Here is a 1142194-nt window from a genome sequence, read left to right as displayed (position 1 = left end):
TGTGAGCTTGCTAATTGAGCTATGCAGTGTCTGTCCCAAGAGCCCTTGACATTTACAAACACTGTGAGGTCTCGCGGAAGAGACTTGTTTTCTTCTGTGATCAAGGGCCCAGATATTTTAAGTTGGAAAATAATTTATTATGCAGGTGGTGCCTGAGTGACGTCAGCGGAGCTGAGTTGCCTTCACGTGGACAAGAACAAGGTCCATTTTCCCCTCTGACTCCATCAGCCCAAGCAGCCTCGATTTAGGCAGAAGAAAAATGTGAGAGCAATGATCTGTGTGACCTTTGTGGTGGCTTCCTCTGGGGAGACTCAAGATGCAGATACTTCCTCATTATATTTAGTCTTAGAAAATTCAACTCTTCTTTGATCTTAATGTCATTGGATTTGGACCCTTTCCAGCCTTGTCACATGACGGGGTAGGGGGTCCGTGAAAAGTCCATGATTCAAGAGCAGCTTCTCTGCTTTTACTTTAAGAAACCATAGAGTCAGATCTAGAATCCTAGAGCTGGAGCGATCTCAGTAATCGCTGCCCCACTCTTTCAATTCACGGAAGAAACAGAGACTCAAAGGGGATATATGTCTTGTCAGTGGCAAAAAACCACTTGGTTCTTGAGGCTATATTCATACTCAGCTGTTCTGCTTCATGGGTCAGGTCTCTTTCCACATTCACAAGCCATTACAAAGACATCTTGGGATATCTGGGGTTTTCAGCAATGTTTTAAACATTGTATTTTATGTGTGATCAAGGACGATAACAAGGACTATATTTTTAAATTATGCTACAATTTTGGATTTGAAAAGTTTCATACATGTTGTTCCCAAAGGGATATTTATCTAACTGGAGTAATCTGTATTTTTATGTGCCTTTAGGCTGGAGTGGGGAGAGATTAAAGGGAGATAAAGAAAAAAAAGGGTCAGGGAATCTTCTCTCTCTAAAGTTTCTGGGTCCTAAACTTGTGGGAATCTATCTAGCCTGCTTGAGGGAGGTCTGCCAAGGAGTCTGGGGGTCTCTTCCTTACCAGGTTCATCTAATTCAGATTTTCCAATATTGCTTTTGTTTTATGTTTTGTTTTTCTGACTGTGAGGCACATGGGATCTTTGCTCCTCTACCATGGCTCAAACTTGAACCCCCTGCATTGGGAGGTGAAGTCTTATCCACTGGAGACCACCAGGGAAGCCCCTAATTTGGATTTTAAATCTGTATTAGGCACCAGGCACACAAAGATGCATAATACATGGCTTTGCCCTGGAGACTTTAAAATTCAGCCTGGACTGTAGACGGATGACAAAGAACTCTATTACCAAATCCAATGTGACTGGTTTTAGAGCAGCAGCATCAAGTCAGCTGGGGACCGGGATGCCTGAGAACTGGATCTGAAGAGGAAGCGGAAGAGGAAATTCAAGGCAGTTGAATTTCAAGCGATGCCTTGAAAGACGGGCCATATCAAGGGGCGGGGAGAGGACTGAGAATAAAGGCAACACAGGCCAAAGACTCACAGGAGCAAACTCTGTGGGAGGAGATGACAGAGATCTTGTGAATGAAGTGAAAGGAGGAGGGGAGGAGGGAGCGGAGAGCGTGGCCTGAAAAGGCAGGGCTGAGGGGAGATGCCGCAGCCAGGGAAGGACAAGCCTTCTAGTCGTGGGCAAGAAGGTGAATTTGTTCTGGCCTCCGAGGGCCTCCCTCACCAACTGGCGGATCAGCGCTGTTACCCTCAGGAGCCCTCAGTTCTCAGGCTTCCTCCCTCCGCGGGCGGCGGAAGTAGCTCACTTAGACCACAGGGCGTTGCCATGTGAGGGAGTCTGAGGAAGGCGATGCTCCAGACACCAGCAGCCGCCCCCTTGGAGCCTCAGAGAGTGTGGACCACCTCTGGTGGACTCGTCTTGTTCCTGCATGTGATGCTGAGGTTGGGAGCCGGAGAGGCCCAGGAGAAGATGTCTCCAGAAACTACTCACACTACCTAAGCAAAATCTCAACAGAAAGATGCATGCAAATCAGAGAGAAGCATGTTCAAGTACAGAGGAAGAAAAATTGCCAAGGAAATGAAACATGTAGATTATCCAGTCAGGACATACTCAAAAGTGAAATACACTTAAACTACAGAAAGATAAGCATCTACTGAGCGCTTGCTATGTACCAGACACGGTGCTAAATGTTTAGGGGGCATTATCCCCCACACTGGGGGTAAGCCAAAATCTAACCAAAATGTTGCTAGGTGAGAGTAAAATCTGAACCAAGTCCTTGAGTTAGTTGACTGATACTGATGGTTAGTGTCACCGAGTTAAGACAACCAATGCATTCTGGCTTGCCAGAGACTTTTCCAGGTGAAGCACTGAAAACTGTACATTCATCCTCCAGTCCTGAGGAAGCAAGACAGTTGACCATGCTTTGGCAGGTGACAATGGCCCAGAGCTTCTCTCTCCTCTCTTTAGAGGTTCACCTCTACAAAGGACTGGACATCTATCTCACTGGGGCACCTTCTCTCCTAGATAGTGCTGGATGAACATTAGCCAATCCCAACTGTTATATCTTAGAGTTCTTCTTGATTCTTCCATGCTTCCTTCCTGTATCTAACGCCACAGGTTCATTGTGAGATGCTGAAGCAGAACTGTAGACTGCCATCCCTCCTGCAAGGCACCTTCCTGCTGTGTAGGGTGGAAAGCTACAAGTATCCCACATCTAGAGATCCTCACATGACTTAAGAGTCGACAAGGCTGGTGCCCTGATATGAGTCTTGAAGGAGCAAGTGGGCAGAGCAAGCTGTTGGCCTTGTGGAGGGAGTGTAGACCTTTGGGCCAGTGCAGTGGCTTTAATTCTGCTAAAATCAGAAGGGGCAGGGCAGGATGAAACTCAGAAGCTTCCTGATCATGGCAGAGGCATGATGCTTCTAGGAGCCTGCTGCCTACAGCTCCCAGTTCTTGAGAAGTTCAGGCTAGACTGTGTACCTTCAGCCCCCTTAGTGATTTTATGAGCTATTATAACTCTCCTTTAGCATAAATTAGCCAGAAGATCCTGCAATTTTCAAAGGAACACAGACTGATACCGACAGTAAGATGCCATCACCAACAGCTTAATATTTGTTTCCTGGATGCTGCTCTGGAAAGAATTCTGAGGTCTTGGCCAGTCTCAGTAAGCAAGGCTGGGCTGATGGACTGGGGATCCCTGTCATGTTACCAGAGGGGGAACAACTGCCATTTTGTCGCCTGTGGTTAAGACTATTGACAAAACCAGGTCTTTTTTTCTTTTGTTTTACAACCTTACGGTCATTTTAAAGGTATCTTCTGCTAAGGTGTTGATTTTGTGAGTTTAACTCTGGAGATTAGAATTTTTAGATTTCTTTAACCTTAATTTTAGAAGTATAAGCTACAATTGTCTTTGATATCAAGGGTTGAATATTTGTTGACATAAGTTCTTTTTTTTTTTGTGAAGTGGTCAGGTTCTGGATATATATATATATTTTTTTTAATTTTATTTTATTTTTAAACTTTACATAATTGTATTAGTTTTGCCAAATATCAAAATGAATCCACCACAGGTAATGAACATAAATGCTCTGTTGAAAATCTCTTGCTCATCAAAGATAAAGAAGATGAAAAACCATTTATATTCTAGAGGATATTATGTATTCACCATATAGATCTCTATATATTATACTATGTATATATTACATTGAGGAGAATCAGAATGGCTAAAGAGAAGGAATGAAGATCTTACTCAAATTTAAATCTCTATTTCTTATAACCATTTACAATTTTCTTTATAATTCAGTAGTTTAGAATAAAATTTTCCTTAATCCTGCATAGAGGTTGTATACAGGATTCAAATTGCTTCAGAGAGGAAATTGTTCCCTTGGCCATAATGTGAAAGTGTTTTGTTGCTCAGTCATGTTCAACTCTTTTTGCGACCGCATGGACTGTAGTCCACCAGGCTCCTCTGTCCATGGGATTCTCCAGACAAGAATACTGGAATGGGGCAGCTGTGAGTGCAGCCAGGGGTGGAGGCTTCAGCTGTGGGAAGTGGTGACACAGAACTGATGCCATGACCGCCGAGTTGAGCAGAGTGGTAACACCATCAACAGTGGGGTTCTGCCCTTGGTTTACTGCCGGGTGCTGCTGGCCCCCTTTCTAAAGTACAATGCAAAAGGGACATTGTGTATATGCAGTGCTTGTCTGGCTGTTTTTATTTTTTTAATTTTTTTGCATCTGTTTTTCTTTGCAGTTATTAAATCTGTACGCATGGAATTTAAACCTCTGATATGTATATCCACCAATGGGCATTATTACCGTTTCGTGTAGAGGGTTGGTGGTGTCATGCAACACTCAGAATGCTGTGGTTAGCCTTGTTTTTCCAGAGTTATGTTTTTTTCAGTCATTTCTTCAGGGGAAACTAAATGATTTAGTTGGAGCGAGAAAAAAAAAGAATACTGGAGTGGGTAGCTATTCCCTTCTCCAAGAGATCAAACCCAAGTCTCCCACACTGCAGGCAGATTCTTTGCCATCTGAGCCACCAGGGAAGCCCATATGACTGCTAAAGGAAACTGGATCTTCTCACTTCAACTATAAATGAAGTTATCAGCCTTGCATTATATTCTCTTCTACTATAGACATTGTTCTCCTGTTAGTGAGCACTCTGGCTGACTCTACTTGTGTCTGTTCAGTTCAGTTCAGTTGCTCAGTCATGTCCGACTCTTTGTGACCCCATGGACTGCAGCACATCAGGTTTCCCTGTCCATCACCAAATCCCAGAGCCTGCCCAAACTCATGTTCATCAAGTTGGTGATACCATCCAACCATCTCATCCTGTCATCCCCTTCTCCTCCTACCTTCAGTATTTACCAGCATCAAGGTCTTTCCCAATGAGTCAGTTCTTCACATCAGGTGGCCAAAGTATTAGAGTTTCAGCCTCAGCATCAGTCCTTCCAATGAATATTCAGTGTTGATTTCCTTTAGGATGGACTGGTTTGATCTCTTTGAAGTTCAAGGGACTCTCAAGAGTCTTCTCCATCACCACAGTTCAAAAGCATCAATTCTTTGGCACTCAGCTTTCTTTATGGTCCAACTCTCACATCCATACATGACTACTGGAAAAACCATAGCTTTGACTCGAAGGACCTTTATTGGCAAAGTAATGTCTCTGCTTTTTAATATGCTGTCTAGGTTGGTCATTGGAGAAGGAAATGGCAACCCACTCCAGTATTCTTGCCTAGAGAATCCTGTGAACAGAGGAGCCTGGTGGGCTGCCGTCTGTAGGGTAGCACAGAGTTGGACACGACTGAAGCAACTTACTATGCATGCATGCATTGGAGAAGGAAATGGCAACCCACTCCAGTATTCTTGTCTGGAGAATCCCAGGGATGGAGGAGCCTGGTGGGCTGCTGTCTATGGGATCACATGCATGCATTGGAAAAGGAAATGGTAACCCACTCCAGTATTCTTGTCTGGAGAATCCCAGGGATGGAGGAGCCTGAAGGGCTGTCATCTATGGAGTCACACAGAGTCGGACACGACTGAAGCAACTTAGCAGCAGCAGCAGCAGCAGCAGGTTGGTCATAGCTTTTCTTCCAAGAAGCAAGCATCTTTTAATTTCATGGCTGCAGTCACTATCTGCAGTGATTTTGGAGCCCAAGAAAAGAAAGTCTGTCACTGTTTCCATTCTTTCCCTATCTTGTGTCTGTGGAGAGCAGTAATAAAGCCACTTGGATGTAATCTAATCACAACACATAGCATGATTTCTCTGACAGTTCTTAAGAGTTTGGGGTTCCTCCTTGGTTCTCACTTGTATCCCCTCCACCTGAAAAGGCTTGTCTCTCGTGGGGGAACTGTCCTTCCCAGGGAGATTTGTACTCTGACTCAGAGGACCCAGAGATGAGGCTGGAATAAGGATGTTACAGGCTGTGCAGCTGCTAGCATCACATCACCTGGCCTTTGCCTGTTCTGACCCTGGACTCTGACCCAGGTGAAACACCTGTACAACCAACCTGGGGCACAGAACCAGAAAAAGAATTTTTGGAGTTGAAAAGGCCTGGAGACAAATTTCAGTCTTTTTCTCATTTCCGCAAGAGCAGGTGTCCTCCTTCAGAGTCTCAGTTAGTTGCAAGCAATAGAAATCCACTATAAACACAATATGAGTTTGTTTTGTTTTGGTTTGAAGTGAGGGGAGAAGATTTATAAAAAGATGATACAGCAAATGCTTCGAGCAGGTATCTGAAGAGAGAACCGCCACCAGGAACCTGGACAGCCGTCAGTCAGACACTGCCTGGCCTTCGCTTGCTCTCAGGAGTCATGAACTCTCCCTGGGCTTCTGAGTGCTCAACTACCCTCCTGGGCCCATGGGCAGCGAGTGAGCCAGGAGTCAAACCAGAGGAGTGAATCCCGACTGCACCCTTTCAAGCCGTGTGACCCTGGATAAGCTACTAAACCACTTGAGACTGGAGTGTCTTGACACTGGCTGAGAACAACGACAGCTCCGATCCCACAAGGTTGCGGTGAGGATCAGATGGGCTCAGCTGTGTGAAAACAGTGCCAGCGTCTCATATTTATTAGCTATTAATCTGGTACATCCTCTGTTTTCTTTCTGTGGATTGCTTTTCTCCACTTCACTGGGCCCATGTCCAAGCTCAGTCAGCCCACATGGGGAACTCACCTCTAAGTCCACTCCATCCCTGGCCAGGCCAACAGCCAGACGTCACAGAAGCCTGTCAGTCCCCAGACCAAAGTCTCAGGAGAAAGAATCTCCCTGGCTGGACTGTGATCATGGAAACAGTGGAACTCAGATGTGGAATTGTGTGTGTGTGTGTGCGCACGCGTGCACGCCCAGGGGTGGATGGATGGGGATTGGAGGGGTGTAGTTCTCAAAGAAAGAAAGGGTCTCTTAATGGGCCAGTTAATCCTCCCCAAGAGATGAGCCCAGAAAACCTGCATTTTGTAAGCTTCTGTGATGACTCTGATACACACTGCTAGAGCCCATGTCAGATACGTGGCATCCTTTTACCATATCTGTGTGTTATCCACACCACCCAAGGCTTCTGTGTGCTTTTGCTCTTAAATGGTCATAAGTGTAAAGAGCCAGAAGGGCCTGGGAGTTCTCCCTTCCTCCACGGTGTTCCATAAACAGGAAGTGTCAACTGCTGGTGAGGGAGTCTGAAAGCCCAGCCACCTTGCCTTGGAGTGGCGACACACCCTGAGGCGTAATTCACCCCCAGAGCTCCCCTGGGGGGTCAGGCTGAGAAGGGGACTTGGCCAGAGATGGTCCTTTTCTTGGGTTCTTCCTCTCTCTGTCTGTCATCCCCAGCTTCCTGGCTTCCCTGGGAACATCTCCTTAATAAATCACTTACACATGAATCCGGCTCTCAGGGCCTGTTTCTGGAGCTCAATTTAAAACAATCCCATGGATCAAAAAATGAATCTGAACTCACTTGTGAGCCATTAATGGATGTAACTGGTGTCCATGGGAAATGCATTCTTTCCAGCCTCTGAGGTTTGGTTTTGTTTCTCACTCCTGCATTCTTCAGTGGGTCCCACCCACTGAGAGAGGCTGCTGGGGAGCCCAGTCTCTCTGCCTTCATAAAATTATCTTCTTTCAAAGCAAACAAGGAGGACAGCCACACCACTCCTTAAAAAAAAAGAAAGAAAGAAAAGGAGGTTGGTCTGGTATGTGACCTGATCTTCTTTGCTGGCCCCCTTCCCTCGCCAGCTGGGAGAGCAGTTTTAACTTTCAGAAAAATAGACTCTTCCTGCCAAGTCCAGCTGCCTGTCTGGAAGCTAAACATGGGGAGGCCAGCAACTGGAGGCAGGATAAGAGGTGACATTTCTAGGACAAGCTGCCACCTTAGCTGATTCTCACAAAGTAATACTCCTGATGCCTGTTGTGGGGGTGGCTACTGCTGGTTAGGAGGACAGGCACTGTGAGTGGATTTCAATGAGAAGTGATCTTAGGCTAAGAGATCACACAGGGCTGGCTGTGTCCTTGAAGCCAACCAAGGTACTCCTTTGGGCCAGTCTCAATGCTGGGCAGATGAGACAGTCCCTGGTGTGGCAGAACTGGGCTGTCTCTTCTTACTAACCTCACTTCAAAATATTCTGGCCCCCTCAGCTTGGCACTGAAGACTAAAATCCCTATTGCACAAATTCACCTCTTTGGGTGAAAGCCTGTCTGTGATTGAAATGTAAACCTTTTGAGAGAGAGAACACATTTCCCTGTTGCGTTTACCAGGACTTTTGGGGTTGCAAGTGACAGAAATCTGACTTGAAATGACATAAACATAAAGTAGGGTTTAATTGACTCAGGAATCTATCCTGATTACAGAGCCAATTAAACCAAGCTTTGAAGGGCTTTCCTAGTGGCTCAGGGACAAAGAATCCACTTGCCAATGCAGGGGATGTGGGTTTGATCCCTGGGTCGAGAAGATCCCCTGGAGAAGGAAATGACAACCCACTCTGGTATTCTTGCCTGAGAAAACCCATGGACAGAGGAGCCTGGAAGGTCTCAAAAGAGCCAGACACGATTCAGGGACTAAACAACAACAATCAGGGTAGACTGTAAGCACAGATGAGCCAGATGCCAAAATAATGTCCTTAGAACTCTTTTTTTCTATTTGTCAGCTTTGCTTTCCTCTGTGTTGGCTTCATTCTCAGATGGCCTCAGTAGCTCCCTCCTACTCTCTTAGCAACCCCTGTCACCCCAGCCCAAATTTCAGGACTGCTCCTTATTGTCTTAAAGTGAGTCACGTAATCCCTGAAAACCAATTGCTGTAACTCTGATGGATAAGCCTTAGCCATGTGCCGATGGCTGGGGTAGGGAAGAGGGTTCAGCCCCACTCAGAGTAGGAAAGGGTGGTTCAGTAAACTTCAGTAAACTTGATCTTACCAAGAGAACAAGAAATGGGTAATACAAAGACAAAAGCAACACCATCTACCACACTTACGATCAGTTTTCATACTTCGAGCATAACAGCAAGCAGAGAGCAGCTCCCTCCAGGATGAGACATGGCAGGGGATGTAAAGACAAGTCTAGAGTAAAGGGCACCAAGTTGGAAAACCAGACAGGCATGGGGGGCACACACTAGGGCTCCTGGAGGACACATGGGACAAACAGGGGCTCTGAGATTTTAACGGTACCCTCATAGAGGCTGAGAAAATGTCAAGACCACACGGAAAGTAGCAGTGGAAATGCAGGTAGCTTGACAGGTACATGGGCAGGCGGCCAGCACTGTAGCTCACATTTCAGACCAATAGCCTTCCCCTGAGGAACATGCTCCCCTTTATTTGCTAAAGATGATATGACTGTGGATGAAGTGAACACATGATTGATTGTCTAAACACGGACCTTTTAGAAGGAAGAGGGCACTCTTAATAATTACACCAGGAAGACTGTAATAAATTAAGACTGGCTTGGGAGAACTAGGGCACAGGGTCACCCTAACTGGAGCTACTAACAGTAGAGCTTGGCTTTATTCTAATAGTGATGATGGATATGCATGGATTCATCCACAGCCCCTCAGCCCCCTCATCGTTCTATTATGGGTTGCAGGATTACCGTGGGGGATGTATCCACTGACCTTCATCTTTGTAGCCCTGTTCTCTACCCAACCAGACACAGTACAGTGAAAGGACAAAAGACACAGTTTAAATAATTAAAATTAAAATTAAACCAGCAATTAACTAAGCAAGGCAGTATGTCAGACTGGTTAATGGATTTCACTTTGAGGTTTAGATCTCAGTTATGTGGCTTAGGCAAGATTCTGCAGGGGCTCGATTCCTGATCTGTAAAATGGAGACGAGCACACACTGAGCTTTTCTTTGTTTTTTTTTTTTTTTTTTTTTTTGTGGTGGCACTAATCTTTATGTGGATTATTTAATTTGGTTATCATTACAAACTTACAAGGCAGGTACTATTGTTATCTCCATTTGGCAGACCAAGGCACTGAAGCTCAGGGAGCTTAAGAACTTACTCCAGGTCACACAATTAATAAATATGTATCTGGTGGTGGTTTTGGTGATTAAATGAGACAAAGCTTATTAAAAACTTAGCATATTGATTGAATGCCAAGAGAAAGCCCTGGATAAATGTTAGCCCTTCATGATGATAATTTAATATTTCAGTGTTATTGTTATCTTACATTTGTAATTTGGAAGGCACTAATCTGGATCATATTTCTAACCAGCCATATCCTAAGAGGACATTATTGTTGACGCGAACCATCTCTGAGAGACCCAAGAATCTGAAACATCCAGGCACTTCGTGCTGCAGCTGGGAAAAGAAAATATTCGCATGTATCCTTAAATCCAGACAGTTATTTAAAAAAATAAAGCAAGTGTCCTCGGTGGACAGAAGGCAGCAGATTGGGGTGGGGAGGGAGAGAGAAGAGTTGTTTAATCATCTGTCCCATACCTCCTAAAAGGAGGCTTGTGTGCTAGGAATACATAATCAGGCATCACGGGCCATTCTGCCCCCAAGAGCTGCTCACTGTCTCCAGAAAATCCATTAGCATTGCAAAGGACCTGTTTAACAGGCACCCAGGGAGAACCTTACGTATTTGTCTCCAATCCTTGCAAAGGTCCTGCGGCCAGGTGAGATCATCTGAGCCACCTCCCTTAACCCCTGAGGCATGCCCAGGCAGAGGGCACAGGAGAAACACTCAGCCACTGAGCGATGCCACCGGCCTGTCATCCATCTACCAGAGAAGCAACACCTGGGGGGTTAGGACCAGGGCTTCATACACGGGAACATTCCTGTTCAAGTTTCTGGATCAAACGGATGGTGTGACCTTAGGCAAGTTAGTTCTCTAGCTCTTTGAGCCTTGGTTTCCAAGTTGGTAAAATAGGGATAATAGAACCTTCCTCATATCTTGAAAGAAACAATGTATTTAAATTGCTATGTTGTACATCTGAACCTAATATAATATTGTAAGTTATTGATCAGAGATCAGATCAGTCGCTCAGTCATGTCCGACTCTTTGCAACCCCATGAATCGCAGCACGCCAGGCCTCCCTGTCCATCACCAACTCCCGGAGTTCACCCAGACTCATGTCCATTGAGTCAGTGATGCCATCCAGCCATCTCATCCTCTGTCGTCCCCTTCTCCTCCTGCCCCCAATCCCTCCCAGCATCAGAGTCTTTTCCAATGAGTCAACTGTTCACATGTTGTACTGCCAAAGTACTGGAGTTTCAGCTTTAGCATCAGCCCTTCCAAAGAAATCCCAGGGCTGATCTCCTTCAGAATGGACTGGTTGGATCTCCTTGCAGTCCAAGGGACTCTCAAGAGTCTTCTCCAACACCACAGTTCAAAAGCATCAATTCTTCGGCGCTCAGCTTTCTTCACAGTCCAACTCTCACATCCATACATGACCACAGGAAAAACCATAGCCTTGACTAGATGAACCTTTGTTGGCAAAGCAATGTCTCTGCTTTTGAATATGCTATCTAGGTTGGTCATAACTTTCCTTCCAAGGAGTAAGCGTCTTTTAATTTCATGGCTGCAGTCACCATCTGTAGTGATTTTGGAGCCCCGAAAAATAAAGTCTGACACTGTTTCCACTGTTTCCCCATCTATTTCCCATGAAGTGATGGGACTGGATGCCATGATCTTCATTTTCTGAATGCTGAACTAACAGTAAGTTATTGATAGTATACCTCAAAGAAAAAGCAATGTATATTGTATGCTTAGCAGAGTGCCTGACATCTAGTAGAGTTTCATAAATGTTAACTATTGTTAATATTAAGTATTCATAGAAAACATTACTGTGTTAGGAAGTGTGAACACAGAAATATAAAGACTGTGACCTCTACAGCTTATGGACACAAACAGGGAGACAAGACTAACCACATAGGGACTTCCTTGGTGGTCCAGTGGTTAAGAATTCACCTTACAATGCAGGGGATGTGGGTTTGATACTTTGTCAGGGAACTGAGATCCCATATGCTGCAGAGCAATGAAGACAGAGCACTGCAACTACTGAAGCCTGCGTGCCCCAGAGCCCCTGTGACAACTACAGAGCCCATGGGCAGCAACGAGAAATCCCACATGATTCAATAAGGCTCCTGCATGCTGCAGCTAAGACCTGAGAAAGCTAAATAAATTTAAAACAAAAAAAACAGACTAGCCACATAAAACGATTGGCCATCCAGTGGGTGCTCAATTGTGTGGTGTGATGGGGGTTCAGAGCAGAGAGAGGTGGGTGCAGAGAGGTGTAGGCTGGACATACCTAATAGGTAAGCGATGAGGATGGTTGGAGTCTTGGCACATGTAGAGAAAGAAAAAGCTCAACGGAAGCTAGAACGGGCCTGGAAGAGAGGCATCCTGAGTAAACAGGCAGGAGGCACCCCAGAAGGAAACAGGATCTGCTGTCCCCTCATCTGACCCACCCAAGCTGAGACCCAGAACCTAGTCTCGATGGTGAGGCTGATCCCTCACAGGAGTCACACGTTCTTCAGATCATGCACTTCTAAGAACCAGCATACTCTGGGATGCCAGCCGAGTATAGGTTTCTCTACAGCAACATTGCATACAACAAACTGCAAATGACATTGCAAATTTCTGATATGAATCGCTCCTTCATTTCCAATTGATGAAATTGATGAAAACTCTTAAGTGTGATGATAAGATTGAACTGTTTGGGCTTTCACTGTTTTCTGGCTTTCCAGTTCCTACCTCCTCTGTGTCTGAAGTTATTCTACTGGGGGCTAGATTCAGCTAATTTTTAAAACTATCTAGTCACTCGTCAAAGAAAATTCTTTGTTTTAGCATTGCATTGTAAGGTCAGAGTATTTTGCAATGATATTCCTAAAGAGTTTTTGCTTTCTCTAATCAACTTTGCAAACTATCAGCCTAGGCTGAATTTTATCTGAGAAGGATTTCTTCCCTTTTTTGCCCAATTTTGCAGCACTTCTTAATCAGAGCACTCTGTCTCCCATTCGTCTCTTTCTCTCCTAGTCAGTGATGGGAGATGAGAATGAGTTGTGGTATTTTGTCCTCTGGATGAGAAAAGTAAATTCCAGATGGGATTCAAGCTCCAAATGGTCCTCTTTTGGGGCAGGAACCCAAGTGCCATGTTTCCTCGGTGATGATATTGAATAATAAACTCTCTGGCTTCACAAATAGTTTATAAAAAGCATACAGTAATACCCTAATATTAATGATAATTATTATTGGACATGTGTCATTTTCAGAATTCACTGTAAGTTCCACAGAGTTGCAGCTGAGTTCCTGGGCACTTCAGCTGGGTAGGGTCAGGGTAGGTGGGACCCAGTGTTGCAATAAATGCTGTGGTCACCGTGTCCCAAATGTCTAGTCGAACTTTGTACTTAATAATATTTGTCTACCCAGAGCGTAGACAATCCCCTCCAGTATTCTTGCCTGGAGAATACCTTTGGACAGAGGAGCCTGGCAGGCTACAGTCCATAGTGTTGCAAAGAGTCAGACACGACTGAGCATGAATGTATGCACCCAGAGGGCAACAAAATGTTTGCTCCTGGCCCGTGAAGCCATTGATATTTTAATTTTTTTCTCAGGGAAATATTAGCCTGAGGATCTGGAACCATTGCTTCATTTCCTGGCTTTATAAGAATTTTGCTTGACCTATTTTTTCATGAAGGCAAATTAACCCTGGTCCTAGAATTTTTTCATGCAAAAGTGATAAATGAAAGTTTTTAACTGCTGCATAGTTTCCATTCGCCTCAGTCAATTATAGCTACTCAAATGACCAGCTCCGGAAATGCTAATTTGGTCCCCCTTTTTTTTTTAACCCCTGCACAGGGCTCTTAGCTCCCTGACCAGGGATCAAACCCCCTGCAGTGGAAGCACAGAGTCCTAACCACTGGACCTCCAGAGAATTCCCTGTAAATGATGTTTTAATGGATACAAGGGCTTCACAGGTCCAGCTTGTTTAGGTCCATGCCTCTGAAGGGAAAGGTTCCCTTCCTTCTTCTTTTAGCTGGATTATTGGGCAGATCCATCATTCTTTATCAGATTATCAGTAACACAGGAGGCCCTTTCAGCAGGACAGTGTTTCAGTTGTGTGATAGTTGTGATGACACAAAGCAGTACAATCCTCCCATCTTGGTGTTTAATTTTGTAAACAGAAGATTAAAACATCCTCCCAAATACTGAGGCTGAGGAGGACACTAAGAATCTAATACTTACAAGATGAGATTGCAAAGTTAAAAGAATCTACTGTTGGGTGTGCCCATTAAGGAGGAAATGGCTCAGACACAAAGTTCTTTCTTGTGCCGCTTGGCCCAAAGATGGGCAATTTGAAAAGCAGGGCTGGACAGGAATGGGCGGATGACGATATCAAAGGACAAGAAGAAACTCTGTATTAACCAATAAAGCAAAGTCTGAACTCTGCGGTTGGCAAGTTAGGACACTATGCCTTCCTTCTTATAACTTGAGACCACTTTTCCAAAACTAAACATTTGTCCCTTGATGAACAGGGCTTCCCTGGCGGCTCAGTGGTAAAGAATCCACCTGCAAGGCAGGAAACACAGGTTTGATCTCTGGGTTGGGAAGATCCCAGGGAGAAGGAATGGGCAACCCACTCCAGCAGTCTTGCCTGGGAAATCCCATGAACAGAGGAGCCAGGCGGGCTACAGTCCAAGGGGTGGCAAAACAGTCAGACAGACTTAGCAATTAAACAACAACCCTTAATAAACTGTGGGTTTGATTCAACTGTTATCCACACGTTTACCCAGAGCAGAATCTATCTCTAAGAGCAGCGGTCCCCAACCTTTTGGCACCAGGGACTGGTTTCATGGAAAATGATTCTTCCACAGACTAGGGCTGGGGCGGGGTGGGGGTGGGGTTGATGGTTCCGGGGATGATTTAAGCTCATTACACTTATCGTGCACATTATTTCTATTATTATTATATTGTGATATATAATGAAATAATTACATAACTCACCATAACGCAGAATAAGTGGGCGCCCGGAGCTTGTTTTCTTGAAACTAGAGGGTCCCACCTGGAGGCGATGGGGAGCAGTTATAAATACAAATGAAGCTTCCCTCCCTGGCCCACCGCTAACCTTCTGCTGTGCAGCCCCGTTCCTGACAGGACAGGGACCTGTATGGGTCCATGGCCCAGGGGTTGGGGACCATGGTCTAAGAGGACCAGCTAAGTCCCTGCCCTGGACACCGGGGGCCTTGAGGGCTGAGCCGCAGGGCCCCTCGGCTCAGCCAGCAGTCTGCAGGTCCCGCAGCGGTGAAAGCCGACTACACCTCGGATGCCCTTGAGGAATAACTGAGAGAAAATTTCAGACCAGAGGAAACGCACTACCTGGGAACAGGAGACCTGAGCCCCGGTCAGTTTCTGCGGGTGGAAAAGAGTCCCCTCACTGGTGGGTGAAGTATGCCTGGAGAAGCAGGCGGTTTAACCCGTCTCCTCCCTAAACAGAAGCCTGGAATTGTGTTGTTCCGCCCCTCTCCATGTCCAAGGAGCAGTGGCTGCGCGGGCGCAGGAGGGCCAAGAGGAGCTACCCCACAACCGAGGTCAGGGGCGGCGGCTGAGAGGAGCTACTCCATGTTCAAGGTCAGGAGGGGCGGCCATGAGGAGATACCCCTCGTCCAAGGTAAGGAGCAGCGGTTGTGCTTTGCTGGAGCAGCCGTGAAGAGATACCCCACGTCCAAGGTAAGAGAAACCCAAGTAAGATGGTAGGTGTTGCGAGAGGGCATCAGAGGGCAGACACACTGAAACCATAATCACAGAAAACTAGTCAGTCTAATCACACAGGACCACAGCCTTGTCTAACTCAAGGAAACTAAGCCATGCCATGTGGGGCCACCCAAGATGGGCAGGTCATGGTGGAGAGGTCTGACTGAATGTGGTCCACTGGAGAAGGGAATGGCAAACCACTTCAGTGTTCTTGCCTTGAGAACCCCATGAACAGTATGAAAAGGCAAAATGATAGGATACTGAAAGAGGAACTCCCCAGGTTGGTAGGTGCCCAATATGCTACTGGAGATCAGTGGAGAAATAACTCCAGAAAGAATGAAAGGATAGAGCCAAAGCAAAAACAATACCCAGTTGTGGATGTGACTGGTGATAGAAGCAAGGTCTGATGCTGTAAGGAGCAATGTTGCATAGGAACCTGGAATGTTAGGTCCATGAATCAAGGCAAATTGGAAGTGGTCAAACAGGAGGCGGCAAGCGTGAACGTCAACATTCTAGGAATCAGCGAACTAAAATGGACTGGAATGGGTGAATTTAACTCAGATGACGATTATATCTACTACTGTGGGCAGGAATCCCTTAGAAGAAATGGAGTAGCCATCATGGGCAACAAAAGAGTCTGAAATGCAGTACTTGGATGCAATCTCAAAAACAAGAGAATGATCTCTGTACGTTTCCAAGGCAAACCATTCAATATCACAGTAATCCAAGTCTATGCCCCAACCAGTAACGTGGAAGAAGCTGACGTTGAATGGTTCTATGAAGACCTACAAGACCTTTTAGAACTAACACCCAAAAAAGATGTCCTTTTCATTATAGGGGACTGGAATGCAAAAGTAGGAAGTCAGGAAACATCCGGAGTAACAGGCAAATTTGGCCTTGGAATACGGAATGAAGAAGGGCAAAGGCTAACAGAGTTTTGCCAAGAGAACGCACTGGTCATGGCAAACACCCTCTTCCAACAACACAAGAGAAGACTCTATACATGGACATCACCAGATGGTCAACACCAAAATCAGATTGATTATATTCTTTGCAGCCAAAGATGGAGAAGCTCTATACAGTCAGCAAAAACAAGACCAGGAGCTGACTGTGGCTCAGATCATGAACTCCTTATTGCCAAATTCAGACTTAAATTGAAGAAAGTAGGGAAAACCACAAGACCATTCAGGTATGACCCAAATCAAATTCCTTATGGTTATATGTGGAAGTGAGAAATAGATTTAAGGGACTAGATCTGATAGACAGAGTTCCTGATGAACTATGGACGGAGGTTCATGACATTGTACAGGAGACAGGGATCAAGACCATCCCCATGGAAAAGAAATGCAAAAAAGCAAAATGGCTGTCTGGGGAGGCCTTACAAATAGCTGTGAAAAGAACAGAAGCAAAAAGCAAAGGAGAAAAGGAAAGATATAAGCATCTGAATGCAGAGTTCCAAAGAATAGCAAGGAGAGATAAGAAAGCCTTCCTCAGCGATCAATGCAAAGAAAGAGGAAAACGACAGAATGGGAAAGACTAGAGATCTCTTCAAGAAAATTAAAGACACCAAGGGAACATTTCATGCAAAGATGGGCTTGATAAAGGACAGAAATGGTATGGATCTAACACAAGCAGAAGATATTAAGAAGAGGTGGCAAGAATACACAGAAGAACTATACAAAAAAGATCTTCACGACTAAGATAATCACAATGGTGCGATCACTGACCTAGAGCCAGACATCCTGGAATGTGAAGTCAAGTGGGCCTTAGAAAGCATCGCTACAAACAAATCTAGTGGAGGTGATGGAATTCCAGTTGAGCTATTTCAAATCCTGAAAGATGATGCTGTGAAAGTGCTGCATTCAATATGCCAGCAAATTTGGAAAACTCAGCAGTGGCCACAGGACTGGAAAAGGTCAGTTTTCATTCCAATCCCAAAGAAAGGTAATGCCAAAGAATGCTCAAACTACCACACAATTACACTCATCTCACATGCTATTAAGTTCAGTTCAGTTCAGTAGCTCAGTTGTGTCCAACTCTTTGCGACTCCATGAATCGCAGCACGCCAGGCCTCCCTGTCCATCACCAACTCCCGGAGTTCACTCAGATTCACGTCCATCGAGTCAGTGATGCCATCCAGCCATCTCATCCTCTGTCGTCCTCTTCTCCTTCTGCCCCCAATCCCTCCCAGCATCAGAGTCTTTTCCAATGAGTCAACCCTTCGCATGAGGTGGCCAAAGTACTGGAGTTTCAGCTTCAGCATCATTCCCTCCAAAGAAATCCCAGGGCTAATCTCCTTCAGAATGGACTGGTTGGATCTCCTTGCAGTCCAAGGGACTCTCAAGAGTCTTCTCCATCACCACAGTTCAAAAGCATCAATTCTTCGGCGCTCAGCTTTCTTCACAGTCCAACTCTCACATCCATACATGACCACTGGAAAAACCATAGCCTTGACTAGACAGACCTTTGTTGGCAAAGTAATGTCTCTGCTTTTGAATATGCTATCTAGGTTGGTCATAACTTTCCTTCCAAGGAGTGAGCGTCTTTTACTTTCATGGCTGTAGTAACCATCTGCAGTGATTTTGGAGCCCCCCAAATAAAGTCTGACACTGTTTCCACTGTTTCCCCATCTATTTGCCATGAAGTGATGGGACCACATGCCATGATCTTAGTTTTCTGAACATTGAGCTTTAAGCCAACTTTTTCACTCTCCTTTTTCACTTTCATCAAGAGGCTTTTTAGTTCTTCTTCACTTTCTGCCATAAGGGTGGTGTCATCTGCATGTCTGAGGTTATTGATATTTCTCCTGGCAATCTTGATTCCAGCTTGTTCTTCTTCCAGCGTTTCTCATGATGTACCCTGAATATAAGTTAAATAAGCAGGGTGACAATATACAGTTTTGACGTACTCCTTTCCCAATTTGGAACCAGTCTGTTGTTCCATGTTCAGTTCTAACTGTTCCTTCCTGACCTGCATACAGGTTTCTCAAGAGGCAGGTCAGGTGGTCTGGTATTCCTATCTGTTTCAGAATTTTCCACAGTTTATTGTGATCCACACAGTCAAAGGCTTTGGCATAGTCAATAAAGCAGAAATAGATGTTTTTCTGGAACTCTCTTGCTTTTTCCATGATCCAGCGGATGTTGGCAATTTGGTCTCTGGTGCCTCTGCCTTTTCTAAAACCAGCTTGAACATCAGGAATTTCACGGTTCACATATTGCTGAAGCCTGGCTTGGAGAATTTTGAGCATTACTTTACTAGCATGTGAGATGAGTGCAATTGTGCGGTAGTTTGAGCATTCTTTGGCATTGCCTTGCTTTGGGATTTGAATGAAAACTGACCTTTTCCAGTCCTGTGGCCACTGCTGAGCTTTCCAAATTTGGTGGCATACTGAATGCAGCACTTTCACAGCATCATCTTTCAGGATTTGAAAGAGCTCAACTGGAATTCCATCACCTCCACTAGCTTTGTTTGTAGTGATGCTTTCTAAGGCCCACTTGACTTCACATTCCAGGATGTCTGGCTCTAGGTCAGTGATCACACCATCGTGAAGTAATGCTCAAAATTCTCCAAGCCAGGCTTCAGCCTGTGTGACTGTGACTGTGTGGATCACAATAAACTGTGGAAAATTCTGAAACAGATAGGAATACCAGACCACCTGATCTGCCTCTTGAGAAACCTGTATGCAGGTCAGGAAGGAACAGTTAGAACTGGACATGGAACAACAGACTGGTTCCAAATTGGGAAAGGAATACGTCAAAGCTGTATATTGTCACCCTGCTTATTTAACTTATATTCAGGGTACATCATGAGAAACGCTGGAAGAAGAACAAGCTGGAATCAAGATTGCCAGGAGAAATATCAATAACCTCAGACATGCAGATGACACCACCCTTATGGCAGAAAGTGAAGAAGAACTAAAAAGCCTCTTGATGAAAGTGAAAAAGGAGAGTGAAAAAGTTGGCTTAAAGCTCAATGTTCAGAAACTAAGATCATGGCATGTGGTCCCATCACTTCATGGCAAACAGATGGGGAATCAGTGGAAACAGTGTCAGACTTTATTTGGGGGGGCTCCAAAATCACTGCAGATGGTTACTACAGCCATGAAAGTAAAAGACGCTTACTCCTTGGAGGGAAAGTTATGACCAACCTAGATAGCATATTCAAAAGCAGAGACATTACTTTGCCAACAAAGGTCCGTCTAATCAAGGTTTTCCCAGTGGTCATGTATGGATGTGAGAGTTGGACTGTGAAGAAAGCTGAGCGCCGAAGAATTGATGCTTTTGAACTGTGGTGTTGGAGAAGACTGTTGAGAGTCCCTTGGACTGCAAGGAGATCCAACCAGTCCATTCTGAAGGAGATCAGCCCTGGGATTTCTTTGGAGGGAATGATGCTAAAGCTGAAACTCCAATACTTGGGCCCCTTCATGCGAAGAGTTGACTCATTGGAAGGACTCTGATGCTGGGAGGGATTGGGGGCAGGAGGAGAAGGGGACGACAGAGGATGAGATGGCTGGATGGCATCACTGACTCGATGGACGTGAGTCTGAGTGAACTCCGGGAGTTGGTGATGGACAGGGAGGCCTGGTGTGCTGGGATTCACGGGGTCTCAAAGAGTCGGACACAACTGAGCGACTGAACTGAACTGAACTGAACCCCACCTCCCTCACCGCCCAGGGGCCTTCCTGTAAGGATTTGATGCCTCAGGTGTGTTCCCACGATACAGGGCGACGCCATGTTTCGCGCACAACTTTGCCTCCTGCTCCGCCGTTCCCTGACTTCAGTCAGCGCTGGGCTGAAGAGGCCGTACCTTCAGTCCGCCAGCCGGTGGCGTGGAGGCCGGGCGACAGGTGCCCGGTGCCCAGCGGAGGAGCCGGGGACGACGAGGGCGAGCTGCCGAGGGACGGCTGAACCCCCTCTCTTCCCACAAACACCAGAGGAAGAGGATTCTGGCAAGAGTGACAGCTTGAGGTACTCTGAAGCCGCCTCGGAGCCCGCGACGTGCAGGACTCAGGCAGCATCCAGAAACCGGCCGGAGAGAGCGGTCTCGCGCGCCGCGGGGCTTGGACGCGCTCCTCTTCCGCCACCTATCGGTGACTGCGGCTCATTGCAGTTTCCAAAGCTAACCTCGACTCCCCTGTGAAGAGGACCAATGCAGGATGAGGACCAAGCCAGGAAAACTTGAACCATTCAAGGCACATTTTTCTGCCTTCTGATTAACATCGATTTATTGAGTCCGCGGGGGAAAAAATATTCTTAAAATCTATATGGTTTATAGTGAAGTCTGTCAGTCGTGTCCGACTCTTTGTGACCCCGTGGACTGTAGCCCACCAGGCTCCTCCGTCCATGGGATTCTCCAGGCAAGAATATTGGAGTGGGTTACCATTTCCTTCTCCAGGGGATCTTCCCAACCTAGGGATCGAACCCAGGTTTCCCTCATTGCAGACAGACGCTTTAACCTCTGAGCCACCAGGGTAGCCCAATATGGTCTATGCTGCTGCTGCTGCTAAGTCGCTTCAGTCATGTCCAACTCTGTGCGACCCCAGAGACGGCAGCCCACCAGGCTCCCCCGTCCCTGGGATTCTCCAGGCAAGAACACTGGAATGGGTTGCCATTTCCTTCTCCAATGCATGAAAGTGAAAAGTGAAAGTGAAGTCGCTCAGTCGTGTCCGACTCCTAGCGACCCCATGGACTGCAGCCTACCAGGCTCCTCCGCCCATGGGATTTTCCAGGCAAGAGTATTGGAGTGGGGTGCCATTGCCTTCTCCAATATGGTCTATGATACTGGGTAAATTAACTCTGAGTTTCAGCTACCAAAATAATTATATATGGGGGTAAGAGATAGGCAGAGTTTTATCTTCTTTCTTACAATTAGGTTAATGCTTTAGAATGCTGCTGCTGCTGCCGCTGCTGGTGCTGCTGAGTCGCTTCAGTCGTGTCCAACTCTCTGCGACCCCACAGACGGCAGCCCACCAGGCTCCGCCATCCCTGGGATTCCCCAGGCAAGAATGCTGGAGAGGGTTGCCTTCTCCATGCTTTAGGGTTGTCATTTCCTTCTCCAATGCCTGAAAGTGAAGTTGCTCAGTCATGTCCGACTCTTAGCGACCCCGTGGACTGCAGCCTACCAGGCTCCTCCATCCATGGGATTTTCCAGGTAAGAATACTGGAGTGGGGTGCCTTCTCCATGCTTTAGAATACATATGTGTATTAAGTGTTATTTGTTGTTGCTCTTTTTCAGAAAAATGAAGGGATGTTAAAAAGAGAAATAGTATAATAAGACTTGCAAGCAAGAAAGTGTGTAATGTGTGCAGAATTAACGTTAGAGAGCTCCGTGGGGAACAAACTAGTGCAAACATAACATGAGAGATTGTCCATATGTTGTAGGGGTCTGTTCCTTAGCTGGAAGATTGATGAGGTGCTACCAAAAGCCAAACTGTTCATATCCTTCAAGTCAGTAATCCAACTTCAAGAATTCTATCCCAAGAAAAGAATCCAAAAATATGAAAAAAGTAAAATGGATGAGAGTCTTCATAAGATTAGATAATGTTCAGCAAGAGAAGAGTTAGTTCTTGTTCATTCAGAATATGGAGTATTGCAGACATTAAAATTATTTTAACACATAGCAAAATAAAAAATGTATACCCAAGAAAATAGAAATATTGAATAAAACCGGAAAAATATTTAAAATAGTAGAACTGAGTTAGAGGGTGGATTTAGAGTCTACAATACTATGTATACTAATGTTTGTTTTCTTAATTACATAATAAATACAGGAATGCTTTCTTGTTAATACATTTAAACTACACAAAAGTATATTAATCAAGAAATGAAGGATCCTGTTACCTGCCTTCTCCTAGCTTGTCTGCTCCCTGTTAATAGACTGATGTAAAGCTCTCTAAATCTTCGTTAGGGTCACACACACACACACACATTCATGTACACATTACACTATGTAGTGGTTTATTTTTAAGAAATTTTTTTTGGCCATGTGACTTGTGGGATCTTTGATCCCCAACCAGGGGTCAAACCCGTACCCCCTATAGTGAAGCATGGAGTTCTAACCCCTGGACAACCAGGGAATTCCCTGTAGTGCTATTTTAACATAAAACTCATAATATTGTATTCTTTGAAAGTTGATTCTTTTTAAAATCTGTATCATAAGTCTTTCTGAATCAATAATATATCTTTACCTCATTGTTTTTAATCACTCTTAGTATGATTTACTCTGATACATTTAATTATGTCACAATTGATACTTGTTTCTTCTCATTTTTAAAATGTTAAATAATTTTGCAAATGAGCCTTCTTGTAAACTTATCCTGGTACACCTTATTAATGAATTTAAGCTTCTTCTAATTCATTCATTGGCTGCTTGTATATCCTTAGAAAATTTCCTATTCATATTTCTTACAAGTTTTTCTATTTCATTGTTTACATTTTAATAATTTATTTGTTGGGGTTCTTTATGAATTTTAGATTTTTATTGGAATTTAACTGTATTTAGAGATTTGTACAACATAAAATATTTCCATCTGGAGAATAATATACTTTCCCATTTGTTCTAGTTTTCTTTTATATCCCTTGACAAAATATTACTGTTTTCTTTAGATCTTATTCACTTCTTGTTGGAATGTATATTACACAAGGAAGACATTTTCAATGGCTATAGAACTGAAATCATTTTTAGTTACTAGCTCTAGTTGAAATCACAGCAGTTTCTTAAAGCTATAATGATCTGTCAAATAACTCAAAGAAGTATAATTATTAGCCTACAATTTACTTGTAAACAAGGGACATCAATTAACAGGTTTTTTTCATGTCTTAACACACATCCTTTCTTTGGCAAGTTACTTATTACCTGGCAGTAAACAAGGAGGCCAGGTGGGTATCCAGCCTCGGGCATCAAGGAAAATAATTCTAGTTACTTAATGGTCCTTCAAAATCTTTATGTGTTTAAACTGTGACGTCTTCAGGACAGGATGTCTCTGCCACGTCTATATGTATCCTTTCTTCTGCACCTCCACCTGCAGCAGGCCAGGTCTCAGCATTCCCTCACTAGAATGTCTCAGATCCTTAACAGATGTTGAAATTAAGTTGTCGATAGTAAATTTTTTCAAAAGCAAGTTGGAGCATGATAAACTGATCTTAAAATTCTGAAGAGATGTACAAGAATAGGCTTGAATGTGTTTTTTTGGCTTATTGTTTACTTACTGAGAAGGGTGTTTTCAATTATCTTTGAGTTGAATTTATGTATTTCTTCTTTTAGTTATGTCATTCTTTTATACATTTGGAGGCTTTTATTATGTGCATATACAAATTTTTATAGCTTCCTGATTCACTAAAACTTGTAACATGATGAGGTATTCATCCTTGTCTGATGTTAAGAAACCTACGCCATCTTTTTTATGAGAATTTTCATAGTATGTATTTCCTCTGTTTTTTTCTTTCAAGCTTTTAGTATACTTATCTTTTAAGTATATGTCTTGTTAGCAGTGTTTTTTTTTTTTAATCCAGTCTGTCAATCTTTCTTTTAATGACAGCATTTAATTCATTTACATTTAATGCAATTATTGATATAATCTACTGTCTTGATTTTTGCTTTTGATTGCCCCATTTAAGCTATTTTTTCTTTAATTGATTTCTTTCACAGGTAATTTTTTAAATGATTTCATTTTTCCTTTATGACCTTTGTGGTTATGCATTCTTTTATAGTTCCTTAAGTGATTACACTAATTACCCCAGAGATAACAAAATATCTTCTTATCAGGTGCATGTCAGTTATCAATTTATTGGCTCTCAACTTCAAGTCCACTCTTTATTGCCAGCTATGCAAAAAAGAATTATTTCTCCTTTGCTAGGCTTCCCTCGTGGCTCAATGGTAAAGAATCCACCTGCCAATGCAGGATATGCAGGTTCTATCCCTGGGTCGGGAAGATACTCTAGAGAAGGAAATGGCAACCCACTCCAATAATCTTGTCTGGAAATCCCCATGGACAGAGGAACCTGGCAGGCTACAGTCCATTGGGTCACAAAAGTCTGGACGCAACTTGGCAAGGAAACAACAGCTAGTGTGAAGTTAAGCTTTGTCTGTAGAGGGCACTAGAGGAGCACTAGAGAAGGAAGTGGGTTTCAGTTCCTTCGTTTCTTCAGAGTTGGGCTCCTGAAATATGAGATGAGCAACAGCTCCCAGCTGCTAGCTTTTACCCTGGTACCCTCTAAAGTGGCTTTAGGATTGTGTAGTCTGCAAGTCACCTCCCTAAAGATGGCTTTCCCAGCATTCCCTTGAATGGCTCTGAGCTTGTTTCAAGGCATTCAGCTTGTTAGCCTTTCTTGGCAGGAACAGATGCCTATCCATTCAGTTCAGTTCAGTTCAGTCCCTCAGTCATGTCCGACTCTTTGCGACCCCATGAACCACAGCACGCCAGGCCTCCCTGTCCATCACCAACTCCCGGAGTCCACTCAAACCCATGTCCATTGAGTTGGTGATGCCATCCAACCATTTCATCTTCTGTCGTCCCTTTCTCCTCCTGCCCTCTCCATGTCATAAAGAAAACCAGCCCCTAATGCCAAGATTATCTCTGTGGGTTTCTGTTTTCTCCTGAGGTTGATAGCAGTGGAGATGGGGGAAAGTGGTTATACTCTGGGTGTATTTTGAAAGTAAAGGTGATGGGATCTGCTGATGCAGTGGATGTTAGGGCAAAGTATAAAGAATGATTTCATAGTTTGGAAGTCATGGAAATGAGATCTGAGATATGAGAGAGGGAAAGAGGGCAGGTAGGGTAGAAAAATGACAGAAGAGGGTGATGTGGACACAACTAGAAAAGAATCAAAGATGACTAAGAAGAAAAGTGAGGACATGCAGGGTCAATGGACTAAAGGTCTTATAATATCAAAGAATTGCTGGAGTCAGGGTATCAGAAGATGATAGCTAGGAAGACAGCATGAAAATAAAGATAGGCTTGGTGGAAAGAAAACATCCATATTTTAAAATAATCTTTTATTTGCTCATCATACACATTTTATCATATATTCATATACTGATATACATTACATTTATTTTCCAGTAATAATTGAATAATTTACTATATAGCGTACATCACAAAACATAGGTAGAATGTATGAAGTGAATCAGAGACATCAAATATCATATTATTATCTTTGTAAGAAGTAGATAATCATGAGATTTAAGGAGAATCTTAAATCTTAATCCTCAGAATTAAAGAGGTAGTAAACACAATTAGGAAATCAGTTTTGATGTTCAGATCAATGAGAGGTTTTTGTGTGCTGGAAACATCAATATTAAAATAGAAACGTAGTCAACAATCACATATTCCTAGAGATAGTGTGATAATCACAGGAAAATCATCAAAAACTATAGACGTTAACAGAAACAGATAAATTAGTTGTGGGTTTTAACCATTGCAACAGTGTTTTCAAGTGTTCAGAAGAGGACTTCTTAATTTTTTCAAGATATAGGTCTTGACTGTTGATTATTCTATTGACCTTGAAAGATTTTTGTCTATAGGACTCACTTTATCATTAGCTAGTGTTCATGTATTTTATTCAAAGATACCACTATTTGTTAGAATTTATAATATACATTAAGTAATAAATTTTGTCACTGAACCAAAATTATTTCAGTCCCAATGAAATTTTACATCTTGGGTAGCCTCTGCAACCTTGTTTTGGTAAATATATGATTTCAATGAAACTTTTTCAAAAACTGAAAACAGCTCATGAACGCTTCTTACTCAGTTATATTCATGGACTCTATCTGGGGAGTCAATCTATTAAGGAACAAAATGTCTATGTTTACATTCTTTTAAAGTTCCATTTTAACTTTTTATCTTTCTTATTTTCTTCTTATAGCCTTTCATTTATCTATTTCTCTCCTTTCTTCTCTTCTTCCAACCCAACATCTGCTCCCCCACCCTTTCTTTTCCTTGTCTTCTAGGAAACCTTTTCTCCTGTTCTACTTCTTCTATACTTGGATTTACATCTCCTGTTGTCTTTGTTTTCCCTAGAGAATTTGTTCCTATTGCATTCATGGGTTCTTTTACATAAAATTATGGACAGAATAATTAAAATATTAATAATCTGGTTATGTAGTGATCCAAAAACATAAGATATGTGAACATTTCACAAACACAATATTTGATTATCCATTGCTGATGTCAGTAAGGCATAGTCTCTTTGGTATAAGCTTCATGTTCAAGATACAGCATCAATGAATACTTGAATTTTTCATGTAGCTTAGTATCCCTGTGAATTAAAGATATTACTAATGAACAGCAGTATGAAACTCTTATTTTTTAAGTTTTTATTGCACTGAGGTGAATTTTTATTTTTAGTCTTTAGTTCAGGTTATATAGTCTATGATTCTTTAAGGTAAGCGAGACTCTAAAGCTGGGCAGTAAACTGAAATGACTCTCCTCCCAACTTTTTATAGATTCACCCTATGAATGGTTATAGGTCCCATAATTCTCCTGTTTCTTTCATAAGGCTGTTATGGTCAACGTTTATTGTACACTTACCGTGCGTCACTCACTCTTCTAGAAGGACCTGAGGAATATGACATAACCCCATGAGATAGGTGCTATTATTATGTTCACTTCATAGATGAAAATCTGAGACACAGATTCCCCAAAGGTCACAAAGTAGGTGACAGAATGAAGATTTTAATTCAAGTGGTCAGTTTCCAAGTCTCATGTGTTGACCACCATAGGCCTGCTTCCTTGATAAGGCAACTTGGAAATGCACGCATCAACCTCCCGACAGCTGAGATCTTCATCTCTGCTCCCTTTCATTATACAGATGTCCTTTCACCTATCTTTATTCAGATCTGCTCCATCAGCAAGACCTTGGACTTGGCAATCCCTCATTCAGCTGCCTCCTTACCTTGGACACCTCCCACTTTTTCACAACTACAGAACCTCCTCAGCATCCTCATTGAACCTCCTGACTCTTTGTTCTCCAGGGCCATTCATGCCTCATTCCTGCTTTCCCTTCCTTCTTTACCACATCAGGAGGACCTGCCATGGTTCTAATTCATCTTATATTTTACAACCTTTTAACTTTACTCACTCCTTCTGTCTGGATTATTCTATCATCTCTCCCTCCATTTCAGCATATTGAAAATATTCCCCAACCTTCAAATGCCAAAAACAAATGTGATGGGATGGAAATGTATGTGTCTCCCAGATCCACAAGCTGCTTTACCTGGGAGATCTCAGGTCCTCTCTACCCACAGTACATCAGGAAGGACTTCCAGTCAGGCGGTGTTAGGGGGAGTTTTATTTGAAAATGGTTCCAAAACCTGTGAAAGGGATAAAGCAGAAAAATATGTTTTGGAAACGTCCATGCCCATTGTTTTGCCAAGATCTGTCTGGTACCTGGTACTCTGCTCTCCCTGAGACAGCATTTGTTGTACTGTTTCAGATATTCGTGTAGTTTCACATTTCCAGTACGTTGAATGCAGTCCCTTAAAACGTGACAACTGTGTCTTATTTTTATTTGTCTGTGATAGGCCTTGCTTTAAGGAATTAGCATATGTAAAATATAGATTTGTATTCTATACACAAAAGCATTAGGACCCAGTATTGGTGAGGGTGCAGGTAAGCGGGCTGGTACACTATTTCTGGGAAGGTGAGCTGGCTTCCTCAGAACAATCTGGCAGATGCATCAAAAGTCTTCACGCTGCGTGTGTGTTGGATACTAGCAGCTCCACTTCTAGGAATTTATCCTAAGAAACCACTATGAAAGTATGCATGCCACATCAACAAGTTTATTTGCCAAAACGTCATTTCAAATAATGAAAAGTTAGAAACTTACAGGGTGCATCAAAGATTGTTCAGTAAACACGTAGGTACAAAAGTACATATAGTACTGTCCCATTTTTATTTTTTAAAAAAGTGCCTGTGACAAAAGATTATCTAGACGTGTGTGTATTAGTCATTCAGTCGTGTCTGACTGTTTGTGACCCCACGGACCATAGCCCGCCAGGCTCCTCTGTCCATGGAATTTTCCAGGCAAGAATACTGGAGCGGTTTGCCATTTCCTTTTCCAAAAGGAACTAGATACCAAAATACAAATTGCCTCTCTGGATGGTGGGGTCATTTGTTGTTTTAACTGTTTTTTGTTAAGGAGGGTTTTTATTTTTAAACATTAAAAAAAAAATTTCCTGCAGTAGATATGTATTGGTTTTATGACCAGAAAAATATTTAATAAACTCATAAATCCCATTTTGAGAACAACAAAGATAAATTGGGCTGTGACTGCTTTCCAAGATTTATTATGGAATTCTCTTACACTTACACTTCTCTTACATTTATGACCTGTGTTATCAAAACAATATAACAAAATAGTCTTCAGCATCAGTATCCTAGAAACTTCCAAGTGAAAGTGAAAGACTCTCATTCGTGTTCAACTCTTTGCAACCCCATGGACTGTATAGTCCATGGAATTCTCCAGGCCAGAATACTGGAGTGGGTAGCCTTTCCCTTCTCTAGGGGATCTTCCCAACCCAAGATGGCATTATTTTTTTAAAGAGAAGTAACCTTCAAATCTCCACCAAAGTTGCTACATTTCCTTTTTTTCCAGAACAAGAAGTATAAGTGCTGCTGAAAATGAGCAAAACTTGGAATGTTTTTTAGCAGGTAAAATGTTTGAGGTTGATCTATGTGTCCCAACACTAGGGACCCCAAAGATAAATTAATGAGTAACAATGCAAATTATATATGTACTAGGATGACATTAAAGAACAGCAGCAACAATAACCTCCCCTCCCCAACTATGTGGGACGTTTTATTGAGAACAAATGAAATTACTGAAGTGCTGATGCACTCAGAAATAGGCCTGGGATGATACACGTTGTAGTCTGATCAAGTGTTACCTGGGAGAGTGGGTGGAGGGAACAGCAGAAAACAGATACAGTTTTCGGGGAGGTGTGGGCAGGATAGGTTTATTTCTTTTTATTAAAAATCACTTCAAAACATTCAAAAAGAAATAAAAAAGAAAATTCAAGACATGCCTGTGCTTTTGAGCTCAAGGCAGAAACTAGATAGTAGGCTTTGCTTGTTTAAAATTAAATTCCTGAACTTTTCACAAGGTCAGTGGTAATGATAAGAAAGTATTCTCCCTCTTGCTGTTTATTTTTGTAAATATGAAGATAGCAAGTGGGCCTTCCTGACCCTTAGCTCAGCTAGTCCAACGACAGTCTCAAAGACATATACAGTTTTGCAGTGAGAAACTTGCACGGTTTTAAAGTGTAAGCAGGTAGAGATTCAGAGGGCCATTCCCTTAACCAACTAGCTCACCAAAGTCATGCTCAGAGCTGGGCACTGACAAAATTGTGACATGGAAAATGATTGTCTTCAATGATCAAGTCTGCACATAAACAGCCCCTCCTTGTTCCTGTCTCGGCCAGGCACACCCTTTCTCTCTTATAAAGCCCTTCCCTTTCCTGTACCAAGAACCACTTTTAAAAGAGACTGAAACATATTTGCATGAATGTAGAAACAGTGACTCTTTAAAATGTTATTTTCCTAACCAGATTAGCTTTTCAACAGATTAACAAAGAAATAAAGCGCTGATGGTGGAATCGCCCACATCCATCAAAATTTGGGGGCAGAGTCAGCCACTGACTCTGCTTATACACCCACAGCATCCTCTGCAGTGGCCTAGGGCACGGCAGGCATTTTCAGACTTACAGATGATGGTATATGTCAGGATCCCGCTGGAGCCGGGTTTGGAATCCTATATACAGGTCGTCCCAGAGCAGACCATTCTTCACCACGTGTCTGATGACGTCAACCCGGCTCCGAATCTGAAACAGATACGGAACAACTAGCAGGGGCGCCCCAGCCAGCACAGAGCATTGGTATCAACCCCTTGTGTCCCTGAAAGAGGCAGCTGTCTATAAGGCAGGGCTCTGAGAAGTCAAGGAGAAGAGCCTACTGAAGTTGACATCTCAGGCTGAGGTAGGTGGGGAGAGGACATCTGAGTGCAGCAGAAATTGAAGGAAGGAAAACAGGAAGTATATCCGGAGCTGGGGGAGCAGAGTAGGGCGGAGCAGAGTGACAGAGAGCACAGACAGAATCAGATTGCTGATTTGACCATGGCTCAAATCCATGGTCTAGCTGTGTGATCCTGGCCACCATTCTGTGCCTCAGTTTCCTCTTCTATAAAATGGAGATAATAGACCATCCCTCTCAAGGGACCGTGGTGAAGATTCACTGAGTCAATGTACATAAAATGTGTAAAACAAGGCCTGCCACTGAGCAAGAGTACCTTAATTCAGTGGCCAAGGCCCTTACCTTTCAAGAATCCCAACTCCTGACACAGGATCTGTTGACTAGTCAAAAGTGCCCAGGGTTAGGAGACAAGCAGAGATGGTTTTGAGTCTCAGCTCAGCACTTACTAATCATGTGACCTTAACCTTGCTAAGCCTTGGTCTCCTGTGTTACTGTTGTGAGAAAAAAAGAGATATTTATGAAATTAAAAAAAAAAAAAGCATGAAGTAGTGTGATGGGAAGTTACTAAGGTTGGACATGGTTTTAACACTTCATTAGCATACTTTTTCAGTATCCAGCATCACATTTTTTCTTCTGATAAATATGCTAATGCCAGTAGAGGCAACTTTATCATAAATGACAGAATGATCAGAAGACTGGTGTTTGGGTTTATTTCTCTTTCCCACACCATTTGACAAAACAGTGACATCCACTGTGAACTGAGAAGGCAAACACAGGTCAAAGGATCTCTTATTTTGCCAACAGAGACTCCGAAACATGACTGTGCAGCTTGTCAAGTTGAGGACTGCCCAGCTAAGGTGCAGTATCAAAATCGAATTCCTTGCAGTGGAGGAGAGAAGGTCTTTCATGATCTTTCAAACTAGAGACAAGCACGTGGAAGAATCAGGCAGGCTTTGAGAAATGTTTGAACTATAAAATGGAAAGGTCTTGGTGGTTTGATTAGATCTGGGGATGAGGAGAAAGGGAAAAGGTGAAAAGCTTGGCTTCTAGCTGGAGTCACTGGTGGGTTGGGGAGAGGGGGTGGAGGCACTAACATTGCCAATGATCAGACAGAAAACAAGAAAGAGCAGTTTTAAGAGAACAACGACGAGTTGAATTTTGAACAATGAGGTACAAGGATTTGGAAAACCAGGTGATATTATCCAGTAGGCAATTAACTCTAATGAATTCAAAGCTAGACAGTGTTGGTGGGAGCTGGGCAAAGTCTGGGCAGGACATACAGGTTTTTGGAGCCATTAGCAGAGAAGTGGTGGTAGCAAATGTGTTCACTCAGATACAGGCTTGAGAAGATGAGTGGGTTGAGCACAGAACCCTGATGGAAAACAGGAGATGTAAGTGGTGGCTGGAGAAAGAGACCCCCAAAGAATACAGAAGAAGAGAAGTTAGGAGGCCTAGTGTCACTGGTGCTGAGAAAGGACTTCTACTTCAAAATGATGGACAGATCCCATGCATAACCTGCCTTCCACCCACTTCTGGATGCAACTGAAGTTGGTGACAAAGCAACTGCACAGGTATGAGCCGCCACAATGAAGAAAAAGTGAAGTGAATCATTGGCAGGAGATTTCAACTAATGAATGTGAACGTGGAAAGCAGCTAGGTGAGTGGCATTAAAGAACAGGCCAGAGGCTGCAGAATCCAGGAGAGTATGAGAAAGGACATTCGGATTTGGAATGAGAAGAGGTAGGTACTGTGGATAACAGCAGGGGCACAGAGCACAAAATTAGGTACATGAAACAGTGAGCACCCACTTCCCTAGGCTTACACATGGTTCCAGGGCCAAATGCCTTCAGACAGTTCTCTGACGAAATGGAATCAACTTTACAGGAAGAATGAAGGCAGGGAGTGTATTTGTGATGCCTTATCACAAATACAAGGACCTCCACATTTTGATATTTAAGAGCCCCTCAGCCTAATAGCTGGCTCCTCACCTTCATAAACTTAAATGAGTGCTCCCTTATCCACATACAATCTGGGTTATAGTTCATAGCCTACTCCCTTTTAAAAAACCGAATTGGCCTTCCACATTTATAAATCTAGATATTTCACATGAAAATCCAGATATCCAAGTTTTCTGGAAAATGCAGAGGATCAGCTGGAGCTCAGTAGGGGCTCCTCCCTTCCCATGCTTTCCACTTGACCCAGTCCCCACTCAACTCCACCTAGTTAAAGATCTGCCTGGGGTCCATCTGTGAGCATTTAAGCATGTAACCCCCACCTTCAAGTAAAGCCTGCTGGATAATAGGTCTTACCCATATACAGAGAGCCCTGAGTCAGCTTGAAAAGGTCTTTTTTTTTTTTTTTTGGTAAATATAGACTAATCCCTTGATTCTTAAAAGTCACCACAGTGGAAGGAAGGTCAGCCTGCGATAAGCAGCAGTGCATGCAGCTAGAAGCCAAAGGAGCAATGCCTTCAGGCGTCCGTGGAAAGTGACTGCCACCCAGCATGATGTGTTCAGCAAGCTGTTGTGCAAGATCAGACAGGAAAATACTTAAAGGGTAGCTCCTGTGCAAACTTTCTTCAGCAGATACCTAAGCAGAAAATACCACAAAGGAGGAAAGCAAAGAAGTGAAGACATGGGTGGGGTCTAGAAGAGGCTGAGGGAGGTCACAGGGTGACAGATTGGCAGCAGACCTAGAGAGGAGCCCATCCAGCCGAGAGCGGGAGCTCCTGAGAGTGCTAGGAGCCGGGCATCTAGGAAAGATGGAGAGTTGGCATGATAGAAAATACATTCATGTGTTTGAAAGGCAGTGAATGCCTCCCCTCCAAAAAAGGCAATATGAGAAGGCTCCAAGTGGCAAGAGATGGAGCTCTTCCAAGGATAACCTCCTTAAACAAACCTCAACATACAGAAATATCACTAATATCCTGAGATATAAAAGCACTTGAGTCAAAATAGGGACCACCATGTATGCGGCAGGCATGACGATTTGCCCCATGGTGTGGCAAGTCTGCTCATTTGTATTACAGAGAGCTGTTGCTAGCTGTATTCAACAGAAGCAATGTGAAAAGCTGTAAAAACAAGCCTTTTTTTTTTCAATGACGTATTTTAAGTGAACTTGTGATTTTAAAAATTCCAAGGAAAAATCTTCCTGATGGTTAACAGATACCTTAATTTATAAGTTTCGTAAGTTCAGATTTAAGAAGCAATGCAGTGGCTAAATACACAGACTCTGCAGTTAGACCCCTTGCTGCTAAAGCCTTCAGCAGGATTTACAAGCTGTATGACCTTGGGCAGATTATTGAACCTCTTGGCATGGCATTTTTCTCATCTGTAGGGGAGTATAGTAATATCGATTCATATCATGGTTGTTATATTAAATGACTTAATATTTATGAAGCTGTGTTATGTATGAGTTTGGTAAAAAAAAAAAAAGGCAATAAAATATCAGGTTCATTTTGCTTAAAATCGGTGTTTCATGTAGTGTTTTCCTATGTGTGAAAACTCAGTTTTTTAAAACCCCCAAAGCAGGCAGTAGATTATCGGTTTTACCAAAGTTTCAGCATAGGATTCTCTTCAACAGCAAGTACTAAACATAAAAATACAAATCCAATTATTAAAATGTAGTTTAAGAACAGGCCTATTATACAAAGGTACATCTGCTGCTGCTGCTAAGTCACTTCAGTCATGTCCAACTCTGTGCAACCCCATAGACGGCAGCCCACCAGGCTCCCCCGTCCCTGGGATTCTCCAGGCAAGAACACTGGAGTGGGTTGCCATTTCCTTCTCCAATGAATGAAAGTAAAAAGTGAAAGTGAAGGTAACTCTATAATTAAGGCATTACACATTTATATGGCACACGTTTAATATGCTTAAGGGCAGACTATACACCCTCCTAATTTATTTAGTGATTCTTACATGTACATAGAATTTAAAATTACAATCCATGCTCATATATATTATGTCATTTGACTATCATAAAAACATTATAAAGTACGAAGAAGCCCCACAGAAGGGGGAGAAAATAAAAAAAAAAGACTTGAATGGGGATTCAAAGGCTCATAGTCAGTAATCCTAATCAGCAGGGGTAGGGAACCCATACCAGTCTTGACATTGTGTCCAAAGCCCCAGCTTTTAACATCATGCCTGACTTGGGCTAGGGATCTGCTAAAAGTTGGAACTCAAAATATGCGTTGGTTTATGTTGACAGTTTTCTGTAGAAAGCCACCAACAGGGTTTGTTTGCGGAAGGAGACATTGCTGGAGAAAAGGTAAAGGGGCAGACAAAGATCAATGCTTGCAGGTCTGCTAACAGCACAGGCGGGCCAGCTGTTTGGAAGGAAGCAGGTAGAAAAGCCAGTCTTTGCAAATGACTCAAAAAGAAGCAAGTATGGAGTTTAGTTAAAAATATTCTTTCAATACCGGCATATTAGTTGTGACAAATGTAGCATGTTAAAGTAGTATGTTAACATTCTCTGTGGTGTCCCTGCGACTTTACTGTAAATCTAAAGTTACTCCAAATTTTTTTTGGAGTAAATTAAAAAATTTATTTAGGAAGGAAGGAAAGAAGGAAGGAAGGAGCATTTCCACTGGTGTTGCTGCTTACTTCCTCAAATGGATGTTCCCGGCTTGGTCTTTCTTTTGGAAAGGATAAATCTAGAAAGTCAACCAAATAGTCATATCCTCCAGGAAAAGGGCTGAAGTCCTCATCTGTCTCAATCATCTGTGCAAATGACAACATGGTAAAGGGAAGAAGCATATCAATCTGGTTGTCAAGATCCTCAAAAAATTCTAGAATGTGCAAGCAAATGATAGCAATGAAGTGGAGTAAATATAAAAAGAGGCTTGCCTCTCTCTCTCCTGCTCTCCCTATCACTCTATGTGGCTCTCTAACTCTCTCTTCTCTTTCCTGAATTGAATTCTAATCCTACTCTTCTACACTAGCAAAACTGCTTCATGTCACTAACTTCATTCAAATTTACAGAGAAGGTTATCACTGTCTTAGATATATGTATAATTAGTATACTTAGTAATTAGTAAGTATAATTAGTAACGAGCTATCAAATACCACTGTAGTTTGCAGGCTAAAAGATAAATAAAACGTGGACTGTTTCTCACCATCACCTAGCATCCAAACATAAAGAGTGTCACTGAAAATTCCAAATATTTTCTCTTTTTCACGTTAATAACTCAACTGAAAATCTCATTTAGACCAAAGTTTGTCAGGTCTTCAGGTTTCAATTTTCTAAAAAAATATTTGGGAGCTAATAGAGGCATCAATATTTCATTTTGCTAAGTGAGGACTTAAAACAAATTTTTACATCTACTATCCTTTTATTTCATTAAAGGAAGAATGCTTTCATGCCTCAAAAATAGAAAGGACTAATCTTGGAAGCCTGGCATGCTGCAGTCTATGGGGTCGCAAAGAGTTGGACACAATTTGGCAACTGAACAACAATCTTGGAATAATGACAATTCATCCCAAGAAAAGAGAGTTGACATCTTTGTAACCATACTCACGTGCATACTCATACTTGTTTCATTACTGACCAGCAAAAAGTTTGCACAGCCTGGCACTGACCCCTGGGTAGGTTTTTAGGACTTACTGATTTTGAGAATGCTAAGTATTGTGTGCTACCAAGTATTAATGTTCAGGGGTTGAAAGGTAAACCTGAAAATAGTCCTCACCCCGAGGGTAACCAATCTTTGTTGCCAAGGGTATAATGTCGTCCATTTCCTGATGCGTTCCCTAAACTTTGCTCCCCATGCACAAATTCAGGCACTAAACATAAGTGGGATAAAATATACAGATAAGTGCTGCAGGGATTTCCAGCCCATTTCAGACCTCCTCTTTCTCTTTCACCCCCTGCTTTTTAGGACATATTTTGTTTTTGGATACATCCTCAGTTTTCTGGTGACCAGCTTACAGCATGAACCACTTGAGCCTATAAGCTCTGTGTGTACGTGTCACGGCTAATTTAAGTTCCAGGCTGACCCTGTGGTTGGTGCACCTCACTCCTTACCACCGCTGCAGATAAGAATTACCACTTCCTGCTGCTACAAGATGTCACCTCTCTGGTGACCACCTGCCAATTTCACAGTTGAAGTAGCTTTTTCCACCATACAACCAAAACACCGCAAAATATCGACAAAACAAAAGCAACTAACGCATGGTGATGGGAAGAAAAAGAATCCTCCCAAAGAGAAACTGAGCTGGACCTCAGAATGCTTCCTATGAAAACGTTTTCAAACAGGGATTGTTTAAGCACATTGTCCCATCGATTCTCTGTGAGGCAAATGGTAGGACTTAAAAAATGCTTATTGAGAAACAAATTGGAATACGAAGGGGTTTTCATATACTTCCATAATACAGGAAAGCAAAGACAAATGGCACTTCATAAGCATACCCTGACCACCAGGTTATAATCCTTAAATCCAGCCCAAGTGAAGTACTCTTTTATCCAGGATGAGTGACGAAATATTTCATCTCCTACAGCAGCATTCAAGATTTTCAAATATGGTCCAAAGTCCCAGGAATCCTTGTAAATTTTAGTCCCCTCCGGAGGCTCAATGATGCCTTTGCTTAAAGACAAAAAGATGAGAGAAGGAAAGAAGACAGCAATAAATAAGGAAGGAAGGCAAAAGTTAGCACTTCAATTTCAGCAGTCAATCAGAGGAGCAGCTTTTCGATCATTCAGGTGGTACACAGGGGTCCCACAGAAGTGCCTTGGGGGACACCTCCCCAGCCTTAACTAGAATAGCTCTTGTTAATTGTTTAGTGTGATGGCTCTCGAAGTCAATACATTTAAAGATAAAAGTCCTTGTCTTGAAAAAAAAAAGTTGGAAAGCCACTGATGTGGACCCTTTCAGCTCAAATCACTAAATTATGGGAATGTTAAATATAATATGGTCATGTTGATTTTGCAGAAGCCTGCTCACACCTGCCCTGCCCCCCCAGCTCCACTAGAATATAAGTTTGATGAGAGCAGCATCCGCGATTGGCACACAGAAAGTGTTAGTTGTGTCCACCTCTTTGCTACTCCATGGACTATAGCCTGCCAGGCTCCTCTGGCCATGGGATTTCCCAGGTAAGAATACTGGAGTGGATTGCCATTCCCTTCTCCAGGGGATCTTCCTGACCCAGGGATCGAACCCTGGTCTCCTGCTTTGCATGTAGATTCTTTATTGTCTGAGCCACCAAGGAAGCCCAGCCGTAGAAGAGGTCCCACAAACATTTGTTAAACATAGGAATGTCTTTAGCCTGTCCTAGGGATATACCCAGAATTTTGTGTCTCTAATATACGGTCATCTTTCTGTACTAATCAAAGCTGACAGGGCAACTGTACCTGGAAACCCAGTCAGCAATATGGATGACAGTTCTCTGACATTCCTAAAGCTGTCCATCCAGTGTGAGGATGGATCATTGCATGGGACATGGAAACTCGAATCCTGGCAATAGAATAGAATGTGATCGGGATGAGGGAATGGTGATAAGGAAATGGGCACCTGGATGGTAGAGATTAGGCAACTCTGTGGCATTTCTCAAAACAACACTTTTAGTCCATTGTTTGACCACAGCTAGAGATGCACTGGTTTTGGTAATAAATTACTTGTCAAATCCTAAAGTTTCTAACTTTTAAATGAATCTCAAATTTGCTTCCTCAACTCCTCGCCTCATCTCAGTTTATAGCCTCACTAATCTCTTGCTAGCTAGAGCCTCAGCCTCCCAGTTGGCCTTCCTGATTCCAGTTCTTCCCACTGTGGCCTCCTCCCCCAGGAAATGCTCCTTTGCAAAGTGAAATGGGTTTTTTAAAAAAACAATGCAGTAATGTTCCTTCCTCACTTTATAACTTTCTCAAGCTCTCCTTACTCACAGGCAAGTTCCTTGGGCTGTTTTGCAAATTCTTTCTAGCCCTGGCCAGACACGGAATTCCTGTCTCACCCTTTCCTTCCCTTTTCACTTACCGCCCCTACACTGGGGTGGATTTGACTTCATGAGGGAAGGACCTCTTCACAGCCGTTTGTCTGTACCTACTATGATGCCATGTTTACAGAAGGAGCTCAGTAAGTCCTTTCTGAATGAATGGCATACTATTCACTTACTCAAAGAAAATATATTTACTAACACAACATTGTAAATCTACTATATTTCAATAGAAACATTTTTTTAGAAAACAAACAAAAAAACAAACTATCTGTATTCACCAAACTCATGACATTATTTGCACCTCCCTTCTCCAGCACGTGCCAGAATCTCGATCTCTCTCGCTCTCTTAACTACTTTCTGAAACCTCCTCCTGATTTCTAAGGCACAAATGCCTTCCTGGACACATTTACTGTTCTCTCCTGCCCCCTCCTCCCCTCACAAGAAGGCAGAGTTAAGCACTTAGTCTCCCTATATCCCTTACTCTGTGTCTTACAATTGAGAATCCAACAATAATCAACCCTCTTGTTACCCAGGATGCTTTGGTGTAACTTGATGATACAAATGCAGATTCCTGGGCTCTGCCTCCTATCTACCCAATCAGAACCTTAGAGGGTGGAACCCAAGGAGCTGCAGTTATCCAAGTGACTGGAGTTATTCTGATGTGCTTTCAAGTTTGAGAATTATTACCATAGAATACATCTGGGGAACTGGAGAGAGAGGATGGAGAATTCTGCAAATGCCAAAAGCCAGACTCTTGAATGCCCTGCTAAAACCTGAAATAATTGAAAACTTCTCTCACCCCTGATCTAGAGAATACAAACTGCTTTTACCCTTGAGATTCTGGGGAGATTCTAAGGAATTTTAAGCAGGGAAGGGGACAGAGTTTTACATTTAAAAAAAGTATCTTTGGCAGCAAGGCAGAGTAGGGGCTTTCAAATTCCTTGCCTGTGATCCCAGTAAGAATTCTATTTTACATCAGGACTCCCACATACCATGGGCCCCTGTGAGACAAAGTTTCCTGAAATAATACTATCCCTTGTTATGTGTATTTGGGCAATGTACTCAGGTCTATTTGATTTTACTCTATTACATTTTTAAAAAATCCTGGTTGTGGTCAATGCCATTGATTTTTCAACCCACCAGTGGACTGTGACCAGCATAGGATCAGGATGTGCTGAAGAATGGATCAGAGGAGAGGTTCAGGGGCCACTGCAGGAATCTAGGTGAAAAATTGTGAGAGGCTAAAGTCACAACGGAAGAACAAGAGTGATGGATTTGTAAGAGCTTTATGCAGCGGAATTGACTAGATGTGGCAACCAGTTGGGTATGGGAGGTTACAAAAGGTCATAATCAGCTGCCGTCACCACTCGTGCCAACTTTGCAAAGGTAAGGCCCAAGAGAGGGGTGTGTTTTTGGTGTGTCCAGATTTCCAACACATTTAGTCCATTTCTACATAAAGGTGAGGAACTAACAGTTTCATTTGGCTCAAAACAAGTATTTGTAAGGGGCTTCCTAGTGGCACAGTGGTAAAGCATTCCCTGGGTTGGGAAGATCCCCTGGAGAAGGAACTAGCAACCCACTTCAGTATTCTTGCCTGGAAAATTCCATAGACAGAGGAATCTGACGGGCTACAGTCCACGGTGCTGCAAAGAGTTAGATGTGACGGAGCTACTGAGCACACATGCAAGTATTTGAAAAATCTAGGCCTGAGACATCAAGGTTCCTGAATGGCACTCCCAGTGCGCTGTTTCCTGTTCAAATGTACAGTCTATGGAATTGGCAGTTGGGTAGACTGGTTCCAAATAGGAAAAGGAACATGTCAAGGCTGCATATTGTCACCCTGCTTATTTAACTTACATGCAGAGTACATCATGAGAAACGCTGGGCTGGAAGAAGCACAAGCTGGAATCCAGATTGCCGGGAGAAATATCAATAACCTCAGATATGCAGATGACACCACCCTTATGGCAGAAAGTGAAGAAGAACTAAAGAGCCTCTTGATGAAAGTCAAAGTGGAGAGTGAAAATGTTGGCTTAAAGCTCAACATTCAGAAAACTAAGATCATGGCATCTGGTCCCATCACTTCATGGCAAATAGATGGGGAAACAGTGGAAACAGTGTCAGACTTTATTTTGGGGGGCTCCAAAATCACTGCAGATGGTGACTGCAGCCATGAAATTAAAAGACGCTTACTCCTTGGAAGGAAAGTTATGACCAACCTAGATAGCATATTGAAAAGCAGAGACATTACTTTGCCAACAAAGGTCTGTCTAGTCAAGGCTATGGTTTTTCCAGTGGTCATGTATGGATGTGAGAGTTGGACTGTGAAGAAAGCTGAGCGCCGAAGAATTGATGCTTTTGAACTGTGGTGTTGGAGAAGTCTCTTGAGAGTCCCTTGGACAGCAAGGAGATCCAACCAGTCCATTCTAAAGGAGATTAGCCCTGGGATTTCTTTGGAGGGAATGATGCTAAAGCTGAAACTCCAGTACTTTGGCCACCTCATGCGAAGGGTTGACTCATTGGAAAAGACTCTGATTCTGGGAGGGATTGGGGGCAGGAGGAGAAGGGGACGACAGAGGACGAGATGGCTGGATGGCATCACTGACTCGATGGACGTGAGTCTGAGTGAACTCCGGGAGTTGGTGATGGACAGGGAGGCCTGGCGTGCTGCGATTCATTGGGTCGCAAAGAGTCGGACACGACTGAGCGACTGAACTGAACTGAACTGAATTAATGCTCATATGAAAACTAACTCTCAGGCTCATTGTTTTTCACTTTGAGCTGTATCAATTATCTTTCAAAGAAAAAACTTCCTTACTCTTTATCTTCAAGGCAGGTTCTGAGATGAGGAAAACACTTGGGTTAACTATTATATAGGATGAGAAAATTATTTATAGTACTGAGAAAAAAATTCAATCTTTTATCCCTTAGATTTGAAAGATACTTATTTAATAGTTTTTTATTTGAATGGTAAGACTTCTATTTTAAAAAGTGATGTGTGGATATTAATTCATGACAAGTTCAGGATGCTACTCAAAAAAAAAAAACAACCTTAATATTCCTACGAATTGGGACCTACCAAGAGGCCATAAGTATGTCCTTTATTTTCTTGTAAAATTGAAAAAAAAAAATCCCTGAATCATTTTTATTCTCTATTAAGTATTTAAGCCAAACCTGTCTGTTGGATCCTTTAGCATCCTACCCAGATCAAGAGTGGCTCCAGGTCGCGGTGTCCATGTTAACACATCAGAATTTTTCTTGATAAGATTGTTGAGTTCATCTGGGTCATTTTTGATGTTTGTTTCCTTAATGTACCTGAGAAATAAGGACATTCCCATGTCAGAAAGTTTATTCTCAGTTGAAATTCTGATTAGAACAATGACAGAATTTTTATTTGTTTCTTCTTCTTTCATACTTCCCAATCCTCCTCTACTTAGCTCAAGAAAAATAAAGACTATATTTGGGCTAATGTTCCTAATTAGGAAAGAGCTGTTAGTCAAAGAAGGTTGCACTTATAGCTTGTTTTTAAGTAATAATCACATAGTGATTGGAATTGAAGTTAGATAGAGTGAGATTATTATAAAGAGGTGGGAATAGCACACTTATATTTAATTTTTCCCAGTTTTTTTTAAATTGAGGTATAGTTATTTACTGTGGTGTTGGATAAGACTCTTGAGAGTCCCTTGGACTGCAAGGAGGTCCAATCAGTCCATTCTGAAGGAGATCAGCCCTGGGATTTCTTTGGAAGGAATGATGCTAAAGCTGAAACTCCAGTACTTTGGCCACCTCATGCGAAGAGTTGACTCATTGGAAAAGACTCTGATGCTGGGAGGGATTGGGGGCAGGAGGAGAAGGGGACGACAGAGGATGAGATGGCTGGATGGCATCACTGACTCGATGGACTGAGTCTGAGTGAACTCCGGGAGTTGGTGATGGACAGGGAGGCCTGGCGTGCTGCGATTCACTGGGTCGCAAAGAGTTGGACACGACTGAGCGACTGATCTGATCTGATAGTTGTTTATAATAGTGTGTTAGTTTCAGGTGTATAGAATATTGGCTTGTTTTATTGTATTTAATATTAATTAAATATGGTGGTGGTGGCAATTTAGTCGCTAAGTTGTGTCTGACTCTTGCAACCTCATGGACTGTAGCCTGCCAGTCTCCTCTATCTGTGGGATTCTCCAGGCAAGAATACTGGAGTGGGTTGCCATTTCCTTCTCCAGGGGATCTTCCCATCCCAGGAACTGAACCCAGGTCTCCTGCACTGCAGGCAGATTCTTTACCAGCTAAGCTATAAGGAAAGCCCTTTAATTAAATATATGGATGATTAAATATTAACTGGTATGTAAATGCTAAGCAAATAACACGAACTAACTGTTTTTATCTTTACAACCCACTAATGAGATACCTGCCTTTATTACTCTCATTTTATACGGAAAGAGACTAAGGGTCAGAGGGGCCAGGTGACTTGGCCCAGGTCAGCAGAGTCCATCCAGAGCTCTATCGCCAGAGCGGGGCTTGACCTTCCCAGGAGGCCACAAGGAGGAGCCTCTCCCCAGCTTTAGGAGAAAGTCTGACAAATCTTTCCAACCCCTTCCACCATGTCAGTTTATATTAAAAAAGATAGGCATCTATGAACCACATAGCAGGCCCTCAGTAGACACTAAGTCTGCCAGCACGTTGATCTTAGACTTTCCAGGCTTCAGATGTGTGAGAAATAAATTTCTGTGTTTTATAAACCACCCTCCCCCCAAAAAAAAGTCTTTCCAATTAAAACCATTAAAATCCACTGGTTAGAAAAGAACACACACACATCCGCGGTCATAGCCCCTCCTGAGATCTAGTTTCTCATTGTGTTATTGATCAGAGCTGAGTATCTCCCAAGTTTAATTACAAACCACAGTCTTTCTGGAAAAGTTCTAAGTCATCAATTTCAACGTTATTTGGGAAGGTAATTGTGGTGGTGCTGGAGTCAAAAAAGAGAGATTCAGAGAAACAGGCTTTGTCACTGTACTTCATCAGACATGGGTGACCCAAGCATTTTTGTTAAAGGGAATTTTACTTTCTTGTGCTACAGCTTGGCGACCTAGACTGGATAGATATTTTCAGCCAGATATACAGACATATGTAAGCACTGCAATTTCATAGCTCCAAGGTGACTTACATTATTTATGATCTTGGGATCAGTTTTGCAGACATGAGTAAAGATGTCTGTCCACCCAAAGATGTCTAACTACTTCCTTCCTGCACATGTGAATGTCCTTCCACTGGCACAGCCCTCAGTTTGAAGCAGTGTCACCTCTTTGTGTCATCTTCTTCCTACCTCTCATCTCAAAATGATTCATTACCTGGTTTCCTTGCCTCCTGAGAAACATGACACTATCAGATTACTCTTCCTAAAACACAATGTGTGGTGTTCACAAAATTCTTTAACTTCTTTGTCTCCACCTCTAAAATAATAATAAAATTAATACATACTCAGATGCCACCCTCTGAGGGGTATTTTGAGTACCAAGGGTAACATTTGCCAACCACTAATACCAGAACAATGGCTTGTAATCACTTTAAATGCCAGCATCATGTTAAGTGGTCAAGTGTCCCCAGTGGTAAGAAACCATCATATCCAGTTCTTCAAGTTCTCACAATGCAACTTCCTTGATATTTCTAGAATCTGAATTCTCTTCTCAGTCTCCCATGTTTTTCATCAATCCTTCGAGATTGTTGTATGATTTTCAGACTGGTCTCCAGGATCGACATTCCTATCTCCCTTCCCGCCATACATACAGCCTAACCTCCCTGGTGCACATCTGATCATGTCTCTGCTCATCAGACCCCTTTCCCGGGTTCCTCATTCTTAAGGATCAATCCAAGTCATGTCTGAGTGGCACATAGTGGTGTTCACTGTCTGGTTCTCTCGGTTCCCTCCTCCCCGCTTCCTCAAACACCTGCCTCCGTCCCCTACCCTGAACTGCAGTCACTCATCTCAGCATCTTTCTATCTTTCTTGGTCAGGGTTTACTCATACTTCAAAACTTTGTTTCAATCATCCCATCCATAGTTTCCAACAGTCATTTTCGGACTCCCGCCTCTATCCCACTGCCTTCAGAACATGCATGTACCACAGCATTTATCATTCTACATTATCATTGTTTTTCTCTTCCAACTCTGAAGACAATCATTTCATCCCTGGTTCTCCAGCACCAAGAACATGCTGCTCAATAGATGAATGAATGAATGATCAATAGTATTGATCAAAAGAAATTATTATTTAGCCTTAGACCAGTCTATCTGAAAACATTTGGAAGATGTGAGACAGCTACAGAATATCAACAAGAAGTAATAAAGGGAACACATCAGCAATAGGACATATTAATTGATAAGACACATGTAGATATGTCACCAGACAACATAGAACTTCAAAATGAAAGCAGTCAGGTTTTAGTGATGAGACACATGAAGCCCAGAAAAGTTAAAAAAAAAAAAATTGTCCTAATAAGTGGTAGTAGGGAAGAGCCTAAATTCCATGTACACTATTTCTCCTATTGTACTCTGAAGCCTCAGTTGATGAGAAATTATGGTCAGTACTTACAGGATTTTGCCATAAAAATGAATCTCAAGGACTATTTCTTTACTACCCGACAAATTTACAGATAAATGTACTCTGAGTAGAAATGACACATGCATTCCCTGTCTGCTTATGGGAAGTCCCTGCCCTTTGTACACAAAATGCTCTAGTTACTGATCATAATGGGGATCTTATGGCACTGGAGTTTGCTCATAAAGACACTATCATCGTTAACACCTGAGTAACTGTGTAATGAAATAAATGCTCTATATAACTGACAGAATCTTGTAAAAAAATTAAAATATAACATTTGAACATAATAATAAAGCTATGCTTCAAGATTTACTAAATGAATAAACTTTATATTTTGTTTCTTTTGAAGGGTTGTGACTCATATAAAATGTGCATATATTAAGATATGCGTTGTCTTACAAATATGATCTAAATAAACATATAGCTTTAATTAACATGGCTGAGGTGTTAAGAATAACTGTTTAGGTTTTTTAATTTTTAAGATTACTTAGATCCAATTTTTGGACTGTTTGGGGTGATCAACTCTACGAATTTTAACATATGTGTAGATTTGTGCAACTACCACTGCAGTCAGGATACAGAGCAGTTCTCTCCGCTCTATACTCTGTTCTCTTAAAATTCCCTCGTGTTGGCCCGTCAAACTCTCCCCTCAGCCCAGCCCTTGGCAACCACCAATCTGCTCTCCATCCAGTAGTTTTGCCTTTTCTGGAATGTCATGTAAGTGGAATCACACCATTCGTAATCTTTTGAGGCTGACTTCTTTCTCTTAGCATGATGCCTTTGAGATTCGTCTATGTTGTTGTATATATCAACAGCTATCTATTTTGTATTGCATTTATAGTGTGGATATACTATGGCTTGTTTATCCGTTCACCTGTTGAAGGATATTTGAGTTGATCTGGTAATTATGAATAGAACTACTATTAATATTTGTGTGTAGTTTTTGTGTTCAATAAAAGTTTAGTTTCTCTAGGGTAATTACCCATGAATGGAACTTCTGGATTGTATGATAAATGTGTATTTAAAGAAACAGTCAAACTGATTTTCAGATAGCTGTATCATTTTGAATTCTCAACAGCAGTGTCTGAGAAGTCTTATTGTTCTGTATCTTTGTCATAATTGGATAGTGGTAATCTTTCATTAAATTTTATTAATTTTCATTCTTATTTATTAATTTTAATTTTATTAATTTTAATTATATTAAAATTTTATTAATAACTTTTATTACTTTTAATTCTTATTTCACTGCAGTTTTAATCTGTATTCTCTAATGGCTGATGATATAGGCATATCATTTCTTATGCCTATTTGCATCAATATATCTTCTTTGGTGAAGAATTTATTTAAATATTTTGCCCATTTATTTTTTAGTTCTTTGCTTCCTTACACTGAATTTTGAAAGTTAATTATATATTTTAAACACAAATTGTTAATCAGATATATGACTTGCAAACATTTTCTCACAGTCTGCAGCTTGTCATTTTACTCCCTTAGTAGTGTCTTTCACAGAGTAAACATTTTAGTTTTGATAAAGCCCAATGTATTAAAATTTTCACTGAACTTATTGTGCTTTGGTGTCATATCTAAGAAGCCTTTGCTTAACCCAAGCTCATGCAGATTTTCTCCTATATCTTCCTCTGAAAGTTTCATAGTTTTATATTTACATTTTTATTTATGATCCATTTAGACTTATTTTGGGGGATACAGTGTGGGGTTTACACTGAGGTTCATTTTTTGCACATGAATGTCCAATTGTTCAAATAACATTCATTGAAAAAACTATCCTTTCCCCGTTGAATGGTTTTTGTACCTTTGTCAAAAATCAAATGGCTATATGTAGGTGGGTCTATTTTCAGGTTCTATTTCACTTACCTATGTGTTTATCCCCTCATCAATATCATGCTATCTTGATTTCTGTAGTTTTATAGTGAGTCTTACAATTGGGTAGTGTGGTTCCTCCACAAGTGTCCCTCTAGAGTCATTTTCCTTTTATCTGTATAACTTTCTTTGGCATTTCTCTTAAAGGAGCTCTTCTTGTAATGAATTGTCTTAGTTTTCCTTTCATCTGGGAATGTTTTTATCTTACCTTCATTCTTGAAGGATATTTTCACTGGATATAGAATCTGTGTTGACCGTTCTTTTTTTCCTTGCTGCTGCTGCTGCTAAGTTGCTTCAGTCGTGTCCAACTCTGTGCGACCCCAGAGACGGCAGCCCACCAGGCTCCCCCGTCCCTGGGATTCTCCAGGCAAGAACACTGGAGTGGGTTGCCATTTCCTTCTCCAATGCACGAAAGTGAAAAGTGAAAGTGAAGTTGCTCAGTCGAGTCTGACTCCTAGAGACCCCATGGACTGCAGCCTACCAGGCTCCTCTGTCCACGGGATTTTCCAGGCAAGAGTACTGGAGTGGGGTGCCATTGCCTTCTCCAGTTAGTACTTCAAAAATACTATTTTACTACCTGCTAGTCTTCATAGTTGATGACTAGAAATCCAGTTACTTGAATTCTTCCATGAATACAATGCATTCTTTTTCTCTGCCCGTATTTCTGTTTTTCCACAGATACAGACTGTCTCTCTACCTCTCTAAGCCACCTGGTCCATTCTTAACCTTTCAGGCAGAGATCCCTTTTGTGGGTCCCCTGCAAAACAATTATTTCCTTCTCACATTTTCCATAATAGATTAAAACACTTCAAATGTCTGTTATTTTATCTAATTCCAAGGTCATCCCTAAGGATGCTTAACTTATCTGCCTTCAGACTATAAGGTTTGACATGAAACGCATAACATGAAGCCAAATAAGGAAATCCTCTGGGTCTTTTTTTTTTTTTTTTTTTTTAATTCAAGCTCAGAAATACTTCCTCACTGTCCTGACTTTAATATTCTCCGGTGTCATGTGGTAAATATTTCTATCAATTTTTACTTTTCCCTTGAGTGACCCATAGCTTAGAACATGAAAGTAATAGAATGACACCCTGTTTCACCTTCTCCAGCAGACTCTCTCAGATTGATCTTGGACATACTTTCTCTTTACATCTTTTAACAGATGCTCATCACCGTTCAAGACAGTATGGAGTGCAAAATATCACCACAGTCCAGTTCCTCAGTTCTTGGGTATTTCCATATAGTGTGATGTGTGAGAGCTGTAAATGGCAGCAAAATCTTTGTGTCTGCTCCTTTTCCCATTGTTTAAAGGACAGAACTGATGCTCAGCTAGGAGGCATAATAGTTGCTAAAATATTGAAATGGTTCCATGCCATTTGGCTCAGAGCTGCCTCTCTGACTGTCCTTCTTGCTGTTCCAGTCATCTGACCCTCCCCTGGGATCTCCTGGCCCTTTCTCCTGACACCAAGCAATCAGAACAGATACCAGGTAATGCTGGATCAGGTCTAGAGACTCTGCTCCTCCAAACTTCATGTGACCATTAAAATGAATACCTTCAAACATTCTCAAAGAAAACTCACTGGCCTCCAAAAAATACACTTGAAAAACAAGATCTAGAAGTTATGCTGCTGCAAGAGAAATCCTTTCAGACACTCAAAAATGAGACTATAACTTGATAATGATACAGTCTCTATTCTGAGATATAGTGTGGTGTAGAGAAAAGAGCTCCAGAGCTAAGCATACCAGGATTCATTTCTTAACTCCAGTGTTTCCAACAGAGTGATTTGGGCAAATCTCTTAGCCCCTGAGTTTCAACCAACTTGAATAGGCATAATGATACCTACCTTACAGTGTCATTGAGAAAACTAAATGACTTGATTAAATGCCCCAGTTCAATTTCTAGTGTATACTGAATACATATAACTTGCCTTTATCCTTTCCAGGATCCTTCTGGACAAAAATCTATCTGGATTAACTCTAGCTGCCAAGCATTGCTTTCATTCATGCTCTCCGTTCTCAGGCAGCTTGTTAAATAAACTCCAGATTTCTACCAATTATTCTCTCTCATTCTGTGTTGCATTTACAACTAAATCATTCATCCCAGAATACATTAACTCGTGTGTAAATACGTTATACAAAATGTCCAGCCATACTTGTCTGAGGGGTGGGATTCCACAAAATACCCAGCAAAGGGGCAATAAATTCGGGGTTGTAGGTCCTTCACCAGCCGAGCCTTGTAGTTCAGGAGTTTCTTCCTTTCTGTTTTAATGAACTGGGCTTTCCATTCCTCTGGAATGACAGGGTTTGGATTAGTCTCCTCTGTTCAGAAATCAGAGAAAAACAAAAGCTCTAGTAGAGAAATCTTTCAGGAGATAAAAATTGACAGCTGACACTCAGATGTAGACCAAAACTCTTTGTCATTAGTGGCTTTATTATGCAAATTTCATTTGGTTACTAGGAAAACGTTCCTGAATTAGCCAAGGACACTGAACCCTCTCCTTGTTTATGGCAATTCATGTGGACCTAGCTGAATACACAGGGTGGCACGTATAGTTGTACCTTGCACGTATGTATGTTTTAAGAGCGCTGTAATTCTCATATTGCTTAATGCTCTTCTAACATGGAAATGGCTTTGCTATCTGGGTGGATTATAAATGCAAAGCACGTTTGTTACACCCTGAGGGTGTGCAGTGGTCAAGGGTCTGGATGTTGGAGTCAGTTAAGACTTAGGGTCAAAATGCAGCTCCACTACTTAAATTCTTTACGTTTGTTTTCTCCTCTGTGAAGTGGAATTGTGATGCCTACCTCACAGCTTGTTCATTTGCTCATTCATTCATTTGCTCAATATTTATTGAGCACCTACTATGAGCCCACATGGTTCAAGGCATGGAGAATACAATGATGAACAAGAAAAAGCAGTTCCTTGCTCTCATGGAGCAGTCATTCTAGTGAAAGATGCAAATAATAAATAAGTAAATAAGTTTATTTCAAATAGTGATGATCTAGGAAGGAGGTAAAATAGGATCATGGGATAGAGAGTGGCTGGGGTGAGGAGGTGGGTATTAGACAGGGCAGTTAGTGGAGATGACATTGGAGTCATAGAATACAGACAAACATAGAAGAGGCATTGGCCACTGTGCGGAGGTCAGGGGTAATAGCACTTCAGGCAGTGGAAACAGCACATGCAAAGACCAGGGCATGGATGTGCCTGGTGTATCGAGTCTAAGGAACAAAAAGCAGGCCAATATGGGCTGACATTGGTCAAGCAATGGGGATACAGACAGTAAAGGAAGTTGAGAATTTAGGCAGGGCCCAGAGCATGTGGGATACTGTGTCAGGGAACTGCTCCTCCTCCTACTGCTACGAACATCTGTTGAACACAGACAAGGAGACAGAAAAAAAAAAAAAAATTATCCATAAGCTAGACCTGATCACTATTAACATTTAATTATTAATGTTCTGGTATATTCTGGACCTTCTTAAATATATGTGCACATGCAAACACACACATACACATACTCACATAAGAATGACATTCTGGGACTTCCCTGGTGGCTCAGTGGTAAAGAATCCTGCTAACGCAGGGGACACGGGTTTGATCCCTGGTCCAGGAAGATCCCACATGCTGTGGAGCAACTAAGTCTGTGCACCATAACTACTGAGCCAGCACTCTAGAGCCCAAGAGCTACAACTACTGAGCCAAAGCACCGCAACTACTGAGGTCCCCATGCCTAGAGCCCATGCTCTGCAATAAGACAGGCCACCACAATGAGAAGCCCATGCACCGCAACTAGAGAGTAGCCCCAACTTACCGCAACTAGAGAAAGCCCATGCACAGCAATGAAGACAGTACAGCCAAAAATCAAATAAATAAATCTTTTAAAAAAGGATGGAATTCTGCTTTAGTAGGTATATGTTGCCTCCCCAGTCACATTGTTAACCCACTAAGGACAGCACCTCCCCTCTATGTCTCACGTGGTGACACATTCTGGGAAGCAATGAATACAGACTTAAGAGAAGAAAGGAAGGAACTGTACAAGGCTTTCTTCATATTGCAAGTAGGGCATTTCTGCCACATCATTAAACAGAGATCGCTTACAAAACATATGCATTTATTAAGTGAACATATATTAAGCACTTTCAATGCTAGTATTGAGCAAAAGTGTGAACAAAATGTACCACTTACACACCCTCCCCCATCCCAAACCTAGCACTACACTTAGACCCAGAGCAGAAGTGCTTCTTCCTTGGATTGCACATTTTTTCTAGCTTTGAGATAAAACTGATGTGTAATTTTAAATAAGTTTAAAGTACACACCATGGGGATTTCATTGCATGCATGCATGCCTAATGATTACACAATAAGGTTAGCTTATTACCTCCATCACCTCGTTACCATTTTCCATGTGTTAGAACACATAAGATCTGCTCTTTTAGCAACTTTCAAGTACAGAGCACAATGGTGTTAACTGTAGTCACTATGCTGTACATCACACCCCCAGAACATATTCACCTTATAACTGGAAGTTTATACTCTTTGACCACTATTTACCTATTTTCCCTGCTCCCCAGACCCCCATAACCCCATACTTTAGAGGGGCTTCCTTTGCTCCATCCCTCCCAGTATGAGCATTCCACCAAACCAAGGGCATATGCCTACCTCAAGGTGCCCACACTCTATTCTGAACCTCATACCAAGAGCATTTAAGCCTGGATTACCAATGTCAGACTCTTCCTGTTCTGCTCTATGGTCTACATCAGGAATCCAACTGATCCAAATGATTCTTTTTCTTGACTTATCCTGAGATGCTCCCTAATCCCCTTAGTGTTTCTTTCATGCCCCATTAGCACGCTTTGAGCTGGGAACCTTAGTCTGCAATCTGTGATTTGCAAGTCTGGTTTCCCAGTAAGATTGTAAGCTTCTTGCTGGGAAGAACCATGTTTTAGTTATCTTTGTATTGATTTGCAAAGCATTTAGCAAAATGCCATGCCTGCTCCCTGGCATCACTTCGAAATAAAGTATTACCAGTAAACTTTCCACCACTGAAAGTCATCGGAAAGCCTGATGCTCCTCCAGCAAAATCACTCATCATTAAATCAACCTTCATAGGCAGCCTTCCTCCATTGGGTCTGGTGCAATCCACTGTATTGAGTATCTTATGACCTGTGGAAAAATTATGTGGCATAAATACTCAAGGTGAAATCTTGAACACCATAGTTTGAAATCCTAGGCCAACAAAATCAAACTCCTCCTGACTGATTTGGTTGGTTCTGGATGAGGATAATAACCTTGATTTCCTTCAAGATCATAGACAGACTACTTTCCTTAGCCAACTATCTTCAGATGTTGAGCTCAAATGATGCAGGGAGGAAAAATAACCAAATCAACACAAATCTCTCAACCTTTTGGGAATTCTATTTAATAACTGTTGGGGTAAAGCCATCTCTTCTCACATGAAAAGCAGAAGTGTATGATTACATTGCATTATAATATGTCAATATGAAAGTAAAACACTTAATAAAGGCAGTTTTGAAGATGTTCAGTTCAGTTCAGTTCAGTTGCTCAGTTGTGTCCGACTCTTTGCGACCCCATGAATCGCAGCACACCAGGCCTCCCTGTCCATCACTTATAGGGGTAATATAGAGTATCTCTTCCCTTATGAAAAAAATCCTTGCACCTGTCACCACACAGAGTATGTTACTGCTAATTTTTTCTCTGAGTGACAGATTTTCTGAGATTATCTCAGTGACAGTCCATTTTCCTAAGACAGGGATAGAACATACTATATCTTATGGAAAATGAAGATGGAAGAAGAAGATGAAGATAGGATGGAACTTTGGATAGCTATCATTATCCTTCCTACCAAGAGTATGTTTCATTTTTCATTGCTGATGAAAATAAGAAAATACCTTTGTATTCCACGATAATGCAAGTGTCCATTTCAGGATGAATGCCATCCATCAAGATCATGAATCGGAGATTTTTGTCTACCTGGAATTTAACAATAAAACCAACCACTGTTTATGTCAGTTTGGCTTTTTGTTCAATATTTGAGTAAATGATCATCTCTTCTGGAAAGAAATCCCTTTTATTCAGAATTAGATTTATTATCCAGTAAAGTCATGCCATTGATTTATGGAGAGAAAAGCCACCTTTTATTTTAGCCCAAATAGAGATTTATACAGTAATACATACTTACATAGTACTACATATGGAAAAAGTAAGTCATTGTTTCTTCAGTATTAAAGCAACTACCTCACTTAAAATTTACCCCCAGAAAATATAACTGAAAAGTGTGGAAAAAACACTGATATCTGACCTGCTGCCATATTCCAAATGGCACTACATTGATATTAGTCAACTGGACACCACTCTGATTCAGATTCCAAAATACAGGTCTTTCTGTTTTTCCAACATAAATGGGGATATCTGGTCTTCTCCCAGCAAGCTTCTTCAGTGTGGGGTAACTAGGATCAGAAAGATGGGAAGTTTGAAAGGTGAAAAAACTGGATCATCTAGTATAAGAGACAGCTTGCCCCTCACACCAGCATGTTGACCAAGAAGCAAGGAACGGAAAAACCAGACCCTCCCGAGTCCAAAAAACAGGGTTTTCCCTCAAGGTTGACTGTAACAATGAGGGGAATTTCCTAGCAGATTCCTCTTTATTGGGAAAACATATCATATACCACAGAATATACATCAAACCAGGAGTGCAAATTCCATTTTCCATACTGATGCTGCTTTGAAAAAGGGTAGTTCTAACAGAAGGTACAAAGTGGAAAACTCCTGCTTGAAGAGGTTTCTGGTAGGTGAAGGTCTCCAGAATCTTCATTTTTTCTCACCTCTCAACCAGCAGCTCCCAATAAAAGAAAGGTCTTGGTCAGAAAACGAGGAGAACCTGTGAATTGCCTGTCATTAGGGGTGCTTTTTCAACTGTCAACAGATTGATAGCCACATGGTGGCATGTAGAATGAATGATTTGTCCTTAAGGAGAGTCAGTTACCAGCTAGGCAAGACAGTAAAATTTAGTGTAGAAGAAAATAACATTCACCATTTGGAGTAATTCCAACTCAGTATACAATTAACCATCCGAGCACTTTTGAACATCTTCACAGATTGTCAACTCTCATTTCTGAGTATTCATTATATCAAAGGATTATATGCTACTGTGGGGTGTGGCAAAACATGAATAATAAACAAAAGGCTGTTTAGGTAACTCTTATATATCAATCATGGTCTTAGGCATTTTCACTAGTATTTTATTTATGGTATTTTATTTCTTCTCACCAAAAAAAAGAGAAAAGCTCTATGTTTTTGTTTTTAATAAATGAGAACACATATTCAGAAATATATGGTTAACAAATAGTAAATTGGTATTAAAATTCAGGTTTTATGATCCTAAACTTAGTGCTTCTTCTACTAGAAGGCAATTACAACTTAAATGAATATGCTGTCTGGCTTAAGAATCAGACTTGTGCATAGAGTATAATATCAGGTGAAATAAGACATTTAATAATAAGAAAAGCATAAACAAAATCAGCATATCAGCACTTATTAACTATACTTAATAACTACTCATTAACTAATATTCAAGTTCCAGACCTATATTAAATAAGTAGAATCTGGAGGGGAAAAAACCGGTATGTTTTCTTCTTTAAAAACAAAGGCTTCAAAAAATCAAGGATTCTTTGAATAAGTCTTCAATCTCTGGGTTAACCACTTAAATCTACTTTAAGGGACTTTGGGAGTTAGGATAGGTTATTCTAAAATCAATGTTTATTGCTTTGTGATTTTTAAATTGTTGATAATTCTCACTGGCATCTATAAGTATTATTCATTATGATACTCATGTGTGCTGCTGCTAAGTGATTTCAGTTGTATCCTTCTTTTTGTGACCCTATGGACTGTGCCTGCCAGGCTCTTCTGTCCATGGGATTCTCCAAGCAAGAATACTGGAGTTGGTTGCCATGCCCTCCTCCAGGGGGTTTTCCAGACCCAGAGATCGAAACTGCATCTCTTACATCACCTACATTGGGAGGCAGGTACTGTATCACTAGCACCATCTGGGAAGCCCAATATAATACTCATGTATTTACATAACAAATCACATTTGTTTGACTAAAGACTGTTTTCTACAGCCCAGTACACTGGGCTTTCCCCCTTGCTTCTCCCTTGGTAGCTCAGACCGTAAAAAGTGCAGGGGACCGGGGTTTGATCCCTGGGAAGATCCCCTGGAGTAGGAAATAGCAAACTACTCCAGGATTCTTGCCTGGAAAATTCCATGAACAGAGGAGCCTGCTGGGCTACAGTCCATGGGGTCACAGAGTCTGACACAACTGAGCAACTGACACACAGGACCATGGACATCTTTTAACAGGTACTATAAAGCAAGCACTTAGTTTATGTGATACTGTTTTCTCTATACCACCTGCATAAAATTAGCTCCACATGCTGTTATTACACAATGCGTGAACCCAGAACTTTCATAATTCTGCAGTTGTACATCTTTGGTTCCAGAAGCTTGCATGGATCAAAGGTATCACGCAGTCCATAGCAGATTTTTAATCTTAGCACAATATCCCTGTGGGTGATGTTCAGTTTTTGTGTATTGCAGGTAATTTGTTACTAAAGCAGCTAACTACTTAAGCTTTTAGTTTCCTTAAAGAGGAGAGAGAGAACATATTCATGCCTTAGAGATCTCATATGCTTTCAATATACTTTCAATAGAAAAATCAAGGGGCCGGTCAACCAGCAAACATACTTCCCCTCATCATGGACATTTCTATCAAAGAGTCTCCTTCATGTGAACTTTGTCACCAAAAGTCACAGCAAAGAAAAGTAAGGTGAAATTGCTTCATGTTAGAACAAGTGGGCAGGGCTATATGTTTATATCAGCACCCTAGAAGCTGTGACACAAACTTCTAAATAAGGATGAAGAAGGAGGACCCTGAAATGAAACCAGGGGTTGGAAATCTGACCCCATCTCTTTTGGTAACCGTTCATTTGCAAATGGCTGTGGTTTTATAAATTCAAGCTTCTCTTTTCCCTTCCTGTTGATGATTATAAATTCAAGCTCCTCTTTCTACTTCCTGTTAATGACCTGGGTTAAGGAAGTTTCAGTTCCTATCCTTAGCATCACACAGCTGTGGTTTCAGTAAAGGATGAAGTGGACTCAGAGTTCAAAAGGTGGGAGCTCACTGTTGAAAAGCTATGAATCAAGAGTTGGCAAACCACAGCAACCTGCTGCTATAGTCTATGAATGCCTTTTACCTTTTTAAATGGTTGAGAAGGAAATCAAAAGGACAATCCTATCTGGTGATCCATGAAAACTTTATGATATTCACATGTCATTGTCCATAAATCAGATTTATTAGAAGACAATCAGGCTGACTGAGGACCATTTATGGCTGCTCTTGTACTACCACAGCTGAACTAAGTCACTGTAACACCAACCATATGGCTTGTAAAACTGAGAAGAGTTACACCTGTGTACTGGTCCCTGCCATAAAGGTTGAACTGAAAAAGGGAGTCAACATTGATGATCCTTAAACCTAGACTTTTACCAAGTAGCCTGAGGGTGGGAAGTGAGAGCGTGGAGAGTTATTAACTCCTGTCTTACTCCCACAATGGCCCCTTTTGCATTTGTAATGGTATAAAGCATGAAAATATCTTCCCTCATAGTTCAGTCGGTAAAGAATCTGCCTGCAAGGCAGGAGACCTGGGTTGGATTCCTGGGTCGGGAAGATCCCCTGGAGAAAGAAATGGCAACCCATTCCAGATTCTTGCCTGGAGAATCCCACTAACAGAGGAGCTTGACAGGGTTGCAAGAGTCGGACACGACTTAGCGAGTAAACCACCAAAGCGTGAAAACACTTTAAACATTATGCTACACAAACATACGCATTTATCCAAGTTAGTTCTCTTCTCATCAGCCCCACTGAATCGGCCTCAAATTGATCAGGGATCACAAAAGAACCTGAAAACCAGTGATGCCGTTACTGCAGCATTTCCTTCAGAGTTCAGTGCTCAGACTTCATTACCTCAGGTGGTCTGAGTGCATGTGACTGATGTAAATTAGGTCCGCTTGGCACAGCCTCTCCAGCCAATCAGATGGAGGCTCATGTAGTAACCACCATCCTCGGGCAAAAGCAGGACCCGTTAACCAAGGGTCAAACACCATCCTCTTGTCCCCCAGCTTGAGGTCCATGCAGGCATGAGTAAGGTATGTTATCTGTCAGAAGACAGTGAGAATCAGATTATTGAGTCATCGTCAGTCAGCAACAATGAACTGGGCTGGTTAGTGGACAAGTCACATTGGAGAACTTTGCTCCTGAGCATGTTCAGTGAGGTGGGGACCTTTATATAGAAAACAACTCCTGGTACACGTCACTGCTTTGTTAGGAAAGAAATACTCGTAGTGGATTTCAGGTGTCAAACCGATTCATCCAGCTCTACTCTATCTAAATTAGCTCCTAAATGCTTATTTACAGTCTGCACTGCAGAATATCTTTTGCCATCAGTCCTTCAAAGCACAATTTACAAGGAAAGGCCATTAGAGATGTGATGGTAGATACTTAGGGATTTAAATGCCAGACTGGCTGGAAATAGTCACTGAATGAATGATGAATGATTCTTGGTGGGTTTGAGGCAGGAGACAGGTGGGCCCTGGCTGGGCAGCTGGAGTCTGTCCCCTGTGGACAGATACTCCAAGACAAAGATAATAGGAGGAAGGAGAAGAAACTGTACCCTGTCCAGATAAGAGGTAAAAAGACCACATGTTCTTCATTCTTAAGGTCAAGGAGACCTTCCAACTACATGCGCAGAGAGGCTACTCAGAGGTCAAATAGGGAGGGGACACCACCACGTGGTAAGTGATGTGAACCTTCCCGTAGGCCTCCTCACTAGATCCACCTTGGCCAAGAGATGCAGGTGCACATGTGGGAGGACCCTGAGATGAACCAAACACGACTCAGAACCCAGCAAAGCAAGACGACTGGCTGAAGGAAACCCCAAAGAAATGCCCCATACAAGTGATTTAAACTACCACAAAGGCATGACTCTTTCTCTCTGAGCCCTCTATCTATTCACATGTACACCTTTCCTCCTAATAAATACTTTATCTGTTTCACTATTTTCCATCCCTTTGTTGAAATTTATTTCTACAAAGCAGACAAACCAGGGCCACTGGCCCTCGTGGTCCAGTGGCTAGGATTCGGCATTCTCACTGCTGCAGCCTGACCTCAATCTCTGGTCGGGGAACTGAGATCCTTCTTCGAGCTGCTACAGGTGGAGGCCACACGACGTGGGGCTGGCATAGCCACACAGCCTGGAGAAACAGGCTTGTGAGACTTTTCTCTTCTAACTTACCTGCTGACTCGCTCAGGGAGTCAGGGTCCTCTGAAAATGGCTATAAACAATGACTTAGAAACTGGCACAGACTCGAGGATTCTAAATTAGTGCTTCACTCCCTTCCTCTGATCTGGCACACTCATCGGATAAAGGAAAACACCCAGCAGCAGAGGGGTGGGGTAGAAACTCCAGGGTGAGAGGCCAAAAGCGAGGGTAAGGAGAAGTCAACAAATCAAATTCAGATGATTATGCCTATTCTGGATAGGGTCCCTTTTGCTTCCTCAGAAAAGTAACAGCCCATTTCCACAAGCTTCCCAGATACATCAGAAAAAATCATTTTGGATTGTTTAATTCTCTCAAACTACCAAAGCATTTTCTCTGGAGGAAACTCTTTTAAATGTAGGAAGTGCACAAGGTTTGTAAAGATCTCAGGGCAACATGCAGAGATAAGACAACTGGTCGTTTAATCTGACAGTGATTTGGAATCAAGGGAAATTTCTGAATTTCTTCCATAGTTTTGCATGACTCTCCTTTGGGACCTCTGCTAAAAGTTTTTCTGCCTTTTTTTTTTTTTTTTCTGGATATATTACCTTGTGCTGCTGCTGCTGCTGCTAAGTCGCTCCAGTTGTGTCCGACTTTGTGCGACCCCATAGACAGCAGCCCACTAGGCTCCTCTGTCCCTGGGATTCTCCAGGCAAGAGTACTGGAGTGGGTTGCCATTTCCTTCTCCAATGCATGAAAGTGAAAAATGAAAGTGAAATTGCTCAGTCGTGCCCAACTCTTAGCAACCCCATGGACTGTAGCCTACCAGGCTCCTCGGTCCATGGGATTTTCCAGGCAAGAGTACTGGAGTGGGTTGCCATTGCCTTCTCTGATATTACCTTGTAATCCCTGCCAAATTCTGGGTGTTTCTAAAAAATTTGCTCAAGAGTTCAGGATAACTATACTATTAGTCCTAAGTAGCCACATCCAAGAATATTCAAGGTAATATAAAATATATATGTGTGTGTGTGTGTGTGTATCTTAGTTTTATTTTTAAGATAATTATAATTTAATGTTTCCTTACCTGAACTTCCCCAAAAGCCAAATCTTCAGGAGATCTGGGCTCTGAATCCCAGGGGTTAGGAGGATTCAGTTCTAGAAGCAAAAGTTCATTTTCTTTACTCTCTTCCACAACTAGAACCAAAGGGGAACAAATTTGAATTAATAACAACAACAAAATTATGTTTAAAAAGCATCACTGAAATAGAAATGTATGGCTCAGATACTCAGAGTACAAAAATCAAAGGAAATCAGAAAGAAAAAGCAATGCTAATTTAGGTCAAGCAATACCTACTGAGATGAGGGCTGAAGACTGACACCCATTTATTTCTTTTATTCATACTACACTTAAGGAGCTCATGGAATCTCAGGCATGTCTTAAGCTGAGTGCTGGGCACATGGTGGTTTATTATTTTTATATCTTTTAAATACTGTTTAAGAATTTAATAGAAGCACATTAATTAGCATTTTCCTAATAAGAGTTATCAACTTATTTAATAGCAAAACACAACTGGCTTTCTTAATAAAATCAGAAATACACAAAGGACATTTAATATCACCACTATTATTAAACTGTGCCCTTGAAAATGCAAGCAATACAATAAAGATACATTTTATTATTATTTTCAGGCTATATCATTGCTGGAAAACAGTGTCACGAAATAGAAAGAGTGCTGGATTTGGAAACATTAGGGTGGGGATTGTGACTGAGATGCTTATTATCAACATCCTGGGCTGCAGTTGCCTGATCATAAAATAGAGTTATGACACATACTTCATAGAGTTGTTGTAGACAGTAAACAATATAAGAGATCCAACAGTGTCTAGCACTATGCCTGGCACAAAGAAAGCATTTAATCAATAATAATATTATTATGGCAATTACTTTATCTTTCAAGAATGAAGAGTTAAAGAGAAAGCTCAGTATTGATAAGACTATATACTATTAATAACAAATATCAACTCAAAAGTACAAAGTATTATGGTAGATTCTCAGAAAACTGCATTGATAACCACTCGTAAAGATTTTCCTTCTTTAGAATTGTTCTCTCTTAAGAAAAGCAGGAAAAGAAATATGTGTGCTCAGTTGCTCAGTTGTGTCTAACTCTTTGTGACCCCATGAACTGTAGCCCACCACACTCCTGTGTCAATGGGATTTTCTAGGCAAGAATACTGGAGTGGATTGCTACTTCCTACTCCAGGGGACCTTCCCAACCCAGGAATTGAACCCATGTTTCCTGCATCTCCTGCATTGGGAGGTGGATTCTTTACCACTATTGCAACCTGGGAAACCCTAGTTATTAAGTAACAGTTATTAAACAGCTTTAATATTCTAAGAGAGGGTGGAAAAGGAAGGGCTATCTAACAATGGTGCTGTGCAACTGGTTATTTAAGTATTCTAGTTTATTATCTAGTTTATTAAAGACACAATGAGAAGCTTCCGAGTGGCTATAAATAGAATATCAAAGGGAGGACTTCTAAATTTAATAGCAATGGAAACAATTCCAGTGGAAAATCTGAATATATACAAATGTAAGATGAAAAAGTTCTACCACCAATGAAAACTGGCAAACATGTTTGGAAAATATATTAGCATCATACTTGAGAAACAAGCTTAATTTAAAACAACAGTGATGCTATTTTTTTGATTCAAATGAGAAAAGTCTGAAAAACTAAGAATGCCTCAAGCTGGTAAAGTATGAGGAGAAAGGAAAGCTTATTAACTAGTTAGTGGGAACAAAAACTGGGTCATTCTAAAAAATGGACTGTAATGCAATACATACTAAAGAATGGATGAATGAATAATGGACTCATTTATTCATTTAGGACCTCAAGTAAAGAGGACCAGGTTAACCATATTTTTTAGTTCATGACACATTATACTCAGTCCAGGCAAAGCTACTTACTTACTTATTTATTTACTTATTCCCTTTATCTGTTTCTCATTGTTATTTCTCTCTCCTCTCCTACAGGATTATCATTTAAATGCTCAGGCAAAGTATGCATTATATTTTATGTGTGCATTTTAATTCATATAAATGGTACTGGGTCTCCAGTCTGTTTCTTACTCTTTTTCACTCAATACTCTGTTTTTAAGATTCTTTCATGTTGCCACGTGTACATCTAGTCCACTTCCTCTAACTGTAAGTTAGTATTCTGTGGTTCACCACATTTTACTGATTTACCCTCCTTGACTCCATCACCACAAGATTTCTCCGGTGCATACACAGAAGTGAGACTGATGGATCACGGTGTATGGTCCATAAACCTCCTCTGACTAGTCACTGTTGGATTATTCTCTAGCATAGCTGCACCGGCCACATCTCTGCCACATGCATGAAGATTTTTATATCTTTATATCTCTGACAACATTTGGCAGTTCCTTGGTTTATTTTTACCAATAAAAAAACCCTACAGTAACATCTCATTGCTTTGGTTAGCAGTTTTCTGATAATTAACGAATTTAAGCATATTTTCATATGCTTATTGACCTTTGGGGATTCATTGGTAAAATGCTAGTTGATACCTGTTCTTCATTTTTGTATTGAGCTTCCTATCCTTTCTTGTCAATTTGCTTTACTTAAGAGAATGGCAACCCACTCCAGTATTCTTGCCTGGGAAATCCTCTGGACAGAGGAGCCTGGCGGGTTACAGTCCATGGGGTCACAAAGAATCGGACAGGACTGAGTGACTAACCCCTTTCACTTTCTTCTTATATGCTAGAACATATTCTCCTGTTGGTTGTAAATATTGAAAAATAATCACCCAAACTATTATATGTCTTTGTCTGTGTCCTCCATTTAGCAGAAATCTTTAGTACTGATGAATTCATATTTACCAGGGTTTTGTGTGTGTGTGTAGGCGGGGGGTTGCCTTTTGAGCTGTACTTTTGAAATGCTGTTTGTCAGGAAGTCACCAATCTCTAGGTCACAAAGATATTCTATACTTCTTCCATTACTTTTACGGTCTTACCTTTCTCATTTAGGTTATTAGTCCCTGTGGAGCCCATCTTTACGTTAAGGTGTACAAAATGTTAAATATGGGTAAATACATTAATTGGGTGTATGTGTGAACGGTGCTCAGTCATGTCCGACTCTTTGCAACCCCATGGACTGTAGCCCATTAGGCTCCTCTGTCCATGGAATTCTTCAGGCAATATGCTAGAGTGGGTTGCCATTTCCTTCTCCAGGGGATCTCCCTGATCCAGGAATCAAACCCAGGTCTCCCACATTGCAGGCAGACTCTTTACTGTCTGAGCCACCAGGGAAGCTCCCCCCAAAATAATTACTCATACCCTTTTGCCAGTAATGCAACTATCTTACAAAAATAACTCCAAAAACAGAGAAGTTCTTAAGCATAAAGATCACAGTTTTGGTTTTGAAGGCAAAAAAAAAAGAAAAAATCTGTGAACAGCATAAATGTCAACAGCAGAGAACTGGCTAAATAAAGTTTTAATGTAAGCATACTTAAAAGTATGTATATATAGAATCTGACATATTAACAAGACAAAAACAGGATACAAAAATAATATAGAGAGTAATTATAATTAGTTATAAAAATATGCCTAAAAAGATGACTGAAGATGGAGCTAGACTGAAAATCAACAAAGAAACAGAAGACTTGAACAACACTATAAACCAACCAGACCCAACAGATAACACTCCCCCCAAATACAGAATACACATTCTTCTCAGGTACATGTGAAATATCTCCACAAACCAGTACAAACCATATGTTAGGCCAAAAAACAAATGTCAATAAATTTAAAAGTTTCAAGTCATATAAAGTATGTTCCCTGACCACAATGAAATGAAATTAGATACCAATAAGAGAAGAAAGTTGGAAAATTCAGAAATATGTAGAAACAAACAATATACTCCTAAATACAAATAGTTTAAAGAAGAAAATCACAAGAGAAGTTAGAAAATACTTTGAGACAAATAAAAATGAAACTATAACATGCTGAAACTTATGGAATGCAGCTAAAACAGTATAGTGCATATAATGAAATTTATACCAGTACACATCTGTAATTAAAAAGATCTCAAGTAAAAAACCTAACCTTCCATCTCATGAAATTAGAAAAAGAGGCATAAACTAAACCCAAAACAAACAAAAGAAAGGAAATATTTAAAAGAGCTAAAATAAACAGAATTGATACTATAAGAAAAAATGAAAACAGGAATATGCTCTTTGAAAAGATTAACAAAATTTTCAAACCTTCAGCTAGACTAATAAAAGAGAGAAAGGGCTCAAATTACTAAAATCAAGAATGAAAAAGGGGATGTTACTATCAACTTTACAGAATAAAAAAGAATACAAGGAAATATTATGATTATTATACATCAACAAATTGATAACCCAGATGAAATGAGAAATTCTTAGGAAGAAACAAATTAACAAAACTGATGAGAAGAAATAGAATACCTGAGAAGACCCATAACAAATAACAGATTTAATTAGTAAACAAAAACCTTCACAAACATTAGTCTAAGCCTAGATAGCTTCACTGGTGAATCTGACCTAATGACTAAAGAAGAACCAACACCAATACTTCACAAGCTCTTCCAATAAATAGAAGAGGAGGGAACACTTCCCAACTTACTTTATGAGGGCAATTTTATTACCCTGATCCCAGGACCAGACAAAGACATCTCAAAATAGGAAAACTACAGACCAATGTTCCTGACAAATTTTGTTGTTGTTGTTTAGCTGCTCAGCCGTGTCTGACTCTTTGTGACCCCACGGACTGCAGCCCGCCGGGCTCCTCTTTCCTGCCTAGGAAAGAATACGGGAATAGGTTGCCATTTCCTACTCCAGGTGGTCTTCCTCACCCAGGGATCAAACACGTGTCTCCTGCATCGGCAGGCAGATTATTTACCATTGAGTCATCTGGGTGGGAGTCCTTACAAACATAGACATAAAAATCCTTAACCAAATATTAGCAAATACAGTTTAGCAATATAAAAAAGAATTGTAGCCATGGCTAAGTGGGGTTTATGCCAGCTTGGTTCAATACAGAAAAAAACCACAGAGGCATAAAATAGATTATTGATTGCCAGGGGCTGAAGGAAGAGGGGAATGGGAGTGACTGCTAATAGTTATAAGGTTTCTTTTGGGGATGATGAGAATGTTCTGGAATTAGAGAGTGGTGGTAATGGCTCAATATATGAAAATACTAAAAACCATTGAGCTGCATACTCTAAAAGGGTGAATTTTATAGTACATGAATTATATCTCTATTAAAAGAAGGAGGAGAAGGCTGGGGAGAGAGAGGAAGGGGAACTTGGTGACAACTGGAAGAAAAGATACCTAAACAGAGGTTGTCTTGAGGTGATGGGAGTTTAGGTGAGCATCTTCTTCCTTCTACTTTCCTGACTTCTACCTTTTTAATGATGATCATATCCCGTGAAAGAGAAGGACGGCTTGGTCTCATGTGAACTGAGATTATTCAGTTTTATGATTATTATAAATAACAATTTTTTGTGGTAGGGAATCACTACAGCATTGGTAGCACTGGATGAAAAGTGGACTCAGTTAAAATTTTCCACTCTCTCTGCATTTCCTCACTGGGGCAAAAGCTGAAAACTTCAGTGCATCTTGTTACCACCTGCCCTCCACTGGCCTGCTGTCACCTCTGGCCAGAAACCCTCTACATCAGTTTCCACCTTCGATCTACCTTCCATTTGATCAACTTTCTGCTGAGTGGGAAATCCCTTCCTCTTGCTCCAAAGGTCCAAGTCACAGGGGAGATATGTGGATTATTTAAGACGTACATAAAAAAAAAAAGTCTTTTTTTTTAATTGGAGTATAATTGCTTTACAATGTCATTCTAGTTTCTGCTGTACAATGAAGTAAATCAGCTAGAGGGATATATATATACACATATACATATCTGTTGCTATATATATACATCTCCCCTCCCTCTTGGACCTCCTTCCCACCCCACCTCCAATCCACCTTTCTAGGTCATCGCAGAGCACCAAGCTGAGCTCCCTGTGCTAAAGAGTAGCTTCCCACTAGCTGTCTATTCCAAAAGACTTAGAGGTGTTGTAAAAGCCCTTAAGCAGCTATAAATTTCTGGGTTATATACTCATTAAGTTGATAGTCTATTGTCCTCTAACTTACACAGTTTAATAGTTTCAACCTTTGCTTCTAACCTGTTTTCTGCCAAATGAATTTAAGAGTATTTGTATAGTGCCTGTTACTAGCTTCTGTTAACAAGCAGTCTGCAGGTTTCCTAAGCTAGCTCAACAGACATGGAATGGAGCTTACTGGCAAAAGAAGCTAGAGGTCCAGACATCCTTTCGAGGGATGGGGAAGGATGCACTTGCCATCAAAGGAATTAGCAACTTACCCCAGAATAACCTGCTGTCACATCTCTTTGGGGTTGATTGGGAAAGGACATGCACCTCAGTGACACCTCTGCTCTGGGAACTGGGAGAATGCCTTGGCAGGCCACACCCTTCTTTAAAAAATGATTAGGAGTTGGTCTCACCAAGACATCTGGACAACAGTGGCCCTAGTATCCTATCCCATGTACAATAATTTGAGCCTGAAAAAGATGTTGAGCTGGTGTAAACACAGTTTCCAGTCTGGAGGTCCAGGCAGGAAGCCCTCCATTTAGCTCCCTTCACAGATAACCAGTGTTAAGACTGCCCTCATCCACACTGCTTATGCATATACATTTCTCATAATTGTGTCTTACTATATGTAACATTTATAATCTGCTTTTTTGCTTTATCTATCAAAAATCTCTAATTATTTAATTCCTTCAATAGTATCACTTTTAAGACACAGTGGAATTATTTTTAATGTTTTGATTGTTTTAAATCTTTCTCTTTAGACAGTATTGCTATGAATGAACATTTTCATACCTATATCTTTTGACATATCAAGGATTATCAAGACCTTAGGAAACAGCCTTGGATGTGGAATTGCCAGGTCAAAGGGATGCATATTTTTCAGTGTGTTAGGAAACCCAGTGGAGAGTTTTAAGCAGGGGAATGACATGAATTAATTTTGATTTTTAAAATATCAGCCTTGTATACCTGAAGGGCTTCCCTGGTGGCTCAGACAGTAAAGAATCCACCTGCAGTGAAGAAGACCTGGGTTTGATCTCTGAGCTGGGAAGATCCCCTGGAGGAGGGCATGCAAACCACTCCAGTATTCTCGTATAAAGAATTCCATGGACAGAGAAGCCTGGCAGGCTACAGTCCATGGCATCACAAAGAGTTGGACACGTTTGAGCAACTAAGCACAACACAGCACAGCATACCTGAAACTAACACAACATTGTAAATCAACTCTACTCCAATATAAGATAAACATTAAATTAGAAATATATACCAATCTGGGTGCTATAAGCAGAATGAACTGCAGGAAGCAAGCACAGAAGCAGGGAGTCCAGTCATGCAGACAAAAGATGACTCTTTCTTATCCATCTTTGATTCTCTTAATACCCAGGACAACGGTTTACACCTGGCATGATCTCATCAAATGCTTACTGAACAAATGAATGAATGAACGAAGGGACCTTCTGAAGAAATTCTGTTTAGAATTTTCAGTGTTAGCTATTTTTAAAAGACTTAATGTCCACAGGTTAAAATCAGAATGTAACCAAAGCTTCAAGTGAAATTGGAAACAAGTTGACAAGAAGGTCCCCAATAACAGTGACAGCAGAAAACATTGATCAATATGGAAGGTATTTACCTAGTTCATCTTGGCAGAAGCTGCCTGGAGGGTTGATATACTTCATGGTGCTCACATCCAACTTCCAGTTGTGTTTTGTGCATCTAACAGACCTGGATGAAAAATTGTCCTTAGGTTTATGAAATGGTGTAAATAAAAATTAACCTTATTGGGCTTACATGCATTATAAACAACTACAGTTGGTTGAACACAAAATTCATGAGAGGAAAACTATTAATAGCTAAAGCTCAAATATCCAAGGAAATATAGACTGATCATCAGTAGGTAATTTTAAAAGTGAAGATAACGGCTTCCCTGGTGGCTCAGTGTTAAAGAATCCGTCTGCCAATGCAGGAGACACAAGTTCGATCCCAGATCTGGGAAGATTCCACATGCTGAGGAGCAGCTAAGCCTGTGTACCGCAACTGTTGAACCTGTGCTCTAGAGCCCAGGAGCCGCAAATACTGAGCCCATGTGCAGCAACTACTGAAGTCCAAACGCTCGAGAGCCTGTGTTCCACGACAAGAGAAGCCATCACAATGAGAAGCCTGCGCAACAAGAGAGTAGCCCTACTCCCCGCAACGAGAGAAAGCTGCTCAGCAACCGAGACCCAGCATTAAAAAATGATAACGAATCAATTATTTTAAAAATTGTTTAAAAAACAGTGAAGATAAATGGCACATCACAATATAATACATGTTAGAGATCAACAGAGCCATCAGAATAAAGTCACCTTTAGGGATAGCTCTCACAAAAAAGCTAAGTTGGTTTAAAGCCAACTGAGGCCAATATGAGGATAGAATGTAGTGATAAAGACAAATCTATGATTTATGATCACTCTACAAACCTTGGTCCCTATTATAGTGTACCGAACCTAAGTTCAACTCGAATTAGTTTAAGATTTCAGAGCATGGTTGCCAAAATACAGGATGCCCAGTTAAATATGAATTTCAGATAAATAACAATTTAAAAATATGTCTCACACAATATTTGACATACACTGGAAATTCCTCATTTATCTGCAATGTAATTGAGTGTTCTGCATTTTTATTTGCTAATTCTGGCAACCCTGTTTCAGAATGACAGCTAGATTGCAGCAAAGTAGGAGGCTTAGTGATTTCTTTTCCATTTCTTATCAAACTGTGAAGGGGTTATGGTGATAGAAAATGAGGTATAAACGTTCCATTTCCTCTCTACCTTGGTGGTGTTTTTGTAGCAGTTAAAGATTTAAAAAGAAAAAACCCACAAATGTCTCAAATCAGAAACATCAGATTTCTTAAACTAACAGTGTCTATTTTAACTTCTATATCGGTAAATTACACGAATTTTCCCAAGCTTCATTATATCAAGAATTTTTCATGCCCTTTTCTAGTAACAAGGCAAAAAAATGTATTCCACGCTTCAATTTAAGGAGGATTATTCTGTAACATCTACTCTTTCATCAGTGAGTAGCCAACAACCTTTCAAAATTTGAGGACATTCCAAATCCAACTATTCAGCATGCAGGTCAATAAATGGGAAGCATGGCAGGGTCTTAATTGTCATGGGCAGCAGGCAGACAGCAGGAAGGTGACAGCTCCAGGCACTAAGAGGTTGTGAAAAGCTATTAAATTTGAAAAATGAGAACCACAACTTATGAGAGTTGCTGATCTTGGTTATGTGTGAAGAAGAAAAATGGCTGAGGTAGGGAGGGTAGAGGAGGTAGCTCATTACTCTTAAGTGTCTCCTTGTAGAGAGATTCCTCAGGCAGATTGCTGCACAGAGCACCCGGGGAGAAGCAATCAAATTTGGAGCAATGGATGCGGGACTACAGGGTGTGAGTTACTCTGAGGATGGAGTTGACAGTGCCAGCTCCAGGTTAGCCTGACAACAGTAGGGTGAAACGAGGATCAACCACCCTAAAGGCTTTGCATGGAGGAGAGAAAGGCCAGTCTGGGGCAAAGTGATCACTCTGTTAGGATAATCAAGCCAGATTCAAGAACAAGCTGAATTCCTATAAATAATCTCATTCCTAAGCTATACCAGAAGCTCAAGACAGAGTAATAATCGTAAAGGTAATTGACGTGTATTGAGTGCCTATCATATGACAGATATTGTTTTAAGTGTTTTTTGTGTTGGAAATCACTTAATCCTCTGAGCAGCCAGACAGAACAGGTAACACTCATTTTCACTCTATAAAGGAGAAGACCAAGGTCCAGAAAGGCTAAAAAACTTGTCCATGTTCACGGGGCTGATAAGTGGTAAGGCCAGGTTTCTGAAGAGGGCAGATTGTGATGAAAGATCAAGCTGCTAATTACAAAGCTACACTCCCTCCAATGGCTGGCTACGTGAGCTCCATGGTGAAAGCCCATTGAGGACAGAGGAAAAGCAAAGTCCCCAACCGCAACAGTCAGAAGACCTCAAGGTCCCAGAGTGCCCACAGAAGCTCACTAGTGACAGAAAAAGCCATGGCTGAGGTTTCCCTGGGTTAAATCCACTGAGAAGATGGAAGGGACTCAAAGCAGGGCTGTCAGCAAATAACCATGAGGGTCTCCGAGAGTAGAGTTGCTGCTCAAAGTATATCCCATACAATACTTGGAACCTATCTATGCTGAAAATATATTCATTGTTTACCTGAAATGTAGATTTCTGTTTGCCTTCTGTTTGCCTAATCTAGCAATCCCATCAGAGGAGCCAAACAGGAGACAGGTGTCAACACTGTTTCTGTCCTGAAACTAAGAATGTAGTGAAGCAAATCTGTATGCAGGTGTAAGAATATTCTAGACTTGGGTAATGGTCATCTTTACAATTCTAGCAGGGAGCTCTTAGACAACTACCCAGCTCCTCTGAATCCACCTGCATGAAACCGCCCACAGATGACCTGAGAAATCAAATCAACAACAGTAGAAGACAAGTCTGATGTGAGAGTGGCTAAAAAGCACCCAGGTCAAGTAAGGCTGAAAAGAAGCTTGGAAAAGTGGGGTCAGCCACTCATTCATTGCCAGTGTTGAGCATCAAGCTGACAGAGCATCCCCTCTCCACTACCTTCCCTGTCTCTGCCAGAGTGTGCTGCTATCTCTTCGGCTGTCACTGAAAACAAGACAAAGCAAAACAAAAATCCACAGCAATCCTGCCCTGGTATTGTCCCAGAACTGGGGAGGGAGGTCATCTACATGTAGTCTTAATCAACGGATAGGGGAGGAGGGGTAGCAGCACCAGTTTTCCAAGAAATGATCAGAAGCGCCTCTGTTCAGAGCAGGTACAGTTGGGGCTCTGCCATGTGGGGTTTTTAATTACTGCAAGGTGGTCAGGGAAAGTCTATCTGCTCCCCAGCAGAGTTTGGACTAGGGCCTGCTCCACTCATACTTCTGGGAGAGCAGGAAAGGAAACTCCAAAGAGGCTTGAGTCTTGGAACATAAAAGCTATCACGCACACCCAACCCTTCACGCACATACACAGACCCACGTACCTTAGAAATGTCACTGTTTATCAAGCTAGGAATCCATTTGCAATTAGAGTTCTTGAGAGAGAATGGGAAATTAAGTCAAGGTCAGAATGTCTTGAGATCAGAGAAATACCCTAAATGTGCACAAGCAAGTTACAAATTTGCTAGAAGAAATAATTTGTTAGTTGTTTCACTTGATTTCCACACTTCTGGCCAAATCTAATTATAAGAAGGGTCAGTGGGGGAGGGGGATGATTTGGGAGAATGGCATTAAAACATGTATAATATCATATAAGAAATGAATCACCAGTCCAGGTTCGATGCAGGATACAGGAAGCTTGGGGATGGTGCACTGGGATGGACCCAGAGGGATGGTCTGGGGAGGGAGGTGGGAGGGGGCTTCAGGATGGGGAACACGTGTACCCCTGTGGCCATTTTGATGTATGGCAAAACCAATACAATATTGTAAAGTAAAAAAATAAAATAAAATAAATAAATAAAAAAGAAGGGTCACCAGAGAAAAAGCAGAATGACTCACGGTACCTTCCATCTAAATCCTCGATATCTTTTATGAACAGGCCTCCTTGGTGCTTGCACATATTCTTGCATGCTCGCAGGAGGCTCTTACTCTTATACAAGATGTAATCTTTGCCAGTGCTCTTATTTCGAACAAAATTGATTCCTTCCTTGAGATTGGCGACTTCAGCAGGGGAGAGACACAAGAGGAGCTCAGCTGTTTGTTCGATGCTGTGAAAAGGCAAACATTTTGAGAGGAAACAGAGACATTGTTAGGTTTTAAGAGAGAACAATTTGGCAATGGCAGTCAAAACCTCTTTTTTTTCTTAAGATACTATGTAAGGCCAGCCTTCCAAGTACCTGGGCTGAGCGGCAGCTGATGGTGAACTTTCTTCCCTCCTTTAAATGCCCATCCTACTTGTCGAGGGTTGACCCCACCTTCCCAGCAAAGTAATGCCTCCCTCACTTGCCTGCCCATAGTCTGTCGTTGCCTCTCCCTGGGTATTTCAGAAGAATGGCAGCTGTCACTTCAGCTTCTGTGGCTCATTCACTCCCCCCAAGGCAGAAGTCTGCGTGGAGAAAGAGGATGTACACTCAGCTCAGTATTTCCGTTGGTGATGTCTCCTCCTGAAATAAGTTTCTTTCAGAAGCCCTCTATGTTTAGCTTCAATAACTGCTCCTCACCTTCAAGCTTTCACATCAGGACCTCCTCTCTTTGCCCACCGAGAGTCACTCTTTAGGTTCAAAAGTAACTCAATCACTGCTCCTTGGTTCACCCTTCCAAGCCCCCCACCCACCCCCAGGTCAAATCTAACGTTTCTTTCTTTTTTTACTTTCTAGAAAACATGAAATTTATTCTTTCTTTTAGGGCATAGCCATCATCTTGTATAGATACAAAATTAAAGATGTGATGAGAACTCTTAGGACTTACTCAACAACTTTCATATATAATATACAGTAGTGTTAGTTATGGGGCTTCCCAGGTGGCGCTAGTGGTAAAGAACCCACCTGCCAATGCAGGAGACATAAGAGACACAGGTTCTATTCCTGGGTCGGGAAGATCCCCCGAGGAGGGCATGGCAACCTACCCCAGTATTCTTGCCTGGAGAATCCCCGTGGATGGAAGAGCCTGACGGGCTATAGTCCATAGGGTCACAAAGAGTCAGACATGACTGAAGTGACTTAGCATGCACACACACAGTATTAGTTATGTTTATCCGATTGTACATTACATTCCCAGAACTTATCTTACAGTTGGAAGTTTGTACCTTCTGCTAACTTTCGTTCAGTTCCCCTTCCCTCCACACCCTGCCTCTGATAACCACCAATCTGATCTCTTTTTCTATGAGTTTATCTTTAAAGTATAATTGACCTCCAACAGTTATGTTAGTTCCTGGTACACAATATACTGATTGATATTTCCATACGTTTTAAATGATCACTATGATAAGCCTAGCACTGTAAGTCTAGCACTTCTTAATGTGTATTTACTGTAGAACATTATATCCTGGTACCTGTGTACCATCCTACTTACTTGTACATAGATGCTTTTAAAATCACTCTCTCTACTTTTCTCTCCCCACCACTTAGCAGACTGCCTATCTTTAACAGCTAGCTGAAGACTGAACCAACTGCACCTAATCTGAGTCATTTATAAAAAGCTCCAGCAGAAAATGAAGCATTTAATCTTTCATATTTATTCAGGGAAACTACAAATGTTACATTTCTCAAACTCCAGTCTTTAAACAAACTCTCTTTATGATGCAACTCTGAATCATAGTGGAATATAATTTTTGTGAAGAGGGACTTCAAAATAACTTAGCATATCCATGGTATGAAATCTGGATGCATGTTTAATTCTATATTCCACCCCAAACCAAAAGTGGTCAAAATTCTTTTCATATCTTAAATTAAAATTGATTTGATTTTCATGTACATTTTTGGCACTTTCATTTCTGGAAGCAAAATCTGCAGATTTCTTAAAGAGGAAATTAAATAATATTATAAAAATACCATAACAAGAAATAACAGAGAAGTTACTTCTAATTTTCAGCTAATAAGGCAGAATTCTAACTGAGAATTACCCGTTTCTTCAAAATGGATTCTCATTGTCACTTCTGTCCCAAATTCCTGGTAATTCTGTTCATAGTAGACTTGAAATGTTTCCAAATATATGTTTTAAATGTATTTGATAGAAAGGAATCCATGATAAGCCCCATGAAGCTCTTTTATCTTTATTCTTCTGAGTGCAAATATCCGACACAAGTCAAAGCAAATCCTGAGGCAATTTCTGGAATAATCAATCCACACATGTAAAAAGAAACTCTTTCTAAATATTTTGTTTTACTTGATTGAATGAACCAATTAGCCAAAGTTCTCTGCTAGATTCTAAGGGTTTCATCAACTGTGTAAGACAAGTTGAACTAACTACACCTTTATTAATTCCTTGAGAATATCTACTGGAATCTAAAGCAAAATTTTAACATGTGCACTCCTACATACATGGTTTTATATTTCTTCCTTTTTTTTTTTTTAAAGACTCTACCTCCCTTTGGTTCCTTTTTAAAAAATATTTATTTATTTTGTATTTGGCTGCATCTGGTCTAAGTTGCAGCAGGCAGGATCTTCATTGCATCATGCAGGACCCTTTGCTGTGGTGCACTGACACTCTAGTTGCAGTGAGCAGGCTCAGTAGTTGCAGCGAGCAAGCTAAGTAGTTGTGGCACTCAGGCTTAGTTGCTCTGCAGCATGGGGGACCTTAGTTCCCTGAGCAGGGATCAAACCTGTGCTCCCTGCATTGCAAGGCAGATTCTTAACCACTGGACCACCAGGGAAGTTCCCTTTTATGTATTTTTTTTAATGGTTGCTGCTGCTGCTGCTGCTGCTAAGTCGCTTCAGTCGTGTCCGACTCTGTGCGACCCCATAGACGGCAGCCCACCAGGGTCGCACGTCCCTGGGATTCTCCAGGCAAGAATACTGGAGTGGGTTGCCATTTCCTTCTCCAATGCATGAAAGTGAAAAGTGAAAGTGAAGTCACTCAGTCGTGTCTGACTCTTAGCAACCCCATGCACTGCAGCCCACCAGGCTCCTCCATCCATGGGATTTTCCAGGCAAGAGTGCTGGAATGGGGTGCCATTGCCTTCTCCTTTAATGGTTAGTTTTCCCCAAAAGTTGATTTTTAAAGCTATTATTAATGAGTTGGATTCCATTAAAGTCAGGAAAGTAAAATTATAGTAAATTCTGCTTTGGGTATAAATAAAATATTTAAATTAAGAAGATGATGGGCATTGTAGTACACCTACTTTTCAACATTTCAATATTTTTTTCAAACACTTCAACGTGTGTGAAAAATAATCACTAAACACACATAAAAACATTTATATAGGGACACACATTTTTTTCCTTTTGCTTCAAACTTGGTGGTGTGGCATCCTGCTTTTAAAATTTTGATATTTTCTTTCTCATGAAATTTTAGCTTTGGTGTTGACTTCTTAAATATTATTTTAATGATATTCATCTTGATTATATTCATCTATAAAGCCAAGAATCTTCCAGAAGGTTAAGCTCTGAGAAAAAGAGCTAGAGGAAGAAAAGGCAACTCATTCAGAACTGTCAATCTATAAATGACTTTGTTACCATAATTTTTAAATTAGATTCATATTTTTTATAATTTTATTTATTTATTTTTGGCTGTGCTGAGTTTTCATTGCTGCGTGGGATTCTTCTGTAGTTGTGGCAAGCACAGGCTGCTCTCTTGTAGCGGAAGGGCTTCTCATTGTGGGGGCTTCTCTTTTCGGACCACGGACTCTAGAGAGAGAGCTTCAGTAGCTGCAGTATCAGGGCACAGTAGCTGCAGCTCCTAGGCTCCAGAGAACAGGCTCAATAGTTGAGAAAAACCAGCTTAGCTGCTCCATGGCATGTGGAATCTTCCTGGATGGGGGATCAAACCCATGTCTCCTGTACTGGCAGGCAGATTCTCCACTGCTGAGTCACCAGGAAAGCCCTGAGCTTTGTTTTCTGTGGGAAGATGTTCAATATTCTGTTCACAGGGATGTAAACTGCATGAATGCTGAGCTATAAAATGTCTGTCACATGGTAGTAAATACCTCATGAATGAAGGAATACACTCCCAAGAAGGCACTATGTCCTCCATTTGGACAAAGAGTGTGAGATGCTTCCAAAAGTCACAGATTAAAGAAAAGATCAAATTACTGCTCACATAAGTTTTAAAAAGTAACTTGGAGTAATTCCCTGGTGGTCCAGTAGTTAGAATTCAGCATTCTCACTGCCAGGGTCCCAGGTTTGATCCCTAGTCAGGGAACTAAGATCCCACATGCTGCATGGCATGATCTAAAAAAAAGGAAGTCTCATACTCAAAATGCTTTGGGAACCAAGGACCTAGCAGAAGAATGTCAGACTGCAAGCTTCATACAGAAATCTTTTACCATTGCATTTTCTGCTAGGTACTTCATAAATATTTGTTGAACCAATAACATGAAATAGTCAAGATTGCAAATGGCCTTCAAGCTGTTCCAGAAGTCAAAATGAGAAATTGAGAGACAGTAAATTCTCATGAGGCTGTATGAGTAGACAAAATCAGACCAAATAGGAAGAAATATTAGAGAAAAATTATTCCAGTTATTTTAGAATAATGGATTCTAATCTAAGCTGTTCAATAAAGAGTCATCAGCTTACACCGTTCCCTTAAGACCCCGCATTGCATGTTTCATTACAAAAGGCCATAGAAACAGTGGGTGTTAACCAGAAAGCACACTGAAAATAAGATAAAATTTACGATCTTGCCTTTATTCAAAACCACTCAGGGTCCACAACTAGATATGCTGTGCAGTTTGGGTTCCCCACTCCATAGGGAAGACATATCAGGGTTGGGAGAGGTCCTGAGAAATGAGATCATAGTTATGAACTAGATGGAAGGGAATCAGCAATTCTGACACTTCTATACACATACACTAGAATTGCACCATTAAATACATGGATAACAATGGTGAGAGCCAGCTTTCTCATGGTTGGAGTGGGACTTACAGATAAGCAAGGGGAGGAAGCTAGAATAACCCATGTGGTAATGGAATACTTAGAGATAAACATATAGCCTTGGATGTGAACATTAAAAAAGAAAAGCTAAAAAGCATCCATCTCAAAAAACATTAAAGAACAATAAAATAATGGAAAGAAAGTACGAGAATTATAAAACAGAAGCTCTACAGAGACAGGATCAACAAAGGCAAAAGATAATGGAACCACCAAGAAAGTGAAGGGACAACACACAAACCAGGAGAAGATGTTTGCAAATTATGTATGTAATAAGGATCAGATATCACGAGTTTATTTTTTAAAAACTCTTAAAAGTCAATAACAAAACAAAGGAATTAGGAATGGTAAAGGAGTCCATATACCCAACTGATGCAGAGTTCCAGAGAATAGCAAGGAGAGATAAGAAAGCCTTCTTAAGTGAACAATGCCAAGTAACAGAGGAAAACAATAGAATGGGACAGACTATCCAATTAAAATAAATTAATTAACTTTAAAAAAAGAATGGGACAGACTAGCGATCTCTTCAAGAAAACTGGAGATATCAAGGGAACATTTCATGCAAAGATAGACACAATAAAGGACAGACATGGTAAGGACCTAATAGAAGCAGAGGAGATTAAGGAAAGGTGGCAAGAATACACAGAACTATACAAAAAAAGGTCTTAATGACCCAGATAACCATGACAGTATGGTCACTCACCTAGAGCCAGACTTCCTGGAATGTGAAGTCAAGTGGGTCTTAGAAAGCATTACTACCAACAAAGCTAATGGAGGTGATAGAATTCCAGCTAACCTATTTAAAATCCTAAAAGATGATGCTGTTAAAGTGCTGCACTCAATATGTCAGCAAATTTGGAAAACTCAGCAGTGGTCACAGGACTGGAAACAATCAGTTTTCATTTCAATCCCAAAGAAAGGCAATGCCCAAGGATGTTCAAGTGAAAGTGAAAGTCACTCAGTCAGGAATATACAGTCCACGTAATTCTCCAGGCCAGAATACTAGAGTGGGTAGCCTTTGGGATCAAACCCAGGTCTCCTGCATTGGAGGCAGATTCTTTACCAGCTGAGCCACAAGGGAAGCCCAAGAATGTTCAAACTACTATACAGTTGTGCTCATTTCACATGCTACCAAGGTAATGCTTAAAATCCTTCAAGCTAGGCTTCACCAGTACGTGAACTAAGAACTTCCAGATGAACAAGCTAGGTTTTGAAGAGGCAGAGGAACCAGAGATCAGATTGCCAACATTCGTTGAAGCATAGAGAAAGCAAGGGAATTCCAGAAAAACATCTCCTTCCGCTTCATTGACTATGCTAAAGCCTTTGACTATGTGGATCACAACAAACTGGAAAATTCTCAAAGAGATGGGAATACCAGACCACCTTACTGTCTCCTGAAAAACCTGTATGCAGGTCAAGATGCAACAGTTAGAACTAGACATGGAACAGCTGACTGGTTCAAAATGGGGAAAGCAGTATGACAAGGCTGTATATTGTCAACATGATTTTTTAACTTATATGCAGAGTACATCATGCAAAATGCTGGGCTGGATGAATCACAAGTTGGAATCAAGTTTGCCAGGAGAAATATGAACTAACATCATATACGCAGATGATGGCAGAAAGCATAGGGACTCTAATGACAGAAAGCAAAGAGGAACTAAAGAGCCTCTTGATAAAGGTGAAAAAGGAGAGTGAAAAGGCTGGCTTAAAACTCAATATTAAAAAACTAAGACCATGGCATCCAGTCCCATCATTTCATGGCAAATAGATGGAGAAAAATTGGAAGCAGTGACAGATTTTATTTTCTTGGGTTTCAAAATCGCTGTGGATGGTGATTGTCGCCATGAAATTAAAAAACACTTGCTCCTTGGAAGGAAAACTATGACAAAGCTAGACAGCATATTAAAAAGCAGACATATCACTTTGCAAACAAAGGTCCATATAGTCAAAGCTATGATTTTTCCAGTAGTCATGTATGGATGTGAGAACTCAACCATAAAGAAGGCTGAGTCTCAAAGAATTGGTGTCCTGAAATTGTGGAGATGGAGAAGACGCTTGAGAGTCTCTTGGACTGCAAGGGGATCAAACCAGTCAATCCTAAAGGAAATCAACCCTAAATATTCATTGGAAAGACTGATTCTGAAGCTGAAGTTCCAATGCTTTGGCCACCTGATACAAAGAGACAACTCACTAGAAAAGATCCTGATGCTGGGAAAGACTGAAGGCAAAAGGAGAAGATGGTGGCAGAGGATGATATAGTTAAATAGCATCACTGACTCAATGGATCTGAATTTGAACAAACCCCAGGAGATAGTAGAAGGATGGGGAAGCCTGGCAAGCTGCAGTCCATAGTGTTGCAAAGAGTCAGACATGACTTAGCAACTCAGCAACAACAAAGGATTTGAACAGACATTTCTGCAAAGAAGATATATGAATGGTCAGTAGCATTCATGAACAGAAGCTCCACACCATTAGTCAAGTCGCGCTTAGTCACTCAGTCCTGTCTGACTTGGCGACACCATGGATTGTAGCCTACTAGGCTCCTCTATCCATGGGAATTCTCCAAGCAAGAATACTGCAGTGGGTTGCCATGCCCTACTCCAGGGGATCTTCCCAACTCAGAGATTCAACCCAGGTCTCCTGCATTGCAGGCAAATTCTTTACTTGCTGAGCCAATAGGGAAGGCCATTAGTCAAGAGGCACATGCAAATCAAAACTATGATGACTTAACATTTCACATCCATTAGGATGCCTATTATAAATATAGGCAGTAATAGGTCTTCCCTGGTAGCTCAGACGGTAAAGCGTCTGCCTGCAGTGTGGGAGACCCGGGTTAGATCCCTGGGTTGGGAAGATCCCCTGGAGAAGGAAATGGCAACCCACTCCAGTACTCTTGCCTGGAAAATTCTGTGGACTGAGGAGCCTGGTAGGCTATAATCCATGGGGTCGCAAAGAGTTGGACACAACTGAGCAACTTCACTTCACTTCACTTCAGGCAGTGATAAGTGTTGGTGAAGATACAGAAAAACAGGAGGCAACATCTTTTGCTGGGTGAAACTTCTGAAAACAGTTTTGCAGATTGTCAACATGTTAAACATGTAGTGTCTGTAGGATCCAACAGTTCAACTTCCATAGGTCTCTACCCCAAAGAATTGAAAACAAGTCCACATAAAAACTTGTACATGAAAGTTCAGTTCAGAAATAACTGAATAATGAATAATAAAGTTAAATAATAATAACTGAATAATAAAGTTCAGTTCAGAAAGTTCAGAAATAACCAAAATATGAAACAACTCAAATTCCATCAACTGATTAGTGAATAAATAAAATATGCATGTCTACACAATGGAATACAGTTGACCCTTGAACAATGTGAGGGTTAGAGGTGCTGACACTCTGAGCAGTTCAAAGTCTGCACATAACTACAGACCACCTTCCATACCCACAGGTCCACAGTCAAAGATTCACCCAACCATGGAGCATTAGTACTGTTTGTACTATTTTAAAAATCTGCCTATAAATAGACTAGAGCAGTTCAAACCTATGTTGTTCAAGGATCAACTGTACCACTAGGTAATAAAAAAGGAGTGAAGGAGTGATACTTGCTACACCAGAAATAAACCTTAAAAAATCTTGCTAAGTGAAAAAAGCCAGATACAAAAACCACATATCATATAATTCCATTTACATTAAATGTCCAGAATGTGCATATCTGTAGAGATATGATGTAGACTGATGGTTAGCAAGGATGGGTACATATGTGAATGGGAAATGGGAAGAGGCTGATAACTGGGCATTCTTTTGGGGGAGTGATGGAGAGTCAAAAATTAGATTGTGGAAAATAGCTGCACAACCCAACCAGTATACTGAAGATCACTGACAGTATAATTATATCAGGCCAATTTCATGGTACTGAAGTGAAGTGCTAGTTGCCCAGTAATGTCTGACTCTTTGCAACCCCATGGATTATAGCCCAGCAGGCTCCTCTGTCCATGGAATTCTCTAGTCAAGAATACTGAGGGTATTTCCCTCAGTGGAAATGGCTAGAGGGTAGCCATTTCCCTCTCCAGGGTATCTTCCAGAGCCAGGGATTGAACCTGGGTCTCCTGCATTGCAGGCAGATTCTTTACTGTCTGAGCCACCAGGGAAGGCCCATGTACCTAAATCATGTATCAATAAAGCTATTGATATAGCTTTAGACATGAGTGTGCACATGTCTACTGTGCATAGACAGTTTCATAAAATTTTATTCCATACATACATTTGCATTCAGTTCAGTTCAGTTGCTCAGTCATATCCGACTCTTTGCGACCCCAGGAATCACAGCACGCCAGGCCTCCCTGTCCATCACCAACTCCCGGAGTTCACTCAAACTCACGTCCATTGAGTCGGTGATGCCATCCAGCCATCTCATCTCTGTTGTCCCCTTTTCCTCCTGCCCCCAATCCTTCCCAGCATCAGAGTCTTTTCCAATGAGTCAACTCTTCACATGAGGTGGCCAAAGTACTAGAGTTTCAGCTTTAGCATCATTCCTTCCAAAGAAATCCCAGGGCTGATCTCCTTTATAATGGACTGGTTTGATCTCCTTGGAGTCCAAGGGACTCTCAAGAGTCTTCTCCAACACCACAGTTCAAAAGCATCAATTCTTCGGCGCTCAGCTGTCTTCACAGTCCAACTCTCACATCCATACATGACCACTGGAGAAACCATAGCCTTGACTAGATGGACCTTTGTTGGCAAAGTAATGTCTCTGCTTTTCAATATGCTATCTAGGTTGGTCATAACTTTTCTTCCAAGGAGTAAGCATCTTTTAATTTCATGGCTGCAGTCACCATCTGCAGTGATTTTGGAGCCCCAAAAAATAAAGTCTGACACTGTTTCCCCATCTATTCCAATGAAGTGATGGAACCAGACGCCATGATCTTCATTTTCTGAATGCTGAGCTTTAAGCCAACTTTTTCACTCTTCTCTTTCACTGCATAGCTACCACTAAAATCAAGACATCTGACTCTTCCATCAAGACCAAGGAACTTGCTGAATATAACTCCCAAGGACTGGCCTTTACAGTCATACCCCACTATCGCCTCTGCTCTGGCAATCTCTGATTTGTCCTCTACCCTTATAATGTGATCATTTCACAAATGATATATAAATGGAACCCTACAGCATTAAATTGACTTTTAAACTCTCCAACTCCCTCCCATAAAAAATTACAGCTCAGCCTTGAATGCTGTCCAGCTAGTTCTCTCTCACCTCCTGTTTACAGCTGGACATACTTTCTGCGGTGCTAGTTTCTACACACCTCACAGCTTATTAGTTTTCATCCGACATTTCTGACCATTCTTATATTTCCATTGTAGACTCATCTTTCCTTTGTGTACCTGGTCATGAAACATTGTAGCTCCTAAAAGCTCAGTCCTTTTCTGTTTTAAATTTATTGTTGGCTGTGCTGGGCCTTCACTGCAGCGAGCGGGGGCTGCTCTCTAGTTGCGGTGTGTGGGCTTCTCACTGCGGTGACTTCTCCTGTTGCAGAGCGCAAGCTCTAGGCTCAGGGGCTTCAGTAGTCATGGCACTCAGGCTTAGTAGCTCCAAGGCATGTGGAGTCTTCCTGGACCAGGAATCAAACCACTGGACTTTATCCACTGGACCACCAGTGAAATCCAAGGCTCAGTTCTGCACCTTCCTCATTTAACATTTTCCCCCTAAGGGATCATCCACACCCATGACTCCAGAACACAATGACTCTCATATGAGCAGACCTGATCCAGGAAGCCATATCTGTAGAACTAACTGCCTTTTACACATATACATTAGGATGTCCTAAAGACACCTGAAACTGAGTGTGTCCAAAATCCAATTCAACACATCTCATTCATCCCCAAACCTTCAAAGGTCCACCATGACACCCCCATTACCTTTGATGCCACCCTTTCTCTCACTATCCCATGTTCAATTCAAGTCTCTCACTTTCACCTCTTAAGTCTATCTCACAGCCATCCCATTCTAACCCTGATCCAGCTACCATCGTCTCCCTCTGGACTACTGTCAGGGCCCCTTAAAGGGTCACCCTACATTCACTCTCTGTTCTTTCCACTATGGTCAGAATGACATATTTAAAATGAAAATTTCAAAAGAGCCTCATCCTGCAAGTCCTTCTCCCACCTCTTGAAAATGCATCATATCCTCCCATTGCTCCTAGGAGAAAGAACAAAATTCCTAAAACGGCCTCAGAGGTGATGCACAGGGACCCCAATCACTTCCTCCAGCTCCGTTTGAATTACGTTTTTTCTTCTAATATCGTTTCTTCAAGGTACTGGCCGATACCTAGACTATACTTCCTGAGGCCTTCTTCACGGATTTAACTCTCCTTACCCTTTTGATCGCAGTTCAGTCATCTGCACTGGGAAGTCTTCCCCAAAGAAGGTCAAATCCTACTGTTATACACAAAGCACTATAATGTATCTTTCTTTCATGTGACTTATCAAACTTATAATTTCATGTTTAATTATGAGATTAACTAATATCTGTATGCCCCCAAGATAGGTGACAGTCACCGGAAGGAAGGAACCCAGCCTGTGTGAGTTTGCCTTGCACCCCTAGAGTCTACCACACATGAGGATTCCAATGAATATTATTTGTCAAAAGAATAAATGAATATTCCAATTACTGACTCACAGTGATTCCTAGAAAACCTTATTTTTTTTAATAACCTGGAACTTACACATGCCATTATGCCTAGAATATCTTTAGAATAGGTTCATATTTTCTTAGGAACTAGCATGTACCCAAATATAACATTGGCATTCTAAAAGTTAACTATTCTACAGACAGTATGCCCATTGTGACTAGGTGGCAATAAAGTTTATGTGGATTACAGTTGATATTTCCCTATAAAATCAAGTTGTAAAAGGCAATTAAGTTCTTCTCCAGCTCACGAAATCCTAACCATGCCCTGAATATTCAGCTTTCTATTCTTAGGAGCTATAAAACAGAGTGTCCTTTTGAGCCATGATATCAGGGTACATTTTATTCCAGAGCACCCTACAACTCCAAATCTTGAGTCCTCCATACTCTTTCACCTCTGAATCCTTAGTATTTCTTTTGGTGCTAAAGCTTTCTGAGGACCGGACAAAGCAGTCCAGTAAGATAGCTAGGTAAGATACTAGTAGAAGGAAAATTTCAAAGACAAGATCGATTGGCAGCCAGAGGGAAAAATAAGGGCAATCTACAGAAAAGGAGATGTCACCAGAGACGGGGTTGAGTGAAGTGGACAGGGCTTGGAGAGAGGGCACCCTGGCAGATAACCATCCAGGGCAAGCAGGGTGTGGGCAAGGCAAGCTCGATATCTAAATAACTGGGCAATCTGTGAATTAGATGTTCCTGGGATGGCACAGACTATATCCACAAAAATGGTCTTAACATCATGAACTCCACCCCACCCTCACCCCCAACCACGAGCTCTCAGTTCTTGTACCTTTTCATCAGACAAAGGCAAACTATCAAAATTACCAATCCTAAATTCAGTAGGAAAACAATTTTAAATTGTACCTTTGTTCCAGTCCAGGTAGAAAGGGGCCAAACAGCTCCTCAGAGAAAGAAGAAACAGTGAGATTGAAATCTTCTTCTGAATGATGTTTAGAATTTCTAGAGTGGCTGCAGTTTGGAAATCTCAATTTGCTTAGGAACAGACTTGATTTGATTTCTTCAGAGCCAGAAAACCTTTTCAAAAGCAATTATGAGAGCACAGCTGGCCAGTCAAACTTCTGGAAGTATGAGCACTCAGCAGATGTGAAATTCACCCGTCATGTTAATATATCTGCCATTATCTCTGTTACTGTTTTGGTCCCACCCATACAGCTCAGTTTCGGTAAACTCCTCATTCCTTGCCAACACCAAGATGTGAAATGTGGAGTACGTGTCAATAGAGGGTGAGGGCGGGCAGGTATGCTTTATAGACCTATTAGTGGGGTGAAGAAGGAAACACATTGAAGAATTAATATCCCTACCCAAACTTCCTTAACTCTTTTGAAAGTGAGTCAGCCCATCTCATATGCACAATGTTTTCTTTTGTTTTAATATTTATTCGGCTGCACCACACCCTCCTAGCAGCATGCAGGATCTTCACTTGTGGCATGTGAATTCTTAGTTGCAACATGTGCGATCTAGTTTCCTCACCAGGGATTGAACCTGGGCCCCCTGCATTGGGAGTGTGGAGTTTTAGCCACTGGACCACCAGGGAAGTCCCCATGATGTATTTTTAATGCAATAAGAATAACTGCTTCATTAGAAATGGAAAGGTTCTGTGTAGAATGTTTCCCATTAGGATGCAGACAGCAGAAGGTTGGTACAGAGTGCAGAGGGTGTAGAGTATAGAGTGAAGTTCCTATACTCCTCTGTATAGAGTGCTTACAATGATGTATAATGATATCATCCCTTCTCCTAGCAGCCAAGAGTGTCATGAGCAGGAGCCTGCTTTTGTAGATAACCCTGTGATTTCAGGGGCTTCCCTGGTGGCTCAGACAACAAAGAATCCACCTACAATGTGAGAGACCTGGGTTTGATCCCTGTTTGGGAAGATCCCCTGGAGAAGCGAATGGCTACCCACTTCAGTATTCTTGCCTGGAGAATTCCATGGACAGAGGAGCCTGGCAGGCTACAGTCCATGAGATCTCAGAGTTGGAGACTACTGAATGATTTTCATTTTCTCTTTTTGTGGTTTCAGAGGGCTTCCCAGGGGGCGCTAGTGGTAAAGAGCCCACCTGCCAATGCAGGAGACATAGAGATGTGGGTTTGATCCCTGGGTCAGGAAGATCCCCTGGAGAAGGGAATGGCAACCCACTCCAGTATTCTTGTTTGGAGAATCTCATGGACAGAGAAGCCTGGCAAGCTATAGTTCATAGGGTCGCAAAGTCAGACACAACTAAAGCCACTTAACATAACAACCCTTCCCTTAGAGCCCCAACCAGTGTCAATTCGGGGTCCAATCCTGGATCTCCTGAGAAATTTGTGGTTCTCTTCTTGGTTCATTGCCCTTTATTTGACAAATATCCTGTCCTTTGGCTGATCACTATTCCATCTCTAGTCAACAGGCTTTATGTGGTTCTTTGAGTGAGTGAGTGGTTCTTTAAACAAGTACAAAAAAGTGAAGGACACTCTGACATTTTGTCTGCCCATCAAGTTTTTTGTTGTTGTTTGAAAGTTTTAATTTTATATTGTAGTATAGCTGTTTACAAATGTTGTGATAATTTCAGGTGGAAAGCAAAGTGACTCAGCCATACAGATGCACGTATTCATTCTCCTCCATCTTCTCTCCCATCCGGGCTGCCACGTAACATTAAGCAGAGTTCCCTGTCCTATACAGTAGGACCCTGTTGGTTATCCATTTTAAACATGGCAGAGTATACATGTCAATCCCAACTCCCCATCTCTTCCTCCCATGCTTCCCTGCCCTCCCTCTTCGCCTGGCAGCCGTTAATTCATTCTCTAAGTCTGTGAGTCTGTTTCTGTTTTGTAAATAAGTTCATTTGTATCATTTAAGTTCTACATGTAAGGCATGTCATACAATATTTCTCCTTCTCTTTCTGACTTACTTCACTCAGCATGACAATCTCTAGGTTCATCCATGTCACTGTAGGCATGCATGCTAAGTCTCTTCAGTCACATCTGACTCTCTGTGACCCTATGGACTTCACCCTGCCAGGCTTCTCTCCGTGGGATTCTCCAGGCAAGCATACTGGAGTGGGTTGCCATGCTCTCCTCCAGGGGATCTTCCCAACCCAGAGATCAAACCTGCATTTCTTATGTCTCCTGCTTTGGCAGAGGGTTCTTTATCACTAGGGCCATCTAGGAAGCCCACATGTTGCTGCAAATGGCATTATTTAATCCTTCTTAATGACTAATATTCCATTGTGTGTATATATATATGTGAAAGTGAAAAGTGAAAGTGAAAGTGGCTCAGTCGTGTCCGACTCCATGGACTATACAGTCACGGAATTCTCTGGGACAGAATACTGGAGTGGGTAGCCTTTCCCTTCTCCAGGAGATCTTCCCAACCCAGGGAATCGAACCCAGGTCTCCCGCATTGCAGATGGATTCTTTACCAGTTGAGCCACTAGGGAAGCCCAGGAATACTAGAGTAGGTAGCCTATCCCACTGCATATATACCTCTTCTTTATCCATTCCTCTGTCAATGCTTCTCATCTTGTTTTAAAAACTCATATCATGTCCTTCTCCTTCACAAAAATCACCTATGCCACTTCTCACAGATTTATACTTTCTTCTGAATTCCTAAGGAATTCTGTACCTCACAATTTGCACTTTTGAAAAAAGTAATACAAGTTCTCTAAATATTTCCTCTGTGTTGGTCTTGTCTATTAGATTGTAAGCTAATGGAGCACAGAGAATGTGACTTAGGACTTGTATTCAAAACAGTGCTTACAATAATGTATAAGCAAACTCAGTAGCAAATTCCCTGTAAAGTAGCAAGAGGCTAGTTTTAACCACACCTCTTCTAGTTGGAGAAATGTCTCTTAATAGGATAAAAGAAGAAAGGGCTTCTATATAAGCCAATTCTTTTAGTTAACACCTCATCCTGAAAGTAGTATTTTCTTTCCCAAATCTAGAAGGTCTCTCAAATTCTTTCTTCTCTTGTTCTAGAAGACATCACATGATATTTTTTTGAACTGAGATATAACTTATAGTAAGATGCACTAATCTTGAATGTACATAGCTATATACCCATGTAACAACCTCCACATCAAGGTATAGAACATTTCTAGTACTCCAGCAAACTCTACTCAATTCTAGTACTCTAGTACTCCAGTCAATACCCATTCAAACAGTAACCACTCTTCTAACCTCTACCACCATAGGTTAGTTGTGCCTACTATTACCTTTTATACAAATGGAATCAATAGTCATATATCTGACCTTTTCTCCCACCATTATGACTATAAGTTTTATCCAGATTGTTATACACACAAGTGGAGCGTTCCTTTTCCTTGCTGTATAGTATTCCATTGTGTAAATACACTACATTTTATTTATCCTACTATTGTTAGATATTTGGATTGCTTCTTGTCTTGGCTATTTGGGTAAATATGCTATAAACATTCTTGTGCATACCTTTGGTGTACATAAGCACTCATCTCTGGAGTGTAATTTCTGGATCAAATGGTACATATACATTAAATTTTGGTAGACACTATCAACCAAAATTTCCCAATGAAGCTGTAGCAATTTACACTCCCCGTAGCAAATGCAAAAGAATTCCTGTTGCACTGTCACAACTTTTTGCATCAGACATTTTTGCAGTGTTTTTTAGTGTGTGATTAGACAATCGGACATTGCCGGTTGCACATTAAGCAAGTATGAACCCTTGTGATCGGTTTATAAGCCCTAACCTAACCATATGGACAACTCAAGTCAGCTGGCACCCAGAGGTATAATCTAAGGAATAGATACATCACATAGACAAAAGAGGACAGATGGTAATGAGTCTGTTATGTACTCCTGGCCAATAGTGATTCAGATATCTGAGAGAGGAGCAATAGCTAGTTCATGTTATAACAGCACCCTCTAGGGTTCATGTTTTATTGCTGGAGGTTGTATGGTTGTATATTAATTACATGCTTAATAAATTCTATATAAGCCTCACTTACGGAAAGGAAGTGGGAAACCACCAGAAAAAACTGAAACATGACATGCACAGTTGCTGAGGGAAACCACACCAACTGCCAAGAGGAAGTCAGACTCCTGCTTAGAAATAAGAGAAATCAAGAACGGTGGGGAAAAGTCAGCAATTTGCTCAACAAATTGAGCAATTAGAGCAAAGACACCTCTCCCCAAGATGGATTTTGTAGAAGAAACAAGAAAGGACTTAGACCTTTTTCATTAGTATGTTGAGGCACAAAATTGTCAGTTTAATAGCAGTGTCAGCTTAAAAAATATTCACAACCTCAAAGTTGAGAGTTAGACTTTCTTCAGTGAGAATTTTTAGGATTCCAAGTGCAGGAGGCAGCATCTCAAGTAAACCCTAAGAGAACTGCTCTGAGGAAGTGATGGGGGAATCAGATTATACAGAAGCTTTGAAACAAAGGTGTGGTAGTCTGAACATCGAAAGATATTGGTTTTTTTTAATTTATTTTTTAAATATAAATTTATTTATTTTAATTGGAGGTTAATTACTTTACAATATTGTATTGGTTTTGCCATACATCAACATGAATCCACCACAGGTATACACGTGTTTCCCATCCTGAACCCCACTCCCATCTCCCTCCCATACCATCCCTCTGGGTCATCCCAGTGCACCAGCCCCAAGCATCCTGTATCCTGTATCAAACCTGGACTGGCAACTCGTTTCATATATGATATTATACAGGTTTCAATGCCATTCTCCCAAATCATCCCACCCTCACCCTCTCCCACAGAGTCCAAAAAACTGTTCTATACGTCAGTGTCTCTTTTGCTGTCTCGCATACAGGGTTATCGTTATCATCTTTCTAAATTCCATATATACACGTTAGTATACTGTATTGGTGTTTTTCTTTCTGGCTTACTTCATTCACTTTCACTGCTGGGCATACACACCGAGGAAACCAAAATTGAAAGAGATACGTGTACCCCAATGTTCATCACAGCACTGTTTATAATAGCCAGGACATGGAAGCAACCTAGATGTCCATCAGCAGATGAATGGATAAGAAAGCTGTGGTACATATACACAATGGAGTATTACTCAGCCATTAAAAAAAATACATTTGAATCAGTTCTAATGAGGTGGATGAAAATTGGAGCCTATTATACAGAGTGAAAGATATTGTTAACTAAAGGAAAACCAAATATCTCAAGTTGAGGAATTTAGCACTTTTCTATGTATGGGAAGGTGCAAGAGTCTGGGCTTACTGAAATCATTCCTCTGATACGTACCTCACCCATCTGGAGCCAGTATCCTGTGTTTTCATATCCTGAGTTTCCTCAGGGCTCACTGTAGAGTATGGTTGCAGTCTGATGGCTGCTAGATGGCAGATATTCTTTCCTTCCTGAGTTTCCACAGGGCTCACCAGCTCACCATCAGTGGTGGCTGCTATGGCTAATGACTGTAACATCCTATGTTTACTGACATGGCAGGAAATATTCCATATATCATCAGGAACCTGAATTCAATCCACTGAATATTCTTAAGGAGAGAACAGATTTGTTGTATTGTATTGTATTGTATTATTCAGTCACTAAGTCATGACTGAGTGACTGAATGACTGAACAACAACAAAAATTCAGTCAGTAAGTCATATCTGACTCTCTGCAACCCCACGGATTGCAGCACAAAAGGCTCCTCTGTCCTCCACTATCTCCTGGAGTTTGCTCAAATTCTGAGCCATTGAGTTAGTTATGCTATCTAACCATCACATTCTCTGTCACGGACTGCAGCACAACAGGCTCCTCTGTCCTCCACTATCTCCTGGAGTTTGCTCAAATTCCAATCCATTGAGTCAGTTATGCTATCTAACCATCACATCCTCTGTCACCACCTTCCTCTTTTGCCTTCAACCTTTGCCAGCATCAATGTCTTTTCCAGTGAGCCAGCTCTTCCCATCAGGTGACCAAAGTACTGGAGCTTCAGTTTCAGCATCGGACCTTCCAGTGAATATTCAGGGTTGATCTCCTTTAGGATTGACTGGTTTGAGCTCCTTGCAGTCCAAAGAAGTCTCAAGAGTCTTCTCTAGCACCACAATTCAAAGGCATCACTTTTTCAGTGCTCAGCCTTCGTTTTGGTCCAACCCTCACATCCATACACCACTACTGGAAAAACCATAGCTTTGACTATATGGACCTTTGTCAGTAAAGTGGTGTCTCTGTTTTTAAATACACTGTCTAGGTTTGTCATAGCTTTCCTTCCAAGGAGCAAGCGTCTTTGAATTTCATAGCTGCAGTCACCATCCACCGTGATTTTGAAGCCTAAGAAAATAAAGTCTGTCACTGCTTCCACTTTTCCCCCATCTATTTGCCATGAGGTGATGGGACTGGATGCCATGATCTTAGTTTTTTAATATTGAGTTTTAAGTCCTCTTTTTCACTCTCCTCTTTCACCCTCATTAAGAGGCTCTTTAGTTCCTCTTCGCTTTCTGCCATTCAGTTCAGTTCAGTTCAGTTGCTCAGTCGTGTCCAACTCTTTGTGACCCCATGAACTGCAGCACGCCAGGCCTCACTGTCCATCACCAACTCCTGGAGTCTAAACTCACGTCCATTGAGTCGGTGATGCCATCCAATCATCTCATTCTCTGTCGTCCCCTTCTCCTCCCGCCTTCAATCTTTCCCAGCATCAGGGTCTCTTCCAATGAGTCAGTTCTTCGCATCAGGTGGCCAAAGTATTGGAGCTTCAGCTTCAGCATCAGTCCTCCCAATGAATATTCAGGACTGATTTCCTTTAGGACAGACTGGTTGGATCTCCTTGCAGTCCAAGGGACACTCAAGAGTCTTTTCCAACACCACAGTTCAAAAGCATCAATCTGCATATCTGATGTGATAGTTCTCCTGGCAATCTGGATCCCAGCTTGTGATTCATCCAGTCCTGCATTTCACATGATATACTCTGCATAGAAGTTAAATAATCAGAGTGATAATATACAGCTTTCTCACATTCCTTTCCCAATTTTAAGCCAATCAGCTGTTCCATGTCCTGTTCTAACTGTTGCTTCTTGACCCACATACAGGTTTCTCAAGAGACAGGTAAGGTGGTCTTGTACTCCCATCTTTTTAAGAATTTTCCAGTTTGTTGTGATCCACACAGTCAAAGGCTTTAGCATTGTCAATGAAGCAGAAGTAGAGGTTTTCTGGGAACTCCCTTGCTCTTTCTACAATCCAACAAATGTTGGAAATTTGATCTTTGGCTCCTCTGCCTTTTCTAAATCCAGCTTGTATATTTGGAAGTTCTCAGTTCACGTACTGTGGAAGCCTAGCTTGAAGGATTTTGAGCATTACCTTGGTAGCATGTGAAATGAGTACAATTGTATGGTAGTTTGAACATTCTTTGGCATTGCCTTTCTTTGGAATTGAAATGAAAACTGATCTTTTCCAGTCCTGTGGCCACTGCTGGGTTTTCCAAATTTGCTGACACAGTGAGTGCAACATTTTAACAGGATCATCTTTTAGGATTTTAAATAGCTCAGCTGGAATTCCATCACCTCCACTAGCTTTGTTGGTAGTAATGCTGTAATGCTTCCTAAGGGCCACTTGGCTTCACACTTCCAGGATGTCTGGTTCTAGATAAGTGACCACACCATAGTGGTTATCAAGTTCATTGAGACCTTTTTTGTATAGTTCTTCAGTATATTCTTGCCACTTCTTCTTAATTTCTGGTTCTGTTAACGTCCTTACTGGTTCTGTCCTTTACCGTGCCCATCCCTGCAAGAAATGTTCCCTTGATAGCTCCAGTTTTCGTGAAGAGATCTCGTCTTTCCCATTCTATTGTTTTCCCCTATTTCTTTGCACTGTTCACTTATGAAGGATTTCTTACCTCTCCTTGCTATTCTCTGGAACTCTGCATTCAGTTGGATATAGTCTTTCCCTTTCTTTCTTGCTTTTCACTTCTCTCCTTTCCTCAGCTATTTGTAAAGCCTCCTCAGACAACCACCTTGCCTTCTTGCATTTCCTTTCCTTTGGGATGCTTTTGGTCACTGCCTCCTGTATAATATTACAAACCTTTGTCCAGAGTTTTTCAGGCACTCTGTGTGGCAGATCTAATCCCTTGAATCTATTCTTCACGTCCACTGTATAATCATAAGGGGTTTGATTTAGGTTTGGCCCAGGTGGTAACAGGTTTGGCAGCACTTTTTTCACTTATGTATTGACAAAGAAACAAAGGAAACTGGATACAAAAGAAGGAAATTCTTTGGCTGTGTTATTTTGGAGAATGCTCAGATTCCTTAAAAGAAAAGTAATTCTATTTTTTTTTTCTCAATGAAAAAATAATACGCTTATTGGAGAAAATTCAGAAATTACAGATAAACAAAAAGAAAATTAAAGCCACCGATAATTTCACCACCCAGAGTTAAATAACATTGACATTCTGATATATATTCTTTCTCTTTCTATGTGTTGATATACATCTATATATGTATATAAGTATATGAATATATGTGTATATATATGTATTTATACATACAATAAGAAAGATCATATCACTTACACTATTTGTAACCTGATTTTTCTCTATCCTGAACATTGTGCTATATCATTAAATGATTTTCCCCAATTAAAAAAGGAAGAAGTTCTTAAACTAGCACAAACAGATGAAAGTGGGTGGTAATAAGAGAGACAGGAATGACCCCCCATTCAGGAGGACATGACCACCCGTTGGTCCTTGAGCTGGATGGGCAACAGGAAGTTCATCGCCCCTTCCCCTCCTTAAATACATGTTTGCCCACTGTTCCTGAAGTGGGAGCTGTTCAAGTCTGTAGCCTCAAGAGAGTAGGGTGTTGAGACCATCTGGACTGAATACATGACTGAACCCAGTCATATTGGTTCGATGAAAACCCCCTGTAACAGAACACTCTATTCCCCCAAAGAAGCCCTCCAGCGTTCTGTAGTGGAAGATTCGTAATCTCCCGGCACTCACTCACACAATACCCTTTGTCTCTATACATACTTTAAATTTCTGGTGGGCAGGTTTGGAGACCTACTCATCAGGTATGGAATTGGGAATTAGACATTTTATTTAATCTCCAAGGACAGGGTGACATTCAGGAAGATGAGTAAATGAAACAGGAGGTATGAAAAAGGGGGGCAATAAGAGAACAAAAAGTTCAAAAATAAATAAAACCATGAGTGTTCAGACAAAACAAAATAAGGAGTGGCTTTAAGTAGCAGCATAATATGTCAAAAACCAAATCTAAAATCTGTGACAGAGGAAATCAATTTAAGGAATCTAAAATAACAATAGAGAAAAGAGTGAAAGAGAAAGAGAAAGTGAGAGAAAAAAAATAGGAAAAAATATCAGGAAGAAAAACCAGTGATAACTAATTTCTGTATAACAGAAAGTCCAGAAGGAGAAAAGACAATAAATGAAGAAGAAATAATCAAGGAAAGAATGGAACTTCTCTGAACTGAAGAAAAAGTTGATTTCATATTTAAAGAATCTAACGATTTCAGGAATACTGAAAAAAAGGCATCCTATAGATAATCCGATGAAATTTACAAATGATAAAAAAAAATACTTAAATCCCACAAGCTTCCACACCATGCCCCTACCCTACCCTACTCCCTCCACCAAAAGTCACCCCCAAATTGAGAACCAGACAGGGAAAAGAAACCTGCTGACATCCGTCCTCTAATTTGTAAACTGATGCCAGGGAACCACCTGGAAGCATATTTACACAATTTTGAGGGAGAATTCTACAGCCTATCTGTAATCCAAGCAAGGTGATAAAACAAAGATTTTTCAGACTTACAAGGACTTAGAATATTCACTTTTCAACTATGCCTTCAAAAAATCAGTTCCACAGTACCCTAGTTCTCACAGCCTCAAACTCTTTGGTGAAAATCTCCTTTAACAGAACACTCCATTCCCTAAAGAGACCTCCAGCCTTCGCTAGTGGAAGATTCGTTATCTCCCGGAGCTCACCCACTGCTGCTGCTGCTGCTCACCCACACAACACCGTTTGTCTCTACACCTCTAGTCACTGTCCTAATAAAAAAAAACCTCCCTGGGATGTCCCTGGTGGTTCAGTAGCTAAGACTCCGTGCTCCCAGTGCAGGAAGCCCAGGTTCTATCCCTGGCCCGGGAACAAGATCACACGTGCCAAAACAGAGAGTTTGCATGCTGCAACTACAGACCCCGTGTGCCACAAATAAGACCCAGTGCAGCCAAATAAATAAATGAATGTTCAAAACAAAACAAAAAACCTCCCTGAGATGATAACATCTTTCACCAACTATCCTCTCTTTCTTTTTCCCCATCTGCGAAGTTTCTTGCTACCCTTCTTTCTCCTCTCAGTTCGCTAACTTTATTCCTCCCCTACGGCATCTGGCTTTTCCCACCAATCCACTAGGACAAAGGCCATCAGTAGCTTCCACACTGTGAAGGGTACTGAGCAGTTGTCAGTCCTTATTTCATTATTACCTTGACCTCATTATTACACCCAGTACTGCTGCCTACCTCCTTCTTGAAACTACTATTCTCTAGAAATCTGAGAATGAAATACATTCTCTCCTGGGTCTCCATTACGCTTTGCTTTTGTTTTGTTCTAGCTCTCTTTGGTTTGGTTTGTTTTTCTCCTTCTTTTCTACCTGACCTTAAACGCTCCTGTTTTCCAGGCTCCCTTACCTTACTGACCTCATTACAGAGACTGTCTGTCTCACTCATTTGTTTCCAGACAGCAAAACCTCAAGTAGAAGGAGGGATTTGCTGTGAGGATCCAGCAAATCTCAAAGAACCCTTCTTCTCATGTCAGGATAGGGGAAAACACATGTCCCACTTCTTGTGTTTCCATGGCACACAAGAGAAAGGAAAAAGACTAATCTGAACAACCAGACACTGGCATTTGCAAGATCAAGTTCATGAGTGGGCAAGACCACCGAGGAATGGGCCAGTGACGAGGGGAGGCCTGGGGTCCTTTTCTAGCCTACTGGCTGGACTCAGAATCCCCTCCGCAAGACCAGTAATATCTCCACAGACACACTGGGATGTGCGAGTCCTTTAGCAGAAACCCAGGATAAAGACTAAGGACCCTGCATAAGCCTCTGTCCTCAGACATGTTCTGCAATCTGGCTTTTATCAAAAAAGTCTATACTGGGATTTATAGAGTACTTGTACTGAGTAATAAAATCATTCTTTCTCCCCATTTGCAAGGAGGTCTTTATGTGTATGCTCCATTTACTAGAACCTAAAGGACTCTCTCCCCGAATAGTATCAGTGAAACTTGAATTCATTCTAAGACTGTGAGCATTCTAGATTATGAGGTCCAAAAGTCAAGCAGTATCTTCTTTTTATTTCCAATATATGGAAAGAAGAACCTAGGCCAGGGGCACCCTGTAAATTTTAATAATACTGGTTCAACAAACAGATCCTCAGCATATTCCCTTCTTAGAAGTATTAACTAGTTCTGCACCCAAATCCATATGTCTTTTTCATCCTGCTTCCATTTTCCCTTCCTACAGAACACTAAAGCGCCACTTTCATTTCCTTTTCTCATTCCTAGGAGAAAGTCACATAAATATCAAACATTTTGAAATTTCAGGAAAACAAATAAATAGGGGATAACATTTGCTCATCAATGTTCATGTCATCCCTGCCAATACAGAAGAATCATTCTAATGTAATTGCTTCACTTGAATTAGTTTAATGTCTCAATTTGTACAAGATGTAAAAGAAAATGGATGGAGGAACATTAGAGGTCAGCTATTTGTTGTTCCGTTCATAGTCTGAGCAAACAGTTATACCCCAGTGGTGAAAACAGGACTCCAGAGGAGCAAGCGTTGTTGCTTTTCCTAAAGGTTCCTGTGCAATCCTGCTGTTGGATTGTTCTTCTTTTCTGGACCAAGGAGAAAACCAAGATGGAGGGAGTTCATTTTTTTAGCTATTCCTGATTTGTGTGTTATAGGTTGCTCTTGATCTCCCCTTGATTAATTTCAGCTGAGGCCTTCCCATCAGCTGTAAACCCAAAGTATTAGCCTCACAACTGCCAGACAACTCTGCCATTCCACAGCTCTTGGTCATTTAAACAATTCTATTTCAGAAGCCTACTCTCAACTTGATCCCAATCCTTTAAAGGCGTTTAGTCTGTACCCTTAAAGGAAAACATCTGTGGTCTTCCTACCACAAAGGACTCACAGTTCAGCTAAACACGCACAGAGAAACTTTGGGTGGTGAATCTTAGACTGAGTGCTAGAGATAGAAAATCAAGGAAAGGGAATTCCCTGGCAGTCCAGTGGTTAAGACTCCTCGCTTTCACTGCTGAGGGCACAGTTCAATCCCTGGTCAGGAAACTAAGATCCCACTAAATGCAGCCAAAAAAAGAAACAAACAAACAAAGAAGGTACATTCCCTGATTTTCAGGAGTTCACAGCCTAGTGAAAGAGACAGACATCTAATCGGAAAATGTCAGCAAAATTTGACAAGTGACCAACTCCTCCACCTTGGCTCCAGAATTGCTCCTGCAATCCATAATCCCAGGAACCTTTGGCTTTGTCCTTTTCTCTCCTAACGCTTCCACTCTCCCCTCTACCTGCTACTCCATTTTAGCATTTATGTATATTTATGTATATACAGGGCTTCTCTGATGGCTCAAGTGGTAAGGAATCCACATGCAATGCAGGAGACTGGGGTTTGATCCCTGGGTCAGGAAGATCCCCTGGAGGAGGAAATGGCAACCCACCCCAGTGCTCTTGTCTGAAAAATCCCATGGACAGAGGAGCCTGGTGGGCTATGGTCCATAGGGCTGCAAAGAGTCAGACACAACTGAGCACAAGCACATACATACATGTGTATAAGCAAGCCTCTCCTAGTTTGAAAAGTATTCATTCTTAACTCACCAAGTATCTCCCAGCAATGATTCTCTTCACTTTCACAGCCAAAACAGTGGAAAATAGTACTCACTCACTGTTTCTGATCCTCCTTTCTCTTTACTTTCCATTGACCCCTCGAGCTACCCCATATGAATTTTACCCCCTTCACTCCGTCTTAAGGCAGCAATATCTTCCACATCATGAAATCCAAACAATGCTTTTCAGTCATCCCTTTACTGGATAGCTCAGCTCCAACTGACAATGTTCTCCTGTTTGAAACACGCTGCTCTCCTTTTAGTCTTCACAGAATCACTCTTGCCTTTTTGTCCCCCCTCCTCCCTTGATTTCTAAGAAACATCAAGGCCTGTCACCTCCAAATGAACAGAGGTCCAAGCCCATATCGTTCTCATCCAACTGCAGCAGGAACATCCTAACTAAGCTTTCTGTCACTTCTCTTGCCAACCTGCCTTCAACTTACTTGCTACATTACAACCAAAAGACCTTTGTAAATGTCAGATTTAATTCTGTCTCGTTTCTGTCTTAAACTCTGAATGATTTCCAACTTCCTTGAGGATAAAGTCCAAAATACTTAGTATGACTAATAACTTGCATCCTGGTCAGACTTGTGCCTGCCTCTCCAGTCTTTTCTCCTACCACTCTCTTCCCTCTCTCCACTCTGGCCAGTTTAACCTTACTGTTCTTCTAAAGTTCAGTGGACATTTTCCCTTTCAACTGTTCCTTCTGCTTGAATGTCCTCCTTCATCATCTTTGCCTAACTCCAATTCAGGTTTCACTTTAAATGTTACTTCATCTAGAAATTTCTGATACCCACAGATTCAGTTAAAACCCCATATTATATCCTACAGTGGGACTTCCCTGGTGTTCTAGGGATTAAGAATCCACCTGCCTGCAGAGGACATGGGTTTCATCCCTGGTTGGGGAGGATCCCACATGACTTAGGGCAACCAAGCCAGTGCACTACATCAACTGAGCCCACATGCTGCAACCACTGAAGCCTAGAGGCGTGCTCTGCAACAAGAGAAGCCACCGCAATGAGAAGCCCATGAATGGCAACTGGAGAGTAGCCCCTGCTCCCCACAATTGGAGAACGTCTGCACACAGCAAGGAAGACTCAGTGTAGCACTCCCCAAATTAAATAAATAAATATTTTAAAAAATATATCCTATAGCATGCAGAACTTTGCATTTCTCCTTAATATCCAGCATACCTATTATTATTTATTCAAAAATCTGTCTTCATCCCTTGACATTAAGCTAAGTAAAAGCAGGGGTCATGCTTGTCAGCCCATTGCTATATCCCTAACACCTAGAATGGTGCATATTTTTGAATGCTGTAAAAATAACAAAGAGGGACACTAAGCCTGTCCTCAGAGGGAAAAGACGGCCAGTTCAGTTGCTCAGTCGTGATTCTTTCCGACCCCACGGACTGCAGCACACCAGGTTTCCTTGTCCATCACCAACTCCCAGGGCTTGCTCATACTCATGTCCATTGAGTCAGTGATACGATCCAACCATTTCATCCTCTGTTGTCCCCTTCTCCTCCTGCCTTCAATCTTTCCCAGCATCAGGGTCTTTTTTAATGAGTCAGTTCTTCGCATCAGGTGGCCAAACTATTGGAGCTTCAGCTTCAACATCAGTCCTTTCAATGAATATTCAGGACTGCTTTCCTTTAGGATTGACAGGTTTGATCTCCTTGCAGTCCAAGGGAGTATCAAGAGTCTTCTCTAACACCACAGTTTAAACCATCAATTCTTCAGCACTCAGCTTTCTTTATGATCCAACTCTCACATCCATACATGACTACTGGAAAAACCATAGCTTTGACTAGACAGAGCTTTGTCAGCAAAGTAATGTCTCTGCTTTTTAATATGCTGTTTAGGTTTGTCCTCAGAGGGAAATGAGGGCCAGGATACTTCTAAATCTATATTACTATAATTTCTAGGGGAAATTCAGTCAAAACCAGAAGAAGGGTTTATAGAAAGAGCTGGATGCTTGTGAAGGGTGAGAATATTTGTGGAAAACAGCTAAGGAGAGCAAATGGTTTTAAGAAAACCATTGTTATTCTGACGTTTTATAATATAAAATACATCTCCAGTGTGGCAATACCCAATAACTCTGGCCAGTAGTATGGGTATATTTGTTATATTAGATAAACTCAGGGCACATATTTTGAGCTAAACAGATGTATGACAGGACAGACATAAACAAGAGTTTCCAGGATGAAAAACAAAAAAGAATTCCTGGGATGAGACATTTGGTGTTAGTTCATTCCACAAATCTACCAAGCCTGGACCTATTAATAGAATCAAGGCATTATATAAAAATTTGATCTAGAGAAAAAGAGATCTACAAAAGTTAAAAAACACAGATGCTCAGAGCTGAAAGAGACCTTACAGTATCCAGTTCAACCCTCCTGCTCTTCTCCCTCCCATATTGGATGGGGTTAAGTCACTTTCCTACAGTTTGGTGCACAGTTAGTGGCAAATATGGTAATGGAAATCCAGTTTCTATATCCATGAAACTGAGTTCTTTCTGATTCTTGACTCAAAAACCTCTAATATTATGGAATTTATAAGCCTTCTCCAAACTATGTCCTGAAAAAGGTTTTCTGGAAACCCTTGCCTTCCTCTAACCTGATCCTGGTTCACCAAGTAGCATCCCCTGCATAGAGAGACCTGTTAGGTCACCTCACCACCCATACTGCTGAAAGACTCAAGAGATGGTAAGAGGAGTGACTGAAGAACTCTGAGGAACTCCTCAACATCACGTCATAAAGGAGAACTCAAGGAGTGTTTGTTCTATGACATTGTTCTCATCTTTCTTTTCTGAGTTCTGGGACAATCAGTTTCCTTGCTGTCACAGAATATTTGGAGAACATCTCGTGTTTTAAAAACGTATTCTTTATGATCCAGCAACTCAGTTCATAGGTATACATCCAAAAAGCAGGGACTCATACAGATATTTGCATACTAATGTTCTTAGCAGCATTATTCACAACAGCCACAAGGTGGAAACTGCCCGAGTTCATCCACAGATGAGCTAAGTAGAAGGTGGTATATATACAATGCAATATTATTCAGTCATTAGAAAGAAATGAAACTCTGATACATGCTACCACATGGGTGCAACTTGAAAACATTATGCTAAGTGAAATAAGCCAGACACAAAAGGACACATATTGTACAATTTCAATTAGATGAAACACTGTAAAACAGAGGTACCAAAGACTGGAGGGTAGGAAGTTATTGTTTAATGGGTACATAGCTTCTGTTTGAGTTGATAAAAAAGATATTGCTTACTGAATACATAGCTTCTGTTTGGGTTGATGAAAATGTTCCCGAATAGTAGTGATTGTTACACAACCCTGAAAATGTACTTAAGGCCACTGAGTGTACACTCAAAAACAGATAAGATTGTGAATTTTATGTTTTACATGTATTTTGCCACAATAAAAAAATTATTCAATGAAGCTCTCAGTTCCAGTCAAGATGAAATCAAAACATGTTCAAGCAACCAAAGGAAGGTACACAAAGAGAAACCAAGGAGCAAAAATCAGAGGAAACAAACAAAACAAAAACTAGAATGCAATATAGAAGCCCTAACAAGTTAATAATTACTTTTGGGACTTCCTGGCAGTCCACAGGTTGGGACTCCGCGCTTATACTGCAGGGTGCACAGGTTCAAGGGGCAAGGTTCTATCCCTGCTTGGGGAACTAAGATCCCACAAGCCATGTGGGTGGCACAGCCAAACAAACAAGCAAAAAACAAACAAGAAACAAAAACAAACAGAAAACAATTACCTTAAATATAAGTAGTTCAAATACAGTAATTACAAGACAGAAATTGGCAAAGGGAATGAAAAGCCATGAATCGACAATATGCTGTCTGTAAGAAATTCATTTCAGATACAATACAGGAGAGGTTTCCCTGGTGGCTTGTGGTACGAGAATCTGCTTGCCAAAGCAGGAGATACAGGTTCAATCCCTCACCTGGAAAGATCTCCTGGAGAAGGAAATGGTAACCCACTCCAGTATTACTGCTTGGGAAATGCCACGGACGGAGGAGCCTAGCAGGCCATATTCCATGGGGTCGCAAGAGCCAGACACAACTTAGGGACTAAACAACTACAATACAGGAAGTAGAAAATAAAAGGACAAGAAAAGATACACTACCACCCGTTAAACAAAAAGAGCAAGACTTGATTATGTTAATGTTGATGTAACCAGTAATCATAAATTTTGAGCCACACCTCAAATATTCAACCTGTGGATTAAAAAGTTAAAACTTAAGGCTAAATGGATTCCTATTCCTATTTTCCAAACAAGCCAACATCAATAAAGCACATTACCTTATTCAGTTTCCCTCTTAATAAAGCACCAGGCGTGCCCTCTTCCGGCGATGCATCAAGATTGAAACATACCCGGAGGAGGACACACGTTCTCTTCCTCTGTTGTGACACCTGGCTTCTGTGCAGTTGAATGCTGCCATATTGAGCCCTACTACCTACACGCATGCTGTGCTGGTAGCTGCAGGCTCACCAAAATTGACTGGATCATCATCACTGTGTGTGCTGGGGAATGGAGCTGGACAGTACCTTAAAGGAGAGTGATGACACAGACCTGCCCTGCTGTCGATGGAGAGAAGAGCAAGTTGAAGGAAATCATCTTTTTTTTCAAGTTGCAGAACTGTAGCCCTAGAAGCAGAAGTTTGCATTTAGTTCTTTGAGTTCTTCTTCTCCTTCAAGTTCAAGACCAGAGTTTCTTGAACTGACCCCCTGATCTGATGCACAGGGCCAGGGGCATCTAGCACATGAAGATAAGAGCACTGTTTCTCAGGTCTGAGAACTTAGGCTCCTCCCCCTTGATGCTGTGAAGACTGTAGCTCTGGGTTTTATCTCTATTCCTTCTGAGGCCTGTTTCATTTCTAGTTTCCAAACCGCCTAGAACTGTATGTCTTATGTAAACATGGAGAAGCAGGATTTTCCGTTTGGAAAGGGTAGATGTTGTATACTGTAACTATAATTTCCAGGATCAGAAATTCAAGTCAAGTTATAAGGGGAAAAAAAAACAAACACCAAAAATCTGATGCATACATTCTTTCAGAACTAAATTGAATGAAGAATATGTGACACTGACCACTACTTAAAGAATACCATTTGCAAGAAATGTGGCTATCCTGTTCAAACAGTTGGGTCTTGCATCAGATTTGACCTCATTTGTAGCCACTTAGCTTCCTGGTGACCACCCTAAGTATTGAGAAAGCACCAAGAGGAACATACTAACTTTATGTAGAGTTAGATTTAGGTCAGTAAAGGTCATAATAAATATAAGCGAAATCATTTTTCTTAAGATATTTACTTCCAGGGCAGCTACAATAAATGAAAGATATATGATTTAAAAGCTACTATAACTAGACTCTAGGGAGATAAATGTGTGATCCCCTCATCGTTTCAGCAGGTCCAATCTTATATTACATTTTTGGGGGGTGTATGTGGCCGAGTCTTTGCTGCCCCATGGACTTAGCCCGCCAGGCTCCTCTGTCCATGGGACTTCCTAGGCAAGAGTCCTGGAGCGGATTGCTATGCTCTCCTCCAACAGATCTTCCCAACCCAGGGATCAAACCTGTGTCTTGTCTCTTACGTCTCCAGCATTGGCAGATAGGTTCTTCACCACTAGCATCACCTGGGAAGCCCATATTACATTTTTCTGTGTGTGGGGGAAATATCTGACCAAGTATCTTCCAGTTTGGAAACTGAAAGAACGCGTTCCCAGGAATTAGGGAAAGTGGTACGTTTGTATTTCCGAAGATGTCAGCACCTTCCCACGTGGCTGTTCTCACAAGGTGATTGACATTCCTCTCACGGAGATTTGTGTTCCCTCCACTGGCATATGGGTGGGAGCTTGGGACTGCTCCAAACAATGGAGCATATGACATATTGGTGCTTCGTGGCTTCTGAAGCTGGATCTAAAATCATACAGCTTCTACCTGGCCCACTCTTTGGAGCCTGTCCTTGGAAGCCAGTCACCATGTTAGGAAGAAGCCTGGGCCACATGAAGGAATGACATGCAGGCGTCTGGCCACTCCAGCTGAGGACTCAGGCTCCATCCACCCCGGACATGTGAGGGAGTAAGCTTTCCAAGGGCTCCATCCCTTCATCCCACCCCTGCTCAAGTCTTCCATCTGAGGCTCCAGAGAGCACGTTGCAGAAACAAGCTGCCCCTGCCGCTATGCATTAATTGAGAATGCCTGACCACAGAGCCTGACCTATAGGCTCTGTGAGCATAATAAATGACTGTTTTCATTACTGGGGGAAAAAGTACTCAAGTGATGCTTAAATTAAGTTTCTGTTAGTATAAAAGGAAAACCTTACAGATCTTGTCAGGCTAGGAGGCTACAGACACACAGCAGTAGCCCCACAGAGTCCAATTAGAGAAAATTTACACAGAAGAAATAAAGCACATGGAATCCCCCAACTCTCACTGCGGGGACTACCAGGGCCAGGTAGAAATGGTCTGCACCCACCACGGCAAACATGTAGCCAAGAAGGGCCAGCCTCTGAGAGAAGTCTGGATTCACAAAAGAAAGGACTTGACCTCACACCAAAGATATATCCACGTGACACATTTAGGTTGTTGCAAATATAGGTTAACCTATGGAGTACTTGGGTTCTTTCGACAATGGGAAATGAATGACAGGATTTCTAGGTCCAAGAAGCAGAAGAGGGAGAATGCATGCTGAGGGCCTGGGTCCACACCGAAGGTCAAAGTCTGCACGTGGAAGGCCCTGGAACAGTCTTGAAGTGCTTCTGTACACCCAGAATGCTGCACCAGCCAAAAGCCGTGCTGCCCCTTTGCAGATGGCTCTGGTCAGCTCAGCCTGGCAGAAGGAGATGGGTACCCAGGCCATCCAGATTTGTCTCCCAACAGATTTAAAGAGAAGAAAGGGAAAATCTCCCCTAACCTTCTCCTCTGCCCTCCTCCCATCAATTAAAACAAGATTGAGTTATTTCTCACTCTTCAGTTTGACAGAATTTTAAAGATGAATATTATTCACTGTTGATGAGCACCTTGGGAAAGGTGTATGCACATAATAGTCACAGGGGTATAAACTGGTAGCTTTGGGGGGAAATTTGACAGTATCTAGCAAATTTTAAATGTGAGTATCCTTTGATTCAGCAATTCTGCTTCAAGTATGATTTTTTTTTAAAGAAGTGCTTTAGCATTTGTACAAAAAAAAGTCTGTTGAAAACAAAGTATTAAAATAACCAGTAGAGGAATGAGCAAATAAATTAGGGCACATCCTTCTGTGAATACGGCAATTAGACATAAAGTACATTTATGGGTGGGGCTTCCCAGGTGGCCCTAGTGATAAAGAACTCACCCGCCAATGCAGGAGATGTAAGAGATGCAGGTTTGATCCCTGGGTCAGGAAGATCCCCTACAGGGGAGCATGGTAACCCACTCCACTATTCTTGCCTGGAGAATCTTAGGGACAGAGGAGCCTGATAGGCTACAGTTCTGCTGCTGCTGCTAAGTCGCTTCAGCTGTGTCCAACTCCGTGTGACGCCATAGACGGCAGCCCACCAGGCTCCCCCTTCCCTGGGATTCTCCAGGCAAGAACACTGGAGTGGGTTGCCATTTCCTTCTCCAATGCATGAAAAGGAAAAGTGAAAGTGAAGTCACTCAGTCATGTCCAACTCTTCGTGACCCCATGGACTGCAGCCTACCAGGATCCTCCATCCATGGGATTTTCCAGGCAAGAGTACTGGAGTGGGGTGCCATTGCCTTTTCCAAGGCTACAGTTCATAGGGTCGCAAAGAGTCAGACACAACTGAAGCAACAGAGCCCGCACACATGCCGACTTATGGGTACCAACATAAATAGGGCTGTACAACACATTGTTCATTTACTTCTTTTGACTTGGAGTGTGCAAAAAAAAGTCCTACTTATAATTCAGTTCAGTTCAGTTCAGTAGCTCAGTCGTGTCTGACTCTTTGCACCCCATGGACTACAATATGCCAGGCCTCCCTGTTCATCACAAACTCTTGGAGCTTACTCAAACTCATGTCCATTGAGTCAGTGATGCCATCCAACCATCTCATCCTCTGTCGTCCCCTTCTTCTCCCACCTTCAATCTTTCCCAGCATTAGGGTCTTTTCCAATGAGTCAGTTCTTCACATCAGGTGGCCAAAGTATTGGAGCTTCAGCTTCAGCATCAGTCCTTCCAATGAATATTCAGGACTGATTTCCTTTAGGATGGACTGGTTGGATCTCCTTGCAGTCCAAGGGACTCTCAAGAGTCTTTTCTAACACCACAGTTCAAAAGCATCAATTCTTCGGCACTCAGCTTTCTTTATATATATATATTCCAACTCTTATAATTACTTTGCTTTAAAATTAGTATCCACTTTATTAATGCTACAAAATTGCTACACTATTGCTGGGAGTGAAATATGCTTGCTCACCACCAGATTAAGCCTGGAACATATTGATTACAATTGAATTTCCAGAAACTCTTTCAATCTAGTACATTATAGTTACTCAAGAACTGTTTAATCAGTGAATGAAACAGTCAGGCCAGCAGCACCAAGGTTCCTACCAGATCCAGTTACTTCTTGGATTCTACCTAGAGAAAAAACTGTTCTTATAAAGCGGTCATGATAATACCGCTGCTGCTGCTGCTGCTAAGTCGCTTCAGTCATGTCTGACTGTGCGATCCCATAGATGGCAACCCAGCAGGCTCCCCCATCCCTGGGATTCTCCAGGCAAGAACATTGGAGTGGGTTGCCATTTCCCTCTCCAATGGATAAAAGTGAAAAGTGAAAATGAAGTCCCTCAGTCGTGTCCGACTCTTAGCGACCCCATGGACTGCAGCCCACCAGGCTCCTCCATCCAAGGGATTTTCCAGGCAAGAATGCTACCATGCTGATAAACAAAATGTGCAAAATTGAGTCCTAAGTTATAATTTGCTGTACAAATTCCAGGAGCTATTTTGTGGTTGGTCTTCACTGGATAAAAATTACTTCTCTGTCAAGTTCAGAGTCACTCTGGGAAGTTGCAGAGAGCCTTATTTCAATTGTTTATGTAAGAAGAGAGAAGGGGAATGAAGGAGTAGGAGGAAGGATCAAACAATAAAAACACTGGACAGTTGAGGATGAAGAGGAAGCTGATGACAAATGCAAAGTCTGAATGCTAGTTACGTAAAAAAAAAAAAGAAAAGAATAATGGTAATAGTCAGGAAAGGCTTTATATATGTATAAAGTATTAACCAAACACTGCATTTAATCCTCATAACCAGGAAACTCTTGAAGTTGAGAGAGGCTCCCAGAGATCTTCTATGCCAGTTCTCTCACCTGACTGGTTGATTTAGTTGCTAAGGCGTGTCCAACTCTTGTGATTCCATGGACTCTAGCCTGCCAGGCTCCTGTGTCCATGGGATTTCCCAGCAAGAATACTGAAGTGAGTTGTTATTTCCTTCTCCAGTCTCACCTGATTATTATTCCTTACTTATGCTTGAAGGGAAACAATTGCAGGCTTTTCAAAACTATTGGAGCAGAAAGAGCCTCCAAACTTGGTTACAAGCTTCTTAGAGATGCCATAACTAAGCATGACAAACTGGGTAGCTTAGGATAACAGAAATGTAAGCTTTCACAGGTCTAGAAGCCAGAAGTCTTAAATCAAGGTATCAATAGGTTGGTTCCTTCTGAAGGCTGTAAGAAGAATCTGTTCCTGCCTCTTAGCTTCAGTGCTGGCAATCCTTGGCAGCTCCTGGCTCATAGATTGTCACTTCAGTCTCTGCCTCCATCTTTAAATTACCTTCTTCTGTTTCTCCTCTTCTCGTCTGTGTGCTTTTCTGTTCTTATAAAGACATCTGCCATTGGATTCAGAGTCAGGTCTACCCAGATACCCAGATAACCCAGGATAATCTCACCTTAAAATTCGTCACTTAATTGTATCAACAAAAACCCTTTTCCCAAATAAAGTCACATTCAGAGGTTCTGACTAGACATATCTTTGGATGGTGGGGCAACCAACCAACCAACTCAACACAGCATGTTTGTGTGATTTTACTTTTGGAAGAAGGCTTCTAGAAGGGAAATATATTCTAAAGGGAAGTAAAAGATAAAGCTTTTTTAAAAATTCACTTTTCCTAGGCAGTTCCTAGTAAATGGTTTGTAGTGTTCTCTTCAAAATGTTCTAATGTTCTCTTTCAAAACTGGTCCAAGCTAAAAAGTTACTAAAACAGTTACCACATACTAAAAGCCTTTCACCCTCCCAACTTTTCTTTATGAAAATCAGTTAAAGAAAACAAAATTTCTCAATTGTAGTGTCCTGAGAAATATAATTACTTGAGAGGGAAGAATGCATAAACAAGCAGCCTAAGAGAGTTTGATGTGCTACCCACTAAATTTAGATTCTCTTTCCAGTGAGGTGGTGGGTTAAATACTGAAAGGACCCTCGTGCTGAAAACAACTAAAAACAGATAAAAACCTTAGAAGAGTCAATGAGCTGTCACAGAAGAAGTAAGCGCTTCTCAAACCAAGGACTGAGCAATATCGAGGGAGCACTATCTCCAGGCATTTACCAGACAAGAGGGGAAGGGGAAACGAAGATTCAGCTTTGAAGTCATAGCCTCAAAAAGGCTCCAGAGACACAGCCCAGAGCCTGCCCAACCTGAGGGATCTAATACATCTTCCCCCCAAAAGTTGGTATCCCAGTGGGTTAAACCATCAATTTAGAAAGGAGAGAGAAAAAAAAAAAAAAGAACTCAACTTTCATCAATATTTTCAGCCTAAATTCACACTACCTGGGAGAACTGGAGAAGAATTTAATTTTCAGTGATCCTAGACTAGAAGTTCTCATAAACTTGGAAGAAGCAGATGAAGACCCTCTAGAGAGGACTCCACTTCTAATGCAACTGAAGACGATTCCTTCAGGTAAAATTCCAAAGCATCGAACAGCCCATAGTACAAAAGAACTCAACTTTCAAAGCACGATAAGCCAACGCAACACCATAAAAAGGTCCATAGTAGTATTATTAATTCAATTCTATGAACTGAAACATGTCTCTCCCCATATGTCACCTACGCCTAAAAGAGGTTTCAGGCAAATTCTAACCAAGAGAACACTGACAGAGCCACACTGACAATAGAAAAAGAATAAGCAATAAACATTGCCAGAGATATAAACGGTTCAGTTCATCAGAAACCATCTGAGCCTCCAGGGAAGCCCCTTCTGAAATCTTAGTAAGTTAAATTTGCATGCACTCCTAACAGCCTCAAGAATACTGACAAATTCTAAGGAGTAAAAAGCAAGTTCAAAACCAAAATAGACGTGTAAATACTTCCTCAGTAACTGAGAGCATAAGCAGATAAATGTATTTTAGCAATTGTCGCGAGTGCGCAGGCGCAGCCGGCGGCGCGCTGAAGGCTCTGACGCGCCGGCAGCGAGCGAGCGAGCGAGACCTTCTCACCTGCGGCACCTGACGAAGAGTGTGCGGGAGGCGGGCGGGGGGCCTGAGCGGAGGCGCCCCCGGAGACGCAGGCACAGCAGGAGTCTGGCTGCACTCGGAAGGGCGGGAGGGAGAGGCACCAGAGTTGAGGGAAGAGAAAATAGGCTCCACCAGAGAGAGGTGCCTGGCTGGGAACCGCGTGGGGACAAGGGGTACCTCCTGGGCGCGGCCCAGGCCTCAGGACTGGTACTCGGGAACGGTTCCTGCTGTCCAGTTATCTCGGGAAAGGCTCCTCCCCGCCGCGTCACTGACTACTGACGGCTCGAGGACATCTGGGAACCCGCCCCGCACCCCCCCGCCAGGCGGAAGGTCCCCGGGGCCTCCCGCGCGCACGGGGCGCTCCCTGCCCCCACTCTCTCTCCACCTGGGGCTTCTTTTCCCTGAGGAGAAGCAGGAACTTAGCTCCGATCATGGCTGGTCTTCAGAAAGAATTTTTTTTTTTTTTTTCAATTTTCTTTCTTTCTTTCTTTCTTTTTTTTTAATTTTTTTTTAAATTTTATTCTAATGATGGTACCTGTGCAGCTTCCAGACTTGCTAGAGCCATGGTCAGAAAACTGGTAGCCTCCAAAGGTACATGTTCGGGTATGTCAGGGGGGAAAGTTAGTAAGGATGAGGAGGGTTTGAATAGTGCAATTTAGAAACCTGACCTAATGAATGTATATACCTACATATGGCCAGTGAGCACATGGAAAAGTGCCCAGCACCATTCGTTATCAGAGAAATGTGAATTAAAACCCCAAACGAGTAGGAGATGAAAGTATCAAGAATGATTCATGTAATTCCACTTCTGGTCAAGATGGAATAGTAGGGACCGGGTTTACCCTCTTGTTTGAAACAATCAAAAAATAGAAAATAATTAATATATATATATGTACACATATATACAGATGTATATCCTCTATAGCATACCTAACATGTGATATTTTAGATATTATATATAATATTGTATGCAATGTCTCTATTCATATATAATGCTATATCATGTATAACATATACAAAATTCTACATATTATTTATGATATATAATACATACTTTTATATATTGACTCTATATGGTATGTATAACATGTATCATTTATAACACACCACTCAACAACTAAAGAATACACATTATTTTCCTGCACATTTGTAACAGTTACCTAGATGATTATACAAAGGTTGAATCTCAGCTAATTTCAAAGGGATAATGTTACACAGAAAAATAATATTGCATATGTTATAATGCAACCTAGCTCAGAATCAAAACCAAAACATTTACTTTTGGAAATTAAGAAACAAATATGTGTGGGCTATATTGAAGTGAAAAGTGAAAGTGTTAGTTGCTCAGTCGTGTCCGAGTCTTTGCCACCCCATGTCTTGTAGCCTGCCAGGCTCCTCCGTCCACAGAATTCTCCAGGCAAAAATGCTAGAGTGGGTTGCCATTTCCTTCTCCAGAGGATTTTCCTGACCCAGGAATGGAACCCAGGTTTTCTGCATTGCGGACAGATTCTTTACCATCTGAGCCACAGGGAAGCCCCCGTAGTGCTACGCTGGTCAAAAGTAAATCACAATAGATGAGAAAATATTTAGAAGTAGGTTTGAATGAAAATGTACACAACAAACATGCAGGATTCATTGAAGCAACATTTAAAGGTAAATGTTGACAGTGGAAAAGAAGAAAGTCTGAAATATAATGAGCTAAATACGAATTCCAGAAAGTTAGAAAAAGAACTGCAAAATAAACAGGAAAAAAAAGAGAAAATAAAGAGCAAAATTTAATACAATAGAAAATTAACTTACAATTGAGATAACCTATTTAAAACAATCTATTCAGAAATTAATTCTTTGAAAAGATCAAAACAAAATTCAAAAATATCTAGTAATATTATTGATCAAGAAAAAAAAGAAGACATAAGTCACCATTACAGGTAAGAAAGAGGATATACTATAGATACTGCAGACATTAAAAAGATAGCATAATATACAAATCTTTGGGGCTCCCCTGATGACTCAATATTAAAGAATCTGCTGCCAATGCAGGGGACATGGGTTCAATCCCTGGTCCAGGAAGAGCCCACATGCCACGGAGCAACTAAGCCCATGTGCCATAACTATTGAGCCTGCACTCCAGAGGCCAGGAACCACAACTGTTGAGTCCACATACTTCAGTTACTGAAGCCTGCCGGCCCTAGAGCTTGTGCTCTGCAACAAGGGAAGCCACCTCAATGAGTAGACTGCGCACCACTACTAGAGAGTAGCTCCCACTTGCCACAAGGAAAGAAAAGCCTGCACAGCAACAAAGACCCAGCACAGCAAAAAATAAATAAAACTATTAAAATCTTTGTACCAATAAATATAAATGTATAGATTCAATGGATAAAGTCCTAGAATGATATTACATCTAGTATATTCCATCAAAAGTTAATTATGAACACTAAAATAGCAAGGATACAAAGACTTAGTTATTAAGGTATCAGTTCTCCCAACTGATCTGTTGGTGCAATAGATTCAATGCATTTCCAATGATGATCTCACTAAGGTTTTGTGTAGGAATTGACAAGTTTATTCTAAGATGTATATGGAAATACCAACAACCTAAATAGCCAAAGCAATCTTGAAAAAGAAGAATAAAGTTGGAGGACTTACACCATTTGACTTCAAAGCTTTTAATAAAGCTCCAGAGTCAAGACTGGTGCTAGTAAAGGATTGAAAGATTAGGTTGATGGAACACAATGGAAGCCATTTGTTATTTTTCAACAAATGGTACTGAAGGAGCTGAGTGCTCATGCATGCTCAATCACTTCAGTCATGTCCAACTCTTTGTGACCCCTGTGGACAAAAGCCCTCTATGCTCCTCTGTCTATGGGGTTCTTCAGGCAAGAATACTGGAGTGGGTTGCCATGCCCTCCTCCAGGGGATCTTCCTGACCTAGGGATTGAACTCATGTCTCTTAACGTCCCATGCAATGGGTTCTTTACCACTAGCACCAACTGGGAAGCCCAGAGTGCTCATATGAGGGAAAGAATTAACCTTTATCCATACCTCACATCATACACAAAAATTAATTTGAGATGAAACATAGTCCTTATAAACTATGAAAGCACAGAAAATAACTTTAGGACTTGGAAGTACACAAAGATTTTTTAGAAATGGCACAGAAAGCATACCATGTGAACAAGAAATTAACAAAGTAGACTTTATCAAAAAATTTTTAAACTTCTGCTTAGCGAGATATAGCAAACTCTAGCTGTGAGAGAATATTTGCAAAACACATATCTGATGAAAAACTCATGTCCATGATATACAACTCAAGAATTCCTACAACTCAAGAATAAAAAGATAAGGAACCCATTAAAAAAAAAAACAGGCAAAAGATTTGAATGGACATTTCATCAGAAAAGATAAATCAAGGGCCAATGAGCACATGAAACAGTGCCCGACATCACAAGTCTTCAGAGACAGGCAAATCAAAACCAAAAATGAGTAAGAAACAAAAGCATCAAGAATGTCTCATATATTTCCACTTCTGGAAGATGAAGTAATAGGACCCAGATTTACCCTCTTGTTTGAAATAATCAAAAGTAAAGGATAAAATATATGAAAGAACAATCAGATAACAAAGAATGGTGATCTCCAAGAAAGAGTAAACAGACAACGTAAGTCAAATGACTTCTCCAGCATATTGTTCAGAGAATTTCCTGGTCACAGAGAAGGAAAGGGATACCTTTTCAAAAGTCTCCCAGTGTTTGGGAAATAGCTGTGGGTCTGGAGAGTTTGGGGCAGCATCCCAAACCTTAGCACTTAGAAAGTTTCCAAAAATGTCTGTGGAATTGAACTGCTAACTCTCAGTAATACATTTCAACAGGTCAGAGTCAACTGTGTACCAAGCACTTGGAGCCATTAATGTCCCCTGACTCCCCTCCCCCCACCACCTCACCCCATAGACAAAGTGTTACTTAGGAAAAGTTTAAGTGGGAACCTCTCTGTAGTCTTCAAATGCTCACCACCATTTCCAACACTGCCTACCCCAGCCCCAACAATGCTTCCCAACCCCCATCCCCACCAGCTTCAATGTGCTCCTCCTAGCCTGCCATCCCCAAGCCCGGAGGTTTTTTCTTACCGCTGTGTGTGTCAGTCGCTCAGTCGTGTCTCACTCTGTGCGACCCCATGGGCTGTAGCCCACCAGGCTCCTCTGTCCAGTGGGATTTTCCAGGCAAGAATACTGGAGTGGGTTGCCATTCCCTTCTCCAGGGGATCTTCCCAACCAAAGGATCAAACCTGAGTCTCCCATATTGCAGGCAGATTCTTTACCGTCTGAATCATCAGGGGAGCCCAATATGTGATAAGCTATGAATAAAATGCTTTTACCCCTGGAGCTCTCTCCAACATCTTTCCTCTCTTGTATAATGTATTTTGTCTGGTAATTGAAATTTCCTGAAGACACATCTTAACCCAAGAAGAGCTGCAGTGGTAGAAATTTCTACTGTTCACGGATACAAGAGGGGAAGAGTTTGGAGCAAGCAAATCCTGACCATGCTCCTTAAATCTCACCTTCTTTTTCCTCTATGCCCACCCCTGAGAAGACTCTTAAATTGAATATTCAGAGCATCTCAGAGAGTATTTCACCAAGGTAAAATGCCCAGTGTGTTTGGGGAAGGAATGATAGGAAGCAGGTAAGAATATAGAGATTTCATTCAGCAAATATTAATTGGTTCCTACATACTGGGTACTGTTCTAGGTTTTGGGGATAAAGCAATGAACAAATGCTTTTGTTCCCTTTACATTAGTGGCCCTCAAAATTTCCCCACCATAGAAATAATTTACCCTGGAACTTTGAGTTTATGCTCTCAACAAGATCCCCAGATTATTTTGATTATCAGCTAGTTTGAGGAAACACTATTGAAGCAGCAAGTTGAGATGGTCCTTATTAATTAAAAGAAAGCAACCTGTACTATCGCCTGCTGTTGACTTTTAGAAAACAGTTTTGTTAACTATCTAGGTGCTACTCTTACTTCACATGTTATACATGCATCCAGGACCTGTCTGAGGCAAATGTGAAGTGGATGATGTTGGCCTTTAGTGTCCTCCCAATTTCCCCCCAAACACCCAGAAGTCTCCTGATATGCCCATGACTTGTGTAATCAAGTGCCACCTGCAAATTCCCAGTATTTATTAATCCCCTCATGACCTGACCCTCAATTATATTTGAGACTATAACATATATCGAGGACTTTTGATAAACCAATGTGTTCTTACTGATTTACAATTATTTTACCATGTAATCATAAGAACTACTGTATACAGTAGGTGTGATTATCTGTTTTGTAGATGAAGAACATGAGACTCAGGGATAGCATCTGTTTCCACTTTATTCACTGAAGGACCTTCATCTCTTTTTTTTATTTTTAAAATTTATTAATTTTTAATTGAAGGATAATTGCTTTACAGTACTGTGTTAGTTGCTGCCAAACAGCAACATAAATCAGCCATAGGTGTACCTATGTCCTGGACCTTCACCGCTTTAAGCCTCAGTTTCCACATCTGTGGGCTTCTCTGATAGCTCAGTTGGTAAAGAAGCCACCTGCAATATAGGAGACCCCAGTTCGATTCCTGAGTCAGGAAGATCCACTGGAGAAGAAAAGGCTACCCACTCCAGTATTCTTGGGCTTCCCTTGTAGCTCAGCTGGTAAAGAATCTGCCTGCAATATGGGAGACCTGGGTTTAATCCCTGAGTTGCGAAGATCCCCTGGAGAAGGGAAAGGCTACCTACTCCAGTATTCTGGCCTGGAGAATTCTGTACAGTCCACGGGATTGCAAAGAGTTGGACACGACTGAGCGACTTTCACTTTCCCACATCTGTAGCAGTGAAATACTCTACCATGCTTGCTTCACATAGGTTGTGGAGTTACTGAGCTTATGGATACAAAGCTCCTACTATTGCATTTGCCACAGAGCAGCCTTTTAATATATGATCATCAGTAGCAGTCCCATAGCTATCTACATACCCTGCTTTGTTTTTCTTCAAAATTTGTATCAGTATTTGACATTATATGTTTGTATATCATTATCTCTCTATCCCACTAGATCATAAACTCCTTAATAGAAGGAATTTTGCTTTGTTCACCTCTCTTCACAGGACTTATAATAACACATGGCTCCTAGGAAGCACCACAAATATTTATTGAAAGAATGGTTGTTATGGCCATAATTACCTCTGTCACACCTCACTGCACACACAGTAGCTGCCCTTTAAATGCTTGCTATGGGGTTTGCAGCAAACAGAAACAAAAGCATTTACCATCATACTATACTGCCTCTCACCACGGGTAAATTGAATGAATAAATGACCTCCTGACTGAGATAACATATTTGAAGACACAGATCACAAAAACAAAGGGAGGCTCTTATATAAATTTGTCACAAATTATATTGTGTCCTTTCTACCCTGGCTTCTATGAACAAAAGTTAAATGCCACAGACATGCAAGAAAGAGTAAGTAACATAAGCACATTCCGCCCCCTCCCCCACTTAATTTGTTATATGGTGTCCCCAATCCCTGTTAGATCTGGCCATTTGGATAAGTAAATTATAGAGCCTCCGAGTGGGTGGGGAGTCTCTGGCTCTAGTCCTTGGTTTGGTTTCCCTTGGCTCTACACTCATTTTCCAAAGTCAATTTATGCCTCATTAATATGATCTATTTGATTTTGTATATGGCTCAGAACTATATCATCACAAGGCTTCAAAAAATGCATCAGAATTTTACATGTCAAAACATATGATACTCTTTCATTTCAGTAACTATTATAAAAATGCTTTTGCTACTTTAAGGAACTAGGTATTTGTGATCATCTGAGCTAAGTTAATAGACACAAAAAGAATTTTTTTTTCTTAAATTTTATATAATATACAAGTACACACATATTTATTGTTAGAAGAAAAGACTATAAGAGTATTTAAGAAGAAATCAAATCTCCTCTGCTCCATCCTTGTCATTCTATCCCTAGAGGCAGCCACCAATGACCATTTGGTAGTTATCTTTCTAAACATTGTGAAAAACAGACTTGCGTTGATCTACTGTCTTCCTTTGTGAGATATGGCACTAAAAAGCCACTTAAAAATTATAACCATTCTTTTTAAAAATGTTCTACTATTGAGAATATCAAATACACACAACAGTAGACAAAATAATATGACCTCTCATGTACCCATTACCTAGCACAACAACCATCAACCCACAGCCAACCTATGGTCCCAGCCAAACTCCCGTTCATTTCTCTCTATCCAGGATTTTTAAAAATAAATCCCTTATATCCATGTATTTATATATTAATCTCTAAAAGCAATGACCCTTTTTAAACAAAACTGTATGCTGATATTACATCTGAAATATTCCTCAATAGTATTAAATAGTCAGTGTTCAAATTTCCAATTGTCTCGTAACTGTCATAAATGGAGTTTTTTTTAGCATTAAAAAATTTCGGGATCTAAACAAGCTTCCTGTATTATGATTGGCTGATATATATCTTTTTTTTTTGGCTGGTATATCTTTTTAAGTCTCTTTTCATTAGTAGACTCCCTTCAATTTCCTTTGCCCTAAAAATTTGTTTGTAGAAGAAACTATGTTTTTTGATCCTCAGAGTTTTATACTATCTGACTCTTGCAGATTGCATCCCCATGGAATAATTTAACATGTCCTTCTGCCTTCTTATGTATTTCCCTTAGTTGACTCTAGAGGCTTGATTAGGTTCAAGTTCAGTGTTTCTCTTGAGTGTTGCATAAGGCAAAGCTTTGTTTCTTCTATTAGGACTCTCATGATGTCAGACTTGTTTTTTTTTTATTATTTATTGAAGGAATTTAATATACTAATGTGCACTATGAATCATCCAGAAAGAAAGGATACTGTGTTCCACATTCCCCAAACTTATTTAAGATGAAAATAATTTTTGGCATCACAGCTAATAGAGACAGAATTTAACACAACAACTTTGAGAAATGTTGCCCTGTATTAACTGATGAAAGCTTTTTCCCTCCGGAGAAGTCAGACTCTGTCTTTTTGTAATGTCTCCAACCTTTGATGTTCAGTTTGGAGAAGGAAAAGGCAACCTACTCCAGTATTCTTGCCTGGGAAATCCCATGGACAGAGGAGCCTGGAAGGTTACAGTCCATGGGGTCACAAGAGTTGGACACAACTTAGCGACTAAACCACCACCACTGTGATTCATTATTTTATTAGAATGTGCAAGATGGAGACCTGCCATTCCTTTTTAAAAATAAGTTAACTATAATCCTTTTGTAAGATGTTTCCCTTTATTGACTAGTTACCTAACTGTATAGTCTGTAAATGAAAGAGAGGATAAATGCTTCTTTCCCCAATCCTCCAATTTCTTTTTAGTACCATTTGAATTCATTGAGTTAGCATATTTGATGAATTTAAATCCACAGCGTTAATCTTAATGCTCAAATCAGTTCATTTTGGCCAGTGGGGCTCTCTTCAGATTGACTTCTGTGAGTCATTTTGAGATGATCCCAATGGTATTTGACAGCTCCTTACTTCTTGTATGATAAGATATTCCACATTTATCTGGTAGATTTCCTGCTCCAGATTTCAAATCAGCTATTTCTCCTAAAAGCTTTGGCTTCTTTTGTTGGAAATAAGTGTCTGGAAACCACAATTCAGGTTCTAGAGCTATGACCACTTTTAAAAGATGTCAGTTTGCTCACATATTTTGGATGTTACAAAGAACTTTCTGCAAGCTGTATATAGTCCTAAAAACACTTGCTTGTTTAAGAATGAATTATCTGATATAAAGAAAACAGAAGTTTTTAATTAAATAAAAAAGGAAGAAAAATGAATTATCTGAATCTCCTGCTTCTTTTTTTAAGATATAGATCTTTTATTTTTAACTTTTTATTTTATATTGGAATATAGCTGATTTACAATGTTGTGATAGTTTCAGGTGCACAGCACAGTGAATCAGTTATATATATACATGTATCTATTCCTTTTCAAATTCTTTTCCTATTTAGGTTGTTACATAATATTGAACAGCCTTCCTTGTGCTATACAGTAGATCCTTGTTGGTTATCCACTTTGTTTATTTTTGAAATAATTTTATTTGTTTATTTAACTTTTACTATGCTGGGTCTTTTGCTCCTTGGGCTTTTCTATAGTTGCAGGCAGCGGGGCCTACTCTCTAGTTGTGGTGCAGGGGCTCCTCATTGCGATGGCTTTTCTTGCTGTGGAGCATGGGCTCTAGAGCACAGGCTCAATAGTTGAGGCACACAGGTTTAGTTGCTCCACGGCACGTGGGATTTTTCCGAATCAGGGATCAAACCCATGTCTACTGCATTTGCAGGCAGGTTCTTTACCAGTGGGTCACCAGGGAAGCCCTATCCGTTTTAAATATAGCAGTGTGTACATGTTCATCACAAACTCCCTAACTATCCCTTCCCCCATTGCTGCTTATAATTGCTCAATGTATCTGTGTCCTTTCTGAAGCTAAGAGTTTTAGAACCATAACTGGTCCCAGACCCAGTTTGTAGCATCCTAGTCACTCAGAATATATACTTTGGATGAGAAAAATCTGGCTTTAAGTGCTGAAAGAAACTACCAAAAATGAGTTTCAGAAATCTGAGGAGAAATAGGTGCATTATTAGATAACTCAGTAGTCTCTGAGGTCATGATTTTAATAGGTTTAACAGGTTTTAATAGGTTTAATTTTCTTGGATGTTTGAGTTCATATCAGTTCAGTCACTCAGTTGTGTCCGACTCTGCAACCCCATGGACTGCAGCACACAAGGCTTCCCTGTCCATCACCAACTCCCAGATCTTACTCAAATTCATGTCCATCAAGTCAGTGATGCCATCCATCTCATCCTCTGTCATCCCCTTCTCCTCCTGCCTTCAGTCTTTCCCAACATCAGGGTCTTTTCCAGTGAGTCAGTTCTTTGCATCAGGTGGCCAAAGTATTGGAGCTTCAGCTTCAGCATCAGTCCTTCCAATGAATATTCAAGACTGATTTCCTTTGAGATTGACTGGTTGGATCTCCCTGCAGTCCAAGGGACTCTCAAGAGTCTTCTCCAACACCACAGCTCAAAAGCATCAGCTCTCAGCTTTGTTTATAGTCCAACTTTCACATCCATACATGACTACTGGAAAAACCATAGCTTTGACTAGACAGAACTTTGTCAGTAATGTCTCTGCTTTTTTTAAAATTAATTTATTTTTTATTGAAGGATAATTGCTTTACAGAATTTTGCTGTTTTCTGTCAAACCTCAACATGAATCAGCCATAGGTATACATATATCCCCTCCCTTTTGAAACTCCTTCCCATCTCCCTCTACATCCCACCCCTCTAGGTTAATACTGTTTGTTTCCTGAGCCATACAGCAAATTCCATTGGCTATCTATTTTACATATGGTAATGTGAGTTTCTATGTTACTCTTTCCATACATCTCACCCTCTCCTTCCCTCTCCCCATGTCCATAAGTCTATTCTCTATATCTGTTTCTCCATTGTTGCCCTGTAAATAAATTCTTCATTACCATTTTTCTAAATTCCATATATATGCATTAGAATACGGTACTTAACTTTCTCTTTCAGACTCACTTCACTCTGTATAATAGGTTCTAGGTTCATCAACCTCAGGAGAACTGACTCAAATGCATTCCTTTCTATGACTGTTACTCAGCCAAAAAAATATCTCTGCTTTTTAATACACTGTCTAGGTTTGTCATAGTATGTTTGTTTAAAAAGCAACCACTTCACAGGCCTAGACTCTATTTTTAAAGGAGCACTTCTGCGAAAAGATACAAGTCTTAATTTCCTACTTCAGATCATCTTCACCTGAACATTTCAACCTAAAATAATTGTCTAATAGGGATAAACAAGGGTGAGGCAGGTCTGAGGGCTTGGCAGGGGTAGGACAGGGATGGAATGACTGGCTGGTTGAGAGATATGAAGCCTTTGGTTGGTGGGTGGGGAAACACATGCAACGGATGTGCCTGTTAAGTTGCAGATAGGCCCTGGGCAGTTTGGAGGGGTAGGATCTGAAGTACAGGCCACAGTAAAAAGCTCAGTTGAGAGGCTGAGTTGAGAGGTTCAGTTGAGAGGTGGATCTGGCTGTTGCTGGGACAGGGAAGGGATGTAAAAAAATTAGCCTTTCTTCCTCTGTTTCCCCTCCTTCCTCTTATAACTTTCTGCTGAATTTTGCTCCCTCAAGCCCCATCTTTCTCTGTTTCTTACGATAGCTTCTTTCTCCAAGAATATTTAAGCAACCATCATTTGGAATAAAAGGATGAGAATTTTTGCTTGCTAATGGGAAAACCCAACACTGGCTACCTCCACCAAATGAGCTATTGTGAAGAGATGGATAGCTCTGCAAATCAATAAGAAGCTAAGAGAACTTGCCTTGGAAACTGGCAGGACCCTAGGTAGCTCTGGGAGCCAAAAAGAACTAAAGGATCTGTTTCCTGGCAGGAATGCTCTTCCGGGATGTCTGGGATAAACCAGTTGTCAGAATCTCAAAAGAGAGTTTGCTTTGCCAAGGTCATGAGAGAAAGTGAGAGAGAGCCCACTGGAATTACTCTCCCATCAAGGCTACACATGATAGGGGAGAAGTGCTTGAAACTGGCTGTCCTGTTAGGAAGAGGGAATGAATGCTAGTCAGTCAAAAAAAAAAAAGATGACTTTTTAAACTCAAAGATATTGACTTATTATCATTTCTTTGAAAAATGAATATGAAAAGTGTTAATATTATATCTACACTATCATGCTGCACCTTTTTTTGTTAGTTTCTTTTTTTTTTAATTGGAGGATAATTGAGTTACAAGGTTGTGTTGATATCTGCCATGCAACAACTCGGATCAGTCATAACTATTACTTTTAACCTATGTGCTAAGAATTATGTCATTCATAGTCAATGTTTCTGTTTTTTACAGCAAAGCTGTAAGTTTGGCAAGATGTTCTGCCTGTAACTGATACTCAGAGAGGTTAAATGTGACATTACAGCTAGTAACTGGCAGAGATGAGATTTGGATCCAAATCTACTGACCAAACAAATCACTGTTCCATGCTGTTTGACACTCCCACTGACCCATGCCTCCACCTGACCTGCCTCTTGAGATATCTGTATGCAGGTCAGGAAGCAACAGTCAGAACTAGACATGGAACAACGGACTGATTCCAAATCGGGAAAGGAGTATGTCAAGTCTGTATATTGTCACCCTGCTTATTTAACTTCTATGAAGAGTACATCATGAGAAATTCTGGGCTGGATGAAGCACAAGCTGGAATCAAGATTGCCAGGAGAAATATCAATAATGTCAGATAGCAGGTGACACCACCCTTATAGCAGAAACTGAAGAAGAACTAAAAAGCCTCTTGATGAAAGTGAAAGAGGAGAGTGAAAAAGTTGGCTTAAAACTCAACATTCAGAAAACTAAGACCATGCATGGCATCTGGTCCCATCACTTCATGGGAAATAGATGGGGAAACAGTGGAAACAGTGACAGACTTTATTATTTTGGGCTCCAAAATCACTGCACGTGATGACTGCAGCCATGATTGCTCCTTGGAAGCAAAAACGCTTGCTCCTTAGAAGAAAAGCTATGACCAACCTAGACAGCATATTAAAAAGCAGAGACATTACTTTGCTAACAAAGGTCCATCTAGTCAAAGCTACAGTTTTTCCAGTAGTCATTATGGATGTGAAAGTTGGACTATAAAGAAAGCTGAGCACTGAAGAATTGATGCTGTTGAACTATGGTGTTGGAGAAGACTCTTGAGAGTCCCTTGGACAGCAAGGAGATCCAACCAGTCCATCCTAAAGAAAATCTGTCCTGAATATTCATTGGAAGGACTGAGGCTGAAGCTGAAACTCCAATACTTTGGCCACGTGATGCGAAGAACTGACTCATTTGAAAAGACCCTGATGTTGGGAAGGATAGAAGGCGGGAGGAGAAAATGATGAGATGGTTGGATGGCATCACCAACTCAATGGACATGAGCTTGAGTAAACTCCGGGAGTTGGTGATGGACAGGGAGGCCTGGCATGCTGCAGTCCGTGAGGTCTCAAAGAGTTGGACATGACTGAGTGACTGAACTGACTAACTGCAACATTAATTTGGACATGTTTGTTTCTCATTCATTGTTATTACTGCAGATTCTTAGTTATTCAAATTTTGTGGCCTCTTTCTTGAATTTTTAAAGGCAATGCTTTCTCTTTATTTAAAATAAATCTTTTAAAATTAAAAGCTAATGTCCTGGTTTGCTTTCATTTCCTCCCATGAGTCAGTGACCTTAAGAATAAAAGGTTCCATACCCCTGGACTAAGGCCAGGGAAATAAAATTCCATTATTAGTACCAGTCAACTCTGATAAAGTGCCCTTTCCTCACCCTCACATCCTTTCACAACTTTTTTCTGCTCCCACAGACATAATTAGTCATCAAGGCCTAATTGTTTTTTTAACTTCTTACAGAAAATTCACAATATACAAAAGTAGAAAGAATGATACCATCAACTCCCTTGACCCAACTTATATAATTTACTCATACACCCTCACACATGCACATTTGTAGGCAATTATTTAAAAAAATTTTTTTAATTGAAGGATAATTGCTTTACAGAATTTTGTGGTTTTCTGTCATACATCAACAAGAATAAACCTTAAGTACACCCTGTCCCCTCCCTTTTGAACCTCCTTCCCATCCCCCTCCCCATCCCAACGTTCATCCTGTCACAGAGTCCCTGTTTGAGTTCCCTGAGTCATACAGCAAATTCCCATTGGCTATCTATTTTATATATGGTATTGTAAATTTCCATGTCACTCTCTCCATACATCTTACCTTCTCCCTCCTTCCCTCCCCCATGTCCATAGGTTTGTCCTCTATGTCTGTTTCTCCATTCCTGCCCTGAAAATAAATTTATTGGTACCATCTTTCTAGATTCCATATATATGCATTAGTGTATGATATTTATCTTTCTCTTTCTGACTTACTTCACTCTGTATAATAGGGTCTAGGTTTGTCCACCTCATTAGAACTGACTCAGATATGTTCCTTTTTATGGCTGAATAGTATTCCATTGTATATATGTACCACAACTTTTTTATCCATTCATCTGTTGGTGGACATCTAGGTTGCTTCCATGTTCTAGATATTGTAAAGAGTGCTGCAATGAACATTGTGGTACATGTGTTTTTTCCATTTTGGTTTCCTCACTGTATATGCCTGAAGTGAAGTGAAGTGAAGTTGCTCAGTCATGTCTGACCCTTTGCGACCCCATGGACTGTAGCCTTTCAGGCTCCTCTGTCCATGGGATTTTCCTAGGAGTGGCATTACTGGGTCATATGGTGGTTTTATTCCTAGATTTTTAAGGAATCTCCATACTGTCTTCTATAGCAGTTGTACCAATTTGCAATCCCACCAACAGTGTAAAAAGGTTCCCTTTTCTCCACACCCTTTTCAGGATTTATTGTTGGTAGACTTTTTGATGAAGGCCATTCTGACTAGTATAAGGTAGTATCTCATTGCAGTTTTGATTTGCATTTCTCTAATAATGAGTGGTGTTGAGTATCTTTTCATGTGCTTGTCAGCCATCTATATGTCTTCTTTGGCAAAATGTCTGTTTAGGTCTTTTTCCCATTTTTTTGATTGGGTTGTTTGTTTTTCTTGTATTGAGCTGTAGTAGCTGCTTGTATATTTTGGAAATTAATTCTTTGTCAGTTGTTTCCTTTGCTATTATTTTCTCCCATCCTGAGGATTGTCTTTTCACTTGTTTGTAGTTTCCTTTGCTGTGCAAAAGCTTTTAAGTTTAATTAGGTCCCACTTGTTTATTTTTGTTTTTATTCCCATTACTCTAGGAGGTGGGTCATAGAAGATCTTGCTTTGATTTATGCCATCAAGTTTTCTGCCTATGTTTTCCTCTAAGTTTTATAGTTTCTGGTCTACATTTAGGTCTTTAATCCATTTTGAGTTCATCTTTGTGTGTGGTGTTATGAAGTGTTTTAATTTCATTCTTTTGCACATAGCTGTCCAGTTTTGCCAGCACCACTTATCAAAGAGACTATCTTAGCCCCATTGTATATTCTTGTATAGATAATTCTTTCTTCCCCAGCTGGATGATTCTGAAGCTAACTCCAGACATCATGATTTTATCTTTGAGGATCTCAGTATGTATCTCTGAAACATGAGGATTCTAATCAACATAATTATAACATCATGACCAAATCTAATGCATTTGTTTAAAATTCCTTAATATCAAGTATCCAGTCGGTAGTCAAATTCCCCCAGTTGTCTCATATATATTCTGGGTCAAATCAGGATCCAAACCAGGCCAAATTTTTAAGGAGACATCAATCACTGTACAACCTTTTACAATCTCAATTTTGTTTGAACACAGCTTTTTCATTTCAGTTTTCTTTTAGAAATCAGATTCTGATTGGTAGTCTAAGCTTGCCTGACATTGAAGTTGCCCTTGGAGACAAGTTGCATGAGTCAGGCTCTCTCAGCCTACATCTCCAGGTTAAGTAAGTATATCTCTCAATTTAGTTAAGAGAAAAAAGCCAGACTTTTCTTTATATTTTTCCCCTTTTTCATGCTTTTATCATTTCTCCTGATGGAGTAAAGAAAGCAGGAATTGTTCTCTAAAATGTAGCGTTTACTGGGACTTCGCTGGCAGTCCAATGGTAAAGACACCACACTGACAATGCAGGGTCACAGGTTTGATTCTTGATTGGAGAACTGGGATCCCACATCCTGTATGGTCCAGTGAAAAGACTTTTTAAAAATTTAAAAATAAAACGTAGAATTTACTTATGGGAACCCTGTCTATAATAACTTCACTTTACACCTAATCCAAATGTTCATCAGAAGGGGCTTGGTTAGGTTGGGATCAAACCTGGATCTCCTGCATTGCAGGCAGATTCTTTACTGTCTGAGCCACCTGGGAAGCCCATACATATTGTGAATATTTTCTATTCATAATGTATGAAATATGAACATTAGAAATATAATGCATATATTGTATATAAGATAATATATAAGTATAGTTCCTTCTTTCTGTAATCTTTCTTCAATATCAGGAATAATTTAGATTTTTCTCTACCATAGATACACTATTTTTTCAACTAGGAGAATACGTGAAGATACAACTCAGTAGTCTTCCTTTAATCACAGCAACAGTATTGCACTATGATTCTGTGCCAAATACTGAGGTAAGTTTTAGACACATTATCTCATTTAATCTCTGGAATAATTATTTGATATAAATATTGTTATCTACATTTTGCAAGTAAAGATAGTAAAACTTTAATTGGCAAAGTTACTTGCTCAAGTCAGAGTTGGGGTCCTTATCTCATGCTTTTCCATTCTAAGGTCTATAACCTCACCCTCTGGAGCACACTGATCTTACCTTAATAAGTGTAATAAATATAAAGACGATGGCAATTCTCCAAAATGCAAGGCCATCATCTTCTCATGCTTCTCTTATACTTTTCTTTTTATCTATTTATTTGGCTATGCTGATCTTTGTTGCTGCGCATGGGCTCTCTCTAGTTGCAGGAAGTGGGAATACCCTCTAGATGAGGTGTGTGGGCTTCTCGTTGTGGTGGCTTCTTTTGTTGCCGAGCATGGGCTTTAGGATGCTATAGCAGGTGGCTCAGTAGTTATGGCACACGGGCTTTGTTGCCCCGAGGCATGTGGGATCTTCCCAGACTAGGGATCAAACCTGGGTCCCCGGCATTGGCAGGCAGATTCTTAACCACTGGACCACACCATGAAATCCCACAGCATGAAGTCCCTCATGCTTCTTTTAAATAAGCATAATAGATCTTCCAATTGTGTCAGAAGATCTCAAGACCACGCCTAGATTTGATCATTTGTTAGGAGGACTACAGGACTCAGCATATATTTGAACTTCTGGCCATGATTTATTACAGTGAAAGAAGGCAAAGCAAAATCAGCAAAAGAAACGGGTACTTGAGGCGATGTCCAAGGGGACCAGGCACAAGCTTTCAGTCCTCTCTCAAGGCAGTCCCTTAGGATGCATCTACCCCCAACAGCAAGCTGTGATGACACAGATGAACTGTTCCCAAACAGGAAAGCTTATTAGAGAGTCAGCACCCAGGGTTTTTATTGGAGGCCACATAGGTACCCCCTGTTTGGTATGTAGCCAGATTCCAGACTCCCAGAAGAAAATCAAGTGTTTGATGTAAACCTGTTAGTACAAATGGTTTGGGCTCAGTGAGCCCATCTTACCAGTTAACCATGGGAACCCTTCCCAAATTTAAATTCCCAATTGCTAGCCAAGGGCCAGCCTCGTAAGTCAGCTTGTCAAAAGATGCTGTTCAGACTTGTTAATTCTATTTTGCACAGCCATGAAACAATTAGGAGTCAAATGCACAATAAGAATAAAGTTATATCAGCAACCTCCAGTCTACTTTTATGATGAAAATGGAGAAGCCAATCAATACCTCTTTTCAGGAAATCACATTTTCCCTCCAGAAACCTGAGGATACAGTGCAGAACCCTAGGGTCACAAGCCAGACAGCCCTTTGACATCCACTTTCTGTGGACAAAGGCATGGAAGTTCTTGTCCCTTTCTTCACTTTCCACATTTTTCTTCATCTTCCAAGAAACTTTAGAAAGAATTTTTCCTATGACTATAGCTGTACCCATTCAATTGCTCAACGTAAGGAAGGTCTTTGAAAAGCGGTTTGTTTTTGAGCTTCTCGGTCACTATTATAACCTCTTTGACAGCCACTTACAAATCAGGTGACATGTACAAAGAATGCAGGCTGGAAAAGAACTTAGCCAAGTACCTGTTCACTCAGAAGGTACTGTCCCTCCCAGGTTAGTTTGCCATACACTCTAGGGAAACTCTAACTTTACTTTTAGGGCAACTTTTGCCCTATTTTTTTTACATGAATTATTACACTTTATACATCCAGGCACCCAAGATATTATGTATGGTGTCAATTAAGGATATGCTATCTTATGTACGTCATGTGTTCAGAGTTCAGCACTTTGAGGATTGTCCAAACACTAGACCAATTTCTCCTGTCCAAACGGAGTTCTTTCCTTGTTTACAATTCAGTCTCCACCAAAAATGATGGAAATGGAGGGTTGGGAGACTGCTGTGCTTACAAAATCTGAGTTGAAAACTTTTAAATTCAGCTCAGTTCTGGTATCATTTATGCATGTCTTACTTAGATACATGGAAGGCTATATTTCCTTCTTCGCCCTCAAACCAATTTGTTATAGCCATAACAAGTCAGATATTTGCCTCTTTGGGTTTGGAAATCATTGAAGTTACACATCTGCTAGTATATCCCTTCCGAGTGCTATAACTCTGGATAACATAATATTTGCGTAAAAATAAACAATACGTTTGGGGGCTTTATGTGCTTTTATGGATTCCCCCAAAAGGAAATTTTAGCAAATATGTTAGACAATGTTCTTTCTCTCTGTTTTAAAGTGTGTATAATATATCTGTACTTGCATTGAATCAAAGATATTCAACTACACTCAATAGGTATGTAATTTCTACCTATGAGTAACTGGGAACTAGCATATCAAAAATCTTCCATAAAAACTTTGTCTACTGTTTTCTTGATTCATTCTGTGATCATGTAGTGCTTATGACATCTCTTTAACTAACTAATAGTTTATCTCCTCCTTTTTTATTTAACACATCAGACCTTTGTCTGTTCTCCATCAAAGTTCCCCTAAAGGGACTTCCCTGGTGGTCCAGTGGTTAAGACTTTGAAGGCGGTGTGGGTTTGATCCCTGGTCACACAATTAAGATTCCATATGCCTTGTGGCCAAAAAATCAAAACATAAAACTGAAGCAATATTGTAACAAATTCAATAAAGACTTTAAAAAATAGTCCACAACAACAACAATAAGCTCCCTATAAGCAATGACTATATTTTTATTAATCTCTATATTGAGCCAGATATGGGAAAGATAGCTGGTATTTATTAACCTTTTATTGACCGGGTGAATGGGTAAATAAATGAATAGCTTGTAAACGCCTGAAGAATATGAGCTACCTATTCCAGTATCTTCCACATAGTGTTTACTAGATAAATATTTGTGATCATGAAGGGGAATCTGAGTACTGTTGCAAAACCAAACAAGTGGATGTGCCTTGCTGCTTCTCCAGAACTGAAAATTCGCAAGTAATACTCATTTCTTAGAGATACATGCCAAAAGGTTTATGAATGAAAAGACTTTGGTGTTTATGACTTGCTTCAAAATAATCAGGGAAAATGGGGCACAACACACAACTAAAACAAGATTAACCAAGAATTGATATAAAGTTGAAGTTTAGCATATGTTTGAAGGTTTTCATAATAAAGTTTCATAGTGAACTTTGCCTGAACTTTGCCTGAGATACAGCTAACATGTTTATATATCCATGCCAGTTTGTTAATTTTTTTCTGGGAAAAAAAGATTCTATTTACTGGTTACCTAGATAGCAAATCTTTGTCAAGCTTTCTGGCAACTTTTTAACATCTTTATTTAGATAATTCCCCACCATTTGAATCCTTGACTTCCCAGCATATAAACCAGAACTCACTTTTCCAGCCTCCTTTGTGGCTGGGATACACACACACACACACACACAGGACTTAGAGTCTGTCAATCAGGAATTCCCAGAAAAATCACCAGTTCAGAAGAGTGACATGAATAAGGAGATTCCAGAAAGAATTGTTTCTGACGAGAGTGGTGTGGAGGCATTCAGCCTACAGAGGCAGAACTGACTAGGAGCCCAGCAGTTGCATCTTCTGTCCAGAACTGAGTCCAGTCTCTGAAGTGTTCAGCATTACAATCTGGGCATTGTTCCTGGTTCCTTAACCTCCATGTCTGACTCTCTGGCCCTCCTAGACACTAATATGTTTTAACAAATTTCTGTACTAACTAAAGTAAGTTTGCAACTAAATTCTCCAACTGAAATATCTACCTTATCTGGTATCTCATTGAAGCTGGAAGCAACCTATTGAGATTTGAAAAGAGGGTAGGGGAATATTACGAAAAACCTTGTTGGAATGTATCAGCCCTTAAATGTCACTTAGAAAAGGAAGAGGGGGAGCTATAAGGTTGGGGGAGGATAGTTTGATTTTCTCAGGACTTTTTCAACCAACATAGAGGAAACAAAAAAGAATGGCAGCTGTGGCCAAGCACAATTATTCTAGAATGCCTCTGCAAAGTATAAACAACCTACCTTTGGGTACCAATGGGCGTGGCTAGCTCAAATCCCTACCTCTCCCTAATGAGCAGTTTCTGTGTGAGCAGGCCCAGCCCACCTACATAAAAATCAAGAGTCAACACTCCCCTTTCCCATGTAGAAATACATCTACAGAACACTGTGGAAAGTCATACCAACCACCTACACTCATCAACCTTAAATGTAGATGAGCTTTCATTTTAAACATAAATGAGCCCCTGTGGGAGGCAGAATAATGGCCCCCAAACATATCTATGTTCTAATCCTCCTGGGGAACTATGAATAAATTCGCTTCTATGGCAAAGGGAGGGCCTTCCCTGGTGGCTCAGTGATAATCTGCTTGCCAATGCAGGGGACACTGGTTCAAAATCTGGATCAGGAAGATCCCCTGGATAAGGAAATGGCAACCCACTCCTATATTCTTGCCTGGGAAATCCCATGGACAGAGGAGCCTGGTGGGCTACAGTCCATGGGGTCACAAAAGAGTTGGACACGACTTGGTGACTGAACAACAACAAATGGCAAAAGGGAACTAAAGTTGCAGATGAAATTAAGGTTCATTGACCTCAAGATAGGGCAATTATTCTAGATTGTCCAGGTGGGTTCAGTGGAATCACAAGGATCCATAAATATTGGAAAAGGGAAGCAAAAGAGGAGTCCAGAGTGACGGGATGTGAGGTGAACTTTACAAGCTGTTGCTGGCTTTGCTGAAAGAGGAAAGGGCCATGAGCCAAGAAATGTGGGGCAATCTCTGAAGCTAGAAAAAGCAAAGGAACAGATTCTCTTCCAGAGCCTTAAGAAAGGGACCCAGTCTTACTAACAGCTGGATTTTATTCCAGGGAGCCTCATGTTGTACTTCTAACCTGTAAAACTGTGAGATAGTAAATCTGTGTTGTTTTAAGCTACTAAATTTGTGTTAACTTGTTATACCAACCAAAGAAATGTAATATAGCCCCCGAGGATGAAAACCACGAGTGTGGGAGACTGAGCATGATCAATAAACAAATGCCAACTTGAAGAATTCTGATCTGAGAGATAGACATGTAAGAAGTGCCCCTGGATGGATGGATGTTAGCTTGGATACTACTGCTGCTGCTGCTAAGTCGCATCAGTCGTGTCCGACTCTGTGATCCCACAGACGGCAGCCCACCAGGCTCCTCCATCCCTGGGATTCTCCAGGCAAGAGTACTGGAGTAGGGTGCCATTGCCATGCTAACAAACACAAAAGCCAGCTAAGAAAAGACCTGGCATGGACACTTAACAGGTTATGAGATCTTAGATTACCAGCCTCTCTAAATAAAGTGAGGGCAACAGAGGATGAGATGGCTGGATGGCATCACCATTTCAATGGACGTGAACTTGGGCAAACTCTAGGAGATGGTGAGGGACAGGGAAGCCTGGTATACTGCAGTCCACAGGGTTGTGAAACATTGGAAACAACTTGGTGACTGAACAACAACAACAGTATCTGCTCTAGGATTAAATGAAGTGGTATAAATGTCTATACAGAAAGAGTTAAACAAGTTATTTTTAAATTATTATTGCTAGCTGTGACTACACTAACGGGGGGGACCACCTAAGCCATAATAGACCTTCTGTCCATAATATCCAAGTGACATTATCACAGTGGATACTGGACATTCAATAAATATTATCGAGGCTATACGGTCCGATGTTTAAGAGCACTGGCAATAGGCTAAGACACCTGAATTCTGCCTCTGTGTGCCATTAGGTGATTACTCAACCTCCTTATCTGTAAAATGTGAATAATGGAGTTATAAGAATGAAGATGAGATAATGTCAATAAAGCTTTTGACACAAGGCCTAGGATCCACTGGGGACTCAGCTTAATGGTAGCACTCATTATTAATAATGAGCTCTTATTACTACATCTACCGCTTTCTTTTCATCTACCACTTTTGAACACTTAAAAAATTTTTACCCATATTATTTCGTTTGATTATCAAAGTCTCCCTTGGGAAGAAGCATAGCAAGTTTATATCCATTTTACACATACAAAAAATAATGCATAGAAAAGAAACCTACTTCTCTGGAGGGAATGAATACAAGGATTGGTTTCACCTGAAAAGATTCAAAGGGAACTGCAAAGCTAAAATAATCCAGGAATGAATTTCCTATTGTTCACACCAATAATTCTAGAAGACTAGGAGGAAATGAATAATAAACATAATAAAAAATCTTTTATAATATCATTCATACCTCTAGCATGCTACAGGAGGATTTTGGTAAATTTTTTTAAAGCCAGACTTAAGAAGTGGAACTAATCTGTTTAGGCCTCGAGAAGTCAAATGAGACAAAAATTGTCTGCCAAAAGTCTTGTATTTGGTGAGAGTTTAGACAACAAACCATGATGGAAACTATAAAAGGACTTGCAGCCATTACAAAACCAACCTTTGTATGTGGTCTTCATTATCCACAGGAAAAGCAAAGGAGGGAAATAAGATGGTTTGATTAGTGTTTTGCCCCCATAGCCAGGTCAGACTACTGATTTACACATCAGGACTGCTACAGACCTCCAGCAGAGGTTCCTCTGGCTTTGCCCTGCCCAGGCAGAGTTCACCATCTTTCAGGCCCTAAAGATGGCTTAAAACTCAACAGTCAAAAAATGAAGATCATGGCATCCGGTCCCATCACTTCATGGCAAATAGATGGAGGGAAAAATGGAAACAGTGACAGACTTTATTTTCTTGGGCTCCAAAATCAATGCAGACAATGACTGCAGCCATGATATTAAAAGAAGCTTGCTCCTTGGAAGAAAATTATGACAAACCTAAACAGCATATTAAAAAGCAGAGACATCACTTTGCCAACAAACGTCTGTATAGTCAAAGCTATGGTTTTTCCAATAATCGTGTGTGGATGTGAGAGTTGGATACTATAAAGAAGTCTGAGTGCCAAAGAATTGATGCTTTTGAACTGTAGTACTGGTGTAGACTCTTGAGAGTCCCTTGAACAGCAAGGAAATCAAACCAGTCCATCCTAAAGGAAATCCGTCCTGAATATTCATTGGAAGGACTGATTCTGAAACTGAAGTTCCAATACTTTGGCCACCTGATGCGAAGAATCGATTCATTGGAAAAGACCCTGATGCTGGGAAAGATTGAAGGCAGGAGGAGAAGGGGATGACAGAGGATAAGATGGTTGGATGGCATCATTGATTCAGTGGACATGAGTTTGAGCAAACTCTGGGACATAGTAAAGGACAGGGAGGCCTGGCATGCTGCAGTCCATGGGGTCGCAAAGAGTTGGACATGACTGAGCAACTATACAACAACAACTTGCAATAAGAAATTTGGAATGTGGTTCAGTGGCTCCTCCCATGACCTCATAGGAAAGTTTCAGTGAGTTTCTTGCTTTTCATCAACTAAAAATAATACAAATGAAACAACAAGAAAAGTTTTGCAAGAAAAGAATGAGCTGTGTTGGGAAGAGGTTACTTTTTCTAAGTTTTTTACCACTGAGATGGAAAATGGACACAGCCTATGTCAGCCAGCTCCTGGATGTGATACTGATGTTTTCCTTCTTTCTTCCCCGCTCTTTCCCTTTCTCCATTTCTTGTCTTCCTACCTTTCTTTTTTCTTTTTTTCCTTGTCTTCCTTCCTCCCTTTCTCTCAGTTCCCTGGCCAGGGATTGAACCCAGGCCATGGCAGTGAAAGCGCTGAGCCCTAATCACTGTACTGCCAGGGAATTCCCCTCCTTCCCTTTCTCAGTGAGGAAACTCAGCACACTCTCAACCATTATAACTCAGGTCAAGCCCAGTCATCTTACCTGGGAAGTTTTTTTAGCACCTGGTGACTTAGCACACACGCATACATACATCTCTATTAGGTGTCTCAGTGGTAAAGAATCTGCCTTCAGTGCAAAAGATGCTGGTTCAATCCCTGGATAGGAAATCCCCTGGAGCATGAACTGGCAACCCATTCCAGTATTCTTGCCTGGGAAATCCCATGAACAGAGGAACCTGGTGGGCTATGGTCCATGAGGTCACAAAGAGCTGGACACAACTGAGCACCCATGCACACATACATGAAAGCAGTAATTGGCAAGGTAATACTGTGCCGAATAGGAAATGGTAATGACCTAAAACATGAGTCAATTGGTCCAGCTGAGGAAATAAACAAGATGCTTTCTGGAGATCATGTAAGGTTCTTTCCATAGTATAATAATGGTGACTCAGACAGGAGTAGGAAAAATGTAAATCTTGATTTTGAAGATATCAAACATATGCAGTGTAATAAGGAATTTTTCTGAAGTGACTTTCTGGTGAAGATGTTATCTGTTGACATTAAAGGAAATCCTGACTTACGTCCAAGATTCTTTTTTTTTTTTTTATTGAAGGATAATTACTTTACAGAATTTTGTTGTTTTCTGTCACACCTCAGCATGAATCAGCCATAGGTACACACATATCCTCTCCCTCTTGAACTTCCCTCCTATCTCCCTCCCCATCCCACCCTTCTAGGTGGACACAGAGCCCCTGTCTGAGTTTCCTGAGCCACACATCAAATTCCCATTGGCTATCTATTTTACATATGGTAATATAAGTTTCTATGTTACTCTTTCCATACATCTCACCTTCTCCTCCCTTCTCCCCATGTCCATAAGTCTATTCTCTATGTCTGTTTCTCCATTGCTGCCCTGTAAATAAATTCTTCAGTACCATTTTTCTAGATTCTATGTGCATTTGAATATAATATTTATGTTTCTCTTTCTGACTTACTTCACTCTGTATAATAGATTCTAGGTTCATCCACCTCATCAGACCTGACTCAAATGCATTCCTTTTTATGGCTGAGTAATATTCCATTGTGTATATGTACCACAACTTCTTTATCCGTTCATCTGTCGATGGACATCTAGGTTGCTTCCATGTTCTAGCTATTGTAAAGAGTGCTGCAGTGAAAAATGGAATACACATGTCTTTTTCAATTTTGGTTTCCTTAGGGTATATGCCTAAGAATGGGATTGCTGGATCATATGGTAGTTTTATTCCTAGATTTTTAAGAAATCTCCATACTGTCTTCTATAGTGTTGTACCAATTTATATTCCCACCAATAGTGCAAGAGCATTACCTTTTCTCCACACCCTCTCCAGCATTTATTGTTTGTAGACTTTTTGATGGTGGCCATTCTGGCCGGTGTGAGGTGATATCTCACTGTGGTTTTGATTTGCCTTTGATTTGCTCACATAATGAGCAATGTTGAGCATCTTTTCATGTGTTTGTTAGCCATCTGTATGTCTTCTTTGGAGAAATGTCTGTTTAGGTCTTTTTCCCACTTTTTGATTGGGTTTATTTTTTTGGCATTGAATTGTATGAGCTGCTTGTATATTTTGGAAATTAATCCTTTGTCAGTTGTTTCATTTGCTATTACTGTCTCCCATTCTGAGGGTTGTCTTTTCGCCTTGCTTATAGTTTCCTTTGCTGTGCAAATGCTTTGAAGTTTAATCAGGTCCCACTTGTTTACTTTTGTTTTTATTTCCATTACTCTAGGAGGTGGGTCATAGAGGATCTTACTTTGATTAATGTCATCGAGTGTTCTGCCTATGTCTTCCTCTAAGAGTTTTATGGTTTCTGATCTTACATTTACGTCTTTAAGCCATTTTGAGTTTATCTTTGTGTATGGTGTTAGGAAGTGTTCTAATTTCATTCTTTTACGTGTAGCTGTCCAGTTTTCCCAGCACCATTTATTGAAGAGGCTGTCTTTGCCCTATTGTATATTCTTGTTTCCTTTGTCAAAAATAAGGTATTCATAGGTGCATGGGTTTATTTCTGGGCTTTCTATCTTGTTCCATTGATGCATATTTTTGTTTTTGTGCCAGTACCATACTGTCTTGATGACTGTAGCTTTGTAGTATAATCTGAAGTCAGGAAGGTTGATTCCTCCCTCTGCATTGTTCTTTCTCAAGGCTGCTTTGGCTATTCGGGGTCTTTTGTGTTTCCATATGAATTCTGAAATTTTTTGTTCTAGTTCTGTGAAAAGTGCCATTGGTAATTTAATAGGGATCACATTGAATCTGTAGATTGCATTTGGTAGTATAGTTATTTTCACAATATTGATTCTTCCTACCCAGGAACATGGAATATCTCTCCATCTGTTTATGTTATCTTTGATTTATTTCATCAGTGTCTTATAATTTTCTGTGTATAGTTCTTTTGTCTCCGTAGGTAAGTTTATTCCTGATACTTGATTCTTTTTGTTGCAATGGTGAATGGGATTGATTCCTTAATTTCTCTTTCTGATTTTTCATTGTTAGTATATAGAAATGCAAGTGATTTCTGTGTATTGATTTTGTATCCTGCAACTTTGCTAAATTTACTAATTAGCTCTAGTAATTTTCTGATACTATCTTTAGGATTTTCTATGTACAGTATCATATCATCTGCCTACAGTGAGAGCTTTACTTCTTTTCTGATCTGGATTCCTTTTATTTCTTTTTCTTCTCTGATTGCTGTATCCAGAACTATGTTGAATAATAGTGGTGAAAGTGGACACCTTTGTCTTGTTCCTGATCTTAGGGGGAATGCTTTCAGTTTTTCACCATTGAGAATAATGTTTGCTGTAGAGTTATCATATATGGCCTTTACTATGTTGAGGTAGTTTCCAATGCCCATTTTTTGAAGAGTTTTAATCATAAATGGGTGCTGAATTTTGTCAAAATCTTTTTCTGCATCTATTGAGATGATCATATGGTTTTTATCTTTCAATTTGTTAATATGGTGTATCATATTGTTTGATTTGGGTATATTGAAGAATCCTTGCATTCCTGAAATAAACCCAACTTGATCATTGTGTATGAGCTTTCTGATGGGTCTTTTTTTGTATCCATTCAGGCAGTCTGTGTCTTTTGGTTGGAGCATTTAATCCATTTACATTTAAAGTAATTATTGATATATGTGTTCCTATTGCCATTTCCTTAATTGTTTGGGACTGATTTTGTAGATCTTTTTTCTTCTCTTGTATTTCTTGACTATATAAGTCCATTTAACATTTGTTTTAAAGCTGGTTTGGTGGTACTGAATTCTCTTAACTTTTGCTTGTCTGAAAAGCTTTTTATTTCTCTATTCAATTTTGAATGAGGTCCTTGCCAGGTACAGTCATCTTGATTGTAGATTTTTCCCTTTGAATACTTTAATATATCCTGCCATTCTCTTCTGGCCCACAGAGTTTCTCCTGAAAGATCAGCTGTTAAGCGTATGGGGTTTCCCTTGTATGTTACTTGTTCCTTCTCCCTTGCTGCTTTTAATATTCTTCTTTGTGTTTAGTCTTTGTTAGTTTTATTAGTATGTGTCTTGATGCGTTTCTCCTTGGGTTTATCCTGTATGGGACTCTTTGTGTCTCTTAGACTTGATTGAATATTTCCTTTTCCATGTTGGGGAAATTTTCAACTATAATCTCTTCAAAGATTATATCATACACTTTCTTTTTCTCTTCTTCTTCTGGGACCCCTATAATCTGATTGTTGGTGCATTTGATATTGTCCCAGGGGTCTCTGAGACTATCCTCAGTTCTTTTCATTCTTTTTACTTTATTCTGCTCTTCAGAAGTTATTTCCACCATTTTATCTTCCACCTCAATGATTCATTCTTCTGCTTCAGATATTCTGCTGTTGATTCCTTCTAGAGATACCAAGGGAACATTTCATGCAAAGATGGGCTTAATAAAGGACAGAAATGGTATGGACCTGACAGAAGCAGAAGATATTAAGAAGAGGTGGCAAGAATACCCAGATGAACTGTACAAAATAGAGCTTCATGACCCAGATACTCAAGATAGTATGATCACTCACCTAGAGCCAGACATTCTGGAATGTGAAGTCAAGTGGGCCTTACAAAGTATCACTACAAACAAAGCTAATGGAGGTGATAGAATTCCAGTTGAGCTATTCCAAATCCTGAGAGATGATGCTGTGAAAGTGCTGTACTCAATATGCCAGCAAATTTGGAAAACTCAGCAGTGGCCACAGGACTGGAAAAGGTCAGTTTTCATCCCAATCCCAAAGAAAGGCAATGCCAAAGAATGCTCAAACTACTGCACAAGTGCACTCATCTCACACACTAGTAAAGTAATGCTCAAAATTCTCCAAGCCAGGCTTCAGCAATACATGAACCGTGAACTTCCAGATGTTCAAGCTGGTTTTAGAAAAGGCAGAGGAACCAGAGATCAAATTGCCAACATCTGCTGGATCATGGAAAAAACAAGAGAGTTCCAGAAAAACATCTATTCCTGCTTTATTGATTATGCCAAAGCCTTTGACTGTGTGGATCACAATCAACTGGAAAATTCTGAAAGAGATGGGAATACCAGACCACCTGACCTGCCTCTTGAGAAATCTGTATGCAGGTCAGGAAGCAACAGTTAGAACTGGACATGGAACAACAGACTGGTTCCAAATAGGAAAAGGAGTACGCCAAAGCTGTATATTTTCACCCTGCTTATTTAACCTATATGCAGAGTACATCATGAGAAACGCTGGGCTGGAAGAAGCACAAGCTGGAATCATATTGCTGGGAGAAATATCAATAACCTCAGATATGCAGATGACAGAACCCTTGTGGCAGAAAGTGAAGAGGAACTAAAAAGCCTCTTGATGAAAGTGAAAGAGGAGAGTGAAGAAGTGGCTTAAAACTCAACATTCAGAAAACTAAGATCATGGCATGTGGTCCCATCACTTCATGGCAAATAGAAGGGGAAACAGTGGAAACAGTGTCAGACTTTATTTTGGGGGGCTCCAAAATCACTGCAGATGGCTATTGTAGCCATGAAATAAAAAGACGCTTACTGCTTGGAAGGAAAGTTATGACCAACCTAGATAGCATATTAAAAAGCAGAGACATTACTTTGCCAACAAAGGTCCGTCTAGTCAAGGCTGTGGTTTTCCCAGTAGTCATGTATGGATGTGAAAGTTGGACTCTGAAGAAAGCTGAGCACCAAAGAATTGATGCTTTTGAACTGTGGTGTTGGAGAAGACTCTTGAGAGTCCCTTGGACTGCAAGGAGATCCAACAAGTCCATTCTAAAGGAGATCAGTCCTGGGTGTTCATTGGAAGGAATGATGCTAAAGCTGAAACTCCAATACTTTGGCCACCTCATGCAAATAATTGACTCATTGGAAGAGGAAATGACTCAGGAGGAGAAGGGGACGACAGAGGATGAGATGGCTGGATGGCATCACTGACTCGATGGACATGGTTTGAGTGAACTCCGGGAATTGGTGATGGACAGGGAGGCTGGCATGCTGCAATTCATGGGGTCACAGAGTCAGATATGACTGAGCAACTGAACTGAACTGAGAGTATTTTTAATTTCAGTAATTGTGTTGTTTGTCTCTACATGTTTACTCTTTAATTCTTCTAGGTCTTTGTTCATTGATTCTTGCATTTTCTCCATTTTGTCTTCAAGGGTTTTGATCATCTTTACTGTCATTATTCTGAATACTTTTTCAGGTAGTTTGCCTATTTCCTCTTCATTTATTTGCACTTCTAAGCTAAGACACTGAAAGATGAACTCCCCAGGTCAGTAGGTGCCCAATATGCTACTGGAGATCAGTGGAGAAATAACTCCAGAAAGAATGAAGGGATGGAGCCAAAGCAAAAACAATACCTAGTTGTGGATGTGACTGGTGATAGAAGCAAGGTCCGATGCTGTAAAGAGCATTATTGCATAGGAACCTGGAATGTTAGGTCCATGAACCAAGGCAAATTGGAAGTGGTCAAACAAGAGATGGCAAGAGTGAACGTCGACATTCTAGGAATCAGCGAACTGAAATGGACTGGAATGGGTGAATATAACTCAGATGACCGTTATATCTACTACTGCAGGCAGGAATCCCTCAGAAGAAATGGAGTAGCCATCATGGTCAACAAAAAAGTCTGAAATGCAGTACTTGGATGCAATCTCTAAAATGACAGAATGATCTCTGTTCACTTCCAAGGCAAACCGTTCAATATCATGGTAATCCAAGCCTATGCCCCAACCAGTAATGCTGAAGAAGCTGAAGTTGAACGGTTCTATGAAGACCTACAAGACCTTTTAAAACTAACACCCAAAAAAGATGTCCTTTTCATTATAGGGGACTGGAATGCAAAAGTAGGAAGTCAGGAAACACCTGGAGTAACAGGCAAATTTGGCCTTGGAGTATGAAATGAAGCAGGGCAAAGGCTAATAGAGTTTTGCCAAGAGAACGCACTGGTCATAGCAAACACCCTCTTCCAACAACACAAGAGAAGACTCTACACATGGACATCACCATATGGTCAACACCGAAATCAGATTGATTATATTCTTTGCAGCCAAAGATGGAGAAGCTCTATACAGTCAGCAAAAACAAGACCAGGAGCTGACTGTGGCTCAGATCATGAACTCATTGCCAAATTCACACTTAAATTGAAGAAAGTAGGGAAAACCATGAGACCATTCAGGTATGACCTAAATCAAATCCCTTATGATTATACAGTGGAAGTGAGAAATAGACTTAAGGGACTAGATCTGATAGACAGAGTTCCTGATGAACTATGGACGGAGGTTCATGACATTGTACAGGAGACAGGGATTAAGAGCATCCCCATGGAAAAGAAATGCAAAAAAGTAAAATGGCTGTCTGAGGAGGCCTTACAAATAGCTGTGAAAAAAAGGGAAGTGAAAAGCAAAGGAGAAAAGGAAAGATATAAGCATCTGAATGCAGAGTTCCAAAGAATAGCAAGGAGAGATAAGAAAGCCTTCCTCAGCGATCATGCAAAGAAATAGAGGAAAACAACAGAATGGGAAAGACTAGAGATCTCTTCAAGAAAATTAGAAATACCAAGGGAACATTTCATGCAAAGATGGGCTTGATAAAGGACAGAAATGGTATGGACCTAAAGAAGAAGCAGAAGATATAAGAAGAGGTGGTAAGAATACACAAAAGAACTGTAGAAAATAGATCTTCACAACCCAGATACTCACGATGGTGTGATCACTCACCTAGAGCAGACATCCTGGAATGTGAAGTCAAGTGGGCCTTAGAAAGCATTACTACAAACAAAGCTAGTGGAGGTGATGGAATTCCAGTTGAGCTATTCCAAATCCTGAAAGATGATGCTGTGAAAGTGCTGTACTCAATATGCCAGCAAATTTGGAAAACTCAGCAGTGGCCACAGGACTGGAAAAGGTCAGTTTTCATTCCAATCCCAAAGAAAGGCAATGCCAAAGAATGCTCAAACTACTGCACAATTGCACTCAGTAAAGTAATGCTCAAAATTCTCCAAGCCAGGCTTCAGCAATATGTGAACTGTGAACTTTCAGATGTTCAAGCTGGTTTTAGAAAAGGCAGAGGAACCAGAGATCAAATTGCCAACATCCGCTGGGTCATCAAAAAAGCAAGAGAGTTCCAGAAAAACATCTATTTCTGCTTTATTGACTATGCCAAAGCCTTTGACTGTGTGGATCATAATAAACTGTGGAAAATTCTGAAAGAGATGGGAATACCAGACCACCTGATCTGCCTCTTGAGAAATTTGTATGCAGGTCAGGAAGCAATAGTTAGAACTGGACACGGAACAACGGACTGGTTCCAAATAGGAAAAAGAGTACATCAAGGCTGTATATTGTCACCCTGCTTATTTAACTTATATGCAGAGTACATCATGAGAAATGCTGGACTGGAAGAAACATGAGCTGGAATCAAGATTGCCAGGAGAAATATCAATAACCTCATATATGCAGATGACACCACCCTTATGGCAGAAAGTGAAGAAGAACTAAAAAGCCTCTTGATGAAGGTTAAAGTGGAGAGTGAAAAAGTTGGCTTAAAACTCAACAATCAGAAAACAAAGATCATGGCATCCGGTCCCATCACTTCATGGGAAATAAATGGGGAAACAGTGGAAATAGTGTCAGACTTTATTTTTCTGGGCTCCAAAATCACTGCAGATGGTGACTGCAGCCATGAAATTAAAAGACGCTTACTCCTTGGAAGGAAAGTTATGACCAACCTAGATAGCATATTCAAAAGCAGAGACGTTACTTTGCCAACAAAGGTCCGTTTAGTCAAGGCTAAGGTTTTTCCTGTGGTCATGTATGGATGTGAGAGTTGGACTGTGAAGAAGGCTGAGCACCGAAGAATTGATGCTTTTGAACTGTGGTGTTGGAGAAGACTCTTGAGAATCCCTTGGACTGCAAGGAGATCCAACCAGTCCATGCTGAAGGAGATCAGCCCTGGGATTTCTTTGGAAGGAATGATGCTAAAGCTGAAACTCCAGTACTTTGGCCACCTCATGCGAAGAGTTGACTCATTGGAAAAGACTCTGATGCTGGGAGGGATTGGGGGCAAGAGGAGAAGAGGACGACAGAGGATGAGATGGCTGGATGGCATCACTGACTCGATGGACATGAGTCTGAGTGAACTCCGGGAGTTGGTGATGGACAGGGAGGCCTGGCGTGCTGCAATTCGTGGGGTCACAAAGAGTCGGACACGACTGAGCGACTGACCTGATCTGATCTGATCTGAGGTCTCTAAGTGCTTCCTTGAACAAAATAGCCATAGCACAATAGTTTTTATCTGCTCCTGAAAGGTTATATTAGGGTGCTTGTGTCCTTTTGAATTAAGCTTTGAATTTAGCACAGGAAGCTCAGCTCAGCTACTCTATGATGACCCAGAGGGGTGGGTGGGAGGTGGGGGGGATGAAGGTCCAAGGGGGAGGGGATACATGTACACCTAGAGCCGATTCACTTCATTGTACAGCAGAAACTGTTACCGAGTCCAGGCTGTCTCAGCTCACTTCAGGACAGGCCAACGAATCCGAGAGAGAAGGGGTTGAGATAAGGAACAGATTTTAATTGGGGAGCTGGCTGACGAGAAGATACCAGGCTAGTGCCTCAAAATAACCATCTTGTCAGGGCCTGGTTGCCAGGTTCTTTCATACATCAGAGATAAGGGCCAAGATTCTTTTTATAAGTGTACCTTAGTGTGCTCAGATCACCAGCAACAACAATCTTTGAGCCTCAAGTCGAGCTGCAGGATAGCTAGTTCAGCCAGCGCCAAAAAGGTGGGACCACAGCACTGATTCAGAAAATGAGGCAGAAAAAATTTCATGGCAGGCTTGCAGACTGGCTGTCTAACCAGTCCTTGCCTTTCTGTTGTTCCCAGCAAGACCTACAACAGCCTTTCAGACTTCCACAGCAGGAATCAGAATTTCCCTACAAATCTAAGTTTAAAGCTCTGCCTTCTATGTTGATGTTTGGCAGAAACCAACACAATTCTGTAATGCTATTACCCTTCAATTAAAAAATAAATTAATTAAAAGAAACAAATAGAATTAAAAAAAAAAAAAGAACTATGCCTTTTACACAGAACTTTATTCTCTGAAATCAGTCCATGCTACCCCAGCATTCTAAGTTTACCCCACTGGAATTTCCCGTAGGAAGTTTTGAAGCGTCACCCAACTTCTAACTAACAAGATTTGGTCCATTGCTTATGGGTTTCTATATACTGTTAGATCATAATAACATATCGTTATTAGATATGTTATTAGATCAGTCATTAGATCATTGGCTATAATCTTTAGATCACTGTCATGTCATGACATGTCGACCATATCATTGGATCAGTGACAGCCAGAAACTCAACTTCAGACTCAGCGACATTTAAAAAGTTTCGGACTGGAGGAGTTTTCAGTGAAACATATCTAGCTGAGTTAAATAGTGTAAGTAACACACAGACTGTCATGCTCAGACTATCACTAAGGATGCTGACACATCACACTTTAACCGTCACACGTTTTCAGCCTCTATTATCCGTCAGAGATCAGGCATTTTCCAGAATGGTATCCAGTGAATATTTCTAGCTCCAAACCCAATTTTCGTCTTGGCTTTGGAATGCTGCTTAAGTAAGATTGCAAAGTGATAAAACTGAATGTTTGATGCCAAAAAGTTCAAAGGGAGGCATTGTTACACCCTGCTTTTATTGTCATTCCAAACCAAACTGTAATTTTTAATCTTAAAAGACAATTCAAAAAATCTAGTATGTATGTTGTTGCTGTTGTGTTAATTGCTCAGTCGTGTTCAACTCTTTGTGACCCCATGGACTGTAGCCCACCAGGCTCCTCTGTCCATGGGATTCTCTAGGCAAGAACACTGGAGTGGGTAGCCATTCCCTTCTCCATGGGATCTTTCTGACCCAGAGATCGAACCTGGGTCTCCTGAATTGCAGGCAGATTATTCACCATCTGAGACACTGGGAGGCCTCAAATAGGAAAATCAGCATTAAAATAGAAATTATGCTGCTTCAAATAGTAATGTACTGCATTTCACCTTATTCTGAGCATCACATCGTATGACATTATTTTTTGAGGGTAAAAATGAGCATGTCAAATGCCTCTAAATAAGACAAAACTTTCTGTTTTATTTCAAAATTTTCTCAAATTTAAATTCATTGTATCAGACTAATGTACCTTCCCAGTCCTTCAGTACAAATATTTTGTCATTTCTGCGATAGTTCACCTTTACCCATGAATATTTGGGAATTCAGTTTTAAGTTTCCAAACATTTAGATTATATCATCTTTTTATTGTTTATTTTCTGATGCTATTATTGCAATATGACCAGATAATATGGTTTATATAACAAAATTCTCAAAATTAAGACTTCTTGGTTGTAAGTTCTCTTTTGCCTACTTCTAATTTGAGAGGCCTTTTTCTTTCTTTCTCTTGTTCTTTAAAATCCCGTTCTCTTTTCATTCCCATTTTAGTACATTTTCTGGCTAAATTCACTTAGGTCTTAAAGAAGCATATCTAGTTCTGAGTTCAAAGCTTTTCTGATTCTGAGGATCCTCTGAGTTCCTCTGAGGATGCATTTTTCTTTCGACTGCTCAAAGAACAAGAAGCTCTTCTTTTACTTTCTTCCTCAAGGAATCGTGTGTGTGCTATGCTCAGTCATGTCCAACTCTTTGCAGCCCGATGGACTGTAGGTTCCTCTGTCCATGGCATTTCCCAGGCAAGAATCCTGGAGTGGATTGCCATTTCCTTCTCCAGGGGATCTTCCCAACCCAGGGATTGAACCCTGTCTCCTGCACTGACAAGCAGTTTCTTTACCACCGCTCCACCTGGGAAGCCCCAAGGAAGTGTATGCTTTCTCAATATCTTCTCCTAAGTCTGTGCTGAAGAAAACCCAGCATGTGTGTAGCTCTGTACTCACAGGCCACTGGGTATCAGTCCTGAGCCATATGTAGGGGTGTGGTTGGGGCCCAGGGAACAGAGAGTGAGGGATAAATAACGTTTAAGAAAAGAACATAAGTCATAAGATCAATAATTTTTGACCAAAGTAGGTGAGAGAAACCATAGGAAGAGTCAGAAGAAAATACAGTTGTCATCATCACGAGTTTGAAAAAATTGCTCAAGGTGCTTGAATTAAGCTGGTACCAAAGAATCCTACCTTCCCCCTTTGTTATTACCAAGGTAAGCATGGTCCACGGAGAAGGCAATGGCACCCCACTCCAGTACTCTTGCCTGGGAAATCCAATGGACGGAGGAGCCTGGTAGGCTGCACTCCATGGGGTCACTAAGAGTCGGGCACGACTGAGCAACTTCACTTTCACTTTTCACTTTCATGCATTGGAGAAGGAAATGGCAACCCACTCCAGTGTTCTTGCCTGGAGGATCCCAGGGACGGGGGAACCAGATGGGCTGCCGTCTACGGGATCGCACAGAGTCGGACACGACTGAAGCAACTTAGCAACAGCAGCAGCAGCAAGCATGGTCCAAAGTGAGCTGAGAGCCCACCAAGGGTGACTCTCCATGCCAAGGGGGCTCCTGCACTGGCTCATCACTTGTTTGCCAGGATTTCAAAACAAAGCCCCAGAACTGAGCTCTTATCAGTCAGCCCCCCAGTCTGTCCTGCTCTATAAGCTCTTAACCGTGGATCAGCGCTGCACTCCCACTGCTGTGCTTCCAGAACTTACTGACAGCACTGCTGGAGAGAAGTACAGCCATGGGAATTAGCGTTTTCACAGATGTATAATTTTTAATCTCATCAGTCAGTTCAGTTCAGTTGCTCAGTCATGTCTGACTCTTCACATCCCATGGACTGCAGCACCCCAGGCTTCCTTCTCCATCGCCAACTCGCAGAGCTTGCTCAAACTCATGTCCATCAAGGCAGTGATGCCATCCAACCACCTCATCCTCTGTCGTCCCCTTCTCCTCCTGCCTTCAGTCTTTCCCAGCATCAGGGTCTTTTCCAAGGAGTCCGCTCTTCGTATCAGGTAGCCAAAGTATTGGAGCTTCAGTTTCAGCATCAGTCCTTCCAGTGAATATTCAGGGTTTATTTCCTTTAGGATTGACTGGTTTGATCTCCTTGAAGTCCAAGGGACTCTCAAGAGTCTTCTCCAACACCACAGTTCAAAAGCATCAATTCTTCAGCGCTTAGCTTTCTTTATGGTCCATCTCTCACATTCATACATGACTACTGGAAAAACCATATCTTTGACTAGAACCTTTGTTGGCAAAGTAATGTCTCTGCTTTTTAATATGCTGTCTAGATTTGTCATAGCTTTTCTTCCAAGGAGAAAGTGTCTTTTAGTTTCATGGCAGAATTCTCAGTTCAGCTTGTCAGTCCCTTTCCCTAAGAATCTCTCTTTCCCTCTCTCTCCTTTTCTCTCTTTCTGTCTCCCTCTCCATCTCCCTCAGGTCAGTATCCCAAACCTTCTTCAGCTCTCTGTCTCTCCTAGAATATCTCAGTCCCTCAGAAACTACTGAGTCCACAAATCTTCATTTCCTCTCTCTCCCATCCCACCCTGCATAAATACGCTGCAACCTGTACAGGCTCATCTTCATTCTCACCTATTCTCACCTCCTGCCCCAGGAATGATAAAAAAGAAGGCAGCTGCCCTCCCATCTCCTCCAAGTGTCTCTCAGCACTTCACTCCATGTCTCCATCTCCGCATCCCTATAAACCCTCAATCCCCAGATTATTAGTGTAATGGGATAGAGAATAGTTGGATTCTCTTAGGAAATGGCCTGAAAGTTCCTGTTGAGAATTTGTTAGCAAAATCAGTGGATAAGCCCATAGTGGTTGCAGCTGAGACTTACAGGGGATTGACTGTGGGAGCATTGCTCTGCTCTAGATGAGGAAAGTCATTCCTTGCTCTAAAGGAAAAGGAGCAAGTTGGGGAGGATACAGGAGGAGTCAACTGGATGGCAGAAGGCACAGATTTGCAGTTAAGCCCTCTCTGGGAGCACCTCCAATTTTCCTGTAAGTTTTTTAACTTATAACTTTTTGATTATATAGATTACTAGTAATGGGAAATGTGTTATCTCTTTTGAAACTAGGGAAAGGGCTAAGATTTCCAGTGAGGTGACATGGGATAGACCTGAGACTACATGTATGGATGCACAGGTGGACAGAAGCATGAAGGAGCAAGCTCTCAGGTCACTGAAATCAGGGCAGGAGGCCCTGGACCGTGGCTTTGGACCAGGTTTATCTAAATCTCTCAGAGGCTGGAAGGTCCCAGCTGATGTTAACTTGTTCAAGTTTCTCCCATTCAAAACAAAAGCCTCACTAGAACACTTTCTAACACCATACACAAAAATAAATTCAAAATGGATTAAAGATCTAAACGTAAGACCAGAAACTATAAAACTCCTAGAGGAGAACATAGGCAAAACACTCTCTGACATACATCACAGCAGGATCCTCTATGACCCACCTCCCAGAATATTGGAAATAAAAGCAAAAATAAACAAATGGGACCTAATTAACCTTAAAAGCTTCTGCACAACAAAGGAAACTATTAGCAAGGTGAAAAGACAGCCTTCAGAATGGGAGAAAATAATAGCAAATGAAGCAACTGACAAACAACTAATCTCAAAAATATACAAGCAACTCCTACAGCTCAACTCCAGAAAAATAAATGACCCAATCAAAAAATGGGCCAAAGAACTAAATAGACATTTCTCCATAGAAGACATACAGATGGCTAACAAACACATGAAAAGATGCTCAACATCACTCATTATCAGAGAAATGCAAATCAAAACCACTATGAGGTACCATTTCACACCAGTCAGAATGGCTGTGATCCAAAAGTCTACAAATAATAAATGCTGGAGAGGGTGTGGAGAAAAGGGAGCCCTCTTACACTGTTGGTGGGAATGCAAACTAGTACAGCCACTATGGAGAACAGTATAGAGATTCCTTAAAAAACTGGCAATAGAACTGCCTTATGATCCAGCAATCCCACTGCTGGGCATACACACTGAGGAAACCCGAAGGGAAAGAGACACGTGTACCCCAATGTTCATCACAGCACTGTTTATAATAGCCAGGACATGGAAGCAACCTAGATGTCCATCAGCAGATGAATGGATAAGAAAGCTGTGGTACATATACACAATGGAGTATTACTCAGCCATTAAAAAGAATACATTTGAATCAGTTCTAATGAGGTGGATGAAACTGGAGCCTATTATACAGAGTGAAGTAAGCCAGAAGGAAAAACACCAATACAGTATACTAACGCATATATATGGAATTTAGAAAGATGGTAACAATAACTCGGTGTACGAGACAGCAAAAGAGACACTGATGTATAGAACAGTCTTATGGACTCTGTGGGAGAGGGAGAGGGTGGGAAGATTTGGGAGAATGACATTGAAACATGTAGAATATCATTCAGGAGGCGAGCTGCCGGTCCAGGTTCGATGCACAATGCTGGATGCTTGGGGCTGGTGCACTGGGACGGCCCAGAGGGATGGTGTGGGGAGGGGGGAGAGGGGAGGGTTCAGAATGGGGAGCACATGTATACCTGTGGCGGATTCATTTTGATATTTGGCAAAACTAATACAATTATGTAAAGTTTAAAAATAAAATAAAATTAAAAAAACAAAACAAAACAAAACAAAAGCCTCTTCTCCCTGAGCCCTTTGTAGCTCCTTTCCTCGTTCTCCTTCTCTCCTTATCCAGTCTTTTGGAGATATGGTCTATGTTTGTGATGGCAGCTTCACCATCTTCTGTTAACTTCTCAATCCTGTGCTCTCTGGAAATGTTCTAACCAAGGTTGTAGATGACGTCCTCGTGGAGAACATTCTCAGTGCTTAGCTTACAGGACGTCTCTTCCACAGGAGGAACCACTGATAACTTTCTTGGTATCGTCTTTCATTTTCTGACCTTTCCTCTGGCCTTCTCCATGGGCTGCTCTTCTTTATAGCTTAAATGTTGGCCTTGGCATCTGAGGGGCTGCAGTTCAACCAGCACCCAGAAGGATTCTTATGTTGCTCATTAGTTGATGGGAAAGGAGTGCGTTGAATTGAATTTGACTACACTTGAGTCATAAAGTGGATTGTGTGAAAAAGAAAGGAAAAGTTTGTGGAACCCAATAAGCATTAGGAAAGGGGATCGAGAATATTATTTTCTAATATTTATTTTTATTATTTATTTATTTGGTTGCACCATCTTAATTGCAGCACATGGAATCTTCATGGTGGCGTGTTGAGTATTGAGTTTAGTTGCGGTACGTGGGATCTAGTTCCCTGACCAGGGATCGAACCCAGGCCCCCTGCATTGGGAGTGCAGATTCTTAGCCCCTGGACCACCAGGGAAATCCCCTGTTGAGGATATTCTTGAGAATACTATTCTAAAACTGCAAGGACACAAAGTAGGTATGGAACCCAAATTACAATACATAGAGAGAAGGTGATTTTGTGAGACAGCAAATGCAAGTGTTCAGAGACAGGAGAAATAATGTTATAAAAATGAAACTGTATTTGGATAATTTAATAGAAGGTAAAGTAGCTGCTTGACAAGAAAGAAAACTGGAAGCACTGTGCTATATAAATTCTATTTGGAATGTGTTATGCAGCCATTTATCATAACCCATCAGGATCATTGAAATACAAATGGTGTCCTTTTTATTAGCTCTGGTAGGCTTCAGCTTCAAAAAACATTCAGATTGTGTTTGCACTACATCCTAACAGGAAAATCAATCAGTTCACTTAGATGAACATTAGCAGTGAAACACAGTAGAGCTACCAGGTGTAAAATGTACCTGGTTTGTTAGACCAGATTTTCCTTCCCTGTAGATACATGACTCTTTTTTGGGGAAAGGTCTGTCCTTATTCAGCTTTCATTCATTTGACTACAGTAGCATTTCACTGCCTCTGGCAAAGGTCATGAGGAAGGAGGCTTGGCATACGCAAAGGCGGGATCAAGCCTCAGGAGTCTCCCTGGAAATTCTCGAGCAATCTACCCCCAAAACCAGAGTCTGCCTACTTTCTGCTTTGTGCTTTCACCTACACGTCTGACTTTACGGGGGGCTGTCCCCCACTACCTCTCTGAAAAAAGAGTTAGCTTACAGCTCCAGTTAATAATTCCTGGGTGTGACAGTGTTTAACCTACAAACTCCTTTGGAAATCCTCTAGCCTGCCTGAATAGGTTTTTCCGGCCACATGTGATTGTTCAGAGCCTCCCAACTGTGAGAGGCAGGAGATGTTCTAAACTGTGTAAACACAGATTCTTTTGAATAGTTAAAAGATTGATTAGAAATTGTATTGGTGAAGGGATTTTCACTTGTTGGGCCAATGTTTGCTGCTAAGTTTCCATATCCCTTACCTGCTGTGTCCGTGGCAGTGTATTGATTAATATAATTGGTGTAAGTAGTAGCTTTAATGTTTGTAACCTGGGACCCTTGAGTTAATTCTTTTTCTTGTTATAGCCCACCACACCTTTGCCCTGTAGGAATGCAACTTTATCTAATGCTTTTGGAGGGTGGCTCCTGACCAATCACCTTTAGAGAAAAATAAGTTTTCTGAAGAAAAGGTCTTAAAATGTTAACAGGCCTCCGGGCCAGAAGATGATGCAAATCACCTAACTTTTGCATATGCTAAGTTTGCAGGAAGAAAGCCTGGCTTGCTGCCTGACTCTACCCCTTCCCCCATTATCCTCTATGCATAACTTAAGGTATAAAAACTACTTTGGAAAACAAAGTGCGGGCCTTGTTTACCGAAACTTGGTCTCACCATGTCATTCTTTCTCTTACCTTCTGGCTGAATTATTCAGCCTCTTTTCTCCACTGAATTTCCTCACTGAGCTATCCTTATTTCAGCCTCTTTTCTTCACTGAATTTTACTGAGCTATCCTCATTCTATTACTCTTTATATCCTTAATTAACATTTAATTAAGCAATTGTCGCCTGATCTTCGCCTACGCCGTCTCTCCTTCGAATACCCTGGATCAGCCGGGGCTGGTCCCCGGCAATTTAGGGTAAAAAAAGTTCCATCTTGCAATATGTTCAAGAAAATGAATCCAAGAAACTGCCAGAAGAACTAAATGACAACGTTTTCATACCTGTTCTAAAGCCCCATGCTCTCCAGGATGGTAGCCATAGCCAGTGTGTCTGTTTAAATGTAAATTAATGAAACTTTAATAAAATAAAAAAAATTCAGTTCTCCAGTTGCACCAGCCACCCTTAAAGTGTTCAGTTGTCACATGTGACTGCTTTATTGAAGTGTACAGATATAGAGCATTTTATTATTGCAGAAAATTCTACTGGGCAGTATTGCCCTAGACACACAAACACACACCATAGTTATCAATCAAGAAAGCAGAGCCAAGAGACCCTGGACCCAGGAGAAGCACCACCACCCTGGTACTCTAGGTGGTAAAGCCAATGATACCAGGAGCAGCAGAGCACCAACGACTCTGGAGACACAAGCAGCGATGAGGAGGGCACACTTCTGACAGGTGGTGGACCGTGGGAAGTGTAGACTCTCGATTATAAGGAGGCTGCGCAGATAAGAGGAAGACAGAACTTGTGCTGTAGCACCACCTACTGGAAAATAAAAGAAAGGCCTCTAATGGCACCCCACTCCAGTACTCTTGCCTGGAAAAATCCCACGGATGGAGGAGCCTGGAAGGCTGCAGTCCATGGGATCGCTGAGAGTCAGACACGGCTGAGCGACTTCACTTTCACTTTTCACTTTCATCCATTGGAGAAGGAAACGGCAACCCACTCCAATGTTCTTGCCTTGAAAATCCCAGGGACGGGGGAGCCTGGTGGGCTGCCATCTATGGGGTTGCACAGAGTCGACACGACTGAAGCGACTTAGCAGCAGCAGCAATGTTAAAAAAAAAAAAAAAAAATCTTCACCACTACTGGTGAAGAACCTGCCTGCCAATGCAAGAAACATTTAGAAAGATGGTAATGATGACCCTATAGGCGAGACAGCAAAAGAGACACAGATGTAAAGAACAGACTTTTGGACTCTCTGGGAGGTGAGGGTGGGATGATTTGAGAGAATAGCATTGAAACATGTTTATTATCATATGTGAAATAGATCACCAGTCCAGGTTCGATGCATGAGACAGGGCACTCTGGGCTGGTGCACTGGGAGGACCCTGAGGGATGGGATGGGGAGGGAGGTGGGTAGGGAGTTCAGGATGGGGAACACATGTACAACTATGGCTGATTCATGTGAATGTATGGCAAAAAGAACTACAATATTGTAAAGTAATTAGCCTCCAATTAAAATAAATAAATTAATTAAAACAAAAACAAAAACAACAACAACAACAACAAAAATAAGTCAATTCACTGTGGTCTAGCAGGAAAAACACATCATTTTCTCTTCCTGTTAAGAAAGAAAGGGAAAAGTTCTCTAAAATGAGTGTCATTTCATACAGACAGGCACAAACAGTAGCCCGTCACATGTACATCACATCCCTTTGGCATCACTAGGCTTTATGTCTGTCAATTTTCAATTACAAGGAAAAAACGCAATAAATCTTTTTATACAAACCACAAAATGTGTAGAAGTGAGGGGAATAAAGCTGTTGAAATTTCAACAACAACAACATAAAATGTAAGAGATGCAGGTTTGAACCCTGGGTCAAGATGATCCCCCTGGAGGAGGAAATGGCAACGAACTCTAGTATTCTTGCCTGGAGAATCCCATGGACAGAGGAGCCTGGAGGGCTATGGTCCATAGGGTCACAAAGAGTGGGACACGACTGAAGCGTGCTTTTACTGCTGAGGCCTGGGTTGGAGAAGTAAGATTCCACAAATTGTGCAGTGTGGCAAAAAAACAAAACAAAACAAAACAAAGGTATTCACTACTTCAAATGTGCTGGCAGAGAAACAACTCATCAAGCATCATGAAGAACCACAGTAAGAGTATATAACAAAAAAGAAAATGATGATCTTCCAGAAACCAAACTTAAGGTCACAGAATGTTGTGATCTATCTGGGAATTCAAAATAGCTGTCATGAAGAAACTCAACAAACTACAAGAAAACTCAGGAAGGCAGTTCTGTGAGTGCAGGAATGAAATTAATGAACAGAAGAACTACTTTACCAAAGTGATTGAAACTAAAACAGAACCAACAGAAATTCTGGAGTTGAAGAACTCAACAAGATGAAAAATGCATTAGAAAGTTTTGGAAACAGAGCAGATGATATGGAAGAGAGAACTGGAAAGCTCAAAGATAGAAATCTAAAAATGATACAGGTAGAAGGGGAAAGAGAACTGAGATCTTAGAAAGTAAGGAAATTCTACGGGAATGATCCAACTCTTTTAGGGCAGTATTAGGATAATAGGTACTCAGAGATGAGCGGGAAAAGGGTGCAGAGAATTTATTTAAAGAAATAATCACTGAGGACCTCCCAAACCTAGAGAAGGAACAGGATATGTAAGTTCATGAAGCTAAAAGAACTAGTTACCTCAATGCAAAAAAGACCTTCTCCAAGACAAATTATATCAAAACTGTCAAAAGTCAATGACCAAGAATGAATTTTAAAGGCAGCTGGGGAAAAGGGTGATAACCCACAAAGGAACCCCAATTAGGCTGTATGCAGATTTCTTAGCAGAAACTCTATAAGCCAGGAGAGGATGAAGTGGCCTTCTCAAAATACAGAAAGATCCTGGAAACCAACAGAAATCCAGGAACCCAACCCAGGACAGAACAATTACCTTGACTGCATATAGTGGAGAATAAGTATTTATTGCTAGAATGTGCTGCATGGAATTTGTGATACATACAGTCATGCTTGAGTTAAGAGTTTAGGAAATTGTACCTAGTTCTCCTCCCATGATATATGTTTGGTTACTGTCAGTGAATGGCAGTAACATAAAATTTATGAAATCCTGAATTAAGGAGCGCCCACCCCCTTCCTGGCCAGTGAGAATCATGACCTGCTTAGCGGACAGTAGTTGGAATTCTAGTGCCCAGAATGCACACAGACTAGTCAAACAGCATAAACCCACTTAAGCACCTACTTAAATCAGAATCATCTGGGGAGGTTGTTAGACACACAAATATTTAGGACCCATTCCACAGCCACTGACTCTGGGGTTAAGGATCTGCTTGTCAGCAACTTCCCCAGATGGCTGAGAGACAAACAACCCATGGGCAGGGCTTATATTTCATAACAAGTAAACAAGAGCATCCCCTCTAAAAAAGATCCTAGATTCCTGACCGTTCTAAAAGGGATGAGCAGGAGCCTCTACCCTGGATCCTGCCCTTAAGGCTCCAAGAGCCCCAGAGCTGATCTCTAAAGATCTGGGTCTTAAGCTAGACCCTGGATTTTCCCAAATAGGTGGAAAAAAACATGCTTCCACCAGGACCTTGGGATGACCACATGGAGGCCCCAAGAGCTCCAGTCTTCAGATTTTAACTCTACCCCCACAAAGGAACTCCATGGCTAGAATGCTGGGGAGATGGCCCGGCCCTCCCCACCATCCTGCATGATGGGAATGCCCTCTGAGACCCTAAATACCCCTCCAGACATATTACTGAAAATGCTCAGGGACGGAAGGACCTACCTCAAATGCTGGGGAACAAGGCTTGCTATGGAGTTCTTTTTTGTTGTTGTTGTTGTTTTAACTTATTTATTTGACTGTACCAGGTCTTAGCTGTGGTGCTCAGGAGTTTAGTTGCTGCATGTGGGGTCTAGTTCCCTGACCAGGGAGCAAATCTGGGCCCCCTCCACTGGGGGGCTCTGAATCTTAGCCACTGGACCACCAGGGAATCCCTGGAGCTCATTCTTTAAGATGGATATGACAGGAGCATCTAATTGACTGCCTTTTCTATATCCTTGAGGGAGCCACTGGCCTGTACCCCTCAGACATCTGAAACCTCAAAAGTGTGTTGAATGTTTTTATAGTAAAGGAAATAGTTAAACCTCTTAGTTAAAAATAAACAGATAATAAACCAATGTCAGTTTCTTAGTTTTGACAGATACTCTATATGTAGGGTCAGACCACCCAAGATGGCTGTCCTTTTGCTCTCTGTACATCCCCTGCCCAACCAGCACCTGCTTCACCGACACTCCATTCACTTGACTGACCTTTCTACACACTTGCCCTTGTCCCAGCTAATGGCTATTCTAGCTTTAGATCAGAGCTCTTCACTATGCTTATCAAAGGGGTGGTGAGGGGCGTGCCCCTCTGCTGGTTTCTCTGGTAACTGATGAGCCAAGATGACGTCAGTTCCCCCCATAACTGGTAACCTCCCCCCATCACCCCACTCCAAGACTACTACCACGTCCTGTCCAGCCGTCTGCTACACACAAGGGGTATTGCTCCAGGACTTTGCTTTGGACGTGTAAGCTCCTCCATCCACTAAACCAGTGATGTCTCTGATTTTCACTCTGGGCTCTGTCTTTGGTCTTGAAGTTGGGCAAGTACAGGGCTTGTAGGCCTGGGGTGGGGGGGTGGGGGTGCGTGGCAGCCCAACACCATGGTAATGTAAGATGTCAACAGTGAGGGGAAATGGGTGAGAAGTATAGGAGAACTCTCTCCCTTTGCAGTTTTAAATTATTCTAAAATAAAAGTTTGTTTAAAATAGATGGAAACCACCTGCTAGAGCCTGCAGGGCTCCATTTGGGCCTGTCTTAGATCCCAGCCCTTCTGCAGGGTCTGGCCTCTCTGACAGAGGCTCAGCTGACATGAACTGAAGATTCTCTCATTCCATCATCCCTTAGGATGGTGTCTCAGCCCTGCTCTCCTAGTGGGCTGGGTGGGACTTCTTATAAAAACCTCTACTAAAACCTTGCTACCAGCCCATCCAAGCCACATCCAGCAGTTTCTTCCAACCCTGCACCCCCAGCCCGATCTCCTGAGAAACCACTGTATTATTTCCATCTAGCTGAGATCATAAGGTTGAAATGGTATGGAATTAATTTGCCTGTATCTACGATTTGGCTTGAAATGTATTTCCTCTATTGATATTCCTTGCATATGTACATCCTATAAAAATTACATAAGACACTGTGAGTGGGAATGGAAAAGAAAGAAAATTGGGAGGGGTCACCAGCTTTACTTGAAATACTTTTAAAGGGCACATTTTAACTTGTAGGGGTTGGCCAGGGATGAGAGTGGATTTTTAAAAATCATGTTCCAGCATGCTTATTTTAGGTGGTAACTCTTCAGAGGGACAATTTTTTAAAAATTTACAGTGAGCCTTGGGCCCTTTTGAAACTCCCAGTTAAAAGAATATGAAGGAAGTAGGGGGAAATGTTCTCTTTGTGAGGTACTCTGAATGGAATACATTGTGTGAGGCAAAAAGAAAACTTCATTTGGGTAAGATTCTAATTGTATTCTTCCATATCACCCCAGAGAAGTTGACAACCTGTATTTTACTCCTCAAAAAAAGAAAAGGCTTAACTCATTCCTGTGCGGAACTCAGGAGTGTCTAAAAGCACAGTGGAATGAAATGTTTCCTTTTTATTTTCTCTTTTGAAAACATTAACCCACTGTTTATTCCGAAAGTGTGATGTGGCCTGCAGGATCCCGGAACACTGACTGACCGTTTATTTATACTTAATATCAGATATATTAAGCATGCAAAGCTAGGAACTGTTCTCGCCTGGAGCTTTGCAAGGTGTGGCCCTTGCAATGTTCCATCTAGAAGCATGGTATGTATTAACATACCCTCAGAATGAGGCAGCTGAGGGTAATTTTTCTTTCCAACCCACCACCAGACATTTGGTCATGTCTGGAGGCAATTTTGACAGTCGAAGCTGCAGGTGGGGGTGGGGACGGGGAATGAAGCTGCTGGCATCTAGTGTGTAGAGGTCAGGGATGCTGCTAAACCGCCTACCACGCATGAAACAGCCCCAGTGGCAAAGTATCCCATCCATAGTGGCAGTAGTGCCAAGGTAGAGGTGGTGCAGTGGTAAAGAGCCCACCTGACAATGCCCAGAGACACAGGAGACGCGGGTTTGATCCCTGGGTCAGGAAGATACCCCTGGAGGAAATGGCAACCCCCTCCAGTATTCTTACTGGGAAATTCTATGGACAGAGAAGCCTGGAGGGCTATAGTCCATGGGGTCAAAAATAGTCAGACACAAATGAGCACTCACATGCACAGAGCAATGCAAAAGTTTCTTCAAGGTTGAACAAATATTATAATTACATTATAATGGTATTAGTCTAGAGCTCTGAGTCAGATACTAGTCAGGTGCTCCAGAGGAGCAAAGAAGGAAAGATCACGTCCACTTAGAGTAATCAGAGAAGGTTTCAAGCCTTCAAGTGGATTTTCTGTGGTTCAGTTCAGTCGCTCAGTCATGTCCGATTCTTTGCGACCCCATGAACTGCAGCACGCCAGGCCTCCCTGTCCATCACCAACTCCTGGAGTCCACCCAAACTCATGTCCATTGAGTCAGTGATGCCATCCAACCATCTCATCCTCTGTTGTCCCCTTCTCCTCCTGCCCTCAATCTTTCCCAGCATCAGAGTCTTTTCAAATGAGTTAGCTCTTCGCATCAGGTGGCCAAAGTACTGGAGTTTCAGCTGCAACATCAGTCCTTCCAATGAACACCCAGGACTGATCTTCTTTAGGATGGACTGGTTGGATCTTCTTGCAGTCCAAGGGACTCTCAGGAGTCTTCTCCAACACCACAATTCAAAAGCATCAATTCTTCTGCGCTCAGCTTTCTTTATAGTCCAACTCTCACATCCATACATGACCAATGGAAAAACCATAGCCTTGACTAGATGGACCTTTGTTGACAAAGTAACATCTCTGCTTTTTAATATGCTGTTTAGGTTGGTCATAACTTTCATTCCACGAAGTAAGTGTCTTTTAATTTCAAGGCTGCAGTCAACATCTGCAGTGATTTTGAAGCCCCAAAAAATAAAGTCTGACACTGTTTCCACTGTTTCCCCATCTATTTTCCATGAAGTAATGGGACCAGATGCCATGATCTTAGTTTTCTGAATGTTGAGTTTTAAGCCAACTTTTTCACTCTCCTCTTTCACTTTCATCAAGAGGCTTTTTAGTTCCTCTTCACTTTCTGCCATAAGGGTAGTGTCATCTGCATATCAGAGGTTATTGATATTTCTCCCAGCAATCTTGATTCCAGCTTGTGCTTCTTCCAGCCCAGCGTTTCTCATGATGTACTCTGCATAGAAGTTAAATAAGCAGGGTGACAATATACAGCCTTGACATACTCCTTTTCCTATTTGGAACCAGTCTTTTGTTCCATGTCCAGTTCTAACTGTTGCTTCCTGACCTGCATATAGGTTTCTCAAGAGGCAGGTCAGGTGGTCTGGTATTCCCATCTCTTTCAGAATTTTCCACAGTTTATTGTGATCCACACAGCCAAAGGCTTTGGCATAGTCAATAAAGCAGAAATAGATGTTTTTCTGGAACTCTCTTGCTTTTTGATGATCAAGCAGATGTTGGCAATTTGGTCTCTGGTTCCTCTGCCTTTTCTAAAACCAGCTTGAACATCTGGAAGTTCACAGTTCATGTATTGCTGAAGCCCGGCTTGGAGAATTTTAAGCATTACTTTACTAGTGTGTGAAATGAGTGCAATTGTGTGGTAGTTTGAGCATTCTTTGGCATTGCCTTTCTTTGGGATTGGAATGAAAACTGACCTTTTCCAGTCCTGTGGCCACTGCTGAGTTTTCCAAATTTGCTGGCATATTGAGTGCAGCACTTTCACAGCATCATCTTTTAGGGTTTGAAATAGCTCAACTGGAATTCCATCACCTCCACTAGCTTTGTTTGTAGTGATGCTTCCTAAGGCCCACTTGATGTGGTTCAGGGTACCTTATTTCTCCTAAGTTTTTGGGCCATCTAGAGTCCCTAAATCTTGTATTTCTGTATTTCAGGCAATAAGTACCTGGTGAAAAATCCCTGCTTGGCCAAATAATTTGATTCTCTGTGCTGGAAAGTGACAGGATTCATTCAGAAGCCCCAAGCTTCCTCCTGGCTTCGATTAAGTGACAATTCTTTCTCTGACTTTCTACTTGATGACTCCAAATCCCGTAAAACATGATTCTCTGTCTTCTGTAGTTAATGTGCTCCTGTATCTGTCTCTCCCAACATGGAAATACAGCATTTTGCTTATAATTTCAAGGGATCTGAGGTCCCCAGAAACCCATCTCTGAACCTCTCTAAGGGTGCATGGGACCCAGAATAAAATATTTTGCTCCAAAGTTTATGGAGCAATAAAATCTACTGTGTCTATGAGAGCCCTTGGAACCTAAGCCAGATGTTATTTCCAAAATAACAAACAAGCTCTTTCTCACATGCCACACTCATCTGTCTCTTGTTTTTCTATCATTGAATTATGTTTGATTTCGCTACTGCTGCTTCACTGAAATCACTTTAGCTCATCTCATGACTTGCCAAAATCCAACTCCCATAGGAGATGTTCTAACCCACAAGGATGGCTTTCTCTCAATCCTAGAGAATATTTTTGGTGGGTTCCCTTAAAGGGAACTGCTAGTGAGTGTGTCTGTGAAGTCCTAGAGGAGGGGATCTTTGCTTGAAGGAGCTTAAGAAAGACCACCAGCAAAGTCTGCTGTCAGTACACAAAATCTTGCTTCAGGGAGCACAAAAAATAGTCTGACTCTACCCAGAAGAGGCGTGCCAGGAACTGCATTGCTACTGTGAACAGTGCCTGAAGACCCAGTCAATGGGTCAGCTGCAGTGCACACATGCTCAGTTGTGTCCGACTCTTTGCGACCCCATGGACTCCATGGACATGAGTCTGCACAAACTCCAGGAGATAGTGAAGGACCAGGAGGCCTGGCAAAGCACTGGACAGGACTGAGTGACTGAACAATAACAAAGGTAGGCAGGCGTGGCTATTGGACCTTGAAATATGGCTAGTCCAGGGGACTCTTTACCCCCTCTCAGTGTCTATGCTGGGAGCTTTGTACTTTCTTCCTCTTTAATAAATCCTATTTGCTTGCTACCATGAGTGTCTGCATGTTTGTGGATTCTGTTCTTCCACTCTGTGGACAAGAACTCCGATTACCATCTCAACAGCAGCCCTGAAATATGCACTGAGCTGGAATGCCGCCTTCCAAAGGACCTGTGTGTTGTTCTGCTGCTGATGGATGGGGAAGGCTGGTGCCCTCCAGTCTGCCAGAAAACGCAGAGCCCCACGCATCCTCAGCTGGGTGGGGAGAGCCTGACAACGTGTTGGGCATCAGAAAATAATTTGTCAAAGAGAAAATGCTTCCCTGTCTCTGAAATATGGTTAGTCCAAACCAAGATGTGCTGTTAGTTTAAAATATCTCCAGATTGTGAATATATAGTATAAACATGAAATATAAATATTTCATTAATAACTTTATATTGATTACATGTTGAAATGATGATATGTGGCATATATTGGGTGAAATGAAATAGATTATTGTAGTTAATTTCACCTATTTCTTTTGACTTTTTAAATGTGGGCTTCTTTAAAACCTCCTTGAGATTGCATTTGAGAGGCTCTTTAGAGTTTACATCAGGATTTCTTTCTTTCTTTCTTTTTAACTTGGGGGCTTTATTTTATTTTTTCTTTTAAAGATGCTACATAGTCAAACAGAATTGGATTGGTCTTTTATGGCATAAAATTAATTCACAGTCAAGCTCTCCATCACTACTTGACGGCTCATCCAAAGTTCCTCTCGAACCCCCTCCCGCACCACCCCCCATGCTCCGGCCCCACCTAGCTGGCTCCCTCTCCCCGGCCCCTCTGCTGCCTGCCTCTCTCGCCCTGATTCCAAGTCAGGGCTGCCTGGGAAGGTCAGGACTGCACTGGGGCATGGGTGCTGAAGTGTGGGTGGTGGTGAGGAGCAGAGAAAGACAGACAGCACAGGGACATGCTACTCTTTCCCCTAGACAGTGACCTCAAGCTGATTGCCGCTACTAAGAGTCCTCTCCCCATGGTGCCTATTACCTATCTACGCAGACGATATTTCCTGGTAGTTGTTCTCCAACGTTCCCACGAGCACACCTCTGTGTGTGTGTGTGAGTGTGTGTGTGTGTGCGCTCACAGAGCCCAGAACCTTCGGCAGCAACGCCAGCTTCACTCCACAGTGTTAAGTAGCACGGGTGGGGTTTAGGCCACAGAATTAATTATAATCTTGTGACAGAAGACATGAGATGAAACACATTATGTAAGTTAAATATGCATTAAACATCTCTGAATTCAATCTCTGAATTCATCTCTGAATTCAATCTCACTACATGAACCAATAGTTATCTAGCTTGGTCCCTTGAAGAGAACAGCATTCAATGACTTTGACTTCCAGAACGTCGAGTCAATCAGCCACACACACTCCCCACTGCTGATGAGTGCAGCCGATGCTGCCACAGCACCATTCTTGGTGCCTTCAGGCCCTGTTCATCAGTCCCCAGGAACTGATGGCCGGGATGGGCATGGAGAGGCTGCCTGCAGTGAGTGAGTGAGTGGCGCGGGGAAGGACATCGACAGGGTGGGCTCCAGCTTCCCAGAGGCCAGCACCAACAGACAGGGAAGAGTGTTATGTTTGCAGAGAGGAAATCCAGCAACGTGGACCAAGGCTGCTGCTAAGTTGCTTCAGTCGTGTCCGACTCTGTGGGACCCCTTAGACAGCAGCCCACCAGGCTCCCCCGTCCCTGGGATTCTCCAGTAAAGAACACTGGAGTGGGTTGCCATTTCCTTCTCCAATGCATGAAAGTGAAAAGTGAAAGTGAAGTCGCTCAGTCCTGTCTGACTCTCAGCGACCCCATGGACTGCAGCCTACCAGGCTCCTCCTTCCATGGGATTTTCCAGGCAACTGACGCTTAAAATGACATTTACAAGATGCCATTACCATTTAATCATGGTTTCCCTTGTCATTAATAAGGTTCACTCTTTGCCCCAATCATTTACTATGCGTTTTAAACTTTCTAAAAGATTGTTATATTATGTTCTATTTGTGTGTGTGTGTGTGCATGTGTGCACGCGGGTGCACACAAGTGGGGAGGGGTAATTTAAAGGCAAGACCTGTGAGATGTCATCATACATTAATTCCTCTTTACACATGGTTATGATAAATTTAAATCCCACACTATGGCGGACCCATCAATCCAATCCCCGTCTCGCATGCTGCCTCTACAAGACGGTCTTCCCTATGATCACGCCAATGATGAAGAAGAGGACGCCGAGCGCCAGCAGCCCGGTGCTCAGGCCCTCCTCCTTCCCAGCCGTGGCTGACGCGGGAGCGGGGACTGTGGCTCTGCACTGTCTTCCTCATCCGAAGTCCGTCTTCCTCCTTGAACTGCTTGTCCTCCTCCCACAGCCTCTGGACTTCGCTCTGCAGCCTCTTACAGTCTTCCATCACCTTCTTAACTTCAGTGTCATCCAAGGAGGAACTCAGAGCTTTAGACACCTTTGGTGTTTCTGTCTTTGATGCAGTTGTGGGTATAATTTTATTTATTTCTACATCATATGGTTTATCATTTTCTGCTGGCAATTCAAACACACATCTAAGTTTTGAATCCATAAGGTCTTCCGGTTTTGCCTCCTTCCATACTGCTTCCATATCAGAAGTGTCAATTGGAGCAAACATAGACTGAACCATAAACTTGTGTTTACTTTTCTCATTGGGATCATAATCGAAAGGCTGTAACATCACAGATACGTTAATCGAGGCCCCTGCATCAATGATCCCGCTGTTGGGCCTCACGCAGTACCTACGTGGTGCCGTGGTCTTCACTTTAAAACACACATTTCGATCTGTCGGGTTGCCAAGCTTCAGGTTGGTGGTGACAGCATCGGTGAAGGGACCTCGGAATTTGAGCTCGTGCTGCGGCTCGAGGCTCAGGACCTGCCCCACCTTCGCCATGTTCCTCAGCGGCTGGGCAGCTCGGGCGGGGAGACTTGAGAGGGCACCTGGGGTGGGACGCGTGAATGCTGCGCCCCCTTTAAATTTGGAAAGGCGGGGCCTGCCGGGGCACGGGCAGGGGTCGCCTATGTGTCGCGCGCCGGGTTGGTCGGGGGGACAGCCTCCGTGGTACAGGCGCAGGGACGGAGGGCAAGGGTGAGGCCCAGGATTTCTTTTTTTTAATTAATTTTTATCTGCGTATAGTTGCTTTACGATGTTGTATTAGCTTCTACTGTACAGTTAAGTGAATCAATTATATGTATTCATACATCCCCTCTTTTTTAGATTTCCTTCCTATTTAGGTCACCACAGAGCACTGAGTTGAGTCCCTTTGCTATACTGAAATGTGGCTTTTAAGAAATTTCATATTATGCTTGTGTATCAGATTTAGGCCTGTATTATATTTCTATCAGACCATGCTGCTCTAGAACCTCATGTATTTCCTGAAGGCCAGTTTTAATCTCTGTGGAGATTCCTTTTCTGTCAGACTAAATGACCTGCTGAAGGACTGGTACATGACCCTGAAGGACCAGCTCAGATCCCTGGAACCCCTTAGACTGGGCTAGACTCTAAGGTCTGGAATATAATTTTAATTGTTTAGTACATGGTCTCTTAATGGGTGCTGTAGATTGAATATTTGTGTCCTCCTCAAAATTCTTACCATTGAAACTTAATACCTAACGTGATGGTGTTAGGAGTTGGGGCCTTTGGGAGGTGCTTAGATCATGAGGATGGAGCCCTCGTGACTGGGATTAATATGCTTATAAAAGAGACCCCCACAGACCTCTCTCAACCCCTCAACAATGTGCATGCATACGTGCTCAGTTGTGTCCTACTCTTTGTGACCTCATGGACCTTAGCACACCAGGCTCCTCAGTTCATGGGATTATCCTGGCAAGAATACTGGAGTCAGTGGGTTGCCATTTCCTCCTCCAGGGGATCTTCCTAGCCCAGGAATTGAACCCGAGTCTCCTGCATCTCCTGCATTGGCATGTGGATTCTTTACCACTGAGCCACCTGGGAAGCCCCCTCTACTATATAAAGACACAGCAAAAAGATAGTCATCTGTGAGGAAGTGGGCACTTACCAGACACCAAATCTGTCAGTGCCTTGATCCTGGACCTCCCAGTGTCTAAAACTGTAAGAAATATGAGAAATACATTTCTGATGTCTATAAGCCATGGTAAAGAATCCTTTTGCAATGCAGTAGACACGAGTTTGATCCCTGGGTCGGGAAGATCCCCTGGTGAAGGAAATGGCAATCCACTCCTGTATTCTCGTCTGGGAAATCCCATGGATAGAGGAGCCTGGTGGGCTACAAGAGTCCCAAAGAGTCAGACGCGACTTTGCAACTAAACCACACAAGCCACCTAGATTGTGGTATTTTTGTTATAGCAGCCCAAATGGACTAAGATAATGGGAATTACCAGCACTCATGCCATGACTATAAATTCCAGTGGGATCATTGCAGTAGCAATCGTCAGTTCAGTTCAATTCAGTCGCTCAGTCATGTCCGACTCTTTTCGACCCCACGGATTGCAGCATGCCAGGCTTCCCTGTCCATCACCAACTCCTGGAGCTTGCTCAAACTCATGTCCATCACATTGGTGATGCCATCCAACCATCTCATCCTCTGTCATCCCCTTCTTCTCCCACCTTCAATCTTTCCCAGCATCAGGGTCTTTTGCAATGAGTCGGTTCTTCACATCAGGTGGCCAAAGAATTGGAGTTTCAGCTTCAGCATCAGTCCTTCCAATGAATATTCAGGACTGATTTCCTTTAGGATGGACTGGTTGGATCTTCTTATAGTCCAATGGTTCAAATGCATCAATTTTTCAGCACTCAGCTTTCTTCATAGTCCAACTCTCACATCCATACATGACTACTGGAAAAACCAGAGCTTTGACTAGATGGACCTTTGTTGGCAAAGTAATGTCTCTGCTTTTTAATATGCTGTCTAGGTTGGTCATAACTTTTCTTCCAAGGAGCAAGCATCTTTTAATATTATGGCTACAATCACCATCTGCAGTGATTTTGGAACCCCAAAAAATAAAGTCTGTCACTGTTCCTATTGTTTCCCCATCTATTTGCCATGAAGTGATGGAACCAGATGCCATGATCTTAGTTTTCTGAATGTTGAGTTTTAAGCCAACTTTTTCACTCTTCTCTTTCACTTTCATCTAGAGGCTCTTTTGTTCTTTGCTTTCTGCCGTAAGGGTGGTGTCATCTGTATATCTGAGGTTATTGATATTTCTCCCAGAAATCTTGATTCCAGCTTGTGCTTCTTCCAGCCCAGCATTTCTCATGATGTACTCTGCATAGAAGTTAGATAAGCAGGGTGACAATATACAGCCTTGACATACTCCTTTTCCTATTTGGAACCAATCTGTTGTTCCATGTCCAGTTCTAACTGTTGCTTCTTGCCCTGCATACAAATTTCTCAAGAGGCAGGTCAGGTGGTCTGATATTCCCATCTCTTGAAGAATTTTTCACAGTTTGTGGTGATCCACACAGTCAAAGGCTTTGGCGTAGTCAATAAAGCAAAAGTAGATGTTTTTTCTGGAACTCTCTTGCTTTTTTGATGATCCAGAGGATGTTGGCAATTGATCTCTGGTTCCTCTGCCTTTTCTAAATAAAATCCACTTTTTTATTATCCATGGTGATCCCCAGCAATTCACTCTCAGTGGTGGAAATACACAGGCTGAGACTCTGGGATTGTCAGCAAAGAATGAGACTGGTTCCTTGGGAATGCCTGACTTTTCCCTACTGATTTTCATGCAAAGAAAACCCATCCATATAATGAGAAGAAGCCAAAATATTTTGTAGGAAGATACTCTGAGGCTATGTAAACATCAGTTTTCTTACCTGTTATTTCACCATTCATTGACATTTCTTGGCTCAGTTCATTATTACTTCTGTGGTTGCCAAATGGTGATTTTTCAATTCCAACATTCCATTTACTAGTTGGAATTCTACTGTAAGGAAAACTTTCTCTCCTTACTTATTTATAGTAGTGTGGACTCTTGGGTTACAACTTGTTACTATCATTTATTTTGAAGGTCAAATTGTCCCAGATTTCACTGGTAAAAGCCCCATTTAAATAGCTCTAGTGTCTCTTTCGATGTACCCCATCATTCTCTGAGCATTTCTTTACTTTTTGGCACAAGATGTCCCAGAGTCTTGTTGTACAGCTGCCCCAGCTGTGGAGTCAGCCACTTACCTGTGAAGCCCTGGTTCATTTTAGTGAAGAGTGGTATTTGAATACCAAGGTCTAGGCACTAGCGTGCTCAAAAATCTCAGGGTATTGCTGCAGCTTCTAGGACCTCTCAGTGACAAAGCTAAGGAATATATGTGTGCATCCATAGAATACACACTGACATCTTTATTTCTAGGTATAGCCAAATGTATTTTGAAAACCATACATTCACACTAACTATAAGTCCTATCCAATAGCACAGGTTCATTCTAGTTTTCTCCCTTTTTCATATTTATAACTCCCTTCTCCCACAGTGAGAAACTTGGCTCCCATTATACTATATTTTGAGTTGGCCAAAAAGTTCATTTGGGTTTTCTGTAAAATGTTATGGAAAAACTGAAACGAACTTTTTGGCCAACCCAATATTTACTTATTCCCCTAGTACCCCTGCTACACTACTAATCTCCCATTGGTGCTATGACCACAATTCCCCAGACTCATATGGAAAGTGAAAGTGGAAGTCGCTCAGTCATGTCCAACTCTTTGCCACTGTATAGTCCATGGAATTCTCCAGGCCAGAATACTGGAGTGGGTAGCCTTTCCCTTCTCCAGGAATCTTCCCAACCCAGGGATCAAACCCAGGTCTCCCGCATTGCAGGCAGATTCTTTACCAGCTGAGCCACAACCTCCTAAACCCATGAGGGCTCTACCGGCCTGTGTGAGGCCACTGCCACATCCCCATGTCGGTGCTCTCCTCACCCCTCATTGGCTCTGAGACCCTGCACTGGGCTGCTAGTGAGATCACCACACCCAGACACAGAGGCCTTGCTCCTACTAGCCTGCTGCCCATCCCCATGCTAAGGCCTGCCTCACTCTCCCATCCAGGTGACTTGAGACTAAATTATTCATGAAGGCAGGCAAGTAGGCGGGCCTGAATTAATTAAAATATCTGAAACAATTTGGAGCATAAGCTAGCCTGTTATATAGCTGTTTAGGACAGCCTACAACATTCTTTACAATCTCATCTGGTCTATTTAGAGTAGACTCAGGTGAAGATGTTGTAAGAGTGTGGCCTTAATGTACAAGTATATACTTTTAATTTGCAAGAGACAGCCCTCCTTGAGGGCTGCTTGAGGCCTGTCTCTTGAAGCAGAATATTTACTGTCATATTGATTTATGGCCTTGTGAAAAGGAACCTTCTCTGTTTATTAAAGTCAACATGATGTGTGATATCAGAGGTAAATTTCTTTTCAATGAAATCTCAAATGACCTGAGTTCAAATCAGAGTAAAGATTGATGAATCTTGCCAAGATGGCCCATGATATTGTAGAGGAGCAGCTAGGTAGAAAATATCCTTTCTCTGGCATGAATTACAAGATGAGGCAACACCACATCTAATAGAAAAACACTGTAAAAGAGTCTCAAAGCACTACTGACACATGGAAAGTGTTAGTCAAATGGAAAGATATGAGAACGAAGAATTAGAAATCTAAGTGGCAATGCATGAAACTATTTCAAGATAATGTATATAGTGGCAATGCATCCCCAGCGTATGTGTGGACTGAGCAAGAAATATAAATAACACGTGCATATGTATATCCTCCACAATGAATCAGTTCAGTTCAGTTGCTCAGTCGTGTACAACTCTTTGTACCCCATGAATCACAGCATGCCAGCCCTTCCTGTCCATCACCAACTCCCAGAGTTCACTCAAACTCATGCCATCAAGTCAGTGATGCCATCTAGCCATCTCATCCTCTGTCATCCCCTTCTCCTCCTGCCCCCAGTCCTTCCCAGCATCAGGGTCTTTTCCAATGAGTCAACTCTTCACATGAGGTGGCCAAAGTATTGGAGTTTCAGCTTTAGCATCAGTCCGTCCAATGAACACCCAGGACTGATCTTTAGGATTGACTGATTGGATCTCCTTGAAGTCCACTTCAGTTCAGTCGCTCAATTGTGTCCGACTCTTTGCGACCCCATGGACTGCAGCACGCCAGACCTCACTGTCCATCATCAACTCCTGGAGTTTACTTAAACTCATGTCCACTGAGTTGGTGATGCCATCCAACCATCTCATCCTCTGTTGTCCCCTTCTTCTCCCACCTTCAATCTTTCCTAGCATCAGGGTCTTTTCAAATGAGTCAGCTCTTCTCATCAGGTGGCCAAAGTATTGGAGTTTCAGCTTCAACATGAGTCTTTCCAATGAATACTCAGGACTGATTTCCTTTAGGATGGACTGGTTGGATCTCCTTGCAGTCCAAGGGACTCGCAAGAGTCTTCTCCAGCACCACAGTTCAAAAGCATCAATTCTTTGGCACTCAGCTTTCTTCACAGTCCAACTCTCACATCCATACATGAACACTGGAAAAACCATAGCCTTGACTATACAGACGTTTGTTGGCAAAGTAATATCTCTGCTTTTAATATGCTATGTAGGTTGGTCATAACTTTCCTTCCAAGGAGTAAGCGTCTTTTAATTTCATGGCTGCAATCACCATCTGCAGTGATTTTGGAGCCCAAAAAAATAAAGTCAGCCACTGTTTCCACTGTTTCCCCATCTATTTCCCATGAAGTGATGGGACCAGATGCCATGATCTTAGTTTTCTGAATGTTGAGCTTTAAGCCAACTTTTTCACTGTCCTCTTTCACTTTCATCAAGAGGCTTTTTAGTTCCTCTTCACTTTCTGCCATAAGGGTGGTGTCATCTGCATATCTGAGGTTATTGACATTTCTCCCAACAATCTTGATTCTAGCTTGTGCTTCTTCCAGCCCAGCGTTTCTCATGATGTACTCTGCATAGAAGTTAAATAAGCAGGGTGACAATATACAGCCTTGACGTACTCCTTTTCCTATTTTCAACCAGTCTTTTGTTCCATGTCCAGTTCTAACTGTTGCTTCCTGACCTGCATATAGGTTTCTCAAGAGGCAGGTCAGGTGGTCTGGTATTCCCATCTCTTTCAGAATTTTCCACAGTTTATTGTGATCCACACAGTCAAAGGCTTTGGCATAGTCAATAAAGCAGAAATAGAACTCTCTTGCTTTTCTGGAACTCTCTTGCTTTTTCCATGATCCAGCGGATGTTGGCAATTTGATCTCTGGTTCCTCTGCCTTTTCTAAAACCAGCTTGAACATCTGGAAGTTCACGGTTCACGTATTGCTGAAGCCTGGCTTGGAGAATTTTGAGCATTACTTTTCTAGCGTATGAGATGAGTGCAATTGTGCGGTAGTTTGAGCGTTCTTTGGCATTGCCTTTCTTTGGGATTGGAATGAAAACTGACCTTTTCCAGTCCTGTGGCCACTGCTGAGTTTTCCAAATTTGCTGGCATATTGAGTGCAGCACTTTCACAGCATCATCTTTTAGGATTTGAAATAGCTCCACTGGAATTCCATCATCTCCACTAGCTTTGTTCATAGTGATGCTTTCTAAGGCCCACTTGACTTCACATTCCAGGATGTCTGGTTCTAGGTGAGTGATCACACCATCATGATTATCTGGGTCATGAAGCTCTTTCTTGTACAGTTCTCCTGTGTATTCTTGCCACCTCTTCTTAATATCTTCTGCTTCTGTTAGGTCCATACCATTTCTGTCATTTATCGAGCTCATCTTTGCATGAAATGATCCCTTTGTATCTCTAATTTTCTTGAAGAGGTCTCTAGTCTTTCCCATTCTGTTGTTTTCTTCTATTTCTTTGCATTGATCGCTGAGGAAGGCTTTCTTATCTCTTCTTGCTATTCTTTGGAACTCTGCATTCAGATGCTTATATCTTTCCTTTTCTCCTTTGCTTTTCGCTTCTCTTCTTTTCATGGCTATTTGTAAGGACTTCTCAGACAGCCATTTTACTTTTTTGCATTTCTTTCCCATGGGGATGGTCTTGATCCCTGTCTCCTGTACAATGTCACGAACTTCCGTCCATAGTTCATCAGGCACTCTATCAGATCTAGTCCCTTGAATCTATTTCTCACTTCCACTGTATAATCATAAGGGATTTGATTTAGGTCATACCTGAATGGTCTCGTGGTTTTCCCTACTTTCTTCAATATAAGTCTGAATTTGGCAATAAGGAGTTCATGATCTGAGCCACAGTCAGCTCCTGGTCTTGTTTTTGCTGTTTGTATAGAGCGTCTCCATCTTTGGCTGCAAAGAATATAATCAACCTGATTTCAGTGTTGACCATCTGGTGATGTCCATGTGTAGAGTCTTCTCTTGTGTTGTTGGAAGAGGGTGTTTGCTATGACCAGTGCGTTCTCTTGGCAAAACTCTATTAGTCTTTGCCCTGCTTCATTCCGTATTCCAAGGCCAAATTTGCCTGTTATTCCAGGTGCTTCCTGACTTCCTACTTTTGCATTCCAGTCCCCTGTAATGAAAACGACATATTTTTGGGGTGTTAGTTCTAAAAGGTCTTATAGGTCTTCATAGAACCATTCAACTTCAGCTTCTTCAGTGTTACTGGTGGGGAATAGGCTTGGATTACCGTGATATTGAATGGTTTGCCTTGGACACGAACAGAGATCATTCTGTCATTTTTGAGATTGCATCCAAGTACTGCATTTCAGACTCTTTTGTTGACCATGATGGCTACTCCATTTTGTTGACCATGATGTGTTACTACCACAATGCATAGAAAGAATGTTTTGAACATTTCTTACTTAAACTAAGAGATATTACATTAAAAACAATAGTTTTGAATTTCTTGTTGAAGTATAGTTGATTTAGAATGTTGTGTTAGTTTCAGTTGTACAGCAAAGGGATTTAGTTATATATATATATATATATATATATATATATATATATATATAATTTTCAAATTCTTTTCCTTATAGGTTATTACACGGTGTTGAATATAGTTCCCTGTGCTTTATAGTAGTAGGTCCTTGTTGTTTATCTATGTTATACATAGTAGTTATGTACTGTTAATCCCAAACTCTTAATTTATTCCCCTCTCCCCCTTTGGTTACCATAAGTTTGTTTTCTATATCTGTGAGTTTATTTTGTAAATAAATTCATTTGTATCTTTTTTTCGATTCCACATATAAGTGATATCATATATTTGCCTTTCTCTGTCTGACTTCACTTAGTATTGTAATCTGTAAGTCCTTCCATGTTGCTGCAGATGGTATGATCTCATTCTCTTATGGCTGAGTAATATTCCATCGTGTACCCATGTCACATATTTATCCATTCACTTTTTGATGAACATTGAGGTTGTGTCCATATCTTGGTTATTATCAGTAGTGCTGCAATGATCACCGGGGTGCATGGATCTTTTCGAATTAGAGTTTTCATCTTTTCCCAATGAATGTCCAGGAGTAGGATTGTTGAATCATGTGATGATCATCTATTTTTAGTTTTTAAAGGAACCTCCATACTATTCTCCATAGTAGCTATACCAATTTACATTCCCACCAACAGTGTAGGAGGGTTCTTATGGGTTTTCCCCCTAGCTATCCAAGTGACATATATTCACTATAGAAAATATAATAAAGCACAAAGAAAATAGTAGCAATTACCTGTGTAACTACCACTCAGCTTTGTGGTTTAGTTGCTAAATCGTGTCTGACTCTTGTGACCCCATGGACTATAGTCTGCCAGACTCCTCTGTCCATGAGATTTTTCAGGCAAGAATACTGGAGTGGGTTGCCATTTCCTTATCCAGGGGATCTTCCAGACCCAGGAATCGAACCTGAGTCTTCCGCATTGCAGGTGAATTCCTGCCTTGCAGGTGGAGTCTTTACCAACTGAGCTACTAGGGAAGCCCTACTACTCAGCTTTATCTTTTTATTAATATTTTGGTATATTTCCTTTAGATCATATTGTTTGTTTTTAAAATGGGATGATACTATACACACTTGGAGTTTTTCACAATGATATATGTCACAAACATTTTCCCATAACATTGATACTTCATGACATAATTTTTTTTCTTTTTAATTTATTTTTTATTGAAGGATAATTGCTTTACAGAATTTTGTTGTTTTCTGTCAAACCTCAACATGAATCAGCCATAGGTATACGTATATCCCCTCCCTTTTGAACCTCCCTCCCATCTCACTCCCCATCCCACCCCTCTGGCTTATGTAATATTTTGTTGTACAGAAGCGCCATAATTTATTTGACTACTTTCTGTTTTTGGGTATTATAGTGGTTTTCAATTTTGGCTCTTAGATATTATGTTGTAATTAACATTTGTATCTAAGTATTTTCTCACATCTATGATTATATCTTGGGGCTAAACTTTTAGAAGTGGAAATTGAGTTGTTGGAGAAAAGTGTTATACAAAATTATGTTGCTATCATAATTTAAATTACATATAAATCAATAGGATATGAAGAAAAGAATAATATACTTTCATGAAATATGTGAGAGTTTCTTACAAATATAATTAACATATTTTTTTAGCATTTTGGTTGGACTGTGTACTTAATTATCCCTGGGGGAAATTAAAGAACAAATTGTCCCTCAACAGTCTCAGAAAAGCAGAATTTGCTAGTTCAATCCTAGTTCCAAAGTCTTCCCTTAGGCTTTTTGTGGTAATAAAGGAATTGCTGCCTCATATCACACCGGCAGAGCAAAGAGTAAAATATTTATTTTGAAATATCTTCTTTCTATCTGGCAGGGATTTGGAATTTTAAAATCTTCTCTCAAATATTTCAGAACTACAAAATACAATAACCTTTGAATTAAGAATTAATTAACTTTTCTTTCCCCTACTGTTTGTTCAATTTTTAAGGGAAAAAAAAAAATGCTGCACAGAATACAATTAACTCTTAGCCTTGAATCATTTTAATGTGTGCTGCTGCCTAAAAGTTGGGGACCAGATGACTTCTTGAGATCTTTTCCAGCTCAGTATATAAATCCAACTTTTATATTCAATGAGCTTTAACTTGGAGAACTTATCACCCCCTGCTCAGCCAACCCCTCTCCTCTTTACCACACATTTTCTTGGTGCTCTAATTTTCCTTTTATGCTCACAGAGGGTGTCTGCCAACTGCCATCATTGTAATTATAGCAATGTTTTTACATGAGCATTAATCTAACAATGAAGGCAACATGAGCAGAATACCAAGTTCAGTAATGCTTATACAGTCATGAGCATGGAACATTCTTAGAACATTAACAAAGATGTTGAAGTATTGATTTAAGATCTGATGTAATACGATTATACTTGAGAGTACAAGTACAGTGCTCAAAAGCATAATCCTTGAAGTGCAAAGGAAAGCCAGTGCTCTTTTTTATACAAGTCCTTCAATAGGAAAGATGAAAGAAAACCCATCACAATGTTATATATTATTTATCCTCTTTGGTCCACTAAACTATAGTTTTGCAACTTAACACAGTTTTTGTCTTTAGTATGAATATCTTGCTCTAACATACTCTGTAAATGATTTATGCTCATTCTTTTGGTTAAGCTTTTAGTTGCTGCTAGCTGAGGTGTGTGTGTCTGTGTGAGAATCTGTGTTGAGTATTGTGGTGGTCACCTGTTGGCTGACCCCCAATATCCATGCCCCACTGAACCTTTTGCACCAGTCCCCACGTCCACTGGAGATCCATCATTACCTTCAAATATCTTTCTTCAGGGCTGGAACAAATGACAGGTACTGGCCCAAAGAGGACATTCTCTTGTACTGACTACATTGATTAGATCAGAGATGGTCTTAGCCTTGGTCTTGGCCTATAGCCAATCTCAGAACTATTACTGGTATTTCTGAAACACATTTCTTTCTTTCTTTGTAGTGTAGAATGTAAAGTTATGATTTTATTGTTACTTTGCCAACATATAACATGCTAGCCTCAGAATCAATCCAACACACCAAGAAGGGAAAACTGAGAAAAATTAGAGAACTGTAACTCTGATTGGGCCACACCTTAAGGAATATGTTACCATTGTTGTGTGATCCAGTTTGAATTTCTATTACTTGCAACTAAAAATACCCTAACTGATGCAGAATCTCTAAGTGGTTATGGCCTTGGGGAGCATGGAGGAAGCCAAATGGTTCTGTCCTTCTTCTAGAACCCACTAGTTAAAGAAAAGATTAAGAGGAAGTATGGAGAGATAAGAAGTCAACCCACCATGATGGTTAGTTTATGTGACAACTTGATTGGGCTAAGGAATTTCCAGATGGCTGGTAAAGCATTATTACTGGACATGTCTGTGAGGGTATTTCTGGAAGAGGTTAGCATTTGAGTTGGTAGACTGAGTAAAGAAGATCATTCTCACCAGTGCAGATGGGCCTTATCCAATTTGTTGGGGGCCTGAGTAGAGCAAAGCGTGGAGGAAGGATGAATTTGCTGTCTTTGCTTGAGCTTGGACATCCCTTTTGTCCTGCCCTCAGACACTGGCAGTCCTGGCTCCTGGACCTTCAGACTTGGACCAGGACTTGTCCCATTAACCCCTATCCCCTAATTCTTGAACCCTTGGGATTCAGACTGATACTAGTACCATCAGCTCCCTTGGTTTTCAGATCTCTGAACTCAGACTGAATCACACCACTGGCTGGTTCTCCAGCTTGCAGATGGCTGACCAAGGATCTTCTTTGCCCCCATAATTATATAAGCCAATTCCTATGATAAGTCTCTCTCTCTCTCTTTCTCTTTCTCTCTCCACACACTCACACAAAGGCTAGGTCTGCTGTGGCTCATCCCCTGTCCTTAGACATGTTCCTACATGGCTTTTGATTAAAAGCCTGGCAGTCTTTATCTCCTTAGCCCTGAAACAGAGCAGTTCATTCTGCTCTGCTCTTTGGAAATTCTGAGCTCATCTGTTTAGTCTCCTTCTCTTGAAAGCTGCAAGTGTAGAAGATATATTGAGGGGGAGACCAGCTCTATAGTTAAGATGGGTTCCCTCCCTCCAGCAGGAGTTTGCCTCCTAGATATGTGGAACGTAGGTGACTTCATTCTGCTGGTCCAAACCCAGCCTCCCTGCTTCCTTCACACAACCCCAGACTCAACGGATGTCTCTTGGGGAAACCAGCCACATTGCTGCTCCTCAAATTTTCAACCTGTCATGCCAGCTGTGCACAAAACTTCACTGGTTTCTCTTTCCTCCAGCAGAGACCCACTGTACAGGCTAAACCCAATCATCTGGTCTGGTATCTAAAAAGGCATGCTTTTGTCATTTTTTCAGGTTTTCTGATGCTGCACGGAAACATTGTGCGGCCGTGACCTATTTCATTCTACTCGAAAGTGGAAGACGGCTCGTGGATAACATCTTAATGTATTTAGGGTGGGAGCTCAAGAAGTGGTCCTTGAGTTTCTGTCCTAGTAGCTACTTGACCTTGGCAAATTCACTTAACATCTCTTAGGGATGATAATGATTACTTCTTTGGATTCTCACATGGATCAAGAGAAATAATATTTATATAAAGCACTTTTCAGGAAAAAACGTGCTTTAAATAAAAGGCAGTCTTTTTAAAATTCATTTATGCATTCATTCAAAGACATTTATTGAATACTTAATACTTGCCAGACATTCTGCTAGGAGCAGGTGGGGGAAGTGAATGAGTTAGACTTGGTCTCACATAGAAACATGGTCTCACAAGAAGCTCACAATTCTAGTGGGGAAAGTGATGATGCAATAATTCAGTAACAGAACTGTATCACACAGTTATAGACATAAGTATAAGATAAAATGACCTGGAGAAAGGAATAATTTATTATACTCTGCTAAGGTAGAGACTTCCTAATGAAAGACTTGCCAGAGAATGTGAAGTTTTAACTGAATTCTTATGTTCACTAATAGTTTACAGACAGAAAAAGAATATATCTCACTTGGCTCTTGTGTTGTTGCCTCTTAAAGTCATTACTGAAAAGCAGTTAGAAGATTATATAATAATTGATTTAAACTAATTTTAAGCAATGATTTTTATTTATTTTTTAAATATAAATTTATTTATTTTAATTGGAGGTTAATTACTTTACAATATTGTATTGGTTTTGATTTTTAAAATGTCAAGTCTATCCGTCCATACAGAAATTGAGTACAGTGCAAATGCTAAGATTTTTTTAAAACAGTGGAAAGGACTGTGGAAATGAGACTTATCATTTTATGTTAGTTCCAGAACATACTGGTAATATTTATTGCAGTTGCATTGAGAGGCTTTGCGTATTAAAGAATATTTTGTTATCCAAAATCGCTTGAAATAAATGATTCCCAGAAAGACATCTATTCAAAAAAAATTTTTAAAGCTATATCATGAAACCGTCAGTGAAACATAATAGTCTACCTCACAGCAAATTTGAAAAATATGTGAAATTCCCTCGCTGAAATGTCTAATGCTATTTAAGAACTCTTTGCCCTTAAGCAATTCTTCATATTGCATAAGAATATACCTTGTATTCCTATGTAGAAAAATGACAGTCATTACCAGAATCAACAAACAGCAAATGCCATTAATTTCCCTGAGATTGTGTTTTACAAGAAAACGTTTAAATGTGTGTGGTTCTTATGTTGAAGTCTTCTAAACATTTTTAAGGTAAATAATAAATATTAATATTTTGTTCACCGAGGCATTAGGTAAGCAAAATATTATAATTACTAAAATCTAATATATCATAATTGTTAAAAATAAAAAACATCATATTTCTGATCTGATATAAAACATCCATGACATCAGGGTTGTATGTTCACATAGAATGCTGTGGTTGAAATTAATTTCACACAGTTTATAAAACTCAACTAATATCGGTTTCTCTGATTTTTGCCAGAATCAACAAGTCATAAATGTGTATCATTGTGAAAGAAAAGAGGTGAAAAATTCCTTTGCAGATGCTTAACTTGAAACATTTATGGATTTAGCTGACTTTTATACTCACTATTTTACTCTATGCATATTTCTAATATCTTTAGTTCTGTATCAGTAGTTTCTTTTTTTGATTAAATTCACGATGTATAACTTCTGATTTTTTAAAAAACGTTTATATGGAAGTACATTATCTGCATAGGAAGATCTTCATGGTATATTAAGGGGAATTATTGGGCTCTGAGCTTATTTTGTGAAATATGTTATGTGAGTGTGGAAAAGAAGTCTAGGGCAGATAGTAGGTGCATAGAATAATCACCTGGGAAACTTTCAAAAACATCCGATGACCAGACCCCACTTCAGTCTGATTAATTCAGAATCTCTGGGTGGGGATCCCAGAGCATCTACTTCAAAACTCCCCGGGTGATCCTAATATACAGCCAAGAAGTTGAGAGGTACTGATTTAGACACACACACACACACTTGAAGTGGAGCTACCCCATGTGGCTTTGGGAAATTGTTTATTCTTCTTTTGCTTATCTGTGTTGTCTGCAATAAATATGTACATTTTCTACAATAAACATGTAATTGGGTAAATGTAACTTTTGAAAAGCAATAAAAATTGGATGGAATGATGGATAAAGGAAGGATGAGAGGAAGTGGGTGGAGAAAGAGAAAAAGGACGGAAGGAAGAAGGGAGAGAGCGGGGAAAGCTTTTAAACTGAACTTAACCCTGCATCGACACAACAAGGACTTGGGGCAGCAGGGAGGAGAAAGACTTGGTGTCCTTCTGCTGTCGTCACAAGTGGCTAAAAACGCTTCAGGAGCATAAGAGTGAGTGGAAGAAGGAGCTGTCATCTGCTGAGTATCATGTGTCAGTGCTTTGTTTTTTATGCCATTTAATCTCAGTACCTACCCTGCAGGGTTGATACATCGTCCTTCTTTCACAGATGGGAACGTTGGCTCTCAGAGAGGTGACATATTGCACTGAGTCTAGTATTTGAATACTGGGCGAGCCCAAGCCACTTTCCTGCTCAAGCCCAGCTTCTGTGATGAGGAAGAGAAGATGGTTGAACACAAGGTAGTTTTTCTTTATGTGTCTGAGAGCAATGACTCTTGTTTCTTTACTTCTGCGGAGAATTGATAGCTGTTCAAAGCTTTTTAGGTGTCACTTCTGCCAAGTCCCACCTCCCATTGCTTACTCTTGGATGACCACAAATGCTTCACTGGGTGGAGCTTGACAAATGGCTTTGTTAGACCAATTGTCCTGACCTTCCACTGAAGAACAGTTGCTGCCACTTCATAATTATGCCCCAACAATACATTAAAAAACCCACCAGCTTTCTCTGTAAACGTGGCTGGGCCATGTGTCGCTGTGTGCACAATAATTTGGCTTCCAGCCAGCATGATTTGACAGCTGCCAGCAGTAGATGATAAACAACAAAAAGAAAAAGAGGATCTAAGTGGCGAAAGCTACAGAAGCCAGAGAGTCAGGCAAGAGAGATATAATTTAGATATGACAGCTCTAATAAGTAAATTAGTCATGTAAAATAGTATGCCTATCAAGTTTTTAAAATGAATGAACCCATGGAACTCAACTCTCATTTTCACATGCTTTCTAATGCCAGTGCTACACACATCTACATCTCACTATTATGTATTTTTGATTAAAAGAAAATGTTCATGTTTAAAATGAGAGCATTCTAATTTCCTCCTGTGTTCTTCATTGCCTCAAGTTTCCATTAGAGAAAATCAAATACAATTAAAATTCACCATATTTATTGGCTTACTTTATTCACTGGTTGGTAACCCCAAGTAACTTAAGAACATAGTAAAAGTAAAAGTGGAAGTCGCTCAGTCATGTCCGACTCTTTGTGACCCCATGGACTGTAGCCTGCCAGGCTCCTCTGTCCATGGAATTCTCCAGGCAAGAATACTAGAGTGAGTTGCCATTCACTTCTCCAGGGGATCTTCCCCGACCCAGGGATCAAACATAGGAGTAGCCCAAATAACATTAAACAATCCCAAATGCTCAAGATAGTGTCTGGTATTTTGGGTGTAAGCATCTTCATTGTAGACATCTTTGCTGCAAGGATTTTTGCTGCATAACACTGGCCATGAGGCAGTTTTGTCGCAAAAGTTAAAATAAAAAATAGAAGGGCATTAAAAAGGACATAATGAAACATGAAAAATGAATAACAAAATTTAAAAGACTTTACTCAAATATAAGACATTTGAATACATTTAATATGTGTGTTGATTCATGGCAATACCATACAAATAACTGATTTTATTTTGTGGGTTATTCCTAAGCATTTGTCTTCCAAGTCTTTTATCCAGAGTAATTATCATATATATATATATTCTATATATATATCAAATATATATATATTATATATATATAAAATATATATATATGGCTGGTTGAATTTTCTCTCATTCTGAACTGTCCATTTTCATTTTCACTAAAATTTCTTTCTTCTTTAAGAGAGGTGTAAGTTTCCAAACACTTGGATGCATATCTAACTGAGATTTGTATTGCATAGTGAAAGTAGCTACATTATTGTTTGTTCTTCGTATATTGTCCCATGTCCATTGAGAGGAGTTCCAAAGTTTTATGAGAAATGTGGTTTTGCACTTTTGAGGTTCTCAGCTTCTTTCTCCCCCAAAATAGTGTTTCAAAATGAACAAATTTTGGAGGGCAAACCATTAACATCTGCCTGTTCAGTAAAGCTGTCAGTTACATCACTAATTGAAGAGGTGCTAATGCATTTCAACTAGCTGAAACCAAACTGTCAAACCAAACTGTTAATCACTTATTTAATCTTTTATGGCAAAATTTCCCTCTGGCAAATTAGTTACATGGCTGAAATGTTTGCAGCAAAAATGCTTGGGGCAAAGATGTCTACAGCAAAAATGCTTATGGGGAAGGTAACTAGAGCCACTTGATACGGTGTCCTCAATCAATTGACCTTCCCTCTAAGCACACTTGACACATGTCTTCCAAGTGGTTTTTCTTGAACAGGATGGAATGAAAGTATGTGTCACTCAGTCATGTCTGACTCTTTGCAACCACATGGACTATAATCCACCAGGCTCCTCTCTGTTCATGGGATTTCCCAGGCAAGAATACTGGAGGGGGTAGCCATTCCCTTCTCCAGAGGATCTTCCTGACCCAGGGATCAAACCCAGGTCTCCTGAACTGCAGGCAGATTCTTTACCATCTAAGCCACAAGGGAAGCCCATGGAATGAACAAGAGAATATTATTAATAACTCTGGAGTCAAGTGTTCTGAGTTTGAATGCTTTTGTTGTTCAGTCGCTCAGTCTTGTCTGACTCTTTGTGATCACCATTGATTGCAACAGACCAGGCTTTCCTATCCTTCACTATCCCCCAGAATTTGCTCAAACTCATGTCCATTGAATGGTGATGCCATCCAACCATCTCATCCTCTCTCGTCCCCTTCTCCTCCTGCCTTCAATCTTTCCTAGCATCAAGGTCTTTTCCAATGAGTTGGCTCTTCCCATTGGGTGGCCAAACTACTGGAGCTTCAGCTTCAGTCAGTCCTTCCAATGAATATTCAGAGTTGATTTCCTTTAGGATTAACTGGTTTGATCTCCTTGCTGTCCAAGGGACTCTAGATAGTCTTATATAGCACCACAGTTCAAAAACATCAATTCTGCAGCACTCAGCCTTCTTTATGGTCCAGCTCTCATATCTGCAGATGACTACTGGAAAAACCATAGCTTTGACTATACTGAACTCTGTCATCAAAGTAATGTCTCTGCTTTTTAAAACGGTGCCTAGCTTTTCTTCTGAGGAGCAAGCGTCTTTTAATTTCATCGCTGCAATCACCATCTGCAGTGATTTTGAAGCCCAAGAAAATAAAGTCTGTCACTGTTTACATTGTTTCCCCATCTATCTGCTATGAAGTGATGGGACCGGATGCCATGATCTTTGTTTTTTGAATGCTGAGTTTTAAGTCGGCTTTTTCACTCTCCTCTTTCACCTCCATCAAGCGGCTCTTTAGTTCCTCTTTGTTTTCTGTCAATAGTGTGATGTCATTTGCATATCTGAGGTTATTGATATTTCTCCTGGCAGCTGATTGATTCCAGCCAGTGATTCATCCAGCCCAGCATTTGGCATGATATACTCTGCATGTAACTTAAATAAGCAGGTGACAATATACAGCCTTGATGTACTCCTTTCCCAATTTTGAACCAGTCCATTGTTCATGTCCAGTTCCAACTGTTGCTTCTTGACCTGTATACAGGTTTCTCAGGAGGCAGGTCAGGTGGTCTGGTATTCCCATCTCTTGAAGAATTTTCCACAGTTTGTTGTAATCCATACAATCAAAGGCTTTGGTGTAGTCAATGGAGCAGATGTTTTGCTGCAATTCCTTTGCTTTTTCTATTATCCGGCAGAAGTTGGCAATTTGATCTCTGGCTCCTCTGCCTTTTCTAAACTCAGCTTGTACATCTGGAAGTTCTTGGTTCATGTACTGTTGAAGCCTAGCTTGAAGGATTTTGAGCATTACCTTGCTAGCATGTGAAATGAGTGCAATTGTGCAGTAGTTTGAGCATTCTTTGGCGTTGTCCTGCTTTGGGATTAGAATGAAAACTGACCTTTTCCAGTCCTGTGGCCGCTGCTGAGTTTTCTAAATTTGCTGGCATATTGAATGCAGCACTTTAACAGCATCCTCTTTTAGGATTTTTAAATAGCTCAGCTGGAATTCCATCACCTCACCTAGCTTTGTTCATAGTAGTGCTTTTTAAGGCCCACTTGACTTCATACTCCAAGATGTCTGGCTCTAGGTGAGTGATCACACGGTTGTGGTTATCTGGGTCATTAAGACCTTGTGTGTATAGCTCTTCTGGAGGACATGGTTTAATATCCTCCAGAATGCTAGCATTACTATTTATTGACTATGTGAGCTTGATAAAGTTGTCTAGTTGCTCTGAGACTTAGTGTCTATATTTTCAAAGCTGGGATAAAATGTTCCCCATGTTCCTCTTAGGAAAGTTTCAAGAGTGAGTACATATCAAGTACCTGACCTAGTACTTAAAGATACAGGGTAGGCACTTAACAAATTTTAGCTCATACCCACATTTGATTATCATTAACATTGCCTCCAACCCACTCCAGCCTGTAGAATATTATTATCATCATGTTTATTCCCTCTGAATATTATACCATGTCTTCCAGGAACCTACATGCTCACTGGAAGTGGGGACAAGCCCAGTCTTTTATAAAGATCCCATAAGCATGAACTCCAATGATGGACAGTAACCAATGTGCTTGACTAACCAATCTTTCAACCAGGTGTGATTTGGGTGTGTGACTAGGACTGGTTTATCAGTATCAGTTGGCTATTGATACACTGTGTTCAGAAAACCTGGTGACAGCTATTACCTTTTTTAGTGCTAGCCAGGTATTTTCCAATATTCATTAAAAGCATAGAATTTTAAACTGTTGAAATCAATACACACTATGAAGCAACATTTGAAAATATATATTCTGCTAAGACAGAGCATTACTTAAGAAAGGCTGTTGATCTTTTATTTGTAAACACACAAGCCCAGGCTGTGCTTCAGGAAAGTGTCATACGGCCCATCTGTAGATAAGACCACATCAGTTTTAAAAATGCATTTTTTTCCAATAAAACTTTATTTACAAAAACAAACAACAAGCTGGATTTGGTTCATGAGCCATACTTGACTGATCTCTTCAACCTTCCACCAGTCTTAGATTATCTCTTTGTTTACAAAATATTTCTCCAAAAGGATTCGATATTATTGTTTTTTCTACTAACTAAATCTTAATTATGTTCAAGTTTACCCTCCCTTCGTTTGCACCCAGAGCACCATGATGAGAATTTGAGATCTTTCTAAAGCTCCAAACCACAGAAAATTTCTTCGCTTACTAGCATAGATGCTTGTCAGGTCCATTGTGCAGAATTCTGCGGCGTTAAAAAAATGTCTGATGCTTTCTTGGATGGGATCCAAGACAAACATGCCTTAGAGTCTGTTGCCCCCCGAGTCTCACAGCCTTCCAGATGCAACATGTTGTTTTGCAGTCTTGGAGATAATTCTTGAAATATCTGTCATCTGAAAATATTCCCTGATCTATCATATATAGCAGTGTGTGCCTTGAGGAGATCATTCCTCATTCATCTCAGCAGCCTTTGTGGATCAGAGTATATAGTACTGAGAATTCAGTAGGCGCTAAGTAACTGTGGGTTGATATCGAACTAATTAGAGCAAGTATGTTTCAGGGCAGGAAAAATTAATGGACTGAAGAAATACTTTACTTTTCACATTTTGATTTTTAGAAGTGATTCTCATTGCCTTACTGTAGCTGAGAGTCAGTCCTGAGCACTAGTTGATCTCTTTCATGGCTGGGATAATTCCTACCAGTTAGAAAGCCTGTTAACTATGTGTGGAGCTGTGGATAGAGTTGTACATATTTCAAGTCAAATTTCTCCTAAATATTTTTGCCTGTGAATATTTCTCCCCCAATTCCTTCTTAAGTTTCAAACACTTCAAACTATTAATACCAACAAAGTTTAAATCAAGCTGTAAAACCATGGACTATAAACCAGCATTTGGAAAAGACAGGCTTTTCCATTTAGACATCAAAATAATGGAATTATTGAATAACATTCCGAATGGGAGTCATCACCTGTTGTAAATTAGATCACTTTAAGAAGTTTGCCAAACATTCCATTTAGTGGACTGGTCAAGAGGTAAATTAGATATGTTGCTAATTACTATGTTATCCTATGGCTGGAAAAAAGAAAAGCCACGAGTGAGAGAACCGTTACTGCCTGTTGAATTAAAGGGAAAATCTAAAAAGCTGGGATATTCAATGCCAGTAGAGTTTCAGTAAAACTGGCATTCTCGGGCACCGCTGACAGCAATAAAAATGATACATTTCTGGAAAGCAATTTGGGAAGCCACAAAAAGAGTTCCTAGCTTCTGATCCAAACTTCTGGGATTTTATCCTGAGAAACTTATTCAAACATGAAGAAAAGTGATCTGCGTGAACATGTCCACTGCAGTGTGATTCGTACTGAAAGGAAATGAGAAATGACAATAACGCAATGTTGAAGGAAGTCACAGGGTATCTCCGCTGTGGAATGATAACTTTTAGAACAATTATGGAGCCCAAAGCAATATCCAAAAAATGCTTGGAGAATGTTGAATTAGAAAAAAAATTGTAGGGACTTCCCCGGCAATCCAGTGGCTAAGACTTAGCACCTTCACTGCATGGGCACAGGTTCGATCCTTTATTGGGGGAATTAAGATCTCACATGCGGCAAGGTGCAGCCAAAAGAGAAAAGAAAATTGTAAAATATGAAGTCTCATTGTGGTATAGCAACAGCTATGTAACAAGAGAATATGTGTAACAAGGGCACATATTCCAAAAGGAGTAGCCATAGATACACCTAAAGTAGTGACAGTTGCTTTGTTCGTAATATAGCACTATGAGAATGTAGACAATTATAAGTATTTTCTATTTCTTGAATATTGTCTATTGTGGTTGCAGTTAATAAATTAAAAATATGAGATCTTCAGAGAAGGAAATTATCGTTTCCTATTTCTTCTTCCAGTAAGGTGTCAGTAAGATCTTCCTTAAATTCAACCCATATTTCTCATGCTGTCACTTCAGTGTATATATATATATATATATATATATATACACACACACACATATATATATATTTATATATATATATTTGAATTAAGACTTCCATCCTCTGTATTTGTTATCTTAGTCAAGGGCACAGTAGGTCCATGGTTAAATTGTTTCAGTTATTTCTATTTCCTTGAGGTTACATATATATGTATTTGGAACAGCAAGTTTAAACTATAAATGTGTGTGTGTATACTCAGTCCCTCAGTCATGTCCAACTCTTTGTGACCCAATGGACCCTGCCAGGCTCCTCCGACCATGGAATTTTCCAGGCAAGAATACTGGAGAGGATTGCCATTTCCTTCTCCAGGGGATCTTCCTAACCCAGGGCTCAAATCCACATCTGTTGCTTGGCCGGTGGGTTCTTTACCACTACACCATCTGGGAAGTCCACATATATGTATGTTTAATCTAATGAAAGACTTTCATTTTAAAATCTTATTCAACCATCAGCTGGTTTTGCTGCAGTTGAATGGCTGTTCACTGTAATTCTAAAATTCCATGGTTGTTCTCTACTCTCTTTCAGGGCTTATTATTCTAAAGAGGAAAGTACGAAATAGTTCCCTTCAAGAGTAAACCAGGGGCATGATCTTTCTTGTACTGGAGTGCCCTTTTTAGTTCCAAGAAAAAGAAACTGATGTTACTTCAGCTTTCTTCAGGTGAATTTAAAAAATTCAAACTTTTATGGTTGTACACAGGAATGTCACCAAGCTTCCTCTTGCCTTTTGAGTTGTGAAAACTTGAGCTATATTTGAGCAAAACTTGAATATCTAAGACTTATCCTTTGGGGACCTGTCCCAATAGTGCCATTTGCTATGTTGTCCATGGTGGTCTCTTCTGCTCTGCAGAATAATGTATCTGACAATGCTCAAGATGTGTTCTTCAGTTGTCACATGTGCACTTACATTGTATAATTAAGAACCCAGGACCAGGTATTAGTTCTTTCACTTACTAAATAGACGTACTGCTGTTCAGTTCCTCAGTCATGTCCAAATCTTTGTGACCCCATGGACTATAGCCCGCCAGGCTTCTCTGTCTGCAGATTTTCCAAGGCAAGAATACTGGAGTGGGTTGCCATTTCCTTGTCCAGAGGATCTTTCTGACCCAGGGATCGAACCCATGTCTCTTGCTTGGGGGGCAGGTTCTTTACCACTGAGCTACCTGGAAAGCCAAATAGATGTATATACCTTTCATCAAACAAAACAAAAAGCTCTCATTTCCCCTCTCTTGTTAGTCAAAATGAATAGATTACCTAAGGAAAACAAAGATTACCTAAGGAGGGTGAATTTTTTTAAGTGTGATAATAGGTTTTGGTGCTTTTAAAAAAAGTTTATGATGAAGTGTTCTATGTAAACTGTATTATATAAATCCTATGTATATATTAGTATGTGTATCCAAGACATGAATAATAAGATGATGGTTATACAATCATCAGGGGCATATGCTGGTTCAGCCTCACTGTGAAACAGCCACAGGTCTTAAACATCTTTTTTTTTTTTTTCCTATTTCCTCCTATTTTTCGGTCTTAAACATCTTAACAATTGCTGGCTATGAGTCTGTGGGGTCATAGGAATTGTATGGTCGGTTGTTTCTTTGGTTTTTGTTTTTGACTCTGGTGAATCTTTGTTGCTGTATGCGGGCTTTGTCTACTTGCAGTGAACAAAGGCTACTCTTCATTGCGGTACATGGGCTTCTCATTGCGGTGGCTGCTCTTGTTGCAGAGTACGGGCTCTAGGGCTCGTGGGCTTCAGTAGTTGGAGTGCAGGGGCTCAGTAGCTGCAGCTCCTTAGCTCTAGTGTGGATTCAGTAGTTGTGGTGCACAGGCTCAATTGCTCCACAGCATGTGGGATCTTTCTGGTGCAGGGATCAAACCTGTGTCCCCTGCATTGGCAGGTAGACTCTCAACCACTGGGCCACCAGGGAGGCCCTGAAGGGTCTTTATCTCATTTCTTTCTTGAATGGTATTTATAAAGTTATAAGAACACTTAGCCTAGAGAATCTCAACTACCAGCCAGTGAATAGATATTAAGTATATTAACATCTTGATCCCCTTAGCTCTCAGGGCAGCCAGTAAGGGCCTGGGGTTGTGCTGGAGGCCCCAGAAAGACCCCTTTCTGTTGAGAGCTGGCTTATCTGTTCATGCCAGAGTGCTGGACAAACACAATCATTTTCTGTGTGTGCATATCAGGAAAAGGGTCAGGAAGCCTGTGATAAGCTCCATCTCATTGGAGGTCATTTGTGCATTTAAGTGATATACTTCTGTGACTTGGCTTGACTCTGTATTAGTTCCCTTTCTAGCCGTCCCGATTTTGTTGGTACAAATTGTTTATTCTTTTTCACACAAACAATTCTTTTTCTAAATGTATGGTGTCTAAGGACTGGAGCGTCCGTTAAGAAGCAGCAAGATTCCTGGAAATGTCTGAATCTGCCTGGAGGCATCATAAAACGACCTTAGATCTATGACCTAGAGCTAGACAAGACAAGAAGGAAAAGTAGAATCCACACCAATTTCATTTAGGAAACGTGGAAATTTTTCAGGAGAAAATTAAGCTAATCAAATAATAAAACAACCTCAATGGACTTGCCCAACTGAACCAGGCTTGACACTGTATAAAGCGTCCCTTGGTCTCAGTGGACTTGGGATGTGAGCGGATCCCAGATAGACAACAAAATACAGACACTAACTTACGTAACCTTCACAATGTCCAGCATGTAATCAAAGCTTCTCAGGCAAAGAAGCAAGAGAATGTGACCCAAAAAGCAGTAATCAAAAGAAAAGTGTGTGTGTGTGCACGTGTGTGTGTGTGTGTGACAAGTGCATCTAAGCAAAACAGAAACAACAAAAAAAGCAAGCAAATGATGAATCTCATATTTAGCATCAAGATATCCTTTGAGGGAAAGGCAGCAAGATGGGATAAGAAAGGAACATGAAGGTAGATATAGTTACTGGTTGTATTCTGGCCCTGGGTTGGATTATGTTCATCATTTTATTAAATAAACAATGCTGTGAATGGATCAATGATGATGGTATATATTCAACCAGAAGTTATGATTAACCTAATTCTATGCACTTGAAGCCCAGTGAGGGAAGTAAAACAGTAGGAAAAGAAAATGACACAGGATGTATGAAGGGTCTAGGGCAGGAAATGATATAACTTTCTAGAAAATAAAAAAGGCCAATCTGATTGATACATTGAAAATCAACAAGATATATCTCTCAAAGTACATTCTCATTGACCAGTCCTACAGAAGGATGTGTTTAAACAAGAATTCAGTTCAGTTAAACAAGAATGCTCATTTATGAAATCATGATGTGAAACACAACAGTCATAAGATCTAGAATGTTTAGCCCATTTGTAGCAGGGGTGGGAAGGGGGCAGAAAGAACACATTAGCAGCACTCACTGACTGTCAGTTCCCATCCTCTCTATAACTATAAAGTCTGTAGAAGGCAGTGGATATTAGTATTTGCTTTTCATATCAAGAAATCACATAGAACAAGAATGATATTGTGAAAGAACCCTTAAATGAGAGTCCTAGCTCTGCTGAGTGATACTAAGCAAATTGTTCTCACTCAGTTATTGTTATCTGTAATAACTGCAGTTGGAATATTGGCACTTTCCAAATGGAGTTCCACAAAAGACTAGCATTCCTTGAGACATTAACAGGAGCTTAATGTGAAAGACTTCTGTAGTCAAGTACACTTGGGAAGTGCTGGATTCTATATTCCCTCTTTTAGAAAGCTGTCAGGCACAGTAGCATATTAATTACTCTGAGAAGTTCTACAGTGAGGGAACCAATGAAACTTCATTTATTTGCATCGTTTCTGAAACTTATTTGCCTATGAAACATTCTTTTATCACCATCTTTCCAAACAGGACTTAAAAACTAGTCAGGACTGCTCAAGTTCTTTTCAGTGCTAAAACTAGATTCTTTCTGAAATCTATACAGTATAAATGGTAGAGCTGGATTTAAACATGAGTGAGACTTAAGTGATAAGCTCGGTTAAAGCCATGAAAGGAGAAGTGCATATACAAACACAGGAGTGGCACAGTTGATGGGGTGAACAGTTACGATAGTACCATGGCTTATGTGGAGGAGCCTCCATATTCCTTCTGAGTTTGGTTATTTGCAGAGTTAAAATACAGAACTTGAGAACTTTTATTGACCAAAATTCTCCTGGAATCTCCCAGGATTCGTTTCACAAATTTTGAGTGTCTACTATGTGTCAGGCATTGTTCTAGACGCCAGCATGATAGATGGCACTAGTGTGTGTCAGAATCACTTGTGCCCAGAGAAAACCATAATTCAAAAAGACACATAATCCCCAGTGTCCACTGCAGCACTATTAGAATAGCCAGGACATGGAAGCAACCTAAATGTCCCTTGACAGATGAATGGATAAAGATGTGGTACATGTTTACAAAGAAATATTATTCGACCATAAAGAGGAACAAAATCGGGTCATTTGCAGAGACATGGATAGACCTAGAGACTGTCATACAGAGTAAAGTAAGTCAGAAAGAGAAAAACAAATATCATATATTAACGCATATATGTGGACTCTAGAAAAATGGTATGCTGCTGCTAAGTCGCTTCAGTCGTGTCTGACTCTCTGCGACCCCATAGACAGCAGCCCACTAGGCTCCTCTGTCCGTGGCAAGAATACTGGAGTGGGTTGCCATTTCCTTCTCCAATGTATGAAAGTGAAAAGTGAAAGTGAAGTCGCTCAGTCGTGCCCAACTCTTAGCGACCCCATGGACTGCAGCTTACCAGGCTCCTCCATCCATGGGACCTTCTAGGCAAGAGTACTGGGGTAGGTTGCCATTGCCCTCTCTGAGAAAAATGGTATAGATGATCTTATTTGCAAAGCAGATATAGAGACACAGACCTAGAGAACAAATGTCTGGATACCAAGAGGAACTGGGGGAATGGAAGGAATTGGAAGATTGGGATTGGAATATATACACTGTTGATACACTGTTGATACTATATAAAATAAATAACTAAAGAGAGCCTACTCTATAGCACAGGAAAATACCCGATGCTCTGTGGTGACCAAAATGGGAAGGAAATTCAAGAAAGAGGGATATTTGTACATGTACAGCTGATTCACTTTGCTCTACAGTAGAAACTAACACAACATTGTAAAGCAACTATACTCCAATAAAAATTAATTAAAAAAAGAAAAAGAATCATTTGTGCCCATAGCGCAATTAGAGGAAGAGCAATTCAGCTAGTCACCAGCAGATGGCAGTAGTAGTCAGCTGTTTAAGCAGTATATCGGCTTTAGGAATAACCACCTTCTTAATAATAATTAACCACCTTCTTAACCCAGCCTGTAAATCAGAACTTCTCTGTGGTGTTGATGTGTGACCTTGGGACAGTCATTTAACCTCTCTGGGGTGAAGTTTCCTTGTATGAATAAGAGAGTGAGTAAAAAATGTTTTGAGGATTGGATGAGAAGATTTGAATTGCTCAACAAGAAGGAAGTGTGAGGGGAAAAAGACTGACTGAAACTGCCCACCCTGGCCAGGCATCACAGTAACCCTATGCGTGAGTTATTTTACAACAGGAGGCCCTGGTAAGGAACACGGAACTAACAAGCCACCACCAACAGGAAGAATTCAGGAGAGGACAAAAGGAAATGCCATGTGTCCTATCACCTCCTAGAATCCTTCTGTCAGGAAATCATCTTGGCTGAGCAATGCATGTGCCACCAGGAAGGACCCTGAGTCAGAATGATTAATCAGAGACAACCCAGAAACTATTAATAATCACATCATCATAAAATCCGAGACCGTAAGCCTCTTGCCAGAGCAGTCCTCCTGGGTTCCCTTACCCTCCTTGCTCTCCACCTGGGCGTCCGTTCCCAGTAAAGCCTCTTGCTTTGTCAGCACATGTGTCTCCTAGGATGAATTATTTCCGAATGTCAGACAAGAGCCCACTTTCAGGCCCTGAGAAGTGTCCCCCACTTCCTGCAACAGTTCAGTCGCTCAGTTGTGTCTGACTCTTTGTGACCCCATGGACTGCAGCACACCAGGCTTCCCTGCCCATCACCAACTCCTGGAGTTTACTCACACTCATGTCCATTGAGTCAGTGATGCCATCCAACCACCTCATCCTCTGTTGTCCCCTTCTCCTCATGCCTTCGATCTTTCCCAGCATCAGGGTCTTTTCAAATGAGTCAGTTCTTTGCATCAGGTGGCCAAAGTTTTGGAGTTTCAGCTTCAGCATCAGTCCTTCCAATGATATTCAGGACTGATTTCCTTTAGGATGGACTGGTTGGATCTCCTTACAGTCCAAGGGACTCTCAAGAGTCTTCTCCAACACCACAGTTCAAAAGCATCAATTCTTTGGCACTCAGCCTTCTTTATAGTCCAACTCTCACATCCATACATGACTATTGGAAAAACCATAGCCTTGACTAGATGGACCTTTGTTGGCAAAGTAATGTCTCTGCTTTTTAATACACTGTCTAGGTTGGTTGCTTTTCTTCCAAGGAGCAAGTGTCTTTTAATTTCATGGCTGTAGTCACCATCTGCAGTGATTTTGGAGCCCAAGAAAATAAAATCTCTCACTGTTTCCATCGCTTCCCCATCTATTTGCCATGATGGAACTGGATTCCATGATCTTATTTTTTCTGAATGTTGAGTTTTAACTTCCTTCAACAGAAGGACTCATAAAAGTATTTATTCAGTATGGTCTATACTGTTTTCGTACCACTTGACAAAATGATGATTTATAAAATCAGATGGTTTAAAGAGATATTTCTCCATAGAGCAATAATAATATTAACAACAGAAATTTTAACAATGGAGAAAAAGGAGATTAAAAATAACTAAAGATGTAATGGGGGGGGGGGGGCGGGCGGTGCAATACACACTTAAAGTAATCATTTGAAAGAAAGCCAGAACGTGGGCAGTTACTCTAAAAGTCATCTGTGAGAAAAGCTGCACTGGTTTTCGTTGCTGCGTGAGGGCTTTCTCTACTTGCCCTGCACAGGCTTCTTTTGTTGCAGAGAATAGGCTCTAGGGCGCTCAGACTTGAGTAGCTGCATCTCACAGGCTCAGTAGTTGTGGCACAGGGGCCCAGTTGGCCCGAGCCATGTGAAATCTTCCCCGGGCCAGGGATCAAACCGATGTCCCCTGCACTGGCAGGCAGATTCTTCTCTGCTCGACCACCAGGGAAGTCTGGGCAGATTTTTTAATTGCTGCTTTTCTCATAGAGAACTTTTAGAGTATCTTGGTTGTCTGATAACTCCCTAGTTGTAAGAACTCAAGGTTGTGTGAGGCTGCGTGTGTGCTCAGTCGTGCCCGACACTATGGCCCCACAACTGTAGCCCACCAGGTTCCTCTGGCTATGGGATTTTCCAGGCAAGAACACTGGAGCGGGTTGCCATTTCCTCCTCCAGAACTCAAAAGAACTGTGAATTACTTGTAGATTTCCTATTTATCTGAGGAGGCAGGAGGTTGTTGGCTTGCTAAGGGAGCTCCTACCTAGATAGCCAAGGGAACCCCAGGGCTATTAGAAAGTGAAAGGTTTGACTTAAGCTTATTGTTTCCCGGACAAAGGAGACAATTGTTTGAAGACCTCTGGACCTCTGGAATGACTCAGTTAAAAGGAGCTGGAATTCAGAATTTAAAAGCCTCAGAGTCAGCTATTGCACTTCTAGAAAAGATGTGGGTGAGAAAAACTGGGGAATGAAGTCGGGTTTGAAGAGTGTGTAGGAGGGGCTCCTTTTATATGCTTTTGAGAACTGCTTAAACAGCAAATGTTCCCCCAAACAGGAACAGCTATTTCTAGAGATAATCCAGATATACAAAGGGAGGTGTTTATTGAATGAATTCATCCATATGGAGATGATTTAAGATGCTACGGGCAGAGATGATTTCCTTACAATCTCAAGAGTTCAATTAAAGAGGCAAACTGTATTTCTCCTTGCAACCCAAAATGTCCCATACTTTTTCTCACAGCAAGATTATTTGGGGAGGGAAATCACAGCCTGAACTGATGAGCCACTGAGCAACAATAGTCTCATTTTTATGAAAATTCACATGATGAAGCTGAACAAGGGGAAAATAGAATATAAACAATGCTGATGAAATATGTCAAGGACTTAGCATCATTAAGGGGCGGTTATTAGTACTGGTATTATTCTTTTTTGAAAGCAGACTTTATTATTATCTTTTAATAATAGTGTTAGATTCACAGCAAAATTGTATGGAAGGCATGGAGATTTCCCACATATTCCCTGCCCCCACATATGCACAACCCTTCCCATTATCAATGTCCAGTGCCGGAATGGTAATTTGTTACAATTTATGAACCACCACAGACATATCATTGTCACCCAAGGTAACAGGGTTTACCTTAGAGTTCACTTTTGGTGTTGTGCATTCTAAGGATTTGGACAAAGACATGATTAAATGTATCTACCATTATAATGTCAAATGGCCTAAAAATCCTTTGAACTCTTATGCATCTCTTGTTGTTGTTGAGTTGCTAAGTCTAACTCTTTGCAACCCATGGACTGTAGACCACCAGGCTCCTCTGTCCATGGGCTTTTCTGAGCAAGGATACTGGAGTGGGTTGCCATTTCCTTCTCCAGGGCATCTTCCCAACCTCCCTCCTCTCAAACCCCTGGCCACCGTTGAGTTTTACTGTCTCCACAGGGTTGCCTTTTCCAGAATGTCATATGGTTGAAACTATAGAATATGTAGCCTTTTCTGATTGGCGTCTTTCATTTGGTAATACGCATTTAAGATTGCTCTGTGTTTTTTATGGCTTGTTAACTTATTTCTTTTTAGTGCTGAATTCCATCATCCAGATGTGGTAGTTTATTTATCCATTCACATACTGAAGGACATCTTGGTGGCTAGATTTTTTTTTTTTTGCTGTGCCACACAGCATTTGGAATATTTCCTGACCATTGAACCTGTGCCCAGAGTACAGAGTCTTAACCATTGGACCACCGGGGAAGTCCATTAGATTTTTTAATTAAAATAATTTGGAAGAAAAAGTCACAAACAATCTTTTCTTTTAACTTATTTCTTACTTCCAGTTCAAAGATCCCTTCTTGAAACACTTCTTAATATCAAGTTATCTCCGGAAGATATAAGAAAAATAAAGGCCAAGCCTGAGTACAGAGATATTTATTGAAAAGAAAGAGTATGAAAAATACTGAAATTCACTGATAAAAACAGTTTGGTATCCTTACTTGACTTTTGATGGACCAGTATGCCGGGAAAGATATCAATCAGATATGCAGATGACCCAAATGTCAGAAAGCAAAGAGGAACTAAAGAGCCTCTTGATGAAAGTGAAAGAGGAGGGTGAAGAAGCTGGCTTAAAACTCAGCATTAAAAAAATGAAGATCATGGCATCCTGTCCCATCACTGCATGGCAAATAGATTGGAAAAAATGGAAACAGTGACAGACTTAATTTTCTTGGGCTCCAAAACCACTGTGGGTGGTGATTGCAACTATGAAATTCAAAGACACTTGCTCCTTGAAAGAAAAGCCATAGCAAACCTAGACCGTATATTAAAAAGCAGGGGCATCACTTTGCTGACAGAAGTCGTATAGTTAAGGCTATGGTTTTTCCAGTAGTCATGTACCGGTGTGAGAGTTGAACCTTAAAGAAGGCTGACCACCAAAGAACTGATGCTTTTGAACTGTGGTGTTGGAGAAGACTCTTGAGAGTCCCTTGAACTGCAAGAAGATCAAACTAGTAAATCCTAAAGGAAATCAACCCTGAACTATTCTTTGAAAGGACTGATGCTGAAGGTCCAATAGTTTGGCCACCTGATGTGAAGAGCTGTCTCATTGGAAAAGACCCTGATGCTGAGAAAGATTGAGGGCAGGAGGAGAAGGAGGTGACAGAGGGTTGAGATGGTTGGATGGCATGATCGACTCAATAGACACGATTTGAGCAAAGTCCAGGAGATAGTGAAGGACAGGGAAGCCTGGCGTGCTGCAGTCCATGGGGTCCCAAAGAGTTGGACAGGACTGAGCAACGAAACAACAACAATATGCTAAAAATACACCCCCCCACACACACCCCTAAGTTCAGTAAAGCAAGGCAAGATAAAACAAAACAAAAACAAGTGGAGCCCATCAGTCTGCATCCACAACATAATTTGTTAAAATTTTCTCCTAATTATTTTTCTCCAAGTTTAATTCCAGCTTTATTGTGGTAGCAGAATTCTAAAATTACCCCAAATGACCCCTCCCCTTGTACATTCTCTGCCCTAGATTGTGGAAGGGACCTGAGATATGACGGGACATCACTGCCATTATTGGGGTATGTTATACAGCACAATTGGCTGATGGACACTGTGTTTGGTGGGCTTTGATCTAATCGGGTGAGCTCTTAAAGGAACAGGCATCTGGGGACAAAGGAGATTTGCAACATGAGAGGGATTCAATACCAGTGATTTTAGCTTGGCCAGCATTGAAATGGAGATGCAGTAGGGGGCACCTGCCAAGGAATGTGAACAGCTTCTAGGAGCTGAGAATGGGCCCTGGCTGATGCAACTTCTCTAGAAATGAAGACATGGGTCCTACAGCTGCCAGAAACTAATTTCTGCCAGCATCCTGACTGTGCTTGGAAGCAAACCTTTCCAAGAACCTCCAGAAATGAAAATTCCTAGTAGTATATTTTAAAATTTGGAGAGCTTTTTATCTTCTCTGATTTCCAGAATAGAATCTCCATGGACTCTTCAATTTTCATAGATGCAGTGATTTTAAAAAAATATCTCTGATGATGTAATTAATAGATATTTTAAGAGCTTCCCTGTTATCTCAGATGGTAAAGAAACCACCTGCAATACAAGAGACCCAGGTTCAATCTCTGGGTCGGGAAGATCTCCTGGAGAAGGGAATGGCTACCCACTCCAGTATTATTGCCTGGAGAATTCCATGGACAGAGGAATCTGGTGGGTTACCGTCCATGGAGTCACAAAGAGTTACACACAACTGAGCAACTAACACTTAAAATTTTTCACTAACAATGTATGAGAATTTAGTTACTCTGTATCTTCACCAACACTGTCAACCTTTTTTATTTTATCTATTCTAGTGGGTGCAGTGATATCTCAGTAGGTTTGAGTTAGCATTTCTGTGATGACTAATGTGTTTAGCTCTATTTCATATTCTCATTGGCCATCTGTGTATGTCTTTGGGAAAATGTCTGTTCAAATGTTTTGCCCGCTTTATTGAGTTGTGTAAGTATTGTTTGCAAATTTCATATATCATCTTTTGCCAGATATATACATGTGAAAAAATGCTCTTCCTTCTCATTTTTTAACAGTCATTCAAAGGGCAGTAGTTTTTAATTTTGATAAAGTTCTCTTTATCAATTTTTTTATGCTTGTGCTTTACATATAGTATAGAAGAATTTTTTGCCTGCTTGAAAGCCATGAAGATTTTTTTTTTGTCTTGTGCTCCAGGAGTTTGTATAGTTTTTAAGTTTTATATTTAATTTTTAATCCATTTAGAAATTAATTTTTGTTATGGCATGAAGTAAAGGTCAATCATCATTGTTTTCCACATGGATCGCCAGTCATTTCAGAGTTGTGTTGCATGTGTGAGTGTTCAGTTAAGTCTGACTCTTTGCGACCTCATGGATTACAACCTGCCAGGCTCCTCTGTCTGTGGAATTTTCCAGGCAAAAATACTGGAGTGGGTTGCCCTTTCCTACTCCAGGTTATTTCAGAACCATTCATCAAAGAAACTGCTCTTTTGCCATTGAATTACCTTCGCAATTTATTTTTTTAAAAAGTCAATAGATCAAGAATTTTGTGACTATTTCTGTACTTTCTACCCTGTTCCACTGATCTGCAAGTCTATTCCTATGCCAGTATCATACATCTTAATTATAATAGCTTTCAATTAAATCTTGAATTTAGGTAGTGTAAGTTCTATAACTTTGTTCTTCAAAATTGCTTTGGTCATCTCAGTTTCATCGAATTTCCATAGGAATTTTAGAATCATCTTGTTCTTTATACAGAAAATACTGGTATAATTATTGTTGAGGTTGCATTACCATCTCCATTTCAATTTCAGGAGAAGTAACACCTTAATCACATAGTATCTTCTAATCCATGGTTATTGATGTATTCTCTAATTATTTAGATCTTCTTTACTTTCAGGAATGTTTTGTAGTTTTCATTGCACATGTCTTGTACACATTTTATTAAATTTATATTTAAGCATCTAATGTTTTTATGCTATCATAAATGATAATTCTAAAATTTCAATTCCTAATTTTTCATTGCTGGCATAGGGTAATACAATTGATTATATATTGACCTTGTGTCCTGCAATCTTGCTAAATTCACTTATTTCTAGTAGCTTTTTTTGTAGTTTCCTTAGGATTTTCTATAAATACAACCATGTTGTCTGCAAAGCTTTTTATTCCTTTCTGATCACCATGACTTTCATTCATTTTGATTGCCTTATTGGAATAACTAAGACCTCTGGAAAAATATTAAATCAAATATGAGAGTAGATCATATTTGTCTTGTTCCTGATTTTAGGGGGAAAGCATTTAGTCTTTTACCATAAAATCATTAGGTATAGGTTTTTTTTTTTAATAGATGCCTATTATCAAATCCATACCATACAATTGTGCTCATTTCACAGGCTAGTAAGTTTATGCTCAAAATCCTTCAAGCTAGATTTCAGCAGCATGTGAAGCGAGAACTTCCAGATGTACAAGCTGGGTTTACAAAAGGCAGAGGAACCAGACATGAAATTGCTAATATTCACTAGATCATAGATAAAGCAAGGGAATTGCAGAAAAACATCTACTTCTGCTTAACTGACTGTGCTAAAGCCTTTGACTGTGTGGATCACAACAAACTGTGGAAGATCCTGAAAGAGATGGGAAAGCCAGACCACCTGACCCGCCTCCCGAGAAACCTGTATGCAGGTGTTCCACGTGTTTCAACTAAATTATCTAATTTATTGGCATTAAGTTGTTCTTGGGGCTTCCTTGGTGGTTCAGATGGTAAAGAATCCACCTGCAATGAGGAAGCCTCAAGCTTGATCCCTAGTTTGGGAAGATCTCCTGGAGAAGGAAATGGCCACCCGCCCCAGTATTCTTGTCTGGGAAATCTCACGGATAGAAGAGCCTGGTGGACTCTTTGCCTGGTGTGGCAAAGAGCTGTTCTTAGTATCTCCTTATTGTTCTTTTAATGTTTGTAGAGAGGCCTCATCTTTAATTCCTCATATTGCTAACTTGTATCTTTTTGTCTTGGTTAGTCCATCTGGAATTGTATCAGATTTATTGATTGGATTTTCAGTGCAGCTCCCTCCTCTTGGAGATGTACCTTACAAGAGACAGACAGCTTTGTCTCTCCAAACTCCGCATCTCTTTGATCCAATGGACTGAGTTTAGGGTCCCCCTCTTTGCACCCATCATCTAATTGTTTCCAGGCAGAAATCTGAGGGCAATCATAGTACTTATTTGCTTTCCCTTCTTTCAAGGATCACAGTTCAATGTCTGAAAAATAGCAGTTCCATATACTTTGTACTATTTTCTAGTTTTTGAAGGAAGGAAATATCTACTCTTTGTTATTCCATCAAGACCACAACCAGAAGTTCCATCATTCTGGATTCTTAAGTTTTCTTTTGCTGGCAGACTCTTTTATGTTCCTTGTTAAAGATTTTTGTTTTTTGCTTTTGGCAGCACTTCAAGGCATGTGGAACTTCCCCAAGAAGGGATTGAACCTGTGCCCCTGCTGTGGAAGCACAGAGTCTTAGCCAGTGGACCACCAGAGAAGCCCTGTTAAGGTTTGTTTGCATCTCTGGCTTTCATGATAGAGGCTTTCCTCAAATATCAGTGTTCCTTGGATTCTATATTAACAGTAAGGCTTAATAAAGCTGATCTGAAACTCTACATGAATGGGTGGTTCTTATCTATTGATGGGGCTCCATTTGGGGCAATGAGTGTGACCTGGTCTTTTCACTGGCAAATCCATATGGATCAGAATCCTACAGTTTTTTCTTTTAAGGATAGTCAGTGATCTAGGAGAGAAATCTGATGCCTGGGATTATAAACCCTGCTGTTAAAGACTTCTAAGAATCAAGCAGAGAAAGAATTTGTGGGGTTTTATATAAACAACAGAATGGGAAAGAATAGGGATCTCTTCAAGAAAATCAGAGATACCAAAGGAACATTTCATGCAAAGATGAGCTCGATAAAGGACAGAAATGGTATGGACCTAACAGAAGCACAAGATATTAAGAAGAGATGGCAAGAATACACAGAAGAACTGTACAAAAAAGATCTTCATGACCCAGATAATCACGATGGTGTGACCACTGACCTAGAGCCAGACATCCTGGAATGTGAAGTCAAGTGGGCCTTAGAAAGCATCACTACGAACAAACCTAGTGGAGGTGATGGAATTCCAGTTGAGCTATTCTAAATCCTGAAAGATGATGCTGTGAAAGTGCTGCACTCAATATGCCAGCAAATTTGGAAAACTCAGCAGTGGCCACTGGAAAAGGACCGGAAAAGGTCAGTTTTCACTCCAATCCCAAAGAAAGGCAATGCCAAAGAATGCTCTAACTACTGCACAATTGCACTCATCTCACACGCTAGTAAAGTAATGCTCAAAATTCTCCAATCCAGGCTTCAGCAATATGTGAACCGTGAACTTCCTGATGTTCAAGCTGGTTTTAGAAAAGGCAAAGGAACCAGAGATCAAATTGCCAACATCCTCTGGATCATAGAAAAAGCAAGAGAGTTCCAGAAAGACATCTAGTTCTGCTTTATTGACTGTGCCAAAGCCTTTGACTGTGTGGATCACAATCAACTGTGGAAAATTCTGAAAGAGATGGGAATACCAGACCACCTGATCTTCCTCTTGAGAAATTTGTATGCAGGTCAGGAAGCAACAGTTAGAACTGGACATGGAACAACAGACTGGTTCCAAATAGAAAAAGGAGTTCGTCAAGGGTGTATATTGTCACCCTGTTTATTTAACTTCTATGCAGAGTACATCATGAGAAACGCTGGACTGGAAGAAACACAAGCTGAAATCAAGATTGCCGGGAGAAATATCAATAACCTCAGATATGCAGATGACACCACCCTTATGGCAGAAAGTGAAGAGGAACTCAAAAGCCTCTTCATGAAAGTGAAAGTGGAGAGTGAAAAAGTTGGCTTAAAGCTCAACATTCAGAAAACAAAGATCATGGCATCCGGTCCCACCACTACATGGGAAATAGATGGGGAAACAGTGGAAACAGTGTCAGACTTTATTTTTCTGGGCTCCAAAATCACTGCAGATGGTGACTGCAGCCATGAAATTAAAAGATGCTTCCTCCTTGGAAGGAAAGTTATGACCAACCTAGATAGCATATTCAAAAGCAGAGACATTACTTTGCCAGCAAAGGTTCGTCTAGTCAAGGCTATGGTTTTTCCTGTGGTCATGTATGGATGTGAGAGTTGGACTGTGAAGAAGGCTGAGCGCCGAAGAATTGATGCTTTTGAACTGTGGTGTTGGAGAAGACTCTTGAGAGTCCCTTGGACTGCAAGGACATCCAATCAGTCCATTCTGAAGGAGATCAGCCCTGGGATTTCTTTGGAAGGAATGATGCTGAAGCTGAAACTCCAGTACTTTGGCCTGCTCATGCAAGGAGTTGACTCATTGGAAAAGACTCTGATGCTGGGAGGGATTGGGGGCAGGAGGAGAAGGGGACGACAGAGGATGAGATGGCTGGATGGCATCACTGACTCGATGGACGAGAGTCTGAGTGAACTCCGGGAGTTGGTGATGAACAGGGAGGCCTGGTGTGCTGCGATTCATGGGGTCGCAAAGAGTCGGACACGACTGAGCGTCTGATCTGATCTGATATAGGAGGTAGATTTTTCTCTAAATCCCTCTTTTCTCTTATGACTTCCCATGTTTATCTTCTGCTATTTAAACACAGGTCCTTTTGGTTCAATCTCTCCTAAATCTCCAATCTTAGGCAGTGAGTAGTTGACTGACTGTGTGAGAGGAGGAAAACCATAGGTGTCTAACTCTTCCTTTTCAAGTCTTTACCAAGCCTCCTGTTTTTCGTCATTCTCTCATTCTGCACTGTTTTTTTTTTTTTTTCTTTTTTCTTTCTGTTGTACTGGTTCTTCATTGCTGTACCTGGGCTTCCTCCAGTTGTGGCAAGCAGGGGCTACTCTTTGTTGCAGTACAGGGGCTTATTGCAGTGGCTTCTCTTGTGGAACGCAGCATCTAGGTGCATGGGCTTCAGCTCGAGGCCTCTAGAGCTCCGGCTCAGTAGTTGTGGTGCGTAGACTTAGTTGCTCTGTGGCTTGTGAAATCTTCCCAGACCAGGGATCGAACCTGTGTTCCCTGCATTGGCAGGCAGATTTCTATCCACTGTACCACCAGGGAAGTCTCATTTCTACACTTCTGCATTCGGAGGTCATTTGTATCTCTAGTTCCTGAAATTTTCTTGGGTTTTGCTGTAGAAATTAGCTTACTTTTTATTTGCTGTGTTCCCTCTGGCTTAGAATCTGTGTTCTCTGGTCTGTTAAGTCAGTTACCACTGACTTTCTCTGTTTCCAAAATGTAAAAATTTCTACTTTTCGACTGTTTTCCCCTATCTTCTTTGTTCTTGTGGCTTTATGCATTTTTAATATAAGTTAAACTATTTTTAGAGCAGTTTTGGATTTACAGAAAAATTGAATAGAAAGTACAAAGAATTTCCATAGAACCCCTCACTCTCCAGTTTCCCTTCTTATAACATCTTATTTTGGTATACTTGCTACAATTGATAAGCTATCATGGATACAATATTATTAATTAAAATCCATTGTTTACTTTAGGGACTCTATTTTTTTCCTTCTACTCTTACTGGAAAGAAGCAGTGTTATATAAATGAAAGTATAAAATCCTCAATGCTTAACAGAAAATCCCCTATACAGCCTTTTGGCTACTCCTCTGATTTTATTCTCCTTAGTTTAGTATCCCTAGTTCTGGAGTTATCTGTATTAGTTTTCCTCTCCTTTTCCATCTCCTAATCACTCGTCAACCCATTGCAATTTATCTTATTCTCCCATTATCCTACTAAAATTGATCTCTCCAAAAGCAAAGCAAACCAGTGTTTCCCTTATTGCTAAATTCAAGTACATGCTACCTTATCACATATGACTTTTTAGCAAAACATGACACTGTTAAACCATTTCTCCCTCTTGAAACACTATTTTTCATGTCATCCCAGGTTAATACCTTATCTTTCTGGTACTACTTCTCTACTGGTTGGTCGTTCACTGACTCTGTAGTAGCCATTTCCCAAGGTCTCTCCAATGATCCCTACTTCTCAGTATTTACATCTTCCTCATTGACCTGGGATGCTTCCTTGATCCATGTGAAAGTAGAATACAGCAAAAATGCTGGTATTTCATTTCCAAGATTAAAGTTATAAAAGGCACTGCATTTTCTGTCTCTCCCTCTGGCCCTCCTTCCCCATAATTCATTCTGGGAGTCAGTTATTCTCCATGAGGACACTCAAGCAGCCCTGTGTTTCCTGAGGAACTGAGACTTCAGCCAACAACCAGTAAGGAACTGACACCTGCCTGCATCTTGGGAAGCCCCAGTCAAGCCTTCAATTGACCACAGACCCACCTGACAGCCTGACACCAACCTCATGAAAGACAGAGCCAGAACTACCCACCATAGCTGCTTCCAGAGTCCTGACCCACAGTATCTTCAACACACTAAATGTTTGTTGTTTTAAGTTGCCAAGTTTGGGGGGATTTGTTACCCTGCAATAGATAACAGCTGCAGTCTCCTTTGCAGCTCTTCTTTACCAGATGCCTGTAATTCTTGAGTTCCTTTCCTTTTCACATTCCATACTTGCTTTCTTAGATGTCACTCATTTCCTGAGAAGAAAATTCTCTGTAATAATCATGTACCCCCCTGGTGGGTCAGATGGTAAAGAAACTGCCAGCTAATGCAGGAGACTGGGGTTCAATCCCTGGGTCAGGAAGATCCCCTGGAGGAGGAAATGGCAACCCACTCCAGTATTCTTGCCTGGAGAATCCCATGGACAGAGGAGCCTGGCGGGCTGCAGTCCATGAGGTTGCAAAGAATCAGACACAACTAAACACACATGGACACTGCCCACCCCTCCGTCCCCCCTCCCCCCCGTCATCTAATCAGAGAGGCTAGATTTTCCTACTGCTGCCGCTGCTAAGTCACTTCAGTCGTGTCCGACTCTGTGTGACCCCATAGACGGCAGCCCACCAGGCTCCCCCGTCCCTGGGATTCTCCAGGCAAGAACACTGGAGTGGGTTGCCATTTCCTTCTCCAATGCATGAAAGTGAAATGTGAAAGGGAAGTCGCTCAGCTGTGTCTGCCTCTTAGTGACCCCATGGACTGCAGCCTACCAGGCTCCTCAGTCCATGGGATTTTCCAGGCAAGAGTACTGGAGTGGGGTGCCATTGCCTTCTCCATATCACAACAGCCTCCTAACTTCTGTCTCTATGTCTAACACTCTTGCTTCCCTTCCAGTCTTTTCAGTTGTTCCCAGCTAGATAATCTTTTTAAACAAGAAGATCTGGTTGTGACACTGCCTTACTCAAAATCTCTCAAGAAAAAAAAAAAAAAAAATCTCTCAAGAATCCCCCCTTGCTCCTCAGATCAATTCAGGCTTCTTCAGTGGTTCATGAGGTCCTAGGTGGTACAGTCCTTTTCTCTGATCTTCTATTCCTACTCCATCTCTATTCATCAAAACCCTCTGAATTTATTTCAGTGTCTCCATGTTTTTATCTTATCTTCTGGCCTGTACACATGCTGTTCCTACAACTTGGAACATTTTCACTCCCTTCCTTTCCTCTGCCCACCCCCTGCACCCTCTCATTCCCATAATTCTGTTTTTTCTCACCTCAGCACTGACAGCAGGTGCCTGTCTCTCTCTCCCTCCCTCTCCTCCCACGCCTTACCCTGACAGTTTCTCGAGGTTCCAGGAAGCATCTGTTTAATTCACCATTATGCTGCTATTTAGTTGCTTTAGTCATGTCCGTCTCCATGTGACCCTATGGACTGTAGCCTGCCAGGCTCCTCTGTCCATGGAATTCTCCAGGCAAGAGTACTGGAGTGGGTTGCCATGCCCTCCTCCATGGGATCTTCCCAACCCAGGGATTAAACGCAGGCCTCAGGCATTGTAGCAGATTTTTCTTTCTTTCTTTCTTTTTTTTTTTACCATCAGAGCCACCAGGGAAGCCCAAGAATACTGGAGTGGGTAGCCTATCCCAGGAATCAAACTGGGGTGTCCTGCATTTCAGGCAGATTCTTCACCACCTGAGCTACCAGGGAAGCCCATTCACCATTATATCCTCTGGCAAATAGTAAGTGCTCCATTCACATTGGGGCTTCCTTGCTGGCTCAGCGGATAAAGAATCTGTCCACTGTGGTCACAAAGAGTTAGACTGAGCACGCTGAGCACATTTGTTGAGTGACATTATAAAGGCAACTCTCCTCCTAGTGCTCTCTCCCCACCACCTCTATGAATTTCTATAGCACTTATTGAACATGTCATTTGGCATCTACCTAGTGTATTTTGTATTTATGTTATTATTTTTTATTTTCAATTAGATTCAACTAGCTCACCACTTACTGCATGGCACTGGACTAGTTGCAGGGCAATCAAAGACCACCTTAATCTTCCTCCTGGAGGTGGAGCTCCTTGTGGGTGGGTGGGGCCCAACCTTGGCCATCTTCACACTTTACATGGAACACAGACCAAGGGGCTGGTGAAGTGTCAGTCGTAAACTGAACTTTGACCTGGAGATCTCAACTCTAGGTTCACCCTTTGGCTATTAATAGCTATGCAACTGAGAGCAAGTCACCCCACAAATCTGAATGTATGTCCTCATTGTCATAAAGATATAGTAATTACACTTTCTAACCCAAGGGGTCCCTGGGAGCTCAAATAAGAGCCAAGTTCTTATTTCCTCACTTGTCAGAGGTTGTCAACTGGTAGATATACCAGTGATTCCATAGTAGATTTTGTATTTGTGTTGGGGTGGGATGTGAGAAGCATGCTGTAATTGTCTGTAACAATTATAAAATGCATTCTGATTTCATTATCATTAAAATGAAAAAATTGCTTCTTTGAAACACAGCACTGTGGTGTCTGTTGAAGTGCTCTGTTCAAGTGTTCTGAGTTATGGAAAGCCATTGTGCTATGAACCCTGTTGATAGCATGCTCAGATATTTTTCTGCATTAATGACTGAGTTAACTGTCTTCCTTCTCTCTCGGTCATATCTGCAAGGATTGCTTTGATTATGATGATAATTAAAAATTTCAGCACACACATAAAAGTTAGAGCAGTGAATTCCCAGGTACCCTATTATCCAGCTACAACAAAAATCAATACAAGTCCCTACTCAGTCCCCCACCCCACTTCACAAACAGTCCCCTCTCCCATGGATTACTTTTTAAGCAAATGTATTATATCACTTGTAAATATGTTAAAGGAATATATAGTCCAATAGAAATTTATCTCTCATTGTCATCTACTCAAAAATAAACTAATTTTTCCTTGAGGTGTTTGCAAGTGTAGTATTTCATTGTGTAGTTTCCCTGAAAGTCTAATTAACCCAGTTGAGAAACATACCTCGTTAAGAAGACCCCAAAAAAATCATAGTTGCTAAGGTGGGAAGTTAGTCTGCAAGTGACTGCTTGGTTGGTGTAGTGATGTCTTTGGTTCCCACATAACTGAATCTCTTCCAGTTTTAGAACCAGTTCTCAAGGCAGTAAGGAAGATCAGAAATTGATTTGGGTAAATAGTGGAGTTTTTGTTGTTGTTGTTAGCTTGCTGATTTCTTATTTTTTTGTTTTGTCTCCATGAGTTTATTCTTTATATGATATTGTTTTAATGATAGTATGTTAGACTATCATAGACATGAATAGTGTATTTTCTCACCACAGTACACTGAAAAATATACTATAGATATGAATACTTTGGAACTAAAAGTATGTATAGTTTTCCAAAATAATTTTGTTCCTAAATTTATTGCAACTGTGTTTAACAATTTAAAAGTTCAGGTGCAGTAGAGATTCTCTGAAAAGTTGGTTTTTCAGAAAAGCTTTCTTTCTGACTAATACATTTCAGTTCATCAGTGCTGGTTATAACACTTAAACACAGCCGCATATACAGATAAAGTTGTAGGTAATTATGTTTATAATAGCAATTAGTTTCAGGTAGTTTAACCCCTCTCTTGATCAAGACCACAGTGGCAGGGGTAAATTTATAAGTATAGAAGGTGGAGGGCAGGAGTGTGAAGAAAGTCTGCAGCATTGAAGGGGTGGGCAGATTTCAGTCAATAAGTACACATTTCAGATTTCAAAATGCATTCTCTAAGTAGACTCCCTGGTTGTCCTTTGCTAGAGGCATTTACTACTTGGTGGATTTTATAAACAGTGCTCCATGGAGTTCTTTGCTTGCTATTCTGAAACATACTTGAGTTTTGCTCCGAAGAAGTAAATGATTTTCATTTCAACAGTCAGTCATTTTTGAGTACTGAGATAGCATTTCATTTGAATCCATGCCTTCAACGTAGGAGGTGTAGGAGTCAATCGGGATCTTATTCCAGTGAAAAAACCTGATTCTTTATTGAAACTTCAGCTTCCTTTAAAAGGTTCCAAGGAGCACTGAATTACAGGAATTCCATATAGCCTGTCCTTTATTCTCCCCACCACCCCAGGCCAAAGAGGGAAAAAGTTTTGTCTTTATTTTTACAGATACCACATGGTATGGAACCTTCAGGGCTATTTCTGAAACTTCTTGGTAAGTGCCAGAAAAATCCTTCTAAACACACACGGTTGAATGGAAGATGATTTTGAGATGTTAATTTCCATTTATTGCATAAAAAGATATTAATTGCATAAAGGACAGGTCTAGCTTAACTCGCCAACATTTTAGAAACAGTAGGGAGTCAGGTCCAAAGCTCTAAAACCAGTCAACAAATGTTTATTTCACACATGTCTGCTGAGAAGGTTCAAAAGTCTGAAACTCCCACCCTTAAATCTCCTACAGTCCAGTTGGGCAGACAAACTCAAACTCAGGGAACAATGCAGGAGTAAAGTAGTAAAGCTAGACAAATACACAAGTAATGAAACAAGGCACTGTGTGTTTGGGCTTAGAAAATAATGTCTCAGCCAATAACATATTCTAGTGGTTTTGAATAGAGGGGTCACAGTGGTCTGAAAAACCCTGGAAAAGCTTCACAAAGAAGGTACACATTGGGCTGGAATTGAAAACATAGATAAGGTCTCCTGCATTGCAGGCATATTCTTTACCGTCTGAGCCCCCAGGGAAACACTAGATAAGAATCAGATAACCTAAAAAGGAAGGGAAAAGCAAACAGCAATTATTAATAGTTTTGGAGAGTCAGGTTGTAAGAGTGAGGAGCTGGAGAGGTTAGAAGGGTAAGAAGGGGTCAGACGGGTGGATCTCTTAATTGGTAACGCGGCCAGAGACGCTTAAGATGATTTTTGGGGATCCAAGGTCGACAGCAGTGTTTAAAACTAGACTATCACTGCGTGGGATTCCCTTTCCTTTCCTCCCTCCCTCCTTCCGTCATTTAGAAACAGAACCCGATGACAGGCATACACTCCCAGGTGACCAGGCACTAAGGCAGCAATCCAGTCGCTGCAAGGCTTCTTGCCCTGAAGTTGTCTCTCCGGGGGTGGAGCCCAGGGAAAGTCGGCCAGATCGATCAGACCAATCAGCAGGCTCATTCTGGCTTTTGTGAATTACTCTCAGCTGCCCGAAAGTGCCCTGGCTTTTTAAAAGGAGGTTCCAGCGCGAGTGAAAGGCTGTTTTTTTTTTTTTTTTCCGCGTGCGCTCTCCCACTTCGAATGTCTGAGATGGGAAACGGCGGCGGCGGCGGCGCGCCCGCTGAGCACACAAAAAAGTGTTATCTCACCATATGGTTCGTGTTTACAGGTTTCGTCTAGCTCCTGCTCCCCAGAAATGGAAAATTAATAACGTCGAGGAAACGCCAGCCCGTCACAGGGAGGGTTGAAAAAGGAAAGGGCGCAGAGGGGTCCCAGAAAGACCGGGTTTCCGCGCAGACCAGCCTGCGGAACGTGCGCGGGATCTGCAGCCTCCCATCCCCTGGTGTCCTTGGCTCGCCGGGAGGTGGGGACAGGGAATCGGGCTGCCCAGGCCCACCCGGCCGTCCTCCCCAGCGGCCAGCAGATGGCTCCCAGGCTCCCTCGCCCCCTCTCCAGAAGCAGGGCTTCGGCGGTTCGGGAGGGAGGCCACGAGGAGCTCCCAGTGCACGCCGCCGCAGCCTCGCGCTGCCGGGCTCTGCGGCCAGCGCCGGGGAACGCGCCCCCGGGCTTGGGAGGCCGGCCTGGGACGCGTGCGGAGGCCGGGTCTCGCGAGGTGAGGAGGAAACGCTGGAGGAGGAGAAGGAGGAGGAGGCAAAGGAGGGAGGAGGAGCCGTGCCGGAGCTGCCCCCGCCCCGCTGGAGCCCGGCTGGAGCGTGAGGACACCCTGGCCCCCCGCCCCGCGCCGCACTCTCCGCCTCTCCGCACGCCTTCCGCTTTCACCTAGGGCCGTAGGTGCGGCGCCGGGAGCGGGCGGGAACTGCCAGTGGCCGGAGCCGCGAGCCGGAGCCAGCCCCGCAGCCGCCCGCGCAACCCGCTCCCAACCCTGCCGGGTCTCCGTTCCGCCGCCGGGAACTGCAAGGAGGCGTCATGTAGCAGCAGCCGCAAACCCACCTCGGATTTGCAACTCTTTTTTTTTTTTTTTTGGTGGGGCGGGGGACGCGGCCAAATTCTATCTCCGTCCCCACCTTTCACACCTTCTCCCGTTTGCGAGCTGCGTCTGCCTCTAGGAAATTGAGGGAGTCGGGGGAGGGTGGGGGCCGTAAATCAGAGTTGGACCTGCAACATTCCCCGCACCTAGAGGGCCATGGCCGAGGAGAGCTCCGAGGTGCCCGGGGAGTTGATAGGTAAGAGTCGCGCGGTGGTTGATTTTCTTTCTGCCTCTGCGGCCCCCTCGCCTCCACCTCCCATCCGACCCCTCTCCTCCCGCACGTCCCCGCGCCCCTGGGGTCTGAGGGGTGTAGGGCAGGGTCGCTGGGGGGCGCCGGGAAGTTTGCTCTCTTCTGACCGCTAGAAAAGCTGAGTCCCAAAAGGGCCGGCTTGCGGAGGAATCGGGAGCCCCGGGAGCGCTCGCCGCGGCTATGCTGGCGGCCCCCAGCGCCTCCTCCCGCGGTGACCTGGGGTCCAGGTTGGCGGAAGAAGGGGGCGGGCTGCCTGGGTATGCGGGGTACTGCAAGCGAGGAGAATCCTCTACAGCGGCGGGTCCCGTGTTCCCAACTCGGGAAGTCCCGGAAAGCCCAGGACACGAAAGGCTGGCGAGCGCACAGTAGGTCGCCTCCGGCACGTGCCAGGAGCTCCACATCCCACCCCCTGGTCCCCAGAAAACTCTCGGCCAGAGGTGCCCTTGTGACGTAGGGGTTGGGGGAGGGGGCACTGGCCGGGTGTAATGACTGAGCCTGGCAAGGCGTAGTTTCGCATCGCCAAGTGGGAGCGAAAGGGTTACAGGACTGACGCAAACTTGCGCCAGGAAACTGAGGGTTAATGATAAAAGCCTTACTTCAGTAATGATTAACCTGCCAATTCTCCCCATCCCGGATCTCTTAGGGAACCTGTATGTGATACCCTGTGCAAGGTGACCCATTGTTTGAGTCCCTTGAGGGTTTTGGGGTGAGGGTGTGTGTGTGAGTATTTTGTCCTGCGGTTTAACTTAATTATGTAGAGGGTTAACATGGAAGAGCTTAAAATGAGGTTTGGGGGAACGAGTGTTCTGAAAACCAAGGGTAAAGCTTGTGTGTGCCTGCGTGTGTGTTTGTGTGTGTGTAGCAGGTTGTATTGTAACAAGGTATGTGTTGTGTGCGTGTGTGTTTTGAGCCCCAGTGACCTGTTTCCTTACTGTATCATCCTTGGCACACTACACAGCCTAAACTCAGAAAGATGATAGTTAATGGGTGCTGACAAGAGTTTTAACCGCCCATGCATCTGCGTTTGAGGAATCTGCCCCTCTCTTTCACCTCTTAGAGGTATTACTTTGGAGGAGTTTGTGTGTGTTCTTCCATTAGCGACTGTTAACTCAAGCAGGTGAAACTTGATGTAAAGAAGCTGTTGCTAGGCTATATGGAACATGGAAGCTTCTGGTTTTGTTGAATTAAAAAAAAGCTGAAATCTTGACTATATTTAGGATATAAAGGCCTCTTCCCCTCCCCTTTCTCAATCCTGTAAAGTCCACTGGGAATGAGCAGTCCATCCAGTTCTGGGAGCAGGAGATCTTACCAAAACCCTACCCAGAAGAGGAAACACATGCCCAGAACCTCTGAAGATGCCTCCAGAGGTCCCGGGAAAGAGAATTTAGGGGAGGGTTTGCATCACTGGCCAGGGGATAAGGATAACTGAAGCAGGTGGCAGATACTTTTTTTAAAAATTGGGTATCTTTGAGCCTGGTCTTGAACAGTTTAGGTAATTAAACTTTGTTATTGCTGTTTAGTTGCTCACTCATGTCTGACTCTTTGCGGCCCCATGGACTGTAGCCTTCCAGGCTCCTCTGTCCATGGAATCCTCTAGGCAAGAATACTGCAGTCGGTTGCCATTTCCTTCTCCAGAGGATCTTCTCGACCCAGATATTGAGCTCCAGTCTCGTACATTACAGGTGGATTCTTTACCTCTGAGTCACCAGGGAAGCTGCAGTTAAACTTTAGGTTTAGGTAATTAGACACAAGATAAAGGGTGATGAAGGATAGGATAGTTTTCTATTGATGGTCCTCAAAATGAATTCTTTGTATATTTTAAAAGTTGAAATTCATCCCTATCTAGAGATGGAGTCTTTGTGTTTATCGAGCTCTGCCCATCTTACATGTCTCTCAAACAAGGGACACAGGTTTTTGTGATAGGCCCAGTATTCTTTTGGGCTTTTAAGTGGTCTAATTAACCTGGGTGAGGGGAAATTCCTGTGTCTGCTTTAGTCTCTTATTTCAATGCTCACAGGGGTTCTCTTCTCATCAATTCAAAATGGCAACCTTGTGAAAAACTCAATATATTTCCTTAAGCTAATTCCCCAAAACATTAAAAAAAAATGTGTATCTTTCTGATTATTAAAGTAATACCGGCTTTTTATTTAAAAGATTCAGAGAAGAATGAGAATATATGTCACTCATGTTACCACTCCAAGATAGCTATTTTTGACCTATGACTATATAACTTTTCCTGTCTTTTTCTTTGCGTATATTTTAAGTCAATTTCACATGCTCATTTCCCACAGTTCTTTTGTAGGGGAGAGACGAGTAGCCTGCAGCCTGTAGCCTGCAGCCTGTACCCGTTTTGAGGGTTGATAAGATAGGAGCTGCCTAGGGAACTCCCCAGGCAGTGAGGTCCTCCACTTGTTCCCTCCCCCTTCCTACATTCCACCTCATTGCTGTTCCCTGGACAAACTGTACTTTCTCATCTTCTCATGCTCTTCTCTCTGCTAACAATGTCCCGTCCTCCCCTCCTTCACTCTTCTTATCTGAGTGGCTCTTAAACTCATTGTGGTGGGTTTCTAATAACGATATTTTGACCATCCCTTAATAAATACATGAATACACTTGTTAAGTTGCATGCATATTTCATTGAGTGTGTGTAATCTAGAACATAACACTGAAATGCAGTGCAAGTAGAAGTAAAAATGTTGTTTTCTTCCTGCACCCCAGTGGGTTGTATTGGACACTGCTTTGGAAACCGGTGGTCTGTTTCCTACTTCTTCAAGATCCAGGTCGGGGGTCCCCTACTCTCTGAAACCTTTGTGTGTCATCTTGTCCACGATCTCATGGTAGTGGTTGCACATTCGTCAAGTGACATTGATCCCTGCCCTCCACTAGACTGTAAGCACCTGTGCAAGGCAGGGGTCATCTCTAGTCCAGCACTTAGCAGAGTAGTTGGCGCACTAGGTATGTTTGTTGAATGTATGAATAAATGAAAATCATTATAATAGACAGCTCAGATGATGGGGTTACAAAGAAATTTGCTGTGCTTTGCAGAATCTAACCAGGAGGAGAAAAGGGAAAGTGTGTGCTGAGAAGTTAAGCTGGAAAAACGTGAAAGGCCTTTCGTGGCATGCTGGAAGGTTTGGATTCATCCAAAAATGACTGTGAGTCATAGTCACACAGCACGAGGGACAAGATTAGATCTGTGGCTTTGGAAGGGCCACTTTGGTTCTGGGGGCTGATCGGTTAGAGGTGTCGGGCTAGTCTCGGTGAGAGATGCTGAGGCCCTGAATACAGAGTGAAGAGCACTGCTCAGGAACTGTTTCGGAGGTGGCCCTGGGAGAGTAGGTGACTGGCTCCCTGAGAGAACGGTGTGCGTGCTCAGTCGTGATATTCCCGACCTAGGAACTGAACCCATGTCGCTTGTGTCTCCTGCATTGGCAGGCGGATTCTTTACCACTGCACCTGGGAAGCCCCTGAGAGAACGGAATTGGAGATAAAGAAGATTTCTAGCTTCATGAAGGGCCGGAAGAGGAGCAGGAAAAATCAAATCAAACTGACTTTGATTTGGGACCTGTTCACTTTGGGGGTACTCATGGGAGGTCCTGCTGCCATTCAGCTTTTCAAGCAGGGGGCTGCAGATAACCAGGCAAAAGAGTCAATGAATTCTTGTGCTTACGGTCTACTCACAATATAGTGCTCTATGCTACTACCTGGCATTGCTCTTCTTTATCTCCCTGGTGTGTGAGTATCCTCTTTGCCCAGCAAGGTTATGTCATGCCTTGCTTGCATGGACTGGTATTGTATCATATGCTTTTATATTTGCCTCAGCATCTGAGCACACAGTCCAAGGCATAAAGTAAGCATTCATTAAATACTTGGTGATTGATTAGTACCAAGCTTGTTAAAATAAGCAAAAAAGAAAAAAAAACCAAAAATGCTCCTTCAAATGCTCTATCCTCGCCAATGCTTTTCTCTTATTAAAAGAATCTAATGAAGCTATTCCTTTCTTTCAGAAAGCATAAAGGATGTTCTTGGCAGAAAGATAAAGATTGCATTGAAGAAGAAAGTAAAGCTGGAAGTGAAGGGAGACAAAGTTGAAAACAGAGTGCTGGTAAGTATTAACTTTTTTAAAGTCTGGAAGTGAAAATGTTTTTCCCTCTATTGTTTTGATTGCCTAATTTTCATGCAGTGCTTGTTCTGTATTTTATATTTTCTTCAAACGTTCTGATGCCCATTTTCTCCTAGGTGAGCTGCAATATTTGCCCACTGAAAGTTAAATTTTAGGGACTGAAGTTTTAAAATGTATTGTCTTTCTTAAAGTTGTAAGTCACCCTCCTCTCGGTCGTCTCCTAGAGACCATTTTCAGGTTGTTTGTTGAAAGTTGGATGTTAAAGGGAGCTTGCTTTTTACTTTTGCTGTGGCTGAGTATCTGATCCTGTTTGTGAGGACTTTGAAGGAGTTTTAAAAAAATTCATCTCATGTCAGTTTAATTATTAAATTTTCTCAAATGTTATATCCATATCCATCCAATATCCGGATCCATTGGTTTGGGGAGCACAGTGCCAGCTTGATCTTTGCCCTGTCTTCAGTGCTTTCTTTGAGTCCTTGAGGGCTCTGGTAAACGGTAGTTGAGCAGATTTGCAACTGCTAAGGCCCATGGCACTTTCATTGCATGAAATGTAGCTAAGATTAACCCTTAGCCAATATGTGAGTACCACCAGTCTGGTGTCTTAGGTATTTAGTATGTCTGCTGGTGTTGATGGAACTTGAGGGGCTCCTTCCAACTTGGGAGAGGAGTTGCTTGGGGGCTTGAGGGATCAGCCTGTTGAACACAGGATTGTTAGGGAGTTGTCAGCGCCTGAGTCGTACCTTTAGGGAGGTGAAAAGTCTTCTGTGTAGTTTTAATGGTTTCTGTGTTGAAATTGTGGCAAACCTTAAGCTTAGGTAAATACACCTGGCTTGTGTTTTTGTTAGAGAGAATAGTCTGTTTACTCTTATTTATCTTTTTATCATTAGAAATTGTCAAACATATGCAAAAGTAGAGAATAGTATATTAAACTTTGTATCCTTTTCATCCAGCTTCAACAGTTTTCAGTATTTCAAGAATATTGTTTTATCTCTTGCCAATTTTCCCCCCTTCCCCCTTCTGGAGTATTTTAAAACCTCAAGCATGTGTCATTAAAAGAATATTTTTAATATTCTGTTTCTTCATTTGAAGTTGCCACAGAATTTGAAATATCTTTCTCATGGCAGCTGTCTTAAGAATCTCTTTAAAACATCTGACTGCCTTCTCCTATGGATGGAAGGATTATGCTATTTATTGATGGATGACTTCTCTCTGTGTACAAGTCAGGATGGCAGAGAAATTTAAGTGGAAAAACTTGATGGAGTGACTTTTGCCCTGCAACGAAACGTGTTTACCCAGACTGTATAATTATGGTTATCAATAGCAGAAGTGATTGGTATCATCATTCTGCTTCAGTTTTGATAAAGGGTAAATTTCCTTAAGGTGTGTTTTACTTAATATTGTGTAGCCGGAGGGTACAGGTATGTTTCGGCAGTGGTAGGGTGGAGAGAAGAAATTTTGTTCCTGCCACTTGTTTTACATGTTTACTGCACAAGATGGGTTCACCTTTTTACTATTCAAATATCAGGTCGTGTTTCCTGCAACAGTCTAACCTGGTATGTAGTGCTAGTTGGTATGGACACTATTCATCAGCATAAGAAACCCATGTCATGAGTAAAATTTGCAAAGACAAGTTTAAACATCAAATAAAATAATGTTAGCACCCTTAAAAATTAGTTATGATTGGTACTTACTGTTAAGATTTTTTTTTTGGGGGGGGGAGTTCATCTTTAGCTGGAGTTGATTAAGGTTGTAATCAAATTACAAATGTATTTGAATTTAAACATTTATCTCCCCAAATCTGGAATCTAAGCAGTTTCTAGTAGCTTAGGGTAAACTTGTTTTAGCTATTCCTTACTTGCAGGGGCAAGAATTGTTAATTGAAATATTCAAGGTTTGACAAGCTTCAGGTGTGAGCAAGATGGTCTACAAATTCACCTTAAGTTGTTGATTTTCTGAATTTAGAGAAATTCAATTACTTAAAACATTGGGGGAATCCCCTTATAATTTGTATTTCTGACTTTCTTTTGGCTGTCAGTCCCATAAAATAGGGCATATTTGAATTGGCTTGACTCAGCATTTCTTGATTTTTATTTCTCGTTTCTTTCCCTAGTGCCCTTCCTTCCTGTAAAGCTGAGAGTGACTTGGTTCCTTGTTTTTACATTTAGAGACTCTATGCTATTTCCAGCTTCCATTTTTCATAGAGAGTTTATTTTCATCTTCTCATGGTCATGATAACGAACATTTGTATAACATGTTCTGTTGAACACTTAATTATGCATTGCTTTATTTGCTCCTGCAGTAGCCCTCTGAGGTGGGCCCTCCTTACATGTGCATTTGCAGAAACTGAGATCTGGAAAAGCTAAAGAACTTGTTTCAGGTCATCCTGCTAATGAATGACAGAGTCGGGAGTTGAACCCAGGCCTGTCTTACCATTTCACCATTATACTAAAAAACTCAAACAAAACAATCCTTCAGCTTGTTGTTCGGTGGTTGCGAACTTTCACAAAGACTTGGACTTTAGAAGGATTAGAGCTCCCTGTATGGATTTGGTTGGTTGATACATTATTCATTGCTTGGTTCCACACTTGCTGAGCACGAGCCAGACACATGGTATGTCCAAGATGGACGTCGACTCTGACTTCATGGGATTCAGAGCCCAGGGTCTAGTTGGGGAGGTAGACATCTCGACAGGCAATGCTTTGAGATGTGCTGTGAGCAGGATGACTGAAAGCACACGGGAGGAACCCCTGACCCAGAGGGTCAGGGAAGACTTGCAGAAGGGAGGCAAATGTAAGCTACCACCCAATGGATGAACAAGAGTTACTAAGGGAACAGAGTAGAGACATGTTCTAGACAAAGAAAGCAGAATATGCTTGGAAGCCAGAGAGAGCTTGGCGTGTTAGAGACATATTAAGTACAGTGGGAGCAAGGGGTATGGGGTGGAAAATGGCCCAGCCTAAAGCGAATTCTTTTTCTTGCAGTCGGGATCAGGTGAAAATTGGGATTGTTTAAACAGGTCTCTTCCTACCACCTGTTCCTAATGACCACCACGTAAACTTTATCCTCTCCTCCCTCGGGAGGCCGTAGGGCCCAGCGGTTAAGGCCTTGGGCCTTGAATCCTGCCTGGTTCACACCATAGCCCAGCCACTTTATAACACTGTTCAGCCTCGCTTCCTTTCTCTGATGAAACAGGCCTTATAAAAGTATCTATTTGTAAACAGTTTCTTTTTTTTTCTATTTTTTAATTTAAATATTACTTTTTTCTTTAAAAACAAAGTTGTGTTAGGTGAGAAGTTGCTGTGTAGCACAGGGAGCCCAGTCTGTGCTCTGTAAATGGTTTCTTTGTGGATTAACTGGGATGGGTTTTAACACTGCCTAACCCACTCCAGTACTCTTGCCTGGAAAATCGCATGGACGGAGGAGCCTGGTGGGCTGCAGCCCCTGGGGTCGCTAAGAGTCGGACATGACTGAGCGACTTCCCTTCCACTTTTCACTTTCATGCATTGGAGAAGGAAATGGCAACCCACTCCAGTGTTCTTGCCTGGAGAATCCCAGGGACGGGGGAGCCTGGTGGGCTGCCGTCTATGGCGTCGCACAGAGTCGGACACGACTGAAGCGACTTAGCAGCAGCAGAACATGATCAACAAATGAGAAAGCAGAAGGAACCAAAGGATTCTGCATTCTGTTTTCCCAGTGGCACAGATGATTTCAATGCCCAGTTGTTTGTGTTACCTTGAAAGCAAGATGGAAGGCAACTGATGAAACCTGAAATTCTTAAGGTGTGTGCTGGTCCAATGAAATCAGAAATGGTAGGATATTCAGGGGAGGGTGTTTTATGGCCAAACAAGTTTGGCAATCAAACATTAAACAAAGATCAACCAGTGTCTTTACTGCACGACTTTGACTCAGAGACTTTGGTACACTCATGTGCATAGTGGATTTCTCAGAATGAGATGGAATATACTGTCGTTCTCAAACTTACATGGCCAGAAACCCTACTGACCATAGTTTGGGAAACTGGGATGGAACAGTTAAAGTGAACATGGAACAGGCTAGAACAGGCTCTCCGTCATTTGGAATGTCCTCCTAGGGGACATTCTTCGGCCTGGACTTTAATAAAGGGCTGGGCAGGTCTGCTGCAGGCCACACTGGCACTGTGCCATCTGTTTCTGTGATACTTTCCTGTCTTGTCTTTAGAGGGTGTTATTAGGAAGTGATTCTGTGTTAGATGGCCAGCCTTTTCCTCCCATCTGCTAATTGAATCTCCACCCAATTTTTCTAGTACCTGGACTTTTAAAAGTGGAATTTCATTCTTATACATTAAATGTTGCAGTTTTAGGTAACTGTAGACTTGCATGCATAGGAAGTAATGGGCTTCCTTGGTGGCTCAGAGGTTAAAGCATCTGCCTACAATGCGGGAGACCCAGGTTTGATCCCTGGGTCGGGAAGATCCCTTGGAGAAGGAAACGGCAACCCACTCCAGTACTCTTGCCTGGAGAATCCCATGGAGGGAGGAGCCTGGTAGGCTACAGTCCATGGGGTCACAAAGAGTCGGACACAACTGAGCGAATGGAGAGAGATCCTCTGTATCCATTATCCAGTCTCCTCTGTCTTGCAAAATTCTGGGACATGACCACGGGTTGTTGACAGTGATACTGGAAAATTTGGAACATTTCCATCACCTTAGAGATGCCTCGTGTTGCCTTTCAGGTCCACAACCTCAGACTCGCCACTGCTCTGCCTGCTGGTAGCCAGAATCTGTCTTCTATGTCCGTAATCTTGTCAGTTCAAAAGTGTCCCATAAGTATAATCACACAATATATGTGCCGTTTGGGGACTGGCTCTTTTTGCTTCTACTTAATTGCCTGGACATTGAGCCAAGTTGTGTGTGTCCATTGCACCTTTTCCGCTCTTGTTTCTGAGGAGTAGTCTGTGGTATGGACATACCACGGCTTGTTTACCCACTGTTCACTCCCTGACAGAGTTGTAGGCTATTTCCAGTTTGGGGCTGTTAGGAATAAAACTGATATAAACATTTGTTTGCAGAGTTTGGTGTGAAAGTAAGTCTCCGTTTCTCCCTTTGAAATGCCAGAGAGCATAATTGTGGGTTTGTATAGGAATTGCCTATCTCATTTTAGAAGAAGCTGTCGTTTTTCATTTTCCAGCATGGTTATATCATTGTGTAGTCCTATCGGCAACGGATGTATGATCTAGAGATTTGGTATTGTCTGGGGAAGCAAGGTGTCTCACACCCTTTTCCCACCCTCTTTCTGCTGTTGCTCGCCTAGGGGACAGCAATGTGCGCCTCTCTCTAGAACCATGCCTTTGAAGTGTGTGGAAGGCCCATTCCTGGTCTCTGCTTTGTTTTTCCTGTTTCACTTTGGGATTTGGGTTTGATCATCTTTGCCAATCCCTTATTTTACCACCTCCCTCTTACATGGGGACAGAAGCAGGACTTCCTTTCTTAGTAGACTGAGCAGGTTGAGGAAACGACATGAAACTAACCGTGTTATTCACCTGTTCCTTGAAAACACTTCATTGGCTGTTCACTTATTTAGTCTTGAAAAGTTAACCTGGAAGCTCTTTAATGTATTTTCTCTTGTTGGGCTATTTATTTATAACTTTGGAACCTCTTAGGCTTGATTGGAATAACTGTAAGTTGACTTTTAAAGTGAGGAAAAGTAAAAGGACATTATTTGGGATGTCGTTAAAATGTCTTGATGACTGTGCTGTCTTTCATTAAAATATGAGCTCCACTCACACCTGCTTATTTTTAAAAATGCATGAAAAAGAGAATAAAGCTCACCTAAGAGTTTTGTAAGCATCCAGCCCATCTAAGCATGAATTAATGAAAACTTCAGTCTCTGATACAGAAAGCATTGCTCTTCTACATGAGGCCATACTCACTTTGCATGACTAGTCTGTTTAATATTTCCCTAATTCCCCCATCTCCTAACACCTGATTCAGCAGCATGACCTAGGGTGTAGTCACTTCTCAAATACTCACACTGGAATTTTTGTTTTGTAGCCACGTTCAGGTGATACTAACCTTTCCAGACTTAAAAACAAAAAACAAAAAACAGTTGTACCATTTAAAAGCACATATTTTATCATGGGCCAGTAAAATAATGCTATTTTAGGAGTTTACGTTTTGCAAGTTTATTATTTAAAATCCAAATAAATCCAAATAAACTAACAAAATCCAAATAAATCCAAAATAAACTCATTCAGTGATTTCCATGAGGGTGTTTTTTCTTTTCTTTTTTTAATTTTTCATGAGGCTGTTTTGATGAACATATGTCAGAAATAGAGGGGAGATTAAATTATGTTTTGGCTGCTTAGTATAGAGTGTCCCTATTTACCTGTTAAGTAGTACAAATATCACAGTTTTTATAATAGCTAACTTTTGCAATCTCAGGATGCTTTCCAAATAGATAGAGATGGGGGTGCTTTATCCTGACAATTTGGAAAGTTTTAATCAGTCATATCTATTTGCAACCCCATGGACTGTAGCCTGCCAGGCTCCTTTGTCTGGAATTCTGCAGGCAGGAATACTGGAGTGGGTTGCCATGCCCTCCTGTAGGGTATCTTCCCGACCCATGGATCAAACTTGAGTCTCTTATGTCTGCTGCATTGGCAGATGGGTTCTTTACCTAAGTGCCACATTTATCCTGAGTGCTGCACAAAAATGGAATATCCTAACAGCAAACTTTACCTCATGGTTGATTGCTAATAAGTTAAATGTGGTATAGTATCAAGTCACGTGTTTGTGTTTTCCTCCTACCAGCTGTAAGAATGAAATTCATGTCAGATGTTTGTAGATTGCAGTGGCTCCTGAAGAAATACTGTTGGAAAATCATTGTTCTAGGCCCCCAAGTTTACTTCCCTCTGCAGGAAGCTCTTGTACCAGTTGTTGGGTAATTTGAACAGTTCTCTTTGTGAAACTCTTAGGAGTCTCAGCTTTTAAGGATCACTTACAATTCAGTGCACAGGTAGTTTTCAAAGCACCTGGGTGAAGTTACATGCCTTTAGAAAATGGAGCTTTAGAAGATGGCAATAGCATTGCAATGATCGTCAGGAGTGGGTATCAGAGAATGCACATGGTTGCCAAGGGTCCTGGTAAAACTTCTGGGAAACTCAAAATCAGAGAATGTGTATTTGAGTGCTTTGGAATTTATCCCTAGTCAGAGCTGGGGCTCCCATTGATCTCTGGTCAGGGGGTTGGAGGCAGGCTCTGGCTCTGGGCATGTGTTTCCAGGAGGTAGTTCTGGCCAACTTGAACTTGTTACCTGAGCTGCGTTTACTTTCTACTTTTCTCATCTGCGTCTGCCCCAGTTTCTTTTGTAGTTGAGTTAGATGAGTCAAATGACCGTGGGCAAGAAGCTGTTGAACATACATCAGCCTGGTGTAACTTTTCATTGTTTCTTAAAAAGATACTGTCTTGCAGCCTCTGGGATTTAGGCACCCTGGGAAAGGGCGTTTAGGTCCACCCTGCGGGAGGGGAGAGGGAAGGGAGGAGAGGCAGTATTGGAGTCTTGTGAAGGGGGGCACTGTGGACAAGGAGGAGCCCAGAAATCTAACCAGCATATGCAGTGAATTGGGAGAACTCCTTTTTTCTTGGTTGTGAAACAGAAAATAAAATGGGCTTTAGTGAAAGGTTACTGTAGCAACTTTGTTTCATTTCATCAGAAGCACTGTTAATATCTGTTGTTAAATTGAAAATGCAACTAAAATCTGAAGGATAGAACTTTTCTTTCTCCTCATCCTCCCCTTTGATAAAAAGCTTGCTGTGTTTTAACAGAATACAAGGATTTGGATTGGGATACATGGGGCCTATTGTTGTCTGAATCTTTGTTCCTGTGCCCCAGTACACACACACAGACTCTCTCTCTCACTCAAAATCACTTTCCTCAACTCTTTGAGAAAAGAGGGGTAAAATAAAAAGGAAAGAAGGATGGAGTGTGTGTGTGTCAGAGAATAAAACCGTGTTACTTTCACCCACTGTTCCTTTCCCTCACCTTGGTTTTGGGAGAGCATTTTTCTTTTCTGAAAACATTATCTTTCGATGCACATTGGGCAGCAGCTCTCTTAGACTCCTTAGACATGCTAAGTGCACAGCAAGTGCTGTTAGAGGTAGAAGCAGGGACATACAAATGCCTAGAACTGTACTGAATGATTAAAGGCAGGAGGAGAAGGGGACGACAGAGGATGAGATAGTTGGATGGCATCACCGACTCAGTGGACGTGAGTTTGAGTAAACTCTGGGAGTTGGTGATGGACAGGGAAGCCTGGTGTACTGCAGTCCATGGGGTCGCAAAGAGTCAGACATGACTGAGCAACTGAACTATACTGAGAGAATCTCCAGTCTGTGGCAAGGGTCTGAGATGACTGTGCCAAGTTCCCACTAAGGAGGCAGATGTGTGTCGATTCCTACTGATCCTGGGCTTTAGGGGCACAGGAGACAATCTGGTGTGGACAGACTGGCTTAAGCTGACCTTGGGGTGTTTGTTCAGATCTGGCCCCAGAGGATCTTGGGGCTAGAGGGCTCCTGGTAGCCATCTAACCAAGCACCCTGGCCTATGAGAAGTTGCCTCTGGAGCATCCCTGATAGCTGGGTATCCACCTTTTGCTTCATTATCTTGTGATGGGAAAAGCAAGAGACTCAGAAGGCCCTTTCTGAATTTGGGCTGGAATCTGCTTCTCAATAACTTCTCTGAATTCATTCTAGTGTGGTTGACTGGAACATCACAGGACAGTTTTGTTCCCTCCTACATGAGTGTGGGTCAGGACTTTGAAGACATACCATGTTTTTCCTTGGTCTTTTAGTCCTCAGGTGAAATATTCTCACTTCCTGCAAATCTTAATCCTTGGAGAATGTTGCTTTCAGATGTTTCACTGTTCAGATCGCCTTGGTCTAGCCTCATCCTACTTTATCAGTGAGCCTTTTAAACTTTTTAAAATTTGTGGATCACAGATGTTGGGCATACACTGTTAACCTGAATTAAACAACCTTTCTCAGAGCCTTCAGTGGCCTTTTGTGGATTGTGCCTCTTGAAGGGGGCCATGTGGTGTGTGGCATCAAGAATCTGTTCTTCAGACCCTGTAGGAAGCACTGATCTGGGTGCAGCTGGCCAAGGCAAGAATACCAGTGGCACGTTGCTTTGGCCAAATGAAAGTTTTCTCGTTGTTTTTAAAATGTTGAAAGTATCTATGCTATTTGCTTTACTAACAAGTTGTAAAATAGGAAAGGAAAATTGAAGCGTCACTAGTCCTATCAATTTACATGTAATCATTGGAAAAAAATCAGTATTTTCCATACTTTTATATGCTAACATACATAAACTATATGATCTATTTTAAAAATGGAATCATAAATCCTATTTTGTAATGCACTTTAAAATTTTACTTTTTGTGGTCAAAACTTTCCATGACAATAATACATATTTCTGTTTTAAATTTCTGCCTGGCACTCCATTAGCCCATAGTTAGCTAACACTAATTATGAGCTAGTTAGGTTGCTTCCAGTATTTTGCCTTATAAATGTGTATATCCTCACATTTATTTTTCTTGGATAAATTCCTGGCAGTGGAATTGCTGGCTGACAGACTTTTTAAAGGATGTGTTTATTTTTCACCTGATTGTTATTCAGGAAGTCTCAATAGAGAATAATTCCCCCACCTCATTAGTTTTATTGTCTTTAGAAAGGTTTGCTTAGCAGAGTGGCTGGTTCTCCTTTTTTTAGGTCCTTGTATTTCTTGGGCAAGGGCTTCTGAGGCAGACTTTTCCTTGCAGTTTAGGGCCCTTTTAGGTCTGCCTGATGCTTTCTCTCCTGCTGCAATATGTTTGCGGGCACGGAGTCCCTGGGCTCTGGTGTTTGATGGTGGTGGCACATGGGGTTCTGGAGTCCCAGGTCTTGGTGGACCCTGACTTGTCAGACTTGTCGGACCCTGCCGAGTCAGCCACAACTTTTTCTTGGCTGAACCCAGGCTCAGTGTGAAACTGTTGTACAATTTAGATCCTTGATCTTTGCCCTGGTTTCAAGACTTTCTTGAGTCCTCAAGTGCTCTGATTAATGGTAGTTGAGCAGGTTTGCAACTAATAAGGCTCACTTTCATTGAATGTAATACAGCCAAGAAGAACCCTAAGCCAATATTCAGGTAAGCCAATAAGTATGGTGTCTTAGAAGGTATTTTAGTATCATAAGGAAAGTGGACGTGGCTTTTTCTCTGGGACAGTTCTGAAGGCAGTTGACTTTTCCTCTGTAGCTAACAGTTCATTCAGTTCATTCACTTAGTTGTGTCTGACTCTCTGCATCCCCGGGGACTGCAGCACGCCAGGCCTCCGTGTCCATCGCCAACTCCCGGAGTTTACTCAGACTTATGTCCATTGAGTCGGTGATGCCACTCAGCCATCTCATCCTCTGTTGTCCTCTGTCATCCTCTGTCTCCTCCTGCCTTCAATCTTTCCCAGCATCAGGGTCTTTTCAAGAGTCAGATGTTCGCATCAGGTGGCCAGAGTATTGGGGTTTCAGCTTCAGCATCAGTCCTTCCAACGAATATCGAATATTCTGTAGCTAACATCCATCTCTTAAGTGGCAATGATCCTCCCCCCACCCAGCCCCGGCACCTGTAGAGTAGCTCTTGCTTCTCTTCTACTTCCTCACGCTCTCTGTATCTCCCCACCCCTGAGGGGGCATGTCCAGGTCACCAGGACCTGTGGGCTCTCCCTCACTGAGCAGCTCCTCCTGGAGCCCCATCTTCCCAGATGAGTCCCTCCAGTGTTCAGCATTCAGCCTGCGTTTCTTTCGTTTCAGTGCTGCCCTTGGGTGCCGCGTTGCCTATGGTTGTCTTTCCTTCCAAGACGGGCAGGTGGGAAGAGGGTCCTCAGGGACCTCCTTATTTGCTTCTCAGAAAACAAGCACATAGGACCCCTTCCATTTTCAGAGTTACATGCTTGGTCCCAGTGTGAAACAGACAAGGGAAAAACAAAACAAAATCAGAGTTCTGAAAGTTAATAAGAGTTAATAATAATGTTAGTAAAGTTTTGCAAAGTCTCTTTTAAGACCACTTCTCTGCAGTTTGATCCCTGACTTCTGGTCCTAAGGGGCCCAGCAACACTCCTGTGGAATCTGAGCTACAGTATGGCTAGTGACGTCCCGGCTGGTTGGTTAGGTGTTGCTGCTGCTGCTAAGTTGCTTCAGTCGTGTCTGACTCTGTGCGACCCCATAGATAGCAGCCCACCAGGCTCCCCCATCTCTGGGATTCTCCAGGCAAGAACACTGGAGTGGGTTGCCATTTCCTTCTCCAATGTGTGAAAGTGAAAAGTGAAAGTGAAGTCGCTCAATCGTGTCCGACTCTTAGCGACCCCATGGACTGCAGCCCACCAGGCTCCTCCATCAATGGTTAGGTGCTACCCGGGGGCATTTTCTGTTTGCTGAATTCATCTGTCTGAAATCAGTTCTTACTAGCAACCAAAAGATGATTGGACCATTCCCCATAGGCATGAGAATGGAATGAAGACCTGGAGAGAAGCATTTTTGGTTCTTGGACAAATCAATTTGGTACTCAGAAAATCTCAGCTCTTTTTCTTTTAAGTTGCCACTGGCCAGTTTCTGCTCTTTGCCTGTGTCCTTGGAGTAGCAAAAATGTTGCAGTCTGGGGAAACTTTTTGTTCAACTTAGTTCACTGAATCACAGGTACTGCTTGTGCTGATGGAAATCAAAACCAGCCTGCAGAGAAAGGCTGTAGTTCATTTGGCACTTGGCTTCTTTGTGTGGCTGTTTCCATTTAAATCTCCTGGGCATCCCGCTCCTTATCAGAACTTTTATCCCCTCAAAATTCATCTTTGCTGAATAAACTGTGAAGTTCTGGGAGCTGTTGCCTTTTCAACAGTTTGCCTCTCTAGAAAAAACTCTTGAAGTTCAAATAGCCCTTAATCCTCCATCATTTTATACTCCTCCAAGTGGTCTTTGTGAGGAACATGGTGTGTTATCTTGGTTCATTATTTAATATTTCTCTTTCTTCACAAGTACTGGATGCAAGAAGTTGGTCCAGTCCTTTCCTGTCCTGTGTTGCTAGTTAACAAAGCACTTGGAGCAAAGGGGAGGCTATTAGCACTTTGTCACTTGGAGTTTAAGGGTCCTCCCACTTGTGAGAGTTAAGTCTCTGCATCTGTCTTTATACTGACAGTGTGCGGGTTGTTGGTGGACTGAACAAGTGTTGTCAGCGACGCTGTGTTTTCAGGAAGCCTTCCTGCCGTGTCCCTTTTGGCTGGCTCTTGTTCTCCGGGAATAGCCGGTTTCTCTATCCACCAGAGAAGGGCTCCTTATCTTCATATTCTGGAGAGCTTGTGGAGTAGTTAGCCTGAAATTCAGGGATGGCTTTTTCTTTTTAAATATCTTCGTAGACATTTTATACTTCCCACTCTGTTAGCAACTTCCTCAGTGTTAGGGGATTAATCTGCCTGGGTTAGAATCCTAAAACTACTGTCTCTACTGTCTAATGATGGGTAAGTCATTTAACTGAAGTCTGTGCTTCACTTTCCCATCTATAGAATGGGTGTAATAATAGAACCTACCTTGAGACTTGTTTTGCAACTTAAATGAAACATTCCATATATAATATTTCAAATAGTGACTGGCATAGAGCAAGTCCTCAAGAAGGCTTAGCTCTGATTGCTGTTGAGAAGGCTGCTACAGTACACCATGCTAAATGTTCTGATCTGAGAACCTGGTTCTATATCCACAGTCATAGATGACTTGGGTATATTTTATATAAATTTCCCCAACAAAGTACTTCTACTTTGCCTCTTTTCCTGGCTTTGTGCAAGATACCTGTTTTGATGTTTCTTCTGCTCAGAGCCCTTTAAACCCATATTGGCTGTCTCCACAAATGGCTTTAGGATTTTTTTCACTCTGCTGCTCTTAAAGAGGGTACATGGATTTTGAAAGAAAAACTTTCAGAAAGGATTTAGGTGTGTGCATTGTTGAGATATATGTCTCTGAAGACAGGACTGTACATTTTCTGTGGATACCATTTTGGCCTCCTTTTCCCTGTGGATCTGAATGTGTCCAGAAGTATACTCAAATCTTTCTTTCACTTCCAAGTTAGATCTCAAAAAAGCCCAAAGGTCAGTTGTTGCCCCCGCCTCTCCCTAGCCCCGTTCATCCCTGTGGGGCTGCTGTGGGCCTTGCCACCTGTTCTTGGTGCCTCACTCAGATTCCTTCCTCTTGGGTTTTGGTTCTGATGGCTTTTGTTGGATGTGAGGGGCTTTATTGGGGTTCATGGGCTTCTGTAGTTCTGCTTTTCCACACTTGAGGACGCCTGGGCGTGCTTGAGACTCAGTCCTCCAGGCCATGCTGGATTCTCAACTTTCTGAATAACCTTTAGATCAGTGTTTCTCAGGCTCAGCACTGTTCCTGACATTTGGGACCCGATAATTCTTTGTTGTGGGGGCTCCCTTTGTGTTACAGGGTTTTTACCAGCATTCTTTGTTTACTCACTGGATGCCAGCAGCTCCCTTCCCTTCTCCCGGTTATGACAGTTTCAAGTGTCTCCAGATATTCTCAGGTATTCTCTGGGTGGCAGAAATGCCCTCAGCTGAGAACCAGTGGTTTAGATCAGCCGGTCTCCACGTGACAGAGGGCAAATGCATACATTATCATACTTAGCTTAGAAAGTTATATTGAGGTCTGAAAATTCACAGTTCTATAGTACAGCTCTAAAAATCCATACGCGAGTGGATTTAAAAATACTTTAAAAATAAGTATTTATTTAAAACACTTATTTTTAGGTATTTATTTTTGAAGTATTTAGATCCCTATATCTGTATACAACAGAAAGAACAGATGGCACCAAACAGAGCTTTGTCTTCTTTTAAGATACCTAATCTTAAAACCATTGGTTTGGCCACTGGTTCTCAGTATGTGGTCCTGAGAATGGCAGCTTTAGCACCACCTGGGAGCTTTTTAGAAATGCAGATTCATGGGTGTCCCATCTAGAGCCATTGAATCAGACTCTGGGAGCGGGCCCAGCAGTCTGCTGTAACAAGGGTTTCAGGTGATTCAGAGGCACACTGAAATCTGAGCAACACTGAGATGTTACTGAGATGTCTCAAGTAAGCTCCAACTAAGATACCTGTAGACTATGCCCTACTGAGAAATAAGTCATACTCCACCATATTAAGAACTTTGAAATCACATTAGGAGAATGTCTTTTACTAGGCAGGTCATGCTAGATCTCTGTTGGTCATATTGGTGCCCTCTGAGAGCTCGTCATGTCCACAGCTGCCTTTCCAGGGTTTCTTTTCCTCAGCATCCCTGAACCAGGGGTGGCTGTGACTGCCAAGGCAATCCTCTGTAGGTCGAACAACTGTCTATATCTCTCAGCTCCGCCCAAGAGGACTGATCTGTAATGGACAGAGATTCTTCCCCTTGGGAGTCTGAGGCGTGGAGAGAAGCAAAAACAGAAGGAGCAGAAGGCATGAGGCAGAGAAGAAAGCCCTGTAGAAGTAGAAGCCGTGGAGTGTGAAGAGGCTGTCAATACACCAGCTGTGGCAAGAATAGGAGCAGGAAGAGGCTGACAGAGCTCTGGACAGCTGCTTTCGGAGGGCGATTCCAAAAGCTGAGTAGAGGGAATCAAACTATTGATTGTATCTTGGAAGAGTATTTCTTAGTTTTCTATGAGATCCAACTGGGCAGCTACAGTTGGGGTTTCCAGTCTTTCTGGCCTCTCTATGTATCCTCATGGTAGATCATCATTTGCTGAGGCAGTTTCAATTTATGTCTCTTCTTTGCCACCTGGACGAGCCCAGCAAATCCATACTTGGATTAGAAGACCGGCTTCATGGCCTGCTGCTTCCCTGAAGCAGAGATTCAGCCTGGCTATGCCTCAGGAGCACCCAGGTGGCCCCCACCTGTTTTAAAACACTCTCTGTTTGGGATCCCAGTAGGCAGTTGAGGTTAACCTTACAGGAAAGAATGAGTGATGGAAGCTGTCTGGTTCAGCATGTTATCTTGACTTGCCCCAAAGAAACCTGCCTGGAGAATATTTCAGGAAACCTCAGGCCTGGTTTTTACTTCCTTAGGGTGGAGCAAAGATGCCAACTCTCTATAGTCATTCCAAGGATCTATTGCGTTGACTCCAGCAATGTTTCCTCTTAGCATTTCCTGTGAAGGTATCTCGGTACCATCTCTTTTGAGGGATATGCTAAGAGTTAGACCCTTAAAAAACACACACAATGGAAATACAGGCAGTAGAAGGCTGAAATGAACCTTGTGAATAGTTTTCTAAAAATCCAGTGGGCCTACAGAAATTTTTCCAGTTTGAATTATTGGCATCGCCCCTGTATAGTTTTAATGTCTCCCTCATCTCCACAGTCGTCTCTTCCTCCCTCTCTTTCCCATTAAAACCGGGGAAAGAATACAAGTACCTTCATGTAGCACATCAATTGGATTCTTTACACAAATCCCTCTGAAAGGGAGTGAGTGGAGAGACAGAATATTTTACATTGTTGTCTGAAGGTTGGCTGAGTTCCCTTAGGGTAATAGATTCTGGGAATGTAGGCCAGTGCTTGTTTTCAAGTCCGGCTTAAAACATTTGGGGCCTGACCAAGAACATAATCAGGATTCTCTTATTCTCAAATTAGTATCCTTGAGGAGATTGTCAACTGCTCCAGAGCCTAGGGCTCTTTCCATATTGTACTTGAGTATCAAGCTCCTCTACCTCTAGTAGTGATCTGTTCATGGTGGACAGAAGAGTCGCTTAGTAAAGGACCCAGGCCTGGAGCATAGCTCTCAAGCCCCACCTGGTTTTCTCAGGGACTCGGTTTGTGTTAAGGGCTTCCCTGGTGGCTCAGATGGTAAAGAATCTGCCTGCAATCCAAGAGACCTGGGTTCGATCCCTAGGTCAGGAAGATCCCCTGGAGAAGGGAATGTCAACCCACTCCAGTTGTCTTGCCTGGAGAATCCCATGGACAGAGGAGCCTGGTGGGCTGCAGTTGCAAAGAATTGGACATGACTGAGCGACTATCTCACCCACCCACACCCACACCCACACAGGACCCAGGCCTGGAGCACAAATTTCAAGTCCAGACTAGTTTTCTCAGGGACCTGGTAAGTTTCTTTAATCAGTAGCCTTATCTGATGTAGTGCATCTTTAATTTGGCTTTGTGTGGGATGCAGGGATTAATAACAGTGATCCAGCAATGTGGTGGGGTGGGGCAATGGTCAGCTGCAGACACTGGGACTGGACTCTGCTTCTATCAGAATGATTAGTGCAGTCAGGAAAGTCATGGAGTGCTCCCTGCCTCAGTCACTTGAGCTCTACTTGCCATTATGCCCAGTTCCTAACCTGGGAGGTTATGCGATGCTTCAAAAGAAAGGTGGTTCCAAAAGAAAGGTGGTCCTGTCTCCCTGCTCTGCTGCTGTCTTAGGAATGTGAACCTTTGTGCAAATGAGTCATTCTTTTGTTTCTGTTCCTGCACATCATGTCAGAGAGAGTGATTTATTTCCTGTTTGTGAAGGCTTGGTTTCATCAATTACATGGGAGAGAAATTGGATGTACTTTCAACTTTTTGCTGGTTACTGGCTCCTCCTTTGCCTGGAAGGATAGTCTTTCTTTCCACTGTGAGAGTTGTTGATGCCGGAAAGGATTTCTTTTCTTAGGCTTTCAGAGATGACACTTCATTGCTTTTGTGTAATGAAATTATAGTGTGCGATTTTGTTATTTTTAAACAAGTAAAACTGTCATCTGAAAGTTCACCTACAGTTGTTGGAAAAGCCAAGAAAGCATCTCATTTCCTACTGGTTCTACTAACAACCGTTCTTAGCCTATAAACCTTGTGTAGCTCCAAGCCTGTTTCCTAAATTGGAGAACAAATCCTGCTCCCAAGATACGAATAAGATATGAATAGTGAAGTGCTGCTGCCTAAGTACTTTGACCCTGTGTTCCCCAAACCTAAACAGATTTCTTTTCTCTCTATTCTCAGAACCATTAGCATTCTTACTTAATGTACACTGTGTATTTCATGAAGCACCAAATAACATGTCCTAGGGCACCAGTGTTCCAAGGAACTCAGCAAGGCTGACAACTTATTTCAGTGTTTTATCTTTTACACAAAGGACCTATATATTAGAATTTGCATATCCGTTTGGACGGTTGTCGTGTCTGCTTCTGATTCTTTACAAATTAGCCAGTTGGGGAAAAAAATTGTCAAGACACATTCATCCATCCTACTTTTTAGGAAGATTTTAAAATGTTTCATTTACCAAATTATTGGTTGCCATCTGTGGGTAAAGGAGCTATGTTTGGAAGGAAGAAGACAGTGCCTTGGGGATTGAGTTAAAGAAGAAACACATGTTTCAGGAATCTTCTCAGTTGGGTTTGATTTGAGGAAGAGAAGTCAGGTCAGATATTAACCGCTTATTATAAATGTTTAGGGTAATTTCAGAATACTCCACTTTAAAACAAATTTTGAGAAATGGGGCAGGGAAAGCTCCCTTACATTAATCTCACTGACTGTGTGCAGTTTTTATTATGAGGGTGTCCTTCTCTGTAGCGCAGAGGGGCCGTCGCAGAGAAGAGGGCATAGGTTTATTGTTTCTAGTCCAGAACTAGGGGCAATGGATAAAAACGACTAGGGCCTGAGGATAGTCTTGAAACTCAAAAAATCTCCCAAACAGTCAGAGCTGTTTGCTGACTTGTGTGGCCAGTGGAGGATTGAGTTTCTTGGAACTGGACTAGTTCAAGTGCTGATTGCTTGACCTCATAACTGGGATCTCCTAAAGGACATTCAAGTAGACAAATGTGTCCTTTGATCTAAGATTCCAGGATTCAGAGTTTTCACTCCTCACTTATCATTTATGTTAAGTAGAGCTTATTAAAGATTGTAATTTTACTGTGAAAAACTGAAAACTTCTATTAGTGAGGCCAGGACAAAGCAGTTGCCAGGAACCCTTGAGTTGCACCCTGCCAGGAGAGATTGGCATCATGTTTTCGGATTGAATACCCTGTATTACTTTGAGGTTAAAATCCCGTTGGGAAGTCTGGTTCTTTGGCCTGTGGCGCGTTTGAGGCTTTGAGTTCCATCAGAGGTGGGAGAAGCTTTGTTGAACATGTTTAGCAGGGTTAGATTCTGGCATTTCTGTATCTTCTGAGCAGAATTCTCCCCCTGCTGTTATTGTGGCAAGAAAACAGGGACACTAGGTATCTGTCTAGTTGGGGAAGGGTGTGGGGCACTAACAGAGCCAGTCTCGTGGTGTGGGGACTTGGGAGACCTGAGGGTTCATGCTCATGCTTTAGAACCATCCTTAAGGTCCCTGGTGGCTCAGTGGTAAGGAATCTGCCTGCCAGTGCAGGAGACATGGGTTTGATCCCTGGGCCGGGAAGCTCCCACGTGCTGAGGAGCAACTAAGCTTGTGTGCCACAACTACTGAGCCAGAGCTCTAGAGCCTGGGGACCTCAACTACTGAAGCTCTCGTGTCCTAGGGCCTGTGCTCTGCAACGGAGAAGCCACTGTGGTGAGAAGCCTGCACGCCCCAAGTAGAGAAAAGCCCGCGCTGCGACGGAGCCCGGCACAGCCAGTCAATAAAAAATAAGTAAATAAACATTTTTTTAAAAAGTAAACATCCTTAGCTCTGCTGTTTCAGTTAATATGTGGGGACAGAAAAGCCTTCTTCTGGGAATATTGTGAGAGTAAGTGGAAAGTAGAGCTTTTAGTATTTTAGGAGAAGAGGGCCCAGTTCATTTAGTTAATAATGCATGAAGAGTTTTCTCCTTTCAGAGCCCTCATTTCTTTGCTTTTCAAAAGGTAAAATGATTCACCAGTCACCCCCCGCACCATGCTCCTCCAACTCCCCACGGTGAGCTCTGGCACTTTGCTCTAAGCGTTATCATTGCACATCAGCCGACATTGACTTTGCTGAGTAGTTAAAACAAGTGGCAGGTTGACGAGGCAGTTAGTGGTTCCATCATATGACGTGCTCTCTCAGTGCTGGTGCCCTCAGTCTCAACTTTGGACTCTTAAGTTTTATCTAGTGAGTTGTATGCAGTGGGGGCTGTTAATAATTTTGTATTTTAAAGTGGTTTTTTTTTTTTTTTTTTGTGGGTAGTACCAGCTGCTGAACAGGGAGCACACAAAACAAAGCCACACAACATTTCTCTCATGAGAACTTGGAGACCATCGTCCTCCTCTGTGACTGTGTAGCCTCGTGTAGGTTACTGGCCCCTGGGATGGGAAAGGGATGCTTGTGTCTGTCTCTACCACTGGTGACATGTCTGTTGAGTCACTATATGCCTCAATCATTAAAAAATTAAAAAAAAAAAAAAAGGTTAAAAATACATCACATGAAACTTACCACTTTAACCATTTTCAGTGTAAAATTCAGTGGCATGAACCATATTCACAATCTAACCATCACCACTATCCCTTTTCTGAAATTTTTCATCATCCCAAACAGAAACTCTAGTGAACAATAATGCCTCATTTCTTTTTTCTCTCTGCACCTGGAAACCATCATTCTATTTCCTGTGTCTATGAATTTGCCCATTTAGGTACCTCCTATAAGTAGAATTGTACAGTATTTTTCCTTTAGTGTCTGACTTATTTCATGGAGCATAATGTTTTCAAGGGTCAAGCACATTGTAGCATGTACTGGAGCATCATTTTTTTCTATGGCTGAGTACTGGTGGGCTGCAGTCCATGGGGTCACTGAGTTAGACGTGACTGAGTAACTTCACTTTGACTTTTCACTTTCATGCATTGGAGAAGGAAATGGCAACCCACTCCAGTGTTCTTGGCTGGAGAATCCCAGGGACGGCGGAGCCTAGTAGGCTGCCGTCTATGGGGTCGCACAGAGTCGGACACGACTGACACGAGTTAGCAGCAGCAGTATTTCATTGTATGGATGTTCCACATTTTATTTATCCATTCATCTGTCACTGGTCACTTGGGTTGTTTCCACCTTTTGGCCGTTGTGAATAATGTTGTGAACATTAATGTACTAGCCCCTGCTTTTGGTTCTTTTGAGTATATATCTAGGAGTAAAATTGCTGCATAGTATGATAATTCTATGTTTGACTTTGAGGAACCAGCAAATTCTCTTCTATAGTGTCCTGGTGATTTTAAAAGTGGGCAATAGTACCTGTGTTTGTAAGAAGTATTCTCAAATATTAGTCATTTGAAACTTTAAATTAGAAAATTGAACAGAGTGTATTTGTTAACACGTCATGTATTTCTGTCATGGAGTGTCCTAATTGAATTTCATTTGTTTGGGTACCTGTGTTTTGCATTTCAGTAGATATCGCTTGACCTGAGCTGCATTTTTCTATTGATGGCCACTGTTTTGGCGCTTGATATTGCAATAATTGTTGCTATGTTGATTAGATGTGCAACATCCTCTAAAATATTTTGAAAAAGAGATAAGTTTGTAAGAAACACATGGGAGTTATTTTTGAGTTTTATTTTGCCAAAGTTAAGATTTGATATTAAAGTTCTCTTGGTTGCAGAATGGGAAGTATTCCTGGTATTAACATAAATGTGAAAGAAGGTGATAAAACAGAAATGGGAGTAATAGGTATTGGGGAACAGCTTCCATTGGGAGCTGAAATAGTGTGGGAAAGAATATTATTTAGGGTTAGTCTAGGTCGTATTAGTTCTTATTTTGTTTAGATCGCTTTTTCTTTGGCCACTCTGTAGGCATGTAAACTGGGAGTTAAAAGACTTTTTTAGAGATGGGGATGGGTGAAGGATTTTTTGTGTGTGTGTGTGGTTATTGGTTTTATTTTTAATAGGCAACCAGAATTTTCACCTCTTGGGTCAGAATGTTATCCACGTATTTATAGCAAGCTTGTGTTGTCATGGTAGGTGACTGGATGTTGTTTTTCAGACACTGATAAGACCTTCAGTGAAGTAGCTCTGCAGTTATGCTCAGGCTAAAAAAAAAAAGGCTGTGTAGATTAAAAACTCCATATTGAACATATATTTTTATCAAAAGTAGCAGTTAAAAAAATAGCAGTAGCACAAAACACTGCTTTCATGACTTTAGTTTCCTTGAGCCTTTATTTCTGGTCTCTTGGTGATTAACTGCCTTCTGTAGCTGAGCCAAACTATAATTTTATAGGAATTAAGCTTAACATCAGCAGTTTGAGGTCGTAGTCCACTGCAGAACATAACATAGCTTTGAGCAGCATGGTTTTCAATGATCCTTTCTCAGTGTGGCTGAGAAAGCTGTTATTAGGCTGATTTTAGGTGGGGTGCTAGGGGTGGGGGCAGACTGTTGTACTGTTGGCCAACCTTTTCTTTTTAGAACAGTAGAAGAGTAAAAAACCCTTCAGTTTGTAATCAAGGGTATTAGAATCTAGGTTATTTTGTTAGTGAAGATGGAAGATTATTTAATAAAAGCAAAACCCATTTTCTCTTTTGGGTTTTAACCTCAGGCTGACCTGAGGTAGAAGTGTCTGCCTGAGGAGAAAGCCCACCCAGGCCTCATCATGGAGTCAATTATTTAATTCACTAAATAGTCATGGAACCTCTGCCATGCATCCGGCTTTATGGCAAAAGCCAGGGATTAAATGTAAGGGAGATAGATGCTCCCCTGCCTCTTGCAGTATAGGCCACTTCCCAGGGTTCCCCCTAGACCTTTGTTATTTTTTAGCTGCTTTGTTAAAAATATAATCCATATACAATGAGATACACCCATTTGAAGTATGTGACTCAGTGTTGGTGGCTCAGCCATGTCTGACTCTTTGTGATCCCAAGACTGTAACTCGCCAGGTTCCTCTGTCCATGGAATTTTTCAGGCAAGAATACTGGAGTGGGTAGCCATTTCCTTCTCTAGGGAACCTTCCTGACCCAGGAATCGAACCCAGGTCTCCTGCATTGCAAACAGATTCTTTACTGTCTGAGCCACTAGGAAAGCACATGTAACTCAGTGGTTATTAGTGTATTCACAGAACTGAGCATCTATCACCACCATCAATCTAAAATTGACCTACAGTTTGAGACTCTAAAAGTCTGTTACCTGCAAAAGAAACCCAATTCCTTTTAGCTCTCACCCCAATCCTCTCATCGCCCTCAGCCCCTGGCAACCACTAATCGACTTTCTGTCTCCATAGGTTAGCCTCTTCAGGATATTTCACATAAAAGGATACACATGACATTTCATGTGTGGTTTACTTCCTTTAACAATGTTTTCAAGGTTCATCCCAGCTGTAGCTTGTCAGCACTTCATTTTTATGGCTGAATACTAGCCCATTGTCTGGATATACCACATTTTGATTAACCACTCATCCATTATGGACATTTGGGTTGTTTATGCTTTTTACGTATATGCTGCTATGAACATGTGTGTACAAGATTTTGCATGAACACAAGTGTTCAGTTCTCTTAGATCCCCTAAATCTCCTTCCCATTCCACATATCTGTTACATCACAGAGGGGTCAGATAATTGTGGGAGCCAGGGAAAGCTTCCCCTGAGGATACGATGTTCCAAGCTGAGACCTGAAAGTATGATTAAAAATGGTTTTCAAACTGTAGGTCGTGCCCCATGAGTAGATTGTGAAATCGGTTTAGTGAATCATGGCTAGAGCTTTTAAGAGCTAAACTAAATAGAGTAGAAGATATCAGAGAGCATCCCTTGTGGGAAGGGTAAATATTGTGTAAAAGTAATTTTTGTCAGCTACGTGTGAGTGTATAGTGAATTGTAATGTAAAATGTACTCTGCTGTCTAGGTCGTAGAGAAGTGTGGAAGAGTAGGGATTATTGAAAAGGGAATAAGGTTATTCATCTGGAAGTCTAAATATGATCTTACTTGAAGGTGGAAAGATACAGAGCTAGAAAAGAGGATAACCTAAAAATCTGAAGATCCTTTGAAAGCTTTAAGTTCTGTGATCTCTATGCTTTTTTAAAAAATTTATTTAAAAGAATTTTTTGGCTATGTCGCATGACATGTCAGATCTTAGTTCCCCAATCAGGGATCGAACCCAAGTCCCCTGCATTGGAAGCAAGGAGTCTTAACCACTTGGGAAGTCTCTGTGCTTTTAGCATTATTCATTTATTCAAAAATATTGAAACATCTACTGTATATTGAGACTGTACTAGTTTCTAGGGATATATCGTAAGTGAGGTTTGTATGGTCCCTCTTCTTTTGGATTTTCGAATCTGGCGGGGAGACATAGAAGTAAAGAAGCAATCACAAGGACTCCTGGTAAAGCATGGTGGATTGAGCACATGAATATCTTGAGTCCTTCCAAAACACTTCTAAAATGAGAAAGCAAAGGAATAAGAGAGAGAGGCCCTAAGAAGGTGGGAGACTAGGAGCAGAGACCAGAGCGGATAAGAGCCGTCAGCAGGTTTTAGGAAGGAGCGGGAGGGGTCCCTGACTTGATCAAGCAGAGGCATTGGACTTGAAGGTCTCAAAGAGGGCCACCAATGAGAAATGAGCCAGTTGGCCCCACAGAGCTCAGACCCAGGATTTGGAAGGTCTCAGTTTGGCAGCAGTGGCTAGAGGATGTGGAACTGAAAAGAAGGATGTTAGGTGAAGGTCCCCACCTCCACGCATCAGATTCAGGTGACAGCCCCTCCTCCTATCCTGAAGGAGATGCCAAGGTTATACAGTGAAGCTGTAGATCTTTAGCCGTCAGCCCCCCGCCACCTGAGATGAGACACCTCCCTCAGAAACCAAGGACACTTGGGCAGCGTTTCTCCAGTGGGGCTGTGGTGGGGTGCAAGGGGGCCAGAAGAGGCTAAACCCATACGGATTTGTCAGAATCTCAGAGGGGCAGGGGATGTGTAGTATGCAAAATCACTCTGAGGTGATTCTGAAGGCCTTGCCTTCCCACCCACCCTTGTTTCCCAGTCACTGGTTTTCTTCCAGGAGGCTTTAGGCGCCCATCAAACTCCCGGTGCATTGTATATCCCTTGGTCAGCATGACTGATTTGAACATCCATGGTATATACACCGTGTGCCTAACCACGTGCTGTGTCCTGTGGAAGCCAATAACAGCAACAACAGCAAAATGATCCCATGCCCATAGGACTTAAAATCTAGTTATTAATGATTAAATACGTTGTAAGTTACACACTTAAAAAATTGGAAGACGTTTTGTCAAGGTGAAGGGCGAAAACCTTTTTCTGACCCATCCTCTCTACACCTTGTCCCACGCCCTTTCATTTTGGATGAGCCCGAATAAATTTCAAGGCACCAAGGATGCCCTTTCCAGCAGCCTCACCAAGGACTGGGCCTCTGGTTTGTAATAAACCTGCTGAAATTTTATTCGACTGCTCAACTACTTTACTATGAGAGTATATATCCCAAAGACAAGAAACCATCAGTCGCTAAGATCCCAAAGATGATTTCCAAATTTTAGGCATTCTTTCTCTTATTCCACCAATTTTATTTTTCCTCCTGGGAAAATAGCCAGGATGATTGCAAAACATATGCTTTTAAAAAGACAAAATTTCATGAATATAAAAACATAAATTGAGGACCACACCCATAATACATGTGGAATTTTAATTCCAAACATTTTTTTTTTCCTCTAATGTGTGATAAGTCTTTTTATTTGAGGATACATTCTTGCTTGGAAAATTAATATTCTGATGTGGAAATTTTTCAGAGTTTACTTTCATGAGAGGGGGATGGTCATTCAGTCTTCTTATTGGGATATTCAAATAACTTATCTTTTCCCTAAGAAATTACTGAAGATAGTTGTTTGAAGTGTTGCCAGGTGGTAAGGGGATTTGCATTATTTAAGGAAACAGCTGGCAGAATTCTGTTATGTCCCACCTCTGTTCGTGCCTGTGCCTGAAATTTCCTTTGCATGACTCCGTTAAAAAAAAAAAAAAAAAAAAGTCAAAGGAGGGGAATGAGTGGGGAGGAGAAGAAATCCTTGTTTCCTGTTCTGAGTTGCCAAGAGCTTTCATTTAATTGCTCCTGTTGCCTTCAGTGAAGCACAGTCTGTGAGGATGGCAAAAAAACCCTCCTCTCAAATTGGACCTGTGAGAACCCTGCAAAAGACTGTGTGTGAGCTGGGTTTGCCTCCTGCATTTTCAGCTGGAAAATAATTTTTCTTTTTCTCCTAATGAATGGAGTTATTTCCCTAAGTGTGGGAATGGTTAATAGGAGAGGAAACACACTGTCCTTAAATTTACGAAAGGAGTGACCTGAATATTTGCCCAGAGGGAGAGAGAGGGGTCCTTCTCTCCTCCCACCCTTCTGTGCAGCCTGTAGCCCACCTGGGGGATGGCCTTCCTGCCGGGACAGGAATTGCCTGGCCCCCTGCCCCGCTTGCCCACAGGCCCAGTTCGGGTGGCCTAGCTTGTTTCCCTGGGACTTTTCTCTCCTTGGTCAAGTTGCTTCTTTGATCATTTTGTGTTTTTAGTATCAGTGTGCTCTTGAGTCTCCAAGGCTGCAGAGAGAGATAGTGGATAGAAGGAAGCTGGGGTGAGGGTGCTTGGCTGAGACCCATCTGGATGGATGATGTTTAGAATCGAAAAGGCAGGGTGAGCGGTGTAGCTTGGGGATGAGGGGCTGGGTTCCTGGACCAGGAAACGAGTTAGCAGTTGAGCAGAGAGTTGAGGACAAAGACTTGCTTGTGTGCACCAACAGTGCTCACATTTCTAAGGTTTTTAGGTCGTTACCCAGGGAAAACAGCTCTTTTTGTTTGTTTGTTTTTTAAGGTTATTTGGGAGAAACCAGAAGTAGTATATTTTAAAGATGTTTTGAACTTTCAAATAAATATGTTTTAGGGCTCACTTACCTGCAGGTTGGCCAAGTCCTTCTGATTTCTTGCCTCTCAATGATTTCTTTCACTCCTTGGAATGAGCATGAGAAACCAAAGGATGTAAAGCGCAGGATGAATTTTGCTAAAGCGAGTCCCAGGGAAACAAGAAGTGGAAAAGATAGTACATTGAGTCCAATGAGATTTTTAAATTGTGTGTTCAGTTATTCTGTGTTTTCTTCTTAGTTGATCTTTTTCTAATGATAGTGGTTCACACACTTGAACATTGGGAGAAATATTGTAGGTAAAAGAAATAAAGAATCCTTGAGGAGTCACACTACTATATAGAAGGAAACAAGGCCCTATTGTATAGCACAGGGAACTATATTCAATGTCTTATAATAACCTATAATGGAAAAGAATCTGAAAAAGAACATATCTATTACAATCAATTTGCTGTACACCTGAAGCTAACACAGCCTTATAAATCAACTATACTTCAATTTAAAGAAAAAGAATCATAGAGAAAGTCTGAATTGTTTGGCAGGTCTTTTTCTGCCCAATTTTAAAGCTAGCTTATTTTTCTTTAATGTGTATGTATGTGTGTGTGTGTGTGTATATATCATAATTATAGTCAAACTAATTTTTGCTATTCCTCTCTGTTAGTAGCTCTGTATATCCATGCTGATATATCTGTTTTCTTAATGGAATCTTCATTTTCCTTACAGATATTTATCAGCAGTTGAGCATATACTTGGCTTTATTGTAAGACCTGGCTATGACAGAGATGGCTATAGTGTGTACAAATGCCCCATCATAACTTAGTTTTCTGATGCTTAGATTTGACTACATATTTAAGATTTTGCTTATGAGCCGATTTGCTTTAGAGTCAGAGAAATAGCAACAAAGTCTTAGAGGGGACTGAAAAGAATCACTGAGTCATAGGATATTATAGAAGGGTTGGTGCTTCAGAGACTGTGTGTTCCGCTGCACACACATTTTGTTGAATAGAGAAAAAAGAAAAACGATAGAAGCTCCCATGTATTAAAGGCTTCCTATATGCCTGTATTATATAAAGTAAGCAGTTGAAACTGCTCCGTAAATACATGAGGTGGATTCTCTTATCTTCTCCATTGTTCAGATGAGGAAACTGAAGCCTGGGAGTAGCCGGCCAGCCTCCCTCCCTTGTTTGCAGAAGTCAGGGAGGAATGTGGACGAGGCCATATATCTCAGATTATAAGGACAGTGCTCATTTCCCCTGCCTGAAGGAACATTTTCCAGTCTACCCTATCTAATTCTAGGAATCCTGTGTTGTGGTGAGGTTTTCTCCCACACATCAATTCTAGCCTTGGCTTTGATCCTTCTCGTGCTCATTGCTCACTGTTGAGAATGATAGGTACTCTACAGTTACAAACGTTCCACTTGCAGAAACAGTAGCTGCTGCCCCTGCCACTGTCAACCTAAGGCCTCCCCACGTACTGGCTCTGGGCTGGAGGGTGCCACACTAGGGCCCTGGCTCTCCACAGCTTTCCTGATAAGTACCACTTCCTTCCTTCCTTTCTCTCCAACTTTTTTTTTGTGTGTGTGTGTGGGTGTGTTTCCTTCAAGGCATGTGATTTGGTGGCACTAGTGGTAAAGCACCTGCCTGCCAATGCAGGAGATATGAGATATGGATTTAATTCCTGGGTCACGAAGATCCCCTGGAGAAGGGCATGACAACCCACTCCAGTAGTCTTGCCTGGAGAATCCCATGGACAGAGGAGCCTGGCAGGCTACAGTCCATGGGGTTGCAAAGAGTCAGACATGACTGAAGCAGCTTAGTATGCATGCAGGAAATCTTATTCTCTGACAAAATGTATGCTTTGTGTCACACCTTTGTCATACATAGGAAGGTACCTCTCTCCAAAAAAATTTCTAGGATCTGATGCATCAGTTTTCTAAGCTTAGTTTTTCTTTCTCTGTGCTCACTCAGAATTAGATACAATAAACTTAAATAGAAGCAGAGTCTACCTAGTCCCTTGCTACTCAAACTGTGGTCCATGGACCAGTGTCTTTCGCATCACCTGGGAGCTTGTTGGAACTAGAGAATGCTGGCCCCTCTCAGACCTACAAAACTGGTGCCTGCAGTCTAAGTGATTATGTGCACATAATGTTTAAGAAATACTGTGAAATTTAAGACATACTGTTCTACATTTGTTCCTTTTTTGAAAAAGAAAAAAGGCTAAATGTTAAGCCTTGGTCATAGCTGAAAGTCTTCAGTCTCATTATTAGTAGTGAAGCCAGTGCTGATGAGGTTTGTGGGTGACATTAAATTGCAGAATGTTTCTTGATACAAGCTGAGAAATGCTTGTTACAACTCAAAAGGTAGAACTGAAAGGAGCCTCAATTAATTAGTGAAATGATTACCCTAAACCAGGTTAAAAATCCTACAGGGAACCCTGGCTGCCAGGCAGAGCATTGTGTGGAGTCAAGAGTGAGCCCTGACACACACAAATCAGGCTGTTTGTGTTTGTCAGGAAACACTGTCCTTGTGGTTCTCCAGCTTGGTGGACAGCTGGAGAACTGCTGTCTCCCCAGGGCCTGAGAGGGTCTCAGTTTTTATTTGTCTTAATGATTCTGGAAAAGATGGCTATGCCATCGTATGCCAAAGGGCCAATTATTAAATCCTCATCGTGGCACAACTATTGAATTGCTGCTTGAAGTCAGTGCACCTGGAGATGTGGTCCGGTTGTCCTAGGGTGGTTTTTCTAGAAGCAAGATTTATCAGTAGGCCCTTAGTTTTTAATCAGGAAGTTGAGCAGAGGGGAGAGGCTTGAGGACTGTTTCTGTAATTTGCAAAGTAAAAACTGTCACTGAGGACACTGATCATTTTATTTCTTTTTTAAGGTATATTTTGGGGATTGTTTTTTTCACAGTTGAGTTAGGAAGGTTTTTTTTTTTTAATTCTATTTGCTCCATTTTATTAGAGAATGAGAACCATAACTCATAATATTGTTTTCATATTCTTCATCCTGGAAGACTAAGTTTTGTTCACTCTGTACCAAAAGCTTCTCTTATAGAGCTTCTAAATCTTATCCGTCTTTTCCTCCTTGTCTTCTCATTCTTGTTTTAGTTAAAAAAATGTTTAAGATCTGCATTTTAAGTCATCTCATTCTTTCTGGAAGTAGTGAGGAAGTAAATATTAACTTATATAAAGAAAGAGAAAGGAAGGGAGAGAGAGGGCAAGAGAGAAAGAGAGGGAAAGAGAGAGAAGCCAGGAAGCATATTCGTTTTGTTTCTGTTATTAGCTCCCTCTTGCTCAAACATCTTTTATACGCAGGACTGGGTGTGGTATGTATCAGACCGGGCAGTCTTTAATTTGTTCTGTCTGAACCGAGGAGCTGAGGAGGTGTGGCGCAGGAGGAAAGGTCTGCCTGGGAGATTGCTATGGCAGCTGTGTGCACAGTGGGTTGGAAGGAGCGCAGCAGGGCACCAGTTTGACAGCTGTCTGGGTGGCCCAAGACTGGAGCATCCGCAGTAGAACTGGAAAGGAGGGGATGGGGAGAGGTGAAAGACCTTCTGGGGACAGAACCAGCTGATCTGGGCTCCTGAATAGATGCAGAGAGTAAGGAAAAGGGAAGACTGTGTGACCTTGATTATCAGGCCTTGATGTGACCTTGAGAAAAATCCTCTTCAGATTTGGTGTTCTTTTCTCTTCTTTGGGGAGCCTGATAAACTAAGCTCCAGGCTAGCACAATTTGCTTTTTTTTTTAAATAATCCTTTCTGAACTGTTTTTCACAAATCCTATTGCAAGAGGTGAGAAGCGTTTGTGGAAGGCACCTCACCTTTTCTTGTCCCCTTTCTTCCACCCCATGCCTCAAGTCCTCCAGCTCAAGGGGGCGGGTGGCCTGAATTGCCTAAGCAAGACATTCTTTGGGGTCCCCATTGTCTAAAACAACCCCTTGGCCTACAGTTCCCTGTTGAGGATAAAACCTGAGGCAGTGTTTAGGAGGCTGCCACCCAGGAGGAGTGATGTTACCTGGGAGAGGTGTTCCTGCTGCCCCAGTAGCATGTGGGATGTCAATTAAGTGGGCAGCGTCCTGAAGTGCCTGGATGTCAACCTGGTCTTAATGACCTAGATAGAAAACCCAGTGCTGCCTCCTGAAGGCTATTGCTCACCCAAGTTTATGAGGTGCCCAGTAGGGAAAGTAGGAGTACTTTTTCTTTTGACCTGAAGTGGGATCTAGATACATCCCATACTTAGTAAAGCCTTACTCAAGTGAACAGCAAAATTTGAAAATTGTGTTTATCTGAGGCTGGACTTGTTGACATCCATTATTAGCTCTTTATTCACAAATTAGGCCACTTAATGTAGACACAGGAAGGTAAGTCACATGGGAAGGAGTTGCTGTATTGAAAACAGCTAAGAACTTCTTTTTAAGGGTCCTGCGCTAGCGCTGCAGAAGCCTGAGGTTTCGTGTTAAGTAAACTAATTAGATTAATTGTGAATCATTCCAATTTATTCATCAGAGGAATCCTCTGCTTCGCAGCCTGTGCTGGGCATCGCTCAGCCCACTTCTTGTTCTGATTTCTGTGGATGTTTATGAGTAATGAAATGACTTTTTATACTTCACACTTGAAAACATTAGTGTAATAATTCAGGTAAGGTTTTATTTAGTGGCATGCTTACTTCAAAACTGTGCCACCTGACACTGAAAGTTCTGCTAATTTCAAAGAATTAGATTTCCTTAAAAGGCAGGGAGTATATAAATCTGATAGCAGCTAATTAAGGGAGAATGGTGACCCTTTCAGGAGAGGAGATGCATACAAAGCTTATCCTGTGTTTATCAGACTAACTTTCCTAGTCCTGCTGCAATATGCATGCCAACTTCATCTGTATTCATTTTTCTGGGACCCATAATTTATTATATTTCCTAAGGAGGGGCTTACCTCCTAAAAAGTAGGAATCTTAAGAAAAAATTTTTTTTAAACTTCAGTTCAGTTGCTCAGTTGTGTCCGACTCTTTGCGACCCCATGAATCGCAGCACGCCAGGCCTCCCTGTCCATCACCAACTCCTGGAGTTCACTCAAACCATGTCCATCGAGTCAGTGATGCCATCCAGCCATCTCATCCTCTGTCGTCCCCTTCTCCTCCTGCTCCCAATCCCTCCCAGCATCAGAGTCTTTTCCAATGAGTCAACTCTTCGCATGAGGTGGCCAAAGTACTGGAGTTTCAGCTTTAGCATCATTCCCTCCAAAGAAATCCCAGGGCTGATCTCCTTCAGAATGGACTGGTTGGATCTCCTTGCAGTCCAAGGGACTCTCAAGAGTCTTCTCCAACACCACAGTTCAAAATATAGTTAATTTACAATATTGTTAGTTTCATGGGTAAAGCAAATTGATTCAGTTACACACATGTATGTGTGTATATGTGTATATATATTCTTTTCCAGATTTTTTTCTATTATAGGTTATTACAAAGTACTGAATATAGTTCCCTTGCTAAACAGCGGGTTCTCATTGTTTGTTTTATATATATAGTAGTGTGTCTATGTTACTCCCAAACTTCTAATTTATCTAATAAACTAGATAAAATGTTTTGTGGAATAACATTGCTGCAGATTTGGGAAATATTCTTTACATGTACTCACCTCTTAAAAAGAAAACAATTATGACTCCCTGAGTGGGTTAGTTAATTCCTGCCTGCCTGGCGTATCTATCAACAAAGCCACCTGCACATGTTATATTCAGACACTAGTCAAAGAAGATTAATCATTGAGGTCTAATCAATGAAAATAGGCAATTTTGTCTGTTTTGCCAGTCCCAAAATGTACCCGGCATATAGTGGTATTTCTACTATGTTTGTGGCATTGCTACTAAAGAGAAAAAGCACTTTGATTTGGTGAAATGGGAGCATTCTCCCTCTTGCTGACTCTCTGTTTAGAGGCAGGTTTTAGAGGAGGGCTGGGCACCACTGGATGGTTTCTATGGGGTTTACAGGAAGCAATACCTCCTTTGTTGCATCTACATTGGCAAAGCCATTGCCCTAAACTTGCAGGGGAGGGTGACTACCTTAAAAAAATTAAAAAAAAAAAATTTTTTTTCCCACCACATGGTGTGTGGGGTCTTAGTTTCCCTACCAAGGATCAAACACGTGCCCCCTGCCTTGAAATTGCAGAGTCTTAGTCACTGGACTGCCAGACAAGTCCCAAGGGTGGGTGGGCTTTTTGCTTTGTTTTAGGATTGTGATTCCTCTGGTCTGTTTGCTCGTGTGACTGAATAATGACACGGTGGACACGTCAGAGGATCAGGAGGATAAAACTGTCACTGAAATGTCATGATTTATCTTTGTCCCAACTAAACAGAAAATGATATTAATAGCTAACAGACATCAAGTGCTGACCATCTGCTGGGAGCTGTTTCTAAGCTTTTTGTGTATCATAACCTGTTTTATCCCCCCAACAAATGGCATGCTTTGACTAGGTCTTGTGCAGAAATAAAAAGGAAGCAAAGCCTTGCAGTCAACAGTCTCTCCCTGTGGGCTGGTCAGACATTTAAGATAATATTTCTCCCCCCACCTGCACCCCCTCAAGGTTGTTATATTCTTGGCGAAGCTGTGGAGATGCAGCAGAAGTGCTCTCTCAGCTTCTCTGGAGTGCAGGTGGGAGGGGTATGATCGGCCTCCTTCTTAGACTGTCAGGAATGGGAGGAACCTTAACTAGACTTTCCTGTGCTATGTAGGTCTGTCTCCCCCACCCCCTGACAGGTATACTCCCCGTTCTACACACACTAGTTACCTGGCCTCTCCTTGTCTTTTACAGAAATGTACAGAATGGCAACGGTTAGAATTACCCACTGAGGGGAGGATTTACAGCACCTGGTTGCATATAATAGAGTCACTGGTCAACAGAAGTGGTCATTGACAGTGTTTCTCTCTTTATCTAGCACCCACCTACTGGGTTACAGGAGTTTAGGAGGCTCTGTGGCAAAGCAAGAAAAAAGACATTTGTACTCGATTTGTTACCAGACCTACAGAGGGTCAGGTGATCTAGGAGCTCTGGAGGTGAGATCAGAGCTCTGGTAGAGGCCGTACCGAATGTTTGAGAAGCTTGAGGAGGGTGTGATTCAGCTTCAGCGAAACCAAGAAGGTTCTGGGGAACATGACACTTGAATGAATGAATAAATTAATGGTAAACTCGTCACCCTGTTACTGTCAACCTCAGGAATGTTCCAGCCTGGGCACTTTATGTAAATAGGAGAGGTTAAAGTGATTTTCCAGATAAAAAAAAGCCTTCCAAAAATGAAGATAATGGAATCAACAGAACACAACATACATGTAATGTTACATTTAGATAATATTCAGGAAAAGAAATTTAAGTCTTTAATACTGTTTTAAGCCTTTCATTTCTTTCAGTTAGTTGTAAAGAAATCAGTGTTTTGATGCAAAGGAATAAATAGGATAATTGTTAAAGTGCTCTGGATTAAACACACACATACACACATACTGTTCAGGTGACATAAATGTGTGTGCAGGTTGGTGAATGCTGCATATAATTTTCAGCGTTCTCTCCTGCTATGGGATTTGCATATTGTTGTCTGTTGAAGTACTCACACTTGATTTCTGGGTCAGAATGTATCCCAGAGCAGCTAGGACACTTAGGAGGAGAAAGCAGGAAGCAGAGGAAAAGTGGTTTTCAGGTTTGGCCGGTAAAGTTGTTAGATGTGTCTTGGCCTGGGGAAGCTTGAGCAGCAGCGGGGCTTTCCCCGAGCTGGCTTCAGCATTCACTGGCAATGCCAACCTCAGGTTACTGCTGTGCCGATGACCATTTCTCCTCCAGGAAAATAACTGCAATTGACTCTTGAACGACACAGGCTTGAGCAGCATGGATCTACTTATGTATGTGTGCTCAGTCGCTCAGTCATATCTGACTTTGTGACCCCATGGACTGTAGCCTGCCTGGCTCCTCTGTCCATGGGGATTCTTCAGGCAAGAATACTGAAGTGGTTTGCCGTTTCCTACTCCAGGGAATCTTCCCGACCCAGGAACTGAATCCACATCTCTTGCATCCCCTGAGTCTCTTGCATTGGCAGGAGGATTCTTTACTACTGTGCCACCTGGGATCCATTTATATGGCTATAGCATGTACTCTTTCTGGTAGTAAATACCACAGTACCACACATCTGGGGCTGTTGAGCCCAAGGAGGTGGAGGAGCGGCACCTGTGTATAAGGAGGCCGACTCTATGTTAGATGTAGATTTTCCACTTCACGCAACATCCACGTTGTTCAAGGACCACTGTTTTTCAACACAGAGGTGTTGGCATTGGTTAGTAGCCCTGCTGCCTAGTCTCACGTGGGAAGGGAGTTCCCTGGTGAGGTGGGTTGACCCCTTGACCGTGGACACCCCCAAGGTGGAGCTGTTGTAACCCGCAGCACTCAGCACACTGTGCGGCCCATGGACCTCAGTGAACACTTGAGGAGTGAGTGTCCCCATCACTTCTAGTTGTGGAATCCTTTCCATGTAAGTTATCAGCTGAGAAAAGAGAGAAAGTTGTCTTATTCTCCCTAAAAGCTGCATAGGAAAATGCCGGAAGTACGGTGAAGCTGCACTCAGCCTTATTTAACTTCTGCCTCAGCCCACCTCGGCATTCCCTCTGAGTTGCTTGGCCACCAGAATCTGCTGTTTTTCACGATCTAGTAACCTTTATTAACACAGTCTCTCCATTATAATGATTTGAAAAACGCTACCTCTATACTGTAGTGGGAAATTCCTTGATCTAACTGGATTTGGACAGGCGTTACCTGAGTGGTAGTCTTAGGCTGACACCCTCTAAGGAGCAGACTTGCAGTGAAGTTCTGATAACTTACTGCTGTCGCATGAACCCAATTTTGACGTCTCTCTGCCATCCTTATCAATATTCAGGTAGTTCCTCTCTCTAAGAGCAAAGCTAGGATCTTGTCTTTTAACAGATCACCGTTCCACCCAGTTCAGTGCCCCATCTCTTTGGCTGGCTTGCTCCATTCAGCTCCACAGGCATCATGATGACTCATGGTCCATGCTCCCGAGGAAGGAGACTTTGGGGAGAGAGAGAGGCGTGATGGTGGGATTCATTTTTTCCCCACCAGGAGCACTTTTTCCCCCCTCTCCCTTTGGTGTTTTGCAAATATTCCAAGTAATTCCAACTTTGGAAGTTTTCTCTCACTGTAACCTGTGGCCAGGTAGCTCTTGAATTCTAACAGATAGAGAAATAACAATCTGTAGATGGATAGGTTTAGAAGGAATATCTACTTTGTGGATCTGGATCAACATTTGGAAAATGTTGGTAGAAAAAAATATATTCTCAGTGAGACAGAGAAGGAATGGATAAAGAATGTAAATTGAACAGTATTCCTGAAGCTTGGTTGGTTGTCTTAGTTGAAGGTGACCTTGAGGAATTTGTCAGTGGTCGCAAAGATTTTTGAAAATCATGGAAGTAGATCCTGGTTATTTTTTCCAGTTTTTGTGACAGCTCATTTTATGGATAGTCAGCAGAGTATACACCCTTGGCGATAGGGACTGTTGTATTCATCTTCACATTCCTGCTGCTGTGCAAAGGACAGGTTGCTCATTTGCTTGCTTGTTTCATTCCCCAACCCGGTCAGCTATTGTTTTCACATATAAAGGATCAAGTTACAAGAGGTTAAAAGATTGGCTCAGGACCTAGCGAACTTGGTTTTTCTAGCTCAGAATAGAATGATAGAAGGGTAGTGATCAGTTGTAGGAATTAATCATCATGGTGGAAGGAAAAAAGGCACAGAGAAAAGAGAAAAGCCATGAGTATCTGCCTGGCATCCCAAGTCAGCAGTTCGGGAGTGCCTGGTAAGATAATCCTCTAACTAGTCATGGATCGTGAAAGTTTACCTCATTTAACATCCCACCAAAGAGCTGGCCTGTAGGAATGCCTTCTGCTGTCCGCAGCTGCTGCAGAGGGTTGCAGACCCCAGACTGGGGAGTGTGGAGGAGAGTTGGACCGCCTGTGGAGGGACACCCTCCTGTTATCACTTACAGAGCTGGATACACCCTGACCAGCAGTGTAGCAGCCTTAATGCAAGGTGCTAATTATGCTGAAGAGTGTCACACCTCAGGATTCAATACATGTTGGGGGCCCCCTGTTGATAGAGGGACTGACAGCAAAGCTGTCTTAGTAAACCCACTGGTCAGAAGAAAACGAGAGGTAAGTTTCTGGTGTTGGGAAGTTGCTGCTCATTTTTGCAGGATACTTAAGCTTGGCATGGCTGTCTAAGAGTGTTAAGTGTCGTGGTTTCTCATACCATATAGGGCTGAATGTGTCTCGCTCTTCAGGTATTTAACAAACATGTGAGTGTTTACTGTAAGCCAAGGATTTTGCAGGTGTTGGGAATACGGCAGCAAGCAAAACAAGTCTCTGAGCCCTGTATTCTAGTGGGGAGATGGACAGTGAATGCTTAGGTAGATAAGCACGTGACAAAACATCCAGTAGTAATAAGAACAAGGAGGTTAGGGGACCGATGAGGTGAGAGTGTGCTGTTTCAGGGATGGTGATTGTTGGGAACTTGAGGACATTCAGTAGAGAACTCCGTGGTGGGAGTGGAGGCATTCCAGCTGGGGATGTGAAGGAGGCCCCGAGGTGGACCTGTGCTTGGCCTGATCAAGGAAACACCAGGGAAGCCCCGTCGTCTGTAGCATTTTTAAGTGTATAGTATAGCGCTGTTAGGTCTATGCCCACTGCTGTGCAACAGATCCTGAGATCTTTCTCATCCTGCAAAACTGAAGCTTTGTACCCACTTCATTTTCCCTGTCCCCTCTGTCCCTGGCAGTCACCATTCTACTTTCTAAGAGTTTGACTGTTTAAGATTCCTCACAAAAATGGACTCAGTAAGCCTGGAGCCTGGCTTATTTCCTTCAGCATAAGGTCCTTAAGGTTCATCCATGTTGTTGCATATGACAGGATTACCTTCAATTTTAAGGCTGAATCATATCCCGCGATATGAATATACCCCATTTTCTTTGTCCTTTCGTCCACTAATGGTTGTTTGGTTGCTTCTGCCTGTTGTGTATTGTTCCTGTCTTTTGAACCCTGCATGTGTCTGGCTCCGTGTTCGGTGCTGGGATGGGAAAGTAATATGGCCCAGATTGGACCCTCAGGGATGTCACAGTGCAGTCAAGGGGAAGGGAAAGTGTGAAAGTTGCTCAGTCGCGTCCGACTCTTTGCGACCCCGTGGACTATACAGTCCATGGAAGTCTCCAGGCCAGAATACTGGAGTGGGTAGCCTTTCCCTTCTCCAGGGGATCTCTCCAACCCAGGGATCGAACCCAGGTCTCTTGCATTGCAGTCAGATTCTTTAGCAGCTGAGCCACAAGGGAAGCCCAAGGAGAAGGGAGAAGTCAAGTAAATGAACTGTTTTCATGGAGTCCAGGAAGAGCAGTGGTGAGAAGCCTAGAGAGTGGCATGTGACCCACATTTGTGACACCACACTAAGTGCTGAGGAAGAGCTAGAATTAGTCAGATGAGGAGGAGATGGCCAGTAGAGGGTTTGCCGGGCAAGGAAACGATCTGAGGGGAACAAGTGTCGTTACAGAATCACGAGAGGAGGATCTGGGGAGTGGTGAGAGATGAAGCTGGAAACAGCAGCTGGGAAATCAGGTCAGAAAGGGCTCACGGGCCACACTGAGGAATGCAGAGTTTTCCCCAAAGGCCCCTGGGAGCTGTCAGAGGGCTTTAAGCTGAAATGTGATAAGTTTCTTTTTAGGGGGAGTATATCAGTGGCATTGTGATGCAGAATACTGCTATGAATGCCCATAATGTATTATTTGACTTCTTCCTCAACAAATCTTTGCTGCATGAGCAAACATGGAGTAGGCCTTCTATCAGGGATCAGAGACGAGCAGACACTATTTGAGGGGTGAGGGGTCCAGGTTCCTTTGAGTTTTGTGATCATTTGCCTGATTTATTACTGAGTATCTATGGAGACCAGTTCCCTGAACTGTGCCCTGAGATGAGGTTTCCATCATCCATGTGGTGGAGAATTAGTTGAAACTTGAATATTTCCCATTATGTGAGGCAGGAATATATATTCTTTGAAAGGGTGTTGACATATTGTCATATACTATGAGCTGTTTAATCTGTAAGTATTTGTAAAAGTGTCATCTGCTGTGAAGGCTGATATTTAGCGATCTTAAAAAAAAAAAAAAAGTACTGGAAAAGACAGTCTACTTCCAGATTTTAGGGTTCTGCCATGGGTCTGTTTTCATGGAAATGATTTGTGTTCAGCTGTATTCCGCCCTGCTCAACCCCCCACCTCACGGCTCTCATATGGTATTGTTTTGACTTGTTGGGAAGATAATTAACTTGTCTTAAAGAGACTGAATCAAATAATCTGGAAAGTAGTTTGATTATCTCAGAAATTTGAAGTCATCGCCTTCTCTTGTTGTAAGGTTTGTTACTTATTCATTTATCAATCTATCCAATAGAAATTTATTTGGTATGTATTATATGCATACCAAGTACTGTGCTGAGTATACAGCAGATATGACAGCTGTGGCTTGACTAGCTGTCTAGGCAGTGAGGCAGGCAAACATATATATATATATATGTGTGTGTGATATATATGCACATGCTAATTGTGGCAAAGCTAAAATCTGTCAAAAAGGTATAGTGATAGGGAATTTGGAGTGGAGTGAGGGGTTATGTAAGGTAGCTAGACAAGACATTTTTGAGGTGGTAACATTTAAGGTAATCCCTGTGTGAAAAGAGAAAAAATCAAGAGAAGAGTGAGGGGAGGGGCTTCTAGGCTGAGTCAGCAGAATGTGCAAAGGCCCTGGGGTGGCTCAGACAGTAAAGAATCTGCCTTCAGAGCAGGAAACCCAGGTTTGACTCCTGATTCTGGAAGATCTCTTGGAGAAGGACATGGCAATCCACTCCAGTATTCTTCCCTGGAGAATTCCATGGACAGAGGAGCCTGGTGGGCTACAGTCCATGGGGTCACGAAGAGTCAGACACGACTGAGTGACGAACACTTTCACTTTCAAACAAACACTGAAGCTAGAGAAGCCACATTGGACCACATATACTGTGGTAACTAAGGAGTTTGGATTTGATTTTCAACTAACACAATCTGATATGTTTTAAATAGTTGCCGAGCCTTCGTAAGTAGACAATAGATGAGAGGGAGGCAGGATGGTGGGCCAACCAGTAATTCAGGTGTTCCTGGGTAGGGAGAGGAGAGATAATGACTGGTGTGGGGTGATGGTTCTCAGAGGTGTTCTCAGGATCAGCAGCAGAATCACCTGGGAACTTAGTAATGCAGAGTCTCAGCCATATCGCACACCTGCTGGATCAGAAACTCTGGTGGGGGACCTAGCAGTCTGTGTTTTAACAAGCCCTCCAGATGGTCTGATGCACAGGAAAGTGAGAACTGTGGGTCTCAGGATGGCTGGGAGGAGGTGGCCAGAGGTAGACAGATTCAGGGATGTGTTTGGAGTATAGAAGCGAAAGGACTTGCATACGAGAGCTGAGGGGGAGAAAAGAAGAATCAGTGAGTGTGAGAAACTGGATAGATGGGGACCTTACTTACAGTGATAAGGGAGACTAGTAGGGGTGGGAAAGGGCGTAATTTCAGAACACTATGAGTTTGCCAGGCCTTTGAAATGTTCAAGTGAAGACGTTGAGCTTTGGTGGCAGTGTGAGTATACAGCCCAGGGAAAGGTTTTATTTCAAGAAAGACATTTGGAATTTGCCCGTGTACCAGGAAGTGTCTGAAGTCGTTGGAACAGGCATGATCCTGTGTAGGAAGAAAGGAAGAGAAAAGTGGTGAAAGCCCAAGCCAGGAGGTAACGTAACATTCAGAGGAGCATGGAGCCAGCAAAGGAACAGGAAGAACAGCCAGTGACAAGAGAGGAGAACCAGGAGAATGGGGATTATTTCAAGCAGCACAGAGCGGTCAACTGTGCTTAAAGCTTCTGAGAATTAACTATAGATGAAGCTGAGATTTGTAGCACAGAAATCATTAACCAGAGGTTCTATTTGAGTCTTCAGTGAAACTGTAATGAAAATTCAAGGATCAACTTGATTTGCATCCGGGGCTTTAAATGAGAAGAAACCAGAGACACACAGCTCCAATTTTCTATTTACTAGTTTTCTAAACAGTTGAGTTTTCATTGAGTTCTCTGGCTCCCCTCCGGCTGCTCCTTGCTGTGTACAAACCAACTCTGAATGAGCATTTTGTAGTTCTGAAAAGGAGTAGCATATGGGCTTCAACAGCCGGTCATATTTTCTTTTATTACTATATTTAAAGCAAACATCCAAGATTTTCGAAAAAAATTCCTGGCAACTAGTATAACAGGCGGCAATAAAAATTATCACTGGTTGTTGATGTGGGCTACTGTGTGCTTTATATTGTGTCTTTGCATCTAAATTCTTGGAAATGATGGTTCTTGAGTTAATCTGTCACTGAGCAAATTTATACTGATGAGTAAGAAGAGGAAATTGAGACTTATAAATTGTGTATCTCTTCCAGCTTCTGTTTGGTATGGTCAATATTTCAGAATTTTGTACTTTTGACATTTAGGGTCATAAACTATAAAATGTTAGAGATGAAGGGGGAGGGGATTAGCAGAGGTAACTTTTTATATACAGACTGGATAAATAAGGTCCTCTGTATAGCACAGAGAATTATATTCAATATCCTATGATAAACCATAATGGAAAAATATTTTTAAAATGTATATATACATATAACTGAATCACTTTGCTGAATAGCAGGACTTAATACAACATTGTAAATAAACTATACTTCAATATAAAAAAAAGAATTGGAAAAAAAAGCAACGTTGGGGCTGAGGTTGGGAGACTGTGGGCCTGGGGAGAGAAAAGAACATTTGGGCACCATTTATGTTGGAACCGTTGACTATTATTTCTTCTAATCCCCACTGTGAGGTAGGTGAGATTTCCCCATTTGTCGATGAGGAAATGAATGAATAAAGAAAATTTCTGTTTAAATCCAAGCTTAAAATGGATTTTCTATGCCAAGCTCATGAGGGCAGAGTAGGTGTGAGAACAGTGTGAGGCGACAGGGCTCACAGAGTGTTTGTCAAGATAAACCAGAGGTGTCCAAAACAGATAAAGGACTAAGGAGATGCTTTAAAGGAGACTGAGCCACGGCAAGGCATTTACATTGAGTTTCACTGGCAGGCACCGCACAGAACAGAAAGGATTCTTTAGATGCTCAGTGTCAGGCTTGGTCCTTAAAGATGGATCTGGGAGGTTTCTAGATAGTCCTATGAATCTTATGTTAAAGCAGCTACAGACTAGGAGCTTCTCTGAAAGTGAAAGTGAAGTGAAGTCGCTCAGTCGTGTCCGACTCTTTGCGACCCCGTAGACTGTAGCCCACCAGGCTCCTCTGTCCATGGGATTCTCCAGGCAAGAGTACTGGAGTGGGTTTCCATTTCCTTCTCCAGGGGATCTTCCCGACCCAGGGATTGAACCCAGGTCTCCCGCATTGCGGGCAGATGCTTTAACCTCTGAGCCACCAGGGAAGCCCCTTTCATAAAAATCTTCCTTTTTGTTTGATGGCATTTCTGTCATTCTTGTGCGCATGCTTATTTACCTTTTCTTCCCTCTAGAGCTGGAAGGACTTGTTCCTTTTCTGCGGAAGTTCCATGTCTCTGAGTTCAGCTGTCATAGCCTCCTCACCCTTTGTCTCTCAAGTTCTCTGTATGAACTTGGGGTCATTATCTCTTTCTCTCCCAGACTTCTTTTGTTTTCTCTGGGTCTTTGGAACAGTTCCTCAGGGATTCCATTTGCCTTCACCTCTCCCCTGGCTCCTGGTGGAAACCAGTTGGGATAATTGAGCTGAAATGTAGGGAAAACTGTCCCAGAATGGTGAGCTGCACACAACTCCTGTTGATTAACATGGATGTGTTAAACCAGCTGTTCTGGAGCCTGGGGCCTTGGGTTTTGGGCCCAACAACTGGTGCCAGTCTTAGGCAGGTCATCTGTATTTCCAGTAACAAAAGATCTTTCTGTCACGTTGGAGAAGACTGAAATTTATAAGAATCAGTGGGCCATTGAAAATGACAATGGGTAGCTTAGCCTGAAAGCAGATGTCACCAGCTAGTGGCCTGAAGCCTGTTCTGATGTGCTTTGAGTACCCAGGGTTTAAAAAAAATGAAATTGGTCACCAGTATTTACAGATTGGGAGGTTTTGGTCACACATGTCGATTCCATCTGCTCTTGAGAACTTAGACCTTGGAATCAGGCCCACGTCTGTGCCTGACATGGATCAGAAGAGCTGGGGACTGAGTGCTTCCAGCTGAGACCAGTCTCTCCAGTTTGCCTCAGTCCCCAAGGCGCCCTCAAGTCCAGTGTTGGCAGCCATTTGTCGTTGTCCTCAAGGTTGTTTTTCTACTCAGCCTTTTTTGCTCTTTTACAAGGCTTCCATGTACATCTGAGTTCCCTGACTCTTATCCTAAGTGATCAGGACGTGATGTGTTTGAAAGTCTGTTATCCTTGCAAAAGCTCAGGATGAGGGGTGCTCTTATCTAAGAGGCATTGATGGTGTTCAGATCAAGATACAAGTAAGAGAAAGCATGTGTTTAAATGGAGCACATAAGGGATCCTTTGGAGAAGTTGAACAAGAGATCTGATCAACTCTTTAGTCATATCTTAAGTACAATCCCTTCTTGTTTCAGACAGGACTTTTCAAAGATATTGATGATATCTTAGCTGTTCTTGTTGCCTGTGTGTGTTTTGAAAGATAGTGTTGAGAAAAACAATGAGAAGAGAAGGTATATTTTTACCCCAAAGTTGTTCAGACTATTCAGTGTGTGAGAAGGTATTTGGAAAGTTTCAATTTCAAGTCTGGGCATTAGTTCATTAACATTAATTAATTAATCTTTACAATGAAGCAGCCATTCTTTGACATGAGTTGTATTAATGGTGAATTTGTGAGGAGCTTGTGGTCCCTTCAGCATTGCGGATTTGTGGTTAAAATAACCCATTTGTGCGCACCAAGACATACAGTTTTAGGTCAGGAAATCAAAGGTCAGATGTAGAGAGGGAAGTCGGAGAAGAGACTTTAATTCAGTAGGTAGTTCAGCTGACACCAACGGAGTATCTGTGATGTGTTAGACCATGTGCTGCTGCCAGGGGTGGGAAGAAAAGCAAGAGAGAAGGAACATGCAGACTTGAACAGATAATCTCAGTCTCACGTGGTGAGAGGTGTGCCCCCAGGGCTGTGGATGACAGGCTGGCCCTTGGCTTCGCTCAGAACTAGAAGGGTGCTCCCCTGGGAAGCTGATGCCCGAGTTGAGCCTTGAAGGCTAAGAGTTAGCCCGGTAGCAACAAATGGGGAAAGAATTTAATGAACAATGTGTAGTTTGGGATTAGGTCATGGAGGGCTTTCCAGAAGCTTTTGAGGGGCCTTCAAAGAAGGGGACATGTCAGATTTACATTGGACCAAAGTGTGGTCATGTGAGTATAGTATGGCAGGACTGGAGGGAGACCTGAGTAGTTGTAAACAAGTCAGAAAATCCTTCGTGGTTTTAGAATACGGGTCAGGTTGGGACCTGGAATGGCCTAGGCATGGTCTACCTGCTACCTTAGGTGAGGCACTTCTCAGCAGTGCTGGCTCTTGGCCATTTTGAAGGACTGGCTTGGATGCTCCTTTATAGACTTAGCAAAATCGAGGCTGATTGATCAGCCTTTTCATTTTGCTGAGCTCTTAAGTTACAGTTTGTATTTCAAGGTTTTCTTTTCTTTTTTTTCCCCTTTGATTGGGGAGAGAGAAGAGAACTTGTTGTAATACAATTTTGCTAAAAGTTTTGTGGACGTGAATCGTGCTTATCAAGATAAAATTGTACAAGAAGTTTGTTTGATGGGAACATTGTTTCTGCGGGAAATCAGTCTTCAACAAGAAGAAGCCAGCTTCCTGGGAGGAGGCAGGCTGTGTATTCCTCTGCCCATGAGGACCCTGAGGAATGAAACCTTGCCGCTACTCAGGCTCTGAGACCATTTCATCCCAGGCCTCCTCCAGCCCCTTGCTGGCAGAACCATTCTTTTTCTGTTTATTTTCATTAAAAACTGCAGAATTCACATGTTCTCTGCTTGTGCAAGGACCTCATTAGTGGACGGGGGGTGGGGATAACCCTCCACAACATACTCCGGGGCAGGAATCCTTGGCCCTGGGGCACCGTCACTATCCCAGATGCCTCACAGGTGCAGCTGACCTGTCGGAGGCTCCAAAGATTTGGCGGGTACTGAGTCCCATTAAATTATGGCTCAGGCTGTCATTGCCAGCTCTCCAGAAAAACTCGAGCAGCCTCTGAACTACCAGCCCCACGGCCTCACTCTGGTCCTTTGTCTGCACAGTTGCCCCCATGGTTTTCTGAAATGCAGATCCAAGTGGATCGTTTCCCCCTTAAAATCCTTCAACCCCTTTCCAAGGGTACTCCATGGAGGCCAGAAGCCGACAGCGTTGATCGTCTGTCTGACCCCATGGTCTTCACTCATTGCGGTCTGTCTCTCTGCCCGGCAGGACCCACCAGCCTGGCCCCCAGGTAGTCAGAGTTGAGTCTTCTTTGTGGTTAGATTTCTAGAAAGCTGCCTGGCTGGACCCTTCCTCAAGAAGCGCTTCACTACTTTAATTTTTAATGTTTTTCTTTTACTTTTAGCAAAAGTTGATATGAGAAACTGAATGTGAAGCACGTGTCCATGTGTTTGGTTAGAGGAAGTTAGTCAATTTGGTAGGTCCATTTTCCTGTTCTGTGCTTCATTAAGGTCTCATGAATATTTCTGATGCATGGGTTCTAGGGTAAATTGCTTTTAGCATTTAGTGCCAGGAAAAACACTTTCTCATTTAAAAAACTTACCGGCTTCCTTTTAAAGTCAATTAATTAAAAATAATGCTGTTTGCCTTTCACCTTTGTTGCTAGGAGTTTCAGCACTAAAGTTTCAGTCATAATCATAAAAGCCTAGGTAGTTGTTGAACTGACAATCTACTGTTTTTGTCTGCATAGCCCAGCAGCCCTTTCTCAGTTTCTCCATTTGTTTTTCACGTATTTGTTTGCAAATATTTGTTGCATGGTTGTCGTATGCTTCTGTGCCTACTGCTCCCTGTGCCCCAGTCCCTTGACCACAGTGATTAGTCCAGAAAGTGGACATAAGACCCAAGCAAGAGTCCTAACTGGGGTCTTTGGAAATACTGCCCTGGAGAGGGGGAGAAAGAGAGACAGACTGTATGGTACCCCTTCAGCTGCCTGTCTTGATCCAGCTACATGGAGGAAGCCCTTCTGAATAGTGGAGGATCATGTTCCCACTCAGGAAAGCAGAGCTTTGTAGAAAAACCCCACTTCCTGCTAGGTTGTTATGTAGTCACTCAGTCGTGTCTGACTTTTTTGCAACTCTATGAACTGTAGTCTCTGCCAGTCTCCTCTGTCCATGGGGTTTCCCAGGCAAGAATACTGGAGTGGATTGCTATTTTCTTCTCCAGGGGATCTTCCCAACCCAGGGATCGAACCCACGTCTCCTGCGCCTCTGCATTGACAGGCATATTCTTTACCACTGCACCACCTGGGAAAGCTCTCCCTGCTGGTTGCTACAGTCTTCTCTTGGAATGCCTAAGTTCCAAAGTGTTAAGTGAATAGAACTTCATTTGGTCCAACAAGTTTAAAGAAAGAGGATTCTGGATGGCAGAAATTGCTAGGGCCTTTTATACTGGATGTGCTTTGTGTCTCTTCCAAAGGGGGAATAGTACACAGTAATTGCCAAACTTATTTGACTGTGGGTTTAAAATAAAGAACACCAACACCTGTAAGTATCCTATCTTTACAAACGAGGCAAATGGAGTCCCACATAGGTTAGGAGACTTCCTGAGGTTGTGCAAGTCAGGGCTGGTCTGGAAGGTAAACTCAGCTTTCCTGTCTTTCATATTCATTTCACCATCATGTGTGGGCTGATGCTGTTTTTATCCTATGAAGTATAAGGAGGCTTGTCTCTGTGAACCATATGACATGGTCTCAATGTGTGTTTGTGTGTTTTTTTAAATTGCAGCTTGCCTTGCAACTTGTGGTTCTGGTTCTTCTATTATTACTCAGGACTGCTTTGTGGGTGGGCATTAATCCTCGGAAATTTCGGAAAGCATGCCATTCTATTGATTTGATTTCATTATAAGGAATGTGTAATAACTCCAGGTTCATGGCTTTCGGTGATAAGGATGTGTTAAATTATGAAAATGATATGCAGTCTCAGGATGGACCATGTTCTGGACAGTGTCATTAGGCAATTTCCATTTTGATATAATGTCTGTTAAAAAGACGTATTTTCTGAGAGGACGGTTGTGCTCTTACTTTTGATCTTTGTGATTTTTTTCAGAAACTGTTGGACTTGTTGTAAACACTTGTTGAAAATAATAAAAGAGGGAAATAGGATGAAGCATTTTTACTGATTCTGATACGTCTCCAGCTGAGAAATGGTGGGCAGAGACTCAATGAGACGGAGACGAATGGCTCATTTCTAGCCTGGTTACAGAGAACCGAGCAGCGAGTGGCCACGTGGGCTGTTATAGTCGGAGCCCTGTGGGCTGACAGAGTCAGGGCTGAAGCTGTGCTCTGTGGATTCATGTGAAATGCTCTTTCCCTCACCTTGTGGTGACATCTGTATTTTTGTTCATGATTGCTAGGTTTCCACATCACCCGCAGGTAATTAGAATTTTCCCTGGTAGCTCAGCTGGTAAAGAATCTGCCTGCAATGCAGGAGACCCCTGTTTGATTCCTGGGTTGGGAAGATCCCCTGGAGAAGGGATAGGCTACTCACTCCAATATTCTTGGGCTTCCCTGATGGCTCAGATGGTACAGAGTCCTCCTGCAATATGGGAGACCTGGGTTCGATCCCTGGGTTGGGCAGATCCCTTGCAGGAGGGCATGGCAACCCACTCCAGTATTCCTGCCTGGAGAATCACCGTGGACAGAGGAGCCTGGTGGGCTACAGTTCATGGGGTCACAGAGTCGGACAGACTGAGCCACTAAGCACAGCACAGCACACATGAAAGATCTGCTCATCTTGTACATGAAGACTCTGCATGTCTAAATTATTCATTCCTGGAGGATTTCCATGTTGTCGTGTTGCTATGATCACTGGTCTCTTGACCATTCCTGCCACCTCTGTTAGCTCCTCATCACTTTTCTTCTGAATTGCTTCTCGCTTCCTGGTTCGCCCCGCCTTCCACACATCCTCTGTGTTCCCAAGAGAAAAAACCCTTCACTTAGCCCCCTCCCATCCATAGCTTTCAGGTACTGTTTTCTGGCCCTCACCTCCCTTTCTAGCCAAGTCTCCTGCCCCTGTTGTGTGCATCCTTCGTCCCAGCTTTAGGAACTACTTGCTCTATGGACGGGAAGAGGTTTCTTGCTTTCACGCCCCTAGGTTGAACCACTGTATGCTCGGAACGCCTCCCTCTCCGCATTTCCTCTCCGCATTTCCTCCACTTGATCCTTCAGGACTGAGCTCCTGTGTTTTCTAGGAAGCCTTTCCAGACATAGCTTCTCCTTCCCACTGGTCTGCGAGCAAATATAACATGGTGATAAGCAGTGTGGACTGTAGTCCCAGGTGGTCTGGGTTCAGACCCCTGCTCTACCAGCTCCATGTTGCGTGGCATTGGACAAGTCACTTAACCTCTCTGTGCCTCAGCTCTGTCATCTGTGAAGTGGAATTGATGATAATACAATATTTATCTCCTAAGACTGTTGTTAGGATAGATGAGTTACTGTATGTAAATCACTCATGAAAGAGCCTATACTTAAGTTCTAATGATTATTATTTATATTTTCCATCTAGTATTAGCTTTTATTAAGAGTTAAAAAAAAAAAAGCAGTCAACAGAGCATGTATTTAAGTGTTTGTCAAGTTATGTCCAGCTATGTTCCAGAAAAGGATTTATTTCTATTATTATACTATTTATTTCTATTACTATTTCTATTATTATAAAGGATTTATATTCTATTACTGTTTTAGGTGCACCCTTTGGGGAACAATGTATAGGTATAAACTTTAATATTTGTATCTTCCTCAGATTCAGGAGTCATTCAGAATTGCATTTTAAAATTCTGTTCTTTCACTAACAGATCTGAAATCTTGGCCCAGCTGCCCTCTAAAAGACAGGGTCTAGATAATAATAAATATCATGTTTAAATAAACTGTATGCCTGCTCTAATAAGTGAAGTGCTTCTTTGTAGAGGCAGTCATTGTGTTGGATTATGGTGTTATAAAATTTAAAGAGGCAAATGCTTATCATGATTTGTGCCTTTAAAAAAATGTAGAGATATTCAAATACGTCTCTCTACTTCCTTGTTATGCATTTCTATTTCTGAGTTAATGAATGACTTGCTATGAGTCAACCATATATCTGTACAGAATTCAAATATTGATGATTCAGTGTCCAGTATTTGCTCCAATATATTTGCACTCGATCTCATTTCTCCAGAGATATCTAAAGCCCAAATAACATTTATGAGCTAAGGGTCTTTATTTTTTACATTTCTATTTCTTCATTTGTCATATAGTAATTGGGCACATCCCTTCTGACCATGATCTCACCTCTATTTTAAGGAAGCTGGAAAGAAACTGAGATCTGGACCAGCTCTAAAAAACTGAATGACAAGTCAGTTGTCTAATCACACAATAGTATAAATAGCCAATATCCTCTAAAAGATTCCATGCTCACAATAGCATCATTGACATTTGAACTGCGTGGAGTTGTTCTCTGAAAGGTGCTGTAGAGAAAACACAAGTGTGAGGGGTGATCGTGGTGGAGATGGGTCAGAGGCTCTTCAAGTGAGCTGAATGAGGCCAGCCGCGAATGAGGACCATCCAGTGAATGATTCCTTTGTTCCATGATGAAATAAAATACTAGAAAATGTTCTTGTAACAAAGAGTGTTGTTTGCCAAGAGTGGACATGATGTAGTGAAGAGCTTTTGAAAGCTTTCATTTGGTGACTAATATTTTGACTCAGTAAAAAAAAAAAAAAAAAAAAAATATATATATAAACCATTTTTAATCACAAGGTCTTCATGTGTAAAGAAGGTAATTATAATTATAAATACTCAGTAATGTTCAATGTGGTAGGAGGGAACTCCACTGGCTGTGACTGCACTGCTGTGTTCTGTCCCCAGGACTTTTGTCCCCTGGGAGACTCGATCTTGAATATGTTACTTGTCGAATCACAGTCTTTTATTCTTTATGCATAGGATGATGATAGGGGCCAGTATAGTCCCTTGATCTTCCTAGTAGTTCTGCCTTTACATATTCGCTTTACTGAAAAAAGGTGGCCCTTTTTTCTGTTTCTTGACTGCTTTTCTTAGAGTCTATACTTTTGGGAATAGGTTTGCCTATTATAAATCATTGCACTTACTTTATAAGACCAGAGAATTTTATTCTGAGGAAATCTTTGTATTTAGCACTTTTCCAATAAATGGGCCATTGATTGGATTTTAATAACCATTTTAATGAATGAGTTGTTCTGTTGTGAAAGAATTTCACACTTAAATCTTATTTATTCTTGGGTTGTGCTATATTTGTCTTTTGCAAATTACTTAAAATGAAAGGAATTAGCACATACGTTTTCTACGAAAGTGGTAGTTGGTCAATCATGTCTGATTTCTTGTGACTCCATGGACTGTAGCCTGCCAGGCTCTTCTATCCATGGGATTCTCCACACAAGAATACTGGAGTGTGTTGCGATCTTCCCAACCCAAGGGATTGAACCCAGGTTTCCCACATTGCAAGCAGATTCTTCATTAAAGGGTGACTTCATTGTTTCAGAATTTGTGTCTCTACCAGCTTTCCTCCTCCCATAGAGGGTTCCTAATGGGTGCAGTAGTTTTAGTAGAATTTGTATATTTCAGGAATGAAAAACTACAGAATTCCTTTCTGTGATTTTTTTTCCTACCCAAGTTCCTGTTTGTTCCCCCACCAATATAAAAATAAAACCACCACAACAAACTGGGGGTGGGTGAAAATGAAGAGGTTGCTCCTGTGATAAACAGGGGAGTCCTGCCACCTCCACTTTGCACACACCCAGGATCTCTTAAGCTTGGCCTAGGAGGGGAAACGGTTTTCCCATCCTTAGCTGTTTGAACCCTTTTGGGAAATCATGTGAGTCTGACTGCTGGCTGCTCTCAATGCCTGGATGGCTTCTCACTAGCATATGAAGGTGGAGTTCGGTTTTCCCCACATCCACCTCCCTCTACTTCCATCTCCATCTCCCTCTGCTTCCCTTCACTGGGATTTATGAAATCTTTCCTGCCAGGAGGTTATACTCTTAATGTAATGTCGGGGCAGGAGACCCTCTCTCTTTTGTGCAACCTGCCTGCTGCTTTCCTGGGCTTACTTTGATTCCTATCATGGAGTCTCCCTAGCTTTCATTATTCCTCTTGGTGTGGTGGATATTCAGGTAGTAGAGATCTTTCAGATGTCCTTCCTTAAACAGACCGGCAAGTCCTAGCAGCGTGGCCATAGGCAGATTGGTGGACTTTGGGACCATGGTGTCCAGTGCTGGTAAAGCCACCAAACGGAAGTTTCTGTTCTCTGCAGAGTCTGGTCTGTCTCCGGCTGGCAAGTGGGTGGCCAGATGCAGGGATGTGGTGTAGATGGAGAGCAGTAATTCAGGGCATGGAAAGGCTTTGGTGCTTGAGTCCAGCCTGCTCTGTGCCACCTTGTACATGTTACTCAGCCTTGTTAAACCTCAATAACCGCTGCCATTGGGGTTTTTATAAGGATTAATGAGGTATGGCATAAATACTCTTAGCACAGTCATTCACTGGCACGTGATCAGTAAATGGTGAAAGTCATGGTGATGTTATTAAGAAAGAATTGGCCGTAGAAGCTCCTTTCCCACTTTCCAAGTTTCCAATGTCATGTCCATTTAGCCTGTGTGGTTGTCAGACTTAAGGAAACTCTCAACTTCATTTTTTGTTTAATTCCTTATTACTTTCCCTTCCATATAAATTAATTACTTATATTTTAAAATTTATTATCTAGTCTTGCCATAGTCAGAGACCATTTATAATAGTATTTAGAATAGTATTAAATTGGAAATTTGATTGAGTCTCTGAATCTCTCAACTAACCCAGGTGGGTAGACCTGCTTTGGGAGGGTCCTTTGGTTTTAAAGCTACTTAGTAAAGAAGCAGAGGGCTTTTCCTTTCTTCTAAAGTATGTTTCCATTAAAATCTTCAGTGTTCAATGTATAGCTTAATGTCTTTTGAAAGGATAGCTATTTTTGAACCTGTGTTTACGTTACAACCTTTTGAGTGTAGGATATTCATTATCTGACAGACCCTCCACTTGTAGGACTTTACAAACAATCAGGAACAATCTATTAGAATTTATTGCTTTTGGCTGGAGGCCAAGAATATGGGCTCGTTTGTTTATGGTATGATACTTAAAAAGGCCAAAGACCAGGGGTTTAATTCCCAGATAGGCCAATTAGTGTGGCTTTGTTCCACAACTTCAGATTGAACCTCAGACCCCAGACATCTGTCTTTAAAATGCCTGCTGTTGACCACAAGGCACCTTGGTCACATTGGTGAAAGATTGGATGGAGTCGCAGAAGACCATGAACCAACCACTCATTAGGAGGAGAGATCCAGACACCCCCTGTGTACAAGATGGTGAGTCAGTAGACTCAGCCTCAGAAATGAATGCTGGAGAACTCTGCCAGGAGAGCTATTGTTTTAAGAAATGTTTAATAAGAATTGCTAAGTGATCGATCAGAGTCCGGACATCAGGAAAGTTAGAAAACTGATATTTTAATTCTTACTGTGTATTTGTAAATGATTCTTTCATAGAAGATAAGGGGAAAGTATCAGAAGGAAGAAGTGTGGCAATATGGCAGTTTCCCAGTGAACTTAGATCTTAAAAGGAAGTACATAAAAGATAGAGGCCTGACTCTGACAGTCAAGGGGAACCACAGTGATAATAGCTCATGTTTGCATACGACTGCCAGGCACAGTTCTGGGTGCTCTTGTGTGACCACACTAGAACTTTATGAGGTAGGTGCTAGTATTAGTTGCCATTTTACAGATGAGCAGATTGAGGCACTGAGCTAAATACCTAAGTATATCTGTAGGTCACACAGCTAGTTAGGTAGCTGGGATATGAATCGAGGTGGTCTGATTCTAGGGGAACGTGAGACTTGCAGAAGATGTTCTGGATGATAGAAAAGTTGTCAAACAAATAGAATCAGCAGAAAATAAAAGCTGTATCTGAACAGAGCTGATGGAGGGTGTGTGTCAAAGTGAAAGTGTTAGTTGCTCAGTCATGTCCCTCTCTTTGAGACTCCATGGATGGTAGCCCTCCAGGCTCTTCTCTCCATAGGATTCTCCAGGCAAGAATACTGGAGTGGGTAGCCATTCCCTTCTGCAGGAGAATGTGTGTACTAATGCAGCAAAACCTTTCAACTCCTATTATCTTTTTTTTTTTTTTTTGTCTTTTATATACATATTAAAAAACCCAGAATGTTAACAGTATGTTCCAAAAGTAATAACATCTAGTTTTTCTAAAGGAATTTAAGCCTCCCAGCCTAACAGAATTCCTTTGCATTTGGGATAGAGGTTGTTCATCCATGCCTGTGATCTTAAGGGAATGTGGAGAACAGAAATAGTGCCGGACAGGTGTGTGTGTGTGTGTGTGTGTGGTGGGGGCGCAGGTGTGGAAAAGGGTGCCAAGCTTCACTTCAAAGGAGCTGGCATCTTGCAATATTTAGAGCTCACTGAGTTTTCAGACTTGCTCTGAGTGAGCTCGTAGTAGAAAAATTAGAGTCTGAGAAAGAATTTTAAATGGGAGAAAGTTGGATTGTCTGGAGTCCAAGTGGTTTTCCTCATTGGCTCGTGAGTAACCTGCACTTGGAAGAATTCAGGTGTAAGATGGATGAGACTTCGGCCCGGGGATTGTCTCAGACGTGGTGTAACATCAAGGGGTGATGAGACCGTTAAGGTTTCCTCTGACCTGTTCGTAAGAGCACAACTTTAAAACGAGGCCAGAGACTCATGTGTATCTTTGGTTTTCCCTTTGTGAAGAGGTCATTTAATCTCATTTCTACCTGAGGAAACCTGGGTTGAGAGAAGATGAGACCTGGGAAGTCTCAGGTCAGGTCAGCTTTTGGTGACGGGCAGGCTCGACACTGGGCTCTTAACCTGACTACAGCTGTCATGTATACTGTGCCATCCAGAGAGTCTCTGGGGGCAGGGCAGTTTTGGGGGTTGGGCTCACCTGGGTTCAAAGCCCACTCTGACACTTACAGTCATCCCTCAGTATCCACAGGGGATTGTTTCTGGACCCCTTACCTCCCTGCCAATACCGAAACCCAATGTGCTAACTTTCCTTATGTAAAATGGCATAGTATTTGTGTATAACCTATGCACATCCTCCCATTACTTTAAATCATCTCTAGATTACTTCTAATACCTAATACAATGTGAATGCTGTATAAATAGTTGCTGTAGTGCAAGAAACTCAAGTTTTGCTTTTTGGGACTTTCTGGATTTTTTTCCCCAAGTTTTTTCAATCTGTGTTTGGTTGAACCTGTGGATGTGGAATCTTCGGATCCAGATGACCAACGGCTCTGTAACCTTCATTACTTCTTTGACTGCTCGACCAAAGAAATGGAATTGTTGTGCAGATCAGGTGAAAAGAACGTACTTGGCATCTAGTAAGTACTAAGGATATGTCTTTGTTCTTTGTAGTTAGGCTTGAAATCTATTTATTATTACTGATAAGTTTTCTAAGATCTCTCGAGTCATGCCTGTGAAGGTTCATTTTTGCCTTAATTTTTCTTTGGATAATGTGAAATGTGATAAGGGCATTTTGTATAGTTTCTCCATAAGTAAAAACTTTATATCTTCTAGGGCCCTTTGGGTGAACAAAGCCTCGAGCAGTTTTTACCCGATCTACAAGTATGTCATTTATTCTTTTTAAAAAAGATGCCTTCTAACTTACCTCGTTCTCCAGCATGGCTCGCTGGTTACTGTGGCAACCATTCTCTAATAATCTTGTCAGGAAATATGATGTAACTATCTGTCTAATCTAATTTTGCAGACGTAAAACAAGCACACAGCTTCCTTCTAAGAATCCTTCTAAAGCGTTCAGGGCCCAAGCGCTGTTCCTCCTTGTTCTGATGTTTTATAAGCTTGTACGCACTTGTAGAAGAACGCGCATCTTTGGGTGTTTCCTTGATTTAGAATGTTTATAGCATCCAGTGGCCCTTGTGTCACTGTAAAGGCTTATGTGCTTTCATGCTCATTCTCCTATTCTTGAGGAAATTTTGGGTATTTTTTAAAAAATGCAAGATTGTGGTTTCTAGAGGATTTGTATTTATTTTGGGACCTAAAAGGATCTAAGGTAATTGCTGGGATCAAGTCAGTATTTTCATGTATTATCAAGAGGCTAATTTTACAAAACATTTTTCTCCTGGTCCATGTGTGAGGAGTAAGTCTGTACCTTCTCTGCATCACTTCCTCCTACCTTCCTCAGCGCCCCCTAACACACTCAACAGGGGTCAAGTAGGACCTCCAGCTGTCCGTTCCTCGTGAGACCCATTCACATGGCCGGCCGGCCTTCCATCACTTTGCCTTCCCCCATCAGGACCACTCTCATTACACTTCCTGCTCCTGTTTGTTTTCAGTCACCCTAGGAAGCCTGGACTCCCAAGGCATCCCCTCGTTCCTTTGTCTTGTCCTCATTTGACTCTTCTACTTCAGCTTTTAAAATCCTGCCTCTCCCTCTGGAGTCCCCTCCCTGTGCGCCCTGTGCCCTCGGGGTCATCAGCAGAGCTCCCCAACCTCCTGACTTGTCTGTGACCTTCCCCTCCTCTCTCTGGCTTTTCTGGAAACCTGGGTCTCCCCTGACAATACTGCTTCTCCCTCTCAGGTGGCTGCAGGTTCTTTAACCTTTCCTTGAACCATGCAAGGGAGGTCGGGAGTATCCTCTACACGGTTTCTGTACCATATTCCCTCCTTCCAAAGAGTCTCAGGTCGCTGTGTGGCCCACTGTCGCTCCTTGTCAGTCACCTGCTCCTCCCCCCAGTCACTCGCCTCACTCCCTGGAGATTTCTCTTGCGGGTTCTCTATCCCTTTCTCCAAAGTGACTCCTGCTATTCCATTTGTGTCGGTAATCCTCCCAACCCCCTTGTCGCTCCTCTCCTCCTATGAGTGTATCTCCCTCCTTCCTCAGTGGCTCCGTCGCATGGTCATGCCCTTGGTCCCATTGTCCTTGATAACTCCAGTGCCTCCATAGCTCTCTCTGGGCATCCTGCTCGGACCACCACTCCCATCCTTCTGGCTCATTCTGTGAGGTTCCTCCAACCTCGACAGCCCTTGAACCACCAGGAGCTTCAGTTCATTGGCATCTGCCACCTCTTCGTGGTTCCACCTGACTTCTCCCCTTTCCCAGACTGATCATCCAGTGTCATCACTGCTTGCGTCCTCGCCACTCTCGTTCCTCTCACACTGTCATTCTCGCTCGACTAAACCACAATTCCAGGAGAATGCATCTCTCTCTCTGCACCTATTCTGCACCCGTGCAGCCAAATGTGCCAGGACACAACTGCACCACCATATTGATCGTCTCACTCTCAGTTGTGATCACAAACACCCTTGATGTCACCTGACCGTCACGTCATGTTGCCACTGTCTGTTCATTCCCTTGCTGTCTCAGACAACTACTGCACACTTTATACTTGCTGTTCAAATGTCCATTGTTTCCGTACTCTTTGCCACTACCTTTTTCACACATACAAAAATGAAAATGATCGAAGAGAACTTCCACATGTTCCCCACACCACACCTCCCACCTGCCCATCCGTGTCTGCACCCGAGCCCACAGCTCCTGGGTGGTGGGGGGCGACATCCTATTTCCATCTCCAAATACCTTCTCAAGGGCATTGCTCCATAAAATTTCCCCTCTTCCTCCTGTGTCATCAGTTTTCTTCTCTCTACTGGGTTCCCACAGGCATACAAGTTATTATTTTTCCCATTAAATAAAAACATCCTCTTGACTCCGATTTCCCCTCCGGCTACTCACCAATTTCTTTCTTTCCTCTTTCAACATTTGGAGTGAGTCATCTGTATTCATCACATCTAATACCGATGCCCCCACCCCCACCCCCCATTCTGTCTGGAGCCCATACTGGGGTTTTTACCCCTTACTCAGACTCCACTGACTCTGCTCTGTCAGCTCATCAGTGACATTTCATTGCTGCAGCAGTGGTCCCAGGCTCCTCTTGTTTCACCTCCAGCAGCATTTGACGTGCTTGATTTTTCTTCCCCTTGAATACATTCTCCACTTGACTGCCTGGACACACCCCTCCTGGTTTTCCTTGTTCCTCTCTGGCTGCTCTTTCTCAGCCTCCCTTGCTGGTTGTTCATCTCCCCAAACTCTAAATGGAGTGCCTCTGGGCACTTGTATCTCTTCTCTATTTAGCTTATGCTTTCAAGCTTGTCTATACAATGAAAGTTGTTATGTTTTCATTGGTAGCCCATATCTCGCCTGTGGACCCTGGGGCCCCTTTATCTGACCACCCTGAGTAGTGGTCAGCACTACTCAGATGTGTCCAATAGGCGTTTCAAGCACAACCTGTGCCCGCAACCCCTTAAGGGTGCTGATGTGTCTGTTTCACAGTGTGATCATTTCTAGGGGAGCCCCTTCTGGGAAATTGGATCTGGGGGATTGCACAAGGATGTGTGGACAAAATTAGGGCTTCAAGAGGCAAAGGGAGGGAGAAAAGGCAGGTTGGGGGGAAATGTGGCTTGATAATTGCTTGTATCTTGTCAAAGTTAATATTGCTAAGAAGCGTTAATGTTTTTGGAGGGAGGGTCAGAGAAGGGTGCAGGATGTGGAGATGGGTTTTGAAAAAGGTAAATCAGTGATGAAACCTCAGGCTGATAATGCCTTTTCTGAATGGACCTTGAGGCTATATCCTGTCAGTTTATTTTTTGATGATAAATTCAGGAATACTGGAATAAGAATCAACTACTTGAAGTGTACAGCTGTTTTGCTAACAACTTCTAGTCTACCTGACTCGATGGACGTGGGTCTGAGTGAACTCTGGGAGTTGGTGATGGATAGGGAGGCCTGGCGTGCTGCGATTCATGGGGTCGCAAAGAGTCGGACACGACTGAGCGACTGATCTGATCTGATCTAGTCTACCGGGGCTGTGGTATGCTAAGTCGCGTCCAACTCTGTTGGAAGTCCAGGCGAGCCAGTCGACTGTAGCCCGCCAGGCTCCTCTGTCCATTGGATTCCGAGGCGAGAATACTGGAGTGGGTTGCCATTTCCTACTCCAGGGGGTCTTCCAGACCCAGGGATCTAGTCCATCGGGGCGCATTATAAATACATTCAAATGCCATTTCTCCATGGAGTTTGGTGGGTTAAATTTTTCTGGATAACTTGATTATCTGGGTCACTGAGAGTTAGCTAGTTTTCGGTCTTACTGGTTGCTGGTTGTTTAGTGATTTACCTGTTCAGCTCTGTTTTTAGCTGTTTAATGAACTTTGGAAAAAAGTTCTTTTGTTTTTGAAATGTTTTAATGAAAATGGTGTGGCTGTTACTTAATCATTTTGGGAAACATATTCAGCTAGATGTTCAGTTAGAGAAATGGGTTCATTTAAAACCTCCTTCATGAAAAAAATCAACTGCTTGAATTTAAAACAACAATAAAAACAGCCTTGCTGTCCAAAAAGGAAATCCTCGTTCTCTGCTATCTCCAGTCTGCTCCCCACCCCCACCAGCCTGCCCCACCAGACTTTCCATCTCAGTGAACAACATTCCATTTTTCCCTTAGGACAGAACTTTTGGAGTCATTCTTGAATTATCTTTCTCTCACACCCTCTCACAAATCCAATAGACTATACCTTCAAAATATATTCAGAATCCATTTCTAATCTCCTGACTGCTGGCATGCTGGGCTAGGCTGCCATAATTTTTCACGTGGATTAATGGAGTGTCCTAATCTGCCTCTCTGTTTCCTGCCTGATCCCCTTCAATCAGTTCTTAAACTTGCTCAGATTGTGTCATTCCTCTTTCTATCTCATTCAGAGGGAAAGCCAGTTATTCTTGTGACTTCTAAGCTACTATGTGATCCAGGCCGCTCTTACTCTCTGACTTCATCTCTTACTTTCCTCCATTTACTTTTTTCACTTCCTTCATCCTGGCTGTTTCTTGAATCAGTCTGGGCCTGCTTTCCACCTCAGAGCTTTTGCATTTGATGGAATTCCTTTCCTTTCTGGTCCTGTGTCCATGTGGCAAGGCTCCTGCACATCCCTCAGGTCTTTCCTCAAATGTCACTTATCCAAGAGGCCTGTCCTGCTTTCCTGGCCACCCCTCTTAGCTTTCAACACCCCTGAAACACTGTGTCTCCTTTCTCCACTTCATTGTTTCTTAGCGTTTAGCATCATCTAGCAGAATCTGTATTTACCTCATTCCTTGTCTTTTCTCCCTTCTGCTAGAACAGAAGCTGCACAGGACAGAGGTCTTTGTTCTGCTCACTGCTTATTCCCAAGACTAAGCCTGTAGGTTGCTTTGTGGTAGAACCTCATAATATGTGTTAAACAAGAAGGAATCTTTCTTGCCCTGGGCATTCTTGTGGCTTAAAGTTAAATTGTAAATCTGTTTGCCACAAAGCACTAATAAAATTAATGATTTTATTTGTCTTCTATTAAGTATATTTACTATATGTGTCACATTGATTTAAGACCATAATGATAGGAATGGCAGACAGAATGCAAATTAGAGAAGAGTTTCTACAGCTTTTCATGCTGGTTCATTTCAGTGCGTCCCATTCATGGAACAGCTGTATCTATACATTGAAAATGCATCAGCTTGTTTACATCTAGGTATCCTGCCTTATTACAGAAGCAAAAAAAGGCTCAGAGGGGCTGGTTGGAAATGTGATGACGTAAGGATGTTATAACCTAATATGTTGTTTCAAATGCTGGGTGATGGGAAAGTCTGTGCTTTATTTATGTTAATAACCTCATTTGCAAGAGACTCCAGTCACTACCTGTTGTACAGTTTGCATTATTCCATGCCAGAACTTTTACATTTATTACTTAAGTTCTGCCTCTCTCGTTTGAGTAATAATGTTTCCAGTCCTCCAGTTGTGAGTTAATTTGTATTCTAAGACCAAAAAGCTATTGAGTATTTGGCAACTTTCTCAGTTCAAGTCAAACTAATGATAATTACCTAAATTCAGCCATTTGTTATCTTAGTAAAAGTCATTGATTCTCTGCCCCACTGGTTACTGCACATATACTATAAAACAAAGGACAGAACCTGTTCTGGTACATTTTGGCTTCTCTTAGTCTGTCAGAGTGAAGATTCAAGGCAATTCTTGTTTCTGCTTACTTGCAAGCTTAAAACATTCCATTTTAGAAATTAATGTAATATAAAATTAATACTTTGGGTGGGGTAACATACGAGTTTTTAAAAAATTTATTTGGAAATTAGGTTTATGAAAGAGTAACCAAAGTAGTGTAGAGAGTTCCCATGTACCTTTACCCTGCTTTCCCTAAAGTTAACAGCTTACTTGGCTTAGAGAGTAAAGAATCTGCCTGAATGCAGGAGACTGGGGTTCGATCTGGGTTGGAAAGACCCCCTGGAGAAGGGAACGAAGGGAACGGCTCCTCACTCCAGTATTCTTGTCTGGAGAATTCCCTGGACAGAGGAGCCTGGCGGGCTACAGTCCATGTGGGCCACCAAGAGTCATGACTTAGCAGCTAACACTTTTGACTGTAAACTCATCAAAACCAAGAAATTAAATGATGGTGTAATACTATTAACTACTGACTCCATTTGGATTGTGACCAGTTTTTCCACTAATGCCCTTTAATTCCAGGATTGAATCCAGGATACTATGTTTCATGTAGTCATTTTTCTTCTCGTCTCCTGTAATCAATAGCATCTCTTTCAAAGCGTACGTGGATGGAAAAAGTAAGTCAAGTTAAAGCTGTAGGGAAGTTGTGAGAATTCCAGGTTTAAGGGACTAGGTAAAACTTTGGAGATATTCTGATCCAGGGGCTATAAAGAGGTGGTCCTGTGAGCTGAATTGGGCTCATAAAATACTGGAATATGATTTGACTTAGTTGCCAACATTTAATGATTAGGAAGGCTTTCCTTGTAGCTCAGTTGGTAAAAAATCCGCCTACAATGCAGGAGGGCCGGGTTTGGTTCCTGGGTTGGGAAGATCCACTGGAGAAGGGAATGGCTACCCACTCCAGTATTCTTGCCTGGAGAATTCTATGGATAGGTTTTCCAGAAAAATCTGTGTTTTCTTTTTGTTAGAGATCAGTGGCCCCTGCCACCCCAGGTCTATTCACTGACTAGGATGATGGCGTGGTCCTGAGAGGTGGCCGTCCCTTCTCTATGAGCAAGTAATTCCAGTCACTTCAGATTGTGCCCTTCCTGATACTGCTCTGGGCTAAACCTGCCCTTTACATGCCCCAGAAGACAAGTGTTGCACTTAATCCACCCTGTCTTGCCTTCTTAGACCAAAGAAGAGCCAGACTCCTTTTTGGTCTGAGAGCTTGCAAGGCATGGTTTTGGCTCCTCCAGAGGAGGACAAAGATGATGGCAGAAAGACGGTGCATTATAAATACCCAGTGAGGTCTAGTCCCACTCTTAGTCTACGTGGATCTTTACTTGTCTCCCACAAATACCACAGTTTGCAAACAAGTCCCCTGAGACGACATCTGATTTGCTCCCACTTCCTGTTTAGCTGTATGTGGTTACCTATTATGAGTCGCTACCAGGTAAAAGATGATGAACCTGAAAATCCAGCTTTGTGGCTTCTCTTGAGAAGCCAGGTGACCAGGCAACGCTGGGGTTGCATTTCTCACCTGGTCTGGACTCAGGGCTGTGCCCTCAGCCAGGAACAGGCTCTTCTGGCCCCCACATGTCCACTGAGGGACCCCATGGCATTTGTAGTGTTGGTCTTAGGTTATTTATTGGGTCAGAAGCCAGAGAAGCCCCAGTAGTTTCCTTTTGTGTTGCCTGACATTAGTTATTTTCTTGACAAGGATGACTTCAGTAACTCCTCCAAGTTGTTGAGCACAAGGGAATTTGGCACAGGGGCTTGTGATGGGTTCAGAGCCTAGCTGACACTCCAATTCTGATTCTGTCTCTTGTGCTCCGACCCCTCTTCCTGGACGTGCTCTCAGCTCCTAAGGTTTAATGATGCCTATCAGTGTAGAGTATTCTGTTCAGGAGCATTTTTGTTAAAGTAGCTGGAAGTACTATATTTAAAGAACTCAGTTGGGACTTCCCTGGTGGTCCAGTGATTAAGAATCCACCTTGCAATGCAAGGGAGACAGGTTTGATCCCTGGCTCAGGGAACTTAAACCCCACATGCCGCGGAGCAACTAAGCCCTGGCGCCACAACTGGTTCATGTGCCACAACCAGTCCGTGTGCTGCAACGAAAGATCCTGCATGCCACAAATAAGACATAACGAAGCCAAATAATTGAATAAATGGCAATTGCATAAAGTGATAATTGAAAAAGGAAAACTAAGTGGAAACTATGGTTGTGAAATTTCAAGCGGTATCTGGTTGGTATCCCTGTAATCTCACGAGGAGCATACGCATGCGTGTATGCTCAGTCACTTCTGTTGAGTCCGACTCTTTGTGACCTCATGGACTGTAGCCTACCAGGTTCTTCTGTCCATGCGATTCTCCAGGCAAGAATACTGGAGGGGGTTGCCATGCCCTCCCCCAGGGAATCTTCCTGACCTGCTGCTGCTGCTAAGTCGCTTCAGTCGTGTCTGACTCTGTGCGACCCCATAGACAGCAGCCCACCAGGCTCCGCTGTCCCTGGGATTCTCCAAGCAAGAATACTGGAGTGGGTTGCCATTTCCTTCTCCAAAGCATGAAAGTGAAAAGTGAAAGTGAAGTCGCTCAGTTGTGCCCGACTCTTAGAGACCCCATGGACTGCAGCCTATCAGGCTCCTCCGTCCATGGGATTTTCCATGCAAGAGTACTGGAGTGGGGTGCCATTGCCTTCTTCGCTTCCCGACCTGGGGATTGCTCAAATCTCCCTTCCTCTCCTGCATTGCAGGCAGATTCTTTGCCCATTGAGCCACCTGGGAAGCCCCCCTAGAAGCATAGACTTTATTTTTCATTTTTTGTTAATTTTCATTAGGAATTGCATAAAATTTTTATTTTATTGAAATATAGTTGGTTTACAGCATTGTGTTAGTTTCTGCTGTACAGTGATTCAGTGATATATATATATATATACATTCTTTTTCATATTCTTTTATATTATAGTTTGTCACAGGATGTTGAATATAGGTCCCTGTGCTGTACAGAGGGCCTTGTTTTTTATCCAGCCTATATATAATAGTTGGCATCTGCTGATCCTAAACTCCCAGTTCTTTCCCCTCCATCCCACCTCCCTCCTAGCACATACATATAGAAACAAGGAGAACATTCTCTTTTCTGATCATTATAGAAACATGGGGCCAATTATTAAAGGAGTTTTTTACCTGTGTGTAACTCTAAGGATGTATATATGTGTGGCTCAGTATGATAGCTGTGTTTATATGGGGTTCCGGATGGGCTGCAGTCCATGGGATCACAGAGTCAGGCATGGCTTAGCGACTAAACAACGGAGCACTTGAAATGTGCTAGTCTGAGTTGAATTGCGCTTTGAGTATAAGATACACACTGAATTTTGGATATACTCTGAAAGACAGAACATAAAATGTCTCAAATAACTTTTTATATTGTCTACATGTTTAAATGATACTGTTTTGGATAGGTTAAGTAAAATAAGTTGTTAATTTCATCTTTTTTTTTTTTTTTTTAACTTAAAAAAAGTAGCCGAAAGAAAATGTAAGCTTAAGGACACAACTCCCATTATGTTTGTGTTAGATGTAGTGACTCTAGATTTTGCTGTATTGGATGGCGAAGAAGGCTGAGCAGCCTAGTTTCTAGGTCTTGGTAAAGTCAAGTTCAAAGAATAAGTGTGGACAGAATGGAATAGTAAATTGTTTTCATAACTCTTGGCTTTAATAAAATGTGTACTTCACTGCTCACTTCAGTGTACTTGCTGCATTTAGTTGGATACCAAGTTGCGCTCTTGCTTGGTTAGTTGTACTGGTGTTGTGATATTGTTGGAAGTCAGAAAGATGCTTTTTGGAATTCCAAGCTCCTCTGCTATGTCCTTGAATCAATTATTTAACCTCCTGAGCCTCAAAGCCCTGCCCTGTAAAATAGGGACAATGGTGATCCACCCTAGTGTGTGGAAATTAGGGAAAGTAACACATGCAAAATAGTATTTTTCGCATGTATAATATTGAGGATATAATATTAGTATAGTAAATGATATTTATCTTTGTTTTAATTCATTATTCTTGTTTGTATGAAAAATGTCTCATTTTATCACTTCTGTGTGCTAGGAGTAAGTGTTAGTTGCTCAGTCATGTCTGACTCTTTGCGACCCCATGGACTATAGTGCACTAAGCTCCTCTGTCCATGGAATTCTCCAGGCAAGAATACTGGAGTGGGTTGCCATTGGCTTCTCTAGGGGATCTTCCTGACCCAGGGATCAAACTCAGGTCTCCCACATTGTAGACAGATTCTTTACTGTCTGAGCCAAGGCTGCCCACAAATCAGAAAAAGGCACCTTTGTTGATTCACCAGAAAACATTTCTACTTGGGTTTTCTTCTATTCACTCCTCTGTGACAAAGGTTTTTTATTGTAAGTTGATCAGTCTTTTCAGTTGTTGATGTTCAATATTTATGAAAATCCAGCAGTGGACTATATGACAGATACTGTTTTAGAAAGTATTGGACACCTTAAACTTTTACAGAAGCTGGAGACATGTGGGTACAATAGAAAGGAATGTATATATTATTACATAAAAGATCCCAGATAATTGGATAAGTGAGAATGGACAGAGTGATATAACCAAAACCATACCTTGGAGACACGCATAGCTGTTCTTCATCCGGTCCTCTCCCTTTGTGGTTGTCAGGTACACACAGGACTACTTTGTGGTTTTGTTTTTGTTTTAGGTAAGGCTAAGTTTTCCAATGCTTCAAATTCTAATTATATGCCTTATGGAGCTTATTTGACTTAGTGGAAAATGAATGTTAATAACCCTGGGAGCATCTGTAGGCATTAACTGCTAGAGAAACTCTGAATGGAAGAACAGAGTACCAGGAAGAATGAGTAGCTTTTCAATTCTTTTCTCCCTGGTTGGGTGGAGAAGAAAATGGCAACCCACTCCAGTACTCTTGCCTGGAGAGTCCCCTGGAGGGAGGAGCCTGGTGGGCTGCAGTCCATGGGGTCGCAAAGAGTCGTACACGACTGAGCGACTTTCACTTCACTTCTCCCTTGTTCATTAAGGAATCAGGACCCAGGAGCTAGAAGTTTGGGACTCAGAAGGCCAGTTGGTGGCCTGCTTGCAGATAAAAATGCATAGACTTTTTTTTTTTTTTAAAGCTTATCCAGTTTTCCTCAAAATCAATGAAAGTGCATTCCCAGGTGGCACTAGTGGTAAAGAAAGAAAGAAAGTGAAAGTAAAGTCGTGTCCAACTCTTTGCGACCCCATGGGGTGTAGCCTATCAGGCTCCTCCGTCCATGGGATTTTCCAGGCAATAGTACTGGAGTGGGTTGCCATTTCCTTCTCCAGGGGATCTTCCCGACCCAGGGATTGAACCTGCGTTTCCTGAATTGTAGACAGATGCTTTACTGTCTGAGCCACCAGGGAAGTCTGCCTGCTAATCCAGGAGACAGAGGCTCTATCCCTGGGTCAGGAAGATCCCCTGGAGGAGGGCACGGCAACCCTCTCCAGTATTCTTGCCTAGAGAATCCCCATAGATAGAGAAGCCTGGTGGGCTATAGTCCATAGGGTTGGAAAGAGTCTATTAAGCACGCATGCTTTTTCCCTGAAATCGGTGAAAGATACTGCATTAATCAATCATACTTTGGCTCACATCCACGTCTCTTGTGCTATAAAGGCTTGAATCTCTCACTTCTTTCCACAGATTGGCTTTGCTTGGCAGTAACTTTTAAAAAGATAAAGCAAAGTCCTTCTTGCCAGAGTAACTCTCTTATTAGCTGTGCAGTGGCTTGTTTCATGCAGATTACTCAGCTAGTACATTCAGAAATGCTTCATAACCAACAACTCGTTTATAACGTATAAGTGTTGTTATTAACTGGACTATGACTGCTGGCCAGGAAATTTACTTGAAATCACCCACAGATTCCAGCCACCCACCACCTCTTGGTAGGTATGGAGGGTGCTTTCCAAGTGGTCCTCTTGTTATCCCACCTGGATCTCAGGCAGTATCTCACGGCCACCAGGAGCCTGGCTTTATCCACCAACTCTAGGTTCTGGTTGCCCTGCTCAGGATATCAGAGTCACTCTGTGACAGGAATCCTCTGATTCCTGATAGGCAGCCTCTCTTTCCTCAATTCTTAGTATATTAATATATCATCTTATAGCTATACAGTAGCAATGGAAATGAGCAGTTGATTGCCAGAGTCTAGGGACAGGGCTGTCGGTAAGAGGATGTCACCTCTGGGACCCCTAAGCTGCTTGGCTTTCCACCGAGGACTTCAGAATCAGTGCACATGTCCTAGATGCTTCTGACGTCATGACCCCATGAATGAGCCCGGGAAGGGACTTTTGGTGGCTTGAGCACCCTCCCCCCGACCTTTTGTCTGCTCTCTCTGGGACAAGATGCCAGGCATCTGCCTTCAATACCTTTGTTTTCTGTCCAGTCTGCAAGTAAAGAAGTGCTTCAAAACCTTTCAGATTAATAGTTCCTGCTATCATCTTGGTTTTCCTCCTTGGCTTTCTGGGTAGTGCTGGATGCTGCTTCTGCTGAATCTTTTTTTTTTTTTTTTAATTTAAAAAATTATGATAAAAACCACATAAAAATTATTATTCTCTCTGGAGATGCACAGTTCAGTGGTATTAAGCATAGGCACATGGTTGTATAGCACGTCTCCAGAGCTTTTTCATCTTGTCCACTGAGTATCCTTCACTGTGAGGTAGGATGAGATGTGTCTTTGCTGGTTCATTTACTGTTTGCCCTGCTGCTTGTCCCCCATCTACAAAATAGAGAATACTGTTTGAACATCTCTTTATCATAGAAATTGTGTCAATTTCCCCCTACTCTTGCTTACTCTTGGCATATCAAGTGGAATATATTAATAATGTGCTTGAAGTAATCTAATATTTACCAGAATTTCTTTGTATTTCTAAGTGAGCATATGTTTGATGTTTTATTTCATGGGATAGCAATTAACACTTTTTATATCATTCAACAAATAAATGACTATGCAGTGATTAAAAAATGCTCCTATTAAGGCTTATATTAGATTGGCCAACGGTTCGTTTGGCATTTTCCACCATCTTTGTAAAACGAGAATAAACTTTTTGGCCAACCCAGGTTTTTGGGAGAGGCTCCTCTGGCCGGACTTCCTTCCCAGTGAGACTGCTGGGCCAGCCATTCAGTGAATTTGCTCAAGTTGTTGTACCGTCTTTACTTGCTAGCTGGGAATCTAGGTAGAGATGGGATTTGAAAAGCCAGAAGTGAAGTGAAGTGAAAGTTGCTCATTCGTGCCTGACTTTTTGCCCATGGACTGTCCATGGAATTCTCCAGGCCAGAATGCTGAAGTGGGTAGCCTTTCCTTCAAAAGCCAGAGATTTGGTTTAAAGATGGGGAATACGGAGGGCAGGAAGTGTTCTCAGTTGATAGGATATGCTGCTGCTAAGTCGCTTCAGTCGTGTCCAACTCTGTGTGACCCCATAGACGGCAGCCCACCAGGCTCTGCTGTCCCTGGGATTCTCCAGGCAAGAACACTGGAGTGGGTTGCCATTTCCTGCTCCATTGCCTGAAAGTGAAAAGTCAAAGTCGCTCAGTCGCGTCCGACTTGTAGTGACCCCATGGACTGCAGCCTACCAGGCTCCTCCATCCATGGTATTTTCTAGGTAAGAGTACTGGAGTGGCTTGCCATTGCCTTCTCCTGATAGGATATAAACCTCACCAAATACCTCGGCTAAAAAAAAAATATTCTCCGAGTTGAGCACAAGGTCCCAGCATGGAAAGATGTACAGGGTTATTTTTCCTGGCACTTTCCATCTCCAGCATCCCAGATGGTAGCTCCCCTAGTTCGTAACGTCCCCTGGCAGCCTTGCCCTTGTCTTGCTGGGCCTGAATCACAGATGTTGGGTGATATTGAGTTTTGAGTTAATTGGCCTTATTGCTACTATACTCTTGTGTGGTGTTTTGAATTCATGAATTAGTCATTAAGTTGTGTTTAGCAGAAGGACATCCTGGGAATCTGTGATCTGTCCAGCTGACCTTCTTTTAGAAGGATGCTGTATATGCAGACTATAGCAAATGATGGTGGGAAAAACAGAATTCTCTTAGGGGACCCTTTAACTGCCTTTTTTTCCAACTCTTGGCTTTGCAGGAGAATTTATGCCTTACTGGAGAGTTTTAGTGGGATTATCTATCAGGGTGGGATGGAGGCTGTGTTCTGAGGCTTAGAAGCTTTTGTATTATTTTTGTGTAATACAGCCACCTGAAGGGGTTGAGGGAAGTCAATTATTAGATAAATTTTCCCCAGGATGAGTCACCTCTGAAATAAATGAAATTGGATAATTGGGATTTCCTGCTTGGGGCGGTCGTTGTCAGGTTCTGTTTCTTTTTTTCACAGTTGAGGAAGCACTTGAAATTTCAAGGTCACAGATGTGTGTCACAAAACAAGAATCTGAAAGCACGTAGATATTTATGGTTTATTATTCTAATTACTTAATCTTTAATAATCTTTGAGAAGCTGTGATTTATGGTCTGTCCTGGGTAGGGGTAAGTTTCCCAGCTCAGGGTAAACACCCGGTAATTATGTGGTTAATGAAATAAGTTCTAACTACTTTCTAAAGCTGAAGTCCCTTTTTAACAAGTAGCAGGTAAGTGAAATGAAGGCACAAGAATTTCAACTTTTACTCCCTAGGGATGGACTGATGTGGTTTGGTGGGCTCATTGTCTTTTGGTACATTATGAATGCTTCAGATTTCTAGGTGTGATCATCTCAGAGTTTGAAATCACACACTGTATGATTTATGCCAGGGCAGGATGAATCTTTTTAGTTAAGTTTAGCTGGGTAAGTGTTGGAGAAGATTCTTGAGAGTCCCTTGGACTGCAAGGAGATCCAACCAGTCCATTCTAAAGGAGATCAGTCCTGGGTGTTCTTTGGAAGGAATGATGCTAAAGCTGAAACTCCAGTACTTTGGCCACCTCATGCAAAGAGTTGACTCATTGGAGAAGACTCTGATTCTGGGAGGGATTGGGGGCAGGAGGAGAAGGGGATGACAGAGGATGAGATGGCTGGATGGCATCACTGACTCGATGGACATGAATTTGAGTGAACTCCGGGAGTTGGTGATGGACAGGGAGGCCTGGCGTGCTGCAGTTCATGGGGTCGCAAAGAGTCGGACATGACTGAGCGACTGAACCGAAGCTTTTAATTTTTCATCTTGGACCAACTTGTCTTGTTCACTGGTTTTCTCATACAAGGGTACCAACAGTGCCTGACATCACTTACACCTTTTTATTAACAAAAATAAGTGTTGGTTTAAAAGAAAACTTTTCTAATTCAGTGCATGGGCCAACCATTTCTGAACTAAATCATAAACACGACTTTTGCTGTGTCTTGGCTATTGTCTTAAAAACATCAGCAGACAGTGTCATACTGGTTGTGAGTTTTCTTCCATGAAATAAAAGATGAATTTCACTTCTGGGTGAGGCATTATAGTTGCCTTGTACTTTCATTTCTGGTTAGATTAGACAGAAACAAAGAGGGAATATGAAGATAGGAGAGGTATTAGTTTAATGTGACATGTAGAAAAATATTTTTCTGTTTTTTGTGGGTACATGCCAGAAATAGAAATAAAAGTAAGGAAATTTATCAAATAGTATGTTACCTGTTGAACATTACATTATCTGTAAAGCATATCAAAGGCTGTATAAAGTTGGGGCATACAGAGCCAATTTATATGCCTCAGGGATAACTGGGTCATTCAGAGGCATCATTATAAGGAAGTGATGTACTCTGTGGTGGGTATGAGTAGTCTCTAGCTGCTTATATGAGAAGCCATAAATTGTTTAAGGCTGGTCCCCTAGCAAACAGTGACAATGTGTACCACGCGTTTCTGAGAAATAATGCCAGGAAATGTATGGCAAAACAATGAAGCTTAGTATATAAGCAGTTTAAGAAATATGACACAAGGAAGGTCCAATGATCTGAACAGCAATCATGTGTTAGTCACATGCAATTCATGTATGCTGGCATTGTGCTTAGAAATCTCTTAGGATGGCAGTTTTATGATATGGTCATTGTGACCAAGAATACTGATTGCTTTACCCAGTTCAGGAAGCTCACTGTGGATGTATAATCATGCAAAGTTTGGTTTGTTCTCTGCTGGGTGTGCATTTATCTTTGAGATCATGGCTTGTCGTTTTCTGCCACAGTGGGCATTGGGCATCATGGTCACAGGCTTCTTGGGCTCCACAGAGGGAAGGCTCCCTCCCACTGGGCAGAAGCCTGTGAATGCTGTCGAGGCCAAGACTGTCCCACACTGACCAGAAAGGGAAGCCGGAAGGACCTGGACTCACGATATTTTGCTGACATCGTTCAGACCTGCTGCTGGAAGCTTTAATGAGCTGGTGTTTCAGAACCACGTGGCAGGGCAGGCCGCTTTCTCGTACACAGACTTCTTGGATTGCTGGCTTCCCTTAGCTCACTGAAGCTCTTGTCCAGCCAGGAGGACCTTGTGGCAGGTTTGCCCCTGGGCCCAGGAAGACAGAAGCATCGGCCATTAGGCTGGCCCAGTGCTCAGAGATAAACATGAAGGTGCTCAACTGAGCGAGACCTTGGGGCGGACACACAGCCCCTTGGTTACCTCCAGCATTTTGGGCATGCGGGTTTGTGTTTGGAATTGGTGAGGAGGTGCTCTATTGATCCAGCAGGCTTACAGCTCCAGTGGCATACTAATTTTTTCCCCCCTGATGCCAGGATTTCCTTCCCTTGACTGTGAGTAGAGAAGGTAAAGGGGGAATCATTTTCTGTGAGTGCCCTGATGTGCACAGAGTGGGAACAGAAGCCCACCTGGAGGCTCTTGCTCATTTCTGAAGCCCTGAGCCTGGCTCTTCCCTTAGGGGTATTTGGGCCAATTGTTACCGCATTTCCCACTGCGTAAATGGAAGATTTGGGCAAGTCTGGTTGAATGGTTTAGTCTTCTACAAAAACAAAAGCACTTTTTTTTTTCTTAAAGTGAAAAAAGTTTAACTTGTTTTTGAACCCAGCTTTATTGACCTAAATGAGCTCAGGCAGCTCTAAGGCTACAAGGGAGCACTTTGGCTGCAGTGAGGCAGGGCCTGTCACTTTGGAGGTGCATCAGTGTACAATTGAGGGCCCCCAGATAAGCCATCGGTCAGCCTCCCCGAGGGGTGGGGGAGCAGAGTGTCACAGTGCATTCCTGGGTCATTGTCCTCCCATTTACATTATTTTGAAAACTGCACAGCATTTAAAATTCTGCTGAAAGAACATTTGATTAGGGATAGAGTACATAGGCTTTCCCTCCTTCCATAGTGCTAAAAGGAATTTAGGAAAATCACTGTTTCCTGTGTTTAAGAATAGGGGAGGGAAAGAAGGAGGGAAAGAGACCACTTTTCTCCCTTTGAAATCAGGAAAGCAATATCTTACAGAGAGATGTGAGAGTATAAAAGATACCTGAGCTCCTTGTAAGAAAACTTTCATTGACCATTAGAGGTTTCAGTTATTCAGCAGGCAGATTTAGAAGTTTTCTATTGACTTTCTTCTCTCTCATTTGGTTAGTCTGTGGGGGTCCTGAGTTCTGGAAAGAGCTCATTGGGATCTCTGCTAAATTACCAGGAGAGATTTTTTTTTTTTAACCAAAATACTTAATTTTTTTCCCATCTTATTTTCTGGGTCAAGAAGAAGAGACAGTGAGACAGTCAAGGCAAAAGTTGCTCAAATAATTGTAGCCAAGGGGAGAGGGGTGTTTGTGGGATGCTGCAAGGAGGAGAGGACTGCAGAGAAAAGCAGGGTGGAGGACCAGATGGACATCTGTCTGTTGACAACTTAGTTCATCTGAAGTGTTACGATTAGACCTGGCCTCTTCATATTGAGAAGTGGATGTGCCTGACAGCCGTATTCCTGCAACGGGAAGATTATTCACTGCAATGGGATGTCTAAAAAATTGCTCAGTTCTACACAGCAGCCTTGAAGACCAGGAATTCTTGGGAAGCCAGGGTCTCTTGGTTAAACTGAGGTTTTATCTGAAACCCATTTGGTTTTCAGACATGTTGGGAATGTTCTTAAAATGCCCAAGTGTGCCTTGGAGTGGAATGCTCAGTGAGTTCACTTTATTATCCTTTGGTGATTGAGACATTTTTCCAATATGTGAGGAGTTCATGATAAATTCTGCCTTTCCAAACCTTTACCTAGAAATGTGTATAGTTGAGCTAATTTCCAAGTACGTATTCCTCAAGAGCTCTGTGTATTTTTTAAGGAACCATAATGTTTGTTCCACATTCATTTTTCTGACAAATTTCATTCTTTTAAAAATTACTGTGATTAATTCCTTTAATTTTCCAGTTGGTTTATAATTCTCCAAGTTGAGTATGGGTTATTTCTATAAATGGACATGTGTAATTGTAAAGCAGTGTCTCTGGCCCTGAGGGACCTGTGAATTAAATGAAGCTCATTTTTGATGATTTCTGCCTCCTTTTCTCTTTCTCCTTCTGTCCCTCCCTAGGATTCAGGGTTTTCACCTTTGTCTTGCCCTCATCCAAGCCTAATCTCTGACATTTGAAATTCACTTCAGCTGAAGTCACCTTCACGAAATGACAAGTTTAACTCATTCTCTCACACAGAAATAATCACAGTTAAAGCCTTTTCTTTATTTTTGGTAGGAAAGGCCCAATATGTTGCTAATGGAATTTCAGGTGCTAGAGTTTTGAGTACAGATTTTTTTAGTCATGACCTTATTCCTTATAATGATACCATATTGTAAACTGCTGTTTTAGTTGCCACTCAGGAGGAGACAGATTTCTAAGAAACTTTCAGAAACTTCTAGAAAGCTCTAGAAAGGAGCACTTTTGTTTTCTCAACTGAGACTTAAAAACAGGAATTGCTACTTCTATGCCTAGAGTTGTCATCCTGGAAATTGTTCCTGCATTGAATCTAATTTAGCAAACGTTTATTGATAGCCAATTGTATGCAGTTATAACTACTACCCTAGCTGTAGAAAAACCACCCGTTTGTCTTCTAAAGTACATATTGAGTAAAGAAACTGGGTAGTGAGTAGCTGACTGATAATGAATGATTTTTATAATTCTGGATCTCGGAAATATCTCTCAGGATGCCAGCAGGTATAATAAAATGGTCTTGTGAACAAGTAGATTTCCCTCCCCCAACTAGAGCTCTCACAGGGGAAAATGTGTATATAGTATTTCCCAAATTTACTTCATTATGAAATTTTATAATTATTATCATCAGTAGTAGCAGTAGTATAGCATTAATAGTCCCTGGAGGGACAGTTTGGAAAATGCTAATCTAGTCCATGAAAATATATTTTTGTCTTTTTAGAGAGCTCTTTTATTTCACTCTTTTTTTTCTTTTTGGTTTGGCTGTGCCTCATGGCTTGTGGGATCTTAGTTCCCAACCGACCAGGAATTGAACCCAAGCCCCCTGCAGTGAAGCATGGAGTCTTAACCACTGGACTGCCAGGGAATTCAGAGAGCTCATTTATATTAGTGTGTATGTATTTATTATTCAGAAACAGAAAAACTGTTCTTTGAAAAGTGATAAATGGATTCCTGTCCGTAAGTTTTTTTTATGTAAAGGGTGCCTGTATTTCACTTGGGTACTGGTGAGGTTTTAGAGGGCTGGGGTCCAGAGATGATGGTGGTGATAACCTTCATGGGATGAACCCTCACACAGGGTGCTTACTTAAGGATGGTGTTGGGTATTTCTTTTGGAATCTAAAGCAAGAAGTAGGAACTTGCAGTTCCTGTTTATAGATGACAGATAACTTGCCCAATATGCCGCTTAGAGAGTTTTTATAACATGCTAGCCACTTTTTTTTTTTTAAGGTGATGAGATTTTTTTATTTTTATTTTTTTTTTTGATTTTTTTTTTTAAACCACTTATTTAAATTCCATGGATGGAGGAGCCTGGTGGACTACAGTCCATGGGGTCGCAAAGAGTCGGACACGACTGAGCGACTTCACTCACTCACTCACTCAGCCACTTTTTTTTTTTAAGGTGATGAGATTTTTTTTTTTAAAACCACTTATTTGAGATAATTGTAGGTTCATATGCAGTGGTAAGAAATGAGACCCTGTATTCCTTTCATCCATTTCCTCTAGTGATAACATGTTGCATAACAGTGTTATAGTTTCACAATGAAGAAATTAACATTGATACAATCAGCAATCTTATTTAGATTTCCAAGCGTTTACATACACCTGTGTGTGTGTGTTTCGTTCTGTGCAGTTTTATCATGTGTGACAATTCACGTGACCGTCACAGTCAAGATACTGAACTTCCTTCTAAGGATGCCTCAATGTCCCCTTTATGATCACAGCCAGCTTTCTCCCGGCCTCCCACCCTCAATCCCTGACATGGCTGCATGACTGGTGGACCACAGAGGGCACCCGTGTGTGCCTGACCCTTAGTCCTGGCTCCTCTCACTCCACCCTTGACTTTTCTCTAGGGATTCACATTCTGTTCTTTCACATACACAGTTCTCCTTTTCTTTCCTTAGTATCCAAAATTAGAGTTCTTAGGCTTTTTTCTTTAAAAAAAAAAAAAAAAAATTGTAATTTTTAAGAAAGAAAATTGAATCACACTATTATTTTGCAAGTGTGGAGACCGGTTATTTTTTCCCCCTCCAGCTCTGTTTTGAGCTTGCCTCCATTTTTGAAGATTTTTTTTGCTGACCTCCCACTAGCTTGACACCAGAGCACACACAAGGAGGATGGTGGTGACTTTAGGGGATAAAGGTAGAGATTCCTGCACGCCATTCCTTGAATTCATATAAAGGCATCTTTACTTCAGCATCTCTGAGTGCTGTACTAGCTTTGGTTGCTGTGGTGCTAAGCATACTCCCAGAGCCCTAGGGATTTAACTCGCTGCAGATTAGAAGCTGTCAGTACACCTAGGGATGCAGGGAAGCACAGCACATACATTTCTGTGAATCACAATCATGTCAGAGGCTATGTACATTTAAGAGAAAACTCCAAAACTGGAAACAGTGAAGTCTTTTGAAATCTCTATGTGGGATACAGTTAAAAAAACAAACAAACAAACCAAAACACAGAATTATGGAACAGTTAGCCAAATGTAGATTTTTGCTTATTGAACCCACCAAGCATACTCCTCATTCGGGTCTTTGAACTAGCTGTTCCCTCTGTGCCTGGAAAGCTTTTTTTTTCCAGAATTCCACCTGGCTTGGCTCCTTCCCTCCGCCTTCTTTAGGTCTCTGAGCAATGTTACCTCTTCCCTGTAGTGAATTACACCAACCCCACCCCATTCTCCTTACTTTTTCTCCATCCCACTTTGATCACCATCTAACATGTCCAATGTCTTATTTATGTGACTGTATTCTTTTCCCCCTGGTAGACCGTGAGCCTCCTGAAGGCAGGAATTTTTGCCTATTTTGTGCATTGCTGTATCCCTAGCATCTTATAGAATAGTGCCTGCACATATGAGATAATGGATATTCTTCAGATGCATGTTTTCAAGAGTAAAGGTTTGTTTAAGTTGTAGGACACAAAGGAATAATCGTATCTGTGTAGGTCAGCTCCTGATAAAGATGCTCATTTAAAAATGTTGAGTCAGTTTAGTACAAGTGTATACTTTGCTTGCCTACGTAGAACAAGTTTCTAGCAGTGACTTTTCTGTTGGAAAATGATTGACTTTGGGGGAGCTCTTGCAGATGTAAAGGAAATTAACCAGCCGATCTAGGTAATTGAACCTTGCAAACTACCCTGGAAGTGTTTATCCTTCTGCCGAACTGAAGCATGAGTTCAGTGTTTGCATAACCACCTGTGTAATTACTCACATTAGCATTCCAGCATGTATTCGGTGAGCTACACTCTTCAATTTTGCAATGAAAGTATTTGCACATGTTGGCTGCTACTGTGCAAAGTGGGTTTTTGTACATTCTGGAAGCCTGTGTCACTGTTTTGATCTGGGGGGTGTGGTCTAGTGGTGTAGAGCATTTGCTTTCTGGGTGAAAAGAGAATCCATGATGGAAGCAAACTTTTGGTTTCAGTTTTTCTTTGGGGGCTGTTTCTGTTAGTTCTAGGAATGGAAAAAAGTAAATATTGCTCTAAAACTGAACTGAAGTCGCTCAGTCGTGTCCAACTCTTCTCAACCTCATGGATTGTTGCCTGCCAGGCTCCTCCGTCCATGGGATTTTCCAGGCAAGAGTACTGTACTGAGTTGCCATTTCCTTCTCCAGGGAATCTTCCTGACCCAGGGATTGAACCCAGGTCTCCCACATTGTAGGCAGATGCTTTACCATCAGAACCACCAGGGAAGTAAATATTGCTCTAAGGATACTTTATATAAATATATTGTGGTTGAAAAAATACAATGTTGTTTGTATAGCAACATTGTAGGGTAGGGTTGGAAGCTTCTGGGCCAGATGAATGTCTGGTGGTTTGGGGAGCAGTTTGGAGGGAGACGCTGGCTGGGGAGCAAAAAGGGGATGTAATGTGGCTGGAAAAGGCCTCCTTGGGGAGACGTACCGTCTCCCGCCAGTTCCCATAGGACTGGGAGCTCTGTGGTGTGGCTGTATGGGTGCTTCCTGTTACCTCACCCTGTATGAGTTGAGAATGTTAGGAGGAAGCAGAAACACTAATTCGGAAAGTTACATGGACCCCAATGTTCACGGCAGCATTACTGACAATTGCCAAGATACGGAAGCAACCTAAATGCCCATCGATAGATGAATGGATAAAGAATATAGAGTATGTCTACACAATGCAGTATTACTCAGCCCTAAAAACGAATGAAATAATGCCATTTGCAGCAATATAGATGGACCTAGAGATGATCATACTAAGTGAAGTACGTCAGATAAAGACAAATACTGTATGCTTTCGCTTACATGCAAAATCTAAAAAAGAAATCAGTTAAAGCAGACTCATGGGTACAAACTAGTGGTTACCAGAGGGGAGAGGGCTGGCAGGAGGGGCACGATGGGGGAGGAGGTACAAACTACTCGGGATAAATAAGTTACATGTATGTAATGTCCATCTCAGAGAATATAATCAGTATTTAATAATTATATGTGGAGTATAATCTATAAAAACGTTGAATTAGTGTCTTGTGCACCTGAAACTAACATGATATTGTAAGACAACGATACTTCAGTTTAAAAAATGTCAGAAGAGAAAGGTTGGAGAGGGAAGAGTTAAGGGAGAACGTTAAGGCAGCAAGAAAGTAATTCATTTTTTTCAGACAGGTGCCCACGTGTGAACACTTGGCTCTCAAACAACTCACACTTTGCTTCATTATCCACAGACACCCCCAAACCACCTTTCACGTACTGGATTCTGACTTTTTTTTTCTGATTCTGACTTTTCTGTATCAGCCAAACATTAAAGAAAATTCTGAGTACAGCTGTGAGGGAAATTCAGGCAGTTCAATCATTCAGTGTGCTGGAAGCACAGAGTCCTGATGTTCATGCGAGCTGACTGGAACACCTTTCCTTTGTTAGTAAAGTTATTGCTAACTTTAAATAACTAATAGGGGTCAGATGCCACTTAATTAATTTCTGAGCCTAGTCAGCTAGCTGTCCTTTCCCCAAGGGAAATAAGCTCAGCTGAGTTACTTAAATCACACTTTTCCCATTTCTTGAAGTCATTTCCATTACCCTGCCCTAGAAAAAGTAGGCGGCTGCAGAGAGGAGGTTGAGACAGAATTATAAGACCATTTGCGTTAAATGAGCTCAGTGCACCACTCTTCGAGATCCTTGAGCAGACAGCTAACATCTCCTAATAAGCACCAGCTGCATACAGATCCAGGTTTTCCAATGAAACCAAAGTGGGCTGTTTGCAGAGATGAAACAGACAAGACTTGACAATCTCACAGAACACTCAACGCAAAATGACGTGGTAGAACCAGGAACATGAGAACAGTCTGATAATCTGTGAATCTTCCCACTGAAGTGTGTGAATTCTATAGTTTTAAGTCCTCTGCCCACTCTTCAGAAATGGTCAAAATATCTAGACGTGGAATTAAGGAGACTTTTGCAATGTCTACAACCTTATTTCACATGTGTATATCACTGTCTTTTGTCCCAGGCTCCCATTTCTTGACCCAAATTTTTAATCAGCCACAATGTTACATGGGATGGTACAGCTACTGGATTATAGTAAGGAATTATAATAAAGCATTCTTTTAGGAGGGTTTTAGTTTTTTGCCATCTTAACAAGAAAAATTTCATATGGTCCTATTTGCTAGTTATTTTGGCTGAATTTTAAAAATCCTTACAAGGATTATACATTCTTTCTATTTTTGCTACAGTGGAGGAATTCAAGTAGTGTAGTTTATCTGAATTTTTAGGAGCCCCTTCTTGGGCTCCAATGCCTAAGTCTGGTGTTCATACAGGGCCTTTGGGAAAGGCTAGATTTAAATATTGGGTGGGTATGTCTTGACCCTGTTCTGGGGAACTCTTCTTGAAAGTCTCAGATGGAGGAACTCACAACAACAAGTTTTACCCAAAAGCTGGGCCCCAGGCTTAGATGCCAATAGAGCAGGGCTTAGTGCCTTGGGTTTTAGTTTCAGTCTCATTCCATGGATCATTCTCGCCATTTACTTAACATTGAGTGTCATGCTGTATTTTGAATTTGCCCCACCCCCACCCCCAGCCCAAGTTATTTCAGAAATTACCACAGCTGCTTCTCGGTTATTCGAATGCTTAACACTCCTATTTCCACAGGAGTTGTTAACCCCACAGCTGTCCGGGGGCAGCTTCACCCCCACCATCACCCCATCCCATCTGCCACCTCTCACTGTTTCCTCACTTGCTACACTTCGAGGTGGCAAATTCCCAAATGAGCCACTGACTTCCCGCCTTTACAGGGGGCTGGGCCTTAGGTTCATAGTAACTTCTTTCACTGGAAGGACTTTCTTTGGCTGGGACCCCCACCCTGGGGCACTGCTGCCTCTCAAGGACGTGCTTTGTACGGTGGGTGTTGATTCTTCCACTCGGCTTGGAAACTTTTGCAAGGAAACCAAAAGGTGCCTTTAGCTTAAGCAGCTGTGGCTCCCCCTCCCACTCACCCCCTCGTTTTTCAAACTCAGAATCTTATTAGAACATGGGAAGGTCGCAAAGTTTCATCCGTCTCTGAAGGATGTGGCTCACCTTGGATGCCCGTCTTCCCAACACTGTTTCCAGTCTCGGTCTTTTTCCAGATGGGTAGCATCCACAGGGAGCTGTTTTATCCTGGCCACCTCTTCAAAGCTTAGCAGACTCTCCAGTGCTCCCTCAGCAAGCTGTTACAGTAAGCAGAAAAACAAGCCCATTAAATTAAGAATTGAATGCTCAGTGTCTCTTTCCTTGCCAACCTCGTTAGAAAACAGCGATAAAGTATGGATGCATATAATTACATGATGCATATAATTAAACACTTGAAATCCGTTCAAGAGGGGACCTTTATAATGCTTTTCTAACTGTGGAATTTTCATGTCAGAGTGGGGAGCTAGATGTCTCTGTTGTACTTAATCCCTCATCTCACTGCGGGTAGGAGGGAGGAGGTAAAGGAGAGGACAGTGTTCATTTTGACCACAGCTCCAAGGTCCCATCAGAGTCATTTTGTTACCCGTGGAGTACACTGGAACAGACCTACTCCCCCGTAATTGTGTTTATTTTTGACTGTGTGTAGTTTGATGATTAGCAGTCATCAAAGATAAAGATGTGCATGACTTGGCTATTCTAAAGAAGCATGGAAGATGATTGTTAACTGTGTGATGTGCTTGCTCACAGGAATGAAAAATAGGGATATTCGGTATTTTGTGCTATCCCCATGGAGTCATGTGGGCACTCAATTTTTGAGGGATGAAAGAGCACTAGGAGATTCATCTGTCTCACAGGTCTCCCACCCTGTGGGCTCTTCTCAGGTAGGAAGTGAAAAGACTAAAGGACTAGCTGAGGGTTGAACTAGACTTTTGGTCCACAAAGCAGGTTTCATTGAGTACCTTCTAGGTGAGAGTTGTTCGGTTCCTCAGTCCTGTCTGACACTTGGCGACCCCATGGATTGCCGCACACCAGGCCGTCTTTTGCTATCTCCTGGAGTTTACTCAAACTCATGTTCACTGAGTCGGTGATGCCATCCAACCATCTCATTCTCTGTCATCCCCTTCTCCTCCTGCCTTCCTTCAATCTTTCCCAGCATCAGGGTCTTTTCCAGTGAGTTGGCTCTTCGCATCAGGTGGTCCGAATATTGGAGCTTCAGCTTCAGCATCAGTCCTTCCAAGGAATATTCAGGGTTGATTTATTGGGGCAGGCATCACTAATTGACTAGTTTGATGTCCTTGCTGTCCAAGAGACTCTCAAGAGTCCTCTCCAGCACCGTAGTTCGAAGGCATCAATTCTTCAGTGTTCAGTCTTTTTTATTGTCCAGCACCATAGTTCGAAGGCATCAATTCTTCAGTGTTCAGTCTTTTTTATTGTCTAGCTGTACATGACTACTAGAAAAACCGTAACTTTGATTATATGGACCTTTGTCGGCAAAGTAACATTTTTGCTTTTTAATATGCTGTCTAGGTGTGTCATAACTTTTCTTCCAAGGAGCAAGTGTCTTCTAATTTCATGGTTGCAGTCACCATCCACAGTGATTTTGTAGCTCAGGATAAGAAAGTCTGTCACTGTTTCCCATTTATTTACCATCAAGTGATGGGACTGGATGTCATGATCTTAATTTTCTGAATGTTGAGTTTTAAGCCAGCCTTTTCACTCTCCTCTTTCATTTTTATCAAGAGATCTTTAATTCCTCTTCACTTTCTGCCATTAAGGTGGTATCATCTGCATATCTGAGGTTATTGATATTTCTCCCAGCAATCTTGATTCCAGCTTGTGCTTCATCCAGCCCGGCATTTTGCATGATGTACCCTGCATATAAGTTAAATGACCAGGGTGACAGTATACAGCCTTGATGTACTCTTTTCCTGATTTGGAACCAGTCTTTGTTCCATGTCCAGTTCTGACTGTTGCTTTTTGACCTGCATACAGATTTCTCAGGAGGCAGGTCAGGTGGTCTAATATTCCCATCTCTTTAAGAATTTTCCACAGTTTGTTGTGATCCATACAGTCAAAGGTTTTAGTGTAGTCAGTGGAGCAGAAACAGATGTTTTTCTGTGATTCCTTTGCTTTTTCTATGATACAGTGGATTTTGGCAATTTGATCTCTGGTTTCTCTGCCTTGGTTCACATACTGTTGAAGCCTTGCTTGAAGGATTAACTTGCTAGCATGTGAATTGAGCGCAATTGTGCAATAGTTCGAACATTCTTTAGCATTGCTCTTCTTTGGGATTGTAATGAAAACTGACCTTTTCCAGCCCTGTGGCCACTACTGAGTTCTCTAAATTTGCTGGCATATTGAGTGCAGCACTTTCATAGCATCATCTTTTAGGATTTGAAAAAGCTCAACTGGAATTCCACCACTTCCACTAGCTTTGTTCATAGTAATGCTTCCTAAGGCCCACTTGACGTCACATTCCAGGATGTCTGGCTCTAGGTGAGTGATCACACTATCGTGGTTATGTGGGTCATAAAGATCTTTTTTGTATAGTTCTTCTGTGTACTGTGTATTCCTGTCACCTCGTCTTAGTATCTTCTGCTTCTGTTAGGTCCATACCATTTCTGTCCTTTATTGTGCCTGTATTTACATGAAATATTCCCTTGGTATCTCTAATTTTCTTGAAGAGATCTCTAGTTTTTCCTATTCTATTCTTTTTCCTCTATTTCTTTACATTGATCACTGAGGAAGGCTTTCTTATCTCTCCTTGTTATTCTTTGGAACTCTGCATTCAGATGGGTATAGTTTTCCTTTTCTCCTGTATCTTTCACTTCTCTTCTTTACTCAGCTATTTGTAAGGCCGCCTCAGACAACCGTTTTGCCTTTTTGTATTTCTTTTTCTTGGAGATGGTGTTGATCACTACCTCCTGAACAATGTTATGAACCTCTGTCCATAGTTCTTTAGGCACTCTTTCTATCAAATCTAATCCCTTGAATCTGTTTGTCACTTCCACTGTATAATCCTAAGGGATTTGATTTAGGTCATACCTAAATGATCTAGTGGTTTTCCCTACTTTGTTCAATTTAAGTCTGAATTTTGCAATAAGGAGTTCATGATCTGAGCCACAGTTAGCTTCTGGTCTTATTTTTGCTGACTGCATAGGGCTTCTCCATCTTTGGCTACAAAGAATATACAATCAATCTGATTTCAGTATTGACTATCTGGTGATGTCCATGTGTAGAGTTGTCTCCTGTGTTGTTGGAAGAGGGTGTTTGATATGACTGGTACATTGTCTTGGCAAAACTCTGTTAGCCTTTGCTTGCTTCATTTTGTATTCCAGGGCCGAACTTGCCTGTTACTCCAGGTATCTTTTGCCTTCCTACTTTTGCATTGCAGTTTCCTATGATGAAAAGGACATTCTTTTTTTTTTTTTTTTGGTGTTAGTTCCAGAAGGCCTTGTAGGTCTTCATAGAGCCGTTCAGCTTCTTTGGCATTAGTGGTTGGGGCATAGACTTGGATTACTGTGATTTTGAATGGCTTGCCTTGGAAACGAACAGAGATCATTTTTTCGTTTTTGAGATTGCATCCACGTACTGCATTTTGGACTCTTGTTGACTGTGAAGGCTACTCGAATTCTTCTAAGGGGTTCTTGCCCCGAGTAGTAGGTATAATCGTCATCTGAATTACATTTGCCCTTTCCTGTCCTTGTAGTTCACTGATTCTTAAAATGTTGATGTTCACCCTTGCCATCTCCTGTTTGACCACTTTCAACTTACCTTGATTCATGGACTTCACATTCTAGGTTCCTACGCAATATTGTTCTTTACAGCATTGGATTTTACTTTTACCATCAGACACACCCACAACTGGGCATTGTTTTTGCTTTAACTCAGATTCTTCGTTCCTTCTGGAGCTGTTTCTCTACTCTTCTCCAGTAGTATATTGGAACCCTGCTGACCTGGGGGCTTCATATTTCATTGTCATGTCTTTTTGCCTTTTCATACTGTTCATGGGATTCTTAGGGCTTCCCCCATGGCTCAGGGGGTACAGAATCTGCTAGCAATGCAGGAAACACAGGAGACCCGGGTTCAATTCCTGGGTTGGGAAGATCCCCTGGAGAAGGATATGGTAACCCACTCCAGTATTCTTGCCTTGAGAATCCCACGGACGAAGGAGCCTGTCAGGCTATAGTCCAAAGCATTGCAAAGGGTCAGACATGACTGAGCGACTACACACACATGGGGTTCTCAAGGTGAAAATGCTGAAGTGGTTGGCCATTCCCTTCTTCAGGGAACCATGAGTTGACAGAACTCACCACCACGACCCATCCATCTTGGGTGGCCCTACGTGGCGTGGCTCATAGTTTCAGGGAGTTAGACAAGGCTGTGACCCATGTGATCAGTTTGGTTAGTTTTCTGTGACCGTGGTTTTCATTCTGTCTGCCCTCTGATAGATGAGGATAAGAGGCTTGTGCAAGCCTCCTGATAGGAGGGACTGATTGTGGAGAAAACTGGATCTTGTTTGGTCTTGGACCAAACTATGGTAGGGGTAATGGTTGTAATGGTGACCTCTTTCAAAAGAATTTATGCCAGCATGTCGTGCCTCACAGGACTGTTCTAGTCAGTGCTCCTGACTCCACGGCAGCCACTGTCGACCCATGCCTCCACCAGAGACTCCCAAACACTCACAAGTTAAGTCTGGCACAGTCTGTTGTGGGGTCACTGCTCCTTTCTCCTGGGTCCTGGTGTGCACAAGGTTTTGCTGTCCCCTCCAAGACTCTGTTTCCTCCAGTCCTGTGAAAGTTCTGTAATCAAATCCCGCTGACCTTCAAAGTCAGATTCCCTGGGGATACTCAGTCCCTTTGCCAGATCCCCAGGTTGGGAAGTATGTTGTCGGGCCTAAAACTTTGCAGCAGTGCAAGAACTTCTTTGGTATAATTATTCTCCGGTTTGTGAGTCACCCCTCTGCCCCCACCACCAGTGGCTCTATAGTGGGGCTAATGGGGACCTCCACTGGATGAGAGTTAGAGAATTATTTAAGGACCTTGGAATCAGACCCCTGTCAGAATCCTGGCTCAGCTTATGTGGCCTCCAGCAAATTTAACTCTCTTGTCTTAGCTGCCTCATTTGTAGAACTGGAAAATCATGATAATGCCTACTCATAGGATTGTTTTGAGAGTTGAATACAGTGATGCCTACAGAGCACTTAGCACAAGGCCTGACACACTTGAGTGCTGTTTATTGTTAGTGTCACTACTGACTGAGGTGTGGAAAAAACATGTCATGTGAGTCCAGTGGAGGCATGAGACATATGTATGGTTTTAGGAAAGGGAGAAGGGAGTGCTAACCTGCTGTGATGTTGGAGAGACTTTATGGAGGAGTTGGGGTTGGGGCCGCCATGTTGCACAACTCCGTGAGTACCCTTCGTACCATCATCTTTATGAATGGATCCCTCTCTGTGTGGTACAGCTTTGCTGGTTGGGATTATGAATGAGACCATGAAGGATGGGTGGCATTTGAATGGATAAAAGAGGGATGAGGGTGGACTTGGTAGAAATAAACAAGGTTCTTTCAGAGGAAGGTGAGGCCTGCAGCTGGTAAGAGAGCTATTGGCATTGAGGATGAGTAGGCAGGAGGTGAGATCTGACTTCGCTTCTTTGCAGTTACAGAAAGCTGGGTGGAGGGAACCTTCTGGTGTGACGGGTAGCGATCAGGGTGAAAACACCAGGACCCAGGAGAAAGGAGCAGTGACCCGACAACAGACTGTGCCAGATTTAACCTGTGTGTGTTTGGGAGTCTCTGGTGGAGGCGTGGGTTGACAGTGGCCGCCATGGATCCTGGTATGCACAAGGTTTTGTTGTCCCCTCCAAGAGTCTGTTTCCTCCAGTCTTGTGAAAGTTCTGTAATCAAATCCTGCTGACCTTCAAAGTCAGATTCCCTGGGGATACTCAGTCCCTTTGCCAGATCCCCAGGTTGGGAAGTCTGTTGTTGGGCCTAAAACTTTGCAGATAGCAAATATTTCAGGCTTGCAGGTCAATTCTCTGTGGCAGTCCTCAACTCTGCCTTTGTAGGATGAAAGCAGCTAATGAACAACAGATAAATAGATGGATATAGCTTTTTGCTATAAAACTCTATTTACAAAAATAGATAGTAGGCAAAATTTGACTCTCTGAAGCAGTCTGTGAACCCTGCTCTAAAGAAAAGGGATATTGTTGGATGGGGAAGGTAAGTGGAAAATTGAAAATAGGTAAATCACAACACTTCCAGATAATAGATTCCACCAAAACCTTGAAAAAAATTTTCTCCTAGTGTTTGGATTAAATCTCATGTATAATAATCTTTGTAAATAAACCTGAAACTTCTTTGTAGTTTTGTTTCTTTTTCCGTGAATCTGGGTTCTAAGGTTCAGAACAAGCCTCTCTTTATTAAGCAACCATTTATTGAGTGTTTTCTTTGTACCAGGCTCTGGTACATTGGAAATTCTGGTCATTGGAAATACTGGTCACTGGAAATTCACAAATACTTCAGGCACAAACCTTTCCTTCAGGGAGCCACAGTCTAGACAGGGCATCATTATTGCCAAATGTGGGCCCATGCCTTAAACCACATCAAATATGTGGCTCAAGGCACCAAGGAACCTGCATCCTTGTAGAGACTTTTAGGGGGGCACTTCTCTCTCTATTGTCTATCCATGTAGGACTTTCATATTTTTGTTTCTTTTTGTGTATTGTTAAGAGAAAGCCTGTTCAAAGAATTTACAAGTGGTGAAAATGTTTATTTTAGTACCTTCATTGCCAGAACTCTTGGTCTTGATGATTCAAGAGGTTATGTGTTTTCCTGCCCTTTGTAGTTTTAACTTAGTCACTTTAAATCATTTTTCAAATTTCTGTCAGTTCTCCCCCTCAAACTATAGACTGACCCAGCCAGATTGCAGGGAGTGATATGCTAATAGTACCGAAATACACAGGTTTAGATAATTGTGTCTAGTCACCTTTCCAGAGTGTTCTTTGGACCTGAGCCATTCTGGCCCTTGCAGACTGGGTGGAGTTGTTGGGCAGTTCCTGAAGGAGGAGGCTTTTAAGTCTCAATGGGTGTGGAATGTGAGTTCTCTGACCGCATTGGAGTGGGCCCGTTGAGCACTGTGGGCTGCTGCCCTGGGACAAGTGTCTGTGATTCTGATAGAGGAGGACCGAGGGAGCCAGGTCAAAGTTTACATGTGATGGAAGAGAGGAGCAAGAGAAGGTTGTTCCCTAAGGGCAGGGATGGTAGGAGGAGCTGAGGCATTTGAGGTTTGTTTCTTTGACCAGCAAAATGCAAGAGGGATGGAGAGAGGAGGAGGAATGGGACTTCAAGAGGAGAGAGATCTGGGCTCAGGTGACTTAGGGCAAGGCTTAGGAAGGAAGAAGGCTTTCATCTCTTTCTGCTTTACATAATTATGAAAGTATCCCCAAGAACTTCTTTAGTAGAGTTTGAGGCAAGAGGAAGCACTTGGGGTTGAGAGAACCCCTATTTTTAAGAATAGAAATAAAAAGATACATTTTTACAAATACAGTTGGCATAGCATGTTGTTGATGAAAACATGATGAAGGAGTGAACATAAAATATCTATAAATGGCAATCATTTATATGCTATGCTAAGTCACTTCAGTCGTGTCCGACTCTGTGCGACCCCATAGACGGCAGCCCACCAGGCTCCGTTGTCTCTGGGGTTCTCCAGGCAAGAATACTGGAGTGGGTTGCCATTTCCTTCTCCAGTGCATGAAAAGAGAAAAGTGAAACTGAATTTGCTTGGTCGTGTCCGACTCTTAGCGACCCCATGGACTGCAGCCTACCAGGCTCCTCCATCCATGGGATTTTCTAGGCAAGAGTACTGGAGTGGGGTGCCATTGCCTTCTCCAAATCATTTATATATTTCTCTATAAAAAATACAGTCGAAAGGCCTCCTCCCCTGCTTTTTTTTTTGATTAAATAGTGGCTTGCTTTGAAGTAGAAGTCCCTTTGGGGTCATGAAGGGTTAGCTGGTGGGAATACAATGGACTAAGATTGTGACATTTGAGGGTACCAAGGACTGTCTGTGTAAGGTGTTAAACATACACACACACACACACACACAGAAGAGAAGCAGCATGCCTATCTGAATTGCTTTAGAAATGAAAACCAAAAGTTTCCACAAACAATTTCCACAAATATATAACAATCCATAGAGAAGAATGTGGTCTGCTTGTGGTGACATGGAGTCACCCTGTAGCAGGTGGGATGAATTCTAGGTTTGAATCTATTGTCCTTAGTATTTTGGTGTTTTCCCTCAACAAGATAATCACTTACTTTTTTGTGTGTCCCAATTACCTTAGAATTAAAAGTCCTGAGATAATATAAAAATTATGACTTACATATCTAAAAACTTATTATAGAAAACTTCTTGAGCAAATTATTATGGGAAGTTTTAAATAGCTGCTGAGAAATCTGTATGCAGGTCAAGAAGCAACAGTTAGAACTGGACATGGAACAGACTGGTTCCAATATGTCAAGGCTGTATATTGTCACCGTGCTTATTTAACTTACATGCAGAGTACATCATGAGAAATGCTGGGCTGGATGAAGCACAAACTGGAATCACGATTGCCGAGAGAAATATCAACAACCTCAGATATGCAGATGACACCACCCTTATGACAGAAAGCAAGGAATAACTAAAGAGCCTCTTGATGAAAGTGAAAGAGGAGAGTGAAAAGGCTGGCTTAAAACTCAATATTTAAAAAATGAAGATCCTGGCATCTGATTCCATCACTTCATGGCAAATAGATGGGGAAACAATGGAAATAGTGACAGACTTTTTTCTTGAGCTCCAAAATCACTGCAGATGGTGACTGAAGCCATGAAATTAAAAGACGCTCCTTGGAAGAAAAGTTATGACTAACCTAGACAGCATATTAAAAAGCAGAGACATTACTTTGCCAATAAAGGTTTGTCTAGTCAAAGCTATGGTTTTTCCAGTAGTCATGTACGGATGTGAGAGTTGGACTATAAAGAAAGCTGAGTGCTGAAGAATTGATGCTTTTGAACTGTGGTGTTGGAGAAGACTCTTGAGAGTCCTTGGACTGCAAGGAGATCCAATCAGTCCATCCTAAAGAAGATCAGTCCTGAATATTCATTGGAAGGACTCATGTTGAAGCTGAAACTCCAATACTTTGGCCACCTGATGAAAAGAGCTGACTCATTTGAAAAAACCCTGATGCTGGGAAAGATTGAAGGTGGGAGAAGGGGACAACAGAGGATGAGATGGTTGGATGGCATCACTGACTCAGTGAACATGAGTTTAAGTAAACTCCAGGAGTTGATGATGGACAGTGAGGCCTGGCGTGCTGCAGTCCATGGGGTCGCAAAGAGTTGGGCACAACTGAGCAACTGAACTGAACTGGACTGCAAGGAGATCCAACCAGTCAATCCTAAAGGAAATCAACCCTAAAGGAAATCAACCCTGAATATTCATTGGAAGAACTGATGCTGAAGCTCCAATACTTTGGCCACCTGATGCGAAGAACTGACTTCTTGGAAAAGACCCTGATGCTGGGAAAGATTGAAGGTGAGAGAATGGGATGACAGAGGATGAGATGGTTGGATGGCATCACTGATGCAATTGACATGAGTTTGAGTAAGCTCTGGTAGTTGGTGATGGACAGGGAAGCCTGGCGTGCTGCAGTCCATGGGGTCACAAAGAGTTTGACACCACTGAGCAACTGAGCTGAACTGAAATATCTGCTAAAATAGAGCAGCATAATGAACCTCCCATCTATTTTCTCTTTTTAAGATACAGAATTTCAGAAGGTTTGGTTTTCAAGAAGTAACGGCCATTTTTCCCACTACTGTGTCTGGGGACAGAGCCTGAAATGAGCAGACATGGTGGGACCTTCCCCAATGCAGCTCAGATGTAGCAAAAACAAGCTTTCTTGTCTTCTATCTGTTTTTGCTAGTGTTGACACTCAGGTCTTCCTGTGGCACTTAGCACCTGTGCCAAAGGTGACTCCTCAATTAAGACACTAACCCCAAACTTCTGGCCTGGAGAAGGCAATGGCACCCCACTCCAGTACTCTTGCCTGGAGAATCCCATGGATGGAGGAGCCTGGTGGGCTGCCATCTATGGGGTCGTACAGAGTTGGACACGACTGAAGCGACTTAGCAGCAGCAACCCCAAACTTCTGGCCAGCGACCCAGTGCAAGCTAAAGTTAGACTAAATTCTTCAGTGCCAGCCCAGCGCACACCTGGTACTTGGGTTTCTACTAGCTTACTCTTCTACAGGAGGGTGGTTTTGCAGTGGTGTGTTCGTGGGTTGATGGTCAAGGCTGCACCAAGCCAGCCTCCATTCTCTGTGTACTGAGTGGAAGCCATGTACCTGCATGATACTGCAAAGACTGGCATATTTTTCCTTAGCACTGGATGGAAATCATTGCTGTTTTTAGATTTGCTTTCAGAATGTTACCTCTGGAGCAGGGAATCCACAGATGTGTAGTTAGGGTTGCCTTGAGAAATGAAGTGAAAGTCTTGAACATGATGAATATACATTCTGTAATCATTGCTAATTACGGGGAGTATTTTCTTGTGTAATCCATTTATGGTTATTTTCGCTTCCTCCTGGCAAGTCTGAAATTGTCATCCTCAAGAGCATGGCTGCCTGTGATTTTTATGAATAGGAGTAGTACTGTTTGGTTTTGCCCATCCATTCATCCACTCAAGCGTTCAGTACACATTTATTGATACCAGCTGTGTTTTGAATATTTTGGTAGATGCTGGGGACACAGTGATTACTAGGATCACCTTCCCTTAAAGAGTTCGTAGACGAGAGGCAGGCAGTTAGATGCCAAAATAGTGAGTAACAGTGAGGTAAGTGCAGTGATAGAGATATGTGCAGCCTTTTAGGAGAACACAGTCAGCTAAGGCATGAGGTGGACAGAAGGGAGGAGAGGACACCAGGGGCAATCTGACTCTTGTTAAGGCCAAGAGCTGTGAGATAATGGGCCAGGGATGTAACACGGCTGCTCTGTGGCAGGGTCGGGTCTGTCAGTTCGGCTTGCTGATGAGGTGTGGGGCAGTCTTTGAAGGGGATTCAAGCAGTGGAGCAGCAGAGATATCTTTGTATTTATGTGCAGTGTGGTTTTCAGGAGCCAAGGGCTGGAAACTCCAGGAATGCTAAGGTGCCTGAACTATTCATTTGTGTATTTCATTAAGTAAACCTAGGAGAGTGAAAAAGCTGGCTTAAAACTCAACACTCAAAAAATGGCATCTGGTTCCATCACTTCATGGCAAATAGATGGGGAAACAATGAAAACAGTGACAGACTTTCTTTTCTTGGGCTCCAAAATCACTGCAGATGGTGACTGCAGCCATGAAATTAAAAGACGCTTGCTCCTTGGAAGAAAAGCTGTGACCAACCTAGACAGTATATTAAAAATGGAGACTTTGCTGACAAAGGTCCATATAGTCAAAGCTATGGTTTTTCCTGTGGTCATGTATGGATGTGAGAGTTGGACCATAAAGAAAGCTGAGCACCGAAGAATTGATGCTTTTGAACTGTGGTGTTGGAGAAGACTCTTGAGAGTCCCTGGGACTGCAAGGAGATCCAACCAGCCAATCCTAAAGGAAATCAACCCTGAGTATTCATTGGAAGGACTGATGTTGAAGCTGAAACTCCAATACTTTGGCCACCCGATGCAAAGAACTGACTCATTTGAAAAGACCCTGATGCTTGGAAAGATTGAAGGCAGGAAGAGAAGGGGATGACAGAGGATAAGATGGTTGGATGGCATCACCAAACCAGTGGACATGAGTTTGAGCAAACTCTGGGAGATGGTGAAGGACAGGGAAGCCTGGCGTGCTGCAGTTCATGGGATTGCGAAGAGTCTGACAGGACTAAGCGACCTAAGAACAAGAAAAAAGCCTTTATTGAGTACTTACTGTGTGCCCTGCTCTCTTCTAGGCACTTGCAATATTCACTTACATAGAAGAACAAAAGAGAGAAATAGTAGTAAGATTTTGGGAAATTACATTTATTTTGGGATATTTTATCTTGGATTTGGGCCTCTTCTATGGTGGAAACTAGTGAAGATTTAATAAATCAGCTCTTGAGATTTCAAAAATTGGTTATTCCAGTCTGTAGATTATTCTAGGCTGGAGACTCATTTTTCTGCTCATTAGCACCTCTGCCAGAGGCTGGGTAGAAGGGCAGGAAGAATAACTTCAGTCTCACCTGGCACTTGTTAGCAGATTTGATAGAGAAAGTGAGATTTATATTTCATATAAAAATTGGATTGCAAGTTGTCTATACGCTTGTTCTAGTCTGTGGTTCTTACTCTCTATGAAGCCCGGCTAACTCTATGTCTGGATGTATCTGGTGGGTGTGTATCTCACACACTGGGTGTGAGATTAACCCTGGGAAATTTGGTGTGAGCAAAATAGCCTAGGAATTAATACACTTTATTGTTTTAGTGATCACAGTAATCATTTGCAATATGAAGTAAGTTACCCTGGTCTGATATAAGGATACAGAATTTATTTTGTTATTCCTCTGATCTTTATTTTTATTTTGCTAGTTTAGGAGTAGGAATTAAAAAACAAACAAATGACAGCTCCCTGAGGCCTTGGAAAGTAATAGTATATATATCTCCTAGGGTTTAGGTGAGATTTGTATGAATTAATAGAAGCAATGAGTAAGGTCTTGCACATGGTAAATATTGTATAAATATTGGCCATTATTATTGCTCTACTTGTGAAAAACCAATCATGAAATTAATAAGCAACAGGTGAGAACGATGACAATACTAGGTGATACAACATCTAGATAATACAACGCGACATACAGGGTTAGATAATGTATCAGCCTTACTCCACTAGCAAGGGCAGAATAGACATTTAAAAAGGCTTAGGTTCAAGGAAAGTTGAGAGTGTTCATACTTGTCATTTGAAAAATTCTTGTTATAAACTAAGGAAGAGGCAAATATACAGCATTTGAGCTGTGACTTTTCTTTAAGAGTCCCTGAAATAGTAACGGTGAAGAGTGCGCACAAAAGCATGAATGTCTGTGACTAAATAGATAGCTCAGTTTATTGAGCACTGTGCTCATGAGCCCGATTTCAAGACAAATGAAACATTAATGTAAATTGTTCTGAATTTTCTAAGAGGTCTATACGTCTTTAAGTAGAGGATGTACAAACTCTTAAATAGCAGTATATATTCTGCAATCCAGCAGCTTTCCAAGCTACGATTTTTATGACTATCTTTTGCATTTGAAGATGCAGAATTTGAAATTTCTACTTTTGTTCAATTCAGCAAGCTATTCTCGAGATGCAACTGGCGAAGATACTGAGCACAATGAGAGGGAGAGATGGAACCTAAAGTGACTTGTTTCTTGGTTGCAGTGACTTCTAAGCAAAGTGAACCAGCTATAGATCTTCCCTGATAGCTCAGTCAGTAAAGAATCTGTCTGCAATGCAGGAGACCCAGGATTGATACCTGGGTCAGGAAGATCCCCTGGAGAAGGGTGTGGCTACCCACTCTAGTATTCTTGCCTGGAGAATTCTGTAGACAGAGGAGCCTGGTGGGCTACAGTCCATGGGGTCGTAAAGAGTCGGACATGACTAAGTGACTAACACTATGCTTATATAGATAGCTCTGAATGGTGATGACTTTATAATTACGGTTAGAATACCTTCAGTACAAGAATGAGGCCTTGGGGAAGAGGAACATAAATGTGTAGTCATTGTACGAACTGGAGGATAATCACCAGTTGTGACTGTGGGCCCCTTTTCCAGCGGGCAATGATTTCTTGGCCTCTGCCTATGAGTTGGCTAGTGGATTCTGTCATTTTGGTTATCTTTTGGAAGAATGAAAAGGAAACGGGGGAAGCATGTTCATAAAAAAAAACAAAACAAAAACCCCCTGAGGGGGTTGGGCAAGTGGGAACAAATGTCCCCAGGCCTCCAGACCTTTTGAATCATGCTGGTGATTTTAGCATCACACCTGTCACGTGTCTACTGGTATTTGGAAACAGTCTTGATGTCCACGAGCTCATAAATGTCACATTTGGTAGTGGTCTCGAGAGCTCCAGAGTTAAGGCTAGAGAGTATTGAAAGGCCAGTGTTCCTTATGGTGATGGCTGCCCTAGTTGAAAGAGCTGAAGTTCTGTGATAGGAAGGAAGTTTCCTGTTTATATTAATACTGCAGGTTTCCAAGGTATTTAGAATGGCGTTGTGTTTTCTTCTTTAGATGTGAATTTCTCCACTTATTAATGGCCAGTTTTACCTCCCATGCAGGAACAGCTAGCTGAGGGGGAATTCAGCTTCCATTGTTATGGCTGGGGATTTCCTCTTGCCACGGTTGGGGAAACCCACACGCCCATGTTTGCAGTTTCAGCATTCACCAGGCATTTCCAAGTGCCTGGAATGGTACCGTGCACTTTGCTTCTCTCACCCTTGGATACCCTCCCTACTGAAAATGCGCTGATCTTAATTCAGAAGACAAGAGGAGGATTTGTATTCTTTATGCGGAGTCTGTGGTGGACTAAATGTGTTCCCCCTAATTCACTTCTTGAAGCCCTGATCCCCATGTGATGGTGTTTGTAGGTAGAGCCTTTGAGAAGTAAAGACGGTACAAGCCTCGTGATGAAATCAGAGTCCTTAGAAGAGGCCAAAAAGCTGGCTTTCTCTCTCTCTCTGCCATGGATGGATACAGCAAGAAGGCATCCATCAGCAAACCAGGAGAAGGGCTCTTATGAAAGGAAATTGGCCAAGGCCTTTAGCGTCGACCCTCAACCTCTGAAAATGTAAGGAATAAGCATTGTTGCTTAAGGTGCTCAGTCTAGGGTATTTGTCCTATCAGTCCAAGAAGACTAAGATGGAGTCTTTAGGCAACTCTAAAGGAATCTGTCCTTAGCCTTTCATTAAATGTTAAAAAAAAAAAATGGTACTGTTCATTCTATATGATACCATCCATTCTGTATGGTAACTATGGTGGCGCTACTGGTAAAGAACCTACCTGCCAGTGCAGGAGATGTAAGCGACTCGGGTTCTATCCCTGGGTCACCCTGGGTTGGGAAGATTTCCTGGAGGAGGAAATGGTACCCACTCCAGTATTCTTGCCTGGAAAATCCCATGGATAGAGGATCCTGGCGGGCTATAGTCCATGGGGTTGCAGAGTCAGCCATTCTATATATTTGTTTAGAACCTCAAGTTATCGTTATGTCAAGTTTAAAAAAATGTTGACAGTTTTAGTCAGACTGGAAGTAATTGATCACTTTAAAGTTGAAAGTGGGATCATTGCTGGAGTTGAACACCAGTGTTTTTCATTCTAGACACTCGGAAACATGAATGCTGGTACTTGAGTCAGCATGTGAAAAAAAAGGCAGTGAGTTCAGTGTCTGCCCAGTGATCAGAGCCAATTAAACAGGGAAAGGCAAGCTAATGCTGGTATGGGCAGCGGCAGCAGAGTTTTCATCTGCCTTGTTCTCTGGATGTAGGACTCCTGATAATTACCAGTGGTATGCATCATCAGCAGAATGCAGCTCAGGAATTAAGAATCAGCAAGCCGGCATCTGAGTTTTCTGCATGGGAGAATTTCCTCTGTGAGACTAGCCAGTGGTGATGTGTTTTATGCGAGGAAGCTATCCACTCAGCTGTTAAACTGATGATTGACTTGTGATTTGTAAGATTTTTCTGGTGGCCATTGCCTATAATAGTTGTTATGTCCCAGATATGCTGTGAACTTTTTCCTAAAAATAGCCCTTGTGATAGGTTCCCTACCCTTTCACATTTGCTGTTGGGGGTTCTCATTTTTCAGTGCTGTAATGATTGACATTTCTAATAAATGTTAGTAGATTTGTCCCTAAGTTTCTCTGAAAGCTCTGTAATATGCCTATTATTAATATTATCTGGCAATTTTTCAAAAGGGACTTTTTCTAGACTCTTCACATTTCTTAAACAACCTAGATGACTCCTTAAAGAGTCATCATTTTTGGCTTTTATGATTTGTATGTTTTCAAACATGTGAAAGAGCTTTTAGGATTGGTTGCACAATTTGATTTGAAATTAAAAAAAAAATCCAATGATGTATTTCATGAGAGATATTTAACTAATTTAATGGTAGCTTTTTGTACTCTGCAAGGAACCTTGTATTTCAGTGATACTCATTAGTTACTCACTATTTTTCACAAATATTTCATTAATAATTTGCTAATGTTTTCATACTGGGGATAGGTGGCTGGTAGTATTACTGGCTGGTGATATTTCCTGTAGGGCATTGCATTTTAAGGGTAATTTTTCTGGAGAATTTTGATAATTACACTACTATACTTGAATATGGAACCCAGCTCTGGACATTAGAGGATAAAGGGCCACAAAAAAAATAAAAAAAAAAAATAAAAAAATAAAGGATAAAGGGCCACTGTGCTGTTGATTCCAAGATAATATGATACTGTAATACTGTGTGTGCTCAGTCATGTCCAACTCTTTGCAACCCCATGCTCCTCTGTCCATGGGAGAATATTCATGCCTCTGTCCAGGCAAGAATATTGGAACAGGTTGCCATTTCCTTCTTCAGTGTATCTTCCTGACCCAGGGATCAAGCCCATGTCTCCTGTGTTGGCAGGTGGATTCTTTACTGCTGAGCCACCTGGGAAGCCCTATCCCAGGATATTGGAGGGATGTCCATCAGATAGGCAGTAGCTGGCAGGAGCCCTAATCATCTTCTGTAGTTGGGCCTCAGGATTTCATCTCTCTTCCTTCTCACACAGCTGCTTGTATGGTATTGAGCCCTTATTCAGAATGATGGGTTGAATGAAGTTGGTCTGGAATTTCACTTTCTCCTTCAGAGGTGTTCAGGAATCATTAGAGCTTGACTATTCAACACAGTAGCCACTAGCTACATGTGGCTATTTAAATTTAATAAATTAGGATAGAATTACAATTGTATTTAAATTAAAAATTCTTCTGTTGCACTAGCCGCATTGCAAAGGCTCTATAAGGAATCTGTGATGAGTGGGCTACCATAATGAACAGCACTCCAAGTTCTTTGGACACTGACACCTATGGAGATGCAATGGTGTGCCCCAGGTTCATAGCTAGTTAGTGCAGAATCAGGAGTTTCCACAGGTTTAGCAATTAAAAAAATGTATATATCACGTGATCCCTCAGTTTTGGGGCATCATCAGTTCAGTTTAGTTGCTCAATCGTGTCCGACACTTTGCGACCCCATGAATTGCAGCATGCCAGGCCTCCCTGTCCATCACCAACTCCCAGAGTTCACTCAGACTCACGTCCATCGAGTCGGTGATGCCACCCAGCCATCTCATCCTCTGTCATCCCCTTCTCTTCCTGCCCCCAATCCTGCCCAGCATCAGAGTCTTTTCCAGTGAGTCAACTCTTTGCATGAGGTGGCCAAAGTACTGGAGTTTCAGCTTTAGCATCATTCCTTCCAGAGAACACTCAGGACTGATCTCCTTTAGAATGGACTGGTTGATCTCCTTGCAGTCCAAGGACTCTCAAGAGTCTTCTCCAACACCACAGTTCAAAAGCATCAATTCTTTTGCGCTCAGCTTTCTTCACAGTCCAACTCTCACATCCATACATGACACTGGAAAAACCATAGCCTTGACTAGACAGACCTGTGTTGGCAAAGTAATGTCTCTGCTTTTGAATATGCTGTCTAGGTTGGGGCATCATAAGTTGAACTAAAACATTTGGCCCTGGGGACTATCACATCCTTCTTTGAAAGTCTGTAAGGGAGACTCAATAGCAGAGTTAGAAATTAGTTTTTACCTCATAATTCTAGCTTCATAAGTGTTTATGATTCATCTTAGGTTGGGGGTGTGTGTATGTGTATGTGCATGCCTGTGTGTGTGCATGCCCATCTGTGTACAGTGGTAGTTTGCCACATATGCCATATATTGCTAACTCTGGTCTGTATGATGCTCATCACTTAGGTAGACATGGGGGTCTAGAATCACAGGATATTGGACTTGGACAGCAACTTTGAAGGTATTTAGTTAAACCTTGCTTGTGAGTTTCTGAAGTAGGAGTGATCCTTGGAATAGCTTCCTCCTAGAATTATTCTAAACCTTACGATCAAAATGGTCAGTCAGTTCAGTCACTCAGTCATGTCGGACTCTTTGCAACCCCATGGACTATAGCATGCCAGCAGCCAAAGATGGAGAAGCTCTATACAATCAGCAAAAACAAGACTGGGAGCTGACTGTAGCTCAAATCATGAACTTCTTATTGCAAAGTTCAGACTTAAATTGAAGAAAGTAGGGGAAACCATTAGACCATTCAAATGTGACCTAAATCAAATCCCTTATGATTATACAGTGAAAGGGAGAAATAGATTCAAGGGATTAGATCTGATAGACAGAATGCCTGAAGAACTGTGGACAGATGTTTGTGACATTGGATAGGAGGCAGTGATCGAGACCATCCCCAAGAAAAAGAAATGCAAAAAGGCAGAATGGTTGTCTGAGGAGGCCTTACACATAGCTGAGAAAAGAAGACAAGTGAAAGGCAAAGGAGAAAAGGAAAAATATACCTTTGAATCAAAATGGTAGAACACAGTAAATGATCATGGCCATTATTGTTGTGCTGTCTTCGTTGGTACTGATTAATAACACTTTTTTGAAGGAGGGTCCGAGTGACCAATCTCCCATGTTAATTTCTCTTTTTTCACACGTTGCTTCCCCTTCTTTCACCATTTTATTATGAGGTTTTCTAAACACGCGGAAAAGTTGAGACTGTTAACGTGAAGACCCATATGCCACCACCTAGTCTCTGCCCTCTGTTTTACTCTGTCACACAGGCTGTCCATCCCACTGTCATGACCCAGTATTAATGAGCTTGTATTCATAGAGCATGAAGCTTGGTAGTTACTTTGTCTGTGAATTGGAGTCCTTCCCAACATAGTTTTGTCCCTGTCTTCCCCACTGGGTTGAGGAAATAAGGGGTTGAGTGGTAATGATGCTTAGGGTGTTGACATGGTACTCAGCACAAAGTACTACAATTAACTCATTTAGTCTTTATAATGATGCTAGTGGACACGTGCTGTCATTAATCTCCATTTTATAGAAGGAGACACTGAGGCATAGAAAGATGAAATGATATGTCCCAAGTCATATAGCTAGTAAGGAAAAAAATGAAAAATTGGGCAATCACTCTGGTTAGGCTAGGTTTAAAAAATTTTTTTTAATCTATAGAATTAATGGGAAAAAATTGAGATACCATTTTATGATCACGAAAAATAACCTCTTCACTTGTCTTAAGCTGCTAGTTTGTGGCAGCTGCTGTGCCAGGAGCTGGGGTCATGCAGGTGATGACATCAGGTCTCCTCCCTGCCCAGCCTAATGGACAAAAAGCCACCGTGAGTTGTTGGTGGATCAGTGTTTTAATATAAACAATTTTCCTGGAATAGTTAGAAATGAAGGATTTCAGTAACAGAAAGTTACATTATGTATCTAGTTTTACTTCACAGAAACCTTTGCACAAATAAACAGTTGCTTTTTGGGGGTGTTTGTGACAGGATAAACAATTCCAGCGAATGAACAGTACCTTTTTGGAAATGTCTTGCCATTTACAGACTTATTTTCTTCTGCCATAGCAGAGGAAAATAATTTGGGAAAAATGCATTCAAGGATTATTTACTTTAACCATAAAACATATTCAGAATAATGGTATGGTAAAAATGAGGGCTTTCCTGGTGGCTTAGTGGTAAAGAATCTGCCTGCCAGTGCAGGAGTCACAGATTTGATCCCTGTCCAGGAATATCCCCTGGAGAAGGAAATGGCAACCCAATCCAGTATTCTTGCCTGGAAAGTTCCATGGATAGAGGAGCCTGGTGGACTGCAATCCATGGGGATGCAAAGTGTTGGATACAATCTAGTGACTGAACAACAACGGGTACCAAATTACACTTCCCAAGGCATCTTATCACTTTAAAAACTATTGCTACTTCAATATTTTTTCCCTTTTATCTTTTTCAACGTTTTTTATTTCAATGTACCAGCACACCACAAGAAATGCAAGTTACAACCTCAACAGGGGCCTGGAGCCTTGCCCAGGTGGCTCACATCAGTGTGAGTGTGTGGACACGTCTCTGTGCCCTGCTGTCCCCAAGCCCATTGCCTTAAGAACATGGACTGTTGTGGCGGGGACGGATGGGTGACGAGCTCATTAGGAAGGGTGTACAGGGTGGGGAAACAAGGTGCCACCATGACACCAGAATCAACGTTGGTTGAATGGCAGAGTAAGGAATTCTTATACATCAAGAACAAAAGCATCCTCTCTGATAAATGTTTAGCATTATTGAAAATTTAGAAACTCCCTGCTCTAGGCTCATTGGCTTCTTTGGGTAAGGTAAGGCTTCTTTAAATTAAAAAAAAAAAAAAAAAAAAATTTCTAGGTTAAAATAAACATTTTCAGTTGACCCTCTTTGGGGCCACTCCTTGATTAATATCTCTGTGAATAAGATGATTAATCGAAGAATGCCTCTTATAGCAGAAAATGAGATAATATTAGGGACTTTGTAGTTTTGTTTTCATTTTTCCTATTAAAGCATTTAAAATGTATTTTTATTTATATATAAGTAATAATTTGAGAACCTCCTCAGTGATCACTCATATATTGTGATTTAGTTTTCTGAACCAGTGATCTACCTAAGGACTGCAAGTCATCCTTATTAGCATTCCTGTAAATGTGCTGTTATAAATGATAATTTTATATAGAGAATAGAGGAAATCAGATTGCATTTGTCCTCCTGTTGAGGTGAGTGCAGGGGGAAGATAGTTTCCAGCGGAGTAATGAAGCCTACGGTTCTTGCTGTGGTGTTGACTTTTCTCCTGCCTGGCTACCTTGACCGTGGCAGTCCTTGTGACTTCCATATGTCACAGATTCTAAATACAATTCTGTGCCTCGTCTTCCTCCCAGAGTCTTTCCCCCACTGTAGTTATTTCTTCATTGATGCGTAATACTCAAGCTCTTCTTTATTCAAGACTCATCCCCTTCAGGGCTTGCAGATTTATTTTGATGGCACTTCCTGGAGGGCTTGCTGCCATTTCTTTCCAGGGAAAATTAAAATTGTCCTGCCCCCACCCTTTTTAAAAACACTGTCTATTTCATAAGAGCCACAGAATTATAAAAAACTGAATAGGATTATTAACATTGTTTTGAAAAGTCCTCACTTGGTCACAGAACTACAGAACTGAAAAAAAGAGGTCTCCTGGGTCATTCACCTTCTTGCTTCCTGAAGCCCTGGGAGTAAAAGCATCCCAGGAAAATCAGTATATGTCACATCTTAGTCTTCTTCAGGTGGCTTCCGTAACTCCTAGTTTGAGTCTGTTTTTTGTTTCGATAGGAAGTTACAGGAAGCTCTTCCCTGACCTGAAACTCTGGAATGATATGGTCACAGGGTCCCTTCTCTCAGAAGTAGTCCCGGTTATTTTCTGCAGAGTTGAAGAAATGGGCGCAGCAAAGCTGAGTGGCTTACCTAGCATGGGATAGCTCGTTAATGACTGCTGGTTTGTTAATGGTTGCCGTTTCTGTGCCTTTGCTCCGTGGAGCCACTTACTTTAAGGTCTCCTGTCCTTGGCTGATTAACAATTTTCATGTAAATGCTAGCTGATGAAAGAGGCTGATGAGAGATACTTGAATCGATTGTCATTTAGCAAACACTTTTGGGAGGGTGAGTTACCAAGATAAAGATGATTACTGTTACTGGGATAAAGATTATTAAAGTCTATCCTCTAAGAGCAAACAGTCCATCAAAGTGTTTTCAGGCCTGTCCTTTGTGGCTCAGACGGTGAAGAATCTGTCTGTAATGCAGGGGACCTGAATTTGGTCTCTGGATCAGGAAGATCCCCCGGAGAAGGGAATAGCAGCCCACTCCAGCATTCTTGCCTGGAGAATTCCATGGAAAGAAGAGCCTGGTGTGCTACAGTCCATGGGGTTGCAAAGAGTCCGACACAACTGCACAACTTTCACTTTCCCATCTTAAAGTTCTTTCTAGCCCAGTGATTCTAGATTATTCCCCCCCTCCCCCAAATTTTGCTATTTTTACGTCTCCACAGAAATAAGTGCCTGGTGGTTAAACTACCATAGAAGGTGGGATACCAAGTTGTGGTGTATAGAGTCTAAGCAGGGGAATGCAGCCTGATTGATCCAGTTCATGTCAAGAGAGCATCATCAGATAGGTGGTTGGAGTAGAAATCTGGATGGTTTGGGGAAATGGCAGCAAATAGACCTGGAGGAGGGGGCAAGCACTCAACAGTAATGGGGCCATTCTGAGTATGGGCTAGGGTAGAGGGTAAGTCTAAAAGTCAGAGACTGAGTGGGGAGACTTGCAGTTAAAGGCACCAACCAAAGAAAGGGCCCTTTTCATGTGAATGTTCCTCCTCCAGAGGAACCACTTTTGGGCACTGGTTTTCCATCAAGTGCGCAGCTTGGTGTTGACTGGGTTTCTCAGACAAGTGCTGTTTATCTGGGTAAAGACTGGTTTGTCATGTGGCTGATCTCTAGTGTATTGGGGATGGGCTGTCATCTCTTTTCCACCTAATGTATTCTTAGACCTTCCATCTCCTATGGTTTTCCTGGAGCATCCATGAAGTTTGAAATCTTATTTTAGGCAGTTCAAATTACTCAGATATCCTTGCTTTAAGCATATGCACAAGTTTGAAGTAAATTCAGGTTTATTTTCTTTTATTCACATAGCTTTGTGGGGCACTATGGGGGGAGAGATGTGTCTATTCCTGGATTATCATTTAATATTAATGCCATCTTTCTGTGCAAATCTGAATGTTGTAAGAGTATTGGGAGGAAAAGGATTCATTTCCTAAGCAATCTGAAGAGGGGCCACATCTCTGAAGATTGGGTTACTGCAAAAGACGCATGGCTGGAGGAAGAACTGTTTACGAATTAATGACCAAGACAGTTACAATGTTTTTCTGATGTGGATGGAGCTTTGCATCACTCATAGTGAGACCCAGTGATATTCGTGACTAGGTTCTGTTCCTCCAAGAGCTTCAATGGGGGTAGTTCATTTGTTTGTGCTCAAAATTCACAGCCACACATGCCTCTTTAATGGCTCAGTGGTAAAGGGATGCACAAATATGCAGAAAATAGATATTGAACAATGACCTGTTGCATATAGCACAGGGAACTCTACTCAGTATTCTGTAATTACCTACATGGGAAAAGAATCGGAAAAAGAATGAACTCATATATACATGCATAACTGAATCACTTTGTACATTTGAAACTACCACTAACTAGCATTATAAATCACCTATATTCCAATAAGGGCTTCCCTCGTGGATCAGACGGTAAAGCGTCTGCCTGCAGTGTGGGAGACCCGGGTTCGATCCCTGGGTTGGGAATATCCCCTGGAGAAGGAAATGGCAACCCACTCCAGTACTCTTGCCTGGAAAATTCCTTGGACTAAGGAGCCTGGTAGGCTACAGTCCACGGGGTAGCAAAGAGTTGGACACGACTGAGCGACTTCACTTCACTTCATACTCCAATAAAGTTTAAAACAAATGAAAAAAAGAACACACAAGTGGAGAAATCGGCACATGTATTAAAACAATGTGTATTCCCCTCCTCTCACAGAGATCTCCCTATGTAGGAGTGTCAGTCCTGTCCTTCCCTTGAGTTAATCGTTTTCTTAATGTGAAATGCTTAGGATGATAGACCAGTGCATCTTTTAATTACTGACTAGCTTGTTATTGTGGAGAAGGCAGCGGCACCCCATTTTCCAGTACTCCTGCCTGGAAAATCCCATGGACGGAGGAGCCTGGTGGACTGCAGTCCATGGGGTCGCTAAGAGTCAGACACGACGGAACGACTTCACTTTCACTTTTCACTTTCATGCATTGGAGGAGGAAATGGCAACCCACTCCAGTGTTTTTGCCTGGAGAATCCCATGGACAGAGAAGCCTGGTGGGCTGCCGTCTATGGGGTCGCACAGAGTCGGACACGACTGAAGTGACTTAGCAGCAGCAGCAGCTTGTTATTGAGTGGAAATAGGCTGGCTTTTGAAAGCTTGATGTTAGTGAGGCTCATTTATGTGATGGTCACATGCAGAGGACACAGGCATGCTGTCTTCAGGTTAGGAGCGGGGAGACTTGGATCAGACAGCTGCCTTTGTTCTGCCAGACCCTGTGCTAAGTGAAGTGTGACGTGGACAAGCTCTTTGAGGTGCATAGAAATTGTTGCCCGACATGAGAAGACTGAGGAATAAATCAGGTGACCCGTGGGCCAGGCGCCATAACTTGGTTTAAGGTGGCGATGACAAGCACTGATAGTGAGAGGCTCACCCCACAGTGGGGACTGCTGGGAACACAGGTGTAGAAACTGATGGATGAGGGTTCAGTTCTAACTCCTTTCAGTGTTGTTGCTGCTGCTGCTAAGTCGCTTAGGTCGTGTCCGACTCTGTGCGACCCCAGAGACGGCAGCCTACCAGGCTCCCCTGTCCCTGGGATTCTCCAGGCAAGAACACTGGAGTGGGTTGCCATTTCCTTCTCCAATGCATGAAAGTGAAAAGACTGCAGCCCACCAGGCTCCTGTGTCTATGGGATTTTCCAGGCAAGAGTACTGGAGTGGAGTGCCATCGCCTTCTCCGTCAGTGTTGTTAGGGCAAGTTAAATTAAACCTAAGTTTCCGTATCCATAACACAAGGATTATGGTACCTGCTGTACAGGGTTAAATGCAGTATGTTAAGGGCCACAGACTTCACAGATATCACCCTTCCTTCCTTCTTCATCCCAGGTAGTTCTTAAGATGAAGAGCAGTTGTGACCTACAGTGTTGGGGGAAGTCATATCTTTAGATATGGATGTGCAAGATGCTATCTAAGTGGTCCAGAATGGAAGGCCAGTGTTTATGGCTAGAAATACCCTGGGTTCTCTGCTTGGACAGGTAAAATATGGATGACAGTGGTTGCCCAGCTCCTGGGGCTGCTGTTCCAAGTATATCTGCTCAGGAAAGATACTGGGCTTCCCATCTTTACCCTGTGTGCGAATGTGGGTGTAAACTGGCCCATGAACCAAAGAAGACCATCAACAGCCAAGGCCCCTTTGACCCAGGGATGCTGATAGGAGTCCTGAATAGAATGCCACCTTTTACTGAGGACTAGTGTGTGTTTTGGGGACTGGATGTGAGTTGACTTTCTGAAAACAGTTGCTAATTAGCAAGTTTTGTAAAAAAAAAAAAAAAGAGATTGGGAAACCAGATATCAAACCAGCCCTTGAACACTCAGAAAATAGACTGGCTTCTAATGAGTAGAAAACACAAGTTCTTTTAACTTATTAAATTTGAAAAGAACACTAATGAATGTAGAGGGATGGTTTGGATGGAGCCTGCTCTGTGTAGGTCCTTCATGTAATTGTTAGAGATTTCATAAACCAGATTATGCCTGAGGTGGGGGAAATTCTATATCCAATTCAGATGACTCATTGGTCTGTTACAGAAGTTAAAAAATGGTTTAGTGTGGCCTTTCAGAGACGTATTATTACTGTGATGCTTTTTTTTGTGTGTGTAAGCATTTTCAGTTTTATTGTTATAAGTTGCTGAAAACTATTTCCTTTGTATTTTTGAAAGTTTAATTTTGACACTGATATTTTTTACTAGAAGAGAAATTTCTTCCTAGTATCATTTCTCAAAGTGGAGAGTTATTTTAAAGCTAGGTATTAATATTATTATTACAGTAATACTTCATGGTTTATAGCCCTTCAGATATGCTATGCTTTCACAGGCACGTTATCCTTCCTGCTTGAACCTCACAACCCCTAGAAGTCAGTATTGTTTTGCCTTTTTTAAGCTGTGAGAAAAGATGACTTCTGAGTTAAGCCATATAGTTGAATCTAAGAAAAGTCTTCTCACTCGTGTTTAATAATCTGCTGGTTTTCTACATTGCCTTTTTTTTTTTTGTTAGAAGCACACTAAATCTAATCTTTTTTAAAATTTATTTTTAATGAGAGGAGAAATTGCTTTACAATATTGTGCTGGTTTCTGCCATACATCAACATGAATCAGCCATAGGTTTACATGTGTCCCCTCTCTCCCATCTCACACCCTCTAGGTTGTCAGCAGTGGGTTTGTTGGGTCACGTAGCAAATTCCCACTGGCTAGCTATTTTACATAGGGTAATGTCTATGTTTCAGTGTTATTCGGAGAGATATTATTTCTGGGTGAACCATGACTACTCTTATTATCATTAGACAGCTAATATTGAATTGTTGTAGTTGGCCAGGCTCTGTGCTTAAAAGCTCTTACATATATCCTTGCATCTAATCTTCACAATACTCATATATAGGAAGTGGATACTGTGTTGTAACCACTTACAGTGGAGGATGTGAGGTGTAGGGATATTAGATCATTTGCCCCAAACACGGCTTGGAAGCAGTGGAGCTAGCTCAGATGTGTCTGTCTTGAGAAGCACTGTGGCATCGTCTAGAATTAGGTCTGTAGGAATTGTCCGACATGTACAATTAATTCATGGGGTATATTTCTACAGCTTCCATTTCTGTCCTTCTGTCCTCTTTGTCTTTAGTTCTTTGCCTTAAAATCTATGTGTAAATCGTGCTAATTTAGCACCGTCTGTCATGACCCCACTGTGACTTGGTTCTTCCTGTGTCCCTTCTGATTGCTTTAGATTAACACACATCTGCCTGGAAGCTTTGTCTTTCTGCATGTCTTTGGAAGAATTAGAATCAGTCTTCCTGCCATGAAAGTGTCTCAGGCAATTAAAAAAATTTTTATTTTTTTTTTCATATAATGATGGAGTGTTGACTAATTCTCCTTTCTTGTAAAATGCTTTGCATAGATTTTGTCCCTGCACCCAGCTGTACTTAATGGTATTGACCAAAATCGTTTTCAGAATTAAGATGAAGAATTTTTTTGGATTCACATCTTGAAGCTCCTTTCAAAACTTATAATTTGGGGGAAAAAATCTCTTATGAAGGAAACATGTTTTTCTTTTGCTAAGCCAAGTGATGCTGCACAGCTGGGAACCTTCTGGGTAGGGAACCCTTAGCAGAACAGAAGTCGCCTTCCTTCACTTATAGCATTTAAAATCATCCACCATCTCCATTCACATCTTCATTGTCATCTGGCAACATATCTGAAGTCCCTGCCTATGTAGCATTTTGCATATCACTAAAGTGGGGGTGAGGGAATTTTTGAATGTCTCTGCTCACTGAAAGGAAACATTAGTTTGGATTAGACCAGACTGCATTTTAAAAGACCAGGGTAGCTCAGCTGTTCTGAGGAGGCCCCTCTAGATTCCAAGAGGCATAAATTCCAAGATTTATGATATAAGTTCTAATTTTATGCATTTTCTAGATATTGAATAGTATTTTTGGCTTCATTTAGAATGTACTTAGTATATTTATGCTTATTTCATAGGAACTAACACATACTTGAACAATCTTGAATTATTTTAATGTTCTGTGTTTGTTTTATCTTTGCTTTTATAATATTGTTATGTCTCAGTTCAGATTTAAGAATGCTGATCAAGGCTGTATGTGTGTGTGGGTGTGCTCAGTTGCTCAGTCATGTCTGACTCTTTTGCAACCCCATGGACTGTAGCCCGCCAGGCTCCTCTGTCCATGGGATTTTCCAGGCAAGAATACTGGAGTAGGTTGCCATTTCTTCCTTCAGGGGATCTTCCCAATTCAAGGGTCAAACCTGGGTCTCCTGCATTGCAGGCAGATTCTTTACCATCTGAGCCACTAGAGAAGTCCATAAAATATAAATAAATAAATAAATATATATATATATATATAATTGTTATATATATTTTATGGTCTTTGCAGGTATCTTAGTGGTAAACAATCTGCCTACCAATACAGGAGACACAGGTTCCATCCCTGGGTTGGGAAGATCCCTGGAGGAGGAAATGGCAACCAGTGTTCTTGCCTGGAAAATCCCATGGACAGAGGAGCCTTGCGGGCTACAGTCTGTGGGGTGGAAAAGAGTCAGACATGACTCAGCAACTGAGTATGCACACATACATTTGTGTTATATAATATATAACAATGATTATCCTCAAATCTGTAGTGTCTAGAAACACATTGGAGTTGAAAAGTAAGGATAATTGACTTCTTTTAACTGTTTATGGGAGACATAATGCCATAGTAGTTATATGTAACATAGAAACACAGGCTTGCTTGCTTGTAAAAGGAATACACTTTTGTTCTTTGGCAAGTATCAAAGTATCCTAGTATAATTTGGCAAGTATACTAGGATTTAGTATCCTCATTCTCAAAATGAAGGAACTGACAACTTCTGACGTCAGCTGTAAATGGATTGAATTGCCCTGTTAATCTCTTGGGTCATGCAATTTAGTGTATAACTGGGGTTAGCCCGAGTGTTTCCAAAGCAAGATTACTGGAAGCTCATTCTCCAGCTGTTGGGTTCGGAGATTATTCAAGAATGTTGCCCTGTCATTTGGATCTGGTTTGCTGAGGAATAAGCCAGCATCGTTATATGAGGCCATTTTGCTGATCGAGCCCCAGCCTAACAACTGCATCCTCTTCACCGTTCGGTTGGGGAGCCAGCGTCTTGCTTCAGGTGCCTTGCTGGACTTCTGGAAAGTCTGAGTCACAGGCTCCTAAGGACAGACACAGCAACCCTGTTTGTCTAGACAGCATTTTCTAGACCCAGATCTCAGCTCACTTGAATTTGGCAATCAAGGATTTACATGTAGTCTTTTTTTTTCTTTCTCATTTTCAAGTGATTTCTCTTTTTATGTCTTCCTAAGTTCTGCTCTTTTCCAACAAAACTATAGATTGACACTGTACAATGTTGTTGTTTAGTCACTTAGTTGTGTCTGACTCTGTGACCCGGTAGACTGTAGCCTGCCAGGCTCCTCTGTCCATGGGATTTTCCAGGCGAGAATACTGGGGTGGGTTGCCATTTCCTTCTCCAGAGGCTCTATCTGACCCAAAGATTGAACCTGTGTCTCCTGCATTGGCTGGAAGATTTTTAACCACTGAGCAACTAGGGAAGCCCTACAGTGTACAGTGGGCTGCCTTTAATCTTCCTCTGCCTTGATTTTCTCAACTGGAAAATGGTGATACTAACTTCAGCTCCTTCATCTGTTTTGGGAAGAAAAATGAGATAACTGATGCCATAAAGTTCTTTTTAATTTAGAGCAGGAGGGAAACTCAATTATAATAAGAATCTTGTATCTTTATTTTTATGGGGCATTTACAATGTTAGCATTGAATACAAATCAGGGAGGGAAATCTCATTTTGAATGTCGTTGATAGAATGATGGCCAAGAAGGTATTAGAGGTGCATGCAAAAGCTAAGAAAATGTGTTTAAAAATGATGAACACCAAGCCATCTAATATTTCTTTTCAAGAAGGAGAATTAGATGGTGACTGTAGGGTGTAATAAAAAAAAATAATGTATATTTTGGGATTTTCCAAATCTATTCTGTATATATCCTTTTAATTTGATTTCAAGAGTAAAAGTGTTATGTAATGTTCAGGAATGTTTCTCTATGTGGGGAGCTCTGTATGGTTCAGTATGGTAGCTACTAACAACAAGCGGCAACATTTTAACTAAAATTAATTAGAATTAAATTAAAATTTTAGCTACTCAGTCACACTAGTCACATTTGAAGTGCTTAGTAACCACACATGGCTAGTGGCTACAGTATTGAAGAGTCCAGATGTAGAGCATTTCCAGAAGATTCTGTGGGATAGGACTGCTCTAGAGAAACTGAAAAAAGGGAAGGTAAATTCCCTTCTTCCTCTTCCCCACAGCTGCATTTTATAATCTCTGGCCTTATATTATTATATTGTAAAAGCACAGTTGAAATTTTATGAAGGGACACAAAAATCCTGGAACCAGTTCTTTGCTCTCTATTTGCTTTTCTTCCATAATTATTTTCTTACGTAAGTAACAAATTACCTAGACCAATCCAGTAGTCCTCAAATCATGTGCCACATTCACTTGTTTTATAATTATTTCACAGGCATAAACCAAACTGTTGCCTCTAACAAAATAACTAATATATTCCAAATCCACTCTGTCCACAAATCCATCCGGGCTCTACCATCAAACATATATCCAGGATCGGGCCCTTTTTGTCCACTCCACTGATCACTCTGGCCCCAGCCATCATCACCTCTCTTGTAAATTATTGCTGATGCAGCCTGAATGGGTTCTTGCTTCCCCTCCTGCCCTTTCACCCACTTTCAAGCCTGTTCTCAACAGAGAGATCATTTTAAATATCAGGTCACCTTACTCTTGTACGCAAAATTCCTGGCAGCTTCTCCTTTTATTCCAAGTAAAAGCGAAAATGTGGACAGTGGACTTTAGGTCCTCATGGGTCTCACGGCCCCCTCTGACATCACCAGTGCGTACTCCCCTGAAGCTACAGTAAGCTCTTCTTTCTTCTCCAATTATCAAAAGTTTATTCTTGTCTTGGGCTTGCCTGGCGGCTCAGTGGTAAAGAATTTGCCTGTCAGTGCCAGGAGACGAGGGTCCAATCCCTGGGTTGGGAAGATCCCCTGGAGAAGGAAATGGCAACCCACTCCAGTATTCTTGCCCGGAGAATCCCATGGACAGAGGAGCCTGGTGGGCCCCAGTCCATGGGGTCACAAAAGAGTCTGGCATGACTTAGCAACTAAGCAAAATTCTTACCTCAGGAGTATGCCGTTGGCTTTTGCCATTTCCTCTGTCTGGCCCACTTGTTCAAGATGTCCACCTAACTCATTTCTTCACTTCTTTTAGTCCTTTTTCAACATGATTTCGTAATGAGGTCTCACCAAACTATTTAAAAATGTCACCAACACCACCCCTTCTCCAGTCCCCATACAACCCTCATTCTTCACTTCCCCTACTAGGCTTTTCTCCACAACACTTATCACCATCTGACATACCTCAGTGTGTGTGTGTGTGTGTGTGTGTGCGTGCGTGCGTGCGTGCGTGCTTTTCTTCACAACACTTATCACCATCTGACATACCTCAGTGTGTGTGTGTGTGTGTGCTTTTCTCCACAACACTTATCACCATCTGACATACCTCAGTGTGTGTGTGTGTGTGTGTGTGCTTTTCTCCACAACACTTATCACCATCTGACATACCTCAGTGTGTGTGTGTGTGTGTGTGTGTGTGCGCGCTTTTCTCCACAACACTTATCACCATCTGACATACCTCAGTGTGTGTGTGTGTGTGTGTGTGTGTGTGTGTGCTTTTCTTCACAACACTTATCACCATCTGACATACCTCAGTGTGTGTGTGTGTGTGTGTGTGCTTTTCTCCACAACACTTATCACCATCTGACATACCTCAGTGTGTGTGTGTGTGTGTGTGTGTGCGCGTGCGTGCGTGCGTGCTTTTCTTCACAACACTTATCACCATCTGACATACCTCAGTGTGTGTGTGTGTGTGTGTGCTTTTCTCCACAACACTTATCACCATCTGACATACCTCAGTGTGTGTGTGTGTGTGTGTGCGCGCTTTTCTCCACAACACTTATCACCATCTGACATACCTCAGTGTGTGTGTGTGTGTGTGTGTGTGTGTGTGTGCTTTTCTTCACAACACTTATCACCATCTGACATACCTCAGTGTGTGTGTGTGTGTGTGTGTGCTTTTCTCCACAACACTTATCACCATCTGACATACCTCAGTGTGTGTGTGTGTGTGTGTGTGTGTGGTCTGTCTCCTCCCAGTAGAATATACACTGTTTGAAGGCAATGCTTTATGTCTTTTTCATCTTTAGTGTCTGCAAGGTAGACCCTCAATGATAATCTAATGAATGAAAGAAAGACTTAAGTGAATGACAGTTATGATAAATCATGGGCTTTCCAGGTGGTGCTAGTGGTACAGAACCTGCTTGCCAATGCAGGAGACATAAGAGACCAGGGTTCGATCCCTTGGGTGGGAAGATCCCTAGAGGAGAGCATGATAACCCACTCCAGCATTCTTGCCTGGAGAATCCCATGGACAGAGGAGGCTGGCAGGCTGCACTCCATGGCGTCACACAGAGTTGGACACGACTGAAGCGACTTAGCATGCACATGATAAGTAATACCAAAAAGAACAGGATAGATGCATCGAAAAGAGTACTTTTTGGGAACCCAAGTGTGCTAGTTTAATGAGATTCATTTTAGCAAGAGACACAGAAACACAAAGACACACCATCCAGCATCATCTTTCCTCTACCCTGTTCCCCTCTGAGAGGGCTCTGGGATGAGGCTGCGCTCTCTGAGGGCTCTGCCAGGAGCCTATAGACTTCTCCTTCCCACTCTTGAGGGGCCACATAGGGGAGAGTTTGGACCAGGGCTGCAGGAGTTGTATGGGGACAACTTTAAAAAAAGAAGGACTTGGGGCTCCAGCTGGGCTGATCCTTCAGCAGAGTAACCAGTCCTTCAAGATGACCATGACACTCGAAGGCAGGAAAAAGGGTCCCTCTTGGTTGTGGAGCTGGACTCCACGGGTGTGTGTGCTGAGCGAAGGGGAACAGAGCAGGGAAGGGGCCAACCATAGTTTGCTGCCTTAGGAGGGAGGTGATGAGCTATAGAAACAGAAATCTAGAAACATGGAGGCAGAGAGTTCCCTTCCTGCACTGGGAAGCTGGTGATGCCAGACTGGGGCACCGGCCTGTTTTCTGGCATAGCTGGGGAGAAGGGAAAGCTTGGCAATGGTCGGGAGCAAAAACAAACAAAAAAATTAAAGGGATCACTTACAGTTTGCTGGTTCCCACTGAGGCTGGGAGGAGGAGACACAAACAAGCAGAGAGTCACTTGCTCACTTCTAGTTAAAGGGCGGAGCAGTAGCAGTGTTCAGGGGAGGCCAGCTTTTCACTTCCTCCCATCGTGCAAAGACTGGGTTTAGCTTCAAGAGCTCTGCCCCCAGCTTTCGCTTCATCTTGCAACTTTGAGCCGTTTGGCACAATGCTCGGGTGGGGTTCTTTGAACAGATGAGTGATATTCCTGTGTTCCCAGAGCAAAAACGTTTCTCCGTATAGCAAATTTCATTTATCTGAAGCTTCAAGAAGGAAAAACATGCTCTATTTTTTAAAATAGGTTTCCTCTTTTTGCCATGTCCTTTCATTATGCACTGGTTTTTTAAAGGATAAATTTTCTTCTGTTTAAATGGTCTATTAATTGTCACTAAAATAACATGTGATTTTTTTCCCCCTATATTTTGTGTGAAGTCTGCCTGTCAGTACCCCAACCCACCCTTTGTAAATTGTTTTGTTGATTTAACTGTTTGCTCTGTTGGCACAATCAAGGGCAAAATCAAGATCTAGAAAGCCTTAGGACACCTGAAATCATTTATTGGAATGGATTTTGCTTTCCCTGCCTCCATTGCTAGAAATGGTATTGCCAGCCTGTGGGAGTTGCAGAAGACTAGAGTCTTTCTGGAGTGAATTTATGAGTAAAGTTCTTTGAACACAGTAGGCAAAAGCAGGGATGTCAGCATTTGGCATTTCTAGAACTTTCCTCTGTTTAGGTTATCTTTTTCTTTTTCTATTTCTCTTTCTTTTGGCAGCTGAGTTGGGCATCAGCTAGTATTAATGTATCTGTTTGAACTGGGTTGAGGTGAGCTGCAAACAACAAATTTTCAGGTACTTCCCATATAGGATATGACTATTAAATAGGAAGGATGTGTCAATTATGTGGTAGGCATCAGGAATAATGAGGCAAAACTGAATTTTTACAATTGGATTCACAATTATAGCAACTTTTTTTTTAACCTTCTGAGATCTTGCATTTTCATAGCTAGAAAGGAGGTAAGGAAGAGGAGTAAACCTTGACAAAGACAGATATGGTCCCTGCTCCCAAGTACCTTACAGTCTGGTGGGGATGGTAGATATTAAATATATAACTCCACTAGTAATTAAAATTGTGATAGGTATTACTGAGGAAAGGAGCAAATACTGTGAGAATATATGATCGGGAGGCCTGCTGTAGTCTGGACTTTGTTAGGGAAGTTCTTTAGGTGGGGCTCTGAAGGATGAGTAGATGTGATCAGGGGAAGGTAAAGCAAAGAGGCAGAAGGAAGAACGGTTGGAGCAGACGGTGGGACCAGCAGAAGGCCAGTATGGCTATAACTGGAGGGGATGGGGTCGGGAAGGAGAGGGAGTGAAACGAGGCTGCAGGTAGAGGCAAGGACCAGCGTAGTCATGCGGAGCCACTAAAGAGCTTGAGTAGAGAAGTGATAGGATAAATGATTGGATGTTTAGAAGATCGCATCAAGATCCTTTATGGGCAGTTGATTTGATGAGGCAAGATGGCTCTGTGGGGAGGCTGCTCAAAGTGTTACAGGAGCAAGATGATGTTGGCCTGGGGTAGAGTCATTGTATTGGAACTGGAGAGAAGTGAGTGGATTTAAGAGATGTTTCAATTGCATTGAACTTGGTGAATGACTGAGATTCCATTGATGATGCCTGGATTTCTGGCTTGAGAAGCTGTATGGATTGCCATGGCTCATTACTGAGCTCAAACGCTTAGTGAGGAACAGATTCTGAAAGAAAGATCACATGCTGAGTTTAAGGGTTGAAGTAGAGTTAGAGCTGATAATTTAAGACAGGTTTGGGCTGCACAGGAACTTGGGAGTCCTCTGGGATTCACTGAAGTCATGGGAGAAAATGGAAGGTAGCAGGGAGTGGGGAATGGACATGACCAGGGAGGTGGGTGGAGAAATCAGTGGAAAAAAGAATTCAAGCACAAGGGGCTATATCAGCGTTAAGGTGGTATCTAGTTCGGCTGTGAAATCTAAGTCAGCTCTGCCCATTACTAAGGAGAAATCTCATTAGGAAATGCTGAAAACTATATGTGGGGCTTAGCAACAAAGAGGTGGTTGGGACCTCAGGGGAGCTGTGGGGACAGAAGCCAGTTTTGAACAATAGGTTGCATTCGAGGCAGAAGAATGAATCAGGTACAGATCCTTTTTTGAGAAGTTAGGAGCAGGGAGGGGGTTAGATGGAGCTACAAGAGGGGTGTAGAATCCAGGATACAGATCTAGATCTTGGGAATCCTGTATCTGGACGTTTAGATATGGAACAGAAGACATAGTTACATAAACCTCTGCAAATGTGGGTGGGGTATAATCCAGAGTCAAGGCAAGGGGATAGGCATTTACCTCCAGCAGTTCAGAAGAAGGGGACAGATGGAGCCTCAGGAGCAGGCAGGTGGGGAGGGTTAGAGTGGGATGGTCAGCGGTACCATTCTGATGAAGTCTGTGTACTCAGTGGCGCAGGAAGGAAGCAGAATCAGTTTGTAGGCTAGCTCTGTTCTCCAGCTGTGCCTGGAAGCCACCATGGCAAGCCTGGGATAGGCAGATGGGTGGGTTCATCCAGGGTTGAGGTTTTTCCTCTGTGGGAGTAATGAAAGGACAGGGAACACACAGACTGAAGGTATTAACAGTAGAGGAATGATTTCATTGGGGTTTTAATGGGATGAAGATGGCTGGGAGGATGTAGGATGGTCAGTGACCAGCAGTGTTGGGGTAGTGGGCACAGCTGAGTGGAGGAAGACGCATGTACTTTGCTAAGTGTGCGGCGTGTGTATGAATCACCTGGGGATCTTATTAAACTGCAGATCCTGATGCAGTAGGTCTGGATTCCCAGATTATGCATTTCTAACAAGCTCCTAAGTGCTGCTAGCCCCTCTGGTCCTTAGATCACACTGAAGGAGAAATGAGAAGGTGGTGGTCCAAGAATGGGATGCCTGAGCTGGGAATCATAGAGCGGACAGATAGCACAGCCCAGGGAATGACTAAGTGGACCACCAGAAGTTCAAAGAATGAGACGGGCCGGCTGGTCATCAAGTCTCTCAGGATGCGTGACAGTGATGCTAGCACTTACTGTTGGCAACACTGTTCTAGGCACCTCAGGTATAGTCTGTTGTTTAATCCTCACAACGGTCTGCCATGAGGTATTGATACCCATGATGATCCCTTATTTTACAGATAAGGAAAGTGAGACCCAGAGAAGCCTTTCCCCAAATCACCCTCACTTGTGAGTGGAGGAGTCAGGATTCACACTGTGGCCATAAAATTCTAGAACATCTTCAGAGTCCAGTGCCCTTATGTGAATGGATGCATTGCTTATCTCTGATGATGGAAGCTGGAGGGGGGATGGTATATAGACATTTTTAGCCAGATGTTAGCATCATCAGTGAATACAGTTAAGAGAGTGCTAGGGTTTTGGTAAACTATCCCTTTTAATCCTCATCTAGAGCCATACCCATTTTACAGGTAAGAAAAATAAGACTCAGGTTATGTAGTTAAGTGGGAGAGATGGCAAGTGAATTCAAATTGGTCCAAAGCCTCTTCTTCCTCTGTATCAGGTTTCACTCTTATCACCACCCAGACATGGAAGTTCTTTTCTAATTCTCAGATAGGCTATAGTTACCATGGGAATAATTTCTTCCTGCATTGAAAGCTGCATCCTGGAGATGATGTGTGGTAAACAGGTGACTGAGTGGGAGCCAGGGCATCTGGGCTTGGCTCTGTCTCTGACTAGCAGGTGTGCGCATGTGTCTATAGGTCTCAGTTTTTTTTAATCCCTATGGATCCCTTTCAGAGCTGTATTCAATAAGTATGATGTCAGTTAGAATGACTCCTTTCATACTAATGTTTACTATAGACTTAGCACTTGATAACTTGATAGGTAATCCCCGATTCTTACACAAGGTTAAATATTGTCTCTGAATTAGAAATAAGGATACTGCAGCCTGGAGACTTACAGGAACCTGCCAACTTCCTCTCTGCTCACAAAATGCTGAAGCTGGGGTTTCTCTGAGGTTTTTGAATCCAAAGCTCATGTTCTTGCTATCCAAGCTTGCTTCCTCAACCTCTTCTGTATCCTCTTGCTTATGGGTGTAGATGGTGCCATTAGCCAGCTTTATCAAACTTTCAATACCTGGACCCAGAGAAGAAATGCATTTTATGTTGATTTTGAGAAGCAACCCCCCTGCATGCACGTCAGCATGCGCGTGCACACACACACACATGCACACATACACATACACACACACATGTGTACCGTGTGCACACTGATACCTCTGAAACAGAAGTTTCATGAAGCAATGCTTATGGTTTGTATTAGCAATGCTCTTAATTTTCTTTTCACTTCCAGTTCAGTTTAATCTATTTTATTAATATGCTTGTTAAACTCTACCGAATTGATTTAACTACCTACCAATGGGCTGTAGCCCTCAGTTTGAAAATTATGTGCACATCCGGATTTCTCAATATAATTACTCCAGATCTTTACCCCCTGCCTCTCCCTGTTTCTTCTTATGGAATGTAATGAAAAATATCTCTCGACCTGATAATTTCTGTAACAGTGTTAAATCTAAATCAATGCTTGCCCTCACCCATCTGCCATCCATACATCTGTAGAGTGAAAAACTATTTCATATATTTGTCCTGAGAGCAGGAATGAAAATGTATGCTTTTTTTCTTGCTGAAAATACTAATTAACAAAAAGTGAAGAATGAGGAAGTGACATTTGTCCCTCCTGGACTTGAGAAGATGGGGATAGAAGAACCTCTCTTGTGGGCTGATAAATTGAAAGGGTGTAGGGTGGGGAGGGACCGCAGTATTAGAATTCTGGTAAATGATGAGTGAAACTTACTTCATGTTCATCTGTGCCATATAGCTGTCTAACTACTATTACCGTTGGACTTGTCCAAGGCTGTGTGTTTATTGGACTCCTTTATGTACCAGGTCTTGTTCTGAGTACCTCACCTGTTATCTCAGCAGTTGTATTGTCTCCATGTTTTTACAGGTGGGGAGACCAAGGCATGGAGAGGTTAAGTGACCTGCCCAAGGTCACACAGCTAGTAGGGATTGGTCTCGGGGGGATTCATATCCAGGGAGGCTGCCCCTGGAGCTCATGGTCTTTATCATTAAGCTGTAACTGTCACATCTTTCAGGTAATTCTTTGTTAGGCACCATGCCCAGAACAGGGTTCTCACTTCTGGGTTTTGAATCCTGAGAAGAATCACACAGGGAAGAAAAATGGTTGGTATCCATTCACTCCACAAGGGCTGCCAGAAGGGACTTACCACTTGAGGGAAGAAGTTCTTGCTTCTCAAATTGGTAGGGTTGATTTAGTTTCTTTCTCTCTTGAGCTCTGGTTTTTAATTTAAAAGAAAACCAACAACTTTCAAAAAAAAAATGAGAGCTACCCATTTCCTTTAAATAAATTTATTTGTGCTTAAAATTTCACTGTCAGAGAAAAAAACAAAAATGGGAACCCTGATAAATGCAGACAGTTGTTTGACTCTTCCTGGTCTGTTTTCTCATCTTTAAAATAAAGGAATTGCATACGCCCATCCCTAGATCCCTCTTAACTGTGATCTTTCGCTAGAATTGGGTGCTAGTGACTCATGACATTTTCAGGAAGAGACCAGCTGGCCCCATGTTAGGGAAACAGGAGAAGGTTTGTTAACGTGACCTTTGCATTCATGTTGTATGTTTTCTATATGTTTTACATGACTGTGATTCTACTGTTGGTGAATTCATTTAAACCATAAACATAACAATGGTGACTAGCAGGGGTTCCTTCCCAAGCGTGCCTCGTGCAGACCACGGAGACCTCAGTGCTGAGAGGTCTGGGCAGAAACTCTGTGCCAGGTGAGTACCTTAACGTGACCTTCCTGGACCTGGCACTAGGAGTTAGATTCATCTTCACTCTTAGCCTAAGAAGTGGTCCCATTCCAGGGATTATGATCACGCCATTATTCTGCCTTTAAAAGCATGTCATTATCAAAGAATCAGTACGACCCATTCCAGAGTTTTGTATCAGACAGTGCTTTGAAAAGAAGATCTGAAATGTCAATGACATCAAGAAGACTTGAAGTTGTTTGAAAGTAGCCGTGTGTTCATCCGTGGGAAAAAATTAGAGATGCTTGTTTTCTTTCACGCTTTGATGAAGCCTTACAACTTGCAATAAAGGGACTGTGGGAAGAATGAAGCAATTGTTTCTGACAAGCTGTATGTAAACATTGCATTTCTGCATAATGACATAAATAACCAGGTGAAAAGAAATGGATTTGCACAGGTGTTAGAGTACAAAGGTTTCCCCTGAAACTAGACATCTGAAGACAAAAACCCACCTCCAGTGGCTCTCTCCTGCTACCCGCCAATTGAGGGAGCATCTGTCCTTCCTGGAAGGAGAGACCCATGGAGGAGTTAATTCCTCTCAGCAAGTATTTACTGGTGACTTACATTCCTGGCAGTCCACGCAGAGCAAAGAGAAGCAGGGTCTGAGAACTGGGCAGACCCACAGTGGGTCTGAGCCATAACCCAGCGTGTAGGAAGGTAACTCAGACATCTGTTCCAACCCCCTTATTTTAAGCTTGGGTGACTTGAGATCCACACAGATAGTTAACTTGTTCAGACTCAGGTCATTTGTCTAGCTTGAGATCAGACCCAGCCTAAATCTAGGAACTCTGTTCTTAGTATAATTGACATGAGTAATATTATTATAATATTGTAATATAAATAATAAGAAACACCTGCTTTCCATACGCTGGCCCCTTCTGTATGCTGTCAGTACTTTACATACGTTTACTTAGTGACACGCAGTGACTCATTTAACCCTCATGGCTCCCTGAGGTATACATCATTGCTTCTATTTTACAGAAGAGGAAACTGAGGCAATGAGAAAGGGAAGTAGTTTGCCCCAAGTCACGCAGATAGTAAATGGTGACGTTTGGATCAAAACCCAGGCAACCTGATCCCAGAGTTTCCCCTCTAAACCACTAGGCAAGGGGTCAGCAAACCTATACTTTCTGTAAAGGACCAACCGGATAGTAAATATTTTCGGCTTTGTGAGCCATAAGCATCTCTGTTGCATCTGCTCAGCTCTGTCTTCGTAGTGTGAAAGCAGCTGGAGACCACCAGTTAAATGAATGGGTGTGGCCGTGTCCCAATAAAACTTTATTTATAAAAACAGGCGGGGCTGGATCTGTAGTTTTCAGATCCTACACTGGACTATGCCACCTCCTAGGGCACACTTATAAATGGCATTAGGAGAGATACAGATGTCTGAGGAGTGTGGTGATCTGGTTTTACAAGGCATTTGGGGCCAGAAATTGCACTAAAACAGTATGGTTTTTGTATTCCTTTTGGGTCTAGTGTCCTGCTTTGGCCAGAGAGAGTGATGGTCATCAAAGCCGTGTGCAGTGGGTTGTTAGGAGGCTGAGAGTCAGAAGAGGCTTTTTATTCTCCCTCAGCTTTCTGGTGACCTTGCACAAGTCCCTTAGCACCTGTCACTCAGAACTCTCCTCAATGGTGATAGCATTCCTTGCCACCTGTCCCTCTCCTTCTCTGAAGTGTATGTCTTGGATTAATGAAGTCTTGTCCGAGATGTACTTGGAGCTGTGAGTTTGGGAGAGAGGAAACGTAGTAAGTGACAGTCATCGTTTAGCTTGCTTGCACATGAGCATTTTGGGGATATGGGACCATCGATCTTACGTTTGGCAGGAAGAGCCCAGTTTTAAATGAAAGGCACTTTTGGTAATGTGCGGGAGAGAATGTGGACGGAGGGGCCATAAATTTATGTGTTGCCTATGCAGTGGTAGACTTTAGGTAATGGCATTCTTTAGAGGGTGAAACATACTTATTTCTGTTTTTAGCAAGTGTGCAATGAGAGGATTCCATGGCCTACCTCATTATGTATCATCTCCATAAGGAAATTTAGGCTTCTCTGCTAAACTGTGCGTCTTAACATGAGGGAGGATTTTTATAAATGTTTCCAAGTGAAATTTTGAAGTTAAAAGTTGAACCAAGAAGCCTCAAAGGGAACCAAGCTGCTGCTTGCATTTCAATGAAGGGGAGAGGAAATTCATTATAGAGGTTGAAAATGTGGTTTGCATGCTAAGACTCTGGTGGAAGAATGGGCCTCCCGGACCGGGTGGGAGGGAAATTCTAGTTTGCCCTTTGTGGTTAAGGTTTCTTGACTAAGTACACATAGACCTTCTAATGCTCCCCCTGCCTTTTTTTTTCATTTTTTTTTAAAGCTTTGTAAGAACATTTTTCTTCAAGTTTAAAGATACATATTGAACTGAAAATTTCAGCTTGTCTCAGAATCTTTGTTTTTTTTCCCCAATTGTTTGTTTTGTTCTCTTGACAAAAACTATTTAAAAATTCAATAGATGTTAATCTTTGGGAATCTACACTTAAGATGCTCTCACACCAATTAAATTGATATATTCAGTGGAGATGTTCTTGGTACTGGGCTAGGTCTCTATTAATACGGTTGTATCTTACTGTAAACAATAGCATCAATCCTGCAGAGCAACATTCTTCTGGTTCTACAGGTGAGCAGACTGAGAAGCTAACTCTGTGAGAGTGAATCAGCTAGAAAGTGGCAAAGCCATAACTGGATTCTGTCTTCCTAATTCCAAAACCCCAGCAAGTAGGGCGACCAAACGTCCTAGTTTCTGGGATGCAGGATTCTCAGAGCTAAAACTGGAAATGGAGATTGTGGTCACCCTGCCCAGAAGAGGCTTGCTATCCCAAGTGTCAAGGGAGTGCTCACTCATGACCGGGAAGCACGTCCTCATATACCACAGGGGGGTTTTCCTCTGTGATGTCTCCCCTTACCTGCTGGAAGCCACGTGTGTGCACCGTAAGACCTCTAGGGCCACAACTCCTAGGGCATCTTGGCCCCAAAGAGGAAACCTAGGAGCCTGAGTTCGTTGGGATTTCCAGCTTGCTGCTGCTGCTGCTGCTGCTAAGTCGCTTCAGTCGTCCGACTCTGTGTGACCCCATAGATGGTAGCCCACCAGGCTCCCCTGTCCCTGGGACTCTCCAGGCAAGAATACTGGAGTGGGTTGCCATTTCCTTCTCCATTTCCAGCTTGAATGTAGCCCTATTTATCAGTCCAGTTTGGGTTGATAGAGCAAAAGGCACAATTCTTAGAGTGGTAGCATCCATAGTTTTGCACATGTGCTTCAAAATATTGCTATGCTCTTGTGCTCACAAGTGAGCCTATTGTTTGAAAGGCTGGGTAAGCACTGGAGAATTTTACCCCTTCTATTCCATCTCCTTCCAGGCTTTCTAAGGACAATTCGTTTGCCTTTGGGGATCAGATCTGACCACCAGAAATGGGGGCCAGCTAGCACAAAGCTTCTCCTCTCAAAGCCTGAATGTTTCTTTTCAAGCAAATGATTTTGACCTGTGTCCAGCTGCCAAAGGGCACTGTGTACTTAGGCTGCCTTTAAAATATTTCTAAAGAAAGGTTGGCATGCAGGGCCACAGATTGTGAGCGCTGTTGTTGCCAGAGTGAAAGCAGAAGTGATCATTAGAACATTATGCATCTACATATGGTCAAGAGATTGCTCTTTACGCAAAAGGTGAATCTGTGTGAACACACGTTTTTTTTTGTTTTTTTTTTTTTCTGTTTTAAAAAATATACTGAGCCAGGGCCCTGTCAGTGGCCCCTGGAAACCCCCCTGGTGACTTTCCAGGAAAAGACAGATCAAAAGCAGGCAGGGAGGTCACTTGATGCTTCAGCTGACTTGTGGGAGATGTTATTCTCCAAAATGTGATGCTTGTAAATGGATGAAAAGGCCAGCCTGTGCCACCGTGCTGGGATCACTGCCGTGTGTCAGTTACATGGGTGCCTGTTTTGAGATTAGTTTTTAAGACTTAGTCATTAGATTCACACAGGGGACCTTGTAATCACTTAATTACCGGTGTGCTTGCTGTATAATGTCAAAAGATGCCTTGTCATTTTTATTTCATGTTTTGTTCAAGTTTCTCTGTGACTGTCCCAAATGAAATACCCTTCAAGAACAAAGTATTTCTTCTGTGATGGGAGCCTGTTTCTGGGAGAAATAAGATACAAGCTCTGGTTGATGAGCAGAGAGAAAGGGCCAGGAAATGAGGGCAGAGCAAAGGGGATGGGAACAAGAGGAGGGGGAAGAGAATGAGAAGCTGAGGTTGGGTGTGGTGGGCATAGCGGTGGCCACAGAAGAGAGGAGAAGTTGAAGGGAGGGCTGGGCAACAGTCCAGGAGATGCACAGATAAGCTGAGAGAGACACATGTAGAATCAGGTAGACAGATCCAAATAGAGACACACACAGATTAACCCACGATCAGAGAGAGGCCCTGGTCTACTGGTCTGGACAGACAGTTAAGAGTGGTCCTTGTTCGTATGTTATGCAATCATCCATCATCTTACTGATGACACTTTTACCTGTTTGCATCTTTCTGGCTTTAAAGATCTATAACTCATCTGTGTTTGTATATGTGCAGACTATTGAGGAAGCCGGCTCTTAGGTGAGATTTGAGAGCCTGTATAAGTAATTAGCATAATCTCTGGGGCCAGACCATCTGTTTGAATCCAAGCCTTGCCACCTACTTGCTTGGTGACTCGGGCAAGTAACATAATCTCTGTATCTCAGTTTCTTCTTAAAATGGAGTTAATAATAGTGTTTACTGCATTGGTTGCTGTGAGGGTTAAAGGAGATGATGTATGGAAACCCGTGGGACCATGGTACCCCACAAGTATCGGCTGGTATTACTACTGTACTTGTAAAATGATCCTGGATGTTGTGGCACCAATTTTCCTCTGATGGCCTGTTCACAGAGGTTAGTATGCTCTTCTGGCTACTGAAGAGGCTTCATGTTCCCATCTGGGGCTTTTGGCACTGACCCTTATTGCCATCTGAGGAGAGAGTGAAAAGGTAGTCATATGCTGTGAATAAAGAGTTTCAGCCTCTAGTCCAGCTCTGGTATGGACTACCTATGAGACAATTTCTTTGGATCTTCTCTCAGATTATGGTCTTTCACTAGGTGATTGATATTGAGTCCTTTCTGGTGTGTGAGTTTTATGATTTGGCTATTATTTTACTTCTATGCAAAAGTTTTGTGGACTTAAGATTCTTGAAAAGATCAGAGATTGATTATACAAGAACCACTGGAATGAAGAAGTGTGTGTGCTGCAGTATACTGTCGACCCTTGAGCAACATGAGTTGAGCTACACATTATATGCAGATATTTTTTAGTAATAAATACTGCAGTACTTACTAGACAGTCCGTGGTTGGTTGAATCCTCAGATGCAGCCAAACTATAGATGCGAAGGGCCCACTCCACTATAAGCTATATGCAGACTAACCCCTGAGTTGGTCAAGGGTTAACCATAGATAGATAAAAGGAAAGGATGAAAAGTCTGACTTCCTGTAGACATGCTGGTCATCATGACTGTTGACATTATTTCCATTTTTAAACCTTTTCTGCTAGAGGGGGAGCAGAGTTTGAAAAGGTGCTACATCAAGATGTGCTGTGGAATGGAATATTATTCAGTTATAAAAAGAATGAAATATTGCTATGTTATAGCCACACGGATGGACCTTCAGTTCAGTTCAGTTGTTCAGTCGTGTCTGACTCTTTGCGACCCTGTGGACTGTAGCACGCCAGGCCTCGCTGTTCATCACCAACTCCTGGAGTTTACTCAAACTCATGTCCATTGAGTCGGTGATGTCATCCAACCATCTCATCCTCTGTCGTCCCCTTCTCCTTCCGCCTTCAATCTTTCCCAGCGTCAAGGTCTTGTCAAATGAGTCAGTGCTTTGCTTCAGGTGGCCAAAGTATTAGAATTTCGGCTTCAGCATCAGTCCTTCCAATGAATATTCAGGACTGATTTTCTTTAGGATGGACTGGCTGGATCCCCTTGCTGTCCAAGGGACTCTCAACAGTCTTCTTCAACACCACAGTTCAAAAGCATCAATTCTTTGGTGCTCAGCTTTGTTTATAGTCCAACTCTCACATCCATACATGACTACTGGAAAAACCATATCTTTGACTAGACAGACCTTTGTTGGCAAAGTAATCTGTTTTTTAATATGCTGTCTAGGTTGGTCATACTTTTCTTCCAAGAAGCAAGTGTCTTTTAATTTCATGGCTGCAGTCACGATCTGCAGTGATTTTGGAGCCCCTCCAAAATAAAGTCTGTCACTGTTTCCTTTGTTTCCCCGTCTATTTGCCATGAAGTGATGGGAACTGATGCCATGATCTTCGTTTTCTGAATGTTGAGCTTTAAGCCACCTTTTTCACTCTCCTCTTTCACTTTCATCAAGAGGCTCTTTAGTTCTTCGCTTTCTGCCATAAGTGTGGTATTATCTGTATATCTGAGGCTATTGATATTTCTCTCGGCAATCTTGATTCCAGTTGGTGCTTCATCCAGTCCAGCATTTCTCATTATGTACTCTGCATATAAATTAAGTAAGCAGGGTAACAGTATACAGCCATCAGTACTCCTTTCCCAATTTGGAACCAGTCTGTTGTTCCACGTCCAGTTCTAACTGTTGCTTCTTGACCTGCATACAGATTTCTTAGGAGGCAGGTTAGGTGGTCTGGTATTCCCATCTCCTGAAGAATTTTCTACAATTTCTTGTGATCCACACAGTCAAAGGCTTTGGCATATTATGCTTAGTGAAATAAGACAGAAAAATGATACCACTTAGATATGGAATCTAAAAAATTATATAAATGACAGTATATGCAAAACAGAAACAAATTCACAGATGCAGAATGCAAATTTGTGGTTACCAATGGGGAGAGGGGAGAAGGGAGGGACAAACTAGGGGTATGGGATTAGCATATACAAACTACAGTATGTAAAATAAATAAGCAACAAGGATATGCTGTAGAGTACAGGGAGTTATACTCACTATTCTGTGATGGTCTATAATGGAGTAGAATCTGCAAAAATTCTGAGTCACTGTGCTGTGTACCTGAAACTAACACAATCTTGTAAATCAACTGAATTTCAATGAAAAAAGATGAAGCGTGGGGTAGGGTCTTAGTTCACAGAAGGTAAATTTTCATCCTTTAAAGCTGAGTCCTGATTTTGCAATTTAGCACAGGTAACCTGTTCGTCCTAAGCGAGTGACTACACTGACTATGCCTGTCTCTGGCGCCTTTTATCTCCCTTTCTATTACTGTCCCAGCTTCTTCCAACTGTCAGATGTTCACCACGGAACCCTGTGTGTCTCAGTCAACAAAACTGCCTCTTGCCCTTTCCCTAAGGCAGCCAAACTCTTCTTCCTGCTTCCCCCCTGGGTAGTGATGCCAGTGTGGATGACTGAAAAAATGTAGCTCTCCAGGTCATTCTTGGATTTGAAAAGAGAATTCCTTTAAACTTGGAACTTTGAGGAAGATAGTGTTTGAGCTGGGAGCTTTGAGAGTCTCCTCCCAGTCACAGGCCGCCCGCTGGGCTGTACCTTTCTACCTCAAATCTAAGTAAATTGCCAGGGTCTAGAGTACCCAAAGGCATGATTGGGTTGGAATGTGTAAAGGTAGCCTAGTGGTGAAGAACATAGGTGAGCTGACTGACAAAGTTAGGTAGGAATCCTATTTTTGCCCTTGGATACATCAGAGTCTCAGTTTGTTTGCCTGAAAAATGGGGGAAATAGTGACAAAGAATATAGTCATCGAGAGGATTAAATGTATTAACGTATCCAAGGATGTTTGCTCATTTATGGCACATAGGGAATGCTTGTATATAGTTGCAATGACTCAGGGCTATCTTCCTGAGCACGTGACCTGTACAGTTGCACAAGGCATCCTTCTCAGGGGGGCCCTGTGCTGGGGTTAGTGCTTTCTGTCACTGTCTTAAAATTCTTCATAATTTTGAACAAGGGCCCTGAAGTTACCTATCCAGTCCTGCTACTCCTGGGCTACCTTTGACCTCTGCTCACTCATCTGGTCCCACTTGTTACACACCTCTCCCCTTTCTATTGCTTGTTGTTTTCTCGGGCCTTAGTTAAAAGAAAGGATCTTTTCTTTGGGAAGAGAACTGTGGTTCACAGCCTCTGGAATATTCAGATACAGATATCTTTTGTTGCCTCCACTTTTAGAAGTCACTGATTAAAGGTCTTTTAGAGCACATCCCCTCTAAAGTCAAATGGCAAAAATTACCCCAGGTAGACAAGAACCCTGTGAAGACGTGTGATTGAAGACATTTGGGTGGAAAGTCTTGCAGTGTGCCCTGTCCCTCCCCCTCTGCCTTCCCCATGCTCATTATCAGACTCTCTCAGCCACTGTCGGGCTATGTCCCTTTGTCATCTTTCTCACAGAGGGTCCTGACTTGAGTTACTCCCCATAATGGTGACCTATGATTATTCAAAGCAGTTTTCTAGAAAATATACCATTTCTGTTTGGAGTTGGGAGACTAGAGAGAGGCACAGAGCAGCCCACAGGCATACCCATGTATTCACCTTCTGTGTGTGGATGAACAGGATAAGCCTTGGTTTGAATCTAGATAAATCCTATAACAACTTGGTCCTCAGGTTCCCTGACTTATGGTTTCTAAATGTGGTTGCTCAGTTGCATCTGACCTTTTGCAACCCCATGAACTGTAGCCCACCAGGCTCTACTGTCCATGAAATTCTTCAGGCAAGAATACTGGAGTGGATTGCCATTCCCTTTTCCAGAGTATTTTCCCAACCAAGGGATCAAACCCAGGTCTCCCACAGTGCAGGAAGATTCTTTACCATCTGAGCCAATAGGAAGCCAGTTTTGTCCAAATCTAGCATTCTTAGACTAGCACACGTGTGTTAGTCACTAAATATCAACTTCGGGACAGGGGAGTTCTTTGGAAAATCAAAGACAGGTCTCCCATCAGAACTTGAGAAGTGTTGGGATCCGCTTGCTTTCTTTCTTGCAAAGACACCCCCAGGCCTGCCTGGACCTCTGGGTTGCAGAGCAGCACATTTGGACACTAAAAGTGGTGGGTGGCCAGGGAGCTCTGCTCCAGGTGTGAACTAGGAGTTCAGACTATTCCCAGCCTTAGTATTCTCTAGGGCCCCTGCTGGGCAAGAGGGGCCTATAGGTATACGGGACCCCATTGGCTATCTGTATGTTCTTAGCTGAGAATTGGAATGGAAACTTCCATAAATGTGCTCTCTAGGACTGAGACAGGCATAGCAGAAAAGGAGTCAGGGTTGACTTCTTGGGACAATAGCCTGTTTTGCTGCCTGTGTGTCATGTAAATGTTATCAGCTAGTGGACAGAGAACAGAAAGCAAGTGGGCAACCTCGGGTGGCAGTTGTATTTTGGAAAGCATGAATGAGTACTTGGCTTTTTCATTAAGTTTGCTGTTGAGATAGTGGGGCTCCTCCTATGCATGACATCTATATTTTAGTATCTCTGAGCCCTGTCTTGCTTCCTCAACTGGAGTAATCTGTGGCTCTTTTGGGCTGCTGATTGATTGCTTGTCTTGAGATTTGGCAACTGATCTGTTCAATACAGCCCTTCATTCAGTGATTCTTAGGGTAAAGTTAATACTCCTACAAGGTCAATAATCTGTTCCAGCTCACTTAGTCTTTCATGAAGCCTCAGGAGCCCCGTATCTAATGGTCTGTGGGTCACACCAAAGCCCACCAGCCCACTTTCTGGTATTGATACTGATGCTGCCACTTCTGTCTTACAGGTGCTCACGTCATGCCGTGCCTTCCTTGTCACAGCACGAATCCCCACCAAGGTGAGTGTCGATGAGTTTCCTCCTTCCAACACACGTACACAGCCCAACACATCACGCACTGGCTTCTCAGTTGCATAGACTTACGATTTAGGCCAGTATGTCCAGAGTTCTCTTTGCACAACCTTATTTTCCTTCCTTCTCCCCAGAAAGCGTCTGTAGATCTCCTTTGTCCCCCTGTGTAGAGCATCCAAGAAAAGCAGCAAAGCATTTCATGCTCTGTATCCTCGGGGCTGGTGAATTTCAATGATTTTCCTCTCAACTGGGGCAGGGTTTATACTTTCTTCAAGTCTGGTTCTTATTTCCTTGGGTCTAATAATGGCGCAATTTTCTAAGGCTTTGACAGGTGGGGAATAACCATCCTAACTCATAAAGAGTATATGACCGGAAATGTAGCCATCCAGTCCTCCTCCATGGTGGAGGACTCTGATGTGGCCTCTAAAAAATAAGTAAAAATATAGTTTTCAAGGTGTTGCCTCTAGAAAATAACATGATACCACTGGTTCTTTAAAAAAGACTAACATCTTCCATAAGATGTCCTTCATTATAGGGTGCAAATTAACATTTGAACTGATAACTGGTGAATTAGGCACCACAATCGCTTCTTTTATTTCCTTTATGGTCACAGAAGGGTTTTGGCCTATTTTATAGGATATGAACTGAATGGTAACAAGAAATTGGGATTTTTTCTTCCCCTAAAAAGATAATGATAGCTACATTTATTGAATATTGTTTTAGTAAATAAGATGATCTCCCTAAAAATAAGTTATGAAAGCCATGTGGTAGGTCTCATTCTTCTTCTTACAGATGAGGAAACTGAGGCACAGGGAGGGATGGTGGCTTGCCTGAGGTCAGGCTTACACCAGTTAGTGACAGATACATGGTTCTCATCAAAGCATGGGAGCAGGGGCTTTACATCCCTAAAAGTACCTTGTTATCACCAGAATTTAGTTAGTTATCTATCAAGTATATTTTAAGTACATTATCTCACTCAATTCTCACAGTAGCCTTGTACTATTAGAAAAGTACTTGTAGCTATTAGAAAAGAGCTCAAAAACTACAGAGCTGGCTTATCTGAGTATTTGCAAGTAATGAGTTGGAAGAGATTTAGACTCACTAGCCTCCTCTTTTCCAGAGAAGGCAATGCCACCCCACTCCAGTACTCTTGCCTGGAAAATCCCATAGATGGAGGAGCCTGGAAGGCTGAAGTCCATGGGGTCGCTGAGGGTCGGACACGACTGAGCGACTTCACTTTCACTTTTCACTTTCATGCATGGAGAAGGAAATGGCAACCCACTCCAGTGTTCCTGCCTGGAGAATCCCAGGGACGGGGGAGCCTGGTGGGCTGCCGTCTATGGGGTCGCACAGAGTCGGACATGACTGAAGTGACTTAGTAGCAGTAGTAGCCTCCTCTTTTCACCTTTCTACTGAGCTGAACTTGCCTCACTTGCCAACAAACCCAGGAAGATGGGGAAGGTTGGAAGATGCTTTCAGCCTCATTGAACTATGATGTTTGGGTTGCATCATGTTTCTAGTCCTTTCTTCTTAAAATTCAATATTTAGCCACTGTCTTGTGAATACTTTCTTATGTGCTGGCCACGGTGCTGTCATGAAGTGGACCTTGTAGGACTGACTAATGATTTGCATGATTTTCGCTGAATTTTGAGAAGGTGCCAACCCAGAGTTTGCTAATCAAAGGCTGTGGCTACCTGATGTCTTTTTTCTTTCTAATCATGCAAATGTTAAATTTCACACAGTTTCTCTAAGGAATGAGACTTTATATTATCCCACCCCTTTTGATAATACAGAGTGAGACTTTATGTTTATCATGTGTTATAAATGAAATCAGTTATTCTGTAAATGATTTTGGACTAAATTACCTGTATGCTAAAGTACCTGAAGGCAGGCTATAAGGAAGTGAGTTAACCATTATTGTACTGGTGAAAAATTAATTAAGGAAGGAAAATAGTCAAGCAGTCTATTGACTGGAAGGCTCCTGAATGATATGTTTACCCTAATTAAAAATGTTATCACCTCTTGAAGAGTCACGTGTCTCCCTTCTGTTGCCCCCTCCTTGCTCTGCTCTTGAGCAAATGGCCACTTTCATTCCATGATATATATAACATTCACACCGGCCTGGCTAGGGCAGTTTGGACATTGGTTCTGATTTCTGATATTGTCAGCATCACAAAGAAAGAAAGGCAGACCTTCTCTCAGAATGACCCGCGGGCAGGCTGCCCTGGAGAGAAGGCTGGTTTTCATGTGTCACAGCATACCTTGGTTAAGAAGCAGAGCCAGTGTCAATGACATTCATTTTTCTGGGGAAATAATTATATTCAGAACAGTAGTGTACAACCGCCTCTGGTTTTCACACAGGCTTCTTCTCTTTTCTTCGGGGCTGATTAATTAAACATTTTCTTTTCTCTTTTTATAGTAAAATGTACCTCATACGCAGTCAAATGTACAAAATAGAAATGTGCAACTCTGTGATTAATCACCGAGCAGAGACCTCTGCAGCCACATGCAGATGAAGAAATAGAACTTTGCCATTCCCCCCAGAAGGCCCCAACTCTGCTTAGGGGGATGGGGAGTGGGTTATTGTTAGGGGAGGGTCCGCAGGAAAGCTGGGTTGGAAGATGACCCCATGTCAACCAGGCAGTGGAAGGGGTCTCCCACTGGTCAGAGGTTTACTAGTTGACAAGAGCACAGTGCATCTGGGGAGCTGGGTTGTGGGCCCAGGACTGAGGAGGAGGCTGTGGAGGAAGGGAAACTGGCCAGAAAGATGGGCAGTCATGACACAGGTCACTGCGTCCAGAATAGTGGGAGTTCCCGGAGGAGCGAGGGAGCTGTTGATAGCCTGGGCCCATTCCTTCCTCATACCTAACCGATTCCTAGTGTCTGTGGCTCTCTCAAAGATGCCCCAGGTCTCCTGCAGCACGCCTGTGTCTCCGCTTCCTCACTAGTCCCCCTGCCTGTTTCTGCTCAGTGGTGTTCTTTAAGCTATCTTCAGGGTGGCCTGGAGTCAGGGGAGGGTCAGTGACAGGGGTTGAGAGCACAGGTCTATTAAAAAGAGCCGTGGGTGAGATTAGAGAGAATGCCTTGGACCTGGTTATAACATCAGTCAGTGTGTCTCAGGGACTCCCTTCCTCACCATTCATTGATTGTTAAGATCAATAACCCTTGATTGTTATGATCAATAACAGACTCAGCCTGTCCTCCCTTCCTCATCCCCAAAACTGCAGAGTCTGCTTCCCATTTCAGTCTTGCCCTCATTCTCTGAATCCTTCTGTGCCTTTGCAGATTCTTTTTCTTCTGCCTGGATTTCCTTTTTCCGTTTTTCTTTGTTGGACACACTTGAAGTCATTCTTCAGGGCCTAGCTGGAATGTCTCAGTGCTTTCCTGGCTCCCTGGCACTTGGCTTATTCCAGGGACAGCCCTGAGGCGCAGGAGAAGCATCTTAACTGACCTCCAGCTGACCTCTCCCAGCCAGACTGACCACAGCTGCCCATGCCAGCCCCGGTGATGCTGACTGCTGCCAGCTGCATCTTTGTAGCTGCTAGGTTGTAAGAGAGTGCAGGTCCTCCCAGACACCTGTCCCCACCAGTTGAATGAGATGCCCACTAAGAGTCAGTGGTTTGTTTCCAAACCTATTCACAGCAGTTACAATTACAGTTTTAAATTAAAGAAATATGTATTTCACATTATCAATGAAATAGGCTGTAAAAAGAGAGAGCATCTATGAAGTATTGAATGCTGATCAAGTAATTCACTTAAAATATTACTGTCATGTTAAGGACCAGGCATCTGTTAAAAGCCAGGGGCATGGGGAATATAACAACATAGAGAACTTATACCCTCATACTGCTTTCCCAGTGTCTTCAAGTTCTCAGTCCATTTTAAAGAGCTTACATTCAAAGTTGGGTGCTCTGCAGTTATGAGCGTGGCCCACAAAGGAAATGCCTTTGAAGGCCAACCCAAGGGGCTTAACTCAAAGAAGAAACTTTGGCACTATGTCCAAGGCTGGCAAATAAAAATATGTTTATAAGATTTAATTTGAAATAAACGGGAAGGTAGAGATACACTTTATTTAGAAACGAATTCCTGCTTTAAATGAGTTTTCAAACCTCACCAAGTATTGATCTTGATAACAATAGGGAAGAAGACATCCACTCTAATTGAATGTTTAAGAGGTGCCTCCAAGACTGCATTTAACTCTGGGAGGACGAGATAAATGTGTCATTTCTCTTGCCCATCTTGGCACATAGTAGGCCTTCTGTAACTATCTGTTGGCTCAATGATGTGAATGATGAAGCAGTGAATTTATCTTTCTACTTCCAGCCCTCATCTTCATACTTCAAAGCATTTAACTGGAGATTCACGGGTCCTCTGTTCTAAAATTGATCCTACCAAATGTATAAAGGTACAGCATAGCACCAGCAGGCAGAGCTATGGGTTCGGCTCTAGATGGGTTCTTTCCCCATTACTTTTCTGGTTTTAAACCAAGAGAGTGAAATAAACTTATCCAGCTCAGTTCTGCCCATTGTCTTTAGTCCTCGGTTCTGTGACTGTTTGCTGTACTCAGATGAAACACTGAAAAACTGGGAGAAAGATTAGTGGCCGTTTTCCAGGAAAAACAGGCAGAGAGTGAGAGACTGGAGATATTTTGAAGAAAAAGAAATGCTGATTATAGGAGAAGCGAGGAAGGAGCATGTGCTATTAAAATAGAAAGGAAATAAATCATAATTTATGCATATACAGGGACAGAAGACTTTTATTTATTAATAACTGTGTTTCATTGGAGCACAGATTAAAATTCCTAAATACTGTGTTTTCCTAAATCCATTTAAAATAGGCACTTTAATGAAAGACAGTGGAAAGAATGATGACTCCAATAAGTGGTCAGAATGTAACCCAAAGGGGTAAGGGTTTAGAAAGAAGGGAAAACCAAAAGACACAGGATGAAAACCAGTGTCTTTATCCTGATCTGATTTGCTGAAGCAACGTCTGAAATAAGAGAAAAAAGTCTATTTAGATGGCTCCCTTCATACAGTCATTCCTCAGTAAATAAATAATGGAGTAGAAGTACAGAAACTTTCCATGGGGTTGGTCCTTGGATGGAATTTTAAAAAGTCAGACTTGGCATTTCCTTTTGGCCCTTTAGGAAAGTTACTAATGCTTTTTTTGAAATATGATAGGTCAAAGGTCATGTCATATTGAATGAATGGAGATATTAAATCAGCCTACCTTCAGAAGATGTCCAATATTTTGTTTGCACTTGGACTATTTCTAATTGTAGCATTTTTCCTTTGAATTATAGGTTTTAACACCCTTATTACAGGTCTGTCTTTCCTCCCCCTCCCTCAATTGCAGCTCGAGGTAACCTTCAGCTACTTGGAGATTCACGGTGTCATCTGCAGCAAGCCGGCTCAGGTGGGTATGAACAACCTGTTTGTCATTATTCCAAGGTCAGAACCTTTCTTGAGTTTCTGAAACCAGATAATACCTTCTGTTTGGTTCACTAATGAAAGTTTCTTGAGATAATGTGGAAAAACAAGATAAGGGAAAATGGAGTTTTGAATGAGGGACTGAACAGGGGCTGGGTGGGCCGGGGTCAGGAGTTCGTGATAAAGGAAGCAGTTTGTTCTCCTTAGTATGGAAAGACCTAATGAGCTCTTATGTTACCTGGCAATGTAGATGTGAGAGTACTGTTCCTTCGAAATGTACAAGTTTTAGCACTAAAATTTCATAGCTATTCTACAATACTATGTAAGATCTTTCTGGGAATAGAGTGATTAAGAGAATTTTTTGATATTAATAAAATATAGATTTTAAAGGACAACTTTATTGAACTGTAACATGCAGTCAACTAAAGTGTGCAGCTTGATAAGCTGTGACATGTGGAGCCATGAAACAATGACCACAATCAAGATCCTGAACATATTCATCACTCCCATGCATCACTCTCACGCATCTTAGTAAACATTTCCTCTTGCCCCTCCTCATCTGTAATCACCTATAGGCATCTGCTCTCAGCCACTAATTTCTGCAATTTTATCTGAGTAGAATCATAGTGTGTGTGCTTCCTTTTAGCCAGTGTATTTATTTGGAGAATGATTGATTTTGTTGCATATCTCAATAGTTCGTTCCTTTTTATTGCTGAGTAGTGTTCCATTGTATGACTGTATCACAGTTTATCATCCCTTGATGGACATTTGGGTTGTTTTAGCTTTTGGCTGACAAGCAAAGGTGCAGTGGGCATTTATTTACAAATCATTGATTGGACATTGGCTTTTAGTTTATGTGGGTAAATATCTAGGAGTGGAATGGCTGAATTGTATGGTAGGTGTCTGTTATCTGCAGGCTACTGTCCATGGGGTCACAAAGAGTCGAACACGACTGAGCGATTTCACTTCACTTCAAACTGTTTTCCAAAGTGGTTGTACCATTTTACATCACCACCAGCACTGTGTAAGAGTTCCAGTTCCTTCATATCCTCCATAATACTGGTATGATCAGTGCTTTAAATTTTAGCCATTTTAATAAATTTGTAGTTTTTAAAATTTGTATTTTCCTAGTGACTAAAGATATTGAACGTCTTATCTGTTAATTTGCTGTCATGTATCTTTGTTCAAGTGTTGGTTCAAATATTTTGCCATTTTAAAAATTAAGTTCTTGTTCTTTTACTGGTTCTTTGTATATTTTGGATACAAATCCTTTATCAGATATATGATTTGTACATATTTTCTCTTGGTCTGTGGCTGGTTTTTTCATTTTCTTTACAGTGCTTTCCAAAGAGCGGAATTTAAAAATTTTGATGAAGTTCAGTTTGTCTGTTTTCTTTCATGGATCATGCTGACATCATATTGAACAAATTCTTGATTAACTTAAGGTCACAGATGCTCCATATCTTCTCAGGTGTTTTATAGCTCTAAGTTATACATTTAGGTCTATGATCCATTTTGAAATATTAATAATTTCTGTATATAAAGCAATATGTGGATCAATTTTTTAATATATATATTTCTACTTGTTCCAGTAATGTCTGTTTGAAACTGTCATTTCCCCACTGAACTTTGACTTTTGTTGAAGATCAACTGTACACGTAAATGTTGCTCTCTTTTTCTGGTCTCCTTGGTCCCTTTCATCCTGTCCGTCTAGTCTATTTGTATGATCGTGCATTGTCCTTATGTTGATCTTGCATTGTCTTGATTACTGTGGCTGTTATAGCAAGAATCGAAATCAGATAGTGTTAGTCCTCCAATTTTGTTCTTTTTCAAAGTTGTTTTAGTGATTCTATGTTCTTTGCATTCCGTATGAATTTTAGACTCAGCTCAGTTTCTCTACAAAAAGGCCTGCTGAGATTTTGATTGGGATTATATTGTATCTATAAATCAGTTTGGAGAGAACTGATGTCTTAATAAAATGGAATCTCTGATCCAAGAAAATTATTTCCCAAAGGTGTTAGGTCTTTTAAAATTTATCTTGGTAGTATTTTGTTGTAGCTTTCAGTATACAAGTCTTATATATCTTTGTCAAATTTACTGATATAAAGTTGTTCATAGTATCCACTTGTTAGCATTTAATTATCTGTAGATTGTCTTTCGTGATGTTGATGATTTGGTTCTTCTCTCTTTTCTTTTCATATCAATCTGGTTAGAGGTTTATCAACTCTTTTGATCTTCTCAAGGAACTTGCTTTTTGGTTGTATTCACTTTTCTCTATTGACTTCATTGATTGTTTTATATTCCATTGATTCTTACTCTGATGTTTTTATTTCCTTCTATTTAATTAAAAAAAAAAAAACTCTAAAGAAAATGTGTATGTGTGTGTGTGTAGTTTGTTGATAACGTTCCTAAAAGAAATTGTCGAAATTGTCACTTTATGTTGATTGAGATTGCATACAAATCCTTGGAACATTTCCATAGTTCATCTTAAAGCAATGTTTTATCCTATCTGTTTATCATTCTCCAGGAACTGGAGTTTGGAAGGAAAATTATAGCTCCATATGTTTGCCCAAATGGGCAAACATATGCAGGAGTGATCACTCATGAATGATGACATAACCAGGGCCTTCCTGATGGTCTTAATTCAGGAATGTTTATGTTTATGATTTTGGGGTTGTGGTGGGAACAGAAGGGTGGTATTGAAATGTCAATGCCAAGGTTATATTCAGAATATGATTAGACTGTGCTATTTAATTATGAGAAAGGATGTTAATACAGCAAGACCAATTTTTGCATGTGGCTGCTGAAACTGATCTTACCACACTTACGGTGCTGTGCCTTCAATATGTCCAGCATTCAGAGGAATGAGGGTTAAGGCAATCTGCCTCAGTCCCATGGAGCTGTTCTGTCACTGTAAGTACCACAACAGCAGCTCTACAATGTCACTTAAGTCTGACTGTATGCATGGTGTGGACCTTGAAAATAAAATCACTATATGGTGAAACAGTGGGACTGTTTTCACAAAGGAGCCAGCAATCCAGACACTGGCAATATGAGTCATTTAGTGGGATTCAAAATTTGATGTTTTAAAATTGCCTGTGGTGCTTTTTAAAAATACCGATGCCTCAGCTATTGGGTGTAAGACAGGCTACAAGGATGTGTTGTACAGCACAGGGAATATAGCCTATATTTTCCAGTAACTATAAGTGGAGTGTAACCTTTAAAATTTGTATAAAAATGAAAAAGATGTACCTCCAGCAGCCCTACTCCCTCCTCTGCCACATAGACACACTCTCACACATATTCACTCACGACAGTTAGGATTCCATATGTCTGAGGTGGGCATTGGTTCTGTTGTGTCCCACAGGTTGACAATGAATAACCCGTGTTACCTCAGGACCGTTGATGTTGCTGGATTTTTTTTTTTTCTGATGTGAAATCATAAGAATGATGGCATCTGCCTGACTACCCTTGAACAGAACATTTTTTTTTTAGTGTTTTCTGGGATTTATTAACTTTTCTGTCACTGCAATTTTATCATTTAATTATAGTAAATTTTGATAAGATTCAAGGAGACATATGCATTTCATGATATATTAGTGAGAGTGAGTGAACTTCGTGCTGAGTTTGTGAAATGTGACTTTTACTATTCTTTTCTTCCTTCCTGTGAAAATGTAGGAGAGCGTCATCTTATTTTAGAAGTCCCCACTCCAGTACTCTTGCCTGGAGAATCCCAGGGACGGAGGAGCCTGATAGGCTGCAGTCCATGGGGTCGCTAAGAGTTGGACACAACTGAGCGACTTCACTTTCACTTTCATGCATTGGAGAAGGAAATGGCAACCCACTCCAGTGTTCTTGCCTGGAGAATCCCGGGAAGGGGGAGCCTGGTGGGCTGCCGTCTATGGGGTTGCACAGAGTCGGACACGACTGAAGCGACTTATCCTTATCCTTGCCATAACACTTTCTGGGGTTCAAGTTTTCTTGCTGTCATGGTCGATAAATAGAGATCAGTGGTTGTATAGTTTCATAGTTCTAGCATTTTTGGACCATTTTTTATACAACTGAAATAGCTGCTAAATTTTTTTCCTTTTTTTTCATTATAAGGTTGTTTGCTGTGTCATAGAATGATTTTGATAAACCACCTATGGCCATTTCCGTTGCAAGAAAAACGCTTCACAGATCTGTTGGCTGGGCTTTAGTAAGAACATTTTTCTTAAAGATTACTCAGGTGGTTCTAAGCAAGAGGTGGAGTGGGGTTAGAAACTTGAGTCTTAAATATTAATAGGATACTAGTGTTCATAGTGCTGACTATTATTTTAAATGTTCATTGGACTCAGGGAATATATTCTGCTAGGTGTCTAAGCAGTAATTGTTTCAAACATTCTGTTTTAGCCTCAACTGAAGTAGGAGGGCGAGGGATATTTGAGAGGGAGTTCTTTTTTCTGATGAAATGATTTACTGTGTTGGTCTCACCTCTATCACTTTGTTGTCATCTTTACAGTATGCAAAGGTGGTGACATATTATGCAAGGCTGGATGACTTTTATGTGAGGTTGAACTCAAAGGCCTCAATTCTTCCCACCTGTCACCTTTTTTCCTTCCCTGTCATTCTATTCAATCTTGTACAATTAAGGATGATTAGGTGTTAAGATTAAGTGGAATTTAGAATAAGCTAGTTACTAATTATCCACACCCAAACTGTGAACTGAATAGATGCACTAGATGTGATGAAAGAAGTAGTACATTATAGTGAAAAATATAATTACCTGTTGTGGGAAGGTTGGGGGTGGGGTGTGGAACATAGACAAGGAGGTTGCATCACAAAGTATCTGGCTTTTTAAAACATACGTATGCCCAGATAGGTGTGTATGAAACATCAGCAGCTTTAGCCTTACTCAAGACATATCACTGAAGTGTCATGTAAGTAACTACCTCCATGTACAAGAATGCTTGCTGCCTTTTTTGGGATAAATATCTCTTGGACCAACTGCTACAAGACCAATGAAGTCTTTGTCTAGAGAATTTCAAATGCAGTGCTGTAGTGAAAATTGGGATTAAAAAAGTGCTTTCTATTCAGGGAGCCAACTAACCGTTACAAAGTTGGTATGGATTAAATACTTGTTAACAGATTCCTCTAAGGGTACTTATGAAAAAGTAACATTTAAGGACTTAAATTACTTAAGTCTTTTTTATTTCATTTTGACAAATAAATTGGATTGCTTTTTCTTTTAATATAAGCACTTTGAAATACAGATTATTTTTTAAAATTCAGCTGATTTTTTTGTTTTTGTTCAGTTGCTAAGTTGTATCCAAATCTTTGCAACCCCGTGGACTGTAGCCCGCCAGGCTCCTCTGTCCATGGGGTTTTCCAGGTCAGAAATACTGGAGTGGATTGTCATTTCCTTTTCCAGGGGATCTTCCTGGACTGGAGATCATTCTTTACCACTCAGCCGCCAGGAAGCTAATTTTAGGACAACCTAAATTCCATGGGCAGAGGAGCCTGGTGGGCTACAGTCCATGGGGTTGTAGAGTTGGATAGGACCGAGCTGCACATACAGCCACACACACACAGTGAATCTAAAAGCTTCTTTTAAATCCAGTTGTTTAGTTGCATATTAAGGGTAGAGTTTCCCCATCATATTTTTGTACAAATTAAGTAGCAACAGGGAGTAGATATACAAGGATATTTTGATGCAGTGATCATCAAAGGGATTGCATTTTATATTAATATTTTTGAGATCCAAGATAATGGTATCTTTTTTCCTTTCAAAAGAAGTGACTTGAACAACTTTTTATTTGGAATGTGTTTCTAGTCAGTCTAATGTCTCTCTTGTGACCTACCCTTTCTATCAGGTTGTTTTATTCTTATTTGTAAGCCTAGCTATATGAACTCAGTTTAGCATTTTGGTATAAGTTTTGGACATCTCCAGCAGCTAATTATAGAAATGAGTCTTCACCTAGCATGAATTTTATTAACCTGTTCCCTCTGTATAATCCTTTCCAAATATCCTCTCTCAGAAAAGTTGAAGCTTTTATAACACTTGATTTTTCTTTTGTTATCAGGGAAAAGATTTTACCCTTTTACTTAAATATCTCATGATGTCTTGTTTTTAAAGCATGTTTTCGAAAAATGGAACTACCAGCTTGTCCTCTGGTATTCACTGAAGGAGGTATTCTTACACTAGATGGTAGGGATATAACAGACTTTGTAATTTGTAAGTCAAGGTAAAATCTTGGTAAAAGGAGAAGTCACCCACAAATGTGGATATTCACTCTCCATCATTGAGGGGATCTGTTTGAATCTGCAGTTTGGCCCTTAGAGACACTTGCTTCAGTTTCTGGATATTTCTGACAACAACTCTACCCAGACAGTTTGTTGAGTCTTAAAATTAAGAGCATTATTTTAAGAAATTGCTTCTTAAAATCTGGTATTCGATTAGTATATATCAGCATTAACACAGAAGTATCCTGTTATGCAAAGTTTCAATTTCTGTAGTTTCAGTTATCCATGGTTGACCATGGTTGGAAAAATGGAAAAATCTGGAAATAATTCATAAATCTTACATTTCATGCTGTTCTGAGTAGTCTTACATACATGCTGTTCAAGCATGTATGAAATCTTGCACTGCCCTGCCTCATCCCATCCAGGACTTGAATCATCTCTTCATTCAGTGTTTGTCACACATTAGTCACATGGTTGCCAGCTAGGTTATCAGACCAGCTGTCACAGTATTTCAGTGCTTGTGTTCAAGTAATCCTTATTTTATAATGGCCCTGAAGCATAAGCATCATAATATTGGCAATTTGGATGTGCCAAAGAGAAGCCAGAGTGCTCCCTTTAAATGAAAAGGTGAAAGTTCTTGACTTAATAAGGAAAGAAAAAAATTATATGCTGAGGATGCGTAGATCCGTGGTAAGGACGGATCTTTTATCTGTGAAATTGTGAGGCAAGAAAAAGAAATTTGTGCTATTTTGCTGTTGTATCTCAAATTGCCAAAGTTATAGCCACAGAGTGTGATGACTGCTTAATGAAGATGGAAAAGGCTTTAAAGAAAACCATTGACAAAAAAAAGAGAATCTAATGAATGAGAGAAAATATTTGCAAATGATGTGACTGATAAGAGGTAAATATTGAACATATATAAACAGCTCATACAGCTCAACATCAAAAAAACAATCTCACTAAAAATTGGGCAGAAGTGAATAGGCGTTTTTCCAAAGAGGAAATGCAGATGGGCAAAAGGCACATAAAAAGATGCAAAACATTGCTATCATCAGAGGGATGCAAATCAACACTACAACGAGATACCACCTCACACTTGTCAAAAGGATTGTCATCAGAAAGAATGCAAATAACAAATACTGGCGAGGAGGTGGAGAAAAGAGACCCCTCAGACATGATCAGTGGGAATGTGAATTGGTGCAATATGGTGGTTCCTCAAAAAACTAAAAGTAGAACTACCATAGGATCCAGGAATTTCACTTCTAGGTATATATCCTAAAAAACCGAAACAATAATTAGGAAAGATCCATGCACCCCAGTGCTCATAGCAGCATTATTTACAATTGCCAAGGAATAGAAGCAACCTAAGTTTCTACCAACAGGTTGAAAGGATAGCAGAGATGTGATGTGTACACACACGTGCACAAGCACGCATAGTACACTACTACTCAGTCATAAAAAAGAAGGGAACCTTGCCATCCGCAGCAACGTGGACGGACTTGGAGGGATCATACTAAGTAAAATAAGGACAAACACTGTGTGGTATCACTTAGGTGTAGAATCTCAAAATTACAGCAAACTAGTAAATATAACAAAAAAGCAGACTCAGAGCTGGAGGAGAAATTAATGGTTACTAGTGGGAAGGAGAGGGAAGGAGGAGGCATGGTATATGGGGAGAGGACTAAAAGGGACAAATATTAGGTAGATATATTGTGCAGCGCAAGAGAATATAGCCAATATTTTATTATAACTATAAACGGAGTATAAACATTAAAAGTTGTGAATCACTATCTTATATACCCATAACATATAATATTGTACTTCAACTATGCTTCAATTAAAAAAAAAATGGAAAAGGCATTAAATTTGTACTTCAACTATGCTTCAATTAAAAAAAAAGATGGAAAAGGCATTAAATTTGTACAATAAGATGTTTTGAGAGAGACCACATTCACATAACTTTTGTTATAGTCTGTGTGATTCATGGGGTCGCAAAGAGTTGGACACGACTGAGTGACTGAATTGAACTGAACTGATGGTTATAATTGTTTTATTATTATTGTCAATCTCTTAGTGCACCTGATTTATAAATTAAAGTCTATTATGGTTATGTATATATAGGAAAAAATATAGCATATATATAGGCTTCAGTCCTGCCTGCTTTCAGGCTTCCACTGGGGGCCTTGGAACGTTTCCCCAAGAATAAGGGGGGTGGCTACTGTATATAGTTTACACTATTTAAAGTGAATAAATTTAAGGGACTGGCCTCCTCCTTAAGCAGTGTCCCACCCGCTCGTTGCAGATGGTTGTGGAAACTGAGAAGTGCAGCATCTCCATGAAGATGGCGTCGCCCGAGGACGTGAGCGAGGTGCTGGCGCACATCGGCACCAACCTGCGCAAGATCTTCCCCGGCCTCTCCCCAGTGTGAGTTCTCCCGCGACCTGGCCCTCCCTCAGAGTGCAAACAGCCTTCCTCTTGCCCTTCATCGGGTTCCTCTCTCCTGCTTCCTTCGTCTTTTAAACGTTACACATCAAAACCCTGGCTCAATCCTGTTTCATGCCTGAGATTTTCTATGTGACTGTTCTTTAAAGAGCTGCAGTGAGGAAGGAGTTTGGTATTCCTTTAACTTCTCCTGCTAAGACTAAAATACAAACTTAAAAAAAATTTTTTTTTTTGTTTATTGGAATATAATTGCTTTACAATGTTGTGTCAGTTGCTGTACTACCAGGTGAGTCAGCCACATGTATACATATGTCTCTTCCTCTTGGGTCTCCCTCTAGGTCATCACGGAGCACACAGTCTGAGATTTACCCTAGTATGAATTTTACACACAGCTATTAGCAGAATGTCTGGGGCTGAACGCTCTATAGGAAGGCATCAAGTATCACATTAATGAAGAACTTTATTTTCTTCATTTTCCCTATTTTTTTTTCTGTTCAGTGAGAGGAAACTTACAAACAAAACTGAACGTCAAACATAGCCTCTTTTATTTTCCCCTCACTTTTCTGAAATACATGTTAAGGCTAGAAGTAAATTTCGCCTGGACATGTCCTCATATTATTTTCTCAAGCATTTTAAACCAGGATTATGTGCTTGGGTAACAGAGTTTGTACTTAGGGAGTTCATGGGTTGTTGGAAAAGGGGAGTTAGATTGACTGAAGGGAAAAGGCAGCTTTCCTACCCAACATCAACTCTGAGTGTCTTGTATCAACTCTGAGTATCTTGTGACTTTAATGTTCTGCTTGTACTTGTGAAGTTCCTTAATTGTATGCCACGCAGTTGGCCTGGAAAATGTATAATTCTATTGGTGTTGGTTGGTGTGACTAGAGAGATTTGAAGAAGGGGGTAAAATCTTTTCATCTATGTTCCCAGTAGTCAACGCTGTCAGGAAGGGAAATAGATCCATTACATGAATAATATAGAACAGCAAAAGAAAATAGGTCCCCGCAAAAGAAAATGACCCATTCATAGTAAGTTGGAGAATATGAAACTATACTTGGAATGCTCAAGCCTTGTGTGAGTTATTTGTCCATCAAATGTATCACCTGAGCTCATTGTGGGAACTTTGGGTCCTCAACCCCACCTACTTCCTTGCTCGGGTAGAGGCTGATCATTGAAGGAGAGTCTGAACAGGTATCAGGAGCTGGCCGAATCAGGACAAACACAGCCAGGGCCTCAGTTCACATAATCCGTTCTTGAATAATCTAAAGGTTGGCTATGTATAAATGAAATGATACCTGCCAGGAACTGAATTTCTAGTTTTACTTAAATCTAATTTTGAAAATAGCATCGATGATCAAAGTCAAATATATAGGGCTTCCATGGTAACTCAGTGGTAAAGAATCTGCCTGCCAATGCGGGAGATGTGGGTTTGATCCCCAATCTGGAAGGACCCCATATGCTGCAGAGCAACTAAGCCTGTGCACCGCAACAATTGAGCCTGTGCTCTAGAGCTTGGAAACTGTAACCACTGAGCCTGCATGTCATAACTCTCCGTGCCCTAGAGTCTATGCTCTCCAACCAGAGAGTCCACCTCAGCGGGAACTCTGTGCACCGCAACTTGAGAGTAGTTCCCACTTGCTACAGCTAGAGAGAGGCCAGCACATCAGCCAAGACCCAGCGCAGCCAAAATAAATACATAAATTAAAAGCCAAACATATAAAAATAGTATATAAATATCTATAACATACGACTAGTCCCCTTGAGTACAGTCAGAATGCAGGTAGGGAAAAAAATGAAGAAGTTTAATTAAAATTAAGGTTTTGCATCAGAATCTCTGCTGTATATATATATGTTTCCCTCTTCCCCTTTCCCTCCCTTACATCTCTCTTCTACTTCATTAAATAAGCAAAGTTTAATCTTCACATAAAATAAAATTTAAATAACATCGAGTCACTGTTAGCATTGTTTTGTCAACATTCCATCTTTGCTGTGTGATAGTCACTATCATTGGAGGCTTCATCTCGAAGGCAATGATACTGGGAGGAAACTAGGGGAAATATTTGTAGCAAGTGTTGTTTAATCCTTTTCACAGAGATGCTTGTAATGGCGTTTCCCTTCAGGAAGTTGTTTTGTGTTATGGCCTGCAGGACCCCTGGCTGTTCTCTAAAACCAAGTTAGGTTTTTTTTTTTTTTTTTTTTTAAACATTAAATTAAGTCATTAGGATGAGTTAGAACTAATTTAGAAGATGTTTGCTTGAAAACATAGATGAGTGAAAAACATAAGGAAAGTGAACCATCCTTAGATTTCAGAGAAAGGAAAAGCTCATTTAATTTGGGATGTCAAGAAAATAATGTTTGATTTGTGTCTGTTTTGATTTGTTTGGGCTTCTCTGGGGGCTCAGACAGTAAAGAATCTGCCTATAATGCAGGAGACTCGGGTTTCATCCCTGGATCCAGAAGATAACTCTGAAGAAGGGAATGGCTACCCACTCCAGAATTCTTGCCTGGAGAATTCCTTGGACAGAGGAATCCTGGCGGGCTACAGTCCATGGGGTCACAAAGAGTCAGATGCGATGAGCAACTAACACTTTCACACTTTTTCCTCTTTGTTTTGAGAGGTTGACTGTTGTTGTTGGTGGACCCCAGGGAGAGTTCTGTGAGAGAAATGGTAGAGGCTGGAGGCAGATGCGAGGGCAGGTGCAGCTGCAACTTTGCTTGCCTTAGAAGGACTGCAACTAGCCTCTTGGAGTTAGAATTGAGAGACTGCAGATACCACTGTGAGACAAAGATAAAGCTGCCTGCTGCTGCTGTTGCTGCTGCTGCATTGCTTCAGTTGTGTCCAACTCTGTGCGACCCCATAGACGGCAGCCCACCAGGCTCCCCCGTCCCTGGGATTCTCCAGGCAAGAACACTGGAGTGGGTTGCCATTTCCTTCTCCAATGCATGAAAGTGAAAAGTCAAAGTGAGGTCGCTCAGTCATGTCCAACTCTTAGTGACCCCATGGACTGCAGCCTACCAGGCTCCTCAGTCCATGGGATTTTCCAGGCAAGAGTACGCTGCCTGGAGAGGCCCAAATAAAAGCCTCTGGGATTGGCTGTAGGGAGCTAGTGAGGGCTTTTCAACTTTAGAATAAAATGACAGCTAATTTTAAGGGTGAGTCAGTCTTGTAACACTGCTTTATGAGCCTGGGGGAAGAGAGCCCCAAAATGGAACTGAAAGGTATCAGATTGTCTGAATATTTTGGGGGGGCAAGACTCTAGGCAGATTAATGTACTTCTCCATGCCTCAGTGTCCTCCTCTGTAAAATGGGAATAATGATACTCATGCAGTTTTGTGAGGATTAAATTAACTTCTGTTGACTGCTTAACAAATGCTCCACAAATCTTAGCTGAATAGCCTGCTATTGTCTTTACCAGGATGAAAGCCTCCATGTGGGGAAGGAAATAGGTGATGTTTGTAGGGAGATTCTTTGATGTTTATGAATTTTTAAATTATTTTATGTTTGTGTGTAAGTTGATTGCATTTCTTTAATTTGATTTTTTATTGTTAAATGTGGCCAATAACACCCTTTTTTAGGTAAGACAACAGTAACCTCCTAACATGATTTTCTTCTCAGGCTTTCAGCATGTTGGATTATTCTTTTTTTTTTTTTTAATTTAATTTAATTTTTTAAATTTTATTTTATTTTTAAACTTTACAATATTAGTTTTGCCAAATATCAAAATGAATCCACCACAGGTATACCCGCGTTCCCCATCCTGAACCCTCCTCCCTCCTCCCTCCCCTACCTTCCCTCTGGGTCGTCCCAGTGCACCAGCCCCAAGCATCCAGTACCGTGCATCGAACCTGGACTGGCAACTCGTTTCATACATGATATTATACATGTTTCAATGCTATTCTCCCAAATCTCCCCACCCTCTCCCTCTCCCACAGAGTTCATAAGACTGATCTATACATCGGATTATTCTTCCATATACGTGACAGTGTGAAAGTTGGCTGGGTATTAGTGTCAGTAAGTTAGGACAGTGCGTCTTTACTACCATGATAGAAATGATATTGCAAATCCCTCTTCAAGTCAAAAGCTGGTTAAGTTCAAAAAGGAAAAGGAAAGTGGAAGTCACTCAGCTGTCCGACCTTTTGTGACCTCATGACCATACAGTCCATGGAATTTTCTAGGCAAGAATACTGGAGTGGGTAGCCTTTCCCTTCTCCAGGGGATCTTCCCAACCTGGGGATCAAACCCAGGTCTCCCGTATTGCAGGAGGATTCTTTACCAGCTGAGCCACAAGGGAAGCCCAAGAATACTGGAGTGGGTAGCCTGTCCCTTCTGCAGTGGGTCTTTCCGACCCAGGAATCGAACCTGGGTCTCCTGCACTGCAGGCAGATTCTTTACCAACTGAGCTATCAGGGACGCCCTAAGTTTGAAAAGATGAGGTTATTATGAAGAGAAGAGTGGCAAAATGGGAGTTAATGGGTCAACAATGGAAAGGTGCTTTACAGACTCTGGCAGTTTCTATACTTTTCTAAAGAAATAGGTACCCCTTTGTGGTATCGTTTGTATCAATAAAACATGTCCTCTTCTGGAGACAGCTGCATGTTGTATAGGGTGAGCGCTGGAAATAAATTTTTGATAAACCAATTAATTGGATAAAAATAATTTTCAGATTTTTTTCCATGTCAACAATGTAAGTGTGAGCTTTGCATAGAGAGCAGGCATGCTTGTCACTGAGTTCACTGTTTTTGCCACATGAACTATTTTCTGACTCTTGTGTAAATTAAATGCACATAATCCCTGGTGGCTCACATGGTAAAGAATTCACCTGCAATACAGGAGACCTGGGTTCGATCCCTGGGTCGGGAAGATCTCCCGGTGAAAGGAATGGCTACCCACTCCAGTATTCTTGCCTGAGAATTCCATTGGACAGCGGAGCCTGGTGGGCTGTAGTCCATGGGGCAGCAAAGAGTCGAACACAACTGAGTGACTAAGAACACACAATGTAAATGTAGTTGGTTCAACTGTGTAGTGCCACCTATTAGTAAGTGGTAGGGTGTATTCCGTGGACAGAGGAGCCTGATGGGCTGCTGTCCGTGGGGTCACACAGAGTCGGATATGACTGAAGCGACATTGCATGCATGCATGCATTGGAGAAGGAAATGGCAACCCACTCCAGTATTCTTGCCTGGAGAATCCCAGGGACAGAGGAGCCTGGTGGGCTGCCATCTATGGGGTTGCACAGAGTCGGACACAACTGAAGCAACTTAGCAGCAGCAGCAGGATGTATTAATACATGTCCGTTTGCTAGGATTTTGGTTGACATGTTATGACATTTATTCTGATAGCAATTTCATGTCTGTCTTTCTGTCTTACATGCATGCCGTGTGTGTATGTGTGTGTGAGCATGTGTGAGCAGGTGCCTTGTGGTGCATACACAGAAGGCTCTTTGCTGTTACTTTGCTGCAGGCATAACTCATGTGGAATAGATTTTTCCTTTTCTCATTTTCTGTGTCTTGTGTTCGATATGAAAGAAACAGTTGCTGCCTTCTGGATGTTTAGTTCTTATGAGTTTATCTCTTGTGTAAATAAATACACTTGTTTCATGACACTCTTTTAGTCCCTGATACCTATTTTTTTTTTCACTTCTGAAAAATAGAAAAATGAGAACTGTTACAGAAGGAGAGCTACTTGGAAAAGCTCAGACAGATACTTTGGAAGGGTGGTTTTGAAGGCGAGGGAAAATGCCAGGTGTAGCCTCCTCAGGCAGGAAGCCTTTCATACGGATGTCTATACCAGCTGCTTCCCTCACCCTCCAGGTGATTTCTTCTGCCCCCAAGGGTGACTCTCTGGTGCTGTTTTGGGAATAAAATTAGACTCTGATTTCTGAACCAGATTAATTTATTTGCCACTATAATCCTAGGCTGCCATCTTCCTATTTCTAATCCTTCCAGCTTCCTGCCTTTTTTCAGTTTTTGACTAGCCGAATTTCATCCTGTGTGTCATTGAAACAACATGCTTTACAGTTCAGCCGAAATAAAGCAAGATTTTAGAAAAGAAATGTGATTTCAGATAAAGCCAGACATAAATCTAGTTTAGTGTGTCCATGGTTTACTTAATTCATCTGTGTAAATGCTTCTGCTTCCAACTGCTCCACTCTATCTTTGCGTAAAAGCTGGCTTTGCTTTCTTGTGGCCAGAAAATACCAGAATGATGGTACTGAAGAGGGTGAACCATTCAAATTGCCAGATTCTGTCATATCACTTTCATTAGGAACATCTTGTTAAACCCACAGTTGCCTCCAAATTGAGAACTTTCAGAATGGTGGGGGTTAATTACAGGTGTGTTCAGGTGAAATGGTGAAAAATTCTGCTGCATTAAGGGGATATCATAATTTACACAAGAATTTGAAGGAGTTAGTAGCATTTGACTTTAGTTGGTTATATCTGCACATGCTTCAATCATAAAGATTATAAAGAAGTAGGAGTATTTTTCAATGCTAGCAGAATGCTTGTACTTAAATGTTTGAGTAGGTATTTGAGGTTTTCTCTAGGAGTAGAACAGGCCAACGAGGCAACTTGTCAGACTCCAGCACATTTTATCTGGAATATTCATTCAATCAGAAAATGGAAGTGACTGGGAACATTTTTCTCTACAAGGTGACTGGAATTCATAAGGGTGAGAGTTATACACATAGCCATGCTTTTAACTCATTAAAGATTAAAATAATGTTCAACTAGCTTAAAAAAAAAGATTAAAATAATGTTTGATATGACTTAGTATGTTTATGTCACCACTTTGCATCCAGGGCCTGTCATGGTCCTGGGTGATTCCGAACTGCCAACAGCCTTCCTCACAGCCTGTGACCTCTTCCCTCCTCCCCACTTTACCCCTGATGGACACACCCTCGACCTGTCCTCTCCTGGCACGGCTTCTCCTGGGGGTGAAATCATCATTTCGTCATCTCTCTTGAACTACATACAGTCTCTAGTCTTTCACTTTCTCTTCCTTGGTACCCATACTTGGACTTTTGGGGGGCCTCCTGGCCGTGGATCCCTTGACTTTTGCCCTCTTTCCACTTCTTTCTACCTTCCCTTCCTTTCCTGTCCACCAAGCCCCACGGTGTCCATTACTTCAGCAGGGCCCTGTCAATATCCTCCACTCCTTCTGTCCCCACTGTGTTCCTGGCTCGCCTGCCTGGAAAGCCTGCCTTGTTGCAGCAAGCAGACTGCCTTACCTCCACCCACATTTGGGCAGCCGGGAGGTGCAGGAGAAGATCCCACAGCTGTTCAGCTTGCTGCCACCAGCAGTTCGGGACCTTCACTTTCCCTGGGCTCTTAACAGTCTCAGGAGGTTCTTTTTCATGTCTCAAGTTATTTACTCTCTTTCTTTCCAAAGTTTGCCCTGGCTTCTCCCTGACCCCTGCACATGTTTGTTTCCAGTGCTGTCTGTTCATCTGACACTCCTTGTGTAGTCTCTATGAGGCTCCTCTCCTCCTTGCCTGGAGAATGAAACCCCCCACCCCTTCATTTGACCTCTGAGGTATCCCCTGTGACCCGGTCCCCACTTAGCTCCCAGACTTCTCTGTCCCCTCCTCACTGTTGCACATAATTTGCTAACAGATTTGAACTGCGTTCAGTCTCTAGTAAGCACACGCTCCCTGGGATTGTAGTCCAGAGGAAGAGAGAGCAAGCAGAACAGCTCTTCCAGGGGGCAATGCTCAGGTTCCCGATGGATGTTTGTACTATTGAAGGATAAAAGAGGAGACTTGCACTTTAGTTCCTTGAAAATTAGTAATTTATATTTAATATATACATAATCTCATAAATTATTATTATTTTTTAGGTAATTTATTAAGTGGAACACACCAGTTTTTAACTACTCTAATAAAATTAATGTTATGAAAGAACTAAATGACATGGAGACTATTTGCATTGTTAGATACCTTTAATTGATTATTGTCTATAGTTCTCCAGCTCCCTAGTCTCAAAAAAAGATGGAATTATATTTACCAAAATGAAAATGATACCCATTCTTTAAAAAAAAAAAAAAGGTGTATCACAAAATAAACTTTTGAGTGCAATTCAGAAAACTTGATTTTTGAAATGTGGTGTTGTCGTCATTGTTGCCCTTACAGAAGAATCATGAAAAAAGTCTTCATGGAGCCATCTGAGCGACTGGCCAGCCTCCAAGCTCTGTGGGACAGCCAGACTGTGACTGAGCAGGGCCCCTGTGGTGAGCGTGCCTTTTAAAACCAAAAAATACATGCTTGGATGGATGCCCTTTTGCCAGGAAGCTAAGTCTATTCCTAGTGTGCTACCGTAAAGGTACAATTACTTTTAAGGTGTAATTAGCACCGCACCGACTTTAGATTGGTGGACAAACGTCCTATATTTAAGCTGTATTGCATCCTGCTATGTACTTACTATAAAACACGGGGGAGACTCTCTGCTGTTTTCCCCAAACGGAAAGAATAATCAGCATTGTTAACGTCGGCCATATTTAAGCTTTTAAATTTTACCTTAAAAATCATTTGGTCGAAAACCTGTCACACTTCTGTTGTCTGATTCAGGTGGATTTTCTCAGATGTATGCCTGTGTTTGCGACTGGCTTGGATTTTCATACAGGGAAGAAGTACAATGGGTAAGTGTATCTGTATGCATGCATGCACACAAACTGTCTCTCACACACCTGGAGAATATTCCAGGATTTGGCTTATTTCTCCTCCCCTCCATTCATTGCTTGCTTAAAAATCTTCCTTCTTCAGATTACATAAAAATCTGCCTGTGTCATTGTCTGATTCTCTCTGTGTCTCTCTTGCATCTCTGATCATTTGCGGGGACTATTTACATAACTAAATTGTTTCAAATAGGATGTGGATACAATTTATCTGACACAAGACACCAGGGAATTGAATTTACAGGACTTCAGTCATCTTGACCACAGGTAAGCTACTTATTTTTTCTTTCCTTTTTTCTCTCCTGATTTTGCTTTCAGAGCTGACCTTGTCTGTCAGTACTTACCTATGTTCATTATCTCCAGAGAATCCTTTCCTGAGGGGAATCAGGAGAACCTAAGAATCTCTGAATTTTGCTTTTTCCTGTTTCCTATGTGTTATTCACTATAAAGAGTTTGGAATGGGGGGGGGGTGCATGAGTGTACCTCAACTTATAAACTGTGGAAACAATTTAATTCTTGGGTTCTCATGCCAGCCCACAAGTCTATGTAATCTACCCTGTATATAAATTCTAGTACTATTTTGCCTAATTACCATTTAGAACATTTTTCTATGAGGGAACTTTGTGCTGAAATCCTAACAAATGACTTTTAGTTGACAATTTCTTTCTGTAACCAGGATGGCTAGGGTTTATATGTATATATTGGTGGAAATCAATTTTCCAGTATCTACCTTAATCATAAGGTAGATGATCATCCCCTCTCCAGACCTTATCTGGTCACTTATCCCAACCTATCTCAATCTTCTCAACCCTAGAGATGGTGCTGCCTATTTGTGTGTGTGTGTGTGTGTTAGTCGCTCAGTTGTGTTTGACTCTTACGACCGCATGGACTGTAGCCCAGCAGGCCCCTCTGTCTATGGGATTCTCTAGGCAAGAATACTGGAGTGGGTTGCTATGGGCAGATACGATAGCCCCATTGCAAGGAATCCCAGCTAAAGAAATCTTTTCTCTCTGTTTGGAATGGAGAGAGAAATCTGAGACTCCATCTGTATTTTTCATGCCAGTGGTCCCCAACCTTTTTGGCACCAGGGGCCAGTTTTGTGGAAGACACCAGTTTACCTCCTTCTATATGGCCCAGTTCCTAACAGGCCACAGACCACTCCATGGCCCAGGAATTGGAGACCCCTGTTTTAGGCCATTTGGACAATTGGAATTATAAAGAGGCTGATTGCCTCTTCTTACTGCTAGCATCTCACCCCCCAAATACCAATGCCACTTACCTGGCAGGAAATCCAGAGTTGTAGCAGGGTCCCTAAAGAGTTGTAACCAACTGAGTTGAGCAAAGAAGAAGTATATAGGGCAGATATGACTTGTCTCTGCACACCTTGGGCCTGTGGAGGACAGTGAAGCAGGCTCAGTCGTGTCTGTAGATACAGCTGAAATGCCTGAAGCCCCCAGTTCTCAAGCTTGGATATGACTGTTTTTTTTTTTGTGAAATCGGCAGTTTTCTCCTGCTTAGAGCCATTCTCCCTCCTTTTATATTTGCAGGAATGTCATACTCCCCATTTAGGCAAGGTGTTTTCTGTGTAGCTTATGAAAACGTGAACTGAGAAACAAAAAGGGAAGATATTTTACTTTGTGTTTTTTCAATAAAAACAGAATAGAGCATATAGAATAACATTAAAATAGGTAGGCCTACAGTATCCAATCTCTAGTCCCAGGATCTCTTTATATTCTTAAAAGTAGTTGTGCTTTTGTTTATGTGAGTTTTATCTTTTGGTACTTCTCATATTGGAAATTGAAACTAAAATAGAAAGGTTAAGTCCTTTGAAAATAACATGTTGGCATATAATAAGTTTATGTTAAACCTATTTTTATTAAAAAATGGGTTATAAAAGTAACTTTTCTGCTAACATAGATACCATTTTTATAAACAATAACTATATTCCATAACAAAAATCAGTCAGCAAGAAAGGTGGCATCAGTTTACCTTTTTGGCAGATGATTTTGATTTCTGATTTAATAGAAGGCAGCTGGATTCTCATATCTGCTGCTGCATTCAGTCCGTTAGGAAATGTGTTTTGACTGAAGAATTAGGAAGAAAGTCCAACCATATGCAGATGTGCAGTAAGGATGGAGTATTTTTAATCACCGTTTCACATGATTACTTGATGTTCTCTTTTGATACTTTACCACAACTCAGCAAGTGTTGGAATCTGAAGCCATTATCAGTGAACTTCACTCTTTTAGAAACTGTTGGTTTACTGAGTTATGCATCGCATGCAGATATTTCACCATTGTTCAATAGTGGGGAGAAACAAAGGCATTTTAAAACTATCACCACTGATCTTAATCAAAAAATCTTTAAGAATGGCAAGGCTTGTCATGCTCATAGTGGCAGATAAAAGTTTCCCAACATTCAAATTCTTGCTTTAGATATAATTTTACTATTGGAAGAAAGTGCTACCAGGTGATTTCCTTGCCGTGACTGGCTAACTTCTTACATTTTAGAGAAAATATCCGCCAACTCCTAAGTCTGAATAACCATACTTTGTCATTTTTTTCCATGGTGTTCCATGAGAAAATAGAGCTAGTTTTGCCAGTAACACTAACACTGAATGTAAAGAAATACTTTACATTGAGACAGTTATCACTTCGGTATATAGAGGAAGCAGGTTGTGTCGACTTCTGTGTTGTTGCACAGAGTATTTAAAAGGCATGTACTCAGGGGCTGAGATTTAATAAAAAGAGTACTTTTTACTTTTTCATCAAGGACGTTTTTGTAAATATTTATTTATTTGGCTGCACCAGGTCTTAATTATGGCATGTGGGATCTTTAGTTGTGGCATGCGGGATCTGGTTCCCTGACCAGGGATCGAACCTGAGCCCCTGCGTTGGGAGTGTGGAGTCTTAGCCACTGGATCACAAGGAAAGTCCCTCGTCAAGGACATTCTTAAATGACATTAACCTTCATTTGTGTGGCAGTGAAGAATATAGAGACAACTAGCACAGCTTGGTGCTACTGCCTTGGTTTGTGCTGAGGCACCAGCAGCTTTCGCCACCGTTGCTTTGGCACCATCCATGCAGTGTCAACATGTTGGAATGGACACATTTGTTTTAGTATTAGTATGAAGGTTTCTTTGAACTTGTGAACCTCTGAGTGAGTCATGAGGTTCCTGGGGTCCATGGACCATATTTGGAGAACATCCAGTCTGTAGGAATAAAAACATGTAGGGCAGCCTGAGGTGTTACTTCAGCTTTCATTTATTATATCCTTCATGATTTTTACACTGTTAATAGATTATACGTAGCATCAGTGCTAAACTTTCCAGTTAATCCCCTGTGCTTAATTTGGTGATTAAACTACATCTAACTGCTGTGCAGTGTGTGCTTGGTCATGTCTGACTCTCTGTGACCCCAATGACTGTAGCCTGCCAGGTTCCTCTGTCCATGGAATTTTCCAGGCAAGAATACTGGAGTGGCTTGCCATTTCTTTCTCCAGAAACTGTATGTGGAGAAGCTACCAAATACAGTTACTTGAAATAGGTAGAGTACTATCCACATCAAGAATCTTTGTCAAAACTTAGAATTTTCCTATGAGTAGATTTTTCCTAATTCCTTAGCTGGAGAATTTTTATTTCACCACTAAATACTGCATTAATGGGATGAATCTATAGAACTTCCCAGGTGGTACAGTGGTAAAGAATCTTCCTGCCAGTTCAGGAGGCGCAAGAGATGTGGGTTCCATCCCTTGGTTGGGAAGATCCCCTGCAGAAGGAAATGGCAAACCACTCCAGTATTCTTGCCTGGAAAATTCCTTGGACAGAGGAGCCTGGTGGGCTATAGTCCGTGGGGCTGCAAGAAGTCAGACATGACTGAGCGCAAGTCATCATCTACTTTTCTTACTTGCTTAAGGGCTTGAAGAACTTTTTTTTGTTCCTGAGACTCTGAATTAGAAACTGGAAACATTTTCTAGAGAGGGCCAGATAGTAAATGTTTTAGGCTTTTTGAGGCAAACAGTCACTATTGCAATTATGCATCACAGCTGATGTAGCTTGAAACAATTCTAGACACTGTAACTGAATGAGTGTGACTGTGTTTCAATAAAACTTTCTTTGCAAAAATACATGTTGTGGACTGTAGCTTGCTGACTCCTGCTGTAGATCAGTGGCTTCTGATGTGGGATGTATATAACCAACGGATATGCAAGATGAGCTGCAAAAAACATTATTGTTGACTCCTTTTAAAGTTTATTGTCTTAGTTTTATAACATACATAATCACAATTATATATTTAGTATATAATAACTGAATCTTAAAAATTCAGAGTTCTCAAAGCTTTTTAACCACAGCGAGCTTGTTTAATAAAAATGGAGACCACTGCTCAAGTCGTGTCTGACTCTGTGCGACCCCAGAGACGGCAGCCCACCAGGCTCCCCTGTCCCTGGGATTCTCCAAGCAAGAATGCTGGAGTGGGTTGCCATTTCCTTCTCCAATGCATGAAAGTGAAAAGTGAAAGTGAAGTCACTCAGTTGTGCCCGACTCTTAGTGACCTCATGGATTGCAGCCCACCAGCCTCTTCCATCCATGGGGTTTTCCAGGCAAGAGTACTGGAGTGGGGTGCCATTGCCTTCTCCCCCAGTCCTGTTAGATGGCCTGTATTAACAGTATTTTTCTAACCAAGTTGCAACCAGTTATGTTGGATGAACATTTCTCTATATTAGAATGAGCATGCTTACTCATGAAGGAACAGTCTGTACTTAAAGGGCACAGTAGTTTGGAAGAATTCATAATGGCAGAATTTGAGTGTGATATGGGTCATTTGAGAGGTTTTACAACAAGCCATGTTGGTACTTTTCTCATTTGGGTATGAGTTAGGGAGAAGAGTGGAGGAATTAGAGGTGCAAGAGGAAAGATGACATGGGTTGCATGTTCTGGAGTTTTTTAGAAAATACAGGCAGTAGTTACCAAATGTATCAATGAATTTTCCACTGTGGCCGTCAGCTCCCATGTATCTCTATTTGATCATAATTCAGATACAAATAAGCAGTTTTGTTTACAGTTTACATTTATTTAAGTGAGATTCTGCATGCTTTTATATGTAGCTGTCCCTGAACCTGATCATTTCAGCTGACTTCCTTCTGGAAAGCCATAGACCTTTCATATAATCAGTCTGAATGTTCTCCTGATTGTCTATCACTCAGAGTTTTATTTTCTCATCCCATTCTTTCTCCCCATTGCATTTGGTCATCAGAGGTAGAAACATCCATTCTTAAGGGTCCTTGAAATCATTAGTGCTCCCACAACAGAAGTTTCATGAGGGCTGGGCTCTCTCTGTCTTGTTCACACTATATGACTCGATGCTCTGAAGTCAAACCAGTGGCTCAGGGAGGATTTTCAAGGGAAACTGAACTGCTCTTGGGGAGTAGATCTGAATCCTGGGAGGCTGAAGGGATTAATTTTTTAAAAGTCCATCGGATTACTCAAATACCTTCTTTCCCATACTCAAGTTGATCATTATTCCTGTCATGGCACTCTTCAGCCAGCTTTGCTCTATGTTACCTACTCCAATCCAGGGCTGAATCCTGTCTGGATTCCTATAAAATTCTGTGTGTTTCTTTCAGTTCACCCACCCAGATCATTGTCTTTTTGCACTCAGGAGTTCGTAGCTTCCTTTTTCTAGGACCAGCTCAGATCCAAAGTGGAAGGTCTGGTTGTTGTGTGTGGTACTGATGTTAATGCTGCAGATCTTGTAACAGGGAAACCAAACGTGGTATTGGCAGCTTTATCATCTGGAACACAGGATGGAGGAAACAGTAATCCCTATGTGACCCCATCACAACTCCTAGGAGATGGATTTGGAAGAAGGTGTGGGTCTAGGGACGGGGCGGTGCCCTTGTCATTATTCTCATCACAGAGACCTTATTAACTGTGAGAACTGTACACACTTATTAACTGTGGCTCAGATGGTAAAGAATCTGCCTGCAATGTGAGATACCTGGGTTCGATCTCTGGGTTGGGAAGATCCCCTGAAGAAGGGAATGGCTACCCTTCCCTGTAGCCCTTACAGTTCATAGGGTCACAAAGAGTCAGACGTGACTGAAGTGACTGAGCACACACACACGCACTAATATATTAGCACAGTAGTGCATGTATATAATTTATAGATAAACACAGATTTGGGGGAGATGTGTTTTTCTTACAGAAAAACCCAAACAAAGTTTTTGGTCAGTCGTGTCGCAAAGACTCAGACACAACCGAGTGATGGTTAGTCGTGGAAGCCTTTACAGGAAAAAGTCATGAAGTCACTTTTGGCAATTTCCATCCAAGCATTGCCCAGGAGAAAAGGGCACTAAGCCAACAGAGTTTCAGTATATTGACTCCTTTGTGGATAAACCTATTCCTATTTTAAGATGAATTCATCAGCTATTTAAGTCTAATACCATTAAAATTTGGATTTATCTAAAAAAAAAAAAAAAAAGTAGGACCAGAGACCCTATTGTTGCTGAATAAGCATTCAAGTGTGAGGATGACAGCGATCATGCCGAATCCAGCCAGTTAGTCTCTGGAGAAGAATAGGAATTAGAAAGTGCTTGGAAAATGTCCATTCAGTTATTATTCATAGCTTCCAAATTTTTTTTTAAGCACATTCTTAAAATTTGTTCTAGGTTAGGTTATCAATGGGCCAAAAAGACGCATAGATTGAAGAAGGCTTTGTTATACATTTCTCATGGGTGCTCTCAACAGTCTGTGAGCTGACATGTTAAAAATGTAATTACACTGTAATTTGGAGCGGCAGGGAATGATGAGGGTAGAGGTAGTGGTGCTGAAGAGAAGAGAATATATAGCTTTAACCACATCGATTTTTCTTGTTCCCTGAAGATTTTGCAGAGGAGCTAATCTTATCCATCCTCTAAAGACTCAGCGACATGCATCATTGAGCCTAAACTTGGCTCATGAGAGCCCAGCCAGCAGTTCATCCCTTTCAGATTCATGTTTTTGTGTTGTCATATTTGATACTCATCAAGGTGACATTCACGCGCCTGAGACTTTCACGGAAGAGTTTGGATTAATGTTTGGCAAGGTTGTCCTGAAGCACTGGTTTAATTCTTTCCTAATCTAAGCTCCTTGTCTTTATTCTTGCTCTCACTTAAAAAAGGAAGAAATGCTGTTTGGAGTGTGGAATCAGGTGTGAAGAGCCTTAGCTTCTGTTTCCATTCTTGAGTGAATGAGTGAGTGAAATCACTCAGTCGTGTCCGACTCTTTGCGACCCCGTGGACTGTAGCCCCCCCGGCTCCTCCATCCATGGGATTCTCCAGGCAAGAATACTGGAGTGGGTTGCCATTTCCTTATCCATTTCTATAAATAATTCTATAAAACAGTGGACTCCAGCCTGGGTCAGATGGACTGTGTGGTGAACACAGTTGATATATAGAAGAGCGTGGAGAAAGTAGTAGAACATATTTTATGCTTATTTTGTTCTTCTCTATTTTGTGTGTGTGCATGTATTTTTTTTTTAAATGAGCCCCCTAATTGGCTCGGAGAAGGCAATGGCACCCCACTCCAGTACTCTTGCCTGGAAAATCCCATGGACAGAGGAGCCTGGTAGGCTGCAGTCCATGGGGTCGTGAAGAGTTGGACACGACTGAATGACTTCCCTTTCACTTTTCACTTTCATGCATTGGAGAAGGAAATGGCAACCCACTCCAGTGTTCTTGCCTGGAGAATCCCAGGGATGGGGGAGCTTGGTGGGCTGCCATCTCTGGAGTCGCACAGAATCGGACACGACTGAAGTGACTTAGCAGCAGCACCTAGTTGGCTCAGTGGATAAAGAACCTGCTTGCAATGCAGGAGACACAGGAGATGTGGGTTCAATCTCTGGGATGGAAAGATCCCCGGGAGGAGGAAATGGCAACCCACTCCAGTATTCTTGCCTGGAGAATCCCATGGATAGAAGACTATGACAGGTTACAGTTCATAGGGTCACAAAGAGTCAGACGTGACTAAAGTGACTGAGTGCACACACACACACTAATATATTAATACAGTAGTGCATGTATATAATTTATAGATAAACACACAGATCTGGGGGAGATGTGTGCTCAAAATACTGAGTTGGCCAAAAAGTTTATTTTGGTTTTTCTTGCAGAAAAACCCAAACAAAGTTTTTGGTGAGCCTGATACTTTCCAGTTAGGAGTGAATGGTCAAAAAATTTAGAGGCTACTGGTTTAGGCCTCTGGCATTGTCCTCATCTGTAAAGTGTCTCACATTGGCATGTCCTTCACAGAGTCAGTGAGTGGTCCAATTTATCATTTAATAATCTATAGGACATACTTCTATATAAATTAGAGTATCAGGCAGGATTGGTGTTCCATGACATCTACAATTTTTTAAAACTCTCTAACTCCTAGTTTCCAACTAGATATAAAGGAAAAGAGTCTAACTTATCCCCAGAAAGACTATCAAATGAATATATCGGGAAAATATGTCTGTAGTTCTGAGTTTTACCAGCCTTTCTGGAAGAGAGCATATTTCACTGTGTGCACACAGCAAGCAGAAGAGTGGCCAGACTCTGCATTCTTGCATGAAATACCTCCTGCAAGCTTGTAAACATTTGTAAGATTTTTTGGGGGGAGCTCTTCCATTCTGCGGTGTGTGGATACACTACAGATGATCACGATGTTGTTCATTGGATTTTTACTCTCTATCTTTGTGCTTTTCTGACATCTATTTTGGGGCTTGCTGGACATCTTTCAAATTTGTTTGTTGATGCTCTCCTGGACTTTTCACACTATTTAAAAGTCACAGTGTTTTTATAGTTTCAACGAGGAGAGGCAGGCAGTGGGGAAGAAAGACTAAGGAGGGAAATCTGGCCCCAAAATAACAACTGGAAAAATTAAATTCTTACTAAGTCATATAGATCAGAAAGATTAGAAATTCTAATTCAATAGATTATCCGGAATCGAGAATTGCAGAGAAATTTAGCAAGTGATTGAGACTCTGAATTGCTTGCCAGCTTCTTTGTTTTTGCATTTTAACTTCTTTTAGTAGCCCTCAAATATGAGTTTATTTTTGATGTCCAGAGGAGCAAGAACACAGTCTTTTTGAGACATCACCTCAGAATATGTCTTAGGATCGGCTTTCAAATTAGGAGCTAAGTGGTTGTCCAAATGTGATGAAAGGGGTTTGGAATTTTTGGTCTGGAAACCCATGGATATAACCACCCTGGATTCCCCTGTAGAGTAGATTGAAGACTTTTGACAGTATGGAAAGTAAGTGACTTATTAGTGAGATGATAGCACAGTGGTTAAGATAATCAGGTCATAGGTCACACCGCCTGAAATCCTGTCTCTTTCCAGACTAAACTTTGTGACCAGCTCTCTAACCTCTCTGCGCCTTGGGAGAGGAGGGTGGGTCTCCATCTGTGGAATGGATGACAATGCCTCCCTCCTGGGGTTATTAATGAATGTACCGCTGCTGCTGCTAAGTTGCTTCAGTCGTGTCAGACTCTGTGTGACCCCGTAGACGGCAGCCCACCAGGCTTCCCCATCCCAGGGATTCTCCAGGCAAGAACACTGGAGTGGGTTGCCATTTCCTTCTCCAATGCATGAAAATGAAAAGTGAAAGTGAAGTCGCTCAGTGGTTCCCGACTCTTAGCGACCCCATGGACTTCAGCCTACCGGGCTCCTCTGTCCATGGATTCTCCAGGCAAGAGTACTGGAGTGGGGTGCCATTGCCTTCTCCATAATGTATGTACATGCTAGTACATAAAAATGTTTAAATGAATGTTTGCTATTTTTATTTCCTTAAAGACTTGCCCTGTTTTTAAATAAGCAACTCTATAAAGTGACTAGTTTTCTTAACTGAAAGGAAAAGTTTAAGACTTATAAAACCTTTTATTACAGAAAATCTTTGATGTTCAGAGATTGTTTTATGGTCTTTTCTGTGTTGCTTCTGTTTTGTTAGTTGTATGCTGGTATTTTCTTCTAGAAAGATATAAGTGAAAAACTTGGTTCTTTTGAGTTTTAAGGGAAAGTTTGGATAATTTGAGGTGTCAACTGCAATGAGAAGTAAGAACCCCAACTTTTATTACCAACCCCAGCTAGTAGCTAGGTTGACAACACTACCACACCAACTCTGTATGTAGTACATTTACATCAGGAAAAAGTTAAGGTGTAGGAGCTGTCTTGTCTCAATTCAGCAGAGTATTAAGAAACAGTTCAGCCCCATGACCCCAAAGGATATTCACACTGGATCTTCCTTTTCAGTATTTGCAGTCTTAAAATGTTTTTGCTCCCACTTTAAGGGTCACATGAGATCATACATGAAAACACTGTTGCCAGGTTGCCAGTACTCATCAGAGGCTTCCCTCAACTGCTGTAACTCTTCAAGGCTAACTTCAGATCAAAAGCCACATGGTAATGAAGAATCCATTAGGAGGTCAAAGCAAAACATCAGTTCAGTTCAGTCACTCAGTCGTATCTGACTCTTTGTGACCCCATGAATCACAGCACACCAGGCCTCCCTGTCCATCAACAACTCCTGGAGTTCACTCAAACTCATGTCCATCAAGTCGGTGATGCCATCCAGCCATCTCATCCTCTGTCGTCCCCTTCTCCTCCTGCTCCCAGTCCCTCCCAGCATCAGAGTCTTTTCCAATGAGTCAACTCTTCGCATGAGGTGGCCAAAGTACTGGAGTTTCAGCTTTAGCATCACATAGTGGGATGCAAAATAGAAGGCGCAAACTGATGGTAAAAAGCTGTTAACAGCATCCCCCCATGAGAAAATCAGTCAAGACGACCAGCCCAAGCGTGTGGAATACTTTCTACGTTATGTAATATAATCAGTACATTATAAAATATAATCATTATGTAGTAATAAACACTACTTAATGAAAACATAGGAAAGGATTGGTCCTGAGCAACACAGACGCTGTCAGGGAAACCCAGGGAGTTCTTTGCAGTGCATTTGCATTTCCGGCCTCATTTACGAGGAGACCCGAGGCGTGTTGAAGGTGTTTCTGGAGAATGTAATTCGGGACGCGGTCACCTACACAGAGCACGCCAAGCGCAAGACGGTCACTGCCATGGACGTGGTCTACGCGCTAAAGCGGCAGGGACGCACCCTCTACGGCTTCGGAGGTTGAGCTGCTGCCCCTGTGCTGTGTGTGACGACAATCTCTGCAGTGCAGTGATATCAGTACAACATGTCAATGCAAATTGAGTCTTTATCCAAGATTTGCTTCTGTGCCCACTTGTAACTGTGCTCTAAGAAGGCCATCCTGGAAAATGAACTCTCGGAAATGAAATTAGTTACTTACATCTTGTGTATTTTCTGTTTAAGTGGGGCCTAATCAGAGGGTGAGGGAGACAGGCACAGGGAGAGTGGGCTGACAGCTGTCACACGATTACCTGGTCTAACCTGGTGTCACACGGCGACACTGGTGGACATCTCCATCTGTGTTGTTTCCAGTGTTTGACAATTATGAATATAGCTGTTATGAACCATAATACATACATTTTTATATAAACGAAAGTCTTTATTTCTCTTGGGTGAATACCCAGGATTGAGATTGCTGAATCATGGTATGTCTTATTTTTGTCATTCAGTCACTAAGTCACGTGCGACTCTTTGTGACCCCATGGACAGGTGGTTCTGTGGTAAAGAATCCGTGTGCCCATGCAGGAGATGTGGGTTCATTCCCTGCGTCTGGAAGATCCCCTGGGGAAGGAAATGGCAACCCACTCCAGTATTCTTAATGAGAAATCCCATGGATACAGGAGCCTGTTGGGCTACAGTCTGTGGGGTCGCAAAAGAGTTGGACATGACTTAGTGACTAAACAACAATGGTAAAAGTGTAAATAAAACTTCATAATAAGACGTCGTCAAACTGTTGTCCACCTTGAGCGTGCCATTTGCTTTCCCAACAGCAGTGTATAAAGTTTCATTTGCTCTGCACCCTGGTTAACACTTAACATTGTCACTTTTTTTTTAAAAAAAGCAATTCAGTAGGTTTCCGGTGGCATCTTATTTTGGCTTTAAATTGCATTTCTCTAATGGCTAATAATTTTTAGCATCTTTCATGTGCTTATTTTTGGAGAAGGCAATGGCACCCCACTCCAGTACTCTTGCCTGGAGAATCCCATGGACACAGGAGCCTGGTGGGCTACAGCCCGTGGGGTCGCTAAGAGTCGGACACGACTGAACGACTTCACTTTCACTTTTCACTTTCATACATTGGAGAAGGAAATGGCAACCCACTCCAGTGTTCTTGCCTGGAGAATCCCAGGGATGGCGGAGCCTGGTGGGCTGCCATCTATGGGGTTACACAGTCAGACACGACTGAAGCGACTTAGCAGCAGCAGCATGTGCTTATTAACCCTCAGTGTATTTTGCTTGATGAAGTATCTGTTTCGATCTTTCTGCTCCTTTAAAACACTTGAGTTGTTTCTGTTTATGGACTTCTAAGAGTTCTTTATACATTTTGAGCAACAAGTCCTTTGTCAGAAATGAGATTTGCAAATATTTTCTTCCAGAATATGGTCATCTTACCTTTCTTTTAATAGCATCTATTACAGAGTAAAAGTTTTTGATTTTGATAAAGTCCAGTTGATTTATTTTTTTCTTTTATGGATCGTGATTTTGGTGTCAGATCTAAAACCTCTTTGATTAGGCCATTCTTTGCTTTGATGACCATCTCTTCTGGGATGGTAATGTGTTTCTCATCTAGAAGGCTCACTTCCTGTAAGGATCTTTCCTGACTGAAGTCTTTTCATAATTGTGTCTCTTATTTGCACCGTAGGGCTGCATATTCGCTCTATAGCAGAGGGGTTATTTCACTCTATTATAGTTGCTTTTATTTTTTGCTAAGCTGTGCTAGGTGGTGAGTATCACAAGGGGAGGGACCATTTTGCCATGTTCATTGTTGCCTCAGTCCAGTGATTCATGCACAGTGGGTGGCACTCATCGAACAAATGAATGGAGTTGCTGGGCATTTTCGGGTTCCTGTGCCTTTGTACGTTGTTGTTATTGTTTAGGCACTCAGTCCTGTTCTACTCTTGCGACCCCATGGACTGTAGCCCCCCAGGCTTCTTTGTCCATGGGATTTTCCAGGCAGGAATACTGGAGTGGGTTGCCATTTCCTTCTCCCGGGCATCTTCCTGACCCAGGGATCGAATCTGTGTCTCCTGCATTGGCAGGCAGATTCTTTATTGCTGAGCCACCTGGGAAGCCCAACTTTGCACATCCTGTTTCCTAATTACTCACAATGCTCTATTTCCCTTTCCCTGACTGGTTGGCTCCTCCCTATCTCTCAAACCTTGCAGACCCTTCCCCATTTGCTCCAGGCTGAAGTATTCATGTCCTCCAATGGTCTTAGGGCACTTGGAACACGCTCGCTTTTTCTGTGGTGCTGCAGATAGCCGAGGTCTTTCCACCACTGGAAGACAAAGAGTTGCTCGTATTCGTCACTTAACCCTCAGAGCCTAATATCCCTACCCAGGACTCAGCAGTACTCAATAAATGTTTATTGAATGAATTATGATGTATATTTGTCTTTTTCTAATTTATTTTTGACATTAAAAAGCCTAGGCATTAACATAATTTAGAGAAACGTTGTGGGCAGACCACGCCAACACGCATGAGTCCCATCATTTTTGTAGACAGTTTTTGCTATAACAAAGTTTTATACCATCCATAGGACATAGTTTTATAATTCCTTTAGGTTATGAATATGGATCATTATAGACAAATTTGAAAATATAGTACAAGATTTGTGTTCAAAAAAATTCATATCATCTTTAATGCTACCACCCAGGCAAGGTGTCTGCATAACATTTTGCTGTACTTTTCTTCTGGGGGGAAAAAATGTGTCTATATTTGTGAGCATTTATGTCTATTATTTTATATGTCATTTTTACCAGTTACGCTCATTGACTCTGATCACACAAATATGCACCTGGAATGCTGTGTATTTTTAAAATTGAATCTTGGACTCCAAGCATTTCTGGTATCATTAAGAATTGGATTTGACTTTGAGTGTAACAGAATATTTTCAAGGTTTTTACATGTCATATGTAGGATGATGCTGCCTACCCACTGCTTAACGTGAAACCTGATCCTGTTAATGATGTGCCCTTTAACTCCTGAAAATGAATTCATTATGACAAAAGCCAGCTGTACTTCAAATCTCATCAGGTGACATAACACACAATAAAGAGGTTTTGAAGCCTAGTCTCTACTTGACATTAAGTCCACAAAAGGAGATGCAGTGAGAATGATTTGCTATCATTCCTGAGTGATGAAGTAAGGGAGAGGACTCTCAGATAACATGGGCTTTGAGGGCCCTGTATTATAAGGTGGAATTCACTCTGAGAGAAGCTACAACTGTCATTAGACATCAGGGAGAAATGCCGAGACTTGTTCTGAGCGATTGGTTGGTGGAGAGAGACGAGAGAGTGGAGACCCTAAAACCACTATGGCAAGGGTAGTTGTTCTTGTTTTTTAATTTGAAACTTGTTTATTTTAATGTAAAACTTAGCAAGTTTAATAAAGAGGCTTTTTGCTGGAAAAGATGGCATAATTCTTTGGCTTTTTTTTTTTTTTTTACCACCTGTGGATGCTCATTTCACCTTTTAAAGCAAATCTGATGAAACTACACACACGGGCTTTAGAAGCTGGGTTTTGACTGTAGTGGTGTCCAAAGGGACCTACATTTTCACTGTAGGTCTCTTAGCATCTGTTTCTTCATCTGTAAAATGCAAACAATAAAACCTTCTAAGGTTGTTTTGAGATTTAAATGAGTTAGTCTATGTAAAATGCCTATCATGGGGCCTGGTACCTTGAAGTTTGAAAAAATAGTGATTTTTCAGCTGTCTTTCCACCTTCTGCCTTTCATTTCTGTTTCAGTAAAAATTTGTGCATTTGCTACTAGTGATGCCCTGAGGATAAAATTGGTATTGCTTCCCTGTAGCCAAAAATCTAAAGAAGACAGGAACGTGGCTTTCAAAGAACTTACAACCTGGGGTGATAAGGAATAGATGTTTAAACATCAAACTATACTATAAGGCAGAATAAAATAAATGCTAAACAGAGGTGTAAATAATGTGCTGGTGGTGGTGACCTAGGGAACTTATAGAGGAGAGGATTATGATATAGGCATTGAAGGATACATGGATTTTCATAGCTGAACACAGCAGGAAAAGATAATTCTGATTGTGAAACTGCATGATATGTTTGAGTAGTGAATTGTCTGCTTTTTGGCTTGAGCATGAGTGAGGGGCATGTTGTGTAGAGGTCAGGCTGGAATGATAGTGTGGTGGCTGATCTCTGACGCGAATAGCTTCACTCCATGGCTGAAGAACTTGTATGAAGCGTAAGACAAAAAAGCAAAAACCCAAGCGACAGAAAAACACTTGGGCTATCTCATGTGTATAATCAGTACTAAGAACTGCAAGAAAGATACCAAATGGTTGTAGGATGCTTGCTAATAAGCATTGGGGATCCCATCTGATGTGACTTATTTTAAGACTGGTACTGTCCTTGCTTGCCATATAAACTCCTCTAGCCAGAGAGCATATGATATACTTGATGAAGGATTTATGAAGGAGCAATGTAAAGAAATAAGAGTTGTTAGTATGGAATTGGGAGAAGGAATGGCAACCCACTCCAGTACTCTTGACTGGAAAATCCCATGGACGGAGGAGCCTGGTGGGCTGCAGTCCATGGGGTCGCTAAGTGTTGGACATGACTGAGCGACTTCACTTTCACTTTTCACTTTCATGCATTGGAGAAGGAAATGGCAACCCACTCCTGCGTTTTTGCTTGGAGAATCTCAGGGACAGGGGAGCCTGGTGGGCTGCTGTCTATGGGGTCGCACAGAGTCAGATGCGACTGAAGCAACTTAGCAGCAGCAGTATGGAATTAGACATAAGCTATCTCTTAGAGCAAGGAGGGTCTCTAAGCAAACACTGCTACCAACCTCTTTTCCTTTGGAAATAGAAATGAGAGTCCATAGAGGTAATTTATCTTCAACTTTAAGGAATTCTGTTTATATCATTCTGAAGGTCTGTCCTAAAGTATGTAATTATTGTTTAGGGGTTGCAATAGGTTTAGCTGAATGTTGTGCTTGTAAATAATAGAAATTAACAAGTGGACTTTGATGTTATGGATTAAAAATCAGACATCAATATGGCTATTGTAAGAGATGTTCATATATTTTGTTATTTCCACTTCAGGGACTTAATACCTATAATTGCTGCTCTGGAATACAATCAGTGGTTCACTAAGCTGTCCTCTAAGGATCTAAAACTGGTAAGTAATTGAAAATGTTGCTTAGCTTTGCTGAATTTCAAAAACCTGAAAATTATAAAAAACAAAAAACAGACACATATTTGTTTTTCAACGATATTGGTGAGCTGAATACATGTTATTTCTAGGGAAATATGTTCCTATAAATGATCTGCAGAACATTTTACAAAGTTTGTAATGGGAGATGCTTCAGAAAAGTACTTCCTCATGTTTTCAGCTGCTTCAGGCAATTTTAGATGATGAACAGAAAGGCACATTTAGTGGAGCCGTCTGTATACCCTCATTCCACTGGCAAAAACTATTAAAGTTACATTTGCACAGCTGCAAATAACAGATTTTATGTTCCTATCTTGCATTCCATCTCCACAAAGCTTCCCTTTCTGAGAATTTAGGAAAACATTACCAAGGTAGAGTTGGTCTGGAGCTTTGATAGCTAACATTAATTTTCTAGATGAGGTTTTGGGCAGATTTACATGTAAGCAAAATGAAATCAAAGTGAAATCTGTTAGTTTTTATAAGACATGGGGGAGCCAAAGTTTTGGTCTGTTTTATTAGTAGAAATAAGATGCTCTGTTGGGCTGTTTTTTGTTTTTTTTTTTGTCCCCACAATTTCAAAGCAGCCATTTGGACAGAAGCTTATCCATGAGTTAGGTTTCTGCTGCTTCATTTGAGCATGGGAGATAATTTAGATGTTTTAATGGAGACTCTTAACATTAAGTCTCCAACTTTCAGAGGTGATAGAAACTAGGGGGTTAAGCTTTTCTGAGTGATGGGCATCTAGGTTGCTTCCATGTTCTGGCTGTTGTAAATAGTGCTGCAGTGAACATTCAGGTACATGTATCTTTTTGAATTATGGTTTTTTCAGGGTGGCATATGCCCAGTAGTGGGATTGCTGGGTCAGATGGCATATCTCCATAGTGTTCTGCATAGTGACTGTATCAATTTACATTCCCACCAACAGTGCAAGAGGGCTCCCCTTTCTCCACGTCCTCTCTAGCATTTGTTGTTTGTAGATTTTTTGATAATGGCCATTGTGACTGGGGTGAGGTGATAGTTCACTGTAGTTTTGAAGGAATGGAGATGCAGATGTAAAGGTTTTGTAGATATAGTGGGGGTGGGTGGAAAGAGGATGGGATGAGTTGAGAAAGTAGCTTTGACATATATTACCATGTGTAAAATAGATAGCTAGTGTGAAGTTGCCATATAACACAGGGAGCTCAACCTGGGGCTCTGTGATGACCTAGAGGGGTAAGTTGGGGGTGGTGGTGGTGGGAGGGAGTCTCAGGAGAGAGGGGAGATATTTATGGTTATAACTGATTCGCATTGTTGTATGGCAGAAACCAACACAACATTGTAAAGCAATTATCTTCCAATTGAAAAATTTGAAAAAAATTTAAAAAATTTCCAAGTGAAGAGATAAGATTTGGATTGAGACCTGGATCTGTTGAAAGTGGAAGGTTGAGATTTCCTGGTGGCCAGTCTGCTGAACTTGCCTGGGGTGTGAGTGGCTTAAGGCGTTATAGATATAAACTTGGGTGGAACTCATTTGGGGATTATTAAGAGCCAATGTGGTTGACAGTAAGAATGTGGGCTTAGAAACAAATCTGGGTTTCAGATTTGGACTCTTATTACAGGGCTATGTGACCTTGGATACATTATTTGATCTTCCAGGGCCTCTGTTTGCTATATCCCTGTTACTGGGAGCTAATTGGAACTCATGTCTTATTTATCTCCATTCAGTGGTTTATCAAAGTACGTGGCTCATAGTAGCTACTCAGTAAAAGCTGGTTTAATCAATAGATGTCAAATGACTTTTGTTGAATGAATGAATGGACACAGCAATGTAACTCATTTGCAGGTTATTGAGATGAGTCAATTTTATTTATATATATAAAATATATAAAATTATAAATTTTATAAATATATATATATAAATTATTATTACATATATAAATTATATATATATAGTGGCGGTGCTCAGTTGTGTCTGATTCTGTGACTCCACGGACTATAGCCAGCCAGGCTTCTCTGTCCATGGGATTTTCCAGGCAAGAGTCCTGGAGTGGGTTGCCATTTCCTCCTTCAGGGAAACTTCCTGGGATTGAACCTGTATTTCTTGCTTCTGCATTGGCAGGCAGATTCTTTACCTCTTTGCCACCTGGGAAGCCCAAATAATTTATATGGAAGTTCTAACACAATGTCTAACGTACTACAGGCATTTCACAACTGTCAGCTGTCATTGCCATCCTCACAGTCAGATTAGCAAAGAGGCTGAGAAGTGAACAAATGGGGGAGCATGAATTATGGAAACTGTATCAGCTAAACAGGCGGGTGTCAGATCAGTGATGATGGAAGTACGGATGGTGACCCCCAGGGAGTGAGTGAGCAGACAGCCGTGATGGGAGACCTGGAAACAGAAGCCTCTCATTTGCTGTTTGCAGGGATGGGGACCGTTTGCAGGGCTGAGCCAACAGAGATTGCAGGTGTGCGAGGGGAGCCATTCGAGGAACGAGAAGTAGATTAGCCCGGGGATTGTGGGATCAGAGAGAACAATGCTTTGCTACCAAGTTAGTTTTCCTGGCTCATTCAGACGTTCACCTAAGCCCGTGATTTTCAAAATGGGGCACAAGAGAGCTCTGAGGAAGTTGTGGACATCCCTCTTTAGGAAGTTATCTGAAATCACTGGTATCAGGCCATTCGAGCTGCTGTTCTATCGTTACTCCTCCCAGGCAGCATCTCTTTTTTAAACGCCTTAGGTGTTTAGGAAAGAAAACACGCACGTAATTATTTCAGTCTTGGCCAGACAAAGCATGTACGTGCTTGTGTGCTTTTTTGGATGCCCTGGGATGGTGGGAAGTGGAAGACAGGATTTGAGGATTACTGCCTTCTCTGCTTTTCTACTAACAGATTTAAACACAAAAATGAAAATGTGTATATTTTTAATGCTTAGCATTTAAAAATGAGAAATACTCTTGGGGATATCTCTCTGCAAGTTTTCAAAGAGATTAGCGGTTTTTCCATGTTTGTTACCCAAAGGTATAAAGGAATGATACTTTGCCTTTGATGGCTATTGCAATATGTAATCTTGAAACATTTTCTAATACTTGGTTTATTTGAGGCACAGGAATGCATTACACCTTCTTCAGCTTTTTTAAAACACAAAGTGTAAAAAGAAGGGACGTCTCAAGTTATATGAATTCTCTGGGTTATTAAAATTGCTTCTCGCACAACAGAAGTCTCCTGTGCTTACTGTCCCACAGGAAAAATGTGACTTACATGCTTTATGCTGATCTTATGAAGTCTGTTAGCAGTCACTATTCCAAATTTAAGTAGAAGGATAGAGGGTTTTTTGTTTTTGTTTTTTGTTTTTGAAGATATGCCAAATACACAATTAGGGCCAAGGTTCTGGACTCATAAAATCTCAGTAGAATGGGGATTTTGCTCAACTTTCTTTTTTATCATTTAGGTAAGTCAGTGAGCATCATTAGGTCTTTTAAAATCTTTTAAAAATTATGTGCTTGGACCAGATACGGTATGTGGTTCCTCTCAGTTTCAAACTTCCGTATTTGTTTTATTTTGGACTAGTTCATTTGTAATTTTATAGTAATTTCTCCAGTTTTCATGCTATACATTTGATTTTAAAATAAATATAAGCTCTTAGAGAGTTATCATATTGTTAAAAAAAAAACTTTTCCTTAAATCTGTAAACAAAGTGCTGAACATGCAATAAGACATTTAGGGAAGACTACTGTAATGGTAACATTTTCTTGGTGTCCAAGTTTGTGTGTGTATCTCTTTAAAATATCCATGTATATTCTTTGTATATAACAAATATATGCAAATAACACTTTTCATGTAGTTGGCATTTAATAAAAGGTAGCAAAATTAATGTAATCATGAACGACTTATCACACATCTTCCCTACTGGCATGTTGAAGAAAAGTTGGACACACTTTTCCTACATTTTCTTTAATAAATTTTAATTACAGTAATAATTTCCAATGAGTAGATGAAAGCCTTGCTTCACAACTCAGCTTTGGTAAATTACTTTTCTAGGTGCTCTGAGGTAGCCCTGGAAAGGTGATGATACTATGGATTATTTCTGGAAATTAGAATAATCTTCACAAAAACATGTCTGAGTAATCACCTTTTATCATAACACAGAATAAGATCATTTCCTCTAGTTGTATATTGTAAGGCGAAGAATGGTACTAATAAGGGGTCAGCATTTTGAAAATCACCACCGTCAGCACAATATAAATTGCAGGCATTGGGTCACTTGGAATTAATTTTCCTCTCCCCTCATCAATCTGTGGGTCACATTAGAAACCCAGGAATAGTATGAAGGCAGCATTATAAACCCAGAGGAATCAAGCAGGACACGAGAATTATAAAAGCTTTAAATTCTGTGCCTCTTGGTGGTTTTCCAATTCATTTTTCTAAAGGCTACTTGACTGGAGAATTTGTGCTACATTTTATGCTTTTCCAATAATGGTTAAGCCAGTTGGATATTCATGATCTGATAAAGAACTATAATATTTTATGTACTATTTCAAGAAAAGAAACTGCTCTATTGTATGCTATACCACACAAAATGATTTCTCTCTCTCTTTTAATAACATAAAAGATTTAAAGAGACCTTAAGTTATGATGACATTTAAAAATCACTTTTCAATGTCTGAATAATTTTAAGGTCAGGAGCTACCTTAAGTTTAGTTTTGGAATAAGGCAGGATATAAATAAATATAAAGCATTAATAGGTAAAAATTTAAAAGAAAAAATTATGCACGGTTCTACCAGGGCACAACTCTTGATTTCTCATAGTCCCCTCAAGACTTTTTGGCTGCATATATTAGCCATTTCAATTGCTGTAATCTTTATTAAACACTTCATTTTAATTATGTATTTTCATTTAACATTATATCCTAAGCATTTAAAATATTTTGAAAGACGTGAGTTTATGACTACATAATTTTTTAAAACATGAGCTTTATTAACACGAGATGATTAATTATTAAAGTCTTTCTTATTCCTTACCTTAGTTTAGAGATTACTTACTAGTAGCAACATTGTAACACCTAACATTTATCAAGTGGTTATTCAGCCTCTCTTTTAAAGTACATTAGGTCTTTAAATGTTATCTATAAAAAGAATAATAATTAACAGCTTTTAATGAAATGCACATAGAGGGCTTAGCTCAGGGCCTGGCACATGACAAGAACTCAGTAAGTAGAGTTTCATCATCAGCCTTATCACCATCATCACTACCACTCAGTCTTTGGTTTTTATTTTGGGTATCACTTTCTTGGGGATTTCTTTTGGTTTTCCCAGGATTGCATGAAATCTATGTGCTTATAGCACTGCCAACATGCCTATTTTCCTGTCATAATTGTGTATTTCCTTCTTGTCTGATTGCCTTCTGGGTGGTATCTTTGTGAAGTCAGGGACTTTTTCCTTTATGTTGTTTTGTTCCCTGAATCTTCATCAGCAGGATGTGTAGGAGTAGTTGTCAACTCATAGGTTGTTGATTGGATGAATGATTTATTGAAAACTTTGTAGCTGCAAGGATTTATGATGGTGAAGTGAGGTCGTATTCTGACTTACGATATGGTCAAAGAATATTTTCTGTTACAGTCCACTGATGTCTGTGAACAGATCTTGAGGGTGGTGAGCAGGTCCAATCGACTGGAAGAATTGGTGTTGGAAAATGCTGGACTTAGAATGTGAGTATTTTCCTGAATGTATGAATGTGTTGCTGTAAAACATTTTGCCCTTTCTTCTATAATTAATACATGGTTTTGAGAAAAAAGTTAATGATATCACCTGTATAGTGTTTTCTCGTCTTAAAAAAAAGTCCCTGTGATCCCCATCATTATTACAAAGTTCAAGGATTTTATCTTCTTTTGTGGTGTGTCACATGGTATCTTTGAGGGTATATAAGGATAATGCTTAAGAGCATGGACCCTTGGGTCAGATGCCTCATGTCTTTGGGCAAGTTGGTTCAGTTCTCTGTACCTCAGTCTCTTCATTTTTAAGTTGGTGATAGTAGTGCTTACTTTGTAGAACTATGGTTGTAAGGATAAATGAATTAATACAAGGAAAGTGTTTAGAAAAGTTTCAAAATCTTTCATATTAGAGATGCTATGTGTTAACTTTTACTAGTACCATTACTCATAAATCGTAGGAATAGTAATGGCACATTTCATAGGATGTTACTGTTTGGCTTTGATCTGTTTCAGCCATTTCTCTCCCCTTTCAAATTCACACTTAAATAATCTTCATCTAGTGTGGTTCAGTAACAATACCCAAGCCTTACTAGGGGCATGGGACTTTGAACCCGCTGGAGTAAAGACGTCACTGCTACTAAGTGAGGAGGCTTGGCAGTTTCATAGTCATAGCACGTAACACATTATTTTAAGTTAAACACACCTAAAATAGTGCTTTTGACTATGAGGTGATTGGATGGCATCACTGACTTGTTGGACATGAGTCTGAGCAAACTGGGAGTTGGTGATGGACAATTGACATGCTGCAGTCCATGGAGTCGTAAAGAGTCGGACATGACTGAACAACTGAACTGAAAATATAGTGCTAGCAAATATAGCCTTCAAATTCAACAACAATTAGGGCAGTCACTTCTGCCTTCCTGAGTATTGCATGAAATTAAAACTGATATAGGGAATAGCCTATTGTGATTTTTGTGAAAAACAATTCAATTCAGGATTTAAGTCACAGAAGGGCCAAAAGTACTATTAATAGCATTCTTTAATGTATCTTTAAAGGAGCAATTATACATTTTTCTTTGGAATGAGGTTCGGACTGATCAAGATGAACCATATTCTGGCTATGACTTTATGGATTCTCTAATGAGGAAATGTACTCGTGAACATAGATTGATTCTTAACAAATATGATATATAGATTAATTGTAAAGATTGGTTCTTAACAAATATGATATATAGGTTAATACTGTAAAGGCTCCTCCTTTTTTTAAATTTCACTGTAGCTATTCTAGCATTAAATTTTCTAATTGAGTCGTTTTACACATTGTGTCTTAATGTTTGTTTACTTGCAGAGATTTTGCACAAAAACTGGCCAGTGCTCTAGCACATAATCCCACTTCGGGGCTGCACACGATTAACCTTGCTGGCAACCCACTGGAGGATCGAGGTACTGTAGCATTTACATGACTGTTGATGCCAGAACTGTAAGAGGATTAGGGAGTTTTCATTTAGCCATGCCTGTGAATAGTGTGTCTTAGTTGTAATTATATTATAAATGCTCTTGTTGGCTTAAATTTTTTCCAGCCTCTGGTGAAAATACTCACGCTCCTGTATGATCTTACAGAAAAATCCAAATGAGCTTTTTGGCTGACCCAATATGATTGTATCAGCTGACGAATAGTTTTTGGAATTGATCCAAGTGGAAAGGAGGATATTATTTTTTAAACGATTGTATTGACTTTTTCTTGCTGGGTAGCAAATTACCACAAACATGGCAATTTAAGATTACATAGATTTATTATCACACAGTGTCTTTGGGTCAGTCTGGGTACAGGTTGACTGGGTTCTCTGCTCAGTATCATGAGACTGAAGTCAAGTCAGCTGGGGTTTATTTGATCTGGGGTCTTCTCAGGCTCACTGGTTGTTGGCAGAATTAAATTCCTGAGGCTGTAGGACTAGGTCATCATTTTATTGCTCCTTGGCAGTCAGGGAGCACTTCCCGTGCCTGAAGACTGTGCTCACGTCCCCACCACGTGGTCCCCTCCTCTCCCAACTTTACTGTCTGCCTTGCATTCCAGGCCAGCAGAAGCACAGCTCTCTGATGCTTCACTTTCTTGTAGACAGGTCACCTGTTTGAGTCAGACTCCTCCAAGACAGTCTCCTTCTTGATTAATTCAGAGTGGACTGATTAGTAACCTAATCACAATGTGATATCCTACCATATTCCTTTTTTTCCCAGTTACTTATTTTGTAATGGGGTATAACCAATTAACAATGTTGTGATAATTTCAGGTGAACAGCAAAGGGACTTAGCCATACATATACATGTATCCATTCTCTCCCAAACTCCCATCCCATCCAGCCTGCCACATAACATTAAGCAGAATTCCCTGTGCTATATAGTCAGTCCTTGTTGCTTATCCATTTTAATTTTTAATTTTTTTAGTTTTAAAAATTTAATTGAAGGCTAATTACTTAACAATATTGTAGTGGTTTGTTATACATTATCCATTTTAAATACAGCAGTGTGTACATGTCCATCCCAAACTCCCTAATTGTCCCTTCCTTCTATCCTTCCCAGCAACCATAAATTCTTTCTCTATGTCTTAGTCTCTTTCGGTTTTGTAAGTTCACTTGTATCATTTCTTTTTAGATTTGTGATAACCCATCATGTTCTTTGGTCTACCCCACACACTTAAATTATGTAGGATGTATTTGCCAGGGATAGGAATCTTGAGGACCAGCTTACAGTTCTGCCTATCACAGATGTCTTTTAATTTTTAATGAGATTTGAGTGTGAGAATAGAGAGGAGTTGAAGGACTAGATTTCATGAGGAGGCAAAAGAAGGTTTTATTAGAAGATGTTTGCATGAGTAGAGGGAAGAGTGAGTAGCTTTAGAAAGTGAAGCCTGAGAGTTTGAATTCTCAGTAGGAGAACACTGATGGATGAGATTTAAGAAGGAGTAGCTTTATCTCTAGAGGGGATACTTTGTTTTCATTGTGTATTTATTACAGATGTTTTCCAGCATTGTTGACTAAGGGCCTTTCATCTCGGGATGTTATATATTTGATGAGGGTTAATTATTAAACTGAGCTGAAGATCCTGGTATAGATACTCAGTTCTGTATTTTTGTTCCTGTTACTGACATTGTTCTTCATTGAAAGATACCCATGTGGCATCCAAGGAAACATTTGAAGAGGAACTTCCTAGCACCTGAAATAGTGAATCTAAAGGAAGGTTGAGACTAAATTGGAAAACTAGATCACATGAAAGACACTCTCATAGGTGTAAAAGGCAAAGCTGAAAATACTGGAAACGTAACTCTGGAACAGGAGTTTCTCTGGGGTTTTAGTATTTTCTTTAGGAAAAACAAGTGTTCTCTCTACTAGTCAAATGCTACCAAGAGGTGACTAAAACCATGTAGATCACCTTTTATAGACAGTAGGGCTGTTTTGCTTTTGTTTTTAGGATGGAAGGAACTCAATCATGTTTGTCTCCTGACTGGACAGAATCAATGATTATTAAGTGCTGGTCGCTAGGAATGTGAAATCCAGAGTGTAGTAAGGGACACTCCTTGGTCATCAGGGAAATGCAAACTCAAACCATACTGAGATATCACCTCACAACCAGTAGTTGAGCTATCATCAAAATAAGTGTTGGAAAAGATGTGGAAAATGGGAACTTATGCATTACTGGTGTGAGTGTACAATGGGGCAGTCTCTTCGGGTGCTGTTTAGCCAAAAGTCAAACACAAATTTACTCTATGACCCAGCAATTTCACTCTTAGGTGGTCCCCAAGAGAGACGAAATGAATGTCCACTCAAACACTAGTGAATGAGTGTTAATAGAAGTTCATGGTTGCCCCAAAGTGGAAACCTAAATGCTTATCCCTGGTGGGGGGATAAACAGAATGTGGTGTATCTGTACCGTGGAACCCTGCTCCACAGCACAGGAGAACGAGGTGCTGGTCCTGCTGTGACATGGGTGAACCCCAAAAATATATTTAGGGAAAGAGACCCCAAAGATCTTTCAAATTATTTGGGCTTGGGAGGCTGAAAGTGAAGTCACTCCATCGTGTCTGACTCTTTGCAACCCCATGTATTGTAGCGTACCCGGCTTCTCCGTCCATGGGATTTTCCAGGCAAGAGTACTGGAGTGGGGTGCCATTCCTTTCTCCAGGGGATCTTACCCAGGGATGGAACCCGGGTCTCCCGCTTTGTAGGCAGATGCTTTTAGGGGAAGAATGAGTCTGGGGCTCTTTATCTTCCTGTGGTGTGCCTCGTATGCCCTGAGGCGCAGCCCTCCTGGACAGCCTTATCTGTTGACTCCTCATCTTGAGTTTGAACTCCTGAGATAGCAGTTCCTTCCTTCTGTTGCACTGGAATTAGATATGGATGTCTCTGTACCAGCCTTACTTCTCATTCCTCCTCCTTGTCCATCATTCTCTTGTAATCTCCTAAGACACACCACACCTAGCCCAAGACCTTATATGCAATCAATAAATATTTTCTTTAAATTGAATTTCACTTCATAATAGAATTCCTTTTTTTGTCACTTTTAAATTGGAGTTGAAAACCATGGTGAAGTTTATCAAGATTCTTTTGTGCAGAGTCAGAACCGGTGTGGAGAGATGACGTGTCCCCGCCTTTTCCTCCACTTCCCTACCTGTGTGACCTGATCCTTGTACATCTTTCTCCTACCTGCATTCCCAGGTGTGAGAACCAAGAATCATTCCAAGCATGTTTTCCAGAGCTTCACACATAGATGCCGACTCTCCAGGGTGTTTTCTGCTCACTTACACTCAAGCCTTGACACTCCTGAAAATATTTTCTCAAACTAAGGCTTTCTGTGTTTCTGCCCCTTCTAGATTCCTTCGTTGCTATGTTTGGCCAGAGCTCTTGGACAACTGCCAGCACCTGTATTCCCCACCTTTTTTCCATTCTTTGGACTGAGCCTCCTGAACACAAATTCTTTACAGGCTTTTTTTTTTCTTCCATCCAGGCTAAATACCTAAAGATGATTGGTAGCTTTTCTGCTCCTGGATGGGGAGTCCACAAGAAATCCAACTGAATGTAAAATATTTATAGAGACTTCAAAATAGGGGAAAATGGTCATGACTTTTGTTTCTGAGCTTTTCACTGAAAAACAATAAAAAAGCATGGGGGGAGGAGTGTGCAGTTGAATTGTTTAGTCTGTAAAAGAGGCCAAGCCTGGGAAGATTATTTACAAGGAAACGCAAAGAAACACAAGGCGGTTTGGCAGCCTAGAATGCTGAGGAATTTAAGTACCAAGTAGAATTTGATTTTTGCACCTGAACCATCCTCTCAGGGCCTTATTTGGAAACTCTCAGAGCGGAAGCTTGGCTCCTTGCATTGTGATATGAATGTTGATGCAGCAAAGCCCTGATATTTACAGCTCAGCCTCCCCGTCAGGCTTGTGCTCAGAGGACAAGCAGCCTTCTGTTGTTAAGGGGCTGCTGGTGGAGGAGGTTGAAATATGATTTAGTAGGAGGGGGGTCGTGTGTACTGGCAGTGCTTCCAATGCTGGATGCCCTGCTCGTCGTGCTCTGCAGGAGCCCCACAGGGCAGCGAATGGACCACACGCATTCATGAGCTCTTCTTATCCCAGTTGCAGGGCCAGCCAGTTCCCCAGCTTCCTCTTGGCCTCCTAGTCCTGTGTGTTTTCAGACTGTAGGTCAAGACCTGGTAAGCATTTTAATAAAAAGAAGAAATGGAACACAATAGAAAATATCAGAGTGCATTGTTCAGGAAAACTGGGGTTTTAGTTTTTGCTTATATGTCTATGTGCTTATTTTGGTATGAGCTTCCTGTACCACAATGTCAAATCTCTTTCTGTATGTGGGTCATGGTAGAAAAGGCTTGAAACTCCCTATGCTTACTGCACTTTATTAACTAGCTCTGTGTTGAGTCCTCTGGACTGACCTGGTGTCTGAACCAGGGTGTTCCGGTCATCGCCTCCTGACTAATGCTTTGGATCTGATGACTTTTTGGATTAAAGTGGAGTGTTTTGGGAAACAGAGCTCTTCTCTCTCCACTCGTTTCACACACTTTCCTTCTCTAAATGTCACAAGCTCTGTGTTCCAGTCTCCCTGGTTACCGTTCCCCGTTCCCCTCGATTTTATGATCTTAGCCTCGTCAGGAATGTCTGTCCTGATTTCCTCCCCTCACTTTATTCTAAATTGGATTATTTTGTTTAAAGATGATTTAGAATCCTGTCTTGAAATGTTTTGCTTTTGGAAATGTTGACCTGATGCACCCAAGTTGTTTTTTTGCTGACCATCTCGTGGTGGCTCTGATTTGATCTGAATAAGACAAGACAAATGGATTCTAGAAATGCTGCTTACATTTGAGGGCAGGGTAGATCCTTCATATTTCAGTGTGTATCAGTGGGTTTTAGAGTCAGAATATGTGGGTTCAAATCTGAGCTTCTCCACTTTTCATCTGAGTTTCCTTGGACAAATTACCTAACTTCTCTATGCCTCAGATTTCTCTAAAATAATAATAGCACCTCCCACAAAAGGGTGTTTTAAAGATTAAATGAGAATACACATAAAAGCCGTAGGAATAGCAGTGCACCGTGTCACATACTGTGCACTCAATACGTGTTAACTTTTACTGCCACATTTGACTCAAAGAGTAGCCTTGTGAAGTTAAATAGTGCAAATGTTGCTCTCCTTTTATGGATCAGGAAGCTGTGTTTACATAATTTGGAAAAGCTTACAGAGTTCTACCTAGTACTGATTGTTCAGACTGATTGTTCATGAGTGATCAGTCAGTCAGTCTCTTCTACTGTCTTTTGGATTTTCTGATTTGGCTGTCTCCATTTCCTATGGAAGTAAAAGGAAATATTTGTGTATGAGATTTGGAAAACATTGGCTTATTCCACAGCATGTCGATATATTTTCTTAAGCACTTTGATATTTAAAGATGCCAGGTTTCTATGTGACAGCTATACAACAGAAAGTACTTTTCTTTAGAGTCATGATTTAGCCATATTTAACTGATATCTTTGTGTTTACAAAGTGTAAAACAATATTTTTAAAACTGCATAGATTTAGATTTTAGGGCATTCAAAAGTTAAGTGTATTGACTGTTTTTTCCCACTAGTCTTTTATTCCTGTATTCCTAGTTCTTCAATCTCTTCCTCTCAACTTTATCTTTGAAATGGAAATACTCCATCATGTTTTATTTATCTTAAAAAATATTTTATTATTTGTTTTGTTTATTTTTGGCTGTGCTAGGTCTTCATTGCTGCATGCAGGCTTTCTCTAGTTGTTGAGCAGGGGCTACCTGTGTTGCGGTGTGCAAGCTTTGCACTGTGGTGGCTTCTCTTGCTTTGGAGCACGGGTTCTAGGTATGTGGGCTCAGTTGTGGCACACGGGTTTAGTTCCTCCGTGATAATTGGGATCTTCCTGGACCAGGAATGGAACCTGTGCCCCCTATATTGGCAGGAGGATTCTCAACCACTGAACCCCCAGGGAAGTCTCTTATATTTTTTTTATTTAGTTAGTTTTCTTAGTGTTTCTGAACTCTCCAGGGAAGCCATTGAAATTAGTAGAAATCTAAAGATTTTAACTTTCACCTGTGTTCTGACATCTACAGTGTTCCAATCTATATGCTTTCTAACAGCCAAGAAAGAGTCATTTGTTTCCCTGATCATGTTGCTAGAACTCCATGGGCAGAATTTTGTAAAATTACCAATATTATGCTTTCAGTCAACAAGGAGAAGGGGACAACAGAGGATGAGATGGTTGGGTGGCATCACTGACTCAATGGACATGAGTTTGAGTAAACTCCGGGAGTTGGTGATGGATAAGGAGGCCTGGTGTGCTGCAGTCCATGAGGTTGCAAAGAGTCAGACACAACTGAGCAACTGAACTGAACTGAATCAACAAGGACCAACTTTAAACCATTTTTTCCTTACCATGTGAATCACACAAATTCTAGGATATTAAAATTTTAGAGTTTTATATGTAATTGGGTGGCACTAGTGGTAAAGAACCACCTGCCAATGCAGGAGACCTAAGAGACGCAGGTTTGATCCCTAGGTCAGGAAGATAGATCCCCTGCAGGAGGGCATGGCAACCCACCCTGGTATTCTTGCCTGGAGAATCCCCATGGACAGAGGAGCCTGGTGGGCTACAGTCTCCAGGGTTGCAAAGAGTCAGACATGACTGAAGCGACTCAGTATGCATGCATGCATGTTACTGTCATAGAGTTTTAAGTACATGCCTGATTAATGGGGTAAAACAGCAATGTCAAATTTAATTTCCTGTCTTTGTGAGTTAATAACTTCTGATTCCAAATTAAAATTCTAAACATTTTATAGTTACTTTTTATTAGTCATAAATATTTTGAAGCAGAGAGAGCTATAATGGTTTCCATTTTGAAAGGAGAAATAAAAATTAGACCTTTTTTTCCTTCTAAATTTGGCACAAACTAAAACAAAAATAAATTACAGGAAGGGTTATTCATCCAGTAAAGTCTCCAGATGAAAGCTGTTGGTGATAAATTTTGTTTTAATTCATAGCTCTGAAGGCTGTGTGGCTTTATTTGGGGGGCAGGATTGAATAGTTTTTGCCAGAAGTTAAAAAGTCTCTTCTGTCCTTTCTTAGTGGGGGAAATGTTTTCTCGATGATCAGCTTCTTCCATGGCGCTATTTAGTAACTAACTTCAGGAAATACAAGGCAGGTGAATTTTTTTGTTTTTCCTAAGATTTTGGCTGCCAACCACTCTCAATTTATTCTTGTTGCTAAGACCCCATTTCTGAAGTCTGCCAAAGTGGAGGACTTTTTATTAAAAATGAATTCAGTTCTTTTATTTTTGAAAAACTGAACAGTAACTGACCTCATTTATGCCTTTCATTCCATTAGCACTTAGCAAGGGTATTTCTTAAAAGAGGAAATAGAATGTATTTATGATTTGTGGATGCCTAGGAAGCTGAAACAAAACATTTTGTCGAGAAAGAACTTAGTAAAACTTAGTCTAGAATTAGAGAAAAAAATACTTTAACCAGACAGTCTTGTGTTTGAGCCTTTAGTCCTCTTTTACCTTTAATCCTGCTTTTTTCATTTAAAATAAATGATCAAACATGACTTTACTTACCTTTATTCTAACTTAGGAGCCTCACCTTTTATTGCTTTCATTACTTAGGGTGTGATAGTTCTATTTCTAGAGAAAAGTAGTACTGTTATTATTTATTCCTTTTTAAAGGAAAGTTTCTGATTAAGGATTGAATAGAATGGTGGATGTCCTTGCATTTGGTTGTAGGCATTTGCAGTTTTATGTGTTGAGTAGAGTTCCATGTACTACAGAGTAGGTTCTTATTAACTTTTTTTTAATAAATGGGTGATTCTTATAAATTGGAGTATAATTGTTCTGCAATGTTGTGGTTGTCTCTGCCGTGTATCAGCGTGAATCAGTCAAAATTATATACATTTCCCCTGTCTTTTAAGTTTCCCTCCATCACCACTCCACCCCTCTAGATTGTCACAGGATGCCAGGCTGGGCTCCCTGAGTTAAACAGCAGCTTCCTGCTAGTTATCACTTTTACCCATGATGGTGTCCTTTCTTAATTTCTCCTATAGTTATCTGTTCTATACAGGGTTGGTCAAAAAGTTTGTTCAGGGCTTTCTGTAAGATGTTATGGAAAAACCCAAAGGGCCTTTTTGGTCAACCCAATATATGGTAGCGGGTATGTGTCAATCCCAATCTCTCAATTTATCTTCCCCTTCCCCCTTGCTAAATATACAGAAATTTTAAATTTTAATGAAGTCCAACTAATCGATGATACCTTTCACGGACTGTGTCTTTAGTGTAGTATCTAACAAGTCATTGCCACCCAGTCATTTAGATTTCCTCCTCTGTTATCTTCTGTACCTAAGTTTTCTGAAGTAACTTGTATTCAGTGAAGTATAATGTATATTCATAAAGGTCTGTAAATTCCAAGTTTAGGTCTTAGTGAATTTTTCCGAAGGGAATGCTGTCACGCAGCCACCATGAAGGTCAAGAAGTAGGACGTTATGAAAATGCACGGACTTGTCTGTGTATTCTGCCTTCTGTTACGATAGATTAGCTTTATTTATTCTGGAACCTCACCACTATAGAATTATACAATGCATACTCTTATATTTGGCTTCTTTTGCTTTTGGTTGTGGAGAGGTTTTTAATAGTAGATTTATTATTTTCTTAGATAGGGGATGTTATTTCTTAAGTAAGTTTTGCTAAGTTGTATTTTTCAGAAGGATTTCTTCTGCAGTGATACATTTTTTGATCTGTAGTTTTTTTTTCTCTTACACCCTTCTGTTCCATTTGTAGTGTTTGTAGGATCTCTTCTGGTGTTCTGTTTTCATTTCTGATTTTAATACTTTGATCCTTCTCTTTCTCTCTCTCTTAAAGTCTTGCTGGGATCTATTAATTTTATTTTTTAAGAACATACTTTGTTAAATTTATTTTATGACTGCTTTGTATTCAATTGAGGTCTTCCCTTTGTTATTTCTTTCCTTCTGTTTATGGAGATGAAATGGGGATTAATTTATTGTTGCTTTTTAGACATTGTGAGGTGGATACTTAAATTATTAGTTTACAGCTCTTCTTTATTCACTTGTGTATTTAGAACTATAGACTTCACTCTAAGCATGGCTTGAATTGTATACCCCAATTTTTTTTAAATTTTATTTTACTTAACTTTACAATATTGTATTGGTTTTGCCATATATAAAAATGAATCTGCCACAGGTATACATGTGTTCCCCATCCTGAACCCTCCTCCCTCCTCATACCATCCCTCTAGGTCGTCCCAATGCACCAGCCCCAAGCATCCAGTATCGTGAATCGAACCTGGACTGGCGACTCGTTTCGTATATGATATTATACAAATTTCAATGCCATTCTCCCAAATCATCCCACCCTCTTCCTCTCCCACAGAGTCCAAAAGACTGTTCTATACATCAGTGTCTCTTTTGCTGTCTCGTATACAGGGTTATTGTTACCCTCTTTCTAAATTCCATATATATGCGTTAGTATACTGTATTGGTGTTTTTCTTTCTGGCTTACTTCACTCTGTATAATAGGCTCCAGTTATTGAATCGTATACCCAATTTTTGATGTCTTAATTTAAAATATTTAAATCAATTCATTTTACAAGAATGTATTGACTAAATATCAGACCTCTCCCCTCTTTGTAGTTAACACTATGGTTTAGAATATTTAAATCTCTAGACATACTTTTAATTAAAAAACCTTTTTAACAGTACTTAATCCAGTGATTGTCAGACTTGTTTGGGAAATGCTGTGGGAGACAGGCAGGGTCTCCCAGTACCTGCCATCCTTGGGGAAACACCCATCTAAAGGCTTAATCAAGCTGAATGATGTTTAGTTTATTTCTAGAGTAGTACTTATTACTTGATAAAATTTATATTTAATTTGGGGTTATGTGATAGGCAGCAGCTAGCACGGTAGTTCCTTACTGTGGGTAAGGAGAGAACTGGGGTCTGAGAACCAGTCTATGGGACCTTACAGTTAATACTGTTTTAGGATGTTTCTCAAAACATGCCCCTGGGGAGGTCATAACTCAGGTGAAGCAGGGGGTTGGTTGAAGGCCCTGTAGGACATACATTGATTGTTTATCTGTTACTTACTTCCTCCCAGAAGAGAGTCTACACTCATTGTAATCCTTAGGTGAGTGAGGGAGTTTTCACAATCTCACACCCTGATCATTAAATTTAGAAACCACTTGATTTTTAATACTGTAAATTCCTTGGGAGTTATTTTATGTTTCCAAACCTACCTTCAAGAAGGTAGGTTAAAACATGCTCTGATGCTTTGTCTAAGGTTGTTAGCTGTAAGCAAATTCAATACTGGAATTCACCTGCTTAAAGTAAAGCTGTTATCTGAATAATGCCACATTGTTTTTCTTGACAATAATTAAATAGTACACATCCGCCCACCCAGAAGAGTGATCAACTCATTAAGACAGAGGCTAAAAAGAAAAGGAGGGGAAATGACATCACTCTTTCCAAGACTATTTGCATTTGAAATAGCACTCTGAAGAGAGGATAACACTTAGTCCAAAGAAAAGCATCTCTACTGGTAAAGTTTTGATAATTATTATGCCTTTCTCTTACCCTAGCTAGGAGAGAAAGTAAAGGAGGCATGATAGTAGATGACTAGAAAACAACTAACGTTAGGAAAAACAGGCACTTAAATTGGAGTCAAACTTAATTTTCAGGCATTGTAAAACAAATGCAATCCTGACAACTTAAAAATTCTAATGATCCCTTTCTTTCCTTCCTTTCACAGGTGTGTCTTCTTTAAGCATTCAATTTGCCAAACTCCCAAAGGGATTAAAGCATTTAAATTTGTCTAAAACCTCATTGTCACCTAAAGGTACAGTATATCTTACTTATTTAACTTTATTTACTTAACTTTGTATCGATAATGTATTTACTGCCCCATGCTTCCTTATACATGGTTAGAATTATTACTCAGTTATGTATCTGCCTTTAGTAATGTAGTTGATCCTTGAACAATGGGTTTGAACTGCCGGGTCCACTTACATGTGGTTATTTTTCAATAGTAAATGCTACAGTACTGCATGATCCACAGTTAGTTCAATCTGCAGAAGTGGAGGAACTGTGGAGACAGACAGCTGGCAATTAGTTATGCGCAGTTTAATCCTCGTGTTGTTCAGGGGTCAACTGTATGTGTATTGTAATGCTCTGGCAGTTTTAAAGTAAAGAAGTTATCTGATTGAAATTCTGGTGTTCTAAAGTGAAATGCTTTCATACTGGAGAATAATCTGAATGTCCACATGCAGTCTTCAACTTTTTCAGCTTTGAGTTGCGGTCCTGCCTCCTGTTCCTAAAGGCAGCTGTTTGTGTTGTGTTGTTGTTGTTTTGTTTTTGATTTAGCAATTTTTTTTTTTAATAAAATATAGTTGACTTACAACACTCTGTTAGTTCCAAGAGCATAAGATAGTGGTTTGATATTTCTGTATATTCAGTTCAGTTCAGTTGCTCAGTTGTGTCCAACTTTTTGCAACCCCATGGACTTCAGCACACCAGGCTTCCCTGTCCATCACCAGCTTCCAGAGCTTGCTCAAACTCATGTCCATTGAGTCTGTGATACCTTCCAACTATCTCATCCTCTGTCATCCCCTTCTCCTCCTCCTTCCATCTTTCCCAGCATCAGGGTCTTTTTTAGTGAGGCAGTTCTTTGCATCAGGTGGCCAAAGTATTGGAGCTTCAGCATCAGTCCTTCCAGTGAATATTCAGGACTGATTTCCTTTAGGATGGACTGGTTTGATCTCCTTGAAGTCCCAGGGACTCTCAAGAGTCTTCTCCAACCCCACGGTTCAAAAGCATCAATTCTTCGATGCTAATGACTATTGGAAAAACCATAGCTTTGACTAGATGGACCTTTGTTGGCAAAGTAATGTCTCTGTTTTTTAATATGCTGTCTACATTGGTCATAGCTTTTCTTCCAAGGAGCAAGCGTTTTTTAATTTCAGTGGCTGCAGTCACCATCTGCAGTGATTTTGGAGCCCAAGAAAATAAATTTTGTCACTGTTTCCATTGTTTCCCCATCTATTTGCCATGAAGTGATGGGACTGGATGCCATGATAATCGTTTTTTGAATGTTGAGTTTTAAGCCAACTTTTTCACTCTCTTCTTTCACTTTAATCAAGAGGTTTTTTAGTTCCTTTTTGCTTTCTGCCATAAGGGTGGTGTCATCTGCGTATCTGAGGTTATTAATATTTCTGCCAGCAATCTTGATTCCAGCTTATGCTTCATCCAGCCTGGCCTTTCACATGATGTACTCTGCATATAAGTTAAATAAGCAGGGTGAGAATATACAGCCTTGATATACTCCTTTCTCGATTTGGAACCAGTCTGTTGTTCCATGTCTGGTTCTAACTGTTGCTTCTTGACCTGCATACAGATTTCTCAGGAGGCACCTAAGGTGGTCTGGTGTTCCCATCTCTTGAAGAATTTTCCACAGTTGGTTGTGATCTACACAGTCAAAGGCTTTGGCGTAATCAATAAAGCAGAAGTTTTTCTGGAATTCTCTTGCTTTTTCTATGATCCAGCGAATGTTGGCAATTTGATCTCTGGTTCCTCTGCCTTTGCTAAATCCACCTTGAATATCTGGAAGCACATGGTTCATGTTCTGTTGAAGCCTGGCTTGGAGAATTTTGAGCATTACTTTACTAGCGTGTGAGATGAGTACAATTGTGTGGTAGTTTGAGCATTCTTTGGCACTGCGTTTCTTTGGGATTGGAATGAAAACTGACCTTTTCCAGTCCTGTGGCCATTGCTGAGTTTTCCAAATTTGCTGGCATACTGAGTGCAGCACTTTCATAGCATCATCTTTTAGGATTTGAAATAGCTCAACTGGAATTCCATCACCTCCACTAGCTTTGTTCATAGTGATGCTTCCTAAGGCCCACTTAATTTTGCTTTCCAGGATATCTGGCTCTGGGTGAGTGGTCACACCATCGTTATTATCTGGGTCACGAAGATCTTTTTTGTATAGTTCTTCTGTGTGTTCTTGCCACCTCTTCTTAACATCCTCTGCTTCTGTTAGGTCTATACTGTTTCTGTCCTTTATTGAGCCCATCTTTGCATGAAATGTTCCCTTGGTATCTCTAGTTTTTCTTGAAGAGATCTCTAGTCTTTCCCCTCCTATTGTTTTCCTCTATTTCTTTGCATTGATTCTGTATCTTACCAAAGGATTACTACTGTTTGTGTTTTTTTGGTTCATCCTTGGAAAGACTTCTTTGCTATCACACTCCCCCTGCCCCCACATACACATAATCCTGTCAGATGGACTGTCTGGTGTACAGAAAATGGTTGGGCCTAACTGCAGTTACATTCATCACTCTTGCTGTACCCGCTCTATTTCCTGTCTTGGAAGTTGCCTTTCTTTCCCCAGGTTCTTTCCTGACTCCACTCACCATCTTCCCATTTTCTTCTGTTCTGTTCTTATTTTGCTATATTGTCCCCTTTATAACACTACTACTAATAATTGAAATCTTCCTGCATACATCATGCCTTTGTACTTGAAAAGTTTTTCTTTCATCTTGTATTGGAAAAATCTCCATTCTTCCTTCTGTGTTTCTCTGTATGTCTCCTTTACTACTCACACAAAACATGTCACTTCTGATATTTCTGGTCACCAGATATGTGGACGTTTCCCCCCCACACCAGGCAGTTCTCTGCAACACCAGCTGGGTATCCTATAATTCAGCTCAGTATCTACCTGGAGATGACGTCAAATCCCACAAGTTAAGGGCTCTGTCCCACAAGACTGTTATGCCCCCAACACCCTCCTCTCCCTCCATGCCCTTTACATGCCTATTGACAAGCCCAGGTTATCAGAGGTTCTGAAGTCTCTCTAATTTGCTAGAGTGGTTCACAGAACTCAGGGAAGTGCTTATTACACTTACTAGTTTATTTTTTTTAATTATTTTTTTAAAATATAAATTTATTTATTTTAATTGGAGGTTAATTACTTTACAATATTGTATTGGTTTTGCCATACATCAACATGAATCCGCCACAGCTGTACATGTGTTCCCCATCCTGAACCCCCCTCCCTCCTCTCTCCCCGCATTTACTAGTTTATTAAGGGTAAAGGATCCAGATGATGAACAGCCAGAAGAAGAGATCCACAGGGTGAGGACTGGGAGGGTGCCAAGCACAGGAGCTTCTGTTCCTGGAGATTTGGGGCGTGTCACCCTCCATGTGCCGATGTGTTCATCAACCTGGAAGCTCTCAGAAGCTCTCCAGAACCCATGGTATGTTCATGGAGGCCTTATCACATAGGCATGATCAATTATTAACTGCATTTCCAGGCCCTCTCCCCTTTGTGCAGAAGTGTTGGTGGGTGGGAGTGGGGATGGAATTCCAAGCTGCTCATTGTGGCTTGGTCATTCTGATGACCAGTCCCCATCCAGGAGCCCACCCAGAGTTGCTGCATTAGAACAAAAGATGCTCCTACTGCTCTTATCACTTACGAATTTATAGGAGTTTTGGGAACCCTGAGTCAGGGTCAAAGACAAATATCAGAACAAGGGATGTTTCTAGTGTTTTTATCGCCCAGGAAATTACAGGGGTTTGAGGAGCTCTGTGCCAGGAACCAGCAAGGGGGGCAGAGACCAATACATATTTTCTCTTATGTCACACATCTCCAAATATTTTTAGAGAGCTTCAGTATATTTTACAAAACCCTCATCTATGATCATCTCTTCTGACATGTCTTCCCTATTCCTGAGGCTTCAACAGAATCACTTACTTTTTCCTTTGTGTCACTTCTAGGTCATATCTAACATCATTGTATGAATTTTGTGTTTTCCCTATGAGAAGGGGGCTGTCTTTGCCACACGTGTGTGTTTCTTGTCTCCATCTCTCCAACACCTGATATAGTGGTGCTACCCAGTGTGGGTGTAAAATGAAACTTTCTTGAGTAATTTGCCACTCCTTAACATATGGCTGTCTTTTGAGGACAATATGTGTAGTGATTGCCAGTTCTCCAGCAGATTGTCTAGGCTTGAGTCCTAACATTTTTACTTAACTACAAATACATTAATACATCTCAGTCCCTTGATTCCTTAGCAACCTCATTTATAATATGGAAATTTGAGTCTCTACTTTGTCAGAGGTGGTGGGATTAAATGGGTTAAAATGTATAGTGTCATTTTTGGCACAGAGTGCCATGTTGTCCCTGCCACCATCATCTTCCTCCTTCCCTCCCTTCTCTTTCCTTCCTCCCTTCCATCATATAGTGTTTTTCCATCATGTATTTTTATATGTTCCTATTTTGCCCAGGACAACCTCAGTGTCCCCACCCACAAATCTGGTGAATTAGTGCTCCTCCTGGAAGACTCAGCTTCTGTCTCCTTTTCTCTTTGAAGTCCTTCTCAGACAACCTCCTCTCACCACCCCCTGCAGAACTGGATGCCCCTTTCTCTGCATTCCATAGCACTTTGTAAATCCCTCAACTTCAGTGCATGTTTCACTGTATTTTGGTTGTGTCCTAGCCTGCAAGGTTCTAGCTGGCAAGGGTCTTGTGTCCTTCATTGCTGTGTCCCTGGCACCTGGCACTGCATGTTCTCACTGCTGTGTCATGGGTGAGTGGGTAAAGCAAAGTGGTCCGGGAATGGTTTACTATCCATCCGTTCCTACTTTATTCCAACCGTGCAGTCATGGTGAGTGAGTTGAAATTTGGGTTCGTTCCATTCATGCCATGATTGTGTCCACATGTTTAAGATGAAGGGACAAAAGTAACTTTCCGAAGGGAAACAATTCACCAGGAGCCAGTGTTTTCTGTCCTGATGCCTAAAGCCATCTATAGATCTGAAAGCTAAGATGTAGTCCCTTTCTGTTATCAGTGTTCTACATCAGCAAATCAATTTTATAAAAACCCTTTTCCTGATGATTATCAGTGCATTACATATTATGGTACAGACTTCGAAGATTCTGAAAAGTATGACTAAGAAAGCAAAAACTACTTGCAATACGAGTACCAAGTCAATACAAGATTGTCACTGTTGACACTTTGGTACTTGTTCTTCTGCACTGTTTTGTGTCGGTAAGTAGTTTTTTTTAAATATAAATATCTACAAAAACACACACATGTATATATGTGATTATACTATTTTATGATATGTGATTACTGTTTCGTAAACTTCTTCCCCTATCCCCCATAGTAAATTGTGATCTTTTGTGTCAGTAAACACTTGGTCACTTTCAATGCTATGTGATAGCCCAGTGTATGCAAAATGTCCCCTCACTTATGCACATAATCTAATATTGTACATGTAGACCGTTTTAAATTCAATAGTGCAAAACACCCTAATATGACATCTATATCTAATCACCAGTCATGAGTTAATTTCTTCTTTAGGATAAAATTCTTGTAAGTAGAATTGTGAGGTCAGAGTTTGTATAATTTTTAAAAAGCTGTTTCTGACATGTATTGTCAAGTTTGTCCTCCAAATATTTTGTACAATCCTCTTTATACTCTCACCATCAGTGGATATTATTCTTTCTTTTTTATTGTTTATCAAGCATATGAACACACATGTTCTGATATTTTAATTTTAGTTTCTTCAGTTATTGCTTAGTTGGCTTTTCCCCCTTGTTCCTTAGTCACTTATATTTCTTTTGGAGGAAGTTGCTAGGTCCCCTCCTTTGTTACTCTTCTATTTAAAGGGTAAATTTTTTTCTTGTAAAATCATGTATCACGTGCTTCATAAGTCTAACTCTTTCTTAAGGTAGAGGTTTTTTTTTTTAAACTTGATATTTAATATATTTGTTCATTATTATTAATAGAAGACAGATAGAGGGACGTAACAATCTTTGATCCTTCTGAAGGCAAGCTTGGGTCCTGAGGTACCTGAGAGATGCCCTCTCCCTCCCAGTGATGGGAGTGGGCAGGTTCTTCAGCTTCCCCTGAATCAAGACAGCCCCACATGCCCTCCACCCTTTACAAATGAAGATCCACACCTTTATCTCTTTTCTGCAATAAAATATGTTTGAGAATTAATATTGTTTTATAACATGTGACCCAAAGAATTTTAAGTCATCCTTCCTAGGATGTATATCTTGAAATGCTGCCTTTTAAAAAATTGATTTCTTAAAGGTTTTCAGTATTCTTGCAGACTGTCACAAAGGATCTGAAAGGTCTGTGGATTTAAAATAACTCAGATTAAATTGCACTTTTAAACTTTTGCTGAATTTGACTAACATATTTTATTTCTGTGAAAACATTTATATTCATGACTCCATAATTCAAGGCAGATTTTTTTTTTTAAATCTCCCCATGACATCCACACTGTGTCCAAATATCCTTTCTCTTCCTCAGATGTGAGCTAAGTGATAGTTTTCTGGATTTCTAGTAAATGTCCTGCTGGTTGCCAGATTATGTCAGTGCAGGGCCATCTGGTACCACCTTTTTCCAGCTGTAAACACTCCAATAATAAATATGAAGAATGGTCAAAATCACTAGATAGCCAGAATTGAGAATAGCATGAAAATTTGTGTGTAGTTTGGGTTGGAAGAGCCCTGATTCTTTCCATCCTATATTTTTGTAATTCCCTGCCATTACTGTGCTTATTATCCCAGGCCTCACGTGGAATGGGCTCAAGAGGTAGGGGAGGAAAGCCTTCATTCTGTCTCAGTAGCTTGAAGCTGAGCTGATAACACAATTCTCTCCCAATTCTAATCAGACATTGGCCAACTGCCAAGCACCCATATTTGTCAAGGAGTGTTTTGCTGTCAAGACTAATTTCACCTTCTAATTTCAGAATTTATTTATTGAGTTTTTTTATACCTCACTAAGGTCATAATTTTAAAAATTATTTTCTTGATGAAAGTCTGATGTTTTCCAAATGTTTTGGACTCAATTATGCCATTACAAAATACATTGGTACTACCAGTAGCAGACAAATTTAAGGAAGTTGGTCATTTGAACAATCATAAAGTTACCTCCAGAAATCAACCTTTTCTAGAGGCTATCGCAAGTTCCTTTTGTTTAACAGTATCAAATCTGCACCACCTTCACTGCCAAGCCCTTGGCTCTTACTTCTTTGATAGTATTCAGTTCACTTCAGTCACTCAGTCATGTCTGACTCTCTGCAACCACGTGGACTGCAGCACACCAGGCCTCCCTATCCATTACCAACTCCCAGAGCTTGCTCAAACTCATGTCCATCGAGTTGGTGATGCCATCCAACCATCTCATCCTCTGTCATCCCCTTCTCCTCCTGCCTTCAGTCTTTCCCAGCATCAGGGTCTTTTCCAATGAGTCAGTTCTTCGCATCAGGTGGCCAAAGTATTGGAGCTTCAGCTTCAGCATCAGTCCTTCCAATTAATATTCAGGACTGATTTCCTTTAGGATGGACTAGTTTGATCTCCTTGCAGTCCCAGGGACTCTCAAAAGTCTTCTCCAACACCATAGTTCAAAAGCATCAATTCTTCAGTACTCAACTTTTTTAGGGTCCAACTCTCACATCCATACCAGAAAAAACATAGCTTTGACTAGACAGACCTTTTTTGGCAAAGTAATCTCTGCTTTTTAATATGTTCTCTAGATTGGTCATAGTTTTTTTCCCAAGGAACAAGCATCTTTTAATTTCATGGCTGCAGTCACCATCTGCAGTGATTTTGGAGCCCAAGAAAATAAAGTCTGTCACTGTTTCCCCATCTATTTGCCATGAAGTCATGGGACCAGATGCCATGATAATTGTTTTTTGAATGTTGAGTTTTAAGCCAGCTGTTTCAGTCTCCTCTTTCACTTTCATCAAGAGGCTCTTTGGTTCCTCTTTGCTTCCTGCTGTAAGGGCCGTAAGGGTGGTGTCATCTGCATATCTGAGGTTATTGCTGTTTCTCCCAGCAGTCTTGATTCCAGCTTGTGCTTCATCCAGCCTGACATTTCACATGATGTACTCTGCATATAAGTTAAATAAGCAGGGTGACAATACGCAGCTTTGATAATACTGACCTCACTAAATTGTGATTATTCAACTGTCTCTGTTTCCTACTGTATGGCCTTTGAGAGGGTGAATTATTCTCTGAGTCTCAAAAGCCTATGCCTGCTATACAGTAGCCTTTAAATAAAGATTTGTTGCATTGAATAAATCCTTGCATAGCTCTGGCTTTTCATCATGGAATTTATTTAGCTTCTTTCCTGATGGTCTTTGAATTTTCTGAGGGCAAAGAATGAGTCTTATTTACACATACCTCCCAATCTCCAGCATTTTATAAACATGTTATGAGCACTTAATAAATGCTGAGTTGATGGCCCAAGAAATTCTTGCATGTATTTAAGTAAACTATTTTCCCCTCTGTGTTTTGAAGTCTTCTCTATACAAACCCAGATGCACACTTACCATCAAGAAATGGCTCAGTAGCCTTTATCAGATGCACACTGGAGTTGGTTCTTTGTACCTCTCCAAAGCTGAAGGATAAGATAATAACCTCTTCATCAGTGCCACACATTCTAAACTTGGAGCAGAGAACTGCTCTCACGTGGGGCTGTACTTGTAATGCTCAGCTTTTTTCTTTTTTTTTCTTGAAGTGCCTCTTGGGGTTCTGCACTCATGAGCAATTTTGGCCTGACCCTTGCCCCTTATCTGATGAAGAAATTATCCATGTCTGGACAAAAACCCCATCCCCTATTTTAGGTGGCTAAGACAGCCTGGGATTTTCAAGAAGAATTTTAATGAAAAAGAAAAACAAAATGATTTATAATAGTATACCCAATTTAGAAATAGTTTTATTTCCAAAATGCACGATTTGGAACAATGGACTTTGAGTAGAAACAGAAAAAGCATTGCAGTATCCCACATGCCTGTTATCTAAAGAATAATCATCAGTGATAATTGTGTGTCTTGACCTCTTTAAATCTCAGGGAGGGAACAGTCCTTTCTGGGCTCACATTTTAAAGTGTCCTGATGAAAATCTACCTACCACAAGGTGCTAAAAGGCCTATTTCAGTTCCTATTACCCAGAGATAGTAGACCATACCTCTCTCTTTGCAGAGCAATCTTGCCTCCTCATATATTCATCCATTTATGTTAGAGTTGACTTGAATCATTTATGTTATTTTATATAAATAGTGTGTAGAGTGATAATTATCAGTTTTTCCTTTTGATTGCTTGTTCCATTGTGTACAGAGCATTTTCTCTTTGTAAAGTCTGTTTCAATCTAAATTTTGCCTTGAATATAATGCATTAGGCAGAGCAGTACATTCCTAGATTAACTTCCACATACTTTCAGTAGTCTAAAGTATCTGACTCTGAATCTGCATCCTTTTAATACTGTACATTAAGGCAAGAATCACCTGGCAGGATTGAGAAAGGGATAAAAATGATCAGTTAGATTGTTTGCATCATTCTAAGACTTCAAAGTAAAATCTTCTCCCTCCACACCATTAGAAGTGGAACAGGATGAAGCTGATTCCATTTCATTCTCCTCCTCATCAGTGAGTTGGTTGTCTGTGACTGACTAACCTGTTCTTCTTGAGAAGATGTCAGAAGACCATCCTCAAGCTGCCTTTTGGGAATGGTGCTTCTGGTTAATCTCAGTCCTGCCTGTTGATGGGGCTGTTGGACCCTTTAAAGAAAATCACAGAACTCATTTTTGTTCCTGGAATGGAAACTAAGCTTCATCTTGTTATTGTTGCAGGGGTGAATAGCCTTTCTCAGTCACTGAGTGCCAACCCTTTGACCGCCACCACCCTCGTCCATCTGGACCTCTCAGGGAACATCCTTCGCGGAGATGACCTCTCGGTGGGTTTTCTTTCCCTTCCTGCCATCTTCCATGAAACTGTACTTAATAAGCCTGGAATAATTTCTCAACAGGGCTTTGTAATGTATTTTCCCACATCTCCTTTTATCATGACATCTTAAAATCATTTAGTTATGAGCTTATAAGTGTTTTAGAGAAATATTCAGAGCTTGCCTTCATTAAATGTAATCTATCTCGTACATTTTTTTTCCTTCTCTCACTTAAGGTTGTTGAAGTTTAAATTCTTTCTGCAAATACTTAGTCTGAAGAAATTTTTTCTACATTTCAAAGCATTGTTGCACCTGTTAAAATTGTCTGATAAGAAAGATTAGAGGTGAAAAGTGAATTAACTTATCATTGAATAATATTATTAGGAAGACCAGTGGCTTTTAAAAACATAGTTTGTGAAGGAAAAGGATGTTGGGATGAACTTCAGTCCAATGTTCCATGAATACAGTAAAGAAGGGGAGGGTTAGGGGTCAAACTGGGGCTACTTTTGAAAGTTTGAGTGTGAAGGGAAAAGTTTCCCTTCAGTGGTAACAAGGTTTTTCATGCCTCTGACTCAGTAATATCAGCGTTTGGCAGATCTTGTTGATAGAGTGAATTGGGAATCATCTCATTGTCAGATGGGGTGAATGGTCCCCTTCCCTTTGGTCACCAGGATAGAATTTAGAATAAATGCTCCTTTATCAAGGGGGCCTATAGTACCTGGACCTCTTCAAAGGACCTTCATTTGCATCTCATTGCTTTATGGGAGTGAAAAATGCTGTGACCTGTATTCCCATTTCTCTTCTGTTTTACTTTCCTTGTAAGACAGGGAATGTTGCCACAGTCCTTTTTGTAGTTATTTGCTCTCCCTTACACTTGAACTCATTTACATAGTCCTTGCTTCCTGGTGTGCCATGACTTTTTCAGTGTGTTGTCCAACCTGAGTTGTGCCTTTCCCTGGCGATTCATAAATCTGCTCCCTCCAAACATGAAACCAGGGGTCTGCTGGGAAACCGCCAAAACGTTACAGTGGCACACTAACAGAATCGCGAGAAAAAGTGGAGCCTGAAGATGAAACAAGAAGGGACATCCATAGACACCTAAGACAGCCAAGGAGCTGGCCGGGAGTCCTGTCACAGCGGGGCTTCTGGGGAAGGGCAAGTGGAATGATAAGGCCTGAGTGGCAGTGGGCTTCTAGCCCCTACGTGCTGAAGTTCTGAGAGCCATTCAGCTGGTGCTTCAAGGGATAACCCAGCCTAGCAGGGCCTACTGGAGGTGTTGGCCAAGTAGGGTCTTGTCACCACTTGAGGGTGATTAGAGCTCCCCCAGCTGGTGACCAGGAGTAAAATCGCAGTGCCAGGCAAAGAGAATCAGATCTTCGTTAAGTGAGAAAAAAAAAAAAAAAAGATTTTTCTGAATCAGAATTTTCATAATACAGTACATTCTCTGTGTCTGAGTATTCTAAAATACTTTTAGTCCAGCCTGTTGCTCTTCTGAATTCCTTAGTAGAGAGGAATTTTCTCAACCATCTACAGCTATGTTGCTACACTCAGGAATCTTTGCCAAGGACTAGGACGTCTCAGTGTAAGCTTGTTTGTTTTTTCAAGTCTTTCAAGGCATCCACTGAAGCGAAGCAGAGGTTAGCTATTTGCCTGGTGGCAGGAGCTTGGATTTGGTTTGCTGTTGGTGGCTGTTGGCAGTTACTACTCACATAGGCAATTAGAGAATAACAGAGTTATTAATTTTATTGTTCTGATAGCCTTGTACAGGGATGAGGGGATCATTTATGCATTGTGACTCCCTAGAAACTGAAGTGTCTTAGCTATAAATGACATTTTAACCCCCCTCCCCCCCCCAAAAAAAACAACTAATCGTGTTGTCAGGCACTTTCTTGTTAGATTTTGGAGGTAACTAAGGATATAAAAATTTTTTTGTTGACCCAAAAAGAGAATATATATTCTGAAACTACCAGCCTTTGTTTCAAATTCAAAGTAGTGGTTCCTTGAACGCTTTCAAAAGTCGTTAGTATTTTGATAGGGTGGCTGCAATTCAGGTGGTATTTCATTCTCAACAGTTAAAATCAATTAGCACGGTCCCAAAATAATATAACAAAAATAGAGCTAATCAGAAAAACTAAGTCATATGTAGCAAAAAGGGGGTTTGGTAGCCAAGATTCCATTTGGCCTTTTTTAAAAAAACATGTATAATTTAAAATATTCTTTGGATTTTTGCTCTCAGGGAAGGTAACAGAATGACAAAAAATTCTGCTGATCCTCTTGGGAAGAGTGAAGCATGATCCTGGGTGGTTTTGGGGCAACTTTATTTAAAATATTAACTTGCATTGTGTGTGGGCATGTGCCTGTGGGCATGTGTTTTCTGGATCCTAATATATTTGGTTTTTATTTTTTATTTCAAGTCCATGTACAGTTTTTTGGCCCAGCCAAATGCCATTGCTCATCTGGATTTATCCAATACTGAATGTTCCCTGGACATGGTAATATTTTTTTTATATTGCTCAAGGGGTCTCAGAACAGCTATTTATAAGATGGGAAACAATGGGCTTTCTCCCTAATAAGATATTCTCTTAGTCTTAGAAATATTTGAAAATAAGAGTGATTGTTTCTTTCCCAGGTCTGTGGAGCTCTTCTGCGTGGCTGCCTTCAGTATTTAGCTGTGCTCAATCTCTCCAGAACTGTGTTTTCTCACCGGTATGAAGTCATTCCTGCTATTATCATCATCTTTTAGGAGTGTCTTTCTCTCAGAGAACATTGTAGTAAGATGAAAACAGTAATAAAGGGTGCATGTTGTATGTGAAAGAGGAGATGGTCCTAAACCATTATTGATGAATAATAGACCTTGCAAGCTCAAATTTTTGTTATGTCTTTTCTCCCTGCATGACAAGGTTCTTATCAAGAACTCCAGCCTGCCTATCTGAACTCTGTAATAAGGTGCCATTTCTCGTATGTGGACAGGCATTCTCTCTAAATATGGTAAAAATCCTTTTAGAAACGTCTGAAGGTGTTTCTCAATAATGCACTTTGAAGTAAGTCTCAACTGTGTCTGGGAGGCAAAGACAATAGTCAGCCTAGAGCTCTAGTATTCTGATTTGTGGAAGTGGCCGGCCAGCCTCAGCGCCTCACTTCTACCTTCATGTAGAATTCTACAATTCATGTAGAATTGTTTGCAAAACCAGGCAGTAGATTAGAAGTAACAGATATTCACACACAGCAGAAGCAGCAGCTTAGAATGGGAGAATGCAGAAGAATGATGAAAAGTACATGGGCTATTTTAGATTTGGTATTCTACTATCATTTAATGCATTAATACAATTCAGCACTCAGCATTTGTTACCACAAGTCATAAACAATATCAAAGTCATGATATGCTCTTTAATAGCATGGAAGACTGCCTAATATTATCTCCTCTTTTATTGGCTCACCTTTTTAAAGCTTTATATATTCCAAGGGATAATAGTCACTTTGTTGGAAAAAATCAGAATTAAACATGCTTTCTTCTACAATTATGCCTCATAAATAAGTTATTCTACATTTTAAAGTACTCCTGGTCCCTTACTTTAACAGTGATGTAAATCTTTAGGATAGCAAAAATATACCACAAATACCTCAACCAGATATGATCAGAAAGTGTAAAGTGTAGGAGATAAAACAATGGGAGAAGTTGGGAGTTTTCTTAGGTACTGTATTTCAAAGACCTTAGAGGGTATTAAGTTGACTGCCCCATCAACCCATGAATTTGAAGAGAGCTCATGAAACCATGCTTTAGTGGAGCTATGATAGACTGAGGAATTGGGTTAGAAATGATATTATAGTACTATAAGGATCTTCATCTAATCAGCTCTTTTATGATGATTGGTTGTCAGTAGAGCTATTAAGCTTGTAGAGCGAAACTGCTAACAAATTGCCTTGTCTTCCAAATGAGAGGATGTGATTACACTGTTTAATACCCACTCCCTTACCTAGATGTAATCATAGGAAGCCCCTAGTAAATTATGTCAAAATTGCTGCATTTGCACTGAGTTGTAGATTGTTAGCCAGTCTGTTCATACTGTGATTCACGGATAATTTCAGAAGTGTAACAGTCAGGATAGGTCAGGTTGTTCCAGTAACAAATGATTACCCCCAACCCACCACCCTTTCTATAGCTTTCCACAACCGTGATCTTGCAACATGTCCGTTATGGGCCGGCCACATCAACTTCACGCTGGGAGGCAGAGCAGCCTCTTTCTAGAACATTGACAGTCACATAGCAGAGGAGAAAGAAGGATGGTAACACACACAGTGGCTGGTAAACCAACTCTCTGGAAATTGCACACATCACTTCTGCTCACATCCCATTCACCAGAGTAGCTAAGCCTGCCATTTGTGGGGTGACTGATCATCATCCTTCAGAAATGGGCAGTATTTGGAAACATTAGAACATCGACACCAATACGATGTAACAGAAAGAAAACTATGTTCAAATAAAAAATTAACATTTGCTCATCAGAAAATGAACCTGAGTGTTCAAGCTTATATCCTTCTGATATCTGAAACCAGAGTTGTTTGAAACATCTGGAATGTATTCTACCAGAATTCTCTTTCTTCTTGAATTTATTTTCATCCTCTCAAATAGAGATTCTTGCTGCTTAGAATAGAAAAATAGCTATTTTCTTCTCAAATAGCCCGAAATTGTCCTGTTTTAAAACCTTTCTCAAATATTGACAGGCTTCCTAGACCTCTGCATAAAATGTTGTTGAATAAGACACGGTTGAGCTGGACTTCTAGGATGGCTTCCTCCCTGAGATAGTATGATTCCCTCACAGAATATGCATAGCTATCGTTAAATGAGTGTTGACAGGGCATCAGGCTAAGTGCTTTACTTAGTGAATCCTTTCAACAATTCTATTGGATGGAACAAAATAAGCTAAGCATTGATATTCCAATTTGACTCTGAGATTTCATTTTTCTTAAACCCTCATATTGTGGTGTTGACTCTGTCTTCTTGTTGAGTTGTATGATTTGATCTACTTCCCACTGGAATAGCAAGCAAGGGGATATATTTGGAGGTTATAACCCTTTCCTTTTGCAGTTTTGTCTTTTTTCTAATATTTGTCCTGAAATAATTAGATTTGTGGTATGGCTATAAGAGCCGAGTAGGATATTCGTCATGCAGGCTTCTTGCCAATCAGACTTGACCTCCAGTCTCAATCTTGGCGCATCTGAGACCTCTACATCTGAAAATATCGCCAAACACAGGTAGCGATCCTTAACAATCTGATGTCATCCAGTGGGAAGGCTCTTTAAGTTGGTGAGAAATATATGTCTTCTTTGACTTATTTCCTAAAAACTCAAATATGGAGTTTCCTCGAGATCTAGAAATAGAACTCAATGAGTTCCTTGGCTTTGAAGAATAGAAATAAAATGTTTTAAAATTTAATGACATTTCTTAACCTCTCTTACATCACTTTAAAAAGTAGACTGAATTTACTTTCAGACTTTTTTTTTCTTTTTACTTTTAAATTTCTACTGAGGATACAACTGATTCATGGATTATTTCACAGTGTCTGAATTACCAATGAATAATTTTGCCAATAGGGAAGTGGGGTGTGGAGATGGAAGGTTAAGTGTATGACTGTCATGATTTGTTTTTCAGGAAAGGAAAAGAAGTACCGCCGTCTTTCAAGCAGTTTTTTAGTAGTTCTCTGGCTCTGATGCAAATCAACCTTTCAGGCACAAAACTGTCTCCTGAGCCCTTAAAGTGAGTGGTTAATTCATTTTCTCCAGAGCTTTTAAAGTTCAATTTGTTATTATGAATGTGTTTGAGGGAAGGGAAAAAAGACATACAATCCCAAGACAGTCAAGGCAGATGAAAATGCCTTTTACTTTGGGTCACAAAGGAAATCAAATTCTTTTCGAGTACATTGTGTGCTATTGATATTATTGTATCTTCTAGGGGAAAAAAACTTTCTTTGGTTTGTGACCTTGGCATTAGTCACTGATCTATAAAAGTGCTTCTGGATACCATTGCCTTTATACTGACCTCTGTTCAGTCCATTTTAGGTAGACTCTTGTGTGAATTCTAAATATTTCTACTAACAATAATAATCAAACTATATGTACTTGTGTGTGCAACAGAACCAATTTTTAGGTGTTTTGCTTTCTGGTTACCTGGGTATCTATCTGTTTGGGTATTTTTACTTGGCAGGCAACTTATTTTATGGATGAATAGCCCCAGTGGACAAGTAGCAGTGAAGTTGAACTTGTTAGAATAATTTCTTATCCCTGAATTTCTGTTCATCATTGCCAGAAATAATGAAAAGGGCTGTAGAATCTAATTTCTCATTGAACGTATTTTCAATTTTAGTTATGAATACCTATATTATCAGTTATGTTCAAATGTGCACACAGATTTCTCCTTTCCCCACCTAACATGTAAATCAGCATTCAGTTTTCCCCTGTAATTTGTGTGAAATGTTAAAATCAATGTCTGCTATTCATTTTACTGAACATTTTTTTCAAATTAATTTGTAAATTCCCTTTTTAAGCGCTGTGAAATTCTTGATAACAGTATTCTGCAAAGTGCTGTGTGACTAAAACAACAGAGGCCTTGAGAAAGAGTTGATCTATAGCTAAGTGCTAAAAAAGACAACCCAGAGGGATGGTATGGGGAGGGAGGAGGGAGGAGGGTCTAGGATGGGGAACACATGTATACCTGTGGCGGGTTCATTTTGATGTTTGGCAAAACTAATACAATTATATAAAGTTTAAAAATAAAATAAAATTAAAAAAAATAAAAAAATAAAAAAGAAATTCTGATGTTATAGCAGGCCTTTTAAAAAAGTTTTAAACTTTTTGTTTTGTGTTAGGGGTATAGCCAATTAACAATGTTGTGGTAGTCATTTCAGGTGGACAGCAAAGGGACTCAGCCATACATATACATTTTTCTATTCTCCTGCAAACTCCTCTCCCATCCAGGCTGCCACATTACATTGAGCAGAGTTCCATGTGCTATACAATAGATCCTTGCTGGTTATCCATTTTATTTTATTTTTTTTAATTGGTTATCCATTTTAAATATAGCAGTGTGTACATGTCCATCCCAAACTCCCTAACTATCCTTTCCCACTACCCTTCTCCCTGGCCTTTAAAAAAAAAAACAAACAAACAAACAGAAAAAATGGAATCTGTATATTAGAGATCTCTAAATATAACGGCTGCAAATAGTAAAAAGCCATGATTAGGCTATTTGTGTGGATATGAATAAAGCTATGAGAATCAATATTCTGAAGGGGAATCCCTTATAACTTAAACACACTTACTCATTTGATTGATATTTATCGAGCATTTACAATGGACTGTGTTCTGGGGGGCACTGAGTAGAAAGCAAAACCAGATTTGATATTATTGTATCGTATCAGCATGAAGTTAGCATATTCAAAGTGGTTTTAGTGACAGGTGCATGGTATACTAATTCTTCCAATGTTTTTGGTCCTGTAGAATATAGAGTAGTTCTTCATTGATCAGGGCAATTGATTTTATAGAATAATCCTCACCACAAGAACATGAATTTACTTGTACTTTATTATAGATATAGGCTTATAAACATTTGTATTTAAAAGTTGTTTTGTCAGTGTTAAATATTGTGACCTCTTATTAGTTATGTGAATGTTTAATAATAAATCAGTCCAGGCAGACCTCAGATATACTGCAGGATTGGTTCCAGTTTCCTGCAATAAAGTGAATATCACATAGTGAGTCACATGAATTTTTGAGTTTCCTGGTGCATATAAAAGTTATGTTCATACTATACTGTGGTTTATTAAGTGTGCAGTAGCATTATGTCCAAAAAATGTCCATATCATAAATAAGAAACACTTTATTGCTAAAAAAGGCTAGCTATCATCTGAGCCATCAGTGAGTTGTAATCTTTTTGCTGGTGGAAGGATTGAAATATTGTGAGATGGGACACAGAGGCGAGAAGCAAGCAAATGCTGTTTTAAAAAATGGCACCAGTAGATTGGCTTGACACAGGATTGCAGCAAACCTCCAATTTGTTAAAAAAAAAAAAAAAAAAAATGCAGTGTCTGTGAATTGCATTAGGATGAGGTATGCCTACGGTCTCTTCAGGTCTGTATTTTACCCTGTAAAATTTTTAACATGAAGAAAAGGCTGATGGCTCAAGATTCTATAAACAAAATTTCATATGTGCATTTAATGTGAAACTATAATTTGAAAAGAGGTGCTTGGGATTACCTGTGAGAGGATGAGGATGGAAGGGAACTTGCAAAACACTGCCCTAAGCTGGACGCAGAACTGGGTGCGTCTCCACAAACTGTCACCTGCTGTGTTGACAGCAGCCATGGGAAGGTGTCATTATCCCTATTTTACAGCTGAGGAAATTGAAGCTCAGAGAAGCCAAGTTTTGTCAAACTCACTGTCACAGATTGGGTTTTTTGGGAAGCAAAGTTAGAGATGAAAATTCACCTGTAGGATTTTATTAGGAAATGATTTTGGAATCCCACCTGTGAGGTGCAGGGTGGGCGGGAAGGAGGTGGGATGGGACAGAGGGGAGGTTGAACTGGGACTGCCACAGTGAAGCCCTCAGCCCGCCTGATGGGAGCTTTGTTGTTGGAATGACCCTGAGCTGGGTGAGGGGGCTAGGCCTTTATACCCCTGTGTTGATCAGTCCTTGGATATAGGCTGCTCTTGGAAGCAGATGTGACCTTGAGTGAGATACTTTTCTGCAGCTGAGGCAGCTCCCATAGAGGACCGATGGTCGAGGGGGCTCTGGGGAGGAACACTGCAGAGTCCACTACTCCAAGGAAGAACACAGCTGTGAAAAAAAGCAGTTACTCTCTTTGAGCAACCACTGGCTCAGGCCTGTTCCTAAACCACATTGCATCCCTCTGTACCGGGTGGGTGTAGGGGGTGGTGGTGGGAGACCCTCATTTCTTACAGGATGGGGAATTCGTAGCCATAAGAAGGGTAAAAAGGCCCCTTCTCTTGAGAGTGACACTTTAAAGTTTGGACATATCCATATTTTATAGAACTTCTCCACTTAACAGATCTTCCCCACTATGACAGATCTGTCAAAAGCGATACAAAGAGAGTAATTGCTTTTTTCACAGTTGTGTATTTTCTTGGAGGTTGTTTTTCATCCACATTAAAGTATTTTAAGGGGTTTTAAAGAAGAGGATGACACTGTTCCTTTAGTGTTTCCTAAAATCTCTGGAACAGAGTGGTTCTCGTGTGTCCCAAGCCTGCTCCCTGCTTGAGCATCGCTTAGGGAGGCACGCGGCCCCATTTACGGCTTATACTTCTTCTTTCACACCCTCTCCCCTTCTTCCCTGTACCACCCTCCCTCCCTGCCACGTGGTCCCCCTTCTGCCAACCCCATAGCCCTGGCCAAGTATTCTTAATAGAACCATTAAAATGGAGGGATGTGCTACTCCAAAATTATAACTAGTACCACATATCCAGAGCTTTGGAGATGAAATACAAATTCTTCTCTTAACCAGTTTTGCACTAATAACTGAAGACCAAGAGGATCAAACCACAGAGGCAGTTTACACTGGGTTAAAAGAAACAACACGCCTTGTGATAAGAGTTTTCCCCAGTGTCTGCTATGCTTTGCTGTAGTTGCTCTCTTTTGCTTCATTTTACTAGGGACAGTTTCTGTGGGTCATTTATTTTCACTTGTCTCCTGAGTCATTACCTTTTAATCAGTGGCCTTCCATAGTTAAGTATGTTAAAGGACACCATTTATTTTCTTGGCCTTAACCTACATGTCAGAAATAGGAAGAATGTTCCCTCCATCTCAACATTATAGTAATACAGTGTTAAAATACGTGGCTAAACTTAAAACTTAGAAATGTAGGAACCTCTTTGGTATTGTCCTCACTCTCCCATTTGCTGATGAGAACCCGAGACACAGAAAGGAAAAGTAATGTCCTTCAGGCCACCTTAGTGATAGCGTCGAGACCCGAGGACTGGCCTTTTGGTTTCTAGTGTCTCGATACTGCCCCCAAGAACGGGAGAGAAGTTCCTTCTGAGGAAAAGAGAAACACTTGAAGAAGTGATTGAACAGAGAGGCATGCCCACAGATGAGATGTGCCCAGCCCTTTGTCGTAGGACAGTGTTTGGGAAGGGCCAGTGAACTGGACTGAAGGAATAAAGAGACACACACTCCCTTCAGCCTTCTTACCCACAGGGGTGGTTTTCATAGCTGGAAGTAGCCAAGTTCTTGTGCTCTGTCCACCTCGGGAACTTTCTGTCTCAGAGGATGAGGCCAGAGAATCACTAAAGGGGGAAAGTCTCAGATACTCTCGCATGAAAACATCTCCTACCTTCTCACCTCCTCCTCCCCTGGGGCGTTTTTGAGTCACTGGAACACTGATAGCGGCTAGTCATCACCCCCAGGTGGCAGCTGCCTTGGTTCTGCCCTCTAGTCACCCCCAGGTGGCAAATGCTCTCTAGCATTTACGACTGTCTGCCTTGCATTATGGTCATTCACACACACATTTGTTTCCTTTGCTTGAGAGTGGGACCCTTCTCATACGCATCTTTATGCTCCTCACCAGGCTTATTTGAGGGTCTCTCCTGCTTTTGCTGTAATTAATGGAAGTGGGTGCATGTGTGAAATTTTTCTGTCAAGCCTATTCAGTGGTGTTGGATTTTATTGAACTGACTTGTGAAAGTGGAGTCAATTCATCCTCTTATGAGATGCACAGGATATGTCCAGTCTCCTCCATAAGCAAATAAGAAACGTCTTTGCAGAGTGGCAATGGGGTTTATCCTGTGACCAGCTAGTAGAATAGACAGACAGGATCCTGTTCTCAAACTCAAGGCTTGTACCTTATCTCCCATGTCTTTACACCCTTACCCATCCCATATCTGTATGTCCTTTCATCAACTCATCCAGTATGACCTCACATCCTGGAATACTGTAGAGCCTGCCTTCCCCATTAACATAACACTTAGGGAAACCAAGCTTCACTTTGCTATTCTAATAACAATTGCCTACGAATATTCTAAACATAATTAAAGGTGTTCTCAAGCAGATGCAGGGGGGAATTTATCTGTGATGAACACAATTTAATTTCAGTGTGCAATTAGGAGCACTGTTGGTTTATTTGCATAGGCATGAATAGCAACCCTGTCGGGTTTTGCATTTAGCAGGGTTGACCTGCTCCGTGTCAGACGGAAGAATGTGACTGTGTCATTTTTATCAGGGCTTTCGGTCGGTGGACATGCAGTTGGCATTTTGAAAAGTGAGATGGTGCTTGGCGCTTGACTCATTATGATTCAGAAAAGTCCTTCGTTCTCTAGGCTTTGTTCAGTGTGCTTACAAATTTTTAGGGCAATGTGTGGAATTTTTATCTAATGTGTGTGTGTGTTTCCTCCTCCCAGAGCGCTGTTACTGGGCCTGGCTTCTAATCATAACTTGAAGGGAGTTTCTCTTGATCTCAGCAACTGTGAGGTAAGAGCACCTTTAGACTATGTACTGGAATAGATAATAGTCTGTAAATCGCTTTGTCTTTTTCTTGGAAAAAGTGTAATTCTGTGACTCCAGAGGGTATACATGAAACAGGAAAATACACTTTATAGAAGTTTCTGATGTTCTGTGTTTTGTGAGTTTTATCTAAAAATAGTTGTGGAACACTATTCAGAAAGCACTCAAATGTGCTTTTAATGACCTTTTCCCCCTCCCTGTCTTCTTGCCAGTTGTTTAAGTATTTTGTGATGACACTTTGAGTTAATAAGCATTAAACTAGCTTTACCATCAAGAGAAGTAGACCGTGAAGCATTCCTCACAGAGGCCAGATGGATACAGCCTAACTTGGACTTGGAGAATGTGAAAGGGAAGGTCTTTGGTCATTAATTTTGCTTTTTAGTATCTTGATTTTAAAACAAGAAAATTAAGATGCTTATCAAAATTATAACAACTCCAAACACTTTTTCTATCCAACTACACACAGAGGAGAATTGAGGCTAAAAGCTTCTTACATTTCTAGAGTGTACCTGAACTTTTGCACTGTCTTGAAACTTGTAGTTTGTGTGGAAATTAGCAAGAAAATACCTCAGGACAGACTGTCCAGCCTCTTCAGAGCTATGCTTTACCTACCATGTCGAACCTGGTGTCTTTTCTCAGGGCTAGAGATGGAAGGCTCTTCATTCCTCTTCTTGGGTTTTTATGCTCACTCTTCTCTCTTCGCGGTACATTCCTGCCATGTCCCTCTTCTTCCCCAAGGCTCCTCTTTCTTTGAGGATCTAGTTCAGGTCCAGCCTCCTCTGTACCTGCATCAGACGCGTACTATTCGATCCTAGTTTGGCCATAACTAGCTATGCAGTCCTGGGTGAATTAGTTGATAGCACTACCTCTCAATTTCTGTGTCTGAAATGAAGACAATATTTGTGCCTCTCCTGGTAGGTTGTTAGGAGGTTTAAAGAGCTCTTTGAAATATGCTGCTTAGAACGTCTAGTACCTATGAAGGTTGCTCACTGTTGTTGCTTATCTGTCTGTAAATTTCTTCCCTGACTGCTTCAGCACTCTGGGGTCTTATTTTCCCTAATTGTCTAGTACTTAATGATGGTGACGCGCATTTGGACACTGAACAACATAGTACCTTGTACAGTTATGAAGCTAGCTCCTGTATGCCTTCCCAGCTAGGCGGTGACTTTCTAGACGGCAGTATTTGTAGCTTACTTTGCTTTCTGTTTCCCTTAGCTGCTAACAAAATGCTGAGCACCAAGGCAACTCCACACTGAAGATTAATACTTTTCCTCTCTGAAAATTCTAGAAACTGACAGGTCTGAAATCAGCCATATAAATTGTTAGTGCAGGATTTTTTTTTTTTTTTTAACAATTTTGAGCTGGGGTGAATGCCAACTGTGTGTGATTTACTAGTCTTTTTGTCTGTTGGGGTGAAAAGAAGAAAAAAATCTTAAAAACCTAACTTGGTATTGTGAAATTTTCATGTGTAAGTCTGTGTGCTCTTTTGTTTTAAAGACAGACCATAAAACAGAAACCATCTCTGGTAGTATGAATTAATTATTTCCCAGCACTTTATTAAGGCATGCCAATAATAAAATTTTTTATGAAGGAAGGAATGAGAGCAATGGGGATGGAAAGGGTTATTCTATCAAATAAAAAACAACTTATATAATGTTGCTCGCTCTGTTACGTTAAAATACAGAATTGGCAATGACCCATATGCTTTACTATCCTGATTAAAGTTCATGATTGCTACCAATACAACATCATTTATTTAATTCTGTGATTAAAACTGAAAAGGACATAAGTGATCATCTGATTCCCGTGCTTATAGATGAGGAAACTGAGGTCTAAAGAAGCTGAAATAATCCAACTAATGGTAGAGTCCTAATGAAAGTATGCTTTCCTGATTATTGTTAATACTAGTAATGATTAGAATATTATGTGATTAGGCATTTTCTTCTCAAATAAGTTGATAGGTACCATACGGATGAAGAACACTGTGTTAGATTGTTACACAGCTTGTTGTTTAAACTCCTTTGTGATCCTATTGGAAATAACTTTGAAAGACAGCTGTTTTTGGTGAACCATATAAAACTGACATTTTTGTAAGTCAAAAATGGCAAACTCTTGGCAGTTTCATATGGATCCACCAAATGGCTAGTAACCTTTTTTCCTTTGTATTTTTTTCTTATTAAGGCAAGAATCAGATACTGATGGTAGAATTGGCTATTATTTTGATGATAATTCTACCTTCATTTTGGCCATTCATTTGTGAATTATGTGATAAAATTGTTGTAGCCATGTGTTCCGGGAAACAAACTCACTCAGAAGGACAGTGCAGATAGTGGAGTGCACTTTATTACACCGGTGAGCCCAAGGCAGAGTCTCCTCTTAGCCAAGGACCCCAACCAGTTTTTGTGAAAACCTTATATACTCTAAGTGTACATGCCCAAACCCACCTCCCCAAATTCCCTGAAACTAGTCTGAACAAAGGAAAAGAAAGATACAATCAAAGTTAACCCATGATTCGTATGCCTTAAGCCTAGGTAGTTAACAGTGGACAATTATCAATAGGCCTGTGGTCATACCCTAATAAGCATCATAGAATTTATGATTCTCTTTGGTTACATAGATAATTAGGGTATTCTTTTAGGTGACAGAGAATCTAGGTACGAGCCCTGGGGCTCTTCCATTCGGGGGGGTCTAGTTTTCCAGTTGGTATGTCATTTCCATAGATACTGGGCATAGCTCAAAGTCCACAGTCTGACCCAAGATGGAGTCCTGCTTTCAAGATGGAGCCTCTTCTGTCTGTTTCCTTCTTCAAAATGATGCTACTGACATGAGGACCCATTAATGCTACCTTAGTGTCATGTTCTTCCACTGTCTTACAGCTTGAATCACAGTACTGGTGACCATGTTTGTCAAGTCACATGTTACGTTGCTTCTTACAGTAGTTAATGAAACACAAAATTACAGTTGACATTTAAACAACACGGGTTTGAACTGCCTGGGTTCACTTATACATGACTTTTTTCCACTGAATACTTATTATAGTACTATATAATGGTTGGTTGAATCTGCACATGGGGAAGGAAACTTGGATATTGAGGGTCATCTGTAAAGTTTGTACTTGATTTTTTGATTGTGTGGAGGGTTGGTTCCCTTAAGTCCCCTCATCCCCCAAGTTGTTCAAGGGTCAATTGTATATATCTCTCTTGAAAGTGAAAGTCACTCCATCATATCTGATTCTACGACCCCATGGACTATATAGTCCATGGAATTCTCCAGGCCAGAATACTGGAGTGGGTAGCTGTTCCCTTCTTCCCAACCCGGGGATTGAACCCACGTCTCCTGCACTGCAGGTGGATTATTTATCCGTTGAACTACCAGGGAAGCCCCTATATATTTCTCTTAGGTTATATCTCTGAAATGGTAATTTATATATCACTAGGTTCTAAATTACCCTTTGGTATCGCACCCTGCCAGCAAGGATATATTGAACTGATCATGTCAAACCACATTTTGTCCTTGGAGAATCCTGCAGTATTCACAGTTTTATGTGAGGAAATTTCCCAGGATTGAAGTTATTTTTTCATTAAAAATAAAACCCCTGGAGAAGAAAAGTGACAAATAACAGAGGGATGGTATTTTACATTTAAGTCTGTAATATTCACCACCTCTTTTTAAATGGCAAGTGTTCTTGAGGAAGGAATATGAATTATTAAAAGTTCTCTAGATTTTAATTTACCTTGCTTCTGTCCCCATTATGAATGCTTTTATATTAGAACTATTCACTTAGAACTATGAGTAACAGCTGAAATATTCCTCCTTCCTTGAGACCACACTTCTCTCTTGAAAGAAATGTGATTGTATTTTTAACATTTTAAAAAGTATTGAGTGATTCAGTTACATTTACTCCTCTTTGATCTTGCATTCTTTTAAACAGTGCTAGTGTGTGGGATCCAAATGAGGGTAATTTAAAAACCAGTTTTACATGCATACATGCAGACACAGCCTCTAATTATGCAAATTCATTTAAAAGGATTTTCATTTACAGTAATGGAAAAGCTTTTACTGTTTTGGGAAAGCTTTAAGCTTTGGGGGAATTTTAGGCATCTAATAACCTGTGAATTCAATCGAATGTTCTTGGCAACTGAAGATCAGTTATTTTCTTATTTAAGTTTTGGATTTTTGTTTTGGGAGTCTATTTTAGTTGCAGTGTTTTTTTCTCACTCTGCTTTTTTATGTTGTGTGTTGATAGAGACTTCTGCTTCTCTGTTCTTATTCTGCTTACTGCTGATAACATTTTTTTTTGTTTTTTTCTCCTTGGGCTTCCTTAGCTTGGCCACTGTGTAAGTACTTTATGAATCAATAAATTAGGCTATGTTGACATTTTAGTACCGGAAAATGTTAGTATTATGGGTTTATGCTACAAATATCAGTTAGGAGTATTTGTAAAATAAACAGAGTTGAGCACTGAAATCTCATCTTCATCCTATTTTCTGTTTTCACAAATGGAATATTTTTTCTATACATTATAATAAGTAGAGATTTTCTTGTAGAAGTTTGACTTTTCAACAGAGAAATCATTAGCAGCAAATAATGAAATTGTAAAGACTTATGCTTATCTTCTCAAAAGCATAATATTTTCATGTTGTGAAAAGCAGATTATGTTCCTTTGAAGTGTTTGCCTAAATTGTTTCTTGCTTTAATATTGATATGGTCTACATATAATGCTCAGTGCGACTTGAAGCAGTGTTGCTTAAATCTATTTGTGAAGAACCTGGTGGTTGTTGTTTTTTAATTTCCACTCTATCATAAGCCAGTACTTTGGCAAAAAATATAATAAAAGTAGCCATAGTTCCACCCGCTGGGTTCACAGCCCTTCAGCTGTGGAGTTGGCTGGTCTTGGTTTCCTTGGAGGAAACCAGCCTCCAGGGAGGTCGGGCTCTATGTGACACTCCCCTTCAGAGCTCACATTGGACATCTCACAGTGATCTGCGGTCACCTGAAAAAATAGAAAAGACTGAATGTAAACACCCCCGCTAAAAAAAACTGAATAAAGTGATCCCAAAGATCTGTGCAAAATTCTGCTTAACATATAAGCAGCCAGGAAAATTGGCAGGTTTTGGTCCAGGGTTCCACAGACATATTGCCTGTAAAATAGTGAAATAAGGATTCCTTAAATTTTTACATCAAAATGTGAACAAGTAGAAAGTGTTATCAATTTGGTATAGAATCTTAAAATAAATTTCATTTTCTTAAGTGAATAGAGAAACTACCATATCCTTTGGCCCATAGTAGGTTCCCAATAAATGGTAGTTTCTCTTATTAGATCATAAGTTTCCTAAACAGAGGGCCACAGCTTGGAAAACTGCACCCTGCACAATGTTTTAACGTGTAGTAAGAACTCAGATAGTTGCTAAATGGGAAACAAAAAGATATTCTGACCTTGGTAAAATGTGCTTTTGGTTTTTGGGAAAAAGATGAAAATGACTTTTTAGGTTTTTATTGTCTCCTTCAGTTGTTTTGCTATTATATGATGGAGAGTTATACCTGAAAGCTGTAGTAATCAGATATAACAGTAGTGATTTCTCACGTATAAAGGTATTCGTTAGATTTCCAAAAGTCAGAAATGAAGAAAATTCTTGTGGGTTGACAGAGATTGTTTTGCTTTTGGTGATGCAGGGTGATCTCTGTCTTCTGTTTCTTTCTGTAATGATTTTCAGACTTATGTGGAATGGGACATAATGACTAGTGGTTGGCCCTTTGCATTGATGATTTTTTTTTTTAAGTTGATAAGTTTTCTCTTTTTTCTTTGGTGCTAAGTTCAAGGCTATCTCTCCTATTTTTAATTTTTTGGTTTCACCCCTCCAGTAGGTGACCACTTTCCCCTGTTTGGTTTGTGTTTCTCTAGCTGAGATCTGGAGGTGCGCAGGTACTAGAGGGCTGCATTGCTGAAATCCACAACATCAGCAGCCTAGACATCTCCGATAATGGTAAGTCAGAAATTAGAGAAGAAAACACATAGAAATATTATTTGAAGGAAGTTAGTAAAGGGAAAATAGTCTAATCCAATCTAGATGACACCTTAATAAAACTGATATTTCACTCCTTGATTAGAGGACTATTTTTTCTTTTTCCACGATTTTTATAAGTATTTTTTTTTCATGATAACTATAGCCATTTATGTTTTAAGAGAGTATATTTATGGAATAATTTCATGTCAAAGTCTTAAGTTTGTTTCATGGCCAAAAAGTGAAAAGTCTATGCAGTAAAACAATTTAGTTAAAAAAAAAGATCAGCAATATATTGATAACAATCTGAGTACAACCTTTTGTGTTGGACTTGGTAGTAATAAATTGAGGCCTTATTTATTTATACAAAAACCTGTTTCATTAGCTTTATTTCTACTGGTTATAGTAACATGTGAGTATGAACCTGCATAGGCAAGCATGCTGTATGAATTTGCATAGACAACTTTAACTGCAATCACCTCCCAGTGAACAGTATGTCAGAATCTTCTCTCACAAAGGTGTGGAGAGAGATGAAACTTTCTACTGTCATGTATCACCATTCCTTACTGACTTTATTTAGCCCCTGGTTGCGCAAGAGATTTAGATACATCTTTGTGGAGAATGAATTTATCCCCGTGAAATAATAGGACATAAAAAGAAGGCAAAAAGTTCCTGGGGTCGGGGGGAGGAGAGTAGAATCCTAGGGATTTCAGGACAGTACAGAAAGTCATCCAACTGCCTTGTGCCTTTGTTTAATTGTGTTCTCTCTGAGAATTTATTTATCCACATGTGTGTTGATTTTCCATTTACTCTGATTCTTTTCAGGTTTAGAATCTGACCTATCTACCTTAATAGTGTGGCTCAGTAAAAACAGATCAATACAACACCTGGCGTTAGGCAAAAATTTTAATAATATGAAATCCAAGTAAGAGTTTTTTGCATTTTTTATATGACAATGATGAAAATAACCAGCCTCCTGAAAGCTTTTGATTTGATTCCACTGTCCACATCTTTAAAATCTCTTTAGAAATCTGACACCTGTGTTGGACAACTTAGTACAGATGATTCAAGATGAAGAATCAGTGAGTATTATTTTCAACACTTTTGCCTAAAACCTTTCTTTCTGTTGCTGTTCTTACTGATTTTGTCCAGTGGGTTAGTGCTGATATGCTTTCAGATAATTTTATCTCTGCATACATTTTCTATTATTTTTTAAATGCAGTAAATATTCATGTTTTAGCACAGTTATAGAGTATACTTAAATTTACTTACTTTCACTTTATTCAACTAATCACTAATTAAAGGAAGATTGAAATGTACATTTACTCCTAAGCCCATCTTTCAATAAGCTGTATTACTTACTAGCTTCAGCTAATACACTAATCTACAGGTATGAATTTTTACTCTCTAGTTGACTTTATGACTTAATCTCATGCTGAGAAACATCATATTGCTAATTTGAATTTCATCCAGTAATTATGCAGAATTATAAGAGACTAAGAAAGTTGTTCCCCGATTTAAATTGTGTCTAGAGCTCTAATAATCCTTATATTTTTATCCCCTTTAATTGTTCCTGGCTAAGACTTTGTTCATGGTGAAGAAATTTAATTTCAAATAGTATCCTATTTTGCTATCCTTAGACATGCATAAGAAAACATATTTTCTGGACCAAGTGAGAAGCACTCTACCATTAATTCCTTTCATTGAAACCGAGTGTATCACACCTTGTATTTTACTGATGCTCTTTAACATTTTGTCCATTTCCTGTCTTAGTCCTCAGACACCAAAGAGCTTATATGGTTCCTCAAATCCAAATCAATTTGTATAATGAAGATTCATATTATTTGTGTTGGGTGATAGTTGCTTTTGTAGGTCATAGGAGTAATTTCCTATGTTAATCATGTGAGATGTGTCACATTTTTTTAAAGTATGATTTTCCCTTTTGAATTTGTATAGGGTAATAGCAAATTCTGCTAAAACTGTAAGCTAAGTTTTCAGAGAAAGCCATGGGGTCAGGAGAGATGGAGGCGGGTGCTTTTCCTTGCCTGCCTTTGCCCACATCTCTTTGTGGGGCTCTGATCTGAAGGGCAGGAGAAAATTCTGCTGTCCTGACTCTTCACTGTGTGGATGTAATTTCCAACCTGTGGGCTAGAAATGAAACTCATTGTTATTTAATGAATTCAAGCACTGCTGTTTGTCCTCATTTGCCAATAAGCCCTATATTTGGTTACTGTTATACTGGGTTATTGAAGTTAGAGGCATAATTAGAATGTAATTTATACTTTTCAGAATTTATGCAGTTTGTTTTACATATTAATTTGACTTTCCACCACCTTGCTGTATTTGAGATTTTGATTTCCCAAAGTTGGCCCAGTTTTGAAAGATTGGAGAAGCCAGTATTGCAGAATCTACAGAACTGTGTTTAATAATCATTCCCAAATATTTGTTTCTTAGCACATATTTTAGGAAAATTTATGTTAATTTCATGTTTTGCTTATTACACAAGGGTCTTTAAATTCTGTTCCTATAATTTTCAAAGTCTCGTACTCAAAGATAATCTTGATATTTAAAGCACACCTAAAAACATATTTGCAGATGGTAAAATTTGATATATAAATGTAAATTCTGTCAAGTTATAAATTTGAGAAATGTGCTGCTAGTAACATACAGTGAAAAGCCTTTTATGTTCATGTCATAGAAAAGTAGGTGGCTTTTTCAAAAAGCAATTACCTTCTTTTTTTTTTTTCTCCTACTTCAGAATCAGTAATGTTCACAACAATTTGAAATGATTAGGAGTTAAATCTTGTGACTATAAAAATTCCATCCATAACTGGCACCACTGGGCTGATTTTTTTTAAAGGTCTTTACATATAAAAAGGAAACTCTTTGCTTTTTACATTATGACCTTGTGTCTGTAGAGCTTGTTCTTAAACAGCCCATGGAATACTTTATTCGCCCAGTATTGCACATTATGTTCACTTGGAAAATCCAGACATACAGGTTCCAGTGTCGCCTGCAACTCTAGACAGTGGTTGTCAGGCTGCAGCAACCACAGTCAAGGGACAGTAACATTGAGGGGCCAAGATGACAGAGACTTTTGTTTTGAAGTATTACATACAAATCTATGCTATGACCAATAGAACAGTATGTGTTTGTCCTGGGAGTGCCTATTGCAAAGAGACAGGTTGCCAGATTAAGCATGTTCAGCTCTGAACAGGAACAGTAAGATTTCAAGTAATCATGTTACCTGGAAGTGCAGTAAATCAAGAAGGGATGACCTTATAAATATGCATGCAATTCTGGCTGTTCTATTCACATTAATGACTCTGCCTATTATTTTTAAGTGTTAACTGGGGTGTATTAGAGTTTGAATATAGTACTGGAAGTGGTGCTCACCAGCTTGGAGACTTGGCAGCTTTCCAGTATTAGGAAGAAGCTATAATATATCATTTTTGCAGGAGTTGAATAGAGCTCATTGAAATGATGGGATTACAGCTTTTTATTAAAACACCATTGCTTACATTTTCATTTAAAACATGAAGTTTCCCGAGTCTGAAGCATCTTTTGTTAAGTTTCTTCCATCTACTTGAATGTAGAATCTTAAGAAAATTGAAGCCACCTCCCTAAGCCTACCTGAGTCTAAGATTATTCAGGCTTTGGGGCTGAAGTTTCAATTGCCTTAGCACTTATTATGTCATTTAACTTGAAAAAAATTGATTCTAACTAATATTAATAGCGTTTGATTTTAATATAGATATATTACATTTAGAAATTATGGTCAAATTTTGATAATAAGGATAATCACAAATTTTGATAATAAGTACACTCAGGAAAAGTGTAATCAAATGCATAATGCCAGTTTGTAAATGTATGAGTCTTTAAACTGTCGACACTGTCTTCCTGCCTCTTGGGCCTTTTGGTAGATGTGCCTTGAACACGTGCTCTATTAGAAGTCAGGGGCTTCCCAGGTGGCACAGTGGTGAAGAATCTACTTGCCAGTTCGGGAGATGCAAGAGACCTGGGTTTCATCCCTGGGTTGGGAAGATTCCCCTGAATGAGGGAATGGCAACCTACTCCGGTATTCTTGCCTGGAACATTCCATGGACAGAGGAGCCTGCTGGACTATAGTCCATGGGGTTGCGAGAGTCAGACACGACTGAGCATACATGCATGGGAATCAGTGTTTATTGGTTGAATGGACGTGAATACACCCCAGGATTTATGGTGGGGGATCCCACAGACCACCAAGGCACATCTTGATAACCCAAGTCCTGTGGGCCACCATGGAACCTGGTCATAGATGATCCTAGAAGCTGCTTCCCAGTAATGTCAGAACTGCTTATGGAGTTAGGATATCGAATTGTTGAGTATAGTGGAGCCAACCTAGACTACCTCAAGCAACCCAGAAGACATCCAGATCCCCAGGGAAGTCTTAGTTCTGACTTTTAGAGCAACACTGGTTTTAAGTCCAGAAATTCTCACCATCTCATTAATTCAATTATGGCTGAAGAAGGGGATTGAGAATTTAAATGCCCACAGTTCTAGGAAGGTGACATAAATAAGTAAGTGTGAGCAGGGTGTAAGTAGGGAGCACCTTTCTTTTTTCTTTTTTGGTCATGTTCTATGGAGACCAAACAAAACCTGCCTCTAGGCTGAGTGGCTTTTGTGCTCAGTAGCTAAGTCGTGTTTGACTCTTTGCAACCCTGTGGACTGTAGTCCACCAGGCTCCTCTGTCCTTGGGATTTCCCAGGCAAGAATACTGGAACAAGTTGCCATTTCCTTCTCCAAGTTGCCATCTTCCTGACCCAGGGATTGAACCTGCATCTCCTGCATTGCAGGCAGATTCTTTACCATTAAGCCACCTGGGAAGCCCCAAGTGGCTTTTAGTCTCTGGCTTAAATGGACAGTGAGTGGTCACTATACAGCTTATGGTAATGAAAAAGTCACATACATTTGACTTTTTAAAAAAAATTGTAGGTATGCTTTTTGATTGGATCTTATAAGAAAAAGCTAACAGGGAAGATCAAAAAGATGCAGGAAAAGCCAACAGAGGCTTTGTATTGTGAGGAGTTAAAAACACAGAATCGGCAAACAGACTGGTTCCTGTTCAGCTACTTTCTGTATGACCTTGGTTGAGTCACTTAACCTTTCTATTTCTTCTTTGAGAATAGGGGTAATAATACCTAATATAATATTGGGCTTCCCATGTGGTGCTAGTGGTAAAGAATCTGCTTGCCAATGCAGGAGATGTAAGAGATCTGGGTTCGATCCCTGGGTCAAGAAGATCCCCTGGAGGAGGGCATGGCAACCCACTCCAGCATTCTTGCCTGGAGAATCCCATGGACAGAAGAGCCTGTCAGTCTACAGTCCATAGAGTCACAAAGAAAGAGTTGGGCACGACTGAAGTGATTTAGCATGCATAATAATACCTAAGTATTGGATTATTGGGTTGATTAAATGAGTAAACACATGTAAAAAGCTTAAACAGTCATTAATCATAGTAAACGTTCGATGAATGTCAGCTATTATTGATCCTGGCTGGATATTTTTACATTTACTACTACTGGTAATTTAGTACCAGTATTCCTCTATTGGGCTTCCCAGGTGACGCTAGTGGTAAAGGATCTGCCTGCTAGTGCAGGAGACATAAGAGATGCGGGTTCGATCCCCGGTTTGGGTAGATCCCTTGGAGGAGGGCATGGCAACTCACTCCGGTATTCTTGCCTGGAGAGTGCCGTGGACTGAAGAGCCTGGTGGGCTACGGTCCACATGATTGGAAAGAGTCAGACACGACTGAAGTGATTTAGCATGCATGCATCATTCCTCTACTAGTGTTTTAAGACGCCATTTTACCTTGCCTAGAAATAGATCAAAAAGGATAGTGTTGCCATACTGAAGCACAGACATTTTTGTGCAGTATTTTTATTTCTTCCCATCCTCCACTTCAAAGAGCTGGCATCTGCCACTCTGGATATCTTTCCACAGCTTCCCTTAGAGGAGAGGTGGGTGGTATTCAGCATTGACACAAGCTCTTCATGTGTGACTCCCAAGGTCCAGAACCCTTGGATCCCATTCACTAGTGCCTTTTAGCCAGAAATTTCCAAAGTTTCCACCTTGTGCTTGTGCAGTAGGTCCCACCCCCGATGGTTTCCCATGAAGCAGGTCCCCTGAGCAGTGGCAGCCCTGATGTGACCGTGTGAGTGCTATCTGGTGTTGCCTCCACAGCCTCTGCAGTCCTTGTCCCTGGCCGACTCGAAACTCAAGACTGGGGTCACCATCATCATCAATGCCCTGGGTAGCAACACCTCCTTGACCAAAGTGGACATCAGTGGGAATGGCATGGGGGACATGGGGGCGAAGATGCTGGCCAAAGCACTGCAGATCAACACCAAGCTCAGGTAGGCAGGCCGGGCACTTGGCCCCGATGGGTGGATGCTGGTTCTCAGGAAGGCCTGGAGGGGAGTCTGACCCACAGGCACTGGGGACCTGCTGTGTCCATGTGAGCCTGAGTTTCCAAGGAGACCAGCTGGGGAGCGGAGACGACAGCTTCAAATCTTCTGTCAAAATATAGAGGAGAGTGTTCCCAAATTTAGACACAGTCATTCCTTCACACTGCTCTTTTCAAGATTTCCATTGTGAGGTGAACCCGACTGAGAACCATTGCAGTTTCCTGTTTCACAGCAGCGTTGACAGCTGACAGATGTGAGGGGAAAGGAGGGGCTTGGGGACAATGCCAAACATGCAGAGCTGGGAAGACGGGAGGAATTACATGAGGGGCTTCCCAGTATTGGTTGTGAGCCCAGTGTCTTATCTTCCCTTCCCACTCCTGCCGACATAAAGACCTAAAACCCAAGGGATCCAGGCAGTCCACTGGGTCAAAAAGGCAGGTTCATCCTGGAAGCCAACTCATCTGTTCATTGGTTTTCATTTGTAGTACTTCCCAAGCCTGGCTTTTCTTAAGGATAAGCCATGCAGTAGCTACTTCTCTTAGGGACCAGTAATGTGGTAACCGTATTACCATCCATCATTTGGAGATTTGGTTGCTACCTAGCCCAGTGGTCTGGTGAAAGAAGAGTTAATAATTCATACTGTTCCTCAAGGGCTCTTTCTTGCTATTTCCCTGGCTCTCTGGTATAAGTCAGAGCCTGTACCTTCTGTCTAAATTGAAGGCAAAAGCCCCAAACTGCAGCAGTTTCTTTGAAGGCCAGTGTGTATGTGAGGAAGGTCATTGAGGTTAGGAAGAGAAAGCAATTAAAGGCTGTGAGTCTGGGAGCATTCAGACAAATAAAAAGCCATCTCATGTGTCAGGTGAATTGACAAAGCCTAAAATACTTCTGAAGTATTCACATTCTGAAAGGAGAGTAATACTTTTCTTCCAAAATAGATTTTGTGTTTAAAAAGTAAACAACCTCCTTAGAGTACCCGAGGTTCTGCCAGCAGAGTGAACTTGGTTGCTGGGACTGTTGGTCACACCACATCAGGGCAGTGATGAAACATCAGAAAATACCAGATGGTCTTTCTAGCTGTTTACAATAGAAAAAAAATCTCAGTATCTGAAATTCTCTATGCTGGACATGAGACTGTGTAGCCTCTTACATAAATAGCTTCAGCCTCAGACTTCAGTACTAGGATGGTATTTGGAGAATATGTTGGGGAGAATATCAGGAAGTCAGGATTTAGGGTTTTCTGGCTGGTGTTAGGCATTAGGTGATATAATGGTAAGTTAATGTGTGTGCTCTTGCTTTTAAGTTTGTTTTTTTTTTTTTTTTTGCCATCCTCCTTGAGCAGAGAATGGCTTTGGAATCTAATACTGGGGGAAATGCTCATCCTTGCTTTGTTTTAAACAACGCTGAATGTTATTCCTTGTGCTAAACTACCTAGACAGTGTTGCCTATGAGAGATGTATCTGTAGTGGGAGAATCATTTCCTCCATTCCTAACTATCTGATCATCTTTGTGATTTGGTTTCCAAACAGGACTGTTATATGGGACAAGAACAACATTACCGCACAAGGCTTTCAAGATATAGCTGTTGCTATGGAAAAGTAAGTTTTACGTAGGACTTCCTTCTAGAAAAGTAGAAAAGAACCAGTGGTGTTTGTGTTATCAACGGGGTAATACGAGTGATGATAGATTAACTCAGACCCGGACTGTCCGAGTCTCAGTCTACTGCTCACCAGCCGTGACACCTGGGAATACGGAGACTTTGTTCTGGTGTGAGTTTCTTCATCCATAAAATGAGGGCATAGATGCTCATTCTGCCAAAGTCGCAGATATCATGGTGGAGGCCCACTCAGTGCTCGCCTTGCTTCTTTCTCCTTGTGGTTTTAAACCTATTTCCACAGGGTCTTGCTTTCTTGCCCAGATGACAACTCTGAATCCAGTGGTGAGAAAAAAGCTGGGCTCCAGAAAATAAAGTCAAAGTGAAAGTCACTCAGTTGTGTCTGACTCTTTGTGACCCCATGGACTCTACAGTCTGTGGAATTCTCCAGAATACTGGAGTGGGTAGCCGTTCCCTTCTCCAGGGGATCTTCCCAACCCAGGGATTGAACCCAGGTCTCCTGCATTGCAGGCAGATTCTTTACCAGCTGAGCCAGCAGGAAAATAAAAGCGAACTTGAAGAAGTGGCAAGGGCAGGGCTCGCTCGTCTCATTTCTCTTAAAGGCTTTCTTTATTACCTTTGTAACTAAAGTCTGCAATTATTATTTATTGTCAAATTTACTATCCCAGTGGAAAGAAGAATACAAATGTGGCCGGAAAAAAAAATATGCTAGGGAAAAAACAAGCTCTTTCTGAGCTTTTCAGCCTTCATATTATATTCTAATGGCAGAAATGATCAAAGCAGCTGTATAGCATTAAAAACGAGAGGTTGCCAATTGTAGGACGAAAATTAGGGGCCAGGGATATAGGAGCTGGTGCCCTGGGGAGGGGAAGAGGATGCATTTCCCAGGTTTCCCTCCATGCATGGCCCCTTATGTGGAGCTCTCATGACCAGTATGATGACCTGGATAAAACCGTAGGCCTGGAATTAGGAGTTCTCCATTCAGTCCCTCGTTCTATCATCAACAAGCCTATGATCTTGAACAAAGCATTTCACCTCACTGATTGATTTTTTATATATATATAAAGTGAGAATTCAGAGTAAATTGTCTTTAAGTACCTTCCAATTCTAAATCCTGTGGTTTTCCTTTAGCCAGAAGGTCAAAGTTGCTGCCACCTCTGCTATCACTAAACAGGGATAAGGCAGCTTATACCATCAGTCACCATGGCCACCCTTCCTGGGAGCCTTCTGTGACTGCACAACCTCCTATAATTACACCTATTGCACCACAAAACCTTTGAAAGGAAACAGTTATTTACCAGTCATCGCATTTGGGTACTAACAGCACAGCTGCCACCCTGATGATTTTGCAGACTGCCAGCCAAGACAGGTCTGTGAGAAGCCAAGAGTAGGGCTCCCTGGATTACAGTCTCATATATTCTGAGGTCCAAGATGCCAATGGTGTGAAACCACATTTGGTTTAAGTAAACCATGCTGGTCTGAAGCATGATGCAAAGTGGATGAGGGAAAAGAAAATCATCAAGTGTGCCAAAAAAAAAAAAGACGTATTGTCCCTTAGTTTCAGTTTTCTGGCTCCTCTTAAGTCAAACAAAAGCAATTTTGCTCAAGCAAAGTTGAGGTAAAAATGAAAGTTACAGAAATAACAGCCTTGTCTTTGCTATTTATTTTACTTTAAAGTCACCCTGTAAGTTGGACTGGATGAAGAACAGTTTTTTTTTTTTTCCCCCATTAGGTAACCATCCAGATGACTGCTATTATTAAGATGACTGTTTATTTTCTTTATTATTTATTCATTATTCACACCTGTTTTAGGACTTAGTTGTTAATTTATTTTTCCAGTAGAAGCCATCTAACCAACCATAAGAATCATACCTCAAGTGCTGCTTCTTGTTTAGAGACCTAAAATAAGCCAGCTGTGTGAAGCCTATGCCTCAGCTGCTAACATGTGGCCTACCAGGTCAATATTCTGAGTGTCTTGTTGTAGAAACACATACATTTGGGGTGGGAAAGAGAAGGCGCCCCCAGGGCTTGAGTTTGTGGAGGGGGAGCAGGTGTGGACATTCATCCTGACCCACAGCACTTTGTAGCAAGGTCAGGAGCAGAGGCCAGAGTGCAGCTTTAAGTGTTCTCATGCAAAAATGACTCACCCTTGCATTCCTGTGTCAACTGGTCAGCAGCCCTGAGGTAATAAATAGACCCAGAGTTGCTTTACCTGGTGTCAAGAGCCTGGGGTTCTCGGGGTGGGGTGCAGACTGCCAGGCCCTCAGAGGTCAGGGTGTTGAGCCAGGCAGGAAGGTTTTCTAGACAGTCACTGGTCTTGGACTCGCTTATTTAAAGGAGCCCAGAGCCTGAACAGACTGTTATTGTGGATGCTCATGTCCTTGGCTTGGCAAGCAAATGTTTTGGTTCTATTTTGGGGTTTTTCTCTACTGTTCGGGGCCTGTCATCCATCATCAGGGGTCATCAAGGTACCTTCAGATCTGTTGGTGATCGAAATCCAAGTGAGTGAGTTGATCTGGACATTTCCCCGTAGCCTTTCTCTCAGTCCATCTCTGCAGTTTCAGTTTGAAAGTCCTGTCCTTGCTGTAGTTGAAAGCCAAACGCCAAACAACAAAACCAGTTTCCTTCAGATTCTGTCAGTTTTGCAGACAGCGTGACGAGGTCACCCGTGGTGTTGCACACGTGGATAGGAAAGAAGGCGGACCCTATAATCATGGGGCCTAAGATGTTCCAGTAGTTTAGAATTTTCTAAGACACTTTGGCAATTCTCTTTTCAGATTTTTCAAAAAAGAGTGTGGAATTAAAGTAATAGGAAGTTATTTTTAATAAACAACATTTTCTCCTTTTTTCTAGGAACTACACATTGAGATTTATGCCAATTCCTATGTACGATGCTTCTCAGGCCTTAAAAACAAACCCTGAAAAGACAGAAGAGGCTCTCCAGAAGGTACTGAAGGATCAATAGCTTAATTATAATAAATTCACATTTGAATGGAATTATGTGAATAATAATTTTGAATGTATGAACAGTACTTTGTATTTTACAAAGCTATTTTCATATTTGTATTCTTGTGATTATGACTGGCATAATGCATGACTGGGGGAGGAATAAGATAAGAAAGATTAAAACTTGTGAACATTAGGTGGAGTGAAAGAACATTCTTATAACATCAGCATGCCAGAGCTCAGGCATGGATAACTTCCTCTTTATCCTTTAGAGAATGTGTAGAAATCCATGTCAGCTAGCACATCCTTCATCCTCAACAGCCTGAACCTTCCCTTCCTTCTTCATCGAGAAACAGGGTATTGTTGAGATCTCTGTCATCTTTTTCTATAAATGTGTCGGAATCCACACCCATTCCCGCTTTCTTTCTGGTGACCCCAGAGGAGGGTGGGTGCTTTCCCTTAGAAGCCCAGCCATCCATGGTGCCTTTGACCCCAGCATCTCTGCCCTTTGCTGGTAACTTGCCCTGTCAGTCATTCGTTCACTCTTTCATGTCTTCATCCTTCTCTTTCTATGGTTATGGCTACCTTTGTATCTACTTAGGATATGCTCAAATATTTCCCATCTGACTCCACATTCATCATGCTATTATTTGGGGAATCTCCTAAATCCTTCTTCCCTCTTTGGGCTTTCCTCTGGTGGTGCCACCCTCTGTCCAGTCTCCTAAGTTTGACTTCTTTTTCCCTATATCATCTGCAGCCAATCTATCACCAAGTTTACTAACTGTGTAGCATAAATCTCTTCATTTACTCTCCTTCCCTCTATTCCTATAACAGATGCTTTTGTTCCAACCTCATCCTCTCTCACCAGGATGGTTACATCTCTTTGTCTGTTTTCCACGCCACAGTCAAAAATAGCCATCTTTCTTCTTGGTGAATTTGATCAGACTAAAACCTTCAATCCAGTCCTCCCCAGAGGCTTTTAGGATAAAGCCTAATCTCCTAAGCTTGGCAAGAATTTCTACCCAGGATCTGTCTCCTATTCACTGTCAATTTCATCTCTTAACCACCCCATGGTCTTTGTTTTTCTCTACTTCAGGGAACTTGATAGAAATGCAGATTCTTGGGCCTCAGAAACTGAGGCAGGACTTAGCCATCTGGGTTTTTCTGAGCTTTCCTGATGCTTTCTAACATTTGAGAATCACTGCTTGAGTCTAGATGATACTCGTGCTTACCCCATTACTGTACATGTCTGTTGAGACTGAAATCCAGGGTCAGCCTATCCAGGAAGACTTCTCAGAGTCCCTTTCCCCCAGTAGGTAGGTGGTTCTTCCACTGGCCTTGTGACATTGTTTTAAGTTACCTGCCTCCATTTTTTTTTCGCTCCCAGTGACTGAGCTCTTTGAAGGCAGAGCCCGCATTTTTCATCTTGTTTTATTCTCAGAAGCTAGTGCAGTACCTGGTATGCACGCTTAGATGTTCTTTAGATGTTCAGTGAATTAAGGGAGTAAGGTTGGGAGTTGAGGAAGAGGAAAGTGTGGGGTTGCAAAAGAAACCATCTAAGATTTGTGTTCAAAAGTTCCAAGTCAGACTCTTCCCAGCTATGTAAGTTCTGTAAGTACTTAGTGTTTCTGAACTTTGGTTTCTTCATCTATATAAAAAATAAAGCTACACAATAACAGTGTTTAGCTGACACTTAGAATATAGTTCATGCTGGGGGCCTGACACTATATTAAATGATTTACATAAATTAATACTTGTCAACTTTAAAGTAAATCCATGAGTTTTGTTCTATTATATCCTCATTTTATGGATAAGAAAACTGAAAGCGTGTCTAATTTGCCTAAGGTCTCCATAAGGATCAAATGAGGTGGTGTACATGAAAAGCAATTTGTCGACCATAAAGCAAAATACAAATGTTACTTATCTTTATGCTTTCCTAAAGGAAATATAACAGAAGACATATTCTATAGAGATAAGGTTTCTGATTTCAGATTAGACATGCAGAGTTTGCAAGTCATCATTCCCAGTCTCTCAAGAAAAAAGCTTAGCAGAAAATGAGTGACTTTTCTTAGGTCTGCCAGAGAATTGAGGTGACATGCAAACTGTCACCCTGGAAATGGTAATACAGAAACTCAAAGCCAGGATCAGCTTACCAGGAGCAGAAGCTAGTGGAGCCAGTAACTCAGAGGAATGCTTAAACAGCAATTGATGACTTGTTGCAGGCTTGGTGTGGACTAATTTGAGAGCTAAAAACTCTTAGAGGCTCAGTCTTAGGTAGGCTCTGACCCTTGCCTGGGTTTAATTATAAGAACCCTAACATGTTATCACAGTGAAGACTGGAGGATAATTCACTCACGTTTCTGGCAGGGGGATGGGAAAAGGGAACCATTTTGAAATACAGTTAGAACATGCTATCCTCTGTAACAAAAGCCAACCCTCAAGAGAAACTATTCTATGAGAGTCTTACCTGACCTAGTGAAAGGCAGACCACTGTATCCCCTTCCAGCTTTTTGTTTCACATAGGGAGGGGGGAAAAAAGAGGGCCAAGAAACACTTATAAAGGTTACAGTCCAGGGACTCAGACCTTTTTTTTTTTTTTCCTCAAAAAAAAAAAAAAAAAAGCCTAAATTTAGTCTTAAGGTTATAGAATGTTTCCCCTCCCTATTACATTATATCACACATCAACTATAATAACAGTGAATTACAACTGAGCAAAGCTGTAAGACACTATTTAAGGAGGCATTTCTAGGGAAACCCCAAAATAGCAGGAGAGACATAAACAGGTTGATAGAAGAACTTAAAGCCCCTGACATACACAGTTACAGCAGACATTCAACACAACCCAGTTTCTAGCTGCTGCTGCTGCTGCTAAGTCACTTCAGCTGTGTCCGACTCTGTGCGACCCCAGAGATGGCAGCCTACCAGGCTCCCCTGTCCCTGGAATTCTCCAGGCAAGAACACTGGAGTGGGTTGCCATTGCCTTCTCCAATGCATGAAAGTGAAAAGTGAAAGTGAAGTCGCTCAGTGATGTCCGACCCTCAGCTATCCCATGGATTGAAGCCTACCAGGCTCCTCTGTCCATGGGATTTTCCAGGCAGGAGTACTGGAGTGGGGTGCCATTGCCTTCTCCGAGTTTCTAGCTGGATGAACATAAAAACTTCACATTAAAAGATTGATGACCTCAGTGCCTATTACTAGATACATTATATCTGGCTTTCAACAAAAAATGACAAGGCATGCTAAAAGACAAGAAGAACCACAGTGTGAGCAGCCAAAGCAAATATCAGAACCAGACTCAGATATGACACAGAGTTTGGAATTATCAGACAGGTCATTAAAACAATTATAATCAAATATGTTATGGGCTTTAATGGAAAAAGTAAAAAAAAAAACATGCAAGAACAGATAGGTATTAAAAGCAGAGAAAGAGGAACTAAGAAAAAAAATCAAAAGAAAGTGCTAGAAGACAGAAATGCTGTAACTAACAAAAAAATGCCTTTTATTAGCTCATCAGTGGGCTGGAGACAGTGGAGGAAAGAATCATTGAGTTTGAGGATATGTCAGTAGAAACTTCCCTGAAAAAACTTTGCCACTCAAACATATTTTTTTCTAAAATATTTCCTCCAGACTGAAATGCAAAGAGGAAAAATAGAATAGGAGGGAAAAAGAACAGAATATTCTAGAACTGTGGGAAAAATTACAAAACATTGAATAGCCTTGTAATAGGAATATCAGAAGGAGAAAAAAGAGAAAGGAACAGAAGAAATAATAACTGAGAATTTTTTGAAATTAATGACAGAAACCAAACCACAGATCCAGGGAACTCAGAGAACACCAAGCAAAATAAATACCTCCCTACCCCCCCACCTCACCATCCCCCGCCCCGCCAAAAAAAATCAACATGTAAGCACATCGTATTCAAACTGCTGAAAATCAAGGAGAAAATGTTGAAGGAGGACAGGGGAAAATACATCTTGCATATTGGGAAATAAGGACAAGAATTATATCAGACTTTGAGTCAGAAATCATGCAAACAAGAAAATAGAGTGAAATACTAAAGTATTTGGAAGGAAAAAAAAAACAGACTGGAATTCTGCATCTAGCAAAATTTTTCTTCAAAAATAAGAAATAAAGACTTTCTAAGTGGTGTTAAAGGGATGAAAGGGAGAAATTGGCAAGACTGTCATTAATGTACCTGTACTACTTGTGAAATGGACAGCCTGGGGTTAATCTCAGTATAACTTACAATTGGCCCACCTTATCTACATCTATGGGCTCAACCAACCATGGACCATGTAGTGCTGTAGTATTTACTATTGAAAAATATCTGTTTACAAGCACACCTGTGCAGTTCAAACCTGTGTTGTTCAAGTAGCAATTCCAGTGTTATTTGAAAGAAGAGTTGAATTAATTGTAAATGTACTTTGCAGATACTAGGGCAACCACTAAAATATAATTCTTTAAGAAAGGAGAAAAAAGTGGATCATATATAATGCTTAAAATCAGAGAAGACAGAAAAGGAGAGGATAAAAAAAGAAAGAACAGAGTATGCAAATAGTTAATTAAAAAATTTGTGTTTTTTAAATGAAAATTGTTGCCTTTAAAGCTCATATTTATTGTTTTCTTTTCCTATAGTACTTACTATGCTTTTATATATTCCATTTTTTATTGTCACAGAACCCTGTCCTCTTACCCTTTAATTTTACTCTATTGAAGAACAATATTGTGATTCTGTATTCAGTCTTTATTATTTTAAAATATAAGATTCCTTTATTAAAACACATGGTTTTTTGCCTATGTGCTGCTGCTGTTTTCAGCAGTGAGACTGAAGGTGTCTAACAGACTCTAGACTGTCTCCCAGGTCACTGCTGCCCAGGGGTACTGGCAATGTGATAATGACACTCTTGGCTCTCCCCTTTCCATTTGACTTGAGTCAAGCCCCGTCCTGTCCTGGTTTTCTGCCTTGGCACCTAAAGGTGCACAGAAGGAAAATTCACCCTGTTAATTCAAGATGCAAATGCTTTTCAGTGGTGATGTGTACATGACTGTTTTTAAAGACTCTTAGCGTTGTCTTTCTTCTCTCCCTGTACTAGCTGTTAGAAATGAGCTTTGAATACTAATTTTTTTCTAAAATCCTCCGTCCAAGCTCAGTCTGTGAAGCCCGGTTGGTGCCCCTGGGGCAGTCCTGGAAGTGCCTGGGGCTGCCTTGGGTGCACTGCCTGTATGTGAGCGGAGCCTCCTGAGTAAACAAGCTGATCTCAGAACTGGCCCATGGCCAGGGCTTAGTGAGGCCAAATGTAGAACAAGTAACAAAGCAAAAGCACCCCAAACTAGGGGGCAATGTGTGTCTGCCAGTTTCAGGCAAGAATCTTTTTTTAGCAAAGACATTCTACCTGATGGTAATGTCACCTTGGAAAGAGATGACTTCTTGGGAAGCAGCAAGAGAAAATTAACGTAATATAATGTCATGGTATTAATGTGTCACTTTAATGATGCTCCATTTCAGGGATCTTTCTGTTTTATAATTTCTTCATTTATGTTTAGTATAATAGTACATTTTGCTCTGCTTTGCAGTTTCCAGGGATGATAGTAATTATAGTCTGTTTTAATTGTTCCTAATTGGTATTAAGTAGTAGTCATTTTAGCATATGCAAAACTAAAATGAAAATGTAATAATGCTGAAAGCCTCATAGTTATTAGACGTTCTTAGAGAACTATAGTGACAAATTAGAAGCCAAATGGTTAAGTTGCATTAATAAGACAAATAAAAGCAACAACTTAAAAAAATAGATGGCATACTTAGTTATCTCAGATCATTCTTTAAAAAAACACCTTAATAGGTATTCATTATCCCCAATAGTTTATACTACATTTTTTTTGCCCAATGTGTATATTGTTCTTCTTAAATACTTTATTCCAATCTAGTTATCATTTGTATTTTTGAGTTTTTCATAAAACATTGTCTATGTATAAAAATATAGATTGTCAAGTAACTTTAAGACTTCATTTTCTGTAGGAATCCATTTTCTAATTTTTGATACTTTTACTAAAATCATTCCTATTTTTAAAAATACGTGTAAGCCTGGTAGATTAAGGAAATTAGTATATAGCTTTGAGATGGACCAGCCTGTATCCTTCCAATTTTGTACCTGTTTTTTCCTTTAAAGAATTTTCTGAATGCTGGTGAATTCTACCCCTGGAATAAGGCCAAGAGGTTCAGAAAAGACCATTCATATTCTGTAGGGGTACTTATTTAGCTTCTGAACTGTTTATTGGTTAAAAATTTATGACAGAGAAAGATTACAATCATGTGCAGGAAAGTAATGAAAAGGCAGTAAATGGGGTGTCTAACCCTGCAGGCAATTAAACATTTGCTCTTCTTTGTCAACTACTGAGTCACATAAAAATCACCCCTGTTACCTGCAAGTAAAATTTCTAACTAAGAACACCTATAATGCATCTGATAGTCCATTTCCCCATCTCGTACATGCTGTGGGGCCAGGGCACTGGCAGGATGTGAAAATTAGTTGCTTGGGTCTTCACTTCAGCTGCTGGCTGTTTCACTGATGACTTTACTCTCTGCTGAGTTAAAATGTGTTCTTGAGAGAGACCTGTGCTTAATTTCCAGATAGAAAACTATCTGCTCCGGAATCACGAGACTAGAAAATACCTTCAAGAGCAGGCCTATCGCCTCCAGCAGGGCATTGTCACCAGCACCACGCAGCAGGTAAGAGGGACCAGTCTTCTCCCAGTGCCAGTGTTCTTCCTGCTTACGCTGAACTGACCCTTGTAAGAGCCAGAGACCAAGGATTTTTATCATTTCCCATGGGACAGTAAGAACCCATTTCTGAAAATGACAACAAATGTAAGTAGAGTTTGGGGGAAGATGTAGAGGGAGGAAAATGTAGGTTAATTCTTATACTAAATATACAGTTTCCATTGTTGACGATTTTGTGCATTTTAAGACTGTCAGTAAGGTGATGGTCAGTTGCTAAGTTATGGACATAATGACTCTGACCCATGGACTGCAGCATGCCAGGCTCCTCTGTCCTCCACTATCTTCCAGAGTTTGCTCAAATTCACGTCCGCTGAGTTGGTGATGCTATCTAACCATCTCATCCTCTGCCGCCTCCTCCTTCTTTTGCCTTTAATCTTTAATCAAGGTATTTTCCAGTGAGTCAACTTTTTGCATCAGGTGGCCGAAGTATTGAAGCTTAACTTCAGCTATAGTCCTTCCAGTGAATATTCAGGGTTCATTTCCTTTAGGATTGACTGGTTTGATCTCCTTTGCAGTAAGATGTGATTTAGATTTATATATAACTATTAGGAACCCTAGATTATAGATGATAAAATCTGAGGGTAATCAGATTTAATACTTTGGAGACCTTCTGTTCCATTTCTTCTACTCCATTTCACTTCTCTGAGTAGGAAACAAATTCCGAAATTCTTCTGAATAATTAAGAATTTGTTGAATGTTAATTAACATGTAAGTGCTGAAGAGAAACTATTCTTTTCTTTTATTTCACTCCTTTTCTCTCTACTCAACTTCAAAAAAGTGTGAAATATTTTCCTCCAAAAACATAACCAAACCCAAAGATCATAAAATATTCGAGGAAAATCTATAGGATGTCAAAGAAAGAAGATACACCAAAGAACTGAGCTCAGATGGTTCAAAGTAGAGCAGAGAACTTAACAAAAGTTTTTTTTTAATTTAATAACTTCAGTGGGATTTGAGAGAATATTATATACATAAAATAGGAATTAGCTGCTGTGAAAAGGAGTAATCAGAGGACAGGAAACAATGCTTAGCAATTGAAAATATGGAAACTGTAATATAGAATTAAATTAACTGATAGTGCACAAATTAAGCTACTTGTTTGGTAGAAAACAGGGAAAATCTGTATAACATGCAGTATGACAGATGAAAAATATGAGAGAAAAGTAAGTCCAAATAGTGAATAGATTAAAAATGACCAATAGCCTTCTAACAGGAACTCCAGAGGTTAAAAAGAAACATCATAGAAAAAGTTAAAAGAGTAAAAATAATAGAAAAGCATTTCATATGAATGTTGGAGTTGATATAACCTATTGAAATAGATCTAGAGGGATGAGTAAAGAACCATACTTGGTGAGAACACTTAGAATAAAGGGAAACAAAAACAAAAACACACCATCTTAAAGAGTTACAGAGAGAATACACAGGTCATCTTACAAGGGAACTATCCTAGAAACAAATGAGGTTCAGCCATTTTATCAAACAGAGTGAGGGCAGAGTAAAATTATATTTGGACAGTAATTAGAAATTTTACCCCCAATATTCCATATGAAAAACTGATTTTTTGAGGAAATTCTCTAGCAAAACAGAAGAAAGTATCAGTTCAGTTCAATCGCTTAGTCATGTCCATCTCCTTGCGACCCCATGGACTGCAGCACACCAGGTCTCCCTGTCCATCACCAACTCCTAGAGCTTACTCAAACTCATGTCCATCAAGTTGATGATGCCATTCAACTTTCTCATCTTCTGTCATCCCCTTCTTCTCCCACCTTCAATGTTTCCCAGCATCAGGGTCTTTCCCAATGAGTCAGTTCTTCGCTTCAGGTGGCCAAAGTATTGGCATTTCAGCATCAGTCCTTCCAATGAATATTCAGGACTGATTTCCTTTAGGATGGACTGGTTTGATCTCCTGGCAATCCAAGGGACTCTCAAGAGTCTTCTCCAACACCATAATTCAAAACCATCAATTCTTCAGTGCTCAGCTTTCTTTATAGTCCAACTTTCACATCTATACACGACTACTGGAAAAACCATAGCTTTGACTAGATGGACCTTTGTTGGCAAAGTAATGTCTCTGCTTTTTAATATGCTCTCTAGGTTGGTCATAGCTTTTCTTCCAAGGAGCAAGTGTCTTTTAATTTTATGGCTGCAGTCACCATCTACAGTGATTTTGGAGCTCAAGAAAAGAAAGTCTGTCATTGTTTCCATTGTTTCCCCATCTATTTGCCATGAAGTGATGGGACCAGATGCCATGATAATCGTTTTTTGAATGTTGAGTTTTAAGCCAGCTGTTTCATGCTCCTCTTTCATCAAGAGGCTCATCATTTTCTGCCATAAGGATGGTGTCATCTGTGTATCTGAGGTTATTGATATTTCTCCCGGCAATCTTGATTCCAGCTTGTGCTTCATTGAGCCCAGCATTTTGCATGATGTAGTCTGCATATAAGTTAAATAAGCAAGGTGATAATATACAGCCTTGACATACTCCTTTCCCAATTTGAAACCAGTCCATTGTTCCATGTCCAGTTCTAGCTGTTGCTTCTTGACCTGCATACAGATTTCTCAGGAGGCAGGTCAGGTGGTCTGGTATTCCCGTCTCTTGAAGAATTTTCCCCAGTTGTTGTGATCTATACAGTCAAAGGCTTTGGCGTAATCGATAAAGCAGAAGTAGATGTTTTTTCTGGAATTCTCTTGCTTTTTCTATGATCCAATGCATGTTGGCAATTTGATTTCTGGTTCCCCTGCCTTTTCTAAATCCAGCTTGAACATCTGGAAGTTCACGGTGCATGTACTGTTGAAGCCTGGCTTGGAGAATTTTGAGCACTACTTTGCAAGTGTGTGAGATGAGTGCCGTTGTGTAGTAGTTTGAGCATTCTTTGGCATTGTCCTTCTTTGGGATTGGAATGAAAACTGACCTTTTCCAGTCCTGTGGCCACTGCTGAGTTTTCCAAATTTGCTGGCATATTGAATGCAGCACTTTCACAGCGTCATCTTTTAGGATTGAAATAGCTCAACTGGAATTCCATCACCTCCACTAACTTTGTTCATAGTAATGCTTCCTAAGGCCCACTTGTCTTTGCATTCCAGGATGTTTAGCTCTAGTTAAGTGATGATAACCACCATCATGGTTATCTGGGTCATTAAGATCTTTTTGGAAAAGAGAGTATACAATATGAGATATAAATAAGAAACTGTGCCAGAAATGAAATCATCGAAGTTATAAAAGCTGAAAGAAAGCTTAAAAATATTGCCACTTTGGGGCAATCTGCTTTGAGCTGCAGAATTAAAAGATATACTATTACATGTATTCCTCTATGAATTCCATAATCATAATTCTGTACTGTGGATTTTAGTGGATTTAAAATTTTAATATCAACTTAGACAAGAAGGGAACACCTAATTATTATTATACTAAAAAATATGTAAATGCTGGAAATCTTAATGTAAAAATAATGAAACTAAGGTGTTGAAGAGGGAGAAAGATGAGTATAAGTATACTAAAGTTTTTGTTTTACTTTTTATTTATAAGTATACTAAAGTTTTAGTTTTAGGATAATCCTCTCTAATTCATCAAAAGTCAAAAATACAGATGTAAATCTGCTGTTTGAAATGGAGGTCACCAAAATAATTTAAAAGCAGAGGGTTTTAAAAATTGTTTATTTCAAAAATGTTCATTTCAGTAGATTGAGAGGAACCAACTGGTAGGAAAAGTTTTATTACTTGAAACTCCTTTTTATTGCTTATTCTATTTTCTTACCTGTACAAATATCATTTTAATTTTCGCAGTGTCTTTGGTTTTGGCATCAGGGTAATGCTAGTCTCAGAGAATGACTTTGGAAGTATTTCTCCTCAACTCTCGGGAATACTTTAAGAAGGATAAGTGTCTGTCTATTCTCAGTGTTTGGTAGAATTCACATGTGAAGCCATCTGCTCCTGGACTTTGGTTTGTTGGGAGATTTTTTTTTAACTGCTCATTTAATTACTGGTAATTGGTCTGTTCATATTTTTTATTTCTTACTGATTCAGTCTTTGGAGAGTGTATGTTTCTAAAAATTTATTTCTTCTATTGTCCATTTTATTTGTGTATATTTGTTTGTTGTTGTTTAGTTAAGTCACGTCTGACTCTTTGCAACCCCCATGGGTTTATAGTCCACCAGGCTCCTCTGTTCATGGAATTTCCCAGACAAGAATACTGAAGTGGGTTGCCACTTCCTTCTCCAGGGAATCTTCCTGACCCGAGGTTCAAACCTGTGTCTCCTGCATTGGCAGCTGGATTCTTTACACTGATTCACTTGGGAAGCCTGTATTTGTTGTAATCTCTCATGACCCTTTGTATTTCTGTGATGTTACTTGTAACTTGTCTTTATTTCTGATTTATTTATTTGAGCCCTCTTTCTTTTTTTCTTGATTAGTCTGGCTAAAGATTTATCAGTTTTGTTGATATTTTCAAGACAGAGCACCAAGATATCTTTTCAACAAAGTTATTTTCAAAGAACTGGTCTTAGTTTCATTAATCTTTTCTACTTTTTTTTTTTTTTTGGTCTCTATTCCATTCATTTCCGTTCTGACCTTTAGATTTCTTTCCTTATATCGTGTTGGCCAACACTAACTTTGGTTTTGTTATTTCTCCTTTTTCTACTTTTTTTATGTGTAAAGTTAGGTAATTTACTTGACATTGTTCTTGTTTCCCAGGTTAGGCTTGCATGGCTATAAACTTCCTTTTAGAACTGTTTTTGCTATGTCCCACGGATCTGGGGTCATTGTGTTCCCATTTTCATTTGTTTGCAGTTGTTTTTCTTTTTCATTTCCTCTTTGACTTCTTCAGCCTTCCATTTGTTGTTTAGTTGCATATTGTTTAGCCTCCACATGTTTGTGGTTTTTTGTAGTTTTTTTTTTTTTTCCCCTTGTAGTTGATTTCTAGTCTCCTTACTGTTGTGGTCAGAGAAGATGCTTGATATGATTTTAGCCTTCTTAAATATATTGAGAATTCTCTTGTGGCCCAGCCTGTGATCTATCCTGGAGAATGTTCCATGTACTCTTGAAAAGAATATGTATTCTACTGCTTTGGATAGAGAGCCATTTTAATTTTTTGTTATTCCTTTTTCTTGAAAGAGAATGAAAGAAAGGTGTCCATAATAAATTTGTCATGTATGATCTTTCAGGTAGGTAAAATTATATAGATGACTTTGTATACATAGAGATTCATGAGTGTTCACCAAAATGTACATAATGGTTATCTCAGGTTTAGATAATGGTTATCTCAGATTAGGTTGAGTTCTATTGTCTTCACAGTTTTGTTTGAATGCTTTATAGTAAGCATGCATTATTTATATAAAAAGTATAGCAATATCTGTTAAGAAAATCATTAATTATGAATATTAGTGAAGTAACAGGGAGTTTGGGGAAGGGAAATATTATTTTTGACCTTACCAATGCCTTAAACATCTAAATTTTTTCCTATAAGGGACTAATATTAGCTTTTAGTACTTTATGGTTTACTATTATTTCCTGGTTTTAGTGTTTAACATTAAAAGCAGTGAGAAAGGTAAAATCTTACACTGTTGCCTTTGGTTCCTTTATGAGCTACCATAACATTCAATATCCTTTTAACTTTTTCCCTCATTCACAGGGGTTTTGTTGCTCATCCAAAAAAATTACTGCCGCAACCTTTAATGCTAATTTTTAAAAGTAAGTTTCATCTTCTCAGTCGAGAGGAAATTATACACAGGAGGCATATACAGATGTTTAATTCTGTAGGGGTGACATCGCTCTGAATTATTCAAGGCATTATGTAGTAGGTATATTGCCACCTTTTCACTTTGGGGATTTCTTAGGACATGATGATTAGCAGTTTTCAGACTTTAATTGTTTCAGTCGCCTTAGGAGAGATTTATCTTCTCCTTATTGAAACTTCTTATTGAAGTTTCCAGAAATAGGAACACAGAAAGAATAGGCCCTCTGTGACTACTCCTGCTAACCACATAGGCAGTCATCATTCCCGGGTGACACTGAAGGGATTAAAATGTGTTTTAATGAAACACTGAAGTCTCATAAAAGTTCATATATTTGTTTTTGTCTCTAGTCTTTGTTTGGGAAAGACCTTCACAAGACTCAACACTGTACCTATGCTTTTGATCTCTTATTTTCATCTTATAAATGCTCTTAATCAAGAGCCAGCAAACGTCTATAAAACAACCAAATAGTAATTAGCCTTTACAGTGCATATGGTCTCTGTTGCAACTGCTCAGCTGTGCTGTGATAGAGTGAAAGCAGCCATGGACAGTATCTGCACACATGAGTGTGGCTGAGCCAATAAAACTTTATTTATAAAAACAGGCTCAGAATTGCCTATAGTTTGCCAGCCTCTACTATGTCTTCTCTTTTTTTTTTTAAGACAATTTTATTGCCTAGAGCTATTTACTCAGCACATTCTCTTTCCTTCCTTTCATGTGCAGGTTTTTATACTTGCTTTCCTGGCTTCTTGCTACCCATTCACTTTACAACCTTCTGGAATGTGCCATCTGTCCCTATCTGTCTGCTGAGATGAGACTCAATGGACCTGGTCACCAAGTCAGAGGCCTTTCTCCCTCTTATCTTTTGATGAAAGGAGGCTGTATGTGTAGTGGTCTGACTTGGGGTCTCAAGTCAGATGACCTGGTTTTAAGTACAGATTCTGCTATTCCTTCTTGGTTGGAACTGATGTTAGTCGCTAACTAACCTCTTTAAGGCTTGATTTCATCTCTAAAAATGGGAAAGATGACCCAAAGAAGGTGCTCAGATGATTAAATGGGATAATGTGTGCAAAGTACTTGGTTCCTCACCAGTAAACATCGTTTGTTGCTAATTTTTTATTATCACAATTGCCATCATTATTATAGACCATCTTATCTTTCTTGAGATACACTTCTTAGTTCACTGGGTAGTATGCTGTTCTGAATATCGTTCTGTTGTTCTCTGTCCTCCTTTCTACACAACTCTTTCTCCTTTCATCTTCCAAATGCAATCCTTTTTCAAAGTTTTGTACTTAGTGCTATCTAATCTACGTCTACCATTTTAACTCTCTCGTGTGGATGACTCCTGATCTGTCTCCTCAGTCCCTGTTTTCTGTAAACAGAAATTCCTGTTTTTCAGCTGTTTGTTTAGCATCCCCATCCAGATGGCCCTCTGACAGCAAGGTGAAAGACCAAACTCATCCTTTGGAACAGCTGATTTCACCATTTCTCTCAGAGACATTGTCATTCACTGAGACTAGAACTCCTGGAGTCCTCTTGGGTGCCTCATTCGCTTTGTTCATTCAGAGTCACTATTCACTGCCCATTTATCTTCAAAGTGTCTTTTACAGCTTTTCTTTTCTTTCTATTTCTACTGCCTGACCTTTTGCTAAGGCTTTTTATTAACTCCTTCCTGTGTCTTTTACAAGCATGGCAAGAACCAGTTAATCCATCTTCCATGTCTGCTTGTGCTTTTTTTTTTGTTTGCTGTTGTTGTTTTTTTGGTGTCTTTGTGCATTTTATAGCCCATTTTCTTTGTATCAGGGAAGCTAATACAAAGCTAGACATTGTGAGTGTTAAGGGATTTTTAGATACTCACAGTTGTGGGAGGAGCTGGGGGGATAGATGCTCTATGGTTTGCATGCAGTGGTTGAACTCGGTAGCCTGAGCCTGAGTCTTACACTATCTTGTCTTAGCTTAACATTCCAGTCTGATGTCCCATAATAAAATGCCTCTGTTTCTAATTGGGAAATAGGAATCCCAAGTGTCTGAGTGTGCCATTGCTTATGTTCATTCTTTTACTTAAAATGCCCTTTTCTTTTCTCAGTTTGTAGAACTGTTTCAGGACCCAGTCTAAAAGCTACCTTCAGCCCCAATTAGTTGTAATCTCTCCCTTGACTGAAATCCTTTAGTACTTCTCATCACCCATTTATTCATTGAATAAACACTTATAAGGATTTGTGATGTGGCAGGCACTATTAGAGGAGATGGAGCTTTGATAGTGAACAAAATGTGTCTTTGTGGATATTACATATGCAAACTTTATATCTTGTTATGGTTAATTGTGAATATTTCTTTCCACTCCCAGGTTTTTATGTTGTTTGGTGGCAAAGGGTGTATCTTATTTAGGACTGTGTCTCATTCATGCTAGGTGTTGAGTTTATTTCTCTTGAATCAAATAAAGAAATAGACATGGAGGAAGATAAAATTTTCCACTGAATAAGCTACTTGCTTCCCTGGTAGCCCAGACAGTAAAGAGTCTGCCTACAATGCAGTATACCTGGGTTTGATCCCTGGGTCAGGAAGATCCCTGGAGGAGGAAGTGACAACCCACTCCAGTATTCTTGCCTGGAAAACCACACGGATGGAGGAGCCTGGCAGGCAAAACCCCATGGTGTCACAAAGAGTCAGACACAACTGAGAGACTAACACACACACAGTAAGCTATTTGCTGGAACTGAGGACAGTTGTGACAAAGTGCAAGCAACCAAAGATGGCATTTTATGGCTAATGGTTCTAAGTTCTGCACTTGGGTTCTATAGCTCACTATATTTGGAAAAGCCTAAGTGGTGAAATGGCAACCCACTCCAGTATTCTTGCCTGGAGAATCCCATGGACGGAGGAGCCTGGTAGGTTACAGTCCACAGGGTCGCAAAAAGTCGGACATGACTGAGCGACTTCACTTTCACTTTCAAGTGGTCACCATCAAGTAAGATACACTGTATGATTTAGTTGCCAAAGAAGCCAATTTTGATTTCCACCACATTAATGAAAGTATAATTTGTACAGTAAGAAAGATGATAGCCCTGTTACTGTGTTACAGTCTATTTTATTTACCCTCATGTTGTGTGAGGGTTTTAGATAGAAAATTCAGAGGTGTGCATGGGGGAAGATGTGATCACACAGTGGTGTCACTTTGGAATGGTCAAAGAAACTGGGACTGTTAAGCCTGAAGAAAAAAGATTAGAGATGAAAAAGAGAGCTGTGTTCAAACATGAGCAAGATTGTCACATGGAAGAGAGCTTATAACTGTTCAGAGTGTTCTCAAGGGGGAAGATATGTGACCTGTAGAAGGACATGGGAAGACAGATGAAGACTTAAAGAAGACCTAGTCCAAGAATGATTGAGTACATTTCCTTGGAAGGAAGTGAGCTTCTTAAATTATGGCAGTTAGCAACTTTCCTGGGTTGCTTTAGAAAAATGGAACACTTTACTAGGATAAAGTAGAGTTTAAAATGAAGAGCTCGAGTGCCGTCATCTACCTTGAAGTCTTTGATGGGATAGCCCAAGAGATGACAGTATTTCAGACTGCAGTCTCCTTTGTTTTTCTACATTTGTGTACCGTTGGGACTTGAATATGAACTGAGAATCTGAATCCTTTGTTTCCTGTTTTCAAAATTTTCATTTATACTCTGTGTAATTTTTCTGTGTCATCTTAAATAGTTTAACTTTTCTGGGCCTTGGTTCTTTAGTTGTAAAGTCTCTGAATGTGATCTGTTGGGCTTTGCCAAACTTTAGCAAGTATATGTTCAGAAGAATCTTGGAAACTTTCGAGATTTTATGTCTTATTTGAGTCAAAGAATGAAATGTTTGTTTATTCTGGACGTGACTTTGAAAGTTCCACTTAAAGATCATTTTGCTGAATTCATTTAAACCTTCTCTCCTTAGTGAGTACTTAATGGCACACGTGTCAGGAATCTCTTTGGTCTCTCATGATTATTAAAGATGATTAGTTTTATCATAGTGCCACATCGACATACCTCTCAAATTAGTCTTTTGTGGCCTCAGATCTGTATCAGTTCCCTTCTTTGTGTATCAGAACCCAAAATGTGGTTCATTTTGTCTCTCGAAATTAGATATTCCTTCTTAGTGAGATATGAATTATTGATAACCCTTTTTGCTTCAGGAAGCACAGATCAATTCAGTAGTTGGAAGAGTTGGAATTTATATCAATTAAGAAGATTTTTGAAAGCATACATTTAATTCTCTACAGGGCAAAGTAAATGCATAAAGTTAAAATGTGAACCCTGCCTACAAGCTTAGATTTTGGCCAGGGAAGATAATTATTCCATGGCATACATTATTCATGTCACTTCTTTTTCCTGTAGGAGTTCCAGATAGTTTACTTATGTAGCCTTAATACATTTTACAGTCATAGGAGCTGTTCTTCATACATTAGCATTAGTATTACTGACCCTTTGTCAAGAAAGTAGGTGCTTTGAGTGGTGGTATTTTACAGGAGTGTCTTCATTATACACTAGAAAAGAAGATGGGGTAGATGTTATGAACCTGGTTTTGTAAAGGAGAACTGGTGATACTCTAGGAAGTAGACATGAGCTCTGTCCTCAGACCATCAGCCTGCTGAGCAGTGTTGTAAATTTTCTATTACTGTGGAATTTGTTGGGGATGGAGGGTTGATTTTGCCTTCCTATAGTTGTTATTTCAAATAATTCAAAATAAATAGAAAAGTGTGAAGTTAAATAAAAAAGAATATTATTGGAGTGTCACCTCTGCCAAATCTGCCCTTCTTGGTATGATAGGGTCTCTGGTGGATAGATATAACTTAAAAATTTTTTTACTTATTTATTTTTGGCTGGCTGGATCTTCATTGCTGCATGGGCTTTCCTCTGGTTGTGGTGGCTACTCTCTAGTTGCAGGGCATGGGCTTCTCACTGCAGTGGCTTCTCTTTTTGCGGAGCATAGACTCGAGGGACATGGGCTTCAGTAGCTGCAGCTCCCAGGCTCTAGAGCACAGGCTCAATAGTTGTAGCAGGCTTAGTTGCTCTGTGGCATATGAGATTTTCCCGGATCACGGATCGAACCCCTGTCTCCTGCATTGGCAGGTGGATTCTTTACCACTGAGCCACCAGGGAAGCCCCCCCGCCCCTGCCTTTTTTTTTTTTTTTGAAAAATAGACAACCTGCAGCTTTGATCAAAATACTGGAGAAACTTTTAAAACCACACCGTAGTTGTCTTTTTCTTCAGATGTCTTAGCTTTGTTCATGTTTGTCTCTATGCATACAAATATCATAGAGCATAATCTTACCCTTCTGTACTAGTTTTTGTCCACAGTATTTAGCTGCCACTTCCCTTTGGGTTTTATGGTTAAATCCATGAAACAACTGAAAGTGATTCAGATGTAATTAACCTGGGAGAAGGACCTTATAGTGATAGAAACTAGATGTTATTAACTTTATTATTGCCTATGTTAATATAATCAAACTTCAGCTTATGCTTTTATGGTGGAAAATCATATGATATAATTGAAATAATTAAAAAAATTAAATTTCCAGGGATGTTTCCATAATACTGGGACCAACTGGCTTTGGGCATCATTTTGTCATCATCTCAACTGTCTCAGAATTGTACATCTCCTTTTTCTGTTTTTTCAATGCTGAACACCATGTTTGACTTGTAGAGGGTACTCAATAAAAATTAATAAAGGAGAGTTACCATCAAGCAAAAAAGTCACTGAGTAGCTATGAGATTCTGAATCATCAAGAAATATTCAGTTGTGTTTTACATGCTGCATTTCCTAAGGCAGGAAAGGGGACCACAATGCCATACACATTTATCCGGAGTTAATGTTGCCAGAGGTTTCTTGTAGAAACAGACAAATTAATAATTGCTATAAGCTGCCTTCTCAAAGCTTCCAGTTAGGAGACGTTTTCATCCTTGTTCATTCTGTGTTTCCTTCTGTCTGAATATTGGCTGTGCTGACTGGGGTGCTTGCTGTCATTTTTATGGTGTGGAGCAGATGATTGACAGAATGTGTGTCAAAGTACAAGATCATCTCAACTCCTTACGAAGCTGTGAGGGAGATGCTGTCCAGGAAGATTTAAAATCAGCAGAAAGACTCATGCAGGATGCCAAGAACTCTAAAACGGTGAGTTTAACTTCTGGCTATGTGAGAGTCTTCTGTAATGAAAAAGACTTTTAAACTTCAGTTTTAGAAGCTACTTCTAACTTGTTTTACCTTTCTACTCAGTTTCAAGGTTACTAACAAGTGGCAAAGTGAGCTGAGTTAATCTTCGCCTCCTTTCTGTACCCCCATGCTAGTTACTAATAATCAAAATACATTCGTCCCTCGGAATCTGCAGGGTATTGCTGCCAGGACCTCTTGCAGATACCAAAATCTGTGGCTGCTCAAGTCCTTTATATGTAAAATGGCATAGCCCAGATGGGCCTCTGTATCCAGGGGTTCCACAGCCTCTGATACAGATGGCCGGCTGTATAGAATTTACAGCAGGGGGTGCTGTGACTCACAAACGGTGTAATCAAGTCCTGCGTAACCTCAGAAAGGTGGCAGGAGTTTCAATGAGTAACAGCTCCTTGGCGGTATACTGCCAAGCTGATAGCATGACACTCCCTTCTGTCACTTGTAGAAGGAAGCTTCTTTCAACTTAGAATTTTTTCCCCAACTGTGACTTCATAGAGAAAGGACTAACTGGGAATCAGAAAGCCTGGGATCTGGTCCAGGCTCTTCTATTTGAACCACACAATCATTGAATTTTATGAGTAGGAAGAAAACTATGGATTAGTCAGATGCTCTCACACCCCAGATGAAGACATTAAGGCACAAACAGGTAGGGTACTATTCCTTTGCTCTCAAAGCTGGACCTGTTCCGATCTGTGTAAAGGGTCTTACATCAAGACTATCTTAGATTATCCCTAATATTTCTTCACCCTTTTTACTAACTCTGCAATGACTTTGGTGCTTATTTAAATCATTATTTAATTATGGAGATGTTACTTTTATTTTTCTTACAGCTGTTACCAAATTTATACCATGTTGGTAGTGTATCTTGGGCGGGAGCCAGTGGTTTGTTATCCAGTCCAATTCAGGAGACCCTGGAATCAATGGCCGGAGAAGTTACAAGAGTTGTTGATGAACAACTCAAGGTTTGTGGTTTCTGTTATTTTGGAAAGTGACATTTTTGTGCCTTAAGTGTGCATGATAGCATTTTGTACCGTGCTACTCTATATTTTATAGATGTATGTGTAGTGAAGTTGAATACTGTGTCTTTTCCACCTTCATTTATAATTTTTGGAATAACTTTTTTGCATAATAAGATCAAGTAAAACCTATCACATTCAATTTTGTTTTTGATGGTAAATCTCTGACTGTATTTCACATATGACAGGTTGCCACTGATGGGAGAATGATTGATTTCTGCTTAGAAAGATAAGTCTGATTCATGAAAAAAATATCTTCTGTTGTTACGTTTGATTTAGAGACTGGGAGAGATGACAGGTGCTATGCTTATAGCACCAAATTGCTGCTTGTATGGAAAGGTTACCACTAGGTAACTAGATAATAGTCTTTGCAAAGAGCTGCTTGAAAGATTAGGAAAGGGATTTAGAATGAATAACAAGGCACCGGAAGTAGCAGAGACTTGTCTAGAGGCTCAGAGACTGAAAAAACAGCCTCTGAAATTTAAGTGGAGAGAGTAATGTAAGGCCAGTGTCTTAAGGGAACTTCAAGAAACACCTAGAGCGGCAACATTTCATTTTCAAAAAGTTTCATCATTTCCAGCCTGCCTGTTCAAGGATGCCATATAAAGACCTTGTCTAAATTTCTGTGTTTATTTGGTCCATTTTCTTCTGAGAACACAATTTCTATAACTCGGATTTGATATGCAACTTAATCATAACTTTGCAACATGCTAATTACTCTATTATAAATTAAATTAGCACAGAATGTTGTGGATTACTTAGGCATTTAAGTCACTGTCTTTCTGTGCGCATAATGCAGAGAGACTCTTGAGTGTTCTTTTTATTTTCTTTGATGGTGGTTATTGTGAATACATTCTGAGCAAAGACAAAGGGGTAGAAAAACAACTGGTTGGATGGTACAGAGTTCTAGCAGGTCTGCTGCTGCTAAGTCACTTCAGTCGTGTCCGACTCTGTGCGACCCCATAGACGGCAGCCCACCAGGCTCCCCCGTCCCTGGGATTCTCCAGGCAAGAACACTGGAGTGGGTTGCCATTTCCTTCTCCAATGCATGAAAGTGAAAAGTGAAAGTGAAGTTGCTCAGTCGTGACTGACCCTCAGCGACCCCATGGACTGCAGCCCATCAGGCTCCTCCATCCATGGGATTTTCTGGAGTAGCCTGGTGGGCTGCAGTCCATGGGGTCGCTGACGGTCAGACACAACTGAGCGACTTCACTTTCACTTTTCACTTTCATGCATTGGAGAAGGAAATGGCAAGGTCAGTTGTTACCTAACAGCACTCATTTTATCCTCCATGAAGGATCAGATATGTTAAAAGGTTACTTTCTTACACATTTAAAATAAAGTCATCTCTGTTGCTTAGTTAATTCTGACTGTAAAAAATGAAACTACTCATTGTGAAATATTTAAAGAATAAAAATCACTTGAAATCCCAGAGATAGCATTATTCTTAATATTTTGGTGACTTTCCAAACATTCTGTGTCTGTACAATTTTACATATATGTGATCATACTACACATACTTTATTTATATTTGGCACAATATCAGGAAGACACTTCTAGATTGGTGAGTACTCATCATTTTAGTGGCTGTATGGTGTCTCATTGCAGAGACGTATCAGTGCCCTGGGAAAGCGGCAAACCTCCTCTGTGTCTTTCCCTTCACGCAGAACCCCTCACATTTGACACCTCTGGTCACCAGATGCGTGGGTGTTTTCCCCAATCCAGCCGGGTGTCCTACTGTTTAACTCCATTCAGACACTATCTACCTAGAGATCCCACTGCTTAAGGGCTCAGACCCTCAAGACTGCCCCCGCCCCACTTCAGATGCCAACTGGGAGTCCAGGTTGTCACTGAACTCCTGACCAATCGGTGATAAATCCGAGGTCCTTGTAACCTCACCTCTAGGTCCATTAACTTGCTAGAGTGGCTTCCAGAACTCAGGGAAACACTTATTTATGTTTACTAGTTTATTAAAGGATATGATAGAAGATATAGATGAACAGCCAGATGGAAGAAATGCTCAGGGTAAGGTGTGTAGGAAGGGACTTAGGGTTTTCGTGCTGTCTTGGGGCACACCACTCTCCCAGCACCTCCACGTGTTCACCAACACAGAAGCTCTGAACCCATACTCTTAGGGAAGTTTCATCATGCAGACATGGTCTGTCATTAACTCCATTTTTAGCCCTGGTGGGACTGAAAATTCCAAGCTTCTAATCATAACTTGGTCTTTCCAGTAACCAGTCCTCATCCAGGAGCTACCCAGAGTTACCCCAATAGAACAAAGACATCCCACCACCCAGGGAATTCCAGTGGTGTCAGGAGCCAGGATCAGAGTGCAAATATTCGAACAAAATATTGTTAGTGTTCTTATCACTAGTGTGATAGTTTTTATCTCCTAGTGTTCTTATCACTTAGGAAATTACTAGAGTTTCAGGAGCTCTGTGCCAGGAACTGGGGGTAGAGACTAATATATATTTTCTATTATCTCGTGGCCAGCGTAATTTATTTTCTAATTTCTGATTAATCCTATTAGAATAGATTCATACCGTTGATCCATTCCTAGGTCAAATGGTACACACGTTTTATACATCTGTGTATATTCACAAACTGTTCTCCACTAGTGCACCCAACTGCTTGTTTTGTCACATGTCACCACTACTAAGTGTGTTAACCTTTTAATATTTGTTAGGGTAATGGGGTAAAAAATATCATTTTGTCCTTTGGATTTCTTTAATAACCAGTAATACATCAAATAATTTTATTATCCATTTGTATTTCTTATTTTGTAAATTACATATTTGTATCTATTGCCTAATTTTTTCCTTTAAAGTACTGGTAAGAACTCCTTACATGCTAAGAATGGGCTGGCGTTTAAATCAGCACGAATCACGGCAACTGGAAGTTTCCCATCAAGTGGCTTCTAAGGGGCACTGGTTTCAGTTAGTCTAAGCCACGAGTTATCCCTTGAAACCTGGGCCCGTTTCCTTCCCAGTGCACTGAATGGTTGGAATTGACTTGCCAGTCATTCTTGGGAGGGAGTAGAAGGCAGAGGTCTAAACTAAAAGGCATTTGAATTTTTAAAAGCCTGAAATAATAACATTTTTTAGACTCAAAATATTTTTCTGTAAATAGACATTCCCCACATTTCTTGAGGCTGACCTTTCTGACCCCTTGTCATGGTCACCAGTGCTCTCCGCTCGTCACAGCTTCCTTATTTGCATGTGGCATTGCCTGCTTTTCTCATTCTCAACTATCCCTGAGGTCCAGGCTCCCAAATGCCCTGCTTTTTCTATTCCCCACTCCCTTGTTTTCTTTACTTTCAGTCGTTTTGAGTTGCAAGTTCCCTTCCCTTCAGGGACTTCGGGCATGAATGGAAGCAAATCCTCATCACAGCATCTTAATTAAATGTTACTCATTAATTTCCTCTTCACTGAGTTCACATTCAATTTTTGATACTTTCAGCAGACTGTAGGCAGGGATTTTCTTTTTTTTTCTTTCAGTTTACCTGACAAGTGAGCATCATGTTACAAATAAATAATCCCCATTTGTCTATTGATAAAGCTTTCTAGCACCTTGATTTTCTTAAAACTATGTAGGGAAAAATGCATTTTTACTACAATCAATGTTCAGTTTCTTAAATAACTATATTCTTATTTATTTCACTAGTAGTACAATATTTTACTTGCTTAAAAAAAGAATCCTTCCTCTGTTTCTGAAATTGAGTAAAATGTTATACTGTCAAAAGCTAAAGTGAATGGATTATTTTGTAAAAGTATGTTTTTACTATAGTGAATTAAAAAAAAAAGGGACTAGCAGGCCTGGATTTGTGGCCTGGGTTTGCTACTAGCTGTTTGCTCTAAGCTCGTTGGCACCGAGCTTCCTTGTGCAAGACTGTTTTGGTGTCAACATAATTAGGGAGATTTTATCCTTAATATTCGCTCATCCTGTGTCTTCTCCAAGGCTTCCCAACCCAGGGATCCAAGCTGGGTCTCCCACATTGCAGCAGATTCTTTACCATCTGAGCCAGCAGGGAAGCCCTGTATCGTGGCCAGTGGTACACATTCTGAATTCTAAATGAGAATAATTTCAAATAGCTCTTTGAGCCATCTTTCAGAAAAAAATAGTAGTTCAGAAAAGCCAAAGAAACTACCGGAAGAGCCAACTTTCTTAGCAAACTTCCTGGAGGAGAAAAAAGGCAGGAAGTGGGGAGAAAGTCCTCCTTTGAAAAGAGGTGGTATTTTCTCTGAACTGGTCTCTTTTAGGTATTTTTAAATGACAGCTCTCCTCCTGCCCCCCACCCCTTGTTTTTGATCCTAACATTTATTCCCAGAGTAATCTTAGGTGAATAAATAGGATCTGAACGTTTTAACATAAGGAAACTTATTTTTCCCTTCTGGACTTAACTTTTAGAATGCTTGTTTTGGCCTTGAAAATTCTTCATTTCCCCCAGGGTTTCAACTGTGAAATACTTCCCTGGTAAATATCAGGTTTACTGAGGAAATGAGGCCTGAGGGGCGTAGGTTGCATTTTGGCAAGTACTAACTCAGTTTGCTGGGAGAGTTCTCTGAGTTTTCTTCTTTTCCTACATTTTATATTTTCCAATGCAAAAGAAACAGATTCTAGAGCACTTCAGTGTGGAAGTTGTATTTGCTTGTAACGAATGACAGCTAGTCCTTTGCTCACTGCAAGAATATTGAGTGTAACTGCCATGTAAAGGATATTAACCCAGTTTATTTTACAGATATTCTAGAGGATTTCTAAATACCATTAATTGTTTTCACAGTTAAGAAATATAGACCCTTGGGAAGATACTGGCAAAATAAAATCTTATGGCTGCATTTCAAATGCAGGGTGTGCTCATTCAAGTTGTCTGAAGGGAGTACACATTGACTAACAAAATAGAGAATATGTAAGAAAAGTTAAGAAATGTGGAGAAAGTGAGAAAATTTAACATAAGCCTGCATTAGATTTCCACGAGGAAAGAAAAGGTAAAGCCATGGATATTGAAGAATACAATTTGGTGTGCAGAAGGCCACAGGACTTGAAAGGAGATGCTGTTTAAGCACCTAAGCTGGGGGTTGGACGCAAAGAAGTGGTCAGTGGCTGCATTACAAATTTATCCTGTGATTCTCCCCTCTCGCCTCTTTTTAAAGCTTTCTGTTTATTTATTTGGCTGTGTTGGGTCTTAACTGCAGCACACGAGATGTTTGGGTCAGGCAGGATCTTGCACTGCGGTGCACAGACTCTCTAGTTGTGGCACTCGGGCTCACTTGCTGCACCTGTGGGCTCCAGAGCATGTGGACTGTAGTAGTTGCAGCTCGTGGCTCTCTAGTTGTGGCACCTGGGCTTAGTTGCTCTGTGGCATGTGGTATCTTAGTTCCCTGACCAGGGATTGAACCCAGGTCTCCTGCAGTACAAGGCAGATTCTTAATCACTGCACTACTAGGGAAGTCCCTCTTTCTCCCCTTTCTACTAGCTTGTCACCAGAAAGTCCACCATGCCTGCCTTTAGGTACCATTGACTCAAGGGAGCAGGGGATGAAAATTGTAGGTAACGAAGAGAGAAGAAGGGACACTCCTGTGGGTAGTGGGCAGGGCATTGGGAAAGGGTGGTTGGAGGAGGAAACAAGAGTAGAAGACAAAAGGCTTGAGTCCCCACATCACTTGTTCCTTGAGCAAGTCTCCTCCGAACCCTGATTTTCTTATCTATAAAATGAGTTTGCTAAAATCTGCCCCCCCACAGGATTATTATATGGATCAAAGGAAATCGTGGATGAAATTACTTTGTAGAGCATAAAGTGCTATATTATATTGTTGGCCAATGTGGGACTAGAGGTGGTGGTAGGGAACTAACTGCAAAGTATCTGTCGAACTGGACGCCCAGGACAAGATGAAATTCCTCTCTGTAGGGTCGATTATGTGACGGTTGATTTGTAGGGCAGAAAGAGACCTTAGAAAATAATTTTGTAGGTGAGAAAGCAGAGATCAACAAAGATTATTCACTTAATGCTACTCCCTCAATATTCCATAGAAATTTCATGTTAAGATCTGCATTGGAAGCCAGGCTTCTTCTCTGGAGTTCATTCCAACCAAATAGCATCATCATGCGGGGGGACCTTTCAGAGAGTCATGGTTGTGTTAATGAACATGATAGAAGGCAAACAGCACATTGATACGAGTGGTTGTTCTTATCAGGAGTGCAGGATTCCATCTGGAACAGAATGTATTAATTTTAATGCCAACGATGAAAATGATTTGTCTTAAACTGACTCATTTGGCATCACTTGTAGCTGTCTTGGAATAATGTACTAAGTCAGTGATTAGTCAGAGTTGTAACAGGGACAGAGCACTGTCAGCATACAAGTGGCTTTTGGAAATTTCTCAAGTGACTGCCTCCCACCTCTCCTCTCCTGCTTTTCACAAGATCTCTATAAACATCCTGCTGCTCTCCTGCTCGTCGTATGGTGTCATGAGAGATTTTACTGTTGGGATTATGCTCTGCATGTGAATGTATGAGCAGAGAGACTGGGATTTCTATAATGATGCTCCATTAGTCCCATTCATACTGGAATAGTAATGGGATCAAGCTTAACTTTCAAAATCAAGATCTCATCATGAAGATTAGCATCTCTGAAAACAGATTAATAGCATTATCTGTGATACACTGACCCTCTGTTGTATGCTAGACATGATACTGATCCCTTTACATATGTAATATCATTTAATCTTCAAAACTCCTATGAGACAAGAACTTTTTTCTTTGCCATTTTATAGTTGAGTAAAGTAAAACTGAGAAATCAGTAGCTTAGTCCAGTGTCACTCAGCTAGGATTCAAATTTAGGACTGACGCTAACTCACATGCCCTTTCCATACTTAACAGCCATTTTATCCATCTCAAGCAAATCGTTTCATTTCCCTTAGCTCACATTCTTCAGCTATAAAATGGTGATCACATGAATAGCTTCTCTGCCCATCTTCACAGATGTTGGAAGGATAAAATGTGCAGAAACATTTTAAAAACTCTGAAGTGGTATTTAAGTAGGTTTTTAAGTGTAATAATTACTAATGTTTATAAAGTGTTCATGAATATTTTTATTATTATTCATTTTTTGATGTTATAGCAATTATAATTTTACCGAACACTGAAGCTTTTCTTTTAAAAGAGGAAAACTAGCAGTATTTAGAGTGGTTTGCTACTACTGCTCTTTTGATAGAGATATTAAATGATTCACCCTGATTTGAGGTTTCTGATTTGTGAAATTGCACAGGAGTTCAAACTTGATATATTTTCCGGGGACATCTGTAACTTTGTTAGCTAATACCCAGGAGGTCAGTCTGGTGTGGCGTAAATTGGTGTATACGTGTCTTTCTATATCTTAATTGTGAATGCCTCTGCTTTAAGTAAAGCCAGCACACTATCACACTTCAGATGCCAGCATGAAGCCTGGGCAGATCTGCCAAGTGTCTGATTTAAAGTGATTGCCTGAGATCAGTGGTCACCCAGCAGTCACAAGTCATCCCGGGACAGCTCTGAATCCCGTCTCACCCTGGGACTCTGTTGTGTCCCTGCCCTCCGAGAACTCGGCGTCATATATAGCCACCTTTCAGTTTTACGGCAGGCGCCTCCGGGTCTGTGTCCTCATCTCTCTCTCTCTCCGCTTTATGCTGCATTGCAGGCGTTGCTTGAGTCCATGGTTGATGCTGCCGAGAATCTCTGCCCCAATGTGATGAGAAAAGCCCACATTCGACAAGACTTGATTCATGCCAGCACTGAAAAGATTTCCATCCCACGTACCTTTGTTAAAAATGTCCTGTTGGAGCAGTCTGGAATTGATATCCTTAACAAAATTAGGTAGGTTTGTAATGTTCATAAACCGAGGCGCTGCAGTGTTTGTGAATGCCATTGAGGCAGCTGTGAAGGGTGTCATTGTTGGCTTTATTCATACAGAATGTATGTAGGCGTGTCTAAGAGGCAGTGACTGTATATAGAGATAGCCGTGCATAAATGTGAGGTTTAATACATTTCCAAAATTAGGTGACTGCAGCTATGCCTGCCTTACTGAGGAATAGAAAGTTGTCTACCCTTTTTTAAGAGTTTTATTTTTTTAAGAGAGGGGTGCATGTTTGTAAGCCTTTTTTTTTTTTTTTTCCTACTCCTGAAGCTTATCTTTCACCTTGATAAATCTAACTTTTGAAGACAGAGATTGGTTTGCTTTCTACCACCATAATATTATGAACCATAATATTATGAACCATGCACAGCCCATAAATAGGCAAAGAGGCCCACCGTGACGTCACCATGTTTTCTTTTGGTGGGTCTGTGATACTGTGCATGTGCTAATGGTGCTCTGGAGTGTTTACATAGATTCCTGCTTGATAAAATTTGATATCAATTGATAAAATTGATAAAAGGTATAAATATTTAGAAGGTGTTGGTTGCTAGCAAACTTTCCTGGATTTTTACATAAGAACTCTGAGATGACCACCAGTATTACATTATACAGCTCAGGTAATTCTCATTATATTTTCTAGTTGGAAAATCAGAATGTGAATACATTCAGAAGCATTTAAAATTTCCCATTTTAATCACGTCCAAATCTTGATAAGAATAATTAGATATAGCAAAAATAACAGCTTCTACCTGGAGAATTGAGAGTGGTGGTGATATGTAATATAGCTCAATGACAGCTGGCAAGAAAAATGAGAGTTAAAACCAAAATATTCAAAAAAAAATATATCATCACAAAGTAGATGTCGAAGGCTGATAACCTTAAAGCTAGACTGTAGAACTTGGAGGGTTTTGGAATTCCGCAGTAACTAGACAGTCTCAGGGCTAAGATGCAGCTGTGGGGGGGGTGTGTGTGTGTGTGTCTTTTAAACAAAGACCCTAATGCCTATTCAACTGAATTGTAAGACAGTTGGAACGACTTGAGAAATTAAGGTTTTCAGAGGGTTTATAGACTCCATTGATTAGTGATTTTATGAACTCTAGCCCAAGTATGCTTACATATTTCTGTAACCTCTGGTTTCAGAGTTTTTATTGAAGCGCTTTAAATATTGAGAATAAAAAGCTGTTGACCACCATTTTTTCATAATAGTGGATTGAACTACCAATAGATCATATTCAGCATTTCCTGGATTACCAGATTCTGTCAAATATGCTCATTTCCCTTGAAAAATGGGCAAATTCTAAAAGTTGAATAGCAGTACAGAACTCCTCACTTCAATAAATCAGATGTATGCCCACCAACTCCTTACTTGGCTTTTTATAATGCTTTATGCTGAGTACTGATAAGATGAAAATATGCACATGCAGACTAAGTTCATCATTTCCTCTTAAACATTTTACAAACTGGAAATTCAGTCAAGAAAGTAGAGCATCCAATAGCAAAACAATAGAACAGTCCTGAAGCATTAAAAAATAATTGCTTTTTAAAAAAGTTTTATTTTAGGGGGTGGTGGGAGGGAGGGTCAAGAGGGAGGAGATATATGCATGATTATGGCTGATTCACATTGTTGTACAGCTTAAACCACATTGTAAAACAGTTATCCTCCAATTACAATTAAATTAAAATTTTTTATTTTATATTGGAGTATATTTGATTAGGGGGCTTCCTGGTAGCTCAGTTGGCAAAGAATCCACCTGCAATGCAGGAGACCCCGGTTCAATTTCTGGGTTGGGAAGATCCGCTGGAGAAGGGATAGGCTACCCACTCCAGCATTCTTGGGCTTCCCTTGTGGCTCAGATGGTAAAGAATCCGCCTGCAATGTGAGAGACCTGGGTTCTATCCCTGGGTTGGGAAGATCCCCTGGAGAAGGGAATGGCTACCCACTCTAGTATTCTGGCTTGGAGAACTCCATGGACTATATAGTCCGTGGGGTCACAAAGAGTCAGACACAATAGCTGTGTTAGTTTCAGGTGTACAGCAAAGTGATTCAGTTATACATATACATGTATCTATTGTTTTCATTTTAAGAATTGTTTTTTGATGTTATAATTTGAAATAAATTATCCCTCCCAAAGTCTGAGAGGCAGAGGGTAGGAAAGAGAGAGAAACTACTGACTCTCTAGTCTTGGAAAGAAACAAAATTCCCAAATATGCCTAAAAGCATCAGAGGAAGTGCTTGTTAACATTGAATTCCCAGGCCTTCTGGAGGTTTGGGGTGGGACCGAGTTATCTGTATTTTTAATAAGTGACCCGGGTGAATCTTATCAGTGGACACCTCTGGAGAATAATAGGGTATTAGATAAACCAAATAGCTAGGGAGACCTTGGTTCAGAGACAGGAATGAAAGAAACATTCTTTTATCTTTAGCCCAGGACAGTTTTTACTGTTAGCATCAAAACGTTGGTGCTTCCCCTCTGCTCTGCCATCAGAAATGTTTCTGAAGAGACATGCAATGCAAATGATCACCTTTCAATTAGGAAGGTTTTCCCCTGTTACACAAATATACTTTCAATTTCAGTTTTAAGATTAAATCATCTTATTTTGATAACTCTTTTCCTTGATGAAAAATTTTTAGTATTATTGACTTCAAAAGTAGAGTGAAATTATGTGACAATGTTGAAACGTGGGTATGTATCTCTCCAGCACATTTACTTTCAATGTATTTGTGCTTTTATGCATATTGGTACATGTGTGCCCAGTTATTTAGACTGAAGACACACGTGGAAGTTGAATTCTTGGGAATACCAAATAACTAAAATGCCAGCCCTCGGATGGAAACCTCAGTGGCTGAGTTATTTATTAGTAAAAACTACAAGCTGCTACTTCCTGTCTGGGCTTCCTTTTAAGGTTAGGCAAGAGGCACTAAAACTAAACATTTTGATAACTTCTGTTCATAAAAGGCAAGCGAACAGTGAATTTGTAACTATTCAAAGTACAGTGGCAAGTCAGAGCATTTCAATAAGGTACCATTTGATTGGTTAAAAAATTGTTTAAAAGGCGAGGGATATACATATAAAAGAAATAACCAAAGCTTCACAACCAGACTATATTTTCTTAATTTACTCCAGCCCAAGTTTGTTTTCATTTATGTCAATGGATGAATTGTTCTCGCTACATGGTACATATGGTTTCCATTAAGTTTGTCTTTATCCAGATGTTTTTCATTCCTACCATTAAATCTCGAATTTTGAAACTGCAGAGGCAGGTTGACATTGGTAAAGAAAGTCTATTACCTGTGTGTTTATGGCAGTGTTTAAGGCTGATTTTTGGAAATCCTTAGCCCTGTTCGCACATTCTTATATGCTATTTTCAAAGATAAAAACAGAATCACACTTGACCTTATCAACATAGCATCAAGGGTGGTGACTTTTTCCCTCTTGCACAAATTAAAATGCCACTCTGTGCTTTTGATTTTCACATAGTGAGGTGAAGTTGACAGTAGCCTCCTTCCTGTCTGATCGAATCGTGGATGAAATTCTGGATGCACTTTCACACTGCCATCACAAATTGGTGAGTGCTGTGGTCATTTGTACGGGACAGCCTGGTTCATTCTGTGGTGATGCAGGGCAGCCTCCAGCGTGGGAATGTGGTTGATTTTCTACATTTTATTTCTTTGTAGCTTTATGGGTTAAAATCCTAGTTTTCCTTCTTCTTCTTCATTGTTTCCAGCTGTTCTAGAGCATGTTAGAATTTCTCCAGAGGGAATGGCAGGGCAAAGCAGAAGTGATAATATCCAGAATTGTTGTTCATGTATAATAAACACAGGTCAAAAATTTGATGGGAGATGATGTTGGGACTGAAGTCTAAAACTGAGAGCTTCATTTTAAAGATTATAGTTGACCCTTGAACAACACTGGGAGCTAGGGGCAGAGACCCTCCTTGTAGTCAAAAATCCATGTATAACTTATAGTTGACTCTCCACATCTGAGGAGTCCACCAACCCGGATTGTATAGTATTACACTATTTCTTACTGAAAAAAATTCTCACGTAAGTAGGCCCGCATGTGTCAAACCCATGTTGTTCAGGGCTCACCTATGTATTTATCTGTGCTTTTTGTTTTCTGATATGATTATTTGATAACAGAATATTCTTAAAAACATGGCAGAAATGAATTGTCCAAAGAGTGAAAGAATTAAATGGACATATTCTAGTGAATGATAACCATCGAGTGTCTAGGCCTTTGGATATAACCAAGGTGAAAAAATAAAATTTTCTTCATTTACAGACTGGTTCCACATCAAGGTAGAAACTCAGTAGAAGTATTTCCGGTGTCAGTGCATATGAAAAATGTATCAGAAACTTCATGCTTCTCAAACTCTGAGGCACAGATGAAGGTTTTATAACTGGCTATGTTTTGTGTCTCAAAAATACTAGCGTTATGATGCAGTAGAAATCTCCCAAATAAGTTATGACAGTGTTTTCTCCAGAGAAAAATTTCAAGTTAATTGTGTAGGCTGAAGATACTCAGTTTTATGGCAATGAATTGTTGAGTGAGTGATGGTGGAGAACACTGGAAATAACAGGAGCAGCAACAGCTTCTGAGGAGGAGGCAGACAAAAGGAGTATTTTGAAAAATTCATTTGAGAAGAATATACGACTCTTCTCTAAGATCTAAAAGATAAGATAGACATCTCTAGCTATTCAAAGTATTGCCTATGGACTGGAGCTGGCCTGCTAATGAAGGGTTACTAGTCCATAACAAGGTAAGTTCAGAAACTAAGAGGAAGTGTGAAGAAACTTCTAGAGCAATTTGATGTGACAATAATATACAAACACATATTATTTAAAAATTTTTATTATCAAATGTTTTTTTAATCAATTTTTTTCAATATATTGGCTTATGGCAAATTGGAAGTTTAAAACTGATTCATCACCCAGAGATTTTAAGAAGCTCTAGTTTGTAGTTCATGGCATGATAAAGAGCTATAACCTTGTCAAGAGATCACAATTCAAACTTTTTTTTAATAAGCAGAAACAAAATCAATAAAGCATCCTTTACAGAAATAGCTTGTTGATAACCATAGCTCTAGGGATGGCCTCAAAATGCATACTTCAAGACGTAAATACTAGATGTATCAGCGTGGCTGCACATGAGAACTACACTGAAAATTTGAACTTTTTTCACTGTTTTTGCTTTTGTCCTTTGAAGAAGTTGGTAACTCAGAGTATTGGCATTTTCTTTTCATAAGCAAAAAAGAATTGTGTGAATGCACTTTTGTTTTGAATTTCTTACTGTTGATTTGGATAGTAAGACCACAGCTTAACTGCTAAGTGAAAGAAATAGTAACTTCAAGATGAAACACTACTTTCAAAGACAGTCCAATAACACTGTTTTCTCCAACTTTAAGTTTAGAAATGTTCCCAAAGGTTCCATGGAATTGTCAGCTGGTTCTCATCTTTGCAGAGCTCCTGGTGATGAATCAGCTCAGCACCAGAGCTTATTAATTTCAGCCCAGTTTGTTTCATCTCTGACCACTTTTTTAGGTTTATCTAAAGCATAGCGTTGGTAATTAATGTCACATAAAATATAATAATTATTACATGAAAACAAAGAAAGCTAGTAATACTTAAAAGTTTGTTAGCAGTTTCTTTCCTTTTGGTCCTTTTATAATAAGAGAGGTTGGAATCATTTTATTTCTCCTCATTATGTACTTTTGAGCACGAAACATAGAAATTCTTTCCAAGGAAATATGGAATAAAAATGAAAAGAACACTTCCTACTTTCTTTTATCCTAAGTGGTCTCATTTTCCCAGTGTAAGTTATTTTTCTGGTTTAAATTTTTCTTATATTTCCACCAGTAATGTTGATGGCAACAATATTGTGCTTCACTTTTTAATTTACTTTATGCTTATCATAAGAGCAAATTGACTAGAACTGAATCTTCTGTATGCTAGTAACATTATATAAATAAAGGTAGCTTCTCTATACAGAAGGCTGGAGGGCCTCCTGATGGATATAATTTTATGATTGTATTGAAGATTGAAAGTTGAAAAAAATCACACCAGTCTCCTGCAAACTGTTCGTAGTATATCTTTTGGAAAACAAAAATATGTGCCTACTTGGTGCATATCTACATGAACATGGCAAAGATATATGAATTACCTTTCAAGTAAAGTCTCAAAAGATGTTTGGAAGGAGGTTTTGTCATTTCTTGTTTAAAATACTCCACCTTCCAAAGAAAGAGGATAAAAGAGATAACTTAACTTCAGCATGAATTTATCGAGTTGCCATTAACCAGGTGTAGACATTATTCTTCACAGCGCCCTCTTATGGAAGGTATCTGCTGGAATTCAGTTGGTTGTCTTGACTCTCTAGGCTGACCATTTCAGCAGACGTGGCAAGACCCTTCTTCAGCAAGATTCCTTGGAGATGGAGCTTGCTGAGGAGAAGCCGGTTAAACGCTCCATCATCACGGTGGAGGAGCTCACGGAGATAGAGCGTTTGGAAGATCTAGATACCTGTATGGTAAGACACAGCCTTTGGCCACACCATTATCTGCTTCACTGGATTTGCTACTGTCTTTAAAAAAAAAAAAAAAAATCTCACCTTTACAAACCAGACCAAATAAAACTTCCCTGCAAAGACAATTCTTTCAAGAACTTGTTGCTGTACAGGGTCTGCTCTACTAATGAAGCTGATAAAGCTTAAGCCTTCAGCTTCCCACGAAGGGCCTCTCACTTTATTTGTAATTTTGTAAAACTTTTCTTAAAGCGTACCCCTACCCACCCAACCACCCCCCACCTCCTCCCAAAAAAGAAAAATGGTAAAAATTGCAGTGCACATAAAAATTGGATATCTGTCGCTGTAGCCATGGTGGGACAAAATTCCTAAATTAGGAGAAATCATTTATTTACCTTTTAAGAGTCATTTGTGACAGGAAAATATCTTTAAATAAATAAGCCTTCAACAAAAATGTGGGGAAGGTGATTATCTCTTTGTTGGTCTTATAGGTTTTCATTTTTTTTTAATGTCCTACTTCTTCCTGTTTTTTCTTTACATAATTTTGGGGTACACTCTTAGATCTGCATTTCCTGTTTAGTTCCTATTCTCTGTCATTGACTTGATATATTTTAGAAGCTGGAATATGATGCGTTTGCTCAGTGCATCCATCTGGCTATAAAGCTAGAGTATTCAGTTTTATGATATCTCATTTTTCTGGGGACAGTTTGATGTCACTTCTTATGTTATTATTGTAAACTTTGTGTTGTTAGTATATTTCTCATTTTACCATTCAAATAGTTGTATACACCTCTGTATTCAGTATGTTTTCATTCTCCATATTTAGTGTTTTTATGTTTTACTAATATACTCATTTTTAGTAATTTCTTATAGTCCAAGAGGGTGTTGGTGAGACTGGGTTTGGTCTACTTATGTGCCCAAATGTTTCTACATCAGCTTCTGATTTTAGTAATTTTTCAATATAGCCATCATAAAGGAATCATGAGTGCATACTAAGTTGCTTCAGTCATGTCTGACTCTTTGTGGCCCCATGGACTGCAGCCCACCAGACTCCTCTCCTCTGTCCATGGGACCTTCCAGACAATAATTCTAGAGTGGGTTGCTATTTCCTTCTCTAGGGGATCTTCCGACCCAGAGATTGAACCTGGCTCTTCTGCATTGGCAGGCAAATTCTTTACCACTGAGCCACCTGGGCTTCCATATAAACTATTGTGATCATCTTTTAAAATCTGTGAATAAAATAGTTAAATGCCTTCCAGATAAAACCTTACGATATACAAGGAGACTGGCAAAAAAAAAGCCTAAAATATATCTTAGATTTCAAGTAACATTCTAGTGTAACTAAAGATGATAAATAATTTTCCATTTAACTGTATAAATATATAAATATATTTCGTCTATGTGGAGGGAATTGCACCAAGTTTTTTAAAAATTGCTTGTCTAGTATAAAACATTAATAAGTATTTTAAATTTTGTTTACATTTTGAGGCAAGAGACACTATGTTATCATAGGGTAATTATTCTAGAAAGCTCTTTGCTGTTGTTTAGTCACTAAGTCATGTCTGACTCTTTTGGGACACCATAGACTGCAGCCTGCCAGGCTTCTCTGTCCATGGGATTTCCCAGCTTAGGCTAACCCTAAAAGAAAAGGAGTTTAATAGGAAAAATATTTGAATTAAAAATTAACTCTACATATCATGTTTCCAGCCAAAATTATCTGGTTCTGTGTGAGTTGGAAAGGGATATAGGGAACATGAGTTAGTAAAATGTGTGTTGTTGAGTTTAGAAGTTATGTGGTTTTGGATGATGAAGTATTGGTTAAGAAAGATTGGCTTAGCTCCTGTAAGGATGGTTTTAAATTGTATAAGTTTGGTTTTTGTTTGATGATTAATTTGCTTTTGTTACTTGAAAGGAAAAGAAGTTGTTCTCCTTAAGTGAAGTGGGTGGGGTGAGGGTGGGGGAATAGGATCATTTTTTAAAATTTAATTTTATTGACATATAGTTTTTAAAATTTAATTTTATTGAGATACAATTGATTTAACATTGTATTAGCTTTAGGGATATAATCTAATGATTCAATATATGTATATATTGTGGGATCATTATCACAGGTTTAGTTGACATCATCTCCACATATAGTTATAATTTTTTTCCTTGTGATGAGAACTTTTACAATCTATTCTGTTAGCAACTTTCAAATATGCAATTCAGTATTGTTAACCATAGTCACTATGCTCTCTCTACTTTGTATCACCAGGACTTATAACTGGAAGTTTGTTTGTACTTAAAAAAAAAAACACCCCAGATGCATGACCACCATGAGGACCATAGGGCAAGGCATACCCAGTCCTGAGTTGCTTTCATTTTCTAGGAACGGTCTGGTTGCCATGACACAGAAAGAGGCAGGAGTAGATAGAGATCTCTTTGTCCTTCACTCTAAGGATGATCCAAGTTAGAAGGGCGGTATTTTCTTGATTCAGGTGGCTGGGAGGCAAGCAGGTAGGGCCATTCCTGCCATAAGCGCCTGTTGAATCCTAGGACCAGAAACAGGGCCTGTGGTGTGGAGTATCTTGTTGAGACAAGGCAGAGCTCTCGATAAAGAAAACAAATACTTGGGCAGAATTTCTAAGCCATAAAAATAGCATTTTTTTCCAGTTCTAAAAATTATGTCTTTAATCATTGTTTTAACAAGGCTAATGAATTGGTAAGTAGCCAAAAACCAGAGCTAAGTTTGGTGTTGTTTAATGAAAAAGAACATTTTTGTGTAGAAAGTGCAAGTCAATGGATTTTGTGCTGTAAAGATTTCCTTTCTACTCTCAGCCTAACCTTTGGGTCTAAGCCACCCAAAGATACTCCCGTTTTCACAGTGGCAATTAACCCCAGGTGCAAGGATCGGTATTCTAAAGAAAATCAACTTGCTAAGCTCTGGAATTCTTACCCTGAACCTGTGAGTGGTACAAACTCACAGCTGATTGGAAAAGAGTAGAGCATTAGATTTACCTTTTTAAATTGTATGTACTTCCACCTTTCATAATCAAAGAAACAAATCATTTTTGTTTATCATTGACATCTACCACCAAATATTTCAAGTTGTGATCCTTGTGTAGTGCCACTGGGGGAAAAAAAATATGAAGTATGTACTGTAAAGGCAGAGACCTTGAATTGGTGATGCTTTTCTAAATGAGCCTGTACATTTTCTTTGGCAGCATTTAGATAGATCTTAAGTGATCCAGGAAGTTGGGACACAAGAAAAACTGTTGGATAGAAAATTCTCAGAAGCATCTAAGTGCAAGCCTACAACCTTTCCACCATGGAATTATACGTTCCTGGCAGGTAGAAATTGTGCCACACATGGAGCTAGAGCACTGCTGAATGTGACTGCTCTGGGAGATGCTGTAACTTTATTACCTACAATGTTTGTTTGTAGCCCACAGCCCTGAGATATTCCCCCCAGGACATTCCAAAGTAACTGCCTCATCACCAGCCTTCTGCTTATAGTTAAGAGACTGTTAACGGATCCTGGCATTTTCTGTTTGTGATGTTCATGATATCTACTACATCTATTTTTGAACATTTCTTTAACAGACATAGTGGAGATTCTGGGCATCTCTCACTCTTTTTTTTTTCCCCCCTCTTCCTGGGTATCTTTATGTTGTCTTCCATTTCTCCCTGGTCCAAAAGTCAATTCCATTTCAGTGTGTAAGTCTCTTTAAAGAACCAATAGTTATCATCACACTAGGGAAGGTTCAGAGCTGTAAATTAAACGTTGAAATGCATATTATAGTTTAAGGATTGTCTTCATGGAGATGGAAGCAATGATTGATCTCTTAGAAGGAATTTCTTCACTTAGTCAACACCTATTAAACTTACACTTTGAGGGCTGAAATAGAGATTGAATGACTTGATGAGGCCTGTTGTCTGTGGGGAGGATGACTGAGAGCTTCTAATCAATCTTAACTTCATAAAATCGAAGAAAAAGGCTGTTTAAACAAAATGGCAGAAAGAAGAATCATTTCTTAAAACTCAGTCTCTAAATAATTCATTTTTTTCCTTTTAACTAGAAAGAAATGAAGAGATAATTTAGTTTACCTGGTGGGGAGGAGGGACGGGTAGAACAAGAACTATAGAATAACTTGAAGAATTTTTCAACCTGTGTCCATTCTCATAGTCCCAGAGATTCTGATAACCCTTTAACTCCAGAATCACATGACTTGAAAAATCTTCCTATTTATTTATTTTGCACTCACCTAGCACCTGTGACATGCTAGGCACTGAACTCCTTATTAATAGTAGCCAGCTTAATTCTCACGACAGCCTGTGAATGATAGGTGGTGTTAATATCTTCTGTTTAGCAGATGAGGAGGCTTAGGCATGAAAACATTAACTTGGTCGAGGTGATCTAAGGTCACCCTGGAGCAGGCCATGTGGGATTGCACATTCGACCAATCTGTTGTAATCTATATATTGATTTCATATCTATATTTCTCACAATCAGAATTAAATTCCAAGCTAGATTTAAATAGACTGCATTGTTTTATACAAAATATCTGCTTACTGATTCTATACTAAATTAATATGTGAACAGAAACAGTGAAAAATGTGTGTCATTTCACCATAAATGTAAGCTTATAGTTTTTAAACATTACTGGAAACAACTGTGTCAAAAATCTGACTCTCAGTTGTGTTATCCAGTTGTGAGAAATGAATCTGTGCACTTTTGGCTTACCTTGAACATTCTGTGCCTCGCCATGTGTAATTTTGTTGGTGACAGTGATTAATTAGTTTTCCTATATGCGCCTTATCATTTCAGCACACACGCCTTGTGTGTTAAGCTGAAATGTGTATTTACTTAGAATCTTTATTGTCCGTAGACCATCTGTTCTTTCCCTGCCATCAGGTCCTCTTAGGAAATCACTACTTCCCATCGTATTTTTCAACTGTGTTGTCATTGGCCTTTGGGGGTATTAAGGGATACAGTTCTCCTTCTACTGATTGGCAATCTCTACATGTTTAATTTGTTGCTATATATAGTTTCCTACCTTAAAAAATTGCAGAAGTTTTAGGTTTCAGATGATGTGCCAAGTGGTGAAGAGCCAGTGTCTTCTCCTTAGGCAGAACTAGCTCACTAATTGTATGTGCTTCTTTCAATTATTTTAATGAGTGTCATACGCATTTTAAATCAAAATATATTCATACAGAGGAACAGGTAGTCTGCTTACTGCTCTTTCCTAGGAAAACAATTTTAAAAGGCTTGAATTGTTACAGAATACATCTTGTGAATCCTTGCTCCAATGACAAAATGGCAGTTATTTTCCCTTAACATTCAGCCTCAAATATCCATATATAATTTTAAGCTTTTTAGCATAGATTAATATTCAATGAATATCCATTTGTCTTGGTCAACATGCCATTTTGTTTTTAAGCAAATCACCTCATTTTCATGTACCTGCAGTTGTTAATTGAACTAATCCATTAGCAGTGTTGCCAAGCACAGACTATTAAGTCAATACCTCATTTAAAATGAGTTGCTCTGATGTTGTGCACAGAAGGTCGTTCAAGTCCTAGTTGTTTCCTTTTGTAATTTTACTTTATTCTGTCCTTTTCATAGTGATACCACTTTGGGGAAATGGAGGCTTAGCTTTTTAACTACTAGAAGGCAATGTATGAAAACCTCTTAATTTCCAGACTTTAGACTTCAGCACTGTGATACCATTTGTGGTAGTGGTGGTGGTGGTTTAGTGGCTAAGTTGTGTCCGACTGTTGTGACCGCATGAACTGTAGACCACCAGGCTCCTCTGCCATGGGGTTCTCCAGGCAAGAATACTGGAGTGGGTTGCCATTTCCTTCTCCAGGGGATCTTCCCGACCCAGGAATTGAACCTGGGTCTCCTGCATTGCAGGCAGATTCTTTCCCAACTGAGCTATCTGTATAATCCAGCTAAAATATATGTTTCTTAAAGTTTCTAGTAGTTTTTGGGGGGACAACCCTTTGAGGAAATGCCAGAAGCACATTCTAGATCTCATTCCTTCAGGCCTGAGGTCTAGAAGGGCCTGCACAGAGATACAGGTGTGGTGCCTCGGAGGGTCTCTGTAGACTCGGCCCCTTTGTTTCCTATTGTTTTGGGTCTTACAGCATTGCTTTTACTGTGGTGCTTCCGCATCATGTCAGTGACTTTCATGAAGGGCAGCTTTAATAAATACCCCTGTAAAACTCATTACCTCATGTGCTCTTTATACCATCTGTACCACTGTTGTGGGCACTGTTCAGTTTCATCCTGATACCTTGTTGCACATCTATGCAGAAGAAATTGCAGGTCTTTGTCAAGAGGAGAGAAAACCCGGAACCATTAGTTCGCTGTGTTGGATAGACGCAGTGAATTTTGCTATGACTTGTGCCTGCCTTTTGCTCTGTAAGTTGAGAGACTCAGAGCCCAGTGTGTGTTGACCTATTTAAAAGGGTTCTGAGCCTAAAGAAGTATAGGTTGTTGTATTCAACCTTAATTCTGGCTTCATTTTCTCCTTTCTTTATCCTAGTTTACTCATTAAAAACATGGAGCCTCCCTGGTGTGGTCCAGTCACTAAGAATCTGCGCTTCCATTGTAAGGGGGCACATGTTCAATCTCTGGTCGGGGAACTAAGATCCCATATGCTGCTACAGCCAAGAAATAAAAGCAAAGCAACTACAAAAAAAACAAAAAAACAAAAAAAAAACAACAACTTGCTGTTCTGCATGAGCCTCAGCTCCCTTTTGGATTGAGGTGAAGTGAAGTCACTCAGTCGTGTCTGACTCTTGGCCACCCCATGGACTGTAGCCTACCAGGCTCCTCCATCCATGGGATTTTCCAGGCAAAAGTACTGGAGTGGGGTGCCATTTCCTTCTCCAGGATTGAGGTGGCTTTCCATTAACACAGTGAAATGTGAGATATGGTAGGAAAGGGCTCTGATAGGAATGTGCAGGTTGCTATGGAAGCACAGAAAAGGGGTGCCCCGCCCAGCTTAGGGGAGGGGTGTTGTCAAGGAAGGTTTCCAGGAGGAATTTCTAAGCATCATGCTTGGCACATAATAGGCCCTTAGTAACTGGTGATATAATAAGAGATGGTATTTGAAGAAGTTGGCTGGGAGGAAAATAAGTAAGTAAATTTAGCAGAGAGAAGAACACGCACAGAGTCTTGGAGTGAGGAGACAGCATCACGATCTGAGAAACTATTGTGGGATTATGGTATGATGGGAATAAAGGGTGGCAGAGAGGAGAGCTGAGGCGGCTGGAAGCCATATTGTAAAGAGCCTTACGGAGCTCGCTAAGGGTTTACTTGTTTATATATTATGTATTTATTTTTAAGGCAATACTGAAGATGAGACGTGTGGGAGAAAGGGCAGATTTTGGCGGAAAAGACATTAGTGAGTTGTGTTTTGATCGTGTTGAGGATGAAGCGTCTGCAAGGCCCTGCTGAGACATCCACTAGGGAGTCCTAGAGGCGTCTCTGGGCCTCAGTAGCCAGGGCTGAGTTGGTAGGTGAGCCACGCACAGCCTTGGCATGGAGGCACTCACCAGACACTGTCCCTCAGCTGATTGCTGCCCCTTCAGCTCTGTAGGCACTTTTCTTTTCCTACATTCATGACATTTACCTCAATTTACCGTGAGCTACAGACGTGTATATTCATCTGGCTACTGGTCATCTCAGTTGTATGTCCACTGTCTGTCTAAAACAGAACAGAACCTCTGAGGTTCTGTTAATGAGAATGTTACAGGTTGTGTCAGTGATCCAAGCTCTCTGAAAACTGTATAGGAAAACAAGGAGAAAACCATGTACCTACTGTGTCATGCGCTGTGCTTTGTCTCGGCAGCCACATCTGGTTAACTGTTTTAACCCATTTTTCAGATGAGAATCTCAGAGCTTAGAGACGTTATTACACTTGCCCCATATTATCCTGCTGGTTTAAGGGTAGTCAGAGAGGAGGGCTCAACTCCAAATGACCCAGTTTCTAAGCCCTCACCCTCTCTGCTGCATCCCTGGTCTTTGGGACAGACCAGGTCACTAGAAGGAAAGGTCCAGGGAAGGTTGTGTTGGGGAAGCGCCTTTTCATGGAAGGTTTGCACCGAGAGAGAGTTAGGTGTTTGGTGTCTCTGACTGCAGGCTAGTCTGTCCTTTCAGGGTTTTACTCTTCCTCTTAGTGAACTTGGAGGGATTCTAGTGTATGGTAGCAAATCCACACCTCTTCAAACACTAGGGCAAGCAGTGACTAGAGTTGTAGGTGTCTGAACTGATGGGAACAAGCAGCACAAAGAAAAGAGGGCTTCTGCCTCTGGAAGCGGCATACAGAGAACACAAATCAGAGAACTGATGATCACCATCAGTTCAGTCCTGCCTACTCAGACCATGCTGCTGGCCTTAACTTTCAAGTGGACAGTTTTCCGTCTTGACTAGGAAAATTGGAGGGTTAGCCAAATACCTCCTGAAAATCAAGGCTTGCTAAGGAGGGAATGAGTGGGATGGAATGTTTTGGGCTGAAATCTGGGAATGACAGAAGTGACTTAAAATCTAAGGTGGGTAAGGAAGGAAAAGGAGCACAGAACTCAGCCTCAGACTTTGGATTATCTAAGTAGAAGTTGGCTAGACTCGAGAGCCTCAGTGACTTAATCTCTTAATTAATTCTAGTGATAGTTTAGAAACACTAATTGGGGTTGGCATGAGTTAATCTTCATTCTTTAGCTCATGTGTGGAAATTCAGAGAGGAAAGTGAAAAGTGAATGTCACTCAGTCCTGTCCAACTCTTGTGGCCCCGTGAATAGTCCATGGAATTCTCCAGGCCAGAATACCGGAGTGGGGTAGCCTTTCCCTTCTGCAGGGGATCTCCCGACCCAGGGATCAAACCCAGGTCTCTCGCATTGCAGGTGGATTCTTTACCAGCTGAGCCACAGGGCAAGCCCAAGAACACTGGAGTGGATAGCCATTTTCTTCTCCAGCGGATCTTCCTGACCCAGAAATCGAACCTGGGTCTCCTGCATTGCAGGCAAATTCTTTACCAACTGAGCTATCGGGGGAGCCCTATCCAAGTACTCAGTCTCCCTAAATGTACCTCAGGGGAAACCACTGTCGCTGCTGGAATTTGATATGAAGGATTTCTCATCTCAGGACTGAGGGGAAACCTTTATCACAAGCCTATTCTTTAGTGAAATCAAAATATAAAGTATGTGGTTTAAATATATATATGCCTGTGTGTGCGCTGAAGAAAATCATTCTGCACTTCATATTGAAAATCACACTTGGAAATGAGACCAAAAATTTAACTTCCATGCTCCACATAAGACTGCATTTCAAAATAATGAATCTGCAATTTAGAGAGTGTTACTTCGAGAATCCATTCAGAAGGGATGGTAATCAAAGTAGTTAAACTGAGCATGTTCCAAGTCAGAACAGATTTTTCAGAGTTTGAGTGGTAATAAGTCTTCTTTACCTGAAGTTCTATTTAAATCAAAGGGTTAAGAGTTTCCTTCCTTCTATCCATCCATCCATCCATGCGATCCAGTGAGAACCAGACCTCCTGATTACTGATTGATGACTACAGCCCTCCAGTCAGAATCTTCTCAGGGTTTGAGATCCTCCTCTAAAATCACCATCCATTCTTTTTACCTGATGCTACTGGAGTTTACCTGACTCAGGTTTTTTAAAGCAGTAAGGCAAATTATTGTAGGATTTAACCTGGTTTGTGGTGGTTAGACTTAGTGTTAAGTATTTTTGTCGTCTACCTGGAGCTGATGTTCTGGGTACAGAGCAAATGCATTACATTAAGCATTTTAAGCTTATTTTGATTATTCGTCATGATGTCACTGAGCTGGTATCCATTCTGAAGGAGAGCATTTTTCTCCTGTATTCCTCATTCTTGCCTTCCATTATGATGTGGATTTTCCAAAAATCTAAACTTAAAATACCTCTTTTAAGTATAATACTCAGAGGGGTTTTCCTCCATAGTTTATTCTTTTACAATAAAGACCATTTGAAAGTATTATTCAGCTTTTTATGACTATTGGAATAACATTATGGTTAATGGGTGCAATTAAGTACCTAAGGTATTTTCCCACTTTCTCTCTTATAATGCTATAAGGGGCACGTACCAGATGCTTGTGTTAATAAGCACTGTGCTTCTGTGCCCATCAGTGCTAACACTTGGTCTCCAGGTAAGAGATTTGCTTCAAATTGGTATCAGGTGGTTTCATTCTTTGGCCTACTGTTAAGAAAAATGTATCAAATTATATCCATTTTCTAAAGAAAACATTCAAGTGTGAAATTTCACTTCCCCATCAGTTGTAAGATTAGTTAAATGAATAAGAAGTGAGGTTGTTTCCTATTTCCAGGAGAAAACATGACAAAAGATAAAGATTTAATTTTCTTACATTGAAAAAAAAAATTGTGCAGATCTAGAAAATAAGGAAATGAAACACATTCATTTAAAAATAGTACTTGACGGTCATCTTCACAGCAGTTTCTCATCAGTACAGCTCCCTGAATTGTTTTTAACATCATGAGGCCATTTTAACTTTTATATGAAATGAAATTCGGGATATAAAAGTTAATGAGTGTGATGTGAATAGCTGGATTTAATACCACGTTCAGTAGGAAATGTGGCGCCTCAGTAAATCTCTACACATCCTTCCTCCTTTTGTCCATTGATTTATTGCAGTTCTCTCAGAGTTATGGCTTCTGTATACTGACTCTTCCTAGATATTAAAGATTGTTGCTCTCCAGCAGTCATCATAGGAAGGATTAGGTATCTCATTTTCTCAGTAAGATTTTATACCGCCTCAAACTTTAACAAGTAGACATGCATAAAAATTGCTTTTTAAACCAGAGACGTGATGATACTGTTTGGTTAGATGTTTGAGGGTATATATTAATAATGACTGAGTTTGGGTTTCCCTGAACATTGACGCATCTGACAATCTGGTAGGACATATTTAATTTTTATAATCTAGTTCATTAAACAGGGATTACCCTTATCCATTTTTAAAGTGCACAGGAAAGCACAAGATGACACTAGGCTATCTTGAATCAAAAAGCAAGCAGTGGCTCAAACCCAAATCATTGCAAAGGATACAAAATCCAGATCAAAATGGCTTCTGCTGGGATACTCCCTGCAACAAAAATAATGACAGTAATAGTTTAGGATACTTTGAATTAAAGTTTATGATAATACTAAGAAAAGAAGAGAGGATGGTACAGAGGATTTAGAAAAGGGAAATTTGATGCTTACAGAGGAATGGCACCTAAAATGTAGGGATAATGTTAAAAGTAGAAAGTGACAATTTTATAGCTCTGTTTGTATTCCTTCGTTCAGGCCAGGATTGTCAGTGGGGTTTACAAATGGGCTCATCTGCATAAATTGAAAGTATCACCTTGTAGAATTAATATTAACTATCAAGAGACAAAGTACCTTTACAAAATACCAAGGTACAAGGTACCTTGACACTGGAAGAGTCGGGAGGTTCCCGCCCTACTGAAGTGATCAAATTTAGTGTCACTAACAGCGGAACAACTTGACCTGGGTACCACCTGTTGTCATTCAGTCATTCATAGGATCATTCATCTGGCATTTGTGTTTAAAAAAAAAAAAGAAATTTCATCTACCTGAATCTAATTGTGGGGAACAAGCAAATATTGAATGTGGGAGAGTCTGTGAAACAATTGGCCTAAATTCTTCCAGAAAGTCAGTGTCATGAAATTGGTTTGCATTTGCTTGTTTAACAGGCATTTAGATTGTTCCCAGCTTTTGCTGTTATAAGTGTAGTGCTTAGGAGTGCTCCCTCTCCCCTCAGTTTTTCTCCTTGGGAATAGAAGAATGAAAAAATGTTACTGTTACTAACATTCATAATCTCTGCCAGTTATTGAAGTGGGGGGGGGCATTGACTGGCACTTACATGCCAGGCTATGTGCTAAACACTTTATATTCATTATCTTATTTAATCTTCACAACTGTTTATTTCACAAACTAGAAAACTAGGTCTGGGTTTGCCAAAACCTTGGCCAAAGTTCCCCTTTGGTGATTAAAGTTCCATGATGCGAGTTCAGTTCTCGGATGATAGCATCTTGAGCATGAGATGCGCTCTTGGGAAGGGTGACCTCTCTGTACTCACTAGTCTTCCCCTTGCCCTGATGGGGAGACACTGAAGTCAGTACAGGTAAATGAGTTCCAAAAGCTATGCAGAAGGAGTGGAAAACTGATGGTTTTTATTCCTTTGAAAAGCTGACATGTCTGTTGCTATGGTTTCCCTCTTCATAGACACATTTTTTTTGCTTGCCTGTCATTTTAGAAGTTGAACCAATGGAAAGGTTCCTCACCTTCACTTATAATGATCTTTAGGGAGATAATTGGGACAGAGCACTTGTCATGTTGAATTAACCTTTCACAAAGAGGAAGTCTAAAATTACCTATGGGGCTTAACCATCAGCTATAACTCTTGTACTATGTATCCAGTGTCACGCCTGTTAAGAAGCTTTTGAGGGGATGTATAGTTAAGACACGGAGAAGGTGATGGCACCCCACTCCAATACTCCTGCCTGGAAAATCCCATGGACAGAGGAGCCTGGTGGGCTGCAGTCCATGGGGTCACGAAGAGTCGGACATGACTGAGAGACTTCACTTTCACTTTTCACTTTCATGCATTGGAGAAGGCAATGACAACCCACTCCAGTGTTCTTGCCTAGAGAATCCCAGGGACGGGGGAGCCTGGTGGGCTGCCATCTATGGGGTTGCACAGAGTTGGACATGACTGAAGTGACTTAGCAGCAGTAGCAGCAGCAGCAGCATAGTCAAGACAGGGGCAAGAGTCTTTATTTTGGGCAACTCAGGAATATTTGAAAATACATTTTTACCTTTTCTCCTTTCATTCAGCAAGGATGTTTTCAATCTAATTCAAGTTATCATAAAATGAGGTATATTTGAAGAATGCTGCCTAAAAAAATAGGAAATCAGAAGTCTGAGGATTGAGACTTTTTTGGGATCTTGCTGATGGAAGCCTTTCTGATAATACTGATGATGATAATAATGGTGGTGATGGTTATGGGGAGCTTTTTGTGTACCACCCAACTGTTTGCATTTGCAAGTTCAGGAGTCCTGTATTTTCATCCAGCTGCATGTTGAAAACAACTGACAAACACAGAAGTGAGCCCTAGGTTGATGGACTAGGTGTTTTCAGGAAATTTGGAAAAGATTCCTCCCATCTTCATACGTGGTTTTCATAAAGCCTGACATGCTGCAACAGGACTTTTTGGGTTTTGTTACTTTTTTAAAAATTCTTTTATAAAATTTCAGAATGCTAAGATGCCCTAATGACTATTAGTAATGATGACCAATGAGGTTTTAAAATTATTTGAGAGAGTTAATGTGAAATGTAAAGTGACCTAAATTCACACTAAGGTATAAGGTACTGTCAATGTTAATGACACTTTAGGTAGGTAACTGTGAAACCCTGGCATCAGATTCTTGCCTAAAATGCTTTGGTGACTGAGGGGGAGAGAGAACTCAAAGTTGCTGCCTCACAGTGGGCAGGATATAATGATGTAAGGACACCCCCAAGAAGGGAGGTTTTCACGTACCTGTGGGCACACTGTCCCCACCTTGTTGCTGGGACCAGCCCTGTGGCTTAAGAACCAAACCCTGCATGGCATTTGCTAATGTTCATCCAGCATTCTGTCCACCACATGCCTTTGGAGATACAATGTCTCCATTTCCCAAATGGGATTAATACCTTACAGGGTTGGTAGATGGCATTTTGCACGCACTTAGCAAGAGGTAATATCTCTAAGATTTTCTGCAGTTTTCAAGCTGTAATTATGTTATGAAGAGCTTATGAGCAGCTATGCTTATGAAAAGCTAGCCTCACGCTAATGATAGTTTGGCTTCATTCTTGCCTCATTCCTTTGCTATGAAGGCTTTTTATGTAGCTTTTCTGTTTGTGTATGGTGTCTCTCCCTCCCCCTTGTAATGCTGCTGCTTTATCTCTCTTCCATTCATATTTTTTTTCCTTTCTTTTTGCTGCATGGAGACTCTCTGCTGTACAAGTGTAAGTATTTTTTGGTGGCTCTGCAGATTCTGGCTGTATTAGTTTACATTCTTGTGCTCCATTTGCTTCCGTGCTGCCTGGCTGATCTCCCAGCAGACTGTAGTGTCGTCATCCATCTGTGGATCCGGAATAAAACAGGCAGCAATTTAGAGACAAGATTGGATTTTACAAGATGGTTCAGCTTCGCAAAACAGGCAGTGAATTTAAAAATATTCTCAGGGATGTGCCTGAAAGCAAGCAGAGTGTTGATGAAGAGGGTATGAACATTGAAAAGGAGAAAAGTGCTTATTCCATTCATGTTTTTAAAAAAAGTACTTAGACTTCTAGGGTTTAAATTTCTAATTCTTGTCATATTACTTGTTTTCCAGATTAGTAGAAAATTGGCATCATAATACCTTCTTGTAACAGAAAAATTTTACTGATCTACTTTACAACTTAAAAAATTTTTCTTTTTAACCTCAAGGTAAAGAGAAGTAATTCAGGATTCTTGAGCTTGGAGTAAGAGTTTTTTTTAAAATTATTCTTTGCACAAACTTGGTAAAATAAACACAGAAACTACTCCATCTTATTTTTGTGGTGATAGAGACAATTTAACTCTCATTAAAAAAAATTGGTATGTCTAAGAATTATGTGTTAAATATGAGTTTAACAGGAAAAATATGTGATGGTGTTTATAAGGTTCTAACAGTAATCCTTAACTTATAGTAAAAGTGGGTATTGAATTCCATGGAGAATAGGTATAAATCCATTATAAAAATTGAATCAAATGAGTAAGATTTCCAAGCAGTATAGGTATTGTGCTGCTTTTTTTAGATGCTTTGAGAATAGAGCCATTCATTTCATTCACTGCCTGCCACCATGGGGATTTATTGATATTTACGATGTCAGAATAAGTCTATGTTTAGAGTCTTCCTTCTAAATTACATCAAAAGGGTTTAACACATTGTTCCTTGTTAAACACAAGTTTAACAAACTTGTTCATATTTCCCGCAGATGTAAACATTGAAAATTGCTTATTACTCTTAAAATTCAGTTTTAAAGACAAAGTAATTTTGTCTGGGCCTGAAGTAATAGTTGGCAGTGTTAATCCTAAATTAATTTGTGAAGGATCCATTAGGCGTGTATGTACCTCTTCTGCTTCCACTGTTGATCCCCTTTATTTGTTGGGCACTTTGTGATTTTTCTGATCAGAAAATACTTAGGCACTGATAAATGTCCAGGAACGGTAAATGAGGACTAAGAAATAGTTTGAGAAAAGTAGCCCTTTTATTTTGGTCCAAAAACTGAAGAGAGTAAATGTAAATCTGGAAGGTAAAACCAGATTTTTTTTTTTCCAGGATTCAATTCATCTAACCAACAGGTGTGAGGAGGAGGAGGCAAGGGTACATAGAAACCATGTTTCTGGAGAAACATACAATATGTGTTCCTAAATGTACACTTAGGTGGATAATTATAGCTCATTCTTATATTCCTCTTGTTTTAGTTTATATGTAATAGAACCTTAGGAATAAGCCAGTAAGATTCAGCAAGTCCATATTGTCCATTAAACTGTTAAGGAAGAAACAGTTACAAAGAAAATAAAGAAAAATATGTAGAAATAAAATTCCTTTTTTTGCTTGTTATACTTAAACCCATATTTATTCTTTTTCATGAAAGAAAGAGATGGTAAGAGTTCATCCATCAGAAGAAACGTATAAAATCAGGTTGTATTCTTAACATCAATTGTAGAAACCAGCCTGATTGTAAGCCCTGCACATTTGAGCAAAAGGCCATCAGCCATGTCCAAACATGGCAGAAAGTTAGAACTCACAAATGTGTCAAACATAAAGAGTTTTATGCAAAATGCAATGGAAGTTATATTCTCTTGTAAAGAGCATATGAAATAAAGCAATGAAAATGCATTAGAATGCATGCTTCTGATATTCAAATTTCATAGACTAGGTTTTGAGGCATTGCAGAGCTAGACCAAGAAAGGCAAACTGGTTCCTTTGATTAATGTCAACCATCAGAAATCCTAATGATGATTTTGTATGTTTCTCAATATGTCTATAAAATTAGATTGGGTTGAATGACCATTTATAGATAGGCATCAGTTTGTAAATGAGTTTCTATCTTTGCTATCTAATGTATTTGTATTCTTATATGTAATTCCATATTTCTTTTATATATTTAAAAATTATGATATATTTGAAATGTCATTGTTATGTTTTGCATGTATTCGGTATTCATTATAAAAGCTAAATGGGGAAACTGATCCAGATTATTTTTGCCCACAAATTCTCTTATAAATATAATCAAGAGTCAGAGAAAAATATTGGAAGACGTCTCCATGCTATGCATTTTTAAAGTACTTTCCTATTTATCTGTGACTATGTAAGTGAATTGGCTGGAAACTATATCCCAATCTACTTCTTGATCCTTCTGCCTATCAAGGTTGTGCACAAAGTGGATAGAATACTAAAGAAGTTTACATGACTAAATACAGCATGTATTTTGGTAGTTTGTGTCTCCTTCAAAATTATTTTTAGAGATTTCACTTAAGAATAGACTAGTGAGGCTTCCTTCAGCCCACTGCAGGGCCAGTTTTGGGGAGAACTACCTTGAAACTGGATTCCTTTCCAGTTGCATTAGATTGATTGTGTTTCTATTGAACCTGTAAAGTCTATGTTTTATAAAAAGATATTCTTCTGATTGTCTGCCTTTAAAAAAGAAAAAAAAAACCCTTGAAAGAACCAAATCTGCTAGTTTCATTGTATATTTCAGGAAGACCAGTCTAGATTTAAATTCTATTGCTCATCATTTTTTAATCTCCCTTTTCTCTCAGTAATATGTAATAGCAAAAGTTTTATTATTAAAACTGGCATAGAATCATCAAAACTATAAAGCTCTTTGCTTTAAAGATCAACAAGAAAATTTATTCTTCGAACTGAAGAAAGGTTATCAACCTTGTGGATTTTTTTTTTTTGAGAAAGCTTTAGATGACAGCCGACTAAGTGAAATGAAAGTCTACAAACTAAGTTCTTTGAGTTATGGTATCTCTCAGTTTTCACCAATACTAGTTTCTAGGATCAAACATTTAACATTCGTAAAAGCCATCCACTTGTATACTGATAACAAGTGGTGAGGTAGGAGGGATGCTGGGCTGACTTTTATAGCTGGCCTGGCCCTGGCCCTGCTCCTGTTCACTTGAATGGTGGTCTTTATCATCTCTGTGACTCAGTTTCTTCATTAGAATTTGTTTGTGGAGGTGATGACAAAGGTCCCTTCCAGCTTTGACAGGAGTGATTCTGTTGAGGGAAATGCTGATGTCTTCCTTGGATTTGACTTTACACAATCAACAGTTGACACCAATGCTAGAAAACAGGCTCTTAATAAATTTCAGCCATGGTTTGGGTTTTAGTCTCTCTTTTTTAAAGAACAAGCAGGATCAAAGATGAGAAGTGGCAGCAGATACAGACATGGCAACTTTCGTTGGTCTTTGTGGTCTTTACCCATAATATAAAGATCAAAATTTTGGGGGGAGAAATGTGAAACGAAGCAGTTAAATAACTTAGATCATTACAATGACAGAGTCCGGTGTTGCTCACATTGCTATTGCTGTGATAATGAACAGTGAATGATCATGCTTTCAATTTTTAGCAACTGATTTTTACAGTCTTTCCTTCTTATTCATTGTATCTGTTTTAACATCCTCATGTGAAGCTGGGAGTTATATTTATACTGTTCATTGTTCTTTTTAGCCATAAAAATAGCATTTAACTGATTAGGCCTGGGGGAAAGAAGAAGTGGACTGTATATCATTTGAGAAAATGACAAACATTTAGAAATGTCTCAACTTAGTCTTTGTAGTCAGGTTGTCAGAGGTCACCAGCCATCCTCTAAAAAGTAAAATACTGAGCTTAAAACGATTGGTCCCTAATATTCCTGCCCCGCCCTATACCTGCCAGATGTTTCTAAAGTTTGGAGGTCAAGTTTTCTGGGAAAAGTGTCTAAGTACTTTCTTTATTTTATTGGTAGATGACTCCTAAATCCAAAAGGAAGACCATCCACAGCCGAATGCTGCGGCCTGTTTCCAGGGCTTTTGGTGAGTATTCCATTTTGTCAGTCATTTTCTTGTAACTATGAAACACCCTCAGCAAGGACCCTGGACCACTTCAAGGGTACTTTGCAGGGATGCTCTAAGTGAAGAGGGTTAAGTGATTTGTGAATGGGTGTTTGCTATTCCCTGATAGACTTAAAATTACTTTTAGCAAATTTTTATCCATCTCCATGCAGTAATCTTCAGCCTGAGGCTTTACTTTCTTTTAGAAATGGAATTTGATCTAGATAAAGCCCTAGAAGAAGTGCCCATTCATATCGAAGACCCGCCTTTTCCATCCATCCGACAAGAGAAGCGGAGCTCAGGGTTTATCTCTGACTTGCCCTCCGAGGAAGGAAGGAAGCTGGAGCACTTTACCAAGTTAAGACCAAAACGGGCTAAGAAGCAGCAGTCCACGCACCCAGCGGTAGGTGGGCTGGTGGCCCCTCCCTGTCCTCCTCCAGGGAAAACTGCAGAGTCTTATAAAAGTGCCTTGTATATGTGAAAGCTTGTAGGTAAGGACATTAGAACCTCTACGTATGTGTGAGATTCACGCAAAATACCTCACTTGGTGCTCAACATTTTCAGAAAAGAGAATGCTGGAAAGTTTTCAACCCTTTCGAACAAAGTTGCCCTCTTGAAATCTTTATGAAAGTATCAATCATGTGGGTATAATAAACAGGCTACTCTAAGGAGTTGTATAGTGTATGGGTATGAAAAGATGGAAAATAAGTACTGAAGAATTCATTTGTGATTAAAAATTGCTTGTGTTTGATTTTGGAGGGCCCCATATACTCCTCCACCTCTGTGTTCTGGCCTCCTCTGGCCCCCTGGCTTTTGATAACCCACAAGCTGGGAGGACCATGTGAGTGGCATGCCTCTCAATACCCTGCTCTTTACTCAGGGGACAATGGAACTGTTTGTGCTAATGAGGCTTAATGCAATTGACCCCATGTCTCTCTCTGGTTAGTCTCTTCTCTCCTTTGCAGACAGACTCCTTGGAAAAATTGGTCTATGCCTGTGGTGCTTCTTCCTCACCTTGCCATCACTCTGCAACCCACCAAAGTCTGCACTCTGTACCTGTCCACCCTCAAACTGCCCTGCTAAAGGTCACTCTTGACCTAATCCTGTGGGCCCTTGGCAGCTGTCAGCATGCTTGACATTGCAGCAGTTACTTGACCCGGAAAGCTCCATCCTTCGGGGCCTCTGAGCATCACTCTTTTCTATTCACCTCTCCAGTGATGCCTTTGCTGCTTCCCTCTGCCTAGCCTGTGAGCATATTATTTGTCTGGGTGATGCCATCTGAACCCATGGCTTTGGTCTCCTTGTTGTTGACTCCTGCCCCCTCTGCTGAACTCTAGCTTCAGATATTCACCTGCCTCCTGAACTTGAATGTCCCAGAACAACTCACGTTCAACAAACTCAAAACTAGGAGCCTTTCTCTATGAACCTGCCCTGCTCCACAAGGAGCATCACTGGTGAACAAGCTAGAAACCTGGATATGATCCTGACCACCATCTCCCTGCCGTCAGCCCCACCTGCTCCTCCTCTTCCTCCTTGTCATCCCTGTAGCCCTCGCTCTCATCCTGTGTTTCAGACCTCTAGTGATATAGCCTTTTGGTCATGGCTTCCTCTCTTCCCATTCCCTCATCCCTCCACCCTTAGCTCCTGGACGGATAACTACTCATCCTGCAGACCTCCAATGAGGCACAACTTCTCCCTCCCTGTCTCCACCTCTGTACTCGCACACAGGTGGGGGTGCACGACTCTGCAGAAAGCTGTTCTCGTATGCTGGCTGTGCACAGTGCACAGCCTGAGCAACTGTCCATGGAGGCCCTGCTCCCCCAGTGCCTGACGCTTTTACTCTGTTACAGCCCTCGCTGTACAGTGTTTGCACACTGTAAGCATGGCCTCCTCCTTGTGTGTAAGTTCCATGTGGGAAGTGTGTGGTTTATCATCTGTAGTTGTGTGTTGAGCACTTAGCATGAGTTTAGAACGTAGCAGGCATTCAGTACTCATTGGATGACAGGTGGGTGACTGGAGTCGTAAATGGAGAAAAGTCACAACCAGTTATCTGAGTGGTCAGGCATTTGCTCATATCAGATCCAGGGTGCTCGTATTTGGTTGCTCTCTCATTTGATTCTGAATAGCTTGACATGGTTTCAGAAAAACAAATTTTAGTGAATTGTTTTCTTTTCCAACTTACTTCTTAGTGCACTATTACATATTCTTTGAGGAATAAACTACTCTCTCTCTCTCTTTTTAAACAAGGGAAAAGCCTTTTCAGATAGGGAAAAGACACACCACACACGCCACATTCTACTTGGTTATGGAATAAGTGGTTCCTCTGGCTCTTTCCTTGTGGAGAGTCATTAGCAGTACAACATATATGTGACACAAGGGCTAACTTTCCCCTTAAGTCGGTGACTCTGGGAAAGAGAATGTTTTTTTCTTTTAGTCATTTGAGAAATGAGAAAGAGGGAAGGGAAGAGAGCGGTGGCAGAGTTTTGGTGGAGGAATGTACTCAGGTCTATTCTAGAGAGATCTTGACCTTGTCCACAGGAAAGCTAGGATTCATAGGGTCAGCACACCCCAGGGTGCTCCATCCTAGGGACGCATGTTGTCCTCAGATAACAGATTACGGTCCTGGGTCTGAACAGATCTCGCTTCTTGCCAGAGGCTTAGCGAGTGTACAGTTTGCTCTCCCTTGGATGCACAGAGTGTGATTTTCAAAGCGCTTTCACATTGAACTCTGCGAAGCTGCCACACAGGCCCCAGCACCTGCATCTTCCAGTGGAGGGTGAGAAGGTTGCAGCATTTAGCAGCAGCAGTCATTTAATATTGGTGTTGTTTTGGTTTTGTTTGGACAGACTAGGTAGCCCCAGCCCACCCTAAGTCAATCTTAGCTTTTCTAGAGCTTGTCCTTGATGCCTAATGCCCCAGTGGGCTTTTCTGGGTATCAGAATTCTCAAAGCCCAAGTACGGAGGCTGTTCTTAATTTGAACATTTCTAATTCTGAATGTGTGGGTTTTTCCCTCCTACACTGATTAATTCTTCAGCTCTCTGGACACAACTGGCTGTCTACAGGTCAGTTCAATTTTGACTCCTCAAGTCAAGGGCTCGGGGGTACCCTCACTTCAGATACCAGTCCCAGGTCGTCTCCTGTACTTCTGACCAACTGTAACTTCATGGGGGGTTTCCATGCTCCCTTCCTTTGCTTAGATAATTTGCTAGAACGGCTCACAGAACTCAAGAGGAGATTTTGCTTACTATTACTGGTTTATTATAAAGGATACTGTCAACTGAAATGAAAACCCACAGCGTGAGACCTGTGAGTTTCAGTTCTCTTTGGAGTCTTACTGAGGACTATAGCCTGGGGATAGCCTCTCAGAAAACTGCTCATAGAGGTGGCGGACGTCAGCAGCAGTAGAAGGTTGCTGCTGTTCATGAGGTGCAGATATCTTAATGATTTCAGTACTTTTCTAAGTACGGGAAGATGCATGAAATTAGGTTGAGAAAATTTTCTCGAAAATATTGGTCTGAAGTCCTATTCTGCCAATTTTTCTGAATCACAGAGTCTCATTCCTGATTTGCACCCTGAACTCCTTTCAGGGTGTGTTGAAGGGCAGTGACTGCAGTGGCTAATGGCTTAATTCCTATAGAACCACAGGGCCAGAAACAATCTTAGTTGGCAGTTGTTGCCCATATTGACTAATGGGATGTAAATCAGAGATTCCCACGATCCTTCTTGGGTATGATTAATTTGTTATAGCAGTTAATATACACATTACATACTGAATTACCCATTTATTATAAAAGGATGTAACTCAAGAACAGCAAGCTTAAGGAGAGATGTCAAGGAGGGGCTCAGCGCTTCCACACCCTCTCCAGCATGTCACATTCCCTGCATCTCCATATATTCATTCACCCGGCAGCTCTCCCAACCTTGTCCGTTGGGGGATTTAAGGGAGACTTCATTATTCAGTCATAATTGATTAAATCACTGGTCATTGGCAATGATTAAACTTCCAGACCTTCTCAGCTCCCTAAAGTTCAGGGGCTGGGACTGAAAGTTCAACCCTCTAATCATGTGGTTGGGTCTCCTGGATATCAACCCCCATCTTTAGGTGGTTCCAAAGTCACTTCATTAATGTAATCAAAGCACCTTTATGGCTCTCATCAGGAAATTCCAAGGGTGTAAGAGGTCTGGCTAGAAATAGGGATGAAGATGAAGTATGTATTTGTTGTTATAGATCACTACATCACAACTATCTTCATAAAGTTAGTTGAGGACCTTTCTCCTTTTTCTCCTCTCCCGTTTCTGGAGCAGAGTTTGCATGTCATATAGATTTTCTGTTCCTCTCCTGGAAAGCCACCTGGGCTTTATGTGTTACGAGTGCACGTAATGCTCATTGGTGGATTTTTTTTTTTTAAACTAGGGATTTGATTTCTTTTGTTACAGATCTGTTGACAAAAAAATTAATCAACAGTCAATCTAAGAAAGAAGTGGAAAATTTTATTTGCAGCAACCTGAGGATTATAACCTGGGAGACAGACAGTCTTTCAGGACTGTTCTGCTGTTAGAGGTCAGAACACAGTTACATAAGTTTTTGAGACAAAGGGTTATATGTCAGATGATGTACTGACAGTTCACACAATCCAGGCCTGCATGTGCAAAGAGAAGTGGGCCATCCTGATCCCTTATAAGATTATCTCCTAAGTAGGTCTGATTAAGGTAGATTCATAATACACTCTGGAGGGGAGAGAGAAGGTCCAAATGGGCAGAGAAAAATTTTATGTTTAAATTTTTCTTGCCTTACCAAAATATATGAATTTTATTTCATCAGATCTATTCAGATTACCTAATTCTCCTTGATACCATTTTGGTAATTTCTATTTTTCTAGGATATTGTCCACTTAGTTGTTTCTAGAATTCTTATGAGTCTTTAATCTCTTTTGTATCAATAGCTCTGTCCCAATTTATTTCATTTCTAATATATTTTAATGCTTCTATCCTAATTTTGCAAGGTCTCATTTACTAAAAGTGAAAGTGATAGTCACTCAGTCATGTCCAACGCTTTGTGACCCATGGAATTCTCCAGGCAAGAATATTGGAATGGATTGCCATTCGCTTCTTCAGGGATCTTCCCAACCCAGGGCTTGAACCCTGGTCTCCTGCATAGCAGGCAGATTCCCTACCATCTAGGAGTCTTTTTCAAGGAATTAGCTTTACTATTCCTCTCAAGTTCATTAATTTTTGTTTTTGTTTTTTTTAATTTATTTTACTTCCTTTTGGATTCCCCTTTTCCTGGCTTGATTACTTGGCTCTTTTCATGTTTCTTACTGTCTAATACATGTGTATAAGATTTCATGATTATTCAACTCACTAATTAGCACTCTTTGGGTTTTTTGTTCAGAGTCACTAATGTACCTAATTGTTCTTGCTTCCTGCCCATCTCTCTCCATCCGGCTTGTGGAGACATTAGGAGAGATCTGACAGCTGCCTTGTCAAAATCCAGGCGCATCTCCTCCGGTGTTGCCCTGGTGCATTCATCTTAATAATCCAGGCAAAGGGAGAACAGAGGGTGGTCTGAATTGTCTTTAGTCTTCATAATCACCGGCTTATCTTCTAAGCATTCACAAGTTATCCTTTTAGCATTTACTTATATATACACAGGCGATGAGAAATCTGCCCTCTTTCTTTCTCAGACACCAACAACAACCACTTGTGATTTTATTTGCAAAATCCTTCCTCTAAGCACAGATGCAGTGGGTTCCAACCAGCGCAGGGATAAAGTTTTCTGCACTCCCTTCCCACCAGCTCTGCTCCCCTTTTTAGTCTGAAATTTATAATCCTTGACAGAAAAGACCAAAATCAAATGGAATTTTGAGAACTTCTGATGTCTATATGTCCTTCCCTTTCATTCTGCTGGCAATTGAGCTAAGGCCGCAGGTGTGTTTGGCCTTGAACCCCTCTGAGGAGCCGCCTATCATTTCAGTCTTCAGTGTTTCTGCTGCTCTTCTTGCAGGCTGCTGACACCTCTTACTTTTAACAGGTGCATTTACAGCTGCATCTTGCTCAAGGTCTCCCAGTGATACTGAACTTCTCAATCTCTCTGCTCCTAGTCTCTTTATTTCTAAAATGATAGAGTTGGACCTGGGGTCTCTAAGGTTCTGTAAAAACTGGCTGGTCCTGCAAGATGGGAAAGCAGACTGCTTGTTGAGCTCAGCCTGCCTCCATCTCCGAAACCTGTTGATTGTTCATGTCCCCAGAGACCTTCTGTGCTAGCTGTGAATTGTTTCAAAGCAGGAAAAAAGAAAAGGGCTGAAAGGAGAAATTATACTTGTAAAAAAACTGCTTTTCCCCCTCAAAATGGGGAGAGGAATTTGAGAGGCAGCCTCTGAGGGGAAGTGAGGGTGTTGTGGAAGGATGCCCTAGGTTACGAGCATGTATTCTGGGGTTGTACCCTTGTCATCCATCACTCGGGTGACCTAAACAGGAGCCCCTCACACTCTGAGCCATGGTTTGATCTGGGACTAACCACAAGGCAGGATAAGACTATGTTTCCTTTTCAGTTCAAAGGGTAGGTATAAAGACAACAGTAAAAGCACTGTGCAAACTTAGGGAGCGATTATCACTGTAGAAATTCCAGTCTTCTTTTACAAAAGGAGAAGTTACATCCAAGCTAGCTCTGTGCTACTTTGTCTTTTGTAATCAAAACAGAAGTTATTCAATGAGCTGCTTTCCCTCCATAACTGCATTATTGAACTTGGCTGTTTCTCTGCTCTCCTGCAATGCACAGGAAAGCCTGGCTCCACTATAAAGTACCATTCAGACGAAAGGTATAATTGTTTTCACATTTCACAGGGTTCTTGGTCTGTTACCTGTTATCTGCTCACTTTTCAGCATTTTACAATCGTGAACTCAAACACACAGCTCGTTTCCATAATGGACCTTGCCAGTGAACGGAACGGATGGTTGTTTAAAGCTAATCATGGGTCTTTTTTTTTTTAAAACAATGCCTGTGCAGACAAGAGCCAGCTTCCCTAGAGGCAGCTTGAGACTTGCAAATCAAGATCACAGAAAGGAGTTTTCCCACCACTCTGTGGCAAGATATCCAGACCAGATATCGCAACCACATGGGAATCTGTCCTGTGCCCAAGAGAATGGGCAAGATACATGCTCTTTCTCAATGGCCCACAACCTGTCTGTGTGAAATATTAATACACTTTCGCAGACACAAAACCAAGCATGTTATTGAATTCACTGAGTTGTCCATTCAAAGACAAATGCTAGAGTGCTGAATGACTTTATAGCTCCTCACGAGCTTCTTTCCTGAGACTCAAGCTTTAGGCACCTGCCCCTGGATTTCCACAGCACCTCAAACAACACTGCCTGAGATTACATGCATCATCTTCTTCCTCAAATCAGATCTCTGAACTATGTTCCCTAGAATCATGCTGTCATCTACCCAGCCTGGAAACTTCAGCCTCATCTTAGGCAATGTCTTTTTCTTTCTTTCTCAATTCCCTACTACTTAGTCCCACACCTCCCTCCAGATTAGACTAAACAATCACAGAAGTCTTTCACTGTGTTCTTGAATAGAATTTATTCTATTCTCCAATATATCGCCTTTTCCAATATAGCCTTCATGTTGCCCCAGAATTATCTGACCAAAACAGGTTGGGTCATGACACTTCTTCAGGGCTCCCTCTCACCTGCAAAATAAATTCCACGCTCTTTAATATAGGATTCAAGGGTGTTCACTGTCAGACCTTGTATTATTAGTTGGAAAGTATTCATTTATGAATGAGAGATCTGAGAGATGCTGAACTGGAAATGACTTAAGCCATGAGAAATACTTATTTTCTCACTCAACAAGAAATCCAAAAGTCTCGGGGTCTGGGATGGGTTTATTCAGCACAGCATAAGCATAGCTTCCACTGTTCTGCTCTGTCATCCTCAGCATGGTGGCTTTTATCCTCAGGCTCAATTCCTCTTGAACTCCAGGTGATTGCCATGGCTCAGACGTCACATCCTCTCTCATAACCATGTAGAAAAAAATACATCCCTTCTTCTGCAGGAAAACCTGCCCATGAACCCCCTTATATCTCACTGGCCAGACGTATATCACACCAGTCACAGGCAAGGAGATAGAAGTACTGTTTAAGTATTCACGTCTTGAAATCAGAGTTCTTTCAGCAAGAAAGAGGAAGCAAGTGTGAGTGTGTGTGGGTGGGTGTGTTTGGAGTGGCCGCTTTCAGTATCTGCTAGGGTTTATACTCAGCAGTTTACTCTGTCTATAAGCCTCAGGCCCCTGGTCACTGGAATTATTACTGTTCTCAAAACAGCGTGTCATTTTTTCATGCATTCTCCTGCCTTACCAATGTGCCTGCAACGCCTTCCTGTGCTTCAAGAACACACGACTCTTCACAGCCTGTTAGGTTCCAAGCTGCTTCCAAGACAGCACTACTCAGCCTCAGTCCTTCAGCAGGTTTTGTGTTTATAGTGCATTTCTCACTTTGGTTTCTTTCTACCTTCATTTCTACATTTGACTTCTATTCCGGTAGACTATAGGGCCCTATCTCCATCAGTTGTGTCCTTGCCATGGCCTTTGTGTGTCTTAAATCTAGTGATACATATTGAATGTAAATTAATATCACACCTGTTTGGTTTGCAGGGCTGTGCTACCAGCATAGTCTCCCAAGATGGTGAGCAGAACGGTCTTATGGGGAGAGTGGATGAAGGTGTAGATGAATTTTTCACCAAGAAGGTGACCAAAATGGATTCCAAGTGAGTTCAGAGTCATTTCACTAATCACACCATTTAATTCACATTTAAATTACTAACAGTGATAATTTTAAACTTAGTATGTACTAAGGCTCTTATTTCATAAGTATATAAGATAGACATTTGACAGAGGGTTTACTTTTCTGGTGGTTTGCAAGACCACCATCAACTGGGAACTTGTTAGAAACGTGAATTCTCAAACCTGTAGCCCAGACCTACTGAATGAGAAACTAGAGGTGGGGGCTGACAACCTGTGTTTTAATAAGCCCTCCAGGGTATACTGAGACACACTCAAGTTGAAGAACCACTGTAATATCTAAATCAGACCACAAAATGTATCTCCCCAAGAGTTTTTTTTTTTTTTTTTTCCCTTTAGGGCTTTATTACATTCATCTGGATGTATCTCAGACAATGAGATACGTTTGGCAGGCTGAAATTACTAACAGTGGACCCTTGAACAATGCAGGTTTGAATGGCTTGGGTCCACTTATTTGTGGATTTGTTTCAATAGTAGATACTTCGATACTACACGGGCCCTGGCTGGTTGCATCTGTGGATGTGGACAAACTCGGATACTGAGGACTGACTGTGAATTAACTCCCTCATTATTCAGAGGTCAACTGTATTTTTAAATTCCCCGTGTTTATAATTTGATATGTCTGGGAGCACACATCATTCATTGCTAAGTAGCACAGCTTTACCAGAGTCAGAACGACAACAGAATTAGTAAAGAGGCTTCAGATTTAGCCTCTGAAAAGTTCTGTCTGAATTTTCTTATTACCAAGACAGAGTTTCCTTAGAAGTCAACTCAGTGGTACTTTTATTAACAGCTTAACTTGAAACACTCAAGCCTTTAAGCATGACTTGTACCAAGTTATTTAATCTCCAACTAAATGCAGATCCACTCCCAAGTACTGAATAAGGATTTGTGTTGGTGAAATGTTCTTCACCTGAGATATCAAATCCAGGAACTAATTTAAACCATCCTGATAAGTGGAGGGTGGGCAAGCCAGGCACAGGGAAGGAAAACTGGTCCATTCTATAGATTGATGTGCCTTATCTTGCCTTTGCAGGATGGCGAGGTGGGAGCAGGTTAAATTTTTATATCCATAACAGTATAACTTACTGAATGTTATAAGCTTTAGGACCCAATTATTTATCTCCTTTGACACTGGCCTTGAAGCTTGCCATACTGGGGAAAATTCTATTCTCTCCTTCAAGATCCAATGTAAATATCATTTATTCTTTGAAGCTTTTCCCTGCCTCATTTCCTCTCCTCCCCAATTAATAACCCTTTGTCTATTGCTGACTTGATACTTTTTTCTTTTCATCTTCCGCATACATCTGTTAGAGCAACATAATCCCCTGAGGGTTTTTTTGTTTTTCTTTTTTACATTGTGGGGAATGGATGAACATAGTCTTAATGCAAAAGGTTCAGGAAGTACCAACATAAACTGAGCCAAATGGGGAAATCCCTCTTAATGATCTGTTTTCAAATCTTTTCTTCCTATAGAATACTGTCCTTCACCAACAAATGCCTGGGTCTGATTTCTCATTATAACTTCGTGTCTGTCAAAGCCCATAATGTATAATCTGCCCTCAGTCACTCTTGGTTGAATGAATCAAGACAATCTTGGCCTGTATCTGTATAAACAGATAATACTGTAGGCTCTCCTCGTCCCAAACTTTTGATGTTGAATTAGTGGAGCGGTCTGTGCACATTCAACTCGGATCATATGTGTCGTCACTGCCAGGGGGATCTCCTCTGCCCTTAAAGTCACCTCCTCCTCTAATAAGCCCAGTGAAAGTTGGGCAAACTTTATAAGGTATAAACCCCACTTTCTACAAAGATACTGCTTTAGGAGGATTCTCTTCATGTTCTAGTACACAAATAGAACTAGGTGCATCAAATTTCATCAAATAATGATGGAATTTATTAGAAGTTGTGATTTGTTTCATTTCTTTTTGTTACATAAAAACAGATCATTGTCAGTTTGCTATGTAGAGGTCCAGGCATAGGTCAAACCATCAAGTAGTATGAAGGAAGTTTGAAAATCGAAGTTCAACATGCTCCTTGTAGTTTAAAATCTCAGAGGTGTTTTAAGGTGTTTTATAAAAAAGAAAGAAAAAAAAACCTTGTTTCTTTCCCTACTCCCCAGAGGCAATTAATTCCTATTCTTTTAGCTGTTTGTTTCCATATTTCATAATAACTTTTTTGTTGTTGCTATTTATTTTTCAAATAGTGACCATAACTAGTGGCTTCTTACTATAGAGGATGATAATGTAGCTCCTACAGTATAGTCTGACCCTACTGTCCACCAAACGCTTGCAGGCAAACACACATACACTTCTATTTTTTCATCTTTTTCTTACCCCTCCCTGCCTCAACTCTGAGATTTTCTCAGTTTTATCTTCCAACCTTGAGTTTTCCATTTCCGCTATCACATTTTTCATCTTAGTTAACTGTGTCATCCTCTCCAGTACTCTTGCCTGGAAAATCCCATGGATGGAGGAGACTGGTGGGCTGCAGTCCATGGGGTCTCAAAGAGTCGGACACGACTGCGCAACTTCACTTTCACTTTTCACTTTCATGCATTGGAGAAGGAAATGGCAACCCACTCCACTGTTCTTGCCTGGAGAATCCCAGGGACGGGGGAGCCTGGTGGGCTGCCGTCTATGGGGTCGCACAGTCAGACACGACTGAAGCGACTTAGCAGCAACTGTGTCATAATTGTTGGCTACATTAGTATTTCATGTTTACTTCATTATAAGCATGTAAATGTTCAGAGCTGTTATACAATATGCAGTGATTATATTGCCTTTCCAACTTTTTATTTTCCCTGGAGTTAATAATTGTCCCCTTTTGAATTTGCTTAGTTTTCCGTATACCTGTCACTGACATGCCTTCTAAATCTCTGTAAAGGTATGAATGTTCTCTCAATCTCCTCACATCTTCTCAGTTTCATCTTCCTGGGCACATACTTCACTACTGTCTGACCATTCCAGCCTGGCCTTTAGGTCTGGTCCCCTGCTGTCCTCCTGGGGTCCCCACTTTGCCATCTGTTGGGGGTTTCTCCTCACTCATTCCTGTGTCTTTCCCGTTTCCTTTGGCTGGGTCATCCTCTTCCTTACTTCACTTTTGTTCTGGGGCAGCAGCATCTCTGGTTATTTGCTGAAGAAGGAAGTACAGGAGGTGAGTTTCTGAAACTCACATGTCTTGCATTTTGGTTAATACTGTGACAGCTACAGAACTTTAGATTGGAATCCATCTTTCTTTAGAATTTTGAAAACCTGGTCCCCTTATCCTCTCACTTCTAATGTTGCTCTAAGAATCCAGTGTCATCTTGAGCCCTCATCCTTTGTTTGTTGCTTGTTTTTCTGCTTCTCAGAAAGTATCTGGGATCTTCTCTCTGTTCTTAGTATGTTGACATCTTATGGTGATATGTTCTATGTGGGTTTTTTTATCTTGTTTTGTTAAAACCCATTTGTTAGGCACTCATGAGCCATTTCAATTTGGAAATTTGTGTCCCTTGATTCTGGAATTTTTCTTGAATTATTTTTCATAATTTCTTTGCTTCCTTTTTCTCTATATTCTTTTACTTAAACTTCTATTATTCAAATTGTATTTCTTCTCTTTATCTGCTAGTATTTAAAAAAGAAAAACTGTTTTTCTTGTATTTCTTCGTCTTTTTCTTACCCCTCCTCCCCTCAACTTTCTGGGAGATTTTCTCATTCTTATCTTCCAACCTTGAGTTTCCCATTTCCACTATCAAATTTTTCGATTATTCTTGTTTCATGGATTATATTAACACATATACCTCTTGTATACATGGGGGATACCTAGGAACACTAACTCCCTGAAATGGCCCACAGCACCACCTTACATACCATCTTCAGCTAAAGACGGAAGAGAGACTGTTAGGGGATGTTATTGTGAACCAGGTAAACAAAGGGTAAGGTTGTTATGCAGGTGTGAGTCCTGGTCCTTCTCTGTTGATAAATTTCTAGGGATCCAGTTATCCTGCTTCTCCTAGTATGGAGAGGAATACCCCCTTACAACATGGTGATTTTCTGTATAAATGTATATTTCTCTTACAGAAGAGAAATTTCCCCTGTGTCTGCTGTTCCTTAAAAGTAACCAGCCTAAAATAATGCTATGCCACAAGCATATTATGGGATGGCACGTTCTGTGTCCCTTCACCTGAAATCCATTTGCTTCTGGGCCTTCCCAACTAATACTTCAGGGGTCAGCTTTCCCAGATTTATGAAGTCAGTTTCTACTCCTAACTGTTTTGGCTTCCAAACTATTGTTTTTGCTTTTTCTCCTCTCTGGTGCTTAGGCCTTTTTTCTTTTTTAAAAAAATTCTCCTGCTGGCATTTTCCTGGGGACTCAGAGGAGATACATGGGTGTCCTTCCAGCTCTTAGTAAAAAGCTCTCATGATACTTGCCATTCAGCCCAAATCATTTACTGTCTCCCCATCCATTTCCCAGGTTTCAGGATGTTCAGAATATTCTGACAAACTTCTCCCAAAGATCACCAGCTGCTTTTTCATGTCATTCCCTCTTTCCGTGGTATTACATTTCTTTTGGTTTTGAATAGTGCTTTTTATTTTTATAATTTATTTTTACATTTAAGCAAGGATCTGGATCATGGATCCCACTTAGGGTGGAATTTCAGATGTTATCTAATGATTGTGGAGGGATTACACGTGCTTAAGGGAAAATCTGGGCCTTTCCAGTGCCCTCCAAATTAAATAAGGCAGTCACTCATCTATGCCATGAGTGGATCTACCTTTTCTACAAGTTCTTACTAGTGGAGAGGCACTTGACTAGAGCATTTAAACAGAAAAAACTCACCTCTGCTCTCAATCCTCCCAATGATACCTTCAGATTCTCATTCTTAATTTTTATGTGCCTCAGGTTCCTCACCTGTGGATATGATGATAGTCAACCTTCCAATTTCCAAGTCAACTTTTTAAAATGTTTCAAAATTGTTGCTATATAAGCAGCCATCTCCTTATTTCTGTTTTGAGTGACTGTTGCTGAAGCTTTAATTACAGTACACCCAACAGGATTTTCTTTTGAATTATAGGCGATGGTCAGCGAGGGGCTCAGAGTCCCACGAGCTTAGTGAAGGAGGAGATGAGAAGAAAAAACGTGACTTTCGGAAAACTGGCTTTCTCAATTTAATCAAACCCCGGAACAAACCTGAGCGGTCTTCAACAGTCTTGACAGCAGAAGAACTCTCCTCCCCCAAGGCGGGAGTCAGAAGTCCAGCTGTGGACGCCCCCAGGAAGGACACAAAGCCAGCCGAGCACAATGGCAGTGCTGATCGGGTGGAGGAGATCAAAACACCCGACTCCTTAGAAGAAAGTCAAGGGGAAGACGTGGGGAAGGTGGACCGGAGTGACAGCAAGGGCAGCCCACAGGGAGGGCGAAGGTACGGGGTCCAGATGATGGGCAGTGGGCTGCTGGCGGAGATGAAAGCCAAGCAGGAGATGAAAGCCAAGGCTGCTTGCTCACTGAAGGTAAGGGAGAGGGTCTCTTTTGACTTGGTTGTCTTTGTCATTTTTGTCTTCACGCCGTTTTTATGGGCAAGACAGGTACAGGAAAACAGCCTGAACTAAATAAAAATCCCCAAACAAATGGCTCTTTCCTAAAGGACGCAGAGCACAGACAGGACCTGGCCATGTTTTTCCACCAGCACTAGGGTCACGCGCTCCTGAAGAGCCTCAGCCTTGGAAGGTCAGGCAGTGGCTGCAGGTCCATGTCTCACCTGCTCAGGTGCTCCTGTGCCTCTCACAGAAACACGTGACAGCTGTGCCAAGGGCGTGCTCCACTCTGGGGAAAGACTGTTGAATCCAAATGGAGACCCAAGGGTCACTGGAGATAGGACAACTGACGGAGGCAAATAAAATGATTGAAACCAGATTCTAGTTCTAACCAGGGAGATCTGTTTTTCAGTTATTTTCAGAGTTTATGTCCTTTTCCAAACCTGAAAGTTCCTTGCTAAATTCAAGGTTTAAAAGGCAAAGTATTGTTAGAATTAATTGAATATTTGACTATGGAGATATGTTGTGTTGCTATGAAGACACATTTTATCATTAAAAACTGCTGAGTACCCCCAACGCGATGGACATGAGTTTGAGTAGGTTCCTAGAATTGGTGATGGACAGGGAAGCCTGGCGTGCTGTAGTCCATGGGGTCGCAAAGAGTTGGACACAACTGAGTGACTGAACTGAACTGAGTACCCCCAAATCTGCATTACTTATTTCTGAACCTCTTTTAAAGGTATAAGTTGTGTATTTATTTTTCGTCCCTTTTTTAACCTCTATATTTTTCCTGCCCTCAGGAAAAACTCAGGTTTTGGTGTCTGTGCACTATCTTGAGCTCTTTTATGTTTATAAAACTGGGTTCTCCAACTTTATTTAAAGTATCAGAATAAAACAGTCCATCTTGATGAACTCTTGATTTTCAGAAAGTAAGTGGTTATACCAGGACACAGAGGGCTTGTTTTATATTACTTCTAAAGATACTGATTGTTTCATTAAATCCTGCATCCCACATGATTTTACAGCTGTTCATCATAGTTCTTCCCCCAGCACCACCACTGTTCTCTAGCAATTTTCTATTTACAAATCCCTCCTAACTCACTCATTAGCTCTCAGAAGAGAGTTGGGATAAAACTATATTCTGTTAACTCAACAAAGGGAGGCACGATGCGGCCTTCACTGGCCAGAATTCTGAGTAAATACTGTGACCACATCTTTGATGAGTCAGATGCCCAAGGAAATGTTTACATTTTAGTCTGTTTTATAGACTTTATAACAAGGAATGTGCTGTTTTGACTAATGAGCTGTTTATTTTATACTGTTTCCATCGATGAATATAGCTGTCTTTTGGTAGAAAGATGAGAAGTGCTGGAGGGTTTTTTCCCTTGTGCTTTGGATTTGATAAATAGATGGGCTCCAAGTGACAAAATTCTTAGGATTTAAGTTGCCCAAAACATACACCAATGATCTTAAAGCGCCATCTAGCGTTTCCTGTAGTTTTGTCTCAGCAGCAGAGCCTCAGGGAGACGAAGTCAGGCACAGTCAGTGTCACGGCAGGAGAGTTAAGGAGCCATTATTTGTTGCTACTTATGATGTGCTTTGTTCTTTCTCTTGACACTTTACATAACTATGCACTTTTGCGATGGGGTGCTTGAATTTTTTAGAAACTTGGGAACGATGCTGTCTCCCAGGATTCTTCCAGCCTGACCTTGAGCAGCACAGAACGGTTGGATGGAGGTGGGGCTGGTAAGTCAGGCCACTGCCATCACCCACTTAGGACAAACTATTACCTTCTGGTCCCAGGAGTCGCATGTGATTGACAGAAGGGAAATAAAGATGGAGAGCAAGAATGGACCTTGACTTTCCCTAGAAGACCACAGCCCTTCACCTGGCCCAGCTCCACTTAGGGGCTCATTCCCACCACGATAACTTAGCACCTGGACAAGGCACCTTTCCTGATTCCACAAAGGGAAAGAGATTTCCTTGAGAAGAACTCCTAAACGGGGGGCATTTGGGGAGGGGAAAAAGAGAGGGGACATGGCTGATGAAATCAATTATTATTGGAGTGTAATTGACTTAGAACACCGAGTTAGCTCCAGGTACACACCATGGAGATTTGATATTTCTATTACAAAGTGATCATCATGCTAGTTACCATTTGTCACCATATGAAGTTATTACAGTATTAGTGACTGTATTCCTTCCCCAGGCTGTACACTTCATCCCTGTGGTACACTTATTTTGTCTCCAGAAGTTTGTGCCTCTTAATCTCCCTCACCCCTCTACCCCTCTGGTAACCACCTGCTTGTTTCCTGTATCCATGAGTCTGTTTTGCTGATGTTTTTAAAAATAAGCCACTTATAGTATATAGCAGGGAGCCCTTTTAATTGACATGAGGGAATGCTCTTTTCTCTCAGCTTGAACATCCATGAATATTCAACATCCTTTGTCCCTTTGACTTTTTAGGTGTAGTAAGAGAGTAAGAGACCTTAGATGGAAACTGGAGAGTAACTTGTTAATTACCTCATTTTGCTGTTTGACATTCTTGTGTTGAACTTTAATAAGGAAAGAGACTATAACTCATGTTCAGCCAGTTTATATTTCCTTGTTATCTGGATAAATTAAGGCAGCAGGAGATGATGCTCCTGGAGTGGTTCTCACTAAATGTGAGGTTTGGGACACAGTCCTCCTCTCCCAGAGCCTGCAGCCCAACTCCAGAGTGTCATCCAGAACAGAGGTGCCTACGGTTGGTTATACTGTACCTTGTGCCAGATCTAAGGAAGATCTGAGTGCTTCAAATGCGTTGAGACCTGCTCTCGCCCCTGTATGCCCCTATGGGCATGTACCCTGTTAAACATGAGGCTTGTCATCCATGGAATAGTCAGAAGTGATCAGAAGAGTGCCATCGAGTTCACTGTTTTTCTACCAAGAATTGTAGTTTTCCACCAGCATGTTTTGATTCTGAAAACATGCCAGAATAGCGTGTTTCTGTTCTAAAATATCTTTGGTGACAGATACAGAGAACAAACTAAGGGTTACCAGTGGGGAGGGGCTGGGAGGGAGGGGCAAGACTGGGGAAGGGGATTAAGAGATACAGCCTGCCAGGTACAAAATAAGATACAGGCTATAATGTACAGCACAGGGAATATAGCCAGTATTTTATAACTACATTATAAGGAATATAGTCTATAAAAATATTGAATCACTATGTTGGACACATGAAACAAATATTGTAAGGCAACTATACTTCTATTAAAATAGCTGAGAAATTATAAACAGCTATAGAAGTCTCTAAAGGATTGGTTTCTTTCACCTTTGACTTTTACAGTAAAGTGTGCTTTTTGTGCCCGTTTTCATTTTAGTGCCTAAAGTGCATCCAGAGAACCGCTTCGGTTTGGGAACCCCAGAAAAGAATGCCAAAGCCGACCTCAAGGCGGAGGCGGTCTCCAAGCCCCGGAGCTTTTCCAACAGGCCCACCAGCCCGAAGCCCCTCCTGCAGGCCCCCAAACCCAACCTGGCGGCACGGCCCACCATTCCGCAGAAACCAAGAACTGCCTCGCGGCCTGGTAAGGACTGGTTTTTGCCGATTGGGAAGTAACACTATGACCAGGTGGCTTCCCAAGCTGGAGGGCCTGGACCTCCACACATGGTTTCCAGGGCGTCTGGTGAACATGACTGGGGAGGGGGAGGTGTCTGCAGGAGAGGGCCATGAGAATCCTGCTAAAGTGACCGCGGCTGAAGGGCTCCTTCATTCAGCACCCAGGTCACCCACTCAGGGACCATCCTTGCACTCAGGGCTGTGGGTCGAAGGCAGGATGGTGAAAGCACCCCTGTGTGGTGCTCGCCCCCTGGCGGTGCTCGCTGTAGCTTTCTGCAGGCTGAGTCCAGGTGCTCAGACCCTCGAGAAAGCCACAGGTTAAGGATGAGAGCCATAATTAGGGAAAGCGTAAGTTGCTTTTTATCCGTTTTCATCTGTTTTTATCCGATATCCTGTGAAATATTTAGGGTTTAGAACAGGGCTGGGCAAACTATGGGCACACCAACAGAGGCACACAGCCCCCACTGTCCGTGTGTACACACACACACCCACACCGAGAATTAACCTTGCCGGTGACAGAGCAGAGAAAGGGAGTGCAATTCAGTTTTTCCTTTCAATTAGACTGAAACAGGACAGCCTTCAGAAATAACAGACGAGCTGTTTTGCCATCTTTTTATCTTAGCAGGTCATTTAATCTCTCCAGTTGTACAGTGTTCACAACAGTCCTTTCTGGTCTTCAAAGTCCATGATTTTAAGTTATTCTAACTGACCTCAGTAAGTATACATAGGTACATGCACCCCTACTCCTGAAAGTACAAATCTATATTATATACATATGGTGACCACTGTACTGGATTTGAGAGCAGGTAAAGTCAGTGGGTTATAACCATCACTTATTTTAAGAAAATCAAATGGCCTTTGAGGCAGAAGGAGTATTTAGTCTTACACCTACAGTCTGATTTTCAAATATCAGCTCACTGAAATTCTGAAACGGAAATTCGGTCTGCAAGGTATATTCATATCTGTAGATTTTTAACTCTTTGTAATTTTTAATTTTTCTTTCTATTGTTTGTTACTTCACTGGGCTATGAAACTAATTTTTGGCCAGAAAAACTATGATGTTTTAAAAAAGATTATTAGTCATTTGTATTTAAAGACTAAGCCAGCTTATGCTTTAGGAATCCAGTTTGATGGGTGTCTTTGTGTCTCCAAAGAGGACGTCCCAGACTCTCCATCCAGTCCGGGTTCTCCTAAAGTCGCTCTTCTTCCTCCCGTCTTGAAAAAAGTTCCTTCAGACAAAGAGAGAGATGGCCAGGGCAGCCCGCAGCCCAGTCCCAGGACCTTTTCCCGGGAAGGTAAGATATTTTTTTCTCTGCATTAGCTCTCCCCAAGGAGAGTCATTTCTAGAGAAAGGAATTCATCTTGGTTAGAGTCTGTCAGTCAGCATCCCTTGGATTACATTTTGGAACCAGAGCAGACTTGATTCAACATTGTTGGTGACACTGGGTGTTAAAGACTGTATACAAAGAGTAAAAGTGTAACTGAGTCACTCAGCCCAAAGGTCTTGGTAATAGTAATCTCTAGATGCTCCTGAACTGACCCCTCGTGTATTAGGAGTGCCAACAACATTGTTTTGTGACTGACTGGCGCTACCTGTAGGTTTATAGGTTCCACTATTTCTCAGAAGAGCTCCGCCTGGTGGTCAGTTGCTGTCACTATGGTTCAGGAGTGGCTCACACAGGCTTGGGAAACGTGGTGGATGGTTAGCTTGTGTGGTCGTGAAGTCAGATGATCCTCATTCTCAGGAGTGTCACCTGCATGGATGTTCTCAGAGCACTGTCACACCAGTTTGTGTCTTTTCTGTTTCTTTTACTTTGCTGGGGTGGGAGCAGAGCAAGATAACCCCAGGGCTTGAATGCTTTCTCCCAGAATCAGATCAAATATTGCTGTCTGTGGAGGCGAGGTGTGTTTGGGCTGACTTTTGCACCCCACCGTGTCTCTCTCCACTTCTCCCATTCTGTTCAACGTGCAGTTACGTCTGTCTATCACAAAGTCTAATTGCCAACTCTAAGCCCCACCTATTAAGAAATTATCTGGAGCCATCGTCGCCCATGTCCAGATAGCTCTCAGCGTGGTTTGGGGTTGCTTGGTTTTATTTTAGATTGTTTGATGCTTTAGAATTCTTTGATCGCTCTGATTGTGACATCTTCCTACCTTGGCTCATTTTCTTTTGGGTTGAAATTAATGGAAAGTGTTTCTGAGTACTGTCTTTGTTGATTGAGAGTCTCATAAAAAATAGCACAGCCTGCTTTCTTATCTCCATTCTGCAGATTTATTTGATGTGTACAAACTTCACTCACCTACTGGCTATAAATTAAAGAAGGTGGGGATTTTTGACCAAAGCTGATAAACCAGTCTGTCAAACAGAGAAACTAAAGCCATTGAATGATGGCTGACAGAGTCATTTCACACTGGGTGATCAATAAATACAGGATTCAGTATTAGAGCCACAGCCTTTGAAAGCCTTGGTCTAGAAAGAGGAATCGGTGGTGTCAGGTCAGAGTGACTGCCTGCTCAAACCGCACAGTGCCTTCCCCATCCTACCCTCATTTGTTCCTTTCTGCAACTGCTGTCTTTGTGTCTTTACTTATAAGGAAGCTTTGAAAAATGTCTGAAAGAATTTTGTTGGTGAGAAATGGGAAGGCATGGAGGAGTAGTGAGGGTAAGTAGGAATGTTTGTCTTGTCAAAAGCAATTGGGAATATGGATGGATTGAAAAGAAAAGGGCTGAGGGCTGAACAAGAAATAATTGCTTAACGTTTTTGAAAAATGATGTTTTCTAAGATGTCTAAGACGAGGCCCAGAGTAACCCACCAGTCTCCTGAGTTAAAGAGTGTGTCCATGGAGCCTCTAGCATTAACCAAGAGGGTGAAATACTGGATGCTACAGGCAGGTCCTTGGCTGCTTGGGAAAATTAGGTGTTCTTTCTATAGGAACTTAGGAATGAATGTGTTGCTTCTCAAACATATCAGGGCTTCACAGGTAGATACTTGATCCCTTCCCCACTCTCCCAATAGCAAATACTATGGATGGTTCACACCCCGCATCTTCCCCGCTGAAGACTGGAGAGCTATGGAAATCACTGCTTTCCCGTTTGGGATCCAGGATAATCTCTGAGATCATTCTGATGGTGTTGCTTGAAACTGAAATTGGACTCACAAATATACATGAGGTCTCAGAACAGTTGGTAAATTCAGAGGTGGTAACGTTTTGATTTCAGTTTATTTTTCAGCTTGTCCACTAAGCTGGCCCAGGAATGAGAGCCACTTGTGAGCCCTCTTTTCCTGTTGTTCCCATTCCTACTTTCTTGTACATTATTCATGCCGGTTACTTCATTTCCTTGTTCTGTGCCTCCCTCTGGACTAGCGTGCCCAACTCATTTCTGAATCAGGTAAACGGCTGTGCTTCTTCTGGATTATTCCATAGTGAATGTGAATTTCGTTAATCCATCTTGGAATTGAAATAGTAACGCGGGGGCCTTTTTGTTAGTTATATTTAGGGGGCAGACTCGGAGCTCACCTCATTTTGCACGACATTTCCATAATGTTGGCTGTTGAATTCTATAGATAATGGTGTGTCTGTTCAGGACCAACATTGGAGGTACCTTGAATCTTAAGTGGGGTGGGTAAGCTGATATTTAAGTTTTAATATTAATATTTTTTAATATTAATGTCAACACGTTGATGTATTTGCTACTATAAAGGGTAAAATGGATCCCTTTTCCTCAGTAGTGCAAAGAGGAGATTATTACAAAAGGCATTCAGATCATGACAGTGGCAAGCCTTCCGGTAGAGGGAAAAGACCTTCAAAACTGTACTCCACCATTGCAGAAGAGGAAGTGAATGCAATTGGGCGCAGGAAGTCACAGCCAACACATGGTTAGAGTCTTCACTTATCATCGCTCACTGTCCCAGAGCTTATGAACTGGCACTAACAAAAACAAACTTGAATTGAGTAACTTCTGTCCTGGGACTGGGTCAGGGATTGTTTATACAGTTGGTCTTTTTTTTTCTCTAAATGGCAGCAGGATGGTCCTTCCACTGGGGGGCAAAAAGTATTGACTTAAAAAACTAAAAACAAATTCTTATGAGGAGGACCAAGTTACTTTGGATTATGGTGACTTGTCCTTTCAAATTTTTGTGATCATGGAGGTTGATTTTTCTATTTGGGGTCATGTCTCCTAGTCTCTTCCGTTCTCTCTTTACTCTTCTAGCAAAGGATACAGGTGATCTTTCAGTGGACACTTTGTAACCCTATAGGAAGAAAGGAAACACACCAATTTACTTTTCAACCTCTTATATCATTTTACAACAGTTACCCAATAACTGTCTTCCATTCGACACTATACATCCTGTAAAGTTCTGTTCAGATGAGGACAGTCCCAGGAAATGGATTTTAAATCAGCTTTTATCTCCAGTGGGAAATTTTAGAATAAGTACTGCTGACTCAGGAAATGGTTTTTCTATGACGAAGTATTCATCATCTCCCTGGTTAATAGGTTTTTATAAATATGACTTAAAGTCTTTTAAAGGAAGTTTTAGTATCATAGAAGAAATATTAAATATTTTGATATCTGAAGCTTCTTTAAGGGATTTCTTCCCTTGGAATAGGCTTTCCCCCCCCCCCCCTCCCTGTAATACTTTATCAGATGGTAACATATGAAGGTAGGTGGCTCCAGGGATAAAGTGCCCGGAGTTTAGCCATAACCCCACACCCTTTACTGCCTCTTCAGAAAGCATCCCAGAAGGCAGGTCAGTGGAAGTGAACTTAAAATAGGGATAATTTCCGTTTACTGAAAAAGGCTAAACCATTCTCAAACCTTTGATCTACCTTATAGCTTAGTAGCCCAGTGAGTTATGACTTCTCAGTAGGAACTGTTGTCTTTGAGGACTTTCTCTGACACAGTTAAAATCAAGAACAACGGAGCAAGCATCTACCAGTCTCCCACCAGCAACAGCATTGGAGTCAGCCTTCTTGACCAGATACTGTGAGATAAGCCATGTCCTCTGACTTGCCTGGTGGCCCAGCACACACTAGCCAGGTGACAGGGTGGCTTTAAGGACATGGCCCACTGCATAAAGAAAGCAACATTCTGTTTGGGCTGGGTAGCACCTGCCCCAGAGGAAAACAACTGACTTATTTCTTGATTTTTAAAGGATTTCCTGTGGTAGGTGTGTTCATAGTCACACAGTTACATAGCTTCTCTCTGCAAGAGATTTTTTAATGTTTTCAAGAAAATCTGTTATCTTCAAATCATATAAATTACAATAAGACATTTTCTGAAGAAAGAGAATTTATATTAAATTAGAAGCTCTATATTGTCTCTTTTGATAAGGACACCCAAGGTTACCTAGATGTTGCTAGATTTTGGAAATTTACATTTGAACTCTTGCATCAGTTGACTTATAATCATTTGTTGTTAACAAAGCACCCTTCACGCAATGTAATGTTCATTTTTCAAGAGACCACCAACAGCACTTTATATATACAACACATGGATGGAGAGCCCACCTGCCAGTACCACACTGATCATACAGTGAGGTTTTGAGTTAGAGTAAAAATAAGATGAAGCTAGAGAAAAGCCAGATCCTAGAAAGGCAAGAAATTCTCTCTCTGAATTTTTTTTTTTTTTTTGATGACCTCTTTGGTTTAAAACTCTCATTGTGATGGGCTACGTCAAATTTTGATGGAATTCAATAGGACCATCTTGATTTGCTTTCCTGCCTAGATTTCTTGAGCTATGAACAGGAACCAAAAGCATAATTTTTAAAGGACCTTCAGTTAAAATAATCTGACGTACAATATTTTAATCTTGTTTTGTTAGTGCCGATTCCCAGCACTTGTCTTCAGCCCTGAGAATTGCATAGCAGTCTGCTTTCTGAATAGTTTGGTTAACAAATGCAATTAGCAGAGCAATTCTATTAAACCACAGTGTGTAGTTTTCTTTCAGTATTTTAAGAGCAGCTTTGTTTATGCTAAAACAGCTTTCTCACCTTCCTAAATCATTTCTCTCTGAAACAAACAGAAGCTATTGTTCTCAAAGCATGCTGCCTATTTTTATCATGATTATTATGTTTTAATTATGTGGCTATTTTAATATTGGTTTGACAGGTAAAATGCTTGCTTTCTTTTCCTGGAAGTATGTGTAATTGCATCTTTTGAATTTCATATCATTCTCTACGTTTAATATAAGCTGTGATGTCTTCATTAGAGTACGTCCTATTTTCTTCAAGAAAAGAGTTGGTTTTGACATTGTATGCATTGTAATGTATCCTATTTGGACAGGCCATCCTATTCTGAGATCCCTATAGTGTATCACTTGCTTCTTCCATAATTCAGCCTATAGCCAACAAATATTTGGTTGTGGCTAATAATCTGCAACCCAGTGCTATGTTCCCCATTTTTCACCAGATCTGGGTTCTACTACCTCTATGTGAATTCTTCAAAAGAAATTTAACAGTTCATTGACACTTTCGGTGCCTGTCAGAAAATATTCCAAAAAAAAAGGCCAACTACAGATGATTATTTTAAGGTCATCATGTTTTTCTCCCGAGAAATATGAATGTCAGTGGAGCTTAAAATAGAGAAAAGCTCAAATTTTTATATCTCTAATTCTGAATTTATATGCACATTTCAGATGCTCTAAAATTAGCATATATATGTATTTGCATATATATATGCAAACTCAGATCATCTTCAAGAATGACAGACTTCACATTTGAGCCTATCAGTTATCACCACTGAAGAGAGGATATGAATATACATAGAATGTTTCTGTTGAATAAATTGCCTTTTTACTTAGGTATCTTTTATAATTTTATTGGTACCTGGAATGGTAATACATGTGTATAGACACATATAGAGAAGCTCTTGAACTTTGATGTATGACTTGTTGCATTAAAGAAGTGTAGTAAAACAGTCTTTAAAACAGTTATCAAGTCAAGCAGTAAATCAGGCTGCCTAAGAGAAAGTTTCTCTAAATTAGTAAAAAGTCTGAATTCAGAAATACTGAACCTACTTAAATATAATTGTAATTTTGTAATTACTGTCCTAATTATATGCAATCAAATAATGCTGCCTAAAGGCTGGAAAACAAATGACAAAGAACACACCTCCTACTAAGGTTGTTTGCACTAGCAATCTGGACTACTACCAAGTGCTTTGGCTTTGTGCAAACAGTTCCTTGGTCTCACCATGCCTCAGTTTTCCTGTCCAAGAATGGTGCCTTACTTATGATACAAAGAAAATGTCAGCCTGGTACTAGACTCATTATTACATTCACAACTGGTAGAGTTAAATCAATGAAAGTGAATTTTTTAGAATGAATTTTTAAATAATGTCACCACCATAGTGAACTGCATTGGCAGTCCTCCAGAAACAGCATATCATTATTCCTCTCCGTGACTGTGTCAGGCAAATTAGAAGTTTTGCTTTCATGACTGGTACCAGGTTGGCTCTATGTCACCAACTCAGAAATCAGCCTGTTAACTTGTGCACACCCCCGCCCTCCCCCGCTGGCCTGGAGGACTTAGAAGCTAGTGTCACTTGGATGGAGACTGAAGGACAGTCTTACTTTTTGCAGGAAGATTCCTGTGTTGGATTGGTACTCAATTTCGGTTAGTCCTGGTCCAGGGTTCTTGGTTTTTATCTGTGACAGAAACGCATTTGATTGCAGGAATTTCTCCATTTTTAGAGGGTATTCTTGATGTCATATCATGTGACATCAATTAGACCTGGGATTCTGAGGATGTTATAAATATTGGATGAAATTTTTTAATCTAAGAAAGCAAGCTAATACGTTTGCTCTGAAGATAAACGAGCAATATATCAGCATACTTCTTCCTTTGAATTTGTAGTGTTGGAAACCTGAGTAATACTTATTTTAGTTTTAAAATGAATGAGATTTTCTAGCTGATTTCACTAGTAATCATCTGTTTTGAGATTAGGTTATTGCAAAGTATTTCAAGATCAAAATATAGTAAATTTTCTCTGCTAACCCCTGTTCATAGTACACACACACAGAAGTTCAGAACTTAAGTATTGAGTATTACTATCAAATTACTTTGTGAAAAAGGGAAAATTATTTATAGAAAATTACTTACCTTTTCTCCCCAAACCTGGCTTGTTAACTTTCAAAGGACCAAACACATTTTTTTTTTTGTTAACCCAAATCAAGCTAAAATAAAACATCAATATAATATTCTTTGTTTTTCCCCCTCCATCTGAGAATTTGCTCAAAACTGTTGGGTAAAAAGTCAAGTTTTTTAAAAATTACTTTTTATCATGAAATTTTATCCTTTTAAGAATTTTGAGTAAATTCAATGTAATTAACTAAAATTTAAATTTTTATTGTGTAGAGATCAGAATCTGGCTCTGACAGCAGGATTGGCAAGAGAAATACTTTATTATGTTTGCATTTTGCCTATTAGGTTTCATGAGCTTTCACTTCCTAAAACAACATTCCTTAGCAGATGAAACATTTAAATAGCCAGTTCCTGGCAAGATGAGTTTTTTTTAACATAATGCTAACATTAAAATGATTCAAAGCATCAAATGAATCCTCTTGGTTTTCCAGGACTGGATATTTAAACTTCTGAGTAGTGAGGTAGCTGCACTTTTTCAAGCCACACAAAGTGCATGGGGTTTGGTATTTTTAGCTTTTAAGTGATATCTCTACAATAGACCTGGTGAGTAATATTTAATAACTCTTAACAGCCACGCTGGAGTATGGCATCTGGACCTTTTCCAAGGTACAGTAGCAGAGAAGCTATGACCTAGTTGAAAAGAACATGGATTTTGGAGAAAGATTTAATTTAAATCCTGATTGCAAGTTTTATAGAACCTACCTAGTAGTTGTGGGCAGTAACAGTGATAAAACAGAGCGCCTGGCAGGACACATCACGAAGGCTCAGTCTGGTGATTGTTCTCCCATCACTGCTTTGTAGATCCCCCACGTTCATATGTGATTAGAACAGGCAACAAACATGCAGTTGTTTTTTTTTTTAACCTGAAAGCTGTTCCTAAAGGTTTGAATAGAGGCAGCATTAATTCATTTCCACAAGACTTTATTCCATTTCCTAGAGAGTGAAACTGAGGTTTTCTGAGACACAGAAAGGCCTGACAGAGATCACTGGGGCGCCTCCTCATATCCTGTCCTTGAAGCAGGGACTGCCACCCCTAAATCGTGTGCAGAAGGCAACGGATGGAATATCTGTCCAGCAACGCCACCTGTTTCCTGTGCCGCATGAACGGGCAGCTATGACCGAGGAGGTCCCCTGGGACAGAGTGGCTTCCGGGTCCTCCCACCCCCACCCTCCCCTGCTGGGGTCCTCACCCTCAGATGGTCAACCGCATCTATGAGAGGCTCACCCTCTCATAGACTGGGGTTTTCATGTTTTTCTGTGTTGTTTTGTTGGTTTGTTTTTGATTTCTGTTTAGAGTCTTGAAATGTACTTGGAAAATTGTTTCTGAGAAAGTTCATCTCAAACCCTTCCACACTCTTCAGGGCCCCTGCCTATCTCACCCCACCAGCATCTCCTTGTTCATCAACTGTAACGACTTTCTTCCCTTCCTTTCAGTGTCCAGGAGAAGCTGGAGCCAGCAGGCCCAGGAGTGTCAAGAGCAAAAGCAATGGGCCTCCAGTAAAGATGGCCAGCCAGGCAGCAAATCCAGCGACTCTGGGGAAGAAGCAGAAAGAGAGTATATTTTTGTGTAATGGTCACCCACGCAGAAGTCTTCCTGTGAGGGGTGCTTTTGTTAGCCATCAGAGAGGAACCAAGGGCAACATCTCTTTCTTCTTCTAAGCATTTGTCTCTTGGTGCTTTTTTCTTTCTCCTTTTTTCCTCGAGAACCAAAACAAATCCATTTCTCGGGAATCAAAGCACAGGTTTGATCTTTCCCAACCCTTGGCATTTGATTTCTATGCATTCCTTCATCTGCCTTCAACAAATGCCAGCATTATCCCATGGGCCCTACTTGAATTTCTCTGAGGCAGCTACAGGTTGCCCCGTCAGATGAGTGTGGGGAGGTAAACGAGGTAACTGGACACATACTCATGAGTAACACCATCCAGCTGACTGTGGGGTACTGCTGCATGTACCTGTGTCAAACCTGCACTTGACTCATAGAGCAATTTATTCTTGATGTATGCGATTGCACACTGTAATTAACAGAGCACACTAATAATTTGTATAAATTATATATATCAGATCTTGGGTATGGTTTTTACATTCTCCCATGGGGAACTTCTTCCTTCCCGACGTGGAATTGTACATTTAAATTTGGTACGGTGACCTTTGTGATACCACCAACAAGTGAGTTAAGAACCGAGTGAAAGGCCCATGGCTGATTCTACCATGCTCCCAGATTAATGTATATAGTTGATTGGAATGAGGTTTTATGAATATTCATGTTTTTTGAAGGCCTTTAATTTCTGTTCTGCATATTAGCTTTTAATGTGTGATTAAGAGAGAATACTTTGACACCTGTAAAAAATCAAAATACTACTTTTTAAGACATTTCACAAATATTCACTTACATTACAGGCTGAGGTATTTTATTCATATGTATATTTATACCAATAAAATGATTTTACAAGTGGAATTTTGACTTTCTCCAGTGATTTTCTTTTAGTGAGGATTGGCTTGTGGTGATGAGCTTTGTTTTCTAAAACTCCAGAATAATCACAGTTCCCAGATAATCAAAAACCTATTACATTCTAAATAAATGCAACTTGCTGATTTCATGGCCTGCTCTTACCTTTGGGGAAAAGATGAAATTCATCAAAACGTTTTCAGAGTCCACAAGAACCCACTCATCAGGCCAGATAATGGAGTTGGGGCTGGGGTCTCTCTGAAAAATCCCAAGACACTGTGAGATGAGCAGGACGACTGCTGGGAGGGGTCTGGGAATCTTCACCGAATGAGAAGTTACAGATCATGGTTTTCCTATTGGTGCCATGTGCAGACCCTTAACTAAGAATGAGGCTATTGGTAATTCACACTCCATCTCAGGTATACCTAACAGGGGCTCAAAACCCAGGAATCACTTTAAGGATGCATTCTTTGTATAGTTAGACTGGGCAGGCTGACCTTTCGTTTTCCCTTAGTTTAGCGTTGGATGGTCTGGGTCCACTTTCCACCTGCTGTTTGGCCAATGATTGGTGAGGCACGCGTCAGGTGTTGTAAAGAAGTCAATGCAATTAAAAAACGGCCACTGAAAATTCAGGAAGAGGGAAACAGACACCTGGTTAATTAGAAGGGGAGATCCACCCTGTGGCAGGAAAGGTGTCGCACATTTGACCCTGCCCCGTGCTGGCTCATTTCCCTGGGTGCTCCAGCTGCTGCTGTTCACAATCCACTTTCTCTCACACTGTGTGCAAAACAGTGTTCCTAGGGAAAATTCTGCAAGCTTGAAGGGAAAATAATGATTCATTTTATCTTTGCAAAATAAAATGTATGGAAAAATTACAACAAAACCGCAAGAGGCAGGACAGTCCTGATTTTGCAGTGTTACACCCGTCTTCGATCCCAAATGTGTGGCCTTACCTGGTGGTCCAGTGGTTGAGGTTCCATGCTCCCAAGGCAGAGGGCCCGGGTTCAATCTCTGGTCAAGGAACTAGATCCCACAAGCTGCAAGTATGATCTCATAACGCTGCAACTAAGACCCAGCACAGCCCATTAAAAAAAAAAATCCTGAGTGGACAAATCCTAAATTGAGATGGCCATGAAAAGATTTAGCATGTTTTGCTCTGGATTAAAAGCACTACCCAAGTGTGACCCTGCAGTAGGAACCACGTGGTGTTCATTTTCAGCCGGTCCCTCTTTTTCTGCAGAGCAAGAATGTTAACCAACGCCTTCTCTGGCTTGTTGAAGGAACCCAGTGGGAGGTCTTGGTGGAAAGTTGTAGATTGAGTCTGACCCTCATTTCCACTGTATAAGGTGCTAAGAAAATGGAGGTTTCAGACCCTCAAGGTTATTACTACTATGTTTGGGGTTCTGCTCTTCCTAAGCTACACAGTCCACTAGAAACCTGTATTCCCAGTACTCACGTCTTTAACCCAGAACCCAACCCCTTGGCCAAACTGCTGAAGACCAGAGTAGGAGACAAAGGAGGGAAGACAAAGGAAAGCGAAAGGATGAAGGGTGTGATTTTTTTCCCTTAGATTTTGATTCTTCTTTCTCTCTCCTGAGTTTTGACTGGACAAAACAAAACTATAAAATCCATGCTATGGTCTCTTCAATAAGTGGTGCTGGGAAAACTGGACAGCTAAATGTAAAAGAATGAAATTAAAACACTTCCCTATAATATACACAAAAATAAACTCAAAATGGGATTAAAGAACTAGGTGCAAGCCCGAAGAGAAAAACAGCAGAACACTGACATCAATCACAGCAAGATCTTTTTTGAGTAATGAAAACAAAACCAAACAAAAGGGACCTAATTAAACTTAAAAGCTTCTGCACAGCAAAGGAAACTGTAAACTGAACAAAAAGATAACCCACAGAATGCAAGAAAATATTTGCAAACAAAACAACCAACAAGGGATTAATCTCTAAAATATACAAACAGCTCATTCAGCTCAATGTCAAAAAAGCAAATAACCCAATCAAAAAATGGGTGAAAGATCTAGACATTTCTCCAAAGACATACAGATGGCCAACAAACACATGAAAAGATGCTCCCAACAACACTAATTATTAAAGAAATGCAAATCAGAACTACAATGAGATATCACCTCACACCAGTCAGAATGGCCATCATCAAAAAATAAATGCTGCAGAGGATGTGAAGAGAAGGGAACCTTCCTAAACTGTTGATGGCAAAGTGAATTGGTACAACCACTATGGAGAATAGTATGGAGGTTCCTTAAAAAACTAAAAATAGAGCTACCATATGATCCTGCAATCCCACCCCCGGGCATGTATCTGGAGAAAAACAGGGTCTGAAGGGATACTTGTACCTCAATGTTCATTGTAGCACTGTTTACAATAGCCAGGGCGTGCAAACCATGTAAATGTCCACTGACATAAGGGTGAAGAAAATGTGGCACAAATATGCAGTGGAATATTATTTGGCTATTAAAAAGGATGAAATAATGCCATTTGCAGCAACATGGACGGACCTAGAGATTGTCGTACTGAGTAGTTAGAGCGATGCATAAAACCACTGCCTGTGGTTCCTGACCTGGCCTGCCGGACCACACCGCCCATCCCCCCGCAGCCCTCACAGCTGGTGCTAAGTGCTGTAGAGGCCGTATAACAGACCTCAGGGTTAGCAGTGGTGCCCCTCTCTAGTAGGGGGCCCGGATTACTTACCTTAGTCCTCTTAGGTAAGTGGACTCTTAGGTGGCCCTCTTAGGTGGGGCCAGGGAGGAGAAGACAGGTGAAACCTGTTAAGTCCTTTTCGAATCCTCTTTGCCACAAGGTGGCAAACCCGAACCATGGGGACTTAGCTGCCAGTCTCAGGGCCACAGGAGTGGATACTGTGACGAGGACAAAAATGTTATTGTCCTGACCAGTAGCTGGCCACGGTCCTTCGGTAGTCAACTGCTGAACTTGGATGGTGTTGACCAGTTGCCTCTGGGTTACCATGGTGTCAGCACTGTGACCAGCGCTCCTGGGAGGTGTCCACAAGATGAAGGAGTGGGTTTCCCATCTCAGCTGTTGAAGCAGCTCATTCACAGCCCAGCAGTGATGGGGTTGGGAGGCAGGGGGAGATGCTGGTGTGCGTCGTTCTCATCAGCCCACTCCCGAACTTCATGGCTGACAAAGTGGATTCCCTGGTCACTCCTGATGTCCATGGGGGTCCTGTATGTTGTGCATCCAGCACTTCTAGCCCCCAACAGTGGTTTTATGCCTTGCTCAACCACCTGGGTGGGCGTTTTATAATGTCTTCACCTGTTGTGACAGAGACATCAATGGTATATTGGTCAGGGTAGCTTACGCATCTGAAGCCAGGTCCTGGAGCAACAGCCCAACTGTGTGGGGCAGCTGGTGAGCAGAACAGGACAGCAATCTTTGCTATGGAGGAGTGGGGTGGGTGGGCAGGCTGCCATTTATAGGGGGAATTGACATCAGACTGGCTCATCAGTAACCAGGGAAACCAGCAGCGGGGGTATGTCCTTCACAGCCCCTCAGAAAATTTTGTTTCTTGAGATAAGGACATTTATGATTTACTCTCCTAGCAGCTTTCAAATATGCAATACAGTACTATTGACCTCAGTCCCATGCTGTGCATTATATTCCCAGGAGTCTTAGGGGGTCTCTGTATTAATCATGTCTTTTTATTTTTCTAAGACTCCTAGTTGGAGGGGTGATGCGTGTGGGGAGAAGGTCTGCTTCTATAGCTTCCTATGAGAGCAAACTGATGGTCCCTTAGCAAACACTTGAGTGGATGGATGGGCCGGGCCTACAGACCCTAATGTCCAGGTGGAAAGTTAGGCCTTTGGGGTATCTCCCCAGCACCCGGGTCTTTTCCCATCCTCCTCCATATCCCTGGTCCTCCTGCTGGGCTAGTGGGTGGGAAAGGGGTTCAGTGTGCCTGGGTTTGTGGGTTCTGTGGACCTCAGAGGCCCAAGGAGAACAGCAGAGGGTTGGAAACGAGCACCCCTAGTGCCCCTGGGTCTGATGGCTGTCTTACCATCCAGGAGGGACCCGAGAGGCCTCGGGGATTGAATCTGTCCAAGAAGGAAAGCAATCAACTCAGTCCTGTTGCAGAAGAACTGCCCACTCTGGGAGGATCACCCTGCAGACAGCTTGTCCAGAACAAGTTTTGTCAGCCACTCTAACCCTTGAATAGCTTAAAAAAAAAAAACAAAAACCCTCTGTGTCACTGAGTTCAGTTGAAAAAGGGAGGAGGAGATAAAAACAAATAGTTCAGGGAGCCTGAACATGTTAATGAGGTTGATTCTTCCTGGAAAGGGCAAGAGGAAGAAACTTCCACTCCACTAAATCCAACTTTATTTAATTGAAAACTGGCCTGAAGTTAGCTTTCCAATCAATCCTGAAACGCAAACACAGCAAGACCCCGAGGTGAACAAGGGGAGGTGGGCAGATCCCAGACTCCTGGCACCAGCAGTGAAGCACAAGGAGCCATAGTGACCATGACCGACACAAGGAAAGCAGCAAGAACCCATGTGCACCACGTGAGCGTTTCGCAAATTCACACCGGCATCCTGCTTTTGAAATTCCAAGTGTTCAGGCTGTGGACACAGGGATAGGTGACCACTAGCAGGTAAGTGGCCCCCTTGAGGGTAGGCAAGGCAGCGGCCAGTGTTACTACATACAGCAAGGATCATCGTGGACTAAGAAGAATGAAACGTACCTTACTGTCACACTCCCATTCCCGGGGAGGCCCAGCTTGGATGAGGAACCACGCAAGACACCCAGAGACTGGAGGGATGGCACATCCCTGATGACAGCATCAGACATTGCATTTCCACAACCCAGCCTGTCTCACTGATTCCATGGAATCTGGCTTCAGAGCATATTCTCTCCTCTGTTTCCTGACTTCTGAGAACATCTCTAGTACTTGACCAGCTTCTTGCCACCAGTGATGGCTTCTCATTTGGTTTTTTGTTCAATATTTTGCTGAGCACTTATCATGCAAGGAGATGGTCTGGGTGCTTATCTGGTAAAACAGCTCCCATCCTTTGGCTCGTGGAGCTAACAATCTAAAAGAAAAGACAGAAAATAAGCAAGGAAGTTAATGAATGACATCATGTCTCATATAAGTGCTCTGTATGGCAGAGGAATAGGCAGTGATGGGAAGAGAGATTTTTTTCTTCTTACCCTACTGTTTTTCTATTAATTTACACTCCCCCATTGTGATGGGTGATAGGAGGCACCACCCAGATCTCCTTTTGAAGTAACAGATTTATTACTTCAGCTGCTTGGGGGGGCTTGTCTCAACTGAAGACAGCTGACTTGCCCAAGGTCACACCCCTTCCCTGGTGACTCATCTGGTGGCTGATCAGTGCAGGAGCATGAAGGCCCAGCCTTTCCAGCTCAGAACAGCTGTGAAAAGTGACCCCACCTTCAGACCCCTCCACAGGGTGGGCTGAGGTCTTCACTGAGACAGTATCACTGCTCCATGTCTCCCTCTGCCCCATCCTGGTGCCCTCTTCCCTCCTTTGATCCCAAGAACACTTCCCAGTAACCCTCCTACACACCAGTCTCCATCCTGAGGTCAGCTTTCTGGTGAACCCAATCAGTGACAACTTTGAACGAGATGAATTTAAAGTACTTCATGTAGTTATGTTGAGCTTATTTAACAGAATATATTATAGTTCACATCAAATAGTCATGGGGTAGACCACAGAGAGCCTCTAATACCTCCGGGACTGTAAGCCCGGGTTCCCTCCCCTGCAAACACTACCATTCTGTCTCCTTTCCAGGAGGTCCGAGAGACTGGAGGACCTGCTCTTCTCACTCAGCCTCTTGGCATTTCCTGGCCTGAGGGAGGATTCTCTTGGCCCCTGCAGTCCCTGTAGGAGAGCAGCCCCATCTTCCAATAGCAGAGACTGCAGAACTTGGTTCTCTCTCAGCTTCTCTCCGGTGCCACTGCCATCTCTCTTTTCCGCCTTGAAGAACTGGGCTGTGAACTCTTTATTAACCATTAACAAATAAATACATACAGGGCATCTGCTGTGTGCCAAACACTAGGCTATGAAGCTCCTCTCCTTGGAAACCACACCTGGTCCTCCTTTTCCAGAGCCGCCCAATGCAGAGGTGCCCCCAGAGAGCTTACGCCTCTTGGGAACCTTTCAAAGTTGTTGGCATTGATTGAGGGGCATTAATCCCTTTATCATGAGTTTGCTGTTTCATTTCTATCCATTTCATCTCCCCCCGCCCCTCTTATCCACAATAACTTCCTCTTCCCACGGGCTTCCCCACCTCTCAGTTTTCTTACTACCCTCTATGCTGCTGCTAAGTCGCGTCAGTCGTGTCCAACTCTGTGGGACCGCATAGACAGCAGACTACCAGGCTCCGCAGTCCCTGGGATTCTCCAGGCAAGAACACTGGAGTGGGTTGCCATTTCCTTCTCCAATGCATGAAAGTGAAAAGTGAAAGTGAAGTCGCTCAGTCGTGCCCGACTCTTAGCGACCCCACGGACTGCAGCCTACCAGGTTCCTCTGTCCATGGGATTTTCCAGGCAAGAGTACTGGAGTGGGGTGCCATTGCCTTCTCCGACTACCCTCTATGCTATATGCCAATATGATGGTCTTAGTACTCTAAAGTTTCTGGCCAAAAAAAAAAGTTTACAAATACAGAATAATTCACAATTTGTAGGTGAAGAAACTGAGAAAGAGAATAGTTAGGGACCTTCTGAAATTCCCTCAGAGATGGAGAAAATGATACTAAGAAATGTGAACATTAACTGAGTTTGGCAATACGCCAGGCATTTTACGTGCCTTGTTTTGTTTGTTTAGTTGCTCAGAGTTGTGTCGGACTCTTTTGTGACCCTTTGGACTGTAGCCCACCAGGATCCTCTGTCCATGGGATTTTCCAGGCAAGGATACTGGAGTGGGTTGCCATTTCCTTCTCCAGGGGATCTTCTTGACCCAGGGGATCAAACCCAGGTCTCCAGCATTGGTGGGTGGAGCAACTCTGTGAAGCACCCAGCATGATCATCCCTATTTAAAAATAAAGAATTTAAGATTTAAAGGAGTTGAGTAACCTACTGAAGGTCACACAGTTTGTGATCCATTCTAATGCTAAAATCACTTCTAAGCACCAAGCTATCTACCAAGAGGAAGAGCCCATCTGATTTCCAGTCTGGAGTTCTAGAAGGCAGGGGATGAAGTACTGGAAGTACTGGGAAACTGCATGGCTGCATAAGTCCCAAGGTTTGCCCCATTACACTGATGTGAGTAGGGCATCCTATCTGTTGCCTCCCGCTGTGCCCCCTGCCCCTCCACCAAAAAAAAAAATCCTTCTTGCCTGGAATTAACTGAGTGAGAGAGCCCAGGATCCTCCAGCATTCCCTCTGTGGTGAGATCATCCTGTGGAGAGGTGGAGGGAGCAAGGCCCCACTCCAGAAACGGGGTTATTTTACTACAATCAGGAGCCCCAGGAGCCCAGAACAGTCAGTCTGGTAAAAGCACTTACACAGCTTTAATGCCAGTCACCTGTAGAGAAGGAGCATTAATTAGCTTAACACTCCCTCCCCAGGAAAGTCAAGGAAGCGGCTTGCCCATTTGATGCATGTGGGCAGCAATCAGAGGAGCCAGCCTTTGATTTCTTCCCCACCTCCACCCTGCAAGGCTTAGCCTCACCCCTCTTTGTGATTAGGTCCAGACAGCTGGGGGCGGGGGAGGGGGCATCAAAGCTGTTCAACCTAGGTTGTTTCATAAAGTGGTTTTTATGAAGACCTGGAGAAAAGGTTGCAAATGTATATAGTTTCTTTAAAAAAAAAACCAAAACACGGTGCAGGTAGTCTCTCCCCCTGACTTTTCAGGCCCACAGCCCAGGACATGCGAGCAGGGAAGCCAGCAGGGCAGAAGGGCAGCCTCACGTGGGCACAGGGACCACTGCTGGCTAGTCTGTGGGGCTGGAAGAAGAGACTTGGCTTTTCTTCCACATGTGGAAGGTGTCCAGAGTAAACTGGGCATTGAGATGCTCTGCGTGCCCAACAGCTCTGCCACCTGCTCTCAGCACAGTCCAGGTCCTGGGCTCTGGGAGCCGGGAGTGCAGCATGGCCAGTCCTTGCGTGATGGAGCCACTGTATTGGCTCTTCTTGCTGATGAGGTGGCCGTCATGGATGAGGTGGTGCACAGCCCTGAAAACAGAGGGTGTAAAGAAAGGAGGGGCTGTAGGGATCAGGGACACACGGAGAGTTTGGGGGCAGAGATGTGATAGAAACTACACTTGTCCTACAAGTGGAAGAAGAGATGGGAATGAAAGCAACATGGGTGGTTCCCCCAACCCCCAGCCATCCCACCTAAGTGCTACTGGATCTAAATTCACAGATGAGTTTCCTCACCTGGAAATTAGGGGTACTGATTACCCACCCATTAGGGTAATTGCAAAAATTGAATAAGAATTTTTAAAAAGTGAAGCAATGTACAGAGAGGACCTTTGGATGTGTCAATATGTAAAAGTGCTCCTTTTTTTTTTTTTTAAATCTCCACCAGATGCCCACACTCCACTCCTGAGCCTCAATTCATTCCATCCCAACACTGGCTTAAGGATGACATAGGATGGAGCAGGGCACAGCTACTTTAGTAAAGTACTGGGGTGGCCAAAAAGTTTGTGAACCCAAACGAACTTTTTGGCCAACCCTAGGGAATATCTAATGGTTTGTTTTTAGGTAACATCAGGTGGTATGACATGTGAAAACAACTCAGTGAAAACAAAACCAAACCCATGACTGCTACAACAGAGACCTAATTCCTTATGCTGTAAAATCAGAAGCTCTAACCAGGAAAGGGTTTGGGTCACTATCATGGGAATCCAGGCATTTTAGAATGGGAACTGCTTATTTTTCCTATAGGAAAAATGCAGCTTAGTGTGGACCCAGCATACTCCAGCATTTAGGAAATTTTCCTCGTCCATAATGATACTGAAGTCTGAAGTGAGACAATGCAAACTCTCTCTACCCCAATTCACAGATAACAAAGCTGAGCTGCTCTGCTAGAAAAATCAGTCTTCCCAGCCCATAAATGCCCAAAGGGCAACTCTAGACCTTCTTCCCTAAATTACTGAATCAGGAGTGAACATCTGACCCACAGAAAACCCAACAGGTTCTCTCAACAACAGTTTGGGAAAATGAAAAAAAATTAGTTCAGGAGTTGGGATACTATTGCCTGTTAGCCCAATCTGGCAACACCCACCAGTTGATATGTTAACTGTGACTGTCTGTGGTTGTTGACAGCGATCCACGGATCCACAAAGTCTAAACTATTTACAGTCTGTCCTTTACAAAGTTTTCTACTTCCTGAAAGAGAAGGTCAGACAGACTTGGATGCTGTGACCACCATTTGGGGGTGGGAGGGTCATATGCATTCAAAACAGAGGCAGCTGTGCTCAGAGGCTTGTAGGGAGACAGGAAAAGAGAGAGACTATGCAAAAGAGCAGATAAGGGCTAAGCATCTCAGAGGAGAAAGGGCAGATAGGGCCTGACAACCTTCCAATATCCATGAGACACATGGGTCCTGCTTGAGACACATGCTCCCTCCCTTTGATAGACTTATATATCCTAAAATAAGCCTTTTTTACCGAAACTAGCTTGACTGTGGTTGTTCCTTTCAACAAAATGAGTCCTAAGTCAGCTTAGGGGCTGGCATGTGACTACAGTAAGTATGGGCCAGTTAAGCTCTCTGAAACCATTGCTGACTCCCTTGAGAATCAGTGGGACACCTTTACAGTTGCTTGGAAACAGAAAGTACGTTCCCGAAGTCCAGGTTTATGAAGCGGTAAACAGTCCCGTGGAGGCCAGGAATACATCAGTGAAGGTCTTCATCATTGTGGACTAGCAGAGCATACAGGCCACCTGGTCCTGATGATTATTAAACAGTATCTATTAGATACGAAGCCCTTGACAACAGAAAATTGATTTATCACACAGTATAGTCTATAGTAGGGTCAGCAGAAGGACAGGAGGAACTGTACAGGCCCAAGATGGCATCAGTAATGCTAATAATCATATGTCAAGTGATAGAAACAACCATATTACTTTGAAGTAATAAAAACACAAAATTATTTAGAGTCGGTAAATGGGAAGGTGATCCAATAGCTCGTGAAAGTGTTAGTCGCTCAGTCATGTCTGACTTTGCAACCCCACCGACTGTAGCCCATCAGGCTCCTCTGTCCATGGGATGCTCTAGGCAAGAATACTGGAGTGTGCAGCCATTCCCTTCTCCAGGGGATCTTCCCAACCCAGGGATTGAACCTGGGTCTCCTGCATTGCAGGCAGAGTCTTTACCATCTTAGCCAAAACCTTCCTTTCTCAACAAACCAGAAGACAAAAGAGAAAAATCTAATAATTCCAATTCTTAATAGCATAAAAAAATCTGTGTCAAAAATGACTGTGAGGAAAGTAAAAAAAATAAAAGTGGCAAACAAAATTGTTTGCCACTTATATCACAGACATTGGCTACGTTATTATTTATTTAACTGAATAGTGTTACTGGCTTTCTCATCCTAAAGAAGAAATCATTGTTGACTTTTTAAATTAATTGCTATAGTTTACAGGTATGATTTTAAATCTGAAAAGAAGCTGCAAATGGCTGGCAGAAGTCAGGTTGTAAAATAGAGATTTTGTTATTATTGGGAAAAGATCATTACCAGAACTTCAGACTAAGATAAGGAACTGAGCTGATGTGGGAAGCCCACCCTCTTATATTAACCACACCGAACACCCAAAACCCAGGAACCAGAAAGGGGTCTACCTTGCCGTGTATGTGTATAAGAAAAGCACTTCCTTGTTGGACTGGCGGGTTATCCAGTATGTAAGACAGCCTCCATAAATAAGGGGCTTGCATGGGACTCTTATCAAGATGAGCTCATAGGCAAAAATTATAAAGCAACAAGGAAACTCACCACTAGTGACTATAAGCAATCTGAAGGGGACTTAAAATAAGGATGTCAAAAATTTGCACATATTAAAAAAAGAATCCCCAAAACAAAAATAGGAATTTAAAGAACAGGCATTTTTTTCAAAGTCAGCAAAATCATTGTAGGGCTTCCCTGGTGGTCAAGTGGTTAAGAATCTGCGAATATAGGGGACATGAGTTTGATCCCTGCTCTGGGAAGATCCCACATGCCGGGGAGCAGCTAAGTGCCTGTGCCACAACCACTGAGCAAGCACTTTATGAGTCGCACCTACTGAGCCCATGGGCCACAACTCCTGGAGCCTGTACACCCTAAAGTCCACGTTCCACAATAAGAGAAGCCACCGCAATGAGAAGCCTGTGCACTGCAATGAAGAGCAGCCTCTGCTTGCTGCAACTAGAGAAAACCCACACGCAGCAGCAAACCCAGTGCAGCCAATAAATAAATAAAATCTTTAAAAATAAACAAAAAAGACTGTTGTAGAGGATAAAGGCGGCTGCAAATTTTTACAACGCCTCCCTTTGAAAGACATAGTCTGGGCCAACCTTGCACCCTGTTTTGACAGATAGCATATGGCAACAGTGATGTTACATAACTCCTGAAGCTGGACCTTTAGGGATTTGTAGCTGCTGTATTTTTCTCTTAGGATGATCCATTTTGGAACCCAGGTACCATGCTAGGAGAAGCCCAAGTGAGCCATGTAGAGGAGAACTGAGGCATCTCTGTAAACAGCCCCAGCTGAGCTCCTGGCTGAAAGCAATACCAACTACCAACCACATGAGGAAGGCCATTCTTTGGACTTTTCTGGTCCAATCAGGGTGATCTCACCAAGAGTGGCAAGATAAAAAGATTTATCTTTTGATAAATCTAAGGCCAAATAGCAGAATTATAGTAAATGACTGATGCTGTAAGTTTTGAAGTGGTACGTTACCTAACAACAGAGAACTAAAAATACCACCATGGAGAAGTCACAGATCAGATGAAAAAATGAGCCTTACCTCCACTGCTAAGTGTCTTTGGGTGAGCTCCAAGGTGGATACCAGGCAAACTTTGGCTGGACGGAATTTGGAAAGAATGTTACTCTGGAAGGGAGCCCTAGATGGAACACAGAGCATGACATACGCAATGCTGAGTAGGGAAATACCTGGCAATAAGCAACAGAGTTGAAAATGAGTTCTAAGTTAGCCCATTAAAAAAAAAAAAGTTTCCATCTTTCTAAATTCCATATATATGCAGAGAGCGGGGGGTGGGGGATGATTTGGGAGAATGGCACTGAAACATGTATAATATTATATAAGAAACGAATCGCCAGTCCAGGTTCGATGGAGGATACAGGATGCTTGGGGCTGGTGCACTGGGATGACCCAGAGGGATAGTATGGGGAGGGAGGTGGGAGAGGGGTTCAGGATGGGGAACATGTGTACACCCATGGTGGATTCATGTTGATGTATGGCAAAACCAATAAAATATTGTAAAGTAATTAGCCTCCAATTAAAATAAAAAATAAAATAAAATAAATAATAAAAAAGTTTAAATGACTGCTGTTTTGTATCAGAAAGGTTTATCATTTTAAGTAATTAACTTGGATTTTGTACTTTAGTATTTGAAACTTCACTTATATTACATGTAGGCAAAAAATAATCAATGACTAAATATGCTACTAAGTTAAAAGAATGAATACTTTTGCAGAGAATTCACCAATGTGTAAATCACATACACTATTATCTGCTTCTCTTGGTTACTCCTCCTTAAGACCCAAACTCCTGGGCCACAAACCTCAAGTCATCTGTTTTCAATCTGGTACTGATTATCTGCTGCCAGCCACTGTCCTGGACTGCCCTGCTAATCTTGCTCAGTACTAGGCATTCATTGGGCAGGCAACAAATATTTAAAGAATTGAGCAAAATTGTCTTCTTGAACAAAGGTGAGTTCCTAGGGCCTTGAGGGCTCTCAATAGAACAAATATTCCTTATGTACAAGCTAGGAGCTTCCCTGTAACTCAGTCAGTAAAGAATCTGCCTGCAGCGCAGGAAACTCTTGTTCGGGAAGATCCCCTAGAGAAGGAAATGGCAAACCATTCCAGTATTCCTACCTGGAAAATCCCATGGACAGAGGAACCTGGCAGGCAACAGTCCATGGCATTGCAAGAGTTGGACATGACTTAGCAATTAAACCACCTGCACAGGAATAAATTGGCCATTTTTAAAAGCTCTGTGAACCCAGATCACTCATGAAAAAGAATTAAATCACCCCCAGTTAGAGATCACGGGTTATAAGCAACTACAAGTTCTGTAAAAACTATTAATAGTAATATGGCAGAACTTTCACTAAGAGGTGAGCAAGAGAGCAAGTATTTACTTCCCTAAGAAGCCTGGCTATCGGGTCCATGAGCCCTTAGTCAGGCACCAATGTCTGGCCCTAAGTTCAGAGCATGGAAGTCCATCCATGGCTGCAGTGGCACCCGATTCTGGTCTCAATGGCGCTGTAATGATAGAGTCACGGAAAGATCTTGTCCAGTCAGACAACTGGAGAAATGAGCCCAAGCCCCTGGCAGAGTCCTGAGCACCAGAAACTCAGCAGAGTGGCCTGGGGACCACTTGGTCCCGTTTTTGTGTGTGTGTATTTAACCTAGATTTGTATATATTTGTTATATATATAACCTAGATTTGTGTATATAACAATTCATATAGATTGTATGTATATAACCTAGATTTGTGTATATTTAATCTAGAAAAAGAGTAAGGAGCTAAGAGACAGCTGTCCTTAAATATCTGGAAATATGCCATGTAGGACAGGTTTCTACTGTCCTTGGTATATTGGGTGTGGCTTGATGGGAGTGGCTCAGGGCTCTGTGTGGAGGGAGCAGGGGGCTGACTTGACTCAGGTCAATTTCCCAGAGTCAGGGCTCTCCAGATGTGGAGTGAGTGGTTGCCTCAGGTGGTGGGAGTTTGTTCCTTGGAATTTTGATTAGAGGCTGGTCAAAGCACCTACTGGGGACAACTAGAGGGAGATTCCTAAGGTGGGCATGTGAAGGAGGAATGCTCGCTCTCATCACTGCACATGTCCACAGAGCAGAAGTGATTTCCACTCCAGAAAAAATATATTTCTATGCCCTAGAAGGAGAGACATGAAAGAAATAATTCCAATTTCTCTCCAGAGGCACATGTATTTCCTCTCACCTGCCCAATGAAGAATTTAGTGACTTCACCAATTGTTGAATTTAGGGAAGAGGCTGTATTAGTCTACTCAGGCTGCCATAACAAAGTATCACAGATTGGGTGATTTAAACAACACATTTTCTCACATTTCTGGAGGCTACAAGTCTAAGTCAACCATCAGGGTTTGTTTCTGGTGAGGGCTCTCTTCCTGGCTTGTAGATATGGCTGCCTTCTCACTGTGCCCCGACAACTTGCCTTCCCTCTCTCCTCTTTGTATACTAATCTCTCTTCCTCTTCTTAAGGACACTGATCCTATGGGATTAGGGCCCCACCCTTATGATCTCATTTAACCTTAATTACCTCCTGAAAGGTTGTATCTCTGACTATGTAACATTAGGGGCTAAAACTTCAACATATGACATTTTGGGTGGGGGGGTGGGGGGGTGGGGGGGGGCGGGGAGGTGGTTCACAATTCTGTCCATGACAGGGGCTGAGCATACTAATGCTTCAGCTCTGCCTACCCAAAGAGGGATACACTCTGTACACTTTCCTACTGCATGATAAGCTCAGTAGGGCAGATTCTACTTATGATGGGGAAGCCTGTGACTGTCCAGTTCTTCCTGCAGCAGGTAAGTACCTTTCATTTGGAAACTGGAAAATATTAGGAAGTCTGTTGTGCTCACATCTTAGCCACATCCTCCATTCTAGCTTTTATCAATAATAAGGCTGGTATTTTTATCTTCACTTGCCTAACTGCATCTTACTTTTCAATTGGGAGGGGGAAAGGGGGAGTATTACTTAATGAATCCCTAAAACCAACAAGGCAGGAAGCTAGAAACAGGACTTTCCTCTAAAAGCACACTGTATTTTATATCTAAGTTGTAGTTCCTCCTGTCTATCTGGAGAGAAGCCCCTCGGAGCTAGGGTTTTAGACACTAAATACATTTATGCTTGAAATAAAGATTTTTTTCATTGATCACACTGCCATTTCTTTTAGAGCTATCATAGAAATATTTTGTATCCAGCTTTGCTTTGTATCAAGGATATTATCAGTCCAAGTGATGTCAGTAAAGCAACTGAAATCTCTCCAGGTAAATATTGATGTATCTCTGAGCTTCCTAAAAAGGCAAGCTTCTCAGCAGTGCTTATCATCTCATGAAGTACAATCTGTTCAACTTAGAGGCAGATACCCCATAAAAAAACAAATGAATCCCTGTTTTGTTTATTTGAGGGGCTTATTAAATCTGACTCTCCCATGGAGTTTTGGGTAGGTTTCCAGGAAAATATTAAACTTTCCCTGACAATAGACTTGTTTTCTTGATATTTTCCCCCCAAATGCATTCATTCATGGGAAGATACCAGCTTAAATTAAGTACATTAGTTTAGAAGGCTAGTCTTCCTGTGTATGGACAAAATTCTTCCTTTCCTTAGAAGAGCTCCTTCAGCCCTTCCTTTCCTTAGAAGAACTTCTTGGGCCCTGCTGTGTACTTAGTGCTGGTTCTGGACATGGACAATACACACTCACCCTCAATCCTGTGCTCTAAAGCCACTTTGTTGTTGTTTTAGTCAATAAGTCATGTCCAACTCTTTTGTGACCCCTGGACTTAGACCGTCTGGCTCCTCTGTCCACGGGATTTCCCAGGCAAGAATACCGGAGTGGGTTGCTGTGCCCTCATCCAGGGGATCTTTCTGACCCAGGGATCAAACCCACGTCTCTTATGTCTCCTGCACTGGCAGGCAGGTTCCTTACCACTAGTGATACTCGGGAAGCCTCTAAAGCCATTTACCTTTCTCTAAATGGATAACCCCATTTTCCCTGAGCATAAGCCTTGGCAGGCACGTTGATGTGCACCCAGAAGCATCACAGGTTGGAGAGGACTTTATGTCCAAGAGGCCCCAGCTGAAATGAGAAAGACACTTGAAGAAAACAAACCAACTGAGTGAGGCCCTGTGATCTTCATCCTTTACCCAAGGAATTGAAAACCAGAGTCATGTGTTAACTGTAATTATAAAAGAGATCCTTCAGGATGTAGAATCTTTATTGCATAGTCCTTGGTTGGTCTCTTAACTTGCCCAAATGCCAACATGTGCCCAGTGTTGGGCCTGGGAAACTGGAGGCAGATGACATATGTCAGTTATTTTCCCTCTCCCTAACCTTCTGTGGACATAAAGAAAAGGACACAAGTCAGCAATCCTGGGCAATCTTAGGCATCCCATCTCTCTGGGTCTCATTTTTCTCAATCCGTGTTTTCCAAATTTTCTGGATGATTAGACTCTGCTGAGTAGTTTTGAAAATACAGATTCCAGGCTCTTGTTCTAGGGATTTTAATCTATCAAGTCTGGATACAGGTCAGGAATCTTTATATTTAATGAGCACTCCTAAGCCAACACTATGCTTAGGCAAAGTCTAGAAAACACTGAATTAGATGCTATTAAAATCACTTTCCCCATCTACCAGTGGAAGTCTTAGGTGGATCATTTGAAGTCATCATGAGAGTTGCTTTCAGTCCAGCCCTTCCCATCGTTAGCCATTCAGAGGACCTAACTGTGTGGAGCACACTGACGTCACTTTTTCCTAGTGGGGGCTCTGTTAATAGCAGCAATCAAGATACCATTATTAAAAGCCCAGATTACCTGGTAACTACTTATTCCTTCTGGCATCTTAATCCACCAGCTGGTTTTATTCAAGTCTTCAAAGCTTTGCAGGAATGTTTTATCCTGTAATAATAGCTCTGAAATTCAAGGATAACAAAGATGAGAGACTGTTATGCATACATCATTATTCATGCTTTTATAAGTATGTGTGACAAACACACTTTAAAATTTTCTCTTCTCCTTTACTTTTGTTTTAGTTTCAGGCTTCTACTCTGTACTGTCAAAAAAAAAAAATACCACTGGGTAGAAGAATTTTATAAAATTGAAAAAAAAAAAAAAAGAAAAAGGAGGGAAGAAAGAAGGAAAGAAGCAGCTACATCAAAGCTTTTCACCACTGTAAGCACTGAGATTTAAAAAACAAAGTTTCACACTTTTTAATTTAGCATTTATTTGGAGAAAAATGGAATTCTTGTAAAGAATCTTGGCATTAAGAACTTCTTAATGATTCCTGTTTTTAATAATGTAGATAATATATGCTGAGTGACCCACACTTTCAGACAAATGGTGAGTTTGTCTCACCATATGGTATGTCTCACCATACCAACAGACTTCAAAAAAAGTGTTATTAAAAGATGTACTCTAGGAAGAATAAAATTAATCCTAGATGGAAGTTGTGAAATACAAGAAGTATTAAACAAGCAAAAACAACGACAAGCATATAAGAAAATCAACACAAATTTTGGCTAGGAAAAAAAAATTCTGTGGATTAAAAATACACTTAAAATACGTAATAAGAATGGCATGTAAGTTGGAATGGGATGAAGAATTCTAAAATGTTCTAAAGCTTTTGTGTTGTTTGGGAGGGCTGTAATTTATTAATTTTTATCTTAATAAGTATGCATGTTGTTATATTAATATCTATGATAAAAAAGAACTAAGACAGAAAAGGAATGTATAACTTCCACATGAATAAATGGGTAAAAGTGAATGAAGTGGGAAAAAAAATTATCAACTTAAAAGTAGAGAAGAATGAAAGATAAGCATACAGAAGTCAGGAAAAATAAAATAAATCCAAATATGTCAATAATTATAATAAATGAAAATAGCTGAATATTCTATAGATACATCAAGAACACACAAGGTGATGAAACTAAATGGAAGGAGAGAGCTACTTCAAGCAAATACTAGCAACAAAATGCTGATGTGCCTGTATTAGTATTAGATAAAATAGATTTTAAAAAAGCAAAAAAAAAAAAAAAAGAGAGAGAGAGAGAAAAGTCATTACATAGTAAAAGGATCAATTCACCAAGAAGTAATAATAATTATAAATCAATATTCACATAGGGACATTCTCAAAATACATAAAACAAAATAAAACAAAAAAGGAAATAACTATAGAAAGAACAAATTCATCATCAGAATTTTAACATCCATCTTCATAATTTTTAAATGAAGGAGGCAAAAAAATCAGTAAATATAAGTGAATCTGAACAGCATAATTATCATATTTAATTTAACGAACATACATAGAACACCTCACCCAAAATTGAAAAATTTACTTTTTTAAAAGTATACCTGGATAATTTATGAAAATTACTTTACAAAGGACCATAAAGCAAACCTCAGCAAATAGTAAAAGATGGACATTATAGACCCCATTATCCATCTACAAGGCAATTAGATTAAAAATCTGTACTGAAAAGATAAAACCACATGTATCTAGAATTTAGGAAACATTTTAATGCATGTGTCAAAGGATATGATAGTGGATATCAGAAAAAAAGGTATTATTAGACAGAAACCTAAAGCAGTACTTAGAGGGACATTTACAGCTTTGACATGATTAAATTAAAAAGAAAGCTGCAAATTAATAAGTATCCATATAATCAAATTAGGGGAAAATGCTTATTAAAACAGCAATGTCTTGTGAATGAAATTTACAAGCCATTTGGGAAATATAGTCTACTCTGTGTGATCACCTGGACTTAGCTACAGCTATCACTGATTCAGTAGGTACTAAGCATCAGACATGATACTGAATGATATAAAACCTCCATAGTATTTAGGAATATAAACTAGAGGGGGAAGAACTGAGAAACAAAAAATATTAAAGAGCTGCACTATGTTTTTGTACTATTTAATTTGTAATATGATACTCTGAATAAGCAGAAAATACTGTAGTCTCAGTTTATTTTAACAGATTTGGAGATTTTGAAGAGCTGGCTTTATTTTACAAAGTCTCCTATAATTTAGTGACATACAACACATTAAGAAAATGCAGGATTATATGGTGCAATACAGAAATATTTAGTCACTGTTAGCAATGGCAATACAGATACGGACAGAATGAAAGGACAAAATAGGTGATTAAGTAGTTAATCCCAATAGGGGATTGTAAGAAAAATAATGGAGACTCATGTAAGTTAATGATTACTTGAGAAAGCAGGCTTGCTTAGCAACCAATCCAGGCAACAGTAGCACAGGACATGCCCCAAAATAAAACAATGGCGTCATGAGTCCCACATCCTGCCCAGTGAGCTCAGTAAGTTAATGATCCCTAAATGTTCTCTGAACACATAAAAAACAATCACTTGTGGACCAGCTTGACCACCCAGCGGCAAGAAGACGCCCCTGCTCAACCTGGAGGAGGAGCTGATGGAAAGAAAAACAAAGGTCTTTCTCCTCCTCCCAACTTTTCCTTTGATTATAAAACTGTGGTCCACTAAGTTCTCAGAGCACTGTTTCTCTCCCACTTGTTAGTCTCATAAGCGTCCTAGTCTAATAAATCACTTATCTACTCTTTTGCCCTTGCTGAACTCTTCTCTGCACTGAGACATAAAGGACTATGGTATGAGAGCTCTTCAGAGCACCCCCCCTGAAATGATACTAATTAATTTCAACAACACCCTTAAAATGATGTCATTCAAGAAAGCTTAATGACATGGAGAGGCATTCATAATAGTGAAACAAGCAAATTACAGAGCAATGTAATCCGATTTTTGTACACATTAAAAAAAAGATTGGAAGGATATACACTAATATCTTATTCTTAGATATCTCTGGGTGGTGAAATTATGGGGGAATTTTTATTTTATCTTTATAATTAGACTCTGTATTATTCCTGTAATTAAAAAGAAACCATAAAAGGTATATATCTTTAAAAAGCAGTAACTCTTATTTCCGGCATTTTCTTGCTGTCAGGTTTCTTCTAGTTGACTTTTTTGTCCTTTAGAGCTGATGTAGCATCAAACCAAGGCAATCTCTTTGAATTCTAAGGTCTACTATGCAGTCTGTGAGATGTCTCCCATATTTGAATGTTTAATAACTATTGGAAGACAATATCAAAGAAGGCATTGTTCATATTTCCCACTAGAAAGTTCATTTTGAGTTTGTAGAAAGATTCAGATATTCTAACTCAAAGTTTAATGCATGCATCAGGGTTAGATAATTGTTTGAAATTAGAAACCACTGATGTTTCTTGTGCAACTAACCATCAATTAGCTATGCTAATGAGAAAAGCAGGAAATGATTGCAGGAGAAAATGAAATCAGCAGGGGTAAAAAAGAAAAACAACTCACTGCAGTCCTTTGTTTTAGCCATCAGTTGTTAAAACTTACCAAAGTGACACAGGCATTTTTTTTTTTTTTTCAAGAGACAGAGTATTAATAAAAATAAAAAAAATTACTAATTCCTTAGAAGTCTTTCCCTTTTCCAGATTGTCCTTCAGAGAAGCCATATCTAAAGAATAAAATGACCAAAATATAAGCAGCAGGAAACTTAGAGACAAAAGGCTAGTTAGCAATTCTAATCTCTAGGGGAGTTTTTATAAAGTATCAATGCAGAGTCCTTGATGCAGACCATTTAAATCAGAATCTCTGTGTAAAGGGCTAAATTAATCTATAAGTTGCATAATTTATATCTCGAGTTAATTCTAGCTGTTTTGTATTGGTACCCTGAGTTCTCTGGTTGGACAGTCAGGGACTCAGGTAAATCACCTTTGGTTGGTTCACCTCCATTCCCATCACTCCAGTCCCAGGCAGAACATTTTCAGTGAGAAACTCTTAAAAGCGACTTCTGCTGATCCAGGATCTTTAGATACCTTCCTAATGACTCTCTTCCCTGTCAAGATCTGGAATTTTCCCAGAAGGAAATCTTTACTTGAGAGAATGCAAAGTATCACTGCCATGGCTGCTATCTGGATACAAAGAAAATGAAAATAAGTCACTAAATGGAAATTACAACTCCCCAGAGAGCTCCACATGCCAGGCTCCTGGAAATTGGTCTGAGTTCCCTTTGTTCTTCAGTTCCAAGAACAGCAGACCTTGTAGTTATACTTCTTTCTCTAGATATCACTTTTACAACTTTCAAAAACTGTGTTTGAATTACATGCTTCTGTAGAAAGTTTTAAAGTAGAATTACAAATAACAAAATTAAAATCTTCCTCAATCTAGAGATAAACATTTACATTATTAGTGTACATTCTTCCATTTTTTTTTCTGTGTGTAGAAACATACTTATTTTAAAGGTTTGGGTCATGAAATATGTGCGTTTTTGTAACTTTTTAATCTTAAACCTATGTTCTAAGCATTTTTTTGTGTGTTGAGCTTCAAGTTTTCTGTGTATGCAACAAAGCCTATCGTTGTGATTCACCATCATTTATTTAACCATCCACTATATTAGACCTTGATTATCACATCTGACATTTGCCTTGTTTTCCCTTTTTTCCTATTTACCAGAAACCAAGATCAGTCACAAACCTGGTGAGTCCATGCTTGTATTTCCTGACTGATGTTTGACACTATATCCAGTAGTTTCCCAGGACCACACATGATAGGAAGATATATGACACTAACTCCCTTAATCTATCCTCCTGCCTTGCTCTCCAATTTTGGTATCTAACACTTTCCCCAAGAGTGATGATATTGTTTTTCCTCCTTTAACCTAAACTACACTCCTCAAAAATCCTGAAGTTTACATCACCATCTTCCACATGTGTGTGCAGGGAAGAGTCATCATTTTAGTATCTAACCCACGCTGAATGTGTACTCTGTTTTCCATACTAAGAGGTGCATATGTATTTTTTAATTTAAACTTTATGACAGTAATACAAAACAAGTCCTACTATTATCTCTATTCTGCAGGTTGAAAAGTGAGGCTTCTTTCGAGTAATTTGACTAACATCACAGCTAGTAAGAGGCAAAACTGGCCCTAAACTCAGACCTGTTTGCTTCTAAATAATTTATCATTATTATTAACATCCATATTTATTCAAATTTTCTTATTTTTTGCCTAATGCCTTTTCTATTCCAGGATCCTACCCAGGATACAATGCTACATTTAATTATCATGTCTTCTTAGACTTCTCTTGGCTGTAACAGTTTCTCAGACATGCCTTATTTTTTCTGAGCCATTAAGGAAAAAAAAAAAATATATATATATATATATATATATATATATATATATATATATATATATCACCTTGTACTCTATAAGACCATAGCAATTACAATTTATTGTGTATTGTTAGGGCTTCCCTCATAGCTCGGTTGGTAAAGAATCCACATGCAATGCAGTAGACCCTGGTTCAATTACTGGGTTGGGAAGATCTGCAGGAGAAGGGGTAGGCTACCCACTCCAGTATTCCTGGGCTTCCCTGGTGGCATAGCTGCTAAAGAATCCACCTGTAATGTGGGAGACCTGGGTTTGATCCTTGGGTTGGGAAGATCCTCTAGAGAAGGGAAAGGCTACCTACTCCAGTATTCTGGCCTGGAGAATTCCATGGACTATAAGTGTCTCTTTAAGTGTCTTCCAGTTGCGCTATTTCAAATCCTAAAAGATGATGCTGTGAAAGTGCTGCACTCAATATGCCAGCAAATTTGGAAAACTCAGCAGTGGCCACAGGAATGGAAAAGATCAGTTTTCATTCCAATCCTAAAGAAAGGCAATGTCAAGGAATGTTCAAACTACCATACAATTGCACTCATGCTCAAAATTCTCCAAGCCAGGCTGCAGTGGTATGTGAACCGTGAACTTCCAGATGTTCAAGCTGGATTTAGAAAAGGCAGAAGAACCAGAGATCAAATTGCCAGCATTTGCTGGATCATCAAAAAAGCAAGAGAGTTCCAGAAAAACATCTACTTCTGCTTTACTGACTACCCCAAAGTCTTTGACTGTGTGGATCACAACAAACTGGAAAAATCTTAAAGAGATGGGAATACCAGACCACATGACTTGCCTCTTGAGAAATCTGTATGCGGGTCAAGAAGCAACAGTTAGAACTGGACATGGAACAACAGACTGGATCCAAACTGGGAAAGGAGTATGTCAAGGCTATATATTGTCAACCTATTTATTTAACTTATATGCAGAGTACATCATGTGAAATGCCAGGCTGGATGAAGCACAAGCTGGAATCAAGATTGCCAGGAGGAATATCAATAACCTCAGATATGCAGATAACATCACCCTTATGGCAGAGAGCGAAGAACTAAAGAACCTCTTGATAAAAGTGAAAGAGGAGAGTGAAAAGTTGGCTTAAAATTCAAAATTCAAAAAACTAAGATCGTGGCATCTGGTCCCATCACTTTATGGCAAATAGATGGGGAAACTATGGAAACAGTGAGAGACTTTATTTTGGGCTCCCAAATCACTGCAGATGGTGACTGTAGCCATGAAATTAAAAGATGCTTGCTCCTTGGAAGAAAAGCTATGACCAACCTAGGCAGCATATTAAAAAGCAGGGACATTACTTTGCTGATAAAGGTCTGTTTGGTCAAAGCTGTTTTTTCCAATGGTCATGTATGGATGTGAGAATTGGACTATAAGGAAAGCTGAGCACCAAAGAATTGATGCTTTTGAACTGTAGTGCTAGAGAAGACTCTTGAGAGTCCCTTGGACTGCAAGGAGATCAAACCAGTCAATCCTAAAGGAAATCAGTCCTGAATACTCACTTGAAGGACTGATGCTGAAGCTGAAACTTCAATACTTTGGCCACCTGATGCAAAGAACTGACTCCTTGGAAAAGACCCTGATGCTGGGAAAAATTGAAGGCAGGAGGAGAAGGGGACAACAGAGGATGAGATGGTTGGATGGCATCACTGACTCGATGGCAAGCTCTGAGCAAGCTCGGGGAGTTGGAATGATGGACAGGGAAGCCTGGCATGCTGCAGTCCAAGGGGTCACAAAGAGTTGGACATGACTGAACAGCTGAACTGACTGAACTGAATAAGTGTCTGCAGTTCTCACAGAAACCTTCTGAAGCTATTAAATCCTCATTTTATAGATGAGAAAACCGAAGCTTAGAGAGATGAAATCCTTTGGTGCAGGTCACAAAGCTAATAAGAGCTGGAGCTGGGGTCCTAACCTGGAACTGTCTGATCAGGAGTGTCATATTCTTTTAAAAAAAATATACTAGTTTAGGTGGCTTATGCACACATGCTTTTAAAAAATAAAACTGAATGTTAATATCAGAGTTAGAATGCCATAAAGATCTATATTTATTCTAACTTTATTACACAGGCTCAGTCTAAAGATTTCTCAACAAAAAGTTCTAAGCCTATGGCCCAAAGCCAGCAGTGTCACTCAGTTTACTATTTCACAAAGCATCCAGTCAAGTTTTGAACAATTCTGATCATTAGATCTCTGTGCTCCTTGAAATGGCTTTTGTCCTTTGGTCTCAGTGTGGCCCTGGGGAGCCAGACACAATCATCTAAACTTCTACCCCAGAACTCTGCAGTTGGCCACCATGTCTCCCCCTAGAAAATCTTTTCCTGGAAGAGCACTGCATAGTATGAACTTCACTCAACATCCTAATATCCTTATTTAGACCACAGTTCCTTGCAGAATCTTTATTTAGATCCAAGTCTTTATAGTGCATTTTATCTCTGCAATGTGCATGTCCTATACAATCAGACCTCAGTAATTGCCTTTCGACAGTCTCCTTGCTTACTGGTAATCTATCACCACCATCACTATCACCCCTCTCTCCACCTCACCCCCACACTGCATTTCTAAATCATCAGGTCCAAACACCAACTCTTTAAATGGGGGGCTCTCTATAGAAAACCCCTTGAGACACACGTTTGGAAGGTAGTGAAACTTAAGGGGGATGCTTTCTCTGAGTGTGACACACAAGTTAAAGGGAGTGAACCATGGACAGCCAGAAACAGCTTTCTCCCTGACTTCCCCATAGCGCTACAGCAGACAAGAGCTCCTGGGCGGATTTGCCCAGGACAGACAGCACGTGGGGCGGGGCAACGCACTAGGAACAGGGCGGGTTCTAAGCAGCTGGTTTCCCTGAGCGGTGTCTGCGGTGGGGGCTTGGCGACTGCACAGTGTCGCCAAGGCGCCAGCAGCCACCCTGCCAGCTACCCTCGTGCCCGCCCCTCAGGTGCTCAAAGCAAATCAGAGAGCGAAAGAAACAAGCGAGGGTGTCAGACGATACAGTAAAGGAGTCTTGATCAAAGTTCTCTAGGGGTCCCTTTCCAGCCGGTGCCCGCGCTTCGTTGTCAGTACCATGGACAGCGCCCGTGAACCTACTCAGGGGAGCTTGGACGCCGCTGGCTTCTGGCAGGTCTGGCAGCGCTTTGACGTGGAGGGTGAGTAAAACAAGCCAACTGTTTAGTCTTGATGAAAGGACCTAGAGTTCCTCCTTCCCCGTACATCTTCCCTGCAGGAGAAGTTGTCTTCCAGCGCGGTTAATGCAATATACCTAACAGACATTTGGTATACTGCAGTTGTACATCTAGATTATCTTGTGAAAGTTCAGGGTGGGAGGAGAGACTTGAATCCCACCACTCTTTCCCAGTCTCTGTGTGTGTGTGGTGATATAGATATCATTGTATATATTAGAGGCTTGGGGACTGACACCCGGGTATCTGAAGTCAGTTCTGGCTTGTTTTTACTCCAATCTGCTCATTTTCATGCAGTGACTATCTGGGTAACCTCTTGTCTCTTAGAGGGTGAATTTTTAAAAAATCTAATTTCAACAAGACACTACCCCCACTCCACCAAAAATCTATTCGAAAAGAACTTAACATTTGCTTTGCCATCATTAATAAACATGAAAATATCTAAAGCATGTGTTTTAACCCTGAAAACTAACATTCAACACTTACATCTCTTAAACTTTTTGAAAACTGCAAAAACCTTGGGTTAGAGTTTATTCTAAAACTCATGTTTATTTGTGGATTAAAATTCATGAATAGCTCTCCTTTCCCAAATATTTATATGAGCCCCAGCACAAAGCATTTACTCTTGACTGTGTTATTTGCTATTCAAATCCATGTCTTCTAGAGTAGATGTTGCCACTTAAAGTTGTAAAAAATAAATCCATGGGGATTTTATAAATTTGAGATTGAAAACAAATTTAGATATTAAATGTTAATTACTAAATGCCATGTTATTATATGTAAGTGACTATTATTTATGTACATCTTTTTGCATTTAGAAAAAGGTTACATAGAAGAGAAGGAGCTTGATGCTTTCTTTTACCACATGTTGACAAAACTGGGTGTTGATGTAAGTATATTTGTGCCACTAAGCATTAATTTGTCTCTCAGTGAGTTACAAAAAGCATCCAAGTCGTATGTTGATTTGTACAATACGTATTAATCCCATCTGACCTCTTTTCTTCCTTGCATGCAATTTTTCTCCCTCTCCTAGCAACATAGAGGGATTTAGGTAGGTTTTATAAGAGGTTCAACTGCAGCATTAGATGTGCTGGCCACTGACTTTTACTGTGACATCTGTCATCCACTATTTCAACTGTAAATTAAAACAAGTCTGTTTTGAATGTCTCCTTGGTTATATCTCTGCTAATGGGTTTAAATCTAGAGATAAGGTAACTCACTTTGTTCAAAAAGGTGGAAAAGATGTTGAGAGTGTTAAGGTGCTGAGTGTTTAAGTGCATTGGATATTACTTGGACAGCAAACCACAAATAAATCATTTAGAATAATTTTTTCCATTATTCATTGTTAGAAAAGTTTACAAACTTATGAAATGGTAAACCAGAAAATAATAAACATACTCAGAGCCCAAATATAAATGTGAACCAATCTATCCAGCATTTGTATCCTTCCCTGATGGTAAATCTGGCCTTGAGAGAGGCAGATTAACTTTTGATGAGCCCTCTACCAAAGCAGAGGAGAAACACACAAAAAGACGTGCCAGCATGGGGTTGGGGGAACCTGATAAAGATTCCATCGGGGGATGCATGGTAATGGGAGTAGCTCTGGAAACAGTAGCATTTAAAATGAATTGTGGTAATAGCTTATCTTCAGATATAATTGTTTACATGGAAGAGTACTGGAGTGCATGACACTTTCATGTCGGAGCCCAGTGAGGGGAACAAGCAGCTTGGAGATGGCGTTTCTGAGTTGGAGGGAGGGCAGTCAGCTCAAAATAAACAAGGCTGCCATCTGCCTCCAACAGACACACAGAGCTCTTATGCTGTCTCATTTTCAGTCCTTCATCTCAGGTTCTCTCATTTTTCTGTCCATTTCTGTTTCTTATTTTGTGTTTCATAGCTATCATCTTCCATCATCTCTTGCCTTTCTGTGATTTCTGTCTCTCATCTCTCTCACTTCTCTGGTCTTTATTTCTCACATGTCTCTCCATTGGTCTCTGTCTCTTTATTTATCCTTCTATCTTCAGTCGTTTCTCAAGCTCTCATGGTGCCTTTCTCGCCCTCTTTTTTCTTCTCTCTTTACTGTCATGTCACTTTGTCCTTCTTTTATCAATATAATTTTCTCTTTTCTCTTTCCTTCCCTTATTTCTCTGCCTCTCTCATTTCTGCTTTGCTCCCACTTTCTGCTAGCTCAGATGGTAAAGAATCTGCCTGCAAGGCAGGACACCCAGTTTCAATCCCTGGTCTGGGAAGATCCCCTGGAGAAGGCAATGGCAACCCACTCCACTATTCTTGCCTGGAAAATCCCATAGGCAGAGGAGCCTGGCAGGCTGCGGTCCATGGTTGGAAGAGTTGGACACAACTGAGCGACTATACATACTACTATAAATGCAAAGGTTCGTGGCATTCCAGAACCCACGAGTCTGATACCATTTTGTCAAACATGACAGGAGTATTTGAGGAAAACAAAAAGATGAAGGCAAAACCATTCAAAGTCTTAGAATAAACTGGATGGTGAAAAAAAAAAAAAGAAACCCAGAGACTTGGAGAAAACAAGTCACACCTTGTGTGTGTGTGTGTGTGTGTAGCAGAGTTTTATCAAAGTAAACAAAGGGACAGAGAAAGCTTCTGACATAGACATCAGAAGGGGTAATGCTCCCCAGCCAGCTAGTCTTATCAAGGCCTTATATACTTTTTTCAGACCCACTCACACAACACACATCTTAAATTAACAAGATTAGAATTAACAATAGAAAGATCTTATCAGACCCACTCCCATAATAAACCTTTTAACATGACAGGATTAGTCAGAAGGTTCTTGTTAAGGAGAAACAAGTCCTCGAGCAAGATCCATTGTTATACTGACTAAGACAAAGAAATGTAGAGAAGAACTTTTGTCCTTTTCTCCTTCTTGAGAATTCCAGACCCCTATCTCCACTTTAAGAGCCCCAGACCCCTTTCTCCTCCTCGGGGACCCCTGGCTTCTTATCAATCTGCCTAGGAATTGACTCTCTCATTCCCCCTTTTTCTTTTAGGAGAAATATGTTGCCACGGGAAAGGGGTATTTCTGTTCCATAACTTCTTCCTGCGGTTGAGGGGTGTGGTCCCTAAAATGTTGAGGCAACATTTTCTCCTAATCCTCATATTGAGGGTCTTTGATCGAGGGGCCCCAAGTAATAGTTGGAGGAGGTTATGGCACTCACAGGAGCTTAGACAACCATTTGTAACTTAAAAGCTTTCAGATGGTTAAAAACAAACTCAGTTTTACAGTTACAGATGTAAGGCAAAATAGCCGTTAAACCAAGTTAAAACCTAAACAAAATAAAAAGTCACGTTTTGTCCATAGTTAAGGTACAATATGTCACACCAGTCCATCTTAGAATTGTTAGATGTCATCACAGAGTTGAAGAAAGTCCTTTCCTCGAAGCGGAGAAACCCACCATGGGAAGTCTTCAATTGAGGAGGGGAGTGCTCCGCAGACCCAGCAATTATGCTGATTGTGGAATGCTTCAAAGGAATGAGCCCAGGACAGGAAGGCACTGTCTTAAGGGTTAAACGGCAGACTCAGGACTTTTGGAGTCAGCAGAAGCAAGCCCACATAGACTCTCAGGCCCATCTCGTTTCCTGGCTCAAACAGCAGCTTGTTTGACTCAAAGGCTGGGTCAGGAGTTAACCTCCCAATAATGTCTGTTGAAAAGCTAAAAGCTGAGTCACATAGTTAATTTTAAGCTTCAGGATCTATGACAATATATGTGCACAAAAACAGTCTGTCATAGAGACAGTCCCTTCTTCTTAGGGGCAGTTCAAGCCCTCATTAAAGCCATGGCTAAAACTTTAAGCCAACTGTCTTGTGTTTCCTGACTTAGCTTACACGGATGTCTTTTAATAATGTCATTAGCTTTTTCAAACTTTTTCTCAAGATTGGAGTCTCCAGGAACAGTGTGATATTCTACTTCTAGAGCTTTTGACACCCCTTGAGTTACAGCAGCTTTAAAGGCAGAGCCATTGTCACTCTGAACTTTAGAGTTTAAGATCCCACTTATATCATGAGAAGTCAGTACAGTAAGGTTTTGCCCATTCATTAACCTTGGGCTTTAGTGAATACTGCTTTTGATGTGAGAATAGGTGAGGGTCATTGAGCTTGATAATGACAGGAACAGCATTCTGTGCTCGACCCATGGTTTTTCCATCAGACCACACTCTAGGATTAACATTTTGTTCAATTAATGGGAGAGAAAGAGCAGGCTCCATATTCATGAAAACAGAGGCCTGGACCTTGCTCAGTATATCCCTCCCCAGAAGGAGTGAGGGAGACTCGAGTATGAACAGAAACCCGTGAGAAAACAGCACAGTCCCAGTTGCCGCTTAAAGGATGACTGACATAATAATGTTTGGCTTATCCAGACAGCCCCATTTCGGTAGTGGATCAGGAGGAAAGTGGGCTAGGGGCTTCAGTGAGCACAGAAAAAGCTGCCCCAGTGTCCAAAAGAAATAGACTGATGGGCCCTCCGCAGTTGTTAATACCTGGGGCCTACACCTTGGAGGGCAATCCCTTCTCCAGTCTGGTCCTTTGCAGACCAGGAGCTGGGGGTGGATTAGATGCCTGAGGGCAATCCCGCTTGAGATGTCCCTCCTTTCCACAGTAATAACAGTTCAGTTCAGTTGCTCAGTAGTGTCCGACTCTTTGTGATGCCATGAATCGCAGCACGCCAGGCCTCCCTGTCCATCACCAACTCCCAGAGTTCACTCAAACTCATGTTTATCGAGTCGGTGATGCCAGCCAGCCATCTCATCCTCTGTCGTCCCCTTCTCCTCCTGCCCCCAATCCTTCCCAGCATCAGGGTCTTTTCCAATGAGTCAACTCTTCTCATGAGGTGGTCAAAGTATTGGAGTTTCAGCTTCAGCATCAGTCCTTCCAATGAACACCCAGGACTGACCTCCTTTAGGATGGACTGGTTGGACCTCCTTGCAGTCCAAGGGACTCTCGAGAGTCTTCTCCAACACCACAGTTCAAAAGCATCAATTCTTCAGCCCTCAGCTTTCTTCACAGTCCAACTCTCACATCCACACATGATCACTGGAAAAACCATAGCCTTGACTAGACGGATCTTTGTTGGCAAAGTAATGTCTCTGTTTTTTAATATGCTATCTAGGCTGGTCATAACTTTCCTTCCAAGGAGTGTCTTTTAATTTCCTGGCTGCAATCACCATCTGCAGCCCCATGCAATCCCCATCTATTTCCCATGAAGTGATAGGACCAGTTGCCAGGATCTTAGTTTTCTGAATGTTGAGCTTTAAGCCAACTTTTTCACTCTCCTCTGTCACTTTCATCAAGAGGCTTTTGAGTTCCTCTTCACTTTCTGCCATAAGGGTGGTGTCATCTGCATATCTGAGGTTATTGATATTTCTCCTGGCAATCTTGATTCCAGCTTGTGCTTCTTCCAGTCCAGCATTTCTCATGATGTACTCTGCATAGAAGTTAAATAAGCAGGGTGACAATATACAGCCTTGACGTACTCCTGTTTCTATTTGGAACCAGTCTGTTGTTCCATGTCCAGTTCTAACTGTTGCTTCCTGACCTGCATACAGATTTCTCAAGAGGCAGGTCAGGTGGTCTGGTATTCCCATCTCTTGAAGAATTTTCCACAGCTAATTGTGATCCACACAGTAAAAGGCTTTGGCATAGTTAATAAAGCAGAAATAGATGTTTTTCTGGAACTCTCTTGCTTTTTTGATGACCCAGTGGATGTTGGCAATTTGATCTCTGGGTCCTCTGCCTTTTCTAAAACCAGCTTGAACATCTGGAAGTTCACGGTTCACGTATTGCTGAAGCCTGGCTTGGAGAATTTTGAGCATTATTTTACTAGCATGTGAGATGAGTGCAATTGTGCGGTAGTTTGAGCATTCTTTGGCATTGCCCTTCTTTGGGATTGGAATGAAAACTGACCTTTTCCAGTCCTGTGGCCACTGCTGAGTTTTCCAAATTTGCTGGCATATTGAGTGCAGCGCTTTCACAGCATCATCTTTCAGGATTTGAAATAGCTCCACTGGAATTCCATCACCTCCACTAGCTTTGTTCGTAGTGATGCTTTCTAAGGCCCACTTGACTTCACATTCCAGGATGTCTGGCTCTAGGTGAGTGATCACACCATCATGATTATCTTGGTTGTGAAGATCTTTTTTGTACAGTTCTTCTGTGTATTCCTGCCACCTCTTCTTAATATCTACTGCTTCTGTTAGGTCCATACCACTTCTGTCCTTTTTCGAGCCCATCTTTGCATGAAATGTTCCCTTGGTATCTCTAATTTTCTTGAAGAGATCTCTAGTCTTTCCCATTCTATTATTTTCCTCTATTTCTTTGCATTGGTTGCTGACGAAGGCTTTCTTATGTCTTCTTGCTATTCTTTGGAACTCTGCATTCAGATGCTTATATCTTTCTTTTTCTCCTTTGCTTTTTACTTCTCTTCTTTTCACAGGTATTTGTAAGGCCTCCTCAGACAGCCATTTTTCTTTTTTGCATTTCTTTTCCATGGGGATGGTCTTGATCCCTGTCTCCTGTACAAGGTCAAGAACATCCGTCCATAGTTCATCAGGAACTCTATCTATCAGATCTAGGCCCTTAAATCTATTTCTCACTTCCACTTATAATCATAAGGGATTTGATTTAGGTCATACCTGAATGGTCTAGTGGTTTTCCCTACCTTCTTCAATTTAAGTCTGAATTTGGCAATAAGGAGTTCATGATCTGAGCCACAGTCAGCTCCTAGTCTTGTTTTTGTTGACTGTATAGAGCTTCTCCATTTTTGGCTGCAAAGAATATAATCAATCTGATTTTGGTGTTGACCATCTGATGATGTCCATGTGTAAAGTCTTCTCTTGTGTTGTTGGAAGAGGGTGTTTGCTATGACCAGTGCATTTTCTTGGCAAAACTCTATTAGTCTTTGCCCTGCTTCATTCTGTATTCCAAGCCCAAATTTGCCTGTTATTCCAGGTGTTTCTTGACTTCCTACTTTTGCATTCCAGCCCCCTATAATGAAAAGAACATCTTTTTGGGGTGTTAGTTCTAAAAGGCCTTGTAGGTCTTCATAGAACCGTTCAACTTCAGATTCTTCAGTGTTACTGGTTGGGGCATAGACTTGGATTACTGTAATATTGAATGGTTTGCCTTGTAAATGAACAGAGATCATTCTGTCATTTTTGAGATTGCATTCAAGTACTGCATTCGGACTTTTGTTGACCATTATGGCTACTCCATTTCTTCTAAGGGATTCCTGCCCATAGTAGTAGATATAATGGTCATCTGAGTCAAATTCACCCATTCCAGTCTATTTTAGTTTGCCGATTCCTAGAATGTTGACATTCACTCTTGCCATCTTCTGTTTGACCACTTCCAATTTGCCTTGATTCATGGACCTGACATTCCAGGTTCCTATGCAATATTGCTCTTTATAGCATTGGACCTTGGTTCTATCACCAGTCACATCCACAACTGGGTATTGTTTTTGCTTTGGCTCCATCCCTTCATTCTTTCTGGAGTTATTTCTCCACTGATCTCCAGTAGCATATTGGGTACCTACTGACCTGGGGAGTTTCTCTTTCAGTATCCTATCATTTTGCCTTTTCATACCGTTCATGGGGTTCTCAAGGCAAGAATACTGAAGTGGTTTGGCATTCCCTTCTTCCGTGGGCCACATTTCCCACGCAATTATGAAATGGCCAAAGAGACCAGGAAAAGCTGACCAAGAAAGGAAAGTTCAGTCCACACGCTTCGCCCATTTTTGGTCGCTCCCCTCGCAGGACCTTGGGTGTCTCTTGGCATTGGCAGGTCGGTATAAACCCCCAACAAGGCTCCCCTTTTTGGGGCTGCCTTTAGTCATTACAAGACACTGCAAAACCACAGAGCAGGGCTCATCACTTGATTCACACAGAGTGTCATTCATTCACACAAGCACACAGAAGAGTTAGTCAAGTAAAGCAGAAAACGTGTATACTGAGAAAGCAGAGAGGCTAGAGCTCTGAGTGTTCTTACCTTGTCCTGAAGATCCAGGATGAGCCCCCAAGATGATAGCTTACAGTGAACAATGTCAGATTTGTGATCACCAAAGAAGGTTTAGCTTTGGGACCAGGCTTGATCACTCAAGAGCTTTTGTATAGCAGAGTTTTATTAAAGAAAACGGACAGAGAAAGCTTCTGACATAGATATCAGAAGGGGTTGGAGAGTGTCCCCCATCACACCTTTTCAGAAAGCTTCTTGCTTTAGTGATTTAAAGAGGAGGAAAGTTGCTCTCTTTTCTGAATACTGAAAGTAAATACTCTCAGTACTGAAACTTAAAGTGTCTTATTTTCAGTCATGGGGTGAGAGGTGGAACTACTCAAACACTAGGGTCTGCTCTAGGCTGGGGACATGGCTGTCCTCTTCTGGGGCTTTGGCTGACTTTAGAAGCAGTGTTCCCATTAGTGAGGGAGAAGATGGGTGCCATCTCCCATAGCTTGGCTGTTCTTACCTCACCCCTGCCTCCTATCTGGTTTGGGGCCTCACCTTCTCACACATGCACAGGCATGGTCCTCAGAGCAAAGGAAACAAATGACTTGCCAGTGTCTCGGGCAACTGTGTGCTGTGCAGGCATTCCTGAAGCCAGAGGTGGAGGGGCTGGAGGTTGCAGAGTCCTTAGGCTAGTGGAAATAAAATTCTGATGTACCTAAGAATTATATTTATTTGTTAGATGTCTGCATCTCCTCTCACCTTCAGGGACAGTACATATCAGGGAGTGGGTTGTGATATAATCAGGCCAGTCCTGCTGAGCTGTGGCTGTAGCCCCAGGCACCTCTCCTCAGCTCCTGGTGAAGGAGAGGGCTTTTGGAGCCAAGGGATAAGCTGTTTAAACTGTTAGTCAGAAATTTCAGAGGCATGCCCTCAGGGAATATGGCTAAAGGGACCTTCACTGGGCATTCCACGCTACTGGAACAACCACAATTCAGGAAACCATTCCTAATTCTGGACTCTTTTTTCCTGCTGAGAAATGAGTAGGCCCTAAGTACGTCCTTAACAAGAAGGCATGTTCCTCTCAGCTGAGGGACAATCACCATTTGTGACACCTACTTCTAATCAGTGATGCCCCAGTGAGTCCAGAACCACCAGCAGGGAGGCCTCCATGACCAGGCAGCCACTCACTCTGGTGTTTAGACATGGCGGGCAGTTCATCAGAGGCCTGACTAGGGCTACTTTCCTCCCTTGATTAGTGAGAGTCACACAGACCTTGGGAGAAGGAATTTTAAGATTTCGAACAGCAAGCTGCCTGCTAGTCAATCTTGGAGAAGCAGCAGCTTGTAATGACCTGCTCCTCACAGCCTCTGAGGGGACTGACTTCATGGAAACATCAGCCAGTCTTGCTGCTGGCTGTTACTCACTATACCCACCACACTGGCCCCTCCAACTTTTTTTCTTTTCAAATGCTCAGAACTGCCTCTGAACTAGGTCTACATCTAGCCAGTCTGTTGCAGAGCATCACTTTTGGGGGCTGTGTGCACATTCTTCATGTACAGATTGCCACACACGCTGAGACTCAATGCTCCAGAGATGCTAAGTACCCTCTTGGGACTTAGAGTCTCCGAGAAGGTGGGCGGGGTGGGTGCTGATTGGACATAACAACAGAGGGAACCCTAGACTCTCTTGCTTTAGGTTCAAGGGACAGTCATGGACTTTGGGGTTAGAGGTCTGAGAGGACAAGTCAAGTTCTGTGCCTTCAAACTAAAGGTAGAAGACCAAGCTGAAATTCAAAGTGAAGACCCACCTTCTTAAATGATTTCTCTGTATGATGCACATACACACCCATACAACAGACCAACCACACAATCAATGGTGCCAAGACTAAAGAGGCTAATTTCTCTGTACTTAGAGGAGTGTCAGATGAGGAAACCTGGTTGGCAGGAATACCATGACAGTATTAGGGAGAGTCAGTTTAGTCTAACTGATCTAGTCTGGAGTCTAGGCATCTGGCACTGTTTGGGAGTGCCTGTGACTCTCAGACTCTGCATTAAATACATCCTCCACTGTTGATTATATATGTCATCTTTCTTTGTAATAACCCTACGGTCCACTGATGAAGAAGAATTTAATGTGTGGAAAAAGCTGTACAAGGAAGGGATATGTCACATCTTTGGTAGTTCAATGATTACTTCTTTGGTTTCCTCTTTAATTATTTTCCCCTTCTAATTATTATTATTATTTTTGGAGAGTCCAAGATTAAGAGAATGAACTATGGTAAACCAAAAGCCCAAAAGAGCTGGACTTTTCACTTAAAAATAGAACAAAACATTCTTGGGAAGAAAGTTTGTATGTTCACTACAATACAATCTCTTGTCACAAAAAATATAGAAAAATGTTCAAATTCATACTGTCAACACTCTAAGTTTCTCTTCATTCATATATTAGGAGCTCACTAGCTGTGCTACCTAGTTTGGATTCTGATTAATGGTTATTTAAGAAATCTCCATCACCTCTCTCTTGTCTGCAATTGGTGAGATCTTTTTCAATGACTAGGGAACTTGGTTAGACTAATGTAATTATCAGGCTGTATACTCCGAATATTTGATATCCTAACTAACATTCTTGGAATCCCAGTGGCTTTAATGTGGTTCTCTCTGGCCCACTGTAGGATGCAGTCAAAGAAGAAAATGTACAGAAGATGAAACAACAATTTATGGCTCCCCACGATGTCTCTAAAGACGGCTGCATACAGATGAAAGAGGTATCTTTTATGACTGTACCTTTATTGACAATACCTTCTTGGGCTGCAATTTTCTCTGCAGAATACAGAAAGTTTTACATTTGACTGGGAAATTAGAACCCTCTGCAAGGCAGTTGAATTAGATAACACTTTTGAAGTACTCGCTTTTCCTTTTTCATCAATCTTAGTGACAAGGATATCATTTTATTTAGGTCAATCAATCTTTATACTTATTTTATAATTGGGTAATTGATATGCTGGAGGCTTTTCAGTTACACAGTGTCCTGTTCAAATTCAACCTAGACATAAGGAAAAACTTACTGACAATAAATGAGTTCAAATTTCAGCATCAGTTCCCAGGGCGGACTGGAAAGATCTACCTCTGAACATCATGAAAACAAAACAGACAGCTGGTGTCTTGACTTCAACTCAAACCACACTTACTACGTACTTAACTAAAGCAAGGAAATGCATTAAGCATGCGGTACCTCACACAGCCTGTCTTTGAGCCTGATTATTTTCTCTTCCAGTTACAAAAAGATTCACAGTTTAGAATTTCCACACATATTATGTTACTCTAGAGTAACGTATTGTATATTATTGTATTGTACATTGTATATTATATTTTGTAACAGTAGCTACAAAAATGGTCATCAAACATTATCCCTATTTTACTGATGAGGAAACTGAGTTATCCAGCATCATATGGCCAAGAAGTGGCACTGGTCTAAGTTACAGGTATGAATCTATACAGGTTTATTCTATAGAGTTACGAGTTACGAATCCATACATAAAAATAAGCTACTATGAAACTAACATATTTATTTCATAGTCAAAATTGCCTGCTAGACATATTATCTGAAGTCTGAAAGGCTAGTCTCTTGATGCTGTCATACTTGGTCAATATTATTGATGAAAATAGTAATTTTTCTTCAGAAAGTTATGATAATAAAGCAAGATAATGTCTTCTTATAAAAAAATAGACATGTTCACCAGAAGGCTGCCTTCTCAGAAAATGAATACACTAAACTGGATATTTATGAGTGTAGTTGTTTCCAAAATTTTCACTAAAAGGCAAAAAATTATATAACCAATAATTCCATTGCAATTGATGTAAAAGCAGCAATGTATTCATTAATGGAAATGTAATTGCAAGTTTCAGGTAAAAGTACTGAAGTATTTATAATGACATGTTCACTGTTGCATCCTTCTGCTCACAGGACAGAGCACAGTGCATAGGGGTGCTTAGTAAATATTTGTTATGTGTGCGTGCCTGCTCAGTTGCTCAGACATGTCCTCTTGACCCCATGAACTGCAGCCTTTCAGGTTCCTCTGTTCATGAACTTTTCCAGGCCAAGAATACTGGAGCAGGTTGCTACTTCTTACTCCAGGAGATCTTTCCAACCCAGGGATCGAACTCTCGTCTTTTGCATCTTTTGCATTAGCAGGTGGATTCTTTACCACTGCACCACTTGGGAAGCCCCAAATGTTTGTTAATAATAAATGAAACACGGCAAACAGTGAAAAACTCTGCCATTATCTTTCTTACCAATTTCTAAAGCAACTGGGAACCTGACAACAACTGTGACACCCATGCTAAACATTCTATTATGGAGTCCTGCTGATGGCATAATTGATGTTATTTGTAGAGAAGCTGATAGTATAGGACTGTTTTGGTCCCAAAGCCCCTTCAAAACTCCTGAGTCTGTGAGTATTAAGAGTAGTAGCAAGGTCTCTCCTACTGTCTCCGGCTTTATCATTGACTGTTAGGGTTACTTCAGTTACAGGTAGTTGTGACATACAAATCAGCCCATCTGCACACATTTTGGGCTTTCCTGGTGGCTCAGATGGTAAAGAATATGCCCGCAATGCAGGAGACCCGGGTTTGATCCCTGGGTTGGGAAGATCCCCTGGAGAAGGGAATGGCTACCCACTCCAGTATTCTTGCCTGGAGAATTCAATGGACAGAGGGAAAGAGCAGGGAAAAAGAGATGACGTTGCATATGTAGAAGTGTTTATATTATTGCATCAGGAGAAAAAGGAGTCAGAGGGCTACCATCTTCCGGCATGGAGATCTGTGAGAAAACCCAGTGGGGTACCTAGACAAAAGAGCCTAAACAAGATCCAGGAGATAAACTGAGGATCCATCAGAGTTTCTAGAGAGGATTTATCAAGCTTATAAGCACTATATAAAGATTCTGAGGCTCCTGGGAAGATAAATATGATCTTCATCAGGCAAAGTGCCCCAGAGATTAAAAAATTATAGAAATTAGAAGGTGTATCTGAAATGAATCCTTAATTAGTAGATGTTGTTTTTAAACTATTCAACAACAGCAAACAATGACAGAAGATAGAGATATGAAACAGAATGCAGCTTTTTTGGTAGCAGCGTTGAAAGCAAGTAACCTAAAGGAGGGCTTCCCAAGTGGCTCAGTGGTAAAGAATTCCCCTGACAAAGCAGGAGACCCAAGTTCAATCCCTGGGTCAGGAAGATTCTCTGGAGAAGGAAATGGCAACCCACTGCAGTATTCTTGCCCGCCAGGTTCTTCTCTCCGTGCAATTTTCCAGGCAGGAATACTGGAGCAGGTTGCCACTTCTTACACCAGGAGAATTCCATGACAGAGGAGACTGGTGGGCTACAGTCCATGGGGTCACAAAGAGTCAGATACGAATGAGCATGCACGCACATATTTTAGATATTTTAGCACAAAATAAAATGAGAAAGCAGTCACAAGTAAGAGCCAAAGTGAGACTAGAGGATGATCTCTGTACTTGACTTGCCCAGGGCTCCTCTGTGCCATTCCAGATAAATTGAAGACAGAGTGGGTTCTAATTAGGGCCAGTGAATTACATTTTAATTTGGTTTCTCAGCCTGTGCCACTCCATATGAAAAAACACTTAGTCCTAAAGAGTGGTTCTCAGTTCCAGTTGACCCTGTATGGGTGGGTAGGAACAGCACAAAGAAAAATGGTGAAATATGAAACCTTGGGCCAGAGACTTCATCTCTGAGAGCCTCAAGTTCATCATCTAGATCCACAGTGCAGTTACCATTGACTAAGTTTTTAGTAAGTACCAGGGACTCTGCTTAACAGTTCATAAATAGTGCCTCATCTTACTTTTAGTCTTCACATAAACGCCAGGATATAAATATTATATCCTATGAGATAGTTGGATGGCATCACCGATTCAATGGACATGAGTTTGAGCAAACTCTGGGAGATAGTGAAGGACAGGGAAGCCTGGTGTGCTGCAGTCCATGGGGTCACAAAGAGTTGGACACGACTGAGCAATACAACAATAACATAAATATTATTATCCTCATTTTACACATGAGGAAATTGGGGCACAGAGGCATCAATTAAATTGTCCAAGATCAAATAATAGGTGATGATAGAGAAAGAATTTGGATCCACATGAAAGCCTATCACATCCTGCACTGTGCTGCCTCCCATTAGTAAACAGGGATCTTTCTATTTGCTTGAAGGACTGGCATGATGATTTAATGAGATGATAATGAAAAGCACATCACCAGTGCCCCTGCCAGGTAGCAGGTACTCAATATATGACAGCTGTTGTTCACATGATACACCCTTCAGCTGACTTACATCCAACTAGAGAATATGAGTGGGAGTGTGAAATAATTATTCGTACAACCTACCCAAAGTATTTGCTCTGGAGTCACTCTGTGGCATTATACAAAATGCCAAGAGAACAATGACAATGATTATAGAAGGAATGCCTGTGGTTTATGAAGGAGAACGGAGAAGACAATACAGACTCAAATACCCTCAAATACTGCAACCCCATGGACTGAAGTCCACAAAACTCCTCTGTCCATGGGATTCTCCAAGCAAGAATACTGGAGTGGGTTGCCATTTCCTTCTCCAAGGGATCTTCCCGATCCAGGGATCGAACCTGGGTCTCCTACACTGGCAGGGAGATTCTTTGCTGTCTGAGCCATGAGGGAAGCCCACAGAACAATTCATAGGACATATAAAAATTATTTGGGGTACTTCCCTGGAAGTCTAGTGACTAGGACTTCACATCTCTAATGCAGAGGGCCTAGATTTCACATGCTGCTACTAAGAGTTTGCACGTCACAATGAAGAGAGATCTCGAGTGCCACAACTAGGACCCAGCACAGCCAAATAAAGAATATATATATTAAAAACGACAACGACGACAACCCTGGTGGTCCAGAGGTTAAGAATCTGTCTGCCAATTCAGGGGACACAGGAAGATCCCACATGCAATGGGGCAACTGAGCCTGTGTACCTACACTACTGAAGCCCCCGTGTCTACAGCCCATGATCTACCACAAGAGAAGCCACGGCAATGAGCCTGCACATTGCAACCAGGAGTAGTTCCTCAGCTCGCTGCAAACAGAGAAAGCCTGCACAGCTATGAAAACCCAGCAACCAAAAATAAAGAAAAATGCCAGTTTACTTAGCACAGTGCCTGGCTCACAGTAAATGCTCAATAAATATTAGTGATTGTTAATTCTAAAAAAGTTATTTGGTATTTTTCTTTTCTAATACATGTAGTTGTTAATGCTGGAGCTTCTTAGATAAAGTGTGGAACGTTTTAAACACTAACACATTTATTATTAAATGATGATTTTGGATTGTAAGCTCGTAGAAAATAGATACACATAGCGTTTCATATCTAGTAAGAGTGCCCAATACTTCTTGAAAGAATCTGTGACTGTGCCCCCAAAATGACAATTGAGGGCACAGAACTGCAACATGAGCTCACCACCCTGAGAGTTCTAAGTTGTTCTGCTCTCTAATATGTGGCTCTGTGCCTTTTACCCAGGGAGCACTGGTCAGTGTCACCAACTGCTATTTCTCCCCTTTTCTTTAGCTTGCCGGCATGTTCTTATCTGAGGATGAAAACTTTCTTCTGCTCTTTCGCCAGGAAACCCCCTTGGACAGCAGTGTGGAGTTTATGCGGGTGAGCATTTGGTTGTATCTCTATGGAGGCCAGGATCCCAGGCACCTGCCATGGCTGCCACCTCCCCTGCCCACTCCCCCAGGGAGAGCTGCCCATGGGACAAAACCACGCAAAGAAGCCCTTGGTGTTGAGCCTGGACTGTGGCCCCCAGTCTCAATGTGCTCCCTCAGTGGGTTGACCTAGGCTGCTCCTGAGCTAACAGACTCCTTAGCCTGTGCTAGAGGAAGGCAGGTATCTGAGGAATGTAATGGGAGGGGAGGGTGAGGGACGTGGAGCCCAGAGAATACCAGCCTGCCCAGAGCCCTGTGAGCTCCAGCAAACTGCTGCCTTCTGAGAATGCAGGCTAGAGATCAAGATTCCATGGGCAACTTCATTGTTGTTTAGTCACTAAGTCATGTCCCCATAGGCTGCAGCCCGCCAGGTTCCATGGGATTTCCAAGGCAAGAGTACTGGAGTGAGTTGCCATTTCCTTTTCCAGGGGATCTTCCGAGACCAGGGATTAAACCTGGGTCTCCTGCATTGGCAGACAGGTTCTTTACCACTGAGCCCACCAGGGAAGCCCCTATGGGCAACCACTTAGTTTTAAATGTTGGTGACTAATTCTAGATTTGAAGGCATAGTATGGTCAAAATATAACTTATTAGAGGGCCGATCCAGCCAGCAGCTGTCTCTCTGCAATCACTGTGCCTGAGTGAAAATCAAAGGCAGAATCAGTGGCTCCTCTTTCAGCCTCTAGGTTGTTGTGGTCCAGGCGCGGGTTGGAAAAGAATTTCCAGACATGAGTCAGAATGAGAGGAAAATAAAGATTATTAGAGTGGGAGACACTGTTAGAACAGCAGGCCAGCTCAAGGGAGAACTGACGTTGAACAGGGGTCCTTAGTCCACTTTTATAACCAGGGTACAAGGAGTGGGATAGGGGTTTGGCAGGTCATTTGTTGATGGGATGAGGCATGTATACTGGGTGGGGGAAGAGGAGGGCAAATACCTTCTCCCTATGGGGTAGGAGGGGAGACAGGTTATACTGTTCCATTATAGTTACAACATGGGGGAGGGAAAGATGCTAAGGGTCTGGTTTTTCCGTTCCTGCATTCCAAGACCCTCCTTGGTTTTATCTGCTCTTTCATCCTTGGGTCATCACGTTCCTCTCTATATTTTTAGGGCCAATTCTTTGGCCCCTTTTGATACCCTGCTCATGTCTAACTATCTACCTATTTCCCTTCTCAGGCATTTGGGAATCCAGTCTCAAAGAAAAAGGGGCGACGACCACTCTGACTTCAGGCTGTACAGGGGCATTGTGGGGCTCTGGGTTCCCTTTGCCTGCTCTCTATCAGGCTGCATTTACGGAGGGAGATGAGAGTGAATGGAATAAGGTGACTTGTTTCAGCACTGTCTAGGTGTTGGTCAGGGAATATTCTTGTCATGCTACTACTTGGAGATTTGTTGTACTCTAGAAGAAACAAACTTAACAAGAAAATTAAAGGTACGTGGCCCAAAGATTAATAGAAGTAGAAAAGCTACTCAGGGGCTAGCCAGAAGAACCAGGCCCAGATCTTTGTTCGTGACGTTAATGTTTCTCTAGGTACGAGAAGGTGCAAGGATTTGGGCTCATAAAATCTTTACCTGAAAACATCTAACTATCTGAAGGCCGGTTCTTGTGGGTTTTTTCCAGAGCACAGAGTGCCTTATTTCTGATCTCCACCCTGAACTCCTTTCAGAGGATGTTGAAGGTCAGCAGGTTGCAGTGGTCACGAAGTAATCCTTGTACAGGCAGCTGGCAAGTGACAACTTCCAGTCAGCAGGGTCCCTTCATAACCACATATTTGACCATGCTTTGTGGGCATTTCATGGCCATTGTGTCCTGCGGTCCTGGGAAGGCTCTTTCCCAAGTCTAACAAAGATTCCATTAACAGGCCACTCAGTGTGCTGTTACTAGACCAGGCCTTGTGAGCAGCAAAAGTCTCTGGACCATACCTGTCTTACTAGCCTCTTGGTCCAGGAAAATATTCCCTCTTGTTGCCTCTTCCTGAATCTAGAGTTACTTTGTTACAATCATTGATCTCATATGGAACTACATATCAGCATTTTATCACAGGCTCAGTCACACATTTGGTAACATAAAAAACAATCTTCTGAAACAAGTAACATAGAAAATAATATAGCTAGCAGTTATTAATAAGGTCACAAGCAAGAATTTAAGAACTTTCATTAGGTATAGCTCAGTATACCCCGGGTCATCTGACTTCACTTGTTATGTGACTTATCTATCAGTCAGTTTAGTCGCTCAGTCGTGTCCAGCTCTTTGTGACCCCATGAATCGCAGCATGCCAGGCCTCCCTGTCCATCACCAACTCCCGGAGTTTGCTCAAACTCATGTCCATCGAGCTGGTGATGCCATCCAGCCACCTCACCCTCTGTCGTCTCCTTCTCCTCCTGTCCCCAATCCCTGCCAGCATCAGAGTCTTTTCCAATGAGTCAACTCTTCGCATGAGGTGGCCAAAGTATTGGGAGTTTCAGCTTTAGCATATAGCCTGATGTTAATCTCCTGGTTGTACATCATGGAACGCCTGATCTTTATCTGAAGACTGATTACTGAGATATGCTTTAGAAACAAACTTAGAGCGTCTTTTCTAATAACTTAATTAATTAAACTTTTTAGCAATATAACATAACAGCAAGGAACTATCTCAGAACTGAGTCTTAGTAAACACTAGACCTTAATTTGGAGAAGGCAATGGCACCCCACTCCAGTACTCTTGCCTGGAAAATCCCATGGATGGAGGAACCTGGAAGGCTGCAGTCCATGGGGTCGCTTAGGGTTGGACACGACTGAGCGACTTCACTTTCACTTTTCACTTTCATGCACTGGAGAAGGAAATGGCAACCCACTCCAGTGTTCTTGCCTAGAGAATCCCAGGGATGGGGGAGCCTGGTGGGCTGCCGTCTATGGGGTCGCACAGAGTTGGACATGACTGAAGTGACTTAGCAGCAGTTCAGTTCAGTTCAGTCACTCAGTCGTGTCTGACTCTTTGTGACCCCATGAATCGCAGCACGCCAGGCCTCCCTGTCCATCACCAACTCCCAGAGTTCACCCAGACTCACGTCCATCAAGTCAGTGATGCCATCCAGCCATCTCATCCTCTGTCGTCCCCTTCTCCTCCTGCACCCAATCCCTCCCAGCATCAGAGTCTTTTCCAATAAGTCAACTCTTCGCATGAGGTGGCTAAAGTACTAGAGTTTCAGTTTTAGCATCATTCCTTCCAAAGAAATCCCAGGGCTGATCTCCTTCAGAATGGACTGGTTGGATCTCCTTGTAGTCCAAGGGACTCTCAAGAGTCTTCTCCAACACCACGGTTCAAAAGCATCAATTCTCCAGCGCTCAGCCTTCTTTACAGTCCAACTCTCACATCCATACATGACCACTGGAAAAACCATAGCTTTGACTAGACAGAGCTTTGTTGGCAAAGTAATGTCTCTGCTTTTGAATATGCTATCTAGGTTGGTCATAACTTTCCTTCCAAGGAGTAAGCGTCTTTTAATTTCATGGCTGCAGTCACCATCTGCAGTGATTTTGGAGCCCCCAAAAATGAAGTCTGACACTAGCAGACCTTAATTAACAAAACTAGAAACTTAGTTTAACAATTAACAAAACTTAATATTCAGCGAAACATGATATTTTCATTATGAAGGCATTAACCCTGTAGCCAGGGAAGGCTTTAACCCATCAAATAAAAATGAGGTTTGTCAGGGTGCCAGGAAAAGCCAAGCAGCTCTCTTGGATTTCTTATAGCCCTGACTCTCTGATTTTCAGCTATTTTTCACCCATTTCTAATTCCCTGATTTAGGAGTAGACTGTGGCCATGTTTAAGGACATCAGGATAGCAAAAGTCTAACAGTGAGGGCTTATTTTTGTAGAAGTAGAATGAGCTTTGTCTACATGTACCATAACCTTAAATAATGTTTATTTACTTTACCAAAGTAACAAAAGATTTTAAAAACAAATATAAATCACTTAAACACAAAGAAATTCATAATCTGTTATTGAAAGCTTCATTCTAAGAAAACTTTGTTCTCTTAACAGAGAGTAGACTAAATTCCAGTCTGTTACCAGTTTACCAGATAACAGTTAATCTTAGAAAAGTCTTTTCCATAAATCTTGAAGAACTAGCAGGATTTTTCTAAAGGCATGAGAGTGAAACCATAGAAGGCATGTTTAAAATCTAATTAAATTGCAACTGGCAAAGTAGCCTGGTCATTGCTGTGACTTGTAACACTTTAACATGATAACTAGAATTATAACTGACAACATTTTACCAGGACATACCAGATTTTCATGAATTTCACATAATTTCTAGGATATCTATATAAGTAACATCAACCATACAATATAACCTGAGAAGATTCATCACTCCTCCAACAATACATCCCATGTAATTTAACGTGTCAAATGAACTAAGTAATTTAATAGCTCTTTTGGATGTCTCAGGGGCCCTCTGAGGCATCCCAAAGTTAGCTAGAAGTCAAGTTATTTAGGAAATTTTGTTGATAAATATCAAAAGGGTTTATAACACTCAATCAGATAAGATCATATAGATCACTGTGAAACAATATATTCACTTATCCAAAGTAACAAAGAAAATTTCAAAGGTAAACAGAACAGAGCACTTCAGAGGTAAAGAAACTTAAAATCCATTATCAAAGGCAGTTCAACATCTCAAGAAAACTTGTATTTATGCACAAAACTCTTCCCTTTGGGGTCCACTTTTCATAAAACCTTCTTATCATGTTCTGTACCCATTACTTTGTTCTCCCATCCTGAAACAGCCACCTGTAAGTCAGACCTACTTCCCTTTCTCTTCAGAAAATGTAATTTCATTTCTCATACCTTCTTGACTGAAAACACACATCCTACTTTCCTTAAGCAACCAAGAACTGACCTTATATATATTAGCATTCTATAGATTGGTGAACATAAATACCAGTGATAATTTCTAAAAAAAAAAAAAAAAATTCTAGAGAACATCTCAGGATGGCATCAAACATTATTCATTAATAGTCCAAAATCTCTTTGGTTTCTGTGTAAGAGGAAGTTAGTGTTCAATAATGAATGTTTCAGAATCTTATTTTATTTGGAAATGACCTAGCTATTCAACAAACTTTTGTCACGTAGTTCAGCACAACTCTAGAAATTCAAGTTACCCCAATCTGGCAAGACTATTTTAGACATTTCTAAAGTATACTTATTCTTAATAGTTTAACTAAAAGCTCTTGTCTCATTTAGATTTTTCTTTTTTAAAAGTTTCACTCGAGTTACTTTCCTTGCTGACAAACTTGTAACAGATATAACAATATTTAACTTATAATAAACCTAGGCACAGTGAAAATATTATGCTTAATGTTAATGACTCTTAGACATGTCTATATTAGATTAGCAAACATTTATACTAAATATTTAATATTGAATATTTCCCAGTTCATGTGAATCTGAAATTCATTTAGGTTAATTTCTCGTGTTTAGAATTGTCTGGTTTGTAAGTGCTTACTTTTCTTTAAGCCAATTAACTTAGAACTCACAACTTCAGCAATATTAAAAAAAAAAAAAAAAAAAAAAAAACCCAAAAGACACACACTGAGACATACATAAATCCAGACAGACAGAGATCTCAGTTTTCCGCTTGAGATTTAAAATGTCTCTGTGACACTCACCCCCTCCCCCACCTTTTTTTTTTTGAAGTTCTAATTTGCCCAAGGCTGAGGTCTCAGGTAAAGTGGGCTGGGAGCAACCAGGTGACTCCCCTTTTGGCAATTCCCTGAAATGTAGAAGGCACTCTTGGGATAGCTCAGAGACAACACCTAGGCTCCTGTAAATCAGTCTGGACCGAAAACGGAAAGAAGTGAACGTCACAGGGAAGAAGGCTGAGGAATCTGCCTTACAATCCTAGCGGGGAGACGGTGGCCAGGGATGATGGTCTCTGTTTGGCTTCAACCACTATGTGCCTGACATGGTGCACGGAAGTTGTCTTGCTGGGGGCGGATGCCCTTGTGGCCTGATCCGTTCCGTGTCCCCCTTATTCTCACAAGGGAGTCTTCACGTGGCAGGCACCGTAACAGCTTTTAAGTGCCTGACCTGTGCCCACACAATATTGGTTGGCCTAGTCCTTAGTTGGAAAGAAGACAAAGAAGAGACCCTCACCCATTCGGGTGCCAGCTACTGGGGCACAGTGAGCAGTGGGGCCTTTGGAACACACCACAGGGTAAGCCTGGCCAGAGTTCCTCAGTTGCTTCCACAACACTTGACTGTTCGCAGAGGGTCCCTATAAGAAAGGAGAAGTGAGGAGGTGGGGGAGGAGACTCCAAGGTCCCCGTATGGGCCACCAAAAATGTTGTGGTCTGGGCATGGGTTGGAAAAGAATTTCCAGACATGAGACAGAATGAGAGGAAAATAAAGATTATTAGAGGGGGAGACACTGTTAGAACAGTAGGCCAGCTCAAGGGAGAACTGACGTTGAACAGGGGTCCTTAGTCCACTTTTATACCTAGGGTACAAGGAGTGGGATAGGGGTCTTGCGGGTCATTTGCTGATGGGATGAGGCATGTATACTGGGTGGGGGAAGAGGAGGGCAAATACCTTCTCCCTATGGGGTAGGAGGGGAGACAGGTTATACTGTTCCATTATAGTTACAACATGGGGGAGGGAAAGATGCTAAGGGTCTGGTTTTTCTGTTCCTGCATTCCAAGACCCTCCTTGGTTTTATCTGCTCTTTCGTCCCTGGGTCACCACATAGGTGTTACTGTCCGTGGGTGAAAAATAGGCCAGGGAGGACAGAGCAGGGCATCTTAAAGGCCAGAGCGGTAGATTTAGGACAGCTACTACACCCAGGGCCCTATTCCTGAAAGACCTTCCAAGTCCCCATTTAGGAGATAATAACTTAGCACACTTCTACACTACTTTATCTTCTTGTCAAATGGAAGTTATGAAAAACTGAACAAGCATTTGCATAAACAATTCACAGAAAAAAATCTGAGTAGACAATAGATATATAGTGGGAACCAAAGAAATGCAAATTAGAAACAACTAAGTTTTACTAAGGTGGTAAAAATTTTAGAGGGATTAACGAAAAGATGAAGCACTGGCAAGGAAGCACTGAAACTGTTGCTTATGCTCTGCTGGTAGGCATGCACAGTGGGATAATCTTATGGAAAGCAGTTTTGCAAAAATGTAATCAGGATCCACTAAAATTTCATCATCCAGAGTTAATTCTAAAAATCTACCTTTTGACTTAATAGTCCTACTTCTTCAAGCATCTATATAGGAATATAATCAGAGATGTAGACAAGTTTTCAACGCTATGATGTACATTAAATATTCCAGTGTTACTTAGTATAGTTATAACTGAAAATAACATAAATGTCTAACAAGGAAGGAAAAATGGTAAATTATGATACTCGCTCATTCCACAAATACTTATGAGCACCTGCATTATGCTGGAAACTGTTCTAGGCCTGGAGATTCAAGAAAGAAAAACCCCATTGTGGAATTTTACGGATCACCGAAGATCAAGTTTTCAAAGAATATTTAATGAGAAGAAGGAAATGCATTACAGTGTTATGAAACAAAATTATATAAACAATATGATCTTAATTTTGCTTAAAAATTTATTTACCCTTAACATCAGTGTAACTAAGATAATGGGTAAATACATGCAAGATAAATATTGGTTGTTTTTAAGGGATAAGATTTAGGATGATCTTTAATTCTTTGTATTTTTGCATTTTCCATCTTAGAATCACAATTATTTATAAATTATTTAAATGACATTTTGAAAATAATTTCAGTTGTACTTAAAAATGCTCACAGAAAATTTTAAATGAAAAATAATAGACCACTGAAGTATATAGCCTCTATGATCCCCCTTCATTATGTCACATCTATAACAAAAATACAATGAAAAGGAAAGACATAAAAATGATAAGTTGTCCTCTCTGGGGTAGAAATTTCTGAAGATTAGAGTTTTCTTCTCTTTGTATTTCATTAATTTTGTACAATGAATATGATTTCATTTTACAATAAGTAAAAAAGTATTAAAATGTTAGGCCTGTATAGGCTTGAATAATCTTGAGAAATGGGAAAAGGAAATAGCATTATGGAAACTTTTTTTGTTTAACTTTTTCCATTTTTCCTCCCTCCCTTCTAGTTTGTCAATTTCTTCTGCAAAGATCTTTCTCTTCCTCTATCCAACTTAAAAAAAAAATATGTTGGAAACCTGAATTCTTTTTCTAAAATTAAATTTGTTATAACCAACTACTATCACACATATTTTAAGAAATTCTACCTTAATATATTTATATTCCCCTTGACCTATAGGACCTTAAGACACTTTAGTGTTAGCATGTATCAATCAACTCACTAGCCGTTATCATCCAGAATACTAGTTCTAGCTTGTTTTCTTTAATCCCATAAATTTTAAGCTAACAAGATTTTATGTTGCCATTTACCCAAGTGTTTCCCATTGTCTTTGTACACCATTCCTTTTTTACCTTAAATTTTCCTTCTTTGAGTTCTTCCTACCTGGAGTATATCCTTTACTGAGAATCTGATGGTAATAAACCCTGCTTTAGTTTGCCTGGAAACCTCTTTATTTTGCTTTCATTCTTTCAAGATGGCATGTGTAGCAGTCACATAAAGATCTTTGGTTCTCCAGTAGTTTAGTTGTAGTAAAGTTACAAGATAATTTCGATGGAAAATATTTGGTGAACAGCATAAAAAAAGCATGTAAACTTTTTATTATTTGAAATTCTCATTCTTAGTTCTGATATATTCATACCATTAAAATTAGGATATAAATCACATTTAACCAGTTGATTTTCTAAGACTGGCTAGATTCAGGCAGAAATATTGGTGACGGGGACTGAAAGGAGCAAAGTTTCTGAACATTTCCCAGGGAACATCAGCATCAGTAGTTCCTACTATCCTTGTAGGATATTTAGCTCGGACTCTGGCTCTGGTCTAGAACTAAGGTCCCTGCAGTTGGTGACTCAGGTAACCCATTCCACGTCAATGGAAAAATCTGTCACTTAAAAAAACAAAATGAAACACCTTAGTGCTACTTTTTCATTTTGTATAGGAGTTAGGGAACTTGCCAACTTGTGAGGCTTTAATATGCAATAATCAGAGGTGGTCAAAATTACACCATTTACTAAAGAAAGCAGTTCAACGCTTCCTTAAAAATATTGAGCTCTTCTGTCTTCCAGTTTAAGTAATTGTATCTTCAGCTGGATGAATGCTGTTATTGAACTAATGAAAGGGTTGGCTTGTTACTGGGAATTTTCAGAGATGTTTTATTCCCTTTGCCCAGAGCCAAGACCACACAGGCAAGATTCCTTAGGGATGTTTTCTGCCATGCAGTTTTTTAGGGGAAGTTCACCTTTTCATTATGGTTATTGCTGTTTGGGGTTTTAGTCTTATTTAGGTGTTTCAGTTTGACTTCCCACCTTGGGTGGTCCCAGGGATCTGTCTGCCAATGCAGGAGATACTGGTTTGATCCCTGGGTTGGGAAAATCCTCTGAAGGAGGAAATAACAACCCACTCCAGTATTCTTGCTGGGATAATCCCATGGACAGAGGAGCCTGCAGGGCTATACAAACACACACTACCTTGTGTGAAGTATCCTGATAAAGCTACAGGCTAACTCATCAGAGATCAGGAGATGTACCCAAGACAGACTTTAGTTTCTGTCATCTCAGTTTCTTGCCAGCTGAGCTACATATTTAAAGAGTTGTTTGTAGAGGGCTCTGCATCTTTAGGAATTTAGTACAAAGAAGATTTCTTACTCTGCCATATTTTCTCCCACTGAAGGCCATTCCTTCATATCTTTCCACTTCAAACTTTCCAAGAGCTCCCTTTCAGTGAGAGTACTGTGGTCCTCCCTAAGTGGCTGTAAGCGAATGCAGGGAGTCATTTCTAGTGAGTTCTGCCCCAAAAGAGCTGTCACCAAAGAAAGCCTAAACTTCTCCACATAGTTTTATTTGCACCCAGTTAAGTACTGTTATCAGATGCTGAACCTTAGTAGACATCAGCATAACTTGAACCCAAATTATCTGAGGATAAATGGATTATTGGCTTTTATGTATTTCAGATTTGGCGCAAATACGATGCTGACAGCAGTGGCTTTATATCAGCTGCTGAACTTTGTGTAAGTGTTGCTGGGAGCTGTCTCTGGGCGAACGGCAGGTTAGCTCATCCCTGGGAATTTGATATGTGTGTATCATGAGCTTGATTTCTGTGTTTCCAAGAAACATGGAAAAGAATTTGCTAATTTTAAAAAACTGATTCGTGTTTAGAAGGTTTAGAAACTGTAGGTGACACTGATTGCTCTCTCTAGGAAAGACATAATTGAGGATTTATGACATCTTTTTATGCTTCGAGCTGTTCTCTGGGTTCCGTTTAAACAGTGCTCCTTTCAAACTGTGACAGCCCTGCATTTTGAACTTCTTGCTTGATAAAAAGCATTACATTTCCTCTCTAAAACAAGCAAATGACAATTCTAAAAAGGAGCCTCTTGAGATTTTTAGGTTTATTTGTCACTAGATAAAATGCAGCTCCTCTCTTGATCTCACAGAACTTCCTCCGAGACCTCTTCCTCCACCACAAAAAGGCCATTTCAGAGGCTAAGCTGGAAGAATATACTGGCACCATGGTGAGTAACTGAGCAATGCGATCTCTATGAAGACAGCTTCCCCACCGTCTCCCCAGGGCCCAGAAACAGCATTTGGAACAAAATTAAGGTCTCTGTGAGTGTTTGCAGACTAGACAAATGCATGAAGAGACCTTCATGGCACCCCACTCTAGTACTCTTGCCTGGAAAATCCCATGGATGGAGGAGCCTGGTAGGCTGCAGTCCATGGGGTCGCTAAGAGTCAGACACAACTGAGCAACTTCACTTTCACTTTTCACTTTCACGCATTGGAGGAGGAAATGGCAACCCACTCCAGTGTTCTTGCCTGGAGAATCCCAGGGACGGTGGGGTCTGGTGGGCTGCCGTTTATGGGGTTGCACAGAGTCAAACACGACTGAAGCGACTTAGCAGTAGCAGCAGTCTCTCTCTTGAGATGAGACTGCATGCATTCGAAAGAGAGCTGCTCACCTATCCTTGGGGAGACCAGTTAATATCAGGTTACTAAGAACCAGTCAGTAATCTCAAGTTATTGAGGTTAATCCAAGTCACACAGAAACAAGGAAATGTGGACCTAGACAACCAGGACCAAACACACGGGAGCCACCCCCCCACCCCCCGTCCCTCTGTCCCCCACCCCACCCCCGGCCCCTGCCCCCCATGGATTATTCTACTCATTTAGTACATTCGTTTAGGGCAATGGAGAGTCAGAAAGCTGGGAAATACATATTCCACCTTTGCCAACTATAGGTATGACCTTGAGAAATGGTCTATTGTTTACTTCAGCTGAAAAATGGGGATTAATAATACCTAATTGCTACGAGGGCAAGTGAGTGGATGCATATGAAGTGCTTTGCAGAGCATCCAGGAAATAACCAACATTCAATACATGTTAGCTCTGCCTGTAGCGGTTGTTGTAGTCCTTGTTGTCATTACTTCCTTTTGCCACTTATGCAATCATATCCTAAATGACCTGAGATTATTTTAGCATCAAAGCTCCCTGGAAAATGGTGAAGTAGGAGAAGTTACCTTTGGTGAATTCATTCTCACATTCTCATTCAGTTCCTAGCTTGAAGCTTTTCTCCCAGAGCTACTCTATAATAATCTGTATTGAATCTAATCTGGCTTCTCTACCTTTTGTCTCCCCTAAATCCCTTCCCATCCCCAAATGTGTGCTTCATTCCAATCAACCTTTGCAGGTTTCTTAATTAATAAGCAAGAAAACTACTGATAAAGGTATAATTGCTTGTGCAATTGCTATACTTACTATAGTAAGAGTTCTTAAACAGACTCATCTTACTGAATCTTCTGGTGAACCATCAGGGCTAATATCACGGAGAAGAGTAATGGATCCCTGCTAAAATGTGTACTACAAGGTTGACCTATTTAGGCCTTTAGTCGATGCTTCCAAATACTGTATTATTTCTAACAACTCTTCTATAGCCTTGGCATTGTTCCTGCTATTCTGTATATCTGATGGTTGAGGCTTAGAAAGGGTAAGTGACTAAGCTACCACCAAGTTAATTTCCTAAACTCCTTCTAAAAATCTGATTAACTGGGAAATGATAAGTTGTCTAGCCTAAGGCACCAGTTAAACTGGAAGTTGGGCTCGCCTGGCTTTCAGCCCTGGATCTTCTGGCTCTCACTCTGTATCCCGACAACTATGAATGCTGTCTTCCGCCAAGGGCACAGGCTCTGGGAAGGAAGAATGTGGTCTTGACCATGACAACTTAGAAGTGGCCTGGATGGGAGCTAAGCCGATGCTCAGGACAGACTCACACCCCAGGCCAGGAAATAATTTGGCTTCCTACTATGTTGACCTGTTTAAATAGCATGCATAATGCTGTTTGAAATCCTTTGACAGGCTTAGCGTTAAAGAGTGAGCGGGAAATCCCTGAGAAGCAGGAAGCAATTTCCCACCTACCCGTGTATCTCTGGTTTCCTTTTGTCCTAGGTTTCTGTGAAACTCTCTAATAGCATGAATACTCTGAAAGACGAAATTAGACTGAAACTGCTTGCGAGAGAGAATAACAAGGAGATTACTCTTCCAGTTGGGCATTTTTTCAACATTGATTTAACATTATGTTAGCTCTGGCCGTTGTTACCTTGCTTTTATTAACTTATAAAGCAGACCTTAGGCAGTGAAATGCTTGCACTAAGAATCCCCAGCAGATTTCTAGCATTTCTTTGAATACCCTAACTCCGAGGGGCTTCCTCCCACCTCCAACTAGAATACTAAGCCACTATTTTCTGACTTTTAAACATAGCTCAGCTATTTTTTCCTTACTTTTCTCCACCTGGTTCTTGCTCATCCTTCAAAATTTAGTTAGACATTTTGCCCTCTTCCATCATCTTCTTCTATAGTGGCTCCAAGTGCTTCTCCTCTGTGCTCCTATAGTATCTTGTGTATTTCAATGTCTTAACATCGTAGTCATCTGTTTAATTCACTTTGCAAATATCCATTGAATACCTGCTATGCCTGTGGCACTATTCTAGTCAGCAAGGATTCAGCAGTGAGCAAAACAGAGACACTAATAATAAACATAATAAATAATAAATTACATTGCATGATAGAAGGTAATGAGTGTCAATGGAACAAATTAAACAGTAGACCAGATAGTGCCAGCAGGGCAGCTAGGATGGGAGATTGGGGAGAAGGTATGATTTTCAACTGGGTGGTCAGGGGTGGCCTTTCAAGATGATGCAGCTTGAGAAATGACCAAAGGTGCAGCAAGCAGGGCCCCTGGGTCAGAGGTGTGCCTAGGATTTCCAGGAACAGAAGGAGACCAGTGTGGCTGGAGCAGAGTAAGAAAAGATGACACAGAGGCCAGACCAAGTCAAGCTTTGGGGGCCATTTTGAGAACTTGGTGGTTTAGTTGGAGGGAGACGGAGGGTTTGAAGCAGAAGATGCCATGAGCTGGCTTTTGTGTTGAAACACACCTGAAACAGGCAAGGAGGGAATCAGGGGGACCTGTTAAGAGGCCACCCCTTCATCCAGGCGAAAGGATGGCAGCTTGGACCAGGGCTGGGAAGCAGAAGAGACGAGAACTAGATCTGTTTGAAGATGGAATCAGTAGGATTTCCTGATCAGACAGCTAAGAGTCAAGGGTGACACTGACACTGTTTACGGATCTTGCACTCCACTAGCCTGTAATTCATCTGGGGCAAGGTGGCATCTTATTTGCATGTTCTTAGCCCTCACGTGGAATCTGGCACACAGTGGACTCCCTAATGAATTCTGTTATTACCTAATAGACAGCTAGGAATAAACCGTGACAGTGTTAGCAAACTTTGCCCTTGGGATCCTCCTGCTTCTCTTATGTGTGTTCCTCATGACCCTCCAGCCCCAGCGTGATTCCTGCTCCCTCTTGGGGTGTCTTCCATACTACATACTGCACATAGCAGCATTTTGCGCAGATCTGACCATCCTCCAGCGGTGTTTTGTGTTCTGAAATTCTCCTTGTTCTCTTTCCTTTTTTAAAACCTGTGGCGGATTCATGTTGATGTATGGCAAAACCAATACAATATTGTAAAGTAATTAGCCTCCAATTAAAATAAATAAATTGAAATTTAAAAAAAAAAAAAAAAAAAACCCAGATCCTCCAGGGCAGAACCAGAAAGGGTGCCTGGGAGTGCTGGGCTCCATCCTTAGGTCTCTCACTGGGATCCTTCATCACAGAGTCATCCAGAGAGTGGGGATAAGCCACATTGAGCCCAGTGTATGGAGACAGACAGGGAGATGGGAGCCCCACGCTGATGACGGCAAGTAGGATCTATAGGAGTAACGGCTAGAGCTACAGGCAGCTGAGGAGACCGAGCAGAGCAAATCCAGAAAAGACAATCGGAGCAGGACAAGCCTAGGATTTGTCCTCATGGACTTGGAAGTCACGTCACTGTGTTTTTTCTTGAGTCTGAAGTGGTTTTTCAGGTCTGAGGGGTAGGGTCTCACAGTGACGGAGAACACCCGCTCCCTCACCAAAACCCCCGCTCTCTTAATGCTTTTCTCTCCAGTTAGAATGTGATCTGGTAAACTAGTTCACACAAAGATGTGAGTTCACTCCTTCAACAACTATTTAGGGACAACCTACCAACAAAGATATGGTCTCTGACCTTATAGAGTTTTCCAACTGGGAGAAAATTTGATTAAAAAAACAAAGGGAAAAGGAGCAAAAATTCTCTCTGGTCCCTCCCTTCCATCCCCGCTGTGCATGTCACTGCCATACTGTATCTACCCGTAAGTAGCAGCTGAGTCCAATTTTCCCTTTAGTCCTTAAATACGTCGACATCACCTTAAAATGCAATTAAACTATTTTTTAAAAGTTTTCCTGATTAAAAAAATAATGAAAACAAGATGCATTACAATGAAGCAGCAAGTCTAGAACTTTAGGAAAGCAGGACGAGAAAAGTTAGGTGGTCAAAAGGGAAAGGCCAGGGGAGGGATAAATTAGGAATTGGGGATTAAGAGATACACACCACTATATATAAAACAGATGAACAACAAGGACCTACTGTATAGCACATGAAACTATTTAATATCTTGTAACAACCTATAATGGGAAAGAATCTGAAAAAGAATATATATACACATATATAGGCATAACTGAATCACTTAGCTGTATACCTGAAACATTGTAAATCGACTATTCTTCAATTTTTTTTAAAAAAAGAAAAGGTAGGTGAACAGAATTAAAGTTAAACTTTTAAAAGATGCTTCCTTAACATGCAGTACTTTATTTTCATTGAAAGCCAGTGTTGTTCTGGTACTAAATATCTTAATCATAATAATTGAGACTTCCTTTTGTGCTAGGCTCTGTGCAAAGCACTTTTCAAACATCTCACTTGATTCTTACACAAACTTTATGAAATAAGTATTTAAATAAATAATCTATTTTATAAATGAAAAAACTGAGGATTACAGGTCAGAAATGATAAGGATGGAGTGGAAATTCCCAGACCCCAATCTATCTTTAAACTGTATTCAGACTGAAACACTTATGACTGAAAGTCTAAGTGCTGAATTATAAAATTGAAAATTTTCAAAAGAAGGAGGGTTAAGCTCCATGAGAAATCAAGAAGAGGTACAAATCCCTATGAATAAAATGAAGAGCAAGGTGAGGAAAAGGCCATGTTAGGAGATTAGGATTCTCTTAATATTTTGATAGATAATACAGGAGCTCTGACAGCCAAAACAGAATTTATTACCCAGAAAAGTTGATTTTTCTCCTCATGAAGTACCTAAACAATCCTGCAAACTGACATCTTATTAAACACCAAAGAGGAAATAAAGCAATGAAGGACAAAGGGAAACAAGAATGGGTTCTACAAAATTGTTCTGGAGAAGACAGGAACATTGATTGATTAAACTGGGGAAGGGAGAAAGGGAAGAAGAGTGAACTGTGGCTGCATAAAGCCCCAGGCGTCAGTCACCTCAGTCAAACACCCCATCGTAAGAGGTAGGAGCAGCGGAGCCTGTTGGGCTGCCATCTATGGGGTCGCACAGAGTCGGATACGACTGAAGCGACTTAGCAGCAGCAGCAGCAGGCAGGGAGGAGACATGTAGACTGTTTACAAAGCCGATATTTGGCTGAAAAGAGATTCTGCTCATCAGCATCAGCCCTGCAACCCTAGTTGCCCAAAGCTCTTTTCTTCACAGTCTTACGGTTTACATTTAAGAAACCTCAGGCTGGCAGCCCTTACAACGGAATGCCCTGACCTGAGGAAAATCAATGAAATGAAGACATAAACAGCAATGTACACTTTTGATGACTTTGAGCTTAGATCCAGAAGCTGAGAGTCCTGAGAAGCAGCTGAGGGGAATCCGTACGGTCTTAACCAACTTTTGAGTATCTAGGTTGAGAGATGTCCATGGACCAAGACTGTCCTGTTATTCACGTTATGTGTCTGTTTCATAGTTTAAACCCCTTGCTGCTTCTGCTCAAGCATGCTACAGTTAAGCATTCATTTTTATTCCAAACTATCCCATGAGGATAGGACCATGATCAAACTCCAGATGACCCCTCATTGGTCCTTTATGCACTGGTGAGACAGATAAGTGTCCAAGAATCTAGTGAGAGTTTCCACCCAAGGGTCTGAGTTTACCCTGAAAATCAGACCAGTTTAATGAGATTCAGGCTCATCTATTTCATTTTTCTTTCTTAAATTGCAGAGGCAATTTATACTTTTCCAATGAACAGATATGGGAACTGGGCTACAGTTTTGTTTTTTTAAAAAGGTCTTTTACATTTCCCTAAAGACTTTTGGGTACACTAACTTTTAGAAACTCAACACTTAAAAAGACTCCGAGAATCTGAGCTTTAACTAAGTGATACACCAAGTGTGAAATCACTTTACTGCTGCTTTAATGGCTTTTTACTGAGCAATGGACACAGTCAGAGCAACACTGCATTAAAGAAGTGGTTCCAAGGTTTAGCATTAAATGCTTTATTTAGATGTAACCTACTAAATGAATTCAAATTGACCCAAGTAAGGATTGGTGTATTTGAAAACTGTTTGAAACCTGAACAATGAACAAGTCAAGGCAGAACATCCAATCAGAAGAGAAGAGCTAAGGTCTGCAACCTTGTCTCACCTAAACTCCTAATTAGTGTTCTGTACAAGGAGGGAAACTATTAACAAATTTCAATTATGACACCTAATTAAGAGGGGCTGCTAGCACCTGGCAGGGGGGAGGATTAGCTGCCTGAATAGAATATTATTAGGTAATATTGAGCTTTTAAAAATGTAAGCTTATACATGTGGGACATACTAAACTCATATACCTAATTAGAGCATGGAATGTGAACTTTTGCAAAAACAATGAAATCTGTGAATGTGTCACACAAAGAGAATATCCCCATCCTCTACCCTGTCCAAGCTCTCATTCTTCGTCCTTCATGCCTGGATTATAGCATCTAACTTCCAGTTGCTTCCTTCCCTAGGACTCTGATCCAAGCCAACCTAAGACACAACTGGGCTTTTTTTTTTTTGAATTTTTATTGGAATATAGTTGATTTCCCTGTTGGTTTAGACAGTAAAGAATCTGTCTGCAATGCAGAAGACTGGGGTTTTATCCTTGAGTTGTGAAGATCCCCTGTAGAAGGGAATGGCTACCCCTTCCAGTATTCTTAGCTGGAGAATTACATGCACAGAGGAGCCTAGTAGGATATAGTCCATGGGACTGCAAAGAGTTGGACACAACTGAGTGACTAACACTTTCACTTTTCACAATGCTTTGTTAGTTTCAGATGCACAGTAAAGTGAATGAGTTATACACTTTTTTAGATTCTTTTCCCATATAGGCCATTAGAATACTGAGCAGAGATCCCTGTGCTACACAGTAGGTCCTTATTCGTTATCTATTTTACATACAGTTCAGTTCAGTTGCTCAGCCGTGTCCGAGTCTTTGCGACCCCATGGACAGCAGCACACCAGGCCTCCCTGTCCATCACCAACTCCCAGAGTTTACTCAAACTTATGTCAATTGGGTCGGTGATGCCATCCAACCATCTCATTCTCTGTTGTTCCCCTTCTTCTGCCTTCAATATTCTCCAGCATCAGGATCTTTTCAAATGAGTCAGCTCTTCACATCAGGCGGCCAAAGTATTGGAGTTTCAGCTTCAACATCAGTCCTTCCAATGAACACCCAGGACTGATCTTCTTTAGGATGGACTGGTTGGATCTTCTTGCACTCCAAGGGACTCTCAGGAGTCTTCTCCAACACCACAGTTCAAAAGCATCAATTCTTCGGCGCTCAGCTTTCTTTATAGTCCAACTCTCACATCCATATATGACTACTGGAAAAACCATAGCCTTGACTAGTCGGACCTTTGTTGGCAAAGTAACGTCTCTGCTTTTGAATATGCTGTCTAGGCTGGTCATAACTTTCCTGCCAAGGAGTAAGCGTCTTTTAATTTCATGGCTGCAGTCACCATCTGCAGTGATTTTGGAGCCCAAAAAAATAAAGTCTGTCACTGTTCCCACTGTTTCTCCATCTATTTGCCATGAAGTGATGAGACTGGATGCCATGCTCTTAGTTTTCTGAATGTTGAGCTTTAAGCCAACTTTTTCACTCTCCTCTTTCACTTTCATCAAGAGGTTCTTTAGTTCTTCTTCACTTTCTGCCATAAGGGTGGTGTCATCTGCATATCTGAGGTTATTGATACTTCTCCTGGCAATCTTGATTTCAGCTTGTGCTTCATCCAGTCTAGCATTTCTCAAGATGTATCCTGCATATAAGTTAAATAAGCAGGGTGACAATATATAGCCCTGATGTACTCCTTTTCCTATTTGGAACCAGTCTGTGGTTCCATGTCCAGTTCTAACTGTTGCTTCCTGACCTGTATGCAAATTTCTCAAGAGGCAGGTAAGTTGGTCTTGATGATGTATACCTGATGATGTATTGCCATCTCTTTCAGAATTTTCCACAGTTTGTGCTGATCCACACAGTCCAAGACTTTGGCATAGTCAATAAAGCAGAAATAGATGTTTTTCTGGAATTCTCTTGCTTTTTTGATGATCCAGCAGATGTTGGCAATTTGATCTCTGGGTCCTCTGCCTTTTCTAAAACCAGCTTGAACATCTGGAAGTTCACAGTTCACGTATTGCTGAAGCCTGGCGTGGAGAATTTTGACATGGAGGAGATGTCAGAATTACTAGCGTGTAAGATGAGTGCAATTGTGCAGTAGTTTGAGCATTCTTTGGCATTGCCTTTTTTGGGGATTGGAATGAAAACTGACCTTTTCCAGTCCTGTGGCCACTGCTGAGTTTTCCAAATTTGCTAGCATATTGAGCGCAACACTTTCACAGCATCACCTTTTAGGATTTGAAATAGCTCAACTGGAATTTCATCACCTCCACTAGCTTTGTTCACAGTGATGCCTCCTAAGGCCCACTTGACTTCACTTTCAGGATGTCTGGTTCTGGGTGAGTGATCACACCATCATGATCATCTGGATCATGAAAATCCCTTTTGTACAGTTCCTCTGTGTATTCTTCCCACCTCTTCTTAATATCTTCTGCTTCTGTTAGGTCCATACCATTTCTGTCCTTTATCGAGCCCATCTTTGCATGAAATGCTCCCTTGGTATCTCCAATTTTCTTGAAGAGATCTCTAGTCTTTCCAATTCTATTGTTTTCCTCTATTTCTTTGCACTGATCACTAAGGTAGGCTTTCTTATCTCTCTTTGCTATTCTTTGGAGCTCTCAACTTATATACAGTCGTGTGTCTATTTCACACTCCAATCCAAATTTATCCCTCCCCTGCCAGGCTCTCTTGAAATCTCTTCTCCTCCATGTCCACCATTATGCTACTGGTGACCTTACCCAGTCTCATGGTTTTAAAAAGCAGCTAATGGTGACCTCCTCCAGTTTATAGCTCTAATTGAGAGTACTTCTCTGAGCTGCTTGCACGTACTTGAATGTATGTCTCCAGTTGGATGCCCAATATGCCTCTCAAACCTAGCATATCCAGGATTGACCTTCTGACCTTCCCCTACAGACCTGCTTCATTGGGGATCTTCCTCAGCCCAGTGAATCTCCACCTTTCAAGCTGCCCCTCCTTCGGGACTTATCTGAAGTCCCATATCCTTTCTCAGTATCTTCAGTATTCTAACACATTGTTCTGTTTCTTTGTCTCAGTGTCAAGGAGATAATGCTGAATCTTATTTCAGATATTCATTTTTGCTGCTCCAATTACATTGTAAGCTCCTAAAAGCCTGTACCACCTTAGTGATTTTTGAGAGTCTCTCATAGTGCCTTGCATGTTGTTAGACACATGGTAACTATTCAACATCTGTTGCTGTTCTTTAGTCACTCAGTCATATCCGACTCTATTGCGACCCCATGGACTATTGCCTGCTAGGCTCCTCTGTCCATGGGATTCCCCAGGCAAGAATACTGGAGTGGGCTGCCATTTCCTTCTCCAGGGGATCTTCCTGACCCAGGGATAGAACCTGTGTCTACTGCATTGATGGTGGATTCTTTAGTGCTGAACCACTAGGGAAGCCCAATTATTCAACATACAATTCTTGACTTAGTAACCTGGGAAGGGGCTCTAAATCCTTTTTGAGAGTGTATATGACAACAATATTCAGACTTTTTAAAAATGAGAATCTGTTTTTAAGTAAACAAAGAAACAAAAACACCTGTTAAGGAGTGATTTCCAAAAATATTGCTTAAAAAGCAAGTTGCAAATAATACATAGAATGTGGTCCTATTTGTCCAAAAAAAAAAATTGAGAGGTATATTAAAATGTTTAAAAATTTTCTGGAAGGATACAGTCTATGAATGGTAATTATCTCTACAATAAGGACAGGAAGGACTTTTACTTTGTACTCTTTGCTCTGAACTATCTACATATTTTTGACCTTGCACTCTATCTCAAATTATCAATTAACAATTGTTAAAAAAAATTCATAGACTGTAGTCATACCTTGGATCTCTTGTTTCTGGTAAGAAGTTATGATTAACCCAGTAATGGCTTTAAATGAATTTGTATTTTACAATCACTATGGCATCTGCTGGGGCTTCCCAGGTGGCTCAGTGGTAAAGAATCCACCTGCCAAGCAGGAGACATGAGTTTGATCCTTGGGTTGGAAGATCCCCTGGAGAAGAAAATGGCAACCTACTTCAGTATTCTTGGCTGGGAAATCCCATGGACAGAGGAGCCTGGGTGGGTTACAGTACATAGAGTCACAAAGACTCAGACACGACTTAATGACTAAACCCCCACCAGATGGCATCTATATGGATCTTAAAAATTAAGATAAAGCTATTATTCAATCTTAGGAGAATGCTGGGTATAACTACAGACTCTGAGGGGTCTTTTGCCTAAGATGGGGACCTGCTGGCCTACAGAATTTTAAGGAGTGTGTCAGTAAGTCATTGTGTTCCATTTCTAGAGACTTTATAGAACCTTTCGTGTACTTAGTACTGAAAAACATTGGGATGAAAATGGAATCTTTTTTTTTTTTTTTTTTACTGTTTGGCCTTGTTGGGGCTTACTTGCAGTATGAGGGATCTAGTTGCAGCATGTGAACTCTTAGTTGTGGCATGTGGGATCTAGTTCCCTGATCAGGGATTGAACCTGGGCCCCTTGCATTGGGAACATGGGAGTCTTAGCCACTGGACCACCAGGGAAGTCCCCAGAATGGAATCCTGTCCCCATTGCCACCCCCATGAACCACCAAAGCCCTCCATGAGCGACTTGTACCATGAGCAAATGTCCACAAAGGTCAGAGGGAAACTCACATAAACAGAATTTTTTTTTTTTTTGCTTTCTCACAGAAAGAAGGGCAATCAGAAAAAGTAAATACCACATCTCTGGCATAATCTATGGCACCAGATGTTTTCTTTCATAACCAAAAATAAAGCATGTACTACATTAACCATGAGAAGTCCAGAGCCTGTAAAGCTAAGAGCCTGGTTTATGGAAAGAGTTCTTGTGACAGATAAGCTTGGATTCAAATCTGACTACTTTCTTAGACAAATTAATCTTGCTAAATTCCAGTTCCCTGCCTGTATGGCATGCATCTATTTCTTCTAAGAATGTGGTGACGATTAAATGAAATAAAATATGAAGTGTTGGCTGCTCTACAAAAGTTCACTATTAGAGTTTTAAAAATTAAGAAACTATTATGTCCCCTGCCTGCCACAGAAATTGCCAAACATTCAAAATTCATCAAATGTACTTCCATGAGTTAGTACAAACCTATTTACAAACAACTTTCTCAGTTACTGAGATCATGAATTACTAGGAGCTTACTCTCCCCTCCGTCTTATAAATTGGTCATTTTCTGAGATCTTTTTGTAATTGAATTTGGGGAGGAAGAAAATCCTGATAAATTCATATAACCAGATTAGCAACTATTCTATCTTTTCAAGATGGCTTCTGTGTTTTAATAAATTTTGTAATGCACATTTGTGATGCCAAGGTTTGGGGAGAATGGGATTTCAAATTCACTTCAAATAGTAAAAATAAATTTGATTTCGAGAGTGAGGAAAGATGAAGGAAGGACTCATATGCTTTTAATGTAAAAATCTGTTAGATTTATCCTCAGATTATCTCACTGCTTCTTCCCTGTACAGCCTCCTCATAAGGATATATTTAGAAATATCCTACACCACCAAAATGTTGCTAAGTCACAAAATCTACTCCTAGTACAACTTAGATATGTAAAAAAATGTGTCTCCTCTACCTTGCCTAAACCAATCTGGTCTTCCCCATTTTAATTTTTAATCCTATCTTGTTTAAAACTTAGTCTGACCTAATAAATTTAAACAGCCTCTTTGAGTAAGGAAGAGCTCGGCATCTTAAGACTTCTCAGCCAGACCCTTCTCTAAAAATGACATCAAGGTGGGTAAGGAGAGAAAAGTGGCCCTGAGAACCTCATGGTGAAGGGGAGGAGTCCAGGTCCCTGGATACAGTGCTCTGGTTTCCAGGGTGATGCCTCCTGACCACACAGTTGCTGCTACCTTGCAGATGCTCATGATTGAAGCCATCCTTTAATTCCTGCTGAATGCAGACCACTAATTCTCTGCCACACCCTCCTTCCAGCTTGCTGACTCAGCGACCCACCCCCATCCTCTGACCCACACCATCTCATACTCAGCTGCCTCCATGGAAGGCCTACTAGTCCTTGACTCAGCATCCAAATCCTTGGGATCTCAGAGTGTCCAGAGAAAGCGAAGCCACAGCAACTCTCCACACTCAGTGTTGTCCTTCTGTAGCCGGTGCCCTTCTCCCTCCAGAACCCCTTTCCAGTAGAGTGAGCTCACACATCTGTCTACTTCACTCTCATCTCTGCCTCACTGTCTCTCTTCCTTCCTACAGTCCTCTGAGGCTTATAGAGGGAGACTTTCTCCTGTATCATATCCTCCTCAGCTACTTTTGCCTTCATGGAAAAAATATTTCTTCTATCCTCTGTAGGAAGAGACCCTATGAGTCAGCTTCAGCCAATTTAAATATATAATCAGAAGAACAAACTAGCAAAGCACTTTAATGACTTTCAAAATGAATTCCCATTACACGTATTTCTTACAGTCCTTTCCCCTTCTGCATTCCAGATGAAGATCTTTGACAAAAATAAAGATGGCCGGTTGGATCTTAATGACTTGGCAAGGTAAGTAGCATGGAAGTGGTGTCAAAGATTCAGAAACACATTCCTAGGAGTTTAATGACAGCACTCTCTCCCTTCTGAAAGGTGAGACTTGATCTCCCAGGACCAGTGAATATCTTATGTTCCATGGCAAAGATAATTAAGGTTGCAGATAGAATTAATGTTGCTAAGTAACAGACCTTAAAATAGACTATTCTGAAACATCTGGGTGGATGCAATATGATAACAGGGGTCCTTTAAACATGGAAGGAGGTGGCAGAAGATCAGAATCACAGAGAAATTTGTTATATTGCTGTCTTTGAAGTAGAGGAAGGGGCTATAAGCCAAAGAATGCAGGCAGCTTCTAGAAGCTGAAAAACGCTAGAAAACAGATTCTCCCCTAAAACCTCCATAAGAAATACAACCCTGTCAACACCGTGAAACACCAGTGAAGTCCATTTCAGATTTTTGAGTTCCAGTACTGTAAGATATTAATTTGTGTTGTTTTAAGCTACTAAGTTTATGGCAATTTGTTACAGCAGCAATAAGGAACAAAATCAATGACAAAAAAGTCCTAAAATATTTATTCATGGGAATCTTCTTTCTCTATCCCTAATTCTGAAATGAAGCCCTATTACTCTATACACAAGCTTCTTTCCAAAGGAAAAAATGTCTAAAAACTCTAAAATATGATGTCAACAAATAGATGAGAACAGTATTCCTTGCTGAGTCCCAGGATGTTCTACTCTCTATTTGGCTTAATTTAATTCTCTCTACCCTGAACACCCAGAGAAGCAAAATTTTCCAAATTGTTATATTTTTTCTACCTTTTGCTATATATAAACTCATGATTATAAATACAACATAAATGCAAGGTTTTAGTCTTTTGAAACTGACTCAATTCCACTGAAGTACAATTGAAATTATGCAGAAAAGAGAAATAGGTAACTTTTATTGAATATAACTTACATACTATATAATTCACCCTTTAAAAAAGTGTACAATTCAGTGTATTTTAGTATATTCATAAGGTTGCTCAACCATCACCACTACCTAATTCCAGAACATTTTCACTAAGGCAGAAAGATACTGCATAACATTAAGAATTATTATCTCCTCCCCTCTCCCGCCAGTACCTGGCAACCACTAATCTACTTTTTGTTCCTATATATTTGTTTATTCTGGGCATTTAATATAAATGGAATCATACAATACGTGGTCTTTAGTGTCTGGCTATTTCACTTGGCATAATGTTTTCAAGGATCATCCATGCTGTAGCATGTATCGATATTCCTTTTTATACCTGAATAGTATTTCACTGTATGTATATACTGTTTTGTTTATATGTTCATTGGTTGATGACCATGCAGGTTATTTCTTCTACTACTTAGCTATTATGAATAATGAGGCTATGGACACCTTTGTAATGTTTCTGTGTGACCATAAGTATTTGATTCTCTTGGTTATATAGCTGGGAGTGGAATTCGGGATTCATATAGTAGTTCTGTGCTTACTTTTCTGAAAAACTGCTAAACAGCTTTCCAAAGTGGACACACCATTTTACATTCCCACCAATACTGTACGAAGGTTTGGTTCTAATTTCTCCATATTCTAACCAGCACTGATTGTTGGCATCATCCTAGTGGGTGTGTTCCTCACTGTAATTTTGATTTGTATTTCCCTGATGACTAATGATTTTGTACATATTTTCAAGGATATCTGTACATCTTCTTTGGAGAAATGTCCATTCAGATCCTTTGCCTACTTTAAAATTGGGTTAATTTTCCTTTTATTGGAAATTAAAAGACGTAGCAATGTGTGGCAATTCTTTGTAGCATATGTAGCAATTCTTTACATATGCTGGATACTATCAGATATTAGCAAAATTTCTCCCCCCATTGTATATGTTCCCTTTTTACTTTCTTGATTGTATCCTTGGAAGAACAAAAGTTTTTGATTTTGATGAGGCCTACTTCATGGGAAATAGATGGGGAAACAGTGGAAACAGCGTCAGACTTTATTTTTTGGGGCTCCAAAATCACTGCAGATGGTGACTGCAGCCATGAAATTAAAAGACGCTTACTCCTTGGAAGGAAAGTTATGACCAACCTAGATAGCATATTCAAAAGCAGAGACATTACTTTGCCAACAAAGGTTCGTCTAGTCAAGGCTATGGTTTTTCCTGTGGTCATGTATGGATGTGAGAGTTGGACTGTGAGGAAGGCTGAGCGCTGAAGAATTGATGCTTTTGAACTGTGGTGTTGGAGAAGACTCTTGAGAGTCCCTTGGACTGCAAGGAGATCCAACCAGTCCATTCTAAAGGAGATCAGCCCTGGGATTTCTTTGGAAGGAATGATGCTAAAGCTGAAACTCCAGTACTTTGGCCACCTCATGCGAAGAGTTGACTCATTGGAAAAGACTCTGATGCTGGGAGGGATTGGGGGCAGGAGGAGAAGGGGACGACAGAGGATGAGATGGCTGAATAGCATCACTGACTCAATGGACATGAGTCTGGGTGAACTCTGGGAGTTGGTGATGGACAGGGAGGCCTGGCATGCTGCAATTCATGGGGTCGCAAAGAGTCAGACACGACTGAGTGACTGAACTGAACTGAATTTATCTAACTGATGCTTTTGAACTGTCGTGTTGGAGAAGACTCTTGAGAGTCCCTTGGACTGCAAGGAGATCCAACTAGTTTATCCTAAAGGAGATCAGTCTTGAGTGTTCATTGGAAGGACTGATTTTGAAGCTGAAACTCCAATACTTTGGCCGCCTGATGCGAAGAGCTAACTCATTTGAAAAGACCCTGATGCTGGGAAAGATTGAGGGCAGGAGGAGAAGGGGACGACAGAGGATGAGATGGTCGGGTGGCATCACTGACTCAATTGACATGGGTTTGGGTGGACTGCAGGAGTTGGTGATGGACAGGGAGGCCTGGCGTGCTGCAGTTCATGGGTTCGCAAAGAGTCGGACACGACTGAGTGACTGAACTGAACTGAATTTATCTAATTTTGCTTAATTTTACAGAATTTTGTTTTGGTTGCTTCCGTTCTAGGTGTCATATATAGGAACCACTGCAAAAATCTAAGCTTCTGAAGATTTATCCTTATGTTTTTTCCTAAGAGTTTTATTATTTAAGTTTTTTACTTTTAGGCCTTTGATACCTTTTGGGTTAATTTTTATATATGGTATGAGGTAGGAGCCTATGTGGATATCCATTTGCCACAACACCATTTCTTTAAAAACTATTCTTTCTCCATTCAATGACCTTGGCAAAAATCAATTGACCATAAATGATGGGTGTATTTCTAGACTGTCTTTCTATTCCATTGATCCATGTATCTATCCCTATGATAGTGCTACATCTTATGTTGTACACTCCACCTTATCTCGCTTACTGTTGCTTTGAGTAAGTCTTTAAATCAGGAATGATTTTCAAAGGTTTGTTCAAGATAGTTATGGGTATTCTAAATCCCTTGCACTTCCACATGAATTATAAAATCAGATTATCAATTTCTTCAAAAAAGGCACCTGGGGTTTTTATAGTAATTGTGTTGGATATACAGATAAATTTGAGGCATACTGCCATCCTAACAATATTAAGTCTAATTCCTAATCATGGATGTCCTTCAATATTTCAGCTCAGTTGCTCAGTCATGTCTGACTCTGCGACTCCATGGACTGCAGCACACCAGGCCTCCCTGTCCCTCACCAACTCCCAGAGTTTACTCAAACTTATGTCCATTGAGTCTGTGATGCCATCCAACCATCTCATCCTCTGTCGTCCCTTCCTCCTCCTGCCTTCAATCTTTCCCAGCATTGGGTGGTCAAAGTATTGGAGTTTTAGCTTCAACATCAGTCCTTCCAATGAACACCCAGGACTGATTTCCTTTAGGATGAACTGGTTGGATCTCCTTGCAGTCCAAGGGATTCTCAAGAGTCTTCTCCAACACCACAGTTCAAAAGCATCAATTCTTTGGTGCCCAGCTTTCTTTATAGTCTAACTCACATCCATACATGACTACTGGAAAAACCATAGCTTCGACTAGATAGACCTTTGCTGGAAAAGTAATGTCTTCGCTTTTTAATATGCTGTCTAGGTTGGTCATAACTTTTCTTCTTCCAACGAGCAAGCGTCTTTTAATTTCATGGCTGCAATAATATTTAGGTCGTTTTTGAAAACTATAGATCAATGTTGGAAAAAATCACTAAGTCTAAGGGTCTCTTATACTTTTTCCTAAGAATTTTATTCTTTTTGATACTATTATAAGTGGAATGGTATTCTTGCTTTCTTTTTTGGTTGGCCATTACTAATATATAGAAAAACTGAATTTTGCATATGACCTTGTACCTGCAATCTTGCTGGAGTTTTTAAATGTCTACAGTGACTACTAAATCCTGTGAAAGTCTTTCCCTTCTTTAATTTTTGTACTGTATAAATTCCTGTTTTCCAAGCACATATCCTATTCTGCAGAATATAACTTGGAAATTGCCTGTCCTTTCCTCACACTTGAATTATACATTTTACTTCTAATTCAGAGCTGAAAGATCATCACATGGATTACATTTTTTGTTTTTGGGTTTTTTCCTGTTTAGGATTCTGGCTCTTCAGGAAAACTTCCTTCTCCAATTTAAAATGGATGTAAGTAGTGACACTTCTCCGGATGGGTTTGTATCATTTATGTTTCTCCACAGATTTCAGAGGAAGGGAAGATGGGCATGTAATTCTCTTACCTTCAGTTTAGAGACTGACAAAGCTCAGTGCTGGAATTAAAAGAGATTAAGGATTGTTGACTCAAAGTTTATAAAAGTTGCCTAAGACCCTGGAGGAATGGTACCACAGAAGTTTCACATTACTGACTGACATACTACTTTCTCCATACATAGGCCTGTTCCTCTGAAGAAAGAAAAAGGGACTTTGAGAAAATCTTTGCTCACTATGATGTTGTAAGTGTGCCTTTTTGATATACTATGCTGGCCATCTTTAGGTAGGAAGCTTGTTTAGTCCCTATGTGGTGTCATCCTACTCGCAGACCCTAACCTTGTGTAATGAACAGCAATCACACATGTGTGTTGCTACGTCAAGGCACCCTTAGCTTCTCTATAGTAAAACTTTGAGAACTAAGTACAAACAGACATAAGAGTATTAATGGAGAAGAGAATAAAGTAGTTTTTTCTTTTTTTCTGTGCCTTATATCCAAACTAAAAGAAAGTTTCTCCTTCTTGGTCTCTATATTAGTATGCTCAGATACAAAAGCAAATAGTTATACAAAAAAACCACACCCAATCTAAAGAAATAGGGGGAAAGTGAATTCATGTTTGTAAAGCTCTTAGAGGAGTTCCTGGCATATAGCAATTACTGTACTAGTGTCTGGTAAAACACACTAAGGAAATGGTTTTTTTTTTTTAATGATATGTTAAAGGTTCAGGATTAAAAAACCTTGAAGAAAATGGATAACCTGTCACAACTGAAACTTTAGAGAAGAAAGTAAAATACTGAAATATTTTAATATGTATTGTACTTTTATAGGCATTCTTATAAAATGGGTAAAAAATATTTTATACATGAACCATATAATAATTCTAATATGCTCACTCAATCTAGTGCCTCTTGAATTTAAAATGTGTTTTGATAATAATTAAATCATTGCTATATCATAAAGCAAAATCTTAAAATGGTAATATGTCCTTCAAAGGGTCAATGAACGTGTAATTAGCACTAGTCTGAACTGAGTCCTGGTATTTGGGAAGTAAATAAAGTTGGTATAGTCTTTAATGCTATTTGTCACAGTAAGGAACTAAAGACTACTGCTTCCATCAAAACTATTCCAAACCATTTCACTGATTACATGAGGGGAGTTACTTAGACTGAATTCTTTTGATTTATGTGGAGCATGCATGTCCTACACAGAGAACATGTTAGAACAGGCCATTTCCAAACTTGTTTGCAGTCACAAAAGAATACTGATTTGGTCTACTTGTGTAATTTATTCTTTAAGCTTTTTAACTTAAAATTATATTTGGCTGATTGGATCTTTCATCTTTCAGAGTAAAACTGGAGCCCTAGAAGGCCCAGAAGTGGATGGGTTTGTTAAAGACATGATGGAGCTTGTCCAGGTGACTTCATGAGACTGTGTAGACAGATCATTCTCATCAGGAATTGGGCCTGCTGTTTTGATTCCATTGTTTATTTGGGGGGAATCAGTAGGGCCAAAGAGAAATGATGCAGAAAATCTAGGGATGCAGCCTATTTAACAAACTTTGATCATCTGTGTATGTGTGCTAAGTCTCTTCAGTCATGTCTGACTCTTTACAACCCTATGGACTGTAGCCTGCTGTCCATGGGATTCTCCTGGCAAGAATACTGGAGTGGGTTGCCATGCTCTTCTCTAGGGGATGTTCCTGATCCAGGGATTAAACCTGTGTCTCTTATGTCTCCTGCACTGGCAGGCAGATTCTTTACCACTAGCACCACCTGGGAAGCCCTTAAGCTTTGTGAGACCCAACAAATCTCTCCTCTCTTGAGATCATTTGTAGTTCCAATTAAGTGAAGCCCCCATAGGAGCTTCTTATTAGCATCATTTGAGAGTCATCCATTTTACCAAAGGAGCACCTTGCTGTTTTATTTTTTGATTACAGAAAGTCTTCCTCCTATGGACTTGGTTACTAGAGTAACTAAAACATTTAATTAGCTATAATAAATTCCATACTTGGGATTTTCTCCCCCCACCCCCCACCTTTTTTTTTTTTAAACACCAGGGGACTGCTCCTGTTTGACCATTTCCAATTTCCCTTGATTCATGGACCTAACATTCCAGGTTCCTATGCCATATTGTTCTTTATAGCATGGGACTTTACTTCCATCATCAGTCACATCCACAACTGGGCGTTGCTTTCTCTTTGGCTCCACCTCTTCATTCTTTCTGGAGTTATTTCTCCACTCTTCTCCAGCAGCATATTGGGCACCTACCTACCTGTGGAGTTCATTTTTCAGTGTCCTATCTTTTTGCCCTTTCATACTGTTCATGGGGTTCTCAAGGCAAGAATACTGAAGTGGTTTGCCATTCCCTTCTTCAGTGGACCACGTTTTGTCAGAACTCTCCACCATGACCCGTCCGTCTTGGGTGGCCCTACACAGCATGGCTCATAGTTTCATTGAGTTAGACAAGGCTGTGGTTCATGTAATCAGTTGATTAGTTTTCTGTGATTGTGGTTTTCATTCTGTCTGCCCTCTGTTGGATAAGGAAAGGCTTATGGAAGCTTCCTGATGGGAGAGACTAACTATGGGGGAAACTGGGTCTTGTTCTGAAGGGCAGGGCCATGCTTAGTCAATCATTAATTCACTTTTCTGTTGATGGGCAGGGTTGTGTTGCCTCCTGTTGTTTGACCTGAGACCAAACTATGGTGGAGGTCATGAAGATAATGGCAACCTCCTTCAAAAGGTCCCATGCACGCATCGCTGCACTCAGTGCCCCCAACCCTGCAGCAGGCTGCTCTAACACCTAGCCTAAGATGGCTATTTTATTTAGGCAGGCATTGCAGTGGTTGGGATTTATGTACTTTAGATCATATCCACATCTCAGAGCTGTTCCATGTAGGGTAAACAATGTTTGAAAAAGTAATCTCCTCTGAGATCCTGATGAACTGTATTGACTAGCTGCATGATCCAGGAAAAATCCAGATATTTTCAATTCTTACGTTGGTGTTTTTCTATGGGACTGTGTAGCCACTGAATTTAGTAGTTTCATATCCTTCAGTTCAGTTACCCAGTTGTGTCTGACTCTTTGTGACCTTAGGCATAATATCCTTAGGGATTGCTTTTGAGGTTTGTATAGGACACAAGGATCATTTCTTGATTGGCCTAGATGGCAATAAATTAGAGTAGCAACAATTATTAACTGTTTTTGGAGTCTCAGACCTTCTTAAACATCTGATTAGAATTGTGGGGTTTTGCAGTGGAAAAATGCCCAGATACTGATTTCAGCATAAATCTCCAGATAGTTTACATATTGTAGTTAAGCAGGTATGGATGAGACTTTTTTTTATTTCTGAGGTCTAATGAGGATAACTCCTAACTCTTATTAATCCCACTCAACTGGCCCCTTGCCCCTTCTTTGTGCCCTTCACATGTTGCTCCTGTCGGAGATTTCACCAGTGTTCGCACAGTCAGAACAGTTGCTGGGTGTTGGTGTGGTGTTGCCTTTTATATGCTGATTGCTAAGGGAAAAATCCCATTTCACTCATTATCTATGTAACACCAGAATGATTTCTGTCATAGAAAGTGAGCAGTTTTTTATGGGACATTAAAGCTGCACAGCAGAAGGCCTTGTCTAACTGGAGTTTTAATTTGCTTTTGCTAGAATAAATGGGATTGGGAACCTGTTTTCCAGAGCTGTGTGGCCTCCTCTCTAGTGGAGCCACTGCCCCTAATTGCCTGTCGAGCCCAGAGGCTTCAGATCCTTACAGACTCTTTCAATTGTCTTTCAGCCGTCTCTGGGTTTGGCAATGGCTTCCAAAGGTTAATGTGAGACCACGGAAGTAAAACCTAAACCAGCAACAGAGCAGAGAAGGTAATTCTCTAGAGAAAATTGAAGGAAAAAATTTGAGACCATCTAAAAATCTGAGGTGGAAGCAGAAGTCTGTCTCACTTTTTAATGGACTCATATTGCCCCTATGGGAAATCAGAGTCTCCCCATCATTTCTGTCCTTGCCACTCTATTTCTGTGAGGCTATTGGAACTTCTCCATGTTAGTACCAGACAACCTGAGATAGCTGGTTTCTAAGGACTGGGTCAGATTGTGGTCTGTAATACAAAAGCAGTTTATAGGAGCTGATCTCTTGAGCTACAAAGTATGTACACAGTAATTAGTTACTAATGTTCTCCCCTGAAGCCAGATGATTGAAGGAGCCTTTCTTTATTGGACCTTTCTAGTCTTCCATGTTGCTTAAAAAAATATTCACCACACAATTTGAAAGATGTAGTCAAATATGACCATTGGGTCATTGAGACCCTGACACTGAGACCATTGAGATCTGATATTTCTCAGCTTCATTAGCTAGAGCCATCTCCTGTGGATTTTCTTTATTTTCATTTTATAAGAAAGGGCCACAAGGCAATTAAGCCAATATCTGTTTTAAGCCAATAACTTATTTTAAAAGCAATTTTCAAAACATGCCATGGAGTCAGCAGGGGGCTGGCTCAACTTCTAAACATAAATTCTGGACAGAATCCCTAATGTTTACAATAATCCTGAAATGGCAACCCATTCCCGTATTCTTGCCTGGAAAATCCCATGGACAGAGGAGCCTGGCAGGCTACAGTTCATGGGGTCACAAAGAGTTGGACATGACTTGAGCACACTTATTTTATAGCTTTTTAATTCTTGTACAGTCATGTATGACACATAGGTTGAATTTGTGTTAAAAAGATTATTTACCAGATCACCCTTTTCTTTAACTTCTGGAAAACGGTTCCCAAGCCTGTTCTCCATCAATGTGTTGAGACAGCAAGTCCCTGAGGGAGCAGACACCATAATTTATGCACAAGATTTTTTAAAAGACTATAGGCAATGGCACCCCACTCCAGTACTCTTGCCTGGAAAATCCCATGGGCTGAGGAGCCTGGTAGGTTGCAGTCCATGGGGTCGCTAAGAGTCAGACACAACTGAGCGACTTCACTTTCTCTTTTCACCTTCATGCACTGGAGAAGGAAATGGCAACCCACTCCAGTGTTCTTGCCTGGAGAATCCCAGGGACGGGGGAGCCTGGTGGGCTGCTGTCTATGGGGTCGCACAGAGTCGGACACGACTGAAGTGACTTAGCAGCAGCAGCATAGCTCACTTAGCACAGCAAGACAATCAACACCAACAAAACAATCTACATCCTAAACTAGAAAGTGGGAAGGCAAGACACTGAAGATTCTAAGCACCCACCAAGAAGTAGACATGTGAACAATAATATTAGAAGCCAAATAAAAGGGACGCCAGAGATGACCAAGGTATCTACCTGGAGACGATGAGAGGTCCTGCCCCTAGGTCTCAACAGTTTATTCTCTTCCCTGCTAGATACACCATCTGCTTTTCTGTTGTTCACAAGAAGATGGCTGGCAAGAGGGGACACATAGAGACCTTAGAAGGGGAAACTGCATGCACTTATATTGGCAACTTGTTATTAAAATAGAGGCCCTCAGTGGTTTCAAATGATTTGTCTTCTGTGATTCAAGCATTTCTGAGCAGTGTCATTCAGTTCTCCTGACTCCTAGTAAGTTATCAAACATTAAAAACACAACTCAAAAGGTCCAAAGAAATTTCCTTTGCATACACCCACATTCATACCCACAAGTGCCTCCCCAACACATACTTCCACACATTCAAAAATATTCCAACGCATTTAGAGGAATAATTCTTTTTCAGGCAACACGTTAAGGAGGGAAAAAGCACTTAGAATAGCCTGGTTATTTAGCAAATTAATTTTTGCTAATATGTAAATGACTACCACCTGAGTCTTTTCAAAAGAGTGCTAAAAGGATCCTGAGACAGGGTGTCACTTGCTGCAGAAAGGGTTGTAGCCAAAGTGGTTTGAGGATACTGAAGACCAAACACCCTTGCCTTGTAATTGTGCAGCAAATGAGCCTTTAATATGGAGTGACACAGGGTAGCTTGCTGTTTTCAGAACTTCTAGGCCACATTCCCTGGGGCCACTTCTACACCTGCTTGGCACTGACACCCAGGGAGCTATACCCAACAAAGAGAACCTACAGACAATGGGTTATGCCTTAGCCTCTTCATCCAATCACTCAAGAGATTATTGGCAGAGAAGTGAAGTCCATCAAGTTTAGCTTCTGGCCCCCAATTTTCCCCTCCTGATTCTCCCAGAATCCTGCCCCACTCTGGTGTTTTTTCTTCTTGCTCTCTGCCATCTGGCTCCCAGTTCTTGCTGTTATTTCCCCTTCTCTCTGTTAAAACCTTCTATCAGGGTGGATTTGGTGTCAGTCATTTACCCTGTGGGACAGTGCAGATTGGCTTGTCTTAACATGGCTGTCTAGTTGTAGAATGAAAGGTTTTGTTTCCTATTGCAGGTTTCCTAGAGCTTAACCTAGGGGTGAGGTTAGGTGATGGGAAATGTTTCTGCGAGTTCCTGAAATCAAACCCTGCGAACTCTTTACTCATAACTAGTCCACTAATTGAAGGGTTTGAATATCAAAGGGTTTGGAAATCTGATTAGTTGGTTTTTCCATTCTCTTCAGACACTGACTTTTAAATTTAGATTCATCACCATTCATATGGCTTTCATTAGGCCAGCCATTCCCCATGAGAACAGTGAGAACTGGTGAAATGAGTACTTAATTGGAGACAAAATACTTGGGATCAAAAATGTTCCTGCAACTTCTGGCATGGCAAGATGTCTCAGTTCTTTCTGAGCTTCTGTGTTCTAATCTGTAAACAAGGAGTAATCATTTACCTCCCAAAGTTATTGTGAGGGTTAAATAATCTGGGAAGAATCATTGAGTTCCATCCACTGTTGTTCACTTTTGCAGGCCTTTGAGTTTAGAACATTTTCCTAGCTGACCTGCATCACAATTCCTTCTTAACCCCTGAAATATTCCTTGGAATAAATCCGATGGGGTCTATCTGGCTCAACAACATAATTCTTTAGATTTTAATTCATTGTTACCCTTTTAAAAACTAGAGGGAGATTTCAGTATCTCCGCAGGGAGTTAATAAACGCGCCTTCTCTCATCATTGTAGTGAGACAGAATTTTGGTGACAATACTCTGCTCTAAGGCAAAATATCTTTATTGTGGTTGTGAAAAAGGCAGGTTTTCCGTACAAACCGCAGAGAAGTGATGAGGGAACAGACATTCTCTGACCTGAAGAAACAGGATGAGAATTGAACCTGGTGGCAGAAAACTAGTCCTTGGCAGTATTTGGTGGGATGAAGAGATGGAATCCTTCCTGGAGGCCTGTCTTCAGGGAGGCGCTCCCAGAAGGCTGGGTGTCCCCTAAGTTTAGTAGACATAGAGTGGGGTCAGGGTGGCATGAAAGGGTGGGACCGCCACTGACTTGCTTACTGACATGTTATTTTTTGTTGCCCTCAGCCCAGCATCAGAGGGGTGGACCTTGATAAGTTTCGGGAGATTCTTTTGCGCCACTGCGATGTGAACAAGGATGGAAAAATTCAGAAGTCTGAGCTGGCTTTGTGTCTTGGGCTGAAAATCAACCCCTAATCCCCAGATCACTTCACCTTTTGCTCTTAGCATGTTTCTGAGCTCCTGCTGGTAAAATTCTATCTGTTCTTTGCTATTGGGGACAGTAGGCAAACTTTCTAACAAATGATGTGGTGTTCTTAGGCAAGGAGAGGGACTGGAGGAGGGTCTTCGTTTGAATGGCATGGTGTTTCCCTGCCTTTACTGGAAGCCCCCCACGCAGGGTTTGTGTTATTTTCCCCTTGACCCTGGCCTTTCCTGTCCCCCTAAGGACTCAGCTGACCTCCAGGGTCTGCCTGGCTTGTCCTCTGCCTGTCTGAGGAGGTGGGGGCAGCTGAGTCCCTCTGTTTGTCCTCTTCCTGTGGGCTTTCTACTCAACAGTGTGAGGCACCTGTGGCAGTCTCGTGACTTCTACAAATAGATTCTGAAGTGGAAATAAATCTGCAGCTGGAAACAAAGGTGCAGAAATAACTTATTGTGTTGTGACCATTGCAAGGTTCTACCTGATGGCTGGCTGGAGGAACAGTTCTCTAACTTGGGGTGGGGGAAGGGAGAAGATCCTGATGGGAGCCACACCACCAGTCCTTCCATTGTTCTCAGGCGCCCAAATGAGTTCCAGTCAACAGTAGGATTTGCCCATAATCACCCCCATCTCACTGCGTGGGGAAAGACCTGAACACTCGTCCTGGGCTAGGTTTCGCTCTTAAATGCTTTGTGAACTCACATGGCCAGGCAGCTGGGAACACAAGAAATTTGGAGAAAATCTTTTCCAGGTAACCCAAGCATCTGTTACCCACTCCAACCATCCTCTTTCCAACAGTTTCCTCTAGCAAATCTGGAATGCCTGAGGACTTCTCCTGTGCCTGTAACTATCGAGGATCTCTCTGGAGGCTGTTGGCTCCCCCATGGACCAAACCCTCTGCCCTTCACTCCTGGAACTCTGACTCAGTCCCCCTGAGAGGGAGCCATTCTGTCTTGTGGCAGAGGCAGAGAATGATTCCTTGATTGTCCTGACACTTTATTTTCCATAACACCCCTAACTTATAACAGACTTTGCAGGAGTTTCAGCTTTAATGAAGTGTTATAGGTAATTCAGAAAAATTACAGAATAGCATGCTGATCATAACCCAAGAAATTCTACCACTCAAGAGATTCCCCTCACTGGTACACATTGGTCCCAACCTGGTTCCCTTTCTCTTAGGTGTCTCTTATCTCCAACATACAGATAATTAGTATCAGTAATTATTACTCATCAAGTTCTTTCTATGTGCCAAGAACTTCTGGGTGCGTTCTCTACCTTAAATAATTCAGTCCTCACCAAACCCTGTGAGGTAGATACAATCATGACACCCACCTCAGAGATGAAAAAACTGAGGCAAATAGAAGCTAAACAACGTGTCTGTGCTTGTACATCTCAGAGGTGGGGATTCAGGGAGTGAGTAATGGCCAATTTTTAAATGATGCGACAGAAGAGGGCTTTATCTCCAAAATACACAAACAGCTCAAACAACTCAACAACAGAAAACCCCAACACCCAATCAAAAAATGGACAGAGGACCTTGACAGACATTTCTCCAAAGAAGACAAACAGATGGCCAGTAGGCACATGAAAAGATGCTCAATGTCACTAATTATTAGAGACATGAAAATTAAAACTACAATGAGGTACTGCCTCACACCAATCCAGAATGGCCATAATTAAAACCGACAAACAAATGTGGGAGAGGGTGCAGAGAAAAGGGAACCCTCCTACACTGCTGGTGGGAACGTAAGTTGGTACAGCCACTATGGAAAATAGTATAGAGGTTTCTTAGAAAACTAAAAATAGAATTGCCATATGATCCAGCTCCCACACCTGGGAATATGTTCGGACAAAACTATAATTCAAAAAGATACATGCACCCTAATGTTCACAGCAGCACTATTCACAACAGCCAAGACATGGCAACAACCTCAATGCCCATTGACAAGGAATGGATAAAGATGTGTTGTGTGTATACATATACACACATGCATGTGTGGTCAGTTTTCATGTACCTTTCAGGAAACCTTGGCCCCTCCCCAGAGGTTTGGTCTCACTGTGGGGTCCACTACATCCCCCAGCAGGACATTTCTCCAAGTCTGGATCACTCAGTGTGGATTAATTCTTCATGGGAGCGTAAACAGCGTTCAAGAAACAGCACAGGGCAAGCCAAGCAGACAGACTTCTCATTGTCCAAATGTTGAGTAACTGTGTACCTGACATCCTTCAAAGAACAAACATTTCAAGGGTTGAGATGATCTCAATCCACAAAATGGGAAAAAAAAAATTGGACCTGAAGCTGACCATTATTCATTTAATTAATAACTTTCTCTTTTATCTGCATGAAGACCACCTTTGAGGTTCACTGCTGTAACTGTGGCTGTATAAATTCTTAGCTTAGGGTCCTCAGTGACTCTCTAGAGATGACTGAGGTGGAAGTGAATGGGGAAGAGAAGCTTATTCTTTTAAGGGTAACTTGCTAAGATTCATTGAGTGCATTGAGATTCTATCAGAAGCTCCCAGACTTCCTGCCCAATCATAACCTTAGATTCAAAAACCGTAGGTTTCTTTCCCAGCATTCAAAGAAAGGACTGGTAGAGATCTTAAAGTTCAATAAAGGGGTGTTTGCACCACTTAAGGAGTGAGTTCACTCAAAGACATTTTCAGTAAGTTTGAGTCACATGTTCTATAGGACATTGTGCTGGTGTGTTCATTAATGGGGCTTCCCAGGTGGCGCTAGTGGTAAAGAACCCACCTGCCAATGCAAGAGATGTAAGAGAATTGGTTCGATCCCTGGGTTGGGAAGATCCCCTGGAAGAGGGCATGGCAACCCGCTCCAGTATTCTTGTTTGGAGAATCCCAAGGACAGAGGAGTCTGGCAGGCTACAGTCCAAAGAGTCTTAAAGAGTCAGACACGACTGAACTGACTTAGCACACATACCTGTTCATTAGTAGATAGTTATCTCAGTCCACTCTGGCTACTGTAACAAAAATACTATTGAGCGGGTGGCTTAAACAACAACATTTCTTTTTCACAGTTCCTCCAACAATGAAAGGAGCAATGAAGCTCTCTGTAGTCTCTTTTATAAGGGAACTAATCACATTTATGAGGACTCTGCCCTGTGACCTAATCACCTCCCCAAAGCCCAATCTCCAAATATAAAAACATTGGGGATTAAGTTTGGGAAAGGTATGATGGAACCCCTGAGAACTGAGCTCCATGCCAAATATGCTTGTTTATTCACTCCAAATCAGAAAGGAAGAAGTTAAAATTGTCTCTGTTTGGTAATGATATGATCTTATATACAGAAAATCCTAAAGATTTCACCAAAAAACTGTTAGAATAAATGAATTCAATAAGGGTGCAGTATACAAAATTAAAATGCAGAAGAATGCTGTAGCATATAGTATTTCTATATACGAACAACAAAATATATGAAAAACAAAAAAAGCAATTCCATTTACAATAGCATCAAAAATAACAAAATACTAAGGAATAAATTTAACCAAGGAAATAAAAGATCCGTACGCTGAAAACTAACACTCTGATGAAAGAAATTGAAAAAGTCACAAATAAATGGAAAGATATACCATGTTTATCATTTGGAAGAACACTGTTAAAATGCCCATACTACCCAGAGCCATCTATAAATTCAATGCAATCCATACCAAAATTCCAACAGCATTTTCCATATAAATAGAGAAAACAATCTTAAAATTTGTACAGAACCATAAAAGATCTCAAACAGCTAAAGCACTCCTAAGAAAGAAGACCAAACCTGAAGATATCACACTTCCAGACTTCAAACTGTTATTACAAAGCTACAGTAATAAGAATGTTAGGTATGGCATACACAACAGATATACAGACCAATGGAATAGAACAGAGTGGCCAGAAAGAAACCCTCACATACATGGTCAACTAATATTTGACATGGGAGCCAAGAATATTCAAGAGAAAGAATAGTCTCTTCAATAAATGGTGTTGGGGAAACTGGATAAGCACATGTAGAAGAATGAAGCCAGATCTCTATCTTATGCCACTCACAAAAATTAACTTCATATGGATTAAAGATTCAAATGTAAAAGCTGAAACAATAAAACTCCTCGAAAAAAATAAGAGCGGAAGCTCCTTGACATTTGTCTTGGCAACAATTTTTTTTTTGGTGGTGGGGGGTGGGATATGACACCAAAGGCACAAGCAAGAGAAGCAAAAATCAGTAAGTGGAACCACTGATTTAAATCAAACTAAAAAGCTTCTACACGGCAAAATAAATAAATCTTCCATCCATGGGATTTTCCAGGCAAGAGTACTGGAGTGGGTTGCCATTTCCTTCTCCAATTTACTACATAATGTCACCTAAAATAAAAGGTTGAGTGATAGATTTCAACTTCTATAAAATTTCAGTAAAACTGGTGTGGGTAACTAGCTTTATGTTGTCCTAACATTGCAGTATCTGATCAAAATAAGCAAATCATCTAACAAGGGGTTAATATCCAAAATATATAAGAAATTCCTACAACTCAGTAGCAAAAACAGTGTGGTTAAAAAATAAAGAGGATATGCATAGATATTCTTTTCAAAGAAGACATACAAATGATCAACAGGTATGTTAAAAGGTGCAAACATTATTTTAATTTAAAAGTAATTAAACATTACTAATCATCAGGGAAATGCAAATCGACACTACAATAAGATATCACCTCACGCCTATTAGAATGCCCCTTATCAAAAAAACAAAGGTAAGTGTTTGTAAGGATGTGGAGAAAAGGGAACTCTTGTGCAGTGTTGGTAGAAATGTAAATTGGTTTACTACTCTGGAAAACAGTATAGTGGTTCCTCAAAAAAATAAAAATTATATACATTATATATAGATATATAGATTTTATAATCTTTTGGCTATCTATTACATTCTATTTTGCTTATATTGTCTACATGATATTAAAGTGAAAAAGAATTCAATTATATTTACTATATAAGGGTGAAGGTACGGTAAAGTCGCTCAGTCGTGTCTGACTTTTTGTGACCCCCATGGACTGTAGCCTACTAGGCTCTTCCATCCATGGGATTTTCCAGGCAAGAGTACTGGAGTGGGTTGCCATTTCCTTCTCCAACTTACTACATAATGTCACCTAAAATAAAAGGTTGAGTGATAGATTTCAATTTCTATAAAATTTCAGTAAAACTGGTGTGGGTAACTAGCTATACTTTGTCCTAACATTACAGTATCTGATCAATTAAGCCAAAAATCCTATAAAATCCAGCAGTTTGAATGAACTTAATAGTTGCACAAATAACAGACTTTCTTACTGAACTCATTTAAGAGTTGCTATTTAAAAACAAACAAACAGCTTCAGAGGCCCTAGTTCCAGTACACAGGCTTTTAAAAAGTTGTTTTTTGACTGCTTGACTGCCTCTTGATTGTGTGTAAGTTCTGAAGGCTTGTAAGATTTAGAAATAGCAATAGTCAGCGTATTTCTGCTTTATTCAGATAAACATATATGAGTCTCAGACTTTTAGGATAATTAAGTTTCTAACTGTCAAATCAATCAACATGACAGATAAAATCTGTTTTTATTCCATCATGGATCCTCTCTCTTTTTTCCCTCCAGGGTTAGAAGAACTAATAATTGCAACTGTGAATGTTCCCTCTCCACGTATCTAGGAAGTCTCAGCGCCTCTGGGTGGGCTCCTTTCCCTGAGGGTGGGCTCTGCTCTCCATTGCCCACTCCCTTCTCTGCTGAGGTGCCTACAGCTGGCTATTCCCTCTTCTTTACCTCTGTCTGGTCTCTAGTCTCTTCCTCCTACCTCATATCTCTTTCCCTTCACTAGCTAAAATCTATCCTTTCTTTAAAAATCTGCTCGTGTCAATTTTCCCAAATTGTCCACCAATTTCTCTCAATTTCTATCATTATTTAACCAATACTCCATAATTTGACTCTAATTCTTCTGCAGTTGTTTTAGACATCAGGTTTTGTAATTTCCAATGAAGTGATAAGCTCCTTTCAAGTTCAGAAAACCTTGTTTTAGATATCTTCCGAAAGCTGGCCATACCCTACCATAGCACACACACACATACATCTTAGTACAATGCCAAGTAACGAAATAGAAATTCACAGTTTAAGGCAAGACAAGGAAAATTCAGACATAAAATTTTTCTCTGCCCTTCTGGGCCTTCTCCTTCCTTTTCATGTGTATTATGAATCCACAGTATGTGTTAATCAGACTCCCCAGGGGCAGAAACACACGCTCAAGCATAAAGATCAAGTTTTCTCCTTCTGATGCCAGTCATGTAACTCCTTAGAAGACAACATTCTTTCTCTATCATATAGGGGGTCATGATGACTCACCACTCGCCCTGTAGGTGCAGCCAATGTAATATTTCCCTTAAAAATTGCGATTAGTGCATAACAGACTGGTCAGATAGCCAGGCAATACACTGCACCACACCTAAGGTAAGTTCTTAGCATAAATACTTATGAGTTTATTAATGCTACTGGCTACGTTACCTGCATTCTGCTTATTTTACAAGACTGTTTCTTACATTACTAAACACATGGCTGAGCCTCAGATAAAATGAATGATTTGGTGATGTGAAATGATCAAATATCCAGCTCTATAAGATCAATGGCTGTAATATTATAACTCTAGATATGGGAAGAAGCAACAAAAAGGAAACATTTCCTTGACCAGAACAGGCTAGAAAGACAGGTGGTCCAGAGACTTTTGGCTACTTTAACTCGTGTGCTGTTACTGGACTCGTGTGCTGTCCAGTAACAGCACATGAGTGACCTATCAAGGAAATCCTCGCCTAATTTGGGAATGAGCATTCTTAGCCCCATGGGACAAAGTTACCACAAAATGCCTCCCAAATTTTGTCTGAAATTAAGACAGAAAGGCTGGAGGAGATTGTAAAATAACGTTACCCATTATCTAGTTCTGTAAGAATCAAGTCATCAGCCATGCGGTCACTGACATAATACACCTTGAAAGGACTTCAGGGCAAAGATCAGGATGAGATACTTTGTGCTCTGGGAAGACTGACAGAACTGGCCCTGAGGTAGGTATTTTCAGACTTGTGACCCCAGTTTCTTGCATCTTCCCATACTTAGAAAAGCACTAATACTGTTCATTAACTAAGGTATCTGTTTCTCAAAAATAGTAAAATCTTCTAAGATGAGTTCTTGACTGCATGTACCCTTTGCTAAAATCACATATGTACTGGCCTCCCCCTTCATCTCTTCAGAAGAGTTCTCAGAGCTCTCAGAGAGACTGTCTCCTGGGTTTGGCTTGAATAAAATTTTCCATTTTTTTCTTAGATTGACTACTGATTGTTTGTTTTGGTTGACACCAGGACTGATCAGAAACTTAAAGTATCACTGTGTAATGCGAAGAGCCTGTATGTAGAGCCAGACTACATGTAGCCTGGCATTTAGTTCTAATTATGTCTGTTGCCAGGAAAAGATCCCCTAGTCTCTCTACACATCAATTTACTTGTCTGTACAACAGTCATGCTGACTTTCTATGAAAATGATGCTGTATGTTCAGGCTTTGAGCACATCCCTTCCCAGGCCACCATTCCAAATACATAGCAGTGTCCCAGCAAGCAATAATAATAAAAAAAAAAAGACTTCTAAAAATAATGCTCACAAGCACAGCAATCTTCCTGTAAGATAACACAGAGCCTGAGGTCTTGCCAAGCTCCTGATTCTAAGGCAAGAGGGTTAACATCAGGCATTAAAAGGGATTGAAGGTAAGAGTTGGTCTCACCGCTTGATACCAACAGCTGGTATTAAATACACAATACAATATTATTAACTATAGTCACCCTATTGTATACTCATCTCCAGGACTTTTTATATAACTGGAAGTTTGTACCTGATGACCAGCTTTGCCTAAAGTATAATCACTGAGACAATATCTATGCAAGAAATAATTTTTGACTGATCACAGTTGGAAGTAATTAGTGAATAGAAATAGAGCAGATAATTCACACAGAAAGTCACATAAAGACTTACTGAGATAACAAATATGTAAAAGAAGAAAGATAGTAGCTATATTGAGTCCACAACACGTCTAACAGTAATTCCAGACAAAAAGAATAGAAGGAATGATGGATGAATAAAACCTGAAGAGATAATGGGTGAGTTTTCAGACATGAAAACAGACTTGAGTCCTCAGGATAGGAATACACAATCAACGCTAAATCTAGTAAATAAAAATAAACTCACATCAGACACCTTCTAGCAAAACTGTCAAATATAAAGATTAAAATGAAAAACCTCAAAAGCTGAGAAAATGAGAAGAATATTTACTAAGTTATTATTGTAAGCAGATTTTTTTTTTTTAAATCAGCAAGTCTGGATGCCAAAGACAAGGGAGCATTTCCAAGTAAGCTTATTACCTAATCATTTCAGAAAATGCCTTTGTGGTTAAAAAGTTTTTCCATTGTTTATTCTTCATACTTTCCTGACAGTAGAAACAAAGTTAACTATTTTTTTTCTCCAATAAGTCTTTTACAACTTTAAAAACTGTACAAAGATATTTCAGATCATGGAGGGCATAAACAGGAAATGACTAAAGGTAGGCTGGAATGAATTAGGAAATATTTCCAAAGCAGAGATCGATGATTCAACCATTTAGAAGGAACACTCGGTCATCTAGAGACATTTTTTCTTTTTTTTTTAGAGACATTTTTTAGACAAAAGAGAAGGATCTGTTGTGACTCTAGTCCATTATGTCACGTTGCTAGGAAATACTCCCAGCTCTCTGTGGAGATTGACAGTGGTGATGTAAGAAAGCTGGGCAGTGTTGAAGCACACTGCATGGCATTCCTCTGATTTTTCCCCACCCGGTACTGTGTCTTGTCACAAAACTATCCATTATTATCCTCTTTAAATAGTATTAGCATTTGTCTAATTGGCCTTCCTGGAATCTAATTATTTTTAAACATTTTCTCAACTTATCTTACATAGAAATTGAAGATGATATTGCAACAGAACTGAGGTGGTCATTTTCATAGGGAAGTCATTTTCAGAGAATTATAGCTTGTATTCTGCATTCTTTAATAACTGTGATCATTAATTTGTTAGACCATGAAATGATAAACTCCATTTATTTTGCACTCCAGATTACAGTAGAGGGAATGTCTTTTTCTTTCCATACCCACTGGCTTCCCTAGTGGCTCAGCTGGTAAAGAATCTGCTCGCAATGCAGGAGACCCAGGTTCGATTCCTGGGTTGGGAATATCTCCTGGAGAAGAGAATGGCAACCCATTCCAGTATCCTTGCCTGGAGAATTCCATGGACAAAGGAGCCAGGCTGGCTACAGTCCATGGGATCGCAGAGAGTCAGATATGACGGTGCGACTTTCACTTTTCACTCACTGTAAAAGGAGGGGCAACAGCAGTGGCTTGTCTGCCATCCTGTGTTCACCTATTACCAAGAAAACCTCATGTGATGAAAATATGATCCTTTATGCTTAATTTTATTGGGTTGGCCAAAATATTTGTTTGAATTTTTCCATAACATCTAAAAAGAAAAAAAAAACTGAAAAAACTTTTTGGCTAACTCAGTACTTTATTACTTGGACAACAGGATTAATGTCTTTGGCACAATGTGCTTTCCCAGATTATAAGATCCTCTCCCTGACACCAGCCACTTTGCTGCCATGGTATCCACATGAGTGACAACAAAATTGGATAGTCTTTGTTCTTTCATACCTCCTGGAGGTTTCCTTGCATGTGACATCTCTTTTATTTAGCAAATATTTACGCATTTAATTAATACAACATACTAGCATTCTTCTAGGCAATCAGTATATAGCAGGATCAAAGACACAAAGTCCTGCTCCCTGGTCTTACATCCTGGTGTGCAGATAGCTTCTCTCTCACTCCCACCCACTGACAAGAATTTTATTTTGCCCACTAGATTCCCAAGTCTTTTAGGCAGAAACAGGATAGAGACAGACCCGCAGAAGTCGAGACTTTCAACTGGTTTACGTTGGAAAGGGCTGGAGTTGTTGGGAGAAGGACGGATCCAAAGAGGAGAGTAGGGAATAAATGAGCAGCTGTGTGAGCTGGACTTGAGGCAGAGCTTGGGGGTTTACAAAAGAGGGAAGAGAGACTGGCGGCTATGTGTGAGAGTTATGAAGGGAGGAAGACAGGCCACTGGATTTTAATAATGGAATCTCCCTTTGATGTTTACTGAGATAGTTCAATAATAATTTAGGTTTTCTTTTTCTAGTTATCAGATTGGTGTTTCCCTAAATAAATCATGCATGGCGTGGGCCACAAGGCTGCTTAATTTTAATTCAGTGACATCTGGTAGTACCCAGAAAGCCCATCTGATGTGTATGGGTTCTTCTCCTCTGAAGGGCTGGGAGCTGCTGTCTGAAACACAGCAGCATGGTAGAGAGGCATTGAACCTGAGGTCTGAAATCCTGAAGGAGTTTCAGCTTAGGTTATTTTATTTTGAACAAAGTCACATAACTTTTCTAGGATTTTGCTTCTTCTACAATGAAAGACCAAACTAACAGATACCTCAGGTTCCTTCTAACTGTAACACATACTTGATAACAAACCATGTTGCAAAATTGATAACTTAATGAATTGCGTTTTAATGAGCATAATAGCACCATAATCCCTTCCTGTTATTTGAGAATGGTGCTGTCTCTCAAAGGAGTGGGTGGTGGTGCTGTGCTGAGTCATGTCTGCCTCTTTGTGACATGATGGATTGTAGCCAGCTAGGCTCCTCTGTCCATGGCATTTTCCAGGCAAGAATACTGGAGTGGGTTGCCATTTCCTACCCACCAGTGATCTTCCTGACAGGTATCTAAGGTGTGTTTCTTGCATTTTCTGCATTGCCAGGTGGATTCTTTTCTGAAACCCAGGCCAGTGGAAATGATTTTTGGGGACACGGGTGCATCTTGAAGTTTCTAACAAGCAGCATGAATGACTGCCTTCTCTAGTTTCCTGTCTGTGTTTCTGTGTTTCAGCTCTTTAGAAAAGAAAGTCTCAGAAATGAAAAGGGAACAGGAAAGAAGGAACAACATTCCAATTTCTACTTCCATCCTGTGGCTGAGAAAACAGAAAAGTGGTCAACGCTCAACTAGTCACATGGGAAAGAATTCCATTGAGAACCCTCCTGGCTGGATTATAAACCCCTAGCTGAATTTCCACTACTCCTAATCGGTATTTTGGATCAACTCCCAAGTTAGTTTTCCCTGTCACCAGGACCACTAGGTTTGAGTCCAGGTAGAAAACTTGGGAGAATAGAGACTGTGTCAATTAACATTTCCTTTGAAATAACCACCAAATCTCAGTAGGATAACAATAAGATCAGCTGATCTTGCTTGGCTAGGCTGGCTCAGATATCTCGGGGTTGGCTGGCTGGTAGAGGCTGGCCTTAGCTTGGGCAACTCAGCTCAGCTCTGTGAGTCTCATTCTTAGGAGGCTAGTTTGGCCATACTATCCTCATGGTAACTGCAGAAATATGAGTGGGCAGGCACTGTTCAAGCTTCCTATTGAGTGGTATTTGGTAACATTTCACTGACCAAAGCAAAGCTCAGAATCAAAGAGTAGGACCAAGAGGAAGAGAGAACTACAAAATTACCTGGCAAGGGCATAGATTTAAGGGGAGAAGAACTGAAGCCATTTTTGTGACCTATCTACCATAACCCCTGAGTAAGGAAGACCTGGTTCAAAGTTTTTACGCAGCATTTGCCCCACGGGCTCCCTTTCACATCACCAGGCCCCATTTATTTACAATGTGCTCCTGTTACTCTCTCCTCTTTAAACTGGCCCACTGCTAGCTGCAGTAGATTTGAATGGTTCTGGCTTTTTACCATAGCCTGAGTTTAAAAGAGAATTTAGCCTGCTATGTTGAAAAGTGAAGGAAAAAAAAAAATCAAATACATTAAAAAATCTAATATTATTAATACCACCAATTCCCCCATATTTCTTTAGTAAGAATACCGATTATGCTTCCCCACTGAATGAAAAGCAGATATTGGTTTCTTATTTTCCTTCCCAATATCCTTGTGAATATGTAGGTTAAGTTGTTTTACACAACTATTTATATTAATATAGTCCTTAAGTCTAAAGAGACTGTGTCTTGGCCAGGAGCCCACAGCAAGTTATTAGCTGGGAAGGAGGCTGGTAGACATGTGATTCTGGATCAGACCCCAGTCTCCTACTCTCTCCTCTTCCCTCTGGTCTAATTTCCCTGCGACTGTTTTGCCAAACCTGACTCATTTCACATTAGGGTAAGTGAATATGAGTTGAACTATTACTCAAAATTAATCAGATGGGTACATTTTTAAGGGAGACAATCTCATGACATGTTTCTAATGTTGCAATATTCTAAAGGAAAGGTAAGGTGAAGTTGTTCAGTCGTGTCCGACTCTGCGACCCCACGGACTGTAGCCTACCAGACGCTTATATCCATGGGATTTTCCAGGCAAGAGTCCTGGAGTGGGTTGCCATTTCCTTCTCCAGAGGATCTTCCCGACCCAGGGATCGAACCCAGGTCTCCCGCATTGTAAGCAGACACTTTACCATCTGAGCCACCAGGGAAGTGAGCTGGGTAAATATTCTCATTTAATCTAACAGTTCTAAAAAGCTTGAGGAACCTAGGGTATGTCAGGAGAAATCCTTACCAGTTTTGACTCCTGCCAAGACAGAATTAGAAAACAATTTTCTAGTTCCCTCACTTGCCTAAAAAAAAAAATTCAAGAGGAAATAAAAAAGTACTTAACAAAATAAAAGCAAACATGTTGTTTTGATATCTGTGTCTCTCCTCCATCCCTTGCTTATGGTTTTTTGTAGAATGATAAAATACCATTATTAAAGAAAACAATAGCTTACAAGTTAACAAAGCAGTCAACATCATGGAAACATCTACTATCATGGAAGAGTAAGCAAATGCTTTCATTTTGTATTTTAATTACAGCTATTATCATTTAAAATCACTTGCTAGCAACTATTGCCTGGAAGGATGATCAAAGTTTAAAGTTGTTTTTACGAGCTAAATGGCTGCATAGGGCCTGTGTGTATGTTATACAGAAGGACAAGTGCAGGGCATCGGGACCAAACAAATGCGTCCAATGTGAAGAAAGTGCTAGGATACTTGAGATCCGAAAGGACGTGCGTAAAGAAATAGAAAACAAAACAAAAAAACAAACCTACACAGATGAGGACAAAAGTAACTGAACTTGGTATCAAGAAAGCTGGCTAAAATCTCAGCTATGTTCCATGTGTATTCATGCATATCTATGGATACTCACGCCCAACCTCTTTGAGCCTCAACCTCCTCACCTGTTAAATGGAAATAATAAATAGTAATAAGACTATGTACCTCACATGATTTGTGAAAACACTGTGTGACTGACTGAACTACTGTACATGAAAACATTTTATAAACTGATGCTTTGCAAAAACGTTAGGTAGGTGAGACAGTAACAGGGAGGAGGAAAGGGGGAGGTTTGTTTCATCACCATCTTAAGTAAGAGAGTTTAAAACAATCTTTCATGCATTATTTACAAGAGCCAAACATGGAAGCTACCCAAGTGGCCATCAACAGACAACTGGCTTAAGAAGATGTGGTAGATACAAGATTAACATACAGAAATCAGTTGCATTTCTTTACACTAACAACTAATTAAATAAAAATTAAAAAAAAAGAAATATCAGAAAGGGCATATAAACAAACAATCCCTTTTAAAATTGCACCAAAAATACTTACAAATATACCTGATCAAGGAGGTGAAAGACAAATACTGAGAACTATAAAACATTAAGGAAATTAAAGTTGATTCAAAGAAATTGAAAGATAGCCCATGCTCTTGGATTCTAAGAATATTGTTAAAATGGTCATTACTATCCAAAGTAATCTACAGATTTAGTGTGGTCCCTACTAAATTACCAAGGCATTTTTCACAGAAATAGGACACATACTAAAATTTATATGAAACAATAAAAGACCCAGAATTGCTAAAGCAATCCTGAGGAAAAAAGAACAAAGCACAACCCTCCCAAATGTCAGACAATGAGTCTACAGTAATCAAGAGAATGGCACTGGCACAAAAACAGACATACAGGCCAATGGAATAAAATAAAGCATCCAGGAATAAACCCACAGACCAATGGACAAATTAATCCTTGAAAAAGGAGGCAAGAATAAACAATGGGGAAGACGGTCTCTTCAGAAAGCGGTGGTGGGAAAGTTGAACAGCTGTATGTAAATCAGTGAAGTTAGAACACACCCTAACATCACACACAAAAATAAACTCAAAATGGCTTAAAGATCTAAATATTAAACAAGACACCATAAAACTCCTAGAAGAAAACCAAAGCAAAACATTCTGACATGAATTATACCAACATTTTCTTAGGTCAGTCTTTCAAGGCAATAGAAATAAAAGCAAAAATTAACAAATGGGATCTAATCAAACTTCAAGCTTTTGCATAGCAATGGAAACAACAAAATGAAAAGAAAACTTAGAACTTAATTTTCAAAACAGCTCATACAACAAGAAAACCCAACAATCCAATCCAAAATTGGACAGAAGACCTAACCCAACGTTTCTCCAAAGACGACATACAGATGGCCAATAAACACACGAACAGGTGGTCAACATTAGAGAAATGCAAATTAAAACTACGAGGTTACCACCTTACACCAGTCAGAATGGTCATAGTTAAAAAGTCTATAAATAACAAATGCTGGACAGGGTGTGGAGAAAAAGGAACCCTCCTATACTGTTGATGGGAATGTAAATTGGTACAGCCACTATGGAAAATAGTATAGAAGTTCCTCAAAAAACTGAAGGAGTTGCTATATGATCCAGCAATCCTACTTCTGGGCATATACTCACACAAAACTATATTTCAAAAAGATATACACACTCTGATGTTCATACTAGCACTTTTCCAGTGGCCAAGACATGGAAACAATCTAAATGTCAATTGACAGATGAATGGATAAAAAAATATGTGGTACACACACACTGGAATATTACTCAGTCACAAAAATGAACGAAATAATGCCATTTGCAACAACATAGATGGACTTAGAGATTATTATACTAAGCGCAGCAAATCAGAACGAGAAAGACAAACACCATATATTATCTCGTTTATATGTGAAATCTAAAGAATAACACCAATGAATCTGTATACAGAAACAGATTCACAGACATATAAAATAAACTTATGGTTACTAAAGGGAAAAGGGACAAATTAGTAACAGATGTAAACTACTATACATAAAATAGATAAGTTACAAGGTTATACTGTATATAGCACAGGGTATTATACTCAATATAACACCTATGATGGAATGTGATCTGCAAAAAAAAAAAAAAAAATCACTAAGCTGTATACCTGAAATTAACACACTGTAAAATGACTATATTAAAAAAAAAAAAACAAACACCAAAGTCTGTCATTCCTTCGTCGCATCCCTGCTCCACAAATCGCTTATGCAGAATCCCTTTTAGTTATGCAATATACACTTGTGGGTCCATACATCACACATTCATGCTGTAAGTCATGATTATGTAACTGTGTAGTTGTTGGGCCTCAGGGTGGGTCATCCCCAAATCTGTCTCAGTGGCATACTGATTACTTTGAATTAAAGTTACTTCAGAAAAAGGCAATGCAAGAGGAACACTTGACCCTCCTGTCTTCCTGAAAGGAGGAAATGCATCTTTCACATGGAAGGTGCCCACCCTGCATCTGAAGGTAGGACATCCTTATCTCTAGAATTCAGGGTGAAGAGCCCCTATAAACAAACCTTGTTAGTACTTTAATTTACAAACTTTGCTTACATTCCTTATAATTTACAACCCAAACCTAGTTTCTTTGTCCTGTTGATTCCATTTATTGTTTCTTTGTCTAAAAAATTAAGAAGCTGCTTGCTTTGGCCACTTTTTAGCTATTTCCATGAGAACTTCCTGTGCATGAATGAAAATGTGTTTTTCTCCTATTAACCTAACTTGTGTCAGTTTATTGCTGGTCCAGACACAAGAACTCAAGAGGGGTTGAGGAGGGCTCTTTCCCCCTCCCCAACACAGTCACAGCACTCATCCTGCCTGCATTTAATTCTCTTTTCTTTTAAACCTGATCCCTTATTCCTAAATTTGAAACAGTTTGAAACAAATCTTCCCAGGTTCCCCACTAGGCCTGCATCTAATAACAGTCCAAGGAATCTAGGGCTAACCTGGCCTGACTCTTGGTTGGAAGCAGCTGAAACAGCTGTCCAATTTGCTTAAGTTGGAACTGATTTCTGAACAGAGAACAGACTGGAAGGTTATTTTTCTATTTTACAAATTAGAATATTTGGGCTCAGAGAGGATAATTAAATTGCCTGATGTCTCTAAGCTAGTAAGTAAAAGAGCAGGATATGAATTCATTTACAAAACACAGACCACCTTTACCTATTAGAATGTATTAGAATTTTCGTTGCTGTTGCAAGCATGGGGTTTCCTGTCCTTCTGGCCTTGACCCAAGGCTCAAGTGAGCTTTGTCACACAGATTCAGCCCTTCTTTCCTCTCATCCAGAAGATAATTATGGTGATCATTTGGGGAGCAGTCTCTGCAAGCCAGAGTTGGGACTAGGATAGAGCACATGAGGTACTACTCTTGGGAGAAAAATATTAGGGAACTGTAAAAACAGAAAAAATTCTGTAGTAAAAAAATACTATTTTTAATACAATGTGGTTTTTTTTAAAAGTCATAATACACAAAACCCCACGAAGAAAAAAAATACTAAAATGTTAAAGGCAAAACCAGTAACACTGACTTTTGCCTCAGGCTCCAATGCGGCTTGTTATGCCTATGGTGCCAGATGACTGTTTTGAAGTTTTAATTCAGGGGAAGCATCCCTGCTACTTATCAACAGGTAAACAACTCTGGGCTTTCCAGGTGGCGCTAGTGGTAAAGTACCTGCTGCCAATGCAGGAGACGTAAGAGATGCGGGTTTGATCCCTGGGTTGGTAAGATCCCCTGAAGGAGGACATGGCAACCTGCTCCAGCGTACTTGCCTGGAGAATCCCAAGGACAGTGGGGCCTGGTGGGTTACAGTCCATGGGATCCTAGTTTGGACACAACTGAAGCGACTGAGTACACATGCACAGCTAGCTCGCTATCCCCCATAGCCTCAGGGGAGGTTGACTGTCTTAGCTGGCAAGTCTAGGGTGGAGGTGGGGGGTTCGCTTCCAAAAGCCTAAGAATTCAATAAAGTCTGTGGAAATGTAGAAAGGAGAAGAGGATTGAGGGGGAAAAAGAATCTTGGAGAAGCAGGAGGCAAGCTCATCTTCCCACTTCCAACAAGTTTTCCCTTTGCTGGAATAAGGTAAAAAGGCCTTTGGCTCCTAGGGCAGCTGAACTGGACCCAGCTTCAGCAAGAGCTTGGAGGGGAGACTGTCACATGTCACATCGAGGCTCTCTGTGTCTCAAGTATGGCAGAGAAGGGTCTTGTAAGCAGCAGGCCTTGGCAGCCCTGCAGACCACATAGAGTGGACAAAGGGATAAAGACCAAATGACAAACACCTTCCACATGTGTGCGCACATGCACACGTGCCCTGGAGTCAGGCTGCAACGATGGGAAAGGACAGGGATCCTTTCCCAAGCAGGGATCCTTTCCCAAGAATGCCAGAGAAATTTTAACTAGCCAGGAAGAAAGGGGTCTCAGAGTAAGACCAAAACCAGACTCATCCTAGCTTCCAGAAAATGGTGGGCACTATTCTGTATTTTCAGAACTATAAACCATAAATGAAGATCTGAACCCTGCAGTAGGACTCTAGAGACACCAGTAATTCTCTCATTCCTCTTTCTCCCCTCCATGGCTCAGCCAGAACCTTTCTATCATGCCAAGGTGGCCTTTGGCAGCTCCAGATCCACATCTTCACAACTAACTGCAGGGCCAACCGTTCTAGTTGCTTCAACAGAAATGTCCAGGCAATATTCTGGTTGGTCTGGCTTGGATCACATACTATCCCTGAGTCAGTCACAGTGGCCAGAGGGCAGGGCACGTCAACTGGTCAGGTCTAGGATCAGGAGTGAACAAACTACAAACCTGGGCCAAATCTAGCCCCACGTGGGCCCCATCAGGTCATGCTCATTCACTTAGATTGTTTACTGTTTTCATGCTGTGCCAGTAGTTATGGCAGAGACAGAAGGTCTTGCAAAGCCAAAAATATGTTCCATCTGGCATGTGTATATAATATTTATGTAAGTTACAGGTGTACAGTATTATAATTCTACATCTTATACACTACAAAATTATCATAAGTCTAGTTACCATCCATCACCATACAGTTGACCCCTTCGCTCATTTCCGCGCACTCTGATTTCTGTATCTATGAATTTTGTTTTTTTTAATCCTTTAAGATTCCACATATGGGTGAAATCAAATGGTATTTGTCTTTGACATTCATTTAGCATAATGCTCTCAAGATCCATCCAAGTTGTCACAAATGGCAGGATTTCATTCTTTTTCATGGTTGAATAGTATTCCATTATGTATATGTACCCCACCTTTTTAAGCTATTCATCCATTGATGGTCACTTAGATTGTTTCCATATCTTGGCTACTGTAAATAATGTTGCAGTGAAAATTGGGGTGCAGGTATCTTTTTGAATTAGGGTCTCCTGCCCTATACGAAGGATGAGCTAGTGATGTAACCCAGACCTATACTTGAAAAATGAGGAGGTGAGGCAAAAATGAGGCAAAGAATGTCTTTGCCTCCTCCCCCACTTTCCTTTGATTATAAAAATTGTAGCCTACTTAATCCTTGGGGCAGAGCCCCCTGGCATGCCTACTTGCACCCTTCACAAGCGTCCTATATTAATAAGTCTATTTCTTGCCTGTCACTTTGCCTCTTGCTGAATTCCTTCTGGGCTGACACATGCGAACCTGGGAGCCTTAGTAAGTCCAGGCACCAGGTTTGAGTGATTCTAATTAAAAGACCCTACATTCAAGCCTCAATCTATATTTAGGCTGGGTTTGAGTCCTGGCATCTGGGTTCAAGTCCCAATCAGAAGTGCATGGTTTCCCTAACAATAGTGTACGAAAGTTCCCTTTTCTCCACGTTCTCTCTCCAATATTTGATATTTCTTGTCCTTCTAATAGATAGAAGGCCTTCTAACAAGTGTGCGAAGATATCTAACTGTGGTTTTGATGTGCATTTCCCTCATAATTAGTGGTGTTGAACATCTTTTCATGTTCTTTACAGAAGTTTGCTGATCCCTTGACTAGGTGGTCCGCTGCTGCTGGTACAGTTTGACCTTTCTTAACGACCCTGAATGTTTCACAGTAGAGCGTCTGCTTATCAGAAAAAAGAAGGGGACTGTATAGCTGTAAAACACAGCATTTGTGTTTTGTCAGGACTAAAGACACACATTATGTAACTACCTGAAACGTAATATATACTCAATTTACGTATTTTTCTCCACCACCCTCTTCCCTCCCACACATAACCTTAGTCTTTTTTCTTACGACTATTCAGGCAGCTCTCCGCTTTAACTGGGATGGTGGGGGAGTTGGGGGTGGTCTCCGGTTTCCCCACGTAAAGCGCTTGGAAGCTGCGGCCCCATTCAAACAAGCAAAAACCTAGACAAAACTCCACAACTCCAACCATAACAGAGGAGAGAACACAGAGCAAACCACGGCCCCCATGATTAGAGAGACAGGCAAAAATAAAGTGTTACCTCTGGGCACCTTGTGCGGGGCAGGAAGCCGAACTGTAATTGACAATTACTGGAGGCTCCATGCAGACAAATCTGAGAGTTAAAACTCCACAGGGACCCAGTAATACTGTGAGCTTTACCTCCAGGAGCCCAACTCGATTCCCTCAGAAAACATGGGAGAAAAGTCCTCTCCTGCTTCCAGCATAGGGAAAGGGAAAGGGGGCCATTTTGAAGTATCCCAGAGTACTTTGCTCTTCTTAAAAGCCTGTCCGCAGGGGAAACTAGTTAACCAGAACCTCACCTGCTGGGTATCAGAGCCTAAGTGACTTCGGGGAAGGGAAATACACAACTCCTGAGGAAAAACCCGAGAAACTCTCGTGAAGTTCAGTCCAGAAGCCTAGGCTCACCAGCGGACGAGACCCGATCACCCGACTAGAGAATGCTTCCCCCACACCACACCGCCGCCACATCACTACAGGCTTATGGTGCAACAGGGGTTCCCCGCACCGCCCCCCCCCCCCCCCCCCCCCCCCCGCCTAGTAGCCCTCTCCTCGCCACCCCCAGGCCGCACAGCACGAGGTGGGCGGCGGGAGAGCAAAACTTCATCAGCTCCCCGTCACTCGCCCTACCACCTGAACTAGCCCTGCGTCATCTCCCTTCCATCTCCATCGCTTGCGTTGCTTGCGCCTGAACCACACCCCCACCCCGCCACTGAAAAGTTATCTTCCTTAAAAAAAATTGGCAAGGTATGCCAAACATCAGAAGTCAATTTGAAGAGAAGAGCAAACATCAGATCATCAGAACCAGACATGGCAGGGATGTTGGAATTATCAGACTCAGAATTTAAAACTATGATTCATATGCTAGCAGATAAAGCAGTCGGCATGCAAAAACAAATGGGCAATATAAGCAGAGAGAGGGAAATCCTAAGAAAGAACCAAAAAGAAATGCTAGAGATCAAAAAACACTGTAACAAAAATAAAGAATGCCTTTACTGGGTTATTAGTAGATGAGACATGGCTGAGGAATCTCCAAGCTTGAGGATATCCCAATAGAAACGTCACAAGCCAAGAGCAAAGAGAAGGAAGACTTAAAAACAAAACAAAACCAAAAACAGAATACCCAAGGACTGTGGGACAATCACAAGAGGTGTAACATGCTGGATCATGGAAAAAGCAAGAGAGTTCCAGAAAAGCATCTATTTCTGCTTTATTGACTATGCCAAAGCCTTTGTGTGGATCACAATAAACTGTGGAAAATTCTGAAAGAGATGGGAATACTAGACCACCTGACCTGCCTCTTGAGAAATCTGTATGCAGGTCAGGAAGCAACAGTTAGAACTGGACATGGAACAACAGACTGGTTCCAAATAGGAAAAGGAGTTCGTCAAGGCTGTATATTGTTACCCTGTTTATTTAACTTATATGCAGAGTACATCATGAGAAACGCTGGACTGGAAGAAACACAAGCTGGAATCAAGATTGCCGGGAGAAATATCAATAACCTCAGATATGCAGATGACACCACCCTTAAGGCAGAAAGTGAAGAGGAACTAAAAAGCCTCTTGATGAAAGTGAAAGTGGAGAGTGAAAAAGTTGGCTTAAAGCTCAACATTCAGAAAACTAAGATCATGGCAACTGGTCCCATCACTTCATGGGAAATAGATGGGGAAACAGTGGAAACAGTGTCAGATTTTATTTTTCTGGGCTCCAAAATCACTACAGACGGTGACTGCAGCCATGAAATTAAAAGACGCTTACTCCTTGGAAGGAAAGTTTTGACCAACCTAGATAGCATATTCAAAAGCAGAGACATTACTTTGCCAACAAAGGTCCATCTAGTCAAGGCTATGGTTTTTCCTGTGGTCATGTATGGATTTGAGAGTTGGACTGTGAAGAAGGCTGAACGCCGAGGAATTGATGCTTTTGAACTGTGGTATTGGAGAAGACTCTTGAGAGTCCCTTGGACTGCAAGGAGATCCAACCAGTCCATTCTGAAGGAGATCAGCCCTGGGATTTCTTTGGAAGGAATGATGCTAAAGTTGAAACTCCAGTACTTTGGCCACCTCATGCGAAGAGTTGACTCATTGGAAAAGACTCATGGTGGGAGGGATTGGGGGCAAGAGGAGAAGGGGACGACAGAGGATGAGATGGCTGGATGGCATCACTGACTCGATGGACGTGAGTCTGGGTGAACTCTGGGAGTTGGTGATGGACAGGGAGGCCTGGTGTGCTGTGATTCATGGGGTAGCAAAGAGTCGGACACAACTGAGCGACTGAACTGAACTCAACTGAACTGAACTGATTTAATCTTTTATACCATGAATTTTGTTGGGGAGAACAAGGCAGGTATTGTATTGGGTTGGCCAAAAGCTCCTTCAAATTTTTATTTATTTTTTTATGGAATAACCCAAAATTTTTGGCTAACTCAATAAATGGGGGCCAAAAATAATCCACATGATATGAAGCAAGAGAACAATTTTTGGACAAATATGGAACCCCTACAAATAGTTTACAGTATACTTCTCTTCCTCACTGGCAACTGTTTCCAGTCAATTAAAGACTAAAGAAAGGTATCTGAGGAGAAATGGGAAGAGAAAAATGTAAAGAAAATGACCACAATAAAAGAAAGCACGGAGATTCCCTTTTCTCCAGGCTAGGGTCTCTGAAGTCTGGTGGGGCCTATTTAGTCAAAGCAGAGTTAGTTTCCAAAAGTATGTGCCCAATGCAGGCCTCCTGTGACTTCGGACTCTAGTCCTACAGGACTCCCGCCACTCTCAAAGTCAAGGAGGGAAACATCGCTCCGAGTCAGTCCTCAGGACCAGTGGGAAGTGACAGAATTTGTCTTCATGGTTCACAGGGCACTTATTTCCATCTTTATTTTATTATCCCTTTGAGGGGTCTTTGTTTCAGAAATCCATTCTTCTCTCACATTTTCTCCTTGTTCCCAGGTCTTAGGGAAGAATCTGGTGTCACTCATTTGTGATGTTAGTGTAAACCAGGGGTGCAGAACAGTCAGGTGGCATCAGGAGTCAGGATGTATTAGGTTTATCCTGGCTAGGTATGCAAGTGGAGCTTGTGTGCGCAGTCCTGTCTGACTCTTTGTGACCCCTTGGACTGTACCTCACCAGAAGCCTCTGTCCATGGAATTTTCTAGGCGAATACTGGAGTGGGTTGCCATGCCCCTCCTCCAGGGGATCTTCCCGACCCAGGGACTGCACCTGCACCTCTTACTGTCTCCTGCATCGGCAGGCAGGTTTTTTACCACTAGCACCACCTGAGTATCCTGGCTACCTGCGAAGTGGGGGATAATGAAAGAATAAGCTCATAAATTGTTAGGGCATTTTAGCAAAATAATTTATTTAGAGACAATCTCATTTCTTGTTGCTAGTATGAGAGGCTTTGTCCCTAAAGGCATTTCAGATTTCTGTCATCAGTTGAAAGAATAAATTTGGAGAATCTGGCCTTTCCAAATTCCCCAAATTGGCAGTGATCTTCTCCACCTCAGGACAAGACCAGTCTTGACTGTGAGACTTGAGACCTGCCCTCATATCCTTCCATTGTTGTCCTCTGTTGCACAGTGTCAGCTTAAATAATGAGGCAGCCTGACTTCATTCTATCAAAAAATAATGATTATTTTCTCCTAGACAGTAAAACAAAATTTTATTTCTCTAGTTATGTGAATGCAGATGGTAAAATTGAGTGAGAATGTTGTTGTATATTTAATGGGGGAGGGAGAGGATGGCTGGCAATCCTTGCTTGACACACACTTTTTTGTCTTATTTATAAAAATCTGTGTCATTCTGAGTCAGCACTGATTACCATAGCCACAATTATAGTAATCTGCCGACAAGCGCTAATATTGCTAATGATATTGCTTTGCAGCATAATTATCTGAAAACCACTCTCAGCTGTTGCATCAGGATTACAGCATTTGGATAACTCCAAATTAAGCCAGGGGTGGAAAAGGCAGCACTTGTTCAGTCAAAAAGAGCTGGTGAAGAGGACAGCCTGCAATTAGCTCAAACAGGCTGTCACCAGGGGGCTGGCAGGCCTGGTTCACATGCCCTAGGATAGGTGATGACCTTTAACAGATGTAGATTCTCAATATAAAACCCTCCTTGAGTCTCAAGCAGATAAGTGAAGAAGGCTTTGTGCTTGGCTGCCTCATCTTTTCATCTCTCCTTGGATAAGTACCCTGTGTTGAAAACTCTTCAGGAACTAAACCAGCAGCCCCACCTGCAGAACTTGTGCTTGGGTATTCCCAAGGTCAAATCAACCAAAATCACTCCCATTTTCTCTAGTCCCTTGAACCATTTTTTGATATTTTCATTTACACTTTTTTTTTTTTTGGAGAAAAACACGACCCCCCCCCCCACCCCAAACTAGATTAAATTCATTAACTGTGAGAATATAAAGCTCAACTCCCTGCCCCAAGTCTTCTTTTCAAAACAGGCTGCCCACGAGTTTCTTGAGTTCTGTCAGTGTTCACCACAATCAGCTACACTTGATAAGCTTGAGCCTGGGAGAGGCAGACCTTCAGGTAGACATATGCAGACCAGACATATGCAGGTAGATGGACAGAGAGGGTGGGCTCAGGAGAAGAGAGAAGCCAAGAGGAGGAGGGAGCAGAAGGGCTATGCACTTACACCTCTGTCCTCAGCCCTGGAATCTCTGCTGCTGGAGGAAAAGCCCTTGTACATGCTAAGTCACTTCCGTTGTGTCTGACTCTTTGTGATCCTATGGACTATACAGCCTGTCAGGCTTCTCTGTCCATGGGATTCTCCAGGCAAGGATACTGAAGTGGGTTGCCATGCCCTCCTCCAGGGTATTTTCCTGACCCAGGGGTCGAACCTTCATCTCAGGCAGATTCTTTACCGTTGAGCCACTGTGAGGATTTCCTTTCTTCAACCTTTCCTCATGTCAATCTATCTCCCCCTTCCTAGGCATCCAGTTCATTCATCTGTGGCCTCCTCCTTTAAGTAAGTTTTGAGATGAGCAGAGCAGGTGAATCACAAAATAGAAACTAAATTAACTTTCACATTCTAGGGCCTAGGAAGCCATCAGTTACATTTTAGTCACTTACTCTTGTCCAATGCAAAAAAGTAGGCAGCTCCTTGGATCAGTCCCCTGGCTGCCTTTTAGTGATTTTCTATTTTTGCATCTTAAACAATGGGCTTGAAGTGTTGAACACAGAATCCTCACGTCATAGATGTTCAATAAATGTGAATTCACCTGCCTCTTGCTGGCAACTTAGGGCCATATAACAGTAATTCTGTGATAAATTTTAAGCTTGGCCTTCTTTGTGAGGCAGGACTCAGCAAAGGAGAGAATTACAGGTGATGCTTGTAAAGCACTGAATGGCTGAAGTCCACATAAACCTCACAAGGGATTCTTCCTTTAATGCCATAGATGGGGAAAGAGGTTTGAGTATCAAGACATTTTTTTCCAGATCACTCAGGCAGAAAGGGGCAGAGCCAGGACTCAAACTCAGGATACTGACTTAGGGCTTCATTCCCTAGGCTCCATGAGCCATAAATGTCTCCAGCTATTGCCAAATGTCCCTTGGGTGTCAAAATCACCCCTAGTTGAGAACCTCTACACTAGATGAAGAAGAGAAATAACGTATCTGAACCATTTGCTATGTGCCAGATGCTTTATTGGACTTCCCTAGTGGCTCAGACGGTAAAGCGTCTGCCTACAATGTGGGAAACCTGGGTTCGATCCCATGGGTCAGGAAGATCCCCTGGAGAAGGAAATGGCAATCCATTCCAGTACTCTTGCTTGGAAAATCCTATGGATTGAGAAGCCTGGTAGGCTACAGTCCACAGGGTCACAAAGAGTTGGACACGACTGAGTGGCTTCACTTCACTTCAGATGCTTTATTGATGTGATACACAATTTAACCTTCACAGAAACCCTGTGAGATAGGCATTATTATACAGTGTGCAAAGAAAGAGACTGAGGGGCAGAGAGATTAAGACCACTCATCTTAGAAGTAGCAGAGCCGGGCTGTGAAGCAGGTCTGTCTGATTCCCAGGCTCACAGGAATCAGAAATAATAAAACAAGATCTGTAAAGACATTTATGAGTGTTTTACAGTTGTTCTCTTAATCACCATTCTTATTTTATATCTTTCCTAGATCACAAAAGGTTGAAGTCTGAATACATATTTTAAGCAAGATGTCTGTTTTTCTCCCTTTGACTGTTAAGTACAGTATTCATAATTTCGCTATACATTTTCTCCAGTGTCATTTCAGAAAGGCACTAAAAATTGGATATATTTGCACGTGGCATGCCTACTGGCTCCCTCTGGTGTCAGCTAAGAGTCTGTCTGCTTATAAAGGAACTCATGTGTGACCACATTTCAAGTTAATGAGGAATATGTTTGTCAAAAGAGACAATTTAAAAATTCCAAGTGGCTCTTATTGATTACATCATAAAATTGTTTTCTTCAGATTTCACAAATATTCTATTAAGGGTCGAACATAACCTAAGTTTTATAATGTTAGAGAAGAGTGAATGTGAATTTATTGTTTAAATTATTTTTTAAGGGACCCAAAGAGACATTTCACAAGATAAGACTAACTGGCAAGAAAAAATGTTGTGTGTGTGTGTGTGTGTGTGGCTTCCCAGGTGGCACTAGTGGAAAAGAACCTGCCTACCAACACAGGAGACGTTAAGAGACACAGGTTCAATCCCTGGGTTGGGAAGATCCCCTGGAGGAGGGCATGGCAACCCACTTCAGTATTCTTGCCTGGAGAATCCCATGGACAGTGAAGCTTTGGGGGGCTACAGTCCATGGGGAGAAGGAAATGGCAACCCACTCCAGGGTTCTTGCCTGGAGAATCCCAGGGACGGGGAGCCTGGTGGGCTGCCGTCTATGGGGTTGCACAGAGTCGGACATGACTGAAGCGACTTAGCAGCAGCAGCAGCAGTCCATGGGTTGCAAAGAGCCGGACATAACTGAAGCGACTTAGCATGCATGTATGTATACACACACACACACATGAATGAAAATGTTCAGTCTCCCAATGATAAAAAGAAATCTAAATTAAAACAATAATATGGTAGCACTTTACACTAACACTTAAGCAAATCTTTAAGCAACACCAAATTCTTTGAGATCAAAATAAAACAGATATACTTTCATGCTTTGCTGTGGTTTTTTGGATGTAACCATTTGGAAGAGTACTTTAACAATATGCAGACAAAGCTGTAAAATCATGTACACTCTTTGATCCAATCCTATATCTAGAAGTAGTTTAAGGCAACTATTTCAGAAGGAGGCAACAGCTATTTGCTTGTAGGTGTACATTTCAGCATTGATTGAAATAATGAAATATTATTTCAAGACCATAATCTTGAATGATTTATAGAAACTAAATAAAGAAGGGCAGGAAGGACATTTGGGGGTTTGGGGGCTACAACAAAAGACAAAAAACAAAAAGTGAATTAAATTCATGGAATTGCAAGTGTATTGATATGAGAACACAATGGGCGACCATGATAAGAAAAGAGCCCAGTGAGGTAGGCAGGAGCTAGATCCTATAGCTAAGCTAACAGTAATTGAGAGATGTTGAGGGAGGTCATCAAGAAGATGTGACCACACCAGCTGACCCTTGAACTGGACCCAGGCAACTGGAGGCTCCTCAATCCTCCCCTGTCCTTGAAATGAACATTCTACCCACTGTCCCTGAACTAGGAGCTCCTTCAAGGATGCAGCCTTGAGAGAGTAATGTGTTACTAAGACTATCTGGACTATATTCCTGGCTAACCCTGTTAAGACTGCTATATAAACAAGATTCTGGTGGACAGGTGCAGGGATTGGCTTGTCTTGTAGCTGCACAAGACAAGCCTCGCACATAAGCTCCCTTGCTTATTAAAACTGCCACCCATTAATCTGGAGTGGTCCACTTCTTTTTTCAGTCTCTTCTTGCCCTCTGGCGAGGAAGGTCCTTTTGATGCTGAACCTGGACACTCTCCCCCATGAGAACACAGGTTTTTGCCTCTCCAATTCCAGAGACCATACTGGGCACTGATGTCTTACAAAGTCAAACTCAGCAAGCCTCTATCTGTGAATTATACTTCCTGTTAGAGTAATCAAACCAGTACTGAGGGGAAATACCAACTGAGAACCAGTAAGTCTACCGTCCACATGTACAATGGTCACTGTCAAACAACACAAATTGCCTGAGGGATGGGTGGTAAGGAAATAGGAGAAACTATCCAAGAACTGTACCAGTATCAGATCATTCTGATTATAACTATCAGTAAGAGGAGAAAACCCCCAGTCACCACTTTTATTTATCATCATTCCCAACTATTAGACAATTGCTTTAGCCAAGAAAGTTAACTATTGAAAATTATAGGAGTGACATTATATGATTTTCTTGCCTACTTGAAAACCTTAAGGAAAAAAAAGCTAGAAAATGTAAGTGACAGAATTCAATAAGAAAGCTAAATACAAAATTACAGTATAAAACAGTAAGTTTCTATCTATAAAAAAGTTATAAAACATTATAAAAATACTTCTTTAATATGCCCCTACAATAAAATAAAAAAGAAGGGCACTGGGATATAAACCCCATTAAATATGTGTAAAATCTATAAGAGATTTGAAAAAATCAAGGGACATGTCACCTTAAACATATATTCACATTGTTTACAGATATTCTATATAACCTTTTAATTTCCTGTACTCAAATAGGACTTCATTATAATGGAAAAAAGTATTAAGAAGTGCATTTGAAAAAGAGAACCCATAGGTTGATGCTGAAAAGTACAAAAGGCAACTTTTACCATTTGACAAAAAGTACTTACATAATGGTAGTCTTTAAAACCAGGAGGTAAAAAACAAAAACAAAAACAAACCCACCAAACATGAAATAATGCCTCACCTTACCATTAAAAAAGAAAAAAAAAAAAAAACAAATTATATCAGGCGAATAACTTGAATAGCAATGAGTCACTTTCACTTGCTCAAATGATAGCTAAGAAGCACTTTTGGCCAGAGGACAGGGTTTTTAAAAGACAAGTATAAACAAATACTGTTCAGCATCAGGGAAACTGAAAATAAATAATCCTCCTAATACATTAATGTGTTAATTCCAACACATTGTTTTCAAATTCTCCTCTGACTACTACTGATGGACAGTGAGTGGACATATAATTCAAACTGGGCCAGATCCATTCCTTTGGAAACTTAAACTTTAATTAAATCAGTCTCTAGCAAAAGAACCTGAGACTGAAATTGACAAAATAGAGCAACAGCAGGAACCCCCATTCAAATGCTCTTGAGCAAGGCCCTAGGTGATAGCCTTCTGCTTTCTGAGTGGTTGATATAAGTAGGAGTACTATCCAATCAGAGTTGATCTGAGATACCTTATTTGTGGCTTCCCTGGTGGTTCTCACAGTAAAGAATCCACCTCCAATGTGGAGACCTGGGATCTATGAGTTGGGAAGATACCCTGGAGAAAGGAATGGCTACCCACTCAAGAATTCTTGTCTGGAGAATTCCATGGAAAGAGGAGGCTAGCAGGTGACAATCCATGGGATCGCAAACAGTCGGACATAAGTGAGCAACTCAGCACAGCACAGCACATCTTATTTGCATTCATTTGCCTCTTCCTTTTATTCCAATCAGAAACTGAGTTTATTCAATGCCTTATTTGAATACACAGTATAGAAATAAGCTCTGTGGCTTTGCAACCTGCTATTTTTCTTTTCTCAAGGTAGCTGATGGCTGTGTCTCCTATTTCCCAGTCTTTCCCAAAGTTTGCTGTCATGGCCAAGAAAGGCTCCAAGTAGCCACCATTAAGATGAAAAGAAAGGCAAGAAGCACCAGAGATGTCACAGACAGTGCTATTACACTTAAGGTCCACAAGGTAGGTCTTAAAGCAGGTTCACCCCAACACTGGGATCTTTATGTGAATACTGAACTTGTTTTTGACTTTTGAGCACATTGCTGGTGAATCCATCTGCCCGGCTCATTACAATAGACTGACTATCCGCTACAGGGAATTCCAGAGAGCTACTGCCCGTTGATGCCTGGGGAATCTGCCAATTACACTGTGTGCAAGGCACTACGTCTTGTCACCAGATAAAACACCTATAAGAGAGCTTTTACAAGGACACATCTGAAAACCAGAGGTTCTTTTCAGAGCTACTCATGCTTTCTGCTTAAGAGTTGAGTCTACTAAAATTTCTTCATTTATGGGTTTGGGACTCTTCCCTAATTTAATTTAAAAAAAGGTGTTTATTTCTTTTTTCAATAAGCTTTCTAACTTGGAATAATTTTAGATTTAACATAAAAGTTATAAAGATAGTTCCCATATACCTCTGTTTCCTCTATTGTGAACATTTATGCATTTGTCACAAGCTAGAGCTAACACTGGCACTTTACTGTGAGTTAAACTCTAAATTTTGTTTGGATTTCACTCAGTTCAGCCGCTCAGTCATGTCCGACTCTTTGCTACCCCATGAATTGCAGCACGCCAGGCCTCCCTGTCCATCACCAACTCCTGGAGTTCACTCAAACTCATGTCCATTGAATCGGTGATGCCATCCAGCCATCTCATCCTCTGTCGTCCCCTTCTCCTCCTGCCCCCAATCCCTCCCAGCATCAGAGTCTTTTCCAATGAGTCAACTCTTCACATGAGGTGGCCAAAGTACTGGAGTTTCAGCTTTAGCATCATTCCTTCCAAAGAACACCCAGGGCTGATCTCCTTTAGAATGGACTGGTTGGATCTCCTTGCAGTCCAAGGGACTCTCAGGAGTCTTCTCCAATACCACAGTTCAAAAGCATCAATTCTTCAGCGTTCAGCCTTCTTCACAGTCCAACTCTCAAATCCATACATGACCACAGGAAAAACCACAGCCTTGACTAGATGGACCTTTGTTGGTAATGTCTCTGCTTTTCAACATGCTGTCTAGGTTGGTCATAACTTTTCTTCCAAGGAGTAAGCGTCTTTTAATTTCATGGCTGCAGTCACCATCTGCAGTGATTTTGGAGCCCAAAAAGATAAAGTCTGACACTGTTTCTCCATCTATTTCCCATGAAGTGATGGGACTGGATGCCATGATCTTCGTTTTCTGAATGTTGAGCTTTAAGCCAACTTTTTCACTCTCCACTTTCACTTTCATCAAGAGGCTTTTGAGTTCCTTTTCACTTTCTGCCATAAGGGTGGTGTCATCTGCATATCTGAGGTTATTGATATTTCTCCCGGCAATCTTGATTCCAGCTTGTGTTTCTTCCAGTCCAGCGTTTTTCTGTCCCAGGATCCAATACAAAATAGAGTTGACTCTTGTGCAATTCGAGTTTGAATTTGTACGCAGATACTTTTCAATAGTAAACATTACAGTGCTATGCAATCTATCGTTGCATCTGTGGATGTGAAGGAACCTTGAATAGGGATGGATGCTGACTATAAATTATGTGCTGATTAATCCCCAGGTTGTTTTATATGGCATTTACTTATAATGTCTCCTTAACTGCTCTGGGCTGACAGTTTCTCAGAATTTCCTTGTGTTTAATGACCCTGGTAATTTTGAAGACTCATATTCTAAAGAATGTTCCTCAATTTGGATTTGTCTGATGCTTTTCTCATGTTTAGGCTGAGATTATGGGTTGTTGGAAGACTAGATGAGTGAATTGCCCTTCTCAACACATCGTATTAAGAGCACACACAAACAACGTGGTTTATCACTTATGTTAACACTCATCATCTGAGGCAGTGTTCCAGGTTTCTGTAAAGTCACTGCATTCTTCCTGGCTTTTGCATGCTCCACTTTAAGTCTGGGGAGTTAAGTTCCAGCTGCTTGATGGAGGACCATCTATTTTATTTGGAATTCTTCTGTTTTGGAAAATTTTCACATATCCCTCATTTAGGCCAATCACATCAGCATTCTTGGATTTTAATATTTCATTTTAAAGTTTTTAATACCATGTTCTAAACATAATCTAGTTTTGTTCAATGTATCTATGAATTTCCTTTTTCCTTTTCAGTTTTCAAAAATTCCCCTTCCTTTTGTGCCCTCCTCAATCGCATGTCTTATCTACGTACATTAATTCAAGACCTGATAGGCTTTTTCATAACTTGATTGTCCTTCATCAACATATGGAAGTTTACTTTCATCTTTTCTTACCCTAACTCTATACTTTTCTTTGTACCTGTCTTACGTGTAGCTAAGTGTCTAAATTGACTTACAAAAAAATAACCAGTGAATTTCTCCTTGGAATAGGGCAAACTGCTGAATCTTCTGTAAGTCTGACAATCGTTCGTTTGCTTTCCAATTTTTCTTGGTGTTTATAATACAGATCAAGTGAAGGCACTGTTTTGCAGAGGCTAAATCTCTTGAAAAATCTGACCAAAACTCTGTAATAATTTCAATGACACATCATGTGATACATTTCTACTTCTAGAGATACTAGTATCCCTCTCTCCCCCACATAATGCCATTAAGGTTTTTGATGGACATTACATTTTAAGACATTTTCTCGGCATGTGTTAAGTCAGAGATTGTCAAATACTCACCAAAATGAGCCATAAAAAGGTATTAGAAAGAAGCTTTGCTCCTCTTACCTGATAAGCATCTTGAGGGCCCACAAGGAATCAGCTTCAAGGAACCTCAGGTATTAGAATGAACATTCAAATACTTTCATAGTACAAAATTTGTGGTTATTGGAGATTTTCGGCAGCCTATTGCTGGAAAATTGCAATTTACAGGCCCAGTCTAGGTCACAGCCCTCACTGATATATTTGAATGGCTCTGAAAAGAGCCTTTGGTTGCTGTCCTTTCACCAGATACTAGAATTGCTCACTAGCATTCTGCACTATGACTACTTGCTCTGTACTTTGTGATGGTGGCTCCCGGTCTTTTTGGGTAGCAGCACAGGCTGGATTTTGGGCAGGACGCAACCCTGAATAGTCACACCGCCCAGCAGCTTGTTGAGCTCCTCATTATGGATGGCCAGCTGCAAGTGGCAAGGAATGATGCGGGTCTTCTTCTTGTCATGTGATGCATTATCTGCTGATTCTAAGATCTCAGCCATTAAGTACTCCAACACCGCTGCCAAGTATACTGGCTCACCTGCCCCAACGCGCTCGGCACAGTTGCCCTTGTGGGGCAGGCGGTAGATCCTGCCCACGGGAAAGTGCAAACCTGCTCTGGAAGAGCGACTTTTCGTCTTAGCATGCGCCTTGCCATCTTGCTTCTTGTGACCCAACATAACTTTGCAAAAAGCTGGTGATAATGCATACAAAAAGAGACCAAACTTACTGGACCTATTTATAGCCTGACGGTAGGTTGTGCTTTGCTTTCTGATTGGCTGATGGCCATCTAGCCAATCAGCAAAGCTCAAGCGAATTGCCTCATTTACATACATGACACTCCCAGGTATCCAATCAGATGTTGGCCTCTTGACACGTCACTTCAGTACATGCCTATAAATACCACTCTTTCCACCCACAAAACGTCTTTGATCATTCGGCATGTGGAGTTGCTCTTTCTACTGCGAGCTGTTCATACTATAAAAGGCTGTTTAAACAGTGAAGAGCTGCTAACGCTAAGAAGAACTGATAACACTGAAGAGCTGCTGACACTAGCCATGCCGGAGTTGTATTCAAAGGGTGCTACTATCTCCAAAAAAGGGTTCAAAAAAGCTGTCATTAAAACTCAGAAAAAAGAAGGGAAAAAGCGCAGGAGATGCAGAAAAGAGAGCTATTCAATATACATCTACAAAGTCTTAAAACAAGTTCACCCGGATACCGGCATCTCATCAAAAGCTATGAGCATTATGAATTCCTTTGTCACTGACATCTTTGAGCGTATTGCTGGTGAGGCGTCGCGCCTGGCACATTATAACAAGCGTTCAACCATCACATCCAGAGAGATCCAGACAGCTGTGCGCCTGCTGCTGCCTGGGGAATTGGCTAAGCACGCCGTGTCCGAAGGTACCAAGGCTGTTACCAAATACACCAGCTCCAAGTAAGCTTGTGAAAATAACCACTTTTCAACAACCTAAAGGCTCTTTTCAGAGCCACCTAATACACTTGAAAAAGCTGGGCTCACTTTACAGTAGCTAGCTAGTAAAGATCTGTGGAATACCCCGATTCAATTCCTGGGTCCGGAATGTTCCTCTGGTGAAAGCGAAGGCTACCCACTCCCGAATTCTTGGCATTCCCTGGGGGTTCAGATGACAAAAGACTTCGCTTGCAGTGGGGAAGGCTTGAGTTCCATCCCCTGGAGAAGGGAATGGATACCTAATTAAGTATTGCCTGGAGAATTCCGTGGACAGAGGAGCCTGGTGGGCTACAGTCCTGGAGTTGCAAAGAGTTGGGACTGAGAGATTTCAGTGAGTACTAGGATTGATAGTTAAGTACTCTTCGGTTAAACACAGGTGTTACTGTGTTACCAGTGTCCTCAAAAGGCCCCAATAAATTCAGAAAAACTTGATGGTATACAACATAAGTTTCTCGGAATAATAGGAAGACTATTGGGTTTTCGTTTCTATGAATGACTTAAAAAAAAACAAAAACAAAAAACTTTCTATGAAGGGCCCAAAGCTGTGCAGAGATCTAGAAAGGGAGTGTGATAAAAGGAACAGAATATTAACACATTAAGGGTAGCTTTCTTCCACTGTTGGTGCCTAAGGAAGTTGGGATCCTCTGGGCCAGCCTAACTCTAAAGGTAAGCATGTAGGCTTTTTTTGCTCTAATGCCACACCCTTATATGCTGTTTCCCTGCCCATTACCCCTGGAATGTGGGAATACTGCCATCACCTATATTGTAATCCAACAACCTGGCTACCCAAAATTGACTAGGAAACTGCATGGTTCTGGCAGGACGACATTGCTAACTCTTCAGGGCAAGTCACGGACAGGTGACTGTGAATTTTGTTGTTTACTTTGTTTTCCAAAAAAGTTTTTAAAATTTGTTTCCCTTTTCTTCAGTCTTCAAACATTCACTGATTGTGTGTGTGCATGTGTATGTAAGAAAGAGAGGAGGTCCTTACTCTCATTGTTTCCATTGTAGTTTAGTGAGGCAGACATAAGCACACAAAGTCATTTCAGTTGACTATGAATGAGCGAGATAATTCAGTGCCTAAGGAAGGCTTTGTATTCTCTTTAATTTACTCTATAATACTTCTATCCAGATAGTGTGATGTAAATTTTGTGAGTTAAGGTTAAGCTAAACCTTAAGATTTGTTTGGTAATATGTGAAGTGTAATAGGCTGAACTATGTCCTGCAAGAAGATATGTCCAAGTCTTAACCTGATGCCTAAATGTGAGGTTTATTTGGAAATAGGGTATAGTTAAGAATTTTGAGATCATCCTGGTAAAATTTAGGGTATCCTTGTGAGAAAAGGGAGAGGGGCATCAGAGCTGCAAAGTAGAGGACCATATGAAAACTGAGGCAGGCAGAGGTTGGAGTGGTGCAGCTGCAAGCCAAGGAACACCAAAGATTGTCAGCTGCCACCAGAGGCCAGGTAAGAGACATATAAATAGAACAGACTCTTCTTTGGTGCCTCCACAAAGAACCAGCCCTACTGACACTGATACTGGGCTTCTTGGCCTTCAAAACAATGAAAATATATTTGTTTTATGTCAACCAGTTTTTGGTAATTGTAGCTGCCCTAGGAAGCTAATAAGTGGACTTTCCTAATGAGAAATTCATTCTGAAGAGATTAGTTATCATTTGACCCACTACAAATTCTTCAAAATTACACTAGAGGACTAATAGCAGAAGTAATGAGAGAAATTCAGTGGGAAGAAAAAAAAACTGATGATCAAGATGGTGTCAAGAGCAGATAAACTTGCATGAATTGAGTGGGATACCCCAGTAACTGCAGTATTCTGTGGCTGCAGAACTGGCTTTCCCCATGAAGGAATCTTAAAATCATTAGTCTAACAGCTAATGAAGATTCAGTTATCTGATCCCAACTGTATTGTTAGCAGAATTCTGCCATCTGATTTCTATGTCATCTGTCTTAGCTTTTATTGTATTTCCTGTGAAAGTCTAGTTGATCCTATATGAAAGTGACAATGAAAGTCGCTCAGTCATGTCCTCCTCTTTGTGACCCCATGGACTTACAGTTCTTGGAATTCTCTAGGCCAGAATACTGGAGTGGGTATCCTTTCCCTTCTCCAGGTGATCTTCCTGATCCTATATACATCCTGTTAAATTTCTAAATACAAACAATAAAATGTTAATTTTAATATTTTCCAGATGACATCACCAGACCAAGAAACTCAGGAACTTGAAATTTCAGCAGCTGTAGGGCATCTGACCTAATCCAGAATTTTCACACAATGCAGAAAATGCAAAGCAGCAAAATAGCCTTAATGCTCCCATATCAGACGTGGCTACTATCTTAATCTTTCCAGTTTTCAGGTCCCTTTCACTAACACCCGATTTAAAACAAACTTGAAATAGACATACGAGAGAAGGTCAAGCCATGTTCCTCATGGCACTCAACCATAAAACCTCCATGAAAACACATTTCGAGAGCTCCTTTCTTTGAATGTCTTGAGATCAGAGACTTCACTACTAGTCACATGTGACTAGCAAGTTACCTGCTTAACCATATTACAGATGGGGAGTGAAATTAAACAGATGTTAATCATTTTTCACTCTAGTGATAAGAGCCTGCCCGCATATATTAACCAGCCAAACAAAAAGCCTACAGCCCTTTAGAAACTTAAGTGGCTCTTAAAAGAGCCTTTGGGTTTACAAAGGTCGTCTGATGGCCGAAACTTTACTTTGAGCTGGTGTACTTGGTGACAGCCTTGGTGCCCTCAGACACCGCGTGCTTGGCCAGCTCCCCAGGCAGCAGCAGGCGTACAGCCGTTTGGATTTCCCTGGACGTGATAGTGGAGCGCTTGTTATAATGAGCCAGGCGCGACGCCTCGCCTGCGACGCGCTCGAAAATGTCACTGACAAACGAATTCATGATGCTCATGGCCTTTGAAGAGATGCCCGTATCTGGATGAACTTGCTTCAGCACCTTGTAGATGTAAATTGAATAGCTCTCTTTCCGACATCTCTTCCGCTTTTTCCCTTCCTTTTTCTGGGTTTTAGTTACAGCTTTCTTGAAGCCTTTTTTAGAAATGGTAGTGCCCTTTGTAGTCAGCTCTGGCATGGTAGACGCACAACTCCTAGATGGCAAAAGACTGGCACTGACTCAACGCAACGGTGGTATTTATAGGTACGGCGCTCAGATGCCCTGTTGGGCAGCTCACATCTGATTGGATAATGGGTGTGTGTATGTAAATGAAGTGATTCCAGTAACGTACTCTGACGTGATACAAGAGTATCAGCCAATCAGATAGCGAATCGCAACCTACCTGAGACTATAAACAACCCCCCGCACCTGCCCTAACGGTAACATTTTCCGTTATAACCGGTCTGCATCTTTAGTTATGTCTGGTCGTGGAAGGCAGGGTGGTAAAGTATGTGCTAAGGCCAAAACCCGGACTTCCAGAGCGGGCCTGCAGTTCCTGTGGGCCGAGTTCACCGCCTGCTCCGAAAAGGCAACTATGCAGAACGCGTTGGGGCTGGTGCACCTGTGTACCTGGCAGCGGTGCTAGAGTACCTGATGGCCAAGATCCTGGAGCTGGCGGGCAATGTGGCCAGAGACAACAAGAAGACATGCATCATCCTGCGTCACCTGCAGTTAGCTATCCGTAATGAAGAGGAGCTCAACAAGCTGCTGGGCGGTGTGCCCATCGCACAGGGCGGTGTCCTGCCCAACATTCAGGCTGTGCTGCTGCCCAAGAAGACTGAGAGTCACCACCACAAGGTCCAGTGCAAGTAACACCTCCCAAGTTGTAAAGCTAAGCAAACGACCTGAACGTCTGAAGAGAGTTGGAAAAGTACCAAACTGAAACCAAGGGCTCTTTTCAGAGCCACTTACAATTTCTGAGAAAGAGCTTAGGTTTATTAAAAAAAAATCAAGTAACTGATCGACTAGCAATACAGAACTGGCCCACAAAGCTCGTGATCTTGAGTAAATATTTTTATATTTTGGGAATAGATAGAGGAGGCTCCTGGTGGGCGGGGAGTGGGGGAGGTGGTGGGGGGAGGTGGTGGGGGAGTTAGGGGAGTGGGCGGGTTAAAGATTCCATTCTCCTTGGGGAAAAGAGCAAGTTTTAGCTTAACCCTTTATGTTTGGAGAGAATGTCAGCCAAGCAACTAGCAAACCAACATGGATCACGGCAGCTTTTTCTCTCAAATGCCTTTTAGTAAGGGATTTCCAAGAGTTCTAGGATGATTCTATATCCTGAAAGCTGTGGACATGTCAAGCCAAAAAACGAGACATAACTATTTGACAGGTAATTTTACGTGAAAAACAGTATAAATAGGTTGATTTCTTAAAGTATGGGATAAGATTTTTTATTTTGACATACCATTTTGATGGTAAAATACTAATATCGATATTACACTTGGTAAGTAATATGATTAAAACAGCTTTCTACCACCAATTATTCAGAAACAGTAGGCACTGAATTCAACAGATTTAACCACTGAAAGTGAAGCAAAATATTTTGTTGATCTGTAGCACTGCATATGAGTAAACACCCACAGAGACAACTGACAAACAGGAAAGCAGCCAAATTCAAAATTCTTGTATGAAAATGAAAGCATCTGTCAACTTAAGAAATATTTGAAACCTAAAAGTTGAGAGTTATGTTTTATTTGGTGGGACTTTTTAGGACTTCATGCCCTGGAGACAGCATCTCAAGTAACCCTGAGAGAACTGCTCCAGGAGGAGGGGAGGAGCCAGGTTATATGGGGAGGAGCCAGGTTATATAAAGTTTTGCAACAAAGGGCATGTAATCTGAACATTAAAAATTATTAAAGGAAACCAGATATCTCAAGTTAAGGAAGTTAGCCCTTTTCTATACATGGGAAGTTGCAATGGTCTGGGCTCAATGAAATCATTCCTTTGATATATACCTCAGCTTTCTGGGGCCAGTATCCCATTTTCCCCCCATATCCTAAGCTTCCTCAGGGCTCACTGTAGGGTGTGGCTGCAGTATGATGGCTGTTAGATGGCAGGTATTCTTTCCTTCCTGAGTCCTCCTGCTGCTGCTGCTGAGTTACTTCAGTCGTGTCCGACTCTGTGTGACCCCATAGATGGCAGCCCACCAGGCTCCCCCGTCCCTGGGATTCTCCAGGCAAGAACACTGGAGTGGGTTGCCATTTCCTTCTCCAATGCATGAAAGTGAAAAGTGAAAGTGAAGTCGCTCAGTGGTGTCCGACCCTCAGCGACCCCATGGACTGCAGCCTTCCAGGCTCCTCCATCCATGGGATTTTCCAGGCAAGAGTACTGGAGTGGGGTGCCATTGCCTTCTCCTGAGTCCTCCTAGGGCTCATCAACCATCTGTGGTGACTGCAACTGCTGATGACTGTGATATCCTTTGTTCTCTGAAATGGCAGGAAAAATTTCATCTCTCATATAAAAAATTTTCAGGGAGGGAGGGTCAAGAGAGAGGGGATACATGTATACTTACAGCTGATTCACATTTTGTACAGCATAACTAACACAACATTGTAAAGTAGTTATCCTCCAATTAAAAAATTAAGAAATGATTTTTAAAAATTTCCAAACACAACACAAAACAAACATCTACGTGTTTATAACTTGAAAATTCCTTAAACAACTGCAAAGTTAAAAAGGTTTTGAACATTATTTTTGTCTATAAAAGTAGACCCAAACCTATACATAGAATTACAGTGTTTAAAAATTCTAATATAGTTTTTAAAAACCTATGTTAACATATTAAAAAATTCTGATGAAATGTAAGAGTTTATGAAAAATTATAAATTGCTTAAATTAAACCTAGAAAGCAGTGAGGACTAAGATAAATGGGGAAAACAAGTCATCAATGAGCCACCATCCTCAAAGATGAGGCTTCCAAGAGTGTGTTCTTCTACATTTAAGGAAAAGATAAATCTATGGCTAATAAAATGGTTCTAAATTGTGAAAAAAAAGTTTCATTTTATATTTTTGAAGAAATATGATAAAATTTAATGAAGAAAGCATGCTACTAAATGCAGTGCAATATAAATTTTAAATAATACATAAACCTCCATTAAATATGAATAACTAACTTTGGCAACACATTAACAAGCTTACCAAACAAGAATGTAAGTCTGTTTTCAACACTGAATAAAACCAAACAAAGGGAAAATAAAGTCTTATGTTAAACTCAGGAGGCACTTAACATTTGCTAGTATGTTTAACTGAATAGTTTTTGTTTCTTAGTGGAAAACTAGTGATTACTGTTAGCAGACTTTTTCTTATCACTATATTTTAATATTATTCTGGACTATGTTAGACAAATCATTAAAGAGATATTAAGAGAATTCTGCTGTAGCAAAAGAAGGAAAATAAAATTAGGTGTCATCTTTCAGAGAAGGAGCTGTGGTCAAGTTTCAAAAAAATACCATTTCATAGGTCATTTATATTCAGTGTAATGTTACCTATAACTACTTCAAAATGCTGGTGTTAATCTCAGTTTGTGCAAACTGCTTTTTAATGAGTAAAATGAAATCAGGCTTCTTCGGTACGTGATAGCTGTTTTTCATTTATAATTTCAGAAAGCCACAGCAAATACTTAGGAAAAGAATTCATACTCCACCAGAATTGGACAGTGGAAAAATTGGAGAGAATGGGGGGTGAAAGATAAAAGAATCAGGTGAAACAAGGAAAAATGAGGCTTGATGCTAAAGCCTGAAGTGGAAATAAGTACCTCTACTTAAGTGGGTACATGAGGAGCTGAGGGGTTAAGTGAGCAATCATGCTCTAAACAGTCTACCACACAAAACAGGGGAAACTGCCTACTGCTGTGAGTACTGTCATACAACAGCTAAGCTGGGACAACAGCACTGATAGAATTCAAACACACAAATGTACATCCAATGCAGTAGAAAGTGCAAGTGAAAATCAGTCAAGTCCTGACTCTTCGTGACCCCATGGACTGTGTCCATGGAATTCTCCAGGCCAGAAGACTGGAGTGGGTAGCCTTTCCCTTCTCCAGGGGATCTTCCCAACCCAGGGATCGAACCCAGGTCTCCCCCATTACAGGCAGATTCTTTACCAGCTAAGCCACGAGGGAAGCAATGCAGCAGAGTGGGTTTCTTCTTTAAATTACAATTCACATTAAAAAATACACTTATGTGAGCAAAATTACTCTCAGAAATACACATGCATGCTAATAACTTTAAAAGGTTTTCAGAAATAATATGCCATTGCTGGAAGTGTTACAGGGAAGAGCCAATTGGCACTCCAGTTGGATCTGCTTCTTTCACTTTGTTTAACCTTTGATGAATTTTTGCTTCCCATTGCTTTTGTTCACTAAAAGGATACTGTTTATATGTAACGGCCTGCCTCAGGGAACCCTGTCCCTGGGCCTGAATTTTAAACCAAAGTGCCTTGTTCAGGACCCTGTACACCTGTGGATGTTTACAGGAAGGAAGAACATCACATTTGCTGTGCCAAACTGAAAGCTGTCACTTGAATTTGCTAGACAAGTGTGCTTGCAAATGAAACACATAACTCAAATAGATTAAAGAAAAGAGGGGAGACATTAAACATATTCTAATGAGGAACCCTGAGAACAGAAAGAAAAGCTACTGAGATTGAGCCCTTAGAGAGATTGGAATCTGAGATATAGAGACACAACAAAAACCCTGTCCAGCATGTCAGTGAATTGTTTTTGAACATTAATCTTGGCCCTTCATCACAGCAATCTTTAGTGAAATGAAATGGCCCTGTGTTTTTAATCATGGTGTCTCACTGAGATAAATACAGAATATGGGAGGCAAAGGATGAAATTTAGCAAAGAAATGGAATTTTTCTTTCTTCTAATGGTATTGATGTAGAAGATTAGATGGGCTCCAGGTTAGCCATCTACAATTGGCCTCCTGTTTCCATTTCATGTGGCATGAAGATGTGGGCTTCAGGCTGGATGCCTACAACCGTTAGCATTTCCTGAGACAAGAGATAGGTGGGCTCCAGTTAAGGTATTTACAATCAGCCTCCTGTGTGCCCTCTGAAATGGAAGTAACAACAGAAACAGGGTAAACAGCCAGTGTTCGTGTCTTGTAAACACCTTAAGGTAATAGTCATGGTAAGGACAAAGAGGGGAAAACTCTGTTTGAGTAAAGGATTAAGGGATCCTTGTCCCCCCCTCTTTTGGGACAAGGGAGACATTACACACGCACAGAAAGGCTCCTTGTGGGTCACAAGTCAAGGGATAATGCCAGGCCATAATAAGTCTTGCTCCTCCCAGAAACCTTCACTTTGAGATCCATCTTGGCTGAGGAGTGAGTGAACCCTAGAGGAGTGTCCCAGAGTAGGTCAGGTGTGAAAAAAGAAACCAGATAATTGGCTAAAGGCAGACAAAGACCTGGAAGAACTGCCCTATATAAATGACTTAACCGCCTCTTTACTGTGCTCCTCCTCACTAGGGAGGATGTCCACACTCTTTCTCTCCAGGGGTGCATCTCTGCCTTGGTTCTGTCCTAACTAAACAAATGATTTCTCTATGTGCTCTCCCACTTGTTGTTGTGCTATGTCCGTAATAATAAACTTTGTACCTGCATTTACAGTTTCTGCCTCTGGGATAAATGTATTTTTCACTGGGAGCAAAGATCTAGAGGAAAATAGCTTCTAGCCTTTAGCCCTTGCTGGTCTGGTGGCTAGGATTCCTGGTTCTTACCCAGGATACCCAGGTTCAATTCCTGGGCAGAGAATTAAGATCTTGTTTCATGCCACCATTCACTGCTGCCTTGCTGAGATCAAAAGAGGCAATTTAAAGACAAATTTAACACCAAACAAGGGGTGTGGCTGGCCCTTTGAGAGTATTTGTGGATCATTAGTACATTCTGATGGAGAAGGAAATGGCAGCCCACTCCAGTACTCTTGCCTGGTAAATCCCATGGACAGAGGAGCCTGGTAGGCTGCAGTCCATGGGGTCGCTAAGGGTCAGACATGACTGAGTGACTTCACTTTCACACATTGGAGAAGGAAATGGCAACCCACTCCAGTGTTCTTGTTGGAGAAGGCAATGGCAACCCACTCCAGTACTCTTGCCTGGAAAATCCCATGGATGGAGGAGCCTGGTAGGCTGCAGTCCATAGGGTCGAGAAGAGTCAGACACGACTGAGCGACTTCACTTTCACTTTCCAGTGTTCTTGCCTGGAGAATCCCAGGGACGGGGGAGCCTGGTGGGCTGCCGTCTATGGGGTCGCACAGAGTCGGACATGACTGAAGTGACTTAGCAGCAGCAGCAGAACATTCTGATGAGATCATCCTTTGGGGATGGTGATCCATTTTGTGGAGGAATGTTTCCAGTCCTTACCTCTACTGCCAGAATCCGTATAAAGGCAGTGAACTAGGTCAGTCTGTCACTCATGGTTCCTTTTCTTACCTCATGAGTCATTTGAAATCTTGCGATTTATCAGACCTGGATTACATTTAACTAAGTTTGGCTTCAAGCTCTTTCTACCTAGTAGGAATAAAAATGATACTGTCTTGTCTTTTCCATCTTGAATTTCACTTTCCTATATGGTCCAACTAAACCCATCAGAACCAATAATATATGACCATTATATATATATATGTATACATTATATATATAATTATATATATATTATACATACTAATGGCAAATAGCATGCTGCTGGAAATAAGAGCTAGCCTGCTGCATTCACTGAAATAAAACAATGGTATTAGATCACTGACAGTTTACCCCTTTAAAAAATCTGGCTGCAAAATTTGGGATTCCGCAAATGAATTGTCTCTCACCTTGTTACCACAGAGAAATGTTAAGTCCTACATAAGTTGTTTCATTCCTAACACCTTTCTTCTCATTCTCCTTTATCCCAACCATTCAGACTCTGTTTGGATTCTAGTTGGTACCTGTGTTCTTTCCGAGTAATCCAGGGTCTAAGAAACTCTCAAGGACCCCAGTAGGGTGTAAATCCAGTAACAAGTGTTCTTATAAGAGACAGAAGAAAAGGGACATAGAAGAGAATATTTCATGAAAGATAAAGGTAGAAATCGAAGAGATACAGCCACAAAACAAGGAACACAACAGACTCCTGGAAGCCACCAGAAACTAGAAGGGAAGCAGGGGACAAACTTTCCCTCAGAGCATCCAGAAAGAACCAATTCTGCCAGCACTTGGACTGGCACTTGGCAGATTTTGGACTTTGTTCTGCCAATATTATATGGGAACAAATTTCTTTGTTTTAAATTATCCAGGTTGTGAAAATTTGTTAACAGCTACAAATGTGTAGAGAACTTCCAAAATTCAACAGTTAAAAATATCAAACAATCTAATTAGAAAATGGACAAAAATCATAAAGGACATTTCACTGAAAAAGATACACAGATAGCAAATAAGCACATGAAAAGTTTTTCAATATCATATGTCACTAAGTGTTAGTTGCTCAGCTGTGTCTGACTTTGCCACCCCATGAACTGCAGCCCACCAGGCTCCTCTGTCCATGGAATTCTCCAGGCAAGAATACTGAAGTGGGTTGCCAAGCCCTCCCCCAGGGGATCTTCCTGACCCAGGGATAGAACCCAGGTCTCCCATCCTGCAGGCAGGTTTTTTACCATCTGAACCACCAGGGAAGGGAACTGTAAATTAAAACTACAATGAGATGTCACTATTATCTCACATCTTTTAGAATGACCAAAATCCAAAACACTGACAACACCAAACTCTAGGTGGGAGATGGAGCAACAGGAAAACACATTTACTGGTGTTTGTAATGAAAAATGGTATGGCCACTTTGGAAGACACAATTTCCTTTTTTTTCCTTTTAATTTTAACTGAAGGATAATTGCTTTACAATGTTGTGTTGGTTTCTGCCATACAACAATGTGAATCGGCCATTAAGTATACATAGGTCCCCTCCCGCTTGGACCTCCTTTCCACCTCCGACCCCATTCCACCCTCTATGTTGTCACAGAGCACCTGGTTGAGTTCCCTGTGTCATACAGCAACTTCCCACTAGCTATCTATTTTACATATGGTAAGGTGCAGGTTTTAATCCTACTCTCTCAATTCGAACCACCCTCTCTTTCTCTCTCTGTGTTCACAAGTCTGTTCTTTATGTCTACAGAAGACACAGCTTCTTACAAGAGTAAACACTGGCTATTTGATCCAGCAATTGTACTCCTAGGTATTTATCCAAATGAATTTATATATACATTCATTCACATACACAAAATACTTATAGCAGCTTTACTCACAATTGCCAAAAATTGGAAAGTAAGATGTTATTCAATTAGGTGAATGGATAAATATACTATGTTATACCCATACAATGGAGTATTACTCAGTGATAAGAAGAAATGAACTATCAAGCTATGAAAAAGCATGGAGGAACCTTAAAGGCACACTTCTAAGTGAAAGAAGTCAGTCTAGAAGACAACATACTATATTGGTCCAACTAATGACATCCTGGAAAAGGTAAAACTATAGAGACAGTAAAAAGGTCAATGGTTGTCACGGTTTGATAGTGGGAGGGGGCAGGGATGAATAGGTGGAGCACACAGGACTTTTAGGGCAGGGAAACCACTCTGTATGATGCTATAAGGTAGATACACAACATTATGCATTTGTCAAAATCCATGGAACTGTACAACACAGAGTGAACCCTGATAAAAGCTGTGGACTGTAGTTAATAACATATCAGTGGTTGTTCAGTAATTGTAACAAATGTACCACACTAATGTAGAGGGAGAATAGGTTCATGTGAAGTCTCTGTACTTGCTGCCCAATTTTTCTGCTTTTAATCTAAAACTGCTTTAAAAAATAGTCTACTTTAAAAAGCCAATCCCAAAAGATCACCCACCATAAATTCAATTTTTGTAACATTCTTGAAATGGCATAAGAAACAGAATATATTAGTGGCCCAAGAGTTGAGGAGGGGGGTGGCAGAGAAGTGTCTGTGGGTATAAAAAGGCAACAAAAGGAATCCTTGTAGCAATGGAAATAGTCAATATCTTGATTATATCGATGTCAATATCCTGGTTGTGATATTGTACTCAGTTTTGCAAGATGTTACTGAAAGGTTGTTGCTGAGCTGTGAAAGACACTGCGATTCTTGGCTTCCAAAGGAGAAGAATTAAATCTAGGGCCAGTGACGAGGCTTGATTGCTCAGAACTTTTGTGTAATAAAGTTTTATTAAAGTATAAAAGAGATAGAGAAATCTTCTGACATAGACATCAGAAAGGGGCAGAAAAAGTATCTCCTTGCTAGTCTTTAGCTGGATGTTTTATAGCTACTCAGTTCAGTTCAGTTCAGTCGCTCAGTTGTGTCTGACTCTTTGGGACCCCATGAATTGCAGCATGCCAGGCCTCCCTATCCATCATCAACTCCCAGAGTTCACTCAAACTCATGTCCATCAAGTCGATGATGCCATCCAGCCATCTCATCCTCTGTTGTCCCCTTCTCCTCCTGTCCCCAATCCCTCCCAGCATGAGTCTTTTCCAACGAGTCAACTCTTTGCATGAGGTGGCCAATGTACTGGAGTTTCAGCTTTAGCATCAGTCCTTCCAAAGAACACCCAGGACTGATCTCCTTTAGAATGGACTGGGTGGATCTCCTTGCAGTCCAAGGGACTCTCAAGAGTCTTCTCCAACACCACAGTTCAAAAGCATCAATTCTTCGGTGCTCAGCTTTCTTCACAGTCCAACTCTCACATCCATACATGACCACTGGAAAAACTATAGCCTTGACTAGACGGACCTTTGTTGGCAAAGTAATGTCTCTGCTTTTGAATATGCTATCTAGGTTGGTCATAACTTTCCTTCCAAGGAGTAAGCGTCTTTTAATTTCATGGCTGCAATCACCATCTGCAGTGATTTTGGAGCCCAAAAAAATAAAGTCTGACACTGTTTCCACTGTTTCCCCATCTATTTCCCATGAAGTGATGGGACCAGATGCCATGATCTTTGTTTTCTGAATGTTGAGCTTTAAGCCAACTTTTTCACTCTCCACTTTGACTTTCATCAAGAGGCTCTTTAGTTTTTCTTCACTTTCTGCCATAAAGGTGGTGTCATCTGCATATCTGAGGTTATTGATATTTCTCCCGGCAATCCTGATTCCAGCTTGTGCTTCATCCAGTCTAGCATTTCTCAAGATGTATCCTGCATATAAGTTAAATAAGCAGGGTGACAATATACAGCCTTGACATACTCCTTTTCCTATTTGGAACTAGTCTGTTGTTCCACGTCCAGTTCTAACTGTTGCTTCTCGACCTGCATATAGGTTTCTCAAGAGGCAGGTCAGGTGGTCTGGTATTGCCATCTCTTTCAGAATTTTGGGTGAACTTAACTCAGATGACCATTATATCTACTGCTGCAGGCAGGAATCCCTTAGAAGAAATGGAGTGGCCATCATGGTCAACAAAAGAGTCCGAAATGCAGTACTTGGATGCAATCTCAAAAACGAAAGAATGATCTCTGTTTGTTTCCAAGGCAAACCATTTAATATCACAGTAATCCAAGCCCATGCCCCAACCAGTAACGCTGAAGAAGCTGAAGTTGAACGGTTCTATGAAGACCTCCAAGACTTTTTAGAACTAACACCCAAAAAAGACGTCCTTTTCATTATAGGGGACTGGAATGCAAAAGTAGGAAGTCAAGAAACACCTGGGGTAACAGGCAAATTTGGGCTTGGAATATGGAATGAAGCAGGGCAAAGGCTAATAGAGTTTTACCAAGAGAACGCACTGGTCATAGCAAACACCCTTTTCCAACAACACAAGAGAAGACTCTACACATGGACATCACCAGATGGTCAACACTGAAATATAACTACTAGAAGTCTGCTAATTGGAGAAAGGAAATGTCTCAAAACTCAGAGACTGGCACTGGGCCCCTCACCCACAACATGCATTTTGAGATAACACTGGCACTGAGTTGTCCTGGGCCATAAAATGATTGACATGAAACTTGAAGAAAGTCAGGTTTCTAAGCAAATATATTCTCATTAACATAGCTTAAGAGAATATTTGCACAAGTAAAACATACTGGTTTGTCAATTCAGTTCTGAGTCTTAGACAGAACCACCTCGAAGACAAGAGTCTAGGGTAAATACATAGTTCATTAATATAGCTTAAGACAAACATTTCCATAAGAAAAATGCATTGGTTAGCTCAAGGTTTGAGAGAAGTTAAGTTCAGGTGGAAGCAGGTATGTTACGGCAGCGCAGAATTTTAAAAGAAACCTCTTTTTAAATTTGTATAGAGAAGGGAAAAAATCTTAACATTTGTTTGTTTCCTCCTGCTGCTTAAGAGAGAGAAAAAATGTCTGACACTTGCAGTCTACTTCCTCTGTTTGGAGACCCCTGGCCTTCCTGCCTGTTACCCTCTCAAAAGCTTCAGTGTAAAGTCTGTCTACACCCCCATCTAGAGCAGGGAGGGATGCCTACAGTAGAAAGAGGGCACTAGTTACTTTTTTTCCCTCTCTTACAGATGGGAGCTAACAATTCCAGCGTCACTCCTTTGAACTGTACCCTGAAAAACTGGGGTAGATTTGATCCCCAGAGCTTAAAGACATGCCTGATCTTCCTATGTGATACTGCATGGCCACAGTATCCACTAGAGGATGGCAAACAGTAGCTAGACTGGTTCTGTAGAAAACCAGGGAAATGAGTAAAAGTAGCATATATGTTGCCCTTTTTCTCTCTGCGAGACATGCCAGACTTATGTCCTAAGGGTATAGATTTGGATATGAAACCTTCAGCTCTCTCCTGTCCTCCTACTTTGTCCCCATACCCAGGACTCCAAACTGATCAAACTGAAAGTCAGGAAACCACCCCCCTTCCCGCCCCCCTCCAGGAAGGGTTGCCTTGGTCTTGGTAAAAACCCAAACTGAGATTCAAACTGCCCAGGTAGAGGTCCAAACAACCCCTGTCTCAGTACAACCTCAGACTACCGTGATTTCAATGGAAGTTCAGAAAATCGAAGTAAGAGAAGCTCAGACAGCAAAAACTAAGGATGAAATACAGGATGAGATGGAGGACAGGAGACAAAGAGATAAAGAAAAGCAGGTTTCTCCCATCTATCCCTGGGATCATATGTGCAGAGCAGCCTGAGAGGTTGAGGAAAAGCCTCTTCATGAAGCACCCAACAGGAGAAATAATCAATCTGTGAGAGTTAATAAGCCCTTTTCTTACCAAGAAATACAAAGAATCAAGGAGGATCTGGGAGATTATTCAGAGGACCCAGAAAAATATATTAGAGCTTTTAAGGGTGTTACTCTGCTTTATGACCTTACTTGGAAGGATGTGATGTATATCCTGGGACAATTGCTAACTTCCAACTCAAAAACTCAAGTTTTGGGGAAAGTGGTTGCCTATGGAGATGAATGGCTTGGTAATGAATCAGTAGGGAAGAGGGAAGACGAGATAGCTGCCCTCCACACTGGGAATCAGGTGGTCCCAACTATAGACCTAGATTGGGACTATAACACAGCTAAAGGAAGATGGGATCAGGGTCACTTTGTCAGATGTGTTCTTGAAGGACTCAGGCAAGCGCATGCTAAGACTTTAAACTATGCCAAATTGGCAAACATAAAACAGGAAGAGAAGGAAGCTTCTGGTAAATTCCTAGATAAACTGAGGGAAGCCCTTCACAGATTCACTGAGATTGATCCTGAAAGTGAAGAGGGAAGAGTGATGTTAAAAGATAGATTTCTCAGTCGGCTCCAGATATCCACCATAAGCTATTAAAACAGGTGTATTGACCAAATCAGTCTTTAGATAATCTGTTGCAACTGGCTCAGACAGTCTTATGGTAGGGAATATAAGGAAAAGAAAGAAAGGCAGAGAAAGACAAAGGAACATGGGAAGCCCTTGTAATGGCTGTTAGAACCATTCTTAAACAGCCTGAGAGAAATGCCCAGAGGGACCCAGGTGTAAAGGGATGGGTTTGCTATTACTGTGGAAAGGAGAGGCACCTCAAGCAAGATTGCCCTCAGGCATCTAAGCCGCTCCTGGCTCCATGTCTGGTCTGCAAGGGACCACACTGGAGGAAAGACTGCCCCCAGAGGCGTAGGTTTCAGGGGTCAGAATTTCAAGACAATCAGGACTGAAGGTGCCTGGGGGTCCCCACACAAGCTCCTGGCCTAATTACACCTGAGGAACCCCGGGTATTTATAACTGTGGGGGGCCAATCCGTTGATTTCCTTTTGGACGCTGGGGCAAACTACTCTGTGCTTATTGAAGCCCCTGGCCCACTTTCTCCCTGATCCGCTTCTGTAAAGGGGCTAGACTACATAAACGTTTTTATTTCAGTTGTCCTCTAAGCCACAACTGGAACTCTGAGCTATTTTCACAAGAATTTCTGATCGTGCTGGAGTATATTGAGCAGGGTCCATACCTCTGTTTTCATGAATATGGAGTTCTCCCTTTCTCTCCCATGAATTGAACACAATGTAAATCCTAGAGTGTGGGCTGATGGAAAACCTGTGGGTTGAGCACAAAATGCTATTCCTGTAGCTGTCAAGCTCATAGACCCACATTTATTTCCACATAAAAAGCAGTATCCACTGAAACCTGAGGTTAAGGAAGGGTTAAAACCCATCGTTGGGAATTTAAAGGAGCAGGGACTATTAAATCCCCGTAACAGTCCATGCAACACTCCTATTTTGGGTATAAAGAAATCAAATGATAAATGGAGACTAGTTGAAGATTTACAAATAATAAATGAGGCTGTAGTTCCTTTATACCCATGGTGCCTAATCCTTACACTCTGTTGTCTGAAATTCCTGAATGAGCCAAATATTTCTCAGTAATTGATTTAAAAGATGCCTTCTATTCAATGCCTTTGGCAGAGGAAAGTCAATTTCTATTTGCCTTTGAAGACCCTACTCAGCCAGCTTCTCAGTTAACCTGGACAGTTTTGCCCTAGGGATTTCATGACAGCTCCCACATGTTTGGGCAAAGTTTGTCAGGGGATCTACAAAACTTTAATAGCTCCGAGGCAGTGGTGTTACAATATGGAGATGATATTCTGCTCTGTGCTGAGACAGAGGAAGCTTGCTCACAAGCCTCAGAAGATTTCTTAAACTTTCTGGCATGCTGCAGTTATAGGGCATCAAGGGAAAAGGCTCAGCTCTGTCAACAATCTGTTAAATATCTGGGCCTAATCATATCAGAAGGGACTAGGGCCGTAGGTCCTGAGAATTACACCTATACTAAATTATCCCCTACCTATGACTTTAAGACAATTGAGAGGATTTTTAGGAATCACAGGCTACTGCTGCATTTGGATTCCGGGTTATGGGGAACTTGCCCAGCCTTTATATAAATTTATAAATGAAACTCAGCAGGCCCAAACTGACAAGCTGGTTTGGTCCCCAGAGACTCAAACGGCTTTTAAGGCTCTTCAGACTGCTCTCCTGCAAGCTCCTTCTTTGAGCTTGCCCACAAGGTCAGAATTTAATTTGTTTGTCGCTGAAAGAAAAGGTATGGCCGTGGGAGTTTTGACACAACCCCAAAAGCCTCACCAGAAGCCTATAGGAGTGTATTCCTAAACTCTAAGGTTAATACTTGGATGACAGACAGTCAGCTTCTTAAATATCAGTCATTGTTGTTAGAAGGACCAATAATTTAGCTTAAAGTTTGTGGAAACGTAAATCCTGCCACTTTCCTTCCTGAGAAGGAAAATGAAACACCTGATCACGATTGTTCCCAATTTCTAACTTTAAACTATGCAGCTTGGGAAGATCTGATGGATACCCCATTAGACAATCCTGACATGGAAATATTTACAGACGGCAGTTCGTTAGTTCAGGACAGGAAGCATAAAGCAGGTTACCCCGTGGTGACGGCTGAACAGGTTTTAGAAGCAAAATCTCTCCCCCGGGAATGAGTGCTTAGCTAGTGGAGCTTGTGGCTCTTACCTGAGCTCTAGAGTTAAGCAAAGGGCAGTGAGTAAATATCTACACTGATTGTAAGTATGCTTATTTGACTTTACATGCTCAAGCTGCAATATGGAAAGAAAGACAGTTTAAAATGGCAACAGGAGAACCTATTAAGCATTTCAGAGAGACTGAGAGATTTTTAACTGCTTTTAACTGCTATATATTGTCCTAAAGAAGTAGCTGGCTGGCTGTCAAGCCAGAAAAGGGGCACTTTATGAAACCCCATTCACTGCAGATGGCTTTGATCTGGAGAGGACCTGTGGAACAGGAAAAAACACAATATACTGAGGAAGAATTAGAAAGATATGAAAAAAGAGGAGCAAAGGTTACTAATAAAGGATGGTTACAGTCTGAGGATGGACGATTAATAATTCCTGAAAATGCTCAATGGAAAATTCTTAAGGGTTTGCACCAGAGCTTTCATTTAGGTGTTGAGAATACTTATCAGATGGCTTGTCATTTGTTTGAAGGTAAAAATGTAACAAAAACGTTAAAGAAAATTATCAAAAGATGTGAGGTTTGTCAGAAAAGTAACCCAAAGACTGAAAAGCTAGCAAAATCTGGGTTCCAACGAAGTAGAAAATATCCTGGAGAGGACTGCAAAATTGTTTTACTCATATGCCAAAAGCAAGTGGATATTCTTGCTTAAAAGTTTGGGTGGATACTTTTACTGAATGGATTCAGACTTTTCCCTGTCATAGTGAACAGGCTAAGGAGGTTACAAGAATTTTAATCCATGTAATTATTCCCAGGTTTGGGCTTCCATGGAGCCTTCAGAGTGACGATGGCTCCGCCTTTAAAGCTGCTATAACTCAAGGCGTGTCAAAAGCTCTAGGAATAGAATATTACTTACACTGTTCCTGGAGACCCCTAAACTCAGGAAAGTTGGAAAAAAAGATAATGACTGCGCAAATTAACTCAAGAGATGCAGGACAACTGGATTAAAATTCTACCCATAGCTTTAATGAGGGCTAGAACTGTCCCCCAAAATGAGGGACTGTCCCCCTTTGAATGTATTTATGGAAGGCCTTTCTTACACACAGACATTGTTTTAGACCCTGAAGCCTTGGAATTAACTAATTATGTAACTAAGCTCTCAGTTTTTCAACAGGCATTAGCAGAACTCCAGGAGGTGACTCCTGACCCAGCCTCTGAGTCAAGCAAGCCTCTATTTGAGCCAAGAACCAAGGCCCTGATAAAAACATTGGGATCTGGGGGCCAATCCCTTGAGCCCCTCTGGGAAGGCCCTTACCAGGTTATTCTTTCTTCTCCCACAGCTGTCAAAGTGCCAGGAATTGATTCGTGGGTACATTACACTTGAGTTAAGAGATGGCACCCTGACCAGAACTAAGTGATGTCATTTTATGTCTTTACTTTCTATGCTCTGACTTTGTACTTTTCAGATGGGCCTGAGAATCTATGTGAGCCTGCTTCTGCTGACTCCAAAAATCCTGAGTCTGCCATTTGATCCTCAAGACAATGCCTTCCTGTCCTGGGCTCACTCCTATGCTGCATTCCACAATCAGTCTAACTGCTGGGTCTGTGGAGCACTCCCCTCTTCATCAGTGGAAGGTTTCCCATAGTGGGCATTTCCACTTCAAGGAAATGACTTTCTCCAAGTCTGCAAATACCTTCAACAACAACAATCATATGTGATGCCTCTTCTTTATCTGATGACATCTAACAATCCTAAAATGGACTGGTGCAACACTTTATACTTTAACTATGGACATAATGTGACTTTTAATTTTGATTATACACTGTCTTGGTTTAATGATTATTTTGCTACACATAAGAAGGTAAATGGGTCTAGATTTGGTGGCTTTTTACCTGATGTTTATCAAATATGGGATGAGGTTATAAGGCTAACTCCTGAAAAGGGACATCTAATGTCTAGTACCCCAATACGCTAGGAACAAATAGAGCTGTCCCCAGAAGTTAGCCAACAACTTAATTATAATGTTTGGAAACAATTGGGTTTTTTGCCTAAGGAAACATGCAATGTAATCATTCTCGTGTTTTCCAACCCCAGTTCAGGTCTTCCCTTTGCCTGGCCAGGCACTGATTGGGACTGGATATCTCAGTCACACTGCCTTGCTCCAAACGGGACCTACTGGATATGTGTCTCTTACCTATGGGCATGGCTTCCCCCTGGCTGGATAGAGAGATGTACCCTAGTTCTAGCTTTTACTCATGGTTTCATATTTTCAGAGTTTCCAGAGAAGCCTGCTAATTTACCACACCTTAGAACTTGCTGGGCAAGGTCTGTATTTCACTGGTATGGTTATTTGGCTGCAGTATTAGTTCCCTCTCTGGGAACTACAGATGTTATGCTACAAGTGGATGCTCTGACTAACTTTACTCAACAGGCTTTACAAGATTCTCAAAAAGCTATTTCAGCTCTTAATGCTGAACAAATACAAATTAAAAAGATGGTTTTACAAAACAGATTGGCCTTAGTTATTCAGACAGCTGCACAAGGAGGAACTTGTGCCATTATTCATACCCAGTGCTGTACATATATACCTGATATGAGCACTAATGTTACTCACTTTACTAAACACATGAACAAGATGACTCAGGCTATAGATACTCCTGAAGCCTCAATTGCCTCACTTTGGGAGACGTTAACTAGTTCCCTGTAGTGGAAAACTATCCCAATTGCAATAATTCTGATTGTTCTGTTTTTGCTGTTTGCTCCCTGCATCTGTAATTGTGTAGCTGGATTTGTTTCTTGTCGCATGAAGGCTTTTAAGTTACAAATGGTTGCTCAAACTCCTGCGACTGCTGCAGCTTCCTCCAACTACTACTTGGGGCCCCTGGATCAGAGACTCTCATAATGAGGGTTAGGAAAACCAATTTAGGGATGACACCCCTTATCAGCTCAGAAGCAGTTATAGAACCAGAATGATGCCTCTTTCCCTAGGTAACCTAATTCTCCTAAAAGAAAATGGGGGAATGAGAGTGTAACAGGCAGGAAGGGCAGGGGTCTCCAGAGGAAATATGCTGCAAGTGTCATTTTTTATGAGATATCTCTCTCTTAAGCGGCAGGAGGAAACCAACAAGTGTTAAGATTTTCTCCCCTTCTCTATACAAATTTAAAAAGAGGTTTCTTTTAAAATTCTGTGTTGCCGTTAACAACACGTGGTTCCACCTGAACTTAACTGTTCTCAAACCTTGAGCTAAGGTTTTTCCATTTTTTTTTATGGAAATATTTGTCTTAATACGTATTTACCCTAGACTGTCTTCAAGGTGGTTCTGTCTAAGACTCAGAACTGACTTGACAAACCAGTATGTTTTACTCATGCAAATGTTCTCTTAAGCTATGTTAATGAGAATATATTTGCTTGGAAACCTGCCCTTCTTCAAGATTCATGTCAGTCATTTTATGGCCCACTCACTTTGTGCCAGTGTTATCTCAAAATGCATGTTGTGATGAGGGGCCTAGTGCCAGTCTCTGAGTTTTGAGACATTTCCTTTCTCCAATTAGCAGACTGCTAGAAGCTATATCCCATGGACAGAGGAGCCTGGTGGGTTGCAGCCCATGGGGTCGCTAAGCGTTGGACAAGACTGAGTGACTTCACTTTCACTTTTCACTTTCATGCATTGGAGAAGGAAATGGCAACCCACTCCAGTGTTCTGGCCAGTGATCATAGAGTTGGACACAACTGAAGCGACTTAGCAGCAGCAGCAGCAGCAGAAGCTATATAACATCTGGCTAAAGACTAGCAGGGGGGCACTCTTTCTGCCCCCTGCTGATGTCTATGTCAGAAGCTTTCTCTATCTCTTACACTTTAGTAAAACTTTATTGCACAATAACTCTGAGTGACAAGCCTTGTCATTGGCCCTGGATTGAATTCCTGTTCTCCAGTGGCCAAAAATCCCGGCGTCTTTCACGGCTCAGCAACAACCCTTCATCCTGGGGGCTTGTCTGGGATTCTTCAGGAGAAGGTAAGGACACTTGGAGCACTAGTTCTTTCTTCTCCTAGAAAACATGTTTTCTGCTGTACTTTACTAACTCTATGGTATGCTTATGTGAATGAATGACACACCTTGAGCAAAGCAAATGAGGATCCCTGATTTGCTGTTTCGAGGTGCCTCATAATGACTGAAGGCAGCCCCCAAAAGGGGAGCCCTCTCAGGGGTTTATACCGACCTGCCAATGCCATGAGACATCAAGCATCCCTGTGAAGGGAGCAGCCAGAAATGGGCAAAACATGTGGACTGAGCTCTCCTTTCTCAGTCAAACTTTCCAGTCTCTTTGACCATTTCATAACTCCCTGGGAATTAGAACTACTAACCTAATCTGTAGGATCACCAGACTTTTAAGGGACTTGTGATCTATACTGTTACTGTGTACTGTCACTTAGGTCCCAAACTCGGATTTTGGTAGTCAAGAAGTGCCTAGCCTAGCTAGAAGTTGAAAGTTCCGAAGCTAGATGGAATTCTAGCTCCAAGAGCATATCTCAGGTTAAAGGTTACTCAGATAGGAAGTACAGCATGCTTCTTCCTTTGGAAAGCTAGCTCTTAGTGGACCAGAAGAGGCTCTCCAGTGGCTTTTCTCCCAATTTCTTAGATATTCTTTCTGTGGAATCTGTGGGAATGAACTGGAAGGACTCGCCCTAATAACTTGAGGACAAAAATCACTTTTTCCTCACTGGCCAGCCCTTCACCATTTCTTTTGCTATCACTTATACTGGTGTGGTGATGCTTAGAAGGAACATAATGGTTTTTATGTTTATACCAGTCTTATTGTGGTCAGGAATATACTCAGGGTCCTGCACAGGTACTCCTGGAGATGAACGTTTCCCCTAACGGTCTTAGCTTGAAAGGCATTCCAGAAGGTTACTCTGATTGCACCCCAGGTGGCATCAGAGGCAAGCAAGGTTTTAATGGTGAGACACTGGACGTTAACCTGGGATGCCATCAGGTCTACCCCTGGTCACCTCCACCCGACCTTGGTGGTAGAACCCGGAGGGATGAGTACAGCACCTGTGTTGGTAAGGGACAGACTAAGTCTGACTAGGGAAGCAAAGTGAAAGGTTGTTGCTGAGTGATGAAAGACGCCAGGATTCTTGGCTTCCGGAGGAGAGGAATTCAATCCAGGGTCAGTGACAAGGCTTGATCGCTCAGAGCTTTTGTGTAATAAAGTTTTATTAAAGTATAAAAGAGATAGAGAAAGCTTTTGACATAGACATCAGAAAGAGGCAGAAAGAGTGCCCCCCTGCTAGTCTTTAACCAGATATTATATAGCTTCTAGCAGTCTGCTAATTGGAGAAAGGAAATGTCTCAAAACTCAGAGACTGGCACTAGGCCCCTCACCCACAACATGCATTTTGAGATAACATTGGCACAAAGTTTGACTTGTCTCTGGTCATAAAATGATTGACGTGAATCTTGAGGAAAGGCAGGTTTCTAAGCAAATATATTCTCATTAACATAGCTGAAGAGAATATTTGCACAAGTAAAACATACTGGTTTGTCAAGTCAGTTCTGAGTCTTAGACAGAACCACCTTGAAGACAGAGTCTAGGGTAAATAGATAGTTCATTAACATAGCTTAAGACAAATATTTCCATAAGAAAAATGCATTGGTTAGCTCAAGGTTTGAGAAAAGTTAAGTTCAGATGGAACCAGGTGTCGTTATGGCAGCACAGAATTTCAAAGGAAACCTCTTTTTAAATTCATATAGAGAAGGGGAAAAAAATCTAACACTTATTTGTTTCCTCTTGCCACTTAAGAGAGAGAGAAGAAATGTCTGACGCTTGTAGTCTATTTCCTCTGTTTAGAGACCCCTGGCCTTCCTGCCTGTTACCCTCTCATTACCACTGGGTGAAACTGAGTGAAGGGTACATGGTATCTCTCTGTATTATTTCTTACAACTGCATATGAATCTATAATGATCTCAAAATAAATAAAAAAGTTTAATTTAAAAAATCTGTAGAATGTAGTTAAAGCTAGCTTAGAAGGAAATTTAGCACTAAATGTTAATATCAGAGAAGGTAAAAGTTCTTAAATCATTAACCTAAGTTTCCATGTTAAGCTGTGGGGAAAAAGGGCAAAATAAGTTCAATTAAGCATAAAGAAAGAATAAAAAGAGAACTCAATGAGATTAAAACAGAAAAATCAGTGAGACAAAAAAGTCTTTTAAAAAGATCAACACAACTGAATAAGCTGTATCAAGACTGACAGAGAGAGGAAGACATCAATTACCAATCTCAAAAATCAAACAGAGGATAAAATAACAAACTATTAAAATGATAATAAGGGAGTACTATAAGCAACACAAACTAGCAGAGTTCATCCAAGATAAATTAGCGAATTTGAATATTCTTATATCTTAAAGAAATTGAAATAGCAACTAAAACATCCAGATCCACATGGTTTCATTGAAGATTTCTACCAGATATTTAAACAAGATATAATACTGTTTTTACACAATCTCTTCCAGAAAATAAAAGAAGATAAAACATTTCCCAATTCATGAGTCCAAAATTACTCTGATACTAAAATCAGACAAAAACAGTAGAAGAAAAAACCAAACTACAGACCCATATTTCTTATGAACACTGACACAGTATTAGGAAATCAAGTCCAGCAATGTATAGAGGTCAAAGAATCCAAGACTGGCTTGAAATAAATCAATGCAACTCACCATATTAAAAGTATAAAGAAGAAAACATGATTACATTGATGAATGCAGAAAAAAATTTGACAAAATGTATCATCCTTATCTTATTAAACAATCTCAACAGACTAGGAGTAGAAGAGAACTTTTTGTGTCTTATGAAATACACCTACAGATATCCTACAGGTAACATTATACTAATGAAGAGAGACTTAATGCTTCCCCACAAGGTTAGAAACAAGGCAAAGGAGGAGGAGCTAAGATGGCAGAGGAGCCGGACGGGGAGACCACTTTCTCCCCCACAAATTCATCAAAAGAACATTTAAACGCCGAGTAAATTCCACAAAACAACTTCTGAATGCCGGCAGAGGACATCAGGCACCCAGAAAAGCAACCCAAGTCTTCGAAAGGAGGTAGGAAAAAATATAAAAGACAAAAAAAGAGACAAAAGAGGGAGGGACGGAGTTCTGTCCCGGGAAGGGAGTCTTAAAAAGAGAGAAGTTTCCAAACACCAGGAAACCTTCTCACTGCCTAATCTGTGCCGAGCCTTGGAAGCACAGAGGGCAACATAACAGGGAGAAAAAATAAACAATTAAAACCTGCAGATTGCGAGCCCTACGGTAACTCCCGCAGCGGAGAAGCAGTGCAGACGCTTGCACACGCCACTAGCAAGAGGGGGTTGGCCAGGGAGGCGCGGCGTGGTCTGCATCACTTAGAGTAAGGATCTGGCCTGAATACCCCGAAAGCTATCTGAGCGAAATAATCTGGGCTAGCAAACCAAACTGTGGGATATCTACCACGCAAAAAGCCAGCCCTAACCTAAGACACCGCCAGGCCCGCGCACGGAACAAAGGACTGAACAGAGATAGCCGGCTGCAGACCATCCCCCTCCGGTGACAGGCAGCCAGAGCTGGAAGTGGGCAAACGCAGCCCCAGAGAGACATTATCTATAAAACTGTAAGCAGGCTTTTTTGCTAACTAAAACTTCTTGGGGGTCTGGAAGGTCAACATCCGCCTGAGAAGGTGCGCCGGTTGTACACCTAGATAACTGAGCAGCAGGGAGGCGATAAGTCGCAGCAATCGTGCTCACCAAACACCTCATCACCTGAGCTGCTCGGACCTGGGAAGGGCACAAAACGCAGGCCCAACCGAGTCTGCGCCTCTGAGGACTATCCGAGTGCCTGAACCTGAGCGGCTTGGACCCGGGAGATGCAAGCAGCCCAGGGCCGGCCACGGATGGTTCCCGGCGGAGCAACCTAGAGCCTGAGCAGTGTGGGCAGGGAGGCTACACGCGCCATGAGCAGGGGCAGGCCCAGTGTGGTTGAGACACTGCGAGCACACGCCAGTGTTATTTGTTTGCAGCGTCCCTCCCTCCCCACAGCGCGACTGAACAAGTGAGCCTAAAAAAAAAAAAAACAGTGTCCACCACCGTCCCCTTTGTGTCAGGGCGGAAACCAGGCACTGAAGAGATCAGCAAACAGAAGAAGCTGTAACAGAGGGAACCGCCTTGGAAGCTACAGGCAATAGATTAAACCCTGTGGTTAATACCGACTACATAGGAAGGGGCCTAGTCGGACCAAGGAACTAGCCAGAAATGAACTGACCCCACAATACTCACAACAAAACCAGAGAAAGTCCTAGATATATTTTTACTATTTTTATGATTCTTTTTTTTAATTAAAAATTTTTTAAGTCCTCTATTATTCCTTTAATTTTCACTTTCACTTTTACAACTATTACTTTGCAAAAAAAAAAAAAAGACCCTATTTTTTTTATAAGCAAACTTCATATATATATTTTTTATAATTTTTGTGACCTTGTTTTTTTTTTTTTTTCTTCTTTTCTTTAACATTGTATTTTTGAAATTCCAATCTCTACTCTAGATTTTTAATTTTAGCTTTTTGGTATTCATTATCAATTTTGTACCTATATTTTTTTTTTATAATTTTTGTGACTTTTTTCTTTTTTCTCTCTTTCTTTCTCTTCTTCTTTTATATAACATTGTATATCTGAAATTCCAAACTCTACTCTAGATTTTTAATTTATGCTTTTTAGTATTTGTTATCAATTTTGTATCTATATTTTCTTTATAAGTTTTGCGACTTTGTTTTTTTTTTTTTCTTTCTTTTCCTTCTTCTTTTCTTTAACATTGTATTTTTGAAATTCCAAACTCTACTCTAGATTTTTAATTTTTGCTTTTATGTATTTGTTACCAATTTTGTACCTTTAAGAACCCAATCTTCAGTACCCATTTTTCACTAGGGAGCGAGATTACTGGCTTGATTACTTGTCTGTCCCTTTGGACTCTGCTTTTTCTCCACTGGGTCGCCTGTGTCTCCTCCCTAACCCCTCTCTACTCTACCCGACTCTGTGAATTTCTGTGTGTTCCAGACAGTGGAGAACACTTAGGGAACTGATTACTGGCTGGATCTGTCTCCCTCCTTTTCATTTCCCCCTTTTATCCTCCTGGCCACCTCTGTCTCCTTCCTCCTCCTTCTCTTCTCTGTATAACTCCATGAACATCTCTGAGCAGTCCAGTTGTGGAGTGCACATAAGGAAGTGATTACTGGCTAGCCCACTCTCTCCTCTATTGATTCCACCTCATCTCATTCGGGTCACCTCTAACTCCCTCCTCCCTCTTCTCTTCTCTTCTCTGTGTAATGCTGTGAACCTCTCTGGGTGACCCTCATGGTGGAGAAACTTTTCATCTTTAACATAGGTGTTTTATCAATGGTGCTGTATAGAAGGAGAAGTTTTGAAACTACTGTAAAAATAAGACCGATAACTGGAAGCAGGAGGCTTAAGTCCAAACACTGACTCCAGGGAACTCCTGACTCCAGGGATCATTAATTGACAGGAGCTCATCAAACGCCTCCATACTTACACTGAAACCAAGCACCACACAAGAGCCAACAAGTTCCAGGGCAAGACATACCAAGCAAATTCTCCAGCAACACAGGAACACAGCCCTGAGCTCCAAGATACAGGCTGCCTAAAGTCACCCCAAAACCATAGACATCTCATAACTCATTACTGGACACTTCATTGCACTCCAGAGAGAAGAAATCCAGCTCCACCCACCAGAACACCGACACAAGCTTCCCTAACCAAGAAACCTTGACAAGCCACCTGTACAAACCCACACACAGTGAGGAAATGCCACAATAAAGAGAACTCCACAAACTGCCAGAATACAGAAAGGACACCCCAAACTCAGCAATTTAAACAAGATGAAGAGACGGAGGAATACCCAGCAGATAAAGGAACAGGATAAATGCCCACCAAACCAAACAAAAGAGGAAGAGATAGGGAATCTACCTGATAAAGAATTCCGAATAACGATAGTGAAATTGATCCAAAATCTTGAAATCAAAATGGAATCACAGATAAATAGCCTGGAGACAAGGATTGAGAAGATGCAAGAAAGGTTTAACAAGGACCTAGAAGAAATAAAAAAAGAGTCAATATATAATGAATAATGCAATAAATGAAATCAAAAACACTCTGGAGGCAACAAATAGAAGAATAACAGAGGCAGAAGACAGGATTAGTGAATTAGAAGATAGAATGGTAGAAATAAATGAATCAGAGAGGAAAAAAGAAAAACGAATTAAAAGAAATAAGGACAATCTCAGAGACCTTCAGGACAATATTAAACGCTACAACATTCGAATCATAGGGGTCCCAGAAGAAGAAGACAAAAAGAAAGACCATGAGAAAATACTTGAGGAGATAATAGTTGAAAACTTCCCTAAAATGGAGAAGGAAATAATCACTCAAGTCCAAGAAACCCAGAGAGTCCCAAACAGGATAAACCCAAGGAGAAACACCCAAGACACATATTAATCAAATTAACAAAGATCAAACACAAAGAACAAATTTTAAAAGCAGCAAGGGAAAAACAACAAATAACACGCAAGGGAATTCCCATAAGGATAACAGCTGATCTTTCAATAGAAACTCTTCAAGCCAGGAGGGAATGGCAAGACATACTTAAAGTGATGAAAGAAAATAACCTACAGCCCAGATTACTGTACCCAGCAAGGATCTCATTCAAATATGAAGGAGAAATCAAAGGTTTACAGACAAGCAAAAGCTGAGAGAATTCAGCTCCACCAAATCAGCTCTCCAACAAATACTAAAGGATATTCTCTAGACAGGAAACACAAAAACGGTGTATAAATTCGAACCCAGAACAATAAAGTAAATGGCAACGGGATCATACTTATCAATAATTACCTTAAACGTAAATGGGTTGAATGCCCCAACCAAAGACAAAGACTGGCTGAATGGATACAAAAACAAGACCCCTACATATGCTGTCTACAAGAGACCCACCTCAAAACAGGGGACACATACAGACTGAAAGTGAAGGGCTGGAAAAAGATTTTCCATGCAAATAGGGACCAAAAGAAAGCAGGAGTAGCGATACTCATATCAGATAAAATAGACTTTAAAACAAAGGCTGTGAAAAGAGACAAAGACAGTCACTATATAATGATCAAAGGATCAATCCAAGAAGAAGATATAACAATTATAAATATATATGCACCCAAGACAGGAGCACCACAATATGTAAGACAAATACTAACAAGTATGAAAGGAGAAATTAACAATAACACAATAATAGTGGGAGACTTTAATACCCCACTCACACCTATGGATAGATCAACTAAACAGAAAATTAACAAGGAAACACAAACTTTAAACGATACAATAGACCAGTTAGACCTAATTGATATTTATAGGACATTTCATCCCAAAACAATGAATTTCACCTTTTTCTCAAGCACACACGGAACCTTCTCCAGGATAGATCACATCCTGGACCATAAATCTAGCCTTGGTAAATTAAAAAAAAAGAAATCATTCCAAGCATCTTTTCTGACCACAATGCAGTACGATTAGATCTCTGTTCATTTATGTAGCATTCCAAAATAACAAAATTAAAGAATATAAATTAGTACTCACTTCCACCTGGTGTCCTAGAAGGTCAGTAAACAAGAAACATTCCTTTGACAAAAGACCTTCAAGTGGCTCTGAATAAAGAAAGCCTCTGGCTCTTAGTGAAACAGCCCAACAGCCTTACAGTCCTCGAGGCGTACTGCTGCTGCTGCTGCTAAGTCACTTCAGTCGTGTCTGACTCTGTGCGACCCCATAGACGGCAGCCTACCAGGCTCCCCCGGTCCGTACTAGCGGCACCTAATTCTACAACTTCCAGTGTTGCGCGGAAGACTTGACCTCACTATCACAGCTGGACTTGAAGCAAACTTGCTTTAAGTGAAAGTGAAAGTCGCTCAGTGGTGTCCGACTTTTTGTGACCCCATGGGCTGTAGCCTGCCAGGCTCCTCTGTCCATGGAATTCTCCAGGTCTGAATGCGGGGTGTGTATCCATTCCCTTCTCTAGGGGATCTTCCCAACACAAGGATCGAACCCCAGTCTCCCGCGACTGAAGCAAAGTAACACACACATATTCAAATAAAGTTTTCAAACAACCAGATCTGACTGGAGGAATGATTATAGCAGAATATAGGTAAAAGTCCCTGGAGGAGGGCATGGCAACCCACTCCAGTATTCTTGCCCAGAGAATCCTCATAGACAGAGGAGCCTGGCAGGCTACAGTCCACGGGGTCGCAGAGTCAGACACGACTGAGCGACTAAGCACAAAGCAGCACAAACATAAGTAGGACTGCCAATTTGACTCTCTGATTATCCAATGCCTGCCAGACATCAACCAATCAGAACACTAATCTTACCCTATCCCACTAGTCAAGTAGCTAAAATAGCCTGCGAATACTTCCCTCAATCATTTGTTAAGAACTGTTGTTTTTCTGCTGTTTCTATTTTGAAGGTAGGTAGCATAGCAGGTAGGCAAAGGTCTGTTGTGTCTTCGTGACTGGAAAGGAGACTCTGATACAAGGGCTGCCAAACAACATGGCAGCTACAAGTCAGGCATCCTCCGGCCTGACTTCTGCACAACCATTGCCCTGGGTGGGCCTTCAGTCCCTGGGGTCTCAGAAGAGGTGGACAGGACTTCTGACTAAACAACACAGCCAATATAACTTCTCTCCTGGACTTTAGTGATTGCTCCAAAAGTGGGGAAGTGGCCTGAGCTGAGCCAATGTTTTCTGAGATTTTCAGCAGCTTGCACATACTTCTTTTTATGAGGGTGTGAGTGAGACTAGGGTGGCTGAGGAAGTGTCTTCTGCCTTTTGGAAAAGATTGAGAAGAACAGTGGAGTGAAGGGGAGCGATAAAAATGAGTTTGGAAATTTGGGGTGAGGAACAGAGAGATCCATTTATATCCAGTCTCAGCAGGTGTGCTTGTTTCAAAGGCTCTTATCTTCTGAAGCGTCCTAGTATACTTAAGGACCAGCCTTCACTTTTGTCTTTTTAAAATGCTATTTCAGTTTGACTTCTGTCACTGCAAGAGACTGTGTTTGACAAATCCAAGCCAAAACTAACTCAGCATAATGAAAATACCACATTTACTAGCATATTGAACAAATAAGTTCATTCTGCCCTTATCTCTGCCCTTCCTTTTCCTGCAGCAACAATACTGATGTCTTTGCTCTTAATTGAAAGAGAAGTGAAAATCGGAGTGGGAGGGAGAGTAGCCAGATGGCCCTGAACCCACTCAAGAGATTTAAAGTGAATCATTGAGGGTGAAAGGAGTCAAGTAGAGTCTGAATGGATGCCTGGCACTCTTAGAATAGTGGGTATTACAAAAAGAAAGAAAGGAAACTCCTCTTGCTTTTGTCTCCAAGCTAAGATTAGAATTCCATAGTGGATGAACAAAGAGAAGGAAAATTCAAGGGGAACTATTTTATTTTCTAATAGGTGGAGAGTAAGGGTACAGACCCTATAGCCAGGGTCAATGGCAGGAATCTTGACTGCATTCCAAGTAACAAGTCACTTAACCTCTCTGTGAAATAATAGTGATGGTACTTTGTCGATTTGTTGTGAGTGTTAAAGTACATATATATCAAGTGCTTTGAACGTTGACTAATGCATAACAAGTATTATATAAGTGCTCTCAAAAGGAGCACTGGAAAGGGAGAAAACGGGAGCCTAGGAATTCTATAGTAAAGAGCATGTTCTATCTGTAGGTAACAGGCTGACAGAACTATCTTAACGAAAACCTCAGAAAATCAGTGAAAAACAAGATACTTCAGTTAAGTGGCAAGATAGGGAACTAATACAAAAGTCAATAACATTAATTATAAATTATAACCCGGTGGTGCTAGTGGCCAAGAATCTGCCTGCTAATGTAGGAGAAGTAAGAGATCTCTGGGTAGGGGAGATCTCCATGAGGAGGGCATGGCAACCCATTCCAGTATTCTTGCCTGGAGAATCCCATAGACAGAGGAGCCTGGCGGGCTACAGTCTACAGGGTCACAAAAAGTTAGGCACAACTGAACCAACACATAGCACACAGCACACATAAGTGTCTAGAAGATACAAAAAAGGAGAAGACCAAATTTTCAAAAGATACAAAACATGTGAAATGTCTACAGTAAACTTAATAAGAAAACTAAGTATTCCTAAAAGAACCAAAAGTAGAGTTAAATAAGCATGAAGGCATCCTATACTTGTGGACAGGATGATATGACATCCTAAAGATGTCAAATTCAGTATAATCCTATTTATTCAACAAACTGAAAGTTCACAGGGGAGAAAAAGGCAAGTTACCCCTAAATACATGAGAAGATATTCATTTATAATCAAAATAAAGGACAAATTAAAATTATTGGGTTAGCCAAAATGTTCGTTTGGATTTTTTCCGTAACAGCTTACAGAAAAACCTGAACGAACTTTTTGGCCAATCCAATACACTGAGATGTATCAATTCTTGCCTATCAGATGTTAAAAAATCCTACAGCCTTCCCAGCTGACAATAGTAAGGAGAAATGGGCACACCTGTACATTGCTGGTGGGAATGTAAAATGATACAGTTATTTATGCTGAGAAATTTCAGTTAGATCTAATCAAGTAACATATGCCTTAACCTTGGACCCAGGATTTTCACTTCTAAGAATCTACCTTGAAAATATGATTCTCTATATATGAATTAACAAAAATGTACAAAGCTGTTCAGGCAGCATTATTTGCAATATTTTATAAAGTGGAAATAATGTAAATGTACACCTACAGGGGAAAGGTTGAATAATTTCCAAGACACACTCACACCAGAGCACCTGGAAATGAATGGGAATCATCTTCAGGTCCTGGTAGGGAAAGAGCTCCATGACATACTGTAAGGTGAAGAAAGAAATGTAGAAAAATTGCACATTGACTGTTACTTTGGGGTAAAAGGAGGGAAATTTTGAACCATGTTCATGATTCACAGGTTCAAGAAATAAAATTACATCAAGAGGAAAATAAATTCTGAAAACAGACTGATATGCATGAAGCCAGGAATGGAACCCATGTCTCCTACATTAAAGGCAGACTCCTTACTCGCTGAGCCAATGGGGAAGATTATGAATGAAGTTCACAATACCATATTGGTAACATGAACACATAACGGTTCAGTCTGAACACAGTTCTCTGATGATACATTCTTAATGGGATGTCTTCTATTTCTGTCAGAAATTAAAAAAAAAATAATAAAACAAATAAAAAAAATTTAAATCCCCAGTTTTGTAAACTAATAGAAAAATGAAGCAACTTCTATGAGGTTCTGTGAGCCAGCATTACTCTGAAACCAAAACTAGACAAACATGTTAAGTCGCTTCAGTCGTGTCTGACTCTGTGTGACCCCATAGACGGCAGCCCACCAGGCTCTGCCGTCCCTGGGATTCTCCAGGCAAGAACACTGGAGTGGGTTGCCATTTCCTTCTCCAATGCATGAAAGTGAGAAGTGAAACTGAAGTCGCTCAGTCGTGCCAACTCTTAGCGACCCCATGGGCTGCAGCCCACCAGGCTCCTCCATCCATGGGATTTTCCAGGCAAGAGTGCTGCAGTGGGGTGCCATTGCCTTCTCCATGACAAACATAGCACAGGTAAACTCAAAGCTAATATCAGTTGCTCAAGTAGACACAAAAGTCCTAAAGAGAATAATGTAAAATCCATGCAAGTAGTTTATTAAGGAAAAATAACATCATGAAGCTAGGTGGTTGAACCTTGGAGTGCCAGTATACTTAAGGATTTAAGATGTCTTTCACCTACTGATTAAACAGGGGCTACAGTTGACTCATTAGAAAAGACCCTGATGGTGGGAGGGATTGGGGGCAGGAGGAGAAGGGGACGACAGAGGATGAGATGGCTGGATGGCATCACCGACTCAATGGACGTGAGTCTGAGTGAACTCCGGGAGTTGGTGATGGACAGGGAGGCCTGGCATGCTGCGATCCATGGGGTCGCAAAGAGTTGGGCACGACTGAGCGACTAAACTGAACTGAACAGAACATCTGGTGGTTCAATGGTAAAGAATCTGCCTGCCAATGCAAGAGATGTGGGTTCAATCCCTGGGTTGGGAAGATCCCCTGGAAAAGGAAATGGCAACCCACTCCAGTATTCTTGCCTGGGAGATTCCATGGACAGAGAAGCCTGATGGGCTACAGTCTATGTGATTGTAAAGAGTCAGACATGACTTAGCTACTAAAAACAAAACAAAACAAAACATTCACATGCAAATGATAACTGCTTTTAGCCCTCAGGAATTGGTGGCAAATCAGACAATGTTTCAAGGAATTTATGGATATGGAAATGAACAAATGAATAATTTTAGAAAAATCATATACACTTAAAAAATTATTACTACAGCAGATAATGTGTATAAAAAGTGTATGAGAGCTACTGGGTTGAGAGTCTGGTTCAACTGGGAGAGGAAGGTAAAGAAAAGTTTTCTAAGGAGAAGGTTATTTAAGCCAGACCTTGATGAGGGAATCACTAAATGCCATACAGAGGAAAGGGCAAAACCCATTGAAGGAGACAGGAAAGCATCATCAAAGGCATTGCGGTGTGGCCAGAATGGTTTCTTTGAGTAATAAAGAATCTGATATGACTAGAGATCATAGACATGCAGTGGGAAGATTTGACTGGATGGCAGCTTGGGGATGGTTGACACAAATTTTTGTGCATGCTTGTGCTAAGTCGCTTCAGTTGTGTCTGACTCTGCGACCCTGTGAACTGTAGGAGAAAAGAACCTCTAATCAAAAGTGTAGATGTTCAAAGCTTCTGAGTATGAGAGTGAAATAGTCAGATTTGTGAATTATTGAGAGACTGCTTGTATCAATAAGATGGATTATAGTGGAAAGATTGGGAACTATGAGGAAACAAAGCTAATGTGTTTGCTTGAGCCAGATACTAGGGGTTCTCTTAAGCATTCAACTTTGTCCCTAATCCCTAGAAGTTATCACTCATAGAGCCAGTGTTGTGATAGATTAAGTTCCAATGTGAGCAAACTTGCTTGCAAGGGTCAACCATTAAATTTTGGAAAATTTTGCAAACTGGTTGTTAAATAAGAAACACCATTATTAAAAATTAAATTTTATAAAACTACAATTAAATAAATTTAGAACAGGTAAAAATACACATCAATTTCTAATTATTTGCCAATGTTTACTATTAACTATGTTCTTGAGGCTATTTTCATCAACTCTACGTGAATGATAGAAATGCTATTTAATGACTTGCTATTGTGCTTTTCTTCTCAATTCTGATTTCACAGACATGCTGGTAGCTGGAAATCAGCCTGGTGGAATTTTTTACACCATGGAAATCAACAAATGCTATAAGGCAGGACTTTACCTATTGCTTTCTTGATTACCTAGATTTAAGAATGTCCTAGAGAACATGTGAATTAAAAGTGTGATATATCTGTAGCTATTGCACTGTAAAGAGCCCCAAATATTAAGGAAATATTTTCCCAGTGTTCAGAATCTATTATCTGATTCAGCAAAATAATCACTCATATCACTGACATCTGAGCAACATTCTGACATAGTTTTTTCTTGGCAGAAAAAAAAAATCAACATTTATGTTAGGACTGTATTCATTAGTCAATAGTATGAGTGACTTCTGTGATGAAATGGATAGTAATCAAGCAGTTCTTTGTAGTCTGATTTTATGATACTATTGTTGGTAATGAAATTATAAAAATGGATATTTTGTATGAAATAGCAATTCTTTCAAAATGATAGGTCTAATCTGAAACTCAAAGAGACATTTTAGCTTAAAATTTATTTCTAAAACTGTATAAAAATAGCTAACAGAATTTCATACATTAACCCTTGAGCAGTGTCAAGAGTTTTATTAACACATATGTGTATGTGTATATGTGCTTAGTCACTCAGTTGTATCCAATTCTTTTGCAACCCCATGGACTGTAGTTGGCCAGGCTCCTCTCTCCATGGGATTTTCCAGGTATGAATACTGGAGTGGGTTGCCATGCCTTCTTCCAGGGACATTTACCAACACATCACTGTCTATAACCCATACTCCATACATTTGAGATAGGTTCCTAAATGAAATAAATGTATAGAGGACAATGAAAGGCAAAGGAATACTTCATTCACTTGTTCTGTAGCCTCAAATCCTAGCTGAGGTGTGAGGCCAGATAATGGGAAAGACCGTTTTCCGTGCACTAAAGAAAATAGGAAGTCAAACATGCTCATTTTCCTCATTTTAAAATTGGAGGCTTGTTCTCAGCCTCCTGATCCTTCTACCTCAGATTTGTAGAGTAACAATCATCAAATAATAAAAGAAGATGATCTGGCCTCTTTTCAGAAAATCTGGGAAAGTTCTAAAAGCCAAAACACTTGGGCACTATTGAGGTATTGGTATTTCTCTTGAGCTACTATTCTATTTGAAAAATTGCCTTTCATATTCCATCCAATTAACAAATCCTTGGAGGCTTTCTAGAAACAGTGTCATTCTGTGAGATGCTTCAGAAGTATTAAAGGACATGCTTGGAGATAACTTCTTTAAGTCAAGACATGGGTAGCCATTCTCTTCTCCAGGGGATCTTCCCGACAGGGATCAAACCCAGGTCTCCTGCATTGCAGGCAGATTCTTTACTGTCTGAGCCACCAGGGAAGCCTGGATAATAAAGAGAATTAACTCTTGTCTACCTGGTGGGCTTGAATGTTTACCACATCTGCAAATAATAAATTCAACAAAAAGTACATCATGTCCTATCCAGTGAACTGTGTGATTCAGAGCCATGAGCATATAAACCAGAAAAACATAGTTAATTACAGCTATTATTTTGGAAAGTTAGTTGCTCTGAAAATACTTTGGTTTCTGATGATCTTTAATTAGCTTATCTGCAGCTGGAGTCCTTGATGACTGCCTCAAAGGGTTCCTCCCCCAAATCCAAGGATGATTCAATACTGGGACATCCATAAAGTGATTCACCAAATTAGTAAGTTAATACTGATAAAGCATTATGTTCATAACAAAGGTTACCAAAAATGCACTTGAAAATACTACAGTTACTCTTCAGTTAAAAACTTTTAGTAAGCTGAAGCTAACGGGATAAATTCTAAAAACTGTTGAATGAATACATCCCCAAAGAAAGCCCAGCATGTCCAGTAGTGAAATAATAGTTTTACTGTCATTTGAGTCAGGAACTTGCCCCTAAAAGTTCTTATCACCAACACTATCTTATCGTGGAATATTAGACAAAGACAGTAAGCACATAATTTAACCATGGTCAACTCTAAGCCAATTTCAGACTTTTGGATGACTTCATTGAAGGTCTAGTGTGGCTGCCAGCTTCTAAGATGGCACTCCATCACCTCTGCCTCCTAGTACTGGCACCCTTGTGCAGCCCTGCCCCCACATTATACAAGGGTTAGTCTATGGGATGCAGAAAACACAAAACAGCAGAAGTTAGAGTGTGTCACTTTGGAGATTAGGTTGTAATAGATAAAGGAGTTTCTTTTAGTCACAAAGTAGAAAAAAGAGAATCAATGGAGCTACTTATTGATTCCTAGCAATAGATTGCCAGTAAAAAGATACACTTTCTTTTACAAATTCACAGTACCCTAAAAAGAATCTTTGATTTGAATGGGGCCTCCCAAAGCTATTCACCAAAAATATCACCAATGGAGAAACACCTCTATGCCTCTTAACCCCTTGAAGCACTTCCCCACCTCCCCTCCTCCGCTGGTAACCACTAGTTTGTTCTCTGCCTCATCTGTGAGTCTGTTTCTTTTTTGCATGAAAAGACATTGCTAAGCATTAGGGAAACACAAATCAAAACGACAATGAGATATCACCTCATACCTGTCAGAAGGGCTGTCATCAAAAAGACCACACAAATATCAAGTGTTGGCAAGAATGAGGAGAAAAGGGAACCTTAGTACATGGTTGGAAGGAAGGTAAACTTGTACAACCACAATGGAAAACTGCATGTGGATTATTTTGAATTAAAGTGACCTGAGAAATCACCAGTGGAAAAAAATAATTTAAAAACCTACTCTCATCTCCTGCTTTTCCCCTAAAAGTGGAAAATAAATCTTCCATGTGAAGTCACCCTGTACCAGGAGGGTAGAATATATCACCAGACTTAGAGAATTCAAGACTAAGAAAGCTATATAAACAAATTTTGTTACTTCTTCATTAGTCAGCTGCCCCAAGTACAAGCCTCTCTGTTTTGTTACATCTTCACAAATAATTGTTTCTCTGTTTAAAAATTATATACTATAAACAACCTGTTCTGATCACTTTGGGGTCCCATTGCTATGAGAATCCACTGAGAATTAGATTTTTTTTTCCTCCTGTTAATCTTGTGTCAATTTAATCATTAGATGAGTTGAAAGAACTCAAGAGGGATAGAGGGAAATTTCCTCCTACCTGACAGAGCTAACAACAAATCCCCCATCCCAAAAAAGTATTTTAAATTCAAAATTTGCTAAAAAGGCATAATTAACACTTATTTTACATTTAAAAATTGCTTACTAAAATAAGACAAATAGGATTCCTAACATATGTGCCTAGTATATCTCAACCTAAAGCCCAATATCATGTTTGATGGTGAAATATCAGTACCATTCCCCAGAGAGTCAGGAACGTGACAAAGAATCTTTGTATCACCATCATTATTATTGATGACATTTGTGACATATTTAGGAATATTCGTCAAGGAATTTTCCAAAGAGTTGATTTATTGCATTGTGTTTAGAGGAACATCTAAAGAGAGAAATGAAAACAGATACATTACTGTACTGTGTATTACTGTGAAAAAAAAAAAAAAGCTCCTTTTTAACTACGAGGCTATAAAGTAAAACAATGTAATCCATACATCTACACCATCAAAAGCTACAGAGATTTGGGACAAACAACAAAAATACACAGTGATATTGTGAAGAAAAGTCTAAAGCTTTCTAAGAGGATTAACATGTGATTAGAAATAGCTAAGAATATAATAGCTAAGAGTAAACTTAGGCGAATCAATTGTTCCTTGAATTAAGCACATGTGCCTTCCATCTGTGTGTGCGTGTATGTGTGTGTGTGTGTGTGTGTGTGTCTGTCTGTCTGTCTATCTGTCTGTCTGTCTGTCTCTGTGTATGGTAGCTGCAGACTTCTTTTTCCCAAAAAGAGGCAAAGAGATTCTAGGAAATGTAGACAGAAAACTGAACCTCAAATTACCCCAAAATACATTTCATTTCTATATATGTAAAAAAATATAACAATATGATGAAACCAATGAAAACAACATGCTCAAAATTGTTTAGATTTGACCTGTTTCATATATTATTAATAAATATTAGAAAGCAACTCTGGGAGAACACTAATCATTAGCACACAAGGATAATCTATGATCCCAATGATTCAATATTTAGTAAATATATTAATATAAAAAGATAAATCTATGGTTGTACCACTAGATCTAATTAGGAGAGAAAAACCACACAGTTACCTGAAATAGGAAACTTTAGTATAAAGAATGAATTCAGGGAACTGGAGTAAGGACTCAGGGACTGGCTAATAGGAAGCAAAAATAACCAAAGAGTGGAGGACCAGCAGAGATAAGGCTTCCCTGGTGGCTCAGTGGTAAGGAATCCACCTGCTAATACAGGAGACGTGGGTTTGATCCCTGGGTTGGAAAGATCCCCTCGAGAAGGAAATGCCAACCCATTCCAGTATTCTTGCCTGGGAAATTCCATGGACAGAGGAGTCTTGTGGGCTAATGTTCAAGAGGTCGCAAAAGAGTTGGACATGACTTAGCAACTAAACAACTAAGATCATGGCATCTGGTCCCATCATTTCATGGCAAACAGAATGGGAAACAATGGAAACAGTGACAGACTTTATTTTTGGGGGCTCCCAAATCACTGCAGATGGTGACTGTAGCCATGAAATTAAAAGATGCTTGCTCCTTGGAAAAAAAGCTATGAACAACCTAGACAGCTTATTAAAAAGCAGAGACATTACTTTGCAACAAAGGTCCGTCTAGTCAAGGCTATGGTTTTTCCAGTAGTCATGTATGGATGTGAGAGTTGGAGTGTGAAGAAAGCTGAGCACCGAAGAATTGATGCTTTTGAACTATGGTGTTGGAGAAGACTCTTGAGAGTCCCTTGGACTGCAAGGAGATCCAACCAGTCCATCCTGAAGGAGATCAGTCCTGGGTGTTCATTGGAAGGACTGATGCTGAAGCTGAAACTCCAATACTTTGGCCACCTGATGCAAAGAACTGACTCATGAAAAGACCCTGATGCTGGGAAAGATTGAAGGCAGGAGGAGAATGGGACAACAGAGGATGAGATGGTTGGATGGCATCACTGACTTGATGGACATGAATCTGAGTAAGCTCTGGGAGTTGATGATGGACAGGGAAGCCTGGCATGCTGCAGTCCATGAGGTCGCAAAGAGTTGGACATGACTGAGCGACTGAACTGAACTGATGGAGTATAATCTATAAAATATTGAATTACTATGTTGTACATTTGAAACTAATATAGTATTGTAAATCAAATATAGTTCAGTTTAAAGAGAGAGAGAGAATCAGAGATGAGCAGACGGACAAGCATGCCTGAGTCTTATGAAATGTTTTGTTACAAAAGGGAGCAGATTCTTGATGCATGACAGAAAACCAGGAAATTCTGTAAAACAATTATTCTTCAATTGAAAAATTAAATTTAAAAAAAGGGAGAAGAATCACATGGTGTCTATTTTCACAGAAAACTCAGTGGCTTTGTGCAAATAGATATAATCAGAAAACCACAAAAATCATTAAAGTTAACCAAAATATATTAAGTTTCCACTCTGGAGAGCCTAGTTGTATTAAACAAGAGGGTGACAGAGGGAGGGCTTAAAAGACATAGCACTTCTCATGAAGAATATAATAACCCTGAGCCACCCCATAAGGCACCAGTGCTTAAACAAGGAGCATGGGCTGTCAGGCTCCTATATAAGGAGGAGCATCCATTCCAAATGGAAGATCAGGGATGATGGTGGTGGCCTCTTCTGGGCCTGAAGCATGAGCAGGATTTAATGAGCTCGATCTACTTGTCAGTGAGACAATGAAAGTAAAGTTAAAATTAAATCTTTATGCCAATAAACTCCCCTGTGGTAACACAGGGGCTAAAGGTTTAGGGTAATCATTTATCTCCTAGAGACTAGGAAATTTGGGAATGTTTAGAGAAATCGATTTGAATGGAATGAGGATCCTGTAGTCCACCTCCCTCCGGTGAGCCTTCCATCTTTTGTTCTTTAATATTCTGCTTTTGAGATGATGAGAATGGGTTTTCCCATAGAGAGCTGCTTGGTTTGCTGTTTTGCGGGTGGGGAAGAGACTTTTCCTGAGATAATTCTGAAAAGTGAGAAAGAAACCAGGGTCCCAGAACTCTAGGGAGTAAAACTCTGGGAATAAAATTATCCAAAAGGATGGCTACAGAGACCTGGAGGCAAATCAATAATTTAAAATTATACTTTTTAGAGTTAATATCACCCATTTATTGGAATTAGACTAGATAGCCTGTAGTTTAAGATTCCTAAACTGGGCTTGTTTTTATGGGATGCATTAATTAAAAAAAAATCAGTCATATCTATAGTGAGACAATAAATGTAAATTCTGGCAGAGGGAGATTTTCATAGGGGCTAACAGATCAAATAACCAAAACAGATTTGACCTTTCTAATTAATTTATGCATGGGGGAAAAGTAAAACAAAATGAAATCCCACAATGCTTTGGGAAGTAGGTAATGAGTGAAGAGTTTGGGGCAGAGAACTTTAATTTGGGGCCTATGAATAAGAGCCATGAACTGTTCTTATATATAGGAAATGCTCAGTGCGGAGACCAGACAAAGATAACATTTGTGCTATTAATAGCTCTGCCTGGTACCTTAAGGAAAAGTCTCATTCTACAGTGAACTAATCAATGGCAGATGACCAGGATATATTTAATGCAAAGGTAATAGACACAGAAACAGTCTTGGCCAGAGAAAGTGATAGGAAATTGATACAGGAATGAATGGCCCAATTTTTTTGCTGGTTCTTCCTCATTTCCTGGTCTCCAAGTAAATAGATAAGGCAAATTTATATATCTACTTGAGCCCTCTGTCCTGAACTACCGACTCATAGACACAATGCCTATTTGGCAGTCTTCCCTTCTGGATCAAACAGTCAACTCAAACCCAACATGTCCAAAATGAAACTCCTGTTTTTCTTCTGGAAACTTGCTCTCCTCTTGCTTATCTCCCCACTGCCACTGAGTGCACAGCACCATTCACTCACTCAAGCCATAATTCTAGAAGTCTCCAAAAAAATCTCCCCTTTTCCTGATCCCCCTATCCACCTCATGAGCAGTTCTTCTTGACTCTAGCTACAAAACAGATCCCCACGACAGCCCAGCCCGGATACCATTAACTCTTGAATAGGTAGCTATGACAGCCTCTTCTCAAGTCTCTTGGTTCCCAGTCTTGACCCTTGTAGACCATGCCCCCCTACAGCAGCCAAGGCAAATCCAGTCCCCTTACCTATTCACAGGACCCCACATGGTGTGTCCTCGACCACCACTTTGATCTCATCTCCCACCGTTGACCTTCTCACTCACTCTGCCCTGGTCATGTTGGACAAACTTGCTTTGTTTCTTTGCCTGGCATGCCCTTGCTCAGAGCTGCCTCTTTCTCACCATTCCCATTTCAGCTTGGATATAACTTCCTCACACAACCAAGTAAAGTAGTTAGATTTGGCCAAGTGACGCTGGTTACTAAGTTGTTGTCAGTGCTACTGTCATTATCTTCATAGCAAATGTCATTCTTACTTCTTTCATTTTGTGCCTCTCCTGGAGACTTTGCTGGAGTTAACAAGGCAGTGGAAATTGGGACAAAGCAGATACAGGGTAAGGGATGCAGGTGTGGACAATATGCTGACATCATTGCTGGTTACCAGAAAAACTAGTAAGCACTTCTGTAACAATAAGTATGGAGAGGGGAAGTTTAATGCAAACTAAGTCCTTCAGTCATAAATGCAAGAGAAAGAGCTAAGGTAGCAAAATATTCGATTTATTGGTTCAACAAATATTTACGGGATCAATGAACTAGTGGTCAGTGAACTTTCAGGTGCTGGTACACTAGAAGAGTCCTGCGAGGTATTATCATTATTTAATCACTAAGCCATGTCTGATTCTTCTGTGACCCCATGGGCTGTAGCCAGCCAGGCTCCTCTGTCCATGGGATCTCCCAGGCAGGAGTACTGGAGTGGGTTACCATTTCTTCCTCCAGAGGATCTTCCTGACCCAGGGGTCAAACCTGAGTCTTCTGCATTGGCAGGCGGATTCTTTACCACTGAGCCACCTGAGAAGCTCCCTGATAGGTATAACCTTTAGGAAAAAACGTTACTCTGAATGCTATGTCTTCGAACTAATTGCCCTAAGGGGTAGACAGGCATGATAAATTACTGTTATATCGGGATATTCAGTCCCTTCTTGTGACAGGTTTCTTGTCAGTTATAAGGCCCACTCTATTTTGCCAATGAGCAATGATTTGAATTCCAATTCAACTTTCAGTTTGTTTCTGATTTCAATATGGACTGGAGGGCTCCTTGGTCTATAATCTCTGTGTTTTAAAATGATGTAATGAGTTGCCAGTCCAGGTTCGATGCACGATACTGGATGCTTGGGGCTGGTGCACTGGGACGACCCAGAGAGAGGGTATGGGGAGGGAGAAGGGAGGAGGGTTCAGGATGGGGAACACAGGTATACCTGTGGCAGATTCATTTCGATATTTGGCAAAACTAATACAATATTGTAAAGTTTAAAAATAAAATAAAATTTAAAAAAAAGAAAAAAATAATGTAATGAGGCAACTGTTGTATTAATTAATCGCTACCCACTATAGTTGTGATGTGCACAACACAGACATTATGCAATGTTTCTATTTACACTTAAAAACAATATCATCAAAGAATCAGATATATCCATGCTCTTATGTTAATTAAAGTAGTACTCCATAGAGAGAAATTAGAAATTTTATTTTACAAGCAACTCCTGCCCTGCCCTCACTTCCCTTTACCTCTGCTCAACTCCATAACTTTTCTGATCATTTTCAGAGAGTGAAAAAGCCATTGGTTATTTTCAGCCTCCAAATAATCTCATGTGATAATTCATGGCTCCAGTCTGATGAAAAGCATACAACTCCCAAATTTTATCTAGAAGCAGAACTTCTCCTCATCTCCAGCTTGGGTCTGGTTGGGGAGGGTGGTGGTGGAAGATTTGGTTTAGCTTCTCATTCCCTTTCTCTGTCAACTCCTCTTGCCCCTCCTGGTAACTGAGGCTGCTGATCCATTTCAGGCTGGTAGTTAGGGTGGTCAGTAAAAGGCAGGAAGTATGGTTGTTCCCTGGACTCTTAAGATCTGGCACTGTGGCTCTCTAGGCTTGGGTGGATGTTCAGCATTACTCTTCTGGAGAGTTCCCTGCTGGGGACACCCATCAGTCTCTCCTTTGCCCTCTGCTCAGCCCTTACTGTTCCTCCCTCAGCCGTTGGGCATCCGGCACTCCACCTCACCTTTTGGGGAGTCATGTGGTCCCTCAAGACAGTTCTCTTGGCAGGATTTTAAAAGGCTATAACCTGGACCTCTCTAGTCATTCATATCTGGCTCAGAAGGAACCTGCATGTGTCTGTCCAGGCATCCTTGCACCTGCTGCTGTGGGAAGTCTTACAACCCTCCGATGTGCTGTGGGCCCTTCCTCTGCCCTACAGCCTCAGGCCATGAGTTGGCGCCCCATGGCCTTAGAGTCTGAGGTCTGTGTTACTCATCAGTTTCCTCCTCTCTCTCAGGCACACATAGTGGGGCACACACACACAACCTCCAGGGGACAGAAGTCAAGCTCTGGACGACCCCGTTGCAGGCAGCCAATATTGTTTGCCTTGGAGTAAGGGGCGGCATCCACCTGCTCTCTTTCATGAAGTCAGGGTGAATAAGTGACGCGCATACCAGCAACTTCCTCTAAAGAAGCTTTCTCAGGTTTGTCTCAGTTTGTGCCCTTGAAGTGAGTGCAGCAGCCTCCTCCTTCTCAAGTCTCTCCCATCACTTTAGAATAAAGGCAACACTTATTGTTTTCCTCTCAGAATAGGATATGTTCAGTCAAATTGGAATCAGGACTATGTGAATAGCCATTGACATACATTATCATGCACGAACATGGGTGCACATGGTTTTTGAAGGTGTCAGAATGAAAGATTCTGACACTTCAAACACTGCGACCTCAGTTTTTGTGAGAGTTTTTTGTTATTGCGGTTTTAAATGTATTTTTAACCATAGTAATAACTCACAAATACATTACTGTTGTAATACATTTAAACACCATGCTGTGTGCTAAGACGCTTCAGTCGTGTCCAACTCTTTGCCATGGACTGTAGCCCACCAGGCTCCTCTGTCCATGGGATTCTCCAGGAAGAATACTGGAGTGGGTTGCCATTATAGATAGATTTAAATTTCCATGTGGCCATTCCTCCCAAGGCAATGGTCCTTTTCATTCCCTTATATATATTCATAGATGACCCATGTTACCAGGTTCATGCATCTTAACTTTAAAACCAGGGCTCAGGACAATGTAGATGAGAGCTGTCACTGTCTCAGTGTTGTAAGTTTCTTTTCATCATTTTCTATTCACTTGCAAATACATAAGTTACATAATGGGATATTATGTATACATATGTTATACTTATGTAAATTTTACTATACTATACAGCAATCAAAAGGAATCCATTGAATCTACATTAAAAAGCATATAAAAAATTAAAAGATGGAAAAGTTGTAGAATCTTATACTTAATATTTTACAAACATACTTTTTTTTTTTACCTAATACGTCTTTTAAATTTTTATATGCTTTTAAAGGGCTTCCCTGGTGGCTCAGACAGTAAAGAATCTGCCTGCAATGCAGGAGACCTGGGTTCAATCTTTGGGTTGGGAAGATCCACTGCAGAAGGGAATGATAACCCACTCCAGTATTCTTGCCTGGGGAATTCCATGGACAGAGGAGGCTGATGGGCCACAGTCCATGGGGTCACAAAGACAGATCTAGTGAATTCCTTTGACTGCTATATAGTATTCTAAAGTTTACATATACTTCACTTAATTTAACTATTAATGATTATTGATTATTGTCTCTGATTTTTTACTTTTACAAATATTGCTACAAGGGGTGTCTTGGGACATACTCTGTGTGGCTGTGCAGACACCATGAAGCAGCGGTATCAGATGGAAGTGATGAAATTTGACCACGATAAACAATAGCTTATTTATTCACACTTTTGCCTAAACTTGGTGATAAAAGTCTTCTAAATATTTATGAAAGTTGATGGGTAATAAATAGAATGATATTGTTCTTTGACATCCATGTCCTTCCTTTATAATAAGGCAGAGTGCATTTACCCCATTTGTTGTTCATCTGTATTTGTCTACTGTTCTGATAGTTACCTGTTCTTCACCTATTTTCCTGTATTTTGTCTTTTTTATATTATCTTGAAAATGTTTTAAAAAAAAAACCACCACTCCTCTATCTGATATCATACTGAAATGGATTTCTTCCCTTTTGTCAATGACCTTTAATGGCAGCTATTATTATAAATAAAGCTTGTGTTTTGTATCTGACAGTGTCCTTCTGATATGTCCAGGTATAAATTTCATCTCATTGGCTTGAGACTCATTGTGATTCTTGAATCTGAGAAATATCATGTTTCATCTGTTCTGAATGAGTCTGATTCATTATTTCTTAAAGTATTGCCTCTCTCCAATTCTCTTTTTCTCCTCTTAGAATTCTTATTCAATGTATACTGGACCTTTTCACTCCATTTTCCAGGTCTGTTAACTTTGCTATCATACCTCATCATCTTACTCAGCCTTATTTGATATAATTTACTTAGCTCTACCTTCTATTTCTCTAATTCTTTCATTAGCTATGTCTAGTCAGCTAGTTTCCAATCACAGTGTCTAAATTTGTCTTTTGTATTTCAAGCAGTATCCTTCTTAAATCTGCCTATTCTTTTGTTATCTTCTTATATTTTATTTCTTCAGTTATTTTCAGTTCAGTTCAGTTGCTCAGTCATGTCTGACTCTTTGTGACCCCATGGACTGCAGCACACTAAGTTTCCCTGTCCATCACCAACTACTGGAGCTTGCTCAAACTCATGTCCATCGAGTTGGTGATGCCATCCAACCATCTCATCCTCTGTCATCCCTGTCTCCTCCTGCCTTCAATCTTTCCCAGCATCAGGGTCTTTTTCAATGAGTCAGTTCTTTGCATCAGGTGGCCAAAGTACTGTAGTTATTTAAAGGATGCTTATAGAATGTGTTTATCAGTGCAGGCTATTTTTTTGGAAGTTCTCAGCAGTTTAATCATGCTATGTGCTGAGTCTGAGGATTTGCCTTGGATGATCACTTCTATGAGTGTTTATAATTTTGGATCTTGAATTCATATTAAGTAGAGCTTCATCTTCAGTAATTCTGTGTGATCTGTGTTGAGCAAATCAGCCTAGGCCCAATTCTTCTTACTTCAGTTTTTCAGCTGAGCAAGAGTTCTCAGTTAGGACAATGTGAATTCCAAACTCCAACTTCCCAAAACATAGTTATGAATTTTTGTAACTTTCAGGAGAGGCTGAGGACAATGCACATTAGAGCTGTCACTGTCTCACTTGCTGCAAAGGGTAGAGCCTCTAACTCAGTTTTGAATTCCCTTGAGGTTTCTGGCTCTATGTCAAGATCTCTATTAATGTTGCCTTCCTGGCATGAGTCTGAGGTTTCATCCTCCATTCCCTACAAGGACCTGACAAGCCCCTGACAAAAACTGATGCTTTGTCCCCAGGCCCAAGGTTTCTGAAGAGTAAGCTCATTCCTCTAATTTTTCATTACATCCATGGAGATATCTCATACTATCTTTGAATATATGTATTTAAAAGATGCTTTCTCAGGACTTCCCTGTTGATCCAATGGTAAAGAATCTGCCAGCCAACACAGGGGACATGGGTTCGATCCCTGGCCTAGGAAGATCTCATGTGCCACAGGGCAACTAAGCCTGTACACCACCACTACTGAGACCATGTGCCCTAGAGCCCATGCTGTACCACAAGAGAAGCCACTGCAATGAGAAGCCCGAGCACTGAGAAAGCCCATGCACAGCAGTGAAGACCCAGCACAGCCAAGAATCAATAAATAAATAGTAAAAAAGATGTTTGCCAGATTCTATCTTGTATCAGTTCAGTTCAGTTCCGTTGCTCAGTTGTGTCTGACTCTTTGCGACACTATGAATCGCAGCATGCCAGGCCTCCCTGTCCATCAACAACTCCCAGAGTCTACCCAAACTCATGTCCATAGAGTCGGTGATGCCATCCAGCTATCTCATCCTCTGTTGTCCCCTTCTCCTCCTGCCCCCAATCCCTCCCAGCATCAGGGTCTTTTCCAATGAGTCAACTCTTCGCATGAGGTAGCCAAAGTATTGGAGTTTCAGCTTTAGCATCAGTCCTTCCAATGAACACCCAGGACTAATCTCCTTTAGGATGGACTGGTTGGATCTCCTTGCAGTCCAAGGGACTCTCAAGAGTCTTCTCCAACACCACAGTTCAAAAGCATCAATTTTTCAGCGCTCAGCTTTCTTCACAGTCCAACTCTCACATCCAAACATGACCACTGGAAAAACCATAACCTTGACTAGATGGACCTTTGTTGGCAAAGTAATGTCTCTACTTTTTAATATGCTATCTTGTATATCTAGATCTTATTTAGTAGATCTAGTTTTCAGGTTATTTAATCTATTGGAATCTTCCAGGTGAAATTTCAAAGAAGATTGTCAGGTTTTAACATCAAGTTGCTACTGGTAGCAGCTGAAAGATATGGAAACATAGAACTGGAAAGAAGATTATAATCCATTAAGGCAAGCCAGACCAGATCCCTCATTTGAGAAAAGCAGAGAAGTGCCATTCCCAAGACTACACATTTGGGTAGTGATAGAATCTGGACAACAAATCATGTCTCTTGAACACTAATTTAGCACTTTTTCCACTAAACATTTCCTCCTAATTCTTAAAAGAATTTGGGCCATGCTATAGGACACCTCTTTTTATATTTACTTTTATTTCAGTAGGTAAACACCAGTGTCTGGGAGAAGAGAATCAAAATGTTTAATACAGTAGAAGCCGGAACCATAGTGGGAGGTCCTGTCAATAATGATACTGTAAACATGGCTCAAGTACAAACCTCCAGGAAAGGTAAAATCGTGTACTGGGGTGTGGATAAAACTGGGATCTATGTCACTGTTTGATGATGTACAGCCTCTTCTTGAGCCTACACATTGCCAAGAATTCTATATAGCTGTAAAGCACTTTTACTGAGAATTACTTCATTTCTTGCAAGAAACCTTGAAGGTATATGGGACAGGTAGATATCAAGACACTAGATCATCAAGACATTAGGTAGAGATAAAGAAAAAAATTTAGAGCAGGTGTCAAATAGAAAATATGGAAACCAATCTAGGTTTTTCTGATACCAAGTCCAGAGACCATCCCATTTGATCTTGCCACTCATACTAGATTTAGATCTACCTCAAAGAGAACAGGCTTTTTCTTTACACCATATCATAGAAGTCACACATCCTCCTCCCTCTCAGTTAAGTTACAACTTAGTGCTTTTCAAGAGTATATCAAATAATACATTGGTGCTTCCCTGGTGGCTCAGATGGTAAAGAGTCTGCTTGCAATGCGAGACCTGGGTTCAATCCCTGGGTTGGGAAGATTCCCTGGAGAAGGCAATGGCTACCCACTCCAGTATTCTTGCCTGGGAAATCCCACAAACAGAGAAGTCTGGTGGGCTACAGTCCATGGGGTCACAAAGGGTGAGATGACTGAGCAACTAATACTTTTTCAAGAATACATCATAAGGGAAACTGTTGAACACCTTATTTTACTCTAAACTCTAAATGACTTATAACTATTTTATTCACTAATTCTCTTAAGCATATAGGCTTTTCATAAGATAAAGTTTTTTAAAAGTAAAACATTAACCAAGATGGAATGCTTTGTGAGACTCAACATTTTAGCCAGTATATCTGCTGGCAAGTCTACATGCCTTAAGGAAAAGGGGATTCGCCTAATCTTATCCATCAAAGAAGAAATCAGGAAACATGCATGCTATTTAATACTAGTCACTCTACAATTAACTACCATCTGACATTTAATGAATACTCTTTCATTGCCTCAGCTTCCTTATCTGTAAAGTGGAAGCATGTGTATCTCTAAGATCCCATCCATTTCTAAACAATAGGAGCCTATTGGATTCTATGCCATTGGCCAAATTTTCTTATCCCAACTCTCTCTCTCTAAAAATCAGTTAACTTACAAACAGAGAACTTATAAACAGTTTCCATGGCACAATATAGCATATTGGGTAAGAGTACAGATTAAGGTGCTAGACTGCCTATGTTTGCAATCCTGATTTTGCAATTTATGAGCCGTGTGACCTTAGGCAAGTTATTTAAATTTTCTGTGTCTCAGTTTCCTTATTTGTAAAAATGAGATGATAACAACAGTATTTATCTCATAGGATTTCCATGAGGATTAAATTACTTATAATATGTGAACCATTTAGAACAATGCCTGGCCTGTAGTTAAGCACTGTATAAACTTCACTATCATAATCATCTCTCATACAGTTTTTCTTCCTCAGTCTACTTTTCAGCAGTCATTGGAACTCTGGGCTAATTTGTCTAAAAGTGGAACTTAATGTGATCTTTCTAGTTTCTTCCATAGTCTTTTAGGGCATCCACCCCACCATGCTGCTTTATCCCCTGCTGACCACTTCTTGGCCCCAGCCTGTTATCACATCCGACTTAGTTATTTTGTATTTCTCATAAATGCTTATGAATAAGCCTTGCTGGCTGCTTCTTCAGTTGGCGTCCAACATCAATTTTACTCTTGTCTCTCTCTCATCTAGCCCATTCTCACTGGGCACTGCTGGGTCCTCTGTATCTCACTCTCAGGACCCTGTTGGGGCTTTCACCCAGGGCCAGGACCCCCAGAGATTACTGACATCTTTACTGGGCATGATTGTGCTTCTAAGATACTCAGAGAATCAAATCCAGGCTTTCCATGGCATGTGGGGAAATGCCCTCTCCCCCATTCTATGTCATATCTGGTCACATGGCCACAGAAGAGACTTACTTATGCTCCTATATCTCTAGAGATACTAGGTGAAAAGAGATGGACCTTCAGGTTCTGCCAGAGGTCAGGCTCTATTAAGGGTTCATATGGCAGGGTAGGGACAGACATCACCTTGACCTTCCTATCCCTTCTCTACCAAAGGCCCATGAGCTTCTGCCTGGGTTCAGTTAGATAAATGGAAGCCACTTTAGGTAATTCAAGAAAAAAAAAGACGTTTAATATAGAAGATGGAAACAGTCCATAGACTTTGGGAGGCTGGGGAAGAAGAAGTCAAGTTAGCGACTTCCAGGAAATCCTGAAGTGTAGGATGGATGGGACACAGCTAGCGATCCTGTGTAGCACACAGTGGGTGGTGTTCAGGAGAGTACCACAGGCCCAGGCAAAAACCCCGTCTACCATCACTGATCCTCCTACTCCTCCCTGCAGTGGCCTCCTCAGCACAGTGTTCAGTTCTCACTCTGTTCAGCCTTCCAAACTTTGTCCTAATGCTCTTGTAATTGGAACCCTGCTTGCATGTAGGTTGAGGATTATAGTTTCCAGGTATTTAACTATTACTGTGAAAAAGTTAGAAGGGCAGGCCTGGCAGTGATAATTAATAAACAACGCTGGACACTGCTTCCTTGCTCCCTATCAAAATCCAGCACGGAGTTAAATATACCCTGGCCTATGTTAGGAATGGCCCTGAAAGATGAGTCTGCAATAACGTTCCTTTCTGATAGTCACAGAAATCAATAAAATAAGCACAACACCTTGAGAAAATATTTTTACTTAGGTTAAAACTTGGGAATTATTCCTATCACACACTACAAATTCTAAGGCTCCTTGCTAGATTTAGTATAATTTGGATGAATTAAGGGGATGCCAAGAGGAGACAAAACTCTCATCCTTGGAGCATGGTCCCACGTTACAAGCAGAAAGGGGACGGCACTGTGAAGCCCCAGGTCAAGCTCTCCAGCTTAGATACTCTCCAGCATCTCAAGGCTGGTGGACCACAGGCCAGGTGAGGTCACCACAGACAAGGTGAGGTCTGCAGTACTGGGATATGGTGGGGAAGGCTGCTCTGTGCCCACATCTTGATGTCTCCCCCTCCACAGCTCACCAGTCTTTCTAAAGGTCTGTAGCTTAGGATCTTGGGCCAGTGCAACAGAGCAGGGGAAAACATACACAATTGCAGAACTTAACTTGGAAATTGGTGGTGGGGGGCGGGGGGGATTTTCCTCAAATTATGCAATGTCATTGTAGAATTAAAGTGCAAGAATAGCTAGTTTTCCCTGAATTGGTGAAAAAATGCCAAGGGGCCATCTTCCCACCACCTGCCTCTTGACCATATGCGTACATAATACTATCAGCACATGGCAACAGGCCTCCAACCAGTCAAGGTGGCCCAGTGCAAGGGTTATATCACACAGGAGCAAAATCACACGATTGACTTTTATAGTCCGAGACTGGAGGTATGGGTGGGAACCACAAGGGACCTATATAAATACTGAGTTGGCCAAAAGGTTTGTTCATTTTTTCCAAAACATCTTTGGTCAACCTAGTACTTTAGCACACACACATAGAAAAGGAAACAAATACATAAAAGAGAGATCACTGCATAATGAAGGCATGTCTGTCAAGTACTGAGCACTTTATATGAATTAATTCACTGAAACCTCACAAGAATCCTTCAAGCTGCCAGCATCATCTCCATTTTTCAGGAGCAAGAACTCAAGTACAGAGGGATTAAATCCTCATTTAAGGACTCATTTAAATCATCCCGGCACAAACAGGTATTATCTGGATTTAAACTACAGTGGTCTGATTATTAACCGTTATATTACATTTGTGTGCTTACTTAGGGAAATTGAAGAGTATTTTCATTTCACATTTCTCCAAGTTCTCAAGAATACTTTAAAAAAAAAAGCTTAGCATGTATGAAGTAAATCAACAGGAAAATATGAAAGAAGATGAGAAAGGTAACTAAAGAGAAAAAAATGTCACTTCAGAACTAGAACAGAATTAGTAGTAGCAAGGAAAGAAATTATCACTGTAAAAACCAAATCAGCAATGTAGAACTGAGGCTTAGTCGCTCAGTTGAGTCTAACTCTTTGTGACCCCTTGGACTGCAGCCTGCCAGGCTCCTCTATCCATGGAATTCTCTAGTCAAGAATACTGGAGTGGGTAGCCATTCCCTTCTCCAGGGGGTCTTACTGACCCACGGATCGAACCCAAGTCTCCTGGATTGCAAGCAGGTTCTTTACCATCTGAGCTACCAGGGAAGCCCCAGTAAGGAAATGATTCAAAAGATAATAGATGTGGGGCTTCCCTGGTGGCTCAGTCGTAAAGAATCCTCTTGCCAGTGCAGGAGTCGTGGATTTGATCCCTGATCTGGGAGGATCCCACAAGCAGTGGAGCAACTAAGCCTGTACACCACAATTATTGAGCCTGTGCTCTAGAGCCTGGGGTGAGGCTCTAGAACAAGGGAAGCCACTGCAATGAGAAGCCCGCACACCACAACTACAGAGTAGCCCCCACTTGCTACAACTAGAGAAAAACCCTCAAAGACCCATCACAGCCAAAAATAAACAAATAATGATAAAAAAGATAACGGGTGTGAAGAAAGCAACAAAGATTCTTCAGAAGTAAACAAAAGTAAGTTAAACATCCAGTTTACTGAGTTTATAACTTCAAGGAAAGTATATAGAAAACCAAAGAAGACAACTTAAATGTATAAAAAATGTAAGCTCAAATTATGAAAGGAATTGAAATGGAAAATATATATAAGGACTGATTTCTTGATAAAGAAGATTCTATTCAACAGCAATAAGACAATTCACTACTCGGATTGATTAGAGAGATTAAATACAGCAATCATGGGAGAAAGGGGGAGAGAAGCATTTAAAAGGTATAAGGTGCTAATTACGGGGGCATAAAGTACATGATCTTCCCTGAAAATATAATTTGTAAGTTTGAATTAAGAAATATTGTGCATCTCAAAAAAAACAAAAACAAAACTGTGTTAAAAGGTGAGAAAGTTGTTCAGAAGTTATTCCTTTTAAACAAAAAAATTGTCCCCTAGTAGATTCACTAGAAAATTCTATGAGAATTTTAAGGAGCTGAAAATACTGATATTTTCCATGCAGAAGAAATGTAAATAATTTATGGAGATGAAGGTAAAATAAAGCTCTTCACTCCTTAAGTGTGGACTGTGCGTGTGACTTTTTCCAGAGCACAGCATGGAAAGGGATAAGAAAAAAAGAGTTAACTTCACGATTAAAAAACCTAGCAAACACTACCTCAAGCAGGTAATCAAGGTTAATATCATCAGTGAGAGATCACATAGATAGCATGTATTTTTGATATGATGTCATGAAAATAGCAGTCTACCTCTATGGTCATCCTTTCAAAAAGCACGTTACTTCAGTCTAATCATGAGAAAAGCATTCGACAAGTCCCAGTTGAAGGACAATCTACAAAATATCTGACTGATATTCTTCAAAATTGTCAAAATCATCAAAAATAAGGAAAGTCAGAGAAACTGTCACAGCCAAAAGGATCCCACATGTGGTGATTAATTGGATTATGGGACCCTGAATGGGATTCTGGGACAGAAAAAAAAATCTATTAGGTGAAAACTAAGAACTCTGAATGAAGAATAGGCTTTAGCTAATAATACTAATTAATGTAGGTTCATTAATTGTGACAACTGTGCCATACCAATTTAAGATGTTAATAATAGGGGAAATGGTGTGAGGTCTGCTGCTGTGCTGCTGCGTCACTTCAGTCGTGTCTGACTCTGTGTGACCCCAGAGATGGCAGCCCACTGGGCTCCCTTGTCCCTGGGATTCTCCAGGCAAGAACACTGGAGTGGGTTGCCATTTCCTTCTCTAATGAGGTCTAGAGGAGCTCAATAACTCTGTCTGAAACTGTTCTGTAATAAAAAAAAATATTAAGAAAATAGAAAATGACTATGTATTTAAAATACTTCAGATCACAGATTGAGATGGAAAGCTTAAAACTTCCTTTCTTTACAAAGCTAGCATGGCAAAAAATCACATACACACGCATTCACAAACGACAAATTAAGCTCAGTTATATATGCTAATGTAAAACTCCAGCTAAAATAGTCACAAAATAAATCATGTGTTTTCATTAAAACAGCCTATTAAGAAGAGGTCATTCTAAGAATATATGGCCACTTGAATACTAATAGCTATAATGAATTTATATTGCTGTTGCTGTTTTTGTTTAGTAGCTAAGTCATGCCCGACTCTTGTGACCCCATGGATTGTAGCTCACCAGGCACTTCTATCCATGGAATTTCCCAGGCAAGAATACTGGAGTGGGTTGCCATTTTTTTCTTCAATAAGGAACTTATATAAACTTTAAAATCTCATCACAGCACCTTGAGTCTCTATTGTTAACCTTAATTTACAGGTGAAATAATTGAAGCCACAAGAGTTCAGAGACTTGCCCAAGAACACACAGCTGTAAAGAAAGCAGATCCAGGAGTCTGGCTCTATGATTAAAATACAGTTGATCAAACATTACATTCTCATAAAAATAAAAATAGGATAGCTTAATACAATAAAAGCATAATTCCCACCACCACCTAGCAACATACCTAATAAGTAAAGTAAGAAGTATTCCTAATAGTAGATTCAGGTACTGCATGACTGCCCATTTTCACCATTCCTATTTACTGGTGTTTAGAAACTGCCAGTGAATAAAATTATGCAAGAGAATAAAATGGCAAAAACAATCATCTATTTTTTCCCATTTTTTTGTACATAACCTCTGTATGTGTTTGATTTTCTTGTCTAAATCTAAGTGGGAAAGGGTGAAAATGACAGGGGAAAATGACTCAGTTAAGAAACTACAGAAAAGTATTTTAAAAAAGCTTGTGACTTAACTAAAGATTAATTATAAAATTCTACCTTAGCACAAAGAAAAGAGCTTGAATACATGGGGAGCCATCTCTGCTGTGGGCTAAGAGAAGGCAATACTATAAATACAGCAATCCCTCTTAATCTGCCATATCAATATGATATTGATCAAAATTCTAGTATAAATTTTGTGGATGGGGGAGGGGAGAGTTTCAACTAAATGCTGCCAGAGTTAAACCAAAGGTGGGGATCTGTCAATTCCTGGAACCTAACAAGAGTATTGCTACACAACTGGGGACAGTGCTGGCCACCCCAACTGTTTGCTCCCTTGCAGGAGCCAGGAAATGGGGCATCCACCTGCCCCAAGGACAGTGATCACACATCATGCCTCTGGGATTTCTCTCCAGGGATAGTGAATCAATTCTATCAGCTGTTGTCAAACTAATGTATCTGGACTCAACCCCAGGGATAACCTCAGAGTTCTCATGGATCACCGGCAAATTATGTGCAAGCCTGGATTATAGTACCAAGATAATGTTTAAATACATCTATGGTCTAACTAACCTTCCTTTCAAATCTCATTTCTTCTCAGCCCCCGGACATATTAATCTACCATGTTCCTGGTTACATTTGGTACTGAAAGCCATCACAGCTGTCCAAGTGGGGCACTTGGGAATCATTTCCAACAAATTCTCTCTTACTATCCATATCCAATCAATCACAACTTTCAGCTAATTCTTTCCCTAAGTCTACTTCTTTCTATTTCTGCTCTCATCAGCACATGCCAGGACACTGACTGGGAAACTCTTTCTTTTGTTTGCTCTGGCCAATTCCATATATTCTTCAAGTCTCTGCTTAAATAATGGTTCTGATGGAGTTATCCACTCCCCACCCCCGTACTCCAAGGGGTACAGGTGTTTGCTGAACACCGACAGAGTCACTTCTGCTCTCTCTGCATTTCTGCTTCACAGATGGACTGCAATCTTCTTCCACATCCAGACTTAGGAAGGGTGGGACAAAGCACCCTTTTGTAAGACTTTCTGTACCTCTTGTCTCAGGCTTTTGTTCAGTTCGACATGGGCTAGCCCTTATCCTGCATCTGTGTAATCTTTCGATTTCCACCCAACAAATGAACATGAGCATTGCCTTGCCAGTTATGGTGAACAACACAGCTCTGCCCAGTTCACCCAATGCCTCCACAGAGAGGCCACCCGTTGACTCCCAGGACAACTGGAATGAAACTCTGAACGAATCTAAGGCAGTGGTAAGTTTAATGAAACTATGGATCCTTTCTTTGACTCAAATGTTTTGACCTAAAGAGTTATGTGCTAAGATATACTATGTTCAAAGAACCGTATTATACAAAAGCATAATATGCATCTGAGATTTTATACTAGTGTCTATAAGTGTACCTAAGGATTATAGTTAGAATGAAAGGAACAGATCTTTAGCATTTAGTGGAAGTAAATTCTTCCCCTACAATGATGAAAATCACCAAAAAGTAAGTTCTACAGATTTATGTCTATTTTCTCTTTCTTCACATGTTTTTTTATTACCTTGCCTGTAATGCCTTCTTCTTTGTAAGTTTTCTTTCTTTACAGGTTCTCACTTAATTGTGTAGCTGGGGAAAGTGAGTAAGGGAAACAGTATATTGGGCATAGGTTTTACTGATAAAATTGGTAGATTGAGGAATTGGAGAGAGGTAAAAGGAAAGAGAACTGCCAATCATTTTCTTGTATCTTAAGTCCTCATGATAAAAACTGTTGAGTCTCCAGTCAAACAGTGAGTTTCTCTTTGTCATCTAGGCTGCTGTGTATGACTGGAGTCCTGAAATTCAGGGGGTCATCCTCAGCTCACTCAACTACGGCTCATTCTTGGCTCCAATTCCCAGTAGCTATATGGCTGAAGTATTTGGAACCAGGTATTTGTCTGGTACCTGCATGTTTATTACCTCAGTCCTGGCCCTCTTCACTCCACTAGCAGCTGATACTGGAGTGACTGTGCTCATTGTCCTACGGGTCATCCAAGGCATAGTTCAGGTACCAGGACCTTTTCTAAGTACACATAGAATTAGGTTCTAAAATGACCTCAGATAGCCAAGAATTAACTTTTTGTTTCAGGTTGTGTTATTAACAAGTCAGTATTCAATCTGGGCTAGATGGGCTCCACCACAAGAAAGGAGTCAACTCATCACCATTGCTGTAGCAGGTAATTGATACCGTAATTATCACCTTGTATACTCTGTCTCTTGTGGCTAAGCTGGTAAAGAATCTGCCTGCAATGTGGGAGACCTGGGTTCGATCCCTGGGTTGGGAAGATCCCCTGAAGAAGGGAAAGGCTACACACTCTGGTATTCTGGCCTAGAGAATTCCATGGACTGTATAGTCCATGGGGTTGCAAAGAGTCAGACACCTACACAGCATTGGGTGGACTGGACAGAGTTGGACATGACTTTTTAGCAACTTTCACTATGCTCTGTCCAAGTGTACTCTGCCACAGCCTATCAAAAGAAGCCAAACCTTACACCCTAAGTACTCTGTCTCCCTGCTTTACAGGAAGCTAACCTAAACTATCCTATCTTTCTTGATCATAACCAAATGCTTCCTGGGCACCAAACATTCTTGCAAGTGCTTTTAATTTCATTTTAGTCTCAAAGCAATTTTGCAACTCAGTAACATATAATTATTTTCCATTTCACACATAAGGGAATAAGAGACACAAACAGACTGATGACTTTTCCAGAATCACACAGCTACTGAGTGAAGGAGCAGAATCTAACTTAGGTAGCCTGGGTTATAGCTTAGCTTTGTATTGACATTGGTCTATAGGAAGCACATAGAGTCTCGAGTCTGACCTTCTCACCCAGAACATCCTCACATCTTCTATTTAGGGTCAGTGCTGGGCTGCTTCATCATCTTCCTTGTCGGCGGTTACCTCTGCCAGACTATAGGATGGCCTTGTGTCTTCTATATCTTTGGTGAGTTTGTGCTTTTCAAATCTCAGAATTTTGTTTTATGACTGAGACTGCTGGACATTTCTGTGATGTAGGTCATCTATGGTTAACCAAATCCTAGTAGATAATGTTCAGAGCTAATCATGTGGTGAATCTTGCAAGTGACATTTAAGTTTTAATATCCTGAGTGTAGAGCTAGAATAACCTGATGAGTTTAAAGGCATCATAATGTTCCTTCCTGCTTCTAAATTGAACCCACAAAGGACCTCAGAGGGATTTCTTTCATAAAATGCTGCATATGTAATCTTAGTGAGATTATATTTTTAGTTATGCTGTTTATTTAATGCTTCCTCAGTTGTTCAGTGGTAAAGAATCTGCCTGCCAATGCAGGAGACATGGGTTCAATCCTTGGATCAGGAAGATCCCCTGGAGAAGAAAATGGCAACCCATTCCAGTATTCCTGCTTGGGAAATTCCATGGACAGAGGAGCCCGGTGGGCTACAGTCCATGGAGTTGCAAAAGAGTCGAACACGACTTAGCAACTAAACAACAAAAATGTATTCAATACATTCTTTTAAATTTCTATTATTACAACCAGAAAATTATGGGAATTTGACCTTCGTGCATCCTCAGGTGTGTCAGACTCTTTATGACCCCATGGACTGTAGCCTGCCAGGCTCCTCTATCCATGGGATTTCCCAGGCAAGAATACAAGAGTGGGTTGTCATTTCCTTCTCTAGGGGATCTGCCCGACAGGGGTTAAACTCCGTGTCTCCTGCATTGGCAGGCAGATTCTTTATCTCTGCCACCTGGGAAACCCAATATGATGTCATCTTAGGTAAAATACTGATTGGAGTAGAGAGTCAATCAGTAGAGGCTGCAGGACAGAGCAGATCATGTGAGGCTCAGGAATGAACAATCATATAGAGATGTTGGGAAAGTTTCTGAAGATCACAGTGTTCCAGAGGTGACATTCTACCATACAAGTTTGCCTTTACCCAGCTCTGTGTGAAATCTTCCCAAAAGCTTTCAGCTAATCTTTGTGTTTGTTTGATTTTTGAAACATTCTCCGGAATCCCATCTGCAAACTGCCTGATTCCAGTGGAACTTACTGGTCTCATTGGTGTTTTCATTAGAGTATAATAGTCTTAGATCCAGGATTCTTATAACATCAGGTCAGTAATTCTGCTGAGAATAAAAGTGTATGAAGATTGTTTACTATACTATAGCATATCAGCCTTCAAAGACTCTGTCATGGAAACTTTCAGAAGGGCAGGTTACAAAATTTTCAGGGAATGAGAGAGGCTTACTGTGCTACTGGTTTTGGGAAAAGGTAAATAATATACACAAAATAAGAACTCACTAAATATTACTGAATCAATGTTAACATCCTCCATCCTCAACGTGCAACAGTGCTAATTTTCATCTCTCTCACTCCCCTCCCCTCTTGCTTTTAAGTTCCTTGATGACATGATCATGTCTTTATACTCATATTCTCAACATGTAGCAAAATGCCTGGTATATGGTGGCTGTTCTATATTTGGGAAGGACTGTATAAACAACAAGCTAACAAGTGAAGAGAAGAAGATTCTAAAAAGGGAATGAATGTTTCCACTCAATACTAATAAAGTTGAGTTGTCCAACACTGTAATAATGTATATATTAAACAATTTCTTTGCTGAGGATTAATTTCATTCTATATCCAGAAATTACCTGGGCAATCAGCTGCATATACTGTATATACTGCTGCTAACCATTAGGTGTTAGAGAGAAACAAGAAAAGATTTAATAAAACATAAACTTCGTGAAGCGTGACTAGCAGGGGGGATGCCGACTGGTAACTTCAACAGTGAGGGCATTTTCAAGCACATGGGTCGAACACACTAATAACTTTTAGCAGCAATGTACAGCCTTACTACTGGTGCATTTCAAAACCTCCCCAAACTCAGGGATTTTAAACAACCAGCACTTAGTCTCTTAGTTTTGTGGGACAGCTCGGCAGGTCTGCTCTCTGTGTCTCTCATCTGCGTTAGAGAGTGGACGAGCTGGAGCATGTTCTTCCCATGCCAATGGCTAAGGCACAAGAGGACAAGTGAAAAAATGCAGTGCTTCTTAAAGCCTAGCCTCTGAATTGCCCCATGCCACTGGTAAAAGCAAGTTACATGGCCAAGACAAAAGTCAAGTGGTAAGGAAGTACCCTCAATCTATGATAAGCCTATGTAAGGGATACGTGCAGGAAGGAGGGGAGTATGGGGCCATTGTGCTAACCACAGGAATCATCTCAAGGCAGAATCAAACTGATAGAAGTCCAATTCTGTGCTAAGTAGAACCTTTTTTTTTTTTTTCCTTTTAAAGGTGGAATTGGCTGTGTCTGTTCTTTTCTCTGGTTTGCTGTCATTTATGATGACCCTGTGAGTCATCCATTTATTAGCACTAAAGAGAAGGAATATATCGTCTGTTCACTGGCTCAAGAGGTACACTGGGGAACTCCTCTGCCATTTCCCCATGTCTGTCTGGATGTCTCAGTGGTGAAGACTTCAGTAGAGCAGAGCTTTGATCTTCAGATACATATCTGATATTGACATGTACTTTCTTCCAGGGTTCTCCACCAGGCTGGTCTCTTCCCACTAAAGCTATGATCAAATCACTACCACTTTGGAGCATTCTCATCTTTTACTTCAGTGATTACTGGCATTTTTTTGTCCTGACGTCATTCTTACCAACATTCATCACCTCTGTACTTCAAGCTAATATCAGAGATGTAAGTATGGAGAAAACTCATTCTGTTCTTCTGTTGCTTTATATATAATCCCTTCTTCTCTCTCCTACAGTCACAAGTTTAGGCCAAGGGTCTTCATGGAGGAAATGATACCTGATTCACTTGAATTCTGATTCAACTCAATGTGTCCTACTGCTTATTGGGTGCAGAATGGTATGGCTCTAGGTCAACTTGGCATTCATAGAACAGCATATTTTTTAAGGGACCTATGCAGAAATTTTTATGTTCAATCCAATCAACATTTGCAAACAAGACATTCTGCTGGCAGCATAAGTGATAAAACAATAAAAATTTGCCTCTGAGAAGACTGTGACAGAGAAGCATAAACAATGTTATGACATTAAAAGGACATAAAGTTCCAAATAGGACTTGTACCAAAAACTTGTGGAAAATGTTTTTTTAGAAAAACATTTTATTCCAGTGTAACATATATAAAGAAAAGTGTGAAAACTGCACATGTGTACAGCTGTCTATACAATATGTACACATTTTCTTTTTCTGTACACATTTTCACAAAGTGAACAGATGCTCTGAATGGCTGAAAAGAGCCTATCAATTCTGCCATCTGAGTGTCTTGAAAGTGGTAAAGGGTGTATCATCTTCTAGCTTGTTAGTGATACTTCACTAGGTCACTGAATTAGTGTTTCATTCTTATCCTTTGTACAAAAAGTGGGGCTCATCTGGTGAAACCATGCTAAATGGTCAACAAAGAACTGACCTTTCCCAAGGTCAGAGTCTAGAGAGCATACATGCAAACAGTCTGGAGGTACTGAGATCAGAAAGCCTAAGGACAGAGTAGCTATGGGTCTTCCCAAAGGAGGAAGTGGGGGCCAGCAGCAGGTAATTGATACCAGAATGCTAGGCAAAGGAATCAGGAGACAGGAGGTCTAGACTAGCAGGATGCCAGTGCTGAGAGCTAGACACCCTGAGGCCGACTGTTGGAAGTGACTGGTCCCTGGTGTGAAGTGGGGTAGGCTCTTTAATCTCAGAAGCCAAGGCTGAGGAACAGGGTAATGAGGGAATGATTAGAAGGGCAAGTTGAGACAGACAGTAGGGTTTCCCCAGCTTGAGAAATCAAGAGGTCTTGAGTCCCATTGGTCCCAGGGTATTTTTCTCTTAACCTTGATGATCCTGGTTTGCTATTGTTTTTGTCACTAGAACTCTTTGCCCACTCTTTGTTGTGCCTGACTCTTTGCCACCTCATGGACTATAGTTGGGAAGGCTCCTCTGTCCATGGAATTTCCCAGGCCAGAATACTGGAGTGGGTTGCCATTTCCTTCTCCAGGCTTTGGTTTACTCATTTGTAAAATAAACATCTTGGACCATTTGACAGTGAGATCCTTTTCATTGTCTAGATTATGTACAACAAAGGATTTTGCATTTTCTTTAATAACATTTTGATTTAGGAATTGAAATTATAACATTTACAAAAATATATAAAAAGATATGGTGAAAAATCTTACTCTCATTCCTGTCCCCAAACTGCCCTGTTTTCTCAGCCTTCGATTGAGATATGTCCCAATTTTGATGAGAATTTTTATCATGAATGGCTATTAAACTGTCAAATGCTTTTATTCTGCATCTATTGATTATGTGATTTTTACCATTCCTTTTGTTAACATGATGTCTCACATTGATTTATTTGTGAATACTGACCCATCCTTGTATTCCTGGAATAAATCTTACTTGATCATTGGGTATGATTCTTTTTATATATCATCAAATTTGGTATGTTAATATTTTGTTTAGGGTATTTTCTTCTATATTAATCAGGATACTGGCCTGTAATTTTCTTTTATTGTAGGGTCTTTATCTGGTTTTGGTATAGGGTAATGGTGACCTCATAGGATGAATTTGGGAGTGTTCCCCCCCACTTCCATTTTTTTTTGAATAGTTTGAAAAAGGTAGGCATGAGCTCTTCTTCATATGTTTGATAGAACGCCCCTGTGAAGCCATTTTGTCCTGGACTTTTGTTACTTGGAATTTATTATTTTAATTACAAATTCAATTTCATCATTGGTCTGTTCAGATTGTCTATTCCTGGTTCAGTCATGTATGTTTCTAGAAATGTATCTATTTCTTCTAGATTTTCCACATTGTTGGCATATAACTGTTCATTGTATTCATTTTTTTTTTGTATTTATGGTATTGAGTGTTATTTTTCCTCTTTGATTTCTTATTTTATTTGGGTCCTCTCTCTTTTCTTCTTGGTAATCTTGGCTCTTTATCCTTTGGAAAAACCAACTTTTGGTTTCACAGGTCTTTTCTATAGCTATTTATTTCTGATCTATATTTTATTTCCTTTTTTTATTTTTATAATTTCCTTCCTTCTGCTGACTCTGGACACTTTTTGTTGTTTCAAATACCAGATTTTGAGATTTTTCTTGAGAAAGGCCTGTATTGCCATAAACTTTGCTCTTAGAACTATTTTTTTTCCCTTGAAGGATAAATGCTTTACATAATTTTATTGTTTTCTGTCAAATCTCAACATGAATCAGCCATAGGTATACATATATCCCCTCCCTTTTGAACCTCCCTCCCATCTCCCTCCCCATCCCATCCCTCTAGGTTGATACAGAGCCCAGGTTTGAGTTTCCTGAGCCATACAGCAAATTTCCGTTGGCTATGTATTTTACATAAGGTAATGTAAGTTTCCATGTTACTCTTTCCATACATCTCACCCTCTCCTCCCTTCTCCCCATGTCCATAAGTCTATCCTCTGTTTCTCCATTGCTGCCCTGTAAGGAAATTCTTCAGTACCATTTTTCTAGATTCTGTATATGTGCATTAGAATACGATATTTATCTTTCTCTTTCTGACTTACTTCACTCTGTGTAATAGGTTCTAGGTTCATTCACCTCATTAGAACTGACTCAAAGGTGTTCCTTTTTATGGCTGAGTAATATTCCATTCAGAGAAGGCAATGGCACCCCACTCCAGTACTCTTGCCTGGAAAATCCCATGGACTGAGGAGCCTGGTAGGCTGCAGTCCATGAGGTTGCTAAGAGTCAAACACGACTGAGCGACTTCACTTTAACTTTTCACTTTCATGCATTGGAGAAGGAAATGGCAACCCACTCCAGTGTTCTTGCCTGGAGAATCCCAGGGACAGGGCAGCCTGGTGGGCTGCTGTCTATGGGGTCGAACAGAGTCGGACACGACTGAAGCGACTTAGCAGCAGCAGCAATATTCCATTGTGTATATGTACTACAACTTCTTTATCCATTCATCTGTTGATGGGCATCTAGGCTGCTTCCATGTTATAGCTATTGTAAGTAGTGCTGCAATGAACAATGGGATACATGTGTCTTTTTCAATTTTGGTTTCCTGAGGGTATATTCCTAGGAGTGGGATTGCTGGGTCATATGGTGGTTTTATTCCTAGTTTTTTAAGGAATCTCCATACCGTCTTCCATAGTGGCTGTATCAATTTACATTCCCACCAACAGTGCAAGAGCATTCCCTTTTCTCCACACCCTCTCCAGCATTTATTGTTTGCAGACTTTTTGATGATGGCCATTTTGACTGGTGTGAGGTGATCTCATTGTAGTTTTGATTTGCATTTCTCTAATAATGAGTGATGTTAAGCATCTTTCCATGGGTTTGTTAGCCATCTGTTTGTCTTCTTTGGAGAAATGTCTGTTTAGGTGTTTCCCCCACTTTTTGACTGGGTTGTTTGTTTTTCTGGCATTGAGTTATATGAGCTGCTTGTATATTTTGGAAATTAATCCTTTGTCAGTTGTTTCATTTGCTATTGTTTTCTCCCATTCTGAGGGTTGTCTTTTCACCTTGCTTATAGTTTCCTTTGCTGTGCAAAAGCTTTTACGTTTAATCAGGTCCCACTTGTTTACTTTTGTTTTTATTTCCATTACTCTAGGAGGTGGGTCATAGAGGATCTTGCTTTGATTTATGCCATCAAGTCTTCTGCCTATGTTTTCCTCTAGTAGTTTTCTAGTTTCTGGTTTACATTTAGGTCTTTAATCCATTTTGAGTTTACCTTTGTGTATGGTGTTAGGACGTGTTCTAATTTCATTCTTTTACATATAGCGGTCTAGTTTTCCCAGCACCATTTATTAAAGAGGCTGTCTTTGCCCCATTGTATGTTCTTGACTCCTTTGTCAAAAATAAGGTACCCATAGGTGCATGGGTTTATTTCTGGGCTTTCTATCTTGTTCCATTGGTCTATATTTCTGTTTTTGTGCCAGTACCCTACTGTCTTGATGACTGTAGCTTTGTAGTATAATCTGAACTCAGGAAAGTTGATTTCCTCCAGCTCCATTCTTCTTTCTCAAGACTTCTTTGGCTATTAGGGGTCTTTTGTGTTTCCATATGAATTGTGAAATTTTTTGTTCTAGTTCTGTGAAAAATGTCATTGGCAATTTGATAGGGATCGCACTAAATCTGTAGATTGTGTTTGGTAGTATAGTCATTTTCACAATGTTGATTCTTCCTATCCAGGAACATGGAATATCTCTCCATCAGTTTATGTCATCTTTGATTTCTTTCATTAGTGTCTTATAATTTTCTGTGTACAGTTCTTTTTTCTCCTTAGGTAAGTTTATTCCTAGATATCTTTTTGTTGCAATGGTGAATAGGATTTTTTCCTTAATTTCTCTAATTTTCATTGTTAGTATATAAAAATGCAAATGATTTCTGTGCATTGATTTTGTATCCTGCAACTTTGCTAAATTCACTGATTAGCTCTAGTATTTTCTGATACTATCTTTAGGGTTTTCTATGTCATCTGCAAACAGTGAGAGATTTACTTCTTCTTTTCCAATCTGGATTCCTTTTCTTTTTCTTCTCTGATTGCTGTAGCTAGGACTTCCAGAACTATGTTGAAAAATAGTGGTGAAAGTGGACACCCTTGTCTTGTTTCTGATTTTAGGGAGAATGCTTTCAGTTTTCCACCATTGAGAATAATGTTTGCTATAGGCTTATCATATATAGGGCTTCTCTCCTAGCTCAGTTGGTAAAGAATCTGCCTGCAATGCAGGAGACATGGATTTGATTCTTGGATCAGAAAGATCCCCTGGAGAAGGAAATAGCAACCCACTCCAGTATTCTTGCCTGGAGAATTCCATGGACAGAGGAACCTGGTGGGCTACAGTCCATGGGGTCGCAAGAGTTGGACACGACTGAGTGACTTTCACTACTGCTACAATACTATCATAAATGGCCTTTACTATGTTGAGGCAGGTTCCTTCTATGCCCATTTTTTGAAGAGTTTTAATCATAAATGGGTGCTGAGTTTTTTCAAAGGCTTTTTCTGCATCTATTTTCATATGGTTTTTAATCCTTCAATTTGTTAATGTGGTGTATCGCATTGATTGATTTGCATATTTTGAATAATCCTTGCATCCCTGGAATAAACCCATGGATTTGATTATGGTGTATGAGCTTTTTTATGTGTTGCTGAATTCTGTTTGCCAAAATTTTGTTGAGGATTTTTATATCTATGTTCATCACTGACATTGGCCTGTAGTTTTCTTTTTTTGTGTTGTCTTTGTCTGGTTTTGATATCAGGGTGATGGTGGCCTTGTAGAATGAGTTGGAAGTGTTCCTTCCTTTGAAATTTTTTGAAACAGTTTTAGAAGGGTAGACATTAACTCTTTTCTAAATGTTTGATAGAATTCTGTGAAGCCATCTGGTCCTGGGATTTTCTTTTTTGGGAGATTTTTGACCACAGCTTCAATTTCAGTGCTTGTAGTTGGGTTGTTGATAATTTCTATTACTTCCTGATTCAGTCTTGGAAGATTGAACTTTTCTAAGAATCTGTCCATCTGTCCATTTCTTCCAGGTTATCCATTTTATTGCCATATAGTTGTTCATAATAGTTTCTTATAATCCTTTGTAATTCTGCATTGTCTGTTGTAACCTTTCCTTTTTCATTTCTAATTTTGATGTGATTCTTTTTTTCTTGGTGAGTCTGGCCAAAGGTTTGTCAATTTTATCTTCTCAAAGAACATTTTAGTTTTATTAATCTTTAGCATTGTTTCTTTCATTTCTTTTTATTTCTGCTTGGATCTTTATGATTTCATTCCTTCTATTAATTTGGGTTTTTTTTTGTTCTTTTTCCAGTTGTTTTAGGTGTAAAGTTAGGTTGTCTATTAGATGTTTTTCTTGTTTCTTGAGGTAGGATTGTATTGCTATAAACTTCCCTCTTAGAACTGCTTTGGCTGCATCCCATAGGTTTTGAGTTGTGTTTTCATTGTTTTCTTAGAATTGCTTTTGCTGCATCTCATAGATTTTGGAGTATTGTGGTTCCATTTTCATTTGCCTCAAGGTATTGTCCAATTACCTCTTTGATTTTTTCATTGACATATTTTTTTAAAAAGTAGAATGTTCTTTAGTCTCCACGTTTGTTTTTCCTATTTTTTCTTCTTATAATTGATTTCTAGTTTCATACAATTGTGGTTGGGAAAAACGCTTGATATAATTTTCTATCCTGTTAAATTTGTTGAAACTTGTCTTGTAGCCTGACATGTGATCCATTCTGGAGAACTTTTCAAGTGCAACTTTTCAATGTGTATTCTGCTGTTTCTGGATGAAATGTCCTGTAAACCCAGCTGGTCTATTGTGTCATTTATGACCACTGTTTCCTTACTGATTTTCTGTCTGAATTATCTGTCCATTAATGTAACTGATGTGTTAATACTGTTATTGTATTGTGGTCAATTTCTCCCTTTATGTCTGTTAATATTTGCTTTATATATTTAGGTGCTCCTATTGCATATATGTTAGAAAGTGTTGTATCTTCTTGTATTGATCCCTTTATCATTATATAATCCCCTTTGTTTTTTTGTTCCAGATTTTATTTTAAAGTCTATTTTGTCTAATACGAGTGCTGCTACCACCATTTTATTGTGCTGTTTTCATGAAATATCTTTTCTCATCCCCTCACTTTCAATCTGTATATGTCTTTTAACTCTGAAATGAGTCTCTACAGGCAGCATACAGATGGGTCTTGATTTTTAACCCAATTACCTGCCCTGTATCTTTTGTTTGGAGCATTTAGCCCATTGACATTTAAAGTGATTATTGGTAGGTATATACTTATTGCCATTTTATTACTTGTTTCCTGGTTGTTTCTGTAGTTCTTTTCTACTCCTTTATTTTTAGTTTATTGCCTTGTGGTTTGATGTTTTAGTAGTATCCTGTGTTCCTTTCTCTCTCTCTCACATGCTTTTTTTTTTTTTTTTCTTCTGTATCTACTGTAGGTTTCTGATTTGTGGTTACTATAAGGCTCATGTATGTTTACCTGTATCTACTTGTTTTAAACTGGTAGTCATTTAGTTCAAATGCATTCTAAAAGATCTACAATTTTACTCCCTTCCTCCATGCTTTGTATTTTTAAAATTTCATATTTTACATCTTTATGCTTATCCCTTCACTTTTTTAATAGTTGATTTTACATTTTTTTTTTTTTTTTTGTCTTTTAATATTCATGCTAGACTATTTAAGTGGTTGGTCTACAGCCTTTACTATTTTCTTTTACCAGTGGGACTTATGCTTTCCTATAGATTTTTACTTCTTGTTGTAGCCTTTTCTTTTCACTTAGAGAGGACATTTTAGCATTTCTTTTTGGGTAGGTTTAGTATTGATTAACTCTCTTAGTTTTTGCTTGTCTAAGAAGTTTTCTCTCCTTCAATTCTAAATGATAATCTTGCAGGGTAGAGTATCCTGGTTGCAGGTTTTCCCCTTTCAGCACTTTAAATACATCATGCCACTTCCTTTTGAGACCAAAAGGAAGTTTCTGCAAAGTTTCTGCAGGAAATCAGCCAATAGTCTTACAAGGGTTCCCTTGTATATAACTGCTTTTCTCTTGCTGCCTTTAGAATTATCTTTTCATCTTTAATTTTTGTCACTTTGATTATAATATGTCTTGGTGTAGCTCTGTTTAGGTTCATCTTGTTTGGAATCCTTTGTGCTTCTTATACCTGGATATATTTCTTTCTTCAGGTTTGGAAAGGTTTCTGCCACAATTTTATCAAATATACACATTTTTGGCCTCTCTCTTTGTTCTTCTTCTTCTGGGACTCTTGTAGAACAAATCATGAGATCTCTTAAACTCTTTCTTTTTGCAGCTCTGATTACTGATTTCCATTATTCTATTTTCCAGATCACATATGCATTCATCTATATCATCTAGTCTGTTAATTCTTTTCAGTATGTTTTTAATTTCAATTATTGTATTCTTTAGTTCTGGCTGGCTCTTTTTTAAAAATATTTTTTATCTCATTAAAATTTTCACTATGTTTATTTTTCTAATTCAGATTAGCATTCTTATTACTAATTATTTGAACTCTGATACATTATTTGTTTCATTAGTTGTTTTTTTCAAGGATTTTCATATTCTTTCCTTTGAATTAAATTCCTCTGTCTTTTCATTTTGCTTAATCTTCTCTGTATCTATGAAATTAAGCAAAACAGTTACCTATCTCAAACTTGAAGGGATGTCCTTATGTAGAAGTATCCCTGTGCAGTCTTGTGCCCAGTGTCTTTGGTGGGAAAGCTAGGTTCAATGTTGAACATGAGTCACTCTTCCCCATGGTTTGCTGGTAGCTATCACGAGAGTAGGAGGTAGAACTAGAGGTAGAAGAGTTATAGCAAGAGCCAGTTGTGAGCCAGGGCTTCTCCTCAGTTTGACAGCCAACACCACACTATTTGTGTGGGGGTGGGTGGATGGGTCCCAAGTTTCTGGGTCAAAAGCCTTGAGGGTTGGTCTGATCTGGTTACATTCCTTTTGTGTGTGCTCTCCCCACTCCCAGCACTGGCACCCTCACTCAGGGAGGAACAGTGTTGGAGCAAGAGGAGCTGGAGTGGGTGCTTGGCATAAGTTGGGGTGTGGGCTGTGGTAGTCCCAGCACCAATCAGGGTCCTGGACAACTCCTGATCTGCTGCCTTCATAGGCACCAGCAATGTTCAGACGTTATGCTTAGTCTGAGCTGCCTCTTTCCCTCACAACTGCATACTCTTTTCAGGCATGGCAGCCCTCTCCTCAGTGTGGAGCTGCACTGGGAGCAAGAGGGGCTGCAGCAGGTGCTCTGCTCAGGTTGATGTGTATGTTATGCAGTGGTGGGAAACCAGCCAGAGTCCTTGTCAGTTTCAATCTGCTTCTGCCTTTTTTCGGGAGTAAGCAAGTGTGTGCATTCTCTTCCTAAGTGGAGTCTAGGTTTCTCTTTTTCTTTTTATAGTCCGGCTATCAATCCCACTATTTTTCAAAATATCAGCTAAGGGGAATTGTCCTGTTGGTGTCAGACCCCAGGGTGTAGCACTCAGTATGTGGTTCTCACCACTCACTCTCCAGGGAGCATCTCTGAACCTGTGTAATTCTCCCTCTTCTGTGTACCCTCCTAAGGATGCAAATCCTGATCCGATCACTTCTCTTCATTTCTACCCAATTCCGTGTGGATCTTTCTTACAGTGTTGGTTGGATAACAGTCTTTCTGCCAGTCTCCAGTTTGTTTTTAGTGAGAATTTTTCCACATGTAGATGTATTTTTGATGTGTTCACGGGGAGGTAAGCTTTGCATCCTCTTACTCTACCTTCTTGATCTCCCTCCTCTATAAACTTTTATATTTATTAACAAATTGCCTTCCATGGGGCATTAATATTTGGAAGTGCCTGATTCCTCTTGGCATCACCACAGATCATGTCAAAAAACTGTTGCACTCTTGCCAATTTGACAAAATTTATCTCACAGTAGTTTTACTATTATGAGGTTGGTTACCTTTTAATACGTTTAGGAATCACTTTTTTTTTTTTTTTATGTGACTTGTCTTTCATACCGTTTGACTATTTTTCTACTTAGCTTTTGTTCTTTTTAATATCTATTTCCACAAGATCCTTATATATGACATTAGTCCATTTTTTTCAAACTGAACTTAATGTATATTTTTCCTCAGACACTAAAATTATATTGGATCATTCCAGTAACTTAAGTTTTTATTAAAGGTGCTATGTATATACAGGAAAAGCTATAGATGTAGACAATCCACCCAGGGATCAATCTATGTCATGGTGGCTGTAGTGAGGCATGCACTTCACCTCAGTTTTGGTTCTCAGAGTGGGATACTGTCAGCCCTGCCATTTGCTTCTGCCTGTATCTGTGTTGTCCCTGGAGGTCTACTGGCAGATTTTCTCCTCTCCAGAAAAATCCTCAGACTCAATACCATCAGGAAACTCTTCACTGCTATAGGTAAGAACTGAGGTGGATAAAGGGGGTGGATGTGGGAAGCTTCCACATCCGCTCAGGGAAGCTTCCTATTCACTCTTTGTTCTTTTGCCCCAGGGGTTCTCTTCCCAGCTGTGCTCTTCACATCTGTTTACTGGGTTAGATCCAGCTTCAGCACCACCATAGCCTTCTTGACAATATCTTCTGCCATCAAAAGCTTCGCCCAATCAGGAGCCCTTGTCAACTTCGTGGATATTGCTCCTCGGTAGGGACCCCTTTGCCTGATCCTCACAGAAGTTCAGTTCAAATCCAGTAATCTGCTCTGACACACACGAGTAAAATGTGACATGTACTATGGGTCATAGGAAATTTCAGCACCAATCCTCATCCAAATAACTCCTGGAAGGGACCCAAAGCTCGTCAACCACTATTAAATTAGTTTTTCCAGATGAAAACAGGAGTCAGTGGCTGTACTCATAGTTCAACTGTGGGAGACTCATGCCAATCTCTTTCTGTTGGGAAATGCAGCAGTTACACAGGACTGGGTCACTGAAAGGACTCATAAACTTCAGAGGGTATGCTTATGTAAGCCTTTAATATAGGTAGAGGATAGCAGGAGAAACATTTACGTCTGATATAGGAAATATCAGAGATGACTGAGACTTCCAAATGTAGCTCCCAGGGACCATCCACGGACAGTTCACAGTCAACAGGACACACTTCATCTTCAGATAATGAACCATCAAATTACATGGGAGATACCTTGGTCTTAGGGGAGCCAATGTCTCATCCAATGAGAGATCTTTTATACCTAAAAACAAGGCTTCTTAGCAGAAGCCAAGAGAACATATAAAGTAGGTGCCAACCATCAATTTGTGCATTTGGTATAAAGAATGTTGACAAGTTAGTACACTTTATACCCCCCTGGAAATCCCAGATCCTGGCACTGGATTATATGCATCACTAGTCAGTACATTTCACTCAGGTTTGACTAAGGACCAACACAGCCCCAGGAATCCCCAGATAAACACAGAGTTGCAACAGATCAGCTGATATGAACTCTATGCTTACACAGGAATATTGCTTTCTCCAGGTACAGTGCCTTACTCAGGGCACTATCACAGATCTTTTCTTACCTGGCAGGAGCCATTTCTCCCACGGTCAATGGATTTTTGATGAGTCAGGTAAGGTAAAATGTTCTGATGATGATGATAGTCACAAGAGTCACCTAGAAAGGTCACCCAGCCTCTCATTCTCATCCTAGGCTTATCTCATGCAGAGAAATCACCACATGTTCAGGGTATGAAGTGAAGGAGAATGCTCCACTGTATGAGTTTATGCTTTATGAGTTGTTAGAAGATGAGTTTCTCATGCTAATCATCAAATTTTCTAGGAATAATCACAGCATTTCTTTGTAAAGTATAGAATAGCCAACATTCTGATTTGCCTGGGGCTGAGGGCTTTCCTGGGATGTGAAGCTGTTAATGCTAAAACCTTGAAAGTTCCAGGCAATACGGAAAGAGTTGGTCATCCTGTGTAGGAACCCAACAAATATTTATAGAAAAAATGAGCAAGATGCTGAGTAGATGACAGAGTGAAATAGCAATCTGCACCTTACACATATGTTCACCAGTGGTTAGTATACCAATTCCTCTGCCCAGTATTGCTTACTTAGTGTTTTTACACTCATACAACCTTCTGTCCTGGGAAGTGAATTTAAAGTTGTCAGAATAAACAAATTCATCTGATGACAACTTCATATGACTCAGACTTGGTACAGACTTTATGTGAGAAATATGTATATGACATTCACATGACAATCATTCTTTAAGTTTTTTGTGGTTTCTACCAAAAGCCAGGAAAATGGATAGAGAATAACCAAAGAAAGGGCTTTTTTTTGACATGAAGTCCTTTCTTTGTTTGAAGCTTCAGTTCTCTTCCAGCCCCTAAGAAACCATCAGAAAATGGCTGTTTGAAACAGAAATTCTCAAATTGCCCTTCTTTCCCTTGTTACTCACTTATTCATTCAACAAGTATGCAATGAATATTGGAATGGGCCATGCAATGTTTAAAAGAATAAAACAAAAGTCCCTGCCCTTGTAAGGTCGATATGGTAGGGGAAAAAAACAACAGAAAACTAATAAGCTAAACAAAAACATGATATACTGAATGATGGTAAGTGCTAAGAGAAAAAGTAAGGCAGGAGAGGAGAGCAGGGCATACAAGAGGGGGTGCAGTTACAGTTTAAATGGGGCGGCTGAAAAAGTAAGAATGGGAAGAATGGGAAGTAAGCAAGAATGGGAAGCAAGCACATGGGTGAAACAAATGGCTACTTGAGGGGAGTAACATTCCAGCAGAGGGAAAGGCCTGGGCACCAGAAATTCTAGGAACAACCAGGAATATATAATTTAGGGCAGAGTTGGGGGTGGGGTCAGTGGAATATGGTGCCAGAGCCTTTCTGCAGTAGGATGGACAAGAACAAGGAGACTGTTGATAACTTGTGGTTTCCTGCCTCCAGGATCCAGAGCTTGGTTGGAGAAATGTCTTCTTACTTTCAGCTGCTGTGGGCATATTAGGCCTGATTTTCTACCTCATTTTCGGCCAAGCAGAAGTGCAGGACTGGGCTAAATGCAGACATGCACCCGCTTCTGAGCGAACCGAGTGAGGCCTCAGATGCCAGCGCTTAGTTGTTCACTGTTTGCCCTCATGGACATTCCCCTTTCATACCTGCTTGACTAATTAGCCTTTCACCTTGAACTGGCTTTACTTTCTGTATCTTCTCTGATATACTATGTCATACTGAAAATGCTACCTGGAGATTTTACAAGGGATGGTGAGGGGAAGGTTAGTTATTTAACTCTAAGCTCCTGAGAGCATAGGTGTGTCTGAATTTCTATGTGTTCTCCACTCTTTTCACTGTTATCGCAACATATTTGGTAGAGACGAAATACATATTTCTTAAAATGGCACAGAGTTCCTAAAACCCTTGTTAATTTCTTGAGTGATAGGGAAGAGAGGAGAATCTTTTATTATAATATTTGGTCTTAGTCCTTGGTTCCAGACAGAAGAGCTTCTAAGATTCTCGCTAACTCTGGAGTGACCAAGGTGTCTTTGTGGTATACAAATGAGATGACTGGGGGCTGGGGGCTCTAGATAGCTTCAGGATGGGGGTTGGTTGCCAAAAGACCAAGACTTGATTAGAAGGTTGGAACTTTCAGCTGTGCCATCCCACATCTGGGGAGGGGAGAGGGGCTCGAGATTTAGTTATTCATCAAAGGCCAGTGAATTAATCAATTATGCCTACACAATAAAAATCTCTGTAAAAACCCTAACAGTGGGGTTCTGAGGATTTCTGGGATGGTAAACACACAGAGGTTCTGGGAGTGGTGCACCCAGAGAGGGCATGCAAGCCCTGCATCCCTTCCCACAGAGCTTGCCCTATGCATCTTTTCTGTTTGACTATTCCTCAGATGCATCCTTTAGTATATAAACCACTAACAGTAGGTAAACAATTTTCCTGAGTTCTGGGAGTCAGTCTAGCAAATTATCAAATTTGAGGAGGGGCCATGGGGACCCTGAGTTCTGAAAATAAACAGAAGTCTGGGTACCTTGGGCACCCACTATTTTGATTGGTGTCTGAGCAGCCGTTATCAAAATTGAATTAGGTAGGAGCTTGGTGTCCACAGAGAACTGGAGAACTGCTTGGTGTGGAAACCCCACATTTGCTGTGACAGTGTTGTAAACAGAGAAACAATTTTTCTTTAGTTATCCAGATATAAGCTAGAGAGGCTAGAGGACAATTTCTTACCAAAGCAAAAGAGGACGCCAGAACCATGGGGAGTGAAGACTGAGAATCACAATAGGACTTGTATCCAAACATCCAGAAGATGAATCCTGAGCACTACTATCAAAAGAAATCCCCAAACAATGGAAGCCACAGTATATACATCCAAAGTCCTGGACCAGGAAGACAGAGCAGGGGATTAAGTTAGGAGGGATACAGGGACATTCTGAGGCTTGGCCTGGATAGAATGCCCAGGTGAAAAGTGTCAAAGCAGAATGGACATTAAAGACTGAATCCATTTTAGGATACTCCCAGGTGGTGCAGTGGTAAAGAATCTGCCTACCAATGCAGGAGATGCAAGAGATGCAGGTTCGATCCCAGGATTAAGAGGATCCCCTAGAGTAGGAAATGGCAAGCTACTCCAGTATTCTGGCCTAGAAAATCCCATGGACAGAGGAGCCTAGTGAACTACAGGCCATTGGGCCACAAAAAATCAGACTCGACTGAGCATGCACCCACACACTCACTCTCTCTCTCTCTCTCACACACACACACACACATACATGACTGTCACTTTGCTGTGCACCTATAAATATCATAACATTGTTAATCAGGTATACTCCAATACAAAACAAAAAGTTTTTTAAAAATGACTGAATCATTTTAAGAAACATACCTGCAATGAATGAGGTGGGGTAGTAGACTTCAACTATTTCAGACAACTTGCTTTCTATGGAGGCTAGCTTTGGAATCAGAAACTCCTCTTAATACTCCAGTGCTGGGGTGCTCTCCAGGGTCAGCTCTTTCCCTCTTTCTGGCCATCATGACCTCTGCCTCACATGGTGCTTGCAGCACCATGCAGATCCCTTGAATCTTGGCGAACAAACATTGTCCAGTTTCTCCCCTATTCCTTCAAACACCTGTTCACGCCGCCACTCCTGTCTCTGATGTCCTTGCTCTGCTCCTATGCTGGAATTCTACCTGCCTTCGGAGGGCCTCATTTAATATTCACCTGTTAACATGTCTTCCAAAAATGAGTACAATTCCTGTGCTGGTTTGACTCCATCCCAAATATCTGGACAGTGTATGTGGTATATCTGCTTTCATTAATCCCTCATGTGGGCAACATGAACACTAAATAAATATTCATCAACACATAACATGGAGCAATGGCAGAGATCAAAACCAGATATAGCTTCAACTGCTCAGGAGGGTGGATGACTTTGAATCAAAATACCACTCAAATGAATGTGCGATGTCTGTGGAATGAAATCATGAGAGGTATACCAGGCTATGAGAGTGAATGATAAAGGCATATGCATGCATCTGAAGATGAGGAAGGGCCCCCATAACAAAGTTTCAATTTTTTGCTAGGATCTGAAGAACAATAGTTAATTGATACAGAAGGTGGATGGAGAGAAATATGGTATAAAATAAGAAAAGACTGGTGGCAGGAGGGAGCTGGGAAGGCCCACCAAGTGGTTTTATTCTACGTTGCCTCCTATTTGGAAGGGGAAAGAGAAAGGTCTAAAGTGCTTTTGTCGGACAAGAGGACCAAAAAGTAGTGACACACCCTGCAGGTAGCCAGGCAAAGTGATCACCTCCCACAGAGTGATGCCAGTGTAACACAGTATTCCACAGCTGCTTCATTTATGACAGTTCCCTCTGCCTAGTATGACTGTAAATTTTTACGGTTTAGGAACCATGACATACACTATTTTGTAATATCTTTAACACAGAAGATATTAGCATCTTGTACACAGTAAGTGCTAATAAACTTGTGCGTGCATGTGTGTGTGTGTGTGTGTATAAAATACTTGTTGAATCCCTATATGAGTCAACAATGAAATGGCTTTGGGGTGATATGAGACATAAGTTAGGAAAGAAATGAAGGGGAAAAAAGGATCCTATTTTGATCCAATTTTTCTTTAACTCCCTTTGTTTTACAAAACAGAATCACTTATACCCGTGGACTCTTCCTTATCTCATCTGATATTAAGATATTGAGAGACTAGGTCTGCTCCATTCCATAGCTACCACACAGTCAACTCCAGGCTCTCATCGGTGATGGTGAAGATGTTTGCCATCAGGGCACAGAGTTTCTTGTTTATTTATGAGCCAACCGTGTCTGCCTTTATTCACCTCTTTTCCTTCTCTAGGCCCTTTTATTTCTTTCTAATCTGTCACTTTTAGTTGCTTCTGAAAACAAGTGATTTCTCCCTGGGCCTGACTTATATTGGGTTGGCAAAAGGGTTTGTTCATTCAATACGTTATTCAATAAAGTTCTTGGTGAAAATGAAAAAAAAAAAAGTGTCTTTTATTTTTACTTAACACTGGACAAACTTTTTGGCCAGCCTAATAGTTTTGTCCCTTACTTTAAGGCTGTCCTTAAGTACAGAAATTTTCTTCAATTTTCCAGTAGACCATACATCTAGGACATGGAGGAGTAAGAGCTGCAAATTGTGGAAAAGCTCTTTCACAAAGTCTTAGAATAAAATCTTATCTTCTTGTGCTTGTTTTTGGTTTATTTCACTATCTTTTATACAGCAATTAATGCAGAGTAGAAGACAAATAAATCTGAGTTTAAATTTTAGATGTGTTATAAACAATACATGGACAAAAGAGATGGCCACAGCGTGTGCATGGTGGCAGGAGGTGGGGGTGGGGACTGGCTTCCTTGGAATCTCCATGTCATCTTCCTCCTTGGGTTGGTGACTGGAAGTTGATGACCCTCAGTTCCAACTCAGGTGCTGGTCCCTCTCCCCTACAATAAGGAGTTTAGTCTTAGGCTCTCTAAATACTCTGTTTTACACTAAGTTGTGTATAGAAAGCAAAAAGCACACACAATGTCACTGCTAAGTTCTGATATCCAGTGGATATAAGAAAGTTTTATATAACAGTTTGAAGGAATAGTCCCGCTTAGTATATTTTTTCAAGTTTTTTGCTTTGTCCGAATTACAGGTTATCCTAGGTATTTGTTACACTCTCTCCTCTTGACTTAAAAATGGTGCAGTTTTGTCCTCCTTCCTTGTCCCTACTCTCACAAGTTTCCATGTCAATATCTTGCTAGGTCCAGGCATGTGGTATGAAGTCACTCACCATCTGCTCTAGACCTATGCTGTAACTTGAAAACAAAGACACTGCACACTCTTGGGGTCTGGGATGCAGGTAGTCTAATATTGCTTCCCTCCCTAATAAGAACACATTTTATCCATAGCATTCACAAGGCACACTTTTTGTTTTTGACCAAATTCCCATTCTCTGTAACTAATATTATTACAAAGAAAATGACAATGAAACTTCTTTGACCCTCCACCAACCACACACACTGGTCCCACTCAGAAGCATCCCAGTCCTTTCAAAGAGCAAGCTACCAAAACCTGTGGCAACTGCAACAGTGCTGTCCGGAAAACTGGACGGAAACTCAGTTTCATCTGGCTAGCAGGTGTCCAGATTAATTCATCTGCTGTAATGTTTTCCAAAACCCAAAAAAGGAAAGTGGCCAAGGTGCTTGCTTTGGGTATCAATCAGGGAGCCTCTCTGGGCAACATGAGGAAGGCACACTTGAAACATGGCCATTCATACAAGTAGACATTTTCTGGGTTTCCCAGTAGAAACAGTTACTCTGCCTAATAATGCTCAGTAAGTACCCCACATGTGTTTCTACATGTTAGCTGAATATAAATATTTCCTTAAGGTAGGCAATCTTGATGCATTTTTCCCACAGCAGGGAAAATGCTATGTAACACAGGTATTTCACCTATGACTGAGAAAAAAGTTTGTATCCCTCACCAAAATGTCACTCCTTTAAGTGCCCATAGTCCATTGGAAGAAATAAAGGTTTCTCTTGTTTTCTCTTTTCTGGGATGGCCTATATTTGGCCAAATGTATGGTGGCTAATTCTCTAAAGAGGGTGTATAACAATGTTATATTGAAGACTAGCTATAGATGGCCATGTACAATAGCTATACAATTCCAAGTGAGGTGTTAGGGTACCTTACGGATATTATTCAGGATATGCTTTTTAAAAAATCCATATGGTTCTAAGACCATTTAGGATTAGATAAAAGTAAAAACCTTGTGAGCATGGAGTTGGAGAAAGGCTGAGAAAAAATTTTAAAACGTATGTTTTCCCCCTAAGATCAAGAACAAGACAAAAGCATCCACTCTTGCCACTTCTATTCAATACCCTATTAGAACCTATTAGGTTCTAGACAGGGCATGTAGGCAAGAAAATGAAATAAAAGGCAGGGTCTTCCTTTAGAAGGCAGTGGTAAAGAATCGGCCTGCCAGTGAAGGAGACACAGGTTTTATCCCTGATCAGGGAAGATCCCACATGTCATGGAGCAACTACGCCTGTGTGATACAACGCTGTTCTAGAGTCTGGGAGCCGCAACTGCTGAAGCCTGAGCACCCTAGAGCCCATGCTGTACCACAAGAGAGCCACTATGAGAAGCCCGTACGACACAGCCAGAGAGTAGCCCCCACTAACCACAACTACAGAAAAGCTCATGTAGCAACGAAGACCCAGCACAGCTAAAAATAAATAAATAAAATCATTAAAAAAAGAAATAAAAGGCATCTAAGTTATAAGAGAAGAAATCAGACTATATTCACAGATGGTGTAATCCTCTATATAGAAATTGTAAGGAATCACTAAACTGTTTGAACTAATAAATGAGTTCAGCAAAGTTTTGGGGTACAAGATCAATACACATAAAACAGTCATGTTTCTACAGGCTTGCAACAAACAATCCAAAATTAAAACTAATTTCATTTACAGTAGCATAAAAAGAATACATTTAGGAATAAATTTAGCAAAAGAAATGTAAGATTTATACTCAAAAAGTAAAAAATTTTGTTGAAAGAAATGAGAGAAGATTTAAATGAATAAAAAAATTGATGTTTATGGATTGGAAAACTTCAATACTGGTAAAATGGAAAAACTCCTCAAACTGATCCACAGATTTAATGCAATTTCTATCAGAATTCCAGCACTGTCTCTGTGGAAACTGACAAAGTGATTCCAAAATGGATACAGAATTGCAAGGGATCCAGAATAGCCAAAACAATCTTTAAAAAGAAGAATAAAGTTGGAGGACTCACACTTCAAAACTCTCCACAAAGCAAAAGTAATCAAGACAAGAGTTGTACTAGCATAAGGATAGACACATAGACCAGTGGAATAGAATTCAGAGTCTAGAAATAAACCAATGTGTCCATGATCAACTAATTTTTGACAAGGATGCCAAGACCATTCAGTGGGGAAAGAATAGTCTTTTAACAAATTGTCTTGGGACAACTGGATAGCTACATTCTAAAGAATGAATTTGTATCCCTAGGTTCACATCATTTACAAAAATTAAAATAGATCAAAATAGATCACAGATCTAAATGGAAGAGCTAAAACAATACAATTCTTAGAAGGGAACATAGAGATAAATCTTCACCACCTCAGAGTTGGCAATGGCTTCTTAGATATATAACATCAAAGGCATAAGCAGCAAAAGAAAAAATAAAGTGGACTTCCTATATATTGAAAACTTCTGTGTGGCCAAGGGACACTGTCAAGAAAGCAAAAAAACAGCCTCAGAATGGGAGAAACTATTTGCAAATCACAGATCTGATAAAGATCTAGTATCTAGAATATATAAACTCAACAATAAAAGACAATTCAGTTGAAAAATGAGCAGGACTTGAATAAATATTTTTTCAAAGAAGATATAAAAATGACTGATAATGCAATGAAAAGATGCTCACCATCATTAATCACTGTTTAGTTGTCAGTGAAGTCCAACTCTTTTGCAACTCCGTGAACTATAGCCTGCCAGACCCCTCTGTCCATGGGATTTCCCAGGCAAGAATACTGGAGTGGGTTGCCACTTCCTTCTCCAGGGGATCTTCCCAACCCAGGGATCAAACCTGGGTCTCCTGGATTGGCAGGCAGATTCTTTACCAGTGAGCCACCTGGGAAGCCCCATTAATCATTAGGAAAATGCAAACCAAATCCACTTCAAACCCAGTAAGATGAATATAGTAAAACAAAAAGAAAATAGGAAACAACAAATGCAAGGATGCAGAAAATTGGAACCTTCAGACATTGCTGGTGGAAGAGGTAAACAGTATCTCCACGATGGAAAACAGTAAGGTGGCAAAGACAAGTATGACAACACACCATGAATGAAATTCTGAGAGCTCTGTGTAACATACTTCTGATTCATTTAGTTGCTACTGCCAAAATCTAGGTCCCATCCTATGATTCTTCTCTCTCTTGCAGTCCATAATCTCCCTGCCATGTCTGCTTAGCTCTGCCTCCGGAGTCTGCATCTAACTGCTTCTCACCATTGCTTCTGCCTCCATCCTAGTCCACCATCCACCACCATCCTCCATCCACCAGCATCTTTGGCAATGAACTTCTGAAACAGCCTCAATCTGGTCTCCGTGCCTCCACTCGTTTCCCTAGAGACCTTTTCCTAGAAGGCAGCCAGAGGATCTCTATAAAGCATTAATCAGGCAAGTCATTCCCCTCCTCAAAAGCATTTAATTGATTCAATTATAAACAGAATTAAATTCAAACCAAGTCCTTCACATGATCTGCAGGCACTACAGGATCTAGCTTTTAACTAATTTCAAATCTCATTTCCTATCACTCACTAGATTCCAGCCCCATCACATCCTTGTTCTCCCTGTTAGGCAGACTCAGTTCACTCCCACCTCTGGGTTGTTTCCTTGCTTATTTTTGATACTTGAAGCACTCTTTTCCCTGATTGTCATGAGGCTCTTCTCATTACTGAACACAAATGTCACCTCCTAGACCTCTAGCTAAAGCAACTTTCCTGGACACTGCCATGCTACCCTCTTTCATGTTTTATATGGTCTATTAATTAGGACCTGGAATTGTCTTAACTTTCAGAATACATATATCATTCATCTTCTCTCCCCATTCCACCCCCAAAACACACACCTCACCACACACAACACAATGTAAAGCTCTTTTAGAATTAGAACTCCTGATGATGTAGCTGACTTCTCAATACTTATAAAAATGCTGTAAAAATTTGTTATCTGGTTGAATATTAGAAAGCAGGGGCTTTTAATCTCAGATCTGTGAACTTTATAGAAAAAGTTACATCTTTATATCCCCAACCTCTGGTTGAAATTCAACATTTCTATCTATTATGAATGTAACAAACCACAGTAATAGCAGTATTGATGACTGATACCATATGAAATCATATATTTTCTTATGATATTACAGTAATTAATATCTCAATATATCTCAAAATACATTGTTTTGCTCAACACTATTTTGAAATTATAGTAGCTCTATTAGGCCTGTAGTTCTCATTATTTAATGAATTAATAAAGGAGCATATATATGATCATAAACATGCTTTTAAATATCTTTGATGACTTTCAACATAACCATTCTCCTTTGGAGTTCTCTGCATTATATTCTGAATTGAGGCCCATCACAAAAAAGTTAAGGAGCCTTGCTCTAAAGGACTTCACAGGCAGAATGTATGTCCCTTTACACAACTATTATATCTGGAACCCACTGAAATACACTCAAAGATGCAAAATCAAAAAATTGTAAAGACTGGAGAACTACATCATACTCCAAATAACAAAGACTATTTGCTAAATTCAAAACAATGAGGGAGATTTGCTAAATTCAAAACAATGAGAACCAAATGAAAAAGTGACATCGGAAATCAACTCACAGATGTATACCAGACTGAAAAGGTAGGTGCATTCCTCTGGAAGTAAGAGAGGGTAACACCCAGGGCCTGGGGCTGCTATATCCTTCCACCAGGAGGAAGTGCATCTAGGAACCAGATAGACCCTTGGAATTGTGGCATCCCATGCCCTTTAGCAGTGGCTTCTGGGTTGGAAGAGAAACACGTGGCTGTGACTCAGCTCTTTCTTCTTTTCCCTCGGTTTCTTAAATGAAGATGGGAAGTGGAGATTGACCAACTTTGCAACAGTGTGTCAGTTTGACCGAGAAATACTGCCGATTCCAGAGATACAACCCCCATACACTGCCTAAAGCCGACAGCCCTTAAGACGTAGGTGAGGGAAGAAACAACAGTAGCATGTCAAAACAGAAGGCAAGGCTGAGGAAAATGTCTCCAGAACTATCACATTACCAGGGCTTGCGTTCCCTGAGCTGTCTTAGGGTCTTGCCTAGGGTCTGAAAAGCAGATTTCAACTCCTGGCTCTCCAGCAGCAGCCTGATGGGAAGATGGAAACAGCGACCAGGTAAACAGGAATATTGAAGAAATTCTATCCACAACATTTGTTGTTTGAGGAATTACAATCTCTGGGAGAATAGATCCTCTCCAGGGAAAAGTAATTAGAAAAGTCGAGTATGTTAGATATTTTGGAAGGGGAAAGAAGGCAGAAAAAGAATATGGCAAGGTAAGGGGAAATGACCACATTTTCAAAGAAGATTTAATTAGAGTATAAACACAACCCAAACTTACAATATTTCATAAAACTTCCAAATTAGTAGAGGCAGGCAAGGGAGCAGGAAGAAAAGGAGGACAGAGAGAATATAAAATGACAGAAAATGAAGTCTATTTCTAATTGGAATGGCAGTTGGAACTCAGCTAACATAGGAGACAACATTCGGAATGGGTGAAATCACTGAACCCAACTATATATCCTTTTACGAAACACATATAAATGAAATGACTCAGAAAGGTGGAATTTAAAGGCTATGAAAAAGTGTTCCCGGGAATCTAAAACAAGCACAAATGCACAAAATTTGAGGTTGCAATATCAATATCAGAAAGTCAGTTAAGAGTAAATATCATAAAATGGAAAAGGCTTTATAAAATTGAAATTAACTTGTCAAAGTATTTTGGAAATTGTAATATAATCTCAGCATATTCAATAATGACTGCTTGGACATAAACAGAAATAAGTAGAAATAACCATAATGGAAAACTCTTATAACGTTTAGTATTTAATACGTCAAATATATGCAAACAAGTAAGATTTATAGGGTCTGAGCAGTGTGATTGTTTTCATAGCTGTGCCCACTCTGTACCTTGGAAACAGAAGAGGAACTTTTGCTAATGCCTATGAAATATATCCTAGTGCTGTATATGCTTATTCGTAACAATGACCTCAGTAATTTCTATATTAAAATATTTGTATGAGATCCCATATTTTTCAACTGCTAGTTATATTCCATTCACCTACAAAATGTATTAACAAAGATGCCACTGATAGACATGTTTAATTCCAGATCCAAATTTTTGCCATTTCTAATCAGCAATCTTGAGCATAAATGCATCTTGGTGAATTTTTGTGAGTGCACCATTTATGGAAATTTCTTGGTGCTAGCAAGCTGAGTCAAGTTAATATTGGATTAATAATGATCAAATTTTCCTCCAACCATCATTTGGATCATTTCAATAATTTTGCTAACTAAATACCTTTCAATAAATTTGCTAACTAGTTATTGCCATTCAACATGAAAAAATATTTCTGTATTAATAAGTTAGTCAGGAAACTTACTACATGCACTTATTTTTTCTGTAGCTTTCTAGCCGCCCCAGTTACATTTTCTAGGTGAACAATTGTATCATCAACTCATAATGGTAATTTTACCCTTTTCCAATGTGGATTCCTTTTCTTTCAGTTTCTCTCAACTTCTCTCTTAAGTGAAAACCTTGTACATCAACCAAGATGTGGGAGTAGAAAAACCTTACCTCCTCTTACAAGCACATCAAAATCACTACTTGCCGAATAATCATCTATGAGAAAGACTGAAACCTATCAGAAAAAGATCTACAACTAAAGGCAGAAAGAAGAACCAAAATGAGATACGTAGGAGGGGCAGACTCACTATATAATCAAGTCCCATCACCGCAGGTGGGCTAACCACAAATTGGAAAATAATTATAGTCAGAGGTTTCCCTAAGGAGTGTTTCTGAGCCCCACATTGGGCTCCCCAGCCTAGGGGTCCTGCACCAGAAGACAAGCCTCTCTTCATCTGTGATGTATACATGTGCATTCTGGCCAGAGCCCCTTTACCAGTCTCTGTCATGATAGTTTCTTCAGGGAGAAAAAGAGGAGACCTTGGGGAAGACCTGGGATGACTTTGAATGAGTAAAGCAGTTAGGCTGTGCCTTGCAGAAGCTCACATCTCCAAGGAGAGCTCTACCACAAGTGCCCACAGGGGCACACCTGTTTCCTGTGTGCCATGCTTTCTGGGTTCCCTGTGGACAGGGCCTCAGCCACCACTTCAACATGAGTCTCAGATAGTATATAAATATGTCCAGGTAATTCAAGTGGTTTAATTCTGCATGTGCATTCCATTCTCTCTCCAACATTGTGAAACCTTACTATTGGATTATACCATCAGCTGATACACTATTACATCTAATTCTAAAACAACAAACATATAAAATTTCCCTGCTGTACCATGCCATTTCTCTGCTTTCCTTTAGAGGGCTGTCTATTCTGCTGTCTCCATTTCCTTAGCCACAGCAATCAGATGAGAAAAAGAAATAAAAGGTATTCAAATTGGAAGGGAAGAGGTAAAACTGTCATGATTTGCAGATGGCATAATACCCTCTATAGAGAACCCTGAAGTCTCAGCCCAACACTCTTTTAATCATGACCTTGGACATGAAAAGCAGACTATCACCAGGATCCCAGCAGTTTTCCATGTAGTATATCCTCATCACAACCTCTCCCCCTAAAAGTAATGACTGTCCTGACACTGGTATAACATCTTCTGTGCATGTCTTTATAGATTTATCATCCACAGATGTTTTATAGATTTATCACCCACACGTTAATAGACTTTAGTTTTGCCAATTTTAAAAAAATTGTATGTCTTTTAAGTCTCTGAATCTAGAGATTCCCCCTCCATCACTCTTCTTTTTTTTTTATGATTCATTTGTTTAAGACACTTACAAAGCTGTTTGGATTTGCTGATGATATCCTTAGGATTTAGTTCAACATATTCTCTGTTCTCTGTATTTTTTACAAAACAGTAGCTGTATCCAGAGGTTTGACCACATTCACTTTGATCTTTTTAGCAAGACCTCGGTGCTGGTGTGTTCTTGTACCAGGAAGTACAAAACATCTCTCTCTCTCTTTGTGATAATAGCCTAATGCTCAACCCTAGATCTCTTAATTCACTGGGGTTTGTAAAATGGGGATATTCTACATCTATCAATTCTCATTGATGTATTAGCTAAACTGATTCTACAAAGGGACATTTCTCCTACTGTTTACTTACCACTGATGGAGTTTAGAGGAAAAAAGGCACAATATCAGATTCTCCTTTGAACTTTAATGGACCCTTTGTCTCCATCATTTATTTGAAAAACCATTCTAATTGGGATCATCTTTAAAGTACCTCTTGCCAAACCCATTAATAAATTCTCAGAATCTTACATAATTTGACCCCTTGATAGCATTTGCCATGGATACTCATTCCCACCTTTTTCACTTTTCTTCTGAGATACCACATTCTCCAACCATCCTTCCTACTTTATCAAAGGCCCTTCTCAGTTCCCCTTTCAAGAAACCACCTCTCTTCCTCACTTTTAAATGTTAGAGAGGCCCATACTCCCAAATTTCTATCTCTAGCCGCAACATCTCTCAAGAATTCTAGAGCAGTACAGCCGCTGGGCTGCATGCCATTTCATCAAGGTGTCGAATAGTTTCAGACTTTACTTGGCCCCCTCTAATCCCCTGAACCTGCACCCCTTATTTTTTCCCATCTCAGTCAGCAACACCACAGTTTGCTTAGAGGCCATTTAGCTTCTTTCTATCCTGCATCCAGAGTTTCAAAATCTGCCCTTAATTGAATCACTTCTTACCTTCAGAGATAGGTGTTTTGTCTTTCTTTAGCCCATTCTTGAACTTCTGCTTTAGCAAATATAAGGTAGAAGATTAGGCTTATCATGTTATTGGCTATCATCAGGAGGAAGATTTTAAGCCAGGGAGATTCTGCATCCTGAGGAATTAAAGTGCAAACAATTATAAACTATTGTGTTTTGTAACATTTAAAATGTAGTATTAAAATTAATATAGGCTTGATGCAGGTCACTTAAACATGGCAAAACATTTTAATAAGGAACAAAAAGTTAAATTTCACTCTACAAAGATAATCACCATTTGACTTATGGTTTGTGTCTATGTACATATAACTTTTCATGTATAAAATTGCATGAATATAGTGCTAAAAGCCAAGAATGCATATGGTTTTATATTCCGAAATATCCCATAAACATGTTTGTATATTAGGAAATATTTGACTGTATCATATCTGTTACTGACTTGTAATCCAGAGTTTAGATTTATAAAATTTATAAGAGCACCTCTTATTTGTTTAAAGTTGTTTTTCACTTTTTGTTGCTATAGGCTTGAATAAGTTGGTGATTAATTACAAACACAGCAATGCTTTTGAATAAGATTTATCAAATACCCTTTCCTTATTTATGAAAATGGTTGATACATTTTCTATTTCAGCCTATTAATATGATCAGTTTCATTAATACATTTTATTAATAAATAGAGCCACTTTACTTTCTTAGAAAAGGGCCTACTTAATTATGATGTTGTACATATTTTAATATATTGATGAATTCTATACACAGGTAATTTATTTTTGGCATCCATACTCAAAGATGATATTAAATTTCAGTTATATTTCAGATTTTGATCAGCTGAGGTTAAATTTTATAAAGTTAAATGTAAAATGCATTGTGATTGCATTTTGGTCTCTGGTGTCATGCTTTTGAAGGATGGATGTCCTGTCTGAAGTTTAAATAATTATTAACTCCTATTTTACTTTAGTATCTTTATTATATCCTTTCTTCATTTACATTTGTTATCGTCCATAATTAACATAAGGGTAAATATGAGAACAGAATGTAATTATTTTTTTTTTCAAGTGGGCTCACCACTGTGTTTTTAAAGAAATCAATCCATTCCTTCTAGTTTGAGATGAAACTTTATTATAAAGAATGTGTTTTTTTTCAGAACTTGACCAAATCATCACTAGTTTCATTTAAAATATAATTTAAGAGAAGTTGAAAAGTTTCTTGCCAAACTAGACATTAAATATATTTAATTATAATGATTTCTAGAATTAAAACATGCAGAATTTGACAGCTAATAGGTAAAGAGAGTGAAGGAAAAAAAAAACCAAGATGTGTTTAGAAATTTAATGATAAAAAAAGTTTTGATAACTTTAAGTTAATAGAATTTACTGTCATTTGGAATTGAAGTACAACCTAGAAATTTAATGTGCATCTCCCTTCTAATATTTTCACTGATGTTGCTCAATAAGTGTGCAGTCTTATTCATATGGACTTTGTACAATTTTCAAAATACTCATAGGTGTTTTGCAATATTAGTTGACACTGTGCTTTTTCCACATTACGCTATCTAACTTTGATTTCACCCTCCACCCCATGCCAGGAAGATAATCACAATCTCTGTCCATAGTGTTGCATTTTTCCTCTGCATTTACATTGTGTATATCAATAATTTAGTTGTCTTGACAGGTGTGTTTGCTAGCATTTTCAGAATGCTAAACAATAGGATGGCTAGCAATACACTTTTATTTTTCCCGATTTAAAAGTATATGAGAATAAAACTTCTAATAGCTGTTATTCATTAAACACAAACATCTAATATCCCATGAATGATCTGATGTGGTAATTACCTTAACTCCGTGAAGTTTCTATGTCATCTTAGGCATTTACAGCTAGAGACACTGAGATTAAGGAGTGTTTCCAGGTCACATATCTTGTAAGTAGCTAAGACTTGAACAAGATAGTTTTGTTGGAGAAATTGAAACTGCTAAGAAACTGTTAGGCCTTCCCTTGTGGCTCAGCTGGTAAAGAATCTGCCTGCAGTGCGGGAGATCTGGGTTCAGTCCCTGGGTTGGGAAGATCCCCTGGAGAAGGGAAAGGCTACCCACTCCAGCAATGTGGTCTGGAGAATTCCAGGGACTGTATAGTCCATGGGGGTCGCAAAGAGTTGGACATAACTGAGTGACTTTCACTTCACTGTTAAGTAGCTGATTCTCAATGTTTCTAGTATTTTTGCTTAAGCTTTTTTTCCTGATATCATCATCTTTGGTTAATGTTTACTTCATCTTTTTTTTGCTGTTCTTACAAGTTTCAATGTTTCTATGTCTATTTTAGGTATGTGTGTTATATATTTTTTATTTATATAATATTTATGTATTTTATATAAATAATTTCTCTATGAGGTATGCAACTGTGGATTTCAGTTTATCCTACTTGTCATTATTGATTTTCTTAAAGGTATGAATTGCTGTATTTCTGTAAAACTAGAAAACAATCACTTTTTCTTCAAATTTAACTTCTGTCCTATTCTCTTTTCTGGAACTCCAGTTAAATGTATGTTGGGCCTTCTCCCTGAGTCCACACATATTCTATACCTTCTATATTTTTTTATGTGATTCACTCTGGATAGATCCTCCAGATAGGTCAAGATAAAGTAGGTTATACTACAGATACTAATACCCGCTCCCTAACCCCTCAGAAATCCTAGTGGCTTTTAATGGCAGAGATTTGGTTTTTATTTAAACCAAAGGTTTATAGCTTCCCCAGTGGCTCAGTGATAAAGAATGCCAATGCAGGAGATGCTGGTTCGATCCATGGGTCAGGGAGATCCCCTGGAGAAGGATGGCAACCCACTCCAACCTGGGAAATCCCATGGACAGAGGAGCCTGGAGTCACAAAGAGTTGGACACAACTTAACGACTCAACAACAACAACAAGGTTCATAGCAAGTTGACTAGAGATCATACTCCATGTCTCTTCATTCCTGGCTCCTGGTTGATGGATTTGCAGTTGCTTTTCTGACTGTTGCTAGTTGCTGTGTCAAAACAAGAAAGTGGTCTGTTGATTCTTAATGCTTGTCTTCAGAATGAACACATATCACTTTCTCTCATGTGTCACTGGTCAAAATAAGTTATATAAAATATATATAACTTCAAGGAAGTGGGAAATGCCCAAGAGGAGAACCAGAAAAATTATTGTATCTGCAATAATTACTTCCCAGCCTGCCCTCTGCTCCACAAATGGATTCACTTACCTTCCTCTATGCTAAACACACTAATTAAGAGGGACCACTCCACAGGCCCTCCAGCCCTCCCTTCATTTGCTTCAGAGCCTCACTGAAGAACATTCAAACATTCACCAGGACGTGGCTCTCAAACTGTCTGCCTAGCAGTGTGTTATCAGCATTGGTGTGTGTGTGTTCATTCGCTCAGTTGTGTCTGACTCTTTTGCGATCCCATCAATTATAGCCTGCCAGGCTCCTCTGTCCATGGGATTTTCCAGGCAAGAGTACTGGAGTGGGTTGCCATTTCCTACTCCAGGGTATCTTCCTGACCCAGGGATTATACCCACAACTCTCACATCTCCTGCAATGGCAGGCAGATTCTTTACCACTGAGCCACCTGGGGGTTGTGTCAGCATGACTAAGGACCTGTGGTTTCTGTTTGTTTCCCAATCCTCCTTTTCTGAAAGGAAATATTTATTGCAGCTATTGGATCACTATGCTACCATTATATACAGCATGATAGAACATATATAGCCCCTGGTATAGAGGGTTCTCTCCCAATGAAGGGGTGGACCCATTCTGCACTTTGAACAAGATGGGACTTTGGCTGTCTGTTGACTTCTTACAGAAGGAGTAAAATTGCTGTGCATGTAAGTTTTTATACATTTTCAGGCCTTTAAGTTGTCTTAAGAGAATTGGTCCAAATTCCTTACCTTTCCCATGAATTGAAGCAGAAGCCTCACGAATTCTCTTATTAGATGTATTTAATCTAAATTTTTAATTTTTATATTTTTAATTGCCAGAAGTTAGATTTAGCTCTTTGTTAAACCTTATGCTTCTTATATGTTCAATCCTTTTAGTTCTTTAAATATATACATATATGTCCAATATCTGATCTGATTTTGTGGTTTTTATTCTTTTCTCACATGACATTTCATTTCTGCAAGCATTTTGTAATTTTTGATTGATTCTGAAATCATATTCACCAAAACTTTATGCTTAAGAAATTCTGGAGGATGAATTTTAGGGTTAGTTTCTTCAGAAAAAAAATTGTTTACTGTTTCTAGACATCTGTGGACTACTTGAAATTAATTTCTTGGCTTATGGCATTAGGACCCAACAGAGTTTGAATTAGGGTCTCAAATCCTTGTGAATGGTTTATTGTTTCAAATGTTCACAGGAGTCTTTATTCAGATTTCCCTCTCCCTTTGTAGCTGAAGCTGAGACAAACAAGTTTCCTTACTGGGCAGAGACAACTTCAGTCAGTTCTGGAGTCATGTTTCTTGCCACCTTTTGGGAAAGTCAGCTCAGAAGGTCCAAATGAGTTCATTGAAAGGCTGAACTGGCTGAATGGGCTACATGCTCAGGAAGAGAAAACACACCCTGGTCTTTAAGAGTTCTTTTTTATTGAGGCCAGCTCTCTGACCATGGAGTCTCCATGGTTATAGTGATGTTTTCAGCCTTTCTGATACCATAAATCCTAACACATGATGGTGGGGGGCTGCCAAAATTGTGGGATAAGGAGCATTTGGAGGATTTTCCTGTAAACTGCTATTTCTCAGCTTGTAGATACATGGTAGTAGTGGTATCAGTTTATAGTCCCTAGTGATTACAGTTTTATGTCAGCATTTTCACTTTGGCTCTTCTTTGTGAGTGGTTTTGGGGGTATTACTGCTTGTGCTCTGTTTGTCTATAATAACTGAAGCTATAGATCACCCAGCATGGGCAATTTCCCCAAGGCAGCCAGTGGCTTTGCTGGTCATTTACCTCTCTGGAATCAAGCCCTTCCTTCATTTTCAGTCTCTGAAATTTTCCCTTACATTTTTTTTTCAAGGTCAAAGTGAAAGTGACCTCAGTCGTGTCCGACTCTGTTACCCCATGGACTATACAATCCATGGAATTCTCTAGGCCAGAATACTGGAATGGGTAGCCTTTCCCTTCTCCAGGGGATCTTCCCAACACAGTGATCGAACCCAGGTCTCCCGCATTGCAGGCGGATTCTTTACCAGCGGAGTGACAAGGGAAGCCCTTTTCAAGGTCAGGCATGCCTTTAACATGATTGTTAAAATTTGATAAGGCACTTAAATTTCTTTGAATATATATTATTAGGTTCTGGAACCACAGAATTCATCAAATTATGTTGGCAAAGACTGTACAGCCATTTGAATCCAGGGGGGCGGAGAAAGTATATTCAGGTGTTACAACAGTCATCGTATCAGTACAATAAATCATGGTCAAAGATAAACCAATCTAGCAAATAGTAAAGTGAAAGTCACTCAGTAGTGTCCAACTCTTTGCGACCCTATGGACTATACAGTCCATGGAATTCTCTAGGCCAGAATACTGGAGTGGGTAGCCTATCCCTTCTCCAGCAGATCTTCCCAACCCAGGAATCAAACCAGGGTCTCCTTCATTGCAGGTGGATTCTTTACCAACTGAGCTAACAAATAATAAACTTATTATTAATAGTTACTGGGTAAATAATCTGTGGCTTAAGAAGAAAAGTCAGAGTAAATGTGATGGTTGAGAAATGGTTTCCAAGCAAGGCAAAGACTAATAGCGTTTTGCCAAGAAAATGCACTGGTCATAACAAACACCCTCTTCCAACAACACAAGAGAAGACTCTATACATGGACATCAACCAGATGGTTAATACCGAAATCAGATTGATTATATTCTTTGCAGCCAAAGATGCAGAAGCTCTATACAGTCAGCAAAAACAAGACCAGGAGCTGACTGTGGCTCAGATCATAAACTCCTTATTGCCAAATTCAGACTTAAATTGAAGAAAGTAGGGAAAACCACTAGACCATTCAGGTATGACCTACATCAAATCCCTTATGATTATACAGTAGAAGTGAGAAATAGATTTAAGGGCCTAGATCTGATAGAGTGCCTGATGAACTATGGAATGAGGTTCGTGACATTGTACAGGAGACAGGGATCAAGACAATCCCCATGGAAAAGAAATGCAAAAAAGCAAAATGGCTGTCTGGGGAGGCCTTACAAATAGCTGTGAAAAGAAGAGAAGCAAAAAGCAAAGGAGAAAAGGAAAGATATAAGCATCTGAATGCAGAGTTCCAAAGAATAGCAAGAAGAGATAAGAAAGCCTTCCTCAGGGATCAATGCAAAGAAATAGAGGAAAACAGCAGAATGGGAAAGACTAGAGATCTTTTCAAGAAAATTAGAGATACCAAGGGAACATTTCATGCAAAGATGGGCTCGAAAAAGGACAGAAATGGTATGGACCTAACAGAAGCAGAAGATATTAAGAAGAGATGGCAAGAATACACAGAAGAACTGTACAAAAAAGATCTTCACGACCCAGATAATCACGATGGTGTGACACTCACCTAGAGCCAGACATCCTGGAATGTGAAGTCAAGTGGGCCTTAGAAAGCAGTACTATGATCAAAGCTAGTGGAGGTGATGGAATTCCAGTTGAGCTATTTCAAATCCTGAAAGATGATGCTGTGAAAGTGCTGCACTCAATATGCCAGCAAATTTGGAAAACTCAGCAGTGGCCACAGGACTGGAAAAGGGCAGTTTTCATTCCAATCCCAAAGAAAGGCAATGCCAAAGAATGCTCAAACTACCACACAATTGCACTCATCTCACACACTAGTAAAGTAATGCTCAAAATTCTCCAAGCCAGGCTTCAGCAATATGTGAACTGTGACCTTCCTGATGTTCAAGCTGGTTTTAGAAAAGGCAGGGGAACCAGAGATCAAATTGCCAACATCTGCTGGATCATGGAAAAAGCAAGAGAGTTCCAGAAAGACATCTATTTCTGCTTTACTGACTATGCCAAAGCCTTTGACTGTGTGGATCACAATAAACTGGAAAATTCTGAAAGAGATGGGAATACCAGACCACCTGATCTTCCTCTTGAGAAATTTGTATGCAGGTCAGGAAGCAACAGTTAGAACTGGACATGGAACAACAGACTGGTTCCAAATAGGAAAAGGAGTACGTCAAGGCTGTATATTGTCACCCTGCTTATTTAACTTATATGTAGAGTACATCATGAGAAACGCTGGACTGGAAGAAACACAAGCTGAAATCAAGATTGCCAGGAGAAATATCAATAACCTCAGATATGCAGATGACACCATCCTTAAGGCAGAAAGTGAAGAGGAACTAAAAAGCCTCTTGATGAAAGTGAAAGTGGAGAGTGAAAAAGTTGGCTTAAAGCGCAACATTCAGAAAACGAAGATCATGGCATCCGATCCCATCTATGGGAAATAGATGGAGAAACAGTGTCAGACTTTATTTTTGGGGGCTCCAAAATCACTGCAGATGATGACTGCAGCCATGAAATTAAAAGACGCTTACTCCTTGGAAGGAAAGTTATGACCAACCTAGATAGCATATTGAAGAGCAGAGACATTACTTTGCCAACAAAGGTCCGTCTAGTCAAGGCTATGGTTTTTCCTGTGGTCATGTATGGATGTGAGAGTTGGACTGTGAAGAAGGCTGAGCGCTGAAGAATTGAAGCTTTTGAACTGTGGTGTTGGAGAAGACTCTTGAGAGTCCCTTGGACTGCAAGGAGATCCAACCAGTCCATTCTGAAGGAGATCAGCCCTGGGATTTCTTTGGAGGGAATGATGCTGAAGCTGAAACTCCAGTACTTTGGCCACCTCATGCGGAGAGTTGACTCATTGGAAAAGACTCTGATGCTGGGAGGGATTGGGGGCAGGAGGAGAAGGGGACGACAGAGGATGAGATGGCTGGATGGCATCACTGACTGAATGGACGTGAGTCTGGGTGGATTCCGGGAGTTGGTGATGGACAGGGAGGCCTGGCGTGCTGCGATTCATGGGGTCGCAAAGAGTTGGACATGACTGAGCGACTGAACTGAATCACCAGAGTGACTACAGTGATTTTGCCCTCAGGCAACCAGCTCTGGGAAATGAGTTTCTTTACATGATACTATCAATTTATACAATGTTCATTCAGAATTGCCCATTTATTTATCATCTCTGTTGCCTCATTTCTTTTTCATATCTCTAATCTACCATTTGGGATAATTTTATTTTTCCCTAAAAAAAACTACCTTTAGCTTTTTTTCCTCAGTGCTAGCCTACTTTTGATGAATTCTCTGTTGTTTTTTTTTTTTGAAAATGGATGCATTTAAACTCCATTTTTTATGGCAGATTTTTTTTTTTTTTTTTGATGGACTGTAGAATTCTGGACTAGTAGTTATCTTCCTTCAACACCAGAAAAGGCATTTTAAGTATTTTTAAAAGGAGAATTTCAGGTAACTTTGTTCTTGGAAACAGAAGCCAGCCTTCATAGAATTGTTTTGTTTGGTCATTTAAACTTGTCTTTGTTCCTGATTTTTCATTCCTTTCCTGATAAAACCATGTCTTATTACTTGTATTACCACTGACCAAGTCAACTAACTATTTTGATCAAGGCACACATTAATTGTTAAAAAGCACAGAAGTCCACCTCTGTTTCAATAACCAACAGTTAAAGTTACCAGCATAATTAGTTGACATATTACAAGAAAGAAATTGTATCATCTGTGAATTTGGAGGCAATGCCTGATTTGACCAAGTTTAATATGACACAGAATCTCATACCTCACCTCTAGATGATGTCTCCTCTGCAATTTTTTATACGCATTACCTTCTTTTTCTGTACAGTTAATATTTGAAAAGTAACTACCCATGTCTTGATGTTCCTTACCTCACTAAGGATGATTCCAGTCACAGTGGAAGCAATGAGTCCTCCTGTTAGTCCAATTACATTTGTAATTCCTCTAAGAAATCCATAATATCTATACAAAAATGAATGACAATACATAAATGTAAAGTAATACAAACGCTACAGGAAAAAACCATAATGTATTGAGAGTTTAAGAGAGAGAACTGTTGACTTCCTAAATTTCCCATTCCCACTATTCAAATTCCATTAAAATGTCTGAAAAAGTATATGGATATATAAGTAACTTTCTGGTTGCACTACAGAGTCAGAAAGCTTGTAAACAGTAAAGAATATTAATATATTGAGAAAATGAAAGCATACTAAGAGTGAAAGCCAGCTAGTTGTGAAATCTATGAGAAATTCCAAAAGTGATGTGTGTTGGTAATAGGAACTGGTTTGGGATTAAGACAAAATTGAAGGGTTCTGTTCACCTGGCCTCTTCTCACCATCCCAGAACTACTGGTCCCAGTGACTGTTCCCAGGCAAGGAGCAATGATTACTCAGGCAAGGAAACCAGAAACTTGTTTATAAGCAACTGTGATTGGCCAATCCTGAGTGCCAAAACCAACCTCAGCAGAAAATGAGCACTGCAGAAAGCAGGGGGAGCCACAGGGAGTAACACACAAAGTAGGGGTCAAATCTATCAGTCATCAAGAACAAGGAAGTGCCTTTTGGAGAACAGAATCTGTCTGAACAAGAAACTAGTTCACTCCAGGACAGGGAGTCTGTGACTTTCCTGCCCAACACATTTCACCACCAAAGATTGTATGCTTTCAATTCTTCCCCTTTGTGAGAGTGAGGGCTTTTTGTCTTTTACTTCCTTGGGTCTATTCCAATCTTTCTCTACCTTTACATGTTGAGTATTGGGGTGGGGGGTGGGTGGGGAGTGTATAATTTATTTATGGGTTCCTGATCAAAGAAGTGTCACATTTGGGCCTAGAGTCCCTGGGGTATGCTTTTGCTCTGGTCCCTCTTGCTCCAGTCCAAGAATTTCACGTGAAATGCACCCCTGGCCATCCCTCTTAAGGTTGGAACTACAATAGTATTTGATTGTCTTTGAACCCCTGGCTTTTGTTTTTGATTAATGAAACATTCTTGGCAAGTGGACTTAGAGTCCCTGGATTGTGGAGGTGTATGTAGTCACAGGGTGGAAATTTGAGTAGTCTCTTTTTGAGGGGAGCTGGAGAGTGTCTTTTAATATGTGAGGAAGAACATTTATGGTTATGAGCAGCCACAGGTACAGATAGGGCAGAAACGACCAATTGTCTCCAGTATTCATTGCTTCCTTTTTTATTTTAGCAATAGAATCCCTGGGTTTAGGGCCACTTCTGCCTTTGGGAGCCTCTGTCACTTTTGCCTTCAAAAAAGGCAAAATTTATAATATTTAAATATTTATAATATTTATTATAATTTATAATACATATAATATTGTTTACAATATTCTGTTGCTTTATTATGGGCTAAAACTACAACGAACCCTTTTTCATTTCTTATATTGATAATTTTTTCTTGATCTTATTTTATTAATTTTAAAAGAAGCAACTTTGATATTGTTGGCTTTACGTATCATTTTGGGGGTTTTTTTGGTCCTCATCTTCATAATTTCTTTCCTTCTACTTTCTTTGGGTTTAATTTGCTATTTTTTTTCCTTACCTACTTGAGACACAAACATAGTTACTGATTTTAAGACTTAATTGTCTGTCAATATATAAGTTTAAAGCTATACATTTCTCTCTGGGTATGATTTTTAAATGCACCCCACATGCTTATCAATGATATGTCACATATCTTTGTAATTTAAAGTATTTTCTAATTTCAAATGTGATTTCTCCTTTGACCTAAACATTAATTTCAAAGAATGGGAGTTATCTACCGTTTGCTTTTGATAGCAACCCTAATTTCACTGTGATTAAAGAATGTATTCTGAGTGATTACAGTCATTTAATCTTAATTCAGTTTGCTTTATGATTCAGCAGTTCCCAGTGTCAAGAGTCCTGAGTGCCATGACAGTTCTTCTGAAAATCATTACACGTCCACAATATGGAGTGGTTCACCAACCTGAGATTGACAAGGTGAGAGCTTTTTATGCTCCATTCCTCATACCATCCAAACCTCAAATGGTAGGTATTTGATATGGGCAATGAAAACAGTCTTGAGATTGTTTTAATGCTGGACAATTCACTGGACAGAAATTAGCTCTAAAATTGCTCAGTCATGTCCAACTCTTTGTGACCCCATGGATAGCCTGCCAGGCTCCTCTGTCCTTGGGGATTCTCTGGGCAAGACTACTGGAGTGGGTTGCCATACCCTCCTCCAGGGGATCTTCCCAACCCAGGGATCAAACCCAGGTCTCCCTCATTGCAGGCAAATTCTTTACCAGCTGAGCTATCAGGAAAGCCCTGAGATTGTTTTAATGCTGGATGATGCCCTGGACAGGAGTTAGCTCTAAAATTGCTTCTTCTTCAGCTGTAACATCACATGGTAAAAGCATTTTGAAGTATAAATAGCTGTTGAAACAGACTTTCAATTTAATTGATTTTACATTTGGTTTAATAATGGTTCAGTAGAACCAGAACAAGATTCAGATGTCTAAATGAGAGAGTCATTTCCTAGGCAGGTTGATAAGGAGTCTAGGGGTCCCCAAAGAGAGAGGGGTCTGGAATTCTCAAGGAGGAAGAAAGGACAAACCTTTTTTCTTTCTCCACATTCCTTAGGATTATATACCAATGATGTATCCTGCCTAAGGACAGTCTTTGGATTCAACCTTCTGTTATCTTAAAATGTTAATTATGGGAGTAGACCTGGTCTTTACAAGGATGTATCTTGCCTGAGGACAGTGTTATCTTAAAATGTAAATTATGGGAGTAGGTCTGATGAGGTCTTTACAACCTCCAGACATTCTTTGGATTCATTAGAGAGTATATAACTTCATTGTCAACACTAGCAAGCGGGTACTCTTTCTGCCCCCTTCTGATGCCTATGTCAGAAGCTTTCTCTATCTCCTTTATACTTTAATAAAACTTTACTACACAAAAGCTCTGAGCGATCAAGCCTCGTCTCTGGCCCCGGATTGAATTCTTCTCCTCCGGGGGCCAAGAATCCCGGTGTATTCGCGTGATTCAACAACAACCTTTCATAAACTATACTTTAGTCTCACATGGAGGGAAATTCGCCTGCAATGTGGGAGACCTGGGTTTGATCCCTGGGTTGGGAAGATCCCCAAAGGACAAAGGATGGTATGGCAACCCACTCCAGTGCATGACCCATCCATCAGTCAAAAATAATTAAAAGCAATTAAAAAACATTTTGGAGCCTCCCTTTAAGAATGTCAAGGGGATGACAGTGCCTTCTTAATGCATCACATAGCATCTTTAGAATCCTCTGTGCTTTTCTACTCTTGCTACCCACCAAAGAGATGGTCACTACATTTCCAGGTCCACTCTATCTTACTCTATTTCCCCAACAATATTCTCATGGAACCACATCTGTGTCTCTTCTTCCTTACAGACCTTCTTTCTTGCCATCTGGGTTCTACTCAAACAAATGTAATAATTTGCCCATTTCTCAGTTCTAGCAAAGATCAAATTCCCCTAAAAGGACAATTTAGTAATTTATCCTCTAAGGGAACTCTTTTTAATAGGCAAGGGAGGTATATGACTAGGAACATTAGGAATAAGTTTCATTTAACTCATTAATTAAAAAGTTTAAGAATTGTTTGTGACACAACGTATTATGTCAATATGTTTGTGACATAATGTATTAATACATATGCCCTAAATATTAATGATGATCTAGCTTAAGAGGCTAATAATATTTCCAAATTGTATATTAGTCTATCTTCTGTGACCTTACAAAATCACCTGGCTAACATGGAATTTGGACCCACTGGAATGATGCAACGCAGGTCAAGTTCTGTGATATCCAAGCCATTGCTGGCCAAGATATTTCCCATCCTACTGACCAGGTACTAGTGAATAACATTAGGGAGGCATTGACTACATCTAGGCAGCTCTGGAGGCAGGTAATTCTAGGTACTAATCCTCCTTCTATTTATTACTAATCATGTAACTTTACATACATTCATTTTCCTGGTCTTTGGTTTCTTTTCTCATACTTTGTGGACAATATTATCTTACAGTGGGGCATGTCACATAAAAAATAATAAATGGTTGTTCTTGCTGATTAGTCACCAAGTCATGTCCAACTCTTTTGCGACCCCATGGACTTGCAGCCCGCCCGGCTCCTCTGTCCATGGGATTTCCTAGCTAAGAATATTGGAGTGGATTGCCATTTCTCCAGAGGATCTTCCTGACTTGGAGATTGAACACCCATCTCCTGCATTGGCAGGCAGATTCTTTACTACTGAGCCAACAGGGAAGGCCCCAAAATGGTAGCTATTTATAATTTTCTTAATCTAATTGTAGATACATTTTTATTTTACCTGTTTCTCAGAGTGCATATAGCCCAACTGGCATTGTGTATTCTGTATCAAATAATCCTTTTATGTCTTTATATAATTTCAAGTAGTCAGAAAACTTTCAGGCATTTTCAAGGAGGGTCTCAAAAATAAATAAATGCATACATGTCTTTGTTACTTTGGCCTTCACCTAGTATAGATCTGATGGACAAGATTCTTTACAGAATTGTGACAAATTAGAATATTCTTGGTTGATTTTTTCCTCTCTATCCCAGGCCGCAGATTTATAAAACTTCAGAGAATTCTGTTCATATTGGATCTATGTTCTCCAGAAAGTGCCAGCCCTGGACAGTGTCCCCTGGAGTTGTGCAAACAACAGAACTGCTTCCATTAGTCACACTTATTGTATCTAAAAAGGGTATATAGCACAGTAAAAAGAGGAAAAGTTTTTTGCCAACTGGATCTGGATTAAAATCCTAGGTAACATCCAAGCCAGTGGTGAGATCTTAGGCTGATAATCAAGTATCTGAACGTCAGTGTCCTTAGTTGCAAAATAAATATTACTAACTGTTGGTTGAGGAGTGATAATATATACTTTTTAAGTCTGACCTATATTGATGCTTCTTCAGAACGTCTGGCCTGTTGACCATCAATTCCAAAATAGTTGAAATCTTAAAACATCTTTATGAACTTAGATACAAGAAAGAGATTTTAAAAACCTACCTGGGAGCGATATCCAAGACATTTATGATTATTCCGCCCATAGCAAAGCTTCCTGTTGAATTAGCAAGTATCAGGAAAATTATAGTGGCATAGTAGCTGGAACTCAGGTAAAGCAGGCAGAGGCTGAAGAGGGAAGGCAGGAGAAGTCCTGCGGAATGATTCAGACAACAGTCAGGTGCATGCCAAAGATGGGGGATACCCCAAAATACTTGAACGTTTTGGCTATTTCTTACCTAGCGAGGTGAAGAGTTTCCGGATGGTGACTAGACTGAAAGTATTCCTTGTCTGGAAGATGTCTGCCATATAACCTGCTAGGACAGCAAAAATCCAGGCAAACAAATGGGGGAGGGAAGACAGCAGCCCATTCTGAGGAGGAAATGTTATTGTGAGTGAATATGAGAAATGGAATAATCCCTATACTGAAATTCAGTATTGAAAATTTGTATTGTCACACAGGAAACAATCAACATGCAACCCCAGAATTATTTCACACTACCCAAGAGAAAGAGAAAAATAGTTTTGAGGTCAGAAACAGACATCACAATCTGCTTAGTTTTCTATTGTATTATCATGGGACCTGAAAGTTCTAGATGGTAGAGAGGAAAACTAAGTTGGGAATGGGAAATGCTGTCCCTGAGGAAAATAACAAATAATAATGATAATGGAAGACATGTATACGGTGCTTATTCTGGACCAGCTGCTGTTAATCTTTGCAACAAATCCATGGTCTAATGGAAGATTACACTAAATCATATGGAGCTTAAAAGACCTTTGTCATGCTAGTCCCTAGGCTGGGTAGTTGGAAATTCATTATAGAATGTCTCAAAGTGGCAAGCCCAGACTCCATTTCTAAAGGAGTCTTTCCTGGTTATTATGGCATCAAGCAACAGAAGGTTTCAAGCATTTGTACTTTTTCAAGTCAGAAAAGCAATGAGAATGCCAGTCCTTTCAGAGCAAGACATGAGTCATGGGTTCACAGGACTCTTTGCCTCTCCCCTGTGGAGAGGATTGGTATGAGCTGTGATGGGTGGTAGACTCTGGCCAATTGACTTTCAGGGGAGGATCCCCATCCCTGCAGGGAACAATGGTATTGAGCTTTAAGGAATACACAGAGGTTGTTATTATAGGGAATGGGAGATAGGGAATCTGTGAGAACCTGGGTGATGTGTATTTTTGTGGGAGTGCTAAAAAGGATATCTACACCTTTTGTTCTGGGCAATGTTAACATAATAATTGTAAATGATGAAGTCTCTAGGTAAAGAACATCAGCTAAATAGTATGAGTGTTAAGTCGCTTCAGTCATGTCCGACTTTGAGACCCTATGGACTATAGCCTGCCAGGCTCCTCTGTCCATGGGATTCTCCAGGCAAGAATACTGGAGTGGGTTGCCACGCCCTCCTCCAGAGGATCTTCCTGACCGAGGGATTGAACCCATGTCTCTCTGTCTCCTGCATTAGCAGGCAGGTTCTTTACCACTAGCACCACCTCGGAAGCCCAAATAATATAGGGATGGGCAAGAGCTAGGACTAGAGTCATGGGAGAAAAAGACATGGGCACAAAGTCCTTCATAAAGTGAAGAGGAAAAGGTGTACTTACCTCTTCTACATCGACATGAAGCTTGTAGTCAATATATATTGGTATATAAATACTCAGAAAGGTATTTGACCAGAAAAAAGCAAAATTACAGAGGGAAATGACCCAGAGTGGAGTAGACTTCAGCATAGCTTTGATGGGCACTTTGATGAGTGTACTTGAGCTGACCTGGAAGGGAACCCATTAATCATTAGCACATTAGGTCAAGCTGGAACACATTTCATTTGGCACAGAATCTGGGAGATACCAAAGTGGAGCATGCGGGTTCTACCTGCTGGGTGAGAGCGGATGTGATGTATTCCTTCTCTCTGTTGCTTATAAATGGGTGGTCCTTTGGGTCCTCATAAAACAGAATGAACCAGAGAACACTTAAGGCACAGCCACAAGCACCTATCAGAGCAGGACAAATTAGAATTGAAATTGCTCTATCTGTAGTGAGTTTCTTTTCCAAATTGGCATTTTTCATTACTGGTCTGAGAACCTGGACCTCCTCTTTCTTTTTGGAACCTTGCAACAAGGCTTACATTTTTCATAATTTTCTTTGTATCCACACCTGCCTCTCCAAACAGAGTGAATTTTACAGAAATGGTAGCAAACCCTCTGGCCTGTCCCGATTTCTTAGCCTCTTTTATTCTCCATGTAGGATAGCTGGGCCTCCTTGCTCTTAGGGCATCATCTCTACAGATTCTTAATGTGTTCTATTGTGAGAGGAGGGTGTAACTGGGCTCATATGGGCTTGACAATCATCTGGTTTTGAGAAGTAGGCCTTAGCCCATACTCCTAAGATGCAGCCTAGGCCTTCAGGATTGTCCGAGTCTCATAAGAGTCTGCCAAATTATTTGTTGCTTTTGACTTTTTTATACTAAGGATCTGATCATAAATAATCCTCTGTTAGGATAGGGAATGTATATTGCTTAGTAGTCAGGCTTCCAGAAATGCATTTATTCATTTGACAAATATACTGGTTAAATGCCATTATGTACCATGTACCATTCTAGGTCATGGGAATGCAGCAGTGAATAAAGCAGACACGTGCCCTGCCTTTACAGAGTTTATTTTCTGATGGATGAGAGAGACAGTGAATAGTAATTAAGCAAAAGGTAATAAATGTCAGTGACCAGAGCTAGGGAATAGAGTTGTGGGGAGAGGAGCAAAGGAGCACTATGTTCAGGGAAAGTGAGGACATTGATGTGGGCACAGATACTCCAGGCTGAGGGAGAAATAAGTACCAAGGCCCAGAGTTATGAAGCCAGTGTCACTGGACAGGGAGCAAGGTGAGGATGGTAATGGATGAGGATGAGAGGTAATGAGATCAGACCATGTGAAAAGCTGGAGCCATTGTAGGATCTCAGACTTCTGCAACACACTTTAAGACAACATTAAAAGAATAGTTTGACAGTATACCATTTCCACCTCATTCTGTGACCTGAGTGCCCAAACCCAAGGCAAAATGTAAATAGACATGAACACCTAATAAATACACAGGAAATACAATATATTTCTCTAAATTACTGTAGTCAATCCTTAGAAAATTCATTTGATGCTATTAGCTTTCTTTAAAAATGGGAAAATGGATGCTCAGAAAGGTCTACTTACTTGCTCAGGGGCACATGGTTAGTAAGTGGTAACTGACACTTAAGCATGGATTATATTGTCTAGAGAGGGAAAATAGCTTAGAGGAGGAGACTGGATAAAAGCTTTGAAGAAAGACAACAGTTAGTGGCAAGTAGAAGAGGAGAATCTCTGCAAGTCTCTGCAAAAGAGATTGAGAGGAAATGGCCAGAAGGATGAAGTCCAATGCAGGGAGAGCAGGACCACAGCAACTGAGATGAGAAGAAAATGCCTGATCACCGAGGTTCAGTGCGTGGAGTCAAAGGTACAGGCACCAGGGAAAGAATGGTATTGTTGGGTTGATTGATGGTACTTGTTCAGGTCAAATGTGGACTGAAGAACTTCAGCTTGATTTATGGGCATCGAGGCTTGGACAGTTCTAACATGTGGGAGGCATATAAGGAGTTTGGAAGTCATCATCAAATGTTAAACAAACTATAGACAACAGTGCTTCTTTGATCTGGCAGAGAATTGAGGCCACAGGGCAAACCACTGCCCTCCTATCTCTAGATAGACAGACAGACAGATGCAGAGAATTACAAGTTCCCAGAACAGAAGCCCAGAAACAGAAAACTCCAATGGAACCAGTCAGTAGTAAGGTTGGAAAACCTAGCATTTGATGATTTACTGTAGGTTCAGTGTGGACAAGTTTGAGAGATGAAAGGTCTGGGTGGGAGGGGCCCAGGCTTAAGCAGACCCCTCACACTTGTGTGAGTTTTATTTCCAGAAGACCTGCCAGATTCTCACAGTGAATATAAGAATACAATCTCTTAATCCTTCTAGGAGAGGATGAGGAAAGTAGTCATTTTTAATTACATCTAGAGCATTCTATTCTTCACAAAAACTACTCAAGGGGAAATTATTTTACCAGAGCCTCACCAACTTAAGGAAAGGGAAACACCCAACTCCAGACCCTTCTTCCTGTCTCACTTAAGGAGGGGGAAAAAAACAAAACTGAGAAGAACTGGTGAAGCTCAGGGGCACAGGCTCACCAAAACCCTGAGACCAAATCATAGACCACAGAACACTGTCTCCCCACATACACACCTTACCACCATATCAGAAGAATCCTTGCATGTTAGTGGGAATCTAGCTAGAATTGCATGTCCCAAACCTTATTTAAGAAGTCTGTAGAGAAACTAAAAAAACTACAGGAAAGACAAAAACAAAGATACCAGAGGAAATTGTAGCCTCTAAAACAGAGCACACAGTAAGCCAGATTAACCTGTAGCCAGTAAAACATAAAACCTCATACTAAAGTCCTATTTATTTTAGTTCATTTTAGTGAATTTTGCTGAGCTTTCAACAAGAAAACCATGAAGCATAGAAGAAAACAAAAAAACAGTTTGAAGAGACAGAGCAAGCATCAAAACTAGATTCAGATATTAGCAGAGGTATGGAATTATGAGATCAAAAATTTAACACATGATTAAAAAGCCTGTGAAAAAGACAACATATAAGAATAAGTAGTGATGTAAGTAGAGAGACGAATTCTAACAATCAAAAGAAAATGCTTTAAATTAAAAACACTGTAACAGAAATGAAGAATGCCTTTAATGGGCTCATTAATAGATAGACATGGTTGAAGGAAAAAAAATCACTGAACTTCAAGAAATGTCCATATGGATTTCCAAACCTGAAATGCAAATAGAATAAAAGCACTAAAAAGAAATGAATATCCAACAATTGTGTACAACTACAATGGTGTAATATATGTGTAGTGGGAATATCAGGAAGAGAATAAGAGCAAGGAACAGAAAAAAATATTTGATGACTAATGGCAGTGATGAAGAGCAGTGAAACTGAGAGGATGGAAGACATAGTTTCACATTATGGGTTGGCCATTTGCTCCCTGTGAGTATCGGAGGCTCCCTGTAGATCCACTCTCCACCCTGCTTTGGCCACAGATGGCTGACTTGAATGAACATCAACAGGCCCCCATGTCCTCTGCTTTCCAGATAGATTTGGGCAGAAGAAAGTCTAAGCAGAAGATTAGAAGGAGAAACTTGAATGAGATTAGGGTGTCTCTTTCCCTAGTTATCACTTTCCGCAGCATTGCCTCAGTCTATATATACTCCCTTTTATGAAAAGTCACAGGTCCTGTCAATGTAGATATCTCTACAGGACTCTCTCCTAGTGGATTCCCCTCAACTACTCCCTTGCTTGCCCCTTTGGACCTGGGGATGGTATTAGCTTCTTTTTTGCTAGCACCAGATCACTTCTCTAATCCTGTGATTCTGCCACATCTTTATACCATTTTAAATAATTGCTTCATAAATAGATCCCTCTGCATTAAGCCTCTATATTGTTATTTGTCTATCAAACGAACATAAAAGCACTCATCCACAGTCCCTTACTGACAAATTTAAAATCAAGATTTGAAAGTGATTTTCTAACTTATCTGGAAACCCCAGTCCTTTGTAGTTTTTCATTTATTCCAATTTGTTGAGAATTTCATGTGTAACTCTAGAAACGAATATGTTTGATTATGAGATGATAGGGCTTCCCTGGTAGCTCAGCTGGTAAAGAATCCACCTGCAATGCAGGAGACCCCAGTTCGAATCCTGGGTCCGGAAGATCCCCTGGAGAAGGGATAGGTTATCCACTCCAGTATTCTTGGGCTTCTCTGGTGTTTCAGCTGGTAAAGAATCTGCCTGCAGTGTGGAAGACCTGGGCTTGATCCCTGGGTTGGGAAGATCCCCTGGTGAAGGGAATAGCTACACTCCAGTATTCTGGCCTGGAGACTGTATAGTCCATGCAGTCTCAAAGATTCGGACATGACTGAGCAACTTTCACTTTCACATAAGATGATGTACCAAATCATGCTTGGGATGTTAAGTATACATAGTATACTCATATTATGTTTGACCTGTTCTGATCATCCCTTTCCCCATGAGTTTATGTAAGGGATATGTTTCTGTAGCATCGATGTTATAGAGTTGTGAAATTATGTACAATAATGCATGTATAGTTCTGAGCATGATGTCTCACTTGCAATAAGAAATTAATGAATGTTGACTGCTCTTTTTCCTTCAATGTGATTTATTATTTTTAATATTGTTAACCTCATATAAATTATTAAATTTTGCATTTACATTTAGGTTTTATAGACCTTTAAATAATGACTTGGATTTTTATAGAAAGAGACTCACCAAAAATATAAAAGACCATGGGCCATCCCAGGGAGTCACAGATGAATCCAGTGATAAGCAGGACAATACAGGGTCCTAGTAGGAGTCCTAATCAGAAGGCACAAAGAACATCCCTAATTAATGCAGGCATCTGGAAACGGAGATAATGTAGCTTCATGGTGGCAGTGAACAACTTCTAGTGAAATATTCATATAATATCAAACACAAGAAAATAATGAAATATTTGCTTTCTTCTCTTTTTGCTGTTGTTAGAGATAAGGAAACCTTTTCTCTGTCCTAGACAGTTTCCACATATTTAAAGTGTGGATGGTTTCCAAAGCCCTTGACAGTTCGAAACACACATATTTCTTATGTTCTAGGGCAGAACATGCTACAATGAGATGACAATAGGACTAGGCATTCTAGGCCCTAAGTTATTACCTGACAAACTCAGAGCAGTAAGTCGGCCTAGTTCCAAGGGAGGAGCCCACTTGATCCATATTACTTGCTGAGTTGTTAATGTTATCCCCTGAAAGAATGATTAGAACATTTGATCTCTGACATGTTCTGTGAATTTAAACTCTAGTTTTTGCATTATCCTTTTATTTTTTTAATTGGAGGAAAATCGCTTTACAATGTTGTATTGGTTTCTGCTGTACAAGAATGTGAATCAGCCATAATTATATGTATATCCCCTCCCTCTTGAGCCTGCATCTCCCCTACTCATTCTACCCCTTTAGGTCATCACAGAACACCAGGCTGGGCTCCTTGTGTTATACAGCAACTTTACACCAGCTATCTATTTTTCATTTAGATTCATTTTCATTTCATTCATGTAGTGCTACTTTCTCCATTCATCCCACTCTTGCCTTCTCCCACTGGGTCCACAAGGCCATTCTCTACATCTGTGTCTCCATCTCTTCCCTGCAAATAAGTTTCTCAATGCCATTTTCTAGATTCCATATATATGTGTTAATATATGATATTTGTTTTTCTCTTTCTGACTTCACTTTGTATAACAGATTCTAGGTTCATCCACCTCACTAGAACTGAATCAAATTCATTCTTTTTTATGGCTGAGTAATATTCTATTTTGCATTATCTTTATACCTGGAACAGTCCCTTGATTACTCGGCATATAATGACCAAAATTTCTCCAAATTCAGCTGCCAGTGGGAGGAGCAGGGTAAATAGAGAGCTGAGAAGTAATGCAAAACCAATCATTTTCTTTAAAGAGTATATTCCAGATAAATATCCTGCAGGAATTTGGCTGATGAGTACACCATAGAAGATGGAACTTAACATGATCCCCTGGATTTCAGTGCTCCAGTTATACACAGGGTTCTGAAAGAAAAAAGGAGACGGGTCTAGCCACTCTGCAAATGATTTTCTCTAATGTTCAGGAATGTGGGAAAACTGGTCGTTCTGTCTTCCAGCTTACCTCATGTAAAATATCTGCCCTCTGCCTAATCTCCTCTGTTACATGACTTACTTATTCCTAATAACATCACTTTCTGTGTGTAATTACGTTTTATCATTGGCATCCTGAACTATAAGGAAGTTCTTGCTATAAAGGGCATCATCTATTCTTGCCCTACCTGCACAGCATAGACATTTAAAACTTGTTTTTGTTTTTTTTTTAAATATAGATGCAATTGGCATATTAGTTTCAGGTGTACAACATGATTGGATATTTGCACGTATTGAGAAATGATCACCAAAGTCTAGTTAACATCCATGACAACATATGGTTCTAGTTCTAGTTGTGATGAAAACTTTTAAGACCTATTCTCTTAGCAACTTTCAACTATACAAGATAGTGCTTTTAACTGTAGTCACCATGCCATATGCTATACCCTCAGAACTTATTTTACAGCTGGATGTTTGCACTTTTTAACTCCTTTTACCCATTTTGCCCAGCCTCCCCAGCCCCGTGCTACTAGCAACCACCAACCTATTCTCTGTGTCCAGGAGCTCGGTTTTGTTTAGATTTCACATATAATTGAAATTATACAGTAGTTGTCTCTGATTTATTTCACTTAGCACAAGGCCCTCAAGATCCATTCATGTTGCAGCAAATGGCAAGATTTCATACTTTTTATGTCCAAGTAATATTCTATTAAATATCAGTACCACATTTACATTATCTATTCATTCATTAATGAATACTTAGGATATTGTAAATAATGCTGCAATGAACATGGGATGTAGATATTTTTTCAAGTTAGTGTTTTCTTTTTCTTTGGATAAATACCCAGAAGTAGAATTGCTGTATCTTATGGTTATTTTTTTGAAGAACCTTCATACATACTGTTTTCCATGGCAACTGTAGTAATTTACATTACACCACCAGTGCACTAGTGTTCTCGTCTTTCTACATCTTAGCCAATACAATATTTCTTATCTTTTTGATAATATCCATTCTGACAGGTGTGAGGTGATACGGGTTTGAATTACATTTCCATGATAATATTGAGCTCATTCTCTTGTGCCTGTTGACAAACTGGACATTTTTCTCAGAAAAATGTCTATTTATATCCTCTGCTCATTTTTGATTGGATTTTTTTTTTTTTTTTTGCCATAGAGTTAGATGAGTTCTTCATATATCTTGGATATTCATCCCTGACCAGATACATGGTTTGCAAATACTGTCTCCCATTCAGCAGGTTGCCCTTTAATTTTGTTGATGGGTCCCTTTGCCGAGCAGAAGCTTTTCGTTTGATGTAGTCTCACTTGTTTACTTCTGCTTTTGTTGCCATTGACTTTGACGTCAAATCCAAAAAATCAATGAGTTTTTCACTTATATTTTCTTTTAGTTTCATGGTTCTAGGTTTTATGTTCCAATTTGGATTCATTTTGAGTTAATTTTTGTGTCTAAGATAGGGATCTAGTTTTTCCAACACCATTCATTGAAGAGATTGTCCATTCATCATTGTAAATTCTTGGCTCCTCTGTCATAGATTAATTGCCCACCTTATGAATGGGTTTATTTCTGGGCTACCTACTCTGCTTCATTGATCAACGTGTCTGTGTTTATAATTTTCCTTGATTATTTTTGGGATATAGTTTGAAATCAGAGGGCTTGACGCCTCTAACTTTGTTTTTCTTTCTTATTATTGCTTTGGCTATTTTGGGTCCATACAAATTGCACTGTGTGTTCTACTTCTGTAAAAAATGTAATTGGACTTTTGATAAAGATTACATCTAATCTGTAGACTTTTTGACAATATGAATTCTTCCAATCTATGAGCACAAAATATTTATCCACTTACTTGTATCTTCTTCGGTTTCTTTCATCAGCATCATGTAGTTTTTAGTGCGTAGGTATTTCACCTTCTTGATTAAATGCATTCCTGCTATTTTATTCTTTTTGATGCAATTGTTTTAATTTTATCTCTACCAGTTTTTTATTTGTGCATAGAAACACAAAAGATTTTTGTATATTGATTTTGTATCTCACAAGTTTACCAAATTCATTTATTAGCCCGAACAGTTTCCTTAGTGAAGTCTTTAGAATTTTCTATTATAATATCATGTCATCTGCAAATAGTGACAATGTTTCTTCTTCCTTTACAGTTTGGATGCCCCTCCTTTTCTACCTTGCCTAATTGCTCCAGTGAAAGCTTCTAATACTATGCTGAATAAAAGTGGTGGGAGTGGGCATCACTGTTTTTTTCCTGACATTGGAAGAAAAGCTTTCAGATTTTCACCATTAGGTATGATGTTATCTGTGGCCTTGTTACATTGCTGGTCTGTACTATGCTGAAGTATGTTCCCTTTATACTCACTTGCTGAGAATTTTTATCACAAATAGATACTACTTTTGTCAAGCCCTGCTGGCCACCAGAGCCAGGAGATCAAGGCTGCAGCTGCTAAAAAGGAAAAGGAAAAAAAAAATGGAGCACCAGAACAAGATTGCCAGGTGAATGTAAATGCTGCCCCTTTGGGAGATATCGGCTCTCTGGAGTACAGCAAAGAGAGAACACGAGGATGGCATTCACTGGCTTCTGTCCCCAAAGGGAAAGAACCCCAGAAGACCCTGGATGTGTATTAAACTAGATGCTTGTGCCTCAAGTCAACAGTTTATGGTAAGCAAATAAACCTCCTTCATAGAATATCTTGGTGCTTTTCAAACACCTGATTCCGTGCTGTGTCAAGGGGTAGGTGAGTCCATGGGCAAGCCATTTAAGAACCATTTCTCAGTTCCCTTTACCCTTGTGGGACTTGTGTTTGTGAGCCCTGTTGGCTTTCAGAGCTAGACCTTTGGGTGGCTTATCTCTTAGGCGCAGGGATGATGCCCAATGCGGGGTTCAGACTCTTCACTCCTGAGGGGGATGTCTTGCTGGGTCACCTTGCCAGGGGTTTGCAGTGAGATTGTGTCTCAGCATTTCCTCTTGGTTATGGGCATTTTCTTGTTCTCCTGATGTGTAGGAGTATTCATCTTTTGATTTTTTTCCCAGAGGAAAACCTTCCATAGGTATCTGTATATTTGGTGTGTCTGTAAGAGGAGGTGAGTCCAGAACATTTCTACAGGTTCACCTTCAACATCTCTAATACTTATTTCTTAAATATTAATAATACATGCAAACTCCTCTGTAGAATACCATGTAGTACTACATTTACTGCAGTTATTAATTTCCACTTGCCCCTTCTCATCCTTTTTCTCTATTCAGTTAACCTTGTTCACAAAACAACATATCCCCCTAACAACACACACACTGATCCCAGAGAGCAAAGTAGCAATAGAGAGAATATCAAATCATGAAGAGAAGTTCTCATGCTGAACTATGGGAATAATTGAATGGGATAATAAAGGAAAAAAGGCCATTCCTCTTCTTTCACTTGGCTCTGATGCGGCATGTTTTGTTGTCTGTCTCGGGAGTGGATTCCTTTGCTGGTTTTGGCTAGGGGGTCTTGCATAGTTTTGTTGCTTTATTAAATCTGACATAAGAAATTTTTAATATTGAACTTACAGTTTGGACTATGAGGAGGTTGCAGTATTTTTGGACTCACTGCACAGGAAGAAATTTTAATTTTAGTATGTGAGGACAAGATGAAAACTTCTTTGGAAATGTCTAAGATAGTCCCTTTCTCTAAACTGTCTATGCACTTGCATAATTAGTTTATTTTAGATAAAGAATGAATGTTCTAAATGGAACTCTTGGTTGACTATGAAATAAGCAACTAGATAGGAGCCTGCCTGTTTGTTCTCTTTTCACTGTTATCTTGCGCCCTTCATCCTGTCTCCCTTTCTCAAATCCCTGTCATCCTATAGCTGTAGATAGTGATGTCTTGTCTGATAGAAAGGACTTCCATGAGAGATTTGGTAGAAACATCACTCTGAGTATATTGAAAACTAATAGTGAGGGGCCTCTATATAGTAGCCAAGTGGTCATGGAAGCTCCAGATCTTTTTCATTGGTGGGAGGTTACTCAGAGGATGGAACAAGATGCTCTGCCATATTTTTCTAAACGACAGGTATTTTCCCAAGGAAATCAGTATTCACCTTTCCCCATATCAGGTGATTCAGCACACATTTGCTCGACTCTCCCTGTGCAGATTATTCAGAATATTGGGTTGTTTTTTTCATGGCATAAAGCCATCACTCTTTATAGTGGAGTGTAGAAAAAGAAGAAAAGTGGGCACCGTAGTTGAATGCAAACCACTCGCCTCAGATGAAATTCCCCACACCAGAAGAATAAAGCCTGAGTATTTCCATATTCAATCCATTAACTAGTTATCATTAAAGTACTCTGTATATAAATAAATTAACCTATATAAATCTTAGGAATAAATATATATACATCTGTATGAGTCATATAAATGAAAAAATAGATAATATCCCAGTAGGTAAAATGCACTAAGGGTATCAATAGATAACTTGTAAGAGAAAAAAATGGTAATGACCAATAAATATAGATCACAGAAATATAAAATGTATACATTCATTAATAAATTTTAAAGTTATCACAGAATTTCTATCAGATTGGTAAATTTTAAACAAAATAAAATAATTATATATATATTTTTTGGCTGTTTTGGCAAAGGGAAGACAGAGGATATTTCTCATTTATGTGTAACACTTTCTCATCTTCCTTCCTTTTCTTTTCTATACTCAGTGTCCCGGATTGCGTTCTCTTTGGTTTCTGTTCTCTCTTGTTTTCCTTGTTATTTGCTTTCTTTTCTAAAATGTTCTGTCTAGTATTATCGTACCAGTTTTCTGAGTTCTGTCAATTTCTTTTTTTTTTTTTTCCCGTTCATCCGCTATCTGAGCAGAGACTTCTATCACCGGGACATCTCGGCTTTGAGTACCTAAATGTGCTACACTATAATGTCCTTTCCTAGTTATAGTTACTTTGCTAGTTTTCAGGTTCATTTGTAATTTCAGTTTACAATTTAGGTCTGCTTTGGGAAAATAATCTGGTGAGTTTTCATATTTGAGAATAATTATCTATTCGATTTCTTCATCTAGTACCTTTGTAGAGGAGAAAACTGAATTCCTTTTCTATGACTCTTATTTGAAGAAGGTCAATTCTCCTGGATTACAGCAGCAGATTCCTGGCGGGGAGGAGAAGGGGAGGGGTATGGTGAATGTGCCAAAGAAAAGTTTCAAGCTTCACAGTTTGAGCTGCCCCTTCTTTTACTACAGTGAAGGAAATAAAATACAGCTTTTGTGAGTAGCCATTTCTCTAGAAAATGGGGTTCTTGATATTTAAACCAAGGCAATGGAATACCAAGAATTAAAAAAATTTGAATAAAATTGATTTTTTGACAAATTTTTTGAAGTACAGTTGACACAATAAACTGTGTATTTAATCTTTGTCATAAAGTATACAACTTCTTAAATTCTTAAATGTGTAACTTCATAGGATATAGAATTTTAGTTTGGCAGGTTTTTTTTTTCTTTCAGTACTTTAGAGATTTCACTTCTTTCTTTATGTTGGAGTGGTGTCTGATAAGAAATCTTCTGTAATTTTTATCCTTGTTCTTCTGTAGTCTTTTTCCTCCAGATTTATTTGAGATATTCTTTTTGTCTTGGTTTTCTGCAATTTAAATATGTATGTCTGGGTGGTAATTCTTGTTGTTCTTGATTAATTTTCTTTTTAGTATTTATCCTGTTTAGTGTTCTGAATTTATGGTTTGGTATGTGCCATTAACTTCAAAAAGTTCTCAGCCATTAATTTTTCAAATATTTCTTCTTTCCATTTTTCCTACTCTTTCTGATATTCTAATCAAGCACGTGTTACACCTTTTGGTATTGTCCACAGTTCTGGGATGTTCTGCTTAGTTTTTTATTTTTTAATCTATTTCATTTTAGCTTGGGAAGTTTGTGTATTCAAGTTCACTGATTCTTTCCTCACCTGTGTTGATACTACATATGAGCCCATCAAGGCATTCTTTATACCTGTTATAATTGCCATGATTTCTACTATTTCTTTTTTATTCTAATAATATCCACCTCTCTATTGACATTACCTCTCTGGTGTTGTATTCTTTTCCCATTAGACCCCTGACATATTGATTACAGTTATTTTAAATTCCCTGTAGGAATTCCTACATATGTGTCAAATCTGAGACCTGGTTCTGATGCTTATGTTAAAAAAAAATCAGGGTACAGTACATTACATATAGAGCATTACTCTTAATGTAAATAGGGGTGAAAATAAGGAAATATTTTATTTGCTTGTGTATTAAAAAAGGGACATAAAAAATTATAGTGAAAAAATAGTTTTTCCTATTTCCATTTCTTTTGTACTACATTTTCTGATAGTTATCAACCCATTACCTTCTGTAGGTGAAATTAACAAAACATGTAAATATACTGTAAGTTAAAAACATAAATAAGAAAGAAAATGTGTTGATTTCTATTTCTTATTTAAGATGTTTTCCTTTTTTCTCTTGTCCAAACTTCTCTTGCCCTTTACAAATACTGAGACATACTTTAGTCATGGGACATCTTCATTTAGGTTACTGCTGATGAGGTAGATCAAGACTTGAGTTTCTTTTTTGAATAATTACTATCATATCAATTATGATAACATTCAATCTCTACACAAATTAGTTAGCAAGATAGGATTTTAAACTTATGACTGTGTGTAATATTTTTGATATACCTTTATGTTATCCTGGAGCTCCTTTGTGGAGGTGTTGGACAAACCATGTGGCTCCGTGCTGTTCACCATGGCTATCATTGTGAGGCTCAGACACACACGCTGTGACATTATTATAACATTACAGAGGAGCAGGAAGACAGCGATTCCATAACGAACGGAACAAAAATATGGAACTGGAATGTACAAGAGAAAATATCCATCGTTAACACAGCTGAGGAAAAAAACATATTTTAACATTAGGGGCCCAAATTTCCTAGTGGCCCTTCCTAATAAGTGGCCCTTCCTAATGTTTATTTTAAAGGGACCATTTTTAAAAACACCCTGAGTTACTCTTGGAAATAAGTCCCCTGAATAACCAACAAGACCTTCCCTCAAGCAAACTACTTTATTCTCAAAACTTACATGACTAGTCTGATTGAGAAACTCATATGTGCACATTGCAGAAGAAAGTTGCATTTAAAAAAAAGTACTGTGTAATGTAATTGGCTTCCAATTAAAATAAATAAATTTTTTAAAAAGTAATGTATTTGAGCTAGCTTCAAGCTACAGTAATCAATGCAGTGTTAGTGTGAGACCAAACAAATTCATCTATAGGAGAAAATAGGGAGTCCAGAAAGAGAGGAATATATATGATCATATGTTTTTGAATAAATGCACTAATGCAATTCAATGGAAGATACTAGTCTTTTCAACAAATGGCCTTTCTCAAGAGAAATAAAAATACATATCTACAAAAGGCTTGTACTGAATTGTTTATGGCAGCTTTATTTAAAATAGCTGGATCTTTGGAATGGATGAACATACTGTAGTATATTAATACAATGGATATTACTCAGAAATACAAAGGAAGGAAACACTGATACACTCAACAATCTGGATGAATCTCAACAAACATTTGCTCAGCTAAAGAAGCTAGACACCAAAGAGTGAATACCATTTTTATGCATGCTATTTCTATGAATTTTAAAAATAGGCAAAATTAATTTATGTGGCTAGATATTAAATAACAATTCCCTCTTGGTAAGGAGGGCAAAGGGGCATCATGGGACTTTAAACTAATGTAATGTTCTATGAGTCTTGTTTGTAAGTTTATACATTTCTCAAAGCACATCTAAATATACACTTAAGATCCATATTTTATTTTATATAATTATACTTCAATAAATATTAAAGTATTCAATAGTGGTGTTGGGAAAACTGGACAATCACATGTGAAAGAATGAAACTGGACCACTCTCTTATACCATATACAAAAATTAAGTAAAAATGGATTAAAATTTGAACTCAAGACATGAAACCATAAAATATCTAGAACATACAGATGGTAAATTCCCTGACATAGGTCTTGGCAATGATCTTTTAATAAGACACCAAAAGCAAAAGCAGAGAAAGCAAAAATGAACAAAGGGCACTGTATCAAACTAAAAGTCTTCTGGACAGCAAAGGAAATTATAAACAAAATGAAAGGGCAACCTACTGAATGGGAGAAGACATTTGCAAATCATTTATCTGAAAGGGGTTAGACTGCAAAATATAAAAAGAACTCAATTTTGTTTTTATTCTGTATTGAGATGTAGCCAATTAACAAACAGTGTGACAGTTTCAGGGGGACGGCAAAAGGACTCAGCCATACAAATACATGTATCAACTCTTCCTCAAACTCTCTTCCCATCCAGCCTGCCACATAACATTGAGCAGAGTGAAAAGAACTCACACAATTTAACAGGAAAAATTTTTAAAAAGCAAAAACAAAAAAATCTGATTAAGAAATGGGCAGAACTGAAGAGACATTTTTCCAAAGAAGACATGCATGTAGTTAAGAGGTACATGGAAAGATGTTCAGCATTACTCATCATTAGGAAAATGCAAATCAAAACTATAATGGGATAGCATCTTACACCTTTGAAAATGACTTTTATCAAAAAAGGTAAGAAATGAGTGTTGGCAAGGATGTGGACATTTTTGGACTTCCCAGGTTGTCCAGTGGTTAAGACTCAGTGCCTGCACCACAGGGGTTGTGGGTTCCATTTCTCCTGTGTGAAACTAACATCCCACATGCCCTGCGGTGCAGATAAAAATTTAAAAAGACACACACACAAAAAAAGGATGTGTAGTAGGCAGAATAATGCCCCGGCCACATACATCAAAAAAAATTGTGTAGAGAAACTGTGATCACATATCAGATTGGCATAGATCCAAAAGCACATTTGTTGGCAAGCCTGAAAGAAAAGAGGATGGAACCTCCGTTATTACAACCCAGCAGAGGTTTTAAATTGTCTGTGGTTAGCATTGGAGAAGGAAATGGCAGCCCACTCCAGTGTTCTTGCCTGGAGAATCCCGGGGACGGAGGAGCCTGGTGGGCTGCCGTCTATGGGGTCGCACAGAGTCGGACACAACTGAAGTGACTTAGCATAGCATAGCATAGTATAAAGAAATAATTTTTTGGCCACACCATGCAGCAGGGGGTTAGTTTCCCCATCAGGGATTGAACCTGCACCCCAGGCAGTGGAAGCTCGGAGTCTTAGCCACTGGTCAGTCAGGGAGATGTTATATCCATGTAGCTAGCCAAAAGTTAATCTTGTTTCTAAAAATTCATCTCCTAATTTGGAGAGGTTTTTTATGTACGGAATGTGCAAATTATGATTTTATCTCTTTTCCTATCCTTCTGTCTTTAACTTCATGGTATCATTGCATCAGAACCACGAGTATATTACTGATTGTATCAAGCAGTTCTGGTTTTATGCCATTGTTCCTGATTTACACAGAGTAATTCTAATGTTTTTACATTTTGGATAATGTTTGTTGGAGGTTCTTTGTAGATATGCTTTATGAAGTGTATTTATTTCTATTGCTGTGTTAAACAATTTTCACAAACTTAATGACTTAAAATGGCACCCTTTTAATAAAAGATTCACAGTTCTGCAGATCATAAGTTTTAGCATGATGTGGTTGGATTTTTCACTCCTGGTCTCAAAGGTTAAAATCAAGTGATCAGGCAAGATGAGTTCTCAGGTGGAGGTTCTCTGGAAGGAACTATTGGAAGAGTTCAGTTTTCTGTGGTTGTTGTACTTCTGTTGCTATTTCCCTGCTGACTGTCAGCTAAGAGTTACTCTCAGTTTTAAGATGTTGTGCATTATGCTGCTTGTCACACGGCCCCCTGTATCCCCAAAACCAGCGAGGAAGAATCTCTTCTGTTAAATGCTTCTCGTGCTTTGAATCTCTAGCTGCTCTCTGACTTCTAGATCCAGATTTAAAAAGCTCCTGTGATTAGATCAGTCCTACCTAGATTTAAGATCAGCTGATTATGGACCATGCTTAGATCTGCAACGTCCCTTCAAAGCAGCACCTTCCTTGGCATTTGCTTAAATAACTGAAGGGATGTGTATGGGGCCAGAATCTTGTGGGCAGTCTTAGAACAATTCACTCTCTAGTCCCAGAAGATCCATGTTCATGCCATATACAAAACATACTCACCCCATCCCAAAGTTCCTTAAGGTCTCATCTCATTACACTATCAATTCAAGTCCAAATCCTCATCAAAATGTCAGCTCAAATTTACAAAATTTAAAACAAATACGGAGAAAGCTTCTAAAAGTAACCCACTATGGGAACAGTATCTCTCAGCGAACTTGTGAAATTAGAGAGACAAGTTACACACTCGCAGTGTTTCTACTTATAATGGTGGGACAGGCATAGGATAATTGATATGGACATTCCAGTTTCAAAAGGGGGAGAAATGGAGTGTTAAAAGAAGTCACTGATCAATAAGAGTTTTGAAGTTCAGTTAGACAAATGTTGAACTTTTATTGAGGCCTGGGGATAATCCTTATGGCCCTTGGCTCTGCCCTCTGAGCTCTCTGCTTAATCCTCTGCCCTTTGGTTCCACCCAAGAGTGCAAAGGGGCCGTCTTAGAGTACTGTCCATCACATAGTCATAGTTACCTAATAGTGTTCATCAGGAATGAATGTTAATCTCAAAGATTTTTTTTGTATCTAATGAGATCATCATATAGTTTTCTTCTTTAATTTGTATTGAATGACAATTATTTACTTTGTAATAGAAAACTATTCTTTCATTTCTAGGATTGGACTTAGTTTTTGCAATTTTTAAAATTAAAAAAAAATTTGTTTTGCTAATGTTTTATTAGGATTTTTGTACCTTTTAAAAATAGTGTTAATTTTGCTTTACATATTTGAGTCTATTTAGTTACATAAGTTTTTTTTTTTCAATGATCCCACTGAATTGAATTTTGTATCATTGTACATTTTTGAAGAATTGTTTGAAACAGTAGAAGATTTTAAATTAGATAAATTAGATAACTTTATATAAATTATCTAAATAAATTATAATATAGTCATACCAAATTCATATGCAACTTTAAAAAATGATGAGGAAGCTCTTTATGTACAACTGTAGGATTCCATTTAGATATATTATAAAGTGAAAAAAGTAACATTAGTACCTGGAAAGTTAGTTTCTTGACAGATCTCCCTTTGTAAACAGATAAGAATATGAGATAAAAATTTATTTAAAGTTAACAGTTCATTGAAAGTGTGAATGATCTGGCAGGAAAGATGAGATACTCAGGCCAAAGATTTTGTGAAGACAGAGTCCTCAAGGCATAGACTGATCATTGAAGGAAGATTTTTTCCCTGAAGACATTTGATCTCAGGTTGCTTTTTGCCTCCCAGAGAACGGGGCAACAGGAATCAGACACCAATGCCCTGGCAATGGAAGAGTCTAGTAAGTGACTCTTTCCTTAAATGTTTAGATGCCAAAGACTTGCTGAGTCAGTGAGGGGAAAATCCATTGCCTCCTAACCTTTTCCAGGAGGCAAAAATTTTTGCCCTGTTTGAACCTTGAGATTGAGCAAAAGGAAGAAAAAAAAGTCTTAGAAATTTAATCATTACCCAGCCCTTCCTTTGCCTTTAAACTCACTGGCCTTGGGTCATCTGCAAAACATTTCAAACCACACACGTATACATGCACACTGAGATGACTTGCGTCAAAGCTTTCTAAACAACCTCATCCTTTTTAAAATTCTCAAAAGCAAAAGGGGAATAAGTAGACCTGAAAATCTGAAGGAAACAGTGGGAAAATTCCTAGATGAGGAAAAAAAAGCCTCTAGAGGGCAAAGAGGAAGCTATCTTCACCATGTGTGGGATAGGGCTTGTCACAGTCAATTAAGGGTACCCTTCTGAGTTTTGTTCTTTTCTCTACATTGCTCCAGAAACAATATGAATTATTTCTAAATAAGTCTTGAAAAAAAGGAATCATAGGAGTTTAGAAAGGAATATAAAAAAAAGGTATAGGTGTGTTTAACAGTCACTTTGCTGTATAGCAGAAATTAGCATAACATTGTAAATCAACTATAAGTCAATAAAAACAAAGAACAAAAAATCTGAAACTCAAAAAAAGAAATCACACACAAAAAGAGAAATCACAAGGAGTGTTCTAAAGTGCTTGGGACTGAGTAACAGTAAGATACTACATGTCAAGCTCTGGAAAGAGCAAATTCTACACCTCAGAACATATTTATTAAAAAGAGAGAACTCAAAGACTTGGAAAATGAACAATGGATGAACCCAAAGATCCTAAAAAGAAGTAAATGTTAAACATAAAGGCAGAAATCAATTTTATATACATATATATATATGTTTATATCTTTTATATGTTCACATATAATTAAAATTCCATGGATAGAGGAGCCTGGTGGGCTACAGTCCACAGGGTCACAAAGAGTTGGATACATCTGAGCACACAGACACTAGACTAGATAATTTGAATACAAAGGGACAATATGAAAATACCAAAATAATTATCAAAATTGACACAAGAAGAAATATAAAATAGGCCACTAATATTTATATAAATTGAAAAAGTATGCAATTTGTAGCCCACCCTCTCTTCTAGGATTTTTGTCCCCCTTAGTGTAGATATAATGCTAATCTGATAGCAGTAATTCCATATTGTTTTTCCCCTGCCCTACTTGAGATAAACAATCTAAAAAATATCCTGTAAATATCCAGCTGTTGATGTTGAAGGGTGCAGTGACTCAAGAACATTCATCCTGCCTCACTTCCATCCATGTATCTGTCTCTCTGTCTCCTTGAGGTAGAACCAAAATAGTCCCCCCTCTTTCTGACATTCTCTACCAAGTGATAAACTGACAGGTGTATAAGAATCAAAATAACAGTATGAATAATCTTGGTATGTGGGTTATTTTATTTAGGGTTTTTCTAATGGAAAATCATGGCAGGGATATTTTCCACCCCCCCCCCCCCACCTCCTTTCCTGAACATTTCTAAGATGCTTTACATTTTAGCGCATGTGTTTATGGACAAAATCTCACATGGAATCAATAGTGTCCTGTTTAAGAAGAAGGAAGCCTATGTCATAGAGAATAATTTCTACCTTTCCCTGGAGAGACCTGGTTATCCACTTGCATAATGGTGTTATGGTTGTTTTTCTTCTTGCTGAAGAGTTTGTTTTCTATCCCCTGCAAGTGCAAAACACACTGACATCAGCATTACAGAGGGAAGAACTGGTTAAAATCCACCTAGCACCTCTCTCTGCTTTAAAACATTAATCCAAGGGAAACTTGCTTTGTCATACCAGTACCCATTGTTTTGACATTTCACTTTTATGATATTTTTGTTGATTACAAAATACACAGAAAACCTGAAAACTCTAAAAAGCAAACAAGACATCCTGCCAATCCATAATTCTATATCTAGCGAAGATATCCCTCCAAAGTGAAAGAGAAAGACTGTCAAACAAAACTTGAGAGAATTCATTGCCAGGAAATCTACCCTGTAGGGAATGTGAAAGAAAGGAAGCTTTTCAGACAGAAGCAGATTACTGAAGGTAGCTCATCAGTAAAGAACCTGCTTACAATGCAGGAGATGAGGCAAAAGCCTCAGGTTCCATTCCTAGGTCAGGAAGATCCCCCAGACAAGGAAATGGCAACCCACTCCAGTATTCTTGCCTGGGAAATACCAAGGACAGCCCATGGGGTCGCAAAAGAATCAGACGTGATTTAGCAACTAAACAACAAACTTGGATGTACAAAAAGAAAGGAAGGATGTCAGAAAAGGAATTAAAGGTAACATACAATTCTTTGTTTTTCTTATACCTTCGTCGAGCTAAGAGATTAGGGAGGAGGGTTCAGGATGGGGAACACAAGTATACCTGTGGCGGATTCATTTCGATATTTGGCAAAACCAATACAATATTGTAAAGTTTAAAAATAAAAAAAAATTAAAAAAAAATGCTTTTACAAGGAGAGGCAAATCATTCTCCTCACTACCCTGGACAAAATGACCCCTGCTGCCAGGTCTGCATTTGTCAGTGGGAAGCTCGACAAAGTGGGTGAATCAAAGAGTTTTGTCTATATCAGCATGTATGACATCAGATGCTCAAAAAATACTTAAAATTTCTAAGGCTGGGTTTGTAAAGTATATATAAATGAGCAGTCTGTCAACCACCATTATTACCCACTGGGACATCTGGGGCTGCCATTTATTTCTGTATACATATACACACACACACACCACCACCGCCTCAAGCACACATACTCTCCATGCCACTCACACATACACAAGGACTAAACACCACACAATACACACTTCTCTTTCCTTTATTGACATAACTGTCCACCTCAAACTCATCCCTAGGAATGTTTTTTTTCTTTCCCTTGTGAAAAATCTATAAAAATATATATTTTGTCCAACTCCCCCGTCCAAATTTCCTCAGATTGCTAAATAGCTTTGATAAAATCTCTAATAGAAACCGTCCTTATTAATCCTTCTGGAGAATTAATTCTAAACTTCACTTTATGAATAATATATAAGCATATAGTTACTAACCTGATTTAGGACAGAAAAGTGATTCCTTTTTGTCCTGTGAAGACTTGCCTGTCAAATTTTAAAAATATTGAATTTCTGGATTTGCTAATTTCAGCCACTTAAATCCTTCACCATATCCTTTGATCTCCCTAGGTCAAAGTTAAAAATTTAATTTTTAACTTCACTTACATTTTTGTCTTGAATCTTCAGGGGAGGGGAGGGAGTCTTAAAATCATCCAAGGGACTAGAAACCTCCTAGAAATCTGCCAGTCATTTCCTGACTTTAATAGACAAACCCCCCCCCAGCCCCACCCTGCCCTGCCCTGCCACCCCCCAGGCTCATTCTCTATTAGGAGGCAGAACCTGCCTGTCCCATAAGAGTTTCCAGGATTTTTCTATTGAGGGTGGCTCCATGTCTACAGTGCTATTTTGACAGGCATGCTATGGTGTTCTAAATGCTTTGTAAATGTCCTACTGGCTTTCTGCCCCATCTTCCTTCCCTCCCTTCTTTCCATCCTCCTTCTTCCCTCCTTTCCCTTCTGCCTCTCCTCTTGTTTCCTCTCCCCATCCCCCCTCATCTCTTCCAAAGGTCACATCTGTTTGGTATTCAAGCTACTCAGAAAGAGGGGCATTTTACTGAGGTGTGTTCTCTGAGGACTGTGACTTCCCTCATGGCTTCCCCTGCAATGACTGTAAGTTCTCCTTGTTAAGCCTCCTGTCTATAGCAGTACTTGGGAGCATCTTACCTTGGAACTCTTTGAAGACAAGCTACTGGATAGGGACATCTAAGCCCTGAAATCAAAAATTTTGCACTATAATTTCTTACATACTGAAGCATTTTAAAGTTTTTTATGCTTTCAAAGTGCTTAACATATGTTTGGCACATAGAAGATGCTCTATAACATGATCAAGTTATTTTCTAAAAAAAAAAAGAAATGTTGAAACAGAAGTAGAGTCACAGATACAGAAAACAAACTTATGGGTCCCAGAGGGTAAGTGGGGGAGAGATAGATTGGAAAATTGGGATTGACATATTCACACTACTTACTATATATAAAATATATAACTAATAAGGACCTATTGTGTAGCACAGGGAACTCAATACTCTGTGATGGCCTATATGGGAAAAGAATTTTAAAAGAGAGTGACTATATATACAACTTGTAATTTATACATATATATATATATATATATATATGATTCACTTTGCTGTACACCTGAAACTCATACAACATTGTAAATCAACTATACTCCAATAAAAATATTTTACAATATGTTGAAAACTTTAACTCATTTGCCCAAGAGTCTTTGATACCTTGTTATATTCACCTGGATTTTTTCTTTTTCTGAAGTCCAGGTTATGCTGATTTTTATCTGGCTCTTTCAGGATGTTTTTACTATTTGTCCTATCTGACACAAAGGCTGTCAATTTCTGACATTTTCTGGGAAAGGGGCCCATTTATTGACTGAAAGTCCTAGGTCAACAGTTGTTTAATGTCCATGTTTTAAGCAAACAACCTTCCCATCTGGTGTCAATATCCCCAGTTCTAGGTACTGATTACCCAGGAGGGAACCATCATTCTGTTTGCTGACCCAAAAGCTTTATACTGCTTTGTTATACCCTTCGAAATTGCTTCTGGATTCTACATCTGGATTCTGTGTTTTCCTTATTAAGTTTTTAAGTTTAACATTTTATTATGGAAAGTTTCAAACACATAGGAAAAAAAGTAGATCAATCTAATATAACCACAGACCCATTAACCAGTTTTCATAATTTTCAATATTTGGCCATTTGAGTTTCCATATACCATACCCAACAGTGGTTTTCTGTATTATATCATGTCATTTCTCCAACAAAAAGTACAGAATGGCCATATAATTCATTAGGACTTGGGAAAACATGCCATCATCACATCTAACAGATAAGCAATAACTCCTTAATATCATCTAATATCATGAAAATTTTCCTAATTGCTTCAAAGTTATTCATTTATACTCTATTTATTTAAATGAGGACCCAAACAAGATCCACATATGACACTTAATTGTTGTGGCTCTCAGGTCTAATTTCATAACAGTCTTCCACCCACCCACATTTTCTATTTGCTGTTATTTAAAACACTACAACATAAGAGTCGTTTGCAGAATTATTCTAATAATTGATTTGACTAATTGTTTTCTATGTCATTTGATATATTTCTTTATCCCCTTACATCCTGAAAACTCTGGGTACGTAGAATTGGTTAGATTCAGGAAAAGAGTACTTCGTAGGGGTGTCTGATGGCTTTCACCACAGCAGGTTGTCTCACTTTTAGTAAAACTGATCAGTGTGTTCAGATATTCTCAGCTTGACTTATCCACTAACAAAGTACTTATCAACCTTTCACCTGTGGTTTTTGGTGGTTGTTAATGTTACCTAGAACTGTTATTTCATTATAAATTGCAAAATGATGACTCTAGAATACTATTGTGCCTTCATTTATGAGCTGCAATTTTCTACAAAATAGGAAGGAAATTCACCTAGTCAAATATTTGGTTACCCTGAAATACAGATTTAATAGGAAAGTCAGGATAAGTACTTAAAACTTTTCAGAGTAATAATTCAATGCCGTAGTAAAAATGACCAAGTAAAATGACCTCATGGAATCAGTCCTTACTCTATTTTGATGCTCAAATTATCTCTTCTTTGGCCAGCAGGAGTCCCTTCAAGCTGGCTCCTGTGTCATTATGACATGACCCTAGTGATCTTGGATAGTTTGTTTTCTAGCACACAGTATTTTCTAGGGTCCTCATATATTTTCTGTTCCCAGACCTGGACTTGCTAAAGGACTGCTGGTTCCTTTCAGAAAGAAACAATATTAAGAGACCACATACTAGGCATTGGGGTGCATCTAGCTATTTCAGTGGAAGAACTCAGAAAAAGTATTTTTTAGGAAAAAAAATTCTAATATTTCCAAATCAAACTGAATATTATAGCAATTTTTTTAAAAGTTGAATTTTATACTCTTGCATTTTCCCTTTATGTTGAACACCTTGGTTCTTAATTACTTTTCTTGCTTTATTGTAATATAATCATATTAATATAAAAATAACACTAACATTATTACTCGAATAAATTTTTTGCCTCTTTTAGAAGCAGACCTTGAGATCAAGATTCCTGTAAAAGTGATTTAATAGGTAGTATTTTCAGAAAAACAATAAAGACAGTAGGGAAGTAAGGAGAAAAAGAAAGGCGAGCAAACAAGGGTGTGGTAACAACCTAAATCTGGAGGAAGGTAATTTGGGGTTAATTCTGCAAGGGAGCAATGGGCATAGCCTAGGCCATACCTCAGAGTTTTTCTAACCAAAGCTAAAGAAGTTGGAGTATTTATATGCCAGCATCTATCTATCACTGGCCAAGGGCTGCCTCCGGGAGGTCCTGAGTCCCCAGGCACTTCTTTCAGTGAGTACAGGTCAAGTAGTGCGGGGAGCTGCCCATGAGAACGGGGTCCTGTGTCTGAAGGACACAGCTCTGGGAGCTCCCTCAGTCCTTGAGGGTTTGCTTGCAAACATAGCTCTCTGTCCCGCCACCCCAGAGATTAGGCAATTATTTACTGCAGACACCTGGAGTTCTGGACAAACTTCTCACTCACAGGGAAATGTTATCTGGTGTAAGAAATAGTAACAGGGTGCCATTCCCATGCTCTCAAGATTTCTTGTGACTTTTTGTAAGATGTACAGGTCAACCAAGAAAAAATGTTAACTGTCTTGTCTTTCTCACGCTCTCCTGTATAAATATAAGATGCTGAATAAAGTCGTGGTCAGACCGCTTCCCTTTGTGGAGATGTGTCTGATCCTCTCGACCCCATCTTTGTTGTAGTATTCTTTTGCTGTAGTTTTCTTTCTCAGCCGTGTCGTGCATGTTCTCAGGACCTGATCGACTTTGCCGGCTGGCACCGGCAAGTAGGTTCCAGCAGCCCAAGGACAGCCCTCAAACCAAGTGATGGGTGTGCTGGCTATTGCCAATGAAAGCACAAGGGGCATTGGTATTCACGCCCCAAAATGTAAAAGACCCCAGAAGATACGGGCAGAACACTGACAGCTTGCTGTTCTTCACACTATCCAGTTCCATTCTCTATTGAATTAAGTTCATAGCACTGATTCTTTAGGAAGAAAAAATTAATGAAACATTACCTGCCCGCAGCTGCAATCGTCCCAAAGACTTAACTGATATTCACCATCTTCCCTCATCCACCTCTTACAGGTCTCCTCTCTTGGCCAGTCCTTTTGTTGCTTTGGGTTGCTTGCAGAGTATGGTGACCCAATAATTCATCTCTGGAGGTTTGATGTCACAACTCTACTGTAGGTGCTGTAATTACCTATTCATAGTTAAAAAGGGCACGAGATTTCCCAAGCTCTGGACATACTTGTCCCTGTCCCTATTATGTAGTAGTAACCAACCATCTCATAATGATCAGGGTTAATTACTCTGGCCAGTCTGGTGACTCCTTTCTTTTGCTCTCGGGTCTATCAGCAAGAGGATCCCAACATGACAAGTCAGCACTCATAGTTTTAGGGATTTTGGAACCCTTACTGAGCCCACTCCTGGAAGTATTCCTCTTTTCTGGGAACTAGGACTTCTATACATGCTGAAAATAAAGTTCTATTAACGATATGCCATCTGGCAAAACATATGCAATTAAGACTACCATTGAATTAAGTGGACTTCTCAGGTGGCACTAGTGGTAAAGAATCCGCCTGCCAGTGCAGGAGATGCAGGTCTGATCCCTGGGCCAGGAAGATCCCCTGGAGAAGGAAATGACAACCCACTCCAGTATTTTTGCCTGGGAAATCCCATGGACAGAAGAGTCTGTCAGGCTACAGTCCATAGGGTCCCAAACAGTTGGATACGACTGAAGCGATTTAGCACCCACTGTCATTGGATTAAGTCTATGGTAATTCTTCATCTTCTGTTATAATCCATTTTTGCTGGGGCCACAAAATGGTGAGTTGAATGGGAACATGATAGAGGCCATCATCCTAGTATCCTGTAAATCTTTTAAAATGGCATTACTCTCTGCTATTCCACCTGCCATGCAGTATTGCTTTTGAATTGCTAATTTGCCAGTAGTGGACAATTTCAGGTGTTCCATTTAGGCTTATATAACATCAAGTCTCTTGAGTCATAGTATTGTATCCCCATATTGTCAAAGTCTCCCTTATCCAGCCTTACATTTTGCCCCAAAACCCTGGTCCCATATTTCAGGCACACTCTCCAGATCCCTGATACTTTGTTGGTGAATAGTCCCTCCCCTCCCTTAGTGGGACCAGAACTATTCCAGTTAAGACACACTAGGATCTAACCTCAGAGAAGGCAGTGGCAACCCACTTCAGTACTCTTGTCTGGAAAATCCCATGGATGGAGGAGCCTGGTAGGCTGCAGTCCATGGGGTCCTGAAGAGTTGGACACGACTGAGCAACTTCACTTTCACTTTTTACTTTCATGCATTGGAGAAGGAAATGGCAACCCACTCCAGTGTTCTTGCCTGGAGAATCCCAGGGATGGGGGAGCCTGGTGGGCTGCCGACTATGGGGTCGCACAGAGTCGGACACGACTGAAGTGACTTAGCAGCAGCAGCAGGATCTAACCTAGTTATTTGTCTCATGTTAGGTTTATTATTTGTTAGGTATTAAAGGAAAAGAGAATAGAACTTGAACAGTCTTCAGAGAGGCTGCTATCTGCCAATAGCAGAGCAAATAAGTTTCAGGTTTATCTAAAATGTGATATTAGCATAAAAGACATTTGGTGCCTTTAAATAGTCTTGTGTTTTTGCTAATCTAACAATCAAATCTTGAATCTAGTCTTTAGAGTATGTCTTCCCTCTATTGGAGACTGTAATATCTATGTGCCGGCATGGAGGTTTTCTGACTTTCATATCATGTTCTTAGTCGCTCAGTCATGTCCAACTCTTTGCGACCTCATGGACTATAGCCCGCCAGGCTCCTCTGTCCATGGGGATTCTCCAGGCAATGATACTAGAGTGGTTGCCAAGGTCTCCTCCAGGGGATCTTCCGTATCATGCTCTGATATAATTCTCCCATTTGAGTCCCTCAGTGGTTCTGACCAACACACAGCCAACCTCGAAGTTGTTATAATTGCTATTTCTCCATATCTCTCAAGACTAGAAGTATTGACTAAGCCAGTGCATGCCCTTTCACCTGTATCTCACTTCCCATCCCAATGTTCTGCTACTGTTACAGAAGGCCAAGACGACTACTGCTACCTTTACTAATATCAAATGTGTCCTTGTGTCATCCGACTTGAGTGATTCAACTCCAGAAGTCTATCCCGAGCCTGTCTCCTAGGTTCCCTTGTAGAAACAGTTGTCTTGGATCAAATCCTCTAGAACCAGATCTTGAAATAATTCCTATGAAAATGATCTATTAGCACACATTCTCAAGAAAAACCGTCAGAGAAGATCTAGAAGGGATATCAAGTAAGTTTCAGATCAATTCTTAGGGAGTTTGAGAGACAGTGTAGATTTTGTCTCAGAGTAGGAGCAAGGAAGCTGGAGTATTTATATCTCTGTGGCAATGAATTATTGGCCTCTTGTTCCTGGAGGACATAAATTCTCAGGCATGTTCCTGTTGGTAGGCAAAACAGGCTCCTAGGCAGCTCTCTAGGAAGGCAAATAGGTGCCAGGTACTGGAAATGAAAGCTCACCTTAAATTAGTATGCATTCTGGTTAAGGCACATGGAGGATGTGTATTGCAGTTACTGCATGTAGTTGAAGATTTCTTTTTGATGGGAAAGAACCTCTACATTAATTTTTTAGCACACATATAGCTAAGGTAGGGATTATCTCAGGATGAACCTAAGCTGTTTCTATTAATAATAGTCAGATCAAAATATGTTTGGTTTATGGAGAAATCCAATGGAGTAATTCTCACCAGGAATGTCTTCATAAGTGACTAAAGATCCTCTGGGAATGAGGAAAATCAGAAAAAAAGAAAAAGAAAAAGAATGATGGAGCCAGGCACAGAATCTCAATAATGCCGATTCAGTAACAATGGCATAGTAAATAGGGGCAATTATTTAGAGAGTAAAAGTGAGTGTGGTTCAGCCCTTCAGACTTCATGAGGAGAGAGGGGTCTGCAGTTAAAAACTAAAGGAGCAGTTTTACCAGAATCTCTTTAAGACAGATAGTTCTGCTTGAAACTCATGCAATGAAGTGGGAAGGGACACTTGGAAGATATTGGTTTCTGGGCTGCACCCCACAGGCCTGCAAGCCCTGTACTTGCCCATCCTCGAAACTGAAGAATAAGCCTAGAGTCATTGACAGAAACATCAGTGGTGTAACGGATAGAGAATCCTACATGTTTGAAGCCAGGTTCTGGAGTGACAGACCCCATGTGGGGAGGAAGGCAGGCAGGACGTGGCAGCAGTCTTAATTGGGTTGGGGTGGTGGGGCCAGGAGGCTACCATTTATAGGGGAATTGATATCAGGTTGGCTCATCAGTTACCAGGGAAACCAGCAACAAGGGCACATCCCTCACAGCCCCTCAGGTTAACAACCATCATGAGGGCCGATGTTTTGCTTTAATAAACTAGCAGGTGGAGCCATTCTGGCCTAAGGGGCAGGGGGAAAAGCATGCTCACGTGGGGGACTGAGTCAAGTTGGCTCATTGGTTACCAGGGAAACCAGCAGAGGGGCATGCCTCTCATGGCCCCTTTGATAAGTAATTATAATGGAAATGCTCTGATCTAAAGTTAGAACAATCATTAACTGGGGCTGCAGCAAGTTTGAAGGATGGTCGGTAGTGTGGGTAGGGAGGAGCTGAAGCAGGCATGGGATGAGCAGATGTAGAGAGAGCAGGAGAACAGCCACCTTGAGCGGCCTGACAGAACACCCCTCCCCTATACGTCCTGCACGATCCTTACAATCTTGCTCCCCCACTACTGACCTTCCACATTACCCTGGGGTTAGGCATGCAGAGGTGAACTGCAACTAAATACCACAAATGCAATATAGATGATAGCAGCTAAAGAGTGTTAGGAGTCTAAGAGGTGGGCAAACTTTAGTCAGGCCCTTATTGGGTCAATTTTTCATGGAAGGTCCAAAGGAGGACCACACTGGCATCTCCCTGTAGACCCAGCAATCTAACTCATTTCATAGGGAGACCACTATTGTCACCCAGTCTGTGAACAGATTTCCTCTGCTCAGACTAGGGATGAGACATAAGTTAACAGGCGCAGTACAGGGGAGAGCATGACCATTAAGCAAAATACAAGCAGTACCTGCATTCTGAGGTAATAGCACCCCTGCCTGGGGTTTCTGTCCTGGCCTGAGGACCTCACTACCCATCCACCTGCAGACCCCATAGCTGAGGGCTGAATACTGGCGAGATCATATAACAAGACCTCAGGGTTAGTAGAATGGCATCCTTCTCCAGTAGGGGGCCTAGATTAGTTACCTTAGTCCTTTTAGGTGGGGCCCAGGAGGAGGAGACAGGTGAAACCTGTAAGTCCCTTTCTAATTTTCTTCCCCATAAGGCTGCAAATCCAAACCATGGGACTTACCTGCCAGTCTCAGGGCCATGTTGTTACAATGTGGTTCACTGGGGAAGATCCAATGATGAGGGCAAAAGTGCATTATTGTCCTGACCAACAGTTGGCAACAGTCCTTCAGTGGTCAACTAGTGAACTCGATGGCATGACTAGTTGCCTCTGAGTTAAGATGGTGTCAGCACTGGGACCACTGCTCCTGGGATGTGTTCACTGCTGAAGGAGTGGGTTTCCTGTCTCAAATGTTGAAGCAACTCATTTGCAGCCCCAGCAGCAATGGAGTTGTGAGGCAGGGGAAGATGCCACTGTGTGTCATTCTCACCGACCCATTCCTGAACTTCATGGCTGCAAAAGTGGATTCCCTCATCACTACTTATGTCCATGGGGGGTCCTGAATCCCACACACAGCTGTTCTAGACCCCAAACAGTGGCTTATTCACCAGCTATCTCTTTGGAATCTAATGAGCCATGATCATGGGCCTGCTACTTTTAAACTAGAAAGAGGCTCTGTGGTTAACAGGATATTGTCAACATAATGGAAAGAGAAAGATGCTTCTCATAGTAGACAGCTGCCACAAGGCCCCATATGCTAGTGAACAGCCCGCATGTTCAGAGTCACCCCTGCAACTTTCTGTTCCTTGTCCTTATTTCCTAACATCTCGCACTCACAAGAGTTTCCTCCATCTTCTGGCTGACTCACCATTCTGCACCCTGCAAGCCTTGTACTTGCCCAGCCTTGAGACCAAAGAAATAACCTGGAGACAGTGATGAAGACAGCAGGGGCTTATTGGACAGGAGACCGTATATGTCTGAAGCCAGGTCCTAGAGCAGCACCTCCACAGCATACGGCAACCAAGGAGCAAAACACGGAAGGGCTGGGCCTGGGGGAGGTTACCATTTATAGGGGGAATGACATCAAGGAGGTTGGCTCATCAGTTACCAGGGAAACCAACAGCCAGGGCACTTCCCTCCCAGCCCTTCAGGTTAACGATCATGAGCACAGCTGTTTCCCTTTAATAAACTAGCAGGTGGAGCCGTTCTGGCCTAAGGAGCAGTGGAAAGCACATTCCTGTGAATAGAGTGTAGGTGAAGCATGTGTAGGTCAAGCAGGCGATGTACAGAGACTAAGAGATAAGCCACCTTGAGAGGCCTGACCATACACTAGTGCTTTAACTCAGTTCACCAGATATTCATTAAAAATGCTTATTCTGGAGACTCAAAGGAGCATGGCACAGCCTTGGAATGTCGGGGCCTTCAGCATGTCAGTTACATCTATTTAGTGCTCTCAGTGACAAGATTGTTGTCGTTCAGTCACTTGTTCAGTCACTAAGTTGTGTCTGACTCTTTTTGACACCATGGACTACAGTACACCAGGCTTCCCTGTCCACTATCTCCCAGAATTTGTTCAGATTTATGTTCATTGAGTCAGTGATGCCATCTAACCCTCTCATGTTCTGCACCCTCTTCTCTTTTTGCCTTCAATCTTTCCTGGTGTCAGGGTCTTTTCCAATGAGTTGGCTCTTCACATCAGGTGGCCAAAGCATTGGAGCTTCAGCTTCAGCAAGAACCTGTCATTTGTGGGGGCCCTTTCCAAGCTTCTACTGGAGGGAGGCAGGGCACTAGAAATATGTTCGTATAGTCTTAAGTGTTTGAATGTTTTGACCAGTTTTTAATCACAGTTGTTTAAGACCACTATCTGTCTCCATTCTGTTGGCCACCATGAGTGCTGGGTGATGAAGTGATGGGTGCAACTGTTTAATATTGATAATGCAAAGCTTAAGTGAGAATATGTTTAATTTGGGCTAGAAATTAGGATATGTTTGTGTGGTTTAGGTCAATAATGGGTAGAGTTGAATTAGCTAACCTTGTATAAGAACAGCTTCCTGCTGCTAAGTCACTTCAGTCGTGTCCAACTCTGTGCAACCCCATAGACGGCAGCCCACCAGGCTCCCCCGTCCCTGGGATCCTCCAGGCAAGAATACTGGAGTGGGTTGCCATTTCCTTCTCCAATGCATGCAAGTGAAAAGTGAAAGTGAAGTCGCTCAGTCATGTCCAACTCCTAGCAACCACATGGACTGCAGCCTACCAGTCTCCTCTGTCCATGGAATTTGCCAGGCAAGAGTACTGGAGTGGATTGCCATTGCCTTCTCCACAGCCTCCTGGGATAATTATTATATCATCCATAATGCCTACTCATGTGTGTAATGGAATTTAAATACAATGAAAAGGAGTGAATCAAATGAACATGGGGTTTCCCAGGTGGAGCTAGTGGTAAAGAACCTACTTGCCAATGCAGGAGACCTAAGAGACACAGGTTCAATCCCTGGGTCAGGAAGATCCCCTGGAGAAGGGCGTGGCAACCCACTCCAGTGTTCTTGCCTGGAGAATCCCAGGGACGGGGGAGCCTGGTGGGCTGCCGTTTATGGGGTCGCACAGAGTCGGAGACGACTGAAGTGACGCAGCAGCAGCAGATGTCTGAGATACTGTTTTTATTTCTTTTGGATACATAGAACTGGGGCTGCTGGATCATGCAATAATTCTGTTTTTAATTTTTTGAGGAATCACCATACTGTTTTCTTTAGTGGCTGCACCACTACCTTCCCATCAACATTGTACAGGGGTCCCTTTTCTCCACATCCTCACCAACACTTGTTATCTATTATTTTCTTGATAATGGACATTCTAATATGTATGAGATGATATCTCATTGTAGTTTTGAATTGCATTTCACTGATGATTAATGATGTCGAGCACTTTTCATGTAACTGTTGGCCACTTTTATGCCTTCTTTTGGAAAATGTCTATTCAGTTCTTCTACCCATTTTTAAGTCGGTTTTTTTCATTATTGAGTTGTATGAGTTCTTTATATTTTGGATATAACCCATTTTCAAACATATGATGGGCTTCCTTGGTGGTTCAACAGTAAAGAATCTACCTGCTATTCAGGAGCTGAAGGAGATACAGGTTTAATCCCTGGGTCGGGAAGATCCTCTGGAGGAAGATACAGCAACCCACTCCAAGTATTCTTGCCGGGAGAATCCCATGGACAGAGAAATCCCATGGTGGGCTACAGTCCATGGGTTCATAGAGAGTTGCACATGACTGAAGTGACTTAGCATGCATGGAAACATATCATTTGCAAATATTCTCTTCTATTAAGTAGGTTGTTTTTTCATTTGTTGATGGACTTTTTCCTGGAATCCCATTCTTAAAGATTGTTTCAGATTTTACATTTTCTTTCTATATATTTTCTTTCTATATGCCTTCAAATAAGGCAGACTCCTATATTTGAATCCTTATTGTGTTTTCAAAGACCTTGCTCCGTCTCTTCACCCTGTCCTTCCATAACTTCACTCCCATTCCAGCGTTTCTTCCCCAAAGCTTCCCTGGGCCAGGTTCCTTTCCCCACTAGGTCACTCTTCCTTTCCCTCTGTTCTCCTCTGGCTATATTCCCATCCCTTCCTCTTCCCAACTAAACTTTCTGAAAATAATTATCTTGTTTCCTCTGCTCTCTCATTCCTCTTCACCCACCATCAAACTGCAAAATGACCTGCATACCCATGTCTCTGCTGAATATGTCATGAAAAAGCCACCAGTGAACTACTAATCACAAGGTGATTGTGTTCCTTTCCTGACCTCACCGAACTGAATTGCAGTGTACTTGTTGTTGATCTGCCATCTCTCTTTAAGGCCGTGAGTTCCCATGATAGTCGTATCCTCCTATTGTTCCTCACAGGTACAAGTCTGACTGTTTAATCTCTGTTGTGTGTGGGCATTTCTTATTCTTTCCACTCCTTGAATGTTGGCATTCTGTCTTTGGCTTGGTATTTTTTCATTCATAGGCTCTTCCTGAGCACTACACATTTAGGTCTTTAGTACTGAGCATACATACTTTTATATCTTTGTCTCTATCCCAGTCTTTTTTGCAAGTTTCAGATATACAGTCAGGCTTTTTGTTGGACTTGCTGTTATGCATTGAATTGTCTCCCCCAAAGATGTTGAAATCCCCCAGAACCAAATGTCACCTTATTTGGAAGTAAGGTCTTTGCAGATAACCAAGTTAAGATGAAGTCATTCAGGTGGGCACTAATTAAATACGACTTGTATCTTTATAAATTAGGGGATTTATTTTTTGGCTGCATCTGTGACTTGTGGGTTCTTAGTTCCCTGACCATAGATCAAGCCCTGGCAAGAGCAGTGGAAGTGCTGAATCCTAACCACTGGACCACCAGAGAATTCCCCAAACAGGGAAATTCTGACACCGAGACAGAAATGTAGAGAGGGGAGATGAGATGAAGACACACAGAGAAAACTGTCTACATGCCAAAGCATGCCTGGAGCTACCGGAAGAGAGGCATGAGACAGATTCTCTCTCACAAATCTCAGAAGGAACCAACTCTGCTGACATTTTGCTTTTGGATTTCTAGAATTTTGAGACAATAAATTACTACTGTTTAAGCCACAAGCCTGAGGTATTTTGTTATGGCAGTCCAGGAAAGTTATACACACACCTGCTTGTTTATCCCACTTCTACTACTAATTCATGTCTCAAAGTCATCATTGTCTTCCCCCTGAAAAGGACTCTTCCTGAATTCTCTGGCTTAGATATTCAGACCACTCTCTATCCCATATCTAAGGTTAGAGGCTCAGGACTCCTATCTCCTCTCTTCTCCTGCATCCATCTAACCCAATGCCATGATCTTTCAATTCTACCTCCTGAACATTATTCATGTCTTTCTTCTTTCCATGCTAGCTCTTCTAGCGCTAGGTCAGTCCTCACTGCTGCTGTGTGGACCACTAACTAGTTTCCCTGATTCTGGAATTGAGCCAGCATGTTCTATCTAGAAAAAAAATCTGCCCATGTCACTATCAATGCTAGGATACTCTTCAAGCTTTTTAACATGGCAAACAAGACCTCCATGCTCTGTCACACTCACCTCTCTACCTTAATCTTCTGTCCTTCACTAACTGACCATGTAGGCAAGTGACTCCCTTTAGAATCCATCTTTTTTCTTGCTTTCATGCTTTTGCATAAGTTGTTTTCCAACATGGGAAATTTTACCATAACCCTCCTCATTTAACATATAGATCAGGAATTACCTGCAGAAGATCTCCCCTTTGTTCTTCAGTTTAGGATTAGAACCCCTCATCTGTCTCCTCCAATGACCTGTATGTTCCCCTGCTATTGTACCTAAGATAATGCACTGCCATGTATATTATGTCTATCTTCAACATTTGAATAGGGACTGTGTCTAATTTACTCGAGTGTTCCAAGGGTTTAGATTCTAGACTATGGAAAATCTCAGTAATTGCTCTTGCTTATTCAAATGTGACCTTCTTTATCCTTGCCCTAATTTTTCACGCAGAACTAGTGTCCATAACATCAATTCTATACAAAATAACTTAATGGCTATAATCTATTCTACTTGGTAAAGATCATCACGGGGAGCAACCTAAAATGTAGTTCTGGTCCCTCTGAACATGCTATGACCTACTGACACCACAAGTTATAATTTAAAGAAATACTGATCTATGTCATGTTTTGAGCTTTATATATGACTTTACTGAAATCATTGGATCCTAGAAGGAGAAACATTGCAGTGGGTAATTTGAGGACACTATTAAATGAGACATAGGGCTGAGACAGTGGGAAGAAAACCATAAGATATTCCAGGGCTTGCAACATAAAGGCCAAAAAAGGTTTGAAAGGACAGGGGGAGAGAGATGTTACAAGAAAGTATGGAGAGGGTTGTTCGCTAGGAGCTGTGAACTGCAGAGGATGGACCAGCCACCTGCAGTCTCCATAGGGAGGAACAGTAGAGATAAATACTCCTATCCTCACTCTCCTGCCTCTCCTGAAAATCCAGCAGAAGGCAGGAGAGAAAGTGTGGGGTGCAAACCACACAGGTCAGCCTCCTGGGGCCTGAGCAGGATAGAGGGGAGTGGAGCACACAAAGGAAGGAACACACGGACTATATTGAGCCCAACAGATATAAATCAGTATTCGTTTTTGCAAATGGGAGGAACCATTGCATTAGTGAGGTTATTGCCCTGCATTAAGAGTTTCAAAACATTGTTTCCTGCTTAGAGATCCAAAATCTATGAATCTAGTATACTGGGTCCCATACAGCAGCTCCTTTGAATCCATTGTTAATTCTGTAAAGATGACAACTTTTTTCTTGGCTATCATTTTATTTGGATTTTCATTCATCTGATATTTTCCTCAAAAATAAGTCTGAGTAAAATAAAGAAATGATCTCGGATTTGAAAAGAGCTACAGCAAGGAAAATTTTTTCTGTTTGTCCACCACTGAAGCCTTCTCATTTATGAAATAAAGTACCTAATGACTTTCCATCCAAAGTGGGGTAACTAAGAAAGAAAAATGACATAGAGTTAAAAATGTAATATTCCAACATAAAATAAAAATTAAAAAGTTTAAATAGTGCCTCTGTGGTTTTAACCATAGATGAAATCATTACTCTTTACCTTCATAAATGAGTAAGTTTTCTTTCTTTAGCCCAGTCTTGGACATCTGCTTTTCCAAAGATAAGATAGAAGATCAGTCCTAATGTGTTAATGACAAATGACAAGGAAAAGACATTCCTCCACCCAAATTCAGGGTCCTGAGGAAACAAAGGTTCAAGTAAGTATTACTCCTTTTATTCCCTTTTCCTATGAAACTCACATTAATAGTTTAGAAGACAATGTTCACTAGTAGATCTTCATATAGAAATTCATTTCCTAAACACAGCTTAATAATTTGATGGAAAGAATTTCAGAATGGATTCAGAATGTTCTTTATAAAACCACTATAATATTGTAAAGTAATTACTCTCCGATTTAAATTAATTAATTTAAAAAATGGACTTAGGGATTTTTACATTTAACCTCCAGAATTGCATTTGTCATTATTTATCAAAGTGCCAAACACTTTCTCTTTTGTGCGAATCATGACTCTCTCTATATATATTTACATATATATACACTAATAAAATTTCTTCTTCTCCAGTGCAAGAAGAATCTCGCAAGAAGACGACTGTGGGTTTTGAAGCTAGATAGGTCTAAGAAGAATTCTGATTCTATATCCTCTCAGTGGAAAGACATCCTATCAGATTTTAATCATCAGGAAATGAGGATATTAATACTTTATTTTCATAATTAGTATGAGAATCAATAAATTAGATTCAGTTCAGTTCAGTTGCTCATTCATGTCCGACTCTTTGCGACCCCATGAATTGCAGCACACCAGGCCTCCCTGTCCATCACCAACTCCCGGAGTTCACTCAAACTCATGTCCATCGAGTCAGTGATGCCATCCAGCCAAATCATCCTCTGTCATCCCCTTCTCCTCCTGCCCCCAATCCCTCCCAGCATCAGAATCTTTTCCAATGAGTCAACTCTTCGCATGAGGTGGCCAAAGTACTGGAGTTTCAGCTTTAGCATCATTTCTTCCAAAGAACACCCTTAGTGTATATGAAATACCTATAATACTCCCTGCATGTACCAGACACTTAAACATATTTGCTTTCATTATCTCTTTGCTTTTGTATGGTTATGCAAATGAAAATTTCAAAGTGTTGCAGAAGACATGACAAGTTGCATATATGCATGGATTCATCATCTTCTCACAGGATATGTAAGTCACTGTGTGATTTCAAAGACTGGAAATTACCCGTGGATCACCAGGGAGTGCTTTGGTTTCAGAATGAGGTCACGAAAGAAACTGTTCTGTATTTTCCTTTGCTACATTGATCTTCATGACAAAGTTACTCATGATGTAATTTTATTCTTCAAAATGTGAAAACGTTTCTTATGCTATTATCATTATGAGTGGATTTGGCAGAGCATTTTAAGAGACCCTGACAAGAAAACCTTACCTGACTGAGAAGAAATCCACTGACAGTGGGAGCCAGGACAGCAGATATCTGTGCAAACGCCCTTGAAGCTCCCATGAGAAAACTCGAATGCCTGCGGGTGACAGGAATGTTTCAGGCTAGATCCACATTTGTTTGGCAGCATGCTTCAGCCCCAGAATATATCATATGTTAATAGCAATTATGTCAAAAAGACTTGCTCTGTGTATGTTCCATGATAGGCACTGAGGCAAATCAATAATGCCCTTCCCTCCACATACCTGAAAATGGCCACAGTCATCATTGCCCATGATTTATAAGTTTGCAAAGTTTGAAGCTTCCAGAAGTCTGCAGGCTAAATTTTTTTCAGAAAGTATGAAAATGAGAATGGAGATTACAGTCCTACCTTGGAGCAATATCTAAGGCATTGATATAGACCCCTGGCTGACATAACAGGCCTAGTCCACAGGACAGCGTCAGAAGGCTCACTGCTATGATATAGTTGGAGGCAACGTATGGCAGAACCAAAAGGAATGTTGAGGAGGGGAGATTTCCTAAGGAATGAGGAACAGACAAATTAAACAACAAACATTTTTGGATGTTGTATGCCTTGTAAATTATCAGATATTTTGGCCCTGTTCTTACCTAGAACTGTGGCAATTTTCCTCACTGTAACAAGCCTAAAATTCTTGGTCAGAAGGAAATCTGCCAGGTAACTTCCCAGGAGGCAAATGACCCAGGCAATAATGAAAGGAAGGGCAGACAGGAAACCACTCTGAAGGGAAAACATTGAGTTAAACCATCATAATAAAGGCCGTGAGACCACACCTTATACTGATAAATCACTAATAATCATACTGACAACTCTGAAATCATACTTTCCTAAGAAAATCAGTGGTCCCTTCCATCATACCTTCAGACAAGCTACTCACATGACTGTTAAATTATTTCTTGGTAATTAAAGGTAAATTTTTCTAGATGAATGATTTGTGAAGACAGAGTAATTTGAGAGTCATGCAAACAGGAAGAATGGTTGGAGGGAAATATACTCACATTTCTAATATCAATGTTGAACACAGAGCTAATGTAAGTTGGTGCATATATAATTATTATATTAATTAACCACTGATGGCTGAAACAGCAAACACACATGGACCAGATGGGTAGAGATCTGACCATAGCTTTGATGGGAAGAGGCTGCTTAGTAGAGCTGACCTGAAAACAAATTTGCTGATCAGAATAGTAAGATCTGAGACATGCTCACACGTTTGTAGTCACTCTGATAAATTCAGATGCTGATACAAGATCTCTGGAGAAGGTTGGAGTTTTATGTGTACCTGTTGGGCCAAGGAGGATATGATATATTCTTTCTCTGTAATGTTTATCCATGGATGAGTGACAGGGTCATCATAAACCAAAACACACCAGAGAAGAAAGCAGATACAGCCAAAACCTCCTGCAAGCAGAGATTAAATTGGTAAACTCGTGTGTGAATTTCTTTTCAACTGGGGCATTTTCTGGCATGGGCCCTGGGAAAAGCTCTTGCTCATAATATCTTCTTTCCACTTTTTTTTCAAAAAATTTACATGGATATCACAGCTTTTTTAATAGATCTAGAACCTATTATTTTACATTTCTTGATTATTTGTGTGCATGAAAATCACAGACCCTAGAAATGGCATTAAACTCGGTATCTCAACTTTTTAAATATTAGCTAAGGAAAACTTTAGTGAAAGTAGAAGCCGTAACAGATTTTATTTTCTTGGGCTCTGAGATCACTGCAGATGGTGACTACAGTCATGAAACTGGAAGATGCTTGCTTCTTGGAAGGAAAGCTATGACAAACCTAGACAGCATATTATAAAGCAGAGACATCACTTTGCTGACAAAGGTCCATATAGTCCAAAGCTACAAGCTTTTCCAGTAGTCAGGTACAGATGTGAGAGTTGGATCATAAAGAAGGCTGTATACCAAAGAATCGATGCTTTCAAATTATGGTGCTGGAGAAGACTCCTGAGGGTCTCTCAGACTGCAAGGAGATTAAACCAGTCAATCCTAAAACAAACCAACCTTCAATATTCATTGAAAGGACTGATGCTAAAACTGAAGTTGTAATACTTTGACCACTTGATGTGCACAGCTGACTCACTGGAAAAGACCCTGATGCTGGGGAAGATTGAAAGCAAAAGTAGAAGAGATTGGCAGAGTATGAGATGATCAGATAGCATCACTGACTCAATGGACACGAACTTGAGCAAACTCCATGAGATAGTGGAGGACAGAGAAACCTGGTGTGCTGCAGTCCATGGGGTCACAAAGAGTCAGACATGACTTAGCAATTGACTTAACAGCAAAGGAAAACTATTTATCTACTCACAACACTTCTGATACTATCTGTGTTGGTTTTTCACACTAAGAAAGTCTCTATACATCTGTGTCTCTTTTGCTGTCTTGCATACAGGGTTGTCGTTACCATCGTTCTAAATCCCATATATATGCGTTAGTATACAGTATTGGTGTTTTTCTTTCTGGCTTACTTCACTCTGTATAATAGGCTCCAGTTTCATCCACCTCATTAGAACTAATTCAAATGTATTCTTTTTAATGGCTGAGTAATGTATGGCAAAACCAATATAATATTGTAAAGTAAAAAAAAGAAAATATATAACAGCAAAAAAAAAAAAAAAAGAAAAAAGAAAACTCAACATTCAAAAAACTAAAAAAAAAAAAAAAAAAAGAAAGTCTCTAATTCTCTTTATACACCAAGCTAGTGTCTACAATTTAGCCCAATTCTGACAGTATCTGGCATTAGCACAGACCCTACAGAGTAAGGACTCAGTACGTGGACTGCCCCCTACTTCAGATACTAATTGTGACTAATGAGTCCCCAAATTAACTTTACTACAAATTCTGAGGTTCCTGCAACTCTCTCTCAGTTTGATAATTTGGTGAAATAGCTCACAAAACTCAGGGAAATATTCATTTTTATTTACTGGTTTAATATAAAGGGACTTTCTTGGTGGCTCAGACAGTAAAGCGTCTGCCTACAATGCGGGAGACCTGGGTTCAATCTCTGGGTTGGGAAGATCTCCTGGAGAAGGCAGTGGCAACCCACTCCAGTATTCTTGCCTGGAAAATCCCATGAATGGAGGAATCTGGTAGGCTACAGTCCATGGGGTCACAAAGAGTAGGACATGACTAAGCGACTTCACTTCACTTTCACTTTATTATAAAGGACATGATAAAGGTTCATGATAAATGAACAGCTGGATGGCATGAATAGGGTGAGATCTGGAAGGGTCCTGATTGTAGAAGCTTCTGACCCTGTGGAGTTGAGTGTGTGCTACCCTCCCAGCATGTGGGTGTGTTCATCAACCTGGAAGCTCTCAGAACCCTATAGCTTAGGGATTTTAAGGAGGCTAAATCATGTAGGCATACAGTGCTGTGCTTAGTCGCTCAGTTGTGTCTGACTCTTTGCTATTTCATGGACTGTGGCCCACGAGGTTCCTCTGTCCATGAGGATTCTCCAGGCCAGAATACTGGAGTGGGTTGCCATGCCCTTCTCCAGGGGATCTTCCCAACCCAGGGATCAAACCCAGGTCTCCTGCATTGCAGGTGGATTCTTTACCATCTGAGCCATAACTGATTATTAATACAATCTGAAGCACCCTCTCCTCCCAGGAAGATGGAGGGTGAGGCCAAAAGTTCCAAGTTTCTAATCATGGCTTGGTCCTTCTGGTGGCCTCCATGCTGAAGCTATCCAGGAGGCCACCAAAAGTCACCTCATTAGATGAAAGATGCTCCTCTAACTCTCTATAGTTCATTCTGGATGGTTTCTACTGTTACTTTTAAGTTCATTAATCATTTCTTCTGTTGTATCATCTGTCATTAATTCAATCCTTATAATGTAGTTTTATCTCTAGAAGTTTGATTTAGGGTCTTTTAAAAATATATTTTGCTTGTCTTAACTCCTGAGCAAATAGAGTTATGTTATAATATAGTTATAATAACTATTCTTGTGTGCTAATTCTAACATTTGTGTCAGTTCTGGATTGGTTTTGATTGATTGATTATTCTCCTTGTTATGGATTATATTTTCCTGCTGTTGTCCATGCCTGGTAACCTATGGTTGGAGCCATTATGGAGACATTATGAACTATACTTTGTTGGATGCTAAATATTTTTGTATTTCTATAAATATTTTTGAGCTTTGTTTTGGGATACAGTTATCTTACATGGAAACACTGATCCTTTTAGGTCTATCATCATCATTTGTTAGAGAGATCCACAATAGTGTGTTCCCTGAAGCTAATTATTTCTCACTACTGAGGAAAGATATTTATGAATATCCTGCCCAATGAGCCAAGAATTAAACATTTTTTCAGTCTGCTTTGTGGAAACAGGTACTATCCATGATGCTCTATAAGTACTGGAATACTATTTAATCTTTTCCAATGATTTCCATCCTCCCCAGGCCTCAGATATTGTCCTCACACATATACCTAGATCAGTGCTCTGCAGAGTATCAAGGAGGACTCTGTAGATAACCAGGGTTTTCTCTGTGTGCAGGTATCTCCTATTAGGTACTCTTTCCTATTGGCTATACCCACCTTACTCTTTCAGGGCTCTTAGCTCCATCTCAACTCTGATTCTTCTGTCTCTCACAAGTCACTGCTTTTCACGTTTGTCCCCTACTTTCTGCTAGAGCAGCAGATTTTAATCATTCTGCATTAATAATGCATCATGATGGACTTCATTGGTGGTTCAGTGGTTGGGAACCCACCTGCCAATGCAGGGGACTCAGGTTTGATCTCTTTTGGGGGAAGATTCCATGTGCCACGGGGCACCTAAGCTTGTGTGCCACAACTACTGAAGCCTGTGCACCCTAAAACCTGCGCTTTGCAACGAGAAGCCCCTGCAGTGAGAAGTTCATGCACTGCAAATGCATAGAGAGTAGTCCCCGCTCACCATGACCAGAGCAAGCCCACATGCAGCAATGAAGATCCAGCACAGCCAAAATTAATTAATTAAATGTTAAAAAAAATGCATCATAGGCAGGAGGACTGCCAAATTCTTTGATGGTGTAGGTTCATTTTTCCCAACTATTATATTAAGACATTTTGTTTTACTAGGATCTTTCTGTCTTGACTCATTTCTTCCAGAAAAGTACACACAGTTAGATATCAGAAGAGTCACCCTAGATATGAAAACCTGGGAGTGGGGAGATAGTAGCTTACCAAATATATAGAAGACAAAAGGCCACCCGAGGGTTTGACTGATGATGCCACCCAGCAGGATGGCGATGCAGGTACCCAGCAGAATTCCTGCAAAGAGAGAATAAGGCTGTGGGGGCTGGACTGCCACCCACTAGGTGCCTACAGAAGGACAGGTGACATAATAGAGAGCATTATCACCATAAAGAGATGAGCATGGTAGAATATATATATGAACTTCAAATTTTGATTGAGTTCATAGGTTCTCCTAAAGACCCATTTTTCTGGCAGTTCCCTAGTATCACTGTAGATGATAACCATGCTTCCTTTTATGCTATTTTAATGTTTAATTACACAATTCATATAACATATATGCTTATTGTAAAAGTAAATTACCACAAAGAACCAAATGCTTCTCCAATCCATTTCTACTCTTTTCTCTAATGTTAACCAGGAGCTACAATTTATTACATGATATATAATTGCATACTTTTCTTCTCTGTACACATACATAATATATATTGATATGCATATGTTGCTTTGTAAATGCATTTATAGAATATGTAGACAGCAAGTTAGATACATTTTCCTATTAATATGCTAACAACACTTTTTTATTTCCATGGCTTTACAGAGTATTCACATATAGAGTGGGCACATTTCCCTTTTACAACTTTTTCAAAACTAGACTATTAGGTTTTTTAAATTTCCCAGATGAACATTAACATCAAGTGGTCAAATTTTATATATATATATATGTGAGTTATAATTAACTTTAACTAAGTAGGACATAGGTACAATAATGTACCTATTGTCCCGTGACATTTATTTTTTAGTTGCAACCAGTCTTGTCACTCTAGATTCTACAGCCATTGTAATTGCTGAACATAAACTTAACTATCACTTCTGAACATAAACATAATTTATTTCTAAACAGTAAATTATCAGAAGTAGACTTGCTAAATCAAAGATTATACACTTTTTATTTTGACAGATACTGCTGAAGTATCCGGCTAAAAGGCCATACCAAATTAAGTTGCCAAAAAATACTTTTTCCTCATCTCTTGACAACATTGGACATTCTCAAAATTCTAATATAGTTTTCCAATGTGAATATAAAACAGTATACCTTTTTTCTTTTTATAGTGAAGTTGAATTATTTTTCCTATGTCATTTTTTATTTCTTCTGTGAAAAGTCTGTTCATAACCTTTTAATTTCTTTCACCTAACTTTGCCTCAATTTATAGAATCTTTATGTGTATAAATAACCCTCTGTCATGCTGGCTGCAATTCTATTCTCCCACTTTTAACTTTGTTTATGGTGTGTTTTGTAATCCAGCTGTTGTAAGTTTTCATGGAGTTCAGATCTATGAGGTTCCTCTGTAATGACTTCTAGACACTCATTTGCTTAAAAGGGCTTTCCTGATCCTACAGTTAAAAAAAAAGATCACTTCTGTTTTTCTTCTCATTTGGCCATGCAGTTTATTGAAGCGTCTTATCTGTGTTAATTCCTTAAGCTGCTGCTGCTGCTGCTAAGTTGCGTCAGTTGTGTCTGACTTTGTGCAGGCTCCCCCGTCCCTGGGATTCTCCAGGCAAGAATACCCAAGCGGGTTGCCATTTCCTTCTCCAATGCATGAAAGGGAAAACTGAAAGTGAAGTCGCTCAGTCATGTCAGACTCTTAGCTACCCCATGGACTACAGCCTACCAGGCTCCTCCATCCATGGGATTTTTCCAGGCAAGAGTACTGGAGTGGGTAGCCAGTGCCTTCTCCAATCTCCTTAAGCACCAATATCCAAATTTACAACTGAGGAAATAGAAACATGGAAAAGTTAATTAACCAGCCCAAGGTCATATAATTAATAAGAAGGAAATGCAGCATTTGAAATGAGACTGCCTGACTTCAAGGACACAAATCAATGAAGATGGAAATCAGTACCTTTTTCCACCACTGCATCCATCAAAGCTGCATTCTTTTCTCTAAACTCTCTGCCTTTATGCCAGTTATAATGGGGGACATGTCACTGCATCAATCCAAGACCTGGGCCCCTCTTGTTCTTTCCACCTGTTTGCATTCTATCTTAAATGTATTAACTCACCCCATTTTCCTTCTTACGTCTCATTCTGTGTTTTAAATTGGCTTGACAAACTGCAATTATAACACCTGTTTTTGTCTGTGAGCCTAACTGTTCCATGACTCCTGGCTTGGTTGTGTACCTGGGACTACCACTGTATTGAGGCAATTTCCCCATGATAGATATGCTTTATTTATTCAACATTTATGTTTCTAAGACTTATCCATGTTGTTGCATTCAACTATTCATTTTCATTGCTGTATGATATATGATCCTTAGATTAAAGGTGTATGTGTGTGTGTTTCTATTACCTATGAGACCTGCCTCAAATATGAGCTACCAAATCTGTTTAGTCTGCTTACTCTTCTTCATTAATTTATTGAGCTTCTCAAGTGGTTATAAAGCTTCCTACCTATAGGTATACCTTTGTGGGCCCATTAGAAGAAAATAAAACACAGTATATTTTGTCCTAGAGGCTAGCAGTAGCTAGGCTCTTCTTCTAAGGACTTCCCCAGTGGCTCAGTTGGTAAAGAATCTGTCTGCAATGCAGGAGATCCAGGTTCGATCCCTGGGTAGGGAAGATCGCCTGGAGAAGGAAATGGCAACCCACTCCAGTATTGTTGCCTGGAGAATTCCATGGACAGAGGAGCCAGGCAGGCTACAGTCTGTGGGATCCCAAAGAATGGGACACAACTGAGTGATTAACTTTCACTTTCACTTTCTGCTAAGGACAGGTACTTTTCTGAAAGTCCTCCTCCAATCTCAAGAGCTGAGTGATGCTGTCCTTAGTGTAGCCTACTAGGGAGCCCTAGCATGAGTGGAAATGGTAGTTTCTCTGAGAATCACTGAAGTAGGCAGGTAGGTTCAGTTCACTCCACCTGTTGATGGGTTCCTCCAATGACTTTTAGTCTGGGCCTCCCAGACAACCATAAGTTCTGTGTCCCCAGAACCAGGTTCTGGAGGCCATCTACCTGGGGCTGCTGATTCCCCAAAACCAAAGACAAGGGAGACTCTAGAACTTGCAGTCTTGTACGTTCCCAAGATTCCTCTAGACAGTCAGCTGACCTATCCCAGGTGCTCTGTCCCCATTTAACAGAAAATGAGAAGAAAAGGAGTTGCCACTTTTATAAGGTCACTGCCTTCATTCCAGTCTTTTAAATTTTCTTTCATGCTTTCCAACTCCTGAATTTCTTGTACTATATTCTGGAACAGTCTCTCTATATTTGTCCAGTTCACTGATGAGATGGCCTTATCCTCATATAGGTATTCAGATCTCTCATTTCAATTAAAAAATACTAGCAGTAATATTTTTAATTAGCAACTATTCTTTTTAAGTGAATGTCATGTACACATATCCCCCTGGGTCTCTCTGATATTATTCATTAATTATTTAAAATCTTCTCTTTTTCATTTGGATTAATTGCAGTTTTTGAGTTTGGTTTTTCTCTTTTACTCTCTTGATTTTCTCCAAATTTTTGAGGATTTAGGAAGACCATTCCTTATTTATATTTGAGGACATCCCTTAGTCAGCTGTGATAACCAAAGTGAATCTCCTTAGTCTAAACTGGAGCCTCCACTCTCCTACCAGTGGATGTGAGCTCTGATGACAAAGATTAAACCTCTGGAGTTGTGAAGGGCTCTCAAAAGGCATAAGGTCAGGGGTGTGTGTATGTGTGTGTACATGGCTTGTTGTCTGGACTTGAAGAGTCCTTGGCTCTCTAACTCAGCACTCATACTTTGGCCATCTACAATGTGTTAGAGATGTCTATCATCAAAGGTTGTATATTGTTACCCTGCTTATTTAACTTATATGCAGAGTACATCATGCAAAAGGCCAGGCTGGATGAAACACAAGCTGAAATCAAGATTGCTGGGAGAGATATCAATAACCTCAGATATGCAGATGACACCACCCTTATGGCAGAAAGTGAAGAAGAACTAAAGAGCCTCTTGATGAAAGTGAAAGAGGAGAGTGAAAAAGCTGGCTTTAAACTCAACATTCAAAAAACTAAGATCATGGAATCTGGTTCCATCATTTCATGGCAAATAGATGGGGAAACAGTGGAAACAGTGACAGACTTTCTTTTCTTGCACTCTAAAATCACTGCAGATGGTGACTGCAGCTATGAAATTAAAAGATGCTTGCTCCTTGAAAGAAAAGTTATGACTAACCTAGATGTCATATTAAAGAGCAGAGACATTTCTTTGCTGACAAAGGTCTGTATAGTCAAAGCTATGGTTTTTCCAGTAGTCATGTATGAATGTGAGAGTTGGACTATAAAGAAAGCTGAGCACCAAAGAATTGATGCTTTTGAACTCTGGTGTTGGAGGACTCTTGAGAGTCCCTTGGACTGAAAGGAGATCCAACCAGCCAATCCTAAAGGAAATTAGTCCTGAATATTCATTGGAAGGACTGATGATGAAGCTGAAACTCCAATACTTTGGCCATCTGTTGCGAAGAACTGACTCCTTAGAAAAGACCTGATGCTGGGAAAGACTGAAGGCAGGAGGAGAAGGGGACAACAGAGGATAAGATTGGTTGGATGGCATCACTGACTCAATGGACATGAGTTTGAGCAAGCTCTGGGAATTGGTGACGGACAGGGAAGCCTGGCATGCCGTAGTCCATAGGGTCTCAAAGAGTCAGACACAACTGAGTGACTGAACTGAACTGAATGTGTTAGCCATACTGTTTCCATTTTCCATTACTCCTCAGTGTAACTGAAATTTCTTCCTCTGGAGATTTCATTCCAGGCACACTGTCCAGGCAGATCATTATCAGAAAGTTGTTCTCAGGACAACTGAGAGCAATTCCAAAGAAGATTAAGTTGGATCCATACCTTACACTCAACACTAGTATAAATCCTAGTATGTCAGAAATTTAAATATTAAAAAAAATGAAACCATGCATAATCAATAAAAACCATGGTTGGATGCTTTTGCAACATTTTCAACTATGAGTCAAAGTCCAAAAACCATAAAATAAAAGAATGATCAATTTGACTACATCAAAATGCATTTTTGAAAAATGGCAAAAATCCTTATAAGCAAAATCAAATCACAAATGACAGCCTGGGGGAAAATAACTGGAAGTCATGTCAGAGACAAAGGACCCATCCCCCTAATTTATAAATACTTGATCAACATTAAGCAGAAGACAAAGAATCTTGTAATTAAAAAAAAAAAGTGGTCAAAAAACAAAAAAGCCAAACTGTCAAAGAACTCAGTGAAAGAATGTTGGATTGTAGTGGACTCATTTCAGTTATATGTATTTACCTGATATGGAAACGCCACAGAGTCGACTTCGTTCATGTGGAGGACTCCATCTTTCCCAGATTGCAAACTGACCCCCGTATCCTAACCCCTGAAATAAAAACAGAGTTGATGCTATGTGGTCCCACAGAGATATTCATATTCAGTCATATTTATAAAATATCTGGGTACCAGGCTCATGCCCTGAAGTATTCGAGTTGCAATGAGGAAAACTAGTCCAAAGTCAGCTGCCAGAGGGATGAAAAGAACAAGAAGTGAGGATCCAAGCAGAGCAGCACCAACCACTCGCTTTGTTCCTACTCTTCCAGCCAGGTATCCACTGGGAGCCAGTGTCAGAATCATGCCATAGTTGATAGCACTAAAGATGATGCCTTGGATTTGAGGGTTCCAATCATACACAGGGGCCTTAAAGAAAAAGACAATGCTTTGGTAAGCCATGCATAGGAAAGCCGTTTCATAACTTAAGAAGCTTCTTTAGATTTTTCACTTACTTACAAATCACAGTTTCCTCAATTAAAACTTTTTAACATATAAATTCTAGAAAAATATAGGGAGGGAAGTGGGAGGGGGTTCAGGAGGGGAACACATGTACACCCATGGCTGATTCATGTCAATGTATGGCAAAACCCACTACAATATTGTAAAGTAATTAGCTTCTAATTGAAATAAATAAATTAAAAAAAATTCTAGAAAAATAAACATTGAAATGAACAGCAAAAACAAAAACATAACTTGAATCTTTCATTGCTTACCCTTGCAGGAAGACTCTTTGGGGAATTATTTGGATCACCAAAGGAATCAACAGGCAACCCCTCAGTGGAGTCATTAAATGAGGGCTGATGGTTTGTGCTGTTGACCATGGCTACCATGGTGATATTAATGATAATATTTTGTGCCATTGTTATGAAGTTGCAGAGATGTACGATGAAGGCTATTCCATAGCGAGTGGAACAAATGCTAGGAGCTAGAAATATTAAGACAGTGTATTAGCACTTTCCTTATCGAACCTTTATTTACTTTTCACAAGTTAAAATACAGAAAAGTATCTCCTGATGATTCAAATGCACTTCTATTGGCTTTGGGAAAGAAAGATTACAAAAGGAGGAAACCACTGAGTTGAGTCAAGGGATGTTTTATACCACAGTTTTATAGACCCTGACTTGTTCTGGGGAGTTCTGTTCTTCTTGCAATTTTGTCTTTCCAATTCTTAGGTTATTGTAGTCTATGGCTGATGAAATTACTCATAGTTAAATATATAAAGATATGATATGTATTAAAAGTAAATATATACATAAAAATAAAATATGTATATATTTAAATTATATAATTTATAAGTACTAAATTATATACATATATACATAGATAATGTAAATTTTAAAATATTGAACAAGTTATTCACTGGTGTAGATTTATTATTCTTCTCATGTGTCTTAGTTAGGGCAAACTTTCACTTAAATTTTGAAATTAAACCTATAAGTTTTCTCATTAGAAAAAACTTGACACCCACAAACTATGAAAAAATATAGTAAAAAAACAGAAAAAGAAATGAGCACAAAATTAAAATAATCTGTTTTTGTACTTTCAGGAAAGATGGCTATTGCCAGGAAGAAAGTATTGCAACAATCCAGAAGAGAAGTGAAGAAGCGTGGACTAGGCTGGCAACTGTAGAAGAACTAAGATATGATAAGATCCCAGACAGATCCCAGTAGGTAAGTAACTGAATCTTGGTTTCAAGTTTACAGATTGCGGGAGGAGCATTGGTGGGATTCTTATTCTAAACAGCAGAAAGAATGGAGTTGGCTGTTCACTGAGGAAGAGATCTGTGGAAAAAGAAGATTTGAGGCAGTGGAGTGATAAAGAACTTATTATTGGACAGTTAAGACAAGGATGCCTTTTAAGCACTCAGAAGATGCTGAGAATGTTGTTGGACATAAAACTCTAGAGTTTAGGAGAGATGTAGAGGTTGAGGCATAACACTGGGATTTAATAATCTACAGATAATACTTGAAACCATGATATTTAGAAAATGAGAATAAATAGAGAAGATAACCAAGGACTGACTAGGGTTCTCCAACATTTGGAGGTTAGATAAATTGGGAGAAATTGGCAATAGAAACTGAAAAAGAAGGGTAGGTGGGCTAGGAGAAAACCAGGAAGAATGTGGTGACCTCAAAGCCAAGGCGTAAGGGGCTACAGCTAGGAGGGAGTCAGAAAGTATGTCAGATGTTTCTGGTAAGTTATATAACATGATGACTGAGAATTAACTCATTTAACCCTCACAACAATCCTAGGAGGCAGCTACTGCTATTGTTTTACAGGTGCAGAGAGGTCAGCTAACAGAATAGCTCAGGCGTCTATGCTCTTATCCACTGTGCTGCCCCTATTCTGTCCCAGATGATTCCATGAGAATACCTTTGTCACAACCCCAGTGCCCTATGGGGTTTGTAGGTGTAGGAGACGAGGATAATACTATGCATCATCAAGAAGTCCTCAAAACTTCAAGAAAAGAAGTGCCTTGAGGTTTACAAAAGAGCCTTTCCCCCAATGCTATACTCTCTTAAGTGGAGTACTAATCTTTGCATTGAATGGAGGGAAGGAGGAAGAATTTGGAAGAAACTGGAAAATACACTGTAATTAGAATGAGGAGTTCAAAAATAATATCTTTGTAAAGTTTTCCTTTTTCAGGAATGGATGATGATTTCCAGTGTCAATCAGATCAGCTAATAATTTATCAGTTCTTGTGGCCTCTGATTTCTCCAATGTACTTTGTCATCATGGAGGCCAAAGGCTATTAAAAGGGATTATCAGCAAACCAGGTGACTAATGCTTCATAAATGGGTGGAGTGAAGACCCACCTCATGTGATTGCTGAAAGATCCACTAGGGAGTATATTTAAAAGGCTTAGTCTACTGCTTGCTGCATATTAAGTTACAGGCAGCACAGTGGATAAGAGCATAGACACCTGAGCTATTCTGTTAGCTGACCTCTCTGCACCTGTAAAACAATAGCAGTAGCTGCCTCACAGGATTGTTGTGAGGGTTAAATGAGTTAATTCTCAGTCATCATGTTATATAACCTACCAGAAACATCTGACATACCTTCTGACTCTCTCCTAAGTGTAAGTGTTCCCTACAGCCTGCTATAGGCTTCCCTGGTGGCTCAGATGGTAAAGCGTCTGTCTACAATGCAGGAGACCTGGGTTCAATCCCTGGGTCAGGAAGATTCCCTGGAGAAGGAAATGGCAACCCATTCCAGTACTCTTGCCTAGAAAATCCTATGCAGGCTACTCCGTCCATGGGGTCGTAAAGAGTCGGACACGACTGAGCCACTTCACTTCACTTCACAGGCTACTATATGTGTCCTAAATCTCTTTGTCTTTTTGACTGCCCTGAGCAATTTTCAGAATCTTAGTTCCCTGGTCAAGGATCAAACCCAGGTCCCCTACCGTAGAAGTTCAGAGTCTTAACCTTTGGACTGCCAGGGAATTCCCACTGTATGTGTCCTTAAAAATGGTTTCCTGTGTCTAGTGAAAATATATGAAAAATAATGTTGGTGCAACATCTCATGTGTTAAATTTTTACAAGTCAGTATATAATACAAAAATACTACATTTGGTCAAATTTACTTAAGGTACATCATTTTTGCTCCACTAAGAATCAACTGATCAACTAATCAACAAATCAAACTTAATAAATCCCAAACTAAATTCCTATGTTCCCCTCCCAATCCTGCTCCACCCAAATTGCTTTCCAACTCAGCTGACAGAAGTACCATCCTTCCAAATACTTTACAATTTATCCTTGATTTTTCTTCCATAGCCTACACTCATCTACCTAGAACAGAGTGTTGTCTTTACATTAAAAATGTATGTAGAATTCTACAGCATTTGCAGTGCTCTAGTTATACCATAAATTTGGTCACACCCTTTTCTGCTCAAAATTCTCTATGTAGCCTCATTTTGTTCAGATTAAAAACTAAGGTCTCTATAATGGCCAATGGAAATGAAATATTTGTAACCATTGCTTCAAATTTGTATTTTTCTTAGGAAAAAGGCCTGAGGAAGTACTAATTCCAACTGTAGACAAGTGTCATGTTAAAGGATATCATGAGATGTATATATACATGTATTGGAAAGGAAAATGGCAACCCCCTCCAGGATTCTTGCCTGGGAAATCCCATGGACAGAGGAGCCTGGGGGGCTACAGTCCATGGCGTCACAAAAGAGTCAGACGTGACTTACAGTGACTAAACAACAACAACATACATGTGTGTGTGTGTGTACACACGCACAGACATACACACACATGCATACAGATATGTTATATATAATATATACAATGTTATATCTATGTAACTACATCTATCAGTTAATCTATGTATATGATGTGCTAAGTTGCTTCAGTTGTGTCTGACTCTTTGCGACCCCATGGACCATAGCCCACCAGGCTTCTCTGTCCACGGGATTCTCCAGGCAAGAATACTGGAGTGGTTTGCTATGCTCTTGTCCAGGGAATTTTCCCAACCCAGGGACTGAACCCACAGCTCCTGCAGCTTCTGCATTGCAGGAGGATTCTTAACTGCTGAGTTACTGGGATAGGTAAGAAAAAAAGAAAAAAAAAAAGTAGCTACACAACTTAAATATACAACCCCAAGACGAATTTTCAGGTAAAAAATACTTTCTCTATTGGATATATAGGAAAAATAATATGTATCCTTTAAGAATAATGATTATAAGGCAAACAGAAACATGTGTGGTCCAAAATGCACAACATAATATATACATCACAGAATTATGTAAAATATACATATAAAGAGAGACAATAAAAAAATCACAGTGGTTGAATTAAGCTTATTAATTTTTTCATTTCTTGATTTTTTTGAGGTTTCTGTAATTTTTTAAATTTTCCTAATTAAGCAATGTAATTATGCTTATAATATTACATGCAGTGACAAGCAGAGTACACAATACCGCAATGTACAATGTGTAGACAAATTGGTAGCAATTATCAAGAATATAAATGCATATGGATTAAGATTAGAAGGTAATCATCAAAAGTAAAATACATTTTTAGAATAGTGGTATTTGTTTCTTTCATTTTGCAAAGGTACAATAGTAGTATTGAATACTTGATTTCAAAAAAAGAATTATACAAGTTAAAAGATACAAATTCATTTCTTTGCATTACAACGTTGTAAAAATCCACCATAAAATCCTAAAACCACCTAGTCGAGACCGAGTTTACCTTTCCTAGGACTGAGCTTCTCATCCCCTTGTATATCTTGAGAGTTCTTCCCTGCTGTGGGACTCAATTCTGTCATAGTGGCAACTGTGTTCTTCTCTTCTGATGTCTGTTTTTCACCTCTCAGGGTGATGGAGTGTGATCCAGTATATCAGGCATGAGAAAAGAGACTCCTTTACAACACTTAAAAAGTGGGCAACAAAAAAAATTAAATAAAAATAAAAAGTGGGCAACAGGCAAACAAAAGCTGGTGGGAGTCACTTGGAGTCAAGTAGTCCACCTGACCAGGAGCCACTCTCCTATCTAGCTACCCCTTTGGCAAGGTAGAGCAGGCCAAAGTAACCTAACTCTAATTCACATCTGGCTGAATCTTGTCCAACATTTATTTACATTGTTTAACCTGTGATCAGAAGCAGCTTTGTTTCAGGAAGAATCTCAAGCTCTAGAATCAGAGGACCTCTGATACTTCTTAACTTGGCAATAGCAGACAAATTAATAGACTGTTCCTTTATCTGCCTGTTCCTTTATCTGTCAAACTACTGTGATGAATTTCATTAAATATTACTGACTACCAAAAAAACAAGTTGGGCCATTCCATCTGGGTTGGGTAGAAAAGGATCATCACCTACACTTGGCTCAATACAATGGGTATACCTAAGGTTTGGAACTGTTTATTATTTAGGATCTGGAGTACTCACCATGTGCCGATTTCAGAGTGGTAGATTTGGAGCTTGGCGTTCCTTAGTTCATATCCAGGCTTGTGATTTACCTAATGCACCAAGTGTTACCAGGAGCAAATTTGTGTATTTCAGTTTCCCATCTGTTGTTAATAACAATGACAACAACAACAATGCAGCTGCAGCACCTTCATCAAGGATTTATACAGATTCAATAGACTGCACATGGTTGCTATATGGTTTATTGGCATCATTGCTGGAGTTTATTTCACTCAGCATAATTATTTTGAGTTTCATCTATGCTGCCCATATTAATACTTTATTCCTTTTTATTGCTGAGCAATACTTCATGGCATGGTTATATCACAATTTGTTTACCCAGTCATCTTTTGATGAAAAATTGCATTATTTGCAGTTTGTGGCCATTAAAAACAAAGCTGCCATGAACATTCAAGCACAGGTCTTTGTTTAGACACGTGCGTTCATTTCTCTTAAATACCTGTAAGTAGAATGGCTGGGTTATATAAAGATATGTTTAACTTTTTAAGAAAATGATAGATTGCTTTTCAAAGTGGTTGCACCATTTTACATCCTCACTAACAATGTATAAGAGAGTTCCAGATCCTCTACATACTAAACAGTTTGTTGTGGTCAGTCTTTTTAATTTTAGACATTCTGAAAGATGTGTAGTAATATCTCATCATGGTTTAATTTTTATTTCTCTAATGAGGTGGAGCATCTTTCTATGTGTTCATTTGCTATCCATATATCTTCTTTAGAGAGGTATCTCTTCAAATCTTGACATGAGGCATTCTAATTCCCTGGTGTGGCCAGGACTTTTTAAAAATAGACCTTTTACACCTGAAACTAACAACATTGTAAACCAACTATACTTCAATTTTACAAAATAGGCCTTATACACATAGGTTAACTGCCCTGATTTTAAGCGCAAATATTGTTTGGGAAATACTTGACTAAATAATAAATATGTGGCCAGACACATTGTCTTGTACAACCTGGCAATGATAACAAGCATATGTTTTTTTTGTTAACAACTTTTCTCCATGTGTGATATTTATTCTTACTTCCATGTTCTGCTGTGATGTCAGTGTAACTCTGTGGTTATGAGACTTTACCATCCCCCTACTGTAGGACTATTTGGACTGGAACATTCTGAATGTCAGATTACTTCCAGTTTTCTACTATCTCTATTCCAGACAACAAGGCATGCCTTGTCTTGGAAACCAGAGTGTCCAGTCCCAGCAGATGTGACCATATACATGAAGATAATTCTCAGGAGATTTTATAAGCATTCACTCACACAGCTAAACAGGTGGCTAAGCATAGAGAGCAAATAGAGATCCACATAAGGGAAAGCTCTGAGAGCATTTGGCTATCAAGGGAGTATCTGAATTTCAGGAAAGCTTAGTGACCTCAAGAAAGTTTGCTGGCTAGATGCCCTGGCAGTGAAGTTGCCAGGATAATTTCACTCCCATTAGCCTCCAAGGCCTAGGGGTATCCAAAAGAAAGTACATATATATCATATGTGTTTTCTATTTATATATGTGTTTACATCCACATGTACACTCACACATATTTTTTAACAGCTACCTTATTTTCCACTATTGGTCAAGAAAACCCTGCTGGTTGCCTGAATCAGAGATAATATGGCATCGTGAGATGTTTCTGGTTTGAAGTCATGTTCTGAGGCTTACCTTCCTGCAGAGCCCCCTGGGTTTAAAGGCTGGGGTGTTCTAGCAATAGCACCCTGTCTACACATCTGAGAGGCCACAAGGACCACCAAAAACTTGTAACTTCTACATCCCTGCCTTGAGGATTCTCCCTGATCACCTCCTGCCAACTATCCTCAACCCACCTACCATTTCCTGGTGGCCCTGGTGACCATTCCATTGCCTCTTCTATCCCCAACCATTTTTGTTTGGTTAAATTTCACACCATCTCACTGGTTCTGACTCAGCATTCCTCTAGATGCTGTCTTAGACCAGAGTCACCCCCAGCTCTGTCTTGTGTCAAAGTCCTGGGCCCTAATTGATCTGGATAGGAAACTAAGGCAATGAACTTGGTTACAAAAGGCTAGAGTCCTTCAGAAGGACACTGGGAATAGCCCTGTTGCTGCTGTGAATCTGCCCAGGAGAAAAATCCTGCACAACCTTAATGGGGGTGGGAGGGAATGAATCTTCATGTAAGAGATGGTGATGTGGTTGCCAATGCTTTCTTATCTGGAGTGTTCTTTCACAACCACTCTATAGCCCTTCCTGTGTGTCCCACCAGCTGTTGCGACAACAGAAATTATGATAACCACACTTATTAACTACTAACCCAGGCAGTTCACATCAACACCAGATGGAGATATTATTGACCCTCTTCATCCAGCTCATCCCATTGGTAAATGAAAGCGCTGATGTTTGTTCACAAGCCCCCAAATTGAATTCCCAAATCTCAGCCTTTAAACATTTCACTGGAGCACCTGTTTCTTGGAAAGGTCTTCCACAGTTGGCATTTTCTCAAAGTTTTGGGTTATCAGGAACAAAACTTCAGCCTCCTGCTTCTACCTCTCTTCTATCCATGTATTAATGAGATGGGGCTTTTATATCTTCACTTGCTTTTTTTTTTATCAATATGAGAAAACCTGAGACATGGGGGTATACAAAAATTGTCAAAAATATACAACTGTTACACAGAAAGGACCCTTCGAGGTCTTTCACAGCAACACCAAGATAAGTGACTTACCGATTTAGTGTCTGAGGAAGGACTTCGATTTAGAACCTGCTCTCCCTTCAAGCTCTCACCCTGTACAACTTTGCCCGCAAGCAGCTGCAGATGCTTTGCCACTCTGGGGCTTGACTCAGTAATCATTAATGAGATTCATCAAACTAGAAGCTAAATGAGAAGGCATCTTGCCAAGTGGCCGTTGGGGAAATGTGCCTTGAATATTCAGAATCTGAACCTCCTCTGCACTTTCACCTGCTTATCCACCGACGTGAGATTCTTGACCTTTCTCCTTGGGTTCAGTTCAGTTCAGTTAAGTCGCTCAGTCGTGTCCGAGTCTTTGTGACCCCATGGACAAAAGTATGCCAGACCTCCCTGTCCATCATCAACTCCTGGAGTTTACTCAAACTCATGCTCATTGAGTTGGTGATGCCATCCAGCCGTCTCATTCTCTGTCATCCCCTTCTCCTGCCTTCAATCTTTCCCAGCATCAGGGTCTTTTCAAATGAGTCAGCTCTTCACATCAGGTGGCCAAAGTACTGGAGTTTCAGCTTCAACATCAGTCCTTCCAATGAATATTCAAGACTGATTTTCTTTGAATGGACTGGTTGGTTCTCCTGGCAGTCCAAGGGACTCTCAAGAGTCTTCTCTAACACCATAGTTCAAAAGCATCATTTCTTTGGCGCTCAGCTTGCTTTATCGTCCAACTCTCACATCCATACATGACTACTGGAAAAACTATAGCCTTGACTAGACAGACGTTTGTTGGCAAAGTAATGTCTCTGTTCTTTAATATGCTCTCTAGGTTGGTCATAACTTTTCTTCCAAGGAGTAAGTGTCTTTTAATTTCATGGCTTGCAGTCACCATCTGCGGTGATTTTGGAGCCCCCCAAAAGAAAGTCTGCCACGGTTTCCACTGTTTTTCCATCTATTTGCCATGAAGTGATGGGACCAGATGCCATGATCTTTGTTTTCTGAATGTAGAGCTTTAAGCCAACTTTTTCACTCTCATCTTTCCCTTTCATCAAGAGGCTGTTTAGTTCTTCTTCACTTTCTGCCATAAGGGTGGTGTCATCTGCATATCTGAGGTTATTGATATTTCTCCCGGCAATCTTGATTCCAGCTTGTGCTTCATCCAGTCCAGTGTTTCTCATGATGTACTCTGCATATAAGTTAAATAAGCAGGGTGACAATATACAGCCTTGACATACTCCTTTTCCTATTTGGAACCAATCTGTTGTTCCATGTTGAGTTCTAACTATTGCTTCCTGACCTGCATACAGATTTCTTAGGAGGCAGGTCAGGTGGTCTGGTATTCCCATCTCTTTCAGAATTTTCCATAGTTTATTGTGATCCACACAAAGGCTTTGGCATAGTCAATAACGGAGAAATAGATGTTTTTTTCTGGAACTCTCTTGCTTTTTCCATGATCCAGCGGATGTTGGCAATTTGACCTCTGGTTCCTCTGCCTTTTCTAAAACCAGCTTGAACATCTGGAAGTTCATGGTTCACATATTGTTGAAGCCTGGCTTGGAGAATTTTGAACATTACTTTACTAGCGTGTGAAATGAGTACAATCGTGCAGTAGTTTGAGCATTCTTTGGCATTACCTTTCTTTGAGATTGGAATGATAACTAACCTTTTCCAGTCCTGTGGCCACTGCCGAGTTTTCCAAATTTGCTGGCATATTGAGTGCAGCACTTTCACAGCATCATCTTTTAGGACTTGAAATAGCTCAACTGGACTTCCATCACCTCCACTAGCTTTGTTCATAGGGATGCTTCCTAAGGCCCATTTGACTTCGCATTCCAGGATATCTGGCTCTAGGTGAGTGATCACACCATTGTGATTATCTGGGTCGTGAAGATCTTTTTTGTACAGTTCTTCTGTGTATTCTTGCCACCTCTTCTTAATATCTTCTGCTTCTGTTAGGTCCATAGCATTTCTGTCCTTTATTGAGCCCATCTTTGCATGAAATGTTCCCTTGGTATCTCTAATTTTCTTGAAGAGATCTCTAGTCTTTCCCATTCTATTATTTTCCTCTGTTTCTTTGCACTGATCCCTGAGCAGGGCTTTCTTATCTCTCCTTGCTATTCTTTGGAACTCTGCATTCAAATGGGTATATCTTTCCCTTTCTCCTTTGCCTTTCACCTCTCTTCTTTTTACAGCTATTTTTAAGGCTTCCTCAGACAGCCATTTTGCTTTTTTTTTTCATTTCTTTTTCTTGGGGATGGTCTTGCTCCCTGTCTCCTGTACAATGTCACAAACCTCCATCCACAGTTCATCAGGCACTCTATCAGATCTAGTCCCTTGAATCTATTTGTCATTTCCACTGTATAATTGTTAGGAATTTGATTTAGGTCATACCTGACTAGTCTAGTGGTTTTCCCTACTTTCTTCACTATAAGTCTGAATTTGGCAATAAGGAGTTCATGATCTGAGCCACAGTTAGCTCCTGGTCTTCTTTTTGCTGACTGTATAGAGCTTCTCCACCTTTGGCTGCAAAGAATATAATCAATCTGATTTCGGTGTTGACCATCTGATGATGTCCATGTATAGAGTCTTCTCTTGTGTTGTTGGAAGAGTGTGTTTGCTATGACCAGGGCATTCTCTTGGCAAAACTCTATTAGCCTTTGCCCTGCTTCATTTTGTACTCCAAGGCCAAATTTGCCATTACTCCAGGTGTTTCTTGACTTCCTACTTTTGCATTCCAGTCCCCTATAATGAAAGGGACATCTTTTTTTGGGTATTAGTTCTAGAAGGTCTTGTAGGTCTTCACAGAACCATTCAACTTCAGCTTCTTCAGCATTATCAGTCAGGGCATAGACTTGGATTACCGTGATATTGAATGGTTTGCCTTGGAAATGAACAGAGATCATTCTGTTGTTTTTGAGATTGCATCCAAGTACTGCATACTCCTTGGGTATATCTCTTCAAAACCTCTGATGCCTTCTCTACTTCAGACATCAGTGTGTGGTTTTTGCTTTGCTTTGTTGTATCTTCAATGATTTTAGTTTTATTTTGAAAAGACTTAAAAAAGAAAGACAATGTTATAATTAAATAGTTTAGTGTTTTTCCCTTCCTTGTTGTATTTGTGTTTTTTCCCTTTGAAATTTTGTTAATTTTTACCCTTTGAAATACTGAACTATAACATTACAGATTGAACTTCACTCTGTAGCTTTCCCTGGGTCCTTTCTCCTTTACACACACAAACACACACCCGTAGGAACAATAGCAAAAACATCTCACATAAATTTAGTGACATTTCTCCATGCTGCTACTGCTAAGTCGCTTCAGTTGTGTCCGACTCTGCGACCCCACAGACGGCAGCCCACCAGGCTCCCCTGTCCCTGGGATTCTCCAGGCAAGAACACTGGAGTGGGTTGCCATTTCCTTCTCCAATGCATGAAAGTGAAAAGTGAAGGTGAAGTCGCTCAGTCGTGTCCGACTCTAGCCACCCCATGGACTGCAGCCTACCAGGCTCCTCCACCCATGGGATTTTCTAGACAAAAGTACTGGAGTGGAGTGCCATTGCCTTCTCCGGACATTTCTCCATACTTTTCTATTTTTGCTACCTATAAGTGCATTCACAAAGTATAAATTAATGCTTTGTATTATTTCTAAATTTGTGTACATGCTATTATATGCTATGAGCCATGCTATAAGTCACTTTGGGGAATAAACAACATGCATGTGGAACTGGGCTTCCCTAGTGGCTCAGCTGGTAAAGAATCCGCCTGCAATGTGGGAGACCTGGGTTAGAACCCTGGGTTGGGAATATTGCCTGGAGAAGGGAAAAGCTACCCATGCCAGTATTCTGGCCTGAGAATTCCATGGACTGTATAGCCCATGGGGTTGCAAAGAGTCGGACATGACTGAGCAACTTTCACTTTCGTGTGGAACACCTATATGGGCATAGTGAAAGCCAACCTCTCTCAATTTCTTTAGGTCTATTTGTTTTATCTACATCCCTACACAGTTGAAAACATTCTCACTACTTTCCCAGTGTTCATGCAGTTCTGCTTGTCTTCATCTCACAGATGAACCAATGCCTTCAGATCCCCAGCTTTATGTAGATGGTTCATTTCCAGCTCCTTGCATGCTCTGTGCTTGCAGCCCAGACATCTTTTCCTATGTGACATAGACTCAATCTCCAGCCATGGAATATTAACCCTAGTTCTACTCCTATGAGTTCTTCTGGCTTAAGTTCCCACTTCTCACTTTGATTTTAAGTGTCTTCTTAGTTCTTAGTTTATGGCCACTGAGGAGATCTCTTTTTTATTTTGAATTTGACCATTTATACCTATTCGGACTATATAGTGGGAGAGTAAACCATCTCCCAGCATTGTGGTGGAGAAGTGAGATCCTGTCAAAGTCTATCACTACGATCAAGGATTCTGAAGGACGTGCCTGGGTCTTGGGGAGTCCAAGCTACTACTTCCAATCAATTATTGTATGTCCCCCTCACAATTCTTTCAGGTAAATTTTATTATATTCATTATGAGATAATAAGAGGAAAGAAAAACAGATTTGTTCCATCTGCACTTTGGGAATTTAAGTATGGAAATCTAAGTCCATCATGTTGAAGGAAGGGATATAAATTTCACTTTCCTGTATAAAAGATTTTTCCCTGAGTCATTTTTTGAAGGACTCTGGACCATGAGATAAATGATCAACAACTTTAGAATTCAAATATGTCTAACCCTGAATTATTATCCAAGTCAGAAAATGTGACTTGGTTTTACAATTTAATTTTTAACTTCATCTTCAAATACTCATGAGTTCTTTGTCCTGAATTTGACTTGGTAGACTTCTACCAAGTACATTGATGTACATTGTCTCTGGGGGAAAAAAAATCCAACTTAGCTTCATTTCTATAAGCAATTTTTAAACACTTGAATATAGATTGAAATATTTCTTTGGCTTATACTGTGATATCCACCTATTAAAAATTTTATATGTTTTTATTTTGAAAATGGTTAGTTTTTAAATAGCTTTCTTTTAGTCACTTAGAATTATTAGAGAGGATAGAGCACACATTTCTCCTTTGGTAACTTTAAAAATTATCCTCTGAGCTGTTTTCATAGGACTGTCAACAGCTGTCATTGATAATTAGACACATGACAACTCAGCAAGATGTTGGCTTTCATTCAGGGTAAAGTTTCTAGGCAACTGCTCCAGTGTACAATCCTACTGCGATCATAGAAAGCCTATTGTTTCTAGTCTGGAAAGCCAGGATGGGTCCTAGCAGAGGAAGCAGCTCTCTTGTGCACGCTCTGCCCCAAACCTCACAATGCCCAGTAGTGATTCAGGAGATTCTAGGGCAGCTGTCAAGCAATCACATCTGATGAATCTGAATCCTGAAATGAAAGTCTTGACTAAATGATAATGGTCATTCTCTGGACCTGGAACTTGACGCTTTTTCATATACATTCTAAACCATGAACCCAGTGATGTCTCATGTCTGCTCAGAAACTTAAGCTCCTATCATAGTACTGGCAAATCCTTTTTTCTCCAAGTCAAACTCCTGTTTGGCCTCATCACCTCTATAACAAATACAGTCAATCTGGTCATTGAACTCATATTGGAAAACCATCTTTATTATTCTGACTTCTATCAGCTGAATAGAATGGTATATCTTTTGTTATCTACACAACACATTCAATTATGTGCTAGATTTTGTGTGTGTGTGTGTGTGTGTGTGCTCAGTTGTGTGCAACTCTACAACCCCATGGACTGTAGCCCACCAGGTTGCTCTGTCCATGGGATTTTCCTGGCAAGAATACTGGAGCGGGTTGCCATTTCCTCCTCCAGAGGATCTTTCTGAACCAGGGATTGAACCTGCATCTCTTGCATCTCCTGCATTACAGGCAGATTCCTTACCACTGAACCACCCTGGAAGCTCATGTGCTAGATCGCCATACTGCAAATGCTCCTTCTTTTGTCCTTAGATATGGCTTTCTTTTAGTCTACTTTCTGGTTTCGATGTCCCTTACTTCTGCAACTATAGTAACAGAACTGCCTAACTAAAACAGCAAAATCTTACGCTATTGAAGATAGCAGTAACAGGAAAGAAAAGAGAACATTTGTGACAAATACAATTTTTAGAAGACATGGACAAAAAGTAGGAGTGCTAATGTGTTGAGGTGTTATATATTTCCATACAAGACAGTAAACAAAATTAATTTGCTATTTGTAATGTAGAAAAAATCATAACTATCAAGCAAGTTGGCATTGCATCTTCTCACTAGTACAGGCTCTATAAATTATATCATGTTGCATTTATGTCCAGACCCATTGTAAGTAAAGTACTTACTACCTGGGACTAGGAACAAGTGTATTTTTTGTTTGATTCTCGCTTATTTGGAGATCACTGAAAGAAACAGGGATAGATAAATCATGCAACAAAACCAAACCACTCACCACACTTGGCGTATAATAGAAAATCAATAAATGAAAGTCATCATTTGCCAACATCATTGTTACTATTATTATCGACACCTTTGAAATGTAATGGTATTCATGACTGAAAGAGATTAAAAATCTACCTTATTCAAATGACCCAAATATAATAAAATTAAAAAGTTGTGGTTAGCAATCAATGTCAAGAAAATATCTCAGATTACTATATTCAAGTCAACAGAATGAAAAGGGAAAGAATTCCCTGCAAACTTGGAGTAGAACAAAATACAAATAAAATTTAAATTAAATTGAAATTAAATAGTATATATAAAATCTAGGAAAACATTCCACTCAAAGGTGAACTTTCCTATTAATATCAGGTACATAAGAGAGGTGCTTTATCACATTTTTAACACTGTACTGGAAATTCTAGCCAACATAATAACACAAGAAAGAAATATGAAATGATTGGAAAAGAAGTAAAACTATAATTATCAAAGATGATATGATTTTCTATATAGAAAAATAAAAATATATACATGAATTATTATCACTAATGAGAGAGTTTAGCCAGTTTGACAGATATAAAAGTGACATTCAAAATTGGATTGCATTTTTAATTACCAATCCTAAATAAAAATGCAGCCAAAAATGGAGAAGCCCTATACAGTCAGTAAAAACAAGATCTGGTGCTGACTGTGGCTCAGATAATCAGCTCCTTATTGCAAAATTCAGTCTTAAATTGAAGAAAGTAGGGAAAACACTGGACCATTCAGGTATGACCTAAATCAAACCCCTTATGATTATACAGTGGAGGTGATGAATAGATTCAAGGGATTAGATACAGTAGACAAAGTGCCTAAAGAACTATGGACAGAGGTTTGTAACACTGTACAGAAGGCAGTGACCAAAACCATCCCAAAGAAAAAGAAATGCAAGAAGGCAAAGTAGTTGTCTGAGGAGGCTTTACAAATAGCTGAGGAAAGAAGAGAAGCAAAAGGCAAGGGAGAAAGGGAAAGATATACCCAACTGAATGCAAAGTTCTAGAGACTAGCAAGGAAAGATGAGAATGCCTTCCTTAATGAACAATGCAAACAAGACAGGAAAACAATAGGATGGGAAAGACTAGAGATCTCTTCAAAAAAAAAAAAAAAAAAAGGAGATATCAAGGGAACATTTCATGCAAGGATGGGCATAATAAAGGACAGAATCTGAGGTTGTTGATATTTCTCCCAGCAATCTTGATTCTAGCTTGTGATTCATCCAGCCTGACATTTCACATGATGTACTCTGCATATAAGTTAAATAAGCAAGGTGACCATATACAGCATTGATGTACTCCTTTCCCAATTTGGAACCAGTCTGTTGTTCCATGTCCAGTTCTAACTGTTGCTTCTTATTCTGCATACAGGTTTCTCAGGAGCCAGGTAAGGTGATCTGGTGTTCCCATCCACATTGTTGTGATCCACACAGTCAAAGGCTTTAGCATAGTCAATGAAGCAGAAATAGATGTTTTTTTTTGGAATTCCCTTGTTTTTTCTCTGATCCAGCATATGTTGGTAATTTGACTTCTGGTTCCTCTGCCTTTTCTAAATCCAGCTTGTACATCTGGAAGTTCTTGGTACATGTACTGCTGAAGACTAGCTTGAAGGATTTTGAGCATAATCTTGCTGGCATGTGCAATGAGTGCAATTGCATGGTAATGTGAACATTCTTTGGCATTGCCTTTCTTTAGGACTGGAATGAAAACTGAACTTTTCCAGTCCTGTGACCACTGCTGCATTTTCCAAATTTGCTGGCATAATAAGTGCAACACTTTTTTTTTTTTTTGAGTGCAACACTTTAACACCATCATCTTTTAAGATTTGAAACAGCTCAGGTAGAATTCCATCACCTCCACTAGCTTTGTTCATAGTAATGCTTCCTAAGGCCCACTTGACTTCACACTCCAGGATGTCTGGCTATAGGTGAGTGACCACCCCATTGTGGTTAACTGGTCACTAAGAGCTTTTTTGTATAGTTCTTCTGTGTATTCTTGCCACCTCTTCTTAATATCTTCTGCTTCTGTTAGGTCCTTGACGTTTTTGTCCTTTATTGTGCCTATCTCTGTATGAAATGTTCCCTTGGTATCTCTAATTTTCCTAAAGAGACCTCTAGCCTTTCCCATTCTATTGTTTTTCTCTATTTCTTTGCATTGGTCACTTAACAGGCTTTCTTATCTCTCCTTGCTAGTCTCTGGAACTCTGCATTCAGTTGGATATATCTTTCCCTTTCTCCTTTGCCTTTCACCTCTCTTCTTTTCACAGCTATTTGTAAGGGCTCTTCAGACAACCACTTTGCCTTTCTGTATTTCTTATTCTTGCAGATGGTTTTGGTCATCACCTCCCATACAATGTTACGAACCTTCGCCCATAGTTCTTCAGGCACTCTGTCTACCAGATCTAGTCCCTTGAATCTATTCATCATCTCTAGTGTTCAATCATAAGGGATTTGACTTAGGTCATATCTGAATGGCCTAATGGTTTTTTCTACTTTCTTCAATTCAGGCCTGAATTTTGAAGTAAGGAGCTGATGATCTGAGCCACAGTCAGCTCCTGGTCTTGTTTTTGCTGACTGTATAGAGCTTCTCCATCTTTGGCTGCAAAGAATATAATCAATCTGATTTTGGTATTGACCATCTAGTGGTGTCCATGTGTAGAGTTATCTCTTGTGTTGTTGGAAGAGGGTGTTTGCTACGACCAGTGCATTCTCTTGGCAAAACTCTGTTAGCCTATGCCCTGCTTCATTTTGTACTCCAAACTTGCCTGTTATTCCAGGTATCTGTTGACTTCCTACTTTTGCATTCCTATGATGAAAAGGACATCTTTTTTTGGTGATAGTTCTATGAGGTCTTTTAGGTCTTCGTAGAATCATTCAACTTCAGCTTCTTCAGCATTAGAGGTTAGGGCATCAACTTGGATTACTGTGATATTGAATGGTTTGCCTTGGAAACGAACCAAGATCATTCTGTCATTTTTGAGATTGTAACCAAGTATTGCATTTCAGGCTTTTTTTATTGACTATGAGAACTACTCCGTTCCTTCTAAGGGATTCTTGCCCAAAGTAGTAGATATAACGGTCATATGAACTAAATTCTCCCATTCCCATCCATTTTAGTTCACAGATTCCTAAAATGTCAATGTTAACTCTTGCCATCTCCTGCTTGACCACAATAAATTTACCTTGATTCATCAATGTAACATTCCAGGGTCATATGCTATTCTTTACAGCATCAGACTTTACTTTTATCACCAGATGCAACCATACTGGGCATTGTTTCCACTTTGGCTCAGCCTCAGCCTCTTAAATATACTAGTATACATTAAAAAAAGTTGAATATTATTTCAAATAAACTTGGAAAACAGGAAATTTGCCCAAGATTCATCATCCTCACATCTTCCCACCCCCCAAATTTCAATATGATTTATTTTCCTTGTTTTTTTTTTTAACCCCTACTTGCTTTTCCATTGTGTTGGGAATCACAGTGTAGGTAAAATTTAAGGCAAGTACTTTAAGATATTTCTTTTTCTCTTATATTACAAAACTTTGAGAGCACCAGGGAATCCTGAAATATTCATTCAGTTATGTAGCATTCAAAATATTATCATATATCCATTTTGTGTCAGGCTATTTGTTAAAAGCTGAAAAGGAAAAGATGGTTACCACCCTCTAGGAGATTACATTCAACTAGCACAAATAAAGGTGTAGAACTTTACAATAAATGTGAACTATTTCAAATCTTAAAAGATGATGGTGTTAAAGTGTTGCACTCATTATGCCAGCAAATTTGGAAAATGCAGCAGTGGTCACAGGACTGGAAAAGTTCAGTTTTCATTCCAGTCCTAAAGAAAGGCAATGCCAAAGAATGTTCATATTACCATGCAATTGCACTCATTGCACATGCCAGCAAGATTATGCTCAAAATCCTTCAAGCTAGTCTTCAGCAGTACATGTACCAAGAACTTCCAGATGTACAAGCTGGATTTAGAAAAGGCAGAGGAACCAGAAGTCAAATTACCAACATATGACTGACTCAGCTTGGGATTATTTTATAAGGCTTCCTAGGGAAAGGAGTGTTTGTATAAAAGTTTCCAGGTGGGAAAGCATGTACAATGGAGGAAATATATGGAAGACTATGCTGGTTTGGGAGTTGGGAATATATATTATGACTAGTGGAGAGTCCTAGGGTTTGATGACTGCAAAGAATTAAGGTTTGCAGGTGCTTCTGGATAAGTGGGATGATTACAATCAAGGAAAATACAAGTCTATGGAAAGGAAGAGTTTGTAAAAAGCCAATAACACATGGGGAAGGGGAAAAGAGAGGTTGTAACACCTGAGGGGAGAAATGGCAATGCTGAAGTCCAAGTATAAAATAGGGAGCAGGCTGGCAGATGCTATGAAATCCTTTTATGGAGCAAAAGGGCAGTGACCTTGGAATTGCTGAGCCAGCAGTAGTGACATATTCAATGCCAAATTATGTGCTGGAAAACAAATTAAACAGAAGTGGAGAAAAGCCCAGACCACATAAGAGTTTTCAGTAGCAAAGCATATAAGAGAACCTACTCAATTTATAAGGAAACCAGGGGTCCCTTTCAGGCACACTGGAGAACCAGGAGACCTGAACATGATGGATCCAGGTACAGAGCCTGATCACCACACAGCTTAGTCAGGCAACCACCCACCAAAAGCCACCCCTTCCAAATGCTGCTGCAGTGCTTAGTTAGGGCTCTTGATAACCTCCTCAGTGGGGAAAATTGATTTTAGGACAGAAACAGGCCAACCTGCAAGATAAGTAGGCATTAACCTCAGGCTTCCTCCCACACACACTACTCATGCACACTTGGAGAGCACATAAATTCTGATTACTTTGTGCTCCCAGTGTGTTCTGAAAGCTTTTCATTAATTAGCCTCACTAGCCTTCATTTAAAGTCAAATGCCAAACCTTTTATCTTGTAAGTAGAGCCATTTTAGCTAAAGCAAGATTTGTTTGGATTAAATTTTCTCCCAACCCTTAGCTATTTCTCTACAAGTTCTCTTAAAACACTGGTTGCACACTAAGAAGATTCTCAGCATCCTGCATAGCATCATAAACCAAAAGCCATTCACTTCTACAATGGTGTCAACTTATATCCTTTCTCAAAATCCTTGCTATCTTCAGTTTCTGAAAAGAACCATTTCATGTCTTCCAAATTTTCTTGATTGTTAAGATCCAACAAGACTGCCAGGATTCTAAATCCTGTTATGAACATCTTTTTTTTTTGCCCCTGTTGCCTCAACATAGAATTAGGGTCAAAAATACTACCTACTTGTTGGGTTGTTGTAAGAATTAGCTGGCACATAATAAGCACTCCACAAATATTGGCTATTATGTTACTGTTTTTATTATTTTTTTTTTATTCATGCTGCTTATTTTGTCTTATTTTTCTTTATCTAGTAATTCTTACCAACTTTCAGTGCTCAGTTCAACTCAATGGTGACTTTCTCAGTGAGGTTTTCCTGGGCTTTCCTGGTGGCTCAGTGATAAAGAATCCACCTGTCAAAGCAGGAGACACTCATGTGTGGAGCAACTAAGCCCATGCACCACAACTATTGAGCCTATGCTCTAGAGCCCTGGAACCACAACTACTGAAGTCTGAAGGCCCTGGATCCTGTGCTCCACAACAAAATAAGCCACAGCAATGAGAAACCTGCACACCACAGCTAGAGAGTAACTCCTGCTCCCTGCAACTAGAGAAAAGCCTGTGCAGCAGTGAAGACCCAGCACAGCCAAATAAATAGAATCAGTGAGGTCTTCCTTAGCCACCCTGTCCTTCTTCCAATCATTCAAATTCTTCTACATTACATTCCCTTAGTTCTCATCCTAATTGTAGTATGTGATTGACTTAGAATCTACTTTCTCCCTTTCCTTCCCCTCTGTAGGACTTTAACCAAATGTCAACTTTTCAATGAGTCCTTCTTCCCTGTTTAATTTTTCTCCTTAGCATTGATTGCTTCCACACAATATGTAGTTTACTTATTGTTTTCCTCTATATCACATGGACAGGAACTGTATCTGTCCCTGCCACTACTTTAGCTCAAGAAGGCTGCATGGCCTAAAATATTAAACATCTTATAAGATAAAATATTTTCTTTTATTTACAAAGCAAGTCATTTCTATTTTTGATGAGAAGTTTTAGATGTCAAGTTTAAAATATTCAGCAGAGTACCTGAAGTTTTTAAAATTTTTTATGTGATACACAATCAAAACAGTTTGAAAACCACTTCTCTATACAAATTGTCTATTTTTAAGCAGTATCCAAAAAAAAAAAAAGGCGGGGGGCTTCCCTGGTCACTCAGATGGTAAAGAGTCCACCTGCAATTCAGGATACCTGGGCTGATCCCTGAGTTGGGAAGTTCCCCTGGAGGAGGGCATGGCAACCCACTCCAGTATTCTTGGCTGGAGAATCCCATGGACAGAGGAGCCTGATGGGCTACAGTCCATGGGGTCACAAAGAGCTGGACATGACTGAGCGACTAAGCACATACCAGATAAAATAAAATGAGGAATGACTTCAATTAGAATAAATATTTCATGACATGATTTGATTTTAATAAAAAAGTAACCATCTAAGTTTTTTTGTTGGAGGATTTTATCAAATACATCTTGAAACTTGGCACTCCAGGAAAATAGTCCAGCTTCATTTGAAAGAACTAGTTATCTAACCTGCCTTGCTTCAGTTCTGAACTCAGAACATTCCAACTCTGACCAATCTTCTCCTATAATAAGAGCTACACACAGCAGACAAGAAAAGGCAGGAGAACCAAAAGCCAGATGAATATTAATCATTAACAGGTAATCCCCAAACCAATATTTGGAAACTCTTTGTTTATACTCTAAGTATCGCTCCACAAAAAAAGGTGTGGATACTATTTTTTTTTTTAATAGAAAGAGGGATAGTGTGAACATAGGCATATTTTCCGGAGAAGGTGATGGCACCCCACTCCAGTACTCTTGCCTGGAAAATCCCATGGACGGAAGAGCCTGGTAGGCTGCAGTCCATGGGGTCGCGAAGAGTCAGACATGACTGAGCGACTTCACTTTCACTTTTCACTTTCATGCATTGGAGCAGGAAATGGCAACCCACTCCAGTGTTCTTGCCTGGAGAATCCCAGGGACGGTGGAGCCTGGTGGGCTGCCGACTATGGGGTCGCACAGAGTCGGACACGACTGAAGCGATTTAGCAGCAGCAGCAGCAGCAGGCATGTTTTCAGGAAATTTTAGGAAATAAATTGGAACTTAGGGAACTTGATGAAGCTCCCTAAGGAAATGTGTTTATGTGCTTTTGGCACTGAGAATTCCATGGAGAAAACAAAGTAAAAGATCCAAGGATAAAAGTCAGCAGAAATTAGAAGACAGATATAAGGTTCTAGCATATTGATAAATAGATGAAGGATTTTCAATAAACAGAGAAGAATCACTAATTAAAACAAAATTGAAGGAAACTCTAAGACCACTAGATGAAAAGCAAATCATTGATATTGTTCAAGGCAACATCAATTGGAAGTGATTAACATCTTGGAACATCTTGGTCAAAGTATGGAATTTAGGTTAAAGATAGAATCTTATACCACTGAGTCTAAATATACCTCTCTTACAAAAGTTAGCTGGCTGATCAGACTTCATTATTATATTAGATACAAGAAAAGACTTGAAGGAAGTCAATACTGGCTAAGTTAATATTTTAATGTATTGAGGTTCCATAATGATAGTATTCCTATGAAAAAAGAAATTATTCACTATTATGGGACTCAGGAATATTCAAGTACTGTTTTAAAATATCTCCACTGAAATATATTCAGAAGAAGTGGATGCAGGGAGTGAGTTCATGAAAAAAAAATGTTAGTGCCTAGGGCTAGGCTAACGTAAGTAAGAGGTGCCCATGGTACAAAATTAAGGAGATACTCTCATATGCCAATTCTGTTCTTGCACAAAATGAGCCTGAGAAACAGGCTTCTGGCACCTGGCTTGCCTCACCCTAGTGACCCTTGAATTAAGTTCAGATAACAGTGACAATTATGATATTCAATAGAAGGCAATTCTCATATGCAAAGTACTTAATGCGACACTAGTACATTAACTGCAACAAGTTACAGCAAAATTTCAGAGAACGGCAATGAAGCCAAGGCGCTGTACTTAGGTGAGATGTTCAGATAATCTCAGTGTACCAGTGAGTAGCACTGAGACATTATTCACCTTTTACTCCATAGGTTATTAACTTGAGAAATAAAGCATTAAGATAACAATAAATCTGGAGGCACAACACAGCAAAATGTAACCTTCCCACACAAGAGGACTTAAAGTCTTCCTCTCTGCCTTAAATTGTTTCATTTCAATAAAAATAGTCAAAACAAAATTTATAAGTAAAACAAAGGGAAACAGGAAGCAAGAATGACAAAAGATAAGGCTAACATATTAAAAAATAAGAGACAAACTCTCTTTGAAATAAATAAATCACTAAGTGGTCTAATGAAGAAGCAGAAAGAAAGCACACAGGCATCATGTCAGAGGTACAAAAGAAGCTCAAACCTCAGCTATAGAAAAACATGAATATATTATAAAAAGATAATTGATAACACACTGGAATATTTTGCAAATAAAATTATGTATAAAATGGATGATCTTCTAACATATCTTAAGTTGTCAAAACAGATGGAAGAAAATATAGAGCCCTTTAACAGGCCCATAACACGAAGGAAATAAAGGCTCTTATCAAAGAACTCTTCTCAAAGTAGCTTTGGTGGTGGTTTAGTCACTGTTATGCCTGACTCTTGTAACCCCATGGACTGTAGCCTGCCAGGCTCCTCTATCCATGGGATTTAAGCCTATATAATTATAAACCAATGCTTTCAAGCCTTCAGATAATAATAACAATAATAAAATTTCCATTCTAGTTAATTTTTTCAGAGTATTGGGGAATAAGGAAAGTTCTCCTTTCTTGTTTTGAAATCAGCATAAGCCCCATATCCAGACATAACACTCATGCATCCAGAGTCAATGTCATATACCAGTAAAGCAGTAGAAGTCCTGAAGAAACCATCAGTGAATCAAATTCTGTGGTCTTATCAAAAGAATACTCGAGAAACAGTTTGCTCAACATTAAGAACTGTATTAAGGTACAATATTTAATAATCAAAGAGAAGCAGATCATCTCATTCAATAGATATCAATATGATTTTTGAGAAAAGCAAATTAATTTACATTAAATGTTAGAAATGAATATTAGAAAAGAATCATTAATGTTAGAAACAACTCTTTGGGATGGGGGAGATGGATTAGTGATGCTTCCTATCAACCACAATGCATCTATTCTGAAGACCTTAGGAAATGTGGAGGGTAACTGTTTCAGACCATCAAATGGAAAAAGATAACTGAAGTGTCTCTGACACACATATGTTATTTTTCAGCAATAATCAAAGCAAGTGCTCAGAAAGCCTAGAAATGCTGAGCAATTGTTCTTACCTTTACCTCCGAAGACAACCGATGCTTTCAGGGATAGGGTTTCTTGGGAAGCCTGAGCTCGCTCATTTTGCTGTTCAAGAACTTAGACTTTAATCCAGAATCTGACAAAAGAGACTGCCCTGCTGCCTCCTGCTCTGATGCTGGTGGATTGGGCAAAGAAGGAGGAAGCAGAGGATCAGGGAGAATGGGAAAGTAGAGACCAGGGCTCCTTCCCAGGTGTCTGTTTGTCAGACCTAAGCTGAAGAGAGAAGAGAAACTTTGAAGTGGGTGAAACATGGAGTTTAAGTAAATGTTTTATTTTTTATACACATAAAAATGTACAAATCATAAATGTACACTTTTCACAAAGTAAAAACACCCAGGTGACTAGCACCCAAGTAATGGATTATTACCAGTACCTCAGGAGCCTCTGTTACCAGTACTTCCCTCTCTTACCCAAGGGGAATCCTTACCTTGATTTTTAATAATTAGTTTTGTCTGTTTTTAAAAACAAAACTCTATTTAAACTTTGTTTTAGATTCTTATTACTCCCTACTGAGTACTCCTCCCTTTTTACTGACTTATTATCATATATTGGGTTATAGCTGATTAACAAGGTTGTGATAGTCTCAGGTGAACAGCAAAGGGACTCAGCCATACATATATGTGTATTCATTCCCCCCCAAACTCTATTTAAACTCCCAAAAGAAGGTAACTTTTGTCTTGTTTCACTTAAAATGTGTTTATGAGATGTGTCCATGGTGTTGCATATTGTGGTCTATTTATTCTCATTGCTGTAAGAATAGACCATAATTTTTAAATCATCTTTCTCTTGACAATTAAGTTGTTTGCTGTTGGGCTATTATAAATAGTGCTCCTATGAACATTGTTGTACATCTTTTTCCAAATATCTGTGTACATTTCTAAGTGAAATGTCTAAATCATTGGAATGTCTAAATTTAGCTTTAGGAGATATCACCAAGAAACTTTCCCCGATTTCTTTTATACTCACAGTCATAGGGTGTGAGAGTTCCAGTTGCTTCACATCTTGCCAGTGTTTGCTGTTTTCCATTTTCTTTTATTTTTCCCTTTCTGTTAAGCATGTAGTGGTATCTTACTGTGGTTTTGATGTTCATTTCTCAAAAGTCTAAGGAAGTTGAGGGCCAATTTATACATATAGACCACTTGAATTTTTCTTTTATGAAGTCCTGTTCAAAACATTTGCCTATTGGGTAGTCTAGATTTTTTCTCTTTTTTTCCTGTGTTCAATTTTCCCATCCATTTTACTACTCCTCTCTTTTATTCTTCTTTTGGTTTACTACAAACTCTCCTTCCTCTCTAAACTGTAAATACCCAGAAGACAGTCAGAATGTTCTCATCTCAGCATCACCCTCAGAGCCTGGCAATCAGATTCCTTTAAAGCACTAGCTCAAAAACATCCATTGATTTGTATTAGGAGATTCTCATTGTCTTCTAAATTAGCCCAAGGTTCTAGTTCCTGTGGTTCTACTTGGCTTCTAAACATGCTAAGAATTTCTCCTCTATGATGGCCATAGCAAAACCGACATCAGCTCTTTGTGTAGAGACAGCCTAGAGGGTGTGTTTTAAATACTAGGAGTCAGAATTAATTCCTCTTGGGGTCGATGATGACTATCTGAGACTCTTGAGAAAATAAGGAAACTCTAAAAAAGGTCAAATGATCTTTTTTAATCTTGAAAAGAATTTCTCTGGTGTGTGATATTGTTCTATGATTTCTTACATCTTATGTCTTTAGGTTTCTTCTCTTCCATTTAAACCTTCATTTCATTTGAAAATGTCTTTGTTGCCTTCCTCCAATTTTCACTCTATGGTCCAAACTATCTCATTATGTTCTCTAAAAGTTACCACATTGCCTCCCCTCACATTCATTCTTTTTACATTATAGGTTTTCCAATTCTATCTGCTCTCTCCTATGATCTTTAGCTAATCTAATTTAATCTCCTTGTCATTTCCTGGTTGTTAATCTCCTGGAAATAGTTAGATAAGTAAATATCTATTTTGCATGATGGAAATAATCCTAGTGTAAATAATTTTAAAATGACCTATTTAATTTTAGCATGTGAATTTTAATATAATGTAACCACATAAATAAGCATCCATATTTCTCAATGTATAAAAACAATAAAAATGTTAATTCTGTGGATTACAGCCTTAAAATTATATTCTGTGCTGAGCTATATAACATACGACTATGGATATAGTCGGAAAAGGCAATGGCACCCCACTCCAGTACTCTTGCCTGGAAAACCCCATGGACGGGGGAGCCTCGTGGGCTGTAGTCCATGGGGTTGCTAAGAGTCAGACATGACTGAGCGACTTCACTTTCACTTTTCACTTTCATGCATTGGAGCAGGAAATGGCAACCCACTCCAGTGTTCTTGCCTGGAGAATCCCAGGGACGGTGGAGCCTGGTGGGCTGCCGTCTATGGGGTCGCACAGAGTCGGACACGACTGAAGCAACTTAGCAGTAGCAGCAGCATGGATATAGTAGATATTTTCTGCACCTATAATAACCCCCATGAAGGTACTCATCAGTGATTATTTTCTCACAGATTTTTATTTTTCTAGTTCTTTCCAAAAAGGAAAATTCAAAGGCAACAAGATTGATGTTTCAGGTTTTCCCAGCAGTTGTAAACCCTGGGTGTGTGTTACAAATACTGGGAAGTAAAAACTAGTGATATCTGGGCTCTACCCCAGACCAATTCATTCAGAATCTCTGGAGTAGATCCCATTCACCTGGATGTTTTAGAGACTCCCCAGGGAAATTGAACATGCAACCAAAATTGAGAACTGCTAAGTCTGTGGCCAAGAATAACAATAAGTAAAAAAATGTTGAAAAGTTAATGCAAAGTACTACATTTAAGTTTGCAACTATATCCTCAGAGACGGGTGAGAGTCCTTTCTTTGGCCCAGTGCTGGATTTCTGCTTGTCCAAATGTGAGGTAAAAAACCAGGCCAAACATGTTGACAGCAGCAGCTAGGAAAAATACATTCCTCCAACCAGACACAGAATCCTGGAGGCAAAAAAAAAACAAAAAACAAAAAACAAAAAACACCACCAAAAATCAGAATTATCAGCCTCAGAGTTGTTTCTCCATCAGTTCTAGAAAGCCTCCATTTTGTATATTGCAACACTGATCATAAGAATCTAGGGAATGATATGCAATAACCACTTAACACCTTGAATTCTCAAAGGAAGTTTGGTGAAACTGTTGGAAACAAGAGGATGCTAAAAAGCACACTGGGTTCTGACTTGGAATAATTTTTCTTCAAGCCCCCCCCAAATCAACCTATACTAATATTTTTCTAGAAATCTGGATCTAGAGTCTTGAAAATATTGTATTACTCATTTAAATTATGTCTAAAATAACAGCTTGGAGATCATCACTCTTCTGTTTTTGGCTGTTGACATCAACTGCAATAACCCCCTGAATGGACACCTCAATATGATGTGAGTCATATTTGGTCTGACTGTATGAGTCTCCTCTTGAAACCCTTGTAAGTCATAGTTTATTTCTGACATTATAGTCACAGTGGATTCCTAGCAATTTGGTAAAAAAGTAACCTGAAAATAGGTCACCTAGAGATGTATTAAAACGATTTTTTTGTTTTTGTTTTTGGTAAGTTGACTCATGCCTATCCTGCCATCCCAGCCTGGTTCTGCCTTTCCATCTTCCCTACCAGCCCACACTTGGTACTGAGCAAGCCTCATGGGCCATCCTCCCTGCTTTGTCTCACAGCCATTTGTTTAACCCATGATTTAAACTCTCTTTAAGTTGGTCTTGGGACCCTTTGTGTTTCCGTTTCATAATTTTTTTAGAAATTGGGATTAACATGAACAGACTTTTCGTAACTTTCCCCTTTTGCTCCTGTGACTTCATCTATTATCCTTGACATGTATCATTCATTCTAGTCATAAGAGCTGTTTCATTCTTTTTTTCCTCTAGGAAGTCACATGTGTTATTTTCTCTGCCCGAACTGCTCATTTTTATCAATCTAACAGCTATTCATTTTTTTTAGAAATTCAGCTTATACTTCTCTTTCCCTGGGAAATCTGACTTACCAGTGTCTGACTTAGAGTCCCCTACAAACAGAACAATTGTGCTGATATTGATGTTGATTTTCCCCATCAGATCACATAGTCCTTGAGAACAGGGGCCCAGTTGTGAATCCCCAGTGCCTAAAACGATACCTGCCACTTGCAGATGTTCAATAAACTGGCCCAACCTGACTGATAAGGAATCCGGTGGCAGTGGAAGAGATGATTCCTGCAATGAGCCCAAATCCCCTTGAGATTCCCATGAGGAAACTTGCATATCTGTGGAGAGATGATTTTATAGATGATTTTATATAGAAAGCTGCCTACATCTTTTCAGTAACTCAACACTAATGCCGTTCAGCTCTAATAGCAAAGTCATTTAGACTACTGCAAATTTTTTGTTCACTTCAACACAGCTCAGGCAATATCAGTTTGCAAATCCTGAAGTCACTTATCTATCAACTCAACATCTGACTCTTTGGGACCCCATGGACTGTAGCCCACCTGGCTCCTCTGTCCATGGGATTTCCCAGGCAAGAATACTACAGTGGGTTGCCATTTCCTACTCCAGGGGATCTTCCCAACCCAGCGATTGAACCCGAGTCTCCTGTGTCTCCTGCATTGGCATGCGAATTCTTCACCACTGCACCATCTGGGAAGCCACAGCACCAGCTCAACAGCTAGGAAGCAGTTCTGTCTCCTGGAAGCCCAGGTTCCCACCCCAGTATCTTAGTATAGCAGGCAGTTAGAGCAGGGGACAAGACAACAGACTCTGGAGAGATGGCTTGGGTCCAAATCCTGACTGCCTTTGCATGACCTCAGGCATGTCACTTAACTTTCTTGTGCCTCTATCATCTATCTCTTATAAAGTGAAGATACCAATAAGGCATGTAATTGTGCAGATCAGATGTGTTGATGTATGAGAGTGAAAGTGAAAGTCACTCAGTCGTGTCAGAGTCTTCGTAACCCCATGGACTACACAGTCCATGGAATTCTCCAGGCCAGAATACTGGAGTGGGTAGCCTTTCCCTTCTCCAGGGTATCTTCGCAACCCAGGGATCGAACACAAGTCTCCCACATTTTGGATGGATTCTTTACCAGCTGAGCCACAAGGGAAATCCAAGAATACTAGAGTGAGTAGCCTATCCCTTCTCCAGCAGATCTTCCCTCAATCCAGGAATTGAACAGGGGTCTCCTGCACTGCAGGCAGATTCTTTACCAACTGAGCTATCAGGGGGGGTTGATGTGTAAGAAGTCCTTTAAATAGGGTTTGGCTCATGGCAAGCATATATATATATCTATGGTAGCTAATATCATCAGCACTATGGAAGCTTTTCCAAAACACATATGCATGGGTCCTTTCCTAGAACACACAGTCCAGTCTCAAGTAGGGAATCTAGGGAAGTTTTTCACCTAAATGTTATCAGCCAAGATTGGGCACCATTGCTCTAAAAATGCCTTAAGTCATGGCCACATACTGACATATCTGGCTATTTGTTAGTACTCTGCCATCAATTTGTGCATGTCAAAAACAAGAAGGGGTTACAAAAAGACTGAGTCTAAACCTCCAGAAAGGCCTGGGGAAGGGGACAAACAGGTAATGATCTTACCGGGGGGCAACATCTAAGGTGTTGATGATGAATCCAGAGTCACACAGGTTACTGGTCCCAGGAATAAGTATCAGCAAAATAATGGTTGTTGTGTAACTGGAAGCCACAAAAGGGAGGGCCACAGCACATAGTGATGGAAGGAGGAGCCCTGGGCAATGGGGACACACTGTCAGGAACCTCTGACCATGTGTGGAAAAGGGATTTGTTAAGTGAGTTTTGCCTAGACTTACCTAAGGATGAAAAGAGTTTTCGGACAGTGATTAATCTAAGAAGATTCCTGGACAGGAGGAAATCTGCCAACTGACCTCCAAGAATTGTACAACTCGCAGCAGCAATAAAAGGCAGGGAGGACAGAACCCCACTCTGAAGGAGGGAAATGTATAGAGTGAGTAGTTATAAGGGTACATATGGCACCAGATTTTATTAGTGACACAGACCAACCATTAGCCCACCCTCCTGATACTCTGAGTTGTTTTAAAGAAATTGGCATCATTTTCTATAAGAAGAACACTGTCTCAGGTAAGACGGCCAGCACTTGCATTATACTGGTCTCCAGAGAGAGCACAATTCATTTCTAAAGGAAATTGAAGCATCAGCTAGCATGGCAACGTTTCATAGTGGTTAAAAACACAGATACTGCAGTAGCTCAATCACTGAGTAATTGTGTAATCCAGGGAAGTCTTCTCCCTCTACGTGTCCTCATTTATACACCTATGCAATGGGAATCATTACAAAACCTCTCAATCATTGTGAGGGTTAAAAGAGTGATTATATGCAAAGCCAAAATGTAGTAGGTGGCAGAGAACTATTTCTCCTCTTAGCATTAATATGTTCATAAAAGTACAGGAAGCATACTCACGTCTCTGATGTTGACATGGAGCACAGAACTGATATACGTTGGTAGGTATGTTATGATTATGGTGCATAACCAGAAATGGCTGAAAAACCCCATGAAAATGGCCCAAAGTGGTAGGCATCTCACCATAGACTTTATGGGGACAGATCGTCTAGGAGAACTGGACTGAAAGGAAACATCTTATCAACATGGGTATTAGGACAGGTCAGAGGGTGCCTCTCCTGAGAGCCCCACACCCTACCCTGGAGGTAGGTGTGTGGTCCACAAGTGAAGGGTTGCACGGTACCTGTTGAGCCAGTGAAGACACGATGTGTTCCTTTTCCCTGATGCTTATGCATGGGTGATGCAAGGGGTCATCGTAAATCACTGTGAACCACAGGAGACAGCAGACACAGCCAATGCTACCTGGGAAGCCAGGACCCAGTTAGTTTTCAGGTAGATTTGTGAGCTGGGGGAAGAGAGTTTCCTCTGAAGCAGCATATCTCCCCCCAAAACACACTTGTTAATTCATGGTTATTTCACCATAAGGACCTAAATTTTACCATTTTCCATTTCAACCTATCTACAAATCTCCTTTTGACTAAATGTAGAATGTCATTTCACAATGTCAGAGCCCTCTGGAGAAAGCAGGAGCATGACATACCTTTGCATAGCTGATTAATTACTCTTCAGACTCCAATGGATGCATAAAATTGGTGTGGCAAGGAAAAATTTCCAACACATTTGCAAAAGATAGTGTTATCATATTCAAATGATATATCCATTATGGATTTTCAGAAAAATATTTCTTAACAGTACCTGATTAACATGTGTGGACCAAAATTGACTTGGGAGTAGCATCATTAATGACAAAGTCATACTAGCTAGAACCATATTGAATGATACCAATTAGTTAAAACAAAAAGATAGAAACTTGTCTCATTTCTGAGATTTGTCACTTGAAAAGATTCTATTTTAAAGACTCTGTGGATTAATGTTCTTTAAATTCCCTCTAATTACTGGATTTATCCATTATTTTATTTGTAAAGCTATAGGTTAGGCATTGTGATAGTACCAAAGTGATGAAAAAATTATGGAATAGATTTCTTGCCTCAATCATCTCACAGACTAGTGGAGAGGAAAAAGGGGACATAAATAATTACATGCCAACACAGCCTAGAAAAGAAATTATCAGTAACCATCACAGAGGACAGAAAGGCTTAATCTGATGGGATAAGACTTGGAAATCCCCATATGGAAGGGGACATTTAATTCGAACTTTGCAAGAGAATAGGTAGAGAATATTCTCTATTCTGGTAGAGAATAGGTTAAGGGTACCTTGGCAGAAATAATTATAGGAAAATATGAAGACAAATTGAAAATGTGCTTTACCAGCTTTGACATCTTAACCACATGTGGCAATTAAATGTGGCATTTCAGATGTGGTGGCAGAGATTCTAAGAAGCCTGAGGTGAGTGTGTAAGGTTGCACTCTTGATTTCTCAGAAGTCAGCACCATAAAGATGCATTTTCTCTCAAATGGGATGAATATGGGTCATGGGTGATGTAAGCATGAGAACAAATGCCTGGGAAGTGGAAATGTTAGGATTTAAGAGAAAGTGACTCACCAAAAATGTAGAAGATAAAAGGCCAGCCCAAGGCCTGGGAGATTAGTCCCCCCACACAGAGAATGATGAAGGACCCAAATGCTGCCCCTGAAGAGAAGAGGAATTAAAAAAAAAAAAAATGAGGAAAATAGCAATGGTTGAATGACTTCCCTAGATGTTATCCCAACACTGATGTGGCAAATTTAGAATTACTGGGTAATGAGAGACTTTATTCCAGCTCACAGATCTCCCCCAGTAAAGTCATGGAAAATAATTAGAATTAATAAATTATAGTGATATGCCACCTGACGCTTCAATGGCTCCTTTAACACCAACATGACCAAATCCAAATCCCATTTGTCATAGAAACTCTCTGTAAACATAGCCCACAATATTTCTTTATAATTAGAGTTACATTCTGGCAGGGGCAATGTGAGATTGGCAACAGAAAAGGAAAGTCTTACAAAAACTAATAAGATGAAGTCCTTAACCTTAAGGAGATTTCAGCCCAGTGAATATGAACAAAATTCACTATTAAAGTATAATACACTGTAGACCTTTGAGACTGAACATATTTTTCAGAGACTCACAATAAGAAATGTATTTTGCATGGCAACACAGCATATACACAAATACAAACACACACACTTCAAACAGAAGTTTCATGAATCAATACCAAGCCTTATCGTGTGAAATTCACTTCAAAATTTTCTACTTTATTCTATTCATTTTTATTTTAAAACACTTGTTTTGACCTACTACATTGATTTTATAACCCCTTCAATGGGTCCCAATATGAAATTTTGGGGAAAAATGTGAAATATAAATATGATAGTAAAACTATAATTTTCTATGAAAGTATATGGAGAAATGAGACAGGAGAAAATTAAAATTGATGATAAAATCAACAAATTGTTTACACACCCTAAGGTGTAGGGTGGATGGAATTTTTGTAGAAAAAGAGAGACTTTAAGTGCACTTAGCATGTAGTGTGACCTGAGCCTTGCTTACAGAGGAATATTAAGTGGGAAGGCAGGAGGAGACCATACGGTAAAGCATCTTTCAGTTCAGTTCAGTCGCTCAGTCGTGTTCGACTCTTTGCGACTCCATGAACCACAGCACTTTATATCCGTGTTATAACATTTTTATCTGTAAGATGGAGGAATACATTGAAGACTCCCAGGCAAATTAGCAAAAATGCCCCACCTATGATTTAAGGAGATAACTTGGCTTGATGGAAAGGGAGGTTTGAAGGAAGCAAAGAGGAGAAAGACCAACTGGGAATATTCACAGTTAGAAGAGATGATAACTACACTGGAAGGAGCCAGAATACAGGAGGGTTGTTTTTGTAGTAAAAATCTGCAGGATGCAGCCACTCATTGGACCAGGGCTGAGAGGCTTTATGAGCCTCAGTTCTGTTCTTCAAGTATAAGGCAAAGAGCAAGGGTTAGTCCTTAGTATGATTACACACTCAGAAGGGCACTGCAGTGTGGTGACCCAGAGTGTGCACTCTGGGACCAAACTGCCAGGGCTTAAACCTCACTTCTACCACCTGCTGGCTATTTGCCTCTGGGCAATTTAGTTTATCTTTGCATACTTTAATTCCCTCCTGTGTAAAATGAGAGTTTAAAATAGTCATCACAGGGTTGTTGTGACTATTAGCTTAGAAGAGTAAAGAGCTCAGAAAACTGCACTCTTTAAACTTTACTTTCAAGCCTGATTTCTCTCTTTACCACTGATAGTCTTAATTCTCATTTTATATCTTTGCTAACATGGTGTTTATACAGTTTACTTGATTTTTTCCACTTACTCAAACTCTTAAAGTTCTAAACTTTTCCCTACAATGCTTTTCTGACTGCCCTCACAATGCTCACAATGGTCTTTTCTGTCTGAAGTCTTAGTGACTTTACAGCACAGGTATATTTATCTTATTTGTTGTGTGACTGTCTTACATTGTTGAATTTTTTTTTAAAGCACTTTTCTCCCTGTCCCCCAAACCAACCTAGGCATAGAAAGAAAGATGTGGTAGGGTGAAGCAGATTAGAAAGTTGTGATCCATACATTCATCCTTACCTGATCCCGCAATGCTGGTGAGCTTGCTTCGTTCAAGTGGGGGAGCCCATTTTGCCCAAATTGTAAATTGACCTGTCCATGCCATACCCTGAAATGACAATTAGTAAGACTCGATCTGCAGTAGAATTTAGGAACCTGCATCCCACACAGAATGAGAAAGTAACTGGTTACCTGAGCCATGCCCTGGACTGTCCGAATCACAATAACCAGAATCACTCCAAAGTCAGCAGTCAGTGGTGTAAAGAGGGTGAGAAGGGAGGAGATCAGCAAACCAGCACCAAGCATCTGTTTTGCTCCAAATATCCCTGCTAAATAGCCGCTTGGGATCAGAGTTAGTATTATCCCGTAGTTGATGGAGCTAAAGATGATACCCTGAGTTTCTGGACTCCATTCATATACAGAGACCTGGGGTCGGGCAGGATGGGGGGAGGGAGGAAGGAAAATTCTTTACTAAGAATTTATTTTATAAAAAAATCTAATTTATAGCCAGAGCTGCTTGTGCTCAGTTGTGTCTGACTCTTTGTAACTCCATGGACTGTAGCCTGCCAGTCTCCTTTGTCCATGGGATTTCTCAGGCAAGAGTACTGGAGCAGGTGCCATTTTCTACTCCAGGGGATCTTCCTGACCCAGGGATCAAATCTATGTCTCCTGTGCCTTCTGCATTGGCAGGCAGATTCTTTACCACTATGCCACCTGGATTCTGGCCCTCCTATATAATATTAATTTTGGTTTTTCTCCATTTTTTACTAAACTTAAATATTCCAACTTTTCCAAACAACCCATTATATTCCTAAGTTGATTCTCTTAGATGGAGACAAAATAGAGTAAATGAAGAGGAAAAGTGATAAAGAAATGATTATATAGGTAGTTGATAGGAAGATGTAAATGAAATATAGTGAAAGATCTCCTTTTAACTATTTTGATTCTAGTAAATAATTTGGGTGACATGCTGATTCTCATTTCAAAAAAATTCAAAATACATCTTTACTGAATGCTTATCAAAATCAGCCCCTAAAATAAAATTTAAGAATCATGGTCTATCCTAGCAGAACTGACTTCCTAAAACACATATTACACATTAATAAGACCACATTTCTCTTCTGATATAACCCAATAAATAATTTTTGGTAGCCACTAGATACATGGCACCATGGTATAAATTGAAGAGCCCCAAAACATAAAATACAAAATATAAAATAACTATAAATAAAGCAAGATACATGATTCATGTCCGAATTCAAGCGTGAGGATCAACAGCAGTAAAATAGGGACTTTGAGAAGAGGGAAGAACAATTTGGGAAGGTCCCAGGAAGGAAGAAGTACTTGAACCATTCTTTGTAGAACGACTATGATTTGTATAAAGAGAAATAGGAAAACTCATCGTCACTGAAGAAATACAGCAAAAGTGGACTTGTAGCATTTGGAATGATACACAATGATTAGAAACTAACCGGGACTCTGACTTGCTCAAAGCAAAGACTGTTCCTGAGCCACTGACAGCAGATATGAGTGTGCTGAGAAGCGGGCCAGGTTCTGGAGAAGTGCAGCATTTCAAGAGAGGAGTTGGCAACTTGAAGGTATCCTGGATTCTTATGCACAGGAGTGTGAATGTGTAGAACGAATAATGGAAGAAAGATTCGAGGCAGAGAGGTCATTATAAATAAACTGGCTCCAAGGTAACAAAATCATAAAATTAGAGGATGATTTTACTGTACATTTAGAAATGTACAGTAAATGATAGTTTAAAGGGAAACATTTAAATGGGGTATAATGATTATTCTCATAGAAATATAAGAGTAACAGGTGATATTTTATTTAACTCACTGGCTAATGAGGAATTGGTAGGATGATACAACTGGTCCAAAGGAGAATTCAAGGAACCACATACTTATAAGCAGGAAGTAATGCTGAAATAGATGTTAAATATATGGCAAAACTGACTTATTCGACTGAAGGGGAAGTGGAGGAGAGTATCAATTGATTTTCCACAACACAAAATTCATTTTCAGAGCTATGGGCAAGAATCATTTTATTACTGTTAATATATAGAACTTAGAGTTGTAAAATGGCTCAAGGATAATAAAAGGTACAGAGAACTGCTAAAAATCAGGCAGAAAGATGTACTGAGACAGTGCATAGTTTTTCATTGAAGATATCCAGTAATCTGTTCCTTTCTAGAAGCATCCACAACTTTTTCCAATAGTCACACCCCCAACCTTGTAATCATAATAATCTCAGTGAAAGACTAATCACAGAGGTAAGCAATATCTCAGAGAAAAATAATTCCAGATGTTTTTAGTTTGTTATTGATAATTCGTATTCTGTACACCACAGAATCAAGATCCAAGTCCTCTTTTCAAACTGGGTTTTCCCTCTCAACAAAGAGCCTTGTTCTCTATTATACTTACTTCTGCTGTATTAAATTCCTTGATGGATCTGTTGGAGTGATTGAAGGTGAATGCAAGAGGTCTTTCTGTGGAGGTATTGAATAAACCAGGCTGCTGAGTTCTATTCACCATGGCAATGATTGCAATGCTCAGACTCACACGCTGGGTTATCATGGTGAAGTTTGAGAAGTGCATGATGAGAGCCAGTCCATAGCGTAACGAACAGAATTCAGGACCTAGAGAATAACACAAATATCTGCAGTGAGTGCCTTTTTCCACTTTTCCCACTGCTAAATCTGAGAAAACTTCAGATGATATTATGCAGTCTCACCATTTTTTCTCACTCAAATAACCATGGCTATAACCCTCCTTTGGCATGATCTTTAGTTTATTTCAAGGTAATAAATCAGAGGTCTTACAGTCAAGAAGATCCTTTTTCAGAGGATTCTTACAATCAAGTAAGGCCTTTTTCAGAGGTGTGGGTAGCACATGAAGATATAGGACAAACTAAATGAAGATATTTATGTCACAGTGTTTCAAAATAAAGTGAATGGGGAAGATAAGGAAGAGTCAGTCACAGAACCTGAGTCTCCCAGCCTCAAGTCTGGGGTCTCATCCATTTCGCATATTCATTTACCATAAAGTTTGAAAGTTTATACATAGAGAGATGCTTTGAATTAAGCAAATCATATACCCAAGGGTTCTCTTTTAAAATACCTGAGAGATAGTGCATAAATGAGCACATCCACTAACTCCTCAGTGTAATTTTCACTTGGAAATATTTTTGATGTATGTCACTAAACTCTTCCTTCACATATACTCAGCTTTAAAAAAGCTAATATGGGGAACCATTTTTACTGTTTGTAGGTGATATGCTACCAGACAAGTTGTCCTATTAGAAGAGCAACACAGTTTTAACGTCTCCACATAGTGGAACAATGGGCCAATATTGAAAGGGTTTCCATGTGAATGAAAGACTAAAATTTTTCTCTGCATACTTGGGCAACTGGGACTAAAGAGAAATAGAAAGAGAACTTGTGAAGAAACACATAAAATGTACTGGAAGAAAGCATTTTTAATGGCCAAATAGGCTCAGGGATAGGATGGGTTGCCTGCAAAAGAATTATTTCCCTATTAATGGAAGTTTCCACACTCAGAGGAAATAACTCCTGGGCAAGTATGTTATAGCAGGAATTCATACATGGGTGAGTGGGTTTGTTTAAAATGACCTTTCCAGGATTCATTTCATTCCTTATGTCCAAGGATTTATTGATCATTTGACCTAATTTCTCATAGATAACTCAGTGCTCCCTAAGGAAAAAGCAGTAAGTAACAGGATGAGAGGCTGGAGCTGGTCCAATATTACACTGAGACAGTCTTCACAGTGAGGAGGCTTGATGGAAAAAGGAGGAGAAAGGAGAGCAAGGTTGTATAAAGAGCACTGGAAATAAGCTTCTACTCTTCCATAAGTAGGCTGAGAATGAGAGATGTGGCTTTACTTTTCCTGGTGGAAGGCTTCTCATCCATTTGGCTCCTCTGGGAAATGGTACCACACTTTGTGGTGGAGATTCCCTCTGCCCTGAATCTCTTTTACCACGACAGGCTTTTATCTATGGGGAAGAACAACAATCCAAAACAAGACACACAAACAATTTTTTCATGTTAATGCTGTCTTTTCCCAGCATCAATGAAAATTGTGATCCAACACAGCTGTATGATTTACATTTTGCAGTACACTTCCTTATTGTCATGCTTACAGAGGACTTGATTTTTATAAGAAAATCTGACTGTGAGTTCCAGCTAAATGATTTAGAACTAGTCATTTAAATTATCTAACTAGCCATTTCCTGTCCAATAAAAATAAGTCTGATTTCTGAGTGGTGCTGCAAGAATTGAATGAGAAAATTGCAAACCACAGAGAACCATGCAAAGGTAAGAAGTATTATGGCTTGAGGCAGGTCAGAAGACATGAAAGCAAATTTAAGCTAAGAGCTGGAGGAGGAAACTTCCAACTGACCATGTTTCTGTTCTTTCTGTAAAAACAGAACAACATTCACTCAATGGTGTCTTCTTTGAACATGAAGAATGACATTGTGTAACAGATATACATTACTGTAATATGTAACACCTTAAAATGCTTATTCTTGTCTTTGGTAACATAGTTGGGACACTTTGCTGGGCTGAAAAGTTCTTCAAATCACCTGTAAAATCATATTGAATGAGGGCTTTCTACTACAATTACAAATAAATTCAGCTATTTGAGAGTCAAAGAGAATTCATGACTTCAAATTGGACACATTTAATTTGATATTTATACACTGATCTTCAGGGGATTCATACATTTATTTCTTTTCCATACAATCCTTATTCTAGGAACTTTATCAGTTTTGCAGCCTTTCCTAAACTGAAGCATCCATGACCTCACAAACACATGTATCATACTTACATTGCATCATTCAAAACTTTGCATTCTTTGTGAACATTCATAATCTATGCCCATAGGATGAAAAATGATAATAAAAGAGACAGATGAATAATTTTGTCCAAAAACATTATTTGTAGTATTAGTTATTACAGCATAATATTGGAGACAAATTAACCTAACTGTAAGAGTTTAACGAATCAACTTTAATAGATTCTTGCCCTGGACTTTACTTAAAAATATCTTTGAACATATTGCATAACATTAAGGAAATGCCTGTACTCTAGTGTACAAAGCAGGCAGTATGCCTATGTTGATACATGCGCACCCAAAGAGAGAGAAACAGATTTACACACGTGACAGCAATGGCCTTTTCAGGGTTACAGAACACACCATGGTCACGTTATGATTTTCCGTATTTACCAAGTGGTTTTTCAAACAGTTCAGTTGTGTCTGACTCTTTGCGACCCCATGGACTTCAGCACACCAGGCCTCCCTGTCCATCACCAACTCCTGGAGCTTGCTCAAACTCATGTCCATTGAGTTGGTGAGGCCATTCAACCATCTCATCCTCTGTTGTCCCCTTCTCCTCCTGCCTTCAATCTTTCCCAGCATTAGGGTCTTTTCCAAGGAGTCAGTTCTTTGAATCAGGTGGCCAAAGTATTGGAGTTTCAGCCTCAGCATCAGTCCTTCCAATGAATATTCAGGACTGATTTTCTTTAGAATGAACTTGTTGGATCTCCTTGCAGTCCAAGGGACTCTCAAGAGTCTTCTCCAACATAACAGTTCAAAAGCAGCAATTCTTCAGCACTTAGCTTTCTCTATAGTGCAACTCTCACATCCATACATGACTACTAGAAAAACCATAGCTCTGACTAGCTGGACATTTGTTGGCCAAGTAATGTCTCTGCTTTTTGATATGCTGTCTAGGTTGGTCATAGCCTTTCTTTCAAGGAGCAAGCATCTTTTAATTTCATGGCTGCAGTCACCATCTGCAGTGATTTTGAGCCACAAAAAATAAAGTCTGTCACTGTTTTCACTGTTTCCCCATCTATTTGCCATGAAGTGATGAGATGAAGTGATGCCATGATCTTATTTTTTTGAATGTTGAGTTTAAAGCCAGCTTTTTCACTCTCCTCTTTCACTTTCATCAAGAGGCTCTTTAATTCCTCTTTGTTTTCTGCCATAAGGGTGGTGTCATCTGCATATCTGAGGTTACTGATATTTCTTCTGGCAATCTTAATTCCAGCTTGCGCTTCACCCAGCCCAGCATTTCGCACGGTGTACTCTGCATAAAAGTTAAATAAACAGGGTGACAGTATACAGCCTTGACGTACTCCTTTCCCAATTCGGAACCAGTCCATTGCTCCATATCTGGTTCTAACTGTTGCTTCCTGACCTGCATACAGATTTCTCAGGAGGCAGGTAAAGTGGTGTGGTATTCCCATCTCTTTAAGAATGTTCCAGTTTATTGTGATCCACATAGTCAAGGACTTTGGTGTAGTCAATAAAGCAGAAGTAGATGTTTTAATGGAACTCTCTTGCTTTTTCAATGATCCAATGGATGTTGGCAATTTGATCTCTGGTTCCTCTGCCTTTTCTAAAACCAGCTTGAACATCTGGAAGTTCACAGTTCACGTATTGTTGAAGCCTGGCTTGGAGAATTTTGAGCATTACTTTACTAGCGTGTGAGATAAGTACAATTGTGCGGTAGTTTGAGGATTCTTTGGCATTGCCTTTCTCTGGGATTGGAATGAAAACTGACCTTTTCCAGTCCTGTGGTCACTGCTGAGTTTTCCAAATTTGCTGGCATATTGAGTGCAGCACTTTCACAACATCATCTTTTAGGACTTGAAAGAGCTCAACTGGGCTTCCATCACCTCCACTAGCTTTGTTTGTAGTGATGCTTCCTAAGGCTACTTGACTTCACATTCCAGGATGTCTGGCTCTAGGTGAGTGATCACACAATTATGGTTATCTGGATCATGAAGATCTTTTTTGTATAGTTCTTCTGTGTATTCTTGTCACCTCTTCTTAATATCTTCTGCTCTGTTAGGCCTGTACTGTTTCTGTCCTTTATTGTGCCCATCTTTGCATGAAATATTCCCTTGGTATCTCTAATTTTCTTGTAGAATCTCTAGCCTTTCCAATTCTATTGTTTTCCTCTATTTCTTTGAATTGATCACTGAGGAAGGCTTTCTTATCTCTCCTTGCTCTTCTTTGGAACTCTACATTCACATGGGTATATTTTTCCTTTTCTTCTTTGCCTTTTGCTTCTCTCCTTTTCACAGCTATTTGTAAGGCCTCCTCAGACAACCATTTTGCCTTTTTGAATTTCTTTTTCTTGGAGATGGTCTTAATCATTGCCTCCTGTACAATGTCACGAACTTCTGTCCATAGTTTTTCAGGCACTCTATCACATTTAATTCCTTGAATCTATTTGTCTTTTCCACTGTATAATTATAAGGGATTTGATTATAAACAATTAGTAGTTACTTATTTTACCCTCTGAAAAAGCTAAGGTGTCTTTGAAAGAACAATGATGAGGCTTCATACAGCATAGTCAAGATAGTTTTCTGCTTGCTAAATGTCTCTAAAGTTCTGAGAACAGGATCACTCCATTTAAGTTTTAAAATTTTCTTTTTCTATTATAAGAGACAAAATAGATGGCCAGTTGCTAACAAGAGAACATCGGCACCAGGAAATATGTTGGCTTTTGCTCTGTTTTGGAAGGCTTTCCAATCCAGTTCTACTAACATCTGGATGACATCAAGAATTCAGTTAAGGACTCAACACTCAGATCCCAACTGAAGAAACTGGAGTGGCCACCTGATTGACCTGGAGTTTGGACTATTTTCTATTTGATCTCTCTTGTTATGTAAGAGTCCAAGACTTGGCTGAAGGCAACTTTTTAACTGTATGTGCAGCTACAAATATTATACTCAAAGTTTTCTCAACCACTCCAACCAGTCTTACAAACATAGAACTCTAGAGCTGAAAGAGATTCAAATAGTCTCTAACCCAAATGTTTATTTATTTTTAATAAGAAGACTGATGTATAGAAAGTTTGAAAAATTGCTTCAAGTCACAGAGTTTACTGAGCCAGTACCAGGTTTCCTGATGCCCAGACTGCTGCTTTTTTATGCCTGCTAATACAACTTCTCTTTATGTTCACATTTTAAGCACAAGTTTAAAACGCAATAGGGTAGTTTCATTGTAAGGTATTCTAGACAGAAATTTATATAATTTTAAGTTGTTTTTAAAATTGAAATATAGTTGATTTACAATATTATAATAGTTTCATGTGTATAACATAGGGATTCAGTACTTTTGCAGATTATCCTCCATTCTAGGTTATTACAAGATAATGGCTGTAATTCCCTGTGCTCTACAGTATATCCTTCTTGCTTGTCTATGATTTTAAATTAAGTTTTAATCATTTATTCCAGAAGGAAATTTGCTGATGGAAATACTTTCAGGTTGAGCTTCGAATATTTAAAGAAATAAAGAAGACTCCTCTTTCTTGTTTTTTTGGTTAGTAAAATTACAACACAAACCTATGACTTCAGTTGTCCTTCCCTTCCATCTGCTGCCCTCCCTACCTTAGCTTTCATGGTTTCAAATGCTATTCTAAATTTTGCCTCAACAGTTAACTTCTGTTGTTAATTTCCCTGCTTCCTAGTATGAGACAAATACAGAAATCAGGCAGACATCCCAAACCATTCTAAACGAGGATCCTTCTGTGACATAGTAATGGAACCTATTTTTCTAAAATAACCACAGAAGCATATAAAAGTATGGAATCTGTGAACTGGCATAACCGATATCACTGAAAGACAGTGGAATGATTTTTTAGCCTAATCATAAACATTGTCAAGGGTGTTTCTACTTACAAGTGACATTTCTAAGAAATAGTGACTCCTACTGTTAAAAGTTGCAAATAGACATAGAAAAATTGAATTAAGTTAAAGGAAAATTCTATACTTTAAAAATAACTTCATAACACAAAACAGAGTTGTATCTGGTATAAAATTAATAATATAGACAGATGATTTAGGCATCAGCAAAAGATAAGATTTTTTTCTTCTTTTATTAGTAGTCTAGAACTCACTATTTTGTTATCATTTTGTTTCTATTGCCATTAGATTTCCCTTAACATTGAACCTGTCTTGCATCATCTCTATTAGCCGAGTCCCCTAGTTTACTCAGAGTAAATGTTACATGTAGTTGAAAGAGCAGTAACCTGCAGTTCAAAGGGTATCCAAGGACCAAGTTTTTCTCTGTCATTTAGTCTTGAGTAAACCAGAGCAGATTTTATAAGATCCCAGAATTTTCACTGTTTCATAGGAAAAATGGGGATAATGTCACTTCATTGAACTGTTGAGAATGAAAACAGAAGAATGAGACATGCCTTCTCAATGTAAAATATTATACACTGCAAAATGTTATTAACAACAGGAATAATAGCAGTCACAAGACTGGCACTTGTGCCCTCTCAGATTAATAAATACAGGTTTATAGTAAATGAAATATCCTTCTACAAAAATGTTTTTGATTGAGTGCTAAATTGGTCTTAAATGCTTCCTTTGAGAACTGGGTTCTTCTGGACTAGAATCTAGAAGGTGGAGGAGGAAGGGATATACCTTGCTACAAACATCAGAGAACATGCAAACAAGCAATTTCTCCCATATTAGTAAAACTGAGACCTCTTTTTATCACTTGTTTACCTTTCTGAAAGGTTGGCAGTTTGGGAATAAAACTATCTATTTCAGTAGATCCTTTACATCATGCTGTTAATTCATATGTGTGTAATCATGAATAAAAAAAGTGTACCAAGCACTAATAGTGGGTAATCTTAGAAGGCAGGGTTATATCAAAATTAAGGTGCAACTGGGGCCCTGCCCACAGGGAACTCAGCTCCACTTGTAAAATATGACACAGGAGTGCCTGAGCACCTTTCCTCCAAGCAATGACCACAGGCTATGCCTGTATGAGTCCATCTATGCCATGGAATTGGGAATTTTCCTGGGCAGGTTGGGAGAGGGCACTTCTGTGGGTCTTTGCCCCTCGCTTCCCATCATAGGTACCAACTGATAGGTACCAACCACAATCTCTCTGGACACCTTTCCTCAGTTGCACAATGAGGGCCACAAACCAGGTGATCTCCACAAGTATACAAGTTTTTTTGCCTCAACCTTATTCACAACTTTGTTCATATTCTCCTGTTTCTGAGAGACAATTTCAACTATATACAGAAATCTGAAAAGGCTAATGAATCACGGTTGCTGCTGCCTCTAAGTCACTTCAGTCATGTCCGACTCTATGCGACCCCATAGACGGCAGCCCACCAGGCTCTCCCATCCCTGGGATTCTCCAGGCAAGAATACTGGAGTGGGTTGCCATTTCCTTCTCAAGTGCATGAAAGTGAAAAGTGAAAATGAAGTTGCTAAGTTGTTTCGACTCCTAGCAACCCCATGGACTGCCGCCTACCAGGCTTCTCCGTCCATGGGATTTTCCAGGCAAGAGTACTAGAGTGGGTTGCCATTGTCTTCTCCATGAGTCATAGTCCCCAACCCCATACCTTGTTAGTTCTGATCCAGTATTTTATTCTGCAGCCAAAGCCTGTCTGACTCATCAAGGTGTTGCAGGAAATACTCACGAATCCTTGGAGAAGTGACCATTGTCCACAGAGTCCATTGGCACTGGTGGCCTCTCAAGTCTTGCTCTAGGGTCTTGATTGAATCAATTGCATTTTTTTAGAAAGTCTCTTCTTCGTTTTGAAACCAGGAACCATTCCCAGAGGGAGATCCTTATGCTGCTGACAATGTTTTTCCTCTGACTTCCCCTCAAACTGTTCCCTCCCTTTAACAGATCTCTGATTAGTAATTATCTTCCAACCCAAAAAGAAGAAATGCACTTACCTTCACCATTAAACCAGTTTTGTAAGCCCTAGACTATAAGGCTACCTTTAAGAAAGAAGGCATTTTCATCCCTTCTTCCTTTTCAAATAATTCCACAGTTTCACAAGGATAAATAATGTGTCACATGGCAGGCAGACTGAATCAGGTTTAGCCGTACATTGTCAGAGCAGAGAGCCTGAGGTTGGCTTTGCCGCTTAATTTTTAACTTCATTTTCAAGTTCTCACTGATAAAATGAATATCTCAAAAGATGACACCATGTTTTTCTGCTTTGAACTCTTCAGACAGCCGACAAAGTCAACAACCCTTTTTTCCTGAAAGGAAGGCAGCATGGCATGGAAGAAAGAGCACGGCTCCTGGAACTGGAGAGGTGAGGTTAACCCCTTCTTCACTTCCTAGTGTTTTCTGTGGCCTTGGACAAGTCATTTAACTTTTCTGTATTGGTTTCTGCTTTAGTAAAATCTTCCCTGGTGGTTCAGTGGCAAAGAATCCGCTTGCCAATGCATGAGACTTGGGTTTGATCCCTGGGTTGGGAAAATCCCCTGGAGAAGGAAATGGCAACCCACTCCAGTAGTCTTGCCTGGGAAATCCTATGGACAGAGGAGCCTGGCAGGCTACAATCCAAGGGGTCACCAAGAGTCAGACATGACTTAGTGACTAAACAACAACAATCTCAGTAAAGCAAGGGTTATAATGTTCAATTCATGGGGTTACTGGGCAAATAAAATTAACAACATATGCTAACCAGTAGTAGGTCCTCACATGGCAACTCACTCCAGTATTTTTGCCTGGAGAATCCCCATGGACGGACAAGCCTGGAGGGCTACAGTCCATAGAGTCGCACAGAGTGGACATGAATGAAGTGACTTAGCATGCAGGCGTGCACACAGTAGGCCCTCAATAAATGAGCTATTCTCCATTAAAGGGTTCTCTTAAATCACCTAGGGGCTTCCCAGGTGGCTCAGTGGAAAATAATCCAACTACCAATTCAGGAGACACGGGTTCGATCCCTCAGTCGGGCAGATCCCCTGGAGAAGGAAATGGCAACCCACTCCAGTATTATTGCCTGAAGAACTCTAAACAGAGGAGACTGGCAGGCTACAATCCACAGAGTTGCAAAGAGTCAAACACAACTGAGCACACATGCACACAAATCAGCTAGGTTTTCCTTAAGTATTTGGTGTCCACAGCTTAATAAATGTGAACTTTGGCTACTCTGACATCTCTCTACAAAGTTACCTGCATCCATCCTTCCTGCTTCTTATCTGTCCTCTTTCTAATCCAGTCTCTGCTTGACTCCTGGTACTTGTACTTGGGTTTTTATTTATTTATTGGCCACAAGGCATGTGAGATCTTATTTCCCCAACCAGGGGCCAAACCTGTGCCCCTTACATTGGAAGCATGGAGTCTTAACAACTGGACCACCAGGCAAGTCCCTGCACTTGTGTTTTATTTGAGATTCTTAAATTTTGGACTGTAGTTGCTACTGGGTATTTCCAGTTAGACTCTCAGCCCTTATAAAATGTGGTGAAGTCTTGCCGTTTCTGCCTTTATTAGCTTCAGACTGCCTTATTGAGTTTACTTGTGCCAGTTAATTTCTCCATACTCCCCCAAGGAGCCAACTGGAGCTAGCACCTTAGCTTAGCTACTTGGTTCTTCTGTATCGGTGTTCTATTGTTGCTGTAATCAATTACCACAAACTTAGTGACTTATTTGGAGAAGGCAATGGCACCCCACTCCAGTACTCTTGCCTGGAAAATCCCACGGACGGAGGAGCTTGGAAGGCTGCAGTCTATGGGGTTGCTGAGGGTTGGACACGACTGAGCGACTTCACTTTTACTTTTCACTTTCATGCATTTGGAGAAGGAAATGGCAACCCACTCCAGTGTTCTTGCCTGGAGAATCCCAGGGACGGGGAGCCTGGTGGGCTGCCGTCTATGGGGTCGCACAGAGTCAGACACGACTGAAGCGACTTAGCATTAGCATTAGTGACTTGTTAATTACACAACACAGATTTATTCTTACAGTTCTAGAGGTCAGAAGTGCAAAGTGGGTTTCACTGGGCCAAAACTCAAGATGTCATCAGGGCCACATTCTCCTTGGAGGCTTTAGGGGAGAATTTTTTTTTTTTTTTAACTTTTTTGTCTTTTCATGTCACCTGGCTTCCTTGGCTCATGGCTGCTTCCTCCATCCTTAAAGGCAGCAGCATAACATCTTCAAATCTTTCTACCTCTGACCTCCTACCTCCCTCTTTATAAGGAAACTTGTATTGATAATTATATTGGGCTCACTTGAAAAATACCAGATTATCTTCAGGTCTCAAAATCCTTAATCACACATGCAGAGTCCCCTTTACCACACAAGTTAACATATTCACAGTTTCCAGGGATTAGGATAAGAAAATCTTCAGATGCCATTACTCAGCCTACCACAGTCTACTTTTCAAAAGTGGGTAAGTAGCATGAAGAAGTAAAACAACAGTACCTTCTTTCCTGCAATTGAAAAGCGTGACCTGGTAGCAGCCCTTGTGGAAAAAGTATCTGAGACTGGATCCACCAAAAAAGGACTAAATATGGTAAGGAAAGAGTGTTCAACATTGTTCAATGCCACAGTAAGATTCAAAATAGATTTTTCAAGTTACATATTTTGTTTAAATTTAATCCTATAGTTGGATTTTGCAAGCTCCCTGGAGGAATCTTGTGTATTTTGAGAACTCGTGTATCTACAGCTCTTGGCACAATATCTGGCCTATAGTATATGTTTAATAAACATTAATTCACTGAACAGATGAATTCTTGAGTCACATTTGCCATTAAAAATCAAGACTTCTGTAACTGGTTCAAACTCCTTAGTCCCCATCTTGGTTTTTACATAACAAAGTGTAAATCAGCTCAGTGAGCACCATAAAAAGTATCTACAACTTATTTATAAATATCAAGAGTAGTGTAGTGGAAAATATCAGAATCTTAAAAAGTTAAGTCTCTTTGGCCTGGCATTACCGACTTACCGACTGTTTCTAGTCAGAGAAATTCAATTCCACACTGTTTTTTGAGAATTTATATGTTCCAGACAGGATGCTAGCTTCCAAGAATATCATTTTGTTTAAGACCTGACCCATGACTCCACAGAGTTTGGCATCCAGAATCAGACTACACACAAAGACAGACAACAAGGATGAAAAGTAATAAAAACAATACACGCGTGCACAAAGGGCTTCCCTGGTGACTTAGGGAATGCAGGAGACACAGGTTTGATCCCTGACCAGAGAAGATCCTACAGGCAGTGGAACAAATAAGCCTGAGCACCACTACTGAGCCTGTGCTCTAGGGCTGGGAAACCACAACCACCGAAGCCCATATGCTGAAACAGTGGAGCCCTCTTGCTCTAGAGCCCACGCACCACAACAAGGGAGCCCACCACAGTAAGCCTGCACACCACAACCAGAGAGTAGCCCCCACTCTCTACAACCAGAGAAAAACCTAAGTAGCACCGAAGACCCAGCACAGCCCAAAATAAAAATAAATAAATAAAATTATTTTTAAAAAAAGTGTGCACAAAGCACTAGGAGACAACAAATAAGGACCTCTGTCAACACAAGGGTGTCAGAGGAAGGCCTCCTAGAGGAGGCAGTCTGGTCCTCATGAGTGGTGTGAAAGAGCCAGTAATAATATAGAGGAAGGAACTTCCAGGAAGAACAAGGTCATAGAGACGCGGTGTGGTGAATTAGAATTGTTCAACATCACTGGGGATTAAAGTACACTGGCATGAAGGAAATTTGGTCAACTAACTGGAAACATGACAAACATTAAAAAAAAAATCAATTGCTTTCGACCCCGTGGACTGCAGCCTACCAGGCTCCTCCATCCATGGGATTTTCCAGGCAAGAGTACTGGAGTGGGTTGCCATTGCCTTCTCTGTAGCAGCAGCAGCAGCAGAAATAACTAGCCAAGAATAGAAATTGAAAGAGACTTTTAATATTCCCTAGTAACAAAAACTCTAAATTTTTAAGGAATTATTTGAACAAGGACAGTATGATTCAAAGGAAGAAAACAATAAAATTGTACTAAAAGACATAAAACAAGATCTGGCTAAATGGCACTATATACTATATGATTGGGTGAAAGTGAAAGTGAAGTCACTCAGTCGTGTCCGACTCTTTGTGACCCCACGGACTGTAGCCTACCAGGCTTCTCCGTCCATGGGATTTTCCAGGCAAGAGTACTGAAGTGGATTGCCATCTTCTTCTCCAGGGGATCTTCCCTACCCAGGGATCGAACCCGGGTCTCCCACATTGTAGGCAGATTCTTTTACCATCTGAGCCAGGGATGATTGGGTGGGAGAACTTAATATCATAAATATATTAATCCTCTGTGAATTAATAGACAGATTTCAGTAAAAATCCAACTAGAAGAAAAAAGGAGAAGGCAATGGCACCCCACTCCAGTACTCTTGCCTGGAAAATCCCATGGACGGAGGAGCCTGGTGGGCTGCAGTCCATGGGGTTGCTAAGAGTCAGACATGACTGAGCGACTTCACTTTCACTTTTCACTTTCATGCACTGGAGAAGGAAATGGCAACCCACTCTAGCATTCTTGCCTGGAGAATCCCGGGGATGGGGGAGCCTGGTGGGCTGCCCTCTATGGGGTTGCACAGAGTCGGACACAACTGAAGTGACTTAGCAGCAGCAGCAGAAGAAAAGATGGAAGGACAAACTGGAAATAGCCTAAATGCATATCAGTGGGACTAACAGAATACACTGTGATGCAGCCTTATCATAGAAAATTAAGCAACAGCTTAAAAGAATGAGTTGCATCTGTATCATTTGACCTGGAAGCTTTTGAACAATGTCATGCAATTTTAAATGAGTAAAGCAAATGTAGAACACATAGAAAGAGATTCACTTTTTCTAAATTTTTTATTTATCCAATTTCTAATTTATTTACTCAAGAAAACTCTCTGAGTATTTTTGTATGAGATTCTATGAGCCAGACCAGGCTGTTAACTTTGGTTATCTGGTTTGGGTAACTAGTGAGATGCTAAAAGAAACCTGTAACACTAAACAAAAAGATGACTACAAAAAAAAGCAACAGTTATAGTCAATGCATATAGAATTGTGTGTGTGTGTGTGTATGTGTGTGTGAATATACATATGCACACATTTGTCTGTATGTATGTACATGTACACACATATATGTGTTCAATATGTATGGTTTTCTTTGTCTTTCTGTTCTGTGTTCTGAACAAATCTCTCAAAATTTTCTTCCACTGTCCTAAAATAGCACTTCTTAAATTTAACATGCATATGAATTACACAGGGAACTTATTAAACTGTTAAATACCTCAGTGAGTCTGGGGTGGGCCTGACGTTTAGCATTTATATCAGGCTTCCAGATGATACCAGTTCCCATGCTGGCCCTTTGCTACTTTGTCAGTCACTCAGTTATGTCTGATTGTTTGTGAGCTCATGGATTTTTTTCCCACCAGGCTCCTTTCTGTAGAAAGAAATGCTTTTATACTCTTCCACTGTATTTCATCTATAATTTGTTGCAAGAATAATAGTCAAAAATTTATTTAGCAATAAAGTTTCTTTTTTCAATGCCCATAGTTTTCCTAGAATTTCTAAATTTTAAAAATAGTCAACCTTTCTTATTTAATTTCTATTTATTTCAGTTTCATAATTTCCTGGTGATCTTAATTAAAAGTTAATCTTTCATTTATTTCCTTAAGCAGTCCAAACATAGTTATCGTTGTCTGACTTTGAAATTATTTTCTCTTAAAGTAAATTCATGTTCCATTTGTTGAGTCTGACTCTCTCTTTTAGGTCTATAATCTTAAATTTTGAAATTTTGGTGTGCAAACCAAAAGACAATGTTTTTATTTATGTCTCCTTCTCAGTCTCTCTCTTCCCTCCTGTGTCTCCCTCAGGGCTAAGCTTAAGCTGTCTAGAATCTTTTGTGTTGCCTTCATCTGCATTTTAAGGTTCATGTTCCAGAACCACTCCAGGTCTTGCCCTAGCATTCTAAGTTTCCTGCCCTGTGACAGTATTCTGATTATCTCAAATCTGGTCTCTGATCCTGTGGGCAGCTTGACTGAGGTCCCAGTCATCAGCCTTAGTCTGTGTTTGCTGCTTGCCCCCTCAGGACTCTATCTTTCTAAGGCCCATAGCCCTGAATGTCATCAGTCAAAGATTGATCTGCAGCCTATTTCATCATGTGTTGGATTCTAAGATGACCTCGGTGATCCCTGTCTCCTCGTGTTCCTGCCTGTGTTCGTGCTCTTGAGTGTGAGTGTGAGTGACCTGGGATTTGCTTCCAACCAACAGAATATGGCACAGGTGATGGGATGTCATTTCCATGAGTGTAGTATGTTATATGCTACATTGTCCTTCATCTTGTAACATGTTTGCTCTCTTTCTCTTTTGTTGGCTTAGTGGAAGCAGGTGGTTATATTAGGAAACCCCTACAAAGGCAGAAACTAAGAGACTATTGGAGCTGAGGCAGCCTCCACAAAGAAATTTAAACCTTCAATTCTTCATCTACAAGGAACTGGATTTTTGCCAACAATTCAAGGGAGCTTGGAAGTATATATCTCCCTCATTACACTTCTGATGAGATTTTAGGTTCCTCCAACACCTAAACTGTAGCCAGGTGAGACCCTGAAGCAGAGAACCCAGCTAAGCCATGCCTGAACTCACCTACAGACACTGGATAAGAATAAATATGCATTGTTTCAAGCCACTAAGTTGCTAGCAATTCGTTTTGCAGCAATAACTAACTAATATCCATGAGCCATAGAGTCTAATATCAGCTCCAGACATCCAGCAGTGAGCCATGTCCTTATGAAACCACTCTTTATCTCTGTCCTTTATCTCTCGTACTGTTTTAGGCACCTCCGTGACCCTGAAAGGTGTTAGAATGTAGATGGGTTTTCCTAGGGGTGGAGACTTACAGGAAGGGAAGCTGAGATTGAGTTTGACTGTGGCTAAGAGTTAGTGAAGGGTTTTAGTTCATCTCTGGAAGGAATCAGGTTCTGTCTGCAGTTAAGAGGTCCTTGGGATCTGGACTTAGGCTGTCTGGACCCCTTCAAGGGGAGGGGATTGGGTGAAAAAGAGGAAGAGCCTAGCTCAGAAAAAACAAACAAACAGGTTCATTCTTCACCTTCCCCTAGTACTCTGGATCTATGCAGGTATTGAATTTTTCCAGCTATATAATCACTGCATAAGGGAAATGTGCACAGGAGAGGGGAGGAAGCAGATATGAGTTCTGCTAGATGCCTGGATTTCTTTGAAACCAACCCTCCTCATGAAGCCCATGCTCTCAGTCCTGGAACTTCACTGTATTTACATAATAAGGAATATTTTTAATGACCCTGATCTTTCTACAAGAGTCATTCTGTAATCCTGAACTCCCTTCTCTTGGTGAACTTTCACTTCTTCAGAACATAGCTCAGAGGTTATCACCTCTGCAGAAGTATTCAAGTTCTGCCAGGAGTTTTTGCTTCTTTGTTTTTCTTCCTCAGCCTCAATACTTTTTCTTACCTTGTATAACATTTAGAACATAATTAATTTTAAAAAATATTTTAACTTTCTGGAAATTTTTAAAGGAAATAAATTTTTTTTTAGTTGATATTATTCCTAGGATCCAGGCTAGTGTCTGCCATAAAAAAGAAAATGAAAGTGAAGTTGCTCAGTCGTGTCTGACTCTTTTCGATCCCATGGACTGTAGCCTACCACACTCCTCCATCCATGGGATTTTCCAGGCAAGAGTACTAAAAAAGCTGTTCAATAAATGCTCATTATGTTAATCAGATCAGATCAGATCAGATTAGTCGCTCAGTCGTGTCTGACTCTTTGCGACCCCATGAATCGCAGCACGCCAGGCCTCCCCGTCCATCAGCAACTCCCGGAGTTCACCCAGACTCACGTCCATCCAGTCAGTGATGCCATCCAGCCATCTCATCCTCTGTCGTCCCCTTCTCCTCCTGCCCCTAATCCCTTCCAGCATCAGAGTCTTTTCCAATGAGTCAACTCTTCGCATGAGGTGGCCAAAGTACTGGAGGTTCAGCTTTAGCATCATTCCTTCCAAAGAAATCCCAGGGCTGATCTCCTTCAGAATGGACTGGTTGGATCTCCTTGCAGTCCAAGGGACTCTCAAGAGTCTTCTCCAACACCACAGTTGAAAAGCACCAATTCTTCTGCGCTCAGCCTTCTTCACAGTCCAACTCTCACATCCATACATGACCACAGGAAAAACCATAGCCTTGACTAGACAAACCTTTGTTGGCAAAGTAATGTAAATAAATGCTTACATTTTAAATGACAAGATTTAACTGTCATTGTTAGTATGAATCATTTAAAATCATTTATAAGAGCCAGATTAAATTTACATTTTTTTAAATGTAATGTCAAAGAAGTAGTTATGCTTTCATAAAGGCAAAGCCATGGGGACATAAATGTGAGAGTGCCATCTACTGGTGAACATATAAACAGGTAAGGCACTAAGAAGACTGGTGAAATATTAATGGGTGTGTGTGCTAAGTCACTTCAGTTGTGTCCGACTCTTTGTAATACCATGGACCGTAGCCCACCAGGCTCCTCTGTCCATGGGATTCTCCAGGCAAGAATACTGGAGTCGGTTGGCATGTCCTTTTCCAGGAGATCTTCCTGACCCAGGAATTGAACCAATGTCTACTTTAAATAATGTCTTACTTATGTAGCTTATATAAAATGTGAAAGAAAAATAGAAGCAAAATTGACAGATGTTGTGTGATATTTTCCTGGAAACTATTCTTATCCTATTAATACATGCAAAATGTAATGATATTTTTTTTAATGCAACAAATTTTATTTAGCATAGTCAGTCCCAACATTCAGCACAAGAGTTTACAGAGGATAGAAAGTGCATTAATAAAAGCCAGTCTTTACCAAAAGAAAACAGAAAATATATTATTGATTCAAAATATTTTACACTTGAATGATAAGCTGCAATAACTTATTTTGGGCACCTACTGATATAAGAGAAAGGAAAAGAAGAAAAGAATACTTTAGAAGAGTTCAGTCTCCATCTGGTATCAGAGAAGTCAGTAGAAGTCACTGAGACCGGCAGTCCTTCTTGCTTTCTGCATTAGTGCCCTCAGCTGGCGGAGAAGGCAATGGCACCCCACTCCAGTACTCTTGCCTGGAAAATCCATGGACAGAGGAGCCTGGTAGGCTGCAGTCCATGGGGTCGCTAAGAGTCGGGCAAGACTTAGCGACTTCACTTTCACTTTTCACTTTCATGCACTGGAGAAGGAAATGGCAACCCACTCCAGGGTTCTTGCCTGGAGAATCCCAGGGACAGGAGAGCCTGGTGGGCTGCCGTCTATGGGGTCGCACAGAGTCGGACACGACTGAAGTGTCTTAGCAGCAGCAGCAGCAGCAGCCCTCAGCTGGAACTGTTTACGGGACAGAAGACGTACATGCTTTAGGAAGACATCTAAGTCTATTACTCCCTGCCTCAAGGCTTCTCCCAGGTAAAAAATAGTGTCTTCAATAGCATTTTCCTCTGCATACAGATTTAGGATCTGTTTGTATAGTGGGGCTGTGGGAATGATAACTTCATCAATATCATTGTTTTCAGACTGATTTTCCATTTTCTCCAGAGCAGAACTGAGTTCTTCATCCTTCTTTCTCAAAAGTTCTATGTTTTTATCAACCTCAGCTACTTCTTCATCTAAACGGTTAACCATCTGTTCGGGTTTCTGGTGACCTTTTTTCAGGTCTTCCTCTGTTCGTTTCAAGGCATTGAGTTCCGCCTGGGCACAACCGATTTCCTCCTTCATCCGCCATCTCAGTTTGTCGCTGACCGCTGAGATGAGAGAGGCTCGGATAGTGTCCTCGCTGATTGTGCCATCCCTACTGGGACCAACAGTGGTCACCAGGAGGCTGGGAAGGGTACTGGGAACTTGTTGTGGCAGGATACTGACCACCAGGTGGGTAAGGACAGCCTGTGTAACCACTGGGATTGGGAGGGTACCCGGATGGGTATGCAGAAATCCCACTTGGCATGCCTGGCATGTAGGAAGTATTTGGTGGCCCTGTTGCCTGGTATGGTGGATAGGATGCTGAAACAGTAGGATGAGAGAAGACCGGAGGTTCATCTCCAAACACCACAATCATGACTTGAATAAGCCCCAACAAGTCTGACTGTGGGTGCTTCCATTCATGTAGATAAGGAAGACATATCTTCCCATTAGCATCCACATGCTTTGCTGTTTTAATAGTCATTGAGCTAGTAGGCTTAACGAAACGTATAGGGGGATTATATGGATATGTGTCCAGCAGCCACAGGCAGATTGGAATATTGTATGTATTACCTCTATAAGGCACAGGAATTGTTCCAGTAAGGTTCATTAGTTACCTGGAACTGCCATCATTAAAAACATATGAATCCAATACAGGTTTGAGATCTTTGTATAAACTAATAACGTTAACAGTTTCACGTACAGTTATGTCTCTGTATTTGTACTTGGACACCATTTTCTTGAGCTGGCTCTCCGACCCCGCCATGGCAGCCGCCTCGCAACTCCGGTCCCTGTAGGCAGAGGGTCAGCCGCTCCGGGGCTGCCCGAGGCTGCCCCACACAACCGCACACGGAGGAGCCAGCCCCGCACCCCGCCTCCCCCCATAATGATATTTTTAAATGTAAAAGAAAACAGTAATAACAATAAATATATGAAATGACAAATTATCAAAAGTTTTTTCCACCTCTATCCTTCCCCCCAGATTAGAAATAAAACTAGGATGCCAACTATTTCAGTTTATATTCACTATTGGGAGGCCCTAGCCAGTATAGTAAGGGAAGAAGAATAAAGGTTAATATTAAATGTTAATTGTTTAAATACTCCAATTAAAAGGCAAAGATTATTAGAATGGATTAAAAAAATGCCAGAACTGAACATATGTTAGCTAGAAGAAAAACACCTGAAATACAAAAACACAAATAAGTCTTAAATAAATGTATAGAAAAATAGGTACTATGCAAGCAGTAAGGGCATCGCCGGTGGCTCAGATGGTAAAGAATCTGCCTGCAATGCAGAGACCAGGGTTCAATCCTTGGGTCGGAAAGATTCCCTGGAGAAGGGAATGGCTGCCCACTCCAGTATTCTTGCCTGGAGAATTCCATGGACAGAGGAGCCTGATGGGCTACAGTCCACAGGTTCTCAAAGAGTAGGACACGACTGACGACTGAATGATTAACACTTCACACTTATGCAAACAGTAAGCATAAAAAGATTGGAGTGTCTATATTAATAAAAAATAGAGTTTAAGACAGAGAGCATTTCCAGAGATAAAGAGTACCATTCTGTATTGATAAAAGGGTCCTTTTTTCATCAAGAAAACATAATCATAAATATGTATGAGCTTACTGACAAGCCTTCAAAATACATGATACAAAAATGGAAAGAAATAAAGGGAAAAAATAAGCAATTCTTTAATCCCAGTTGGAGATTTTAATATCTTTCTTTCATTAGTGATATAAAAACTAGATAAAATATCTAAAAAGTCACAGAAGACTGAAAAACCCTATCTATCACCTTGAACAAATTGGTATTTAAAGAACATTATACTGAATTATACTGAACATCTGCATTCACATTCTTTTCAAGTACATATGGTTATAGTCATAATGATAGACATATTCTGGGTCACTATACAAGTCAATAAAGTTAGAGGAATTTAAATCAGATAGCATATGTTGTCTTGGGGATTCTCTGGCAGTCCAGCAGTTAGGATTCTAGTGCTTTCACTGCCAGGGCCTGGGTTCCAACCCTGGTCAGGGAACCAAGATCACATAAGCCCCCAATTTGTGGAAATTAAGCAACATACTTCTAAATTAATCTACCATGTAAAAATCATAATAAAAATTATAATATATTTGAACTATAGAATAATGAAAATAAGGCATATATAACTTTGTGAGAGGCAACTAAACAGTGCCTAGAAGGAAATTTATAGCTTAAACTGTTTACATTAGAAAATAAAGATAGTCTAAAATCAAAGCCCAGATCCTGCAAAGGTGATATGTCTAAAAGAAGACACCTCCACTACCACCAATAAAACTGAGATCCCAAAGGGTGATAAAGATGAACTAGAGGTAAACCCATCTCACCTCCTGGAAACTGAAAGAGCTCTGAGAACTCTGGTGCTGAGGAGGGTGCAAAGAAAAGAAAAAGAGAGAGAGAAATAGACCCTGGTAAGTTGTCACCAGAAGCCAATTTTTATACATATTTGGGTTGAAATTTCACATCACTTGGGTTATCAAAACAAAATTATTAGGTTGTTCCTTCTTTTTATTGCTGTAAAAGAAAAATATTTTTCCTACCATCTCCCCTCCCTTTCGGTACAAGCTGAGTGCCAAAGATACGGGCCATTTCACCAGTTTCCTCCCTGTATTTTACAGGGCCCCGCCTTCTGAAGTAGTTTCACTTTTGTTTGTAGTTAACTTCCTCACCCAGACCTCGGAACCAGCAGCTACGGAGGGAACTAGCCGCCAATATGTAACTGTCTGCTGTGTGGAGAAGGGACTGGAAAAGGTCAGACCCATGTTTTCTCATGTTTTCTCCACGGAGGGATAGGAGACGTGTGTTGGAGGAGGGGATGGGGGAGACTGGGTGTGTGAGAGGCTGCGCGCGCGCGGGCGTGTGTGTGTGTGTGTGTGTGTGTGTGTGTGTGTGTGTGTGTGTTGGTTGATGGGCGGCGGTAAGGGAGAGTCAGGGGGATGTTGTTTCCTGATAACAGTTGCTGGATCTCTGAAAATAGCCAGGTCTTTGCTTCATGGCTTTCACACCCGGTCTGCTTACTTTTTCGACAGACTCCATGTTGAATCTCTGAAGATACAGAATGTGAGGTGAGTGAAGGTCCAGGACAGGCACCCTGGGGCCTCAGAGGAGGGGAGGTCCTTCTCCCCTGGGAACACAGCACCAGTGGCAGAGAGGAGCCTAGTGTATCGCTTGGGGAAGATAACCTGCCAAAGAACAGAAATCTCCAGAAGAAATTCTCTTTGGATCCAAGAGACTGGTCCTGGTTATTAGAGGGACATAGCCTATCCAGTAATTTTAGTTGAATCCTTGCTTTTGATTCTGGCCCTGTCAGTTCAAAGGAAAGGCCACTCTCAACTTCTTCATCCTCTGCTGCCCTCCCTGACAAACTCCCAGGAATGGGGAAGCAGGGAACTGGGCCAGGTTCCCAAAGCAGTCTAAGCTGTGCGTGAGAGGGTCGACTCCTTTGTCTATTGGTTGTCAGGTCCCTAGGGGTTAAGCGTTCACGGTTGCGAGGCCCTGCCTTCCTATCTGCTTCTCACCTTCCCCTATCCTGGATTCTGCAAACTCCCTGTGTTCCAGTCACTCTGAACTCCTGAGAGACAAGTCCTGCCTGGAGAAGAGACAGTCAACCTCCCTAGCTGTCAAGGAGTTCTACTCCCCTTCTTTTCCCAGCTCTCTTTCCAATTCTCTTTTACTCAGGTCTGGGAGGGGGAAAAAGAACTTGATTTCTTTACTTGTTCTTCTGGTTGTCTTTTTTACTTTCATTATCATCCAGTTAGGTTTCAACTAGGGACTTTATTATGGTGTCTTTTGTTCTTTGTGGGGTAGGAGTGAGGGTTTAATTAGAGTCAAATTTGATCATCTCAATCAAATCCTTAATAGACCACCCCTTTACCTAAGTGTTACTACCAGTTACAAAGAAACAATTCTGGTACTAATTATTCTTGATGTTCATTAGAGGGGGAAAGACTTAAACAGTCCCTCACTGAGTTCTCTCTCTTGCTACAGCTTTGGTTGAGGAAGTCAGCCTGGTTTCTCTCCCTCTCTCAGTGAAAACTTTTCACAATGATGGAATGTTCTCTGGGCTTTCATATGGGCTTTCATATAGCTACCAATCACCTGCAGCTATTAAGCAATTTAAATATGGCTAAGAGGTGCGAGAAACAGAATTTTAAATTCTATTTAATTGTAATTACAGTGGCCACATGTAATAGTCACGATCATATTCCACAACACAGCTACATTCAATGCATCTAAATTCCAACCTATTTCTTCTCTCTCTAGAGAAGACTCCATGACCTGTTGAAACTAGTGGCAACCAGTGTATTGCACAGAGACTCAGGAGAGGTAAAGTTCCATCACTGTGGGAAAATTCTGATTACTTCATCTCTGGGTCTAGATTCAGTATTGGAGCTTTACAGGAAAAGCCATGGCCTCAAAGAAGATGAGGGAGGAAGCCACCTGCTCCATCTGCCTGCACCTGATGACTAACGCAGTGAGCATCAGCTGTGGACACAGCTACTGCCACGTGTGCATAGTGAGCTTCTTTGAGAACCTCAACCGGATGACACCAGGGCTGAAGACATTCTCCTGTCCCCAGTGTCGAGCACCATTTACCATGGCGAGCCTCCGACCCAACAAGCAGCTGGGAAATCTCATCGAAGTCATCAAGGAGATGGACCAGGAAATGTCATGTGAGGAACATGGAGAGAAGCTCCACCTGTTCTGTGAAGACGAGGGCCAGCTCATCTGCTGGCTTTGTGATCGTGGAGCACAGCACAAAGGGCATGCCACAGCTCTGGTGGAAGAAGCATGCCAAGGCTACAAGGTGAGTGGTGGCCCACAGGGCTTCGGCGAGTACTTGGCCTCATATTGCCCCCTGAGACCTGAGATTATTTGGCCTGAAACCCAAGATTAGGATCTTGAAATCCTATATCCTGTCATTCATCTGAAAAGTAGAATGATGGGTCCTCACTAAATCAAGTCCCAAAGGTCACTTTTGTCCCTATCCTTTCTAGCTCTGATGAACTCCTCCCTGCTTTAGAATGCCATGTGCTTCAGTGCACACCTGCATGTTTTATTGCTTCATACCGTGTGTGTAATTTGAGAAACAACAATGACAACAATGTGCAAGACCACGGGAAAGAGTCTGAAAACACAGGGGTCAAAGACACACCACCTTTTAGATGTCTTACAGTCTAATAGGAAAGACAAATCAGCAAAAAGGCTGCCTGGAGTCCCCTGATTTGGATGATGGGGCAGAGCACTAAGGGGTACGGAGTAGTAACTAAGGAATCTTCCCAAGAATCACTGTTGAAGAATACATAAAAATTAACCAAATATATTAATAGAAGTATGGAGAAGGGAGAGGACATTCCAGACAGAGGGGACCACATGTGCAAAGGCACAGCCATGGGAGCATACCTGACTTGCTGTGACTAGGCCAGGGGTATGCAGGGGAGGCAAGTGATGTTATGGGAATGAAAATCAGGTTTGCATCCTAGCCCAGAGTAGTCCTGGCCATGGGGGGATTTTCATCTACAGAGTGAAGGATCAGGCTAACAATCAAAAGAACATTCTGGTACTGATACAATGAAAGGAATACTAAGCAGTAAAATTCAGATTATTCCTGTGAGAAGTGGGAAGAGATCAGTTCTAAGCCAGATTCAGGAAAGAGTGTGAGTGGAAGAATTTGGAAGTGACTGGTCATCAAGGATAAAGCAGAGAGTGAGGTTTCTAGTAACTCGTGAGTTTCTCACTCAAAGCATATACTCACTCAAAATACAGTACTAATGTGTAAAACAGAAAGCTAGCAAGAAGGTGCTGTATAGCACAGGAAGCTCAGCTCTGTGCTCTATGATGACAACCTAGACAGGTGGAATGAGGGGTGGCGGGGCAGGGGGAGGCGGCAGTGGGAGGGATGCTCAAGAAGGAGGGGATATATATATACACAAATCGCTGATTCATGATTTTGTACAGCAGAAACTGACAACATTGTAAAGCAATTATATTCCAATAAAAAGACAAAGCCATTTTTTAAAAAATCATGTAAAGGAAGACTGACCTTTGCAATCATGGAACCTAGTGGGCATAGCCTTGCTGCCTATTCCTTCTCTGTCCTGCCTAGATTTGAGAAAATTGTTGTCCCCAGTGTGAGCTCTTTGTCCCCCCCTTCCCTGAATTGGAGGTGATCTTCTATTAAGGCTCTGAGTCCTCCATCAGTGTATGCCAATACTGACCACCACTTAGCACATGGCTGCTGCTGCTGCTAAGTCACTTCAGTCATGTCTGACTATGTGCGACCCCATGGACTGCAGCCCACCAGGCTCTGCCGTCCCTGGGATTCTCCAGGCAAGAACACTGGAGTGGGTTGCCATTTCCTTCTCCAATGCATGAAAGTGAAAACTGAAAGTGAAGTTGCTCAGTTGTGTCCAACTCTTGGCGACCCCATGGACTGCAGCCTACCAGGCTCCTCCGTCCATAGGATTTGCCAGGCAAAAGTACTGGAGTGGGTTGCCATTGCCTTCTCCGCAGCACATGGCAGCTCTTCCTTAAACTCCATGGAGCAGTTAATTGCTATAATGGGGATATTCCCATTGGAATTATTTCCCCACCAAGTAGTAAAAGAAGCACCATGGGGTGATGATTCTAAGCCTAGAGAGTTAGACTGCTTAGTTTGAAATCTTAGTTCAGCTACTTATTAGATGGGTGGCTTTGAGCAAGTTATTTAATGTCTTCATGCCCTGGTTTCCCTAACTGTGAATGGGGATAAGAGTAGTTCCCTTCCTCCCCAATATACACGCTCAGGAGTTTGTTATAAGGCTTAAGGACATAATACATGTAAAGCTTAGAATAGCATTTGGCACATAGCAACTGCAATACTGACTTGCTAACAAGTTCTGCAGAGCCCTTTCTTGACAGCATGCAAGAATTAATGAGTATACTTACTGGGTTTAGGACAGGAGCCGATTCTTTTAGTATTGATCACAGCTAGCAATTTGATTTAGCTTAAACTTTCTTTCCATGAAAATGTGAGACACTGTTTTGAAAAATAACCTAAAAGCTTGATATGGATACTAAGTCACTTGAAAATGGTTTCATGATACCATTTTTCAAAAGGCCTCAGACCCGCCCTCCTCCATTAACTGTTTCTAATAACTTTGGCTGGCAGCCTAATCTTTCCTTCTTGACTCACCATAATACATACAAAGTTCCCTGTATGCCAAACACTCTGGCACTGGTTCTGTTTGGGTCAGTACATTATTAAATAAAATATTTTTAGGTGATTTTTATCTTGTTTTATGTGCAGCATTTCCCTGGCAAGACTGTTAGTGGTGGTGGTATAACTCAGACTCTGGGTCAGCAGATGAACTGTGATCACGGTCCAACCACCCACCAGTTACAGCACTTTGGGCAAGTTATTTATCCCCATTCTAAGCCTGTTTCTGCAGCACAGAAATGATGTTAAAAATCCTACTAACTGCTCAGGGTTGCCAGGGGAATCAAATATGTTACTGTATATACAACCCTTGGGCTTCCCTGATGGCTCAGTGGTAAAGAATCCACCTGCCAATGCAGGAGATGCAGTTCGATCTTTGGGAAATGGTAACCAACTCCAGTAATATCACCTGGGAAATCCCTTGGATTTCCAGAGGAGCCTGGCAGCCTACAGTCCACGGGGTCGCAAAAAGTGGGACACGACTTAGCGACTGAACAACAACAGCAAAACACAGTCCTTAGCATGCTTCCTGGCAAAGTGTGAGGACTCAATGCATATTCAGTTTTATTCTAATAGTCTTGGAGGGCTGGGCTGCCCCTTAGGTGGCTAATGAATTGCTGAATAGACTTAATTCATTCAATTTTTCCTTCAGGAAAAGCTCCAGCAAGCTGTGACAAAACTGAGGCAACTGGAAGAGGAATGTATGAACCTGAAGGTGTTCACGGCAGAGCAAATAACCAAGTGGAATGTAAGAGATTGGGCTTATTCATCTCAGGCTATTTTCCATCCTAGAGCTTAGATATAGGGGGTGATTGGGCAGAGCATAGTGAAAGCTTACTGTCACTAAACCAGACCAAACAGACAAAATCCAAACAAGAGACTACTGTTTTTATGCCCCTCGTTGTCTAAAATCTATGAGAATTTATCTCCAACCCCTTCAACCTTTCAGTAGTAGTTGGCTAGGATTCTGAAACCTCAGTCAGGAGAAGCAGAACTGGTATGCCCGTTTACCTAGAGTCATTCGTCACTGAGTTTCGGTTCTTAATATCTCCAAGTACCTTCCTGATTTGAAGGCCTTATTAACCTTATTGCTGTGGCATACGTACTGCAGTACAGGGCACATGTACTGCAGTACAGGTTGTGGCTCTCAGCCTTACAAGTTCAGAAATCAACCTTTGTGACCGCTAAGAAAACACAATCACTCCAGGTTGAGATTCATATTACTGAAGCTCATGAAGCTGATGAAGGAAATCTACTTGGATTGTAAGATCCAAGTGCTCCAAGAACCTATACACTTATTACTACAGACTCTCAGGTCTATAAGACTATTTTCATGGCTGACCAGCCTCCCCCTGATCAGAGATGCATTTCTTTACAGAATATTTATGTAATTCATCAACTTGCAGACAAATCCCACAGGCCAGTGAGACATTTTGCCTCTTTCAGAGGTCTCTTCCAAACTTCCAACCTCTCTGCTCCAATCTTTTAGGTATGGTTGTTAAACTTAAGCTCTCAGAGGACACTCTTACCTCTCTCCTTTCTGGGATCTTAGACAGTGGGGAGGATCTTGATTACAACTAATATATACATGGAAACCCCATCAATGACCCTTCAACCACAACATCACAGCCATCGAAACACTGTATGAATTGAGAAATCATCCATGGAGATTGCAATTCTCTCACTAAATGAAAGCTGAGTCTGACAAGCTGTATCATGTGGTTTCTGTCGCTCTTACACATAAGGTTGAGTACATGGACCTGGGTTGCTGGATGACTATTTCATAGTTAACTATGACAAAAGTCTGCTACCCAGACCTCCCGCTGCTGAGAATAATGGACTCTCCTGTCAGCTTGGGTGCCTTAAAGTCCGGCCTTGGTGATGTTCACTATAAGCTTTTGTTTCAAGAAATCCTTTCAGACTCAGAGCTACCTTCTTACATCTCAAATAAAAACTCATTTTTATCCTTTTAACTGATAAAATTTTTGACCTTGGTTCTAGTCCCATGATTAAATTAGTTATCACTCCTGCCCATCTCTTTTGAATGTTGGTTGAATAAGGAAATAGGTGACTCTAGAGAATTGTGATAACCTCTCCCACATCTGAATATCTGCCTTCCAGGCATGACTCTACAATGGGACAGTTTTCCAGCTTGAATGAGTCATGGGAGAATAATCTTATGGTAGCTGAGCAAACTTACTTTTGTGTGTGTATGTGTTAAAATATACATAACAAAATGTACTGTTTAACTATTTGTATGTGTACAGTTCCATTCCTTCTTCCTCCCAACTCCTGGTAACCACTATTCTACTTTCTGTCTCTATGAACTTGACAATTTTAGGTACCTCATATAACTGGAATAATAAAATATTTGCTCTTTTTTTTCTGGTTTACTTCACTTAGCATAATGTCTTTAAGATTCATCCATATTGTAGCATGTATCAGAATGCCATTCCTTTTTAAGACTGAATAGTATTCCACTGTATCTATATATTGCATATCAGTTCATCCATCAATGGGCATTTGGTTTGTTTCCACTTTTCCTGACTGAAGGAGAAGATAGAGTTTCAGAAACAAAAAATCCAGTCTGACTTTAAGACTCTCCAGAGGTTCCTTCATGAGGAAGAGAAGTCTTATCTATGGAAACTGGAGAAAGAAAAAGAGCAAACTCTGAGGAGACTGAGGGACAATGAGGCCAATCTTGAACAGAAGAACCATGAACTCCAGAGCCACATCCTGGAACTAGAGAATAAATGTCAGGGCTCAGCCCAGAAATTGCTTCAGGTAAGACCATGCACTTGGAGAAAGGAGGGAAGGTATTTGTTCTTGATCTTTCAGCAGGAGAATGGTGAGGAACCATGGGAAGCTTGGTGAGGCTTGCCTGTTTCACTAAAAAATGGCACATTAGTGTAGGGAATTTAAGTTTAATGTTCCTTTTAGATACACATCAATGTTTGCAAGGTGCCCCCCCCCCCCCCCCCCCCCCAGTCTATAGAGTGGCTTTAGGTGAATTAGGAATAATATGGCTATGGTGGATTCCTTGGCTAAATGGAACCATGGGACAACTTTGGCTACCATTTGTTTCTGTACCATGTTTACAAAACTCTGACTGTGAAAGTGTCTTCTGAAATACCCTTTCAGATGACTGATGGGTGACAAAGTGGGGCAGTCAAAATGAGTGATAACTTTTTCCTTGATTTGCTTGTAGAGCCCTCCAGAGCTCTTTTGGATCCAGCCCATTACAATAAACTAAACTATGACTGTAGCTGTTTTTTCCTGTTCCTACTAACACAACTAGGGGTCACACTGTAAGGATGAGAATATAGTTTGATGCCCCATCACCATGTGATACCTGCTGCTACCACCATAGTAGCCCAGTCTCAGGGCTTAAGCCTGGGTTCACCACTTTGGACCTTTGCAATAAATGTCTCTAATATGGGCTCACTCTGAAGGAAATGAGGTCACTGAAAGCAAGTCTTTCCAGAGGGAGCATGGGACAAAGGTCCTGGTCTTCTTCCACATCACAGAGAGACGTGATTGCAGACACTGCCACTCCCCACAGAGCTCAACAAGAAAGGTAACAGATAAACATCCTGATATGCTGACTATCCTATGGGGCCAGGATGGAAATCATCGTCTCTAGGTATTCATCAATATCTAAGGCCAGGATTAGTCTTTTTACTTCTTTGGAAGGAGTATTTAGAGAGAACAGCCTCACATGCCAAGTCCCATGAAATATTGATGTTCCCACACTTATCTTTTGTCTTTGTTTCTTCATAGGATGTGAAAGATACTTTGAGCAGGTGAGTCCTATATGACTTCAGGAGGGAAAGAGGTATGGGTATACAGAGCTAAATGGAATTTACACTGAAGAAGTCTTGGTTTCTGCTTATTCTAGGAGTTGGGCTGTGAAGCTAGAACAACCAGAGGCCCTCTCTTTGGACCTTCATACTGTGTGCAATGTTTCTGAGCTTTACTTTGATGTAAAGAAAATGTTAAGGAGACATCAAGGTATGTGAGGAAGCCCTAAATGCTACAGATAGAGGGGACCTTAAGTGGTAACGAAGTTCATCACCTGTCCCCAGGCAGGCTCACAGCCAGAGAGGTTATTCAGGTATCTTTAGTGTAGCTGTCACTCTCCCTTGTTAGTTTTCCCCAGTGTTTAGACAGGGACATGGGATACTGATTATCGGTGCAGACCCAGTTGGGTCCTTTGCTTAGGGTCTCACAAGGCTGCAGCTAAGGTGTTGGCCTGGCTGTGTTCTTATCTGGAAGCTAGACTGGGAAAGAATCCTCTTATAAGCTCACTCAGGTTGTTGGCAGAATTTATTTCTTTTGGGTTTGGCACTTAGGGCCCTGGCTTGTTGCTGACTGCTGGCTGGAGGCTGCCTTGGATTCTAGAAGCCACCCTTCAGCTGCTTGCACTTGAGCCTCCCACCTCGGCCAATTATTTCTTCAAAGTAAGCTAGAGAGAGACAGAGAGAGTCCCTAGAGCAAGTCTGCCAGAAAGAGAGAGGCTTATAGAGTGAAATATAGTCACATCTCATCATTATTGCCATAGTCTACTGGTCGGAAGCAATTCACAGGTCCTGCCCACAATCAAAGGGAAGGAATTCCATAAGAGTATGAATACTAATGAGGGTAATGAAACTATGAGCCATGTCATCTAGGGCCACCCAAGATGGATGGGTCATGGTGGAGAGTTCTGACAAAACGTGGTCCACTGGAGAAGAGAATGGCAAACCACTTTAGTATTCTTGCCTTGAGAACCTCATGGACAGTATGAAAAGGCAAAAAGGTAGAACACTGAAAGATGAACTCCCCAGGTTGGTAGGTGCCCAATATGCTACTGGAGATCAGTGGAGAAAAAACTCCAGAAAGAATGAAGAGATGGAGTCAAAGCAAAAACAACACCCAGCTGTGGATGTGACTGGTGATGGAAGTAAAGTCCGATGCTGTAAAGAGCAATATGGCATAGGAACCTGGAATGTTAGGTCCATGAATCAAGGCAAATTGGAAGTGGTCAAACAGGAGATGGCAAGAGTGAACATTGACATTTTAGGAATCAGCAAACTGAAATGGACTGGAATGGGTGAATTTAACTCAGATGACCCTTATATATACTACTGTGGGCAAGACTCCCTTAGAAGAAATGGAGTAGCCATCATAGTTAATGACAGAGTCTGAAATGCAGTACTTGGATGCCATCTCAAAAACGACAGAATGATCTCTGTTTGTTTCCAAGGCAAACCATTCCATATCACAGTAATACAAATCTATGCCCCTACCAGTAATGCTGAAGAAACTGAAGTTGAATGGTTTTATGAAGATCTACAAGACCTTCTAGAACTAAAATCCAAAAAAGATGTCCTTTTCATTATGGGGGGTTGGAATGCAGGAGTAGGAAGTCAAGAAATACCTGGAGTAACAGGCAAATTTTGCCTTGGAGTACAGAATGAAGCAGGGCAAAGGCTAATAGAGTTCTGCCAAGAGAATGGACTGGTCATAGCAAACACCCTCTTCCAACAATACAAGAGAAGACTCTACACATGGATGAATATAGTAATCAGATTGATTATATTCTTTGTAGCCAAAGATGGAGAAGCTCTATACAGTCAGCAAAAATAAGACCGGGAGCTGGCTGTGGCTCAGATCATGAACTCCTTATTGCCAAATTCAGACTTAAATTGAAGAAAGAAGGGAAAACCACTAGATAATTCAGCTATGACCTAAATCAAATCCCTAACGATTATACAGTGGAAGTGACAAATAGATTCAAGGGACTAGATCTGATAGACAGAGTGCCTGAAGAACTATGGATGGAGTTTCATGACATGGTACAGGAGGCAGTGATCAAGACCATCACCAAGAAAAAAGAAAGGCAAAAAGGCAAAATGGTTGTCTCAGGAGGCCTTACAAATAGCTGTGAAAAGAAGAGAAGCGAAAGGCAAAGGAGAATAGGAAAAATATACCCATCTGAATGCAGAGTTCCAAAGAATAGCAAGGAGATATAAGAAAGCCTTCCTCAGTGATCAATGCAAGCAAATAGGGGAAAACAACAGACTAGAGACTATTCAAGAAAACTAGAACTACCAAGGGAACATTTCATGCAAAGATGGGCACAATAAAGGACAGACATGGTATGGACCTAACAGAAGCAGAAGATATTAAGAAGAGGTGGCAAGAATACAGAGAAGAACTATATAAAAAAGATCTTCATGACCCAGATAATCAAGATGGTGTGATCACTCACCTAGAGCCAGACATCCTAGAATGCGAAGTCAAGTGGGCCTTAGGAAGCATCACTATGAACAAAGCTAGTGGAGGTGATGGAATTCCAGTGGACCTATTTCAAATCCTAAAAGATGATACTGTGAAAGTGCTGCATTCAGTATGCCAGCAAATTTGGAAAACTCAGCAGTGGCCACAGGACCAGAAAAGGTCAGTTTTCATTCCAAGTCCAAAGAAAGGCAATGCCAAAGAATGTTCAAACTATTGCACAACTGCACTCATCTCACACATTAGCAAAATAATGCTCAAAATTCTCCAAGCCAGGCTTCAACAATACATGAACTGTGAACTTCCATATATTCAAGCTGGATTTAGCAAAGGCAGAGGAACAAGAGATCAAATTGCCAACATCTACTGGATCATCAAAAAAGCAAGAGAGTTCTAGAAAAACTACTTCTACTTCTATCTACTTCTGCTTTATTGACTATGCCAAAGACTTTGTGTGGGTCACAACAAACTGTGGAAAATTAGAGATGGGAATACTAGACCATGTTACCTGCCTCCTGGGAAATCTGTATGCAGGTCAAGAAGAACAGTTAGAACTGGACATGGAACAACAGACTGGTTCCAAATTGGGAAAGGGGTACTTCAAGGCTCTATATTGTCACCCTGTTTATTTAACTTATATGCAGAGTACATCATGAGAAATGCTGGACTGGAAGAAACACAAGCTGGAATCAAGATTGCTGGGAGAAATATCAATAACCTCAGATATGCAGATAACACAATCCTTATGGCAGAAAGCGAAGAACTAAGGAGCCTCTTGATGAAAGTGAAAGATGAGAGTGAAAAAGTTGGCTTAAAACTCAACATTCAGAAAACTAAGATCATGGCATCTGGTCCCATCACTTCATGGCAAATAGATGGGGAAACAGTGGAAATAGTGACAGACTTTATTTTTGGGGCTCCAAAATCACCGCAGATGGTGACTGCAGCCATGAAATTGAAAGACACTTGCTCCTTGGAAGAAAAGTTATGACCAACCTAGACAGCATATTAAAAAGCAGAGACATTACTTTGCCAACAAAGGTCCATCTAGTCAAAGCTAGGTTTTTTCCAGTAGTCATTTATGGATGTGAGAGTTCGACAATAAAGAAAGCTGAGCACCGAAGAATTGATCCTTTTAAACTGTGGTGTTGGAGAATATTCTTGAGAGTCCCTTGGACTGCAGGGAGATCCAACCAGTCTATCCTAAAGGAAATTAGTCCTGAATATTCATTGGAAGGACTGATGCTGAAGCTGAAACTCCAATACTTTGGCCACCTGATGCAAAGAACTGACTCCTTGGAAAAGACCCTGATGCTGGGAAAAATTGAAGGCAGGAGGAGAAGGAGATGACAGAGGATGAGATAGTTGGATAGCATCACCGACTCAATGAACATGAGTTTGAGTAAACTCCAGGAGTTGGTAATGGACAAGGAGGCCTGGCATGCTGCAGTCCATGGGGTCGAAAAGAGTTGGACATGACTGAGCAACTGAACTGAACTGAAAAGATGAACACTAAGAGGCAGAATCATGGAAGGCTACCTTTGTGTCTGAGTGACATCATGACAAAACCTGAACTGAACTGAAATGGGACAATTTAAATGTATTTATCCTGCTTAGTTTGAATTTCTGTTTTACTGCAGATATATTGATGCATTAGATTACAGGACACTGCCTTAGACTCTGAAAAGTGAAAGTGAAAGTGAAGGTGACTCAGTCCTGTTCAACTCTGGAGACCCTGTAGACTATACAGTCCATGGAATTCTTCAGGCCAGAATACTGGAGTGGGTAGCCTTTCCCTTCTCCAGAGGATCTTCCCAACCTGGGGATCAAATCAAGGTCTCCTGCATTGCAGGAGGATTCTTTACCAGCTGAGCCACAGGAAAGCCCAAGAATACTGGAGTGGGTAGCCTATCCCTTCTCCAGGGGATCTTCCCAACCCAGGAACTGAACCGGAGTCTCCTGCAGTGCAGGCGGATTCTTTACCAACTGAGCTATGAGGGAAGCCCACCTTAGACCCTACCAGGGGTCTAATTAGAGCATTTGTATTTCTTGCCTTTTTAACATCAAAAATATTCTGAACTTCAAAACCCATTTGGTCCCAGGGGTTTCCGATAAGGATAATGAACCCATATTCAGTTCCCCCTCAATTTATCAATGACAAATAACAGTAACAACCACTACCAAGGTCTGTGACTGATTTCCAAAGAGCTCAGTCGTCAACCATCTTTCAGGTGATATTACTAACCTGTAAAAATTTGATTTTCTCAGCTTGGTTTTTCCTGGATCATCCCAGGAATATTAATTGAAGCCCCAAACTTTGTGAGTCTGGCTCATAATAAAGACTCACTGAACAGAGTTAATAAAGGGATATTTACAAAGATGAGGATTTTAGTGCTAACAAGAAACAGTGAAGCAACCCAAGGCTAGGAATAGGTAGGAAGTCATCACCTTCCCAGGGTTTCAGTAGCAGATGGAGGGAGCTGTAGCTAAAGGAGAGTGTGACCAAACACAGACCCTCCAAATCACAGCCAGTGGGGCAGGACTTGGGGTACTAAATACTTGTAATTCTGCTTCTTTTTGCCCTACGGTCTCCTCTAGTCCTTCCCATTGGCTTAACCAAACAGTAGTCAGAGGGAAGGGAGCCTTGTTGAGGTGTCCAGAGGGGTTACCCTTCCTGGACATGGAGCAGGCTGGAGAAAGGTAGAGAGTGATCTGGAGGAGCAAAGGGAGAACATCCAGCACAGGGTGTATTTCCTAATACTTGATTTCCCTTATTACAACAATCCAACTGATCAGTGTTTAACCCAGTAACACAGTAGTTTCTTAACTCTCTTGCTGGAACACCCCACTACCACTTTTCATTTTTAAAATTACACTGCTGGTCAGTATCACAACTTAGTTTATCGTACCTTTTTCTGTCTTACTTGACTCTGTATAATCCCTATAGGATATTATCTGAAACAAGAAAGAAGAGCTGAGGTGTATGTTCTGAAGTCTGGGTAAAATTCTGGGATTTCCAATAACAAGCTATGACATCAGTTGTATCATTTTCCTTCTCTGATCGTCAGTATAAATGGTAATTAAGTAGAGATGAGGAAGGGCTCATTTATGCTTCAATATTCCATGATTCCTAGAAGTCCTCCAAGAGAGAGGAAGGACTTTGGAGAGGACAGTTAGTCATGTTAACTATGGTTAGTCCTGCCCCTTGGCTTCTCTGAGTGACTAAGATGGTGATGATGTTGAAGATGATGATGATATCATTATTATTACTACCACTTATTGGGCACTTATCTTGGTGACAGATATGATGATTTCCGCTTTATATTTAACAAAACTGAGGCTTAGAGAATGAACTGCCTAAGCTCGTGACAGCTAGTAAGAAACAATGCTTGGATCTAAACATAGACTGATATTATTTAAAATAAACTGTGCTCTCAGCTACAAAAATCATGTCCTTATCCTTATTTTTGTTTGCAGTCAGCGTGACTCTGGATCCAGAAACAGCTCATTATGAACTAATTCTGTCTGAGGATCGGAGACAAGTGATTCGTGGATGCCCTCAGGAAAACCTTGATAATTCTTCTAGGAGATTTAGTGCCTTGCCCTGTATCCTGGGCTATGAAGGCTTCACTTCAGGGAAACATTACTTTGAAGTAGATGTGGGAGAAGGAACTGGGTGGGATTTAGGAGTCTGTATGGAAAATGTTCAGAGGGACACTGTCATGCCGCAGACACCTCAGTCTGGATTCTGGGCCATCAGACGGTGCAAAGAAGGCTATGTAGCACTTACCTCTCCCCTAACTTCCATTCATCTGACAGAGAAGCCCCTGGTTGTAGGGATTTTTCTGGACTTTGAGGCTGGAGTTGTGTCCTTTTACAATATGACCACTGGCTCTCACATCTTCACCTTCCCAAAGGCCTCCTTCTCTGACACTCTCCGGCCCTATTTCCAGGTCTATCTGTATTCTCCTTTGTTCCTGCCTCCCCCAGATGAGTAAGGGACAGACCAAAGTCTCCTCCTTGGTTTAACTATTATACAGAGTATAATCTCATGAGGACAGAAATGTGGTCTGCTATTTCCTTGTACCTAGAACAGTGCTGGGCTTTTAGTGCATAGTTAATAAATTTGCATTGAATAAATGGCTATAATGACTATAAAAATATCCCAAAGGGTCACACTGAACTGGGGGAAAGCAAGATAATAGCAGTGATTTTGCTTTGTCCTCTCCATCCCTCTTCAATGGGTTCAGAGCTTTGATTTCTAGAGTCGAGTGCTTTTTTTCAGAGAAAATTCTATATCCTTAAACACTTATATTGCTAAACTAGAAAAAATGATGATAAAATAAACATTCAAGTAAATAAATTTAATTCACGAAATAAATATTTGGAAACTATAAGGATAATAAAGATAAAATTAGAAGTTGATTTTGATGTTGGCAAGTTACAGAAAGAAAAATAAGTCCTACTAGTTCTTTCAGGTTAAGAATGATACTATATTAGATAAATCATTGGCTGCTCTAATAAAAAGAATACATAAAAAAATAGAAACATGAAAGAGCACATACTAGAATAACAATTTTGAGAGCAATTTGAAGAATTATGTGCAAATAAAATTGAAAATCTTAATTAAATGCCTTTTTCAAAAGAAACAAATGACCTAACTGACTCAAGAAGGGGAAAGAAAAGCTAAACATACTAATACATAAAAATGTAATTCAGAAAGTTACAGAATTCCTATTAATATTTAGGGAAAAAAGCAAAACAAAGAGCAGATAGTTTTATGGTTGCATTTTTTCTAAAGACAGCAACTCACTGTGTCCCTGAAGGTTCAGTTAAATTCTAGAGAATAGAAAACCCAAATGGACAGTGACTGAAACAGGTTCTCTCTCTCATGAAGAAGCAGTCCAGATGTGGAAGTACAGGAAATCTAGTCTAGGGCTGGTATGGCAACTCCATGAAATTGCCAAGCTTTCCAGCAACGCTCGCACTATCCCTAGGATCCAAGGCAGTTTCTAAAGCTCCAGCCATCACACCTGCATTCCAAGCTTTAAGATGGAAAGAGAGACACAGAACTAGAGCAAAGGACATGCATTCAAGAGCTATCTTTTACTACCTACCCTACAACCTTCTGCTTTAATGCAATTAGCCAGAACTTGTCCAAAGCCACCTTCCTCCTTGTGCACCTTGATGAGGCAGTAATGAACTTGGGCAGCTTAGCTCCACCGTGTTAGAATTCTGAGCAAGATTCATCAGAGAGCTACAGGGAATGTGCCTCCCACACCCACCCAACCCAATGTCTCATGTCAGTCTGGAAAACCCTCTCATAGCAGGCAGAATCTGTGGGCAGCATCTGGTACATATTTAGCCAAGAAACAAAAGAAGAGATGTCCTCTGGTGCCCCTTCCTCATACCTTTTTGATACCCCATGCCCTGTGATTGTATGAGGTGTTAGGTACGTGAAGTGTATGTGGTGCTGCAGCAGAAGACCAGAGACACAGGAAAGAGCAGGAGTTACAGGCTAGCAACTGAGAGAAGCAGAGAAACATAAATAGTCAGATGATACAGTGTCTGTTCTCAGGTAAAGTTCAAATTCCTCACACTGGCCGAGAGGGCAAATTCTGGCCCACAGACCTTGCCTTCCTGGATCAATAGTCTGCTCTTCCACTTCTCACCTTTCATTTACAGTAGCCTTATCTTTGGTCCTAGATAATGCCAACGTCATTCTGGCCCAAGAGCCTTTGAGCATACGTTCTAGGATCAGAGTAGTCTTTTCCGCATCTGCCTTTTCTGAAGCTAGGTGAGCTCATTTCAATCACCAGCTTGGCAGATAGGAAGTATTAGGGAATTAACATCCCAGGAGGAAAACTTCAGCTGAAGAGGGAATGGTGTGGGTGGATAAAGCTTCACCAAATGAGCTTCAGACAAACAATTCTGAGACTCCATGGACATCCAAGAAATGGAAGCAAGTGCTCAAAGTGGGAAACAGGTCAATAATGCACTTGAGACTGCCTTTTCCACCTTTTGTGATACAGCCTCCCTATTCCAGCACCCTGCATCCTAGTTACCACCTTCTCCTATCTCCAGGTCTCAGGTCAATGTTTCAGTGACATGGGACTTCCCTGTGGTCCAGTGGCTAAGACTCCATGCTTACCATTCAGGGAACCCAGAATCGATCCCTGGTTAGGGAACCAGATCCCATATGCGACAATGAAGAATGCTGCAACTAAAGATTCCACATGCCACAATGAAGATCCCATGTGCCACAATTAAGACCTGGCGCAGCCAAATAAATAAATATTAAAAAAAATAATTTTTCAGAGACAGCAACCACTGCTACCTCCCCCTGTCTTTTCCTTTTTCAATATATAAATATGTAAATAGCTTTAGATATTAAATGATTAAATTAACATTTTATGGAATACTGTAAAATACAGTAATAATACTCTTAGTTCTAAGGAATGCACACTCCAAATCACCTTCCCCATATGTATGTTTGATCTTACATATTTTTTCTCAGTTTTTCCCCATGGCATTAAACATTATATTACGATGTGGGCTGGGGAATCAGATTAGAGAATCTTTCTGAGGAGATGGGAATGGAGACTGCCAAGTGAAAACATCCCTGGAGCCTAGACCACTTCATTAATCCTCATTTCTGTTTCCTAATGTAGGAAAGGGAAGGATATAAAAATGGAAAAAATGGAGGGGAGAGGGGGAAGAGAACAAGGATCTGGATGTATATAGGATTTGGTACGGAGAAGGCAATGGCACCCCACTCCAGTACTCTTGCCTGGAAAATCCCATGGATGGAGGAGCCTGGTGGGCTGCAGTCCATGGGGTCACTAAAAGTTGGACAAGACTCAGCAACTTCACTTTCACTTTTCACTTTTCTGCATTGGAGAAGGAAATGCCAACCCACTCCAGTGTTCTTGCCTGGAGGATCCCAGGGACGGGGGAGTCCGGTGGGCTGCCGTCTGTGGGGCGCACAGAGTTGGACACGACTGAAGTGACTTAGCAGTAGCAGCAGCAGCAGCAGCAAGATTTGGTACACAGCATGGGTTGCTTCTCTTGAAGGACAGGCAGAATTGACACTGTCCTAGAAGACTAATTCATGGCCATTCACTAAGCATGTGCCAATTTTTGATGAGTATCAAACCACCCGAAAACTTAGTTGCTTAAAACTACTACCATTTGTTCACTTAAAATTCTGTAGCTCAGCCAGTGGTTCTTGTAGTCAGGGTTAAATTCTGCTGGGTCTTCTCAGGTGTTTCCATCAACTGGAAAGTCGACTGGCATTGGGTGATATGGGATAGCCTCACCTGCAAGTCTGGCAGTTGGCAGGCTATTGACTCAGGCGCTTTAACCTCCAACAATGAGCTCAGTATCTTTCATAACATGGGAGTTTCAGGGTTGTGAGAGAATCAAGATGTGTACAAGCTGCACTATGCCAGGCTATTTTCAACCATCTGCTTGGGTTACATCTGTTAAATCACTTGGTCAAACCCAGATTCAAGAGACAGAGAAAAAATTAAACCAGTTCTTCATGGAAGGAGAAACTACAAAGTCACATTGCAAAGAGCAATGGGATAAGATAAATTTAGGAAATTTTTGCAATTTATCCTAAGAAACTTGATGCATAAAGTCTCAAAATCTAAATTAAGGAGGGACAGAGATACAGAGACATTCTGAGGCCCTAGCCCTCAACAGACCCAGTGCCGGTTTCTTTCTAGAAACAAGATTTATTAGAGCTCTCAGTGCTGTCAGTAAATACACTTTCTTCATCCACATAAACAGCCTCAGTGCCTGGGATTCTGTGAGAACTGATCCTCACATCCTTCTCTCTCAACCTTGCCCACTCACACTACCAGCCTGAAGTGGAATTTCTGCACTAGTTTTTTGGGACTCTCAGGGAGGGAAAAAGTACTTTTGCAGCAGCTGGGACTGAAAAGGCAGGAAGTTCGACACCTAGGCACTTCACCCCAAATCGTCCCTTCTTCACCAGGAATAAGGAAGATAAAGTGATTGTTGTTCAAGAAGGTGCTTGATTAGCATATTAATGAGCTTGTGGACCATAGACTATGCTAATCTCCTCTCCTTGAGTTTATCCTGATTTCCCCATTTTTTCCAAGTGAAAATGATCCAATCTGTGATATTCCAAGAACTAGGTGATGGCACCCCACTCCAGTACTCTTGCCTGGAAAATCCCACGGACGGAGGAGGCTGGTAGGCTGCAGTCCAAAGGGTTTCGAAGAGTCGGACACAACTGAGCGACTTCCCTTTCACTTTTCACTTTCATGCATTGGAGAACGAAATGGCAGCCCACTCTAGTGTTCTTGCCTGGAGAGTCCCAGGGACAGGGGAGCCTGGTGGGCTGCCGTCTATGGGGTGGAACAGAGTCGGACATGACTGAAGTGACTTAGCAACAAAGGTGCTGCCTTGACACTGTAGTCCACAGACAGGGCCTCCAATCTTCAAAGCTCCCTCTCCTTCCCATGACTTTTATCTTAGCCATCTGTCCCTTTTCTCCAAGACCTAAATTCTCTGAGGATGGGACTGGATTTTTTCTTTTTTTTCCAATCTTGATCAGATCAGATCAGATCAGTCGCTCAGTCGTGTCCAACTCTTTGTGACCCCATGAATCGCAGCATGCCAGGCCTCCCTGTCCATCAACAACTCCCGGAGTTCACCCAGACTCACGTCCATCGAGTCATAAATGCCATCCAGCCATCTCATCCTCTGTCGTCCTCTTCTCCTCTTGCCCCCAATCCCTCCCAGCATCAGAGTCTTTTCCAATGAGTCAACTCTTCGCATGAGGTGGCCAAAGTACTGGAGGTTCAGCTTTAGCATCATTCCTTCCAAAGAAATCCCAGGGCTGATCTCCTTCAGAATGGACTGGTTGGATCTCCTTGCAGTCCAATGGACTCTCAAGAGTCTTCTCCAACACCACAGTTCAAAAGCATCAATTCTTCAGCACTCAGCCTTCTTCACAGTCCAACTCTCACATCCATACATGACCACAGGAAAAACCATAGCCTTGACTAGACAAACCTTTGCTGGCAAAGTAATGTCTCTGCTTTTGAATATGCTATCTAGGTTGGTCATAACTTTCCTTCCAAGGAGTAAGCGTCTTTTAATTTCATGGCTGCAGTCACCATCTGCAGTGATTTTGGAGCCCCCCAAAAATAAAGTCTGACACTGTTTCCACTGTTTCCCCATCTATTTTCCATGAAGTGATGGGACCGGATGCCATGATCTTCGTTTTCTGAATGTTGAGCTTTAAGCCAACTTTTTCACTCTCCACTTTCACTTTCATCAAGAGGCTTTTGAGTTCCTCTTCACTTTCTGCCATAAGGGTGGTGTCATCTGCATATCTGAGGTTATTGATATTTCTCCCGGCAATCTTGATTCCAGCTTGTGTTTCTTCCAGTCCAGCATTTCTCATGATGTACTCTGCATAGAAGTTAAATAAACAGGGTGACAATATACAGCCTTGATGAACTCCTTTTCCTATTTGGAACCAGTCTGTTGTTCCATGTCCAGTTCTAACAGTTGCTTCCTGACCTGCATATAAATTTCTCAAGAGGCAGGTCAGGTGGTCTGCCATTCCCATCTCTTTCAGAATTTTCCACAGTTTATTGTGATCCACACAGTCAAAGGCTTTGGCATAGTCAATAAAGAAGAAATAGATGTTTTTCTGGAACTCTCTTGCTTTTTCCACGATCCAGCGGATGTTGGCAATTTGATCTCTGGTTCCCCTGCCTTTTCTAAAACCAGCTTGAACATCAGGAAGGTCACGGTTCACATATTGCTGAAGCCTGGCTTGGAGAATTTTGAGCATTACTTTACTAGCATGTGAGATGAGTGCAATTGTGTGGTAGTTAGAGCATTCTTTGGCATTGCCTTTCTTTGGGATTGGAATGAAAACTGACCTTTTCCAGTTCTGTGGCCACTGCTGAGTTTTCCAAATTTGCTGGCATATTGAGTGCAGCACTTTCACAGCATCATCTTTCAGGATTTGAAAGAGCTCAACTGGAATTCCATCGCCTCCATTAGCTTTGTTCGTAGTGATGCTTTCTAAGGCCCACTTGACTTCACATTCCAGGATGTCTGGCTCTAGGTCAGTGATCACACCATCGTGATTATCTGGGTCGTGAAGATCTTTTTTGTACAGTTCTTCTGTGTATTCTTGCCATCTCTTCTTACCACTCCTGAATTCCTGCCTTAGTTTGCTGGACATCCTGGATCCATTAAAGATATTAGGTAAAGTTTAAAAATAAAATGATCCACTTTCCTAGGGTCCAGTCCAATTTCTGATTTTAATGAACAAGTGACACTACCTCTCTGGGTCTCCACCTCCTCAAGTGTAATAGTGGGCAATAATCCCAGGTTGTAGTGGGAAATGCTCAGGCACAAAGCACTAGCTATACAAAATAAACAGGCGTTTTTGTTTTTTATATAATGATTGCAAAGCCCTTTCATACTTTTAAGACTTGCCGAAAAGAATTCTTGGGCCACCATCACTTAATCTTTGTGGCATCCTGGGTAATTCAATTATTTCTCTGGGCCTTCTGCTACTTCAAAAATATTAACTCAAGTGATCGACAAAGAAGAACATTCACTACTGTGTGGGGCTCTGCCCACTGTGTGGGGCTCAGCCCACGTATGTGGTTCTCAACCGTTGAAGCAAATTCCTAGAGATACTTTAAATAACTTAGGGAAGCTTGGTCTGCCCCAAGTTAAAAAGGGATGTAGATATAACGGAGGGGATCTCAGGCAGAGGTCTGACATTCTGAGGTTCTGCAGGTAACACAGAAGGGTCTTCTCCCCTGGAGGTGTCGTCAGGCATCACTTCTTTGGCCTTACGCAGGCCCACCACACCCCCAGATGAGCCACAGATGACTTTACCACTTTCCCCAAATCCACGGAGCACTCTCATTTCTCTCCAGATGAGGGTCCTGGGAGGGAGGAGGGGTTCAAGGTCCTCCCCCAGCTAAAGCAGGGCGTGCGGCAGGACCCGTGGGGGTTGCCCTTATGCTGCGGCCGCCCTTTCACATTTTCTGGTGGCCGGCCGCTGCATGGGGTCCAGGACTCCGCGAATTTCGCGAACGGGTGGGGGCTGTTCTATGAGGATGAGGAGAGGAGGGGGGTTTAAGTTACATATCCTTTCCCTGCCACTGTCCGTGACGTATTTCAGGAAAGTTCTGAAAGAACTAGATCACGAGTTTATTTCTTAAAAAGATGTTTTCCATGTTTTGTTTGTTGGTAAGGACGACTCGTCTTTCCTCATTTGTGATTCTTAAACCCGAAATTCGGTTGTTCACGAGACGCATGCACAGAGACCAGCAAGTAAGGAGCCGCTGTGAAGGCAAACCCGTCGCAGTAGCGACGCGACTCCGCCACAAACCTAAGGAGAGGAAATCTCGCGATGCGGGATTCCAGCGTCTCCAGCGTAAGCAACGCAGCTCAGAGCCAGGGCCCGCACGCCGTGTGGGGTCCCGCGACCTTTGCTCACCGCAGAAGCCCCGCCCACAAAGCTGGTCCCGCCCTGGCCGCCGCGAGTACCGTTACCGCCCCAGCTGCCCCGGCTACTAACTTTACAAGCCCTACGTGTACCCCACGCGTAACTTGTTTCTCGGCTTCTCTGATTGGCCAGCATTCCTTGCTCAGATCCAGCATCCTTTCACCTGAGAGTTCACTCCGCGTCCCTAGTCAAAGTGAGGGTCTGAGGCTGGAATCGCAGCAAGCATCTTGGGGGTCTTTGCTGATTCTTTTTTCATTTCTCTCTCAGGGCGAGAACTCTAGAAATGGAGCTGATCCAGGTGGGCTCGTCAGGTGACGAAGATGGAAACCCCAGGTCTGCCAGCAAGAAAAGAGGTAGGATGAGTAAACACAGTCCTAGGGCGGGTGGCAGGAGGGCGAGGGTGAGGCTGGTGTGGAGTCCATGAACCTGCAGTTCCTTCTAGCCGCGCTTTGTAGTTACTGTTTTGTTTTGTTTTCCTGTGAAAGACTTCAAATAGAAAAGTACAAAAAATAAGTAGTGGAAATCTGCGTATCCAACCCCCGGATTTTTAAAAGCTAACATTTGACTTACTGCTGCAGATTGTTTTTAGAGAAATAAAAAGGTGACGCGCCGAGGGAAGAACACCACCTCTCTCTCTTAGGGGTATCCATGCTTCTGGAGATAGGTTCTATTCTCCCAGTAACTGCTTTTGTTAAAAATATCAAAAAGTATTTTCCCTAAGATTAGATGGATATGACATAATTTCCATGAAGTTTTAAGGTCAAGCAAAGCAATATCCAGCACTCCCTGGTGTCCTTGGGTGTTCCCTTGTGACTCAGCTGGTAAAGAATCTGCCTACAATTCGGGAGACCTGGGTTCGATCCCTGGGTTGTGAAGATCCTCTCGAGAAGGGAAAGGCTGCCCACTCCAGTATTCTGGCCTGGAGAACTCCATGGAAGTCCATGGGTCGCAAAGAGTCACAAGATTGAGTGACTTTCACTTTCACTAAAGCAATATTAAATGCTGTCTTGCAGCACTGACCTTTTATATCTAAACTTCTGTCCCTTGCCTTTTTCCCCACGTGGTATTGATTTTGTTTATCTATGTAGATACAGGCAGTGTAGCCCATCCCATTGAAAGAATAAATCATAATGTGCTCCAGTGTCCCTCTGTTGAAGAACATTTAGAAAAACATTTAGGTTGTATACTTCCACAGTGTGGAGAACTGGCAGACTCTGCTACTGTGATCTCATGCTGTTTCTAAGATGTTTCCCAAACACCTTTCAACATGTGTGTAAGATCTTTCCTTGTTGCTGTATGTCTAATTTATCTGAAGGTGAAGTCGCTCAGTCATGTCCAACTCTTTGCAACCCTATAGACTATAGCCTACCAGGCTCCTCTGTCCATGGGATTTTCCAGGCAATAGTACTAGAGTGGATTGCCCTTTCCTTCTCCAGGGGATCTTCCCAACCCAGGGCTCGAACCCAGGTCTCCCACATTGTAGACAGATGCTTTACCGTCTGAGCCACCAGGGAAGTCCTAATTTATCTAAATCCTATCTAATCCTAGTGCTCCTCCCTCAGGTGTGTGCATCTCTCCTTCCCCTCCCTCCCATCCAGTTTACCTTTTCACCCTCCCAGTGGTAAACCTTCAGATTCCAACAGTTACTCTTAATAAGTGCTGCCAGATACTCTGATGTGGCATAGTGAGAGATAGGACATAACAATATGATGTCACCTGGGATTCAAGTAGCATAGTCCTTAACCTCACGGTTTCCCTGGTGACTCAGATGGTAAAGAATCTGCCTGCAATACAGGAGACCTGGGTTTAATCCCTGGGTCAGGAAGATCCTCTGGAGAAGGGAATGGCAACCCACTCCACTCCAGTGTTCTTGCCTGGAGAATCCCATGGATAGAGGAGCCTGGTGGGCAACAGTCCGTGGGGTTGCAAAGAATCAGATACAATAAGCGACTAACACTAGAGAGAGCTAACTCTAGCTGCTGAGCAGGAACCCTAATATAGACCAGGTGGTTCGAGTTGGTGATCCCATTTGTATGAAGGCCCAGGGTATGTGCTGGGGTGGGGAGGGAGAGAAGGGAGAATCTAGAAAGGGCCTGTTCTCCAGCTCTTCCCATTTACTTGTTTCAGTAAGTATAGTCTTACCATTAAGTATTGATGTTTTTAGTTTTGTCTAACCAGTATTTTCTTTTGAAATTAAAGTGTTCACTAAAGTTTAACATATGTTTATATCCCCATATGAATGAGTTTATCTGATAGCTTTTTCTTGATAGATAAGCTGATAAATGATAAGCTGATAAATGAGGACAATGTGAAACAACCAGAATAATGGAACTTGGAAAGTTGAAGGGTAGCTTTTGTTAAGGAGGGCAGCTTTTAAAACCATAGGCTAAAATAAAATTTAGAGGTTGTTTTTAATTTTAATTGATCATGCTACTGTTTATCCCCTTTTTTCATATATAATAATGAGTTGATTATACAGTTCTTAATGTTGTATTGTGCTTAATTATCCTTAAAATAATTGTCACCTCCATTCCAGCCAATAATATAATAAAAAATCAACTTTATTGAAGGATAACTTATACACAATAAAATGTACCTGTATTAATTATATGTCAATGAGTTTTATAGACCAGTATATGTAGTTACCACCTTAATCAAGACACAGAACATTTCCATCAGCTTAGATAGTTCCCCTGTGCCTCTTTGTAGGCAATTCCCTGGGCTATATATCAACTTGGAGAAAATTAACATCTTGACAATTTTAAGCCTTGATTAGGGTGGTGGTAAATGCAAATGTACTTTTGTCAAAACTCATTAAGCTGTACATTTAAATTATGTGTAGTTTACTGTATAAAAGGGATTTCAATGAAATCAAAAATAAAGATCAAAAATAAAAATTACCTCAGCTACTACCTTTTATTATTGACGTGATTCATAATCATGAAAATCATTTGGCTTGTACATCTTTTTATCAGTAGGCTCTGTGTTTGAGGTGCTGTACTGGTTCATTAGTTTCTTAATATCTCAAAACCAATCAATTGATGCTGGCCTCTGTGATGTGGCAGGATTGGGAGATGGGTCACAGCCAGATGATGAAAATCAGTAAAGCACCTGTGTCAGAGATTTTTAAACTTTTGTTAAGTACGGTCCCTTTCCTCTTCTTCCTGGATTCAAAGTTAGACTCCTGCTAGCCCCTTCTTGTCAAATGACTGAATATTAGTTTGTAGAAGGTAGGCAAAAGTGGTGTGTATCCCTTCAGAACTGCCAGTCACAGTTCTCCATCTTTTTTAGAGTCTGTGGGTCAGAGACTATCCCCAGGGCATCCTTGGAGCCATGACCTGAAGAGAGACAAGCCACAGACTGGAAGGAGCTACATTTGCATCACCACTGGAGAACAATCACCCCCAAAGGATTTGGAGAGAAGTCTTCTCTAGTACCCACTTTTAAGTCCCAGTTGTATCTTCTTTTATTCTCCCAGCACTCAGTGTAGTTGAGGGAAAATTCTAGATTTCCATAATATCTTGGTCATGAAAGTGAAATGAAAGTTACTCTGTCATGTCTGACTCTTTGTGACCCCATGGGGTGTAGCCAGCCAGGCTCCTTTGTCCATTGGAATTCTCCAGGCAAGAATACTGGAGTAGGTAGCCATTCCCTTCTCCGGGGGATCTTCCTGACCCAGGGATAAAACCTGGGTCTCCTGCATTGCAGGCAGATTCTTTACTGCTTGAGCCACCAGGGAAAAGGTCTTTATATATATGCAAGGCAAAGCAGATCAGGACCAGGAGAGCAGGCTGAGAGCTGTAAGACTCCACAGGTAAGGGAGACCTTGTAGAAGTGCAGAGCAGTAGAAGGTGCAGAGGTGAGCATTGCCATCAGGATGGGTCTTTGGGGCATGCCAGCATCTACCAGAGACCGGAAGGACTATTTAGAGAAACTGATAAAAAAAACTTTAGGTTACTTACTGCTGTTGCAAAGGGTTGGGCTTAGAATGATGGGTAAATCAGGCATTAACATCTTCATTTTACTAATGAAGAAATTAAGTTTAATAGAGAATAGGAGTGTTTGTTTTTGTTCCTGTTACAGTACTTAGTTCATAGTAGATATACAGCAAATATTTGTTGAGGGAATTCCCTAGTGATCCAGTGGTTAGGACTCGATGCTTTCACTACCTTGGGCCTGGGTGAGATCCCTGGTTGGGGAACTAAGATCAAGCCAATAAATAAATAAGTAAATAAATAGATAAATATTTGTTGAATGAGTGAATGATTCTCTAGTCTAAGACCTTTAATGGTTATGCCTTCTACCAAGAATTGAGAACTTTCCTAGTTGGTAGTATATAGAGGGGTAGGGGACTGGGAAGGAGGACAGACACCTTGCAGTTGGGTACAGAATGTATGTGCTCTCTGGCCCTACCACTCCCCATTGCCTTAGGACTCATTCCATTTACACATTAATGTCATCAGTCTCTCATGGGCTTTCAGTTTAGTTCAGTTGCTCAGTTGTGTCCGACTCTTTGCGACCCCATGAATCGCAGCATGCCAGGCCTCCCTGTCCATCAACAACTCCCGGAGTTCACCCAGACTCACGTCCATCGAGTCAGTGATGCCATCCAGCCATCTCATCCGCTGTCATCCCCTTCTCCTCCTGCCCCCAATCCCTCCCAGCATCAGAGTCTTTTCCAATGAGTCAACTCTTCGCATGAGGTGGCCAAAGTACTGGAGGTTCAGCTTTAGCATCATTCCTTCCAAAGAAATCCCAGGGCTGATCTCCTTCAGAATGGACTGGTTGGATCTCCTTGCAGTCCAAGGGACTCTCAAGAGTCTTCTCCAACACCACAGTTGAAAAGCACCAATTCTTCTGCGCTCAGCCTTCTTCACAGTCCAACTCTCACATCCATACATGACCACTGGAAAAACCATGGCCTTGACTAGACGGGCCTTTGTTGGCAAAGTAATGTCTCTGCTTTTGAATATGCTGTCTAGGTTGGTCATAACTTTCCTTCCAAGGAGTAAGCGTCTTTTAATTTCATGGCTGCAGTCACCATCTGCAGTGATTTTGGAGCCCCCAAAAATAAAGTCTGACACTGTTCATCTGCATATCTGAGGTTATTTTGGGCTTAGTTGTGTGGAATCTCTTCCTATACTCCTGGAGTTGTCCCCACCCCTATCAGTTTGCCCTCTCCCATCTCCTTCCCATTGCCTTCTCCGCCTCTCCCTCCCATCCTGCCGTATCTATCCACGTATGTCTTCTGTATTTTTTTTTTTTAATGTTATAAGCATAAATCCTTAGGCAGTTGTGCATAATATGATGAACCTGGAGCCCTAATCAAAGAATGGAGTTGTGACAGATACACCTTCTACAAGTCTATGTTACACATAATAAGATATATAAATATTGTAAGGGCCCCTGTGGCTCAGATGGTAAAGAATCTGCCTGAAGTACAGGAGACTCAGGTTCGATCCCTGGGTCAAGAAGATCTCCCAGAGAAGGGAATGACAACCCTCTCCAGTATTGTTGCCTGGAGAATTCCAATGGACAGAGAATCCTGGTGGGCTACAGTTCATGGGATTGCAAAGAGTTGGACATGATTAAGTGACCAACAGATCACATTAAATATTATTGTGCTGCTTCTGCTGCTAAGTCGATTCAGTTGTGTCCGACTCTGTGCGATCCCATAGACGGCAGCCCACCAGGCTCCCCCGTCCCTGGGATTCTCCAGGCAAGAACACTGGAATGGGTTGCCATTTCCTTCTCCAATGCAGAAAAGTGAAAGTGAAGTCTCTCAGTCATGTCCGACTCTTAGCGACCCCATGGACTGCAGCCTACCAGGCTCCTCCGTCCATGGGATTTTCCAGGCAAGAGTACTGGAGTGGGGTGCCATTGCCTTCTCTGAAATATTATTGTACCCCGTGGTTATTAGGCAAACGCAATAAGCAGTGCTTAAAAATTATAGTTAATGTAACCCTTATAAACATGTCAAATTTTATAGTTAGAAGTGTTTACTAGCTGCTATTAGCTACCTGGGCATCTTGTATGAGTTATTTTATTGTATTTTCTTATCTGCTGCAGGAGGGGTTGGAAGGCATTGTCTTTAAGGAGCTTTAAAGGTCCATATCCAAGGCTCTATGACTGTATGATTACCATTTGGACAGGTAAAAGCTAAAGCAAGGGAAGCAGGGAGTGATACAGTTGCAGGGTGAAAGTTGCGTGATGCTAACTGGGCAGAGTTCTCCCAGAAACATCTGGGACCACTTAGACCCATTTCTATGGAAATCTTGAGACCAGATAATTGGATGAAGCCTTACATCCCCATCCTATTCCCTTCTGTCACTGTCCAAACTGTCACCTGCTGGTTATGATCCTCCCCACAGTCTGCTTGTTATCCTCTCCACTGGGACCCCAGGATCAAAGGATGACACCCCTCATACATCACAGTACATACACAGTGCTGTGGGTCCGTGAAGTGTGGGAAAGAAATTCTGTCTGCATCCCTTCATGCAGGGCGCAGGCCTTCTCCGATGAAGGTTGCTTTTTGAGGAGGTCTCTCCTGGAATTTCTGCTGGGTTTGGGAGCCAATCGCCTCCCCATGCTCTGCCTTGGCAAACAGAGATTTCTCCTTCCTCGTCATTTGTTTTGCCACAGTATCAGACCTTGCTTTTACCCAGGACTTTTGCCCTTTTTATAGAGAAAACCAAAGCCATGGATAGGAACTCCACCAACATGCAGTCAGATCTATGTATTGTTATGTCTTGCTGAAATATGGGAGGTAAGATAATGAAGTTTTGGCCTTAACTGGGTTTTGTTTTAGTAGCTGGAAGACAGAGAAACATAAGATTAGTAAGCTTTCTACTAGCCATCACATTTGTAATTCATGCAATAATCCAAACTATATGTTCAGTTCAGTTGCTCAGTCGTGTCCACCTCTGCGACCCCATGGACTGCAGCGCCAGGCCTCCCTGTCCATCATCAACTCCTGGAGTTTACTCACACTCATGTCCATTGAGTCGGGGATGCCATCCAACCGTCTCATCCTGTCTTCCCTTTCTCCTCCTGCCTTCAATCTTTCCCAGCATCAGGAGCTTTTCAAATGAGTCAGCTCTTTGCATCAAGTGGCCAAAGTATTGGAGTTTCAGCTTCAACATCAGTCCTTCCAATGAATATTCAGGACTGATTTCCTTTAGGATGGACTGGTCGTATCTCCTTGCATTAAGGAACTCTCAGGAGTCTTCTCCAATACCACAGTTCAAAAGCATCAATTCTTCGGCGCTCAGCTTTCTTTATAGTCCAACTCTTACATCCATACATGACTACTGGAAAAACCATAGCCTTGACTAGACGGATCTTTGTAGGCAAAGTGATATCTCTGCTTTTTAATATGCTAAGTTACAAACCTTCAAATCAGTTGAAACTTAAATGTGTCCTATCTGATAACAAGTGTAAGAACACATTTAAAAGTTTTTAAAATTAGGATTTGATAGAAAATTCTAAATAAATTTGATACAAAAGTAAATATAGTCCTTTTCCTAGTAAAAAAAAAAACTTTTAATGGGTAACCCTGTTTCTAGTCACTTAGAAGTAGGGAACATGATGGTTATTAAAGGCCTCCAATTTCCACCTTCTCTGTTGTTAGCCTACCATCAGCCAGAGGCCTCCCTCTGCTGGACAACTCTGAGAACACACAAGATTCTTATTCCATAATTTCTTCTCTCCTTGTTCTAAGTGAATACATCCCTTTGGGGGTCCTCTTGAAGGTGCTCTTGAAGTCCTGCACCCTGACATTTTAATATCACCCTTGTTTCACTTGAATTCTGGAAGTATCGGCTTGTTGTCTTTAGGAAGGCCCCCTTTAGCTGAAAATCTCTTTCTGAGTTCTACCTTTTAAAAATCTTCCTTATGGAAGGAACAGGTTTGAGGTGCTCTGGCTACATTTGAGAAAGCTTCTGGTTTATTGGTGAAGATGTATTGACAGAATGAGAGATGATTGTGGGCTCATAAAAGGGGGCTTCTAAGATGGAGAGAAACTGACTGGAAACTCAGGATGGAGACAGAAAGAATCAGCATGTACTGAATACCTGCCGAGGAGTTTTAATCTAACCTGTACCATGTAAAGGTGAACTCCTGCAGCAGTGATAGTCTCTCCCCTGAGCTAGGTTCCCTCTTTTAAAACTGAGAGTTTAGCAGCAGTTTTAAATACTGAACTCCACAGCTGGGAGAATGGAACTGCCTTCACAATTGCAGGCACATTCTGTGCTTGCCAAGAGGGAAGCCTCTTGGCTTGTGCACAAAAAGCTTAATTTACAATAAATAAGCAAAGGGAAGCACAAAGAGGTGGAATAATGATTCATTTTTATGGACGATAAAATGTCAGGACCAGGTCTCTATCCTTTACCGTTCTTTATATTCTTCACCTCATTCACCCTTCTTGGTGACCTCACCAAGTGTCATGACTTTATATGCCATCCATATACCAATGATTCCAAAATGTATGGCTCCAATTTAATTCAACTCCATCCTCCCCTAAACTACTCTGTCAAAGCTACTACTGACATCCATACCACTAAACCAAGGAACTATTCTCAGGCATCTAATCAATTTAGTCTATCAGCAACATTTAAACCCAGTTAATCCACTTGGCAAATCTCTTAGACTGCAAATTTCACAACAAAACTTCTGATTTACCCTCCCAGCTTCATCATAGCACACTTGCTTCTTTCTTATAGATGATCATTTTAGGAAAACTCATCTCATTCTTCTAGTTTATTCTTTCAGCCACATTGAGTTTGAGAGTTCAACATCTTAAGAAAGCATTGAACAAATTAAAAGAGAAAAACCACATGATAATATCAAGTACATGAAGAAAGAAAGTCTCAGTTCAGTTCAGTCGCTCAGTCGTGTCCGACTCTTTTCAACCCCATGAATCGCAGCATGCCAGGCCTCCCTGTCCATCAACAACTCCCAGAGTTCACCCAGACTCACGTCCATCGAGTCATAAATGCCATCCAGCCATCTCATCCTCTGTCATCCCCTTCTCTTCCTGCCCCTAATCCCTCCCAGCATCAGAGTCTTTTCCAATGAGTCAACTCTTCGCATGAGGTGGCCAAAGTACTGGAGGTTCAGCTTTAGCATCATTCCTTCCAAAGAAATCCCAGGGCTGATCTCCTTCAGAATGGACTGGTTGGATCTCCTTGCAGTCCAAGGGACTCTCAAGAGTCTTCTCCAACACCACAGTTGAAAAGCACCAATTCTTCTGTGCTCAGCCTTCTTCACAGTCCAACTCTCACATCCATACATGACCACAGGAAAAACCATGGCCTTGACTAGACGGACCTTTGTTGGCAAAGTAATGTCTCTGCTTTTGAATATGCTATCTAGGTTGGTCATAACTTTCCTTCCAAAGAGTAAGCGTCTTTTAATTTCATGGCTGCAGTCACAATCTGCAGTGATTTTGGAGCCCCCCAAAATAAAGTCTGACACTGTTTCCACTGTTTCCCCATCTATTTCTCATGAAGTGATGGGACCAGATGCCATGATCTTCGTTTTCTGAATGTTGAGCTTTAAGCCAACTTTTTCACTCTCCACTTTCACTTTCATCAAGAGGCTTTTGAGTTCCTCTTCACTTTCTGCCATAAGGGTTATATGCACATATATATATATGCAATAACCTGCATATCCGAGGTTATTGATATTTCTCCTGGCAATCTTGATCCCAGCTTGTGCTTCTTCCAGTCCAGCGTTTCTCATGATGTACTCTGCATAGAAGTTAAATAAGCAGGGTGACAATACACAGCCTTGATGTACTCCTTTTCATATTTGGAACCAGTCTGTTGTTCCATGTCCAGTTCTAACTGTTGCTTCCTGACCTGCATACAAATTTCTCAAGAGGCAGATCATGTGGTCTGGCATTCCCATCTCTTTCAGAATTTTCCACAGTTTATTGTGATCCACACAGTCAAAGGCTTTGGCATAGTCAATAAAGCAGAAATAGATGTTTTTCTGGAATTCTCTTGCTTTTTCCACGATCCAGCAGATGTTGGCAATTTGATCTCTGGTTCCTCTGCCTTTTCTAAAACCAGCTTGAACATCAGGAAGGTCACGGTTCACATATTGCTGAAGCCTGGCTTGGAGAATTTTGAGCATTACTTTACTAGCATGTGAGATGAGTGCAATTGTGCGGTAGTTTGAGCATTCTTTGGCATTGCCTTTCTTTGGGATTGGAATGAAAACTGCCCTTTTCCAGTCCTGTGGCCACTGCTGAGTTTTCCAAATTTGCTGGCATATTGAGTGCAGCACTTTCACAGCATCATCTTTCAGGATTTGAAAGAGCTCAACTGGAATTCCATCACCTCCACTAGAAGAAAGTATAGCTGCCATTTAATTTAAAAAAGTAGAAAACAATTGAAGGGAACCATTTAAATATAATGGAGATACAAAAAATTAATAACATGTTAAAGGACAAAACTTAATACCATGTTAATTAAAACCGAGAACTAAAAAGGGCTGACTGCTAAAAATATTATTCAAATTTACTATGGAAATTCTTAGCAAATGCAGTACAAAAAAAATGGTTGGTATTCACATTAAAAAAATTTGCACCGTTTTATGTAAAGTTTTACAACTAATTGAGTTTCGTTAAGTTTGAGTGAGTAAACCGAGCTCAACATATGGTATTGTGTTTTTTCACCTTGGATGTGAAAAAAAGTAGTAATTAAACTGAATTCCAAAATTAAAACTTCGAAAGCTTTCAGAGCCAATTTTATAAAAGTGTCCCCAAATATCAATATTTAACGTGGTGTAGCACACCAGAGTTGAAAACCCTGCACGTGGAGAAATACTCTCTAGTTAGGCACAGAATGGAAATTTCAATTATTATCCAATCTGGGCAGTTCTGATTCCAGGAACAGAGAAACCCGGTAAGAGCTTTTGGGCTTTAGCTCCCAAATTCCAGGGCAGCCAAGTTCTCGTGACCCTGGCGGGAAACTAGCTGACAACCTGCAAATGGCCCCGGGATAAGTCGGCTGAGCCTGGCCTCGATGGCGCAGCCTGAGGCTTGCAAGGCCTACCTGGTGAACTCGAAGACACCAATCTGAGCGCCGGGTTAGCCGGCGGATCACTGTCGTTCCCAAGGTCACCTTAAAAGCATTTCAGAGCCACCCAATTTTGGGGAAAGCCAACTTAGCCATAGCAGTATGGCCCAAGAACCTATGTCCCAGCTTTGATCTCAGATAACCAGAGAAATCTTTAATAGACAAATGAGCACATGGTACACGGACCCAGCCCTCAATCGTGCAGCTGAGGACTATTATGGGGTAGGCCCCCAAAGTTTCCCCGCTTGTTTCTGACATACAATTACAAATGTAAGCTTCAGGTTAAAATGGGACTAGGGAAATAGTCTAAGGCCAAAACCACAAGCTTCTAACCCCACAGCGTGAGTTTGACTTAGCCTCAAAAAGATTCTAATGTAGAACTAAGAGTGGCTTGCACATACTGTATTTGCATGAGGGCAAAAAAAGAAAAACAAAGTTGTGTGGTAATAAAGCTCTTTCTCTGAAATAAGTTGGTGGCTCTTAAAAGAGCCGTTGGTTTATTGGAAGCAGCTTCCAACCGGAACTCTTACTTCTTCTTGGGTGCTGCCTTCTTGGGTTTGGCAGCGGTCTTTGGCTTGGTTACCTTCACTTTGGCCCCTTTTGGTTTCACAGCCTTGGCTTTGGCAGGGCTCTTGGCTACTTTCTTAGGCTTCACAGCCTTAGGCTTCTTAGGACTCTTAGAGGACTTCTTTGTCAACACAGACTTTCTAGCTTTTTTTGGAGTCTTGACACTTTTCTTAGCAGCAGCCGCCCCAGAGGCCTTCTTGGGCTTCTTAGAAGCGCTTGTTACCTTGGTTTTCGTTGCCACCTTTGTGGCGGTGGGCTTGGCATCCACGGAGGCTACTTTCTTGTTGAGCTTGAAAGAACCCGAGGCGCCGGTGCCCTTGGTCTGCACCAGGGTGCCTTTGCCCACTAGGCTCTTAAGACCCAGCTTGATGCGGCTGTTATTCTTTTCCACATCGTAGCCAGCGGCCGCCAGCGCCTTCTTCAGCGCGGCCAGGGACACACCGCTGCGCTCCTTGGAGGAGGAAACAGCTTGCACAATCAGCTCCGAAACTGAAGGGCCCGCGGGTTTTTTCTTGGCGGCTGCTGCAGCCTTAGCAGGCTTCTTCGCCTTCTTGCCAGCTGAAGGTTTCTCAGGGGAAGTGGAAGCAGCTGGAGCTGGGAGCGCGACTTCGGACATGGCGGAAATAAGGAAAAACTTAGTAAACCGCTAGACCCAACGAGGCAGTAAGACGCGGGTTGCTCCAGCGCGCGATATTTATAGGGCGGGGCCGCGCTGTGATTGGTGAGCGCTGGCGCCCGCCCCCCGCCCCCTGCCCTCCCAACTGGGTCTCGCAAGGCAGCGGCAGGCCGCTGGGGCCTATGGTCCTGCTTTCCTACCGCTTGCACCGAGGCACCCAGACAGCATCCTTTTCCACCCCTCACCCTGACGACGGTCGCCCAGTGGAGACGGAAATAATCCACTCCGCAGGGAAGGGTCCGGGCCATTACCATCAGAGGGTGCGACTTTTAAAAAAAAGCAGGTTTTTTTGTTTTTGTTTTCCTTTTGGGGGTGGGAGGAAGACCTTTAAATAAGGCAATTGCGTAAGAATCTAAGGAGTTTCACCTGAAACCTCGCCTCTAGGAAGCACTGGCAAGGGATATCAGTTTCTAATCTGCAATCAATTCAAAAGGTTACATCTTGAATGACTGAAAGGGAGAGCGGAAAGCGAGAGTATGTAGGCCTGGTCTGCAGGTTTGGGAAAAGTTCTCATTAATGCCACTTTCTTTCCTGGCAACGCTGAGTATGTGTGGTAAAGACCTGAGACGCGGATGCCCTTGGTCTGAACCAGGGTGCGTTTATTTGGGACAAAAGAGAATTGTAGAAAACAAAAGAATTGGTTAACACTGCAATTGACACTCAAGCTGCACCTGTGGAAAGCTTAGCCCGCAATTTCTGTAATTGCGACTTATTTCCACAGCCCAGTGCACGTAACACATTTTGGATCGCCTTTTATCCTCATAACATATACCAAGCTGCAAACCTAGCACACGAAAGACATCAAGTAAGCTCTGGGTGGACTAAACTGTGCCCGGACAGGCACTGCACCCAGGGAGGATGTGGGAGCAGGGGGCAAAGTTGCTTTAGTATGAAAATGAGAGAACACAGCCCCGAGATAATATTTTAGGGCACTCTCCCTTTAACTTGTCTGTGGCTGTAAAAGCAGCAACAATGCGAAAATGACTTCACAATGTGAATCAAACTACTGAGAGAATAAAACTCCCCTTTCACAATTCTGTCCTGGGCAATCTCCTAGCAGTAGGGAGAGTGAAGCAATGACAAGTCATTCCCGCGCGAGTGCCTGCGGTTTTCAAACAAGTCCGCACTGGTTTTAAAGACCCGAATTTCCCCCTGCTGCTGCTGCTGCTGCTAAGTCGCTTCAGTAGTGTCCAACTCTGTGCGACCTCAGAGACGGCAGCTCACCAGGCTCCCCCGTCCCTGGGATTCTCCAGGCCAGAACACTGGAGTGGGTTGCCATTTCCTTCTCCAAAGCATGAAAGTGAAAAGTGAAAGTGAAGTAGCTCAGTCGTGTCTGACCCTCAGCGACCCCATGGACTGCAGCCTACCAGGCTCCTCCGTCCATGGGATTTGCCAGGCAAGAGTACTGGAGTGGGTTGCCATTGCCCCCCAGTAACTCTCAAAAAAACCCCTAAGAGCTCGTTTCCGCCTTGTGGCCAATAATAAAAGGGTTCCAGACACAGGGAATGGCAACCTACTCCAGTATTCTTGCCTGGAGAATCCCAGGCACAGAGGACCCTGGCGGGCTACAGTCCGTGGAGTCGCAGAGTCCGACACCACTGAGCGCTCATTGGCTCGTCCAGACACGAGAGTCGCCCATCTTTACCCTTTCTTAACTGTCGTTTTCTTGAGTCTGTATTTACAAAACCCATTACGTAATTTCTAATAATTTGGAAGAGATAAGAACAATTGGAGCTAGGCGTCTTAGTTTAAAGGACAATTGTAACACAGGTATACAATCTTCCTCCAAGAGGAAGGTTTCATAAATAAGCATTTCTGGAAAGACATAAACAAGCTTTTCCTATAGTAATAAATGTGGCATCTAATCAAAAGTTTTTAAAAGGGAACTACTGCACGTAATAATTTCTTGTTTAAAGAATGATTTGTGCCGCCTGTGTCTAATGGGTTTAACAAGTTTCAAATGAAAGGGAACTGCTCCATGCAAATGAGGGATGCTAGATATGCATTCTTACTGGCTACCAAGTAAAATGGACTCTACCAATCAAAAGGTAGAATCTGGATTACCGCTTTCGTATAAGGGTTCACATTTGGCTTTTAAAAAAATAAAATCAGCCACTGGCTGTAGTAAATTGTCTTCGTTTTGGTCCATAATCTATTCACTGAGTTTAGTCCATCGCCTGCTTCCCATGGGGAAATTCCTCTGATCCCTTGTGGTTTCTCCCGCCGTTGTCTACCCGGCATTGCACCAGGCTAAGTGTATTCTAGACTTTAGAAAATACTAGTTTCAGAAAGCTCCAAATGTAAAGTCAGAGCATAAGAAAAAAGTGCCTTATTACAGAAAATACTTCTGGAAACGCTAGTGTGAATTTTTTTTTTTTATACTGTTTTTGTGGTTACATCTTGTAGGTTTCAAAGAAGTTCCTCGGTCAGTTTAAGCTTTACAGAGGGATCTCTCTTTTTTGTAAAATGGCTTTAGAAATTTCTAACCCGATATCGGGTTACCGACCAGGGAATGTAGATCCCTCAATTCCCACACCACTCAGGGGACTAAGAAAACCTACATTACTATTATATCAATGAAGTGAATGTCTATTTTTCCGAAAAGGTAACGCCCAAAGCATTGCATTTACAGAAAATCGTGTGTGGGAAAGAACAAAAGTTAAAAAAAATAAGTTGAAAAGAGCCGAGGATAGAAGGAGGCGGCCAATGAAACTGCACGCTTTTTGGAAAGTTTAAAGCTAGACAAATCAGAACCTGTAACGTAATATTCAAACTTTTCTCCCGCCCAATCACTACCCCTTGGGTACTATAAATACAAGCAAAACTGCTGGGCGACTTATTTGAGCTAGTATAAGGCACGTCTGCTTCGAAGTTACTTGTTTGTTATGGCCCGTACAAAGCAAACTGCCCGTAAATCCACTGGCGGCAAAGCGCCACGCAAGCAGCTAGCCACCAAGGCGGCTCGCAAGAGTGCACCGGCCACCGGCGGCGTAAAAAAGCCTCACCGCTACCGTCCTGGCACGGTGGCCCTGCGCGAGATCCGCCGCTACCAAAAGTCCACAGAGCTTCTTATCCGTAAACTGCCATTTCAACGCCTTGTGCGTGAGATTGCCCAGGATTTCAAGACTGACTTGCGCTTTCAGAGTTCGGCGGTGATGGCACTGCAGGAGGCATGTGAAGCCTATCTGGTGGGTCTTTTCGAGGACACCAATTTGTGCGCTATTCACGCCAAGCGCGTTACCATAATGCCCAAGGACATCCAGCTAGCCCGTCGGATCCGCGGGGAGAGAGCATAAGTTCCAGTCTGAGATTTCAAGCAAAGGCTCTTTTCAGAGCCACCCACGTTTTCAAGTAAAACGGCTGTAATACGAACCAACTGAAGTAGTTGAATATACTGCTTTTGGATGGAAGAATATGCATCAGTAACACTCAGGCACTTTCACTTTTCATGGGTGCTCTTTTTTTTTTTTTCAATATTCCCTGCATATGCGAACAAACTGGCCCTTTGTGTTTAGTACTGTTATTCCATATCTTAATGAAGAACCAGGGTTTCGGAGGCATGAAGAGTGATTGACATTTGCAGAACGTTTTTATAACAGGGCCTTTTGAACGTCAGGATAGTATAACCATTTTTACATTTCTATCTCTGATCTTGACACGATTACGAAAATTTATTGATAATAAGTTTTCACCCTTTAAAGTATTTGTTATACTTAGGATATTTGGAATATGTCTGCTGTAAGCCTGCTTCCTCTAAGTACTTTAGTTAAAACAGTGCAGCCCCTGCAAGCCAAGCAACGAAAGACTATTGGTCAAACTGAGCTCAGCCCGCTTAGCCAACCCGATCCGCCTCTCCCTTCCGGCCCTTCAGTTCCTTTGGCTCCTGTTCCCGGGGCTTGGAGGAGGAATTAAGGGCGGGGATTGATGGCGTCACACTTCCGGCTTGCGCGATTTCCGAGCCCTCAGTGCGGGGAGGGGCGGAGGGAGTAGGTATATAAGAATCGGTTCTCCGCTTACTCGTCAGTTGCTGTTGGTTTACTTTTTGTGAAACCATGTCTGGACGCGGCAAAGGCGGCAAAGGTCTGGGGAAAGGCGGCGCTAAGCGCCACCGTAAGGTTCTGCGCGACAACATCCAGGGCATCACTAAACCTGCTATCCGCCGCCTGGCTCGTCGTGGTGGTGTGAAGCGCATCTCTGGGCTCATCTACGAAGAGACCCGCGGGGTCCTGAAAGTGTTTCTGGAGAACGTGATCCGGGACGCGGTCACCTACACCGAGCATGCCAAGCGGAAGACGGTCACCGCTATGGACGTGGTCTACGCTCTCAAGCGCCAGGGCCGTACTCTCTACGGCTTTGGCGGTTAAGCTTTCCAGTTTGCTCTCAGGAGCTTGATTTCAACCAAAGGCCCTTTTCAGGGCCACCCAACTACTCTAAAAAAAGCTGTAACTATTAGCCGAGAAATAGCCAGGTGCTATAGTTGAACACTAGCTCTGAACCAGAAAACACTGCGGGGTTTGGCAATCTGTATATACATACGGAATCATTTGCTCTCTTGCACTGGACAGGTAGCGGCGAAGATTTAATTATAAGTGGAAAAAAACTACGAAAAACTTTAGGTCGCCACGCTCCACCCATGAGTTGTCAGCCCGTCAGAACTGATCTGTGCTTTACCCGAGGCGACCTAAATAGGGGGTGGGAAATCGGGCGAGAAAAGGCAAAGCCCGGGTTTAGTAAATTTGTGTTTTTTACGGGTTATGAAACAGACGGAGACATCTGAGTCGGTCATGTCCTGAGAACAGTACTGAAATTACCGCCACTGATGGGGTGATTTGTCTCGATTAAAAAAATCTGAAATGGTGTGCAAAAAAAGCCGGCTTCAGACCGCCGGGAAACCCAGGCATTTAGTTCAGAAGAAGTTATGAAGAAAACGCCCTTCCCTCTGTGTCAACACAGCGCTCAGCAGTAAGCCATACATGTTTGCCTTCCATCACAGAGAAATGGAAATTAGGGTGATAGAAATATTCTAAAATTAAATAGACTGTAGTGATGGTTGTACAACTAAGTAAATATACTAAAATTTATTGTTTGTACACTAAAAAAAGTGGATGAAATTTTATGATATGTAGATTATATCTCAAAAAATCTTATTTTATATATATATATATATAATCTCCAGGCAGGGTAGCAGGAGATGAAGATTATAGGGTAGGCCTGTTGGTCTGTGAAGATGTTCTCTTGCTACAGTATGGCCTCCTTGGTCTATGCTTGGCCTGTAGTTGTAGTCACAGAAAGTTTTTAAGCAAGAAAATCTCGTACAATTATATGTTCCAGTAGCATATCAACTGAAGGGACGTGAATTCACTTGAGGTTGGCTAGTAATGGCACCCCACTCCAGTACTCTTGCCTGGAAAATCCCATGGATGGAGGAGCCAGTAGGCTGCAGTCCATGGGGTCGCTAAGAGTCAGACATGATTGAGCGACTTCACTTTCACTTTTCACTTTCATGCATTGGAGAAAGAAATGGCAACCCACTCCAGTGTTCTTGCCTGGAGAATCCCAAGGACGGGGGAGCCTGGTGAGCTTCCATCTATGGGGTCGCACAGAGTCGGACACGACTGAAGCGACTTAGCAGCAGCAGCAGTAGGGAAACAGTATTCCCATCTAAAAGGTATTCAACAAATGCCTCTATCACTGGGTTCTTTTTTGTATCATTTTTTTAGAGGGCTGGCTGATTTCAGCCTCAGTATGTTAGTTCTAATATTTCCCCTAGTTTTTTTCAGCCTGTTTCCCACCTGATAACTGTCCTTCCAGACTTGGAGGGGAATGATATAATTACCTAGCCTGCCTTAATTTAAACTGACAATGGGGAGGGTTCAAAGCTGCAATTTGGATGACGAGAGGAGCTAAAATGGGCCTGGTTGGGAGAGTAATGTAATCCTGGTGCCCTTCAGGACATATGTGTTGATTTTGTGTAATGTGCCAGATATTGTTTAAGCATTGGGGTACACCAGTAAGCAAATTAGAATTTCCTGTCCTCCATTCAGATATGTAATAAAATATGTGGATACAGATTTCCTACACTGAAGGGAAGGGTGGCTGCTCCATAGACCACCTTCTTTTATGGTTGGCCTATCTTTTTTTAGTTCATAAGACTTATAGATTGTATTACACTCATTTTAGTCATACCCACTACCTGGGTACAAAGGTATGAACCTTTCTCAGACCTAACATTCCTGAAGTCCTGGTTCAGAACAAAGATAATGCTGCCTGATACACCACTCCTGCATCATTCCTAAGAGCCAGAGAAAACCTGTCATGCTGATTGATTCAGGCAGTGACAAGTCAAAGAATTATAGCTAGGGAATCAATCATAGCAGCACTATGGTGGGCCTGAGGTTGGGAGAGGGCCTGTGTCCTTGTGTAGAACATTCATGCCTGCATTCATTGAACTCTGCCACGTGAAGACAGTAGGAAGACAGCAGCCTATGAAGTAGGAAATGGGTCCTCATCACACACCCGATCTGCCTAACACCTTGATGCTGGACTTCAGTCTCCAGAACTCTGAGAAATATTTGTTGTTAAAGCACACGGTCCACGGTATTTTTATTGTATCAGCCTGAACTAAGACACCATTTTATGGATATAGATATTTTATCTGGTTCGTTTTGATGACAATTTATATTGGTTCCTCTCATTTACAAACAACGTGCTGCTATAAAACATATTTAAGTTCTTAGTGCTCTCATCCAGTCTGATCATTTATATGTTGATGAGTCCCCAGTTTTTTTCTCTAGTCCAGAAGTCTCACCTGAAATTAAGAATCTCACTTTCTCAACTGCCTAGTCAGTATCTCCTCTAGGGTCAAGAGACAGGTGTTAGCAGAATGACGAGGCAGCAGTGTTTCCTAGAGCAGTCATCAATACACGTCTCAAACAAAAAATCAAGGAGGCTGATTATTCAGTCAGTCGGCTGGTTTATCAATTTGAAGACACACGTCAAAAAAACTTCTGTGACCATATTGTCATCTTTGAAAGTTTCATTTTAAAGTATAATTTACAGCAGAGTACAGAGAGAGACCAACTGGAATGAAGCTGAAAGTGCAAGAGAGCCACTTAAGAGGGAGGGAGGAGGAAGCGTCTGCCTACAATCTCAAAGGCCCTGCTAGAGGCCTAAGTGTTCAGAACAGAATCGCTTAATATAGTAAATGGAAATTTACAAACTGTTTAGCCAGAGGCCTCCAGCCTGAGGATGAAAATCAGCAATGCCAAGACACTTCAAAAACCAAGACCACTGGGTTTACGAGGGGTCACGGCACTCAGCATGATGGATGGCCCAAACTCTATAAGTACGGAGGTTTGGGGTGCGACCCGGAGGAGGACAAGGAGGTGGTGGGGCTGCAGAGATGAGAGCGCAGCTACTGGCGTCGCTTACTGCAAACACTAACACCCAGGTTCTTTCCGGCGATGTATTTAATTCATCTGGCTTGTCAGCGACCAGCAGCACCCCAGCAGTTTCTGGCAATTTGCACAAATACTTATTAAATACTTTGGGTTTCCCAGGTGGCGCAGTGCTAAAGAAGCTGCCTGCCAATGCGTGAGACGCAAGAGACGCGGGTTTGATCCGAGTCGAGAAGATCCCCTGGAGTAGGAAATGGCAACCCACTCCAGTATTCTTGCCTGGAAAATTCGAAGGACAGAGGAGCCTGGCAAGCTGAGTCGGCCTCGACTGAGCACACACACATGTACAGTTTTGCCTCTTCGACAAAAACTTTGGCCTGTAGTTGATAGTCCTTTTACAGACGATTTGGGGGTAGGCAGGATCCTTCCCACTAGAGCGGTTGACGCTGGGGCTTGAAGTTCTCAAACAGGGCACCGGGACTTCCGCCGCATACTAAGCCAAACAATTTTACTGCCCTATTGACCGAAGGCACCGCTACTCTTCGCATATGAAGAAAGATTAGATAAAGTGTAACGGTAGAGAGACCGCACAGAAAAACTACTTTAGCATTAAAAGAGAATACATTTCTAATCCAAGTACAAATTGAGCACAGCCCTTTCTGAGAGAAAGTGGGCGGCCCTGAAAAGGGCCTTTAAAATAAACGTACTGGATGAAGCTTTAGCCGCCGAAACCATAGAGGGTGCGGCCCTGGCGTTTGAGCGCGTAAACCACGTCCATGGCGGTTACAGTCTTGCGTTTGGCGTGCTCCGTGTAGGTGACCGCGTCTCGGATCACATTTTCCAGAAACACCTTCAGCACCCCACGGGTCTCCTCGTAGATGAGCCCGGAGATGCGCTTCACACCACCACGACGAGCCAGGCGACGGATGGCGGGCTTGGTGATACCCTGGATATTGTCGCGCAGAACCTTGCGGTGGCGCTTAGCGCCTCCTTTCCCAAGGCCTTTGCCGCCTTTGCCCCGTCCAGACATGCTACCTGAAGTGTTGCAAGCGTGTGCGGTACAGCAGTGGTATCACCGCTTGGTCAAGAGTAATTATAAGCTGTAGTCGGACCTCATTGAGAACTGAACGCGCGGGCGGGAAAAGACGCTCTGAAACCACTCCCTTGGCTCCGCCCCTTTCTGGATCCAGTGTCTGTGAAAGGGAGAGAACCTAGTATAATGCATCTGTTAAATGTTACTCTGGATTGTTTTGCTCCCTTTGGTCTTTGAATCTGAGTCTGTTTATATTTTCGACTGAGAATTTTAGTAAGGACTTATTTTTTTTTTTTGCAAATACTATACTTTCTCATTCAAGAGAAGGTGACTGTTAGTTGTGAATGGTAGCAGAATATGACTCTCACCCTTCATATGCTATTTTTGAGCTGTTTTTTTTTTTTTTTTAAATACCAGACATAGAGTAGAATTTACTTTTATTTGTGAGAATTTACTCTTTTGTGAGGGACACTTACATTTATAAAGGGAATTTTAATGAATGTCTTTCTCTCTGTACCAGGAAGATAGGGTAACTGGATCACCAGAGAATCTCATCAATGAGAAGACCCTGGACTTAATTCTGTGTAATAACCTTACTCTTGTTTGCTTTCCTGGTAACCTCTCATAACTAGCTCCTCCTACTTCTTGTGTCTTTAGTGGGAGACATTAAAAGTGGGGTCTTGGACAAACTTGCAGTTTTACTCAGTTTTTCTAGGTATCTCTTATGCATGTGTGAAGTGTACATGTTATTAAACTGTTTTTCTCATGTTAACCTACTTTTTCAGCTAAGAATTTAGAAGGGTAGAAGGAAAGTTATTTTTCCTCTCCTATAAGTATGTTGATTATTTTGAGCTGTAGCAGAAAAACAGCAAATGCATAGAGGATTTCTCTGAACTCCCATTAGGTACCTAAAGACAGACAAAAAGAACTCAATAAATCCCTCCCCAAAGAGTTTCACTAACTAGGGAAGAGTGACACTTTACCACACCCACACAAACCTTGTCACAAACTATTGTCCATGAAAACGGTCAATCTGAGAAAGAAAATAGGACTTTATTAGAGCCAACCCAAGGAATATCACCTGGGAGACAGTCTTTCAGAAAGCTCTGAGGACTGTTCTGCTTGTTAGAGTTCAAAACATAGTATATTCTTAAGACAAAGAGTTATATCTTAAAGTTACTATTGACAGACTACATAGTCCAGACCCACATGTATAAGAGGCATTGCAGTTCCTTACAGGATTGAGAAAAGAGTGTTATCTTCTAAGAAGGTACCTTGCTGGCACCAGGAGAAAATTGCTCTTTTCAGTCAAGCAGCTCTTTAGATTTGGTCAATGTACTGCTATAATGTGCACAATGTACACTAAAGAGGGGTAGTGGCCCCAATGAGCAGAGAGAGAATTTTATGTCTAGAAACTTTATTATCCTGCTTTAAACATAATCTAATTTTATCACTATTGTTTCTCCCCATCTATTCTCTTAAGGTCCATTCATCTTTCCTAAAAATCATTTACTCACCCCTATTAGGCTTACGCACCACCTCTCACTCATTTTCCCTATAAAGATGGTATTTAAGTTGGAATTTTAAGCTACCTTCAGGAGTTACTCATTTTTCCCCAGATAACTCCCACGTATACATAAGGGCTACATGTTACTTCTGTTTGTTTTTCTCTTGTTAATCTTTTATTTCAGGGGTTTAAGAACTCAGAAGGGTAGAGGGAAAATTATTTAACTTTCCCTATAGGTTATGAGCTGTGTGACCATATAACTTTACATTTGTTTTCTACATCTGTAAAACTGGGTAATGATAGTAATGATGGAACTCTAATAAGGATTTAATTTAGCCATTGTAAACAAAGCGTTAGAACAGAGATAGGCTGAGAGAAGTTGTGTATAAATGTGATTGTTTTCAACTGGTATTATTTCTTAAAGAACCTGTCTAGACTTGGCCACCTGATGCGAAGAACTGACTCATTGGAAAAGACCCTGATTCTGGGAAAGATTGAAGGCAGGAGAGAAGGGGACAACAGAGGGTTAGATGGCTGGATGGCATCACTGATGCGATGGTGGAGATGAGTTTGAGTAGGCTCTGGGAATTGGTGATGGACAGGGAAGCCTGGCATGCTGCAGTCCATGGGGTCACAAAGAGTCAGACACAACTGAGCTGCTGAACTGAACTGAGACTTGAAATATTACTCTGAAGTCTCATTTTTCCTTCCAACACAGTATCAGCCACAACCATATGTATATATTAGTGAGGACTTTAAAAAAAAAAAAAAAAAAGCACAAAAGCTCCAGGAGTTGGTTATGGACAGGGAAGCCGGGCCTGCTGCAGTCCATGGGGTTGCAAAGAGTCGGACACGACCGAGTGACTGAACTGAACTAACTGATGGCATCTAACAAAGTACAAGACATCAACTCATTCTGTTTTGGCATATGTGACATGCTAAACATGATGGTCCAAATATGTTCCTTTGTGCCCTCTACTAAGGTACATGGACAGTCTCAGGCTTCTAGCTTTCCTGCAACCAAGCCTGGGGTGCCTTTTCAAATCTCCATACCAGCTTCCCACTGTTGTGTTAAATCCTTGAAAATACTCATTGAGCAGTGACTCACATCTACTAGGACAACTGAAAAGGCTACCACTAAATTTGAAGTCTGAAAAATTCACCCTGACTTACTCTTCCTCTTCTTTGATAGTCTTTATAACAAACCCAAATTTTAGACTCCAACAGCATTAGCTATAAACTTCAGCTTGTGGTGTAACATCACTCTGTGCACCTGGGAAAGAAAAACTCTTTTTGATTGAAGACCTTGCAACAGTCATTCAAAAGATACAATCTATACATTAAACATCCTCATTTGTCCCCAGGCCCACCTAAGTCACTCCCCTAATATAACAGATGTTTTAGTTCAGTCGCTCAATCGTGTCTGACTCTTTGCAACCCCATGAATCAGCACGCCAGGCCTCCCTGTCCATCAACAACTCCCACAGTTCACTCAAACTCATGTCCATAGAGTCCATCCAGCCATCTCATCCTCTGTTGTCCCCTTCTCCTCCTGCCCTCAATCCCTCCCAGCATCAGGATCTTTTCCAATGAGTCAACTCTTCGCATGAGGTGGCCAAAGTATTGGAGTTTCAGCTTTAGCATCAGTCCTTCCAATGAACACCCAGGACTGATCTCTTTAGGATGGACTGGTTGGATCTCCTTGCAGTCCAAGGGACTCTCAAGAGTTTTCTCCAACACCACAGTTCAAAAGCATCAATTCTTCGGCGCCCAGCTTTCTTCAGAGTCCAACTCTCACATCCATACATGATCACTGGAAAAACCATAGGCTTAGCTAGATGGAGCTTTGTTGGCAAAGTAATATCTCTGCTTTTCAATATGCTGTCTAGGTTGGTCATAACTTTCCTTCCATGCAATGATATCAAAATGCCGGCCAAGTGTTCAGTAAATTTTCTTCCACAAATTTGATTTTTCTGTTTAATTTTTAAATGTCTGCTGAATTTTAACTTTTAAAATAAGCAGAATCTGTGCAAGTAATTCCAAATGAAAAAGTAGTAAAGCTAGCATTTGAACTCAGGTAAACTAGCATTGAAATGCTGCTGACTTGCAGAGTATACCCTAAAAAGATTAACAAGGTTATGAATTCTAAAATGGCACTAACCTTTTTTTCCTAGATACTGCAGTTGTTTTCTTGAGGGGCTCAAGTAAATTAAAGACTTAAAGCTAAATCCACGTTCCTTGGCTGGGGAGGAGAAAGAACAGCCATTGTCCACACTCTATCTGATACTAAGACAGTAACGGACACGTTTAAAATCCTTGGGTCAAGTGGTTAAAATCCGGAACAACTACAGCAAGTAGTTCCGGATTTTGCCATAGAGACAAAAGAGACAAAAGCAATTGGATAGGAAAAAGTGCAATTATGTGGAGTGCTTACAAGTAGGTTTGTTATAGCAGAGTTACAGTAGATATTTGGCTCATGGGAAGAGGAAGCAACATGCACTCGGAGTATCAGAAAAGACGTTATTTTACACTGATGCGGGACTTCCCTGGTGGCTCAGATGGTAAAGAATCTGCCTGCAGTACAGGAGGCCCAGGTTCAATCCCTAGGTCGGGAAGACTTACCCTTAAAGGAAATGGCAACCCACTCCAGTATTCTTGCCTAGAAAATTGTGTGGACTGAAGAGCCTGGTGGGCTACAGTTCATGGGGTCGCAAATAGTCGGACAAGACTGAGCAATTAACAGATAGGCAGACAAGGCCCATCGGAGTCACCTCCAAAGGCTGAGCACCTGACTCAGGGTTTGCCTGTCTTCTATACACACAAGCTATGGGGCAGGGCAGAACTTCCATGAAACTGAGGTGTTTCTTAAGGGGTGCCAATCAAGGATGAGAATGTGTAAGGTGTCTTGTGTTCTCAGTCAGGTCTGCAGTTTAAACTATCTTCTTTTGGTGCCATCTCTGGTGGTTGATTGATACAATAAACAAGCCAGGTTACAAAAGCATTAAAATGCTAAACAGAGCGTTACATGGAAGATTTGCTGAATTTTCCTTCTCATTCCCTCCTGTTGATCCTCAAGCTGCTTTAGCCGACTTAGGGATCATCTGCCTTAACTGCTCAACAGGGAACCCTAAGGGAACAGGGGTGATGACTGCTCTGGCTACTTCCTGTTGGAACAGGGGTGTAGACTCTCCTCAAGGTTCCCCGATGGAATCCTCTATTGTTGTATAGTGGTAAGTCCTCATCATCATTTGGAGCTTTATGGTTTCTAAGCAAGAAGAAATAAAATGGGTTATTGCATTGAGAATACAAGGACCTAGCAAGAGGGCTAGAAGAAGCATCAGAACTGGGACCCATTAAGGGGTGTATCTAAGTCCAGAGTGAACTGAAGGTTGAGGACAGCAAGTTGGATAACCAACTTCCTTTCCCTACCTGAGCCTTTAGGTCATCAATCAACTTAATGTTTCTTTTGAGGACCCACAGGCTTTCTTCCTTAGCTGAGATATTTACATAAAAGCCACAGGACTCGCTGAGCGTGGGGCACAATCCCTCTTGTGCTGTAATCATATCTAGTCGCCCGCAGTTTTGTAGTACTACCTGACCTAAGGAATCTAGGCTTTTTTGTTCTTCTATCGCTGCCACTGTAGACTTCCAAGATTCTTGTATTAGAATGGTTAGCTTGAGTACTAATCTTTCTAGCAGGGGTATTCCTGCAAACCAGAAAAATCCTCAAAATACAGGGTCCAACACCAGGTCTTTCCAGGATGGGGGTATCATGGGCATACCCTTCCCAGTCATTCTGTTTCACCCTGAGGCTTGGAGGTGATAATGCTTGCTCTAGAAAGGATCCTAGGTTCACAGTGTTTCCAGAGACTGCCATTTCTTGTGAATTTTAGAACTATAAACTTGGGATGGCAAATACCTTTCCATTGGCAGGGAAGGATTCCCCACAACCAGTTTCCGCCAAGAAAATTAAACCCGGTTCCTAGTACCAAGACACCGGTAGTAGGCCCTTGGATCCAGGCCATAGTATAGGTAATTTGTATAAACAGGTCTCGGGATTTTATGAATGGGTCCCAACTGTCATATGCACTATGGCCCTTTGGTCTGTTGCTGGAGAAAAATTCATCTGCACAGAGTGGATTATATTTGGTCTCAGAGCTATTATGGGTATGGGATGGGCTTTGACACGCTAGGTTTTGAAATATCAATTGAATCAGTGAAGGGGGCCCTCGACTAAGGTCCTGTTGGTAATAGTAAGGATCCTGTGTCTTGGCCAATAGCAATACATTCTCCTGATCCTGGTACAGAACTGTTAACAGGTATGAAAGTCTCATTGTACCATTTAGTTGCATTTTTGGCTAAGCCTCCCTATATAAAATTATGTCCCCTACAGTCAGGTGTATAATATATCTCATAATCTTCATCACCAAAGGGTTCCCATTGTAAATCTGTTTGGTCAAAGGATAAGGTGTTATTGTTATTGGGTTCAGAAAACCTACTTCTTCAACTTCTTCCAAGTATTTGTTTTGAAAACATAGAGGTAAGTTCCCCTTTAGTACAGCCCCGTGGGTGGAATGCTCTCCTAGTCTCTCCTTGTTTCCAATGAGGGCGAGGCCCACCTCCTACCCCGGTCCTCTTGTTACACAAAATGGAGGGGAAATCCGCTTAGGGAAGGAGACGGATTAATGATATCTTCCACGGAGCCTGGGTAGGCCAGGAGTGCAACTGTCGGCTCTTCATATTTTATGCCCTCTAGTAAACAAGCCCTGGAGAAGGCAATGGCACCCCACTCCAATACTCTTGCCTGGAAAATCCCATGGACAGAGGGGCCTGGCGGGCTGCAGTCCATTGGGTCGCTAGGAGTCGGACACAACTGAGCGACTTCACTTTATTTTTTCACTTTCATGCATTGGAGAAGGAAATGGCAACCCACTCCAGTGTTCTTGCCTGGAGAATCCCAGGGACAAGAGAGCCTGGTGGGCTGCCGTCCATGGGATCGCAGAGAGTCGGACACGACTGAAGCGACTTAGCAGCAGCAGCAGTAAACAAGCCCGATATTAGGTGCAATTTGCTAAGACCACCATCTGCGTCACCACTGGGACCCAAGGGTGAAAGAGTTTTCCATCACTCAGGTGAGTTGCAAAAATTTGTATTAGGATATACCACATATTTAGGATCTATATGCAGTTGATGGTGATGAAGCAGCTAACCAAAGAGAGGAAGAAAACTGCCAGTAAAAGCCTTTTATCCCAATGCCAATTGACTGGAGCCATTGCCGTTAACCCTATGGTGAAAACGAAAGCTAAGAGTGCACAGCCAGAGAGGAGCAGAGGGTGACAGTGCCGGAGCATCACAGTGAAAGAACTAATACAGGGGACAGGAACAGCATAATTATCTTTTCCAGTGACTGACTCTTCCAATCCTTGGTGGATTAGCAGGACTCAAGAGCACAGTGCTTGTCCTTTCTCCTCCTGAGGGTGACCCGAAGTGGGTTGTTTTGTCGGGGGGTCACCTCCTAACATGGTCGGTCTTTGTTTGGTAGATGCTCTGCCTTCACCCTGGAGTGATGGAGCAGCCTGTCTAAATGGACCTGGATTCCTAGACGAGCCTCTTGAGGAATCGGGTACTGTTGCAGTTTTACAGGCTGGGTTCCTGGTTTCAGATCAATCAGGATGGGGGCATGATGTCTTACCAGACCTGGAGGATTCTTTTTGGCCCAGACCAGGGGTACTCAGTCTCTAATTCAGGAGGAATGGTCCGCTCTTTTGGAAGGGAAGAGTATAGGCACCATTCCTCTTCCTTCTTTTCAGCGAGAGCCATAATCAAGGAGTAGGGTCACTCTGGTAACTCTAGCTAGGCTGACCTGTGGCAGAAATGGAAACTTGGGCTCCCATTTTTGCAAAGACATCCCCTCCCATCAAAGGAACGGAGCAGTCTGGCAGGTAGAGGAATTCATGGACCACCTCATGGCCCCCTGATCAGCATCTCCGAGGACCACAGAAGGGCCTACAGGTCTGAGTGCCTGTAGCCCGGATGATAGTGACTTCTCTTCCCGAGAAGGGGGCTATCTGCTGAGTGACCACCGAATGCTCAGCACCTGTGTCTACCATAAAGTCCACTGGATGGCCCCCTTCTTGAACTCTGACCACGGACTCTCAGGGGCCCAGTTGAAGAGAGCCTGGTCCTCTCTAATGGGATTCTGCTCCTGCTAGGCTGATCAGATTAGTGCTGGGTGGCTCAGTGGGGCTGCCGCTTTGGTTCTCTTTTTAGGGCAGTCAGGACATTCATTCTTCCAGTGTTCTTTTTCTTTACAATAGGCCCATTGATCACAGCTTCGAGGGCTTCTCTTCTTCAGATCTGGGCCCCTTGCCCTATGAGGTGGTCCTGTTGGGGGTGCAAGCTTTGACAGAGCAGCTGCCAGGAATGCAGCTTTCCATTCCATCCTCTTTTCTGCTTCAGGACGGGCTGCTTGGTCGCAGTTAACAAAGACTTTATTGGCGATCTCCAGCAATTTTGTGGCGTTTTTGTCCATGAACCCTTCAAAGCTTTGTAATTTTCTCCGGATGTCTGATTGGACCTGTCCCATGAAAGTGGTATTTACCATCTGTTGGTTTTCTGGGGCCACAGGGTTGAAAGGAGTGAAGACCCAGAAGGCCTCACATAGTCTCTCATAGAAGTCTGCCGAGCTTTCATCTGGCTTTTGTATTACCTCTGTGGCTTTAGCCATGTTGGTGGGCTTTTTAGCCCCGCTTTTACTTCCTGTAGGATGGCCAGTTGCTACCTCTCTAGATTATTTCTTCCTCCTTCAGTGTCCCAGCGGAGCTTATCTTCTGGGAAGGTTTCTTCGTCCACTTGGCCCCATGGGACATTGGCCCGGAACCATCTTCTAGCCTCTGTTAAGATATGTCGGCACTCCTCCGTATTGAACAAGGTGAGGAGCAGTTGCCGGCAGTCTGCCCAAGTGGGTCGGTGGGTCTGAAAAGTGGACTCTAGGAGATCGATCAGCACTTGAGGCTTTTCAGAGTACGAGGGGGTGAAAAACTTCCAGTTGAGAAGATCGGTCAGGCAAAAAGGCTGGTAGTAGAAGGCAGGTCCCCACTCTTTGAGGGTTCCATCAGCAGCAAGGCGCTGGGGTCCCCCAGTCTCTCCTAAGTGCATTTGTAGCACTGGGGTAGCTGGTCACTGAGCTGATCGGAGGTGCCTACTCATCAGTTCCGGAGTGCCTGGTCACTGGGACATGATAACCTCAGGATCATCAGAAGAAGGTGAAACAGACAGTGGTGGGATATCTGGCAAATGTGGACCTTCGGCCACTTGAAGGGGAGCCGTTGGCACATAGGGTGGTGGCACTATTGGTGATGAGTCCTCAGCCTCTCCTTAGAAAATAGGTGGCTCTTTCTTCTGGCATGGGGCCTTTCTTCTGGTTGGGCTGCTAGGACCTTACACTTTCCCTTACTTGTGGCACAGAACCAAACCCACGGAGGCCTCAACTGAGCAATTTTCAACCAAACATTGGTCAATATATGGGAACTGGTCTGGCTGGCCAGGGTCTCCAGTTATGACTCTAAACACTGCTCGGTCAGTGGACACATCTAAGGTGCCCTCTGAGGGCCATCTGACCCCAAAGGAGGGCCACTCTAGGGTGCACAAAGTGCGCAGTTTTCCAGAACTCAATATTACACCACAATCTCCAGAGAATCCTTCCTTACTATTTTTAACCATACACTCTAGTTTGAATTAGAACTACCCATTATGTGAGTTCCCATCCTGGAATGGTGTCCCACAACAAACAAAAATGCTTTCGCCAAGCTGGTGGCTCCCTTTATGGGGACACTGGGTGCGTCTTAGCTATAGCAGGTCACTATATAAACCCCTGTTTATCCTCCTTCTCTTGTCAGTATAATAAACTCCTCAGAGGCCCGCACTAAGGGACAACGTCCCATAGGACCTGACGCTACCCTGAGCCGTGTGAGGTCACCAAGAAACCGCAGGTTAGAACCCACTCAGCCTCCGTAGCTATTGCCGTGGAGAACAGTCACTCACACAGATAGACATACAGTGCTAGCACAGAAGACACCTGATATGGAGACTTCCCTATCCTGGGCAGGACTTCATGCTGCGGGAGGCGATCAGTCTCCCCTTCCGCCTTCAAGGTGGGCCTGAACTCAGTCCTGGGTCCCCGGGGACACTCACCCCATCAGACGTCTGGCCCTGGTCCTGGCAAAATTTTCTGAATCCTCCCCAGGAGTCTGCTCGAACACGGCAGCGGCCTGCTACTACCGGCCCGACGAGGGTCAGGGTGCAGTGACATTACTGGTGGCGCACCATCCTTCCCGTCGCGGGGGCCCAAGAGAGCCGAACTTCCGTCAGTTCTCGACAACGGTGGCACAAGGGGCCAGCGCGGCTGTCGGTTTCCCGGCCAATGCACCAAAATGCTACAGCAGTGTTACAGCAGATTTTTGGCTCACAGGAAGACAGGCAACACGCTCTCGGAGAATCAGAAAGTGGAAAGTCGCTCAGTCGTGTCCGACTTTTTGCGACCCCACGGACTATACAGTCCATGGAATTCTCTAAGCCAGAATACTGGAGTGAGTAGCCTTTCCCTTCTCTAGAGTATCTTCCTGGCCCAGGGATCGAACCCAGGTCTCCTGCATTGCAGGTGGATTCATTACCAGCTGAGCCACAAGGGAAGCCCAAGAAAAGTGAAAGTCACCCAGTCGTGTCCAATTATTTGCAGCCCCATGGACTGCGTAGGACCAGGGCCAGAATTCCCCAGGCCAGAATATTGGAATAGGTCGTTGTTCCCTTTTCCAGGAGAATCTTTCCAACCCAGGTCTACCCGCATTGCAGGTGGATTCTTTACCAGCTGAACCACCAGGGAAGCCCAAGAATACTGGAGTGGGTAGCCTACACCTGCTCCAGGGACCTTCCGGACCCAGGAATCGAACCGGGGTCACCTGCATTGCAGGCGGATTCTTTACCAACTGAGCTACCAGGGAAAACCCAGAGGATCAGAAAAGACTGTTTATTTCACAGTAGTGAGCGCCTAGCGGAATCATATCCAAATGCAGAGCACCCAACTCAGGACTCAAGGTTTGCCCGTCTTCTATACAGGCTGTGGCAGGGGCGGGGGGTGGGGGGCGTGGGGAGTAGGGGGTTGGGCGCAGAGCTTTCATACAAATGAGGTGTTTCTTAAGGAGAGCTAGGCAAGGAAGAGAACGCGTCATGTGTCATGTTCTCAGTCAGGTCTGCAGCTTAAACTATCTTCTTTCAACGCCATCTCGGGCAGTTGGTTAACGCACAAACAAGCCGGTTTACAGAAGCCAAGGTGCTAAACCGAGCATTACATGGGGGATTTGCTAATTCCTTTTCAGATTCATAAACAAAATTACATAAAACTAGACCTGGAGTGCTAACTGGAAGGCGATTACGGTTAGATCATCTCACACACAACTCCAGGGTTTACTTGGCTGCGGAAGTAGGGAGAGGACGATGGAATGGAGTTCTGCTCTGCTCCAACTTTATTGGGAATAGGGGTAATCCTAATCCTTTGTGGTACAACCCTTATTTGATGTTGTGGGTGGCTCTGAAAAGAGCCTTTGGGTTTATAGTTCGCACTCAAATGGAAAACAAGTTTACGCCCTCTCCCCGCGGATCCGGCGGGCAAGCTGGATGTCTTTGGGCATGATGGTGACGCGCTTGGCGTGGATGGCACACAGGTTGGTGTCCTCGAAGAGCCCCACCAGGTAGGCCTCGCACGCCTCCTGCAGCGCCATCACCGCAGAGCTCTGGAAGCGCAGGTCGGTCTTGAAGTCCTGTGCGATCTCGCGCACCAGCCGCTGGAACGGTAGCTTGCGGATCAGCAGCTCTGTAGACTTCTGGTAGCGGCGGATCTCGCGCAGGGCCACGGTGCCAGGCCGGTAGCGGTGAGGCTTCTTCACACCGCCGGTGGCCGGCGCACTCTTACGGGCTGCTTTGGTGGCCAGCTGCTTGCGCGGGGCCTTGCCGCCAGTGGATTTCCGAGCAGTCTGCTTAGTCCGAGCCATGACAAACGACGAACAAATGGCTACAGTTTCTCCAAACGCCAGCAAGAGGCAGGCAGCCGCCCTCTTTTTATACAGCCAGGCGAACACCTATTGGACCCGAGAACATTCAAAAATACCCGCGCCTTGCCCTGATTGGTCCATTTCTCGGCCTGGCTGCCCGGAAGAATCAAGAGCTGCTTTCCGGTTGGTGAATGAACCTGCCCTTTTCCTATACCAACTCCAATGGCCTGACTTCATTTTATTTACCCTTTCACTTCTAAAATATACAGGAAAGTAATTACAAAGCAACACGGACACTGCCGATGGATTATATATGTATATATATATATACAAAGTACAATCACCAGATTATTTTGGAAGTGCTTAGAAAGAGTAGGTGGGCTACAACTAAAATGACACTCAGATTTTCTCGGGTGTAACACGATCATTGTGGACAACCAAGATGTTTTTGACGTGTCAATGATCTGTAACTTACTCTCAGTTGTTTCAGCATAACATTTTTTTATAAAGTGGAATCTAGATGCAGTGTTCGGGTGTTCCATTGCATTAATAAAAAATGTTGTAAGAGTTCAGCACCTTTCACTAGTGAACTCTCACTCTCCAGTGGGGAAAACATGTCATACGTACCGCTGGAATTAAGGAAATACTGTTTGACTAGAATCGGACTCAACTCAGTTTAACCGGCCAATTTAAACTCGTGATTTTTGTTAAAAATTCCTCGTAAACATTTTGAGTGGAGTTAAGTTTTCCTCGAATAGTGAGGAACCCACTTCCTACTTGTGATTTTCGGCCTGATGTCACAACCTTCATATAGACACAATTAAAAAGCATAACAGCTCTGTAAATGGAGAAAGTGGGTGGCTCTGAAAAGAGCCTTTGTATATATCGACTTTTCCTGGGTAACTGAAAGTAAAAGTGCCGTGGGAACGTGAACACTTTACTTGCCCTTGGCCTTGTGGTGGCTCTCAGTCTTCTTGGGCAGCAGCACAGCCTGGATGTTAGGCAGCACACCACCCTGAGCGATGGTCACACGGCCCAGCAGCTTGTTGAGCTCTTCGTCGTTGCGGATGGCCAGCTGCAAGTGGCGCGGGATGATGCGGGTCTTCTTGTTGTCCCGGGCTGCGTTTCCCGCCAGTTCCAAGATCTCGGCTGTCAGGTACTCCAACACCGCTGCCAGATACACCGGTGCGCCGGCCCCGACACGCTCGGAGTAGTTGCCCTTCCGGAGCAGGCGGTGCACGCGGCCCACGGGAAACTGAAGCCCAGCACGCGAAGATCGAGTTTTGGCTTTAGCGCGAGCCTTGCCACCCTGTTTACCACGGCCTGACATACCTGCTAGATCACGAAGCAAAATATTTCACAAGGAAAACCAAACAGAAAATAAGTAAAACCAAAGCGAAAGAAGTATTTATACTAACTGAAGGTAGGCTTGTGTTATCCTCCCATTGGCTAACATTAAGTAACCAATGGGAGATCAGAACCTGCATCCTTAATTTGCATACAAGATTTCCGTCTAGTGACAAAAACTTCCTGAAAAAAGAACTAATAAGTCTATAATAAGTAGACGTTAGTTGTACACTCTTCCCATTGGTTACTATGTTGAACCTATGGGAAATCGCAACCTGTATCCTTCATTTGCATACAAGGCTTTCTCATCTAGTCTGATGGAATTTTAATACTAGTAATAATGGAGTTATTTGGTTTTCTCAAACCGACTGTTCTTAAAATAAACAGGAGGGGCTATTTTCATTGTTCTGAATTTTTAGCTATTGGAATTGTGCCTCATGATTTTTAGAAAGGAATAAATGCAGAATAATTCGTAAAGATAATATTTAAGAGGCAAGTATTAGTATGCTCAGTGTTTATCTCTTCTAACTCAGGGAAAATGAAGAGGAAATAATGGTTTTTTTTATCTTGGCCCAAGACTTACACTATCTGAAAAGTAAAAAGTTCCATTTCATTCAACTTACCTATGAGGTCTGCCAGGATCACCTGGGAGGCATGTAGAGACCTGTCCTCATTTTAGAGAACGCGAAACAGAGACGCAGTTTGTTTGCCTTGGCTAAATAACACTGAGTTGAATGGGACCAAGGATTCCAAACTCCTGGCTGGAAAACGGTCATCATTCCCCAGTGCCACTCCCAACCTTTCCACCGTCCGTTTTTTCTCACTTGGCTCCCACACGCAAGACACTAATTACTTCAGAAAACTCCATCATTGTGCATATCGTACTGGACTTTTTGCTGTTAGAGTACTAAAAACTGCAGCACATAAGTCTCTGGACTCCTAAGAAACGAGAGAACAAACCACCCCCATAGCATATAAATACTCAAAATGAGATTATAATATATACTGTAATACACTATACTAATATTAGTACAGAGTCTGGTCTTAAGCTCTCATGTCGAGAAACCTAAAATTGAGAAGTTGCCAAGTGAAATTTGCCATTTTTTTCTTATAATGATCCATGAAACAGAAATAGATGGGACTCAGATGGATGTGGACTATCATTTCAGGAATTTTTGAGGGCTCGAGCCCATAAGTCTACTAACTCCTAAGCAAGATGGTACAAGGAACAGGAACCTGGTTAGGAAAAAATCGCTCCTAAACCATTTCTGTCATAGAACTATGTTTTGATCCAGGCAACCAAGAAGAGTTTCTTTTTTACCTTCTCTCAAGTCTTCTGACTCCAATGACTTTTTCTCAGCAATATTCATTTCCGTTTTATTATTATCTTCACCATGGACAACAGCAATACACATCTGTAACACTGGCCCAGTGTCTGAAATGTTTCAAAACCCATAAGGGAGTAGTAAAAAGATAGATGCTACCTCAAAGACTTCGTACTATTTTGAAAAGGACAGGGGAAAGGAGGCAGGGGGTTGTATACCTGAAGTTTAAGTAGTAGAGCATAGTCGGCATCTAAAATGGAAGGTTTCAAACAATAAATATTATAAGAGCCCAGGGAGAAGAAAAATCACTGTGAATCAGAAGGATGAAGAGAACTTAAGACAAATGTACATTCAGCATTTATTCACATATATTTGCTGAGCAGTGTTAAGTGCCTGTGTTCTAGATGATGACATCGTGTGCCCTTGTGGTCTTGGGGAGGAAAAAAGTTTCCTCTACCCTTCTAGGTTCTTCAAGTTGATCTAAGAATTAAACTGATATGAGACTGATTTACCAGGAAAAGTCAAATTTAGTTTCATTTGCGGGTTGGATGAAATAAAAATTAGACCCAAGGACAAGTTACACAGTTGAGGCTTGTTATGCCATCTCAGATTAGGGGTTAGGGGCTTGGGACTTCAAAGGGGAGTCCACAGGCAATTCACCGTAAAATGAAAAAAGACAAATGTTTTGTAAACAAATGTTTGCTGGGCCAAATAGAAAAAGTGAGACTCAGAAAATAATTTAATTAACAATCGGCCATGTCTACAGTCCTAGTTCAAATTACACTGTAGTTACCTAGGGTGATAACTACTTTCCTCAAACAGGTCTGCTTACAGCTATAGACAGCATGCTTAGTGATTATGATAACAAAAGCCACAAAAGCAAAGGTTAAAGTCACAGTTCCAACATGGTGGAAGACTTTGCCTCTTCCCTGTCACACTTTAATGAGTAAAGTCCGTAGTTCATCAGAATTAACTGGGGAGATGTATGAATTTTAGTTTTGGCTTCTCATCATTCCTCTGCTACAGTTGTGAAGGCTAGCCTGAAGTCCAGTCATATAACTTTTTTTTTTTTTTGCTTGGTGAAGATCAGCCATGTATTTATTTGTACAGATGTCAGAAGGGCCTACCCTTGAGATTAGGAGGCCCAGGTTTTGGTTTGGGCTTGCATTTAAGAGTATCAGTTCAGTTCAGTTGCTCACTTGTGTCCGACTCTTTGTGACCCAATGGACAAAAGCACGCCAGGCCTCCCTGTCCATCACTAACTCCCAGAGTTTACACAGATTCATGTCCATTGAGTCGGTGATGCCATCCAACCATCTCATCCTCTCTCATCCCCTTCTCCTCCTGCCTTCAATATTTCCCAGCATCAGGGTCTTTTCAAATGAGTCAGCTCTTTGCAAAAGGTGGCCAATGTATTAGAGTTTCAGCTTCAACATCAGTCCTTCCAGTGAACACCCAGGACCAATCTCCTTTAGGATGGACTGATTGGATCTCCTTGCAGTCCAAAGGACTCTCAAGAATCTTCTCCAACACCACAGTTCAAAAGCATCAATTCTTCTGTGCTCAGCTTTCTTTATAGTCAACTCTCACATTCATACATGACTACTGAAAAAACCATAGCCTTGACTAGACGGACCTTTGTTGGCAAAGTAATGTTTCTGCTTTTGAATATGCTGTCTAGGTTGGTTGTAACTTTCCTTCCAAGGACTAAGCGTCTTTTAATTTCATGGCTGCAGTCACCATCTGCAGTGATTTTGGAGCCCCCCAAAATCAAGTCAGCCACTGTTTCCACTGTTTCCCCATCTATTTGCCATGAAGTGATGGGAATGGATGCCATGATCTTAGTTTTCTGAATCTTGAATTTTAAGCCTACTTTTTCACTCTCCTCTTTCACATTCATCAAGATGCTCTTTAGTTTTTCTTCACTTTCTGCCATAAGGGTAGTGTCATCTGCATATCTGAGGTTATTGATATTTCTCCTGGCAATCTTGATTCCAGCTTGTGCTTCATCCAGCCCAGTGTTTCTCATGATGTACTCTTCATATAAGTTAAATAAGCAGGGTGACAATATACAGCCTTGACGTACTCCTTTTCCTAATGGGAACCAATCTGTTGTTCCATGTCCAGTTCTAACTGTTGCTTGCTGACATGCATACAGGTTTCTCAAGAGGCAGGTCAGGTGGTCTGGTATTCCCATCCCTCTTAGAATTTTCCACAGTTTATTGTGATCCACACAGTCAAAGACTTTGGCATAGTCAATAAAGCAGAAGTAGATGTTTTTCTGGAACTCTTGCTTTTTTCGATGATCAAGCAGATGTTGGCAATTTGATCTCTGGTTCTCTGCCTTTTCTGAATCCAGCTTGAATATCTGGAAATTCACAGTTCATGTATTGCTGAAGCCTAGCTTGGAGAATGTTGAGCATTACTTTGCTAGTGTGTGAGATGAGTGCAATTGTGCAGTAGTTTGAGCATTCTTTGGCACTGCCTTTCTTTGGGATTGGAATGAAAACTGACGTTTTCCAGTCCTGTGGCCACTGCTGAGTTTTCCAAATTTGCTGGCATATTGAGTGCAGCACTTTCACAGCATCATCTTTCAGGATTTGAAATAGCTCATCTGAAATTCCATCACTTCCACTAGCATTGTTCATAGTGATGCTTCCTAAGGCCCACTTGACTTCACATTCCAGGATGTCTGGCTCTAGGTAAATGATCACACCATCATGATTATCTGGGTCGTGAAGCTCTTTTTTGTTCTTCTGTGTATTCTTGCCACCTCTTCTTCATATCTTCTACTTCTGTTAGGTCCATAGCATTTCTGTCCTTTATTGAGCCCATCTTTGCATGAAATATTTCCTTAGCATCTCTAATTATCTTGAAGAGCTCTCTAGTTTTCCCATTCTATTATTTTCCTCTATTTCTTTGCACTGATCACTGAGGAAGGCTTTCTTATCTTATCTTGCTATTCTTTGGAACTCTGCATTCAAATGGGTATATCTTTCCTTTTCTCCTTTGCTTTTTGGCTCTCTTCTTTTCACAGCTATTTGTAAGGCCTCCTCAGACTGCCATTTTCCTTTTTTGCATTTGTTTTTCTTGGGGATGGTCTTGCTCCCTGTCTCCTGTACACTGTCATGAACCTCCATCCATAGTTCATCAGGCACTCTATCAGATCTAGTCCCTTAAATCTATTTCTCACTTCCACTGCATAATCATAAAGGATTTGATTTAGGTCATACCTGAATGGTCTAGTGGTTTTCCCTACTTTCTTCAATTTAAGTCTGAATTTGGCAATAAGGAGTTCATGATCTGAGCCACGGTCAGCTCCTGGTCTTGTTTTGCTGACTGTATACAGTTCTGTAAAATATCAACTATTAGGAAGAAAGGAGGGGGCAAGGAGAAGGAAGATAGAAGCAAGCAAGCAGGCAAATAACAAGAACTTCTACCCCAGGAGATAATTTTGAAGAGGCTGAGATTATATTGCCACCAAGATCTCATCCCTCCAGAGAGCAATTCTTAAACTGCAGCTTGAGTTCAATCTTTTTTTCTTTTTCCCCCAGAGATGAGGGGAGGGGGTTACCATCTAAAAACCAAGAATTTAACTTCTAAGACAAGCTTCTGTTTCACAACTATGTTTTGTGTATGCTGAGACAGGGAAGTCTTCTCATACAGCAGTCACCTAATTTGTGTGGGATCTGGGAAAAGTTCATTTAACTTCAAAGTTTAAAAGTGGTCTTTTTGAGAAATTCTACTTCGAGTTTTTATTTCCTTATCCAAACACACTGATGTATGTCACCTAAAGATGGTGCTTATAAACCAAAGGAAAAGACTTTCCCCCACCTTTTTAATATGCAGTCAACCGCTGACTTTTCGTGGCTCTTCCCCTCATCCAGCCCCGCTGACTCCTTTCCCACAACCAAGGCCCTTCCTATCAGGATTATTTTTGGAGTAGTATGTTCTTTAAAAAATTTTCCCAAGAAAAATTAGCACACCTTCCTCTTCACCTGGGGCCTTCCTAGTCTGCAAATGAGGAGACACCAGATGGGGAGGGCAGGAAATTCAAACCATTTTCCCCTCCTCGAATTGGGAGTGCCACACTTTCAACCCCTTCTAGTGTCATCCCAGGAAGGTAAATGACCCAGGAAACTGGAACCCAGATGTCAGGAATGCAAGAAAAATGGAAACGGCTTTACATTGGCTTTTTCCATCACAATAATTATAACGAGAAATTAGAAAATCTCATTTCAACCATGTGCAGAGTTTGAGTTAACACCTTATAAAAGTGTCCGCGGTTTATTAAAGGAACGACAGGTGATTTTGCTTAAGTTTCCCCAAGAACAGGGAGAAAACTCCACTGACTTGCCTTCCCTGCAACCTACCCTGAAAAGGCAACCTGCATAACGATGCCCTGAGGATAGGGACTCTGAAATCCCCCAACCACTTCCTTACCCGGGAGGAAAATTCTAATCACCATCAAAAATTTTTTAAGAGGACTCGTGGAGAAGAGTGAGCATTCCCAAGCATCTGGATGCTTAGTCCATGGCAAACAGGAAGATGTGTCTTTTGGGGGATGTCTCTTTAATGCCAAGAGACCTTTCAAGTAGTTAGAGGTTCTGGCTCAAAAATTGCTCCAACTATTAACCCCACTAGAGTAGATGCTTAAATCTAATCAATAGGACAGAATTGCATTTATCCCGTGAGAAAACAGCCGTTACAGTCCTTCTTCGATAAAGTGGGTGGCTCTGAAAAGAGCCTTTGAATTAAATGCCTATGCAGGCACTCATTTGGAGCTGGTGTATTTAGTTACGGCCTTGGTACCCTCAGAAACAGCATGCTTGGCCAGCTCCCCGGGCAGCAGCAGGCGCACGGCCGTCTGGATCTCCCGGGATGTAATGGTCGAGCGCTTGTTGTAATGCGCCAGGCGTGACGCCTCGCTGGCGATGCGCTCGAAAATGTCGTTCACGAAGGAGTTCATGATACCCATGGCCTTAGATGAGATACCAGTATCTGGATGGACCTGCTTCAGAACCTTGTACACATAAATAGAGTAGCTCTCTTTACGACTGCGCTTGCGTTTTTTGCCATCTTTCTTCTGTGCCTTAGTGATGGCTTTCTTAGAGCCTTTTTTAGGAGCCGGAGCAGATTTAGACGGCTCAGGCATTGTTTTGCCGTAGAAATGTTAGGGGGTAGTATCCACAAGAAAGATAAGTAGTGTGAGTTTAAAAACCATTTATTTATAGTGCTTCAATGTAAATGAGGAATCGAGAATTCTCACTTTTGATTGGGTAAGATCAGTACAGTTTCACTAAGGTCTGAAGGGAGTGGTTTATGCAAATAAGGGACACACATTTTCTCTTTTTATTGGATAGAAAAGCATCGTACTTTTGACCAATAGGAGACCTAACTGGCGCATCCCTCCGCTGTCTATTAAAAAGTTTTCTTTTTTTCCCCCTTGGTCATCCAGCGTTTTTTTTTTTTTCTGCTCACAAGTTTTGCTGTTGAATTGTACAAGGTAACTATGTCTGGACGTGGTAAACAAGGAGGCAGAACTCGAGCTAAAGCCAAAACTCGGTCTTCCCGCGCTGGTTTACAATTTCCAGTAGGGCGAGTGCACCGCCTGCTCCGCAAGGGCAACTATACAGCGGGTTGAGCCGGCGCTCCGGTGTTCTTGGCGGCGGTGCTGGAGTACCTGACGGCAGAGATCCTGGAGCTGGCGGGCAACGCGGCCCGGGACAACAAGAAGACCCGCATCATCCCGCGTCACCTGCAGTTGGTTATCCGCAATGACGAGGAGCTGAACAAGCTGCTGGGCAAAGTCACCATAGCCCAGGGCGGCGTCCTGCCCAACATCCAGGGGGTGCTGCTGCCCAAGAAGACCGAGAGTCACCACAAGGCGAAGGGGAAGTAAAGCCTAGACAAAAAAAGAAACTTTTTAATAAACTGCCTAAAGGCTGTTTTCAGAGCCATCCACATTTTCATTAAAAAAAGCTGGTAGCCGGCTTATGCTGCGTAGGTGGTTAATTATAAAGAGACAAGTGATATTAAAATAAAGACTCTAGAAATGTTATCACAAGCATTATTTTAGTGCATAGCTGGCGAAACCTTTGTAATCCACAAGGGCCTTTATAAAGAGAAAGGGAAACTAGTAACAGTACTTAGTCTTGAGTGTAACAAAAAGCAAAGAAATTACTCTTGCCAAGATTAGTTTTCTCTTGCCTTTGCTTTACAAGTTTTAAAACAATTTTTTTTTTTCCGATGAAAGTTTATCAGGTCCCAGTGTATATATGTCATCAATTCCACCTTTGCATGCATGTGATTTTTTAAATCATCCACCCAGGGGCCCTGGCATGTAGTTTTACAGAAGATAAACTCCGAATTAGGGGAGATCTGATGACCAAAGTTAGAAAGTGGTAGTCCTGGTAGTTCGAGATTTACTTAAAGCTAACCCAACTGTGGGGGAGAAAGAACAATTGTACTCAATTTAGGATTGGCGCGGAAATACCACCTTGAGAACGTGTCAAGAATTAAGAATATCAGGTCCCACTTGTATACTGAATCAAAAGTTAACATGGTGCCTAAATGGCTCGTTATGTACGTTGAAGTTGGCAATAAGATGAAACAATTTAGAAAAATTCCTTCGGATCGCCTATATTTAAAAAAAAAAAAAAGGCATAGAAAATAGGGGTAGAAGTAATTCATCCAATCAGATTCTTTCGTAAATAACCGGTCTCTCCCGGTCACTTTTTAGCCAATGGTTTTATCGCGCGGTACTTTTGAAAAATTCCGAGACCAATCAGAATGCTTCCAACTATATTTAAAGGCAACTACCTACGCTTGTAGCAGACCTTTGGTTTCTGTTCACTCACTTGTGATGGCTCGTACTAAGCAGACTGCTCGGAAGTCCACCGGTGGCAAGGCGCCACGCAAGCAGCTGGCCACTAAGGCGGCCCGCAAGAGCGCGCCGGCCACCGGCGGCGTGAAGAAGCCGCACCGCTACCGCCCCGGCACGGTAGCTCTGCGCGAGATCCGCCGCTACCAGAAGTCCACGGAGCTGCTGATCCGCAAGCTGCCGTTCCAGCGGCTGGTGCGCGAGATTGCGCAGGACTTCAAGACCGACTTGCGTTTCCAGAGCTCTGCGGTGATGGCGCTGCAGGAGGCGTGCGAGGCCTACCTGGTGGGGCTCTTTGAGGACACCAACCTGTGTGCCATCCACGCCAAGCGCGTCACCATCATGCCCAAGGACATCCAGCTTGCCCGCCGCATCCGCGGGGAGAGAGCATAAAGTTGTTTTCTCTGTACTTAAAAAAGGCTCTTTTTAGAGCCACCCACATTTTCACCGAAAGTAACTGTAACACTGTCAGTGAGGCATTAGAAACTACGAAAAGGTAGAAAGCACAGGTTGAGTTGAAGTTTACTGTTCATAAAAGCTATTGAATTACCTAGAGAACTGTCACTGATAACTAAGGCCTAAGGTCTCATTTAAATATTCACGTCTAGAGGTATAATGTATCCAATGGAATAAACCGATTCCTGAGGCCTACAGGTGATAAAACGTGGTGACTATAACTACAAAGTTAGCAAGTAAATGAGAAAACATTTTTTAAGAAACCGTATCTGGCACAAAACTCAGGAAAATGCCACATTTATTAACTTGAATACAAAACTATAATGCTTTGTTTGCCTATATTTTTGACTATACTCTGGTTCCATCTTTAAAGGGAAATGTTCAGAAATGTTTTGTAGAGTATATTAAGTCAACAGTGGGAAGAGAATTCAGTATTCACTTAAGATGACTGATCACAATTTGTTTTATCCTCTTGATAACTTAGAGAAGAATTTCAGCTTTAGAGCACTACAAGTAATGTCAAGTAACGCTTTAAGGCTTGTTTTATAATTTGAAAATCCTCTGTCAAATTTTCATATGTGAGTTTTAAAATTTGGAAGAATTCTTCAAAGACTAGCTTCTACGTTATACATTTCGCATCTCAATTCTCCACTATGTACTCACTCTCATTACTGGGCACACAGATAAATGACATTTAGTACAATTTCTTACCAATAATTTAGGTGAGTTTGTCAGTGGCTCAGATGGTAAAGAATCTACCTATAATCCAGGAGACCCAGGTTCTATCCTTGGGTCAGAAGAGCCCCTGGAGACGGGCATGGCAACCCACTCCAGTATTCTTTCCTGGAGAATCTCCAAGGATAGAGGAACCTGGGGGGCTAAAGTCCATGGGGTTGCAAACAGTCAGACACGACTGAATAACTAACAATTTCACTTTTCACTTTTTGTCAGTGGTAAGTAGTATTCCCTGAAGACATTCTTAGATCAGACTGGCTAGCAACAAGTGAACTATATATGAACAGATCTACACATCACTTTATATATTGCATTAATCCCCCCAAAAATTTAGATTCAGTACATGTTTTCAAGTCCTAAATATTCTCATCAATATCCCAAAATAATCAGACAAAGGTTAATTGTAACAGAAAAGAACATTGAGTGGAAATAAAGGTTTTAACCAGCCTTAATTAAAACATGCCAACATTTAAAAGAATTTCTTTTAAATGAGAGCATGTGAACAGACTATACTCCCAGGGGCCCCTTCCAGGGCCTTGGAAGTACAGAGTCTGACACTTGAGTTTCATATCTTCAGGGTAAATCTGCCTTTCAGCACTGGCTATGCTTTTCCAAATTACATATGGCCTTCCTTGTCCTCCTACTACTCGGTTCTACCGTACCTCAGCAGAGTACCCTGTTGAGAATCACTGGTCTTGGATGACTCTCAGTAATCTGGGATAGAGCACTGCTTTGCATGATGCTTTGGATGATGGTACCATTTTCAAAAAGATATACCAGGAGAAGAAACTTCATTGAGAGGACATAAAGTCAACTCTGAGTAATGGGAACACTTTCAGTCCAGGTAAATTCTCTGGGACAACTTTACAGGTGTTACTGATCCACTCTGTACTGAATATCACCACCTTTAGAGAGGTCCCTATGCAAGGAAGAAAATAAAACCATGGATTCCTTAGAAGAGTCAGTCTAATAACTAACACTGATAGTTTTCCATGGATCAAGTACTGCAGGATCTAATTGACCTAAATTATTGTATATAACACTTGCTACAACACTGAAAGGCAAGTTCTCTCACTGTCTCTATTTAATAGAGGAGGAAGTTATCGTTGCCGGGAAGCCAAACCCAAACTAAATATTTTTGATCAATAAAATAGATTATACAGAAATGGATGATCAGACCTAGTTTCCTCCTCAACAGAAACTCTCTTGGAGATTGGGCTGCCTCAGGATGAACAGGGAGGGCCTGCAGTGGCCTGGCTGTTGCTAAAATCTGTTATCAGATTCCTGTGGTCAGAAGCCTGGTATGAGGTGCGGTGGGCAGGATGACCAGAAGAAACATCAGCTCCTAGAGATAACCAAGTGTACTTTATGATCTTTAGTCTTAGACTTCAGGACCAGGTCATCATAATTATTTCCTTGGAAACGTCTAAATTCTACTCCAGGGTAAATATTTTCTTGAGTCTTCCTTTCAGTATTTACTATAGAGCTGCTGCTGCTAAGTCGCTTCAGTCATGTCTGACTCTGTGCGACCCCATAGACGTTAGCCCAGCAGGCTCCACCGCCTCTAGGATTCTCCAGGCAAGAACACTGGAGTGGGTTGCCATTTCCTTCTCCAATGCATGAAAGTGAAAAGTGAAAGTGAAGTCGCTCAGCCCTGTCCGACTCTTAGTGACCCCATGGACCGCAGTCTACCATGCTCCTCCATCCATGGGATTTTCCATGCAAGAGTACTGGAGTGGGGTGCCATTGCCTTCTCTGACTATGGAGCTATATTGTTCAAAACAGTAACCACTAGTCATTTGTGTCTATTAAGCACATGAAACTGTGGCTAGTCTAAATTGAGATGAGCTGAAGTGTAAAATACATGCCATATTTCAAAGAGTTAGTATGAAAAATAGAATTTAAAAATCTCGTAATATTTTTACCTTAGATTAGTTGCTGAAATAATATTTTTATTTTAGTGGGTTAAATATTATTGAAATGATTTTACTTGTTATACTTTTTTAAAATGTGGCTACTAGAAAAAATTTTAAGACATATGTGGCTCTTTACCATATTTCAGAGGAACAGCACTCTTCATGGAGGGTTATTATACTGGTTTACTGATCAGAAAGTAAATAGTTATGTCCTTAATGTGACCAGGCCTCAGTAATAATGGCACCTATCTTAAAGAACTGTGACAAGAATGTGTTTGAAAACAAATGAAGAGTGCTCAGCAACAGTGCTTGGCACCTTGTAAATTAGTGCTCAAGACATGCCAGATATTGACACTTCCCTGGCAGTCTTGTGGTTGAGACTCTGTACTCTCTACTGGGTGGCATGGGTTTGATTCCTGGTTAGGGAAATAAGATTCCACTTGCCTTATGACACGTCCAAAGGAGAGAAAAAAAAAAAAAAGCTACCTTAAAACACTATTGCTGTTACCTCTGTGCCCTAAATCCCTGTTCCCTTCTGAAATTCTTTAATGATGTAATCATATCTAGTTCTGGGCCTGTTTCTCTTTGGCATGGATTTGAAACACAAAGTTACCTTTTATATCTCCCTCAAGCATAGAAAATATGATACCTAGAGCATTGCCTAGGGGAAGTAATAAGATATTTACTTTTTCAGCATGAAAGCACTATGTACAGAAAAAAATAGAATAATGCTTTGCAAGGAGACTTTAATTTCTGTTACATTTCTATCATACATGAAGATTTCATGAATTTTCATTATCTATCACTCAGCAGTTTATGCAGTATTCATTGCCATTTCTGGCTAATCAGCCATTTTGGCCAATTAAAGTATATTAATGCTGTTCTCAGTATTTTATAATAATAAGTGAATATTGAAAATATTAATAATGTTAAAGTTTAGGTTTTATAAACCAAATTGTGACAACGGACTTTTTGTTAAACTAGCTAATTTTTAGTTTCAAATGAATGGGTTATTAGACCCCAGTCAACTATGTAAACTTCCCTCACAGAGAGGGAAGGGAACATAATTTAAGAACTTGGATAAAACTGAGGAAACTGTTGAACATTATCTAAAGACTAAAGTAAAATGAGAGATTTTTACAGTGACTTAAGCTCTCTGTGAATGAACTTTCCCTCTAGCCTTACTAGAGAATAGTTACATTTGTTTTTGATGAACATGTTTTATTTGAAAGTAAAGAACATCTTTAATTTATGCAAATACAGTTGCAGGAAACGTTCAGTGTTAGGATCAACTCTATAAACCCAATAAATTTACACCACAAAAGGGCATTCACAAGAGGTTTAAAGAAAAATAAGAGAATCAACTTTTGCTTAAGTTGGTTCGTCCCCTGCCTCTTAGAGTGGATGTGAAAATGAAATTATTTGACAGAAAATGCGAACATAAAAGAACATGGTGCTGTTACTATAAGCCCTAACTGTGATTTGATTTGGAGTGTCTTTATTAGGTCTTCTGCTATTGCAACTTGACCCAACCTGAGATAAGTGGAAAGGTCCCCTGTGGCAGGAATTCAGGCAGCTCAAAGAACCAGGAACTCAGGTGTCATTAATACAGACATTGCAACCTTTTCTATACATCTCTCATCTCTGCTTTTCTTTGCACTTTGGTTACCATTCTATGCTTTTTATCCACTAGACCTTTTTGCTTTCCTCCTACACAGTGACTAAGACTAGGAATGAACTCCGTGGCCCCTACCAATAATGCAGGAATTAACGTTAACTCACAGATTCGTCCTTGCGGTTGAAAAACTGAGCTGCAGGTCTGCAGAAGCCCCTGCCCCGGTAAACGGTCTTGAGAAATTCTCTACCCAGGAGACATGACATGAAAATGAAAGAATCCACATACAACGCTGTTAATGAAAAAAAAAAAAAAAAAGCCCTTTATTAAAAACGCCATCCCATCCCATATACACACGTTTCAAAACTTTACCAGTATACACTTTTTTTTTTTTTTTTTACTTAGCGTAGAAACATTTGGATTTCACAAAAAGGCGTTTAAAGCATCTACGATTTTCAGATGTTGAGGTTCCCGAAAAGAAGGATCCTTGACTGGCCGGCCAGGACAAAATGGCCGACTAAAAGTGGTTTTCGATGCTGTCAAATCATCACACATTTGCTTATAAAGTCAGAAAGTGCAAGGAACAGAAAGATCCCTGGTCCAGCTTTGCTTCTGGTGGAAGAATCACTGCCACCGCTGTAGCATTTTTCAAATGTTCCTTTGCTGCCAGAGTAAACAGGAATTAAGAATGTGAGGCAACGGCGTCAGTACCCACCCTCTTGCCTGGGTTGAATACCAACGCCCCCACGACAGCAAATTTGACTTTTGAAAACGTAGAAAACGTCCGAAATACCACACATTTCTCTATCAAGCAAATAGGGCTAACCCAACAGAAAGAAAACATTAAGAGACCACAGAGGGAAGACAGTCACCATCCAATTAAAAACAGGGTGAAAAATCACAGGCTGGAGGAATGAGCCAACCGGCGAGCAAGGCGGGACTTTTGAATGAGTTTTTAGCCCAATCGGAATATCCCGTAAGACTGAGAAACTGGCTGGGTTTAGTGCTGGTTGTTTTTGCTCTTCACAGGAGTGGGGCGGGGCCGGCGGAAATCCCAAGTACGCAAGCCAGCGGAAAGCGCTTGCAACTGCTGACCAGGAGGCTGACAGAAGACACCGCAGGGCAAGGGGCAACCCACAGGAATGGGTTCCAACTCTGCAAACTCACAGCAACCGCTCTCCCCTGCTCTCACTGGTGTTCCTTGGGTAGTGCCAGCCATCTGCAATAACTCCCGCGTAAGCCTACCCTTGAATAAGAATCTAAAGATAAGGATACACAACACGAAAAGGAGTATACAGCTCTTTTTTTGAGATCAGTGGTGGCTCTGAAAAGAGCCTTTTGGGGTTTTAGAAGCAGACGATTTAACAACCTACTTCTTCTTGGGTGCAGCCTTCTTGGGCTTGGCAACCTTGGGCTTAGCGGCCTTCGGCTTAACCGCCTTCGCTGCGCTTTTGGCGGCCTTCTTGGGCTTGGCAGCCTTAGCTTTCTTGGGGCTCTTCGCCACTTTCTTGGTCACAGCAGCTGCGGCCGGTTTCTTCGCTTTCTTCGGGGTCTTCTTAGCAGTTTTCTTTGGAGTGGCCGCGCCCGTGGCTTTCTTGGTCTTCTTAGCCGCCCCGGCAGCCTTCTTGGGCTTGGCCGCACCCGCCTTCTTCGCCTTGGGCTTGGCCTCCCCGGTGGCTGCCTTCTTGTTGAGCTTGAAGGAACCAGAAGCCCCAGTGCCCTTAGTCTGCACCAGGGTGCCTTTGCTCACCAAGCTCTTGAGACCCAGCTTGATGCGGCTGTTGTTCTTCTCCACATCGTAGCCAGCGGCCGCCAGTGCCTTTTTGAGCGCAGCTAAAGACACGCCGCTGCGTTCCTTGGAGGCGGCGACAGCCTTGGTGATGAGCTCGGACACCGGGGGCCCGGAGGCCTTCCGGCGCGCCCCAGCCGGCTTTTTGGCAGCCTTCTTCTTGACTGGGGTCTTCTCCGCAGGAGGTGCGGCAGCGGGAGCAGCAGGAGCAGTCTCCGACATGGTGAAGATCTAGAACTCGGGTACAAGTGGCAAAGCGCCGATGAAGCTGCGCTTGGGCCGGGCCGCCGTATATATAGAGCGCAGGCGCGCGCTGATTGGTGCTCCGGTCGCCCGCCTGGCTGGCAGGCTCTGAGCCGCCGCGATGCGCCCAAGTTGTGTTTGTTCTACTTCACAAAAGGGGGAAAATATTAAAATACCCTACACCAAATCACCCGAATTTGGTCAGGAAAGGATCTGAGAAGCCTCAGGCTTCGTGCTCTCCATTTATTTTGTTCACAATCACAAACACTACGCGTCCAGACGTCCCGAACTCCCCCAACTCCTAGGGAAGTCCTGGGCAGTCGGAGACCACTTTCTGTTTTTCTTCTAAATTACCTGTTCGCTCCTTTGCCCCTGAAAGTTCTTTTTCTCAGGGATGGTTGGGCACATGCTTCTCTTCTTTTGGGACCAAAAACGAAATGGTTTCCACCTAAATTTTCACCATAATTGTGTTTCTTCGCAAGGGAAGTAACACAGGTCCTCTGTGAATTCTGCGTACAGACCCACAGGAACTGTGGACTGGGACCAGGATTCTGGGACCAGTCCAAAGCTGTTAGAGCGGGATGGGAGGGGGTTCGTAAGCCTTGGGGGGTCCTGAGTGATGGGGGGTTAGAGACTTAAATCTTTGATTTGAAGACATTGAAACTTTATCAAATCCCTCTTTTCATAGATGGGGGCGGGGCACTCTTTTCACTTCTCCAAAGGCGAGAAATTGGGCTGTTTTTTAAAAGCTCTCAGGTTCCCCTCTGGGTTGTGCAAGGCGGGGGGTCTGGCCCTCAAGAATAGGGATAATGAGGGAAGAAAGAAGACCCTCTTAAGCCTACAAATAACCCTCAATAGACTTAACAGTGAGGGACATTTAGATGATCGGTTTTCAAAGAAAGCAAGCATTTATTTATTTTTGTATGCTGTAATAAAGAAATGAATTGCAGCACACGAAAATTCTAGATTACTTCCAGTAACAATATCTAAACATATATCATGGCACAGGACACTTTCTAACTGGGAACTCAAATATATAGATGGAAATAAAGCAACTGACAAGACACACTTTTGACTTTTAAGATAAACTAGAGATTTTAAATAGAAATCGTGAAATGACAAAATTTTAAACAGACATAAAGTAATTAGAAAAAATAAATTATTATACCACTTTTTGCTGATAAGCTCACCTTTTATCCCCTCTAAAACTGACTGTATGTATTCTATTCTGAAGTTCACTATACTACTACATCTAGATGGAAGTATGTACTAAAGACATCAGTCTTAGATGTGGTAATCAAAAAATGTGATAAATTAAGTTCAATGATGAATGAAACATGAGACATCTTCTTTTAGACTAAGGATAGCCCCATGATTTCACTGAATAACATTCTTTCAACATTTGGAAACTATGTCTACTGCTGGTCATGTCCTCTGGGAATTAGCAACCTAATAAGATTAGTGATGGGTGAATTAGCAGCCATAGAAAATCACTTTAGACCTGCCATCCATCAGTGTGACTTGGGCATAGGAATTGTAAGAAATCATTGAAAGTGTATGAACAACTAAAGCACCTTCATCATACAAATATATTTTGGCAAAAAAATAAAACAAGAACATGCAATTTGTTCTGATTCTATGTTCAGTGAACCGCCTGTTCATCTGAAACTCAGCTAAGGGCGCATAACGAGCAGGAAAAGAGCTATGTAGAGTCTTGATTACTATGCCACTGAACTTCTCTTCAGTAGAAATTGGTGTCCCTTTTTGCAAATCGGGCTTCCCTGGTAGCTCAGCTGGTAAGGAATCCACCTGCAATGCCAGAAACCTGAGTTTGATCCCTGGGCTGAGAAATTCCCCTGGAGAAGGGAATGTCTACCCACTCCAGTATTCTGGCCTAGAGAATTCCATGGACTGTATAGTCCATGGGATTGCAAAGAGTTGGACAGGACTGAGCCACTTTCATTTCGTTTTTGGAAATCAGCAACCTGTAAATTTGATTATTGTGATTCAGTTTTATGATATGACTACTCAGGTTTAATCAATCAAATCACATCTCTGTATGCAAATCTAAAGTCCAGAACCAGACACCAGCCACTCAAATTCTTGCTCCTAAACTTCTGGCCACATAGTGCAGGTCAGAGGCAGAAAAACACATAGACTTTCTCTAGATCCCTGTAACTAGTACTGAGAAAAGTAAAAAACAAAGATATTTCTTCATGTCTTCTCAAGCTGCATTAGAGAATTCTCCACAAGTCCACTTCTGGTTCATGTAATGCTCTAAGGCCATGTTATACAATAAAATAAAATGTGGATATGTAAGTCACACACATAATTTTAAACCTTCTAACAGTCACAATGAAAAAAGTAAGAAGAAACAGGTAGATCTAACTTTTATAATGTATATTATTTAACTCAGTATATCCAAACTACTATCACTTCAATATGTAATTGATACTTCAAAAAACATGAGACCATTTCTATTCTTTTTTTATAGGGTAAATCTTCAAACTCTGGTGTGTATTTTACATTTGTAAATTTGCAGATTAGCTTCATTACAAGTGCTCAATGACCACATATGACTGACAGCTTTCATATGGAACAGCATGGCTTTAGAAAAGGTAACATTGACTTAATATTTACTTTTTGATTAGGCTCAGAGTATATAAAATTAGACCTTTCCTTATAGAAGATTGATACACTAATAAGGGTTTTGTATAGTAGAGATGCAAGTGAATTCTTTCTAGTAGAAAAGATAACCCCAAAAGTTATGATTGTATTGCCTAATAGGACGTTAACCAATTTTGTATCTGATCTTTCAGCTTTCCAGCATTCTTTCTTGCCCTGAACATATTTCATTCTCCTGTATCCTGCTTTGACCTACCTTTGTCATTCTGCTAGTTCTGTCATTAATACTTAAATCATTCTTTGACCCATGTACAAACTCACTATGCACAGTCTTTGTATGAGATTCATGTTTTGAAAATTATACTTTGACACTTGGTTAGTTTGTCCTACAGGCTCTGAATCAGAATCTTTAGAAACTATTCTAAAAGATGGGAAGATACAAAATTTTTTGACCATTTGCTTTAAAGTGACCTTAGAGCCTATAGATGTTCCAGGAAGTCTCAGGCTTTGCAATAAGATTGAACAAGCCCGTGATCAAAAAAAGTCGTACTAAAATTAGCTCAAGGGAAAATTCAGATTAAGGGTGTGGTCATTCCACTCAAAATTGATGGTTTCAAAATAGCCAGCCACAAATTGAGGACAGAGTTAAATATCTGCCTTGCAATAAATTGTGTATACTTGTATTTACACACATCCTGACTATTATGAGTTGGCTAATTTCGTTTCATCTTCTTCAGATATGGAAAGCTGACGGACAAAGTAAAAGATGCAAAGCAGATTGTCAAGTGCAAATGGAGCTGGAGAGAGAGGCTCAAACAGCAAGATGCATTCAAAGGAGAGTGAAAGGAGTGGTTGGGACAGGTGTATGGGTCAGGGACTGACAATCGATTTTTCTTTCACTTCCTCCTTCTACTTTGCCAGAATAGAGTTCTGTCTGCTTGTTGTAAGCCCCAACTGGGAGTGATTAAACCTGCTTTTTCCTGACTCACCAAGGAAACTTTGGGCTGAGACTAAAGATTCTGTATCTTATTCCCTGGCACACTGTCAAAATACACTCCACAGAGAACCATAATAGTAAAGCACATAGTGGAAGCTCAATGAATACATGGAGAGTATTATAAAAGGAGCATTACATTGGAAAATATATTTACCTACCATTTTGGAAATGCTGTTAGAATCACATAAAGTGACACAAGAAACCTAGGGCATTAATAGGCACCTTATTCTTCAAGCTTGTTTTCAAATTACTTTTATAATGATTTCAAAAAGTCAGAACTACACTCAAAATGATTTATCAATAGCAGAAAGATGTATCTGTTTAGGCCGCTAATGAAAGCAATTATAAAGCACAAGATGAAAATACATATGGGGAAGTAGCCTTAATCAGAATAAACATAGGGCCTTATACAATGACTATTTTGGAGGACACAAGGACATACAAATTTTGGTAGGTTTCTTAGGACATACTTTTGCTTTTTATTTCCCATCTCATCACTATGCCATGTACGAGCTTTTCTCATATACTAAGCACTTGTTAAGGAAAGGACACCAGAAGAGATAATAAAGGCAGAGATCAGCCAAGCAAAGTGTCTGTCTTAAGGAATTATATGTGGTGAGACTGACACAGACAAGCATATTATCATACAGTGTGATAAGTCTGATAAAAGACACAAACCACTGTGAGAAAAAAGAATAAAACCAAAGAGTGTTCTTGAGCCAGTTATAACTTTGCCTTCAAGTACTTACCAATCCAATTGGGAAATTAAGACATCAGAGAACAGGTTAGAACAGTGGTTCTCAAACATTTAGATTTCAAGACCCCTTCCCATTCCTAAAAATTAGTAACCCACCTCCAATGTTTTGTTAATGTCAGTTATATATGTAGATATTTACTACTTAAAAATTAAAACTGAGTATTAAATTTAATAATTCACATTTATATGATGTTTACTACCAATAAAATTAATTATATGTATGAAAAATTATATATAATTAACAAACATCATATAATCTTTTCATTTATATAATATTATGAGGGGAGACCCTGGTGGCTCAGATGGTAAAGAGTCTACTTGCAATGCAGGAGACCTGGGTTTGATCCCTGGGTCAGGAAGATCCCCTGGAGAAGGGAATGTTAACCCACTCCAGTATTTTTGCCTGGAGAATTCCATGGACAGAGAAGCCTGGCAGGCTACTTATTGTCCAGGGAGTCGCAAAGAGTCAGACCCAACTGAGTGACTTTCACTCACTCACTCACATAATACTATACATACTATATAGAGATTTATATACAAAATACATAATAGTATAATACATAGTACTAAATACATAATAGAGAGTTGGACTACAAAGAAGGCTGAGAGCCAAAGGATCGATGGTGAACTGTGGTGTTGGAGAAGACTTTCAAGAGTCCCTTGGACTGCAAGGAGATCAAACCAGTCAATCCTAAAGAAAATTAACTGAATATTCATTGGAAGGACCGATGCTGAAGCTGAAGTTCCAATACTTTGACCACCTGATGCAAAGAGCCAACTCATTGGAAAAGACTCTGATGCTGGGAAAGATTGAAGGCAGGAGGAGAAGGGGGTGACAAAGAATAAGATGGTTGGGTGGCATTACTGACTCGATGGGTATGAGTTTGAGCAAACTCCAGGAAATAGTGAAGGACAGGGAAGTATGCTGTAGTCCATGGCATTGCAAAGAGTTGGACACGACTTAATGACCAAACGACAACAAAAATATACATTTACAACACAATGTTACATATAATATATATAATAGAGCACTGCACATTATAAATTTCATATACAAATCCATATACAGTATATATAAATGATATGTATTTAGTGGGTTTCCCATTTGAGCCACCAGGGAAGCCCACTAAATATATACTACTGTGTATTTCATATATAAATCTCTATATAGTACATATAATTCATATATACTATATATGGGTTTGTATATGAAATTTATAATATGTAATGCTATATGTATATAACATTGTATTATAAATGTGTATATTATGTGTCATAATATGTATTGCTATATGTATGCTGCTGCTAAGTCGCATCAGTCATGTCCGACTCTGTGCGACCCCATAGACAGCAGCCCACCAGGCTCCCCCGTCCCTGGGATTCTCCAGGCAAGAACACTGGAGTGGGTTGCCATTTCCTTCTCCAGCTATATGTATAGTATGTTGTAAATATAAATGTGTTATAAATGTATATGTAATATGTGTAGTAGGTCAACTCATAAAAAGTTCCTCATTCTCTACCTCATTCAAAATCCTGGCAGCCCCAGGCTAACCTGAGACTTGTAAGGCTGCCTGAAGGTGGAGAACACAGTCAAACTGTTAACGAAAGAGAGCAGAGGGAAAGACAGCAGCTTTGGGGTCCACACACTTCTTTTCAATACCAGTTCCCCCATTCACGAACTCGGGGATCCTGCCAAGTCCTCAGGTTTTCCCCACTTTCATTTCGTCCTCTGTAACACCCCCCACTACCCCCTTGTCCCAGGAATGTAGTGAGGGTTAAATTAGATAACGCACATACACTTCCTGGGACTGGGCTGAGCACATAGTAGCCTCTTATTTGATTTTGATTTCCATTACATTCTTATCCCATGGGAGCCTCCTGTTTTGAGGTGACCTTAAGATAGTTGATAATGCACCTTAATTTGGACGAGTGGATAAGAGTAGACCAAGTCCAACAAGTTGGTTCTGTCTTTCCAGTTATGTAAACTTCCCCGGGTAGCTTCTGAAGGTCACTGGACCTAGGAACTAGCCCAAAGAATACCTCAAGAAGAAACTGTAATAAGAAGAGAAGCTAGCTTGCCCATCAGAGAAGGAAGATATGTGTTGGGGAGTGATAGGGAAGAACATAAAGCAGGATCAACACAGCCACTCAGAATCTACCCCACTGAGTTGCTGTTCTTGGAGCTCATTCCTTGCCCAGAACTCAAGACACACAGTCTCTCCTCCCTGCATTTCCCATCTTAAGTGTGTGCATACTTTCAAGGTCAAGCAGGCAGGCAGAGCTGTCAGGGAGAACTGCATGTTGTCAGTACTGAAGAGGGACCAAGGTATCAACACCCTTCAGTTTTTACAACTGAACTCACCTAAACCTTCTTAAGTTAAGACTTCTGGATGGAACCAGATTCTTACAGAATTACATTATCAAAGAATTTGTTGGGCTTCCCTGGTGGCTCAGATAGTAAAAAACCTGCCTGGGATACAGAAGATCCGGGTTTGATTCCTATGTCAGGAAGATTCCCTGGAGAAGGGAATGGCTACCCACTCCAGTATTCTTGCCTGGAGAATCCCATGGACAGAGAGGAGCCTGGTGGGCTACTGTCCATGGGGTCACAACAAGTCAGACATGACTGAGAGAAGGTTTCAGTTAATACATAGATTTCTTATACTTCTCATGGTTAATGTAGTAGCACTTTTATATTTTCCTTTTAATTTTATAAAATATTTCAGGAAAAATACAAAGGTAGCATAATATATTTATCAAAAGCACTAGCTCAATACTGGAATGCCAGAGTTCAAATTCAATATTGCCATTAGATAAGTTTATTAACTCCTCTATGCCTCAGTTTTCTCAGTTTTCATCTATAAAGTGGCAATAATAGTACTTGTTTTATAGGTTGCTATGAGAATTGATGAGTTAATGTTTATATAGTTCTAAGAAGAGTGCTGCCTTGTGAGTACCAAAATTTTTATACACATATATTTTAAAAAATTATTTTAAAAGTTATACATACATTCTTATAAACCCAGCATAGCACCATTCTTCACTGTTTGTTCAAAGGTGTCAATAATACTAATAAAGATAACAGTTAACCGAACACTTTCTATGCATCAGGCATTATATGCACTATTTTCATTCTGTCTTCACCACCATCCTACTGCTAAGTCACTTCAGTCGTGGCCGACTCTGTGCGACCCCATGGACTGCAGCCTACCAGACTCCTCCGTCCATGGGATTTTCCAGGCAAGAGTACTGGAGTGGGTTGCCATTGCCTTCTCCTAAATGAGTACCATTACAATTGTTATTGCTTTACCAATAAGGAAACAGAAATTGAGAATTCAGATTTCTCCTAGGACAGCCCTGCAGACTATTATAACTCACGTACCCTGAACACACACACACACACGCACTCACACACACAAATATCAATTGAACTAAAGTCAAAGACTTTTGCTTTTCTATTACAAAGTGCATAAAATTAAAATACACCCACAACTTTTACTTACTTACTAGTCTGTTTAATGAGTTTTAGTTAGAAAACATTTTCACCCCTGCAACTAATTCTGCATGAATATCATACCTTTTGGGTAGAATCAAGTGTTTACAATACATCATGCTGTCTGTTCTGATGGACACTAGGTGGCAATCCAAACCAACCAAAGTTTAATTTGGTGCCTGGTATGTTATACTTTGGAGAAGGCAATGGCACCCCACTCCAGTACTCTTGCCTGGAAAATCCCATGGCTGGAGGAGCCTGGTGGGCTGCAGTCCATGGGGTTGCTAAGAGTCGGACACGACTGAGCGACTTCACTTTCACTTTTCACTTTCATGCATTGGAGGAGGAAATGGCAACCCACTCCAGTGTTCTTGTCTAGAGAATCCCAGGGACTGCGGGGCCTGGTGGGCTGCCGTCTATGGGGTCGCACAGAGTCGGACATAACTGAAGTGACTTAGCAGTAGCAGCAGCATGTTATACTTTCCCCAGTCCCTTAGGTAATTATTAACTTCTCCTGATAAATTTGGGCTTTCCAGATGACAGTAGTAAAGAATTCGCCTGTCAGGAGACCAAGGTTCAGTCCCTAGGTAAGAAAGAACCCTTGGAGATGGAAATGACAACCCACTCCAGTATTCTTGCCTGGAAAATTCTCTGTCCATAGAAGGTGGGCTAGTCCACGGGGGTCAGAAAAAATCAGACAAGACTGAGCAAGAGAAGTCAATCAGTCAGTGATAACACCTTTCTGTCTCAGTGAACAGAAATTTTTATTCCTCTTTTTCTTTACAAATGATCATCCTGATACCACTGGTTAGCCCCAAGACCTCAGCAGGTCTACAGGCAGGCAAGAATAAGGAAGGAATCAATAATCCCATTTGGATTTGGGGAAATAAGAAAATAAATAAGACGGGCTCTACCCTTAGAGTGGAATTTGGAAGCTGGAGACCCCCCCAAAAAAAATAGAATATGTCAGATGTGGTAAGAGAGTGAACATGAAAAGGAGGAAACATCAATTTTACTTGATGCTGGAAGTTAACCCTAGACCCTTATAAAAGCAATTTTTAAAATGCTAAATTACTTTTCTTTATATTTTTAAAGTAAAAATGACCAATGAGGAGGATGACAGGGAAAAAAACAACAACAACAAATACTATTGTGCAAAGATAGTAACACTGGAACTCTCCCGGTTAAGGGTTATCAATTATGATAATGATGGTGATAATAATAATTGCAGTAACAAATTTATTACACTATGTACTAATAAGGATAAAATGATGTAGAGGGCTTGTGACTTAGCAATGTGCTTAAGAACAACCCAGCACCTTCAGTGTAACACACATGCCCCAAACAAAGCCTCAAGAAGTGGACTGCCCTAAAGTGTAAGTTGTATAAAAGTCCAATTAAACCTTTAATAAGTGAGTTTGCTCCGGCCTCAGCCCTTCTTTGCCCAAAGCATTTACTATGGGATGTCATTGACTCCAATAGACACTAGATGATGCTCCAAATTCACACTGCCCTTGATGGACAGCTGGTGCTCCTGGCTGCCTGGCTAAGTCATCAATCATTAATTTTGGGTTGACATATTACTCAGAAAATTTCAAACTCATTCTTATAGTCTCTTGATGGACAGAAATGATTATTACCTACAAATGACGTGACAGTATTGAGAGGCTGTGAGAGTGGACTAAGTGCCCAGAGTAGTCAAGCACTAGGTTGGCCAATAGGCCCTTTGGAATCAATACTCTATAAAGAGGAAAACATTATCAAACGTACTAGAAACAAGTGCTTGATTCATTCACTTTTTTAACAATTAATAAGGAGGAAACGCACACATAACTACCCCCATTGTACATACAGTTTAGAATAAAGGGGAAAATATAGGAGAAGAGAATGGATAGAAATGTTTTACATCTGTTAGTATACTGTAGAGACAAATGGAGGAAATGGCCAATTTTATCCTATCATGGGAGCAGAAACCTTGGGGAGAAGCCACTTTAATTGTGTCTTAAATGTGAGCAGCAAACTAGGCATAAGAACCCCAGGGACTTCCAGTCTGTCCAGTGGTTAAGACTCCACACTTGCAATGCAAGGGGCATGAGTTGCATCCCAGGTCGGGGACCTAAGATTCCACATGCTGTGTAGCATGGCCTAAGAAAAGTACCCAGAATCCAGAGACCTAAAGAGACTGCATATGTTTTATCTTCTAAAACTATTATTAATTGTGGAATAACCATTAACCACAATATAGACAATCTGCAAGAGGATACTGATCTGTCACCTGGTAGGGAGCAGCATCCTCAGGTAAAAAAAAAAAGGTCATTGATGATATTAATATTATATTTGGACAGGCAATAATAATAAATATAATTTAGCCCTGATTATTTGCCAGGAACTTTGTTGAGGGCTTCATTTATCAACTTGGGGGTTTCTTAAACTTAATTCTAAGTATCATTTTGTGGAGTAGCTATTATCACCACCTCTTTACAAAACAAGAAAATTGAGACAGAGAGTTCAAGTGGCTTGCAATATAACTTTGCCTTACAGATTGTATGTGCCCCTATGGCACACACATATACTCATCAGAAATAAGATATAATAGGGTAGTTTACAAAAACTGTACTAAAGTGAGCAAGAGTAGACTTTGTTGTTTTTCTCATCGGTAATGAAAACAATATATATGGACAGTTTTCACTGGTAGATATTAAATATAGAGGACATTTTCTCCCTTAAAGTTTCTAAGGCTCTTGGAAGAGCTGAAAGATAACAATTGACAAAAATAGTCGTTGCATTGGCCTCAAACTCTTTGCAAATGAGACACTTCATTATGCTATGTCATTCGTTCTGATGGCACTCTAAACCAAAATAGTTTGTTCCTAATCTGTCAGATCTGTTATTATTACCCTCTAGGAGTGTCATTATCTATTAAAAGCTGTAAAATTTCATTCATGTAGAGTATCATTTGGTGATCAGAGTTTATTATCCCCATTTCACAGATGAGCAGATGGAGGTTCTGAGAAGCCAGAAAAAGGCCATAGTAAAGATACATTTTTCCTTTTCTGTAGTTCTTTGGAGCTCTCCTCAATTTACTAGATGGTATGTTGCCTGACTCATGAATCATTCAATAAAGTCAATTCAATATTTAAAATTTACTGTGCTGAATTTTGTTTTTTAACAGTAGATTAGAGACTGGTTGAGGGGGGGGTGCGGGTGGTGGAATTTGGAGATGATGACTAAAAGGTACTACTGAAAGGTTTCTTTGTGGAGGGGATGAAAAATGTCCTAAATTGATTGTGATATGGTTGCTCACCTTTATGAATATACTAAAGCCTTAGAATTTTAAACTTTAAATGGATGAATTGTATGTAAGTGAATTTTATGTCCGTAAAGCTGTCACCTAGGGAAAAAAAAAATTGTACAGTCAACTCCCATGTACACATCATCAATGTTCAACATTTTCTCCACCCTATTTCATATTCCCATACTTTCCAAAATTTCTAAGTTTGAATTTTTTCTTGGATGGCAAAAATTTGCATACGTGCTTTTAAAGGTATCACTGTATTTACCAGGTATTTAAAGGTTTTAGGAAAATCCTTTTTCCTAAATATTTTTTAATATTCTTTTGAAAAGTCTAAGACAGTAGTTCTCAAACTTTGTTGTGTTGGGGTGGGGGAGGGGGTTGTTTAAAATCCCAGTGCCCTGGTGGCATCGCACAGTAATTAAATGGGTGTCCGGGGGCTATAGGAGAACATCTACAGGTTTTACGATTCTCCAGAGGATTCCAATGAGCAGTTCATGAAATGTAACTATAAAAGCTATGAAAGATACGGCAATAGATAGGCTCTAATCTATTAAGTTTATGATTTAACTAAATTCTGATGAAAGAATAAAATGAAGTTTTTATGCAAAAAATATTCGTAAGTTGAATATCAAGATTGGCAAGTTGAACTTAAAAATTTTGAAAATGTGCACCTGAATATTCAAGTTATTCAATATTTAAATGGTAAATATTTAGATCATAAAATCATTAAATATATTCTCAATCAGCATCCTCTCGGGATTTAAAAAACCAAAGAGACAGTTGTGTGACCGAGTGTTTCCCAAGCAGGTACTCTGGGTTTCAGGAGAGAGAGTTCTAGCGCAGGAGACCCATTTCTTTTCAGCAGCAGCCCCGGAAAAGGATCCCACTGGCCAGGAAGTTTCATCTGGGATCCCCAGAGCCTCGGCAATGGCTCCAGGGTGACTTCTTGGATCATCCCCGTTTCCCCGCCCTACCCAAGCGGCTGAAAAGCGCCGGGACGCGCGGTCCGAGCCGGGAAAATGGGCCCGCGAGCCCGGCCGGCGCTTCTCCTCTTGATCCTCCTGCGGACGGCGGCCACGCAGGGGCGACCGCCGCGTGAGTCCGGGGGCTGCGGGCGCTAGAGGGGCGCGGCGGGGGAGGCAAAATCGAAACTAGCTTTTCTTAGCGCTTGGGAGTTCGCTAAGCTCCGAACGACTGCTCAGCCCTGTGCGCGGTGCCCTCCCCCAGCTTTTCCCGGGGGGCATGCGGGCCACAGAAGGTGCAGATGGGGTTAGGGGACCTCCCGTCCCAAGACCTTGACCTCCCACTCCCCGCCCACTCTCTGTCCTTGCTGCCACGGCTTGGCGCTCGGAACCACCTACTCCTTCTCCCAGCTTGGACGCTTTTAGAATAGAAATCTCTCATTGAGGTCGAGCTAGGATTAGGGGTCCTTGGCCTCCGATCTCGGTTTTCTTGTTTCTGCTGTTAACCGAAGCGACTTAGCAGGCACGCACTTCGATTGTGTCCTTTCACCGACGATCCCGCCCCAAACAGGAAGTTCTTCTCACCGAGGACGACCTTGGCCGGAGCGCCCCCTCCGGTGTTTCCACACTCGGGGGCTCTAAGGGCTGGGAGTAAACACACAGTGAAGGCCGCCGGGTTTCCATTTCCGAACCTCTGGCACAGACTGAGGATAGGAGGTTCTTGAGAGTTCGGCCAGAGGCCTTACTCTTGGGGACTGTTCTTTTGCCTGGAAAAATAACCTGCCTGATATTTTTGAACTTTTGAACTGATTCTCACTGTTCTTTTCAGCCTGGGGTTGTTAATTTGCAATGTTAATAGTATTGTATATAAAGGAGGCCAAAGAGATGATAGTTAGCATGTAAGACATTTAAATTTTAAATCACCTTCCTATCTGTGATCTGGTTTGACTCTACTCAGCCTTTGGGCGGTAGGAACTATTCATATCTTGATTTTATTAGTGGTTAACAACTTCAGGTTAAATCCTTTCCCCAGGTTACAAAGAATTTAGATAGTCTGGTTTTCTGACAGGAAGTACCTACTACTGGTTGTAATCTTGGCTGACAGTGTTTGACCTCACCGTTGTCTGGCACAGCTCTGGATGCTTTATACATTGACCCAACCACACTTGGAGGGTAGGTCGTATATGTATCCATACTTTATAGATGATGAGAACAAAATAAGACCTGCTCACCAGTAACTTTGTCAGTGTTACCCAGGGCTCTTCATAGTTGCAATTCTTAAAAGTTACTCTGCAGTAGAGGTTAAATCATAAAGTCTGATGAAGGAAAGTCTTCACTGACTACAAGTATATCAAGAGCAGGGAGCCAAGTCGAGTCGATGCTTTGCCTTCGAGTAGATAGGGATGACAATACACAAAGGGATAGAGAGCATCAGGGTAACCTGTGAAGCGAGGAGGTCAGGGTAGGCCACTGTCCCCAGCTGGGTTTGAGCAGAGACTTGAAGTAAGTAAGGGTGATGTTCACTGGGAGCAGCGCTTCCCAGACAGGCTAGGGGGACCTGGCAAGGATTTGCAACGTCAGCACTCATTGACATTTTTTGTTGTGGGGACTGTCATGTGTACTGTAGGACATGTAGCAGGGTCACTGTCCTTTACGTACTGGATGTTAGTACACTCCCTGGTCGTGACAACCAAAAACGTCCCCAGGTGTTGCCAGATGTCCCTAAGAAAATAAATATCCTGATTGAAGAAAGAGCAAGGGCTCCGGAGGCCCAGAACAGGTGATGGGTTCAGCAAAGGAGCCATGGGTGAGTCCCCTAGGGCCTCACAGGTTGCAGTGTGGACTCCAAACCAGGAGTGATGTGATCAAGAATAACTGTTGAAAAGATTGCTCTGGCTGCTCTATGGAAAGCAGAATGAAGGGAGCAGTGATTAAAAAAAAAAAAAAAAACCAGGGTGAAGCAGACAGGCAAGAGATGATGGACTGGGCTGGGTGGGAGCAGAGGTGGTGGTGAGAAAAACTCTATTCTGGATTTATTTTAAAGGAAGTTGCTGAGGGATCTATGAAGGTTCATATGATAGAGAAAAGTCAAGGTGGCTCTATTATTATTTTATCTTTATTTTATCAGCCTCAGCACCAGGGGGATCGGTGGTGTCATTTCCAAGGTGGTGAAGGTAGAAGAAAGAGCAGTTTGGGGGCAACCAAGAGCCTGATTTTAGACTTGTTCAAGTTTGAAATTCAATGAGTCATCCAACTGGTGGTATCATATAGGAAGAGTTGGAGAGTAAGAATCTAGAGTTCAGGGTCAGCGATCGAAATCTAGAAGTTGGCATTTAGTCATCCAACAAGTATGTATTAAGCTTCGACTACCTGCCAGACACTGTTCTAGGCATCGAGGATACACACTGAACTCCCCCATCTAGAATTAAGGGAATGCATAAGAAAACTCACACCTGCCCAAGGCCTGTCCCTTTGGGCTTTCTGGATGTTTTTTTTCACATTTGCATTTGATTTGGAACTATTTTGATGCTGAAAGATACCCTGAGCTATTTATCAGCACATTTGCCAGCATTTAACAGCAAACATTTATAGGCAGACCTCAAAGATATTGTGGGTTCAGTTTCAGACAACCACAATAAAGGGAACGTCATAAGATAACAACTCAGACAAAGTTTTTGGTTTCCCAGTACATGCCCAAGTTGTGTTTACTACACTGTATGCTGTTAACTGTACAACTGTATTGTCTTAAAAAACATATGTACTTTAATTTTTAAAAAAGTATTGCTAAAAAGTGTTAGCCATAATCTGAACCTTCAGAGAGTCAAAATCTTTTTATAATAGTAACACCAAAGATCACTGATCACAGATCACCATAACAAATAGAACAATAATGAAAATGTGGGAAATCTTGTGAGAATTACCAAAATGTGACACAGAGATATAAAAGTGAGCAAAGGCTGTTGGAAAAGTGGTACCAATAGACCTGCTTGACGTGGGGTTGCCAAAAACCAATTTGTAAAAAAACACATTAGCTTCAAAGGGAAAAAAAAAAAAAAAAAAGAGGTCTGTCTGTACACAAGAAAGGGTTTAGAGATGGAAGCAATGATAAAAGCTGGACAATAATTCCTCTGGACTTGGATCTAATTGGGTCTGAGCACCAACTCCTGAGCTCAACTGCCCTAGCTAGACACGTCTTGGGATTTTCTAAAATCTGTTGTCCCCAAGGGGAGGCTGCTGGAATTGTGAGTTCTGGGTCAGGGGCTGGGGGCTGAAAGGGGGTCCAGCCCACATGGCACAAGGAGGGTCTTGGGGAAAAAGGGTCATGGGGAGGGAGGGCACCACCCACTTTCACAGGGTGGGACCAGACACAGCTGGTTCGAGTAGATTCAGACCGTGTGTGGACTCCCAGTCTCCTATGTGTCCTGTTGCCCTCTCCCCAGGGTCACACTCCCTGCGCTTCCTCTTCATGGGCGCCTCCAAACCAGACCTCGGGCTGCCCCTGTTTGAGGCTTTGGGCTACGTGGATGACCAGCTGTTCGTGTCCTATGATCATGAGAGTCGCCGTGCAGAGCGGCGCGCCCCATGGCTCTGGGGCAGGGCCACCAGCCAGCTGTGGCTGCAGCTGAGTCAGAATCTGAAAGGCTGGGACCACATGTTCATCGTGGACTTCTGGACGATCATGGACAACCACAACCAAAGCAAGGGTGCGTGAAGAGCAGGCCTCACCTTCCCAAGGTGGGCGGGGTGTGTCCCTGCTTCACAGATGCATCTTGAGGGAGGTTTGAGATCCTGGCTATTTGAGGTCCTGGGGGGCAGAGAAGAGGGCAAGTGTTTGCTTCCTGAGGTTGTTCAGTCCTTGTAATGGTTCCTGTAATCCCTGTAAGGGCTTCCTTGGTGGTCCAGATGGTAAAGAATCCACCTGCAATGTGGAAGACCTGGGTTCGATTCCTGGGCTGGGAAGATCTCCTGGAGAAGGAAATGGCAACCCACTCCAGTATTCTTGCCTGGAGAATCCCATGGACACAGGAGCCTGGCAGGCTACAGTCCGTAGGGTCGTCGCGAAGAGTCAGACACGACTGAGCGACTAACACACACACAATGGCAGAAACAGGGACCTGCTCCTTTGGTTTCAGTAACGAAGCTGGGGGCGTTGCCAGAGTCCCACACCCTGCAGGTGATCCTGGGCTGTGAGTTGCAAGAGGACAACAGCACCAGAGGGTTCTGGAAGTACGGGTACGATGGGCAGGACCATCTTGAATTCCGGCCTGAGACACTGGATTGGAGAGCAGCAGAGCCCAGGGCCCAAGTCACCAAGCTGGAGTGGGAAGTGAACAAGATTCGGGCCAAGCAGAACAGGGCCTACCTGGATCGGGATTGCCCCGAGCAGCTGCTGCATTTGCTGGAGCTGGGGAGAGGGCCTCTGGAGCAGCAAGGTACGGCGGGAGCACTCTCTGGCCCTCTCCTGAAGGAGTGGAGGCGGGGTACAAGGTACAGGATCCTCAGCTGGGGTTTCAGAGATGGCCAATATTGTGTGACTTCCTGGGAAGGAACTGAGGTCTGAGTTTTCCACCTCGAGGTCTCTAGCTCTGAGGTTTCCCCCTTACAGTTGAGATGTGAGTCATGATTTTAATTTTTTTCCATGCACATAGCTAAAGAAGTAACTGTGATTTTTCTCTCAATTTAACCAAGAACCCTATGCCCATTTGTAACCTTTAGTGATTCAGAGATGCCAATTTTCATATGAATGAATACCAAGGCAAGAAATTACCTAATGAGGCAACTGGTCAGAGTAGCACAATCTTTAGGGGTCAAAGCTACTTTCACAGAACATACTAGTAGTCATGAAGGCTGACTATCTGACAAGACCCCTTCCTACAAGAATTTTATCAGGTTGAACCAGGTGAAATTACCGAGAGTACGTATTCAATCAGTTTTGATCCTCATAAGGGGCAATTTCAGGCTTCCCAAATGGCACTAGTGGTAAAGAATCCACTTGCCAATGCAGGAGATATAAGAGATATGGGTTCAGTCCCTGGGTTGGGAAGATCCCCTGAAGGAGGGCATGGCAACCCACTCCAGTATTCTTGCCTGGAGAATCCCATGGACAGAGGAGCCTGGTGGGCTACAGTCCATAGGGTCCCAAAGAGTCAGACAAGACTGAAGTGACTTAACATGCACACACAAGGGGCAGTTTCATTTGATTCAACTTAAAGTATTAACAAAGAACATAGCACATGGGCAACAGGTATGCATGTTTCCATGTGGGACTGGAGAACAGGCTGCTATGACTGACTGACCCACATCAGAACTGAATCATGTAACGTATTTTAGGACACAAAATGGTGGTGTGTCTTTCCTACAGCTTGCTCTGTCTGCACAGGGTGACTCCTTCCTCCAATCTGTAGGGAAAGGGAAGTGAAAGTGGTAAAGAAAGGGAAGCGAAAGTGGTAAAGAAAGGAAGTGAATGTTCTGGTCTTCCTGGCATGGGTAGGAAGAGTCCCTCTCCAGATCCTCCCTTCTTCCTGTCCAGTGCCTCCTTTGGTGAAAGTGACTCATCACGTGACCTCTTCACTGACTACTCTTCGGTGTCGGGCTCTGAACTTCTACCCCCAGAACATCACCATTAGGTGGCTGAAGGACAAGCAGTTCCTGGATGCCAAGGAGATTAAGCCAGAGGATGTGTTGCCCAATGGGGACGGGACCTACCAGGCCTGGGTGGCCTTGGCCATGCTCCCTGGGGAAGAGCAGAGATACAGCTGCCAAGTGGAGCACCCAGGCCTGGATCAGCCCCTCACTGCCACCTGGGGTATGGATGAGAGGCAGGGGCTGAGAAAACCTGGTGTGGGCGGGCTGGGGTTGGTCAACAGGGCAGTCAGGGGAGGGTCTGCTCTGGGCTGGGGGCAGCGTCATGGGCTTTCATTTGCTTTTGCTGTTTTAGAGCCCTCACTGTCTGGCACCCTGGTCACTGGAATCCTCAGTGGGATTGCTGTTTGCGTCATCATCTTCCTTATTGGAATTTTGTTCAGAATCTTAAAGAGACGGCAGTCTTCGAGTGAGTAGGAAGAAGGAGGAAGCCTCTTAGCACCATGGCGCCCAGGACACTCTCATCTTCCTGCAGAAAGTGTGGCAGGTGGAGGCAAAGAGGATTTGGCATCCATGAGAAGCCCTCTCTTCTTTTTTCTTTGGGAACCCTGGCACCTCCCTGGGAGCAGGAATTTCTTGCTGATTTCCAATCTGATTTCTCTCAGAATGAAAGCTCCTCAGAATGAAAGCTCCTATTTCAACAGACATCTGTTGAGCGCCTATTATTTGGCAAAGGGCTGTTTAAGGTAGTGCAGGTTCTCTGAGGTTAAGTCACCATTGCTATTCTCAGAACTCAAGTCTAGTAGGAAATGAAATCCCTGAAACAGGTAAATGCAGTTAAAGACCCCTGACGGTCCTATGAAGCAAATGTTCTTGGTGGGGTCAAGGGAAGGGAGGACCACATTCATCTGCGGATCAACCATAGCTTCTGGATCTTGAAGAAGTAGAATTTCTTTAGGTAATGTTGAGGATGAGGGGAGCTCTGTGCAAATGAAGCAACCGAGCACATGGGAGAGAGTGACAGATGCTGGGGAGTGAGAAATTATCATCAATTTGACCCTTGACTTTACATACTTATCAGTCTGCATTTCTACTTCCTGAACATCTGTGGTGCAGGGAAAAAAGGGGTAGACAGAAGCCAGCTCCTGCAGAACCTTGTGGGCCTTTGGGTTCTTATGGGGGTGTGGGTGGAAAGGGTCAATGCAGGAACTTAAATCAGCAAAGGAGGATCCAATCTCCATGGTATGGAGAGTGAGTTGTTAGGAAGTGAGATGGGAGGCAAGGAGACCAGTTAGGCAAGGAGACTCAGCATTTGCAGATGAGAGATTATGGTGCCTGAAATCCAGGGGTTCCTTGGAAAGAGGATGGTCAGAGTTGACATGAGTGGATGAGGGGTCAGGGGAGGATCCAAAGTCTGTGACGCCTGTTTCCTGGACATGTCTTTGCAGGAGGAGCCGCTGTCAACTATGCCTTAGCCGAATGTGAATGAAGGGCAGCCTGCAGACCCTTATGGGGCGGAGACAGAACTCAAGACTCAGGGAGCACGTGGCCTTGTGGCATTCTTCATGCTCAGGACAATTGGAGCTAAGAAATGGGAACTGTCTCAGGAACTATCTGCTCTTAACCTTCCTTGTTCACTCTTGAAAAGTTCACCATCTAGGTTTCTGAGTTCCTGCTTGTTAAACGGCCCCAGCTGTGACTTCTGCCCCAGAAGCGGCTTTCCTGAATCCCAGGCTACATTTAGAACCTACATTGATTTCCTGCATCACCTCAGACTTCGTACACCTACATCATCTCATCTCCTAACTGTGGAACGAGGTTCCTTAAATCTGGGGGTGGGGGTAGTGGGGGAGGGTTGCTCGTGATTCCTTTAAACTTCTGAGGATAGCTTGAACCTTCTCCTTAGGTCATACACTCTAATGCCTCTATCAGAATTTGGCACACACATCCAGGCAATTCCTAGACCCATTCAAGTTTCCTTTTAACCCTTCCTCTGTTATTGAGAACTCACCTGTCACCAAGCCCTGTGGTCTCTTCCATCAGAAGGAGATCTGGACTATCGTACAGCTGTGAAGGCTGTGCACTGCACAACCCGAGGAGACACCTTTTCTAGAAGAGGCATCCTTTCCTGGATGTTTGTGCCTATTAGGATAGTCTTCTCTAAAATGGGTGGGAAGTGTCTTGGGGAAGGATATCTTTTTTTAATTCGAGCAAAGGTGCCATGTGGGATTCCTTAGATTAATGACACCTGCACTTTTGCAATACCTCTTCTGTATGCCAGACTTGAAGTAGCACAGGATTGGATCCCTGCTCACACCATCTCCTTGTTCTGATAATGAAAATGATAATTAAGATGATGATGATAAGGATAAGATGGCTGACATTTTAAAAGCTCTTACGTGGTGCCAGACTTAGTTCTCTGAGTGCCCATTTACATGTATTATCTCATATAGTTCTTACAATAGGTCTTTGACATCAGTACTATTTTCCCCCCTCTTTTTTTTAAAGATGAAGAAAGTGAAATTTAATATAGAGTATCTCACAGCTTGCCAGGGACAGAGATAGGTGTCAAACTCAGTCAGGCTGGCTCTTTGATCTAGCTCCTTGCTCCTGCATTCAGATGATCAGATACTTGGACTAAGTGGGGAAAGAAGGAGGTGGCTGTGGAGATGGCTCTTCTCTTATCTCATTGTCTGTATACTCAGTGACTTTGATTCAAGTGAAGGGAAAAACATCAAAAACCAATCTCAGCCATGTTTCCTTTCAAAGTTCCTGAGGGAAGAACCCTGGAATGTGACTGCTAACTTCTCCATTGCCACACTGGCCAGCTCTGTCTGGCAGCACTCACGGGATTGAGATTGGGAGGGTTGGTTAGTTACTGTGTTGGACCTCACAGTCCTGCTCCAATCAGGGCCACTAGGGTGTGGGCATTTCCCTCCATAAACTGGAGCAACTCCTCTCATATTAAAGCTGGGAAAATAGAAATATATACATATATACACATATATATATGTGTGTATATATACACACACACCAAATAACTCATGTTTATTTCATGCTGCTATGTACAACTGGTGGCATAACTATGTTCAAGGCTCTGTCTTGGAGGTCGGAGGGCAGGTGCCTCAGACCAAATACAGCACAGAAGTTTGTTTGGTAAGTACTAAATTTGGGCACAAATATCTCAACTATTTTAAACTTTTCTTTTTTTCTGGTTATGAAAGTTAAGTGGATAAAAGTACACAGAATTTGTGCTTACTACAGAAAAGTTTAAAATGAGTTGAATTGAAACTTTCCTTCCATTAGTCAAAGCTAACTCTATTAACAGTTTGTGTATTTCTTCTCAGTATTATTGCCATATTAAAATACATAAAATTAACAAATGCGTAGATTTTAATAAATACATAATTAACTGTACATGATGTTCCTGATGCATTTGTCCATCTTATGTATGTACTTAATCAACTTCATCATTAAATTATTTTGGGGACATTTATACTGCTTCTAAGGGGTCATGGATCTTCCCTCATAGCTCAGTGGGTAAAGAATCTGCCTGCAAGGCAGGAGACCTGGGTTTGATTCCTGGGTTGGGAAGATCCCCTGGAGAAGGAAATGGCTACCTACTCCAGTATTCTTGCCTGGAGAATCCCATGGACAGAGAAGCCTGGCAGGCTCAAGTCCACGGGGTCAAAAGAGTCTGACATGACTTAGCAACTAAACCACCACCATCACCGTACTGCTTCTAATTTTTTTAATGTTTTATTTTCATTAAATTATAGTAGCTGAATTAATTGTTTTTCTTTACCCTAGAGACATTATCACCTAAAGTGTAACACATTGGTCATTTTGCCTCCAAACCACGGTGGAAGCACAAATTCTTTCTCCTTAAATATCCTCCCATATTCAAAGCAGACTGCCAAAAATCTTCCTTGCTCATACTGTTTCCTACCTTACTAAGGATATACTAAAATTAATTAGGCAACAGTTTATTTTATGTTCTTTTTGTTTCACATAGGACAAAATTTCAAGAAACATTCTACTCTTCACAGTAACACATTTATTAACTGTAGCCTGTTAATTTTTAAAAAATAACCACAATTATAAAATTTCCATTTTCTTTCAGTGTTTCTTAGCTTAATTTTTCTGGCCTTGTTCATCAGTTCTTAAGATCAGCTACATTTGAAGTCAGATCGGTTCAGTTCAGTTCAGTTCAGTTGCTCAATCGTGTCCGACTCATTGCGACCCCATGGACTGCAGCACACCAGGTTTTCTTGTCCATCACCAACTCTGCAAGCTTGCTCAAACTCATGTCCACTGAGTTGGTGATGCCATACAACCATCTCATCCTCTGTCATCCCCTTCTCCTCCTGCCTTCAATCTTTCCCAACATCAGGGTCTTTTCCAATGAGTCAGTTCTTCACATCAGGTGACCAAAGTATTGGAGTTTCAGCTTCAGCATCAGCACTTCCAATGAATATTCAGAATTGATTTCCTTTAGGATTGACTGGTTGGATCTACTTGCAGTCCAAGGGACTCTCAAGAGTCTTCTCCAACACCACAGTTCAAAAACATCAATTCTTCAGCACTCAGCTTTCTTTATGGTCCAACTCACATCCATACATGACTACTGGAAAACCATATGTTTGACTAGATGGGCTTTGGTCAGCAAACTAATGTCTCTGCTTTTTATTTTGCTATCTTGGTTGGTTATAGCTTTTCTTTCAGGCAGCAAGCATCTTTTATTTCATAACTGCAGTCACTATCTGCAGTGATTTTGGAATCCAAGAGAAGAAAGTGTTACTGTTTCCATTGTTTCCTCATCTATTTGCCATGAAGTGATGGGACTGGATGCCATGATCTTAGTTTTTTTAATGTTGAGTTTTAAGCCAGCTTTTCACTCTTCTCTTTCACTTTCCTCAAGAGGCTCTTTAGTTCTTCTTCGCTTTCTGCCAGAAGGGTGGTATCATCTGCATATCTGAGGTTATTGATATGTCTCCTGGCAATGGCAATCTTGATTGCAGCTTGTGCTTCATCCAACCCAGCATTTTGCATGATGTACTCTGCATATGTACTCTGCATATGCAAAATGCTGGGCTGGATGAAGCACAAGCTGCAATCAAGATTGCCATTGCCAGGAGACATATCAATAACCTCAGATATGCAGATGATACCACCCTTCTGGCAGAAAGCGAAGAAGAACTAAAGAGCCTCTTGATGAAAGTGAATATAAGTTATAAGCAGGGTGACAATATACAGCCTTGACATACTCCTTTCCCAATTTGGAACCAGTCTGCTGTTCCATGTCTGGTTCTAACTGTTGCTTCTTGACCTGCATACAGGTTTCTCAAGAGGCAGGTATGGTGGTCTAGTATCCCACCTCTTTAAAAATTTTCCAGTTTGTTGTGATTTACATAGTCAAAGGCGTTAGCATAGTCAATGGTGCAGAAGTGGATATTTTTCTGGAATTCTCTTGCTTTTTCTATGATCCAGCAGACATTGGCAATTTGACCTCTGGTTCCTGTGCCTTTCTAAATCAGATACCAACGTTTAAATTACCTATTTTATTTTACATCTGGCAAAAACCAGTTACAAATTTGGTAGTAAGGAGAAGGGCGTCATCTGGTGGCCAACGCCAAAAATGTCACAGTGGTTTTATGACTATAGCGAGTGGGAGTGGGGAGGGGGAGAGGGGTAGGGCAAAGTCCTCAGGGGAAAGGAGGAAAGGAAAACACACAGGATCACCTTTGGAGAAAAGCCCCTGAAATTGTGAGAGGGCAAAGATGAAACTATTCACCAGGTATTTGAATTGCTGCAATCACAGGGCACTGTTGAGCTGCCTTAACTGGGAAAAGAACAGAAGGAAAACAAACAAATCTGGTGAGGCCACCTGCCAGCAGTTGGTTAAGGCCTGCTGGGAGGTACAGGCAAAACTTGGTCTTGTGTTATAATAATATAGCCTCAGTGTGCTGTGTACTTGATTCAGTCTTCATGTACACACACACACACTTAAAAACAAAAGCCTTTCTCTCAAATACTGCAAGGTTCTTATAAGCTACACACTCTAATCATGACTAGAATTTTAAAATGCATGACTTTAAGCACTGAAGATATTTACAGATATCTCTAATTTTAATTTCTATGGACTTTGGGTCATAATTTTTTTCTTCCCCATTTTTGAATAAGTGATTAATATGTAGATTTTAATACAGTATTAAATTATCTCATTAACTATTTTACTAAAAATCCTTGGTTGCCCTGACATCATGCATGCATTTATTACTTGGCCTAGAATGCATACTGGTATCTCACATATTCGGTTTCTGAATAATTTTCTAAGGTGTTTACTCATATATATGAGGGATACATATAGTCTGACTTAAGCAGATGCTTCTATAGCTTCTATTTCTTGGCTGGATGAAATTGTATTCTCAGTAAAGTCTTCTTTAGCATGAATATTTCTTGAAAGTAATTTTTTTTAAGCTAATATTGAGTACTTACTAGATGCCAGGCCTTGTTCTAAATGTTAATTTAATTCCTCTGAAGAATCCTGTGACATGTACGCTCTTGTTATTCTGTTACCCTTATTTTGTTGTGTGGAAACCAAGGCACAGAGAGGTTAGTTAACTTGCTAAAGGTTACACAGCTGGAAAATGATCATGCTGATTTTTTTGTTTCCAGCTAGCCTGGCTCAGAGTCAAATTTCTAACCAATACACAATATCTCTCTCTGAGTCAAGAAAACACGTGGTTGATGTTGATGCCATTGCATGATTTTATGATACTCCTTTAAGTAACCATTCTGATGCCTAGTGACCATACCTTGGATATTCCCCGAGTGAGGAGAGGACCAGTTTTAACATTTCAGAATGTTTTGTTTCACACAGGCCAAAATTTCAAGAAACATTCTACTCTTCACATTAACACATTATTAACTGTGGCCTGTTAATTTTTTAAATAACCAGTTATAAAATCTCAAATTTCTATAATTTTTCATAAATATTTGGGACCGTTATTTTCTTTTCACACACAAAATTCTAACTATCAATTCACATTTCTGTTTATTCTCTTTATCATTCAGGGAGTATCACAGTTTGGGTAGCCTTAAGCACATGTGAATCATTTCTTCACCAGGTTTGGGTAGAAAGTATTGTTATTTTTTTTAAAAAAAATCAAATTCTGGCTTTTGACCCAAAGATTCTAAAATAGAATTTTGCTGTTTTCAGTGCATTTGGTGAGGTGCTGAACATAATACAATACTTGTATAAACTTCAATGAAAGTCTTGTCAGTTAACCTTACTCTGCAAGTCCATGAACTAGCCCAGATTTTATTCTGTAAACAGAGAGACCACATGGCATTTTCCTAAAACAGCAAGAAACTTGGATAATGCCAATGGAACTTCATTCAGTGTGTAAGAAAGCATTTATTTTAAACATAGGTGTAATAAAGATCTTTCCTTTGTGTACTTTTGGGTTCACAGTTTTCACCACTAAACAAATGCAAAATCCTTTCTTTGTGCTTTGTGTGTGTGAGTAAGAAAGTATTCCATGGAATTTAAAAAATCAAATTTAAGTACAAATGTGTTTATTAAAATTTTGAAACAATTGTTTAAGAAAGGATAATATTAGAAACTTGCTTGTCCAAATAGCATTTTCTTCAGTAGGTCAAAATGTGTTAAGAATATTTAGAGGAGAAAACCCACACAGGACAGCAGGCCTAAAAAGTGCAAGTGCCAACAACTTTTAGAAAAGAGTTTGAACTAAAGAGAAAATGCAGGGCAGTTAGGATTTGGTGCTTTGACTGCCATCACCCAGGTTCAATCCCTGGATGGGAAACTGAGATCCTGCAAGACATGTGGTGCAGCCAAAATGGAAAAAATAAAATTAAATAAAGAGGGAAAAGTAAGAACATTTTCTTAAAAGGTTAAGGAGAGGAAATGAGGAAAATAGGGACAGACACAGTAGATGTATATTATGGAACCAAAAACACAGCAATGGGAATGACAGGAAAAATGAATAATTAGAAAATAGGTCATACCAAAGTAAAGATTAGTTGACTGAAAAAGAGAAATACATTGAAGACTTAGATGGGAAGGAGATAAATCAGCCAGACCAGGAGTGGTGTTCCCAAATGCCTTCAGCTGTCAAGTTATAAATCTCTGGCAGGCTGGCGAAATGAGGTGAGATTGTACTTATGCATTTCCTCAACTATAACATTGCTCAAACTATCGCTACCCAGGGATTCCTTTTCACTAAAGTGCAATTATACCCCCAAAAGTGTTGATATATGCTGGTAATTTTGAACCCTGGCCAAGTATCAGAATTGTCTGTTAAATTTATATATTCCATGGAATGATATGAGAAGTGAAAGTGAAAAAAAGTCGCTCAGTTGTGTCCGACTCTTTGCGACCCCATGGACTGTAGCCTACCAGGCTCTTCCGTCCATTGGATTTTCGAGGCAAGAATTGAACCCGGGTCTCCCGCATTGTAGGCAGATGCTTTACCATCTGAGCCACCAAGGAAGTCCATTATCATTATGGAATGATATGCATAAATATAAATATATATATTCCTGAACTCTAGTATTTTGACTGAGTTTGTGATGGGTGGTTCTGGGCATTTTATATTTTTAGAAGATGTTTGGTTAACATCACTGTTTTATTTGTTGAAATATTTAATGTATCCACTTAGCCACAACTTGCTTGCAAGGTTTTAATTTGTAGGGTCTTGGTCACATAAATGGGGTTCTGTGATGCTAGGTTCACTTGGAGGATGAGTTCCAGGTGACCCATTCTCTTCCAAGCCACAGGACCAAGTAACACCTGGCTCCTAGAGGAGGATACATTTTTAACATAAATCTATATGTGTATACCCTTTAAATATTTCTATTATCACAGTCATGACTTTTTGAGTCAATGTCATTGAGAAAAGTTTAGAAAAGAAGAAATTGGGAAAAGCGAATAAGAAAAAAGGAACTATATTGTACCTTCATGAATTAAAAAGCACATGCAGATTTCATGTTTACATATGAACTCTGACTTCATACTTTTCCTCTGTAATGTTTGACATTTCTTCCTAGCTAAGTCTCCTTTATAAGGTGCAGGTTCATAGTGGGAGAGGGTGTTGAAAGGCAAGAGTCTAAAAACTCTCAATTTGGGGCAGAAAAATGTAACCCCACCTAATTATTTTAGAAGTGATATAAACTCTGTGCCATGCAGAGCTTTCCTGCCCTCTCCTGGGTCTTTCCTCTCCATTACTGGGTCTCTTTTAGCTTTTTGCCTTAGTCTGATGTTATAGTGTAAGGCCATATTTTCATTCTAAGTCTCACCAATAGACATTTATCTATTAACCAGGATTGGGGTCGGGGTGGGAGGGAGAAGTCTTTTTCTTTTTCAATTTAACTAGAGTGACTCTTACTGTGGAAATTTTCAAAAGCTGCAACTGGAAACTAAAGAGAAACCTTTTGATTGAGAAGTCCTTTTCAAACCATATTCAGATCCAATTCTGTTCTATGTTGCTTAAAAAGAAACAACAACAACAAAAAAAAAACAGGGACTAGCCTGTCCATAACCCTCTGTAATCTAATCAAAAGCCTCCCAGGTGAGGGCCCTGTAGGCTTAGAAATGACCTTAATCAAGTATTAGCCCCATCCTACGATTAATCCCCAACTCTACAAAACATCCGGAGAAGGCAATGGCACCCCACTCCAGTGCTCTTGCATGGAAAATCCCATGGATGGAGGAGCCTGGTAGGCTGCAGTCCATGGGGTCTCGAAGAGTCCGACACGACTGAGCGACTTCACTTTCACTTTTCACTTTCATGCATTGGAGAAGGAAATGGCAACCCACTCCAGTGTTCTTGCCTGGAGAATCCCAAGGACGGTGGAGCCTGGTGGGCTGCCATCTATGGGGTCTCATATAGTTGAACACGACTAAACGACTGTAGCAGCAGCAACAGCTACAGAACATGTTTTCTTGTCTCTAAAACTGAAGAAGGTTGAGAAAGGATTAATGGAAAAGAGAAAGGAACTTTTAAGAATTGAAGCCCAATCAGACAGGTGCAGAAGGCCAGGAAGAGGGTCCAGGGGCAACTGATTACTGAAGCCTATCTTTAAGTTCCTTCTCTCCCATGTATTTGCCGAAAAAGAAGTCACGCAGTACATGTTTGAATGGAGAAATTTGCAATTGTTTTTCTATTTTTTTACTCTTTCCATACACAGCAGTTTTAGTACCAGAGCCTCTTCATGGCCAGGTTTATAGTTCGTCTCATTAAAATGCGGCCTTTAAAATTGAAACATTAAAAGAATTGAAAGGGAAAGTCCCATCACCTATAATTCTATGTTCCTTTACATATTATTTTCACATTCCCCAAGGAACCATTATCTAATTTATTAGTTTTGCTTGCTCATGCTCAGTCGTGTCCGACTCTGCGACCTCATGGACTGTAGCCCGCCAGGCTCCTATGTCCATGGGATTTCCCAGGCAAGAATGCTGGAGTGCGTTGCCATTTGCTCCTCCAGGGGATCTTCTCCATTCAGGGATGGAACCCGCGTCTCCCGCATTGGCAGACTGATTCTTTACCACTGAGCCACCTGGGAAGCCTTAATTTGTTAGTTACCGAGCTATGATTGAAGGCAGAAGGGGAGGACGAGATGGTTGGATAGGATCACCGACTCAATGGACATGAATTCCAGAAAGTTCAGGGAGATGGTGAAGGTCGCAAAGAGTCGGACACGACTGAGTGACTGAACAACAACAACAAAAAGTTATGCAAAGGAAATTTGAAGTGGAGCTCTTTGCTCCATGTCCTTGAGCTGATAAGAAAACACTCCACTTGCGAATAGGCACAGGAAAAAAGTGCAAGACAAAAGAGAAACTAATGCTTTCGTTTCCTTGAAGGCCACCTCCCCTGCCAGGAGCTCACTGAAGACCGAGGTTTCCTGACCAATGAAAACACTGAAATGTTAATACCCCCCCCTTCTTGCCCCACCCCCTGATGACCTAATTTGGAAAAGCCACCTGATCGTGTTGTTTTCAATCAGGTCCGCTTGAATGCTATTTAAGGGCACTGTCAAAGCCTTTGAGTTATTGCGACAGCAACCATGTCTGGTCGTGGGAAGGGTGGCAAAGGCCTCGGCAAGGGGGGTGCTAAGCGCCATCGCAAAGTCTTGCGGGACAACATTCAGGGTATTACTAAGCCAGCTATCCGGCGTCTGGCTCGTCGTGGAGGCGTCAAACGTATCTCTGGTCTTATTTACGAAGAGACTCGTGGGGTGCTGAAAGTGTTTCTGGAGAATGTGATCCGGGACGCGGTCACCTATACGGAGCACGCTAAGCGCAAGACTGTTACCGCCATGGATGTGGTCTACGCGCTCAAACGTCAGGGCCGTACCCTTTACGGTTTTGGTGGTTGAGCAAAACATCTAGCTTGAAACCTGTAGAAAAACTAAAGGCCCTTTTCAGGGCCGCCCAAATGTTCGCTAAAGAGCTGTTGGACGTTACTGAAATGTGAGTAAGGAGGTATTTTGTGTGAAAGAGAGCTGCTTTAATGCAGTTTACTTCTGAGGGGTTGGGAAGTGTGACTTTTTCATAATGGAAATAGGATTTTAGGCGCGGTAAAACAACCACCTTTGAAGATACTTGAAGCCTTTAAGTTTTGTGCATTCCGATGTCCAGCCTTCAAACTGGTTGGCGGGCGGTTTTAATGGAACAAAGCTTCGCATTACCGCCCACACAATACATAGCTATGTAAATGAGGGCTCTTTGCGAACAAGCTTTCATTGGCCGATTATCACCGTGGTTAAAAAAACCCCCTGCGTTACAAAGCTGGTTTCCTGTTAGCCAAGGCATAGAGCTTCCATAACGGTACCCGGAACAATCCAATTTATACCCGGCTCTTATGGGCGCTGGAACAAAGGCACAGAGTGGTCTAACCGGTTCCGCACAGGTTCGAGTAGTGCTTGGCAGCCGGCCCACTGCTGGGTGGGATGAAGCCAGCCTCCTTTTCCTCTGCAGTGAGTCTCCGGTACAGAAAATGGGCTCAACTGCCTTTTTCGGCAAGTGAAGAATTTTCCTTCACTATCCCAGCTCCGTAAAACTGGCCACTTTACCCAAAGTTCCGAGCTGTGGCTGAGTCTATACAAATCGAAACTATTGTGTGTAGTTATTTTCCATACAGGAAATAATTTTTCTTCAGAGGTCCGATTATACAAATGAATTCAGACAGTATATGTCCTAGTGAATCATCTGTAGAACATGGCTGTGTGTGAAACTGCTTAAATTACATAGTTTTGCATTGACTTCGTTCTAAGTCGCCCCAAATACCAAGGCCCCAAACAAGATAAACAGTATAAATGTATTATTTACGAGGATCTTTAAATAAGGCTAAATTACAAATTAGGTAAAAACAAACTAAATTGTTGAAAGTGAAAAAGATGCTTTTCCTAATACAAGCAGGTTTGGAATTTAAAGGTTACATTGAGCCTCCAACATCTCCATGCATCGTTTAACATTTTTCAGCCTGTGTAGGGCAATATGAACAAGACTCACTCTCTTCACTGACAACCACAATTATATTGACTATATTACAAAATCAAATTTTAATATATGTGCTTAACATACAGAAAATAATCTAACTGCTTTCATGGTAACGAAGACAAAAATGTCAATATTCTTGCAAATTGTAAAACGAAAACGTTTGATTTACACAAAATCACAGTGGAAAGATGTTTAATACGTTAAAAAAAAAAAAGAAAAACACAAAACTTCCCACTAACCCAAATCGAGACCTTTGTTTCCGTATATTAACCCCTTTCCGTATATTAACCCCTGTTAAGTCCATGGATATGGAGTTCAGAACCCTTATACAGAATGATACATACAAGTACATACTGGAGTAGAATTAGGAGAAGAAAAAAACAAAACGTGGTAAAACATAGTTGAGGCATGGGGCAGATCTCCACTCAGAGACTAGGCCTAAACTTTAAACGTAGTAGCTTTTGAAGAGGAATTCTCTAGTGGTGCAGATGGTAAAGAATATGCCTGCTAATGCAAGATTCCTGGGTTTGATCCCTGCATCGGGAAGATCCTCTTAGAGAATGGCTGCCCCCTCCAGTATTCTAAGAGCATTTGAGAACTTAAGGAATGTGCCCTGATTTTGTTAGGATGGACAATTCTCTGGAATTGGACAGTACCCATGCTAAAGTATCTGTACTGTATGTTCAATAAGATACATTTCACCACATTACAGGTTCATTTATCAAATACTTAGAACCAGTAGTCTTCCAGACACTTATGGAAACGATGTTACACCCTCCTAAAATCACTTAGGTGGCTCTGAAAAGAGCCTTTGGATTCTATGAAATCTGGTGAAGAAATGTTACTTCTTGGTTGTTGCTTTCCTAGTATTAGTTTTCTGCAGGGTCAGCTTAGGATTCCCAGTTTTGGGCTTTCCTGCCCTGGCCTTCACTGGACTCTTCCCGTTGTTTGTCTTTGCTTCTTTTAGCTTTCCGCCCGTTCCTAGCAGCTTTCTGAGCCACCGTGGCCCTCGGCTTCTTAGCTCTTTTGTTGGCTTTACCATTCTTCGGAGACTTTGAATCTCTGGATAAGGCCAGCTTCCTATTCTTCGCAGCAGCAGGTTTTTTGACTTTTCCCTTACAAAGCTCAGGAACAGCCTTCTTGCTGAGCTTGAAAGAGCCGGACGCAACGATACCCCTAGTCTGTACCAGGATTCCCTTGCTCACCAGGCCTTTGAGACCCAGCTTAATGTGACTGTTGTTTTTCTCCACATCGTAACCTGCGGCTGATAGTGCTTTTTTCAGCGCAGTCAAGGACATGCCAGCTCTCTCCTGGGAGACCGAAAGTGCCTCAGTAATCAACTTGGACACTGATGCGCTTGCTGTCTTCCGATTTACACCCGTCAAGCCAACTGGCTTCTTTACCCGCCTCCTCGCTTGAGGTTTGTCCATGGAAGCCGGAACCTGGACGGCTGGAACGGCAGGCGCCGTCTCGGACATAACAGCAAAGAAAAACAGAACATATCATTCTGCCAGTACTCGCTAAAGTGTCGCTGGTTGTAGGGGAGGAGACCCTCAGGGCCTTATATAGGGCAGGGCGCGCTGTGATTGGTTCATCGCTCAGGCACCGCCCCCGCCCCTTGGGGGAGGAGCATTTGTGTTTGTTTCACTTCCAAAAATTGAATAGCTCAAAAATCTCTTGCACGGAATTGCCCAGGTTCTACTGCTGAATAATCCATAGAGATACAGATTTCAGATGCCTTTTCAGTTTTTAATGAAAAATGACTCTGTATGCCAAAGCTATTCAATAAAGCTCTCAATTGTCACCACAATTTAAAGAGAAGAACAAAACTTCCTCTTTTCCTTATAACTATAAAAGTAATTTTAAACGAAAGACTTATCTCATGTTTCCTGAGTGGTTTTCCATATGGTTGGCTTCCAGTCGGTGGAAAAAATAAGTTATTCACACCTTTATTCTAGTTGAAAATTATTTATGTGCATGAGGGAAGTAACACATATATCTTAGAAGTCTCACTGCAGACTTGAAAGATGCTTTTAGAATTGTTGAAAAAACTTCAGGGTACCACCTTATTTGGGCAAACGCAATCTAGTAAACCATGATCTACAGGCATGTGGATTGTTTGTGACTAAAATAACTTCTCAGTCTCTACAGCTTGATAGCAGACCCTCAAGCATGAAGTAAATAATATGGATCTCACGCATGATATCTGCTTGGCCAAAATCAGGTCCCCTTGTGGCTGGCGTCCTAAACTGAGTTTTGTTTCTGGTTTCATTAGTTGAAACCTTACCCCTATGTCCACCCCCATCTCCTTGACACTTCACTGTAAAAAAAACAAAAAACCCTCAAGGAAACAGATACAATCCCTCCCCTTAATATAAAATGTGAGGCAGGAACCCTGATAAGAAGAGCTCCTTGGAAACCACAGACCCAGATCTCTAAAAGGACTGGCCTGGCATGTGTGTCTACAGAGCTGTGGGGAAAGAATGACTACGATAATGTAATACTTCTTCTTCTGAAATACTTCAGAAGAAATCAGATGGTGAGACTTGCAAACTTCTAATTGCAAAGTAAAATAGAAAAATCTCTTTCACTCTCTTTGCTTCACATCCATGCACCCACATGTGCACATACACACAAACATCTGAAACAAAAACTCTGAAAACAATGCTACCTTAAGGGTTCTCTTATATATTTTAATCGTTTATTTTATTTTATTTTTTAAAAATGCTAGTTGTAAATCATGAGATTGATTTCACAGCCTACTAATACATTCTGACCCTTTGAAAATTTTTTCTCCTTAGATTACAGCTTACTGAGGACTCTCTTTTAACGTGTATTTGGTTTCCCTGAACTTTGGTGATCCCTTAGAGGTTGTGCCATTAATTGTCAGTGATTTAGGGTTGGGTTATGGAATGGACAGAATATATCATTGCTGTAAAAATAACAAAGAATGGAATTTTAAAAAATTCTTAGATTCCATAATTTAATATCCATAGAAAAAAGATTCATATTTTGCATTATAAATCTAAAATATACCATAAAAACAAGCTCACACATATATACAGTATATATGTGAGAATCGTTGTCCCAAATATTTTTCCCTCAAATAGTAGAAAATGTAGGAATTTATTTTATATATGAGGAACCTGAGTCACAGAAAAGTCACATAACTTGCCTAAAGTCTTAGAGCTAGTGAGCAGGAAAGCTGGGACTTTATTTCAAGAAGTCTATCTTCAAAAGGCTCTGCTTCTCCCATCTCACTCTTAGTCTTCTCAGGCTACTCAAACAAAATAGACTGGTGGCATAAACAATAGAAATTTATTTCTTCACAGCTCTGGAGGCTAGGAAAGGCCAGGGTGCCAGCATGGTCAGGTTCCGGTGACACCTCTTTTCCTATCCTATAGACGGCTGCCTTCTTACTGTGTCCTTATACAGTCTTTCTTTAGTGCATGCGCACCAGAAGAGTGATGGCTCCCTCTTTCTCTTCTTGTGAGACCTGGAATCCTATTGGATTAGGGACCCATCTTTATGACCTCTTTAACCTAAATTACCTCCTAAAAGCTCTGTCTCCAAATATAGTTAACAAAAGGGGTTAGGGTCTTAGTAAATTAATTTGGAGAGGGGCAGTGCATAAGTCAATCCATAGCCACACTTTTCTCATGTACTGGTTAGGAGGCTTATATGAAACAATGTAGGTAAAAGCAGTTTTAGTTACACAGGGCCAAACATGGTTCATTATTCCAGCATTGTCCTGGACAGAGGAGGCACCTGATAAATAGTTGTTTCTTGATCTTAACCTAAGATCCTACCTACTTATTCTTTACACGGTGATTTCCCATGGAATGATTGCAGGCACGTCCATTATTTTACAGCAGTTTATTTTTTATGGGGTCATGGCTAATAAAAGCATGGGAAAAAATACTACCTCTATTCATAATAAAGGAAATTACAGTTCAATTTTTTTTAATCTATCTGGTTAACAATGCTTTAAAAGTGTTCTCAGTAAAAATGACAGCTATGAAAACAAGAATTTTTAAATTATACTGGGATTATAAACTGGCACAGTCCTTCTGAAAGGCAATTTGACAATGTATATATTAAGAACATTAAAAAATGATTTTACCTTGGGATTTAGTATTCTACTTCCAGAAGTCTATTCTAAGGAAATAAATATTTAAACAGAGATTTACATACAAAGAAGTGTGGCCTATATGATTTATAATGCATAAAAATGGAACACAATCTAAATAGCCAGTAACAGAGGACTACTTGCATAAGTAATAATATACCCATTAAAAAATGTGTTTCTAGGCATATTACCTAGAAAACTCGATATATGTACATACATAGCATGATACTTAAATTTGGTTTTTAAATGACATATATTTTTATAGGTGAATCTCATATATGTTCATATTTATATATTCATAGGTCTTATATACATATAGAAAAGAGATACTAAGATTTAATTTTCTGTTATGTATTTTTCTTCTTGCAAATTTCTCAAATAGCCATTTAAAATTTTTATACTCAAAATAAATGCCTTAGCCAGGTTCTCATTGATTTTTCTATGATTGTTGAAAATATCTTTTATCTGCTTCTGGTATCAGTCATTTTCATTGACTTATTTTTGAGATATAATAAAGTCCAGCGGTGACCAGTAGTGGGAAAATACTTTTCTAAAGCCCATTTGCTCCTCCTGTAAAAAGAAAGATCGATTGATTAATTCACTTCTATAATTCATCAAATATCTGATACTGACTCAGAACAACAATAATCACAATGGCTAATGTTCTTTGGGTGTCTGTTCTGTGCTGGGCAGTGCTCTAACCACTTTATAGGTACCAATGGATTTATTCTTGCACAAGCTTCTGAGGTACCTATAATGGTACTCCGTGGTTTAGAGTTGAGGAAATTAAGGCTTGGAGAGATTGAGTTTCCCAGGTGGGACAGCTGTTGGATGGTGTGCCATCCTCTACAGTAAACCCAAACCCTCCAATGCTTAAGTCTGTGTGCACTTGTAAATAAAAGATGAGCATGATCTAGTTAGTGTCCAGTAAGTCAGGTTTGAGTTCAGTCTTGAAGGGCGGGTACTCATTTATCAGGTGAGGAAAGAGTGTTAGGGCTTTTCACAAAGGAGACATAGTGACGAAGGCCAGGCGATGCGGATTTTCGAGGGTGAGGTGCTTTGTGGTGAGCCTTGTGGAACCGCTTATGAGGAATGAGGAAGGCGCTTGCATGACAACAGGTTGATGAGTTCCAGCTTGTTATTCCCACATTAAGTAGTTTTAACAGTTCCCAGAAGCCTCCCTTCTCTCAGATGCTCGTCCCTCTGGGCTGCTGGCAGATGAAGTCATTCCCCACTTTTCAATAAGCCAAATCAAGCATCTAATGGAAATATACCCAAATGCTTAGTCTCTTTCTTGGGTTGTTACAAAGTGCATTTTCCAACTCCTCTTTGGGTGCTAGAAGAAGAGACAAGTACTCGAGACACTTCAAAAGTAGATTGTATAGGACTTTGATTTCTCGTCTTTTTCTCATTCCTGGGTCTTCCTCCAAGAGCTGGGTAAGCACTTTGCAACTAACATTTTATTGTTTGAGAATAAACTGAGTTAACAGAGGAAAGCACTTAGACTAGTAGCTGGCTCATACTAAGTGCTACACTAGTATTAGCTACTCTTATTATATTGAACATTTTAATGAGTGCTAATGTACAAATTATATCTACTGATCCTCTTGATTCCCCTGTTTTACATTTTCCCTTTCAATAGCACTAATTCCTTTCTCATATTCTATATAATTACTTATTGTAACTATTGCTTGTTGCCTATCTTCCCTAGCTGAGATGTAAGCTCCAAGAGGACAGTGACTGTCTTTTCCCAAGAGATCATCACTGAAGATGGCTCCTTAGCCTCTAAATGAACAAGAACCAGAGGATGGTCCATAGAGCCAAAGGAGAAAGGGAAGGAACCCTTCCTTAGACCATCCTGTCTACATTCAACTCTGTCTACAGTGCTACTCTGTCTACATTCCTTCTGTGGTAGAAATATCAAAGAGGGAGTTCTAGCATATGTGGGAGGCTAAAAACCAAGAAAAACAAAGCACGTGCAAATCTGACTGCAGTATAGAACATGAGAGAAAGAGACCACCGACAGAGGGCAGGGGGAAGAGCCCATCAAATTGTGTTTCATGTCAGTAAATGTAAGTATGTCATTAGACATTTGACCAAACCCATAAAACCTACAACATCAAGAATGAATCCTAAGGTCAACTACAGACTGTGGGTGATCATGCTGTTGTGTCAATATAAGCTCATCCTTGGTTGGTTAAAATGTATATATATACCATTCTGATGAGTGATGTTGATAATGGGCAAGGCTACGTGTGTGTGTGTGTGTGTGTGGTGGGGGAGGTAGGGGATATTTTAGAAATCTCTGTACCTCCTTCTCAATTTTGTTGTAAACCAAAACTATCTAAAAATATCTCATAAAAATATGAATGCAGGAAAAAAAAATCCAATCCACTCACACTATTTATGTCTAGAACTGATGGAGTCAGGCTCAGTCTCTAATGTTTAGAGTCAAAGATACTGAGCACTTTCCAGAACCTCCAAAAAACTTTCACCCTGATGCTCGCTGGTATCCTTGACTCACCTTGGAGGCTAGCAGGCATTCTTCCTTTCAAGATCTCAGAACTTGCATCATCTCTGTAGAATTCTTAAATATGTAATTGTATTTATTTCTTTCAATTTTAAAAAATATATGTATTTCAGTGCACTAAAGCCAAAATGCATGTGTTTAAAAATCTAGTGAGTAACATTTATCATCTGAACTGTTCATGCAAATCCAGCAATAAAAAGGGCACATTTAAATCTTTGATGTTTTTATATCTTGTCCTACAACTGAGATAAGATCTATTATATTAGGGAAAAAAGTGAAAAGAAAATAAAGAAAAACAAAGAAGAAGAGGAGTAGAGGAGAGAAAAAAGAAAATGAGAATAAGGTTTTATCTTTATTGCTTTTGAAGCCAATTCTTTTACTGTTCGAGAACTTGGGCTGAAAGTGATAAGATCAAGGTTTTACCCCAGTATCTCCTCCTCTATCTATGTCAGTTTCCTCACAGAATGAGACAAGCCTCAGCATTTTTGTTCCTTCATCTCTCTGAGCCTGCAGCTGGGACATCTAACACCATGAATACCCATAGAAAGACAAAACTAGCTCTTTCTATTAATTACAATACAAATTGCTTATTAGATGATAAGGTTATGTGAGTCTTTAAATAAGCAAATCAAAGCCTCATTTTCCTCTCTCAGAACTGAGGTGGGACAATAAGAAAGTTGCTGATTCTCCAAATTTACTTTCTTTTTCCTAATTTACAATAGGCTGCAGTCCATGGGGTCGCTGAGGGTCAGACACGACTGAGCGACTTCACTTTCACTTTTCACTTTCATGCATTGGAGAAGGAAATGGCAACCCACTCCAGTGTTCTTGCCTGGAGAATCCCAGGGACGGGGGAGCCTGGTGGGCTGCCGTCTATGGGGTCACACAGAGTCGGACACGACTGAAGTGACTTAGCATAGCATAGCATAGTACCTGAGGATACATCAAGCTGATTTTCAGAGTCCAAAAAGATTAATCAGAGTCTAGGCAACTGTGTATTTGACCCAATTTATTTTTATGCTTAGTCATCCAGGATTGCACAAGGTGAAAGTTTGGAAAAGCTAACTCATTTTAAATGCTTTTGAATTTAGGTCTGTTGGACTGCAAAGTACTGAATCTATACATCTTTACAAATCTGGAAGTTTCAAGACAAATGACAGCTATCATTCTTTATGTCCTTAGGTATATGCTTAGGGACCTAATCAAATATAAATGGAGAAAGAAAATGCATGTTCGTTCAACTTGTTGGGCCAATGTAAATTCAGTGGAATCCACTGGCAATCTTTTCATATTGCTTTTGAAATTCCTATCAAGGTCTTCAGTCATAAGCTGCCTTAGTTCCCTTTAGGATGTAAAGAAGGATATAAGTGAAACTTGTCAAACATCACACAAAAAGTGAGTACCTACTATGGGCCAGGCACTCTTCAAAGTGTGTTCTATGCATTAAAGGTGTTTGGTTTTTTTTCATTAAAGGTCTTTGATCATCACAAACATCTAGAAGGTACGTGCTATCACTATCATCCTCAAGATAGAGAAGAAGCACAGAGAGATTAATGGCTTGCATCAGTCTTACAGCTAATAGTTGGCAAGCTGGGAGTTAAATTTGGAGGTTCTGTCTCCAGGGGCTACACTTTAGTCATCAGGGAGCAATACTGTGCTGTCACTTTACTGGCATCATATCATTTCTAGGACAAATATTTTAACTTGTCATTTCATTTAATCCTCACCCGATCTTCATAAGTAGGTAATTATTATCACCCCACAGGCTCAGAATAGTAGGTCTGTCAAACAGTAATTCAAAGTTGTTCTATTAATTATTAGCACACTGTTTACTTGTGTATAAGGTATATCAAACAATAGATTATTTCATCCAAAAAGGTCAAAAAAGATGTCTATATAATAGAAAGAAGGAACAAAATGCCTGCAGACTGTCCATGAACAGGATATCATGTTTGTACATTATTTTCAGTAGGAAAGAGTTCACTGTGGACAATCTGTTCTTACATAGATCAAAGAGGATTTAAAAATAATGATGATTCTCTATAAATTCTCATGATTGGCTATGAAGCATAATGTGACAGGCTGCCTCTGTGTAATATATTCCACCAACTCTCAATCAGTATTTTCATTTTAGATAGGCTATATCTTCACCATTTCCAGCATCAAAGTCTATCAACTTCCCCACTTTGATCAAGACTCTTATTGTCAGTTGTAGTGGGTTTTAGTCTCCTCTTTGGAACATTTTGTCATCTGCACATTAAACAGAGGAGGAGAACAAAAAGTTCATGAGGGCAATCACATATATAATAAGAAATATTTGAAAACTCTTTAATCTTCAAGTACTTAATTGATAGGTCTTAAATAGAAGAAATAGAAATAGAGGAAAACAATAGAATGGGAAAGACTAGAGATCTCTTCGAACAAAGCTAGTGGAGGTGATGGAATTCCAGTTGAGCTATTTCAAATTCTAAAAGACGATGCTGTGAAAGTGCTGCATTCAATATGCCAGCAAATTTGGAAAACTAGCAGGGGCCACAGGACTGGGAAAGGTTAGTTTTCATTCCAATCCCAAAGAAAGGCAATGCCAAAGAATGCTCAAACTACTGCACAATTGCACTCATCTCACATGCTAGCAAAGTAATGCTCAAATGTCTCCAAGCCAGGCTTCAACAGTATGTGAACCATGAACTTCCAGATATTCAAGTTGGATTTAGAAAAGGCAGAGGAACCAGAGATCAAATTGCCAACATTGCTGGATCATCAAAAAAGCAAGAGAGTTCCAGAAAAACATCTACATCTGCTTTATTGACTGCCAAAGCCTTTGACTGTGTGGATCACAATAAACTGTGGAAAATTCTTCAAGAGATGGGATACCAGACCACCTGACCTGCCTCTTGAGAAATCTGTATGCAGTTCAAGAAGCAACAGTTAGAACTGGACATGGAACAACAGACTTGTTCCAAATAGGAAAAGGCGTACGTCATGGCTGTATATTGTCACCTTGCTTATTTAACTTCTATGCAGAGTACATCATGAGAAACACTGGGCTGGAAGAAGCACAAGCTGGAATCAAGATTGCCAGGAGAAATATCAATAACGTCAGATATGCAGATGATACTACCCTTATGGCAGGAAGTGAAGAAGAACTAAAGAGCCTCTTGATGAAAGTGAAAGAGAGTGAAAAAGTAGGCTTAAAACTCAACATTCAGAAAATGAAGATCATGGCATCCATTCCCATCACTTCATGGCAAATAGATGGGGAAACAATGGAAACAGTGACAGACTTTATTTTTTGGGCTCCAAAATCACCACAGATGGTGACTGCAGCCATGAAATTGAAAGACATTTGCTCTTTGGAAGAAAAGTTATGACCAACCTAGCTGCTAACTGCTGCTGCTAAGTCACTTCAGTCGTGTCTGACTCAGTGTGACCCCATAGACGGCAGCCACCAGGCTCCTCCATCCCTGGGATTCTCCAGGCAAGAACACTGGAGTGGGTTGCCATTTCCTTCTCCAATGCATGAAAGGGAAAAGTGAAAGTGAAGTCGCTCAGTCGTGTCCGACTCTTAGCGACCCCATGGACTGCAGCCTACCAGGCTCCTCCATCCATGGGATTTTCCAGGCAAAGTACTGGAGTGGGGTGTGACCAACCTAGACAGCTTATTAAAAGCAGAGACATTACTTTGCCAACAAAGGTCCATCTAGTCAAAGCTATGGTTTTTCCAGTAGTCATGTATGGATGTAAGAGTTGGACTATAAAGAAAGCTGAGCACCGAAGTATTGATGCTTTTGAATTGTGGTGTTGGAGAAGACTCTTGAGAGTCCCTTGGACTCCAAGGAGATCCAACCAGTCCATCCTAAAGGGAAGCAGTCTTGAATATTCATTGGAAGGACTGACGCTGAAGCTGAAACTCCAGTACTTTGGCCACCTGATGCAAAGAACTGACTCATTTGAAAAGACCCTGATGCTGGGAAAGATTGAAGGCAGAAGGAGAAGGGGATGACAGAGGATGAGATGGTTGGGTGGCATCACTGACTCAATGGACGAGTTTGAGTAAGCTCCTGGAGTTGGTGATGGACAGGGAGGCCTGGTGTGCTGCAGTCTATGGGGTCACAGAGAATTGGACATGACCGAGCGACTGAACTGAACTAAACTGAACTGAAAATAGAAGAACAGTTCTCAAAGATCATTTTCATGGAATTAAGTTAAATAAGTGTCATTTTTTCTAATTGCAGTTTTAACTACTTAAGCCATACTCAGAAATAGATTATGGAGTACACAGTCTTTTGTTCAAGAACGTTTAGTCAAGGTACAGAGGACTACGTTCTAAGGATTTAAAATTATTTTCAAATACTTGTGAGTCCTCATTCTCTCAGTAATGATCCCGTGTACTGAAGCTGGCCAGGCTCCTCTGTCCATGGAATTTTCCAGGCAGGAATACTGGAGTGAGTTACCATTTCCTCCTTCAGGAGATCTTCCCAACCCATGACTCAAACCCATGTCTCATGTGACTCCCGCCTTGGCAGGCACTGCAGCACCTGGGAAAGCCAAACACAGAGAGTCTTCTAATACTTGGGAAGAACAAATCTGAAATCTAATCATTGAAAAAACAGATAATGGAGAAAAGGTCAAAGAGTAACACAAAAGGAAGAAGAAGGAAAAAGCGATCTATTCTAGATCTCATCTGGATCTGTAGAATCTTAAGAGGAAAACTTCCTACCTCCAAAATTCTGAAAATCTTTTAGTAAGCCTCCAGATTCACTTTCCAATGAGAGTGTATATCCAAGTGGTAAAATTCTAAATGTGTTTACTATGTGAAAAAAATAATCCATTTGTCCTGAAGCTTAAAAACACTCATAGTTTAAAATACTGGAAATGGCCTTTTCTAGCATTATTAAGGGCTTCCGTGTGGCTCAGGTGGTAAAAGGAATCTGCCTGCAACTCAGGATACCTGGGTTGGGAATATCCCCTGGAGGAGGGCATGGCAACCCACTCCAGTATTCTTGCCTGGAGAATCGCCATGAACAGAGGAGACTGGTGGACTATAGTCCATGGGGTTGCAAAGAGTCAGACATGACTAAGCAAAGCATAGCATTGTTAAAAGTTGACATTTTTTAAAAATGTCTCTTTTAATACAACTTTTAATTTTATATTAGATAGAGGTGTGTCTGTTGAAGTCTTCGTGTAGACTGCATTTATTTTATATATGACAAATGTAGCTAACATTAGTTTCAGGAAACATCTGATAATTGAAACATGTCAAGTGAAGAAAAAACAAGTCACATGGAATTTTCAGTACAATTTCAAATGATAAGAGTTTGAGACTACTCAGATGTAGATCATATTATCATTATTATTTTGGTTAGAAGTAAAATTTTGGTATAGTAAAAAATAAAATTTTTATAGTAAAAATTAAATCTTTTGGGTAATTATACTTTAAATTATTTGTATTATCTCCTTAGCAGTTAGTGGGTCATATAGATTGATATGTTCTAATATTTTATCTATGATCTCATTTTTTATTATTTAAAAGGATTACAGATATTCCCAGGTTGTAAAAAAAAAAATCCATATATTTGAAACAATAACATGAAATTGGCTTGTTAATGTTCACTGTCCCACCTTTATGGTTTTTCAAGTTATACTAATTGGAGATAAGGCAAGATTCAATCACTTGTTACGTCTTTGAGCTAATCAACATTTTTGTAAAATCTGAACTAGTTTGTGCTTGCTGTTGGAGTTATTTTTGGCTACATGACTATAAAGTCTGTGGGTGGTTTTACCAACAGTTATGAGAGATTTGGATAGTCAATTTTTATTGAGGGGATGGTTGATAAATATAATTATAAATTCAAAGTTTTTAACAGCAGCTTTAAGGTGCATTTACTTTATTAGCATAAATAAGACAGCACATATTAAATTGAATTTACTACATTAATGCGTGCTTCCCCGGTGGTTCAGATGGTAAAAATCTGCCTGCAATGCAGGAGACCCAGGTTTGATTCCTGGATAAGGATGATACCCTGGAGAGGGGAATGGCAACCCATTCCAGTATTTTTGCCTGGGGAATTCCATGGACAGAGGAGCCACGGGGTCGCAAGAAGTCAGACACAACTGAGTGACTTACACACACATGTCACCTGAATGAACAATAACAACTTCCCATTAAATGAATAGACCAAACATAGCCATTGTCTGTGTATAGATTTGTGTTTCTCTGTAGCTATAGTACTTGGTTAGAGTCAGAGCTGTTTGTATTAACAACAGCCCTTTTAGGAAGCAGGCAATTGTATTCCCTCACAGGCATAAAGAAACTGGGAGGCCATTCAAAACCTTCCTTGTTCTCTGGGCTCACATGTATCCTTTACTTACACCCTTTACAAATTTAAAGTGCCAAAAACAAGCATACCTATTCCCATTCTCCGAAGGCATCTATATGCTCTCTAACCTATTAATCTATGATCATTCTCAACTGTGTAAAAATAAAAGGCTTGCACAGTTCTAATTGTTTTTAGTGATGTGTATTTTGTACTCTCCAATTTAGAAATTGCTCAGCTATCCAAAGATTAGGCATTCATTTACTCAATTTAATACCACCTAAATTTTGTAGTATCTATAAACTTTGAATTCACGATTTAAGTTGACACACTGATTCAATATGATTTGTAATCTTATAAAAAATAATTCCATTTTAAAAGTGACATTACCTATCCACTTTATCACTATCTTGTGATAATTTAGTTCAATGCATGGTTAACATAATGTAGAATTTTAAATAAATAGATGTTAACTCATCTAATCACTAAACCGAGTTGAAGTAACTTAGCAAATTTAAATTAGCTCTTTTTTTTTGAAAGAAAATAATCCCTAAACTTGTGTTAACTAGAATATTATGGTAACATTACTTTTACATTATGACAATAATAAATAAAAAGACATAGATCCATTTTGTAAAGCAAAATTTTAAGCCAGTAAATTTATCCAAAAAGTTATATTAGAAATATTTGACTTTTTCCTATAGAATTACATGCCATGTATTAAAATATTTAAGTTGTTTGAAGATAGTGGAGTAGTTCTGTTTCTTATCTCATAACTTGTTAACAATCACCACTAATTAAATCCAGTTAAACTTTGTATTTTTTTGCCTGAGTAACCACTTAAGATGTAGCCACATTTAAAGAATCAGGAGAATTTGATTTTCCTCTTATTTTAAATTGATGTGTTTAGCCTTTATATAAGCTATTTAAAATTTGAGTTTACATTATAATTTTTAAAATTTCCTGCTGAAGTAGATAATTTCTTTAAAATTATTTGTATTCATAAAGCTTTAAGATTCTCAATCACCCGTACAATTTTTAGAGGAGCTAATTGTGAAATGTAACAAAAATTAAAGATATTTAATTTAAAAACAGCACAGAGATTTAAGTATGTTAATCGGTTAAACAAACAAATGTGATTATGATTAGAAATGCCTTGGGGAACACCATCGCTCAGAATATGAGTAAAGTCTCTCATATCCTTCAAAGGTTGGTAGGAAATTCTAGTTTCCAGGACCACATCCCTCACAATGAACTCTTTAAGGATTGTAAACTATTAAATGTTTGTTTTAAAACAGGTATTGGAAGTGCTCTCTCTCTTTTTTAACGTAATTCAATAGCTCTATTTATAATAGCATATTTCTTCTCTCTCCTCTCTAACTTTACTTAAAGAAGAGACAATTTATTATTATTATTATTTTTGAATTACTGAATCATAAACTTTTGAGGCTTCAGGATACCAAGACAGGCCAATTCCATGAAGAAGATTCTATTTCCTTGTTTTTTTTTTCCCTTCAGTTTTCTGTTGGGTCTACAACTTTATTAAGGTAAAAAGTTTTAGGTGGCCATTTTATATTTACATTATTTTTGAAGCAGGAATATTGCTTTTGCAGATAAAAACAATTATTTGGACTCGTATTGAGTAATCACAGAAACAGTTTTGAAAGAAACTCTGATTTTTAGTTAAAAGAACACACAGTATATAGACACAAAACACCAAATACAGTGGATCCCATCAAAGGCTAGAAAGATAAACACCAGCTTCCTGATTCTGTGTTCTCAATTGCCAGAGATTATATAAGAATCCTCAAACAACCCCCAAAAGATTAAGAAATGAACCAAATTCGACCTTGTGCTTTGCCACCAATTAGGTGACTCAGGGGTGAAGAATCCACCTATAATGCAAGAGACTTGGCAGAAGCCTCAGGTTCAATATCTGGGTCCGGAAGATTCCTTGGAGAAGCAAATGGCAACCCACTCCAGTATTTTTGCCTGGAAATCCCATGGAGAAAGGACCCTGGCAGTCTAGAGCTCATGAGGTCACGAAGAGTTGGACACAACTTGGCGACTCAACAGTAACAAAATCTCTTACTGTGCATGGGCGATCAGTTGCTCAGGCTCAGTCCTTCAGTCAATTTTCCAGGCAAGAATACTGGAGTGGGTGGCCATTTCCTACTCCAAGAAGATCTACAAGATCCAGGGGATCTTCTTGATCCAGGGATGGTTGCATCTCCTCCAGAGGCAGGTGGAGTGAATTCTTTACCACTGCACCAATCACTTAATGATCTAATCATAAAACCACTAATGTGTATCCAATCTAAACACCAAATCAAGAAGCAAACTGGGCAAAAATAAATTTCAGCATGCAGCCAAGGGAAGAGAAACAGGAAACTCAAAAGTGCCCAGGGCTAGACGAGGTATATATTCAGGTCACATTTCTATTGATTCCTAAGGTAGGACTCAGGTAAACAATGTCTCGGTGGACTTTTCAGAAATAAACTGTCAAGTGTTAATGATTAGCCAGCCTGCTCTTGTACTGAAGAGAAATCAAGCAAGAATTACTTCATCCAACAAAGACAAACCAGAATTTATATGTGAGGAAAACAGGAAGAGAACGAAATAAAAATCTTGTAGGCAGCCTGGGTTTTTTGAACCTATGTTTGAACCTAATTTTCAAACCCATGTTTGAACCTATTTTGGGTAAACAGATTAGGCAGTGAGGAGAGGTTGGTCTGATTTGGATCCTCAAGCATGGGGCAGGCTAACCAGAGGTATAGAAAAAAAAATCCTATGACAGCTGTTAAGGGACTTGGAAACATAGTTTGAGGAGCTGGTGTGAAAAGCATATGCCATTGACCTATATTTACACTTCTACGTTATTTAGGCCGGGGCTGCACATCATTTTTTAGCATACCTTCCAGGTTAGGCAGCCAGTGATTGTGGAGCTGTTCCAACGGAGGCCTGACTAGCAAGCGTCAGACAGGCCTCTGTATTTTTCTTAGGTGTCAGAGAAAACTGAACACTGAAGAACACAGGGTTTTTGTTTCCTTTGTAGCAGATTTTATGCCTTTAGTCTACTCACCTTTTTTAGAGAATGGAAACGTTACTCCGAAGTGCGCTCTTCCCCTCCCTCAACCCGTCCCGCCCAGCGACTGCCTGGTTTGGGAATTTTGTGTGCTTCACACTGTATGCTGAATACAATTGCAGTCCTTTTCCTCAGCCCGCCTAGTTTCCCCGCTTTCCATTACTAGTCCTCAGTTCAGCTGTAATGGAGACTTGTCGAATTGCAAGCCTCTTAATGATATTACAATACACCAGCCCCCTTTTCAGTTTTTTATAATTTCTCATTCAGATTAACGTACTCGTTCCGTCAGTCCTTAGGCCCATTAATGAAAGTCTATCGTACATAGATTACAGCTCTCTCTGTGCACACGTGGGTGGCTCTTAAAAGAGCCTTTGGGGTTAGGTGTAAAGACGCTTACTTGGCAAGTTTACTTGGAGCTGGTGTACTTGGTGACAGCCTTGGTACCCTCGGACACGGCGTGTTTGGCCAACTCCCCGGGCAACAGCAGGCGCACAGCCGTCTGGATCTCCCTGGAGGTGATGGTCGAGCGCTTGTTGTAATGCGCCAGGCGCGATGCCTCGCCCGCAATACGCTCGAAGATGTCGTTGACGAAGGAGTTCATGATGCCCATGGCCTTGGACGAGATGCCAGTGTCCGGGTGGACCTGCTTCAGCACCTTGTACACATACACAGAATAGCTCTCCTTGCGGCTGCGCTTGCGCTTCTTCCCATCTTTCTTCTGGGCCTTGGTCACTGCCTTCTTGGAGCCCTTTTTCGGGGCAGGAGCGGACTTGGCTGGCTCAGGCATTTTAAAACCTGAAAACAAGAAAGATAAATGGAAAATAAGAAGCGGATTTCTGCTACTTATAGGGCCTTTATGCTAATGAGGGATGCAGAGCGTGTCTTAGTTAATTGGAAGATAAACAGCAAGGTTGTCATCTATGGGCAGAACTATGCAAATAAGGTATGGAAATTCAGCTTTTCTATTGGCTATTTCGCTGAGTCTCGTTAATAACCAATCAAACAACCGGATTTACTCCCCAGGAAATGCCTATAAAAGCAGCAGTGTTCTACCTACTTCTAGACTTGGTGTACTTTGAGAGACAGTGTTGTTTTTTGCTCCTTTTTTATACTTGCTATGTCTGGACGTGGCAAACAAGGAGGTAAGGCGCGAGCAAAGGCCAAGTCTCGTTCTTCGCGGGCGGGGCTCCAGTTCCCGGTGGGTAGAGTCCATCGTCTACTACGTAAGGGCAATTACGCCGAGCGTGTAGGCGCTGGGGCCCCGGTGTATCTGGCGGCGGTGTTGGAGTACCTGACGGCCGAGATCTTGGAGCTGGCGGGCAACGCGGCGCGCGACAACAAGAAGACCCGTATCATCCCGCGCCATTTACAGCTGGCCATCCGCAACGACGAGGAGCTCAACAAGCTGCTGGGTCGTGTGACCATCGCTCAGGGTGGTGTGCTGCCTAACATCCAGGCGGTGCTGCTGCCAAAGAAAACCGAGAGTCACCATAAGGCCAAGGGCAAGTAATTGGACTGAGACCTGAGTTTCCGGAAGTGCTTTCAAACCCAAAGGCTCTTTTCAGAGCCCCCACTATTTCAAAAGAAGAGCTGGTATCACTGTATTTGTAAAAAAAGCAAAAAAGGTAAGTAAAATTTTTACGAAAGCTAAAGCATTACAAGAAAATTACCTTTTATTTTTACAAAAGGTTCAAAGTATAAAGTAAGTTGATTAAGGCCTGATTCACAAAGTAGTTACGCATTTCTGATAGTGAGGTGATATATGGCTTTGGAAGGTAAGGCCTAAAGGTTTAATTGGTCTCGGTAAACTTGTTTTGACATTACTTGGATGATGAGAGCAAATGTGCCGAGCAAGATGGCCAGAGCTGCTCAGACGCCTCGCTCTGCAATGAACCCTTCATGTCCTTAAGTAAGGAAATCAGGGTCTCCGGTTAACTTTCAAACTACCGTTTGAAACAAAAGCACGTGTTTAGAAAGGGGCTTCTGAAAAGCTGCCTGGAGTTAACATGTGGTAGCTTAGAACAGACAATCTAGACTTGAATTGTGTCTTCTCCCCCATTTACAAATTGATATTTGGGGCTAATTTCTAACCTAGTAGTTTTGTATGTAAGGTGGATTGTGTGCTATTCTTAAGTCGTGTCTGACTTGCGACCCCATGGCCTGCAGCGTGCCAGGCACCTCTGTCCAAGGAATTCTCCAGGCAAGAATGCTAGAGTGGGTGGCCATTGCCTTCTCCAGGAACCCTAGATTAGTGCCTGAATGAGAAGGTTCAAGTTTCTAGGTTCCCAACGCAGCTCTTAAAGGGTTAGAGCAGGACTGTAGTCTTCCCCAAAATAGTTGACTACTGTTGCTGCTGCTGCTGCTGCTGCTGCTGATGATGATGAGTCGCTTCAGTCGTGTCCGACTCTGTGCGACCCCATAGACGGCAGCCCACCAGGCTCCCCAGTCCCTGGGATTCTCCAGGCAAGAACACTGGAGTGGGTTGCCATTTCCTTCTCCAATGCATGAAAGTGAAAAGTGAAAGTGAAGTCGCTCAGTCGTGTCCGACTCTTTGCGACCCCATGGACAGTAACCTGCACCAGGCTTCTCCGTCCATAGGATTTTCTAGGGAAGAGTACTGGAGTGGGTTGCCATTTCCTTCTCCAAGAAATCTTACCGACCCAGGAATCGAACCCAGGTCTCCCACATTGATAGACGCTTTACCGTCTGAGCTACCAGGGGACCTAGCACTGTACAAAAATCCCTAGGATCCTCTTTTCCAGGATTGAGTCTCATAAAGTATTTTGGATGACTCAATTTGTACTTAAAGGAGTAGACAAGGAGGCTGAGTACGCCAAAATGTGGGACCTAGGCAGCCTAGGGAGACGCACCCACACTCAAACACTCCTGAGGCTTCACTGAAGCGTTTTGCATGGAAATCAGTTGGTTTGGAGCATTCAAATCCAGATGTGTGGGGACAGATCATCTAAACAGTAGCTGGTTCCCCTGGACACACCTTCCTCTTAACTTTGACACAGACATCCTGCAGTCTTGGAGCTTCCATCCCGCTCTTCCCCTCCTCCTGAGCTACCCACCCCACCCCCACCCCCCAGCCCCACCCCCAGCCTGGCCTTGAAACCACTAACCAAAGACCTGGCTAGTGTATGGGTGTTTGGTGAAGGCAAAGTGGCAGAAAAAGAAATGAGCATCTTGATGACCACGCATTAAAACCTCCCAGGTTTTTAATGATAGCCAGACTGAAAATCCGTTTGGGGAAAGTCCAACCTCAGGTAGGGGTACCCTAAGAGGACTGTGTTCTTTCTGCCCAACAATACCTTTATGTTGGAGAACTTGGATTCTTAGGTTGGAATTGCTTTATATAAACTTTGGGATACTTTTCGTTAACTTGCCAGCTTGCCAGCTCCAACACTTAACTAGGTGTGTGACCTCAACTTCCTGCGTCCATTTTTTCCTGTATGCCTTTTCTTGTGATGAAAAGATGGGCTCAGCAGTATGAGTTCTGACATTAGAATGCAGGGGGCTCAAGAGTAATAACCAAAACTTACTAAGCACTTATGTGTGTCACTGTTGGTCCAGCATATTAGTTTAACCCAACAATCCTAGAGATAAGTACTATTTATTCCTATCCCAATTTTAAAGAGAAAGGGAACGGAAGAGGACATAAACAACTTGTCTAAGCCCCAAAGTCAGGAAGCCAGTACTTCTAATCACTGGCTATTTTATAACCAATGGCTCTCTAGGAGATTATCAGAATTATGAAAAGAGTAAAACTCAATAATACATAAAGGATTTAACTTTGCCCACATACCAAGTGTTACTAATTTCATCCTAATTTCTTGAGAATTTTAAGACAAAGAGGAGAGGTGATCGTCCTGGAATATACATTCTGGAAGGGAGGTTAATCTTCAGAATGTGTGACCCACACTTGTTATTTTTCACACAGCACTTTTATTTTTTCCTACATTTTTTCAAATTTATTTTTAATTGGAGGATGATTGCTTTACAAAGCCACATATTTCTGTGTTATCCAATACACATTTAGTATGTGACAAGTGAAACAAGGGCACAAGTGGAAAGATGGTTTGGTAAAAAACCATAGGACTTGATAAGGTAATTTATTGTGGTAAATGAAGAAAGGAATTAGAGAAGACTTAAATTCTCCCCTCTGGATTCCAATAACAAAATTTTGTATTGGACTATTTAAGAGTGAATGATACAGTGTATTAATTTTCTGTATTTCATCAAAACCTCCTTTTGGTCAAGGATCCCATCTTGTTAAATTGTTGATAGCATAGACCCTGGCATACAATAAACACTTGATAATGACACTGAGAAAATGTTGAGTTGGGTCAGAGGCTGAGCCATTAGGAAGCACCTAATAAAGGGCTAGAATACTAGAGGGTCAGTTTATTACCAGAGGTGACATTAATTACACACAGACTAACAGGCTGGTAATAACATCTTCTCTTACCAGTAGAAAACTCATTCTGAAAAATTCAGTTTGCATTGGCCACTTATTTTGAGAGCTTCAAAGAAACAGAGAAGGTGTCATTTGACAAGCTGTTACCTAAGAGACACTGTTAAGAGGCCATTCCCCAACCAGAGAACATTCCTCACTGTTCAGGCCTAGCTTCTCCTCTCCAACATAGTTTTGTGCCTCCAACTTTGAAATGTCACTGTTTATATCCAAAAGCCCTAGTTACCACTTGGGGAAATTCTCTAGTGGGCAATAAACTCTCAGTAGCTTTCTTTGGTTTCCAGCCCTTGAGTAGGTTTCCATCTACCATGCCTCAAGGGTCCTGGAGAGGACCATTTAAATTGGGGCAAGTTGATGAGAATGGTAAACCTATGCCTTGCAATTACTGAAGACATCTAGGCACTAGGGACAAAAGTTTATCTCAGAGATTTATTGAGACGTGAGATTGAGACAGAATCATCATTCAGTTATATAGGATATTCTGAACTCTACAGATCAGTTTAATACAACACAATCAGTTACAAAATCTTGTTTAAAATTTCCGAATAATCTGTACAGCAATATCCTCCCATTACTCCATCTGTCAGCCATTCACTTTCTATTTTTTAAATGTATCATGTGAGCTCTTTTTTTACAAGTGTGGTACATCTTATAATCACTTGTAAAAAATAATTGTATGTATTTTAAAATTAGAAGCAGGTTATCTTTTAAGGGTTTGTTATTTGTTGAACTCAATTATAAATATTCCTGTTAAGCATAATGCATGTGGGTTATTAGAAGACATTAGAAATTTAATTGAGGGTTTCCCATATATACTAAAATTAAGAATCAGGGGTCATATATGTAGCTCCAGAATTCTTCCCTCTCTTTCTTACTTCAGCACCTTGATCTTGTAGCAAACTAACATTAGCATCATCAGGAGATCTACCAAAAGGCAGATATAGTCTATATTTAAACCCAGAAAACTGTATCATTAATAAGTAGACAAATTTATGAAAAAACTTAATAAGCATTATCAGTATAGCACCAATAGAAATTGGTAAGTCACATTACCCATACCTTTAATACATATCTTAATTTATTCACCATACTCCTTTCCATGTCCTGAAGCGTCATCCATGACCACCTCTAGCCTCAGTCTACCTACCTGACTTCATTACATCTCTCTGTCCAGCTACACTGGTCTCTCTTCCACCTGCCAGGCTCCTTGGTACTTCAAGACACTTGTACTGTTGATCTCATTCTCTGCAATGCCCATCCTCTGATTTTTTTGGTGAGCTCGTTCTCTTCTCCAGACAGACCTATCTGAAATTGATCTAGCCAGATGGATTAATGATCTAATGTAAAATAGAAATGCTAAATGAAATTTTAGGGAAGATTTTTTATAACCTCAGTTTGTACATGTGTGTTTTGAGGGGGAGGTGTCATTATTAAGCCATCCAGGAAACACAAATGCCATATAGGAAGGTACACAGACAACATAAGATAAAAATAAAGATGCAATATACCATAAAGAGAGTACAAAACAAGCAGTACATCGAAATAAAGGATTTGCAAAACATCATACACAAAAGGTTAATGACTTTAATTTACAAGGAACAGCTGCAAACTGCTAAGAAAAGCGCAAACAATAATAGAAAAGAAATATTAAACAGGCTATTGTATGCTGCTGCTGCTGCTAAGTCGCTTCACTCGTGTCCGACTCTTGTGCGACCCCATAGACGACAGCCCACCAGGCTTCCCCCTCCCTGGGATTCTCCAGGGAAGAACACTGGAGTGGGTTGCCATTTCCGTCTCCAATGCATGAAAGTGAAAAGTGAAAGTGAAGTCGCTCAGTTGTGTCCAACTCTAGCGACCTCATGGACAGCAGCCTACCAGGCTCCTCCGTCCATGGGATTTTCCAGGCAAAAGTACTGGAGTGGGGTGCCATTGCCTTCTCTGAGGATACTGTATACATTTTATCAAATTCAAATAGAGAATGCATATGAGAAAAAACAAACCAATATATATAGAAGTGTTCACTTTCCTAGAAGTTAGGTTATGCATATCACAGCAACAAAGGAATAGCATTTCTCACCTATGGATGTTGTTGTTATTCTTTAGTTGTTAAGCTGTGTCCGACTCTTTGTGACTCCGTGGACTATACCCTGCCAAGCTCCTCGGTCCATGGGATTTCCCAGGCAAGAATACTGGAGTGGGTTGCTATTTCTTTCCCCAGAGGATCTTTTTGACTCAGGGATTGAACATGGGTCTCCTACATTTGCAGGTGGATTCTTCACTGCTGAACCATGAGGGAAGCCCTTCACCTATGGATAGACAAGCCCGAAAACTAGTAAGACTTAGGATGATAAGGGTGAGAAAGGATTGCCACAGTTGTATAATCTCTTGAGAAAAATTCCTGGCAATATATTAAAATTTATTAAGATACACTCAACCCTTCGCAAAGCAAAGCAGTATTAGATAGATAAGTAAATATCTGCTGAACCATGAGGGAAGCCCTTCACCTATGGATAGACAAGCCCGAAAACTAGTAAGACTTAGGATGATAAGGGTGAGAAAGGATTGCCACAGTTGTATAATCTCTTGAGAAAAATTCCTGGCAATATATTAAAATTTATTAAGATACACTCAACCCTTCGCAAAGCAAAGCAGTATTAGATAGATAAGTAAATAAATAAGAAAAAAAAAAAAAAAAGAAACTAGAGAAGAGAGGGTGTCTCCCATCTAGAAATAAAAGCCCCATTATGTGAGGTTATATAAGGAGAGATCATTACCTTCTGTAAACATCTGTGTGTCAAGTGTTAAAAGAAGCATGTGTAGAGTAACCTCAAATATAAAAAGTAAAATAAACAAAGTAACATCTGTTTATTTCTCACTCCAAGTTACTTTCTTTGAATCATCCTGTTGAGAGCCTTTAAAATACAGTCTAAGATTGTCTTTATAAGATCCCATGTTGTTTGCCTTTCCCCATTAGACTGTTCCATGAAGGGGAGCATGGCATGTAGACATCCCAACTTCTCAGAAAGGGCCTGGGACTCAACTCTCTGGTGAGTGAACCAGGGAATGGATGCTGCACCCCAGAAAGCACACTCAGAGCCCAGAAAGGACATGGTTATTTCTGTTTCTATATAAAAATATCTGCCCAGTAACCATTGTTACATAAGGGCGACACCACCCTTATGGCAGAAAGTGAAGATAAACTAAAGAGCCTCTTGATGAAAGTAAGAGTGAAAAAGTTGGCTTAAAACATTCATAAAACTAAGATCACGGCATCTGGTCCCATCACTTCATGGCAAGTAGATGAGGAAACAATGGAAAGAGTGACAGACTTTATTTTTCAGGAGCTCCAAAATCACTGCAGATAGTGACTGCAGCCATGAAATTAAAAGACACTTGCTCCTTGGAAGAAAAGTTATGACCAACCTAGACAGCATATTAAAAAGCAGAGACATTACTTTTCCAAAAGAGGTCCGTCTAGTCAAACATAAGGTTTTTCCAGTAGTCATATATGGATGTCAGAGTTGGAGTATAAAGACCGCTGTGAAGAAGAGAAGTCGCTCAGCCGTGTCCGATTCTTTGCAACCCCATAGACTGTAGCCGACCAGGCTCCTCCGTCCATGGGATTTTCCAGGCATGAATACTGGAGTGAGTTGCCATTTCCTTCTCCAGGGGATCTTCCTGACCCAGGGATCGAACCCGGGTCTCCCGCATTGTAGGCAGACGCTTTACCGTCCAAGCTTCCAGGGAAGCCAGCTGAGGGCCCAAGAATTGATGCTTTTGAACTGTGGTGTTGGAGAAGACTCTTGAGAGTCCCTTGGACTGCAATGAGATCCAACCAGTCCACCCTAAAGGAAATTAGTCCTGAATATTCATTGGAAGGACTGATGCAGAAGCTGAAACTCCAATACTTTGGCCACCTGATGCATAGAACTGACTCATTTGAAAAGACCCTGATGCTGGGAAAGATTGAAGGTGGGATAAGAAGGGGACAACAGAGGATGAGATTGTTGGGTGGCATCACTGACTCAATGGACGAGAGTTTGAGTAAACTCCGGGAGTTGGTGATAGAAAGGGAGGCCTGGTGTGCTGCAGTCCATGAGGTCGCAGACATGACTGAGTCAGACATGACTGAGCAACTGAACTGAAATGAACCATTGTTAATACATTTCCCACTGCCCTACACAGCTACTAGGGCTGCAGTGAAACTTGGAAACACCGTATGCTGCATTTGTTTTCCATACTCTACCTTCTTCCAGAGGTTTCTGCACTAACCTCATCAGACAATGTCTTCTGATAACTCTTAGTGGCCCTGTGCTTAGTTGCTCCATTGTGTCCGACTCTTTGTGACACCATGGACTGTAGCCTGCCAGGCTTCCCTGTCCATGTGGATTCTCCAGGCAAGAACACTGGAGTGGGTTGCCATGCCCTCCTCCAGGGGATCTTCCCAACCCAGGGATCCAACCCAAGTCTCCCCCATTGCAGTCAGATGCTTTATGGTCTGAGCCATTGGTTTGTTTTCTCTGCTGGCCAATATGATTTATAAAAGAATCTTCTTTAATGCCCTATTGGGTCTATGGTTACTAAATGTTTGTTTAGAATAATGGAAAGAAAAGGAGCACTCAGCTGGCGTATGTGACCAAGTCAATGCTGTTTCATTCCTTACAATGCCTGCTCAGCACATAGGGGCACCTCAGAGCCTTTTACATTCTAATACTGGGATTATCCAGTTAACACGATTTTCTATGGAGAGAGTTTGTTGAAAAATTCTATCATACATCTCCATATCCTAGCCCATCATCCCAAATAATAGATACTCAGGAAATACTCTGAGTGAATACTCCGGATTAATGTGTTGGCAACAGAACTTCTATCTGCACAGAAACAGATCATTAATATGCAAGGATTTGTGAGTTTATTCCTAGGTGATGAAACTTTTTAACCACCAACGGTTTTAAATTCCATTTGCTACATTTGGAGGGAGATACATGACTGATTCTTGAGCTACTCTGTCCAATATAGGCCACAGGCCACATGTGACATTTTAAATTTAAATAAAATGAAATTTTAAAAAAATTCAGGTCCTCAATTGCACTAAGCATATTTCAAGTTGCTGGTGGTTTCTGCTTTGAACAGCAAAGATATAGAACATGTCTGTCAGTGCAGAAAGTTCTGTTTGTAACACCAGGCTAGGGACTTCTTGTCCCTCTGGGCTGATATGCTCAAGTGCACTTAACCAGTTTCCTCCTAGTAGCATCTAGGGATATGGTTGCCAGATAAAATATAGGATGCTCAGTTAAATTTGAATATCAGTTAATTAACAAATAATTGTTTTACTATAAGTATGCCCCCAAATATTGTATGGGACACGCTATGCTGGATTCCCTGGTGGCTCAGTGGTAAAGAATCCACTTGCCAATGCAGGAGGTGTGGGTTCGATCCCTGGATCAGGAATATCTCCTGGAGAAGGAAATGGCAACCCACTGAAGTAGTCTTGCTTGGAAAATCCCATGGACACAATCATCTAGGGGCTTATAGTTCTTGGGGTCACAAAGAGTTAGACACCACTTACAGACTAAACAACAACAACCACACATATTATAGTACAACAAAAATTGTTGTTTATCTTCAATTCAGATTTAACTGGGCATATTGTATTTTTATTAGCCAATCTAGACAGCATATTAAAAAGCAGAGACATCACTTTGCTAACAAAGGTCCCTCTAGTCAAAGCTGTGGTTTTTCCAGTAGTCATGTATGGATGTGAGAGTTGGACTATAAAGAAAGCTGAGCACCAAACAACTGATGCTTTTGAACTGTGGTGTTGGAGAAGACTCTTGAGAGTTCCCTGGACTGCAAGGAGATCCAACCAGTCCATCCTAAAGGAGATCAACCCTGGGTGGAAGGACTGATGTTAAAGCTGAAACTCCAATACTTTGGCCATATGATGTGAAGAGCTGACTCATTTGAAAAGACCGTGATGCTGGGAAAGATTGAGGGCAGGAGGAAAAGGGGAAGACAGAGGATGAGATGGTTGGATGGCATCACCAACTCAATGGACATGAGTTTGGGTAGATTCCTGGAGTTGGTGATAGACAAGGAGGCCTGGCGCACTGCTGCAGCTCATGCGGCTGCAGAGTCGGACACGACTGAGTGACTGAACTGAACTCAACTGAACTGATTAGCCAAATCTGGCAACTCTATCTGAAGAGCAAAATTAGAGCATCTTTCCAGGGATGCTGTGTCCTCTTACCACAGGGAGTGTGTATGTGAGGAAATGAGGTGGCGCTAGTTGTAAAGAACCCGCCTGCCAATGCATGAGACATAAGAGACGTGGGTTTGATCCCTGGTTTCAGAAGATCCCCTGGTGGAAGGCTTGACGACCAACTCCAGTATTCTTTCCTGGAGAATCCCATGGACAGAGGAGACTGGGGGGCTACAGTCCATAGGGTCACAAAAAGTCGGATAAGACAGAAGTGACTTAGCATGCACAATACTCAGAAAGAATAGAACCAGTTATGAGGAAACAGGTTGGTACATTTTTCTGCATATGTTGAGGAAGGTTAAGAAAGAAGTTCCCAAATACATTTACTTTGGTTTCTTCTCTTCCCTTAGGTTTCAAAAGCTTCTTGTTACAAAGAGATGCCTCGATCCAGAGTGTCTGTCAAACTCATCAATGCTCAGAAATAAATGGATTGGTGTCAGTGTTCTGATATCACTGATTGATCCTGCACGTGCAAAATTTTTTCTATTAAAAACTTACTCTGGGTTTCTTTCATTGTGTGTACTGTGTGTCTTGGGGATAAGGAGAGTGAAAGGGGAGGGATGGGAACTATTATTGTGGAGAAGCTATCTTTGGTACAAAATGTATCTAATTTCTTGAATAAGTAATACATTTTAAAAATTATCTATTTATTTGGCTTTGCCAGCTTTTAGTTGCAGAACACAGGTTTAGTTGCAGCATGTGGGATCTGGGCTCTTTAAAGTGGCTCAGATGATAAAGAATCTGTCTGCAATGCAGGAGACCAGGGTTTGATCCCTGGGTCAGGAAGATGCTCTGGAGAAAGAAATGGTAACGCACTCTAGTATTCTTGCCTGGAACATCCCATGGATGGAGGAACCTGACAGGCTACAGTCTGTGGGGTAGCAAAGAATGGAACACAACTTAGTGACTTCACTTTCTTTCTTTCATGTGGGATCTTGCTCCCTGACCAGGGATTAAACTCAGGGCCCCTGCAATGTGAGCCCACAGTCTTAGCCAATGGATCACCAGGATACATTGAGAGGGTCCAAAGGAATTGAAATAACCAGGCATATGTTGAGAATCCACTCCTTTACTGGATTGCCCCACTGCCCCCTAAGTAACATTATTCTCCTTATATATTTGCCTGTTGTTAATTCATGCCGATATGAGTCAAGCGAGAATGTATTTTTTCTTTCCCCTTATCTCCAACTTTCGTTCTTAAAACATAGCTGACTGATACAGTTGCTCTTTTCTCTAACAGTATATCTTGGAAAACTTTCCAAATGTGAACACAGAGGGTACTGTGCATTGTCTAATGTTTTTGTACTTTGGGGATGCCTCACCGTTTATGTAACCTGTCCTCTGTTGGTAGGCACACAAAACAATACTGAAATAACAAACCCTGCTTTCCAGCAAAATGGAAATTGTTCTAATATTCTGCTGGGATGGTGGAAAACGATCAGAAATTCAAGGACTTAAGGTTCTTATCTTTAAAAACTGTGGCCTTAGTCAAGTTCATTTTGAACCCCAGCTTCTTCATCTGTAAAATGGAGGTAATATGTACCTTAAGTAACTATGAGAATGAAAAAATTGTTTGGAACTCTAAAGAACAGCACAAATAACATTATTTAATTTTTCAACACCACTTATTTTGTGAGAGCTGTATATAAAATATTGGAATAGGAACAGGCTCCCCAAATTCCACCCTGGCATGAAGAAATGAAATATGATACCAAGAGGGAAGAAGAGTTTCATTAACTACCTGGTTCAATGGCCATTTCCTTACACAGGAGTTAGAAGGCACATCTTCTCAATCTGCCTTCTCCTTTGCCCCTTCTGCTCTTTCCTCTGCAGTCAAGGTCTGGTTTTAACCATATCTCTGCTACTCTAAAGTCTGTGCATTTGGGGCTGGAGGCTTGGATGGTCCATGCTGTATTGCTAGCTGTAGTCTGACATTGCCTAGCATATTCTAGTCACTCAAGAAATAGCTGATGAATTCATAAGGCTGGATTAATAGAAGGCCACACCCAGCTTCATCTTTTAAAAATCCCTATACAATAAGCCTGTACAAAGTGGTATGTCTGTGCATACATATATAACCACATGTATGTACACATAACACAGACCTGCAGTGAGATATTCTGAAAAGAAATGGGAGTTTGGAAGAAAAAATATCTTGGTCTGTATTCCAGCTCCGTCGTTTCTCAAGTTTCTGACTGGGGGTGTGTCATCTGCCATCCCTGAAAAACCAGGCTTTTCATCTGTACAATGGGATAATAGCACCTCCCAGGGTTTTGAAAAGCCAATCAAACGGAGAGCACATGAGAAATCACTTTGTTCCTTGTAAAACCTCATATAAACATGTGAAAACTTATGTAAAGATAGAAGTACGTATAGAAATAATCTACCACCTTCACCTGTTGATCTATTCACAGGGTGGGAAGTCAGAGAGGATGTCAGGATTTCCAAGTCTGCATATGCTGGCTTCCACCTGCAGAGATTAAAGTGACTGCGGTTGTGATAAACCAGAGTGCTACTTGCTTCTGGCAGCCACTACCCCATGGTCCCATGGTCGGAGGAAGCTTCCAGAGGAGTGGACCTGGCAGACATGGTTTCGAAATGGTAATACATGCACCTTCTCACCTCCCACCAGGTCTATTTCAGATACAGAAGCAGCCCCAGTGGATTGGGTGGGCATTTCAAACTCAGCTGAGCCACCTTTGCAAGAGTAGAGACTCCTAAAACAGGGATGCTTCAAACTGCCTGCTCCATTTTTTGGCTCAATTTAACTCCCTGGATATGGAGAATCACATCTTATGGGTACCTAAGCAACTTTGGCAGAGAAAAGAACATGTGGAAATCCATTAAGGAAAAGGGGCCCTAGACACACTGCCTCTGTGAAAGGAAAAAATAAATGAAGTTCAGTTCAGTTGCTCAGTCGTGTCCAACTCTTTGTGACCCCATGAACCACAGCACACCAGGCCTCCCTGTCCATCACCAACTCCTGCAGTCCACCCAAACCCATGTCCATTGAGTCGGTGAAGCCATCCAACCATCTCATCCTCTGTGGTCCCCTTTTCCACCTGCCCTCAATCTTTCCCAGCATCAGGGTCTTTTCAAATGAGTCAGCTCTTCGCATCAGGTGGCCAAAATACTGGAGTTTCAGCTTCAACATCAGTCCTACCAATGAACACCCAGGAGTGATCTCCTTTAGGATGGACTGGTTGGATCTCCTTGCAGTCCAAGGGACTCTCAAGAGTCTTCTCCAACAGCACAGTTCAAAAACATCAGTGCTTCAACACTCAGCTTTCTTTATGGTCCAACTCTCACATCCATACATGACCACTGGAAAAACCATAGCCTTGACTACATGGACCTTTGTTGACAAAGTAATGTCTCTGCTTTTGAATATGCTGTCTAGGTTGGTCATAACTTTCCTTCCAAGGAGTAAGTGTCTTTTAATTTCATGGCTGCAATCACCATCTGCAGTGATTTTGGAGCCCAGAAAAATAAAGTCAGCCACTGTTTGCACTGTTTCCGCATCTATTTGCCATGAAGTGATGAGACCAGATGCCATGATCTTAGTTTTCTGAATGTTGAACTTTAAGCCAACTTTTTGACTCTCCTCTTTCACCTTCATCAAGAGGCTCTTTAGTTCTTCTTCACTTTCTGCCATAAGGGTGGTGTCATCTGCATATCTGAGGTTGGGAAGAGCACAAAAGGAAACTTCAAGTTTCCCTTAATTCAGTCCTTCAGGCTGTGAATTTAGAGATTGGGGCCCTTGGTCTCTGTGCAGCCACAAAACATATCAGTGGTTTGTAGACATCCACTCACTGCCCTCAACATCTTCAACTCTCAGGCTTCCAGTGGAAAATCTACATGTCATTTTGAACTTTCCTTGCTTTCTATTCTGTGTTCAGTGTAACCTCAGTAACCTGGAATTGGCCATAGTGGGAGTATTTATATGCCAATAATTAGCAAATACTACAAATAAATATTTAAGGAGTTTTCCTGGAGCACCAGTTGTTAAACATTTACCAGCACGTCACTGCCTTAAACATCCTTCATTTCTACCCCGTAAATGTACTTTCATACTTCTCATCCCTCTCTTTGTCTATGTCTCTGTCTCATCCACACACATTGGCTCACACTGTTGTTCTGTTTTCCTACCTAAAAGGGTTCTGTTTGTTGTTGTTGTTGTTCAGTCATTAGGTCATGTCCAATCTGCCAGACTCCTCTGTCCATGGAGTTTTCCAGGCAAGAACACTGGAGTGGGTTGCCATTTCCTTCTCCAGGTGATCTTCCCAACCCGGGGATCGAACCCACATCTCCTGCATTGGCAGGTGAATTCTTTACCACTGAGCCACCTGGGAAGCCCCCAGAGTTCTGTGTCACATCCCAAATGAGCCCCATGTCCCCAGGCTGATTTAATTCCCGCAGTCATATGATCCACAGCTACCATGGATATTCCTGCATTGCTTCCCATCTGTTGACTTCGTATATCGACTTTCCAAGTTTTATGAGAAAGCCTGGAAAACTTTTTGCCCCCAGCCTAACTCACCTCACCCCTCACTTCCTTCAGGCTTTTGCTCAAATGTCACCTTCTCAGTGGGACCCTCCTTAAATTTCCTCCTACTCCCAGACCGGAGAGATGCCTGCTGGGAGGGCAACCATCTTCTGGCAGATGGTGATGCTGGGAGGGTGGACTGTCAGTACAGCCTGGCTAGGAATACCATGAGCAAAGGCAGGGCTGTTTAACCAGTGACCCCAGGGGCTGCCTCTGGTTGCTTGGCAATGAATTGGGAACAATGGTTGCTTCTCTCCCCGTGGGAGAATCAGCCAATGTTCCCAGGTGCTAGGAGGCTGGCGTTCCCAGCTGACACCCACACAGAAAATGTTTCTTCTCCTCATGCAAGTCTGTTCTCACGCTCCCTCTATGAACAGGAACAGCACAGACACTGGGGCCCCTTCTGGAGCACAGCCGCTCTGTGCATCAGGCTGTTCCCTTCCCTGACACGTGACTCAGAGCTGCAGAAACAGGCACCATGCATCGGCTGACTTCTGCCCATGAGTTCCAGCAGACACAAGCCACACTGTGCCTGCCGACCAGAAGTAGGAAGACCTGTTAGGAGGAGTTAATGACCTCTAAGGGCGGTGGTCAGTGGAAAGGAGTGTATCTGCACAGCTTACATTAACAGCTAAGGTTGCACTTTTTAATCACTATTCTAACCCACTTGAGTTTCATCTTCCCAAACGCTCTCCATGAAAACTACAAACCATCAGCTTTTTCTGAAAATTTTCACTTAACCCTTTGTATTTCCCCCCATCCTTTCTTTTGTCTGATCTTTTCCCTGTCTCTTTCCTCTCTATCTAGCATTAACTACCTTCTAAGAAGCACTTTTTTAAAGTACCTTGTTTTCACACTAAGTGGTCTGTGCTGAAATATGTAGAGACTCTCCCACCGCCACTCTCCACGAATGCCCCAGTGGGACACAGTCACGAAAGAAATACAAGCTCAGCTGGGGTTTCCAGTGGTGGCATCTGTGTTTTGTTGTTGGAGAGCGGTCCTCTGGCTCCATCAGTAGGAACCATCCTGCTTAGATGGCACCTGTGACACAGAAGCTATGCCTCAGGATCAGACAAATATTCATTGTTATCCAAATTTACTGCTAGCTGTCTAAACTAGAGTTGGATTGGTTGGAATGTGGTTTCTACCTCATTTCATTAGATTATAATGCTCACTCTATAAATAAAATAAGGCACTAACTTTATTTAATCACAGATTACCTAACTTGCTGAGTACATACATGTTTCTGGTAAAATGGATGGATGGGGGAGGTGTGCCAATGAGAATAAGACACACAGAGCTGAATCAGCTTCATGGTGTTACTGGGAAGGCAAATGAGAGAATATAGGTAAAGATCTCAGAAGAGTGCCCAACACAAAGACATCTCTAAAAGAGGTAGTTGTTGTTTGCTGCTGTTGTCATAACAATAATTATCTAATTACACAATGAAACCAGTGCTCTAGTAGCCCAAAGAGCTAAAAACTGTCTTTTGAAGGCTCTGATTTCATTTGGTTACTTATTACTCCAATTTTATATTGTTCTTTGGTCTTTAACTAAAAAACGCCCTTGTCTCACCAACATTTAGTGTCTCCCATTGGTCACATTTACTGGAAGCCTAAAGAGCAATGGAGCCTGGGAAATGTAGTTTCTAGTGACAGACAGCAGCTTCAGAGGTTAAACAGGAGAATGAAAGAGACAAGAAGAAATTCAAACAAATATTTCTGCAAATCTGATGCCTGTACATTAAACTTCGTATCTGCACTCAACCATAGGCACACTTCCATCTTTAAGTGCAGAAAGGATCAGAAATATAAAATTTTTTATTTAAAATTTTATTTTAAACATTTTAGGTGAGTTATGATATTCTGAGAAAGAAAGAAGTGGTGGATACAATTTTAAGAAAGCAAGAAGGCATTTGATTTTAAACAATTTTCTCTTTTTTATTTGTACTCAACACAAATGAAATGACTGCAACTTTGAAGACTGGTTGTTTTGAGTTCAGGAACAGTGTGAGATAAGAATAAAAACATTGATTTGGCTATCCATCAAGTCTCTGCTTTTCAACACTGTGCAACCTTGAGCAAATTATTGTCCCTTTTCAGCTTCCTTGTCTGGAAAACAGAACCAATGATGATCACCCAACTCAGAGGACAGAAGTGAAGGTTAAGTGGGAACAATGGGCTTGGTACGTATGTTGGTGCCATGCGTGCTGTCACTCAGTTGTGCCTGACTCTTTGCGACCCCATGGACTATAACCTGCCAGACTTCTTTGTCCACGGAATTTTCCAGGCAAGAATACTGGAGTGAGTTTCTATTTCCTACTCCAGGGGATCTTCCTGGTACATAACAGACACTAAAAATGATGCTTTCTCTTCCCTTTATTTCCCCTTTTATGTCTTTGGTTTATCCCTCCCTGTGATAGGGGCAGAGTAAATGGACAAAGTAGGTGATTAAATAGTTGATCCCACTATTGGACTATAAATAGAGGAAATATAGGAGACCCCTGCAAGTTAATGATTACTCAGCAAAGCAGGCTTTCTTAACCACAAAACCAAGCAGGCTTGCTTAGGAACAAAATCAGGCAACAGAAGCATAGGGATATGTCCCAAACAATAAAACAATGGTGGAATGAGACCCACATCCTGCCCAGTGAGATCAATAAGTTAATGATCCCTAGGACATACCCCCTGAACACATTAAAAAATTATAATAATAATTTTTAGACAAGTTTGACCATGTATGGACAAAGGAAAAAAAAAAAACTCCCCTGCTCAACCTGGAGCGGAAGCTGATGATGGAAACGTGACGTCTACTCAAGAAAGACAAAGAAGTTCTTCTCCCTCCCTCCCCATCCCACGTTTCCTTTGATTATAAAACTGTAGCCCAGGAAGTCTTTGGGGCACAGGACCTCCTTACCCACCCGCTTGGGCCACCAGCCTCACAAGTAAATCAATTCTTATCTATCACTTTGCCTCTCACTGAATTCTTTTCTGCACCAATACAGAAAGGACTGTGGTACTGGAGCTCTTTGGAGCCCCTGAAAAGATACCCATCTGTTTCATCTGGATTATCTGTTACCTATTGTTGCATCCAGACTTAGCAGCTTCAGGATGTGAGCTCAGGTAATCTGGGTTCTCTGGATCTCTCACATCTCTCATTTAGGATGTGGCCAGGCCCACAGTCATCTCAAAGCTCAGTGTGGTATTGATCCACTTGCAACACCCATGCACATGGGTGTTGGCTGGACTCAGTTCCTCAAGGGCTCTTAGAAGTCCTCAAGTTCTTTGTTGGTTGTTTCTTGTCATGTGGCAGCTCATTATTTGGCAACTGACTTTCCTCTGAGGAAATGTGCAAGTGAGAGAGTGCAAGTGGGAGCCCAAGATAGAAGCCACAACCCTTTGGAAACTAATCTCAAAAATGACACATCATAGCTTTTGACATATTCTATTTGTCAGAAACAAGTCACCAGATCAGCACACACTCAAGAACAGGAAGATAACCCAGGAGTATGAACCCTCCAAAACAGGGATCATTGGGGTTCTGTCAGAGGATCTGGGTATCACACCTGATTAAAAGAAAGTGAAACTGTCTTCTTGATCCAGAGTGTTTAAAAGTGGAAGTGTACCTGTGATTGAGTGCAGATGCAGTGTCTCTTGCTCAGACATCAGATTTGCAGAAATACTGGTTTGAATTTCTGATTGTTTTCCATCATTTGCCTGTTTTCCCTCCAAGTCAGCTGTATGTCAGGGAAAACTACAATGCCCAGGCTCCCTTGCTCACCTGGAAGTGGTAGTGTGGCCGAGCGGTCTAAGGCGCTGGATTAAGGCTCCAGTCTCTTTGGGGATGTGGGTTTGAATCCCACTGCTGCCAGTATTTTTAGGACTTCCCTGTAGCTCAAATGATAAAGAACCTGACTGCGATGCAAAAGACCAGGGTTCCATCCCTGAGTTGGAAAGTTGCTCTGGCGAAGGGAATGGCAATCCACTCCACTATTTTTGCCTGGAGACTCCCACAGACAGAGAAGCCTGGCGGGCCACAGTCTGTGGAATCGCAAAGAGTCGGACACGACTGAGCGACTAACACACACAAGCACAATGAAGGCCATATGTGAAGAGCCCACAGCTGACATTATTGGTTTCCCTGGTGGCTCAGATGGTAAAGCGTCTGCTTGCAATGCAGAAGACCCTGGTCCAGTCCCTGGGTCGGAAAAATCCCTTGGAGAAGGAAATGGCAATCCACTCCAGTACCTGTGTCTGCAAAATCCCATGGACAGAGAAGCCTGGTAGGTTACAGTCCATGTGGTCACAAAGACTCGGACACGAGTGAGTGACTTCACTTTCTTTCTTGCTCACTGGTTTCCAATAGACTTGACCAATGGGAAGGACTGATAGAACATGTTGGTGAGACCAAGATATTTCTCCCCTTCTTGCTTTGCTTCCTGGGAAAACCCTGGAATTTCTCCTTCCTGAGATCCAGCCTCCTGATCCTGTATGGCTGCTAGAGTGTATAGCTCTCCACTAGAGAGCTGATCTCTTGGTGGTCTCAGCTCCTATCTCACCAGCCTGTGTCATTTCAGCTTCACTGGGGAGTCCATCCCAACTCTGGCCCTTGGAAAAGTGGCAACTTCTTGCTGCTGCTTATTTTTGGTTACTCCTCAAGGCAGTGGCAACCCACTCCAGTACTCTTGCCTGGAAAATCCCATGAACGGAGAGGCCTGGTGGGCTGCAGTCCATGGGGTCGCTAGGAGTCGGACATGACTGAGCGACTTCACTTTCACTTTTCACTTTCGCGCATTGGAGAAGGAAATGGAAACCCACTCCAGTGTTCTTGCCTGGAGAATCCCAGGGACGGAGAGCCTGGTGGGCTGCCGTCTATGGGGTCGCACAGAGTCGGATACGACTGAAGCGACTTAGCAGATTAGCAGCATCTTTCTTCTGGTTTCTTAACTCTTTCATGATCTGTTTATCTAATTACTGCTATTAGATTCCTCCTATGTGAACCCCTAGAACAGTTTTTTAACTGGACTGTACTAATAGAGTGACAGACAGTGGGGCTGAACCCAACTGATAAACATTGGTCTTTCCTGAGCAACTCGTATACGGAGCTGTGTTTTCAGCATTTTCTAAAATGTTTGCGGTACCCAGTATCTGCCCTGGGATATCTATCTGGGAAAGATAGAAGGCAGGAGGAGAAGGGGACAACAGAGGACAAGATGGTTGGATGGCATCACCAACTCAATAGACATGAGTTTGAGCAAACTCCAGGAGATGGTGGACAAAGAAGCCTGATATGCTGTAGTCCATGTGGTTGCAAAGAGTTGAACACGACTGAGTAACTGGACAAGAACAAAAATATCTGTCCTAGCGCTCACACTGCTGGCTCTATGGAGGCTGTTTTTTTTCAGGATGCAGCTTCACCACTGTAGGCTCAAGATTCATATTTTACAAAGGGAGAACCTTTATGACATCTGTGCTCTCTTAAACCCCTGAATATTAAGGGCTCCAGAATTTCTCCATAGGGAAATTTTAAGAACCACATTTTGGTTGGGAAGTGTGTGAAAGTAAAAGTGAAATCGCTCAGTCGTGGTCGACTCTTTGCGACCCCGTGGACTGTTGCCCACCAGGCTCCTCTGTCCATGGGATTCTCCAGGCAAGTATACTAGAGTGGGTTGCCATTTCCTTCTCCAGGGGATCTTGCCAGCCCAGGGATCAAACCCAGGTCTCCCGCATTGCAGGCAGATACTTTAACCTCTGAGCCACCAGGGAAGTATATGGAAACACTTTATGTGAGACCAGTATTGGGTGAAAGGAGTAGAAAAGAAAAAAAATCTAAAAGCCTGAATTGTCCACATCACAGAAGCGGTGGGTCATTGATGGAAACTAAAGGGGAAGCTGATGGCTTATGGTGAATGATGTTGGATTCATTATCTCCGAAGAAGATTTAGCTTCGGGACCAGGGACCAGGCTTGATCACTCAAGAGCTTTTGTATAGCAGAGTTTTATTAAAGTATAAAACAGGACAGAGAAAGCTTCTGACATAGACATCAGAAGGGGGACAGAGAGTGCCCCCTCACTAGTCTTAGCAAGGGAGTTACATACTTTTTAAATTGTTTAATAAACAAACAAAAAAAAATCTCAAGGTTGTAAAGATCTTACACTCCCACAATTTACATTTTAAGATGACAAGATTAGAACTTATAGCAAGATTGGGCTTCCCAGGTGGCTCAGATGGTAAAGTGACTGCCTGCAATGCCAGAGACCTGGGTTCGATCCCTGGGTCAGGAAAATCACCTGGAGAAGGAAATGGCAACCCACTTCAGTACTCTTGCCTGGACAATTCCATGGATGGAGGAGCCTGGTAGGCTACAGCCCATAGTGTCTCACCACTGAGCGACTTCACTTTCACTTTCATCAGACCCACTCCCATAATATACATTTTAACAGGATTAGTCAGAAGGTTCTCAAAGAGAAACATGTCCTCAAACAGGATACATTGTTGTTATATAATCCTTCAGATCAGTTCAGTCTCTCAGTCGTGTCTGACTCTTTGCCCCATGAATCCCAGCACGCCAGGCCTCCCTGTTCATCACCAACTCCCAGAGTTCACTCAAACTCAACGTCCATCAAGTCGGTGATGCCATCCAGCCATCTCATCCTCTGTCGTCCCCTTCTCCTCCTGCCCCCAATCCCTCCCAGCATCAGAGTCTTTTCCAATGAGTCAACTCTTCACATGAGGTGGCCAAAGTACTAGAGTTTCAGCTTTAGCATCATTCCTTCCAAAGAACACCCAGGGCTGATCTCCTTCAGAATGGGCTGGTTGGATCTCCTTGCAGTCCAAGGGACTCTCAAGAGTCTTCTCCAACACCACAGTTCAAAAGCATCAATTCTTCGGCGCTCAGCCTTCTTCACAGTCCAACTCTCACATCCATACATGACCACAGGAAAAACCATAGCCTTGACTAGACAAACTTTTGTTGGCAAAGTAATGTCTCTGCTTTTGAATATGCTGTCTAGGTTGGTCATAACTTTCCTTCCAAGGAATAAGCGTCTTTTAATTTCATGGCTGCAGTCACCATCTGTAGTGATTTTGGAGCCCAGAAAAATCAAGTCTGACACTGTTTCCACTGTTTCCCCATCTATTTCCCATGAAGTGATGGGACCAGATGCATGATCTTAGTTTTCTGAATGTTGAGCTTTAAGCCAACTTTTTCACTCTCCACTTTCACTTTCATCAAGAGGCTTTTTAGTTCCTCTTCACTTTCTGCCATAAGGGTGGTGTCATCTGCATATAATCCTTAGTACAGAGTTTAAACTGAGTTGTTTTGTTGGGTAATCATCAGCTCCTGGATTAAAGGAAAAAAAAGTTTGTCCTTTTCTCCTCCTTGAGAACTCCAGACCCCTTGCTCCTCCTCGAGAGCCCCAGACCCCTTGCTCCTCCTCGGGGACCCCAGACTTCTTATCAACCTGCCTAGGAATTGACTCTCTCAAAGCTACTGTGGATTATGCTATGACTTCATAAACTATGCTGTCCTACAAATTGTTCCCTGTTTCCTACTGCATCCCCCTTTCTTTCTACCCCAACCCAAACCTCAAGAATACTCGGTTTGCAACTTTAAGAAATTTACTAAATTCTATTTCTCATGTTTCTTTCTACACCACCCCAAACCTAAAGCACTAAAGAATAGTGCTTAGAAATAAAACTTTAAAATATGAAAATAAAATTTCACTGTATGTGGTATAAAACCAATTTATAAAGGATGATGGAATTAGTCAATGGAATTATCTCACCAAGAGAAGAAACAGCAAGGTGTCTCTTAGTTTAAGAGACAGCATTGTCTCTTAGTTTAAGTTCCTGGGCAAGTTGCTTAATGTCTTTGGATGCAATTTTGTCTTTTGGAAAATGGTGATAATAATAACACATAAGGTTATCATAAGAATTAAGTGACTAAGCATTTGTAAAGTGCTTAGAACAGTGCCTACCACATTGTATTTTCTCTATGGTAAACTTTATAAGTATGTTGTAATATTCTAAACTGTAACTGACTATATTGATATTGTAACTGTCATAAATTATACTGGAATATCTTGATTACTGTAAGTCTGGAAAATTCACATAAAAGCAAGTATGAGAAAAAGAAGATTGGTGATTCCCTAGAAAAAGAAGAGTTTGTAGAATGGTAACTTGTTCAGTGTTTCTTTTCCACAAAACACTGTACACAAGGGTCCTCAGGGTGGTGGAACTGACTGATTGGGAGACTACTGCCGGATGAAAATACAGTCCATGGGGTCACAAAGAGTCGGACATGACTGAACGACTAAGGACAGCACACAGCACAGACCAGAAAGTAAATACACCTCTGACAAACTAATTGACGTCATGGCTTACAAACTCAATTCAGGGGAGCTTAGGTTGGTTAATAGATAAAAGGTAATACATAGGGTTGTTTACTATGTCTCAGTGTTATAAACACTTCAAAAACACTTTATCAAATCTTAAGGTACTCCTACTGATTAATTGTTGTGTCAGTTAGATTCTGCTAGATTAGATAACAAACAACCCCCAAAACATGGTGGATAACAACAGCAAAGGTTATTTTAGGTTCACATTGTATATATATATATTTTTTATAGATCAGCTGTGGCTCTGCTCCACATTTTATTCATGGAGGGACCCAGACTTAAAGAAAATGACATAAAGAGATCTCACTGCTTGTAAAGATTCTGCTGGTATGTGGATCCACCTCACTTCTACTCACATTTTATCAACCAAAGCAACTCCCATGGTGATGACTGATATTGAGGCGATATATTCCTCACAGGGGGAGGCCTATTATAAATCCATATCAGTGGGCAAGGATGTATAATCCTCCCCAAAAGGGCAGCAAAATATTGGGAGTAAAAGTGAAATCTACTGTACTACCCTCATCCAGATTTTAAATATGAGAAACAGAATTTAGTAAATGTCTTAAAGTTGCAAACCGAGTAAGTGCTAGAATTGGGGTCTGAAATGAAGTTGTTTGTCTCCAGGACAGTGATAGCCAGAGAGTCCAACATGGCCCTGGAAATTCTCATCTGATATGCAGCCACTTGTGCATACAACTAAACTAAATAGGACTGACCTATGGAAGTAAGAGAATATTGTGATTTCTGAAGTTTTGTCATAAAAGATAGTATGACTTCAATTTTGCCCTCTCTTGGATCACTCATTCTTGTGGAAGCCAGCTGTGATGGACTGAGCCCTCAAGCAGCTCAGTAAACAGGTACATGTGCCCAGGAACTGAGGCCTTTTGCCAACAGACAATACTGACTTGCTAGCCATGTAAGCCATGTGAGAACTGGCTTTCCTATTCTCAATCAAGTTTTCAGGTGATCTTCCAAAATAAATATGACTCCAGTCTAATCAGAGATCTCACATCAAAACCAACCGGTTAAGTCACCCCCAAATTTCTGACCCATAGAAACTGTGTGAGATAATACATGCTTGTTATTATTTTAAACTATTAAATTCTGGGATAGCATATCGTGTAGCAATAGAGAACTATACAAGAATGTGTCTAATTGTCATGCCAAACTGCAGCTATTTATGAATTAACAATCCTCTGTAAATGGATAAACCTTACATTTACAAGCCAGCAAGTGCATGAAGTTAGGGAGAATGGGGAGGGAATGTAAAAGGATGGTGAGGAAATAATAGGAAGAGGTACAGATAAAGACAGAAAAGTAAAGAACAGAGAAAACATACACCGGCCTAAATGCAATCTGTTCTCGTTCATTGAACCATCTCTTTTGAAAACATCAGCAGCATCTTTGAATAAATAGATAGTGAAGGGATTAATTAGGAAAGTGACTTTGAGTCCAATATTAAGGTTAATGGAAAGGTAGTTACTATCAATGAAGTCATTCTTTCTCACAGGGTCCTGTTTCTAGACAGGAAGAGCTTGCCAGGATTAAGATATCTGTGTTTTGATTCAAGAGTATATATGTAAACACTTATGTTTGATATTCTTAAGCTCTTCTGGACCAAGAAAGGATACAAATCCTCCATCCCATCCCCAAATCCAAACTACTCTACACTTGGAACTTCTGCAGGGACATTTTCCCTCCAGGTACCATAGAATTCCCTTTCTGGCAGTCCAGGGGTGAGTCACTAACCTGTCTCAGGCTTTCATTTTAAAACAATGATGGGTTCCTGGAGTTTCCATATGCTTTAACATCCAAATTAAGTTTAGAAGCATTTATTAGATTGACTCCATATTTTTTGTTTTGGTTTTTATTGATTTACTCAGCCTTAGGCCAGTGTAGAACAATTTAACTCTGAGTTTAAAGTGTAAAATGTGTGTGGGTTTGTGTATAATGCAATATATATATAAGAATTGAAATGTATACATATTCTACAAGATAGAGATTAAGACCACCTTTTAAACTACACCTTCAATCTGCTGACTGAGACCTATTATTTATGAAATCAACTTCTTTCGTTGTGATCATCTTTACTGAACTTAAATAAAGAAAAGAGGAGAGGGAATAGATGAGAAGAATAAACAGCAGAGCAAATTTCATTTAAAAGGAATATCTATTACTTCCTCAAAAGCTCAGTTAGGGCAAGCATGAGTACACTAAGTGTGACTATATAATGAAAAATGTGTTTTTTAATGTAGGTTATAGTCAAAAAGAGTTCTTAAAAAAATAAGTAACTGGCCAGCTAATAACTTTTGAAAGTAAACTGAAACCATTATTGTTTAGGTTACAAAGCACTGAAAACTTAGTGACCTCAAATAACAACCATTTTATTATACCCATAGATTCTTCAAATCAAGATTTCATATTGAGCAGAGTGAAGTTGGCTTCTCTCTATGCCATGATATTTGGGACTTCAGCTGAGAAGACTTGACCACGGGAAGCTGGAAACAGCTGGAGATTCAGAAGAACACTACTCCTTAAACTAGGATGGTTCAAAGATTACAGAGACTAACCAGCGTATCCAAATGTCATCTCCACAGATAGATTGGCTTTCTCACTACATGGGGCCCTCAGAATCACTGAAATTCAGAGATGGATAGTTCAGAGATCAAAGCCTGAGGGTTCCAGCAAATAAGGCAGACAATGCGCTGCTTTTTAAGACCTGGCCATGAAAGTCCCACAGCTTCCCTTCCTCCACACTCTATTGGAGTAAGCTGCCACAAGGTCATTCAGATTCAAGGGGACCAGAATTAAATTTGATAGAGGAGTGAATGTGGGTCAGGAGAAATTGTTGTGACCATTTTTGAGAAATTAAACCTGCTATATTGTATAACCACAAGAATGTCCATGAGTGGTAGACTAGATAAATAAATACATTGGTGCACAGGTAAAAATGGAATATTCAAAGGCAGTGCATATCAGCAAACTAGAACTCTCTGCATCAGTATAACACAGAGGGACGATCTTACTCAGGGATAAAAGCAAAATACTCCAGATATGACTTTGCATATGTACATTTCAAAATCAGGACAAGCTAAACCATATTGTTTATGAATACATATATAAGTGAAAAATCTATAAATAAAAAAACAAGTATATAATTTCAGTGAAAGTCCAGATAAAGAGCAGAAAGAGGAGAGATAACACCTAGATGTCTAGAAACTCAGCATCCATTATTTTTTTTTTTAAATAAGCATGTTGTTTGCTAACAGTAAAGTCAGATAGAAACTTTGAAAAACTGTTAAAAGTTTGGACACAAGAATAAAAGCCATCTATGTTTCCACCCCTTGGCAAATCTGTGCCACATTCAGGTGTATTTCTACCTTCTATGAAAAGAGTTATAACATGGTGAGATACAGAAATCTTTTCTTAGGAAACTTTTTATTTTGAACTAATTTTAGATTTACAAGAAAGTTGCAAGAATAGTTTTTTTTTTTTAAGTTTCCTTATATCCCTCAACTGGCTTCCCCTGATGTTAATGTCTTACATAACCATTGTACAGTTTTGGAGAATAGGAAATGGACATTGGTGCAATATTGCTAACTAAACTTTAGACTATATTCAATTTCACAGATTTTTCCACCAAGTTCTTGTTCTATTCTAGGGTCTTATTCAGGATCTCACATTGAATTTACTTAATGTTTGTCCTTAGTCTCTTCCTGTCTATAATTCCTTAGTCTGTCCTTTCCTTTTATGCACTTCACATTTTTGGAGTATTGATGATCATTATTTTGTTTTTCTAGTTTTTGTTTTGTTTTGTTTACTGTCTGAATTGGGTGTTCATTGTTGCAGGTGGGCTTCTCATTGTTGGTGGCTTCTCTTGTTGAGCATGGGCTCTAGGTGCTTGGCTCAGTAGTTGTGGTGCACAAGCTTAGTTGCCCAGTGGCCTGTGGGTTTTTCCAGGATCAGGGATTGAACCCAAATCCCCTGCACTGGCAGGTAAATTCAGCCTCTTGAACACCAAGGAAGCCCTGATTAATTATCTCTTAAAACATTCCTTGGTTCGAATTTGTCTACTTTTCTCATCCTGCATTTTGCCAGGAAATATCACAAAAACGATGAAGTATCCTTCTCAATGCAAGGAGTTCATGATGTTGATGTGTCTACTACTTGTGAGATTTACCTTACTCAATTAAGGTGGCATACAGGTTTCTCAACTATAAATGTATTTCCTTTCTCTTGCACTAGAGAGACATATTGGGGAAGATACTTTGAGACTACAAATCCTGATTTCTCCTTCAAATTTAATTCAACTTTAGCTTCCACCTCTTGATTTTAACTTAACTGAAACAAGGAAAAGTTGTCTGTTTTCCTTATGTATGTATGTTATCTATGGATATATATTTTAATCTGTGAGTTAAAATCCAATATTATCCATTTGTATTTTATTGTTCAAATCATACCAGCTTTAGACTGGCTTGCCACGTTTTTCAACAAATTTTCATTTTATTTTAAGCAACTTCCTATTTTCTGGCACCACAAAATATTCCTAGTCCACCCTATACTTTTCATACTCCAGTCTTGGAGCCAATCCCTTTTCAAGGGGCCCCTGGGTTCTTTAATTGAAGAATGATGCTTAAAAACCAAAGATTGCGTGCCAAGTGTGCTAATTCCTACTAGGCTGTAACTGCTTTTAGGTCCTCTCCACTGACAGAGCAAGGAAGTATATGTGTATGTTAACCCATGCACATACACTTTCTTCTAGGTTTCTGTATCTATAAAACTGTAGATGTATTTTAAAATATAACTTTATATTAATACTCCTGATCTTAATCTAGGACAAATGTCATTTTATCCAAATGTGTCTTTTTCCACTAGTGAGAACACTGGGTCTCACTTTGTACATAGTATTTACTTCTTTATTCAATTCTAGTAGACACATAGTAGTTTCAGAATCATTAATCCCTATCTCTGCACTCTTTGCAACTCTTTGCAACCCCATGAATCGCAGCATGCCAGGCCTCCCTGTCCATCACCAACTCCCAGAGTTCACTCAGACTCACGTCCATCAAGTCAGTGATGCCATCCAGCCATCTCATCCTCTGTCGTCCCCTTCTCCTCTTGCCCCCAATCCCTCCCAGCATCAGTCTTTTCCAATGAGTCAACTCTTCGCATCAGGTGGCCAAAGTACTGGAGTTTCAGCTTTAGCATCATTCCTTCCAAAGAAATCCCAGGGCTGATCTCCTTCAGAATGGACTGGTTGGATCTCCTTGCAGTCCAAGGGACTCTCAAGAGTCTTCTCCAACACCACAGTTCAAAAGCATCAATTCTTCAGCGCTCAGCCTTCTTCACAGTCCAACTCTCACATCCATACATGACCACAGGAAAAACCATAGCCTTGACTAGACGAGTCAGACATGACTGAGTGACTGATCTGATCTGATCTGATCTCTGCGCTAAAACTATTGCATTACAACCTTTATGTCTACCTACTTTTGTCTTATCCTTGTATTATCCAATCAAGATTCTGTTTTCTATAGTTAAGTTAATTTTAATCCTTCCAAATCCGTTTAGTGTTATTAATTTAATACATTTTGGTTCATTTGTTAGTGCTTGTATTCCATTCTGAGTTTCCCCATTCCTATTACTTTTAATAATGTGATTGTTTTGCTGGTATATGAAATATTACTATAGTTGTAAGAGTCAGAGTTGTACAAAAAGACATACTCAGAAAACTGTCACTGCCTCTTCATCACTATGACTCTGCTCCCATTCCTCCCTTTTCCCCATTCCCTTCTAATCCCCACTCCCAGAGATAACAATTCTCTTTCATTTTTGGTTTATCCTTCCTGTATATCTTTTGCACAAATGAACAAAAAATGTATTTTCTTATGTCTTCATCATTCCCTTACAGAGGGAATCATACTATGGATACTCTTGCATTTGACTTTTCACTTAATCATCTGTCCTGGAATTCATCCCTTAGTAGCTCATGGAGATTGTCCTTATTCATTTTTGTAGGTGCATATTACCCAACTGTGCATATGTGTCCTAATTTATTCACTTTTTTATGTGAATATTAACGTTCATTCCAATATTTTACAGTTCCAAACAATGCTGCAAACTTGGGTATGCCCTCTCCCCCTTTTTTATTTGTTGAATTAAATAAAAAGAATAACAATTTATAAAATAATATATAGCCCATTTTAAGAAAAGTTTTCCAGAAAAGCTCTGTACCAAAAGCCAAGATAGTGTGACTCTTAAGAGTCCACAAAGGGGAGTCTTCTTCATCAGACAGTGATTTACAGGTGGTCTTCACAGCATTATCTTGGTTATGCTCATACAACAACACTCCTATGAGGAAGCTGGAAAAGGGAAAATTTGTTTATCCAAAAAAAGCACCTCTTCCCCAAACCCTGTCTTCAATAATACAATCATGGTAACCTACTGATGTAGGAAAGTCCAGAATCAAGTGTTTGATTAGAGCCCAGAATTTTGGAGTAAATGAACCAAGTATAAGCCTCCCTTTCCTTTCAGCTTTTCTACAAATCACAAAGTTCCTCTTAGCACACTGTCTTGTTCAAAATGGAAATGTGTAGAGTGCTCCCATTTTCTATGACTCGGGGTTTCTTAGAGACTTTAAAAAGCCAATAATAGGAAGTTACTTTTTTTAGTTCGTCAGAGATTAATACACGAGAATATTTAATGGCTATAAAGTTTCAAGAAATTGCTTCAGGAAGACTTCTCCAAATCCAACCATGTAACTTGTACTGTAGGAAATACATTTTACATGGGGGCACCCAGAACACAGTCTAAAAGCTGTGTAGACGGCACTTCCTTGGCAGTCCAGTGGCTGACTGTGTTCTTCCCCTGCAGGGGTGATGGTTTGATACTTGGTCAGGAAGATAAAAACCTGCATGCCTTGAAGTGCAGGAAAAAAAAAAAAAAAAGCTGTGTAGACAACTGAAACTGCATGCCCTGGGCTCTGATATTTTGTATTCTATTCTAGTTCATTAAAAGGGAAACATTTTGACCTTGTGCTACAAACTTGATAACTTGATTTCACAACCTTTAATGATTATTCAGACCTGTGGCCTGAAAAACACGTGTGTTGAGAGCAAATGCTTTGAAGTCAGATAGCTGTAAGCTGGAATCCTGGATGCACTTCTTAACAGGAGTCTTCTCAGGAGAAATCAGGATTATCTGGGCCAAGACTCTGGAATCTATATTTAAAACACATTTACAACACACACACACACAGTCATACCAACACCCTATGTAATTCTGATTTAACTGATAGATCAATTGGAAAATGGAACATTTTGGTGTTACTTTTATTTCAAATAAACGTTTGATGTGATAGTGGCAGATCCTTGATGTCTTCCTTAAGTCTGTCAAATAGTTTTATGTTTTTTAGAAAACAAACTGCACCACAGGACATGAGCACAGGTGACTTAAAAGATCACAGAATATGAAGGATTTAAGTGCCTCAAAGTCTGATATAGTTAGGGATACATATAATAAAGTGAAGCATTGGAGAGAATTTTAATTTTAGTCTGTTTTGCTGATTTCAACTATTTAGGGGAGTGGTTTTGTTTGTCATTGAAAATGAGTATAACCCCACTGTTCTGAGTTAAAATGTCCATAGAATCAGTTTCTGTAGTAACCATCAATTGATCTATTTTAGAATCTTATTCATTCCATTTTATTTCAATATATAAGAAATCATAAATTTATTTTTCACTAGCATGCACAAATTACATTGAAAATTTTTATATGGTAAGTCATTCAAAATATTGATAATTTATATGACTTTTATATCAGATTCAGCATTAAAAAATTAAACTAGACTGTTTTGAGATATTTCATTAATGTATCAATTATCTGTATCCTCTTATTACAGTGGTAGAATCTGTTGTGTGTGGAGGAAATTGGGGGCAATGGAACTAAAAATTAATTTGATGTCTAATGCTATGTTGCAACCAGCCACACCCACAGAATTGTATCATATCACCTTATAACACTGGACAAAATTTCACGTCTTTCAAGTACATGACCCGCAGATTTTGAAGACAATTCCATACAGACCAGTTTCCAGGAATAATTCCTTTAGTTGAGTTTTTCATTGCCAACATGTACTGCTTTAGCGATTGCCAATGTGTACTACCTAAACAAAACCACTTTTTTGAAGACCTTGCAAGAATGTCTCCAGGGGACAAAGACTTAACTTGGATGATTCCTCAAAGCTCTGTGTCTGAGCTGGAAATCTGAACTTGTCATTCAATTCTGCTTGCATGGTAAGTCGCTTCAGTCATGTCCAACTCTCTGCAACCCTATGGACTGTAGCCTGCCAGGCTTATTTGTCCATGGGATTCTCCAGGCAAGGATACTAGAATGGGTTGCATGCCCTCCTCCAAGACCATTCAATCCTACATGTAACTTCTTTTCTTTTTCATGGAGTGCTGGGAAGCAGAAAGGCCTTAATCTTCATGACTGAAGCCATTTTTGCTGTGTGGACTAGTCACTCATCAGCTACACAGTGATAACAGGTCTGAGTTTCTCTAGTAATGGGAACAGATATGTTACAATCTATACTTTCCATTTAGTTCCCCTTATGATCAATGCCTGAATTTCAATCCTAAGAGTATATTACTATTTGATTCTGAAGCACATGCCAAAAGAATCCAGCAGGACTGCAGACATATCGTCCAAGTGCACTGCCACTTCCAGTGACTTTATGGACAACATCTGTGTGTTATTTGAAAATTAATCCTCTTCCATCTGTGTACCCTATGTTTTGGATTCCCTTTCCTTCACAAATATCCTGAATTCAAGGTATCTAAAGTCCTGGAGCAGTTGTCCGGAGGAAGAGAAGCAACAGCCCCGCCCCCAACCCTTGGGAGCAGAAAGGAAGAGAATTATCCTAAGGAATTATTTAAAAATCCAGACGCGGCAGACACAAATAAAACCATGGCTGCATAGGTTGATGTCCCAGGGGTCCAAAATTTAACGTCACTTGTGCAATAATTTGTTTAGCATTAAACTAAACCAGTTTGATGAACTCAAATGCCCTCGGCTCAATAGGCAGGACTCTCCGAGGAGCCTGTGTTACTTCCCTCACTTAAGCGCAGATTTATAATAAAAATCTTAATGCCAGTGACATGGTTTTTGGACACATAAGAACCTAAGCACTTGGAGAATCATATTTGAGAGGTCAGAAAACTCCACAGTTAAAGATCAGTGTATAATTTACTAAGAAAATAGAAAGTTTTGTTTCTCTGAGTCGAAATTTGACGAGCACGGCGGGAAATATTGCAGGTTTTTGGCATAAGGTTTTGTGCTTTCCTCATAATTTGAGACCTGCGTAAAGCCTGAGGCTTCGGGGATCACTTTCTGAGAAAAATCGGGCAATTTGATGCAGAGAATTTTGATATTTTTGGCATTTTTTGAGGTGTAACAAACACAACTCGGGATCCGAGAGGACACTCTGCGGCTGCCAGCGAGGCGGGCTGGACAGCGCACCAATCACGGCGCAGCTCCGCCCTATATAAACGGGCGGGCGCAGCGGCGCGGCCCGAGTCCCGGCCAGTACCTCTGCTTCCGGCTCGAATTGCTCTACCTACGCCCGCCTTCAACATGTCCGAGACTGCGCCCGCCGCGCCCGCTGCACCGGCCCCCGCCGAGAAGACGCCTGTGAAAAAGAAGGCCCGTAAGGCCGCAGGTGCTGCGAAGCGCAAGGCGTCTGGTCCCCCGGTGTCCGAGCTCATCACCAAGGCTGTCGCCGCCTCCAAGGAGCGCAGCGGCGTGTCTTTAGCTGCGCTCAAGAAGGCACTTGCGGCTGCCGGCTATGATGTGGAGAAGAATAACAGCCGCATCAAGCTGGGTCTCAAGAGCTTGGTGAGCAAGGGCACCCTAGTGCAGACGAAGGGCACTGGGGCTTCCGGCTCTTTCAAGCTCAACAAGAAGGCGGCCACTGGGGAAGCCAAGCCCAAAGCCAAGAAGGCGGGTGCGGCCAAGCCCAAGAAGCCCGCAGGAGCAGCTAAGAAGCCGAAGAAGGCTACTGGGGCGGCAACCCCCAAGAAGAGCGCCAAGAAGACCCCAAAGAAGGCGAAGAAGCCTGCTGCGGCTGCAGGAGCCAAAAAAGCAAAGAGTCCGAAAAAAGCGAAAGCAGCCAAGCCGAAGAAGGCGCCCAAGAGTCCAGCGAAGGCCAAAGCGGTGAAACCCAAGGCGGCTAAACCAAAGACCGCCAAACCCAAGGCAGCCAAGCCAAAGAAGGCGGCGGCCAAGAAGAAATAGGAAGTTCCTTTGGCCTCCGGCTTCGAAGCTCGACACAACCCAAAGGCTCTTTTCAGAGCCACCCAAAGATCTCGGGAAAAGAGCTGTTGCACACTTAGGGGGGCGTGGTCGGGCGGAAGAGGCAGCAAGTGGAGGGCGGGCCCCGCTGTGGTGGGAGGTGGGTCTTAACAGTTTCCGTAAAACATGAGGGTAGTACCAGCGAACCGTGGAGTTAAACGGGTAAATCGGCTTGCGCCTAACTTGGTTTACCCTGTGCAAGGCTCACAGAACAGTGGGCTGGTTTGACGTCAACTCCCAACTGCCTCAAATGGCACGATAAAGTCCAGTATAAGTTTGAGAGAAGTAATTCTGCAGATAGACGCTACGTTCTGTAGGGTTTTGTAAACCCCAAATGTGAAATTCAGATGGGTTAGTCATTGAATGGGTTACTTGCATTTTCTTCCACGAGGATATATTGGGACATCAGTATCTTAACCACCATGGATTTTCTAATAATCAGGGCTAATGGTAGGAGACGAAGATAAGGAATGGTGAACTTTATAACAGGGTGACCCAGCCCACAAGCTGGAGTGTCGGCTACAATTATAGTTAGCTGTCCATTGGTTACCTGCCCCGAGGCGCAGGATAATGCTCTTATCGAGCTTGCTCACCAGCCCCAAGAGGACATTAAGACGGCCACTATGTACGGGGCCCGAGCCCATTCTCAGCGTTACACAAGGGAACAGAGAAGTTGCCTTTAGTTACAAACCTAAAACTGGCATGTTCTCAACTACTTGGATCTGGTAGCTGTGAATTACACAATGCAGTTTCCTGAACAGGGTATTTATACTAGCTATGGGTAGCCTAGAGTAGTCCCTGTGATTGGGTCAAAGCAAAGTAACAAAGCAGCCAATGAAAAGGTAGACCTGTTAGAATAATTTACATTCGTGTTTATGACGCCACAATAAAATTAATCCAATCCTGAGCGAAGTCTTACGAACCTCATTTAAATACCGCGTCTATAAATAAATGTGGCCTCACTGGAAGCAACTATTTTCTCAGCTGTCAGTGTAACTGTTGCAGTTTTTATCGGTAAGATGCCTGAACCCACGAAGTCAGCTCCAGCCCCAAAGAAAGGCTCGAAGAAGGCGGTGACCAAGGCGCAGAAGAAAGATGGCAAGAAGCGCAAGCGCAGCCGCAAGGAGAGCTACTCCGTGTACGTGTACAAGGTGCTGAAGCAGGTCCACCCGGACACCGGCATCTCGTCCAAGGCCATGGGCATCATGAATTCATTTGTCAACGACATCTTCGAGCGCATCGCGGGGGAGGCGTCGCGTCTGGCGCATTACAACAAGCGCTCGACCATCACATCTAGGGAGATCCAGACGGCCGTGCGCCTGCTGTTGCCCGGGGAGTTGGCCAAACACGCCGTGTCCGAGGGCACCAAGGCTGTCACCAAGTACACCAGCTCCAAGTAAACTTGCCAAGTAAGCGTCCTTACACCTAACCCCAAAGGCTCTTTTAAGAGCCACGCATGTTTTCAGCAAATGAGTTGTAATCCTTTCATTACAAAGGCTATATTCCGATTTCTACCAAATTTAAATTTTCACTAGCATTCTTTAAGGTTGTATTGCATCTGCGTAAGAATTACTGTGGGCAAGCTAGACAATACGTTCCATTCATTGCATGCCCACTACAAGCAAGTAGTTACATAGAACCATGATACTACGAAACCATTTATCAATTTGCCCTGAAAATGCCGTTTAAGGTACAGCTTTCTTTTCCGTACGTAGGTCTTCAAGTTGATCCTGACGGTGATCCGGAATTTGGCGATGAACCCTTACCCAGAATGTAAAAGAGCATGCTCTAATCAACTTCATTCTACTCAGAGCTTTTCCACCCATTTTTATTTTCCTTTTTTTTTTTTTCCATTTTTTAAACCACATATACATGTATTTCGGGGAGGGGGACAATGCTGAAGACAATGAATTTTCGCAAAAATGTTACAAAGGTTTTTTCTGGTTTCCTTGCTTTGTAATTGGTGCAGTTTCTGTGGTGAGGAGGAGCCTAGGCTCTATCCTGAAGGCACCGAGGAAAAGAAAAAGGAAGCCTTCAAATCCTGTCAGCTGCTATAATTTCTTTCCCAGAAAGTCCTATTTAATTTGTAGTCCTCTGGGGGCAGCATTCAGCTTTAAAGTATTCTGGGTCTCAGATGTCCGGTTATCATTCTCCCCATCGGTAAAGGAGTCTGTCTACTCGGCTCAGGCCCCCTTTTGAGCACTCCTGCTTTCCCGGATGTCCCCAGGCATCAAGGGCGGAGAGGAAGTAGAAAGGAAAGGAAAACCCTTCCTGGTAGAATGTGTACTAGGTAGGATAGAAATAAGCGCTTTCCCTTCTGGGAAATAACATTTTGCCAAGAAGATAAATCCGAAGAGGCTGGGACGCGGAGGCGGGTGGGAGGGGGGGCGGGGAGGGAGGGGGGGCGGGACTAGGAGGGAGTGGTCAGGAGGAAAGGAATCAGTAGAGGTAACCAAGAAAATTGCCAGGTAGATGAGCCTGGGCCGAGGATGAAGCAATGAAGAGCCAGTATAAAAGTAAGGAACACTCAGTCCGAGGGGCTTGGCCCATGTGAAACCCCAAGCACCTCTGCTGATTTTTACCCAAACCTGAGCTTTGTTTTTTAGGGTGTTATGTGAAGCCTAGCCATGGTGGGGAGGCATGATAAGAACTTTCCCAGTGAAGCTGAGACACCAGACCAAAAAGAACTAGAAATAAATACACACATTCATTCACAGTAGATAATGGAGGGCAAAGAATCTGTCCTGAAACTTGGTGCTGAGCAAGTAAACTCCACTGCTGAGAATTTGGAATACAAGCCAGGCTTCACACTTTTTTGTTTCAGCGTGAACAGAATAAAATAGGGATTCAAAACACCTAGGCTGATAATTTAATTTAGAAATATCCCAAACTGTTTTGGTGCCCCTTGGGCACCCGGTAAAAGCAAATACAAATCCTCTCTGAAACGGTAAGCTTCATTTTAGGCCTTAATAAATCCCACAAATATATAGCCAAGAAAATGAAAGAGCAGCTTCACAACCAAAATTAGCAAAAGACACCATGACCAAGAACAGACAATGGAAACCAAAGCACACATTAACAGATACAGACTTCAAGTGACTAATATATTTCCAAACGAAACCTGAAATATGTGAAGGATTAAGAGCATACAAAAAATGATCACATAGTTTTGAAGCAAATAAATATTTCTAGAACTTCTATTTGTTTTCTATACAGAGAGAATAAAATTAAAAGCTTACTGGATGAGCTTAATAGTAAATTGGACCCAGTTAGACTTTTCATGAATAGCAAACCAGATCTCAAGGAATTATCCAAAATGCAGAAAGAGGGATGTAAAACTGAGTTTAAGAGATCTGGAATTGGTAATAAAATTGTCTGGCATGCATCTAACTATAGTGGCAGGACAAACAGAAAATGATGCAGATGTGAGATTTAAATGATCAGGGCCCATAATTGTTTAGAATTGATGGATTACTCATAAAATGTAGTGAAATGATATAACAAAAAAGGGTTACTGTGTGACACAGAACTAAACTCTATACATTCTTACAAATTTAATGCTGATTTTCTGGGTGGACATATGGCATCAGATCAAAAAGCACTGTTTGAAATTCTAATGGTGGGATGGAAGGGAGTGATTGATTATTCACAAGCATTTTGTGTCTTGCTAATTACTAACTTCTGTTAATGTTAATATCTGATGGATTATCTTGACTTTCATATAATACTATCATTAGCACAGAAAAAATGTTTGATATCCTTTCCAATAACAATTTATCTTTTATCAAATTATTGTTAGCTAAAATCACAAACTATCCCATATTAGACATGCTAGCTGATGTCACCATTTCTTCCTCCTTTTCATGGAACTAGCTTTGGTAGTTTGTGATTTCTAATATTACATATGTGTGTGAGTAGTCTTTATTGTATTGATATAATTTCCTTTTAATTCTATTATGAGTTATTAGGAGTGATTTATGGATTTTTGGCATCTGATGAAATAATGTGCTTTTTCTCCTTAAGCCTGTTGCAACAAAGTACACATAGATATTCTAATGTTAATCCATATTTCTAGTTCTAGGCCAAATCTTATTTGGTCATTTCTTTTCTTTTTTTTCTTTTGGCTGTGCTGGGTTTTTCTTGCTGCTCAAAGGCTTTCTCTAGTTGCCGCAAGCGGAGACCATTCTTCATTGTGGCAGGTTGGCTTCTCATCTCAGTGGCTTCTGTTGTTGTAGAGTATAGGGTCTAGGCTCACGGGCTTCAGTAGTTGCGGCACATGGGCTTAGTTGCATCTCGGCATGTGGGATCTTCCTGGACCAAGGATGCAGCCCGCCTTTCCCACAGTGGCAAGCGGACTCTTAACCACTGGACCACCAGGGAAGTCCCTTATTGGTCATGCTGTATCTTTATCTTAAATGATGCCTGGACAAATTTTAATATTTTACATGGATATTTAAAATCCTCTACTATTCATACATAAAATCATTCTATGATTTTTCTCTTTTGGGTTTGCCTTCATCAGATTTCATCCTTAAAGTTATGGTAGCTTCATAAACTTCATTGTGGGAGTTCTCTTTTATTACTTACTGCTGTATAATAAATTATCTCCAAACTGAGCAGCCTAAGTCAATGAATATTTATTATCTCATTCAATTTCTGAGATCAGGACTCCAGAAATGACTTTGTTGTTGTTCAGTCACTCAGTTGTGTCCGACTTTTTGCAACCCCATGGACTGCAACATGCCAGGCTTTCCTGTCCTTCACTTAAATGACTTAGTTGGGTAGTTATGACTCAGGGTCTCTGGGGAGTGTGAAGTCAAGAAGTAAGCAAACACTGCAGTCAACTGAAAGCTTGACTGTAGCTGGAGGATTCCCCAGACAAATGTCTGCTGGCTAGAACTCAGTTACTCCAGAGGATGGAAGAGACTGCTTCAAAGCACAGTAGCTATTATCCCATAGAAAGAGAAATCAGAGACAGAGAGAATGGCAGGAATGCCTCTGTGACCTAATTTTGACACACTGACACTTCTGCTACTTTCTATTCATTAGAAGCAAGTCACTTAAATCTGGCATTTATTCAGAAGGGGAATTAGGATCCGTCTTTTGAGGTAAGGATATTAAAAGAGTTTGTGTATTTTAAAACCACCACATGATTCTTTTTATGCTATAAATCTTGAATGTAAAAAGTATCTGTGCTTTAAAGATTACATAAAAATAAGCTCTAAAATCACCCAAACTTAATACCTTTCCACTTGGTAGATTTTTAGGAATTCCAGCAACATAGACTATAATAGACCACTTTCTACAAAGTCAATAAAACTCCCACATGATCTTCTGATAGTTCCTTTTTCTGAGGTTTTAAAGGACAAAATAGTAGCCTTTTATGTTAAATAAAACATTATCTCAGATAGTAGTCAATACCTTAAAAAAATATTGAATGAATTGAATTAATTCAGCTGAGAAATCCCCAACTACTACCAGTAAAGCAAATCTCTGATGCATGATTGTTTTGGAATGCATGATAGGTTTGATCTTTTTGAAACAAAAGAAATTAAAGAAAATAAATATAATACAAAACTATAATCCCAGGAAATGCTTTGGCATTTGAAAAGAGAAGAAATAACACTTAAGAAAAAAATTAATGAAATTTAAAATTGATAAGAACTTTAAGAAGTTAAAAATTTATTTAAAATATAGGAGTGAAGACTGATGACTGATTGAAAGAAAATACAATGTTTAAAAAAATGTAAGGTAACAAATTAAGGGTTACCAGAAGCTTGGTAAAAGAAGAAACTAAAGAAGAATTAAGTTATGAAGGTGTATAAGGAGATTTTGATGTATGTCAAAATACCCTGGTAAATTGTACAAGTTATTTATTTATACATCAATTTATTTAAGAGATAGTCATTGAATGTCTCTAGGCTAGTCACTAGAGAAGGCGATGGCACCCCACTCCAGTACTCTTGCCTAGAAAATCCCATGGATGGAGGAGCCTGGTAGGCCGCAGTCCATGGGGTCGCTAGGAGTCAGACATGACTGAGCGACTTCGCTTTCACTTTTCACTTTCATGCATTGGAGAAGGAAATGGCAACCCACTCCAGTATTCTTGCCTGGAGAATCCCAGGGACGGGGGAGCCTGGTGGGCTGCCGTCTATGGGGTTGCACAGAGTCGGACACGACTGAAGCGACTTAGCAGCAGCAGCAGGCTAGTCACTGACATGGGTACTGGAGATACAAAGACAAATAAGGTTGTCCTTGACTTAAAGGAGTTCTCAGTTTTGTAAGACTGTCAAGAATGCTTACAGTTAACTGCTTTCATATCCCTTTATCTTTCACCAAAGCCTGAACAAGTGTTTATCACTCTTTGGAAATTTGCAGGCGAATAGACTTAGATTCACATGAGAACTACCAAACTCATTAAATTAAGGTAAAAAAAAAAACTATCCCAATTTTTTAGTGATAAGTAATATTAATACCACGGTAATATAGTGGCAAAGCTAAGGGATGGTCCATCTGACACTAACTGCAGGGTTCAGAGTTCTCACCAAAACTACCCTCAGACGATGTAATTTATTAGAAGGACTCACAGAACTCACTGAAAGTTATTATACACAAGATTAGGGTTCATTATAGCAAAAGGACACAAAGCAAAATCAGCAAAGGAAGAGACACATGGATCAGAGTCTAAGGGCGTTCCAAACTGAGAGCTTCCAGTAGTACTCCTCCAGCGGAGTCACCAACTGTTAACAATACCTTCCTGCAATGATGTGTGAAACACAATATGTATTGCTAACTAGGGAAACTCAATCAAGCCTTGGTGTCCAGACTGGATCTTTACCCACTCCCTCTGGATCTAGTATAGATACAGCATGACCCAAAGAACCCAACAAAAATGATTCTATTAGACTACCCAGTGTAGCTCAAGGCCTCATGGTACACAAAGATATTCTTATCTTTTATCCAGCACAGACATAAGAAGCAATACATTCCAAAAGCCAACAGATCACGTTTTAGCAAAGGGAAAAGGCCATATCTCTTCAAATAAGGCTACTTCTGCACATAGTCACAAGAAAAACTATATTTTTACAATTTTGAATTGATAACTCAGTTGGTAAAGACCACCTGCCATGCAGGAGACCCCAGTTCAATTCCTGGGTCAGGAAGATCCCCTGGAGAAGGGATAGGCTACCCACTCCTAAAAACTTGGGCTTCCTTTGTGGCTCAGTTGGTAAAGAATCCACCCACAATTCGGGAGACCTGGGTTCGATCCCTAAGTTGGGAAGAAGCCAAAGGCTACCAACTGCAGTATTCTAGCCTAGAGAATGGGGTCTCAAAGAGTTGGACACAACTGAGCAACTTTCACTTCACTTCATCTATCACTGACTATAACTCGAGTTCTACAACTATTTGCTTCTTATGTCTGTTCTGTCATATACTTTTGCATGTTTAAATCAACTATGAATCCAGAAATTGTCTCATGGAAGACTATTTTTTGTACTTTATTCAGATGAGCAACTTCAGCAGTCTTCCCCTTGACTTATACCAACTGCTCTCCAAACACTTCCAGCAAGAATAATAGAGTGGGTTGCCATTTCCTGCTCCAGAGGATCTTCCCAACCCAGGGATCGAACACGTATCTCCTGCTTCTCCTGCACTGACAGGCAGATTCTTTACTGCAGAGCCACCCGGGAAGCCCTATGTTTTGAGTCATTATCTATTAACGCTAATAATGACTATTATCTATTAATGGTAATAAAGTGTAGGTAACATTGGAGTAGAGATTCCTCATAGCACATTATAAAAGCATATGTAAACAGAACCCTCTTTTTTGTATAGCAAATATTAATGCTGACGGTAAAATGGCACCTAACATATAAACCATTTTTGTTTCTTCAATCAGGGGTGAGATAAGAGTACAGAGAAGAAATGAATGCAAACAGTTAACAGAAAATGAAAATCTGGCCATAGAAGTTATGAAGTATGATGTCTGATCTGCCTGAAGTAATTGATTATTGTGTATATCCCATTAAAATCCTACCCATCCTGATTTATTGCACATTGATTTACCTGCAAAGGAGAAGGAGATCATTACCTAGGTGAAAGAGCCTAAACAAGGTGTTTTAGCTTTGTCATTTTATTTAAATCATGAAGATAGAATTTATTTCTATCATAGGCCTAATTACTGGAAATTTATTATTTACCATCTACTCACTTAGGTGGGGGAAGTCTAAAGGAGAGAATGGCAAAACATCTGTGAGATTCCACATTTAATAAAATCTGTGGATAACTGGAATTCACCTTTTGTTAATTCAAATCCTTCTCCTTAGATAACCCTTTTCTATACAAACAATTTTTTCATTTTTCTACCATTAAGTTTTGAGTGGGTAAGGCGTAAGAACTGTTTTGGCTTTGGTAACAATCTCGAAGGTAAACAACTTAGTTTATCTAAGCTGACAAATGGTAAGTCACCTTCAACACCTCAATTAACGGGAAGACATTACTTTGAAGCACTCTGAGTTAAGTGTGCGCTACTTGAAGGGCTTTGAAAAGCAGATTGCTAGGCCCCACCTCAGTTTCACTAGATTGACTAGATCTGGAGTAGGGGCCAATAATTTGCATTTCTAAATTATCAAAGTGATGCTAATGCATCCGGGGATCACACTTGGGAGAAAAAAAAAAAAGTGAAACCCCCCTTCAGTTGTGTCAGACTCTTTGCAACCCAACGGCAGCCATCCCGTTTCTCCTGGGATCCCAACCCAGGGATCTAACCCGGGTCTACCTGCATTGCAGGTGAATTCTTTACCACTGCGCCACCTGGGATGATACTACCAGTCACACAAAACTGGAAAATCGCCTTGAGTTTCAACTGAGTGTCAAGCCCTAAAAATTAGCACCTCCTTCTGGTGTGGCCATACAAAATAGCATGGGCCTTCCATGCCCCACCTCTGTCTGTCCCGCCTCCCATAGCCACGGCCCGCCGCACAGTCTCCCTCACTGGGTCTTCCCAACCCACTTGATGCTCCGCTGTTTTTCCTGGAGCCCCACGTTACGTGTACATCACCTTCGGCTCCCCTACGAAGTCGCCAGTAAGTTGTAGGCTTCCGGCCACCACTCTGGTTTCTCATGACCACCCCCTACTGCTGCGCAGGTGCAGCCTACCCCCAGCCTCTCTTGGATCTGCCAGTGGAAATGAGAGACCCTAACAGTTTAAGGGGGCATTCACTTATTGATGGGCTTTCTAGTGGCTCAGACGGTAATGCGTCTGTCTGCAATGCAGGAGACCCGGGTTCGATCCTTGGGTTGGGAAGAGTTCCTGGAGAAGGAAATGGCAGCCCACTCCAATATTCTTGCCTGGAAAATACCATGGACCGCGGAGCCGGGTAGGCTACCATCCATGGGGTCGCAGAGAGTCAGACAGGACTGAGCGACTTCACTTTCACTTATTGAAGCGGAGAACGGAGTTGTTTGAAGACCGAGAAACAAGACATCACCCTCTGTTAATTTTTTTTTTCCCTCCTCTCAAAACCTGTTCTGAAAAGGCACTTTCCCTCATAACTAGTCCCCAAGACACTTTCCTTGCACCACCCGTTTATTCGCTCTCATATTTGTAGGACACTTTGAGGATTAAGTGGGTGTATGTGTATGTATGTGTGGATTATTATTATTTCCTACTTGAATATGTGTTTTAAGTTTCATCTTCAGATGCATGAAGGGCCTACATCCATTAGGCTAGAGTAGACACGGAGCGTACAGCCCACAGTAATTTTGGACGCTCACGAATGTATTTTAATTTCATCTAAAATCAGAATTAAAAATGAAGTTTTAGGTCGACGAAAATGTTCTAATATACCATATAACTAGAACGATGAAACCGTTCTACTAAATGTTCTAATACTTTATGTAATTTTAATAATGTTACTGTTTTTGTTGGTTTTATGGAGGAGAGGGCCCAGGAAGGTAAAAGAGAGTGGGGCCCGCAAAACAGTGCAACCTTGGGTGCAGGTAACACACAACCATCTCCAATTACTTCTATTTACTTTTTTTTTTTTAATTGCTTTTTTTTTTTTTTTTTGGTGTACACATTTCCTAGTGCTTTCCAGATGTTAACACCTTTAATCTTCCTAACACACCTGTGAACTATTATTATCGCTATTTTAGCCATATGTATTGATTGCCAGCAGAAATATCAATAACCTCAGAAATGCAGATGACACCACACTTATGGCACAAAGCTAAGAAGAACTAAAGAGCCTCTTGATGAAAGTGAAAGAGGAGAGTGAAAAAGTTGGCTTAAAGCTCAACATTCAGAAAACTAAGATCATGGCATCTGGTCCCATCACTTCATGGCATATAGATGGGGAAATAGTGGAAACAGTGACAGACTTTATTTGGGCGGGCTCCAAAATCACTGCAGATGGTGACTGCAGTCATGAAATTAAAAGACACTTGCTCCTTGGAAGAAAAGCTATGACCAACCTAGACAGCATATTAAAAACCAGAGACATTACTTTGCCAACAAAGGTCCATCTGTCTAGTCAAAGCTTTGGTTTTTCCAGGAGTCGTGTATGGATGTGAGAGTTGGACTATAAAGAAAGCTGAGGGCCTAAGAATTGATCTTTTGAACTGTGGTGTTGGAGAAGACACTTGAGAGTCCCTTGGACTGCAAGGAGATCCAGCCAGTCCATCCTAAAGGAGATCAGTCCTGAATATTCATTGGAAGGACTGATACTGAAGCTGAAACTCCAATAATTCGGCCACCTGATGTGTTTTATGTCCAGTTGTAATTGTTGCTTCTTGACTTGCATACAGATTTCTCAGGAAGCAGGTAAGGTGGTCTGGCATTCCCATCTCTTTAAGAATTTTCTACAGTTTGATATGATCCACACAGTCAAAGTCTTTGGCATAGTTAATAAAGCAGAAGTAGATGTTTTTCTGGAACTCTCTTGGTTTTTTGATGATCCAGAGGATGTTAGCAATTTGATCTCTGGTTTCTCTTTCTTTTCTAAATCCAGCTTGAACATCTGGAAGTTCATGGTTCACATATTATTGAAGCCTGGCTTGGAGAATTTTGAGCATTATTTTACTAGTGTGTGAGATGAGTGCAATTCTGTTGTTGTTTGAACATAGTTTGGCATTGCCTTTCTTTGGGATTAGAATTATTGACCTTTTCCATTCCTGTGGCCACTGCTGAATTTTCCAAATTTGCTGGCATATTGAGTGCAGCACTTTCATAGCATCATCTTTTAGGATTTGAAATAGCTCAACTGGAGTTCCATCACCTTCACTAGCTTTAATCATAGTGATGCTTTCTAAGGCCCACTTGACTTCGCATTCCAGGATGTCTGGCTCTAGGTGAATAATCACACCATCGTGGTTATCTGGGTCATGAAGATCTTTTTTTGCACAGTTCTGTGTATTCTTGCCACCTCTTCTGAATATCTTCTGCTTCTGTTAGGTCTATACCATTTCTGTCCTTTATTGTGCCCATCTTTACATGAAATGATCCCTTGGTATCTCTAATTTTCTTGAAGAGATCTCTAGTCTTTCCCATTCTATTGTTTTCCTCTATTTCTTTGCATTGATCACTGAGGAAGGAAGTCTAATGTATAGCTGTCTCTTAGTTTGAGTGAATCTTCTTTTTTATTTCAGGATTTCATAGTTTTATATATACAGATCTGGAATATTTTTTCTTGGATTTAGAATCATTAGAATGTATTCTACTGTTGTAAATAATGTCTGAATTTTCTATTTCAAATCCAGAAAAGCCATGAATTTTTATGTGGTACTCATATATTCAGTAACCCTCTTATGCTCAGAAAGATCTAATTGTTTATAGATTCTTGTTAATTTTCACAATGACATATTATTTTCAAACAATAAGGATAACGTCTTTTCTTGTTGAATACTTATCCTTCTTGTCTCTCGTACTTATGATATTAGCCAGGCCCTCAGTGTTACGTTGCATAAGAGTAGTACCAAAAAGCTTTTGTCTTTTTATAGTTTTGGAATCCTTCTAAAATTACACTATTAAATGTTGTGCTCACTGTACCTACTTCTTATAAAGTGAGTCGCTACTCCTTATCCTTCTAGTTTGTTAAAAATGTTGATAATGAAGGTGTGTGATATTCTAATAAATACTTTCCTAGTATCTATGCAAATAATAACAGCTTTTCTCTTAATTTCTTACAGTGGCAGATTTCGAATGTTAAAATTTTTTCCATTCTTATAATAAACCAAACATAATATACTATTGTTTTTTAAATAATGTTATCTCTTGGTTTCCATTTGCTTGCATTCTAAATAGAGCTTTAAAAAAAAAAAGAAAAGGAATTTCATAAGTAAAATGAGACTATAACTTTTTCTCATCTCTTTCTCTCTTTCATTCTGTGTTCTTCCTGTCCAATTTAGGTAAGGGTAAACAATTTGCCAAAAAAAAAAAAAACAAGATAGCTATTTTTCTATTGAAACATTTGCAAAATAGGGATTATCAATTACTTAAATTTCACTAGCCTGTAAAACCCAGCCAAGTGTGGTATCATTTAGACTGAAGAGTACAAGAAATTTGTTTTTTAACTGCCTGTCCTATTTCCATAATCATAACTTGTTTATTCAGCCCATTACTTAAGTTTTTCTTGAAAATTGTTTTCTGTTAAGCTTAATATCTCTCTTTTGGTAGCAACTGTCCTTTTTTCTATTTGTATAATTTTTTCACATACACAATATTTTTTTCCTCATTAATTTTTATAGATGTTTATTGTTATAAGACTTTTCGGAAATGGCAACCCATTCAGTGTTCTTGCTTGGAGAATCCCAGGGACAGGGGAGCCTGGTAGGCTGCCGTCTTATGGGGTCCCACAGAGTCGGACATGACTGAAGAAGAGACTTAGCAGCAGCAGCAGCAGCATAAGACTTTTCAAAGAACAAGGTTGTTGTTTATGAATTATCTCTATTTAAAATAAATTTTTTTAATTTTAAGGTTGACATACTTAAAATAATATGTCAACTTGAAAATCCATGAGAACCTATAAACACACAAGGAAATCAAATAAGAACTCAGTAGGGTTGGTAAATATGTACACCACATAAAAATACATGGCCTTTCTATACATTAACAATGGCCTATCTGGAATTGAAACAGAGCATCATTCACAACAGTACAACACACTAAGAATTCTAAGACCAATTCTTTCGACATAATTTTGATTTACTTTCTTGTTCTTTTTCTAGCTTTTCATTGTTGTTGTTGAACACCTATTTTGTATATCTTTAGTGAATTTTGTTCCTTAAAGTATGCTTTTAATATTCTTGTTCTTTTTCTAGCTTTTCATTGTTGTTGTTGAACACCTATTTTGTATATCTTTAGTGAATTTTGTTCCTTAAAGTATGCTTTTAATATTATGTATGTCCCTTTTAGTACACCTTTAGATACATCCAACGATTTTCATGTGTATTATTTCCATTTATATTTATCTCATAATATTGCATAGTTTCTGGGATAATATTCTAATTCATTGTATTTAGAAGTGTGCTTTTAGTTTCCAATCATACATCAAGTTTGTTTTATTTTTATTATCCTAAAAAAAATCTTTTCTATTGCTCTTTAATTAGATTATGATAAAAGAGTGTCATATATATGAAACTGATTCTTTTGTATCCATTGTGACATTTTCTGAAGCCAGTGTTGAATTTTTGAGATTATTAAATGTGTTCTTTAAAAGTTGGACATTCTCTATGTGTGAAATACGGGAATCACACAAAGATAGATCAAGTTTGTTGACTGTGTTGTCCAAATTTTCTATAAGCATACACATTTTTTTTTGTTTGCTAGCTATGAGAATTTATAAGCTTAATATAATGAAAAGTTGACAAACAGCTCTAAATTTGAAATTCTCCTGCTAATTCTGTCAGCTCTTACCTTAATCATGGGCATATGAGGTCCCGAATGTTTCATCTTATCAGTAGATTTTAATTCTATCTTTATGGATTATAGCTCTTTTGATTTCTAGAATTCCTATGTTTTTTTAATTTTAAAAATTAGGTTAATTTTTATTGTCCCTTGTTCCTTGATTGCATTATCAGATTTTGATTTCTTTAAACTTTCAGGAAATTGTTATGTTATAGTATCTGATAATTTCAGTATCTGCAAATCATTGTCTGAGGGAAAGAGGGAATCTAAGGCTGTTGTTTCTTTGGAAGCCCGAACTCTACAGTGTCTCTTTTCCTCTTTGATTTGATACTATTTGTTATAATCTTATATTTGGACATCCCAAGTTCCTGGTAGAATGTTCCTAACATGATAGATGCTAAATAAATAATTGCTGATTAAATAAATCACAATCAACCTGTTCACATTGTATCTAGGAAAGTGGGTGGTGAAGAGGCTTCCCGCCTGAAGGTGGTTGTGTTTGCCTTAATAAGGCACTAGGAGGCGCTACGAACCTAGGTCACAAATTTAAAACTTTAGGGGTTGTCTGCGGGAAATAGACGGGGAAAGAGTGGAAACAGTGTCAGACTTTATTTTGAGGGGCTCCAAAATCACTGCTGATGATGACTGCAGCCATGAAATTAAAAGACGCTTACTCCTTGGAAGGAAAGTGATGACCAACCTAGATAGCATATTCAAAAGCAGAGACATTACTTTGCCAACAAAGGCTCGTCTAGTCAAGGCTATGGTTTTTCCTGTGGTCATGTATGAATGTGAGAGTTGGACTGTGAAGAAGGCTGAGCGCCGAAGAATTGATGCTTTTGAACTGTGGTGTTGGAGAAGACTCTTGAGAGTCCCTTGGACTGCAGGGAGATCCAACCAGTCCATTCTGAAGATCAGCCCTGGGATTTCTTTGGAGGGAATGATGCTGAAGCTGAAACTCCAGTCACCTCATGCGAAGAGCTGACTCATTGGAAAAGACTCTGATGCTGGGAGGGATTGGGGGGCAGGAGGAGAAGGGGACGACAGAGGATGAGATGGCTGGATGGCATCACTGACTCGATGGACATGAGTCTGAGTGAACTCCGGGGGTTGGTGATGGACAGGGAGGCCTGGCGTGCTGCGATTCACCGGGTCACAAAGAGTCAGACACGACTGAACGACTGAACTGACTAACTGCGGAGAAGGCAATGGCACACACTCCAGTACTATTGCCTAGAGAATCCCATGGACGGAGGAGCCTGGTGGTGCGGTCCATGAGGTCGCTAAGAGTCGGACACGACTGAGCAACTTCACTTTCACTTTTCACTTTCATGCATTGGAGAAGGAAATGGCAACCCACTCCAGTGTTCTTGCCTGGAGAATCCCAGGGACGGGGGAGAGTGGTGGGCTGCTATCTATGGGATCGCACAGAGTCGGACACGACTGAAGCGACTTAGCAGCAGCAGCAGCAGCAGCGGAAGGTTAAGGAGCCTGGGGAATGTTAGGCAAAAAGGCAAATTCAGGGAACACACCTCTCTGCAGAAAAGATAGATGGTATTGGAAGAATTAGCTAAAAACTGGTTTCAGTCGAAGATGATGATGCTGGTAATAAAAACTTTAAAATACAGGCGTTAAACAATGGGTTCTTCCATTTCTGTGTGTGTGTGTGTGTGTGTGTGTGTTTAATCTTTTCACTGGTTGGACTGAAGAACTATTTCTGACCTTCCTTTGTGCCTAAACTAGATGTAATTTGATCCTTTCCAGTTCGAAAGATTGTAGCTATATGGGCTACGAAATTCCTTATCTCCCTTCAAGTGATGTACTTTTTCCCCTTACCCTTTATTTTCACGCTCTATTTCTGCATCTTGTGTACAATAGGAAACATGGTATTCAGAATTGTCTGGATGACCACAGTTCATTTCCTCTCCCTTGTCTAAAATCTAGATTCAGATGTAATGCTACTGCTTTCAAGGAGGTATAAACAGGCCTTGCAAATAGGAGACAGAACTGTGCCTCGAGCTTTGCTTCTTTGGTAATTTTAAAGCACTGGCGAGAGTGACTTCAAGTGTTTAAAACAAAGTAGTCTGAATTGTTATAAACGAAACAGAATTTATTATTAAAAGGTTAACTAGATTAAAAAATTGGCCTGATTGGGGGAAAACTGTCACAGGTATGAGAAAGTAGATCTGGAATCACTTATTTGCATGCAAGTGAACCAATCAGCAATTGTAAAAGTAGGCCTTCATTTGCATAAGTTTGCCTACAAATTCGGTGGCGCAGGCGCCATTTTAGTTTCTCTCAGAAGACACTGCAATCGTAATGCCGGAACCAGCCAAGTCCGCACCGGCCCCTAAGAAGGGCTCCAAAAAGGCGGTGACCAAGGCTCAGAAGAAGGATGGCAAGAAGCGCAAGCGCAGCCGCAAGGAGAGCTACTCCGTGTACGTGTACAAGGTGCTGAAGCAGGTCCACCCGGACACCGGTATCTCGTCCAAAGCCATGGGAATCATGAATTCGTTCGTGAATGATATTTTCGAGCGCATCGCTGGCGAGGCATCGCGGTTGGCGCATTACAACAAGCGCTCGACCATCACATCCAGGGAGATCCAGACCGCCGTTCGCCTGCTGTTGCCCGGGGAGCTGGCCAAGCACGCCGTGTCTGAGGGCACCAAGGCTGTCACCAAGTACACCAGCTCCAAGTAGATATATTTATAGTAACTATAAAACCCAAAGGCTCTTTTCAGAGCCACCGCATGTTTTCACCATCAGAGCTGCGTACTGGTGTGAATACGAGGAGTTCAGTCAGTGTTTAGGTTAACATGTATTCATCAAAGCACTACTTTCTACTAACGGTTCCGCTTACAAAGGTCCCCAGCAGCCTAACTGAACGTCGGCTGAAATAATCTGCTAACCCCAATTCTTGGAGCTCCAGGTTATCTTAATAAAATTTGTACAGGGTGCTCCGTTGGCTACTATGGGCACTTTATGAATCTCTGATCTTGGTTATATCTAAACCGTCACCCTGCCGAATTCTAGAGGCAACATTTACGTTTGAAAATCCCGCTCTATAAAACCGGAACTTCGTAAGTATGACGTTGCGGGTCTCCACCCGGGTTCTTTTGTGTGGCTCCAGGGCTTCTCTCCTAGCTCAGTCGGTAAAGAATGTGCCTGCAATGCAGAAGCCATGGTGTTCGATTCCTGGGTCGGGAACATCCCCTGGAGAAGGCAACGGCAACCCACTCCAATATTCTTACCTGGAGAATCCCGTGGACAAAGGAACCTGGCGGGCTACAGTCTATGGGGTCGCAAGAGTCGAGCACGACTGAGTGACTTTTACTACTACTAATTCCTTTTACTCCCTCTCGCCTACCCCTGGCCCTTTGCCTAGGGCTTTCGAGCTCTGGCTAAGCATAGATTCTTTACATGTTTGGTGGCTGCAACTCTCCAGTAAGGGAACAGTAGTTATTTATTTATTTTTTTGTTTGTTTGTTTTATCTTCATCCTGGATTTTAGAGAGGCTCTCGTCATTAGATTTTTTTTTTTTTTTTTTAAGAATACAATCATCCCAGTCTTCTGACTCGTTTTACAAACTAGACTAGCAAAGTTCACGGAATTCTGTGTTCAGCCGACTCAGTCTTCACTCGTGCGGCCACATACTGTGAAACCTGTCTCAACAATCTCCAGTCCGTCAGGTTACTGCGATCTTCCGAGCCCATCCCCCTATCCTGCTTCCAGTCCTCCCCGCGCTCAGTTCAGAAAACGCAGCCATCTTGGTGACAAAGAAGAGGGGTCCTCAGGGCTGGCTCAGAACGCAAACAAGGAAAACTGTGGATGTAAAGATGCTTTTTAACGTTGTGAGCCGAACACCGAGGTTTGAAAGCCTACGGTTTATGCTCAAGAGAATAAATCCCGAAAGATAAAAGGCAGGGCTCTTCCTCATATTTCCGGAAACTGCAAATTAGAGGCGTCCTTTTGGAAGTTAGGAATGAAGGGTTGGGTTAAGGGCACCTCACCCACTCATGGAAATGCCAAATCCACCCAAGAACTGCTATTATTGTCCTTTAGAAACAATCCTAGGCGGCCTCCCTGGCCGGTCTATCAGAGCTCCCTTTTATTGTCTCAAAAAGTTAAAAAAATAAGCACAAGGATAAAAACCAGTTTATTTTCAGGTTGCCAAATTACAATTGCTCTTGCACTGATTCTGATAAACTTGCTTTGAGTTTGAGGTGATACTGAAACTCTTCTGTCCATAGTGAATTTGGTTTCTATTCCAGAGTCACCGTGGGGGGCTTTATGTTTCGTGTGTGTGTGTGTGTGTGTGTGTGTGTGTGTGTGTGTGTGTGTGTTTAATTTTACCGGCTCACAGCCTTTGGATGATCCCCCATCTCACAGAAATCAAAAAATCTATGCTATGGCCACAAGCCCTGCAGAGTCTGGCCCTCATCTCTCTCCAGCCCAAACCCAAAGGATTTCTTTTTTCTCTATTTTGTTTTGTGTTTCTTCATTGTTTTTTGGTTTTGTTCCCACCACCCTCCTTCCCTTACATCCTTTAAACTGTGGGCCTCTTTCTCCAGCCTCCAGGCCTCTGCAATTATTCTTTGCCTGAAATGTTCCTGATTCCACATCCATCCCCAGCATATACACAGTTTATTGACCAGCAACTCCAATTTCAGCCTAATGACTAGATTCTTGGGGAAGCTGGACTCCACTGTTTAAGGCTCTCAGAGCCACAAACAACTGGCCATATACCCACCTTCACCTCCCCACCTCAAATTAATCAATACTGAGGGACTTGGGTGGAATCAGAACCCCATTCCTGAGCCTAAGAGAGGGACTCTGCTTTCCCTGGAGCACAAGGCAGGGAGAAAATGGAGACCTTAAAAAACCGAGGTTGTATTAGTAAGGAAAGAGGGCAAATGAACTTTGAGATGGCACATGCACTGCCTGATGTAAGAACCTTCTGGACAGAAGGTACATCCACCAAGTTCATTGTATGTTCAAGTCCCAAGAGCTGAATTGTGTACTGAATCTATAAAGAACTTGAGTATACATCAGAATCACCCAGATGGCTTGTTAAAGGATAGATTGCTGTCCCCATTCCCAAAGTTTCTATTTCATTAGCCCTGGGAGATGTGAGAACTTACCTTACAAAAAAAAAATGCCCAGCAAATTAAGATGCTCTTTATGTAGTAGGTTTTGAGAACATCTAATATATGGTGAAGAAAAAGCGAACACAGGAGTTTCTGGGTGATAAAAATGAGTTTATGGCCTGGAAAAAACTCTACTTAGGACTGAGCCCCATGTGTGGCCATTATCTTGTTACCTTCTATCTTGGGCCATCATATTTGATTGATGTAGGCATCTGCCCACCTGGATTAATCAGATTTGCTTTCCTAAAACTGAAAAAAAAGGGACTGAAGAAAAAGGCCTAAGTGTTTAGTAATTCCTTAAATATAGTCAGCAAATTTAACTTTCTAGAAAGTTTTTTTTTTTAATTATCTGGAATTCTTTGTTTTTTTATGTTTACATCAATTTGTACAAAAGAACTTCCATTTGTACACTTTCAATTTCTTAAGAACATATGTAAACTATATTTGTTGAACATATACATAAACATATTCCTAGGTTGTTTCACTCAATCCTCACAAAAATATGAATTTACTCCTACATTACAGATAAGGGAACAGTGGTTAGCAGTTTGCTAAAGACCACAACTATAGAAAATGATTATTCAAGACTTCAAATGTATGTCATCATGGTTCAAATGCCACTTTCTTTTTCTCCGTGTCTCTTTGATGACATGAGAAATAAGAATACCAATAACGCAAATAACAACAGCCAAAACATACATCATTTACGATGTGACAGGCAGTGGCCAAAATATGAAGTACTATTTAATGTCATTCACCCCTGAAACTATAAGATAGGAATTAAAGTTATCTCCATTTTACAGATAAGGAAACAGAGTCATACACAGGTTTAAATGACTTATCCAAGGAAAGAGAAAAAGAATAGCATCCCTGTGCACAAGGTTTCCTTCTTTTTATCACTGAGGAATGGTATTGAGACTGTTTCTTTAAAATCTAATAAACTATTTATTCAATGGCATAGATTCAGTTCAGTTCAGCTCAGTCGCTCAGTCGTGTCCGACTCTTTGCAACCCCATGAACCACAGCACGCCAGGCCTCCCTGTCCATCACCAACTCCCGGAGTCCACCCAAACCCATGTCCATCGTGTCGGTGATGCCATCCAACCATCTCATCCTCTGTCGTCCCCCTCTCCTCCTGCCCTCAATCTTTCCCAGCATCAGGGTCTTTTCAAATGAGTCAGCTCTTCGCATCAGGTGGCCAAAGGATTCGAGTTTCAGCTTCAACATCAGTCCTTCCAATGAACACCCATGACTGATCTCCTTCAGGATGGACTGGTTGGATCTCCTTGCAGTCCAAGGGACTAGATTATTAAATATTTAAACTCTAAATATTTAGAGCCAACATAATAACAACTTTGTAAACGTGTGCAGTGTGCTTAGCTGCTCAGTGGTGACTGTAGCCCACCAAGGGCCTCGGTCCATGGGGATTCTCCAGGTAACAATACTGGAGTGGGAACATAAACCTGTATTTTTTGTATGAAGCACTTCTATCAACCTTAATGAAAGGTTCAAGTAAGAGATCCTTTGGGATGGGAGGACAGTTCAGAGAAGCAGAGACAAGTCAGTCTGTCTCCATTCCACTTTAAAACTCAAGAAAGAACCCTAACTACACTCTCTATAATGAATAAATATACACAGTCGATTTACAATCTTAATTACCAAGTAGTTTTTTCTAGAATTTAACAGCCTTCAAAATAGTTTATGGGCACACACTCCCCTTTATTGTTATGTCCGAGAAGGCATACTGTTTTAATATCTTCAGTTCAAAAATTCCTATCTAGACTTTTCCATTTTTCTAGCATGAGACTTTTGTTTCTAGACGCCTTTCAGCTTTTTCACTAAGGGCTGTGCAAAATGTCTACCACACTGAGCTGGCCTCTTAACCACTACCCGCTAAATATACATTTCAAAGTATATTAAATAAAAGTTCAGCTTGAGGTTGTATACCAGCTCTGGTGGTCTGCAACTAATCTGAAACGCGGGGTGGAGGGGGAACGTACGTCAATGTAAGGCTATGGACTAGAAGCAGTAGTAGCCTAAACACCTCCATACTACATCATAAAGCGCAAAACTCTTTAAGTGAATGGGTAAGTGGCCCTGAAAAGGGCCTTTGGTTTTATTAGACTATGCCAAATGGCTGCCTGGAACTTAACCGCCGAAGCCGTAGAGAGTGCGTCCCTGGCGCTTCAGCGCGTAGACCACGTCCATGGCGGTGACAGTTTTGCGCTTGGCGTGCTCGGTGTAGGTGACCGCGTCCCGGATCACGTTCTCCAGGAACACCTTCAGCACCCCGCGGGTCTCCTCGTAGATGAGCCCAGAAATCCGTTTAACACCACCACGGCGGGCCAGGCGACGAATGGCGGGCTTAGTGATGCCCTGGATATTATCTCGCAGAACTTTACGATGGCGCTTAGCACCACCTTTTCCGAGCCCCTTTCCGCCTTTACCGCGTCCAGACATTATGAACCGCAGATTGAACAGCGAACAGGATTAAGGGCGCCTTTAGAGAGCATTTATAGTAACGGAACGGACCTGTTTGAAAACGCAAGAGCAGGGGCGGTAACCACATTCAGTTCCCGCCCTTCGCTTATTTGTCGCTTGGTCACAGCTGTAGCAGCTAGGCAAGGCGCCTGCAGCGGCTGGATCATGGAAATGGAATATAAAATTTTTTCCTATTTATGGATATCTGTGTTTGTGCGTGCATACAAAACGGGCAGCCATTAAGTGAGGCAACAGTTCATACACTTTCCCCAAAGAAGCCTGAGACTTGTTCTTCAGACTTCCTATAGTATGAAATAATCAGATAGCCCATGCTATTGTCCTTTGCTGCTGCTGCTGGTAAGTCGCTTCAGTCGTGTCCGACTCTGTGCGACCCCAGAGATGGCAGCCCACCATGAAGTTCTTTACGGATTTAAACAAATCCATTGAGTGCTACACTGGAGATTTATAAATATGTATATCCAAAAGTGAATTAAAAAAACTTATTGGGCTGTAAGCCCAAAATTTGTGGTATGATTATAAAGTAATTTACAAACAAGTTGTATCTGGCATTATATATGTAACCACATTCTGTTTCTGCAAGCCGGTGGCATTACTCCAGTCAAACTCGAGACAGCCTGCTCCACGTACTGGTTTGTGACCTTGAGCAGTCTGTACGTTTTTTTTTTTTTCCTTTTAAATGTATAAGAAAGTGTAAATTATAGAGCACTGAAATTTAAAAGAGACAATACAACTTTTTTAAAACATCTGCAAAGAAGCAATTACTCAGCATTATTTATTATGACATATTACAGTATCCTGTCTTCTCTCAACTCCTGCATTCAAAATTCATGCCTCTAAAGTGAAAGTCTAAGAAATTAGTTTACTAAAACCTTCCTTTAAGGATTCCACAAAATAACACATAAAAATTTGGAAGTTTTTTTTTTTAATGTTAGTTGCTCTGTCCTGTCTGACTCTTTGCGACTCCATAGACTATAGACCGCCAGGTTCCTCTGTCCATGGAATTCTGCAGGCAAGAATACCAGAGTGGGTAGCCATTCCCTCCTCCAGATCTTCCCCACCGAAGGATCAAGCCCCAGTCTCTTACATTGCAGGCAGTTCCTTTACTGTGTGAGCCACCAAGGAAGCCCACATAAAGATTTAATGAATGGTTAATTCCTTTGAGTTCCAGATGACTTAGATTTTTTTTTTTTTTTGCTTTTTCTCCATGATCTGTGAGGAGGACCAAGTTTATCAAAGCTCTATGGTCTGTGAGGACAACCAAGATTATCAAAGCTGCTCCATGAGTGTACAATGCACAGAAACAAATTCTAGAATAGAGTTCTTAACCTCGGACATATAGATGAATCCATCTATATGATCATTGTATAGAAGAAAAACTCCAACTTTATTTTTATTATACTACAACCAAACTTTAGCATTTCCTCCTATTCTGAATGCAGGCAACAAACAGTGTGGGTGACAGGACCTGAGCTATATTCATATCAAGTCGCAGATGCAGCTGTCAATCTCCATCTCTCATATTGTTTAAATATATTACACCTTCTAAACTTGGTTGTATGGGTAATCTTGTTATGTAATGAATTAATAAAGAAGAACACATGAATACCTTACCAATTTGGATTTTTCAATAAATTTGATAATGATATTTTAATATAACTGTTTTCCTTTGTAATCCTATATAAATTAAGCACTAAAAAGCACTATTCTGGAAAGGGGCTCATAAGCTTTATCAAAAATACAAAGAAGTCCATGGCTGCTTCAAAATAAACATAATATGTTAAAGACATAGTTTGAGGAGTGAAGAAGAAAATCAAAGCTCTTTTTACTTTTTACCATCAATCTATTTCCTAGTGAACAGAAAGTATAAGCTACAATGTGTTTCCTATAAACTTATATCCCTGATTAAATAAGAAACATAGTAGTGAATATAAATGCTTTTAAATTTCCCTCTCTTAAGGGAATTATGTATGTGTGTGAGTGTTGTACATGTGTATATTCCTTAATTCTGTTACTTACTTTCTCAAAGTTATCTTCCAGAAGCATGACAGAAGTCAGAACTCAAGAGCTTGTGAACATTTTAATAAGTGATCCTTCTTAGTAAAATCAAGGTAAATGAAATAATTTTTAAAACCCATAAAGCAGTCTTTACATGGATTTTCTCTGCCATCAGCTAGTGCAACACAAGCACAATTATCATGACAAGTTGATCATTGGTTATTGCTTTTGCCATTTTCCTAGACAAATTTTGAATGCCTAAAGTCCCCAAATTAACTAACCCTCTAAATAGTCACAAGAAGCTATGATAAAACTTTTTCAAACTAAATAATGACTTTTCTTATCAGATATTGCTACTATTCCAAGGAGCCTTTACTACAGCTTTTTGTAGAGAAGTGAAAGACTCTGTGTTATTTCTCCTCATATGAAACAGATTTTCTGGGCAAATCTCAATAAGAATCAAGCCAATGTTGAAGGCATGAAAAACCAAGAATCTATAGAATGTCACTTGAGAGCGTGTTATTGAAGACATAAAGAGAATATTCGTATTTTAAAAGAAAATCAAAAAGTTGTCCCTCTGACCTCTGAATCTGCACGAATGTTAGAGGCTTTTGAAAAAGGCTTTGAACAAAGTGGTAAAAACTGGAGGAAGTAACCACAAAAGTCTCAAACCTTGAGGTGTCCTGGTTCATTGTAGAATATACTTGGTGTGATGCCTCCACAGGAAATTTTTTATATTTTGCTTTCTTGAATTGTAAAAAACACAATTCCGGGACAGAGCTGAGACTAGGTCGCTGTCAAGATGAAGACAGCTGGGAACCAATCAGCGAGCAGTAGCGCTGTGTGTATAAATATAGAGACGCTCGGAGGCCTGGCTACTCAACCCTGAGATATTATTTTTTTACTGTTAGGAAACCAAATTGACAATCATGTCTGAAACTGTACCTGCCGCGCCTCCTGCTCCTTCTCCTGCGGAGAAGACACCGGTGAAGAAAAAGGCGCGCAAGTCCACCAGTGCCCCGAAGCGCAAGGCCTCTGGGCCCTCGGTGTCCGACCTCATCACCAAGGCTGTCGCCGCCTCCAAGGAACGCAGCGGCGTGTCTCTGGCTGCGCTCAAGAAAGCACTGGCGGCCGCCGGCTACGATGTGGAGAAGAACAACAGCCGCATCAAGCTGGGTCTCAAGAGCTTGGTGAGCAAGGGCACCCTGGTGCAGACCAAGGGCACCGGGGCTTCCGGCTCTTTCAAACTCAACAAGAAGGCGGCCACCGGGGAGGCCAAGCCCAAGGCGAAGAAGGCGGGCGCGGCCAAGCCCAAGAAGGCTGCCGGGGCGGCTAAGAAGCCCAAGAAATCCACGGGTGCGGCCACCCCGAAGAAAACCGCTAAGACGACCTTGAAGAAGGTGAAGCCTGCTACTGGGGCGAAGAAAGTGGCCAAAAGCCCGAAAAAGGTGAAGACAGCTAAGCCCAAGGCGGCCAAGAGTCCAGTCAAGGCTAAAGTTAATAAGCCCAAGGTAGCCAAGCCTAAAGCGGTCCAGCCTAAAAAGGCGACCCCCAAAAAGTAGGACAATAAATAATAAGGATTAGTTTCCTAAAGGCTCTTTTCAGAGCCACCCAACTCATCTTATTAAAGAGCTTGTAGTAATACCTCTTCCGGTAAGTTTCTCTTCCCTCGAAATGGAGATACCAGTACACAACTCTTTAACAGAAAAAGTGGTGGCTCTGAGAAGAGCCTTTGGGTTGAAAATTGGTACTGATGGCGGCGGGGGGGCGGGGAGGGGGGCATCTAGGCCCTCTCCCCGCGGATGCGGCGGGCAAGCTGGATGTCCTTGGGCATGATGGTGACGCGCTTGGCGTGGATGGCACACAGGTTGGTGTCCTCGAAGAGCCCCACCAGGTAGGCCTCGCACGCCTCCTGCAGCGCCATCACCGCCGAGCTCTGGAAGCGCAGGTCGGTCTTGAAGTCCTGCGCGATCTCGCGCACCAGCCGCTGGAACGGCAGCTTGCGGATCAGCAGCTCCGTGGACTTCTGGTAGCGGCGGATCTCGCGCAGAGCTACCGTGCCGGGGCGGTAGCGGTGCGGCTTCTTCACGCCGCCGGTGGCCGGCGCGCTCTTGCGGGCCGCCTTGGTGGCCAGCTGCTTGCGTGGCGCCTTGCCGCCGGTGGACTTGCGAGCGGTCTGCTTAGTGCGAGCCATTACAGATTTCCCAAAAGCAGCTAACTGATGGAAAAACGAAGCCCTGCCCCTTTCTTCCAGTATATATAAAGAGAGTCCCGTTCTGATTGGACAAGTCAATTGTTCCTTATGGCTGGCGGTGAAGGCATTGGTACACAAGTTCACCCCCGATGACGTAAGCCTTCGTTTGAATCGCTGTTTTCAACCCTTTCTCGCCTCCTTCTCCTTATGCCGTTTCTTTACAATGTTCTGTGGCTTTTCTACGCAGAATTTAACACAAATTATCACAATGCTTAATGTTGTTCGTGGAATAAAAAAATTTAAATTTGGCACCTGAGACTGGCTTTCGTTTGATCACTTTCTGAAAAGGCGTATGTTACACGTGATTGGTCAAGTTATTTTTATATACTCATTCAAATTTAGTAAGGCTAATTTTGCATCAATTTCTACTATCTTTTAATTTTTAACAAAATACTTTCCTTTTATTTTCTTTTATATATTTACAGTTAAGATATGTATTGGTAGATTATATTATCTATAAATTCCACTTCAGTATAAGTATAGGAAAAAAAGTACTTACAGTATTTGTTATAGGAAGAGTGTTGTATGTGATAGGATTGAGAACCATTACTTTAGGGGTTCAGAGATCAGATGAAAGCAGAAGTTGGAAAGATGCCTGGAATTTTATTGTAACCGCCAAACCAGGCCCCCGAACCCACCCTTTTCTAACTTCCCCGTAAGACCTAAATGGCTTTCCCTTGGCAGTCACTGGATGGGCTCTTACAGTTCACTCCAAGCCATCATGTACCAGTGTCAATTTTTTGCTTGGAGTGAGAGCTGTGGCCATAGTAGAAAGGAATCCCTAGAATTACAGTACAATGTATATTAATGATATATAAAAGTTTCAGATTTTACATCCATATAGGTTGTGATCTGATTATATCTCTAAGATATGGGGAAAAGGAAAACTAAAGACACCTGGAAAGACGTAACACCTTTTAGAAACTATTAAGGAGTCAACTTGGAAACGAAGAGAGATCATTCTGTCGTTTTTGAGACTGCATCCAAGTACTGCATTTCGGACGCTTTTGTTGACTATGATGGCTACTCCATTTCTTCTAAGGGATTCCTGCCCACAGTAGTAGATATAATGGTCATCTGAGTTAAATTCACCCATTCCAGTCCATTTTATTTTGCTGATTCCTAGAATGTCGACGTTCACTCTTGCCATCTCCTGTTTGACCACTTCCAATTTGCCTTGATTCATGGACCTAACATTCCAGGTTCCTATGCAATATTGCTCTTTACAGCATCGGACCTTGTTTCTATCACCAGTCACATCCACAACTGGGTATTGTTTTTGCTTTGGCTCCATCCCTTCATTCTTTCTGGAGTTATTTCTCCACTGATCTCCAGTAGCATATTGGGCACCTACCGACCTGGGGAGTTCCTCTTTCAGTATGCCAGCATCCGCTGGATCATGGAAAAAGCAAGAGAGTTCCAGAAAAACATCTATTTCTGCTTTATTGACTATGCCAAAGCCTTTGACTGTGTGGATCACAATAAACTGTGGAAAATTCTGAAAGAGATGGGAATACCAGACCACCTGACCTGCCTCTTGAGAAACCTATATGCAGATCAGGAAGCAACAGTTAGGACTGGGCATGGAACAACAGACTGGTTCCAAATAGGAAAAGAAGTACATCAAGGCTGTATATTGTCACTCTGCTTATTTAACTTATATGCAGAGTAGTACATCATGAGAAACGCTGGGATGGAAGAAGCACAGCTGTAATCAAGATTCCCAGGAGAAATATCAATAACCACAGATATGCAGATGGCACCACCCTTATGGCAGAAAGTGAAAAGCCTCTTGATGAATGTGAAAGAAGAGAGTGGAAAAAGTTGGCTTAAAGCTCAACATTCAGAAAACGAAGATCATGGCATCTGGTCCCATCACTTCATGGGAAATAGATGGGGAAACAGTGTCAGACTTTATTTGGGGGGGCTTCAAAATCACTGCAGATGATGACTGCAGCCATGAAATTAAGACGCTTACACCTTGGAAGGAAAGTTATGACCAACCTAGATAGCATATTCAAAAGCAGAGACCTTACTTTGCCAACAAAGGTCCATTTAGTTAAGGCTATGGTTTTTCCTGTGGTCATGTATGGATGTGAGAGTTGGACTGTGAAGAAAGCAGAGCACCAAAGAACTGATGTTTTTGAACTGTGGTGCTGGAGAAGACTCTTGAGAGTCCCTTGGACTGCAAGGAGATCCAACCAGTCCATTCTGAAGGGGATCAGCCCTGGGATTTCTTTGGAGGGAATGATGCTAAAGCTGAAACTCCAATACTCTGGCCACCTCATGCGAAGAGTTGACTCATTGGAGAAGACTCTGATGGTGGGAGGGATTGGAGGCAGGAGGGGAAGGGGATGACAGAGGATGAGATGGCTGGATGGCATCACTGACTCCATGGACATGAGTTTGAGCAAACTCCGGGAGTTGGTGATGGACAGGAAGGCCTGGCGTGCTGCGATTCATGGGGTCACAAACAGGCAGACACGACTGAGCAACTAAACTGAACTGAAGGTGTCAACTACTGTAACTGCCATGAATCCATACTGGGTTAACAGTGAAACGTTCTGTGGGTAACTACATCCCAGTCTGGATGGTCTGGTTACCTCTACCTCAAATGAAAGCCCAGGTCTCAATCTCTGAACTCTACCTAGAAGATGCGAAACCCAACTATATTAGTTAAATATTCTATCAAAGAAGAGGACTTTGTCTTCACAGGAGACAAGCTGCTTTCTGAAACATATAGCAACCCCAAACCACAGACAGATTGGGGCCTGTTCAGGGTTCAGTTCTCATTAGAGATTCTTAATTCTTTGTACAGAATTTTCGACGATGCACAAAAAACCATTAACCCTGGAATAATTTCACACTTCCTATTGTATTAACCCAAATGTAACTGTTTGCTCCTTGAACTCAAGGTGACCCTGTATTAAGCCGTACCTAAATAAATTTTAAATCCAGGCTATCCAATACTGTATGCTTATTCACAATTAACTAGGGCCCAGCTTAGTAGAGACTGGCTATTAAAAGCCAAAGTGTGAATTGCATATCAATTTATCCCACTATAATGCAAAACAATTCCTTTCAACAAGGAGTAGTACTAAAGGAGTGACTTTAACAACCTGTAGGTCACTAACTATATCTCCATGTCAACTTTCATTATCTACTCATTATCTTATTGCAACCCTTTTCTCAAGATTTACAACCCTGAGGACCTGTTGAATTGATCAAGTTACTTGTTACATACGGCTTCTGTAGATCACATACTTAAGAGGAATTTTTTTAAGATTTTAAACTGGGTGATTAGTTTGGTGTTTCAAAGTGTAAATACTGACACCAATATTTCAGCACTTCCAAGATGGACAAATTGCACTGAAAATCATTCGGCTTAAAAAATAATGTAAGCCCTTTTAATGAACACGTGGGTGGCTCTGAAAAGAGCCTTTGGCTAAGACTGAATGCTCAAGGAACAAGAACTTGGAATATTCCAGTTTACTTGCCCTTGGCCTTATGGTGGCTCTCGGTCTTCTTAGGGAGCAGCACGGCCTGGATGTTGGGCAGGACGCCGCCCTGAGCGATGGTGACTTTGCCCAGCAGCTTGTTGAGCTCCTCGTCGTTGCGGATGGCCAGCTGCAAGTGACGCGGGATGATGCGGGTCTTCTTGTTGTCCCGGGCCGCGTTGCCCGCCAGCTCCAGGATCTCGGCCGTCAAGTACTCCAGCACGGCCGCCAGATACACCGGTGCCCCCGCCCCGACCCGCTCGGCATAGTTCCCTTTGCGAAGCAGACGATGCACTCGGCCCACGGGAAACTGAAGTCCAGCCCGCGAAGAGCGGGTCTTGGCCTTAGCTCGAGCCTTGCCACCTTGTTTTCCCCGTCCAGACATCTTAATAGTCTCACCAACACAACGAACAAAAGAAAAGAAAAAGGAACACAAATTCTCTTAGCAAATCAGAGGCAATTATACTTGTAAGCCGAATTGTAAGTTACGCAGTTCGATTGGCTAAAGTGTCTTCAAGGTAGCAACCAATTAAAAACGAAAACTGATGGCACATAATTTGCATACCGCCATAATAACTAGCAAAACTTATCCAATCAGAATGCAAGATTTTACATACCATATTTGCATACTACTTCTACAAATATCACGACCACTGTAACAGCAGCACAATTTTTATTCTGATTGGAAGTTGCTCCGTTTGTTAGCTATGCCTGAACCAGCTAAGTCCGCTCCTGCTCCTAAAAAGGGCTCTAAAAAGGCGGTGACTAAGGCCCAGAAGAAGGATGGCAAGAAGCGCAAGCGTAGCCGCAAGGAGAGCTACTCCGTGTACGTGTACAAGGTGCTGAAGCAAGTCCATCCGGATACCGGCATCTCTTCCAAGGCCATGGGCATCATGAACTCCTTCGTCAACGACATCTTTGAGCGCATCGCGGGCGAGGCGTCTCGCCTGGCACATTACAACAAGCGCTCCACTATTACATCCAGGGAGATCCAGACCGCAGTGCGTCTGCTGCTGCCCGGGGAGCTGGCCAAGCATGCGGTGTCTGAGGGCACCAAGGCTGTCACCAAGTACACCAGCTCCAAGTGATCCCGACAAAGGGGCGTTTTTCATATTTGATTCCAAAGGCTCTTTTAAGAGCCACCCACTTTTTCAGTAGAAGCGTTGTAACAACTACCGGTTGCCAGAATTAGGTTTTCTTGCCATTACTTTCTCCAAAAGCAGCTTGGTGCTCTGTGGTGCTAACACTCCCGATACACAGACCATTAGGTTGAAAACACAATCATGTTCTTTTAATTTAGTTTAGTAGTAACATGGCCTTTTTTTGTTTTGTTTTGTTTCACTGCTCACTAACTGAACGTTAGCCAAGTGTGGACATGCAAGTATCATCTGAACTTCTGAACTGGTGTAGTAGTGTGCTTTACAAACTGAATTCATGAAAAGAGCAACTTTAGTTTTACAATGCTGCTTTTTTTTTTTTTTAATCAGTGCAAGGTGGGCTTGCCAGGTCCGTAGTGGACAAGGTGGTCGGAGCGTACTGGACGCAGGGCCGAGTGGTTCCAAACACCAGACCAACCAAGCTGCATGCAGTGGGGGAGACATCCCCGCTGCGGGCAGAGCCTGTGACAGGCCGACCAGGGTAAGCGGAGAGGCACTGCTGTCTGCTGCAATCTCCCGGGGGCTAGTGTACGCATCCATTTTACAGGTGAGGAGATGCGATTTGGTGGGGAGCGACACCTGCTCACAGCCCAAGAACCGACAGGCTTCCCAGTCCCAGAGTGTCCAGGTGCTGAAAGGCCTTGCTGAGCAGTAGAGAGCTAAAGCTCCCACCCTCACCTCACCCAGCAGCCCCAACTCAAACCCCAAATTTCCAGCCAGTATAGCACTTGGGAGGCAGTTCTGGGACCTTTCCAGTCAAGGAAGCAGAGCATGGCGGGGGAAGGCCAGGCCTGCCCAGGATCTGGAGGCTTGGATGCAGAACCCACCCACCAGCTTCTTCCGCAGCAGGCGCCCTGTGTTCAGGGTGTGGTCCTGGCTGTGACACCAGGAGCAGGCTGACCATGTGGCATGTGCCATATAGGGAATGTAATGCAATGCTTCTTGTATTAGTGTTGTGGTAAGAAGAAAATGTACATGTATTCAATTTATTTGCTTAAAGCAATATAACTTTTCAAAATATTAATGGGAACAAGGCAATTAATGAACATAGTGGTTGAAAAGTGAGTATCACCATTTCCAGAATAGGGCCATTTAGTTGTAAAGAGAATTTGTCCAAGGTTTCTCTAATGAAAAGTTAGACCATTGCCAAACTACCATATTGGGATTCATAACACTGGCAGTTCAGGAAAGAAATGCCCAGAAGGTATTTTGGTGCATCCTCTCCCTTAAACTATGTTACTTTCTCCCAAGATGGATTTCATATGATTGTTTTCATCTCGGTCAGCAAAAAAAAAATTAATGGAAAAACAATTCATACGTCATTTCAGTTACCAACACTCTCCTGTCATGTGAACACATATATAACAGTCATTATAACTTAGCCTTTCTCATAATTACAAACCTGGGAGTGTGTGTGCTTAGTCACTTCAGTCGTGTCTAACTCTTTACGACTACTGGACTTTAGCCCACCAGGCTCTTCTGTGCATGTGATTCTCCAGGCAAGAGTACTGGAGTGGGTTACATGCCCTCCTCTAGGGGTTCTTCCAAGACCAGAGACCCAAGCCTCCTCTCCCACGTCTCCTGCCTTGCAGGTGGATTTTTTACTACTGAGCCACCAGAGAATCCCCATTTACAAATCTGCTTAAGGTTATAAACCGCTATAAATGACATCCCATATTGAACAAATGCTAGGAGTATATTTTAAAATACTTTAGGATTTCAACCCTGGTAGGAAAAAAGTCATAATAGCCTATAACATTGTGTAAATTACTTTCTCATGAATGGCAGGCTTCCCACTCAAAGTACACTTAAGTTTACAACACAACATACACAAAAATGTATGCAAACATTCAAATAACACAATATACATAAAGAAGAAAAGCAACAACATATATATATAATATATAATATATAAAATAATAAATATAAATATATAATACATATTTATTACATATACATATATATATTGAAAGAATGAAAACTAAACCATATAGCTGTACTTAAGACTTCATATTATTGTAAATAGACAATTTTCGCTTTCTGTAGTCCCAGGGGTAAATACCTAAACCAGGTCTACTACATGAGCTTTAGTGGAGTATACGAACTCCCAGAAATTACATACAATAATGTGTCCATATGTTCCTCCTCCCGCCAAAAGCAAAATATATAACATTCTGTCAAATTTTAAAAATACTGTCATTTACTGTGCTAGATACAATGATGCCTCCGCAATTTTGTCTACCTTTTAATCTCTGTAGTCTATGAATATGTTGGGACACATAACAAATGGGAATTAAGATTGCAGATGCCATTTAGGTTACTTATCATTTGACTTTAAATAGGGCTATCCTAGGGAGTACCCTGGTGGTCCAGTGGTTAGGGCTCCATGCTTCCACTGCAGGGGGCAGGGGTTTGATGCCTAGTTGGTAAACTAAGATCCCACATGCTGGGTGGTGAGGCCAAATAAATAAATAGAAGGTTATCCTAGAGAACCCAAGTGAACCTAATATAATACAAGGGCCCTTATCAATGGAAGAGGGAATCAGAATGCATATCCAGAGAGAAGGCAGCATGAAAATGATTTGGCCAGATATTGCTTACTTTCAAATCTAGGAAAGGTGCCATGAGCAAAGGAACAAAGAACACTCCAGGTGTCACAAAAGGCATGGAAACAGATTCACTCTTACTCTGACAGCTTGATTTTACCTCAATGAGATTCATTTCTGAATGTTGATCTAAAAAACCATAAAATTATAAATGTATTGTTTTAAGCCACTATAATTGTGATAATTTATCAGACCCCAACCAAAAATTAATGCACCTACACGTGTTTAAGAATTATTGATTAATGTATTTATTCAATGATGTTCTTTAAGATTATAACTACATATCTGAAATTTAGAAGGGTAAATATGAAAATGACTATAGATACTAGTAAATGCTTCCTAAATGCTGCAGACTCACATAATTTTGACATTGCTTTAACAGCAACAGTTTACATTTCCTTTTTTAGCTAGGGTGTCTAGGTTTTAATAGCAGAAATGTTAATTCGGTCTCCTGGGCCCAACGCACAGTGAGGCCAAACTGAAACTTTGGCGTTGGGAATAGAGAAAGGCTTTTTCTAAAGCCTTGCAATGAGAGGTGGTTCAGGCCCTAAAAAGCCTCAAGCTCCTGGGTTTTTAAAAGCGAGCTGAGGGAAGTGGTTTCCCAGGGTATTTGATTAGATTATACAAAATTCTCTCACTGACTTATAAAGAGTAACAGAGTGGTGTTACAAGTGTTAAACTGATCAGATCTTCGTTTCCAGGCTTCCCTAGTGGTTCAAGAGGGTAAAGCGTTGCCTGCAATGCAGGAGACCCGGGTTTGACCACTGGTTCAGGAAGATCCCCTGGAGAAGGAAATGGCAACCCACTCCAGTATTCTTGCCTAAAGAATCCCATGGATGGAGGAGCCTGTTAGGCTACAGTCCACAGGGTCGCAAAGAGTCAGATGTGTCTGAGCCTCTTCACTTCACTTTAGGCTCCAGGAGGCATGGAGCTAGGTGGTCATGGTCATGAAGTAGTTAACATCTTCCATTCAGTGGAAGGGTTTTCACTTCTGCAACAGAAGTCAGAAAGATTGCATCAAATGTTGATACCTCAGTGAAAGTCGCTCAGTCCTGCCCAAGTCTTTGTGACCCTATGGAATATACATGTCAATGGACCATACAGTCCGTGAAACTCTCCAGGCCAGAATACTGAAGTGAGTAGCCTATTCCACTCCAGCAGATCTTCCTGATCGAGAAATGCAGGGTCTCCTGCATTCCAGGCAGATTCTTTACCAACTGAACTATCAGGGAAGATACCTCAGAGAGGATCTAAAACAAAGGTTATGGGGGAAGGCCCCATCAGTCCAGCTCAGTTGCTCAGTTGTGTTCGACTCTTCGTGACACCATGAACTGCAGGACACCAGGCTTCCTGTCCATCACCAAATCCCTGGGCTTGCTTAAACTCATGTCCATTGAGTCCATGATGTCAGCAAACCATCTCATTCTCTGTCATCCCCTTATACTCCTGCCTTCAATCTTATCCAGCATCAGGGTCTTTTCCAATGAGTCAGTGCTTCACATCAGGTGGCCAAAGTATTGAACCTTCAGCTTCAGCATCAATCCTTTCAATGAATGAATATTCAGGACTGATTTTCCTTAGGATTGATTGGTTTGATCTTGCAGTCCAAGGGAATCCCAAGAGTATCCTCCAACACCACAGTTCAAAAGCATCAATTCTTCAGTGCTCAGCTTTCTTTATACTCTAACTCTCACATCCATACATGACTACTGGAAAAACCATAGCTTTGACCAGATGGACCTTTGTTGGCAAAGTAACGTCTCTGCTTTTTAATATGCTGTCTAGGTTGGTCATAGCTTTTCTTTCAAGGAGTAACCGTCTTTTAAATTCATGGCTGCAGTCACCATCTGCAGTGATTTTGGAAAGAAAAGAAAAGAAAGCCTATCGCTGTTTCCATTGTTTCGCCATCTATTTTCCATGATGTGATGGGACCAGATGCCTTGTACTCCTTTCCCAGTTTGGAATCAGTCTGTTGTTCCATGTCCAGACTAACTGTTAATTCTTTACCTACACACAGATTTCTCAAGAGGCAGGTAAGGTGGTCTGGTATTCCTATCTCATGAAGAATTTTCCACAGAAGGCCCCATAGGGTCCTACTGAACAAAATAATGTCTAATTTCATGGAGAACTTTACTCACTCATTATAGTATTATTATTACTTCTGAGTATAATACTACTTCAAAAACTTGTCTTTCTTATATGTAAAGTGTAGGAATGATGGAAAAAATTAACCTCATAATGTCCATAAATAACTTCATGAGTTGTATATCTATTTAACATGTTTGTGTTTATTACAATTATTGCATTTTTTTTCACACAAAAGTGTTGTCAATGGAGTTGGTTACAATAATTTTTTTGGGGGGGAGGAGGGGGGTAGTGCTGTGGGGAGCTGCTCCACAGGGCTGGCAGGATCTTAGTTTCCCTCCCAGGGATTGAACAGGCCAAGGCAGTGAAAAAGCCGAGTCCTAACCTTTGGACAACTCAGGGAACTCCCATAATATTCATTTTTACAGTAAGAAACTGAGGCTGTGAGAACCAAAGATTATTTACCTCACAAAATTCAAATTCCAACCAATGTTCTTCTGAGGCAATGTTCTTTCAAAGATGTCCAAATAGAATTGAAAAACATTTCACATCTACAGATCTCTCAACACATCAAGAAGTCTTTTTACAAGAATAACCTCCTCTCCCAGCATTAGGCTACATCTGTCGGTGAATTTGTTCATTTTTTATGAAATCTCGCGACATCCAGATTAAGGAAAATGCAATGAGTATCAAAGTGCCTAATACTTTTAAACTAAGTGAAATAAGGAAAATCAAGGGAAGATTGGCACCACTTCAACGTCCAGTCAGGAAACTAGAAAACTATTGGTTGTTTTTACAAAGGTAATCAAGGGGTCCTGCCATACGCAGGCGCCGAGGAGGGGGAAGGGGGTGAGGGCGGGGATGTCAGGGAAAAGCATCTTTAACCCTGGAGCGAAGGCCTGATAAGAGTTTAGGATCTTAACTCTGTGGGTCAGGCTGATGTGGGAACATAGACTCTGGCCTGAAAAAAGAGGTTGCGGGAAGCTGGGAACTACAATTAGTCGGCCGCCCTTGCTTACCATATAAAAAGAACAAAAAACTGGCCGATTTAGTACAGAACGGAAGTTTGGGTAAATGTTAGACTTAAGAGCCTTCTTCTCAAAATAGAAGCTTCTCATCTCATTATCTCAAGCACCAAACATAACTGCACTTTACATGCCCAGCCAAATTAGAGCAGAAAGAGTATACAACTCCTTAAGTGAAAATGTAAGTGGCTCTGAAAAGAGCCTTTGGTTTAACAGCAGCTGCTGCTGCTAAGTCGCTTCAGTCGTGTCCGACTCTGTGCGATCCCATAGACGGCAGCCCACGAGGCTTCCCCGTCCCTAGGATTCTCCAGGCCACAACACTGGAGCGGGTTGCCATTTCCTTCTCCAATGCATGAAAGTGAAAAGTGAAAGTGAAGTCGCTCAGCCCTGTCCGACTCTTAGCGACCCCATGGACTAGTGGGGTGCCACTGCATTCTCCGTCAACTGTGGCAAAGCGTATTTACTTGGAGCTGGTATACTTGGTAACAGCCTTAGTGCCCTCGGACACGGCGTGCTTGGCCAGCTCCCCAGGTAGCAGCAAGCGCACGGCGGTCTGGATCTCTCTGGATGTGATAGTCGAACGCTTGTTGTAATGCGCCAGGCGCGATGCCTCGCCTGCGATGCGCTCGAAAATGTCGTTGACGAAAGAGTTCATGATTCCCATGGCCTTGGACGAAATACCGGTGTCCGGATGGACTTGCTTCAGCACTTTGTACACGTACACGGAGTAGCTCTCCTTGTGGCTGCGCTTGCGCTTCTAGCCGTCCTTCTTCTGGGCCTTGGTCACAGCTTTTTTAGACCCCTTTTTAGGGGCAGGAGCAGACTTAGCCGGTTCAGGCATGTCTATAATAACAACACCAAAAACACAGAAAGGTCTTGAAATGCCTGCTGGTAAATAGAATCTCGTCTTTTATAGGCGGTCTATGCAAATAAGGTGGTTACGAATATCCATACCTGATTTGACAAGGCATTCGTGACGAGATTATGTAAACTTACCTCCACCAGATCTCTTTTCTTATTGGTTAGACACAAAACAGAAGGTTTTAACCAATCCTATCTTGCATGCGGCAATTCCACCCAGCACTATAACTGCCATCTTGTTGCTGCTTATAGATCACTTTTTTTCTGCTTTTCCTGTGGCGGTTCTGATTTTGCTCAACGCTTGTCATGTCTGGGCGAGGGAAGCAAGGAGGAAAAGCCCGAGCAAAAGCGAAGACCCGCTCTTCGCGGGCCGGACTTCAGTTCCCCGTGGGCCGAGTTCACCGGCTGCTTCGCAAGGGTAACTACTCCGAGCGGGTCGGTGCCGGGGCCCCGGTGTACCTGGCGGCGGTGTTGGAGTACCTGACCGCCGAGATTCTAGAGCTGGCAGGCAATGCGGCCCGGGACAACAAGAAGACCCGTATTATCCCGCGTCACCTACAGCTGGCCATCCGCAACGACGAGGAGCTCAACAAGCTGCTGGGTCGTGTGACCATCGCTCAGGGTGGTGTGCTGCCCAACATCCAGGCGGTGCTACTGCCCAAGAAGACCGAGAGCCACCACAAGGCCAAGGGCAAGTGAAACGTTTAGCAGTATTACATTCCCAGTTCTGAAAATCAAAGGCTCTTTTCAGAGCCACTCACTTTTTCTGGAAAGTGCTGGACTACTTAGTAACTACAGGAGGCGTGTTCCAATGAAAACGAATGGATTATCTTGGTTAAGTTTTATTTGCTAATATTATAGTGTTAAGTATTGTGTTTAAAAAGGGAAGAGTATCTCTCATATTTGCTAAAAAGGTGCTAAATTGCTAGCCATTGGTCACTTAACGCGCCTTTAAGTCTTAGAAAAATTCTTGTTAGTAGCTTTCTAACCTAGCCTATAACAAAAAGTATAATTTGTAAATTCAAAAAATCCATATTTAGAGAATTCCATATCAAAACATAAACTTGGGCTTGTAGGCTATGAATGACGTACATGTAGGTAAATAACAAGACCGTAATGCCTCATTGAGAGGTTTTGCGTGTATTGTTCACGATATATGTCTTTACATATAAATGCATAGTCAAATGAATTTCCTGTCAAAAAGTATAACAAGAGAACAAAGGAGGAATAGCTGGCCAGTGACATGTCAGGGCGGGATTTTTAAATTTTGCGGATAACGAGATTAGAATTGTTTAGTCCGTTGGTTATTTCTGTTCATAAAATGCAATGAGTGAACTACATTAATATCAGTACTAAATGAAACTTCACTGTTGTATTACTGTATGGACTCATGTTATACTGGACTATAGACTCAGGATAAAAGTTCGATTATACTTTTAATTTTTAAAGGAAATCCGGTCATATTTCTCCGAAAGGCAAAGTGAGAACCAATTACATCACAGCGCGGGACCTAGGAATCAAACTGATTTGCTCCTATAAATAAGGTCAGAAGCAGCACTAGCAGCATAATACTCTCCTGCCAGTTTTCTGTTAGCCTCATGGCTCGCACTAAGCAGACCGCTCGCAAGTCCACCGGCGGCAAGGCGCCACGCAAGCAGCTGGCCACCAAGGCGGCCCGCAAGAGCGCGCCGGCCACCGGCGGCGTGAAGAAGCCTCACCGCTACCGCCCCGGCACGGTGGCCCTGCGCGAGATCCGCCGCTACCAGAAGTCCACGGAGCTGCTGATCCGCAAGCTGCCATTCCAGCGGCTGGTGCGCGAGATCGCGCAGGACTTCAAGACCGACCTGCGCTTCCAGAGCTCGGCGGTGATGGCGCTGCAGGAGGCGTGCGAGGCCTACCTGGTGGGACTCTTGAGGACACCAACCTGTGTGCCATCCACGCCAAGCGCGTCACCATCATGCCCAAGGACATCCAGCTTGCCCGCCGCATCCGCGGAGAGAGGGCTTAATCCCAAGCCTGCTGCTTTCTCTGTACTGAAAAAGGCTCTTTTCAGAGCCACCTACTTTGTCGATAAGAACTATTGTAATGCTTTCCCTTATTTTACCTCCCTAGGCAGTACGTCAAGGCTGTATATCGTCACCCTGCTTATTTAACTTCTATTCAGAGTACATCATGAGAAACGCTGGGCTGGAAGAAGCACAAGCGGGAATCAAGAATGCCGGGAGAAATATCAATAACCTCAGATATGCAGATGACACCTTATGGCAGAAATTGAAGAGGAACTAAAAAGCCTCTTGATGAAAGTGAAAGAAGAGAGTGAAAAAGTTGGCTTAAAGCTCAACATTCAGAAAACGCAGATCATGGCATCCGGTCCCATCACTTCATGGGAAATAGATGGGGAAACAGTGGAAACAGGGTCAGACTTTATTTTGGGGGGCTCCAAAATCACTGCAGATGGTGACTGCAGCCATGAAATTAAAAGACGCTTACTCCTTGGAAGGAAAGTTATGACCAACCTAGACAGCATATTCAAAAGCAGAGACATTACTTTGCCAACAAAGGTCCGCCTAGTCAAGGCTATGGTTTTTCCTGTGGTCATGTATGGATGTGAGAGTTGGACTGTGAAGAAAGCTGAGCGCCGAAGAATTGATGCCTTTGAACTGTGGTGTTGGAGAAGACTCTTGAGAGTCCCTTGGACTGCAAGGAGATCCAACCAGTCCATTCTGAAGGGGATCAGCCCTGGGATTTCTTTGGAGGGAATGATGCTAAAGCTGAAACTCCAGTACTTTGGCCACCTCATGCGAAGAGTTGATTGATTGGAAAAGACTCTGATGCTGGGATGGATTGGGAGCAGAAGGGAAAGGGGACGACAGAGGATGAGATGGCTGGATGGCATCACTGACTCGATGGACGTGAGTCTGAGTGAACTCTGGGAGTTGGTGATGGACAGGGAGGCCTAGCGTGCTGCGATTCATGGGGTCGCAAAGAGTCGGACATGACTGAGCGACTGAACTGAACTGAACTGACTGAGGCAGTTAATTGGAGAAGGCAATGGCACCCCACTACAGTACTCTTGTCTGGAAAATCCCATGGATGGAGGAGCCTGGTGGGCTGCAGTCCATGGGGTCGCTAAGAGTCGGACAGGGAAGGGCTAAGAGTCGGACAGGAAGGACTGAGCGACTTCACTTTCACTTTTCACTTTATGCATTGGAGAAGGAAAAGCAACCCACTCCAGTACTCTTGCCTGGTGAATCTCAGGGACAGGGGAGCCCGTCTATGGGGTTGCACAGAGTCGGACACCACTGAAGCGACTTAGCAGCAGCAGCAGCAACAGGCAGTTAATAAGCAATAATGGCAAGAAAAAACCCTCTCTACTCCTCTTTTTCTGCCTAAGGCAGGATATAAATTCTATCCTGGAGACGGCTGTAGACATGTCAGAGTAGAGAGGCTCCACAGAAATTTGCTAACAACCCTGGGTTAGTTTGCTCCCATATATTTACCTTCTCACAGTTTGCTGCCCTTAGAAGCCTAAAACTGCTTTTCTTTGCATTGTCATTTCTCTACAAATCAATTCTTTGATGAAGACACTATGTAAACTGAAGTTCTAACCCACGTCTTTAAATTAGTTTTTCCTGGGTCTCTTCCCCAAGGAGAAGTGCAAAAAGCCAAAATGACTGTCTGAGGAAGCCTTACAAATAGCTGTGAAAAGAAGAGAAGCAAAAAGCAAAGGAGAAAAGGAAAGATATAAGCATCTGAATGCACAGTTTCAAAGAATAGCAAGAAGAGATAAGAAAGCCTTCCTCAACAATCAATGAAAAGAAATAGAGGAAAACAGAATGTGAAAGATTAGAGATCTCTTCAAGAAAAGTAGAGATACCAAGGAACATTTCATGCAAAAATGGGCACAGAAATGGTATGGACCTAACAATAGCAGAAGATATTAAGAGGAGGTGGCAAGAATACGCAGAACTATACAAAAGAAGATCTTCATGACCCAGATAAACACGATGGAGTGATCACTTAACGTACAGCCAGATATCCTGGAATGCGAATTCAAGTGGGCCTTAGGAAGCATCACTGTAAACAAAAGTACCAGAGGTGATAGAATTCTGGTTGAGCTATTTCAAATCCTAAAAGAGGATTCTGTGAAAGTGCTACACTCAATTCGCCAGCAAATTTGGAAAACTCAGCATTGGCCACAGGACTGGAAGAGGTCAGTTTTCATTCTAATTCCAAAGAAAATCAATGCCAAAGAATGTTCACACTACCGCACAATTACATTCACCTCACACGCTAGCAAAGGAATGGTCAAAATTCTCCAAGCCAGGCTTCAACAGTACAGGAACTGTGAACTTCCAGATGTTCAAGCTGGATTTAGAAAAGGCAGAGGAACCAGAGATCAAGTTGCCAACATGCATTGGATCATAAAAAAGCAAGAGACTTCCAGAAAAACATCTACTGCTTTACTGACTATGCCAAAGCCTTTGACTGTATGGACCACAACGAACTGAGGAAAATTCTGAGAGTTCTGAATACCAGACCAACTGACCTGCCTCTTGAGAAATCTGTATGCATTTCAGGAAGTAACAGTTAGAACTGGACATGGAACAATGAACTGGTTAAAGATAGTGAAAGGCTGTATAATGTCAAGACTGTATATTATCATGCTACTTATTTAACTTATATGCAGAGTACATCATGTGAAATGCTGGACTGCATGAAGCATAAGCTGGAATCAAGATTGCAGGGAGAAATATCAATAACCTCAGACATGCAAATGACTCCAACCTAAAGGCAGAAAGTGAAGAAGAACTAAAGAGCCTCTTGATGAAAGTGAAAAAGGAGCGTGAAAAAGTTGGCTTAGAACTCAACATTCAGAAAATGCAGATCTTGGCATCTGGTCCCATCAGTTCAGTTCAGTTCAGTCACTTAGTTGTGTCCGACTCTTTGCGACCCCATGAATCGCAGCACGCTAGGCCTCCCTGTCCATCACCAACTCCCAGAGTTCACTCAGACTCACGTCCATCGAGTCAGTGATGCCATCCAGCCATCTCATCCTCTGTCATCCCTTTCTCCTCCTGCCCCCAATCCCTCCCAGCATCAGAGTCTTTTCCAATGAGTCAACTCTTCGCATCAGGTGGCCAAAGTACTGGAGTTTCAGCTTCAGCATCATTCCCTCCAAAGAAATCCCAGGGCTGATCCCCTTCAGAATGGACTGGTTGGATCTCCTTGCAGTCCAAGGGACTCTCAAGAGTCTTCTCCAACACCACAGTTCAAAGGCATCAATTCTTCGGCGCTCAGCTTTCTTCACAGTCCAACTCTCACATCCATACATGACCACAGGAAAAACCATAGCCTTGACTAGGCGGACCTTTGTTGGCAAAGTAATGTCTCTGCTTTTGAATATGCTGTCTAGGTTGGTCATAACTTTCCTTCCAAAGAGTAAGCGTCTTTTAATTTCATGGCTGCAGTCACCATCTGCAGTGATTTTGGAGCCCCCCAAAATAAAGTCTGACACTGTTTCCACTGTTTCCCCATTTCCCATGAAGTGATGGGACTGGATGCCATGATCTTTGTTTTCTGAATGTTGAGCTTTAAGCCAACTTTTTCACTCTCCACTTTCACTTTCATCAAGAGGCTTTTGAGTTCCTCTTCACTTTCTGCCATAAGAATGGTGTCATCTGCATATCTGAGGTTATTGAAATTTTCCCGGCAATCTTGATTCCAGCTTGTGCTTCTTCCAGTCCAGCATTTCTCATGATTTATTCTTCATATAAGTTAAATAAACAGGGTGACAATATACAGCCTTGACATACTCCTTTTCCTAACTGGAACCAGTCAGTTGTTCCATGTCCAGTTCTAACTGTTGCTTCCTGACCTGCATACAGGTTTCTCAAGAGAGAGATCAGGTGGTCTGGTATTCCCATCTCTTGAAGAATTTTCCACAGTTTATTGTGATCCACACAGTCAAAGGCTTTGGCATAGTCAATAAAGCAGAAATAGATGCTTTTCTGGAATTCTCTTGCTTTTTCCATGATCCAGCAGATGTTGGCAATTTGATCTCTGGTTCCTCTGCCTTTTCTAAAACCAGCTTGTACATCTGGAAGTTCACAGTTCACATATTGCTGAAGCCTGGCTTGGAGAATTTTGAGCATTACTTTACTAGTGTGTGAGATGAGTGCAATTGTGCGGTTGTTTGAGCATTTTTTGGCATTGCCTTGCTTTGGGATTGGAATGAAAACTGACGTTTTCCAGTCCTGTGGCCACTGCTGAGTTTTCCAAATTTGCTGGACTATTGAGTGCAGCACTTTCACAGCATCATCTTTCAGGATTTGAAAGAGCTCAACTGGAATTCCATCACCTCCACTAGCTTTGTTCGTAGTGATGCTTCCTAAGGCTGACTTGATTTCACATTCCAGGATGTCTGGCTCTAGGTCAGTGATCACACCATGGTGATTATCTGGGTCGTGAAGATCTTTTTTGTACAGTTCTTCTGTGTATTCTTGCCATCTTTTCTTAATATCTTCTGCTTCTGTTAGGTCCATACCATTTCTGTCCTTTATTGAGCCCATCTTTGCATGAAATGTTTCCTTGGTATCTCTAATTTTCTTGAAGAGATCTCTAGTTTTTCCCATTCTATTGTTTTCCTCTATTTCTTTGCATTGATTGCTGAAGAAAGCTTTCTTATCTCTTCTTGCTATTCTTTGGAACTCTGCATTCAGATGCTTATATCTTTCCTTTTCTCCTTTGCTTTTTGCTTCTCTTCTTTTCACAGCTATTTGTAAGGCCTCCCCAGACAGCCATTTTGCTTTTTTGAATTTCTTTTCCATGGGGATGGTCTTGATCCCTGTCTCCTGTACAATGTCACGAACCTCCATCCATAGTTCATCAGGCACTCTGTCTATCAGATCTAGGCCCTTAAATCTATTTCTCACTTCCACTGTATAATCATAAGGGATTTGATTTAGGTCATACCTGAATTGTCTAGTGGTTTTCCCTACCTTCTTCAATTTAAGTCTGAATTTGGCAATAAGGAGTTCATGATCTGAGCCACAGTAAGCTCCTGGTCTTGTTTTTGCTGACTATATAGAGCTTCTCCATCTTTGGCTGCAAAGAATATAATCAATCTGATTTCAGTGTTGTCCATCTGCTGATGTCCATGTATAGAGTCTTCTCTTGTGTTGTTGGAAGAGGGTGTTTTTTCTGACCAGTGCATTTTCTTGGCAAAACTCTATTAGTCTTTGCCCTGCTTCATTCCATATTCCAAGGCCAAATTTGCCTGTTACTTCAGGTCTTTCTTGACTTCCTACTTTTGCATTCCAGTCCCCTATAATGAAAAGGACATCTTTTTGGGGTGTTAGTTCTAAAAGGTCTTGTAGGTCTTCATAGAACTGTTCAACTTCAGCTTCTTCAGCATTACTGGTTGGGGCATAGACTTGGATTACTGTGATATTGAATGGTTTGCCTTGGAAACGAACAGAGATCATTCTGTCGTTTTTGAGATTGCATCCAAGTACTGCATTTCGGACTCTTGTTGACCATGATGGCTACTCCATTTCTTCTGAGGGATTCCTGCCCACAGTAGTAGATATAATGGTCATCTGAGTTAAATTCACCCATTCCAGTCCATTTTAGTTCGCTGATTCCTAGAATGTCTACATTCACTCTTGCCATCTCCTGTTTGACCCCTTCCAGTTTGCCTTGATTCATGGACCTGACATTCCAGATTCCTATGCAATATTGCTCTTTACAGCATCGGACCTTGCTTCTATCACCAGTCACATCCACAGCTGGGTATTCTTTTTGCTTTGACTCCATCCCTTCATTCTTTCTGGAGTTATTTCTCCACTGATCTCCAGTAGCATATTGGGCACCTACTGACCTGGGGAGTTCCTCTTTCAGTATCCTATCATTTTACCTTTTCATACTGTTCATGGGGTTCTCAAGGCAAGAATACTGAAGTGGTTTGCCATTCCCTTCTCCAGTGGACCACATTCTGTCAGATCTCTCTACCATGACCCGAACGTCTTGGGTTGCCCCACGGGTATGGCTTAGTTTCATTGAGTTAGACAAGACAGGTGCAGGAGGGCCTAGAGGAGCTATCCCCCGTTGAAGGTCAGGAAGGGCGGCAGTGAGGAGATACCCCTCGTCCAAGGTAAGGAGCAGCGGTTGCGCTTTGCTGGAGCAGCCGTGAAGAGATACCCCACGCCCAAGGTAAGAGAAACCCAAGTAAGATGATAGCTGCTGCAAGAGGGCATCAGAGGGCAGACACACTGAAACCATACTCACAGAAAACTAGTCAATCTAATCACACTAGGACCACAGCCTTGTCTAACTCAATGTCTAACCCCTTCTCCTGCCTCCAATCCCTCCCAGCATCAGAGTCTTTTCCAATGAATCAACTCTTCGCATGAGGTGGCCAAAGTACTGGAGTTTTAGCTTCAGCATCATTCCCTCCAAAGAAATCCCAGGGCTGATCCCCTTCAGAATGGACTGGTTGGATCTCCTTGCAGTCCAAGGGACTCTCAAGAGTCTTCTCCAACACCATAGTTCAAAAGCATCAATTCTTCGGCGCTCAGCTTTCTTCACAGTACAACTCTCACATCCATACATGACCACAGGAAAAACCATAGCCTTGACTAGACGGACCTTTGTTGGCAAAGTAATGTCTCCGCTTTTAAATATGCTGTCTAGGTTGGTCATAACTTTTCTTTCAAGGAGTAAGTGTCTTAATTTCATGGCTGCAGTCACCATCTGGTCTCATCACTTCGTGGCAAATAGATTGGGAAACAATGGAAACAGTGACAGACTTTATTTTGGCGGGGTCCAAAATCACTGTAGGTGGTGACTCCAGCCATGAAATTAAAAGACGCTTGCTACTTGGAAGAAAAATGATGACCAACCTAGATAACATATTAAAAAGCAGAGACATTACTTTGGCAATAAAGGTCAGTCTAGTCAAGGCTATGGTTTTTCCAGTAGTCATGTATGGATGTAAGAGTTGGAGTATAAAGAAAGCTGAGTGCTGAAGAATGGATGCCTTTGAAATGTGGTGTTGGAGAAGACTCTTGGGAGTACCTTGGACTGCAACGAGATCCAACCAGTCCATCCTAAAGTAAATCAGTCCTGAATATTCATTGGAAGGAGTGATGCTAAAGCTGAAACTCCAATACTTTGGCCACCTAATGCATAGAACTGACTTATTTGAAAAGACCCTGATGCTGGGAATGATTGAAGGTGGGAGGAGAAGGGGAGGACAGAGAATGAGATGGTTGGATGTCATCACCGACTCAATGGATATGAGTCTTGGTAAACTCCGGGCGTTGTTGATTGCCAAGGAGGACTGCTGTGCTACAGTCCATGGGGTTGCAAAGAGCTGGACATGACTGAACGACTGAACTCAAGTGAACTGGGTCTCTTCCTCTGCATGTATGAATATACGTTTAATAGTCCTATTTATTTTTCCTTTGCTAATCCAAAATCAAGAGGTATAGAGGAAATATTTACAACCTCCATTACCACTACTACCACCACCACCATCACAATCAGGGAAGAAGGGAAGAAGGTTGAATTCAAGTTAAAAGAGCAGTTTAGATCAAAAAGGTTTATTGAATTATATTATAACCTTTACCTTTTCTACTAGATAAAGATAATATTTCTCTGTAATGGACAAAAATATCCCACCTCCTTTTCCTTTTGCCTTCAGTCTTTCCCAGCATCAGTGTTTTTTCCAATGAATCACCTCTTCTCATCAAGTGGCCAATGTATTGTAGGTTCAGCGTAATACGTAATTAAACAGAAATATCTTCCTTTAGAAAAACTAAAAAACAAATCTGCAGACATTTTAGACTATATTTTCATATGACAACGAAAGGAAATTCAGTCCATTCTTTTACCTTAATTTAATATTTAGATATATCTTAGCAGATTTCAGAGGTTTTTCTGTAGTGGCCAGAGCATTTCCTTGGTCCACAATGAACTCATGCTTGATGCAGAATCTGCTTTCCTGTCTGCAATTTCCAACTTACTTTGTGCTGCTATCAATGATGATTTGCCATGGCATTGAGAGACAAGTGTGCAATGTCCCAGGCCTAAAGATAAAGGTGACAGGAACAACACATCTCTTAGACTGTCTTTATTTCCAATGTCCCAGTCTCCAGTCACAAGCACATAATATCACATTTCATTTTTTTTAAACAAAAAAATTATGATCAACAAATAAAAATTAATTTGTGTCAAAGAGCTTCACTTTTCAATAAATGAACCAACAGGTAAAATGCTGTATTAAGTTCAAAGAACGTTTAAGAAATTAGAATATTTATAGACAATGTAAGAAATGTTAGGATAAGATTATTAAAATTATTTTATTAATCCAAGAGGTTAGAAATCTTTGGAGTTATATCTGTTTCACCTTACCAAAGTGATTTGCCTTTCTACCAAATAAGGCCTTTGCAAGTTAAGTAAATTCACTTAATTTGGTACTTACAATCAATAGTAAATAGATGATCAAAGTACATTTTCACAGAATCCTTCAGTGGCCTTGTATATTGGACATCATGAACTCTTCTTTTTTCCTTGCTTCCAGTTCAGTTCAATTCAGTCACTCAGTTGTGTACAACTCTTTGCAACTCCATGAACCAGAGTATGCCAGGCCTCCCTGTTCAACACCAACTCCCAGAGTCTACCCAAACCCATGTCCATTGAGTCGGTGATGCCATCCAACCATCTCATCCTTTGTCGTCCCCTTCTGCTCCTGCCATCAATCTTTTCCAGCATCAGGGTCTTTTCAAATGACTCAGCTCTTCCCATCTGGTGGCCAAAGTATTGGAGTTTCAGCTTCAACATCAGTCCTTCCAATGAACACCCAGGACCAATCTCCTTTAGGATGGACCGGTTGGATCTCCATGCAGTCCAAGGGACTCTCAAGAGTCTTCTCCAACACCACGGTTCAAAAGCATCAATTCTTCAGTGCTCAGCTTTCTTCACAGTCCAACTCTCACATCCATACATGACCACTGGAAAAACCATAAATGTGACTAGATGGACCTTTGTTGGCAAAGTAATGTCTCTGCTTTTGAATATGCTATCTAGGTTTGGTCATAACTTTCCTTCCAAGGAGTAAGCGTCTTTTAGTTTCATGGCTGCAATCACCATCTGCAGTGATTTTGGAGCCCCCCAAAATAAAGTCTGACACTGTTTCCACTGTTTCCCCATCTATTTCCCATGAACTAATGGGACCAGATGCCATAATCTTAGTTTTCTGAATGTTGTGCTTTCAGCCAACTTCTTCACTCTCCTCTTTCACTTTCATCAAGAGGCTCTTTAGTTTTTCTTCACTTTCTGCCATAAGGCTGGTGTTATCTGCATATCTGAGGTTACTGATATTTCTCCTGGCCATCTTGATTCCCTCTTGTGCTTCCTCCAGCCCAGCGCTGCTCATGATGTACTCTGCATATAAGTTAAATAAGCAGGGTGACAATATACAGCCTTGACATACTCCTTTTCCTAACTGGAACCAGTCCATTGTTCCATCTGCAGTTCTAACTGTTGCTTCCTGACCTGCATACAGGTTTCTCAAGAGGCAAGTCAGGTGGCCTGGTATACCCATCTCTTTCAGAATTTTCCACAGTTTATTGTGATCCACACAGTCAAAGGCTTTGGCATAGTCAATAAAGCAGAAATAGATGCTTTTCTGGAACTCTCTTGCTTTTTCCATGATCCAGCAGATGTTGGCAATTTGATCTCTGGTTCCTCTGTCTTTTCTAAAACCAGCTTGAACATCTGGAAGCTCACGGTTCACATATTGGTGAAGCCTGGCTTGGAGAATTTTCAGCATTACTTTACTAGTGTGTGAGATGAATGCCATTGTGTGGTAGTTTGAGCATTCTTTGGCATTGCCTTTCTTTGGGATTGGAATGAAAACTGACGTTTTCCAGTCCTGTGGCCACTGCTGAGTTTTCCAAATTTGCTGGACTATTGAGTGCAGCACTTTCACAGCATCATCTTTCAGGATTTGAAAGAGCTCAACTGGAATTCCATCACCTCCACTAGCTTTGTTCGTAGTGATGCTTCCTAAGGCTGACTTGATTTCACATTCCAGGATGTCTGGCTCTAGGTCAGTGATCACACCATTGTGATTATGTGGGTTGTGAAGATCTTTTTTGTAAGTTCTTCTGTGTATTCTTGCCAACTCTTCTTAACATCTTCTGCTTCTGTTAGGTCCCTACCATTTCTGTCCTTTATTGAGCCCATCTTTGCATGAAATGTTTCCTTGGTATCTCTAATTTTCTTGAAGAGATCTCTAGTCTTTCCCATTCTGTTGTTTTCCTCTATTTCTTTGCATTGATCCCTGAGGAAACCTTTCTTATCTCTTCTTGCTAGTCTTTGGAACTCTGTATTCAAATGGGTTTATCTTTCCTTTGCTCCTTTGCTTTTCATCTCCCTTCTTTTCATAGCTATTTGTAAGGCCTCCCCAGACAGCCATTTTGCTTTGTTGCATTTCTTTTCCATGGAGATGGTCTTGATTCCTGTCTCCTGTACAATGTCATGTACCTCCATCCATGGTTCATCAGGCACTCTTTCTATCAGATCTAGTCCCTTAAATCGATTTCTCACTTCCATTGTATGGTCATAAGGAATTTGATTAAGGTCATATGTGAAAGTGCTGCACTCAATATGCCAGCAAATTTGGAAAACTCAGCAGTGGAAGAGGTCAGTTTTCATTCCAATCCCAAAGAAAGGCAATGCCAAAGAGTGCTCAAACTACCACACAATTGCACTCATCTTACACACTAGTAAAGTAATGCTCAAAATTCTCCAAGCCAGGCTTCACCAATATGTGAACCGTGAACTTCCTGATGTTCAAGCTGGTTTTAGAAAAGACAGAGGAACCAGAGATCAAATTGCCAACATCCGCTGGATCATGGAAAAAGCAAGAGAATTCCAGAAAAGCATCTATTTCTGCTTTATTGACTATGCCAAAGCCTTTGACTGTGTGGATCACAATAAACTGTGGAAAATTCTTCAAGAGATGGGAATACCAGACCACCTGATCTGCCTCTTGAGAAATATGTATGCAGGTCAAGAAGCACCAGTTAGAACTGGACATGGAACAACAGACTGGTTCCAAATAGGAAAAGGAGTTCGTCAAGACTATATATTGTCACCCTGTTTATTTAACTTCTATGCAGAGTACATCATGAGAAACGCTGGACTGGAAGAAGCACAAGCTGGAATCAAGATTGCTGGGAGAAATATCAATAACCTCAGATATGCAGATGACACCACCCTTATGGCAGAAAGTGAAGAGGAACTCAAAAGCCTCTTGATGAAAGTGAAAGTGGAGAGGGAAAAAGTTGGCTTAAAGCTCAACATTCAGAAAACAAAGATCATGGCATCCGGTCCCACCAATTCATGGGAAATAGATGGGGAAACAGTGGAAACAGGGTCAGACTTTATTTTGGGGGGCTCCAAAATCACTGCAGATGGTGACTGCAGCCATGAAATTAAAAGACGCTTACTCCTTGGAAGGAAAGTTATGACCAACCTAGACAGCATATTCAAAAGCAGAGACATTACTTTGCCAACAAAGTCTCGTCTAGTCAAGGCTATGGTTTTTCCTGTGGTCATGTATGGATGTGAGAGTTAGACTGTGAAGAATGCCGAGAGCCAAAGAATTGATGCTTTTGAACTGTGGTGTTGGAGAAGACTCTTGAGAGTCCCTTGGACTGCAAGGAGATCCAACCAGTCCATCTTGAAGGAGATCAGCCCTGGGATTTCTTTGGAGGAAATGATGCTAAAGCTGAAACTCCAGTACTTTGGCCACCTGATGCGAAGAGTTGACTCATTGGAAAAGACTCTGATGCTGGGAGGGATTGGGGGCAGGAGGAGAAGGGGACGACAGAGGATGAGATGGCTGGATGGCATCACTGACTCGATGGACGTGAGTCTGAGTGAACTCCGGGAGTTGGTGATGGACAGGGAGGCCTGGCGTGCTGCGATTCATGGGGTCGCAAAGAGTTGGACATGACTGAGCGACTGATCTGATCTGATCTGATCTGAATGGTCTAGTGGTTTTCTCCACTTTCTTCAATTTCAGTCTGAATTTGGCAATAAGGAGGTCATGATCTGAGCCACAGTCAGCTCCCTGTCTTGTTTTTGCTAACTGTGTAGAGCTTCTCCATCTTTGGCTGCAAAGGATATAATCAATGTGATTTTGGTGTCAACCATGTGGTGATGTCCATGTGTAGAGTCTTCTCTTGTGTTGTTGAAAGAGGGTGTTTGCTATGACCAGTGTGTTCTCTTGGCAGAACTCTATTATCCTTTGCCCTGCTTCATTCTGTACTCCAAGGCCAAATTTACCTGTTACTCCAGGTGTTTCTTGACTTCTTACTTTTGCATTGCAGTCCCCTATAATGAAAAGGACATCTGTTTTGGGTGTTAGTTCTAGAAGGCCTTGTAGGTCTTCATAGAACTGTTTACCTTCTTCAGCGTTACTGGTCGGGGCATAGACTTGGATTACTGTGATATTGAATGGTTTGCCTTGGAAATGAACACGGATCATTCTGTCGTTTTTGAGATTGCATCCAAGTACTGCATTTCGGACTCTTTTGTTGACTATGATGGCTACTGAAATTTCTTCTAAGGGATTCTTGCCCACAGTAGTAGATATAATGGTCATCTTAGTTAAATTCACCCATTCCAGTCCATCTTAGCCTTGCTTCCAAGGCTCAGACAATTTTTCTCACATACAGGCAGGAGATAGATGCCACCAGGCTGAGCAGTTGGAGTTTGTTCCCTGTGGAATATCCTTCAAGAGAGTAGAGTAGTTGCAGAAACAGAGACGAGTTGGGCCCTGCCTAGATAAAAGATAAAGATACCATATATTCCTCATTCTCCAGGTCAAGACCTTCCACCTACATAGGCTCAGAAAGGCTACTCCGAGGTGAAATGGGGAAGGGACACCCCATAATAAGTTGATGGAGATCTCAATGTATACTGCTGGTTCAATTGAGGGAACTATATATATATATATCCATGGTGGTCGCAAAGAGCAGGACACGACTTAGTGACTAAACAACAAGAGTTTAGCACTGACTTCTTAAATAAAAAGTTTGCACACATCGGGATGTGGAAGTTATGAAAGCAACTAACATAGGCCCAGATTGCCAAATACCAGATTGAGAGATTTAAGAATATTGGGGAGCGGGACTTCCCCACCTTTCCAGTGGTTAAGACGTAACAGTTCCACTGCAGAAGAAGTCGGTTCAATCCTTGTTGGAGAATTGGATCCCACATCCTGTGAGGCAGCGGGCACAAAATTAAAATAAAGAAAAAGTGAAACAGAAATTAAAAAATAATAATAATACTGGGGAGAAAGTCAATCTCTGGAGCAAGAAGATGAAATTTCCTCAGGTAATTACAGTAGTACTCAAAAAGAAACATTTAACCAAAAATTAACCTTTTGGTTTTCCAAACACCTTTATTATATTGGAATTAAAATCCTCATCCTGCAAATGAAAAAGAAATTGAAAATGAGAAAATACCTGTCACAAACCTGATCCTAAACCTTAGAATGTGAAAAAGTAGCAAGTAATGAGGGCTCAGACAATAAGAGTCATGTCTCCAAGTAACGCACGTCAGCGAGAAAACCTTGTTTCCCAATGTATATCAGCAATTTCCTTGCTCCCTAAGATCAGTTTACCACGATAATTATTTCACTATCATTTAAATTGTACAAAAATGCTTCCCAGGAATTCGTTCGCATTTCAGATATGCGTTTAAAGAATGAGGCAATATAAAATCTCGGTCAATGACTTAGCTTAAATATTCAAAATTGAAAACAGATGTTGCCTTAATAGGTACCTTCCCTTAATAAACAAAAGAATGTTTTTAAACGCCCTTAAACAGGACTCTTTCAGGTGAAATTCAGGGAATGAGCAAAGAAATGTTCTTTTCTCGACTCCGCCCCACAGACTCTCAGGCGTTTATGGGCTGGGATAAATTAGGTTACGAATAAGCCCCTCCCCTCCCCGCCTTTTTTTGTAGTTTTCAAATAGGTCCGCGACCGGACTATAAGAATTTCGCCCCGTGTCATTTAAATTTGTGTATAGATTTCCTGACTTAGGCTTAACAATGTCTGGACGAGGTAAAGGTGGAAAAGGTCTTGGGAAAGGAGGCGCGAAGCGTCACCGTAAGGTTCTGCGGGATAACATTCAAGGTATTACTAAACCCGCGATCCGCCGCTTGGCTCGTCGCGGTGGGGTCAAGCGCATCTCTGGCCTCATTTACGAGGAAACTCGCGGGGTGCTGAAAGTGTTCTTGGAAAACGTGATTCGGGACGCGGTCACCTACACCGAGCACGCCAAGCGAAAGACGGTGACGGCCATGGACGTCGTCTACGCGCTGAAACGTCAGGGACGCACTCTCTACGGATTTGGCGGCTAAGCCGGAACCCACAAATAAGGTTTCTGTGCCAGTTTACCAGGCCCTTTTCAGGGCCACCTATCTGTTCGCTTGAAAGAGCTCTTCACTAAGCTGGTTTTGTTCTTTTTTTTTTTTTTTTTTTTTCTATTGCGAGGAAATGGGGCTTAGTGAACTTGTGATCTCGGGGTGTAAGTAACTGCTTTAATACTCGTTTGTGTGAAAGTGAAGTTGCTCAGTCTTGTTCGACTCTTTGCGACCCCATGGACTGTAGCCTACCCGGCTCCTCTGTCCATAGGATTTTCTAGGCAAGAATACTGGAATGGGTTGACATTTCCTTCAGGGAATCTTTGGAACCCAGGTCTGCATTGTAGGCAGACGCTGTTATCATTTGTGTACCTGTGCATTAAATGTTTGCTCTGCGTTGCAGTTACAGTGCCCCATAATGGCTTTTAAATTGTGGAACTCTTACTAGGAACCTTTAGTCTGCAAAATTAATGAATTTCGTAAGTTTTTTAAATAAGACATTGATAATAGGCCGTAAGTTGCATTGGTGAGCAAATGCAAGTACTACTTTAATAGCCTCACATCTCAAGAAAACCTGATAAACAGCTGCTAGGAAAGAAACTCAAGACGAGGTACAATGAAAGACAACTAAAGGAAGTGAAGGCACCCGTGAGGAGGCTTATGTGGCACGAGGGCCATAAACTACCGGGTCAAGTTTTGTTTTGTTTTGTTTAATCTACAAAGAATTTGGGATTTGTTTCCTGCCTTGTCAAATCTAGTCCCTGGTAGTCTATAACAAAGCAACAACTAATTCACCTGATGAACCATCCGGATTCTTTTCTCATGTATAACGTCAGAAAGCTAGCTATAAACACATGGACATCTAGCCCTGTGCTGGGACTCAGCCACACCAGAGTTTTTCATATGTCAGCATTTGCAAAGAAAAGGGGAAAGAAGTCCCCGAAGCATTAACTGAACAAGGTCGTCTGTCTTGGCTTCAAGACAAAGTAACTGGCAAAGCCCTGTTTAAAAGGACTTCAAGATATTAGATGCCCTTAAGTATATTTCCTACCAGCAGGCCATTTGAACCAATCCCAGTACTGTGGGGGCAGGTGTGAGGGGAAGAGGGAGGGAAAAGACAAGTGTTAGGTAACTGCTTTTTGATCATACTGGGTCCTGTGATGGTCTCTTAAGGTGGCCCACACGATTTCTGGTCTTAATGTTCGCCGTTGTGTGATCAAGCCCATGGACTGTGGATGTGACCTGTGACCTCTTTTTACCCATCATAGCATGTGACCATAGGTGACAGGATGTAAAAAACTTTGTGATTATGACTAGGTGATCAATAAGATTATAACATCTTCCAATCTTTTGCATGCTGGTTTGGTTTTTTATTATAAATTTTATTTATTTTTGGCTGCAATAGGTCTTCATTCCTGCACGCAGGCTTTCTCTAGTTGCATGGGCTTCTCATTGTGATGATGTCTCTTGTTGCAGAGCACGGGCCCTAGGGTGCGCGGGCTTCAGTAGCTCTGGTTCAAGGGCTCAATATTAGTTGCCCTGTGGCATGTGGAATCTTCCTGGACTCGGAATCAAACACCTATCCCCTAATTTGGGAGGCAGATTCTTAACCACCAGCCCACCAGGGAAGTCCTGCATGCTGGTTTTGACAAACCAAGCATCTCTGTTGTCCAAATGACAAGAAACTCAGAGGGCTCTTTAGGAACTGAGGGAAGACTAGCAGCCTATAAGGGCTTTAAGCCAACAGTCAAGAAGAAAATATGATTCTCAGTCCTAAAACTACAAAGAACCAACCACTAAGTGAGTTTGGAAGCATATATTTCCCCAATCAAGAGACCACAACCCTGCATAACACCCCAACAGCATCCTTATAGAAGACCCAGATAAAACATGCCCAGACTCACAGAATCTGTGTGATAATACATGTGGGAAGCTAGTAACTTCAAGGCTATCTGTTATCCATCAATAAAGACAGCCAGCACATTTGGAATCTTCATCTAAGATTCTAAAGATTCTACCATGTCATCTAAAATAACATATATTTACCTGAAACTACAGTCTTTATCTAAGGGGAAAACGAAATTTAAAAACAAATTAAAACTTTAACAAACATTGTTTCACAATTAGATGAACCTCCATACTCCTCACAAACACACAATACACTCTGGCATGTACATTCATAGTGCCTAGCTGATGTACCAAATAGCAAGTCTGTAGGTCATGAAAAGTACTGAAAACAATTTATTGATGTTATTTTACTTTCAGCAATACAGAAACTATAAAATTTTCAGGAAAACTATGCATTTCTTTCCATATCCTCTGTCTTCCCTGCACTTCTACATCTTATTCCTGTTTCTTTTGATTTTTTTTTCTTCACCTGTGTAAATGAATACAGAACCTACAGCTGACTGAAGGTAGGGCATATAAAAATTAAAAACTGTCTCAAAATGAGGGTTTCAGACCCTGCTTCAGCACAATGTAGGATTAATTATATCAATAATAGACTCAAGGAAAATAAAGTGAACTTTTTTTATTTTCAATGTAAATTTGAACAATCACCTTTGAAATAGTCTACCCTAGTGGTTGAGATTAAACTCTTGAGATTCCACTAAATACCCTAGGCCCATATACTGACATGGGCCTAAATACCCTAGGCCCATATAAATGACATTTTGAGCCTCTTTGTACAAACACATTCTCATGACTAATATTTGTGAAACACATAAGATTATTTGAAACAGGGACCCCAAACACAAGTGCCATCATTAAACAATTTTAAGTCCACAGGAAATCACCAGAACAATTTTAAATCTAAACAATGAGTGGATATAAGAACAATTTAAAAGATTTTAAGGAACAAAACATTAAAACTAGAATACTAGAATTTCCTAATACTTATTACAATACACAATTATTTCAAATTCTTTGCTGCACTAAAGAACAAAAATTAACCTCTCATATTGTATTATGGTTTCCTGCGTTTTAAAGAATGACTTTTAAAAAATGTAAAAAGCTAGAAAATCTTGATATTATAGCCCTCATTATACAAAAATTAGTAGCTCTATAAGGAAACATTGAGGAATACTAGAGGTAGAGAAAATTTTTACTTGGAGCTGGTGTAATTTGGTGATAACCTTGGTGCTCTTGAACACTGAGTCCTTGGTCATTTCCATGTACAAGAGCAGGCACATGGCCCTTTGGATCACCCTGAATGTGATGGTCCAGCACTTTGTGATGGTAAAGCACTTATGTGCCAAGCGCGACATCTCGCCGCCCCCCGCCCCCCATATCTCGATGTTGTGGTTGACAAACGAGTTCTTGATGCCCAAGTCCTTGGTCAAGATGCCAGTGTCCAGGTGAACCTACTTAAGCATTTTATAGACAGACCTATACAGAACAGCTCTCCTTAAACCCAGTTTTCTATTTCCTGCCATCTTCCTTCTGGACCTTGGTCACCACCTTCTTTTTGGACCCTTTTTTGAGGCTGGGGTCTTCTCTGGTAGCTAAGACGATAAAGAATAGGCTTGCAATGCAGGAGACTCGGATTCGATCCCTGGATCAGGAAGATCCCCTGGCGGAGGAAATGGCAACCCACTCGTTTCCTTGCCTGGAGAATCCCATGGACAGAGAAGCCCGGTGGGCTACAATCCATGGAGGTCGCAAAGAGTCGGACACGAATGAGTGACTAATATTATTTGAGGCTGGGGCGTATTTAGCTATCTCTGGCGTGGGAAACAGCATGAAAAATGGGGAAACAAACCCGAGGAGAACAATACATCACAAGAATTAAATCACGGATACAAGCAAAGACTCACAAGTCTGATCTTTAATTGGATATAAACTGACCAATAGATAAGTAGTATGTAAATTAAGGTTCAAAAACTGCTTTCTTTATTGGGTCAAAAAGAAAGGCGTTCATGTATTCCTATAGGTTGATTAAGAACAGTTACATGACATAAATCATTCAATTAAAAATCGATAAAACTTTTTAATTACAGGAAAGTCTTCGCGTTTGGATGTGAAAACTAGGTAAAGAAATCCTATTATGTAGCCGAGTCAAATCTTCATAAAATTACTGTGGGTTTGTCTCGGACACCTCGAGACTCTAGGAAAGAGTCCCGAGATTCTAGCCCATTGCAGTGTGCTAAAGGCTCTCGATCGCCGCCATCTTTTTAAGGTTCCGCACTGCAAACCTTTTTTTGACGGATGTCGCCATTAACCCCAGATTGACATTTTAAATGCGTTAAAACCATAGAACAGAGCCAAATTACCAGTTTTGAGTCAAACGAGAAAATAACCATTAGAGATTCCAGAATATTGGGATTTTGCTGTGTCCCCTTAATAATACAAAATTCTTCACATTTTAACAGTATGTACTAAAAGACCATGCTACCGGGAATGAGACATTAACTGTAGATGTGAAATAGGACTCGAGAGGCTTAGACGGTGAATTCTTAAACAGGGGACAATTATCGGGATTAGAATCCTGATGAAAAAGAGTTAACTATGCATAAAATGGCAGGTGTATGAATTCTAAAGGGCTTTCATGGACACATTCTATTTTTTATATCCCAAACAGGAGAAAAGTTCAACATTACTGAATGATTAATGTGCTTGTGGACCATACTTGACAGCGTACTATCAATAAAGCAACTCGGAAAATGCCTTTTTTTTTTTTTTAAGGGGAATATGGCTGCTGATTGAAATGAACCAATCCGAGATCTGCACCGGATGGATGAACCAATGTTAAATAGCTCGAAGCACTTCCGGAATTAAGCAGCCCGTGAGTCACAGGAATTGCCCACAATCCAATCAGAGTGATTCTGGTCCTTTATAAATACAGGAGCAACCCTCCTAGTCTAATCCCTTTGTCTTGCAGGCTAGCTATGGCGCGGACTAAGCAAACGGCTCGAAAGTCCACCGGCGGCAAGGCGCCGCGCAAGCAACTGGCTACCAAGGCGGCCCGTAAGAGCGCGCCGGCTACCGGCGGCGTGAAGAAGCCCCACCGCTACCGCCCGGGCACGGTGGCTCTGCGCGAGATCCGCCGCTACCAGAAGTCTACGGAGCTGCTGATCCGCAAGCTGCCGTTCCAGCGGCTGGTGCGCGAGATCGCGCAGGACTTCAAGACCGACCTGCGCTTCCAGAGCTCGGCGGTGATGGCGCTGCAGGAGGCGTGCGAGGCCTACCTGGTGGGGCTCTTCGAGGACACCAACCTGTGTGCCATCCACGCCAAGCGCGTCACCATCATGCCCAAGGACATCCAGCTTGCCCGCCGCATCCGCGGAGAAAGGGCATAAATTGGCTGAATTGTCGACTGACAATAACTTAAACCCAAAGGCTCTTTTCAGAGCCAATCACTTAATCTATGAAGGGTGCTGTAATATGTGAGTGGAACACAAGTTTGGCAGAGGTTTTAGAAACCTATGTGTATGCAGCTGCTTAGGAAGTCCTACGCTCTAAGTTTTCAATGTAGCAACTACCTCCACGACTTAAACGCTTCTATTTTGCCTTATTGTATGTTCTGCACACTTAGGCGTGGTACATGGATTTCGTGTGTGTGTGAGCTGTTTTATCTCGGGACTCACTAAGGAAAAAAACAAGAACCAGGTGGTAAATTTAACAGAAACAAGTCTAAATAAACGTTCAGGCCAAGATAGCCATCGTAAGAAATAGAAGTTTATACATGAAATAATTGTTCCTGGAAGTCTGTCAGGTATTGAGACTTGGATGCTGAGAACTGGAAAGCCATGACTCTTGTAAGGAAAGAAAGTATATTCATATTTCCAATAATGAAGACATTTTTCATGCCAAATAAAAGCATTCCATATTAGAACATTGTTTCCCATGTTACATACTTTCTTTGAGATTATAGCACAGTGAGTTTTTTAATGTCTGTTTCTGTCTCAGATGATGGATGTCAGATGAGGCCCACGAAGGCACGAAAAATATCTATAGTAAATCCACCAGAACATCTAGAACAGTTCTTTGTATTAAATTCTCAAGAAATTTAGTGAAATTAGAATTTAAAAGTTGTTAGACAAACAGGAATTACCATTCAATGTATTGTTGATTATAGGAGTAAAAGATTGATAGAGTTCATGTTAGTTTAATACTAAATAGTTTTATCACATAGAAATAAATTGACGGTTGCATTATTGAGTTGGCCAGAAGTCATGTATTAGTCTGTGAAAGCTCCATAAATAAGATAAACTCAACAGGTATCTCCAAATATCTATTATTATTATTGTTAGTGCTTTACAAATGAGGAGACTGAAACTAAAAAATTTATAGGTAAAAAGGAGTAGAACCAAAAACATTTCCCCTTTAAGCATTACTATAGTTAACAACAGTATTAGTGTGATCCTCAGTACTTAACCCCGAGGCTTAATTCCTAAGATGAGCCGTCATAAGAAAACTGACATGTTTATCTAAATGTTTTCGTATATGTTAAAGGAAATGGGTAGATTTTGAAAATGTACAGGGTCACATAGAACTGTGTTCAATTATACTACAATTATTACAGTCAGTTGCACAGAAATAGAATTGATGAACAGCTATAAAAATAAAACATTAAAATTGAGTTTTTAGCCTTTCTGCTCATTATCTAAACAATGATGTTGCTAGCTGACACACACACAATTTTTTTTTTTAATTTTAAATACATTGAAAAGCTAGTGCTTAATATGAGACCTTTTTAAATGAATTTGTATTTTATTGGGAAAATGTCACAAATCTAAATCACATGACATTTTATAGGTACCTGTTGGAACATTAACTTGTATAACCATTTCAACCTTACCTGGTTGCCTATAACTATATAACTAAACACAAATATATAATCTCTGAATAATCAGTATCTTTATTTTATGAAAATGATAGCTAAAAAATCAAGATGATTCAGAAATACCATTTCATACTTTCCCCATTTCCTGCCTACCACATGTGCACACAGGTAAATTTTTATATTCTACATTTGAAGACTTACTGCAAAGGTGTTATATTTAAGGTTTTTTGTTTTTGTTTTTTTTTTTGATTATTTGCTATTTTGTTTTCATTTGGGGATGTCTTTCTTTTCAGAAGCCCCAACACCTTAGATGGCAGTAAAGGAGCTAGTACAGTGCCTAAGTTAAGCCATTGGGAGGAGAGTGATAGAGCCTCATACAGAAAAACAGTAAATGAAATCACTGAATCTGATTATCTGGAGATAATCCCACCATCTGACAGGATTTTAAAGACTGGTCAATTAAAAACACACCTAGAGTATTGGGAAAAACAAGACAAAGAAAACTAATGACCTAGGGTTTAGTTTAATGAGAAAAGATGCATTATAAATATTCCCTTGATAATAATGGTACTGAAGTATTAATGTCATCAAGGCACATTAGCAGGGAAACTAGATTTTTTTTAATTAGGGGAACTTATTCATTGAGATGGAACCTGAGATGAAATTGGAAAGATTATTCCAGGTAGAAAGGAGAGAATTACAGATGAATAGAATTGTCAAAACAAACAAAAGAAGCAGCAAAAACAAAAGGCTATAATAAAGTTCCCCATTGAACCAAAGGCTAATAGGGAGCAAGTAATAATTTTTATATGACAGATGATCAGAATTTAGGAATTAGGGGCTGGAGAAAGTAATTAGGAAGAACCAGTTAGGAACAACCTGGTTACAATACTAGTTAGGAAGCAATGGAATCATCCCAGGTGTAAGAGGACAAGGAGAGAATGTGAGAGGGGAGAAAATGTCAGATTATATAAACATTGGCTTCCCTCATAGCTCAGTCGGTAAAGAATCTGCCTGCAATGCAGGAGACATGGGTTCGATTCCTGGGTCGGGAAGATTCCCCCGGAGAAGGAGATGGCAACTCACTCCAGTATTCTTGTGTTAAGAATCCCATGGACAGAGAAGCCTGGTGTACTACAGTTCATGGGGTTGCAAGAGTCGGACAGGACAGAGTGACTTTCACTACTACTACTATATAAACATCTACCTGCTTTAGTGACTGAGTGACATGAGTAATCAAGGCCTCCACACAGTGACATGAACTCAGTCTACCTCCTGCAGTTATAAGGAGTCAGGTAATTACTAAGTAGAAGTAAGAAAATAGTAACTTCAGGCTGGTTTGAAAGATTTTTAATACATTTGGCTTAGATTTATGCCATATGCCTAAGTACCCTCCTGCATTTAAGAAAATATGAACATGCCCTTCACACCTTCCAAGCTAAACCTTTTTTTTTCCTTTTAGTATATTTTGCAGACAACTACTCATACAGGCTCCTGTCCGATATGTCATCTTTAAATGTCGATCTGTTGAGTTTTCCTAAACCTGGATATTGCCACTGTACCTGACAGACCACCTTTGTTCACCAAAAGAACATCAGAACTCCAAGGATGAATGTTTCAGAATGCTCTCCTAGGGATGTGGCTTTGGGACAGGAATACGCTTTCTGATCTTTCATCTTCCTGGTGCAGAATATCAAGCCGTCTTTGTCTTCTTTACCCATTCCCAAGTTGTTCATTTTAAGCTGCTTTAAGTGCAACGAAACTTGGGAAGATGGAGAAAGATTTAAACAAGTTCTGATTTCCTAGGAAATTAGAAAATGTCCAAGGGAAAGGAATATGAATACTAATTTACAGAAACCAGACTAAAACTAGAAGAGCATTGAATGAATGATGTTTAATTACTTCTGGTACATTCCAAAGGGATTGTGAATTGGATAGGTCACAAAGGGTCTCAAACAGAAATACATGAATGCTATGTCTTTCTGGATGGGCATCAAAATGAAATAGAGAACTCATTTTCCAGTAGGCATAATAGATGGGGAACAGTGGAGAGAAAATGACAGTAGGAAGAAAGAAACTTTGAGACTTTGTGTTTGAGACTCAGGTGCACTATTTATTGACAAGATGATGCTGGCCATTTCATCTTTCTAAGCCACAATTTTCTTAACTGTAAAACAAATAGCATTGAGAATTCCCTTGTAGTCCAGTGGTTAGGACTTGGTGCTTTCACAGCAAAGGCTGGGTTCAATTCCTGCTTGGGGAACTAAGACCCCAAAAGACTGTCTATCCAGTACACACTAATAATAATAATCATAAACAAGGAGTTTAGCTATACCTACTGCAAGAGCTTTAGAGTGAGGTAGGTATAGAAGAGCTTTGTAAAATGTAATTAACTACAGATACTGTATAGTACCACTCTTATTGAATGTCACATTCCCACATAATTCTTATTCCTCATCATTCTTCATCAGAAGCAAACTCATTCTGGTATTAAAGACTTCAAGGGTCTCTTCCCTCTTAACTTTCCCCTTTGATGCAATCTATTATATTCAAAAAGACTCTTGAGCAACCATTTCACATTTTCCCATTTATCCAAATATCAATCTCAACCAAACCACTGTCCTAAGAGACGGGATTTTTGGCTCTTTCTAGAAAGAAGAAAGTATGGAATGCAACTGCAATGGATGAAACATAAAATCTCATTTAGAAAAGCCAGAAAGATAATCACGGGCTATGTTTTTTTTCTTTAAAGTTGAAGAACTAAAATTTAATAAACTATTAACCAGTAAGGTGTGTATGCGTGTGTGTGTGTGTGTGTGTGTGTGTGTGTGTGTGTGAGGTGGGGCGGGGATATGCTGTAAGCAAATAAACAAGATGAAGCCTTTTAACCATGAGGTATTTGTCCACTGACAATCTGCTCAGGGACTCATGACTTGTATGGTGGATTCTATGGACACTCTGGGGAAACCTATAAACACCTTTCCAATATCATGTTTTAGAATACCAATACAAAAAAAGAAAGGCATATTAAAATATAATTTTAAAATGTATTTAAGTACATATAATGTGCTCCATCAGTCATATCAAATAACAAGGAGCAACAGGTGGAATAACAAATGTCAGTTTCAAGGACTCAGAATGATGTAAACTTTATTTCAAGATATCTTCAAAGTGATATTAAAACATCTGTGACAGCCACTGTTGAAAAACTCAATAAGGTCTGCAAAATCCATTGTAACTGCCTGTGCTCACAGACATACTATAAGGAAATGCTTAACTGCATTTAGTTTGCTAAGATAAGATGTAATTTTTCCCCAACCATGTTTACAACTGCCTACTGGTCTACAAAACTCAGATTTTTGTCAAGATTCATCAGTAAAACACAGTGGCATTCCCCTGAAATTAAAAACAGGATGAAGTGGAAATGACGAAACATCCATCTTCCTAGAACCATTTATTTGGCCCTGGTTACTGCGGCTCGAGGAGCTCTCTAAGCATTCTCCTTGCGTTTCCCAAAGCTTAATTATTTCTATTTATTATCCACCAAAAGATAGGAGAACCATGCCAACCATGGCTCCCTGGGCCCTATCAACATCTTAGCGGTTAAGAATTTGATAAATGGGTAAATTATAAACCGCCAGGAGTGGCTTTTACACTTTTTTTTTTTTAACATTTTTTTTTTACTATACCTTAGTGTTAGGGTTGCCTCCTCCAGTGGCTCAGCTGTGAAAAATCCGCCTACAATGCAGGAGATACTGGTTCGATTCCTGGGTCGGTAAGATCCCCTGGAGCGCGTAATGGCAACCCACTCCAGGATCCTTGCCTGGAAATCCCAAGGACAGAGGAGCCTGGCGGGCTACAGTCCATGGGGTCGAAAGTAGTCGGACGACTGAGCAGTTCACACTGTCAGCACAGTAGGAACAATTATGCAAATTCAGGCAGAGTATCAATAGTATCAAGGTCCCCTCGAATAGGACTACAATTCATTAAGCGGGGGGAAAAATGCAAGCTTTTCAACTACTTCCAAGTTTACGAAAGTCCTCATATCTCAATCTCTAACTGACGCAGTATTTTCTCCTAGACACCAAGCAAATAAGCCCAGGAGTGCGTCCTGATTGGCTAATTCTCCTTAGAGGTTACAAACCAATGAGAAAGAAAACCTTACAAACATCCAGACGGTAAAAACCCATTCTTCAGGTTGCACTTTTTTTTGGAGGAGGAAAACAGGGCGGCAGAGTCCGAACAAAGGCCAAAAACCAGCTCCTCCCGGGCCAGGCTCCAGTTTCCCAGGGGCCGCGTGCATCGTCTGCTCCCAAGGGTAACTACTCCGAACGGGTCGGGGCCGGGGTCCCGGTGTATGAGACCACCGTGCTGGAGTACAAGGCCGAGATACTGGAGCTGGCGAGGAACGGGGCCCATCACAAAACGTACACTACCCACCCCACCCCCGAAGCTTAAAATCCTCAACGAGGAACTTTGGGGTCGCGTTACCATCGCATAGTGCAGCGTCCTGCTCAACATCCCTGCTAAGGCCCAGAGCCGTCACAAGTGGCTCTTTTCAGAGCCACTGAACTCGCACTACAGGACTGTGACCACCATCATGGGATCCTGGAGTGCGCGCGCACCCGGACGCACACTCAGCTGTCCAATCACAGTAGAGCGGCAAATTTAAAAAAAAAAATAATTACCTTTATTACAAAACTCATTGGTAAACCTAGGGATTTATGTCCGGTTAAGCTCTTTCACCTGAAATTAGTGGGTGGCTCTGAAAAGAGCCTTTGAGGTTTTCAAAGCAGGAGGTGCCGCTGAAGATTTACTTCTTCTTGGAGACCGCCTTCTTGGCCTTTGTAGCCTTGGGTTTGGCAGCTTTAGGTTTGGCTGCCTTGGGCTTGGGGGCTTTGGCCTTGGCCGGACTCTTAGTCGGCTTCTTCGGCTTGGCTGCCTTCGCCTTCTTCGGACTCTTGGCTACTTTCTTGGTCCCAGCAGCCGCAGCCGGCTTCTTAACTTTCTTAGGGGTCTTCTTGGCAGCCTTCTTCGGAGTGGCCGCACCCGTGGATTTCTTGGGTTTCTTAGCCGCCCCAGCAGCCTTCTTGGGCTTGGCCGCGCCCGCCTTCTTCCCCTTAGGCTTGGCCTCCCCAGTGGCCGCCTTCTTGTTGAGCTTGAAAGAGCCAGAAGCCCCGGTACCCTTGGTCTGCACCAGGGTGCCCTTGCTCACCAGGCTCTTGAGACCCAGCTTGATGCGGCTGTTGTTCTTCTCCACATCGTAGCCAGCGGCCGCCAGTGCCTTTTTGAGCGCAGCCAGAGACACGCCACTGCGCTCTTTGGAGGCGGCGACAGCCTTGGTGATGAGCTCGGACACCGGGGGCCCGGACGCCTTGCGTTTTCCAGCGGCTACGCCCGATTTCTTCGCCTTCTTCTTAACAGGTGTTTTCTCTGCAGGTGCGGGAGCAGCAGGAGCAACCGGGGCCGTCTCCGACATGCTTCTGTTTAGCCAGGAAAGACAAAATAGTAAGGGTAAACTGTCAGAACGGCGTGTCCCGGGCGTCGCCGGCTGGGGGTTTATATAGAGAGTCGCTGAGTGATGATTGGTTGCCTGCTCTGTGCGCCGCGCGGCTAGGGAGGACTCCTCGGCTCTGCCGAGTGGCTGTGTTTTTTGCCCCTTAAAAAAGAAGAAAAATATAAGAAATCTGGGCATGAAATAATTAGGCATGTGGGGGAAACTGATCCGACACTCTTCAGGCTTCATTCCTGCCTTGTTTGCTATACCTACTTTTAAAACCGGCTCCCTGAAACTTTCCTGATTCCCCCAACTCTCTTGGAAACTTCGGTCAAATTGAGACAACTTTCAGATTTTCCTTAAAATTACTAGTTCTCTCTGTTTCCTTTGCAAATCTTTCTTCCAGGGCATTGTCATACACATTGTTTTCTTTTCAACCCTATATAAATAACCTCATTTTTACTGAAATATACAAGGAAAATCGGTTTTTTCGCGAGAGCAATAGCACAGCTCTCCTGCAACTTGTTTGCACTAAGCACTGGGAATTGGCACTGGGGTAGAAAATTCTACGTACAAGATAGGTAACTATTTTAGTAAAAATTGACTTTTTAATAAAGTTTATGAGTGACGAGACTATAAACTGGGTTTGATTGCAGTGTTTCGTGATTTAAACGGACTTTTTGGAAGGCTGGGGTGTGGGGCTGCTCTGTTTGTTTTTCTAGATAAACAGCTCCAAACACAGTCTTTAAAACCTTCTTTCAAACTTAGTATAATAGACTTTTTAGACCCAAAATGGGCGTTAGAAATACCTCATGCCATCCTCAATGAAGAAAAGTGAATCATGAAGCCCCAGAATGGCAGTTCTATAACAATGAACCAGCTCTAAGCTCAAAAAACAGACACCTGGGGTAATATTGTAAATTGTTTAATGACAATCTGTCCATTAGCATTTTTTCTCCAATATTTAGCATACAATTGTGTACATATTTCCTATATTCCGAAATGATACTTAAAATACATATTTGATTTAACTGTTTTCAACATTGCAAATAGGCACACAGGGGGTTAGAAGAAAAAATTCTCCTTTAAATCATTTCTTGAGTCTTCATAACTTTCCTTGAGTTTTTACTAGCAAAATACAAAGGTGACTGTCACAACCTAAATTAATTGGCTGAATATGTTTACCTGAGGAGCTGAACTAACATTTCACACCAAATATGGTTGATTTACTACTCCATCTCTTTGTAACATGCAGAACTAATGGAATTGAATAAATATTAAATTATTAAGCACAAAATTAGTATCTATCAAATAATCAAATACTGAAACTAAGCCTCATGTTTGTCAAATAAACAGGAAAGATATTTTGGTGTTGTGATTTTTTTTCTCATAAATATCCCTACTTTCAAAAATCTAGTTCTTCTGGCCTACATTCAATAGTAACTTGAGAATTTTCTCATATAATTCCAAGACAGGATAATCAGTTTTAAAGATGTCATCTCTCCATACTTAACTAATTACATAGACATCACTTGGTTTGTTTTTCAATAGTTATTGTGGACTGACACTGTCTAAAACTAAACCTCTGGGACTTGAGACCATGTTATATACCAAATACAAATACAGTGTATAAAGAGGGAAGCTTAAAATTTTGGCTATGGAACATTCCAATTTTCCCAGGACAGGTATTTTATGAGTGTCTGGAGAAAAGGGCTACTTGTCATCCTCAATGATATCACTGTCAATAGCAACAGTAACGGTAATATAGGCCCATTTCCTTTTCAAGCACATTGTATAGGCCCTTTTCCTTTTCGGGCCAGAGCCTAATACTATCAGTCCTCAAGATACAGGTAAAATTCAGATGTTTAAAACTTCACTATATTGGTAATCATTGTAGTCATAATATCAGTTGTTGAATATTTGTTGAACTTGTTCTCTAAGTTATATGTACTCAGTTTAAAATAGGTGAAAAGTACTTCCTACAGCAGATGTCACAATTTCTTTCTTATGCAACCACTGTTGGTTCCATGGCTATTTAGGTACCAAATAAGTGAGAAGACATTGGGCTCAGGGCCATTCGCTTCATTGTTTATAGGTCTCTGCCTTTCCTAGAGGACAATAATTGAGACATGCTTTCACCTGAAAAATTCTTCCCCAGATGTTTATAGAATGATGGAGCTGTGCTGCATGTTATTGCTTGAGACCCAAGTACTTACACTCTTAACTGTAGTGTGGACAAGGTTCTTGAAAGCAGGATCATCCCCATGGGACTGTAAATTTGGAAAGTTTCTCCTGTTACTTATAACCCACAAAAAAAAAACTTGTGTTTATTACTTTTGAATCCTAAATCTACATAGAGTCTAAAACAGTGTGTTTTTCTGCTAGACTAAGAATTCAACTATTTTTACCTTATAGTAAAAAATAAGAAAAACTAAAGTGAGACAAGTGATGGACATCTCACAACTTCATGTCCTCTTAATTTTGCTGTCAACACCCCACTCAACCATAGCCAGTGACTGTGAAAGATTTAGGTAGTGTGCACCAGGACAAGCCACGGGGGCTGTATGTAAGCATTCTAAAATTCATTAACTTTCAAAAATTTAAGAAAAAAAGTGACTATGTTCACTAAATATCAAAAAGGCCAAATTAAAAATAAGAGCTATATAACAAATAGAGCATTGTGTTATAATCATGTGCTCAGAAAGGTAATGAGAAGTCACATCCATTTTAATTTTCTGTCAGATGATCTCACCTGAGGACATGCTTCTGCTTGAAACTCCCCTCCAAGCATAACTATATATTATTAATTTAATTTCCTAAAACAAAATTACTACACTCAAATTTCCAATTTCTTTCTTTAAATGTCCTTCTATCTGTAATATTGGGTACATCTAGAAGTTAACTAATTTCTATTATACTTCAAAAATATGCCAATCCTCAGTTCCAGCCGCAAGTCTCATTCTCATATATTTACCACACTCCATTTCTCAGGCTGGGGTAGAAGTTCTCCAGAAGAAATTTTCTATCAAAATACAGCCTAAACCAACCTACTACAATGATAGAAGTGTTTGTATCTGCACAATCACTACACTTACCTGTGGTTATTGAGCACCTATTAAATAGTAGTTAGTGACTGAAGAAATTATTTCTTTAATTTGATTTCATTTTCACTAATTTAAATTTAAATAAGTACAGGTGGCTAGTGGCTAATGTAGGAAAGCACAGCTCTAAAACAACTCTCTCAAACCGGCCAAGTGGTTGGAGCAAACTACCCACTTGGCGATATTATTTAAAATGCTGTATCAATTCAGTAGACTTGGGGTTAGTCCTGAAATTCTCTAAGTCTAAGCTCCTGAGCCTGCCTACTCAATCGTTCATGTCTGACTCTTTGCAACATCATGTACTGCAGCCCGCCAGGGTCCTCTGTCCTTGGGATTTCCCAAGGCAAGAATACTGCACTGGGTTGCCATTTCCTACTCCAGCAGATCTTTCTGACTCAGGATCATATCTGTGTCTCCTGCAACTACTTCACTGTTCGTACACGGGTACTTGGAATATAATAGACCCTGAATTGTTGAATGGATGAATCAATGATTCTTGTTTAGTGTCTGTCCCAAAAAGGACAGCATGGGAGAACAAATTGTCTAAATCCACCGGTAAGCACACCTGAAATAAATTTCAAAAGTTTGTGACTCAGGAAATAATAATCCTCTAACTGCCTATACGGTAAACACCAGCAAAGAAGGGAGTTTTTTCTTAATGACCTCTGTAGTTACATAGAAGGCATTCAATGTGAATATGTGGAATGTGAGTAAATATTGGCATTTGCCTAGTAAACTTATCAATACCTATCATCGGTGTGTAGAACTTCAGTTATCCTTTTAACATGAACAGCATTTCAGTCAATAATTTTTTAAATGCGGTTAATTTGCAAATTCTTATTCAGTGGCAACCCACTGCAGTATTCTTACAAGGGAAATCCCATGGAGAGGAGCCTGGAGGGCTACAATCCATGGGGTCGAAAGAGTTGGACATGACTTAGTCACTAACCCACCACCACAATTCATCATGCTGTATCTTCAATACTTCACTGACATAGATTCATGGTAGGTTGCAAAGACATTAGACCCCAGGATCAGAAAGCATCAGTTCTAACCCCAACAATGCTACTTATTAGAACAGAATTAGGTCTTCAAGCCTGGGATTCTTCATGTTCACAATGTAAATCGTGCTTTTCCAGAATACAGTGGAAATTCAGTTAACTTTATCTCCCCTTCCTGAAGTTCCCGCTTTATCAGGAATGTTGAAACGATGTGTATCTACAGCTTTGCCAGACGGAAACGTTGACGATCAGCCAAATTTGATAAATATTGCTAGGGAATTTAAGAAATACATTTTTAAAAGTATCTTCATATTTACAATTAGTTTTATTCTGCTTTCTGTCCCTTTTAATAGACAGATGTGGCAGAACAGCCTCCTTTTATTAAATAATAAAAATGGTGAGGAAACTTGTACAATATTAATTGAAAAAACTCACAGGGACATGTCTAGAGACCAGAAAACCAGCGTCTCTGGACCCCAGCCAGGAAACAGAAGAGTCAGACACCCAATAGCATTTCCACGCCCCCTTCCCTTCTTGGCAATACCAAACACCCAGTAAGATAGGGAAGAGGAGGGGGCAGAAGTCTAGTTCCCGCCCTCGCTGTTTCAGTTTCCTAAAAGGTCCGCAAAACTGATATATAAAGGGCTGCAGCTGGATCTCGGGTACTGGAAAAGAGCAATAGTTGCTTTTCATCATGTCTGGTAGAGGTAAAGGAGGAAAAGGGCTTGGAAAAGGAGGCGCTAAACGCCATCGTAAAGTTTTGCGAGACAATATCCAAGGTATTACCAAACCTGCTATTCGGCGCCTGGCTCGTCGTGGTGGTGTGAAGCGCATTTCTGGGCTCATCTATGAGGAGACCCGCGGGGTGCTGAAGGTGTTCTTGGAGAACGTGATCCGGGACGCAGTCACCTACACCGAGCACGCCAAGCGCAAGACTGTTACCGCTATGGACGTGGTCTACGCACTCAAGCGCCAGGGGCGCACCCTTTATGGCTTCGGCGGCTAAGTTGCCAAGTAGTTACGAAGCTTCTGCTTATTAAACAACGGCCCTTTTCAGGGCCACCCACTTGGTCATAAGAAGGGCTGTTACTTTTTTAAGTGAGTAAGCTAGAGGTATTACGCCTGATATCTAATGGCAATAGAAAGTTCGCGGTTTTAACTGCAAGCTAGTCATTGTTCGTCTTTAACTTTTTTTTTCAAGTTTGACGTCTCAAGATGGCGGTTCTCAGACGTGTTAATAGAACAAGGCCGAAGAAAATCTCGGGCAGTGGGACTGCTATTTTTTTTTTCCTCAATCGGAGTGGATTGTAGCTGGAAGTGTAGTTTTCAATGTGTTTGAATTCATCTTATTTCACAAACGTTAGATTTGCTAGAATGTTCCACCGACCTAGCTCCTAGTGTCCTGTAGAGGGCACCTGAGACTGAAACAGCCTCCCTCCTACAGGAAACATTACAGATAGCCGTAGACAGATTGATCCATAGCTAATAAAGCCGGGTGGGAGGAACACTTAAAAATTGTCTTACCCAGTGCAGTCTTGAAGGACCCGTTGTAAATGTAGCGTGACTAAGAGGTCATCAGTCATCTTAACACTTTATTTCCAAAATATTGATAACGTGGCTTAAATTCCTGTGTTAGGTCAACCTATGGCCTCCCCACCTCATCTGACTAATCCTTACCGCTCCATTTTCCACTAGGCAGAAAAGATTGTCTTCAGACCTCCCTGCCACCTGCGTTCTAAGTCTTTCACTCCCTGAGAACTCGTATCTATATCAGTGGAAACACTGGTGTGGGTGAACACATCCAGGGACAGTTTCATTCTGTGCTTGTTTTCTCAAGATAGATATTAATGGAGCCCACTTCCACTATCAATAACTATCAATAACTTAATTGTACAACGAATTACTTGGTCATCCTTATTTAACAATAGTGATGTCCCAGCTTAAGATTTTAATATTCCTCTTTCCTGTGTATGTTTTAGTGTCTGTCACTTACTAGATCCTTCCCGTTTATGAAATCTCCAAGGCTTGGATAATCTGGAGTCACTGTCTGCTTATCATATGTCGTGGCTCCTCTAGCCCGTGGGATTTTCTAGGCAAGAAGCAAGAAGACTGGAGTGAGTTGCCATTTCTTTCTCTAGCGGATCTTCCGGACCCAAGGATCGAACTGGGGTCGCCAGCAACTCCTGCCTTGTCAGGCAGATTGTTTTACACCGAGCCACGTGGGAAGTCCAAGGGAGGCGGGGAGGACGCCAAAGGATGAGCTAAATAGCATTCTCCGGGACACAGTGGTGGTCAGAGAAGCCTGGAGTCCTACGGTCCGAGAGGTAGCAAAGAGTAGGACACGACAACAACGGGACTCTACCCACTATTCCCAGGTCTGTGTAGGTTTAAGAGGCAAATTTCCTCAGAAAATAGTTGTGGACCTCCTGGGTACCAAAGGAAGTGGCCCGTACGGGGATTGAACCCGCGACCTTGGCGTTATTAGCACCACGCTCTAACCAACTGAGCTAACCGGCCCTGCTCTTTTCTTCAGAGAAGAATATCCTTCCCATAGTTTCCAGAGACCTTTGAATGGGCAAATCTAAAACTATATTTCTAATCTCGTTACATGAGACTTCGTTTATTACTCCTGACTTCATAACCTTCTCACAGTGTTCCGTTGTTCCTTTCTTCCTCACCAAGATCCTATGTTCTCCGTGATGTTTCTCGGTTTGCTTCTTTGGCTCCTATTCCTGGTTTGTGATTCGTCCCAAACAACAAACTCTTGTTCTCCATTATCAATTTGTAAACCCTCCTTGAGCTATCTCTTCCAGAATGTGCCATAAATGGTAAGACACCAAAAAAAACAAACAAAAAATGGTAAGACACATGGCACCCCAAAAAGAATTTAATAACAACTATAACTTAGACTATGCTACCCCAAAATACGCCACTATGGCATAAAAATTATTTTCAGCAAAGGAACTTGAAGAACAGCTGATGTAAGAATGGGGCTCTGACTTCCCTTTTTCTTCCCCAAAGCAGATAATTATTCCATATGAAAGGTGCCATCCCTTTACCAGGAAAAAATAAACAATCTTGTCACCAAAAAATGGGGAGTCCAAGATAAGAGAAATCTGTACAAACAGACCTTGTTAAAATAATCCTACTCCTGATGGCTTGGGTGGTTACGGCCGTGGTGGTGGAGGCAGTGGCGGTTATTATGGGCAAGGTGGCATGAGTGGAGGTGGATGGCGTGGGATGTACTAAAAGCATAACCACACATACAAAAGTCCTGACAACAGCATCTGGTCTACTAGACTTTCTTACAGAATTACTTTCTTTTGTATTTTAAGAACTTTATAATGACTGAAGGAATGTGTTTTCAAAATATTATTTGGTAAAGCAACAGATTGTGATGGGAAAATCTGTTTTCTGTAGGTTTTATTTGTTGCATACTTTGACTTAAAAAAATAAATTTTTATATTCAAACCACTGATGTTGATACTTTTTATATAATTACTCCTGAGGATGTGCTGCTTTCATAAGATTTGGGTTGATGTATTTTACTATTAGCTCTACACGAAGTAGTTTAATCTTAAGAGGACAATGGTTCACCTCTGCATAAACTACAAGTCTTAATAAGCGACATCTGGAATAGAGCTTGGAGAATAATTAGTGTTACTCTTTAATTTCTCCTGGACAACACTGTAAATATAAAACCTAAAGATGAGTTTAGGTAACTTCAGGAGTATAAATTGGCTAATTCTATATTTTCAGACATTTATCTGGCATAGCTCTGAAATGTTAAAAATCCAGGAGGTATCTGGACTTAATGTATATTCATAATTGTGTTACCTGCAGATGGAAGTGTTGGAAGTTTAGATTCTAGCTCTAGACTTTAGAAGAAATCCCCTCAGCACTTGACTGAAGTACCAAAAAAATGTTTCCCAAAAGTGATAGTTGTAAATTCTCAAAATGTCTTAGATTAGGTTAAGGTTCTCGGTGACAAGAGATTCACTACAAGTACAAAGGTATTTACCGTGGAGTATAATTCTCACAGGTGTATTCCGTTTCCAGCCAAATAGTTAAAGCATATGGCTTTTAAAATAACTGTATAGATGACTACTTTTTAAAAATGTAAGACACAAGTCCGTGTCTTGAGAGTGTTGAGATTGGATTCTGCATCTAATTTGTTTCGAGTTTTAGAGCCATTGTATTTAATAATTTTATGTAGCAAGGAAAAAAGGTGCTTTATTTTTAATCCCTTTGATCAATATGGCTTTTCTTCCAAATTGGCTAATGGATCAAAATGAAACCTGTCAATGTGAATTCAGTTATTGAACTTGTTACTTGTTTTTGCTAGAAATGTTATTAATGTAATAAATATCAGTATGGGAGATGAAAAAAAAAATAAATAATCCTTATCTTCCTTTAGTCTCCTCATGTATGTTAGTTGCTATTTCACAATTACTACTCTTTGTTCAAACTAAACATTTAGGCCTAACTGCTTTTTAGATCATCATTTTCCTGTGAAGACACATATAAAAAGATTAAATAAAATTTGCATTCTTTTCTGCTATTGATCTGTCTTATGTCAACTAAATTTTCAAGCCTGGCTAGAAACCCTAAAAGGGTAGAGGAAAGTTTAGCTCCTCCTACAAAGCTTTCCAATCCCTACCATGGCCTGAGAGGTCTCTCTACCTGCATTATTCCCATTCTATGATCACTATCTCCCACAGCAGATTTCATTATCCCCTACAGGAGGAGAGATTCCAAGTCTGGAGAGCGTAACTTTTATTCCAGGCCTGATTGAGCCACCAAGAGGAGCAGAGAGCTAGCCTCTCTCTCTCTCCCCACTGCCACCCACCTCTTCCTCCTCCACCTCCTCCTCCTGCTCTCCTTCTTCCTCTTCTCCTTTCTATTCTTCTTCTTCTTCACTTTTTGTCAGAAACTGTAGAGTCTGAGATCTTACCCTACTTAGGAGATAATAAAATAACATGTAACTTTTTCATGACTGCTGGTTGTAGACACAACACCTAGATCAGACACAAAAGGCTTTATTATTCACAGCACAGCAGCAACAAGGTTGCATTGGTTCACCTTGCCCACCAAGTCCCACAAGGGCAACCTGGAGGGGCCCAGGTGGATGCTGCATGCACAGTGGGTTTGCATCACTACCACGGGACAGCTTGGGGGACTGGTGGCTTAAAGTGAGTGTGGCAAGCAAACCTGCTCTTTGTCTGGGGGGCAACCACTACCCTATTCTTTAAGGTCCCTCAACCCTGATGAGTAGCATTCTTGACACACCCTGTAAGAACAGGCAGGAACTCTCAGGGCAGATTGCCTCTTCCAACGCTGTGTTCAAAAAACTAACACTGAATATATTCAAGCAGGGACACTGATGGTGAGAAATTTTATTGTTAGAGCCATTTGCAGGCAAAGTAGCTATGAGGGTGTGAGGAAGAAGGTCATTTGGGAGATGGGCCCAGAAGGAGTAGCAAGTGTTAGGCTGAGGAAAGAGCAGAGAGTGGAGAGGAGGCAGGGGATTCACTGTTATTAAAGAGTGCTCAGTTCTGCAAAGGATACTAAGTATATGTTGGACTCAGAGACTAGAGACAAATGTGTTCTAAACACAGAGGATAGGATTGAAGGACAAAACAGGCACCACACACTCATGAGGCACATAAAGAACTCGGCATCTATGAGGCATCTCATATTTAAGAAACCTTGTCGGCCAATCACTTACCCCCTACCCATGGTATGCAGATAAAACCCATTGGTGAGTGACAACTATAGACCAAGCAAAACTTCCCATGTGATCAGACCCAGGTACCTTGGACCTACTCAGTCCTCTTGTTCAACTTAACTCTGATCCTCAGAAGCCCATCATCACACAGGAAGGCTAATGAGGCAAAACAAAAGATGTATGAACATTGTGCTAGAACAAGATTCATATAGCAGGACCTCCCACTTGTTTGTCTTATCCTGAGGATGGTGTGCAACCCCATCTCTTTACCTGTGCTTTTTGCAACATTGATTCAAAACCCTAAAACATTTTAATGACCTCTGGGAGAGTTGTGTGGTGCACTTGAAGGTGAAACTGCCACCATAAAATTGCCATTTTGGCATGACTTATTTGGGCTAAAAGCCTTGAAAAACAGGTGCAAATGGGCACTCCTACCTCTCGTTTTTGTCCTAAACTCACAGAATCAAACTCCAATGTACTAGAGGAAAAATAGGATCCTTATGACCAGAGATAAACTTTAAGCAGAGAAAACTGCATTGTTAAATTAACCCTCTTTTTTCTACCATTAACTACTCTAAAAGTCCCTTTAGTTTGTCATTTTCATTAGTGTAATTTAATATAGAAATAACATAACAGCTGCCATCTATGGTGTCTGAAAAGAGCCCCAAATTTTCTCTACTCAAAGGACCCAGGAACCTTCACTTACCAGTTGGAGGGCCATTATTTAGCCACTACACTGTTGGCCCCCAGTTAAGGAATTTCTAGAAAATACAGAAGAAATTAAGGTAGTAGTACCCAACACGCTAGGAAATACATTAAGAATTAAGGTAGTACCCAACATGCTAGGGATGAAAGGCCAAAGTATTTACCAACTGTATTGTATCAAGCTAACTTACAGAGCATCCAAGTGCAAGCTCTTTCATAGAAAAAGTAGGTGGCCCTGAAAAGGGCCTTTAACTTTGCTACAAGAACCTTACAAAGCTCAAACTTAACCACCAAATCCATAGAGAGTGCGGCCCTGACGCTTGAGCGCGTACACCACATCCATGGCGGTGACAGTCTTGCGCTTGGCGTGCTCGGTGTAGGTGACCGCGTCCCGGATCACGTTCTCCAAAAACACCTTCAGCACCCCACGGGTTTCCTCGTAGATAAGACCGGAGATCCGCTTGACTCCTCCACGGCGGGCCAGGCGACGGATAGCCGGCTTTGTGATGCCCTGAATGTTGTCACGCAAAACCTTACGGTGACGCTTAGCGCCCCCCTTTCCAAGGCCTTTTCCGCCCTTGCCGCGTCCAGACATATTACCTAAATGCTGAGCACTAATGCCGAATATGCCTAATGCAAGGCCCTGCCGCCTCTTATGTAGCGATAGCGCGGACCTTTGTGAAAACTGGACGATCAGAAAGGCGGGAAACTGCACTGAGTTCCCCGCCCCTTCTAAAATCTAAAGTGAAACAGGCTAGGGAGATTTACTAGTATTTAGAGGCTCATAGGTAAAGAATCCGTCTGCAGTGCGGGAGACGAGGGTTGGGTCGGTTGGAAAGATCCCCTGGAGAAGGAAATGACAACCCATTCCAGTATTCTTGCCTGCGAAATCCCATAGATAGAGGAGCCTGGCGAGCTACAGTTTATAAAGGGGCAAACAGTCCGACAAGACTGACCACACACATACTCTATTAATCTATCTGAATCTTAGTAGCTTTCTTCGTACAATATGATAAATGCTATTAATAACTGAGTTACTGTAAACAAAATAGCATCTAGTTCGGGGACAATAAATTCCTGGAATCTGTTACTGAAAGCAAAGTATGATAGCTAACACACATTTAAAGATTTCAAAACTTTCTAATATAATACTAGTCTCTACAGTGTGCTTTAATTTATACAAATTGAGCATATACATTTAATCAGTGAAGGATTGCAAAGGAAAAGAATGTAAATTGTCAGGGGCTAATAAAATGTTCTTGTATAGAGTGGAAGGGTGATTGTCCTTTCCTGTAGTTGGTGCATGGAATTCAAGCAAAGATATCATAAACTCCAGTGGTGGGCAAAGAAATTTACACAAGTGCCAGAAATAAAAATGTGATCTTCCCTAGGTTTTTATATTATTTAAAAAGAAATTCTTTTTGGTGAACACATGGGAGCACTAAGATTTAAATGATGCCCTTAAAATAAATAGAATGTTCAAAATAGCTTTTTTAAAATTCACACTTATGATATACCAAGCACACTGTCCTAAAGAGTATAGATTAGCTCAGCCAAGTGCTCCATCAGAAAATTTGAGATTATGAATGTCAAATTTCAGAACAATTTATTTTGAGGTAGCAGCACCAACAGCTAAAAAAATCACACACCAGCATAAATGAACCAAATTTCAATTCAGTGGACATATCATCACTAAAACAGGCAGAAGAAAGGAAAACATTGCTGTTTAAGAAAAACAAAACAAACACATCCAAAAAAGAACATTAATTTGTTAAACAAGCCTTGAAATCCACAGGAATACACAATAGCAACTCATAAAGAATTCTCACAGCTTTTTTTAACATTGTCAAATAAAATATACATTTTGAAATAACAAAATTCACAAAAATTTGCTACAATAGTATCTAGAGTTCCTCTAGCCAATTTTCCCCTAATTGTGACATCTTATATAGCTATATCATAATATCAAAGGCGGTAATTGACACTGGCAAAGTACTGTTAACTAGCATACAGGCCTTATTCAGTTCTCACAGATTTTCATATTGCCCCCATGTGTGTGTCTGTGTCTGTCTGTGTGTTTGTATGTGTAGTCTTATGCCATTTTAAAACATGCATCAGTTCATGTAACTATCACCTCAACATTGACACAAAACTATTTTACTATTATCAAGGAACTCTTCAATGTTAATGTTTTATAGTTACATCCACCCACATCTTCCCTGTCTTGGGGCAATCACTAATCTGTTATTCATCTCAGTATCATCACTTTGAGAATGTTATATAAAGGGAATAATAAAATATATAACTTTTTAAGATTGGCTTTTTTACTAAGCATTACCCATGTAGACAGTTACATGTATTAATGTCAATAGCTTCACATTTTATTGCTGAGTAGGATGCCATTGTATGGGTGTCTAAGAATTAATACAACCATTGACCAGTTGAAAGTTACGAACTTGTTTCTAATTTGTAAATGAAGATGTTATGAACAGTTTTATTTTTCCCCAGCCACCCCCACACCATTTGGTTTGCTTTTAGTATCTCCTGCATGCCACCTGAAAATTACATATTTTTTAAATGGCAGATATGCTGCTATGATGACTGGGAGGCTAACAGGCCTTTCAGTCATCACACAGAAATCACACAGCATTGTCATTATCTCTTGAAAATGTGTTTCAAGATTCAAAAACATTGCACTGAGCTATTCCAGCTGTTTCTGAAATCTGACTTCTGGTTTCTATAGCTGAGGATTTGCTCCACAACAGTCTGTAATGTTTATTAATTAAACTATTGGTGTCCGGATCCTTTGGTTCCTGCCAGGGGACTAATGTTTTCGCTTCTATGCAGAACTATTCACTTAGGGCCTCGAGACCCTCCAGTGTTGCTTAATCTCCCCAGGCTAGGAGTAAACCCAGCAATAAGGCTGAGAGTTCCCATTGCTAATGTCTATAAAACCTGACAGAATCCAGAAATCTTGCATTGCTCCATGGTTTATCCTAGGATTCTACCTTTGTTGGAAGAAAGTTGGGAGCTGTTGTCTCATTGGCTCTTTCCCTGAGGATTAATAATAAATGATGACTGCAAACTCTGCCTTAGTGACTACATCATGTTTTTCTTGCAAAGTGCAGACACATTCTGCACAATCTGAGTTTTCAGTAACTTGCTGCAACAAGCTCTAAATTCCTGGAGTGTTGAACATACTTATTAGTCTGGGCCCCAGATTTGGTGAATTTATGCTCTTCCCATCTGCTAACTGCTGGTGGTGCTGCTGGAAACTGAATTCTGGAAATCCCACGGAACCAATGTTTTGGATACCAGATCTCTATTTTTAGTACAGAAAGGATGACTACATTTACCAAATGATGTATTGTTCAGCACAAAAACAAATGGATTAGCAGCAAACTGGTCTCCAGTAGTACTCAGCATGGGTCCTAAAATATCAGTGTGTGTGCATGCCACTTTCTGGCTGCTCAAGGACCAATGCTTTTTATCTTATACTACATCATCCCTGGACTTCCTGTCTCAGGGACAGGAAAATTTCAATTATTTGGCCTGATCTAATAATTAAATTACTACAAACAAAGCTAGTGAAGGTGGTGGATTTCCAGCTGAGCTATTTAAAATCCTAAAAGATGATGCTGTTAAAGTGCTGCACTCAATATGCCAGCAAATTTGGAAAATTTAGCAGTGGTCACAGGGCTGGAAAAAGTCAGTTTTTATTCTAATACCAAAGAAAGGCAATGCCAAAGAATGTTCAAATTACCATGCAATTTCGCTCATTGGCAAGCTAGCAAGTTAACGCTAAAAATCATTCAAGCTAAGCTTCATAAACACATGAACCAAGAACTTCCAGATGTACAAGATGGATTTAGAAAAGGCAGAGGAAACAGAGATCAAACTGCCCACACCCATTGGATCACAGAAAAAGAAGAAAAATCCCAAAGAAAATACCTACTTCTGCTTCATTGACTTCGATAAACCCTTTTTGTCTATTACAACAAACTGTGGAAAATTCTTAAAGAGATGGCAATACCAGACCACCTTACCTGTCTTCTGAGAAACCTGTATGCAGGACAAGAAGCAACCTGACCAAGACTGGTTCAAAACTGGGAAAGGAGTATGTCAAGGCTGTATATTGCCACCCTGCTTATCTAACTTCTATGCAGAGTATATCATGTGAAATGCCAGGCTGAATGAAACACAAGCTGGAATCAAGATTGCTGGAAGAAAAGTCAACCTCAGATATGCAGATGATACCACTGCAATGGCAGAAATCGAAGAGGAACTAAAGAGCCTCTTGATGAGGGTAAAAGAGGAAAGTGAAGAAGTAGATTTAAAAGTCAACATTCAAAAAGCTAAGATCATGGCATCCAGTTCGAGCACTTCAAGGGAAATAGATGGGGAAACAATGACAGACTTTATTTTCTTGGGCTGGAAAATCACTGCCAACACTGATTGCAACCATGAAATTATAAGATGCTTACTCCATGGAAAAAAAACTATGACAAACCTAAACAACTTATTCAGAAGCAGAGACACAACTTTGCCAACAAAGGTCCGTACAGTCAAAACTATGGTTTTTCCAGCAGTCATGTACAGATGTAAGAGTTGGACCATAAAGAAGGCTGAGCACCTAAGAGTCAATACTTTTGCACTGAGGTGCCGGAGAAGACTCAAGAGTCCCTTCAACAGCAAGATTAAACCAGTCAATCCTATAGGAAATCAGTCCTGAAAATTCATTGGAAGGACTGTCACTGAAGCTGAAGCTCCAATACTTCAGCCACCTGATGTGAAGAACTGACTCACTGGAAAAGGCCCTGATGCAGGAAAGACTGAGGACAGGACAAAAGGATGAGATGGTTGGGTGGCATCACTGACTCAATGGACATGAGTTTCAGCAAACTCTGTGAGATAGTGAAGGATAGGGAAGCCTGGAGTGATGCATTTGATGGGATTGCAGAGTCGGACATGATAGGGACTGAAAAATACAACTAAACTAAGATGACAGATAAGGGGTGGGGGGGGGGTTGGGGGGGGTGGTAATTTACACAGGAAAGTCACTTAGAAGACCCAAGAAGTAACCAAAGCAGGTTGTATACACACACACACATATATATACATATATGATTTGTACTTGAAGAATTGTTTGCTTATATAACTTTCTTAGCATTTACTTCTCATAATGCATCCTATTATACTGGTGTAAGAATATCTTCACACTACTTGCTGCTTTTAGAGGAAGAAGATCACTATTTTCAGGGTTTAAGGGGATCGCATCACTTTTTTTGCTGTTAACTTTTCAGATTGCAATGGAAGTTTCAGGTGTCAATGCCCTGATTTTTACATGGAAAACAGATTGCACGTCAACTGTTTTCCTAGGATTGGTACATGGAACACGGAGTTATGCTGTTCCATTGTTTTGTTAGAGGGTTTTTTGGAGATGATCTACTTTGTGATACAGTTCTTCCAAGTGAAGTTGTAGGTGGCTCTGAAAAGAGCCTTTGGGTTTGGTATTAGCACTTGGTGTCGACAATTTATGCCCTCTCCCCGCGGATGCGGCGGGCAAGCTGGATGTCCTTGGGCATGATGGTGACGCGCTTGGCGTGGATGGCACAAAGGTTGGTGTCCTCGAAGAGCCCCACCAGGTAGGCCTCGCACGCCTCCTGCAGCGCCATCACCGCCGAGCTCTGGAAGCGCAGGTCGGTCTTGAAGTCCTGCGCGATCTCGCGCACCAGCCGCTGGAACGGCAGCTTGCGGATCAGCAGCTCCGTGGACTTCTGGTAACGGCGGATCTCTCTCAGGGCCACCGTGCCGGGGCGGTAGCGGTGCGGCTTCTTCACACCGCCGGTGGCCGGCGCGCTCTTGCGGGCCGCCTTGGTGGCCAGCTGCTTACGCGGCGCCTTACCGCCGGTGGACTTGCGGGCAGTCTGCTTAGTACGAGCCATCACGACGAATCCGAAAAACTGTTGCAACTCAAGCCCGGCTCTTCTTGCTCCTATTTATAAAGGCGAAGTCATCCTGATTGGTCCGAATCTTCAAATTTCGCGCGGTGAAAGAAGGAACTGGATAAGCCTTGTGATTGGCTACCAGTTCTCACTTTGGAAAACCTTGATCTTTTGATGTTTTTTCTCTGTAAATTCTCCATCTATTCACCCTGTATTTTATGTGCTTTATATTTACCTTAATTGGTTTTAATCCCTTTGTTCGAGATTAAGTTTGGGAAGAGACAAAAAAGAAAGTCCCACAGATCCGCGCCCTTTCAAAAACTCCATTTCTGAAAGTTATTGATCGAGTCCAGCTTCGTCATTTATCAGAGGTTCTAATTTTGAATAAATGTTTTATTTTTGCAATGCAAGTATCGTATTACAGAATTTCCAACCTTTCAACAAACATTGCCATCACTTTCAGACACTCTGTTCCTAGGAAACACGAAAATACTACCGCTGTTGAAATGTGACGATGCTGCTGCTGCTGCTGCTGCTAAGTAGGTTCAGTCGTGTCCGACTCTGAGCGACCCCACAGACGGCTGCCCACTAGGCTTCCCCGTCCCTGGGATTCTCCAGGCAAGAATACTGGAGTGGGTTGCCATTTCCTTCTCCAACGCATGCAAGTGAAAAGTGAAAGTGAAGTTGCTCAGTCTTGTCCGACTCCTAGCTACCCCATGGACTGCAGCCTACCAGGCTCCTCCGCCGTGGGATTTTCCAGGCAAGAATACTGGAGTGGGTTGCCATTGCCTTCTCCGACGATGCTGAATCTTGGTAAATCTTAAATGTTTGATCAAGCCAAACTGGAAATGCCAATGGCTTAATTCTTAAAACATTTCAGCATTTAGCAAAATTTTATGTTCTCTTTTCTACAATTACTAACTCGGTAACTTAATTTTGGCCGAAAACTAGAATCATAAATTTATATTGGGCTTTCGTCTCTTTAGGTCCACATCGAGGACGAAACAAGCCCCACAAGTAGATATTTATGTTCAAAACATTAATCCTTTACAGTTTTGAAAACGGAAACTTTTTTTCTTACCTAGTGGCTGAGGATATCCAGGGTTCCTTCCAGTTAAACAGCCAATCAAGAAATAGGATCGAAATCGCCTTATTTGCATACAACATTTCTACTGGCTGACTTGATCCAATCAGCGATTGCGATAGATCAAGCATCTATTTGCATAGAAGCCCTACAAAAATAGGCCGGCACTATAAACCGCATTATTCAGTTTTCTCTGTCAGTTTATTTTGTCTGTCATTCTTCTATCATGCCTGAGCCCGCTAAATCTGCTCCTGCTCCGAAGAAGGGCTCTAAGAAGGCGGTGACCAAGGCACAGAAGAAGGATGGGAAGAAGCGCAAGCGCAGCCGCAAGGAGAGCTACTCCGTGTACGTGTACAAGGTGCTGAAGCAGGTACACCCGGACACTGGCATCTCGTCCAAAGCCATGGGCATCATGAACTCCTTCGTCAACGATATTTTTGAGCGTATCGCAGGCGAGGCATCGCGCCTGGCGCATTACAACAAGCGCTCAACCATCACATCCAGGGAGATCCAGACCGCCGTGCGCCTTCTGTTGCCTGGGGAGCTGGCCAAGCATGCCGTGTCTGAGGGCACCAAGGCTGTCACCAAATACACCAGTTCCAAGTAAATGTTTTTAGGAGCTGTCAAACCCAAAGGCTCTTTTCAGAGCCACTCACGTTTTCCCAAAGGGCTCTAATACTGGATATTGTTGTAACCTCTAGGGGAAAAATAATGCTGAACTTCAAAGTTGGCTATGTTATGAATTTATGATTTTAACTTTTCAGAAAATTTCCTCTTAGTAATTCTCATAACTAGATAACTTGATCAGCTTAAAAGAAATGGGCTATTTCAATACAAAAAGACAGACCATTTCTAACTAGTATAAACTATAAACCTCTGGAGATTGAGTCACAACAGCCACTAACCTCTTTTCCCTGAGCAATTAGCAACTATTTGCTTGCTTCCCTTGTTAGATGTGGTCTCTGGTTGAATTCCTAACAATGGGATAAGAGTAAACTTTTACATTTGTGGGTCTGGGGCATAATAGCCTCCCAGAAAGACTTTACATGCTCTTTCTCTTCCCAGGGCAAAAGTGTTTTAGAAGGGCCAAACTAATGCTAACACCAATGTTACCAAACCAAGACTTAAGTACAACTTTGGCTTCTCTAGAAATGGAATCTTTACTGTTCAACCAGAAATTGCCTAATCACCAGTTAGATAGACTAACAGACCCCTGTCATCCCCTAAAGCAGCAGTCTCCACCCTTTTGGGCGCCAGGGATCGATTTCATGAAAGAATGTTTCCCCATACAGGGTGGGAGGATGGTTTGGGGATAATTCAAGCCCATTACTTTTTTTTTGGGGGGGGGGGGGGGGCGGGGATGCTGTATGCTCAACTTTTTTGAATTGCTCATTTTTTTCTTTTTTTAAAAATTATTTTATTTATTTTAATTTGGGGCTAATTACTTTACAATATTGTAGTGGGTTTTGCCATACATTGACATGAATCAGCCATGGGTATACATGTGTCCCCCATACCGAACCCCCTTCCCACCTCCCTCCCCTTCTTGGCCCTCAGGGTCCTCCTAGTCCGCAGGCCCCGAGCACTCTGTCTCATGCATCAAACCTGGACTGGCCATCTATTTCATATATGGTAATATACATGTTTCAAATCATCCCACCCTCACCTTCTCCCACAAAGTCCAAAAGTCTATTCTTGGTGTCTTGTTTGCTGTCTCGCATGTAGGGTCATCATTACCATCTTTCTAAATTCCATATATATGCGTTAATATACTGTATTGGTGTTTTTCTTTCTGACTTACTTTACTCTGTATAATAGGCTCCAGTTTCATCCACCTCATTAGAACTAATTCAAATACATTCTTGTTAATAGCTGAGTTTCCATTGTGTATATGTAGCACAGCTTTCTTATCCATTCGTCTGCCAATGGACATCTAAGTAGCTTCCATGTCCTGGCTATTGTAAACAGTTCAAGCACATTACATTTAGTGTGCACTTTATTTCTATTATTATTACATTAATAACAGGCATTAGATCCTGGAGGTTGGGGTCCGCTACACTAAAGAATGGCATCCTTGCAATAATCAACCCAGTTTTATTCCTAGTATAATTTCCCTGTTCCTGCTCCTTTCTGCCTAGAAAAACCTTTAATTTCATATAGCTCCTCGGAGCTCCTTTCCGTCTGCTAGATTGGCAGCTGCCAGATTCATGAATCACTGAATAAAACCAATAACATTTCTAACATGTAGTCCTTGGAATTCTATTTTTAACATGTGAAAGCAATGTGTTAAGATAATTGAGATACAAATATAAAAGGACACAGAGGTGGGGGCATCATCCCTGGTGGGCCAATGATTAAGGTTCCATTGATTCCACTGCAGGGGGCACAGGTTCTATCCCTGGACAAGGAGTTAAAAATCCCATGGCCAGGGGGGGGGGAAAAAGGCACATGGGCTCCAGAATCACTGTTTGGAAGAAAGAGTTGCCTGCTGATCTAGAATACCCTTTTGGATCTCACAAAAGCAGAGAATAAACTTGCAATAAGCCTTTAAGGTTGTCAGTTAAAAATAAATAAACCAAAAGTTGAGAATTATGTTTTATTCAGCAGGTATACCAAGGATTGAAACCCATGAGACAGCCTCCCGGAAAGCTCTAAGGGACTATTGTGAAGAGGTAAGGGAGAACCAAGATATATAGGAGTTGGGGGTGGGAAGAGGGAAGCGGGTACTTAAAGCATCAAAAAATTACGGTTAATTAAAGAAAACAGACATTTCAAGCTAGTGAATTTTTCATACTTTTCTAAGTCTGAGAAGATCCAAGAGTCTGGGCTGATTGAAATCATTCCTTTGATATGTAACTTAACTACCTAGGGCCAGTATCCTATTTTTCTTCATCCTGAATCCACTCAGTGTGCACAGTTGTGGGGATGGGGTGGCAGTTTCAGAGGCTTAAGGCTAGATGGCTGCCACATCCTTTGTTTACTGATACAGCAAGTGACATTCTTCATCCACAAAGTTTGGAAATTTACCTTAATATACCCTCCACCATGATAATCTCTATTTTCTAAAAGGAAGTTCAGTTACTTGCTGCTGGATCTCAAACCTTGTAGAACCAGATGGCTAGCAACATTCTTTAGTTGGCAAAGGACAGAGGAAATATTCTTCCAAGACAATTTCATAGTTATTTGGCAAAACCTGAACAACACCAGTTTCCTGTCCTTCCTTGAACACTGCTAAAAAATGAGAGTAATTAACAGCCTACACACCCTAATGAAAGTCTCTGCATTTGAACTGCAGTCTCTCCCAATAGGAAGGGTTCAGAAGATACATGATCTCTTGCTTCAATGCCAAGATTCAGTTATAGCTTAGATCAGCACTTGATAACATGCATCATTTTTATCATAAATAAATTTGTTTTCTTTCAAAAAATCATGCATTTTGCCATCAAATCATCACCATTTTGAAGGTTTTCGTATGGAATTCTATTAGCCATGAGCCAAAAGATGAACAGTTTTATTTATATTTGGAGACTCATTAGTAAATATCCAATATAATCTTAGAAACTGTACTTATTACAGTGTATAAAGCCTTTTTAGAAATATTACATTTGAATTCTCTTTTTTCTGAAAAGTGAAACAATGGTAGTGATTATTTGGAACCTCAAAATATCTTACTTTTGGGACTTCCCTGGTGGTCTAGTGGCTAAGACTCCATGCTCCCAATGCAGGGGACTCAGGTTCCATCTCTGGTTGAGAAACTAGATACCTCTGCTGATAATAAAAAGCTCTCATGCTGAAACTTAAAAAAAAAGAAAAAGAAAAAAAACCCATGTGCTGCAACTAAGACCCATTTTGGTTAAATACCCTTTTTTAATCTTACTTTTCATTTTAAATAAATTGTCACAGAATTAATACTCTCCCCAATGACTAGTACTTCTTGAACTAGCTGGCAGTTGTCTCCCTCGGGTTAGTACTCATCTATTTCTGCTCTGGCCTCAGTTTATTTTCTGTGTTGGGGCCAGTGTGAGGAAAGCAGGAGAGACTCCATCTTGAAGCCTGTCATCTGTCTTAAAGACTGGATATGAACTGGGCCTGAACCCTGCCCAAGAGTGAAGAAACCACTGCTAGTGAAAACCAGGTCTTCTGGAGACTTCCTCCCTACAGATGACAAATGGAGATTGTAGTTGAGGTCAGGATGCCCCTGTTAGCTTAACCATGGAGACATGCCCCCTGATGTATAATCACTGTTCCCCTGCTTTAACCTTGTTTGTTCTCCTAGCACCTACTTGTAAAACTCAATCATATACAACAAAGAGGTTGCTAACATGTAACCAGTCACATAGTGGGGGATATAAAACTGGACCTCTCAGAAACATCAGGGTCCTTGTTGGGAACTGATTCCCCTTGGACTCGCTGGCATAATAAACTGTACTCCTTGAGTGTCCTCCGAGGTGTGTTTTGTGACTCCAGATTCCACAACATCTGAATTGAATGTATTCAGAAAACTGGAGTAAGATTTTTGGGGCTGGTGGGGGTGGGGGTGCAATGTGTAAACTCATTGATGAGCTATCCAGAAACTCCAGCTTGTGAAAGACGAAGAGAAAGTTGGTTCTATCCTGTGGCCATCATTCCAAGTAATGCTTCCAACATGGGACCTTTGCAATCATTGTTTCCTTTGTGAAGAATGATCTTTCTACAAAGTATGAAGATCCCACTCCTTTCCATATTTCATGCCACTGGCTTTCATGTCTCGTCTCAGTTGTGAAGTCTTCCCCACTTACCCTATTTAAAATGGCAACTGTCCACTACCCATCTCCCACTCTATGACAGTCCCTAATCCCCTTGGACTCTTTATGTTTTCTTAATTCTCTTGACCTACCAAAATACTGTGTTTACCTTTGTTCATTTTCTCTCGGTGAACTCCACACAGAAAGATCTCTGCCATGTTATGCACTGTTCTTTCCAGCACCTAGAACATTGTTGAGCACACAGTAATCATTCAAAAAGGTTTTGATGAATGGATGGATGAGGTAAAAGGAAAATATGCATGTAACACAAAATGCCTTCCATTCTCTAACCCCAAAGATAAAATCCATGACAGATTTAACAAAATGAACCACTATAGAAGGTATTCCCCCTCATTATGCTTCTGTTTCTTCATCATAGTATTTGAGGTAACATGCCCCCCCCAACCCACAGAGTTATTGTGAAGATTAAATTAAATAATCCATGCAGAAACTCAGGTAGACTTTGACTTTATAAAGTCATGAATCTTTTACCAGCTGGACAGCTCCAAAAGCCATTATTGTTAGCATCTCTTTTTGGTAACTGACATAACAATCAAGAGTGCTATACGGAGCACAGCTTGAATTCAGCCAGATCTGCTGCTGGCTGGAGGACCTGGTGAAATAAAGCTGGAAAGCTCACCATTTTCCCTTATACAGAAACTCTTTGCCTGGTTCTGAAAGACATTTGAATTCACAACCCCAATAAATCAAGTTTGGTACCTGAGAGCAAACAATTTGCCTGTGGTCATAAAACTAGTAAATTGAAGTATGAATCAACTTTAACTCCAAAGGTTTATATTTTATGAATAATTTTCTCTTTTCTCCCTAACTATAAATCTCCCAGATCAGCCTCTATTTTCAAGGTCTGAATAGCACAAAATGAAGAAAACTGGGCTTTGATTTTTGTGCTGGAGCACAATTGAACCAACTAAAAACCACTCCAGTATTCTTGCCTGGAGAATCCCATAGACAGAGAAGCCTGACAAGCCACAGTCCATGGGATCACAAAAGAGCTAAACAGGACTGAGCACACATGCAGTAAGAATAAAGCTGCTGCTGCTGCTAAGTCGCTTCAGTCATGTCTGACTCTGTGTGACCCCAGAGACGGCAGCCCACCAGGCTCCCCCGTCCCTGGGATTCTCCAGGCAAGAACACTGGAGTGGGTTGCCATTTCCTTCTCCAATGCATGAAAGTGAAAAGTGAAAGTGAAGTTGCTCAGTCGTGTCCGACTCTTAGTGACCCCATGGACTGCAGCCTACCAGGCTCCTCCATCCATGGGATTTTCCAGGCAAGAGTACTGGAGTGTGGTCCCATTGCCTTCTCTGAAGAATAAAGCAGAACCTGATTAAATGAGAGAAAAGGACACAAAAACTCCTGTGTTCAACTTCTCTCAAGTTCTTCCATTTCACTCAGAACAAATGCTAAATTCTTTACAGAGGTATACAAGCCCCTACAGGATCATGCTTCCTTTCATTTCTCTGCTTTTTAATCTCCTCCTACAGTGCCCAGCCCTTTCCACATAGCCACCCTAGCTCTTCAGCATTTCTTTCTCCTTTTACCCCAGCTTGCCTCTTCACCTTTCAACGCTTTGCTGAGATAACTGGCTTCCTAGTGCCATCTTCACTGGTTACCTTACCTAAATTTCAACTCTCCATAAGAATTCTTATTCTTGCTTTATTGCACTCATTTATTACATATATTTGTTTATCTGACTTATTGTTTATTCCAGAGTCAAATATAAATTCCATGAGAGCAAAGAATTTTGTCTGTTTGGATCTCATCTGAATATATTCCCAATGCATAGAACAGCATCTGGTACTGTTATAAACTCAATAAATATATGTGGAATGAATTAAAAATTTATCAACCTTAGATATTGTTTGTTGAGAGTTATCATGACATCATAATTAGGTTTTAAAATGGTAGATGTATATTAAAATGCTACCAGAGGAAATGATACAATTTCCTCAACAGTCATCAAGGCAACAATCAAGGTAGAAGAGGTATAGATAAAACATATTTGTCTGGTGTTGGTGATGTTGAGGATGGGTAAACTTTTATCTATACTTCCATATATTCTCAAATGTTGCATAATAAAAAAATAATAATTGAGAATGAAATTATATGGGTGATGGGAGATAAACTGATAAATAAATTTTTAAAAGACTATGGAGAAGTCTTTAAAAGACCATCGAAAAGCCCAAATAGGACATTGTGCTGATCTGTACAGGAAAGACCCAAAGTGAAGACAGAATCAGACACGACTGAGCAACTAAGCACAGCACACACCACAGATCTAGAATAATACTCCTTGAAATATCCCTGCTGCTACTGCTAAGTCGCTTCAGTCGTATCCGACTCTGTGCGACCCCATAGATGGCAGCCCACCAGGCTCTCTTGTCCCTGGGATTCTCCAGGCAAGAACACTGGAGTGGGTTGCCATTTCCTTCTCCAATGCATGAAAGTGAAAAGTGAAAGTGAAGTCGCTCAGTCGTGTCCAACTCTTCGCGACCCCGTGGACTGCAGCCTACCAGGCTCCTCCGTCCATGGGATTTTCCAGGCAAGAGTACTGGAGTGCGGTGCCATTGCCTTCTCCCTGAAAACCTGGTAATGTCAACTGCTGAAAGCAGCTCCATTTCTCAATATGCTGTTGGCTGTGAAAGTTGCTTGGTCATGTCCGACTCTGCGACCCCACGGACTACAGTCCATGTAATTCTCCAGGCCAGAATACTGGACTGGGGAGCCCTTCTCTACTCCAGGGGATCTTCCCAACCCAGGGATCGAACCCAGGTCTCCCACAATGTGGGCAGATTCTTTACCAGCTGAGCCACAAAGGAAGCCCATTACTCAATATAGACTCACAATCTCAATATAGACTCAGGTGTTATGTGCAATTCCTTGAGAGAAATTTCAATTTGTATAAATAAATGTAGTTTACTAGGAGTTCACAGTATGCTTTTCTTGAAGAGACCAAAAATACCATCCCTCACCCTACTCCAGGCTTAATTTATTTTTTTAAACATGACTGACAAATAGACTTCTGAAACTAGCATTCATAAATCAGCTGCGGTGAACTTCGTACAATGTAGACTGTGACTTAGTAGACATGAAGGGTCCGAAAACCTGCCATTTCGAGCAAATTTCCAACTGACGCTCATGCTGCTGTCACAGACACTTTATGAGTGGTGAAATTGTAGAAGTCAGCATGGCTCTTCCTGGAGTGCTGCCACCAATAAGCTTATCAGAAATACTGATTGGGTGATCTTTTTTTATATAAGTCACTGTCAACAAAAGTGCCCTGACTGCTCTCTGTGTAAAACGACCTTTTATAGGGAAGTCAAAACTGTCTCACTTTGAACCTGGCTGTGATTGGAACTGAGCAAATTGAGGTTTCAGAAACAGGCAGCAAAAACAAATGCTCTAGTTTCTCAACTGTCAATGCCCAAATATATGAAACTACATAAACACGACTTATTGTCAAGTTTAATAATCTCCCAGTTCACCTGCCTAAGGTCCTCATATTCCACTTTCCAAGACAGAAACCAACTTACTACCTTTGAGTAACTTCTGCACACTACCTATCAACAGTATATAAAGCCAACCAAAGGGAAACGCAGTAGATCCTTTTGTATGTTCACTAGGTACCCCTTAGAAATAAGCTGGCCAATTATTTAAAAAGATGCCCAAATCTAAATCTGCTTGCATCCCGAACCAAAACACTCAAGACGCTCAATTTTAAATGACAGCTATTTTAAAGAAATTGTGGGTGGCTCTTAGAAGAGCCTTTTTCGTTGGAGTGAGGCAGTTGTGGAAGCTTTACGCCCTCTCCCCGCGAATGCGGCGGGCAAGCTGGATGTCCTTGGGCATGATGGTGACGCGCTTGGCGTGGATGGCACAAAGGTTGGTGTCCTCGAAGAGCCCCACCAGGTAGGCCTCGCACGCCTCCTGCAGCGCCATCACCGCCGAGCTCTGGAAGCGCAGGTCGGTCTTGAAGTCCTGCGCGATCTCGCGCACCAGCCGCTGGAACGGCAGCTTGCGGATCAGCAGCTCCGTGGACTTCTGGTAACGGCGGATCTCTCTCAGGGCCACCGTGCCGGGGCGGTAGCGGTGCGGCTTCTTCACGCCGCCGGTGGCTGGCGCGCTCTTGCGGGCCGCCTTGGTAGCCAGCTGCTTGCGCGGTGCTTTACCACCGGTGGACTTGCGGGCTGTCTGCTTAGTACGAGCCATGGCGATACAGAGAAAAAAGACTAAATATGTGTCGAGAAAGACATTCCGTTTATATATACTCAGAAACAGTCTGATTGGTCTTACTCTAGTTCAAAACTCCCGCGGAACAAATCCATTGGCTGAAGAGTCACTGAAGTGATTGGTCAATTTCTAAAGATTCTGATTGGATGAATTAGTTCACTTTTCAATCCTCCTTTTTGTTGAAGTCTGCTATCCAAAGGAGCTAATATTCTAGTTCTAAATTCAGGGCTTCTCAAACTATAAATAAGGAACCACTTGGACATCAGGAAAGATGCCTGTTCTGATTCAGATCTATGTAATGGGGCTGAAATTCTGAGGATCAAGCTTTAGAAACAGGTTTACTTGTATTCTCTTTTTTTCTCAATGGTTATTTTTCTGTTGTGAATTTAGATTGCCTTGGACAGCCACTTCCTAGCTCCATTAGGAAATCACAGGGAAAGCGACAGGCCAGAGGTGAGCGGCAAAAATGCGAAGAAAAAAATCATTGACTTTCCCGTAGTGGCCAAATGGGATTTATGCTTCAGTTTGTTATAGCAGAAACTAGTAGCCTCCATTTTAGACTCTATTCTTTGAGCCCACTCTGACAGATGATTTTCTTTCTTGCTTACCCGCACTTTGAAAACGATTACTTTATGGTTAGAATTTACTATGCACTTGGTGTTTATTTCTCCGAAAAAACACCCTTTTGTGAGCATATTTCATTCCAGAAAGTCTCGGTACAATAAGCTCAAGGACCACCAGAGACAACCACCCGGGCCTAACTTAACCAGCGTAGCTAATTTTGAAACTTCCCTGTGAAAATGAGCACAAACTTGCACCCTTACCGACGGCCCTATTTCCCACTCCTAGACTATAGAAGTTTTCCAGTAGTCATGTATGGACGTGAGAGTTGGACTATAAAGAAAGCTGAACGCCGAAGAATTGATGCTTTTGATCTGTGGGGTTGGAGAAGACTCTTGAGAGTCCCTTGGACTGCAAGGAGATCCAACCAGTCCAATCCTAAAGGAAATCGGTCCTGGGTGTTCATTGGAAGGACTGATGTTGAAGCTGAAACTCCAGTACTTTGGCCACCTGATGCGAAGAGCTGACTCACTTGAAACGACCCTGATGCTGGGAAAGACTGAGGGCAGAAGGAAAAAGGGATGACAGAGGATGAGATGGTTGGATGACATCACCGACATGAGTTTGGGTAGGCTCCGGGAGTTGGTGATGGACAGGGAGGCCTGGCATGCTGCAGTTCATGGGGTCGCAGAGTCGGACACGACTGAGCGACTGAACTGAATTGAGATTGTATAAAATTCCTTCCTACTCTTTTTCAAGGGAGGGCAGAGTCAAAGCAATAATAACTACCATTTTCTACTTCACCCTAACTGTCACCAGGCTTCCATTCGGCACCAGTGAACAGAAATTGATTTATTTGAAAAGCCCGCACTGATCTCAGGGATCCTTTCCTTTTGCTGTTTCAAAAGACCGTAGCCTGACATTCCAGGCTACCACCACTACCCGCATTTTTTGGCACGGTAGCAATGATTCCTTTTTGTCTAGAAAAACAGCCACTCCAGCTTTTGTAAACGTTACCCTTGCTATTGAAACTACCCATTTTCCTGTATAAATTCATTTTCCTCTATCACATTTGGAGCAGTCCCGTCAAGGAGAAAGGATAACTTCGGGTGAACATGCTGTAGTACCTACCCAGTAGCTTCAATGTTTAAGTATTATAACGCATAGACCGAGTACTGTTGTTTACGAGCTCTTTTAAATGTGAGAATGTGGATGGCTCTTAAAAGAGCCTTTGGGTAAAAGGTTGTAGCGACACACACTGAGATCTAGGTAGGTTCACTTGCCCTTGGCCTTGTGATGGCTCTCAGTCTTCTTGGGCAGCAGCACCGCCTGGATGTTGGGAAGGACGCCACCCTGAGCGATGGTGACTTTGCCCAGCAGCTTGTTGAGCTCCTCGTCGTTGCGGATTGCCAGCTGCAGGTGACGCGGGATGATGCGGGTCTTCTTGTTATCCCGGGCCGCGTTGCCCGCCAGCTCCAGGATCTCGGCTGTCAGGTACTCCAGCACCGCTGCCAGATACACCGGAGCGCCAGCCCCGACCCGCTCGGCATAGTTGCCTTTGCGGAGCAACCGATGCACTCGGCCCACAGGGAACTGGAGTCCGGCTCGCGAGGAGCGAGTCTTTGCCTTAGCGCGTGCTTTGCCGCCCTGTTTTCCACGACCAGACATAATGAAACACCAGAAACAGGCTGAGACCCAGAGAAATGGATCCTCAACGCACAAGAAGCTAGGTAATTATACTCTCCGGTGGTTTGGTAAAACAGCCTATGCGATTGGCCAAACACAAATCCAAGCCAATCAAAAGCCAGATCTGAAGCAACACCTGCTAATTTACATAGGGAGCTTGTAGTGAAAAGGTCAAATTATGTAACGGTGAGCTAAGGGAAGAGCCAATAAGAGTTTGAAATAAAGAGCCTATCAGAGGTTAGGATGTGACAAAAGACCAATCATAAATTGTAATTCTGCCATCCCTCATTTGCATACAGGCCAACCAAATACTAAGATCTTTTGCTTGTGGGCGTATTTTGTGTTCACCTCCTGGTCTTGTTTGGGTTTTGTGATGCCTGAGCCAGCCAAGTCCGCTCCTGCCCCTAAGAAGGGCTCCAAGAAGGCGGTGACCAAGGCGCAGAAGAAGGACGGGAAAAAGCGCAAGCGTAGCCGCAAGGAGAGCTACTCCGTGTACGTATACAAGGTGCTGAAGCAGGTCCACCCGGACACCGGCATCTCGTCCAAAGCCATGGGCATCATGAACTCCTTCGTCAACGACATCTTCGAGCGCATCGCGGGCGAGGCGTCGCGCCTGGCGCATTACAACAAGCGCTCGACCATCACATCCAGGGAGATCCAGACCGCCGTGCGCCTGCTGCTACCCGGGGAGCTGGCCAAGCACGCGGTGTCTGAGGGCACCAAGGCCGTCACCAAGTACACCAGTTCCAAGTAAATTTCGTCATTTGAAACAAAGCAAATAACTCAAGGCTCTTTTAAGAGCCACCCACTTTGTCTCAAAGGATCTGTAACTTTCCAGACTGTATTAAAATGGCTCGGTCAAGCAGTGAGAAAGATTATATATACAGCCATCAGGGTTAAGGTTTCTGACCATTGTGGTACGAGGAAAAATGTCTATGCCCCAACCACTAATGCCAAAGAAGCTAATTTTGAGCAGCGATGAGCCTGACCACAAAAGTTTTAATTTGCTACATATTAGCCACGTGTCTTTGCAAACGTCTCTTAAAAGGTAGGATGTCAGTTATTCTAAGCTGGCTATTTTTAAGAAGCAGGAAAATCTCTTAATACTTAGAAAAGTTAGTGTTTCCTAAAGACGTTTACATTTATAAAGTAAATAATCCAAATGTAAGCGTTTCCCTTGCTTTACCGGGAAGAAAATGTCCAAATAGAATCTGCTTTTTATGGAAAAGGACACTACTTAAATCTGCATTAACAATCTTACCAATGTTTACATTGCTTTTCCTGGTGACCTCTGAAAACAACTGACTACCCACTCCCATCATGTTTTTTTTTAATCTGAAGATGGTATTTTAAGGTAGTGGCTCAGGCATTTTGTAGTCTTCTCAGTTCTACTGGGAATCTCCAGTGTACAGAGGAGGTAATACATATTAGGTGTTTCTGTTTGTCTTTCCCTGTTAATATATCTTGTATCAATTAGACCAACCAAAGAATATGGAAAGAAAGAAGGGAAAATTTTTTCTCCCTATATCTCACACAGACTTTTGTGAACATTAAATGTTACTACATTTTGTAATGGTGCTTGTGAAGGAAATTCCCTAAAGCCTACATATAATTAAAGCATTCATTTCTCACTTTCCAAGGTTAATTGTAAATACACTTTAAAACAGTGTATGCTGGAAAACAAATAAGTATATTTAAGAAATTAGATAAGCATGGTTTAAGGAGAAATCCCCCAGCGTATTCAGCCTCTTTGAACGCTAAATTTGGACATGGTACTTAAACCCTTCGTGAGCATTTCCTTACCTCTAAAATGGGAATAATAATTAAGAACTACTATGTGACATGGCTGGGGTGATCAATAAAAGAGCCCTTAGGGTGGTGCTGGCACAAAGAGAGTTCTCTAAAATATTAGCTGTTGCTAAAGCGGCTAGTTGAAGTTCCAGGATGTTCCCCTCAGGTCTGCCCACTTTAGAATCTCAGAATCCTGAGGCCTTGAACAAGGCAGTGGGCTGGAAAGACTACTAGCATTTAACACCAATTAGGACTCCTTGTCTGGCACTGCGAACAATACAAACCGCTTCTAACAGGCCTGCCCCTGTTGAAAAAACAATTCTGTTCCCTGAACTGTTTTGAGGACAACTTAGTGCCTGTGACTCTAAGTCTTCCCTTTCTTTGATGGCCAGTTCAAGCAAGATATGTGTCATTTTCCAGGGATTATCTCGTGCCTCACTAGGATTAGAGGTATGTTTTTAATAGTCAGATGTGTTGGGTTCCAAGGCCATAGGCAAACTACTCACCTCCATTTGCCTCTCAAACTTGGTCTCTTTTTTCTCCACACCCCCTTGGCCTCCCTCTTCCCACCAGATAACTTCCTTGCTACCTCCAGGCTTTGCTACTTAGTCCTCCTTCCATTTGGAACTTCACTTTCTCAATCTTTTTTCCCCAATCATCACTTACAAGTAAAGCCTTCTGGTGGTGCTGGTTTAATTACTACATCATGTCTGACTCTTGTGACCCCATGGACTGTATCCCACCACGATCGTCTGTCCACAGGATTTCCCAGACAAGAATACTGGAGTAGGTTGCCATTTCCTTCTCCAGGGGATCTTCCTGACCCAGGGATCAAACCCACATATTCTGAATTAGAGTCAGATTTTTTCCCCAAATCTTCCTATGTCATTTAAACTACCATCTCCTTCCTCTACTCTATAAAGTTTTTCCCAGCTTCAGTTTTGTTCATAGCACTATCTAACAAACTGTTTTACCTGTTTTGTCTGTGCCTCTTCCAACAAAATATAAGCTCCATGAATTTAGAAATACTGTTTTGTTCACCGTTGTTTACTGCTATAATTCCATAGCATCGAACAGTGCCTGGTACATGCCATGTGCTCAATTTTGTTTGTTAAATTAACATAATCGTGTGAATTTATCTCCTCAAATCAGTGCCTTAGCTCCAATAACATCTGATTCTTTTCATATTTAAACACCAGAGCCCATATCTTTAAAAGAGATGACATTCCAAATGACTCCATTGATTTCTGGATTTCAAAGTATCACCCTACAAACTACTTGCCGGCCATAAGGAAGAGAAATCGGATTTTACGAAGAAACTATTAATAATTATCCTAAACCAATGACTGACCTAGAACCTACATAATCCCCTTAACAAGTGACCCTGATGTACAACAGTATTTACATACAATGATCTGTAACCTGTTCCTTGACAAGAAAATTAATGTTATTTTAGTCAAATCTAGGGAAAATCACTTCTACTTTGTAGGTCATACAGGGTACAGAAATCAAGGAAAATAACCCCATCAGGAAACAAGCCAAACCAGGAGGACATTCTATAGGCCAGGTCTACATCAAATCAATGTCAAAAACTAAGTGAGATCCAGGAAATCTGGAGAAAACGTGTATCAATGCATTAAGAGACCTGAGACAGAACAAAAGGGAAGATTGGATCTTCCTCTGAACAAACCAGATCTCTAAGACATTTAAGGTATAACAGGGATTTGTTCATGTGCACCGACTATTAGGTATTTAGTTAGGCAGTGAGTATACCGGTAACTTTTTAAAACAAACAAAAACAGTGCATACTTCCTTTGAGGTAAAAAAAATCCTGATGTCTGTATAGTACTTTTTTAAATGTTTATTTAATCTTAAGCCTAAGTGCCATTTATGTTGCTCATTTAAAAACATACTGCCTGTCGACTTTTTAAATTTTTCAAACAGGAATTCAGACTATAGTGTCCTCTATACCTAATACATGGTAGCTCTCCCGGTGGGTCCATTTTAATCGTTCCCCCAATGTATGGGTACAAGTTTTAGTCAGCAGAGCACAGCAGCAGCGCCACACGCCAGCCGAGGCCAGGAGCGCGCCCCCGCTGAGAAGACCCGCCCTACTCGTGAATTCGCCTTTGTTCCGAGACGCGCTTCCCGCCGCGGGCGCGGGCTTTCTTTGTTCCTCTGCCTCGCCGCCATCTTGAGCACAGAGCACCGCCGGGGGAGAGCCAAACATCGCTACATCGCGGTGAGTGTAAGCCGACTTCTCTGTAATACTCAAGTGCTGCGGATACTCGATTCCAAATTCGAAATATCCCAGAATTAAGCTAATCTTTCTGGGGTAGACAGGGTCTCATAAAACTTAAACGCGCCGAAGTTATTTTTTAAACCAGTGACCCTCCACTTCTCTAAAACTTTCTGTGTGCGTACGTACACAGTCACGTCTGACTCTGCAATCCTACCCACGGTATTATCTTGGCAAAAATACTGGGGTGGGTTATCATACCATCCTCCAGTGTTAAGTTCCGAGAGGTTGGCTTTGTTTAGCGCAAACTGAGCATGAGAGATGTGCCTTAGAAAACAAGAGAAACAGCAAGAAGTGCTAGCCAGCTCTTTCATCGAAATATGTGGGCGGCCCTGAAAAGGGCCTTTGGTGGAAATATTAGGAACGCCGAGAAACGGCAGCTTAACCGCCAAAGCCGTAGAGGGTGCGGCCCTGGCGTTTCAGCGCGTAGACCACATCCATGGCGGTGACAGTTTTGCGCTTGGCATGCTCGGTGTAGGTGACCGCATCACGGATCACATTTTCCAGGAACACCTTCAACACCCCGCGGGTCTCCTCATAGATGAGGCCAGAAATACGCTTAACTCCTCCACGCCGGGCCAGACGACGGATGGCGGGCTTGGTAATACCCTGGATGTTATCGCGAAGAACCTTGCGGTGACGCTTTGCGCCACCTTTTCCAAGGCCCTTCCCGCCCTTGCCGCGTCCAGACATGGTAAAGCTGCCAAGAGAACTTCCAAAACAGCAGCGACAAAGCCCAGGCAATTCCTTTATATGAGCGGATTCCGGACCGAAGTGAGAACTGAAAGCGCTTTCGCGGGCACATTCATTTAGCTTGCCAGCCCGCCCCTCCCCTCGTGACCCAGTTCTGGGTGACGTCACGACAACTTAGTCCCCGCCCACCGAGCCGGCCCTCAGCTGACGATTCTCCGGTGGGTCCTCCCTCCCTAAGCAGGAATTTTCGAATGCAATTTAAAACTGGGTCAGACTACAATTTAAAACTGGGTCAGACTAAAGAAATTAACATTTACTAATTTTCTTTTGCTGCTTAGGATGCTTTGGGACGGTTGCACTGGAGCCATGGCCCACATGACCGGAACTGCTGTAACCTTCGTTGGAAATGAGGGCCCGGCTTTACCTCCACGTTTACGGGGCCTTCAGCACTGCTGCTCCGTCCCGGTAACAAAATCCCTTCAAATCGAAACCCCTCTCCAGAGGAGTTTAAAAGCTTCAAGACCTCGCCTTTTCCATCACCAAGCCAAGGGAAATCTAACCAAAAGATTTTTTTCACAAAAGGCAAATACATGGTTGCTTAGCGATTCTCCGGTAGAAATCTCGCCAGCCGCGGGAACCAAAGTTCCTTTCACGTCTTATTTTCGTTTTCTTCTTTGATTATTAAAACTTGTGATTCTGATTTAATTAACCGTTCCTCCTTCTGCGCCCAGTAACTTAACTCCGTATTAATGTTTACTTTTCTACTTGTTTTCTCTGATTCTGGTAGCGACATTAATCCAAACTGTTGGCATCTTGTAGCCAAAGTATTGAAATAAATACCCCTCCCCGACCCCGCCCTTACAGTTTTCTAAAGTTAGAGGCGTGCTTCCTAGTACAGTTAAGGGTATTATTAGTAACGTGTTTGGGTCGTAAAGCAGAGTGGCGCAGCGGAAGCGTGCTGGGCCCATAACCCAGAGGTCGATGGATCGAAACCATCCTCTGCTAGTTTCAGCTTTTTCTGAACTACTAGAAAATGCCCTGAAAATAAATGTGAAAACCGTTTCCGTGATTTCTTGTGTTTGCCAAAGTAACCATGTTATTGTCTCCAGTTTTCATGACAGCGTTCATTGTCTTGTGATGCTGTGAAAGTGCTGAATTAAGAGAGCAGGAGTGGAAGCCCAGATCTAGTTATGCTTCCTTCTACTCATAATTCAGAAAGCACTGTTTGTAAGAAATTGAGGCCATGTAGTTAAAGTGACAAACTAAAAATCTCCTGGGCCATGCCTGCGCAGATTCTTTGCAACTACTAGAGTTTTAATCTTTGGAGTAAATAAGTAACAGTTTGAGACTGCAGAGTTTGGTGACCTTAATTGTACGCTGACCTGAGAAGACCACTTCGGCCGCTACTGTAAATGTGTCTCTACCCTCTACCTTCCTTTTCAACCTCTAACAGAACTATTCTCTATGCTTATTTTTAAAATATATGTGTGGACTGTTTTATATATTTTTCCTCTCTCAGAAAGTATTCCTATTCAGATATTTATGTTACATACTGTACTAGGACCTAAGAACACTCATTAAGTAGCCTACAGCGTAGACATGCTTTTAAAACAATATGTAACTATGTATAGTACACGTATGTACAGTACAGATATTTCTTTAAAAGAGTGTACACTAAGTGCAACGGGGGAAAGGGAAAATGATGTTTCCAGTAGCCCTATGACCACCCAGTAGTTGGTGATTCGCTGAAAGGATTCACATGAATCAAGATATATCCAAGGTTAAGATTTATTACAGCAAAGAAAAAAGTGTAGACACAAAAAGGAAAAGATATACACAAGCAAGTACTAGAGAAGCCTTCCTTGTCCTCCATCTTCAAGGATGACACGGTCTCTCTTGCTTGAGTGGAAAAGTCATGAAAAGAAAGACACCAGTCATGCTCAAAAACCATTTTGGCTGAATTTCCAGGCCAATAATTTTCTCATAGATAAGATAGTCTCCAACAAGGCTGTGTGTATATATGTATGTATGTATGTATATATATATATGCAACGTTTTGGCATCCTTTATGTGCCATATACTCCCTGCATGGAGTACCCAAGACCGAAATAATTATCAGTTCTTATCTTTCACAAGATGGTACTCCTTGGCCCCAAATAACCCCTGTAATCTCGAATTTCCATTTTTCTAAAGACAGGGCGCGGGTGGCGCGGGGACCATTTGCCTTTTTGCCATTATGCAGCTTTCACGATTCAGGAGGAGACAGAAAATTTAAGTGTCTCAGGAGCTACATTCCCTAGGAGACCACGTGGCCTAACGGATAAGGCGTCTGACTTCGGATCAGAAGATTGAGGGTTCGAATCCCTTCGTGGTTAGTTTTGACTTTCCTGTAATAGAATTTAATAGCCATATCTCCTGGATAGGCAATCGAAAACCCTGTGTTTACTGTGTCTCGAACCATTTTCTTTCTGCCCTATTTTTAAGAGATTATTCTCAAAAGCCTTCGGAGAACCAGAGTGAAGAGTGGCTGGAAATCAAAACACTAACAAAGCTTCCAGTAATTTGGGGGCCCTCACGTTCTCCCTAAATTTGGATTTGAGCTCCTGAGTTTCATCTTCACAGACTCAGCCTGTCCTTGAAAAGGAAATTCCGATGTGTAAGTGGAGCTCTCTCCAACTGAGCCCCCAGTTGGTAGCACAGGGGGGAAACCTGTTGCCTCTCCTTTCCCATGACTTCGTCCAAAGCCACAACCTCTTCTCTGTTAGTCCTCAGTTCTGGCTGCTGGAATCTGTCACTGGTTTCCACTCTTCTCCTGTCTTTTCCATCTGAACTTCTTTTTTTTTCCTTTGGTTTTATTGCCATCAAAAGGATGAGAACAGCTTTTATTCAAACCGAAATTACAGAACAAAATATTAAGGTCATTAAAAGAGCTGGACTGTTTGCAAAGTGTATGCAAATAGGAAGGCAGAGAAGATAACCACACAAAATATACAAAAACTTTTTTCTGTACCTAAATAACTGAATTTAATAATAAGTTAGGATGAAGAAAACTTAATTTCCAATGTTGAGTTCTTAGTGAAACATATGATGTTCCCAGATTCAAGTCATATGGAGGCTTAGCTCTTTTCTACTAAACATACTCCTCTTTCTCTGTTTTTTGGAAACAATAGAAGAGATTAGCACATTTAAAATTATCTTTTGCGTGGGACTCTTTTCGACCCTATGGACTGTAGCCCACCAGGTTCCTCTGTCCATGGGATTCTCCAGGCAAAAATACTATGGGTTGCCATCTTCCCAACCCAGGGAGGCAGCCTGTGTCTCCCTCTGTTACATTGCACCAGGTGAGCGGGGGTTTCTTACCCACTGAGAAGCCCCAAATAATCCTTTAATGTATATTAAAAGAAGTGACAAATACCCTAGGTATATTCTGCCTGGACAAAGTTTTTTTTTCTCCCATGTCAATATCATGCACACACATATACATACACACATATATAGTATCCTGTTATTTCAGGATTATCTGTTGAATGTTTACAGTGTGCAAAGTTGAGGAGACAAGGATCTAAAAGGGTGGTACCCCTACAACCTTATTTTCAAACAAGGTAACATAGGGATGGAGAGGCAAGAGGGTTAAGACTGACTGCTCAGATATCCAATATCTGTGATTATTTATTCGAGAAAATTCAAAGATATAAAAAAAAATACCAATTCCTCAAGACTCCACTTTGGCCTCCAATCTGAATCACGGTTTCCTCGGTTTTTATTTTCCAAATAAAATGGGTTATAGTTTGTGAGCCGTCTTTGAACCACATGTACCACATAAGCCATATCTTATAAAATTCAAAAACAGATTTTACTGCAAAATTTGTACTTCATAGGTCTCATTCCTCACGAGCCTTTGGAAGATCTGCTGACCTATGACCAGTGTACTTTAGAAGAATTTTCCAAGTTTCAAAATTGATAATCCCAGTCACTGGATTTGAGCACGTTCAGTTCAGTTCAGTCACTCAGTCATGTCTGACTCTGCGACCCCATGAATCGCAGCGCGCTAGGCCTCCCTGTCCATCACCAACTCCCAGAGTTCACTCAGACTCATGTCCATCGAGTCAGTGATGCCATCAGCCATCTCATCCTCTGTTGTCCCCTTCTCCTCCTGCCCCAAGTCCCTCCCAGCATCAGAGTCTTTTCCAATGAGTCAACTCTTCACATGAGGTGGCCAAAGTATTGGAGTTTCAGCTATAGCATCATTCCTTCCAAAGAAATCCCAGGGCTGATCTCCTTCAGAATGGACTGGTTGGATCTCCTTGCAGTCCAAGGGACTCTGAAGAGTCTTAGAAAGACCTTATCATCTCCTGATCTAAAAGACCTTGGTTCCCAAGAACCTTAGTAAAAAAAAAAAAAAAAAAAGTATGATTTTTTTTTTTTTTAAACAAGCAATTTGTCTGGTCTCTACCTCGGTTTTCTCATCCGTAAAAGAGACAGGTGATGGGAGGGAGGATTTTCCAAAAGATCATCTTTATGGTCCCTTCAAATTTTGTTATTCCACACCATGTGCTCAGCCCTTTGCTATAGTTTGCCTGTAAGGTGAAAGAAAAGAGGGGGAACAGATGAGATTTTATGGGATTTTGGGCTAAAATTAAGATATAAGTGGCAGAAGATGATCAAAGAAGGAAGGAAACAGAGCCTGGAACTCCTGAAAAGATCTTTGACTAAATTCATTCATACAAAACACAAAGAGGAGAATGATGCTTTCATTTGAGAATTCACAGAAAAGGTACATTTGATGTGCCTCTTGCAAAAAGATTTTGCCACCAAGGAGTAAGTGACTTTACAGGCAGAAGTGACTGCATGAGCAAAAGCAGAGCATGTGAACAGTTTCTGCTCCTGAAAGCAGGGACCAGGATTCAGATAAAGCTAGAGTCTGACGAAGAGATTGGGGGCCACCGCAGGGCGGGTAGGGAGTGATGAGGTGTAAGGAGAGAGTGCCTTGGACCTGGAAACGTGCTGCCTGGGATTTAAAAGGCAAATATATATACAAAAACTGCCGAGACAAGGAACCATGGCTGGAGAGCGGTTGGGAGCAGTGAATGAAGAGAATGACCCGTGGTTCTCAGCCCATCAGAATCACCTGTGGTGCCTGCAACCACAGAAACGTCACCCTCAGGTTTACTGATTCAGCTGTGTGAAGGTGTGGCGGAAACGAGGACATTTTGAGAAAACTCCCTGGGAGTGTGTAATTTGCTTCACTGTTTGGAACGCAGGCAGGAAGGAGGCGGCCAGCGGGTTGGGCAGGGTGTTAACAGACAACGGAACTCAAAAGGCCCGGAATCAGTTTTTGACTCCGGTGGAGAAGCAGTAGAATCAGTGAGCACACCTGAGCCTGAGCAAAGGCAGCAGTTTCTTAACTCTCTCATCCACGCGACGGATTTCCTAATCTCTCTATAAAAGGGGTTAAAAACATGCGTTATTGATAGTGAAAGTTACACAGTTCGTCCGTAACGGTTTTATACCTTGTTCACAGGGCACTAAAACCTCACTCCCACACTACAGCGGGAGAGGACAGGACGACGAGGATGGGATTCGAACCCACGCGTGCAGAGCACAATGGATTAGCAGTCCATCGCCTTAACCACTCGGCCACCTCGTCACCTGCGTGACTCTCTTCCGATAAAATTATATTTCTCTACACAACAGAGTTCTATTTGTGAAATTACATTATTATTATTTTTTTAACTTATGAGGAAAATGTCTTTTCTCCCTATAAATGGCCCTCTTGCTTTGATAAAGGAAAAAAAAATAAAAGACCACACTCCAAGCACTAAAGAAGAGTGTGAAGGATCCTCAAAAGGCTTAAACTAGGTCTATTTTATGATCCAACAATCCCAGTTTTAGTTATTTATCCAAAAGAAATGAAAACAGAATATCAAAAATATATCTGCACTCCTATGTTTATTACAACACTGTTTACAATAGTCAAGATATGGGAAAAAATTGTCAGGAAATGAATAAAGAAAATGCAGGGTGTGTGTGTGTGTGTGTGTAATGGAATGTTATTCAGCCACAAGAAAGAAGGAAACTCTGCCATTCAAGACAACATGGACCTTGAGGGTGTTATGCTAAGTGAGATAAGACATATAAAGAAAGACAAATACTGTATGATATCACTCATAATATGTAAGAATACGTTACCTTACATGGTAAAAGAGATTTTGCAGATATGATTAAGTTGAGGATTTCAAGATGGAAGAGTATCCTGGATTATCCAAGTGGACCCAAAGGAGGATCAGATTCAATAGTAGGAAATGTGAATGCAGAACCAAGAAGCAATGCATGGAAGAGGCCATTAAAATTGAAAAAAGCCAGGAAATATTCTTGAAGTCTCTTGAAATATTCTTCATTGAAGTCTCCAGAAGAAACATAGCCATTCTGAAACCTTGATTTTAGACTTCTGAACTCCAAAACTGTAAGAAAGTAAATTTGTCTTGTTTTAAGTAACTAAATTTGTGGTCAATTACTACAGCAGCAATAGGAAATTAATACAGAGGTTCTAAAGCACTTCCATGACTGGGGCTTAATAAGCAGGAAGAACTTTGCAGAACTTTTTCTAGAATGCAAGAGGCACACATTTGTGGGGACTCTTATTTTGCTGTCATTGAGAGTACTGGAGGATACATGCTCAAACTGTGGTGAGAAAGTCAACAGAAGGAATTTAGAGTCCCACTGACAGCTGATATTGTTGTACTCAGAGACCAGAGGGTTAACCACTTTACCATGGGACCTTGATATAAGTAACCTTCACAGGAAGATTTGTATCCTGGTCAGTTGATCTTTCAAAGGCTTCAGCATAGATTCAGTGGGAACATTAAGAGACAGTGGAGACTTTACACTGTCCTGTAAAGAGACAGTGGAGACTCTCAGATGACCGATAGCTTAGAATCTTATTCTATGTTTTGGACATTTTCTGGTCTGTGTGCAGAGTTTTGCAGCCTACAGAGCATTTGCCTGAGCTCCGAAGGAGAAAAGGATCACAGGTGGGGCCTGTCTTCTGGGACTGCTATAAAGGCCTCTGATATATGAACTCTTAATCACTCAAGTAGGTAGTTCACTTACAGATCTGACCCACTTCATAGGAGTCCCAGAAGAAAGTAAGGGAGAATGCTTCTCCGGAGGATGCCTGAGTGGGAAGGTTATGCCCGGAAACCGATGTGTACATTATCAATTTGAGGCAAACCGAGAGAAAATTGGCTGGTCACCAAAACTAATGAAGGTCCCACCGAGATTTGAACTCGGATCGCTGGATTCAAAGTCCAGAGTGCTAACCATTACACCATGGGGCCACTACAACCTACTCTCTCCTGGAAGATTTCTGAATATTCATTGAAGAGCCTGTGCTCTTCAGGACTTCGAGAACTATAATTTTTTATCTTAAAAATATATATAAAGAATCAGTTGTATCCCAGTCAGCAAAGGATCCGAGTGAAATACAACGACCAAGGCTCACAGGCACTACGAATTTCTCAGGACCCAGTTCATATTAAAAACTGATGGAACTCGGACCCAGAACTGAGGTCAGGGGTATAAAACGCGAATAGTCAAGCAGACAGCAATCTAAATTACTAGAATCTGAGGGGATTCTGTAGTCCAGAGAAGGAAATGGAGAAGACAACAGATGGGAAATCTCAGATGAATAGATGAAGAAAGTTGTTCGGCAGAACATTGCCTCCTTGCTGACGGGGATGGGGTGTCTAGTCGCGCAAGTGCTTAGATGTCTGGCCTCCTGGAGATACCACAGTGATTGAAGAGACGGGGAGGGAAGGCACCAAAAGTCAGGTCCCACCGAGATTTGAACTCGGATCGCTGGATTCAAAGTCCAGAGTGCTAACCATTACACCATGGGGCCACCGTATGTTCTTTAAGGCGAGCAGTTAGAAACGTGGCTGCAGTGTGTCATATGCACTTTATTCTGATGATTTCGGTCTTGTATGAATGAAGGCCTCATTATCAGTGCTCCACAATGCGAAAAGCGTACAGCTCACTTTGCTTCCAGTTATTCTCAGAGTCCACGTAGGGTTTGAGTATCTGCCTTCCTTGCAAAATCAAAACTGCACTTAACTGAATTTCTGACCTGGGCCATGAATGTCTATATATGGTGTCTACACTTAAAAATTCCATAGGACACGTGTGAATATAGAAGAAGAAGAAAAACGTTCAAGATAAGATAGGAAATTATTGGTAATTTTGAGATTAAGGAAAAACTTTGGAGTATTTTTACAAACTTCTTTTTGCTTATCCGCAATTCCAAATGGATCAATTGCAAGTTTAATACAAGTTGAATTTTTGTTATATTCATTCTTATTTCTGTCGTATATACCGTGTGCGTATGTCTTAGAAAGAGTTTTAGCAAGCGAAACAATTTTTGGTATGTTTGGGGTTTTTTGGTTTTTTTTTTAATAAAATTTAGCCAAAATCTGAAAACAGTTTTGAATATTCTTCAACTGATACTTACTCCCTACAATATGGCCTCCTAAATGGAATGATAAGAGGGCTCCAGAAGGAAATGTTGGAAATTTCTGTTTGAAATACTGGTTCTGAAACGTCAAAATATTCACGAGTAAAATAGTGATGCCTTGATATACCCAAATTCTTGGAAGTTCATTAAGGGGAAAACGAGGCAAGTGAGGATCGAAAGTCAGACCTAAACTGAATTTAAGTTGGGGAGATAGTAATTCAAAATGAATTAATGCCTGAGCTTAACATATATGTGTGTGTGTGTGTGTGTGTGTGTGTATTTATAATGGTCTCAGAAATCCCTAGCGTTTACCAAAGTAAATTTCAAAGATTTTCTCTACAGACAGTTATACTAGGGGACTAAAATTTCCTCCATCCAATTTTATGGAGAAAGATAATAATAATCAGGGAAACAGTGTATTTCGTGTCAAGTTTCCACAGTTAGTACTTGGACCTGGAGAGGAGGAGAGAGAAAAAAAAAAAAAAAAGCGACTACGTAGCCGGCAGGATTCGAACCTGCGCGGGGAGACCCCAATGGATTTCAAGTCCATCGCCTTAACCACTCGGCCACGACTACAGAACTGATAAGATTGTCTAGATATTTTCCCATGAGGAATATCTTGCCTGTTACAAATGTCCTTTCATTTTAACAGCTGTTCTGGAATGCCTGTCATCATGATAAAAATATCAACAATTTGAAGATGAGATGTTGGTTACAGATCTTATCACAAAATGTAACCTTTGTCTGACTTACAAAATACCAGAGATCTTACGAAGGTCACATTCCAATCCCTACGATGTGTAGTGGTCCCCAAATCTGAAAGATTAAATTCCAGCAGATTTCTCGGACATAAAGAATAAGATTTACCTCCGTTAAAATGGGAAAGAGGTATTTCTAACAAGCAACTTTAGGGATTCTTACACATCCAGAGCTAGTACAGAAGCTAGATGTGATAGTCTGTTGTAAAAGCATTCAGTCCCTTCTAAGATCAGGTTTCAATCAACAAAAAGACACCGCAAATAGCAGAGGATGGTTTCGATCCATCGACCTCTGGGTTATGGGCCCAGCACGCTTCCGCTGCGCCACTCTGCTAACACGTGTTCTTTGTTTTTTAATTTATTTTCAAGGGGATACATTTTGGCACTTTTTTAGATCTAAAATATTATGAATATCTTTCTAAAGCTGCTTCGAAGAGTAGGAATATTGCATATATGTCTGTACGTGGCCACATTCCACCTCCAAATACCACTTACTCACAAATCACCTTCTAAAGACTACTGTCAATTGAGGTTTTTTTGGTTGTTGGAAAACCAAATGCATGCCAATAGGTATAATTTATAAAATTGAAATTGTGAATTTACAAAGGTGAAATTGTAAATTACCAGTAAATCACCAGAAGTGCACTTACCTTAAAATACTTCTTGTTTGCGGCTTTTGGGGAAAACGTAATCTTGATGCATTGGCCGGGAATCGAACCCGGGCCTCCCGCGTGGCAGGCGAGAATTCTACCACTGAACCACCAATGCCTCGACGAGTTCACCGTTCTTTATTTGTGTCCAAATAATTATCTTATTCCTAAATTCTGGGGCAAATAATAAGGGTGCGTATTTTTTCCCCAGAATGTTCCTAAATCCCGTCAAATAACAGATTACATCTAAATATTCTGGGAAAACCTGTGAACTAGAAGGAAACTGACACTGCTGATATGTGACTTGGAGTCTTTTGAAAATGAAAAATACCTATAAACACCCGACATATAAAAATGTTTTTCTCCATCCCTTCCTCAATTTATATCTTTAATGAAAACACTTTCTGAAAGTTTCTTATTAAGGCTGAAAGCCAGTTCGTATACTTACTAGGCCAACGTGCTCAATTCAAGTTTGAAGCACCAAGTTGCTTCATTTTGGAAAAAAAGACCTTCTATTGTCATTCTGTTTATGGAGACCCAAGTTTGGCAGGGAGGATATTGTCAACGGAAGCAGGATAAAAAAGAAAATAATAAAGGAAAAAATAATTCTCCCACTTCCTTCTCCTTACTTGCTCCTGGATACAGCTTGCCGAGGTCACTGTGGCGCTTTGGAAGCAAAAGACAAATGGGGCCTAGAAACAAATCCTGTGTTTCAGGACTTTTCAGCTGGTTTGGAGGAAAAAAACAACACAGAGAAAACCACTGATAATCAATGAAAACAATCTCTACTGAAATGACTCTTGAGTGTGGGCTTTAGGGAAGTAGCAGAATCTGACAGCCTGGATTATTAAAGCATGTGAAAGCCCAGGAACTTTTTTTCACTCTAGAAATCTCTTCACTTCTTCTTCAGAATAGAGAAATTGCAATATTTAATAGGCGGCTATGATTAGGATGCTTTGAAGGGGAAGAATGGCAAAAAGCCTTTTAGTAAATTGAGAGGTTATTAATGTTGATCTTAAAGGAAAAATCTGGGCCATAAATTAGGTTCTTCCAAATCCTAGCAACAGAATAATATATAACTGGACAGTATGAGAGATATAAATAAATTCAGCCAAGTTTCCTAATTTGTTTATTCATATGTAAATAGAGCCCAACAGAGTTGAATGTAAGTCATTCAACTTACATTCCTCTAGGGGTTGTAAAAATAAAATAAAATGATGCATATTGAAGCCTTGAAAAATAGTATAAAACTATCAGATAAATATTAGCCACTGATATTTATTTCATGGAACTTTTTAATGAACCACTGGGAGTCAGAAGTTGTATCTTCTATTATAAACAGAAATCTTTAGTGTAATGCACATAGTTGGTGCTCACATTAGTTGTACTGAATTGATTACATACTGTAGGCTATTTTAGAACAAATATCTAAAAGTATGTTCTTTGTTATAAAAGAAATCTTTACAATGTGCACTCTTTTTCCTCAGATTTCATTTGGTTTAGATGCTAATTCGTATCCAAGTCTTGGGACCCCACGGACTGTAGCCTAGCAGGCTACTCTGTCCATGGGATTCTCCAGGCAGGAATACTGGAGTTTCCTTCTCCAGAGAATCTTCCCCACCCAGGGATCAAGTCCAGGTCTCCTGCATTGGAGGCAGGTTCTTTACCAACTTAGCTACAAGGGAAGCCCTTGCTATTTCCTCAGAACGTCACCAGTAACCTTATTGAAAAACAAAGCTGAGTTTATTGGACAAGAGAAAACATTATGTCAGGAATCTCAATAGTGACTCAGAGTGAGAAGGTACAGTTGAGCTGTTTAGTGAGATTTTCAAAATCTGAATTTTTGGTGAGTAAGGATTGGATAAGGATCGTAATATATATAAGCATTGCTAGACACAGGAGATGATTTTGAGATAAAATGTACTCATTGTCTACTGCTGTGTAACAAATTACCCTAAAACTTAGTGGCTTAAAACAACAAACATTTACTATCTCATATTTTCTGTGGATCTGGAATTCAGGAGTGGCTTACCCAGGTTGGAGTCTCTTCAGTTCAGTTCAGTTCAGTCGCTCAGTCGTGTCTGATTCTCTGCGACCTCATGAATTGCAGCATGCCAGGCCTCCCTGCCCATCACCAACTCCCGGAGTTCACCCAAACTCATGTCCATCAAATCGGTGATGCCATCCAGCCATCTCATCCTCTGTCATCCCCTTCTCCTCCTGCCCCCAATCCCTCCCAGCATCAGTCTTTTCCAATGAGTCAACTCTTCACATGAGGTGGCCAAAGTATGGGAGTTTCAGCTTTAACATCAGTCCTTCCAAAGAACACCCAGGACTGATCTCCTTTAGAATGGACTGGTTGGATCTCCTTGTAGTCCAAGGGACTCTCAAGAGTCTTCTCCAACACCACAGTTCAAAAGCATCAATTCTCCGGCACTCAGCTTTCTTCACAGTCCAACTCTCACATCCATACATGACCACAGGAAAAACCATAGCCCTGACTAGACAGACCTTTGTTGGCAAAGTAATGTCTCTGCTTTTGAATATGCTATCTAGGTTGGTCATAACTTTCCTTCCAAGGAGTAAGCGTCTTTTAGTTTCATGGCTGCAATCACCATCTGCAGTGATTTTGGAGCCCTAAAAAATAAAGTCTGACACTGTTTCCACTGTTTCCCCATCTATTTCCCATGAAGTGATGGGGCCAGATGCCATGATCTTCGTTTTCTGAATGTTGAGCTTTAAGCCAACTTTTTCACTCTCCTCTTTCACTTTCATCAAGAAGCTTTTTAGTCTCTTCAGTTCAGTTCAGTTCAGTCACTTAGTCGTGTCCGACTCTTTGCGACCCCATGAATCGCAGCACGCCAGGCCTCCCTGTCCATCACCAACTCCCGGAGTTCACTCAGACTCATGTCCATCGAGTCAGTGATGCCATCCTGCCATCTCATCCTCTGTCGTCCCCTTCTCCTCCTGACCCCAATCCCTCCCAGCATCAGAGTCTTTTCCAATGAGTCAACTCTTCGCATCAGGTGGCCAAAGTACTGGAGTTTCAGCTTTAGCATCATTCCTTCCAAAGAAATCCCAGGGCTGATCTCCTTCAGAATGGACTGGTTGGATGTCTTTGCAGTCCAAGGGACTCTCAAGAGTCTTCTCCAACACCACAGTTCAAAAGAATCAATTATTCGGCGCTCAGCCTTCTTCACAGTCCAACTCTCACATCCATACATGACCACAGGAAAAACCATAGCTTTGACTAGACAGACCTTTGTTGGCAAAGTAATGTCTCTGCTTAATGTCAATATGCTATCTAGGTTGGTCATAACTTTTAGTCTCTTACAAGGTAGCCAACAGGATGTCGACAAGAGTTACAGACATCTACTTACTTGGTGCTGGAGTATATACCTCTTCCCCTCTTCCTCCCCCTCCTCTTCCTCTGCCATCTTCTCTCCCCTAACCCCCTTCTCCTTCTCCTCCACCTCCTTCATCATTTCCATCCATTTACTTACTCTTCGGTATTCTTGAAAAGCAAAATAAAAATCATAAGCTTAATGCTTTAAGTTGATCTACATTCTCTTTACTTCTATTTGCCAGATGATCTTCAATAATTTCTGGGAAGAGGTTCCTCTTCAACAGATTACGTGAGTCAAACACAAACTGGCCAGCAACTTTATGAAAGCTCCCTTTCTCCAAAATTTGACCCCGACGTGATTTGAACACGCAACCTTCTGATCTGGAGTCAGACGCGCTACCGTTGCGCCACGAGGTCACGAGTGAAAGGTAGACTCTATTCTAAATTAGGATTTAAATAATGCCTTCTCCTCGTCCCCAGGTCCTAAAGATTTATCTTTCTATTGGTAAACTTGATTATATTTCTCCCCGCTATTCACAGCTTCACTAATACTTGGTAGAGAAAGATAAGAAAGATTAAATATTAACTCAAAAGCCCCAGTGCTCCGCATAGGGGAAACTCATTGGTTTCTCACTTCCCACCTGTCGAAACTTCGCTGTCTTGAGAATAACTGTGTACGTACTCAGCTTAGATCCACAATGAAACAGGATTAAGAATTGCCACTATTTTCGAACAACCAGTTTTCCTATAAATTCACTAGACCTCAGTTCAGTTCACTCGCTCAGTCCTGTCCAACTCTTTGCGACCCCATGGACAGCACGCCAGGCCTCCCTGTCCATCACCAACTCCCAGAGTTTACTCAAACTCATGTCCATTGAGTCGGTGATGCCCTCCAACCATCTCATCCTCTGTCGTCCCCTTCTCCTCCTGCCTTCAATCTTTCCCAGCATCAGGGTCTTTCTTCTCAAAAAGATTCCCAGCCTTCCCTGCCCTGCGGTGTCCAATCCTTGACCCTGCACCCGCCACCCTGTCCCATACACCCCTCCTACCTCAGCGCCAAAAAGCTGCTTTATCCTCAAAAGTGTAGCCTAGATGGCTTGTCTTCCTGACACCCTCACTTCTCACTGGAATTCCGAGAGCCTTCTGCTCTCTATACTGTACACTTGCCATTCAGTTCACAACAACTCAGAGCAAATCGCTAGTATCTACTGAGTTCTTAGCATTTTCTACCAGTTCTGTGTTATTAGAGCCTCTTCTAGCCAGTGATTCTTAAAAAGTGCTCACGGACTAGGAGCATTTGCATCAGCTGTGAACCTGTTAGCGAAGCAAGTCCTTGGCCACGCCCCAGGCCTACAAAATCAGGTCTGGAGGCGGACCCCAGCAGCCTTTGTTTTAACAAAACCCCCCTGATCGTGATAAAGGGAATAGCTTGAGAAACACTGCCCTAGCCTAGAAACTCTATACTTTGCTCACTCAAAATAATAATAATTTTCCGTTTTCTTCCAGGATGGTGGACAGGCAAGGTGATATTAGTTTGTTGCTACAGCAAAGTACCACAGATTGGATGGCTTAAGCAACGATTTATCTTCTCACAGTTCTGAAAGCTAGAAATTCAAGAACAACCCTGTCAATGGGTTTATAGACGGCAGTTCTTCTCCTTGGGTCTTCACATGGTCTTTCCTCTGTGTGTTTGTGTCCTGGTCTTTTTACAATAAGGACACCAGTCATTGTATCAGGGCTTACCCATACGACCTTTTTTACTTTAGCTACTTTTTTAAAAGCCCTGTCTCCAAACAAAGTCATATCTGAGGTATTGAGGTGTTAGAGCTTCGACATATGAGGCGCGGGTGGGAGTAGGGGAAGCAGACAGGAGGACACAATTCAGCTCCTAATAGCCAGTTTCCAGGTGAAGCTGCTGCTGACAATTCCTGAGCCTGGCAAGGGGCGTGACGACGGAAGTTCTGTGGTGTGTATCCGATCGCCTCTTCACTTTTCCTACACGAAGTGTTTAGAATTCAGCTTTCTAGGGTCTGACAAGTCAACAAAGTATCACACTTCAATCTGCTTTCCAGATGCCAAGTTTGTTACTGTTGCCTCCTCTCCCGAAATTTTGATTCTATTTGAATTTAGGTTTGAGGGCTGTTTTGAGTGGGATTTCTGGAGTGCACAAAAGCGAATTCTTGTCTTTCACCCACAGTCTTTACCTGAAAGCCCCCCGCAAGGCAGCGGTGGTCCCCTGAGTAAATAAAGCAATCCAGCTCTATACCTCTCCTTCAGCTCTCAGCTCAAGCATTCCTTCCCTACTGTGGCCTTTCTCCCAGATTCTCATCAAAAGATAAAAAGCACTCTATTATTAGCTATTGTAGGATCATCTTGTTTTAACTTTACAGTATTTTTAACCCTCGGGTTCAACCTATTTCCCCAACTAGATGGTAGGATTTTTGAGGAGCTGGAAATGTCCTTGTTTGCAATAATACTCTCACTATGTTACAATTATGGGCTTCCCATGGGGTCGCTAAGAGTCGGACACGACTGAGCGACTTCACTTTCACTTTTCACTTTCATGCTTTGGAGAAGGAAATGGCAACCCACTCCAGTGTTCTTGCCTGGAGAATCCCAGGGACGGAGGACCCTGGTGGGCTGCCGTCTATGGGGTCACACAGAGTCGGACACAACTGTAGCGACTTAGCAGCAGCAGCAGTTGGTGGCTCAGCTGTAAAGAATCCGCCTGCCGATGCAAGAGAACAGTAGTAACACATGCTACGAAGATAGTTGAGATTGTTTTCTTTCAATGAATTATCCAAACACGGGAGCATGGACACGGCCGGACCACGTGGCCTAATGGATAAGGCGTCTGACTTCGGATCAGAAGATTGAGGGTTCGAATCCCTTCGTGGTTGCTAGGTGTTTAAATTATTACTACTCAGGAACTGTGAACTTTTATAACGATCATTCTTAAAAATCCAATTTTCTTGGTTAAAGTCCGTAATCAGAAATCTCCTTTTCTCCTTAATAGTTTTATCCTCCATGCATTTCTGCTCAACACCTTTTCCTTTGCTTTATGTTTCTTTTTACCCATACAATGTTTGTTCCTCTATCCACAATATCTATCATCAGTTAGTTCTCCCGGTCTGCTCTTCTCAAAATTTGGTCCTCGAACCAATGCCAACATCGAGGAGCTTTCTAGAAATGCAAACTTTCCCAGCTTGTCCTGGTTCCCTCTCAGCACTATACTTGAGCTATAAAATTAGAATTTTGGGAGTGGGGCTCAGGAATCTGATAACAATTATTGAATCTGGGTGGTGGGTATATAGATAATTCCCGATTCTTTCAACTTTTTTAAATGTTTGAAATTTTTTACAGTAAAAGTTTAATTAAAGAAAAAAAAAGAGGGGTAGGGGGGATTGACAGAAGCTGTTCTGTTTAAACAAAAGCCCTGGGAGAAGAGCACAGGGCTCCTAGGATACAAGACAGAGGGTCAGCATCAAGAAACCAGCATTGTGCGAGGTAGAGCAGATCCTTTCTTGCCTGGGGAATCCAGGCTCCCTAGACAGAGTGGTCAGAAAAAAAGCTGAGAAAATTAGACAGATGCCCGTGATGAGGGACTCCTACACACTTGTGATATTCCCTGAAGGCCACAAAGTAACTTTAAAGACTTTAAAGTAAAAAAAAAAAAAAAGACTTTAAAGTAGAGGAGAGACCCAATCTAATTTGCATTCTCAGATTAACACATCAGTTAGTGCTTACATAGCCCTGCCTACATAATCTGCTCTAAACTACGTCTCCAAGGTGTTATCTCTCACTGCTCTCCCTCCTTCTCCCCCTCCAAAAAAGCAACATTCCAGCCAGACAACACTTTCTTTTATTTATCTCATATTCCACAAGATTTAAGTCTAGAACACTGCTCCCATCTCCAATTTGGCTCACTTTCACACATCCTTCAGATCTAAGTTTAAACATGATTCACTCCACATATATTTGAGTATCCATTTGGCCAGCGATAAGGTATAATTGGAACAGTTCTTCATGAAACTTGGTGTTTAATGAGTGACTCTCCAGGCAACCACCTAAGATATTCATGATTGGGATCTACATTCTTCCCGTGGGCTACTAAGGCACCCTGGATCTCTCACTTATCAAACTCAGTGGTGAATATTCATTTTTGTAATTGTTCACTCTGAAAATTTCTCAAAACAGTAGCCATATTTTTATGTCTCTCCACTGAACGAGCAGCACCTAGCAAAGTGTTTGTCCTGTGATTGTGCCCAGAATACAATTTTTGAAACAATGAAGAAATGAATGAATCTCTTTAGGGACAATGGACCAGAAAAATTCCAAGAAATTGTTGCAGTTAAGCCTATGAGAAACTGTTGGAACCTGATCTTAGAAAATGGATTTGACACTTGGGAGGAAAAGTCAGATTGAGAAACAGTTCCAAGGTTGAACCAAAGACCTGGAAACCTGTGGCCTCTGGAGAGGGAGTTAGAGAACAGATAGATATAAGGGGAGTTCTAAGTCTTTGGTTTTGGTACCTGGGTGCTCCTGTCAAACAAAAATCTAGGTTGTCGGAGAAGACCCAACTTTAGAAGGAAAAACTGGAGCTTTCATTTGGGGATGTATTGCTTTTGAGATGCACATGGACATGCAACAAGAAGTAACTAGGACAACTGTATTTTCTGGAGCCCAGACATGAGGTCTGAGCTGCAGGAGGTAATTTTCAACCTATCAGCACATAAGCAGTGGTTTATCAATCATGCCCTGTCCTCCTTCTGTTCATGAAATGGAGTTGTTGATGAAATACAGAAATCTTCTACTTGTACACTAACACACCCACATGCATGCACATACAGTTAAGATTGTGGTAATGGTTGGGTAGTTTCAGAAAAGTGAAGATCCTGGGGTTCTGGTCTTGTTTTGGAGGTGGTCTCTGCAAATATTTTTAAACTTTATCCAGAGTATTAGATACTCTGTGAGAAAATAGTCCCATGCCATACAGTGGATTTGATTCTCAGAAATATTTTCATATTACTATTTTATTCAAAAATATTCTACCTACTGCTTTAAAATATTTTGAGCTTTACAAAGAGATGGGAGATGGGGCTTCATGGGAAATATTTTGATAGATCCTCATTCTTGAACTTAAAAATAACAGTTACAAAAGCTGCTGACATTTGTTGAGCCCTTACTATATTTAAGGCACTAGATTAAATGTCTAAAGACATAGAGTGTCTGTAAGGAAAAGCTGTGCCAGATTATTTATTGAGCATTAATTTCCTACTCCAGCAGAAATAAGAGGATTTTTTTTTAACTGTTGCAATATATGGCGATTTGCTTTCTAGAAAAAGACCATTCTCAGTTTACTACATGCTGGAAATAAAGTTGGTTGACTCCTCTTCGATTTTATCAACTATTAATGGAACTTATCATCTTTTGTTTTGCCCTTTTTAATGACTAAATACTGAAGTTGCTTAAAATAAATGATATATAGTAACATGGAGAACATTGAAGAAGACTATGTATATACGTAGTCGTGGCCGAGTGGTTAAGGCGATGGACTAGAAATCCATTGGGGTCTCCCCGCGCAGGTTCGAATCCTGCCGACTACGAGTTGGTTTTTACTCTTTTTTAGCATAATAAAATTTCTGCCTGGTCGGATTTACCTTCAATTGCAAGGTATTTTTTTAAAAATATTAAACACTCTCTCAGACCTTTTACAAATCACATCAAAACAGAGTTCTCATAGACCATGAAGGAGTCATATTTTATGAGTTAGAAAAAAGAACCAGTAAGACTTTGTTCTATTTCAGTTCTGAGCTTTCTCAGCTTCTCAAACCGAAAGGAAAGATTTCACACATTCATATTTAAAGCAACAGTGATACCACAATTTCCCTTTTTCTAAAACTGTAAGTCCCTTTCAACTCGCGGGTGGGCCAGTGGCGCAATGGATAACGCGTCTGACTACGGATCAGAAGATTCCAGGTTCGACTCCTGGCTGGCTCGGCGTTTTTTATAACGCCCTTTCTGTAAATTCCACAAATTCCTGTCTTCTCCAGGCCTCCGTGTTAAGCTTTTCTAATTTTCTATTTATTTTACAATATCACTCCATACAAAATGACAAAAGTGTTAATACACAGGCTTTAGCTATGGCTCGCTATTCTTCTTTTACATACATAAATTTTCTTTAAATCACATCATTAAATTGTTTTTCAGACTGACGGAAACTCACTTAGGTGTATGAGGGAAACATAAAAGAGGGAACACCTTTCAAATGCATCATTCTCAAAGAGTTAAGATTGAAAGTCTCACAAAGAGAAGATTTCTTGATAGCAATTTTTTCTTCTCTCTTTTTTTTAAGATTTAGTTTTTTTAGAGCAATTAGTAGTTCACAGCAAAATTGAGAGGAAGGTGCACACACCTTCTCACACATGTATAGTCTCCCCCATCGTCAACAGAGTACACTTGTTGGAAATGATGAGTCTATTATGGACTGAAGTCCATAGGTTTCATTACAATTGGCCCTTGATGTTGTGCATTCTAAAGGTTTAAACAAATGTAGAATCATAAAGGAAATCTACCCTGAATATTTATTGGAAGGACTGATGCTGAAGCTGAGCTCCAACACTTTGGCCACCTGATGCAAAGGGCTGACTCATTGGAAAAGACCCTAATTCTGGGAAAGATTGAGGGCAGGAGGAGAAGGGGACGACAGAGAATGAGATGGTTGGATGGCATCACCGACTCAATGGACATGAGTTTGAGCAAACCCTGGGAGATAGCGAAGGACAAGGAAGCAGGCATACTACAGTCGGTGCGTGCGTGCGTGCTTAGTCGCTTCAGTCGTATTTGACTGTCCGCCGGGCTCCTCTCTCCAAGGGATTCTCCAGGCAAGAATACAGGAGTGGGTTGGGGTTTCCTTCTCCAATTCTGACCATGTGGTTGCAAAAAGTCCGACATGACTGAATGACTGAACAACAGAAAGGCATGTATCTATCCATTGTTACAGCATCTCGCAGAGGATTTTCACTGCCTGAAAAATCCTCTCTGCTTGGCCTATTCATCCTTCCTCTTACCAACCCCTGGAAACCAATGATGATTTTACTGTTTCTGTAGTTTTGCCTTTTCTAGGATGTCATATATTGGAATGATATGGTATGTACAGCCTTTCAGATTGGCTTATTTCAGTTAGTAATATGCATTTAAGGTTTCTCCATGTCTTCTCATGGCTTAATAGCTTATTTCTTCTTAAGGCTGAATAATATTCCATTATCTGCATGTACCACAGTTTATGCATTCACCTACTGAAAGGCATTTTGGTTGCTTCCAAGATTTGGCAATTAAGAATAAACCTGTTATAAACAATCGTGTACAGGCTTTTGTGTGGACAAAAGTTTCAACTCCTTTGGGCAATTTAACAAGGAGGGCAATTGCTGGATCATATGAACTGGCAAACTGTCTTCCACAGTGGCTGTACCACTTCGCATTCCAACTAGCACTGAATGACAGTCCTTGTTACTCCATCTCCTCTCCAGCATTTGATGTTCAGTGTCCTGGATTATTTTGGCCACTTGATATGAAGAGCTGACTCATTGGAAAAGACCCTGAAGCAGGGAAAGTTTGAGAGCAGGAGGAGAAGGGGACGACAGAGAATGAGATGGTTGGATAGCATCACCCACTCAATGGACATGAGTTTGAGCAAACTCCAGGAGATAGCGAAGGACAGGGAACCCTGGAGTACTGCGATCCATGGGGTCGCAAAGAGTCGGATACGACTGATTGACTGAAAAACAACAACAATAGGTGTGTAGTGGTATCTCACAGTTACTTTGTTCTCAATACATATGCTTTTTATGTGCTTAAATAGTGGGCCAAACACCTCACTAAAGGAGATATACAATGCCAAATTTTCTTAATTAAACTCTCTTCTCTACTCTCAAAGTTCTCTTCAGGACGAAAAAAAGATTGTCTTAGCAGAGGATGGTTTCGATCCATCGACCTCTGGGTTATGGGCCCAGCACGCTCCCGCTGCGCCACTCTGCTGCAATGAACTGTACTCTCACACTTAGTATTCAGCTTTCCACAGACTTGTTTTTTTCAACTCTATAGAGCTGAGCATTTTCTTGAACTGTTTTTCTCTGTTTCTGTCTCTCTTTCTCTTTCCTCCAGAGCAGTAATCTCTGTTTTATAACGTGATGGCCAAGGGCCTAAACTAACTGCTAAGAAAAGTGTTAATAAGAAATAGAGAAGGACTATTTTGGATACTCTTCCTCTATGCACAAAGGCATGCTTAGATGCAATGTCTGTTCCCGTGTGCTATGTGAACATGTACATTACATCTATAACAAAATATCTGCTGATGTTCCATATGTCATGTTTTAAAGCCATTCTAAGTTATACAAAGTAACAGGTTCTGATTAAATAAGCCTGCTTTCCTTTTCTTCTGCGCTGTTAATGTAATGGTTCACAATCTCTTGGAGGGTGCTCAAGTCCCAGGTAAGAAAAAAAATACACAGTCCTGTACATTTTTTAAAAAACAGAGTTTTAAGGAGTTCTTAGAACTTCTAGCCCAGAGGACTACTTCTTCTGATGTAATGGTTCATTTCCTCTAGTCTCAATTTGGCAAACCAAACAAAAAAAATATGTTCAGGTTTTCTGCATCTGGAAATGTACTGACTTCCTTCTTGGATTGTTGGAGTAGGGAGCCAATTGCAGAGAGCCAATTGCAGAGAGCCAAGATTCTGCTTGCTGTGTAACCTTTCTGGCAAGGAAAAGCTGATACAGGTGTGAAGCAGGAAATGTCAGAAGATGTGGGAAGCTTCTGACCGTTGGAGAGAGAGATGTGGATAAGGAAATGGGTCAGGGAGCACAGAAGTGAGCGTGGAGAGATGGCTGGGAGTTGGCAAAGACTGAAATTCAGAACGTTTGCAATAAAAGAAAAATGTCTTTCGCAGAAACGAATAAAAATGTCTTTATGGACCCAGAAATAAACCCCCCAAGCACAGTTATAGTGTACACCTGCCTGTTTACCTACTTTGTAAAGGGCAGCGTTAAGGGCAGCTAGCGTTGGAGAAAACATCTTTTTTCCCTCCAAGTTTCAGACCAGTGCATCCCATAGACAGTAAAATGACTGACCCCGACGTGATTTGAACACGCAACCTTCTGATCTGGAGTCAGACGCGCTACCGTTGCGCCACGAGGTCCTGCGGGGGCCCCTTCCTCCTTTACTTGTCAACCTCATCTATGAAATTAATTATCGGTACTCAGAGAAGACCATGCAGCTGGATACAAAATAATGCCTGGTGGTCTCCTGGATTAAAACAGCTAGTCCATTCAATCACTTACTGATTCTCTGCCTCCGAAAATGCTTCTATTTCCATTGCTTCCTATTCTATTTCTTTCCTTTTCTTACCTAATTTTCTCCATATATGTCAAAAATAGACATTCGGGGTTCGTTTTGTTTTCGTTTCTGTCTTTTTAGAAATAATAGACATTCGGTTTAAAGTCGGGAGTTCTGAGTTGGAGTAAGAGTAACAAAGAGTGCCCTCCCCTCATTCCTTAGCCCTCCCCCTAATCAGGGACGATGATCAGGGTTTTGAATTTGTTACCAAAGTTGATGGTAGTTGCTAACCACATACTAGTGTTTCGAGGAAACGAATTTAGCCGGGGCCGGCCTGTTTAACTGTGCAGCTCCTATCTGCGAAATAACATCGTCTTCTTACACCCACTCTTGTGCTTCGTTGAAATGATCAATTTCACATTGCAAGAGTTCTTCCGAATCTGAACACTGTATCTGAAACTGCCCCTAAGAAGGGCAAGAAACCTTTTTTTTTTTTTTTTTTTTGGCCCGAGGAAACAAGTGATTCTGGCCCGTGGTTAGGCTGGTTAAAGCACTTGTCTGAGAAACTGCAGTTGGGTGTCGAATCTCAATGAGATTATTTTCCAAGATCTAAATACTAGAGAGGTCTCTTTGAACTCCTAGAAAAAGATATTCTGAAAAAGAGCTCTGGACTCATTTTTCAAGATTAAGAAAAGGAAACTTTAATTTTCAGTGTCCTTTTTATAGTAGTGGGTCATTTTTCAGAATATCCTGTCTAGGAGTCCCTAAACTGAATGCCTCTGATTGTCTTTATCTCTTTTCCTTATTTTTCCTAGGCTAGATGCTGCATACTATATATCAGTATCTAGTATACCACATATTTTACTTATATATTTATTTATTACCTATTAAAGTTGGCACCCCACTCCAGTACTCTTGCCTGGAAAATCCCATAGATGGAGGAGCCTGGTGGGCTGCAGTCCATGGGGTCGCAAAGAGTCAGAGACCACTGAGCGACTTCACTTTCACTTTTCACTTTCATGCATTGGAGAAGGAAATGGCAACCCACTCCAGTGTTCTTGTCTGGAGAATCCCAGGGACTGGGGAGCCTGGTGGGCTGCTGTCTATGGGGTCGCACAGAGTCGGACATGACTGAAGCGACTTAGCAGCAGCAGCAGACTAAAAGCTAAGGCACAGCCTCTTCCGGGATCCATCTGAGTGGTCACCTTGCACTCCACTTAATATACCCCCTTTGGCTACCACATCCACCTCACCACCACCCCCTGGCTACTGCTACCCGCTAAGAACAAACACCAGGAAGTTTACCTGGGGGGTGGTAGTGGCCTAAAAACTCAGGCTCTCAGAGTTGATATATGTCCCTCCTTTTGGTTATAGATCCTCTGTGACGCTGAACATACGATAAATTATTGTAGCATAGGCTGCTAGAGTAGTTACCAGTCTGTTTCTTTTTCTTATTGGACATACAATTTTCTTTTTCCCTTTGGGATGCTATCACAAAAATATTATAGAGTAGGTGGCTTAAGCAAACAAAAAAAGTATTTTTAACGTTCTGGAGGGCTGGAAAGTCCAAGATCAAGGCATCAGCTGTTCAGTATGACTGTGTCCTCACATGGTGGAAGGGGCCAGGGAGTCTTTGGAGTTCTTTTTCATAAAGACACAAATTCCATTCATAAGGGCTCCAACTAATCACCTCCTAAGACCCCGCCTCCAAATACCATCACATCAGGGATTAGGTTTCAACATATGAATTTTAAGGGGACAGAAACATTCAATCTAAACTACACTTCCTAGCCTCCTTTGTGATTACTTTTGGCCCTGTGGCTGAGATCTGGACAATCTGGACAATCAATGTAAAGAAAATTGTAACCAGCCAGTTTGCAACTTTGAAACTTAACCCAGGAAAACCTTTCATGGGGGTTCCTCTTTTCTCCCTTTGCCTTTATATCTGTCAAATGCAGAGGACTCCATAGTCCTCGACTCCAGAGTCACTCAACAGTCTCTCCGCGACCATGTGAAGACCAACCAGAAAATCTGCATTAGACGTTGCCTGAGAGAAAAGCAAACATTTGTTGAGATGAAAACCTGAGATTCATGGGTTTTGTTTATGGTTTTTTTATAGGTGTTATAAATCAATTAGTATCACTAATACAATAGAGTTTCACTGTCACTTGCTTATCAATGTCCCACATTTTAGTGCTTAACTCTAGATAGCATAATTATATCTACATTATATAATACACAAAGTGATAATGTAACAGGGGAGTCATTAGCACACAAATGCTACACATATGACATAAAATTCACAAATGTTTCCAAAATTCTAAAAATTGTTACCTCACTAACAATGTATAATTATTTTGTAAACTAATTTATGAATCTTGCTGCACTTCACTTCCTCACCCTGTATCCTGTATCCAAGCTGGGCTGCTGCTGCTGCTAAGTCGCTTCAGTCGTGTCCAACTCTGTGCGACCCCATGACGGCAGCCCATCAGGCTCCGCTGTCCCTGGGATTCTCCAGGCAAGAACACTGGAGTGGGTTGCCATTTCCTTCTCCAATGCATGAAAGTGAAAAGTGAAAGTGAAGTCGTACAGTCGTGTCCGACTCTTAGCGACCCTATGGGCTGGAGCCCACCAGGCTCCTCCGTCCATGGGATTTTCCAGGCAAGAGTACTGGAGTGGGGTGCCATATAAAGAAACGTCAAGTAGAGAGCACATGCAGTGATGCATATTGGCCACCAGGGGATGGAAAAGCCTAAAGATTATCAACAGAAAAGGACTAAAAAGGGACTAGAGCCCAGGACAGGAAGGAGGGAGGAGAGGGAGAAAGAAAGGGTCCGTCGAGCGGGGAGGAAGGGAAGGGAGGATAAAGAGGTGGCAGAGGAGGGCTGAAAGGAGGAAAAAGAGGTAGAAAAAGCAGGAGAGACAAGTTATTGAAGGGAAGAAATAATTTTCTCAACAGCAGCTTTTGACATTTGTCAGGGACCTTTATATTTTATAAAGTGTTATAGATACTGTTTCATTTTCTCCTCACACAACAACGCAGATAGATAATGATTCCTAATTACGTTTTTAAAGATTCTTTTTCAAGTACTGTTAATTTATGATGTTGTATTAGTATCAAGTGTACAGAAAAAGAATTCATAAATATATATACTTTTTCAGATTCGTTTCTATTATATGTTATTACAAGATACTGAATATAGTTCCCTGAGCTACACAGTAAGTTTTTGTTGTTTATCTGTTTTGTATGGAGTAGTGTGTATATGTTAATACCCATGTTTTATTTTATTTCAACCTGAAATATTGAGAATCAAGAAAATAGAATGCTTTATACATGACAATTTTGGCCACCTCATGTGAAGAGTTGACTCATTGGAAATGACCCTGATGCTGGGAGGGATTAGGGGTAGGGAATAACAGAGGATGAGATGACTGGATGGCATCACTGACTCGATGGACGTGAGTCTGAGTGAACTCCGGGAGTTGGTGATGGACAGGGGGCCTGGCGTGCTGTGATTCATGGGGTCGCAAAGAGTCGGACACGACTGAGCGACTGAAGTGAACTGAACTGATACATGACAAAATGAAGAGAAACATGCAGGAGTGGGGAATCAAAGAGTATTGAATTTTTACTATATATTACAGTTTTATTCTTCTATTTCTGTACAGGTAATTCTACAAAACCTGTCTCAGAAGAGTCCTCCTGTCAGACCTCAGACACAGACAAAAGGGTAAGATAGCAGTACTCAAAACTCAACAAAAGTCTGCCCTCAGGGACTTGGCATGCTAGAGAGAGGGAGAGAGAAAACAGGTAAGTAACATGCAATTTGTCAGATAGTGATCTAAATATTATGGAGAAAAATTAAGCACAGAAGAGACAGAAAGAGAGACAGGGAGGAGGGAGTGGTCGGGGAAGGTTTTGAGCAGCCTCTTCATCTGTAAAATGGGGCCAGGAGCCCCCACCTCCCAATGTTCAAGGAACAAATGTGTTATTATAGGCCTTAGCAAGTGCTGAGCAAATGTAAACAGCTTTCCTGCCCTCACTCTCTCTGTCTTGAATGACCTTGACATTTACACCAGGCCCCCCTTCCATGTATATAACCCATCTTTCTCATAAGCCCCAGGCCTGCCTCTCCATCTGAGGATGTTTCTGTCTAAGTGATGCACAGGTACCTCCGACACAACAGATACTGGGCTGCCATCGTCACCTGCTCAGCTCTTCCTTCTGGCTGTTCTGTCCCAGCAGTACTATTGCCCACCCCAGTCACCAAACCATGACCTTGGGATAAGCCAGAAAACTCACTCTCTCTACCCTACCTCCAGCAGATGCCATTTCTCTACAGAGCTGAGCCTACAGACTTTGCAGGATACGATAAAAATGTGTGGTCCCTTTATTTATTATTTATTAAAGTGGGGAAAGTGCTTTTAAAAATACTAAAATAGAAAGGTTTTCTCTTGAATCCTCCATAGCCTGTCTTTCCCTCAACTCATCATAGTGACTTTTATTTGCTGGTTAATACTACTGTAAGTAAAGAAAGATCAGACTTTTAATTCTTAACATGGATTTTACTGGACTCTACAATGTGCAATTTCAGTTTTAAATACAAATATCAGAGCACTTAACTCCTGAGTAAAATCACTAAAATTATGTTACAAGGAAGAACAAAATCTGACTACATGTTGGATTGGTTTCTTTTACTTTAAACTTTGCTTCCCATTGCTTTTGTTCACTAAAAGGATGATGTCTATACATCATCTGCCTGTCTCAGGGAACCCTGCCTCTATGCCTGGAAGTTAAACCAAAGCGCCTTTGTTCAGGAAAATATCCTGATCCTGTCCACCTGTAGATGGTTGCCAGAAAGAAAAAATGAAAACATCCCCTCATTCATTCCAGGATATATTTGTGAGATTAATGGCCTTTTTACTTTACTTCCTCACCTCCTCACCCTCTCTGTTCTATTATAGAAACAGGCATCCAGATCCCAGTAAGGTAGTTATTTTGAGACACTAGCCTGCTATCTGAGAAAATAGCCAGCTTTCCCAATACAGTTGCCATTCCTTGTCCCAACATCTCATCTTTATTGGTATTGATTGTTTGATTGGTTTTGAGTGTTTATTGGTTTACTGGTGTTGAGTGGTGAGCAGAGAAAGCTTGGAGTCAGTAACAATTACACCACTTAGACCCAGTAAAAGTTACGCCATTTATATCTCATAGCATGTACATACATTTCACTCTTACCAGAACAGTGGAAACTATGCACAAAACTAACTCCACTGCCATTATTTCTCTTCTTCACTTATATACCTTCTATGACACATTCTTTGACTTATTGATAAATAAGGAAGAATGAGAGGAAAAGGAAGGATGTGTTGCCCTATCTTTTCCTGACTTTCTATGTCATCATTTTCAGCATAAGTGTCACTCAGTCATGTCCGACTCTTTGTGACCCCATGGTCTTCAGCCACCAGGCTCCTCTGTCCATGGAATTCTCCAGGCAAGAATAATGGAGTGGGTTGCCATTTCTTTCTCCATTTTCAGCATAAGTGGTTGGCAAATACAAGGAAGTAGCACATGAAAGGGTACGATAGGACTGTGTTTCTTAGGACTTCATTGGCTTCTTTCCGCACGGGAAGCAAAGTTTGGTTCAAAAGGGAGGCATGGCCCCTAGGGCCTGTCAGCATCTCATTTTCTCAGTCGTATGTGCAACTTGTGACCTCATACTCAGTCTCAGTCTCGCTGAACTCCCCCACATTGTGGCTCCCCTGGAATTTTGTGTTCATAGGGCATCATAAATAACTCGAGTGGAGCTGCCAAAACAGTGGACACACTTACTGTTCACATACCCCCTCCTCATGACCTTGCTCAGGTGGCCCATTGGACTTCACTTAAAATATATAAAGATAAAATTATTAAGAATTTCAAGATGGCAACAGCAGAGTCTTAAACCAAGAGTGGCGCCCTACCGAGTATGGATCCCGTGACCCTGCACAGGTGACACACCTCTGAAGTCATCCTGTTGGGCCCACTGTGGGGAGGGCAAGAGGATCTCCATCTTGAGGCTGTCAACCATCTTAAGGCAGGATGTGAACTGGGCCTGAACTTTGCCCAAGAATGAGGAAACCATTGTTAAAGAAAAGCCAGGTCTCCGTGGAGACCTCCTTCCCCACAGATGGCAAACGTGTCAAACAACAAGGTTGGAGTTAAGGTCAGGCTGCCCCAGTTAGATTAACAATGAAGATATCCCCCTTGAGATCTTCCTCCCCCATCTCCACCAGTGGAAGAGGTTCCCTTCCCTCCTACTGCACCACTGAGTATGGTGGGAGCAATTGTGCCAGCATTATACCCACTCCTCCCCGGTGTAGAAGAGGAGAAAAAGGAAAAGCCAAGTGTTTAGAGATGGCTGAGGTCTACAAAGGAGCCACAAGAGAGAGAGGTTTCACAGGTGCCTTTCAGGGAGGTCCAAGCGGCACCATAGATGGGGCCGGCCAAGCACATCCAACCTGGCCCCACTCCTGTTTACTACAGACGTTCTCCACCACAGAGCTCTTGAACTGGCAAAGGCACACCCCTCCCTATTCTGAGAAGGTGCAAGGCACAATTCACCTAATAGAGACTACTTTAGGACCCACCATCCGGTGTGGGATGACATAGCCTAGCTTCTCCTCACCCCCTTCAGTATTTACCTGCTTGGACTTGAAAGATGGTTTCTTTTGTATAAGAGTGGCTCCAATTAGCCAAAAGATTTCTGCTTTCAAGTGGGAGGACCCTGGGATGGGTTGAAAGATCCAGATGACTTGGACTTAGCTGCCACAAGGATTCAAACATTCTCCTACAATATTTGGGGAAGCCCTGACAACAGAGCTCCTCTCCTTCCCATCAGATGCTAAGTGCCAGATCCTGCAATATGTGGAAGACCTACTTCTGATGGCAGAGACTTGTACTCAATGCTGGGAAGGAACTAAGACTCTCCTGGGCCTGCTAGAACAGGCCGGATATACGGTGTCATGGAAAAAGGCCTAAATCCGCCAGACTGAGGTAAAGTACCTGGGATTCGTTATAAAGGAGGGGAGGCATGCCTTGGGCTTAGAACGGAAACAAGTTTTCAATCAGATATGCCAGCCTACTATCAAAAGGCAAGTGAGAGAATTTTGAGGATCCATGGGGTTCTGCTGGATTTGGATACCGGGCTTTTCACAGATAGCTAAACCCTGGTATGCTGCCACTAAAGACCCTGGGAATGACTCTCTAATTTGGGGTCCAGAACAGAATCACACTTTTGAACTATTAAAGAGAGCCATAAAGGCCCCCACACTAGGCCTCCCTGATTTAACCAAACCTTTCACTTTGTATGTCCATGAGAAAGAATAAGTAGCACGGGAGTGCTGACACAAGCAATAGGCTCACGGTAGCGACCTGTGGCTTATTTATCTGAAAGGTTGGATCCTGTAGCCTCTGGGTGGCTCCCATGTCTGAGAGCAGTGGCAGTCACCACCATTTTAATGAGAGAAGCTGACAAACTATGGGACAGACTATTATAATAAAAGTGCCACATGCCATCGTCACTCTCCTAATGGGGCCTGGGGCAAGGTGGCTTTCCACCTCTCAGATGCTGCATTACCAAGGACTTTTATACGAAAATCCCCAACTTAAGGGTGGAACCCTGTCAGGCTTTAAACCCAGCAACTTATTTACTGGTGAGCCAAGGCACTCCCAGCCATAGTTGTGAGGAGATGCTAGAGGAAGTCTTTTCTAGCCGACCAGACCTCAGAGACATCCCCTTAAGTCAACCAGACGAGACTTACTACACAGACAGGACCGCCTACTTGGAACAAGGACACGAGAAAACTGGATACGCGATAACAACAGACGCAGTAGTCGAAGCAGGACGACTACCCTTATACGGGGTCCTGAAATTGGCTAAAGGTAAGAAGGTAAATATATACACTGACTCACGGTATGCCTTTGCTGCCTTACATGTACACGGGGCCATATATAAAGAAAGGGGGCTATTGACTGCAACTAGCAAAGAGATAAAAAATAAAGAGGAAATTTTGTTACTGGTGGAAGCAGTGTGAAAACCTGCTGCGGTGGCAGTAATGCCCTGTAACGGCCACCAGAGGGCAGACACACCACAGGCGAAAGGGAACTGTTTGGCTGATGGAGCAGTAAAACAAGCAGCTGTCTAGGACAATACAGCAACCAAACTTAGGGTGCCGCCTGTGGTGTCTACCCTACTAACCGCCCAAGCGGCCCCAGTCTATGACCCGGGTGCAAACTGAACAAGGAACACTGCAGAAGGACGGATGGTAGGAGCTCCCGGATGGGAGATTCTTCATTCCCTCTAGGCTGGCATTTCAACTAGTTACGGAATTCCATCAGTCCACCCATTTAGAAAAGACAAAGACTTATGAAATTTTAGCCCGCTATGTTGTCATACCATGTCTAACAGACTTGTGTGCCGATGCAAGCTGACGATGGGTAACCTGTGCCAGGAATAACCTGGCTCCGAGGAGATAGCCCCTCCCGGAATACAATTAAAGGGGACCACACCATTTGAACACCTGGACTTCACTGAGGTAAAGCCATGCCGAGGATACAAATATTTACTGGTGACGGTATGTACCTTTATATCCGACAAGGACTGAGAAAGCAAAGGAAGTAGCCCGAGGCATGCTGAGAGACATTATTGCTAGGTTTGGGTTCCTCAGAGTATAGGATCAGATAATGGGCCCCCATTTGTGACTGTTACTCCAATTGGTTTGCAATGACTATCAAATGGAAACTACATGCAGCATACAGACCACAAAGTTCAGGGGTGGTTGAGAAAATAAACCGGACCATCAAAGTAACTTTGGCAAAATGGGTGCAAGAGACTGGGGCCCCCTGGATGGATATGCTGCCACTAGGGTTAATGAAGATCAGAATGACAATCACCCCCACCCCCAACCTGGGGTATTCCCCCTATGAGATAATGTTCAAGAGGCCTCGCCCTCTTATTCAGGAAGTAAAAGGCAATCTATTATAGAAAGGAGGGATGGAGGTGTCTCGGCAATGGAACAATTGGGAAAGGTGATCTATGACCTCACCCCTTATGTTCAAAAAAGAATTCCATTTTCTCTAGACACTGCTGTACACCCATACTCACCTGGAGATTTAGTATGAGTAAAGGATTGGAAGCAACAGACACTGTCCCCTACCTGGAAAGGGCCATACACAATTGCAGTAACCACTTCCTCTGCAGTTAAAGTTGCAGGTATTACTCCCTAGATTCACCACACCCGGCTCAAGACAGCAGCAGAGGAAAAAGGACACTGGACCACCCATTCTAACCCAGAGGAGCCATTGAAGATCCGACTTGTCTTCCATTGGCAACCACAGATTCAGGATGGAGCCGCTGAGAATAATTCTGCTGTTCTTGATTGGCATGATGACCCTACCAGGACTGCAAACAGAATACTGTGTTCCTGTCCTGGGCCCACTCATATGCTGCTGCTGCTAAGTCGCTTCAGTTTTGTCCGACTCTGTGCGACCCCATAGACAGCAGCCCACCAGGCTTCCCTGTCCCTGGGATTCTCCAGGCAAGAACACTGGAGTGGGTTGCCATTTCCTTCTCCAATGCATGACAGTGAAAGTGAAGTCACTCAGTCGTGTCCAACTCCTAGCGACCCCATGGACTGCAGCCTACCAGGCTCCTCCGTCCATGGGATTTTCCAGGCAAGAGTACTGGAGTGGGGTGCCATTGCCTTCTCCAATGCAAACTTCCATAATACTTCTAACTGTTAGGTTTGTGGGGCCATGCCTTTGTCAGTGATGGGTGGACTTCCTTGGTGGGTGTCTCCCCTATGCAGAGGGGACTTTAGCTCCCTCTGCTCGTTTTTGAGACAGCAATGAGAGGCATTTGCTTCCTTGGTAACTCACAACCTGCCACTTCTTACCTGGCATAACCTGGGCTTTAACCAAATTGATCAAGGCCATGGGGTAACATTTGAGGTAAATGCAAGCCTTACAAAAGTGGCCAAAGCCTATACCTTTTACTTAAAAAATAAAAAGAATGAGAACTCAATGGCAAGTAAGAAGGGCCAATCCATCAGGTAATTTGAACAATTTTACCAGATATGGGATGAATATTTTTGGATGACCCCAGAAAAAAGTCAACCGATTATCCCTGCCCCTATCTGTTGGGAACAAAGGGAACAAAAAGCTGGATTTGCTGACCATTCCATGGATCAAAAAAAATTGAAATATGTGGGATATTTGTCCTCTGAGCAATGTGAACAAACATTAGAGGTCACTTATCACCCGGATTTATCAGCCCACTGGCCTGGCTCAGACTGGAAGTACAACCCTGGGATTAGATGGCACCCCTAACGGCACCCAATGGCTATGTGGATCAAACCTATGGCCATGGCTTCCAGTCAGTTGGGTAGGCCACCTTACATTACAGTTTGCCTTTGCTCATGGAAGTGTTAAGCCACCCTTGCAACAAGCCCCAGTAAATTTGCCTTACTTACATGCGCGTTGGGTAAGGTCTGTGTTTCAATGCTATGATTATACAACTGCCTTGTTCATACCATCTATCAGTTCAGTTCAGCCGCTCAGTCATGTCCATCTCTTTGCGACCCCATGGACTGCAGCACGCCAGGCCTCCCTGTCCATCACCAACTCTTGGAGCTTACTCAAACTTGTGTCCATCAAGTAGGTGATGCCATCCAACGATCTCATCCTCTGTCATCCCCTGCTCCCACCTTCAATCTTTCCCAGCAACAGGATCTTTTCAAATGAGTCCATTCTTTGCATCAGGTGGCCAAAGTATTGGAGTTTCAGCATCAGTCCTTCCAATGAATATTCAGGACTGATTTCCTTTAGGATGGATTGGTTGGATCTCCTTGCTGTCCAAGGGACTCTCAAGAGTCTTCTCCAACACCACAGTTCAAAAGCATCAATTCTTTGGTGCTCAGCTTTTATAGTCCAATTCTCACATCCATACATGACTACTGGAAAAACCATAGCTTTGACTAAACAGACTTTTGTTGGCAAAGTAATGACTCTGCTTTTTAATATGCTGTCTAGGTTGGTCATAGCTTTTCTTCCAAGGAGCAAGAGTCTTTTAATTTCATGGCTGCAGTCATCATCTGCAGTGATTTTGTAGCACAAAAAAATAAAGTCTCTCACCGTTTCCATTATTTCCCCATCTATTTGCCATGAAGTGTTGGGACCATGATCTTAGTTTTCTGAATATTTAGCTTTAAGCCAACTTTTTCAGTCTCCTCTTGCACTTTCATCAAGAGGCTCTTTAGTTCACTTTCTGCCATAAGGGTGGTGTCATCTGCATATCTGAGGTTATTGATATTTCTCCCGGCAATCTTAATTCCAGCTTGTGCTTCATCTAGCCTGGCATTTCACATGATGTACTCTACGTATAAATTAAATAAGCAGGGTGACAATATACAACCTTGATGTAGTCCTTTCCCAATTTGGAACCAGTCTGTTGTTCCATGTCCAGTTCTAACTGTTGCTTCTTGACTTGCAAACAGATTTCTCAGGAGGCAGGTCAGGTGGTCTGGTATTCCCATCTCTTTAAGAATCATACCATCTATAGGGACAACAGACATTACGATTAGAGCAGAAGCTCTAACTAGCTTCACAAAACAGGCCCTCCTGGATAATGAAAAGGCAATTCAAGCTCTAAATGAGGAATAAATACAAACAAGAAAGGCAGTGATTCAAAATCGGATACTTACAGCTGCCCAGGGTGGGACCTGTGCCATAATTAAAGTTAAATAATGTATATATATTCCTGATTTGTCTAGCAATGTATCAGCCACCCTTAACTATATAAAAAACCAGGTGAAAGCTATGTCTACTGATAATCTTTCTTTCTGGTCATCAGTATTTCCTTGGATCAAAGGTGAATGGTAAAAAAAAAATTATAATTATTTTGTTAATCATTATATCATTAATTTTTGGACCTTGTATTCTCTAATGTATAACTCAATGTGTAACCTCTAGGCTAACAGTCCTGCTACAATTGCATAATCCCCATATACAGTACTTACCTATGACTGACACCCATCATAAAGGATAAGATGAGCATCAAGAGGAGGAAATGTTGGGGCCGCTATGGGAGGGCAGGAGGAACTCCATCTTGAGGCCTGCCTTAGCCATCTTAAGGCAGGATGTGAACTGGGCCTGAACTTTGCCCAAGAAAGCAAAAGAAAGACCAGGTCTCCTTGGAAACCTCCCTCCCCACAGAAGGCAAACATCTCCGAAAAAGAGATTGGAGTTAAGGTCAGGCTTTTCCAGTTGGATTATCAACAAAGAGATCCCTCTTGACTATAATCATTGTTCCCCTTTTAACCTTGGTTGTTAATTCTCCCTGCACCTGCATGTTGCAAAACTAAATCATATACATCACAGAAGTTGCTAACATGTAACCAGTCACATAGTGAGGGGGTATAAAACCGGGTCTCTTGGAATCATCGGGGTCCTTGTTGGGAACCAATTATCCTTGGACCCGCTGGCGTAATAAACTGTACTCCACTGTTTTGAGTGTCCTCCGAGGTGTACTTTGCAACTCCAGATTCTCATTTTTTTCCCATAACAATCCTAGTCTCCTTGCTCTCTCTTGGACCTGCCCTCTCCTCTTCAGCCCCCTGGTTGCCATCCGAGTCACTGGAATCTCTCCTGCAGCTGTTATGATAGTTTTCCTACTTCCTGTTGCCTTCGCTGTTCTATCCTAAGAGAGTCTCATAAAGCATATATTTAATCTGGTCCTTCTAACCCCTCTCCTTCTACATCCTTCTGTGAAAATAAAGTATAAAATTCTAAGCATGGAGTCCGAGGCCCTCGGTGACCTGCCCCGGTCAGCTCTTCGATCTCACCTCCTCCAATCCTCAGCCCCCGACAAGTAGTCTTTATCCAAGCAAACATCTGACTGTTTGCTTGGTACTGGGTACTGTTGCCAGATTTTGTAAATAAAAAGCCAGGACGCCTATTTAAATTTATTTCATGCATATTTGGGACATATTAACCAAAAAATTGTTTGCTGTTTACCTGAAATTCAAATTTGAACTGGGAATTAACCTTATTAGCCACTGAATCTCTCTTTTCCTCCAGTTCATACCTCAGAGACCACCCCCTCCTGGAAGTCTCCTGGGTTTCTCACCACTTCCCTCATCGGAGCACCAACACCTTACTCTCCTTGGTCTGTGCTGTTTGGCCCCCAGCAGACCCGGGGCCAAACAGCATAATTTCAAAGTCTAGAGTCACGCTTCTCTAATTGTGACACGTCATTGAATCTCTTTCTGCCTCACTTCCTGCATCTGTAAAGTGAATATGATGAGGATGGTGGTGATGAGGGGTAATAGCACCTGCCTCCCAGGGCTCTTATAAGGACTCACAAGTTCATACATGTGTAAGCCACTGAGGATGACTGCAGACACATGAGAAATAGTAATTATTTGCTGTCTGAATGACTTGGCTGTGGATTCCCAGCCAGCAGGACCTCTGTTTAATTTATGGCACTCTTGGCTCCTAATACAATACCTGGGCTGCGAACGAGGTATGCTTATTGAGTGAAATTACCTGCTTCTCAACCTAAACTTTGAGAAGGAAGGATATAAAAACCTGATCTAAGGTTTTCCAGGGATTAAGAAGGCTCCTGTTGCTGGGCTTTATCCTCCCCAGGCCCCTGGGGGTCCGTGTGGGACAGTTCTCCAGTCCGGTCTCTGCTACTTCCACACCCTCCCTATTTTTAGACCTCCTCACTACCCTAGCTTTTCCATTCTCCTGTCTCACCAGCCGTGTTTGCTGGATATACAGCTGAACCTCGCTCTGCTGGTGGGGAAGAGGGGATACTAGGCATCTCCCTGCCCAACTTCTCCGGATCTAGCATCTCGGCCAGACTCTTTTGCTCCTGTGACCCAAGTCTGACAAACTCCAGAGAAGAAATATTTCAAAGGTGCTAGAAACAGGGGCAGCAGAGGAGAAAGGGGAGAGGAGTAAGAACCCGTGTGGGAGGTTGTTATTGTCGTTGTTTTAGAAGCCTATGGACTGTATGTAGCCCACCAGGTTCCTCTGTCCATGGGATTTCCTCCTCAGAGGAAAATTCCTGACCCAGGAATCCAACCCTCAATAGGAGTCTCCTTCTTTGGAAGGCTGATTCTTTACGGCTGAGCCAGTGGGAAAGCCCTGTGTGGGGGAGGTATGTGTAGATCAAACCAGGAGAGAAGGAACTTGAAAACTATATTATTCCTTTCATGTTCAATTCAGTTCAGTGCAGTTCAGTTGCTCAGTCATGTCCAACTCTGTCAGACCCTGTGGACTGCCACACGCCAGGCTTCCCTGTTCATCACCAACTCCCAGAGCTTACTCAAACTCATGTCCATTGAGTCAGTGATGCCATCCAACCATCTCATCCTCTGTCGTACCCTTCTCCTCCTACCTTCAATCTTTCCCAGCATCAGGGTCTTTTCAAATGAATCCGTTCTTCGCATCAGGTGGCCCAAGGATTGGAGTTTCGGTTTCAGCATCAGCCCTTCCAATGAGTATTCAGGACTGACTTCCTTTAGGATTGACTGATTGGATCTCCTTGCTGTTCAACAGACTCTCAAGAGTCTTCTCCAACACCACAGTTCAAAAGCATCAGTTCTTCACCGCTCAGCTGTCTTTATAGTCCAACTCTCACATCCATACATGACTACTGGAAAAACCATAGCTTTGACTAGATGGACCTTTGTTAGCAAAGTACTTACTCTGCGTTTTAATATGCTGTCTAGGTTGGTCATATCTTTTCTTCGAAGGAGCAAGCGTCTTTTAATTTCATGGCTGCAGTCACCATCTGCAGTGATTTTGGAGCCCCCCAAAATAAAAGTCTTTCACTGTTTTCATTGTTTTCCTATCTATTTGCCATGAAGTGATGGGACCAGATGCCATGATCTTTGTTTTCTGAATGTTGAGTTTTAAGCCAACTTGTTCACTCTGCTCTTTCACTTTCATTAAGAGACTCTTAAGTTCTTTTTTGCTTTCTACCATAAGTGTGGTGTCATCTGCATATCTGAGGTTATTGATGTTTCTCCCAGCAATCTTGATCCCATCTTGTGCTTCATCCAGTCCAGCATTTCTTATGATTTACTCTGCATATAAGTTAAATAAGCAGGGTAACAGTATACAGCCTTAATGTACTTCTTTCCTGATTTGGAATCAGTCTATTGTTCAATGTTCAATTCTAACTACTGCTTCTTGACCTGCAAACAGATTTCTCAGGAGGCAGGTCAGGTGGTCTGGTATTCCCATCTCTTTCAGAATTTTCCAGAGTTTGTTGTGATCCACACAGTCAAAGGCTTTGGCATAATCAATAAAGCAGAAATAGATGTTTTTCTGGAACTCTCTCACTTTTTCAATGATCCAGTGGATGTTGGCAATTTGATCTCTGTTCCTCTGCCTTTTCTAAATCCAGCTTGAACATCTGGAAGTTCACGGTTCACATACTGTTGAAGCCTGGCTTGGGGAATTTTAAGCATTACTTTGTGTGAGGTGAGTGCAATTGTGCAGTAGTTTGAATATTCTTTGGCATTGCCTTTCTTTGGAATTGGAATAAAAACTGACCTTTTCCAGTCCTGTGGCCACTGTTGAGTTTTCCAAATTTGCTGGCATATTGAGTGCAGCACTTTCACAGCATCATCTTTCAGGATTTGAAATAGCTCAACTGGAATTCCATCACCTCCACTAGCTTTGTTCATAGTGATGCTTCCTGAGGCCCACTTAACTTCACACTTCAAGATATCTATCTCAGGTGAGTGATCACACCATCGTGATTATCTGGGTCATGAAGATCTTTTTTGTACAGTTCTTCTGTGTATTCTTGCCACCTCTTCTTAATATCTTGTGCTTCTGTTATGTCCATACCATTTCTGTCCTTTATTGAGCCCATCTTTGCATGAAATGTTCCCTTGGTATCTCTAGTTTTCTTGAAGAGATTTCTAGTCTTTCTCATTCTGTTGTTTGCCTCTATTTCTTTGCATTGATCACTGAGGAAGGCTTTCTTATCTCTCCTTGCTATTCTTTGAAACTCTGCATTCAAATGAGTATATCTTTCCTTTTCTCCTTTGCCTTTCACTTCTCTTGGAGTACAAAAAAATTTCCTTTCATGTTATTCTTTAATAAACTCTGTCTGGGCAAGAAAAAGATCCACTGGGCTTGAGCCAAGGAACTATGCATTTGTGTGACACTTCTCAGCTGGGTGGAGCTTCCTTTCCTGCTCTCATTGCCTGACTCACCAGCCTGCACAAAAGTCAACTGGCCCCCTAATCAGTCGGTCTGAGCTGAGGTCGGGGTCAGGGTCAGCACGTGCAGCCTCTGCAACAGGGCAGGCCTGCTGCACAGCTGAACCAGTTCATAAGTCAGTCTTTGAGGTTGACAGAGCAGGGTTCACTCTGGCATTGCTACTGTCTGGCTGAGTGACTTTGCTCCATTATCCAACTTCTCTCAGCCTCAGTTTTTTCAGAAAATTGAGGTCTGGTGCAAGGACAAAGGAGTCTGACATGCTGCTGTCCATGGGGTCACAAAGAGTCGGACATGACTTAGCAACTGAACAACAAAGCAGAGATGGGAGGAAAGGATGGAGAAGAGAGAGACTTGAGATGGAAGCATTTTGAAAGGAGACTAATGATGGGATGTAAAGGGTGCTGCCCACAGCAAGAAGTCACATCAGAAGTGAGCCAGCAACCCTGCCCTACACCTTCTCCACCACTTCCTTTCCTCTCCAGGCCCTGCCTCTCCAGTCGATTCCAGTACATTTCTTTCCTGTGCCTGGGGATCACCTGCCTTTGTACCACCAGGGGCTGCTTTCATTTTCTATTTATGTATTGATCGCTTCAGTGGGATATCTTTTAGCCAGATGCAAAAACAACACTGCCAATTCCTGTCTCCAAATACCTGGGACCCAGGGTCTCTTCCCCTCTGAAGTCCTCCAGATTGGATTCCCAGAATAAAATAGGAGTAGCATGGGGCCAGGGAAAGATCACTAGGCTAAAAATCTGAAAACCAATTATGTTATGACTTTGGATACATCCATTAAAGCATCTTAGCCAGGATGTCTGCTGCAAAAGGATAAGGAGAAAGGGAGAGGAACTAGATGAGATCTGTCATATTATGAATTCTGAGAAAGCCTAGGCTCTAAAACAGTTGCATTGATAAGGGTAATGGAGTTCGAGGACCTCTCTCCTGACTTATAAAATGTTTTGAAGGTTCATAGGAAGGAGATTTAGGAGGGAGACGCTATAATGATCAAAGACTTTCATGGGTGAGGTGACATCTGAAGACACAAACAAACGAGCCTGGTGTGCTGCAGTCCATGGGATCACAAAGAGTCAGACACGTCTTAGTGACTGAACAACAACAAAGGCCCAGACCAGTCACAGTCCTGGCACAGTCCAGAAAGGCAATTGAAGAGAGCTTACTGGAGGGGCCATTTGCAAAGGTCAGGGAAGGGACACCAGCAAGGAACAGTGACATACTCTGAGGCCAGTGCAGGAACATCACTGGTGGGTCTGAAAGAGCAAAGGGAGAGTATTTTCCAAGCAGGTGAGGTCTGTAGCCACAGTAGTGTCCCAACAGAGCTCTGACTCTAGAGCAGGGAGGCCGCCACTGTCACCTGCTGACCAGTTGGGACTGAGACCCTGGAGTCTCAGTTATCCCCTTTGGATTTTGCTGTCGTCCCCTTTGGGCAGGTCCCCTCCAGAAACCAGACTGCAAAGACTGCTGAATCTGCCTCAGGGGTCAGCGGACTAGGAAAAAGTAAGGAGGAGATTGGGGTTGGGGGAGAGTGAGAGAAGTTCAAATAAAGATTAACCGCCCAGACAACTCTTCAAGGATTTGCCATCCAGAGGGATAGCTCAATGTTAATCAACAACCACAGTGTTGAGTTGATTGGGGTGAGAGCTAATAGAGCCATAGCTAATATTTACCGAGCGTTCTGTGCCAGGCACTGCACCAAGGCTTCACACACACACCCAGGTTCCATCTTCACAGCCTTCCTACGAAGCCATCACTACAGTTCAACGTGTTTTGTAGAGGAAGCTTAGAGAAGTAAATAACATGCCCAGGTTCACACAGCCAGCAAAACAAGTGGATTCAAACATGAATCCAGATGGCATAACCCTAGAAATACTTGCCCTTTTAGCCAAAATGCTGTGCCCCTAGGTCAAGAACACATTTACTACCCACATCTGGGTATCATCTGGTTTGTGGGCCTTAAAATCTGCCAGCCAGAGAGAGGCTCAGATTTGGAAAGGACTTTTGCAGAGCATTTATCCCACTGAAGTTTGCTGAGGGTATTAATACTTGGTGACTCATTTGATCTGTGTCTTTCCCAGGTTCTAACTGCTCTAGAGCATCATTTTTATACTTTTACCCACTTTGCCTGCCCGCCGTGAACGTTGTCTCCTGATATTAATAAGAAAATCGTACATTCTCTGACTCCACCCCTCTACCTGACCTTTCTTCCTAGCACTAGCTCCTGTCCCTGTTGTCCTCTCATCATCCTGCAAATCCCTATAGGACTGCTGCTGCTAAGTCGATTCAGTCGTGTCCGACTCTTTGTGACCCCATAGACAGCAGCCCACCAGGCTACCCCATCCTTGGGTTCTCCAGGCAAGAACACTGGAGTGGGTTGCCATTTCCTTCTCCAATGCATGAAAGTGAAAAGTGAAAGTGAAGTCGCTCAGTCGTGTCCGACTCTTAGCGACCCCATGGACTACAGCCCACCAGGCTCCTCCGTCCATGGGATTTTCCAGGCAAGAGTACTGGAGTGGGGTGCCATTGGCTTCTCCGCCCTATAGGACTAAAGAAGTGAAAAATGTTTATCAGATACATCCTGCATTGAGCTTTCTTTCTGGTTCTGTTTTAACATAAAATTATTTGCCTCCAGCTTGTTCTTCATTCCTAGGTCCCCCAGCCATGTCACTGCCCTATCTCCAGTAACCCATGAAATATGGCCAACAAGCCAGCTGAGCTCAAAGGCCTCATGGCAAGTGATATGCGTTCCCAGTAGGCAGTGCTGTGGAGAAACTGACCAACTCAGGTCTGTGCAGGCTGATCTCTAGACTTCGCTTCTCTCCCTGAAAACATCGATATCTTACATCATAAATGTAGAGGAAAGGGTTTCACAGTCCAGAGTTCATCCCCATAATAGACAGTGTCACCATCGGGGCAGGGGCACTGTGATCAGACACATCTACCTGGAGTTCTTGGGGTGCCCTGCCAAGGGCAGATCCAGCCCGTGAGTATTTCCCAGCCTCTGCCTGTGCTCCCGCCTGAGAGACCAGGCAGTGGACAATCCTGACTGGACCCTGGGTCCAGCCTAGTTTCTGAATCACAAAAGTGATTCAAAGACTGAGTCACCGTGAGGAGCCGAGAAATGTGAGTGCATGAGAATTGACAGTGGGGAGACAGCCAGCAGGTGTGAGCTGCAGGCTTCTGGAAGGCCCAGGCCCTCCAACTCCTCTCTCTACTCCTCTGTTCCTGCCTCCATGCTCAGCACAGGTCTGGCCCACAGCAAACAGTGCTCTCTGCTTAGAAACTCAAGCCAGCTTCCTTGCCTCCCAGGCCAGCTCCCCTCTGCCTGCTGCCTTGCTTGGATTCTCTGTTTCTCCCATTAAACCTCCAGGCAGAAAACTATTCATTCATTGTGCAAAATGGTTGCTGAGAGTCTCCTGTGTTTAAAGTTCCCTGATTTAGCAAATTGTAATACAAGGTATTTTACCTAGTGATCCTACCAATATAGAGAGATGAAAACATTTTAAGAGTTATGGACAAAAATAAAGCAGGGACTCAGATGTATCTGTTCTCCCAGACTCCTGAGGGAGAGGTGTGACCCATCTCAAGGTTGGCCCAGTATCCTTCATTCCTACCTGTCTTCTCCTCTTCTCGCTCTTACTGGTTGGGAAGCAGCTCATTTGGCAGGGAGCAACCCTTGAGGTGACAGACTTTGCAGCCGAGGCATGAAGGACAGTGAACTTCCTGGTTCCCTCTCCCTGCAAGTGAGACAGGAGCCCATGGACATCCAGCAGCAGCAGGAGCAGTCCTCTCGGGTCATGAGCTTGGACAAGGATGGGACCCATCTGCACCGCAAAGGGCAGGCCTGTAGCTCTCCCACTGGGAGATGCCAAGTCAGAGTCCCTGAGTACTCACCATTTGCCCAGGGCTGGGACTTCCATGAAGCCACCACTGCTGGGCAGAAGGATGCAGGTGAGGATGGCTTTTACAGGGACAGAGGGAGGTACACGTGTGTAGTTCTCTGCCTTTCTTTTAGCCTCTTTGCAAATGGTCTGAATCATTTCTGGAAGTCCTCTTGGTCTTTTTTTTTTTTTTTTTTGCTGTTGGTTTTTTTAAAAGCACACTTTGCAGTATTTCTTAGGAAATTATTTGTTTAACAAATATTTGCTGCCTCTGTGTAAATCATCCCTGACTGCTTTGTGCTCAACACTAGGGGGAAGAAAGAATGGCCAGGAAAATTTGTGAAAGACTTTCAGTGGTTAAAAAGGATGACTGGGTGTCTCTTCTAAGGAATACTAATCCTGTCTGGTAGTTCTCACGTTAGGGATCCCTGATTCCATAGGACTAAGCCATTGCTTATTTTTCTAGATCATTTACAACTTTGTAGAGACAGATGTTAATTTATAGAACACTGAGAGTAATACAAATTGTTCCTGTCCTTAGTGATGCAAATGACTTCTCTCTGATAGAGAATATAAGATTTTGCAAATCAAATCCTCATTTAAACCACTTTTAACATTTTTACTGGTTTTCTTATTAAATAATAAGTTAAATAAATTATTTGCACAGTCTTTTTGTATATTTACCTTTTAAAAAATTATCCTTTATTAAGACATACAGAGTATTCATTGTAAAGCCATTACCAGTACAAAATAGCTAGGGAATGATACAAAACAGTCCACAATCTAGGTTTAAATTTTCTGGAGAAAGGACAAATATATACAAATAAGGAAGTAGGTCTCTGTGAGAAGTAATGAGTAATCAAACAAAAAGCCATGATGCTTTAGTCTCAGGAAAAATTGCCAGAACCTATTTTGTCAATAAAAATTCTACTGTATTAGGAAGGTTAACGACAACTGATTGTTCATTGTTTATTTAATCCTCACAACAATGACATTCATCAGATACTGGGAGGAAATTTGCTTATGGCATTGGCTTTAGGCTGTTATATTTATGTCAGTTATGACTCTGTTCTGACTTGTATAGGTAGTTTTTATTTTATTAATTTAACTTTTCCTGCACATAAAACGTGTCGCTGAATTTGCAAAACCTCTTTGGAAAGGCTCTCTAGTTACATGGAATCCTTTTGCTGATAGAGAAATGAAAGGTTTACACACTCTTTTTTTTTTTTGGACTCAGTGTATTTATTGGGCTTCCTGGTAGCTCAGTGGTAAAGAACCTACCTGCCAATGCAGGAGATGCAGGTTCCATCCATGGATGGGGAAGATCCCCTGGAGAAGGAAATGGCAGCCCAGTCCAGTATTTTTGCCTAGGCAATCCCATGGACAGAGGAGCCTGGTGGGCTACAGCCCATGGGGTCTCAAAAGAGTCAGACATGACTTAGCAACTAGACAACAACTAAATGAATAGCATGGCCTGGTGCTAAGGGATATTTAAAAGAAACACATGCATAAAAGTTCATATAGATATCCAACTTCTCTTCTGGCAGCTTGCTTGTTGATCTGGTGGTACTGATAGCACAGGTAATATTATTGAACTCTCCCCATTATAGTGGAGACAGAGGGACACAGGATGGCTTGGCTGAAATTACGAGTCTGCAGTGGAGGTGGGACTAGTACTCAGGGCTTCTTCTTCTTTTTTTTTTTTTAACAAGCAAATAGGATTTATTAAAGAGAAGGAAAGTGCAAAACTCTCAGCACAGACACTGAGATGGGGTAAAGAGCCCCTACTCAGGGCTTCTAATTCCCAGCATCATCCACTTCCCTACCAAAAGTACACTTCTCTTAACAACTGCAAGTAAAGTCAGGGGCTCCCACATTCCTCCCACGTTCAGGGTGATTTTCACTGGAAGGCAAATTCTCACGATTTGAGGAAATGGGGGCAATTTCCACCCCTACCTCCAGATCCCAGTTTTAGTTCCATATTTCAGGAGTGATTTGGACCTCCTTGATTTAACACTTAAAGAATCTGCCTGAAGTGCAGGAGACCTGGGTTTGATCCCTGGGTTGGGAAGATCCCCTGGAGAAGGGAAACACTACCCACTCCAGTATTCTTGCCTGGAGAATTCCATGGTTAGAGGAGCCTGGCGAGCTATAGTCTGTGGAATTGCAAAGACACAGACATGACTGAGCAACTAACCCATACACACACACACAGAGCCTTTATACTTACTTGTTGTCATTCCATGCTGTCTCTCAAAGTATCTTGGTTTCCCAGTCATCCTGTGGGAGAGAATGGGGCAGAGCTGGAGTCACTCATTCTCCCAGCCAGGCCCCTCTGCTACTGGGCTGACCCAGGCATCTCGGGGAGTCCTCCAGCATCCTGTGTTCCCCAGCACCCCCAGGCCTTGGTCCTTTCCTTCTTTTTGCTGCAGGAATAATGTCCAGCACTTCCAGTTCAGGCACTGCCTTCCTGAAGGACTTTCCTTGGGCAACAGCTCAGACCTCACTCCTGCTTCTTCTGGGACTTTTCCTGCTGACTGCTCTTGGTTTCATCTGGAAACTTCGCCGAGAGAAAGATCGAGAATGCTGGACCAAAGGTAAAGGAATCAGAAGACTGAGGCAGTGAGGTCCAAAGAAGACTACGGAAAAGGGATTGGACAGAGGGGAAAGGGGAGGACCAGGACTAAGAGGGCGAAGGGGATTTGAAGTTAAGGTTTTTACATTCAGTCTTTCCTCCCTCAATACCAGCACCCCCACCTCTTTACTTCCCCGATCCTGGGACCCTGACTGTGCCCTGGTTTTTCTAGTTTGGGGACAGCTCACTGGACTCACTGCACACATGACGCAGGAAAGGGTCTCCCACAGACCCTTTCCATGTAAACCTGGCCCTTCTCCTATGAACCGTACTGATTCATTTCTTGTCTTTTTTGCAGAGCAACTCCAAAGAGAGCTCCGTAAGTTCCGTACTTCCTCCTCCCGCATGTACAATTTGAGACCCTCTCTTGTGTCATTGATCTCATGAAGTTTCTTTGTTCTACTTTAGGCTGGAGAAAAGCCCAGAAAGTGGATGGTGAGTAAATTGAAATTTTTGTTTTTCATCTAACACTTTATCTGCTTCATTTAATAAGTTCCTTTCTCCTGATTCTTTCCTCTGAAGCCTTGCTCATTCTTGCACCATCTGGACTTAAGCCAATAACCCCAGTAGCTCTGTTGATATGTCATGGATGCCCCAAAGATTTTTCAAACCTATTGCCAACACTGAACTCCATTCCCTTTGCTGTCAACCTGCCCTTCCTCCTCCCCTCCCCTCACCATCCAATGCTACCACCACCCACCCAAGGGGGCTCCTTTCTCTCCTTCCCTCAGGGCAAGTCCATTTACTGCCTAGCCCAGGACCCCGACTCAGGCATAGAATACCTCCCCCAATCTTTCTTTCTTCTTTTGTCAAAGATCCCTGGGAGTAGATTATCAAGACCCTTCTCTCAACAGCAAGCTGCTTCTGTTCCCTCAAGAGCTACTGCTGCCCTTTTCCTTTTAAGACTTAGTTCCTAAATAAATGTTAGGAAACAGACAAAAAAAAAAAATCTAAAAAAACAACCAGCATAAACAAGACCTTGCCTGTGAAAAGTTTTCCATAGTTTAGAGTTTCAAAGTAAGCTTGCTAAGATAGAAATCTGATTACATTCCTCTTACGCCCCAAACCATCTGTGGTTTCCCATTGCCTTCTGCCGTCTTACTGGGGTGGATATTTGTAAATTCTAAAAGGATTTTCAAATTTCTAAGAAAAATTGTCTTAATGTCAATTTTTGTCAAAACTAACACAACCTAAGCAGATTCTACATCACCTGCTTAATATCCTTTTTTTTGTTGTTGTTAATCAATTATTATGTGAATGGTTCTAGTTTCCAAGCTAACTGCTGTGTTCATAATTGCATTAGTGACAAAGGAACTGTCTAAAGACAGATTTTAACTTTCATTGCTACATTTTTTAATTGGCTCCCTCAGGACTTTGAAGATTTAATTTCAGAGGAAATTAATTTGTGTCTAATCAAGGTTTTTACATAACTCAATTGAAGAAACACTACATTAAAAGGTAAAGTCCAATCTGCAATTTTTATCCCCACTATGCAGTCAGCCTTAATGGTCCAGTCTGATTTCTGTTCCATCCCTGGACACTCCCTGACACATGCCACCCCACACTGGACTGACCACACCACCAGCAGTGCCCCACATGTATCATTCATTTTCCCACTTCTGTGCCCATTTCCTTTGTCTGTTCATCACATCTGTTGACCCTGTATGTTCTACTCAGTCAGACAAACTGGGATAGGCTCCTTAACCTCTTTGAAGTTCTACTTTTCCCACCTAGCAATTGATTTAATTGCAACTACTACTTTGAGCAGATGTTAGGAAATGAGATAAAGGTGGGGACACCTAGTAGAGTTGTAGCACGTAGCTAAGTTCAGTGAGCATTAGCTTTGATCCTTCATCACCACATCCTTTTCCCACACCTCTAAAGGTGATGCAACCCCCCACCTCAGAGAAAAAAGAGAAGGGAGAGGGGCAAACTTCCTGCCCTGCCACCTGCACCTGCCCTTTCTGATCTGTAGACTCCGACTTCAACAGAGCAGGCATCTTTTTCCCTTTCTGAGGCTATTTCTTCATTCTTGTCCTGGATCACTCACTCTCCAGCTTCCCTCATGGATTCTCTATTCATTTCATTCACTTATTCATCAGCTTAACAAAGATCCACAACTGTTAACTATGTTACTAGTAACTAGTAACTAAGTTACTCTTCTAAGTGCCCTAGGCACAGAAATGAACACAACAGAAATATCCCATTCACAAAGAATCTACCTTCTAGTGGAAGAAGATAGAAAAAAAAATGAAATAGTATAATATACAGTTTGGCACATGATAATAAGCACTCAGGAGATAACAGAATATTGCATTGGAAGGTGCAGTTTAAAATAAGGTGGTTAATTGTACACCTGTAGCAAAATATTGTACATCAACTATACTTCAATTTAAAAAATTATAATAAAATAGAGTGATGGTGAAGTAGACGAGCAAGCCACAGGAATAGCCGAGGGAAAAGCATTCTAAGTAGAGAGAACCACAGTGCCAAAGCCCAGAGTCAGAAACACACTAGTTTGTTTGAAGAGTAGCAAGGGGGCCGGTATTGCTAGAAGGCAGGGAGTGATCAGGAGAATCGGAGCAGGTAGAATCAGAGGGGTTTGGAGGGCCAGATCACACAGCCTTGAAAGTCATCCATGCTGGCTTTGGCTTTGCTTCTAGAAAGGAGCCAGTGGTGGGTTTTGAGCAGAAGGGGAGCTGAACCTGACTTATGTTTTGAGAAGTTACTTTAGATGCTACAATGAGATTGACTTGGTGGCGCTAGAGGTAAAGAACGCACCTGCCAATACAGGTGGAGAAGGCAATGGCATCCCACTCCAGTACTCTTGCCTGGAAAATCCCATGGATGGAGGAGCCCAGTAGGCTGCAGTCCATGGCGTCGCTAAGAGTTGGACACGACTGAGCGACTTCACTTTCACTTTTCACTTTCACGCATTGGAGAAGGAAATAGCAACCCACTCCAGTGTTCTTGCCTGGAGAATCCCAGGGACGGGGGAGCCTGGTGGGCAGCCGTCTATGGGGTCGCACAGAGTTGGACATGACTGAAGCCACTTAGCAGCTAATACAGGAGGCATAAGAGACGCAGGTTCAATCCTTGGGTCGGGAAGATCCCTGGAGGAGGAAATGGCAACCCACACCAGAATTCTGACCTGGGGAATCCCATGAACAGAGAAGCCTGTCAGGCTACGGTCCATAGGATTGCAGAGAGCTGGACACGACTGGACCAGCTGGGAGCTACTGCAGACATCAAGGGGAGAGATGAGGATGGTTTTTACCAAGGGAGAGTGCTGGAAGTGGTGAGAGGGGCTTCAGTGCTGGATTTATTTTTAAAACAGAGTAAAAATACCCTTGTTGATAGTGTAGTGCAAAAGTGAAGGAGTGGATCAAGGATGACTCCAGAGTTTTTAGGCCTAAGAAACTATAAAAATGGAATTGCCATTTTTCTGCAACGGGGAAGCCAAAAGAAAACCAGGTAGTCAGGGCAAGGGAAGGGGGTAGCACCGAGTCAGAATGTTAAAGAGGGTATTAGTGATCCAAGTGAAGATGCAGAGTAGGCAGTTGGATAATCAAGTGTGTAGTCCATACAGGAGGTCAGGGCTAGAAATATAAGCTATTTTTTCTTCTCCTCTGTATCTTTTTCTTTCTTCTTTTTTTTTTTGTGTGTGTGACCTTTCATAATTCAAAATGCCTTTTTTAGATTAAAAAATTTTATTAATTAGAGTATAATATAGTTACAATTAGACTTCCCTGGTGGCTCAGATGGTAAAGCATCTGCCTGTAATGCGGGAGACCTGGGTTCAATCCCTGGGTCGGGAAGATCTCCTGGAGAAGGAAATGGCAACCCACTCCAGTATTCTTGCCTGGAAAATCCCATGGATGGTGGAACCTGGTAGGCTACAGTTCATGGGGTCACAAAGAGTCAGACACGACTGAGCAACTTCACTTCACTCAAACTATGGTGGAGGTAATGAAGTTAATTGTGACCTCCCTCATACTTACAATATTGTGTTAGTTTCAGGTGTTCAGCATGGTGATTCAGTATTTTTGCTGGTGTTAGTCTATAAGTAGCAAGTGTTAGTCTGATCTCCATCCTACAGATGTAGAAATGGAAACTGAATAGTTAATTAAGCTGGCTTTGGGTTTCATGGCTAATGAGTTGTGGCTAATAACACATTGGGATCAAGGCAAGAGCTGTGAGCTAATAGCAGATACAGCACCCAGAGCACACGGGCAGCTCCCCCAGGTGAGGGTACAAAAATAAATAAATAAATAAGTGTGTGGGACTCCCTAATCACAGCAAAAGGTTGCATATTAACTATGAAAAAGACATGTTTCCTGCAGAGACTAGCTAAATAAGAGACAGATTTCCAGGCAGCAGCAGCAGCAGCAGCCATCCTTACTCCATGCAGGACAGTGTATGGAGGTCATGGAAAAGATGCAGGAGATGGGGTCAGGTGCCTGACTGTGAGAATGACTAAAGCATGATCACAGTGAAGAAAGGAGTGAATCCCTCAGAGTTCTGTCCTATGTCCAGGACCATGTCCCCTGTGATGGCAGCCTTCTCATGTTTGCATAAGCTGGTGCCTTTCAGCTACTGAAGCACAAAGCCGTCCAGTATGGGGAATACAGAGAGATGAGTAAAGAGCTCCTGGTGGAGTTGGAGCCTGTGCTTAGGAACCAAGAAGGGGAAACAGAAGAGTACATTTTGTCTGGCCTCTTTCCTCCTAGACATTTTCTCTTTTAGGAACATGAGCCCAGGAAGGAGCCCAGACAAATTCTGGAGATGAGTGATGAGGGTGCCAAGGAGAGAAGGAAAGGCAACCAGAGCACAGAAAGGGCCAAGAAATATACGGCTCTCACCAGGGAGCACTCACGTCTCTTTTTTCTATTGCAGATTGGAAAAAAGCTCGGTCCTATGCTGGTGAGTGACTAATTCTTATGGTCTCAGACCCAGGACTCCATAAAAGAAGATCTTAGTGGTCTTTCTCCATCTTCCAGCCCCAAATAGTGGCCTGGCTGGGCAGGCAATGAATGGAGACCCAGGGAAGATCCAAGTAACATCAAGATCAAGTACTACCAAGTTTCAGTTCAGCACCTGCACCTTTTTCCTTTCCAGAAGTTTATACCATTTTTTTTTTCTTTTCTTTTCCTTCTTAAAGGGCTCCTCATCTACTTTCTCTCTTGAGTTTCTCTACTACTCATGGCACCCCACTCCAGTAATATTGCCTGGAGAATTCCATGGACAGAGGAGTCTGGCAGGCTACAGTCCCTGGAGTTGCAAAGAGTCAGGCATGACTGAGCAACTATCACTCAACATCTTCAGCATCATGGACCTAAGGGTACAACTAGAAAGGTTTCATTCAAATAACATTCAGTCTCTAGTGTGTTCTGTGCATCTTAGAGGAGATGTGGTGACTCTGTCCACCTAGCTTCTCTCCCCTCAGAGCATCTCATTAGGGAAACACAACAACAGCATATTACTCCATCTCTTCAGTGTTCAGGACAGATCAAATGGGGATGTAGGAGCTTTGCTAGATTTTGACCTAGGGCCTCACTCTACTCTACATTGAGCCAGCAAATGGCAGAAAAAGGAATGCAAATATTGTGTAAAGGTTTTCTTATTGGTGAGGCCTGGAAGCAGCCAACTCTTCTGCTGGATATCCAAGAGGGACTGGAAAATGTCATCTCACTATGTACCCCGGAGGAAAAGGAACCAATGTTTGATGAACCCATAAAAGTTTCTCCCGTATGACACTTCTAACCTGTGAGATTCAGGGACAGTCTATTAAAGATGGGTATGCATTTGCTCCAGATGTTTTACACAGTTGGCCAAAAATCTCTGGCCAGATAATTCTCTGTGAAATGTCCTGGGGTTTCAGGTTGGTAGAAAGGTGTGGCTAGAGGCTGTCCAAGGACCTTTCCCAGCCCTTTATTCTGCAAACATTATTGAGCACCAATTGTGAGACAGAGTCTGACGATGCTAGACAGTAAGAATACAAAGATGAACAAATATAGTCTTTACTTTTTGGGGTCCTGGTCTAGTAGAGGACAGAAATATGAAATAAACAATAATAGTGCAATGACATGAGAGGGGGTTGTACAAAATGCTGTGGGGGATGAGAGGATTGGGGGGGATTGTGATTAGCCACCCCTGCTCCCAGGGACCTGGAACCTCTGGATTACCTCCTCCTTGTAAGTCTCTGAACTCTCCTAATAGCTCTTTGATGTATGATCCTGAAGACATCTGGGGAGATGTTTATCACTCCAGCTCTTTTGTGGAGAAAGGAAGGCAACTTCATGGGTTAGGAATGGTTTCTTTTCTCCCCACTTCCCAGTCACTGAGAGCCCTGGGATACTGGAGTTGACAGGACTTCTGTTCTCTCTCACTCTTTCCACAGCTCATGTGACTCTGGATCCAAATACTGCCTTCTTTGAACTCTTTCTGTCTGAAGATCACCGAAGTGTGAAGCGGAGAAACTTGTGGCAGAATCTTCCTGAAAAACCTGAGAGGTTTTCTTTTGACCCTTGTGTGCTGGGCCACAGGTCCTTCTCTTCGGGGAGACATTACTGGGAGGTGGAAGTGGGCGACAGGACTTACTGGGAGCTGGGGGTTTGTGAGGAAAATGTGGATAGGGCTTGGGGGATCTCAGAGTCACCTCAGAATGGATTCTGGGCTGTGGAACTCTACGCTAATAAGTACCAGGCCCTCACCTCCCCTCGGACTGCTCTCCCCCTGAGTGAGCCCCCCAGCCGGGTGGGGGTCTTCTTGGACTATGAAGCTGGGCATGTCTCCTTCTATAGTGTGGCTGATGGGTCCCACATCTACACTTTTCCCCAGGCCTCCTTCTCTGGGCCTCTTCGGCCTTTCTTCTGCCTCTGGTTCTACCACCCAACCCCTCTGACCATTTGCCACTGAGCCCATCTGTCCCCACCCTTTCTCTCAGTTGAATGTACAAGGATGAACCCATCATTGGGACTGAGAAGTCACATTTCTGGGGACAATGCCCCCAAGGCTCCAGCTGAGCCAGCAGTGAAGGCTGAGCCCCTCTGACCTTTTCTGCAGATAAAGACTGGAGACAGTTTATCATTCTCCAGAGCTGAGTGGTACAGAGGCCAAAAAGGACAATGTAACCCCATAGAATGTTGTCAAGAACGTCTGGTATTGCCATCCTAGCTGGAAACTGAAAAAGGAACCTTTAGAGAAACCAGAGACAAGATACCAATGGAAAGACTACCTGGATGGAATGTGATCTCTGGTCTTGAGCTCCTTGTCTTTAATGTCTGCATAATAGAACAGCTGGAAGCTGAATCTGGATGGCACTTGGCTGTTTTCACCCTCTTTTCATACAAAGACTTTATTTCATTTTGACCTATGTACAACCTGGGGAGAGACTAAATAAAGTTCACAGAGAAAACTCACTTCTCCAGATCACTCTGTTGGTCTGGGACTTGATGGCACATTCAACATTCTTACATCTAATGCCAATCATAGTGCCTCTAAGAGTCCAATCATTCCTTATAAAGCAATTGCAATGACCCATTCAATGACACTTTTCACCCCAGATCCAAGATTTACTTTTCCAGTTTGTGAATTTGTTTACTACTCCCTAATTATCTTCCTACCTTTAGACTATTTTACGTCATCAACAGTTAAGTACATATTAATTTTTCTTCTATGCTTATGCAAACACACACACACACACACACAGAGTTTTTCTAATGAAAATTGGGCTTTGTTATATAATTGTCCCATGACATGCTTCTCTTACTCAATACCAAGTCTTGGTGGCTCAGATGGTAAAGCATCTGCCTGCAGTGCAGGAGACCTGGGGTTCAATTTCTGGGTTGGGAAGATCCCTTGGAGAACAGAATAGCAACCCACTCCAGTATTCTTGCCTGGAGAATCCCCACGGACAGAGGAGCCTGGCAGGCTACAGTCCATGGGGTCACAAAGAGTCAGACAGGACTGAGTGACTAACACAAATCTTAAATACTAATCTTTCATTATTTGCAATCAAGATAGTTTTGTTTCTTCCCTATTACAAATAATGCTACTATAAATATCTTTGTATGTAAATCAATAAAAGTATTCTCAATAAAAGTGTGTTAAATCAATGAATTCTTTCTTGCTCCATTTCATATGTATTTCTCTCTCAAGACTTTATGTAAAGGTCTGGATAATAAGTAGATCTGGTGCCTATTTCTCTGGAAACTGTAGAGTTAAGAGGACAAAATGGTATGCCTAGAAACCCTTTCTCCAGGGTCTATGCTGAAACTCAAGGCTGCTTCTCTGTGTCAGAGTAGTTTGGACCCTCCAGATAAGAGGGGACTATTTCATTCTTACTGATACGATTTCCAGCAGCAAAGCTTTTTGATAGATGATGAATTTTGAAAATGAAATTCCCTAGTGAGTTAGGAAGCAGGAAGCACTCTGAGAAAGTGGTTGATATGCCCCTTTGCAGTTGTTTTATGACCTTGGGGGAAACACTACTTCCTGTTAACTGTCTGTTTTCCCAGCCTGATGACTTGGAGGGCAGATTTTTAAGTCCCTTGGACTCTCTTATCTATAAGAATGGACTCATTGTACTACTCCCCCGAACTGGGTTTGAATACTAAGAAGCAGGGACCTTTTGCCTCATTGCAAATAAGAAAGCAAGAAGGGTCACCACCAGATCTACCGGAACCATCTGAGAAAATTTGGCAAAAGCTGTCTTGTTGTATCTGCTCAAACCCACACAGTCTGATCCAGAAATATTGCCTCAATATGTGCCTTTAGTGTTCTATCAGGATGCAAGGTATGTAGGCTTCATTAAGCTGGACTCTTCATTAAGCTGAACTTCCTTGAATGGGTCATCTAAGACATCATACCTTGTTGTAGCCACGTGTTCTGGGAAACAAACTCACTCAGAAAGGACAATGCAGATAGTGGAGTGCAGTTTATTACACTATTACACCAGTGGGCCCAAGACAGAGTCTCCTCTTAGCCAAGGACCCTGACCAGTTTTTCTGAAAACCTTATATACCCTAAGTATACGTGCCAAACCCACCTCCCCAAATTCCCTGAAACTAGTCTGAACAAAGGAAAAGAAAGATACAATCAAAGTTATCCCGTGATTCATGTGCCTTAAGCCTAGGTAATTAACAGGGGACAATTATCAATAGGCCTGTGGTCATACCCCAATAAGCATAATAGAATTTATGATTCTATTCGGTTACACAGATAATTAGGGTATTCTTTTAGACAGCAGAGAGTCTAGGTACGAGCCCTGGGGCTCTTCCGTCCAGGGGGCCTGGTCTTCCAGTTGGTATGTCATTTCCATAGATATTGGGCATATAGCTCAAAGTCCACAGTCGGGCCCAAGATGGAGTCCTGCTTTCAAGATAGAGCCTGTTCTGTCTGTTTCCTCCTTCATTCCCCACTCTTGATGCTGTTAACTCATAGTATGAGCATCATTCATAGGGATATATTGCACCCTGACTCTCCGACCTCTAATTTGGGAGAACGATATCAACCTTTGGGTTACAAAGTTCATAATACATTGTAAAATAAAGGGTCCACAAAGCAGAACTATCAAGACAACTATAACAATGGTAAATATAGTTTTCCACCAATCACCCTTCACCCAAGATAGGACCGAAGTCCAAAAAGGAAGATTATCATCAGACATAACTTTACCTGACTTTTCATGTCATCTAGGGTGGCTGATATATAGCCAGATAAATCAGGAATATATACACAACATTCAACTTTAATTATAGCACAGGTCCCTCTGTACTGAAACTATGGTTAGACTCAAGATGATACAAGCAAGTCCTTGTAGCAGCAGTTGATTATAGAGCTTCATCTCTTTTTCTTCTTTATGATGATCTTGGTTTCACAGGGATCAGTGGGGTCCTTTTGTGTAGTCTGCTCGGCGTCCTCTGGGTCTCGTGGTATGCTCTCTTCACCCTCATGTGGAGGATCCAGGGAGTGACACCTGCAACTTTAACTGCAGTAGGGCTGCTTAGAACAACAGTTCTATGGACCCTTCTAATGTGGGGCCAAGGAGTCTTTGACCACACCTGATCCCCGGGTACAAATTCGTGAATCTGTTCCCCAAGGGGGAATGGCACCCTTTCTTGTACAAACTTAGTTACCTGATTTATTACCTTACCCAGTTGTTCCATCTGCTGGGGAATCTCATCTCCCCTTACCTGAGGCAAATTTGTTGACACCTGTTTTATTATGGGAGGGGGCCTCCCATATACAATTTTGTATGGAGAAGAGCCATGGGACTGTGGGGTCATCCTGAGTCTGAGCAGAGCTATGGTGAGAAACAAGTCCACCCAGAAATAGTCAGTCTCTAAGATCCACTTGGAGAGTGTCTCTTTAAGTGTCCAGTTGGTTCCTTGCACCATCTCAGAACTCTGGGGCCTATATGTTGTATGTAATTTCCACTTGATGTTTAAAATTTTACTCACTTGCTATACTAAATCAGCTACGAAAGCCGGGCCATTGTCCGATCCAATGCTGGTCAGTTCAGTTCAGTTCAGTCACTCAGTCATGTCCGACTCTTTGCGACCCCATGAATCACAGCACACCAGGCCTCCCTGTCCTCCCCAAGTTCACTCAGACTCATGTCCATCGAGTCCGTGATGCCATCCAGCCGTCTCATCCTCTGTCGTCCCCTCTTCCTCCTGCCCCCAATCCCTCCCAGCATCAGGGTATTTTCCAATGAGTCAACACTTTGCATGAGGTGGCCAAAGTATTGGAGTTTCAGCTTCAGCATCAGTCCTTCCAATGAGCACCCATACTGATGTCCTTTAGGATGGACTGGTTGGATCTCCCTGCAGTCCAAGGGACTCTCAAGAGTCTTCTCCAACACCACAGTTCAAAAGCATTAAGTCTTCAGTGCTCAGCTTTCTTCACAGTCCAACTTTCACATCCATACATGATCACTGGAAAAACCATAGCCTTGACTAGACGGATCTTTGTTGGCAAAGTAATATCTCTGCTTTTCAATATGCTATCTAGGTTGGTCATAACTTTCCTTCCAAGGAGTAAGCGTCTTTTAATTTCATGGCTGTAATCACCATCTGCCCGAGGTCAGGGGCGGCGGCCAAGACGAGCTACTGCACGCCTGAGGTCAAGGCGGCGGCCGGGAGTGCCAGGTGAAGTCAGCACAGAAGCAGCCGAGAGGAGCTACCCCACGTCCAAAGTCAGGAGCAGCGGCTGCACTTTGCTGGGTCAGCCGTGAAGAGATACCCCACGTCCAAGGTAAGAGAAACCCAAGTAAGATGGTAGGTGTTGTGAGAGGGCATCAGAGAGCAGACACACTGAAACCATAATCACAGAAAACTAGTCAATCTGATCACACGGACCACAGCCTTGTCTAACTCAAGGAAACTAAGCCATGCCCTGTGGGGCCACCCAAGACGGGCAGGTCATGATGGAGAGGTCTGACAGAATGTGGTCCACTGGAGAAAGGAATGGCAAACCACTTCAATATTCTTGCCTTGAGAACCCCATGAACAGTATGAAAAGGCAAAATGATAGGATACTGAAAGGGGAACTCCCCAGGTTGGTAGGTGCCCAATATGCTACTGGAGATCAGTGGAGAAATAACTCCAGAAAGAATGAAGGGATGGAGCCAAAGCAAAAACAATACCCAGTTGTGGATGCAACTGGTGATAGAAGCAAGGTCCAATGCTGTAAAGAGCAATATTGCATAGGAACCTGGAATGTCAGGTCCATGAATCAAGGCAAATTGGAAGTGGTCAAACAGGAGATGGCAAGAGTGAATGTCGACATTCTAGGAATCAGTGAACTAAAATGAACTGGAAGGGTGAATTTAACTCAGAGGACCACTATATCTACTACTGTGGGCAGGAATCCCTTAGAAGAAATGGAGTAGCCATCATGGTCAACAAAAGAGTCCGAAATGCAGTACTTGGATGCAATCTCAAAAACGAAAGAATGATCTCTGTTCATTTCCAAGACAAACCATTCAATATCATGGTAATCCAAGCCTATGACCCAACCAGTAACGCTGAAGAAGCTGAAGTTGAATGTTCTATGAAGATCTAAAAGACCTTTTAGAACTAACACCCAAAAAGATGTCCAATGCTGGTAAAGTGAAGTGGCTCAGTCGTGTCCAACTCTTTGAGACCCCATGGATTGTAGCCTACCAGGCTCCTAGGTCCATGGGATTTTCCAGGCATGAATATTAGAGTGGGTTGCTGTTTCCTTCTCCAGGGGATCTTCCTGACCCAGGGATCGAACCC

At 41.2% G+C, this 1142194-nt stretch overlaps 40 protein-coding genes, 2 long non-coding RNA genes, 16 other non-coding genes and 6 pseudogenes across 117 annotated transcripts; 30 read left to right on the top strand and 34 right to left on the bottom strand.

Moving 5' to 3' along the window:
- Nucleotides 1-25622: 25622 nt before the first annotated feature.
- On the bottom strand, nt 25623-108364 carry LOC113881341 (cytidine monophosphate-N-acetylneuraminic acid hydroxylase). 4 transcript variants are annotated; one of them, XM_027524303.1, is made up of 16 exons: nt 108087-108364; nt 71508-71606; nt 71065-71268; nt 67119-67210; nt 59431-59540; nt 57056-57246; nt 53335-53482; nt 52925-53006; nt 52041-52178; nt 49168-49333; nt 41714-41854; nt 37020-37194; nt 35219-35335; nt 30351-30466; nt 27862-27958; nt 25623-26904 (listed from the first exon to the last, which is right to left on the bottom strand). In XM_027524303.1, exons 2-15 carry the CDS (start codon nt 71513-71515, stop codon nt 27883-27885), a joined length of 1764 nt encoding a protein of 587 aa, XP_027380104.1. In that variant the 5' UTR covers nt 71516-71606; nt 108087-108364; the 3' UTR covers nt 25623-26904; nt 27862-27882. The 4 variants fall into 4 exon arrangements, with proteins under 4 accessions (XP_027380104.1, XP_027380106.1, XP_027380105.1 ...); XM_027524305.1 differs by having other exon boundaries at nt 49168-49303; nt 108087-108363; XM_027524304.1 differs by lacking the exon at nt 108087-108364 and adding an exon at nt 83638-83967.
- A 52320-nt stretch (nt 108365-160684) lies between these two features.
- Nucleotides 160685-161468, bottom strand: LOC113881331 (annotated as a pseudogene).
- Nucleotides 161469-205947: 44479 nt separating this feature from the next.
- Nucleotides 205948-514226, top strand: CARMIL1 (capping protein regulator and myosin 1 linker 1). Of its 7 annotated transcripts, none has more exons than XM_027524071.1 (40): nt 205948-206496; nt 211129-211226; nt 337740-337790; nt 343105-343217; nt 351756-351877; nt 360025-360122; nt 360460-360530; nt 360760-360833; nt 376801-376876; nt 382508-382596; nt 383948-384042; nt 394917-395003; nt 404807-404910; nt 407313-407390; nt 407528-407604; nt 410549-410653; nt 416305-416374; nt 420733-420744; nt 422310-422391; nt 423235-423334; nt 423437-423491; nt 428635-428807; nt 430385-430453; nt 433324-433417; nt 440045-440143; nt 451940-452068; nt 452953-453084; nt 460814-460989; nt 464509-464596; nt 467404-467553; nt 481588-481605; nt 485623-485689; nt 485914-486110; nt 494365-494477; nt 499568-500003; nt 501692-501773; nt 503390-503593; nt 504780-504920; nt 507353-507502; nt 513203-514226. In XM_027524071.1, the coding sequence occupies exons 3-40, from the start codon at nt 337751-337753 to the stop codon at nt 513337-513339; spliced, it is 4203 nt and encodes a 1400-aa protein (XP_027379872.1). In that variant the 5' UTR covers nt 205948-206496; nt 211129-211226; nt 337740-337750; the 3' UTR covers nt 513340-514226. The 7 variants fall into 7 exon arrangements, with proteins under 7 accessions (XP_027379872.1, XP_027379868.1, XP_027379874.1 ...); XM_027524067.1 differs by lacking the exon at nt 205948-206496 and adding an exon at nt 206573-207067 and having other exon boundaries at nt 343158-343217; XM_027524070.1 differs by lacking the exons at nt 205948-206496; nt 507353-507502 and adding an exon at nt 207366-207486 and having other exon boundaries at nt 343158-343217.
- SLC17A1 (solute carrier family 17 member 1) lies at nt 512471-749658 on the bottom strand. Of its 19 annotated transcripts, none has more exons than XR_003507976.1 (22): nt 749640-749658; nt 748915-748962; nt 747461-747545; nt 741047-741219; nt 734043-734276; nt 733374-733461; nt 732954-733040; nt 728462-728580; nt 728194-728358; nt 726831-726963; nt 726598-726745; nt 721440-721530; nt 712520-712656; nt 530971-531068; nt 530124-530236; nt 526177-526273; nt 518949-519297; nt 518265-518423; nt 516941-517522; nt 514383-514838; nt 513148-513301; nt 512471-512644 (listed from the first exon to the last, which is right to left on the bottom strand). XR_003507976.1 is itself a non-coding variant. In XM_027524079.1 (14 exons), the coding sequence occupies exons 3-13, from the start codon at nt 747492-747494 to the stop codon at nt 712522-712524; spliced, it is 1407 nt and encodes a 468-aa protein (XP_027379880.1). In that variant the 5' UTR covers nt 747495-747545; nt 748915-748962; nt 749083-749104; the 3' UTR covers nt 697463-697712; nt 712520-712521. The 19 variants fall into 19 exon arrangements, 9 of the variants coding, with proteins under 9 accessions (XP_027379880.1, XP_027379881.1, XP_027379879.1 ...); XR_003507974.1 differs by having other exon boundaries at nt 512471-513301; nt 514383-514475; nt 514715-514838; XR_003507972.1 differs by having other exon boundaries at nt 512471-513301.
- SCGN (secretagogin, EF-hand calcium binding protein) lies at nt 539186-591678 on the top strand. Of its 4 annotated transcripts, XM_027524090.1 has the most exons (12): nt 539186-539528; nt 540380-540450; nt 550214-550306; nt 555149-555238; nt 565372-565428; nt 565855-565932; nt 578971-579026; nt 583599-583644; nt 583890-583949; nt 585051-585119; nt 587490-587572; nt 591100-591184. In XM_027524090.1, exons 1-11 carry the CDS (start codon nt 539447-539449, stop codon nt 587523-587525), a joined length of 738 nt encoding a protein of 245 aa, XP_027379891.1. In that variant the 5' UTR covers nt 539186-539446; the 3' UTR covers nt 587526-587572; nt 591100-591184. The 4 variants fall into 4 exon arrangements, with proteins under 4 accessions (XP_027379891.1, XP_027379892.1, XP_027379890.1 ...); XM_027524088.1 differs by lacking the exon at nt 587490-587572 and having other exon boundaries at nt 539188-539528; nt 591100-591678; XM_027524089.1 differs by lacking the exons at nt 585051-585119; nt 587490-587572 and having other exon boundaries at nt 539187-539528; nt 591100-591678.
- LOC113881233 (histone H2A type 1-A-like) lies at nt 622146-624318 on the bottom strand. Its single transcript, XM_027524093.1, has one exon. The coding sequence runs from the start codon at nt 624303-624305 to the stop codon at nt 623760-623762; it is 546 nt and encodes a 181-aa protein (XP_027379894.1). The 5' UTR covers nt 624306-624318; the 3' UTR covers nt 622146-623759.
- Nucleotides 624357-627030, top strand: LOC113881232 (histone H2B type 1-A-like). Its single transcript, XM_027524092.1, has one exon. The coding sequence runs from the start codon at nt 624360-624362 to the stop codon at nt 624909-624911; it is 552 nt and encodes a 183-aa protein (XP_027379893.1). The 5' UTR covers nt 624357-624359; the 3' UTR covers nt 624912-627030.
- Nucleotides 627035-628091, bottom strand: LOC113881235 (histone H2B type 1-A). Its single transcript, XM_027524094.1, has one exon. It carries the CDS (start codon nt 628059-628061, stop codon nt 627678-627680), a length of 384 nt encoding a protein of 127 aa, XP_027379895.1. The 5' UTR covers nt 628062-628091; the 3' UTR covers nt 627035-627677.
- LOC113881234 lies at nt 628342-628743 on the top strand (annotated as a pseudogene).
- On the top strand, nt 666043-700218 carry SLC17A4 (solute carrier family 17 member 4). 4 transcript variants are annotated; one of them, XM_027524083.1, is made up of 12 exons: nt 666043-666147; nt 674037-674163; nt 682037-682242; nt 682784-683017; nt 683099-683186; nt 683869-683955; nt 686287-686405; nt 686531-686692; nt 696778-696910; nt 697004-697151; nt 697980-698070; nt 699405-700218. In XM_027524083.1, exons 2-12 carry the CDS (start codon nt 674073-674075, stop codon nt 699549-699551), a joined length of 1506 nt encoding a protein of 501 aa, XP_027379884.1. In that variant the 5' UTR covers nt 666043-666147; nt 674037-674072; the 3' UTR covers nt 699552-700218. The 4 variants fall into 4 exon arrangements, with proteins under 4 accessions (XP_027379884.1, XP_027379886.1, XP_027379885.1 ...); XM_027524084.1 differs by having other exon boundaries at nt 666047-666147; nt 674040-674163; XM_027524086.1 differs by lacking the exon at nt 666043-666147 and adding an exon at nt 677811-677882 and having other exon boundaries at nt 674098-674163.
- Nucleotides 749659-763415: 13757 nt separating the features above from the next.
- SLC17A3 (solute carrier family 17 member 3) lies at nt 763416-802732 on the bottom strand. Of its 10 annotated transcripts, none has more exons than XM_027524526.1 (15): nt 800438-802732; nt 796383-796471; nt 781789-781910; nt 781094-781273; nt 776603-776814; nt 776022-776255; nt 775854-775941; nt 770529-770615; nt 766629-766747; nt 766345-766506; nt 765937-766066; nt 765698-765845; nt 765316-765406; nt 763925-764061; nt 763416-763807 (listed from the first exon to the last, which is right to left on the bottom strand). In XM_027524526.1, exons 4-14 carry the CDS (start codon nt 781167-781169, stop codon nt 763927-763929), a joined length of 1482 nt encoding a protein of 493 aa, XP_027380327.1. In that variant the 5' UTR covers nt 781170-781273; nt 781789-781910; nt 796383-796471; nt 800438-802732; the 3' UTR covers nt 763416-763807; nt 763925-763926. The 10 variants fall into 10 exon arrangements, with proteins under 10 accessions (XP_027380327.1, XP_027380330.1, XP_027380329.1 ...); XM_027524529.1 differs by lacking the exon at nt 796383-796471 and having other exon boundaries at nt 800438-800675; nt 801429-801444; XM_027524528.1 differs by lacking the exons at nt 796383-796471; nt 800438-802732 and adding exons at nt 784108-784417; nt 784519-784864.
- LOC113881521 lies at nt 763996-764630 on the top strand. The gene is made up of 2 exons (XR_003508050.1): nt 763996-764081; nt 764448-764630. It is a non-coding gene; the product is annotated as an uncharacterized LOC113881521 (long non-coding RNA).
- Nucleotides 802733-802993: 261 nt separating the features above from the next.
- On the bottom strand, nt 802994-821527 carry SLC17A2 (solute carrier family 17 member 2). 7 transcript variants are annotated; one of them, XM_027524242.1, is made up of 12 exons: nt 821349-821521; nt 821087-821159; nt 813027-813241; nt 810790-811023; nt 810619-810706; nt 808567-808653; nt 807247-807365; nt 806964-807125; nt 806335-806467; nt 806105-806252; nt 804683-804773; nt 802994-803469 (listed from the first exon to the last, which is right to left on the bottom strand). In XM_027524242.1, the coding sequence occupies exons 1-12, from the start codon at nt 821355-821357 to the stop codon at nt 803335-803337; spliced, it is 1494 nt and encodes a 497-aa protein (XP_027380043.1). In that variant the 5' UTR covers nt 821358-821521; the 3' UTR covers nt 802994-803334. The 7 variants fall into 7 exon arrangements, with proteins under 7 accessions (XP_027380043.1, XP_027380044.1, XP_027380047.1 ...); XM_027524243.1 differs by lacking the exon at nt 821087-821159 and adding an exon at nt 814505-814615 and having other exon boundaries at nt 821349-821516; XM_027524246.1 differs by lacking the exon at nt 821349-821521 and adding an exon at nt 814505-814615 and having other exon boundaries at nt 821087-821106.
- Nucleotides 821528-821699: 172 nt separating this feature from the next.
- TRIM38 (tripartite motif containing 38) lies at nt 821700-849008 on the top strand. 2 transcript variants are annotated; one of them, XM_027524250.1, is made up of 9 exons: nt 821700-821716; nt 833825-833919; nt 834198-834233; nt 835432-835975; nt 839019-839114; nt 840920-841150; nt 842147-842169; nt 842265-842377; nt 848123-849008. In XM_027524250.1, exons 4-9 carry the CDS (start codon nt 835577-835579, stop codon nt 848641-848643), a joined length of 1383 nt encoding a protein of 460 aa, XP_027380051.1. In that variant the 5' UTR covers nt 821700-821716; nt 833825-833919; nt 834198-834233; nt 835432-835576; the 3' UTR covers nt 848644-849008. The 2 variants fall into 2 exon arrangements, with proteins under 2 accessions (XP_027380051.1, XP_027380052.1); XM_027524251.1 differs by lacking the exon at nt 821700-821716 and having other exon boundaries at nt 833784-833919; nt 835547-835975.
- On the bottom strand, nt 830210-831907 carry LOC113881302 (annotated as a pseudogene).
- Nucleotides 849009-856100: 7092 nt separating the features above from the next.
- Nucleotides 856101-860421, top strand: LOC113881883. Of its 2 annotated transcripts, XR_003508194.1 has the most exons (3): nt 856210-856359; nt 856434-856519; nt 859458-860421. It is a non-coding gene; the product is annotated as an uncharacterized LOC113881883 (long non-coding RNA). The 2 variants fall into 2 exon arrangements; XR_003508193.1 differs by having other exon boundaries at nt 856101-856519.
- A 6482-nt stretch (nt 860422-866903) lies between these two features.
- LOC113881597 (histone H1.1) lies at nt 866904-868483 on the bottom strand. Its single transcript, XM_027524650.1, has one exon. The coding sequence runs from the start codon at nt 868431-868433 to the stop codon at nt 867777-867779; it is 657 nt and encodes a 218-aa protein (XP_027380451.1). The 5' UTR covers nt 868434-868483; the 3' UTR covers nt 866904-867776.
- A 2864-nt stretch (nt 868484-871347) lies between these two features.
- On the top strand, nt 871348-871845 carry LOC113881951 (histone H3.1). Its single transcript, XM_027525073.1, has one exon. It carries the CDS (start codon nt 871379-871381, stop codon nt 871787-871789), a length of 411 nt encoding a protein of 136 aa, XP_027380874.1. The 5' UTR covers nt 871348-871378; the 3' UTR covers nt 871790-871845.
- A 652-nt stretch (nt 871846-872497) lies between these two features.
- On the top strand, nt 872498-934370 carry LOC113881719. Its single transcript, XM_027524784.1, has 4 exons — nt 872498-872831; nt 877093-877117; nt 897983-898344; nt 933578-934370. The coding sequence occupies exons 1-4, from the start codon at nt 872546-872548 to the stop codon at nt 933904-933906; spliced, it is 1002 nt and encodes a 333-aa protein (XP_027380585.1). The 5' UTR covers nt 872498-872545; the 3' UTR covers nt 933907-934370.
- On the bottom strand, nt 875080-876975 carry LOC113881709 (histone H4). Its single transcript, XM_027524776.1, has one exon. The coding sequence runs from the start codon at nt 876918-876920 to the stop codon at nt 876609-876611; it is 312 nt and encodes a 103-aa protein (XP_027380577.1). The 5' UTR covers nt 876921-876975; the 3' UTR covers nt 875080-876608.
- On the bottom strand, nt 887923-888533 carry LOC113881669 (histone H3.1). Its single transcript, XM_027524740.1, has one exon. The coding sequence runs from the start codon at nt 888474-888476 to the stop codon at nt 888066-888068; it is 411 nt and encodes a 136-aa protein (XP_027380541.1). The 5' UTR covers nt 888477-888533; the 3' UTR covers nt 887923-888065.
- Nucleotides 888685-889865, bottom strand: LOC113881677 (histone H2A type 1-B/E). Its single transcript, XM_027524747.1, has one exon. The coding sequence runs from the start codon at nt 889804-889806 to the stop codon at nt 889414-889416; it is 393 nt and encodes a 130-aa protein (XP_027380548.1). The 5' UTR covers nt 889807-889865; the 3' UTR covers nt 888685-889413.
- Nucleotides 895902-896323, bottom strand: LOC113881706 (histone H2B type 1-B). Its single transcript, XM_027524773.1, has one exon. The coding sequence runs from the start codon at nt 896301-896303 to the stop codon at nt 895923-895925; it is 381 nt and encodes a 126-aa protein (XP_027380574.1). The 5' UTR covers nt 896304-896323; the 3' UTR covers nt 895902-895922.
- LOC113881686 lies at nt 896654-897373 on the top strand (annotated as a pseudogene).
- On the bottom strand, nt 903136-904802 carry LOC113881660 (histone H1.2). The gene has a single exon (XM_027524732.1). It carries the CDS (start codon nt 904762-904764, stop codon nt 904123-904125), a length of 642 nt encoding a protein of 213 aa, XP_027380533.1. The 5' UTR covers nt 904765-904802; the 3' UTR covers nt 903136-904122.
- Nucleotides 916798-925993, top strand: HFE (homeostatic iron regulator). Of its 2 annotated transcripts, none has more exons than XM_027524706.1 (6): nt 916798-917047; nt 920355-920618; nt 921048-921347; nt 922445-922720; nt 922853-922966; nt 923946-925993. In XM_027524706.1, exons 1-6 carry the CDS (start codon nt 916972-916974, stop codon nt 923984-923986), a joined length of 1071 nt encoding a protein of 356 aa, XP_027380507.1. In that variant the 5' UTR covers nt 916798-916971; the 3' UTR covers nt 923987-925993. The 2 variants fall into 2 exon arrangements, with proteins under 2 accessions (XP_027380507.1, XP_027380508.1); XM_027524707.1 differs by lacking the exon at nt 916798-917047 and adding an exon at nt 917133-918087.
- A 464-nt stretch (nt 934371-934834) lies between the features above and the next one.
- On the bottom strand, nt 934835-938696 carry LOC113881661 (histone H1t-like). The gene is given in 2 exon segments (XM_027524733.1): nt 934835-935970; nt 935972-938696. Coding segments are annotated over 2 exon segments (636 nt in total). The 5' UTR covers nt 936508-938696; the 3' UTR covers nt 934835-935870.
- Nucleotides 938697-938888: 192 nt separating this feature from the next.
- LOC113881690 (histone H2B type 1) lies at nt 938889-951912 on the bottom strand. Of its 2 annotated transcripts, none has more exons than XM_027524757.1 (2): nt 951488-951910; nt 938889-939728 (listed from the first exon to the last, which is right to left on the bottom strand). In XM_027524757.1, exon 1 carries the CDS (start codon nt 951875-951877, stop codon nt 951497-951499), a length of 381 nt encoding a protein of 126 aa, XP_027380558.1. In that variant the 5' UTR covers nt 951878-951910; the 3' UTR covers nt 938889-939728; nt 951488-951496. The 2 variants fall into 2 exon arrangements, with proteins under 2 accessions (XP_027380558.1, XP_027380559.1); XM_027524758.1 differs by lacking the exon at nt 938889-939728 and adding an exon at nt 946206-946226 and having other exon boundaries at nt 951488-951912.
- A 222-nt stretch (nt 951913-952134) lies between these two features.
- Nucleotides 952135-977673, top strand: LOC113881674 (histone H2A type 1-C). Of its 2 annotated transcripts, XM_027524745.1 has the most exons (3): nt 952135-952715; nt 964244-964430; nt 977177-977673. In XM_027524745.1, exon 1 carries the CDS (start codon nt 952208-952210, stop codon nt 952598-952600), a length of 393 nt encoding a protein of 130 aa, XP_027380546.1. In that variant the 5' UTR covers nt 952135-952207; the 3' UTR covers nt 952601-952715; nt 964244-964430; nt 977177-977673. The 2 variants fall into 2 exon arrangements, with proteins under 2 accessions (XP_027380546.1, XP_027380545.1); XM_027524744.1 differs by lacking the exons at nt 964244-964430; nt 977177-977673 and adding an exon at nt 962180-962342.
- Nucleotides 970164-970245, top strand: TRNAL-AAG. Its single transcript has one exon. It is a non-coding gene; the product is annotated as a tRNA-Leu (tRNA).
- A 6681-nt stretch (nt 977674-984354) lies between the features above and the next one.
- Nucleotides 984355-986034, top strand: LOC113881658 (histone H1.4). The gene has a single exon (XM_027524731.1). It carries the CDS (start codon nt 984411-984413, stop codon nt 985068-985070), a length of 660 nt encoding a protein of 219 aa, XP_027380532.1. The 5' UTR covers nt 984355-984410; the 3' UTR covers nt 985071-986034.
- A 37-nt stretch (nt 986035-986071) lies between these two features.
- On the top strand, nt 986072-993424 carry LOC113881691 (histone H2B type 1-M). 3 transcript variants are annotated; one of them, XM_027524760.1, is made up of 2 exons: nt 986072-986536; nt 993028-993424. In XM_027524760.1, exon 1 carries the CDS (start codon nt 986147-986149, stop codon nt 986525-986527), a length of 381 nt encoding a protein of 126 aa, XP_027380561.1. In that variant the 5' UTR covers nt 986072-986146; the 3' UTR covers nt 986528-986536; nt 993028-993424. The 3 variants fall into 3 exon arrangements, with proteins under 3 accessions (XP_027380561.1, XP_027380560.1, XP_027380562.1); XM_027524759.1 differs by lacking the exon at nt 993028-993424 and adding an exon at nt 986843-987063 and having other exon boundaries at nt 986076-986536; XM_027524761.1 differs by lacking the exon at nt 993028-993424 and adding an exon at nt 992635-992901 and having other exon boundaries at nt 986082-986536.
- Nucleotides 993425-1001311: 7887 nt separating this feature from the next.
- On the top strand, nt 1001312-1001796 carry LOC113881702 (histone H2B type 1). Its single transcript, XM_027524771.1, has one exon. It carries the CDS (start codon nt 1001353-1001355, stop codon nt 1001731-1001733), a length of 381 nt encoding a protein of 126 aa, XP_027380572.1. The 5' UTR covers nt 1001312-1001352; the 3' UTR covers nt 1001734-1001796.
- Nucleotides 1001797-1006268: 4472 nt separating this feature from the next.
- Nucleotides 1006269-1006680, bottom strand: LOC113881711 (histone H4). The gene has a single exon (XM_027524777.1). It carries the CDS (start codon nt 1006638-1006640, stop codon nt 1006329-1006331), a length of 312 nt encoding a protein of 103 aa, XP_027380578.1. The 5' UTR covers nt 1006641-1006680; the 3' UTR covers nt 1006269-1006328.
- A 1975-nt stretch (nt 1006681-1008655) lies between these two features.
- On the top strand, nt 1008656-1011175 carry LOC113881662 (histone H1.4-like). The gene has a single exon (XM_027524734.1). The coding sequence runs from the start codon at nt 1009607-1009609 to the stop codon at nt 1010237-1010239; it is 633 nt and encodes a 210-aa protein (XP_027380535.1). The 5' UTR covers nt 1008656-1009606; the 3' UTR covers nt 1010240-1011175.
- Nucleotides 1008741-1011213, bottom strand: LOC113881668 (histone H3.1). The gene has a single exon (XM_027524739.1). It carries the CDS (start codon nt 1010869-1010871, stop codon nt 1010461-1010463), a length of 411 nt encoding a protein of 136 aa, XP_027380540.1. The 5' UTR covers nt 1010872-1011213; the 3' UTR covers nt 1008741-1010460.
- Nucleotides 1011214-1014310: 3097 nt separating this feature from the next.
- On the bottom strand, nt 1014311-1014885 carry LOC113881684 (histone H2A type 1). Its single transcript, XM_027524753.1, has one exon. The coding sequence runs from the start codon at nt 1014811-1014813 to the stop codon at nt 1014421-1014423; it is 393 nt and encodes a 130-aa protein (XP_027380554.1). The 5' UTR covers nt 1014814-1014885; the 3' UTR covers nt 1014311-1014420.
- A 201-nt stretch (nt 1014886-1015086) lies between these two features.
- LOC113881701 (histone H2B type 1) lies at nt 1015087-1015583 on the top strand. The gene has a single exon (XM_027524770.1). The coding sequence runs from the start codon at nt 1015136-1015138 to the stop codon at nt 1015514-1015516; it is 381 nt and encodes a 126-aa protein (XP_027380571.1). The 5' UTR covers nt 1015087-1015135; the 3' UTR covers nt 1015517-1015583.
- Nucleotides 1015584-1021659: 6076 nt separating this feature from the next.
- LOC113881705 lies at nt 1021660-1022171 on the bottom strand (annotated as a pseudogene).
- A 231-nt stretch (nt 1022172-1022402) lies between these two features.
- Nucleotides 1022403-1022922, top strand: LOC113881683 (histone H2A type 1-B/E). The gene has a single exon (XM_027524752.1). It carries the CDS (start codon nt 1022469-1022471, stop codon nt 1022859-1022861), a length of 393 nt encoding a protein of 130 aa, XP_027380553.1. The 5' UTR covers nt 1022403-1022468; the 3' UTR covers nt 1022862-1022922.
- A 101-nt stretch (nt 1022923-1023023) lies between these two features.
- Nucleotides 1023024-1024267, top strand: LOC113881673 (annotated as a pseudogene).
- Nucleotides 1024268-1038254: 13987 nt separating this feature from the next.
- On the top strand, nt 1038255-1058469 carry LOC113881665 (histone H3.1). 2 transcript variants are annotated; one of them, XM_027524737.1, is made up of 3 exons: nt 1038255-1038589; nt 1043461-1043830; nt 1055677-1058469. In XM_027524737.1, the coding sequence occupies exons 1-3, from the start codon at nt 1038297-1038299 to the stop codon at nt 1055998-1056000; spliced, it is 987 nt and encodes a 328-aa protein (XP_027380538.1). In that variant the 5' UTR covers nt 1038255-1038296; the 3' UTR covers nt 1056001-1058469. The 2 variants fall into 2 exon arrangements, with proteins under 2 accessions (XP_027380538.1, XP_027380537.1); XM_027524736.1 differs by lacking the exon at nt 1055677-1058469 and adding an exon at nt 1043295-1043394 and having other exon boundaries at nt 1038315-1038381; nt 1043491-1044703.
- Nucleotides 1047272-1050946, bottom strand: LOC113881649 (histone H1.3). The gene has a single exon (XM_027524724.1). It carries the CDS (start codon nt 1050872-1050874, stop codon nt 1050209-1050211), a length of 666 nt encoding a protein of 221 aa, XP_027380525.1. The 5' UTR covers nt 1050875-1050946; the 3' UTR covers nt 1047272-1050208.
- Nucleotides 1057438-1057511, bottom strand: TRNAI-AAU. Its single transcript has one exon. It is a non-coding gene; the product is annotated as a tRNA-Ile (tRNA).
- A 3184-nt stretch (nt 1058470-1061653) lies between the features above and the next one.
- On the bottom strand, nt 1061654-1084590 carry LOC113881718. The gene is made up of 3 exons (XM_027524783.1): nt 1084236-1084590; nt 1067040-1067419; nt 1061654-1062034 (listed from the first exon to the last, which is right to left on the bottom strand). Exons 1-3 carry the CDS (start codon nt 1084516-1084518, stop codon nt 1061711-1061713), a joined length of 987 nt encoding a protein of 328 aa, XP_027380584.1. The 5' UTR covers nt 1084519-1084590; the 3' UTR covers nt 1061654-1061710.
- Nucleotides 1068634-1069111, top strand: LOC113881700 (histone H2B type 1). Its single transcript, XM_027524769.1, has one exon. The coding sequence runs from the start codon at nt 1068683-1068685 to the stop codon at nt 1069061-1069063; it is 381 nt and encodes a 126-aa protein (XP_027380570.1). The 5' UTR covers nt 1068634-1068682; the 3' UTR covers nt 1069064-1069111.
- On the bottom strand, nt 1077004-1077501 carry LOC113881670 (histone H3.1). The gene has a single exon (XM_027524741.1). It carries the CDS (start codon nt 1077465-1077467, stop codon nt 1077057-1077059), a length of 411 nt encoding a protein of 136 aa, XP_027380542.1. The 5' UTR covers nt 1077468-1077501; the 3' UTR covers nt 1077004-1077056.
- On the bottom strand, nt 1079223-1079772 carry LOC113881680 (histone H2A type 1). Its single transcript, XM_027524750.1, has one exon. It carries the CDS (start codon nt 1079715-1079717, stop codon nt 1079325-1079327), a length of 393 nt encoding a protein of 130 aa, XP_027380551.1. The 5' UTR covers nt 1079718-1079772; the 3' UTR covers nt 1079223-1079324.
- On the top strand, nt 1080075-1080543 carry LOC113881704 (histone H2B type 1). Its single transcript, XM_027524772.1, has one exon. The coding sequence runs from the start codon at nt 1080109-1080111 to the stop codon at nt 1080487-1080489; it is 381 nt and encodes a 126-aa protein (XP_027380573.1). The 5' UTR covers nt 1080075-1080108; the 3' UTR covers nt 1080490-1080543.
- An 861-nt stretch (nt 1084591-1085451) lies between the features above and the next one.
- Nucleotides 1085452-1085523, top strand: TRNAM-CAU. The gene has a single exon. It is a non-coding gene; the product is annotated as a tRNA-Met (tRNA).
- Nucleotides 1085524-1086820: 1297 nt separating this feature from the next.
- On the top strand, nt 1086821-1086893 carry TRNAR-UCG. The gene has a single exon. It is a non-coding gene; the product is annotated as a tRNA-Arg (tRNA).
- A 3190-nt stretch (nt 1086894-1090083) lies between these two features.
- On the bottom strand, nt 1090084-1090165 carry TRNAS-GCU. The gene has a single exon. It is a non-coding gene; the product is annotated as a tRNA-Ser (tRNA).
- A 1618-nt stretch (nt 1090166-1091783) lies between these two features.
- On the bottom strand, nt 1091784-1091855 carry TRNAQ-UUG. Its single transcript has one exon. It is a non-coding gene; the product is annotated as a tRNA-Gln (tRNA).
- A 491-nt stretch (nt 1091856-1092346) lies between these two features.
- On the bottom strand, nt 1092347-1092418 carry TRNAQ-UUG. The gene has a single exon. It is a non-coding gene; the product is annotated as a tRNA-Gln (tRNA).
- A 1103-nt stretch (nt 1092419-1093521) lies between these two features.
- On the bottom strand, nt 1093522-1093603 carry TRNAS-UGA. Its single transcript has one exon. It is a non-coding gene; the product is annotated as a tRNA-Ser (tRNA).
- A 444-nt stretch (nt 1093604-1094047) lies between these two features.
- TRNAM-CAU lies at nt 1094048-1094119 on the bottom strand. Its single transcript has one exon. It is a non-coding gene; the product is annotated as a tRNA-Met (tRNA).
- A 363-nt stretch (nt 1094120-1094482) lies between these two features.
- TRNAG-GCC lies at nt 1094483-1094553 on the bottom strand. Its single transcript has one exon. It is a non-coding gene; the product is annotated as a tRNA-Gly (tRNA).
- Nucleotides 1094554-1098126: 3573 nt separating this feature from the next.
- TRNAW-CCA lies at nt 1098127-1098198 on the bottom strand. Its single transcript has one exon. It is a non-coding gene; the product is annotated as a tRNA-Trp (tRNA).
- Nucleotides 1098199-1100608: 2410 nt separating this feature from the next.
- Nucleotides 1100609-1100681, top strand: TRNAR-UCG. Its single transcript has one exon. It is a non-coding gene; the product is annotated as a tRNA-Arg (tRNA).
- Nucleotides 1100682-1103305: 2624 nt separating this feature from the next.
- On the top strand, nt 1103306-1103387 carry TRNAS-AGA. Its single transcript has one exon. It is a non-coding gene; the product is annotated as a tRNA-Ser (tRNA).
- A 321-nt stretch (nt 1103388-1103708) lies between these two features.
- On the top strand, nt 1103709-1103781 carry TRNAR-ACG. The gene has a single exon. It is a non-coding gene; the product is annotated as a tRNA-Arg (tRNA).
- A 1965-nt stretch (nt 1103782-1105746) lies between these two features.
- On the bottom strand, nt 1105747-1105818 carry TRNAM-CAU. Its single transcript has one exon. It is a non-coding gene; the product is annotated as a tRNA-Met (tRNA).
- Nucleotides 1105819-1106906: 1088 nt separating this feature from the next.
- On the bottom strand, nt 1106907-1106978 carry TRNAW-CCA. Its single transcript has one exon. It is a non-coding gene; the product is annotated as a tRNA-Trp (tRNA).
- Nucleotides 1106979-1126305: 19327 nt separating this feature from the next.
- On the top strand, nt 1126306-1137349 carry LOC113881629 (butyrophilin subfamily 1 member A1-like). Of its 4 annotated transcripts, none has more exons than XM_027524711.1 (7): nt 1126306-1126395; nt 1127067-1127363; nt 1129726-1129890; nt 1130227-1130247; nt 1130337-1130363; nt 1134825-1134851; nt 1136329-1137349. In XM_027524711.1, exons 2-7 carry the CDS (start codon nt 1127117-1127119, stop codon nt 1136844-1136846), a joined length of 1005 nt encoding a protein of 334 aa, XP_027380512.1. In that variant the 5' UTR covers nt 1126306-1126395; nt 1127067-1127116; the 3' UTR covers nt 1136847-1137349. The 4 variants fall into 4 exon arrangements, with proteins under 4 accessions (XP_027380512.1, XP_027380513.1, XP_027380511.1 ...); XM_027524712.1 differs by having other exon boundaries at nt 1126307-1126535; nt 1127157-1127363; XM_027524710.1 differs by having other exon boundaries at nt 1126307-1126535.
- Nucleotides 1137350-1142194: the final 4845 nt, after the last annotated feature.

Source organism: Bos indicus x Bos taurus, chromosome 23 (genome assembly GCF_003369695.1).
Source record: "Bos indicus x Bos taurus breed Angus x Brahman F1 hybrid chromosome 23, Bos_hybrid_MaternalHap_v2.0, whole genome shotgun sequence".
Classification (NCBI taxonomy): domain Eukaryota; kingdom Metazoa; phylum Chordata; class Mammalia; order Artiodactyla; family Bovidae; genus Bos; species Bos indicus x Bos taurus.
Note: the sequence above shows the minus strand (reverse complement) of the source record. Positions and strands in the feature narration are given on the sequence as shown.

Coding starts and splice junctions, on each gene's coding strand:
- LOC113881690 (XM_027524758.1), bottom strand. CDS start 951,877: ATGCCTGAGCCAGCCAAGTCCGCTCCTGCCCCGAAAAAGGGCTCCAAG.
- LOC113881662 (XM_027524734.1), top strand. CDS start 1,009,607: ATGTCTGAAACTGTACCTGCCGCGCCTCCTGCTCCTTCTCCTGCGGAG.
- LOC113881658 (XM_027524731.1), top strand. CDS start 984,411: ATGTCCGAGACTGCGCCCGCCGCGCCCGCTGCACCGGCCCCCGCCGAG.
- LOC113881719 (XM_027524784.1), top strand. CDS start 872,546: ATGTCTGGACGCGGCAAAGGCGGCAAAGGTCTGGGGAAAGGCGGCGCT. Junction 872,832..877,092: donor CGCTCTCAAGCGCCAGGGCC/GTACTCTCTACG, acceptor TGTCTGTGAAAG/GGAGAGAACCTAGTATAATG. Junction 898,345..933,577: donor CTTTGAGGACACCAACCTGT/GTGCCATCCACG, acceptor AAAGCCTTTGAG/TTATTGCGACAGCAACCATG.
- LOC113881684 (XM_027524753.1), bottom strand. CDS start 1,014,813: ATGTCTGGACGGGGAAAACAAGGTGGCAAGGCTCGAGCTAAGGCCAAG.
- LOC113881706 (XM_027524773.1), bottom strand. CDS start 896,303: ATGCCTGAGCCGTCTAAATCTGCTCCGGCTCCTAAAAAAGGCTCTAAG.
- LOC113881649 (XM_027524724.1), bottom strand. CDS start 1,050,874: ATGTCGGAGACGGCCCCGGTTGCTCCTGCTGCTCCCGCACCTGCAGAG.
- LOC113881232 (XM_027524092.1), top strand. CDS start 624,360: ATGCCTATAAATACCACTCTTTCCACCCACAAAACGTCTTTGATCATT.
- LOC113881711 (XM_027524777.1), bottom strand. CDS start 1,006,640: ATGTCTGGACGCGGTAAAGGCGGAAAGGGGCTCGGAAAAGGTGGTGCT.
- LOC113881660 (XM_027524732.1), bottom strand. CDS start 904,764: ATGTCGGAGACTGCTCCTGCTGCTCCCGCTGCCGCACCTCCTGCGGAG.
- LOC113881691 (XM_027524760.1), top strand. CDS start 986,147: ATGCCTGAACCCACGAAGTCAGCTCCAGCCCCAAAGAAAGGCTCGAAG.
- SLC17A2 (XM_027524242.1), bottom strand. Junction 807,366..808,566: donor TTTTATCTTCTACATTTTTG/GTGAGTCACTTT, acceptor CTGGCTTCCCAG/GTAGCATTGGCTGTGTCTGC. Junction 806,253..806,334: donor AAAACTCTTTTCATCCTTAG/GTAAGTCTAGGC, acceptor CCCATTGCCCAG/GGCTCCTCCTTCCATCACTA.
- SCGN (XM_027524088.1), top strand. CDS start 539,447: ATGGACAGCGCCCGTGAACCTACTCAGGGGAGCTTGGACGCCGCTGGC. Junction 550,307..555,148: donor GCTGCATACAGATGAAAGAG/GTATCTTTTATG, acceptor CCTTTTCTTTAG/CTTGCCGGCATGTTCTTATC. Junction 565,933..578,970: donor AAGAATATACTGGCACCATG/GTGAGTAACTGA, acceptor TCTGCATTCCAG/ATGAAGATCTTTGACAAAAA.
- LOC113881670 (XM_027524741.1), bottom strand. CDS start 1,077,467: ATGGCTCGTACTAAGCAGACAGCCCGCAAGTCCACCGGTGGTAAAGCA.
- LOC113881629 (XM_027524711.1), top strand. CDS start 1,127,117: ATGAAGGACAGTGAACTTCCTGGTTCCCTCTCCCTGCAAGTGAGACAG. Junction 1,130,248..1,130,336: donor GCAACTCCAAAGAGAGCTCC/GTAAGTTCCGTA, acceptor GTTCTACTTTAG/GCTGGAGAAAAGCCCAGAAA. Junction 1,134,852..1,136,328: donor AAAAGCTCGGTCCTATGCTG/GTGAGTGACTAA, acceptor CTCTTTCCACAG/CTCATGTGACTCTGGATCCA.
- LOC113881665 (XM_027524737.1), top strand. CDS start 1,038,297: ATGTCTGGACGAGGTAAAGGTGGAAAAGGTCTTGGGAAAGGAGGCGCG. Junction 1,038,590..1,043,460: donor AAACGTCAGGGACGCACTCT/CTACGGATTTGG, acceptor ATACAGGAGCAA/CCCTCCTAGTCTAATCCCTT. Junction 1,043,831..1,055,676: donor TCGAGGACACCAACCTGTGT/GCCATCCACGCC, acceptor AAAGAGCAATAG/TTGCTTTTCATCATGTCTGG.
- LOC113881718 (XM_027524783.1), bottom strand. CDS start 1,084,518: ATGTCTGGACGCGGCAAGGGCGGGAAGGGCCTTGGAAAAGGTGGCGCA. Junction 1,067,420..1,084,235: donor CTACGCGCTGAAACGCCAGG/GCCGCACCCTCT, acceptor TATAAATAGGAG/CAAGAAGAGCCGGGCTTGAG. Junction 1,062,035..1,067,039: donor TCGAGGACACCAACCTTTGT/GCCATCCACGCC, acceptor ATTAGTGCTCAG/CATTTAGGTAATATGTCTGG.
- LOC113881677 (XM_027524747.1), bottom strand. CDS start 889,806: ATGTCAGGCCGTGGTAAACAGGGTGGCAAGGCTCGCGCTAAAGCCAAA.
- SLC17A1 (XM_027524076.1), bottom strand. CDS start 747,494: ATGCAAGTGGATAACCAGGTCTCTCCAGGGAAAG. Junction 721,531..726,597: donor GTCTTGGATATCGCTCCCAG/GTAGGTTTTTAA, acceptor ATTTTTGTATAG/ATATTATGGATTTCTTAGAG. Junction 712,657..721,439: donor CTGGAATCATCCTTAGTGAG/GTAAGGAACATC, acceptor TTAATTCCTCAG/GATGCAGAATCTCCCTGGCT.
- LOC113881233 (XM_027524093.1), bottom strand. CDS start 624,305: ATGTATGTAAATGAGGCAATTCGCTTGAGCTTTGCTGATTGGCTAGAT.
- LOC113881341 (XM_027524303.1), bottom strand. Junction 57,247..59,430: donor TGGCTTTTGGGGAAGTTCAG/GTAAGGAAACAT, acceptor GTCTTCTGACAG/ATAACATACCTTACTCATGC. Junction 37,195..41,713: donor CTAAAGGATCCAACAGACAG/GTTTGGCTTAAA, acceptor TTTGTCTTTAAG/CAAAGGCATCATTGAGCCTC.
- LOC113881669 (XM_027524740.1), bottom strand. CDS start 888,476: ATGGCTCGGACTAAGCAGACTGCTCGGAAATCCACTGGCGGCAAGGCC.
- CARMIL1 (XM_027524067.1), top strand. CDS start 207,028: ATGGCCGAGGAGAGCTCCGAGGTGCCCGGGGAGTTGATAG. Junction 395,004..404,806: donor AACCTCATTGTCACCTAAAG/GTACAGTATATC, acceptor TTATTGTTGCAG/GGGTGAATAGCCTTTCTCAG. Junction 485,690..485,913: donor GCCTGTTTCCAGGGCTTTTG/GTGAGTATTCCA, acceptor ACTTTCTTTTAG/AAATGGAATTTGATCTAGAT.
- LOC113881683 (XM_027524752.1), top strand. CDS start 1,022,469: ATGTCTGGGCGAGGGAAGCAAGGAGGAAAAGCCCGAGCAAAAGCGAAG.
- SLC17A3 (XM_027524526.1), bottom strand. CDS start 781,169: ATGACAGAATTGAGTCCCACAGCAGGGAAGAACTCTCAAGATATACAA. Junction 775,942..776,021: donor TACTTCAGGGCATGAGCCTG/GTACCCAGATAT, acceptor TTTTTATTTCAG/GGGTTAGGATACGGGGGTCA. Junction 770,616..775,853: donor CTGTGGCGTTTCCATATCAG/GTAAATACATAT, acceptor CTCTCTTTGCAG/GAATTCTGCTGGGTACCTGC.
- LOC113881701 (XM_027524770.1), top strand. CDS start 1,015,136: ATGCCTGAACCAGCTAAGTCCGCTCCTGCTCCTAAAAAGGGCTCTAAA.
- LOC113881597 (XM_027524650.1), bottom strand. CDS start 868,433: ATGTCCGAAGTCGCGCTCCCAGCTCCAGCTGCTTCCACTTCCCCTGAG.
- LOC113881709 (XM_027524776.1), bottom strand. CDS start 876,920: ATGTCTGGACGGGGCAAAGGCGGCAAAGGCCTTGGGAAAGGAGGCGCT.
- LOC113881704 (XM_027524772.1), top strand. CDS start 1,080,109: ATGCCTGAGCCAGCCAAGTCCGCTCCTGCCCCTAAGAAGGGCTCCAAG.
- LOC113881674 (XM_027524745.1), top strand. CDS start 952,208: ATGTCTGGACGTGGCAAACAAGGAGGTAAGGCGCGAGCAAAGGCCAAG.
- HFE (XM_027524706.1), top strand. CDS start 916,972: ATGGGCCCGCGAGCCCGGCCGGCGCTTCTCCTCTTGATCCTCCTGCGG. Junction 920,619..921,047: donor CAACCACAACCAAAGCAAGG/GTGCGTGAAGAG, acceptor CTTTGGTTTCAG/TAACGAAGCTGGGGGCGTTG. Junction 921,348..922,444: donor AGGGCCTCTGGAGCAGCAAG/GTACGGCGGGAG, acceptor CTTCCTGTCCAG/TGCCTCCTTTGGTGAAAGTG.
- LOC113881700 (XM_027524769.1), top strand. CDS start 1,068,683: ATGCCTGAGCCCGCTAAATCTGCTCCTGCTCCGAAGAAGGGCTCTAAG.
- LOC113881702 (XM_027524771.1), top strand. CDS start 1,001,353: ATGCCGGAACCAGCCAAGTCCGCACCGGCCCCTAAGAAGGGCTCCAAA.
- LOC113881951 (XM_027525073.1), top strand. CDS start 871,379: ATGGCCCGTACAAAGCAAACTGCCCGTAAATCCACTGGCGGCAAAGCG.
- LOC113881680 (XM_027524750.1), bottom strand. CDS start 1,079,717: ATGTCTGGTCGTGGAAAACAGGGCGGCAAAGCACGCGCTAAGGCAAAG.
- TRIM38 (XM_027524250.1), top strand. CDS start 835,577: ATGGCCTCAAAGAAGATGAGGGAGGAAGCCACCTGCTCCATCTGCCTG. Junction 839,115..840,919: donor AGCAAATAACCAAGTGGAAT/GTAAGAGATTGG, acceptor TCCTGACTGAAG/GAGAAGATAGAGTTTCAGAA. Junction 842,170..842,264: donor GTGAAAGATACTTTGAGCAG/GTGAGTCCTATA, acceptor TGCTTATTCTAG/GAGTTGGGCTGTGAAGCTAG.
- LOC113881668 (XM_027524739.1), bottom strand. CDS start 1,010,871: ATGGCTCGCACTAAGCAGACCGCTCGCAAGTCCACCGGCGGCAAGGCG.
- LOC113881235 (XM_027524094.1), bottom strand. CDS start 628,061: ATGCCAGAGCTGACTACAAAGGGCACTACCATTTCTAAAAAAGGCTTC.
- SLC17A4 (XM_027524083.1), top strand. CDS start 674,073: ATGTTTAATACAGTAGAAGCCGGAACCATAGTGGGAGGTCCTGTCAAT. Junction 683,018..683,098: donor TCATCCAAGGCATAGTTCAG/GTACCAGGACCT, acceptor TTTTTGTTTCAG/GTTGTGTTATTAACAAGTCA. Junction 686,406..686,530: donor TCTGTTCACTGGCTCAAGAG/GTACACTGGGGA, acceptor ACTTTCTTCCAG/GGTTCTCCACCAGGCTGGTC.